The 1,153,433-nt window shown below is 42.7% G+C and overlaps 3 protein-coding genes and 1 long non-coding RNA gene across 9 annotated transcripts; 2 read left to right on the forward strand and 2 right to left on the reverse strand.

Moving 5' to 3' along the window:
- Positions 1-200,361: 200,361 nt before the first annotated feature.
- SLC8A1 (solute carrier family 8 member A1) lies at positions 200,362-919,101 on the forward strand. 6 transcript variants are annotated; one of them, XM_077282897.1, is made up of 10 exons: positions 200,362-200,399; positions 332,242-332,304; positions 539,497-541,330; positions 789,246-789,352; positions 794,633-794,653; positions 800,770-800,787; positions 832,107-832,237; positions 856,955-857,054; positions 862,696-862,971; positions 914,396-919,101. In XM_077282897.1, the coding sequence occupies exons 3-10, from the start codon at positions 539,538-539,540 to the stop codon at positions 914,770-914,772; spliced, it is 2,823 nt and encodes a 940-aa protein (XP_077139012.1). In that variant the 5' UTR covers positions 200,362-200,399; positions 332,242-332,304; positions 539,497-539,537; the 3' UTR covers positions 914,773-919,101. The 6 variants fall into 6 exon arrangements, with proteins under 6 accessions (XP_077139012.1, XP_077139010.1, XP_077139009.1 ...); XM_077282895.1 differs by lacking the exons at positions 200,362-200,399; positions 332,242-332,304 and adding an exon at positions 494,488-494,664; XM_077282894.1 differs by lacking the exons at positions 200,362-200,399; positions 332,242-332,304 and adding an exon at positions 494,488-494,849 and having other exon boundaries at positions 914,396-919,100.
- On the forward strand, positions 396,042-401,083 carry LOC143809173 (uncharacterized). Its single transcript, XM_077292317.1, has 2 exons — positions 396,042-396,946; positions 400,243-401,083. Exons 1-2 carry the CDS (start codon positions 396,343-396,345, stop codon positions 400,821-400,823), a joined length of 1,185 nt encoding a protein of 394 aa, XP_077148432.1. The 5' UTR covers positions 396,042-396,342; the 3' UTR covers positions 400,824-401,083.
- On the reverse strand, positions 862,834-886,474 carry LOC143804627 (uncharacterized). Its single transcript, XR_013221067.1, has 3 exons — positions 885,916-886,474; positions 882,004-882,039; positions 862,834-862,968 (listed from the first exon to the last, which is right to left on the reverse strand). It is a non-coding gene; the product is annotated as an uncharacterized LOC143804627 (long non-coding RNA).
- A 129,683-nt stretch (positions 919,102-1,048,784) lies between the features above and the next one.
- LOC143809174 (uncharacterized) lies at positions 1,048,785-1,050,030 on the reverse strand. The gene is made up of 3 exons (XM_077292318.1): positions 1,049,810-1,050,030; positions 1,049,424-1,049,583; positions 1,048,785-1,049,343 (listed from the first exon to the last, which is right to left on the reverse strand). The coding sequence occupies exons 1-3, from the start codon at positions 1,049,841-1,049,843 to the stop codon at positions 1,048,989-1,048,991; spliced, it is 549 nt and encodes a 182-aa protein (XP_077148433.1). The 5' UTR covers positions 1,049,844-1,050,030; the 3' UTR covers positions 1,048,785-1,048,988.
- Between the last annotated feature and the right edge of the window lie 103,403 nt (positions 1,050,031-1,153,433).

The following is a 1,153,433-nucleotide window of genomic DNA, read 5'->3' on the forward strand; positions in this document are numbered from 1 at the left end:
TTAATGTCTTCTGCCTTCGCCCAACGTACCACAATACCCCTGGTAATGCTAGCTCAACCAGTAATGGTATGAGTGGTGAATGGGTCGACACTGCCCTCACAGATAACACACCAGACCTTTTACTCTGTCCATGTCGCCATCCCATCAGGAGATTATATCTCTGCTCATCATTCCCGAGGGAATTGATGAAGTCCTGTTGGGGATACCTTGGCTATGGTACCACTCTCCTCATATCGAGTGGTCCTCAGGCAGAATTCCAGGATGGGGTGAATCTTGTGGGGGTAGGTGTCAGAGGGAATGCGTTCAGGTTGCTACTACTGAGGTAACCTCAGATCTATCCTCTCTCCCCAAGCAATATTGGCCCTATGCGGACGTGTTCTCCAAAAAGGCAGCGGAGACCCTTCTGCCCCACCGCCCCTATGACTGTCCTATTGACCTCTTGCCTGGTGCTGAGCCTCCCCGGGGTCGAGTCTATCCCTTATCTCTCCCGAAAACGGAGGCAATGTCTCAGTACATTCAAGAGAATCTGGCAAGAGGGTTCATCAGGAATTCAGTGTCACCTGCAGGGGCTGGGTTCTTCTTCTACAGCAGAAGAACGGGGAACTACATCCATGCATAGATTACAGGGATCTTAACGCCATCACCGTTAAGAATAAGTATCCTCTGCCCCTGATATCTGAGCTCTTTGATAGGCTTCGGGGAGCAAGGGTATTCACAAAATTAGATCTGCGGGGTGCTTACAACCTGATTCGCATCTGTTAGGGGGACGAATGGAAGACGGCTTTTAACACCAGGGATGGGCACTATGAATATCTGGTGATGCCCTTCGGGCTCTGTAATGCCCCAGCCATTTTCCAAGACTTTGTTAACGATATCTTCCGGGATATGCTCTCCACCTCGGTCGTAGTCTATCTGGATGATATTCTCATCTACTCTCCAGATATTGACTCCCATGGGAGAGATGTTGGCAGAGTCTTCGACCTCTTATGGGCAAATTCCCTCTACGCAAAGTTGGAGAAGTGTATGTTTGAGCAGGAGTCTTTACCTTTCCTGGGCTATATCATCTCCGTCCAGGGATTGGCTATGGATCCTGCCAAACTACAGGCTGTGATGGACTGGCAAGAACCCCATTCTCTTGAAGCAGTGTAGCGCTTTATGGGGTTCATTAACTATTATCACCAGTTCATCCTTCATTTCTCAACTTTGGTTGCTCCCTTGGTAGCCCTCACCAAGAAGGGAGCAAATCCCAAATTGTGGTCTGAAGAGGTCTCCAAGGCCTTCTCTTCTACTAAGTCAAATTTTGCTAGCGCTCCCATCCCACATTGCCCCGATGTTGATAAGCCATTTATCATGGAGGTGGATGCCTCAACCGTTGGTGCTGGAGCATTCCTTTTCCAAAAGGATGCTCAAGGTCGGAAGCATCCTTGCTTCTTTTTCTCCAAGACCTTCACTCCGGTGGAGAGGAATTCTCTGAGTGGAGACATCTCTTGGAGGTGGCTCGCTTTTCCTTTCAAGTATTCACAGACCACAAGAATTTGGTTTATTTACAGACCGCCCAGCGGCTAAATTCTCACCAGGCCAGATGGTCCTTGTTCTTTTCGATTTCATTTCACCCTCCATTTTCTTTCCGGGGAAAAGAACATTCGTGCCGACGCTCTCTCTCGCTCTGTGGTATCATCTGAGGAGGAGGAAGAGGAGCCTCGGCTTATTGTCCCTTCCGAGAGCCTGAGAACTGTGGCCCTGGTTTCGCTAGAGTCTGTGCCTCCGGGCAAGACTTTTGTACCATCCAGTTTGTGTCTGGAGGTTCTCTCTTGGGCTCACTCGTCTAGGGTGGGTGGACATTTCAGGACCAAAAGGACATCTGAGTTACTGGCGAGGACATATTGGTGGCCTCATATGGTCTGTGACGTCGCAGACTATGTTTGGGCATGTGTCTCCTGCGCCAAGAACAAGTCTCCTCGTCAACGGCCAGCTGGGTAGCTTCACCCTCTGCCGGTGGCAGATAGGCCCTGGGAGATGGTCGGGATGGATTTTGTGGTGTGCTTACCCAAGTCTCGTAGCGGCACCATTATTTGGGTGATTACCGACCATTTTTCCAAAATGGTGCACTTGGTGCCTCTTCCACGGCTACCTTCTGCTCAGGCTATGGCGGCGTTGTTTATCAAACACATATTTCGTCTACAAGGTATGCTGGACAAAATAGTCAGTGACTGGGGTCCCCATTTTGCGTCTTGATTCTGGAGAGAGCTTTGTCGTCTACTCAGCATTGAGTTGAATCTCTCTTCAGCATATCATCCCAAGACGAATGGGTTGGTAGAGGGCCAACCAGACCCTGGTCACATATCTGCGATATTTTGTCTCTGCCAGGCAGGATGACTGGGCATCCTTGCTACCAGGGGCGGAGTTTGCTCTTAACAACGCTGTAGCCAACTCCACCGGTCAAACTCCTTTCCTCCTTAATTACGGCCAGCATCCGCGGGTTCCTGTGCCTATGCCCATGTCTTCTGCTGACTTCAGGGTGGCAGACTGGGCAGTGGAGGCACAGGACATTTGGGACCGCACTCAGGATGCCATCCGGGCCTCCAAGGAGAGAATGAGGTCCTCCGCCGATGCACATCGGCGCCCTGCTCCGACCTTTGCTCCTGGCGACTCAGTGTGGCTCTCCGCCCATAACATCAGGCTGCGTGTTGAGTCCACTAAGTTTTCACCTCGCTACTTGGGTCCCTTCAAGGTCCTCGAACAGGTTAACCCTGTGGTCTACCGTCTGGCCCTTCCTCCACACTTAGGTATCACCGACACCTTTCATGTGTCCCTCTTTAAGCCTGTATACATGTCCCGGTTTTCTGAGTCATCTGCCAGGATATCAGGTTTGTCTACAGAAGATTATGAGGTGAACGCTATTTTGGGGTGCAAGGTGGTACGTGGCAAAAATTTTTATTTGGTTGACTGGAAGGGTTATGGTCCTGAGGACAGGTCCTGGGAGCCTGCTGAGCACATTCAGGCTCCGCAGCTCATTGCTGCCTTCGAGCGTAGCGAGGCCCAAGGAGAGGGGGGCATGTTAGGGGTCGAGTTCCCGCCTCTGCACAGGGGGAATCTTGGGCCATCTCCACTGCGTTCTCCCATTCTTCTCCTGCCGCAGTGGAGCCTGCTCAGCAGAGACATCAGTCCCAGCATCTCGCTCAGTCTGACTCTGTACAAAGCGTTACTGCTGCTTTTCCAGCTTCTGCCATTGAAGCCAGTGCTGGGCAGCGGCGAGCAGACGCTTCTGGGACCAAGTCCTGCTTTTCTCGTTCTGAGCATGCCCAGAGTAAGATCTCTCAGTGGAGATCGAGGGTCACATGTTCAGATACTGCAGCTAAATCCATTGGTCCTCCAGGAAGGTCCTGAAGATGCTCAGGCTCTGTAGCAGCTTCTCATTGGTCCTTCTAGGAAGGTCCTGTACTTGCTGCAGCTATTTAAGGCTATCATGACTGCACGGCCATGCGCTAGTATTGAATCAGTTATGTGCATGCGCCAGTGTGGTCACATTTATGTGTGTTCAGGGACTCGGCTGAAATAAGCCCCAAGAATGCTGGCACCTCCGGCGAGGAGATTGTGTGCGTGGATTTAGGGCCCCGGCTGAAAAAAGCCCCTAGAATACCGGCTCCTCCGGTGAGGAGATTGTATGTTTATGTTGCCACACACTGCCATCAGCTCAGCAGTTGCTGGATACTCCTGTGAAGTCAACAGGGTTCCGTGTTTCTTAGTTGCCAAGGTCTCAGCTGCTGACTCGGGGCGTCCTCAGGCGCGGGCTCAAAAGCCACCGAGGGTCAGAGTGAGATCTGGCACAGCGCTGCAGACGCACCAAATAAAATCTCTCAATTTACTCGGTGCGTTCCGCCAGCCCTAACACAATGTCAGCACGAGCTGTCCGTCGACATTTGAATGAAATGGAAATCTATTGCTGGAGTCTCAGGAGGATCCCACTGCTGACACAGAAACATAAAATTTTTAGACTTCAGTTGCCAAAATGTACGTGAGTAAGCAAATCCTTTTGGGAAAGAGTCTTGACAGATGAGACCGAGATAGACCTGTTTGGTAAAGCAGACCATTCTACTGTTTACCGAAAATAAAATGAGGCCTACAAAGAAAGGAGCACAGTACCTACTGTGAAATATGGTGGAGGTTCAAAGATGTTTTGTACAGTCAAACACTTCTTTCTTCCTATACTTAACTATTTACAGTATATTCATTTATCTCCACTGACTTATCCTTATTAATTTACTTACACTGTGAATATTTCTGTGTCATTACATCTATTTTCCAATTCTAAAAATAAATCTTGCCAGAAATCCTCTTTTAGTAAGATTTGCAGCAAATATGCAGTGGCTCCTGGATCCATTAGCGTGTTAGTGGTTCTAATTGTTGGATAAAAAAAGATACATGCAGCAAGATGGTATAATAAGAAAATTTAATTGTACTTCAAAAACAAGCACTCATAAAACTGCATAAATAGAAAAATTGAAAAGGTGTGGTTTTTGGGATCAGTATACATCTATTCAAAGCACATGCAACTAGAAAACTTAGGACTAGACTGTCTTGATATGACCCTGACATTCTGTACTCGTCCTCAGAAATAGAACAGCCTTCCCTAATTTTTTTTATTCGTTTTTCTCCTGCACCCCTCAGCAAATTTGTATACTGCCTGCCAAATGAGTTGTAAATACAGATAAGAAAATCTCAAAAAATTTGAATTTGGCAAATCAATTCGAATTTGGCCAGGAAATTTGATGTGCAGCAAATCGATTTGTGGCTAATCAAAAGTACGAAAGTTCTCTTCTCTTTCTGTTCTACATGCTTAGTGTGACAAATGCAACTATTGAGTCAATGTTTTCCCTTTTTATTTGGTTTCATGTGTGATTTTCATATTGCCCAGACCTGTTACTTGGCACAGATGAGTTTGAACGAGCATCACATGCTTGATACAAAGTTTTTTATCCACAATTTTTGAAAGGTGCCAACAATTTTGTTCTGAGTGAAGTTATGTCCAATTTGACTTTTTTTCCTGTTTTTCATATATCTATTACTTTAAAAAAAATTCACTTTCTCACTAAACAGACAAAAAGTTTCTTGGAAAATAATAAAAGGATTATAGCAACAAGCTGTAAAATATTGGAGTAGTGTACAGAAAATTACAGTAACAAAATAAGTGAAAAAATCTGTCCTGCCTATGACATTTACATTTTGTCGCAGTCAGAGAGTAAAATAGTGTGGGGTTTTTTTTTTACCGTGCAATTCTCTACTCCCAAAAGGAGTGACAAAAAATGCCTTATAACTTGAAAAAGACTATAGCATCAGGCCACAGAAATACTGGAGTGGCGTACAGCAAATTACAACAACAAAAGAGATGCATAAATCAGCCCTTTCACTGTATGTGACACGCACCATTTGTCACTGTCAGAGAATAAAATAATTGTATTTCTTTTACTTCTTCTTGTTTATTTTTTTTACATAATAGCCTTTTTCCAAACAGATGCGCAAATGTGTCCTCAATGGGATATGTACACTTTTACACAGACAGTAAGGCTGGGTTCACATTGCGCTAGTGGCGTCCGTTAGACGGACTACGTTACACTGTGGCATAACGCGGTGTAAGTAAGTTCGTTAACGCCGCCATTACTTCCTATGTCGGACGCAATGTGCCGTCATTGAGTGACGGACCCTGGAACGCGGGCTGCAGCGTTTCCGGGTCCGTCACTGCTAGCAGATGATCTATCTGCGCTAGCGATATGACAAGTCGGCACTTGCATTAACAGCAGCCCGTTAACGTATGTGCTGAACGGGCTGCTGTTAACCCAGTGTGAACCTAGCCTAACAGTAATTTTTTTTTACATTGTGACTGACTCAAAATTATCAAACACAAAAATATGCAAAAAAATAAGGAAACCAAGTGCACTGATGTGCAGAGAGCAGAGAATGATTGAATTGCAGTAATTGAACCAATGAGCATGTACTGCTTGCTGTCCCACTCCCTCACTGTTTAACAGAGTATTAGACACAGTAACACTGATTTTATCTACTTTCCCACCTCTTTTCTTATAAATTAAATCTGTATTGTACTTCTTTACTGACACTAATCTTCACTGCGATCACACATTTCATTTTCTACATAGGGTATAATATGTGTCTTTCCCTGGAGACTTTCTATTTCTCTATCCTTTTTCTTCACAAAATGGATGTTGCATTTCCTGCTTATGCTTTTGTACAGGCTGTTCATCGGCTATAGTCCCTCCCTGATTGGCTTTGCTTTATCATGTGATGGTAACCACAAGGTTTTATAGGGCAGTCTGCTAGTCCACATTCAAGCACATTTGATGTTGTTTATTCATCTTCTATCTGTCACATGGCAGTGGCAATTTTAGACAATGTGAGCAAAGCGAATTATAAAGTATTCAAACTCATTGAGTTCAAAAAATCTCTCAAAATGCATCTCAAATTTGATTTGTTACAAAGCAATTGACTTACCTCTAGAGGGCAGTTTGAAAAGAAACATTTTCTCAGAGATAATGCGGAAACTGGGTACCCTTACATCTTAGGAAGCCCTGATATTTTCTAGAGAATACACAGGGCTTTATGCCAATCAGAATCATCATTAGTAAATAGCCACCTGCTCCATTGCTGTATCCATCTATAAGCGAGATGACGTTGATTGCTGAAGATATTTACATACTGTATAGCTTGGCTGTATAAAGAGAGAAGGATTTAAAAGGAAAAAAGTAATAAAAGCTATTGCTAAGGTGCTTTATTTTTAGAATTTTACACTAGTATGTGGTTGCTTATATTGATAATAAAAAAAGTCTCCAAATTTTTAATATAAAACTCAAATTTTCCTATAAATTAAATTAGAAAAATTTCCTGAAACTTTTTTTATATGAACCAAGCTTTAATGTAGTTAAATCTTAATACTTTGCAGTCTCTAAAGTACAGTAATATCTGCAATTTATAGAAACAGAATTTAAGACCTAATATTTCTTAGAGAGATTTTACTATGTTAACACGACGGGACCACCTATCCAGGGGAAATAACAGGCACATAAAAAAGAATTATGGAATATTACAAATTCTCTATAAATACATTCATTTAAATTTATAAATTGGAGCCATAGCCTAGGTTATTGTAACTTGTCAAAGTATTTTTTACAAGAATTCAAGTACATTATACTTTGGAGTGTAACATTGTAAAATGGCTGAATAGTTTCTAATAATAGTTTTTGACTGTCTAGTTTAAAAATATGATTTGCTAAATACCGCTGCAGGAAATATATTCCACATACTTAACCCCTTCCCGACCTTTGACGCCACGTAGGCATCATGAAAGTCGGTGCCAATCCGACCTGTGACGCCTATGTGGCGTCATGGAATGATCGCGTCCCTGCAGATCGGGTGAAAGGGTTAACTCCAATTTCACCCAATCTACAGGACAGGGGGAGTGGTACTTCAGCCCAGGGGGGGTGGCTTCACCCCCCCCCCCCCCGTGGCTACAATCGCTCTGATTGGCTGTTGAAAGTGAAACAGCCAATCAGAGCGATTTGTAATATTTCACTATGAAAACTGGTGAAATATTACAATCCAGCCATGGCCGATGCTGCAATATCATCGGCCATGGCTGGAAACACTGGTCTGCACCCCCCCACCGCCACCGATCTTCTCCCCAGTCCTCCATCCTGTGCTCCGCTCCCCTCCATCGTCCTGTCCGCTCCCCCGTCCTCCTGTCCGCTCCCCCCGTGCTCCGATCCAACCCCCCCTGCTCCGATCACCCCCCGTGCTCCGATCCCCCCCTCATACTTACCGAGCTTCCCGGTGTCCGTCCGTCTTCTCCACAGGTGCCGCCATCTTCCAAAATGGCAGGCGCATGCGCAGTGCGCCCGCCGAATCTGCCGGCCGGCAGATTCTTTCCAGCTACATTTTGATCACTGTGATAAAACCTATCACAGTGATCAAAATAAAAAAAATAGTAAATGACCCCCCCCCTTTATCACCCCCATACGTAGGGACAATAATAAAATAAAGAAATTTTTTTTTTTTCCGCTAGGGTTAGAACTAGGGTTAGAACTAGGGTTAGGGTTAGGGGTAGGGTTAGGGGTAGGGTTAGGGTTAAGGGTAGGGTTAGGGGTAGGGGTAGGGTTAGAACTAGGGTTAACGTTAGAATTAGGCTATGTGCACACGGTGAGGATTTGGCTGCGGATCCGCAGTGGATTGGCCGCTGCGGATTCGTAGCAGTGTTCCATCAGGTTTACAGTACCATCCGCTGTGCCCATGGTGCAGAAAATACCACGCGGAAATGCTGCGTTGTATTTTCCGCAGCATGTTAATTCTTTGTGCGGATTCCGCAGTGTTTTACCTGTTCCTCAATAGGAATCCGCAGGTGAAATCCGCATAAAAAACACTGGAAATCCGCGGTAAATCCGCAGGTAAAGCGCAGTGCCTTTTACCTGTGGATTATTCAAAAATGGTGCGGAAAAATCTCACACGAATCCGCAACATGGGCACATAGCCTTAGGGTTGGAATTAGGGCTAGGGTTGGAAACAGGGTTAAGAATAGGCTTGTCGTTAGGGTTATGGTTAGGGGTGTGTTGGGGTTAAAGTTGTGGTTAGGGTTGGGGTTAGGGTTAGGGTTGGGATTAGGGTTAGGATTAGGTTTAGGGTTGGGATTAGGATTAGGGTTGTGGTTAGGAGTGTGTTGGGGTTAGGGTTGTGATTAGGGTTATGGCTAGAGTTGGGATTAGGGTTAGGGGTGTGTTGGGGTTAGTGTTGGAGTTAGAATTGAGGGGTTTCCACTGTTTAGGCACATCAGGGGTCTCCAAACGCAACATGGCGCCACCATTGATTCCAGCCAATCTTGCGTTCAAAAAGTCAAATGGTGCTCCCTCCCTTCCGAGCCCTGACGTGCACCCAAACAGTGGTTTACCCCCACATATGGGGTACCAGCATACTCAGGACAAACTGGGCAACAACTGTTGGGGTCCAATTTCTCCTGTTACCCTTGCAAAAATAAAAAATTGCTTGCTAATACATAATTTTTGAGGAAAGAAAAATTATTTTGTATTTTCATGGCTCTGCGTTATAAACTTCTGTGAAGCACTTGGGGGTTCAAAGTGCTCACCACACATCTAGATTAGTTCCTTGGGAGGTCTAGTTTCCAAAATGGGGTCACTTGTGGGGGGTTTCTACTATTTAAGCACATCAGGGGCTCCGCAAACGCAACGTGGCGTCCGCAGACCACTCCATCAAAGTCTGCATTTCAAAGCGTCACTACTTCCTTTCCGAGCCCCGACGTGTGCCCAAGCAGTGGTTTACCCCCACATATGGGGTATCAGTGTACTCAGGACAAACTGGGAAACAATTATTGGGGTCCAATTTCTCCTGTTACCCTTGGGAAAATAAAAATATGTGGGTTAAAAAATCATTTTTGAGAACAGAAAAATTATTTTTTATTTTCCTGGCTCTGCGTTATAAACTTCTGTGAAGCACTTGGGGGTTCAAAGTGCTCACCACACATTTTTTTTTTTTACAACAGAGTATTTTTGACCTCACTGTGCTCTTTTGTGTCTTCAAGTTTTCTGGTGGTGTGAACAGGTTCCTACAGACTTGTTCAATGTGCAAGTGGCCCATGTGTTTCTGGTTCTATAATTGTTCTCTTGTTTCTACAAGACTGGGGAGTCCACCACTCCTCTGTGGGTCATTTGCATTTAAGCTGTTCCATCCTGCATGTCCACATGGATAGTCCTTCTCTGAACCCTGCTTATACAGGTACTATACCGATGATCAGGTTTTAAATACATCAGATAGGGATTCTATACATTAGTTAGGACTGCTCTATAAGGGTATACCTTGACGATTTGGTGGAGCAGCTTAGTATACATTTTTTTGCAAAAAAACGTATCAACTAAATACCCTGTTTTCTTTACATCTTTTGACTAGCACTTGCTGATTACTGTGATTTTTTTTTTTTTTTTTTTACAACAGAGTATTTTTGACCTCACTGTGCTCTTTTGTGTCTTCAAGTTTTCTGGTGGTGTGAACAGGTTCCTACAGACTTGTTCAATGTGCAAGTGGCCCATGTGTTTCTGGTTCTATAATTGTTCTCTTGTTTCTACAAGACTGGGGAGTCCACCACTCCTCTGTGGGTCATTTGCATTTAAGCTGTTCCATCCTGCATGTCCACATGGATAGTCCTTCTCTGAACCCTGCTTATACAGGTACTATACCGATGATCAGGTTTTAAATACATCAGATAGGGATTCTATACATTAGTTAGGACTGCTCTATAAGGGTATACCTTGACGATTTGGTGGAGCAGCTTAGTATACATTTTTTTGCAAAAAAACGTATCAACTAAATACCCTGTTTTCTTTACATCTTTTGACTAGCACTTGCTGATTACTGTGATTTTTTTTTTTTTTTTTTTTTTTACAACAGAGTATTTTTGACCTCACTGTGCTCTTTTGTGTCATCTAGATTAGTTCCTTGGGAGGTCTAGTTTCCAAAATGGGGTCACTTGTGGGGAGCTCCAATGTTTAGGCACACAGGGGCTCTCCAAACGTGACATGGTGTCCGCTAATGATTGGAGCTAATTTTCCATTCAAAAAGCCAAATGGCGTGCCTTCCCCTCCGAGCCCTGCCGTGCACGCAAATAGTGGTTTACCCCCAAACATGGGGTATCATCGTGCTCAGGACAAACTGTACAACAACATTTGGGGTCCAATTTCTCCTGTTACCCTTGGGAAAATAAAAAATTCTGGGCTAAAAATCATTTTTGAGGAAAGAAAAATTATTTTTTATTTTCACGGCTCTGCGTTATAAACTTCTGTGAAGCACCTGGGGGTTTAAAGTGCTCACTATAAATCTAGATAAGTTCCTTGGGGGGTCTAGTTTCCAAAATGGGGTCACTTGTAGGGGAGCTCCAATGTTTAGGCACACAGGGGCTCTCGAAACGTGACATGGTGTCCGCTAACGATGGAGATAATTTTTCATTCAAAAAGTCAAATGGCACTCCTTCCCTTCCGAACCTTACCATGTGCCCAAACAGTGGTTTACCCCCACATGTGAGGTATTGGTGTACTCAGGAGAAATTGCTCAACAAATTTTATGATCCATTTTATCCTGCTGCCCATGTAAAAATGAAAAAATTGAGGCTAAAAAAATTTTGTGTGAAAAAAAAGGACTTTTTAATTTTTACGGATCAATTTGTGAAGCACCTGAGGGTTTAAAGTGCTCACTATGCTTCTAGATAAGTTCCTTGGGGGGTCTAGTTTCCAAAATGGGGTCAGTTGTGGTGGAGCTCCAATGTTAAGGCACACGGGGGCTCTCCAAACACGACATGGTGTCAGCTAAAGATTGGAGCCAATTTTTCATTCAAAAAGTCTAATGGCGCTCCTTCCCTTCCGAGCCCTGCCGTGCGCCCAAACAGTGGTTTACCCCCACATGTGAGGTATCAGCATACTCAGGACAAATTGGATAACAACGTTCGTGGTCCAGTTTCTTTTTTTACCCTTGGGAAAATAAAAAAATTGTTGCTAAAAGATCATTTTTGTGACTAAAAAGTTAAATGTTCATTTTTTCCTTCCATGTTGCTTCTGCTGCTGTGAAACACCTGAAGGGTTAATAAACTTCTTGAATGTGGTTTTGAGCACCTTGAGGGGTACAGTTTTTAGAAAGGTGTCACTTTGGGGTATTTTCAGCCATATAGAACCCTCAAACTGACTTCAAATGTGAGGTGGTCCCTAAAAAAATTGGTTTTGTAAATTTTGTTGTAAAAATGAGAAATCACTGGTCAAATTTTAACCCTTGTAACTTCCTAACAAAAAAAATGTGTTTCCAAAATTGTGCTGATGTAAAGTAGACATGTGGGAAATGTTATTTATTAACTATTTTGTGTCACATAACTCTCTGGTTTAACCCCTTCCCGACCCATGACGCCTATGCGGCGTCATGGAATGATCGCATCCCTGCAGATCGGGTGAAAGGGTTAATTCCTATTTTACCCGATCTGCAGGGAGAGGGGGAGTTGTACTTCAGCCTAGGGGGGGTGGCTTTGCCCCCACGTGGCTACGATCGCTCTAATTGGCTGTTGAAAGTGCAACAGCCAATCAGAGCAATTTGCAATATTTCACCTATGAAAATGGTGAAATATTGCAATCCAGCCATGGCCGATGCTGCAATAGCATCTGCCATGGCTGGAAATCATGTACTGGCCCCCCCCACCGCCCCCGATCTCCTCCCCAGTCCTCCGTTCTGTCAGGTACCCCCCTCCGTCCCCCTGTTCGCTCCCCCGTGCTCCTGTCCGCTCCCCCGTGCTCCTGTCCGCTCCCCCCGTCCTCCGATCCCCCCCCCTGTGCTCCGATCCACCCCCCCACCACCCCCTCATACTTACCCATCCTCCCGAAGTCGGTCCGTCTTCTCCCTGGGCGCCGCCATCTTCCAAGATGGCGGGCGCATGCTCAGTACGCCCGCCGAATCTGCAGGCTGGCAGATTCGTTACAGGTACATTTTGATCGCTGTGGTAGGTTCTACCACAGCGATCAAAATAAAAAAATAATAAATAAACCCCCCCTTTATCACCCCCATAGGTAGGGACAATAATAAAATAAAGAAAATATTTTTTTTTCTTTTTCCACTAGGGTTAGGGTTAGAACTAGGGGTAGGGTTAGGGGTAGGGTTAGGGTTACGGGTAGGGTTAGGGTTAGGGGTAGGGTTATGGCATGTGCACACAGAGCGGATTGGCCGCGGATCCGCAGCGGATTGGCAGCGGATTGGCCGCGGATCCGCAGCGGATTGGCCGCTGCGAATTCGAAGCAGTTTTCCATCAGGTTTACAGTACCATGTACACCTAAGGAAAACCAAATCTGCTGTGCCCATGGTGCGGAAAATTCCGTGCAGAAACGCTGCATTGTATTTTCCGCAGCATGTCAATTCTTTGTGCGGATTCCGCAGCGTTTTACACCTGTTCCTCAATAGGAATCCGCAGGTGAAATCCGCACAAAAAAACACTGGAAATCTGCTGTAAATCCGCAGGCAAAACGCAGTGCCTTTTACCTGCAGATTTTTCAAAAATCGTGCGGAAAAATCTCACACGAATCCGCAACGTGGGCACATACCCTTAGGGTTAGGGTTGGAATTAGGGCTAGGGTTAAGAATAGGCTTGTGGTTAGGGTTACGGATAGGGTTAGGGGTGTGTTGGGGTTACAGTTGTGGTTAGGGTTGGGATTAGGGTTACGGTTGGGATTAGGGTTAGGATTAGGGTTGGAATTAGGGTTACGGTTGTGTTGCGGTTAGGGTTGTGGTTAGGGGTGTGTTGGGGTTAGGGTTGTGATTAGGGTTATGGCTACAGTTGGGATTAGGATTAGGGGTGTGTTGGGGTTAGTGTTGAAGTTAGAATTGAGGGGTTTCCACTGTTTAGGCACATCAGGGGTCTCCAAACGCAACATGGCGCCACCATTGATTCCAGCCAATCTTGCGTTCAAAAAGTCAAATGGTGCTCCCGCCCTTCCAAGCCCCGACGTGCGCCCAAACAGTGGTTTACCCCCACATTTAGGGTACCAGCGTACTCAGGACAAACTGGGCAACAACTGTTGGGGTCCAATTTCTCCTGTTACCCTTGCAAAAATAAAAAATTACTTGCTAAAACATAATTTTTGAGGAAAGAACAATTATTTTTTATTTTCACGGCTCTGCGTTATAAACTTCTGTGAAGCACTTGGGGGTTGAAAGTGCTCACCACACATCTAGATAAGTTCCTTCGGGGGTCTAGTTTCCAAAATGGGGTCACTTGTGGGGTGTTTCTACTGTTTAGGCACATCAGGGGCTCTGCAAATGCAATGTGACGCCCGCAGACCATTCCATCAAAGTCTGCATTTCAAATGTCACTACTTCCCTTCCGAGCCCTGACGTGTGCCCAAACAGTGGTTTACCCCCACATATGGGGTATCAGCGTACTCACAACAAACTGGGCAACAAATATTGGGGTCCAAATTCTCCTGTTACCCTTGTGAAAATAAAAAATTGCTTGCTAAAACATCTTTTTTTGAGGAAAGAAAAATGATTTTTTATTTTCACGGCTCTGCGTTGTAAACTTCTGTGAAGCACTTGGGGGTTGAACGTGCTCACCACACATCTAGATAAGTTCCTTGGGGGGGTCTAGTTTCCAAAATGGGGTCACTTGTGGGGGGTTTCTACTGTTTAGGCATATCAGGGGCTCTGCAAATGTAACATGATGCCCGCAGACCATTCCATCAAAGTCTGCATTCCAAAACGTCACTACTTCCCTTCCGAGCCCCGGCATGTACCCAAACAGTGGTTTACCCCCACATATGGGGTATCAGCGTACTCAGGAGAAACTGGACAACAACTTTTGGGGTCCAATTTCTCCTGTTACTCTTGCAAAAATAAAAAATTCTGGGCTAAAAAAATATTTTTGAGGAAAGGAAACACATTTATTATTTTCACGGCTCTGCGTTATAAACTTCTGTGAAGCACTTGGGGGTTCAAAGTGCTCACCACACATCTAGATAAGTTCCCTTGGGGGTCTAGTTTCCAAAATGGAGTCACTTGTGGGGAGTTCCTACTGTTTAGGCACATCAGGGGCTCTGCAAACGCAACCTGATGCCCGCAGAGCATTCCATCAAAGTCTGCATTTCAAAACGTCACTACTTCCCTTCCGAACCCCGACGTGTGCCAAAACAGTGGTTTACCCCCACATATGGGGTATCATCGTACTCAGGAGAAACTGGAAAACAACTTTTGGGGTCCAATTTCTCCTATTACCCTTGGGAAAATAAAAAATTGTGGGCTAAAAAATCATTTTTGAGAAAAGAAAAATTATTTTTTATTTTCATGGCTCTGCGTTATAAACTTCTGTGAAGCACTTGGGGGTTCAAAGTGCTCACCACACATCTAGATTAGTTCCTTGGGAGGTCTAGTTTCCAAAATGGGGTCACTTGTGCGGGAGCTCCAATGTTTAGGCACACAGGGGCTCTCCAAACGCGACATGGTGTCCGCTAATGATTGGAGCTAATTTTCCATTCAAAAAGCCAAATGGCGTGCCTTCCCTTCCGAGCCCTGCCGTGCGCCCAAACAGTGGTTTACCCCCACATATGGGGTATCATCGTACTCAGGACAAACTGGACAACAACATTTGGGGTCCAATTTCTCCTATTACCCTTGGGAAAATAAAAAATTCTGGGCTAAAAATCATTTTTGAGGAAAGAAAAATTATTTTTTTATTTTCACGGCTCTGCGTTATAAACTTCTGTGAAGCACCTGAGGGTTATAAGTGCTCACTATGCATCTAGATAAGTTCCTTGGGGGGTCTAGTTTCCAAAATGGGGTCACTTGTAGGGGAGCTCCAATGTTTAGGCACACAGGGGCTCTCCAAACGCGACATGGTGTCCGCTAACGATTGGAGCTAATTTTCCATTCAAAAAGTCAAATGGCACGCCTCCCCTTCCGAGCCTTGCCGTGCACCCAAACAGTGGTTTACCCCCACATATGAGGTATCGGCATACTCAGGAGAAATTGCCCAACAAATTTTAGGATCCATTTTATCCTGTTGCCCATGTGAAAATGAAAGAATTGAGGCTAAAAGAAATTTTGTGTGAAAAAAAAGTACTTTTTCATTTTTGCGGATCAATTTGTGAAGCACCTGGGGGTTTAAAGTGCTCACTATGCCTCTAGATGAGTTCCTTGGGGGGTCTAGTTTACAAAATGGGGTCACTTGTGGAGGAGCTCCAATGTTTAGGCACACAGGGGCTTTCCAAACGCGACATGGTGTCCGCTAACGATGGAGATAATTTTTCATTCAAAAAGTCAAATGGCGCTCCTTCCCTTCTGAGCCTTACCATGTGCCCAAACAGTGGTTTACCTCCACATGTGAGGTATTGGTGTACTCAGGAGAAATTGCCCAACAAAATTTAGGATCCATTTTATCCTGTTGCCCATGTGAAAATGAAAAAATTGAGGCTAAAATAATTTTTTTGTGAAAAAAAAGTACTTTTTCATTTTTACGGATCAATTTGTGAAGCACCTGGGGGTTTAAAGTGCTCACTATGCTTCTAGATAAGTTCCTTGGGGGGTCTAGTTTCCAAAATGGGGTCACTTGTGGGGGAGCTCCAATGTTTAGGCACACGGGGGCTCTCCAAACGCGACATGGTGTCCGCTAAAGATTGGAGCCAATTTTTCATTGAAAAAGTCAAATGGCGCTCCTTCCCTTCCGAGCCCTGCCGTGCGCCCAAACAGTGGTTTACCCCCACATATGAGGTATCAGCGTACTCAGGACAAATTGGACAACAACGTCCGTGGTCCAGTTTCTCCTTTTACCCTTGGGAAAATAAAAAAAATTTCGCTAAAATATCATTTTTGTGACTAAAAAGTTAAATGTTCATTTTTTACTTCCATGTTGCTTCTGCTGCTGTGAAACACCTGAAGGGTTAATAAACTTCTTGAATGTGGTTTTGAGCACCTTGAGGGGTGCAGTTTTTAGAATGGTGTCACTTTTGGGTATTTTCAGCCATATAGAACCCTCAAACTGACTTCAAATGTGAGGTGGTCCCTAAAAAAAATGGTTTTGTAAATTTTGTTGTAAAAATGAGAAATCACTGGTCAAATTTTAACCCTTATAACTTCCTAGCAAAAAAAAATTTGTTTCCAAAATTGTGCTGATGTAAAGTAGACATGTGGGAAATGTTATTTATTAACTATTTTGTGTCACATAACTCTCTGGTTTAACAGAATAAAAATTCAAAATGTGAAAATTGCGAAATTTTCAAAATTTTTGCCAAATTTCCGTTTTTTCACAAATAAACTCAGAAATTATCGACCTAAATTTACCACTAACATGAAGCCCAATATGTCATAAAAAACAATCTCAGAATCGCTAGGATCCGTTGAAGCGTTCCTGAGTTATTACCTCATAAAGGGACACTGGTCAGAATTGCAAAAAACGGCAAGGTCATGAAGGGGTTAACAGAATAAAAATTCAAAATGTGAAAATTGCGAAATTTTCAAAATTTTCACCAAATTTCCATTTTTTTCACAAATAAACTCAGAAATTATAGACCTAAGTTTACCACTATCATGAAGCCCAATATGTCTTGAAAAAACAGTTTCAGAACCGCTAGGATCCGTTCAAGCATTCCTGAGTTATTACCTCATAAAGGGACACTGGTCAGAATTGCAAAAAACGGCCAGGTCACTAAGGTCAAAATAGGCTGGGTCACTGAGGGGTTAATCACTATACCCCCCAAGGTGGATTGCACGTTAATGACCAAGCCAATTTTTACAACTCTGACCCATTTTGTCAATTTATGAGGTTATAGCTCTGGAACGCTTCAACAGATCCCACAAATTCTAAGAATATTTTTTAATGACAAATTGTACTTTATGATAGTGGTAAAATTTATTTGATATGACTTGCGTTTATTTGTGAAAAACAAGAAATTAGGCAAAAAATGTGTAAAATTTAGCAGTTTTCAAACTTTTAATTCTTATGCCTTTAAATCACAGAGATATGTCCACAATATAGTTAATAAATAACATTTCCCACATATCTATTTTACATCAGCAAATTTTTGAAGCATTCTTTTTGTTAAGAAGTTATAAGTAGTGTTGAGCATTCCGATACTGCAAATATCGGGTATCACCGATATTCGCTGTATCGGAATTCCGATACCGAGTTCCGATATTTTTGCGATATCGGATACCGGAATCGGAAGTTCCCATAGTGCAATAATGCACTATAATGGAGTGTGGGCAGTGCATAGGCGGAGACTGCATGTCTCTGTGCGGGCGGGGTCTGTGCGAGACCATGGGGGGTCTGTGCGTGCCTGCCGGGGCTCTGTGCGTCGTGCCGGGGCTCTGTGCTGCCTGCCGGGGCTCTGTGCAGGCTGCCGGGGCTCTGTGCGGGCTGCCGGGGCTCTGTGCGGGCTGCTGTGGCTCTGTGTGGCGTGCCGGGGCTCTGTGCGGGCTGCCGGGGCTCTCTGCGGGCTGCTGGGGCTCTGTGCGGCATGCCGGGGCCCTGTGCGGGCTGCCGGGGCTCTGTGCGGGGCTCTGTGCGGCATGCCAGGGCTCTGTGTGGGCTGCAGGTTCTCTGTGTGGTGTGCTGGGGCTCTGTGTGGGCTGCCGGGGCTCTGTGCATGTGTGCAGGCATTGTCCGATGGGACTACAAGTCCCTTCGGACGATGCCTGCTACAGTGACAGTGATTGACACATTAGCCAATGATGGGACAGTAGTAGTCCCATCATCCAGCTAATGTGTTGAAAGTAAAAAAAATACTACATACATGCTACATACATAAAACATACTACATACATACTACATGCTACATACATGCTACATACATACTACATACATACTACATACATGCTACATACATACTACATGCTGCATACATGCTACATACATACTATATACATACTACATGCTACATACATTCTACATGCATACTACATACTACATACATACTACATACATACTACATGCCACATACATGCTACATACATACTACATACTACATGCTACATACATGCTACATACATACTACATGCATACTACATACTACATACATACTACATACATACTACATACATACTACATGCTACATACATGCTACATACATATTACATACATACTACATGCTACATACATGCTACATACATACTACATACTACATGCTACATACATACTACATACTACATACATACTACATACATACTACATGCTACATACATGCTACATACATATTACATACATACTACATGCTACATACATGCTACATACATACTACATACATGCTACATACATACTATATACATACTACATACTACATACATACTACATACATACTACATACAATACATTCATACATTACATACAATACATACATATAGACATACAGTACATTAAACATAGAGCTTATACACACCATCACTTGTCACTTTGTTCCCCGAAGCCAGTGTCATCTGTAAAAAAGATTAAATTAACAAACAACCAATATACTCCCTGTTTGCAGAAATCCACGAGTGTCCCACGATGATCTCCCATGGAGAACGGCAGCATCAGCTGATGCGACCGCTCTCTAGGGGCTTCAGGAACACAATGATGGGAGGAAGGTATCCTTCCGCACTGTATTCCTCTGCTGCTGTAAAAAAAATAGTCCCTAGTCTCACTTTATGCCATTGCTGTGTGAGAAATTTTCCCACGCAGCAATTGACATAAAGTAAGACTCAGAGGTTACTATAGTTCAGTGATGCACTGCAGGAGCTATTGTCTCCTGTCAGTGTGTCACTGAAGGTCCTATAGAGCAGTGACATCACCCGATGTCACTGTTCTATAGGGGAGATCGTCGTGGGACACTCGTTATTAATTGGACTAAGGCGGACAGGTAGTATACGGTTTATTATTTTACTTTTTTTGCAGACGCTGAAGTATGGTAAGTATGGTGAAATGAAAAATATTAAAATACTTTTTTCCTAATGTGTTTATTAACCCTTTATTATTATAATTGGATTAATAATGGATAGGCGTCTTATTGACGCTTCTCCATTATTAACCCGGCTTAATGTCACCTTACAATAGCAAGGTGACATTAACCCCTTATTACCCCATATCCCACCGCTACACGGGAGTGGGAAGAGAGGGGCTAAGTGCTGGAATTGGCGCATCTCACAGATGCGCCATTTCCGGGGCGGCTGCGGACTGGTATTTGTAGCCGTGGGGGCCAATATCCATGGCCCCTCTCTAGGCTATGAATATCAGCCTGCAGCTGTCTGCATAGCCTTTCTGGCTATAAAATATAAGGGGACCCCACGTCATTTTTTTGTGGTCCCCCTATTTTAATAGCCAGTAAAGGCTACGCAGACAGCTGCAGGCTGATATTCATAGCCCAGGCTACAAATATTGGCCCCCGGCCGTCGGCTTTCCCCCTCTGGTGCAGAAAATTGCGCGGGAGCCCACGCCGTTTTTTCCGGGTTTTTTTTTTTTTTTAAATTCAACGCTCATTAAGGCCTCTTTCATACTTGCGTTGGTACGGGTCCGTCGCTATGCGTCGGGCCGACGTACCAACGCACGTTGTGAAATTTGTGCACGACGTGGGCAGTGGATGCAGTTTTTCAATGCATCCGCTGCCCATTCTGAAGTCTGGGGAGGAGCGGGCGAACGTTTTTTCGTGCCGACGGTCCGCCAAAACACGACGGATCCATTGCACGATGGATGCGACATGTGGCCATCCATCGCGATCCATCACTAGTACAAGTCTGTGGGTAAAAACGCATCCTGCGAGCACATTTGCAGGATCCGTTTTTTTCCACTGGATCCGTTTTTTTCCGCCAGATCCGTTTTTTTCTCAGAGTTGTATTAGCGTAAGATTGCGCCTGATGGCCACACGTTTCATCCGTTTTTTGCAGGATCCATCAAAAAAGCTGTTTCCGCCGGACAGAAAACACGTACAGAGGAATGGTTTTTCTGCCGGTAAAAAAACGCACAGCGACGGATCTGGCAAAAAACGTATGAAATTGAGATGTGAAATGATGAATCCGGCCTCCGAATCCGTTTTTTCATGCATGTTTCCATTCAAATCATGCACATTTTCCGTTTATTTATTTATTTCCAAAACCTGCATCAAAACCGCATGAAAACCACACCAAAAACTGCATCAAAACTGCATTAAAAACTGCATCATAACTACACCAAAAACTGCATCAAAAACCGCATCAAAAACCTACACCAAAAACAGCACAGGTTCATATGTTTTTTGCCGGATCTGTCGCTGTGCGTTTTTGCGCCGGACAGAAAAAACGTTCCTCTGTATGTGTTTTCTGTCCTGCAGAAACAGCTTTTTTGATGGATCCTGCAAAAAACGAATGAAACTTGTGGCCATCAGGCGCAATCCGGCGCTAATACAACTCTATGAGAAAAAAACGGATCTGGCGGAAAAACGGATCCTGCAAATGTGCTCGCAGAATGCGTTTTTTACCCATAGACTTGTACTAGCGATGGATCACGACGGATGGCCACACGTCGCGTCCGTCGTGCAACAGATCCGTCGTGCAACAGATCCGTCGTGTTTTGGCGGACCGTCGGCACGAAAAAAACATTCAAGTGAAGGTTTTTTCGTCCGTCGCGTCCGCAATTTTCTACTGCGCATGCGCGGATGAAACTCCGCCCCCTCCTCCCCGGACTTCAGAATAGACAACGGATGCGTTGAAAAACTGCATCCACTGCCCACGTCGTGTACAAATTTCACAACATGCGTCGGTACGTTGGCCCAACGCATAGCGACGGACACGTACCGACGCAAGTATGAAAGAGGCCTTAATGAGCGTTGAATTAAGAAAAAAATGGTGTGGGCTCCCACGCAATTTTCTGCGCCAGAGGGGGAAAGCCGACGGCCGGGGGCCAATATTTGTAGCTTGGGCTATGAATATCAGCCCGCAGCTGTCTGCGTAGGCTTTACTGGCTATTAAAATAGGGGGACCAAAAAAAATTACGTGGGGTCCCCTTATATTTTATAGCCAGAAAGGCTACGCAGACAGCTGATAGTCATAGCCTAGAGAGAGGCCATGGATATTGCCCCCCCCCGGCTACAAATACCAGTCCACAGCCGCCCCGGAAATGGCGCATCTGTAAGATGTGCCAATTCCTGCACTTAGGCCCTCTCTTCCCAATCCCGTGTAGCTGTGGGATATGGGGTAATAAGGGGTTAATGTCACCTTGCTATCGTAAGGTGACATTAAGCTGGGTTAATGATGGAGAGGTGTCAATAAGACGCCTATCCATTATTAATCCAATACTAGTAAAGGGTTAATAAAACACACACACATTAGGAAAAAAGTATTTTAATATTCTTCATTTCACCATACTTACCATACTTCAGCGCCTGCAAAAAATGTAAAAAAATAAACCGTATACTACCTGTCCGCCGTAGTCCACTTAAGAATGAGTATCCCACGACGATCTCCCCTATAGAACAGTGACATTGGGTGATGTCACTGCTCTATAGGACCTTCAGTGACACACTGACAGGAGACAATGGCTCCTGCAGTGCATCACTGAACTATAGTAACCTCTGAGTCTTACTTTATGTCAATTGCTGCGTGGGAAAATTTCTCACACAGCAATGGCATAAAGTGAGTCTAGGGACTATTTTTTTAGAGCAGTGGAGGAATACAGTGCAGAAGGATACCTTCGTCCCGTCATTGTGTTCCTGAAGCCCCTAGAGAGCGGTTGCATCAGCTGATGCTGCCGTTCTCCATGGGAGATTGTCGTGGAACACTCGTGGATTTCTGCGGACAGGGAGTATATTGGTTGTTTGTTATTTTAATCTTTTTTACTGATGACACTGGCTTCGGGGAACAAAGTGACAAGTGATGGTGTGTATAAGCTCTATGTTTAATGTACTGTATGTCTATATGTATGTATTGTATGTAATGTATGAATGTATTGTATGTAGTATGTATGTATGTATGTAGTATGTAGTATGTATGTAGCATGTATGTAGCATGTATGTAGTATGTATGTAGCGTGTATGTAGTATGTATGTAGCATGTATGTAGCATGTAATATGTTTGTAGCATGTAGTATGTATGTAGTATGTTTGTAGCATGTATGTAGAATGTATGTAGCATGTAGTATGTATGTATGTAGTATGTATGTAGCATGTATGTAGCATGTATGTAGCATGTATGTAGTATGTATGTATGTAGTATTTTTTTTACATTTAACACATTAGACGGATGATGGGACTACTACTGTCCCATCATTGGCTAATGTGTCAATCACTGTCACTGTAGCAGGCCTGCACACATGCACAGAGCTCCAGCAGCCCGCACAGAGCCCCGGCATGCCGCACAGGGCCCCGCACAGAGCCCCGGCACGCCGCAGAGAGCCCCGGCAGCCCGCACAAAACCCGGCACGCCGCACAGAGCCCCGCACAGAGCCCCGGTAGCACGCACAGAGCCTCGGCACGCCGCACAGAGCCCCGGCAGCCCGCACAGAGCCCCGGCAGCCCACACAGAGCCCCGGCACACCGCACAGAGCCCCGCACAGAGCCCCGGCAGGCAGCACAGATCCCTGGCAGGCAGCACAGAGCCCCAGCAGACCCACACAGAGCCCTGACAGCCCACACAGAGCCCCGAGACACCCGTACAGATCCTCGGCAGGCACGCACAGACCCCGCCCGCACACTCAGACACGCACAGTGTCCGCCCATGCACCGCCCACACTCTCCCCCCCTCCGCAACAGGATGTAGAAGGACAGAAAGGTCTTATTTACATTCCGATATTTGTGTCCCATTGACTTGCATTGGTATCGGGTATCAGTATCAGCGATATCCGATATTTTTTGGATATCGGCCGATCCAATCCGATACCGATACTTCTGGATATCGGACGGTATCGCTCAACACTAGTTATAAGCATTGAAATTTCAACAACAATTTCTCATTTTTCAAACAAAAGTTACAAAACCATTTTTATTAGGGACCACGTTACATTTAAGGTGATTTTGATGGGTCTATATGACGGAAAATACCCAAAAGTGACACCATTCTAAAAACTGCTCCTGTCAAGGTGCTCAAAAACCACATTCAATAAGTGCATTAACCCTTAAGGTGCTTCATAGGAATTTTTGGAATGTGGGAAAAAAAATTCATACAAAAGAATTACTTTAGAATCATTTTTTTATTTTCACAAGGGTGACAGGAAAACGTGGACCCCAAAATTTGTTGTGCAATTTCTCATGAACATGCCAACACTCCATTTGTGGGGGAAAACTACAATTTGGGCACACGGCAGAGCTCAGAAGAAAAGGAGCGCCATTTGCCTTTCTGAATGCAAAATTTGTTGGAACAATTAGCGAACACTATGTTGCGTTTGGAGGGCCCCTGATGTGCCTAAACATCCACCACAAGTAACACCATTTTGAAAACCAGACCCCAGAGGGAAGTTATCTAGATGTATGGTACGGCACATTGAACCCCCAAGTTTACAAAGTTGAACCATGAAAAGAAAAAAAATGTTCCCAGAAAAATGTTTTTTTGCCCCAAGTTTTGCATTTTTGTAAGGGTAACAGGAGAAATTGCACAGTACAACTAGTAGTGCAATTTCTCTTGAGTATGCCGGTACCCAATATGAGTGAGAACACTACTGATTGGGTGCACGGCAAGACTCGGAAGGGAAGGAGCGTCATTTGACTTTTTGAACACAAAATTTGCTGGAATAATTAGCAGACACCATGTCCTGTTTGGAGAGCCACTGACTAAACAATGTGAATCCCCTACAAGTGACCCCATTTTGGAAACTAGACCCTCATGGAATGTATCTAGATATGTGGTGAGAAAGTTGAACCACTAGATGCTTCGCAGAAATTTATAAAGCTTAGCCTTGAAAAAAAACAAACACATTTTCTTCACAAATTTTAGTCCAAATTGTTTTATTTGCACAAGGGTGACAGCCTCTAAGGTGCCAGAACAACTGAAACCTCCCATATGTGAGCTCGTTTAACAAACTACACAACCCCCAATTAATTCATCTAGGGGTGCAATGATCATATTGACACCACATATGCCTCATAGAATTTTATACCATTGAGCAGAGAAGAAAGAATAATTACATTTTTACCACTAAATTGATGTTTAAGCCCCACGTTTTTAATTTTCCTAAGGGCTAATAGGAAATTTTTTTACAACAAACTGAGGTCCATTTTTTCCTGAGTGCACCAATACCCTACATTTAATCGGGAAATACATGCACAATACAAAGCTCAGAAGGGAAGGACCACCATATTATAGTGAAGATTTTACTGTTATGGTTTGCAGATGCCATGACCCATTGGGAGAGCCCTTGAGGTGCCAGCACAGCAGAACTCCCCCATAAGTGACCCCATTTTACAAACAACACCTCTGAATTAATCTAGGGATGCAGTGATTTCCAAAACCTGCATCAAAACCGCACGAAAACCACACCAAAAACTGCATCAAAACTGCATTAAAAACTGCATCATAACTACACCAAAAACTGCACCAAAAACTGCATCAAAAACCGCATCAAAAACCTACACCAAAAACAGCACAGGTTCATATGTTTTTTGCCGGATCTGTCGCTGTGCGTTTTTGCGCCGGACAGAAAAAACGTTCCTCTGTATGTGTTTTCTGTCCTGCAGAAACAGCTTTTTTGATGGATCCTGCAAAAAACGAATGAAACTTGTGGCCATCAGGCGCAATCCGGCGCTAATACAACTCTATGAGAAAAAAACGGATCTGGCGGAAAAACGGATCCTGCAAATGTGCTCGCAGAATGCATTTTTTACCCATAGACTTGCACTAGCGACGGATCACGACGGATGGCCACACGTCGCGTCCGTCGTGCAACAGATCCGTCGTGCAACAGATCCGTCGTGTTTTGGCGGACCGTCGGCACGAAAAAAACATTCAAGTGAAGGTTTTTTCGTCCGTCGCGTCCGCAATTTTCTACTGCGCATGCGCGGATGAAACTCCGCCCCCTCCTCCCCGGACTTCAGAATGGACAACGGATGCATTGAAAAACTGCATCCACTGCCCACGTCGTGTACAAATACTTTTTTACCATCCAAATTTTGTTGTAGACCCAGATTTTACATTTTTACACAAGAAGTATGTAAAATGGCACTATAATTTGTCTTACAATTTCTGCTGAACATGGCAATACCCCATATGTGGCTGTATGTTACTGCTTAGCCACACAGAGAGATTTGGGAGGGATGGAGTGCTATTTGCTATAATAGTTTTGCGGACTCCATATACAGAGACCCGAAGTGCTAGAAGAGCAGAATCCCTCCCTCAAGTGACCCCATTTTGGAAATGAGACCCCTTTGGGAATTTATCTACAGGTTTAGGCACACTAGGGCTCAGAAGGGAGGGGGCAGTTGGATTTGTTAGCTTAAAATTGCTGAATTTATTTTGGAGGGTGAGGAGCCATTTTGCTTTTCCAAAGCCAATGTACTACCAGTTACATGGAAGTTGCATATATTTCTGTTAACAGATGACGGACCTGAGTGGGGACTTGTTTTTTTTAAGTTGAAGCTTTTGTTAGGAACATTTTACATAACATTTGGGATCACATATATCCTGCACTCTATGCTGAGCACTTACAATGGAATTTCCATCTACAACTCTGAGTGATGTGATTCAGTTGAAACCCCTGAGGGATTCATTCACTGTAATGAGGCAGCAAAGTTACTCTGGACACTGTCTGGCTTCTGTTCAGCAGTATCCTTCTTTTCAGAAGTGCACAAAACTGTGTCAGACCATGCTTTTATGCATGCCTAAAAAGATGGACACCGCCGGATCATAGGCCAGGTGACATCCACAGTGCATCCATTTGCCTCCTTATAGGGAATCTCTTGATGGAGGTTCTGTTACAATCACATATTTCAGAGATTTACTTGGAAATCCCGGTGTAAGCGCTCAGCGCAGAGCATAGGATAAATGTGTGCTGAGCCTTACTGCGATCTTGGGAGGCAGAATGAACAAATCAGCAGCAGGTGAAGAATTGGTTTTATTTAGTTTTTAATTTATTTTTCAATTGAATTGTATAGATTATGAGTGACAATAAAGGTGGAAAAAGTTCTGAAATGATTCTTCTTGGCATGGTTTTTTAACACAACAAAAACCTTTACATTTGAACAGGGATGTGTTAATTTTTTTATCCACTGCATATTTCTTCTTTATTCTACAAGGAGACTTGAGAATGGCATTGTTAAATGTCTTCAATATTACATTGCTCTATTATGTAATAATAAAAGTTTTAAGTCGGCACATGACCATAACTGTGCAAATTGTATACTTTTGTCACATGAACCTGCTTGAGATGGATAAAGATATGAATCTTGGAAGGATTCGACAATCTGCAGTCTTGCAGAGTGACTTCAAAAATTTGTACTGAGCCCTGTAAACTCCTTTATTTAGGCCCTTGGCTGCAATTGAAAGCCAATGCCCCCATGATTGTGTTTTGGAGGTGCTAATGGGGTAGCAAAGGTAACAGCTTCCTTCTACCACAAATTCAATACCAATGTAATTTTTCAATGCTGCGATCAGAGATTCGTCTAATTGTGGGGTTCAAATTCGACTGACACCTGTACTGGATCATTCTACAGCCCCATTAATAGAAACCTTAGCATGTTTGTGACTTGAGTCTGCCTCAGGTGCTCTGGTATGCACTGAATATTGTGGGTGCTCGAATGACATGTTTGAGTCGATGCGGCAGCATGTTTTGTGGCTGTTAGATAGCCACAAAACATGGAGGGGATTGTCAGGCAATCCCACATGTTTTGGGATTCGGGCATATGAGCTGATTGGGCCATTGGCTATAATGGTGCAGATGGAGTCACAATGTGCTCAGTTGTGCATCATTTTCAGCCATATGCGGGGATTGGAGTCTTGCTGGCAGCCTCAACTGCATAATTACAGTCCTCCATTACCTGCATGTGCATATGTCTGGCACCATTATGAAAATAAAGTTCTGCTTTCAAATTAGTTCTCATTTTGGTTATTTTGAGAAACATTGTGGCGGTTATGATCAAAACACACTCAAAATAATTCCTTAACCAATTCCTTTAGAAAGTGTAAAAAAGCAACCTTTGAAGAACATCCACTCGGTACATTAGCTACACCTTTTAAAGGAGATTTCTGAGTGAACAAAATTAATTTTAAAAGCGTTTATAAGAATAGAAGTTTGGTTGAATGCACATTTCCAACTGTTTCTCTTGTTTTAAGGATGGGAGTATGAAGAACAGACCAGTGGAGACCTGTAAGCTCCAGAATGACATTTGAGGGTAATCAGTTTGGATGAGCAACGTAATTATCATTCGTTTTTTAGCTGTAACAATCTTCATTGGATACAAAACTACTTTAATAATAATTACTCTGTGCATTTTCCAACAAATGTTCAAATAAACAATGCCAGCCTGCCTTCCACCGATAAAAAGTACTAGCCAGATTCCACCATTTAATTATTTCATACATTTCCAATTTCCTACTCATTTATACTTTACTATAACTGTAAAGCTGCATTTCTCTCCAGATACACTGACTTTATAAATATAAACTTGGGGGAGTGAGATTTTAGGGTTATTCCCAACTCAGAAAGTTACTACCCATCCACCGGATAGGTAACAAGTTGCTGATTGATGAGGTTCAGCCCTGAGGAGTACTGCTTGCTGCTGGCAGTCCTATAGATAATGAATTAAGTGGTGGGCCCTTGCATCCCTACCACTTCAGAGCATTTCAGAGGCCCATTCTTAGGATTGGTGAAGTCCCAAATGTGATAATTTGCCATGTTGGTATTTAGCCTTTAACCGTTTAAGACATTTAAATAGGCTCATTGAAGTCAATAAAAGCTTGGACGCAATATATTACTTGCCTACACCCCTGTCTATTGAAGCTTTCTGTATGGGTCCCCAGAGGGATCCACTTGATGTCCTAGACTTTTCAGACTTTAGAACAAATCTCTATGTTGAAGAACAGTAAGCTACTCCATGGGACATGCCCATCAACAAGTGGTTCTCTAAGCCTAACCTGAAGCTTGGTAATATACTGATACATTGGGGACAATTCAAAACTGCAATATTTGTAATAGTCTTTTGTATTTTCAGATTGAAAACAGATACAACAAATCTGCCACTTATTTAAAACTAAGCTTCTAAGTTTCCCAACCTTGTAAAGGTAACTGCTTGCTGCAGCAGGAATCTCCTCCAACTATTCTATCTGCAGTGGGGGAGGGAGTTATCAATGTAAAAAATACACCACAACTCTTTCTTTTGGTATATTTTTAGTTTAATGAAGATGAAAATGTATGAATTGTTAATCTTTTTGTAAGAGCTATAACCAAGTACTGATTTATTCTGTGCATACAAACAGTTCTATTGAACCTTATAATACAGCAAGCCAAACTTTATCAATATTCCTCATGTCATACACCTCAAGTGGCTGCTCAATGGTACTCCTGCTAATGCTTAAGAAATATAGACATGTCTTCACATTTTCAGAGAACTTCATTTTCCGTCCACACTTGTTTAGTAAGTAATATATGCAATTAGGATTTGGATGCTAATGAGAAATGTGCATTAGAGAGATATGTTTAGCATTAATAAAAGACTGAGAGAAGACAAGCAAACGAAAACACACTTAATTATGTGAAACTAGCGATTAAATAATTGCATTAATATCTGTTCTGGCTCAGCACTTTCTTGTATAAGCAGCAATAAAATGTAAAAATGAATGTGAAATTCAGAATGGTATTAACAAATAACAGTTTTTAATGGTTGGCAAGAAGTACAGTATACATTGCATACTATGATAAATACGAAAAAATGCAAACAAAACAAACAGTTGTTATAACTGAATACAATATGAACACAAAACAAGATGAAACTTTACATATTTAATTACATCGATCTTTGCTCTGGTAAAATCACCTATCTGTTACAGAACATTATTACCCTCCCAAGGTGTAGTCAACCAAAAAAGATCACTCCAAGAGAAAGTCCACAAGGTCGCAAAGGATCCCAAGGTAACATTTAAGCAGCCAAAGGTCTCGCTAACCTCTGCTAATGTTAATGTTCATAAGTCCACCTTGAGGAAGGCAAAATGGTATACATAGCCGAATTGTAAGGAGAAAGACGTAGCTTTCCAAAAAGAATGCTGCTGCTCGTCCGCAGTTTGCAAATGATCACCTGGACAAGTCAGAAGACTATTGGAGCAATGTTTTTGGATGGATGGAACTAAACTTGGTTAGTATTCGACATCAATGTAGACACACGTCCCCCTTCTGTATTATTCACCCACTCCTGGTTTTTACTTACAAATACTGATGTAAAATAGTATCCAAATACTGAATGTGTGAATGTGGCCTTAGAATACATGTCAGAAAGGGCACATACACTCCTTCAGCTGTACACCACAGCTGGGCTGGCACGGTGTCATCGGAATGTCACGCCACAATGATGACAAATACAGCCCATCTAATCAAAAGCCATGACAGAAATCAGAAACAGTAAGGCATTTGCCAGCTTCCCGTCTAGCGACCAGAGACTACTGACTTGGCTAATGGACTGGAGTCACTCGAATTGATCTACTCTTCTCTAGAACTGAGCCTATTCCAAGACAGAGGAGGTATGGTTGACACAGCTGGCATCTTCCTCTAGCAACAATGATCAAAGCTGTCTTTGATGGCCTCTCTTTTACCCTTTAACCCTTTTACACTCAAGGGTGGTTTGCACGTTAATGACCTGGTCAATTTATGAGGTAATAACTCTGGAACGCTTCAAGGGATCCTGGTGATTGTGAGACAGTTTTTTCCTGACATATTGTACTTCATGATAGTGGTAAAATTTATTTTGTATGACTTGTGGTTATTTGTGAAAAAAAAGGAAAATTTGAGAAAATTTGGAAAATTGCGCAATTTTCCAACTTTGACATTTCATGCTCTTTAATCAGAGAGATATGTCACACAAAAATAGTTAATAAATAACATTTCCCATGTGTCTACTCTACATCAGCACAATTTAGGAACCAATTTTTTTGTTAGGAAGTTATAAGGGTTAAAAGTTGACCAGCGATTTTTCATTTTTCCAGCAAAATTTACGAAATAATTTTTTAGGGACCACCTCACATTTGAAGTCACTTTGAGGGGTCTATATTATAGAAGACACCTAAAAGTGACAACATTTTAAAAGCTGATGCTCAAAACCACATTCAAGAAGTTTATTAACCCTTTAGGTGCTTCGCAGGAATTTGTTGTTTTTTTTAAATAACATTTAACTTTTTTTTTCACAAAAAATTGACTACAGATCCAAATTTTTTTATTTTGACAAGGGTAACAGGAAAAAAAGGACACCAAAATATGTTGCGTATTTCCTCTTGAGTGTGCCATGCTGATACCCCATATGAGGGAGAAAACCACAGTTTGAGTGCAAGGCAGAGCTCGGAAGGAAAGGAGCGCCATTTGACTTTTTGAATGCAAAATTAGCTGGAACAATTAGCGGATGCCATGTCACGTTTTGGAGAGCCCCTGGTGTGCCTACACAGTAAAAATCCCCCAAAAGTGACCCCATTTTGGAAACGAGACTCCTCAAGGAATGTGTTTTGATGTGTGGTGAGCACCTTGAACACCAAGGTGCTTCACAGAAGTTTATAACTCTGAGCCGTGAAAATAATAAAATCACATTTTACTCATAAAAATGATATTGTAGCCACAAATTTTGCATTTTCATAAGGATAACAGTAGAAATTGCACCATACAGCTTGTTGTGCAATTTCTCCTGAGTACACCCATACCCCATATGTGGGAGAATACTACTTTTGAGTCACAGTGCAAAGCTCAGAAGGGAAGAGGCGCCAGATTGGTGTTCAGATTTTGCTGTAATGGTTTGAGAGTGCCATGTCACATTGGCAGAGCCCCTGAGGTTCCAGAACAGCAGAATCCCCTATAAGTGACCCCATTCTACAAACTACACCTCTGGGCCCGTATGACCAACGATGGGGTAGTATGTCATATGAGATCGGCCGCGCTCACGGGTGGTGCGCGGCCGATCGCGGCCGGGTGTCAGCTGACTATCGCAGCTGACATCGGACCGCACCGCACCTGGCACATTAAACCCCGAAACACCGCGATCAGGCATGATCGCTGTGTTCCGGCGGTATAGGGAAGCATCATACAGGGAGGGGGCTCCCTGCATGCTTCCCTGAGACCCTTGGAGCAATGCTATGTGCTCGCGTTGCTCCGAGGGTCTCCTACCTCCTTCTTCCTGCAGGCCCCGGATCCAAATGGCTGTGAGGGGCCCTCTGGGTCCTGCAGGGAGGTGGCTTACCAGCGCCTGCTCAGAGCAAGCGCTGGTAAGCCTGCAGCCCAGCCTGTCAGATCGCTGATCTGACACAGTGCTGTGCAAAGTGTCAGATCAGCGATCTGACATTATAATGTGATGTTCCCCCCTGGGGCAATGTTATAGTGTAAAAAAAAAAATGTTCAGATGTGTAAAAAAATAATAATAATAATTCCTAAAGGAAAAAATATATATATTGTTCAAATAAATACATTTCTTTATCTAAATAAAAAATAAAATAACAATAAAAGTACACATATTTAGTATCGCCGCATCCGTAACAACCCGACCTATAAAACTGTCCCACTAGTTAACCCTTTCAGTGAACACCGTAAAAAAACCGAGGCAAAAAACAATGCTTTATTATCATACCGCCAAACAAAAAGAGAAATAACACACGATCAAAAATACGGATATAAATAACCATGGTACCGCTGAAAACGTCATCTTGTCCCGTAAAAATGAGCTGCCATACAGCATCATCCGCAAAAAAATAAAAAATTTATAGTCCTCAGAATAAAGGAATGCAAAAATAATTATTTTTTATGTAAAATAGTTTTTATCGTATAAAAGCGCCAAAACATAAAAAAATGATATAAATGAGGTATTGCTGTAATTATGCTAACCCGAAGAATAAAACTGCATTATCAATTTTACGAAACGCGGAACGGTATAAACGCCCCCCCCAAAAAAAGAAATTCTTGAATAGCTGTTTTTTGGTCATTCTGCCTCACAAAAATCAGAATAAAAAGCGATCAAAAAATGTCACATCCCAAAAATGCTACCAATAAAAACATCAACTCGTCCCACAAAAAATAAGACCTCACATGACTCTGTGGACCAAAGTATGGAAAAATTATAGCTCTCAAAATGTGGAGACGCAAAAACTATTTTTTGCAATGAAAAGCGTCTTTTAGTGTGTGACGGCTGCCAATCATAAAAATCTGCTAAAAAACACTATAAAAGTAAATCAAACGCCCCTTCATCACCCCCTTAGTTAGGGAAAAATAATAAAATTAAAACAAGTATATATTTCCATTTTCCCATTAGGGTTAGGGTTAGGGCTAGGGTTGAGGTTATGGTTGGGGCTAGGGTTGGGGCTAGGGTTAAGGTTGGGGCTAGGGTTAGGGCTAGGGTTGGGGCTAGGGTTAGGGCAGGGGCTAGGGTTAGGATTGGGGCTAGGGTTAGGGCTAAGGTGGTTGGGGCTAGGGTTAGGGTTAGGGCTATGGTTAGGGTTGGGGCTAGGCTTAGGGTTAGGAATAGGGTCAGGGCTAGGGTTAGGGTTGGGGCTAGGGTTAGGGGTGTGGTTGGGATTAGGGTTAGGGGCATGTTCGGGTTAGGGGTGTGGTTAGGGTTATGGTTAGAGTTGGGATTAGGGTTAGGGGTGTGTTTGGGTTAGGGGTGTGTTTGGGTTAGGGTTTCAGTTAGAATTGGGGGTTTCCACTGTTTAGGCACATCAAGGGCTCTCCAAACGCGACATGGCATCCTATCTCAATTCCAGCCAATTCTGCGTTGAAAAAGTAAAACAGTGCTCCTTCCCTTCCGAGCTCTCCCGTGTGCCCAAACAGGGGTTTACCCCAGCATATGGGGTATCAGCGTACTCAGGACAAATTGGACAACAACTTTTGGGGTCCAATTCCTCTTGTTACCCTTGAAAAAATAAAAATTGGGGGGGCTAAAAACCCTTTTTGTGGGAAAAAAAGATTTTTTATTTTCATGGCTCTGCGTTATAAACTGTAGTGAAACACTTGGGGGTTCAAAGTTCTCACAACACGTCTAGATAAGTTCCATGGGGGGTCTAGTTTCCAATATGGGGTCACTTGTGGGGGGTTTCTACTGTTTAGGTATATCTGGCGCTCTGCAAATGCAATGTGACACCTGCAGACCAATCCATCTAAGTCTGCATTCCAAACAGCGCTCCTTCCCTTCCGAGCTCTGCCATGCGCCCAAACTGTGGTTCCCCCCACATATGGGGTATCAGCATACTCAGGATAAATTGGACAACAACTTTTGTGGTCCAGTTTTTCCTGTTGCCCTTGGGAAAATACAAAACTGGGGGCTAAATAACAATTTTTATGAAAAAAAAGAATTTTTATTTTCACGGCTCTGCGTTATAAACTGTAGTGAAACACTTGGGGGTTAAAAGCTCTCACAACACATCTAGATAAGTTCCTTGGGGGGTCTAGTTTCCAATATGGGGTCACTTGTGGGGGGTTTCTACTGTTTAGGTACATTAGGGGCTCTGCAAACGCAATGTGATGCCCGCAGACCATTCCATCTAAGTATGCATTCCAAACGACGCTCCTTCCCTTCCGAGCTTTGCCATGCGCCCAAACGGTGGTTCCCCCCACATATGGGGTATCAGCGTACTCAGGACTAATTGGACAACAAATTTTGGGGTCCAATGTCTCCTGTTACCCTTGGAAAATACAAAACTGGGGGCTAGAAAAGAATTTTTGTGAAAAAAAAAAGAATTTTTATTTTCATTGCTCTGCGTTAAAAACTGTAGTGAAACACTTGGGGGTTCAAAGCTCTCACAACACATCTAGATAAGTTCCTTGGGGGGTCAAGTTTCCAATATGGGGTCACTTGTGGGGGGTTTCTACTGTTTAGGTAATTAGGGGCTGTGCAAATGCAATGTGATGCCTGTAGACCATTCCATCTAAGTCTGCATTCCAAACGGCGCTCCTTCCCTTCTGAGCTCTGCCATGCGCCCAACGGTGCTGGGAGCTAAAAAATAATTTTTGTGATTATTTTCACGGCTCTGCGTTAAAAACTGTAGTGAAACACTTGGGGGTTCAAAGCTCTCACCACACATCAAGATAAGTTCCTTAGGGGGCCTACTTTCCAAAATCGTGTCAATTGTGGGGGTTTCAATGTTTAGGCACATCAGTGGCTCTCCAAATGCAACATGGCTTCCCATCTCAAATCCAGTCAATTTTGCATTGAAAAGTCAAACGGCACTCCTTCCCTTACAAGCTCTGCCATGCGCCCAAACAGTGGTTTACCCTCACATATGGGGTATTGGCGTACTCAGGACAAATTGTACAATAACTTTTGGGGTCCATTTTCTCCTGTTAACCTTGGTAGAATAAAACAAATTGGAGCTGAATTAAATTTTTTGTCAAAAAAAGTTAAATGTTCATTTTTTTTTTAAATATTCCAAAAATTCCTGTGAAACACCTGAAGGGTTAATAAACTTCTTGCTGGTAGTTTTGAGCACCTTGTAGGGTGCAGTTTTTTGAATGGTGTCACACTTGGTTATTTTCTATCATACAGAACCCTCAAAATGACTTCAAATGTGATGTGGTCCCTAAAAAAAATGGTGTTGTAAAAATCAAGAAATTGCTGGTCAACGCTTATAACTCCCTAACAAAAAAATGTTGGTTCCAAAATTGTGCTGATGTAAAGTAGACATGTGGGAAATGTTACTTATTAAGTATTTTGTGTGAAATATCTCTGTGATTTAGGGGCATAAAAATTCAAAGTTGGAAAATTGCAAAATTTTAAAATTTTTTGCCAAATTTCCATTTTTTTCACAAATAAACACAGAAATTTTACCACTATCATGAAGTACAATATGTCTCGAGAAAACCTTGTCAGAATCATCAAGATCCGTTGAAGCGTTCCAGAGTTATAACCTCATAAAGGACATTGGTCAGAATTTTAAAAATTGGCCCGGTCATTAATGTGCAAACCACCCTTGGGGGTAAAGGTGTTAATTCATATAGGGGTGCAATGATCATATTGATACCATAGTTGTGTCACAGAAATTTATACCATTGGGCAGTGAAGCAACCTATGAAAATATAAAATTGTTTAATCTCTATGGCAAAAACCACAAAGAAATAAAATCCAGACTCCAAAATTTGTGTTTTTTGGTCGTCACCTCTTGCCAAAAAATGCAGTAAAAAGCAAATAAAATAAAACTATAGATTGGTAAGCAAAAGACAGTGCTCACATAATTTCACTGACAGAAGAATTAAAAAACTTATAGGACTCAGAAAACGGCTACATCAACCATTTTTTTTTAACATTTTTAAGACACAAAACCAATATCACACTGACTTGAAGAATCCTCTTGCCAGGTATTTTTTTAATCAAAAAATGAATGCTTTAAAGATGAACTCAAGAAACAATAGAAAATTATATATTATATGGTAAAATAAATTGTGTTGCTCTAAACTACAGCTCATTCTGCAAAAAAATGAAATTCTAAAATGAAAATTGGCTGCATCATTAAGGGCTTGAATAAAATAGACTTATTAACAGAGCCAACGGTCCTCTTTAAATAATATATTTATCATCAATTAGATGAGCGAACCTTTCAAGGTTCAGTTCGGTTCGGATTGGCGAACATCCTAATGTTCCAAAACAGTTTGTCGAACATATACGAACCCCATTGAATTCAATGAAAGGCAAAACCAACAACATATACAACTTCAGGGGGGGCAAAAAGCTGCCACAACAGCTCAAATTAGTGGCAGACGCCATTAAAAGTGGCATCAATTGACCCAGAGAACAAATAGTACAATTGCTCAGCATTGATGTGTAAGGAAGGAGGAGAAGTGGATAGAAGGAGTACCTTTTCCATGATGGTTCCGGAACTGTTGGGGCTGTCACCTATGTTGCACAGGGCAAAGCTTAAGGCCCCGGACCGACTTTTGCACTCAGGGATTGGGGGCGCGGCTAAGCTAAAAAAGCCGCGGCACGTGGGAAACCAGTCAGTCTTGGTGGGTACGTACAGAGCGCAGGAGGTCAGTGTCAGCGCTCTGACTTTTGAGCACCGAGACAGAGCAGGCTTTAGTCTGAACGGCCTCAGATCCACAACTAGAGACTGTCGACAGAGAGTTACCTCTTTTCCGCTGGCACCGCTGACATCGCTGACCAGTAGGGACAAGGTCTGCCGTCAGAACATAGACGCACGCACATACCTGCAGGGAAGCTGGGTGACCTGTGAACTGTTTCTTGATCAGCATGCATTTAATCGCCAAGTAGCCATAGGCTCTGCTGGGGTTAAACACTTATCTCTTGCCTGCACTTCGCCTTCCAGACCCAGGACCCCCATCAGGACCATGAGGAATCACTGCTGCCACCAGGATCCAGGACGCCATCTTCTCCAGGACTACATCCCATACGCACCACAGCCTTGGTGCCACCGTTTGCATCAAGAAATTCAACTCCTGATGCCGTTGTCAGACTGATAAGTCTATTACCTCTGAACTTTTTACCTTGTTTACCTGTGCCTGTTTTCCCAAGTTACAAATCCCCTCCTTAATTCAACCCTACCTCCTCCTCTCCCTGTGTGAAGTGTCCAATGTTAAATTAAACCCCACGTTAACCCTTGCTCTGCCTCCGGTCCATTACTGCATCTTGCAACCTGCTCACAGATGCATGTTACTGGACTTGGACCAGCATTTGTAACTTAAACATTGATCAGAAACAGGTGGATTAGTGACACTTGTAGGCCTGGTGCTCTGAGAGCCCTGCCAAATTAGGCAATACACAGGAGACCCAACTTGGAGTCAAAACATTTCCAAAAATTAGGGGAAGGCACCATGAAAAGTGGCATTAATTGACCTACAGTTTAACATTTTATAATGTCACAGAAGGAGTCAGCCATGGGCCATGCATGAGGTATAAGGGTCTAGGCCAGCATTTAGAGCTTTGAATTGAAGTTTCAATTAAAACCTGGTAATTAAGGGAGCAGTGTAAGCCTTCTTTGCTGGGAGCACTGATACCTCATACAATAGCTCAATTGTTTTTGTTTTCCCAGCCATACACAGGTAGAACAAACATCAGTACTATTGCTAGAAAAATGTTAGGATAGCAACACAGGCAGTTGAGTGAAAGTAAGTGTAGGCCTGCCAGTCTGGGAGCTCTACTGCTACTGCCAACACATGTGAAGGAGACCAAGCTTAGATTCTCCATATTTAAAAAAAATATTGTCACACACCCGTAAATTGAAATCAATTTGCACAGAGTAGAAACAGTTTAATAGGCCTCTGACACACCTTGCACTACAGGCAACCTACCAGGTTTAGAACCAACTTGGAGGCTCCACATTTCAAAAAATTATTGTCACACACGAGTAAAGTGGCATCAATTTCCACAGAGTAGTAACAGTATAATATACCTCTGACACACCTTCCACTACAGGCAACCCATCAGATGGAAAACCAACTTGGAGTCTCAAATAAATTCTTTCCAAAAAATATAGTCACACACCAGTAAAATGGCATAAATTTCCACAGTGTAGAAACAGAATAATAGGCCTCTGACACACCTTCAACTACAGGCAATCCACAAGATGGAGACCCAACTTCGAGTCTCCACATTTCAAAAAATTGTATCTTCAGCAGCAGTAGCAACAGTAGGCACAGTATCAATAAAGGTGTCACAAAATGCAATAACGCAAGATCAATGCATGACAATAAAAATGACACCATCGCCTAGTCTGCCCAGTCTGCGACTGGGGTGCAAAAGTCATTGGAGATCCATGACTTGTTCATTTTGATGAAAGTTAGGTGGTGTATACTTTCAGGGAACAGCCAGATGCATTTATCTGTCTGAACAAAATCAGCAGCGCTGAACACACGCTCTTAGACAATGCTGGCTGTCGGGCATGACAAAACCTCCAAGACGTGACAGGCAAGCTCAGGCCACTGTTCTATTTTTGAAGACCAAAATGTAAAAGTGTCCAAATTAATTCTGATGGCATTGATATTGAGCTTGAGATACGCCTGCACCACCCTCTCCAGTCATTCACAATGTGTCAGACTTGAACTCTGTTCTGCTGGTGCATGTGCTGTCCTAAAAAATGTGTGAAATGACTCACAGAAATTGCTTATGCCACTGACACTGCTGCTGCTAATGTTTTTGCTGCAGGTTGGAAGTCTATAACTGTGATGCTGAGATTGTTTACAAGCGTGTTTCGTTACTCCAGTGTGCGTGCATCCCTTTCTATGGGGAGGAGCATCTTGCAAAATGTAATCTTGTACTGTGGATCTAACAGACTGGCAATAGAGTAGTCAAAACTATTTCTAACCCTGTTGGAATACGTGTCTCATTAAGGTAGAGGTTGAGGGCGCAGATGGAGGCCCCAGAGGAGGTGCAGGAGGCAAAAGCAGTGGAGGAAGTGCAGTGCCCCAGAGTCCTGGTCGTTGCATTAATGTTGTTCTTCCACCAGGGGGAGTGATGTTACGTCTGAAGGCAATAAAGGAGATCTCTTTACCAGGTATCACAAACCACACAACACACTTCACACTCCAGCCAGCCAGGGGGAGCCTTGCTCCTATCTACTAGGGCACTCCTCACAATTAGGTAAAAACTGGCAGTCTGGACAGGAAGTTAGGCAGAAGCTAGCTGGGTTTCACCCAGTCAGCACCAGTCTGGCGGAGGCTGGCTGGGCTGGGTCTAGTGAGCTGCTATCTGGGCTCTGCTCAGGTAGTGGGTCCCTGACAGGGGTGGGAGCCTGTCAGTGGCCAAGACAGAAGGCCACGGAGCTGCGCCTGCCCCACGTGTGGCAGCATCCAAAGGAAGAGACATTGAAGGGATTTGCTTTGCAGAGGGTGAGAAACAAAGTCATAGCACAAGAAGAGGAAACCAGAGGGAGTTCTCCACTGCAAAAGGCTGCCTCCTTCTGAGGCACAGAATCCGGTAGCCAGAACACCGAGGAAGTAAGGATCTCTACACTTTACTGCAGAGACTGGCAGGATAGTTAATTCCACGTTAGCTGTCCAACCTTTTACCCAGAGGGCACAGTGGCAACTTGTGGGGGCTGGGGCGTGCTAGAGTCCCTGTAAAAAGCCTCAGGCCATCAGTCATATGGGTTTGTCCTATCCTATCCATCAGGGGGACAGAGAGAAAGAGACATTACATCTACAATAGTTGTGAGGACCTTACCGAGAAGCTCAGCAGGGAGGTACTACAACATCCAGGCGCTAGAGGAAGGCTACTGATTTCCACCTGGATAAGGGGACTCTGGATTTGCCTTCAGACCGGCCGGACTCTGCCTACCCTGTGGTCTGTACCCTGGACTGTGGATGCTGAAGCCTTCAGTAAAGGTAAAGAGACTGCAACCTTGTGTCCTCTTTCTTCACTGCGCCTCACACCATCCACCATCTACACCCTGGGAAGCCCTGGGAATACACTTCATCTGTGGGAAGGTATACCATCTAGCTGCCATAACATCACCCCAGCGGACCCCTCACAGCAGCGTCGGTCACCCTGACCGAATACCACAGGTGGCGTCACGAACACTAGCCCTTTAAAGACCTTTCCCCCATTTAACAACGGACGTCCCTAGGGTCACGGACTGGGTCAGCCACCGTGACATCCCTGCCGCGAACCGAAGGGCCTGGTACCGAGTACCCCATTGCCCTACACGGGGGCGCTCCAGAAGTGTTAGATGCAGAGGGTTGTTCCGCAACGCTTGGTGATTCCAAGACTTGTGAAGCAGCTCCTTGCCCGCCTGCCCGCACAGCCACCAGAGTCACCCAGTGCCTAGTCAGCGAGATGTAATGCCCCGCACATGATTGCTCATCTAGATGTCAGTGGTGAAATGCGCCCTGGCAAACATAGATTTGATGGTGCTCCGGGGATCATCAGCGATTGAGAAATTTTCCTTATAACACAATCCTGACTTGTACTTCAAAGCAACTTTGTCCCTGACTTGTTTGGAGATCTTCTTGATCCTCATCTTGTTGTTTGACAAGTGGTGCCTATTGCTTAATGGTGTTGCAACCTCTGTGACCTTCCATAAAAAGTGTCATGTGTCATCTTTGTCCAATATTTAAATTTGTTTGGTGATCTAAAACATTTACTGTAAGTGTGACAAACATGCAAAAGAATAGGAAATCAGGTAGGGGCACTCACTTTTCACACAACTGTATATTAATCTCTGAAACGCTGCTGCACTTCCAAGAAAATATAGTTTGAGGCTCCAATAGGCAGAAACCAGAGTAGTCTGGCGCTGCATGTGGCCAACTACTCCCTGTACCACTGTAGTTGATTGACAAATCATTTGCATATGTTTAAATAGGGAGAGACCTGTAAATCACCAGGAGCAGCCCTAGGAGAAGTTGGCCAGGGACAGCACCGGAGTGGTCTTGTCTTTGGGTCATTGGCTGGACCTTCTAACTATATCTTCTCTGAGACATCAGAATGTTTAACAGGAAAATATACCTGGCTGCAATTGTACAGCTAGGCTTTAATTCATGTTGCCTGTGGTTGAGACAGCATGAATCAATGACATTTCTTTAACACAACATTTAGTAATAATGAAGAGACTTTTACTAAAGCATAAAACAGCATTCATGTGCATCTGAGACATGTGTCTGGATACAGCACTGTAGGATAATAGAGAAACTGCTTTTTGTTTTTTGTTTTTTTCATTACTTAGAAATCCTTGATAAAAAAAATCCAAAACCCAACTGGGTAGCAAATGGTTCAAATCTGCGATCTCGAGCCAAAGTAAAAAAAAAAAAAAAAAAAGAGTCATCAGTCATATGTACATAAGCTTTAATTATGGACTTAATTTTTTGCATTCATAATGACGATTGTACTTTAAGAAAAAATATAACATATAATATATATGGTATATTGCGAAAACTAAGCTTGTGCAAAAATTTCCATTACCTGACAAGGTTTTGGAATTTTTATCGGCACTGTTGCCAGGCAACTAAAGCTTTGCTATTTGTTGAAGAAATTACAGATGAAGTGCACAATGCACCTTGGTTAAAGACCCTGATTAGCTGCACATGCTGCCTCCATCCTCATGGTGCTACTTACATACTGTATCTATACAGTCACAGCAGCAGCTTAAGTACACAGTCCCAGAGGGGGATTTACTTCATCACATTGAACATTCCCTTCTAGTAAATAGCTACCTTTTTATTTATTGTATATATATTACTGTTATTACAAAGGTCATATTTAATGTTACATTTTAAAAGGGATAACTAAGAACTATGAGACTATGCAGTATAAAATGAGGCTAGATTTCATCTAAACCTTTGGTGAACTAGGGATGAGTAAAACCTTTTATGGGGTGCAAAATTCATAATAAAATCAGACTGCTCAGAAGTTCCGCAAAAGTCATCGCATATTGTGGGAGCAGGGGAAGGTAAGAATAATCATTTGTTTCTTTTTAAAACATGCTGGAGAAGAATAGAAGAGGCCCAACATGGGGGACATTATACCAGGATGGGGGACATTATTCCAGGATGGGGCCCAGAATGGAAAATTTGTTATAGGATGGGGGCATTATTACCAATTACTGCAAGAGCCCAGGACAGGGCACATCATTGCTGGAAGGGGTCAGGATGGGACATTACTACTAGAGGTTACCCAGGATGGAGGACAATATTGTATAAAGGGGTCCAGGATGGGAGACACTATTAAATAAATGACCTAGGATGTGGGACATTATTACATGATGGGGAACATTATATCAGGAAGTTGCCCAGGATGGGGGACATTATACCAGGAATGGGCCCAGGATGAGGGGCATTATTATTGGAAGGGCCAATGATGGGGTCATTATTCTTGAAAGGTGCCCCCAGGATGGGGGTGATTATTACAGGAGGGAACCAGGATGGGGACACAGTTACATGGGGGTGAACACACATGTCTTTATAAGATTTAGAACGCTACAGGGGCCCAAATGCAGGTGGGGCTCAGGTCCAAATTTTACACCAGGGGGCACATCGGACTCTTGTTATGCCACTGGCTGTGAGAGTGCACAAACTTCAAAATATCAGTCTCCCTTAAAATGCATTGCATGAGTAGGTAATCTGTAAAGGAGCATTTGTATGAACCCATATTCCCAATTGTTCGGCTGTATAAACATTCCAGCAATCACTTGATTCCCATTTGTCTAGTAACTAGATAATTTATGCCAGGAAAATGAAACACTGTATGTTGATAGAACGATCACATTAGAGATTGGTTTGCCTTGTTGACCATTTCTAGGCCTGAGTAAACAGGCTGGTAACTGAGAACCAACCAACTGATTATATCGAATGATGCTCGTTTAATAATCTGTAATCAGCCTTTGTGAATGTGCCATTAGTATTTAAAGTGCTGGCCATACACATAAGATGACAGTTGGCTGAAATGGCCATTTTTGATTATTTTGTCTAAATAACTTTTGAAAACATTGATTTAGCAAGTTTGATTTACCGTATTTTCCGGCATATAAGGCGACTGGGCGTATAAGACGACCCCCCAACTTTTCCAGTTAAAATATGAAATCTTCTTAAAAGTTGGGGGTCTTCTTATATGCCGTATGTCGTCTTATTGGGCCGGTGACTAATGTGCCTTTTGGGGTGGGGAGTGGTCCCGATGATGAAGAGGGGGCGTCTCACAGGAAAGTGTGAGTGGAGTAGCCCCCTATTATCTCATTGCGGCAGCGTGGGGGTCTCTGTGCTGGGGAGTGGCGGCTCCTCATTGCGGTAGCATAGTGTTTCTGTGCTGGGAGCGGCAGCTCCTCTTCGTGCCGTGGGGCGGTGCATCTTCTTGCAGCGTCGGGACTCCTCCGGCATCTCCTCAAGGCCCGGAGGCACAGGCAGCTCCATTGCTGCGATGCGGTGGCCTCCGGGAAAATGGCCGCTGGGGGCGGCGCATGCTCAGATTCAGATCTCGTCTCCCGAGATCTCGGGACGAGATCTGAATCTGAGCATGCACCGCCCCCAGCGGCCATTTTCCCGGAGGCCACCGCATCGCAGCAATGGAGCTGCCGGTGCCTCCGGGCCTTGAGGAGATGCCGGAGGTGCCCCGATGCTGCAAGAAGATGCACCGCCCCACAGCACAGAGCCCCCATGGCACAAAGAGGAGCTGCCACTCCCAGCACAGAAACCCTATGCTACCACAATGAGGAGCCGCCGCTCCCCAGCACAGAGACCCCTACGCTGCCGCAATGAGGTAACGGGGCTACTCCACTCACACTTTCCTTTGAGACGCCTCCTCTCTTCGTCACCGGACCACTCCCCCCCACCCACCATATGCACATTTGTCTGTACCCGGCGTATAAGACGACCCCCGACTTTTAAGAAGATTTTGAGGGGTTAAAAAGTCGTCTTATACGCCGGAAAAAACGGTAATTACATTGTGGCTACAACTACTGTAGATATGTATTACCCTTACTATCTCACATATTAGATGATTTGGTTTAACATCATAAAGAATGCTTAATACATTATATTAGAAAATGTCATTCATTTATAGTGGAAAAGATAGATGAAATTGGTTCTATGATATTGCTCTCTTTGTTAAGATGTCTGCAACAATTTACAGCATTTCATACAGTATGATGTTCAGTAAGATACTCTATTAATGCATGTTAGCTAAAAAATTAGTTTTCAGTCGATGCCTCTCCCCTTTCGGAGATCACTGTGACGTCTAACGTTTTTCATGATAGAAGAATGTCAGCTGAATCTGACAATTTTGGAGAGCCAGGAAAATACCACCTATTGTGTTAGCTGACTTTTCTCTCCCTTTTGGGAACCTTTAGGCAACTGAACTGAATGTGAAAGGGTATACAGTGGGGGAAATAAGTATTTTATCCCTTGCTGATTTTGTAAGTTTGCCCACTGACAAAGACATGAACAGTCTATAATTTTAAGAGTAGGTTAATTTTAACATCGAGAGATAGAATATCAAAAATAAAGTCCAGAAAATCACATTGTATAAATGTATTTGCATTTTGCAGTGAGGAATAAGTATTTGATCCCTCTGGCAAACAAAACTTAATACTTGGTGGCAAAACCCTTGTTGGCAAGCATAGCAGTCAGATGTTTTTTGTAGTTTATGATGAGGTTTGCGCACATGTCAGGAATTTTGGTCCACTCCTCTTTGCAGGTCATCTCTAAATCAGTAAGATTTTGAGGCTGTCGCTTGGCAACTCGGAGCTTCAACTCTCCCCATAAGTTTTCTATGGGATTAAGGTCAGGAGACTGGCTAGGCCACTCCATAACCTTAATGTACTTAATTTTGAGCCACTCTTTTGTTGCCTTGGCTGTATGTTTGGGTCATTGTCTTGCTGGAAGAACCAGCCATGACCCATTTTTAATGTCCTGGCGGGGGGAAGGAGGTTGTCACTCAGGATTTTACGGAGCCAACAGTTATCTCCTCACCCAGCATCTTTCTTATGGTTTTGTAGCCCATTCCAGCTTTGTTCAGGTCTATGATCTTGTCCCTGACATTCTTAGAAAACTCTTTGGTCTTGCCCATGTTGTAGAGGTTAGAGTAAGGTGACTATGTAAGATGGCTGTCTTTAATGCATTTAACAAATTGATTACGAGCGCCTACCTGGTCTGTAGGAGCCAGAACTCTTAATGGTTGGTAGGGAAACAAATACTTATTTCTTACTGCAAAATGCAAATAAATTTATATAATGAATGCAATGTGATTTTCTGTATTTTTATTTTTTATATTCTATCTCTCAATATTAAAATTAGCCTACCTTAACATTATAGACTGTTCATGTCTTTGTCAGTGAACAAACTTAAAAAATCAGAAAGTGGTCTGAAGAAAGCTGTCATAGTGTGCCTATATGGAACTGTGAAATTATAGCAACCAATCAGTTCTTTTGCTTAATTGTATGACCTGTCCTTTGAAAATTTTGAAATTCGATTCAGCTGACCTTGCCAAATTTTCCCATAAAACTTGCGCAATTCTCAATACTGAAAAGTTTAGTATTGCTCGGAAAATATACGCTGGGGTAGAGAAGAGAGAGTACCCTGCTGACCATAAGAACTTGCACTCTATAGGTGAGAGGAAGAACCCTGCTGACCATAAGAACTTACACTCTATAGGTGAGAGGGAGAACCCTGCTGATCATAAGAACTTGCACTCTATAGGTGAGAGAGAGGACTCTGCTGACCATAAGAGCTTACACTCTATAGGTGAGAGAGAGGACTCTGCTGACCATAAGAACTTGCACTCTATAGGTGAGAGAGAGGACTCTGCTGACCATAAGAGCTTACACTCTATAGGTGAGAGAGAGGACTCTGCTGACCATAAGAACTTACACTCTATAGGTGAGAGAGAGGACTCTGCTGACCATAAGAGCTTACACTCTATAGGTGAGAGAGAGGACTCTGCTGACCATAAGAGCTTATACAGTTCAGAAGAGAGAGAGACTTACCCAGTGACTCTGGAGATGGCCTAGGTACTAACCACCACTGTACAGGGTGTTATAATCTGGAAGATGTCCTAGCTGCAGGGCATTATGGGGAAGTCGTCACATCAATGCAAATTGATGTTAGCCCTCTCTCTGATGCTTCAGCAGTGTGGAAAATTGTGCGTGGTAGGTTTTACTTTTTGAGGACAGTAAATCGAATCTAAAATGGTTGACTTTGAGTGAAACTGCAGATTCCAGAAAATTTAACTTAAATTTGATTCTCTGCAGATCGAGACATTCTCTTAGTTATTCCTTATAATAACACTAAATAGCAAGAGCAATGGCAACATTTGAGAACATGCCTCCCCTAATTATCCCACCCCTCCACAGTAAATATAGAAAATACATCCATAGAGTACTAAATATTTCTGCAGTTATTCAGATTTTATATTTTTATTATTTTTAGTAAGACCTTAAGTTACATATTGTATATAAAGGCATGAGTATATCATGGCCTTTTATTCTTTTTTGCCCACTCCCTCCATTGAAATATAAGAAGGTAGCTTGTAAGCAACACTGAATGATAACATATAGAGTGCTCAACCTCATCCAGAAATCGAAGATTCATCCTGACAAACTCTGACTGTGATTGACGTATCATATCATCATGGCTAATTTTAATACATGAGGCTTCACTTCTTACTCCAATTGCCTCAGCTCTTGATTTCATGTTATCATAAATTAAATTCAGTAAATGGAGACAGATATATGATCAAATACCGATGAACCCTAAAATCATAATTTTCTACTGCATTCCATTTAATAAAATAGATTGTACCTTTTTCAGAACTGTCTTTTTAATCTTAATTTACATTGTCAAAATGAATCCATTACATGGTAAGTGATAAGGTAGCTAGATTTCCATATTTCTGAGTTTAAAGACCCAACAACCAACCATAATTTCTTAAATATACTGTGAATGGACATACAGTAGTTGGACCACCTTCAACTATCAGTGAACACTATGGCATTTAGATACAGCTCTGGCAAAAATTAAGAGACCACCACATCAAAACCCTGTCAGGGGCAGCCCAATCTCCAGACCTGAACCTCATTGAAAACCTCTGGAATATAATTAAGAGGATTATGGATAGTCACAAGCCATCAAACAAAGAAGAACTGCTTAAACTTTTGCGCCAGAAGCAGTGTGAAAGACTTGTGGAAAGCATGCCAAGACGCATTAAAGCTGTGATTAAAAATCATGGTTAGTCCACAAAATATTGATTTCTGAACTCTTCCTGAGTTAAAACATTAGTATTGTTGTTTCTAAATGATTATGAACTTGTTTTCTTTGCATTATTTGAGGTCTGAAAGCACTGGTTATTTTTTTTTTATTTTGATTATTTCTCCTTTTCAGAAAAAAAAGTACTAAATTTATTGCTTGGAAATTCGGAGACATGTTGTCAGAAGTTTATAGAATAAAAAGAACAATTTACAATTACTCAAAAATATACCTATGAAGAGAAAAATCAGACAAACTGAACATTTTGCAGTGATCTCTTAATTTTTGCCAGAGCTGTATAAATTGTGGTAGATTGATTCACTCAGCCGAGGTAGCCACAGGAGGTAGACAAAGGAACACTGTCTCTTTAAGATCTTCACTGGTTTATTATACATGCATAATAAACCAGGGTAAAGTAAAAATATACATGGCCATTTGGGCAAAAACAGGAAAACAAAACAAAGTGGTAACACATAGCACAGTCCTTGTGGTAGTGGGGATCCGCCTGCTCAGGGTTAGCAAAAACGCACAGTTCAGGTTAGCACAAACATGAACACTTCTCTAGAGTTAGCCTCTCAGGACACACTGAACACTGAATGCCTCAGGAGGCCTACTATTTAAACATCAGACCACACCCTGGGGTGGAAATAAAGTGGACACCCTCCCACCCGCTCTATGGTGGTCCATAAAAACTCAGCCCTTAAAATGGCGGATTAACTCCTCTAAACACATAGTATGCTGGAGCAAACTTCTGGGTTTCAAGGCACTGAAGCCAATAGCCTCAGTGAAATGTATCTCCCCTCCAGCACTCTGCCAGTGACTTTGTCACATACCCCCCTCTGCCCCACGGGGTTTTGGCACTTTTACTCATTAAGTAGAGAAGTGTGGTCCGAGCATCTGCATTACAATGTAGTTTTCCTGGCATATGCTCCACCGGAAGCTGTAGTCCTGGAGCCCAGATACCACTTAGTCACTGGGGCATTCTTCTTGTTCCTTTTCCTCATCCATCTCAGGGGCACATGGTTTGACACTAACCTGAACTTCTGGCCTAACAGGTAGTACCTTAGCATGTCAATTGCACATTTGACACACTCTTTTTCCATGTTAAGTTTAGGATGGGATGTTCCTCCTCGTTTACTTCCTGGGACAACACGGCCCCCAACCCAACTTTTGATGCGTCTGTATGGACCACAAATTCCCTGCTGAAGTCAGGTGTGATCAGGATCCGCTGCTTACACAGGGAAATCTTCAACTCCTGGAATGCCATCTCTGCTTCAGAGAACTATTTGGCCATCAATGTCTTCGTGCCTCTAAGTTGATCAGTCATGGGAGTGGCTATCTTGGTGAAACTCAGGTTAAATCTCTGATACTACCCCACAATTCCTAGAAACTCCTGAACTTGTTTCTTGGAGACCGGTTGCAGCCAATTCTGTATTGCCTCTACCTTATTTACTTGTGGCCTGAGTTTACCCCTTCAGACTATATATCCCATGTATTTTGACTCTTCTTTTCCAATGGCGTACTTCTTTATGGTAAACCCTGCCTTTCTCAGCGCCTCCAGGGCCACCTGGACCTTCTGTAAATGACTTTTCCAATCCTAGCTGAAGATCACAAAGTCGTCCAGATAATCTGCATCATACTTTTTGTGAGAGGCTGGGCTTAATCAGCTGACACCTGGTAGCGATCATGCACGTGCAGCCTCGTATCCATAAGTCCAAATTTGGTACGTTTCAGCGAACCTGGATGCATGGATAAGTCTAAAGTTGTGAAGGGGTTAAATATAGGTCAAAAGTGAACTTACAATCTACCACATCTACACTATTAATATGGACATACATGCTGTAAACTGCTGAAAACCTACCTCCCTGTACGTCTCATTTCAGCTGGGTTGTTTGTTGTGAATTTGCTTTTTGCTCCCTCTAGTGGTTACTAGTTTTTTGACTCTGGTTTTTCTGTCATTCCTTTTATCCGCACCTGGGTCGTTAGTTAGGGGTGTTGCTATATAAGCTCCCTGGACCTTCAGTTCAATGCCTGGCAACGTAGTTTTCAGAGCTAGTCTGCTGTGCTCTTGTCTACTGATCCTGGTTCCAGTTATATCAGCTAAGTCTGCCTTTTGCTTTTTGCTATTTGTTTTGGTTTTGTATTTTTGTCCAGCTTGTTCCAAATCTATATCCTGACCTTTGCTGGAAGCTCTAGGGAGCTGGTGTTCTCCCCCCGGACCGTTAGACGGTTCGGGGGTTCTTGAATTTCCAGTGTGGATTTTGATATTGTTTTTGTTGACCATATAAGTTACCTTTCTTTATTCTGCTATCAGTAAGCGGGCCTCTCTGTGCTAAACCTGATTCATTTCTGTGTTTGTCATTTCCTCTTACCTCACCGTCATTATTTGTGGGGGGCTTCTATCCAGCTTTGGGGTCCCCTTCTCTGGAGGCAAGAAAGGTCTTTGTTTTCCTCTACTAGGGGTAGCTAGATTCTCCGGCTGGCGCGTGTCATCTAGAATCAACGTAGGAATGATCCCCGGCTACTTCTAGTGTTGGCGTTAGGAGTAGATATATGGTCAACCCAGTTACCACTGCCCTATGAGCTGGATTTTTGTATTCTGCAGACTTCCACGTTCCTCTGAGACCCTCGCCATTGGGGTCATAACAGTTTGCCAGGCCAGTATTAAATGTTTAATGCATTGCAGAAGAGGGATTATAAGAAAGAAGATTCTGAGTTTTTTTTTTTTTTTTCTTCTTCCCCTTTACCTCAGAGTGGCTATGCTTGCTGCAGACATGAATGTCCAGACCTTGATTACAAGTGTGGACCAGCTGGCTACTCGTGTGCAGCGCATACAAGACTATGTTATCAGAAATCCTAGGTCAGAACCTAAAATACCGATTCCTGAACTATTTTCCGGAGACAGGTTTAAGTTTAGGAATTTCGTGAATAATTGTAAATTGTTTTTGTCCCTGAGACCCTGTTCATCTGGAGATTCTGCTCAGCAAGTAAAAATTGTTATTTCGTTCTTACGGGGCGACCCTCAGGATTGGGCTTTTTCGCTGGCGCCAGGAGATCCGGCATTAGCTGATCTTGATGCGTTTTTTCTGGCGCTCGGTTTACTTTATGAGGAACCCAATCTTGAGATTCAGGCAGAAAAGGCCTTGCTGGCTATGTCTCAGGGGCAGGACGAGGCTGAAGTGTATTGCCAAAAATTTCGGAAATGGTCCGTGCTGACACATTGGAACGAGTGTGCACTGGCCGCTAATTTTAGAAATGGCCTTTCTGAAGCCATTAAGAATGTTATGGTGGGTTTTCCCATTCCCACAGGTCTGAATGATACTATGGCACTGGCTATTCAAATTGACCGGCGGTTGCGGGAGCGCAAAACCGCAAATTCCCTCATGGTGTTGTCTGAACAGACACCTAATTCGGTGCAATGTGATAGAAAAACCGCAAATTCCCTCATGGTGTTGTCTGAACAGACACCTGATTTAATGCAATGTGATAGAATCCTGACTAGAAATGAGCGGAAAATTCATAGACGCCGGAATGGCTTGTGCTACTACTGTGGTGATTCTACACATGTTATCTCAGCATGCTCTAAACGTATAGCTAAGGTTGTTAGTCCTGTCACCGTTGGTAATTTGCAACCTAAATTTATTCTGTCTGTAACTTTGATTTGCTCACTGTCATCTTATCCTGTCATGGCGTTTGTAGATTCAGGTGCTGCCCTGAGTCTCATGGATCTCTCATTTGCTAAGCGCTGTGGTTTTACTCTTGAACCATTAGAAAATCCTATTCCTCTTAGGGGTATTGATGCTACACCATTGGCAGCAAATAAACCGCAGTATTGGACACAGGTTACCATGTGCATGACTCCTGAACACCGCGAGGTGATACGTTTCCTGGTTTTACATAAAATGCATGATTTGGTTGTTTTAGGGCTGCCATGGTTACAGACCCATAATCCAGTCCTGGACTGGAAGGCTATGTCAGTCTCAAGTTGGGGCTGTCGTGGTATTCATGGGGATTCCCTGCCTGTGTCTATTGCTTCTTCTACGCCTTCGGAAGTTCCGGAGTATTTGTCTGATTATCAGGATGTCTTCAGTGAGTCTGAGTCCAGTGCACTGCCTCCTCATAGGGACTGTGACTGTGCTATAGATTTGATCCCAGGCAGTAAGTTTCCTAAGGGAAGACTGTTTAATCTGTCGGTACCTGAACATACCGCTATGCGTTCATATATCAAGGTGTCTCTGGAGAAAGGACATATTCGTCCGTCTTCTTCCCCTCTTGGTGCGGGATTCTTTTTTGTGGCAAAAAAGGACGGATCTTTGAGACCTTGTATTGATTATCGGCTTTTAAATAAGATCACTGTCAAATTTCAGTATCCTTTACCGCTGTTGTCTGACTTGTTTGCCCGGATTAAGGGTGCCAAGTGGTTCACCAAGATAGACCTTCGTGGTGCGTACAACCTTGTGCGCATTAAGCAAGGTGATGAATGGAAAACCGCATTCAATACGCCCGAAGGTCATTTTGAGTACTTGGTGATGCCTTTTGGGCTCTCCAATGCGCCTTCAGTTTTTCAGTCCTTTATGCATGACATTTTCCGGAAGTATCTGGATAAATTTTTGATTGTTTATCTGGATGATATTTTGGTTTTTTCTGATAATTGGGATTCGCATGTGGAGCAGGTCAGGTTGGTCTTTAAAATTTTGCGTGAAAATTCTTTGTTTGTCAAGGGCTCAAAGTGTCTCTTTGGTGTACAGAAGGTTCCCTTTTTGGGGTTCATTTTTTCTCCTTCTGCTGTGGAGATGGACCCAGTCAAGGTCCGAGCTATTCTTGATTGGACTCAGCCCTCGTCAGTTAAGAGTCTTCAGAAGTTCTTGGGCTTCGCTAACTTCTACCGTCGTTTTATTGCTAATTTTTCTAGCATTGTGAAACCTTTGACGGATATGACCAAGAAGGGCTCCGATGTAGCTAACTGGGCTCCTGCTGCCGTGGAGGCTTTCCAGGAGTTGAAACGCCGGTTTACTTCGGCGCCTGTTTTGTGCCAGCCTGACGTCTCACTTCCCTTTCAGGTTGAGGTGGATGCTTCGGAGATTGGGGCAGGGGCCGTTTTGTCGCAGAGAGGCCCTGGTTGCTCTGTTATGAAACCTTGTGCCTTTTTCTCTAGGAAGTTTTCGCCTGCCGAGCGAAATTATGATGTGGGCAATCGGGAGTTGTTGGCCATGAAATGGGCATTTGAGGAGTGGCGTCATTGGCTCGAGGGTGCTAAGCATCGTGTGGTGGTCTTGACTGATCACAAAAATCTGATGTATCTCGAGTCTGCTAAACGCCTTAATCCGAGACAGGCCCGCTGGTCATTGTTTTTCTCCCGCTTTGATTTTGTTGTCTCGTATTTACCAGGTTCAAAGAATGTGAAGGCCGATGCTCTTTCTAGGAGCTTTGTGCCTGATGCTCCTGGAGTCGCTGATCCTGTTGGTATTCTTAAAGATGGAGTTATCTTGTCAGCTATTTCTCCGGATCTGCGACGTGTGTTGCAGAGATTTCAGGCTGATAGGCCTGAGTCTTGTCCACCTGACAGACTGTTTGTCCCGGATAAGTGGACCAGCAGAGTCATTTCCGAGGTTCATTCCTCGGTGTTGGCAGGTCACCCGGGAATTTTTGGCACCAGAGATCTGGTGGCCAGGTCCTTTTGGTGGCCTTCCTTGTCAAGAGATGTGCGGTCATTTGTGCAGTCCTGTGGGACTTGTGCTCGAGCTAAGCCTTGCTGTTCTCGTGCCAGCGGTTTGCTCTTGCCCTTGCCTGTCCCGAAGAGACCTTGGACACATATCTCCATGGATTTCATTTCTGATCTTCCGCTATCTCAGGGCATGTCCGTTATCTGGGTGATATGTGATCGCTTCTCCAAGATGGTCCATTTGGTTCCTTTGCCTAAGCTGCCTTCCTCTTCCGATCTGGTTCCTGTGTTTTTCCAGAACGTGGTTCGTTTGCACGGCATCCCTGAGAATATTGTGTCAGACAGAGGATCCCAGTTCGTTTCCAGGTTCTGGCGATCCTTTTGTAGAAGGATGGGCATTGATTTGTCGTTTTCGTCTGCTTTCCATCCTCAGACTAATGGACAGACGGAGCGAACCAATCAGACTTTGGAGGCTTATTTGAGGTGTTTTGTCTCTGCTGATCAGGACGATTGGGTGACATTCTTGCCGTTGGCTGAGTTTGCCCTTAATAATCGGGCTAGTTCCGCCACCTTGGTTTCGCCTTTTTTCTGCAACTCTGGTTTCCATCCTCGCTTTTCTTCGGGTCATGTGGAGCCTTCTGACTGTCCTGGGGTGGATTCTGTGGTGGATAGGTTGCAGCAGATCTGGAATCATGTGGTGGACAACTTGAAGTTGTCACAGGAGAAGGCTCAGCGCTTTGCCAACCGCCGCCGCGGTGTGGGTCCCCGACTACGCGTTGGGGATTTGGTATGGCTTTCTTCCCGCTTTGTTCCTATGAAGGTCTCCTCTCCCAAATTTAAACCTCGTTTTATTGGGCCTTACAAGATATTGGAAATCCTTAATCCTGTATCTTTTCGTCTGGATCTTCCTGTGTCGTTTGCTATTCACAATGTATTTCATAGGTCCTTGTTGCGGCGGTACATTGTGCCTGTAGTTCCTTCTGCTGAGCCTCCTGCTCCGGTGTTGGTTGAGGGCGAGTTGGAGTACGTGGTGGAGAAGATCTTGGATTCTCGCCTCTCCAGGCGGAGGCTTCAGTACCTGGTCAAGTGGAAGGGCTATGGTCAGGAGGATAATTCCTGGGTGGTCGCCTCTGATGTTCATGCGGCCGATTTAGTTCGTGCCTTTCATGCCGCTCATCCTGATCGCCCTGGTGGTCGTGGTGAGGGTTCGGTGACCCCTCACTAAGGGGGGGGTACTGTTGTGAATTTGCTTTTTGCTCCCTCTAGTGGTTACTAGTTTTTTGACTCTGGTTTTTCTGTCATTCCTTTTATCCGCACCTGGGTCGTTAGTTAGGGGTGTTGCTATATAAGCTCCCTGGACCTTCAGTTCAATGCCTGGCAACGTAGTTTTCAGAGCTAGTCTGCTGTGCTCTTGTCTACTGATCCTGGTTCCAGTTATATCAGCTAAGTCTGCCTTTTGCTTTTTGCTATTTGTTTTGGTTTTGTATTTTTGTCCAGCTTGTTCCAAATCTATATCCTGACCTTTGCTGGAAGCTCTAGGGAGCTGGTGTTCTCCCCCCGGACCGTTAGACGGTTCGGGGGTTCTTGAATTTCCAGTGTGGATTTTGATAGGGTTTTTGTTGACCATATAAGTTACCTTTCTTTATTCTGCTATCAGTAAGCGGGCCTCTCTGTGCTAAACCTGATTCATTTCTGTGTTTGTCATTTCCTCTTACCTCACCGTCATTATTTGTGGGGGGCTTCTATCCAGCTTTGGGGTCCCCTTCTCTGGAGGCAAGAAAGGTCTTTGTTTTCCTCTACTAGGGGTAGCTAGATTCTCCGGCTGGCGCGTGTCATCTAGAATCAACGTAGGAATGATCCCCGGCTACTTCTAGTGTTGGCGTTAGGAGTAGATATATGGTCAACCCAGTTACCACTGCCCTATGAGCTGGATTTTTGTATTCTGCAGACTTCCACGTTCCTCTGAGACCCTCGCCATTGGGGTCATAACAGTTGTTGCTGAGAAATCATCTTTTATCACTTCATATAAGTGACCTCTTCCAGGCTCCAGGGCAAATGGTGCCTGGAGATAACTCTGCCCCAGAACTTATTTTTAATATAAGGGATATGAGGATCTGTTTATACCAAGGAAGGTGACGGGCACAAGGGGGCATTCTTTGCGTCTGGAGGAGAGAAGGTTTTTCCACCAGAATAGAAGAGGATTCTTTACTGTTAGGGCAGTGAGAATCTGGAATTGCTTGCCTGAGGAGGTGGTGATGGCAAACTCAGTCGAGGGGTTCAAGAGAGGCCTGGATGTCTTCCTGGAGCAGAACAATATTGTATCATACAATTATTAGGTTCTGTAGAAGGATGTAGATCTGGGGATTTATTATGATGGAATATAGGCTGAACTGGATGGACAAATGTCTTTTTTCGGCCTTACTAACTATGTAACTATGTAACTATGTAACTATGATAGTGGCCAGTGTGATTTTTTTATTTATTTATCTCACTTATATAGCGCCATTAATTCCACCGCGGTTCACATACACTATTGGCACTGTCTCCATTGGGGCTCATAATCTAGATTCCCTATCAGTATGTCTTTGGAGTATGGGAGGAAACATACGCAAACACGGGAAGAACATGCAAACTCCTTGCAGATGTTGTCCTTGGTGGGGTTTGAAACCAGGACCTTAGCACTGTAAAGCTACAGTGCTAACCACTGAGCCACCGTGCCGCCCTACCGTGTGATGTGACATGGTTACCAGTGTGATGTGTAATGACCGCTCTCTGCTCTCCTGATAACTGACACGTCTTGCAGGTTCCTCTAGGCTTCAGCTTCCTCCTCACAGGCAGACAGGACTGCAATATTGTTTCAATACAGCAAAGCTGAGAGAGAAGCAAAAATGTGTTTGCAAGATGACAAGGTTCATTTCTCCTGTTCTGTGTTAGTTACTTGTCTCACACTCACTTCATATAAAATAATCACTGGAGGCAGAGTAATCTTCAGGCACCATCCGCCCTGGAAAGCCAAAAAAGAAATTTCCTCTCAAACAGAAGTTCTCACTTCCTGAATAAACACTATAAAAGTGTTCAACATAAGCATCCGATAGGAATAATCACCCTAAATATTTATCTGGAGAGCATCCATATGCCCCCCTACAATGCAAAATCTGGGAATTATTTTTAGAGACAAAAATTTTTTTTTAGCAAATAAATAGGTAAATGTTTGACAGTATAATACTAAAATATACACAAAAAACACATAATTGTGTTACCCCCTTTTTGTGTATATTTTTTGTATGACCATTGTCTATTAATAAAGTATTATTCTGTCATACCTTTACCTTCCGCCCTGGAGCCTGGAAGAGGTCATTTACATAAAGTGATAAAAGATGGTTTCTCTGCAACAACACATCTGATATGAGACATACAAGGAGGACGATCCTCAGCATTATGTCACCTGTATGTGCATAGTCATAGTTTAGATAGGTCAAATGTGGTGACAACTTCCCTTTAATCTAGGATGTTTATAACGTTGGTAATTATTTGAACATATTAATCCAGACATTTTACCAGAGTAATATACTTTTCCAATAATTAAACTTTCTTTCGTTATATTATTAAAGTTTTACAAGTTTCTATTTTATGAACTGTTAGTTTTCTTTTTATCATCATTAAATGTTATCATTGTCAGAGACATGCATGGATTTATTTTAGGATTGGAAGGTATGTCACACAAACACCATCAGAATCAAGAACACTGAGTACACTGATAGCTGGCACAATGACCAAACACAGTCATGTTCCCTTAGGGACGTCCTATCAGAGGAATGTTACTGGCCACTTACTGATTAATGCAAGTCACACTGAAAGCGAAAGGTCACACAAAAGATCTTAGACTTGCAAGTGAACTAGTAATCCCAGTGACTACCAGACAAATTGCTCCTGAGCTATATAACAGGCATAGAGGCCACAGCTGTTAAACTGGAAATCACTTAGCATCAATTTTCTCCCATTGACTTGAAAGAAAGCATATTACAGTAGTAATTGTGGCATCGGCTGCCACAATAAAGACATCGGTCATCAGCTGGGGCGAAACATTGTAGTAGAAAAATGACAGAGATCAGAATCTTATTTACAGCAGCCTGTATTCTGTCTATTATACCACAAGGCGCCATTTCCTTAACGGAAGGCTTAGCAGAGAACAGTATCAACTTTTAAAAGGAAAGGGAATAAACATTCCATTTCCGGAAATAATTTACTGTTGATATTGTAGAAGATAGAATGGGGCTTGATATTGGGCTCCATGCTTATTTTTGGGGCCCGATCGAGATCTGTATCTACTGATATAATCATGAGTAAATGAGGTATGTGTGACTCCAATTTATATCATAGATCCCCCAAAATCAGATCTAGTAGTTTTAATGGCAAGTCGTATAGTAATGAGAATCAGGGCAATGTACAGGAACTTTATTGACAGCGCTGACCAGTATGCCAGCTGCATCTCCACCATCTGATTTAATTTTCCAATGGAATTTAAAAAAATACTCGAAACATTGGAGTTTCCCATTAAAAGGAATCTGTCAGTAGGATCAACCCTCCTAATCCGTCTCCATGGACATGAAGGTCATAGGAAACGGAGAAATCCACATTTTTCTTAATATGAACATGAGCTGTTACATATTAGTCATTTGTTGATTGTAGTCATTTATTTTATCTTATCCAACCCAGACCACTATGATGACATTTTCCATCCAGAACACATCTCAGGAGAATTTTGAACACAATTTTGGGGGGATTTTTGCTTTCCAAGAAACCTTTCCAACAGTCTTTGTGCCCCCATATAGTAATAATGCCCCCTCTGTGCCTCCACATGATGCCTCCTTTGAAAGGTTTGAAAACACCAGTGAGAGAAAAAAATTATCATGGGGTGAATTTTAAAATATGCATTTTGGATGTCAATGTACGTAAAGAAAAGGAATGAAGCATCTGAATAAGCCACACTGATAGGGAAAGTAGATTGAGTCCCATTGGATAAAGTGATGACGGGAAAGTCCCCTAGAATATGATGGCTGTATATCAGGTAGTAAAAGAAATAAACAGATAGATAAATATGATTTGTAAAATCTCATCCATATGCATAGCACTGTAATCTCCCGTGGATTTTACCTGAGCAAATCTCCAGATAAAATCAACAGCAATTTTTATGCATGTGGACTCCCCTTTAAATTGTCTAATTCAATGGATTAACTGAGTTCTTTGAAGCAATGTTTTCTTTTTACATTGCTGAGGGTTTTTATAAGTCAGTAGATCCCACAGAATTCCTAAATGAGGACGGAAAATATTCTGTAGCATTTACACACTTGTTAAGACTTGTTAAGAAACTGCCTTGTAAACGTATATACAGTCTAGTCCCTATTCATTAAGGTGTTTATGCCAGAATTCTGGTGTAAAACATCTTTAAAAAGTGTCAAAATTTTTGTGCAACTCTGAAGTTATGCAAAATTGGTATGACTTTTGGCGCTTTCATGCCAGGCACGGCCAGCTTCTGCAAAATAGGAGGAGCATGTATGGATCAAGGCTATGCCCACCTGTATTATTCAAGAATAGACAAAACCCAAGAAAAAAAAGCAAAATGAGCATGTATACCATAGTAAATAAATATTAATAGTAGATGTTAACACTATTTTGATCAGAAAGGGCAAAAGTTATTCCACGGCGACAAGGTGTATTAAGTTGGGATGGTCCTATCCTGTCTCCAGTATGAAAACCTTACTTTGCATATAAACCTCCATACAGCAACTCCATTCTAACAGTCTCACTACAGGAATTACTAGAATGGAGTTGCTGTACAGAAGTTATGGGTTACTAGTCTCCAGAACATTGTGCAGGTAACTTAGCTTGTTAAGATGTTCTTCATACATGTAACTCCATTTTGGATGTCTCACTACATTCCGCTTGCAATAATTTGTATTCAATAGTGTAATAGTGTAGTGTAGATGTATACCCTGGTAGTTACAAGAGATGTTAATGTGTGATCTGCCTTTATGGGTAGTCAGCAGTATGCAGCAATAGAGTAAAATGATTAAAAGGAGTGTGTCAGTGTAAGGCTACTTTCACACTAGCGTTTTTTGCAATACGTCGCAATGCGTCGTTTTGGCGAAAAAACGCATCCTGCAAAGTTGTCTGCAGGATGTGTTTTTTCCCCATTGACTAACATTAGCGACGCATTGCGACGCATTGCCACACGTCGCAACCGTCGTGCGACGGATGCGTCGTGCTTTGGCGGACCGTCGGCACAAAAAAGCTACATGTAACATTTTTTTGTGCGATGTGTCCGCTTTTTCCGACCGCGCATGTGCGGCCGGAACTCCGCCCCCTCCTCCCTGCACCTCACAATGGGGCAGCGGATGCGGTGAAAATCAGCATCCGCTGCACCCGTTGTGCAGCGCAAACAACGCTAGCGTCGGTACGTCGGCCCGACGCACTGCGACGGGCCGAGTACGACGCTAGTGTGAAAGTAGCCTAAGGAGATAGCGGGGACCCTCTATTGCCTCCTCTCTCCTACATACCGAATCCATGCGCCACCCTGATGGCTCACTAATGTTGTATATTGATCTGTCATGTATTAATGTGTAATGTGCCATGTGCTGTGTTTGTTATGCATGTTCTTATACTGTGTATTTTGTTATGTGCTGTGTTTGTTATGCACAAACCTAGGGATAGAAAAGGCAACATAGTGTTAAGCTGTTGGAGGGAGATAAGAAGGGGGATGGTCCAACAGGCTTACAGGAGAGAGATTTCCTGTCCTTACAGTAGAGCCCGGGCAGGCTTGCCCAGGGCAAGATGCTCTCCACAGCCAGGAACAGAAGGTGCCCCGGTCGAGGGGATGAAAGCTGCCACGAACTGTCAGGCAGTGTGGACAGACCCTGGTACTGTGAGAATGTCTCCAGAAGGACTGTTGTGGTTCTCAAATCTGGATGGGAGCCATTGATGCTGAACAGCCTCCATAAGTTGCAGGGACAGAGCAGGAAACATTGTGTTGTTTACAGTAAAGTTTTCCCGTTGGAACAGAACTGTGGCCTGTGGTGTTTTCCTGAATACTCATCCCTAGTGGCTGAAGTGAGCGTGTGATGAAGGTAACTGACTGTACCGCAGGACTGGGACTTCACATATTATTTCATGGACAAGGAGCCAGGGTGCTTGCTGACTGTTGTTTGATGGACTGGCTGTGACTGCGACCCCGTGCCCCCTTGTTACATTAGAACAAGCTGGCTGTGTACCAACAATGAGTTTTGGTTAGTTTTTGATGCATGAAAAATGCAGTGTCTTACAGTTCCAGCAAAGTGGATGGGATTTATAGAGATCTCATGCCCGCTGTGCGTTTCTACTCAGTGCTCTGCAGGTAAAAAACGCACATTCAATTTAGTGAAATTGCATTGGAAATGCATAAAAACGCACGTAGTTTGCAAATTACTGTATCAAAAAAGTTTTGTCAAAGCCAAATACCAGAAAGTAACAAAAACACAACAGCATATTTTGAAACATGACACACCAACTAAAGACAAAAAACGCAATGTCAAAACGCGGAAAAAAGCGCATGGAAAAATATGCACTATGGACAGTCGAAACTGACAGACCCCCTTTAAAGAAACACTCCCATGAAAATGTAGATTTCTTAGTCCCTTAGCAATGAGCATTTTGTTCAGAATTTGTTCTTATACTTAGCGATCACAGTCTTTTCCTGATATAAGCACCGCTTTGATCTTCTTCTGTATCTTTTGACCGCATTTCAGATTAACCAGATCAAAAAGCATATTTTGTGCACAGGAGAAGATGATTTTGTCAATGCAATACTATGAGACCCACATACTGTATATGCTATCATAATATTGCACTGAGAAAATGACTACTGGTCCAAACTTAAGATGCTGTGTAAGACAACTAGTCTGTATCACATGGTGATGAAGAAGAGCAAAACGATGCTGATACCATGAAAAGAAAATATTACAAGAAAAGTCCCTTTTTGTTATGGCTAGCCCTTTGGCCATAACTTCATACTTACCATTTTGCCTTATTTCATTCCCTTATATTCTTCAGCCCACTTCAATACACAGTTCTATGTAACTATCATCACTCTCCACTTTTCAGTCCTTTCCAACAAATAGTCCCATTTTCAAAACATCACTCCCCTCATTTAATCCCTTTCCAAGATTTAGTCCTATTGTAAGTCGAGTACCGGGGGGGGGGGTTGTTCTTCAAGATACAGCATAGTCACGGGAGAGAGAACCAACTCCTACACAGTTCACTCACTATAACTATTTTACTTAGCTATGCGGGTAATTTATCCTGACAATGGAAAACATTCAAAACATTATACAGACATTGAGCCAAAAGGCTGAAACCTTTGTGCTGTACAGCGTGGCACCCAAACAATCTGCACCTACTGTACTTTCTAGAAATCTACCTACTGGCATGCCTGTCTAAACTATTTGACTATTAACTGTTTGCACCTGGAAAACTGGATTTAATGTATGGGCTAGCCTTCGGTTCACCACAGCAGTTTATAATCTTAGAAACAATTACTTATATTGCCCAACCAAATATCCATCTCCCATCCCGATGTGACCTCAATGTACTCAAAGAAATAGTCCATCCTCAATTGTATTGAAAATACCCCAAAAGTTATCCATCTGTGTTGGCTAAGTAGCCATGAACGAAGTCTATCGAAGTTGAATAACTGTGCCACAGAAACTCTCTCTCCAGAACCAAAAGAAAGTTCAAGTTTGGTCTGGAGTTCGTTGCGTGCAGTGTCGACACCTAGGTGTGGATTAGGAATCTTAGTTAAGAAACAAACAGGAAACATGGCAACAAATTTGAAAGTTCTAGATGTTGATTTTGGCAATAAACATGACCTGAACAGTCAATATGTCTAACTATCTAATTACAGTCTCTCTCAGACTTAAGTCTTTAGGTGCCAGAATGTAGTGTGGTGCGTGACAAGCTACTGCGGCGGCACAGTGGGCCTTAGTGTTCTTACCAACCCGGGTCTGCTCCGGACAATTGGTGCATATGTACAGATGCAGATCCCCTCCAACAGGTGAGCGGTACTGTTGATGCTTGTGGCTTTACTTGTCAGCGGAGTTCAACACCTCTCATGCTAGGTCACGGCCTTCTCTGTCTCTTAGCATTTCTGGCAGAAATTTCCACAAATCTGGACAGGTTCTGGTCACGGACAAGTTCTTCTCCAATCTGCCACTGCTCTGGTCTTGCTGGGGTGCTTCCATGAGGGGATGTTGTCAGATTCCTCTACAGCACAACCTCTCCCTGTTTTCAGTAGCTGCAGTCTGCCCTTAAGATGGCTGCAGTTAATCTTCCCATGTTTCACATGTGTCACATTGTAGTCACCCACCTACTAATATTTTACAAGCATCTCACTGTCTTTCAGCAATGCTTAGGCAACAGCAACATCTTGGGACCAAATAACAACATTACTGTAGAGAAGTAAATCTATTTACCACAGGTACAGTGTTATACTGGTGTGGACACAGGTATACACAATTATACCACTCTGGTGAGCCAACACATATCTCACACTATGATTTTAGACATTACCCTTTCAGAACACCATCCAATGTAAATAGCATCACTCCTCTCACTTCAGCCTCTTCAAAATACAGTTCCATGTAATTAACATAATTTTTCTCCTTTTAATCGCCTCTAACATGCAGTCTTATTAAAATACACATCACCCCCTTAAGCATATAGTACCATGTGAATAATATCACTCACCTCCCTTCAGCCCCCTCAAGCATACAGTCCGATGGTAAATTACATCACTCCCCTCTGTTTCGCCTCTTTTCATGCTACAAAAAAAGCACTCTCTGCTATATACAACCTCATCCTGCAGAACATTGCTTTTCTCAACCCGTTACATACAGCCCCATCCTTCAGAGCATTACTCCTCTCAGCTCCTCTATATACAGCCTCCTCCAGCAGTATATCACCCCTCTTAACCCCTTAATATACAGTCCCATCTGCAGTATATTGCTACTTTCAGACTCTTTACGTGCAGCCCCTCCTTCAGACCATCACTCTTCTCAGCCCCTCTATGTGTGTCCCCAATCTGCAGTACATCACACCTCTTACTCCTTATACATGCACCCCATCTTGCAGAACATTACTTCTTTCAGTCTTTTTATGTTCATTAAAATTCTGGAGAACATCTCTCCTCTCATTTATTTATAGCCCAATCCTGCAGTATATCACTCCTCTCATCAACATACAGCCGTGTACTGCAGTACATCAGTCTTTTCATGCTTTTCATGATGCTAGTGGTGAGCTCATTGAGGTGACAACATTTCATCACACCGCTCACAATGAAATAGCCTGTGGGAATGCTATCGCCCCTCACTGAAGCTGCGCTCGAAGCAGCTCATTGTGTCCTGGTTTTCAGCATGCACAGCCACATCATGCCGCCAATCAGTTTGAAATAAAGATGTAGCAGAGACGGATTATGGCATGGAAAAGTAGGGTTTATCTTCACGGTGGACATGTGTGGTAAATGGTTGATTATTGTTTTTGTTTTTTTACAGGGGACATGGGCAACAGAGAATCATCTTCATGTCTGAAAGGTGAGGGATATGGTTGTTTATTATTTTATTTTTTTACAGGGGACATGGGCTTCAATTTATTAGGTATAAGGTGAGTATAACTGTGTTTTTTATTTTTAAATAAATGTGTAAAACAGTGTGTTGCGTTTTATTTCAAATAAAGGATTTTATTCCTTCTTTGTATTTATTTTCAATACTTACTATGAAGATAGTAATGGAGGCGTCTTATAGATGCCTCTCCATTACTAACCCTTGGGCTTGATATCACCTGACAATACAAAGGTGACATCAACCCCAACCCTATTTCTCCACTTGCCACCACCACAAGGTACGTGGCAAGCACCATTCCTGGGGCTGCTGAGGGCAGATGTTGGCAGTCTTGGAGGGGTGGTAATATCTCTGGCCCTTTCCCAGGCTATTAATATCAACTCAAAGCTGTCTGTTTAGCCTTTGCTGGTTTGAACTTATTGGGGGACCCTACATCATTTTTTTTTCTGGGCTTCCCTGTAAATTCATCAGGAAAAGCTAAGCAAACAATTATGGGATATTAATAATAGCCTGGGAACCTTTTGGGAGATTCTCTTGTTTCCCAGATTATTAACATCAGTCCCCATCTGGTTATGAAAATTGTGTGGGAGCCCACGTAATTTTTTTTAAATGTAATTCTTTATTTTACACAGCAGGGACACAGCAGGTGCTGAATACAACTCCCATCATTGTCACCTGGCAGTGCTGATCTCATTCAGACCAAGCACCAATGAGAGCTGTGATCAGCAGCCGGTGCCTCGGAACAGCTCGAACTGTACCGCTTCTTCCTAGGCACCAGTACATGTCACGCTGATGACACATCTGGGTGTCATCACTGTGCACGTGTGCGACACTCATTTTTTACGTGCTGCTGATAAGAATCTGACATGTATATTTTTCCACACGGACATACAGTTTGTGTGAAAAACCTGACATATGTGCACCACCATTGAATACAATGGGTGTGTGTGTGTCAATATTTCTGGCCCTTAAAAAACGGACCTCGTACGGACACAAAAACAGATGTGTGAAAGGTGCAATAGGTGGCTGCAAGAGCAATGTTTTGTTGCAAACCAACCAGTTCCATCCCTGCCTCCCTGTTAACTGAACACATGCTAGATCAAATTTTGTAGTCAAAAATGTTTTTATTTTTTGGCTCCCGACTGACTTTTGAAATAGTTTCATTGTAATCAGTCTTTGTAATTGTCCTAGATTTTAAATGCATATTTTCTCAAGACAATCTGTTTTCCTTTCCATTAAGTCAGTGCACTGTAATTGACTAATATATTACTTCACAGTTACAGTTAAAATAGGTTTTTCTCCTCTATTTTCTGATACAATTAAATTGAAAAATTCTTCTGACATTGTTCAGTTCTAACTGAACTGAATTGAACTTGTTCTCTCCCATTAACCAGGCCACAGCAAACCCATTATAAAAGTTTGTTTGATCTTGATGAACATAGTCTGGCTGGGAAGAAAGGTGAGCCAAAGAACAGATGAAAGGCTGAAACACTTTAAATGGCAAAAAACTTACAAGGTAGAACAAAACTGTAGAAAAGTCATTTAAAAAAAAAAAAAATCAAAGGAGACAAGTGTAAGTAGTTAGTATACATGGGTTGAAGATCACTAAAAATTAAGGTCCATGACGAGGATTCAAAACTTTTAATTATTATTACTATAGTAATTCCATCCCATGCAATGTCTCCCTGCATATCCCACCAGTCATCTATGTACTTTGCTCTGTGTTGTCCATAATATCAGCACATAACCTGATGGTTGCCCACCTGTACAGTTAGCTGTTATAAAACACTTAGCCTACTATGTAATGTTAGCAGTACAGATAATCAGCCTCTCCTCAATATACTCTACAACTGTAAATCCTCTGTGAACAAGGTCCAGTTGGATAGAAAGTTGACCATACACCTCCTGTTGGCATTTAATACACTCAACATTGAAACTGCAACACCAAGAAGAAAAAGACATGAACAGGGGTGTAATGATCAAGATCACAGAGCTGTCAGCAGACATTCCATCCAGATGTACGTCCAAGGACGCTCATTCAGCTGAAACGTATTGCAACTCAGAGACCCACCATGTCACCACGAAATACGCCAATGGCCAATCACAGGCTGGCAGCTGATGTCAGCAAGCAGTGCATGGCAGTGACTTTATGCGTTACCCATAATAGGCAGGCTGATGTCAGCTGCTGGCCTCTGTGCCAGCTACAGAAAAAGTGGCTCAAGGGAAAGTGAGTAGAATGCTTTTTTATAATATGGTAGAGAATGGGAGACTTATACACCGGGAAGGGGCGTAGGATGGGGGGATGTACAGTTGTGCACAAAAGTTTACATACCAAGAAAGCTTTTTTGCTTTCTTGGCCTTTTTTCAGAGAATATGAATGATAACACTAAAACTTTTTCTCCATTCATGCTTAGTGGTTGGGTGAAGCCATTTATTGTCAAACTACTGTGTTTTCTCTTTTTAAATCATAATGACAACCCAAAACATCCAAATGAATCTGATCAAAAGTTCACATACCCCATTTCTTAATACCATGTATTGCCCACTCTAACATCAATGACAGCTTGAAGTCTTTTGTGGTAGTTGTGGATGGGGTTCTTTAAGCAGCTTTACCATCTGAGAAAATACTCTCCTTGGCAAAAAGCCTCCAGTTCTTGTAAATTCCTGGGCTGTCTAGCATGAACTGCATGATTGAGATTTCCCCAGAGTGGCTCAATGATTTTGAGGTCAGGAGACTGAGATGGCCACTCCAGAACCTTCTATTTGTTCCAAGGATGGGGAACATATATACCAGGAAGGAGCCCAGGATAGGAAACATGTATACCATGAAGGAACACAGGATGAGGGTATATAATTGTCACGCTTCAGGATTCGATAGTACTGTGCTCTTCTGTCGGCGTCTGTCCGCTGAGCCACAACAGGTTCTGTAGCTGTCCAGGTGCTGATTACCTTTGGACTCTGTCCATTCTTTCCAGACAGCAGGTGTTTTTCATTTCTTATCTAGTCTGTCCTATCACACTGCATTATTATTATACATTTTTATAGCTCCATTTATTCCATGGCGCTTTACATGTGAACGGGGCAAATATAGACAAGTACAATAAACATGAGTAAAACAAGGCACACACAAGTACAGGAGGAGAGAAGACCCTGCCCGTGAGGGCTCACAGTCTACAGGCATGTGCTACTATTTAAACCTAACCCCTGTTGGTCTTCTCTGCTGGTGATAGTTTTTAGTGGATTCTGCTTGGAAGTCTAATCCTACTTCTGAGTATCTAGGCCAGTCAGATAAGTGTACTGCAGGGGTTTCTTTGTTTCTTTCCTAGGCTGCACTCTACCTCGATTCCTTAGGAGGTACGTGATACACTCAATGGCCTTTTAAGGACTTAGGTCTGAGTTGCCTTCTCTAGTTTTTACCTTCTGGGTTTATCCAGGGAGCGCTGAATCTGCTAGGGCCTGTGTTACTGGATACTATAGTCCGTACAGGAACTGGGTGGGGTTTGTGCAGCTTTTTCATAGTTAGATCCTTTAGCCCCATGTTTACTACCTTGTGTGCATAACAATATTATACCAGGATAGGAAACGTATATACCAGAAAGGGGCCCACGATTGGGAAAATGTATACCAGAAAGGGGCTCAAGATAGGAGACATATATACCAGGAAGGGACCCAGGATTGGGACATATATACCAGGAAGCAGAGATTCGATTTGCAGTTTTCAAACAAAAGAGAAACTTGCGCGGCTCTATTTCCCACATTGCTGAAGCGTCAGAGAGGAGGCCAACGTCATTTTGCATAGTTGGACAGATCTTCCTATAATCTCCTGCAGCTAGGAGATCTTTTGGATTATCATAACTTGTATAATAGTGGGTCAGTACCTTGGTCATCTGAGAATACCAGTTCCCTGCGGAGCACAGTTTGTACAGCAGTTGTTTTCCATCTCCAGAGTCACTGGGTAAATCTCTCTCTTCTGAACTGTGTAAGCTCCTATGTCCTCTCTCCCCTAGCGTGTAAGCTCTTATGGTCAGAAGGGTTTCACTCACTCTCACCTGTAAAGTGTAAGCTCTTATGGTCAGCAAGGTTCTTTCTCATTCTCTTCTCTCCCCCTCTTTTTCCAATCAATCACAATCTTTCTGGTATTGAGATTCATGGAAAGTTAGTAACCACAAATCTAATTTCGGGTGAAAATTTATCAAAGTAGGCATATTCAAATTTCAAAAGATCCATTCATTTCTAACTGGGACTGTTATACAACTTTGCATCCACTAGTAAATTCAGATTGCTAACCATAGTTTCTATGACCTTGAATGTCAGTACAATCCCTTTAACCCCTAAATGACCAGAGGTGTTTTCGTTTTTGTGTTTTCGTTTTTTGCTCCCCTTCTTTCCAGAGCCTTAACTTTTTTACTTTCAGGTCAATATGGTCATGTGAGGGTTGATTTTTTTCAGGACAAGTTGTTCTTTTGATGAACACCACTGTTGTAACATAGCGTGTACTGGAAAACAGGAAAAATTTCCAAGTGCGGTGAAAATGCAAAACAAAGAGCAATTCAACAGTTGTTTCTTGTTTTTTTTTACTGTATTCACTAAATGCTGAAACTGACCTGCCATTATGATTCTCCAGGTCATTGCAAGTTCATAGACACCCAACATGTCTAAGTTCTTTTTTATTTAAGTGGTGAAAAAAAAAAAAGTTTGGTAAAAACAAAAATGGTGCCATTTTCCGAGACCTGTAGCGCTACCATTTTTCATGATCTGGGGCTGGGTGAGGGCTTATTTGGCTGAGCTGACATTTTTATTGATACCATATTGCTGTAGATATGATCTTTTGATCGCCCGTTATTGCATTTTATTGCAATGTAACGGCGACCAAAAAACTTAATTCTGATGTTTTCAATTTTTTTCTTGTCACGCTGTTTAGCGATCGGGTTAATTCTTTTTTTATAATGTTAGATTGGACGATTCTGAGCGCGGTGATACCAAATATGTGCATATTTGATTTTTTTATTGTTTTGCTTTGAATGGGTGTGAAAAGAGGGTGACTGGAACTTGCATTTTTTTTAACGTTTTAAAAACTTTTTTTTTACTTTTTGCACGCTTCAATAGTCACCATGGGAGACTAGAACCTGCAATACCTCGATCGCCTCTGCTACACACAGCAAATGATCAGATCGCCTGTGTGTAGCAGAAATGCACACTTGCTATGAGCAATCCGGTAATGACAACCATAGAGGTCTGCTGGAGATCTCTGGTTGTCATTTCGACCCATCGGTGACCCATGATCATGTGACAGGGTCACCAAAGGGTGGGATTGGTGACGCAATTCTGGTAAGCGCGAGTGAAATGCTGCTGTCAGAAATTGATCGCGATTCCACCCTCAGCTGTTAGGGTGGTCTTAGAAAATTATATATATTTTGCATTTGTTTTGCGGTTGTTGTATTATATATAATATCATTTTTAAAATTTAGGGTGCTGCTTGTAATTAATGGGCATCCATTTATTACATCTTTAAAATATACTATTTAGCATTGTAGCAATCAACTTTGATACTTGCACAAACGGTATCTGTATCTTCTTCTGTATTTATTCCTAAGTGCAAGCTCCAGATTAGAATTATCTTTTCACAGAATTTCCTTGTCTGATTAATGCAACCATGCATGTTTTAGACTCTAATAATGGAATTAATAGGAATGAATAATTCTGGTAAAGCAAATGCATAAAAATGTATGCCTGAGTAATATTCATGTTTATTAATTTATAGGCTTCATGCATGTCAGCTTCCGTCTGTGCTGATAAAACAATTAGGGCTCGATCACACGAGCGTATAACACGGCCAAGTGCTATGCGATCTTTTATCGGCTAGCAGTCGGACCAGTTTCATTTAATGGGCCAGTTCAGATCTACAACTTTTTTCTCATGCTGATTCAGCATGAGAAAAAAATCACAGCTTGCTGCGAGTGCTTCTGACACAAGTCTGTGGAGTTCATATGAAACATTAGACTGCACTCAGATGAAATCCAACCGCACTCCAACACGCGCGGACTCAGGCAATGGAGAAGATGGAGAAACTACGTTCCCAATCTTCTTCACACCAGGGCTGTGATTCTGACAGCGTTTGATCAGAGTGACATTAGCATAATCGGCCCGATTCTCTCGATGGCAGGGTGACACAACCTTTAGCAAAGGTTGAGGCCTTTCCAATAGATTATTGATTTCCAATTTGTATAAAAGATGATGTGACCTCCAACATCTTATTTCCTGTTACAGTCTGTTCAAAGCACAAAGAGAAGAGATTTGCTATCTGTGCTTTGAAGGTCTCGGCCAGCAGTACTGCAGTGAGCTCTGAACAGTGAGCATGACCTGTGATCCTCAGTAAACAGTGACTGGAGATTTCCACAGGGAAAAGGGACATCACATTGCAGATTCTATACAAAACAAGTAATCTTATCATTTTATCCATCCATTAAATGACCCATTGTTCACATGCAGTACACTGAGCCTGTGTGGTGCCATAGTCAGCACCTGTATCATAACTGCCATTGGGAGACTCTCAGGACAGTGCTAAGTAATTGAAGTGGAGGAATCTAAAGCTAGCCACATTAGATGGCTTTTGGCCGAATGATTTGGCTGATTGTTCAGTCATCAGTCATCTCAGCTGACGCTACCATACACAGGAGTGCCCACTTGGCTAAGCACTCTTTAAGGCAGCCACCAGCTGGCACATTGGTTAGCGGCTTATCTCATGGAGAACAATACAATCGACAGTCCAAAATTGGATTTGCATGATCAATATGTCTTCCGGTCATCAGTAGGCCGAACCCATCATAATGAGGATGAGAAACTGTGGGCAGCAGTTTATCTATATTAAGACTGTATAGAAGGTGAAGTGGGCAGGGTGGGAGTGAGTGAGCTGTGGGGCAAATACAGTTTTGAGTCTTGGAGAAATGCAGTCTAGATGAGCAGAAGAAAAACTGGAAGGAAGTTCGGGATGTAAATAATAACAGAACAAGAATTCAATATACTCTGAAACTTGTCCTTTAAAATTGACATATTTCTTTATTGACCTTACAGGTATATAATCACCTACAGATGACAATTATTGACCTTACAGGTAGGTATTCACCTATAGATGACAATTATCGACCTTACAGGTATGCAATCACCTACAGATGACAATTATTGACCTTACAGGTATGTAATCACCTATAGATGACAATTATTGACCTTACAGGTATGTAATCACCCATAGATGACAATTATTGACCTTACAGTTATGTAATCACCCATAGATGACAATTTTCGACCTTACAGGTATGCAATCACCTACAGATTACAATTTTCGACCTTACAGGTATGTAATCACCTATAGATGACAATTATTGACCTTACAGGTATGTAATCACCTATAGATGACAATTATCGACCTTACAGGTATGCAATCACCTATAGATTACAATTATCGACCTTACATGTATGTAATCACCTATAGATTACAATTATTGACCTTACAGGTATGTAATCACCTATAGATGACAATTATCGACCTTACAGGTATGTAATCACCTATAGATGACAATTATCGACCTTACAGGTATGTAATCACCCATAGATGACAATTATCGACCTTACAGGTATGTAATCACCCTTAGATGACAATTATTGACCTTACAGGTATGTAATCACCTATAGATTACAATTATTGACCTTACAGGTATGCAATCACCTACAGATGACAATTATTGACCTTACAGGTATGTAATCACCCATAGATGACAATTATCGACCTTTACAGGTATGTAATCACCCTTAGATGACAATTATCGACCTTACAGGTATGTACCGTAATCACCCATAGATGACAATTATTGACCTTACAGGTAGTTAATCACCCATAGATGACAATTATCGACCTTACAGGTATGTAATCACCCATAGATGACAATTATCGACCTTACAGGTATGTAATCACCCATAGATGACAATTATCGACCTTACAGGTATGTAATCACCCATAGATGACAATTATTGACCTTACAGGTATGTAATCACCCATAGATGACAATTATCGACCTTACAGGTATGTAATCACCCATAGATGACAATTATCGACCTTACAGGTATTTAATCACCCATAGATGACAATTATTGACCTTACAGGTATGTAATCACCTATAGATGACAATTATTGACCTTACAGGTATGTAATCACCTATAGATGACAATCATTGACGTTACAGGTATGTAATCACCCATAGATGGCAATAAAGTCTAAAAACATTGATCCATAGTAAACTCCACTGACTTGCGTGGGAGGAATATAAGTTCATATTTGTCCCTCGATGTCAATGTTCAGCCTTTCCACGGTACTAAGCCAGTAAACCAAATGCAAAGTAAATATATTAAGAAACGATATTATTTGTGTTTCTTTATAAGTAATTTTGAAAACCCCCGAGCAAATATAGAAGACATTTATCATATAGTTTTATTTTAGACTGTTCTATAGACATTACTGTATATCTCACATTTTATTATTTTATACTGTTATATATACATTAACTGAAATAGCATATTATGTGCAATAAAACATAACATCTATATTAATATAATAAAATATTATTTACTGCTGTTTGTTGTGATTACTATCAATTTTTACTGTATATCTCAATGAATATAATATTAACCACACCAAAACAGATGATGTACTAAGAATGAATATAAGACAGCTGAGGGACAAATATTAAGGAAGGAGTCCAATATTTATTTACAAGATGTGGACTCAAAACATAGAAGGAAATAAAAAAAAGAAAAGCAGAATATTATTTATTTAACTTATTTATATAGCACCATTAATTCCACAGCACTTTACAGACATTATCATCACTGTCCCCGATGGGGCTCACAATCTGCATTCCCTATCAGTATGTCTTTGGAGTGTGGGAGGAAACCGGAGTACCCAGAGAAAACCCACGCAAACACAGGGAGAACATACAGACTCCTTGCGGATGATTTCCTTGGTGGGATTTGAACCCAGAACCCCAGTGATAACCGCTGAGCCAAATTAGGAAATGTTATTAATTTCATGTGGTGGTGATATTGCACATACAAGCTATAAAACTCAGATATACCATGGTGGTATCTTGCAGGGATCCAGAATTGCTAACTTCAGGTAGGGTAGGCAGCAGAAATATCATTGATGTTAATTAGTAGTGTACTTACTTTTACTGATAAACACATAGGTCCTGTTTTAAGCTCACTTTGTGATATGGACCCATTAAGCCCCAGGTTCCGGTGGGTAAACGGATCCTGGCCGTTGGTGTAGCTGGCAGGATGGCATGTGGGGAGCGAGAATGAGGTGCACTCAGGCAGTCAGCGGGGATAGGAGCATGTTAAGCACAGTGTTAACAGGTGATTTAGGACACAAAACTAGAGTCTTGGAGTCTTGAATAACAATATGAAGACACAGGAGTGTGGCGTATTGGGCTTTAAATAGGATCATGGAGATAACATCACAGAGCAACACCGGGCAACCTGCAGAACCCAATGTGGGGCACAATAGAATTTGGCAGTGCCTCACCAGAAACGTTACTCCAGACAGGGTGTGTGTTGTCATGCCCTGTCTCCCTGGCTCTTCTCCAGCTCTGCTAACTTGAAGATGGTCAAAAGTGGCATAAAGATTAGTTACTTATAAAAAATGTGACTTTTCTATGTGTTATGTGCCAGATGTCATTGTAACATAGAGTTGTAAAGGTCTAAAATAAAAAGTTGTTGTTACTCATCCTTGAGTCCAGCACTGCTTTTATGCTGCTTCTTTGGTCTTTGTTGTAGCCAATCCGTGGGCTCAGCATCTCTGCTGATGCAGATGGCACAATCTGCTGAAACCAGTGACTGTCTACAGTGGTTACAGGCACTGTAGACATGATGTCAGTCACCACTGCAGTCAATCAATAAACCCTGGAGCAGCAGTCGACAGGCATTACTGGACTCGAGGAGCTGAATAAAATCTCTGTTTGTTGTTTAGGCCTCTGCAACTCTATGGTACGATAACATTTTAAAAGTGACAATACCTTTAATCATCTAATCATAACGTTTTGATAAAAGTTTATTGCTGTCGCCACAGTCTTAACTATTTGGATGAGATTAAGGCAGCCCCAATCATTTTTGCTGTCAAAAAGAATCTGTCAGTAGGTTTTTGCTGCCTGATCTGATAGCAGCATAATGTAGGAAAAGAGACTCTGATTCCATTGATGTATCACATTGTTTACTGGATGCAGCAGTTGTAACACAATCAGAGTTCTTGGATGCAGCAGAGCTGAGAAAGCTAGCCCCGCCCACACTAACTTATCTATGTACATAGTCTATTGACAGTGAGCTGTTTATCAGAGGAGGGGGCGTGGTCAGTCTAACAGACATGTGAGCGCCAGTTCTGACAATGATAGGGTCCTAGTGTCAAAACCTTCCTTTTAATAAACAACAATGCACAGCCTAATAAGTGACATCCCTTAAAATAGGCTGTTCTAAGATTACATAGCAAAAATCTGCTGACAGATTCCCTTTAAGCTACTCAGAACACTGCTTTACACTGATAAGAATGGTGACCCGGCTGTCTGTAGATCATTTTCTGGCTTAGCTATTATTCCTGGTCATGTTAAACGGCTTCTTAAAAGGTTGGACGTTGACTTATAGGAGAGCTACCTTTTCTAAATGGCGCTTAGAGATAGTGAGATAATTCCTTTTGGGCTCTCGCAATCACCCACCCTGGTCCATCTTTAATTATAGTCTAGTTCAAAGTTCAGTCATTTTACACAGAGAATAGACCAGACCACGTGATAACATCTTTTAGCAATTAAATCCTTTCCAAAATCTGATGAACAAGGACAGGACTGTTAGGAAGTAATTCCCAAAACGCGCTCTACATCCACGGCAGACATGTGTTCTGAATTATATGTGACTTTTCTCTGTAGCTACCAGAATCAGAAATAATTCCAATCCTGGCAATTTAAGTGTTTTGATGCCACAGGTCCTTTAATCATTCCATCGTCACCCATAACAAGGTTGCAGGATGTCGATTGGTTTCCATGGTAGCCAATGGCCAGATAGGATAAGTGTCATTTTTACCCTGAGAGGCATATGCTACATTGCAATAGAGAAGTTTTACAGCACATTATATCAGCGGTCAGGAGATCGCACATTCGAATCCCCTGCTGAGTCTAAAGAAAGTATGAAAAAGGTTTTGTAAGAATAAAAGAAAATCCAAGCATAAAAATATCACCCTTTTCCCTAACAAAGTCCCCTTTTATTGGAAAGTAAATAAAACATTAAGAAAAAGTATACGTAATTGGTGCTGTGCTGTTCATAATGACCTCAGTTATAAAATGCATTAACACATGGTACATGCCATATAAAAGCAATGCCAGGGTCGCTGATTGTTTGTTTCATTTCGCCCTAAAAAAGGAATAAAAAGGATCATAACATCGTATCTATCTCAAAATAATAGCAATAAAAGCTACAGCTTGTTCCACACAAAACAAGCCCAAAAGTAATGGCTCTCAGAATGAAGCAAAACATAAATGATTTTTTAAAAAGAAATGTTTTATTGTGTAAGTAATAAAACATAACAACCTTTTATAAATCTAGTATTTGCTACAGAGATATTGGTAACGTTAGCCTGTCATTTATAACGCACAGTGAAAGGCATAAAAAAATATTGCACATTTTTTTCTTTTTAAGTTGGTTTATACTGTTTCCACTGCCTTAATTGAAGAGGGTGAGGTTAAATTTAAATCTATAATTTGTTCCTACGTGAGGTTGGGAAGATGTATTTCTGAGAGAAAATACATGGTGAGTTCTCCTTCAATGGAGGTCTTCAAACAAAGGCTGGACGACATCTGCCTGAGATGGTTAAGAGAATCCTGTAATGAGCAGGGGGTTGGACAGGATGACTTTTGAGGTCTCCTCCAACTCTAACATTCTATAAAAATGGGATATCTCCTCTTCAGGTTAAAGGGCACCTGTCACCCCGTTTTTTCGGTATGAGATAAAAATACTGTTAAATAGGGCCTGAGCTGAGCATTACAATAGTGTAGTTTGTGTACCCCGATTCCCCACCTATGCTGCCGAAATACGTTACCGAAGTAGTCGTTTTCGCCTGTCAATCAGGCTGGTCAGGTCAAAAGGGTGTGGTGTCCTCCCCCAGATCTTGCGTAGTTTTCCGTTGGTGGCGTAGTGGTGTGCGCATGTCCAAGGTCCAGAATCCTCTGCCAGGGGATTTCAAAGAGCGCGGTGTCCGTTATTGCATTGGTGATCGGTGGGCGCGGCCATCTTCCTTTGGCCGCGCGTGCGCAGAAGCGGCGCTGTGCTGGCCGCGACGCTCTGCTGGCCGCGGCTTCAGGAAAATGGCCGCGGGATGCCGCGCGTGCGCAGATGGATATCGCGGCGGCCATTTTCCTGAAGCCGCGGCCAGCAGAGCGTCGCGGCCAGCACAGCGCCGCTTCTGCGCACGCGCGGCCAAAGGAAGATGGCCGCGCCCACCGATCACCAATGCAATAACGGACACCGCGCTCTTTGAAATCCCCTGGCAGAGGATTCTGGACCTTGGACATGCGCACACCACTACGCCACCAACGGAAAACTACGCAAGATCTGGGGGAGGACACCACACCCTTTTGACCTGACCAGCCTGATTGACAGGCGAAAACGACTACTTCGGTAACGTATTTCGGCAGCATAGGTGGGGAATCGGGGTACACAAACTACACTATTGTAATGCTCAGCTCAGGCCCTATTTAACAGTATTTTTATCTCATACCGAAAAAACGGGGTGACAGGTTCCCTTTAATGGACTTCTGGGTTATCTTTAAGGTTTTTTACAAAGACTTGTAATAACTACACCAAAAATTCTCAATCCACTGACAGTGAAGCCAAAAAAGAAGAATGAAACCGCCAAATACACTTTTAGATATGAAACTTCTTTATAGAGGGCCAAAAATCATTTTTATTGTAAATGATTAAAAAATACATATACATAAAACCAATGTTCCAATAGATCAACACGAAAGGGAGAAACAAATACAGGAAACACAAGAGTGGATACACTTGGGTAGTATAGGGTATAATACACTGTATAGTCCATATGAAATCTGTGAAATTCGAAAAAAATATTATGCCAGAGAGAACATAGATTCTATATGGAAAGTAAAAAGAAGTGCTAAGTGAAACATAAATATGCCACAGTGACAATCCTGCACAGCACAAATCTACCTAACAGGAAACAGCTTACAAATCACACATATAGGACTAATAGTAAAGGTAACGTTACCTGCAGTGTATTAAACCAGGGACCCACCACACCTGGCACGCGTTTCGCAATGAAGTGCTTCTTCCAGGGGTTTTTCCAAAACTAGTAATAAAAAGCAAAACCATCTGATATATCCCTAGAGTGAGAAATATGAGTATTAGCTTTTTGAATAAATTGAATTTTTGTTTTAAGTCTCTGTTGCTTAAGGGGAACCTGTCACCGGAATTTGGCGGGACCGGTTTTCGGTCATATGGGCGGTGTTTTCGGGTGTTTGATTCACCCTTTCCTTACCCGCTGGCTGCATGCTGGCCGCAATATTGGATTGAAGTTCATTCTCTGTTCTCCGTAGTACACGCCTGCGCAAGGCAATCTTGCCTTGCGCACACGCAGTATGCTTTGCCCAACTGCGGGCAAAGCCGAAAAGCATTAGTGCGCATGCGCCGGCGCACTATGTCCCGGAAGTATTTTGCTGTGTTGCGGGGCATAGTGCGCCGGCGCATGCGCACCAATGCTTTTCGGCTTTGCCCGCAGTTGGGCAAAGCATACTGTGCGTGTGCAAGGCAAGATTGCCTTGTGCAGGCTTGTACTACGGAGGACAGAGAATGAACTTCAATCCAATATTGCGGCCAGCATGCAGCCAGCGGCTAAGGAAAGGGTGAATCAAACACCCAAAAACCCCGCCCATATGACCGAAAACCTGGTCCGCCAAATTCCAGTGACAGGTTCCCTTTAATTTTGTTGGCGATTAATTTCGACATCTTATTATACTCAAAGTAATGTCTAGTTTTAATGGCTTTAACCATTTTGTCATATTTCTCTACCAACAGAGATTTAAGTCCTTACCTTAATTTCATGATTTTCAGGTGAGTGGCATGGGAAGATTTATCTTGCTGTTTTTTCTCCTCCTTATCAACTCTATTCATAACTTACTAAATGTTCAATTTAGCATGCATGTTGTATTATTAATTAAGTTAGATAAGTAGATCCCTAATTACAGTCTTATGTGCGTTTCACATAATAGCTTATGATATTTCCTGAGTTGAGTTTATATATAATCTTTACGTGTAAATTTGGGGAGATTAATCAAAGAGAATTTAGTCTCCTGTAAACCAATAACATCTGCGTTTGCCTTTTTTCGTTTTTCCAAGCTTGATACCTTTTCATGGGCCTATTGAGACCTTTAACATTTAATGACATATATTTATCTCCCATCTTGTAAAGTAGGGATGCAAATAATTTTCAACCTGAACATACCAAAAAGAATCTGAAACTGAAATCTTGGTTTCAAAACAATGGGTGCATGAAAAATACTTACCAACTATGAATGCAATCCTAAACATTAAAATATCACACAGTATTATACATATTAACCAGAACCTGCAAAAAAGAAAGTGTAACATCTGAAACGATATATATATAACTTTTAATATATATATTTAAAATGATGAGGCCTTCTATTTAATGAGACCAAAGACAGTACAAAAACAAACAGATATTGAACAAAATCACATAGAAGTCATCACAGGGGTATAGTGATGTATATATCTAGCGAGAAAATACCCTTATTTTTATTTGAAATAAAGGAATCTGTGTCATTGTTTAAATTAAAGGATTTTATTCTAGATGTTTCTTTTTTACAATCTAACTATTAGGTTAGTAAATGGGGTGTCTTATATACTAACCTGTGGGCTTGATGTCAGTTGCCACAAAACACCACACATATTATCCCACTTGCCACTGCACCAGGGCAAGTGGGAAGAGCTGGGCAAAGCACCAGAATTGGCGCATCTAATAGATGTGCCTTTTCTGGGGCGGCTGAGGGGCGCTATTTTTAAGCTGGAGGGGCCCAACCTTACCAGTCTGAGAATACCAGCCCCGGCAGTTTGCTTTACCTTGGCTGGTTATCAAAAAGAGGCGGGGCCACACCATTTTTAAAAATATGTATTTAAATCATTTAAATTTATGGTGTGGTACTCCTCTATTCTTGATAATCAACCATAATAAAGCTGACAGCCGAGGGTTGCTGCCCGCAGCTGTTAGTTTTGCCTGTGCTGGTTAGCAAAAATAGAAGAGACCTAACATAATTTTTATTTATTTATTTATTTACTTATAGCACAGGCGCTAGCTGATTAATACTCCCATCAGTGGCGCCTGTTCGTGCTGTTATCAGGCTCATGGGACTAGTACTCTCTCATCAGCCCACACCTGTGACTGGAGGTAACCCTTTTACCACTGGTCACAGCTGCGGGCTCACACTGTAATCTGACAGTGCTGGATCCACAGCTCTCTGACCAGCGGTAATTATCTTACCGATGATCAGACAGATGACAGCATTGCAAACAACGGATGTTCGGGCCCCCCATTCATCTGAATGGGGGTTCGGGTTCATATACCCTTCTGGTAGCAGAACCAAACTATTTTTGGATGTTTGGCCAAACCCGTCAGACCCGAACATCCATGGGTTCACTCATCACTATCCACGATATATGGAGCGGTGGGTTGTAGTCTCAGAGGCCTTCATGGGAGCTGTAGTCTTCATCTTTTTAGGTATGTTGCCATCTCCTTCACCTTTGGTAGGTGATATTGACGTATTTTGCGACTGTGGATCTTTATCTTTTGTAGACATGATGATGACAATCCCTTGGGATCACAGGCTTTTGGTGAAGCTGTGTTTGTGTTGGGTGACCCAGCTGTCTTCCTGTTGTTGCTCATCTAGAATGGAATCCTGGATCTTTCTCCTCATTTGGCTGCATTTTTTTGTAATCTTGTAGGGATTGTAGATCTAAAAGATTCCAGGAGGGTTCCAATATCCAAAAATCCCAAAATAGTCCACTGTTGATGCTTTAATGTAGCTTTCCAGGCTAGGCAGAACATGAGCTTAAGGCAGCATGTCCATGCAGCTTGAGCTTCAGATAGTTCTCCATTTTGTTTTGTTTTTTCCATCACCCTACAAAAAAAAAAATAATATGCATTTTTACACATTTTACAAATCAGACAATGGAGTCTGTAAAAATTACAACTCTGACCACAACCAGCAAGCAATCATACTGCTACATCAATAGAAAGTTAAAAACTTAGGGCTTTGAAATGCGGAGATTAAATATTGCTGCATTATTAAATTCCCATCTCCAAGATCCTATCCCAATATGTAGTAGGTGTAATAATAATAATAATAATAGCAAACACCTCCAATTAGAAATCTAGTATAGTTCTTCCGATTTGCTAAGTTGCTTACCCCATGTGCAAGGCATTGTAGTAGCTTAGCTATCCATGGTTATGACCAATCATATGGTGACAGTAACTTAGCAAGTTGCTAGTGGTCGTAACAATATATACTTAAGCTACTGCAATGCCCTGCACTTGGGGTAAACGAAATAGCGAATCATAGAAACTATACCACATTTCTAATTATAGGTATTTTCTAATATTATTATTATTACACCTACTACATATTGGAATAGGATTTTGGCGATGGGAATACCCCTTTAAGTACCAAACTTTGTTGCAGTGTTAAGAGGTTAATGTAAATTTATAAAACTTTTATTTATTTCTGGTTTTATTGAAGCATGTCAATTTACAGTAAAAGAAAAATAAAAAAATATATAATAAAGTTAAAATGTAAAAGCATTCAAGTAAAACAAAGGCATTAATAATATGCCTTGTATGAGTTCACATTTACCATTCCTACCATCATTTTCATGACCTCAGCATCTATATTGTAATATATGATTCTGTAAAGATGTAGAAGAGAAATAAAATATGAGTTTCAATTATGACTCTTGGAAGAAATGTTCCATTTTGCCACTCACTGTCATCATTCCAAGGTTCTTACTTTTATTCTGGTATATGACATAAATAAAATTTCTGCTCATATTTGTTCACAATGTGTTTTCAAATGAGGATTATTTCTATGATTTAAAATATTAAAAGGAGTCCTTGAATGCAAAATAAACTACCTATACAGTTATATATGGGATTTAGCCTCTATAAAACATATAGTAGCAGCAGTATTCATTTTAATGTACTAGTGGCTGGGAAATCAACATATGAGGGGCTCCAGCACGCCTTTTGGCATGGCCAGTGGCTCAGCGCATCGTACACCCCCCAGTTTGCTTTTATGCATGTTAGGAGGTGTTCACACATTTAGTATTTGGTTAGTATTTTGCATTTGTATTTGTAAGCCAAAACCAGGAGTGGGTGATAAATACAGAAGTGGTGCATATGTTTCTATTATACTTTTCCTCTGATTGTTCCACTCTGGTTTTGACTTAAAAATACTGATGTAAATACTGACCAAATACTAAATATGTGAACATGTGAAATGTAATGATGCCAGGAATCGCTCACTACACTTTCGGATGTGTGGTGGACAAAAACAAGAGCCTGTGATAAAAGCACATACACACCTACACTGTGTGCACCCTGTTTGTCTACTTTAGTGTCAGTGTGCAAGAGCCAGTAGCGTAGCTACTGGGGGGGCAGAGGGGGCCATCGCCCCGGGCCCTGTCACATGAAGGGGCCCACTGGGAGCCAGGGCCACTTCTGTGACGAGGCAGAACACCGCATAGGAGCAGAGCAGTATAATGTCTGCTCCCATCTGACAAGCTGCACGCTGCTAGCACAGTGGCGGCTGCAGAGTCTCCCCCCTGCAGTGAATGGTTTCACCCGTCTGACCTGATGATGGAGCTTTTCCCCGGCTGCAGTTTTCTTCACTCTGTGCATGCTGGGATTGGCTCAGGCACGCTGGGTCCTAGTGCCCACCTGCATTTCACTTACACTTCCTGGTCCTGGCTGCAGTGCAAATGTTATCAGTAAGTGCTGGGGATGGAGCTTATTAGGTTTATTGAATTCAGGTATGTCACTGTGAGACCGTTGGGTATTGTGGGGGCGGAAAGTGAGTGAGGGGGGACAGGGCACTGGGGGGTAAATGTAAGACTATTTGGGTGTTGTGAGGGCAGAAGGTGGGTGAGATGGGACAGGGCACTGAGGGGTGGATGTGAGATGATGGGGGTATTGGGGCTGAAGTGGGGGAGGGGGACAGGTCACTGGGGGCTGAATATTATAATGTTTTGTTATGATATTATATGTGATCCATAACGTAATATTTGCTGTCTGGGGAGGCTGGAGATGGGGGGTCGGGGGCTTTTGATACGTACCACCTGGGTCTTTTATGAGTATTAGTATAAGGAGCCCGCATACAGTAACCAAGAGCTGCATCACATTTACAGCACCACTCCAGCATTATTTTTTATTTCATTGCTGGAGCGGAGCTGAAAATCCCCGTCCCCTGCCCCCCTGTCTGATACTCACCTTCTGGCGTCTTCATCTGTTTTAGTCTCCGCTCGGCTCCGTCTCCTGCAGTTTGTGGCCTGTCCGAGGCTCCAGTGTTTCATGGAGCAGCGCAGAGGTCACTAATCAGTGTGAGTCTGTGGGAGCCTCGTTCTGGCCTCTTCCTCACTCTCAGGCTATGTGCACACGGTGCGGATTGGCCGCTGCAGATTTGCAGCAGTTTTCCGTCTGGTTTACAGTGTATACCTATGGAAAACCAAATCCGCAGTGCCCATGGTGCGGAAAATACTGCGCGGAAACGCTGCGTTGTTTTTTCCGTAGCATGTCAATTCTTTTTGAGGATTCCGCAGTGTTTTACACCTGCTCCTGTTTAGGATTCTGCAGGTGAAATCTGCACAAAAAACACAGCAAATCTGCAGTAAATACGCACAAGAATCCGCAACAAGTGCACATGCAACGCCCCAGAGACCTGGTCGTTGCAGTACTGTGGCTCCGCCACTATGGGGAGCTACGGTGCGTCTGATGGCACTGAAGGAGTTCATCTGATCAGGTATCACAGACACCAATACATTTCACAGCTGGGCCTCCGGGGGGAGCTAAGGGTGCTATTCATTAGGCCACTCCCCACCATAGTGGGTAAACTGGGGATCAGGCACGAAGTTAGATCAGAAAGCTGACTGGGTTGGAACCAGGCAACACCTTGTGGCAGAGGGTGTTGTAGGGGAAGATACAGTAGGGTCTCTGTCAGGGGTGGGATCCTGACAGAGGCTTGGCAACAAGAACGAACGTAACGGGACCGTGCCTGCTCTGGGTAGCGGCGGTGCCCAAGAAAGGATTAGAAGAGAGATAGATTGTGCTGAGTGAGAAACGAGATCACGCAAAGGAGAAATACCAGTAGGAGTCGTGCTGTAAGACCGAAGCAACATCCTACTGAGGCGCACTACCGGTGGCCGGAACGCCGAGGGAGTAGAATAACATTCAGCTTCAAGCAATACTCCAAACAGCGGCAGGACAGTCAGTTTAAGGCGGGCTGTCTAACACATATCACCTATGCAGTCTTGGGGGGCAACTTGTGGAGAGGGGCGACTCTAGGGTCCCGGAAGAGCTCCGAGCCTACCCGTCAAACGGGTGCCGTCCCAACCAGAACACCAGGGAGGGACAGAGGATTAGCAGAACATCATCTAATCGAGTTGTGAGGGAACTTAAGAAACAGACACAACAGTTGTGGGGGACTTTCCGTAAGCACAGCAGGGAAGGACCACAACACATAGCGCTAGAAGGAAGGCACCGATTTCCACCTGTGAAGAGAACTCTGGAGGTGCCATTGGACCGGCCGGACTTGCGCAGCCTGGTGAACCGTGCTCCGGACTGAGGACCCAGAGATCTTCAGTAAAGAGGTAAAGAGACTGCAACCTGGTGTCCTCGTTATTTACTGCACCGCACCACCATCATCCACACCTATTATTCACTGTGCGCCCCACGGCAGGGTCACGGACCGGGGCCTAGCCGCCGTGACAACCCCAGAGCAGAGACTCAGAGGCCTGGTACCGGGTACCCCTCGGCCCTGCGGCAGTGGGGGCGCCACAACTTGGCGTCATGAACAGGATCTACTTAAGCCTGAATAATCAGGTCATGTGTGCCTTGGAACTGTGATTTACTGTGCTTGGACTGTACTTTATTGCAAGGACTGTGCTGCGCCATTTGCCGCCAAAATCCGCCGCCATTACAGCGCTGAGGAGAGCGCAGGAGAAGAGGAGGGGCGTGAAGTGGGCGTAGGCAAGCTGGAGAGCGCGAACAGCAATGGCCGCCCAGTCTAAATATTTCTGTGTCCTGAGGACGTGTCCGTCAACAGCTGAGGTCCGCCTCCTGATCCTGTTTGGAGGGTGGAGACCATGGAGACGGGGCCGCCCACGAAAGAGACCGCGGAAAGAAGACATTGGAGAGGAGACAAAAATGGCGACGCCGGAAGCACCGCGCGGGAATGGTCGAACCCGGAGAGAGGCTGGACAGCCCGAGGTGGCCCAGGGTACGCCGTCACTGCGAGAGCTGACCCTTACAGAGCCAACGATGGGCCGACCTCCCCGGCCGCCGTCGGAAGAGCGTATGGCCGCGGCCGAAGCCCGGCGGATCGCTGCCCGCCTGGAGGCCGATGCCCGCGTGATCGCTCGGCTGGGCCAGCCCACGGAGGTCTGCTTGTCTCCAGTGTCCCCTGCTCCTCCCAACCCGGTCGCGGCTGAAAGTGCGCTGCAGATACAGGGCCTGAAGCTCATGCCTGAGGCCGAACACCTGCGGCGCCTGATGGCTGCATGGCGAGCCCGACCACAACCGGCAAACCAGGTGGATCTAACCACCGTTGCGGAGCCACCCTTGTCCCACTGGGGTGTAGTGGTCTCCTTCAACCCTCAATATGGACGCGGGGTTATACAAGAGATTGGAGAGCTGCTACAAGTCCATGTGGACCGGGAGGAAGTGGAGCCCTGCGAAGGAAGATTCCCTCGCGACCTGGAGCCGGGTGATGCGGTAACTTATACCAGATGGAGGAGAGCCACGGGAGAGGCCGGCTGGATGGCGCGGGGCGTCCAGCGGTGCGTCGCACTACAAGCCGCTGCCGGAGCACCGGAGGATAAATCTCCTACTGAAAAAGCCGCTGAACCTGGCCCTGAAGAACAGCGGAGCACCCGGACTCACCATGTACCTTGGGGGCGTGCCGGAGCTTCGGTGAAAAGAACATCCCGGCGAGGGATCCTGTCATTGTTGGGGCGGGACCCGATCCTTGAACCAGCCGGACGACCCGTTGGTCTGGTGAGGCCCGGGAGGAAACCACCTTCTTCCCCGAAGAATGAGTAAGCATAATGCTTTAAAGATGTACATAGTTTTTAACTGTTTGTTTCCTGATATTTTTGCTGCTGAACCCGTCCAGGGTTAACTATTAAGGGGATCCTTCTGTGGACCTGGGATCCCTATTGTTTTGCTTTTGTTGATTTTTCTAAGTTTTGATACGAGTTTATAGTTGAAAAGAACTGCTGAAATCATGAACAGTGCATGATCCGAACTTCTTGTACATAGTTTGCACCTTATTAAAGGCGCTCCCTACTGGTTTTACTTAAAACAATTGTGTAGAACCAGAACACATGAGCTGCGCGCACAGTGAACAAGCCAGTAAGGACATGTTCACACCACCAAGAGACTTGAAAACACACAAAAAAGGACAGTAAAACCAAAACCACTCTGTTGCAAAAAAATCACAGTGGACAGCAAGTGCTAGTAAAAAGATGGAAAAAACAGGGTATTTGGTTGATACGTTTTTTGCAAAAAATGTATATTAAGCCGCTGTACCAATCGCCAAGGTATACCCATATCACAGCAGTCCTAACTAATGAATGTAATCCCTATCTGATGTATTTAAAACCTGGTCATATGTACAATACCTGTATGAGCAGGATTCAGAAAAGGAATGTCCATGTGGACACGTTGGACAGAACGGCTCCTGTGCGCACAGCTCAAAAAAAGAGGGGTGGAGGCCTCCCCAGTCTTGTAGAAACAAGAAAACAATTGTGTAGAACCAGAACACATGAGCTGCGCACACAGTGAACAAGCCAGTAAGGACATGTTCACACCACAAAGAGACTTGAAAACACACAAAAAAGGACAGTAAAACCAAAACCACTCTGTTGCAAAAAAATCACAGTGGACAGCAAGTGCTAGTAAAAAGATGGAAAAAACAGGGTATTTGGTTGATACGTTTTTTGCAAAAAATGTATATTAAGCCGCTGTACCAATCGCCAAGGTATACCCATATCACAGCAGTCCTAACTAATGAATGTAATCCCTATCTGATGTATTTAAAACCTGGTCATATGTACAATACCTGTATGAGCAGGATTCAGAAAAGGAATGTCCATGTGGACACGTTGGACAGAACGGCTCCTGTGCGCACAGCTCAAAAAAAGAGGGGTGGAGGCCTCCCCAGTCTTGTAGAAACAAGAAAACAATTGTGTAGAACCAGAACACATGAGCTGCGCGCACAGTGAACAAGCCAGTAAGGACATGTTCACACCACCAAGAGACTTGAAAACACACAAAAAAGGACAGTAAAACCAAAACCACTCTGTTGCAAAAAAATCACAGTGGACAGCAAGTGCTAGTAAAAAGATGGAAAAAACAGGGTATTTGGTTGATACGTTTTTTGCAAAAAATGTATATTAAGCCGCTGTACCAATCGCCAAGGTATACCCATATCACAGCAGTCCTAACTAATGAATGTAATCCCTATCTGATGTATTTAAAACCTGGTCATATGTACAATACCTGTATGAGCAGGATTCAGAAAAGGAATGTCCATGTGGACACGTTGGACAGAACGGCTCCTGTGCGCACAGCTCAAAAAAAGAGGGGTGGAGGCCTCCCCAGTCTTGTAGAAACAAGAAAACAATTGTGTAGAACCAGAACACATGAGCTGCGCGCACAGTGAACAAGCCAGTAAGGACATGTTCACACCACCAAGAGACTTGAAAACACACAAAAAAGGACAGTAAAACCAAAACCACTCTGTTGCAAAAAAATCACAGTGGACAGCAAGTGCTAGTAAAAAGATGGAAAAAACAGGGTATTTGGTTGATACGTTTTTTGCAAAAAATGTATATTAAGCCGCTGTACCAATCGCCAAGGTATACCCATATCACAGCAGTCCTAACTAATGAATGTAATCCCTATCTGATGTATTTAAAACCTGGTCATATGTACAATACCTGTATGAGCAGGATTCAGAAAAGGAATGTCCATGTGGACACGTTGGACAGAACGGCTCCTGTGCGCACAGCTCAAAAAAAGAGGGGTGGAGGCCTCCCCAGTCTTGTAGAAACAAGAAAACAATTGTGTAGAACCAGAACACATGAGCTGCGCACACAGTGAACAAGCCAGTAAGGACATGTTCACACCACCAAGAGACTTGAAAACACACAAAAAAGGACAGTAAAACCAAAACCACTCTGTTGCAAAAAAATCACAGTGGACAGCAAGTGCTAGTAAAAAGATGGAAAAAACAGGGTATTTGGTTGATACGTTTTTTGCAAAAAATGTATATTAAGCCGCTGTACCAATCGCCAAGGTATACCCATATCACAGCAGTCCTAACTAATGAATGTAATCCCTATCTGATGTATTTAAAACCTGGTCATATGTACAATACCTGTATGAGCAGGATTCAGAAAAGGAATGTCCATGTGGACACGTTGGACAGAACGGCTCCTGTGCGCACAGCTCAAAAAAAGAGGGGTGGAGGCCTCCCCAGTCTTGTAGAAACAAGAAAACAATTGTGTAGAACCAGAACACATGAGCTGCGCGCACAGTGAACAAGCCAGTAAGGACATGTTCACACCACCAAGAGACTTGAAAACACACAAAAAAGGACAGTAAAACCAAAACCACTCTGTTGCAAAAAAATCACAGTGGACAGCAAGTGCTAGTAAAAAGATGGAAAAAACAGGGTATTTGGTTGATACGTTTTTTGCAAAAAATGTATATTAAGCCGCTGTACCAATCGCCAAGGTATACCCATATCACAGCAGTCCTAACTAATGAATGTAATCCCTATCTGATGTATTTAAAACCTGGTCATATGTACAATACCTGTATGAGCAGGATTCAGAAAAGGAATGTCCATGTGGACACGTTGGACAGAACGGCTCCTGTGCGCACAGCTCAAAAAAAGAGGGGTGGAGGCCTCCCCAGTCTTGTAGAAACAAGAAAACAATTGTGTAGAACCAGAACACATGAGCTGCGCGCACAGTGAACAAGCCAGTAAGGACATGTTCACACCACCAAGAGACTTGAAAACACACAAAAAAGGACAGTAAAACCAAAACCACTCTGTTGCAAAAAAATCACAGTGGACAGCAAGTGCTAGTAAAAAGATGGAAAAAACAGGGTATTTGGTTGATACGTTTTTTGCAAAAAATGTATATTAAGCCGCTGTACCAATCGCCAAGGTATACCCATATCACAGCAGTCCTAACTAATGAATGTAATCCCTATCTGATGTATTTAAAACCTGGTCATATGTACAATACCTGTATGAGCAGGATTCAGAAAAGGAATGTCCATGTGGACACGTTGGACAGAACGGCTCCTGTGCGCACAGCTCAAAAAAAGAGGGGTGGAGGCCTCCCCAGTCTTGTAGAAACAAGAAAACAATTGTGTAGAACCAGAACACATGAGCTGCGCACACAGTGAACAAGCCAGTAAGGACATGTTCACACCACCAAGAGACTTGAAAACACACAAAAAAGGACAGTAAAACCAAAACCACTCTGTTGCAAAAAAATCACAGTGGACAGCAAGTGCTAGTAAAAAGATGGAAAAAACAGGGTATTTGGTTGATACATTTTTTGCAAAAAATGTATATTAAGCCGCTGTACCAATCGCCAAGGTATACCCATATCACAGCAGTCCTAACTAATGAATGTAATCCCTATCTGATGTATTTAAAACCTGGTCATATGTACAATACCTGTATGAGCAGGATTCAGAAAAGGAATGTCCATGTGGACACGTTGGACAGAACGGCTCCTGTGCGCACAGCTCAAAAAAAGAGGGGTGGAGGCCTCCCCAGTCTTGTAGAAACAAGAAAACAATTGTGTAGAACCAGAACACATGAGCTGCGCGCACAGTGAACAAGCCAGTAAGGACATGTTCACACCACCAAGAGACTTGAAAACACACAAAAAAGGACAGTAAAACCAAAACCACTCTGTTGCAAAAAAATCACAGTGGACAGCAAGTGCTAGTAAAAAGATGGAAAAAACAGGGTATTTGGTTGATACGTTTTTTGCAAAAAATGTATATTAAGCCGCTGTACCAATCGCCAAGGTATACCCATATCACAGCAGTCCTAACTAATGAATGTAATCCCTATCTGATGTATTTAAAACCTGGTCATATGTACAATACCTGTATGAGCAGGATTCAGAAAAGGAATGTCCATGTGGACACGTTGGACAGAACGGCTCCTGTGCGCACAGCTCAAAAAAAGAGGGGTGGAGGCCTCCCCAGTCTTGTAGAAACAAGAAAACAATTGTGTAGAACCAGAACACATGAGCTGCGCGCACAGTGAACAAGCCAGTAAGGACATGTTCACACCACCAAGAGACTTGAAAACACACAAAATGATCCGAACTTCTTGTACATAGTTTGCACCTTATTAAAGGCGCTCCCTACTGGTTTTACTTAAAGAAGGACTCTTTGTGAAGATACCACACTGGAACCTTTGCTGAGTATGGACTGGTAGCTTGAGAAGGCGTGCTACCTCATAGAGACTTGGTCCCCTCTTAAAGGGGATGTTCATTTGTTGCGCTTAAACCGTGATATTGCTTTAAGATAGGAAGCAATAATGTCTTGACCAAAGAAAGTGATGATAATGTTTACATGAGAAAGTTATATGTATTTAATTAGTTAATTGTGAAGAAATACTGATGATGTTCTCTGAGAAGAAAAAGGTGAAAGATAGAAGAAGGATGCAGTGGGCCCGTAGGGATAGACGTGGTGTCCAGCATGCATGATAGAGAGAAAGATAATGAGAAGGCTTAATGTTCAATAGAAAATGTTTTGATAATGTTGATAGATAGTTAGGATAGAAGGTAAACCCTGAGTCCTCATAGGAGTCATGCAGAGATGGCTCAGTGCTCTTAAACTGAAAGTAATGTTATGTTCTATACTGTGTATAGTAGTTGAAAAGGCAGTAGGCCCTGGCTGAACGGGGCGGTCCTGTAACCGAAAGGAGAGGCAGAAGGTCTGGTGCCGATAGGACAGGCGGTCCTGCAGATTTAAAGAAGGAGAATGAAAAAGTTAAATTACCTTATAATGTGATTATAGGAAGGTCTTTAGTGGATTTAGAGTGTATGTCCTTAAAGGCAATGTTAAATTATTGTTCAACGATTTTGCACTTAGTAGAATACCCAGTTGGGTAAGAAGAGTTATTTATAGCATGTTGCTATGATATTTAACAATGTTTGTAATGTTCAAGTGTCCTCACCTCCCATAAAGGGAAGCCTGTTCAAGTATACTTATTGTTATTGCACTCAACCAAACTGTATGTCTTTTTGCTAACTTGTATTGTTGTTTTCTTCCCAGTCCCGGAGTACTGTGTTTAACCAGGGGGGAGTGCAGCGCCCCAGAGTCCTGGTCGTTGCAGTACTGTGGCTCCGCCACTATGGGGAGCTACGGTGCGTCTGTGTTATGACCCCAATGGCGAGGGTCTCAGAGGAACGTGGAAGTCTGCAGAATACAAAAATCCAGCTCATAGGGCAGTGGTAACTGGGTTGACCATATATCTACTCCTAACGCCAACACTAGAAGTAGCCGGGGATCATTCCTACGTTGATTCTAGATGACACGCGCCAGCCGGAGAATCTAGCTACCCCTAGTAGAGGAAAACAAAGACCTTTCTTGCCTCCAGAGAAGGGGACCCCAAAGCTGGATAGAAGCCCCCCACAAATAATAACGGTGAGGTAAGAGGAAATGACAAACACAGAAATGAAGCCAGGTTTAGCACAGAGAGGCCCGCTTACTGATAGCAGAATAAAGAAAGGTAACTTATATGGTCAACAAAAACCCTATCAAAATCCACACTGGAAATTCAAGAACCCCCGAACCGTCTAACGGTCCGGGGGGAGAACACCAGCCCCCTAGAGCTTCCAGCAAAGGTCAGGATATAGATTTGGAACAAGCTGGACAAAAATACAAAACCAAAACAAATAGCAAAAAGCAAAAAGCAGACTTAGCTGATATAACTGGAACCAGGATCAGTAGACAAGAGCACAGCAGACTAGCTCTGATAACTACGTTGCCAGGCATTGAACTGAAGGTCCAGGGAGCTTATATAGCAACACCCCTAACTAACGACCCAGGTGCGGATAAAAGGAATGACAGAAAAACCAGAGTCAAAAAACTAGTAACCACTAGAGGGAGCAAAAAGCAAATTCACAACAGTACCCCCCCCTTAGTGAGGGGTCACCGAACCCTCACCACGACCACCAGGGCGATCAGGATGAGCGGCATGAAAGGCACGAACTAAATCGGCCGCATGAACATCAGAGGCGACCACCCAGGAATTATCCTCCTGACCATAGCCCTTCCACTTGACCAGGTACTGAAGCCTCCGCCTGGAGAGGCGAGAATCCAAGATCTTCTCCACCACGTACTCCAACTCGCCCTCAACCAACACCGGAGCAGGAGGCTCAGCAGAAGGAACTACAGGCACAATGTACCGCCGCAACAAGGACCTATGAAATACATTGTGAATAGCAAACGACACAGGAAGATCCAGACGAAAAGATACAGGATTAAGGATTTCCAATATCTTGTAAGGCCCAATAAAACGAGGTTTAAATTTGGGAGAGAAGACCTTCATAGGAACAAAGCGGGAAGAAAGCCATACCAAATCCCCAACGCGTAGTCGGGGACCCACACCGCGGCGGCGGTTGGCAAAGCGCTGAGCCCTCTCCTGTGACAACTTCAAGTTGTCCACCACATGATTCCAGATCCGCTGCAACCTATCCACCACAGAATCCACCCCAGGACAGTCAGAAGGCTCCACATGACCCGAAGAAAAGCGAGGATGGAAACCAGAGTTGCAGAAAAAAGGCGAAACCAAGGTGGCGGAACTAGCCCGATTATTAAGGGCAAACTCAGCCAACGGCAAGAATGTCACCCAATCGTCCTGATCAGCAGAGACAAAACACCTCAAATAAGCCTCCAAAGTCTGATTGGTTCGCTCCGTCTGTCCATTAGTCTGAGGATGGAAAGCAGACGAAAACGACAAATCAATGCCCATCCTACTACAAAAGGATCGCCAGAACCTGGAAACGAACTGGGATCCTCTGTCTGACACAATATTCTCAGGGATGCCGTGCAAACGAACCACGTTCTGGAAAAACACAGGAACCAGATCGGAAGAGGAAGGCAGCTTAGGCAAAGGAACCAAATGGACCATCTTGGAGAAGCGATCACATATCACCCAGATAACGGACATGCCCTGAGATAGCGGAAGATCAGAAATGAAATCCATGGAGATATGTGTCCAAGGTCTCTTCGGGACAGGCAAGGGCAAGAGCAAACCGCTGGCACGAGAACAGCAAGGCTTAGCTCGAGCACAAGTCCCACAGGACTGCACAAATGACCGCACATCCCTTGACAAGGAAGACCACCAAAAGGACCTGGCCACCAGATCTCTGGTGCCAAAAATTCCCGGGTGACCTGCCAACACCGAGGAATGAACCTCGGAAATGACTCTGCTGGTCCACTTATCCGGGACAAACAGTCTGTCAGGTGGACAAGACTCAGGCCTATCAGCCTGAAATCTCTGCAACACACGTCGCAGATCCGGAGAAATAGCTGACAAGATAACTCCATCCTTAAGAATACCAACAGGATCAGCGACTTCAGGAGCATCAGGCACAAAGCTCCTAGAAAGAGCATCGGCCTTCACATTCTTTGAACCTGGTAAATACGAGACAACAAAATCAAAGCGGGAGAAAAACAATGACCAGCGGGCCTGTCTCGGATTAAGGCGTTTAGCAGACTCGAGATACATCAGATTTTTGTGATCAGTCAAGACCACCACACGATGCTTAGCACCCTCGAGCCAATGACGCCACTCCTCAAATGCCCATTTCATGGCCAACAACTCCCGATTGCCCACATCATAATTTCGCTCGGCAGGCGAAAACTTCCTAGAGAAAAAGGCACAAGGTTTCATAACAGAGCAACCAGGGCCTCTCTGCGACAAAACGGCCCCTGTTCCAAACTCTGAAGCATCCACCTCAACCTGAAAGGGAAGTGAGACATCGGGCTGGCACAAAACAGGCGCCGAAGTAAACCGGCGTTTCAACTCCTGGAAAGCCTCCACGGCAGCAGGAGCCAAGTTAGCTACATCGGAGCCCTTCTTGGTCATATCCGTCAAAGGTTTCACAATGCTAGAAAAATTAGCGATAAAACGACGGTAGAAGTTAGCGAAACCCAAGAACTTCTGAAGACTCTTAACTGACGAGGGCTGAGTCCAATCAAGAATAGCTCGGACCTTGACTGGGTCCATCTCCACAGCAGAAGGGGAAAAAATGAACCCCAAAAAGGGAACCTTCTGTACACCAAAGAGACACTTTGAGCCCTTGACAAACAAAGAATTTTCACGCAAAATTTTAAAGACCAACCTGACCTGCTCCACATGCGAATCCCAATTATCAGAAAAAACCAAAATATCATCCAGATAAACAATCAAAAATTTATCCAGATACTTCCGGAAAATGTCATGCATAAAGGACTGAAAAACTGAAGGCGCATTGGAGAGCCCAAAAGGCATCACCAAGTACTCAAAATGACCTTCGGGCGTATTGAATGCGGTATTTTAGGTTCTGACCTAGGATTTCTGATAACATAGTCTTGTATGCCCTGCACACGAGTAGCCAGCTGGTCCACACTTGTAATCAAGGTCTGGACATTCATGTCTGCAGCAAGCATAGCCACTCTGAGGTAAAGGGGAAGAAGAAAAAAAAAACTCAGAATCTTCTTTCTTATAATCCCTCTTCTGCAATGCATTAAACATTTAATACTGGCCTGGCAAACTGTTATGACCCCAATGGCGAGGGTCTCAGAGGAACGTGGAAGTCTGCAGAATACAAAAATCCAGCTCATAGGGCAGTGGTAACTGGGTTGACCATATATCTACTCCTAACGCCAACACTAGAAGTAGCCGGGGATCATTCCTACGTTGATTCTAGATGACACGCGCCAGCCGGAGAATCTAGCTACCCCTAGTAGAGGAAAACAAAGACCTTTCTTGCCTCCAGAGAAGGGGACCCCAAAGCTGGATAGAAGCCCCCCACAAATAATAACGGTGAGGTAAGAGGAAATGACAAACACAGAAATGAAGCCAGGTTTAGCACAGAGAGGCCCGCTTACTGATAGCAGAATAAAGAAAGGTAACTTATATGGTCAACAAAAACCCTATCAAAATCCACACTGGAAATTCAAGAACCCCCGAACCGTCTAACGGTCCGGGGGGAGAACACCAGCCCCCTAGAGCTTCCAGCAAAGGTCAGGATATAGATTTGGAACAAGCTGGACAAAAATACAAAACCAAAACAAATAGCAAAAAGCAAAAAGCAGACTTAGCTGATATAACTGGAACCAGGATCAGTAGACAAGAGCACAGCAGACTAGCTCTGATAACTACGTTGCCAGGCATTGAACTGAAGGTCCAGGGAGCTTATATAGCAACACCCCTAACTAACGACCCAGGTGCGGATAAAAGGAATGACAGAAAAACCAGAGTCAAAAAACTAGTAACCACTAGAGGGAGCAAAAAGCAAATTCACAACACGTCTGATGGCACTGAAGGAGTTCATCTGATCAGGTATCACAGACACCAATACATTTCACAGCTGGGCCTCCGGGGGGAGCTAAGGGTGCTATTCATTAGGCCACTCCCCACCATAGTGGGTAAACTGGGGGTCAGGCAGGAAGTTAGATCAGAAAGCTGACAGGGTTGGAACCAGGCAACACCTTGTGGCAGAGGGTGTTGTAGGGGAAGATACAGTAGGGTCTCTGTCAGGGGTGGGATCCTGACAGAGGCTTGGCAACAAGAACGAACGTAACGGGACCGTGCCTGCTCCGGGTAGCGGCGGTGCCCAAGAAAGGATTAGAAGAGAGATAGATTGTGCTGAGTGAGAAACGAGATCACGTAAAGGAGAAATAGCAGTAGGAGTCGTGCTGTAAGACCGAAGCAACATCCTACTGAGGCGCACTACCGGTGGCCGGAACGCCGAGGGAGTAGAATAACATTCAGCTTCAAGCAATACTCCAAACAGCGGCAGGACAGTCAGTTTAAGGCGGGCTGTCTAACACATATCACCTATGCAGTCTTGGGGGGCAACTTGTGGAGAGGGGCGACTCTAGGGTCCCGGAAGAGCTCCGAGCCTACCCGTCAAACGGGTGCCGTCCCAACCAGAACACCAGGGAGGGACAGAGGATTAGCAGAACATCATCTAATCGAGTTGTGAGTGAACTTAAGAAACAGACACAACAGTTGTGGGGGACTTTCCGTAAGCACAGCAGGGAAGGACCACAACACATAGCGCTAGAAGGAAGGCACCGATTTCCACCTGTGAAGAGAACTCTGGAGGTGCCATTGGACCGGCCGGACTTGCGCAGCCTGGTGAACCGTGCTCCGGACTGAGGACCCAGAGATCTTCAGTAAAGAGGTAAAGAGACTGCAACCTGGTGTCCTCGTTATTTACTGCACCGCACCACCATCATCCACACCTATTATTCACTGTGCGCCCCACGGCAGGGTCACGGACCGGGGCCTAGCCGCCGTGACAACCCCAGAGCAGAGACTCAGAGGCCAGGTACCGGGTACCCCTCGGCCCTGCGGCAGTGGGGGCGCCACAACCATAGCCTCATAGTCTTACATTGAGCGCTTGTGACATAGCTTCTAACTTCTGGCCAGTCAGAAGCTGCGCTCACAATTTGAGCCGCGGCACTGCAGCAGTGCCACAAAATAGTGAATACGCCGGAGGATGAGTAAATGACCGGGGCATCCAAATCATGACAGGGAGCTGTGAGTCCATCATACTGTGTATAAGGGAGCTGCGGGCCCATCATACTGTGTATAAGGGAGCTGCGGGCCAATCACAATGTGTATAAGGGAGCTGTGGGCCCATCATACTGTGTATAGGGAACTGCGGGCCCATCATACTGTGTATAAGGGAGCTGCGGGCCCATCATACTGTGTATAAGGGATCTGCGGGCCCATCATACTGTGTATAAGGGATCTGCGGGCCCATCACACTGTGTATAAGGGAGCTGTGGACCAATCACACTGTGTATAAGGGAGCTGTGAGTCCATCATACTGTGTATAAGGGAGCTGCAGGCCCATCATACTGTGTATAAGGAAGCTGCGAGCCCATCATACTGTGTATAAGGGAGCTGTGGACCCATCATACTGTGTATAAGGGAGCTGCGGGCCAATCATACTGTGTATAAGGGATCTGCGGGCCCATCATACTGTGTATAGAGGAGCTGTGCACACATCATACTATGTAAAAGGGATCTGCGGGCCCATCACACTGTGTATAAGGGAGCTGTGCACACATCATACTATGTATAAGGGAGCTGCGGGCCAATCATACTGTGTATAAGGGAGCTGTGCACACATCATACTGCGTATAAGGGATCTGCAGGCCCATCACACTGTGTATAAGGGAGCTGTGCACACATCATACTATGTATAAGGGAGCTGCGGGCCAATCATACTGTGTATAAGGGAGCTGTGCACAGATCATACTGTGTATAAGGGATCTGCGGGCCAATCACACTGTGAATAAGGGAGCTGCGGGCCCATCATACTGTGTATAAGGGAGCTGCGGGCCAATCATACTGTGTATAAGGGAGCTGTGGGCCCATCATACTGTGTATAAGGGAGCTGCAAGCCCATCATACTGTGTATAAGGGAGCTGCAAGCCCATCATACCGTGTATAAGGGAGCTGTAAGCCCATCATACTGTGTGTAAGGGAGCTGCGGGCCCATCATACTGTGTGTAAGGGAGCTGCGGGCCAATCATAGTGTGTATACGGGAGCTGCGGGCCCATCATACTGTGTATACGGGAGCTGCGGGCCCATCATACTGTGTATAAGGGATCTGCGGGCCCATCATACTGTGTATAAGGAAGCTGTGTACACATCATACTGTGTATAAGGGAGCTGCAAGCCCATCATACTGTGTATAAGGGAGCTGTGAGTCCATCATACTGTGTATAAGGGAGCTGTGAGTCCATCATACTGTGTATACGGGAGCTGTGAGTCCATCATACTGTGTATAAGGGAGCTGTGAGTCCATCATACTGTGTATAAGGGAGCTGTGAGTCCATCATACTGTGTATACGGGAGCTGTGAGTCCATCATACTGTGTGTAAGGGAGCTGCGGGCCCATCATACTGTGTGTAAGGGAGCTGCGGGCCAATCATAGTGTGTATAAGGGAGATGCGGGCCCATCATACGGTGTAAGGTAGCTGCTGGCCAATCATACAGTGTATAAGGGAGCTGCGGGTCCATCATACTGTGTATAAGGGAGCTGCGGGCCATCATACTGTGTATAAGGGAGCTGCGGGCCCATGATACTGTGTATAAGGGAGCTGCAGCCCATCATACTGTGTATAAGGGAGCTGCGGGCCAATCATACTGTGTATAAGGGAGCTGCGGGCCCATCATACTGTGTATAAGGGAGCTGCGGGCCAATCATAGTGTGTATAAGGGAGCTACGGACCAATCATAGTGTGTATAAGGGAGCTGCGGGCCAATCATACTGTGTGTAAGGTAGCTGCTGGCCAATCATACTGTGTATAAGGTAGCTGCGGGCCCATCATACTGTGTATAAGGGATCTGTGGGCCCATCATACTGTGTATGAGGGAGCTGTGGGCCCATCATACTATGTATAGGGAACTGCGGGCCCATCATACTGTGTGTAAGGGAGCTGTGGGCCCATCATACTGTGTATAAGGGAGCTGCAGGCCCATCATACTGTGTATAAGGGAGCTGCGGGCCCATCATACTGTGTATAAGGAAGCTGTGGGCCCATCATACTGTTTGTAAGGGAGCTGCGGGCCCATCATACTGTGTATAAGGGAGCTGTGGCCCCATCATACTGTGTATAGGGAACTGCGGGCCCATCATACTGTGTATAGGGAACTGCGGGCCCATCATACTGTGTATAAGGGAGCTGTGGGCCCATCATACTGTGTATAAAGGAGCTGCGGGCCAATCATACTGTGTATAAGGGAGCTGCGGACCAATCATACTGTGTATAAGGGAGCTGCGGGCCCATCATACTGTGTATAAGGGAGCTGCGGGCCAATCATAGTGTGTATAAGGGAGCTGCGGACCAATCATAGTGTGTATAAGGGAGCTGCGGGCCAATCATACTGTGTGTAAGGTAGCTGCTGGCCAATCATACTGTGTATAAGGTAGCTGCGGGCCCATCATACTGTGTATAAGGAATCTGTGGGCCCATCATACTGTGTATGAGGGAGCTGCGGGCCCCTCATACTATGTATAGGGAACTGCGGGCCCATCATACTGTGTGTAAGGGAGCTGTGGGCCCATCATACTGTGTATAAGGGAGCTGCAGGCCCATCATACTGTGTATAAGGGAGCTGCGGGCCCATCATACTGTGTATAAGGAAGCTGTGGGCCCATCATACTGTTTGTAAGGGAGCTGCGGGCCAATCATACTGTGTATAAGGGAGCTGCGGGTCCATCATACTGTGTATAAGGGAGCTGCAGGTCCATCATACTGTGTGTACGGGAGCTGCGGACCCATCATACTGTGTATAGGGAACTGCGGGCCCATCATACTGTGTATAAGGGTGCTGCGGGCCCATCATACTGTGTATAAGGGAGCTGTGGCCCCATCATACTGTGTATAGGGAACTGCGGGCCCATCATACTGTGTATAGGGAACTGCGGGCCCATCATACTGTGTATAAGGGAGCTGTGGGCCCATCATACTGTGTATAAAGGAGCTGCGGGCCAATCATACTGTGTATAAGGGAGCTGCGGACCAATCATACTGTGTATAAGGGAGCTGCGGGCCCATCATACTGTGTATAAGGGAGCTGCGGGCCCATCATACTGTTTGTAAGGGAGCTGCGGGCCCATCATACTGTGTATAAGGGAGCTGTGGCCCCATCATACTGTGTATAGGGAACTGCGGGCCCATCATACTGTGTATAGGGAACTGCGGGCCCATCATACTGTGTATAAGGGAGCTGTGGGCCCATCATACTGTGTATAAAGGAGCTGCGGGCCAATCATACTGTGTATAAGGGAGCTGCGGACCAATCATACTGTGTATAAGGGAGCTGCGGGCCCATCATACTGTGTATAAGGGAGCTGCGGGCCAATCATAGTGTGTATAAGGGAGCTGCGGACCAATCATAGTGTGTATAAGGGAGCTGCGGGCCAATCATACTGTGTGTAAGGTAGCTGCTGGCCAATCATACTGTGTATAAGGTAGCTGCGGGCCCATCATACTGTGTATAAGGAATCTGTGGGCCCATCATACTGTGTATGAGGGAGCTGCGGGCCCATCATACTATGTATAGGGAACTGCGGGCCCATCATACTGTGTGTAAGGGAGCTGTGGGCCCATCATACTGTGTATAAGGGAGCTGCAGGCCCATCATACTGTGTATAAGGGAGCTGCGGGCCCATCATACTGTGTATAAGGAAGCTGTGGGCCCATCATACTGTTTGTAAGGGAGCTGCGGGCCAATCATACTGTGTATAAGGGAGCTGCGGGTCCATCATACTGTGTATAAGGGAGCTGCAGGTCCATCATACTGTGTGTACGGGAGCTGCGGACCCATCATACTGTGTATAGGGAACTGCGGGCCCATCATACTGTGTATAAGGGTGCTGCGGGCCCATCATACTGTGTATAAGGGAGCTGTGGCCCCATCATACTGTGTATAGGGAACTGCGGGCCCATCATACTGTGTATAGGGAACTGCGGGCCCATCATACTGTGTATAAGGGAGCTGTGGGCCCATCATACTGTGTATAAAGGAGCTGCGGGCCAATCATACTGTGTATAAGGGAGCTGCGGACCAATCATACTGTGTATAAGGGAGCTGCAGGCCCATCATACTGTGTATAAGGGAGCTGCGGGCCCATCATACTGTGTGTAAGGGAGCTGCGGGCCCATCATACTGTGTATAAGGGAGCTGCGGGCCCATCATACTGTGTATAAGGGAGCTGCGGGCCAATCATACTGTGTATAAGGGAGCTGCGGGCCCATCATACTGTGTATAGAGACTGGTGAATGCATATTGTGCATATGGGAGCTGTTGGCCCATTACACTGTATATAGGGGAGCTCTGGGGGGCATTATACTTTCTATAGTGGAGTTCTGTCAGCATTATACTGTGTATAGGGGAGCATTTGGCTCATACTGTGTATAGGGGAGCTGTGGGGGCCTTATACTGTGTATAGGGAAGCTTTAAGCTCACCATACTGTGTATAATGGAGGAGTACATGGGGTACTTAGGGGACATTATTAAATGTTAAGTGGGCACTTAAGCGTCGTTGTTATAGGGGCACTCAGAGTATTGTGACCATCAAAGTTGCATATGGTCACAATATGGCGGTAAAGTCAACGTTCGTTTTTGTATATAGATTTATTTTCAATAACAGTGCGGTCATATTCTGAGGTTTCCCTTTATTCACAATTAGAGTGCGCAGCCGTAGCTGTAATCAGGGTTAGCTGGTTAGGGGCCCACTCAGATGTTTCGCCCCCCCTAAGTTGAAACCCTAGCTACGCCTCTGGCAAGAGCAGTTATGCAGATTGAGCTCAGGCAGTGCTGGGCAAGGGAGAACTGTCAATCAAGATCAGAGGGAGTGCTATTAATGCAAATTATGGTGGCAGCATCATGCTATGGGGTATTTTTCAGCTGCAGGGACAGGACGACTGGTTGTCATTGAAGGAAACAAGAATGCGGCCAAGTAGAGAGATATCCTGGATGAAAACCTCTTCCAGAGTGCTCTGTACCTCAGGTGGTGTAGTATAACGTGGCACAGCTGTAGTGGTGCACAAAGAAGGTTCCCAAACCAGAAGCTATATGAAATAAACTTTGGCACTCAACTTGCAATGATATGAAATTTTAATGGCAGCCACTTGTAGGGATCCAGAGGGAAGGAGGATCAGGATGTGAAAATTTTCGTGCCGTCACATTCAATATAGATGACTCTGTAAGATAAAGCAGCATGTCAATACAATGTTTGAAAAAATAAGTATATACATATATACAACAGAAGGAACAACTTAATATCAATTGTTATAGGGAAAGTAAAAGAGATAAAAATTTTACAGAAGCATTATATGAAAGGATTATATGAAAGCCAGGAGATCATAATCCCTGTTGAGACCTCTAGGTGTCATAGTCTCCAACTCATGTATCCAGAATGCCTCTCTTCTCTTGGGAGTCTGGATACGATTGCCCCCCCACGTCTAGGTACTGGGACATGTTCGATTACCTGAAACTTGAGTTGGGGTATGGAGTGTCCTGCATCAATGAAGTGGTGGGGTAATGGCAGTAATGTGTTTTTACATCTTATTGTGGACTTGTGCTTGCTAATACGGTCCCATATAGGTTGTGAAGTCTCACCAATATAAAGGAGGCCACATGGACATTTAATGGAGTACACCACAAAAGAGGTATCACAGGTACTGTAATCTTTAATTTGATATCGTTTACCCGAATGTGGATGATAGAAATGATCTCCCTTTAGTACATTTCCACACTGGTTGCAGTGAAGGCATGGGTATGTGCCGGTCCTAGGTTGAGAGAGAAATCTCTGGGTGGAAGAACGTGAGCCCGATCCAGTGTCAGCCTTGACCAATGTGTCACGAATGTTACGTGGCCGTTTATAGCAGGGTAGAAACTGGTTACGAAACTCAGGTATATCTGGGTGTGCCTCCTGTAGTAATCTCCAATGTTTTCTAATGCTGTGGTGAAGTACATGGACGTAGGGATGGTATGTGTGTACAAATGGTATGCGATTCGTCATGGGCTGTTTGGGAATAGTAGATGGATGCAGAGCGTCATGTAATACATCCGGGGGATATCCCCGTTCACTGAATTTGTTATACATCTCATCCAATCTCTCCTGTTTCTTGACCGGGTTAGTGACTATGCGTTCCACCCTCTGGAATTGGGAGCGGGGGATGGCATTTTTAGTGGTTATAGGGTGCAGACTGTTGTAATGAAGCAAACTGTTGCGGTCGGTGGACTTTCTGTATAGATCTGTGCTTATAATACCACCCGCATCTTTTGACACTAGGGTGTCAAGGAAGCTAACCTGATGTTCGTCTTTCGTCATGGTAAAGGAGAGACCTGACCAAGAGGCATTTAATGTTGCAAAGAATTCATCCAGAGAATCGGGTGGCCCTGTCCATATACAAAAAATATCGTCTATGAACCTTTTCCAAGTGACACAATGGGTCCTAAAGAGGGCATTGGGGTATACCACCTCTTCTTCAAAGGTGGTCATGTATGTGTTTGCATACGGGGGTGCCATATTGGACCCCATGGCGGTCCCCTGTGCCTGTAAGTAGTAAGTGTCCTCAAATAGAAAATAATTTTTGGTGAGAACGATTGTCAACAGTTCAAGGCATAAATTGATGGTGTTGTGATGTAATTCAGATGTAGCCAATAGGTGTCTAACGCAGTCAATGCCTCGGTTATGGGGAATGGACGTATAGAGGTCCTTCACGTCAAAGGACACCAAAAAGGAGTTACTGGGAACAGTGCCCAGTGTCTGTAATGTTCTGAGAAAGGCCCCAGTGTCAAGCAGATATGATTTAGATTTCTGTGTCAGAGGAGTGAGTACCTTTTCCAAAAATATGGAAAGAGGGGACATAATTGAGTCCGTCGCTGTGATAATTGGTCGGCCAGGTGGATTAATTAGGCTTTTATGTACCTTAGGAAGTAAGTATAGTACGGGCGTCACTGGATTTGCTTTAGTAAGAAAATCTTTAGTTTTAGAGTCAATCACTCCCATGTCTGAGTATGTCTTAAGTATGGCTGATATGTTGTTACGTGTGTCCCCTGTAGGATCTCTACTTAATTTAATATAGACTGTACTGTCATTGAGCTGACGATAGGCCTCTTTGATATAGTCTGCCTTATTCATGACCACTATGGCTCCGCCTTTGTCGGCGGGTTTGATAATAATGGTTTTATCCTCGCGTAGGGCTTGTGATGCCTGAACATCAAGATTAGACAGATTGGAGGAGAAATGTAATCTGCCTCCTTCGGCATCCCGCCGAAGTTGTGTAAATGCCTTGTCTATGAACTCAATAAAGGTCTCCACCGCATGTGACCCTGATGGTGGGCGATATGTGCTTTTATTGCGGAGACCGAGTTGGTCTATAGAGATGAGGGCCTGGTGTGTGGGAGGGGAAACAACACGTGTATCATTTACCTTGGCAAAATGTGTCAATAGTCTGATACGGCGGTAAAATCGTTGCAATTCCATATCAAGTCCGAATGTACTCAATTTAGAGTACGGGCAAAATGAGAGTCCTTTCTGTAAGATGTTATGTTCTGCAATGCTAAGTGTCCTTGAAGAGATATTAATAACTAAGGAGTTAGTACCTGGGAGCGTGTCACTCTGTAGAAATCTGGATTTCTTCCTCCGCTGGCTCCGACGGGGCCTATTCTTCTTGGGTACCGTTTGCATTGGTCTAAAAATTGACGGGTCGTGTTGATGCGGTTGTCTCTTCTATCTGTGTCCGAACCAGATGTTGACGCTTCGTTCGATGAATAGTGGTTGAACCTAGGAGGGTCAGAGCGGGGAACAAGATTACTGCGCCAATGATACACGCGATTATTATCATAATCTTCTAAGTCTCTTTGGAATTTAATCCTTTTTCTATTCTCAGTGTCCCTCTTATGTTGCTCTATTACAGTCTGTATTTCAGCTTTGAGGGTGCCCAATTCCTCAGCAGTACTTGATGAGGCTAGTTGTGACTCAATATTTTTGATAGTGTTGCTGGATTGAGCGATGGCACCTTGTAAATGTTCAACAGTCAATGTCATTAGATCGAATGAGCATTTGTTGAGTATTTGCTCAAATTTCAAGCAGAAAGCAGAAGAATCGCTGAAGAGTGTTGGTCGTAAAGGTACTCTGAGGCCCCTTGGTATGCGATTGACTCTAAGGTATTCCAACAGTGTCGCACAATGTAGTTCCAAATTGGTCAGATGTCGTGATTCACGTTCGAGATCCCTTCCCCTGGTTTCCCTTGGTGGGGCCTTGAGGAAATCACTAGATAAGTTGGACTTAGAAAGGATAGAATTAGTCTCCTCCTGATTATAAGAAAAAACCAGTGAGGACATAGTGATCAGCGTGCACACGGAAGGGTGAGTACATATGGTGTAGTATAACGTGGCACAGCTGTAGTGGTGCACAAAGAAGGTTCCCAAACCAGAAGCTATATGAAATAAACTTTGGCACTCAACTTGCAATGATATGAAATTTTAATGGCAGCCACTTGTAGGGATCCAGAGGGAAGGAGGATCAGGATGTGAAAATTTTCGTGCCGTCACATTCAATATAGATGACTCTGTAAGATAAAGCAGCATGTCAATACAATGTTTGAAAAAATAAGTATATAATGCTTCTGTAAAATTTTTATCTCTTTTACTTTCCCTATAACAATTGATATTAAGTTGTTCCTTCTGTTGTATATATGTATATACTTATTTTTTCAAACATTGTATTGACATGCTGCTTTATCTTACAGAGTCATCTATATTGAATGTGACGGCACGAAAATTTTGGATTTGCGGTCAGCAGAGTTCCCACTTCCCAGAGCTCGTCCTGTCTTCTAGTTTAACCATCAGGTCATTCCAGGTGCACCTAACCACCAGGTCCATAACAGTACAGCTGGCCAGCAAAGTGTTAATGCATCTCAATAGAGGGATAAGAGAAGTTCTGAGACCATTTTTTTTTCTCTGCAGTGTGTTTTGTCTTTCTTTTCCCCTTAACCTCTGGGTGGTTCAGGACTCAGGTGTAGATATGGACATTCAAGGTCTGTCCTCTTGTGTTGATCACCTCACTGCGAGGGTACAAAGCATTCAAGATTATGTAGTCCTATATTAGAGCCTAGAATTCCAATTCCTGATTTGTTTTTTGGAGATAGATCTACATTTCTGAATTTCAAAAATAATTGTAAACTGTTTCTTGCTTTGAAACCCCGCTCCTCTGGTGACCCCATTCAGCAAGTAAAAATCATTATTTCTTTGTTACGTGGTGACCCACAAGACTGGGCATTCTCCCTTGCGCCTGGAGATCCTGCATTGCTTAATGTAGATGCGTTTTTTCTGGCGCTTGGATTGCTTTATGACAAACCGAATTCAGTGGATCAGGCAGAGAAAATCTTGCTAGCTTTGTGTCAGGGTCAGGATGAAGCGGAGATATATTGTCAGAAGTTTAGAAAATGGTCTGTGCTTACTCAATGGAATGAGTGTGCCCTGGCAGCAATTTTTAGAAAGGGTCTTTCTGAAGCCCTTAAGGATGTTATGGTGGGATTCCCAACGCCTGCTGGTCTGAATGAATCAATGTCCTTGGCCATCCAAATTGATCGGCGTTTGCGTGAGCGCAAAATTGTGCACCATTTGGCGGTGTCCTCTGAGCAGAGGCCTGAGCTTATGCAATGTGATAGAACTTTGACCAGAACTGAACGGCAAGAACACAGACGTCAGAATAGGCTGTGTTTTCACTGTGGTGACCCCACTCATGCTATCTCTGATTGTCCTAAGCGCACTAAGTGGTTCGCTAGGTCTGTCACCATTGGTACTGTACAGCCTAAATTTCTTTTGTCTGTTACTCTGATTTGCTCTTTGTCATCCTACTCGGTTATGGCATTTGTGGACTCAGGCGCTGCCCTGAATTTGATGGACTTAGAGTTTGCCAGGCGCTTTGGTTTTTTCTTGGAGCCCTTGCAGTATCCTATTCCATTGAGGGGAATTGATGCTATGCCTTTGGCCAAGAATAAGCCTCAGTACTGGACTCAGTTGACCATGTGCATGGCTCCTGCACATCAGGAAGATGTTCGCTTTTTGGTGTTGCATAATTTGCATGATGTGGTCGTGTTGGGTTTGCCATGGCTACAGGTCCATAATCCAGTATTGGATTGGAAATCAATGTCTGTGTCCAGTTGGGGTTGTCAAGGGGTACATGGTGACATTCCGTTGTTGTCAATTTCTCCTTCTACTCCTTCTGAAGTCCCTGAGTTTTTGTCGGATTACCGAGATGTATTCGATGAGCCCAAATCCAGTGCCCTACCTCCTCATAGGGATTGTGATTGTCCTATTAATTTGATTCCTGGTAGTAAATTTCCTAAGGGACGACATTTCAATTTATCTGTGCCGGAACACGCCGCTATGCGGAGGTATATAAAGGAGTCCTTGGAGAAAGGGCATATTCGCCCGTCGTCGTCACCGTTGGGAGCAGGGTTCTTTTTTGTGGCCAAGAAGGATGGTTCTCTGAGACCTTGTATAGATTACCGCCTTCTCAATAAAATCACGGTCAAATTTCAGTACCCTTTGCCTCTACTGTCTGATTTGTTTGCTCGGATTAAGGGGGCTAGTTGGTTCACCAAGATAGATCTTCGAGGGGCGTATAACCTTGTGCGTATTAAACAGGGCGATGAATGGAAAACAGCATTTAATATGCCCGAGGGCCATTTTGAGTACCTGGTGATGCCATTCGGGCTTTCTAATGCTCCATCTGTGTTTCAGTCCTTTATGCATGACATCTTCCGAAAGTATTTGGATAGATTCATTATTGTATATTTGGATGATATTTTGGTCTTTTCGGATGATTGGGAGTCTCATGTGAAGCAGGTCAGAATGGTGTACCAGGTTCTTCGTGCTAATTCTTTGTTTGTGAAGGGGTCTAAATGTCTCTTCGGAGTTCAGAAGGTTTCCTTTTTGGGTTTCATTTTTTTCCCTTCTACTATCGAGATGGATCCTGTTAAAGTTCAGGCCATTTATGATTGGACTCAGCCTACATCTGTGAAGAGCCTTCAGAAATTCTTGGGCTTTGATAATTTTTACCGTCGCTTCATCGCTAATTTTTCTAGTGTTGTTAAACCGTTGACTGATTTGACCAAGAAAGGTGCTGATGTGGTGAATTGGTCCTCTGCGGCCGTTGAGGCTTTTCGGGAGTTGAAACGTCGTTTCTCTTCGGCCCCTGTGTTGTGTCAGCCAGATGTTTCGCTCCCTTTTCAGGTCGAGGTTGATGCTTCTGAGATTGGAGCAGGGGCTGTTTTGTCTCAAAGATCTTCTGATGGCTCTGTGATGAAGCCATGTGCTTTCTTTTCTAGAAAGTTTTTGCCTGCTGAGCGTAATTATGATGTTGGCAATCCGGAGTTGTTGGCTATGAAGTGGGCGTTCGAGGAGTGGCGACATTGGCTTGAGGGAGCCAAGCATCGCGTAGTGGTCTTAACGGATCACAAAAATCTGACTTATCTCGAGTCTGCTAAGCGGTTGAATCCTAGACAGGCTCGATGGTCGCTGTTTTTCTCCCGTTTCAATTTTGTAGTTTCATACCTTCCGGGTTCTAAGAATGTGAAGGCCGATGCCCTTTCAAGGAGTTTTGTGCCTGATTCCCCGGGAGTTCCTGAGCCGGCTGGTATTCTCCAAGAGGGGGTAATTCTGTCTGCCATCTCATCTGATTTGCGGCGGGTGCTGCAGGAGTTTCAGGCTGATAGACCTGACCATTGTCCAGCAGAAAAACTGTTTGTCCCTGATAGATGGACTAGTAGAGTTATCTCTGAGGTTCATTGTTCGGTGTTGGCTGGTCATCCTGGGATTTTTGGTACCAGAGATTTGGTGGCTAGGTCCTTATGGTGGCCTTCATTGTCACGGGATGTGCGTTCTTTTGTGCAGTCTTGTGGGACTTGTGCTCGGGCCAAGCCCTGCTGTTCTCGTGCCAGTGGGTTACTTTTGCCCTTGCCAGTCCCAAAAAGGCCTTGGACGCATGTTTCCATGGATTTTATTTCAGATCTCCCTGTCTCTCAAAGGATGTCGGTCATCTGGGTGGTTTATGATCGCTTCTCTAAGATGGTCCATTTGGTACCCTTGCCTAAATTACCTTCCTCCTCTGATTTGGTTCCACTATTTTTCCAGCATGTGGTTCGTTTGCATGGCATTCCGGAGAACATCGTGTCGGACAGAGGATCCCAGTTTGTTTCAAGGTTTTGGCGGTCCTTTTGTGCTAAGATGGGCATTGATTTGTCTTTCTCTTCGGCTTTCCATCCTCAGACAAATGGCCAAACCGAACGAACTAATCAGACTTTGGAGACCTATCTGAGATGCTTTGTTTCTGCTGATCAGGATGATTGGGTGACCTTCTTGCCATTGGCTGAGTTCGCCCTTAATAATCGGGCCAGTTCGGCTACCTTGGTTTCGCCTTTTTTTTGTAATTCTGGTTTTCATCCTCGTTTTTCTTCAGGGCAGGTTGAGCCTTCGGACTGTCCTGGTGTGGATTCTGTGGTGGACAGGTTGCAGCAAATTTGGACTCATGTAGTGGACAATTTGACATTGTCCCAGGAGAAGGCTCAATGTTTTGCCAACCGCCGTCGCTGTGTTGGTCCCCGACTTCGTGTTGGGGATTTGGTTTGGTTGTCGTCTCGTCATGTCCCTATAAAGGTTTCTTCTCCTAAGTTTAAGCCTCGTTTCATTGGTCTTTATAAGATTTCTGAAATTCTCAGTCCTGTGTCTTTTCGTTTGGCCCTTCCAGCTTCTTTTGCCATCCATAATGTGTTCCATAGGTCGTTGTTGCGGAGATATGTGGCGCCTATGGTTCCCTCCATTGACCCTCCTGCTCCGGTGTTGGTTGAGGGGGAGTTGGAGTATGTGGTGGAGAAGATTTTGGATTCTCGTATTTTGAGACGGAAACTTCAGTACCTGGTCAAATGGAAGGGCTATGGTCAGGAGGATAATTCCTGGGTTTTTGCCTCCGATGTCCATGCGGCCGAGTTGGTTCATGCCTTTCATTTGGCTCGTCCTGATCAGCCTGGGGGCTCTGGTGAGGGTTCGGTGACCCCTCCTCTAGGGGGGGGTACTGTTGTGAATTCTGTTCTTGAACTCCCTCCTGTGGTCATGAATGATACTTCGGCGAGTTCTGTCCATGGACTCCCTCTGGTGGCTGTGAGTGGAACTGCTGGTTCTGAGGTTGCTTCCTCAGCTGCCCTCGTTTGCGGCTGGGTTGGCTTCTCTATTTAACTCCACTCAGATCGTTACTCCATGCCAGCTGTTAATGTATTAGCACTGGTTCAGATCTCTATCGGATCTTTCTGATGACCTGTCTACTCCAGCAGAAGCTAAGTCCCTGCTAGTTCATTTGTTGTTCATTGTGTACTGAATATATTTCTTAGTACTTGCTAAGTTCTACTCCAGCTTGCTAACATGATATTGCCTTGCTAGCTGGAAGCTCTGGGTTGCAGAGTGGCACCTCCGCACCGTGAGTCGGTGCGGGGGTCTTTTTGCACACTCTGCGTGGCTTTTTGTAGTTTTTTGTGCTGACCGCATAGATCCCTTTCCTATCCTCAGTCTATCTAGTAAGTCTGGCCTCCTTTGCTGAAACCTGTTTCATCCCTGTGTTTGTGACTTTCCTCTTAACTCACAGTTAATATATGTGGGGGGCTGCCTTTACCTTTGGGGAATTTTCTCTGAGGCAAGGTAAGGCTTATTTTCCTATCTTTAGGGGTAGTTAGCTCTTAGGCTGTGAAGAGGCATCTAGGGAGAGTTAGGTACGCTCCACAGCTATTTCTAGTGTGTGTGTTATAGGATTAGGATTTGCGGTCAGCAGAGTTCCCACTTCCCAGAGCTCGTCCTGTCTTCTAGTTTAACCATCAGGTCATTCCAGGTGCACCTAACCACCAGGTCCATAACACCTTACTTATGGAGCTGCGCAGTCTCCGTCCCATGAACCAAGGCCATGGCCAATACATCCGTCTCTCCGGTCAGCAGGGTCCCCGTGTTCGTCCATGCCTCACAGTTGGGGGCCATTTGATATGGAAATTTGGATTGGATAAATTTATCCCTGTGTGTGCTGTGGCCGCTCCCAATAAGACTGAGTATTTTGAGCGCTCAAGGAATGAGACTGCACACCATTGTTGTGTCCATAACATTCCATCAATACTGATACTTTATTGTACATACATAGTTTTATATTTTCATATAGAAAGGAGTGGTTAGGGGTTGTTAGGGGTGGTTAGTTAATTACCATATTGTCTAGCTCCTCTGTCATTGGTTATCTAAACATATATGGAATATTGTGATTAATGCGCATATGACTGCTGATTAAGCAACTAAAATTGAGCTCTCTGCATCTAGGACAGAGTTGAGACATCTGATCAGCACTTAATACATCTGACACTGTTGGTCTGCCATTTCAGCAAGATTCAGCGATATTCTAGACATTATTTCAGGACATCTGGCCTAAGTTCCTGTTTTTGCTTGGAAAACCCCATACAGTTGGTCTGGCTTATATCAGTTTATGTCAGCCATTTTAAGCCATTGATTATAATGTATATATTAGCTGTGAGTATATGAGTATATATAATTATAGAGCAGTATACATGCAAGTGAGATCTACATGATATATATATTTCTATCACAACAATAGGTGCAATAATAGGCGTCTTAGTTTTGGGGCATCTGCTGGATGAGGAGTTTATGCAAGTTAGGAATATATGGGGATAATACTGGAAATGTGAGAAGTGAAACGTATCTTTGTTGTAATGTGGGCAGACAAGTCATGGCTGGAAGAAGTTGTCATGTTGGTCTGGGCCAGATGGAAAAGACTGGAAAAGTGAACAACTCCATAAGAAAGAACATTAGCTTTAAGTTACTGTACAGAAACTGTAATCTCTTACATGTTCTGCAGGTCTGGTATCTACCACTATATGTCAACATATAGTGGTAATATAGATTTTGGTCTTTGTAGAGATTTTTTCCAGTAACAGTGCTGTCGTCTGCTTAGGTTCCCCAATACCCACGATTAGGCTGCACCACCGCAGTTGAAATCAATATTACCGGTTAGGAACCCACTAAGATGTTTCGCCCCCTCCTGAGCTGAACCCCTTAACTACGCCCCTTGAAAGGGTACCACTGTTATAATTTTCATATTCCTGCCAAAAGTGAGAGCATAAACAAGAACAATAATCTGGCGAACTACCAGAAGTGTAACAGAGAAGAGACTGCAGACTAACCGAATAGTCACGTCTGTTAAATGGAAAACAGACTATGCAGATTGAATTGCTTTGGATCAAATTGAATCAATGTATTTGCTCATCCTGCCACTACACACATGGAGAGTCCTCATTTTCAAACATCTTGAAGGTATGACATTAGTAAGCAATTTCACGGGTCTTATTGTCTTAATTAACATAAGCCAAATTGTACAAAATAATTGTTTTCTGAGGCCTTTGGGAGAGAATATACCTAATTTGCCTTAGGCTGCCTAGCTATAATTTTCTTTAGAATACAACATGAGTTATTATGTGCCATTGCAATGCATTAATAATGCCTTTCTGTAATTTATGCTATAGTGCTGAATAATTTTACAAAATGCATGTAATAAATTCTGGTATATTAAGTGCTTAGCTTCCTTAGCATAGTTCATAAGCCAATGACATATTTTTTATTGTTAATTGAGTATTGGTATACTTTGCTGTATTATGTTTTATTTCTTTTTTCATTCTACATGCAATGAATTGGGATATTTGATATCAGAATGTAGTTATTTTGAACTCCAACGCAATCTCCACAATAAGAAAAACATCTTCCTCATAGCTGTTAATATAAAAATAACGCTGAAATAAGTTTCACAGTTTTTAAGGATGAAAGAAGACATAAGTCCATTGAGTTCAACCTATAACCTAACATGTTGACACAAAGGAAGGCAAAAACTCCATGAGGAAGATTATAATTGCCCCATATTAGAGAAAACATTTCTTTCTCCACATAAGGCAATAAGACTAGACTTTCTGGTTCATCGTCCCATCACAGAATCTATACCGATGAACCTATAATATTATTTTTTTTTTAAAAAAAGGTATCCAGGCCCTCCTTTGCAAAGATAAGGAAAATAAGGCAATCAGTGTCTTTAAAAGATGTAGCTATAGGGAATATGAAGGTAATAGTCATACCTGGGCTACTCAGAAGGCCAAATTAAAAAAACAGTTTTATGACTAGCACCTGGTAGGTTGGAACCCTTTTACAAATTTTGGCAGAGATACCGGAGCTTCACTTTAAGCTTCTATCTAGAAATATTGAATTTATCAAACAAGAAATTTGAGAAGAGTGTAAGCGAAAAGAGTAGAAGGCCGAGTTTAACCTTAATATTGTGACTTTGATAATTTGATAGTTTTACCAAAATTAGTAATGAATTTAAAACAGAAGAAATACTTTTAATGATACTACTCCCCAGAGGCATAGTTATTGATTTGGCTCGGAAGGGATGGGGGGGGGGGTGAAACTACTTAGTGGGCCCCTAACCAGTTAGCTATGTTTACAACTATGGTGTCACAGTCGCACCCTAAGGACTCACGAAGACTACCGTATGTTTTGTGCTGCACACGCTGATATGGTTAGGGGTAGTGGTAGCATCAGGTGGGATCCTCCAAATCAGTGGCAAGGGGACTGCCCCCTCTGACCCTCCCAGGATCTACGCTACTACTTCTCCCTGTAAGTCCTACTTATCACAATTGAAGAGGCTATATCAAACTACAAAGTATGAAGTGAGCTAATAAGTTTATAAATTGCAAACAAAAACAGAATATGAAAATATAAAGTGAAAGCCTAAAGCAATTATGAGAGGAAATGAGAAAAAAATTGTTAAATAGACTGGGTGACAAACCTAAAGGTGTTACAAAAGTTTATGAAGACAACCTCAAGATCAGCTAAAAAATGAAGGAAGCATAAGTAAAATTGTAACAGAAAATTAGGAAAGGTTCATTTATACATTTTCCAACAACAAACACACTCAAAACTTCGCAAAAATCAGTGGGATTTTAAAGATTTGATGAATGTTACAATATTTATACTGTATATGGAACCAACATTCTAAACCACTACCTTCTGGACTACATCAGGGCACCAGGCAGTGACTAGTGTAGGTACAGTGGTAGCAATCAAATATTTTCCGCACACTGGCCAAGTCTCAGCAAATGTCCAGAAAGCTCAAGGAAATTGGAGAGGCCTCTCAGACTACCCAAGGAGTTGGCTGCAGCTTATCAAAGTTCCAGAACCATGCAAAATATCAGGTTTACAATAATGGTGAGCATAAAGTTAGGAGAGACTAGGTATATTATTTATTGGCACCACAGAGTGAGAACTACACAGGGTGACAACTGTTGATAGACAAACATAGTTGATAGACCTTAATGGGGATACAAATGTGAGATATTGCTGTTAGGGAAAACAAGTGGAGGACATTACTGTTTGGGGCCAATACATTTTGTTATTTTGTTGAGGCACATAAAAAGCAATACTACATTGGAGAGACACAGAGGGAGGCAGTTTTACTATGCAAGGATGCAAGGTGGCATTATTGCTGTGTGGATTCACAAAGGCACTAGTAATGTGTGGAAGCACGGAGGGAGCACTGTTATTGTGTGGTGGAACAAAGGGGAAATTTTCTCATTTGGTAACACAAGGGGTGCACTGTTATTATTTAATCCTCCAAAAACTGACCTGAGTGTCATACTGGTGCCTCGCATGGTTTGTAAGCACCATCCTACTCACTGTGTACACCGCTCTGTTCCATCCATTGTCAAACCATCTTGATGAGTTGCCTTGTGCAACACTTCTAGCACTGCTACATCCTCCTGTTGCTGGAGAGTCTCTACCCGGCTATAGAGAGATGTGTCCAGACTCTGCAGGAATTTAAAACCACTGTGTCCTGCAGAGTTTTTCTTCCCTGGCCTATCCTCTGCCAACAGTGAAAAATGTTAGGCAGCTCCTCCCTCCACACCTTGCCTGAGCTTAGGTCCAACTGCTGTTTGTCACTAGTTCCTGTCAAGGTGCATTACTGTTTTGACTCTCCTGTTACTGACTGGCTTGTTTGCTGGTTTGTCTGATCTTTCTGCTCCTGACCCCAGTTTTGTATTTTGAACTTGTGCTTCCCGCCACGTACTTAAACTGTCTGACCTCGTCTTTGTCTTCTCCCTCTTTGTGCCATATTTCTGCCTTTGACCTGCTGGTCAGCTGCTGCAGGTCTGGGGCAAGCCCTGGAGCAGCACCTTGTGACTACCCTAATGGCCCAAGCCTATCCTCTAAATCAGAGACTCTAGCGAAGACCAAATATTCACTTAGTTACGCCCATCAGTGGCGCAGTGGGTCCACATACAACATTGTCACACTAAGCAGTCAAAATTTAACAATAAAAATTATCAGAATAATGAACAATCACTTACTAAACCAGTGATTTGATCACAAAAACTTAACAATGCATCAATAATTTAAAATATATATTTCTTTATTGATAAAAATAAAAAAAATATAGACTAAATAAAAACATATCCTCTGTTCAGACAGAGAACCCAAAAACAATAGATAAGTGATAATTTACATATCCTATAGCAAGGTCAAAACCAAATATTTTACATAATTACATCATGTGCTAGCATTTAGCCTGCAACTATTGATTAACCGCAGATACTTCAGTATATTACTGATAAATACATATTGCTTAGTGATATATTATCAAATAAAATATTATATATACAGATCATGGACAGAACTAATCCAAGGAAAATGACCTATCCACTTGACAAAGACTGTGATGTGCAATTTGAGGCATCATTTGGGTATTTGTTTTTTTTTTTACTTAAATACATATACTTGGTGCTAAAAATCATTTTTGAAATTTGGTTTCATTAAAAAATGTGCACCATTTTTCTTTTATGGGCTCTGTGCGTCCCTTCACATTGAACTTTAATGTGGTCTGTGGTCATAAATCAATTGAGAGGAGCTCAGAAAAAGACGGATAACAGAGTTACATACTTCCTGTTAGACCATCATAGCAGACTGGTCAGCAAATTCTCAATTAACTTATTCTGTCACCAACACTAGGGGGCACATAGTTCAAAATTTTTAATGAAACTCAATTGCAAAAATAATTTTTAGCCCCAATAACATGCATTTAGAGTGGGTACAGGAAATATTCATTTTTTCCACATTAATGTACACTCTGAACCCCATCTTGACTGCAAAAAAACATCATTATCAACCATCTTAGAGAAGCGATCACAAACCACCCAGATGACCGACATCCTTTGAGAGACAGGGAGATCTGAAATAAAATCCATGGAAACATGCGTCCAAGGCCTTTTCGGGACTGGCAAGGGCAAAAGTAACCCACTGGCACGAGAACAGCAGGGCTTGGCCCGAGCACAAGTCCCACAAGACTGCACAAAAGAACGCACATCCCGTGACAATGAAGGCCACCATAAGGACCTAGCCACCAAATCTCTGGTACCAAAAATCCCAGGATGACCAGCCAACACCGAACAATGAACCTCAGAGATAACTCTACTAGTCCATCTATCAGGGACAAACAGTTTTTCTGCTGGACAACGGTCAGGTCTATCAGCCTGAAACTCCTGCAGCACCCGCCACAAATCAGGTGAGATGGCAGACAGAATAACCCCCTCTTGGAGAATACCAGCCGGCTCAGGAACTCCCGGGGAATCAGGCACAAAACTCTTTGAAAGGGCATCGGCCTTCACATTGTTAGAACCCGGAAGGTATGAAACCACAAAATTGAAACGGGAGAAAAACAGCGACTATCGAGCCTGTCTAGGATTCAACCGCTTAGCAGACTCGAGATAAGTCAGATTTTTGTGATCCGTTAAGACCACTACGCGATGCTTGGCTCCCTCAAGCCAATGTCGCCACTCCTCGAACGCCCACTTCATAGCCAACAACTCCCGATTGCCAACATCATAATTACGCTCAGCAGGCAAAAACTTTCTAGAAAAGAAAGCACATGGCTTCATCACAGAGCCATCAGAAGATCTTTGAGACAAAACAACCCCTGCTCCAATCTCAGAAGCATCAACCTCGACCTGAAAAGGAAGCGAAACATCTGGCTGACACAACACAGGGGCCGAAGAGAAACGACGTTTCAACTCCCGAAAAGCCTCAATGGCCGCAGAGGACCAATTCACCACATCAGCACCTTTCTTGGTCAAATCAGTCAACGGTTTAACAACACTAGAAAAATTAGCGATGAAGCGACGGTAAAAATTAGCAAAGCCCAAGAATTTCTGAAGGCTCTTCACAGATGTAGGCTGAGTCCAATCACAAATGGCCTGAACTTTAACAGGATCCATCTCGATAGTAGAAGGGGAAAAAATGAAACCCAAAAAGGAAACCTTCTGAACTCCGAAGAGACATTTAGACCCCTTCACAAACAAAGAATTAGCACGAAGAACCTGGAACACCATTCTGACCTGCTTCACATGAGACTCCCAATCATCCGAAAAGACCAAAATATCATCCAAATATACAATAATGAATCTATCCAAATACTTTTGGAAGATGTCATGCATAAAGGACTGAAACACAGATGGAGCATTAGAAAGCCCGAATGGCATCACCAGGTACTCAAAATGGCCCTCGGGCGTATTAAATGCTGTTTTCCATTCATCGCCCTGTTTAATACGCACAAGGTTATACGCCCCTCGAAGATCTATCTTGGTGAACCAACTAGCCCCCTTAATCTGAGCAAACAAATCAGACAGTAGAGGCAAAGGGTACTGAAATTTGACCGTGATTTTATTGAGAAGGCGGTAATCTATACAAGGTCTCAGAGAACCATCCTTCTTGGCCACAAAAAAGAACCCTGCTCCCAACGGTGACGACGACGGGCGAATATGCCCTTTCTCCAAGGACTCCTTTATATACGTCCGCATAGCGGCGTGTTCCGGCACAGATAAATTGAAAAGTCGTCCCTTAGGAAATTTACTACCAGGAATCAAATTAATAGGACAATCACAATCCCTATGAGGAGGTAGGGCACTGGATTTGGGCTCATCGAATACATCTCGGTAATCCGACAAAAACTCAGGGACTTCAGAAGGAGTAGAAGGAGAAATTGACAACAACGGAATGTTACCATGTACCCCTTGACAACCCCAACTGGACACAGACATTGATTTCCAATCCAATACTGGATTATGGACCTGTAGCCATGGCAAACCCAACACGACCACATCATGCAAATTATGCAACACCAAAAAGCGAACATCTTCCTGATGTGCAGGAGCCATGCACATGGTCAACTGAGTCCAGTACTGAGGCTTATTCTTGGCCAAAGGCGTAGCATCAATTCCCCTCAATGGAATAGGATACTGCAAGGGCTCCAAGAAAAAACCAAAGCGCCTGGCAAGCTCTAAGTCCATCAAATTCAGGGCAGCGCCTGAGTCCACAAATGCCATAACCGAGTAGGATGACAAAGAGCAAATCAGAGTAACAGACAAAAGAAATTTAGGCTGTACAGTACCAATGGTGACAGACCTAGCGAACCGCTTAGTGCGCTTAGGACAATCAGAGATAGCATGAGTGGGGTCACCACAGTAAAAACACAGCCTATTCTGACGTCTGTGTTCTTGCCGTTCAGTTCTGGTCAAAGTTCTATCACATTGCATAAGCTCAGGCCTCTGCTCAGAGGACACCGCCAAATGGTGCACAATTTTGCGCTCACGCAAACGCCGATCAATTTGGATGGCCAAGGACATTGATTCATTCAGACCAGCAGGCGTTGGGAATCCCACCATAACATCCTTAAGGGCTTCAGAAAGACCCTTTCTAAAAATTGCTGCCAGGGCACACTCATTCCATTGAGTAAGCACAGACCATTTTCTAAACTTCTGACAATATATCTCCGCTTCATCCTGACCCTGACACAAAGCTAGCAAGATTTTCTCTGCCTGATCCACTGAATTCGGTTTGTCATAAAGCAATCCAAGCGCCAGAAAAAACGTATCTACATTAAGCAATGCAGGATCTCCAGGCGCAAGGGAGAATGCCCAGTCTTGTGGGTCGCCACGTAACAAAGAAATAATGATTTTTACTTGCTGAATGGGGTCACCAGAGGAGCGGGGTTTCAAAGCAAGAAACAGTTTACAATTATTTTTGAAATTCAGAAATGTAGATCTATCTCCAAAAAACAAATCAGGAATTGGAATTCTAGGCTCTAACATAGGATTCTGAACTACATAATCTTGAATGCTTTGTACCCTCGCAGTGAGGTGATCAACACAAGAGGACAGACCTTGAATGTCCATATCTACACCTGAGTCCTGAACCACCCAGAGGTTAAGGGGAAAAGAAAGACAAAACACACTGCAGAGAAAAAAAAATGGTCTCAGAACTTCTCTTATCCCTCTATTGAGATGCATTAACACTTTGCTGGCCAGCTGTACTGTTATGGACCTGGTGGTTAGGTGCACCTGGAATGACCTGATGGTTAAACTAGAAGACAGGACGAGCTCTGGGAAGTGGGAACTCTGCTGACCGCAAATCCTAATCCTATAACACACACACTAGAAATAGCTGTGGAGCGTACCTAACTCTCCCTAGACGCCTCTTCACAGCCTAAGAGCTAACTACCCCTAAAGATAGGAAAATAAGCCTTACCTTGCCTCAGAGAAAATTCCCCAAAGGTAAAGGCAGCCCCCCACATATATTAACTGTGAGTTAAGAGGAAAGTCACAAACACAGGGATGAAACAGGTTTCAGCAAAGGAGGCCAGACTTACTAGATAGACTGAAGATAGGAAAGGGATCTATGCGGTCAGCACAAAAAACTACAAAAAGCCACGCAGAGTGTGCAAAAAGACCCCCGCACCGACTCACGGTGCGGAGGTGCCACTCTGCAACCCAGAGCTTCCAGCTAGCAAGGCAATATCATGTTAGCAAGCTGGAGTAGAACTTAGCAAGTACTAAGAAATATATTCAGTACACAATGAACAACAAATGAACTCGCAGGGACTTAGCTTCTGCTGGAGTAGACAGGTCATCAGAAAGATCCGATAGAGATCTGAACCAGTGCTAATACATTGACAGCTGGCATGGAGTAACGATCTGAGTGGAGTTAAATAGAGAAGCCAACCCAGCCGCAAACGAGGGCAGCTGAGGAAGCAACCTCAGAACCAGCAGTTCCACTCACAGCCACCAGAGGGAGTCCATGGACAGAACTCGCTGAAGTATCATTCATGACCACAGGAGGGAGTTCAAGAATGGAATTCACAACAGTAAGGTAAGAAAATGTTATCATCTTACCTGAAAGTCCCCTGTGCCCAGTCCGGGCCTATGCCTCTTGCTGGTCAGGTGTCGTCACCACCGCATTCCCAGGTAGTGTAAAAAGTCCAGAGCCTGTATCCAAACCCTGGGATATAAGTCAAGGTGTCTGCTGTGTGCCGTGTATGTGTTCCATGTTTGTGTAAAATCCGGGAGAAGTAAGGAAGTGACTGTTTTGTTTGTGGTGGCTGGGTAACAGACTGCAGGAGGTCAAATCGCTCGATAAGTTATTGCAGGATTCCCGTGCATAGGAGGGACAGGTAGTACCGGGGCAGGTAGTCCCAGGCTCCAGGCACGGGTAGTGATAACTTAGAGGGCTACTGCAGATTCCCGTAGTGCCGGCGATCCAGTTAGGACGACCGGACCGGGGTGGTAGATTTCCCGCTTGTTGTGCTTCTCACACAGGCGGCCCGGGCACAGGTGTGCCCAGTGCGATTGGCAGTAGTCTGTTCCCAGCGCAACCTGCACGTGTCACAGAATAAAAAGGGCCATCTCCCGGACCGTCTATCTGTATCTGTTTCTGTTTGGTTCGATTCATGTATCGCTGCTTTAAGAGCATACAATTGTAAAAGAAAGTTTGTTTTTTTTCTCTCTCTCTCTCCTGAACTTCCTCTTTTCCAGCTGCAAGCAGAGATATATGCATTGTAAATCACACTGTCACATCTGTTTTTTTTTTTGGTTTTTTTCTGGCTGTTTCTGCAATGCTGGCTATGTGTAGCTATTTGTGAAGAAGTGAAACAAATTGTATCTATCATTTTTGATGCGACATACGTGTTTTCAGATACGTGATTTTAGTGACATTGGATACAATAGCATAAGAAAAGGGGAAGTGTGTTATGATCTGGTGGCCTAAGAGCAGCATGAGACGTACTCTGGAGAAGGTGGTACCTGTACTGACCGCAGACCCTGAACTTAACACCGCAACTAGAAGTAGCCGTGGAATGTACCTAGCGCTCCCTAGACATCTCGACACAGCCGGAAGACTAATTACCCCTAGAGATAGAAAAGGGAAAACTATCTTGCCTCAGAGAAAATCCCCAAAAGATAGGCAGCCCCCCACAAATATTGACTGTGAGAGGAGAGGGAAAAAACATACACAGACTGAAATGAGAATTTAGCAAAGGAGGCCACTTCTAGCTAAATAGAAAGGATAGGACAGAGTATTATGCGGTCAGTATTAAAACACTAGAAAATATCCAGAACAGAAAATACAAAATCGTCACAGCTAACTAAAGATATGGAGGGTATATCTGCATCTCCAAAGATACCAGCTTGGCTAAACAAATCCTTATACAGACCAAGCTGGACAAGACAAAAACATGGAAAAGAACTGAACAATAAGGCCACAGCATGTGGACAGCAAAAATCAAGGCCAGAACTTATCTTTGTTGAAATGAACTGCAAAGCAGAAGAGACCAGGCAGGGATGTGAATCCTCCAGGAACAATGGACAACTGGCACTGACTAAAGGGTGAAGCAAGACTAAATAGCCCAGTCAAAATTGCAAAAAGTGAACACACCTGATAAATGCTGCGATTCAGAGACAGCAGCGCTACCAATTACAACCACCGGAGGGAGCCCAAGAGCAGAATTCACAACAGTACCCCCCCTTGAGGAGGGGTCACGAACCCTCACCAGAGCCCCCAGGCCGATCCGGATGAGCCAAATGAAAGGCATGAACCAAGTCATCAGCATGAACATCGGAGGCAACAACCCAAGAATTATCCTCCTGGCCATAACCCTTCCATTTGACAAGATACTGAAGCTTCCGCCTCGAAAAACGAAAATCCAAAATCTTCTCCACCACATACTCCAACTCCCCATCAATCAACACCGGGGCAGTAGGATCAACAGAGGGAACAACGGGCACCACATATTTCCGCAACAAAGATCTATGAAAAACATTATGGATGGAAAAAGAGGCTGGAAGGGCCAAATGAAAAGACACTGGATTGATAATCTCAGAAATCCTATAAGGGCCAATAAACCGAGGCTTAAACTTAGGGGAAGAAACCTTCATAGGGACATGACGGGAAGGCAACCAGACCAAATCCCCAACCCGAAGCCGGGAACCAACACGCCGACGACGGTTAGCAAAACGTTGAGCTTCCACCTGGGACAACACCAAATTGTCAACAACATGAGCCCAAATTTGCTGCAACCTGTCAACCACAGAGTCCACCCCAGGACAATCAGAAGGTTCAACCTGCCCCAAAGAAAAACGAGGATGAAAACCAGAGTTACAAAAGAAGGGTGAAACCAATGTAGCAGAACTAGCCCGATTATTAAGGGCAAACTCGGCCAATGGCAAGAAAGCCACCCGATCATCCTGATCAGCAGACACAAAGCATCTCAAATAAGTTTCCAAAGTCTGATTAGTTCACTCGGTTTGGCCATTTGTCTGAGGATGTAATGCGGAAGAAAAAGACAAATCAATGCCCAGACTAGCACAAAAGGCCCGCCAAAACCTAGAAACAAACTGGGAACCTCTATCGGACACAATATTCTCCGGAATGCCATGCAAACGAACCACATGCTGAAAAAACAACGGAACCAAATCAGAAGAGGAAGGCAATTTAGGCAAAGGTACCAAATGAACCATCTTAGAAAACCGGTCACAAACCACCCAGATAACTGACATCCTCTGGGAAACCGGAAGATCCGAAATAAAATCCATAGAAATATGCGTCCAAGGTCCAAGGCCTCTCAGGGACCAGCAAAGGCAAAAGCAACCCACTAGCGCGGGAACAGCAAGGCTTGGCCCGCGCACAAGTCCCACAGGACTGCACAAATAACGCACATCCCATGATAAAGAAGGCCACCAAAAGGACCTACCAACCAAATCTCTGGTACCAAAAATCCCAGGATGACCAGCTAACACAGAACAATGAACCTCCGAAATCACTTCACTAGTCCATCTGTCAGGAACAAACAATTTCCCCACTGGACAGCGGTCAGGTTTGTCAGCCTGAAACTCCCGAAGAACCCGTCGCAAATCAGGGGAGATGGCAGAAAGAATCACCCCTTCCCTCAGAATACCGACCGGCTCAAGGACCCCAGGAGAATCAGGCAAAAAGCTCCTAGAGAGGGCATCAGCCTTAACATTCTTAGAACCCGGAAGATACGAGACCACAAAATCAAAACGGGAGAAAAACAGGGACCATCGGGCCTGTCTAGGATTCAGCCGTTTTGCAGACTCGAGATAAATCAGATTCTTATGATCGGTCAAGACCACAATATGGTGCTTGGCCCCCTCAAGCCAATGTCGCCACTCCTCAAATGCCCACTTCATAGCCAACAACTCACGATTGCCGACATCATAATTGCGTTCCGCAGGCGAAAACTTTCGAGAAAAGAAGGCACACGGTTTCATCAAGGAACCATCAGAATTCCTCTGAGACAAAACGTCCCCTGCCCCAATCTCAGAAGCGTCAACCTCAACCTGAAAAGGAAGAGAAACATCCGGCTGACGCAACACAGGGGCAGAAGTAAATCGGCGTTTAAGCTCCTGAAAGGCAGAAACAGCCGCAGAGGACCAATTCGTCACATCAGCGCCTTTCTTCGTCAAATCGGTCAGGGGTTTAACCACACTGGAGAAGTTGGCAATGAAACGGCGATAAAAATTAGCAAAGCCCAAAAATTTCTGAAGGCTCTTCACAGATGTGGGCTGGATCCAATCATGAATGGCCTGAACCTTAACCGGATCCATTTCTATAGATGAGGGAGAAAAAATGAAGCCCAAAAAAGAAATCTTCTGTACTCCAAAGAGGCACTTAGACCTCTTCACAAACAAGGCATTATCACGAAGGATCTGAAATACCATCCTGACTTGTTTCACATGAGACTCCCAATCATCTGAAAAAATCAAAATATCATCCAAATATACAATCATGAATTTATCAAGATAATTCCGAAATATATCATGCATGAAGGACTGAAACACAGATGGAGCATTAGAGAGTCCGAATGGCATCACAAGGTATTCAAAATGGCCTTCGGGCGTATTAAACGCAGATTTCCATTCGTCACCCTGCTTAATACGAACAAGATTATATGCCCCTCGAAGGTCAATCTTAGTAAACCAACTAGCCCCCTTAATCTTAGCAAACAGATCAGAAAGCAAAGGCAAAGGGTATTGGAATTTGACCGTGATCTTATTCAAGAGGCGATAATCAATACAGGGTCTCAAGGAGCCATCTTTTTTGGCAACAAAAAAAAAACCTGCTCCCAATGGTGAAGAAGATGGCCGAATATGCCCCTTCTCCAAGGACTCCTTAACATAGCTCCGCATGACGGTATGTTCTGGCACAGACAGATTGAAAAGTCGGCCCTTAGGGAACTTACAGCCTGGAATCAATTCAATAGCACAATCACAGTCCCTATACGGTGAAAGGGAACTGGACTTGGGCTCATTGAATACATCCTGGAAATCTGACAAAAACTCAGGAATTTCAGAAGAGGGGGAGGAGGCAATTGACATCAAAGGAATGTCACCATAAACCCCCTGACAACCCCAACTAGTCACAGACATAGATTTCCAATCTAATACCGGATTATGCACCTGTAACCAAGGGAAACCCAGCACAACAGCATCATGCAAATTATGCAACACCAGAAAACGACAATCTTCCTGATGGGCTGGCGCCATGCACATGGTCAGCTGTGTCCAAAACTGAGGTTTATTTTTAGCCAACGGTGTAGCATCAATACACCTCAAAGGAATAGGACTCTGCAAAGGCTGCAAGGGGAAACCACAACGCCTGGCAAATTCCAAGTCCATTAAATTTAGAGCGGCGCCTGAATCCACAAATGCCATGACAGAAAATGACGATAATGAGCAGATCAGGGTCACAGATAACAGAAATTTAGGTTGTACAGTACTGATGGTAACAGAACTAGCGATTCTCTTGGTACGCTTAGGGCAATCAGAAATAACATGAGCAGAATCGCCGCAGTAAAAACACAACCTATTCTGACATCTGAATCCTTGTCATTCAGCTCTAGACACAATCCTATCACACTGCATAGGCTCAGGACTCCGCTTGGAAGACAATGCCATAGTGTGCACAACTCTGCGCTCGCGCAAGCGCCGATCAATCTGAATGGCCAGAGACATAGAATCACTCAGACCAGCAGGCGTGGGGAACCCCACCATAACATCTTTAACGGATTCAGAAAGACCCTTTCTGAAGATTGCCGCCAAGGCATCCTCATTCCATTTAGTCAGTACAGACCATTTTCTAAACTTCTGGCAATATGATTCTGCCGCTTCTTGACCCTGAGACAGGGCCAACAAGGTCTTCTCAGCATGATTCACTGAATTTGGTTCGTCATACAATAACCCAAGCGCCTGAAAAAAGGTGTCTACATTAAGCAACGCCGGATTCCCAGGTTCCAGGGCAAATGCCCAATCCTGGGGGTCACCACGCAGCAGAGATATAAAAATTTTAACCTGCTGGATGGGATCACCAGAGGAACGGGGTTTCAGAGCAAAAAACAGTTTACAGTTATTTTTAAAGCTCAGAAATTTGGACCTATCCCCAAAAAACAAATCAGGAGTTGGAATTCTAGGCTCTAAAACCGGAGTCTGAACGATATAATCGGAAATACCCTGTACTCTAGCAGCAAGTTGATCCACACGAGAAGCCAATCCCTGAACATCGATATCAGCGCTGAACTCCTGAGCCACCCAGAGGTAAAGAGGGAAGAAAAAAACCAAAACAACACAACAGACTACAGAAAAAAAATGGCTCAGCACTTTCCTTCCCTTCTTCTGAGATGCGGTTAACTCATTGTTGGCCAGTTGTACTGTTATGATCTGGTGGCCTAAGCGCAGCATGAGACGTACTCTGGAGAAGGTGGTACCTGTACTGACCGCAGACCCTGAACCCTGAATACACAGACTGAAATGAGAATTCAGCAAAGGAGGCCACTTCTAGCTAAAAAGAAAGGATAGGACAGAGTACTATACGATCAGTATTAAAACACTAGAAAATATCCACCACAGAAAATACAAAATCTCCACAGTTAACTAAAGATATAGAGGATATATCTGCATCTCCAGAGATACCAGCTTGGCTAAACAAATCCTTATACAGACCAAGCTGGACAAGACAAAAACATGAAAAAGAACTGAACAATAAGGCCACAGCATGTGGACAGCAAAAATCAAGGCCAGAACTTATCTTTGTTGAAATAAACTGCAAAGCAGAAGAGACCAGGCAGGGATGTGAATCCTCCAGGAACAATGGACAACTGGCACTGACTAAAGGGTGAAGCAAGACTAAATAGCCCAGTCAAAATTGCAAAAAGTGAACACACCTGATAAATGCTGCGATTCAGAGACAGCAGCGCTATCACTTACAACCACCGGAAGGAGCCCAAGAGCAGAATTCACAACAGAAGTGTGTGTCTCTGACTACGTTGAGCGCAGAGAGAAGGGAAAAAAATATATAGTTTTTTTTACTCTTTTGAAGGTCTTTATTCTGGGTTTTTATATTTTTTCAAGTTTTTTTTATATTTTAACCCCTTCCTGACATCCGACGTACTATCCCGTCGAGGTGGGGTGGGCCCGTATGACCGCCGACGGGATAGTACGTCATGCCCTTTAATGCGACACCGCGACTTAAGTCGCGGTGATCGCATTAAAATTCCGACGCCATCTCACCTGGGGGAAGATGGCCTCGGCATTTCGGGGTATGGCGCCGCCCCCCCGGCCTCCCGATCGCTGTGATTGGCTGTTCAATTCTGAACAGCGAATCACAGCCTTTCTGTTGTGAATTTTCCTTTTGGCTCCCTCTAGTGGCTACTAGTTATTGGACTCTGGGTATGTCATTCATCCCTTGTATGCTCACCTGGGTCGTTAGGTCAGGGGTGTTGCTATATAAGCTCCCTGGACCTTCAGTTCAATGCCTGGCAACGTTGATATCAGAGCTAATCTGTAGTGCTCTTGTCTACTGATCCTGGTTCCTGCTTGATTAAGCTAAGTCTGCTTTCTTGCTTTTAGCTATTTGTTTTTGTTTGCATTTTTGTCCAGCTTGTATATAATCTGTTTCCTGACCTTGCTGGAAGCTCTAGGGTGGCTGGTGTTCTCCCCCCGGGCCGTTAGACGGTTCGGGGGTTCTTGAATCTCCAGCGTGGATTTTTGATAGGGTTTTTGTTGACCATATAAGTTATCTTGCTACATTCTGCTATTAGTAAGTGGGCCTCTCTTTGCTAAACATAGTTCATCTCTGTGTTTGTCATTTCCTCTTACCTCACCGTTATTATTTGTGGGGGGCTTGTATCCTACTTTTGGGGTCTTTTCTCTGGAGGCAAGAGAGGTCTTTGTTTTCCTCCTCTAGGGGTAGTTAGCTCTCCGGCTGGCGCGAGACATCTAGCGACCAACGTAGGCATGTTCCCCGGCTACTTCTAGTGTTGGCGTTAGGAGTAGATATATGGTCAACCCAGTTACCACTGCCCTATGAGCTGGATTTTTGTACTTCGCAGACTTGCTGATATCTCTGAGACCCTCGCCATTGGGGTCATAACAGTTTGCCAGGCCCAGTATTAAATGTTAAATGCATTGCAGAAGCGGGATTATAAGAAAGAAAATTCTGAGGTTTTTTTTTTCTCTCTCATTTTTTTTTTTCTTTTCCCCTTTACTTCTGAGTGGCTTGTGTTTGCTGCAGACATGAATGTCCAGACCTTGATTACAAGTGTGGACCAGCTTGCTGCTCGTGTGCAGGGCATACAAGATTATGTTACCAGAAATCCTATGTCAGAACCTAAGATACCGATTCCTGAACTGTTTTCCGGAGACCGATTTAAATTTAGAAATTTCAGGAATAATTGTAAATTGTTTTTGTCTCTGAGACCCTGTTCATCTGGAGACTCCGCTCAGCAAGTAAAAATTGTTATTTCTTTTTTACGGGGTGACCCTCAGGATTGGGCCTTCTCGCTGGCGCCAGGAGATCCGGCATTGGCTGATATTGATGCGTTTTTTCTGGCGCTCGGTTTGCTTTATGAGGAACCCAATCTTGAGATTCAGGCAGAAAAAGCCTTGCTGGCTATGTCTCAGGGCCAGGACGAGGCTGAAGTGTATTGCCAAAAATTTCGGAAATGGTCCGTGCTGACCCAGTGGAACGAGTGTGCATTGGCTGCAAATTTTAGAAATGGCCTTTCTGAAGCCATTAAGAATGTGATGGTGGGTTTTCCCATTCCCACAAGTCTGAATGATTCTATGGCCCTGGCTATTCAAATCGACCGGCGGTTGCGGGAGCGCAAAACCGCAAATTCCCTCATGGTGTTGTCTGAACAGGCACCTGATTTAATGCAATGTGATAGAATCCTGACTAGAAATAAGCGGAAAATTCATAGACGCCAGAATGGCTTGTGTTACTACTGTGGTGATTCTACACATGTTATCTCAGCATGCTCTAAACGTCTTACTAAGGTTGTTAGTCCGGTCGCCATTGGTAATTTGCAACCTAAATTTATTCTATCTGTAACTTTGATTTGCTCACTGTCATCGTATCCGGTCATGGCGTTTGTGGACTCAGGTGCTGCCCTGAGCCTTATGGATCTGTCATTTGCCAAGCGCTGCGGATTTGTTCTTGAGCCATTGGAAAATCCTATTCCTCTTAGGGGTATTGATTCTACGCCATTGGCAAAAAATAAACCGCAGTTTTGGACACAGGTTACCATGTGCATGACTCCCGAACATCGGGAGGTAATACGTTTTCTTGTTCTGCATAAAATGCATGATTTGGTTGTTTTGGGTTTGCCATGGTTACAGACCCTTAATCCAGTCTTGGACTGGAAGGCTATGTCAGTGTCAAGTTGGGGCTGCCATGGAATTCATGGAGATTCCCTGCCCTTGTCTATTGCTTCTTCTACGCCTTCGGAAGTTCCGGCGTTTTTGTCTGATTATCAGGATGTCTTCAGCGAGTCTAAGTCCAGTGCACTGCCTCCTCATAGGGAATGTGACTGTGCAATAGATTTGATTCCTGGCAGTAAGTTTCCTAAGGGGAGACTGTTTAATCTGTCGGTACCTGAACATACCGCGATGCGTTCATATATCAAGGAGTCTCTTGAGAAGGGGCATATCCGTCCTTCTTCTTCCCCTCTTGGTGCGGGATTCTTTTTTGTGGCCAAAAAGGATGGATCTTTGAGGCCTTGTATTGACTATCGGCTTTTAAATAAGATCACTGTCAAATTTCAGTATCCTTTGCCGCTGTTGTCAGATTTGTTTGCCCGGATTAAAGGTGCCAAGTGGTTCACCAAGATAGACCTTCGTGGTGCGTACAACCTTGTGCGCATTAGGCAGGGCGATGAATGGAAAACCGCATTCAATACGCCCGAAGGTCATTTTGAGTACTTGGTGATGCCATTTGGGCTCTCTAATGCACCTTCAGTTTTTCAGTCCTTCATGCATGACATTTTCCGGAAGTATCTGGATAAATTTTTGATTGTTTATCTGGATGATATTCTGTTTTTTTCTGATGATTGGGACTCGCATGTGGAGCAGGTCAGGATGGTTTTTGAGATTTTGCGTGAAAATTGTTTGTAAAAGGCTCAAAGTGTCTCTTTGGTGTACAGAAGGTTCCCTTTTTGGGGTTCATTTTTTCCCCTTCTGCTGTGGAGATGGATCCAGTCAAGGTCCGAGCTATTCATGATTGGACTCAACCCTCGTCAGTTAAGAGTCTTCAGAAGTTCTTGGGTTTTGCTAATTTCTACCGTCGTTTTATCGCAAATTTCTCTAGCGTTGTTAAACCGCTGACGGATATGACCAAGAAAGGCTCTGATGTAGCTAACTGGGCTCCTGCTGCCGTGGAGGCTTTCCAGGAGTTGAAACGCCGGTTTACTTTGGCGCCTGTTTTGTGCCAGCCTGACGTCTCACTTCCCTTTCAGGTTGAGGTGGATGCTTCGGAGATTGGGGCAGGGGCCGTTTTGTCGCAGAGAGGCCCTGGTTGCTCTACTATGAGACCTTGTGCCTTCTTCTCTAGGACGTTTTTGCCGGCAGAGCGAAATTATGATGTGGGCAATCGGGAGTTGTTGGCCATGAAGTGGGCATTTGAGGAGTGGCGTCATTGGCTCGAGGGTGCTAAGCATCGTGTGGTGGTCTTGACTGATCACAAAAATCTGATGTATCTCGAGTCTGCTAAACGCCTGAATCCTAGACAGGCCCGCTGGTCATTGTTTTTCTCCTGTTTTGACTTTGTGGTCTCGTATTTACCAGGTTCTAAGAATGTGAAGGCCGATGCTCTGTCTAGGAGCTTTGTGCCTGATGCTCCTGGAGTCGCTGAACCTGTGGGTATTCTTAAGGAAGGAGATATCTTGTCTGCTATTTCTCCAGATCTGCGACGTGTGTTGCAGAGATTTCAGGCTGGTAGGCCTGACTCTTGTCCACCTGACAGATTGTTTGTGCCTGCTAAATGGACCAGCAGAGTCATTTCTGAGGTTCATTCCTCAGTGTTGGCAGGCCACCCGGGAATTTTTGGCACCAGAGATCTGGTGGCCAGGTCCTTTTGGTGGCCTTCCTTGTCAAGGGATGTGCGGTCGTTTGTGCAGTCCTGTGGTACTTGTGCTCGAGCTAAGCCTTGCTGTTCTCGTGCCAGCGGGTTGCTCTTGCCCTTGCCTGTCCCGAAGAGACCTTGGACACACATCTCTATGGATTTCATTTCGGATCTTCCGGTGTCTCAGGGCATGTCTGTCATCTGGGTGATATGTGATCGTTTCTCCAAGATGGTCCATCTGGTTCCTTTGCCTAAGCTGCCTTCCTCTTCTGATCTGGTTCCTGTGTTCTTCCAGAACGTGGTTCGTTTGCACGGCATTCCTGAGAATATTGTGTCGGACAGAGGATCCCAGTTTGTTTCCAGGTTCTGGCGATCCTTTTGTGGTAGGATGGGCATTGATTTGTCGTTTTCGTCCGCTTTCCATCCCCAGACTAACGGACAAACGGAGCGAACTAATCAGACTCTGGAGGCTTATTTGAGGTGTTTTGTCTCTTCTGATCAGGATGATTGGGTGACCTTCTTGCCGTTGGCTGAATTTGCCCTTAATAATCGGGCTAGTTCCGCCACCTTGGTTTCGCCTTTTTTTTGCAACTCTGGTTTCCATCCTCGTTTTTCCTCGGGACATGTGGAGCCTTCTGACTGTCCTGGGGTGGATTCCGTGGTGGATAGGTTGCAGCGGATCTGGAGTCATGTGGTGGACAACTTGAAGTTGTCACAGGAGAAGGCTCAGCGTTTTGCCAACCGCCGCCGCAGTGTGGGTCCCCGACTTCGCGTTGGGGATTTGGTGTGGCTGTCTTCTCGATTTGTTCCTATGAAGGTCTCCTCTCCCAAATTTAAGCCTCGCTTCATTGGTCCTTACAAGATATTGGAAATCATTAATCCTGTATCCTTTCGCCTGGATCTTCCGGTGTCGTTTGCCATTCACAACGTATTTCATAGGTCCTTGTTGCGGCGGTACGTTGTGCCTGTGGTTCCTTCTGCTGAGCCTCCTGCTCCGGTGTTGGTTGAGGGCGAGTTGGAGTACGTGGTGGAGAAGATCTTGGATTCTCGTCTCTCCAGGCGGAGGCTTCAGTACCTGGTCAAGTGGAAGGGCTATGGTCAGGAGAATAATTCCTGGGTGGTCGCCTCTGATGTGCATGCGGCCGATTTAGTTTGTGCCTTTCACGCCGCTCATCCTGATCGCCCTGGTGGTCTTGGTGAGGGTTCGGTGACCCCTCACTAAGGGGGGGGTACTGTTGTGAATTTACCTTTTGGCTCCCTCTAGTGGCTACTAGTTATTTGACTCTGGGTATGTCATTCATCCCTTGTATGCTCACCTGGGTCGTTAGGTCAGGGGTGTTGCTATATAAGCTCCCTGGACCTTCAGTTCAATGCCTGGCAACGTTGATATCAGAGCTAATCTGTAGTGCTCTTGTCTACTGATCCTGGTTCCTGCTTGATTAAGCTAAGTCTGCTTTCTTGCTTTTTGCTATTTGTTTTTGTTTGCATTTTTGTCCAGCTTGTATATAATCTGTTTCCTGACCTTGCTGGAAGCTCTAGGGTGGCTGGTGTTCTCCCCCCGGGCTGTTAGACGGTTCGGGGGTTCTTGAATCTCCAGCGTGGATTTTTGATAGGGTTTTTGTTGACCATATAAGTTATCTTGCTACATTCTGCTATTAGTAAGTGGGCCTCTCTTTGCTAAACCTAGTTCATCTCTGTGTTTGTCATTTCCTCTTACCTCACCGTTATTATTTGTGGGGGGCTTGTATCCTACTTTTGGGGTCTTTTCTCTGGAGGCAAGAGAGGTCTTTGTTTTCCTCCTCTAGGGGTAGTTAGCTCTCCGGCTGGCGCGAGACATCTAGCGACCAACGTAGGCATGTTCCCCGGCTACTTCTAGTGTTGGCGTTAGGAGTAGATATATGGTCAACCCAGTTACCACTGCCCTATGAGCTGGATTTTTGTACTTCGCAGACTTGCTGATATCTCTGAGACCCTCGCCATTGGGGTCATAACACTTTCTCACTGTTTCAGCCAATCTGATTGGCTGAAACAGTGAGGTCCCAGGCTAGGATCGAGTACCGATGTACTCGATCCTGGGGCCGGTGCCTGGCAACGCCAGGCACCGGCCAAAACCCCCCGGATTGGCGCGATCGACGATCACTACGATCGCGCCAATCGCAGGGCACAGCAGCGGTATTACCGCGCTGTGCCCTGCCTGGACTGGCGCCCCCTCTGCCCTGCCCTGCCTCCTCATGGGTCCGGATCCTGCAGCTGATTGGCGCGATCGATGTGATCGTCGATCGCGTCAATCAGGGCACAGACCCGCCGCATTGGCGCGATCGACGATCACATCGATCGCGCCAATGGCGGGGCACAGCGGCGGTGTTACCGCGCTGTGCCCTGCTTGAATATAAATGCCTGTGCCCTGCCTCATCTCCAGATCCTCTGGCAATCAGAGGGCACAGCAGCGATGTGCCCGCGCTGTGCCCTGATGGTGTCCTGGGGGTGACCTACCGGTCACCTGCCGGTCACCTACTGATGACCTGCCGGTGACCTGCCTATGATCGGAGCTGTGAGCTCCGATCATAGGCTGGTGCCTAGCAACACCGGCGTCACCAGGGCCTCCCCTGATTGGTGGGATCGATGTGAACATCGATCCCACCAATCACAGGTCACAGCAGCGGTGTGACCGCTCTGTGACCTGTCTCACCTGTCCCTGACCTGTCTGACTGCTCTGCAGGAATCCTCACACTTGGTGAGGGTTCCTGCAGAGCGGTCACGCTGTCAGATCCCCCTCCTGTGCTGAGACTTGTGGTGCCACAGTAGCCTGTGACACCATAATTCTCGCTAAAAAAACAAAAGAAAGAAGACAGAAGAAAGAAGACAGAAGAAAGAAGACAGAAGAAAGAAGAGAGACTACAACCGTAAGTGTTGATACCCCGATCCCGGCCCGATCTTTCTTACCCCCCCCCATCCCCCCTTACCCCCCATCCCCCCTCCACCCTCACTTTGCGCCGCGTCCGTCCATGCCCAAATTTAGCAGCCGCCGAGCGTTGATTGGTGACGCAGGTCACCGATCAACACACGTGCTCGCTTTTCTTTTTCACCCCCCTTAGTGCCGCCGAGCGTTGATTGGTGACGCATTTCACCGATCAACACTCGTGCTCACTTTTCTCCTCCACATCCCCTTGCGCACACCCCACCGCTGCGTCTGAACCCGTGCCTTTCGTTTTTGTTTTTTTTTTTCCACATCCCCTTGCACGCACCCCGCCGCTGCGTCTGAACCCGTGCCTTTCGTTTCTTTTTTTTTTTTTCCACATCCCCTTGCGCGCACCCCGCCGCTGCGTCTGAACCCGTGCCTTTCGTTTCTTTTTTTTTTTTTCCACATCCCCTTGCGCGCACCCCGCCGCTGCGTCTGAACCCGTGCCTTTCGGTTCTTTTTTTTTTTTTCCACATCCCCTTGCGCGCACCCCGCCGCTGCGTCTGAACCCGTGCCTTTCGTTTCTTTTTTTTTTTTTCCAAATCCCCTTGCGCGCACCCCGCCGCTGCGTCTGAACCCGTGCCTTTCGTTTCTTTTTTTTTTTTTCCACATCCCCTTGCGCGCACCCCGCCGCTGCGTCTGAACCCGTGCCTTTCGGTTCTTTTTTATTTTTTCCACATCCCCTTGCGCGCACCCCGCCGCTGCGTCTGAACCCGTGCCTTTCGTTTCTTTTTTTTTTTTTCCACATCCCCTTGCGCGCACCCCGCCGCTGCGTCTGAACCCGTGCCTTTCGGTTCTTTTTTTTTTTTTCCACATCCCCTTGCGCGCACCCCGCCGCTGCGTCTGAACCCGTGCCTTTCGTTTCTTTTTTTTTTTTTCCAAATCCCCTTGCGCGCACCCCGCCGCTGCGTCTGAACCCGTGCCTTTCGTTTCTTTTTTTTTTTTTCCACATCCCCTTGCGCGCACCCCGCCGCTGCGTCTGAACCCGTGCCTTTCGGTTCTTTTTTATTTTTTCCACATCCCCTTGCGCGCACCCCGCCGCTGCGTCTGAACCCGTGCCTTTCGTTTCTTTTTTTTTTTTTCCACATCCCCTTGCGCGCACCCCGCCGCTGCGTCTGAACCTGTGCCTTTCGTTTCTTTTTTTTTTTTCCACATCCCCTTGCGCGCACCCCGCCGCTGCGTCTGAACCCGTGCCTTTCGGTTCTTTTTTTTTTTTTCCACATCCCCGTCCACGCACCCCACCGCTGCGTCTGAACCCGTGCCTTTTGTTTCTTTTTTTTTTTTCCACATCCCCTTGCGCGCACCCCGCCGCTGCGTCTGAACCCGTGCCTTTCGTTTCTTTTTTTTTTTTTCCACATCCCCTTGCGCGCACCCCGCCGCTGCGTCTGAACCCGTGCCTTTCGTTTCTTTTTTTTTTTTCCACATCCCCTTGCGCGCACCCCGCCGCTGCGTCTGAACCCGTGCCTTTCGTTTCTTTTTTTTTTTTCCACATCCCCTTGCGCGCACCCCGCCGCTCCGTCTGAACCCGTGCCTTTCGTTTCTTTTTTTTTTTTTCCACATCCCCTTGCGCGCACCCCGCCGCTCCGTCTGAACCCGTGCCTTTCGTTTCTTTTTTTTTTTTTCCACATCCCCTTGCGCGCACACCGCCGCTGCGTCTGAACCCGTGCCTTTCGTTTCTTTTTTTTTTTTTCCACATCCCCTTGCGCGCACCCCGCCGCTGCGTCTGAACCCGTGCCTTTCGTTTCTTTTTTTTTTTTTCCACATCCCCTTGCGCGCACCCCGCCGCTGCGTCTGAACCCGTGCCTTTCGTTTATTTTTTTTTTTTCCACATCCCCTTGCGCGCACCCCGCCGCTGCGTCTGAACCCGTGCCTTTCGTTTCTTTTTTTTTTTTTCCACATCCCCTTGCGCGCACCCCGCCGCTGCATCTGAACCCGTGCCTTTCGTTTTTTTTTTTTTTTTTCCACATCCCCTTGCGCGCACCCCGCCGCTGCGTCTGAACCCGTGCCTTTCGTTTCTTTTTTTTTTTTTCCACATCCCCTTGCGCGCACCCCGCCGCTGCGTCTGAACCCGTGCCTTTCGGTTCTTTTTTTTTTTTTCACATCTCCGTCCGCGCACCCCGCCGCTGCCTCTGAACCCGTGCCTTTTGTTTCTTTTTTTTTTTTTTTCACATCCCCATTCACACACCCAGCAGGCGCCGAATTTTGATAAGTGACGCAGTTCACTTATCAGAGCTAGGGCCTGCTGTTTTAGACTTTTCCTTTCACAGGTATTTTTTTTCCCTATTTGCTTTTTTTCTTTTAGCTTTTACTTTTCAGAAGTTTGCACCAAACACTATCCCCCCCCACACGTACACATAGTTCCAATAAATTGCACCCAAGCACCATACTCACACAAAAAATGTCCCGTTCACCCCGTTCGTCCCAGCAGCGCTATTCAGCAGAGGAGGCATATTCTTTTCTTGCCTCCGACACTGATAGCGAGGGAGAGGATCCCACATTCCTTTACTCTTCAGATTCTTCATCCTCTTCCTCCTCCTCCTCATCTTCCTCCTCGGGTCCTGCGGAACCGCCTCGCAGACGCCCCAGGAGAGAAGATGACGCAGCACCCACTCCTGAAGATGAACCAGCGCGCCCTTCTTCGGACCCCATATGGACCTCGCCCCCCGAAAATTGCGAGCCACTGATTCCTGATTTTGTGGCAGAATCAGGAATCAGGTTTGACACCACCGGCCTCACAGAAATAGACTTTTTCAAAGTCTTTTTCTCTGAGGATTTTGTTAACCTCATGGTGGAGCAAACTAATTTATATGCTTGGCAATTTTTGGAGCAAAACCCTGGTTCATCATTTTCTAACTGGTCTCCTGTAGACGCAGTTGAAATGATGCAGTTTTGGGGCCTGGTCCTCCACATGGGGATCCTGAAGAAGCCAGAACTTCGGCAATATTGGAGTGTGGATATTTTATATAACACTCCAGTGTGCCGAATGGTCATGGCTCGGACGCGTTTTGAGGCCATCCACAAATTCCTGCATTATTCCGATAATGCACAGTGTCCCGCACGAGATGACCCCAATTTTGACCGTCTATTCAAAGTTCGGCCGGTCATCGAACACTTCAGCAAAAAGTTTACTGAAGTGTACGTGCCCAAAAGGGACATCTGTGTGGATGAGTCCTTGGTTCATTTTAAGGGGCGGCTCAGATTCCGTCAATACCTGCCCAGCAAAAGGGCCAGGTACGGAATCAAACTCTACAAGCTGTGTGAGAGTACCTCAGGGTAACACCCACAGCTTTAGAGTTTCGAAGGGAAGGACAGCAGGATTGAACCGCCTGAGTGTCCCCCTGTCTTGGGAGTGAGTGGGAAAATAGTGTGGGATTTGGTGCACCCACTGCTGGATAAAGGTTATCACCTCTACACTGATAACTTTTATTCCAGCATCCCACTCTACAAATCCCTCTCTGCGCGAGGTACCGCAGCCTGCGGTACTGTCCGCAAAAATCAGAGAGGCCTCCCGAAGACGCTACTTGGGCAGATGCTCAGAAAAGGTGAGAGCAAAGCCCAATGTAGCGACCACCTGCTGGTGGTCAAGTACAAGGACAAGAGGGATGTCCTTCTGTTGACCACCATACACGGTGATGGCAGCACCCTCAGCACTGTACGGGGTACCTCTACACAGGTCAGCAAACCTGACTGTGTACTGGGGTACAACAAAAACATGGGGGGCGTTGATCTCTCCGATCAACTCCTCCAACCGTACAGTGCTTTGAGGAAGGCCAAGGTGTGGTACAAAAAGCTGTCGGTGTACATCGTACAAATGGCAATGCTTAACGCTTTCCTGCTGTCACGATGTGCACGCCACACCGATACGACGTACCTTCAGTTCCAGGAGGTAGTGGTTAAGGCCCTGATGTTTGGCACGAGGGAAGGAGCGGGCCCCAGTACTTCCGGAACTGAGGGTGCTCGTATTGTACCAGGTCAGCATTTTCCGGGGGTGGTCCCGCCAACTAATAGAAAAGGTAAGCCGCAAAAAAGGTGCCGAGTGTGCTACAAACGAGGAGTACGCAAGGACACCATCTATCAATGCGACACCTGCCCCGACAAACCTGGCCTGTGTATGAAGGACTGCTTCAAATTGTACCACACCTCCATGCACTACTAATTAGGAACCAGTAGATTAGTTCCAAAGAGGGGGTGCATCTAAGTAAGTTCCATGGGCGTCTAGGTTCCAAAATGATGTCACTTGTGGGTTTTTTTTACTGTTTAGGCACATCAGGGGCTCTGCAAACGGAACATGACGCCCTCAGAACCAGTCCATCAAAGTCTGCATTCCAAATCGTCACTGCTTCCCTTCTGAGTCCCGAAGTGCCCAAACAGTTTTTTCCCACATATGGGGTACCAGCGTACTCAGAACAAAATGGACAGCAACTTTTGGGGTCCAATTTCTCTTGTTACCCTTGGGAAAATAAAAAATTGGGGACTAAACAATCATGTTTGTAGAAAAAATAGGATTTTTTATTTTCACACCCGGGCGTTATAAACTTTCGTGAAGCACTTGGGGGATAAAAGTGCTCACGACACATCTAGATAAGTTCCTTAGGGGGTCTAGTTTCCAAAATGGGGTCACTTATGGGGGGTTTCCACTGTTTAGGCACATCAGGGGCTCACCAAATTGAACATGATGCCCGCAGACAATTCCATCAAAGTCTGCATTCCAAAACGTCACTACTTCTCTTCCGAGCCCCGAAGTGTGCCCAAACAGTAGTTTTCTCCCACATATGTGGTACCAGCGTACCCAGGACAAATTGGACAACAACTTCTGGGGTCCAATTTCTCCTGTTACCCTTGGGAAAATAAAAAATCCTATTTTTTTCCCCACAAAAATGATCTTTCAGTCCCCAATTTTTTATTTTCACGCCCAGGCGTTATAAACTTTCGTGAAGCATTTGGGGGATAAAAGTGCTCACGACACATCTAGATAAGTTCCTTAGGGGGTCTAGTTTCCAATATGGGGTCACTTATGGGGGGTTTCCACTGTTTAGGCACATCAGGGGCTCACCAAATGGAACATGATGCCCACAGACAATTCCATCAAAGTCTGCATTCCAAAACGTCACTACTTCTCTTCCGAGCCCCGAAGTGTGCCCAAACAGTAGTTTTCTCCCACATATGTGGTACCAGCGTACCCAGGACAAATTGGACAACAACTTCTGGGGTCCAATTTCTCCTGTTACCCTTGGGAAAATAAAAAATTGGGGACTCAAAGATCATTTTTGTGAGGAAAAAATAGGATTTTTTATTTTCACGCCCAGGCGTTATAAACTTTCGTGAAGCACTTGGGGGATAAAAGTGCTCACGACACATCTAGATAAGTTCCTTAGGGGGTCTAGTTTCCAAAATGGGGTCACTTATGGGGGGTTTCCACTGTTTAGGCACATCAGGGGCTCGCCAAACACGACATGGCCTCCGATCTCAATTCCAGCCAATTTTAGCTTGAAAATGTCAAAGGGCGCTCCTTTCCTTCTGAGCCGTGCCATGCGCCCAAACAGTGGTTCCCCCCCACATATGGGGTATCAGCGTACTCAGGACAAATTGGACAACAACCTTTGAGGTCCAATTTCTCCTGATACCGTTGAGAAAATAAAAAATTGGGGACTAAACGATCATGTTTGTAGAAAAAATAGGATTTTTTATTTTCACACCCGGGCGTTATAAACTTTCGTAAAGCACTTGGGGGATAAAAGTGCTCACCACACATCTAGATAAGTTCCTTAGGGGGTCTAGTTTCCAAAATGGGGTCACTTATGGGGGGTTTCCACTGTTTAGGCACATCAGGGGCTCGCCAAACACGACATGGCCTCCGATCTCAATTCCAGCCAATTTTAGCTTGAAAATGTCAAAGGGCGCTCCTTTCCTTCTGAGCCCTGCCATGCGCCCAAACAGTGGTTCCCCCCCACATATGGGATATCAGCGTACTCAGGACAAATTGGACAACAACCTTTGGGGTCCAATTTCTCCTGCTACCCTTGAGAAAATAAAAAATTGGGGACTAAACGATCATGTTTGTAGAAAAAATAGGATTTTTTATTTTCACACCCGGGCGTTATAAACTTTCGTGAAGCACTTGGGGGATAAAAGTGCTCACCACACATCTAGATAAGTTCCTTAGGGGGTCTAGTTTCCAAAATGGGGTCACTTATGGGGGGTTTCCACTGTTTAGGCACATCAGGGGCTCGCCAAACACGACATGGCCTCCGATCTCAATTCCAGCCAATTTTAGCTTGAAAATGTCAAAGGGCGCTCCTTTCCTTCTGAGCCCTGCCATGCGCCCAAACAGTGGTTCCCCCCCACATATGGGGTATCAGCGTACTCAGGACAAATTGGACAACAACCTTTGAGGTCCAATTTCTCCTGCTACCCTTGAGAAAATAAAAAATTGGGGACTAAACGATCATGTTTGTAGAAAAAATAGGATTTTTTATTTTCACACCCGGGCGTTATAAACTTTCGTGAAGCACTTGGGGGATAAAAGTGCTCATGACACATCTAGATAAGTTCCTTAGGGGGTCTAGTTTCCAAAATGGGGTCACTTATGGGGGGTTTCCACTGTTTAGGCACATCAGGGGCTCGCCAAACACGACATGGCCTCCGATCTCAATTCCAGCCAATTTTAGCTTGAAAATGTCAAAGGGCGCTCCTTTCCTTCTGAGCCCTGCCATGCGCCCAAACAGTGGTTCCCCCCCACATATGGGGTATCAGCGTACTCAGGACAAATTGGACAACAACCTTTGAGGTCCAATTTCTCCTGCTACCCTTGAGAAAATAAAAAATTGGGGACTAAACGATCATGTTTGTAGAAAAAATAGGATTTTTTATTTTCACACCCGGGCGTTATAAACTTTCGTGAAGCACTTGGGGGATAAAAGTGCTCACGACACATCTAGATAAGTTCCTTAGGGGGTCTAGTTTCCAAAATGGGGTCACTTATGGGGGGTTTCCACTGTTTAGGCACATCAGGGGCTCGCCAAACACGACATGGCCTCCGATCTCAATTCCAGCCAATTTTAGCTTGAAAATGTCAAAGGGCGCTCCTTTCCTTCTGAGCCCTGCAATGCGCCCAAACAGTGGTTCCCCCCCACATATGGGGTATCAGCATACTCAGGACAAACTGGACAACTACCTTTGGGGTCCAATTTCTCCTCCTGCTACCCTTGAGAAAATAAAAAATTGGGGACTAAACGATCATGTTTGTAGAAAAAATAGGATTTTTTATTTTCACACCCGGGCGTTATAAACTTTCGTGAAGCACTTGGGGGATAAAAGTGCTCACGACACATCTAGATAAGTTCCTTAGGGGGTCTAGTTTCCAAAATGGGGTCACTTATGGGGGGTTTCCACTGTTTAGGCACATCAGGGGCTCGCCAAACACGACATGGCCTCCGATCTCAATTCCAGCCAATTTTAGCTTGAAAATGTCAAAGGGCGCTCCTTTCCTTCTGAGCCCTGCCATGCGCCCAAACAGTGGTTCCCCCCCACATATGGGGTATCAGCGTACTCAGGACAAATTGGACAACAACCTTTGGGGTCCAATTTCTCCTGCTACCCTTGAGAAAATAAAAAATTGGGGACTAAACCATCATGTTTGTAGAAAAAATAGGATTTTTTATTTTCACACCCGGGCGTTATAAACTTTCGTGAAGCACTTGGGGGATAAAAGTGCTCACCACACATCTAGATAAGTTCCTTAGGGGGTCTAGTTTCCAAAATGGGGTCACTTATGGGGGGTTTCCACTGTTTAGGCACATCAGGGGCTCGCCAAACACGACATGGCCTCCGATCTCAATTCCAGCCAATTTTAGTTTGAAAATGTCAAAGGGCGCTCCTTTCCTTCTGAGCCGTGCCATGCGCCCAAACAGTGGTTCCCCCCCACATATGGGGTATCAGCGTACTCAGGACAAATTGCACTACAACCTTTGTGGTCCAATTTCTCCTGCTACCCTTGAGAAAATAAAAAATTGGGGACTAAACGATCATGTTTGTAGAAAAAATAGGATTTTTTATTTTCACACCCGGGCGTTATAAACTTTCGTGAAGCACTTGGGGGTTCAAAGTGCTCACCACACATCTAGATAAGTTCCTTAGGGGGTCTAGTTTCCAAAATGGGGTCACTTATGGGGGGTTTCCACTGTTTAGGCACATCAGGGGCTCGCCAAACACGACATGGCCTCCGATCTCAATTCCAGCCAATTTTAGCTTGAAAATGTCAAAGGGCGCTCCTTTCCTTCTGAGCCGTGCCATGCGCCCAAACAGTGGTTCCCCCCCACATATGGGGTATCAGCGTACTCAGGACAAATTGCACTACAACCTTTGGGGTCCAATTTCTCCTGCTACCCTTGAGAAAATAAAAAATTGGGGACTAAACGATCATGTTTGTAGAAAAAATAGGATTTTTTATTTTCACACCCGGGCGTTATAAACTTTTGTGAAGCACTTGGGGGTTCAAAGTGCTCACGACTAGTGTTGAGCGATACCGTCCGATACTTGAAAGTATCGGTATCGGAAAGTATCGGCCGATACCGGCAAAGTATCGGATCCAATCCGATACCGATACCCGATACCAATACAAGTCAATGGGACTCATGTATCGGACGGTATCCCTGATGGTTCCCAGGGTCTGAAGGAGAGGAAACTCTCCTTCAGGCCCTGGGAACCATATAAATGTGTAAAAGAAAGAATTAAAATAAAAAATATCGCTATACTCACCTGTCCGACGCAGCCGGGACCTCAGCGAGGGAAGCGGCAGCGTTGTTTGTTTAAAATTCGCGCTTTTACTTGGTTACGTGAATTCCTGGCTTGTGATTGGTCAGGGCGTCCATGTTGCCGGGACGCGGACCAATCACAGCAAGCCGTGACGAAATTACGTCACGGCTTGCTGTGATTGGTCCGCGTCCCGGCAACATGGCGCCGTGACCAATCATAAGCCGGGACGTCACTGGAGGCTGGACACGCGCGCTTTTTAAAAAGTGCGCAAGTCCAGCCTCCCGTGACGTCACGGCTTGTGATTGGTTAATGGCGTCCATGTTGCCGGGACGCGGACCAATCACAGCAAGCCGTGACGTAATTTCGTCACGGCTTACTGTGATTGGTCCGCGTCCCGGCAACATGGCGCCGTGACCAATCATAAGCCGGGACATCACTGGAGGCTGGACACGCGCGCTTTTTAAAAAGTGCGCAAGTCCAGCCTCCCGTGACGTCACGGCTTGTGATTGGTTAATGGCGGCCATGTTGCCAGGACGCGGACCAATCACAGCAAGCCGTGACGTAATTTCGTCACGGCTTGCTGTGATTGGTCCGCGTCCCGGCAACATGGCCGCCCTGACCAATCACAAGCCGGGAATTCACGTAACCAAGTAAAAGCGCGAATTTTAAACAAACAACGCTGCCGCTTCCCTCGCTGAGGTCCCGGCTGCGTCGGACAGGTGAGTATAGCGATATTTTTTATTTTAATTCTTTCTTTTACACATTTTTACATTAATGTTGTTTCGATACCGATATCCGATATCACAAAAATATCGGATCTCGGTATCGGAAATTCCGATACAGCAAGTATCGGCCGATACCCGATACTTGCAGCATCGGAATGCTCAACACTACTCACGACACATCTAGATAAGTTCCTTAGGGGGTCTAGTTTCCAAAATGGGGTCACTTATGGGGGGTTTCCACTGTTTAGGCACATCAGGGGCTCGCCAAACACGACATGGCCTCCGATCTCAATTCCAGCCAATTTTAGCTTGAAAATGTCAAAGGGCGCTCCTTTCCTTCTGAGCCGTGCCATGCGCCCAAACAGTGGTTCCCCCCCACATATGGGGTATCAGCGTACTCAGAACAAATTGGACTACAACCTTTGGGGTCCAATTTCTCCTGCTACCCTTGAGAAAATAAAAAATTGGGGACTAAACGATCATGTTTGTAGAAAAAATAGGATTTTTTATTTTCACACCCGGGCGTTATAAACTTTCGTGAAGCACTTGGGGGATAAAAGTGCTCACGACACATCTAGATAAGTTCTTTAGGGGGTCTAGTTTCCAAAATGGGGTCACTTATGGGGGGTTTCCACTGTTTAGGCACATCGGGGGCTCGCCAAACACGACATGGCGTCCGATTTCAATTGCAGCCAATTTTAGCTTGAAAATGTCAAACGACGCTCCTTTCCTTCTGAGCTCTGCCGTGCACCCAAAAAGTGGTTCTCCCTCACATGTGGGGTATCAGCGTACTCAGGACAAATTGGGAAACAACTTTTAAGGTCCATTTTCTCTTTTTACCCTTGGGAAATTAAAAAAATTATTGCTGAAATATCATTTTTGTGACTAAAAAGTAAAATGTTCATTTTTTCCTTCCATGTTGCTTTTGCTGCTGTGAAACACCTGAAGGGTTAATAAACTTCTTGAATGTGGTTTTGAGCACCTTGAGGGGTGCAGTTTTCAGAATGGTGTCACTTTTTGGTATTTTCTGCCATATAGACCCCTCAAAATGACTTCAAATGTGAGGTGGTCCCTAAAAAAATGGTTTTGTAAATTTTGTTGTAAAAATGAGAAATTGCTGTTCAAATTTTAACCCTTATAACTTCCTAAAAAAGAAAAATTTTGTTTCCAAAATTGCGCTGATGTAAAGTAGACATGTGGGAAATGTTATTTAGTAACTATTTTGTGTCACATAACTCTCTGGTTTAACAGAATAAAAATTCAAAGTTGGAAAATTGCGAAATTTTCAAAATTTTCGCCAATTTTCCTTTTTTTTCACAAATAAACGCAAGTGATATCGAAGAAATTTTACCACTATCATGAAGTACAATATGTTACAAGAAAACAATGTCAGAATCGCTAAGATCCGTTGAAGCGTTTCGGAGTTATAACCTCATAAAGAGACAGTGGTCAGAAATGTAAAAATTGGCCCGGTCATTAACGTGCAAACCACCCTTGGGGGTGAAGGGGTTAAAGTTTTTTGTCTCTTTACCTTTTTTTTTAAAAAAAAAAAGTTTTTTCTTTTGTATCAAAATTTTGAGTTTTTAATCGTTTTGGTTTTTTTTTTTGGAGTTTTATATACTCATTTTTAGAAGTTTTTTGGTGTTGTTTTCTTTTTCCTTTTTGTGTGTTTTTCATTTTTTTGCTTTTGCCATGGGGAATAAAGCGGCCAAGCAACAGGATGGTCTTTTACTTCCTGATGAGAAAACAGCCCCCCAGATAGTGGCAGAACACAAGGTGTTAAGTATGTGAAGAATTTTGGAAGGTATAAAGTATGTGAAATTCATAGGAATGGCAGACTTCAAGCTGCGGAATGGCATGACGTAGTAAGGAAAATAAGGGAAGTTAGCTGATGTTAGATTGCTGAATGCTAATACATGGTATGAAGTAGCAGCAGAGCTTACATCGTTTAGTTGGTACAGAAAGTTATGTGAGCAAACCAGGAAGTGATTTTTATGTGTATAAGATGGGAAATATTGTATCTGTGCAGTCTGCTCTCAGCAGAATCCATGGTATAGGGATTTTTTTATTTTTTTTGCACAGTATGTGGCGTGCCTCGTCCCTCCCTACAGGGAGAAGGCATCATTGCTCCACTCTATTGTTCTCATTCTTCTCTATCCTCCTTTTCTCTGTCACTCTTTCTCTCCTCATTCTTCTCTCTCACTCTCCTTTCCTCTCCTCTTTCTCCACACTTTTCTCTTCTCTCTCTCCCTCTCTATCTCTCCTCCACACCTTCCATCTTCTCCTCCCTCTTCTCCTCACTCTCTCTCTCTCTCTCCACCTCCTTCTGCACACCCTGATTCTCCCCGTTTCTCTTCACCACACCTTTTTGTCTCCCTCTATCTACTCATTCTCCTTCCCCGCACCTCTTTCCTCCTTCTTCACTCATCTCCACATTATCTCTCTCCTCCTTCTATTCCTTTTTTCTCACTCATCAACCCCTCCTCCTTCTTCTTCCTCTTTCTTCCTCTTCGTTGCCGGCTGGGCCAACGCCCAATTCAAACAATGTGGTGCTTACAGCACAAGGTTCCCCTTCTATGTCCCTGGCACAATCCAGCCATTGCCAGTTGTGATATCGGTGAAAATACCCTTACACAAAATGCAGTAGGCAACCCCCAGACAGCTCAGCCCTGGGTGCAGAGGGGGAAGGACCATTTATTGATAGTGTACAATTTCAGCACCGGTCAGAGCTGCCTACATTCACACCAACATAGAAATATAAGCCTAATCCATCACAGCTTCAGCAAGGGGGAGACGTCCTCACATAAAAAGGCAACTTCTAAGTCCAATATCAGCCAGTGTATGACCCCAGTACATGCTATCACAACTTTTCCTCTGATGAAGATGAAGAGGGAACATCATACATGCTGTCCAGAACTAGGAAAAGAAACCCACAGGCACCAAGAATGCAGGGGCAGATAGAGGCACCACCATTACACTATGTGCACTGCACTTCAAGTCAGGTGACAATCTTCCAGACCCAGGGATGCATCCCATGCCATTTTACCTAAGAATGTAGCAGAACCAGTGAACATATGCAGCCACCTGGAATGATCTCTGGGACATAAATGGAAATAGAAGCAGGCGATGAACTCTGGCCAATCATGAAGGAACAATTCAAACTTCCAGCAGAATTAGATATACACGCTTGGGAGTCAGGGCCACAGCTAAGTGAACAGCTCAGAGAGTGGGCCAGAGGCAGATTAGCAGGACAAGACCTCAGCTTACATGACATAAGCCAAGACAAGACAGAGTCTGTAAAGAAGTTTCATGGCAGAGTAATGCAAGTATTCCAAGACTTGGGCTTCACCATTCAAGACCAGATACACAGGCAAATGTTGCCACAGGCCTTTGTGCATGGACTGAGACAGCCAATCAGGAAACCACTGATAGTGGCTAGGCCTGAGAACAGGTCAATAGCAGTGGACTGACCCAGCAAAATGGTTTATGTGCGCCTAGGAGACTGTTTATTGCCGATTGTCACCAAAACTGACGCCATTATAGCACCACAAAGAGTGTGAAAAAGGAAACGGGTGCCGTGCTGCCGAGAACGCCAGAAGGGGAGCCAGAGGTGAAGATGCTGCAAAGTGCTGAGCGACACACCGGAAGAACTGCTGCAGACTCCAGAGAGGAGACACCGACCTCAATAAGGTTAGCAAAGGGGAGAAGCTATGTCAGACCAGGGGTAAGAAGTGATGGCAGATGCAGCCGCAGCCCCTGTAATGCCCCAAGGATGGCAGATGCAGCCGTTGGTCTCATGGCACCCCCGGGCCTCGTCACTGATGCACCTGCAGGCCCTGTTGTGAATTCCATTCTCGGACTCCCTCCTGTGGTCATGAATGGTACTTTGGTTAGTTCTGCTCTTGGACTCCCTCTGGTGGCTTTGAGCGGAACTGCTGGTCACTGAGGTTGGCTTTGTCAGCTGCTCTCATTTATTGCTATGTTGGCTTCCCTATTTAACTCCACTCAGATCGTTACTTCATGCCAGCTGTCAATGATCCAGTATTGGTTCAGATCTCTCTTGGACTTCTCTGAGGACCTGTCTACTCCAGCAGAAGCTAAGTCTTTGCTAGTTCATTTGTTGTTACTGCTTCCTGAATATATTTCTTAGTACTGCCAATTTCTAGTCCAGCTTGCTATCATGATATTCCCTTGCTAGCTGGAAGCTCTGGGGTGCAGAGTTCCCACTTTCCCAGAGCTTGTTCCGATTACTAGTTTACTCATCAGGTCATTCCGGGTGCTCCTAACCACCAGGTCCATAACAAGGCCCCATCTTACCACCGCAGCTTCAATCAGCAGGCCGGACCCCGCTGCCGCTACAGTGCCCATCATGCCATTGTCCACAGTAGCCAAAGGGACCGAGTCCCAACCAGGAGTGCAGAGGACTGCCCCTCTCATGGTGACTACTAACCTGGAAGCGCAACCACCCTACAAAGACAGAAGAAGTGTCCAGTGTTACATCTGTGGCAGGTTTGGCCATTACCAGAACCAGTGCAAAGTACCCACGCCCCCGAAGAGACTGGACCCATGCAACCCAAGAGTTGGTCCAGAGAAACAGGTCAAGGAAGAAGTGCAGAAAGTAGTGAAGTACCCCACCCATAGGACAGGGGCAAGCAAGCCAGGTCCGCAAGACACTACACTCCTGACATGTAAACCTTCATCTGCAAGACCAATACCTCAAATTACCCTTAAAGTGGATGTCGTTGTCAGATCCAACGTGGTGCAACCATAAGTGTGATGACACCTGTGGAGCTCGCCGATCCCACCTGATTATCAGAATCCTCTGTGCCTCGCATGGGCATTGATGGTCAAGTCAGACATTCTCAGCTTACAAAGTCACTGAGCGTGTGCACTCAGCCAGGACACTCTATGCTGCCCCAGTTTGTGGTGTCAAAGACCTTCCACTCAACCTGCTGGGAGCGAACCTATTGCAGAAGCTGAAGGTAACCACAGTGTTCCAGGAAGATGGGACAGTGACACTTTCTTCATCCCTGACCCAAGAAGAGTCATGCTGGCGGTCCTACAAGAACGTTAAACAACCGATGAGGCCTACCCAAGGAGGTACTGGATGTAGTACCAGAAAGTCTATGGCCTAAGGGACCTCAGCACGTGAGAAAACCTCAAGTTGCCCCAGTACGGGTGTCACTCAAGCCATGTACCCTGTACCCTTGTAAGGCCCAGGCCAGGCCTAGAGTCACGCTGCCTCTGACCAACTGAAGCTGCTATCCCCGTCAAGAAAAAGACTGTAAAAGGAGAGCCAGCCAAGTTCAGAATGGTACATGACCTGAGAGCTGTGAATGACGTCACGGTGTTTGAAACTCCAATTGTGCCGATTCTGCACACTTTGCTCTCAAATGTGCCTGCCACAGCAAAAGTGTTCACAGTGACCGACCTGGCTAATGTTTTCTCCAGTGTTCCCCTTCATCCGGAAGACCAGTTCCTGTTTGCCTTAATGCACCAGGGGGACACCACACATGGACAGTGATGCCACAGTGGGCCCAGAACAGCCCTTCACAGTTCACCAACTGGGTCACAGAACATGCAGAAGTAACCCTGCTACAATACATGGACAATCTACCCCTTTGTGCAATTGACTTTGACACATGTAAAGCCCATTCCTTCCTACTCTACCTGGCGGAGCAGCACTGCAAGATCTCAAAGAACAAAGTCCAGTGGTGTCTGAAGCGAGTTACGTTCCAGAGACACTGTATTGCTCACCAGGCAAAACACCTGGCAGATGACCGGAAGACCACAGTGGAGAAGATGGCTCCTCCAACAACTCCAAATGTGCTACAGGCCTTCCTTGGTCTAGTTTCGTATTGCAGAGCCTGGATCCCTGATGCTTCAGTCCTAATGCAGCCTCTGTGTGAATACGTCAACCAAACCCAGCCAAAATATCTCTCCACCGCCAGGCATGTTCGCCTCCAGTGCTCTCTACTCCTGCCCGACAATGTCACTAACTGCAGATGCACAGTCCTCAATCCGCCCACTCTATTTCCACTCCCAAGGGGGGATACAGATACGGATCCTCAGATAAAAATTCTGATCAAAAGTCTGCATGGGATCTGGATTTGCTCCGGACGGATGACAATGATTGCTTCAGCATCATGCAACAGGAAACAGCAGGACTACCCAAGGTGGAAGAAGAGCCACTGACCAACCCAGAATTGATCCTCTATGTGGATGGCTCCAGATTTGCAGATGATGAAGGAAGATTCCACACGGGATGTGCAGTGACCAGCAATCAAGAGATCCTGTGGTCCAGAAGTCTGCCGCCTAGTCTGTCAGCCCAGGAAGCAGAACTGATAGCGCTGACGAAGGCCTACCAGATGGCAGAGCACAAGACTGCGAAAATATATACCGATTCGAGGTACTCGCATGGCATAGCATGACTTTGGACCCATCTGGGCTGCAAGGGACTTCATCACAGCAAGCAGAACAACCGTGAAGCATTATGGAGCCATTAAGGACCTGCTGAACGCACTTCAACTTCCAAAAGTAGTGGCAGTACTAACAGTCAAAGCGCATGGAAAACTAAACACAGTAGAGGCACGAGGCAACAACATGGCGGATATGGCAGCCAAAGAAGCAGTCAAGGGAAGACAATATGGAGAAGTGGGAGAGGTCGTAGAGCCGGACGGCTACTACAGGACGGCTGAAGACAGGAAACCTGACAAGATGACGTCCTGGGATCAGCTAAAAAAGCTGCAAAAGCAAGCCCCAAAGGACAAGAAGGAATGCTAGATGCGGAAGGGAGCAAAACATGAAGAAGGGTATACTCAAAGGACTACAAACCCTGTTTACCCCAAAGCATGTACCCTATCGTGGTCCAGTGGGCACCTGGGCCCACACACAGATTATAGACACAGATGAATGATCTCATTGGTGCTTACTGGTTCGCTCCAGGGATCTCCACCCTAACAGCCAAGTTCACTAGCAGCTGTCTGACCTGCAGCAAATGCAACCCTGGAAGAATGGAGAAAGTTCCCACCCATCATTTTGCCAGACCACTGTACCCCTTCCAGAGGATCCAGATATACCACATCCAAATGCCGCCAAGTGGAGGATTCGAATATGCCCTTCTGGTCATGGATGTGTTCTCAGGATGGCCAGAAGCTTTCCCAGTGAGGAACCAGTCAGCAAAGACTACTGCAAAGAAGCTACTCTCAGAGATGAGATATGCAGATATGGGGTCCCAGAAGTGATAGAGAGTGACCAGGGACCCGCATTCACAGCAAGTCTCACACGAGAGATCTGGTCAGTAGTAGGGTCAGACTTAGGCCTACACACTCCCAATCACACTACTCAGTGTTAGGCACACTTCCAGAGGCCCAGGAAAGCTGTCACCGTATGAAATTTTGTTTGGGTCTAGTCCCAGGTTAGGAGTATTCTTTCCCTCAGCAGCTGATTATGCAATATGATACTTTGTCTGCTTATGTAATTGAACTCACCAAGAAACTTGCTAACATCCATTCTCGAGTTTTTTTCTTCATTGCCAGATCCAGATACAGTGTCCGGTATGCACTCCTTGAAGCCAGGAGACTGGGTGCTGGTGAAAAAAGCTTGTAAGGAGAACACCACTCGATCCCAGACTTGATGGTCTTGTTCCAGTGCTGCTGATGACACCAAACTCTGTGAAACTGGAGGGAAGACCCACGTGGATCCACTCATCGTATTGCAAGAAAGCTCCCCTACCATTGCTGTTGACTAAGAGACTGATTGCAACGAACCCCCGTTAGGGACAGATCTACTGACCGCCCATTTGCGAAAAGTCTGTACGGAGTGGGGCGCAGGCATTAGGCTTGTGTCAGTTCACCGGCAGCACAAAAGAGTTGCAGCGCTTTGGGACAGGAGGCTAGGATTAGGGCAAGTGATATCTAAGGGGGGCTTGTGATAGAAATATATATATCATGTAGATCTCACTTGCATGTATACTGCTCTATAATTATATATACTCATATAATCACAGCTAATATATACATTATAATCAATGGCTTAAAATGGCTGACATAAATTGATATAAGCCAGACCAACTGTATGGGGTTTTCCAAGCAAAAACAGGAACTTAGGCCAGATGTCCTGAAATAATGTCTAGAATATCGCTGAATCTTGCTGAAACGGCAGACCAACAGTGTCAGATGTATTAAGTGCTGATCCGATGTCTCAACTTTGTCCTAGATGCAGAGAGCTCAATTTTAGTTGCTTAATCAGCAGTCATATGTGCATTAATCACAATATTCCATATATGTTTAGATAACCAATGACAGAGGAGCTAGACAATATGGTAATTAACTAACCACCTCTAACAACCCCTAACGACTCCTTTCTATATGAAAATATAAAACTATGTATGTACAATAAAGTATCAGTATTGATGGAATGTTATGGACACAACAATGGTGTGCAGTCTCATTTCTTGAGCACTCAAAATACTCAGTCTTATTTGGAGCGGCCACAGCACACATAGGGATAAATTTATCCAATCCAAATTTCCATATGAAAATGGAAATAGGTGCAAAATAGGCTCTTCTTACTGCCCCATATAATAATGTCCACCACTGTGCCCCTCATATAGTATTAATAGTAATGGCTGCTTTGTGCCTTTTAGATGGTATAATTGCCCCCTAGAAAATATTAACGTCCTTTGCAAGTGCCCTAGAAAATAGTGTCCACATTTTGCATGTGACTTGCAAGAAATACACACCGGTGTTCTATAGAGAAGCCAGTATTTCAGTTCGGTGTAAAGTAAAATCACACTGACAGGTTAGAATAGAATAGCTAATATAAATGCGTACACATAGAATAGGTATATATATATATATATATATATATATATATATATATATATATATATATATATATATATGTCATTGACACACACACATAGAGTACAGACCAAAAGTTTGGACACACCTTCTCATTGAAAGACTTTTCTGTATTTTCATGACTATGAAAATTGTACATTCACACTGAAGGCATCAAAACTATGAATTAACACATGTGGAATTATATACTTAACAAAAAAGTGTGAAACAACTGAAATTAGGTCTTATATTCTAGGTTCTTCAAAGTAGCCACCTTTTGCTTTGATGACTGTTTTACACACTCTTGGGATTCTCTTGATGAGCTTCAAGAAGTAGTCACCGGGAATGATTTTCACTTCACAGGTGTGCCTTGTCAGGTTTAGTAAGTTGGATTTCTTGCCTTATTAATGGGGTTAGGACTATCAGTTGTGTTGTGCAAAAGTCTGGTGGATACACAGCTGATAGTCCTACTGAATAGATGGTTAGAATTTGTATTATGGCAAGAAATAAGCAGATAAGTAAAGAAAAACGAGTGGCCATCATTACTTTAAGAAATGAAGGTCAGTCAGTCCGAAAAATTGTGAAGACTTTGAAAGTGTCACCAAGTGCAGTAGCAAAAACCATCAAGCGCTACAAAGAAACTGGCTCACATGAGGACTGCCCCAGGAAAGGAAGACCAAGAGTCACCTCTGCTTCTGAGGATAAGTTTATCCGAGTCACTGTTAGGAGTCGAGTTCCCGCCGCTGCACAGGGGGAATCTTGAACTATGTCTGCGGTCTCCCATTCTGCATATAAGTTTATCCGAGTCACTGTTAGGAGTCGAGTTCCCGCCGCTGCACAGGGGGAATCTTGAACTATGTCTGCGGTCTCCCATTCTGCATCAGCCGCAGTGGAGCCTGCTCAGCGGAGACGTCGTTCCCAGCATCTCACAGAATCTGGTACTGTGCAAAAGGTTACTGCTGCCTCTCCAGGCTCTGCTATTGTACCCTGCACTGGTCTGTGGCGAGCAGGCTTTTCTGGGACTAAGTCCTGCTTTGCACACACTGAGCATGCCCAGGGTAAGATCTCTCAATGGAGATCAAGGGTCACATGCTCAGGTACTGCAGCAACTTCCATTGGTCCTCCAGGAAGGTCCTGTACCTGATCAAGTTCTGTGGAAGTATTTCATTGGTCCCTATGGGAAGATCCTGAAGTTGCTGCAGCTATAAAAGATTCTCATGACCGCATGGCCATGCGCTAGTATCAAATATACACGAGCTCAGTGCCAGTGTGGTCGTGCATGTGGTCAGGGACCCGGCTGAAATAAGCCCACAGAATGCTGGCACCTCTGGCGAGGAGTTTTGTGTGTATGCAGTCAGGGACTCGGCTGAAATAAGCCCCTAGAATGCTGGCAGCTCCAGCGAGGAGTTTCTTATGTGTGAATTCAGGGCTGGCTAATAGCCATTAGAATTCCAGCTCCACCGGAGAGGAGCTGCGTGTTTGGTTTGACAGCATGACCACTGTCGGCTCAACTCTGTAGCTGTGTCTCCTGTGAGCTAAACAGGGCGCAGCATTCTCTTTACTATGGGCTCTGTGAAGTAACAGAGTTCATTTATTCTTATTTACTTCACTGCCTTGTTTAGCAGCAGGTTCTTTCCTGCACGGTGGATCCCGGGTTGCGAATGCACCTATCTCACCTAATAAATATATTCGGTGCGTTCCGCCAACCCCAACAGTCACCAGCCTCAGAAATCGCAGGTTAACAGCAGCTCAGATTAGAGACCAGGTCAATGCCACACAGAGTTCTAGCAGCAGACACATCTCTACAACAACTGTTAAGAGGAGACTTTGTGCAGCAGGCCTTCATGGTAAAATAGCTGCTAGGAAACCACTGCTAAGGACAGGCAGCAAGCAGAAGAGACTTGTTTGGGCTAAAGAACACAAGGAATGGACATTAGACCAGTGGAAATCTGTGCTTTGGTCTGATGAGTCCAAATTTGAGATCTTTGGTTCCAACCACCGTGCCTTTGTGCGACTCAGATTAGGTGAATGGATGGACTCTACATGCCTGGTTCCCACCGTGAAGCATGGAGGAGGAGGTTAGATGGTGTGGGGGTGCTTTGCTGGTGACATTGTTGGGGATTTATTAAAAATTGAAGGCATTCTGAACCAGCATGGCTACCACAGCATCTTGCAGCGGCATGCTATTCCATCTGGTTTGCGTTTAGTTGGACCATCATTTATTTTTCAACAGGACAATAACCCCAAACACACCTCCAGGCCATGTAAGGGCTATTTGACCAAGAAGGAGAGTGATGGGGTGCTACGCCAGATGACCTGGCATCCGCAGCCACCAGACCTGAACCCAATCGAGATGGTTTGGGGTGAGCTGGATCACAGAGTGAAGGTAAAATGGCCAACAAGTGCTAAGCATCTCTGGGAACTCCTTCAAGATTGTTTGTAGACCATTTCTGATGACTATCTCTTGAAGCTCATCAAGAGAATGCCAAGAGTGTGCAAAGCAGTCATCAAAGCAAGAGGTGGTTACTTTGAAGAACCTAGAATATAAGACATAATTTCAGTTGTTTCACTCTTTTTTGTTAAGTATATAATTCCACATGTGTTAATTCATAGTTTTGATGCCTTCAGTGTGAATGTACAATTTTCATAGTCATGAAAATACAGAAAAAACTTTAAATGAGAAGGTGTGTCCAAACTTTTGGTCTGTACTGTATATGATTGGGTAAGTATTTTAACCGTGATTTTGCTTACTGCTTGTAAATCGAGACAGGGACAGAAGCCGCCATCTTTCTTTTTACAAAGAAAAGTCGGGCAGCTATAGGGGAAGAAGAAGGATGGATATGACCCTTCTGTACACTTTCATTCACACATTATTTCATGGTGGCCTATTCAGGTCCAGCCAAGTTGAAAAAGCGAGCTTTAGGTAATTTGGCATTAGGGACAAGATTAATAGCACAATCATGTGGATGATGAGGAGGTAGTATCTCCCCCTCTTTTTCAGAGAACACATCTCTGAAGTCCTCCAGGCACCCGGTCCCCTTCTTGTCTACATTTTCTCTTTACAACACGAAGACTGGCAACTCTAACTGCCAATGGCTCCACCTCCGGTAAATGGACTTGCTCCAGAAAAGTTTCATGAGCAGCAATTCACCACATCTCTCATGGATTCTGCAGGCTATTTGACAAGACTACTGCTGAAACTCAGTGCAGTAGTCCACAGCAGTGTGGCCCCCCCCATGCCAGGTTCATGATCTTTGCCTTGGCGACCTGGATCCTGTCAGGTTTGTCATAGATCAGGCCAAAAGCATCAAAAAAGGCATCCACAGAAGACCTTTCTGAGGCAAGGAAAATTTCCTGCACTGAGAATCCTATTGCAGTAGGGACATGATTATTCCCACCCACTGGAACTCATCCCCTGCCGACCGAGGACACAGGGTAAAAAAATAACCTACAGCTTTCCCTGAAAACCCTCAACTGGTCTTTTTCTCAAGAAAATTTATCAAGGAAGTCCGCTACAGGTTCATAAAAAACCACCTGTACATCAGATGGTACTGACATCAGAGCCACTGCCAGCAGTGAGGGGCTATCTGGAGTCAAGCTAATCATCTGTCCCTGCAGTTGAAATTGTGATGATTCCAGACTCTGGCATTCCTTAGCCAGATCCTGCATCATCAGCATCAAATTTGTCACCTGCAATAATAATGGAACCAGGCGCACTACTATACAAAGATAATCAGGGGAGGTGCAAAAGCCAGTAGTAAAAACAAATAATGATTAGTGTTGAGCATTCCGATACCGCAAGTATCGGGTATCGGCCGATACTTGCGGTATCGGAATTCCGATACCGAGTTCCGATACTTTTGTGGTATCGGAAATCGGAATCGGAAGTTCCCAGTGTATGGTTCCCAGGTCAATACAATACAAGTCAATGGGACTCAAGTATCGGAAGGTATCCTGGATGGTTCCCAGGGTCTGAAGGAGAGGAGACTCTCCTTCAGGCCCTGGGATCCATATTCATGTAAAAAATAAAGAATTAAAATAAAAAATATGGATATACTCACCCGTCCGGTGGCCCCTGGACCTTACCGATTGTAACCGGCAGCCTCCGTTCCTAAGAATGAGGAGTGAAGGACCTTCGATGACGTCATGGCTTGTGATTGGTCGCGTGACCGCTCATGTGACCTCTCGCGCGACCAATCACAAGCCGCAACGTCATCGCAGGTCCTAAACTCACTGCATTCTTAGGAACGGAGGCTGCCGGTTACATCGGTAAGGTCCAGGGGCCGCCGGAGGGGTGAGTATATCCATATTTTTTATTTTAATTCTTTATTTTTTACATGAATATGGATCCCAGGGCCTGAAGGAGAGTTTCCTCTCCTTCAGACCCTGGGAACCATCCAGGATACCTTCCGATACTTGAGTCCCATTGACTTGTATTGGTATCGGGTATCGGTATCGGCGTTATCCGATATTTTTCGGGTATCGGCCGATACTATCCGATACCGATACTTTCAAGTATCGGAAGGTATCGCTCAACACTAATAATGATGCCAAAAAGAAGAAAAGCACTACTGTAAGGCATGCACACTACACCAAAATAATAAAAAAATTGTCACCTGGTCACAGAGCATGTGAACAGGCTCCCTACTAGTGAAAAAAAACAAAAATGTATTGGTCAGCCGAAATGTGACACTGAGTCATTTTTCATGGACAAGCCATGAGTTGGGATAAACGAGGAGTCCAAGGTCGATAGCCTGGAGGGTACATCATAAACAGAGGGAAGAAGCAAAGTAATAGTCAGGTAACGGTCCGAGGTCAAAATACCAGGAGGATAGTAGATCAGAGCAAAGGTGGTAGCCCTGCAGCAGCAGCATATAGCTGCCACCATTCTTCTTCTGGGGTCTGGCATCCGGCTTCCGACTTCTCACTTGGCTCAGGCGCAGGTGGTGGAAGGCCGAGATCTCCATTCGTGCCTGCCTCAATGCGATGTCTCCAGGAAATTGCCGCGGATCCAGTGCAGATGGAGATCTCAGCACCAAGGTCTTGGGGGATGAGATCTCAGCGCCAAGATCTCCATCTGTGAATGTGCAGCTCCGGCAGCCATTTTCCCAGAGTCCACCGCATAGTAAACAGTGCGGGGGCTCTGAACTTTCACAAAATGTCGTTGGAGCCCCCACACCACCGAACACTCGCAGCACCACTTTTGCCTCCTCCAGCAGTGACCCTGGGACTTTGCTCCATTGCGGCCTGCACCACCGAACACAAGCAGCATTGCACATCCAAACACCCCTTTCTCCCAGTCTGGGGTCTGCAGCACCACCCCACTCCTGCCTGTGCCAGCAGCGACCCTGGGACCCCGCTTCACTGCAGCCACCATCCCCGGTAAGTAATAAGACACCTGGAATGTAAGAAGCTCCGCTATTTTATTAAAAAATGTTTTTTCCTATTTTTCTCCTCAAAATTTGGGTGCGTCTTATAATCCGGTGTGTCTTATAAACCGCAAAGAACGGTAAATGTGGTATTGCAATAATTGTACTGACCCAAAGAATAAAGCTGTGTTATCAATTTTACCTCACGGTGAACAGCATTTAAAAAAAAAAATCAATTGCTGGTTTTTGATCATTCTGTCTCCCAAAAATGATTTTAGAAAAAGGATCAAAAATGATAAGTGCTGGAAAATAGTACCAATAAAAACGTCAACTCGTCCTGCAAAAAAAGAAGCACATGACTCTGTTAGTAGAAATATAGAAAAATTATAGCTTATAGCTCTCAAAATATGGTGATACAAAAACTTTTTTATGTAAAAAACAAAACATTTTTTAGTGTGTGATAGTAGACAAATATAAAGAAATCGATATAAATCTACCATCGCTGTAAACACAGTGACCCAGAGAATAAAGTCCTCTAATCACTTATACCGCATGAGGAACGGCATAAAAATAAATAAAAGCAATTCTTGACCTGCTTTTGATTTGTTTATTCTACCTCCCAAAAATTGTAGTAAGGTTCGCGCACATTTATCCTGTGCTCTAGGTTGAGTGCTTACGCAGGAGTTTCTGTTTGAATCTCAGAAATAGGTGATTCAGACGGAACCCCCCAATGGTAGATTCCCTTTAATGAGGCAGCGAAGTTACTCCGCACTCATTTTGGCCTGCTCAGAAAGATGAAATCAGGCTTGGGGCTGAAGGGGTTAAATTACTATGATAAAAATTTGTATAACCTAATAGAATTCAAGAAAGATTAGATAGATAGATAGATAGATAGATAGATAGATAGATAGATAGATAGATAGATAGATAGATAGATAGAGGGGCGTAATTATTGCGGTCGCAGAATGTGCATTCGCAATCATGTTCTGTAACATGTACCTATTTCAATTAGATGTGCATCTGAGGACGCACATTTAGTTGAAATGTGACTCAGAGACTCATCGGGTCCATGTACTGCAATGCATACCACCAGCAAATCAAGGACCAGCAGCTGACATCAGCATGCCAGTCGCAGGTGGCATAAAGCAACGACGTAATTAAGTCAGCTATCGGCCTCTATGCCGGCTTTAGAAGAGGACTCTATTTTGTGTTTTTTAATGTGTTACAGAATAGTGGCAGAATGGGTAGCTTTATTACAGGATTTGCCCTGCAGCTGGAATATAATACCAAGAATGGGCCCAGGACAGGGGACATATATTACTTTAAGGGGCCAAGATGGAGAAATTACACCAGGATGAGGGACATTATTTCTGGTAGGGGCCCAGGATGGGGGATATTATACCAGTAAGAGACCAGGATATGGACATTACTGGATAAAGGGGCTCAGGATGTGGAACATTATAGCAGGAAGGGTCCCAGGATGTGGGACATTAAAGCAGGAATTGGCTCAGGATGAGGGACATTGTATCAGGAAGGGGCCCAGGATGTTGGACATTATTACTTTATGGGTCCCAGGATGGGGAACATTCTTACTAGTAGGGGCACAGAATGTTGGACATTATTACTGCAAGGGGAAGGGCCCAGGATGGGAAACATTACATATAGCATGAAGGAGGCCAGGATGTTGGCCCTTTATTACTAAAAGGACACAGGATGATGGACATTATTACAGAAAGGAGCCCAGGGTGAGTGACAAAGGTACAGGATGGGGATCAGGACTGTTGTGAATTTGGATTCTGGGCTCCCCCGGTGGCTACTGGTGGAATTGAACTGGTGTCTTCATCTTCTCTGTTCACCTGTTCCCATCAAGATGTGGGAGTCGCTATATAACCTTGCTGCTCTGTTAGTTGCTTGCCGGTCAACAATGTTATCAGAAGCCTCTCTGTGCTTGTTCCTGCTCCTAGACAACTACTAGATAAGTTGGACTCTTGTCCATGTTTGTTTTTGCATTTTTGTTCCAGTTCACAGCTGTAGTTTCGTTACTGTGTCTGGAAAGCTCTTGTGAACAGGAATTGCCACTCTGGTGTTATGAGTTAATGCCAGAGTTTTAAAGTAATTTCTGGATGGTGTTTTGCTAGGGTTTTTAGCTGACCATGAAAGTGTCCTTTCTGTCTTCTGCTATGTAGTAAGTGGACCTCAAATTTGCTAAACCTATTTTCATACTACGTTTGTTATTTCATCTTGATTCACCGCCAATACATGTGGGGGGCCTCTGTCTCCTTTCGGGGTATTTCTCTAGAGGTGAGCTAGGACTAATATTTTCCTCTGCTAGCTTTATTTAGTCCTCCGGCTGGTGCTGGGCATCTAGAATCAACGTAGGCATGCTACCCGGCCACTGCTAGTTGTGCGTTAGGTTTAGTTCATGGTCAGCTCAGTTTCCATCTTCCAAGAGCTAGTTCCTATATATGCTGATGCTATGATCTCTTGCCATTGAGATCATGACAGTTTGACCGGCCCACTAAAGGGTTAAAATCCTTGGCTGAGAAAGGAGAGAAATAAGTAGTCTGCTGAAATTTTTTTTTTTTTTTTTCTCTCCTTTGAATGGCTCTGTGTTCACCTGTTTGCAATGGATCTTCAGAGTGTAACTGCAGGTTTGAATAATCTCGCCACGAAGGTACAAAATTTGCAAGATTTTGTTTGTCATGCACCTGTATCTGAGCCGAGAATTCCTTTGCCGGAATTTTTCTCGGGGAATAGATCTGGGTTTCAGAATTTTCGAAATAATTGCAAATTATTTTTGTCCCTGAAATCTCGCTCTGCCGGAGATCCTGCACAGCAGGTCAGGATTGTGATTTCCTTGCTCCGGGGCGACCCTCAAGACTGGGCTTTTTCATTGACACCAGGGGATCCTGCGTTGCTCAATGTGGATGCGTTTTTTCTGGCCTTGGGGTTGCTTTATGACGAACCTCATTTGGAGCTTCAGGCAGAAAAAACTTTGATGTCCCTATCTCAGGGGCAAGATGAAGCGGAAATTTACTGCCAAAGATTCCGTAAATGGTCTGTGCTTACTCAGTTGAATGAGTGCGCCCTGGCGGCGACTTTCAGAGAGGGTCTCTCTGATGCCATTAAGGATGTTATGGTGGGGTTCCCTGTGCCTGCGGGTCTGAATGAGTCCATGACAATGGCTATTCAGATCGATAGGCGTTTGCGGGAGCGCAAACCAGTGCACCATCTGGCGGTGTCCACTGAGAAATCGCCAGAGAGTATGCAGTGTGATAGAATTCTGTCCCGAAGCGAGCGGCAGAATTTTAGACGGAAAAATGGGTTGTGTTTCTATTGTGGTGATTCTACTCATGTTATATCAGCATGCTCTAAGCGCACTAAAAAGCTTGGTAAATCTGTTTCCATTTGCACCTTACCGTCTAAGTTTATTCTATCTGTGACCCTGATTTGCTCTTTGTCATCTATTACCACGGACGCCTATGTCGACTCTGGCGCCGCTTTGAGTCTTATGGATTGGTCCTTTGCCAAACGCTGTGGGTATGATTTAGAGCCTTTGGAGACTCCTATTCCTCTGAAGGGGATTGACTCCACCCCATTGGCTAATAATAAACCACAATACTGGACACAAGTAACTATGCGTATTAATCCGGATCACCAGGAGATTATTCGCTTTCTGGTGCTGTATAATCTACATGATGATTTGGTGCTAGGATTGCCTTGGCTGCAATCTCACAACCCAGTCCTCGACTGGAAAGCTATGTCTGTGTTGAGCTGGGGATGTAAGGGGGCTCATGGGGATGTACCTGTGGTTTCCATTTCATCATCTATTCCCTCTGAAATTCCTGAGTTCCTGTCTGACTATCGTGACGTCTTTGAAGAATCCAAGCTTGGTTCGTTACCTCCGCACCGAGAGTGCGATTGTGCCATAGATTTAATCCCGGGTAGTAAATACCCAAGGGGTCGTTTATTTAATCTGTCTGTGCCTGAACATGCTGCTATGCGTGAATATATAAAGGAGTCCTTGGAAAAGGGACATATTCGTCCATCGTCATCTCCCTTAGGAGCCGGTTTTTTCTTTGTGTCAAAAAAAGACGGCTCTTTGAGACCATGTATTGATTATCGGCTTTTGAATAAAATCACTGTTAAATATCAATACCCATTGCCGTTGCTGACTGATTTGTTTGCTCGCATAAAGGGGGCCAAGTGGTTCTCTAAGATTGACCTTCGTGGGGCGTATAATTTGGTGCGAATCAGGCAGGGGGATGAGTGGAAAACCGCATTTAATACGCCCGAGGGCCACTTTGAGTATTTAGTGATGCCTTTTGGTCTTTCAAATGCTCCGTCAGTTTTCCAGTCCTTTATGCATGATATTTTTCGCGATTATTTGGATAAATTTATGATTGTGTATCTGGATGATATTCTGATTTTTTCGGATGACTGGGACTCTCATGTCCAGCAAGTCAGGAGGGTTTTTCAGGTTTTGCGGTCTAATTCTTTGTGTGTGAAGGGTTCTAAGTGTGTTTTTGGGGTACAGAGGATTTCCTTTTTGGGATATATTTTTTCCCCCTCTTCCATTGAAATGGATCCTGTCAAGGTTCAAGCTATTTGTGATTGGACGCAGCCCTCTTCTCTTAAGAGTCTTCAGAGATTTTTGGGCTTTGCTAACTTTTATCGTCGATTTATTGCTGGTTTTTCGGATATTGCTAAGCCATTGACCGATTTGACTAAGAAGGGTGCTGATGTTGCTGATTGGTCCCCTGATGCTGTGGAGGCCTTTCGGGAGCTTAAGCGCCGTTTTTCCTCTGCCCCTGTGTTGCGTCAGCCTGATGTTGCTCTACCTTTTCAGGTTGAGGTCGACGCTTCTGAGATCGGAGCTGGGGCAGTGTTGTCGCAGAAAAGTTCTGACTGCTCCGTGATGAGGCCTTGTGCCTTCTTTTCCCGTAAATTTTCGCCCGCTGAGCGGAATTATGATGTTGGGAATCGGGAGCTTTTGGCCATGAAGTGGGCTTTTGAGGAGTGGCGCCATTGGCTTGAGGGGGCCAGACATCAGGTGGTGGTATTGACTGACCACAAAAATTTGATTTATCTTGAGACCGCCAGGCGCCTGAATCCTAGACAGGCGCGCTGGTCATTATTTTTCTCTCGGTTTAATTTTGTGGTGTCATACCTACCGGGTTCTAAGAATGTTAAGGCGGATGCCCTTTCTAGGAGTTTTGAGCCTGACTCGCCTGGTAACTCTGAGCCCACAGGTATCCTTAAGGATGGAGTGGTATTGTCAGCCGTTTCTCCAGACCTGCGGCGGGCCTTGCAGGAGTTTCAGGCGGATAGACCTGATCGTTGCCCACCTGATAAACTGTTTGTTCCTGATGATTGGACCAGTAGAGTCATCTCTGAGGTTCATTCTTCTGCGTTGGCAGGTCATCCTGGCATTTTTGGTACCAGGGATTTGGTGGCAAGGTCCTTCTGGTGGCCTTCCCTGTCACGAGATGTGCGAGGCTTTGTGCAGTCTTGTGACGTTTGTGCTCGGGCCAAGCCTTGTTGTTCTCGGGCTAGTGGATTGTTGTTGCCCTTGCCTATTCCTAAGAGGCCTTGGACGCACATCTCGATGGATTTTATTTCAGATCTGCCTGTTTCTCAGAAGATGTCTGTCATCTGGGTGGTGTGTGACCGTTTCTCTAAGATGGTCCATTTGGTTCCTCTGCCCAAGTTGCCTTCTTCTTCCGAGTTGGTTCCTCTGTTTTTTCAAAATGTTGTTCGTTTGCATGGTATTCCTGAGAATATCGTTTCTGACAGAGGGACCCAATTCGTGTCTAGATTTTGGCGGGCATTCTGTGCTAGGATGGGCATAGATTTATCTTTTTCGTCCGCTTTCCATCCTCAGACGAATGGCCAGACTGAGCGGATTAATCAGACCCTGGAGACATATCTGAGGTGTTTTGTGTCTGCTGACCAGGATGATTGGGTTGCTTTTTTGCCATTGGCGGAGTTCGCTCTCAATAATCGGGCCAGCTCTGCCACTTTGGTGTCCCCGTTTTTCTGTAATTCGGGGTTTCATCCTCGATTTTCCTCTGGTCAGGTGGAATCTTCGGATTGTCCTGGAGTGGATGCTGTGGTGGAGAGATTGCATCAGATCTGGGGGCAGGTGGTGGACAATTTGAGGTTGTCCCAGGAGAAGACTCAGCTTTTTGCTAACCGCCGTCGTCGTGTTGGTCCTCGTCTTCGTGTTGGGGACTTGGTGTGGTTGTCTTCTCGTTTTGTCCCTATGAGGGTCTCTTCTCCTAAGTTTAAGCCTCGGTTCATCGGCCCGTATAAGATATTGGAGATTCTTAACCCTGTTTCCTTCCGTTTGGACCTCCCTGCATCCTTTTCTATTCATAACGTTTTTCATCGGTCATTATTGCGCAGGTATGAGGTACCGGTTGTGCCTTCCGTTGAGCCTCCTGCTCCGGTGTTGGTTGAGGGTGAGTTGGAGTACGTTGTGGAGAAAATCTTAGACTCTCGTGTTTCCAGACGGAGACTCCAGTATCTGGTCAAGTGGAAGGGATACGGCCAGGAGGATAATTCTTGGGTGAATGCATCTGATGTTCATGCCTCTGATCTGGTTCGTGCCTTTCATAGGGCCCATCCTGATCGCCCTGGTGGTTCTGGTGAGGGTTCGGTGCCCCCTCCTTGAGGGGGGGGTACTGTTGTGAATTTGGATTCTGGGCTCCCCCGGTGGCTACTGGTGGAATTGAACTGGTGTCTTCATCTTCTCTGTTCACCTGTTCCCATCAAGATGTGGGAGTCGCTATATAACCTTGCTGCTCTGTTAGTTGCTTGCCGGTCAACAATGTTATCAGAAGCCTCTCTGTGCTTGTTCCTGCTCCTAGACAACTACTAGATAAGTTGGACTCTTGTCCATGTTTGTTTTTGCATTTTTGTTCCAGTTCACAGCTGTAGTTTCGTTACTGTGTCTGGAAAGCTCTTGTGAACAGGAATTGCCACTCTGGTGTTATGAGTTAATGCCAGAGTTTTAAAGTAATTTCTGGATGGTGTTTTGCTAGGGTTTTTAGCTGACCATGAAAGTGTCCTTTCTGTCTTCTGCTATGTAGTAAGTGGACCTCAAATTTGCTAAACCTATTTTCATACTACGTTTGTTATTTCATCTTGATTCACCGCCAATACATGTGGGGGGCCTCTGTCTCCTTTCGGGGTATTTCTCTAGAGGTGAGCTAGGACTAATATTTTCCTCTGCTAGCTTTATTTAGTCCTCCGGCTGGTGCTGGGCATCTAGAATCAACGTAGGCATGCTACCCGGCCACTGCTAGTTGTGCGTTAGGTTTAGTTCATGGTCAGCTCAGTTTCCATCTTCCAAGAGCTAGTTCCTATATATGCTGATGCTATGATCTCTTGCCATTGAGATCATGACACAGGACATTATTACATCATGGAATGGGGCAACACGTATGTCTTTATAGGATTTAGAACACTACAATGGCTAATACAATTGACCAGCATGCAGGTGGGGGCCCGGGTCCAAATTTGCACCGGTGCCCATCAGACTCTAGTTATGTCACTGGATAGATAGTTAGATAGATAGATAGATAGATAGATAGATAGATGGATGTGTTATTGTTTTTACCAATAATATCAATCTATCTTACATGTCTCCTATGCATACATCTCTTTAACATATCGCCTCAAGTCTCAGACATCTCAGATGCCTGTCCCATTTCTTAGTTATAGTGTTGCCTGACAGACTGTCTTTTTACTACTATAAATTGACAAGATAAATAATAAAACGCAAGCTAAACTTGCTTGTGCTATTCTCATGAGATGCAGAAACAGTTTTATACCAAGATGTCAATAAATATAAATCCAAACCATTCGTAGACAATTCCTACCGGAGGCTGGATGAGGAGAAATTGTCTACAATAGATTGTTCTGTAAAATTGTTTTTATTGACTAGCTTAGGATATTAAATGATCAAGAGAACTAGTGAATAAGACAGACATATGGCATACTCTGGCTGATCTTACAAAGCAGGGAACCCAATATTGAAGGTAATACCCATGGGATCTGTTGCTCCAAAAAGCCTGATTGCCGCACGTTTCATGAAACATATTGTCGCTGACATCAGCTGACCTTGAAGATCCGTTATATAATTTTCCTTGCTTCTGCATCATGTAATGAGTAAAAGGTTGAGTGATAATAGACACAAAACTAAATAGGTCACGACAGGAAGAAATAAGTGAGGGAGCAGGCAATTTAGAAGGAACATTATACAAGGTGTCTAATTTAAAAGAGGAGTCACATAGATTCCTTCACACTGAGTGCATAACATATTCTACACATTCATCATTTGCTTATATTTGAAAGTTTCTTGCTATTTTTTCACCATTCCCTCAATATAATTATTTGGAAAAGCTCTGAGCTAAATTATTTTACACATGAATGATAGAAACATTGTTCAGGCAAAGACATGATGCTATAATGCAGCAAGTGACCTTCATACCACCCTCCATATCTCTTAAATATATGCAGAAACTAATTTGTTAGAGTTATTGTCACGCAAGCAAATGTACCTGACACTTTGTACACTTGAGGTGAGGCAACATTTTAATGCAGCTATTAAGTAAGGTGAACTCATATTTGAAAGACAGATAACACACAAATTAAAGCACAGCCATCAAATTACTCAGAAAGGACAAGATCATTAGGACAAAAAAAATCCTCCCTGGATCAGAGATGTTACAGAGACACCATAAAGTTAGTTTCTCAAACTTTGTCTGAGCTCAACTGTATGCCAATATTTTTTTCCAACACTGTATGGATGTCTGGGCGCGTTGATGTAGAGTTGTGCCCCCTAAGCTGATTTTTCGCGACCAGCTGCACCTCAGTCAACCAATCTGTTTTTATTTAGGGGTCTGTTTCTGGAATCTGGTATAAGGTCTGTAAAGGAGCCGACACAGACAGAAGAGACCCCTGTGCAAGAACAGTATATGGGCTCTTTGTAGTCAAGTAGTTCAGTATAATGCCTAATTCCACCTGCTTTGAAGGTGAAGGTGGGCACCCTTTCCTCTTGGACCCTTGCACAAATAGCACCCACAGTATATCCGCCCCTGAGTCTGTATGAATGTTGTCTATATTTATTTAGGAGGACAGGTCTAGTATCTGGTCTCAGTCTTTAGAGTTTATTCTCACATACATATTTAATTAAGAGTCTGTATTCTAAAATCTAGTCAAGGTATGTGTATAGGGTCTAGGTCAGTATTGTTGGGTGTTTTCTAGGTTTAATAAGGGTGTGTATATTTATTTTGTCGTCTAGTCTGACTTATGTGTTTATTCTGGGATCTGTATTTATTTAGGGCACCTGAAGGTATTTTTTTGGATCTAGTTTTATTTCGGGTCCTATCAGAGCTATGTATTTAGTCTGGGATCAGATCTAGACTCTGCATTTATTATTATATCTTTATTTCTAGGATGATTGGTCTTGGGACTAGTCTTGGGACTGTATTTGTTAAAGTAAAACAAAAAAAAAATAGTGCCCACACACCTTTAATATTAAATTAATACACATGTCAGCGCACAGCAGGTAATTAATACGTGGGTAGAATTTTTTTATTAAAGCCATCCAACCACATCAAGGTGTACCTACTAGAAAAGATATTAAATTGCTCAATGAAATACTTAGAATGACTGCTCTAAAACATTGAAACTGCATTACTGCCATAAAAAATTGGAAAAAAAGAAGAAAAACACTACATAAAATGTATATATGAAATATTAATCTGCAAAATTGCTATAAAAAATTTCAGTAAAAAAGCAGGTACTTAGCGCATAGATTGGTCAAGATACAGTTGAAACAAGAAGTTTACAAATACACTATATAAAGAGACACATATGCATGTTTTTCTGAATATCTGACATGAAATCAGAATAAACCTTTCCCAATTTAGGTGAGCTAGGATTACCATAATTATTAATATTTGACAAATGCCAGAACAATGAGAGAGAGAGAATGTTTTAAGGCATTTTTGTTGCTTACTGGAAAGACAAAAGTTTACATTCACTAAGACTATGCCTTTAAACAATTCTGGACTGCTTATATGATGATGTCATGTGTTTGGAAGCTTCTGATATGTTTTTTGGCAACATCTGAGTTAGAGACACACCTGTGGATGTATTTTAATGCACACCTGAAACACACTGCTTCTTTATGCACCATCATGGGAATGTCACAAGAAATCAGCCAAGATATCAGAAAGAGAATTGTGGACATGCACAAGTCTGGTTCATCCTTGGGTACAATTTTAAGATATCTGAAGATGCCTAATTCATCGGTACAAACAATTATACGCAAGTACAAACAAGGTGGGAATGTCCAGCCATCGGACCGCTCAGTAAGGAGATGAGTTCTGTGTCCCAGACATGAACATGCTTTGGTCTAACATGTGCATATCAACCCAAGGACAAAAGCAAAAGACCTTGTGAAGATGATGGCAGAAGCTGGCAAGATTGTGTCAATATCCACAGTGAAACGAGTTTCAACATGGGATGAAAGGTCACTCTGCCATGAAGAAGCTATTAAGCCACTATTAATGTTTGCAAATGCACACATGAACAAAGACCTTAATTTTGGGGGACATGTCCTGTGGTCTGATGAAACTAAAATTGAACTTTATGGACATAATGGCCATTGTTATGTTTGTAGGAAAAAGGGAGAAGCTTGGAAGCCTAAGAACACCATCCCAACTGTGAAACACGGGAGTGACAGCATCATGTTGTGGGGTTGTTTTGCTGCAGGACGGACTGTGAACTTCAAAAAATAGATGGTGGCATCATGAGAAAAGAAGATTATGTGGCAATACTAAAGCAAAATGTCAAGACATCAGCCAGGAAGTTAAAGCTTGGGTGGAAAAGAGTTTTCCAAATGGACAATGACCCGAAGGATGCTGTCAAAATGGTAACAAAGTGGCTTAACCCCTTCATGCCGCAGCCCTTTTTTATTTTTGTGTGTTTGTTTCTCACTCCTCTTCTTCCCAGAGCCATTACTTTTTTATTTTTCCATCAACAAAATGGCTTAAGGATAACAAAGTCAATGTTTTGGAGTGGCCATCACAAACCCCTGATCTCAATCCTATTGAAAATTTATGGGCAAAGCTGTAAAGGCAGGTGCGAGCAAGGCAACCTGCAAACCTGGATCAGTTACACTAGTTTTGTCAGGAGGAATGGACCCAAATTCTGACCAACTATTGTGAGAAGCTTATGGAAGGATATCCCAAACGTTCAGTTTACGGGCAATGGTACCAAATACTAATGAAATCTATGTAAACTTTTGACTTTGCAGTAAGTAATAAAAATGCCTTCAAACACTCTTTATCATTATTCTTCCATTTGGCAAATATTAATAATTATGGTAATCCTAATTGACCAAAAAACGGGAAAGGTATATTCTGATTTCATGTCAGATATTGATAAAAACATCTTTTTATATAGTGTATGTAAACTTCTGGTTTCAACTGAATGTTCAACTGCCAACATAAAGGAATCTTTCAAAGTTGGGTCAATGTCCTGATGTATCACCTTTCCTGGGCAAAAAAGCCTATGGGGCAGGAATGGACCAGCTAACTACTTAAAATCACCTGTGGCTGAGTAGGAGTGCACATGTCCAAAAAGAGTTTGATACAAATAGAGAAAAAAGACCAGCATATCTAAGCTAGTGTGAAAAAGTGGCAAACAAAAACATATAACTTGAAAAACTATAAGGTTGCACCATGAAATACTAAGAATGATTGCTCTAGAACAAGGAAACTGCACTACTGCAATAGAAAATGGGAAAAAGGGAAAAAACTTGATATGCAGTAAGGAATACATGAAATATTAATCTGCAAAATTGCTATAAAAATATAGAAAAAAGAAGGTACTTAGCTAATCAGTAATACAGGTCCTTCTCAAAAAATTAGCATATAGTGTTAAATTTCATTATTTACCATAATGTAATGATTACAATTAAACTTTCATATATTATAGATTCATTATCCACCAACTGAAATTTGTCAGGTCTTTTATTGTTTTAATACTGATGATTTTGGCATACAACTCCTGATAACCCAAAAAACCTGTCTCAATAAATTAGCATATTTCACCCGACCAATCAAATAAAAGTGTTTTTTAATACCAAACAAAAAAACCATCAAATAATAATGTTCAGTTATGCACTCAATACTTGGTCGGGAATCCTTTGGCAGAAATGACTGCTTCAATGCGGCGTGGCATGGAGGCAATCAGCCTGTGACACTGCTGAGATGTTATGGAGGCCCAGGATGCTTCAATAGCGGCCTTAAGCTCATCCAGAGTGTTGGGTCTTGCGTCTCTCAACTTTCTCTTCACAATATCCCACAGATTCTCTATGGGGTTCAGGTCAGGAGAGTTGGCAGGCCAATTGAGCACAGTAATACCATGGTCAGTAAACCATTTACCAGTGGTTTTGGCACTGTGAGCAGGTGCCAGGTCGTGCTGAAAAATGAAATCTTCATCTCCATAAAGCATTTCAGCCGATGGAAGCATGAAGTGCTCCAAAATCTCCTGATAGCTAGCTGCATTGACCCTGCCCTTGATGAAACACAGTGGACCAACACCAGCAGCTGACATGGCACCCCACACCATCACTGACTGTGGGTACTTGACACTGGACTTCAGGCATTTTGGCATTTCCTTCTCCCCAGTCTTCCTCCAGACTCTGGCACCTTGATTTCCGAATGACATTCAAAATTTGCTTTCATCAGAAAAAAGTACTTGGGACCACTTAGCAACAGTCCAGTGCTGCTTCTCTGTAGCCCAGGTCAGGCGCTTCTGCCGCTGTTTATGGTTCAAAAGTGGCTTTACCTGGGGAATGCGGCACCTGTAGCCCATTTCCTGCACACGCCAGACTCAGTCCACTGCTTCCTCAGGTTCCCCAAGGTCTGGAATCGGTCCTTCTCCACAATCTTCCTCAGGGTCCGGTCACCTCTTCTCGTTGTACAGCGTTTTCTGCCACATTGTTTCCTTCCAACAGACTTACCATTGAGGTGCCTTGATACAGCACTCTGGGAACAGCCTATTTGTTGAGAAATTTCTTTCTGGGTCTTACCCTCTTGCTTGAGGGTGTCAATGATGGCCTTCTTGACATCTGTCAGGTCGCTAGTCTTACCCATGATGGGGGTTTTGAGTAATGAACCAGGCAGGGAGTTTTTAAAAGCCTCGGGTATCTTTTGCATGTGTTTAGAGTTAATTAGTTGATTCAGAAAATTAGGGTAATAGGTCATTTAGAGAACCTTTTCTTGATATGCTAATTTATTGAGACAGGTTTTTTGGGTTATCAGGAGTTGTATGCCAAAATCATCAGTATTAAAACAATAAAAGACCTGACAAATTTCAGTTGGTGGATAATGAATCTATAATATATGAAAGTTTAATTGTAATCATTACATTATGGTAAATAATGAAATGTAACACTATATGCTAATTTTTTGAGAAGGACCTGTAGGTAACTTATGTTTTTAATACTTACAGCAATATGATTAAAAGTGCAAAAAATTAATGCATATGATAAATACATTAAATGAGGTATTGGTTAATATTTTGGCCAAAATAGATAAGCTCCAACCCACTTCAAGGGTCCCCATATTTGCGAGTCCTACCACTAATATAAAAAACAGCTGACAAAGAAAAATGAAAAAAACACATAACATAAGATAAAGCCTTCTCAAAACCCTGTCTCCAGCAATAAGGGAGTTCATGTATTCATTAACCTTTACCCAAAAGGGTGGTTTGCATGTTAATGACCAGGCCAATTTTTACAATTCTCACCACTGTCCCTTTATGAGGTTATAACTCTGGAACGCTTCAACAGATCCTGGTGATTTTGACAATGTTTTCTTGTGACATATTGTATTTCATGGCAGTGGTAAAATGTCTTTGATATGACTTGCATTTACTTGTGAAAAAAATGGAAATTTGGAGAAAATTTTTAAAATTTTGCACTTTTCCAACTTTGAATTTTCATGCCTTTAAATCACACAGATATGTCACACAAAATACTTAATAAGTAACATTTCCCACATGTCTACTTTACATCATCACAACTTTGGAACTAACTTTTTTTGTTAGGAAGTTATAAGTTGACCAGCGATTTCTCATTTTTACAACACCATTTTTTTTTTAGGGACCACATCACAATTGAAGTCATTTTGAGGGGTCTATATGATAGAAAATACCCAAAAGTGACAACATTCTAAAAACTGCACCACTCAAGGTGCACAAAACCACATTCAATAAGTTTATTAACCCTTCTGGTGCTTCACTGGAATTTTTGGAATGTTTAAAAAAAAATGAACATTTAACTTTTTTCACAAAAAAATTACTTCAGATCCAAATTTTTTTATTTTCCCAAGGGTAACAGGAGAAAATGGACCCCAAAACCTATTGTGCAATTTGTCCTGAGTATGCTGATACCCCATATGTGAGGGGGGACCACTGTTTGGGTGCACGGCAGAGCTCGGAAGGGAAGGAGCGCCATTTGACTTTTTCAATTCAAAATTGGAATTGAGATCAGATGCCATGTCGCGTTTGGAGAGCCCCTGATGTGCCTAAACAGTGGAACCCCCCCGAAGTGACACCATTTTGGGAACTAGACCCCCCAAGGAACCTATCTAGATGTGTGGTGAGAACTTTGAACCCCCAAGGGCTTCACAGAAGTTTATAACGTAAAGCTGTAAAATTAAAAAATCATATTTTTTCCACAAAAATTACCTTTTCACCCCCAATTTTAATTTTCCCAAGGGTATCAGGGGAAATTGGACCATAAACGTTATTGTGAAATTTGTCCTGAGTACGCTGATAGCCCATATGTGGGGGTAAACCACTGTTTGGGTGCATGGCAGAGCTCAGAAGGGAAGGAGCGCCGTTTGACTTTTTCAACGCAAATTTGGCTGAAATTGAGATTGGACGCCATGACGCGTTTGGAGAGCACCTGATGTGCCTAAACAGTGGAAACACCCACAAGTAACCCCATTTTGGAAACTACCCCCCCAATGAACTTATCTAGATGTTTGGTGAGAACTTTGAACCCCCAAGTGTTTCACTAAAGTTTATAGCGCCCAGGTGTGAAAATAAAAAAATCATATTTTTCAACAAACATGATCTTTTAGCCCCCATTTTTTTTATTTTCCCAAGGGTAACAGGAGAAATTGGACCCTAAAGGTTGTTGTGCAATTTGTCCTGAGCATGCTGATACCCCATATGTGGGGGTAAACCACTGTTTGGGCGCAAGACAGTGGAAACCACCCAATTCTAACTCCAACCCTAACCCCAACACACCCCTAACCCTAATCCTAACCCTAACCAAAACCCTAACCACAAACCTAACCCTAGCACACCTCTAACCCTAATCCCAACCCTAACCCTAGTCCCAACCATAATCGTAATCCTAACTTTAGCACCAACCCTAACCCTAACCCTAATGGGAAAATGGAAATAAATCCTTTTTTTATTTTATTATTATTCCCTAACTAAGGAGGTGATAAAGGGGTTTGATTTACTATTTATAGTGAGTTTTTATAGTGAGTTTTTATGTTTGGCAGCTGTCACACACAAAAAGACTCTTTTTATTGCAAAAAATAGTTTTTGCATCACCACATTTTGAGAGCTATAATTTTTCCATATTTTGGCCCACAAAGTCATGTGAGGTCTTGTTTTTTGCGGGACAAGTTGACGGTCGGGCACATGACATTTTTTGATCGCTTTTTATTCCGATTTTTGTGAGGCAGAATAAATAAAAACAAGCAATTCATGAGTTTCTTTGAGGGGGGGGGGCATTTATACCGTTCTGCATGTGATAAAGTTCATAAAGCAGTTTTATTCATCGGGTCATTACAATGACAGCGATACCTCATTTATATCATTTTTTCACGTTTTGGTGCTTTCATACAATAAAAACTATTTTATATAAAAAAATAATTATTTTTGCATCGCTTTATTCTGACAGCTATAACTTTTTTATTTTTCCAGTGATGGAGCTGTATGGCAGCTTGTTTTTTGCAGGACAAGATGACGTTTTCAGCGGTACCATGTTTACTTATATCTGTTATATCTGTTATATGTGATCGTGTGTTATTCCACTTTTTGTTCTGCGGTATGATGATAAAGCATTGTTTTTTTGCCTTGGTTTTTTTCTTATTGTGTTCATTAAAGGGGTTAACTAGTGAGACAGTTTTATAGGGCGGGTCATTACGGACACGGGGATACCAAACTTTTATTGTTTAGATTTTTTTTTCACTCAAATATTTATTTTTTTATTATTATTTTGTAATTTTTTTAAAATATTTTTACAATTATTTTTTACAATTGTTTGATCGCAATGTTCTGGGGGTTAAAGTGCCGAGAGCGGTCCATGATCGCTCCTGGCACTTAGTGCCGGGTGTCAGCTGTGACAATAAGCTGACACCCAGCCCCAATCGGCTGCACACCCCCTGTGTGCGTGGCCGATTGGTAATGACGTACTATTCCTTTCGTCAATGGGGATTAAGTCCCAGGTCACATGGACGGAATAGTATGTCCAATGCCAGAAAGGGGTTAATCACAGTGTCACACCGCTGCAATGCAGGTAATTGCAAGCTCCACTAGGTGGCAATAGAGTGGAGGGAGGATTCGAAACAGCAAAACCAGACCTGCAATGCAGCGGTGAGGCCACCACAAGGTGGCAGCAGAATCGTGAAAACAAGCTGGGTCGATATAAGACTGTAGCACAATACAAAAGGAATAAGCAAACACAGAGTCAATAACAAGCCAAATGGGTGAGTACCAATCAGGCAAGAGACAAAACAACAGATCAGGGTCCAAGCCAAGTCAAAACCAGTCAGTCAATACACAAAAGGGGAACACAGAGTCGGAAAGGGAAGATGGGATAAACAAACACGGGGTCAGTAAACAAGCAGCAGGACAAATCAGGGCAAACGGAGTCAGCTACACATGCTGTAGGCAGAAACTATAACTGACATGGTCTGCAGGACACAGGGGAGATAAATTGCAAACCTGAGACCAGACTGAGGATGAGAAAGTTAACCCCTGGCATGACCAGTCCGGAAAAAGGGGAAGACAGGACTCAAAACCCAGTTTGGATAATGACACACAGTGTGCTGATGTATATACACAGACCAAGTCTTAATTGCGAACTATGCCTGGTTTTCTTTCACTTCCCTTTTCAGCTGAGGCCTGGATTGGTACATGGAGAGATAGGACATTAGTGATAGGGATCATCCATATTTAGGTACACATTGACGTTGTTGGATGGCTTTTGTGCTTTTTGATCAAAAAACTCTAAGTATCTTATGTCTTTAACGTTTACAGCAATAGTGGAGTTCATGTATTCATTAACCACAGTGTGCTGACGCACAGTGTATGTACTGTATATGTTTGTATTTATTACAGTGTTTTTAGTTAGTTATGGATAGCACTTATTTTAGGGTCTATTTATTCTGCAGGGATGTCAAACTCAAATATGCAGACGGCCAAAATTAAAAGCATGGACAAAGTCGGGGGCCAGCCTTGATATTTATTAAAAAAAGTCTACAATTGTGGAAGTTTTTCTTTATCAACAAATATAGATCTTATCATATTGAAATAATGCAATATGTTATGTAAAAACAGTAAACAGCACATGGCCCAATAGCCTAATTTAAATATCAAAGGACAAAAACCTTATAATGCAGATAATAAAGCATGATTCCAAGAAAAGTGCCCCCCAAGCATAGTATGATACCCCCATGGTGAATTCCAGCACAGTACCCTCCCTAAGCACGGTATAATGATTCCACAGTACCCCCACCTCAGCCTCCCTGGCAAAGTATGATGAACCCATCCCAGTATTATCAACTGTAATCCTCACATAGCCCTCCATACAGTATAATGGACCCCACATAGTCCTCCATACAGTATAATGGGCTTCAAATAGTCCTCCATACAATATAATGGGCCCTTCATTGCCTTCTATACAGTATAATGGCCTCTCATCGTGTGCCATGCAGCATAATGGTCCCACATAGTGCTCCATACAGTATAATGGCCACACATAGTACTCCATACAGTATAATGGACCAACATTGGGTTCCATACAGTATAACGGCCCAACATCGTGCTCCATACAGTATAATGGTTCCACATAGTACTTCATAGAGTATAATTTTCCCACATGGTGCTCCGTACAGTATAATGAATGGGCCACACATTAAAAAAAATAAAATTGCCATTTCCCAGTTTCCCTGCTGCTCAGGACTCTACAGTGCATCTTCTGATCCTCTGCACTGCTCGGCACAGCGGGCACATTGTAATTACGTCATCGCGCTGAGATGTCAGTTGCACAGGGAGAATGACGGTAAAGGGAGCATCATCCAGGATGCTGATACAGGTGAAAGTTCGATGCTGGGCATGTGGGCCCGCCGGCCTGCCTCCCACCCTCTGTCGTGGAGGCCTGCACCCTAACCAGTGTCATGGAGGCCTGACCGGTGTTGTGGAGGCCTGCCCGGCATAGCGAGCCACATATACTCACCCTGCTGGCCAAAGTTTGACATGTGTGCTCTTGGATCTTCAATAGTTTCAAATTGGGATGACAGATATATGGATACATGGTAGATATCAATGTATGACTGTAATGCAGTATGATAGTGTTTGGGGACATTTTCCAATTTTTGGAACATGTGTTTAAAAAAAAATTGGACAATACTTTTCACACCTTTATGAACCCTGATCTATGAATTTGAATCGATGAACAGAATCTATAAACCTGATGTCACGACTCAAAACTGCCTGTCCATATAAAGAGATCCCTGCACTGTCAGATGTAAACTAATTGTTGAAAATATCAACTCATTACTTAACCCCTTAATACTACATGACACGACACTGGGCTCAGTGGTTCGTGCTGTCTACATCAGCATTTTGACTTATGCACCCTGGAAGTCATGAGGAATGCTGCGCCAGAGACAGCTAGGAGACTAATGCCTGTGTGTCAGCGACTCTGGAGAAGCAATGGAGAAGTGTCTGCAAGAGATTACTGAGGAAAGTGTCAGACTGTCATAGGTATCAGAATATCATTTTGGTTGGTTATTAAGGTTTTGGAAAAGCAATCAAAAATCCTTGTCCCAGTCCTGCTCATTATTGTATTTACATTGCAGTTTAAATAATTCTGCTGCTGCAGGATGCCTCTTCTTTCCTGTTTTAACCTTTGGTCAAATACTATAAATGTGTGGTCAACCCCACTTCCCTAGACATACCTAGAATGAGCCTACAGTTCCTCTTTGTAACTTTACTCACTGTGATTGTTAATACACAGTACTTGTAATAAAGCAATTGTATTATATCTATGAAATAAAGTAAAGAAGAAAAGACCATATTTTTCCTCTCCAAATGCGTCATTGTAATTTTGAACTAGGGCCTTATTAATAATTTCTTATTATTTTCTTTATACAGCAGACCTCTTATCTATTTCTATGTGTCTGCATGGTAAAATACAATATTGGGTAATTCAATATAGCAGTCTTATTGATCCCCTTCACCTGACCCCTAATTCTCGTTACATCATTTGTTGTCGTGAAGGAGCATGGATACAAGTACTGTACCCCTATATATGGCATATGCATATACAGTACTCAGCAATCAGCCATAACATTAAAGATGTTGTCCAGTCTTAAGCTACAAGTCTGTAGTCACCCTATGCGACTGCAGACTTGTGAATCCTCACATCGTGTTCGCTGTGAGGATTTTCCATCATGTGACTGCAAGTATGTGATATGCATACTCCCGACAATATTCCGACTAGACAGTTTCTGGACTTGTTCAATTCATTTGTGAGGATTCACAAGTCTGCAGTCACATGGAGTAACTACAGGCTTATAGTTTAGGACCAGACAACCACTTTAATGTTGTGTATGTTCCCTGTGTGCCATGAAAACACCTCTAAACATTCAATGCTTGATCTTCACCAAACCTCTAAGTGTGTCCTGTGGTTTCTGGTACCAAGGCATTAGAAGCAGATCCTTCAGAGCATATAATTTCTTGGTGAGACCTCCAAAAATCACAATTACTTTACCAGTACATCTCACACATACTTGATGTCACAAGGGTGTCACATCCCCCTGGAAAAACTGGAGTTAGACCGACACATCGATTAATGAATATCAGGTCTTCTTTAGACATGGCATGATTTGTGTCCTATATTAAATGGATTTAGTTTCTTCTGGTACTGAAGACATTAACGACCCTTTCTATGCTGGTCAGAAACATGCAGCTCCATTTCAGCGGCTTCTGAACTGGTAATTACCTCTTCCTATAAAAACTGGTCAGACCTTCTTGTCCCTACTTTTGTAAGATTTGTCTTCCTATGCTGTGTGCTAAAGCTAAGCAGTTGGAATAGAGTGAGTCGTTGCAGGAGTGTTCTGTGGTTTGATCTAGTACATGTGTGTTTATCTCCTGGTCCCTATTCTCATTTAGTTTATTCCTCCCTGTCCCTATCATCCTCCCTATTGTTGGCTTGTTCTTTCGTATGATAGAGGGTTTCTGTTATCCCTGTTTTGTCTTTGTGTCTTGTTTACATTACATTTCTGTCCCATGCCTCATGGGGTGGGGGAGGGGATAGATCATGGTTTAACAGGAGCATAGTAAGATTTGTTATGATCCTAGTGGCTGAGGATCACAAAACGGACTAGCTAAGTTTATGAACATAGACACGAGCTCTAGGGAGGTGGTAACTGGACTGACCGCAAACCTGATCCTAACCAACACACTAAAGGAAGCCGGTGAACGTGCCTAAAATCCTGGACGTCTCGACTCAGCCTGAGAAACTATCTACTCCTGGAGGGAAAGTAAGACCTCACTTGCCTCAAGAGAAATCACCCCAAAGATATAGGAAGCCCCCAACAAATAATAACGGTGAGGTAAGGGGAAAACACAAACGTAGAAATGAAAACAGATTAAGCAAATGAGGCCTGCTAATACTAGATAGCAGAAGACAGATAGGGAACTGTGCGATCAGTAAAAAACCCTATGCAAAATATCCACGCTGAGAATACAAGAACCCTCACACCAACTAACGGTGTGAGGGGAGAAACTCAGCCCCCTAGAGCTACCAGCAAGCAAGGAAATCACATATTAGCAAGCTGGACAAAAATAAACCAAGAAACATGTGACCACTGATGGTCAAAAAATGAACAAAGCAAAACTTAGCTTCTCTTGAAGAGACAGATAACGAAGGACTGCAGGAGAGCTCCAAAATAGCACTGAAGACATTGACAGCAGGCAACAACTGAGAGTCCAGGTGAACTAAATAGGAAACCAGCTACGAGATAACGAGACAGCTGATCCTGCCTCAGACCTGCAGAATGACACAAAGAACCACCAGAGGGAGCCCAAAGACAGCACTCACACAGTACCAGTTGTGACCACAAGAGGGAGCCCAAAAACAGAGTTCACAACAGTACCCCCCCTTGAGGAGGGGTCACTGAACCCTCATCAAAACCCCCAGGGTGATCAGGATGAGCCACATGGAAGGCATGAACCAAATCGGCCGCATGAACATCAGAGGCGACAACCCAGGAATTATCCTCCTGACCATAGCCCTTCCACTTAACCAAATACTGAAGCCTCCGTCTAGAAATACGAGAATCCAAGATCTTCTCCACCATGTACTCCAATTCGCCCTCAACCAGCACCGGAGCAGGGGGTTCAACAGAAGAAACCACAGGCACCACATACCTCCGCAACAAAGACCTATGGAACACGTTATGAATGGCAAACGATGCTGGGAGGTCCAAACGAAATGACACCGGGTTAAGGATTTCCAAAATCTTATAAGGACCGATGAAGAGAGGCTTGAATTTAGGAGAGGAAACCTTCATAGGAACATACCGAGAAGACAGCCATACCAAATCCCCAACAAGAAGTCGGGGACCCAAACCGCGACAGCGGTTGGCAAAGCGCTGAGCCTTCTCCTGTGACAACTTCAAATTGTCCACCACATGTTTCCAAATCTGCTGCAACCTATCCACCACAGAATCCACCCCAGGACAGTCAGAAGGCTCAACCTGACCCGAGGAAAAACGAGGATGAAAACCAGAATTGCAGAAAAAAGGCGAAACCAAAGTAGCAGAACTAGCCCGATTATTAAGGGCAAACTCGGCCAATGGCAAAAAAGTCACCCAATCATCCTGATCAGCAGAAACAAAACATCTTAAATAAGTTTCCAAGGTCTGATTAGTTCGCTCGGTTTGACCATTCGTCTGAGGATGGAAGGCCGACGAAAAAGACAAATCAATGCCCATCTTAGCACAAAAGATCCGCCAAAATCTGGACACAAACTGGGATCCTCTGTCAGACACAATATTTTCAGGGATGCCGTGCAAGCGAACCACATTCTGAAAAAATAGAGGAACCAAATCGGAGGAGGAAGGCAACTTAGGCAAGGGCACCAAATGGACCATTTTGGAAAAACGATCACACACCACCCAGATGACAGACATTCTCTGAGAGACTGGAAGATCCAAAATAAAATCCATGGAAATGTGCATCCAAGGCCTCTTCGGGACAGGCAAAGGCAAAAGCAAACCACTGGCACGAGAACAGCAAGGCTTAGCCCGAGCACAAATCCCACAGGACTGCACAAAGGAACGCACATCCCGCGACAAGGAAGGCCACCAGAAGGACCTAGCCACCAAATCTCTGGTACCAAAAATCCCAGGATGTCCTGCCAACACCGAAGAATGAACCTCGGAAATAACTCTGCTGGTCCATCTATCTGGGACAAACAGTCTCTCTGGTGGGCAACGGTCCGGTCTATCCGCCTGAAATTTCTGCAGCGCTCGTCGCAAATCTGGGGAAATGGCAGACAAAATCACTCCCTCTCTGAGGATACCAGCCGGCTCTGAAACTCCCGGAGAGTCAGGCACAAAACTCCTAGAAAGAGCATCAGCTTTCACGTTCTTCGAACCAGGCAGGTACGAGACCACGAAATCGAAACGGGAGAAAAACAACGACCAACGAGCCTGTCTAGGATTCAGCCGCTTGGCAGACTCGAGATAAATCAGATTTTTGTGATCAGTTAAGACCACTACACGATGCTTAGCTCCCTCAAGCCAATGTCGCCACTCCTCAAATGCCCACTTCATAGCCAACAACTCCCGATTACCAACATCATAATTTCGCTCGGCAGGCGAAAACTTTCTTGAAAAGAAAGCACAAGGCTTCATCACAAAGCAATCAGAGCTTCTCTGCGACAAAACAGCCCCTGCTCCAATCTCAGAAGCATCAACCTTGACCTGAAAAGGAAGAGAGACATCAGGCTGACACAAAACTGGAGCCGAAGAAAACCGGCGCTTCAGCTCCCGAAAGGCTTCCACGGCCGCAGGAGACCAATTAGTCACATCAGAACCCTTCTTGGTCAAATCCGTCAAGGGTTTAACCACGCCAGAAAAATTAGCAATGAAGTGACGGTAAAAATTAGCAAAACCCAAGAACTTCTGAAGACTCTTAACAGATGTAGGCTGAGTCCAGTCATGAATAGCCTGGACCTTGACTGGGTCCATCTCAATAGCAGAAGGAGAAAAAATAAAACCCAAAAAGGAAACCTTCTGTACTCCGAAGAGACATTTAGAGCCCTTCACAAATAAGGCATTAGCACGCAGGACCTGAAATACCATCCTGACCTGCTTCACATGGGACTCCCAGTCCTCAGAAAAGACCAAAATGTCATCCAGATACACAATCATAAATTTATCCAGATATTCTGGGAAGATGTCATGCATGAAGGACTGGAACACAGAAGGAGCATTAGAGAGTCCAAAAGGCATCACCAAGTACTCAAAATGGCCTTCGGGCGTATTAAATGCTGTTTTCCATTCATCCCCCTGCTTAATGCGCACAAGGTTATACGCACCACGAAGATCTATCTTGGTGAAGACCCCTTAATCCGAGCAAACAGATCAGACAACAATGGCAAAGGATACTGAAATTTGACCGTGATTTTATTTAGAAGACGATAATCTATACAAGGTCTCAGAGAACCATCCTTCTTGGCCACAAAAAAGAATCCTGCACCAAGAGGGGAGGAGGACGGGCGAATATGTCCCTTCTCTAAAGACTCCTTTATATAGCTCCGCATTGCGGCATGTTCTGGTACAGACAAGTTAAAAAGTCGTCCCTTAGGGAACTTACTACCAGGAATCAAATTTATAGCACAATCACAATCCCTGTGAGGAGGCAGGGCACCGGATCTGGGCTCATCAAATACATCCTGGTAGTCCGACAAAAACTCAGGGACCTCAGAAGGAGTGGAAGAAGCAATTAATACCAAAGGAGCATCGCCATGAATCCCCTGGCAACCCCAACTTGACACAGACATAGCTTTCCAATCCAGAACTGGATTATGGGCCTGCAGCCATGGCAGACCCAACACGACAACATCATGCAAATTATGCAGCACAAGAAAGCGAATCACCTCCTGATGTACAGGAGTCATGCACATGGTCACTTGAGTCCAATATTGAGGCTTATTCTCAGCCAATGGTGTAGCATCAATTCCCCTCAGTGGAATAGGGAATTCCAAAGGCTCCAGGACAAAACCACAGCGCCTGGCAAACGACAAATCCATCAGATTCAGGGCAGCACCTGAATCCACAAAAGCCATAACCGAGTAGGATGACAAAGAACAAATTAAAGTAACAGACAAAATGAATTTAGGCTGTATAGTACCAATGGTGACAGGTTTAGCGATTTTTTTAACGCGCTTAGAGCATGCTGAGATAACATGAGTTGAATCACCACAGTAAAAGCACAACCCATTTTGACGTCTATGATTTTGCCGCTCAATTCTGGTCAGAACTCGGTCACATTGCATAGACTCAGGTCTCTGTTCAGAAAACACCGCCAGATGGTGCGCAGATTTGCGCTCCCGCAAACGCCGATCAATCTGAATGGCCAAAGCCATTGAGTCATTCAGACTTGCAGGAGTGGGGAACCCCACCATAACATTCTTAATGGCTTCAGAAAGACCTTCTCTGAAATTTGCAGCCAGGGCACACTCATTCCATTGAGTAAGCACCGACCATTTCCGAAATTTTTGACAATACACCTCAGCTTCATCCTGGCCCTGAGAAAGAGCCAGCAAGGCCTTTTCTGCCTGGTTCTCAAGATTAGGTTCCTCATAAAGCAGTCCAAGCGCCAGAAAAAATGCATCCACATTCAGCAATGTAGGATCTCCTGGCACCAGAGAGAAGGCCCAATCTTGAGGGTCGCCACGTAACAAGGAGATAACAATTTTAACTTGCTGAGCGGAATCACCAGAGGAACGAGGTCTCAAAGATATGGGATATGGGAAAGGTATTTTTGGCTCTGACATAGGGCTATGAACAACAAAATCCTGAATGCTTTGCACCCTTGCAGCAAGATGATCCACACTAGAAGTCAGACTCTGAATATCCATGTCTGCAGCTGAACACAAAACCACCCAGAGATTAAGGGGATGAGAGAAGCTGGACAGACTGCAGCAAAGATAGAGAGAAAAAAAATCGTACTCAGGGCTTCTCTTATCCCACTTCTGCGATGCATTAAACACTTTTTTTTTTGGCCTGCTGTACTGTTATGATCCTAGTGGCTGAGGATCACAAAACGGACTAGCTAAGTTTATGAACATAGACACAAGCTCTAGGGAGGTGGTAACTGGACTGACCGCAAACCTGATCCTAACCAACACACTAAAGGAAGCCGGTGAACGTGCCTAAAATCCTGGACGTCTCGACACAGCCTGAGAAACTATCTACTCCTGGAGGGAAAGTAAGACCTCACTTGCCTCAAGAGAAATCACCCCAAAGATATAGGAAGCCCCCAACAAATAATAACAGTGAGGTAAGGGGAAAACACAAACGTAGAAATGAAAACAGATTAAGCAAATGAGGCCCGCTAATACTAGATAGCAGAAGACAGATAGGGAACTGTGCGATCAGTAAAAAACCCTATGCAAAATATCCATGCTGAGAATACAAGAACCCTCACACCAACTAATGGTGTGAGGGGAGAAACTCAGCCCCCTAGAGCTACCAGCAAGCAAGGAAATCACTTATTAGCAAGCTGGACAAAAATAAACCAAGAAACATGTGACCACTGATGGTCAAAAAATGAACCAAGCAAAACTTAGCTTCTCTTGAAGAGACAGATAACGAAGGACTGCAGGAGAGCTCCAAAATTTCACTGAAGACATTGACAGCAGGCAACAACTGAGAGTCCAGGTGAACTAAATAGGAAACCAGCTACGAGATAACGAGACAGCTGATCCTGCCTCAGACCTGCAGAATGACACAAAGAACCACCAGAGGGAGCCCAAAGACAGCACTCACACAGTACCAGTTGTGACCACAAGAGGGAGCCCAAAAACAGAGTTCACAACAAAGATTGGAGACTTGGGTCTCTCTACCTTCAAGAGTACCCCTGGGACAAGGATAGTTAGGGTCCCATTTCCAGGGACAGTTTTAGGCCTTCCTTGCTTTTTGAAGGTCATCACAGCGTGACACTTGGTTGGACAGACCAATACATACCCAGAGCATCACACTGCCTCCTCTGGCTTACCTTGTTCCAATAGAGTATGTTCATGCAATCTGGTTTCCAGGTAGTCAACATGGTTTAACAGGAGCATAGTAAGATAGGAGACTCGGGTCTCTCTACCTTCAAGAGTACCCCTGGAACAAGGATAGTTAGGGCACCCATTTCCAGGGACAGTTTTAGGCCCCCCTTGCTTTTCGAAGGTCATCACAGCGTGACACTTGGTTGGACAGACCAATACATACCCAGAGCATCACACTGCCTCCTCTGGCTTACCTTGTTCTAATAGAGTATGTTCAGGTAATCTGGTTTCCAGGTAGGCAACATACTCACACCCAACAGTCCACATTACATTGAATAAAATGTGGTTCACTATTCTAGGTCCCCCTCTTCCATTTATGATGTTTTTATGTCACTACTTGTGCTTAACAGGGGTCAACCTGAGAACTGTGACAGGTCTGTGAGTACACAACACCATACTGCAATTCTATGTGTGTTCAGATACCTTTCTTTTTTGGCCATCAATATTTTTTTCTTTTTAATTTGTGCTGCAGTAGCTCTTCTGCTTGATTGGATTAAAGTAACCTAAAGAGTAACCATCGCTTTATTTTTTTCAATAATTACCTTAGTATATGTGAAAATAAGACATTTTGTAACATATCTTATTACAGAAATCTGCTTCATTCTCCTCGCTGATTGATCATTAACTTTCAAAATTCTTAATTCATGGGTGAAATGTGTCTTTATTGTATACAGATTTACCCCTTGCTCAGAAAAGACATGACATGACATGTTAAGACATGATGCTCATAGAATTCTTTGTGAACTGTAACGGTCATTTCAGGAGAACTTGCAGCAGAATGTCCTTGTTTGTATCTGGCTCCTCCCTCATCCTCTCCTCTCTCCACAGAATCTGAGTGTAAGCTCTTATGGTCAATAGGTTCCTCTTTCTCTCTTGTGCAAAGTGTAAGCTCTTATGGTCAACATAGTTCTCTGTCACTTTCCTCGTCCCTATCCAAGCAAATACAAGCTTTCTAGTAGTGGGATTCATACAAATCAAAATTTGGGGGAAAATATGTCGAACTTAGCTAATTTGAACTTGAAAAGATGTTCTAATCTCTAGATATTTCCAAGTAATGGCTTTAATCCTATTAATAAATGCATTGTAAATTGACACTAAAACTAAATCCTATCAATGCTGTGACCTTCCTGATGTCACTGCATTGTAAAGGCCAGTTAGGGAATATAGTATGGTTCTACTGTTAGGCCTCATTCAGACGGTGTGAATGTAGACCGCGATGCACGGACTGACCACTGCTCTCCTGACTTGAACATTTTACTGCTTTACCTGCTAATATGAGACTGGCAAGTGAGAGTCAAAAGAACAACACAAGCACCAGAAAGTACAGATAATGGATAATAATAAATCCGATAACCTCCACGATTATACATATATGTATATATATGCAAATATGTATATATCTCATATATATATCTACAATAATATATGGGCCAATATGGTGCTTAGTGAGAAAAAAAAGTGGAAACCACTTAATAAATGAATATACCAACCAATCCAGAACTAATGGATAAGCAGAGAAACCCAGAAAGGAAAATAGGTAATGAAATATTTTATTATTAATTAACAGGTGGCAAGGTAAAATTACATAAAAAAATACATAAAATCAATGTGCACGTATACAGGACCGTAATAAGTTAGTAACCCCTAAATTGTAATAAAGTACATAAAGTAGTCCAAGTGCAAAACAATATTAAAAATATAAAAATATGTAAGTGGTACTACAGAGTGCAAATACAAAATATTAAAAAATACTAAAAAACCTCACGGAGTGCATAATGAGGTTCACAATGAATCCATGATTAAAGCATTGCCAAGTGGAAAACATGTGCAAATTAGTAAAACCATGAAGCATGCAGAGCGAGATATAAAAAGTATTCAGCTCCCAATGTGCATAATAAAGTAAGTGAAAATGTGATTGCAAAGGGCATAAATAAAAAAGCAATGTACCTTTAGGGGTTAACAGGTCCTGTACCCATGTGCACCCCGATGCGCGTTTCGGAACAAATTCCTTCGTCAGGGGAAGGACACATTCAATACACACAGGTTATAAAATACAAGACCTTCAGCAAGCATGATATCTAGATGACTATAGTAATTAATTTAGCTGCTGAGTAAGCAAGGCAACATTAAATGGGTTGTCCACTACTCGGACAACCACTTCTCAATCCACATGTTTCTCCCTTTTAAAATAACAACACTTATACTCACTTCCGGTGCCACTGGAGAGAGTGAAGCGTCTACTAACTGGTCACAGGGTTCACGTGACATCACACTGCAATGCAATCACTGGCAAAGACAGTGTCGAAACCGCTGGAAAGGCACCAACACTGGAGGTAGCTATAAGGGTATGTTTCCACTGTCAGGATGGCCGGCGGTATCGCCGCAGCGGCGAAGCCGCTCGGTGCTAAGCCCCACCCCCTTTCTGGGACGCGATCATGCCGGATGTGTTAACTCTTCACATCCGGGATGATCGCTCTCTCCCATAGCGCCCTGTGATATGCCTTGCGGGGACGCTGCGTCCCCGCAAGGTGTACGGACATGCTGCGATCTGAAAAGACGCGCAGCATGTCCGGAGTCGCAGGGCCGCCGCGTGCGGGTTTCCACGCATAGTGGAGACGGGATTTCATAAAATCCCCTCCACTATGCTGGAACATCTGGACGCTGCTTGTTTGACGCTGCAGCTCTGCGCAGTGTCAAACAAGCAGCGTTTCCTGACCATAGAAACATACCCTAAGTGTTGTTATTTTAAATTAAGGAAACAGATGGGTTGAGAAGAGGTTGTCTGCGCAGTGGACAACCCCTTTAGATTATTTAGCAAGTAAAAATTGCAATCCGAATTTGTGATTGCAGCAATACATGGAGATTGTAAGAAGTGGATAAATCTAGTAGGAAATTTTAAACTCACTTTTCCAGCAATGACTTTCTTATCCAAGAATGCTTTTATTCATGCTCGATTTCAATCAATTAAAAACTATTTTTTTCTTGACTTAACAGTATTGGAGTCTCCAGACGTGATGTTATCTCCAGGGTCACCTTAGTCACACTTGCACCTGTTTCCTCCTGCAGGGTAGACAGCATCCTCAGCAGAGGTGTACCTAACTGTTCTGCTTCCTGCTATGTCAATTACTATGTTTCCTTTGGAACCACATATACACATATTTATATTTGTTATACACTATGTTCTACATAAAATGATGGATACATGTCCAAACATTATTATATTATCAACTTAAATAAATGTTTTAATATGTGTATAGAGAGAATTAATATTCCATAAGGCCAGTCCTACATGAAGTCTCCAGTTGCTTGACTTGCGCTATATCATCTCTTGATCTACATTTGCAGTATAGAGGAATGTATTCATTTCACAGGAGGGTTTTATTGATCTGTCATTTTCCTTATACTGTGTCTTTTTCTATATGCTGAATAGTAGCATAATTATAATAATTATTAGTAGCATAATTATAGTAGCATAATATATGCATGACATTTGTCAAGCAATACAGAATCCTAATAAAATTCACTGTTAGATTCAATGCTGAAGGAGGTCATTGCAGTACAAGCTGTCGACTACAAGATCAATTGAAGAATTAAAATTTCCCAATATAGGACATACTCACTAAAAACCCAAATCTTTGTCAGTTTTCTTTCTCATATGTAAAAAATGTTTTCCAGAGTGCTGGACCCATCTTTGGTAAGTTCATCTGTTTCACAATCCCTCTTGCATCTGTTTTACTGCTGCCCATTAAACAGTAAAATATGCACAAGACAGGGATGACACCTGTATTTTATCCATTCTTTTCATGAGGCCATTGATTTATATTGGCAAATTTGATCCGCAACACAGATCAAAGTAGGACATGTCACCATTTTTTCTTTTTGGAAACAGTCATTCCACAAAAAAGACATGTGAGAAGGAACATTGACTGTAATGGGTCTGTGACATATCTGTAAAAATAATGGATATCACATGCACCAAAAAAAATGACATGTGAAACCAGCCTTAATCAAGTTACTTTATTATAGTGACTCAATCAACGGAAGACAATTTTTAATATAACGTATCAGATAAATATGTTTAAGCTTTTTTTCAATCTGTGAGCCACTTCCTTTTCTCTGATTCCTGAACTTATCTCTCACTCTGAAAAACTGACAAAATTCATTTTGGTCAAAACAAACCAGACTACAAACTCAGATTATTTTCTGACCCCTTTCCGACATGGCGATTTTCCATGCTTTTGTTTTTCCCGTCCCTTCTTCCAGGAGCCATAAGTTTTTTATTTTTCTGTGGATTTCTCTGGAATGAGTTGCACTTTTGAATTACGCCATTCATTTTGTCATGTGATTTACTGTAGAGCAGGAAACAAATTGCAAACAAGTCCGGCAAGATAACAAAAAAAATGCAATTCGCAATTGTTTTTTGTGTTTTATTTTTAAAGCATTCATTTTATGTTCATTATACAGTAGAAAATATTTTTATTATTATTATTTATTTTAAGAGCACCATTGGTTCCATGGTGCTGTACATGAGAAGGGGTTACATATCAAATAAAAATATAAATTACAATGAACAAACTACACGGACAGACTGATGCAGAAAGGAGAAGATTCTGACCTTGCAGGATTACATTCTACAGAGTAATGGTGAAGGAGACAGTAGGTTGGGGGTTGCAGCAGCTTCGATGGTAGTGAAGTGGCACCAGGGTTATTGCAGGCTATAAGCTTTCTTGGAGAGATGCATTTTCAAGTTTTTGTCTGAAAGTTCCAAAGCTGATGAATAATCGGACATGTTGTGGATGGAGATCCAGAATATGGGGGATGTTCGGGAGAAGTGTTGGAGGCAATTAGGTGAGTGAAAAAGGGCTTGAGAGAATCAGAGATTCTGTGCTGGAAGGTAGCGGGAGATTAGTTTGGAGATATAAGGTGGGGACGGATTATGACAGCTTTGTAGGTCAATGTTAAAAGTTTGAACTGAATACATTGGAGAATTGGGAGCCTATACAGGGATCTGCAGAGGGTAGAAGCAGTGAAATAGAGAGGTGAGAGGTGGATGAGTTTGCAGCAGAGTTAAGGACAGACTGAAGAGGTGTGATAGTGTTAGCATGGAGGCCACAGAGGAGGATATTGTAATAGTTAAGGTGGGAGATGATGGGGGCATGCATTAACATTTTAGTAGATTCAGGGTTGAACAAAGGACGGATTCTGGAAATATTTTTGAGTTGGAGGCAGCAAGAGGTGGAAAGAGCTTGGATGTGTGTTTTGAAGGACAGGGCAGAGTCGACGGTTACTCTGAGGCAGGGCACTTAAGGTACAGAGAAAAGCATGATATCATTTATTGTGATAGATATATAGATCAGGTAAGGGTTTTAGGTGAGAAGACGGAAGATGATGAGTTATGTTTTGTCCTTATTGAGCTTTAGGAAGAGTGACGAGAAGGAGGATATGGCTGATAGACACTCAGGGATTTTGGACAGCAGAGAGGTGAAGTTCTTGGCCAGATAGGTAAATCTGAGAAACAGTGTATAGATGGTATTGTAAGCCATGGGACTTTATGAGTTGTCCCAAGATAAAGGTACAGTTGTAGAAGGGTAGAGGTCCCAGAACACAGCCTTGAGGGACACCAAAAGAGAGAGGGTGGGATGAGGAAGAAGTGTGGGAATGGGAGACGCTAAATGTACAGTTGGAGAGGGATGAAGATCCAGGAGAGAGCGAAGTCTTTGATGCCAAGGGAAGAGAGGATTTTTAGTAGGAGGGTGGGATCAACTGTGTTGAAGGCAGAGGACAAGTCTAAAAGGAGGAGTACAAAGAATTGTCAGCTTTGGCTGTAAGTAAGTTATTAGTAATTTTGGTCAGGGTAGTTTCGTTGGAATGGTGGGGACAGAGGCCAGATTGTAGGTTGTCAAACACTGAATTAGATGAGAGATGGGAGGAAAGTTCAGCCTGGACATGCTGTTCGAGGAGTTTGGAGGCTAACGGGAACAACAATATAGCTTCGCATAGATGTCGGGTCGAGGGATGGATCTTGGCATGTTTGAAAGCTGAAGGGAAGGTACCATACACTTTTATAGGTCCACTATTCATCATTAATTGTTTTTATATTGCTTCTTATATACATTTTTATGCTTGTATTTAATGTCCTGATACGCGCACACTTTTTATTTATATTTATTTTTACTTATTTTTATTTTTTATTGCTGTTGCTATTAAATAAAGATATATATCTTGTATTACATCAACTTGTCTGGTTTTTCATGGTTTATCTATAGTTCTGGGGGGTTGGTTTTCCCATCAGAAGAATGTAGATTGTCTCTTTAGTGCTATCTATTGGATGTAGTTGCCCTATAAATCATTGTCCAACTTTTTAACAGGCTTCACCATGGGATTAAGAATATTCTCTAAACCTGAAACCCATCTGTAGAGATTTTCACTCATCAGTACTGATAACTATCTATAGGAGACCCAGCTAAAGTATGGAGTCTTCTATCAAGCAAAATGCAGTCTCAAGAAAGCCACAATTCAAGATGTTATAATAGGATTGCAAAAGGATTTTCATAGCTCAGCTAGCTGACAATATATTTCTGGCTCGATACAATGGTATTATGGGCAGAGAGGGAAGTATGAATCACCCTCACTCATAACAGATTATACAAGTACTCTTAGTAGCACTGTGCCAGAATCTATATAATTGAATATTGAGCATCTTTTATAAATTCCAGCATGTGAAGAATAGGAGGATGTAACACAGTCATTTACCTTGTGTCAATTTGCCTTTTCACGTAGTACAATCTCGCTGTGTCCTTGTGAACAATTGATTGCTCATGCAGAATGTGCTTTTTAATGTTGGATAAAAGTGACATTCAATGCAATTATGTTTGCATCAGGTTGTTGTATAGGCCAGCAAGCTATCAGTAAGAATAACTGTACGGTACCAAGTGATAATAAATTAAACTAAGTGTACTAGGAAAGTAGGAAAGTCAAATTTTTATAGAAGGCACACAGGACTAAGTCCACTAGCATCCTTCATATGAACACTACTAAAAAGGGGGCAATCTCGAAAACTGTCATCATATAACATCAGCAGCACTGAGTCTTCATTTATGACCAAACTATCTTTCACAGTTATGCATTGCATTAACCCCTTACAGTGGCGTAACTAGAGTCCGATGGGCCACCTGTATGTTGGACAGACGTATGGCCCTTCTTACGATCTAGATCTTATAAAGACATATGTTTTTGCCCCTCCCCATGTAATAATGTCCCTCATCCTGTAATAATGTTCCTATTCTGGGCCCCTTACAGTAATAATGTCCCCTATCTTGGGGTCCTTCCAGTGATAATATCCTCCCTCCTAGTCCTCTTCTAATAATAATGTCCTCCATATTAGGCCAATTCTGGCAAAATTGCTTTGATGAATCACAGACTAGAAGTATTGCAGTATATTGTGTAACGCTGTTGTCAAAATACATATAAGAGATTTTTCTGCACAGATGGTATGGTTGTATCCTGAGGAAGAAGTTGGATAGCTTTGAAACACATACAGGTGCTTCTCACAAAATTAGAATATCATCAAAAAGTTAATTTATTTCAGTTATTCAATGCAAAAAGTGAAACTCACATATTATATAGAGTCATTACAAACAGAGTGATCTATTTCAAGTGTTTATTGTTGCAAACAACACCATCAACCACTGAGCAACAGTCCAGTTCTTTTTCTCCTTGGCCCAGGTAAGATGCTTCTGGCGTTGCTTGTACATTTTTTTCTGCCACACTTTTTCCTTCCACTCAACTTTCCATTAATATGCTTGGATACAGCACTCTGTGAACAGCCAGCTTCTTTAGCAATGACCTTATGTGGCTTACCCTCCTTGTGGAGTGTGTCAATGACTGCCTTATAGACATGTCAAGTCAGCAGTCTTCCCCATGATTGTGGAACCTACTGAAACAAACTAAGGGACCTTTCTAAATGCTTGGGAAGCCTTTGCAGGTGTTTTTTGCTAATTATTCTAATTTACTGAGATAATGACTTTTCATTGGCTGTAAGCCATAATCATCAACATTAGCAGAAATAAACACTTGAAATAGATCACTCTGTTTGTAATGACTCTATATAAGATGAGTTTCACTTTTTGTATTGAAGAACTGAAATAAATTAACTTTTTGCTGATATTCTAATTTTGTGTGAATTACCTGTAGATATTAAAATCGCAATTCATTATATTTGTGTGGCCTGTGTCTTTCCATGGAACTTCACTAGCAGCTTACAAAAACACTTCCAGTAAATTTCCACAACAGCATCTCTCCTGGTTTTGTGACCCATGGGTTTGCAGCAGCTGGTATTTTTGTTTTGAGAGTATTGTGCACTCACAACCCCATCAGGTGAGCAAGTGCTCTACATCTATCGATTGTTACCACTGGACAAAAGACTATTGGGCTATTTTTGCTCTCTAGCTACTTGTTATAGTGTATTGTGTAGACTGTCAAGGGAAGGAAGCTTAAAAAGAATGAACCCCTTTATGACCTTGCAATTTTCCATTTTTGCGCTTTAATTTATTCCTCCCCTTCTTCCAAGAGCCATAACTTTTTTATTTTTACATAAATATAACCTTATGAGGGCTTATTTTTTGTGGGTCGAAATGTACTCTTCAATGACAGCACTGATTTTACTATATGGTGCACTGGAAAACAGGAAAAGAATTTCAAGTGCGGTAAGATTGCAAAAAAAGTGCAATTCCACAATTGTTTTTGAGGGGTTTTATTTAGAATGCCCACTATGTGATCAAATTGAACAGGCAATATGATTCCCCATGTCAGTATAAGTATACAGATACCAAACATGTATAGCTCTTTTTTTATTTAAGCGGTGAAAAAAAATTGAGTAATATAAAAAAAATCTTGCTTGTGTCGCCATTTTCTGAGACATGTAGCGTTTTCATTTTTCGGGATCTTGGTCTGTGTGAGAGCTAATTTTTTTCACCCTGAGCTGACTTTTTTATTAATTCTATTTTGAGGTAGATACAATGTTTTGATCGCCTCTTATTGCATTTAATAGCAATGTTACGCCTGACAGAAAAAAAGTAATTGTGGGGTTTTTTTTTACTTGTTATGCCATTCACCAATTGGATTAAGTCAGCCATCAAGTGTGGGGAGAGATGCAGGCCATCATCAAAGTCAGGGACACAACCTTTAACATAAAAATACATCAAAGACCATGAAGGGGTTAACAAAAAGTGTTAAAAAAACAAAGACATTTTAATGAATTATATCGGTGGACTTAGCCATGTCCCATCCCACACATGCTCCATCCATTTTGGCCAAGCTGACCAGAACTGCCTTGAAAACTGTATGTCACGAAAATTTAGCAAAAGTTCAGAGTTACGCAAACATTTTACAATACGTGAAGGTGTTTTACTTTCGAAAGCTGTTAGACTATGTAGTTTTTAAATTCTTCAAGTTGGTTCATCCTGTTTGAAACAAACTTAGTGCATTTTTAACCTAAGTTTGCACAAGCAATTTTCCACCCAAATTTTGCTTAGTTTTACAGTTTGGCATATTATATGAGTAGCAGCGAACGAACCGAGGAGAAAGTTTAGGTACTGTAAGTAAAATGACAGGAGCCTATTTTAGTCAATATAAATGCGTCTGCTAAAATGTCCACTTTATTTGAGAACTTTTTTAGATCAAAATTTCCTAAAACTGATGCACAAGTTAAAATACTGTTAAAGGTGTTGAGGAATTTATCAATGAAGTATAATATAATAGGAAAAAAATATCACATAGGCTTCTGAATCCAAAGAAAAAAAAAAGAAAAATATCATTTTCAGAAAGCAAAAGCCAATCTGAAATGCATTTTGGAGAAACTTCACTTTTTGCACAAATTCTACCTTGATTTACTTGTATTTAATGAGTTTATTTTAATTTTCTGCTTGCTAAATGTTCAAAATTGTAGCTATAAAAGTGTTGCGCTAGCTGAACTTATGAAACCGTAAGTTACTAAATGAAAAGTGGCTCAAATAATGAGCACCAAAGTTATGCTACATTTCCCTCAATGGAGTACGGAGTAATATGTCATGATTTGTTGTGCTATATTTTCAGTGTTTCTGGTTTTTATCTCGTCACTGCGTTGAAGTGACCGCACAATCAGGTCAGTTGGCAGTTCCTTTTAATGTGTCTAGCATGTCAAGTATTCACCTCATTGACGAACAAGTAAGTATTGGAAGTAAAGGTTACTTCGAGGTCACATGTTTTGCAATATCAGGCCAATTGCCAAATGTCATTGTCGTTAACACGGTGAATGATAGTAATTACATCTTGTCTGCCTTCGCCTTAGTGGCATTTTTCAGCTTCTATTTAAGCACTGAAAAAGAAAATGAACCCTTTATCGTGAGGGATACCATGAACAACCCGTAGAACCACGTGCGCACGTAGAGTATTTGGTCAGTACTTTGCCTCAGGATTTGTAAGCTAAAGCCAGGAGAGGAGCAGTGAGAGGAATAGTATGATCAAATCAACCAATCAAAGCTCACTTTTTATTTTACCAGAGCAGATTTAGAAATGAAAGCTGTACTGTCATTGGTTGCTATGGGAAACACAAGGTTTTTCTTTTAGCCATGTTTTCTCAATAGCATTATACACTATGAAATTTGCTGTTTTTCGGGGAGTTTAGGGAGTTAAATTTATTTTTGTAATATAATTTATCAATTCTGCCTCACTGAAAACGGAAAAAAGTGGTCAAATGCAAAATGCAAATGTGCATACAGTGTATAGAGCTTATGGACATAATAACTAAAAGAGGCTGTAATGCCTCAATACAGTATGGCCATTGTCTAAAGGACCTAATACCCATTAGACTAATTTGATCCGATCCTGCCAATATCACTGGGATCAGGCAACAGTCTAATAAGTATGGTCGCTTCCCGACTCGCCACCGACAGATGTCAAGGAAAAGAAAGATGCATCATGTCGGATTTCCAACGGCTGATCCTTTTCTCCTACATGAGGTAAACCGACAGAGGATTCTGGCAGTGACTTCTCATGAAGACCACAGGAACCAATAGCAGAACCGCGACGTCCACTGTATGGGGGACTTAGGGAGTGATATCTGTTGGCTATCAGCCACCTATTGTCTGGGGGGTTAAGATGCAATGCGAATGATGGCTCATTTCAAATAGATTGTTCCAGATGAGCTAAATGATCCATAATGAAGTAAATTTATAGTGTAACCATCATTTTCATTTTTATTCCATAAATACATAGTAGACATAAAAATAATCAACTTTGTAATATATTTTATGAGAGAAATCTGCTTCTTTCTCCACCAATACTGATCATTGTTTTTCAAAGTTCTCAATTTATGGGTAAAACCTGTATTCAGTCATGTCATCTCTTATCTTAGTAATGAGAGAAATACAGATATTACCTGTTAACTGAGAATTAGGCCGGGATCACACATACGTGAGATACGGCCAAGTCTCGCAGGTGAAAACCCAGCTCTGGCGCTAGCACTCCAGAGCGGAGCGTGCAGCCGCACAGCAATACATGGAGCTGCACGCTCCGCTCCGGAGTGTCGGCGCCAGAGCTGGGTTTTCACCTGCAAGACTCGGCCGTATCTCGCGTATGTGTGATCCCGGCCTTATAAGAATGAAAAATCAGTCCTACAGGAGAAAGGAACAGATTTATCCAGTAAGATATATGACAAAGTTGTTTGTTTTTATGCGTACAATTGAAATATGAAAAAAAAAAAAATTAAAATGATTGTTACACTTCAAATCCAATTTACCAAGAATTCCCTGCGTGTATACAGAAAATAGCATCCAATTTGCTGTGTTCGTATGCTGTGCTTTCTGCACACACACAAGGCAAATCGCTTGGCTCAGTGCAAGAAGGTGTCGATGACCAGGGAGCTGCGGCGTCAGTGGGGGAAGTATAAGTGAGGACCTAGGACAGATGATTTTATAATGTATTTTATTATTTTTAGCACCTTCCCTACCCTGCTCTCCATTTATTATGCTTTGGGGTCTGGTTTATTACTGCCTATGACTTCTCTTTTGCAGACACACAATGTTGTACCTATTTTCTGCTCCAGTGCCGGCTCTTAAAGCTTCTCCCGGTAACTGTTAACAGGCTGCAGCAATGCTGTCATGACATGACTACAGTGCAGATGACCACTGCAGATCATCCTCTCTACTCCACCATCAATGCTGAGCTGATTGGTTGCATCGCTCACGTGCACTGTTCTATGTAGAACATCGTAGATTTTTCCACACCTCAGGACAAATCACAGCGCTGGAGGGAGGAGAGGAAACCAAATACTGATGAAGGACAAGCCTGATGGACACAGCCCCTTAACACAATTTACATTTTGCTGGAATAAACTTTTTTTTTTTTAAAGCTCAAAAGGAAACATTTCTAAACACACAGTGAGAAGTATTTAATGAACGTGACACTGTGGTGAGTAAAGTTGTTCTAGTGACAGATTCTCTCTAAAAAGTATTTTTTTAAGCACCCACTGGTTCACTACTCATGGGCATTTCCATCCTAGCCAGCTATCTGGCATTAATTAGGTCAACCTACCTACCCTGCATCTAAACAATGTTACACATGATGTACCTCCCCCTTCTGAAAGATAATCCTCTTATGAAGATATTACACTTGGTGTAAGTCCAAGGCTAATCATAACCATGAAGACCCTTTTGTACTAATAAGGTTGAATATACATCACCTGCACTCTAGTACCTCAGAAGGCTTGGACTGGCCTACGGTAGAACAGGAGAATCCTCTGGTGGGCCCCTGTACAAGTGTGAGCCACCAAACTCTTAAATGAGCAGTACTTGGCACAATATACGTGAATCACTATGTACAGACAAATGTGGCATCTTATTCATGTAACAATCTATCCAGTTTATTGTCATATAAATTTGTAATTGAGGAAAATGGCACATTTACATGTAGTTGAAAATGGGGCCCTGGAGTTGGTTACTGGTGGGCTCCCTCCTGCATGTTGAGGTGGTCTTCAGTCATTTGCACATTGCACATTGGGACCCTATCATGTTAGGATAATGCTGATGCTATATCCGCACTAGACCAAGCCAGCAACACTTTATAAAAATGTATTATTTCACCATTTATTGAACCATTGTCAAATTTCCTGACAAGAACAGATCTTGTTAAAATGTTAGATTTTTGCTAAAGACTCATGAAAGTGTCCTATCTACTATCTATTTCCTATTGCAATCTTTCTGTTACTATTGTTTCCAGCTATCTCTGCTGCGGATCAGAAACTTGTAATTAATTTACGCAAAACAATCAATTTACTGCCAGATTACCAATTCATCTCTCACACAAAATGAACCGTTTTATCATGAAATATACAGTATAGATATAGTTTCAAGCTGTTATCACAGGCCTGGAAATATTCACTCGTTCAGTACAATACATAAGAACTTGATTTATTACACAAAAGATGTCATTTATAGAACTCTTGTCCTGAAAATCCTTCATTCTGTTTGTACGATGAGCAACCAGGAAGAAATGTGATGTAGTTAATAGGATTGGGCTTATAAATCCTTGTGCTATGGTTCACTGAGGGAAGTCCAGCAAGCCATGCCAGATTGATGACGCATAAAGACGTATTTATAGTCATGTGAATAAGTAAGTACACCCCAATGTAAAAAAAAAATGTATGTATATTTGTGGACATATTAATACTTAACCTTCATTTAAACAGTATTTACTTCTGTGGAATAAGTTACTACACCCCTGTCTTCTATACTGGACATTTCACCCTTTGATCACTGACAGGTAAAGTGATTATATATTAAACAACAAAAGAGTTGATGCGGTAGGGCAGGTGCACATAACCGTCTAAATCGGACGAATGCTATCTGTGGTGTGGTAGACTCGCTCAATCGGCTGCTCAGAGAACGTTTCTCGTTTGCATCTTCTACTGGTTTATTAAATTATGGCATAAACCAATGCAAAGTTCATCAAAATAAACACAGCCTTTCTGGCATAACGGTAAAACAAAAGATACCATATAGCACAGTCCATGTGGTTGTGGGTATCCGCCTGCTCAGGAACAACAGCAGAGTTCAGCTGGAGCTCCAGGCACACCAAACACTGAATGACTCAGGAGGATGATTATTTACCTTCTAAACCACACCATGGGCCGATGAACCCCTTTCAGCACTTAGTGTGCTGGAGCATTTTCCCTAGGTTCAAATCACTGAAACTCTGAAGCTAAGACCCTCAGTGATCCATAGTTCCCATCCAGTACTTTACCAGTGACTTTGTCACAGTGGTTTTGATGAATGGCATCTTATTCTATGGGGCTGCTCACATGCCCAATTTTTTCAATGGACCTAGTGGTCCAGGGAAAAAATCAATGATATGTCCAATTTTGGTTAGAGTGTAGGTGCAAAATCGGCAATGCCTGTCTATGAACCCCGAGAAAAACGTTGGCCATGACAAAGTGACCTTTCGTTAATGCAACCCTATACCCAATATTTATCAAACATGCCTCTCCCGGGCTATAAGCTTACAAATTTAAAGGATAGGTAGGATACCACATTAATTAAAAAAAGCCTCCAGTAGTGTACTTAAAAAATGAGGTTTATAGCCAAGGAGAGGCATGTTTGATAAATATTAGGTTTAGGGTCCCATCAAATAAAGGTACCCTTGCCATGGCTCACATGAATTGGTCAATTTTTGTGCTCAGTACCTTCATTTTTATATATTATATTATATATAGCAGCAATGCATTTCAAATTTCATATATTAAATGTTTTCATACATCTTAGTGCTTACAAAGGCTGCTGTATTCTATTGATTGCATGTTATGCAGTCATGGCAGCTTGCACCTGTTCACACTTACTTTATTCTGTTCGGCGATAGTGATCATTTTTTTTTAATGGGACACAATAAAAAAAGAAAAACTGATCCAGAATAAGTGAAACTGTGCCATAGACTTTCCCTCATATTAGAAGCATGTTACTATAAAAGGAAATGACACTTATCTTTGTGCTCTTCTTTACTACTGAAGCATTGTAATATGCATTTTCACACATACAGGATATACTAAAATACGCTCTGTTTGTTTTAACCCCTCAGCAACAGCGGACCGCTAAGGGTACTTATCCCCTCACTGCCATTTTAAAACAGCAATTGGGAATAAGGCTGTAACACCCCCCAAGGGTCTGAAAATCTTTAGGGTAGCGAAGAACCCGGAGAACATGATCAGGGTCGGTTTTTCCGGTGTCCAATCACGTGATTGCCGTTACACAAATAAATAATATTACGGCTATTTCAATTATTTATTTATTTTCTAACATGATAAACATGTCAGAGGAGAGAGAAATGATGCCCCCTAAGACACCCCGGTACCTCCGCCATCCCCCAGTGCTTTCTGGATAATCTTCCTGGAAAAAAAAATTGCGGGCGCAAGTGCAGTGCGCCTGCAGAGATCTTCCAGCCGGTACCTGGCAACAATAGGAAATTTTTCCTACTGGTTCATTTTGCTCACTGTGATAGATCCTATTACAGTGATCAATATAAAAAAAATAGTAAATCAAACCCCCTTTGTCACCACCTTAGATAAAAATTATATATATATTTTTTTTCCATTCTTTGCAGTTGGGCTTAGGGTTAGGGTTATGGTTGGGGTTAGGGCGGTGTTAGGGTTAGGGCTGTGTTAGGCTTAGTGATGGGGTTAGGGTTGTGTTAAGGTTAGGGGAGTGTTAGGGTTGGGGTTAAAATTAGGATTTTTTCAAAGGTAAAAAAAATGCCAATATGACGGGTGCTCAGGTATGCACAGAGTATTGCGGATCAGTGCATTCTTTTGGGGGGTGTCTAACAGCCGTGAAACAAGCGGGGCAGGGACTTGAGCATTTCACTCAAGCACCCGCGATGTTCGGTGTGCACCCGATGCAAACTGGAGTAGCCAACACTTGTGCACAATACTAATGACGACATATTGAATATGACGACCTAATGTTATCAAATTCTGTGTTGTACCTATGGGTTCAAAATGCTCCCTGTACCTCTGATTAAAATCCTTGGAGGGGTGTGGTTGGCAAAATAAGGTCACTTAAGGGGGTTTCCACTGTTTAGCACATCAGGGGCTCTCCAAACACGACATGGCATCCGCTAATTATTACAGCAAATTTTGCATTCAAAAAGTCAAATGATGCTCCTTGCCTTCCAAGCTCTGCTGGCATGCTCAGGAGAAATTGCACAACAAATTTTCGGGTCCATTTTGTCCTTTTACCCTTGTGAAAATAAAAAAAAATTGGTCTAAACTAAATTTTTTGTGAAAAAAAGTTAAATGTTCATTTTTTCCCACATTCCAAAAATTCCTGTGAAGCACCTGAAGGGTTAATAAAACTTCTAAATGTGGTTTGGAGCACCTTGAGGGGTGCAGTTCTTAGAATGGTGTCACGTTTCAGTATTTTCTATCATATAGACCCCTCAAAGTGATTTCATATGTGATGTGGTCCCTAAAAAATGGTTTGTAAATTTTGTTTGAAAAATGAGAAATTGTTGGTCAAATTTTAACCCTTATAACTTCCTAACAAAGAAAAATTTGTTTCAAAAATTGTGCTGATGTAAAGTAGACATGTAGATAATGTTATTCATGAACTATTTTGAGTGACTTGACTCTCTGATTTAAGGGCATAAGAATTCAAACTTTAAAAATTGCAAAATGTTCAAAATTTTTACCAAATTTCCATTTTTTTCTCAAATAAGAGCAAGTTATATCAAAGAAATGTTACCACTATCATGAAGTACAATATGTCACGAAGAAACATTCTCAGAATCAGTGAGCTATGTTGAAGTGTTCCAGAGTTGTAACCTCATAAATTGACGTTGATCAGAAATGTAAAATTAGGTTTAGTCATTACGGCCAAAATTGGCTTGGTTATTAAGGGGTTAAGCACATTTTATTCTGTACATAACACAGAAGTTCTGAGGCTCATTTTTTCTAATGTAAGAGCTACTCTCATGAAGGATCAAGCAAGGAAACCTCAGTGCTTCCTTTAAAGAGGCAAACACCATAATACATCTTACATAGTGAAATGCCCACATCCGCATACTTCTGGGTGATTTATGAGATGCATGATATTCATAGTAGTTCAAGTGACATAGGTAATGTCGCTGCTACATAAGTGCCAAATTAAAAAACGAGGTTTTCTTTTTTATCTCCTATGTGTTGGATGAAGCTGAAAGCTTCCAGATAGTTGCATTTTGACAGCTTGGAGTTAGTGTTGGGAACAGATCCATGTATGGAAGCAAATGCACAAAAGAATAGATAAGCCGATATCCAGTTATGCAAACCATGTTTAGAGACACTTAAAGGACAAGCATCACAAGTCCTGTCTTTCTGGTAAATGAAGACTACTTATTGAATGAGGTCCTTTCTGCCTTCAGCCCAGGAAAGAGCTGCAGGGTCATTAACCAAGGTAAGTGAAATCACATGGAAAGAACTGAAAAATGTAATTGTCACCTGTATCTTGGGTACCAAGAAAAATGCTGCCATGCTCGTGGCTGACATTCTGATGTGTTCGCATTACGATGACTTTTTGAATTGTGAATTGTGATGCCCTGCAATAACTAGAGCACGATTGTAGAGCAGTAACTCTCATTTTCCCCGTGCAGCACAGGGCTGACTGTGGAAGGGCTATAGCACATCTAGATAGCTCTGGGTAATAAAATCAAATCCCTGTGGACCAGTTCTGTTTTTCCGTGATGTTTCCAACCCTTGAACACAAAAATTCCACTTTCATTCTTATAAATCCGCTCCAAGGAACTCATCTAGAGACTGGGATCCTGAATACCTTCATGCTGCAGCATATGATGACTGGCACAGATGGATATACATGTAGCTTTTTCTATATATTTAATATATATTTCATTTTTCCTTTTGGACTGGTTTACGGATATGACATTGTGAAGGTGACCTTGAATTTCATGCCTTCATGAACCCTGTTGCATGGTGACCTTGTTAGGCCAGCAATGTCATTTTGTTAAAAATGTTGCCTCACTTTAGACTGAACATAAACAGTGTATGTGATTAGTGACTATGTGTGTGTAGGAATAATGTTGACCCTATGTAAACTCTCAAATAGTGGAAAAAGTGGGTGATTTGCGCTGCTGGTTTCGTATCCACAATAAAAGGTTCAATATGCAGCATCAGAGTGTCTATGCAATTTTATTCTCAACGTGTTTCGAAATTATCCAACTTCTTCAGCTGTTGTGGTGCTCCTGAAGACGTTGTTTGTTAAATTTGAAACGCGTGGACCTATTATTTTGTAATAAGAAACCAGCATCGCAGATCACCCACTTTTTCCACTATTTGAATACCACGTTGAAATCTCCAACCTGTTGGGGATGCAGCAGTTGGAACATCTCTATGTGGTTTACACAACCTCACAAAGTGAACAGTACCTCTTTCTCACAATATTACCGGTTTATCTGATAAAACCCTATTGCAATTGAATTGTCTTACCTGTCTCTTCCCTGTGCAAACTCTGTAACTAATATATTATTTATAGAGCATGTATAAATGTGTCTTTGGATGTAATGTAGTCCTACGCTTAATGGATAATGTCAACATTATCCAATTTCATAAAATATTATATATAGAGCCCATAAGGTTTTCACTAAAGTGTGTGCCCCTTAGAACCCTAGGAATACGCAAGTTGTTCCAGTTCTGGATTGTTTGTTAGATCCTTTCGTCCTCCTGAGAGGTGTAAATTGTTCCTCGCACTGTGGGTTGAGCTACATGGCCCTCTGACAAAGTTGTAAAAGATGTCCGTTTTTCTTGGCAGCCTACGGCGGTTCTTTTATGCATCCCTGTTGTACACAGAGCAGTTACATCTTTTCTAAAGATCTCGGTCCAGCCAGCATGATGCAATATGCAGTAATATAAAAGAGCCTGAATGTGCTGCCAGTGTGTTCCCACAAGCTTCCTTCTGGAGTGTCCTCCTCGAGGAAGCTCATCATTGTAACTTGCCATTTTGTCTCAGCATTTTTTCGCTCAGCTTTTGTCTACATAATGCTGTGGCAGAAGTATGAAAAGCAATATTCCCTGCAGCTGTGAACATACAGCCCAAAGGAAAGGAATGAAAAATACATTATGAATAGATGTGCTGACAAAAAGAGAAAATCAGCTTTAATCATCAGAACTCCCTTGGCCGAGATTTTGCGCTTGTTTCCCAGGGTTTGAAGGATAAATACACGCCACTTCCCAAAATATGGTCCATTCTGTTGCTTCAACCTCCAATAATGGAAATAATTCAAACTTGGACAATAGTGATCTGAGCTCATTGCCAATTGCATTATAAAAAGAAAAGTTATATAAAATAATGTAGGAGCCTGGTAGGAAATCCTGCCATCAATCTAGATCACATCTTTTGTTGCATACAAGGAACGGGATGATTTTTACGGTGTAGCACTTCAGTCACTGTTGGTGAGAGAATGGCACAATATGATAATGTTATGGTACTTGTGTGAAATGTCTGAACAGTGGGGGAAGGTTGATATGAAACGTATGACATTATTGTGCGTAAAGAAATTGTATCCATATTATCATATTGCACCAAGAATTGTTCATTGATAGCCAACTTACAATTCAGGGGTTAGTGGTCTTAAATACCCCCCCCCCCCCCCCCCGCTCCTGCATGGACCAGAAAAAAGTAGAGGGAGGAGTGACTAAGACTACCAATTAGAGTTGAGTGAATATGTTCTGAATCGGTCGCCGAATATGAATTTGCCATATTCGTGCCATTTTAGTACCCTATTTGTGCCGAATTTGGGTTTGATGATCAGTTCTGAACATATTCGTTAATTTCTACTCTCATTGACTTCAATAACATTCGGCTGTGTTCGGCGAATATTGCAAAAACAATTTTGCGGCAGATCGTAATCAAAATAGAATTTTGAAAAATTTGCTCAACTCTACTACCAATCACCCTATTCATAGAGCAGTCTGAGAAGCTGGCAGCTATTTAACAGAAACTATAAAGGGGCTAGGAATCAGAGGAATCTCACCAGAAAGATCAACCATGCATTATGCATTTGTTGTCAAATTTTTATTGTGATTCGGAGGGTCGTTTTAAAGTCATGTGTGCTCTGAATGTCATTATTTGACCAGTATAAACAAACTTCTCTCATAGGCTATTTTTTACGCTTGCGTGGATTTTACAGCGGATTTTTTTCATCAGATTTCACGTTTAAAGAGCAATAGGCGACATCTATGTCACATCTGAAATACACCTTTTAAAATATGCCACATGCTCTCAAGTCTGTGCTGATTTTTTTATGCAGTGCAATGAAAATCTACAGAAAAAGCCTTTGTATGATGCAAGGACTTACAATAATAGGTATTCACACAGATACGTTTTGGTCTAGGTTTTGGTTGCTCTTTTTTTTTTACAAGACCTAGGGTAAAGCCAAAAGTAAACATGTTCCCACAAGACCTTGAACTGAATTTCTCATTAAAAATAAATAGATATTTCAAATATTTATACAAAAGCTGTTTCTAAATTTTACATGGTTCTAAGAAACTTTGGTGAGAGCTGAGCAGGTTTAATTGGTGAGGGAACAATAGAGGAGACATGACTCCATACATAGATTTACTCTTCAGAGCTCTAGGAAAGTTGTGCAACAACTCAATATGTGCTAACTAGTATATGTGTAATACCCCAGAGTATATGCAACTTGAAAGGTGGGCACAGCTCCATAATTTCTGCTTACCGGTTTGTATTATTTACTTACTTAAAGAAGACTTTTACCAGGACAAAAGCAGACAGTTTTTTATTTTTATTTATTCCCACTGCTTCCTCAAGTATGCAGGCTTTTGTTTATGGGCCTTATTATTTGGTGATAATTTTCATGGTCTTTACTTACTAAGAGGGCATTGCTCACAGGGTAATAATGCAGAGCAGCCTAAATACACCCCCCACCCCACTCCCAAAGAAGCTTGGCACCCTCCGCACAAATAAAATAAGACCAAAAACAGGTCACTTTTGACCCAGTGACATGTTCTCTTTAAAATGTTTTTTTTTCTAGGGTCTTATTATTCACAACTAGGGATGGGCGGACTTTTGGATGTTTGGGTTCCACTGAACTGAAGAAAAAGGTTCAAAATAGTACCTAAATTTGATCCTGATCCCGAACCCCATTCAAGTGAATGGGGGACCCAAACATCTGCCGGTTCGCATGCTGTTTATCTGTGTGACAGCGTGGGAATCACTGGTTCTGACCAGCGGTAAACTTACTGAAGTCACTGCTGGTCACAGCTGCTGGGTATTCCACTCTGTCACACAGAGGACAGGGTGTGAGCCAGCGACTGTGACTGGCAGTGAAAAGGTTACTGCCAGTTAGGCTCTGGCTGCTGACTACTACTGTGATCAGTGTAGTCTGCTCTTGCTGAGACCAGGGAGAGTATGCTACGCTGATGAGAGTACTCACCAGGCTGCGCCTGTGTATAGTGGTAGCTTTACTACTATCCCCAGACTACGAAAACAAAGGAGAAAATGGACGTGGAATAGAAATTACTTTGTGGGATCATTTAATTAACAAATGGGTGGACGAGGTTTCTTTTTTCAATAAAAAAAAATTCTGTGTGTTTATTTATTTTTACTACGGGGTTAGTAATGAGTTTGTCTGACTGACACCTCTCCATTACTAACCATAAAAACAATTACTTGATTGCCACTGCACCAGGGCTATTGTGAAGAGCTCAGGCTAAGCACCAGAATTAGTGTATCAAATATGATGCGCCACTTCTGGGGCTGCTGCAGGCTGATATTTGTAGGCTGGGAATGTCCAATAACCATGAGTATTCCCAGCCTATTAATATAAGGCTGCAACTGTCTGCTTTCCCTTTGCTGTTTGTTAAAAATAGGGGGGCCCCATGCCGTGTTTTTTTTTCATTTATTTGTTACTAATAAATAAATGAAAAATACTAATAAATAAATGAAAAAAATGACCTGGGGTTTCCCTATTTTAAATAATCAGCCAAGTAAAAGCAGACAGATGTGAGTTGGTGTTATTATTCTTGGAAGGGGACAATATCCATGGATCTTCGCAGCCTATTAATAATAGCTCACAACCGTTTGTGTACCCTTTGCTGGTTATTAAAAAGCTCCCCAAAAAATGATGCTGGTTCCCCCCTATTTATAATAAACAGGCTAAGCTGACAGGTGCAGGCTAATATTAATAGGTTGAAAAGGGGCCATGGATATTGGCCCCCTCCAAGACTAATAACACCAGCCCTCATCCGCCCTAGACATGGCATAACCATTAGAGGCGCTAATTCTGGCGCTTAGCCTCAGCTCTTCCTGCTTGCCCTGGTATGTTGGCAAGCAGGGTAATTGTTTCAGGGTTGATGTCTATTGTGTAATGTCGGCTGACATCAAACTCAGGGGTTAGTAATGAAAAACCATCTATAAGACACTGCCTTTAAGAACCCCTTAGACAAAAGCAATAAACACAAAGACAGAGAAAAATCCTTTAATTGTAAAAAGCACACCCTGGCAATTACCCTCTTTTACCCATTTATTACCTTTAAAAAATAAAATAACCCAAAGGGGTCCGCTGTAAGTCCATCCCATGTCCCACAACAATCCTCGATTCTGCTACGTCCGTATGCAGTGCTGATCTGTGACATCAGTAATGTGACTGTTCAGCACGGTAGCCGGAACACAATGACAGTAGCAGGTGAATCTGGCCGCTGCGATGAGCGCTGATGTTAGTAAGCTTGTTGCAATTCATAGCCGATGAACTGCAGTAACCTTACTGACGTCACTGATCACAGCATGAGAAATTTCTCACGATGCGAGCAGTGACGTCATTAAGGTTATCACAGTTCACAGCCGTTGAACTGCGGTAACATTGCTGAAGTTACCGCTCAGCACTGCCTCTGGATGTAGCAGAGTTGGGGATAGTCGTGGGAGGTGAGATGGATTTAAGATGCACCCATTTGGATTATTTCATTTTTTAAAGGTAATACATGGGTAAAAGAGGGTCAGAGAGTTCTTTTTATGATTAAAGGAGTTTTCTTTGTGTTTATGTTTATTGCTTTTGACTATGGGGTTAGCACTGGGGTTGTCAAGGAGATTACACAGATGACATCAACCCCAAATATTACCCCGCTTGGCAATGCAGCAGGCCAAGTGGGAAGAGCCGTGCAAAGTGCAAGAATTGGCACATGTAATGGATGCACCTTTTCTGGGGTTGCTGCAAGATGCTATTTTTAAGCTGGGGAGGACTAAATAACCATGGACCTTCCCAGTCTGAGAATACCAGCCCCCAGCTGTCTGTATTAGTTTGGCTAGTTATCAAAAATAGGGAGGACCCCACTTCTTTTTTTATATTATTATTTATTTAAATAATTTGAAAAAACATCTTGGTGGCCCCTCTATTTGAGATAACCAACCAAGATAAAACAGTAAGCTGAGGGCTGCAGCCAGCAGCTGTCTGTTTTACCTGCTCTTTTTTTTATCAAAAATAGAGGGGACCCCATGCATTTTTTTGTATTTACATATTACCCCAGCCAATCATAGCAGAGCCAATACTTGGCATGGTTGTGATGGAGCAGGAAGTGACCAAAATTGAAAAGCTTATTCAGTGACTGCGCTGCAGCCCATCAGTTCAACAAGTTTTGTTTGGGCTGCTGAGCCCAAACAGTAACATGGACTTCTGGGAGAAGTCCCTGTTTGGGGTCTGTGTATAGACCCCGAACTTTACTGTTCGAGTTTGCCCATCACTGTTCATAACCTATCATTGTGATAAGTCATGAGTGTTAGATTGGTGTGAGTGAGATTCCCAGCGTCCTCACAAATTACCAAATTGAAGCAGCTGCAGAAAGCCAGAAGTGGCACTGCTCCATACATCTTGTAGTGACTATCAATGGTACTGCAAACTCTCTCCTATTAACCTGGAGAGAGCAATATTACTTTTTATGGCCGCTACACAATGTATGGAGCTGTGCCACTTCAGGCCTCATTATTAAGCTGATTTGTAAAGATGATGGGAGTTGGACACCCACCTATATTACATTTATGTTCTATCATAAACTCCTAGAAGAACCTTAAAAGATATGCTCCCATCCTATTACATTTATGACATATCACATAAGGCCTCTTTCACACTTGTGTTTTTTTGAATCTGTCACAATTAGTGTTGAGCGATACGGTCCGATACTTGAAAGTATCGGTATCGGAAAGTATCGGCCGATACCGGCAAAGTATCGGATCCAATCAAATACCGATAGCCGATACCAATACAAGTCAATGGGACTCAAGTATCGGACGGTATCCCTGATGGTTCCCAGGGTCTGAAGGAGAGGAAACTCTCCTTCAGGCCCTGGGATCCATATTAATGTGTAAAATAAAGAATTAAAATATAAAATATTGCTATACTCACCTCTCCGACGCAGCCTGCACCTTACCGAGGGAACCGGGAGCGTTCTTTGCTTAAAATTCGCGCGTTTACTTCCTTACGTGAAGTCCCGGCTTGTGATTGGTCGCGTGCCGCCCATGTGGCCGCGACGCGACCAATCACAGCAAGCCGTGACGTAATTTTAAAATCCTGAAGGACCTGAAATTACGTCACGGCTTGCTGTGATTGGTCGCGTCGTGGCCACATGGGCGGCACGACCAATCACAAGCCGGGACGTCACGGGAGGCAGGACACGCGCGCATTTTAAAATGCGCGCGTGTCCAGCCTCCCGTGACGTCACTGCTTGTGATTGGTCGCGTCACCCATGTGACTGCGACGCGACCAATCACAAGCCAGAACGTAATTTTTAAATCCTGAAGGACCTGAAATTACGTCACGGCTTGCTGTGATTGGTCGCGTCGCGGCCACATGGGCGGCACGCGACCAATCACAAGCCGTGACGTAATTTTAAAAATGCGCGCGTCTCCTGCCTCCCGTGACGTCACGGCTTGTGATTGGTCGCGTCGCCCATGTGACCGCGACGCGACCAATCACAAGCCGGAACGTAATTTTAAATTCCTGAATGCCTAGAATTAGGCATTGAGGACCTGAAAATTACGTCACGGCTTGCTGTGATTGGTCGCGTCGCGGCCACATGGGCGGCACGCGACCAATCACAAGCCGTGACGTCACGGAAGGAAGTAAAAGCGCGCATTTTAAGCAAACAACGCTGCCGGTTCCCTCGGTGAGGTCCAGGCTGCGTCGGAGAGGTGAGTATAGCAATATTTTTTATTTTAATTCTCTCTTTTACACATTATTACATTAATGTTGTTTCGATACCGATACCCGATACCACAAAAGTATCGGATCTCGGTATCGGAATTCCGATACCCGCAAGTATCGGCCGATACCCGATACTTGCGGTATCGGAATGCTTAACACTAGTCACAATGCATCGTTTTTTGTGAATGCAGGATCCTGCAAAAAAATTTGCAGGATCCTGCATTTTCCCATAGACTTGTATTAGCGACGGATTGTGGCGGATGGCCATCCGTTTCATCCGTCGTGCACTGGATCCTTCGTAAAATGGCTGTCCGTCGTGCAGAGAAAACGTTCATAGGAACGTTTTTTGTGCACTTCGGAAAATCAGTCAGCGATGCATCCTGCACTGTCCGTCGTCGGCTACAATGGAAGCCTATGGACACAGGATCCGTTGCTGACGGTCACACACAGGAATCCAGCGACATATCACGTTTTTCCCCTCTAACCATGCCAGGAAGGATTTTCAAGTCCGGGAAGAAGTCTCTCTCTCTCTCTCGCGTCCCCGGACACTTAATTCCCAGAAATTTGTGGACGACGCATCCGTCATTACACTGGATGCGTCTCACACGTTTTTCACTATTTTTCTGACGTCCGTCGATACGTCATTTTGCTGGACAACGACGGACAGCAGAAAACGCAAGTGTGAAAGTAGCCTAAATGTATAGATTATGTGGATCACATCAGTGAGATCCATAACTATTTTAATTACGGCGCTCTATTGTAAGCTGTTGTTGGAATTCCTATATAGAATATAAACACCTCTCCATGGACAGCAGATAGATGAGGCAGGGTTGCATTGGTGGGAACTGCATCTACTATACACTTATCGTGTGGGTATCCTGTGGAAGCGTATAAGATGGAATAACACTTTAACCCCTTTCTTAAATCTGACGTAATAATCCATCCCTGTGCCCTGGGCCTATTTGACCAGGAACAGATTATTACATCATTATGAACACCCGCACACATGGGTTGAGCGTGGCTGAACGCCACGGGGTGTCAGCTGATTCTGACAGCTGAGACCACACACTTAGTGCCAGAAGTGGTCGCACACCGATATCAGCACTTTAACCCCCTAAATGCTGGGATCAAATGTGATCTCAATTCTGAGCATTCCGCGCACCGGCATAGGGATGACAGCCCCTCTGCCTTTGAATTTGGCATGACGTGGGTCCCGATCGTTGCCAAGGTGATCTGATGTCATCATGACGACATCCAGGTTACCAGAGCTAGGAAAGTTGCTTGATCATGCCCAGTGCATGATCAGCAACTTTGTCTGTCAGTGCAGAGCTGACAGTTTCTACAGGATGGGGATGCTGCTACATTTCCATACTGTACAAGCGATCAGCCTGCAAAAAATGATAGTCCCATAGAGGGACAAAGTAAAAAAGTAAAAAAAAAGGAAAAAAAATTTTTTTAAATAATTGTAAAAATATATTTACAAAAATAATAATTAAAAAATCAAAAGATATTGTATCTATAGATATTTGTATGAAAGAAATATAAACAATAAAAGTACACATATTTGGTATTGCCGCGTCCACAATGACCCAACTTATAAATCTGTCCTATAGTTAACCGCTTTAGTGAACACCATAAAAAAATTAAAAGCAAGGAAACAAAACAATACTTTATCATCATACGGCCAAACAAAAAGTGGAATAAAATGCGATCAAAAAGATGGATATAAATAAGTATGGTACCACTGAAAACAACATCTTGTCCCACAAAGAACATGCTGCCATACAGCTCCATCAGCGGAAAAATAAAAAAAGTTATAGCTCTCAGAATAAAGAGTTGCAAAAATAATTATTTTTCAATAAAATTGTTTTTATTGTGTAAAAACGCCAAAACATTAAAAAAAATATAAATGAAGTATTGCTGTAACCGTACTGACCCGAAGAATTAGGCCGGCGTCACACTCAGTGTATGAAAATAGGGTCCGTTTTTTACGGCCGTAATACGCAGAAATGTTCCCAAAATAGTGATCTGTATGTCATCCGTAGGCAGGGTGTGGCAGCGTATTTTGCGCATGGCATCCTCCGTATGTAATCCGTATGGCATCCGTACTGCGATATTTTCTCGCAGGCTTGCAAAACCGACATCTAATGGATTTATGGGCTCAAATGTTCGTTAAAACATATATACAGTCTATATATATATATATATATGTCATTGAGACATATATATATATATATATATATATATATATACAGTATATACTGTATTTATATTTAATTCAGCGTGAGATAGCACAAAAGCCGGTAATTCAATTGCCGGCTTTTGCTCTCTCCTTCCCAAACCCGACAGGATATGAGACATGGTTTACATACAGTAAACCATCTCATATCCCTTTTTTTTTTCATATTCCACACTACTAATGTTAGTAGTGTGTATGTGCAAAATTTGGGCACTGTATTAAAGGGTTAAATCGCAGAAAAAATTGGCGTGGGCTCCCACGCAATTTTCTCCGCCAGAGTGGTAAAGCCAGTGACTGAGGGCAGATATTAATAGCCCAGAGAGGGTCCATGGTTATTGGCCCCCCCTGGCTAAAAACATCTGCCCCCAGCCACCCCAGAAAAGGCACATCTGGAAGATGCACCTATTCTGGCCCTTGGCCACTCTCTTCCCACTCCTGTGTAGTGGTGGGATATGGGGTAATGAAGGGTTAATGTCACCTTGCTATTGTAAGGTGACATTAAGCCGGATTAATAATGGAGAGGCGTCAATTATGACACCTATCCATTATTAATCCAATAGTACGAAATGGTTGAAAAAACACACACATTATTAAAAAGTACTTTAATGAAATAAAGACACAGGGTGTTATAATATTTTATTATTCTCTTAATCCACCTGAAGATCCTCATTCTGTAAAAAAGGAATAATAAAAATTCAACAATATCCCATACCTTCCGTCGTTCTTGAACGTCCCATGATGTAAATCCATCTGAAGGGGTTAAATCATTTTACACCCAGGAGCTCTGCTAAAGCAGCTGTGCTCGTGGTTGTAAAACCCCGGGGAATGAATGGAAAGCAGGGGAATGTCCTGTAGTTACCTTGAGTCGCGGTGATGCACCCTCTGCTGGATGTCCTCATATGAACTTGAGCCTGGGAATTTTTCCCACGCTCGAGTTCATATGAGGACATCCAGCAGAGGGCACATCACCGCGACTAAAGGTAACTACAGGACATTCCCCTGCTTTTCATTCATTCCCCGGGGTTTTACAACCACGAGCACAGCTGCTTTAGCAAAGCTCCTGGGTGTAAAATGATTTAACCCCTTCAGATGGATTTGCATCGTGGGACGTTCAAGAACGACGGAAGGTATGGGATATTGTTGATTTTTTATTATTCCTTTTTTACAGAACGAGGGTCTTCAGGTGGATTAAGAGAATAATAAAATATTATAACACCCTGTGTCTTTATTTCATTAAAGTACTTTTTAATAATGTGTGTTTTTTTAACCTTTTCGTACTATTGGATTAATAATGGATAGGTGTCATAATTGACGCCTCTCCATTATTAATCCGGCTTAATGTCACCTTACAATAGCAAGGTGACATTAACCCTTCATTACCCCATATCCCACCGCTACACGGGAGTGGGAAGAAAGTGGCCAAGTGCCAGAATAGGCGCATCTTCCAGATGTGCCTTTTCTGGGGTGGCTGGGGCAGATGTTTTTAGCCAGGGGGGGCCAATAACCATGGACCCTCTCTAGGCTATTAATATCTGCCCTCAGTCACTGGCTTTACCACTCTGGCGGAGAAAATTGCGTGGGAGCCCACGCCAATTTTTTCCGCGATTTAACCCTTTAATTTAATAGCTACAGTGCCCAAATTTTGCACATACACATTACTAACATTAGTAGTGTGGAATATGCAAAAAAAAAGGATATGAGATGGTTTACTGTATGTAAACCATGTCTCATATCCTGTCGGGTTTGGGAAGGAGAGAGCAAAAGCCGGCAATTGAATTACCTGCTTTTATGATATCTAGCTCTGTATGAAATATAAATATATATATATGTGTCTCACTGACATATATACAGTATATATATATATATACCTATTCTATGTGTACACATTTATTCTACATATTCTATTCTATTCTGTCAGTGTGATTTTACTGTACATCGCACTGAATTGCCGGCTTTTCTCTATAACACCAGTGCGTATTTCTCGCAAGTCACACTGCTGGTCCGTGTGTAATCTGTATTTTTCTCGCCCCCATAGACTTTCATTGGCGATTTTTTTGCGCAATACGGTGACAAACGCAGCATGCTGCGATTTTCTACGGCCATGCAAGACCGTATAATACGGATCAGTAAAATACGGCAGATAGGAGCTGGGCCATAGAGAATCATTGTACCGTATGCAATCCGTATTTTCTACACCTCTCATACGTCCGTAAAACTAACTAGTGTGACGCTGGCCTAACTCTGCTGCCTCGTTATAGTGAATGAATCCCTCAGGGGTTTCATCTGAATCATGTCACTCAGAGATTCAAATTGAAACCCCAAAGTAAGTGCTCAGCGTAGAGAGCCAGATAAATGTGATCCCTAAAGTTATGTAAAATGTTCTCAATACAAGCTTCAATTCAATCCACAAAAAAAAGAAAGCCCTTACTCAGGTCTCTCATTTGTTAATGGAAGTATAGGGGCTTCCACATTACTGGTAGTACAAAGGCTCTGGAAAAGTGAAATCGCTTCATAACCCTCCAAAAGAAATTTAGTAAATTCTGTGCTTCCAAATCCAAATGCCCCCTCCCTTCTGAGCCCCACAGTGTACCTAAACCACATTTAGCATCCACATGTTTGGCATTTCTGAAGCCTAACTTATGGGTGCATGTCTCCAGAAGCATACTGGTGACTGCAATGTACTGATCACTACAGCGCACTGGTTATTACAACGGTAGTTTGCAATTTTAATTTGGCAACATTCATTGCTGGTTGTATCTGGAAAATACCCAAGTATCAAAATCGTCACTATACCTGTGGATAAATTCCCAAAGGGGTATAATTTCCAAAATGGGGTTACTTAAGGGGGGATTCTGCTCTTCTAGCAATTAGGGGCTCTGTATTTGGTGTCCTCAAACTGTTCTAGGAAAATCTGCCCTCCAGGAGGCAAATAGTGCTTCATTCCTGCCCAATGATATAAACTTCTGTGACACACCAGTGGTGTCAATATAATCACTGCACCCCTAGATGACTTCATTGAGAAGTGTAGTTTGTAAATTTGGGTCGGTCACTTATATGGGGTTCTGTGTTCTGGCACCTCATTGGCTCTCCCAGTGAGTCATGGCTAGTGTTGAGCATTCCGATACCGCAAGTATCGGGTATCGGCCGATACTTGCGGGTATCGGAATTCCGATACCGAGATCCGATACTTTTGTGGTATCGGGTATCGGTATCGAAACAACATTAATGTGTAAAATTAAGAATTAAAATAAAAAATATTGCTATACTCACCTCTCTGACGCAGCCTGGACCTCACCAAGGGAACCGGCAGCGTTCTTTGCTTAAAATGCGCGCTTTTACTTCCTTCCGTGACGTCACGGCTTGTGATTGGTCGCGTGCCGCCCATGTGGCCGCGACGCGACCAATCACAGCAAGCCGTGACGTAATTTTCAGGTCCTCAATGCCTAATTCTAGGCATTCAGGAATTTAAAATTACGTTCCGGCTTGTGATTGGTCGCGTTGCGGTCACATGGGCGACGCGACCAATCACAAGCCGTGACGTCACGGGAGGCAGGAGACGCGCGCATTTTTAAAATTACGTCACGCAGAAATAGGCATCAGGACCTGAAATTACGTCACGGCTTGCTGTGATTGGTCGCGTCGCGGTCACATGGGCGGCACGCAACCAATCACAAGCCGTGACGTAATTTTAAAAATGCGCGCGTCTCCTGCCTCCCGTGACGTCACGGCTTGTGATTGGTCGCGTCGCCCATGTGACCGAGAGGCGACCAATCACAAGCCGGAACGTAATTTTAAATTCCTGAATGCCTAGAATTAGGCATTGAGGACCTGAAAATTACGTCACGGCTTGCTGTGATTGGTCGCATCGCGGCCACATGGGCGGCACGCGACCAATCACAAGCCGTGACCTCACGGAAGGAAGTAAAAGCGCGCATTTTAAGCAAAGAACGCTGCCGGTTCCCTCGGTGAGGTCCAGGCTGCGTCGGAGAGGTGAGTATAGCAATATTTTTTATTTTAATTCTTTATTTTACACATTAATATGGATCCCAGGGCCTGAAGGAGAGTTTCCTCTCCTTCAGACCCTGGGAACCATCAGGGATACCGTCCGATACTTGAGTCCCATTGACTTGTATTGGTATCGGGTATCGGTATCGGATTAGATCCGATACTTTGCCGGTATCGGCCGATACTTTCCGATACCGATACTTTCAAGTATCGGACGGTATCGCTCAACACTAGTCATGGCAGCTGCAATCCATAACAGTAAAATCTGGCGCTCCTTGCCTTATGACTGAGCTTTGCATCGTGCCTGAAAAATATTTCCGGATTACATGTAGGGTATTGGTGCACTCAGGAAAAAATGGACCTCAGTTTGCTGTAAAATAAATTCCTTTTAGCCCTTAGAAAAATTAAAAACTTGGGTCTAAAACAACAATTTAGTGGTAAAAATGTAATTTATTCTTTCTTCACCTCTCAATAGTATAAAATTCAGTGAGGCACACTTGGTGTCAATATGATCACTGCACCCCTAGATAAATTCATTGGAGAATATAGTATGTGTATGATGTTCTGGCACCTCAGGAGCTCTGCCAATGTGACATGGCACCCTCAAACCATTTCAGCAAAACCTGAACTCCAATATGGTGCCTATTCCCTTCTGAGCTTTGCATTGCACCTCAAAAGTAGTATTCCCCACGTATGGGGTATCAGTGTACTCAGGAGAAATTTCACTACATTTAATGATTCCAGGAAATTTTTCACTCAAAAAATCAAATGATGATTCTTCCCTTCCAAGCCCTGCCGTGCGCCCCAAACAGTAGTTCTCTCCCTCATATGGTGTATCGGCATACTCAGCAGAAATTGCACTACAAATTGTATGGTGCAATTTCTCCTGTTACCCTTATGAAAATAAAACATTTGGGGCTAAAATAGCATTTTGTGAGGAAAATGTGATTTTATTATTTTCATGGCTCAACGTTGTAAACATCTGTGAAACACGTGGGGGTGGTGTTCACCACACATCTAAATACATTCCATGAGGGGTCTAGCTTCCAAAATGGGGTCACTTGTGGGTGGTTTCCTCTGTTTAGACACATCACGGGCTCTCCAAATAGAACATGATGTCCGTTAATGATTCCAGGAAATTTTACATTCAAAAAGTAAAATGACACTCCTTCCCTTTCAAGCCCTTACGTGTGCCCAAACAGTACTTTTCTCTCTCATGTATCAGAGTGCTCAGTAGAAATTGCACAGCAAATTGTATGGTACAATTTCTCTTGTTATCCTTAAGAAAATGCAATATGTTGGGCTAAAAACATGTTTGTGTGGAAAATGTGAATTTTTTATATTTACGAATCAACGTTATAATCTTCTGTGAAGCACCTGAGGGTTCAATGTGCTCACCATACATCTAGATCAGTTCCCTGAAGGGTTTAGTTTCCAAAATGGTGTCACTTGTGGGAGATATTGACTGTTTAGGAACATCAGCTCTTCAAATGTGACATGGCGTCTGCCAATTGTTCCAGCAAATTTTGCATTCAAAAAGTCAATTGCGCTCCATCCTTTCTGAGCTCTGCTGTGCACCCAAACAGTGGTATTCTCCCTCAAATGGGGTATCAACATGCTCAGGAGAAATTGCACAACAAATTTTGAGGTCCATTTTTTTCCTGTTACCCTTGTCAAATTAAAACAATTTGTATCTAAAGTAAATTGTTTGTGAAAAAAAGTTAAATGTTCTTTTTTTTCCACATTCCAAAAATTCCTGTGAAGCACCTGAAAGGTTAATAAACTTTTTGAATGTGGTTTTGAGCACCTTAAGGGGTGCAGTTTTTAGAATCAGGACACTTTTGAGTATCTTTTATCATATGGACCCCTCAAAGTGACTTGGTCCCTAAAAAAAATGGTTTTGTAAATTTTGTTGGTAAAAATAAAAAATCGCTCTTCAACATTTAACTCTTGTAACTTCCTAACAAAAAAAATTGCCTCCAAAATTGTGCTGATGTAAAGTAGACATGTGGGAAATGTTATTTATTAAAGAAGTTGTCCACTACTATAACCTTTTTTTTTTTTTTTCATAAATCTTGCTATTATGGGCCACTGAAAACATCTACTGTGTTTATTTTAGCAATATTACCTTTTATCATGCTGTAGCAGCACATTTTAGTGCTGGATTCAGCTCTCATGGGGTTAATCGACAACTTCCTTTCTCCTGAGTCATTGTGCTCTAATACTACAAGTTCCATGATGCATTGCACTGCTACTAAGCCTGAACCTAGCACACCCTCTCCAAAACACACCCAACCCCTCCCTCCTCTCCCTCCTCTATCTTCAAAAAGATTTGTGATGTCATTTCTGTCCAACCTCCTCTTTTACATTTGTCCAACCCACACTCCATTACACACAGATAGATAGATAGATAGATAGATAGATAGATAGATAGTAGATAGATAGATACATACAGATATATATCTATCTGTGTCTATTTCCATAGATATGTCCATATCCATGTTTCTAAACCCCTTCACCCCCTGGAGCTTTTTTGTTTTCGTTTATCGCTCCCCTTCTTTCCAGAGCCATAATTTTTCCGTCAATATGGCAATGTGAGGGCTTATCTTTTGCGGAACAAGTTCTACTTTTGAACGCCATCATTGGTTTTACCATGTCGTGTAGCAGAAAATGTGAAAAAAAATCAAAGTGCAATGAAATGGCAAAAAAAGTGTAATCCCACACTTGTTTTTTGCTTGGCTTTTTGGCTAGGTTCACTAAATGCTAAGGCTGTGTGCACACGTTGCGGATCTGATTGCAGATCCGCAGCGTTTTTTGCTGCACTGAATTGCATCAAATCCGCAGTGTAGTGTACAACCAATGTAAGTCTATGGGAGCCGCAGACTTGTGCACATGCTGCGGAAAAAGCCGCACCAAAACCACACCAAGAACTGCATCAAAACTGCACCAAAAACTGTATCAAAACCGCACCAAAACTGCAAAACTGCACCAGGTTTTGATGCAGTTTTTGGTGCAGTTTTGATGCAGTTTTTGGTGCAGTTTTTATGCTTTTTTTGGTGCGGTTTATGCGCGGTTTTAATGCCGTTTTTGGAAATAAGTAAATAAACGGAAAATGTGCATGATTTGAATGGAAACATGCATGAAAAAACGGATTCCAAGGCCGGATTCATCATTTCACAGCTCAGTTTCATACTTTTTTTGCCGGATCCGTCGCTGTGCGTTTTTTCGCCAGACAGAAAAAACGTTCCTCTGTATGTGTTTTCCATCCGGCTGAAACAGCTTTTTTGACGGATCCGGCAAAAAACGGATGAAACTCTATGAGAAAAAGACGGATCCGTCGGAAAAAAATGGATCCGTTTTTTTCAAAACTCGCCGGATTGTGCCTCACGGCAAAAACCTGATGTGTGAAAGCAGCCAAATATATGGATAGATACATCTATGTATCTATAGATATATCTATAGATAAATATATCTATAGATAGATATATCCATAGATATATCATAGAAAGGCCGATGTTTCTATAAGGCTACTTTCACACTTGCGTTTTTCGCAATCCGTCTTTTTGGGAAAAAAACGGATCCTGCAAATGTGCTCGCAGGATGCGTTTTTTACCCATAGACGTGTATGTTGTGATTTGGTTCGTGGGCTCCCCCGGTGGTCTCTTGTGGTACTGGTGTCCTGCAAGCTTTGCCTTCAGTTCACCTGTTCCTATCAGGATGTGGGAGTATCCTATTTAACCTTGCTCCTCAGTCATTCTAATGCTGGCCATCAATGTATCCAGAGTGATTCTGTTGCATGTTCCTGCTCCCAGTTTTCTGCTCAGCTAAGTTGGACACTTTAGTCCTTAAGTCTATTTTTGTATGTTTTGTCCAGTTTGCACTTATGTGAATCTCTGCAGCTGGAAGCTCTTGTTGGGCTAAAATTACCACTCCAGTGGCATGAGTTGTCACATGAGTTAAGGTAATTTCAGGATGGTGTTTTGAAGGGTTTTGCAGCTGACCGCGAAGTCCTCTGTTGTATCTTTCTGCTATTTAGTTAGCGGGCCTCTCTGTGCTAAATCTGCTTTCATACTACGTGTGTCTTTTCATCTTCTCTCACCGTTATTATATGTGGGGGGCTGCTATCTCCTGTGGGGACATTCTCTGGAGGCAAGCCAGGACTGTGTTTTCTTCTACCAGGGGTAGTTAGTTCTCCGGCTGGCGCGCGGCATCTAGAGACAACGCAGGAATGCCCCCTGGCTACTTCTAGTGTGGTGTGTAGGTTTAGCATCGCGGTCCGCTCTAGTTTCCATCACCCGAGAGCTTGTCCGTTTATTCTATGCTTCTGATGTTTCCTTGCCATTGGAAACCATAACAGTATGGCCAGCCAAAATGTTTAATCTATAGGCTGAAGCAGGAGAGAAAAGGAACTGTGTGAAACCTTTTTTTTTTTTTTTTTTTTTTTTCCTTCCTCTGAAGTTGCACTCCAGCTCTAATTGCAGTCTCCTGTTTTCCTCTCCTCTTAACCCCTGAATGGCTCAGACTTTATCTGTTGAAATATGGATCCCCAGAGTCTGGCTACCAATTTGAATAATCTTGCCTCTAAAGTTCAGAATATACAAGATTTTATTTCTGATCTCCCTGTTTCTCAGAAGATGTCCGTCATTTGGGTGGTGTGTGACCGCTTTTCTAAGATGGTTCATTTGGTGCCCTTGCCCAAGCTGCCTTCCTCATCTGAGTTGGTGCCCCTGTTTTTTCAGAATGTGGTTCGGCTGCATGGTATTCCGGAGAATATCGTTTCCGACAGGGGATCCCAGTTTGTGTCCAGATTTTGGCGGGCGTTTTGTGCCAGGATGGGCATTGATTTGTCTTTTTCGTCTGCATTTCATCCCCAGACAAATGGCCAGACGGAACGTACTAATCAGACCTTGGAGACTTATTTGAGGTGTTTCGTGTCTGCTGATCAGGATGACTGGGTCTCCTTTTTGCCGTTGGCTGAGTTTGCCCTTAATAATCGGGCCAGTTCTGCCACTTTGGTCTCCCCTTTCTTTTGCAATTCAGGGTTCCATCCTCGTTTTTCATCTGGTCAGGTGGAGTCTTCGGATTGTCCTGGAGTGGATACCATGGTGGATAGGTTGCATCGTATTTGGGGGCAGGTGGTTGACAATTTGGAGTTGTCCCAGGAGAAGACTCAACGTTTTGCTAATCGCCATCGTCGTGTTGGTCCTCGTCTTCGTGTTGGGGACTTGGTGTGGTTGTCCTCCCGTTTTGTCCCTATGAGGGTCTCTTCTCCTAAGTTTAAGCCTCGGTTCATCGGTCCTTATAAGATTTTGGAAATTCTTAACCCTGTGTCTTTTTGTTTGGACCTCCCAGCATCCTTTGCTATCCATAATGTCTTCCATCGGTCATTATTGCGGAGGTATGAGGTACCACTTGTGCCTTCTGTTGAGCCTCCTGCTCCTGTGCTGGTTGAGGGTGAATTGGAGTACGTGGTGGAGAAAATCTTGGACTCCCGTGTTTCCAGACGGAGACTTCAATATCTGGTGAAATGGAAGGGCTACGGTCAAGAGGATAATTCTTGGGTTACAGCTTCTGATGTTCATGCTTCTGATTTGGTCCGTGCCTTTCATAGGGCTCATCCAGATCGCCCTGGTGGTTCTTGTGAGGGTTCGGTGCCCCCTCCTTAAGGGGGGGGTACTGTTGTGATTCGGTTCGTGGGCTCCCCCGGTGGTCTCTTGTGGTACTGGTGTCCTGCAAGCTTTGCCTTCAGTTCACCTGTTCCTATCAGGATGTGGGAGTATCCTATTTAACCTTGCTCCTCAGTCATTCTAATGCTGGCCATCAATGTATCCAGAGTGATTCTGTTGCATGTTCCTGCTCCCAGTTTTCTGCTCAGCTAAGTTGGACACTTTAGTCCTTAAGTCTATTTTTGTATGTTTTGTCCAGTTTGCACTTATGTGAATCTCTGCAGCTGGAAGCTCTTGTTGGGCTGAAATTACCACTCCAGTGGCATGAGTTGTCACATGAGTTAAGGTAATTTCAGGATGGTGTTTTGAAGGGTTTTGCAGCTGACCGCGAAGTCCTCTGTTGTATCTTTCTGCTATTTAGTTAGCGGGCCTCTCTGTGCTAAATCTGCTTTCATACTACGTGTGTCTTTTCATCTTCTCTCACCGTTATTATATGTGGGGGGCTGCTATCTCCTGTGGGGACATTCTCTGGAGGCAAGCCAGGACTGTGTTTTCTTCTACCAGGGGTAGTTAGTTCTCCGGCTGGCGCGCGGCATCTAGAGACAACGCAGGAATGCCCCCTGGCTACTTCTAGTGTGGTGTGTAGGTTTAGCATCGCGGTCAGCTCTAGTTTCCATCACCCGAGAGCTTGTCCGTTTATTCTATGCTTCTGATGTTTCCTTGCCATTGGAAACCATAACAGTATGGCCAGCCAAAATGTTTAATCTATAGGCTGAAGCAGGAGAGAAAAGGAACTGTGTGAAACCTTTTTTTTTTTTTTTTTTTTTCCTTCCTCTGAAGTTGCACTCCAGCTCTAATTGCAGTCTCCTGTTTTCCTCTCCTCTTAACCCCTGAATGGCTCAGACTTTATCTGTTGAAATATGGATCCCCAGAGTCTGGCTACCAATTTGAATAATCTTGCCTCTAAAGTTCAGAATATACAAGATTTTTTGTTACATGCTCCTCGGTCTGAACCTAAAATTCCTATACCAGAGTTTTTTTCTGGAGATCGATCTTGTTTTCTAAATTTTAAATACAATTGTAAATTGTTTCTTTCGCTGAGATCTCATTCTGCTGGAGATCCTGCCCAGCAAGTAAAAATTGTTATTTCTTTACTGCGGGGTGACCCCCAAAATTGGGCATTTTCATTGGCACCAGGGGATCCTGCGTTGCTCAATGTGGATGCGTTTTTTCTGGCTTTGGGGTTGCTTTATGAGGAACCAAATTTGGAGATTCAGGCTGAGAAAGCCCTAATAGCCCTCTCTCAGGGGCAAGATGAAGCCGAAATATATTGCCAAAAATTTCGAAAATGGTCTGTGCTTACTCAGTGGAATGAGTGCGCTCTGGCGGCAATTTTCAGAGAAGGTCTCTCTGATGCTGTAAAAGACGTCATGGTGGGGTTTCCTGCGCCTACTGGTCTGAATGAGTCCATGACAATGGCAATTCAGATTGATCGGCGTTTACGGGAACGCAAACCTGTGCACCAGTTGGCGGTGTCTTCTGAAGAGGCACCACAGAGTATGCAATGTGATAGCTTTCTGTCCAGAAGCGAACGACAGATTTACAGGCGCAAAAATCATTTGTGCTTCTATTGTGGAAATTCTACTCATGTTATATCAGCATGCTCTAAACGAACAAAGAAAGTTGATAAATCCTCTGCTATTGGCACTTTGCAGTCCAAGTTTATTTTGTCTGTAACTCTAATTTGTTCGTTATCTTCTATTGTTGCGGATGCGTATGTGGATTCTGGCGCCGCTTTGAGTCTTATGGATTGGTCCTTTGCCAGGCGCTGTGGGTTTGATCTAGAGCCTCTGGAAGTTCCTATACCTTTAAAGGGTATTGATTCTACACCATTGGCTAGTAATAAACCACAATACTGGACACAAGTGACTATGCGTATGACTCCAGACCATCAAGAGGTGATTCGCTTCCTTGTACTGTATAATCTACATGATGTGTTGGTGCTGGGATTGCCATGGTTGCAAACTCATAACCCAGTCCTTGACTGGAAAGCAATGTCTGTACTAAGCTGGGGATGTCAGGGAAATCATGGGGACACACCTTTGGTCTCCATTGCTTCATCTATTCCCTCTGAAATTCCTGAGTTTTTGTCTGATTATCGTGAGGTTTTTGAGGAATCTACTCTTAATTCTCTTCCTCCTCACAGAGATTGCGATTGCGCCATAGATTTGATCCCTGGCAGTAAATTTCCTAAGGGTCGTCTATTCAATCTGTCTGTACCTGAACATGCTGCCATGCGAGAGTATATTAGGGAGTCCTTGGAAAAGGGACATATTCGTCCTTCTTCGTCTCCTCTTGGAGCGGGGTTCTTTTTCGTAGCTAAAAGTGATGGTTCTTTGAGACCTTGTATTGATTATAGACTCTTGAATAAGATCACAGTCAAGTATCAATATCCTTTGCCATTGCTGAAAGATTTATTTGCTCGCATTGAGGGGGCGAAGTGGTTCTCTAAGATTGATCTTCGCGGTGCGTATAATTTGGTGCGAATTAAGCAGGGGGATGAGTGGAAAACCGCATTTAATACGCCCGAGGGCCATTTTGAGTATTTGGTGATGCCTTTTGGTCTGTCAAATGCCCCTTCGGTCTTTCAGTCTTTTATGCACAATATTTTCCATGAATATCTGGATACATTTATGATTGTGTATTTGGACGATATCTTGATTTTTTCGGATGACTGGGAATCTCATGTTCAACAAGTTAGGAGGGTTTTTCAGGTTTTGCGGACCAATTCTCTGTTTGTTAAAGGTTCAAAGTGTGTTTTTGGGGTTCAGAAGATTTCTTTTTTGGGGTACATTTTTTCCCCCTCTTCTATTGAGATGGATCCTGTGAAGGTTCGGGCTATTTGTGACTGGACGCAACCGACTTCTCTTAAGGGCCTTCAGAAATTTTTGGGCTTTGCTAACTTTTATCGTCGATTCATAACTGGTTTTTCTAGTGTTGTCAGGCCTTTGACTGATTTGACTAAAAAGGGTGCTGATGTTGCAGATTGGTCTCCTGCTGCTGTGGAGGCCTTTCGGGAGCTTAAGCGCCGTTTTTCTTCTGCTCCGGTTTTGTGCCAGCCTGATGTTTCTCTTCCTTTTCAGGTGGAAGTTGATGCTTCCGAGATCGGAGCGGGGGCGGTTTTGTCGCAGAAAAGTTCAGATTGTTCAGTGATGAGACCTTGTGCGTTCTTTTCTCGAAAATTTTCGCCCGCCGAGCGAAATTATGACGTCGGTAATCGGGAGCTTTTGGCGATGAAGTGGGCATTCGAGGAGTGGCGTCATTGGCTTGAGGGTGCTAAACATCAGGTGGTGGTCTTGACTGATCACAAAAATTTGATTTATCTTGAGTCGGCCAGACGTCTGAATCCTAGACAGGCGCGCTGGTCGTTGTTTTTCTCCCGGTTTAATTTTGTGGTTTCGTATCTGCCAGGTACTAAGAATGTGAAGGCGGATGCCCTTTCTAGGAGTTTTGAACCTGATTCCCCTGGTGATTCTAAACCTATGGGTATACTTAAGGATGGGGTGATATTGTCTGCTGTCTTCCCAGACCTGTGACGTGCTTTACAAGAGTTTCAGGCGGATCGGCCTGATCGTTGTCCGCCTGGTAGATTGTTTGTGCCGGATGAGTGGACCAATAGAGTCATCTCGGAGGTTCATTCTTCTGCGTTGGCAGGTCATCCGGGAATTTTTGGTACCAGAGATTTGGTGGCTAGGTCCTTCTGGTGGCCTTCCCTGTCTCGGGACGTGCGTACTTTTGTGCAGTCTTGCGATGTTTGTGCTCGGGCCAAGCCTTGTTGTTCTCGGGCTAGTGGGTTGTTGTTGCCCTTGCCTGTTCCTAAGAGGCCTTGGACACACATCTCTATGGATTTTATTTCTGATCTCCCTGTTTCTCAGAAGATGTCCGTCATTTGGGTGGTGTGTGACCGCTTTTCTAAGATGGTTCATTTGGTGCCCTTGCCCAAGCTGCCTTCCTCATCTGAGTTGGTGCCCCTGTTTTTTCAGAATGTGGTTCGGCTGCATGGTATTCCGGAGAATATCGTTTCCGACAGGGGATCCCAGTTTGTGTCCAGATTTTGGCGGGCGTTTTGTGCCAGGATGGGCATTGATTTGTCTTTTTCGTCTGCATTTCATCCCCAGACAAATGGCCAGACGGAACGTACTAATCAGACCTTGGAGACTTATTTGAGGTGTTTCGTGTCTGCTGATCAGGATGACTGGGTCTCCTTTTTGCCGTTGGCTGAGTTTGCCCTTAATAATCGGGCCAGTTCTGCCACTTTGGTCTCCCCTTTCTTTTGCAATTCAGGGTTCCATCCTCGTTTTTCATCTGGTCAGGTGGAGTCTTCGGATTGTCCTGGAGTGGATACCATGGTGGATAGGTTGCATCGTATTTGGGGGCAGGTGGTTGACAATTTGGAGTTGTCCCAGGAGAAGACTCAACGTTTTGCTAATCGCCATCGTCGTGTTGGTCCTCGTCTTCGTGTTGGGGACTTGGTGTGGTTGTCCTCCCGTTTTGTCCCTATGAGGGTCTCTTCTCCTAAGTTTAAGCCTCGGTTCATCGGTCCTTATAAGATTTTGGAAATTCTTAACCCTGTGTCTTTTCGTTTGGACCTCCCAGCATCCTTTGCTATCCATAATGTCTTCCATCGGTCATTATTGCGGAGGTATGAGGTACCACTTGTGCCTTCTGTTGAGCCTCCTGCTCCTGTGCTGGTTGAGGGTGAATTGGAGTACGTGGTGGAGAAAATCTTGGACTCCCGTGTTTCCAGACGGAGACTTCAATATCTGGTGAAATGGAAGGGCTACGGTCAAGAGGATAATTCTTGGGTTACAGCTTCTGATGTTCATGCTTCTGATTTGGTCCGTGCCTTTCATAGGGCTCATCCAGATCGCCCTGGTGGTTCTTGTGAGGGTTCGGTGCCCCCTCCTTAAGGGGGGGGTACTGTTGTGATTCGGTTCGTGGGCTCCCCCGGTGGTCTCTTGTGGTACTGGTGTCCTGCAAGCTTTGCCTTCAGTTCACCTGTTCCTATCAGGATGTGGGAGTATCCTATTTAACCTTGCTCCTCAGTCATTCTAATGCTGGCCATCAATGTATCCAGAGTGATTCTGTTGCATGTTCCTGCTCCCAGTTTTCTGCTCAGCTAAGTTGGACACTTTAGTCCTTAAGTCTATTTTTGTATGTTTTGTCCAGTTTGCACTTATGTGAATCTCTGCAGCTGGAAGCTCTTGTTGGGCTGAAATTACCACTCCAGTGGCATGAGTTGTCACATGAGTTAAGGTAATTTCAGGATGGTGTTTTGAAGGGATTTGCAGCTGACCGCGAAGTCCTCTGTTGTATCTTTCTGCTATTTAGTTAGCGGGCCTCTCTGTGCTAAATCTGCTTTCATACTATGTGTGTCTTTTCATCTTCTCTCACCGTTATTATATGTGGGGGGCTGCTATCTCCTGTGGGGACATTCTCTGGAGGCAAGCCAGGACTGTGTTTTCTTCTACCAGGGGTAGTTAGTTCTCCGGCTGGCGCGCGGCATCTAGAGACAACGCAGGAATGCCCCCTGGCTACTTCTAGTGTGGTGTGTAGGTTTGGCATCGCGGTCAGCTCTAGTTTCCATCACCCGAGAGCTTGTCCGTTTATTCTATGCTTCTGATGTTTCCTTGCCATTGGAAACCATAACACGTGTATTAGTGAAGGATCGCGACGGATGGCCACACATCGCGTCCATCGTGCAACGGATGCGTCGTGTTTTGGCGGACCGTTGGCACATCCGTCACGTCTGCCATTTTCTACCGCGCATGCGCGGCCAAAACTCCGCCCCCTCCTCCCCGGACTTCAGAATGGGCAGCGGATGCGTTGAAAAACTGCATCCGCTGCCCACGACGTGCACAAATTTCACAACGTGCGTCGGTACGTCGGCCCGATGCATAGTGATGGACCCGTGCCGACGCAAGTGTGAAACAGGGCTTAATGAGCGTTTAATTTAATAAAAAACTGAAAAAAACGACGTGGGCTCCCGCGCAATTTTCTGCGCCAGAGGGGGAAAGCCGACGGCCGAGGCCAATATTTGTAGCCTGCTATGAATATCAGCCCGCAGCTGTCTGCGTAGCCTTTACTTGCTATTAAAATAGAGGGACCCCCCCAAAAAAATGACGTGGGGTCCCCCTATATTTTATAGCCAGAAAGGCTACGCAGACAGCTGCGGGCTGATATTAATAGACTAGAGAGGGGCCATGGATATTGGTCCCCCCCCGGCTACAAATACCAGTCCGCAGCCACCCCAGAAATGGCGCATCTGTAAGTCTACGTTCACATTAGCGTTCGGCGCCGCAGCGTCGCCGCATGCGTCATGCGCCCCTATATTTAACATGGGGGCGCATGGACATGCATTGTGCTGCGTTTTGCGACGCATGGGTTTTTTTGGCTGCAAGAGTTGGGCGCAGAGGACGCAGCAAGTTGCTGCGGCGCACAACGCAAATGTGAACGTAGCCTTAGATGCGCCAATTCCGGCACTGAGGCTGGTTTCACACTTGCGTTTTTGGACGCTGCGTTTTAGCGCTAAAAACGCATGCGTTTTTTTCCTATACTTAACATTAAAAACGCATGCGTTTTTTCGCATGCGTTTTGACGCGTTTTCGGCAACGCATGCGTTTTTGAACGCGCGCGTTTGTTTGCGTTAAAAACGCATGCGTTTTTATAGGAAAAAAAACAGAAAAAACACTGAAAAACCACCCACCCCCATCAGGGTGATAAAGGGATCCAAACCCTAACCCTACCCCTAACCTCACCCCTAACCGTTTAATGAACATTTTATGACAGTGCCACGATATTTCAGTGCCACGTATGTAAGTGCCACGTATGTAAGTGCCACGTGCCACGTATGTAAGTGCCACGTATGTAAGTGTCACGTATGTAAGTGCCACGTGCCAAGTATGTAAGTGCCACGTATGTAAGTGCCACGTATGTAAGTGCCACGTATTTAAGTGCCACGCGACACGTATTTCAGTGCCACGGATTTCAGTGCCACGGATTTCAGTGCCACGTATTTCAGTGCCACGTATTTCAGTGCCACCTATGTAAGTGCCACGTATTTCAGTGCCACGTATTTAAGTGCCACGTGCCACATATTTCAGTGCCACGGATTTAAGTGCCACGTATGGAAGTGCCACGTGCCACATATTTCAGTGCCACGTATTTCAGTGCCACGGATTTCAGTGCCACATATTTCAGTGCCACGTATGGAAGTGCCACGTGCCACATATTTCAGTGCCACGTATTTCAGTGCCACGGATTTCAGTGCCACGGATGTAAGTGCCACGGATGTAAGTGCCACGGATGTAAGTGCCACCTATGTAAGTGCCACGTATTTCAGTGCCACGTATTTCAGTGCCACGTGCCACATATTTCAGTGCCACGGATTTAAGTGCCACGTATGGAAGTGCCACGTGCCACGTATTTCAGTGCCACGTATTTCAGTGCCACGTATTTCAGTGCACGGATTTCAGTGCCACAGATTTCAGTGCCACATATTTCAGTGCCACGTATTTCAGTGCCACGTATGTAAGTGCCACGTATGTAAGTGCCACGTATTAAAGTGCCACGTGCCACGTATGTCAGTGCCACGTATGTCAGTGCCACATATGTCAGTGCCACGTATGTCAGTCACGTTTACGGTTAGGGTTAGGGTTGATGTCACCGCTCTATAGGACCCTCAGTGACACTGACAGGAGGCAATGGCTCCTGCAGTGTATCACTGAGGTTACTAAAGTTCACTGGTCTCACTTTATGGCAAAAAGCTGCGTGGGAACTTTCTCATACAGCATGCCATAAAGTGAGACTAGGGACTATTTTCTCACAGGGGCGTAGGAATACATTGTGGGGAATACATTGTGGAAGGATACCTTCCTCCCCTCATTGTGTTCCTGGAGCCCCTGGAGAGTGGTTGCATCAGCAGAGGCTCCTGCTCTCCACGGGAGATCGTCGAGGGACACTCGTTTTAATTGGATTTCTGCGGATCAGGGAGTATATTGTTTGTTTATTATTTTAATATTTTTTACAGATGACAATGGCTTCGGGGATCAAAGTGACAAGTGATGGTGAGTATGTACTCTATGTTATATGTACTGTATGTCTGTATGTATGTACTGTATGTATGTACTGTATGCGCATGTCGTCGCATGGCGCATGTCGTCGTATGCAGCATGTCGTCGCATGCAGCATGTCGGCGCATGCTGCATGTCGTCGCATGGCGCATGTCGTCGCATGGCGCATGTCGTCGCATGGAGCATGTCGTCGCATGGAGCATGTCGTCGCATGGAGCATGTCGTCGCATGGAGCATGCTGCATGTCGTCGCATGCTGCATGTTGTTGCATGGCGCATGTCGTCGCATGGAGCATGTCGTCGCATGGTGCATGTCGTCGCATGGAGCATGTCATCGCATGGAGCATGCTGCATGTCATCGCATGCTGCATGTTGTTGCATGGCGCATGTCGTCGCATGGAGCATGTCGTCGCATGGAGCATGTCGTCGCATGGAGCATGTCGTCGCATGGAGCATGCTGCATGTCGTCGCATGCTGCATGTTGTTGCATGGTGCATGTCGTCGCATGGCGCATGTTGTCGCATGTTCTGTATGTGTGTATGTACTGTATATGTGTGTTTTTTTGTTTGTTTTTTTACATTCAACACATTAGCCGGATGATGGGACTACTACTGTCCCATCATTGGCTAATGTGTCACTGACTGTTACTGTAGCAGGCAGAGCCCGATGGGACTTGTAGTCCCATCGGACAATGCCTGCACACAGAGAGACACACACACACACACCAAAGACCACCCCACCCCCCGCAGCAGAACCAGCACATACCGGCACCGGCAGCAGAGCCCCAGCCCCCACATACCGGCGCAGAGCCCCGGTGCTGTACCCACATACCGGCGCTGGCACGCAGGGCACCGGCGCCGGCCCCCACCCCCACATGCCGGCGCAGAGCCCCGGCGCCGTACCTACATACCGGCGCTGGCACGCAGAGCACCGGCGCCGGCACGAACATACAGACCCCAGCGCCCGCACCTTCATCATCCCTGCCTAGCCCCGCCCGCCCCCAGCACAGCCCCGCAGGCAGCCACCAGCCCCGCCCACAGCCCAGTCACTCTTGATGAGTGACTGCTCTGACTGTGCGGCTGGGACACACCTGCTGCTGACGTCACGTCAATTTCCAGAGCCTGGAAATTGACGTGACGTCGGCAGAAATAAGCGGCGGCTGCAGCCTGGGGGTCACGTGACCCGGACTCAGCCGCCGCTACAGCGCCGCTCACAGGCAAAAACGGCAACAAAAGGTATTTGCACAATTCATCAGGGGCCCCGGGGGGATACATTGGGCGGTTAATTGAAAGTAGTGGACAACCCCTTTAACTTTTTTTGGTGACGTATCTCTGTGATTTAAGGGCATGAAAATTCAAAGTGGGAAAATTGCAAAATTTTCCTAATTTTCTCCAAATTTCTATTTTTTTCACAAATAAACGCAAGTCATACAGAAGAAATGTTACCACTATCATGAAGCACCATATGTCATGAAAAAACTTTCTCAGAATCACCGGGATCTGTTAAAGCGTTCCAGAGTTATTACCTCATAAATTGACAGTGGTCAGAATTGTAAAAATTGGCCCGATCATTAACGTGGTTTACCTTCGGGGGGTAAAGTGGTTAAACACAGTTTTGCTTAATATAATTAATTCAGTATTTAACACTTTATTTTGTTGTTCCATTATATTGAATGACAATCAAAAATTTAATATGTGTTTAATCTGCTTATGAAATCTCAAAAATTGGAGTGATTTATTATAAATGTCCCAAATTTATCGAAAGAATATGTGCAGCTTGATAACATTTCTTTAAACTTATCTGTTATCACGAAAAAAGAAAACCGTTGGATATTGTTGTTAGTAGTATACACACGTCGTAGCTTACACTGTGTACAGCATTTATCAGCACACCACTGAGCATTTATTATGCATCAACAGTCTCAAGTCCCTACATGTCTTCACTTCACACGTTAAATGAATGCTAAACATGTTTGATTATCACATCCACTTATAACCTTGATCCCATCATGTGACCCTTAAACGTAAATGGATAAAAAAAAAAGTGTTGTAATATATCATATGCATCAATCCTCAATTCAGGTGTATGACAATAATAATTTTTGGAAATAACATTTTTTTAATCTTTTGAAGACTATTTGTTGCATACTGTATGATCTACAGATTTTTTTCTCTTAAAAATGCTCTTCTGTCAAACAAATCATTTTACAGTCCTTTAAAGAGCATCACTATTATGTAGTAATAGTAATATATGTATGTAATATACCACTCAACTTTGAAAGACAGGAAAAAGGGACACACAGGACATTACATGCACTGTGGCAGTTTATATTTTACGCTAAGTCACGTTCCTAACCAATTAGTGTTTCCACTTAATATGATACTGCTTTCTTGGCTCCGCCCCAGTATGATGCCCCCACAATACATTCCCCACCACACAGTATGATGCTTCCACAGTGCCCCCCACATATAGCATTGTGCCCACAAACTATGATGCCCCTAACACACAACATGATGCCCCCATAGTCACGTACACAGTATGATGACCCCACAGTGTATTCCCCTACAGTGTATGATTCCCTTTCTAGTCTCCTCATATACACAATGATGCTTCGAGAGACCCCACACTATACATATATGATGCCCTCAATTTTTCCTCCACAGTATTATGGGCCTAGTGCTTCATTCCTGGAGTTTGTTGACCCAACAGTCCCATGCGTACACTATGATGTTGTCATTATCCCCCACATGATGTATAATGCCCCACAGTCCCCCCACACAGTATGATGCCATTTACAGTCCCCCTCGCACAGTATAATGCTCCCACATATGCATCCTACTGGCCTGTTTGCCCTGCTTCTAAGCTGCTGAGCTGCTCTTTGATACAGGCACCTGACTTTAGTCTCTAAAATGGAATAGTGAATCTGTAGGCTCCCTAGTCCATCATTAAATTCTACTGTATCTTTGTCTTGATACAAATGAAATCGGGGCACACCCCCAACCTCCCAGTACAGTCCTGAAAATTTGGAACTGTCCTACTGAATCCAGGTTGGGAGGTATGCTGTAGTAATGATAATAATAAGTTCCATAAAATTGGTTCGAACTCTTCAGACCTTATAAGTACTGTATTTTTCTGAATGCCCCATCTCATGTTTGAGTCACTGGTCTATTGTAGAGAACTAGGTTGTGTCCAGCCATCTTGTGAGTTCATCTCTTAAGATGGCCATACACATTTGCTGTCTACCAACATTTATGCCAAGTATGTAATAATAATTATGTAATAAATCCTTTTGACATTCTGTTGGTCAGTGTATCAGAGTCAAATACTGATAAGTAGGGTTGAGCGACTTTCATTTTTTTAAAATCGAGTAGGGTTTTGGGAAACCCGATTTTGTCCAGAGTCGAGTCGAGTGCAGTCGGCCGATTATCGCTAAAAGTCGGGGATCGACCGAAACACGAAACCCAATGCAAGTCAATGGGGAAGCATAGTCGGCAGTGAGTGGAGGCCAGGAAAACACCTACAGTGCCCATTTTAATGCCAAAAACATCCATTCTTGTTTCTGAAGCTTGCCAATCTTAATTAACTGTATAATAATAGTTGGGCATAGGGAATTGGGGGAAAGTTGTGGGGGGAGTAGGGCTGGCTCAAGTTTTTCGTGGGCCCAGGAAATGCGGACTACGTCACGGCGGTGTTGCAGGGAAAGGTAAGTATTTAAAAGTTGCAAGTGCTGTGATCCTGAGCAAGCAGGGGGGGGCCCACTCGTTCGCATTGCCACTGGCACAGGGCCCCTCAAAGTACGGCGGTGTGTTTGCATGGCGGGGGCGCCTCCCACCAGCAGCGACACTTTTGCGTACTCTGAGGGGCCCTGTGCCAGTGACGTCGCCAACGAGTATGCCCCCCCACCTGATGAAGGAACCTGCACTTTCATCTGCACCTTCCTCTTTGTCCCTGTGTAAGGTGGTATAACATGCGGGAAGGGGAACCTTACTTTCAGCAGGGACAGATTCTGGCTGTGTAGAGTACAAGGGGAATGTAGTGGTCTAGGTCAATGTACCAGCAGACTCATTTAGCAGTGGCTGGGCAATGGGCAGGATGAGGAGGAAACAGATATAGGGCCAAAGAATAAAGTAGGCTACATGCAGTTCAAAATTGGTAACAGGACTAAACAGGCGGCATTGCTTTGTTCAGTGGAGTAGCAAACCCAAGAGCAGCAGACACTGTTTCAAGGGCCTAACCACACTAGTAGGCCAAATGCAGTTTAATATCTGATAGTATAGGGCGAAAGCCAGAATGTGGAAGCTCAGCTTTGTTCAGTTGAGGACAACACCAGGGAGGGGCAGACACCTTAAGTAGGCCGGAAAAGCCTATTGCACTTTTTAAAATGGTAATTTGGAGCAGAAGGTTGAAGCTCAGCTTTATTTAGTTGAGGGCAACACCAGGGAGGGGCAGAAGCCGTTAGTAGGCCCTAACCACCATTTTTTTTTTTAAAACCACTTAATGAGAGCCGGAAGGTTGAAGCTCAGCTTTATTTAGTTGAGGACAACACCAGGCAGGGGCACACAGACAGACACCTTTAGTAGGCCGGAAAAGCCTATTGCATTTTTCAAAATGGTAATTTGGAGCAGAAGGTTGAAGCTCAGCTTTATTTAGTTGAGGGCAACACCAGGGAGGGGCAGAAGCCGTTAGTAGGCCCTAACCACCATTTTTTTTTTTTAAAACCACATAATGAGAGCCGGAAGGTTGAAGCTCAGCTTTATTTAGTTGAGGACAACACCAGGGAGGGGCACACAGACAGACACCTTTAGTAGGCCTGAAAAGCCTATTGCATTTTTCAAAATGGTAATTTGGAGCAGAAGGTTGAAGCTCAGCTTTATTTAGTTGAGGGCAACACCAGGGAGGGGCAGAAGCCGTTAGTAGGCCCTAACCACCATTTTTTTTTTTAAAACCACATAATGAGAGCCGGAAGGTTGAAGCTCAGCTTTATTTAGTTGAGGACAACACCAGGGAGGGGCAGAAGCCGTTAGTAGGCCCTAACCACCATTTTTTTTTTTAAAACCACATAATGAGAGCCGGAAGGTTGAAGCTCAGCTTTATTTAGTTGAGGACAACACCAGGGAGGGGCACACAGACAGACACCTTTAGTAGGCCTGAAAAGCCTATTGCATTTTTCAAAATGGTAATTTGGAGCAGAAGGTTGAAGCTCAGCTTTATTTAGTTGAGGGCAACACCAGGGAGGGGCAGAAGCCGTTAGTAGGCCCTAACCACCATTTTTTTTTTTTTAAACCACATAATGAGAGCCGGAAGGTTGAAGCTCAGCTTTATTTAGTTGAGGACAACACCAGGGAGGGGCACACAGACAGACACCTTTAGTAGGCCTGAAAAGCCTATTGCATTTTTCAAAATGGTAATTTGGAGCAGAAGGTTGAAGCTCAGCTTTATTTAGTTGAGGGCAACACCAGGGAGGGGCAGAAGCCGTTAGTAGGCCCTAACCACCATTTTTTTTTTTAAAACCACATAATGAGAGCCGGAAGGTTGAAGCTCAGCTTTATTTAGTTGAGGACAACACCAGGGAGGGGCAGAAGCCGTTAGTAGGCCCTAACCACCATTTTTTTTTTTAAAACCACATAATGAGAGCCGGAAGGTTGAAGCTCAGCTTTATTTAGTTGAGGACAACACCAGGGAGGGGCACACAGACAGACACCTTTAGTAGGCCTGAAAAGCCTATTGCATTTTTCAAAATGGTAATTTGGAGCAGAAGGTTGAAGCTCAGCTTTATTTAGTTGAGGGCAACACCAGGGAGGGGCAGAAGCCGTTAGTAGGCCCTAACCACCATTTTTTTTTTTAAAACCACTTAATGAGAGCCGGAAGGTTGAAGCTCAGCTTTATTTAGTTGAGGACAACACCAGGCAGGGGCACACAGACAGACACCTTTAGTAGGCCGGAAAAGCCTATTGCATTTTTCAAAATGGTAATTTGGAGCAGAAGGTTGAAGCTCAGCTTTATTTAGTTGAGGGCAACACCAGGGAGGGGCAGAAGCCGTTAGTAGGCCCTAACCACCATTTTTTTTTTTTAAAACCACATAATGAGAGCCGGAAGGTTGAAGCTCAGCTTTATTTAGTTGAGGACAACACCAGGGAGGGGCAGAAGCCGTTAGTAGGCCCTAACCACCATTTTTTTTTTTAAAACCACATAATGAGAGCCGGAAGGTTGAAGCTCAGCTTTATTTAGTTGAGGACAACACCAGGGAGGGGCAGAAGCCGTTAGTAGGCCCTAACCACCATTTTTTTTTTTAAAACCACATAATGAGAGCCGGAAGGTTGAAGCTCAGCTTTATTTAGTTGAGGACAACACCAGGGAGGGGCAGAAGCCGTTAGTAGGCCCTAACCACCATTTTTTTTTTTTAAAACCACATAATGAGAGCCGGAAGGTTGAAGCTCAGCTTTATTTAGTTGAGGACAACACCAGGGAGGGGCACACAGACAGACACCTTTAGTAGGCCTGAAAAGCCTATTGCATTTTTCAAAATGGTAATTTGGAGCAGAAGGTTGAAGCTCAGCTTTATTTAGTTGAGGGCAACACCAGGGAGGGGCAGAAGCCGTTAGTAGGCCCTAACCACCATTTTTTTTTTTAAAACCACATAATGAGAGCCGGAAGGTTGAAGCTCAGCTTTATTTAGTTGAGGACAACACCAGGGAGGGGCAGAAGCCGTTAGTAGGCCCTAACCACCATTTTTTTTTTTAAAACCACATAATGAGAGCCGGAAGGTTGAAGCTCAGCTTTATTTAGTTGAGGACAACACCAGGGAGGGGCACACAGACAGACACCTTTAGTAGGCCTGAAAAGCCTATTGCATTTTTCAAAATGGTAATTTGGAGCAGAAGGTTGAAGCTCAGCTTTATTTAGTTGAGGGCAACACCAGGGAGGGGCAGAAGCCGTTAGTAGGCCCTAACCACCATTTTTTTTTTTTAAACCACATAATGAGAGCCGGAAGGTTGAAGCTCAGCTTTATTTAGTTGAGGACAACACCAGGGAGGGGCACACAGACAGACACCTTTAGTAGGCCTGAAAAGCCTATTGCATTTTTCAAAATGGTAATTTGGAGCAGAAGGTTGAAGCTCAGCTTTATTTAGTTGAGGGCAACACCAGGGAGGGGCAGAAGCCGTTAGTAGGCCCTAACCACCATTTTTTTTTTTAAAACCACATAATGAGAGCCGGAAGGTTGAAGCTCAGCTTTATTTAGTTGAGGACAACACCAGGGAGGGGCAGAAGCCGTTAGTAGGCCCTAACCACCATTTTTTTTTTTAAAACCACATAATGAGAGCCGGAAGGTTGAAGCTCAGCTTTATTTAGTTGAGGACAACACCAGGGAGGGGCACACAGACAGACACCTTTAGTAGGCCTGAAAAGCCTATTGCATTTTTCAAAATGGTAATTTGGAGCAGAAGGTTGAAGCTCAGCTTTATTTAGTTGAGGGCAACACCAGGGAGGGGCAGAAGCCGTTAGTAGGCCCTAACCACCATTTTTTTTTTTAAAACCACTTAATGAGAGCCGGAAGGTTGAAGCTCAGCTTTATTTAGTTGAGGACAACACCAGGCAGGGGCACACAGACAGACACCTTTAGTAGGCCGGAAAAGCCTATTGCATTTTTCAAAATGGTAATTTGGAGCAGAAGGTTGAAGCTCAGCTTTATTTAGTTGAGGGCAACACCAGGGAGGGGCAGAAGCCGTTAGTAGGCCCTAACCACCATTTTTTTTTTTTAAAACCACATAATGAGAGCCGGAAGGTTGAAGCTCAGCTTTATTTAGTTGAGGACAACACCAGGGAGGGGCAGAAGCCGTTAGTAGGCCCTAACCACCATTTTTTTTTTTAAAACCACATAATGAGAGCCGGAAGGTTGAAGCTCAGCTTTATTTAGTTGAGGACAACACCAGGGAGGGGCAGAAGCCGTTAGTAGGCCCTAACCACCATTTTTTTTTTTAAAACCACATAATGAGAGCCGGAAGGTTGAAGCTCAGCTTTATTTAGTTGAGGACAACACCAGGGAGGGGCACACAGACAGACACCTTTAGTAGGCCTGAAAAGCCTATTGCATTTTTCAAAATGGTAATTTGGAGCAGAAGGTTGAAGCTCAGCTTTATTTAGTTGAGGGCAACACCAGGGAGGGGCAGAAGCCGTTAGTAGGCCCTAACCACCATTTTTTTTTTTAAAACCACATAATGAGAGCCGGAAGGTTGAAGCTCAGCTTTATTTAGTTGAGGACAACACCAGGGAGGGGCACACAGACAGACACCTTTAGTAGGCCTGAAAAGCCTATTGCATTTTTCAAAATGGTAATTTGGAGCAGAAGGTTGAAGCTCAGCTTTATTTAGTTGAGGGCAACACCAGGGAGGGGCAGAAGCCGTTAGTAGGCCCTAACCACCATTTTTTTTTTTAAAACCACATAATGAGAGCCGGAAGGTTGAAGCTCAGCTTTATTTAGTTGAGGACAACACCAGGGAGGGGCAGAAGCCGTTAGTAGGCCCTAACCACCATTTTTTTTTTTAAAACCACATAATGAGAGCCGGAAGGTTGAAGCTCAGCTTTATTTAGTTGAGGACAACACCAGGGAGGGGCACACAGACAGACACCTTTTGTAGGCCTGAAAAGCCTATTGCATTTTTCAAAATGGTAATTTGGAGCAGAAGGTTGAAGCTCAGCTTTATTTAGTTGAGGGCAACACCAGGGAGGGGCAGAAGCCGTTAGTAGGCCCTAACCACCATTTTTTTTTTTAAAACCACATAATGAGAGCCGGAAGGTTGAAGCTCAGCTTTATTTAGTTGAGGACAACACCAGGGAGGGGCACACAGACAGACACCTTTAGTAGGCCTGAAAAGCCTATTGCATTTTTCAAAATGGTAATTTGGAGCAGAAGGTTGAAGCTCAGCTTTATTTAGTTGAGGGCAACACCAGGGAGGGGCAGAAGCCGTTAGTAGGCCCTAACCACCATTTTTTTTTTTTAAAACCACATAATGAGAGCCGGAAGGTTGAAGCTCAGCTTTATTTAGTTGAGGACAACACCAGGGAGGGGCACACAGACAGACACCTTTAGTAGGCCTGAAAAGCCTATTGCATTTTTCAAAATGGTAATTTGGAGCAGAAGGTTGAAGCTCAGCTTTATTTAGTTGAGGGCAACACCAGGGAGGGGCAGAAGCCGTTAGTAGGCCCTAACCACCATTTTTTTTTTTAAAACCACATAATGAGAGCCGGAAGGTTGAAGCTCAGCTTTATTTAGTTGAGGACAACACCAGGGAGGGGCAGAAGCCGTTAGTAGGCCCTAACCACCATTTTTTTTTTTAAAACCACATAATGAGAGCCGGAAGGTTGAAGCTCAGCTTTATTTAGTTGAGGACAACACCAGGGAGGGGCACACAGACAGACACCTTTAGTAGGCCTGAAAAGCCTATTGCATTTTTCAAAATGGTAATTTGGAGCAGAAGGTTGAAGCTCAGCTTTATTTAGTTGAGGGCAACACCAGGGAGGGGCAGAAGCCGTTAGTAGGCCCTAACCACCATTTTTTTTTTTAAAACCACTTAATGAGAGCCGGAAGGTTGAAGCTCAGCTTTATTTAGTTGAGGACAACACCAGGCAGGGGCACACAGACAGACACCTTTAGTAGGCCGGAAAAGCCTATTGCATTTTTCAAAATGGTAATTTGGAGCAGAAGGTTGAAGCTCAGCTTTATTTAGTTGAGGGCAACACCAGGGAGGGGCAGAAGCCGTTAGTAGGCCCTAACCACCATTTTTTTTTTTTAAAACCACATAATGAGAGCCGGAAGGTTGAAGCTCAGCTTTATTTAGTTGAGGACAACACCAGGGAGGGGCAGAAGCCGTTAGTAGGCCCTAACCACCATTTTTTTTTTAAAACCACATAATGAGAGCCGGAAGGTTGAAGCTCAGCTTTATTTAGTTGAGGACAACACCAGGGAGGGGCAGAAGCCGTTAGTAGGCCCTAACCACCATTTTTTTTTTTAAAACCACATAATGAGAGCCGGAAGGTTGAAGCTCAGCTTTATTTAGTTGAGGACAACACCAGGGAGGGGCACACAGACAGACACCTTTAGTAGGCCTGAAAAGCCTATTGCATTTTTCAAAATGGTAATTTGGAGCAGAAGGTTGAAGCTCAGCTTTATTTAGTTGAGGGCAACACCAGGGAGGGGCAGAAGCCGTTAGTAGGCCCTAACCACCATTTTTTTTTTTAAAACCACATAATGAGAGCCGGAAGGTTGAAGCTCAGCTTTATTTAGTTGAGGACAACACCAGGGAGGGGCACACAGACAGACACCTTTAGTAGGCCTGAAAAGCCTATTGCATTTTTCAAAATGGTAATTTGGAGCAGAAGGTTGAAGCTCAGCTTTATTTAGTTGAGGGCAACACCAGGGAGGGGCAGAAGCCGTTAGTAGGCCCTAACCACCATTTTTTTTTTAAAACCACATAATGAGAGCCGGAAGGTTGAAGCTCAGCTTTATTTAGTTGAGGACAACACCAGGGAGGGGCAGAAGCCGTTAGTAGGCCCTAACCACCATTTTTTTTTTTAAAACCACATAATGAGAGCCGGAAGGTTGAAGCTCAGCTTTATTTAGTTGAGGACAACACCAGGGAGGGGCACACAGACAGACACCTTTTGTAGGCCTGAAAAGCCTATTGCATTTTTCAAAATGGTAATTTGGAGCAGAAGGTTGAAGCTCAGCTTTATTTAGTTGAGGGCAACACCAGGGAGGGGCAGAAGCCGTTAGTAGGCCCTAACCACCATTTTTTTTTTTAAAACCACATAATGAGAGCCGGAAGGTTGAAGCTCAGCTTTATTTAGTTGAGGACAACACCAGGGAGGGGCACACAGACAGACACCTTTAGTAGGCCTGAAAAGCCTATTGCATTTTTCAAAATGGTAATTTGGAGCAGAAGGTTGAAGCTCAGCTTTATTTAGTTGAGGGCAACACCAGGGAGGGGCAGAAGCCGTTAGTAGGCCCTAACCACCATTTTTTTTTTTTAAAACCACATAATGAGAGCCGGAAGGTTGAAGCTCAGCTTTATTTAGTTGAGGACAACACCAGGGAGGGGCACACAGACAGACACCTTTAGTAGGCCTGAAAAGCCTATTGCATTTTTCAAAATGGTAATTTGGAGCAGAAGGTTGAAGCTCAGCTTTATTTAGTTGAGGGCAACACCAGGGAGGGGCAGAAGCCGTTAGTAGGCCCTAACCACCATTTTTTTTTTTAAAACCACATAATGAGAGCCGGAAGGTTGAAGCTCAGCTTTATTTAGTTGAGGACAACACCAGGGAGGGGCAGAAGCCGTTAGTAGGCCCTAACCACCATTTTTTTTTTTAAAACCACATAATGAGAGCCGGAAGGTTGAAGCTCAGCTTTATTTAGTTGAGGACAACACCAGGGAGGGGCACACAGACAGACACCTTTAGTAGGCCTGAAAAGCCTATTGCATTTTTCAAAATGGTAATTTGGAGCAGAAGGTTGAAGCTCAGCTTTATTTAGTTGAGGGCAACACCAGGGAGGGGCAGAAGCCGTTAGTAGGCCCTAACCACCATTTTTTTTTTTAAAACCACATAATGAGAGCCGGAAGGTTGAAGCTCAGCTTTATTTAGTTGAGGACAACACCAGGGAGGGGCACACAGACAGACACCTTTAGTAGGCCTGAAAAGCCTATTGCATTTTTCAAAATGGTAATTTGGAGCAGAAGGTTGAAGCTCAGCTTTATTTAGTTGAGGGCAACACCAGGGAGGGGCAGAAGCCGTTAGTAGGCCCTAACCACCATTTTTTTTTTTAAAACCACATAATGAGAGCCGGAAGGTTGAAGCTCAGCTTTATTTAGTTGAGGACAACACCAGGGAGGGGCAGAAGCCGTTAGTAGGCCCTAACCACCATTTTTTTTTTTAAAACCACATAATGAGAGCCGGAAGGTTGAAGCTCAGCTTTATTTAGTTGAGGACAACACCAGGGAGGGGCACACAGACAGACACCTTTTGTAGGCCTGAAAAGCCTATTGCATTTTTCAAAATGGTAATTTGGAGCAGAAGGTTGAAGCTCAGCTTTATTTAGTTGAGGGCAACACCAGGGAGGGGCAGAAGCCGTTAGTAGGCCCTAACCAAAGTTGAAGGCCAAATGCAGTTTAATTTCTGATACTATAGGCCGAAAGCCAGAAGGTGGAAGTTCCGATTTAGACAGTGGAGGACAATTTGAATTAGGGACTGCAGACAGACTTAGTAGGCTGTCCCCTGTGGACCATGCATCCACCACATTAACCCATTGCGCCGTAATGGACACGTAATCTTCCGTGGCCATGCCTACAGGTCCATGCGTCTGTTGTCAGGTGCACCTTTGTACTCACAGATTGCCAGAGTGCATGGACAATGCGGTCTTCTACATGCTGGTGGAGGGTTGGGATGGCTTTTCTCGCAAAAGAAGTGTCGACTGGTTAGCTTGTAGCGTGGTACAGCGTAGTCCATCATGGCCTTATTAATAGTAAATAAAATATATAACTAGGCTCTATGAACTTTTAAATAGGTTCCAGGGGTACACGGGCAGCATTGGTGTGGTCAGTGGAGAAGTATTGCAAGTAGGGGCTGCAGACAGGCTATCAAAGGCCTAAAATAACAAACAGTAGGCAGTCATGGCAGTTTTACATCGGTTACATGGATACACAGGCAGGCACTCCAGGCAGCATTGTGGTCAGTGGAGGAGTATTGCAAGTAGGGGCCGCAGACAGGCTATCAAAGGCCTAAAATAACAAACAATAGGCTCATGGCAGTTTCACAGCGGTTACATGGATACACGGGCAGGCAGCTTGGTGGTGGTGAGTGGAGGAGTATTTAAAGTAGGGACCGCAGACAGGCTTCAAAGGCCTAACATAAGAAAATGGGCTGGCTGTAGGCACTTTATAATTGGTTCCAGGGGTACACGGGCAGCAGTGGTCTGGTCAGTGGAGGAGTATTTAAAGTAGGGACCGCAGACAGGCTTCAAAGGCCTAACATAAGAAAATGGGCTGGCTGTAGGCACTTTATAATTGGTTCCAGGGGTACACGGGCAGCAGTGGTCTGGTCAGTGGAGGAGTATTAAAAGTAGGGACCGCAGACAGGCTATCAAAGGCCTAACATAACAAACAATAGGCTCATGGCAGTTTCACAGCGGTTACATGGATACACGGGCAGGCAGCTTGGTGGTCAGTGGAGGAGTATTTAAAGTAGGGACCGCAGACAGGCTATCAAAGGCCTAAAATAACAAACAATAGGCTCATGGCAGTTTTACAGCGGTTACATGGATACACGGGCAGGCAGCTTGGTGGTCAGTGGAGGAGTATTTAAAGTAGGGACCGCAGACAGGCTTCAAAGGCCTAACATAAGAAAATGGGCTGGCTGTAGGCACTTTATAATTGGTTCCAGGGGTACACGGGCAGCAGTGGTCTGGTCAGTGGAGGAGTATTTAAAGTAGGGACCGCAGACAGGCTATCAAAGGCCTAACATAACAAACAATAGGCTCATGGCAGTTTCACAGCGGTTACATGGATACACGGGCAGGCAGCTTGGTGGTCAGTGGAGGAGTATTTAAAGTAGGGACCGCAGACAGGCTATCAAAGGCCTAAAATAACAAACAATAGGCTCATGGCAGTTTTACAGCGGTTACATGGATACACGGGCAGGCAGCTTGGTGGTCAGTGGAGGAGTATTGCAAGTTGGGGCCGCAGACAGGCTATCAAAGGCCTAAAATAACAAACAATAGGCTCATGGCAGTTTTACAGCGGTTACATGGATACACGGGCAGGCAGCTTGGTGGTCAGTGGAGGAGTATTTAAAGTAGGGACCGCAGACAGGCTATCAAAGGCCTAAAATAACAAACAATAGGCTCATGGCAGTTTTACAGCGGTTACATGGATACACGGGCAGGCAGCTTGGTGGTCAGTGGAGGAGTATTTAAAGTAGGGACCGCAGACAGGCTATCAAAGGCCTAAAATAACAAACAATAGGCTCATGGCAGTTTTACAGCGGTTACATGGATACACGGGCAGGCAGCTTGGTGGTCAGTGGAGGAGTATTTAAAGTAGGGACCGCAGACAGGCTTCAAAGGCCTAACATAAGAAAATGGGCTGGCTGTAGGCACTTTATAATTGGTTCCAGGGGTACACGGGCAGCAGTGGTCTGGTCAGTGGAGGAGTATTTAAAGTAGGGACCGCAGACAGGCTATCAAAGGCCTAACATAACAAACAATAGGCTCATGGCAGTTTCACAGCGGTTACATGGATACACGGGCAGGCAGCTTGGTGGTGGTGAGTGGAGGAGTATTTAAAGTAGGGACCGCAGACAGGCTTCAAAGGCCTAACATAAGAAAATGGGCTGGCTGTAGGCACTTTATAATTGGTTCCAGGGGTACACGGGCAGCAGTGGTCTGGTCAGTGGAGGAGTATTTAAAGTAGGGACCGCAGACAGGCTATCAAAGGCCTAACATAACAAACAATAGGCTCATGGCAGTTTCACAGCGGTTACATGGATACACGGGCAGGCAGCTTGGTGGTCAGTGGAGGAGTATTTAAAGTAGGGACCGCAGACAGGCTATCAAAGGCCTAAAATAACAAACAATAGGCTCATGGCAGTTTTACAGCGGTTACATGGATACACGGGCAGGCAGCTTGGTGGTCAGTGGAGGAGTATTGCAAGTAGGGGCCGCAGACAGGCTATCAAAGGCCTAAAATAACAAACAATAGGCTCATGGCAGTTTTACAGCGGTTACATGGATACACAGGCAGCTTGGTGGTGAGTGGAGGAGTAGTGCAAGGAGTGTCTGTCCCAGTACTCCCAAAATATAAATAGATGTTAATGTCTCGCAAAACAACCAAAACAAAAAAAAAAGGTGGCATACTTAGGTACAGGGGTGGGCTCATCTACTGAGTTTCTGACATAGTAATTTGGCAGTAACTATTTAATGGTGCCAATATAGGACACAGACACAGACTACTTTAAGTTGCATCATAGATGTCTACAAATTTGTATTGTCAGTGCCAGACATTGAATGATGTCAGCGAATAGACTAAAGATTGGTGGAGCTGTGCGACATAATTTTGCACGTGGTAGAGCACATTTTGAGCTGGGGTAGGGGGGAACTCTCTTGAGGCCGGCGGGACCGCCCCAGGGCCCCTCATGTTACAACGGTGTGTCTGACGTTGGGTGCGCACCACCACCGCCAGAGACACTACATTGTACTATGAGGGACCCAGTAGCAATGCCGTCAACCAAAAGCGAGCACACCCACCTCTTCAGACAAACAGCAGTCTCACGGGTGCTTGCGCCAAGTCGCGATACCACGGCCCCGTGTGGGGAGTTTTGCCATTTAGGGAGGTGTAAACATGTCGTATGCTGTACAATCAGCTGCAGCAAATTAGACATTAGAAAAGTAATTCACAGGCAAGAGCTTTTCATAGGAAAGCTAGGTGTCGGCCGGGCAAGGTGGGGCAAAAGATTTCGAAATCCAGTTGTGGTTCATTTTAATGAATGTTAGATCGTCAACATTTTGGGTAGCCAGACGAGTCCTTTTTTCGGTTAATATTGAACCTGCAGCACTGAATACTCTTTCTGATAGGACACTTGCTGCCGGGCAAGCAAGCTCCTGCAATGCATATTCTGCCAATTCTGGCCAGGTGTCTAATTTGGAGGCCCAGTAATCAAATGGGAATGACGGTTGAGGGAGAACATCGATAAGGGATGAAAAATAGTTAGTAACCATACTGGACAAATGTTGTCTCCTGTCACTTTCAATTGATGCAGCAGTACCTGTCCTGTCTGCGGTCATAGCAAAATCACTCCACAACCTGGTCAGAAAACCCCTCTGTCCAACGCCACTTCTGATGTGTGCACCCCTAACACTCCTAGTCTGCTGCCCCCTGGAGCTCGTGTGAGAACGATCACGTGCGCTGTGTGCTGGGAATGCCTGAAGCAAACGGTCAACAAGAGTTGATTGTTTGGTTGCTAATATTAGTTCCAAGTTCTCATGTGGCATAATATTTTGCAATTTGCCTTTATAGCGTGGATCAAGGAGGCAGGCCAACCAGTAATCGTCATCGTTCATCATTTTCGTAATGCGTGTGTCCCTTTTTAGGATACGTAAGGCATAATCCGCCATGTGGGCCAAAGTTCCAGTTGTCAAATCTCCGGTTGTGATTGGTTGAGGGGCAGTTGCAGGCAAATCTACGTCACTTGTGTCCCTCAAAAAACCAGAACCCGGCCGTGACACGCAACCAAATTCCTGTGCCCCCGGGAAAGGTTCGGCATTAAAAATATACTCATCCCCATCATCCTCCTCGTCCTCCACCTCCTCTTCGCCCGCTACCTCGTCCTGTACACTGCCCTGACCAGACAATGGCTGACTGTCATCAAGGCTTTCCTCTTCCTCTGGTGCAGACGCCTGCTCCTTTATGTGCGTCAAACTTTGCATCAGCAGACGCATTAGGGGGATGCTAATGCTTATTACGGCGTTGTCTGCACTAACCAGCCGTGTGCATTCCTCAAAGCACTGAAGGACTTGACACATGTCTTGTATCTTAGACCACTGCACACCTGACAACTCCATGTCTGCCATCCTACTGCCTGCCCGTGTATCCTCCCACAAATAAATAACAGCACGCCTCTGTTCGCACAGTCTCTGAAGCATGTGCAGTGTTGAGTTCCACCTTGTTGCAACGTCTATGATTAGGCGATGCTGGGGAAGGTTCAAAGACCGCTGATAGGTCTGCATACGGCTGGCGTGTACAGGCGAACGTCGGATATGTGAGCAAAGTGCACGCACTTTGAGGAGCAGGTCGGAGAACCCAGGATAAGTTTTCAATAAGCACTGCACCACCAGGTTTAAGGTGTGAGCCAGGCAAGGAATGTGTTTCAGTTGGGAAAGGGAGATGGCAGCCATGAAATTCCTTCCGTTATCACTCACTACCTTGCCTGCCTCAAGATCTACTGTGCCCAGCCACGACTGCGTTTCTTGTTGCAAGAACTCGGACAGAACTTCCGCGGTGTGTCTATTGTCGCCCAAGCACTTCATAGCCAATACAGCCTGCTGACGCTTGGCAGTAGCTGGCCCATAATGGGACAACTGGTGTGCAACAGTGTCATCTGCCGATGGAGTGGTTGGCAGACTGCGTTCTGTGGAAGAGCTGTAGCTTCTGCAGGAGGACGAGGAGGAGGAGGAGGAGGGGGTGCGAACGCCTACAGCCAACTGTTTCCTAGACCGTGGGCTAGGCACAACTGTCCCTAAATTGATGTCGCCTGTGGACCCTGCATCCACCACATTCACCCAGTGTGCCGTGATGGACACATAACGTCCCTGGCCATGCCTACTGGTCCATGCATCTGTAGTCAGGTGCACCTTTGTACTCACAGATTGCCTGAGTGCATGGACGATGCGCTGTTTAACATGCTGGTGCAGGGCTGGGATGGCTTTTCTGGAAAAAAAGTGTCGACTGGGTAGCTCGTATCGTGGTTCAGCGTACTCCATCAGGGCTTTGAAAGCTTCGCTTTCAACTAACCGGTAGGGCATCATCTCTAACGAGATTAGTCTAGCTATGTGGGCGTTAAAACCCTGTGTACGCGGATGCGAGGATAAGTACTTCCTTTTTCTAACCAGAGTCTCATGTAGGATGAGCTGGACTGGAGAGCTGGAGATCGTGGAACTTTCGGGTGTGCCGGTGTACATGGCAGACTGAGAGACGGTTGGAGACGGTATTGTTTCCGCCGGTGCCCTAGATGCAATATTTCCTCCTACAAAACTGGTGATTCCCTGACCCTGACTGCTTTTGGCTGGCAAAGAAACCTGCACAGATACTGCCGGTGGTGCGGAAAATGGTGGCCTTACAGTGACGGAAGGGATGTTGCGTTGCTGACTAGCTTCATTGGCCGAGGGTGCTACAACCTTGAGGGACGTTTGGTAGTTAGTCCAGGCTTGAAAATGCATGGTGGTTAAGTGTCTATGCATGCAACTAGTATTTAGACTTTTCAGATTCTGACCTCTGCTTAAGCTAGTTGAACATTTTTGACAGATGACTTTGCGCTGATCAGTTGGATGTTGTTTAAAAAAATGCCAGACTGCACTCTTCCTAGACTCGGATCCCTTTTCAGGGATTGCAGACTGAGCTTTAACCGGATGGCAACGCTGTGCTCCAACAGGTTTTGGCTTTGACACGCGTTTTGGTCCAGATACGGGCCCGGCAGATGGAACCTGTTGCGATGTTGATGCCTGCTGCGGCCCCTCCTCCACCTCCGCTTCTGAACTACTGCCGCCTGCACCCTGTTCCCCCAATGGCTGCCAATCGGGGTCAATAACTGGGTCATCTATTACCTCCTCTTCGAGCTCGTGTGCAACTTCGTCTGTGTCACTGTGTCGGTCGGTGGTATAGCGTTCGTGGCGGGGCAACATAGTCTCATCAGGGTCTGATTGTGGATCTGTACCCTGAGAGGGCAATGTGGTGGTCTGAGTCAAAGGAGCAGCATAGTACTCTGGCTGTGGCTGTGCATCAGTGCACTCCATGTCAGAATATACTTGTAATGGGCATGGCCTGTTAAATGTTTCACTTTCTAAGCCAGGGACGGTATGTGTAAAGAGCTCCATGGAGTGACCCGTTGTGTCGCCTGCTGCATCCTTCTCTCTTGTTGTAGTTTTTGCTGAGGAGGACAAGGAAGCGACTTGTCCCTGACCGTGAACATCCACAAGCGACGCGCTGCTTTTACATTTACCAGTTTCGGAAGAGGAGGCAAAAGAGCTAGAGGCTGAGTCTGCAATGTAAGCCAAAACTTGCTGTTGCTGCTCCGCCTTTAAAAGCGGTTTTCCTACTCCCAGAAAAGAGAGCGTTCGAGGCCTTGTGTAGCCTGACGACGAAACTGGCTCCACAGCTCCAGACTTAGGTGGAATATTTTTATCCCCACGACCACCTGATGCTCCACTACCACTACCATCATTACCAGCTGACAATGAACGCCCACGACGACCTCTTGCACCAGACTTCCTCATTGTTTTAAAATCTTAACCAAAGTAACTTTATTTGTTGCTGTCAAACAACTTACACGGTGAGCTATAACTTCAGTATGATTTCAATATCCCTTAACAGGTTGGTGAGACCACAAGGAAAATCAGGCACAATGTTACACACTCTGTTTTCTGTGGCACAAAATCACAGAGATGACACACACGCAGGACTGTCACTCAAGCACTAATGTCAATATTAATCTCCCACCTAATTTATTTTTTTTTTTTTCTCAGGGAGACTTTAGAAACCAAATAATATTAAAAAAAAAAAAAAAAAAAGGCTTTCTATGGCCCACAATTAGAGAGAGAGAGGTGGCACAACCAGGAGTCAAGACTGGCGCACAAGCTGAAAGGGCAATATTACTCTCCCACTGTTTTTTATGTTTTTTTTGTTTTTTTCAGGGAGACTTTAGAAACCAAATAATATTAAAAAAAAAAAAAAAAAAAAAAAAAATAGGCTTGCTATAGCCCACTGAATGAGAGATAGCACACACAGCAGTGGCACACAAGCCCTGACTGAGGCCAATATTTTTCTCCCACTGATTGATGTAGTGTTTTTGTGTTGAGGTAGAATTTAGAACACAAATCACGGAAAAAATAAATAGGCTTTCTATGGCCCACTGAATGAAAGGGAGAGAGGTGGCACACCCAGGAGTCAAGACTGGCACACAAGCTGAAAGGGCAATATTACTCTCCCACTGTATTTTTATGTATTTTTTGTTTTTTCAGGGAGACTTTAGAAACCCAATAATATTTAAAAAAAAAAATAAATAGGCTTTCTATGGCCCACTGAATGAGAGGGAGAGAGGTGGCACACCCAGGAGTCAAGACTGGCACACAAGCTGAAAGGGCAATATTATTCTCCCACTGTTTTTGTAGGTTTTTTTTTTTTTTTTCAGGGAGAATTAGAAACCAAATAATATTAAAAAAAAAAAATAAATAGGCTTTCTATGGCCCACTGAATGAGAGGGAGAGAGGTGGCACACCCAGGAGTCAAGACTGGCACACAAGCTGAAAGGGCAATATTACTCTCCCACTGTTTTTTTATGTATTTTTTGTTTTTTCAGGGAGACTTTAGAAACCCAATAATATTTTAAAAAAAAAATAAATAGGCTTTCTATGGCCCACTGAATGAGAGGGAGAGAGGTGGCACACCCAGGAGTCAAGACTGGCACACAAGCTGAAAGGGCAATATTATTCTCCCACTGTTTTTTTAGGTTTTTTTTTTTTTTTTCAGGGAGAATTAGAAACCAAATAATATTAAAAAAAAAAAATAAATAGGCTTTCTATGGCCCACTGAATGAGAGGGAGAGAGGTGGCACACCCAGGAGTCAAGACTGGCACACAAGCTGAAAGGGCAATATTACTCTCCCACTGTTTTTTTAGGTTTTTTTTTTTTTTTCAGGGAGACTTTAGAAACCAAATAATATTAAAAAAAAAAAAAAAAAAAAAAAAAATAGGCTTGCTATAGCCCACTGAATGAGAGATAGCACACACAGCAGTGGCACACAAGCCCTGACTGAGGCCAATATTTTTCTCCCACTGATTGATGTAGTGTTTTTGTGTTGAGGTAGAATTTAGAACACAAATCACGGAAAAAATAAATAGGCTTTCTATGGCCCACTGAATGAAAGGGAGAGAGGTGGCACACCCAGGAGTCAAGACTGGCACACAAGCTGAAAGGGCAATATTACTCTCCCACTGTTTTTTTATGTATTTTTTGTTTTTTCAGGGAGACTTTAGAAACCCAATAATATTTAAAAAAAAAAATAAATAGGCTTTCTATGGCCCACTGAATGAGAGGGAGAGAGGTGGCACACCCAGGAGTCAAGACTGGCACACAAGCTGAAAGGGCAATATTATTCTCCCACTGTTTTTTTAGGTTTTTTTTTTTTTTTTCAGGGAGAATTAGAAACCAAATAATATTAAAAAAAAAAAATAAATAGGCTTTCTATGGCCCACTGAATGAGAGGGAGAGAGGTGGCACACCCAGGAGTCAAGACTGGCACACAAGCTGAAAGGGCAATATTACTCTCCCACTGTTTTTTTATGTATTTTTTGTTTTTTCAGGGAGACTTTAGAAACCCAATAATATTTTTAAAAAAAAAATAAATAGGCTTTCTATGGCCCACTGAATGAGAGGGAGAGAGGTGGCACACCCAGGAGTCAAGACTGGCACACAAGCTGAAAGGGCAATATTATTCTCCCACTGTTTTTTTAGTTTTTTTTTTTTTTTTTCAGGGAGAATTAGAAACCAAATAATATTAAAAAAAAAAAATAAATAGGCTTTCTATGGCCCACTGAATGAGAGGGAGAGAGGTGGCACACCCAGGAGTCAAGACTGGCACACAAGCTGAAAGGGCAATATTACTCTCCCACTGTTTTTTTAGGTTTTTTTTTTTTTTTCAGGGAGACTTTAGAAACCAAATAATATTAAAAAAAAAAAAAAAAAATAGGCTTGCTATAGCCCACTGAATGAGAGATAGCACACACAGCAGTGGCACACAAGCCCTGACTGAGGCCAATATTTTTCTCCCACTGATTGATGTAGTGTTTTTGTGTTGAGGTAGAATTTAGAACACAAATCACGGAAAAAATAAATAGGCTTTCTATGGCCCACTGAATGAAAGGGAGAGAGGTGGCACACCCAGGAGTCAAGACTGGCACACAAGCTGAAAGGGCAATATTACTCTCCCACTGTTTTTTTATGTATTTTTTGTTTTTTCAGGGAGACTTTAGAAACCCAATAATATTTTTAAAAAAAAATAAATAGGCTTTCTATGGCCCACTGAATGAGAGGGAGAGAGGTGGCACACCCAGGAGTCAAGACTGGCACACAAGCTGAAAGGGCAATATTATTCTCCCACTGTTTTTTTAGGTTTTTTTTTTTTTTTCAGGGAGAATTAGAAACCAAATAATATTAAAAAAAAAAAATAAATAGGCTTTCTATGGCCCACTGAATGAGAGGGAGAGAGGTGGCACACCCAGGAGTCAAGACTGGCACACAAGCTGAAAGGGCAATATTACTCTCCCACTGTTTTTTTAGGGTTTTTTTTTTTTTTCAGGGAGACTTTAGAAACCAAATAATATTAAAAAAAAAAAAAAAAAAAAAAAATAGGCTTGCTATAGCCCACTGAATGAGAGATAGCACACACAGCAGTGGCACACAAGCCCTGACTGAGGCCAATATTTTTCTCCCACTGATTGATGTAGTGTTTTTGTGTTGAGGTAGAATTTAGAACACAAATCACGGAAAAAATAAATAGGCTTTCTATGGCCCACTGAATGAAAGGGAGAGAGGTGGCACACCCAGGAGTCAAGACTGGCACACAAGCTGAAAGGGCAATATTACTCTCCCACTGTTTTTTTATGTATTTTTTGTTTTTTCAGGGAGACTTTAGAAACCCAATAATATTTTAAAAAAAAAATAAATAGGCTTTCTATGGCCCACTGAATGAGAGGGAGAGAGGTGGCACACCCAGGAGTCAAGACTGGCACACAAGCTGAAAGGGCAATATTACTCTCCCACTGTTTTTTTAGGTTTTTTTTTTTTTTCAGGGAGACTTTAGAAACCAAATAATATTAAAAAAAAAAAAAAAAAATAGGCTTGCTATAGCCCACTGAATGAGAGATAGCACACACAGCAGTGGCACACAAGCCCTGACTGAGGCCAATATTTTTCTCCCACTGATTGATGTAGTGTTTTTGTGTTGAGGTAGATTTTAGAACACAAATCACGGAAAAAATAAATAGGCTTTCTATGGCCCACTCAGTGAGAGATGGCACACACAGGGATGGCACTGTAGCAGAAATGCCAATCTTAATCTCCCACAAAAAAAAAACAAAAAAAAAAAAAAAAAACTGTCCTACAATTACTATCTCCCTGCAGTAATGTAAGCCAGGTATGGCAGGCAGCAATAGGAGTGGACTGATGCACAAATTAAATAAAAAGTGTGGACAAACAAAAAAGATAGCTGTGCAGAAAGGAAGGAACAAGAGGATATGTGCTTTGAAAAAAGCAGTTGGTTTCCACAGTGGCGTACACACAGCAATACAGCTATCACGGAGCCTTCTAGGGCAGCCCAATGAGCTACAGCGCTGAGGGGAAAAAAAAAAAAAAATAGCTTCCACAGTCCCTGCACACCGAAGGTGGTGTTGGACAGTGGAAATCGCTGCAGCACAAGCGGTTTGGTGGTTAGTGGACCCTGCCTAACGCTCTCCCTGCTTCTGACGAAGCGGCAGCAACCTGTCCCTAAGCTCAGATCAGCAGCAGTAAGATGGCGGTCGGCGGGAACGCCCCTTTATAGCCCCTGTGACGCCGCAGACAGCAAGCCAATCACTGCAATGCCCTTCTCTAAGATGGTGGGGACCAGGATCTATGTCATCACGCTGCCCACACTCTGCGTTCACCTTCATTGGCTGAGAAATGGCGCTTTTCGCGTCATTGAAACGCGACTTTGGCGCGAAAGTCGCGTACCGCATGGCCGACAAGCACAGGGGTCGGATCGGGTTTCATGAGACGCCGACTTAGCCAAAAGTCGGCGACTTTTGAAAATGATCGACCCGTTTCGCTCAACCCTACTGATAAGACCTCAATTCTCAGTCTGAGTGTAAATCTCCAAAGTGAACCGGCATTAAAGATCCCACTGATACTATTAGGTCAGGTCATAAAACTCAAGATGAAAATGGAATTTGAAGCTGTAATACAGATGCTAAAATGAACCCACATTCCAGTGTTCTAAATAAGACCTAAAGCTGTATTGGGGTATTTTTCCTGAAACATTTTCTGTGACATCTTTTTGGTCATTTTTTGAGGTGGCTTTTCTATGAGCATCTTTTTATTTTTAACCCTATATATATATTTAAACTAGTGAGCAGCTTCCAAGCAGAAGCTGCCTGATGAATGGTCAGGTCATTGCTTTGGAGCCATCAAAGCCTGAAGAGGTTAAAAGAAGCTCCGAAAGGCTGAACAAATGCACAGTAAAAAGTCGTTTTAAGATTGCAGTGCATATGTTAATTTGTTTTAGCATTTTTTAAGAGTTTTTCGAGCTGATTTCCTGAAAAAGACATGTGCACATACACTTAGATCACAATTTTTACCTGAAAATAGTTTTCATTGTTGCTCTACAGTTTCTCCTAAACTAATTGTATGACTTTATGGACATTACATGGACATTAGAGATACAAGGCTTAACTTTTGCTATTTTATTGATGACACTTGCTGGAATATTGCTTTAAAATATAGTGAGGGTATAAAGTTTGCAAATATGATTGGTTAGTATTAGAGTTTATGGTTATGAACAGGCTGTAATATTATTCATAAATCTTCACTAACACTCAGTAATTCTGGCTATAGTCACGGAGAGTTTTTATTTAGAAGCGATTAATTCTTAAGAGAGGTCTGTCAAGCTTGGGTCTATCAAGAAAATGTGAATAAATTAAATAACTGCTAATCAGAATTTCCCCTAAAGTTAAAATATCATGCAATGTAGCACACAGAGGCTGACGGAGTGTGGTCAGGCAATAATGGTCATGACTCCATGAGTAATTAGTTACCTACAGTGATAATACACTTGACCTGGTTTATAACAATCATTTGCACTATTTCCAAATTTTTGTATAGCACCAATATTTCACAGCAGTGTGCAAAGATTCTCACTATTCATTAGTCTCTGTCTCAGATTGAAATTACAATCCAGTTTCTCAATCTCAGGTCTCCTGAAGATGTCCATATTTTCAGTCCAAGTGTGATCAGACAAAACATCAGATCACACTAGGACCATTGTTATTCTATGGGGCCATGTACTGTACATGTTCGAGGAAAAAATTTAAACATGCACGATTTGCATCCAATATTCGGATCGCACTCGTACCATGCAAGTCAATTAGTCAATATAAAAAAATTGGATGACACTCAGATGACTTCTAAGTGAAATTTGATTGTCACGGACTGACAGTATGGAGAAGATGGAGACTTTTTTTTTCCATTTTCTCCTCATCAGATACAATCGGATTACACTCTGATTACACTTTGATCAAACTCTGATAAGAGTGTGATTAGCATAATTGGCCCTATTTTCTTGGATCAGGGAATATACGGTTGTGTAGCCTAAGGCCATGTGCACACGTTCAGTATTTTTCGCATTTTTTCGCTATAAAAACGTGATAAAAACGCGAAAAAAACGCGAAAAAAATGCTTACATATGCCTCCTATTATTTACAGTGTATTCCGCATTTCTTGTGCAAATGTTGCATTTTTGTCCGCGAAAAAATCGCATCGTGGAAAAAAAAGCAACATGTTCATTAAATTTGCGGAATTGCGGGGATTCCGCACACCTAGGAATGCATTGATCAGCTTACATTGCGCATGTGGCTGTGCACACCATGCGGGAAGTAAGCAGATCATGTGCGGTTGGTACCCAGGGTGGAGGAGAGGAGACTCTCCTCCACAGACTGGGCACCATATAATTGGTAAAAAAAAAGAATTAAAATAAAAAATAGTGATATACTCACCTTCGATGGCCCCGGAGTCTTCCCGCCTCTCAGCGGTGCATGCTGTCGCTTCCGTTCCTATAGATGGTGTGTGTGAAGGACCTGCGATGACGTCGCGGTCTTGTGATTGGTCGCGTGACCGCTCATGTGACCGCTCACGTGACCGCGACGTCATCGAAGGTCCTGCACACACACACCATCTATAGGAACGGACGCCGCTGAGGTCTGCAGAGGGTGCGTATAACCATTTTTTTTATTTTTGTTATTATTTTTAAACATTCTATCTTTTACTATTGATGCTGCATAGGCTGCATCTATAGTAAAAAGTTGGTCACACTTGTCAAACACTATGTTTGACAAGTGTGACCAACCTGTCAGTCAGTTTTCCAAGCGATGCTACAGATCGCTTGGAAAACTTTAGCATTCTGCAAGCTAATTTCGCTTGCAAAATGCTAAAAAAAAACACGCAAAAAAAAAAACGGGAAAAAAACGCAAAAAAAAATGTGGATTTCTTGCAGAAAATTTCCGGTTTTCTTCAGGAAATTTCTGCAAGAAATCCTGACGTGTGCACATACCCTTAGACACACACTTGGGCCAATTATATAGAGTAAGAGCAAATCAAACATTGTCTGTGCACTGGACTTGAAATGTATGCCAGCAATGAGCTGGTGTTCTTTTTGTGCAATAATTTATGCAAATATCTGACATCATAACTTATAGTAATTCTATCAACATACCAAAAGCATCCCCCTCCTGTTCATCCCCACCTAATTTTACACTTAAAAAAGTCAAGAAAGTAAAAATTAAAAAAAAAAAAAAAAAGTCACAATGTACAATAAAAACTTATAATGTGGTACCGCGGTAGCCAAAAACATTTATGTAAATATTTTTATGCCCAAACAAGTTAAAAGTATTCTAGGATTGATACCTCTATTCATTTATTGGGTAACCAGAAAAAATACATTTTCAAGCTTTGGGAGCACAGAGGCTCCTTCTTCAGGCAAATTTACAAGTGAATTACTGAAACAAGAGCACAACATTTAGGGCTCATTTCCACTGGCGAGGAAAACGGACGAGTGCAATCAGATAAAAAATCGGATTGCACTCGGACCAATGTTATTCAATAGGTGTCTTTTCATTTGCGTTTTTTTTCTCAGCCGAAATCGGACTTAGAAAAAAATCGCAGCATGCTGCGATTTGCTGCGAGTCTCGGACGAGACTCGCCAATGCAAGTCAATGGGTGCGAGAAAAAAAACGGACGGAATACGGACCATCCGTATTTTGTCCGTTTTTTACGGATACATCACCATTCTGTGGCTTAGAACACTGTTCATGGTCCTGTAACTGACTGTATAAAAATAGTTGCAGAGAAAAAAAACGGATTGCATACGGATGTCATACGGATGTAAAACGGATGGTGCGATTAAAAATTGCATTGCACTCGCATTACACTCGCATGACAATCGCGTGACAATCGCATACGCTACATACCTTTTTTCGGTCCAGATTACGGACCGATTTGTCTCTCGCCAGTGGAAATGAGCCCTTAAGAGATGTTACAACAGAACATGTGTGCACGGAATGGATGGGCGATGCCTCCATAAAGGGAATCTGTCACTACATTTGACCTATCTAAACTATTAATATGGGCATACAGGTTATAGACTTCTGAAAAAATGTTCTACCTGTATGTCTCATATCAGATGTCTTGTTGTTGAGAAATCATCTTTTATCACTTTATATAAATTACTTTTCCAGGCTCTAGGGAGGACGCTGCCTGGAGGATAATTCTGCCTCCAGAGATTATTTTATATGAAGGGGAACTACCAGTGTGATGTGTAATGGTTACCACTGTTACCAATATGATGTGTGATGGACGCTTTCTGCTCTCCTGATCTCACTGCAGAGCTGTGTGTGATTATACCTGACACATCTGCAGGTTCCTCTCAGCTTCCATCTCACAGGCAGACAGGGCTGTAATATTGTTACAATAAAGCAGAGCTCAAGAGCTGCAAAAAATATGTTTGCAAGAAGACAATTTTTATTTCTCCTGTTCTGTGTTAGTTACTTGCTTCACTGGTATCTCCCTTTTCATGTAAAATAAGCTCTGGAGGCAGAGTTATCTTCCAGGCAGTGTCCACCCCATAGCCTGGAAGATTTCACTTAAGTAAATGACAAAAGATGATTTTTCAACAACATGGCATCTGATATGAGACATACAAGTAGGACTTTTTTCAGCAGCCTATAACCTGTATACCCATATTAATAGTTTAGATAAGTCAAATGTGGTGACAGTTTCCCTGTAAAATAATCCAAAGTCTATAAAATTAAGATTTTTTTACCATTGTAAATGTGGTGGGAGAGATGGCTTAGGAGTTTAGTGATCTACAATTAATCTGGTTGCTGACAAATAGCCTCTTTAGAGAGGAAGAATACTTTTAATCTAGTGCCACCTACTGGATGTAGCAATCCTAAAAGTCAATATTGACCCTTTAACGAGCCTTGCTACATGACTTAGGGTAAGAATCCAAACCAGAAACTATGTTGCCCTTTCCTGAGTTCCAAATATAAGTAAGAAATATCAGTCAACAGGAACAGTGGAGATCAAAATAAGGTGTGGAAGATCAAGCAAAAATTTTCTGGGATAAAGCGGTTAAAACCTCTTTGTGCGTATTTTATAAAGATAATCAATACAAGATCCTGATGTTTTGGTATCATACCCCATAACTACTCCATAAATTGAATCCTCTGATCCAGAATAGCTTTTGGTGCTGTGGTACCTTGGTTAGGTCCCAAACTCACATCTTTTGGACATGTCCTAGACTGGCTAGATTTTGGGAATCAGTCCAATCCCTCCTACAAGGGGTACTATATGCAGGAGTACCACTGGAGACGGCAGTTTATTTACTCAATATCACCCCAAGAGGATGGAAAAGAACTCATCTAAGTTACTACTCCATATGCTAACAGCAGAAAGATGCTTGACAGCTGTTCACTGGAAGCAGATCAATCCCCCTTCCTATCAGTACTTATTAAACACAATTTCTGCTATACATCATATAGAATATATGACTGGAATATTGAATGCAAGAGTGGACATATTCAATACCGTTTGGGCCTATTGGGACTACTTTTGGGCTCAACATAATACCTAAGATCTTCAGTAATTGTAGAACCTCCCTTTGTTTTCTGTCCTCCCCTTTGATGTGTGACTGTCCTGTGGTTGTTGTTTGTTTTTGTAATAAAGATAATTACATGTAGGTTACCGTCAATGGATTTATTCTGATTCCTCATATAGATGAGAGGCCGATTTTAAGCCGAGGACCATTTGGAATTTCAGGAGTATTTGTTGATGTATAGACACTCAATTTGCATGAAAGCCACTTAGGTGCCTCATGGTCTATTAGTTATGCTCTTTACAAGCATTATAGTTGCATTTCCATACCCTTTGTAATTTCATTGTTTTCCTGATGTTTGTGAAACCTTACAAACTTCAATAAAAAATTACAGTTGCAAAAACCAAAGTAAAAGTATGGCCATCCATCTGAGACAAGATTTCAATCTTGCATGCGCAACCACCTGTGCCATTTTACTGAAGACGGCCGACAGGTCAATCTGCTCATTCGCCGCCACTAGTGCCATTTTATTGAAGACAGCCAAGAGATCAATCTGCGCAAATGGTGCCTGCAACGGGGAGTGTATAGATGCTAATTTTCAAACAGGAAGCAGACGCAGACAGCAGATTGAGAGTCTGACGGTCTAGTGCAGGAGACAAAAACCTTACCCACAGTCCCGCCCTTGTGCACATGAAGCTTATTATGCCATAACTTCAAATGCTGATTAAAGAACAACCACCAAGTGGATGTCTTCTCTAAAGTTATCTATTTAATCTCTGTAACAGCATCATTTTGGCTGGCAGGTTCTTTTTAATCATACTCATATTGTAATATTATCATGTTGGTTACGTCAGATAATTACATGTGTAATATGAAAGTGGTGCTTGTTCTTCTGTGTTGGCATTTGCAAAAGCTGCAGGCTTATGCCGTGGAGCAGATAGCAGATGGTGCTATCTTAACTTGTTGTATATATGATATTATATGATTTTTTCATGCTTGTTTGTATCTATTCCTTCTGAAATGCTCAGTGTTGATGGTTTAGATAATGGTGGCTGTGTGTGTCTCAAGTAAAATTGATCATCCTCTCACAATCTGAATGCTGATGATTCTGTTAAAAGCTGAAATTCTGTAATGTTCTGTAGACTAATATTTATTATTCACTAATGAATAGGTGTTTTAATGTTTCGCACCATCATTTGAAACAAAGCAGATAATTTATATTGATAAAAATTATCAGGAACATATTACATCCATTCCTTGCCCAAAGAAAACATCCCCAGCACAGTGACCTTATCTACAGCAAAAGGTCATGACAGTCTGATAAGTGACCACCACCAATGTGACATCTTGAATGACGTCTACAGATAACAAGTGCTGCTTGTCACTGCCCAATGGATAGACTAAAAAAGTAGACTGAATGATAGGAGCCAGTCTATTGTATGTCTAATACAGATAAACTACCATGTAAGCAGCGCTTATCAACGTTACCATGAGCAGCACATGAGAACATGTCCTGATGTCGCGGCCCAATGCATATTCTGAAGGTGAAAGTCGCTTTTACTCACGGTTCAAGACTTCTTTTTATGAGAATTTTCCAGTACGTTAAATCATTTTAATGATTTTAGTATATGGAGTAAACACATAGGAGGTAATGTTATGGAAATAGTGGAGTCCTATAGCCGAGGGCACCAGAGAATGGACATATATTATAAATATTAAGGTAACATAGTCATCGTAGTCTTAACATTTCGTTTAAAGGTAAACACACTGATATAACAAATTTATTTCATGATTATATTATAAATCCCACTACAAAACAGGGTTGAAATATTTGCTCAGAAATACCTGGCAATTTTTCACTCTCTATAGCAGTCTATTTAGAGTTTTCTCGGAATATGTGAAAATGTGTTATAGCGTACCTAGGAGCTGAGTAAAATGAAAACTGCTCAGTTTATAACAAGAGTTTATTTGCATTTTTACAATAAATCTCCAGGCAGACGCAGGTGCTGTTTATAAAGTTGGCTGCTCATAGAGTTTAATGTACATGAACCGTTTAGCAGTGATAATATGGCCTAACATTCAGTCACCCAGTAATCAAAGTTTAATGGGGCAGTGTCTTCGTATTTTTTGCATCCTTTGTTTAGTAATGCACAGATACAAAAAATTTTTAGGATTATGATGTATTTAATTCCAGTGGGCAACCCACAGGGGAGTTTAAGAGAGTAAAAAAAACAGCAGTGCCACACTTCACAAAACTACAAACCATGGACAATTGTGGTTCTGTTTCTAAGGCTGGTATCACTAGCATATAGCATCTGATGTAAGAGCATTAGATTCGATATGGTAATGACACTGCTACGAGTGGAAGCCCAGTATCAGTTCTCTGTGGTCTGATCCCCCCGCAGGAGAAAATCGCAGGGCAGTTACAGAGGAGACGGAGAAAGTAATTTCTCCATCACCTCCATTGCCTGTTTCGGAGTATATCAGACTGCACTCCGATCCCATCCAAGTGCATGATGTTTCACAAGCATCCAAAGACTTATATGGGTATGTGTGAGCCGAGTCTCACTGCCAATCAAATCATTCTGTGATTGTTCTGTCATGTCTAGTGATGAGCGAGTGTACTCCTTGCTCGGGTTTTCCCGAGCACGCTGGGGTGACCTCCGGGTATTGCTCAGAGATTTAGTTTTCATCCCGGCAGCTGGATGATTTATGGCTACTAGCCAGAGCCATAACTTTTTTATTTTTATTGCTAGGTTCACTAAATGCTAAAACTGACCTGCCATTTTGATTTTCCAGGTCATTATGCGTTTATAGACACCAAACATGTCTAGGCTCTTTTTTATCTAAGTGGTGAAAAAAAATTCAAAACTTTGCTAAAAAAAAAATAAAAAATTTGCCATTTCCCGATACCTGTAGCGTCTCCATTTTTCGTGATCTGGGGTCAGGTGAGGGATTATTTTTTGCGTGCCGAGCTGACGTTTTTAATTATACCATTTTGGTGTATAGATGTTCTTTTAATCGCCCGTTATTGCATTTCAATGCAATGTCGTGGCTACCAAAAAAAAGTAATTATGACGCTTCAAATTTTTTTCTCGCTACGCTGTTTAGTGATCAGGTTAATCCTTTTATTTTATTGATAGATCGGGCGATTCTGAACGCGGCGATACCAAATATGTGCAGGTTTGATTTTTTTATTGTTTTATTTTGAATGGGGCGAAAGAGGGGTGATTTAAACTTTTATTTTTTTTATTTTTTCATATTTTTTAAAACTTTTTTTTACTTTTGCCATGCTTCAATAGCCTCCATGGGAGGCTAGAAGCTGGCTGAACTTGATCAGCTCAGCTACATAGGAGCAAAGCTCAGATCGCTCCTATGTAGCAGAATTACTGCATTGCTATGAGCGCCGACCACAGGGTGGTGCTCATAGCAATCCGGCATCAACAAACATAGAGGTCTTCAATAGACCTCTGGTTGTCATGCTGACGCATCGCTGACCCCCGATCACGTGACGGGGGTCAGCGATGCGCTCATTTCCAGCCCGATGGCTGGAAGCGCCGGTTAAATGCCGCTGTCAGCGTTTGACAGCAGCATTTACCAAGTTAATAGCAACGGGTGAATCACAATTTCACCCGCTGCTATTGTGGGCACATGTCAGCTGTTCAAAACAGCTGACATATCCCGGCTTGGTGCGGGCTCACCGCCGGAGCCCACATCAAAGCAGGGGATCTGACCTCGGATGTACTATCATTTCCGAGGTCAGAAAGGGGTTAAAACTATGCCATTGGTGTTAGTATTGGGTAATATAAAACATGCTAGTAAAAGAGATTCAGGAGTAATTTTTCTTTCTAACTCTATCCTGAATTCTAAAATGTAACTCTGACATGTAAGTTATGTTGTTGGTATAAAGAAGTTGATAATTGGATAAACAGCTGTACTCCAATGGTCCTAAGAACAATACACGTTATTGGAGTGCAATGGAAGCCTATGAGTCTAGACATTATGAAAGTGCTGGGCAGTACAGGGATCCCTGCTGCCTGACCCCAGGAATTTTTAAATTACATCTTAGAAAATTCTGAATTCTTGGAAATAACTGTGAATTCTCAGTAGTTACTGGACTTGCTGTGACATCAATCACTTTTTGGTTATGTGCTGCTGTGCATTAGACTAGTTCTTGCCTACTGTAAAACGGCATGCTAGCGTGAAAAAAAATATATTATTATTATCATACAACATATTTTATATTTAATATATGCAAAGTCAAGCATTGTCAATAAGACTTTGAAACTTTGAAATAACATACATTACTTACTCTTCAAGATTAAGCACATAAAGGTGCCTCTCACAAAAATAAAATATCGTCAAAAGGTTTTTAAACACTTAAGAAGCCTTTGCTGGTGTTTTCTGTTAATTATTCTAATTTACTGAGATAATGACTTTTGGGTTTTCATTTGCTGTAAGCTATAATCATCAACATTAACAGAAATAAACACTTAAAATAGATCACTCTGTTTGTAATTACTCTATATAATATGAGTTTCACTTTTTGTATTGAAGAATTGAAATAAATTAAATTTTTAATAATATTCTAATTTTGTGAGAAGCACCTGTATATTATACACAATGAAACAAATAATGAATGAACACTGTCACTTATGTCTCCAGGTCAAAAAGGTAAGAAGCAAAACTTTCTACAGTTATATATATATACAATACTATATAATAAATAATAATAATATACACATATACAGATATTTGTATCGACAGTGGGCAAAATAAGTATTGAACATGTCATCAAGTTATAGATTACACATTTCCTTTGTATTTTAGGCAAAAAAAATATTGCAATTTTTAACATTTTAAAAATTACAAGATGGAAAATGGGCTGATACAAAAGTTTGGGCACCGTGCATGGTTAGTACCTGGTAGCACCTCACAGCTTCTAAATGCTTTTTGTAGCCAGACAAGAGTCTTTCAATTCTTGTTTCAGAGATTTTCATCCACTTTCCTTTTCAATGCTGTTCAGATCAGTGCAGAAGCATTTCAAAGCATCAGTTCAGCAATCTGGTAACAGTGATGTCCCATCCTGGGACATTGTAAAAAAGTCAAAACAAAATTATTAAAAAGTGTAAAAAATATATTTTTTTAAATTTCCATATACAGAGAAAAAGAAGCAAATATTTTCCAATAAATACATTTATTTAAGTAAATAAAAAAATAAGCAATAAAAGTACACATATTTAGCATTGCCGTGTCAATAACGACTTGCTCTATAAAACTGTCCCACTATTTTACCCATTCAGTGAACACCGTAAAAATAAAAAAGAGGCAAAAAACAATGCTTTATCATCATACTGCTGAACAAAAAGTGCGATCAAACGCTATCAAAAAGACGAATGTAAGTAAAAATGGTACCACTGAAAATGAAATCTTGTCCCACAAAAAACTGAGAAATAAAAAAATTATAGCTCTCAGAATTATGCAATGCAAAAATGATGATTTTTTTTCTGTAATAGGTTTTATTGTGTAAAAGCATCAAAACATAAGAAAAAAAATTTAATTGAGTACCACTATAATCATACTTACCCGAAGAATAAAGTTGCCTTATCAATTTTACCACACGCAGAACGGTATTTACAAAAAGCATTTCTTGAATTGATAGTTTTTGGTCATTCTGTCTCCCAAAAATTGGAATAAAAAGAGATCAAAAAATGTAATGTGCCCAAAAATGGTATAAGTAAAAACGTCAACTCGTTCTGCAAAAAACAAGCCCTCACATGACTCTTTCAACAGAAATATGGAAAAATTATAGCTGTCTAAATATTATGCAAACACTAGTTTTCGCAGCAAAAAGCATCTTTTAGTATGTGACAGCAGCCAAACATAAAAACCCAATATAAATCTGGTATCGCTGTAATCGCACTGACCTGAAGAATAAAGTCACCTAATCACTTATTCCCTTCCAAGCTCTGCTGTGCACCCAAACAGTAGTATTATTCCACACACTGGCAGACACAGACAGAAAAGGGTCCCTGTGCAATAGCAATATATGGGCCCTTTGCAGCCCAAGAGCTCCTAAAAATGCAAAATTGCACCTGCTTTGGAGGTAGAAATGGCCCCCCTTACCTCTTGGGCTCCTGTGCAACCAATGATACGTCCGCCCTTGATTCCAGATATGGGGTATTGGAGTACTCAGGAGAAATTGCACAACCAGCTGTATAAAGCAATTTCTCCTGTTACCCTTATGAAAATGCAAAATTTGGAGCTAAAAAAGATTTATATGGGAAAAAATTAGGTTTTTTTTATTTCCATGGCTCTACGAATATAAACATATGTGAAGCACCCGTGGGTTCAATGTGCTCAATACATATGCAGATAAGTTCCCCAAGATGTCTAGTTTCCAAAATGTTGTCACTTGTTGGGGATTTCCACAGTTTAGTCACATCGGCAGCTCTCCAAACATGACATGGCGTCCACTAATCATGCCAGCAAATTTTACATTCAAAAAATGAAAAGGTGCTCCTTCCTTTCCAAGACCTGCTGTGTGCCCAAACAGTGGTTTTACCCCACATATGGGGTATCGGAATGCTCAGGAGAAATTGCACAACAAATTGTATGGTCAATTTTCTCCTGTTACCCTTGCAAAAGTAAAAAAAAATAGGTCCAAAGGCAAAATTGTGTAAAAGAAAGTTAGATGTTTATTTTTTCCTTCCACATTCCATTAATTCCCGGGAAGCACCTGAAGGGTTAATAAACTACTTGAATGTGGTTTTGAGTACCTTGAAGGGTGAAGTTTTTAGAATGGTGTCACTTTTGCGTATTTTTGGTCATATAAGACCCTCAAAGTTACTTCGAATGTGATGTGGTCCCTAAAAAAAATGGTTTTGCAAATTTTGTAAAAATGAGAAGTCGCTGGTCAACTTTTAACCCTTATAACTTCCTAATGAAAAAAAATTGTTTCAAAAATTGTTCTGATCTAAAGTAGACATATAGAATATGTTACATATTAACTATTTTCTGTGACATGACTGATTTAAAAATAAAACTTTAAAAATTGCAAAATTTTCGCCAAATTTCCAATTTTTTCACAAATAAACTTAAGTCTTATCAAATAAATTTTAACACTATCATGAAGAAGAATATGTCACAACAAAACAATCTCAGAATCAGTGGGACCTATTGAAGCATTCCAGAGTTAAGATCTCATAAAGTGACAGGTATCAGAATTTTACAAATTAGTCTGGACAGGAAGGTGAAATCAGGCTTCGGGGTGGAGGAGTTAAACAATTCTTGGCTGCCCATATGATGATTTCATGTGTTTGGAAGCTTCTGGTATGTTTTTGGCAATATCTGAGATAATTAGAGATACACCTGTGGATGTATTTTAATGCACAACTGAAACACACTGCTTCTTTGTGTAGCATCTGGCTCTTCCTTGGGTACAATTTCAAGATACCAGAAGGTGCCTCGTTCATCTGTACAAACAATAATATGCAAGTACAAACAAGATGGGAATGTCTAGCCGTCATACCACTCAGGGAGGAGACGGGTTTTGTTTCCCAGAGATGAACATGTTTTGGTCTGACATGTTAACCTCCGTCACATACAATATTCGGACTAACGAGTTCACATACAATGTGCCTGTCAGGCGCCTGCTGGAAAAATACCTATAATATCTAATGTTTGCAATTTCAGTGCTCTAAAAGTGATCAGTGACCTTCATAGGGATGTAATAAAAGAGACTACACATAATCAGTTGCAAAAAAAAACATTTACTTAACATAAAACTAATAACTATGAAATACAAACTTTTCAAAACTCCCGCCAAATAGTCCCCAGTTCGACTCTCTCAAAAAAATGTACAAAGAAAATTTTTGAACACAAACTTAATTTTAAGGTACCTTAAGTACTATTAAAAACATATTCAATCAGAAGTAGATGCTGAGGTTTCCCCAGAAAAGTCACACTTGCAGAGCAAATAGCAAGAATTACACACCATTTTTGCATGTGTCAGGCAAATTGCTTTATGACATTTGAGACATTCATAATTTGAAAGCCTTCTGGTTCCGCTTTCCGTTTGGCAGGTGGTGCATCTCCTTCTTTTGTGAGGTGGTGCAGATGGTGACTTTTCACCATCATCTTCTGGGCGGAACCTTTTGAGCTGAACTTGAAGGCGAGAGGGGATACCGATTGTTTTCAAGCTTCTCCTGCGTAGCTCTCCAAGTACTAGTTCATGGGCCAATTTTTTCAGATACAATCGTCTACGGAGTGGTTCAAGCTTGTTTTCAAGATAAATCACTTGTGAATTTATACCACCCAAATTCAACATAGCAAAAAATATGACCATTGGCCAGCGTTTGATGTTTCTGCTGACGTTGAAAGTGGAGCACATCTGATCTGCTGTCCACACCCCCTTTGGTGGCATTGTAATATGTAATTATCTCCGGGTTTTTTTCTGCCCCAGTCCCAGGATCGATGGCAGCATCATCATGAAGTGTTGATAGAAGAAGTATGATTTTTTTGGCATGTGGTACATAGGAAACTAAAGCCTTTCCATTATGGAATGCAAACATACTGCTGTACTGTTGTCTCTCTTTCACACTTACAAACTGTGGCGGCAATTCCCTTTTGTTTTTTCTTACAGTTCCCACATATGACAGCTTCTGAATTTTCAGATAATCAATCAGATCACAACTTGTAAACCAATTGTCAGCTGTAATATTGCGACCCGATCCAAATAAGGGTTCAGCCAGTCTTTTTACAACATCAATGGGTTTGTTGCTCACACAGTAAGGACCTTCTGGTTGTTTTCCTGCATAAACTTCCAGGTTGTAAGTGTAGGTCTTACTGGCATCAACAAGGGCATAAATTTTTATTCCATATTTGTTTGGCTTTGATGGAATATATTGACGAAAGGCACATCTACCACGAAAACCAGGGAGCATTTCGTCAATAGTGAGATTCTCTCCAGGGTAATAACTTTGTTTACAGTTTACAACAAATCTTTGAAATATATCACGAATTGGAGCAAGTCGGTCATGTGTTTTGCGTTCGGTTCGGGTAGTTCTGTCGTCAAACCGAAGGCAACGAATTAGAATCTTGAATCTGTTTATGGACATAACAAGGCTAAATTTTTCAACTCCATCCCCATCTTTACCCCAAAGTTCCTCCAAACTTTGTCTATTTGCCCTATAAGCTCCTGCAAGGTACAGTAATCCAAAAAAAGCACGCAGTTCTATTTCATCTGTGGGCTTGATGGTTCTGTTGCAGATGTACTTGTCCTTTATAATGTCTATATATTGGTTGGTATATGTGACAATAGAGTCCACAATGTCATCTGTAAATATACTGTTCCAGGATTCAACTGCAGTTTTTGCATTACGTGCAGTTCCTATTACTGCAGGAAGGTAAGTAATAATGTTTAAAGGTTCCCTACGTTTTTTCAGGAATGGCTTCTTGTTCCATTTAGTATTTTTATCTTTTCCAATATAATATGATCCAACTTCTTCATCCTCACCACTGTCACCATCTTGCTCTGTTTCAGAATCCAGGACACATTCTTCCACCTCATCTTGAGAATCAATCTCACTTTCCTCTCCTAAATCCTCATTCAGTGTGAGGTCTCTATCATCTAACAGCATGTTTGTTACTTCCTCAACATCAAGTTGTTTGGATAAATTGTACATTTTCCTCTCCATTTCAGCAGATAATCTGAAGCAAGAGAAGGAATATGTTAGGGAACTACTGTATATGCCTGAGCAGCACACTTTCTTTTATAAAATCTCCCTTATTTCTATGAAATATCCTCACATTTTGTGCTATACATTCATAAAACAAGCTAAATAAACTATTGTGATGAATAAAAACATAAAATACCAACCTTACTGAATGTGACGTGTTCACATACAATGAGCCTGAGAGATCTGTGCAGCTATATCCTCTCCCCTGAAGCTCTCAAATCCAACTGTGATGTCAGGTTTCACAGACCTTCAAGAGACAGGAGACTACCTGGAGGGAGGGGCTTTCCTCACAATCTGGTGAGGAAGGAGAAATGAAAGTAAAAGAGAAGCGCCTGTCAGATCAGTTGTATGTGACGGAGGGTTAATATCAACCCAAGGACAAAAGTAAAAGACCTTGTAAAGATGATGGTGGAAGCTCATAGGATTGCATCAATATCCACAGTAAAACGTGCACTGTTTTAACATGGGCTGAAAGGCCACTGTGCCCGGAAGAAGCCATTACTCCAAAAGAAACATAAAAAAGCCAGATTAATGTTTGCAAATGCACACGGGAACAAAAACCTTAATTTGTGGAGACATGTCCTGTGGTCTGATGAAACTAAAATTGAAAGTTTTGAGCATAACGACCATCATTACGCGTGGAGGAAAAAGGCAGAAGCTTGGAAGCCTAAGAACAGCATCCCAACTGTGAAACACGGGGGAGGCAGCATCATGTTGTGGGGTTGTTTTGCTGCAGGAGGGACTAGTGCACTTCACAAAATAAATGTCATCATGAGAAAAGAAGATTATGTTGTAAAACTGAAGCAACATCTCAAGACATCAGCCAGGAAGTTAAAGTTTGGGTGGAAATGGGTCTTCCAAATGGACAATGGCCCGAAGCCTACTGCCAAAATAGTAACAAATTGGCTTAACCCCTTCACGCCATAGCCATTTTTGCATTTCTGTTTTTCACTCCCCTTCTTCCCAGAGCCATAACTTGATTACTTTTCCATCAATATGGCCATGTGAGGGCTTGTTTTTTGCAGGACGAGTTTTTCTTTTGAATGACACCATTGGTTTTACCATATTATGTACTCAAAAATGAGGAAAAAATTCAAAGTGCGGTGAAATTGCAAAAAAAGTGCAATTGTTTTTTGGATTTTCTTTTACCATATTCACCAAATACTAAAACTGACCTGCCATTATGATTCTCCAGATCATTACGAGTTTGTAGATACCAAACATTCATAGGTTGTTTTTTATTTAAATGGTGAAAGAAAAATCTAAAGTTTGTTAAAAAAAAAATAATATAAAAAATTGCATCATTTTCTGAGACCAGTAGCGTCTCCATTTTTCGAGATCTGGGGTTGGGTGAGGGCTGAATTTTTTATTGATACCATTTTGGTGTAGATATGATCTTTTGGTCGCCCATTATTGCATTTTAATGCAATGTTGCAGCGACCAATTAAAAGTTATTCTGGCATTTTGACTTTTTTTTTCTACACTGTTTACCGACTGTATTAATTCTTTTTATAGCTTGATAGCGCGGGGGCGATTCTGAACGCGGCAATACCAAATATGTGCATTTTTTATATTTTTTATTATTTTATTTTGAATGGGGCAAATGGGAGATGATTTGAACTCATATTTTTTTATTTTAATATATATATTTTCATAATTTGTTTACTTTTTACATGTTTCAATAGTCTCCATGGCAGACTAGAAGCTGCAGTTGTCTGATCGCCTCTGCTACACAGGCAATGATCAGATCGCCTGTGTGTAGCAGAAATGCACACTTGCTTTGAGTGCTGTTAGGGTATGTTTCCACATTCAGGAAACGCTGCGTGTTTGATGCTGCGTAGAACTGCAGCGTCAAACACGCAGCGTCCAGATGTTACCACATAGTGGTGGGGATTTTATGAAATCCCGTCTCCACTATACGTGGTAAAACGCATCCGGCGGCCCTGTGATTCTGGAGATGCGCCGCCGCAAGGTAAAACACAGGGCCCTATGTGTGGGGTGCGATGATGCTGGATGTGAGCAATGAACACATCCGGCATCATCGCGTCTACAGAAGGGGGCGGAGCTTTGGGCGGAGCGGGTTTGCCGCTTCATCCAAACTGCCGGCCATCCTGAATGCGGACACGTACCCTTAGGGAAACATGTCAGCTGTTCAAAACAGCTGACATGTGCCGGGAAAGATGTAGGCTCAGCGCCAGAGCCCACATCAAAGGGAGGGACATGACATGCGCTGTACATGTATGGCGCATGTTGTGAAGGGGTTAAGGATAACAAAGTCAATGTTTTGGAGTGGACATCACAAAGCCCTGATCTCAATTCTCAATTTATGGGCAAAGCTGAAAAGCAGGTGCGAGCAAGGCGACCTACAAACCTGGATCAGTTACACCAGTTTTGTAAGGAGGAATAGCCCCAAATGCCGACCAACTATTGTGAGAAGCTTGTGGAAGAATATCCCAAACATTTGACCCAAGTCATTCAGATTAAGGGCAATGGTACCAAATACTAATGAAAGGTATGGAAACTTTTGACATTGCAGTAAGTAATAAAATGCCTTAAAACATTATCTCTCTCCCTCTCATTATTCTGGCATTTGGCAAATATTAATAATTATGGTAATCCTAACTGACCTAAAACTGGAACGGTTTATTCTGATTTCATGTCAGAGATTGAGAAAAACATGCAGATGTGTCTTTTTATATAGTGTATGTACTTCTGATTTCAACTATACACTACACATCTGCGCACTGTAATTAATGAGCACATAAATTTCAATATTGCTACACATGTAAAACATTGACTTTTTTTATCAAAACGTATATAGTTTATCCACCTGCGACAAGGTGACCTCGGCAATAGTGGAATTCATGTATTCACTAATTGCAGTGAGTTGAAACATAGTGTATGTATATATGTTTATATATTGGCCACAGCCTATGTGCACCAGCACATTCATTTAATATTATAGGAGTCCTGTCCTAGATTTTTGTTTTTCAGCTTTGTACCCTTGACTATAACTCTTCTTGGGTTGGAGACAATCAGAGCCACCTAGTGGTTAAACTGGAAATAGCAGCCTTTAATTCAATTACCAATGATATATTTGTGCTGTTTATCAGACATACCTGTAGGGTGCATGGTTATAATATATGAACATCAGGCATTATTAATATATAAATGGGGTAAACAGAAGAACCATCACTTATAAGTTTCCCATACTTAAATATTATTGTAACTTATCATATATGCTAAATATATCAATGCAGAAATATTTCTTTTAAAAGTTACTAAATGTAAGAAGAAAACAATGTATTGAAATATTTCAGATATAAGGCTATTTATCGTAGTCTAATGTCTTTCTGTGTCAGGTCCCATGCTCCTTTGCTCATCTAGGACATCTAACGGAAAGATCATAGGGTTTGGTATTTGGTATTTTGATATGAAAAAAGTGATTCTCTCTAAAAATATTTATTTAATTCAGATTTTAGGGTGCACTAAGATTCCCACCCAGGACCCCAATGATGCCCAACCACAGGGCTACAATACTGCTCCAACTAACCCTTGTTCCAATGCATTCAAATGTAAAGGAGAACAGGATGTAAATCTCTGTAGTTGCACAGAACTGGTGAAACTTGCTAATAAATCTACTAATATAATACATTTTTATGCCTGTAATATTAAAAGTGTCATAATGAATGAATATTATAAGAAAGGTGAGCCAGACTGGAGCTGAGCGAATATGGTCGGAATTGGTTGCCGAATTTACGTTTGACGATCGATTCTGAACATATTCGGTCAATTCTACTCCATTGACTATAATGACATTCGATATTACAAATACAATATTGGCCGCCGATCGTAAGATCATAATCGGTACCGAATTATGAAAACTTCGCTCAACTTTAATTAAGACCTCTTTTATAATGGCGAAACTTTCTCACCTTGAAATTATACAGAAATTGTTAATCATTTTGTTAGAAAATACATTAATGCTCCTTATAAATCTTGCACGGTGCTGCTTTTTATCTACTTTAGTGATTGCTGGGAGATGTAGTACAAAATTTTGAAAAAGAGAGATTACCAGTGGATAAAATTCAAGCAGCTGCTGCTAACAATTGTAAGATGTGATTAAAATACCCTGAGTGTCTGTAATGTATGCCTCATAACATCTAATTTATTTGTCAGATTATTCTGAGAAGCCAGACAGCAAATAAACACGCATAAATCTGCTTATAAATGTGCCTGTCATGTATTCCTCGAAAATACTTTAAATATCATTGATGAAAACATTTTTATTTTCTGCATTAGGTACAATATAAATATAAACCTACATTTAAATAATTGGATTTTTTTTAAAATTTTCATGCAAAATTGAAAGCTTCTAACTTCATACCAGAACACAACTTTGATCATCTTTGTCTTTTTGCACATATATAGTATTATGGAAGAAGTACTGGTTCTCCTTAAAGAGACCAGCATAGTACGAAGTCTTACTGGCAATGCTCCACAGGAGAAAAATATGTAAATTCACTTTGTTACAAAAAGTGCAATTCCACAGTTGTTTTTTTTTTACCATGTTCACTAAATGCTAAAACTGACCTGCCATTATAATTCTCCAGCTCATTACAAGTTCATAGACACCTAACATATTTTTTTATATTGATAGATCGGGTGATTCTGAAAGCGGCGATATCAAATAAGTGTATGTTTGTATTATATTTTTTTATTTTTTAAATATTTTTTAAAACTTTTTTTTTACTTTTTGCTTGCTTCAATAGTCTCCACGGAAGACTAGAAGCTGCAGTACTTCGATCGCATCTGATACACACAGTCGATGATCAAATCGCCTGTGTGTAGCAGAAATGCACACTTGCAATGAGCGCCGACTACGTGGTGGCGCTCATAGAAATGCAGCAATGACAACCATAGAGGTCTGCCTCTTACCTTTGGTAGTCATGCCAACCCATCAGTGACCCGTGATCATGTTCCAGTAAGCGAGAGTTAAATGACGCTGTCAGAGTTTGACAGCGGCATTTAGCTGGTTAACAGCTGTGGGTGGATCGTGATTCCACCCGCGGCTGTTGCGAGCATTTGTCAGTTGTATAGATAAGCTAACATGTGCCCAGAAAGGTGAAGGCTCAGCGCTGGAGCCCACACCAAAGAGGGGAAGTCCAAAGTGGGTGTACTATTATGCTCAATGTCGAAAAGGGGTTAAAGGAATCTGTCAGCAGTAGAGTTGAGCAAACCCGTAGATGTTCGGGTTCGCCAGGTTTGATGAACATACAGCATTGGTTTGGGTCCAAACTTGACCTCAAACTTGACCCCAGACTCAAACCCAATAGAAGTCAATGGTGACCCGAACTTCTGTGCCTTAACATGGCTGTAAAATGGTTATAGTGAGGGCTAGGGGGCTGCAAAAGTAAGCTAAATGGAGGAGAGAGCAGGACAATTCCAGTGAAAACAAAATGTGAATATAGAAATTACTTAACGGGGTTCTGTTACCATAGAAATCATTGGAAAATAGGAAGTAAATGAATAGCATAAAAATTATAACAGTGTCCTCACAGATTGAGGCTAGCTACTTCCAGTCCAGTAAAAAAATTCACCCACAGACCATGGGGCAGAGTACCCCTAAGAAGCAGCTTACAAATTTCATCCACAGACCATGGGGTGGAGCACCCCTTAAGAAGATGCTTACAAATGTCACCCACAGACCATGGGGCAGAGTACCCCCTCAATAGCAGCTTACAAATTTCACCCAAAAAGCATGGGACAGAGTACCCCCACAGCTCCAAAATGTCTGCTTCGTTAGCGTATGTTCCAAATACCGCTGATGAAAAGCTTGTAATATGGTCTTTGATCAAGCTGGCGATCCGCAGCAAGGCTTGTTAAAAACTGCACCCACAGAGCATATTTCCAAATGTTCCAAGCTGAAGCTTATAACAAATTTCTCACTCAGACAATGGCCCACAGGACCCCCACAGGGAAGGTTGCAAACTACACACAGCGGCTTTTAGCAAACTACTCACACAGATATGGGTTCAAGAATACACACAGCACTTTTTTCCACAGTACTATGATAGACATGGTTGCGTAAGAGTAGAAACATTTTTTGACGCACATCACTCCCACTGTCTCAGTTGAAGATACTAAAAACTTTTGAGTACGCACGTTACTATTACAGTGACAAGTGTAGAGTACACAGAGAGTGTTTTTGTAAAACTGCGCACACGCAAAACCTAATACTGTCCCTCAGTACAGTCTTGTCCCTGCACTAAGCTGAGTAGAAATAACAAATAAAATTCTTGAACCAGGAGAAACAGATCCAACTGTAGGAGGAGGTGGAGGAGGAGGTGATGTGGTTTTTTGTGTTTTTTCTTTGGGAACGAGGCCCTTAAATGAAACACATGGCAAATAGAGTTGAGGACTGGCTGCGTGCGGCTGTTATAGTTGTATATTCATCCAAAGGTATGGACAAGTCGTGTGGGATTCACGCCTGATTCATTTTAAGGATTGTTACATTGGATGTGGACAGTCGGATTAGCCTGTCTTTAATGGGCCCCCTGCCATGCTAAACACACGTTCCAATAGTACATTTGCTGAAGGCAGGCAGTCACCTCCAAAGCATAAAGGGCAAGCTCAGGCTATGTGCCCAATTTAGAGACCCAGAAGTTAAATGGGGCAGACCCATCTGTTAGTACATGGAGATGTGTGGACAGGTAGTCCTCCACCATGTTGTTATAACGTTGCCTCCTGCTAATACGGACTATATCAGATGGTGGTGACAGATGTTGTAACATGGTCATAAAGTTTTTCCACATTTCAACCATGCTAATTCAGCCTTCCAAAGTGCTGGCGGTGCCCCACCTGCGTTGGCGACTTCCTCCTCCACCTTGTTGTTTCAGTGAGCCTCCACTGTCAGGTGGAAAGCCATTAGTAGTTTTTATACCATCGTTTGCTTGTTTTATGCATTTTGTGATCCCTCTTGCATTATAGACGTAATGATGGACCGTTGTCTTTGTAGTTGGCATCCATCAGGGCGGCCATCCAGTAATCTGCACTGGTAACAATACAGGCAACTTGTCAGAGACAACGACAAGCAGTCCTCGGTGGGAGGTTTATCATCTTTGTACTCTGCATCCCTCCAGCCACGCTCCATTGATGCCCATGTCCTCCTAAACTGTCTCCTTCCTGTACATATTGGTAGCTGGCCAATGTTGGAACAGTAACCCACCCTCCGAGCCATGTGTGATTGACAGGCCTGAAAACGGTGTGAATTGGCTCTGTTCCTTCTCCTGCTTCTCTTCCTCCTGTGCCACCACCTCATTCATCATGGCCTGAATTGTTTTTTTCCAGCAAAGCATATAAGTGATAAAGTAATGCTGATGATAGCATCATCAGAGCTGGTCATATTGGTGGAATATTCAAAGCAGCGCAACATGGCACACACGTCCTACATAGAGGCCCACTCATTAGTGGTGAAGTGGTGTTGTTCTGCAGTACGACTCATCCGTGCATGCTGCAACTGAAACTCCACTATTGCCTGCTGCTGCTCACACAGTCTCTCCAGCATATGCAATGTGGAATTCCACCTTGTTGCTATGTCGCATATTAGCTGGTGAGCGGGAAGGCAGAAGTGACAGCACAGACTGGTGAGCAGCAGGGTGAAAATAATGAAAGTTCGCACACACAGCCAGCCTTAAGCCCCGAGGGTGGTTTGCACGTTAATGACCGGGCCAATTTTTACAATTCTGACCACTGTCCCTTTATGAGGTTATAACTCTGGAACGCTTCAACGGATCTTGGCGATTCTGACACTGTTTTCTCGTGACATATTGTACTTTATGATAGTGGTAAAAGTTCTTTGATATTATATGCGTTTATTTGTGAAAAAAATGTAAATTTGGTGGAAATTTTTAAAATTTTGCAATTTTCCAACTTTTAATTTTTATGCCCTTAAATCACAGAGATATGTCACACAAAATATTTAATAAGTAACATTTCCCACATGTCTACTTTACATCAGCACAATTTTGGAAACAAATTTTTTTGTCGTTAGGGAGTTATAAGGGTTAAAAGTTGACCAGCGATTTCTCATTTTTACAACAAAATTTACAAAACCATTTTTTTAGGGACCACCTCACATTTGAAGTCACATTTAGGGGTCTATATAGCAAAAAATACCCAAAAGTGACACCATTCTAAAAACTGCACCCCTCAAGCTGATCAAAACTACATCCAAGAAGTTTATTAACCCTTCTGGTGCTTCATGAGAGCTAAAGCAATGTTGAAGGAAAAAATGAAAATTTAACTTTTTAGTCATTAAAACGATCTTTTAGCAACAATTTTTTTATTTTCCCAAAGGTAACAGGAGAAATTGGACTGCAAAAGTTGTTGTCCAATTTGTCTTGAGTACGCTGATACCCCATATGTGGGGGGGAACCACTGTTTGGGCGCATGGCAGGGCTCAGAAGGGAAGGAGCGCCATTTGACTTCTTCAAGCTAAAATTAGCTGGAATTGAGATCGGACGCCATGTCACGTTTGGTGAGCCCCTGATGTGCCTAAACAGTGGAAACCCCCCCACAAGTGACCCCATTTTGAAAACTAGACCCCCTAAGGAACTTATCTAGATGTGTGGGGAGCACTTTTATCCCCCAAGTGCTTCACAGAAGTTTATACCGCCCGTACGTGAAAATAAAAAAACGTATTTTTTCCACAAACATGATGGTTTAGTCCCCAATTTTTTATTTTCACAAGGGTAACTGAAGAAATTGGACCACAAAAGTTATAGTCCAATTTGTCCTGAGTACGACGATACCCCATATGTGGGGGGGATCCACTGTTTGGGTGCATGGCAGGGCTCAGAAGGGAAGGAGCGCCATAAGACTTTTTCAAGCTAAAATTAGCTGGAATTGAGATTGGACGCCATGTCGTGTTTGGTGAGCCCCTGATGTGCCTAAACAGTGGAAACCCCCCACAAGTGACCCCATTTTGGAAACTAAACCCCCTAAGGAACTTATCTAGATGTGTGATGAGCACTTTTATCCCCCAAGTGCTTCACAGAAGTTTATACCGCCCGTGCGTGAAAATAAAAAATCCTATTTTTTCCACAAACATGATGGTTTAGTCCCCAATTTTTTTATTTTCACAAGGGTAACTGAAGAAATTGGACAACAAAAGTTGTAGTCTAATTTGTCCTGAATACGCCAATATCCCATATGTGGGGGGGAACCACTGTTTAGGCACATGGCAGGGCTCAGAAGGGAAGGAGCGCCATAAGACTTTTTCAAGCTAAAATTAGCTGGAATTGACATTGGACGCCATGTCGCGTTTGGTGAGCCCCTGATGTGCCTAAACAGTGGAAACCCCCCACAAGTGACCCCATTTTGGAAACTAGACCCCCTAAGGAACTTATCTAGATGTGTGATGAGCACTTTTATCCCCCAAGTGCTTCACAGAAGTTTATACCGCCCATGTGTGAAAATAAAAAATCCTATTTTTTCCACAAACATGATGGTTTAGTCCCCAATTTTTTAATTTCCCAAGGGTAACAGGAGAAATTGGACCACAAAAGTTGTTGTCCAATTTGTCCTGAGTAGGCTGGTACCCCATATGTGGGAGAAAACTACTGTTTGGGCACACGTCAGGGCTCGGAAGGGAAGTAGTGACGTTTTGGAACGCAGGCTTTGATGGAATCTTCTGCGGCCGTCACGTTCCATTTGACGAGCCCCTGATGTGCCTAAACAGTGGAAACCCCCCACAAGTGACCCCAATTTGGAAACTAGACCCCCCTAAGAAACTAGTCTAGATGTCTGGTGAGAACTTTGAACCCCCAAGTGTTTCACTAAAGTTTATAACGCCCGGGCATGAAAATAAAAAATCATATTTTTTGCCCACAAAAATGATCTTTTAGTCCCCAATTTTTTAATTTCCCAAGGGTAACAGGAGAAATTGGACCACAAAAGTTGTTGTCCAATTTGCCCTGAGTACGCTGGTACCCCACATGTGGGGAAAAACTGTTTGGGCACACGTTGGGGCTCGAAAGGGAAGTACTGACGTTTTTGAATGCAGACTTTGATGGAATCGTCTGCGGGCGTCATGTTCCATTTGCAGAGCCCCTGATGTGCCTAAACAGGAAAAAAACCCACAAGTGACAACATTTTGGAAAGTAGACCCCCAGAGAACTTACCTAGATGTGCCAACTTTGGAATTATTCTATTTCCTGTAAAGTAAATTAGTAGTGCATGGAGGTGTGGTACAATTTAAAGCAATCCTTCATACACAGGCCAGGTTTGTCGGGGCAGGTGTCGCATTGATAGATGGTGTCCCTTCGAATTCCTCTTTTGTAGCACACTCGGCACCTTTTTTGCGCCTTACCTTTTTTTCAGTTGGCGGGACCACCCCAGGAAAATGCTGGCCTGGTAAGATACGTGCACCTTCAGTTCCAGAAGTACTGGGGCCCGCTCCTTCCCTCGTGCCAAACATCAGGGCCATTAACCACTACCTCCTGGAAATGAAGGTACGAAGTATCGGTGTTGCGTGCACATCGTGACAGCAGGAAAGCGTTGAGCATTGCCATTTGTACGATGTGCACGGACAGCTTTTTGTACCACACCCTGGCCTTTCTCAAAGCACTGTATGGTTGGAAGAGTTGATCGGAGAGATCAACGCCCCCCATGTTTTTGTTGTACCCCAGTACACAGTCCGGTTTGCAGACCTGTGCAGAGGTACCCCGTACAGTGCTGAGGGCGCTGCCATCACCATGTATGGTGGTCAACAGAAGGACATCCCTTTTGTCCTTGTACTTGACAACCAGCAGGTGGTCGCTACATTGGGCTTTGCTCTCGCCTTTTCTGAGCATCTGCCCAAGTAGCGTCTTTGGGAGGCCTTTCTGATTTTTGCAGACAGTACCGCAGGCTGCGGTACCTCGCGCAGAGAGGGATTTGTAGAGTGGGATGCTGGAATAAAAGTTATCAGTGTAGAGGTGATAACCTTTATCCAGCAGTGGGTGCACCAAATCCCACACAATTTTCCCACTCACTCCCAGGATAGAAGGACACTCAGGCGGTTCAATCCTGCTGTCCTTCCCTTCGTAGACTCTAAAGCTGTGGGTGTACCCTGAGGTACTCTCACACAGCTTGTAGAGTTTGATTCCGTACCTGGCCCTCTTGCTGGGCAGGTATTGACGGAATCTAAGCCGCCCCTTAAAATGAATTAAGGACTCATCCACGCAGATGTCCCTTTGAGGCACGTACACTTCTGCAAACTTTTTGTTGAAGTGTTCGATGACCGGCCGAACTTTGAACAGACGGTCAAAGTTGGGGTCATCTCGTGCGAGACACCGTGCATTATCGTTGTAAATGGATGGCCTCAAAACGCGTCCGGGTCATGACCATTCGGAATACTGGAGTGTTATATAAAATATCCACACTCCAATATTGCCGAAGTTCAGGCTTCTTCAGGATCCCCATGTGGAGGACCAGGCCCCAAAACTGCATCATTTCAACTGCGTCTACAGGAGACCAGTTAGAATATGATGAACCCGAGTTTTGGTCCAAAAATTGCCGAGCATACAGATTAGTTTGCTCCACCATGAGGTTGACGAAAGCCTCAGAGAAAAAGACTTTGAAAAAGTCTAGTTCTGTGAGGCCGGTGGTGTCAAACTTGATTCCTGATTCTGCCACAAAATCAGGAATCAGTGGCTCGTAATTTTCGGGTGGCGAGGTCCATATGGGGTCCGCAGTGGGGTGCGCTGGTTCATCTTCAGCAATGGTGGGCGCTTCATCTTCATCTTCATCAACGATGGGCCTAGCCTCATCTTCTGTCCTGCGGCGTCTGCGTGGCGGTTCCGCAGGGCCAGAGGAGGAAGATGAGGAGTGGGAAGAGGATGAGGAAGAATCAGAAAAATAAAGAAAAGTGGGATCCTCTCCCTCGCTATCAGTGTCGGAGGCAAGGAAAGAATATGCCTCCTCTGCTGAATAGCGCTGTTGGGACGAACGGGACGAGCGGGACATTTTTTTTGTAAGTGTGGTGCTTGGGTGCACTTTATTGGTAACTATGTGTAAGTGTGGGGGGATAGTGCTTGGTGCAAACTACTCTGAAAAGAAAAAGCTAAAAGGAAAAAAAAATACCTGTGAAAGAAAAGTATAAAACAGCAGGCCCTAGCTCTGATAAGTGAACCGCGTCACTTATCAAAGTTTGGCGGCTGCTGGGTGTGTGAACGGGGATGTGAAAAAAAAAACGCAGGCACGAGAGCTCTGATAAATGAACCGCGTCACTTATCAAAGTTCAGTGGCTGCTGGGTGTGTGAACGGGGATGTGAAAAAAAACCGCAGGCACGAGAGCTCTGATAAATGAACCGCGTCACTTATCAAAGTTCAGTGGCTGCTGGGTGTGCGAACGGGGATGTGAAAAAAAAACCGCAGGCACGAGAGCTCTGATAAATGAACCTCGTCACTTATCAAAGTTCAGCGGCTGCTGGGTGCGTGCACAGGGATGTGAGAAAAAAAAAAAAGGAAAGCACGGGTTAGACGCGGCGGGGTGAGCGCACGGAGATGTGGGGAAAAAAAAGAAAAGGAAAGCACGGGTTAGAGGCGGCGGGGTGAGCGCATGGAGATGTGGGGAAAAAAAAAAAAAGAAAAGGAAAGCACGGGTTAGACGCGGCGGGGTGAGCGCACGGAGATGTGGGGAAAAAAGAAAAAGAAAAGGAAAGCACGGGTTAGACGCGGCGGGGTGAGCGCACGGAGATGTGGGGAAAAAAAAAAAGAAAAGGAAAGCACGGGTTAGATGCGGCGGGGTGAGTGCACGGAGATGTGGGGAAAAAAAAAAGGAAAGCACAGGTTAGACGCGGCGGGGTGAGCGCACGGAGATGTGGGGGGGAAAAAAAAAGGAAAGCACGGGTTAGACGCGGCGGGATGAGCGCACGGAGATGTGAGGAAAAAAAAAAGAAAAGGAAAGCACGGGTTAGACGCGGCGGGGTGAGTGCACGGAGATGTGGGGGAAAAAAAAGGAAAGCACGGGTTAGATACGGCGGGGTGAGCGCACGGTGATGTGGGGGAAAAAAAAAGAAAAGGAAGGCAAGGGTCAGATGCGGAGGCTGGGTGAGCGAACGGGAATGTGTAAAAAAAAAAAGAAAACGGCAGGCACGAGAGCTTTGATAAGTGAACCGCGTCACTTATCAAAGTTCGGCGGCTGCTGGGTGTGCGCACAGGTGTGGTGAAAAAAAAAAGGAAAACGGCAGGCACAAGCTCTGATAAGTGAACTGCGTCACTTATCAAAGTTTGGCGGCTGCGGGATGGGTGTACGGAATTGGGCAAAGGGGGCTGCTGAAAAAAAGCAAGTACGAGTGTTGATCAGTGAACTGCGTCACCAATCAACGCTCGGCGGCTGCTAAAAGTGCGCACGGAGGCGACGCAAAGAGGGATGGAGGGGGTAAAAAAGAGGGGGGAAGGGGGGATGGGTGGATGGAGGGGGGATGGGGGGGGATGGGTGGATGGAGGGGGGGATGGGGGGATGAAGTGAGACCAGGTAGGGGCTGTTAGCACTTACCTTTTGTAGTCTCTCTTCTTTCTTTGGTTTTCTTTCTTCTTTCTTCTTTCTTTCGCTTTTTTTGTATCGCAGGGGATTGTGGTGTTACAGGCTTCTGTAGCACCACAAGGCCCAGCAAGACAGGATCTGGCTGTGTGACCACTCAGCAGGAGTCCCTCAGCTAGAGTGAGGACCCCTGCAGAGCAGTCACACAGGTCACCTGCAGGTGACAGACAGGTCACAGAGCGGTCACACCGCTGCTGTGAGCTGTCATTGGTGGGATCGAATGATAACATCGATCCCACCAATCCCTGCAGGGCTTGGTGACCATGGCAACTGCCTAGGATCCCTCCGATCCTAGGCAGGTCACTGCCAGGTCACCAGCAGAGCACACAGCGGTCACAACGTGACCGCCGCTGTGCCCTGTGATTGGCGCGATCGTCGATCGCATCGATCGCGCCAATCAGCACCTGCAGGCCCTGCTGGGCCTGCACTAGGCTCTGGCCTATGATCGGTGCTATTGCAGCACCGATCCAGGCTAGTACAGCAGGGCACAGCGGCGGTAATACCACCGCTGTGCCCTGCGATTGGCGCGATCGATACGATCGGTACTCGATCCTAGCCTGCGACCTCATTGTTTCAGCCGCTCTGATTGGCTGAAACAATGAGGAACGCTGTGATTGGCTGTTCAGAATTGAATAGCCAATCACAGCGATCCAGAGGCCTGGGGGGCGGAGCCAGGCCCGGGGATGTCGGTGCCATCTTCATCCAGGTAAGATGGCGCCGGAAATTTAATGCGATCACCGCGACTTAAGTCGCGATGTCGCATTAAACAGTATGACGTACTATCCCGTCGGTGGGAATTAAGGCCCACCCCACCTCGACGGGATAGTACGTCATATGGGATTAAAGTTAGGTTAAAGTAAAGGTTAAAGCAGCAGCTCTGACATGTTTAGGTAGTTTTTTAAGAGCTCTTCACCTCCAAATTTAGCACATGTGCCAAGCAAGGGATGTGCATCAAACCGGCTAGGCCCAGGGCTGCTATGAGTTTTCTCCAGTTATCGCGCACCACAACGTTCACTGGCAGCAACCACTCATCTGTCTGCTGTTTTATCCCAGTCCACAACTCCTGCGCATTGTGAGATTTGTCAGAGGAATTTGAGAACAGCCTGTCAATTTCCCCTGGCTGTGCTCAAGTTGATGGTGCAGGTTGTCCTGTGACCGGATCAGGAGGCAATGGAGGAAGAACAGTAGAATAAGGAAGGAACCTAAACAGATTAATGACCAGTAATGTGGTACGACATGAGGTAGAACACCTTGTGCCTCTGCCCTAGCTTACACTACATTTACTCAGTGAGCAATTAGAGAGATGTAACATCCCTGGCCGTGCTAACTGGTCCACGTATCGGTGGTTATGTGGGCCTTGTTACTGATGGTGTTGCACAGTGCACAAATTATTTGGTCGGCAACATGATTGTGCAGAGCAGTGATGGCCCGCCTGGAAAAGTAGTGGCCGCCGGGAGCAACATACTGTGGGACAGCCATGGACATAATTTTTTTGAAAACTTTACAACTACACCACCCGGAATGGCAGCATTTCAAAGGACAGTAATTTTTAAATGCTGTCATTCAGGATTATGGCTCATGGCTAGGTTGGTACCTCCTCTTTCTCTCGAGGATTTGGGGGATGTAAAGCTGAACACTTCCATGGGACAGTGTGGAGATGCTCGGTGGTGGTGATGCTGTCACATCCTCTAAATGCAGGGAGGCAGGTGACCCTATTGGTCAGGTAAACTAAATACACCTGTGCGAAGCTGGGTAATTCTATTAGTTTTATATGAGCATCGTTACTGTATATAGAAGTATCCCATGATCACACAAAATATATTAAATCTTTTCAGGCTTTATATAGGAATATTTTCAAAACTGTGCAGTTCATGCATCATTATGTTTGGAAGGATTGTCATAAAGAAAGAAAGCTGCAAAAATGTGCACAGATGGAGCCATTTCCCTCATGATTTGTGATTTCTAGCTATTCCCATAAACATCCTGCTCATGTCACACTGGAAGAAAAGCTAGAAACATTCGTGTAAAGAGTAAGACTCATAAAGTGGCAACCTTTTAAACAACCTTTCCTCAGATACTTCCACAGTACTTCTACTGACTAAGTATGAGTTCATATAAGGATTCTGCACAATGGCATGGAGCACTGCCGCGTAGACTCCATTCAGCTCTGTATGTATAAAGGTATTCCCCCCTAGAAGCCATGCTTAAAGCACCACTCCAGAGTTTTGTATTTTTATTTCAGCACTGGAGTGGTGCCACTACTCTAAGTTCTCAGTACTTAGTATTCTACTCACCATCTGATGTCTTCATCTTTCATCACCGCCGCTCTGGTCCCTCTGTGCCATCTTTTGACCGCAACATCTGACTGACTAGTCTATGAGAGCCTTGTTCTGATCTTGTTCCGGTTCTCATAGACTTACATTGAGATGTGACTTTCGACCTGCTCAGCAAACACAATAGCAATCCGGCAGGCAACAACCTGCAGAATACCAACCAGAGCAGCGTCAATAAGAAATGAATATGGCAACTGGTAAGGCTATTTGCACATGTTGCGGATTTAGCTGGTGATCTGCAGCATTTTTGGAAGCGCGGAATTGCATCAAATCCACAGTGTAGTGCACAAGCAATATTAGTCAATGTGAAACTGGCATTTGGTGTGCACATGCTGTGGAAAAAAAAGTGCAGAATCGCAGCTTTTTTTACCACAGCATGTCAATTCTTTTTGCAGATCTGCAGCGTTTCTGCACCCATTGACTTCCATTGTGTCAAGCACATCTGCAGCAAAACTGCAGGTTTAAAAAAGATCTGCGGATTTGCTGCGGATGTGACTGCGAGAAACGCTGCAGATCGGAAAGGGAGAGAGTGTGTGGTTGGAATGTGGGTGGAGACTGTGTGTTCGGAGACTGTGTGTGGGGGGCTGTGTGCCAGTGTTTGTGTGTGTCTGTGGTGCTGTGTGTGTCTGCGGGGGTGCGCGGGGCTGTGTGTGTGCGGAGATGTGCGTGGCTGTGTGTGTGCGGGTGTTAGTGTGTATCTGTGTGTGTGTGTGTGCGTGGGTGTACAGGCTGTATGTGTGTGTGCAGGTCTGTGTGTAGGCAGGCATCATCCGATGGGACTACTAGTCCCATCCAGCTATGCCTGCTACAGTGACAGGTAGCCGGATGATGGGACAGCAGTAGTCCCATCATCCAAGTACTGTGTTCAAGTGTAAAAAAAACCCACATACACACATATACAGTACATACATATAGATATACAGTACATACAACATACAGTATATACTCACCAGTCACCTAGTCCCCGAAGCCCTCAATCACCTGTAAACAATTTTAAAATAATAAACAAACAGTATGCTCCTTGATCTGATGTAATCCATGTAATAACGAGTGTCCCATGACAATCTCCCGTGGAGAGCTGTCGCATTGGCAGATGCAACCGCTCTCCAAGGGCTCCGGGATACAATGACAGAAGGTATCCTTCGCACTGTATCCTTCTGCCACTGTGAGTACAGCATTGCTCATACTGTCACTTGTGGCACCGCTGCATGGGAAAATTCTCATTCAGCAGTGCCGTAAAGTGAGAGGAAATTGAACTCTCAGTGATAACACTGCAGGAGCCATTGTCTCCTGTCAGTGTGTCACTGGAGGCCTACAGAGCTGTCACATCTCCTGTAGGGGAGATCATCATGGGACACTGTATCAAACAAGATTAGATTCAAATCTAAGAGAGACAGAAGAGTCTGGGAATATAAACTGATGACGATCTTTGACAGTCTCACTGCAGGAATGAATGTGTCGCATGGATTTATGTTGTGAATTTGGATTCTGGGCTCCCCCGGTGGCTACTGGTGGAATTGAACTGGTGTTTTCATCTTCTCTGTTCACCTGTTCCCATCAAGATGTGGGAGTCGCTATATAACCTTGCTGCTCTGTTAGTTGCTTGCCGGTCATCAATGTTATCAGAAGCCTCTCTGTGCTTGTTCCTGCTCCTAGACAACTACTAGATAAGTTGGACTCTTGTCCATGTTTGTTTTTGCATTTTTGTTCCAGTTCACAGCTGTAGTTTCGTTACTGTGTCTGGAAAGCTCTTGCGAACAGTAATTGCCACTCTGGTGTTATGAGTTAATGCCAGAGTTTTAAAGTAATTTCTGGATGGTTTTTTGATAGGGTTTTCAGCTGACCATGAAAGTGTCCTTTCTGTCTTCTGCTATGTAGTAAGTGGACCTCAAATTTGCTAAACCTATTTTCATACTACGTTTGTTATTTCATCTTTATTCACCGCCAATACATGTGGGGGGCCTCTGTCTCCTTTCGGGGTATTTCTCTAGAGGTGAGCTAGGACTTATATTTTCCTCTGCTAGCATTATTTAGTCCTCCGGCTGGTGCTGGGCATCTAGAATCAACGTAGGCATGCTACCCGGCCACTGCTAGTTGTGCGTTAGGTTTAGTTCATGGTCAGCTCAGTTCCCATCTTCCAAGAGCTAGCTCCTATATATGCTTATGCTATGATCTCTTGCCATTGAGATCATGACAGTTTGACCGGCCCCTAAAGGGTTAAATTCCTTGGCTGAGAAAGGAGAGAAATAAGAAGTCTGCTGAGAATTTTTTTTTTTTTTTTTTTTTTTTTCCTAATCTTTGAATGGCTCTGTGTCCACCTGTTTGTAATGGATCTTCAGAGTGTAACTGCAGGTTTGAATAATCTCGCCACGAAGGTACAAAATTTGCAAGACTTTGTTTTTCATGCACCTGTATCTGAGCCGAGAATTCCTTTGCCGGAATTTTTCTCGGGGAATAGATCTGGGTTTCAGAATTTTCGAAATAATTGCAAATTATTTTTGTCCCTGAAATTTCGCTCTGCTGGAGACCCTGCACAGCAGGTCAGGATTGTGATTTCCTTGCTCCAGGGCGACCCTCAAGACTGGGCTTTTTCATTGACACCAGGGGATCCTGCGTTGCTCAATGTGGATGCGTTTTTTCTGGCCTTGGGGTTGCTTTATGACGAACCTCATTTGGAGCTTCAGGCAGAAAAAACTTTGATGTCCCTATCTCAGGGGCAAGATGAAGCGGAAATTTACTGTCAAAGATTCCGTAAATGGTCTGTGCTTACTCAGTGGAATGAGTGCGCCCTGGCGGCGACTTTCAGAGAGGGTCTCCCTGATGCCATTAAGGATGTTATGGTGGGGTTCCCTGTGCCTGCGGGTCTAAATGAGTCCATGACAATGGCTATTCAGATCGATAGGCGTTTGCGGGAGCGCAAACCAGTGCACCATCTGGCGGTGTCCACTGAGAAGTCGCCAGAGAGTATGCAGTGTGATAGAATTCTGTCCCGAAGCGAGCGGCAGAATTTTAGACGGAAAAATGGGTTGTGTTTCTATTGTGGTGATTCTACTCATGTAATATCAGCATGCTCTAAGCGCACTAAAAAGCTTGATAAATCTGTTTCCATTTGCACCTTACCGTCTAAGTTTATTCTATCTGTGACCCTGATTTGCTCTTTGTCATCTATTACCACGGACGCCTATGTCGACTCTGGCGCCGCTTTGAGTCTTATGGATTGGTCCTTTGCCAAACGCTGTGGGTATGATTTAGAGCCTTTGGAGACTCTTATTCCTCTGAAGGGGATTGACTCCACCCCATTGGCTAATAATAAACCACAATACTGGACACAAGTAACTATGCGTATTAATCCGGATCACCAGGAGATTATTCGCTTTCTGGTGCTGGATAATCTACATGATGATTTGGTGCTAGGATTGCCTTGGCTGCAATCTCACAACCCAGTCCTCGACTGGAGAGCTATGTCTGTGTTGAGCTGGGGATGTAAGGGGGCTCATGGGGATGTACCTGTGGTTTCCATTTCATCATCTATTCCCTCTGAAATTCCTGAGTTCCTGTCTGACTATCGTGACGTCTTTGAAGAATCCAAGCTTGGTTCATTACCTCCGCACCGAGAGTGCGATTGTGCCATAGATTTAATCCCGGGTAGTAAATACCCAAAGGGTCGTTTATTTAATCTGTCTGTGCCTGAACATGCTGCTATGCGAGAATATATAAAGGAGTCCTTGGAAAAGGGACATATTCGTCCATCGTCATCTCCCTTAGGAGCCGGTTTTTTCTTTGTGTCAAAAAAAGACGGCTCTTTGAGACCATGTATCGATTATCGGCTTTTGAATAAAATCACTGTAAAATATCAATACCCATTGCCGTTGCTGACTGATTTATTTGCTCGCATAAAGGGGGCCAAGTGGTTCTCTAAGATTGACCTTCGTGGGGCGTATAATTTGGTGCGAATCAGGCAGGGGGATGAGTGGAAAACCGCATTTAATACGCCCGAGGGCCACTTTGAGTATTTAGTGATGCCTTTTGGTCTTTCAAATGCTCCGTCAGTTTTCCAGTCCTTTATGCATGATATTTTTCGCGAGTATTTGGATAAATTTATGATTGTGTATCTGGATGATATTCTGATTTTTTCGGAGGACTGGGACTCTCATGTCCAGCAAGTCAGGAGGGTTTTCCAGGTTTTGCGGTCTAATTCTTTGTGTGTGAAGGGTTCTAAGTGTGTTTTTGGGGTACAGAGGATTTCCTTTTTGGGATATATTTTTTCTCCCTCTTCCATTGAAATGGATCCTGTCAAGGTTCAAGCTATTTGTGATTGGACGCAGCCCTCTTCTCTTAAGAGTCTTCAGAAATTTTTGGGCTTTGCTAACTTTTATCGTCGATTTATTGCTGGTTTTTCGGATATTGCTAAGCCATTGACCGATTTGACTAAGAAGGGTGCTGATTGGTCCCCTGACGCTGTGGAGGCCTTTCGGGAGCTTAAGCGCCGTTTTTCCTCTGCCCCTGTGTTGCGTCAGCCTGATGTTGCTCTACCTTTTCAGGTTGAGGTCGACGCTTCTGAGATCGGAGCTGGGGCAGTGTTGTCGCAGAAAAGTTCTGACTGCTCCGTGATGAGGCCTTGTGCCTTCTTTTCCCGTAAATTTTCGCCCGCTGAGCGGAATTATGATGTTGGGAATCGGGAGCTTTTGGCCATGAAGTGGGCTTTTGAGGAGTGGCGCCATTGGCTTGAGGGGGCCAGACATCAGGTGGTGGTATTGACTGACCACAAAAACTTGATTTATCTTGAGACCGCCAGGCGCCTGAATCCTAGACAGGCGCGCTGGTCATTATTTTTCTCTCGGTTTAATTTTGTGGTGTCATACCTACCGGGTTCTAAGAATGTTAAGGCGGATGCCCTTTCTAGGAGTTTTGAGCCTGACTCGCCTGGTAACTCTGAGCCCACAGGTATCCTTAAGGATGGAGTGGTATTGTCAGCCGTTTCTCCAGACCTGCGGCGGGCCTTGCAGGAGTTTCAGGCGGATAGACCGGATCGTTGCCCACCTGATAAACTGTTTGTTCCTGATGATTGGACCAGTAGAGTCATCTCTGAGGTTCATTCTTCTGCGTTGGCAGGTCATCCTGGCATTTTTGGTACCAGGGATTTGGTGGCAAGGTCCTTCTGGTGGCCTTCCCTGTCACGAGATGTGCGAGGCTTTGTGCAGTCTTGTGACGTTTGTGCTCGGGCCAAGCCTTGTTGCTCTCGGGCTAGTGGATTATTGTTGCCCTTGCCTATTCCTAAGAGGCCTTGGACGCACATCTCGATGGATTTTATTTCAGATCTGCCTGTTTCTCAGAAGATGTCTGTCATCTGGGTGGTGTGTGACCGTTTCTCTAAGATGGTCCATTTGGTTCCTCTGCCCAAGTTGCCTTCTTCTTCCGAGTTGGTTCCTCTGTTTTTTCAAAATGTTGTTCGTTTGCATGGTATTCCTGAGAATATCATTTCTGACAGAGGGACCCAATTCGTGTCTAGATTTTGGCGGGCATTCTGTGCTAGGATGGGCATAGATTTATCTTTTTCGTCCGCTTTCCATCCTCAGACGAATGGCCAGACCGAGCGGACTAATCAGACCCTGGAGACATATCTGAGGTGTTTTGTGTCTGCTGACCAGGATGATTGGGTTGCTTTTTTGCCATTGGCGGAGTTCGCTCTCAATAATCGGGCCAGCTCTGCCACTTTGGTGTCCCCGTTTTTCTGTAATTCGGGGTTTCATCCTCGATTTTCCTCTGGTCAGGTGGAATCTTCGGATTGTCCTGGAGTGGATGCTGTGGTGGAGAGATTGCATCAGATCTGGGGGCAGGTGGTGGACAATTTGAGGTTGTCCCAGGAGAAGACTCAGCTTTTTGCCAACCGCCACCGTCGTGTTGGTCCTCGGCTTTGTGTTGGGGATTTGGTGTGGTTGTCTTCTCGTTTTGTCCCTATGAGGGTCTCTTCTCCTAAGTTTAAGCCTCGGTTCATCGGCCCGTATAAGATATTGGAGATTCTTAACCCTGTTTCCTTCCGTTTGGACCTCCCTGCATCCTTTTCTATTCATAACGTTTTTCATCGGTCATTATTGCGCAGGTATGAGGTACCGGTTGTGCCTTCCGTTGAGCCTCCTGCTCCGGTGTTGGTTGAGGGTGAGTTGGAGTACGTTGTGGAGAAAATCTTAGACTCTCGTGTTTCCAGACGGAGACTCCAGTATTTGGTCAAGTGGAAGGGATACGGCCAGGAGGATAATTCTTGGGTGAATGCATCTGATGTTCATGCCTCTGATCTGGTTCGTGCCTTTCATAGGGCCCATCCTGATCGCCCTGTTGGTTCTGGTGAGGGTTCGGTGCCCCCTCCTTGAGGGGGGGTACTGTTGTGAATTTGGATTCTGGGCTCCCCCGGTGGCTACTGGTGGAATTGAACTGGTGTTTTCATCTTCTCTGTTCACCTGTTCCCATCAAGATGTGGGAGTCGCTATATAACCTTGCTGCTCTGTTAGTTGCTTGCCGGTCATCAATGTTATCAGAAGCCTCTCTGTGCTTGTTCCTGCTCCTAGACAACTACTAGATAAGTTGGACTCTTGTCCATGTTTGTTTTTGCATTTTTGTTCCAGTTCACAGCTGTAGTTTCGTTACTGTGTCTGGAAAGCTCTTGCGAACAGTAATTGCCACTCTGGTGTTATGAGTTAATGCCAGAGTTTTAAAGTAATTTCTGGATGGTTTTTTGATAGGGTTTTCAGCTGACCATGAAAGTGTCCTTTCTGTCTTCTGCTATGTAGTAAGTGGACCTCAAATTTGCTAAACCTATTTTCATACTACGTTTGTTATTTCATCTTTATTCACCGCCAATACATGTGGGGGGCCTCTGTCTCCTTTCGGGGTATTTCTCTAGAGGTGAGCTAGGACTTATATTTTCCTCTGCTAGCATTATTTAGTCCTCCGGCTGGTGCTGGGCATCTAGAATCAACGTAGGCATGCTACCCGGCCACTGCTAGTTGTGCGTTAGGTTTAGTTCATGGTCAGCTCAGTTCCCATCTTCCAAGAGCTAGTTCCTATATATGCTTATGCTATGATCTCTTGCCATTGAGATCATGACAGATTTATGTCTTTATACATCAACTAAGGAACTTGCCCCTCAGACCATGTGGGGTCATCACAACAGAACCAACCCCAATCAGAGGACAATAAAACATTCCTTATATAAGAACTGGCCCAATATTTATGGACATAACTGTTTATCACTCATGGTAATTCTGCTTCATGTCACCTATCTTATCCATGGTTTTTTCTTTCTTTTTTTCTGTGCTATGTTGTGCATAAATATGTGATTCTTCAGAATTTCTATTAATCTGTGCCTGATGAAGAGACCTGTGTAGTCTCGAAAGCTTGCAATTTGTTACCATCTTTTCAGTTAGCCATTAAAAGGTATCAACCACTGAGGACTCTCAATTCTAAATATTTTTCTATCTACTGCCCAATAACACGGTACCCAGATATATATCTTTCCTGTATCTTTTTACTTGGTGACAGGTCCTTTTTAAATACAGAAATGGAGAATGCCTCAACTGTTTTTCAGTGAAATTTATACAGAGCAACTTCTGTATGAAATTGGAAGCATGTGGAGACACCTGAGAAACATAATGCACCTCCTCCATAGTTTTAAATATAAGACAATATTCAGTGGCATACATAGTCTGTCCTAATAGGTAAACCCATAGAGCATTTAGTGACCCATAAAAGATAGGACAGACCGGGGACCACAAAGGACAACTGCTTATATATATATGAAACACAAAGCGCCAAAAATTGCAGTCAAATAGAGTCCAAGTAATGAAAGATAGAAAACACTTTATTAAGTAAAAATACACATAGGTGCACAGTAATGGCAGGCAAGAAATTCCCCTAACAAAGTCCACACCCACAGATCCTATAACCAAGGACTAAACCACAGAGCACTAGTGTTTATTGCAGCGTTGCAACACATATAGGTAATCAGTCCAGATACATTGCAGTGTAGACAAAATTATAAAAATATTGACTGACTACCCATGTGGCTCCAAAGACTCATGTCATAAATATGGTACATACCGCACTATCAAGTCACAGGGGATGTGCACCGTGGTCGCGTCCTCCCCGACGCGCGTTTCGGCCAGGTGGCCTTCCTCAGGGGGATGCCCCATGATGCCAGGGGCACTGTTTAAATAGTGCATAGTCCGGGAATAGCGGCGCACACCTGTGCGGCCGCGCCACGCCACCCACATCCGGCCAGCGCAGGCCCCGGGGCCGGAAACACATGGGCCCATGTGATCCGCCCATAGAGCACAGCAAAGACCGAAGAGGAGCGTGGCGCGACCGCGCATGCGCGGACCGCAACCGCGGCCATATTAAAAGAGGGCACATTCACTGGCAATTATACAAATATAAAAATATAAACAATACAAAACAAAAATAACACTAAAGAGCTGCATATAGTTATGACTGAATCATATAGTATGGGAAACAAAAAAACACAGTTCCATATATAAAGGCAGATGGTACAGAGCCCATATTACATGCATATGTACATCGATAAATATACACATATATATAATAAGTTTATCATAGGTCAATAGTAAAAGACAAACAACATAGATAGAAAGCCATTATAAAACCTATCTTCAGGCCTGGTAAACCCACAGAATAGGCATAAATATATGCATGAAAAATACCACAGATATAAATACAAGAGAGATACATCAAATATGACTACAGAGTGATATAGTCCAAATCCAAAACAAAAATTAACTAATATAGTCCATGATGCACATGAAGAAAACATGAAAGAGGGCTGTCCATCCATCTACGGAGTGCTGCAGTTGTGTATAAACGACCACCGAAATGATTATCCCATACATCAGTCACCACCTGAACAGAACTATAAAAAATAAAATTGAATTAAAAACAAATAGAAACAGCAGATGCGGAACAAAGGAAGGGAAATGATGCACGACATCCCAGCGACTATATAAACGGGGCAAACGACAGACACTCATTCAGTCCATAGGGCTGAACAGTCTTCAAACGCCAGATCCAGCGTGTCTCCAGCATACCAAGTCTCTTAGAGAGACGACCACCTCCAATATTAATTTTGAGGGCATCAATTCCCCTTACTTTCAGCATTGTAGCATCGCAATTATGAAATGCTTTAAAATGCCTAGGTAATGTTTTTAGGGTGGCTGCGTCCTCATGGCCAGCGGCTGCCTGAATCCCCAACACATGCTCCCTTACGCGGACCTTCAGCTGGCGGGTGGTGAGGCCGACATATATAAGTCCGCAGGGGCATGTAGCATAGTAAATAACAAATCTAGTGGTACAGGTAATCCGTTGTCGAATAGAGAACCTCCTTGTACCACTAGAGTTGAAAAAATGATCACTTCTCTCTATGTTGGGGCAGGCAACACAGCGGCCACAAGGAACACAGCCCACCCTCGGTGTAAACCCATCAAGGAAAGTAGTAGGTGGCCGTCCCTCATAGTGGCTGTGGACCAATTGATCCTTCAGGTTAAGGGCACGCCTAAATGTGATAGACGGCTTGTTGGGGATGAACTTCCTGATTATTGGGTCCACCTGGAGAATCGGCCAGGCTTTATCTAGGGCTCTCCTAACATTAGGGCTCTCCTAACATGGTCGGCCTTTGAGTTATAGGTGGTAATGAACCTGATGTTATTGGTATTATTGACCCTCCTTAGTTGTCCACCCTGGCCACCGTAAAGTAAATTATGGCGTGTAGAATGTTTTGCCCTCTGGTATGCCTTCTTGATGGATCTCCCGCTATATCCCCTTGCCAAAAACCGCATCCTCAGTTCACCAGCTCTTTTTTCGAAATCATCATCAGAGGAGCAGATGCGGCGTAGCCGGAGAAACTGCCCCACCGGGATCGAACGTATCATATGGTGAGGGTGACCTGAGGATGCGTGTAGCAGGGTGTTGGTAGAAGTTGGTTTGCGGAAAATATCCGTACATAAATTACCATTGGGGTCCTTCTTTATAGTCACATCCAGGAAATCAATAGATATATCACTCCATACAAATGTTAAATGAATGTTCATGTCGTTGCTGTTCAAGGAGGACATGTACTGCTGAAGGTCGACGGACGTGCCCTGCCAGACGAAGAAGATGTCATCAATATAACGTGTCCAAAGAGGAACACAGTCAATCGATCCCTGTTCGCCAGACAGGAAGAGGTCCCTCTCCCACAGCCCCAGGAAAAGACCGGCATAGGAGGGCGCAAAGGCCGCCCCCATGGCAGTCCCCTGGAGCTGTAGGTAGAAGGACCCTTTGAAAACAAAAAAGTTATGTGTGAGGGTGAACTCTAGAAGCTCCAGCAGAAGCGATCTCATACCAATAGAAAGGGTGGATGACTCTAAGAAATATCTGATGGCACCAATTCCATCTTTGTGTCTAATATTGGTATAAAGAGATTCGACATCCACTGAAACCAATAGAGAACCACCCTCCAAACACAATCCATCGACCCTCCGCAGCACATCTCCTGTGTCCTTGAGGAAAGAAGGAAGGCTGGTAACTAACGGTTGTAGATGGAAATCAATCCACCTATTGACATGCTCCAGCAGATTTCCCCGTCCAGAGATGATAGGTCGCCCGGGGGATGACGAGACATTTTTGTGAATTTTGGGGAGAAGGTACAGAGTCGGTACTGTTGGTTCCGTTACCAACAAAGCCGTAGCCAAATCTTTGGTGATAACGTCGTCCCGTAAGGCCCGCTGGACAATGGAGTCAAGCTGGGCGCTATAGGCAGATAAAGGGTTATATGTAAGTTTTTTGTAACAGATGTTATTGTTCAACTGCCTATACGCCTCCCTTTCGTACATATCCATAGGCCACAGGACGACGTTACCACCTTTGTCGGCTGGTTTCACGACTATATCTGGGAGATTTTTGATATACATCAATCTCTCTCTCTCCCGTAGGGAAAGATTATCACCTCCCCCAAATTTATGAATTTTAGATAGATCCTCAGTCACCACCCAGACGAATAAATCAATGCTAGAGCATGATGTTAGAGGGGGAAATCTGCTGGAGCGTGGACGAATAGATGGAGGAACCTTACCTCCTGAATGAATGTGTTCAACCGCCAACTCTTCCAGAATTAGTAACGCATTCTGTTCCTCTTCTGTAGGAAATAATAGATGTAATTCATTATTGTAATAATACCTCTTGAACAGCAACGATCTAGCGAACAAATGGAGATCTTTGATGGTGTTAAATAAATTGAACCCAGATGTGGGAGAGAAAGAAAGACCCTTCTCCAAAAGTTGAAGATCCACCTCAGACAGTGTGTATTTACTCAGATTAATTACCTTATTGTCTTTTTTAGATGTTGTGGATGTTAGGTTATTTCTCCTATATGGATGATACGAATGGTCCCGTAGTCTACCATTATCGGTCATATTCATGTTAGATCCTGATACGGATGACAAATCAGACCGTCCACTCAGAGATGAAAGTGACAAATTTGACCCAGTTCGATGTAGGTGTTGGTTATCATTATTTCTCCATAGATAAACTCTCTTAGATTGATAGTCCTTAGTGTCTCTCCCAAACTTACTCAACTGATTTTCTTGAATTTTCTTAGCTAATGTGTCCATGGATTTGTCTAAATCACTCTCAAAAGATTGGAGTTTATCTGGGGGACATCCGGCCCGTACCTCAATCTGTACTGCATCTATCTTTTTATCTAGGTCAGTAATCCCTGTAGTGTTAAGATTAAGACTCATGTCATAAATATGGTACATACCGCACTATCAAGTCACAGGGGATGTGCACCGTGGTCGCGTCCTCCCCGACGCGCGTTTCGGCCAGGTGGCCTTCCTCAGGGGGATGCCCCATGATGCCAGGGGCACTGTTTAAATAGTGCATAGTCCGGGAATAGCGGCGCACACCTGTGCGGCCGCGCCACGCCACCCACATCCGGCCAGCGCAGGCCCCGGGGCCGGAAACACATGGGCCCATGTGATCCGCCCATAGAGCACAGCAAAGACCAAAGAGGAGCATGGCGCGACCGCGCATGCGCGGACCGCAACCGCGGCCATATTAAAAGAGGGCACATTCACTGGCAATTATACAAATATAAAAATATAAACAATACAACTTCTACCAACACCCTGCTACACGCATCCTCAGGTCACCCTCACCATATGATACGTTCGATCCCGGTGGGGCAGTTTCTCCGGCTACGCCGCATCTGCTCCTCTGATGATGATTTCAAAAAAAGAGCTGGTGAACTGAGGATGCGGTTTTTGGCAAGGGGATATAGCGGGAGATCCATCAAGAAGCCCCTGGCATCATGGGGCATCCCCCTGAGGAAGGCCACCTGGCCGAAACGCGCGTCGGGGAGGACGCGACCACGGTGCACATCCCCTGTGACTTGATAGTGCGGTATGTACCATATTTATGACATGAGTCTTTGGGGCCACATGGGTAGTCAGTCAATATTTTTATAATTTTGTCTACACTGCAATGTATCTGGACTGATTACCTATATGTGTTGCAACGCTGCAATAAACACTAGTGCTCTGTGGTTTAGTCCTTGGTTATAGGATCTGTGGGTGTGGACTTTGTTAGGGGAATTTCTTGCCTGCCATTACTGTGCACCTATGTGTATTTTTACTTAATAAAGTGTTTTCTATCTTTCATTACTTGGACTCTATTTGACTGCAATTTTTGGCGCTTTGTGTTTCTTTTAAATATAAGAACATATGATTTGACAAAGGGCAAAATAGCTTAAAAGGGTTGTTCACAAAATATCGGTGGCTTACCTTTAGGATGGAGAAAGGGTACATCATATGATACAATGGATAGTGTCACTCAAAACTACAACTCATCCCTCAATAAACAAGCCCTCACACAGATATATGGATGGACAAATTAAAAAGTTATGGCTCTCTGAAAAAGGGGATGAAGAAATGAAAACATATACTTTATCAGATTTTATCAATACCTTCCATAAGGAAATTTCAGCTCTCAAACAAATGGCAAATTCAGAGAACTAGATGAGGAAAAGTAATCTAAAAATCTACAGCATTCAGAAATCAGTGAGCTCTTCTGACCTAAACCAACATATTACTAAGATGACTGCCCAACTACTTTCAAATCTAATAAAGAGCAAAATAGTTCCTGACTCTTATAGAATCTTTAAAGAAAACATTTACCTAAAGACATTCCAAGAGATATAATGTCACCTTCAAGTCTTTCTCTACAAGCTCTACAAGGAACAAACTGTTGACCCTTACCCAGAAGTCTAAATTAAGGACTTATGCAAGATGACAATCTCAGCAATGAAAAGGTTTTAAAATATTACAAAAGAATTCATTCAAACTGGGATTAAGTACCAATGGATACAATCGAAGACTCTCCAAGTTCACCAGGGTAATAAGATCTTCTCAATTTCTTCTAAAGCTGAAGGCCCCTAACTACTAAGAAACCTTAATATCTAACATAGAATGTTAGATTTGGAAAGGACCTCAAGGGTCATCGCGTCCAACCCCCTGCTCAATGCAGCAATGCAGGATTCACTAAACCATCTCAGACAGATGTCTGTCCAGCCTGTTTGAAGACTTCCATTGAAGGAGAACTCACCACCTTTCATGGCAGCCTGTTCCACTCATTGATCACCCTTACTGTCAAAAAGTTTTTTCTAATATTTAATCTGTAACTTCTCCCTTTCAATTTCGTTCCATTGCTTCTTGTGTTCCCATGTGCAAATGAGAATAAGGATGATCCCTCTACACTGTGACATCCTTTCAGATATTTGTAGACAGCTATTAAGTCCTCTTAGCCTTCTTTTTTGCAAGCTAAATTTTCCCAGACCTTAACTGTTCCTTGTACACATACTTTGCAGTCCTCTCACCATCCTGGTAGCTCTTCTCTGAACTTGCTCTAGTTTTTCAATGTCTTTTTTAAAGGGAACCTGTCAGCAGGATTGTTCTGAGTAAACTACATACAGTGTCAGGTTGGTGCCATTATACTGATTAAAATGATACCTGAGTTGATGGAATACGTCTTGTGGTTGTTGATTAATCTTTAGTTTAAGTTTTAAGTTAATGAAATTCTCATGCTTCGGGGCGGTTCGTGGGGGGGTTTTTATGTGGTGCTCTGATTAGCTACTCATACTGATGGCTTCTGACAGGTCACTACTCTGTCATTGACCTGCCCTCTATTTGACATACTGAATATTATATACAGTATATTGAAAAAAAATCACCTTCAGCAGACATGCAGTGGCGCCTGTGCTGCAACATAATCGCAAGTATAATGTGCATTTAATTATATTGTTTGCTGATATAAATAAATTCATTAAAAAAAGCTTGTCTCAAAATGGCGCCGGCTGTGCCTGCGCAGTAGCATCTATCTGGTATCTGGTAGATGCTACTGCATGGGCTCTGGCGGTGCCATCTTGCTAGAGAAAAAATTGTTTCCACTAAGATGGCGCCGGCCGTGCCTGCACAGTAGCATCCATCGGCGATACATGCTCCTGTGCAAGCGCCGGTGGCATCATCTTGCTAAAGAAAAGAAAAAAATAGTCTCCGCCAAGATGGTGCCTCTCCCTTTTCTACCCTCTCCTTTTTATCTTTCACTTTTTCCCTATTTTTTTAAGCTATTATTATGGTATATGTATATATCCTTTTGTGTATTATGTATCCCCTTCCCTTTTAAACAAACTTTAAAAATTATTTGATGAAAAAATGAAAACACAAAATTAAAAAGCACCCAGTCTTTAAGGAGTATAAGTATAAATAGGTATAATTAAACCATACTGATCAGCAACTTAACACCTATCCATTGGATAACTGATGTGTAAATTGGACAACACTTTTAAGTGTCACATTAGTTGTGGAGCTTTTGCGATTTTAATAAACCAACAGGTACAGAATTAACAATATAAAGCCTTACACCATGGTGATGTAACAACTCATTTTTGTTCAGAACAAACTAGACATGTGGGGCATTAATGTACCATTGTTTGCATCAAATTTCATACTGAACAAAAAATGCCAGAACTTCCAATATTTACAAGCATTCTTGTTGACTTGTTTTGCACCAAGTTAGTATTGAGCACATTGATTTGCAGAGAATCTCTTTTGAGTCGAATTTCCTAAAATTGTCAGTTTCATGCAAATTCGAAAATTTTGAGATTTGATTTCCAGTTCGCGGAGAAAAAAGGAACCTTGCCCAGCACAATTTCCCACATTGCTAAAGCATCAGAATACAGGCAAATGTAATTTTGCATTGCTGCGCAGGTGTCTTCGTAATGTCCCTCAGCTATGACGTCTTGTGGATTATGGATTATCAGCAGAGTCCTCTCTCTCTCCTGTAGAATGTAAGCTCCTATGGTCAGTGGAATCCTCTCTCTCTCCTGTAGAGTGTAAGCTCTTATGGCCAGCATTGTCCTCTCTCTCTCATTGTCCTCTCTCTCCTGTAGAGTGTAAGCTCTTATGGTCAGCAGGGTCCTATCTCTCTCTCCTGTAGAGTGTAAGCTCATATGGTCAGCAGTGTCCTCTCTCTCTCCTGTAGAGTGTAAGTTCTTATGGTCACCAATGTCCTCTCTCTCTCTCCTGTAGAGTGTAAGCTCTTATAGTCAGCAGGATCCTCTCTCTTTCTCTCTCTCTCCTGTAGAGTGTAAGCTCTTATGGTCAGCAGGGTCCTATCTCTCTCTCTCTTGTAGAGTGTAAGCTCTTATGGTCAGCAGTGTCTTCTCTCTCTGTCTCCTGTAGAGAGTAAGCTCTTATGGCCAGCATGGTCCTCTCGCTCTCATTGTCCTCTCTCTCTCCTGTAGAGTGTAAGCTCTTATGGTCAGCAGGGTCCTATCTCTCTCTCTCCTGTAGAGTGTAAGCTCTTATGGTCAGCAGTGTCCTCTCTCTCTCTGTCTCCTGTAGAGTGTAAGCTCTTATGGCCAGCATTGTCCTCTCTCTCATTGTCCTCTCTCTCTCCTGTAAAGGGTAAGCTCTTAGGGCCAGCATTGTCCTCTCTCTCTCTCATTGTCCTCTCTCTCCTGTAGAGTGTAAGCTCTTATGGTCAGCAGGGTTCTATCTCTCCCTTCTGTAGAGTGTAAGCTCTTATGGTCAGCAGTGTCCTCTCTCTCTCCTGTAGAGTGTAAGCTCTTATGGTCAGCAGGGTCCTCTCTCTCTCCTGTAGAGTGTAAGCTCTTATGGTCACCAATGTCCTCTCTCTCTCTCCGGTAGAGTGTAAGCTCTTATAGTCAGCAGGGTCCTCTCTCTCTCTCTCTCTCTCTCCTGTAGAGTGTACGCTCTTATGGTCAGCAGGGTCCTACCTCTCTCTCTCCTGTAGAGTGTAAGCTCTTATGGTCAGCAGTGTCCTCTCTCTCCTGTAGAGTGTAAGCTCTTATGGTCAGCAGTGTCCTCTCTCTCTCCTGTAGAGTGTAAGCTCTTATGGTCACCAATGTCCTCTCTCTCTCTCTCTCCTGTAGAGTGTAAGCTCTTATAGTCAGCAGGGTCCTCTCTCTTTCTCTCTCTCCTGTAGAGTGTAAGCTCTTATTGTCAGCAGGGTCCTATCTCTCTCTCTCTCTCCTGTAGAGTGTAAGCTCTTATGGTCAGCAGTGTCCTCTCTCTCTCCTGTAGAGTGTAAGCTCTTATGGTCACCAATGTCCTCTCTCTCTCTCTCTCTCTCCTGTAGAGTGTAAGCTCTTATAGTCAGCAGGGTCCTCTCTCTTTCTCTCTCTCCTGTAGAGTGTAAGCTCTTATTGTCAACAGGGTCCTATCTCTCTCTCTCTCTCCTGTAGAGTGTAAGCTCTTATGGTCAGCAGGGTCCTATCTCTCTCTCCTGTAGAGTGTAAGCTCTTATGGTCAGCAATGTCCTCTCTCTCTCTCTCTCTCTCCTGTAGCGTGTAAGCTTTTATGGTCAGCAGTGTCATCTCTCTCTCCTGTAGAGTGTAAGCTCTTATGGTCACCAATGTCCTCTCTCTCTCTCTCCTGTAGAGTGTAAGCTTTTATAGTCAGCAGGGTCCTCTCTCTTTCTCTCTCTCTTGTAGAGTGTAAGCTCTTATGGTCAGCAGGGTTTTATCTCTCCTGTAGAGTGTAAGTTATTATGGTCAGCAGGGTCCTATCTTTCTCTCTCTCCTGTAGAGTGTAAGCTCTTATGGTCAACAGGGTCCTCTCTCTGTCTGTCCTGCAGAGTGTAAGCTTTTATGGTCAGCATTGTCCTCTCTCTCTCTCTCCTGTAGAGTGTAAGCTCTTATGGTCAGCAGGGTTTTCTCTCTCCTGTAGAGTGTAAGTTATTATGGTCAGCAGGGTCCTATCTCTCTCTCCTGTAGAGTGTAAGCTCTTATAGTCAGCATTGTCCTCTCTCTCTCTCTCCTGTAGAGTGTAAGCTCTTAAGGTCAGCATTGTCCTCTTTCCCTCCTGTAGAGTGTAAGCTCTTATGGTCAACAGGGTCCTCTCTCTGTCTGACCTGCAGAGTGTAAGCTCTTATGGTCAGCATTGTCCTCTCTCTCTCTCTCCTGTAGAGTGTAAGCTCTTATGGTCAGCATTGGTCTCTCTCTCTCTCTCTCTCCTGTAGAGTGCAAGCTCTTATGGCTAGCATTGTCCTCTCTCTCTCCTGTAGAGTGTAAGCTCTTATGGTCAGCAGGGTCCTCTCTCTCCTGTAGAGTGTAAGCTCTTATGGTCAGCAGGGTCCTATCTCTCTCTCTCCTGTAGAGTGTAAGCTCTTATGGTCAGCAGTGTCTTTTCTCTCTGTCTCCTGTAGAGAGTAGGCTCTTATGGCCAGCATGGTCCTCTCTCTCTCATTGTCCTCTCTCTCTCCTGTAGAGTGTAAGCTCTTATGGTCAGCAGTGTCCTCTCTCTCTCTGTCTCCTGTAGAGTGTAAGCTCTTATGGCCAGCATTGTCCTCTCTCTCATTGTCCTCTCTCTCTCCTGTAAAGGGTAAGCTCTTAGGGCCAGCATTGTCCTCTCTCTCTCATTGTCCTCTCTCTCCTGTAGAGTGTAAGCTCTTATGGTCAGCAGGGTTCTATCTCTCTCTCCTGTAGAGTGTAAGCTCTTATAGTCAGCATTGTCCTCTCTCTCTCTCTCTCTTGTAGAGTGTAAGCTCTTAAGGTCAGCATTGTCCTCTTTCCCTCCTGTAGAGTGTAAGCTCTTATGGTCAACAGGGTCCTCTCTCTGTCTGACCTGCAGAGTGTAAGCTCTTATGGTCAGCATTGTCCTCTCTCTCTCTCCTGTAGAGTGTAAGCTCTTATGGTCAGCATTGCTCTCTCTCTCTCTCTCTCTCTCTCCTGTAGAGTGCAAGCTCTTATGGCTAGCATTGTCCTCTCTCTCTCCTGTAGAGTGTAAGCTCTTATGGTCAGCAGGGTCCTCTCTCTCCTGTAGAGTGTAAGCTCTTATGGTCAGCAGGGTCCTATCTCTCTCTCTCCTGTAGAGTGTAAGCTCTTATGGTCAGCAGTGCCTTCTCTCTCTGTCTCCTGTAGAGAGTAAGCTCTTATGGCCAGCATGGTCCTCTCTCTCTCATTGTCCTCTCTCTCTCCTGTAGAGTGTAAGCTCTTATGGTCAGCAGTGTCCTCTCTCTCTCTGTCTCCTGTAGAGTGTAAGCTCTTATGGCCAGCATTGTCCTCTCTCTCATTGTCCTCTCTGTCTCCTGTAGAGTGTAAGCTCTTATGGCCAGCATTGTCCTCTCTCTCATTGTCCTCTCTCTCTCCTGTAAAGGGTAAGCTCTTAGGGCCAGCATTGTCCTCTCTCTCTCATTGTCCTCTCTCTCCTGTAGAGTGTAAGCTCTTATGGTCAGCAGTGTCCTCTCTCTCTCCTGTAGAGTGTAAGCTCTTATGGTCACCAATGTCCTCTCTCTCTCCTGTAGAGTGTAAGCTCTTATAGTCAGCAGGGTCCTCTCTCTTTCTCTCTCTCTCTCCTGTAGAATGTACGCTCTTATGGTCAGCAGGGTCCTACCTCTCTCTCTCCTGTAGAGTGTAAGATCTTATGGTCAGCAGTGTCCTCTCTCTCTCTCTCCTGTAGAGTGTAAGCTCTTATGGTCAGCAGTGTCCTCTCTCTCTCTTGTAGAGTGTAAGCTCTTATGGTCACCAATGTCCTTTCTCTCTCTCTCTCTCCTGTAGAGTGTAAGCTCTTATAGTCAGCAGGGTCCTCTCTCTTTCTCTCTCTCTCTCCTGTAGAGTGTAAGCTCTTATTGTCAGCAAGGTCCTATCTCTCTCTTTCTCTCTCTCTCCTGTAGAGTGTAAGCTCTTATGGTCAGCAGGGTCCTATCTCTCTCTCCTGTAGAGTGTAAGCTCTTATGGTCAGCAATGTCCTCTCTCTCTCTCTCTCTCCTGTAGCGTGTAAGCTTTTATGGTCAGCAGTGTCATCTCTCTCTCCTGTAGATTGTAAACTCTTATGGTCACCAATGTCCTCTCTCTCTCTCTCCTGTAGAGTGTAAGCTTTTATAGTCAGCAGGGTCCTCTCTCTTTCTCTCTCTCTCTTGTAGAGTGTAAGCTATTATGGTCAGCAGGGTTTTCTCTCTCCTGTAGAGTGTAAGTTCTTATGGTCAGCAGGGTCCTATCTTTCTCTCTCTCCTGTAGAGTGTAAGCTCTTATGGTCAACAGGGTCCTCTCTCTGTCTGTCCTGCAGAGTGTAAGCTCTTATGGTCAGCATTGTCCTCTCTCTCTCTCTCCTGTAGAGTGTAAGCTCTTAAGGTCAGCATTGTCCTCTTTCTCTCCTGTAGAGTATAAGCTCTTATGGTCAGCAGGGTTTTCTCTCTCCTGTAGAGTGTAAGTTATTATGGTCAGCAGGGTCCTATCTCTCTCTCCTGTAGAGTGTAAGCTCTTATAGTCAGCATTGTCCTCTCTCTCTCTCTCCTGTAGAGTGTAAGCTCTTAAGGTCAGCATTGTCCTCTTTCCCTCCTGTAGAGTGTAAGCTCTTATGGTCAACAGGGTCCTCTCTCTGTCTGACCTGCAGAGTGTAAGCTCTTATGGTCAGCATTGTCCTCTCTCTCTCTCTCCTGTAGAGTGTAAGCTCTTATGGTCAGCATTGGTCTCTCTCTCTCTCTCCTGTAGAGTGCAAGCTCTTATGGCTAGCATTGTCCTCTCTCTCTCCTGTAGAGTGTAAGCTCTTATGGTCAGCAGGGTCCTCTCTCTCCTGTAGAGTGTAAGCTCTTATGGTCAGCATTGTCCTCTCTCTCTCTCTCCTGTAGAGTGTAAGCCCTTATGGTCAGCAGGGTCATCTCTCTGTCTGTCCTGCAGAGTGTAAGCTCTTATGGTCAGCGGAGTTCTATCTCTTCTCTTTTTCTCTCCTGTAAAAAGTAACTCTTATGGTCAGTGAGATTCTCTTTTTATCTCCTCTCAGAAACCAAAACTGTTTGCATGTAGTTCTTTTTACATTTTTTTCTATAGACATTACAAAAACAACCACCAAAGTACAACACCACCAAAAACCCCACAAAAAATTGCTAAACTCTGTGTGTTAATCCACCCTTATTCTTTCCTTGAAGCTAAATATCTCACAAATCTATGTGCCACTCTGTAAATGATTTCTTAAAGATGTCTATCAGGTATGAGGAACCAGAAGTGCATGGAACTATGGAAGGCCATGGAAATTATCTAAACAGACACAGCTGGAGTGTAAAGTATAGGGGACGGATAGAGTGGAAGCTGGAATTTAGACTACATCCATCATAACCTGTCCTGTAATTTAGAAAGTTATAGATTATTTTACTGGGAAGGTATATTACAGCTACATATCTCTAAATAAAAAAATTAAAATAAATACAATATATTAATAAAACATGGGATAAAAATTATTATATATTCTATATCCTTTTATCTTCTTATTCAACAGTAATGGAAGCAAATGTTGGCATTTTTCCTCCTCCTGATCTAACAGAAGGCCGTTCTTAGCTTTAAATGCTACACGTAATTCCCAACCAAATAAACAGAATGATTTCTTCTTCTTGGCATAAAACAAAGTCTAATTCTCCCAGCCAGCTCATGATGGTTGTTTAATAGTAATGGAAGATCAGAGGAAGGATCAACTGAACCTGTCACTGAAGCCTCCTTGTCACATAGAAGGGAAACCTTTGCTATATAAAGTATTTGAATTTCGTGCAATCTGCCAACCAGGCTAACAAGTATCAGTGATTGCTGGAGAAAAACAATTAATTGACAGTGAAATGACCCCTAATAAGGAGAAATCCCAAGTGATCACAGGAGTGACTTATTATACAGCTTGTATGCTGCGGTACGTTCAATAGAAACAATGTCCCATTTTTAATGCTTGATCCTAGATTTTGCTCTCTCGGCACACTTGGATGTCAATCATGCCGCTGTTGGCAAGATAACAACACAATGCCGGAATTAGCGTCAGCGATCTTAGACCGTTCCAGGTTTGGCGCTTACCGGGATGAAACTTCCCTATGACGATAACTGTAGCAACTAGAGATGAGCGAACCTGGGTTCGTACCGTATAGTTAATGTGCGGTGCTAAATGCCGAACATGAACTTCTCCCGAAAGTCCATTGCAAATTTTGGAGTTCTGGGGGATGTGAGAGAGCAATTTTTGTTTCAGAACCAAAGTTCAGGTCTCCATTGTTTTCAATGGGGTTCGGGTTCTTGTTCAAGCTCGGTTACAGTTCTCATACTCAACCCAAACTTTGGACTAAAGTTCGGATTGGCTACCAGAACCCAAACTTCCACGGGGCCGCTCATCCCTAGTGGCAACACCTTCTTATAATACGGGCATAATTGGAACCTTTAATAGGAGATTGATATAGTGCTCTTAGTACACTTTAGGGGTTAATCTTAAAGACAGGCTCCCTTTAAAAATGACATCTTGTACATGACACTGATAATTGGAGTAAACACTGTTTGGCACCTTTATGGTGAGCATTCTGGCATTAGTCATTGTGGCACATTAACAATGTTTATGGAGTCATTTTCCGGCTGAGAGTTTTTATAAGGATTATAAATTATTTGTTTAAGTACTATGGAAAAATATTTTATATGCTGTTGAACTTATGGAGTCTCATTTGTAACAAAGAATAAATTACACATAGATCAGTATTTGTGTCAGCCAACAATAATACTATTTTCTACAACTTATATACCAGTTAAGAAATTTCTCACATTTTTTTTCTTCATTTGTGCAGTGCATACTATTTTTACTACACTTTCCATGTAGGGAAGCATATACTCACTGTACGAAGATGTGAAAATTAGATCCACATATTTTATAAGTCCACCTTAAAGATATTTAATATTAACAGTATGTTGTGAACAGGGACCAGGATACAGGATGTGTTGAAATAACACAACATTTTTACACTTAGTATATATTATGTATACAGTAGATTACCAGAAATCACTTAAAATATCTTTTGACTTGGCCCAAAATTATAATCAGTGAATTTTTACTTATCTGCTGTCGAGTTGGTCAAAGCTATTAACTATTAGGCCTTTCGAAAAGGTTGGGCACCCAATAGAGAAAGAATAATTGTAAGTCCTCTTGTACTATGTGATCTGAATTATGGTGGTGTCAACCTGCATCAGGATTTCAGCTATGGTGCCATGTTATTTCTATACTCCTCAAAATTGAAATTGCAACATCAACAAGGAAAAATCATGGAGTGCTGGAAATCACAGTAGGATAAACATGTTGACAATATGGAAAAAGAGCAAAATGGAAACAAAATTTCAAAGCGTATCATGTACGAGCGCCAAGTGAAAAAATCCCAGCACTTACAAACTTTGGCATTCTATCAATAGTGTTATAAGTATCTGAGGATTGTTCTGCCACACTAAATGCCCCTGGGGATGAGAATCATCAAGATCCGCTGCTGGCAGCTCTCTTTGTAATTGCCTACTAATGATGTCCCAGATGTGCTTAATAGGAAATAATTCTGTAGACGCTGGTAGCACTTTGAGCAGCTCACAGTAGCACAAGTGTGGTGTTGTCATGTTGACAAATGGCTCATGGAAAACTTTGGAGAAATGATAGTGCTACTAATTCACAATTCATCCCCTCTATGTGGCAAGTAAAATTGAATGCTACTTACCAAGTTTAAGGCATCAATGTCTATACAACCCCTCAAAAGGCATTTGCACAACAGTGCACTACTAGCCAGACATCCCAGTACAGGTGTCCATTGACCTCACACAACTGCTGTCACTTCAAAGACTATCATGTTGCAAAGCAAGATGTCAATAGAGGTTGCAATGGAGGAGTATTCTCTTCACCATTGAGTCTTGGGCACAATGATAGCCAGAGATTGATCTGGACACCAAGTAAACAATGCCATAAAAAGGCCTTCACGAGGGGAACGTCACATCAGTCCTACTCCCAGGATTAAGGTGTTGGGGGCATAATGTATGGCAGCAGGATCCTTTAGTCTTTATTCAAGGTTCAATAACAGTTCGGTGCTACATTCGTTTGGTTGTGGAACTAGGAGTCCTTTTTCAATGCGAGAATGTCAGGCTGCATGGAGCAGCCTACTATGGTTACAGCGTCTCCAGGCTTGTCTCCCATTGAGCACATCTGGGAAGATTTTAGTCTGCAATTGCAAAGGGAGCTGCCAGCAGTGAATCTTGATAACTTGAATGCCTTAGTGCAGTTTGTGTTGCAGAACATTCACCAATCATTAAAAGGGTTGTCTGGACTTCTGATGAAAGTCTGCGGTCACTTTATATGCAGACTTATGAATGTTTACAGCATGCCCACCAAGATTTTTGGGAATTACCGACAAGAGCAGTAAGTCATGTGATGATAAGTATGTATTTGCATACTTCTGGCCAAATTTTGACTAGACGTGCTCCAGTCACCATTCACTTTACTGAAAGATACCAAGCAAGTCTAGTTAGCTTGTGACTGTGTTTATGCAAATTGCATACTTGCAGTCACGACTGCCTGCTCTCGCCAGCAACATTGCAGAATCCTGAAAGCGTCCAGTGTGCATGCTGGAAGAATTCAGAAGTTTGCAGCCACCTAGAGTGATTGCAAACTTTCATAAGAAGACTGGATAATACCTTTAATAATCTAACTTGATAGCAAGTAAGTGCGTGCACATGTTTATTTGCCTGTGGTCATCATCAATCTTGTTACTGAATAAATCGAGATATTTTGAAAATGTTGTTTTTGTTTTTTATTCATCATTTGCATATCATTACCATATCTATCAATTCACAGTATTTTGTACCTATTTTAAGTGAGAATAAATTATTCTTGTAGTCACTAAGGGATGTACTGTGTGTTATGCATCAGAACGTTGTCACCATGTGTCCTAGTTCTACACTTACATGTCCCATTATGCTGATCACAAAGTAAACTGATTTCCTCAACTAAAATTGTTTTTCTTTTTATCTGGGGTGCTCGAGAAATGTCTTTACCCTCAAAAAATAAAATGTGGAAACAGAAATTTCATAATAAAACAGATATAGCTTTTCATATTCTTCCTGACATGCGGTACCAGTACATTTTTTGCTGTTACTACTCTCTGCCTTGAGGCCCAGTCTTTTTAAGTCCTTTTATTTGGCTATAAAGACTATATCACATACTCCAACAGGTATCCATTTTGTTATTGTTTCTCCCCTGAACCTATTATAAACCTATTATAACCTTAAATGCCATTTTATGTTTTTATATAGGTCCAAAATTTTATGCTAATGAATTTCCTAACATATCTTTATAGCAGTTTAGAGATTAATTTTGTGATACAGATCATCAAGATCACTTTTTTGTGACACAAATCTTCTGCAGTCATTCTCCGATGCCATTGCCGGCAGCGCTTGCATTGAGCGAGGTCACACCCATCTAGTCGGCGCGTGACCAGATGTATTAAAATCACATACTTGCGGTAACATGTCCGCCGCTATTGATGGCGGCACCGGAGAATCCACACAGTGCGCAGTGACTGCAGACTTGTACCCTAAGGATGGACATCTAATTTTGAGTACCGTAATAACATGCTGCCTGGCTGTTCCACCATTAAGAGAAGCTGTGAAGTTTATTGCACACTGTGACAATGCACTCAATAATAAAAAAGTATGCAACAAGCTCGCAAGCTCCCTCTAGAGGTAGCCGCCTACATCCAGAACCTCACTAACAAGGGTAGTCCAAAGATCACAACTTATCGCCTATCCTGTTTATTAGTGGGTGTCCATCCAAATGGACCGCCACCAATCAGGATAATGGGGTTCCGATGTCCATCTTTGTAATGGAGCAGCAATATGCACACTTGACAGTTATATATAGATAGATAGATGATAGATAATAGATAGATAGATAGATGATAGATAGATCGATCGATAGATAGATAGATAGATAGATAGATAGATAGATAGATAGATACAAAAAAAAGATTGAGCTTGGTTTGAGTTGGTATACAGGCAGCACATAAACGCATGTTCACATTGGCCATAAAGCATGCAAAACCTACAAGAAACAAAATGATCAAAAACCCTGCTGTAACTAAATAAGTAAAAAGCAAAAGTGCATTTAAATAACACAGGCTTCTTAGTAATACTGTTTTTGATTAAAAATAGCATAAAAGCCATCCCACCGTCGACAAGGTGATGCTGAATGGGATGGTCCTATGCTGTCTAATATTTAAAACCTTACCATGTGTCAGAGTTGACCTCAGTGTGTGAATAAGGGCAGACAAAAGGACAGGGTCCTGACCTGTGGATACCAGTCTGGGGAAGCCTTTAAATGTAATTTCCAGCTCAGGAGAGGGAGGCCACACCCCACCTTGCACAGAATGCAAAAACACAGAGAAAAAAAAAGAAAAATTGAGCTTGGTTTACTGTTTTTAAGCTGGAAATTACATTTAAAGGCTTCCCCAGACTGGTGTCCATAGATCGGGATCCAATCCTTTTTTCTGCCCTTATTCACACACTGAGCTCAACTCTGACACATGGTAAGGTTTTTAGACATTGTAGGACCGTCCCGATCAGAATCACCTTGTCGACGTGGGATGGCTTTTATGCTATTTCTGATCAAAAACAGTGTTACTAAGAACTCCGTGTCTGCGAATTGAGATACTGATTTGGCTTTTATCCTAAGTCATATTGCATGACTCGTTAGAGGGTTGATTATGACTTGTAGGATCGCTACTTCCAACAGGTGGCACTATAGAGTTAAGTCCTCTTTTCCTCAGAAGAGGCAATTTGCATATTTAATTTCCCAGAGGAGCATTGTACGGCAAATAAGCCTCCTTACCTTGACAAGCCAGAGATGGTATGTCACTCTCCATAAGGAGAAACAATACCCCTTAGACCCCAGTCCAGAGCCTCTCACCTAGCCAAATCAGTTCTCATGCTTCGCAATGATGAGGGCCAACAGCCCAAAACACCGTGTCTGCGAATTGAGATACTGATTTGGCTTTTATCCTAAGTCATATTGCACGACTCGTTAGAGGGTTGATTGTGACTTGTAGGATTGCTACTTCCAACAGGTGGCGCTATAGAGTTAAGTCCTCTTTTTCTCAGAAGAGGCAATTTGCATAAGAACTCTGTGTTATTTAAATGCACTTTTGCTTTTTACTTATTTAGTTACAGCAGGGTTTTTGCTTGTAGGTTTTAGATAGATAGAAAGATAGATAGAGAGATAGACAGACAGACAGATAGATGGATCAATATGGAGAAGAAAAAGAGATGCGGCACTCACCCAGTTGTAGTGAAGTCAAAGTCCTTTATATACCATCCAATGGTTAAAGACATTTTGCTAGGAGGCAGCAGGTGAATACGAGGGTGCTGGGAGTGAGGTATGGACAATAATGTGTAAGGAGAACGAGCTCAGAAGTTGTTATATCGCAGCTGTCAATCCGCAATGGATAAGAATTTCTGCCAAGACGTAGTATATACCCAGCTGGTGTATGCAAGCATTGCCAACATTACAGTTTCTGAGCTTTACTGATTTGTGGTACAATAATGGCTTGATCACCAATGTATCAGAACCAGAGTAAAGGCCCCGTCACACACAGCGACGCTGCAGCGATACAGACAACGATGCTGATCGCTGCAGCGTCGCTGTTTAGTCGCTGTGTGGTCGCTGGGGAGCTGTCACACAGACCGCTCTCCAGCGACCAACGATGCTGAGGTCCCCGGGTAACCAGGGTAAACATCGGGTTGCTAAGCGCAGGGCCGCGCTTAGTAACCCGATGTTTACCCTGGTTACCAGTGTAAAATGTAAAATAACAAACAGTACATACTTACATTCGCGTCCCCCGGCGTCCGCTTCCTGCACTGACTGAGCGCCGGCCCTAACAGCAGAGCGGTGACGTCACCGCTGTGCTGTACTTTCACTTTCCGCCCGGCAGTCAGTCAGTGTGGGAAGCGGACGGCAAGGGACCTGACGGACACCGGAATGTGAGTATGTACTGTTTGTGTTTTTTTACATTTACGATGGTAACCAGGGTAAACATCGGGTTACTAAGCGCGGCCCTGCCCGCACACACCGATTCAGCGATGTCAGCGGGACCTCAACGACCAAAAAAAGGTCCAGGCCATTCTGACACGACCAGTGATCTCGCAGCAGGGGCCTGGTCACTGGTACGTGTCACACATAGCGAGATCGCTACTGAGGTCGCTGTTGCGTCACAAAACTTGTGACTCAGCAGCGATCTCGCTAGCGATCTCGCTATGTGAGACAGGGCCTTAAGAGCTCACAAAGCAGTGATTGCTTTGTGGCTTCTGATCAGTGACTGATATTATTATGATACAGGAAAGATATATATCTTGGTACCGTGTTAGCCAGTAGATAGAAAAATGTTTAGAATTGAGAGTCTTCAGTGGTTGATACCTTTTAATGGCTAACTGAAAGGATGGTAACAAATTGCAAGCTTTCCAGACTACACAGGTCTCTTCATTAGGCATAGACTAAAAGAAATTCTGAAGAATCACAATCTTCAGAATTTGTATTAGTCTATGCCTGATGAAGAGACCTGTGTAGTCTCGAAAGCTTGCAATTTGTCACCATCTTTTCAGTTAGCCATTAAAAGGTATCAACCACTGAAGACTCTCAATTCCAACCTTTTGATATTATTATGCTAAGTCGTAGAATTACATTTAGACTTTTCTTTTTACTAAGGTGGATACAAACTAATAATGAAAAAAAATACTTTCTATGAAAGGCAGCTGCATTCAAGTGTATTATTTATTTCTTATTTCTTCCTGCTTAATTAGTTTACAATAAGCTCCTGTGCTTTTACTAGTCATGACTTCAGGAAGCAAAATGCATTTAATTATTTATTCTACTTAGTTATATAGCGCCAACATCACTGTCCCCCTGGGGCTCCCAATCTAAATTCCCAATTGGTGTTTCAATGGTCTGTGGGGGGAAACTGGGGTGCCCAGGGAAAGCCCATACAGACAAGGAGAAAATATACAAACTCCTCACAGATGTTGTCCTTGGTGGAATTTGAAACCATGAAAGCAGGACCTCAGCGCTGCAAAGCAACAGTGCTAACCACTGAGCCACCTGGATCAGAAAAATGAAGCTTTGACCAATCTAAAGAAATCAATAAATTAATACAAGGTATATACAAACAGCCGCTATTACCCTTTTACCACACAATGTACATGGTAAAAATAGTTTAACCCTTTCACGACATGGCCAATCTTTATTTTCTTGTTTTTTTCATCCCCTCTTTTTTTCAATTGACATAGCCGTATGACGGCTTGTTTTTTGTGGGATTAGTTGTAGTTTTCACTTACCATGTAATATACTTTAAAAAGCCATTCTACCATTTTTACCAGTGTTCACTGTGTGCTTAGAATGACATGTTAACTTCATTCTGTAGGCCAACACAATGATTGTGAAATGCTATTTTCATTTTAGTAGTTTCCTTATGTTATACATATATATGCTTCAAAAATACTTTCAAATTTTCAAAAGTTTTGTGTGTTTCTCTATAGTCTGAGGCCCTAACTTTTTTTTATTCTTCTGTCAATTGAGGTATATTTTTGCAAGGTGAACCATTAGTACATGTAACTTTTTGTTTGTTTTTGTTCCATTTCTGGATAAGTGGCCAAATAATGATAATTCTGGCAATTTTATTTTAGTGTTTTTAAGCCAAATATGTTTGTTTATTTATTTCTAATACGGTGATACCAAATGCATTTAATTTTCTATTTTCTTTATTTACGAGATTGGAAAACGGGGTGTTTAACATTTTTTTTTAAACTCTCTTCTCTTTTCGTACTAGTTTGTGCTTTTTATTATCAATTCCATAGGGGTCTGCAATAATTTTGTTGCTTGTCCAACATATTGCAAAATTTGAGTATTGTCGAAATTTTTACCAGTCTAATATAAAGTTCTGCCATAGATCTGAATCTGCTCCATACACGCACACTTGAAAGAAAAAAAAGCAAATATCAGGAAAAGGATAATGTTATGACTAGAGATGAGCGAACCCGAACTGTAAAGTTTGGGATTCGCACTGAACACCTAGTGACCGATGCTGAACTTCAAACACAGACTTCTCTCGGAAGTCCATTTTAGTGTTGAGAGAGAGAGACCCTAGAACTTTCTACGAACATTTTACAGCATCAAAGTTTGGGTCACAATTGACTTCTATGGGGTTCAAGTTCGGGTAGAGTTATAGTATCTGAACCGAGCTTTGGAATAAAGTTCGGTTGAACCCAACGAACCCAAACATCCAAGGGTCTACTTAACCCCAGTTATGACTGAGCAGTTTATGTCCAAACCTTATTTAAACTATCATAACCTATGTGTGGCCTAACAGCTGCATACACACTTGTTATCAAAGGAGGATAACAGCACCTCACTGTGGTTCCAGATAAGTCGGAAAACGCTGTTAGGCATATGCCAAACTTCACCCATTACAGTTTATTGCATACTTTACCCATTAAATGTCAAAAGAGTGTCATTTTGGCATCCTCATAACAGGAATACTGTACTTTAATAAATATATTTTTTTACATTCATTTTGCATAATGCCATATTTTGCTGTACTTTCTGTTATTGAGGAGTTCTACACAAAAACGTTATAACGGGAGGCGACATATCCAATTGTATGACAGCACGTAGGAATATCCTTACGTTGAATGGTAAAAGTGGTAAAATATAGCATGTATCTCTGAACAAAGCTCAGACTTGTTGTGAATGCAGCCTAATAATGTATATGAATTACACACAGACAGACCTTCCCCTTGTTTCACACAATTTCAGATAAGTTGCATGTCTATAATAATCATATACTGTAATTACTATGCAAATAATGTAAATAGGATTGTAATTTAACAAGAAGCATTTGCTCCACACATCAAGATCACTATAATCAAGGACAAATTAAACATTTCACTAATGCAAGCCAAGCTTTAGAAGTTCTGGTAAACATCAGAGCATCTGGTCTGTGACTTATGTGACATTTAGTAGACCTCTGTTTATCCATCTTCAATAGAGCATTTCCGCATCATTCCAACAGGACTGAGATGCAGAAATGCTGAAAAAAAAAGAAATCAATAGCTTTTCTCAATGCTTAACCATGACATCCTAATTACTAATCTAAAAATGGTGAAAGACCCCAGTATACCAGTATCATCCATAACCATAAGGTCAGGCTCCACCCTGATGAAGGCTCATGGCGAAACACTCATCGGGGCTTGCACAATCCCAGCAGGAGGAGATCATTATTGGTAAATCACCATCTTTATAATCTTTGATCTATAGCTCATTTGGACCTTAGTTACTGTGATCCTTACTAAGACATGTAAATCATACATTTATTATAATAGTGATGTAGCCCCCCCATTTATTTCTGTCATCTTATCTATGTTATATTTTCATCATTACTCTTTGATGCCAATAGTGGTTATTTGTCACGATGTGATGGTCCAAAGTAAAGGAAAGGGGCCTAAAACTGTCCCTGAAACTGGGACTCTAACTATCCCTGTCCCAAGGGTACTTTTGGAGGTAGAATGGCCCAAGTCTCCTACCTTACTGTGCTCCTGTTAAACTCTAATTTGTCCCGTCCACCACCCCATGAAGAATGGGACAGAAATGTAAGGGAAACAAGACAGATGGAGTAACTAAAAATCACTATCATACAAAACATTCATCAAAATAGGGAGGAGGATAGGAAAAGGGAGGAATAAGCAAACTAAATAGGAATAAGAACATGGAGAAAAACACTCATGAAAAAACTGCACAAACGTTCCAGCATCTACTCCCAACTCAACACTTCCAGGAAGAAGATTCTTTCACCGGCAAGGAAGAAATGCCCAGAGCTAGTATATGTAGGGAGAGGAAATTATCTCAGCATTTGCAGCTGCCAGCAACAATTCTGCATGTTCCCAACCAGCATGGAAAAAGTAAGTCCTTAACCCTTTCAGCACTGATGGAAAGGAAATCCATTTAAAATAGGACACGAATCACATTGTCTCTAAAGATAGCCTGCGATTTATTACCCGTTGTGACCTTCTAACTTCAGGTCTCCCAGGGGGATGTTACACCATTTGTGACATTATTTCAATGTACTCACATAAATATGACTATTGGCATTATAATGAGTGAGCATAGATTTTTCTACAATTACCAGGTTCATGTGCTCTTATTTCCTCCTGCGGCACCTGCCATCTCTTCCTGTAAGTCTTTTCTGTTTTTAACCTTTTAGGCTATGTTCCCACAATAAGCTTTTGATGAGTTTTTGACGCTGCAGAATTTCTGCACCTATTATTTAAGTTATTATTCTTATTATTTATTGCGTTTTTCTGTGCATTTTTTTACCATGTACTTTTTTCGTGTTTTTGATGCTGTGTTTTTTGTCTGTTTTTGCTGTGTCATGCCTTAAAGGGAATCTGTCACCCCCAAAATCGTATATGAGATAAGGCCACCGGCATCAGGGGCTTATCTGCAGCATTCTGTAATGCTGTAGATAAGCCCCCAATGTAACCTGAAATGTAAGAAAAACAGGTTATATTATGCTCACCCAGGGGCGGTCCCGCTGCGGTCCGGTCCGATGGGCGTTGCGGTCCGGACCCAGCGCCTCCCATCTTCATACGATCACATCCTCTTCTTGTTTTCCTGCCAGGGCTCCGGCGCAGGCGTACTTTATCTGTCCTGTTAAGGGCAGAGCAAAGTACTGCAGTGCGCAGGCGCCAGGAAAAGTCAGAGAGGCCCAGCACCTGTGCACTGCATTGTTATTTATATTTCCTGGTATTTGGCTTTGACAAAACTATAATGATATACTTAGGTGCGGATTATATACATTTTTTATGCATTTCTGCCATAGTAACATGGTAAAAAAGCATGTGCATTTTTTACCTGTGTATTTTCTGCATCTAATACAAATCTATGGGGAAAATGTGCACAGAAAACTCAGCGTACCTCTAAGAGAAATTGACATTGTTGAGTTGCAAATTCTAAACAAGCAACTCAGGTGAGTTTATGCTTAGAAAAAAGAATGCACAGTGGGCATGACATTTTTATAACTCCCATCCACTTTGCTGGAACTGTAAGACGCTGCATTTTTGACACAGCAAAAACACGCAGCACTAGAAACACACCAAAAACTCATCACATGAATGTATCTGTATACATTAACTATCGGTAATGATATGTTGTATTTACAGTCCAGCTATTTACAATTTTCTTGTAGGTTTTGAAGGTGGAAAAATGTAGAACACTTCCTTGACCTTATATTGTATGTAATTTACACATTTAAAACTAATTTGTACATTAACCCGTAGAACTAGGCTATGGGCAAGAAAAAATACCATCTATGGCAGTTCCTGTCCCCTCTGTACCTGCTTCGGCCGCTAGGTGGCACTGCACCTTTGTTGCAGGTGATGCATGACTCCTACTGTCCTGTTTCATTCTTGGCACTTTTGGTGCCGCTGGAGCAGGAAATACGGTTAATTATTTGATTTTGATTACTCCTTTCTTAGAGCCATCAGCGGTCCTGTTTGCCATTTAATCCCCTAGGTGTCTGACTTCCACTGTCAGTCAATAAGTTCTTCTTGCCTGGTCTGTAGCTTTAGTCCTTGCATTTGTGTTGTTTTCCTGATTTCACACATCTTCTGATCTCGGCTTGAATTTTGACCATCCACTTGCTTTCTGATTTGTCCCTGACGTGACCTCTTGGCATTGATATCTCATGTCATCCCTTTTTGCCTTCAGCTTGCTCCATCGGTCAGCAGTTGACTCTGTGGCTCCAGCTCCGGGACCCCTGTGTAAGTCCATTAAATGGAGTGGCTTGCACTAAGCATGTCTGTTGAAGTTCTATTAACAGTTGTCAGGCTTCCACCAACAGTACGTCTGTGACAAAACCTTCATTTATTAGCTATGAGGAGAAACTGCTACACAGGGGGAACTACACCTCTAACTCTAGAGAACACAGCATGTCTGTGTATTAGGTCTCATTAATACATCAGTGATTTAACTTGTAGGCAAAAAATTGACCGATTTTCATCAATGTTTTAGACCAGATGTTTATCAATGAATGGACAGTGTGTCAGTTTTCACCACTAGAGTTTCATCAGTTTTTCGCACATGCAGAATAAATCAGATGGAGGTTTCTCAAGCTTTTCCTATTAAATATTTAGCGAATAATGAACACCACACTGATGGAATCCAAATGCTGTCCAAGTTTTTTCACAGACCCATAGTTTTGCATAACGGAGTTTGAGCCATGTTTTGGTCTGGACCGCTGGGATCACAAAAATCCACATGTGAACAGTCCCATAAAAAATAATGAGTGCGTGTTCCATCCGTGAAAAATATGGATATAACTTGTATATAGAAAACTGACATTGAGGCCTTAGACAGAGAGCTTAAAGGGGTTGTCCACTACTTTCAGTTAACCCCCCAATGTATCCCCCCGAGGCCCCTAATGAATTTTATAAATACCTTCTGTTGCCGTTTTCGCCTGTGAGCGGCGCTATGGCGGCGGCTGAGTCCGGGTCACGTGACCCCCAGGCTGCAGCCACCGCTAATTTCCGCCGATGTCACGTCAATTTCCAGACTCTGGAAATTGACGTGACGTCAGCAACAGTCGTTTCCCAGCCGCACAGTCAGCAGTCACTCAAGAGTGACTGGGCTGTGGGTGGGGCTGAGGGCTGCCTGCGGGGCTGTGCTGGGGGAAGGCAGGGCTGTGCTGGGATCTGCTAGCCGGCCGTGCGGCGGCTGGTTCGTCGGTGGTGGCGTTCATTGCGGCGGCCGGTGCGCCTGCCGGTGCCGTGGCGGCGGCCGGTGCGTCGGCGGCGGCCGGTGCCGTGGCAGCGTTCGTTGCGGCGCGGCCGGTGCGACTGCCGATGCCGTGGCATCGACCGGTGCATCGGCGGCGTCCGGTGCCGTTGCGGCGGCCGGTGCGTTGGCGGCGGCTTTCGTTGCGGCGGCCGGTGCCGTGGCGGCGGCCGGTGAGTCGGCGGCGGCTGGTGCCGTGGTGGCGGCCGGTGCATCGGCGGCGGCCGGTGCCATGGCGGCGGCCAGTGCATTGGAGGTGGCCTGTGCGACGGCAGGGGTCTGTGCGGTGAAACCGAAGGTGCTGGAGTGTGGCTGTGCGGTGGTGGTGGCGTCGTCGTCTCTGTGTTCAGGCATCGTCCGATGGGACTACAAGTCCCATCGGGCTCTGCCTGCTACAGTGAGAGTGAGTGACACATTAGCCAATGATGGGACAGTAGTAGTCCCATCATCCGGCTAATGTGTTGAATGTAAAAAAAAATCACACACACATATACAGTACATACATACATAGAACACACATACAGGACTGTCATGAATCCCCAATGGCTAGGGATAGCACAGGACAAGCAAAGTATAACAAATATCGGACGAGCTCTAGGGTGATGGAAACTGGGCTGACCGCTGCCCTACGCCTGACAAACGCAACTAGAGATAGCCAGGGAGCGTGCCTACGTTGGTTCTAGACGCCACGCACCAGCCTAAGAGCTAACTAGTTCTGCAGAGAAAACAAAGACCTCACTTGCCTCCAGAGGAATTAACCCCAAAAGGTATAGATGCCCCCCACATGTATTGACGGTGAAATGAGAGGAAGGCACACACATAGAGATGATGTATATAGCTTTAGCAAATTGAGGCCCGCTGAAAACTAGAAAGCAGAGTGATACAAAAGGGGACTGAGCGGTCAGCAAAAAACCCTAATCGAAAAAACCATCCTGAGATTACAAGAACCCATGTGCCAACTCATGGCACATGGGGAGAACCTCAGTCCACTAGAGCAACCAGCTAGCATAGAGACATTCTAAGCAAGCTGGACCAAAAACCAAACAACTGAAAATCAGCACTTAGCTTATCCTGAAAGATCTGGGAGCAGGTAGGCAGGAACCAAACAGAGCACATCTGAACACATTGATAGCCGGCAAGGGAAATGACAGAAAGGCCAGGTAAAATAGGAAACACCCAGCTTCTGATGGACAGGTGGAAACCAAAAGCCGCAACCCACCAAAGTCACCCAGTACCAGCAGTAACCACCAGAGGGAGCCCACAAACAGAATCCACAACACAGGACATGCGATGACATGCACCATGCGGCGCCATGTGACGACATGCACCATGAGACGAAATGCGACATGTGACATCATGCGACATGCAGCATGCGACATGTGACATGCACCATGCGACATGCTACATGTGACAACATGTGATGACATGCAGCATGCGCCATGCGACGACATGCAGCATGCAACATGCGACAACATGCGCCATGCAACGATATGCGACATGTGACATGCAGCATGCGACGTGACAACATGCGACGACATGCACCATGCGAAGACATGCAGCATGCGACATGAGACAACATGCGCCGACATGCGCCATGCGATGACATGCGCCATGTGATGACATGCGCCATGCAACGACATGCGCCATGCGATGACATGTGCCATGCGACGACATGCAGCATGCAACATGCGACAACATGCGCCATGTGACGACATGCGCCATGTGACGACATGCGACATGTGACATCATGCTACATGCAGCATGTGACATGCGACAGCATGTGACATGCGACAACATGCGCCATGCAACAACATGCAGCATGCGACATGTGACAACATGCGACAACATGCACCATGCGACGACATGCGCCATGCAATGACATGCAGCAAGCGACATGTGACAACATGCGCCATGCGACGACATGCGCCATGCGACGACATGCAGCATGCAGCATGAGACAACATGCGGTGACATGCGACGACATGCGCCATGCAATGACATGCGCCATGCGACGAAATGTGCCATGCGATGAAATGCGCCATGCGACATGTGGCATCATGCATGTGACATGCGACATGTGACCTGCACCATGCGACATGCTACATGTGACATGCGGCGACATGCAGCATGCGACATGTGACAACATGCGCCATGAGATGACATGCGCCATGCAGCATGTGACATGAGACAACATGCGACGACATGCAGCATGTGACATCATGCGACATGCACCATGCGACATGTGACGGCATGCGACGACATGCACCATGCGATGAGATGCAGCATGCGACATGTGACATCATGCAACATGCCACATACAGTACATACATACAGTACATACATACAACATACATATAGACATACAGTACATGTAACATAGAGTACATACTCACCATCACTTGTCACTTTGTTCCCCGAAGCCAGTGTCATCTGTAAAAAATATTAAAATAATAAACAAACACTATACTCCCTGATCCGCAGAAATCCAATTAAAATGAGTGTCCCTCCACAGGGTTCCTGACTTGGCTGCGTACATACTCATAATTCTCCATACGTGGGCGTGTACATTGCTGGGTCTCCCTTAACCCCCCCTCCCCCCTCCCTCCTTACTCCCCTTTTCCCCCATTTCCCCCCCCCTTTTTTTTTTTTTCTTTTTTTCTCTTTCTTTCCTTTCTCCTATTTCTACAATTGCTTTTCTTACAGGTTCTGTATTTTGTATATAAGGTCTATGTCCCGAGGTGATTCTCAAGATGAGAACCATGTACCCTTTATGTGCTAGAGTTCTTGTTCAACTACACTTGTGCTGGGTTCTCAGAGACGTAATGTATAGCTCTGGACATTGGAATGATTCTTTTTACTGTTTTTCCTGTTTAAAATTTCAATCAATATATTTACTGAAAAAAAAACGAGTGTCCCTCGACGATCTCCCGTGGAGAGCAGGAGCATCAGCTGATGCGACCGCTCTCCAGGGGTTCCAGGAACACAATGAGGGGAGGAAGGTATCGTTCCACAATGTATTCCCCACAATGTATTCCTACGCCCTTGTGAAAAAATAGTCCCTAGTCTCACTTTATGGCATTGCTGTGTGAGAAAGTTCCCACGCAGCTTTTTGCCATAAAGTGAGACCAGTGAACTATAGTAACCTCTGTGATGCACTGCAGGAGCCATTGTCTCCTGTCAGTGTGTCACTGAGGGTCCTATAGAGCAGTGACATCACCCGATGTCACTGTTCTATAGGGGAGATGGCCGTGGGACACTCGTTATTAATTGGACTACGGCGGACAGGTAGTATACCTTATTATACTTTACTTTTATTATTTTACGTTTTTTGCAGGCGCTGAAGTATGGTAAGTATGGTGAAATGAAGAATAACAAAATACTTTTTTCCTAATGTGTGTGTGTGTTTTATTAACCCTTTATTACTATTGGATTCATAACGGATAGGTGTCTTATTGACGCCACTCCGTTATTAACCCGGCTTAATGTCACCTTACAATAGCAAGGTGACATTATCCCCTTATTACCCCATATCCCACCACTACACGGGAGTGGGAAGAGAGGGGCTAAGTGCCAGAATTGGCGCATCTTACAGATGTGCCATTTCTGGGGCGGCTGCGGACTGGTATTTGTAGCCGGGGGGGACCAATATCCATGGCCCCTCTCTAGGCTATGAATATCAGCCCACAGCTGTCTGCGTAGCCTTTCTGGCTATAAAATATAGGGGGACCCCACGTAATTTTTTGGGGGGATCCCCCTATTTTAATAGCCAGTAAAGGCTACGCAGACAGCTGCGGGCTGATATTCATAGCAGGCTACAAATATTGGCCCCCGGCCGTCAGCTTTCCCCCTCTAGCGCAGAAAATTTCGCGGGAGCCCACGCAATTTTTTTTTTTTTTAAACTGAAACATATTGTTCATTAACCCCTTTCTGCCAGCCGACGGAATAGTACATCAGCTGGCAGTATCCCCCGCTTTGAGGTGGGCTTCGCGGTGAGCCCACTTCAAAGCCGCAACATGTCAGCTGTTTTCAATACAAAAAAAAATGTACATGATCGCTAAACGGCATAGCAAGAAAAAAAAATCAAAAGACAAAATTGCGTGTTTTTTGTCGCCGCGACACTGCATTAAAATGCAATAATGGGCGATCAAAAGAACGTATCTGCACAAAAGTGGTATCATTAAAAACGTCAGCTCGGCGCACAAAAAATTAGCCCTCACCCGACCCGATATCTCAGAACATATAGACGCTACGGGTATCGGAAAATGGCGCAATTATTTTATTTCTTTTTAGCAAACTTTGGAATTTTTTTTCACCACTTAGATAAAAAATAACCTAGACGTGTTTGGTGTCTATGAACTTTATTGTGAATTAGACTTTTTTGGCTCCCTCTTGTGGTCACTAGTGATATGACTCTGGGATTGTCTTCCTCAGTTTGGCACCCACCTGGGTCGTTAGTCCAGGGGTGTTGCTATATAAACTTCCTGGTTTCTCAGTCCAGTGCCTGGCATCGTTGTAATCAGTTCCTTTCTGTTTGCTCCTGTCTGCTGGTCTTGGATCTTGCAAAATTAAGCTAAGTCCTGCTTCCTTGTTTTTTGGTTATTTGCTTTGCTCTTATTTTCTGTCCAGCTTGTACTAAATGTGATTCCTGATTTTGCTGGAAGCTCTAGGGGGCTGGTGTTCTCCCCCCGGGCCGTTAGACGGTTCGGGGGTTCTTGAATATCCAGCATGGAAATTTTGATAGGGTTTTTGCTGACCATATAAGTCATCTTACTATATTCTGCTATTAGTCAGTGGGCCTCTCTTTGCTAAATATCTAGTTCATTCTTACGTTTGTCATTTCTCCTTACCTCACCGTTATTATTTGTTGGGGGCTTGTATCCAACTTTTGGGGTCCTTTCTCTGGAGGCAAGAAAGGTCTATCTTTTCCCTTCTAGGGTTAGTTAGTTCTTCGGCTGGCGCGAGACGTCTAGAACCAACGTAGGCACGTTCCCCGGCTGCTGCTATTTGTGGTGCTAGGATTAGATATATGGTCGGCCCAGTTACCACTGCCCTAGCTGGTTTTTTGTGTTTGCAGACTTGGTATGTACTTTTGAGACCCTCTGCCATTGGGGTCATAACAGAACTTGTAATGACCTGGAGAATCATAATGGCAGGTCAGTTTTAGGCTGTGTGCACACGTTGCAGATTTGGGTGTAAAATTTTCTGCACAAAATGTGCATCTCCTTGCAGAAAACCCAGCTGCATTTTTGATGCATTTTTTTCACTTTTTTTCATGTTTTTTGCGTGGTTTTGATGCGAGCTTTTTGTGTGGTTTTGATGCAGTTCTTGGTGCAGTTTTTGTTGCAGTTTTTGCGTGTTTTTTGTGCGTTTTTGTATGCGTTTTTGAAAGCTAAATAAAGATGTATTATTGAACAAAAAAAATAAGATTTGTGATGTCATTATTGTCCAACCCACACTCAATTACACACAGATAGATAGACATATAGATGATAGATGAAATGGATAGACAGATATACATATAGATAGATCTATAGATGCATACATCTACCTAATCCTATATCTATCTATAGATATATCTGGATAGATATATCTATTGATAGATGTATGGATAGCGTAGGGTGCGTGTCCACTGTCCAGATTACATCCGAATTAGCTGCAGATTGGATGCTGCGTACTTGTAGTCCCATCGGTTGATGCCTGCACACACACCCTAAAAGACCCCCCGCACAGCCCCGCACACATCCGAACAGCCCGCAGACCCCGCCCGCCCACACATACATGCACACCGTCACCGCCCACACACTTCCCTCCTCGCGAACTGCAGCATTTCTCGGATCCACATCCGCATCTAAACTGCAGATCTTTTTTACATCTGCGGTTTTGCTGCAGATGTGCCCGACTCAATGAAAGTCTAAAGGTGCATAAACGCTGCAGTTTGGCACAAAAGAAGTGACATGCTCCGGAAAAAAAAAGCTGCGTTTCGGTGCGGCCTTTTCCGCAGCATGTGCACAACAAGTCTGCGGCTCCCATAGGCTTACAATGGTTGTGCACTACACTGCGGATTTGATGCAAATGTGTGCGGCAAAAAATGCTGCGGATCTGCAATCAAATCCGCAACTTGTGCACACAGCCTTAGCATTTAGTGAACCTAGCAAAAAAGCCAAGCAAAAAACAAGTGTGGGATTGCGCTTTTTTTGCAATTTCATCGCACTTTGACTTTTTTTCACACTTTCTGTTACACGACATGCTAAAACCAATGATGTCGTTCAAAAGTAGAACTTGTCCCGCTGAAGATAAGCCCTCACATGGCCACATTGGCGGAAACATTATGGCTCTGGAAAGAAGGGGAGCGATAAATGAAAAAAGCTCCAGGGGTGAAGGGGTTCAGAAACATGGATATGGACATATCTATGGAAATAGACTTAGATATATCTGTATGTATCTTTCTATCCATCCCATATCTATCTATCTATCTATCTATCTATTTGTTTTCTATCTATCTATCTATCTATCTATCCATCTATCCGTGTGTAATGGAGTGTGGGTTGGACAAATGTAAAAAAGGAGGTTGGACAGAAATGACATCACAAATCTTTTTGAAGATAGAGGAGGGAGAGGAGGGCGGGGTTGGGGTGTGTTTTGGAGTGGGTGTGGTAGGTTTGGGCTTAGAAGCCTGTGCAAAGCATCATGAAACTTGTAGTATTAGAGCACAATAACTCAGGAGAAAGGAAGTTGTCGATTAACCCCATGAGAGCTGGATCCAGCACTGAAGATGTGCTGCTACAGCATGATAAAAGGTAATATTGCTAAAATAAAGACAGTGGGTGTTTTCAGTGGCACATAATAGCAAGATTTATGAAAAAAAAAATGTTTATTGTAGTGGACAACTTCTTTAAAGATATGACAAGAAACCACATACAGTGACTTGAAAAAGTATTCAAAAACTGTGAACTTGTCCACACTTTTTCATGTTACACCCACAAACTTAAATGTACAGTATTTTATTGGGATTTTATGTGACATGCCAACACAGAGAAGCAAGCATTTGTCAAGTGTAAAGGAAATGATGATACATAGTTTTCTAAATATTTTAAAAATATAAATCTGAAAATTGTGACTTGTAATTATTTTCAGCCCCCTGAGTCAATACTTTGTGTGACCCCCTTTTGCCACAATTACTTCTGCAAATCTTTTGGGGTATGTCTCTACTAGCTTTGGCAATTTTTTCCTATTCTTCTTTGCAATTTAGCTCAAGCTCAGTGAGATTAGATGGAGAGAATTTGTGAAGAGCAATTGGTGCAATTAACTGGGACGATATCCTGAGACACAAAAATACACAAAGTAAATGGGAGACGTTTATTAGCATCCTGGATAGGACCTGTGCACAGTATATACCGTATGGGAATAAACATACTAGAAATAGGAGGAAACCAATATGGCTAAATAGAGCTGTTAGGGGCGCAATAAGGAACAAAAAGAAAGCATTTAGAGAATTAAAGGAAGTAGGTAGTGATGAGGCATTAAATAAATACAGAAAATTAAATAAATTCTGTAAAAAGCAAATCAAGGCAGCAAAGATTGAGACAGAGAGACTCATTGGCAGAGAGAGTAAAAATAATCCCAAAATATTCTTTAACTATATAAATAGTAAGAAACTAAAAAATGACAGTGTTGGCCCCCTTAAAAATAGTCTGGGTGAAATGGTGGATGAGGATGAGGAAAAAGCCAATCTGCTAAATGACTTTTTTTCATCAGTATTTACAAAAGAAAATCCCATGGCAGCCAATATGACTAGTGATAAAAATTCCCCATTAAATGTCACCTGCTTAACCCAGCAGGAAGTACAGCGGCGTCTAAAAATCACTAAAATTGACAAATCTCCGGGCCCGGATGGGATACACCCCCGAGTACTGCAGGAACTAAGTACAGTCATTGATAGACCATTATTTTTAATCTTTAAAGAGTCCATAATAACAGGGTCTGTACCACAGGACTGGCGTATAGCAAATGTGGTGCCAATATTCAAAAAAGGGGCAAAAACTGAACTCGGTAATTATAGGCCAGTAAGTTTAACCTCTACTGTGGGTAAAATCCTGGAGGGCATTCTAAGGGATGCTATACTGGAGTATCTGAAGAGGAATAACCTCATGACCCAGTATCAGCACGGGTTTACTAGGGACCGCTCATGTCAGACTAATTTGATCAGCTTCTATGAAGAGGTAAGTTCCGGACTGGACCAAGGGAACCCAGTGGACGTAGTGTATATGGACTTTTCCAAAGCTTTTGATACGGTGCCACACAAAAGGTTGATACATAAAATGAGAGTAATGGGGATAGGGGAAAATATGTGTAAGTGGGTTGAGAGCTGGCTCAGGGATAGGAAACAAAGGGTGGTTATTAATGGAGCACACTCGGACTGGGTCGCGGTTAGCAGTGGGGTACCACAGGGGTCAGTATTGGGCCCTCTTCTTTTTAACATATTTATTAATGACCTTGTAGGGGGCATTCAGAGTAGAATTTCAATATTTGCAGATGACACTAAACTCTGTAGGGTAATCAATACAGGGGAGGACAATTTTATATTACAGGATGATTTATGTAAACTAGAAGCTTGGGCTGATAAATGGCAAATGAGCTTTAATGGGGATAAATGTAAGGTCATGCACTTGGGTAGAAGTAATAAGATGTATAACTATGTGCTTAATTCTAAAACTCTGGGCAAAACCATCAATGAAAAAGACCTGGGTGTATGGGTGGATGACAGACTCATATTCAGTGGCCAGTGTCAGGCAGCTGCTACAAAGGCAAATAAAATAATGGGATGTATTAAAAGAGGCATAGATGCTCATGAGGAGAACATAATTTTACCTCTATACAAGTCACTAGTTCGACCACACTTAGAATACTGTGCACAGTTCTGGTCTCCGGTGTATAAGAAAGACATAGCTGAACTAGAGCGGGTGCAGAGAAGAGCGACCAAGGTTATTAGAGGACTGGGGGGTCTGCAATACCAAGATAGGTTATTACACTTGGGGCTATTTAGTTTGGAAAAATGAAGACTAAGGGGTGATCTTATTTTAATGTATAAATATATGAGGGGACAGTACAAAGACCTTTCTGATGATCTTTTTAATCATAGACCTGAGACAGGGACAAGGGGGCATCCTCTACGTCTGGAGGAAAGAAGGTTTAAGCATAATAACAGACGCGGATTCTTTACTGTAAGAGCAGTGAGACTATGGAACTCTCTGCCGTATGATGTTGTAATGAGTGATTCATTAATTAAATTTAAGAGGGGACTGGATACCTTTCTGGAAAAGTATAATATTACAGGGTATATACACTAGATTCCTTGATAAGGCGTTGATCCAGGGAACTAGTCTGATTGCCGTATGTGGAGTCGGGAAGGAATTTTTTTCCCCATGGTGGAGTTACTCTTTGCCACATGGTTTTTTTTTGCCTTCCTCTGGATCAACATGTTAGGGCATGTTAGGTTAGGCTATGGGTTGAACTAGATGGACTTAAAGTCTTCCTTCAACCTCAATAACTATGTAACTATGTAACTATGTAATTTTCAAGCCTTGCCAAAAGTTTCACAGTGGGATTTAAGTCTGGACTGTGACTGGGCCATTAACACACATGAATATTGTGAGGGGTTGACTCACTCAGCGGCTTTCAGAGGTAGACACAAAAACATTTCTTGGGTAAATCATCTGCTGGTTTATTTTGAGGCAGCATAAACCGTGGCACGGTTTAACAGAATAAGCAAGTCCTATCTAGCATAATGGCAAAACAAAACATAAAGTATACAAAGTCCTTATATGGGCAGGATTCGCCCGCAGAGGACACCACAGGTCTTCAGCTCCACTTGGAGCTACTGTCTGGAGACATTTCTCTCCAAACACGCATCACAGAAAAAAAACAGTGGCTGCACATTTAACTCCCCAGCCACTCCCTTGAGGTGGAGATATGGTGAGTAGGCATCCCGCCCATCTCTCACCTACTCACTAAAAATCCAACCCTCGTAATGTCTGGTTAACCCCTTCAGCACCTACTGTAGTATGCTGGGGAGAAACGTATGAGTTTCACATTATGGAAGAAAGCAATCATCGTGACACATATGTCACATGTGACGTCATGGAAGGTCCTTCTCGCAAGGCCTGTGATCACGTCGTGGTCACATGACCGTGACGTCATGGAAGGTCCTTCTGGCATACCATCCTGGGACTGGAAGCTGCCGCCTGCAGTCGTCACAGCCATGTGACCGCGACGTCATCACAGGTCCTGCGCGAGAAGGACCTGCCATGACATCACGGTCATGTGACCGTGACGTCATCACACCCTTGGACTGGAAGCTGACGCCTGCACCGCGCACAGGGCCTGGACTTCAACGTGCCTTCGGAGGGTGAGTATATGTTTATTTTTTATTTTAACTCTGTATACTACGTGGCTCTGTGCTGTATACTACGTGGCTCTGTGCTGTATACTACGTCGCTGTGCAATATACTATGTGGCTGGGAAATATACTACGTATGTGGCTGGCCAATATACTACGTGACTGGGCAATATACTATGTGGCTGGGCAATATACTATGTGACTGGGCAATATACTACGTGACTGGGCAATATACTACGTGGCTGGGCAATATACTACGTGGCTGTGCAATATACTACGTGGCTGGGCAATATACTACGTAGCTGGGCAATATACTACGTGGCTGGGAAATATACTACGTATGTGGCTGGCCAATATACTACGTGACTGGGCAATATACTATGTGGCTGGGCAATATACTATGTGACTGGGCAATATACTACGTGGCTGTGCAATATACTACGTGGCTGGGCAATATACTACGTGACTGGGCAATATACTACGTGGGCTGTACAATATACTACGTGGCTGGGCAATATACTACGTGGTTGGGCAATATACTACGTGACTGGGCAATATACTACGTGGCTGGGCAATATACTACGTGGCTGTGCAATATACTACGTGGCTGGGCAATATACTACGTAGCTGGGCAATATACTACGTGGCTGGGCAATATACTATGTGGCTGGGCAATATACTACGTGGACATGCATATTCTAGAATACCCGATGCGTTAGAATCGGGCCACCATCTAGTATATATATATATATATATATATATATATATATATATATATATATATATATATATATATACAGTACAGACCAAAAGTTTGGACACACCTTCTCATTTAAAGATTTTTCTGTATTTTCATGACTATGAAAATTGTACATTCACACTGAAGGCATCAAAACTATGAATTAACACATGTGAAATGTTATACTTAACAAAAAAGTGTGAAACAACTGAAATTATATCTTATATTCTAGGTTCTTCAAAGTAGCCACCTTTTGCTTTGATGACTGCTTTGCACACTCTTGGCATTCTCTTGATGAGCTTCAAGAGGTAGTCACAGGGAATGGTCTTCCAACAATCTTGAAGGAGTTCCCAGAGATGCTTAGCACTTATTGGCCCTTTTGTCTTCACTGTGTGGTCCAGCTCACCCCAAACCATCTCGATTGGGTTCAGGTCTGGTGACTGTGGAGGCCAGGTCATCTGGCGTAGCACCCCATCACTCTCCCTCTTGGTCAAATAGCCCTTACACAGCCTGGAGGTGTGTTTGGGGTCATTGTTCTGTTGAAAAATAAATGATGTTAAACTAAACGCAAACCGGATGGAATAGCATGCCACTGCAAGATGCTGTGGTAGCCATGCTGGTTCAGTATGCCTTCAAGTTTGAATAAATCCCCAACAGTGTCATGAGCAAAGCACCCCCACACCATCACACCTCCTCCTCCATGCTTCACGGTGGGAACCAAGCATGTTGAGTCCATCTGTTCACCTTTTCTGCGTCTCACAAAGATACGGTGGTTGGAACCAAAGATCTTAAATTTGGACTCATCAGACCAAAGCACAGATTTCCACTGGTCTAATGTCCATTCCTTGTGTTATTTAGCCCAAACAAGTCTCTTCTGCTTGTTGCCTGTCCTTAGCAGTGTTTTCCTAGCAGCTATTTTACCATGAAGGCCTGCTGCACAAAGTCTCCTCTTAACAGTTGTTGTAGAGATGTGTCTGCTGCTAGAACTCTGTGTGGCATTGACCTGGTCTCTAATCTGAGCTGCTGTTAACCTGCGATTTCTGAGGCTGGTGACTCGGATAGACTTATCCTCAGAAGCAGAGGGGACTCTTGGTCTTCCTTTCCTGGGGCGGTCCTCATGTGAGCCAGTTTCTTTGTAGCGCTTGATGGTTTTTGCAACTGCACTTGGGGACACTTTCAAAGTTTTCCCAATTTTTCAGATTGACTGACCTTCATTTCTTAAAGTAATGATGGCCACTCATTTTTCTTTACTTAGCTGCTTTTTTCTTGCCATAATAGAAATTCTAACAGTCTATTCAGTAGGACTATCAGCTGTGTATCCACCAGACTTCTGCACAACACAACTGATGGTCTCAACCCCATTTATAAGGCAAGAAATCCCACTTATTAAACCTGACAGGGCACACCTGTGAATTGAAAACCATTCCCGGTGACTGCCTCTTGAAGCTCATCAAGAGAATGCCAAGCGTGTGCAAAGCAGTAATCAAAGCAAAAGGTGGCTACTTTGAAGAACCTAGAATATAAGACATAATTTCAGTTGTTTCGCATTTTTTTGTTAAGTATATAATTCCACGTGTTAATTCATAGTTTTAATGCCTTCAGTGAGAATGTACAATTTTCATAGTCATGAAAATACAGAAAAATCTTTAAATGAGAAGGTGTGTCCAAACTTTTAGTCTGTACTGTATATACAGTGGGTACGGAAAGTATTCAGACCCCTTCAAATTTTTCACTTTTTGTTTCATTGCAGCCATTTGGTAAATTCAAAAAAGTTCATTTTTTTCTCATTAATGTACACTCTGCAACCCATCTTGACGTAAAAAATTTTTGTAATTTTTGCAAATTTGTTAAAAAAGAAAAACTGAAATATCACATGGTCATAAGTATTCAGACCCTTTGCTCAGCATTGAGTAGAAGCACCCTTTTGACATAGTACAGCCATGAGTCTTCCTGGGAATGATGCAACAAGTTTTTCACACCTTGATTTGGGGTTGCTCTGCCATTCTTCCTTGCAGATCCTCTCCAGGTCTGTCAGGTTGGATGGTAAACATTGGTGGACAGCCATTTTCAGGTCTCTCCAGAGATTCTCAATTGGGTTTAGGTCAGGGCTCTGGCTGGGCCAGTCAAGAATGGTCACAGAGTTGTTCTGAAGCCACTCCTTTGGTATTTTAGCTGTGTGCTTAGGGTCATTGTCTTGTTGGAAGGTGAACCTTCGACAAGTCTGAGGTCCCAAGCACTCTGGAAGAGGTTTTCATCCAGGATCTCTCTGTACTTGTCCGAATTCATGTTTCCTTCAATGACAATCTGTCGTCCTGTCCCTGCAGCTGAAAAACACCCCCATAGCATGATGCTGCCACCACCATGTTTCACTGTTGGGTTTGTATTGGGCAGGTAATGAGCAGTGCCTGGTTTTCTCCACACATACCACTTAGAATTATCACCAAAAAGGTCTATCTTCATCTCATCAGACCAGAGAATCTTATTTCTCATAGTCTGGGAGTCCTTCATGTGTTTTTTAGCAAACTCTATGAGGGCTTTCATATGTCTTGCACTGAGGAAAGGCTTCCATCGGGCCACTCTGCCATAAAGGCCCGACTGGTGGAGGGCTGCAGTGATAGTTGACTTTGTGGAACTTTCTCCCATCTCCCTACTGCATCTCTGGAGCTCAGCCACAGTGATCTTGGGGTTCTTTTTTACCTCTCTCACCAAGGCTCTTCTCCCATGATTGCTTAGTTTAGCTGGACGGTCAGGTCTAGGAAGACTTCTGGTGGTCCCAAACTTCTTCTATTTAAGGATTATGGAGGCCACTGTGCTCTTAGGAACCTTTAGTACTGCAGAAATTATTTGCTAACCTTGGCCAGATCTGTGCCTTACCACAATTCTGTCTGAGCTCCTTGGCCAGTTCCTTTGACCTCATGATTCTCATTTGGTCTGACATGTACTGTGAGCTGTGAGGTCTTATATAGACAGGTGCATGCCTTTTCAAATCAAGTCCTATCAGTTTATTTAAACACACCTGAACTCCAATGAAGGAGTAGAACCATCTCAAGGAGGATTACAAGCAAATGAACAGCATGTGACTTAAATATGAGTGTCTGAACAAAGGGTCTAAATATTTCTGACCATGTGATATTTCAGTTTTTCTTTTTTATTACATTTGCAAAAAAATCTACATTTCTGTTTTTTTTTCCAGTCAAGATGGGGTGTAGAGTGTACATTAATGTGAAAAAAAAATAACCTTTTTGACCAAATGGGTGCAATGAAACAAAGAGTGAAAAATTTAAAGGGGTCTGAATACTTTCCATTCCCACTGTATATATATAACTAATTTGAAATTGCTTTTGCAATTGATTTTGCCCGTGTCATTAAGAAAGTTCCAATATAGTCATTTGCATTGAAGCATATATACGGCACTCACCAAGTCCTGCTTCATCCATAAAATCCAATTATTTAGATATAAAGTGCATACAGGATATAATCCAAGTGTACACGTAACGATCGTTTCACATCTTCAGACACATCCTCAAAGCTTTAAAAGAGTGCAAAGGCCCATAACTCTGGACGAAGCGATGAGAAATGTCTTTCAATCCAGCAATCGAATTAAAAGAAAAAAATTCTTTATTGTGACTTCATTAAAATAGTAGCATAGGCATAGAACAGCATCTGACGCATTTCGAGTCTGGCTGACTACTAAAATATTTTTCTATGCCCATGCTGCTATTTCAGTGAAGTCACAACAAATAATTTTTTGCTTTTAATTCGCTTTGCTGGATTGAAAAAAACGTTATCATCACTTCGAACAAAGCTGGTTGATACTTTACAAGTCTTATTCGTGCACAAAGGAGTGGATTGCCCAGAAACCAGATTGAACATACATATATTGGATAGAGTGAGCCATAGCCACAAATTCCTGTATCTGCCAAACCATATGGCGGATACAAAAGAAAATTGATTACTCAGAGGAGTAGCGTAGATGAATTAACAGCAAAAAAAGGCAACAGTTGACTTGGTGACAGGTCCTCTTTAAAGCAGATCTGTGTCCTGATTCTAGGGCATGTTTGTTGGTGTGATATTAATATCACAATGACATGTTCTAAAAACCATCACTAATGATGGACGGTGAATGTGGTCAAGTTAAAGTAAACCAGGTTTTGATTTTTGCCAACGGTCTTAATACAGTTGCGTAAATTTGGGAGTTGCAAACCCAACTACATGTGTGCACCTAAAGTTGCCTTAGACTTATTTTTTAGATCTTAGATATTATGCCCCAAGTTCCACTCCAATTTGAGGACATCGCAGTTTTGTAATTTTAATTTAAAATCAAATGGCAGAATGAAGCTACTTTTGTCATTCTTGTAGTGAAACTATTTAATCCAGCTTTCTCGTTTCTGCAGGAGTTGCTGTTTCTAAGGATCGGATGCAGCATACAGCAGACGTCAAATCTCTGGACATCAAGGGTGAGTAGTTCCTTCACTTCTTCCTCATGTGGAAAGAAAGAGTCATAGGTTCCACCAAAAATATCTTTACTCTATTTCCCATTCTCATTCCCATCAGCCAAAAGCAATAACAGTGATAAAAAGAAGAAAAGTGGATAGATAAGGGCTCCTGGCCCTGAATTGTCTGGAAAATTAACTCTAATGTCAGTTTCAGTGGGAGCTTGAAAATATACTTAAGAGTGAAGCACTTGGGGAGAAAATATCAGTGATAAACTTGGAATCAAGTACTAGCTTTACTATATTATTGTGTTATATTTCATGTTTTCTTGTGTTGGAGATTTCATAATACCTTGTTATGGTTCTAAGAACTGTTGGGGTGCAGTTGGTTGTTAAACTGGTTGTACTGGAAATTCATGGCAAAGATGTAAAAAAAAATCCTATTGGAAAAATACTACAAGCCGTCAATCCAAAGTCCGAAATGACTGATAACGGAATTCATGAGACTATAGTCTATTGTGAAACAAATGGAGATGAGATGGACTTGTAGTTTCATCTTTTAGCATCCTCTAACCCAAGCATCCACACTAAACTTATAGGGGTATTCCCATCTTCAATACCCTATCCCAATTTGTAGTAGGTGTAACATTAATAATATTAGCAAATACCTCCAATTAGAAATGCAGTATAGTTCTTCTGATTTGCTATGTCGCTTACCCCATGTGCAGGGCATTGCAGTAGCATAGCGATCCATGGTTTTGACAACTCATATAGTGACAGTTAGTTAGTTGTTAATGGATGTAACCATATATACCTAAGCTACCGAAATAACCTGCACATGGGGTAAGTGACAAAGCAAATCTGTAAGGAGGTGGCGGGATCCTCAGCTGCCCCCTCCTTCCGTATATGCCGGACATGTGTTCCCCCTGCAGTGCTCTAATAGTTGGCTATGTATCAATGTGTCTATATGTCTACTATGGAACTACTGTTTACTGTGTTATGACTGTATGTGTACTGTGTGAAGTTCCCTTTAATTCTATGTCTTTGTAGTGTACTGCAATATGTTATCTGTTGCCTATGTGCAGATTAGGGGCAGAAGTGGTTAATAAAAGGGGGCTGGACTAGCAGCCTCAAAGAAGCAGGAAGCTCCTGTTTCTGGAGCAGTGCCCAGGCAGGCTTGCCCGCGGTAGGACATGCTCCCCTGTTGGGAGCGTGTTACACCCCTGGAGGGGAACAGAGCTGCGAATGAACTGTCGGGCAGCAAGAAAGGGCACAAGGACTGTGAGAGTGCCCTCTCAGAGACTGTTAGCTCCTATGAGCCGTTTGGGAGCTTCTGCTGCTGCAGCAGATGCGAATAAAGCAGCATCTTTACCTAGGGACAGCTCAGGAATCACTATTTCTTCCTTCTCATCTTTTTTAAAGTTCTTTATACTATTGGACCCAAAGAGTGACGTGTGCTGCATCCCGAGGTCACCGTTCCAGAATGGAGAGCAACCATGTGACAGAGGTAATCAACTATGACATGGGGCTGTGCCTTAGACTGTCTTTTCATGTGCAAGGGGCCAGGGTGCTCACAGACTGTGACCTAGTGGACTCACCCATGACTACCACCCCATGCCACCTTGTTACAAATCAGAAGAATTATGCTCTATTTCTAATTGGATGTATTTTCAAATCTTCTTATTATTACACCTACTACATATTGGGATAGGATCTTGAAGATGGGAATACTTCTTTAAGCCTATTGGTTAATTGAAGAAATAACTCTATACAGCGCTGTTTTCTTGTTCCATTACATATATTTCTAATACTTTTTTATTTTTTGTTCATACTAGTTAGTGATTTGCTTGTCCTTGATTGTATCTAATTTTGCATCTCAGAGGAATTTGTTCCACATTATGTCATAATGAAAACCTGACTGCATCATTCTCCCCTATGCTGTAACTACTGGAAAATGTAATTAAGTACATTGACATAGACATGTCTAGGAAACAGATAGTTATAGTTCATTTAATGACCATTTACTATTACATTAACATTTAAAATGCCACCAGGGCATTACATATGGGCTTGTATAATTTCCAACAAAAACCTCCTAATATACAGCTCACAGAAGCACAGGTTGGGATTTCTTTACTGTCCCAAGTATCTTTCTAATAAGGACTTTTGGGAGAGGTGAGCAGCCAATAAAGCATTGCCAGAAGTGTTTACATCAATGCTGATTGGCTGAGAGCAGTTAACAGACAGGAACCTCATCACAATGCCCTTCCCTCAGGTCTATTTGATTTGGATGCTAAGTACCTTATCAAGCCTCTACAAGTCTCCAGTAATGGGTACAGTATAAAACATCCACAAATTTTACCCATTTGGGGTTATTTTATAAATTTCCTTGTGATGAACCTGCACCTCACCACCCTGCTCGACGGCACTATTACATGTTCAGTGCACGGTTGTGCCTTTCTCCTAAGCGTCAGTACGGAATCTTTGTGCAGTCTTTTTCTTGCACTGTCACCAGCTTCACACTTGTTCTGAGGAAGGCCATTACTGCTGAAACGTTAATATCAAACTACAAAATGTTTTTGCACTATTATGGACTCACCTTATAATAAACTTTCGCATTTGATCTTTGGAGTGCCAAATTCTTCTTTTTTTTTTATAAACTGCTGAGTGGATTCCTATTTCTGCACCCAGTATATATGGTGTGCCGATTAGCCTCTCTTATTATATCATCTCACTATTACGGCAGACCCACTTTCACCAACATATCTTTCCGCACCCCATGGGGACACGTAAGATCAGTGCTTGGAAGACTTTGAAACAGACACCCCCTGTCCATATGGGCCCAGGGTCGCACGGGGAATGAGAGGATGTGGCACCACACTCGACCACATCTCTGACAGACTGGGAGGCCCCTTTCACTAGCATCAGTGAAACAGCTCCTAGTCAGCCTGATAGGACTGCCACCAGTTCCCTGTTAGATATAAGCATGGGACTATATCGGGTTTATATCAGGATTATGCCTTGGTAGCATGGAAAGTTAAACCGAGAATACAGACGTGTGGATTCGTGTATCGAGATAAAAGAGCAGCCCAAGGATAAATTATTTATTAATCGCCTCAAGGGCACACTAGACAAATCACTATATACCCATGGTTATACATATACAGTGGTCACATATGCAAATACAAATAGTGGTAGTACAAAAGATATAAGCAGATGGGTAATTTCAATTACCGGTTTGATGTTCAAACATGTCGGTGCTGGACCGCAGGGGGCATGGGCTGCCAGCTGGTTCTTAGCTACCTCATAGCACGTTACTCCATGTGGTCCCCACTTTTGAAGACAATCACAAGCATAACAGAGAGAGAGACACCACATGGCCTTACACTGGCCTTTTTTCCCTTTGGGTCACTCCTCTCCAGCCCTCTGGACTAAACCTAAATCCCGTCCTCTTGCTTCTAGCAACTAAAAACGCCAAAACCTAATATGGGTCATAACTAGTGTTGAGCATTCCGATGCTGCAAGTATCGGGTATCGGCCGATACTTGCTGTATCGGAATTTCCGATACCGAGATCCGATATTTTTGTGATATCGGGTATCGGTATCGAAACAACATTAATGTAAAAATGTGTAAAAGAAAGAATTAAAATAAAAAATATCGCTATACTCACCTCTCCGACGCAGCCTGGACCTCAGCGAGGGAACCGGCAGCGTTGTTTGTTTAAAATTCGCGCTTTTACTTGGTTACGTGAATTCCCGGCTTGTGATTGGTCAGGGCGGCCATGTTGCCGGGACGCGGACCAATCACAGCAAGCCGTGACGAAATTACGTCACGGCTTGCTGTGATTGGTCCGCGTCCCGGCAACATGGCCGCCATTAACCAATCACAAGCCGTGACGTCACGGGAGGCTGGACTTGCGCACTTTTTAAAAAGCGCGCGTGTCCAGCCTCCAGTGACGTCCCGGCTTATGATTGGTCACGGCGCCATGTTGCCGGGACGCGGACCAATCACAGTAAGCCGTGACGAAATTACGTCACGGCTTGCTGTGATTGGTCCGCGTCCCGGCAACATGGCCGCCATTAACCAATCACAAGCCGTGACGTCACGGGAGGCTGGACACGCGCGCTTTTTAAAAAGTGCGCAAGTCCAGCCTCCCGTGACGTCACGGCTTGTGATTGGTTAATGGCGGCCATGTTGCCGGGACGCGGACCAATCACAGCAAGCCGTGACGTAATTTCGTCACGGCTTGCTGTGATTGGTCCGCGTCCCGGCAACATGGCCGCCCTGACCAATCACAAGCCGGGAATTCACGTAACCAAGTAAAAGCGCTAATTTTAAACAAACAACGCTGCCGGTTCCCTCGCTGAGGTCCCGGCTGCGTCGGACAGGTGAGTATAGCGATATTTTTTATTTTAATTCTTTCTTTTACACATTTATATGGTTCCCAGGGCCTGAAGGAGAGTTTCCTCTCCTTCAGACCCTGGGAACCATCAGGGATACCGTCCGATACATGAGTCCCATTGACTTGTATTGGTATCGGGTATCGGTATCGGATTGGATCCGATACTTTGCCGGTATCGGCCGATACTTTCCGATACCGATACTTTCAAGTATCGGACGGTATCGCTCAACACTAGTCATAACTCCTTAATGGACAATCTTAGGGAGGCGGTTTTGGTGCCATCAGATCCAGCCGGGCCTCTGCTATGCATTGAGAGCAAACACAGCTTTGCTACCTGGCTTCTACTAGCCATTCACCCCACCCTGTGTTGCTAGAACAGATTGAGACACTGGAAGGCATTCTGTCCATTCCAGAGATCTCATAAATGTAATGCGTATGTGACCAGAACGTACCATAAGTCCATATTCTCCTTATGAAATCATAGTTTACTCAACAAAGCAGTTTGACCGCAAGGTATATACAGGGGGTGTTCCTGTAGGAGCTTGATACTATCTAGCTGGTGTGGGTATGAGTTTCTTCTCTGTTGAGCCAGATGTCCTGTTACAACTGCACAAAGGAAGGGGGTTTATAATCCCATGCAAAATAGGATACAAATGATTGACATGAAATGATATCTCCAATATTCTTCACATTACTGTTTTTATGTCAGTAGCAAGAAGACATCTTCAATCAGAATAGCCAATTACAAAGGCCAGAAAACTGTCAGTAAAAAGTTGCTCATTAGTGCGTAACAGGCGGTTGTGCAAATAAATTGCGATTTTTATGACAAAAGATTTACAACATTTTATGAAACAAAAGTGCCATGATTTTTAGCAAAATTGGATTGGAGTACATTTCTGACTCTGGCACATGAGCAGCTGAAAGATGTGCTAAATTTGAGGTGTGAGTCTTCTAATTAATTTAGTATGTCTTACTCCATCAAAGTACAAAGGTGAAAAGCTATTGTCATGGTTCCACCCCTCAGTGTGTCTACAATGCAGTTACTGCATGTAGAGTAGCTGCGGAGGCACCATCACGTGTTTCTCAACGCAAGCAATGAATAGCCAGGCCTTTCCCCGGGAAGGAACAACCACAGGAAGGGCAGCATCCGATAAAGGAAAACATCCAATAAAGGAAAACCACCTATGCCAAGCATGGTATCCATCCACAGACAGCTGTTTCGGGGTTTTTGCCCCTCATCAGTGTGGAGTAGGAAACTGGCTATTAGGAGCAGTGCCTAGTAAAAAGGCAGTGAGAAGGAGACAACTGTTGGTGCAATAGTAAGAAAATGGAAGAAATACAAAATGACTGTTAATCAACATCGATCTGGGGCAAAATGCAAAATCTCACCTCATGGGGTATCCTTGATCATGAGGAAGGTGAGAGATCAGACTAAAACTACATGGGGGAATTTGTTAATGATCTCAAGCAGCTGGGACGCCATAAAGGTTTCAAATCCTGCAGTGCCCGCAAGGTCCCCCCTTTTAAGGAGGCACATGTGCCGGCCAGTCTGAAGTTTGCCAATGAACACCTGGATGATTCTGTGAGTGATTTGGAGAAGGTGCTGTGGTCAGATGAGATTAAAATTGAGCTTTTTGGCATTAACTCAATTCGCCGTGTTTGGAGGAATAGAAATGCTGCCTATGACCCAAAGAACACCGTCCCCACTGTCAAGCATGGAGGTGGAAACAATATGTTTTGGGGGTGTTTCTCTCCTAAGGTCACAGGACTATTTCAATCAATGAGAGAATGGATGCAGCCATGTACTGAAAAATCCTGAGTGACAACCTCCTTCCCGCCGCCAGGACATTAAAAATGGGTCGTGGCTGGGTCTTCCAGCAAGACAATGACCCAAAACGTACAGCCAAGGCAATAAAGGAGTGGCTCAAAACGAAGCACATTAAGGCCATGGAGTGACCTAGCCAGTCTCCAGACCTTAATCCCATAGAAAACTTATGAAGGGAGTTAAAGCTCGGAGTTGCCAAGTGACGGCCTAAAAAATCTTAATGATTTAGAGATGATCCGCAAAGAGGATTGGACCAAAATTCCTCCTGGCATGTGCGCAAACCTCATCATCAACTACAAAAATGTGTGACTGCTGTGCTTGCCAACAAGGGTTTTGCCACCAAGTATTAAGTCTTGTTTGCCAGAGGGATCAAATATTTCTCACTGTAAAATGCAAATACATTTATATAATTTATACAATGTGATTTTCTCAATTTTATTTTTGATATTCTATCTCTCAATGTTAAAATTAACCTACCCTTAAAATTATAGACTGGTCATGGCTTTGTCAGTGGGCAAACTTACAAAATCAGCAAGGAATCAAATAATTATTTCCTTCACTTTATATATATATATATATATATATATATATATATATATATATATATAAATACAATCACAAAGAGGAGTTCAGGACCATGCCCAGTTGTCTAAAATCTTATTAATAAGTGGGCGTGGACCTAAACTCTCCTCTGTTGACACCTTCATGGGAACCATGCCCAGGTGGCTAAAAATACTAGACTTATATACAGAAAAAAAGGAGAACAAAGAGGGGTAGGAATAGAAAATCAACAATGCCTAGTAGAACAGCAGCATGTACACAAGATTAACCCCTTTCTGCCAGCTGACGGAATAGTACGTTAGCTGGCAGATCCCTCGCTTTGAGGTGGGCTCCGGCGGTGAGCCCACCTCAAAGCCGCGACATGTCAGCTGGTTTGTACAGCTGATATGTGCGCCCATTAACTAGTTAAATGCCACCGTCAAACGCTGACAGCGGCATTTAACTAGCGCTCCCGGCCACATGATTGGGGGTCAATGGTGCATTGCCATAACAACCAGAGGTCTCCTTGAGACCTCTATGGTTGTTGATGGCCAATTGCTTTGAGTGCCACCCTGTGGTCGGCGTTCAAAGTACACCTGCCTTTCTGCTACATAGAGGTGATCTGTACTTCACCTCTATGTAGCAGACCCGATCGTGTAGTGCATGCTTCTAGCCTCCTATGGAGGCTATTGAAGCATGCCAAAATTAAATAAAAAAAGTGTTTAAAAATATAAAAAAAATAAAAAATATATAAAAGTTCAAATCACCCCCCTTTCGCCCCAATCAAAATAAAACAATAAAAAAATCAAACATACACATATTTGGTATCGCCAAGTTCAGAATCGCCCGATCTATCAATAAAAACAAAGGATTAACCTTATCGCTAAATGGCGTAGCGAAAAAAAAATCAAAACGCCAAAATTACGTTTTTTTTGTCGCCGCAACATTGCATTAAAATGCAATAACGGGCGATCAAAAGAACATATCTGCACCAAAATGGTATCATTGAAAACATCAGCTCAGCACGCAAAAAATAAGCCATCACCTGACCCCAGATCATGAAAATTGGAGACGCTACGGGTATCGGAAAATCGCGCAATTTTTTTTTTTTAAGCAAACTTTGGAATTTTTTTTCACCACTTAGATAAAAAATAACCTAGAGATGTTAGGTGTCTATGAACTCGTAATGACCTGGAGAATCATAATGGCAGGTCAGTTTTAGCATTTGGTGAACCTAGCAAAAAAGCCAAACAAAAACCAAGGGTGATATTGCACTTTTTTGCAATTTCATCACACTTGGAATTTTTTTCCCGTTTTCTGTTACACGGTATGGTAAAACCAATGACGTCGTTCAAAAGTACATCTCGTCCTGCAAAAAATAAGCCTTCACATGGCCATATTGACGGAAAAATAAAAAAGTTATGGCTCTGGGAAGGAGGGGAGCGGAAAACGAAAACGAAAAAACGGAAAAAGCTGCGGGGGTGAAGGGGTTAAAAAACGAATTATGTATATTTATTAGAAGTGACCCATTCTTTTTAAATGTAAAATTAATGGAAACAAATGTAAATTTTGAGCAATGTCCATTTTACCTAAATAAAGCTGATACCATGATGTGGTCTGATGATAATAATTCTAGAATGAAACTTTTCTTATCTACCACCGAGGCTGTTGACCTACATTTACAAGTAATCAATGATATCACTCAAAGGCACCCAAGATGCAGCTTAAAACTCCTGTTGGGCCATCAACCTACCATGGTCTAGTCATAATATTGGTGTTGTTTTTTTCTAGCCTCAATATGACCGCTTTCTCTGCACCTCCCGTTAAGCTATGGCCCTGCACACTCTTACTTTCGTACGTGCGAATACCATTTAACAGCAGTTGTTCATAGTCACCAGATAATTAGGAACGTTACACATTTAACTATGTCTTGTGTCTCACTGTGTTCCTCATAAATGATTAGTAGACTGCCTTTCTTCTCAATATGAATGAGTCAATGGAAATATATCACTATGTAAGAGAGCTGGGCCTTCACATAACCTCACAGCAAAAAAAAAAAAACAAAGCAAAAAAATGAGTACTTCCAACAATGTGCATCCTTGCTTTACTGCAGTTAGTCTTTCTAATTTCCATTTTAGAACTGATCAGCAGGATCAAGGTCTTTGATTAGACAATTGCATGGGATCGATACATTAAATTTTATACAGCTTTTCAGCAAGGCTGGATTTGACAAACATACTGATGACATTGCTCTCACTTTTCATAAATATCACTGTCGAGAATAAATGTCAGCAGGCATTATACTTACAGTACATCCTATTTAAATCAGCTACCTGATGCATGCTATACATGTGTGCACATTTACGACAATTAACCTCTTTGTTATACATTTGTGTCCAGGTCTAAGACTAAATCTAAAGTTGCTTAATACACCAGGAAGGTCATCATTTTAGATGATCTTGTGTTTTCCCCTCTTAGGTCATACATACTAGTCAAATAAAAAAATTCTTGGCTAGGCATTAATACAGTTAGGGCAGACAGAGAATAATTGGGGGCAGTAATTACTTTTTACCTTAAAGCAGTATTTTCATGTTTGAAAGTTTCCGACCACTGTAGATCTGACTGCGGTGGCACCAATGATCTTTTTCAGAGTCCCAGTTGAATGGAGCAATGGTCAATCATGCGCAATTCCGCTCCATTCATTTTGATGAGAATGCCAAAGATCAGCCGCGCGCAACTCTATGTAGTCTCTGGCGGTCCCATTAAGAATGAATTAAATGCAATGGCACTGTGCTTGATCGATCTCCGCTCCATTCAGCCATGGCTCTTGAAAGCCCTGATTCTCAGGATCAATGAGGGAAGCAGCATTTGGACCCTCAGTGAATGGAAAGATATCCCCCCTGATAACAAAAATTCCCCATTAAATATCACCTGCTTAACCCAGGAGGAAGTACGGCGGCGTCTAAAAATCAGTAAAGTTGACAAATCCCCAGGCCCGAATGGGATACACCCTCATTCCTGGACCACAGGACTGGCGTATAGCAAATGTGGTGCCAATATTCAAAACGGGGACAAAAACTGAACTAGGAAATTATAGGCCAGTAAGCTTAACCTCTACTGTAGGTAAAATCCTGGAAGGTTTTCTAAGAGATGCTATACTGGAGTATCTGAAGAGGAATAACCTCATGACCCAGTATCAGCATGGGTTTACTAGGGACCGTTCCTGTCAGACTAATCTGATCAGTTTCTATGAAGAGGTAAGTTCTGGACTGGACCAAGGAAATGCAGTGGACGTAGTGTATATGGACTTTTCAAAAGCTTTTGATATGGTGCCACACCAAAGGTTGATACATAAAATGAGAACACTGGGGATAAAGGAAAATATGTGTAAGTGGGTTAAGAGCTGGCTCAGGGATAGGAAACAAAGGGTGGTTATTAATGGAGCACACTCGGACTGGGTCACAGTTAGCAGTGGGGTACCTCAGGGGTCGGTGTTGGGCCCTCTTCTTTATAACATATTTATTAATGACCTTGTAAGGGGCATACAGAGTAGAATTTCAATTTTTGGTGTTGACACTAAACTCTGCAGGGTAATCAATAAAGAGGAGGACAATTTTATATTACAGGAGGATTTATGTAAACTAGAAACTTGGGCTGATAAATGGCAAATGAGCTTTAATGGAGATAAATGTAAGGTCATGCACTTGGGTAGAGCAAATAAGATGTATAATTATGTACTTAATTGTAAAACACTGGGCAAAACTGTCACTGAAAAAAGACCTGGGTGTATGGGTGGATGACAAACTCACATTTAGTAGCCAGTGTCAGGCAGCTGCTACAAAGTCAAATAAAATAATGGGATGCATTAAAAGAGGCATAGATGCTCATGACGAGAACATAATTTTACCTCTATACAAGTCACTAGTTCGACCACACTTAGAATACTGTGTACAGTTCTGGTCTCCGATGTATAAGAAAGACATAGCTGAACTGGAGCGGGTGCAGAGAAGAGCGACCAAGGTTATTAGAGGACTGGGGGGCCCGCAATACCAAGATAGGTTATTACACTTGCTATTTAGTTTGGAAAAACGAAGGCTAAGGGGTGATCTTATATTAATGTGTAAATATATGAGGGGACAGTACAAAGACCTTTCTGATGATCTTTTTACTCATAGATGTGAGACAGGGACAAGGGGGCATCCTCTACGTCTGGAGGAAAAAAGGTTTAAGCATAATAACAGACGCGGATTCTTTACTGTAAGAGCAGTGAGACTATGGAACTCTCTGCCGTATGATGTTGTAATGAGTGATTCGTTACTTAAATTTAAGACGGGACTGGATACCTTTCTGGAAAAGCATAATGTTACAGGGTATATACACTAGATTCCTTGATAGGGCGTTGATCCAGGGAACTAGTCTGATTGCTGTATGTGGAGTCGGGAAGGAATTTGTTTCCCCAATGTGGAACTTACTGTTTGCCTCATGGGTTTTTTTTGCCTTCCTCTGGATCAACATATTAGGGCATGTTAGGTTAGGCTATGGGTTGAACTAGATGGACTTAAAGTCTTCCTTCAACTTAAAAAATATGTTACTAATATCTTTAGATGGCCAGTCCTTTCCTCCATTACTGAGAAATCAGTGTTTGAACTTTTATGCAAATGAGGCTTAAGAGCTACTGTAGATATGAAGCCTCTGTCACTCCAGCTCTATTCAGCGTCGCCTGCTCATGCTTGACTGACGACCTCAATGTTGTGTGACTTTAGACAGAAGCGCAATCAGTCAAGCAGGAAAAGGTGGCGCTGGATAGGGAATCGAGCGGGATTGACAGAGGCTTTGGATCTACCAGTCCTCATTTGCATATAAATTAAAAACTCAAATTCAAACTCTGATTTCTCAGTAATGGAGGAACCAAATGGCCATTGTAAAGGTATTGCTGGGCTTTTCTTTGAAAGAGAAACGTGCACATGGCTATTTAGTCGGGTAAAACCATTCTGACAGATTCCCTTCAAGGTCACAGCCAACTCATAAGTAGTCAATAAATAACTTATGAGTATAGTGCAATCTGTATAATGCAGTTTGGCTATATATCAATGAGATGTGTGATGAACATAGAAAGTGATAAAAAAAATATCAATACAGTATGTGCTTTGTACTGTATACCAACATTCTTTAGGATCTGCTCTTTATATTCACTACGTCCATCTTTTGATGGGAGAATTGTAGATTTTCATTTGTACATCATCTAAAAATCGTTTCAGAAACCTGGCAAGGGTGACTGACAGTTTTACTTTCATCCTAACTAATAATACACACTTGTCATTTGCTAAAATTAAAAGCTTGGCTGCATAGTCCACAAACAGTTCAACTGTATCATTAATGCAATCAAATTGCCAAATGGATAGAAATATTATTGTATCTGGGACTGAAAGCCAAAGATGTTGGTTCTCCTCTGCAATGCAGCTACTCGGACAGGCATTTGTCATCCCAACGCGTAAACAAATTGTACTAAATGTCTTACAGTAATCCGGGTTTTGGGAGCAAAATGCTCGCCTTGTGGTGAGCAACACAAAGTAAAGCAGTGAATCATGCCATTCGGAAAATATTCCTGGGATTTTCTTGTAGGCTCAGTGGCCAAATGTATTATTCTAGGTTCAGTGCTTTCCTTTATGCTTTCAATCTATCGGTTTCTGACATTTCCATTCTGCTACAATCTGATCCGCATCCAGCGTACAGTGAAGAGCGGGGTTTTACTTCTGACTATTTCTTCTGTCTTTTGTTTCAATGCGATCTAAGAACACAAATTACAACAGACCTGACATACAGTAGCATACACATTGTTAAAATGGGTCATTGGCATTTGGGGGTCATAACTATTATACTGCACACACGTAAGAGCATCAAGAAGTGATAGGACATTTACATTGAGTGGTTAGCTTGCAGGAGGGATAGTACATATAGTATAATGGCAGCATGGTGGCTCAGTGCAGGGGTGGACACAACATTGGTGGAACTTATGCGGCCACACAAGGGCCCCAGATGTATGGGGGCCGCTAACACTTCCAAAAACAGCAAGCAACTTCTGTCACAGAAACATATTGTTCTTGCACAAGGGCTCTCTTCTATCAGTGACCGCCCCTGGCTCAGTGGTTAGTATTCTTGAGCTGTAGGTTTCAACCCACTCAAGTGCAGCATCTGTATGTGTGGAATTTGTATGTTCTTAACATGCTTAACCCATTCATGACTTATGACGTATATACAGTGGGAAAAAAAGTATTTAGTCAGCCACAAGTTGTGCAAGTTCTCCTACTTAAAAAGATGAGAGAGGCCTGTAATTGACATCATAGGTAGACCACAACTATGAGAGTCAAAATTGAGAAAACAAATCCAGAAAATCACCTTGTCTGATTTGGCAAGATTTATTTTTCAAATTTTGGTGGAAAATAAGTATTTAGTCACCTAAAAACATTCAAGATTTCTGGCTCTCACAGACCTGTAACTTCTTCTTTTAGAGGCTTCTCTGTCCTCCACTCATTACCTGTAGTAATGGCAGCTGTTTGAACTTCTTATCAGTATAAAAGACACCTGTCCACAACCTCAAACAGTCACACTCCAAACTCCACTATGGTAAAGACCAAAGAGCAGTCGAAGGACACCAGAAAAAAAATTGTAGCCTTGCACCAGGCTGGGAAGACTGAATCTGCAATATGCAAGCAGCTTGGTGTGATGAAATAACTGTGGGAGCAATAATAAGAAAATGGAAGACATACAAGACCACTGATAATCTCCCTTGATCTGTGCCTCCACGCTAGATCTCACCCCATAGGGTCAAAATGATCACAAGAACAGTGAGCAAAAATTCCAGAACCACACGGGGGGAACTAGTGAATGACCTGCATAGAGCTGGGACCACCGTAAAAAACGCTACCATCAGTAACACACTACGCCGCCAGGTACTCAGATCCTGCAGTGCCAGACATGTCCCTCTGCTTAAGCCAGTACATGTCCAGGCCCATCTGAAGTTTGCTAGAGAGCATTTGGATTATCCAGAAAAGAATTGGCAGAATATCATATGGTCTGATGAAACCAAAGTAGAACGGTTTAGCAGAAACGAAACTCGTTGTGCTTGGAGGAGACAGAATGTTGAGTTGCATCCAAAGAACACCATACCTACTGTGAAGCATGAGGGTGACAACATCATGCTTTGGGGCTGTTTCTCTGCAAAGGGACCAGGACGACTGATCCGTGGACATGAAAGAATGAATGGGGCCATGTATCGTGAGATTTTGAGTGCAAACCTCCTTCCATCAGCAAGGGCATTGAAGATAAAACGTAGATGGTCTTTCACCATGACAATGATCCCAAGCACACCGCCAGGGCAACGATGGAGTGGCTTTGTAAGAAGCATATGAAGGTCCTGGAGTGGCCTAGCCTTTCTCCAGATCTCAACCCCATAAAAAACCTTTGGAGGGAGTTGAAAGTACATGTTGCCAAGCGACAGGCCCAAAACATCACTGCTCTAGAGGAGATCTGCATGGAGGAATGGGCCAACATACCACCAACAGTGTGTGCCAACCTTTTGAAGACTTACAGAAAACGTTTGACCTCTGTCATTGCCAACAAAGGATGCATAGCAAAACATTGAGATGAACTTCTTTTGTTAATGACCAAATACTTATTTTCCACCATAATTTGCAAAATAAATCTTGCCAAATCCGACAAGGTGATTTTCTGGATTTGTTCCTCATTTTGACTCTCATAGTTGTGGTCTACCTATGATGTCAATTACAGGCCTCTCTCATCTTGCATGACCAGCTCTATCCTCACCTACTGTATTCTCACCCATCCCTTGTAGATTGTGAGCCTTCGCGGGCAGGGTCCTCTCTCCTCCTGTACCAGTTATGACTTGTATTGTTTAAGATTATTGTACTTGTTTTTAATATGTATACCCCTCCTCACATGTAAAGCGCCATGGAATAAATGGCGCTATAACAATAAATAATAAATAATAATAATCTTTTTAAGTGGGATAACTTGCACAATTGGTGGCTGAATAAATACTTTTTTCCCCACTGCATATGTCATCGATTGTGTCCCTGCATTTGATTCAGGCTCTGGCGCTAAGCCCACATCTTTACCTGCATTTAATATCTGATTTAATCAGCCATCAAGTGCTTCTAAGACCAAGATCTGCTGCGGCTATTAACAAGTTAAATGCCTCTGTCAATCACTGACAGCGGCATTTAACATGCACTGGCCAGAGGAATGTCATAAGTCTCGCCCATCGGCATCCCTGTCATGTGATCAGGGGGCACCGATGGGTTGTCTTCTTCTGCAGAAGACCCCATGCCTCTCATTGTGAAACTCCTGTGAACCCCGGCTCATGGCTGGCGTTCATAGGAGATCGTTATATATGCTAAACATAGCAGTGCTGAAGCCCTGTTATGTATAGCACAGGCAATTGGTTGATCTCTGCTTCAAGTCCCAAAAGGAGACTATTACATAAAGTAAAAAGTAAAAAAAAAAGTTGTAAAAAAAATCACAAAAGTTCAAGTCACCCCCTTTTTGCCCTATTAAAAATAAAACAATTAGAAAAAAGAAAAAAATACACATATCTGGTATCGCTGTGTTCAGAAAAGTCTGATCTATCAAAACATAAAATAAATTAATCTGATCGATAAATGGCAAAACGAGAAAAAAAGCAAACTGCCAGAATTACATTGCAATAAAATGAAATAACAGGTGATCTACCCCAAAATAAAAAAGAAAATGTCAGTTCAAGTTGCAAAAAATAAAAAACCCTAGATCATGAAAAATTTGATTGTTACAGGTCTTGGAAAATTGTGACAAACGCAAAAACTTAAATAAATAATTGCAATACGTTTGGTATCTGTGCACTCGTACTCACCTGGTTAATCAAATTACTAGGTAAATTTTACCATATAGTGTACATGATAAATAAAACCCCAAAAAACAATGGTGGAATTTCACTTTTTTTGCAATTTTTCTCCACACTTGGATTTTTTTTCCGTTTTCCAGTACACTTTATGGTAAAATCAATGGTGGCACTCATAAGTACAACTCATCCAGCAAAAATAGCCATCATGTGGCCATATTGATGGAAAAATAAAAATGTATTACTCCCTATCATATATATGTCATTAAAATTTGTCAACTACAAGCCTCCCCAACATGTTTCACCATTCAGTCATCTTCAGGGGGATTTTAGCCCCATTCCCCTGATGACTCTTGAGTGGTGAAACATGTTGGGAGGGCAAGTAGCTGATAGAATATACATGATAGCAAGGATTATACTGAAAGGAGGATAGGGCTTGTGCAATATAATTGCAGCATGTACTTCACACAGCCAATAGCAATTAAGATTTAGCACTTTACATCATAGGATATAGACAGTTAAGGTTCCTGGAAATATGTATTTTTAATATTACAGTATTTTTCATTCATTCACTTTAAGGACATAAGGGTTTTTAGTTAGGGTATTTTTTGCCTATGGCATATGGTAATATGACTATAGAAATTCAGTACTTTACTGACCAAATTTTTACACAGTGGGATAATAACACGTATGACGGGGAGTCTGTGCTCCCGCATACGCTCCCTTTTAAAGGGAATCTGTCAGCAGGAATTTGCTTCCTCATCTGAGAGCAGCCTGATGTAGGCAAAGAGACCCTGAATCCAACATTATATCACTTAGTTTACTGGGGGCAGGCGTTCTCACTAAATCAGAGCTTTTAGATGTAGAATGAAGCAGAGCTGAGAAAGCTAGCCCCACCCACATAATGTTCTCTGTGTACAAAGTCCATAGACAGTGAGGTGCTTAGGGTACTGTCTCACAGTGCAATTTTGATCGCTACGACGGCACGATTCGTGACGTCGCAGCGTCGTATGATTATCGCTCCAGCGTCGTAGACTGCGGTCACACTGTGCAATCACGGCGCTGGAGCGATGCCGAAGTCCCCGTGTAACCAGGGTAAACATCGGGTTACTAAGCGCAGGGCCACGCTTAGTAACCCGATGTTTACCCTGGTTACCAGCGTAAACGTAAAAAAAAAACACAGTACATACTTACATTCCGGTGTCTGTCCCCCGGCGTTCTGCTTCTCTCCACTGTGTAAGCGCCATAGCCGGAAAGCACAGCGGTGACGTCACCGCGTCACCGCTGTGCTCGCTTTCCGGCCGGCAGGCGCTCACAGTGCAGAGAAGCTGAGACGCCGGAGGACAGACACCGGAATGTAAGTATGTACTGTTTGTTTTTTTTACGTTTACGCTGGTAACCAGGGTAAACATCGGGTTACTAAGCGCGGCCCTGCGCTTAGTTACCCGATGTTTACCCTGGTTACAAGCGAACACATCGCTGGATCGCTGTCACACACAACGATCCAGCGATGTCAGCGGGTGATCAAGCGACGAAAGAAAGTTCCATACGATCTACTACGACGTACGATTCTCAGCAGGGTCCCTGATCGCTGCTGCGTGTCAGACACTGCGATATCGTATGGATATCGCTAGAACGTCACGAATCGTACCGTCGTAGCGATCAAAATTGCACTGTGTGACAGTACCCTTAGTTGCTGGACTAGTCTAGCAATGTTAAACTGTTAGTGATAAATCCGTCACAGTTAGTAAACAACAAGTGACAGATTCCTGAATTTTGTGTTTCAGCCTCCACCTCCTGCTATTTTCTGATTACACAGCAAAAACCTGCTGACAGATTCCCCTTAATATTGTTTTAAGATTGTAGCTATACAGATAGCTCACCACCAGCGCAGAGAAGAATGTCCTAACTCAGTGATGTGAAGAGCTTTAGTGTACTCCTCTTTCTGTGACTAACCTATTGTAAATGCAATGCTTTGAAGATAGTAAAAGTTTTAACGTTGCTTGTATAGTTAGTCTCCAGGTGCCATCCAAGTGAATGCAATAAAGGAGGTGAACACAATCCTGGAAGACATGTAAATAAATAATAGAATTTTTGCAGATAGTAAAAAACGTGCAACTTAATACTTAACACTTTGCTATAAATAAATAATGAGGCCCTTAGTCATCGATTGTATACAGGCTGTGCTCTTGTTACACATAAATATAGTTATCATCGCTAAAATTCAGAATTATTAAGAAATAAATATTGTGATCATCCGTTGCCTCTTTTCCAAGAAGGAATTTTCTCATCAAAATGCGTTTCTACTTATGGGTACCAAATCAAACTCATATCACTCTGACGAAAAAATGTTCAACCTAAAAGAAAAACTGTGTACTCATGAGAAGAACTCTGGCCTTGTCTCTCCTTGTCATCCTTAAAGACTTTTCAGACTTTGACCACAAGGAAGTTTTTATTTTTTGACTAGACAATGCAATTACATTAAGTAAATCACCCAAGACATGCCAAGACATTGGAAGTCGTTACTTGGAGTGTAGTTTTTAATTTTCGTCTGGTGATAAAACAACAAACGTTGTTTAATTTTTATGCGCGGCAAAAAAAAGAAAGGTCATTTTTTAAAGTCAACTTCTTGACTTTCACATATGTGAAAAGGTTCAGGTAAAACAAAATACCATTCTAAATTACACAGAATAGGGGCCAGTGATGGGGATCCCACACATTTTAGAAAAGTGCCATTGAACACGGCAAGGGAATAATGAGCAGATCTTGAAACATCATTCCCACAACAGTGCGACATGAGCCCCTTTTAATACCTTGTATTGTTATATACAAGGTCATAACATTTCACTACTCGGTGGGGTGGGGTCTAGGGAGGACTCTGGATGTAGCTTGTGACCTTTTCTCAGAGCTGGATGTGGCTCTCAAGGTCAGAAAGGTTGGGCATCACTACTCTACACCATCAGCTGTATATGATAGTGGAACCAATCCTTCAAAGGTTTATTTACATGGCGGAAATGCCATTGTTTTCTTGAATTTGGCTTTTTTTTCCTATATGTAAATCTAATCTTTTTCTCCATAGCCATATATCCAGAATGGAGAGGCAAGGAAACACAAAATAAACAATGCAAAATTCAGGAGAAAAGTGATATTTACACAATATAAAAAGAGTCTATTTATGGCAAGTGACACGTCCTATTTAAAATTAACTTGATATGAGCACTGGTGATCTTTGTCAATAATGTTTATTCGTTTAACTTACAGTGGGGGTGAAATAAGTATTCAATACGTTATCAATTTTCTAAGTAAATATATTTCTAAAGGTGCTATTGAAATGTCAGATGTCTGTAACAACCCATCTAATCCACACAGGCAAAGAAATCAAACCATAGATGTCCATAAATTAAGTTACAAGAAATAATTAGCAATGACACAGGGAAAAAATATTGAACTCACTTACTGAAATGTGTTTAATACTTTGCACAAAAGCCTTTGTTGGTGCTGACAGCTTTAAGACGCCACCTGTATGGAGAAACTAGTCGCATGCATTGCTTAGGGGTGATTTTGGCCCTTTCTGCCACACAAACACTCTTCAAATCCTGATGTTTCCATGGACTCCTTCCATGAACTCTGAGTTTTAGTTACTTCCATACATTTTCTATTGGATTCAGGTCAGGTAATTGGCTGGGCTATTCTAGCAGCTTTATTTTCTTTCTCTGAAACCTTGGATGCGTGTTTGGAATCATTGTCTTGCTGAAATGTCCACCCTCGTTTCATCTTCATAATTCTTGTAGATGTAAACAGATTTTTTTCAAGAGTATTTCGGTACATTTGTCCTTTCATCCTTCGTTCAATTAAATTAATTTTGCCATTGTCATATGCTGAAAAACAGCCCCACACCATGATGTTCCCACCTCCAAATGTAATTTTAGGTATGGTGTTTTAGGGGTGATATGCAGTGCCTTTTGTCCTCCAAACATGGTGTGCGTTATGACATTCAAAGAGTTCAATTTTAGTCCCATTTGACCAGACTACATTCTCCCAGTATTTCACTGGTTGTCTAAATGTTGTTGAAGAAACTTTAAATGTGCTTAAACATGCTTTTTGTTCAGCAATGGAATCTTGTGTGGTGAGCAAGCATACAGGCCATGGAGGTTGAGTGCATTCTTTGCAACAATTGTACCTGCCAATTCCAGATCTTTTTGTAACTCTCCACATGAGGTCCTTGGCTCTCGGACAACTCTTTTGATAATTATTTTCACTCCTTTGTCTAAAATCTTGTGGAGCGCAGCCAGCTGAGGCCAGTTTATTGTGAAATGATTTTCAACTTCCGGATTAATGCCTTAACAGTGCTTACTGGAACATTCAGTAGTTTAGAAATTCTTCTGTAACCAGTACGTTTCAGTATGTTTTGCAGCAGTAAGGTTGTTAAGTTCTTGAGACAGCTTACGGATTATGAGATGTTTCTTGCGTGGCAACTTAATAACTTAATTTATGGACATCTATGGCTTGATTTCTTTGCCAGTGTGGATTGGATTGGTTGTTACCGACATCTGTGAGAATTTCTTGTCAACAGGACTGTCCGTATAGGGGCTCAGAAACAAAATTCACTATCAGAATGGCTTTGGAGTGTGGGAAGAAATCGAGTGCAAACACATGGAGAACATATAAACTCCTTACAAATATTTTCCTTGATGGCATTGGAACCCAATACTCCAGCATAGCATATCTAATCATGTGCTGCCCCCACCAGTCTCCAATAGAGATGAGCAGATCGATCTGTGTAGGATCGAGTTTGTGTCAAATTTCCTGAAATTTATCGTTTCATGCAAATTCAAAATTTTGAGGTTCAATTTGTGGTTTTTGCAAAGAAAACCTAACTCCTACAATTTCACGCACTACTGAAGCATGAGAGCGGACTAAAGTCATTTTGCATTGTCACAAATGCTTCCCATAAAGCCCTGCTGCTATCACTTCAAGAACAATATCACACCATGTACCATGGTGGTCTGTACCTGGGTCATCAGAGATCATCGGTTCCAAGTGCAGCACAGTTTGCATGGCAGAGTTGTTTCCTATCACCCGAGTCACTTGGTATATCTCTCTTCTGTAGAGTGTAAGCTCTAAGCTAAGGTCAGTGGGGTCCTATCTCTCTCTCTCTTGGATCTGTAGAGTGTAAGCTCTTATAATCAGCGGGGTCCTCTCTCTCTCTCTTGGATCTGTAGAGTGTAAGCTCTTATGGTCAGCAGGGTCTTTTCTCTCACTCTTTCTTGCCTGTGTAAGATCTTATGGTCAGAGGCATCCTCTCTATCTCACTCGCTTGGAGAGTGTAAACTCTTAAAGTCAATGGGGTCCTCTCCCTCTCTTGCTTGTGAAGTGCAAGTCCTTATATTCAGCTGGGTTCTCTCTCTCTCTTTCCTTTCCAATTACAAACTTTCCTGCATTGAGATTCATATGAATTTATTCACTGCAAATCATATTTTGGGGGAAACATTGGTGAATTTGAAGTTCAAAAGGTCCACTCATCACTAGTTTCTCAATATTTGCCACAACTGAATTTTTCATTCATGGAAATTTAAAGTAACAGCAATCCTAAAGAATTTCACACACTAGTTAGGCTGCTTTCACACTAGCGTCGGTACGGGCCCGTCGCAGTGTGTTGGGCCGACGTACCGACGCATACTGTGAAATAAATGCCCGACGTGGGCAGCGGAAGCAGTCTTACGATGCTTCCGCTGCCCCATTGCAAGGTCCGGGGAGGAGGGGGCGGAGTTTCGACCGCGCATGCGCGGTTGAAAATGGCGGACTCGACACACAAAAAAAGGTTACATGTAACGTTTTTTGTGGCGGCGGTGCGCCAAAACATGGCACAACCGTCGCACAACGGTTGCAACGTGTGGCAATACGTCGCAATGCGTCTGTAATGTTAGTCTATGGGGAAAAAACGCATCCTGCAGACAACTTTGCAGGATGCGTTTTTTTCTCCTGAACGACACATTGCAACGTATTGCAAACGACGCTAGTGTGAAAGTAGCCTTAGGCTACAACTCCTGGATTAGTCCAAACTAATCTTTAGAAACACTTAATATTATTAAATGGTGTATTATTTGAGAATGTAATTGTATAATTATTTGATCAGTTTTATATTGGCTTTCTGAGGTGATTTTTTTTAGATTTTACATATTGTTTGCGCACTACATGGTGAAATTACCACATATACTCTAGCATAAGCCAACCCGGGTATAAGCCGAGGCACCTACTTTTGCCACGGAAAACTGGGTAAGATTATTGACTCAAGTATAAGCCAGGTATGCATTGTCCCCTCATCCCTGTCCTGCTATACATGGCTCCCCCCTCCAGTCCTGGTATGAATGCCTCCCCATCCCTGTCCCTGTCTGTGTGCCTCCCCTGTCCCTGTCATTGTATGCATGCCTCTCCCTTCCCTGTCCTGGTATGAATGCCTCCCCCGTTCCATCCCTGTATGCATGCCTCCTTATTTCCTATCCCTTTGTGCATGTTTCCTATTGATAAAAAAACAAAACACCATACTCACCTACCTGCATGCCCTCGGTGCTGGCACTGCATCTCGTTCTGGCCGCCGGCACCTGCCTGCAGCTCTTCCTGTACTCAGCGGTCACGTGGTACCGCTCATTAAGGTAATGAATATGTGCTCCACGCCTATGGGAGTGGAGACGCGTCTATATTCATCATCTTAATGAGCGATACCACGTGACCGCTGAACCCAGGAAGAGCAGCAGGCAGGCGCCGGCGACCGGAACAAGATGCAGTGCCAGCACCGAGGGTGCGCAGGTAGGTGAGTATGATGTGTGCGCCGCCCCCCTCCCCCACCAGCTTTCTGTATTGTGACTCGTGTATAAGCTGAGAGGGGCGTTTTCAGCACAAAAAAGTGCTGAAAACTCGGCTTATACACGACTACTGTATATACGGTATAAGAGTTGAATATGACAGTATTATATTATCATAGCATTATACACTGTTGCTATTAGATTGAAACACTGGCTAACAGTGACAAGCTGGATGGTGTTCATTTTCTATAACACTGGCTATGGCTGCACTTCTATGACATACTTTTTAGCTCTCAGTATGTTTATAGGTTTAGTAGCTATTTCTTTGTCCTTTCCTGAAGTCAACTAATTGAACTAATAATATTCTCATAATGAGTTCAGGACCAGAGTTTTCCCAGCAGACAATAATAGTCACATTTTTTATAAGCAATACTGCCCCTTATAAAACGTAAGTGCTTATTCTAAAAATGTAATTCCTAGCATCATGGGGAAAATATTAACAATATTGAAATGAATAATGCAGTACAGCGCATTATAAGTGACAAGCGAAAGAAGAGGATCATGAGAATGATAGTAATAAGTATAAATGCCTGGTAGATGAATATGAATTCTGTAATAATATAATGATTAACATATTTATTATTATTATTATTCCTCCTTTCTGGAATTCAAATACTAAAAATATAGGATGCATTATTGGAATCAATATGATAATGTCTGGCTATTTAGCTCACCTCTTACCATATTGTTTTTGCTATCATACAAGATATACTATTTTATGCTGTTCCCAGAAGTGTAGAAGCTTCAAAAATTATTTTCAGCATATTGTAACTAAGCCTTAAATGGGTTGTCCACTACTTGACAAACCCATAATAATATGCCCAAGGAAGTGAAAAAACTATACCCTCTGCAGTACCCACATTTTGATTGGGACAGAAGAAACAGTGTTTCCTCCATTCAGCCAATATATGAACTCTGTAGCCAGCACTTATGTGACAAACCCACCAGATGCTGATGTGTGGGACCAGTGGGGAATACAGTGTTGAGTATGGAGGGGCGGCACTGGTCTGAAACATAATTTTTTTTTTTTTACCTAGTTAGACCCTTTAATAAGGGGTTGTCCAATAGTGGACAACCTCTTTGATTTTTGTTTTTACTAGTAAGATTATGTAAAGGGCCTGCTGTTTGTATATCTATCGATCTATATATCAATTTTGCCTCTCCCAATACAAAGCAGTTTTCCCAGAAGAATAGGCAGTTCTCCCACACAAGGACCACAGAGCTAAGTGATGACACTGCACGTTCTGCACTACTTCATGGGATTCACATACACTGAACATAGCTGTTTCCTGCCAAGTGTATATACCAGACTAAGGCTAAGTTTTGGAAGCTCTGTTGCAGATTTCACGCAAAATACCTGACAAAAGAGCGAACCAAACCGATGGTCTCCATTGGTTACTGTGGGTTTCCATCGTCTGATGCATCTTGCACTGACGTTAATTTCTTTGTTCTGCTCCTATCACAGAAGAACTGAATTAAGAAATGCAGGTGTGAACCTGGACTTCGCATGCAGCCAGATGCGCTGATAAGTTGCAGAGTATTTGGAGTCTGGTGAAGTCTGGGTGATGGGCTGTGCTGGATTCTATATACTAAGGCCTAATGAAGTCTTTACTTACGGCTGTAACATCTGAGGCAGTCTATGCTATGGTCGCCAGGTAGTTCCGCGCCTGTGTTGAGGAAAATGCTTGACAGCATTAATTCTATTCAAATTCCTGGGGCTTGTTGCTCTGGTCAGTCCAAAAGCTATTGGGTTAATTCTGTTGGTTTGGGTTTCTTCCTCCAGTCAGCACTGGATGGGGCTGCTCACTATATAAGCCCTGAGAGGCTTTACCTGTGTTCCCTGCATCTGTTGATTCATCCTGATGTATTCTATTCCCTAAACTCGGCTAGTTTATTGACGTTTCTCCTGCCTGACAAATGTGTGCCTCCTGGAACTGACCTGGCTTCTTGACTATCGGTCTTGAAAGTGTGTACCATCGAACAGCAGCTAACTCCATGGCCCAGTCCAGGGACCCCTGTGTAAAACCTGTCCCTGTATAGGTGTTAAAGGGTGAAGTTCAGGACAACCCCTGGGTTCTGCAAAATGGAGTATCTAGTGCAAAGCTTGTTTGTGGCAGCCATTTTGGACCTGCCTGGTGACTACGAACAGTGCACTGCCCACGTGACAACAGCTTACCAAATTTTAGAGATAGCACATATCTCACCTGAAGATGCCAAATGTACTTATCTTATCTCTGCAAGAAATATGTGAACTGTGTATGTGATCGGAGTACATAGCACGAAAAATTGAAAGATGCGTAATACTATGAATACAGTAGTGCCTGACTATGCGCTAAAGCAGCACTTATTTATGGCCCTGATATGTTACAAAGCTTACAGTATATTTTCTCTTTTATGTATTCTTTCCATGCAGCATGGATGTTTCTGACTCTCACCTGAAAGAGAGAACATCAAGGTTAAGAAGTCGTTTGGAGGATGTCGGTTTCTCGTAGACCACCCTGCACTGCCCTGTGTCATTATCAATGTTGTTTTTATATAGCACAGTAAATGTCAAATGACTCAAGGTGACCCTTCTCAGAAACAGCCAATAACACCGGATTCTTTTTATAATGCTGCTTGACTCTTTTATAACCTCCCTAAATAAGCTTCACTATATACTGAGAATGTAACATTTCGCTTTATTCTGCTGCAGAATGGCACTGGACACCTGTTTTCTCCATTGTCTCAGCTTGGTCATCTCTGATGTGCTGAGGCTCAGTTTAGATGCCTCAATTTGTGCTGTTCTTTACAATGGAGTTGTGCTATTCACAAAATCAGTATGTCTGATCGTTGGCTGATATAATGGATCTTAAGGTTTGCAATTAAAAAATTGATCTCAGAAATAAAACTACTCCTCCAAATATAGCCTAGCCAGCAATCAAATCAATGAGCTAATATGTAGTATATGAAGGGACCAGTTAAACCAGAGGGAGATCCCTTTTAGTTGGAGGTCCCCTCTACTCCTTTTTATTCCCTAATACAGTAAATGGGCAGAGGTTCTCTTCATGAGAACCACCTATTAAAGGGATTGTCTCATGATCTTTTGCAGGAGAGCACCCCTCTCCACCCCACTCCAGAAACTCCCAAACTGTGTGCTCTCGTCCCTGCTATATGAGGATGGTTTGCTTCTACATTGGAGAAATACATTGGCACTGAAGCTTGCCAGAATCTGGAGCTATTATTTTGCTCCAGCTATCTCAGACAGCTTCAGAGCAGCGCTTACAAGCTCTATCGGATAGAGCTTGTACACACTGCACATGATTAGTCAATGCTGCTAGAATGCAATGATGACCAGTAACCCAGGTAATGACACACAAACAATAAAATAAAAATCTTTCTCTTCTTGAAGATTTTTCATAGCAAATACATTTTACTAGAACTTTGCAATTTTACCCAGGAATATGAGGTTTGGACCCCCCAGTGGACCCCTAAATGTTGTATGTGTGTTCTTCATATAGACGGGCTCGTTCCATTTTCCCATGTTTCAGATGTAAATTAAGTTTATCCAACAACTTGAGAAATGAATCAGTCAGTACAATGTACATAATCGGCCTATGTTCCTACACATTTTCTGGAAGTACCGTTTCTCTTCAACAATTCAGTGGATTGGATTTCAATGCAGCTGTTTTTTGTTGGATGCCTATTCCTTAATGAGTTTCCCAAAGGCTCAACATCTCCTATCTGAATGCGGGAGAACTGGTGCCATATAGTTACATTATTATATGAGCCATGATGGATCTAACAGATCTGATGGATATTTATTTCATTTATTTTTTACTTTACTAACTTATAAAGCACTTTACAGACATTATCAGGGCTCACAATCTAAATTCTCTATCAGTATGTCTTTGGAGTGTGGGAAGAAACTGGAGAATCCAGAGGAAACCCACACAAACACGGGGAGAACATGCAAACTCCTTGCAGATGTTGTCTTTGGTGGGATTTGAATCCAGGACCCAAGCACTGCAGTGCTAACCACTGAGCCACCGTGCTGGATATTATAGACTTATACATTTCACTTGATCCTGGAATTCCCCACTTTCACTTTATGTCCTAATAGCACTTAATAGGAAATATCTTTAGTCTAATAGAAGCTGCACAAATACTGTTTACGTGCAATAAACTAAAAACCATTGAAATGCCAAAAGGGAGATTGAAAAACGTACAAGCGTGGTGTTTACTTACAGTGAGGCAACCCTTCCTGTGGTTAACAGGAGAATTTTTATGTCTTCAACAGCTTGTCTCAGGTTCAAGATAATGTGAATTTGTAAATGCTTTTTATTTACCTGGAATTGAAGTTTATCCCTTTAGCCATACAAAAGCTTTCTTCAATATACAGTATTCCAAATCCAACCTCAGACTGCTTTCTTGATCACATTCTATCATTTCTCTTCCTATCTTTTATTCCTTTACATGTTTACATCTCTTTAAAAACTATCATTTTAAATTAGAATTTTCTTTCTCATTTTCCTCATCCTGTCTGACTAGATATTTACAGTGTCACCATCAAGTACTTTTCTTTTCGTGCTCTAACTTAGGATATGTACACCTTTGCGTGAAATTGTTTCAGTGTTAATTTGCTTCTTAGATGAAAAATGTAGCAATTTTCTAAATAGAATTTTCTAAAGCTTTCCCACCATTTTGTTGTTGTAGAGTCTCTAAAACTCCTTTACATAGCTGGCTGTTCTACCACTTTTGATATAGGCCTGACTAACACTTTGGGAAAGAGAATATTATATATGACAGTTCTTACTGTGAAGTAAGAGAAAAGCATCCAAGTGTTTAGGGAGGTCAGATCAGCATACATAGTGAGGAAAGAGCAAACATAGAGGCAGGGAGAAATATTCCCGAGCATCAGTGTCAATACAAGGAAGAATAGATCACTCATAGGATGTAGAAAGTGAGAGCAGTGCAAAATGAAGCTGTGCCGATAAGTGATCGTTAGTGACGTTTTCAGCATCCTGGATTTGCAGAACATGTGTCCAGCATGTATTACTGGGAGAGACATGGCCACATGAGAAAAGTCTGAAATTAGGGGCAGGTTGTAATGTGCATTTCAAGGGGTCAATAATGAATGAAGAAAAAGTGTTCGTAGCCTCTGAAAGAGGATCTCCACCTTAGCATCAAATAATCAGGTTGTTTTAAGGTCAAAAACTAAAATGTAAGAGAATGCCACTATCCTACGAGTGGCAGGTAAATAGTTTGTTATTTGTAGAAACAATCTAAGTATAAGAGTTGAAGGTCTGTAGGAAAAAGGGCTCTCCAATTGTTCTGAAGATTTACTAAGAAATGAGCACAAAATTCTGAACCTATTTAGTTTACAAATATATATTTTCTTTAAGTCTTTGTCCCAAGGGTCCTCTTATTCTCCATGTTTGCCTAAAATTGTAGCTAGCTGACAAAATTATTTCGTCTTATCAGCAGCACTTACTGCCGTGTCTTTTTGTTCCTTCAAATTCCAAACTTGAATTACCGGTAATAATTTTTCCATTATTGATATCTTCCTCCATTGTGAAGATGACCTAAAACAGGTGAAACAAGTAAAGAGTTTAGGAAAAATATTATATTCTGAGCATAATATCCAATCAATAATCCCTTCCAGGTCAAACGTAATACCCAGAATTGGCTTTTTCTTTCCCTATAACACAACCAATATGCTTGGCATGTCCTGTCATGGGCTACTCCAACTCACTCTTCGGAGAAAATCTAGCACTCAGTTCCCCAGTTCCATGAATCATGCACCTCGCCTCCTGCTCCTCTTCTTCCTCTCTGTCGGTGTTTCCCTTTGTTGTATGTCTCTTTCTCTTTGTGTAACAGTAATTTTCAGATACCAGCCTAAACATAACCTCTGCTCTGTGCCTGACCTTACCATCTATCATAATCTTAGCTTTCCTCGAAGTCTTGCATCTAGGACTATGTATCTCCTTCCCTCTGGATTACCTTAACGCAGCATTGAACACGTCAAAGGTTGAATTCACAACATGTTTTCACTCACACTTGGCATTCTATGTCTGGGGCAAAAACGTCATAGGTATTTATACATTATTGTATCCAAAGGACACCTGTATTCCAAAAGTATCTTATTTTGGCAGACAGGTTTATATCTGGATACCTTTTTTTACTATACGAACAACTGTGGGCAGCAGAATATTTCAAAAACAAATCACATAAAAGTATATATGATAAAGCGTATATTTAATGGAATACCAGAACTAATTATCTTATGTGCACCTATTTTATTGTTTGGAAAGTAAAAAGAGCACAATAGGGTCTCATCTGGTATACATTGGATTGAATTTTAACCCCTTAACGACCACGATACGCCTTTTAAAAGGCAGCAGTTAAGGGTATTTATTCCTCAGCGCCGCATTTAATGGCGCTGAGAAATAAGTGTATAGCGCCCCCCCAGCATTGGGGGGTAGCCGAGACCCCTGAGAACATGATTCGGGTCGGTTTTTACTGTCCCCAGTCTTGTGATCACCGTAATTCACCGAATAACGGCAATCGCAAAAAAATGTCAGATTTTCCATTCATTTCTCGCTCCTCTAATATGATCTAGCATACCAGATGAGAGAGAAATGGGATCCTCCGAACCCTCCCAGCACCTCCTGCACTGTACCCCGGCGCTCCACGTCATCTTCCTTGAAGAAAATGGGGGCACATGCCCAGTGCATCCGCTGAGATCTGCCGTCTGGTACCAGGCCTCATTAGGAGATTTTTCCTACTGGTTCATTTTGATCACTGTGATAGACCCTATCACAGTGATCAAAATAAAAAATAGTAAATTAAGCCCCCTTTTGTCACCCGCTTTGCTAGATACTAAATAATAAAATAAATTTTTTTTATTTTTTTTCCATTCTTTGCAGTTAGGGTTAGGGTCGAGGCTAAGGTAAGGGTTAGAGCTAGGGTCAGGGTTGGGGCTAGGGTTAGGGTTGGGGCTAGAGTTAGGGTTGTGCTGGGGTTGCGGTTGTGGTGTTGGGGTTACGGTTGTGGTGTTAGGGTTGGAGTCGTGGTTAGGGTTGTGGTTAAGGTTGTGATGGGGTTATGGCTGTGGTTAGGGTTAGGGTTGGGATTAGGGTTAAGGGTGGATTGGGGTTAGGGCTGTGTTAGAGTTGAAGTTAGAATTGGGGAGCTTCCACTGTTTAGGCACATCAGGGGGTCTCCAAATGCAGCATGGTGTCCGCCATCAATTCCATCCAATTTTGCATTCAAAAAGCCAAACGATGCTCCCTCCCTTCTGAGCCCTGCTTTCAGCGAACTCAGGAGAAATTGCATGACTCATTTTGCAGTTCATTTTTTCCTCATACCTTTGTGAAAATAAAAAAGTTTGGGTCTACAGTAAATTTTTTGTGAAAAAAGTTAAATGTTAATTTTTTCCTTCGACATTTCTTTAGTTCTCGTGAAGCACCTGAAGGGTTAATAAACTTCTTGAATATGGTTTTGCGTACCTTGATGGGAGCAGTTTTTAGAATGGTGTCACTTTTGGGTATTTTCTGTCATATTAACTCCGCAAAGTCACTTCAAATGTGAGGTGGTTCCTAAAAAAATGGTTTTGTCAATTTTGTTGGAAAAATTAGTAATCGCTGGTCAAAATTTTTGACAAATTTCCTATTTTTTTCACAATTAAACATAAGTTATATCGAAGAATTTTTATCACTAACATGAAGGACAATATGGCATGAAAAAACAGTCTCAGAATCAGTGGGATCCATTGAAGCGTTCCAGAGCTATAACCTCATAAAGTGACAGTGGTCACTAAGGGGTTAAAGGGCTCTGCTAACCTGCTAACACACAACACTTTGAAGGCATAGGTATACAGCTGCTGCAGGTCCACAGGTCATTCGACCGATTCCCATGGATAAAGGAAAACATGGATTTTCCACGCTGCTGATGAGTTGGTATTAACATTCAGGACATACAGACTGTATTAAATGCGCTTTTATTATCGATGTATTTCAAAGTTGACACACTTCTTCCTCAGTATATAACCACTGTGGCATTTGACAGGTTAACAGCCTTTAACTGTTAGCTCCTAGAGGTAGATGATTGCTCGGCTTGCCAACCCGCATCAAAAGCAGGGGGCCGACATATGACGTACCCCGTAAGTCATATGTTGTTAAGGGGTTAAAGGGAATCTATCAGCAGGTTTTTGATATGTATTCTGAGCGCGCCATAATATAAGGGCAGTGTCCCTGATTACAGGGATATGTTACTTACTGAGTTGTGCTTTACTACTGCAATGCAACCAGTGTTTTATCAGCAGGAGATTATCATTACATAACAGCTGGCCTCGTGCCTCCTAGTACAAGCACACCCACAGTACTGATTCGCAGCTCTCAGTTACTACAGTATACAATGTATACAGAAAGCTGTGCTGTGTGTGGATTATACACCAATCAACAACTGAGATCTTCTAGATCTGCCACAGAGAAAAGTGTGACTCTATCATAACTGCTGTACCAAGTAAACTAAGGCATATGCCACTAGAATCAGAGTCTCTGTCCGTATCTCATGGTGATGTCAGGTCATATAGTAAAACCTGCTGACAGATTCCCTTTAACTAATTTGCTCTAGCCATGTTAATCATAGCATAGTTATATGTCACTTATCCTACTCTGGTCCAGCGATGTGTCTCTACTAGTGATGAGCGAGTATACTCGTTGCTCGGGTTTTTCCGAGCATGTTCGGGTGATCTCCGAGTATTTGTCAGTGCTCAGAAATTTAGTTTTTGTTGATGCAGCTGCTAGACAGCCTGAATACATGTGGAGATTCTCTAGCAACCAGGCAACCCCCACATGTACTCAGCCTGTCTAGCAGCCTTAAATCATGCAGCTGCGTTGACAAAAACTAAATCTTCGAGCACTAACAAACACTCGGAGATCACCAGAGCATGCTCGGGAAAACCCGAGCAACGAGTACACTCGCTCATCACTAGTCTCTACCACTACTCTTGTAATTGTATTTAGGCTACAGTGCTGATGTTATATCAACAACACTGCAGCCAATCACTTGGCTCAGTGGCTATGTCAATGTAAATGACACAAACCTCTGAGTCTGATGATTGGCTGCAGTGCTTTTAACGTAACATTACTGATGTAGCATGTATAATACTATCTTACATGAATACTAGAGCAGCAGTAGACGATGGAACAGATGATTTTATTATTTTTTACACGACTATAACTATAATTTTACTAGCATCCCCCCGCCAATCTCTTGTCATCAACATTTGGCGGGGTCATCACGTGACCGCTGCAGCTAATTAGCAGCTGCTGAATGGCTGCAATCTTCACCTTCCACCCGTGCCGGCTGCTTCCATGTTCATTTTTTTTCCAGATTTTACTGTTATTATTAGTCAATCAAATAAGAATAAAATAGAAAGATACTAAATATGTACAAAGCTTGATTCTTTTAAAGAAACTCTTTGGTAAGCAAAGTGCAAGGTAAGAAAAAATGAACTATCCAAATTAAAAATGCATAAAAGCAAAATTCGTAAAACGCATTTACACCTCACTAACAACCACCGTTCAATCTGCCAATTACTCTGCTTCGCATTCTGTCCCACAATATACAATCATTTTATCTGGGACAAAACACCATCTGGGAAGCAACGACATAAATAATCCACTATCTGAACGCAGAACGCTTGCTATATGAAGCTAATACAGTGCTTGTAGGCAATGTATAATATAATTAGATGTGATTGGTACCATAAGCTGCTAGAAAACACATGGCAGGTCATCATGTATAAGCCTAATAATGGCCGCATCTTGCATACACGTCCTGTTCGGAAGATCAAGCTGAAAAGATTTCATTTCTTGATCGCCATTTACAGTCAAATTGTCTTTCCTGGTCATTACTAATCATTGGTAGGGTAAACACCCATAGGGAATCTTTATTATAGTTACTTTGTGTCTGTGGTGTCTTCATCCATACTTTTAATAGTCCAAAGAATACTATTCCCTCAATAGCTGCCTCCAATCTGGTTTGTGCACATGTGCCGCTAATAACATTATTTGTGTACCTATCTATATCGTCTAAGCTCCACTTCCGTCTGTTTGTCTGTCACGGAAATCCCGCATCGCTGATTGGTCGCAGCCGGCTGGGCACGACCAATCAGCAACAGGCACAGTCCGGTCGGGAATTGGCCCCTCCCTACTCCACTCCAGTCAGCGCCCACATAGCGTTTTAGCAGTCCATTAAACAGGCTGCGTTACACCGCAGCATAACGCGGTGTAGCGCAGTCCGTTAACGCTGTCATTAACCCTGTGTGACCAACTTTGTACTACTGATGCTGTTAAAAATAATGTTAAAAATAATTTTTTTAAAAATCATTATATTCTCACCTTCCGGCGTCCACGGCAGCCTTTGCTGCTTCTCGCGATGCTCCGGTCCCAAGAATGCATTGCGGCAATGACCCGTGATGACCGCTACATCATCATGCGTTATTGCCACAAGGCATTACTGGGAACGGAGCATCACGAGGAGCATTGCTAAAGGCCTGGGCTGGATCCGGGGGCCTCCGGATGGTGAGTATATAACTATTTTTTTTTAATTTTTTTTAACAGGGATATAGTGCCCACATTGCTATATACTACGTGGACTGTGTTATATACTACGTGGGCTGCGTTACATACTGCGTGGGCTGTGTTACATACTGCATGGGATGTGTTATATACTACGTTGCTGTGCTCTACACTATGTGGGCTGTGCTATATACTACATGGCTGTGCAATATACAACGTGGCTGTGCTATATACTACGTGGGCTGTGTTATATACTGTGTGGGCTGTGCTATATACTACATGGCTGTGCAATATACTACATGGCTGTGCTATATACTACGTGGGCTGTGTTATATACTGCGTGGGCTGTGCTATATACTATGTGGGCTGTGCTATATACTACGTGGGCTGTGTTATATACTGCATGGGCTGTGTTATATACTATGTGGGCTGTGTTATATACTGCATGGGCTGTGCTATATACTACGTGGGCTGTGCTATATACTACATGGGCTGTGTTATATATTGTGTGGGCTGTGCTATATACTACGTGGGCTGTGTTATATACTGCGTGGGCTGTGCTATATACTATGTGGCTCTGCAATACACTACATGGCTGTGCTATATACTATGTGGCTGTGCAATATACTACATGGCTGTGCTATATATTACGTGGGCTGTGTTATATACTACGTGGGCTGTGCTATATACTACGTGGGCTGTGCTATATACTACGTGGGCTGTGCTATATACTACGTGGGCTGTGTTATATACTGCATGGGCTGTGTTATATACTACATGTCTGTGCTATATACTATGTGGGCTGTGTTATATACTACGTGGGCTGTGTTACATACTACATGTCTGTGCTATATACTATGTGGGCTGCGTTATATGCTATGTGGGCTGTGCAATATACTACGTGGCTGCGTTATATACTACTTGGCTGTGTTATATGCTATGTGGCTGTGCTATATGCTATGTGGGCTGTGTTATATACTATGTGGGCAGTGTTATATGCTACATGGCTGTGCTATATGCTACGTGGGCTGTGTTATATACTACATGGGCTGTGTTATATGCTACGTGACTATGCTACTGTATATTTCTCTGCTGTATCTGTGCATCATTAATCGTGGTATGTGTTAAAGGGGGGGCCCACTGAGACTCTTTCGCCCGGGGCCTTCAAAAACCTGGAGCCGGCCCAGGCTTCACTGATTGGTTGCGCCCGGCCGGGCGTGACCAATCAACGACAGGCGCAGTCCGGCCGCGAATTGGCGGGGGATTTGAACCACGCTTTGCTGATTGGTCGCGCCCGGCCGGCCGAATACTGTGTATTCATTGCATTATTCTTAAATCTTCATAACTAAACTACATTCATATTCTAGAATACCCGATGCATTAGAATCGGGCCACCATCTAGTATCATCATAAATGTCTAGAGCGGATGACAGCGCTTCCAAGCCAAGTAACCCATTCCCAAATAAATAGTTACATTAGCACAATAACAGTGGCCTGTACATAGTAATTCAAGTACATTATGCCAAGTACTGATCATATAAGAGGGTGGTGGCCTACTCTTACATGGGGACCCACGGGAGGATTCTCCTGTTCTCCTGTGGGCCAGTCAAAGCCTGTATACAGTATATATGTGTATTCACTGTTCATGGAGTTTTTATTTGGTTATTCGATAAATTGGGCTCTGACATTAAAGCTGTTAATTGATATCATCACTAAGTCCATTTATTTCACCTTAAATCGGTTGGACACTTTACCTTTTATTATTACACTTTATTAAACATGTTTATGACATGTTTTTGTGGCACTTACTTACATATGTACTAGAGATTTTTCTTTGTGATATACCATATGCTTGTTAGTGAAGCCTTACTCACAGACTGGACGGGACTCCTGATCTCAAAATATTGATAGAGGAGTGTTGTGAATTTGGATTCTGGGCTCCCCCGGTGGCTACTGGTGGAATTGAACTGGTGTCTTCATCTTCTCTGTTCACCTGTTCCCATCAAGATGTGGGAGTCGCTATATAACCTTGCTGCTCTGTTAGTTGCTTGCCGGTCAACAATGTTATCAGAAGCCTCTCTGTGCTTGTTCCTGCTCCTAGACAACTACTAGATAAGTTGGACTCTTGTCCATGTTTGTTTTTGCATTTTTGTTCCAGTTCACAGCTGTAGTTTCGTTACTGTGTCTGGAAAGCTCTTGTGAACAGGAATTGCCACTCTGGTGTTATGAGTTAATGCCAGAGTTTTAAAGTAATTTCTGGATGGTGTTTTGATAGGGTTTTTAGCTGACCATGAAAGTGTCCTTTCTGTCTTCTGCTATGTAGTAAGTGGACCTCAAATTTGCTAAACCTATTTTCATACTACGTTTGTTATTTCATCTTGATTCACCGCCAATACATGTGGGGGGCCTCTGTCTCCTTTCGGGGTATTTCTCTAGAGGTGAGCTAGGACTAATATTTTCCTCTGCTAGCTTTATTTAGTCCTCCGGCTGGTGCTGGGCATCTAGAATCAACGGAGGCATGATACCCGGCCACTGCTAGTTGTGCGTTAGGTTTAGTTCATGGTCAGCTCAGTTTCCATCTTCCAAGAGCTAGTTCCTATATATGCTGATGCTATGATCTCTTGCCATTGAGATCATGACAGTTTGACCGGCCCACTAAAGGGTTAAAATCCTTGGCTGAGAAAGGAGAGAAATAAGTAGTCTGCTGAAATTTTTTTTTTTTTTTTTTTTTTTCCCTCTCCTTTGAATGGCTCTGTGTTCACCTGTTTGCAATGGATCTTCAGAGTGTAACTGCAGGTTTGAATAATCTCACCACGAAGGTACAAAATTTGCAAGATTTTGTTTGTCATGCACCTGTATCTGAGCCGAGAATTCCTTTGCCGGAATTTTTCTCGGGGAATAGATCTGGGTTTCAGAATTTTCGAAATAATTGCAAATTATTTTTGTCCCTGAAATCTCGCTCTGCCGGAGATCCTGCACAGCAGGTCAGGATTGTGATTTCCTTGCTCCGGGGCGACCCTCAAGACTGGGCTTTTTCATTGACACCAGGGGATCCTGCGTTGCTCAATGTGGATGCGTTTTTTCTGGCCTTGGGGTTGCTTTATGACGAACCTCATTTGGAGCTTCAGGCAGAAAAAACTTTGATGTCCCTATCTCAGGGGCAAGATGAAGCGGAAATTTACTGCCAAAGATTCCGTAAATGGTCTGTGCTTACTCAGTGGAATGAGTGCGCCCTGGCGGCGACTTTCAGAGAGGGTCTCTCTGATGCCATTAAGGATGTTATGGTGGGGTTCCCTGTGCCTGCGGGTCTGAATGAGTCCATGACAATGGCTATTCAGATCGATAGGCGTTTGCGGGAGCGCAAACCAGTGCACCATCTGGCGGTGTCCACTGAGAAATCGCCAGAGAGTATGCAGTGTGATAGAATTCTGTCCCGAAGCGAGCGGCAGAATTTTAGACGGAAAAATGGGTTGTGTTTCTATTGTGGTGATTCTACTCATGTTATATCAGCATGCTCTAAGCGCACTAAAAAGCTTGGTAAATCTGTTTCCATTTGCACCTTACCGTCTAAGTTTATTCTATCTGTGACCCTGATTTGCTCTTTGTCATCTATTACCATGGACGCCTATGTCGACTCTGGCGCCGCTTTGAGTCTTATGGATTGGTCCTTTGCCAAACGCTGTGGGTATGATTTAGAGCCTTTGGAGACTCCTATTCCTCTGAAGGGGATTGACTCCACCCCATTGGCTAATAATAAACCACAATACTGGACACAAGTAACTATGCGTATTAATCCGGATCACCAGGAGATTATTCGCTTTCTGGTGCTGTATAATCTACATGATGATTTGGTGCTAGGATTGCCTTGGCTGCAATCTCACAACCCAGTCCTCGACTGGAAAGCTATGTCTGTGTTGAGCTGGGGATGTAAGGGGGCTCATGGGGATGTACCTGTGGTTTCCATTTCATCATCTATTCCCTCTGAAATTCCTGAGTTCCTGTCTGACTATCGTGACGTCTTTGAAGAATCCAAGCTTGGTTCGTTACCTCCGCACCGAGAGTGCGATTGTGCCATAGATTTAATCCCGGGTAGTAAATACCCAAAGGGTCGTTTATTTAATCTGTCTGTGCCTGAACATGCTGCTATGCGTGAATATATAAAGGAGTCCTTGGAAAAGGGACATATTCGTCCATCGTCATCTCCCTTAGGAGCCGGTTTTTTCTTTGTGTCAAAAAAAGACGGCTCTTTGAGACCATGTATTGATTATCGGCTTTTGAATAAAATCACTGTTAAATATCAATACCCATTGCCGTTGCTGACTGATTTGTTTGCTCGCATAAAGGGGGCCAAGTGGTTCTCTAAGATTGACCTTCGTGGGGCGTATAATTTGGTGCGAATCAGGCAGGGGGATGAGTGGAAAACCGCATTTAATACGCCCGAGGGCCACTTTGAGTATTTAGTGATGCCTTTTGGTCTTTCAAATGCTCCGTCAGTTTTCCAGTCCTTTATGCATGATATTTTTCGCGATTATTTGGATAAATTTATGATTGTGTATCTGGATGATATTCTGATTTTTTCGGATGACTGGGACTCTCATGTCCAGCAAGTCAGGAGGGTTTTTCAGGTTTTGTGGTCTAATTCTTTGTGTGTGAAGGGTTCTAAGTGTGTTTTTGGGGTACAGAGGATTTCCTTTTTGGGATATATTTTTTCCCCCTCTTCCATTGAAATGGATCCTGTCAAGGTTCAAGCTATTTGTGATTGGACGCAGCCCTCTTCTCTTAAGAGTCTTCAGAAATTTTTGGGCTTTGCTAACTTTTATCGTCGATTTATTGCTGGTTTTTCGGATATTGCTAAGCCATTGACCGATTTGACTAAGAAGGGTGCTGATGTTGCTGATTGGTCCCCTGATGCTGTGGAGGCCTTTCGGGAGCTTAAGCGCCGTTTTTCCTCTGCCCCTGTGTTGCGTCAGCCTGATGTTGCTCTACCTTTTCAGGTTGAGGTCGACGCTTCTGAGATCGGAGCTGGGGCAGTGTTGTCGCAGAAAAGTTCTGACTGCTCCGTGATGAGGCCTTGTGCCTTCTTTTCCCGTAAATTTTCGCCCGCTGAGCGGAATTATGATGTTGGGAATCGGGAGCTTTTGGCCATGAAGTGGGCTTTTGAGGAGTGGCGTCATTGGCTTGAGGGGGCCAGACATCAGGTGGTGGTATTGACTGACCACAAAAATTTGGTTTATCTTGAGACCGCCAGGCGCCTGAATCCTAGACAGGCGCGCTGGTCATTATTTTTCTCTCGGTTTAATTTTGTGGTGTCATACCTACCGGGTTCTAAGAATGTTAAGGCGGATGCCCTTTCTAGGAGTTTTGAGCCTGACTCGCCTGGTAACTCTGAGCCCACAGGTATCCTTAAGGATGGAGTGGTATTGTCAGCCGTTTCTCCAGACCTGCGGCGGGCCTTGCAGGAGTTTCAGGCGGATAGACCTGATCGTTGCCCACCTGATAAACTGTTTGTTCCTGATGATTGGACCAGTAGAGTCATCTCTGAGGTTCATTCTTCTGCGTTGGCAGGTCATCCTGGCATTTTTGGTACCAGGGATTTGGTGGCAAGGTCCTTCTGGTGGCCTTCCCTGTCACGAGATGTGCGAGGCTTTGTGCAGTCTTGTGACGTTTGTGCTCGGGCCAAGCCTTGTTGTTCTCGGGCTAGTGGATTGTTGTTGCCCTTGCCTATTCCTAAGAGGCCTTGGACGCACATCTCGATGGATTTTATTTCAGATCTGCCTGTTTCTCAGAAGATGTCTGTCATCTGGGTGGTGTGTGACCGTTTCTCTAAGATGGTCCATTTGGTTCCTCTGCCCAAGTTGCCTTCTTCTTCCGAGTTGGTTCCTCTGTTTTTTCAAAATGTTGTTCGTTTGCATGGTATTCCTGAGAATATCGTTTCTGACAGAGGGACCCAATTCGTGTCTAGATTTTGGCGGGCATTCTGTGCTAGGATGGGCATAGATTTATCTTTTTCGTCCGCTTTCCATCCTCAGACGAATGGCCAGACTGAGCGGATTAATCAGACCCTGGAGACATATCTGAGGTGTTTTGTGTCTGCTGACCAGGATGATTGGGTTGCTTTTTTGCCATTGGCGGAGTTCGCTCTCAATAATCGGGCCAGCTCTGCCACTTTGGTGTCCCCGTTTTTCTGTAATTCGGGGTTTCATCCTCGATTTTCCTCTGGTCAGGTGGAATCTTCGGATTGTCCTGGAGTGGATGCTGTGGTGGAGAGATTGCATCAGATCTGGGGGCAGGTGGTGGACAATTTGAGGTTGTCCCAGGAGAAGACTCAGCTTTTTGCTAACCGCCGTCGTCGTGTTGGTCCTCGTCTTCGTGTTGGGGACTTGGTGTGGTTGTCTTCTCGTTTTGTCCCTATGAGGGTCTCTTCTCCTAAGTTTAAGCCTCGGTTCATCGGCCCGTATAAGATATTGGAGATTCTTAACCCTGTTTCCTTCCGTTTGGACCTCCCTGCATCCTTTTCTATTCATAACGTTTTTCATCGGTCATTATTGCGCAGGTATGAGGTACCGGTTGTGCCTTCCGTTGAGCCTCCTGCTCCGGTGTTGGTTGAGGGTGAGTTGGAGTACGTTGTGGAGAAAATCTTAGACTCTCGTGTTTCCAGACGGAGACTCCAGTATCTGGTCAAGTGGAAGGGATACGGCCAGGAGGATAATTCTTGGGTGAATGCATCTGATGTTCATGCCTCTGATCTGGTTCGTGCCTTTCATAGGGCCCATCCTGATCGCCCTGGTGGTTCTGGTGAGGGTTCGGTGCCCCCTCCTTGAGGGGGGGGTACTGTTGTGAATTTGGATTCTGGGCTCCCCCGGTGGCTACTGGTGGAATTGAACTGGTGTCTTCATCTTCTCTGTTCACCTGTTCCCATCAAGATGTGGGAGTCGCTATATAACCTTGCTGCTCTGTTAGTTGCTTGCCGGTCAACAATGTTATCAGAAGCCTCTCTGTGCTTGTTCCTGCTCCTAGACAACTACTAGATAAGTTGGACTCTTGTCCATGTTTGTTTTTGCATTTTTGTTCCAGTTCACAGCTGTAGTTTCGTTACTGTGTCTGGAAAGCTCTTGTGAACAGGAATTGCCACTCTGGTGTTATGAGTTAATGCCAGAGTTTTAAAGTAATTTCTGGATGGTGTTTTGATAGGGTTTTTAGCTGACCATGAAAGTGTCCTTTCTGTCTTCTGCTATGTAGTAAGTGGACCTCAAATTTGCTAAACCTATTTTCATACTACAATATCTTAGTGAAGAAAAAATGGGGAGCGCACTCACCGGTCTTCTGTAAAAACACTTCTTTATTGAATAAGTAACATCCAGGCGGTAACGGAGGCCGGGGGAGAGAGGGAGCAGGGGTGGACGACGGCCGTTTCGCGCTAGTCCAGCGCTTCTACCAGTAGGTAGAAGCGCTGGACTAGCGCGAAACGGCCGTCGTCCACCCCTGCTCCCTCTCTCCCCCGGCCTCCGTTACCGCCTGGATGTTACTTATTCAATAAAGAAGTGTTTTTACAGAAGACCGGTGAGTGCGCTCCCCATTTTTTCTTCACTAAGATATTGATATATTGATATATGGACTTTTTCTTGGAGAGGAGCACCGAAGGTTCTATGTTGTGGCACAGCTAAAAAGGTTCGTCTGTGAATTCTATCATCGGCTGCCTGTGTGTTCGTGGGTATTGGGACAGTGCTGCTCGTTTTTTTCTTTATTTGTCTATTTTCATACTACGTTTGTTATTTCATCTTGATTCACCGCCAATACATGTGGGGGGCCTCTGTCTCCTTTCGGGGTATTTCTCTAGAGGTGAGCTAGGACTAATATTTTCCTCTGCTAGCTTTATTTAGTCCTCCGGCTGGTGCTGGGCATCTAGAATCAACGTAGGCATGCTACCCGGCCACTGCTAGTTGTGCGTTAGGTTTAGTTCATGGTCAGCTCAGTTTCCATCTTCCAAGAGCTAGTTCCTATATATGCTGATGCTATGATCTCTTGCCATTGAGATCATGACAGAGGAGCATGTGACCAGATCTGTTGATTATCTTTCTTCAATCATTTTTCAATTGGAGAAGACTGATGGAAGTATTGTTTTATTTAAACAATACCTACCCTCACCCCAATTAACAAGTAAAAACACATGATGCATCTGCCAGACTAATATGTCCGAGAACTGTCTCATGCGCTGTAACTTGCCATCCACACTTTTTCAGTGGGCAGTTCCTTTTCCTCAATAATCTACCAGCATTTTAGGTGTTGGAACTTCTTATCTCTCTATCCCTATCATGCACTGAGCTAGTCATTGGCCAATGGCTTGCCTGCACTGAGATGAAAGCCCACCTCTTTGTTATTTATGGGTACAGCTTTACATACAGGAGAACAGAAACAATGAACTGAACCCGCTTTCTGTAAACCATCTATGTCTCCTGGAGACAGATTAAAGTTGACAACACAACAACAATTTATACAAAAAGGATACACCAAGTGGTTGGCAATCTTGATTGATTTTTTGAGAGTAAGACATAATTTTAACCTGTTCGTGACCTTTGACATACATATACGTCAAATGTTGTGTCCCTGACTTTGATGTAGGCTTGCACGCCAAGACCTCACCTTTCTCTGCAGATTATGGCTTATTTAATCAGCCATCCTTTAACAGCCGCGAGTAGAGTGAAGCTCCGCCCACAGCTGATAACCTGTTAAATGCCACTGTCAATCTCTGATATTTAACATGAACCAGCAGGGGGCGCATTATTCTGCAAATGTGTTATGATCTGGTGGCCTAGGAGCAGCATAAGACGTACTCTGGAGAAGGTGGTACCTGTACTGACCGCAGACCCTGAACCTAACACCGCAACTAGAAGTAGCCGTGGAATGTACCTAGCGCTCCCTAGACATCTCGACACAGCTGGAGGACTAATTACCCTTAGAGATAGAAAAGGGAAAACTATCTTGCCTCAGAGAAAATTCCCAAAGGATAGGCAGCCCCCCACAAATATTGACTGTGAGAGGAGAGGGAAAAAACATACACAGACTGAAATCAGAATTTAGCAAAGGAGGCCACTTCTAGCTAAATAGAAAGGATAGGACAGAGTACTATGCGGTCAGTATTAAAACACTAGAAAATATCCACCACAGAAAATACAAAAACTCCACATCTAACTAAAGATATGGAGGGTATATCTGCATCTCCAGAGATACCAGCTTGGCTAAACAAATCCTTACACAGACCAAGCTGGACAAGACAAAAACATGGAAAAGAACTGAACAATAAGGCCACAGCATGTGGACAGCAAAAAATCAAGGCCAGAACTTATCTTTGTTGAAAAGAACTGCAAAGCAGGAGAGACCAGGCAGAGATGTGAATCATCCAGGAACAATGGACAACTGGCACTGACTAAAGGGTGAAGCAAGACTAAATAGCCCAGTCAAAATTGCACAAAGTGAACACACCTGATAAATGCTGCGATTCAGAGACAGCAGCGCTACCACTTACAACCACCGGACGGAGCCCAAGAGCAGAATTCACAACACAAATCTATCGGCACACCTGTGAGGTGATTGCAGGATACCGATAGGTTGCCACGTATAACACTAGCGATCAGATGAGTGCAGCTTCACGTCCCCAAAGGAAACTATTAAATACAGTAAAAACTTTTTTTAAAGTTTTAAAAAATATGATCCGAAAAAAACCCACAAAGTTCAAATCACCCCTCTTTTCCTCCATTAAAAATTAAATACAGTATATATACTTTTAAATACACATATTTAGTATAGCTGCATTTGTAAACGTCTGATATATCAAAATATAAAATAAATTAATCTGATCGGTAAACACTGTAACAAAATGAAATTGAAAAGCCATAATTACTTTTTTCCGCAGCCCCCAAATTTCAATAAAATGCAATGAGACAATAAAAACATTATAGCTACCCCAAAATGGAATCACTAAAAATATCAAGTCAGGGTGCAAAAAATAAGCCATCACACAGCCCCATTTCCTGAAAATTGAGAGCATTACAAGCCTTGGAAAATGGAGACACAAGCAACATTTTTTTTTACAAATTTTTGAATTCTTTTTCACCACTTAAATAAAAAAAAAGACTATACACGTTTGGCATTTTCGTAATCATACTGACCTGGAAAATCATATTGTCAGATTAATTTTACCGTGTAGTAAGCATGATAAATAAAAAAAAAACATTATGAAATTGTCCTTTTTTGCAATTTCAACGCACTTGGATTTTTTTCCCTCGTTTATGCATTATGTGATAAAGTGAATAGTGTTGTTCAATAGTACATCTCATCCTGCAAAAGAACAAACCCTCATACGTCTGTGTGGATGGAAAAATAGAAAAGCTCTTGGAAGGAGGGGAGGAAAAAACTAAAATGAAAAAAACTGAAAATCGCCTGCTTGTGAGGGGGTTCAACAAAGTGATGTGCCGAATGTCGAAAGAACAGTAGTCTTTTTTAGTACAGGAAGGTAGAGCAAGTTACTGAGCTTTCTGAAGACAGATTTCTGATTTAAAGCATCATGTTTTTCAAACCTATAATTGTATTATGTAACATTCACAAATGTATATGTTAAGATTCCTTGTTTGGCAGGATTTTAGATATTTTGAATTCCTGTGTTCTTTGAGTAAATTTCCACTGCAGTCGTCTGTTCTTTAGCATTTGTCAGCATGGTCTATACATGTTATCGGGATTGTTTCAGAATGCAGATAATCTTAAAGAAGCTTATGATTTTCAGAATATTATAATAAATGTAAGTCCTGAGGTTATTGTTACCACTGCTGTGGGTCTGGCATGTAAGCATTTCTATTTCTGTCATGGTGAGATGAACAAATACGATAAATCCTAACTCATTTTCATATTGAACATACGCAATCTACACAATGTCACCCAAATGGTAACACTTGGCGTCAATCGCTGTTGGCGAGCTTCAAACGTCTCATCTGTGAATTAACAATGTCAGTAATAATTCTGGATTTTCTTTAGGAAAAAAAATATTGATCCATCATCATATATTTAAGTTATTTAAGGAAACCCTACAAAAACTGACATTCCTAAGGCTAGTATAAGGTTCGAGGGGTTGGCATGTGACTTAAGGAATATCCCTTTGCTGATCCATGAATGCAATGCCCTCTAAGACTCTACGTTGTTGGGAGTGTTCCTTTTACATGTTTCTAGTATTTGCTGAGTGAATCAGAAATAATCTAGTTCAGAACTGGAAAATCAGTTTCCCTTTTGAATGACATTAATTATTTGTAGGTGTGCATGCACCTTACGCAATGCTACTTTTTTTGGAATCAGTATCTGCTTCCTCCCAGACGTCAACAAGGTCAATCATAACTTATCATTACGAAAGAAAATTGAAAGTGATATAAGATTGCTTCAATGGTGTTGTACTTGCCAATGTTATATGACTAGAAGGTTGGGTGCACTACACAAAATTCTATGGGAAATATAGAAAGAGGGTGCTGCAACATGCATTGAAAATATATCAATGTGTATGAAGAAAAAGACCTATGCATAAAAGGCGCACCCCTCAATATAGGAAAAATATCCAAAATATCTTTATTGACCACAAAAAGCACACAGTGAATAAAAACATTTAAAAGTCCAAAAATGACAATACAACAACCCTGGTACCAGTAAAGTACATATGGCTATAGATATATATAAGATACAATCCAAAAGGAATATATACAATGTGTAAATAACAATGACTCAAGCCCCAGTATATGTATCAAATAAGAAGATTGTCCCCAATGCTGTGAATCACAATCAAATTGAGTGGGAATATACAGCTCAATACACACAATATAAAAATCTACGTGTCCAAAGTTGGGCGTCACCAAAATTGGTAGACAATAATATACAAAAAGACTCAACAAGGTGTAAGCCCTATAATGGTGCTACATAAGGCAATAGACCCCACAAGTAATGTAGTGACCGGTGATATCATATAAGGAATGGGGGTCACAGTAACATTAATAATGACACCCAAAGATATGATAGTCTAAGGTGGAAAAAAAATTTTTTCTAGATTAATAGATGGCAATAATGAGACGTGACACCTTCCCCTGACGAAGCTGTGTCCTGCAACATGCACCTAGCATCGGAGGACTGTAGCATGCTACATGCTCCTCACTAACCAGAAATAGTTCTTTTTATGGGAAGAGGTAAGGTACTAGGAGCCTCCTTTAATTATGTCACCTGGTTCTATGGCCGAAAGGTTATAGGATTTTACAATATTAGCATATTGATGGCCTATCCTTAGGACCAACTTTTGAAAGTTGGGGGTCAAACCCCTAGGATACCTGTTGATCACGTGACAAATAGCAAATAGGCTTTTCTTTATCCAGGCACAGTGGTTTGTTGGTACACAGTATGTGGTTATGAAGCGTCATTTTCACTTGAATGGAGATGTGCTGAAGTGTCACACACACACACACACACACACACACACACACACACACACACACACACACACGACCCTTCATTCTGATGACTGGGTAAATAAACCCAGTGATCAAACATTGACAACTTATCTTACAGATATTGCATCAGTGTTTTAGTTAAATAAAACTCTGTTAAGACAAAACAAACAAAACTAATCAGTATTTGCTTTCCATACTTGTTGTTAACAAATTGTAATTTTCCAGTCATTGAAAACACTTTCTACAGGCAATAGGAAGTTTATCAATGAGAACAAAAATATGGAAAAAAAATTGCAAATCAATAAAGCATCATATGAGCCTGAGTGTATTCAGTTCTGGCTTGTTTGTGTCTTAAATTAATGGGTGTCAAGCAAGACTGGGAACATCTGTTTTTAACATTGACACTTAGGGCCCCTTCACACTGGTCGATTCTGCTACGATTACGACGCATTTGCGTCATATTCGACATCGCAGTACGAGCTCGTAGCCAGCGGTCACACTCTACGATGTTAACGCTTTTTCTGACGTAGTTGCGATGTGAACGTCACGCGTCGCAATCGTACGCTACCCTTCACACCGCCATAGTCCTACGACTCCGAGCGTGACGTATTACCAGCATGGGCGTGCTAAAACGTCACGCCCAATCAGGAGACAGGTATGCGGAAGCCCAACCCACGTAGTCGCATTACGAGCTCGTATGACCGCCGTCACATACTACGATTTCGACCGCCACAGCGAGACATTTACGACGAAAGAAAGTTCTGCTCTTTCTTTCACATCGTACGATGCTGGGCTGCGTCGCAAATCGTAACGCCATGTCACACTTTGCAACCTCGGAACGAGGACGGATAAACGTCACAAATCGAACGCTCGTTCAGACTTTGATTGCACAGTGTGAAGGGGCCCTTCTTCTTATGGGTTTTTTTTTCTTTTTTCACTTTAGGCACAATGCAATTCACCACATGCTGCTAACAGTAGGACGTTTAAAGATGGTACAAACATTAAGGCCATGTTCACACTTTGCGGGTTTTACCGCGGATCCGCGGCGATTTTGATGCTGCGGGTCTGCAGCAGTTTCCATAGCGTTTACATTTACATGTAAACCCTATGGAAACAGCAATCCACTGTGCACATGCTGCGGGAAAAAACGCACAGAAACGCAGCGGTTTACATTCCGCAGCATGTCACTTCTTTGTGCAGAATTGCTGCGATTCTGCACACATAGGAATGCATTGATCCGCTAACTTCCCGCATGGGGCTGTGCCCACGATGTGGGAAGTAAGCGGATCATGTGCAGATGGTACCCGGGGTGGAGGAGAGGAGACTCTCCTCCAGGCCCTGGGAACCATATTTGTGTAAAAAAAAAGAATAAAAATAAAAAATAATGATATACTCACCCCTCAGCGCTGCACGCGGCCATCCGTTCTCAGGGTTGCTGTGCGAGCAGGACCTGCGGTGACGCCGCGGTCACATGACCATGATGTCACAAAGGTCCTTCTCGCACAGCATCTTTGGAACCGGACCGCCGCGTGCAGCGCCGAGGAGATCGCAACGTCAGAGGGTGAGTATAACCATTTTTTATTATTTTTAACATTACTATTGATGCTGCATATTGCTGCATATGCAGCATCAATAGTATAGGAGTAAACCCGCAGCGGAAACCGCAAAACTAACCGCGATAAATCTGCAGGGATAACCGCAGCGGTTTTGCCCTGCAGATTTATCAAATCCGCTGCGGGAGAACCCGCAGAGGACCCCGCAAAGTGTACACATAGCCTTAGTATGTTTGTAAGACTTAAATGACTTTGGGTCCCCTCCACTTCTGAGAAGGAGAGAAGGAAATGACGGCAGCAGATAAAATCCTGGATTATAAGATAGATAGATAAATAGATAGTGTAAGTAGGTGTGCGGGATGCAGTGACGGACATGAGGCAGAGCAAGGGTTAAACAATTTTACTAAAACAGTGGGATTCTCCATGCAGGGAGGCAATGGGTTAAACAGGGTAAAAATAGTACAGTTAGCAAAGAATTTGGCGGGGTGAAGAAATAATGGCTCAAATAAAGGCAGTCTTGATGAAAATCAGTGGTTCCGAAGTATACAAAGTGAATAGCGCTGGCAACGGCTGGTGCGGTGTCTTTTCCAACGCGGTCCTGTGGGCAACAAAATCCTGTCTTCTGGTGGCAGTGGTCAGTCTCCGGTACCTTCCATTGGGCTGAGTCCATATACTGCAGTGGCTAACAAGGGTATGGGCCACAGTCCTGTACGAGCCCAACGTGGCTGTGCAAATATACACTGGTGCAGTCAGGTCACAAGTGTCTGGGGAAAAATTCACTGGTTACGTCAGGGCACAAGTGTCAGTCCCTATGCGATCCCTCTTATGTGGCACATGTGCAGTACTCACAGACACTGAGGGTACAGCGCCTTCCTCTCTGGTAGTGACCGGCACACTGTAGCTTCTCTCTGTATTCACCAGGCACACTCTGCACATTCCTCTCCCTCTCTGGTCCCCGCTGTTGGCAGAGGATGACGGCAGACACTGGCCTGCATGATGCTGGTGCTCCCAGGACGGAGCCCTTTCTCCCTGGCTGCTGCTGCACACACCAGACTCTGCAGTCCCTGCAATGGTCCCTCTTCCTGGACTGCTGTGGCACTCCCGGCCCTCCTCAGTGCAGCGGTCCCTCTGCAGACATCGGAGGACCCTGTCTGTGCGGCCTGTAGCAGTGCTGGTGCTCCATGGTGAGGTAAGGGGATACAGAGCGTGCCACTCACTGCTCTGCGCACTACTCTGCGTTCGTGAAGCGATGGCCGGGGGACCACCATGGTGCAGGAAGACTACTGTACACAAGATGAGGTACAAACAACAAAGGGTAGATTTATTGGGAGGCAAGGAATGAAGTGGGTGAGGAAGATGCAAACAGGGGTATGCAATGGCAAGAGACACTTTACAAGACTTATACACTTTATCTTGTCCGTAAAATAGCACAGTGCTCCAGCTATTACAGACTCAAAATATGTCTCACAAGCAAATGTAAACAATAAACAAATAAGGATGCTACTCTACATATAACCTCCCTGGCCTTTACTAAGCAGGCCACACGGCTGCCGTGTACTGACTACTGAAGCCTACACTAGGCCCTAACAGGTGCACCAAACAGGAACAGACTCACAGTGATGTTGGGAACTCAGGTCCAGTCCCAGGGGGGGCCCAGAAGTCTAATATGATGGTGCGCACGGCTTTCTGTCAGCTCTGTGAAATGTGGTCTTCTTCTTGCTTCTGGGTCCTAGGGATGCTCCTGGAAACTATAAGTCCCTTTCTCAGTATCTTCGTGGCTTCACAAACTAGCACCGAACAGCCACCTTTGCTGTACCCGGAAAAGTCTTGCAAATTTCACAAGTACACTGCGTCCCAGGCTGTGGGACCTTTCTTGTAGCAAACAGCACAGAGTTCTCTCTGTAGCAGCTTCAGCTCACACACGCAGTTCAGGCTCAACTCCTCCCCTTATTCTAGGGCAGTTCATCTTCACAATCTATAGCAGGGAGAAGCAGAACATTCCATCACACCAAACAAGGGGGTGCTATCTCTTAAAGTGGCAGCGTGTTACTGTCCATAACAGCACCACCCTCTTACATACCTGTTGTGAATTTGGTTTCTGGGCTCCCCCGGTGGTCACTGGTGGTACTGAACTTGTGTGCTTCATCGCCTCTGTTCACCTGTTTCCATCAGGATGTGGGAGTTGTCTATTTAGCCTTGCTCCTCAGTCATTTCTATGCCGGCCAACAATGTTACCAGAAGCCTTTCTGTTGCATGTTCCTGCTCCTAGACTACTATCAGCTAAGTTGGACTTGTAGTCCTAAGTTTGTTTTGCATTTTTGTTCCAGTTCTCTGTGATTGTTTATTTCTGAGGCTGGAAGCTCTTGTGAGCTGGAATTGCCACTCTGGTGTCATGAGTTGATATTAGAGTCTTAAAGTAATTCCAGGATGGTGTTTTGAAAGGGTTTTCAGCTGACTGTGAAGTTCCCTTTTCTGTCTTCCTACTATCTAGTAAGCGGACCTCAATTTGCTAAACCTATCTTCATACTTCGTATGTCAATTTCCTCTGAAATCACCGACAATATATGTGGGGGCTACTGTCTGCCTTTTGGGGAAAATTTCTCTAGAGGTAAGCCAGGTCTGTATTTTCCTCTGCTAGGGTCAGTCAGTTCTCCGGCTGGCGCTGGGCGTCTAGGGATAAAACGTAGGCACGCTACCTGGCCACTGTTATTTGTGCGGTAGGTTTAGCTCACAGTCAGCTCGAGTTCCCATCTTCCAAGAGCTAGTCCTTTTTGTATGCTTTACTACGTTCTCTTGCCATTGAGAACCATGACACATACCTCCCTTCTTAATGATGGTCGTCCTCGGCCATCACAGCATCAAGATCGAAGCATAATGAAGGAACGTGCAATGCGGAAACAGCACCTATAGAGGAGGCAACAAAGTTGGAAAAACAGACAGAGCACACTGGTCTACATAGCGGACTGGTGGAACCCCTGCATTAGACCTCTGGGATCTCCGCAGCTCTTGGCTGTCAGGCAAGGCTTGACTATCTTCCAGAGGAACACTTGCTGCAGGAGTCATCATGGGCTCTTGTCTGGTCTCGTTCTCACGTGGCAGTACTGGTACATCCATGGGATTACCGTCTCTGTGCGGCTGAGGACCCCCTACATCAGGGACGGTCCACCACTCATCATCGATTTCACCATCAAGCATTACAGATTCAGGAAGTGGAGTAGTGCCTTCAGGCGACAATGGATCTCAGACCGGCAGGGCCTCAGCATATTTCTGTGAAGTACTCTAGGGGCGGACGCCCCACTCTCAATTTGCACCTTGTAGACAGGGCCGTTAGCATACACTCGCTCGATTACTCAATAAGGCTGTACTTCCGATCTCTCACTTAGTTTTCCCTTGGGGCACTTCTCTCTGACTAATACTCGGTCTCCAGGTTGGAGTGGCAACTCTTGAATCGGTTTACGGCCTGTATGCTCTTTTTCTTGCAGCTGCTGACCCGCCAACCACCGTATCGTTTGTAGTCGTTGCCGATGCTCTTTCACCCATGAGGTGACCGTTCGCTCCATCAGCTCCTCTGGCTGTTCCAAATTCAGCTCAATGATCTCCCGTCCAGCTCTTCCAAACAGCAGTAGATAGGGGGTATAACCCGTGGTGGAGTGGACCCGATTGTTGTAGGTCCAGACCAACTCTGGCTGGTAGTCTGGCCAACACGCCTTCTTATCCTCCTCCAACGTTCTCAGCATTTGAAGTAAGGTTCGGTTGAAGCGTTCACATGCTCCGTTGCCTTGAGGATGGTAAGGGGTGGTACGGGACCGCTCGATGCCATACATACAATACAGTTCTTCCATCACCTTGCCTTGGAAATGAGCGCCTTGGTCGGAGTGGATGCACTTTGGGCACCCATACACCCGGATTAAGTCTTGACAGATGGCTCGCGCCGCCGACTCTGCAGTCTGATCTCTAGTCGGGGTAACTACTGCGAACTTGGAGAAATGATCAGTCATCACCAAACAGTACTGTAGCCCCCGGACCGAGTGTCCCATGAGGAGATAGTCGATCATCAAGACTTTTAGCGGTTCCTTAGTTTGTATGGTCTGGATAGGTGCTCTCTGTTCGGTACTCTTAATGAGGTCGCATACTCGACATTGCCGGCAAACCTCTTTCACCACAGACTCCAACCGGGGGCAATACACATTTCGCTGTAACCATTGGTAGGTCTTTGTGGGCCCGAAGTGAGCTCCAAATTCGTGGGCTTCTCTAGCTACTTCTTCAGCCATTCTTCCTGGGATGAACACCTGCCACCTTACTTCAACATCTTTTGGCTGTTGTCTCTTGCGATATAACACTGATTCTCGCACTTCCAGTCTATCTCACTGGTGTAAGATACTCTTCATTTCAGCGTCCAGATCATCTCTCTCTTGTTTGCCAGGCTTCCGCTTCTGAGTTACCCACCATTTCATCTGTCTCAGCCTTTCGTCTTCATCCTGAACATGTCCCCATTCCTCATTGGTTCTCCCCAGGGACCGGGGTAGTGCACAGGCCTCCCTTCTTGACTGGGCCGTAACCACTGGGGGCTTGAACTTACGAAAATCTGGGGTCTCCCCGCGCAGGTTCGAACCCTGCTCGCAGCGCCACTTGAAGCGATGGCTGGGGGACCACCACAGTGCAGGAAGACTACTGTACAAAAGATGAGGTGCAAACAACAAAGGGTAGAGTTATTGAGAGGCAAGGAATGAAGTGGGTGAGGAAGATGCAAACGGGTATGCAGTGGCAAGAGACACTTTACAAGACTTATACACTTTATCTTGTCTGTAAAATAGCACAGTGCTCCAGCTATTACAGACTCAAAATATGTCTCACAAGCAAATTTAAACAATAAACAAATAATGACGCTACTCTACATATAACCTCTCTGGCCTTTACTAAGCAGGCCACACGGCTGCCGTGTACTAACTACTGAAGCCTACACTAGGCCCTAACAGGTGCACCAAACAGGAACAGACTCACGGTGATGTTGGGGACTCAGGTCCAGTCCCAGGGGGGCCCAGAAGTCTAATATGATGGTGCGCACGGCTTTCTGTCAGCTCTGTGAAACGTGGTCTTCTCCTTGCTTCTGGGTCCTAGGGATGCTCCTGGAAACTATAAGTCCCTTTCTCAGTATCTTTGTGGCTTCACAAACTAGCACCGAACAGCCACCTTTGCTGTACCTGGAAAAGTCTTGCAAATTTCACAAGTACACTGCGTCCCAGGCTGTAGGACCTTTCTTGTAGCAAACAGCACACAGTTCTCTCTGTAGCAGCTTCAGCTCACACACGCAGTTCAGGCTCAACTCCTCCCCTTATTCTAGGGCAGTTCATCTTCACAATCTATAGCAGGGAGAAGCAGAACATTCCATTACACCAAACAAGGGGGTGCTGTCTCTTAAAGTGGCAGCGTGTTACTGTCCATAACAGCACCACCCTCTTACATTCACGCCCAACTGACCTGTTTCCCACGCTTTTCTCTCATATCCCCTCGCTGCTGCGTGTGCTTTTCTCCTCACTCCCCATCCTCCTGGGATAGCAGGAAGGTCCACCTTGCTAGCACTTCCCCCAGGCAACAGGGGAAAGTCCGGCTCACTCAGGCTTCCCCCCGGGAACAGAGGATGCAGCCCTTTTAGTTCCGGACCCGGCATGCAGTTACCCGCGATCTGGTCATCCCCCTTACAATAGAAAGACACATAGATAGACAGATAGATAATAGATGTATAAATTGATTGACTGATTGATTTCTGCTTGTAAAATGCTAAAAGCATTGTAAAATTATCATAAAATTATCTTCCCAAGGCATGTTGAGAAGACATAATGAGAGACCTACCTTATCATGCTGCTCCAACTGTTAACCCCTTAACAACCGCCGATACACCTTTTAACGGCGGCAGTTAAAGGTACTTAAACCACAGCGCCGTTAAATAATGGCGCTGTGGAAAAAGTGAATAGCGCCCCCCAGAGTCGGATTTTCTCTGGGGTCTTGGTTACCGGGGGTAGCCGAGACCCCAGAGAACATGATTCGGGGTTTTTTTACCGACCTCCGGGTTGCGATCGCTGGTAATTAACTGTTTACCGGCGGTCGCAAAAAAAGAAAACGCGATTTCCCATTTAATTTCTCTGTCCTCCGATGTGATCGCACATCAGAGGACAGAGAAATGGGGTCCCCGATTGCCCCACGATACTCACCTGTCTCCCCCGGTGCTCCTCGTGGCTCCCGATGGGTGCCGCCATCTTGTTCCGGCCAAAAAATGGCAGGCGCATGCGCAGTGCTCCCGCCGGCCGGAACCCGGAAGATCTTTAGGGTATCGGCTGCCGGGGGTAGCCGAGACCCCAAAGAACATGATGGGGGTCTATTTTTACCGACCCCTGTTTTGTGATCTCCGGTAATTAACTGTTTACCGGCGACCGCAAAAAAAAGCGATGTGTAATTCTCTGTCCTCTGATGTGATCGAACATCAGAGGACAGAGAAATAGGGGGATTTGGGGACCCTGTTATACTTACGGGTGTCCCTGGGTCCTCCTGTGTCCCCTCCTGGCCGCCGGCTTTTTCCTCCGGTAATAAAATGGCGGGCGCATTTGCAGTGCGCCCGCCATGATCTGCTGGCCAGCAGCTAGAGGAGTTGGGGCTAAATTTAGGGTTAGGGTTAGGGTTGGGGCTAAAGTTAGGGTTAGGGTTAGGGTTGGGGCTAAATTTAGGGTTAGGGTTAGGGTTGGGGCTAAATTTAGGGTTAGGGTTAGGGTTGGGGCTAAATATAGGGTTATGGTTAGGGTTGGGGCTAAATTTAGGTTTAGGGTTAGGGTTTGGGCTAAATTTAGGGTTAGGATTAGGGCTTGGGTTAGGGTTGGGGCTAAAGTTAGAGCTAGGGTAAGGGTTGGGGCTAAAGTTAGGGCTAGGGTTAGAGTTAGGGTTGGGGCTAAATTTAGGGTTAGGGTTAGGGTTAGGGTTGGGGCTAAAGTTAGGGCTAGGGTTGGGGCTAAAGTTAGGACTAGGGTTGCGGCCAAAGTTAGGGTAAGAGTTGGGATTAGGGTTAGGGTTTGGATTAGGGTTGGCATTAGGGTTATGTTTGGGATTAGGGTTAGGTTTGGGATTAGGGTTAGGGGTGTATTGGGATTAGGTTTGAGGTTAGGGTTGAGATTAGGATTAGGGGTGTGTTGGATTTAGGGTTCTGTTTGGACAACAACTTTTGGGGTCCAATTTCTCCTTTTACCCTTGAGAAAATAAAAACTTGGGGGCTAAAAAATCTTTTTTGTAGAAAAAAATTTTTTTTTATTTTCACGACTCTGCATTATAAACTTCTGTGAAGCACTTTGGCATTGAAAGTTCTCACAACACATCTAGATAAGTTCCTTGGGGGGTCTAGTTTCCAAAATGGGGTCACTTGTGGGGGGTTTCTACTGTTTAGGTACATCAGGGGCTCTGCAAACACAACATAACGCCCGCAGACCATTCTATCAAAGTCTGCATTCCAAAACGGCGCTCCATCCCTTCCGAGCTCTGCCATGCGCCCAAACAGTGGTTTACCCCCACATATGGGGTATCAGCCTACTCAGCATAAATTGTACAATACATTTTGGGGTCTAATTTCTCCTGTTACCCTTGTGAAAGTAAAAATTTGGGGGTGAAAAGATCATTTTTGTGGAAAAAATATGATTTTTTTTATTTTCATGGCTCTACATTATAAACTTTTGTGAAGCAGTTGGGGGTTCATAGTGCTCACCACACATGTAGATAAGCTCTTTGGGGGTCTAATTTCCAAAATGATGTCACTTGTGGGGGGTTTCTACTGTTTAGGCACATCAGGGGCTCTCCAAACGTGACATGGCGTCCGATCTCAATTCCAGCCAATTCTACATTGAAAAAGTACAACGGCACTCCTTCTCTTCCAAGCTCTGCAGTGCGCCCAATCAGTGGTTTACCCCAACATATGGGGTATCGACGTACTCAGGAGAAATTGCACAACAACTTTTGTGGTCTAATTTCTCCTGATACCCTTGAGAAAATAAGAATTTGTGGGCGAAAATATCATTTTTGTGTAAACAAATGCGATTTTTTATTTTCACGGCTCTACGTTATAAACTTCTGTGAAGCACTTGGGGGCTCAAAGTGCTCACCACTAGTGTTGAGCGATACCTTCCGATATTCAAAAGTATCGGTATCGGATTGGATCGGCCGATATCCAAAAAATATCGGATATCGCCGATACCGATACCCGATACCAATACAAGTCAATGGGACACAAATATCGGAAGCTATCCTGGATGGTTCCCAGGGTCTGAAGGAGAGGAAACTCTCCTTCAGGCCCTGGGATCCATATTCATGCAAAAAATAAAGAATAAAAATTAAAAATATGGATATACTCACCTCTCCGATGGACCCTGGCTCTCACCAGTGCAAGCGTCTGCCTCCGTTCCTAAGAATGCAGTGAGTGAAGGACCTTCGATGACGTCGCAGTCACATGAGCGGTCATGCGACCAATCACAAGATCGCGACGTCATCGCAGGTCCTACACTCACTGCATTCTTAGGAACGGAGGCTGCCGGTTGCACCGCTGAGGTCCAGGGTCCGTCGGAGGGGTGAGTATATCCATATTTTTTATTTTTATTCTTTATTTTTTACATGAATATGGATCCCAGGGCCTGAAGGAGAGTCTCCTCTCCTCCAGACCCTGGGACCCATACACACCACACACACCTGGGAACTTATAGGAACTTCCGATTCCGATTTCCGATATCACAAAAATATCGGAACTCGGTATCGGAATTCCGATACAGCGAATATCAGCCGATACCCGATATTTGCAGTATCGGAATGCTCAACACTACTCACCACACATCTAAATAAGTTCCTTAAGGGGTCTAGTTTCCAAAATGGTGTCACTTGTGGAGTGTTTCCACTGTTTAGGCACATCAGGGGTTCTCTAAACGTGACATGGCATCCGATCTCAATTCCAGCCAATTCTGCATTGAAAAAGTCAAACGGCGCTCCTTCTCTTCCAAGCTCTGCGGTGCGCCCAAACAGTGGTTTACCCCCACATATGGGGTATCAGCGTATTCAGGAGAAATTGCACAACAAAATTTATCATTAAATTTCTGTTTTTACACTTGTGAAAATAAAAAAAATGGTTCTGAAGTAATATGTTTGCAAAAAAAAGTTAATTGTTCATTTTTTCCTTCCACATTGTTTCAATTACTGTGAAGCACGTAAAGGGTTAATAAACTTCTTGAATGTGGTTTTGAGCACCTTGAGGGGTGCAGTTTTTAGAATGGTGTCACACTTGGTTATTTTCTATCATATAGACCCCTCAAAATGACTTCAAATGTGATGTGGTCCCTAAAAAAAAATAGTGTCGTAAAAATGTGAAATTGCTGGTCAACTTTTATCCCTTATAACTCCATAACAAAAAAAAATTTTGTTTACAAAATTGTGCTGATGTAAAGTAGACATGTAGGAAATGTTATTTATTAACTATTTTTTGCGACATATCTCTCTGATTTAAGGGCATATAAATACAAAGTTTAAGAATTACAAAATTTTAAAAATTTTCGCCATATTTCCATTTTTCCATAAATAATCGCAAGTAATATTGAAGAAATGTTACCACTAACATGAAGTACAATATGTCATGAAAAAATAATCTTAGAATCAGCAGGGTCCGTTGAAGCGTTCCAGAGTTATAACCTCATAAAGTGACAGTGGTCAGAATTGTAAAAATTGGCTCGGTTATTAAGTACCAAATTGGCTCTGTCACTAAGGGGTTAAACATGTGTTTTTTTATATTACCTGTAATATTGCTTTTGTATCTTTCATCTTTACTCTAAATTTATATGCATAATTGATGTTAACTATGGTATTTTTATAAGATGCACCGGACCATTTTCTCCAATTGGGGTGGAAAATTAGAGAAAAAAAGACTTTTATAAGATGGGGGTCCGTCTTATAGTTGGAATTTAAGATATCTTAGCTGGGGGTAGGCAGCGATGGAGTGGGATCACAGGAGGCATGGTCCCTTCCTCAAGAAACCAGGAGGTGGGGCAATGCTGCGGGTCCTGGGTGGGAGAAGGGGGTATCTGTTATGATCCTAGTGGCAAGGATCGCAGGTCGGACTAGCTAAGTAACTGAACAGACTACTAGCTCTGGGGAAGTGGTAACTAGATTGACCGCAACCTGATCCTATCCGCAAACAACTATAGGCAGCCGTGGAACGTTACCTAAAAAATCCTAGACGTCTCGTCACGGCCTGAGAAACTGACTATTCCTGGAGGGAAAGTAAGTCCTCACTTGCCTCAGTGGAAGACCCCAAAGATATAGAATAGCCCCCCACAAATATTAACGGTGAGTTAAGGGGAAAGCACAAACGCAGAGATGAAATCAGATTTAGCAAATGAGGCCCGCTAATACTAGATAGCAGAAAATAGGAAGGAAACTGTGCGGTCAATAAAAAACCCTATTCAAAATATCCACGCAGAGATTGCTCGAGCCCCCGCACCAACTAACGGTGCGGGGGAAGCAACTCCGTACCCCAGAGCTTACCAGCAAAAAGAAATCACATGTTAGCAAGCTGGACTAGACTCATCATACACAGAAATCATATTGCAGGCAGATGAGCAAAAAAATATTCAAACAGAACTTAGCTTATCCTGAAGAGGCAGAAAACGAGATAATCAGGAGTAATCAGAATAGCACTGAATACATTGACAGCCGGCAACAAGTGGAAGTGAAGCAGAGCTAAATAGGAGCCTCCCTGGTGAATAACGAGGCAGCTGATCCAGCAGACCCGCAGGATAATAAACCAAACCACCAGGGGGAGCCAAAAAACCAAAGTCACACAATACCATCTGTGACCACAAGAGGGAGCCTGAAAACGGAGTTCACAACAGGTATCCCAGCGGTGTGATGCTGAGGGCCCGGTGTCGGCGGTGAGACAGAGCCGAATGTGTTGCTTGGAGCATGGTCCTTTCCTCAGGAAGCCAGTGGTGGCAGAAATGTGGCGATGTTGCGGGCCCAGTGTACATCACTGCTTTCCCGGCGGCCATTTTCCAGAAGCTGTAGGCCGCCAAAGGCAGTGTGTCCGCAAATTAGGATCTCGGCCTAAGTTGAGATCTCAATCTGTGAATGAGCGTCCTCCGGTGGCCAGCATACAGCCTCAGGAAAATGACTGCCTCCAGCTGGGCCGAGATCCCAATCTACGCACGCGCTGCATCCTGCAGTCCATGGCTTCAAGAAAATGGCGGCTGGGAAAGCATTGATGCACTCCGCTCTGCTCACCCCCGACAATGGGCTCTGCAGCATCGCCACACTTCCGCCGCCGGCCTGTCTGAGGAAGGCACCCTGCTCCAACACCCCGGTAAGCCTGCATTTGGTCTATAAGACACCCCCCATTTTCCTCCCAAATTTTTTGGGAAAAAATCTTATAGTCTGAAAAATATGGTAATCAGAAAGATTAGACTTTAGGTACACAGTACAGACCAAAAGTCTGTGAAGCTCATCAAGAGAATGCCAAGAGTGTGCAAAGCAGTCATCAAAGCAAAAGGTTGCTACTTTGAAGAACCAAGAATATAAGACATATTTTCAGTTGTTTCACACTTTTTTGTTAAGTATATAATTCCACATGTGCTAATTCATAGTTTTGATGCCTTCAGTTTGAATTTACAATTTTCATAGTCATGAAAATACAGAAAAATCTTTAAATGAGAAGGTGTGTCCAAACTTTTAGTCTGTACTGTATGTACCAAAATAGCAGAAAGGACCATAAATTCCCCACGGATTCCAGACTATTCTGTTGTGAAGCCTATAAAAGAGATGCTGTACTCATTGGAAATTGTAACAAGGTGGCACCAAAAAATGAAATGTTTAGAAAAATACATCAAAGCAAAAGTACTCCAACCAAAACTGCAGACAGGTAGATAAATCTGGATGGAGCCAGTGTGATAAGCCTGTAGAAATAGGGTAATAATATCAAACTTATACAATTAATTTTTTTATTCCATTCCATTTTTTATTCCATTTTATTCCATTATTGGACCAAACAGGTAAACAACATACGGTATATATTATTTGAGAGCACAATTATTTGTAAGCAAGTCCTTCTTGTTTGTCACCACCCCTGTAGCATGCTTTCCGAAAACGCCTCCAGTTTCACATAGAGGCTACACGTACCCACGTATTTCATCAGCACAAGACAAAGGTGATCAAGGTTATTTTTTTATTAGAATATAAATCTTAATACATAAGATTTGTCAACAACTATTAAGTTCAAGCCAGAGGCGTAGCTAGAAATTAAGCACGGGAGGGGTGACACATTCGAGTGGGTAACTATGCTTACAACTACAGTGGCACACCCTAATGATAGTGGGTATAGGGCAGTGGTTCCCAAACTCCAGACATCATGGTCCCCCAACAGATTATGGATTTTCTCAGTATTGCACAAGTGAGAGAACTCGTCGCATCTTCAAATGCTTCTTTTCTTTATTTTCTTTATATTTTTTTATATAGCGCTAACATATTCTGTAGTGCCATACAGTTTGCACAAATTATCATTGCTGTCCCCAAAGGGAGGAAACCGGAGAACCCAGAGGAAACCCACGCAAACATGGGGAGAACATGCAGATGTTGTCCTTTGTGAGATTTGAACCCAGGACTCCAGCGCTGCAAGGCTGCAGTGCTAACTACTGAGCCACAGTCCTGCAGAACATGTACAGTAAGAGATTACAGTACAGTTATAGATATTGACTTATAGCTGACATTTTTTGGAGTCGCTCGCATTTCCCTTCTTATCAATCTGGCCCAGACCACCATGACAATGCCTTTCAGCCAGGGTGCATCTTCAGAGTTTAGACAGAGAATTGACTTCTCACATTTTCGGAACCATCCCTATCTATTCCTGACCTACCCAAACTCCTCATCCTACTGTCAGCCCAATTTTAAGCCTGTTAGTGCCGTATTTTTCCCGGATATTTGATCTTTTGTGTGACATAAAAACAGTACTTCTATTAGTGCACAATTTATTAATGCCCACCATTGTGACCCTTACAAAGTAAAATGCCTCCTTTGTGCCCCCCAAATGCTAAAATTGCCACCTAAAAAATATTAATGCCTTTTTTCGCAAGTAACCTAGAAAACAGTGCTTACATTTTGCCCATAGAAAGTGATAATGCCTCCTGTGTTCCCCCTTGACATTCACAATGCCCTGAGTGTTGTTACAACGTTTTTTATATGCCTAATAAACATTTAATAATGTCTCCACATTTACAGTAATAATGTTCCCTCAGTCCTTCTCCAAAAGCAGTAGTAATGTCCTGAGTCTCCCCAGGTACAGTAATAATGTCCTCTGAGTCCCCCTAGACACATTAGTAATGTCCCAAGTCCATCCCCACATACAATAAGAAATTTCCCATAGTCATCCCACATACAGTACCAATGCCCCCTGAGTCCCCCCTTCTAAATCCACTCATGTACAGTATAATGGCCCCACAGCTCCAATATACACAGTGGGCCTACAGCTTTGCTATACACAGTATGATGGGCTCACAGCTCCCTTATATACAGAATGATATGCCGACATCTACCCTATAGACAGTATAATGTACCCACAGCAAAAGAAAAACAAATGCACATCAACAATCTAAAATGTGAGTCCACATTGTTTTTAAGGTTCCTCCCTGTTCCCAGCACTCATTCAAACCAAGCTAAAGAGCGCAGGCAGCGTCTGGTGATGAGACCCCCAAGTCCACTCATCACACCTTAGATTGTTGGTGTTCATTTGTTTTTCTGTTTGTCACATATTTTAACTTTTTGCTAATAAAGGATCCGTTTTACACATACCTGGATTGGAAGCTGGATTGTTCTTTCTTCTCCTGCATTCACTGGGCACTAAACAGTGGCGTCGATAGTGGGCTAGCGTACCGATTGTTTCTTGAAGGGGTGAGCTACTATTTTTCTTTTTACATGCACCTTGACTGCCTCTGTGCGCCCCTTTGTGACAATATATATATATACATATACACATGTATATATTGACATCTTTTTGCTGGGGGAAGCTTTGGTTGTATTTTCGTGGACATGGATCCAGACTTTGAAAACATCAAGAAAGCGAGTGTTGCTAAGCTGTTTTTTCACACCACCAAACTCACTGATGTATCTCCAGATATGCTGATTTCATTTTGGAAATGGAGAAAGTTTCTCTTTGTGAAACTCATAGATGGTGGGACCAAACAATTCTGGAAAATTATATTGGAAAAAATATGATCCCCTGTGGACACAGGGTAAAAAAGATCCCACAACCATATATTCAGAAATTTTCGTTAATGAATGGAATAACATTCTATCATCTTGCTCAGTCCAAATTATGAAACGTATCATTAAATATGAGAACCAAGAATTGCAGAAAATCCAATTGGAGATTTAAAAGAAAAACATACGGAAACTAACAAAGCCACCATGACATTTGAAAATGATTTATTCTAGAGAAATGTAATTAAAAAATATGTGATCTTGAAGAATTTATCATATTAATTAAAAACCATCACCATGGATCAAAACAGAGAATTGCCCTAGGAAACCAAGTCCCCATTTCTTCATCTGATAATGATTCTTCTGATTTTTCTGCTGATTTTTCAGATGATGAAAGGAATGTAAATAAATCTAAATCACATTATTGAAAAAAATCATGTCCAGCAAAATAAGGGAAAAGAAGAGCAGGACGAAAACACCGCAAGAACCCTGGATTAAATCGGGAACCTTCTAAGGAGCCGCAGTCGATTCCAACTTTGGCTGTAGTTAATCTTTCTATCCTTCCTCTCACTGAGGTTGAAAACAGTCTTTTATCATGTTGCCTGAACTTTGCTCCTAAAAGTAACAACTTAAAAATATTTTCAGGCATTGACCCATATGGAACTCCCACATGCATGGGCAGTAAGGCCTCTGCTATAGCTCCCATTTAGTACAGCTTTTGCCTGCAGTGCTCACTGCTATCCTCCTCTTCTGTACATTTTTCTGGATAATCAGTAAAGCGTGAACAGGTTTTTTAATCCATCAGTCAGTTAGATTTCTCTTTTTTTTTGTTTTAAGAATGAATCCTTAGTTCATGTACAGTAATATAGCAAATAAATATATATATATATATATATATATATATATATATGTATATATATATATATATATATATATATATATATATATATATATGTTTTATTTCATATCTATCGAAACAGAAGTGACCACCACGTCCTAACAGAATGTACCAAATTAACAGGCTCATACTACAGTGACTGCAATATATACTGCACATGCAAAACTAATGCAATAATGTGGCAAGATATATGCAAACATTCAGTATATAAATTTTGAACTGCATTACTGCTATGTATAGGCTATCCCATATCTATCTATCTATCTATCTATCTATCTATCTCATTCCTTCTATCTATCTATCTATCTATCTATCTATTTATCTATCTATCTATCTATCTATCTATTATCTATCTATCTATCTCATTCCTTCTATCTATCTATCTATCTATCTATCTACCTATTATCTATCTATCTATCTATCTATCTATCTATCTATCTATCTCATTCCTTCTATCTATCTATCTATCTATCTATCTATCCACCTATTATCTATCTATCTATCTATCTATCTATCTATCTATCTATCTATCTATCTCATTCCTTCTATCTATCTATCTATCTATCTATCTATCTACCTATTATCTATCTATCTATCTATCTATCTATCTATCTATCTATCTATCTATTTCATTCCTTCTATCTATCTATCTATCTATCTATCTATTTCATTCCTTCTATCTATCTATCTATCTATCTATCTATCTATCGACCTATTATCTATCTATCTATCTATCTATCTATCTATCTATCTATCTATCTCATTCCTTCTATATATCTACCTATTATCTATCTAACTATCTATCTATCTATCTATCTATCTATCTATCTATCTCATTCCTTCTATCTATCTATCTATCTATCTATCTATCTATCTATCTATCTATCTATCTATCTACCTATTATCTATCTAACTATCTATCTATCTCATTCCTTCTATCTGTCTATCTATCTATCTACCTATTATCTATCTATCTATCTATCTATCTCATTTCTTCTATGTATCTATCTATCTATCTATCTATCTATCTATCTATCTATTATCTATCTATCAATCTATCTACCTATTATCTATCTATCTACCTATTATCTATCTATCTATAAATCTATCTACCTATTATCTATATATCTAATCTATCTACTGTATATTGTCTATCTATCTCTCAATCTATCTATCAATCTATCTATTTATCTATCTATCTACCTATTATCTATCTATCTATCTATTTATCTATCTACCTCTTGTGCATCTTATGTTTTCTATTGAATTTTTCTTCAAGAAGGCTTAATTGGAAGAAGCACAAATATTTTAGTAATTGCAGAGGAAATAATTGTATAGGTGGGAACAGCAGGTATAATGGATATCCCGTACATAGTAATTACTAAGAACCTGGTGTGGTTTTATAATCAATATCATGTAATGTAAGCCCCCCCGCTCAGACAGCGGAAATATAGCGGGGGTCCCATGTCCTCATAGGCCTGGCAAGTTGTGTTATGCTAGGGGTCAAATTAAGGTCAAGGTTTTTCCTCCATGTAAAAGCAGCCAGATTTGGGTTCTGACTGGCTTTCTTGCCCGTGATTGATTGGTTGTCAATCAGTTGCCGGGCAGATTTGGTTATGTATTCATGTTAAAGCAGTCAGATCTGGTTCTGACTGGCTTGTTTGCCCGCCTAAAATTTTGATGATTGATTGGTTGTCAATCAGTTGCTGGGCAGATTTAGTTGTTATATATACTGGGGCACCGGCGTCGGATACTCAGTTCGCCGGTGCTTGAAGAAAAGAAGATACCTCAGCAAGAGATGGAGAAGCTCCTGCAGGAACTCCTATCAAGAGCTGGCGAGGAAGACGGGGAGGATTGGCTGAGGAGCTGCTTAGCTATAAAACCTCCTTTAGCAGCTTCCGAAGCCATTGCCCCTCCTCCGGTTCCAGTACCTGCGACGCCAGAGGCAAGACATGAAGCTGGAGCCCCGGCACCTGAGAGATCTCCAGCGAGGACCAGGAGGCAGAGCGCAGCTTTCTCACCTGCTCCGTCTCCTGCGGCATCCGGGCTCGGTACGTCAGCGACAAGCAGGAAGTCACGCCGCAGCTGCGCGTCGAAGTCTCGCAGCCCTCCGCGGGATTTCGGAAATCATCAGCTGGGAGCGCCGTCCACGTCATCAGGAGCGGCCGGAAGAGCCAGAAAGGGCACCGGCCGTAAAAGCGCTGCGGTGCCCCTCTCCACTGGCACCCGGTCGGCTCTTGCATCTGCTGCACGGGGCTCAAGGTCCGCTCCGCCCCCCTTGTCGTCGGATGAAGAGGAGGTTCGTGTCCCAGGATCTGCCAGGCAGCCGCGCTCGCCCCATTCTGTGGGCTGGAGCGCAGGCTGTGAAGGAGGAAGAAGACCGGACAACCAAGCTGCGAGGGGTGAGACTTCTAATATCCCAATGTCTGTCCCTCAGAATCAGTTAAGAGACTTAATTAAATCTGTAGTAGCCGAGGCATTGTGCGAGGCTAGTAATGTATCTCGGGCAACAGCTTCTCCTGCTCCTTTCTGCTCAGAAGCTCCTGCCCTTAGTATTCCTCCTTTGAATCCTTTCAAGGAGGCTTTAACATGCGAGCTTTCCCCACTGGGATTCCATTTGAGCCCCTCAGTTAAGGAGCTCATCTGGAATAATCAATTTGTGGATTTATTTTCATTATTGCCAAGTAGGGATCATCCCCCTAAGTTAGAGAAGAAAGATGACAAAACTGATCATGATGACCCTAAACGTAATATTAGGTCTTTTAATAACTGGGTCCAGGCGTTTGCCATATATGCTTCTGTGTTGGGAGAGAAATCGCCTAATCTTTGTAGCCGTCTCTTCCAACACGTTGACATCATATTAGAAGCTTATAAGAACTTTGGTGGCTCTGCTTGGCTCAGTTATGATGAGGCCTTTAGACATAAACTATCAGTTCACCCTGAGCTAAAATGGGGCTCTAAAGACATTGGGTTATGGATCAATCTCATGCTTCCTATGAGGAATGCTGTTGCTAGGCAGCCTTCTTCTTCTGTCACCAAAAAAGGCGTTTGTTTTGCTTATAATGATTCTTCCTGTAAGTGGAACAATAATTGCCGTTTTCGACATGAATGCTCGTTTTGTGGGAATTCCCACCCCATGTCCGAATGCTTTAAGAAGCAGGCTGCCCAGCAATCCTCTAAAGAATCAATTTCAAAGGGCCCATCGCCAGTGAGGCTGGAAAACATGGTTCACTGGCTAAGCAAATACCCAGACAGGGAGATCAGTAGCTTACTGTTTAACGGGTTTTCTTTAGGTTTTCATGTTCCACAATTCAAAGGTTCAGGTTGTTTTTTAGTTAAAAATCTTTCTTCCGTTAATGACTTCCCTGATGTTGCTAGGGAAAAAATTTTTTTCTGAATTAGAACTAGGCAGAGTTGCCGGCCCCTTTTTATCCCCTCCGTATTCAAATTTTCGTTTATCCCCTTTGGGTATTGTTCCCAAAAAGGATCCAGGTTCTTTCCGAATGATTCATCATCTATCTTATCCAGTGGGCCAATCCCTGAATGACGAGGTAGACAAAACGATGTGTTCTGTTACCTATTCCTCATTTGATGGCGCATTGGATATGCTTAGAAAATTCGGTCCTAATGCCCTCTTGTCCAAATCAGACATTAAATCTGCCTTCAGACTTCTCCCTGTTCATCCGGATGGGTTCAATTCACTGGGCTTCCATTTTGATAACTGTTTCTTTTTTGACAAATGCCTTCCCATGGGTTTTTCATTATCCTGCTTTTATTTTGAAAATTTTTCACGTTTTTTGCATTGGGTTTTGGAGTCTAGTGGTTGTAATGCGGGTATTTTGCATTACTTAGATGATTTCCTTTTTGTTGGCCCAGCCCATTCTTCGGTTTGTGAAAATACTCTTTCTAGGTTTCTTGAATTGTGTTCATTTTTTGGAATCCCAATTGCCCATGAGAAAACTGTACCCCCTTCTTGTCTCATTGAGTTTTTGGGCATCATGATAGATTCAGTCAGAATGGAAACCGTCCTGCCTCAAGAGAAAATTGAGAGACTTCGTAGTTCTCTTGAAAATTTACTGGCAAGGGACAAAATCACTCTTAAGGAACTTCAGTCCCTGCTTGGGCTATTGAATTTTTCCTTAAGGGTCATTCCGATCGGAAGGGTTTTTTCCAGGTCGCTTTATGAAGCTATTAAAGGGCATTCTTCTCCCAATTCTCATATCAGATTGTGTTCTGATATGAAAGAGGACGCAAAAATCTGGCTAGCATTTCTAGCAGGTTTTAATGGGAGATCTATTATTCAATCCCCTTTTGTATCTTCAGATTCTATCCCCCTTGCCTTTTCTGCAGACGCCACTCTAGGGGTGGCTTGCTTGTTTCAATCTCACTGGATTTCCCGGAATTGGCCTGACAATTGGGTTTTTAAGGAATTAAACAAAAATCCTCTTATTATTGAACTGGTTTCAATCCTTCTGTGTATTTGCTTATGGGGTCGTGGTTTACAAAATTCCAGGGTTCTATTACATTCCATGAATCAAGCAGTAGTTTTTTCAATCAATACACTGTCATCCAGGAATGTTGTTGCATCAAAGATTCTGAGAAAATTGGTATTGGAGTGTTTAAACTGCAATATTTGGTTAAAAGCAGTTTCAGGCATTGGTAAAGCTAGTCAGTTAACTGATTTTATTTTGCAGCGTCAGTGGTTTGATTTTTATTTACAGGTTCCATTGGCAGACAAAGAGGCGTACGATTGCCCTCTTTTATTGCAGGACATGATTCCGATATGATTCCCTATTTTATTCAGAATTCCTTATCTAACAGATCATGGGCTGATTATTCAGCCGCATGGAAGAAATGGGTTAATTTTTCTGCTCTTTTTGGCTTTGATGCCTCTGCTCCCGACCCGAATTCGGCTTTAAAATTTGCTGAGTCCATGGTCCAGCAGGGTTTATCTTACTCCGCAGTAGCCAAATGCTTTGCGGGAGTCTCTTTCTTTTTAAAATTGCATGGCGGGACTGCGTTGACGGATTTTTTCTCAGTAAAGCAATTTTTGAAAGGGCTGAAAAGGGAAAAGTTTTTTCCGGATTCAAGGTGTCCTATTTCTATTTCTTTATTGACTGACATTTGTTCTGCCCTTTTACATGTTTGTAAGAACTTTGAAGAAGCGCTTTTGTTTAATTCCATATTTTCTATCTCCTTTTTTGGGGCCCTAAGGGTCGGTGAGGTAGTATCAGCCAAAAAATCGGTTTCATCCCCGCTCTTGCTTTCGGACGTCAAAATTTTCGATTCGTTTCTTCTCCTATTTATCAGGAAGTCTAAGACGGATCAACTCGGGAGAGGAGCGGAGCTAAGATTGAATTCCTTTCCTGATTCTAGAATTTGTCCTGTATCCATTCTGTCCAAATGGATTATGTTTAGGCCCCCGGCTGAAGGGTCTCTGTTTATTCATAAGGATTCTTCCCCGGTAACGGTTTTCCAATTTAGTTTTATTTTAAAGCAGTGTTTGGCATTTTTAGGTAAAAGTCATCTCAAAATTACTTCCCATTCCTTCAGAATTGGTGCGGCTACTGAAGCATCAAGGGCTGGCCTATCTGACGATAAAATCAAGAGAATGGGTAGATGGGAATCAAAAAGATTCAGAATTTATGTTCGGCCTGATTTATATCCCGATTAATTTTATTTCTCTTGTATTCTACAGTTATTTGGATCGTTGGGCATTCATTTGTCTTCTGGGCCCGGAAGAGGGCCAGCCTGCGATCATATTCTGAGAATTTGTCGTTCCATTCATCTAAAGTTCAAGTTTTTTGGCACGGCATTCGCGGCCTGAATTGGCCTTCTTTAGTTTCTGAGGTAAAGAGTTGTCGGGAGAGGCTCCCTCATCCGGATCTAATTATAGTTCATCTCGCTGGGAATGATTTAGGAAGAATCAATACTTTGAACCTTCTGGCTGCTATTCGGTCAGATCTTACTTATTTAAGACAGATTTTTCCAATCTCGGGTATTGTTTTTTCGGAAATCATTCCCAGACGTGCTTGGCAATGTACTCAGCTTTCATTCTTGGATAAGATCCGGAAGAGGGTTAATTTCTCCATGAAGAAGTTCCTACCTCTTATTTCTGGTTTTTCTTTTAGACATACAGACTTAGAAGGTTTTTTGCCAGGGATGTTCAGAAATGATTTGGTTCATTTGTCGGATATCGGACTTGATTTATTTAATCTTAACATGGGCAATATAATCGAAAAATGGCTGTGTGGTTTGGGGGGGGCCTCGGCTCTTTGATCCTTGGCCTCTTGGGGTAAAAAATCACCCAACCTTGGGTGGATTTGGTTTATGGAAGTTGATGGAATTTTGGAATTATAAACTTATGGTTATTATTCATTTGGTTATTTAGTTAAATTTTATGGAATTTGTAACTCAAAATAAAACCTCACGGCCATTTATTCCAAACTTTATAAAAGTGTCTTGTGTTTTTATTATATTATAATTATAGGCCTTATGGGGACATGTAAGCCCCCCCGCTCAGACAGCGGAAATATAGCGGGGGTCCCATGTCCTCATAGGCCTGGCAAGTTGTGTTATGCTAGGGGTCAAATTAAGGTCAATGTTTTTCCTCCATGTAAAAGCAGCCAGATTTGGGTTCTGACTGGCTTTCTTGCCCGTGATTGATTGGTTGTCAATCAGTTGCCGGGCAGATTTGGTTATGTATTCATGTTAAAGCAGTCAGATCTGGTTCTGACTGGCTTGTTTGCCCGCCTAAAATTTTGATGATTGATTGGTTGTCAATCAGTTGCTGGGCAGATTTAGTTGTTATATATACTGGGGCACCGGCGTCGGATACTCAGTTCGCCGGTGCTTGAAGAAAAGAAGATCCCGCCCTCCCTCCCTTTATATTGTCATTTTCTCCTGTCGTTTGGTTTTATTTGTGGGTAAAAAATCACCCAACCTTGGGTGGATTTGGTTTATGGAAGTTGATGGAATTTTGGAATTATAAACTTATGGTTATTATTCATTTGGTTATTTAGTTAAATTTTATGGAATTTGTAACTCAAAATAAAACCTCACGGCCATTTATTCCAAACTTTATAAAAGTGTCTTGTGTTTTATTATATTATAATTATAGGCCTTATGGGGACATGTATGTCATGGATTTGAAAATTATAAAAAGATTAGCTATGAAGTTCCCGCTTCTTCTTCATGTTCCTGAAGTAATGAGTTCTCACATTCACTGAATTGCAAATATGAATTGAGACACTGGGAGACATACAAGATAATAATTTGGGGTCTTAAGCATGACGTTTCTAGAATAGTAACCCAATTGGAAAACACTCTTAAGGCAATTTTTAACACAATAAGAAATAGAAAAGAAAAATCCCAATATACAGTGACACAAACTTCGGTATAGAACATTTCCTTTGCATAGTCAACTTTCCAGTGATTTCTGGGAATGCATAGGGGAGAGAACTCTCAAGAATTGTGATCAACACCATTTCAACATCCTGGAATTGTTTTCCCCTCCCGCAGTAACTAGAAGGCACAGGTACCAGACACATCCAAATGTGGCCCCCTCTGCCATTTAAAAGATACTCTTATTATAATTATAAATGGCACAGATTTTTCAGAAAAGCTTCTAATTACGCCTCTGTCCCCTCCCTTATTTGTAACTGCAGTGCTCCCAATGTAAAGAATAGCACTAGACAGGACACACATGGTGAAGGAGAATTGGAAGACGTTCTCCACCAGGTCCATAAATCCACAGTGGCTGCCCCTATGATATCCCCATTCTTGTAGTGCTATAAGAACCTGCTGATCGATATTTTGCTGCATTCTCCTCCTATTTCATCAGTCTGAGATTTAATTAATGATAAATATAAACCCAGCAATACATTTTTATTCGGCTCCTCCTAGTAATAGAATAGAACACGATAAACAACAAAGTAAAACAAGTAAATAACGCGCCTCGAATCAATACATCTATTCACAATGAAACCGAAGGATGGAAGAATATCCACCGACTACTAATGACCAGACATAGCCATAATGCTCACTGTGTAAGAAACAAAACTAATTCTCAACTAATCCTATTAATTACAAGCTCCAAATTATCCTGATTAGCTTTTTGCCAGTAATGACAGTCTTTGTCATAAAGCACACTTAGGTGATTGTTTTTTATTGGAATTTCTTTTCCCTGGTGGGATTTCCTAAGGAATTTGTCAATAAATCACCATTTTCATGTGCAGGATCCGTGTTCTCAGGTCATTCTCAATGATTATATATTAGTGTGTGTGCATTCAGGTGTTCTGGACTCGAAGCATTGATAAATGGCTTACAATACACTATAAGCCCCTGCTGGGAGAAGTATCTGACGGGAAGCTTAAAGAGACAGCATTTAATATAACGCGCCGTCATGTTTTGTATACTTAGTAGGTAGTGATGAGCAATGTGCTCTGATAAGGTGTTATCCTGACATGCTCGTATGCTAACCGAGTGTCTTGAAAAATATGTTCGAGTCCCTGCGGCTGCATGTCTCATGGCTGTTTGACATCCGCAACACATTGTGTTAGGAGTCCAGTTCCCGTCGCTGCACAGGGGGAATCTCGAACCATGTCCGCTGCGGTCTCTCATTCTGCATGAGCCGCAGTGGAGCCTGCTCAGCGGAGACGTCGGACCCAGCGTCTCACTCAGTCTGGTATTGTGCAAAGGGTTACTGCTGCCTTTTCATGCCCTGGTATTGTACCCTTTACTGGTCTGCAGCAAGCAGGCTTTTCTGGGACTAAGTCCTACTTTGCACACACTGAGCATGCCCATGGGAGGACCTCTCATTGGAGGTCGAGGATCACACGCTCAGGCCCTGTAGCAGCTCCCATTGGTCCTCCAGGAAGGTCCTGTAGAGCTGCAACTATAAAACATTTGCAGGTCCGCACGGCCATGCGCTAGTGTAAATTATGTATGTGCTCAGCGCCAGTGTGGTCGTGTGTGTGCAGTCAGGGACCCGGCTGAAATAAGCCCCTAGAATGCTGGCACCTCCGGCGAGGAGTTTCATGTGTGTGGATTCAGGGCTGGCTAATAGCCATTAGAATTCAAGCTCCACCGGAGAGGAGCTGCGTGTTTGCATTTGACTACATGACCACTGTCAGCTCTACTAAGTAGCTGTGTTCCCCTGTGAGCTAAACAGGGCACAGCGTTCTTTTTGCTAACAGACTCTGTGAAGTAACAGAGTTCCTTTATACCAATATACTTCACCGCCTTACTTAGCAGCGGGTTCTTTCCTGCACGGTGGATCCCAGGTTGCGAACGCACCTATTACTTCTAATAAATATATTCGGTGCGTTCCGCCAACCCTAACACATTGTTTCAGTTGTCGCACAGTCATGAGACATGCAGCCGTGGGGACTCGGATATATTCTTTGAGACACTTGGTTAGCATACAAGCATGTCCGGATAACACCTTATCGGAGCACGTTTGCTCATCACGATTGGTCAGTCTACTATTAATATGATAGTAGATTTAATACTTGCAAATTAATTGTATGCTTAGATCGTGGATTACGTTTCGTATTCTTTGCCTCATGGCTAACCTTCATGGTGTTTAGTGATTTGTCCTATTTTACTCCAGAAATAAGCCTTAGGTGACTGTTACAAATAATGATGAATACCTCTTGATACAGACTAAAGAGTTCTGTGAATGTAAATGTTAGAGTAATATTCAAAATACCCTTTATAGTCTTTACATGGCAGTATTCCCTATACACCCAAGAATTCCGGTTTTGACCTTGTTTGCAGGAGTCGTGTAGAAGGTTCAGTGGGACAATAGGTTTGTAATACTGTATATGATGGAACGCGGCACTTTTTCTGTTATATTCATACAAAACGCCATAATAAAATTCTATATACCATCATCCAAACTCAGAGCCATATGGAGGATCCACAAGAAGTCTATGCAGATCCTATTACTGCTTTGTACAATTAGTAGGTTAATTGAGCCATTATCCAGCCATGAGCATGAAGCCTTAAAGCAATTGTACTAATTCACATATGGCGGTGCTTTTTATCGAAACTATATGGTAAGTGGGAACTGTAGAAGGGTACCATCCACTGCATAGTTGAGAAGTTTGACCCATGTAAATAACATCAAGGCACAAGTTAAAGAAAATTGTGCCTTCATTCTGATAACTTTTCTCAACAAATGTGCTTTTCAAACTGGCTAGAATCCTATTCTTTTGGTATTAAACTAAAAATATTAATAATCTCCATCCCTATAATTTTCTCCTACACATACATAAGCATGAATAGCCATCAGAGGACTAGTGCACTATGTAGTGAGTCCAAGTCGCAAATATAACAATGGAGCTCAGGAACAACAGGGCCCACGAGGACAGAGAAGGCATCCATTACACCAATTCCTGCATTATACCTCCATGAACGGTAAGTAAAGCAGCATTTACACTGAAAGATTATCGTGATAAAGCCTTCTTAAGAATGGTCATTTCACGATAATCTTTTAGTGCAATAAACAGGCTGCCAATCACCTGATGAACAAACAAAACACTCATTCATTGGGTGAAATCATTGTTGTCGGCAACATATCGCCCTGTGTAACCAGAACCTGTGCTGCCAAAAACAATGGCAGCCTATGCACACTGAGCAATCTATTACACACCGCGGTCTGCCTTTGCAAGCAGGCTATTAATTGGCTGCCGATAAGTAAAGGTTTATCGATCAGTGATCATTTAGAATACAAAAATAAGTGGAAACCTCTCTGAATCGTCATTGTCCTATTTGCTCAGTGACTGCTTTAAAGACACGGGCGCCAATTCATCAAGACTCAGGGAAGCGCAAGCTCATGCTACACCAGTCAGTGACTGTAGTAGCATTATTGGAGTAGAAAACACCAGGACCTTTGATCAATGATGAGTTCAATAGGAAGTATGACCATGCCATGTCCAGACTTCTTCACATCTCCAACTATTTTGGTAGACCTGATTAAAAGTGGCATGAAAATGCCAGAAGTCGCTAAAATGTTTTGTAATTCCTATTGGAATATATTGGAAAATGTTTCAAAGCTTTCATGAATCGGTTCCATGATACTAGTGTTCCAGGGTGAGACTTACGTCTGAGAAACTTGAATGGCGCTCTGCCCACAACACATGTACTGGTGTTTCTCCTTTATCGAAATTCCCCTTTTTCATTCTGCTAGGAGAATCTCTGCTGCATACGTCCACAATCACACACATAGAGGAATTATTTTATTTGCTCTTCATTTATTCTACTGTAGTTCTAAATATTTGGTGACTGTAGAGTTACAGTAACTGTACACCCAGTTATAAAGCTCTGTTCGATCAATAACCTGGTCATAAATGTGACAAATGGGATTAACGTGTTCCATGAAACTGATTACCTTGGAAAAAAACATGCCTACTTGATGCACAGATGGATAATATCTATCCACCTAATCTATCTATCTATCTATCTATCTATCTATCTATCTATCTATCTATCTATCTATCTATCATAGCAGTGCCTGGTAGGCTAGGGTTCAATCCTCTCTTTGCAGGCTCTGATCAGGTGCACCTGGTTAACTTTTCATATAAACAAGCTAGGTGTTCATCTAAGTGAGTCAGCTGGTGGGAAGCTGACCAGAGTGGATTTGTGTTAGAGCTGAAGAGAGGGACAAGCTAGAATATCTTTCTAAGAAGAGTTTGCACAGGTCATATTGCTATGGACAATAGCTGTTATGTTTGACTGGATTGGGGATGACTCAGCTGTTTATGAGTAGCCAGGGTCTATACTGTTTAGTTAGCGCCTGGACAAGGCTAGGGATTTATATTTGTGACTTTTGTTTCGATGCTGTGCAACCTGGGGTAATAGACATCACATTGTTTTGACACAGTGCCCGTGTGAAAGCTACTTAAATGGAATCTGTCACCGCAAAATTCGCCTATAAGCTAAGGCCACCGGCATCAGCGGCTTATCTACAGCATTCTGGAATGCTGTAGATAAGCCCCCGATGTATCCTGAAAGATAAGAAAAACAGGTTATATTATACTCACCCAGGGGCGGTCCTTCTGCGGTCCGGTCCGATGCGCGTCGCGGTCGGGGTCCGATGCCTCCCATCTTCATACGATGATGTCCTCTTCTTTTCTTCCTGCCACGGCTCCTGCCAGGCATACTTTATCTGCCCTGTAGAGGGCAGAGCAAAGAACTGCAGTGCGCAGGCATCGGGAAAGATCAGAGAGGCCCAGCGCCTGCGCACTGCAGTACTTTGCTCTGGTATTAATATGGTATTTAAAAATGGTTTTCTAAAGCAGGAAACTCTTTTTAAAAAAAAAAAATGCTTTACTATTTTAGGTTTTATTCTGGAGAATGATTCAAAATTTTGATTTGTTCTTGGGATTTCACCATAGGACAAGTTATTACCTATCCACATAACAGGAGATACTTTTTAAATGAGTGGGACCCCTACTGGGACCCCCACCGATTACCAGAACTGGGCGCTTTTATTCCCATTAGAGCAGCAGTGAGCATGTTAGATTTCTGTCCCATTCTTGTCTTATGGGTAGTGTTGAGCATTCCGATACTGCAAATATCGGGTATCGGCCGATATTTGCTGTATCGGAATTCCGATACCGAGTTCCGATATTTTTGCGATATCGGAAATCGGAATCGGAAGTGTGCGGTGCGTATGGTTCCCAGGGTCTGGAGGAGAGGAGACTCTCCTTCAGGGCCTGGGATCCATATTCATGTAAAAAATAAATAATAAAAATCAAAAATATTGATATACTCACCCCTCCAGGGGACCCTGGCGCTTAGCGATGACTCCGTTCCTAAGAATGCAGGGAGTGAATGACCTTCGCGGCTTGTGATTGGTCGCGTGAGCGGTCACATGAGCGGTCACGCGACCAATCACAAGCCGCGACTTCATCGAAGGTCCTTCACTCTGCATTCTTAGAAACGGAGGCAGACGCTTGGACCGGTGAGAGCCGGGGCCGTCAGAGGGGTGAGTATATCAATATTTTTTATTTTTATTCTTTATTTTATACATGAATATGGATCCCAGGGCCTGAAGGAGAGTTTCCTCTCCTTCAGACCCTGGGAACCATTCCGATATTTTGTGTCCCATTGATATGCATTGGTATCGGGTATCGGTATCGGCGATATCCGATACTTTTTGGATATCGGCCGATCCAATCCGATACCGATACCTTTGCATATCGGAAGGTATCGCTCAACACTACTTATGGGGCTTCTGTGGAAAACTAAATGCAGAGCTCTGACTGTTCCATAGAGAATGAATGGAGCAATGATAGAGCGTGTGAACGGCCACTCTATTCCACCAGGGATAAAAGGGTCCTGCTCTGTTTCAAAGATCAGACCCCCATCAATCTAAAAATTATCACCTGTCCAGTGGATAGGCAATAATAACTTGTTCAAAATGGAATACCCCTATGATTATAGTTCATCATGTCAATTTCTGGACATATTTCTCAAACTAAATCTTTTCTACTAGTCCTTAAAAAGTCTTATATGTTTGATGTGCATTTACACAGAAGTAGACCTTTAGAAGAGTAAATGACAATTACAAAGAGAACAGCTTTTCTTGTGAAATGATTTCTAGGGCAGAGGAGGACACACTAAAGATTAAATCTCAATACTGTACAGCCCTTACACTAATGAGAAAACGTGTCATTTTTAACTGCTTTTTCCAAGTCCTCGGCTTATGGATCAAACTGTTTAAATTGTAACTTGCCTGATAATGTCGGTGACACCAGGCACCGGATGGTGAATTGGTTTTAAAACTTGTATAACAACATAAAGAATGATGGTGATAAGAATGTTCTTTACCCCAGTCTCTCCTTTTATTGGTGTGCTGTATAAATTATGTCATCCAGTTACAGCTGATTTTTTATAACAGTCGGAATTAGATTAGGTCAGCCAACAGTAGCAAAACTAGTGTAAACTAAAAAACAAAACCAGGCTCAAATCAGACTGCTTGTTTCAATGCCTTAGAGTCACGAAGATGTCTTGGTGGTCTTTGTGAACTATAAGGTAATAATAGGATAACACTGAAGGCATGGCTGGCACTGCCTGTGACTGCAGACTTGCGAATCCTCAAAGCACTCACTGCAGTCATGTGCTGTCAGTCATGTGACTGCTACCATGCGATTTGCATTCTTCTGGCCACATTCTGACTGGACGTGTCCGGCCTCTTTCAATTTACTTGCATTTAGAGAGGCTATGTGAGTCTTCCATCAGGGCCGTGGGGTACTCAGTACCAGGTCCGGTACTTAAAGGGATGTGTCATGGCAGGGGTGGCGACCCGGTCCGTGGCTCTGGGCGCCCAAGTAAAAGGGACAGTTTTTAAAGGGGTTTTTGAAATAAAGGAATGTTCGTGATGCCACCTGTGGTATTCGGTCAGGGGTGACTGACGCTGCTTAAAGGGGTCCTCTGGCAGCCGGATGGTATAACTTCCCACAGGTGAAGTAGATCCCCAGGGCTCCCAGTGAATAGATGGAGGATGGTGAGTGGTGCAGTAAAGAACAAAGGACACAGTTGTGCAGTCTTTTTACCTGGTTTACTGATGGTAGCTGGTAACCACAGTCCAGGGCACCAGATCACAGGTACAGGCAGGGTCCGGCTGGCTTGGCAGCGAGTTCAGAGTCCAGCTTTATCAGGTGGAGTTAGCGCTGTGTTTAGTGTTGAGCGATACCGTCCGATACTTGAAAGTATCAGTATCGGAAAGTATCGGCTGATACCGGCAAAGTATCGGATCTAATCCGATACCGATACCCGATACCAATACAAGTCAATGGGACTCAAGTATCGGACGGTATCCCTGATGGTTCCCAGGGTCTGAAGGATAGGAAACTCTCCTTCAGTCCCTGGGATCCATATTACTGTGTAAAATAAAGAATTAAAATAAAAAATATTGCTATACTCACCTCTCCGACGTAGCCTGCACCGAGGGAACCGGCAGCCTTCTTTGCTTAAAATGCTTGTGATTGGTCGCGTGCCGCCCATGTGACGGCGACGCGACCAATCACAAGCCGTGACGTAATTTTCAAATCCTGAATGCCTAGAATTAGGCATTCAGGACCTGAAATTACATCACGGCTTGTTGTGATTGGTCGCGTCGCGGTCACATGGGCGGCACGCGACCAATCACAAGCCGTGACGTAATTTTCAAATCCTGAATGCCTAGAAGGAAGGCAGTAAACGCGCGCATTTTAAGCAAAGAAGGCTGCCGGTTCCCTCGGTAAGGTGCAGGCTGCGTCGGAGAGGTGAGTATAGCAATATTTTTTATTTTAATTCCTTATTTTACACATTGATATTAATCCCGATATCACAAAAGTATTGGATCTCGGTATCGGAATTCCGATACCCGCAAGTATCGGCCGATACCCGATACTTGCGGTATCGGAATGCTCAACACTAGCTGTGTTGTTATGGTCCCTTACTGCCTATGGCTTTGTAGCAAGGTCCTCTCAGTTATCTCTGTCCTTTTTGAGAAAACAGGTGTTAGGAGTCGAGTTTCCTCTGCTGCACAGGGGGAATCTCGATCCGTGTCTGTTGCGGTCTCCCATTCTCCATCGGCCGCAGTGGAGCCTGCTCAGCGGAGAAGTCGGTCCCAGCGTCTCACTGAGTCTGATTCAGTGCAAAGGGTTATTGCTGCCTCTCCAGGCTCTGCTATTGTACCCTGCACTGATCTACGGTGAACAGGCTTATCTGGGACTAAGTCCTGCTTTGCACACACTGAGCATGCCCAGGGTAAGAGCTCTCAGTGGAGACCAAGGGTCACATGTTCAGGTACTGCAGCCAAATCTATTGGTCTTTCTAGGAAGGTCCTGTAGGTACGCAGGCTCTGTAGCAGTTTCTCATTGGTCCTCTTTTGGAAGGTCCTGTAAGTGCAGCTGCTATTTAAGGCTCGCATGGCCGCACGGCCATGCGCTAGTATCTTCTAAAGTTACATGCTTTGCGCCACTGTGGTTATATGCGTGAATGTGTTCAGGGACCCGGCTGAAATAAGCCCCTAGAATGCTGGCACCTCCGGCGAGGAGATTGTGTATGAGAGTATTCAGGGACCTGGCTGAAATAAGCCTCTAGAATGCTGGCACCTCCGGCGAGGAGTGTTGTGTGCATGCATGACCACTGACTGCTCTCTTCTGTGAGAGTTAACAAGGCACAGAGCTTTGCTTTCTCGGCCACTCTGTGAAGCTAACAGAGCTGGTTAATACCGCCATGTTGAGCCGCCATTCACTTAGCGGCAGGATATTTCCTGCACGGTGGACCCCGGGTTGCGAACGCACCAATCACATCAATAAATATATTTGGTGCGTTCCGCAAACCCTAACAGCCTACTAGTGCCAGGGTCTGGCTAAGTAATGGCGGATGAACAGCGATTGCAGGGGTACATCCAGCTGCTGGAGAGCCGGTTGGCGTCTCTCGAGTGTGCAACCTCGGCGGTGGATGTTACCGCAATTGCTGTTCAGGCTGCTAGCGTGGCTGCAGCAGCTTTACCCACTGCCACCTCTGTTCCGACCTTATCCCACCTTCCGTTGCCTCAAAAATTCTCTGGGGACAGTAAGTCCTGTAGGGGATTCGTGAGCCAGTGCGGTATACATCTCGAGCTCCTGGCTGCACGTTTTCCCAGAGCGGGCAAAGGTGGGATTTGTAATTTCTCTCCTATCGGACAGAGCTTTGGAGTGGGCTACGCCGCTGTGGGAGCGCAACGATCATGTGGTGCAGAGTGTTCCTCGGTTTCTGGGCACTCTGAAGCAGGTCTTCGTAGGACCTCAAGTCACCCATGATACGGCGCTCCAACTGCTGGCATTGACTCAGGGTTCGACCATGGTCAGCCAATTTGCCATTCTCTTCCGGACTTTAGCGTCTGAGTTGGAGTGGTCAGATAAAACCCTCATCCCAGTATTTTGGAGGGGGCTGGCTGACCATGTGAAGGACACTTTGGCCACTAGGAAGATTCCCGCTAAACTGGAGGAGCTCATATCTATATCTACTCGCATAGACCTTCGTTTTCATGAGCGAGGGTTGGAGCGAGCCCAGTGTAAGCAGAGGTTTCGGCTGGCTCCCACCTTCGCCAGACCTTTGGAATCTCCGGTCCAGGCGCTCGAGTCACATGAGGCCATAGGGGGGTCACGAGCGGGGTCTAAGTCCCAGGCCGCTCGTGCCCTTAAGGTCTGTCTTGTTTGCTGGCAGTCCGGACATCTTGCCTCCAAGTGTCCACAGCGGTCGAGGAAACATCAGCGTCTAGTGGCAGTTGGAGGAGGTACTTTAGACACGGTGACGTTTACCTCAAAATTGTCCTTCAAGGGGACAATTACCATAGGCCCATCCACTCTTATGGTAGAGCTTTGCGTGGACTCTGGGGCGGAGGGTAATTTTATGTCTTCTGCTTTCGCTCAGCGACACGCAATACCCCTGGTGATGCTCGCCAAGCCAATAACCATTCGAGTGGTAAATGGGTCGACACTACCTTCACAGATTACACACCAAACCATCCCTTTCACTCTTTCTGTATCTCCATCACATCAGGAGATTATTTCTCTTTTGGTCCTTCCTGAGAGAGTTGATGAGATCCTGTTGGGGATACCCTGGCTTCGTTTTCATTCTCCTCATATAGAGTGGTCCTCTGGGAAAATTTTGGGATGGAGTAAATCCTGTGAGGGTAGATGTCAGAGGGAGTGCGTTCAGGTTGCTACAACTGAGGTACCCGCAGATCTTTCCTCTCTCCCCAAGCACTATTGGCCTTATGCGGACGTGTTCTCCAAAAGGGCTGCGGAGACCCTTCCACCTCACAGCCCCTATGACTGTCCTATCGATCTCTTGCCTGGTGCTGAGCCTCCCCGGGGTCGAGTCTATCCGTTATCTCTCCCGGAGATGGAGGCAATGTCTCAGTATATCCAAGAAAATCTGGCAAGGGGTTTTATTAGGAAGTCAGTGTCACCTGCAGGGGCTGGGTTCTTCTTCGTGCAGAAGAAGAGTGGAGAATTGCGTCCATGCATTGACTACAGGGGTCTTAACGCCATCACCGTTAAAAACAAGTACCCACTACCCCTTATATCAGAGCTCTTTGATAGGCTACGGGGAGCAAGGGTATTTACTAAATTAGATCTGCAGGGTGCTTATAACCTGATTCACATCCGTGAGGGGGACGAGTGTAAGACGGCTTTTAACACCAGGGATGGGCACTATGAATATCTGGTGATGCCCTTCGGGCTCTGTAATGCCCCAGCCGTTTTCCAAAACTTTGTGAACGACATCTTCCGGGAGATGCTCACCACCTCGGTCGTAGTCTATCTGGATGATATTCTCATCTACTCTACAGATATTGACTCCCACCGGAGAGATGTTTGCAAAGTCTTCGACCTCTTACGGGCAAACTCCCTCTACGCCAAGTTGGAGAAGTGTGTGTTTGAGCAGGAGTCCTTGCCATTCCTTGGTTATATCATCTCTGCCCAGGGCTTGGCTATGGATCCTGCCAAACTACAGGCTGTGATGGACTGGCAGGAACCTCATTCACTTAAAGCGGTGCAGAGCTTTATGGGGTTCATCAATTACTATCGCCAGTTCATTCCACACTTTTCAACTTTGGTAGCTCCCTTGGTTGCTCTCACCAAGAAGGGAGCAAATCCCAAGTTGTGGTCGGAGGATGTCTCCAAGGCATTCCTTTCGATTAAGTCACACTTCGCTAGCGCTCCTATTCTACATCGCCCCGATGTAGATAAGCCATTTATTATGGAGGTGGATGCCTCATCCATTGGTGCTGGAGCAGTCCTTTTCCAAAAGGATGCTCAAGGTCGGAAGCATCCTTGCTTCTTCTTCTCCAAGACTTTCACACCAGCGGAGAGGAATTATTCCATCGGGGACAGGGAGTTGCTAGCAATGAAGTTGGCTTTTTCTGAGTGGAGACACCTCTTGGAGGGAGCTCGCTTTCCCTTCCAAGTATTCACTGACCACAAAAACTTGGTGTACATACAGACGGCCCAGCGGCTGAATTCTCGCCAGGCCAGATGGTCCCTGTTCTTCTCCTGGTTCCATTTTACTCTCCACTTTCTCTCTGGGGAGAGGAACATTCGTGCCGACGCTCTCTCCCGCTCTGTAGTGTCATCTGAGGAGAAGGATGAGGTGCCTCGGCTTATTGTCCCCTCTGAGAGCCTGAGAACTGTGGCCCCGGTTTCGCTAGAGTCTGTGTCCCCGGGCAAGACTTTCATACCAGCGAATTTGCGACCGGAGGTTCTCTCTTGGGCTCATTCGTCCAGAGTGGGTGGACATTTTGGAACCAAGAGGACATCTGAGCTTTTGGCGAGGACGTACTGGTGGCCGCATATGGCCCGTGACGTCGGGGACTATATTCGGGCGTGTGTCTCCTGCGCCCAGAATCGATCGGTCTTCACGACAACGGCCTGCTGGGTTACTTTACCCCATGCCGGTGGCAGACAGGCCCTGGGAGATGGTCGGGATGGACTTTGTGGTGGGTTTGGCCAAGTCTCGCGGCTGTACCATCATTTGGGTCATCACCGATCATTTCTCGAAAATGGTGCATTTGGTGCCGCTACCACGGTTACCTTCTGCACGGGCCTTGGCGGCGTTATTCATTAAACATATCTTCCGCTTACATGGAATGCCTTGATTCGTCGAAGCAGCGAGCGAAACGTGCGTTGGAGTGGTGTGTGCGGGGCAGTGGCATCCCTAACTGGTTAGTATTATAACACTTCTTGGCACTAGTCACGGTATTATTTGCAGCATTGTGGTATAAATATAAATATAATCACATTATGGTGAGGGATTTTTTAATCACCTATTGATTGATTGAATTTTGTATGTTTTGTATAGATTTCATATATCTTTTCATTTAATGCACTGCTGCACTTTATTATAATTGAATAATTGGTTATTACACATGAGGTATGGTTGGTGATATATATATACACATATATATATTTTTTACAAAAATGTCATTATTTATTTATTTGGTTTATTTTTATCACAGATTATAATTATATAATAATTAATTGCTGCATATTAATTTTACAGTATTTTATATACTGATCAGTTTGGATTTGCCCTGTCCTGCACATACGGGGTTTATATAATTAATAAAATATTAAAAATCCCAAAAAAACCTCTATTTGAGGAGATAAATTCATCTGCATATGTATTTTACGTATTTTTAATAAAAGTAGTCTATCATTCTAATTTCTTTTATTTTATCACTTTTTATTTATTTTTTAATAAAGATTTATATAATTTTGGTGATATTATTGTGATTGTATTTGAATATAAATAAAATTATATTTTATGAATTAATTTTTGGTCTGATGGAATTTTTTAAGGGTTTATTTTCTGGGACTAAGTCCTGCTTTGCACACACTGAGCATGCCCAGGGTAAGATCTCTCACTGGAGATCAAGGGTCACATGTTCAGGTACTGCAGCCAAATCTATTGGTCTTTCTAGGAAGGTCCTGTAGGTACGCAGGCTCTGTAGCAGTTTCTCATTGGTCCTCTTTTGGAAGGTCCTGTACGTGCTGCTGCTATTTAAGGCTCGCATGGCCGCACGGCTAAAGTTACATGCTTTGCGCCACTGTGGTTATATGCGTGAATGTGTTCAGGGACCAGGCTGAAATAAGCCCCTAGAATGCTGGCACCTCCGGCGAGGAGTGTTGTGTGAATGCATGACCACTGACTGCTCTCTTCTGGGTAGTTAGCCTGTGTCTCTGTGAGAGTTAACAAGGCACAGAGCTTTGCTTTCTCGGCCGCTCTGTGAAGCTAACAGAGCTGGTTAATACCGCCATATTGAGCCGCCATTCACTTAGCGGCAGGATATTTCCTGCACGGTGGACCCCGGGTTGCGAACGCACCAATCACATCAATAAATATATTCGGTGCGTTCCGCAAACCTTAACAGCAGGATCCTGCAAATACATTTTCTCATAGACTTGTATTAGCGACAGATCGCGACAGATGGCCACATGTTTCGTCCGTCGTGTACTGGATCCTGAGGAATTTGACGGCCTGTCTTTTCCAAACAACGTTCCATGAAACTTTTTTGTCTGCAGTGGAAAAACATTCCCCGACGCCTCCTGCGGCATACGTCGTTTCACAGAATGGGAGCCTATGGACACTGGATCTTGCGCACAGTGTGAAACGCAGGAATCCAGTGACAGATGCAGTTTGTACTTGTGAGCATGCCTTGAAGCATATTAAAACCCGGGGAAAAGTCTCTCTCTCTCTTTCTCTCTCTTTCTCTCTCTCTCTCCCTCTCCTCCCCCCAGAAATTTCTCCATTGAAATTCAGGCAACAATGTGCATCTGTCAAAACACTGCATGCGTTACACACGTTTTTCACTATTTTCACGACGTCCATCGATACATCACAACAACGCATTACGACGCCCGCCAGCAGACGGATGTGTGAAAAAGGCCTAACGTGTAGTCTAGCTGTCCTACCGGTTTCTGCTGTGCCTCCTAGAGTATGACAAAATCTCAGTCTTCCGTTTACCCGTATCTGCACTCTATCAGGGATCTAGCCCAGTCGCAGCTATTCTCCCTTGATGTCACTCTCCTGTGCTTCGCTCTCCGGCACGTTCGCTAAAGGCTGTTCTTCCTTCTGTATATTGCTATCTAGGAGCTGCAGCACTTCAGGCGGCACAGCCCCTCACTCGTCCTTCTGCCTCAGACTGCTCCCATCTGCTGTCTTCCTAACTGCCTAGCAACTGCCTTGCAACTAACTCCTCCTCCCGACCAAAGAGATAGCAGCTCCCCTGAAGTCGGGTGTAGAGCTCCCCCTTCTGGCCTGAAGTCAGAATGGTGTTGTATGTGCTAATTACCTATTAAAAGGAATCCTCCATCACTTCCAAACATGACACCACTCTCCCCGTGAGGAAAGCAATGCCAATGTGACAACCAGGACCCTGGGGCATCACATATGCATGTCTAGTTGGCTCGTGACCACATGCATGCAAATCACACACCTCCATTGGCACCAGGGAAACCTCACAACACGCGCTGCTTGCGCTGTGAGTATTCACAAGTCTGCAGTCACATAGAATCCTAAGGCCGGACAACCAATTTAAGTGGTTGTCAAAGAAATGACTGGAAAGAAGAGGATATGACAAATTAGCAAAATGCCTCAGTAAATTCCTACCGCTTCCATCCCACCATACCGATGTCATGCCAGAGATGATATTCTGTCTGCTTACATATGACGACTGCAACCAATCACTGGCCTCAGCAATCAGGTGACAGATGTGCTTCAATGAGGCCAGTGATTGGCTGTAGTCATCAGGACAGTCTTCTCATCATGATGGTAGGGCTATCAAGGAAGACTCACGTCTCTCGTGGCAACAATCAGATGATAAAATTCAATATGCCAGATCTATCTTTTCCCTGATATCATCTGTCACTGTTCCAGAGGTGGCAGCACTGGCTCTCCCGGGGATTACGTAACATTTTTATGTCACAAAATCCCTGCGGTCAATCAGCGCTGGCTTCACTCTCCCCTCCTTTGGGTGTATCATATATATATATATATATCTGGAGGAATTGAGAGCTGCTGTTGCTCTCTCACTTCCTCGGATGTCAATTACGTCTGAACGTGGGAAGAGTAAAGCTAGCACTGATTGTTTGCAGAGACATAACAGTATCACGTCAACCTCAGGAGAGCCAGTCTGCGCCCTCTGAAAGGGGAAACATAGGGATTTAGAACGGGATGTCCGAGTAATTGACAACCCATTTAATTCTATTGCCTGATCAACTGCATTGTTTTCAGAAAGGGGTATAAACTCCCTAAGATGATTCCCTGAGGTCTTCTGAGAGAGAACTTTCTTGTGTATTCTGGGAAGAAGATTTTCTACATCAGGCATCATACAACCACAGCATTATAGGAACTTAGCTAAACAATTATCATTATAGCAGACAACTAACTTGTTGACTGTTTCTAATAGTAACATGGGGAAATTGTATGTAGGTTTTATTAATATATAATCTGTGACATGGTGCTCATGTAGTGTTCATACCTTGTCACCTTCTTCCTAAGCCCTACCTGAATCTTTAATGAGAAGGAACAGATTTTGTATATTTATAAGTAGGCAACAGTGAATCTTTTTATATTTGACCTTTTTGCCCATGACAACTAATTTTAAGAAAATTTGTGATTCTCCTGCGCAGTTTTATCGTTGCAGTACTGGGGTGCTGCATTCAAATCAACCAAAGATAACATCTGCATGGAGATTGCGTGTTTGCATGGATCTCCTCCCTCACTTCAAAGACATACTGATACTGGGAATTTAGATTATGAGCCCCAATGGGGACAGTGATGACTTTTTTTGTAAGAGCTGCAGAATATCTTTGAGAGATTAATTTTTTTCAAATGTTAATTCCACCACCTGTACATTTAAGTTTAGGTCACTTGTACATGGAAAAACCTGTTATGACTGCCAAAGAACATTCACACAGATATCATACAAACCAGGAAGACAAATACCTTAACCTGACAGATCCCTGTTCAGACATGGAAAAGCCCTTCTCTGAGTCTGGTCTGTCCTTGTCTGACCTTAGAGGTTGGCACCCTAAGGTAACGCAATGGCGGCTTACCCTTAATGTCCTTTGCGGCTCCTAGGATCGCTAGGGTAGCAGTTCCCTAACCCGAAGGAGAAAAGGAATCACACACAAAGCAACTGCAACCAACAAAAACTATGGCATAGTGAACGAATCCAACAAAACATATCACCAGCAGGAAACATCAAAAGGGAAGGTATTTAAAGCTGCACATGAAATGTGATAGGACAGACAAACAGAGTAAATTAAAAACAAAAACTGACAGAAACAAAGATAACAGAACTAAAACACCCAAAGAAAAGGTGTATCAGTTGTGGCTCAGTGGAAAGAGACTCCTACCACAGAAGACAGAATCAAGGGTTCCTATCCAGAAGCATGAAAAAACTCTCTTTCATATTTAGACATATTTCTTCTATAATCTCTTCTATGAACTTATCTTTATGTGACAACAGTATAAACATTTTTCAACTTTCTACATCAGGGTACAGATTACTAAAATGATAGCTGTTTTTTGTGAAGAGCCACATGGAGCTATCAACTAGCAATCTATATAATTCTACATGTTCTCTCCAGTGTGGTTATCTGGTTGTCATCCACCCACCACCACCCCTTAGCTTCTGTTTATCACAAACTGAACAGTCATGACCAAAAGTTTTGAGATAACACAAATTTTGGTTTTCATAAAGTTTGCTGCTTCAGTGTTTTTTTAGAACAGTCATAAAATGGCTTCATCTGAAAAATTACTGTACCCCCACACCAATCTCTATACTTCCTGCAAAATTATTTACACTGATGAAGAAGACCCCTTCAGAATGGGATATTTGGAAAAATAATTCTCCAGAGAAGAAATATGAGCGTTACTATGAGTCCTGTGCCATGCCAACAATAAAGTATACTGAGATGATTCATGTGTGTGGTTGCTTTTCACCCAGAGGAGTGGGCTCATTTACAATTGTACCTAATAACATTGCCATGAATAAAGAATGAGATCTAAACATCTTCCAAGGTCAACTTCTCCCAATGATTCAGGAGCAATTTGGTGATGGACAATGCTTATTCCAGCATGATGAAGACCATGTCCCAAGGCAAAAGCGATAACTGAGTTTCTCGGTGAGTGAAACATTGACATTTTGGGCCTATGGCCAGAAAACTCCCATGGACTCATTCCCACTGAGAACTTGTGGTCAATCCTTAAAAAACAGATGGACCAATAAATGCTCATAAAATGTTGATAACTCCAAGCTCTGATTTGATAAGATTGGGTTGCCATCAGTCAGGATTTTGCACTGAAGCTCATATCCAGCTGCCAGGGCGAAGGGCATAAGTCTTGAAAAATAAAACTCAAAACTGTAAATGTTGAAAAAAAATAAAAACAGCACCAGTCTTTTCCATTGCTTAATTCTTGTATTACAGCACAGCCCCATTCACTTAAATGGAACATAAACTGCAATATTAAACACAGCCCATGGTCAAGTGCTGTTTCAGGAAATGTAATAAAAAATAATCAAACATTTTAACAAAAAAAATCATTTAATTTTAATGTAATAGATTTTACAGATGTAGGAGAGCAGAGCTATGATATCGTATTGTCTGAGCTACATAGGACTATAGATTGATTTCTGAATCACTGTCATGTAGCGTCATCACGGGCAGCTCTAGAAAATTGACCCTATATGCATTTATCAAAACAAAACCAAAGAAAAATTGTATGATTTCAAGGGATTTTTAAAGGACTCGAATTTTTAATTTTATAGTAGGAATCCTTTATATTTTTAAGGCTATTCATGTACACTGTGTTCCATATTTTGGAATTTCCATTCGTTTTTATCAATTCTCAGCTAACATATAAGAGAATATTTAATAAATGTATGTGAGCGTGACCATGTCTCAGAGTATCATCTGCTATATAACTGTGCACCATGAAGACTATCTAAGATCGCCATCCACCACTTCCTACACTAAAACAGATCATTATCTTTATACTCGTTGACTTTATGAAAGCAATGAAGATAAAGCTGAGGAGCAATCAATGGAAAGTTCCGTAATATAGGTATTTGCGCAACAGCCCATGGGCAGTGCTCACACAGTTTCCATACTCTGCCCCACTAATTTTGCCTTAGTTCTTAAGGAAACACCTAAGAAAGGTTATACAGTTTATCCCGTCAAACTTTCCATTGTAATTAATGTAGTTACATATTTAACTACATGTCTATGCTGTGCCAAATCTAAAGGTGAACACTCCGGGTCGTTAACCCTTTCCATGCCAAATCACAATACTTTTCCACCGTTGTAATGGAAGGAATCTAATTGCACTCACACGTGAGCAGCTACTGTAATGGACGCTTGATTTCCTGTGAAGTTAATATTACTTATCAGTCACATTTTATAGAAGATTTATCAAGCACCATAAACTCATTACTACATCATCGACAGTCAATTATTTTTATTAACTCATAAAAGACGGGTTTGAATAAAGCAGAAAGGACATGTGGCTTTAGGAGAATCAGGAGTGATGGTACCCCGTTACTAAACCAGGCTCTGTGTAATGTGTCATACTGTGCCCTGCTCTGCTAGAAATTATAACTTTTGGAAAGGTCAGCAACAAAGGGATTTTTGTGGATGGTTTCTGCGCTGCTGGATGAACTGGTGAGATGGATCCTCCAAGGTCTGAGTTGGCACACAGGCCACAGGTGGCGGTGCAGCAGGCAGATGAGGCACGTGGGAAATAGCAGAGGTACTGGAGACGGTAGGAGAATAGGAGACCGGGAGCAGGTAGTAGAGGACCTGGAGATCGTAGGTGGACAGAAGCCCAGTGACAGATAGTAAAGGTCCTGGAGACTGCAGGCAGACAGGAGACTGGGAACAGCCAGCCGAGGTCATTGAGCCTGCAGGTAGACAGGACTCCAGAGAACTTAAAATTCTTAATACCAAGACAGTCTGCTGCACAGACTCCCGTGGCCTGTGTGCCCACCCAGACCTTGGGCTTGGAAGATCCTTCTCACCAGTTTTTCCATAAAAATCCCTTTTCTTGATGTCTAACGATCTCTGCCTGACCATGGATCTGCTGCAGCTGATGCTCATGTTCCATGGTTTTTTACATAAGGTTAGTTTAATCTGAGTATAAACTTATTGTGTCTACTGGATAAGACCCTATTTGCACTGATTTCTCCTACATTTGATGAGTTCGTTTACGTGACATGGCATAGATTAAAACAGTGGCATAGTATGAGCTGCCAGTGCCCAGGGAAAGTATATTACCACCAAACCCACTTGTAGTGACCCCTTAAAACAAATAAACAAATAATGCCCTACAAGTACACCTTAAAACAAATAGACACTTTTTAAAGGTACAAAACTATAAAAAAAAAAGTGTTGTTTTTTTCATTAAAAATGTTGTGTTCATCGGAATTTTTGCACCCAAAGGCGCCACCCTTAGGGCCCTCACATGCTAAGCTACCACTGGCTTGGAAGTCTTGGGCCCTGATACCTCGAGCATGATGTGTTGCAATAAAGGGAAAATAACATGGGTCTCTGAGTGGGAAGATGTGTGAGGCATGTGAAATAAGAGAAGCTGTAGCCCATGGTGGATACATGCCTTATTTTAATGGAAAGTGAAAACTTGGCCCATTCACCAAAGGCTCCTGCTATGTTGCCATCAATTGCATAACTGAGATAAAAACCATGAGTACAAATTCTTTTTGACTCAGATGATTAGGGGAGCAGTGTTATTAACCAGCACCAGAAGGAGGTCCCTCAATTTTGTTGACCCCTGCCCAGATTTAGGTAAATACCTTCATCAGCACTCAAATAAACTGTGCATAAACCAAGTTACCCTTCATTTATAACTAATGCTACTGGCCACACATAAGCGATATGGACAACAGTATGGAGACACTTACGCATGACACCTACATGAGCGTTTATGACATTACATTCTATATCCATTGGCATTAATATATAACGGAACCTGCCTTTGCAGTTAACCTTCTTGAGAAAGCTATCTACAAGATTGGGAAGTGTGCTTGTGGGACTGCTTGGCCATTCATCCAGAAGACCATTTATGAGGTCAGGCACTGGTGTTGGATGAGGTGACCTGGCTCTCGATCTCTATTCTAGTTCATCTTAAAGGTGTTGCATCTGGCTGAAGTCAGGGCTCTGTGTGGTAAGTAAAGGTCTTCCACACCAATCTCTGTCAACCATACCTTTATGGACCTTGTTTTGTGCATTTAGAAACAGCACAGTCATGGGGAACAGAAAAGGTCTATTCTCAAACTGTTTCCACAAAGTTGGAAGCATATGATTGTCCAAATTGTATTGGTGCACTAATGCATTAAGATTTCCCGTCACTGTAACTAAGTGGCCTAGGCTAACCCCATAGCAATATCCCTCCTCCACAAAACTTTACAGTTGGCAAAATGCAGTCATGCTGGTAATATTCTTCCGGCATTTGCCTGACTCATCCATCAGAATGCCAGATAGAGATGTGTGATTACTATATTGTACAGAACATTGTTCCTCTGCTGCAGAGTCCAGTTATGGAGTTCTTTAAACCACTAAATCTGATGCTTGGCATTGTGCTTGGTGATATAAGGCTTGCACGCAGCTTTTTGGCATTTGAAACCCATGCCATGAAGACCCTAGTGCACACACTTTGTGCTGATATTAATGCCAGAGGAGGTTTGGAGATCTGCAGTCATTAAGTAGAGCATTGATGACTTTTATGCAGTATGAGGCTCAGCACTCGACAACACCACTCTGTACCTTTACATGGTCTGACTTGTTCCTTTTGTGGCATTCTGTTACAGTACCGCTCTCAATGTCAGTGAGCTCTTTAGAATGACCCATTTTTTTCACAAATGTTTGTAAAGACAGATTGCATGGCAAGGGACTGGATTATTGGTGGCAATGGGAAAGAATGAGGAGCCTGAATTCAGTGATTAATAGGTGTAGTCCAATACTTGTGTCCATATACTATATAAGACACTGAAAAGCTATTTCCTCAGACTCTGCCATAAACATGCCAGCCTTGTGTGAATGCTTGTTTTTGTGGGAAGAGGAAAATTAGGAAGAAGTTTAGCAGAAACATAACTGTGGTGGAAAAAAAAGGATCGGGTGTGTTGAAACCCAACATGTCCAATATCTCTTTTCTTCATCGAGTCATCAGTTAGATAACGTTTATATTATATTTAGGGGCAGCTGAAAATGGACTTTATATTCATCTCAAAAAGTGTTCCTCTAGATGGAACCTATCTAATATAGTCGATCCGAATTCATGTCAGGCCATAATGTACAGCTCACTCTAGTTATGTGGCTCTGCCATATTCATGGGGGAATATTTAGCAACAAATGGAGGCGCACAATATATTCTGTATATATGTATGATCATATCCACAGCTCTGTATATGAAATATACTTATTTACCTCTGTATGTCTCAGTGGAGCTTATAATTGGATTTCCTGATTACAAGACCACAGAGGGCCACACTAAGAAAAAGTTTATTGGATTCTATGCCAGTATATTTCTAGCTGAACGCAGTGTGGCCCTTTTTATTATTGTATTTTACATACATCATAAAAGAAAGCACTGTGGCACTTTTCTTGTAATATAGCTGTATATGTAGTACTGTGCACAAGTTTTAGGCAGGTATGGAAAAAATGCTGTAGAGTAAGACTTTTTTTCAAAAATAGAAGTGTTAATAGTTTATTTTTATCAACTGACAAAATGAATTGAATGAACAAAACTGAAATGTAAACTAAATCATTATTGGTGTGACCACGCTTTGCCTTCAAACCAGCATCAAAGCTTCAATTCTTCTTTGTAGGCTTTCATGCAGTTCTTGAAGGAACTCCAGCAGGAAGGTTGATCCAAATGTTTTGGAGAATGAACTACAGTATTGTATTGTGTTCATGGTGGATTTAATCTGTACATACTGTACCTGAAAATTACACTTTTTTGCGTGTTTTTAGCTTTTTTTTTGTAATTTATACCAATTACATTTGAAATATTAGTTTCAATACTGAGCTCATTGAGTTAAATGTGCCGTTTCTGAGAAATAAGAATTTTCAGTCTTTTCCTCTTATTGAGCTCTTCAGTAATTGCCCAGTAACCACATTGTCATTTGTGTGCAAATGGCTACTCTTAAACCCTAGCGTGCTGAGCCTCTTGAGGTCTGTTTCATTGAGTCCTTGACATAAAGAAGAAAGCAATATCATAATTTACTCACAGAAAGATCCAATATTTTAGTTGGACTGTACGGTTGCATTGGTTCATTCACTGTTCTTGGAAAGAGAATATAATTGTTTTCCTTCTCATCATGATCTTGCTACTTGCCAATAAAGAGACAACCAATTTGTTACCCGTCATGACTACAGTGTGTGACATCCTTATTCTTGTAACTGTCTCCTTCCCATTCAGCATTTAACCATCCTTACATTGTCCCAGTTTATTTTGCAGCTTCACTCACATTTCAGCAAATGTTTTTATTTCTATAATTATACCAGTAACGCCTAAATGGCAGCTATGTGAAAAAATGAGGATGGTCAAGGGTGCATATACAACAGATTTGTCAGAAAACCTTTAGCTTCCTTTCAGAATCAACATTTTCTATGTTATACCATACTGCAAAATACGAACACAAATGTGAGCCATTATCTGCAAACATGATCTGATATTCTGAACACCCCAAAAATAAATTTTCTTAATAAATTCATTCAACACCATGTTGCACAAATGAATATACCCCAATTAAACTCTTAAGAGCAAAAAGAAAGTTCACATTACAAAATTCTAATTAACAAGAATTCAATCATAGATAAGTCTCATTGAACAGGTGTCCAGCAGTCAGTTACTTTCAAAGAAACCCTCTTCCCATTTAATGCTGTCAGCAATGGCACCACATGGAAGAGAAATGTCACAAGACGTGAGAAAGAAAATATTTTTTTTACACAACAAAGGTGAAGGCTACAAGATGATCAGCAAATATTTACTTATCAGTCAGAATACTGTAGCAAAAGTGATACAAAAAATTTAAGAAAGATGGAACTGCAACCAATTCTATTGGGACTCTATACTCTGGAGTGATGAGACAGAGATAACATTTTTTATAACAGAAGGTTTCAAAACTGGCGTTGCAAAGGTGAGGAGTAAAAAGAAAATTGCATGGTGCCTACAGTGACACATGGTGGCCACACTGACTTTATGTGGGGCTGAATGAGCGCTGGTGTCGGCGAGCTACATTTCATTCATAGTATCATGAATTCTCAGATGTACTGCTCTATATTGAAAGTGAAGATGACCATCACTCCGTGCCTTTGGTAGATGTGCACTTTTTTATTCTAAAGATGATCCAAGACACACACATTTAAGCCCTCTGTTGCATTTCTGAAGACGAACAGGGTGTAAGTGATTTAGTGGCCAATTATATCTCCTAATCTGAACCCAACCGAACACCTATGGAGAATTCTGAAGAGACAAGTTGAGCATCACTCTCCTGTAGTGCGGCTCTAAAAGAGGTCGTTCCTGAATAATGGAAAAAGATAGATGTTGCTATACTGTATGTTATCAATTTGTTAATTCCATGTGTAGAAGACTAAGGGTACCATCTCACAGTGGCACTTTGGTCGCTATGACGGCACGATCCGTGATGTTCCAGCGACATACATATGATCTCGCTGTGTCTGACACGCTACTGCGATCAGGGACCCCGCTGAGAATCGTACGTCGTAGCAGATCGTTTGAAACTTTATTTCGTCGCTGGATCACCCGCTGTCATCGCTGGATCGGTGTGTGTGAGACCGATCCAGCGACGTGTTCGCTTGTAACCAGGGTAAACATCGGGTTACTAAGCGCAGGGCCGCGCTTAGTAACCCGATGTTTACCCTGGTTACCATTGTAAATGTAAAAAAAACAAAAACACTACATACTCACATTCCGGTGACTGTCACGTCCCTCGCCGTCAGCTTCCCGCACTGACTGTGAGTGCCGGCCGTAAAGTAAAAGCAGAGCACAGCGGTGACGTCACTGCTGTGCTTTACGGCCGGCACTGACACAGTCAGTGCAGGAAGCTGACGGCGAGGGACGCGGCCCTGCGCTTAGTAACCCGATGTTTACCCTGGTTACCCGGGGACTTCGGCATTGTTGGTTGCTGGAGAGAGTGGTCTGTGTGACAGCTCCCCAGCGACCACACAGCGACTTACCAACGATCACGGCCAGGTCGTATCGCTGGTCGTGATCGTTGGTAAATCGTTTAGTGTAACGGTACCCTTAGTGCTGTACTTAATAATCATGGAGGTCATATAAAATACTAGATTTAGTTGTTATTGATATGGAGTGTACTCTTTTTTGTGTTCAGTGAGCTATTGATTAAAATCTCACTTTTCAAATGGAATTTACTTAATTTTAATGTATAGGCTACAGTCTAAATCCAAATTATAGTCCACAGGTTGTCTAGATACATTTTAGAGGGTGGAAATGCAGCTGCATTTTGAGATCTGTATTATGACTGCAATACCATCCCTTTTTAGTTCCACTGAATATACTTGGATCACCATAGTGTTCTAAGTTCTCAGGTCATCCGAATATAAATTTTTAGTCATCAAAAACTGGCTTAATGGGGTTATCTCTTAAATTACTTTTTGATTGATCTGTGCAAAACCCCATTAACGAGCAAAATGAAGGCACGCAGTGGTTTCAGGAGTAGGTCTAAACATGCACACTGGTGTTCCTGCAGCACTGGAGCACTCACATTTCCTTTATTTTGCTGGTCACAAATGGAAGGTCAATCCTAAGCAGATTGTACTAAAAAAAAATCCCTGTTTATTGTGTAGTATCTATTACTCGATTATCTCAGAAACTGAAATTGTTGCAGCAGTTAAAGGAACCCTAAAGATTGAAAATGTACAAAACAGTTAATTAGGATCCTTGCAATTCCTTCCTTAATCCATTGATCCTATTTAGTCACATGCTGTAAATAATTTAAAAGATAAATCATACAAAGAATTCTTCTCTTTGAGACCTGCCAATTTCCCCCTCCTTCTCATCACCCTTTTTCTTCTCACTGTCTGGTTTCAGGGTGTAAGGGTACTGTCACACAGTGGCACTTTGGTCGCTACGACGGCACGATCCGTGACGTTGCAGCGTCGTTTGATTATCGCTCCAGCGTCATAGACTGCGGTCACACTTTGCAATGCACGACGCTGGAGTGATAATTTAATGACGTATTTGCGATGTAGAAGCCGTTGGTTATTATGCACACATCGTATACAATATCGTGCACACCTTTGTCACACGATGCAATCATGCCGCCACAGCGGGACACTAGAAGACGAAAGAAAGTTTCAAACGATCTGCTACGACGTACGATTCTCAGCGGGGTCGCTGATCGCAGTAGCGTGTCAGACACTGCGATATCGTATGGATATCGCTGGAACGTCACGGATCGTGCCGTCGTAGCGACCAAAGTGCCACTGTGTGACAGTACCCTAAGACAACTGACTACCTCAGGAGCCTCCCTAGTGCCTTGTATGCTGTAGTACGCAAATCATGTGAAGTCCTGACCCTTGCATCAGCCTGTCCTCTCTGCCTTTCGCTAGCCAAAAATATGAACAGATCAGAAGAATGTTATACCTTGTAGTGATGGTCAGTCCAACTCGTTTTAGTGAGCTGGAACATTGACTTAGCTCACCAAAAAGAGATGGCTCTCTTGGATCCCAAATACATCTCTAAGCAAGCTAAAATCAGAATAGCTAAAATCCCACCCAAGCACTGCCAAATACTGTCATTGTACCCCTAGTGAGAGCCATTCCGTGGCTCTCACTGGAGTGCCAGCTCTATTTACCAAATTGGTGGCAAATGACCCATCATCACTAATCCCTTGTGCTCTCTGCAATATTTTTACAAGACTGTTCATTTTATGGCCATGCAGAAAAAATTACAGACTCTTCAAAGGGTATGGAACAAGCTTATCTACTGTGAAATGTTTTCTCTCATTTCTATGCCTAGTGTTCTTTAACAGGAACAAAAATCCCAGAGTATTAAGGCCATAAAATTATTTAAAATTATCTTGAAAAAAAATTGTCAACTTCAGAAAAAAGGCTACATTTTACTAAGCTTAATTTTATAATTTTCCATTTATTTTTAGTTTTATGATATCATCATTTTTTATTTTCTCTTGTAAAAAAAAGTCTTATTAATTATAAAAGTTGAAGAGTTTTTAACTGCTGAAAAAAAATGAAGGCCCCAATTCACAAGTGTTTATGCCAGAATACTGGTGAAAAATACTTTGAAAGTCACAACATTTTTGAGCAATGCAAAATTTAGCACCTTTTAGTTTATTTTTTGCAGCGTCGAACAGTTGGGCAAAAAGTATATGTGAAAAGGTATTTGCCCCCTTCCTGATTTCCTATTCTTTTGCATGTTTGTCACACGTAAATGTTCAGATCACCAAACAAATTTAAATCTAAGACTAAGATAACACAAGTAAACACAAAATGCAGTTTTTAAATGAAGAACTTTCTTAAAAAGGGAAAAAGAAATCCAAACCTATAGGGCCCTGTGTGAAAAATTGATTGCCCCCCCCTAAAAACGGAAATTAACTGTGGTTTATCACATTATTGGGAAGTTGAGGTAAAAAATCCCTAGCCACACCTCAGCCTGATTACTGCTATACCTGTTAGCAATTAAGAAATCACTTAAATAGGACCTGCCTGACAAAGTGGAGTAGACCAAAAGATCCTCAAAAGCTAGACATCATGCTGCGATACCAAAACATTCTGGAACAAATGAGAAATAAAATCATTGAGATCTGTCAGTCTGTCTAGAAAAGGTTATAAAGCCATTTCTAAAGCTTTGGGACTCCAGCGAACCACAGTGAAAGACATTATCTACAAATGGCAAAAGCATGGAACAGTGGTGAACCTTCCCAGGAGTGACAGGCCTACCAAAATTGCCCCAACAGTGCAGCAAAGACCTTACAACAACATCCAAAGAACTGCAGGCCTCAACTATGGTCAGTGTTCCTAACTCAACCATAAGAAATAGACTGGGCAAAAATGGCCTACATGACAGAGTTCCAAGATGAAAACCATTGCCGAGCAATAAGAACATAAAAGTTCCTCTCAGTTTTGTCAGAGAACATCTTTATTATCCCCAAGACTTTTGGGAGAACACTCTGTGGACTGATGAGACAAAAGTTGAAGTGGAAATGTGTGTCCCATTACATCTGGTGTTCAAGTAACACAGCATTTCAGATAAGAAACATCATACCAACAGTAAAATATGGTGGTGGTAGTGTGATGGTCTGAGGCTGTTTTGCTGCTTAAGGACCTGGAAGACTTGTTGTCATAAATGGAACCATGAATTCTTATGTCTACCAAAAAATCCTGAAGGAGAATGTCCAGACACCTGTTCGCAATCTCAATCTGTAGCACAGTTGGCCCAACTGGCCCAACCAGTTATAGTTATTAGGAATAATGACAATCACTTTTTCACACAAGGCCCTGTGGGTTTGGATTTCTTTGTCCCTTAATAATGAAGACCTTCATTTAAAAACTGCATTTTCTGTTTACTTATGTTACATTTGCTAATGTTTAAATTTGTTTGGTGATCTGAAACATTTAAGTGTGACAAACATGAAAAAGAATAAGAAATTAGGCAGGGGGCACTTTTTCACACAACTGTATGTAACTCTAGAGTCTGAATGGAGTTTTTGGTGAGGCTCAAGGTGAACCACTGAGAAGATGCGCTGAATTCATTGAACCTGTCACCCCCTGGCGTTTTTAACTAAAAGAGCCAACTTGTGCAGCACTAATGCTGCATTCTGTGCAGGTGGCTCTTCTTTTTATGGTCCCTTCCAAAGCTGCAATATTACTTTTTATAATTTGTGCGCCATACTTTTAGTCTGTCCGGGGGGCATGACTTTCCCCCCGGACACAACCGCCTCTCAGACGTCACCCAGCGACTCCGTGCGCCGGGTGCTGCCTCCTCTGCCTTCAGTAACGTACCCTGCGCCTGCGCTGTGTTTTCCTTTTTCGGGAAAATAACATACAAATCAAATGTAAATGCTAATATTCATAAAAATTATTTTAAAATCTAATCTTGTTGGTTCGATAGACCTGTCAGATTAAAGCAGATTTTTGAGGACAGATCGGACTTATGCTGGAGGAACTGTACTCAAAAAGCTAACATATTACATATTTTCTGGTCATGTCCTAAAATAATCGACCTGTGGAAAGAAGTAGCTAATTTATTGAGCAATATTAACAACTCTGTAGTTGAATTGTCTCCTCATCTCGTTTTGTTCTTCGCTTGATTCAAATCGACTTCCCCCCAAAATTAAATATCTCGCAATTCATCTATTTGCTGTAACAAAAATAGAAGTGGAAATCAATAGATGTTCCCTCCATTTCAGAAATAATGAAAACAATGTCTACCTGTAATTCTTTTGAACATTCTTACGCTCTAAGAAACAATTCTTTAAATAAATACTGTTCCACATGGTCATCTTGGTACCTATTTCTTTCCTCAAGTCGAAATGCCCCTTTTAGGTTAATAGCTTTATTATTTGCCAAGAAGTACAAGTACAATTATATATTTAACGAAGCAAATTGAAAATTGTTTTATTATAAATATTGTTTCAATAAGGATGATCTTTTCCCCTGTCCCTACTCTCCACGTTTATCTGATCCAACCTTCTCCTATGCCCTTTTCTTTCCTTCCCCTTCCCCTTTACCTTCCCTAACTTATCCTTCCACATTCTTTTCCTCTTGCATTAACCTTTTTTTTCTGTCTTGATTCTTCTTTGAATAGATCTTCTTACTTACTTGTTTAATAGAACAAGTTTTAGATCACTCTGCTATGTTTTATTACTCACCTTATTGACTCTAACTATAATCCCCTTCCCAGAAATTGTTAAAAAAATCCCCCAAATAAAGAGAATATTATTCAAAAATAAGGTATGCAAGGCAATGGTTAAAATTAGGAGCAATAATACATTTTGACCTCCAGAGTCAACAGGAGCAATCCATACGGCTCTCTGGTTTTCAGTAACAGAGCATGGTCCCCCTTTAGCAGATACAGTACTCATGCCTTCATGTGAAGGGGGCTGTTGTGAACTGCCAACATGCAATTACCAAGCTTCCTGATTGTAACAGCTACGCAAGAAGGGAATCATTAAATAGGAGGCTTCGCTATCTATTCCTGCTTTAAGGTTTTTTTTTTTATTATTTGCATCAGACCAAACGATAATAAAAACACAGGGATTTAATAAAACTGTTCCAGTGCTTTGTCCCGCCAGCATCAACAGGTTGCAGTGGTTAACCCCTGCATTAAACAGCAGAAAGCAGAATGTAAGGGCAGGCCTTTCTGCAGTACAGCTCCACAGAACCTTCATTATAAGTATGGATACAACGCCAATGCATCCATCAACTTCTGTCATGTTATGCAGCACATTAAGACGCATACAGAAATTCAATTATTGCTGCCAGCATGTCCCTGAGCAATGCTTTTCTATCACAAACTGCTAATCCACACCTCAACACAGGACGCATTTCTCATTATATGGCAGTGAGGTCACGTCCATTGATTATTCTAAGTTTGTGCATTACAGGATATAGCATATTACTATTTAACATGTTATAATAACAGATTGTACCTATTATTTATTTGTCTTTGTATAATATTGCCCCTATCACATTATATTTGTAATCTAAATAAGAAAGTGTGGAAAATAATAATAGCTGATATAATATTATATATATCACATATATATGTATGTGTGTATATATATATATATATATATATATATATATATATATATATACTAGCTGAAGAGCCCGGCGTTGCCTGGGCATAGTAAATATCTGTGGTTAGTTATAGCACCTCACTTCACTTATTTTCCCATCACACCTCTCATTTTCCCCCTCACATCTCTCATTTTCTCCCTTACACCTCTCATTTTCCCCCTCACACCTCTCATTTTCCCCTCACTCCTGTTATTTTCCCCTTCACTCCTCTCATTCCCCCCTCACTCCTCTCACTCCCCCCTAACACTTGTCATTTCGACCTCACATGTCATTTTCCGATCACTCCACTATTTTCCCTCACTCCTCTCATTTTGCACTCACACCGTTTCATTTTCACCTCACACCCCTCATTTTCACCTCACACCTCTCATTTTCCCCTCAGTATATACATGTTTGTCATCTCCCTTATATATAGTATACACATGTATGTCATCTCCTGTATATAGTATGTACCTGTATGTCATCTCCCCTGTAAATAGTATATACCTGCTGTATGTCATCTCCTCCTGTATATTGTATATACATATGTGTCATCTCCTCCTGCATATAGTACTGTATATACCTGTATGTCATCGCTTCTGTATATACTATATACCTGTATGTCATCTCCTCCTATATATATTATATACCTGTATGTCATCTCCTGTATATAGTATATACCTGTATGTCATCTCCCCTGTATAAAGTATATACCTGCTGTATGTCATCTCCTCCTCTATATACCGATGTGTCATCTCCTCTTTTATATAGTATATACCTGTATGTCATCTCCTCCTGTATATAGTACATACATGTGTCATCTCCTCCTGTATATAGTATATACCTGTAAGTCATCTCCTCCTGTATATAGTATATACCTGTGTGTCATCTGCTCCTGTATATAGTATATACCTGTGTGTCATCTCCTCCTGTATATAGTATGTACCTGTATGTCATCTCCTCCTGTATATAGTATATACCTGTGTGTCATCTTCTCCTGTATATAGTATATACCTGTGTGTCATCTCCTCCTGTATATAGTATGTACCTGTATGTCATCTGCTCCTGTATATAGTATATATCTGTGTGTCATCTCCCCTGTATATAGTATGTACCTGTATGTCATCTCCTGCATATAGTATGTACCTGTATGTCATCTCCTCCTGTATATACATGTGTCATCTCCCCTGTATATAGTATATACCTGTGTGTCTTCTCCTCCTGTATATAGGATATACCTGTGTGTCATCTCCTCCTGTATATAGTATATATTTGTGTGTCATCTCCCCTGTATATAGTATGTACCTGTATGTCATCTCCTGCATATAGTATGTACCTGTATGTCATCTCCTCCTGTATATTCCTGTGTGTCATCTCCTCCTGTATATAGTATATACCTGTGTCATCTCCCCTGTATATAGTATATAGTATATACCTGTGTGTCATCTCCCCTGTATATAGTATATACCTGTTTCATCTCCCCTGTAAATAGTATATACCTGTATGTCATCTCCCCTGTATATAGTATATACCAGTGTGTCATCTCCTCCTGTATATATTATATACCTGTGTGTCATCTCCCCTGTATACAGTATATATGTGTGTGTCATCTCCTCCTGTATATAGTATATACCTGTATGTCATCTCCTCCTGTATATAGTATATACCTGTGTGTCATTTCCCCTGTATATAGTATATATGTGTGTGTCATCTCCCCTGTATATAGTATATACCTGTGTGTCATCTCCTCCTGTATATAGTATATATCTGTGTGTCATCTCTTCCTGTATTAGACCTCGTTCACACGTTATTTGCTCAGTATTTTTACCTCAGTATTTGTAAGCTAAATTGGCAGACTGATAAATCCCCAGCCAACAGGAAGCCCTCCCCCCTGGCAGTATATATTAGCTCACACATACACATAATAGACAGGTCATGTGACTGGCAGCTGCCGTATTTCCTATATGGTACAGTTGTTGCTCTTGTAGTTTGTCTGCTTATTAATCAGATTTTTATTTTTGAAGGATAATACCAGACTTGTGTGTTTTAGGGTGAGTTTCATGTGTCAAGTTGTGTGTGTTGAGTTGCGTGTGGCGACATGCATGTAGCAACTTTTGTGAGATGAGTTTTGTGTGGTGACATGCGTGCAGCAACTTTTTGTGTGTCAAGTTGCATGTGACAGGTTAGTCTAGCAAGTTTTGTGCAGCAAGTTTTGCGCATGGTGAGTTTTGCACGTTTCGAGTTTTGCGCGTGGCGAGTTTTATGTGTGGTGCGTTTTGAGTATGTGCAAGTTTTGTGTGAGGCAATTTTTGCATGTGCTGCAACTTTTGTGCATGTGGCAATTTTTCCATGTGTGCAAGTTTTGCATGTGGCGAGTTTTCCATGAGGTGAGTTTTGCACGTGTGGCGAGTTTTGCGTGAGCCTAGTTTTGCATGTGGCGAGTTTTGTGCGTGGTGAGTTTTGAGCTGCGACTTTTATGTTTCGACTTTTATGTGGCGAGGTTGGTGTATGTGTGGTGAAATGTGTGCTGAGGGTGATATGTGTTCAAGCACGTGGTAGTGTGTGGCGCATTTTGTGTGTGTGTTCATACCCCCGTGTGTGGTGAGTATCCCATGTCGGGGCCCCACCTTAGCAACTGTACGGTATATACTCTTTGGCGCCATCGCTCTCACTCTTTAAGTCCCCTTTGTTCACATCTGGCAGCTGTCAATTTGCCACCAACACTTTTCTTTTCACTTTTTCCCCATTATGTAGATAGGGGAAAAATTGTTTGGTGAATTAGAATGCGCGGGTTAAAATTTCGCCTCACAACATAGCCTATGACGCTCTCAGGGTCCAGACGTGTGACTGTGCAAAATTTTGTGGCTGTAGCTGCTACGGTGCAGATGCCAATCGCGGACATACACACATACACACACACATTCAGCTTTATATATTAGATATATATATATATATATATATATATATATATATATATATATATATATATATATATATATATATATATATATATGCTGTATATAATACAATCAGCCTTTCTTATTATTATGATTAATATTTTCAATAAAAAAAATATTTAGCTTACAAATATAATGTAATAGAGGTAATATTATATAAAGACAAATAATAGGTACAATCTGTATTATATACAGTTGTGCGAAAAAGTATTTGCCCCCTTCCTGACTTCCTATTTTTTTGCATGTTTATCACATTTAAATGTTTCCGATCACCAAACAAATTTGAATATTAGCCAAAGATAACACAAGTAAATAGTAAATGCACTTTTTAAATGAATGACTTTATTATTTAGAGAAAAAGAAATTCAAACCTACAGAGCCTAAACACACCTGAAGTCCACCTCTAAATGGTTTAAGAAAAACCAAATTAAGACTTTGGAGTGGCCTAGTCAAAGTCCTGACCTTAATCCGATGGAGATGCTGTGGCATGACTGAAAAATGTGGTTCATGCTTGGAAACCAACCAATGTGGCTGAATTACAACAATTCTGCAAAGATGAGTGGGTCAAAATTCCTCTAGAGCATTGTAAAAGACTCATTGCCAGTTATCACAAACGCTTGTTTGCAGTTGTTGTTGCCAAGGGTGTAGGTTTGGATTTCTTTTTCTCTTCCTAATAAAGACCTTCATTTAAAAACTGCATTTTGTGTTTACTTGTGCTATCTTTGTCTAATATTTAAATGTGTTTCCTGGTCTGAAACATTTATGTGTGACAAACATGCAAAAGAATAGGAAATCAGGAAGGGGGCAAACACTTTTTCACACAACTATATATTTAAATATATGTATATAAATAATAGACACATCTATATAAATAATATACTATGGTAATTAACTTCTTATCAAATCCTGATTTAATAATACATGAATGTCTTTTGCTAGTTAAGGAATATTGACATACTACCACAAAAATGTCACTGCGCCTGAGTGATCACAAAAGGCGGGCAGATAAACTATAATGGCTCATGCTTAACCTGCTAGAATCTGAGAAAATTCCAATCCTGATCCCACTATTTGAAATTTAATTATCACTTGGCAGTTAACTATTTGTTTTTGTTCTAACTAAATCTATTTCCCAACTCAAGAAGTCAACCAGACATCTTAGAATTTTCACCAGTGCCAGCTCCAGAGCCGGTTCTTGCTTCCTTCCCCTATGGCTGATTCCCTCTTTGTTAGTCTGAGCCAGGTTACTATGCTAGCAAACACAATGAATGACATTATCCTTTTGAGGTTGACTCAGGAGGCCACCAACCATCTGAATATTTAGGAAATATTGCATCTTACTTCTACGTGCTTTTCCTGGAGTTAGACTCACCTCTTCTTGACTCTGCTCTAGCAAGGTATCTAATTATCTTTCCAGCTACTTCCATTTGCAGTCTAGCAACCAGCTACTACTTCCAAGCTCAGTCCAGCATTTCCTGTGCTATTGCACTCTCAGCTCTGTTGTGTCAAGTTATGGTAACTGTCATGATCCAGACCGGGATTTGTATGCTGTCTTTCTTTCCCGGTCTGATCATGTCAAAGGTTAACTTTTCTCTGCCTCGTTGTGGCTTCAGGCTGGCTATTTCTCTTCACTGCATCCTGCAGGCAGTGTCAGTTATAGTTCTGTCTACGGCGTGAGTAGCTGACTCTGTTACACCCTGACTTGTTCTGCTGTTATTCCTGACTCGACCCATGTCTGTGTTATACCTTGATTCCTGTCCTGTCTCTGGGTGTCCCCTTTGTGTTTGGACTTCTTGGTACTTGAACTCGGCTTGGATCCTGACCTGCTTTTGTCTCTTGTCTTTGGCATATCCGCTCCTGACCATTACTGATCCCCTGGCTTGTCTCTGACCCTGAGTTTGCTTATTCCTTTGGTGGATTTTACCAGGCATGTTTGACTTGCCTGCTGCCACCTGGTGGTAGCTTCGCTGCTGCACGGCAGGTCTGCTTCATCTGTGTGCATGACCTTTCTCCAATCTATTGCCACCTAGCGGAGCTAGCTTCTACCTGCATTGCAGCAGCGTGATAGTAACAAGTTCATCTCTGTTGTCCTGTCAATATTTGCTACTCTGCTATTCTAATATTTAGTAACCGCTGCACCATTGCAGGCTCGATACCAGCTTGTCTATATATCTCTGCTATCATATGTAACCATGTTTCTACAAGCAAGTTATCAGGTTACCTCTACATCTTTGCTATTTCAATTTGCAACCGTACTACTGCAAGAAAGTTTCCAGTTTGCCTACACATCTCTCATGTTCCTTTCTATAACTGCACTTCTGCAAGCAAGACATCAGTTTGCTTGTACATCTCTGTTGTTCTTGATCACCATTTGCCATCCTTCATACTCTGCTGTACTGGTCCTTGCTGATCCATGTTGTCCAGCATGTCCAGCTCCGCTGTGACATTGCCTCTAGTTCACACTACTGATCTTGACCAACATCTTAGATGTTCTCAGATGTTTGGTTAGAGCTGCAACTTGTATCTCCAGTTACAACTTGTAAATAAAGTTTCGACCAGAACTCTGAGTAACCTCTGAAAAAAGACAACATCCATCAAAAGTAACTTAAAATTCACTGTTATTTAGTAGCATGTATCTACTGGATGATTTGATACTTACCAGAACTACTCTCAGAATAATTGAGCAACCTATAGATTCTTTCCTACTATAACCTGTCAGTCTAATGCTGTGCAATTTGGCTACTATGAGCACTGAAATAATGCACCAGAGGCAGGCTCGGACTGGCCCACAGGAGATCAGGAGAATCCTCTGGTGGTCCATTGTGCAGGGATGTACTTGGCACAATACACTTGATTCACTACATACAGGCAAAGGCAACATGTTATTAATTGAACAATCAACTCAGTTTATTGCTATTTAATTTTGTGAATGAGGATAAAGTCACATTTGCTTGTAGCTGGAAAGTGGGTCTTGGAGTTGATGTTACTGGTGGGCCCTTGGCACCCGAGTCCGAGACTGACCAGAAGCATAGTTGATTAGTCCAATGTACTGATTTATTACACTTCCCTCTTAAGCTCCTGATTGACTGGGTGCTGTGTATACATATATTCAGAGAGAAGAGACAGGAGTCCTTTTCTCCAGAATACATCAGACTTCTAAACTATGTGTCCAGTTTATTCTATTAGAGCAACTGGTAACCTAATGACACAACATTTTATGTGCCGTTTTGGCTACGAGTATCGACTTATTTCTGTAATATGTTGTTCATAATTACAAGTCAGAAATTTACCCACTAATTAATAAAGGTAGCACAGAAGGAGAGTTATGAAAACAACAGCTAGAGAAAAGTGGAACAATTGCTAATAGCGACCCATTCCAGATCTTATTTTTCAGAGATACTGTAGTAAATGAGGGCAGCAAACTGATTTTGGAAATCCCTGAATATTTTCTCGGAATTATTAAATATACTTGAATCCCATTATTCACATTTGTAACAAGGTTGAATTCATGACAATCTTTACTGTATTTTTAATTCAATATCTATTTTTAATTACCGTATCTCCAACAAATAGAGCCACTACCATGTAGATGCTTTAAATGAACTCATATAACATATCTAATTTGACGTTTTTCACAACTTCAGTGGAAAAATTTTTGTTCAGGTCCCTTAGAGCTCATAGAGCTCATGCACATCATCACATGACGAATCCATACTCCTTTGGGATCTGCTTACCTATTATCATGTCAGATGATTAATTACATTTCTACTCCAATATAATTAGTTCCCATAATGTGTATTTCAAGTGATTTTTTTTAGCTAGACACAAGATGCTATATTGGAGCTATTTAGCTGTTCTTGATTAGACTTTTTGCCACTTGTACAGACCCAATGCTAGTCGATACTTTCCTCCAGTACCAAAAATGGTAAAGCAGTGCAGAAAACACAAGTAAAAAGTTTGATAACCTTGGCAATTTTGAAGGGACGAGACGAAGACCTTACACATATGTGGCTTCACTTGGTGGTATAATTCTTTTTAGGAATAAAAAGGCATGGTCAATGATAAAATATCTCATGATTAGGGTTGAGCGAAACGGGTCGATCATTTTCAAAAGTCGCCGACTTTTGGCTAAGTCGGCGTCTCATGAAACCCGATCCGACCCCTGTGCTTGTCGGCCATGCGGTACGCGACTTTCGCGCCAAAGTCGCGTTTCAATGACGCGAAAAGCGCCATTTCTCAGCCAATGAAGGTGAACGCAGAGTGTGGGCAGCGTGATGACATAGATCCTGGTCCCCACCATCTTAGAGAAGGGCATTGCAGTGATTGGCTTGCTGTCTGCGGCGTCACAGGGGCTATAAAGGGGCGTTCCCGCCGACCGCCATCTTACTGCTGCTGATCTGAGCTTAGGGACAGGTTGCTGCCGCTTCATCAGAAGCAGGGAGAGCGTTAGGCAGGGTCCACTAACCACCAAACCGCTTGTGCTGCAGCGATTTCCACTGTCCAACACCACCTTCGGTGTGCAGGGACTGTGGGAGCTATTTTTTTTTTTTTTTCCCCTCAGCGCTGTAGCTCATTGGGCTGCCCTAGAAGGCTCCGTGATAGCTGTATTGCTGTGTGTACGCCACTGTGGAAACCAACTGCTTTTTTCAAAGCACATATCCTCTTGTTCCTTCCTTTCTGCACAGCTATCTTTTCTGTTTTTCCACACTTTTTATTTAATTTGTGCATCAGTCCACTCCTATTGCTGCCTGCCATACCTGGCTTACATTACTGCAGGGAGATAGTAATTGTAGGACAGTTTTTTTTTTTTTTTTGTTTTTTTTTTTTGTGGGAGATTAAGATTGGCATTTCTGCTACAGTGCCATCCCTGTGTGTGCCATCTCTCACTGAGTGGGCCATAGAAAGCCTATTTATTTTTTCCGTGATTTGTGTTCTAAAATCTACCTCAACACAAAAACAGTACATCAATCAGTGGGAGAAAAATATTGGCCTCAGTCAGGGCTTGTGTGCCACTGCTGTGTGTGCTATCTCTCATTCAGTGGGCTATAGCAAGCCTATTTTTTTTTTTTTTTTTTAATATTATTTGGTTTCTAATTCTCCCTGAAAAAAAAAAAAAAAACCTAAAAAACCAGTGGGAGAATAATATTGCCCTTTCAGCTTGTGTGCCAGTCTTGACTCCTGGGTGTGCCACCTCTCTCCCTCTCATTCAGTGGGCCATAGAAAGCCTATTTATTTATTTTTTTAAATATTATTGGGTTTCTAAAGTCTCCCTGAAAAAACAAAAAATACATAAAAAAACAGTGGGAGAGTAATATTGCCCTTTCAGCTTGTGTGCCAGTCTTGACTCCTGGGTGTGCCACCTCTCTCCCTTTCATTCAGTGGGCCATAGAAAGCCTATTTATTTTTTCCGTGATTTGTGTTCTAAAATCTACCTCAACACAAAAACACTACATCAATCAGTGGGAGAAAAATATTGGCCTCAGTCAGGGCTTGTGTGCCACTGCTGTGTGTGCTATCTCTCATTCAGTGGGCTATAGCAAGCCTATTTTTTTTTTTTTTTTTTTTTTTTTAATATTATTTGGTTTCTAAAGTCTCCCTGAAAAAAAAAAAAAAACATAAAAAAACAGTGGGAGAGTAATATTGCCCTTTCAGCTTGTGTGCCAGTCTTGACTCCTGGGTGTGCCACCTCTCTCCCTTTCATTCAGTGGGCCATAGAAAGCCTATTTATTTTTTCCGTGATTTGTGTTCTAAAATCTACCTCAACACAAAAACACTACATCAATCAGTGGGAGAAAAATATTGGCCTCAGTCAGGGCTTGTGTGCCACTGCTGTGTGTGCTATCTCTCATTCAGTGGGCTATAGCAAGCCTATTTTTTTTTTTTTTTTTTTTTTTAATATTATTTGGTTTCTAAAGTCTCCCTGAAAAAAAAAAAAAAACATAAAAAAACAGTGGGAGAGTAATATTGCCCTTTCAGCTTGTGTGCCAGTCTTGACTCCTGGGTGTGCCACCTCTCTCCCTTTCATTCAGTGGGCCATAGAAAGCCTATTTATTTTTTGGTTTTTTTAATATTATTTGGTTTCTAAAGTCTCCCTGAAAATAAAAATAAAAAATACATAAAAAAACAGTGGGAGAGTAATATTGCCATTTCAGCTTGTGTGCCAGTCTTGACTCCTGGGTGTGCCACCTCTCTCCCTCTCATTCAGTGGGCCATAGAAAGCCTTGTTTTTTTGTTTTTTTTTTAATATTATTTGGTTTCTAAAGTCTCCCTGAAAATAAAAAAAAAAAACATAAAAAAACAGTGGGAGAGTAATATTGCCATTTCAGCTTGTGTGCCAGTCTTGACTCCTGGGTGTGCCACCTCTCTCTCTAATTGTGGGCCATAGAAAGCCTATTTATTTTTTGGTTTTTTTAATATTATTTGGTTTCTAAAGTCTCCCTGAAAATAAAAAAAAAAAATACATAAAAAAACAGTGGGAGAGTAATATTGCCCTTTCAGCTTGTGTGCCAGTCTTGACTCCTGGGTGTGCCACCTCTCTCCCTTTCATTCAGTGGGCCATAGAAAGCCTATTTATTTTTTGGTTTTTTTAATATTATTTGGTTTCTAAAGTCTCCCTGAAAATAAAAAAAAAAAATACATAAAAAAACAGTGGGAGAGTAATATTGCCATTTCAGCTTGTGTGCCAGTCTTGACTCCTGGGTGTGCCACCTCTCTCCCTCTCATTCAGTGGGCCATAGAAAGCCTTGTTTTTTTGTTTTTTTTTAATATTATTTGGTTTCTAAAGTCTCCCTGAAAATAAAAAAAAAAAACATAAAAAAACAGTGGGAGAGTAATATTGCCATTTCAGCTTGTGTGCCAGTCTTGACTCCTGGGTGTGCCACCTCTCTCTCTAATTGTGGGCCATAGAAAGCCTATTTATTTTTTGGTTTTTTTAATATTATTTGGTTTCTAAAGTCTCCCTGAAAATAAAAAAAAAAAATACATAAAAAAACAGTGGGAGAGTAATATTGCCCTTTCAGCTTGTGTGCCAGTCTTGACTCCTGGGTGTGCCACCTCTCTCCCTTTCATTCAGTGGGCCATAGAAAGCCTATTTATTTTTTGGTTTTTTTAATATTATTTGGTTTCTAAAGTCTCCCTGAAAATAAAAAAAAAATACATAAAAAAACAGTGGGAGAGTAATATTGCCATTTCAGCTTGTGTGCCAGTCTTGACTCCTGGGTGTGCCACCTCTCTCTCTAATTGTGGGCCATAGAAAGCCTTTTTATTTTTTTCCTTCATTTGTGTTTTAAAATCAACCTCAACACAAAAACACTACATCAATCAGTGGGAGAAAAATATTGGCCTCAGTCAGGGCTTGTGTGCCACTCCTGTGCGTGCCATCTCTCATTCAGTGGGCCATAGAAAGCCTTGTTTTTTTGTTTTTTTTTTAAATATTATTTGGTTTCTAAAGTCTCACAGAGAAAAAAAAATAAATAAATTAGGTGGGAGATTAATATTGACATTAGTGCTTGAGTGACAGTCCTGCGTGTGTGTCATCTCTGTGATTTGGTGTCACAGAAAACAGAGTGTGTAACATTGTGCCTGATTTTCCTTGTGGTCTCACCAACCTGTTAAGGGATATTGAAATCATACTGAAGTTATAGCTCACCGTGTAAGTTGTTTGACAGCAACAAATAAAGTTAGTTTGGTTACGATTTTTAAACAATGAGGAAGTCTGGTGCAAGAGGTCGTCGTGGGCGTTCATTGTCAGCTGGTAATGATGGTAGTGGTAGTGGAGCATCAGGTGGTCGTGGGGATAAAAATATTCCACCTAAGTCTGGAGCTGTGGAGCCAGTTTCGTCGTCAGGCTACACAAGGCCTCGAACGCTCTCTTTTCTGGGAGTAGGAAAACCGCTTTTAAAGGCTGAGCAGCAACAGCAAGTTTTGGCTTACATTGCAGACTCAGCCTCTAGCTCTTTTGCCTCCTCTTCCGAAACTGGTAAATGTAAAAGCAGCGCGTCGCTTGTGGATGTTCACGGTCAGGGACAAGTCGCTTCCTTGTCCTCCTCAGCAAAAACTACAACAAGAGAGAAGGATGCAGCAGGCGACACAACGGGTCACTCCATGGAGCTCTTTACACATACCGTCCCTGGCTTAGAAAGTGAAACATTTAACAGGCCATGCCCATTACAAGTAGATTCTGACATGGAGTGCACTGATGCACAGCCACAGCCAGAGTACTATGCTGCTCCTTTGACTCAGACCACCACATTGCCCTCTCAGGGTACAGATCCACAATCAGACCCTGATGAGACTATGTTGCCCCGCCACGAACGCTATACCACCGACCGACACAGTGACACAGACGAAGTTGCACACGAGCTCGAAGAGGAGGTAATAGATGACCCAGTTATTGACCCCGATTGGCAGCCATTGGGGGAACAGGGTGCAGGCGGCAGTAGTTCAGAAGCGGAGGTGGAGGAGGGGCCGCAGCAGGCATCAACATCGCAACAGGTTCCATCTGCCGGGCCCGTATCTGGCCCAAAACGCGTGTCAAAGCCAAAACCTGTTGGAGGACAGCGTGGCCATCCGGTTAAAGCTCAGTCTGCAATCCCTGAAAAGGGATCCGAGTCTAGGAAGAGTGCAGTCTGGCATTTTTTTAAACAACATCCAACTGATCAGCGCAAAGTCATCTGTCAAAAATGTTCAACTAGCTTAAGCAGAGGTCAGAATCTGAAAAGTCTAAATACTAGTTGCATGCATAGACACTTAACCACCATGCATTTTCAAGCCTGGACTAACTACCAAACGTCCCTTAAGGTTGTAGCACCCTCGGCCAATGAAGCTAGTCAGCAACGCAACATCCCTTCCGTCACTGTAAGGCCACCATTTTCCGCACCACCGGCAGTATCTGTGCAGGTTTCTTTGCCAGCCAAAAGCAGTCAGGGTCAGGGAATCACCAGTTTAGTAGGAGGAAATATTGCATCTAGGGCACCGGCGGAAACAATACCGTCTCCAACCGTCTCTCAGTCTGCCATGTACACCGGCACACCCGAAAGTTCCACGATCTCCTGCTCTCCAGTCCAGCTCACCCTACATGAGACTCTGGTTAGAAAAAGGAAGTACTTATCCTCGCATCCGCGTACACAGGGTTTTAACGCCCACATAGCTAGACTAATCTCGTTAGAGATGATGCCCTACCGTTTAGTTGAAAGCGAAGCTTTTAAAGCCCTGATGGAGTACGCTGAACCACGATACGAGCTACCTAGTCGACACTTTTTTTCCAGAAAAGCCATCCCAGCCCTGCACCAGCATGTTAAACAGCGCATCGTCCATGCACTTAGGCAATCTGTGAGTACAAAGGTGCACCTGACTACAGATGCATGGACCAGTAGGCATGGCCAGGGACGTTATGTGTCCATCACGGCACACTGGGTGAATGTGGTGGATGCAGGGTCCACAGGCGACATCAATTTAGGGACAGTTGTGCCTAGCCCACGGTCTAGGAAACAGTTGGCTGTAGGCGTTCGCACCCCCTCCTCCTCCTCCTCGTCCTCCTGCAGAAGCTACAGCTCTTCCACAGAACGCAGTCGGCCAACCACTCCATCGGCAGATGACACTGTTGCACACCAGTTGTCCCATTATGGGCCAGCTACTGCCAAGCGTCAGCAGGCTGTATTGGCTATGAAGTGTTTGGGCGACAACAGACACACCGCGGAAGTTCTGTCCGAGTTCTTGCAACAAGAAACGCAGTCGTGGCTGGGCACAGTAGATCTTGAGGCAGGCAAGGTAGTGAGTGATAACGGAAGGAATTTCATGGCTGCCATCTCCCTTTCCCAACTGAAACACATTCCTTGCCTGGCTCACACCTTAAACCTGGTGGTGCAGTGCTTATTGAAAACTTATCCTGGGTTCTCCGACCTGCTCCTCAAAGTGCGTGCACTTTGCTCACATATCCGACGTTCGCCTGTACACGCCAGCCGTATGCAGACCTATCAGCGGTCTTTGAACCTTCCCCAGCATCGCCTAATCATAGACGTTGCAACAAGGTGGAACTCAACACTGCACATGCTTCAGAGACTGTGCGAACAGAGGCGTGCTGTTATTTATTTGTGGGAGGATACACGGGCAGGCAGTAGGATGGCAGACATGGAGTTGTCAGGTGTGCAGTGGTCGAAGATACAAGACATGTGTCAAGTCCTTCAGTGTTTTGAGGAATGCACACGGCTGGTTAGTGCAGACAACGCCGTAATAAGCATGAGCATCCCCCTAATGCGTCTGCTGATGCAAAGTTTGACGCACATAAAGGAGCAGGCGTCTGCACCAGAGGAAGAGGGAAGCCTTGATGACAGTCAGCCATTGTCTGGTCAGGGCAGTGTACAGGACGAGGTAGCGGGCGAAGAGGAGGTGGAGGACGAGGAGGATGATGGGGATGAGTATATTTTTAATGCGGAAACTTTCACGGGGGCACAGGAAATTGGTTGCGTGTCACGGCCGGGTTCTGGTTTTTTGAGGGACACAAGTGACGTAGATTTGCCTGCAACTGCCCCTCAACCAATCACAACCGGAGATTTGACAACTGGAACTTTGGCCCACATGGCGGATTATGCCTTACGTATCCTAAAAAGGGACACACGCATTACGAAAATGATGAACGATGACGATTACTGGTTGGCCTGCCTCCTTGATCCACGCTATAAAGGCAAATTGCAAAATATTATGCCACATGAGAACTTGGAACTAATATTAGCAACCAAACAATCAACTCTTGTTGACCGTTTGCTTCAGGCATTCCCAGCACACAGCGCACGTGATCGTTCTCACACAAGCTCCAGGGGGCAGCAGACTAGGAGTGTTAGGGGTGCACACATCAGAAGTGGCGTTGGACAGAGGGGTTTTCTGACCAGGTTGTGGAGTGATTTTGCTATGACCGCAGACAGGACAGGTACTGCTGCATCAATTGAAAGTGACAGGAGACAACATTTGTCCAGTATGGTTACTAACTATTTTTCATCCCTTATCGATGTTCTCCCTCAACCGTCATTCCCATTTGATTACTGGGCCTCCAAATTAGACACCTGGCCAGAATTGGCAGAATATGCATTGCAGGAGCTTGCTTGCCCGGCAGCAAGTGTCCTATCAGAAAGAGTATTCAGTGCTGCAGGTTCAATATTAACCGAAAAAAGGACTCGTCTGGCTACCCAAAATGTTGACGATCTAACATTCATTAAAATGAACCACAACTGGATTTCGAAATCTTTTGCCCCACCTTGCCCGGCCGACACCTAGCTTTCCTATGAAAAGCTCTTGCCTGTGAATTACTTTTCTAATGTCTAATTTGCTGCAGCTGATTGTACAGCATACGACATGTTTACACCTCCCTAAATGGCAAAACTCCCCACACGGGGCCGTGGTATCGCGACTTGGCGCAAGCACCCGTGAGACTGCTGTTTGTCTGAAGAGGTGGGTGTGCTCGCTTTTGGTTGACGGCATTGCTACTGGGTCCCTCATAGTACAATGTAGTGTCTCTGGCGGTGGTGGTGCGCACCCAACGTCAGACACACCGTTGTAACATGAGGGGCCCTGGGGCGGTCCCGCCGGCCTCAAGAGAGTTCCCCCCTACCCCAGCTCAAAATGTGCTCTACCACGTGCAAAATTATGTCGCACAGCTCCACCAATCTTTAGTCTATTCGCTGACATCATTCAATGTCTGGCACTGACAATACAAATTTGTAGACATCTATGATGCAACTTAAAGTAGTCTGTGTCTGTGTCCTATATTGGCACCATTAAATAGTTACTGCCAAATTACAATGTCAGAAACTCAGTAGATGAGCCCACCCCTGTACCTAAGTATGCCACCTTTTTTTTTTGTTTTGGTTGTTTTGCGAGACATTAACATCTATTTATATTTTGGGAGTACTGGGACAGACACTCCTTGCACTACTCCTCCACTCACCACCAAGCTGCCTGTGTATCCATGTAACCGCTGTAAAACTGCCATGAGCCTATTGTTTGTTATTTTAGGCCTTTGATAGCCTGTCTGCGGTCCCTACTTTAAATACTCCTCCACTCACCACCAAGCTGCCTGCCCGTGTATCCATGTAACCGCTGTGAAACTGCCATGAGCCTATTGTTTGTTATGTTAGGCCTTTGATAGCCTGTCTGCGGTCCCTACTTTAAATACTCCTCCACTGACCAGACCACTGCTGCCCGTGTACCCCTGGAACCAATTATAAAGTGCCTACAGCCAGCCCATTTTCTTATGTTAGGCCTTTGAAGCCTGTCTGCGGTCCCTACTTTAAATACTCCTCCACTCACCACCAAGCTGCCTGCCCGTGTATCCATGTAACCGCTGTGAAACTGCCATCATGAGCCTATTGTTTGTTATGTTAGGCCTTTGATAGCCTGTCTGCGGTCCCTACTTTAAATACTCCTCCACTGACCAGACCACTGCTGCCCGTGTACCCCTGGAACCAATTATAAAGTGCCTACAGCCAGCCCATTTTCTTATGTTAGGCCTTTGAAGCCTGTCTGCGGTCCCTACTTTAAATACTCCTCCACTCACCACCACCAAGCTGCCTGCCCGTGTATCCATGTAACCGCTGTGAAACTGCCATGAGCCTATTGTTTGTTATTTTAGGCCTTTGATAGCCTGTGTGCGGTCCCTACTTTAAATACTCCTCCACTCACCACCAAGCTGCCTGCCCGTGTATCCATGTAACCGCTGTGAAACTGCCATGAGCCTATTGTTTGTTATTTTAGGCCTTTGATAGCCTGTGTGCGGTCCCTACTTTAAATACTCCTCCACTCACCACCAAGCTGCCTGCCCGTGTATCCATGTAACCGCTGTGAAACTGCCATGAGCCTATTGTTTGTTATGTTAGGCCTTTGATAGCCTGTCTGCGGTCCCTACTTTAAATACTCCTCCACTGACCAGACCACTGCTGCCCGTGTACCCCTGGAACCAATTATAAAGTGCCTACAGCCAGCCCATTTTCTTATGTTAGGCCTTTGAAGCCTGTCTGCGGTCCCTACTTTAAATACTCCTCCACTGACCAGACCACTGCTGCCCGTGTACCCCTGGAACCAATTATAAAGTGCCTACAGCCAGCCCATTTTCTTATGTTAGGCCTTTGAAGCCTTTCTGCGGTCCCTACTTTAAATACTCCTCCACTCACCACCACCAAGCTGCCTGCCCGTGTATCCATGTAACCGCTGTGAAACTGCCATGAGCCTATTGTTTGTTATTTTAGGCCTTTGATAGCCTGTCTGCGGTCCCTACTTTAAATACTCCTCCACTGACCAGACCACTGCTGCCCGTGTACCCCTGGAACCAATTATAAAGTGCCTACAGCCAGCCCATTTTCTTATGTTAGGCCTTTGAAGCCTGTCTGCGGTCCCTACTTTAAATACTCCTCCACTCACCACCACCAAGCTGCCTGCCCGTGTATCCATGTAACCGCTGTGAAACTGCCATGAGCCTATTGTTTGTTATTTTAGGCCTTTGATAGCCTGTCTGCGGTCCCTACTTTAAATACTCCTCCACTCACCACCAAGCTGCCTGCCCGTGTATCCATGTAACCGCTGTGAAACTGCCATCATGAGCCTATTGTTTGTTATGTTAGGCCTTTGATAGCCTGTCTGCGGTCCCTACTTTAAATACTCCTCCACTGACCAGACCACTGCTGCCCGTGTACCCCTGGAACCAATTATAAAGTGCCTACAGCCAGCCCATTTTCTTATGTTAGGCCTTTGATAGCCTGTCTGCGGTCCCTACTTTAAATACTCCTCCACTCACCACCAAGCTGCCTGCCCGTGTATCCATGTAACCGCTGTGAAACTGCCATCATGAGCCTATTGTTTGTTATGTTAGGCCTTTGATAGCCTGTCTGCGGTCCCTACTTTAAATACTCCTCCACTGACCAGACCACTGCTGCCCGTGTACCCCTGGAACCAATTATAAAGTGCCTACAGCCAGCCCATTTTCTTATGTTAGGCCTTTGAAGCCTGTCTGCGGTCCCTACTTTAAATACTCCTCCACTCACCACCACCAAGCTGCCTGCCCGTGTATCCATGTAACCGCTGTGAAACTGCCATGAGCCTATTGTTTGTTATTTTAGGCCTTTGATAGCCTGTGTGCGGTCCCTACTTTAAATACTCCTCCACTCACCACCAAGCTGCCTGCCCGTGTATCCATGTAACCGCTGTGAAACTGCCATGAGCCTATTGTTTGTTATTTTAGGCCTTTGATAGCCTGTGTGCGGTCCCTACTTTAAATACTCCTCCACTCACCACCAAGCTGCCTGCCCGTGTATCCATGTAACCGCTGTGAAACTGCCATGAGCCTATTGTTTGTTATGTTAGGCCTTTGATAGCCTGTCTGCGGTCCCTACTTTAAATACTCCTCCACTGACCAGACCACTGCTGCCCGTGTACCCCTGGAACCAATTATAAAGTGCCTACAGCCAGCCCATTTTCTTATGTTAGGCCTTTGAAGCCTGTCTGCGGTCCCTACTTTAAATACTCCTCCACTGACCAGACCACTGCTGCCCGTGTACCCCTGGAACCAATTATAAAGTGCCTACAGCCAGCCCATTTTCTTATGTTAGGCCTTTGAAGCCTGTCTGCGGTCCCTACTTTAAATACTCCTCCACTGACCAGACCACTGCTGCCCGTGTACCCCTGGAACCAATTATAAAGTGCCTACAGCCAGCCCATTTTCTTATGTTAGGCCTTTGAAGCCTGTCTGCGGTCCCTACTTTAAATACTCCTCCACTGACCAGACCACTGCTGCCCGTGTACCCCTGGAACCAATTATAAAGTGCCTACAGCCAGCCCATTTTCTTATGTTAGGCCTTTGAAGCCTGTCTGCGGTCCCTACTTTAAATACTCCTCCACTCACCACCACCAAGCTGCCTGCCCGTCTATCCATGTAACCGCTGTAAAACTGCAATGAGCCTATTGTTTGTTATTTTAGGCCTTTGATAGCCTGTCTGCGGCCCCTACTTGCAATACTCCTCCACTGACCACAATGCTGCCTGGAGTGCCTGCCTGTGTATCCATGTAACCGATGTAAAACTGCCATGACTGCCTACTGTTTGTTATTTTAGGCCTTTGATAGCCTGTCTGCAGCCCCTACTTGCAATACTCCTCCACTGACCACACCAATGCTGCCCGTGTACCCCTGGAACCTATTTAAAAGTTCATAGAGCCTAGTTATATATTTTATTTACTATTAATAAGGCCATGATGGACTACGCTGTACCACGCTACAAGCTAACCAGTCGACACTTCTTTTGCGAGAAAAGCCATCCCAACCCTCCACCAGCATGTAGAAGACCGCATTGTCCATGCACTCTGGCAATCTGTGAGTACAAAGGTGCACCTGACAACAGACGCATGGACCTGTAGGCATGGCCACGGAAGATTACGTGTCCATTACGGCGCAATGGGTTAATGTGGTGGATGCATGGTCCACAGGGGACAGCCTACTAAGTCTGTCTGCAGTCCCTAATTCAAATTGTGCTCCACTGTCTAAATCGGAACTTCCACCTTCTGGCTTTCGGCCTATAGTATCAGAAATTAAACTGCATTTGGCCTTCAACTTTGGTTAGGGCCTACTAACGGCTTCTGCCCCTCCCTGGTGTTGCCCTCAACTAAATAAAGCTGAGCTTCAACCTTCTGCTCCAAATTACCATTTTGAAAAATGCAATAGGCTTTTCAGGCCTACTAAAGGAGTCTGTCTGTGTGCCCCTCCCTGGTGTTGTCCTCAACTAAATAAAGCTGAGCTTCAACCTTCCGGCTCTCATTATGTGGTTTTAAAAAAAAAAAAGGTGGTTAGGGCCTACTAACGGCTTCTGCCCCTCCCTGGTGTTGTCCTCAACTAAATAAAGCTGAGCTTCAACCTTCCGGCTCTCATTATGTGGTTTTAAAAAAAAAAAAGGTGGTTAGGGCCTACTAACGGCTTCTGCCCCTCCCTGGTGTTGTCCTCAACTAAATAAAGCTGAGCTTCAACCTTCCGGCTCTCATTATGTGGTTTTAAAAAAAAAAAAGGTGGTTAGGGCCTACTAACGGCTTCTGCCCCTCCCTGGTGTTGTCCTCAACTAAATAAAGCTGAGCTTCAACCTTCCGGCTCTCATTATGTGGTTTTAAAAAAAAAAAAGGTGGTTAGGGCCTACTAACGGCTTCTGCCCCTCCCTGGTGTTGTCCTCAACTAAATAAAGCTGAGCTTCAACCTTCCGGCTCTCATTATGTGGTTTTAAAAAAAAAAAAGGTGGTTAGGGCCTACTAACGGCTTCTGCCCCTCCCTGGTGTTGTCCTCAACTAAATAAAGCTGAGCTTCAACCTTCCGGCTCTCATTATGTGGTTTTAAAAAAAAAAAAGGTGGTTAGGGCCTACTAACGGCTTCTGCCCCTCCCTGGTGTTGTCCTCAACTAAATAAAGCTGAGCTTCAACCTTCCGGCTCTCATTATGTGGTTTTAAAAAAAAAAAAGGTGGTTAGGGACTACTAACGGCTTCTGCCCCTCCCTGGTGTTGTCCTCAACTAAATAAAGCTGAGCTTCAACCTTCCGGCTCTCATTATGTGGTTTTAAAAAAAAAAAAGGTGGTTAGGGCCTACTAACGGCTTCTGCCCCTCCCTGGTGTTGTCCTCAACTAAATAAAGCTGAGCTTCAACCTTCCGGCTCTCATTATGTGGTTTTAAAAAAAAAAAAGGTGGTTAGGGCCTACTAACGGCTTCTGCCCCTCCCTGGTGTTGTCCTCAACTAAATAAAGCTGAGCTTCAACCTTCCGGCTCTCATTATGTGGTTTTAAAAAAAAAAAAGGTGGTTAGGGCCTACTAACGGCTTCTGCCCCTCCCTGGTGTTGTCCTCAACTAAATAAAGCTGAGCTTCAACCTTCCGGCTCTCATTATGTGGTTTTAAAAAAAAAAAAGGTGGTTAGGGCCTACTAACGGCTTCTGCCCCTCCCTGGTGTTGTCCTCAACTAAATAAAGCTGAGCTTCAACCTTCCGGCTCTCATTATGTGGTTTTAAAAAAAAAAAAGGTGGTTAGGGCCTACTAACGGCTTCTGCCCCTCCCTGGTGTTGTCCTCAACTAAATAAAGCTGAGCTTCAACCTTCCGGCTCTCATTATGTGGTTTTAAAAAAAAAAAAGGTGGTTAGGGCCTACTAACGGCTTCTGCCCCTCCCTGGTGTTGTCCTCAACTAAATAAAGCTGAGCTTCAACCTTCCGGCTCTCATTATGTGGTTTTAAAAAAAAAAAAGGTGGTTAGGGCCTACTAACGGCTTCTGCCCCTCCCTGGTGTTGCCCTCAACTAAATAAAGCTGAGCTTCAACCTTCTGCTCCAAATTACCATTTTAAAAAATGCAATAGGCTTTTCCGGCCTACTAAAGGTGTCTGCCCCTCCCTGGTGTTGTCCTCAACTGAACAAAGCTGAGCTTCCACATTCTGGCTTTCGCCCTATACTATCAGATATTAAACTGCATTTGGCCTACTAGTGTGGTTAGGCCCTTGAAACAGTGTCTGCTGCTCTTGGGTTTGCTACTCCACTGAACAAAGCAATGCCGCCTGTTTAGTCCTGTTACCAATTTTGAACTGCATGTAGCCTACTTTATTCTTTGGCCCTATATCTGTTTCCTCCTCATCCTGCCCATTGCCCAGCCACTGCTAAATGAGTCTGCTGGTACATTGACCGAGACCACTACATTCCCCTTGTACTCTACACAGCCAGAATCTGTCCCTGCTGAAAGTAAGGTTCCCCTTCCCGCATGTTATACCACCTTACACAGGGACAAAGAGGAAGGTGCAGATGAAAGTGCAGGTTCCTTCATCAGGTGGGGGGGCATACTCGTTGGCGACGTCACTGGCACAGGGCCCCTCAGAGTACGCAAAAGTGTCGCTGCTGGTGGGAGGCGCCCCCGCCATGCAAACACACCGCCGTACTTTGAGGGGCCCTGTGCCAGTGGCAATGCGAACGAGTGGGCCCCCCCCCTGCTTGCTCAGGATCACAGCACTTGCAACTTTTAAATAATTACCTTTCCCTGCAACACCGCCGTGACGTAGTCCGCATTTCCTGGGCCCACGAAAAACTTGAGCCGGCCCTACTCCCCCCACAACTTTTGCCAAATGACCCCCAATTCCCTATGCCCAACTATTATTATAAAGTTAATTAAGATTGACAAGCTTCAGAAACAAGAATGGATGTTTTTGGCATTAAAATGGGCACTGTAGGTGTTTTCCTGGCCTCCACTCACTGCCGACTATGCTTCCCCATTGACTTGCATTGGGTTTCGTGTTTCGGTCGATCCCCGACTTTTAGCGATAATCGGCCGACTGCACTCGACTCGACTCTGGACAAAATCGGGTTTCCCAAAACCCTACTCGATCTTAAAAAAATGAAAGTCGCTCAACCCTACTCATGATGTTCGTTCTTGTGGGAGATAAGCCCAGGGCAGAGGTGTCTAGCTTATTCCTGCAGCCAATTGAAATCAAAAGAAAAGCAAATATTGAATATGTCATTCATGGCCAACTTAAAATATTTGTCCACCTCCTCTTTTTACTCTTTTTTTTGTTTTGTTTTTCTTTTTAAAGCAACTTACCCAACATGGTGCATCATCACCTTATTTTTGATGCCCCACTACTCCTACTGATGTTCGATCTTCTGGCTTCCTCTTGTGGCAGGGAAGGCACATGACTACTGAAGCCAGTCAATATCATGGCTGTGACGTGTTGGTCACCAATTAAGCTATTGACTGTCTGCAGCAGTTACAAAGGAGACAGCAGTGGATCAGTAGACCTAGGAACTGTTGTGAAAAAAAAATTAAACATAAAAATAAAAAAAATCAGGTTGGATGACTGTACTGGATGTAGTAATTAGACATATATACAGTGTAAAAAAAATGGTGTAACTGAAGTGTACAGGTATAGCTGATGTCATCCCCGATACCTACCTACCCACACCATTCTAAAGCAGTATGCCAGATACAAGGCTAAATGAATAATAGGTTGCATTAACTAAAAACATCTAAAATGTACTACATACTAAGACTAGGTTAACACAAGCGATAAAAAAAAATCATCCGATTTTCATCCATATGTTGGTCAGTATACAGTCCCTATGCCATCAGTTTTTTATATCACCAATTATTAATATTTACACGACTAAATAAAGTTTCCTTTGTTAAAAACTGCAATGTATCTGTAAAAATAACTGATGCTATAAGGGTGATTTTTATGGAATTTTTTTTAGCGCACCCAAAGACTTCAATAGGCGAGTTTCTCAAGACCTACAGAAGAAACTGGTGCATGCTGCAATTTTTTTTTTTACACACATAGATTTAGTCCGTGAAAAAAATGCTCATTTGAACAATTGAATAACATTGGTCCTAGCGCTGCCCTTGTGATGTCAGTTTTCTTCACAGACAACACTCAGGCTGAAAATATGGTCGTGTGAATGTGCTCTTACATCGTTGCTTTAGGTTTACCGTATGCATCTTAACACAACATAGAAGACTTGTGCCTATTATAACGCAGTGTGATGAAGATGTCTCAGCCAGGAAGAATTGTGGAGCAGCAAAATGAGAGATAATCATTTAGAAAATGTCACTTAACTTGATGAACACGTCTTAATTAGTGATATTTTTCTTGTATATAGACAGAACAATAATCCAGAATCAGCTCAGCAGTGTGCTTACACACACCCTGGAGTAAAACTGGAGTAAATGCACATAAAACAGTGTTTCCACAGGACAATAAAAAGTCTGAGATTCAAAGAAGTGTCATACTAGCAGCTATAATAATTATATTTTACTGAGGCAGCCAATCACTTCCCAACTTTTACTCATCGTGATTGTGTTTATCCACTTCCTAAGTAACCAAAAATTGTGATTGTGCTTTTCGCATACCTCTCCTAGAGTAGAAATAACCGCACATTCCCTACTGCGCTCACTATTTGTATCTATTACAGGGCACAGAACTTGTATAGACAGGACATTATTAACTTTCTGGAACATTTATGAGATTGGATTTTGGTTCATTGTTTAATCTAGTCCCAAGTTAAACTAAGGTCTCTTTTTGTTAGAGACTTTTGGAACAGAATCAGAGATTCTTGAGGTCCCGTAACTCATATTTAAAAAGTTTTCTTTTTTCTCATTTGTCTTCATGTAATATATACAGTTTACATGTTCTAGCTACTTAGCGATCAATGGAAAGTCAAATGCATCATTTCTATATGCTGGTAATTGACCATAGCCATGTGGAATATAGCTTTCATTTTTCATATCTAGTATTTACAATAAAGATGTTTTCCGACCCCCTTGCAAAATATTGAATAAGCTTACTTTCTAAAGTGTGCACTGTCCCTGTACTGTGAGCTGTGGGGTCTTTGGCTGCCTCCTGTTTTCAGTGCAGACATCTGGTGCCTATATGACCAGAGCAGTCAATCACTGACTAAAGTCTTAACTGACCATGGACAACTTGTGACCACTGCGGTCGAGATGAGAAAAACGGAGCAGAAGTGGTCACTGAAAAAAAGAAAGCATAGTAGGCATGAGATTTCTGTAAATCCCATTCACTTTGTATTTTTGTACAGCTAAAACACACAGCTTCAAAAATTCATCAAAAATTCATTGTGGGCAATTAGCCTAAGAGAGCTGATGCCAGATTCCTTGGGCAGTGGTTTATCTCTCTGCCAAACAAAAGGATCGGCAGTTGAAGTTCCAATGGTTGGGTCCTTCATGGAACGCCGTATGTCCTCATACACATTGGATGATCGGCTGAACCTGGCAAAATTAGCAGAGCATGCCAATTTTTATGTCATGTGTAGAAAAAGCTTTTAATCCCCATCCATAAATTTACAATGGAGCTAGATTAAAGCCCATAACCAATTATAGGCTACTCCTGGACAATAAACAAGAAGAAAGTTTCCCTTCATTAAAAGCAAGAAGAAAACTTGAAATGGTGAGCTATTAAAAAAGTGTGGTCGATAATTATGTTACTTTTTAATTTTTTCATTTGTTTTTACTGTATGATTTTCAGAAGAATAAACATATCTTTCACAACAGATATATAATTTACAAAAAAATGTCATACAACCATGAACTCTATGGTGTTGTATGTTTGGTCTATTAAAATCTTGGGGGGTCCAGCTGTTATATTAAGGGAAGAAACTGTAAAGCATAAATACTATGTGCTCATCTAAATCGTGTGTATAGTGTGTCTTAGGCTATAGAGATGTATATGCTTTTATTAGCTTGTCTGCTACATTACATTGCATTTAGAATTCTGAAAACATGTACTTTTATTGGTTATAGCTCTTCGCACTTCCATACAAAAGGATATCTCTGAGATGGAAAAAGAGAGATACAGCAGAAGGCAGGTGGGCACTGAAAATAATACAGGGTAGATAATCATATCAGCACATAGCTCAATAGAGAAAACAGCATAACAAAAAAGCCCGACATGCTGATATTGTTATAGGACTATCTAACCAGATCTGTCACACTCTGTAAAATTGTCCAGGCACATTTTATGAGAGCGCCAAGGATTTTTTTCCAGAGATTTGTTTTTATTAAAATTGTTCAAAGATAACATGTCAGCTCCAGCATAAATAGCAAAAGAGAACCATTATACATATTAACCAACACTAAGTATTCAAGTGAAATGAAACAATTCTAATAAGCATATATTTCAGAATCTACATACTGTAGATATAGAATGTATATGTAAAAATAATAAAAATGAACAGCACCTCCAAACAGAATAAAGCTAGTGTGAACAGTTGCAAGCTGTTATGACTACATAACCGCCATCTCAGGAGCACCGCCATGGGGAGCCATGTGCCCACCACCTATACCAACTTGTTCCTGGGCTGGTGGGAGGGCACCATTGTGTTCAGTGAGGACAACACAGCATGGTGGAGACCCCAGATATTGTTCTGTGGAAATATATAGATGATATCCTTATCCATTTGTCTTTGATTGTTCAGTTGTTCGAAAAATTTTTTAGAGATCTTAATGTTAACACCTTGGGCCTTAGAGTTACCTTCAGAATTAATGAAAACACAGTTAATTTTTTAGATACAAAAATTGGAAGGGATGAGAAGGGTCAAACGTTTGACTGAGACCTTTTGAAAACCCACTTCCATCTTTCACGATGGGATAGCCATCACCTTTCTAATCTAAAAAAGGTGATTCCGAAGGGGCAGTCCCTCGGTATCCGAAGAAACTGTGCATTGCTCACAAGATTTTATCAACATGCTCATGAACTCTGGGACAGATTTGTGGAGAGGGGATACCCACTGACTATAAATGAGGCTTTTAAAGAATCTGTCCCTCAAAACAGACCATCACTCCTAAAGCAACAACAAGAAAAAATTCTGACCACACAATGAGAGTTATTGGAACCTTTGGCAATCGATCAGAAGAAATGAGGGATATTCTTAATAATTACTGGGATCTCTTGAAGGCCGACCCCGACATATGTGTGTGGTACCCCAGGAGTCCGGTTGCCACAATGGCATTGTCTTCCTCACGGGGAGGTGATGTCATGCCTGGATGCAAGGAGGGATTCCCTAATGAAGTAACAATTACATGTAGCACCTTCTTGACTCCAGGCCAGAAGGGGGAGCTCTAAACCCGGCTTCAGGGGAGCTTCCCATACAAGTTGTGGTCTGGAGGTGGCGTTAGTGAGTTGAGTGTGAGACACTAAAGGGAAAGGAAGCAAGAGAGAGAGGAGCCTGGGGTCTGGAGCTGCGATAGGGCTCACACCACGATAAAGTGCCAAGAGACTGGACACCGGCGTCTGTGGTGGTGCACTCTTTTTCTTCCTGAATACTACAAAATACAACTTGTTCTCACATTCCCTTATAGCTCAGTGTGTTATTAGGTTGATTCCCAAGCGAAAGATCACTGGTTAAAATTGAGGAGCAGCTATGAAGAAGATTTCCCAAGAAAAGAGAAATAGCATCATCCAGCTCATCGATATTTATCAAACATGCCTCTCCCAGGCTAAAAGCCTTCCCCCGAGGAGCATTACATGACGTATAAGTTATCTAACATTAGCTTGGCACTCTCCAGAAGGAGACCTGTTTACACATAGGACCCAGACACAATTACCTCATTTAGTCAAATTAGACATCTTGCTATCCACTAAGGTGAGGCAAACACACCGAAACACGTGTCTACAAATAGGCTGTCTGGTTTGATTTTTATCCCATATCTGGCAAAGTTCATTAAAACGTTGATATTAACTATTAGTATTGCTACTTGCAAGAGGTTATGCTAGAGTTCAAGTCCTCATCTCTGAAGAGACAAGTTGAATATTGTTAGTGAAGTACAGTAATAATCATTTCATAAGTTTTTATTTTAAATTGTCTTTTTATTGGTTTTAAACAAAGAGTAATATATTCCATTTCCAATGGTACATTGCAATACAAATAACAAGATAAACAACAAGACAAAGACACCATGTATTACTAACGCGTCAATATGTAAAGCATTTGTCTGATATAGATTTCTTTACGGAGCCCAAAAGTCTATAACATTGATATATTTTGTAACAAATCATTCTGGAAGTCATTTACTTAACTCAGTCTTAGTATCTTGGGCAGACACTTCCACCGGCAGAAGATGTCTAGCATCTCCGTCTGCGGTATTATAAATTGTGATATCCATTCCTGCCTCTAGTAAAGTAGGCTATCTTCAGTTCCAGTGTCTCGTACTTTCATTTCACTGTATAAACTGATGGTGTCCAATATGTATTGCTGTTTCATTTCCTAAGTTTTTAAACATTTATTATCAAGTACATCAAATTTACGTAAAGACTCAATATTTGCAGTGTTGATCCTTATTTTTCGTGACTTCTGTAGTTCACACTGGCAGCTCGATATCAGCTTCTGGGCCAAATCTTGACTGATGGCAACCCATTCTTGCCTAATCAGTGCTGAGTTTATTACAATTTCTATGTCTTTGTTAGTCCACCTACTTTTTGTGGATTAACCAGAGGTTCTCAAAGGGATTGAAATCTGGGGAGTTTCCAGGCCATGGACCCAGAATTTCAATGTTTTGTTCGCTGAGCCACTTAGTAATCACTTTAACCTTGTAACATGGCTTCCATCATGCTGGAAGAAGCATTGATCATCACCAAATATATCTAAATTGTTTTTGGAGAATGATTTGATACCATTTTTTATTCATGGCAGTGTTCTTAGACAATATTGAGGGTGAACCCACCTCCTTTTTTGAAAAATACCCGCACACATGAACAATCTTAGGATGCCTTACTGTTAGCATGAAGCAGTACTCAATGTAGCACTCACATTTTCTTCAGGAGGCTTAATCATATAAAATAGCTTTACTACAGAGTTCTGCAGTCCAATCCCCAGGCTTCTTTGCTCCCCTTCTTGATGCCATGCTAGCCTCCAAAAGTATTCGGCTCATTGGGCGAGGAGATGCTCTGAAACCTGCCTGCTGCCATTCCTCAGCAAGCTCTGCATTGGTGTTGAACCGATTCCATAGCAGAATTCGCTTTATCAGATGGATCTGGCTCTTGTTGGTCTTTCTTGGGCACCTTCGAAGCCATCTTCACCGCAATTAAACCATTCTCTTTAAATGAGCTTTTTGCGATTAAGTTATTCTTCATGGCAAGGATTGATATTGACAAGTTTTTCTCCAATTCATCTAGAGTGAAGGCAAATTGCCACTAAAAAGACTGAAATAGTAAACTTTGTGAAAACCAAAATTTATCTTGGTCTCAAAACTTTTGTCCATGACTGTGCACTCATAAATATGCAGTGTGCTTACAGTGTATGTAACAAACAGGACTTGTTATATACATTGGAAGAATTGATCGAAAACAACTAAAGGATCTAGGATAAGAGAAATCAGTAATTCTTCATTTATTGTCTTTTCATTTAATTCTTTCAAGGCAAACACAGGAGCGGGTTAATTACCGGTATAACCTGACTCATTTTTAATAGATTTACACATGTCTAATTTTATTAAATGTGATGACATCAGAAGGTCAGAGAGGTTGCTAGATGCTGAAATACAAGTTGTGCATGTCATTGCAGTATCACATCTGGCGAGAACTAAATGAGACTGAAATATAGTGCAACTAATTGTAGTGAATGTGGTTGTATTGTGACATTCAAGTGTGGTCGCAACATGATAGTTGTCAGAAATTTACTGGATTTTGTCATGATCCCATTTTCTATAATTAGCTGCAGTTAAAGGGGTTGTCTGGGACGTCAGTGTCTGATCGGTGGTGGTGCTCCTTAACTGAGCAGTTCCGCCCATGGTTGACACCGAGAACAGTGTCGTACTTCCAGGGGTGAACTTAGCCACACTGCTGCCTGAGGCGAACTTCAAAACGGCGCCCCCCCAAACACATATACAGTACAGCTCCCCTATAGGGCTCCCATCTCATATACAGTCCCCCCATACATTACATGAGTGATAACTATTGTACATTCTACAATAGGTCATAAATTAGACAGTAAAGTCCTCCATACAGTATTCTGGGCACCACAGTGCTCCATACAGAATAATGAGCCCCATATATTGCTCCATACAGTATAATGAGCCCCATATATTGCTCCATACAGTATTGTGGGCACCACACAGCGCCCATACAGAATAACATGCCCCATATCTTGCTCCATACAGTATAATGACCCCATATGTTGCTCCATACAGTATAATGAGCCCCACATGATGCTCCATACTGTACAATGGCCACACAGTGCTCCATACTGTATAATGGCCACACATGATGCTCCATACTGTATAATGGCCACACAGTGCTCCATACTGTATAATGGCCACACAGTGCTCCATAATGTATAATGGCCACACATGATGCTCCATACTGTATAATGGCCACACAGTGCTCCATACTGTTTAATGGCCACACATGATGCTCCATACTGTATAATGGCCACACAGTGCTCCATACTGTATAATGGCCACACATGATGCTCCATACTGTATAATGGTCACACAGTCCTCCATACTGTATAATGGGCACACATAATGCTCCATACTGTATAATGGCCACACATGATGCTCCATACTGTATAATGGCCACACAGTGCTCCATACTGTATAATGGTCACACATGATGCTCCATACTGTATAATGGTCACACAGTGCTCCATACTGTATAATGGCCACACAGTGCTCCATACTGTATAATAGCTACACATGATGCTCCATACTGTATAATGGCCACATAGTGCTCCATACTGTATAATGGCCACAGATGATGCTCCATACTGTATAATGGCCACACAGTGCTCCATACTGTATAATGGCCACACATGATGCTCCATACTGTATAATGGTCACACAGTCCTCCATACTGTATAATGGGCACACATAATGCTCCATACTGTATAATGGCCACACATGATGCTCCATACTGTATAATGGCCACACAGTGCTCCATACTGTATAATGGTCACACATGATGCTCCATACTGTATAATGGTCACACAGTGCTCCATACTGTATAATGGCCACACAGTGCTCCATACTGTATAATGGCTACACATGATGCTCCATACTGTATAATGGCCACACAGTGCTCCATACTGTATAATGGCCACAGATGATGCTCCATACTGTATAATGGCCACACAGTGCTCCATACTGTATAATGGCCACACAGTGCTCCATACTGTATAATGGACACACATGATGCTCCATACTGTATAATGGCCACACAGTGCTCCATACTGTATAATGGCCACACATGATGCTCCATACTGTATAATGGCCACACAGTGCTCCATACTGTATAATGGGCACACATAATGCTCCATACTGTATAATGGTCACACATGATACTCCATACTGTATAATGGCCTCACATGATGCTCCATACTGTATAATGGGCCCACATGATGCTCCATACTGTATAATGGCCACACTTAGTAACTCCTACACACCCGGCTGTGCTCCGTACACCTCGCACACACCCGGCTCCACTCCGTACTCACGCGGCTCTGCTCCATACACCTCGCACACACCCGGCTCCACTCCGTACACTTCATACACACGCGGCTCCGCTCCGTACACCTCGTACACACAGCTCCGCTCCGTACACCTCGTACACATTCAGCTCTGCTCCGTACACCTCATACACACGCGGCTCCAGTACGTACACCTCATACACACGTGGCTCTACTCTGTACACCTCATACACATAGCTCTGCTCCATACACCTTGAACACACGGCTCCACTCCATACACCTTGTACACACATGGCTCCGCTCCATACACCTCGCACACACCCGGCTCCACTCCGTACACTTCATACACACGCGGCTCCGCTCCGTACACCTCATACACATTCAGCTATGCTCCATACACCTCATACACACGTGGCTCCACTCCGTACATCTCATACACACGCGTGTTATGACCCCAGTGGACAGGGTCTCAGAGGAACGTGTAAGTCTGCAAGATACAAAAATCCAGCTCATAGGGCTGTGGTAACTGGGTTGACCAAATAGCTACTCCTAACGCCAACACTAGAAGTAGCCGGGGATCATGCCTACGGTGATCGCTAGATGACTCGCGCCAGCCGGAGAATCTAACTACCCCTAGGAGAAGAAAACAAAGACCTCTCTTGCCTCCAGAGAAAGGGACCCCAAAGCAAGATACAAGCCCCCCACAAATAATAACGGTGAGGTAAGAGGAAATGACAAACACAGAAATGAACCAGGTTCAGCAAAGAGAGGCCAGCTTACTAATAGCAGAATATAGCAAGATAACTTATCTGGTCAACAAAAACCCTATAAAAATCCACGCTGGAGATTCAAGAACCCCCGAACCGTCTAACGGTCCGGGGGGAGAACACCAGCCCCCTAGAGCTTCCAGCAAAGGTCAGGATACAGATAGGAACAAGCTGGACAAAAATACCAAACAAAACAAAAGCAAAAAGCAAAGAAGCAGACTTAGCTTGAAAAACAGGAACCAGGATCAGAGGACAAGAGCACAACAGATTAGCTCTGATTTCAACGATGCCAGGCATTGAACTGAAGGTCCAGGGAGCTTATATAGCAACGCCCCTGAACTAATGGCCCAGGTGAGGATATAGGAAAAGACAGACGCTCCAGAGTCAAATCACTAATGACCACTAGAGGGAGCAAAAAGCAAAATCACAACAGTACCCCCCCCTTAGTGAGGGGTCACCGAACCCTCACCACGACCACCAGGGCGATCAGGATGAGCGGCGTGAAAGGCACGAACTAAATCGGCCGCATGAACATCAGAGGCGACCACCCAGGAATTATCTTCCTGACCATAGCCCTTCCACTTGACCAGGTACTGAAGCCTCCGCCTGGAGAGACGAGAATCCAAGATCTTCTCCACCACGTACTCCAACTCGCCCTCAACCAACACCGGAGCAGGAGGCTCAGCAGAAGGAACCACAGGCACAACGTACCGCCGCAACAAGGACCTATGAAACACGTTGTGGATAGCAAACGACACAGGAAGATCCATGCGAAAGGATACAGGATTAAGAATTTCCAATATCTTGTAAGGACCAATAAAACGAGGTTTAAATTTGGGAGAGGAAACCTTCATAGGAACAAAGCGGGAAGAAAGCCACACCAAATCCCCAACACGTAGTCGGGGACCCACACCGCGGCGGCGGTTGGCAAAGCGCTGAGCCCTCTCCTGTGACAACTTCAAGTTGTCCACCACAAGATTCCAGATCCGCTGCAACCTATCCACCACAGAATCCACCCCAGGGCAGTCAGAAGGTTCCACATGACCCGAAGAAAAACGAGGGTGGAAACCAGAGTTGCAGAAAAACGGCGAAACCAAGGTGGCGGAACTAGCCCGATTATTAAGGGCAAACTCAGCTAACGGCAAGAAGGTCACCCAATCGTCCTGATCAGCAGAGACAAAACACCTCAAATAAGCCTCCAAAGTCTGATTAGTTCGCTCCGTCTGTCCATTAGTCTGAGGATGGAAAGCAGACGAAAACGACAAGTCAATGCCCATCCTACTACAAAAGGATCGCCAGAATCTGGAAACGAACTGGGATCCTCTGTCTGACACAATATTCTCAGGGATGCCGTGCAAACGAACCACGTTCTGGAAAAACACAGGAACCAGATCGGAAGAGGAAGTGTTGTGAAATTGGATTTTGGGCTCCCCCGGTGGCCACTGGTGGAATTGAACTGGTGTGCATCATCCCCTCTGTTCACCTGTTTCCATCAGGATGTGGGAGTCGCTATTTAACCTTGCTCCTCTGTCACTTCCATGCCGGTCAACATTGTAATCAGAAGCCTTTCTGTGCATGTTCCTGCTGCTAGACAACTCCCAGCTAAGTTGGACTTTAGTCCTCGTTTGTTTTTGCATTTTGTTCCAGTTCACAGCTGTAGTTTCGTTTCTGTGTCTGGAAAGCTCTTGTGATCTGAAATTGCCACTCTGATGTTATGAGTTAATACTAGAGTCTTAAAGTAATTTCAGGATGGTATTGTGATAGGGTTTTCAGCTGACCATGAAAGTGCCCTTTCTGTCTTCCTGCTATCTAGTAAGCGGACCTCAATTTTGCTAAACCTATTTTCATACTACGTTTGTCATTTCATCTAAAATCACCGCCAATATATGTGGGGGCCTCTGTCTGCCTATCGGGGAAATTTCTCTAGAGGTGAGCCAGGACTATATTTTCCTCTGCCAGGATTAGTTAGTCCTCCGGCCGGCGCTGGGCGTCTAGGGATAAAAACGTAGGCAACGCTACCCGGCTACTGTTAGTTGTGCGGCAGGTTTAGTTCATGGTCAGTTTAGTTTCCATCCTTCCAAGAGCTAGTACTTATGTTTGCTGGGCTATGTTCTCTTGCCATTGAGAACCATAACAAGGAAGGCAGTTTAGGCAAAGGAACCAAATGGACCATCTTGGAGAAGCGATCACATATCACCCAGATAACAGACATGCCCTGAGACACCGGAAGATCAGAAATGAAATCCATGGAGATATGTGTCCAAGGTCTCTTAGGGACAGGCAAGGGCAAGAGCAACCCGCTGGCACGAGAACAGCAAGGCTTAGCTCGAGCACAAGTCCCACAGGACTGTACAAATGACCGCACATCCCTAGACAAGGAAGGCCACCAAAAGGATCTGGCCACCAGATCTCTGGTGCCAAAAATTCCTGGGTGACCTGCCAACACCGAGAAATGAACCTCGGAAATGACTCTGCTGGTCCACTTATCAGGCACAAACAGTCTGTTAGGTGGACAAGAATCAGGCCTATCAGCCTGAAATCTCTGCAACACACGTCGCAGATCTGGAGAAATAGCTGACAAGATAATACCATCCTTAAGAATACCAACAGGTTCAGCGACTCCAGGAGCATCAGGCACAAAGCTCCTGGAAAGAGCATCGGCCTTCACATTCTTTGAACCTGGTAAATACGAGACAACAAAGTCAAAACGGGAGAAAAACAATGACCAGCGGGCCTGTCTAGGATTCAGGCGTTTAGCAGACTCTAGATACATCAGATTTTTGTGATCAGTCAAGACCACCACACGATGCTTAGCACCCTCGAGCCAATGACGCCACTCCTCAAATGCCCATTTCATGGCCAACAACTCCCGATTGCCCACATCATAATTTCGCTCCGCAGGCGAAAACTTCCTAGAGAAAAAGGCGCAAGGTCTCATAACAGAGCAACCAGGGCCTCTCTGCGACAAAACGGCCCCTGCTCCAATCTCTGAAGCATCCACCTCAACTTGAAAGGGAAGCGAGACATCAGGCTGGCACAAAACAGGCGCCGAAGTAAACCGACGTTTCAACTCCTGGAAAGCCTCCACGGCAGCAGGAGCCCAATTAACCACATCGGAGCCCTTCTTGGTCATATCCGTCAAAGGTTTCACAATGCTAGAAAAGTTAGCGATAAAACGACGGTAGAAGTTAGCGAAACCCAAGAACTTCTGAAGCCTCTTAACTGACGAGGGCTGAGTCCAATCAAGAATAGCTCGGACCTTGACTGGGTCCATCTCCACAGCAGAAGGGGAAAAAATGAACCCCAAAAAGGGAACCTTCTGTACACCAAAAAGACACTTTGAGCCCTTGACAAACAAAGAATTTTCACGCAAAATTTTAAAGACCATCCTGACCTGCTCCACATGCGAGTCCCAATTATCAGAAAAAAACAGAATATCATCCAGATAAACGATCAGAAATTTATCCAGATAGTTCCGGAAAATGTCATGCATAAAGGACTGAAAAACTGAAGGGGCATTAGAGAGCCCAAAAGGCATCACCAAGTACTCAAAATGACCTTCGGGCGTATTGAATGCGGTTTTCCATTCATCCCCTTGCTTAATGCGCACAAGGTTGTACGCACCACGAAGGTCTATCTTGGTAAACCACTTGGCACCTTTAATCCGGGCAAACAAGTCAGACAACAGCGGCAAAGGATACTGAAATTTGACAGTGATCTTATTTAAAAGCCGATAGTCAATACAAGGCCTCAAAGATCCGTCCTTTTTAGCCACAAAAAAGAATCCCGCACCAAGAGGGGAAGAAGACGGACGGATGTGTCCTTTCTCCAGAGACTCCTTGATATATGAACGCATAGCGGTATGTTCAGGTATCGACAGATTAAACAGTCTTCCCTTAGGAAATTTACTGCCTGGAATCAAATCTATTGCACAGTCACATTCCCTATGAGGAGCCAATGCACTGGACCTGGACTCGCTAAAGACATCCTGATAATCAGACAAGTACTCCGGAACTTCCGAAGGCGTAGAAGAAGCAATAGACACAGGCAGGGAATCCTCATGAATACCACGACAGCCCCAACTAGACACTGACATTGCCTTCCAGTCAAGGACTGGATTATGGGTCTGTAACCATGGCAGCCCCAAAACAACCAAATCATGCATTTTATGTAGAACGAGAAAACGTATCACCTCGCGGTGTTCAGGAGTCATGCACATGGTAACCTGTGTCCAATACTGCGGCTTATTTTCTGCCAATGGCGTAGCATCAATACCCCTAAGAGGGATAGGATTTTCTAATGGTTCAAGAATAAAACCACAGCGCTTAGCAAATGAGAGATCCATAAGACTCAGGGCAGCATCTGAATCTACAAACGCCATGACAGGATAAGATGACAGTGAGCAAATCAAAGTTACAGACAGAATAAACTTAGGATGCAAATTACCAACGGTGACAGGACTAACAACCTTAGCTATACGTTTAGAGCATGCTGAGATAACATGTGTAGAATCACCACAGTAGTAGCACAAGCCATTCCGGCGTCTATGAATTTTCCTCTCATTTCTAGTCAGGATTCTATCACATTGCATCAAATCAGGTGCCTGTTCAGACAACACCATGAGGGAATTTGCGGTTTTGCGCTCCCGCAACCGCCGGTCAATTTGAATAGCCAGGGACATGGTATCATTCAGACCTGTGGGAATGGGAAAACCCACCATAACATTCTTAATGGCCTCAGAAAGGCCATTTCTAAAATTAGCGGCCAGTGCACACTCGTTCCAATGTGTCAGCACGGACCATTTCCGAAATTTTTGGCAATACACCTCAGCCTCGTCCTGGCCCTGAGACATAGCCAGCAAGGCTTTCTCTGCCTGAATCTCAAGATTGGGTTCCTCATAAAGTAAACCGAGCGCCAGAAAAAAACGCATCAATATCAGCCAATGCCGGATCTCCTGGCGCCAACGAAAAAGCCCAATCCTGAGGGTCACCCCGTAAGAATGAAATAACAATTTTTACTTGTTGAGCAGAGTCTCCAGACGAACAAGGTTTCAGGGACAAAAATAATTTACAATTATTCCTGAAATTCCTAAACTTAAATCGGTCTCCTGAAAACAGTTCAGGAATCGGAATCTTGGGTTCAGACCTAGGATTTCTGGTAACATAATCTTGTATACCCTGCACACGAGCGGCAAGCTGGTCCACACTTGTAATCAAGGTCTGGACATTCATGTCTGCAGCAATCACAAGCCACTCTGAGGTAAAGGGGAAAAGAAAAAAAAAAATGAGAGAGGGAAAAAAAAAACTCAAAATTTTCTTTCTTATAATCCCACTTCTGCAATGCATTAAACATTTAATACTGGCCTGGCATACTGTTATGACCCCAGTGGACAGGGTCTCAGAGGAACATGTAAGTCTGCAAGATACAAAAATCCAGCTCATAGGGCTGTGGTAACTGGGTTGACCAAATAGCTACTCCTAACGCCAACACTAGAAGTAGCCGGGGATCATGCCTACGGTGATCGCTAGATGACTCGCGCCAGCCGGAGAATCTAACTACCCCTAGGAGAAGAAAACAAAGACCTCTCTTGCCTCCAGAGAAAGGGACCCCAAAGCAAGATACAAGCCCCCCACAAATAATAACGGTGAGGTAAGAGGAAATGACAAACACAGAAATGAACCAGGTTCAGCAAAGAGAGGCCAGCTTACTAATAGCAGAATATAGCAAGATAACTTATCTGGTCAACAAAAACCCTATAAAAATCCACGCTGGAGATTCAAGAACCCCTGAACCGTCTAACGGTCCGGGGGGAGAACACCAGCCCCCTAGAGCTTCCAGCAAAGGTCAGGATACAGATAGGAACAAGCTGGACAAAAATACCAAACAAAACAAAAGCAAAAAGCAAAGAAGCAGACTTAGCTTGAAAAACAGGAACCAGGATCAGAGGACAAGAGCACAACAGATTAGCTCTGATTTCAACGATGCCAGGCATTGAACTGAAGGTCCAGGGAGCTTATATAGCAACGCCCCTGAACTAACGGCCCAGGTGAGGATATAGGAAAAGACAGACGCTCCAGAGTCAAATCACTAATGACCACTAGAGGGAGCAAAAAGCAAAATCACAACACACGCGGCTCTGCTCCGTACACCTCATACACACACGGCTCTGCTCTGTACACCTCATACACACACGGCTCCGCTCCGTACACCTCGTACACATTCAGCTCCACCCCATACACCTCGTACACATTCAGCTCCGCTCCATACACCTCATACACACACGACTCCGCTCCATACACCTCATACACACAGCTCTGCTCCGTACACCTCGAACACACGGCTCCACTCCATACACCTTGTACACACACGGCTCCGCTCCATACACCTCGTACACACACGGCTCCGCTTCATACATCTCATACACACACACGGCTCAACTCTATATGCCTCGTACACACATGACTCCGCTCCATACACCTCATACACACACGGCTCCGCTCCATACACCTCATACACACGGCTCTGCTCCATACACCTCATGCACACGGCTCTGCTCCATACACCTCGAACGCACGGCTGCACTCCATACACCTTGTACACACACGGCTCTGCTCCGCACACCTCGTACACACACGGCTCTGCTCCGTACACCTCGTACACACACACGGCTCCACTCTATATGCCTCGTACACACATGACTCCGCTCCATACACCTCATACACACACGGCTCCGCTCCATACACCTCATACACACACGGCTCTGCTCCATACACCTCATACACACACGGCTCCACTCTGTACACCTCGAACACACACGGCTCCGCTCCATACACCTCATACACACACGGCTCCACTCCATACACCTCATACACACACGGCTCCGCTCCGCACACCTCATACACACATGGCTCTGCTCCGTACAACTCGTACACACACACGGCTCCGCTCCATACGCCTCGTACACACACGACTCCGCTCCATACACCTCATACACACACGGCTCCTCTCCATACACCTCATACATACACGGCTCCGCTCCATACACCTCATACACACACTTACCATGGCAACCAGCACAGCAGAGTCCTGCAATCCATGGAGGTCCCGATCATGTGACCCGTGACTCCTCCCCTCCTGTGACCTCATCACAGGTCTGTTTACACAGAGCAGCCAATATGTGGGTGTGCTGCTCTGCAGGTGCAGGTATGACCGGCTGATATTGCACACCATGGGTTGTGAGCAGGGGTGCACGCACCGCACTAGTGACAGCAAATGTCAGGGATTATGGAGAGTCGGCACCAGGAGTTCTGACCGCCGCTCTGCCGCCCCCCGTCTTTCAGTGACGACTGCCGCCTGAAGCAAAGGGCTCAACTTGCCCCATGATAGCGGCGCCCCTGCGTACTTCCATCGATCAGACATTGAGGACCTATCCTAATCTCTTTAAGCGGTACAACCTTGCAATCCTATGTTGTGTGACCATAAGTTGATATGTAGCCTTTGCCCAAAATGCTAGATTATTATTATTGTTGCTACAAATTATCAAATTAATGTGAGTGGAATTAAATTCTTAGCAAATTTTTTTTTTTAAATCTGTGTTTTCCAGAATACAATTTTTTTTGCAATTCGCTCAAAGCTAATTCAGGAAAATAGCAGCCAGCTTCTAAACCGTAGAGGTCCAGGCAAAATATCCTCTTTGGCTCTTCTTTTCCTGTTTTCCCCATCATTCACATCTTCTTTGGAATCTCCACTCGGATCTGGAGTTTGTTAATAAAACATTTGCTGCAATTCAAATTTCTCTGTGAAATTTGCATAATTTGGCAAATTTGAATGTTGGCAATCAATCATTTCTTCTTATTGCTGAGTTATTAGAAATATAAAATGCACTGTAGAACTACTGTGTACTCGGCACATTCACAAAATCCGGCAGGTGTCACACATCTTCTGCTGAAGGAACCCCCAGGGCAAATCTAATAGACTGGATTATGCCTATTGACGGGCCTGAGTCGGAAACCGTGGCTCAGGGGTTCTTCCTTTGAATTGCAATGGACAATATTCTTCTTACTCTAAATAGTTTACCCATGCATAAGAAACAGTTTATATAGACAGGAAACAGGAACACTACGTTAGGGAATGGTGATGCTCATTGCAAGTTTCTAATGTATTTATGTACTAAAGTTCAGAAGAGAAGAGATATCACACGAAATGAGCAGCACAAAATTATTTTGTGCACAAATTTACATAATTTCTCTTTAGAAATAAATGTGCCCTATAAAACACAGCATGTATGTTTATCATGGGGTATTCAGATCATCACTTGACAGAAATTGTGACAAATAATTGCCTTGATTAAAGTGAACCTGTCAGCAGGATTGTGCTCAGTAACCTACAGACAGTGTCAGGTCGGCGCCATTATGCTGATTAAAATGATACCTGGGTTGATGAAATCCGTTTTGTGGTTGTTGTTTAATCTTTATTTTCAGTTTTCAATTAATAAGATTCTGGTGCTTCGATGCGGCCTGTGGGGGGGTGTTGTGGGTGGGGCTGTGGGCAGCGCTGTGGGCGGGGCTTTGTTGTGGGTGGGGCTGTGGGCAGCGCTGTGGGCGGGGCTTTATGTGCTTCTCTGCTTACATATGTATCTGTATGGGTTTATGACAGGTCACTGATTCCTCACTGACCTGCCCCTTATTTTACATACTGCATAGAATATTGTGAGCTAAGAAAAGAAAATTACATCCAGCAAAATGAAGCCAGGAGCAGCGCCTGCGCAGTAGCATCTATCTCTTATTTATAGATGCTACTGCGCAAGCAATGCCGCTACCGGCACCATTTAGCTGCAGCCAATTTTTTTTCCTCCAGCAAAATGGCAGTGGTGCTTGTGCAGTATCATTTATAGGCAAGCAATAGATGCTATTGTGCATGTGCCGCCGCCATTTTGCTGGAAAAAAAATTTGGCTGCAGCTAAATGGCGCCGGCAGCGGCGCTTGCGCAGTAGCATCTATTGGAAAGAGATAGATACTACTGTACAGGCACCAGCACCATTTTGTTAGATGTAATTTTTATTTATTTATTTATTTATTTATTTATTTATTTTTAAGACCACAATATTATATGCATTATGTGAAAAAGGGGCCAGGTCAATAAAGGATCAGTCTCCTGTCATAAGCCATACAAAAGCCTATGTAAGCAGAGCACCACATAAAGACCCCCACACAGCCCCCCTCACAGGCCGCCCCGGAGCACAAGAATCTCACTGAAAATTACAAATACAGATTAAACAAGAACCACAAGACAGATTTCATCAGCCAAGGTATCATATTAATCAGTATAACAGCGCTGACCTGACACTGTCTGCAGGTTTCTGAGCACAATCCTGCTGACAGGTTCACTGCAAATCATAAACTTACATGAGTGCAGTATAGCCCCATAGATTTTTAGAGGTTGTAATACAGCTACAGTCAAATCAAAGGTAATATATGCCTTAAAGGGTTATTTCCATGGGTAGGAAATAACATGTTGATGCCCGTTCCAAGAATAGGGCTATGAAATGATCCATTAAATCAGACAGTTGTTGCCATTACAACAGGACATTTTAGAGCTCCATGCTTGAAATTAGTTGGAACCCTAGCATTTGAGACCCTTATCGATCAGCAAGTTATCACCTGTCCCATGGATAGGTGACAACTTGCTCAGATAGGAAAAAAATACGAGATATTTTTTTCTCCATCTTCTCCTCGTCCGAGAGAATCGAATCACACTAGGATCAAACTCTGATCGGAGATTGATTAGAGTGTTTGCATAATCGGCTCAATCTCTCTGATGAGAGACTATACGGCTGGCCGTCTGCACCAGCCCCTATATAGTAAGTTGGGACTACTGCATATTCAGCTATTTTGGAGCTATAGAACGGCCATACACAATGAATAACTACTGTGGGTTGAATGCTTGTTTGGCTCACCACTATTCCTCCCAAGTACCCTATACACACGCATCAGTGAGCTGAGAGACTTGTATGACCACGTACAGCAATCATCTACTAGTATTCATGCATTTTTGTGTTAATTTCTTTTTTTTTTTCCCAATCTTCTATTGCCCATCCCTTTCCTTGTTTTTCTTAGCCATGTTAGTTTCTATTTCTCTAAAGTATGTAAAGTATGAAAACAAAAAATGAGTCAAGTATTTCAAGACTCCATGACATATTGTGATGAAGACTCCGGGACCCTCCTTTGAGAACTTGGCTGTGCTGTACACAAAGCTAATTTAATATTGCAGATTTTAAAACATTTTAAACTATTCTTTTTATAAAAAAACACAGTAATAATTCTCGCTCTATTCCAACGTTATTGGACAAAGGAAAAAAACATATATATATATATATATATATATATATATATATATATTAGCCTGATCAGAGTGGTGCCTCACAGGGGTGTAGGTGACAACTGGTAAGAGACATTTGTAAAAGCAAAACTTACAGTCCTTTAGCCCCAATGAAAAACTTGAACCAGGTTCCAACAATACTATTTACGGTGTCAGTCCTTCTATATTGCAGAACGACCTTTGGGCGACTAAAGCTTCTATGCAAGGATATTCAAAGTCCATATAGACCTTGTCAGGCTGTCAGATAAGAAGTGCATGCCGAGCAGAGATAATTATCTGTGAGATACACAGCCTGAAGCGGGGCCTGTTATGGTTACCCCAATGACCATGGGAAAAAAATACAAAACGGACTAGCTCTCGGGTGATGGAAACTAAGGTCGACCGTGACCTGAACCTGACCCAACACTTACAGTAGCCGGGGGATGTACCTACGATGCCCTAGACACCACGCGCCAGCCGGAGATCTAACTACCCCTATAAGAGGAATATACAGGCCTGCCTTACCTCCAGTGAGGAACCCCAAAAGATGATAGTAGGCCCCCACAGATATTGACGGTGAGTTCAGAGGAAATGACATACGTAGGATGAACAGCAGATTTAGCACAGTGAGGTCCGCTTACTAGATAGCAGAAGGACAGGAAAGAGTTACTTCACGGTCGACCTAAAAATCACTATTCAAAAACACCATCCAGAAATTACTTTAAACTCCAGTGACAACTCATGCCACTGGAGTAGTAATTTTCTGTCCACAAGAGCTTCCAGCACTGAAGAGTCACATTGCAGATAGCTGGACAAAAATAGCAAAACAAGAAACAAAATTCAACTTAGCTGAACTGGAACTTGAGGCAGGTGAATGCAACAGAATGCTACTAGCACATTGTTGGCCGGCATGTGACTAACAGCCAAGCAGCCTTAAATAGGAAACTCCCCTAGAGGGTGGCGACAGGTAATCAGAGATGGAGGAAGGCACATAAGAGACACTACCATAACAGACCACCGGGGGAGCCCACAAACCGAATTCACAACAGTACCCCCCCCTTAAGGAGGGGGCACCGAACCCTCACCAGAACCACCAGGGCGACCTGGATGAGCACTATGAAATGCACGAACCAAATCGGGAGCATGAACATCGGATGCTGTCACCCAAGAATTATCCTCCTGGCCATAACCTTTCCACTTAACCAGATACTGAAGTTTCCGTCTGGAAACACGGGAGTCCAAGATCTTTTCCACCACATACTCCAATTCACCCTCAACCAACACAGGAGCAGGTGGATCCGCAGAAGGAACAACCGGTACCTCATACCTCCGCAATAATGACCGATGGAAAACATTATGGATATTAAAAGATGCTGGGAGGTCCAAACGAAAGGACACAGGATTAAGAACCTCCAGAATCCTATAAGGGCCGATAAACCGAGGCTTAAACTTAGGAGACGAGACCTTCATAGGAACAAATCGAGAAGACAGCCACACCAGGTCCCCAACACAAAGACGAGGACCAATACGCCGATGACGATTAGTGAACTGTTGAGTCTTCTCCTGGGACAACTTCAGATTGTCCACAACCTGTCCCCAAATCCGATGCATCCTATCAACCACAGCATCCACTCCAGGACAATCCGAAGACTCCAATTGACCGGACGAAAACCGAGGGTGAAACCCTGAATTACAAAAAAATGGAGAAACCAAAGTGGCAGAACTAGCCCGATTGTTAAGGGCAAACTCTGCCAATGGCAAAAAGTCAAGCCAATCATCCTGATCAGCAGACACAAAACACCTCAAGTAAGTCTCCAAGGTCTGATTAGTACGCTCAGTCTGGCCATTAGTCTGAGGATGGATTGCAGACGAAAAAGACAAATCGATACCCATCCTGGCACAGAACGTCCGCCAGAATCTAGACACAAACTGAGTACCCCTGTCAGACACTATATTCTCAGGAATACCATGCAAACGCACCACATTCTGAAAAAATAGAGGAACCAACTCAGGGGAGGAGGGCAATTTGGGTAAAGGTACCAAATGAACCATCTTGGAAAAACGGTCACAAATCACCCAGATGACAGACATCCTACGAGAAACCGGAAGGTCAGAAATAAAGTCCATAGAGATGTGCGTCCAAGGCCTCTTAGGAATAGGCAAGGGCAACAACAACCCACTGGCCCTAGAACAGCAGGGCTTGGCCCGAGCACAAACATCACAAGACTGCACAAACATGCGCACATCTCGAGACAAAGAAGGCCACCAGAAGGACCTAGACACCAAATCCCTGGTGCCAAAAATTCCAGGATGACCTGTCAACGCGGAAGAATGAACCTCCGAGATAACTCTACTGGTCCAATCATCAGGAACAAACAGTCTACCAGGCGGACAGCGATCAGGCCTATCCACCTGAAACTCCTGCAAAGAACGCCGCAGGTCTGGGGAGACAGCTGACAATATCACCCCATCCTTCAGGATGCCGGTAGGTTCGGAATCACCAGGCGAGTCAGGCTCAAAACTCCTAGAGAGGGCATCCGCCTTCACATTCTTGGACCCAGGCAGATATGACACCACAAAGTTAAATCGGGAGAAAAACAACGACCAGCGCGCCTGTCTAGGATTCAGACGCCTGGCCGACTCAAGATAAATTAGATTCTTGTGGTCAGTGAGGACCACCACCTGGTGTCTAGCACCCTCAAGCCAATGACGCCACTCCTCAAACGCCCACTTCATGGCCAGAAGTTCCCGATTTCCCACATCATAATTTCGCTCAGCGGGCGAAAACTTTCGGGAGAAAAACGCACATGGTCTCATTACTGAGCAGTCAGGATCTTTCTGCGACAAAACTGCACCTGCTCCGATCTCCGAAGCATCCACCTCAACCTGGAACGGAAGTAACACATCAGGTTGGCGCAACACAGGAGCGGAAGAAAAGCGGCGCTTAAGCTCTTGAAAGGCCTCCACAGCCGCAGAGGACCAATTAGCAACATCAGCACCCTTTTTGGTCAAATCAGTCAAAGGTTTAGCAATGGCAGAAAAACCCGCTATAAATCGGCGATAGAAATTAGCAAAACCCAAGAACTTTTGCAGACTCTTCAAAGAAGTAGGTTGCATCCAATCACAAATAGCCTGGACCTTGACAGGGTCCATCTCCATAGATGAAGGGGAAAAAATATATCCCAAAAAGGAAATTCTCTGAACTCCAAAACTACACTTTGAGCCCTTTACAAAAAGAGAATTAGCTCGCAAAACCTGAAAAACTCTCCTGACCTGTTGAACGTGAGATTCCCAGTCCTCCGAAAAAACAAGAATATCATCCAAATACACAATCATAAACTTATCCAGATATTCACGGAAAATATCGTGCATAAAGGACTGAAAAACGGAAGGGGCATTTGCGAGACCGAAAGGCATTACCAAATACTCAAAATGGCCTTCAGGCGTATTAAATGCGGTCTTCCACTCATCCCCCTGCTTAATCCGCACCAAATTATACGCACCACGTAGATCGATCTTAGTGAACCACTTAGCCCCCTTTATACGAGCAAACAGATCAGTCAGTAAAGGTAACGGGTACTGGTATTTAACTGTAATCTTATTCAAAAGTCGATAGTCGATACAAGGTCTCAATGAACCATCCTTTTTACCTACAAAGAAAAATCCTGCCCCTAGTGGAGACAACGAGGGGCGAATATGACCCTTTTCCAAGGATTCTCTGATATACTCCCGCATAGCAGTATGTTCAGGTACAGACAAATTAAACAAGCGACCCTTAGGAAACTTACTACCGGGGATCAATTCAATAGCGCAGTCACACTCTCTGTGGGGAGGGAGAGAATCAACTTTAGGCTCTTGAAAGACATCATAAAAATCTGACAGAAATGCTGGGATCTCAGAGGGAGTAGATGAAGAAATAGGAACCAAAGGTGCATCCCCATGAATACCCCGACATCCCCAGCTCAACACAGACATAGATTTCCAGTCCAAGACGGGATTATGAATCTGTAACCATGGTAATCCAAGCACTAAGACATCATGTAGGTTATATAATACAAGGAAACGAATAATCTCCTGATGGTCTGGGGTAAGACGCATAGTCACTTGTGTCCAATATTGTGGTTTATTGCTAGCCAAAGGTGTAGAATCAATACCCTTCAGGGGAATAGAAACTTCCAACGGCTCCAAATCAAACCCACAACGCTTGGCAAAGGACCAATCCATGAGACTCAGAGCGGCGCCAGAATCCACATAAGCATTCACAGTCACAGATGATAAGGTACAAATCAATGTCACGGACAAAAGAAATTTTGACTGCAAGGTACCTGTAGAAAAAGATTTATCAACCTTTTTATCAACCTTATTTATACGTTTAGAGCATGCTGATATAACATGAGCTGGATCTCCACAGTAGAAGCACAATCCATTTTTGCGCCTGTAATTTTGACGTTCGCCTCTAGACAAAACACGATCGCATTGCATATGCTCTAATGCCTTTTCAGAGGTCACCGCCAAATGGTGCACAGGTCTTTGCTCAGAAGACACCGCCATATGGTGCACAGGTTTTTGCTCAGAAGATACCGCCATATGGTGCACAGATTTTTCCTCAGAAGACCCCGCCATATGGTGCACAGATTTGCGCTCCCGCAAACGCCGATCAATCTGGATAGCCAATTTCATGGCATCATTCAGACCTGTAGGCACAGGGAACCCCACCATGACATCCTTCACGGCATCAGAGAGACCTTCTCTGAAATTAGCTGCTAAAGCGCACTCATTCCATTTAGTAAGCACCGACCATTTACGGAATTTCTGGCAGTATATCTCAGCTTCATCTTGCCCTTGGAAAAGAGCTATCAAGGCTTTCTCAGCCAAAATCTCCAAATTAGGTTCTTCATAAAGCAACCCCAAAGCCTGAAAAAACGCATCTACATTTAACAACGCAGGATCCCCTGGCGATAATGCAAATGCCCAACTTTGTGGGTCGCCGCGCAGTAGAGAGATAACAATTTTAACTTGTTGAGTCTGATCACCAGCAGAGTGAGATCTCAGAGACAAAAACAATTTGCAATTTTCTCTGAAACTCAAAAACCGGGATCTGTCTCCGGTAAAGTATTCAGGCAGAGGAATCTTAGGTTCAGACATTGGAGCACGTATAACAAAATCTTGTAGGTTCTGTACTTTTGTCGCAAGGTTATTCAAACCTGCAACTAAACTCTGTGAATCCATGATTCAAATGGGTGTAACCCAAGCATTCAGAGGTTAAGAGGAGAGGAGAAAAAAAAAGGCTGAAGACTGCAGTTTAAGCAAGGAATACAAATGATCAAACTAAGGTGCACTTTCAAACACAGAAAAAAAAAAAACCTTTTCTTCTCCTTCCTACTTTAGTGCATATTTTAACACATAGATTTTTTATGGCCGGCCAAACTGTTAAGGTTACCCCAATGACCATGGGAAAAAAATACAAAACGGACTAGCTCTCGGGTGATGGAAACTAAGGTCGACCGTGACCTGAACCTGACCCAACACTTACAGTAGCCGGGGGATGTACCTACGATGCCCTAGACACCACGCGCCAGCCGGAGATCTAACTACCCCTATAAGAGGAATATACAGGCCTGCCTTACCTCCAGTGAGGAACCCCAAAAGATGATAGTAGGCCCCCACAGATATTGACGGTGAGTTCAGAGGAAATGACATACGTAGGATGAACAGCAGATTTAGCACAGTGAGGTCCGCTTACTAGATAGCAGAAGGACAGGAAAGAGTTACTTCACGGTCGACCTAAAAATCACTATTCAAAAACACCATCCAGAAATTACTTTAAACTCCAGTGACAACACATGCCACTGGAGTAGTAATTTTCTGTCCACAAGAGCTTCCAGCACTGAAGAGTCACATTGCAGATAGCTGGACAAAAATAGCAAAACAAGAAACAAAATTCAACTTAGCTGAACTGGAACTTGAGGCAGGTGAATGCAACAGAATGCTACTAGCACATTGTTGGCCGGCATGTGACTAACAGCCAAGCAGCCTTAAATAGGAAACTCCCCTAGAGGGTGGCGACAGGTAATCAGAGATGGAGGAAGGCACATAAGAGACACTACCATAACAGACCACCGGGGGAGCCCACAAACCGAATTCACAACAGGGGCCATTCATAAAACATTAAACATTGATACATTGGACGTAACAGAGAGTTGAGCTGCTAATGATGTATTCTCTTAGAGGTTTGAGACAGTTTGGAATTGGATAGAAATTGAAGCATAACTGCATCTAAATGGGCAGCAGTGTCTAGCCCTACAGGTAATCCCATTTAGTCCCAGTGGATAGACCCCCTCCAATCTGACATTGATTGGGTCCTTGAGTACTCCTTAAAAGGAACCAGTTTCGCGATCATGCTGCCCAAAAACGCTCCAGCATTTGTTACAAAATTCAGCTGAGGAACTTAGCCAGAGACAAGACTAGCCAATCCGCTGGCGTCTCCCCATGCCTCTCCAGGTGACTGATAGGTCTCTCCCATAGCAAAACACCTGCCAATCACCTGGAGCAGTGCTTGGAAAAGCTGGCCAATGGCAATTGTGCGGCCAGGCTCTGAGTCATTCTGCTTGTGGCTTGGGCAACGTGGATGAGATGACATTTGGGGTCTATTTATAGACCTATATTTTACTATTCTTTCAGGCCCCCCTTTACAGCTGTCCTTCGATCTCACAGATGATTGCAGAATTGGGAAAAACCTCACTGTTAAGATCTTGAGGCAAAAATAATATTAAGACAATTAGAAACTTCCCTTCCAGGATATGATATAGGGACAATCGACCTTCACAAAATTGCTGAAAGACAAACCGAAATATTGGTCAAAGGTTTCTAACTGATTATTGATTCTGGAGCTGAGCATCTGCTTATTGATTTCTACTGTAAGACAAACACAACTAACAGGTCAATGTTTTTCTCCTACAACCACAATTCTTGATTGTTAAATCACTGTTTTTAAATGAAACAAAATCAAAAAGCTTAAAAAGTACAATGTATTTCTAAGCTGTAGCATGATTTATAGCATAGATTGGACAAATGTACTTAATAGGCTTTCTGAAACATGAGAAAAGCAGTGCCCGGGGAGTTGAAATGACATTGCATGCTGCACATACTTATGCAAGATGGAGCTCTCTCTTTAAGAACTTTTCTACATTCATTATTAACCCCTTTTAAGACATGTGCCATACATGTACGGCGCATGTCGTGTCTTACCCTTTGATATGGGCTCTGGCACTTATCCCACATCTTTCTCGGCACATGTCATCTGTTTTAAACAGCTGACATGTGCCTTTAACAGCCGCGGATGGAATCACGATCCACCCACGGCTGTTAACTAGTTAAATGCCACTGTCAATCTCTGACAGTGGCATTTAATGTGATCACGCCGGAAGCACTTCACTAATCCCACCTATCGGTGACCCCATCACATGATCGCTGGTCACCGATGGGTCGGCATGACAACCAGAGGTCTCCAGCATACCTCTATGATTGTCATAGCCAGATTGCTATGAGCAAAGCCCGGTGGTCAGCGCGAAAAATAAGTGAGCATTTCTGCTACACACAGGAGATCTGATCATCTCCTGTGTGTAGTAGAGGCGATCGGACAACTGCAGCTTCTAGTCTCCCATGGAGACTATTGAAGCATGTAAAAAGTAAAAAAAAAGTTTTTGAAAATATGTAAAAAAATATATAAAAGTTCAAATCACCCCCTTCACCCCATTCAAAATAAAACAATAAAAAAAAATCAAACATACACATATTTGGTATCGCCGAGTTCAGAATCGCCCAATCTATCAAGCTATGAAAATAATTAATCCAATCTGTAAATGGTGTAGTGAAAAAAAAGTCAAAACAACAGAATTACTTTTTTTTGGTCGCTGCAACATTGCATTAAAATGCAATAACAGGCGATCACAGACGTATATACACCAAAATGGTCTAATTAAAGACGTCAGCTCAGCACACAAAAAATTAAGCCCTCACCCAGCCCCAGATCACGAAAAATAGAGACGCTACGGGTCTCGGAAAATAACACAATTTTTTTAATGTAACAAAATTTGGATTTTTTTTCACCATTTAAATAAAAAAACAATCTATACATGTTTGGTGTCTACGATCTCATAATGACCTGGAAAATCATAATGATAGGTCAGTTTTAGCATTTGGTGAACATGGTAAAAAATAAAATAAAACAGTTGTGGAATTGCACTTTTTTTGCAATTTCACTGCACTTGGAATTTGTTTCCCGTTTTCCAGTACATGATACGGTAAAACCAATGGTGTCATTCAAAAGTACAACTTGTCCCTCACATGGCCATATTAACCAAAAAATAAAAAAGTTATGGCTCTAGGAAGAAAGGGAGTGAAAAACAGAAACGCAAAAACGAAAAGTGGCTGCGGCGTGAAGGGGTTATATCTTTTTTTTTTTCCAAATCTGGAGCACGTCAATCCTTTCAATGTTTTTTCAGCATTTTTACCCATTCAAATGTAAAAACGATTAAAACATGCACACAAAACCACATAAAAAATGGATCAAAAATGCATGTAGTCTCCACAGCATTTTTCCTACTAACACTGGTGCAGAAAAATTGACTGCAAATACTCAAGGCAAAAATTATGACATGCCATAGCAGTGCTTAGGAATTGAAAATAATGATTTATTCACTTGGCCAAATTATGAAAATATTTTTGATCCATCTTCCATTTAAATACATTGGAGAATTTAATATGATGTGTTTGAGGTTGATTCTGTTAAATAACTCATTGTCTGAATGTATTTTATGACATGATATATCATGAACACAAACATATCCGTGTATTGGCCATGATAATTAGTAAGCTGTCGTTAAAACAGAGTCTATACTGAACAACTTGGCAAATATACACAAAGGATGGTGGGCATAAAGTTTTATGGACGCTTCCTCTACAGCAGGGGTGGGGAATCTTTTTTTTGCCAATGGCCATTTGGACATTTATACCATCCTTTGGGGCCCTACAAACTTCGCCCACAAAGTGCATCCTGACTGTGGCACTGGTTTCAGGACGTAATCTTTCATTGCATGCCCTTCAATGTTCAGTAGTGAACACTGCATGTGTGTACTAACAGAGCAAGAATAAACTAATGAGCTGATTTTAATCAAAATACAGCTCCCTGCCCATGAATGCAGTTCTTGAGAATCTGCGCGGGAGGGCCTGATAAAAGGTCATCGAGGGCTGTAAATGGCCCAGGGGCCTGAGGTTCCCCACCCCTGCTCTACAGTATAAAGTATTCTTCTGGCCCCATATCCTTCCTCTGTAGTTCTACTCCAGGGATCTGCAGCTTGTCTGTTTCATTCTACATTGCTACAGCCTAGCTTGCTGCCACAGTCCTGATCAGCAGGTCTCTCTACCTGCACAGCGGTTCTGTGTTCCATTTCTTCCACTACTGGTGCCCTGGACCTACCGCTTGCAACCCCTACTAGTCCCTGGAACTCAGTCCTGTTTCTGTCTGTTACTTTCGGTGTTTAGTAAGCTCAGGGTTTCGTGACTCAGCATCCTATCCACGGATGCCTCCTCAGGAAGGCCACTGTGACTAGTCAATTCTGGATCTTGCTATCTCTGTTAATGTCTCCTCTTGACTGTGGATCACCCCAATGGCAGCACTGCCTACATCACTCACCAAACCCTATCTAACTATGCACAGGAAGTAGTCACTTGCCCTAACACTTAGCCCTCCTACACTATGAGCAGGTCCCAAGCATTAACGTTATCCTTACCCTAATGTCATTTATGTAACTACAGTCACTATCTTATACTACCAATCTTATGTACTAAGCCCTAAACTATGTCTTACACTATACATTACCAACATTACTACATTATACAGGAACATATCACATGACACACTATATACAAATGACACATGACACATTGCACACAAGATTGGTGTCTTCAGGGATAGGAACGCGACAGTCTAGTCGACACCTTTTAAATAGTGGGGAAAATATGTGTTTGATACACTGAAAGTTTTGAAAGTTTTTCCACCTACAAAGAATGGAGGGGTCTGTAATTTTTATGCTGGGTACACTTCAACTGCGAGAGACAGAATCTTAATTCCAGAAAATCACATTGTATGATTTTTACCTAATTAATTTACATTTTATTGCATGAAATAAGTATTTGATACAATAGAAAAACAGAACTTAATATTTGGTACAGAAACCTTGGTTTGCAATTATAAGGTCAGACAGTTCGAGTAGTTTTTGACAAAGTTTGCAGCACTGTAGCAGGGATTTTGGCCCACTCCTTCATACAGATATTCTCCAGATCTTTGAGGTGTCAGGTCTGTCGCTGGGCAGCATTGAGTTTCAGCTCCCTCCAAAGATTTGTTATTCAGGTTCAGGACAGGAGGCTGGCTAGGCCACTCGAGGATGTTAAAATACTTCTTACGGAGCCACTCCTTAGTTGCCCTGGCTGTGTGTTTCAGTCATTGTTATGCTGGAAGACCCAGCCATGACCCACCTTCAATGCTCTTACTGTGGGAAGAAGGCTGTTAGCTAAAATCTCACGATACGTGACCGCATCCATCCTCACTTCAATATGGTGCTGTCATACTGTCACCTATGTAGAAAAGTATCAACAAAGTATGATATTTCCCCCATCATGCTTCATGGTTGGGACAGTGTTCTAGAATTTGTACTCATCCTTCTTCTTCGTCCAAACATAGCAAGTGGAGTCATCTGATCACATGACCTTTTCGCATGCCTCTTCTGTATTATCCAGATGGTCACTGGCGATCTTCAAACAGGGCTGGACATATGCTAGCATAAACAAGGGGACCTTGCGTGCCCTGCAGGATTTTAATCCATGACGGCGTAGTGTGTTACTAATGATAATGTTTGATACTGTGGTCCCAGCTCTATTCAGATGATTGACTGGGTCCTCTTGTGTAATATGGGCTGATTCTGACCTTTATCAGAATCATCCTTGCCCCGTGAGGCGAGATCTTGCATGGAGCCCCAGACCATGGAAGATTGACAGTCATCTTGTGTTTCTTCCTTTTTCTAATAATTGTTGTTGCTTTCTCACCAAGCTGCTTGCCTATTGTCCTGTAGCCCATCCCAGCCTTGTGCAGGTCTACAATTTTATCCCTGATGTCCTTAGATAGCTCTTTGGTCCTGGTCATGGTGGAGAGGTTGGAGTGTGATTGAATATGTGGACAGGTGTCTTTAATACAGGCAACGAGTTCAAACAGGTGTAATTAATACAGGTAACGAGTGCAGAGTAGGAGGGCTTTTAAAGAAAAACTGACATGTCTGAGAGCCAGAATTCTTGTTGGCTGGTAGGTGCTCAAATACTTATTTCATGCAATAAAATGTAATTTAATTATGTAAAAAAATCATACAATGTGATTTTCTATTTTTTATTTTTAGATTCTGTCTCTCACAGTTGTAGAGTACCTATGATAAAAAATTACAGACCTCTCCCTTTTTTGTTGATGGGAAAACTTGCAAAATTGAGAGTGTGTCAAATACTTATTTTCCCCACTGTATATTAAGTTGCACTGTTGAACCCATAGCATTGTATGTGGCCATGTAAAGCATGGAAACCATCTCCGGTCTCACCCACAGATATATGCTCATAAAAATATGCAAAATATTGCTGACAAGTTGTATTTAAGTAGGTATGAGATGTGAATATGTTTAATGTGTATATTTAAATTGTGTTTTGCTATTTACTATTAATATTCCTTTGTACTTTAAGTAATGTCAGAGAGGTTTCCAGGCAGAATGTCACATACAGTAGCTCTCGGAAGAATCGGTCTCTATGTAAATGGGCATTGCTGAAGAGGTCCTTTAATGAGGACTTTTTAGGTAATTGTAAGCGTACGCTATATTAGGGGTAGCTTTGGCAGACTGAGAGTTAATTGTGAGCCTCTAGTATTACAGGGTCCCTTGTTGCATTTCCTTTGGGAAGTCACAAATTTGACTACAAGTACAATATATGTTTGGATGAACAGATTAGATCAAGAAGATCCCTGTACAAATCCAGGCAGGTTGCAAAGTGAGTCTCCTTGCATGATAAAAAAAAAATGGAGGCCTAAAATAAAAGTAGAGTTTCGCCTGAGAGTTGAATGTTGACTTGGATGTTTTATTTGTATGCCTGCGTGATTGTCTGGAGTGTAACCACTAAGATTATGTGCTGAAAAGAGTAATGAAAAGAAAAAAGACTTTTGTGCTATAAATACGTCTATTATTTTAAGGCTGAATGCACCCAGCGGCCTGAAGAGTCCACATTCCCTGTGTCTGTCCAGGTATCTCAGTCACTGACCCTGTTCCTGCATATCCTCAGTCAGGGCTACACTGCTAGTACCCTGGCGAGGATATTACACCCATATTAAGTTGGGGCACACCAACGTGTCTGTGAAGTGTTCCACTAGATGCCACATTTCTGCTAGAGGGGAATATCTCCATGATACAATGTCGTATAGACATATATTAGACTGGTCATATAAATATATTTTGTATGAATGAATGAATAAATGAAGAATGAATGAAGGATTGATTGTTGCCATGTTCTTTTATTCCTCTACAGACATGCAAATTTGGTTCTTTGATGATAATTAATAAGCAGAAATAAAAAAAAAAGAGGCAACAGACATATTTGATATCACTGATCTTACAATGAAGCAAATATTCTGATGGATAAAAATCCAATCTGCCTTGCTTCTGAAGATAAAAGTGAAAAGGAAGAGCTTTCCCTTCTAATGAAGGCTGAACCATAAGAGTGATTGACGTCTATCCCATAGAGGAACTTCACCCCAGTCCCATTCAGGTGAAAAAGTTGTATTCATGCACAGTCACACTGCAAGCAGTTACATCAACCAGTTCTGTTGTTCCTTCATTCTGAGATCAATGGAGTTTGAAAGTACCATTCCAGAGATTTTTTTTTTTATAATTTCAGCGCTTGAGTGGTGCCACCAAAATAAGGTTCCTGCCCCAGTCTTAAACTTACCAGTCGTCATCCTCAGCTGTACCCAGCACCCCTCTGGCCCTGAACTGCCATCTTCTGACTGATCGGAAGTCAGAGGTAACGGCCACAAGCTCTCAGTGTAAGTCTACGAGATCCTACTTCTGACTTTCATAGACTTACATTGAGTAGTGACTTCTGATCTGGCAGGTCGCAAACTGCAGAATCCTGACCAGAGGGGAGATGATAAAAGATGGAAGACGGCAGCTGGTAATTATAATTCTAGGGGCAGGGAACTTAGACTGTAATAATAAAAGATGGAGTGGTGCTTTCAGCAGCCAGATCTTATAATCATATATCATGCTTGTGATATTCCATCACTATCAAACTTGTTTAATATGGCTGATCAGCTCTATGATAAAGTTACAAATAAAGAACACATTTATATTTATGTATAATTATTAATAGGAATCCAATAAAAGTGGATAATATCAATGCTAAACATATGTTGCATTTTATGCTAATCATTGAAATAAAAAATGGAAATAAAAATACTTAATGTTATTCTATCTATATAATAGATTCCATACTTCCATTTTTCTCTGCAAGGATCATGAATAGTTAACGGTAATGGTAGTTTTAAAAAAAAAAAAGTAATAAGTTACTTCATATTCCAAAATATATATTGCCAGCACCAAATACTGTCCTTCAATCGAATGACTAATTTTGACAGGTTTTTATAGCCTCCGATGCTTTCAGGAAAATGAATTCAGCCCCTTCCTGACCTGAGCAGCAGGGGACATTTCACTGGATGACTTTAAAGCTCTCATTTGGGCTGTGACATATTCAGGCTGACATTAAAAAAACTGTTCTGTTGGCCATTTCTGCGTGCATAAAGTGTTCCCAACATTATGTTCGAGTTTTCTCTCATGTTCCAAGCAGAAAAAATATTAAAAAAAGACTTGTCTTCAGCTTTATACAGGAGGAAGGTTTCTTTTCTTATAATAAACACCCATGATAGGACATCACTTGTGTTGACAACTTCAATTGATCACTTATCAGCTTTTTTTTAAACCACAATATCCATTGATCATTATGGGCCATCAAGAGCCCAAGAGGCAGGGGGCTGTCACTTGATTCTACAACGCTGCATGACCCTCACCAACCAATCGCATATATTAGCGGCATTCCTTCACTGTTTTTAGTGAGATGAGCCCTGTTATTTAACCAATATTTAATAATGGCAACCATAATGAAGGCTAACCATCTATCTTCTAGATCATACCCAGGCAAAACAAGTACAACAATGAACCCAGACAAAAAGCTTCTGGATCGAGCTGTTAGGTATAAAGGTAGACCATAATAAAGATCGTATTCTTGAAACGCGTTGTTTTTTCTCGAGTATATTGATATTTGTTCTTTCTGGTAGCTTCTACTGGATGCTTTATTCCAGCAAGTGTAGCATCAGTTAGGACTTTAGGTCTTCTATGTAATGTCTTCTATGTAATGTTTAGGTCTTCTTCTTGTAAAAGAGATGCTACTCATAGTGGTCAGTGGTAAAAGGAAACAGGGGAGACCTAAGGCCTCTTAGTTGGACACCGTCAAGGATGACACAGGAATGAACATCAAGAAATTTAAAAAAGCCATGGAAATCAGGGAAGCTTAGTGAAAATGGCACGTAAAGTGTCCAAGGGTTGGACATGGCTGAACAGATAGAATCACACAACAGATAGCCTCTGTTACCGACCCCTTTGAGCTGCCTGGTATCACCAGGTATCACAATATTATTATCTGTCCACCCTTGGGCTCTTATTTATTACAAAAACATGAAAAGATCAGGGCTTACAACTTTTGTAATTCTGTTGATTGATGATACTGAAAGAAGCCGCTCACAGGATATGGGAAAGTTGCAGACCATCAACTGGATTGATTAAAAAGTAAAGAAAACTGCACGTCCTGATTCCTTGGATAAAAAGATCCAAATGACATTCACCATGACTAAGGGCAGCTACAAGCTAGTACATGCAATAATGCGATATATTGTTTTTTTTAATCAAGATGGAATAAAATGTTGATGTTGTTATATAAGAAGATATACCAAGAATCTGCAAAAACCCTAGTCCATGCCCTCATCATCTCTCGTCTTGACTACTGCAACCTCCTGCTCTGTGGCCTCCCCTCAAACACTCTCGCACCCCTCCAATCTATTCTAAACTCTGCTGCCCGACTAATCCACCTGTCCCCCCGCTATTCTCCGGCCTCTCCCCTCTGTCAATCCCTTCACTGGCTCCCCATTGCCCAGAGACTCCAGTACAAAACCCTAACCATGACGTACAAAGCCATCCACAACCTGTCTCCTCCTTACATCTGTGACCTCATCTCCCGGTACTTTCCTACACGCAACCTCCGATCCTCACAAGATCTCCTTCTCTACTCCCCTCTTATCTCCTCTTCCCACAATCGTATACAAGATTTCTCTCGCGTATCACCCCTACTCTGGAACCCTCTACCACAACATATCAGACTCTCACCTACCATCGAAACCTTCAAAAAGAATCTGAAGACCCACCTCTTCCGACAAGCCTACAACCTACAGTAACCACCGATCAACCAACCGCTGCACGATCAGCTCTATCCTCACCTACTGTATTCTCACCCATCCCTTGTAGATTGTGAGCCCTCGCGGGCAGGGTCCTCACTCCTCCTGTACCAGTTATGACTTGTATTGTTCAAGATTACTGTACTTGTTTTTATTATGTATACCCCTCCTCACTTGTAAAGCGCCATGGAATAAATGGCGCTATAACAATAAATAATAATAATAATAATAATATAAGGAATTGGGACATGCAGTTTTCTCTTCCATTTTCATTGTGTAGTACAAAAACATACTTCTCCGCGTGGCGCATTTCTGTTATTATTTTTCTTTTCTTTCTATTTTGCATCTAAGGCCAATTCTATTGCAGCCAATCCACATGATATTAGAGCAGGGCAGCTGCCCAATGATCCCATGGAGGTCAGCGTTACTGAAATTTGGCATCTGAGTCAACACCTTATGACTGTCAACTATCTCAACACTTTACTTGGACACCTGGGTCTTAGTGACAGGTTGTAAATTATTAATATATGTCACCATGATTTGATTTAGGTACATTTTTAACACTTGAGGAAGACTCCTTAGTGGGTCAATACGAGATGTGTTACTATTTATTAGTGCAAATAAAGAATTTCTGTCAAGTGGATGCTGGAGATCATCGTTGTTTTGAAGACTAGAGGAAATAGTGATCATGCCATCATCTATAGAACACACCCAATCAATGTATATAATATCTGCACTCAGTAATCCCAACCATGGAATTAATCATATACTTTTCAATTGATCATAAATATGTCATATTAAATCATTGAATTTGGGGATTGTTGGCCTTGCATTGCAGTATGGATGGATATAAGTGAAAAGATAGATAAAAGTAGAGTATACAGCAAATGGTGAAAAACTAACACAAGTTTTAAGCATGAAAAACAAAAATAAGTTACACTTGTTTTGACTATATCGACCTTTTTAAGACCTCTTCTCCATGTTTAACATAGAAAGAATTATTTTACATAAGTTAGAGGTTACCTTTAAGTTTTACAAATTGAGTCTGCAATGTTCATTTCCTTCATTCATTCATAGGCCCTCTGCAGATTTTTCTCTTGCAGGAGTTTTGTTCCCAGTGATATAGGCTGGATTGTGAGATCTTTGTGTATCTAGGCTAGTGCTGTCTTTCCTAGTTCAGCTTCTATCCGCTTGTATCCTCTTTTCTATAGCCTGTTTTCTCTGCTCTCCCTGAGACTGTACATGCTTTCTCCCTTATCCACTCTTGAGATTTGTGCGCAGTCTTCTCCCCCTTCCCGTTATCTGTAAAACAAAAAGAAAGGAGGGGAGGAGCAAAGAAGAGAGCCGTCAAAACTGATCGGAAGCTCTGAAACATTTTTGCAAAAGCAGTGAGCTAGATAAAGGTGTTATGCCGTATACACACATTCATGTGTTAAGGTCTGAGTATGGACCAAGATTCATGGATCGCCTGTGGGTCTCGCGACTGGACTTGACAGCCTTGTATTTGGCAATGATGCAGTCAAGGTCAGGGCAGGAAACCCACAGTCAGTCCATACTCAGACTATGATACTCAGAAGTGTGAGTACGGCATAACAAACACTCTATGCTTCATGTAACATTGTGCAAAATTGCAACAAAAAATTTTTGGGGCAAATTATGCCAAATTATAGTAATATTTGCCATTGCGAAAAATTTGACACATTTTAAAATGGTCTGGTTCCAATGTACATTTTCCAGAACTTAAAGTATTAGTAGATCTGCCCAATAGAGGTTTTTTTTATCATATATTAAATTGTGTCTCTGTATAGAGCCTGTGCTCGTTGCCTTTCCGTGTACATGAGCCCTTATTCCATTGTTGTATATCTTAAATCTAATTTTTTTTTTTTCATTTTTGGCAAGTGTTTTCCAAAATTCAATAAATGATGAGCCGCATTTTTGTATATGTGTGCGCCATTTTAAATATAGAATTTAAGACGTCCAATAAAACATGTCACTGTAAGAGCAATTTTTATGATTGTGCCCGTATGAGTGCTGCTAGAACTTCTTGAATATTAACAGCGGCTCAAATTTCCACAGTAACTGAGCTGGATTTATTTCATATATTTTGCTCATTCCAACTCTTTCCATTCTGTCTGAGAGCATACTAAAACAGATTATCTCATAGTGGGGATAACCATTTTTTTCCTGTATTAAGTAATAGGTAAATTAGGGTCAGATGAGCAATTCATTAGGAGAAAAAGAACAGAAGAAAGAATCGGGGAGGAAAGTCAAATAAATAATACACGGTAAATAGATGTCTCCAATGTCACTGTGTTGCAGAGATGCAGCTGGAGAGCGCTAATAGTCTGCGCATCTGACATCCCCGACATGACACAGCTTTATACTGGGGCAGGATGGGAGGATGAAGCACCAATATGGATATGAGCTGCTAGTTATTCTCTACTAGATCAGGAATTTGATATTGTACGTTAAACAGATAAGACTTTTCCTTAGGAACAGAGTGATCCTGAATATCATATTACACATATGACAAATTATAGATAATGTGTCATGTTACAAGTGCAAGGCCTGTGACATCGGGAGATGTGCTCTATAAGTCTCACAGAAAGTCCTTCCCTACAGAGAACATCTGAACATACTGGTTAGGGAATGACTCCTGCCTGTTCCAAAGTATGGGAATGATGGCCACGGTATTTGGCACAGTAATTCCAATGGTACCCAGCAGCCAAGAGGCCAGTCTTCTCTAAGATGTACTATGGATTTAAAATAAATGGGCCCTCTATGCAATGGGTGGAAACTGTGGATTGTTGTGTGTAACAGCTCTTTGTAGCTGCTCCGAGCTCCAGGATGTCCTGAATGAGACACCACCAATGGTCCATTTACAGTAGATTGGCTAATTTAGGCCCATTACTGAGAGTCGTTGACTAGACAAGTTGATTATTGATTGTTTATTCGTCTCTACTGGGAATAAATCAAAGTGAGACAACCTTTTCCCAAATTCACTCTCTCACCGGCATGCCAATATTTATGGAATGTATCTATCACCAATTGATGACCTGTCCTAAGTTCCAAGAAGTAAAAAACACATTCTAATATCTTCTCAGAAGAATTCACTGGATCCTCCTGTCTTCCAGGGGGCAATTAATTTATTCAGAAAACATGGCAGGTTCAGGGTCAATCCATGGACTGATGTGAAACTGATCCTCCAAAAATAAAGCAGAACTTATCTACAATTCTTGACAGACCCCAACTTCACACTGCATGAGCAGGGAGGGGGCACAAGAAGTGTCGTGAGTGAGTGGGCCAGTGGGTAACTGAATGGGAGAATGGGGGAATGGGAGGTCGGACAGGTGAGTAGGCGGTCGGGCGTGCACACCTCATCACTTTTGGGCCCTCAACTCCTGCATATAATGTGCTGCAAGGACCCGGGGTGCACCGTCGGCTTAAGAACAGAGGCTGTGTCTGCAGTGTCAGACATCACTGATGTCAAACGTGGAAGGCCCCCTCTCCTGCGGCCATACCATGTAAGTAGCTGTGGCTGTGAGTGACTGGGGCCCCTGAGGCTTAATAAACCAAAGTAAAGTAATGAGTCCGGGCCCCAGCATGCCATGTAGATTTCTAGGTTGTTTATTCAGTGGTTCAATTGTGCTGCATCAGCCCAGGCTGCGCAGTGTGTTTCACCCAGTCCAGGCCCCCTCTTTGCTTCTGCTCAATGGGCCCCATACAGTAATAATAGAAGTAATGCCCTGTTGTTGGCCCTGGTGACATCACCGCTGTTCAAATTCTCCAGCTCACTCTATGCTCTATGTGCAAAGTCAGACGGCTCATTTACAATATAGGCCTATGGTGCCTGGTTCTGACACTCCATAGGTTTTCATGGTAAAAGTTACTTCATGGTCATGCCAAGCATAGTGTGACCCGGAAAGTCTGTAGAGCGGTGACATAATTCAGAAGAGGAGAAGAACGGCACTGGACACCTGAGAGAGCAGCAGTAGGTGAATATATTATTACACGCACACTGTATTGCATGCACATATACACACATTTAAAAAAAAAAACAGATAGGAGTGCTTCTTTACAGATGTAGCTGGGAACCATAAGGACAGACAAGACTAGCTCAGCCTCAGGCTGACATTTCCTAGTGCCGCTCGATGTGATTGATGGGTCTTTTGCTATGGGAGAGACCTGTCAGTCACCTGCAGCAGTGCTGGAGAATTCGGCCGGTGGTGGTGGAGTCAGGCTAGCATCGTCTCTGGCCATGATCCCCGGAGGTTTGTCAGTATCAATCAGGTGACACGTTCCCTTTAGTGACTACAGCAATGTTAGAATTATTCAACTCCCTGAATAGAATCCCTCATAAGAGAAAACTTTTGTAAATCAGGACTTGTCTCAAGATGACATGATTTAACTAATTAAAGGCTTTATTAGTTGCATCAGATGTGCGTAATATAAAACACATCAAACGCCAGGACTGGTTAGGGGTTTATTAAGGGGGCAGAAAGATGGCTGTATTTCTCGTGTGAGGATCGCACTGCAATCCTCGGACTGACAGTCGGCTCTCCTTACCTGAGCGTCACAGCTGCATAGAAATACATCACACTGTCACGCTCAGGTCAGGAGAGGTGCCTCCATGCACTGTGATGCGATCCTCTCATGAGAGATACTGCCGTCTGTCTGCACCCTCACTGTGATGATTGACTGAATCTTAGAACTATGGCTGAAGGTGTATTTACATTGGCGAATTAAGACCAATAAGTGGCCCAAATCTTCTGATTTCTGACCACGTAAACAGGCCACCAGTAACCCAATGAACGAGCGACACGCTGGTTCGTCAACTAAAATGGTTTTTAAGGTTGCTTACATATCCTTCACAGCAGCACTTTGTCTGCTGCAAACTGGACAAGTCCTGTTAACAAGAATGAGTCTGTGCACAGAACGGTCGAATTACCGATTGTTCTGTGCAAGTGACAAGTCCAATTGGCGAGTCTAAACAATTACATAAAAAATTAGTCAGAGCATAATAAAAGATGCGTGTTGATGTTTTGTATAATGTGAATTGTGATAAGCGTTAATAATATTGATGTTGTGTTCTGCCCGACAGTAGGGAGAGTTGGAGTTAATAGTTGGGAATTGGGACCAGTGTGCAGTAAAAGCATACTTATGGTCTTACTAGTGAACAAAGCCGCATGATGTGGGTGTCACTGACGTGAGTGGAGACCGAGGCGCTGGATAGTGTGATCCTTCTGAGTAGGACAGGAACAATGTATGTGAAGATGTTGAAGATGCCCTATGTGTTAAAAGAAACGTTTGTAAAGTAATGAACCCGCTATCTATTATACATGGTTCCCATCAAGATGCTGTTTAGTAAAAGACTGTTTATTGTTGATTGATGATCTCCCTCATTGAACTGTGCAACACCTGGCCCTGGCCAGCCGAAGTCCCCTGCATCATGTGGACTGCAAGGGTGTAGCGCCCCAATAGCATAAGACCACATACCCAGCCAGGACCCCCACCTTCATGTAATGTTCCGCCCCATGGCACTGGTGTGCTCAGAAACAGGAGGTGGTGACGTCACGGTTCCACCTGGTGCGGACCTCTGCAGCCTGTGATTGTCTGCAGTGGTCAGGGGACTTGAGCAGTGTGCCATTTGATCGAGTTATAGATATTCAGTTCCTTAGGCAAAGTTTTATTTTGCCCGGACCACCCCTTCAATCTTTCGTAGAGGTTTCACTGTATCAGTATGCCAGTGTTCCTTGTCTAATAAGAGCTGGGTGATGTGAGACCCTCTTCAGGGTTAGGGTCCCTTTAAATGGCTAGGAATGTTTCTCACACAGATGTGGAATGAGTTATGGCTCACAGTGGGTACAAGAGGCGGCTAGTTTTCTTCTTTTACAAAAACTGCTGAAATGTGAGGGGAACTGGAACTTGGAGTAATGGTGGAAGTGTGATCAATGGGGTGGGAGTGTCTGGATGGTGATAAGAGGGCTGGCTCACAGCCATGATGCACTGCAAAGCCTGAGTCCCTCACTCACAAAGCAGAGGAAATCGGAAAATATTCCCAAGCAGCGCAGACAGCTGGGGCACAGGGAGGGAGACCCAGGCAGTGACTGCTCCAGAGGATACAGGACAGTGAGGAGGAGGATGAGGAGCAGCTGCAGTGTGAGTGTGCGCCGGCTGTGAGTGTGCGGCTGCCTCCTCTCTGCTGCATGGCACTCTCTGCAAGGAGCCGCTCTCTTCCCCTTCTGGTCAAGGCGGCTTCTTCCTGATCTGGACCTATTTAAAGGTGGATGTGAGGGCAGCTTCTCCTGGCACAGCTGTGGCACACACCCTGGGCTGCACACAAGGTATGCCATCACTGGGGCAGGACGTGATGTGAGTGTAGTAGTGGAGATGAGGCTCCTGCTCTGCTGCCACTCTGCAGACGATCACTGCAACAGGAACAGGGGCTCCGTGCCCTCCATTGTCCGCCGGTGCCCGGACCCGGCACTCTCCCCTGCCCGGTACTGGAGGTGTGCGCTCCATTGATACAGCAGTGCCGCATCGGGAGCCCCGAACTTTCAGGCAATGCACATTGTGCCCAGATCTGGGGAGCGATCACAGCAGTGTGTCATCCACTATGGGATTATATAGGGATCTATAGTATTCTGTAGGGATCTATACTGTGATCTATAGTATTATCTAGGGATCTATAGTATTATCTAGGGATCTATAGTATTATCTAGGGATCTATAGTATTATATATATATATATATATATATATATATATATATATATATATATATATATATATATAATATACAAGGTGATCTATAGTATTATATAGGGATCTATAGTATTCTGTAGGGATCTATACTGTAATCTATAGTATTATATAGGGATCTATAGTATTATCTAGGGATCTATAGTATTATCTAGGGATCTATAGTATTATATATATATATATATATATATAATATACAAGGTGATCTATAGTATTATATAGGGATCTATAGTATTATATAGGGATCTATAGTATTATCTAGGGATCTATAGTATTATATATATATATATATATATAATATACAAGGTGATCTATAGTATTATCTGCAGATCTATAGTATTATATACGGATCTATAGTATTATATAGATATTTATAATATTATATAAGGTGATGTACAGTGTCATTTAGTGATCTATAGTATTACACAAGGTGATCTATGGTACATACAGTGATTTATAGAAATATATAGTGATCTATAGTATTATACAATGGAATGTATGGTATTTCATACAGAGATTTGTGGTATGTAGTGTTCTATAGTATAAGATAGCGATCTACGGTATTACACACAGTGATCTATAGCATTATATGTTACTACGTGAATACTATTCTCCATTTCTGTATAGTATTATATGTGTATATATCTTATTCTCCATATCTGTATATTACACTGTATTATATATAGGTGTTAATCTCCATATCTATTTACTACGTGAATACTATTCTCCATTTCTGTATAGTATTATATGTGTATATATCTTATTCTCCATATCTGTATATTACACTGTATTATATATAGGTGTTAATCTCCATATCTATTTATTACTATACAGTCATGCAGTATATAATATTTTACATGTGTGACTTATCCTTCATGTCTATAGAACATTAGACTGTACTATATTATATGAGCGTGTAATTCTCCAGATTCAGTCACCAGACTGCATATTATACAGCATCTCACAATGATATATAGCATTTTGATGGTGTTTTTTGTGTATGTGTCCTATTCTCCATATTCAACTTTAAGACTGTGTGTATGTGTGTGTGTGTATATATGTATGTATGTATGTATATGTATATATATATATATATATATATATATATATATATATACACACAATGAAAGTGTATGTCCAATCTATCTGTCCATCCATCTAGCTGTATGCTATTCTCTGTTTTATACAGTGTATATATATATATATATATATATATATATATATATATACCCACACACAGACACGATCATGTTCTGTCTCCCTTTGTAGTTGCCACCCAGCACATGCACCAGTTGGGCACTGCCTGTCTGTGGCAGTGGATGATGGAGACCCTATATGCCGGTTACTATTGTTGCCATTTGTATGTATATTTGGGGGTCTTAGCTTATTTTCTACACCTGTGTTCTTACTCCCACTGTTAGATGTCAGTCTTCCAGGCTGCAGGCTAGGTTCCCACATGAAGAGTGACTGGTAGTGGTCCCATGTTTGGGACGGAATGGTTAACCCCTGTAATGCCAGTTGCCCGCAGTGCGTTGCTGGCTGTCCCCACCCCCAGCGATGGAAGGGTTAGCTAGGTCCCCCTCCCACCAGAGATTGTGTGAGTTGGAGAGATGGATTTGTAGCTTTGATGCCTCAGTAGGAGGAGGTGAGGAGTGTGAGCTCCCTGGAGGGATAATGTGCATGTCTGCTGTGGCTGGAGGTGGGTAACTCTGACTGGAGACATGTCCCTGAGTCCTCTCTCGTGGTTGAGTTGGCCATTGCTAGGCATGACGTGTGGCAGGTAATGTGCCAGTGCTGCAGGAGACAGGCAGCATGCCATAGGATGAGCCGCCATGCTGCAGCCCCATGTATGTGGCCAAGTGAGGACACTGTCGCCTCAGACCTTGTCACTTCCCCAGGAGGAGCAGATGAATGGCTGATCCCAGAGCTCCCTCTGTGGAGCCCTCACTACAGCCAGGTGCTGTGCTCTCAGTTTTCACCTTTATGTCTCCTCATTAGCATAATTCTTAACCTGTTGCTTGCCGTGGAGATGAGCAGCCCTCAGCAAGGAGTGGCAGAGGGTTATACAGTGGGCTTCATCCCCATAGTCAACCTTTGGTTCATTTTAGTGTAGGTGCACTTAGATGAAGGACAAAGCAGGCTAAGACGGGGAACATTTTGCTTCCCATGAGGATGGCGGACCTCAGAAGATGGAATATTTTTCGCTGTCACTTAATAAGATGAATGACAATTCTTTATAGTGAGCTAATATCAGCCATAAATTGGTGGCAGATTGCACATCTGGCTGTAAAGCATTCCAGTAGTCAGGTGCATCCCTGGGACCACTGGGCGTCCTCAGCAGAGGGGGCATCCCGGCCCGGCAGTGGGGCTTCCCTGTATGGCTGCTCTGCAGGACTACATCCCCAGCAGGCGCTGCCGCACATCCTCCGTTCCCAGTGACCGAGGTGGAATTCATTCATTTCTGCACGTGTCACACACCAGATTTCTCCATCCCCTGGCACAGCTGTTCTTACACCATATTATGTCTCCTGTCTGACTGCTACCTGCCACTCATTTCCCATAGCTCGCACACGGTTTGGACATGTTGCAACAGCTGGATGTAGAAATTCTTATATAATGTCAATAATTAATATTAAGTATTTATAGCAATTCAATGGTGATGATCACTGTTTACTGGGAAATCAATATTTCTTCTGTTATTGGTCCCCGTATTGTACAGTAAAGTACTTGAGCAATGCAGCTCTGGCTTGTTACATGGCGAGGTGATCCCAACAATGCAGAAAACCACAGGTGACATGGCGTAGCACACGTGGAGTATGGACCAAGCCCCGATACACTGCAGATTGCCACAGCATGGATGCTTACAGCTACCATCTATCTATCTATCTATCTATCTATCTATGCATCTATCTATCTATCATGGTGCACCACGCCATGTGGGCCCAATAAAGTCCACTTATATTTTTGCTAAAACCTGGAGTGCTGCCTTCCGTTTTTTTGGTCGCTGACTCGCTATCTGTCTGTCTGTCTGTCTATCTATCATCTATCCTTCTATATATCCATCTATCCTTCGTCTGTCTGTCTGTCTTTCTGTATTCCTTTATATATTCTTCCTATGCTACGCAGATATATATCACAATACCGTCAAAGGCAATAACCAATTCTAAGACTTTGTGCCCCGTCCCTGTGTGCTGGCGGGCAGGCATTACTAAACTACATGGGGAAGTATACTACGTCAGTGAACACAATCTGTGACAAGTAAAACTAGCTGATGCTGGTGATAGGAAATGAATTGCCGTCTGCATCTCTCTGTCCATACGATTAGTACAGTGAAGCATACAGGAGATGACAGCTTTGCTGGGTGTACAGTGCTGGGTAAGCAGCAGACTCTGCAGCGGCCATATATCCTGCGATCGTCCCATTATTAACCATTTATATACTGTGCACAGTCATTGTCTCCCAGGTTCTGAATCTCCACCGCTGACCCAAGAAGCACCGATGTGACATTGTGTCTATGGAAAACTGAGTGCTGCGTTTGCTGGCGGATGGTAAAATAGGAAATGACCTTGTCTCTTTGGGTTTTGTAAAAGAAAAACGAAACCGGGTTTGGCATCTGGGAGGTCCGAGCTCACAATATGTTTCTGCTTTAAAAGGAGAAGTGAAATCAGAGCAGCAGCCGATATTCAATGTGTGAACAGATCCATCTCCCTGTGATTTGGGGGAGACGTCCCATTCTCAGTGTTTAGTTTTAATGTCAGGGTCATGTGGACCGGATTGCTAATGGATACTGCAGATATAATGCTGCTTAGCTTAGAAACATTCTCAAGATATTGGAGGACTTGAGATCCAGGCCGGGGTTTCTTCACATTTGACATTTAAAGATGGCGTCTTGTTCTTGTAATCTTGGAATTATAACCTAATAATTGCCCCGAGCAGGATAGTCTGTGATAACAATAATTCATACATGAATGGGACATACTATTGTACATAGATAACTCGGGGGTTACATATATGTGACGTACACTGACACTGCTAGGAATTACAGGGAGCATGTCCCCAATAACATTAATCTGCTGGCAGCTTGTTGTAGAGTCGGCTGAGCTGGGCAGATTGATTGTTAGTTTTGTAGCAAAAGATCTATTATTATTTGCAACTTCTTGATTTCAAATTGCTGGTTTTTTTAAGAGCACCCACAGGACTATGGAGTCCAGTGGGTGGTCCTAATCATTGATTGACAGCTGTCGATTTGACAATTATTTAGTGATACTGCCCACTACACTCCTAGGCATGGATTTTGATAAATTAGTTGCACATTATAATGTTTCTTTTCTGACAAAGTTATATAACAATTTGCTCAGCTCCTCCACCTCTAGAACATAGTAGCGACAGGTCTGTTTACACGGAACCAACTGGTGGCACGATATGATGACCGATCAGCAAACTTTTACCACTCGACGCTCTTTTAAATCAGGGCTGTGGAGTCGGTAAGCCAAACCCCCGACTCCTCAATTTCCATGACACCAACTCCGACTCCGTTTCCACCAAAATGGGCTCCGACTCCACAACTCCGACTCCACAGCCCTGCCAGGGCTGTGGAGTGAGTAAGCAAAAACTCTGACTCCTCAATTTCCATGACTCTGACTCCACCACAATGGGCTACAACTCCACAGCCCTGTTTTAAATGCCAGTTTACACAGGCAGAACAAAGGAAAAGGTGCGCAATGCACATAAGCTGCCTTGGTTCTCAGCAGCGCGGATCCTGTGTACACAGGACAATGACCTGTATGCTGTGAAAAAGATCATTTCACCCAATAAATGCGTTTTTCTCATTCATTAGTTGATCGACAGCCTGTTTACAGGACAAGATAATCGTGAAAGAAGTGTTTTTAACAATGCTCGTTCACCATTATCACGCAGTCAGTGTAAATGCCCCTTAACTTTACACCTGGAGTAACAAATAGCAGATGAGATTCAGCATTTTTAGGTTTACACAGATGTCTCATCATTGTGGACTAAAGTATTTGGTCTTTTTGGCTTTGTGGTCCCAAACAGGGTTGCTAACTTAAGTTTTTATTTTTTCCGGACAGTTTATCCAAAAATCACAGAGACCATATTTTTTACACGCACATTGGAAAAGCATAGTAAATCGTTGTGATTCAGTGATACATGTCTACAGCCCATAATTCTGCTATGTGCACATCAGCTGCATTCACTGTAAACTGTAAAATAATGATAATTACAACCATAATCAGTATAAATTTCTTCAGATTAAAAAAAATCACGTACGCCTTACATTATTTTTCACGCATTTGGCCCAATTTTTACAGACTGTCCTGCAATTTTTGTCGGTTGGAAAACCTAGTCCTACAATACAATGATACTTTCAGCAGGCAGAGCCTAAGGGGCAGTACGTTGCACAGGTTCTCTACCATTTGGGTTATTTGAATACTTATGTCATACACTACCTTCAATATATATATATATCTCCAATATCTATCATCTCCAATGTATAGTACCTCCAATATATACAACCCCTGGCTAAAATTATGGAATCACCGGCCTTGGAGGATGTTCATTCAGTTGTTTAATTTTGTAGAAAAAAAGCAGATCACAGACATGGCACAAAACTAAAGTCATTTCAGATGGCAACTTTCTGGCTTTAAGAAACACTAAAAGAAATCAAGAACAAAAATGTGGTAGTCAGTAATGGTTACTTTTTTTAAAGGGACTGTCACCTGAATTTGGAGGGAACAATTTTCAGTCATATGGGCGGGGTTTTTGGGTGTTTGATTCACCCTTTCCTTACCCGCTGGCTGCATGCTGGCCGCAATATTGGATTGAAGTTCATTCTCTGTCCTCCGTAGTACATGCCTGCACAAGGCAATCTTGCCTTACGCAGGCGTGTACTATGGAGGACAGAGAATGAACTTCAATCCAATATTGCAGCCAGCATGCAGCCAGCGGGTAAGGAAAGGGTGAATCAAACACCTGAAAACCCCGCCCATATGACTGAAAATTGTTCCCTCCAAATTCAGGTGACAGAGTCCCTTTAACCAAGCATAGGGGAACAATTACAGAATTGCTCAATTGTGAGGAAAAAATTATGGAATCGCCCTGTAAATTTTCATACCCAAAAATAACACCTGCATCAAATTAGATCTGCTCGTTAGTCTGCATCTAAAAAGGAGTGATCACACCTTGGAGAGCTGTTGCACCAAGTGGACTGACAGGAATCATGGCTCCAACATGAGAGATGTCAATTGAAACAAAGGAGAGGATTATCAAATTCTTAAAAGAGGGTAAATCATGACCCAATGTTGCAAAGATGTTGGTTGTTCACAGTCAGCTGTGTCTAAAATCCGGACCAAATACAAACAACATGGGAAAGTTGTTAAAGGCAAACATACTGGTAAACCAAGGAAGACATCAAAGCGTCAAGACCGGAAACTTCAAGCAATATGTCTCCAAAACAGGAAATGCACAACAAAACAAATGAGGAACGAATGGGTGGAAACTGGAGTCAACGTCTGTGACCGAACTGTAAGAAACCGCCTAAAGGAAATAGGATTTACGTACAGAAAAGCTAAACGAAAGCCATCATTAACACCTATACAGAAAAAAACAAGGTTGCAATGGGCTAAGGAAAAGCAATCGTGGACTGTGGATGACTGGATGAAAGTCATATTCAGTGATGAATTGCGAATCTGCATTGGGCAAGGTGATGATGCTGGAACTTTTGTTTGGTGCCGTTCCAATCAGATTTATAAAGATGACTGCCTGAAGAGAACATGCAAATTTCCACAGTCATTGATGATATGGGGCTGCATGTCAGGTAAAGGCACTGGGGAGATGGCTGTCATTACATCTTCTATAAATGCACAAGTTTATGTTGATATTTTGGACACTTTTCTTACCCCATCAATTGAAAGGATGTTAGGGATGATGAAATCATTTTTCAGGATGATAATGCATCCTGCCATAGAGCAAAAACTGTGCAAACATTCCTTGAAAAAAGACACATAAGGTCAATGTCATGGCCTGCAAATAGTCCGTATCTCAATCCAATTGAAAATCTTTGGTGGAAGTTGAAGAAAATGGTCCATGACAAGGCTCCAACCTGCAAAGCTGATCTGGCAACAACAATCAGAGAAAGTTGGAGCCAGATTGATGAAGAATACTGTTTGACATTCATAAGGTCCATACCTCAGAGCAGTGTTCCCCAACTCCAGTCCTCAAGAGCCACCAACAGATCATATTTTCAGGATTTCCTTAGTATTGCAATACTAAGGAAATCCTGAAAACATGACCCGTTGGTGGCTCTTGAGGACTGGAGTTGGGGAACACTGCCTCAGAGACTGCAAGCTGTTATAAAAGCCAGAGGTGGTGCAACAAAATATTACTGATGTTTTGGAGTGTTCTTTTGTTTGTTTTTCATGATTCCTTAATTTTTTCCTCAGAATTGAGTGATTCCATAATTTTTCCCTTATGCTTGGTTAAAAAAAAATAACCATTACTGACTACTACATTTTTTGTCTTTGATTTCTTTTAGTGTTTCTTAAAGCCAGAAAGTTGCCATTTGAAATGACTTTAGTTTTGTGCCATGTCTGTAATTTGCCTTTTTTCTACAAAATTAAACAACTGAATGAACATCCTCCAAGGCCAGTGATTCCATAATTTTTGCCAGGGGTTGTAGTAGTAACATCGCATAGTTCCTTCAATATATTGTACATCCAGTGTGTAGTACCTGTAATAAAAGGTACCTTCAAAAAATTGTGCCTCCATGGAAAGTATCTCCAGTATAGAGCCTTCAATATATACTTCAAATGTATAGCAACTGAAATGTATCGTACCTTTAAAGAGGTTGTCCACTGCTTCTACAATAATGACCTTTCCTCAGGATAGGTCATCAATGTCTGATCGGCTTGGGTCCGACACCTAGCACCCCCACCGATCAGCCATTGGCTGGAAGTACTCGCGTGCAGTGCTGGCCATCTTCTGATAGTGGCCGCCACAGAGTACTGCACATCCGACTCCTATTAGTTTGAATCGGATCAGATGTGCAGTACCATCCCTGGCCACTACAAGTAAATGGAGCAGCTCGGCAAGTGAGTACTTCCGGCCGGTGGCTGCTGATAATGATAACAGCTGATTTGCGGGGGGTGCCGGATGTCGTCCCCCAGCCGATCAGACATTGATGACCTATCCTAAAGATTGGTCATCAGTGTAAAAGTAGTGGGCAACCTCTTTAATATATATTGTGCCTCCATGCACACTGACACTGTCACCAATAAGGATAATCTGCAAGCAGCTTGTTATAGTGCAAGAGAAGATGACTTGGTGCGAAAAGATCCAATATAAAGTGTAGTTTATTGATTGAAAGCCCATATCTTTCTGCACCTAGGAGTCTACTGGGTTGTCCTGATTAGTGGTTGCCACCTTTTGTCTTTATGGACATTCATACAGGGAGGGCTGTCAGTCATAATGTGAAATTGCCCACTGCACTCTTAAAGGGAATCTGTCAGCAGATTTTTGCTATGTAATCATAAGACAGCAGGAGATAGAAGGTGAAGCACAGATTTCAGGGATGTGTCGCTTGTCAAAGTGCTGCTATTGTTTACTAACTGTGAAGGATTTATCACTAAGAGATTAACATTGTGGACTAGTCCAGCAACGCCCCCTCCTGAGATAAGCAGCTCACTGTCTATGGACTTTGTACACAAAGAGCCTGGTGTGGGCGGGGTTAGCTTTCTCAGCTCTGCTGCATTGCTACATCTAAAAGCTCTGATTGTGTCAGAACGGCTGCACCCAGTAAACTAAGTGATACATTGTTGGAACCAGGGTGTCTTTTCCTACATCATGCTGCTCTTAGATGAGGTAGCAAAAACCTCCTGACGTATTCCCTTTAAGCATAGAATGAGAACCTTCAATAAATTGCGCCTTCACTGTATAGTTCCCCCGTTACATAGTACCTTCGATATACAGTATTGTACCTTCAATATATCTTACCTCCAATGTAGAGTACTTCAAAATATAGTACCTCAAATATACAGTATAGTACTGCCAGTATATAGTACCTCATATATACACTATATGGACCTATACATTTCACCTACATGTTCTTTTATAACAACCTAGTCAATAATATGGAGGTGGTCCCCTGTTTTCAGTTCTAGAAGGCTTGCTGAAAGATTTTGGTGTAAGTCAGGAGCAATGTTCATCCATTCCTCCATAAGACCATTTTGGACTGCTGATGGAGGAGAGGGCCGCTCTCGCAATCTCCCCTCCGCTCACAGGTGGTCAATGAGTTTGAGGTCAGGACTCCTTGGGCACTATGGTCCTCAGCTCTCGGATGACCCCGCTCTGTAACTTTACATGGTCTACCCTTGTTGGCTGAGTTGCGGCGGTTCTTGATCTCGTCCACTTCTCAATAATATCACTCACAGGTCATCCTGGAATATTTATTAGGGAACACGATGCACAATGTGACTTGTTACAAAGGAGGCCTCTTATTACAGGACCACCCTGTAATTCAGTGAGATATTTAGAGCAAGCCGTTGTATCCCAAATGATAGTCAATACAGACGGCATGGCGAGGAGCTTTTTATATCCCTGGGGCAATGAGACTGATTGAAAAACCTGAATTCAATGATTAAGATGTGTGTCCCAATACTTTTGTCCCTATAGCGTATGTGTATTACGTTACCTGCACTGCATATTATCTCCAGAGAACTTTATCAGCAATCCGCACTATTATATGACTTTTAAGTTTCCGTGCACTAAAATTAAGCCGTTCCTATCCCATCATGACTTTTGGATAATTGCTTCTCCTTTCACAGCTATCAACACCCTACAAATGTGTCTGACCTCTGCTGGCCAATATTGGTAATTACCTGCATGCGTGGCATCTTCTGCCCTGCTAGTAACTAATTCGCAAAGCGTTCAAGTTAATGCCTCCGTTCTCTGCTAGCAGTGAATTATCTGGGAGACTTGTGGGACTAGGTTTCTACATACAGCAAACAGTGGGGGAGCTGCAGGGCGGCCCAAAAGGAAGGACTAGGGCTCGAACTCATGACCGTATTATCGGTCCCAGTTTATTTCGATAAAAGATTGCAGCATACCTGTGTTGGATCCGATTATTGGATCGCACTCGGCCATGCAAATCAGTGAATCGGTGGAAAAAATCTGACTGCACTAGGATGGCATCTGAGTGCAGTCCAATTTTTATGGACTGATAGGATGGAGAAGATGAAGACTTTTTTTTTCCACTGTCTCCTCATCCAAGAAAATTGGATCAGTCTGATCAGAGTGTGATTAGCGTAATTAGACCGATTTTCTCAGATGAGAGAAAATGCGATTGAATGACTCCAGCCTTATACTGGAAAGTGGCCCTGGGCAGAATTTCATAAGGGCGACAGTAATGGTACCAACATGCTCCTCTGCCTCAGCTGGTGTACTTAGACGCAGAGCTAAGGTAGCAAATAGTGATGAGCGAACGTGCTCAGATAAGGTGTTATCTGTGCTCGGGTGCTATCCAAGTGTCTTCGGCGTGCTCGAATATGTTCGAGTCCCCGCGGCTGCATGTCTCACGGCTGTTCGACAGCTGAAACACATTGCCTGTTGTTAGGCAATCCCTGCAGGTGTTGGGGCTGTCTAACAGCCACGAGACATGCAGGAGCCGGGACTCGGACATATTATTCAAGCACGACAAAGACACTCGGTTGGCACCCGAGCACGGATAACACCTTATCAGAGCACATTCGCTCATCACTAGTAGCAAACTATATTTATGGCTTAGGTGAAGAAGATCCGTACTGCGACTCTGCACAATTCCAATATTGAAATTTTCCAATTACACATTTCATTTGCACACAATTCCTCAGCTCTGCGACATTGATGATTGTGCACAGCATTGCTACATTGTGCACAGCTCTGCTACATTGATTGTGCACCGCTCTGCTGCATTGATGATTGTGCACAGCTCTGCTACATTGATTGTGCACTGCATTGCTTCATTGTGCACAGCTCTGCTACATTGATTGTGCACAGCATTGCTTCATTGTGCACAGCTCTGCTACACTGATTGTGCACAGCATTACTACATTGTGCACAGCTCTGCTACATTGATTGTGCACAGCTCTGCTACATTGATTGTGCACAGCTCTGCTACATTGATTGTGCACAGCTCTGCTACATTGTGCACAGCTCTGCTACATTGATTGCGCACAGCTCTGCTGCATTGTGCACAGCATTGCTACATTGTGCACAGCTCTGCTACATTGATTGTGCACAGCTCTGCTACATTGTGCACAGCTCTGCTACATTGATTGGGCACAGCATTGCTACATTGTGCACAGCTCTGCAACATTGTGCACAGCTCTGCTACATTGATTGTGCACAGCTCTGCTACATTGATTGTGCACAGCTCTGCTACATTGATTGTGCACAGCTCTGCTACATTGACTGTGCACAGCTCTGCTACATTGATTGTGCACAGCTCTGCTACATTGATTGTGCACAGCTCTGCTGCACTGATTGTGCACAGCTCTGCTACACTGATTGCGCACAGCTCTGCTACATTGCGCACAGCTCTGCTACATTGCGCACAGCTCTGCTACATTGATTGTGCACAGCTCTGCTACATTGATTGTGCACAGCTCTGCTACATTGATTGGGCACAGCATTGCTACATTGTGCACAGCTCTGCTACATTGTGCACAGCTCTGCTACATTGTGCACAGCTCTGCTACATTGTGCACAGCTCTGCTACATTGATTGTGCACAGCTCTGCTACATTGTGCACAGCTCTGCTACATTGTGCACAGCTCTGCTACATTGTGCACAGCTCTGCTACATTGTGCACAGCTCTGCTGCACTGATTGTGCACAGCACTGCTACACTGATTGCGCACAGCTCTGCTACATTGTGCACAGCTCTGCTACATTGATTGTGCACAGCTCTGCTACATTGATTGGGCACAGCATTGCTACATTGTGCACAGCTCTGCTACATTGTGCACAGCTCTGCTACATTGTGCACAGCTCTGCTACATTGTGCACAGCTCTGCTACATTGTGCACAGCTCTGCTACATTGTGCACAGCTCTGCTGCACTGATTGTGCACAGCACTGCTACACTGATTGCGCACAGCTCTGCTACATTGATTGGGCACAGCATTGCTACATTGTGCACAGCTCTGCAACATTGTGCACAGCTCTGCTACATTGATTGTGCACAGCTCTGCTACATTGTGCACAGCTCTGCTACATTGATTGGGCACAGCATTGCTACATTGTGCACAGCTCTGCTACATTGTGCACAGCTCTGCTACATTGTGCACAGCTCTGCTACATTGTGCACAGCTCTGCTGCACTGATTGTGCACAGCACTGCTACACTGATTGCGCACAGCTCTGCTACATTGTGCACAGCTCTGCTACATTGATTGTGCACAGCCCTGCTACATTGATTATACATATCATTGCTACGTTGTGTACAGCTCTGCTACACTGATTGTGCACAGCTCTGCTACATTGATTGTGCACCGCTCTGCTCCATATTCCTATCCCCTGTAGCTTTTCTGTTTCTTTCAGCCATTTATGAGCTATATAATCAGTTCTTGGAAATACTGCAATTGAAAGTGTATGCAGCAGATGGGAGGGTGACTTAACATGGGATGAATTTTAGTTTGGCATAGCGTATAAAGTGAAGGGAGACAAGCGTAAGATGGATACTGGATGTCTGTTGCGCCCCTTAGGATGCAAGATTAGTTGCTGTGCAACAAGCGGAGTGTATTCCTTGTGTCATACTCCTGACTCCTATGTGAAAAGCAGACATTCTTCTTGTAAATTACCAGCAGACACCAAACACAGGGACTCCCTCTTTATATAACAGTTTTTAGACATAAGCAGGGCAGGATGTACTGGTGTTAATCTGGAACATGTGTTTGCTTTTTGAGAAGTTCTATTTATTTCATCATGCCAACTGTGCAGGAATCGAAAATTCCCAAATTTGGTATCTCCCCATATTATATACACAACTGGGCATTCGCCTTCAATGATTTATTTTATTTCATGGTACGGGGATCGGGCCCCCTAGTGGTAGAAGCAACCACTAGCATTTGGACGATTTGGGCTATGACTACGCCGAGACCTTTTTTTTTCAGCATTGCGGAGTGATTTTTAGTAAGAAGTAACAGCTGCAGTCCACAAGATCGCATACAAGTCAATGTACTTCTCGATAGCTCGATAATGATGATCAGTAGCACTAAAAATGTTTCTGTGTGTCCAGAAAATGTCATTGCTAGATTTCTTTAAGAGGATTTGTCACCAGATTTCACAATACTATGGTATATTGTGAAATAGATATCTTAGAGCTGATCAGCCGGATGTACTGACTGTGAAAATCCACATCAAAATATCAGTATAATCCTTTCTGAAATGTTCCTGTCAGATTTTAAAATGAGCATTTTATGAATTCAGCTCTTGCTGGACTAATAAAAATGCTTATTTATACTTCAGAATTAGCCATTCTTATACTGAATTTCAAAGTAAATACATCAGACTCATCAGTTCTAGGATATATATTTGTAAAAGTATACAGTTTGCATTGCAAAATTTGGTTATAGATCTGCTTTCAATGTGTGATCCTAGTGTTAGCCCTCCTGATAGACTCACAGTTAGCAGTAACATGTACGTTCAATCGCATGGATGTCTGTCTTTGGGGACAGTGGGTACTGACAATATCTGTAAATATATTTGGTCATTGGATGATGTACCGTCGATCAGAAATTCACAATTGCAGATTAATGGTTTATCATAAAGATATTCATCAAAGGCATTCCAGATTGTCGGGTTCCAATATAGCTTCATTAGGAACTGCATGTTTCGATAACAAATTGCCCTCTTCATCAGGTCTTTGGACCTGATGACGAAGATAGGCGATTCTTGAAGTGCGTGATCCCCTCCTTTTGCTTCATATATGCTGTTTCTGGGGTAATAATTCTCCCTTAATATTGGAGGATTGCAGCATCCATCTCTAATTACCCGACACACTGATGCACCTGATGAAGGCTGGACACAGTCGAAACGCGTCGTGATATTCTTTTGGATAAATACCTTGTAATTTTTGGTGAGTCCGCTATCCTCCATTATATCCACAAGGGAGTGCCGATCTCCTGGTTTTGTTTTCTATGATATGCTATACACTAAATAGTGATATGCCTAGATTTGCACAACTATGTCAAGTGAGTATAAATGTTTATTGTGCTACTGACCTTAAATGTGCGTTAACATTATTACCCTGTTGTGCGTCATTTCTCCATCATTATAGCAGAGCTTGTGATTATACCCTATAGCTTATTTGACCAGACAGAGATGAAATGTAAAGCATGGGGAAGGACAAAGCAAAAATAAGCAGGAAACTTCAGGCTCAAAAGGGGGATAAAGTAAAGAAAAAGTGAACAAGCTGCTAAAAGCAACCAATCAGATTCCAGATGTAAGAACATTCTGTTAGTGGTCGCCTGACAGCACTAATATGACAACCACGGGCAGGCTCAGTGCAAGCCACTCCGCTTACCAGATCCCAAGGTGTTATGCCCAACGATGGCGCCAGCATGTGGATTTGTGGACCCTCTTTGCCACCGGACCGAGCTTGCCTAGGAAGTGGATTAGTTAAGCGGCTATCAGGTTTTCCCTGGAGCTTCTGATGGTGGAGACAGACTGGGTTGCAGGTAGCCACTAGGAACCACTCTTGGGCAGATCCCAGTACCGCAGCTGCTGACCACAGGGGACAGGTTAGCTGACACTGATTAGGGCTATGTTCAGACACAACGGAGTAGGATACTGGATAAGGGACAGGCCACACGCGGACTGGGGGACAATGTTCATGCACTGGCCACATCAGGACCAGGGGACTTCGGGAACAGGACTGGCTACAGCGGGACCAAATGACAACATAAAGGCATTGGCCTCACTGGGACCATGGGACTTCGGGAACAGAACTGGCCGCACCAGAACCAGGGGACAACATTTAGGCACTGGCCACACTGGGACCAGGGATTGGGGTCAGGACGCTGGCTGCAGCGGGACCAGGAATTCGGGTTCAGGACACTTGCCACTTTGGGACCAGGGGACCTTACAACTGACCTGGTTGGATACCAACTACCTAATGACTAAACACGTTGCTTGGCCACTCCCTAAGGGAGAGAGTCTATTATACAGGATGACTCCCAACAATTGCCTGAGAGCCATCTTGCAGGTGAACACATTATACTAAATGCCTCTCAACTGCAAGCTGTGGGCATCTACGATATGATCGCGCTTCCCCTTTAAGAACAGGAGAGCGCACCCACGCACACCAGTAAGAGACAGGACAATGCCAGGGAACCACGAAGCCAGGCTGGTGACTAATGGAGAGAGATGGGGACACCATTACGCTTCACAGGGATTGTCCTGGCCTTTATTCTTTAACCGCTCTAAAGGGATCTGGACTTACGGTAAATAGGGGCTCCTGGGGTGAGGTCCATGGAATAAGCTGCTGTTGGGTGGTGCAGGCTGGCAGGAGTGGGCAGGTAGCCAGGTCTGAATCAAAAGGGCAGGAAAAGTACACAATCAGAATCCATAATAATAGAAACACAAGCTGAATGTAAAATAAGGAACAATGATAGCAACCAGGATCTAAATAGACATGACTGAACCAGAGAACACAAGACTATATCTGGCAGCTTCTAGCAGTAAGCTGGAAGCTTAAGTAGGGTGTGGTGCTCCCCAATTGGCTGGAACATGGAGCTGATAATTCCAGTTGGACACACAACCACACTGTCAGACTGAACACCACTGCAGGTCTCAGTCACCCTAATCTAAGTGGCTGGACAGAGCCCGCACCATCCAGAACTTCTGATTCCAATGTCTCTTCCATCACCAGAATTAATTTGTCTGCGCCCGGCAAAAGAAGAAGACGTCGCTGGTGGAAATGTGACACCAGATTTGGTATATTGGCAATAAAAATAATATGGCAGTGGTTTTGATTGTTAGCTATCTGCCTTTTCTTTGCCCTAGTTTTTGTAACTTCCCCTCTCCTGTGTAATGAGCAAAGATTTTACATTAGATTTTCTGTTCCAGGTTGTGATAAGAAAACATCTGCAGGTTGGCAACTATTGTGCTTGATTGCAACTTTTCCATAAAGAAAGTTGTTAAATATTTAGCATGTAGATGACACAATGTGTCTGTGGCATCTAGCATTAGTTCAAAGCAAAAGCTAGTATGATTCTGGTTAGTTGTGATTTTCTTTTTTCATTTCAAATGTCAGAATGAACATAATTTGCTTAGAAAATAAGTTTTCTGTCTATCACATCTATGTTTCTTACCATCTCCCTGTCCAAAGCATGAATGTCACCTTGGAAAGCTACAAATATGTTATTATAGAACTATAATTCCTCACTTGTCACGCATCAGTAAAAAATCTGTATTGAATAGTAGAACTTCACACATTGCAGGCAGCAAATTCATTGCCCATCCCGAGCCTGCACAAACCAAAACCATTTCGGTTTCTCCAAAGGGCCCATTTCCATAAGCCATGTGGCCTCCAGAGCATGGACATTTTAGGTCAGTCTTTAGGGTGCTTTACCTGTTTCTTGATACCTAATTTTTTTTTTTTTAAAGCTGTAAACCTGAATTCCTTTACATATTTATTACTCGTCCCTTTTTTCTGGGGTTACACTGGTTTGTTACAATCACATTATTTTTTTTTATAAAACCAAGACCCTGAGGTTGGCTCCACAAGCTCCTCATGGTAACACAATGCATGTGGATGGGATTTTCTAAATTCTATATGTGTGCCCTGTAAAAAAAATCAGCTTAAATTTTAGTATATACTATGGATATTTTAATCTGAAGTATGCCCTGAACTTAGCTTCACTACTGAAACATTTTAAAGACCGGCACCAGTCCTGCCGAAGGTTTTCCTGACCTGATTCTGTCACAGTGTAGACTCAAAAGTAATCCAAAGCTGCCGGTATCGTTGTTCATGCACGAGTCATGGCTCTGTTCAACCTCTGAGTGCTCTGGAGCTATAACATGGCAGTGATATCAATCTATAAGGCTCTAGCGTATTTCCATCTGTCGCTGGTGTTATGTGCCATCACTTACCATATGTCAACTGCTTCTCGATAAAGTATCTCCATCTACGAGGCTGTATGGAGGCACCATAGGTAGCGTCTGCTGCTTCGTGGCGTGGCCACATATAGACTCAGTCTGCTGTTTACATCGAGACCTATAAAGAGATTTAAAAAAAAATTATATTCAAGACTTTTTACTTGCAATGTTGCAAACATTGAATTATTCATTGTAGATTTAGCGAATAGCCCACAAGGGACGGCCATACCTGACATACTTGACTTAGCTACAAGTCAGGTTCAGCCAACCCGGCAGTCTGGGGAAGAACTATGGGGTTAAGTTTAGGTAATAAAAATGTGGCTAATTTTCTTAAGAAAATAAAATGTTCAAACAAGGGTCTATCTGGTCACATATATATCCTGTAATACTTGATCTTCTGATATCATGGCAAGACCAAGCACTGTCAAATTCAGGAAAGGCCGTGAAGCTGAAATCTCAGCAATTTCAAGTTATTTCTCCAAAGGTGTACTTTAATTTTTTTTTTTTCTTAAATGGATCCTGTACCCAGACATATTTTGGGAAAATAATGCATTTATACAATGACCTAATAATAATTATCAGCTAGTAGTTGCTGAAGAAAGATGACAGTGATGACCAATGCGCTGCAATACCTACCAAAGACTAGAATGGAAAGAGCTGCACATATGTAATGTTTCCATTCATTCTCCATCTGGAAAATACAACTCCCATTTTTCCCAATGAGTGATGACCTAAGATTGTGAAAATGACAAATGTAATGTGCCTTTCACATGTTCTACATCAACATGTACCTTCCACATGTTCTCAGACTGTGAACGAAGAACAAAAATAGGCAAAACCCCTCTTGCAGTCTTTGGCTAATTTAAAAACTCCTGTGACAAATGGGAGGAGTATTGGTCCGAGTAAAACAAAAGATAAAAAATGGAAACAAATGCAGATAGTGGCGCTGGTATAAGGGGGAAGGACTAGCTGCAAAATAGGACCACAGCCATAGTAGTATTGAAAATAGAAGGTAAAAATATTTATACTTGTTTGCGCTATGGTGCACTTCTATAGGAGACAGAAAGGATAAAAGGCATTATTAATATCGCTTAAAATTTCAGATAGTGGTTCATGGTCCCCTAACCATATAACTAAAATATCATCTATGAAGCATTGCCAGAGGACCAGGTTCGCACGCAGCTCCTCACCGGGGTAGATGTCCTCCACCTCATGTCTCCCTACATAGAGGTTGGCGTAGCTGGGCGCGAACCTAGTCCCCATGGCCATGCCCCACTGCTAGTTATAGTAGTCCGCCTCATATTTGAAAAAAATGTGAGCTAAAGTAAAATAAATACATTCTTTAATAAAATTAATTTGATCACTCGGCAGTTGTTCAGATTTATTTAAAAAATGAACGGCTGCTTGACAGCCTTTGACGTGTCGGATCACAGTATAGAGTGATGTGATATCCAATGTACCTAGGATATAATTGTCGGGCCTATATATATCCCAGGGATTGTAGGACATGTATACTGTCTTTAACCCCTTAATCCCATATGACGTACTATCCCGTCGAGGTGACCTGGGACTTAATTCCCAGTGACAAGATAGTACATCCAGCACTTTCAGCCACGCTCACGGAGGAAGCGCGGCCGATCGCGGCCGGGTGTCAGCTGACTATCGCAGGTGACATCTGGCACTATGTGCCAGGAACGGTCACGGACCGCTCCTGGCACATTAACCCCCAGAACTCTGCAATCAAACATGATAGCAGCGTTCTGGTGGCGCAGGGAAGCATCGCGCAGGGAGGGGGCTCACATCGCGTTGCTCCGAGGGTCTCCTACCTCCTCCTCCCTGCAGGCCCCGGATCCAAAATGTCTGCGGAGGGCCTTCCGGGTCCTGCAGGGAGGTGGCTTGCACGGGCCTGAGCAGGCGCCGGCAAGCCTCCCTGCAGTGCCTGTCAGGTTGCTGATCTGACACAGTGCACTGCAAAGTGTCAGATCAGCGATCTGACACTATAATATGATGTCACCCCTGCGACAATCGGATCAATGGATCAATTTTACTAAACGCGGAACGGTATAAATGCCCCCCCCCCCAAAGAAATCCATGAATGGCTGGCTTTTGGTCATTCTGAATCACAAAAATCGGAATAAAAAGCAATCAAAAAATGTCAGGTGCCTGAAAATGGTTCCAATAAAAATGTCAACTCGTCACAAAAAACAAGACCTCACATCGCATTTTTTGCAATAAAAAGCGTTTTTTAGTGTGTGACAGCTGCCAATCATAAAAATCTGCTAAAATACCCGCTATAAATAGTAAATCAAACCCCCCTTCATCACCCCCTTAGTTAGGGAAAATTAATACAATTAAAAAAATTTATTTCCATTTTCCCATTAGGGTTAGGGTTGGGGCTAAAGTTAGGGTTAGGGCTGCAGCTAGGGTTGGGGCTAAAGTTAGGGTTAGGGTTGGGGCTAAAGTTAGGGTTAGGGCTACAGTTAGGGTTGGGATTACAGTTAGGGTTGGGGCTAAAGTTAGGGTTAGGGTTGGGGTTAAAGTTAGGGTTGGGGCTAAAGTTAGGGTTAGGGTTTGGATTACATTTACGGTTGGAATTAGGGTTGGCATTAGGGTTAGGGGTGTGTCAGGGTTAGGGGTGTGGTTGGGATTAGGGTTAGGGGCATGTTCGGGTTAGGGGTGTGATTAGGGTTATGGTTAGGGTTGGGATTAGGGTTAGGGGTGTGTTTGGGTTAGGGTTTCAGTTAGAATTGGGGGGTTTCCACTGTTTAGGCACATCAGGAGCTCTCCAAACGCGACATGGCGTACGATCTCAATTCCAGCCAATTCTGCGTTGAAAAAGTAAAACAGTGCTCCCTCCCTTCCGAGCTCTCCCGTGAGCCCAAACAGGGTTTACCCCAACATATGAGGTATCAGCGTACTCAGGACAAATTGGACAACTTTTGGGGTCCAAGTTCTCTTGTTACCCTTGGGAAAATAAAAATTTAGGGGGCTAAAAATAATTTTTGTGGAAAAAAAAAGATTTTTTATTTTCACGGCTCTGCGTTATAAACTGTAGTGAAACACTTGGGGGTTCAAAGTTCTCACAACACATCTAGATAAGTTCCTTGGGGGGTCTAGTTTCCAATATGGGGTCACTTGTGGGGGGTTTCTACTGTTTAGGTACATCAGGCGCTCTGCAAATGCAAAGTGACGCTTGCAGACCAATCCATCTAAGTCTGCTTTCCAAACGGCGCTCCTTCTCTTCAGAGCTCTGCCATGCGCCAAAACGGTGGTTCCCCCCCACATATGGGGTATCAGCGTACTCAGGACAAATTGGACAACAACTTTTGGGGTCCAATTTCTTCTGTTACCCTTGGGAAAATACAAAACTGGGGGCTAAAAAATAATTTTTGTGGAAAAAAAAATGATTTTTTATTTTCACGGCTCTGTATTAACTGTAGTGAAACACTTGGGGGTTCAAAGTTCTCACAACACATCTAGATAAGTTTCTTGTGGGGTCTAGTTTCCAATATGGGGTCACTTGTGGGGGGTTTCTACTGTTTAGGTACATTAGGGGTTCTCCAAATGCCACATGGCGTCCCATCTCAATTCCAGTCAATTGTGCATTGAAAAGTCAAACAGCGCTCCTTCCCTTCCAAGCTCTGCCATGTGCCCAAACAGTGGTTTACCCCCACATATGGGGTGTCAGCGTACTCAGGACAAATTGCACAACAACTTTTGGGGTCCAATTTCTTCTATTACCCTTGGGAAAATAAAAAATTGGGGCGAAAAGATCATTTTTGTTAAAAAATATGATTTTTTAATTTTACGGCTCTACATTATAAACTTCTGTGAAGCACTTGTGGGGGGTTTCAATGTTTAGGTACATCAGGGGCTCTCCAAACGCGACATGGCGTCCTATCTCAATTCCAGTCAATTTTGCATTGAAAAGTCAAATGGCGCTTCTTCGCTTCCGAGCTCTGCCATGTGCCCAAACAGTGGTTTACCCCCACATATGGGGTATCAGCGTACTCAGGACAAATTGCACAACAACTTTTGGGGTCCAATTTCTCTTGTTACCCTTGGTAAAATAAAACAAATTGGAGCTGAAGTAAAAAAATTTTTAAACATTCTAAAAATTCCTGTGAAACACCTGAAGGGTTAATAAACTTCTTGAATGAGGTTTTGAGCACCTTGAGGAGTGGAGTTTTTAGAATGGTGTCACACTTGGGTATTTTCTATCATATAGACCCCTCAAAGTGACTTCAAATGTGATGTAGTAACTAAATAAAAGTGGTGTTGTAAAAATTAGAAATTGCTATTCAACTTTTAACCCTTATAACTCCCTAACAAAAAAAAATGTTGGTTCCAAAATTGTGCTGATGTAAAGTAGATATGTAGGAAATGTTACTTACTAAGTACTTTGTGTGACATATCTCTGTGATTTAAGGGCATAAAAATTCAAAGTTGGAAAATTGCAAAATTTTCAAAATTTTCGCCAAATTTCCATTTTTTTCACAAAGAAATGCAAGTAATATCAAATACATTTCACCACTATCATGAAGTACAATATGTCAAGAGAAAAGAATGTCAGAATCATCAGGATCCGTTGAAGCGTTCTAGAGTTATTACCTCATAAAGGGACAGTGGTCAGAATTGTAAAAATTGGCCCGGTCATTAACGTGCAAACCACCCTTGGGGGTTAAGGGGTTAAGGTGTTAGGGCTAGCGGAACGCACCAAATAATAAGAAAGAGTAAGGTGCGTTTGCAGCCCGGGGTCCACCGTGCAGAGATGGAACCTGCTGCCAAGTAATGACGGACTATATGGGGGTACAATGTGGATACACACACGGGTTAACTTCACCCTCTGTGAAGGAAGCGAACCCTGTTGCGTCATAGGGTCGCGGTACCACACCAAGAGCGCAAGCAAGGAGTCTCAGAACTCAATCCCAAGACACAGGATTTGAGTTCATATAGACCTCTTGCGCTCGACACCGCAACTGGGGTGTCAGAGTGAAAGAAATAATAAAAATAAAGATGCACGAGAGTGCGTGCGGTGCCGCACTGGCGGACACCACTAACCACCCAGGCTTGGGTCAGGAAAGCGCTGTGAAAGTGCACAGCGTCGCACTGGCGGTCACAGCAATTAGACACTGTTTTGTGTGTTACGTGCTGATGGCTAAGTCGGGCGCTAGATAGCAATCATCCACCTTACGCGAGCAGTCATACACAAGGGAGGGGATAATTAATGAACGACTTTCACACATCAACACACACACGTTTACACTAGCGCATGGCCGTGCGGTCATGCGAAACTTTTATAGCTGCAGCATGTACAGGACCTTCCCAGAAGGACCAATGGGAGCCTGCCACAGAAGTTGAGCACATTCAGGACCTTCCTGGAGGACCAATGGGATCTGCTGCAGTATCTGAGCATGTGACCCTCGATCTCCAACGGGAGATCTTGCCCTGGGCATGCTCAGAAGGAGAAAAGCAGGACTTAGTCGCAAAAGCGTCTGCTCGCCGCTGCGCAGCACTGGCTTCAATGGCAGAAGCTGGAAAAGCAGCAGTAACCCTATGCACAGAGTGAGACTGAGCAAGACGCTGGGACCAACGTCTCCGCTGAGCAGACTCCACTGCGGCTGGAGAAGAATGGGAGACCGCAGCGGAGATGGTTCGAGATTCACCCTGTGCAGAGGCGGGAACTCGACACCTAACATAAGGTAGGCTAGAAGTAGTGATACTAAGTCCTGTAAGTGGCAGTTTACATAACATGACAAGTTAGAGGTAAGACACTGGACACCTGAAATTATTAGGCGTCTGGGTGGATTTGTGAGTCTTTTATGACTTTTATGAAGAAAGATGACCATTATGGCTAATGTACTGCAATGCCTACCAAAGACTAGAATGGAAAGAGCTACACATATGTAATGTTTCCATTTATTCTCCATCTGAAAAATACATCTCCCATTTTTCTAATAAGTGATGACCTGAGATTGTGAAAATGACTAATGTAATGTACCTTCAACGGTACCTAATTTAAAAATTCCTGTGTCAAATGGGAGAAGTGTTGGTCCAAGTAAAACAAAAGATAAAAATATCATGATTTGAAAACCCTTTGTAAGTATGCCCCACTTAGGGCACATGGACATCTACTAGAAAGAGTAGAAAGTCACCTGAGAGGGTTCCCCAGTTAGAACAGCTCCTTTAGGTTTGTGCATTTATTGCATTATTGGACACACACCTGAGATCTACATAGGTGTCTGGTTGGTTTGAATTTGATAAGTTAGGTATAGATGAAGAAAGAAAGAGACCCCCTATGTTAATATCTCCGGACTACGCAGATGTCTCAAAACAAATTTTTTTTCATAATTTATTTTCCAACCCTATATTTTTTTATAAGCAGATTTCAATGGTTTAAAGTAATTAAGGTGTAGTACTCGAACTTTACCAGTCCCCAGGTCCTTCTATGCCATCTATGTTCCCCCATCGGTTTCTGTTTGCCAGGCACCAGTGAAGATCTGGCCTGTTAACTCACTGGCTGTAGCGGTGATGTGTCATTGGTGAGGACCCAGTATCTGGCATGGGAGCAGCCAGGAATTGATATGGCATTCCTCCTTTTGGTATTGTACTGTAAGATGTTTTTCATGGTTGGACAAATCCTTTAATTGGCATTATTGCAGTTTACACCCAATTGAAATGTACAATAACAATGTAGCTTTTCTTCTTTAACTTAGTCACCAAGTATGAATATTTATAGATCTCGTAGAACATATTCTTAGACAAACTTCATGCTCAAATTTTATAGGTCATACCTGTTGACTCAACTGTTCTTATGATGTGACACTTGGATCTGGATTGTGGCACACAGCCGCTCGTTATGAAGCTTATGACACAGCAAGCCATGATAAAGGACTATGTAATGCAGAAAGCGTTAGCTTCAGAGATGTATCGGTAGTGTTCAAACAAGAAATTGACTTTTCTGTTACCTACAAATTTATGGAAATAATCCAAGCCTAATTATTTTACTGTACATATTTGCATTTTCGGTTGCCTAGGACATAAGTATATTCATTTTGGGCAATCCCACAGCCAGACCCCCACTGATAGCATATGAATGGTATACTTGGTTGATATGCCAAAGTGGAGCTTACTTTACAAATATCATTAATTCCATGAAGGCTTTTCAGTTCTAACTCTTGTCCTGCACTATAGTACTAATCCATATAGTCAGTAGTTAAGACCGTTGTATCCTTTAAATTGATGGCCAATCCTTAACAGAGACCATCAGTATGTGACTAGTGAGGTTTCAACTCTCGGTATTCCACCACCAGCTGTTCGAAGGGGTCATTGCACACTGTTGAATGTTATGCTCCCATCCTTGTTTGCAGCGTTATACATTTGGTAGCTACAGGTGGTACTTAATATTGCTGTACAGTTTCACTTGTATGGGATAAATATGTAGTAAACAGTAGGGCTGAGCAGACCTGTGGAAGTTCGGGATCGGTACCTGACCTGAACTTTATTCCAAAGTTCGGTTCAGGTGCTTGAACTGTACCCTATGACAATGTCACTGACAAAGTACTGGGGGAGATATATTTTACTGAGGCTGTTAGCTTCAGTGATCTCAAACCCAGAAGTTTGCCGTAGCACACTAAGTGTTGAGAGGGGTTAATCAGCCATTTTAATAGCTAGGTGGCATTGTCAGACTGATGTCAGATAGCATGGAAGACCTGATTAATCACCTTGTGAAAGCCCAGCAGGAGACAAGTCAGCTGCTAATACAACAGATTAATCAGTCCCGGCAGCAGCTCCAACAACAGCTGCAGCAGTAAGACCAGTTCCGTCAACAGAACTAGCAGATTGAGCTGCTCGCAGAGGTGGTTCGTGGGAAACCAGCAGCCTCCCCCCAAGTCCAGGTGACAACACATAGGTCCGAAAGGCGGTAAAACGAGCAATACAAAAGATGACCCCAGGGGATGATGTAAAAGCATTTTTGACTGTTTTTGAGTGGGTAGCAGAGCAAGACAAACTACCGCCAGAGCAGTGAACAGAGATGCTAGCCCCCTATCTAACTGGCGATCTCCATTTTTATGACCTAGCCTTACAAGATGCTCAGGAATATGCCAAACTAAAAACTGAGATACTGGCATGTTCAGGGGCGGCTATATCTGTCGGAGCTCAAAGGGTCCACTACTGGGCGTATTGCCGTGATAAACCCCCTTGCTCCCAAATGTTTGATTTGCTGCATCTGGTACAGAAGTGATTGCAGCCAGAGTCCTCCACTCCAGCATAGATGATAGAGCGGGTCATAATGGAAAGATTTATCCACTCCCTTCCCAGGTCGGTGCAGACCTGGGTTGACCTTGGGGATCCCCAAAATGCGGATGAACTTGTTGGCCTAGTAGAAAGGTACGATGGGGTCAAGAGGTCCCTAAGGAAGCCGAGTGGTGTTGCATCCCCATACTGGGGTACCCAGATCGAGCGCGAATCCCAAAAGAGGAGTAGTAGAGCCACCACTGGGGAGAGTCCAAGATCAAACAAAACAGAATTGTGGAAACATATGAGGTCACCACCATAATGATTAACCCAACGTATGGTCAATTCATATTCATAAATACGGGACCAAGATATTAGGACCGTAATGGACCCACTGCAATTGATACACCAACACAACCAAAGAAAAATAAGCAGCAAATAGTCCAAATATATAAATATAGAAAAACTTTATTAATTATAAGAACCAGATAAAAAATGACGAAGGAAACAATCCCCGTGCCACCCTCAGCATGCACCAAATATGGGCAGGGGGTAGGTGCTCACTAGTACAAAGGTCCACATATTAATCACAATATACAGCAGGCTAGATAAATATAATATCAAAAACAGTGCAGAGAAAATTTCCAACAAAACCTGCATAATGATGAAAGTGCATACATACCAATACGTTGTAAATGCGAAAATTGTGGACCGGCACCTCACCCCTGTCCCCCCCGACGCGCGTTTCGGCTCCTGCCTTTTTCAAGGGGTACAGGGTCGGTGCAGACCTGGGTTGACCTTGGGGTTCCCCAAAATGCGGATGAACTTGTTGGCCTAGTATAAAGGTACGATGGGGTCAAGAGGTCCCTAAGGAAGCCGAGTGGTGTTGCATCCCCATACTGGGGTACCCAGATCGAGCGCAAGTCCCAAAAGAGGAGTAGTAGAGCCACCACTGGGGAGAGTCCAAGATCCCAAGAGGTCGCGGAAGGGATGCTAAAGGCCTCGGGTAAAGGCTTTCTCTGCTGGATATGTCACGGTCCTGGTCATGTAGCTGCCTGGTGTCCTATGTCCTACAAGCAGATGGACTGTAGCATGGGGAGGCTCTGTTTGTACTATTCCTACCCATCCTGCAGTGTGTTCTATCAGCCCCAGACACTACCCCTTTACCAGAGTGGCTATAAAAACAAACTGTGGAGCTGAGTCACATGAGGTCGGGGTGGTTAAGGACCTGCTACACCCAGTGATAATAGGGTGGGACTTTAGCCTGTTCTGGGACTTAGAAGAAGGCAAGGATACCAAGTGACTCAGACAGGAACTAGTTCAACCAGGATGAAACCCCATCGCAGATGGAAGTGGATGAATTCACCTGGCTGGTGATGAGGGCAAGACAGTGACCATTGAGGCCGAAATTCCTGAACTGGGGGTTTCTGGAGGAAATTTTGGGACTGCTCAAATGCAGGATCATACTCTAAAAGGGGCATTTGACAATGTGACTGTGATAAATGGGGTCACTCAAGAGCCAGGGGCTGACACCAGGTTTCCACATTTTGCTTTAAATGAGGAGCTGCTATACTGGGTCACTAAACTGAGAGAGGAAGTGATAGAGCAGTTGTTAGTACCGGGTCTCTTGGTGTAGAGTACTAAACCTGGCCCATTCTCGTGTCTTGAGTGGGCATTTAGGAGTAAACAAAACTTAAGAACTGGTCTTTCAGAGGTTCTACTGGCCTGGGTGTCACAGATTGTTAACTACTGCCGGTCCTTCCCTACTTGTCAGTTAACTGCTTCTGCATCCCACTTCCGTAGTTGCCTAGAGGTCCTGTTTGACCAGATTGCCATGGACCTTGTAGGGCCCCTAGTTAAGTCCGCCAGGGTGCACCAATACATCCTAGTAGTGATGGACTATGCAACACGGTGGTACACCTAAGAAACTCCTCCGCCAGGAGCATAGTCCGAGAGTTAGTCCATATTTTCTCCCAGACGGGCCTGCCAAAGGGGATCCTGATGGACCAAGGAACTCTTAATGCCCAAAGTGATGAGGGAATTGTTTAAGGCTCTCCAGACTACACAACTCTGGACGTCGGTGTACCATCCGGAGACGAACGGCCTGTTGGAGAGGTTCAACAAGACCTTGAAGTCCACGCTTAACAAGGTCATGGAGAAGGCTGGCTGAGACTGGGATTGCCTACTGCAGTACCTGTTGTTCTCTATCTAGGAAGTCCCACAGGCCTCTACAGGGTTCTCACTGTTCAAGCCTTCATACGGACAGCACCCTCATGGACTTCTGAATGTTTCAAAAAAGCCCTGGAAAGCAGAGGTTACACCCCATCGGAGCATCATCGAACATGTGGCCCATATGCAGGACCAGACCGCAAAGGTGATGCCGATTGTGAAGGGGAGCCTCCTTCAATCACAAGAGGCCCAGGCAAGTGTCTACAATTGGGTAGCAAGACTAAGACAGTTTAGCTTTGGAGACCGGATGTGGATGTTGGTTTTGATCCCCTCAGTGGAAAGTAAGTTTGTGGCTTAGTGGCAAGGGCTATATGAGGTGGTTGAAAAGTCGAGTGACATAAGCAACAAGTTCCACCAACCAGGGAGAAGAAATCTGTTCCACCGTGTACCGTGTTAACCTGCTCAAACCATGGCCATCCCAGCCTCTCACAAAAAGTTTGCCGCTGCTTATCTGGACAACATCTTGATTTTCAGCCCGAATTGGGGAATTCACCTGCAGAAGGTTCAGGCGTTACTGGATGCACTGAGGAAGATAGGGTTCACCAGAAACCCAAAGAAGTGTGCCATGTGTAAGGAAGAGGCAAAATAATTGGGCTACTTTGTCGGAAGGGTCGAAATAAAGCCGCAAAATACACAGCTCAAAAAATAAAGGGAACACTTAACACAATGTATTTATATGCACACACATATATAATATTGCTGTTTAAGTAGTGGATCATATTTGGGATAGTTTGTCAAGTGCGCTATATCATACGTTCACAAGAAGATAAGTGCCAGGAGAAGGTATCACATTCTTGAGCCCACATGTGTCACTTGGCTATAGACTTCTGCAGTGCGCTGTTTTACTATAGTTAGAGTGTAGTGGTTTAATTTCATCATTACTACAGGGGTGATGTCTATTTATCTCTCACCTATCTCTTATATTTTCTTGTCATTTGTGGAAGGCATGCTTGTAAAGTCAGAATGCAGAAACTTGTTACTATTTTCATTCCTTATTAATAGTTGTTACTGTTTTCTGTCAACACCTGTGAAGGGTTTAACAGTGTGAAGAGTTATTATAACTGCAGTAATATAGCAGCTTTATTAATAGTGATCACTAATTGGTGAATGAATGAGAAAATATATATTTCTGTATGCATTGTGCTTGGGTACTCAGTGAGGTTTTTATAAGTAATGTCCATAATTTGTGGTCAGACACGACCTCACTCAGAGCCTAAAAAAATTAGTTGGGTCTACAAACCTCAAAACCTGAGTAATTTGCAGCCACATCTGTATTAATAAATATTAGATATGCAGGTAGATATTATTATTATTATTATTATTATTATTATTTATTGTTATAATGCCATTTATTCCATGGCGCTTTACATGTAGATATCAATAATGACCACTATAATGACGACCATTTTGCCATGGCCAATTGTACCAGGATGTAGATCTTTACTAAAATAAAAGCATAATCAGTCAGAAGACCTAAGAGACGTTTTGAATATAAAGATTTGCACCTCATTACGATACATGATGTATCCATGTTTTTTTACGGATGGAGCATGTATCCATTATAGTCTATACGGTTGTTCACACATGTGTTTTTTGTGGATTAGATGGTCTGCAAAAAAATCAGGACAACATCCATTTTTTATCTTGCGTTATGGATCAAAATTTCCCATACAAGTCTAATTGGTTAGTGAAATTCATGGACAGCACATGGATACCATGTGCAGTCCTTGTTGTGTCTGTGATTAAAGTTAATCTGTCAGCAGGATTTTTCCTATTTAATCTGAGAGCAGTATAATGTAGGAGCAGAGAGGCTGATTCCAATGATGTGTCTGTCATGACACAGCTGTCGGGTGACCTGGGACCAGGGGCTGCTTCCTTGTCCATAACACTAGGGGGAGCCCTAGCTCGCCGGGATACTTCTGAAGGTGAAGATGCCGGGGCCTCCACCCTTGCCTTATCTCCTGAGTCAGCCTCCATCTGTTCTCTTCCCCCACCCAGGGAAGAGGGGAGCTATTGTGCACTGCAGTATACCAACCTGACAAACAAGGCTACACAAACAAGGGCTAACAGAAAACTCCAGGCATGCAAAATATTCACTCACATATAACCGAGGAATGCTTTTGGTCGTGGAGGTAGGGGAATAAACCAAAAGTAGGGGAATAAACCAAAATAGAGAAAGATAAGGAATTACCACACATACAAACCAAGCAACAGTCACAAATAACTCTTCCAACACTCTCGTATGAACACCTTTCCCTCCTGAAGCCATGCAGCAAATGTTAGCTCTGACAAGAATTTGTAACATAGCCCAGATTATAAAGGGGAAAGGAGTGGCTAACTGAACTCAGCTGGGAGTTCAGAGGTTTCCAACATGGCCTCTTTTCTGCCAGAAGAAATAAACACTATTAAAAGGAAGGAGAAGTGCTTCTTCTCAGTGCCGGAGTAGGATCAATCAGATGCTGTGGTCTTCTGGCTCCACACTGTCGCGGTAACCTGGTGACAGTGTCACTTACTGGATTATGTGCTGTAGTTTCAATACAATCAGTGTTTTATCAGGAGATTATCATTTAATTGCAAGCATGTCAGGCTGAATTGTGTAACCCCCCCACTGATTGGCAGCTTGCTGACAATGTACAGTGTACACAGGAAGTTACCAATCAGTGGTGTGGGCGGGATTATACAGAGCTCAGCATTCAGAGCACTGGTAGATCTGCAGCCGAGAAAACAGGAATTCTATCAAAACTGCAACAAGCAACCCAGTAAGTGACACCTCCCTCTCTGCTCTTACATCATGCTGCTCTCAGATTACATAGCGAAAAAACTACTGACAGATTCCCTTTAAAATTGCACTGAATAGGAGAAGCTTTATGATTTACTTATCCATGCGTTAAAATCACAGATAAAGCACTGATGGTATAAACTGATACACAGACCAAAAACTGATCAAGATTGGGTAAAAAACATTGATGAACAACAGTCCATGTTTTTATGTACGAGAAAAATCACACAAGTCTGAATGATTTCTTAATTTGTAACCATCATTTCTAAGCTTTGGCTTTACCTGGATGTATTTCAAGTAAGTCATTGGACTTCTACATTATTGCTTCACTCAGTTTCATTGTATGAAATAAGCATCCCTTTCCTGTACCAGTGATTTTTCCAGATATACGAGGCTCTTTGATGTCATGTATAAGTAGTATGGTAATTCTGGAGTAATTCTCCTAATTGGTCTTTGATTTAAAAGCCCCATATCTCTACAGTTTTCTACGAGATCCGACTAATCACAGAGGCTAATTAATGCCAAAGGTACAAGTGCACCAGAACAATCATCATGTCGAAACGTGTGAACTTTTAGGCCTCCCTCTTGTGACTATATTACAGATCTGTGTTGTGTGAATCTATGACTAATTGGTCTGGAATAGTGATGAGCGAATATACTCGTTACTCGAGATTTCTCGAGCATGCTCGGGAGTCCTCCGAGTATTTTTTAGTGCTCGGAGATTTAGTTTTTCTTGCTGCAGCTGAATGATTTACATGTTTTAGCCAGCATAAGTACATTACATAAGTAAATCTCAGAGCACTGAAAAATACTAGGAGGACCACCGAGCATGCTCGAGAAATCCCGAGAAACGAGTACGGTATATTCGCGCATCACTAGTCTGGAACCAATGAGATCTGCATCGATGTGAAGAATGGGGCCCTGACTAATGCCTCTGTTAGTGGAAAGATGGTCAGAACTCACATACATTTGTATGGGACTATAGACCATGTCTCCACTAACAACATAAGACGACAGGACCCTGTTCTCAAGATAGGTCCCACTGGTAGGACCTACATCCATTATAAGGATATCTTGGGTATGTGCTATAACTATGTGAGATGGGAAGACCCAAAAATAGGTGGAAAGCTTTTCCAATTTGATTTTAATTTCCGATTCCTTCCCACTAAGTAGTGGGATCCTCGAAACTGATGACTTAAATATAATTGGTGTCTACAGATCATCCAGTTGAAGCTTGGATCACCAGTGCACAAGGGCATCACATTGGCATCTCAAAAATATTCTACAGCTTAATGTCTGCTTTAAAGAGCTTTTCTATTTCAGGATCTGGTAAATGGAAAATAAAATAAATTATACCCTTTATAAGACACACACACAACAGGCTTTGTGAAATGTATGCACTGAACACCTTCAGGGACTTGGCCCACTGCCTGGGCTTTGGCCGTGCATTTGAAAGTATATTAAAGGTATCTGAAATTATATAAATATTTTTAAGCTGTCAAAGAACATAATTAAAAGCTTTGCCTTTGCTTTAGCAGAAATGAATGCGTTTGCCCTTTGTGGCGACTCTTAAGAGATTCTAATAGTAACAAAAGGTCAAAAATGTCCAGATATTGTAAAACCTTAGCAAATCTGACGTCTGGCTATACTTAGAAATGGGAGGTGGCGCGGCAGTAATTACTGTGTATGTCATTTTATAGGTAAGGCGGTGGGTGAGACGGGCACTCAGCTTCATTCATTATACAATTAGTTTTCAGATGACAAAACTTTTCTAGGTCACATTTTCTGCTACCCTTCCACCACACCTCTATTAATGCGTTCACAAACCTGTCTTATGTTTGTAGATTAGATCTGACTGCGTTTTTGCAGGTTACCAGTGTGGAATCCATTAATTCTCTGTTGGCTCACTTATTTGTCTGGCGTCCTTTGCTTTTTCCTGTCGATCTGAACTCATGCTACCAAGTCGCCGCATCACTGTGAGCATAAAATCTAATAACACATAGGCCGTACGATATACTATGCTATACTTGAGCAGAGGCGGGCAGTTAATTTTCTCAAGGGGGCCACATGAGAGACCATGACTGTTGTTGAGGGCCGAACCAATTGGCTTAAATTAATTGTCAGTATGCCAGAAGACCATATTGGTAATTAGGATATCCAAATTGGTTCAGATCTATGTCTCTTATTAAAATGTAAAATAAAAAATGTATCCAAAAAAAAATAAAGAATTTATCTATAAAAAGTACAGGACGAAAAATATTCAATTTATGTTATTATAAAAATGAAAACTGAATTGAATTTGGTACAAAAATAATTAAAATTTCCCCAAAAAATGTGATGCGTTTATTGGCATAAAAAATGTATGCTCAAATTGGGTTTAAAAAAATATTTTCTAAAAAAAAAAAAGTTCAACAGCAACATAAAAACGGACAAAATGAATCAAACAGAGGAAACACACAATCCCAATATTTACATACCAAGCTGAAAAAACAAATCTATCTTCAATCCACTGAATGAATATTCAGAGGCATTTAACACCTTCCAACATTTACACATTAGGTATCTACAGAAATTAAAAAACAATAATAATAATTAAAAAAAATCTATGACAACTTTACACACCTGGAAGGTTTGACTCTAAAAAAAAAATTACAAAAAAAACAACAATATTGTTATTCTTCCAGAGGATAAAGGTGGAAGTATTGTAATCATCTCATATATTATGAACAATCCCTTAGACTACTTAATGATGGAGACACATCTATAAAATTTAAAGAAGATCCCACAGAACAATATAAAAATGAGTTAAAATCCCTTCTGGACATGGGGAAAAAACAAAAACATTATTTCCCCTCAAGTATAAGTACATTAATATTTTGCATCCATGTATGTATAGCCTTGTTTTATCACATATCCAAGGTACATAAAGATGAGAAAAATCCACTGGGGATAACCATAATCTCAGATAGTAAATCTTTAACATCTAATTTATCTGTATATTTGGACAATATTTTACAAATATATGTCCTTTTTTTAGCTTCACGTATTGAAATTCTGGAAATCCTTAAACCTATTCAATGTAAACCCCATTATATCATGGGAACACTAGACATATCGTCATTATACACAGTACGGTAATTAAAAACCAGAAGAGATGTGAAGCAGTTGAAATGTTATTAAAAACTGGCATAGTGGACCATCAGATCCTTTTTTAACAGATTGATCCCATTAAGAAGCCTATCATGTTCATTTAATCCACAACTATTTTAAGAATGAAAATTAATTTTACTTACAGCGCGATGGCACAGCGATGGGGACGAGATTCGCACCAAGTTTCGCTAATATTAATGTCGGTTGGTGGGAATCACTAACCATCCCACAGATTGGAAACGATGGTGTGAATCTTGACCGCTGGAAGAGTTTTATGATGTTTCTTTCATATGGTCTGGTGGGGAAGAGTCTTTGAATGTGTTTTTAACTAATATCAATAAAAATTATTTTAATTTAAATTTCACCTCCAGGAAGCGGTGAATTATTTGGACATCACAATATTTGTGGATGGGGGGTCATTGGCCAAAAAAATCACACAGCAAGCCCACAGACAGTAATAGTTTGATTTTTACAGATAGTTGCCACCTGCCAGTGTGGTTGAATAATATCCCCAGAGGACAACTGATTAGAAGAAATTGTGCAAAAACAAAAGACTACCGTGAGGAGGCTAATAATATGGTAAAAAAAAACACAAAGAAGGGGTGTAATGAAAACTCACTAAAAAGAACTAGTGAGGCTGTAGAAAGGAGAGGCCAAAGCATAGCCGAACCCCACCACCGGCGTGGGCGGAGGCTGGCATGACAATGCGTTAGAGGGAGTGGGGTTGTTTTAGTTATAGAGGGGTGGCCTGAATTCGGTTGATTTATAGGGACAAGAAGGGGAGGCATCCTGCATTATCCCACTCTCGGGTCAAGAACAGTCTAGCCCGCTCTCCATTAAGTTCTAGCGTTTTGGATTGTGAATAATTTGGGACATCTTCTGTTCATGGTGGCAATTGGTGGCTGGGGGCGCTTGAAGTTGGTTCTAAATTGGTCTTGGGGATCCATTAGGATATGGATTCCTCAACTGGAAAATTATGTTTTTGATCTGGTGATTTTTGGGGGGACTTGCGGTAATCGAATTTTGGGTCCCTGGAAGTTTAAATGTACAATGGAACCCTTTGGCTCCCGAGCCAGTGGGGTAATGGCCAGGAGTAATTATGGTTTCTGTTTGGGTAATCACCAGATTTTGGGAGCTTCAAGGACCCTACCATTATTATATAAAACTTGAATTTATTATCTGGTTAAATAAAGGCTGCTGTAGCCCAAATTATCCAAACTACAATGTCATAGTTTTTATTGGAAAATCACATTTTTGGGGGTCTTAGGGAAGGGGACTGCTATACTTTTATCTCACTGGAAGATCAACAATACCAGTGTCAAGAATATTGAGAGAAACCTTGTTTGTGTCTTCTACAAATCATAGAAACAAGGTGACGGATATGAAAAATGAGTTTAACCCCTTCACGACATGCGCCGTACTATTACTGCGCATGTCGTGTCTCCCCCTTTGATGTGGGCTCTGGCGGTGAGCCCACATCAAAGTTGCTACATGTCAGCTATTTTATACAGCTGACATGTGCGCGCAATAGCGGCGGGTGAAATCGCGATTCACCCGCCGCTATTAACCTGTTAAATGCCGCTGTCAAACACTGACAGTGGCATTTAACTACCGCTTCCGGCCGCACGGCCGGAAATGAGCGCATCGCCGACCCCGTCACATGATCGGGGGTCGGCGATGTGTCAGGACAGTAACCATAGAGGTCCTTGAGACCTCTATGGTTACTGATGCCGGCCTGCTGTGAGCGCCCCCCTGTGGTCGGCGCTCATAGCAAGCCTGCATTTCAGCTACATAGCAGCGATCTCATGATCGCAGCTATGTAGCTGAGCCAATCGAGTTGTGCCAGCTTCTAGCCTCCCATGGAGGCTATTGAAGCATGGCACAAGTTAAAAAAAAAATGTTTTTAAAAATGTGAAAAAAATAAAAAAAATATAAAGGTTTAAATCACCCCCCCTTCCCCTTTCGCCCCATCCTAAATAAAACAATAAAAAAAAAAATCAAACCTACACATGTTTGGTATCGCCGCTTTCAGAATCGCCCGATCTATCAATTAAAAAAAGTATTAACCTGATCGCTAAACAGCGTAGCGAGAAAAAAATTAAAAACGCCAGAATTACGTTTTTTTGGTCGCTGCGACATTGCATTAAAATGCAATAACGGGCGATCAAAAGAACTTATCTGCACACAAGTGGTATTATTAAAAACGTAAACTCGGCACGCAAAAAATAAGCCCTCACCTGACACCAGATCACGAAAATTGGAGGCGCTGCGGGTATCGGAAAATGGCGCTTTTTTTTTTTTTTTTTGCAAAGTTTTGATTTTTTTTTCACCACTTAGATAAAAAATAACCTAGACATGTTAGGTGTCTGTCAACTCGTAATGACCTGGAGAATCATAATGGCAGGTCAGTTTTAGCATTTAGTGAAGCTAGAAAAAAAGCCAAACAAAAAACAAGTGTGGGATTGCACTTTTTTGCAATTTCACCACACTTGGAATTTTTTTCCAGTTTTTTAGTACACGACATGGTAAAACCAATGATGTAGTTCAAAAGTACAACTCGTCCCGCAAAAAAAAAAGCCCTCACATGACCATATTGACCGAAAAATAAAAAAGTTATGGCTCTGGGAAGGAGGGGAGCGAAAAATGAAAATGCAAAAACGAAAAAGGGCCGCGTCTTGATTGTGGGCTACTAAAAAGGATTGTAAGAAAACATTGGTCAATACTCCATCAGAATAAAATTATAGGAGAATTAATCCCCCAACCTAGACTTGATAGAAAGGCTAGAAATTTGGCTAGCTACATAGCCCCCACAGTAGTCAAAAAATCACAGGAAGCAGAACATAAAGAATAAATTGTATTTTTACCATGCAAAAATTGTAAAATGTGGCGTTCTACAAAAAATACAAATCCCACATAGGCATTCAGTACAACAAAATCACAGTAGGTGCCGCACTAAAGGTGTTATTTAGGCTACTTTCACACATCAGGTTTTTTGTTTCAGGCACAATCCGGCTAATGTTGTAAAAACCGGATCCCTTGCAAATAGTGAAAAAACTGATGCAACGGATGCGTTTTTCTGGAGGATCCGGTTTATATTTTTAACATGGAGTTTACAGTGAGTTTTGAGAGAGAGAGACCCCATAACGGAAAATATGCATGATTTCAATGCAAAATGCCTGGAAAACCGGATCCGCACGACGGATTGATTGTTTCACATTTCCGTTTCACGCGTTTTTGGCCGGTTCCGTCACTGTGCGCTTTTTTCGCCGGACAAAAAAAGTTCCTCCGAACGTTTTCTCCGTCCGCTGGAAACGACTATTTGGACGGATCTGGAAAAAAATGGATGAAACATCTGCCCATCAGGCGTAATCCGGCGCTAATGCAAGTCTATGAGAAAAAAACGGATCCGGCGTAAAAAAAGAATCCGTTTTTTCTAAACTTGCTGGATTGTGCCTGAAGCAAAAAACCTGATGTGTGAAAGTAGCCTTACTGTATTAAATGCCCCTGTGAAAAGATATATGTGGGAGGAACAAAAAGGGAATTGCGTGTAAGAATGAAGGAACACACATATAATATCACACGCAAATATGCAGGACACCCGTTATCCAAACATTATAAATTAGTGCATGGCGGGAAATTAACCCCTTTCCGGGTGTACATTTACGCAGATGTCGGACTCCCTCCCCTTGATGTGGGCTCGGGCTCACAGCATAGTGCGGTGTTTTCTTAGTGGATAGCCCGGATCAGCCTGACCGTCACACTGGGTTACTCTGGCACCACGGTCTTGGACTTACTTTACTAATACAGATAGCGCGGTATAAACCATGCTCTAATTCTAATTTGTACTCTTCAACGTGCACTCTCTCATGTGATTGCTCCATGTATAGACTGAAACAGAATTTTATGAATTTGCATCTCTGACTCAGAGGGATAAGAGCTAAGGCAAACTCATTGACCCCTTCATGACTTATGATGTATATATACATCATAGGTTGTATGCCTGCACTCCATGCGGGCTCCGGCACTGAGCCTGCATTTTTTCCAGCACATGTCAGCTGATTTCATCAGCTGACATGTGCCCCTAATATCCACAGGTGGAATCTCTGACAGCAGCATTTAACATGCTCGCACCGAAAGCGCGTCACAAACCCTGCCCATAATTGCACGTGTCAATTTACTGCGGGTCGCCGATGGGTTGGTATGACAACCTGGGGTCTGCAGGGGACCCCTGTGGTTGTCATTGCCTGATATTAAAAAATAAAAATGATGTAAAAGTTCAAATCACCCCCCGCGCATTCAAAATAAAGCAATAAAAAACAGAAAACATACACATCTCTAATCTCCCAAGATCTTGGTGCCAAGATCTCCATCTGTGCATGCACCACCCCTGGCAGCCATTTTCCCGGAGTCCACCGCATAGGAAACCATATAAGTGTGGGGCCTTTAGGCTTTCACAAAATGTTGCCAGAGCCCCCGCAGTGGCGCACTGCACATCCGAACACTCCCTCCTTGTCCTGCTGAACCCTGGGACTCCGCTCCACCACGGCCGGTATTGTATATCCGAATTATAAAACTCACCCCCATTTTCCTCCCAAATTCTGGGGAAAAAAGTGCATCTTATAATCTGAAAAATACGGTATATACATGTATATTTATACATTCATTTCTCCATCTCCTCACCTGTGTAGCGATTCTTTCATGCAGGAGGATCGGAGCACTGACACTTGGATTGCAGCGGAGCAGGGGCCGAGTGTCATCAGCATCTCACATCCAATGCTATTCATTAGGGTGACTCCGGCCTTAATGTCATTTTGGGAGAACTTGCTGAACTGTCTGCCTCTGTCTCCTCCTACCGTCATCCCCCTAGTTTCTCCATAGAACTTCATGAGCACCAATTGCCATCTCCTATTTCAGTAATGGGAAAGTCTGTCTTCACTGAAAACAGGTTTTACCTGTGAATTGACAGTATTGAGAATTAAATATCAGTTCAAGAGGAGAAATTAGCAGATTTTTATGATAAGAAATCTTACAAAAATGCTCGCTTTCATGTGTTCTACTGATCTCTGAAATTAAAACGATTACTCTTTAACTTCAGAGCATGTATTTTGTGTCCTCTTTGCTCTGGCTAAGCTCTTAGGCCCTGATTCATTAAGGTGTTTGTGCCAGAAATATAGTTAAAAACTTTCAATATTTTTGTAAGACATTACCCAATTCACGCCAGTTTTGGCCAACTCTGCCACAGTGGACAGAGATAGAACTGGAGAGGGCGTGGTGATGGCTGCCCATGTAATTCATGACCAAGTGTGGCATACATTGCGCCAGAAATATTCCTCGTGTATCTGAATAGAGTAAGATTTCTAGTGAGGTGCAGGCAGGCGCTTTGTAATTGTAGGAGGCGCCTAATTAATTAAGTGGTGTGTGCCCCTTAAGGTATCAGGTGCTTCTTATGCCACCACACTCTTTCATTAAGATGAGCATAAGTGGGGATATGTAGCATTAGGGTCAAGTCTGCAGACTTGTGAATCAGCACATTGCACGTACTGGGTGATGTGAGGAATGTCTGGGACCGGCCGTGTGACCGAAAGTATGCGATTTGCATATATGCGGTCACGTGCCAACTAGATGTGCATAGCCTCGAGAGGTTGGACACGTCTAGTCTGAATGTATGCAAATCAAATAGTTAGGGTCACATGGCCACCTGCTCCCTGCACTGGCACAGGAGAAACCTTACAGTGCGCAGTGCATAGAGTGACTGCAGACTTGTACCCTAAGGCAGGACAACCCCTTTAAGGAATCGGGGCCTTTTTGTCCCAGTTATCTTAGGCTTTTCTAAAAGGCATTGTCCACGTTAGATAATCTCTTATTGCTCATGCTGGAAAAGTCTCCAAACAATAATCTAATCGCAGGCAATCGTGTGTATACTGTGCAGAAACCCAGCAGCAGAATATATTAAACACCACAACTACTGGTGAAAAAAATTACTACACAGCGCCAAATGAAATCACTCAGCTTCTCCTCTATTTACTCCCTACTGCAGTATTAATATATTTTTTTTTACTTTTTTTATGTCACTTTAGTAAAAAAAAAATCTAGAATTCTAGTTTTCACTCTGTACATAGTTTCACAAAAGGCTGACTTTTCCTGTTCTACAGAGATCTCTTTGCCGGTGATTTTTTATTCATCACAAGATTACACTGAAAAGTAGCACACCGCTGATTTTAAGCTGAAAATAGACAATTTAGTTTTGACAATATGTGATGAGTAGAACTCACTTGGTTCCATGCTTAGTCCAGTGACCTCTGCATAGGTTACTGAGCATGTGCAAAATACTCTATGATAGAAGTCCTATCAGCATGTTGCTGCTATACACAGCATATCTCTGAACTGATGTCAACAGCCCAGGAAATATCTCGGCCACCATAATCTTGTACAGAAAATAAAAACATTTTATAATTAATGAACACATTAATAAGATCATGATATTTCAAATACTCCCTGAATTTTCGAACAGTAACATTTTCCCTAACCACAAAATGTAATTGTGGTTGATAGCTTAATCACTCTTCATGATGACAAGTACACAGAGGGAAATGCTAAAGTACTTTTCTGTTCTCGATATGAACGCTTTGCTGTCTATTAATGTAACTCACTTTGCAGTTGATTTTCGATACATAAATTGAGTAAAATAACTCAATAACAATTTATTATGGCATATTTACTGTACCTTTTATACATTTATATAGAGCACTTAGCAAAACCCACCTCTCTAAAATTCTTCTTGGCCTTATTACTAGAGATTCAAGGCCCTGTGTATTCATGTATTCAATGGATATAAAAGTCTATACACCCCTATTAAAGTGGCAGGCTTTGCCATGTAAAAAAAAACATACCAAGAAAAATGATTTCAGAACCTTTTCCATTTTATTGTCCATTGAGAAACAAACTGAAATAATTTTGATGGGGAAAATAAAAATAACAAAACTAAAATAATTGGGTCATTGGGACATTATAGAATGATGTATATCAGCCCTTAAAGGTAATGGCCGTATCTCTTATCGGCCAAACCTGGTGACAGGTTCCCTTTAAGCATGGACAACCTCTTTATATATGGGGATGTGTACAAATCATGTTAAATAGTAGTCAGCAGCCATCACTTACAGTGATTCTGACTAAACCTATATGACGATTAGCTGTTATAGTAGGATTTTTCTGACTTTTTTAGTTGCATTTATAGCAAAAGCCATGGTCCATAAACAGCTTACAACACAGCAAAGGGATCTCATTGTTGAAATTTATCAGTGAGGAGAGGAGTACAAAAACATTTCCAAGTCATTAGCTATACAATTGAATACAGTGAATACAGTCATCAAGAAGTAGCTTAAATTTGGCATAGTAGTGACATTACATAGAACTGGACGTCCCTCAAAATTTGATGAAAAGACAAGAAGAAAATTGGTCCGGTAGGCTGCCATGGGGCGTATAGCAGTATTAAAGGAGCTGAAGGAATTGTGTACTTCATGTCACAACAATCTCATGTATTTTCCATATGACTGGCCTGTGGAGTAAGGTAGCAAGATGGAAGCCTTTTCTTACAAAAAAAAGACATACAAGCCTGACTACGTTTTGCCAAAACCTACATCAAGGCTTCCAAAAGCATATGGGAAATCATGTTATGATCTGATTTAACTTTTTGACCATAATTCCAAAAGGTTTGTGTGATATAAAGCCAACACTGTGCATCATTATAAGAACACCATACCCTCAGTGAAGCAGTATTAAACTTTGCAGCTGTTTTGCTTTTGTCAAGGTGGAGGTAATTATGAACAGTTCCAAATAGCTGTCAATTTTGCATCCAAACCTTCAGGCCTATGCTAAAAAGCTGAAGATGAAGAGAAATTTCACTTTTTAGCACAACAACCCTAAGCATAGCTCCAAATCAACAAATTAATGACTTAACTAGAAGAATATCAAAGTTTTGAAATAGCCTAGCAAGAGCCCAATCCTCAATCCTATTTGTGGGTGACCTGAAAAGGGCATTGTACACAGGACATATACTCGTAATCAGATAGATTTTGCATCCTACTGCAAGGAAGAGTAGGCGAAGATAGCCAATTCTAGATGTGCCATACTGATAGACTCCTATCCCCCCCAAAAAAACCCTGAATTCTATCATAAATTCAAAGGGTTCTTCAACAAAGTATTAGTTTAGAAGTGTGCATATTTCTGCAACCACATTATTTTAGTTATTTTTCTTTTTCCATCTAAAAAGATTTCAGTTTGTTTATCAGTTAGTTGAATAGTACTGGTTATGGGTGACATTAAAGGTGGAAAACGTTTGGAAATTCTTATTCTTGGTAATGATTTTTTTACATGGCAAAAATCTGACCTTTTTATTGAGGTGTGTAGACTTTTTATTCCCATGGTAGATAATCAGCATAATTTCAGTCTTTGATGATGTAGGTTAGAGGAGGCAGGTGGAGTAATACAGAAAAATATAAAGCTATTGTATTCTTTAATTGCTTATATTATGCAAATGATGCAATATTTCATACCATCTGTTGCAGTAGAAGTGGACATGCAATCAACCTGTATTGTCCATAAAGTTGTCATGCATATCATTTTTTAAAACATTAGTGAATTCCACAGAATTCCCCTCTTCTCTCATTCTGATGCTCACCATGTACCTGATGGGTTCTGCTTCTGGACACACTGGAAGTGCCACATAGTCAATCTCTGGCTGAAGTGGGTCATTGCTGCAGCCAGAGATCGGCAGAGCGAGCAGTTCACATGTAGGAAGATAGCATTAAAAAGCAGGTATTGGCCCCTTTAAAAAACAGGTATCAGCCCTCACATCCATAAGTCTGAGGAATGACTATTGCCATCTTCCATGGTGAACCCAACCCGTTAAACATTGCAAGGTAGTGTCATGATTCCTCCCCTCAGTGTGTCTGGAAAGCAGTTACTGACAGCTTAGCCATCCAATCTGGTACAGGAGCGTGCTGAGCTGTCAGTGTGTTGATTGATAGCTCAACTATCCAATCTGAGACTGGCCGTGAAAAGTGACTAGCGTCACAAGTAGACTATTCATTCAGTCCAGCTTTTATTTAAAAAGTGGTTGAAGAAATAATAATAGTAGGACATCAGCATATTTATTAAACTTTTTTTTATCATTATTATTATTTTATTGCTTAAAATTAATTATTGGTATGGTGATGTCCTTCTACTTTTTACTTCTTTGCTAGATATTGACTGATATGGACTTTATCAATTGGTCAGTGCATTGTTTTGCTTTCTTTTAACCTCTTTCTGACCTTGGACGGGATAGTACGTCCGAGGTCAGATACCCCGCTTTGATGCAGGGCTCCGGCGGTGAGCCCGCATCAAAGCCGGGACAATGCCGGGACAAGCTGACATGTGCCCGCAATAGCGGCGGGTGAAATCGCGATTCACCCGCCGCTATTAACTAGCTAAATGCCGCTGTCAAACGCATGATCGGGGGTCAGCGATGCATCAGAATGGTAACCATAGAGGTCCTTGAGACCTCTATGGTTACTGATTCCGGCAAGCTGTGAGCGCCACCCTGTGGCCGGCGCTCATAGCAAGCCTGTTATTAAGCTACATAGCAGCGATCTGATGATCGCTGCTATGTAGCAGAGCCGATCGTGTTGTGCCAGCTTCTAGCCTCCCATGGAGGCTATTGAAGCATGGCAAAAGTAAAAAAAAAAAGTTAAAAAAATGTGAAAAAAATAAAAAAAATATGAAAGTTTAAATCACCCCCCTTTCGCCCCATTCAAAATAAATCAATAAAAAAATTCAAACCTACACATATTTGGCATCGCCGCGTTCAGAATCGCCCAATCTATCAATAAAAAATGGATTAATCTGATCGCTAAATAACGTAGCAAGAAAAAAATTTGAAGCGCCAGAATTCCGTTTTTTTGGTCACCGTGACATTGCATTAAAATGCAATAACGGGCGATCAAAAGAACGCATCTGCACCAAAATGCTATCATTAATAATGCCAGCTCAGCACGCAAAAAATAAGCCCTCACCTGACCCCAGATCACGAAAAATGGAGACGCTATGGGTAACGGAAAATGGCGCAATTGTTTTTTTTTGTTGTTTTTTGTTTTTTAGCAAAATTTGGAATTTTTTTTCACCACTTAGATAAAAGAGAACATAGACATGTTTGGTGTCTATGAACTCGTAATGACATAGAGAATCACAATGGTAGGTTAGTTTTAGCATTTAGTGAACATAGTAAAAAGCCAATCAAAAAACAAGTGTGGGATTGCACTTTTTTTGGAATTTCACAACACTTGGAATTTATTTCCTGTTTTCTAGTACACGACATGCTAAAACCAATGATGTCGTTCAAAAATACAACTTGTTTCGCAAAAAATAAGCCCTCACATGGCCATATTGACGGAAAAATAAAAAAGTTATGGCTCTGGGAAGGAGGGGAGCGAAAAACGAACACAGAAAAACGGAAAATCCCAAGGTCATGAAGGGGATAAAAAGGGTCAACATCATGCAATAAATCCTGTAAGATGAAACTTAGATGGTAACATTTTGTCGAGAGGCTCATATTATTTCAAGCATGATTTTAGCTTTTTGTGGTTTTGATACCTGAATATGTCAATAATGATGATGAATTGTAACACACTATTTCTTCTTCTCATTTCAGATTGCTAGGCAACTGGAAATTTGCCACGTTTAGCCATTATCATGATGGGAACAAGGAAAGTATCAATCTTCCCTCCTGGATTCTATCTACTTATTTTTGTGCCTCTTCTGTGCCATGTGGGAACTATATATGGCGAAACCACCCCTTCCCCTTACAATGAAACAAGTGATCCTTGCACTGGTTCCTATTATTGTAAAGAAGGAGTCATTTTACCAATCTGGTTGCCACAAAACCCTTCATATGGTGATAAAATTGCAAGAGCTACGGTATATTTTGTGGCCATGGTCTACATGTTCCTAGGTGTATCAATCATAGCTGATCGTTTCATGTCCTCTATTGAAGTAATTACATCTCAAGAAAAAGAGATAACCATCAAGAAGCCAAATGGTGAAACTACAAAGACAACAGTGAGGATATGGAATGAGACTGTGTCCAACTTGACCCTTATGGCTCTTGGTTCTTCTGCTCCTGAAATTCTTCTTTCTGTGATTGAAGTATGTGGCCATAACTTTCAGGCTGGGGACCTTGGTCCTAGCACAATTGTAGGCAGTGCTGCATTTAATATGTTTATCATTATTGCTCTTTGCGTCTATGTAGTACCTGATGGAGAAACCAGAAGGATTAAACATCTTAGAGTTTTCTTTGTCACTGCAGCTTGGAGCATCTTTGCCTATACTTGGCTTTATATGATCTTGTCCGTTTTTTCACCTGGTATTGTCGAAGTTTGGGAAAGTTTGCTCACTTTTTTCTTCTTTCCTATTTGTGTGGTGTTTGCTTGGGTCGCAGACAGGAGGTTGCTGTTTTACAAATACGTCTATAAGAGGTATCGGGCTGGAAAGCAGAGAGGAATGATCATTGAAACAGAAGGAGACAGACCATCATCCAAAGCTGATATTGAGATGGATGGTAAGGCTCTCAACTCCCACACAGAGAACTTCCTTGATGGCTCTTTAGTTCTTGAAGTTGATGAGAAGGACCAAGATGATGAGGAGGCAAGACGAGATATGGCTCGGATTTTGAAGGAACTAAAACAAAAACACCCTGATAAAGAAATGGAACAGTTGATTGAGCTAGCTAACTATCAAGTTTTGAGCCAGCAGCAAAAAAGCAGAGCATTCTATCGCATCCAAGCTACACGATTGATGACTGGTGCTGGCAATATTTTAAAAAGGCATGCAGCAGATCAGGCAAGGAAAGCAGTCAGTATGCATGAGGTTAATAATGACATTATAGAAAATGATCCAGTTAGCAAGATTTACTTTGAACAAGCAACTTACCAATGCCTAGAGAACTGTGGAACAGTGGCACTAACAATTATTCGTCGGGGTGGTGATTTAACCAACACAGTTTTTGTAGACTTCAGAACAGAAGATGGCACAGCAAATGCAGGATCAGATTATGAATTTACTGAAGGAATGGTTGTATTTAAGCCTGGAGAGACACAAAAAGAGATTCGAGTTGGCATTATTGATGATGACATTTTTGAAGAAGATGAAAACTTTTTGGTCCATCTGAGCAATGTTCGAGTTAACGCTGAAACCACAGAAGTAAATTTTGAGTCAAATCATGTAACCTCACTTGCATGTCTCGGGTCACCTACAACAGCCACAGTTACAATCTTTGATGATGATCATGCTGGTATCTTTACCTTCGAGGAACCAATTAGCCACGTTAGTGAGAGCGTTGGCGTCATGGAAGTGAAAGTTCTGAGAACCTCTGGCGCTCGAGGAACTGTTATTGTACCCTATAAAACTGCTGAGGGCACAGCAAGAGGAGGTGGCGAAGACTTTGAAGATACATGTGGACAACTGGAGTTCCAAAATGATGAGATTGTGTAAGTACCATTTCTAAAGTACTCCTTTTATCAAGACTTTATAGTACAACCTTAAAGTACAACTATACTAAAGATATTTCAATTGATATGTTGTCGGATATGGTGAATGCACCTTTTAAAAAAGATTTTGTCAAAAACAGATTTGTCATATGGAACCATCAGAGTATAGACAGCTTAGAAATGAACAAACTGTCTCTCCAGATTACCCCATAAACATATGTAGATTACATGAGGACTTGTTTACGTCTATCATGGGGATCAGCGTAACTTCTAAGGGCACATAGGATCGGGTGATTTTGATATAAGAATCACAATCCTATATTTCCCTAAAAATATACTTGAGGAGATTCTGCATGACCGACACATTAGACTGTTGGTGCTGAAAAAGGCAATTTAAGACATTTTTTTAATGTTTATGGGCAATTCAGTGCTCTAGTCTAAAGGATTTGTGTGGGTCCTTAATGTCAGTATATTGTGCTGCAAGGAGTATTGGGATATACTTGATGTCATGAAACATCTAGTTCTGAAATTAATGATGATCCATTTTGGATTGTTGATATTTGAAGTGACTTTCAGTTTTGGTGGCCGATTTGTAAGATCTATAGTATTTAGTGGCGCTGTATCTGCAAGAAACAAACCATGTGTTCTAATCCTAGTCAATGACTTTATAGTGTTACTTTATGAAACTCTGATTATAGACAGTGTTTAATATTATATAAGTCACGGAGCTCAAATAACACATTCTCCATAAAGCGCACCACTGGGGCTTTTTGTACTGTAACACCGCCATTGTTTGCTAATGTCAACTGTGGTTTTCAATGCATGAAGCTCTGTAAATATTTACCAGGCAGGAATGGAAGATAAGCATGAGATGATAAGTCATCATCATATCACTTGCTTGCTCATATGCTCATTTAATTTTTGTGGCATACTCTTCAGTCTGCAGCCATTTTGTACATGTATAGACAAGGTTTTCCAATAAATGAAGCTGTAATTTCCCTACAATTTCACTCCTTATATTCTGCATACACGTAATAGTCAGCGGTTTGAGCCGTTGTTCTATCAGCCCTTGCTTTGCTCCATTATTCCTTACATGTGCAGTGTACTTAGGTGTAAATAAGTGCCGTAGAGTAACACGCTGAGCGGCGGCAGTGGCATTCTCCGCTCTACCTTGTTAGTGAGCGCTGCCTGCCACCGCGTTGCTTGGAGCTACAGATTGAAATATAATTATTTATTAAACGCGGTTCTCTACGCAATGGAAAAGAGCGTGTTATATCCACAGTGCAGTCAGCGCAGTTAACACTGAGCTTTATGTGTTTGACGGTTCCTTCTCACAGACATTCACTCCGGAGCAGTTCAGATTTTTAGTAATAGGATCTGTTATGAACTTTTCTTTAGTCCTTACCCCGATGTCTACAAATGTATTGATTCCATAAGGGCCAGTGTATTTTAGATATCAGTTGTGACTGTTGTATGGAGGGGTGGACAGGACACAAACGGCCGCCGTAAAAGAACAATATATGGACCCTTTCCAGTTCAACAGCTCAGAATACACAATTCCACCTGCTTTACAAGTGATAGTGGCCCCCTTAGAAGTGATAGTGGCCCCCTACCTCTTGGGCTCCTGTGCGGCTGCCCAGGTTGCACCTATGGTATGTCTGCCTTTGGCTGTATTAAAATATTATGTAAAGCCATATACTTTATGTCTATGACTATTGAAAAAGGGTTAGAAAACTTACCAGTTATGCTCATTGAAGAGGATCGATCTCTTTTCTTTAGGGCTCATTCACACATCAGTTTTTCACATATTTTTGTCATGGATTGCACTTGTACCTATGGGGCAGTTCATATGTCCGTGATTTTTTGCGGTTTAAGTGATCCGTACAAAATGGCAAAGACACAGCCCAATATCGATCGAGTATCGGATCAAACTCAGTAATAAAAGTCTTTGGGACTGAGAGAAAGCTATAAACTTAAATGCAGAGGGGCAATAATGGGCACGTGACACAAGCAGACTCATGTCCTGCCAGGATGGGGAGATAAGTGGAGATATATTCATGTAGTTTACATGTGGCTTTCTCTAGGTCTTACTTTATACATAGCTTTAATCCTTTAGTCCCATATGGGAATTTTTTTTATAAAGCTGTGAAATGACATCATCAGACATGTTTATTATTGTTGTCCTGAGTTACAACAGGCGGATCCCCTCTAGGCACAAGTACATCCATTGAAGAGATCACAGATGACCTGTGTTGTATCCCAGGAAATTGGAAGAAAACACTGACACGTGATATTAATTTAGTGGTTACAAATCGCAAAAGGAAGCCAGAAAGCTGAGGCGCTGCATGAAGAAGTCAATACATAAAGTTATTGCAGATGAGAACAGCCCTTTAAGGCTTTGACACTTGAAAGTGTTTGGAGGGAACCTAAACAGAGGAATTTTGCAATGTTCAGGCGATAGTTTAGTATCAGGTATTTGTATTCAACATCATATTATTCTCATTATTGCTTGGTGATCACATTACAGGATTTGCAATTTTTCGACAGGGATTGGTGGCCGACTGCTCCTTCAGTTTCCTACAGCTATATGTGATCTTCCTGATGGAGCAGAACAAGACAAGATACAGATGCTTTCATGACTCAGTAAACGCGAGCACAGAAAATCTGTAAATGACAGCATGTTGGTAGTGTAACCTACTGTACAAAACGCTTTGTCAATTGAATTTGCTTTCCTGCCTGACTTGATCATCGGACAGAAACATGGAGATTTCCTGCTGCCTTTCTTTCATCATGGCTCTTGTCTGATGTTCTGTGCACTCTAGTGTTTGCTGCATGTTACCTCTGTCTTGTTACTGCAACTACAACATTTATGGAGAACGAAGAAGAGGCGATAACCACCAAGTCCATCTAGAAAGTAGAGCCGGAACTTAGTGACCTGCTGCTTTAGAAGGTGCAGTGAGGCAGAAGGGCACCTGTGTACAGTATAGAGGCGCCTGTGTACAGTATAGAGGCGCCTGTGTACAGTATAGAGGCACCTGTGTACAGTATAGAGGCACCTGTGCACAGTATAGAGGCGCCTGTGTACAGTATAGAGGCGCCTGTGTACAGTATAGAGGCACCTGTGTACAGTATAGAGGCGCCTGTGTACAGTATAGAGGCGCCTGTGCACAGTATAGAGGCGCCTGTGTACAGTATAGAGGCGCCTGTGTACAGTATAGAGGCGCCTGTGTACAGTATAGAGGCACCTGTGTACAGTATAGAGGCGCCTGTGTACAGTATAGAGGCACCTGTGCACAGTATAGAGGCGCCTGTGTACAGTATAGAGGCGCCTGTGTACAGTATAGAGGCGCCTGTGTACAGTATAGAGGCGCCTGTGCACAGTATAGAGGTGCCTGTGTACAGTATAGAGGCGCCTGTGTACAGTATAGAGGCGCCTGTGCACAGTATAGAGGTGCCTGTGTACAGTATAGAGGCACCTGTGTACAGTATAGAGGCGCCTGTGTACAGTATAGAGGCGCCTGTGTACAGTATAGAGGCGCCTGTGTACAGTATAGAGGCACCTGTGTACAGTATAGAGGCGCCTGTGTACAGTATAGAGGCACCTGTGCACAGTATAGAGGCGCCTGTGTACAGTATAGAGGCGCCTGTGTACAGTATAGAGGCGCCTGTGCACAGTATAGAGGTGCCTGTGTACAGTATAGAGGCGCCTGTGTACAGTATAGAGGCGCCTGTGCACAGTATAGAGGTGCCTGTGTACAGTATAGAGGCACCTGTGTACAGTATAGAGGCGCCTGTGTACAGTATAGAGGCGCCTGTGTACAGTATAGAGGTGCCTGTGTACAGTATAGAGGCACCTGTGTACAGTATAGAGGCGCCTGTGTACAGTATAGAAGTAGTAAAGAAAAAGACGAGCACTCTCACTAGTGGTGGTGCAGACTGAACATGGAGGGATACTCCAGAATATAGTCCTATATAACAACAGTCGCACTCAAAGAAGAAATTTTCAGAATTTTGGTTAGGCTGAAAATCGTGGTTTTCTTTATTTCAAACACCAAAATGAAGCTATCACCACAGTGTTTCAAGGTAGGTGACGTTTCGACCCACAGGGTCTTTTTCAAACCTTACTTGGATTTGTAGAAGCAGAGCGAAGGGCACAAATCCCTGGAGGAGTGTGAGTCCCGTTAGGGGCTATAGCTGAGGAAATATTGGTATCTGCGGCGGTGGTGTCACACCAGGGATTTGTGCCCTTCGATCTGCTTCTACAAATCCAAGTAAGGTTTGAAAAAGACCCTGTGGGTCGAAACGTCACCTACCTTGAAACACTGCGGTGATAGCTTCATTTTGGTGTTTGAAATAAAGAAAACCACGATTTTCAGCCTAACCAAAATTCTGAAATTTCTTCTTTGAGTGCGACTGTTGTTATATGTGTACAGTATAGAGACGCCTGTGTACAGTATAGAGGCGCCTGTGTACAGTATAGAGGCACCTGTGTACAGTATAGAGGCGCCTGTGTACAGTATAGAGGCGCCTGTGTACAGTATAGAGGCGCCTGTGTACAGTATAGAGGCACCTGTGTACAGTGTGGAGGCGCCTGTGTACAGTATAGAGGCGCCTGTGTACAGTATAGAGGCGCCTGTGTACAGTATGGAGGCGCCTGTGTACAGTATAGAGGCGCCTGTGTACAGTATAGAGGCGCCTGTGTACAGTATGGAGGCGCCTGTGTACAGTATGGAGGCGCCTGTGTACAGTATGGAGGCGCCTGTGTACAGTATAGAGGCGCCTGTGTACAGTATGGAGGCGCCTGTGTACAGTATAGAGGCGCCTGTGTACAGTATGGAGGCGCCTGTGTACAGTATAGAAGCGCCTGTGTACAGTATAGAGGCGCCTGTGTACAGTATGGAGGCGCCTGTGTACAGTATAGAGGCGCCTGTGTACAGTATGGAGGCGCCTGTGTACAGTATAGAAGCGCCTGTGTACAGTATAGAGGCGCCTGTGTACAGTATAGAGGCACCTGTGCACAGTATAGAGGCGCCTGTGTACAGTGTGGAGGTGCCTGTGAACAACTTCTGTAATGGAGTGCAGAGCAGGGAAGAAAACATGGTGTGAACTCAGCCTAAGATCTTTCCAAGACAACAATACGAAGCTAACCAAAAAGGTAAATTAAGGAGCCGTGTCTTACCCCTGTCTTCTGAACTGCTCATCAACTCTGAAAAAGCAGCTCAGGTCAGTCTTAGCAAAACGGACTACCAACTCACTGAGGTGTCCTGTTACAGTTCCAGTTATACTCAGTGAAGAGAGGTGGGGAAAACAATTGACAATGAGACACAGGCCGATCAAGCTGCATCTTCAAGTAACTGTTTTACCTCACTACAGTGCTGGATTCACAGCCACACAGCTCAGTGCTGCTGGGAAATGTCCTTCCTAGTTCTGCTTTTCTGTAACTGTCTTAAACCGGGAAAGAAGAGCAGAAATCTCTGTTTCTATGTATTGGAGACATTATAGCAGCCAGTCTCTATTAACCAGTTCAGAAAGAAGTGCAAATTAGAGAAAGAACTTGCAGATGGGAAAACTGATGAAAATTCTGGATACAAGTCATATATTAGCCCGATATAGTGTTATTTCACATGCAAACACACATGATGGCTTACTCAGAAAAGTTACGTGAAAGGACAGTTACCTTTTAACAGTTTCACAATAGGCCTTTAGGGGGACGTTATACTGTAAAGAAACAGATACAAAGGTAAAATCGCTTTTTTGCTTTGTCTAGCTGAAAAAAGACAATATTATGAGGCAAATATATCTTGCTCGTCATCTTCGCATGTTATCCAGTGATAGCGAGGTTCTCTCAGAACTGATTTTTTTGTTTTTTGCTTCTCTGTCTACAATCTGAGGCGACATTGTGTAAATTTTGATCAATGTGGCCTACTTAGCATGCCTGTGAGGCGATGTGAATGAGCATGCTCCGAAGACATTATGCTGAAAGACAAAAGGGAAAAAAAAAGCATCTTGTGGTGCGAGGCACAATCTAAAGCATGTCCGTAGAAAGGAACATGAAGGCAAATGCGTGCTCAGAGACACAGAACATTTTGCCCCAAAAAATCATTCATGTCATGTTCTTCTGCCACGATTCCTTGTCATGACTTTCCCGGCACGGAGATATCCTTAATGAAGGCATCCGACAGATTTTTGTTCCATTTTTTTTCCTGCCTGTGATTGTTTCCTGAGATCTGATCCAGAGATTTGGACATTGTAGCGTAGAGCTAGCTTTGTCCAGATGTCGTATATAGATATTGTATAGGATAAGGCAGGAGGAAGCCATTGTAAACCGGCTTATGCTGATCGTGACCTTGACAATTCAGCTTTGGATAGTTTGAGCTGCGCTCTAATTATTTCCATTTAATCAATATGCACCTTTCCTGCCTCAGGATAAGGTTTTTAAATAAATAATGTGGCGGTGTTTTCTGTGGGGAGCTGTGCACGAGTCGGCCTGATGGCATGCTTTTGAATGCATGCTGTGCTTCATTATCTTGTAAAATGTGCTGCATTGCCCTGAACCAGGCCCAGAGCATTGAAGTGTGGAGATATATAGGTCAGCGCCATATCATTTGGCCTTTTTATAATTTAGCATTTAGTGAAGGAGATGTACCCCTATCGCCGCAATGAACCGTTCACCGAATAACAATAGAGTTATTAAAGATATTAATGATATCATCTGTATTTTCCTTAAAAATAAAAGTCTGGCTGTATATTAAATTAGAAAATTTCACTTGATGCTACAATGGCATTTAATGACATAGGTTAAATCCTCTTTCACCCCCCTGGGGTAAACTTATATGTTTTAAGATTAACGTTTTATTCTTCTTCTCAGCTTTAGAGATGGATGTGCCAGTCGCCGGCAAGCTGCTTAAGGAGCTATTACGGGCTCATTTATCCAAGGGGCTTTTTATTTCACCTTAATTCAATATCTGTGCTTTTCCTGTTCTGTGTGCATGGTTTTATCGATTTAATATTGAGGAAAGCAAGAATAGATTTTTCTTCCATGTCACAAGCTTAACAACAAGTGCTTTGCGTATATATTCATGGGCTGGTACTTCAGGACCTGAAGGAGAATGGAGTGTAGACTTCTCCATTATTTTGAGGTCATCTTATTATCTAGTATTGCGCACACTGTGTATTAAGAGATATGTGCAGAGAACGTTTCCTAATAATTCATTAGGGAGCCTCTCGGACTCTCTTGTGAGCACATTATGTGAGCGCACAGCTAAGCATCTCCTAGAGGAGTTTGGGTGACTGGCCGCTAACCAAAAAAGAGGACCATACCAGTGCCAATCACTTGTGTGTAGTGACCTTTACTCACCATCGCCACCAACAGTGTCCGCTCCCAAACTGTGCAAGAGATTGCGGTTAGCAGTCCTTATTGCTTGCAGTTGGCGACAGGGATGGAGGACTGAAATATTAGTAATGAAAAATCTAAATGGCATACTTGAGCACAGGTACGTCGACATATGTAAATCAACCTTGCTTAAAATTTGCTTTGAAGTTCCTCAGTGATCCACTCAATGGGAAAAGTATCTGTGTACCTGTATGACATACCATTTTAGACTATGACTAGTCTACATGTCAGCCCTATCATACTTTGTAAAAAGGGTTTCTCACAACTGAATCTTTGAATGCAGTGTCAGTCTGTCCCACCAGGGTACCAGAGAAACCCTAATGGGCCCTACCTCTGACATAATAATGGGGCTTATTGATTCAGTATGGATTTGGAAATGACTTTGGGGCCAACCCCTAGTTACTAAGGGTACATTTCTTATGAGATGATCATAAACAGTCTGTAAAACCTTGTGGATATACGTCCTGTGCAGATAAAAGTCAATGTGTACTGTATGTGTCTTGTATAGATGGTTGGAAGCCCACAGTATCATTTCTTCTGGTTGGCCCAAGGAACCCAGGTATAACACTGCCTAGATGAGTCCATGATGGGATCTGAAGCTCAATTTGTGGTTGTATTGCAGTTAGGACCTTCCACGAGTCCTGAGTTAATTGGTTCTTGCGTGCACAAGCCAACCTTACACTAAAATTCTTTGACTTAATGTACTTGGACTTCAGGAGAAATTTCAGCTCATAAAAGATAAAAAGAGTGGCGCATCAGTCCAGGCTTTCTTCAGAGGCATATGCTCCTGCCATATTCTTATGATTAAAGGCTTCAATGTATGTTACTACACAGTTGTTTTTTTCAGTGCGCGAAATGCTAGGCTTCCCTATAAAGTTGAAAAAAAAAAAGGTAGGTAAATGCTTAGCTCAAAAATAAAGTCCAAAAGTGGAAAAAAAAAATTTGGTCTTTCGAGATGCGAACTCTGCTTCAGGAAAATGGCCGCCGCGATCTCCATCTGCGCACGCGCGGCATCCCGTGGCCATTTTCCTGAAGCCGCGGCCAGCAGAGCGCCGCTTCTGCGCACGCGCGGCCAAAGGAAGATGGCCGCCCCCACCGATCACCAATGAAATAGTGCACATCGCGCTCTTTTAACTCCCCTGTGCAGTGGATTCGGGACCTTGGGCATGCGCAAACCACTACACCACCAACGGAAAACTAAGCAAGATCTGGGGGAAGACACCACGCCCTTTTGACCAGACCAGCCTGATTGACAGGCGAAAACGACTACTTTGGTAACGTATTTTGGCAGCATAGGTGGGGAATCGGGGTCCACAAAATACACTGTTGTAATGCACAGCTCAGGCCCTATTTAACAGTATTTTTATCTCATACGGAAAAAACGGGGTGACAGGTGCCCTTTAACTATCTATCTATCTTTTTATCATCTATCTGTTATCTATCTATTATCTATCTATCTATTTTCTATCTCTATCTATCATTTGTCTATCTATCTATCTATCTATCTCTATTATCTTTCTATTATCTTATCTATCTATTATCTATCTCTATCTATCATCTATCTATCTCTCTATCTATCTTAATCTCTCTTATCTTTCTATTATCATATCTATCTATTATCTATATATCTATTATCTATCTCTATCTATCTATTATCTATCTAATATCTCTATCTATCTACCGTACCTATCATCTATCTATCTATCTATCTATCTATCTATCTATCTATCTATCTATCATCTATCTGTTATCTATCTATTTTATCTATCATCTATCTATCTATTTTTATCTATTATCATATTTATTTATCTATCTATTATCTATCTCTATCTTTATCTATCTATTATCTATCTATCTATCTATCTATCTATCTATTATCTATCTCTATCTATCATCTATCTATTATCTATCTATTATCTATCTCTATCTTTATCTATCTATCTTTATCTATCTTTCTTTCTATCTATCTATCTATCTATCTATCTATCTATCTATCTATCTATCTATCTATCTATCTATCTATCTATCTAAAAATATCCAGGCAAGAGGTTCAGTTTCAGTAAGCTCAGAGCACAGAAGGTCTTGGCTGGCTTATAATATAATTTACAGTTCATGATGATAAAAATCAATATCCATTCCCATTAGGGCACAGACTGTAAGTTTCGCCCAGCTTCAAATAATGGCCAGTGCCCAGCCGTAACGGCCTGCTTCGTGAAAGCATCTTGCTAATACAATTCCTTCGGCCATCATTCTGTGTTTGTGCCGACCTGTTTGCAGTCCCGGCTTGTTCTAACCTGATTTGAAAGCAAATAAGTGTATAAATACAGACCGGATATTGAGAGTTTCACCTCTAGTGCGTACAGCGAAGCTCTCTCTGGGACCCTGTTATGCAGACACTGTCAGTAGTTCCTATTGCTATAAAGTATAGTTGTCTCATTTGTGAGTGCACATTCTGTTATTTTAGGCAGTGACGATATTTCAGTTCCAATGATATAATATCTACTAGCGCTGGCTAGAAGTTCACTGTATGGTCAGAGAATTAATCACTTCCAGACTGCTGCACAGCTGTGGTCATACATGAATGGTGGAGCTGGAGCTGGTCCTCCTCATCCACAGATACACACATTACAGCCGGAGATCTGCTATTTTGTGCCTGCGGATCAGATGAGCTCATGTCTCTATGGTCATTTCATCCTTGTATGTGTGAACAGTATTTGAAGTTGGATTACTGAATTTATTGTGAAAGTCATTGCGCATCAATTTGCTTTTCTAGTGATCCAGTTCTTTCCATTTTCTGGGTTTTCAGATATTTAAATTAAACAATAAGTCTCTGTAGATAAAATAAAAAAATGAAATAGTTTCACCATGCAGTAATGTATTTGCTTCCCCAGCATTGCACAAGTAAATGATCTTGATAATAATGGTGGCATATTTTGAATACATCCCTCACCCGCTCAAGGAACAAGTCGAAGTTCCCTTTTAATTACATAGTAATGAGTGTTAAAGGGAACCTGTCACCAGAAATAATGCTATTAACCTGCAGATGTGCGGTAAATCTTCAAGTTAACAGTGTGGATATGTGCACAAGTTGAAGATTTCCTGCGGATCCGCAGCGTTTTTTTCCGCACAGAAATGCTGCAGATCCGCAAGTGATTTTTATTGTGCTGCCCGGCTGCTGCACACAGCCGAATGCAGGGGGGAGAAAATGAACTTTATTCTCCCCGCCATCATTAGGTTTCAGTCATGGAGGCCGCTGGTTCAGTGAATGCAGATGTCAATCCTGGTCGGGGGTATCCAGTATTGCAGGAGCAGGGGAAGAAGGTCTGGTATACACATTAGGCTCTGTTCACACTAGTGTCATGGCTTCTGTTCATGACAGATTTGCCTGATTTTTTTCCAGATTCATCCTGAGGCATTTCATTCTAAAGGCCCCGTCTCACACAGCGACGCTGCAGCGATACAGACAACGATGCTGATCGCTGCAGCGTCGCTGTTTTGTCGCTGTGTGGTCGCTGGGGAGCTGTCACAGAGACAGCTCTCTCCAGCGACCAACGATCAGGGGAATGACTTCGGCATCGTTGAAACTGTCTTCAACGATGCCGAAGTCCCCCTGCAGCACCCGGGTAACCAGGGTAAACATCGGGTTACTAAGCGCAGGGCCGCGCTTAGTAACCCGATGTTTACCCTGGTTACCAAAAAAAACAAACACTACATACTCACCATCTGTTGCCCGTCAGGTCCCTTGCCGTCTGCTTCCTGCTCTGACTGACAGTGCCGCCGTACAGTGAGAGCAGAGCGCAGCGGTGACGTCACTGCTGTGCTTTCACTTTACGGCGGCAGTCAGAGCGGGAAGCAGACGGCAAGGGACCTGACGGACATCAGATGGTAAGTATGTAGTGTTTGTTTTTTTTACATTTACGCTGGTAACCAGGGTAAACATCGGGTTACTAAGCGCGGCCCTGCGCTTAGTAACCCGATGTTTACCCTATTTACCAGTGAAGACATCGCTGGATCGGTGTCACACACACCGATTCAGCGATGTCAGCGGGACCTCAACGACCAAAAAACGGTCCAGGCCATTCCGACACGACCAGCGATCTCACAGCAGGGGCCTGATCGCTGGTACGTGTCACACATAGCGAGATCGCTACTGAGGTCGCTGTTGCGTCACAAAACTTGTGACTCAGCAGCGATCTCGCTAGCGATCTCGCTATGTGAGACGGGGCCTTAAGTTCTTATCGTTATCTATTATTCTACATATGCAACATTGGCCAGTTACATGCAGTCAATATGTTATTATGATGGTTTGAGACAATCAACAAATCTACTTAAGTGAACATTGCATTGGAGCAGCCTACAATATAAAGGTGGCTGTAAACAAAGCATTTAATCACTAGAACAAGGACAAAATGATGCAATAAAGCCACATTCTCTTATTACTCAGCTGTCCTCCATTATGTAATAAAGTCTTCTGTATCCAATTATTTTCTGTATGCCTAGATGTTATTGTTATGGGGGTACCTTAGCCTGTCAGCTCTTAATAGACCTTCAATGGACAGGCTTAGTGTTAACCACTCCATCAACACTATCCCTGGGGTGTCCATGTCCTTCACCTTTTAACCCTGGACTTACACAGGGGCCCCTAGGTTGGGTTCATGAAGTAGGTTGCTGACCGGGGAAGTAAGCTGCAGAGAGTAGTAAGAAAGCTGTCATAACTGAGAGCTCACAAACAGGAGCAGAATCACAAGGCTGAAGGTTTGAGGCCTGACAACAGGAGTACAAACAAGCTAAGTAAGGGCTGAAAATGCAGGAAAGAACCAGAACAAGATTAACTATAACTGGCAGTGGATAGTAGGATATCCAGCAGCCCTGCTCAGGCTACAAAGCAAGGAGACAACACAAGCATAAGTTAAAGAAGTTGTCCACTACTTGGACAACCCCTTCTCATAGCCCACACTTGGCCCCAATAACATTGAAAAAAGCTTGTACTCATCTCCCGTGTCGGTGCTGTTCCATCAATGTCGGCACTCACTGGTGCCGGTGCCCAATCCGAGCTGGCTTCGCTGTCCCCACCTTCCTACCATTTGAACACGAAGAGGAAGTGAGAGAGCAGCTGCAGCCTGGACTTCAAGTTCAATCCGTCCGAAGGTGGAGACTGTGAGGCCAGCGCTGATTGGGTGCCATTGTGACGTGTCATAGTAACTGCACAAGAGCCCCGGGACCGCGAATGCCGACACCAGTGGAGCGGCGCTGGCAGGGGAGGTGAGTATAGGCTTTCTCATTTTATCAGTGCCAAACATTTAGATCAAGAAGTGGTTGTCCTAGTAGTGGACAACCCCTTTAACTTTCAAGCTCTCAGCCTGGATGATACTACAAGTCCCAAAGAAGGACTAGCGTAGTCGCTCCACATTGCCCTCAATGAAAGTGTGGCACCGCCTGGTGACAAAAGCGGGTGCAGTTATCAGTACAGAATGTATCAGTGCAGTGGCGTCGCAGCAGTCATCAGGCAGACGACACTGATAGATTTTGAATAGAGTATTACCATAGCCATATTAGTGTTCTCCTTAGTATTTTCATTCTATGCTACAGTATTTAGCATTTTCCTGAATTCTCGCTTGATATTGTCTTTCCTCACTCGCCCCACATTCTTCATGTCTTAAGTCTACATTCTTCTTTATTGTTTATCCTAGAGCTTTCTCTTACCTTCCCTTAGGCCAGGATCTCTCGCCATCAGTTATCTCATCCCTATGGGCATGCACTGATCTATTCCAGGTTGTGTGTGGAGAACTCCACGGTGTTAGGAATGAATGAAACGCCGTAACATGAACACATCGCCCACACACTGGGAATTAGTAGATTTCAATGTCCTTTTTAGATGGTAAAAATGTAATGAGAAAAACAGTTGAAATGAAGTCATAGCCATCTCTCAAGACTGATGCAACCCTCTACCCCAGCCCATGACACGTCAAAGACTACCAGACCAGAGTAACCCAATGCCATTTTCGGTAGGCAGGAAGTCACGGTGTCTCAGGAGCTCGGTGTTACACCCATATGTGCAGACAAACCCTTCTTAGGTGTAGGGTTGCTCCATGTGGTTTTAGATTTGGGCCAAGTATAGGTAATCTGCAAATGGAAAGATGTGTCCTATTAACAGAAAAGCTGCAGTGTCTATGAAATTGTATATATATATGTTGCAAATATTTATCCTTTTAACTGACTTACAATACAAAAAAGTGATTCCATCTATGCAATAAATTATTGTTCATATTGATATAATATTGACTTGACATGTTATTACAGATATGTAAAGGAAACTGATAAAGTGTTGTTTTTTTTATTTTGCCACCCAAATTGCTCCCAATACCATACAGTTCTGACCCAGTGCTTTCTATAGCAATTTTATTTGTCCCAGCAACAGCCTAATTACTGCAATCAAAGAAGTGGAGATATATAAGAAATTAGGCGTTCCACACCCTAATCCCACCCAGTCGAGTCTCAGTGACATCACTAAGAATAGGTTTGTTACCCCGATCCTTTCTGAAATCCCGCGCATTGACCATTGAAGTCTAGGGTGTACTTGTCTTGCTTACGAAGCCAGGTCAAGTGCATTCTGTTTTTACTGAGAATCTGCAAGATTTAATTAAATCTTGATATGATGTAGGATCAGTGTTAGGCCCAATTCTTTTTTGTTCTCTTTATTTAAAGGAATCCATCAGCAGGTTTTTGTTGTGTAATCCGAGAGCAGCATGATGTAGGGGCAGAAGCAGTGAATCCAGTAATGTGTCACTTACTGGGCTGTACTTGCCTGTTTCAATACAATTATTATTTGATCAGAAATACATTATCTCTACAGGACAAGCTGCCCTCGTGCCTCCTAGTCTGCTCCCAGCACTGATTAGCAGTTTTCTGTCACTATACAGTGTTCTCAGAAAGCTGCCAATCAGGGGTGTAGGCGGGTTATACAGGTCTCAGCATTCAGCCTTTGCAGTAAAGGATTTGTACACTTCTGTACATTCAATCATGTGTAATCATGTAGGGCTTCCGTGCCTACCTCGTGCTGCTGTCAGAGTATATAGCAAAAACCTGCTGACAGATTGACAGGTAAGTGTCTTTGCCGATGACCCTAAACTAGAATAGTGAAAAATGATCTAGACTGTATAATATTAGAATGATCCAGATAAGATGTCTGAATGGGCAAACACATGGCAGGTGAGATTTAATGTACATATACTGTATGTAAAGTAATGCACCTAGGATGGAGTAATCCTATTGCTGCATATCCATTAAATGGGAGTATACTCAGGAGTACAGAACAGGAGAAGGATGGGGGATTCTGGTTACAAGTAAGCTGAGCAGCAGTACTCAATGTCAAGCAGCAGCCGCAAAAGCAAGCAAGATTTTAGGGTGTATAAAAAGAGAGATAAAATACCGCAATCCCAACGTATTATTGCCCCTTTATAAACCACTTGTGAGGCCACATCTAGAATACGGGATTCAGTTGAGCTCCATATTCTAAAAAGAATATTGGGAAGTTAGACTCAGTTCAAAGATGGGAAATTAAATTTATTACATGGGATGAAATGTCTTTTCCTATAATGAGAGGTTGGAAAATTGGCCTTATTTTGCTTAGAAAAAAATAGGTCTCAGAGGAGATCTCATTTATACTGTATGTATAAATGCATGGGGGGTCAAAGCAAAGATTTAGCACATTTATTCCTTCCAAGGAACATGACCAGGAGACATTCATTATGTGTGGAGGACAGGCATTCTGGCAGCTAAATAGGAAAGGGTTCATAGCAGGCCGAATGTGAGCATTTAAAACGTGCTGGTGCTTTCCTACAACAAATGTCATTATGGGTAATAAATAATCTAGTGGCAGAGAAAATATCATTGGTAGAGAAAGGTTGAACTTGATGGACCGAGGTCTTTTGTTTCAACCTTTATAACTATGGAGAGAGAGCTCAACATTCAGAAGACTGGCAGATCTGCTCTGGATAAAACAGTGATTTTATCAAAATTACATCAATGAGCCCAGTAAGTGACACATCACTGGAATCAGATTGCTGTCAGATTGGGATGCATAAACCTGAGGACAGATTCTCTTTAAGAATGAGGCCCCCAGCACAATTAAACTTGTCAGTATGTGTTTTAGACTATGTAGGATATTGAGAGATTTGACATTTTAGGACTTTTGAGCAAGCCCTAAAGTTTTTACATGCCATCTCAAAGAAATCATTATGTCGCCGGGCAACTTCACAAAATTGAAGCAATGGAGTGTAAGGCCCCCATAGCATGCATACCAAGCACCCTGATGTCGCTCGCTGTTCTGCTATGTGACGTTATATGGATAAATAGCACACAGAAATTTCTACAGCAGTCATCATAAATATTCTGATTTATTTTGTCGTTTGCTATCTGTAATGAAGGATTTCGAGATTACCCATCTCCAGCAGGCCCAGGGAACATCTAATCATGCATTATATATTTCCCCAGCTTGAAGGTAACATTATGCAAAAATGCAAATATAGTTTTCTCTCTTTTTTTTGGCCTTTTCATGACTTACAAATGTTGCTGAGCGAAAAAAAAAAACAGATTTGAGCTCCACAATGGTCTGTGTTATCGTATTTACCCTGGAACGCCGCCATATGTTATGTTGTGCCCGTAGACGTTTGTATGGCTTCTCCCTCCCAGTTGCCATTCTGAGCGCTCCCGTAGCCTGCTGTAATTTGTATAAATCAAACATATTGAACAAAGGGTCGTGAAATCATAAAACAGTTGTGCGAGATCAGATATTTCCACTGCAAAAACTCTGCCTCTGGTATCATTACATGATCCATGCATTATGGATGAAGTGGCGCTTTATGTCACTTATTAAGGAACACATCTGCTCACTTGTTCTGTCGCTGTAGAAAGATTTAATAGGATTAACACGTATGCCCAACAACCTATGCTGGTAAATGAGACCCAAAGCCAGGATCCGTTAGCAATCTGTGGGAATATCAGCATGTGCATTAGAAAGAATGCATCGGCTGTGCCTACCAATGCATGGCGCCATCATTTTACCGTTGAACGTCATGACGGAAGACATTATGAGTGGAGGACACATCAATGTCAAACCTTACGATGTGGCCTCTAGTGCTTTATTATAGACCACAGGGCTTAATAGTGTGTGTGTAGTCTTCATCATTCAGCATTATGGAGGGATACTGGAACCATACATTAGGATCTCTTGAGATTTAAAGCCAAGGCAGATAGATTTTCATCCTTCCTTTGAAATATTCCCAACTGAGAGGATTATGGAAATCACTGACCTCCTGATTAAAGCAGTTTAGCTAAAGCATTACCTGTCATATAATACCAGGTCCATCTGCCACATGTGAGAGACATGACGGCTACGTCTTCTGCTTTTGTATATGAGCCCTCTATACCGAAGTGTCCTCTCCATGTCGAATTGATACTACTATACATGCCCAACAGAGACTACGTGTTTCAAGGTCATTCCTCTGCCCTTTGATTTGTGTCTTGCACCATTTACTTTCGATCAATGTCTTTGTCCACCTCCTCCAAATGACAATAGGAGAGCTGGGGCGCAACGCTTGATAAAATAGGCCAGCCACAATTCTATTTAGGCAGGACAATACCGGAGAAGAGATGAGCATTGTGCCGTGCGTGAAAGAATTCTATCAACAAAGAGAAAAATGGACTTAGGAAGGACCAGATACAGGACATTTATCTCTCCGGCCGCGCAGTCCCTAAGGACTCTTTCTAATGGAGAAAGCATGCATCCCTAAACTTAACCTTAATTTACCCGGATTATGAAGGTCACAGAGAAAATCATCCTGAAAAACCCTACAATGTAGTCTATTTTCTCAGGAAGGTTTATTATACAATAATCATGAAGTTTGCAAAAGGCTAAGGGTAGGTTTATATACCATAGATAAGACTGAAAGCTTTTTGTGAAATTAGAAAAATATATGTATACACGAATCAGGTGTTCCCTAAAATTATGGCGAGTCCCCTCATGCTGCCAAAACACCTCTGACTTTTGAAAGTGTAGAGTCTATAAAACCTACAGTGTAAAGATGCCTTGTGGTATCTGGCATTTGGGGGAACCTATCAAGTGAGTCCTATTGCCTGATCCGCGAGCAGCATGGATAAATATAATTTGAAAAAAAAAAACAGCTGGGGACTTTGTGTCTCCGATTAGATTCACCCTACTTCATTTGACTGACAGGTCTATCCCTATCTATGTGCATACACAGAGACTTGTCAGTGAAGGGGATCGTGGTGGGGAGAAGCCACTGTGGATCTGCATCGGATCAGTCATCCAATACACATAGTCTCCAGACGGCTTTTGAAAACAGAGTTTCAGAGTAAAAGATGCAGGGCTGCAATAACGCAGCCAGTGTCTAATTCATACTGCCCGTAGTTTGTGCAGCATAATTACATTACAGGTTCCCTGTAAGACCTTGTAGTAATCTGTAAGTTGAGAAGTTGGGCTTCCGTTTATCAGACTTGTTTTTCCAGCATATCCTACACATGGTTAATCAAATTTAGATCTAGAGAATTTGAAAGCCAAGTCAACATCATTCTCGAACTCTTGGTCAAGTCCCTCAAACCTTTTCTGAAGAGTTTTTGCAGTCTACAGAATGTATTATCTTACCCAAAGAGGCCACTGCTATTTATATATGGGGTGTACTTGATATGCAACTATACTTAGGTAGGTTGTATGTGTCAAAGTATCCACATGAATGCCAGGACCTGAGGTGTATCAGAAGACCATGGGTCTCTTCCACAGGTAAGTGACAAATACGCCAAGCCATCCAATGATGTAAAAGCAAACTTGATTCAGCCGACCATCTTCCATTGCTCTATGATCCAGCTTTTAAGCTAAGTTGCCCAATGTAGGTATGGTTGAAGGTGGTGAAAAGAGGTCAGCAAGGACACTCTGACCGGTGTACAGCTTTGTATGTATTACCATATACATCAAGCTGTGTGTTTGTACACTTTTCTATTAAAGCCAGCATTAACTTTTCAGCAATCTTTTCCTACTCAGTCTTTTGGATCAGGCCACAAGGACTAGCTTTGTTTCCCTGCATTTCAACGAGAAACCAAGGATCCGGTCACTGGTTTACTTGTCTTTCTTTGGGCCACTTTTAGTATGTTCTAACTTTTAAAAACTAGGAACCCCCTTCAAGATTTACCATTTAGCCTTTCCAGTTTTGACCCTTATCAAAGTTTCTCATGTCCAACATATCCATTTTCTTTGCTTCCTAATATATTCCACCTCTTGATAGTTACCATTGTCACAATATACTAATCTGTGTTGTTCACTCCACCTGTGAAGTGCTTTTAATATTTTGGCTGATCGTTGTATACAGATTCGAACTTCTAGTAGAAATTTGTGATAATTGAAAACAAAAAGTTGCCAGATGTTTGGAAAAAAATGGTATTACCAGATATGTACAGTACCATATACTGTACATATAAATGGAGGAGAGTAAAATCATCAAGATGGAAGGGTAATGTAAATCACAGAAGTCAGTAGGCCAAATCTATGATTGTAGACAAGCCTCATTTATACCGTGGAAAGCTACATGGCTGCTATGGGGTATTTAGGCCAGGTTGGTCTGTATATAAGATTAGTGCCGAAGCCTATGATGTACTGTTACTATAAGTAGGGCACAGTAAGGGACGGTTTTAAAATAGCGCTTTGTCCTCAGACTGCTGTAACTAGTTTCATGTTAATTCTACTCCCTATGGATGGGTGTTGCTTCTATATAAAAGTATAACGGGATATGATTAATTACCTTCATGCAGATCTCCTGATTTAGTCCTAAGTGTTCAGAAGATACATTATGGTGAAATCTGTAAAACAGTAGAATAGTCTAATCTCAGGTTTTGGTTTCAGATGTAGTGTTATGTTCATTTTTCAAAAACTGAATACAATATTCATTTTTTCTGAGTCTTTTTTGGTGTGTTTGGCTATGTTCAAGCATTATGTTTTTTTCCAGTGGTTTTTTAATGCGTTTTTGATGTAAATTTTCAGCTACGTTTTACAGTACCGGCAAAGTCTATGAGATTTCAGAAATCTCATGCACACCTCTTTTTTTGTCCTCAGTATTTTGTGAACATAGCATTTGTTTTTTTATGCTGTTTTTATGTACTTTTTTTTGCTTCCTTGTATTCAATAGTCAAATATTGAACATTTTTTCAAGCAGAAAATTCTCAGAAATGGATGCGTTGTTTTTTTACACCATATGCATTATAGATGTGTTTTTCTATTAGATCAATAGGAAGATTCTTCAAGGACTAAAGCAGTTTTTAGATGGGTTTTGTATTAGAATTTGTTTCAAACTCTTGTAAAAAAAGTCTGTGTGAAAATACCATAAAAAATGTAATATACTGGTATAATGATAAAGAAGTGATAGAATATGTTCACACTTTTATGTTTTCTTTTCAGTCACTCAGGGATCTTGCTTATTTATCCTGACATTGAGATTTTCAGCCATGCTATGTCCTGACATTGTAAATGATATATGGCTGCTGTACATCGCACAGTCATTTGACATGTTTTTCGGATGTACAGAGCGGGGTTCCAGATTTGGACGACTCTCACGTGTTGACAGTGCAGGCAAAGTGAGTTGGCGTAGAGAAACAAACAAGAACATCTCCAGAGTTATTATTAGAAGCTTGTTAGTGATCCTTTTCCTCTCTAAGGAGGAGATATAATGCAGTCCCAATAGAGAAAATGCAATAAGACGTCTTAAGTAGTAGAGGATCACAAATCCAGTTAGGAGAAACATGTCCTGGGTAGATATGTGACCAAGACAAACAAATAGTGTCAGCATTAGCGCAGCTTTGTAATCAGATGACTCTGAGCCGTTTCTGTGCTCTTGAATTTGCATTCTGTATCGCCACCGGGGTCCTACAAATGTCAAGCCTGACATAGGAAGTTAAGAAGGATCAGACAGGGCACAGAACTCCCCTCAAAGGCACATACTGCAATAGAATTCCTGCTACATCATTTTTTTCAACAGCCCAATGCATTGCTCTACAACCTGTAGCTTACCAAATGTAGTAAAACTACAACTCCAAGAAAGCCCTGACATAAAAATGAGAAATAGTGATGAGCAAATTTCCAAAAATTGGAACTCATCAGTTTTCTCGAATTTGACCAAACAATTCAGTTCACAGACCTCGGAGCATAATAAGTGTAATAAGGCTACGTTCACATTTGCATTGTGCGCCGCAGCGTCGGCGCCGCAGCGCACAACGCAAACAAAAACGCGGCAAAACGCACGCTAAAACGCTGCGTTTTGCGCCGCATGCGTCCTTTTTGGCCGAAAGTTGGACGCAAAAAAAATGCAACTTGAAGCGTTTCTTGCGTCCAACGCTTGCGGCCATGCGGCGCAAAACGCAGCACAACGCATGTCCATGCGCCCCCATGTTAAATATAGGGGCGCATGACGCATGCGGCGCCGCTGCGGCGCCCGACGCTGCGGCGCTGACCGCAAATGTGAACGTAGCCTAATAATGCTTTGCGGCTCATTTGCCTCACCACTGCTGTCCCCCTCTGGTCTTCTGTACAGTTCCCACTGACCTCCTCATTATTTCTCCATGGCACTTGGTCTTCTCTTCCTCTGTCATCTCCTGCCAGCGCTGTGTACATTTCAGGCGTGTTAATTAGGTTTCAAATTACGCACAGTGTGACATCGGAGATCCCAGGGCAGAGTGAAGATGCAAATTTTGGTGAATGTTTTTGGAGTGCTGCCCTTTTTCTCCATCTTCACTCTTCACTAGGGCTTCTGGCGTCGAGTAGGCCTCTGATGCCTCAACATGCATCACCTGGACCTAATGGGCACCTCATGATGTTTAAGGCCTATTCGACATCAGAAACTGAAGATTGGGAAAGAGGACGCCAACAGAGTGGCAAAGTAAAAAAGAGGCCCAAGGGAACTGCACTGAGGACTCTGTAAGAGGTGGCTGCGTCGCCTCATGCCAGGGCAAGGTGTGTATTATTTTTTTCCCTTTCTCCTCTATAAATCATTAAAATGGCAGCTGACTGCTATTTTTCTTAAATTTGCACTATTTAAATCCCAAATAAAATCGCATTCAGTGGAATTGTCGACCGATTCGCTTATCTTTAATAACAATATTTATAAAATGCCAACATATTCTATAGAACTTCAAATTTCAAAAGTTATATGGGATTAAAGTTATAACAAAGGACTTGAGAAGCATTTTACTAGATATTTGATCATAAGCTACATTTGGTGAAATTTATCAAGCTAAATGTGCCATAATTCTGAAGCAATTTATTACAAAAAACTGTCATGACTTGTACCATATTTATTATCAGTGTGAGACACTTTCTATGCCTTGTCCGACAAGGGAATGTGGCCTAGTCACAGGGGTAGAGTCTAACATTCGATAATATACACCAAAATATATACCAACATTTTGGCTTCAAATTCTGACACGAAGTAAGCTAATAGGTGGTGTAATCTTAGACTAGTCGCCAAAGTCTTAAATATACAGCTCTGGCAAAAATTAAGAGACCACTGCAAAATGTTCAGTTTGTCTGATTTTTCTCTTTATAGGTATATTTTTGAGTAAAATGTAAATTTTTCATTTATTCTATAAACTACTGACAACATGTCTCCGAATTTCCAAGCAATAAATTTTGTGTTATTTTTCCAAAAATGGTCAAAATTACCCCAAAAACCCCCAGTGCTTTCAGACCTCAAATAATGCAAAGAAAACAAGTTTAGAATCATTTAGAAACAATAGGAAGAGTTCAGAAATCAATATTTTGTGGAATAACCATGATTTTAATCACAGCTTTCATGCGTCTTGGCATGCTTTCCTCCAGTCTTTCACACTGCTCCTGGCGCAAAAAATGTAATCTGTTCTTCTTTGTTTGATGGCTTGTGACTATCCATCATCCTCTTGATTACATTCCAGAGGTTTATAATGGGGTTCAGGTCTGGAGATTGGGCTGCCCATGACAGGGTTTTGATGTGGTCGTCTCTTAATTTTTGCCAGAGCTGTATAGCAAATCGTATTAACTACGGTACTTTGATAATTTTGACATTTTAGGATTGTCTAAAAATAGCCAGTATTCATAATTACGCCCATTGTTTTTTGTTTTGTATTCAAAAGTTTGATAACAAAGAAATTAAATATTATCCACCATAAAGGTATTCATACAATCCATGATGGTAGTGTTATTTTTTCACATCGTGGATAATTAATGTTAATTTGCCTCTTTTTTTTTTTAGGCCAAAATCAGTGTCACACTTGTCCATGGGTTTTCTCTAGAAAGGTGCTGAGCTGCAATATCTGGCATAACCTATGAATAAGAGTAGCGCTATTTTAGCCGTGATAAAGCACAACTTCTTAAATTTTCTGTTTTAATTCGAGTGGTTCAGTTAGGGTATGATTACCCTCAGGAGTGTCTGGTCATCCTCTTGGGCACCCCTTTATTTGCTGAATTTAGTGGCCCCTTAAAACTGTTCCCTTTACGTTGGAAGGATACATGTGGCTCACTGAACATTAAAATGGCCACTATGTCATAATTTTTCTTAGAAGAATATCCAGTTTGCCCTGACACAAAGATCTACTTACAGGAAGACCCACCACACAAACTCCGAGTGTCTACAGTGACCCACGACACAAAGACCCACCCTTGTATTGAAATATTCTCATAATCACTTCTTACAGTCACATAGAAAGTAATTTCCGACAGAAATGACTGAACGCACAATGAATGGAGCTTTGCCAGGAGCCTGAGAGCAGGTGGGCGCAGATTTTCTATTTTAAAATAAATCCCATGAATGTCCTAACAGAGTTGTAAGTCCGGTGATGTAGGGGACCACTGTGCCAAATCATTGCAATTATAGCGGCACCGGCAGCAGTGGAGACGTAAAAACAAACAATGCCTCAAACTAATTTTAATTATATGGGGAGACATTGTAAGAGTTGTGGAAATTAATTGGGAAGCTGAGTCAGACTAGATTCACGTTCATGACAGGAACCTAAACATGTCCAGGCTGGCGCTGCTGATAAGCGGGAATACTCAGCATACCGAGCCCACGTGAGCGGACGGGAGGACCTGATCATCGACTACCTGTGATCTTCCACAATAAATTCTGCAGCGTATTCTCTGTGCGGGACACAGAGAATTATAACGGGTTCTAGTATTCTTTTTTTTAAAGGAATATTTACTCTATGCCTCATCATCCCATTTGTAAAATCACAATGTCGAGCTGCTTGTTGCCAGGCAACTCGAAATGGTAGAAAATATCAGAAATATTTTGGCTACATGCATGATTTCTACGTCTTTGATTGCGTAGATGGTGAAATATGATGTTTGTGTAATAATTGAGCAACATTTGCTCAGTATTAACCATCAATGGAATATTCAGTAAGTGTCAGAGAAAGTCGCAGGTTTCACTTCTCTCATCACTTGTCTTTGGTTGTGTCTGTCTTGACTTGATGGTGAAATGTATGAGGGTCTGTGCAGCAATGACAAGAATGAAGAGAAAATCACTTACAAAGACAACTACTTACTAGTAATAATTCACACAAAATAGCTCTCATAGGACTTGGTATCTATCTATCTATCTATTATCTATCTCATATCTATCTATCTCTCAATCATCTATCAATCCTTCTATCTATCTATCATTTATCTATCTATCCCATATTTATTTATCATCTATCTATCTATCTATCTATCTATCTATCTATCTATCTATCTATCTATTATCTATCTGTCATCTATTATCTATCTATATCTATGTATCTATCTATCTATCTATCTATCTATCTATCTATCTATCTATCTATCTATCTATCTATCTATCTATCTATCCTGTATCTGTCTATCTACTATTTATGTACAGTATCTACTTTTTATCTATCCCATATTTATTTATCATCTATATCTATCAATATATCATCTATCTACCTATCATCTATCTATCTAGCGACTATATATCTATTATCTATCTATCATCTATCTATCTATCTATCTATCATTTATCTATCTATCCCATATTTATCTATCATCTATCTATCTATCTATTATCTATCTGTCATTTATTATCTAACTATCTATATCTATGTATCTATCTATCCCGTATCTGTCTATCTACTATTTATGTACAGTATCTACTTTTTATCTATCCCATATTTATTTATCATCTATATCTATCTATCAATATATCATCTATCTACCTATCATCTATCTATCTAGCGACTATATACAGTATCTATTATCTATCTATCATCTATCATCATCTATCTATATCTATCTATCATCTATGTATCCCGTATCTATCTACTGTGAATTTTCTATGAGCCTATCAATTCTCTGTATTATAGTTCTGTAACTATGGTCATGTCGTTACTCTTGGCTCATGATCATGACTTGTGACGCATTTAAATCATTACTCTCATCTTCTATGATCAGGAGCACACCGCTCTCTTGCCTCCTGGCTTCCTGCCTGCTAGGAGCAATGTACTCCTGAAGATTAATAGTCGAGGATAGCTGCATGGTTGTGCCGCTGATCTGATCTGGGATCAACCCTGTTAAGAGTCATCTTTGCCTCTGCAGCATCGGAGGAGCATTCAGCCAGCTTCAAAGTCGTGCTTGCAAAGAGTCTGCAAGCTTGCACTCCTTGCCTAGGAAACAGACCACCTCTGATACACTGCAGAGGTGGCTGGTAACCCTGACAGCAAACGATAAACTTTAAGTTTGAAAATCTGCCCTTCTAACAATATTTCTTATCTGTATTAGCGCTGAGATTAGTTCAAGGCCGGACTGACTATCTGGCAATTCTGGCAAATACCAGAAGGGCCTGTCTTGTCATGGGCTGCTTTGTCTGCTACGTTGTTTACAGAATGAGTGTTCTCAAGACACCTATACTGTTAAGAGTTGTGACGGAGGTATCATTAGACATGTTGGTCGTAGTTAATCTTCCTTTCCTCCATCCAGGGTAATATTAGTGATATATCCCATCTGGTTCTTGGGGACGGGAGACAACATTGGCCTGTGTGATTTCAAATGCCAAGGTTCAGCCCCAGTCCGTAACTGGATTAGTGTCATGTCGTTTATAACCCAAGTCGCAGAGCTCATCTGTCTACCTGTTTAAGCACTGTAACTGGTGTCATCTCAGAAATCCCGGTCTCAGGCTTTGACCTGAAAGGAATATTGGTGGTTTCATGGCTACTACAAATTGAGAACAGGCTATGACCTTGGCATGAGTGTTAGGCCTTGCTTTATTGATGATATTCTTTTGGACAATTGCTCATATTACCACTATTCCGTCATTACTTTACATTTAAGCATCACGTACTTTCACCTGTTATTATCTTCAATTATTATTTGTTGCATTGAGCTTTGTTAATCTTTCGGATAATATCAGTGATCAAACTTGAAGTTTCTGAGCCCAAATGCAAAATAACCAACACTGCCCCCAACTATCACCGGTCTTATCAGAACTGATCTGATATGTGCCAAAAGGCACCCTAGGGCCGGGATGCGACTGCAGGCCCTGCACCCATTGTAGTATTGCATCCCTCATTGTAATATGTATGCCCCCCCCCAATTTATCACCCCCTTTATGCCAATTTTTAACCTCACAGTTGCCCATTTTTCTAAAATGAGGGAAGCAGCCATGAATTTGCGCAAATTTCATTTTCTGGCTCATAAAATGCGTCAATCATGCATGTTACACAAGCGCCATTGTAGAAGAATATTACGTTTAGCATATTTCTTTGTTTTTCAGGAGGGCAGGCTATAGTAATCGGGCGCAGATGCAGATACTTGACTAAAGCGAAGGAACAGCATTTAAATGTAATTGTATAATTATTACTGCATCAGCCAATGAATAATTACAGCTCAGAAATTACACAGGGCGCTGACTTAGATTGTGACATTTATGATAAACCAAGTTTGCCTCGGGCAAAAAAATGATACCAGGCACCATGCTGGCAAGCACCCGCGATACAGATGCCCCCTCATTAGCAATACTTTTACATTTCGCTACCCCAGTACTGGCATCCATTATTACTTTGTCTGATGTCACTGGAGCCCATTACACTTTGAACTGAAGGTAAAGGCTGTAAATAGCTGTAACAAGACAGAAATAACGCGACAGTCGTAACAAGCAGTTTCTTATCACAGCGGTGCCTGTCATCATGTCATTTTCTGCCACAGTTACTGAAAATTGAAGCCACAATTCCATTAAATCTGACTACATCCCCATTTTTATACCTTTGTAGAGGAGATACATGGGAAGCTTCTGCTGTAGAAAGCTGCTGATTATTCTCATGTTGCCTTTTCATGTCTCCGCCTGTGTTGGCAGTCACCGGAGGTGGGCCTAGAGAAACATCCGAGCGGCCGGCGCTGTGCTGCTTCCATAACTCCCATAGAGATAAATAGGAAATTAATGTGTCATGCATGGACGAGTGGTGATCTTTAGGGTATGTGCACACGTTGCAGATTTCCTGCGGATCCACAGCGTTTTTTACTGTGCAGAAACGCTGCAGATCCGCAAATGATTTACAGTACAATGTAAATCAATGAAAAAAAAAATGCTGTGCCAATGGTGTGGAAAATTCCGTGCGGAAACGCTGCGGATTAAAAGAAGTAGCATGTCACTTCTTTTGTGCGGATCTGCAGTGCTTTTGTACCCATTCCATTATAGAAATCCACAGGGGTAAAAACGCAAGAAATCCGCACAGAATCCACAGTAAATCCACACAAAATCCGCATAAAAACCGCATCAAATCCGCACCTGCATTTTCTGCCAAGAGATGCAGAATCCGCACAAAAATTTCCAGAGGCTAATCCGCAACGTGTGCACATAGCCTTATAGTTAGAGGTACCCTTTAGGCCCAAATCACACGTCCGTATAATACCGGTACTGGTATAAACATCGGTGTGCCATCAGTGTGCCATCTGTGTACCATCTGTGTGCCATCAGCGTGTCTTCACTGGGCCGTCAGTTTGTCATCAGTGTGCCATCTGTGTACCATCTGTGTGTCATCTGTGGGTCATCTGTTCATCTGTGTGCCATCAGTGTGCCGTCAGTTTGTCATCAGTGTGCCTTCAGTTTGTCATCAGTGTGCCATCAGTTTGTCATCAGTGTGCCTGCAGTTTGTCATCAGTGTGCCTGCAGTTTGTCATCTGTGTGCCATCTGTGTGCCATCAGTGTGTCATCAGTGTGCCATTAATGTCATCAGTGTGTCGTAAGTGTGCCACCAGTGTGCAGTCAGTGTGCCATCAGTTTTTTTTTCCACTATGGCTCAAGAAAAATCAATTCCAAAGCTTCTCCTATACTTTACAATGTTAAACACGTACAGCACACGGAAGGTACACCGAAGACATCCGTGTGCTGTACGTGTCTTACACGGACCCTTAGGCTTGTATTGGCCCTTGTCATCCATGCTGCTGGTAAAAAACGGACATGTCTCCGTGCAAACATACAGACGTGTGCAGCACCATAGATTATGATGGGTGCATGTGGTAGCTGTGAATAAAACGGATGCCACACGTACCTGAAACACGGACATATGAAGGATGAAGGAGGCCTAATAGAGGATCACTGGTCCGGAAACATACCCTAATAGGACATGTAGAACCAAAAATAAGAGTTATGCAGATCCCAAAGTAGTAGTACTGAAAACAGGAGCTAAAAACACAAAAAAGCAAGCAACGATGGAGCCCCTTAAACGGAAAAATAAAAAAAAGTTACAGCTCTCAGAAAATTTTAACACAAACCAAAGTTTTTTTTTTACAAAGTTCTAAAAATATTTAGCCACTAAAATGTAGAAAAAAACATTATAAGACATAATTGTACAGATCATGTTGCCAGGTCACTTTTACAGCAGAATGAGTACCGTTAAAAATGTAGACGTAAGGCTATGTGCACACGTTGCGGATTAGGCTTAGGAATTTCTGGTGCGGATTCTGCCTCTCCTGGCAGAAAACGCACCTGCGTTTTTTTTGTGCGGTTCCGCAGCGTTTTTTTGTGCGTTTTTGCTGCGGTTTTCTTGCGGATTTGCTGCGTTTTTTACCCCTGCGGTTTTCTATAATGGAATGGGTACAAAAACGCTGCAGATTCAGAAAAAAGAAGTGACATGCTACTTCTTTTAAACCGCAGCGGATTTTCCGCAAAGTGTGCGCAGGATTTTTTTTTCTCATTGATTTACATTGTACTGTAAATCAATTGCGGATGTGCAGCGTTTCTGCACCTCAAAAAACGCAGCGGATCCGCAGAGAATCCGCAACGTGTGCACATACCCTAACTCTTTGCATTCATCATTTCATGGCACTTGGAATTTTTTTCATCCCACAAGAAAACAAGCCCTGCTGTGGCTATGTCGATGGATAAATGAAAAAGTGCAGAAAGAAAAAAGTGGATGTGGCAGAAAGAGATTAAAAGATAGATCTTATATCTTACTAAAGGGGTTGTCTACTTCTTTTATGTTGATGAACTATCCTAAGAACTTGCGCAGACGGACGTAGACTCTCTCATCCAAAAGAATTGGGATGATGCAAATGACACTTTGATCAGGGTTTTAAGTGTCACCTTAGTGTGATCTGATTTTCTTGGATGAGATGATCGCATATCACAGGTGCGGAGAAGATGGTGAAGACATTTTTTTCATCTTCTCCATTGTGTCAGTGCTCGGAAATCCGAGTGCAGTCCAATGATTTCCATGCACTCATTGACATGCATGATCCAAATATCCAATCAAACTTGTAGATGCAGTGATTATTTCCTCCGACAGACTCTGTGTGAGATAAAAATTAACAGTGTTCCAGGTGTGATCTGGTGTTATGTCGGATCTCACTTGGACCAATAATATGGCAGTCTGCACCTACTATTAGGATAGGTCATATACATAGATTGGTGGAAGTGCGACATCAGTCCGGACCTCCACTGATCAGCTGTTCCCAGTGCCAGCGTCGGCCAGATGTTGTCAGTTGCAGAGTGGAACAGCACATGTCTGTCAACAGTATCGCAGCGGGGTACTCCACATCCACTCCCATTCATTGCAATAGGGTGATTGTGTAGTACCTGGCTGCCACCACTATACTGTTGATGGAGCTGTGTAGCTCACAACTGATCACATCCAGCCACCGCCAGCACTGGGAACAGCTTATCAATGGGGTGGTGGGTGTCGCACCAGTCTGATATTTATGACCTATCCTAGTGACAGTTCATCAATATAAAAGTATTAGACAACCCCTTTAAGGTTTAACCCTTTTTTAATAACTTGTGTATACATCCTAGTGATTTTTCAGACATTATGCATGTGTTCAATTGTCTCTCTCCGATGTCTTATAGATGCTATAAATTAATATTAGGATTGTCTGGGGGTCGATGCCCTTCAGTATGTAACATAGTGGTTCAGGCATGTACCATATTCCTCTGCCTAACATTTTACCATCAGCTGCTTCTTATCTTGCGCTGTTTCCGGTATGACACTAACCCTGCAGACTATCTCTCCTCTGTATTATGATGTACATAGACACACGAGCCAGTCAATAATAGTTATACACCGCTCCAATGTAACGGGCGACTCTGTAATGCTTCCATCCCGGCGATGCAGACCTTGGTCTTTTGTTCTCCTGCATCTGATAAAACAAGCGCCATTTGGGTCTCAGTAATTACATTTTCTCATGAAGCCACAGCTCAGTGACCAAAGACTTTGCAATTACTTAGTGATTTCTCTCAAAGCTGTGCGCAAATTTTAACACGTTCACAAAATCTAGAAAAATAATGCTTTCCACCATACCTTACCTATCCTAGTCGGAAGTGTAGATCCTCGAGAAGTTCTCTCTTTTTTTCAACTACCAGTAATTTTAATTTTCCCATGGGATTATATATAATCCAGCTACGTACACATGTTAAGATTCGCTCAATATTGGAATATATAATGTTGTACAGTGCACTAAAGGGGATGTCCCCTACAATATATCCTTAAAGGGGTAATCCACTACCAAGACAACCCCTTCTTAAACTAAATGTTTGGCCCCGATACAATACCGTAGTAAAGCCTATACTCACTTCCTGTGTTGGCTTTGTTCCAACGGTGTCGGAACTCGCGGACCTTGGGCTGTGATGCAGTGTTGTGACGTGTGATGCCCGGCGCCCAATCAGCGCTGGCGTCACTGTCTCCGCCTTTGGACAAAATGATCATAAAAAGGAAGTTTGGGATCAGCTGATCTGACAGTGAAGCCAGGGCTGATTGGACGCCAGGCATCATGTGTCACAACACCGCATCATAGCTCCATGGAGATCAAGTGCAGACACCGCGGGAACGGCGCCGGCACGGGAGGTGAGTATAGCCTTTATTATTTTATTGGGGCCAAACATTCTAGTCATCCTAGTAGTGGCCAACCCCTTTCATTTAAAGGGACCCTGTCGCTCTATTCATGTTGCCTGTGGTTACTGTCTGGTATGTTTGTCTCTGAAACAATCTGGCTTGAAAATCCTCCCATGTGCATACATGGGGATAGGCCTGTCAATCAACTGGGGCGGAGAGGGGAGAATCTGGCAGAGGGATCACATAGGATGCATCTTGTCTCTCCCTATGGTCCCCAGATGGATTTTCGAATTAAGCTGTCTCTGAAACACTGGAGTGTTTTAGAGAAAAAAATCTACCTAGCTGCAGCCACGTAGCCAGGCTCTGATTCATGCTGCCTGTGGTTTGGGCTGCATGAATTCAGTGACAGGTGCCCTTTAAAGGCAGTCTGTCAGCATAAACTGGCTCTACAAACCAAGCACATGGCTGAGCAGTTCAGTGCAGCTTTGTACTTACTTGTTTTCCATCTATTTCCACCCTCCTCTGACTCCTGGAAAGCCAGAGCTGTCAATTGAAGAATAGAAGAGCAAAGATAGATGGAAAGCAAGTAGGTGAGAAGGTGCAGTGAACTACTTAATTATGCCAAGGATGCATCGAGTGTCTGGGCTTGGTTTGAACAGTCATTTTGTGCTAACAGACTGCCTTTTAATTTTCTGAATGGCTTGTCCTGGTGAGACAACTTTTTTTTTTTAATATCAGATTAAAGGTATTTTAAATTTGTCTTCTACATAGTACAGAAGGAAAGGATGAGCACTGTAGAGGCCACCCATGATTGACATTTAGATCAACCCTTGCACCATTATGAGGTTCACTGGAGAGATTATTTATGCCCTTATTAAAAAAAATCCTATAAAAAACATGAAGCAGCCTCTTCTGCTTCTTAAAGATGTTGTGCAGCAGCTGAGGTTTGTATTTTTAAGCGTCTAGATATTTCGAGGAGTAGACCACAGTGACCGATGAGGATTAAGGACACGAGTCTAAGTCCCAACACCAAATGATGCATACTCACAGAGCATTTTTCATGTATGAGGCACTTGTGAATGGCGCAACAAAAGTGTCTGTGCTGAATATCTCCCAGTTCTGTCATCCTTCCAGAAAAGCTGTTTCACATTTTTGCAGACGGGGAATGAGGAAAAAAAATGGCTGTGCTCTGCCAAAAATGACAGCTGCATGTTGAGTGAAACCACTTTTTTTCATCTGTGCAGCTATGATCTTTGCATTCAGTATGTAGTTAACATATAATCAGATAATGGCGAGCCAGACAGATTATGTCTGTGCCTTCTATTCTGCGATTGGGATACAGACCTAACAATGGTTTCTACAAACTATGAAAGGATGCAACATTTTATGGATAAGCAGACATTTCCCCGAGATTCTGAGAATGGTAAATTAAAAATTTGTTCTGTAATAATCGATACACAGAGTCTTGTGAGTGCATCATTTATGGTTGGCTTAACATGGACTTCTCATCATGGACATTTATGACATCTACATGTTGCACCATAAATGTCTAGTAGATGAGGCCAGGTCTCACCTATGGGACACTCACCGATATCAAGAGCTGGGGTCCCCTGACCTCCTGTTCCTACTGAGGTCACAATCGCTGACTGGAGAGGCGGTCACATATTCACTACTTTCTCAATTCAGTTTTATAGACATTCCAGCCAACGGCCTTACGGACTTTTGACACCTACTTTTGAAGGTACCATAGAAATGAATTGAGTGTGTTGTACATGCTAGGCCATCCCTCCAGGTACAGAGATCGCAACACTTGTTAGAATAGGTGTTTGAGAGATCCCCGTTTGGCAATAGGTGAAAGTTCAAAATGTTGCACCAACATCTATCATGTATTTATGGCATATTATGTGAATGTCTGTGATGAAACAACACCTTTAATGGGTTTTTCCCATCTTCTAAAGTGATGGCATTTTCCAAGTATATGCCATCACTTTATAATTAAAAGTGGTCCCGCAGCTGGAACCTCAGCAATCGTCAGGATTGGACGCTATAGAGTTGTGTCCCATCAGGTTCAGGTCTGCTGAGTGCCTGGATTGCTGTACTTAGGAAGGGTTATTTATTCTTGGGCCAACCCTGTAATGGACCAGAAATTGAAAACACACAGCCCCCCCGAGGAAGCCCACGTGAAACACGCGTTGGGGCTGCTTAGGTACTCGGTCCACATGAGTTAAATATGGGTAAAAGATTTTAGGAATCAATATTTGCAGCTTTACTTCCAGGGATCCTTATGGTTATGGTTTTTCAGTGCAGTTATAATGAATTATCTTATTGATGTGTCCATATGATATGGTGTGTTTTTGTACTGGTATACATGTTATGTGACACTGGTAATCTAAACATGTTTGACTACTACTGTATACTGTATTAGTAATTTACAATTAGTAGTATACGGATTCCTATAATATACTATACTGTTAATTATATTCTATTGAATTGCGTTTTATTATATATTATCTCTTCCCAATTCAAATACTTATATGTGGCTTGTACTGTATTCACACCTGTATTTTGCATATGTTTTTGTCTGCATACCTTGTTCTAATTGTTATATGCCATTTTTTAATATATTTGTTTAATAAAAATTACTTTTTTGGATGGACCATTTCCTCCACTTTTTCGAGTGTATTAAAAGTACCAGTAAGTGCATTGGCAAATATTTTCTGCAGAGGTATTGTACATGTCATCGACAATCCTTTATAGTTAAGGCCATAGTCATACAGTACCTGAAATTCTAGCCAAGACAGTTTACCATGATCTATTGGATAACTTGCACTATATTTTCTTGAGTCTAAAGAGTAAAGTTTCTCCTTGTGAAGAGCGCCAGGCTAGCTTAAAGAGACTTATGGGTCATTCAATGCCCCCCCTGGGAATATAAATATGCAAACAGCCTGTTCAGAGAGAAAGAGGATAGAAACTCTAGTTCCACCTATTGTAAGCAGCCATCCTAATTAGTCAATATCGACCCTTTAAAAGGTCGATATTGATTTTTAGGATTGCTACTTCTTTTAGGTGGCCCTAGAATTCCAGTTCTCTTCCTCAAGAGTTTCCTTGAATGAAATACTAACCTATGATAACAATCTTCATCTTGGACCGTCTCCCGTCATGTACATTCAGCTCCAGTCTAGTATTATGGGTATGGAGGTAGAGGCCACAGTCATGCACCTATACATATTAATCAGCAACTGCTCTATTTTTCCTTTGCACCAGATGTGATAAATCTGTCTCATAGCCTATTATGTTCTGTCTGTGAAATCTGTACTGCAGAACTCACTCTATAAATACTACTTCTTTGTAAATTTAGCATAGCTGGATTGTTTCATAAGGATGGGAACTTTCTGAAAGTTCAAAGGCTGGATGTATTGGCACTTCCTTAAAATGGAAAGCATTCGCCCCATGTATAAAGATGATGAATGGCGTGTGCACAGGAGTGAATTACACAGAGGCTAACAGCTCCCTTTGGTAAAGCATCTAACAGAACTGGCCGGAGCTGAGCGTCTTCCCTCTAAGAGCTCCTTGGCCTTATATGGTGAAGACATCAGCTTCTGTCTTGAAGACTACACTCTTGTGTTTGGCTGTATGCACCACGAGCGGGTGTGTAGATGGATCCCTTACACTGTATATTACATTTTATTTTTTTCTTTCCTATACAACATTGAAGGAAACAATGTATAAATGCTACGGTGTGTATCTGTTGGACAAGAAGTGTGTTATGTGTCGGCCATGGAAACGCGGTTTGTATTTACACAGAGAAGCGGCTGTGTATACAGGATTGAGATCATAAGGAAAACCCGAGCTCGGCTGGAAATGTGTTTATTCTGCCACTTCTCGGAAACCTTCGTTTCTGCTACACTAGTCTATAGCAAATGTCCGTTACTATATCCGAGCCCCATCTTTTACCAGCAAACGGGGTGTGAAGTGATAATAGACCGCAGCTATACAACATATGTATCCCAGTCAATTAACTGGAGCAGGGCGGGGAGAAACCGGCTGGATACATCATCGAATAGTCAGATCTCTCAATACAGTACATTGCTGACTTTTCAGACTAGGTTTTCTCAGTGTTTCAAAGCAAAACATATCTGGCTACAATCGATTGGCAAGTTCTCCATCATTTATTGACTCTATGATGGAGCATTTTGCTCATTTATCGGGTGATTGGCAGCTAGCATACACTTGTGAGTATCAGTGCACTCTCTAGCCCCAACAGATTTTAGAAAGCTGTTGGCCAAATGGCTTATCCAATCATTTGGCCAGCAGCTACCTCGTTCATCTTTTCCATACACAGGATCACCCGCTCTTCTGTAGTCTTTATGAGAGAGTTGCTACCAGACTCCTCTGGTGAAAGCTTATAAACATAATGAATAGCAGTCTGAATTCAAACATGCCGGATCCTTATCTCCCCCGACATCATCTGTTGGTGTAGAGTTATGGAGCGCCAGACACATTACACTGTCTTTCGAGCTTGTCGATATCTGTGGGTTTGGCCAATGATAGTCTAATGGGTGTAAGGCCTCAAAACGCAGTAACAACTCTCAATAACAAATCTCAAATCTGATAAGAGGTGAGGATTAGCTAAAATTTTGAGTAGGAAACCCTTAGCATTCAAAGTATAGTATGTTCTACCTACCTCTTATATACAAAATCTAAGATCGAAACAAAATGAGCATATACCTTGCTGTAAATAAGTAAAAAGCAATAATGCACATAAATTACATAGGGTACTTAGTAAACACTCTTTTTGATCAAAAGCGTAAAAGCCATCTCACCAGCGTCAAGGTGTACCCCAATCGGGACAGTCCTTGTCTCTTCATATATATCCGTAATAAACATCTGATTGCCAGTTTAATCCTGTCCGTATATGTGGGATAGAAGTTGGAAAGAAGGTTCCCAGTGTCAAGCACAGAAGTGTTACTGGATGTCTATTACACGGAGCAGAACTGTACTAAAAAGTGATTCTTGATAACAGAACTGAATTTCGTCCTGTTACTGATGATCTTGCAGCAAATTTCTAATTAATTGTATAAGAAAACATTTGCTTAACTCTAAACAGATCTCATATCTTTCCATACTCGTGTATGTTTGAGACTTTTCCGGTGTTTATGACAGTGGATAGTAAACCTTTTATGGTGTTTATAGAGATTTCCGGATTGGTGTGTGTTTGTCAATAGGCGAGAGCAGGTGACCCTCATAGTTTTATATGCTGACGTTTGAGTGTTTAGAAAGTTTTCATTTCCTGTAGAAAATGCTAGAAAAAAAAGGTTCTGTAAAACCTGTGGCCTTCCCAGAAGACATGTGGCTTATTTGCTATTTGGTTTACCTTGGAAGTGAGAGTAAAGTGGTCTGCTTTCTATAATGTGACTGAGCCCAGGCACATAGGAATGCTGTTACAATCCAGGGATGCTCCGTGCATAAACATTAGACGTTCAGGCATTAGAGCAGAAGCCAAAAAGAATTTTGCTCAAGAACTATAATGTCAACACTTGTTATTTTTAACAAGGCAAAATGGAGGAAACACAGTTACTGTGTTGGGTATGGTCCTTAAATTAGCAGCCCTTGGAAACACAAAGTATAAATCACGATCCTCAGCTATAATTTACACCATTTCTTATCCGGTTATGACAAAGAGACCAATTCAGGGATTTTCCAAGACTGAGATAAATTGGCGAAAGGCAGGAGATGCCATCAAATAGCAAAAGAACCATTACTCACCTGATGATAAATCTACCCCAACTCCTGCTCCTTACCGGTCTTTGATTATATTACCATACCACATGTACCGTATACTGCTGAGGCCAATGATTGCGAACACGTGAGGAGATGAGCATCACTGCAGTATAGCAAATTGGTCAAGCAGGAGCAATTTATCGGGTGATTAATGTTAATTTTGTAATTTTATTGTATTTCCATCTTCCAAACAGATGTACCATGACCTTCTACTCTCTAGCCATAATCCATTGTAGTGATACTTTATGGTGATCCAACAACTTAACTATCAAAGGCTTGGCTCTTTTGATTTCTCTGCAGTCATTGACCTATTATAAAGCTTAAAAGGTTTGTCCGCACGCTGTCCGTATTCACCGGTTTTGCCGATGAGAGCAGGCAGTCATGTGACTGCAGGCATATGATTTGCATAGATTTGGCCACATTCCGACTAGACATTCTCGGCCTTGCGTTATTCACTTGTATTGAGTGAGGCCGAGCACGTCTAGTCGGAATGTGGTCAGAAGCAAATCACATACTTGAAGTCTTACCTGTGTTCAACCAGTAAAGTATCTGCAGAGCCGAAGCACGGCTCTGTGTTCACAGTCCCGAAGAAGTCTTTTGAAGTATTGGCACCCAGGCCCCCCCTTAATCAGCATAACTAGGTAGCCCTTAAAATGTACAAAAAAGATGTTGTAAATGATAGATAACATTTGCACTTATTTCAGTAGGAATCATGAAATACTTCTGTTACCCTATGGTGGAGCTCCAGGGAAATTGAACATTTGCCATCAGATTACAGCAGATTTCAAAGGGTTTAGCAGCTTGACAACCTGTGATCAGCTTATTTTTAGTGGATCTTTCCTACTTAAAGTTATTGTGAAAAGTAAAGAATCCATTTTTTAATCCTGAATACAAACAATAAATACAGATGGGGCCTTGAGTTTATTTTCTCCTGAATATCTTGCTGGCTGAAGAATGTGGAAGAATCCTTCAGATACTGTGTAATTTGTTCCGTTATATAGCTGATGGAGGACGATTGTATATCTTGCTTTATGTGACTGCGTTTGATGTGAGCTGGACATGAAGCAGGATTCACACGTGAAATATGTAGCAGACTCGACGGGCTCATGAATGTTTTATTTTAGTTTTACACTCTGTAAACACAGCCATTACGGCCTCTTGATTTCTGTGGGGTTTATCTTCCTACATCTTATAATCGCGACTGCTTGTCTCTATATCACAGTATCTTTCACTGCACAAAAATCTCCAAAACAAGGCTTTTTGCAATTGAATGTTTGGGAACAGGCATGCAAATTTTATATAAACAAAAATTAAAAGTGATTACTATTGTTAGAATGTTTCCTTAAAAAAAAAATGTGAAAAATCAAATAGTCCAGTTAGTCGAGCACATTAGATAGATTTCACCCCAATGTTCAGCTTTCTATCAAGACCACCCCTGTTGTGAATTCTGTTGTGGGTTCTGCTCTTGGGCTCCCTCCGGTGGTTATAAGTGGTAGTGCTGCTGTTTGTCCTTCACAGCAGTCATCAGGTGCGTCCACTTCGGACGGGGCTATTTAGTCTGGCTTCACCCTTTAGTGAGTGCCAGTTGTTCATTGTTTCTGGAGGATTCACATCCCTTCCTGGTCGCTCCTGCTTGCAGTTCATTTCTACAAGCTAAGTTCTGCTTGTTTTTCTGCCCACATGTTGTGGGCCTCATTGTTCAGTGCATTGCATGTTTTTTCTTGTCCAGCTTTATCTGTGTATGGATTTATGCAGCCAAGCTGGAATCTCTGGAGAGGCAGATTTACCCTCCATGTCTTTAGTTAGATGTGGAGTTTTTGTATTATCTGTGGTGGACATTTCATAGTATTTTAATACTGACCGAATAGTTCTCTGTCCTATCTTTCCTATTTTAGCTAGATTGGCCTCCTTTGCTAAATTCTGTTTTCAGCCTGTGTATGTTTTTTCCTCTCTCACAGTCAATATTTGTGGGGGGCTGCCTATCCTTTGGGAATTGTCTCTGAGGCAAGATAGTTTTCCCTTTTCTATCTATAGGGTTAATTAGTCCTCCGGCTGTGTCGAGGTGTCTAGGATTGGTAGGTACATCCCACGGCTACTTCTAGTTGCGGTGTTAAGTCCAGGGTCTGCGGTCAGTACAGTTACCACATTCTCCAGAGTACGTCTCATGCCGCTCCTAGGCCACCAGATCATAACACACCCCACACACACACATGCATGCTTGGAATTTTTGGAATGAGAAAAGGGAAGTAAAATCTCCTTTGGAGGCATTATGTTGAAAATAGAAAAGGATCTAAATTTTAATACATCCGATTCTTCTTTCCCCTTTCATTCATCGGTAGAGATTCTGAAGGTCATTTGACTCTCATTAATGTAGGTTCTAGAAGCCTTACTGCTTTGAGTGACTTACCTGTCATTCCTCTTGATAGACAGTATAAAAAAGTGCTATTGACCTGAAATACATACAACTGGTAATATACACAGAAAGTTGGTCCGAGCACCATTAGGTTTTAAGCTAAACATGTCAACACATCTGTAAAGGGAAGTATAACTTGGCTTCTCAAGTCACACTAGGAATTTTGCCGCCCTCGAGACATCTACAGTCCAATACATCTGATCAATACTTTTATTACTTGAAAAGACATTTATGTAAAAATGCATATCTCCTGTAGTCGCCACAGTGGGCAAAAATGAGTAGCCAAAAGATTCAGCAGGTATCAGAGGACTCCTACATAAGATTAGTCTATTTCAGAGGGCTCCTACATAAGATTAGTCTATTTCAGAGGGCTCCTACATAAGATTAGTCTATTTCAGAGGGCTCCTACATAAGATTAGTCTATTTCAGAGGGCTCCTACATAAGATTAGTCTATTTCAGAGGGCTCCTACATAAGATTAGTCTATTTCAGAGTCAACCCCTTTAAAAGAAACCTGTCACCAATTTTGTCATATAGCCACTAAAGCTATCACCTTATTCAGCGCCTGTGCAGCATTCCATAAATGGTTATATGTCCCTTTTACCTCCACCTATATACCACCTAAAAACATTCGAAGTTCTCCCGCAATATATGTCTGTTGGTGGTCCTTTCTGTTCTCTCCATCCCTCCTCCCGGCTGTTGCTCGCTGTCCTCCTGCCTTGATTGACGTTTCCTGCGTCATCCACAGTCCCGGGCGAAATCTTGCACTTGCACAGAGGTTTCGCCCAGAAATGTGGATGATACATGAAGCATCATCCACGTCACTCAAACCAGGTGGACGGCAAGCAGGAGCCAGGAGGAGGGATACAGAGCACAGAAAGGATGCCTATCGGACCAACAAAATACCATACAGATCGGAAGAACTTCAACATTTTTTGCGAGGTATACAGGGGGGAGTCAGGGGGATATATAATAATTTATGGAACGCAGCACAGACGCTGAATAAGGAGATAGGTTTAGTTGCTATTTGACAAAACTGGTGACAGGTTCTCTTTAAGTTGAACCAAGGATAACTCACTGAAGTCTGTACGAATCTTGTAGAATCGCACTGCATAGGTGCATTTATATTAATACAATATAAATTTTTGTGCAGGTATGTAGTATATTTTTATTTTGCGATAGACAATGGCAAGTGTGTGTTCACACAAAATACCCTTGGTGAGTACATTGCAGCTGCTACTATGATGTTTTCATTCTTGACCTCTTCTAGATCATGAGCTTTTCTACTTGACAGGTCACCATCTGCCTCCCCTGTGCTCCTTCTTAACCATTTTGCAAGGTTAATTTTGAGACCATATTATATTTGCCTCTGCTGTCACCCTGATGCGTCGGGCAAGCCTAAATCTCCCGACACTATAGTATCTGTGCATCTTTCTTGTAGGCTCCATATTCTGCTATTTTCATTGAAATCAATGAAACGTTCATTTCTGTTTTGATAAGGTGAAGAAAACAACAGCAGGCTGTGTAGACGTGATTGATGTCTCTTATTCAATTAAAAGGTTTGGAAGTGCCTGAGATGCTCTGTGATTCTCTAGGGGGGCCAATAGAGACTAATGGAATTTCTGATAAGTTATGCCAGGGTGAGCACATCTGATGAAAATCAAAGCACATGAATCAGCACTTTACCTATCCTTCAGCTCTGGACATTTATGTGAGATTTCTTGTCTGAAAAAATATTTTGCCAATTAATTAACCTTAAAAAATAGATTCGTATTTCCTTAAAGAAAGGGAAGGAATTGCTGTCACTTGTTCCTCAGCCTGGATATTGTCATAGACACGTGAGCTTTCTAATTTGTGACCTACACATTGGTATTACCTTGGAGCCTTTATTCCTTTTACTCTCTTGAACTATTAAAAAGCAGAAAGTGTACGGATTGACTTTGTGACTCCTGAATATTTTTGCAGTGTGGAAATCCTGCCACTGCCATTATCATACTCTATTGCCATGAAGTTGAGTAATGAGTCTACAGCACTGTTTCCCAAACTCCAGTCCTCATGGCACAACAGATCATGTTTTCAGGATTTCCTCAGTATTGCACAGGTAATGGAATTATCTTCAAGTCAGAAACTGTGCAATGCTAAGAAAATCCTGAAAACTTGGCAGGTCATGATGACTGAAGTTTGGGAAACATTGGCATATAGCAACATTTAGATAGATGTCATAGTAACATTCACATGAATGTGAGGACCCAAAGATTCACAACAGAGCATTGCCCAGCGCATCACACATCTCTTCAGGTCTACCTTCTTCCAAGGCCACCTTCTTCTATTGCGTTACGGTCCAGTTCAGATGCTTTTGGCAGTGTGCACTAGTCTACGACAATGCTCTCTCTGTTCTATCATAGCCATCATTAACGTTCTCTGCAGTTCAGTGCTACAGTAGCTCTTCTGTTGGATTGGATCAGTAAGCTTTTGTTCTAGATGGACAGCAATGAGTCTTGGCTACCATTGAACCTTCTCTAGTTTACTACTTGTTCTTTTAGTAGGTACTAACCAATGGATACCAGGAACGCCAACAAAACCTGTTTTACAGATGTTCCGACCTAGTTGGATAGCCAACAAACTTTGGTCTTTGTCAGCGTAGCGCAGATCCTTACACTTACCCATTTATACCTCTTCCAGAATTAAAAAACTGACTTCACTTGCTGCCTAATATTTCTTATTTCTTGACACTTTGAAGACCATTGTCACCTGAAAATCAATGGTCTTCACTACACCTGATTTAAAGTTATGGCCAGTATGGCTATACAAGTCCTAAAATGTGTATATTCACTACTTCATAGCTGACAGTAAGGGATGAAGAAGGATGTCCTAAAATGTGTATATTCACTACTTCATAGCTGACAGTAAGGGATGAAGAAGGATGTCCTAAAATGTGTATATTCACTACTTCATAGCTGACAGTAAGGGATGAAGAAGGATGTCCTAAAATGTGTATATTCACTACTTCATAGCTGACAGTAAGGGATGAAGAAGGATGTCCTAAAATGTGTATATTCACTACTTCATAGCTGACAGTAAGGGATGAAGAAGGATGTCCTAAAATGTGTATATTCACTACTTCATAGCTGACAGTAAGGGACGAAGAAGGATGTCTCCAGGTCACCTGGAAAAGGTTAAACTGTGAAAGTGCAAAAACAAGCTCCTTAGTATTCTCTGTTTCATCTCATGCTTTCCTGAGCAGGTGATATGTAATCATTTCGATCCTTTTCCAGCTGAGACTGCAAACAGCCTCAGGCCTCCAGAGAAGTGACCCACAGGTTTTTAGTTCTTTTGCAGTTTTTCTTAGCTGAGACCCCATTTTTTCCCCAGTGGCACAGATAGACTATGAAGCTAGAGGAAAAGTAAGAATGAAATATGTAAGTTTAGATGAAGGTTTTCTTTCTTGTGCTTTGTGGCTACATACTCCAGGATTCTGTTTTTTGTTAGTGACATTTGGCATAAATGATTGTAAATAAATGTTTTATTGCGATGTTGGAATAATACTCGTAACGCTGTTGAGCAGATGTGATATCATGCTAGCTGGAAGGCAAAACATCCCCAGCTAGGAAGAGGGGGGGCTGTAAGGGGCGCAGCTTGATGGAAGCCCCCACATGACTGCGTTGCCGAGAGGAGGAGTTGGAGTTTGAATAAAAATAAGGGATTGTTACAGGATTGGTGGGATTTCAAATAAGGGGGCGTTTTTTAGTGGGACAAGGAGGTGGGGACCAGAATAGTGCGGGAAGAAATCATTCCTGACGTGACTGAGGAGGAGAGAAAACCTGTCACATACAGCAGACTCACCATGTCATCTATTGACGAGCTTGTGGCGCGGCTGCGCAAGGAAGCACGGTCCAGGAGTGACGGATGGCTGGAGGAGCAGCTCACCAGGCTGCTGGGCGACATCGGGAACCGGGGCAGCAGGACAAGGAGGATGCGGCCACCGGAGAGGTTATCCCCCGAGATCGCACCGCGCGGCAGACGCAGGCCGCGGAGCCCCTCTGGGGACCCTGCGGGGGCTGTGGGTTGCGGCGCGAACATCCCGCCCGCTCCCCCCTCCAGCAGGAATCAACCTGGCGGCTCTGCCGGCGCGAGTCGCCGACGAGGTACGGGAGCGAGTCAGGTGCGGCCTGCTGCCAGGGCCATACCGGAAGTCAGTGCCGCACCGGAAGTGCGGCCTGGTCCAGGGCGCGATGGAAGCGCGGCGCCATCTAGTGGAGCCAGGAACCGCCGGGGTACAGCGCGGGCAGCGGCGGTAACAGCAGCGGAGAGTTCCAGGAGCGAGGCCCAGGCTGCAGTGATTGGAAGTTCCGGAGCGGCGCGTGCAGCGGCGGGCTCACCGGGTGCACCTGTGCCAGGTGGGCCTGGCAGTGGCACAGGACATCAGAGCAGGGCGACGGGCTGGCTGACGTCGGCGGTTCAGCCGGGCCCGGGACGCGGAGGTCGGGCTGCGGATGCCAGCGGGGCCAGCACTGCAGGTTGCAGTAGAAGAATTATGTCAGCAGTGAGATCACGATCCGCCAGGAGATCCAGCGACAGGAACACTTCGCCAGTCTCGGTCCCCCCTGGTGACGAGGAGGCCAGGGGCGCGGGCCTGGGGCACTACAGTGGCAGCGACGACCCGGGATCTGGTAGCGAGCATCCGGGTGATGGTGAACAGCTGGATTCTGGAGACACGGCTGGTGGGAACACAGCACCTGCGCAGCCTCGTGAGTATATGTCTAGTCTTTTTTCTGGGCCGGGTGCGGCGGGGTTAGCAGCAGGAGTTGGGGAGGCTGGTTCAGGATTTCCTGGCATTAGAGAGCTTTTGGCAGGCATGTCGCATATTTTGAGGAGATTGGACGCGGGTGCAGCGGGTAGTGTGGGAGCATCACCCGCGGGGGCTTGGTTGGCAGATGCTGGTAACGCGGCGGGGGGGGGGCGCTGGCGACGAGTTAGGGCGGTCTGGTGCTGCCGCGTCGGATCAGGCGGGTGGGGTGCCGGTGTCGGTTCAGACTGAGACGGGAAAGAAGGATGAGGTGAAATTGGATGATCGGGCAAAAGGGGAGGTTTTCGTGTGTTTTGAGGGTCCCCTTGGTTCCCATTTACAGAAGGAAGTCAAGGAAAAGATTTGGAAGGACGAATTTGTGGAGATTTTCTCCCTCCTCCCATTGGAAAAATTTAACTTGGATAAAGGGAAGAAGGATGATAGCAAAAAAGAGGAGGAGGAAAAGAGACGTTGGCGTTTGATTCCGCAGACGTTTGTGAATTGGCAGCAGGCGTTTGCTATTTTGGCCAGTGTTATAGGGGAAAAATTTCCGGAAAATTGCTCTGGTCTGTTTTGTTACTTTGATTCCATTGGTGAAGCACATCGTACGGGGGCCAGGCTTGGCTGCGTTACGATGAGCAATTTAGGCAGCGGAAGGCGGTCAGGCCCGAGATTAAATGGGATCAAAAGGACATAGGATTGTGGTTGAAGGTGATGGCCCCTGTGCGGTATGGGCAGTCCTTTCAGGGGAGCGGGGGGGGAAGTAGTAGTCAGCAGTCGGGGTACGGGGGAGGAGGAGGACAGGGTTCACAGGGGGCAAAAGAAAAGACGGGTACGTGCTGGCAGTTTAATGACGGCCTGTGCAAGTACGGCAATACCTGCAAGTTTAAACACGTTTGCTCCCATTGTAGCGGGGCCTCACATGGGGCTTCCAAATGTTTCAAAAAAGCAAGGGGCAAGCCATCAGTGGGCAGCAGTCATGGGGGTGACGCCAGTGAGGCTTCAAAGGATGGCCCCTTATCAAAATAGATATCCGGAATGTTTGAAGGCGGGGGTCATTAGAGACGGTTTTGCTGAAGGTTTTAGGATTCATCGCCCGACTCATGTGGTCCCTTTTTCTATTAAAAAATTTGAGGTCAGCAAGTTTGCATGAGGATGTTGTTTCGGCTAAGTTAGCGAAAGAGGTGGAGTTGGGGAGGATGGCGGGGCCTTTTAGTTCGCTGCCTATGGAAGGGGTCATTATTTCTCTGTTGGGAGTGGTGCCTGAGAAGGAGCCGAATAAGTTTCGTTTAATTCAGCACCTGTCCTACCCTAAAGGTTGTTCCGTGAACGATGGCATTGCGGAGGAATTGTGCTCGGTTGTATACACATCGTTTGATGCGGCAGTGCAGTGAGTTCGTTTGTATGGGGCGGGGGCTTTGATGGCAAAGACAGACATCGAGTCTGCCTTTCGGCTTCTGCCGGTGCTCCCTGAGAGCATTCCGCTATTAGGTTGCTGTTGGAAAGGAAGTTTTTATTTGGACAGGTGTTTGCCTATGGGCTGTTCCATTTCTTGTTCGTTGTTTGAGACTTTTAGTACATTTTTAGAATGGGTAGTTAGAGACGTATCTGACGTTCCTTCAGTCATTCATTATTTGGATGATTTTTTGTTTGTTTGTCCTCCAGGATCTGCTGTATGTGGCAATTTGCTGGCCACCATGGAATGGGTTGCCGGGCATTTCGGTGTTCCTTTGGCGCAGGAGAAGACCGAGGGCCCTTGTACGGTTTTAAGTTTTCTTGGAATTCTCATCGATTCAAATAAGATGGAGTGTAGGTTGCCCGAGGATAAGTTGTTATTGCTTAAGCAGGAGGTGCTTAGAATCGGAAAAATTAGAAAAGTGATGTTGAAGGAGTTGCAGTCGTTGCTGGGTCGACTGAATTTTGCGTGCCGGATCATGCCTATGGGTAGGATTTTCTGCCGCAGGTTGTCCAGGGCTACGGCGGGAGTCCGTGAAGCTCATCATTTTATACGCTTGAGCAGAGCGCATAGGGATGATTTGCTGGTTTGGCAACGTTTTTTGGAAAACTACAACGGTAGGGCATTAATTCAACAGGAGGATTTGAATGCCTTCGATTGCGAAATTTATACCGACGCAGCGGGAGGAGTTGGTTATGGGGCCTATTGCGGAGGTAAATGGAGTGTCGGAGTCTGGCCAGTTGAGTGGCGACAAAACGGGCTTACCAGAAATTTGGCGTTGTTGGAATTGTTCCCAATTGTGGTGGCAGCGTTTATTTGGGGCGACGTTTTTAAGGATCGGCGGGTTCGCTTTCATTGCGATAATTTGAGCGTGGTGTCAGTAATCAACAGTCTATCTTCTTCTTCCCCCCCTGTGATCAGATTGGTTAGGGAATTGGTGTTGAGGTGTTTGGAATTGAATTCTTGGATTTCGGCGGTGCATGTGCCCGGTGTCCAAAACACTATAGCCGATGCTTTGTCTTGTTCGCAGTGGGATCGATTCCGGGAACTGGCACCAGATTCGGAACCTACAGGAGTGGGATGTCCTTCGCATCTGTGGCAGATTGTTACGGACGGGGAGGTCGGTTGATCCAGGCCTCATTATCTAGCCGGACGTGGTCGGAATATGAGGCTGCTTGGCATATTTGGGAAGGTTGGTTGGTTCAATGCGGCCCCGTTGAGTCCGACGGTGACAGGACTATGGCGTTGTTGGCATTGCTGGGTAAGGCGGCTGAATGGGGTTGGTCCGTGTCAAGGTTAAATAAAGTTATTGCGGGTCTGGCATTTGGTTTTCGTCTACAAGGATTAGCTGATGTGACAAAGGATTTTGTAATCAGACAGGCGTTGAAGGGTTTTCGGAAAGGCAATGTGTCTTTTGATAAGCGCAGGCCGATTTCTTTTGGGATGCTGGAACGACTTGGGGTGGCTTTGGGGGGTATTTGTAGTTCTCAGTTTGAGGTCTTACTGTTTCGTTTGGCCTTTTCTTTGGCGTTTTTTGGGGCTTTACGCTTAGGGGAGTTGGTTTCACCGAATAAAGAAAAGGCGGGTGGTCTCTTACCGGAGGATGTCGATTTTTGGGCAGGAGGTATTGTTTTTTGGATCAGGCGTTCTAAGACTGACCAGCTCGGTAGGGATAAGCGAGTCGTGTTGGGAAAAGTTGCCGGTAGCGGGATGTGCCCGCAGTACTGTTTGGAGGCTTACTGGAGTTCATGGTCGCTGAGGGCGGGTCCGTTGCTGCGACACCAGGATGGGCAATTCTTGTCGCGTTTCCAGTTTCCGGTTATATTGAAAAGAGGTTTGGGTTTGTTGGGTGTTGACCCAAAGAATTTCGGGTCGCACTCATTTCGAATTGGTGCAGCGTCCGAAGCAGATGGTCTGGGTTTGGGCGCGGATGTGATCAAGAGAATAGGCAGATGGAGTTCGGATCGCTAACGGTCCTATGTTAGGCATTAAGTATTGGGTTTTTTGGTGGCAAATTATGGCATGGTGTTAACCGTTATTATGTTTTTTCAGATCGAACCTCCCTCCTGGCCTGGATTGTCGGACATTCATTTGTTCACTGGGGCGCTCTTCGGGCGGATGCTAAGCCAAATGGTAGGCAATTGGGTTTTGCCCGGGATTCTGTGGTTATCAGATGGTTGGGATTTCGGGGTATGTTGTGGAGGAGTTTGTTGGCGGAATTTTCTAATGCCACTAGATTGGATCGATCCCCGGACATGTTGGTGGTTCATCTGGGAGGAAATGACGGGTATGAGGCCAGTGAGGGAATTAATTCAGGACATACGTTTCGATTTGTTAAGGTTGTGGGTATCTTTCCCGGGTCTTTTGACAGTTTGGTCGGACCTTGTGCCGCGGCGGAAGTGGCGTGAAGCACGTTCTCTTAAAGGGATTAATAGGGCCCGGGTGAAGCTGAATAGGGCGGTGGCGAGTTTTGTGTCTCGGAACGGAGGTATTGCCGTGAGACATTTTGAACTGGAGGCTGGGGTCGGCAATTTTTGGAGAGGTGATGGTGTACATCTTAATGATGTAGGTATGGATTTATGGGCGCTCGGTCTACAGGAAGGAGTAGAGAGGGCCTTGGTGGCGGTGGGGCACTCACGAGCCTGAGGTGGTCAGGGCTGTTCGTATGTGGCGGGGGGTGGGGTTCTTGGAGTTGGTGATGACGTTTTTATGGGGTTGATCTGGCTTTGGTTTACGGGCTCTGGACGGGGAGTTTACCTCGGGAGCTTTGGGGTTTGGTTTGCCCAAATGGGATACATGGTGCCCTCGAGCTGGTGGTCACGGCTGAGGGTAAAGAAGTGTTGGGTTTTAAGTTTGGTGGTGGCTTTCTGCCAATTTTTGAGCCAGATTTTTATTAGCTCCAAGAACCCTCCCCTCAAGGTTTTACATTTGGTATACATGTTGTTATTCATGTTATTGTTTGTTTAATAAAATGGCCGCTGTGGCCAAATTATCCAAAGAAATTATGTGTTGTGTCTTAATTTTAATTCTTAGTTGGAGGAGTGGTGAATGGTGCATAGGGTATTGGGGGTTAGGAAGATTGGGTACGGAGAAAACCCAGTCTTGGCAATACGCGGTCAAGAGGGGGGGCTGTAAGGGGCGCAGCTTGATGGAAGCCCCCACATGATTGCGTTGCCGAGAGGAGGAGTTGGAGTTTGAATAAAAATAAGGGATTGTTACGGGATTGGTGGGATTTCAAATAAGGGGGCGTTTTTTAGTGGGACAAGGAGGTGGGGACCAGAATAGTGCGGGAAGAAATCATTCCTGACGTGACTGAGGAGGAGAGAAACCCACCCTCCCTCCCTTTTTGTTTTTCGGATCAGTTGGGAGATTAGCTATTGGCGGAGGGTAGTCTGGGGGTAGGTTTTTCGTTTTAGTCAGGGCAGTTTTGACGGGATTTTGTTTACATCGTCACAGTGGCAGGTTGGTGGGGGGTGGGGTTCTTGGACTTGGTGATGACATTTTTATGGGGTTGATCTGGCTTTGGTTTACGGACTCTGGACGGGGAGTTTACCTCGGGAGCTTTGGGGTTTGGTTTGCCCGAAATGGGTTACATGGTGCCCTCGAGCTGGTCGTCACGGCTGAGGGTAAAGAAGTGTTGGGTTTTAAGTTTGGTGGTGGCTTTCTGCCAATTTTTGAGCCAGATTTTTCTTAGCTCCAAGAACCCTCCCCTCAAGGTTTTACATTTGGTATACATGTTGTTATTCATGTTATTGTTTGTTTAATAAAATGGCCGCTGTGGCCAAATTATCCAAAGAAATTATGTGTTGTGTCTTAATTTTAATTCTTGGTTGGAGGAGTGGTGAATGGTGCATAGGGTATGGGGGGTTAGGAAGATTGGGTACGGAGAAAACCCAGTCTTGGCAATACGCGGTCAAGAACAAAGAGAGTGTCTGCACACCGCCGCGCTGGATACAGGGGCTGGGAATTTATGATGACATAACTTTTCATCTGTGAGGATCTCCATGTGGTTTTCGGTCTTTTTTCTATGGCGCACCAGTTATGCATCTTTACAATTATTCTTTCATACTCTTGTTTTGCATAGTGTACAATATATTTTGCAAACCCAGTTACTTGGAGTTAGTTAATTAGAAAACAGTAAACCTATTATCTGACTTGTGTACTGGATCAGTGATGCATGTATAGGACTTGAGCAGAGCTGTAAGTGACCATAAATACTATTTGACCAGCACTAACTTCAGTAGGAGCAGGTGATGGTACTACGTATGTAGACCCATTTATACAACTGTAGGAACCAATCTTGGGCAAATATTGATAGATGGGTTGGAGTTTTACAAGTTGCATCCATTGTTTCCTATGAGATAAGTCAGCACTGGAGCTGTCTCATTTGGTTCTCCAAATCAGCTTTAAAATATATACCGTAGATGTCATTAGCACTTATTTCATAGCCACCATTACCCTTAGTGTTGCTATACAAAGTATGGTACATAGCATCTAACCTTATGGTGCCAATAAATGAGGTAAATCAACAACCCAGTACATATGTATTGTAGACTGTACATAGCTGAGCATGCAGGTGTTCTCATTGGGCACAGAGGAGGAAACCAGTGTCAGCGTCTGACAGCGACTCATCTCTTATGAGAACAAAAAGATTGGATGGTGAAATTTTACATACCTAATCCTTGTTTTCCCTGACAACATCATCTATAAAACTGTTAGTCCTGTCAAGGAACAACTATGGACCCAATTATCAATGTACATTTATTGTGCAATAGTTTAAGATATGGAAAGTAGAGGGGCCAAACGTCTGATATCTATAGTGTCCATGATTGGGAAAAAATGTATCTTACAACAATGGATCACGGCGGAACCTCCTACGCTGACAATGTTTTTAAATAAATTAAAGCACGTGTTTCGTATGGAATGGATAGAGGCGCAGTTGGGGGAGGATCGTATGGTGTCCCGTTTTTTTGATACTTGGGAGAGTTTCATTGATATGTTCTCTGAGGAGATGAGAACTCATCTTATAGCTTGCTTCGAACAGTCCCCATGGTATATTACTAGGATACTGGCAGGGGATCCCCCGATCCGATCTGGAGGACATGATAGGGTGTGACTGAAGTGATAATACACTAAATAATTGTTACCAGTAGATCAATATGGTTTCAATAATAAAAAGTTATTATTTGTTTGTATTATAATCTTTATTTTGTTGTTAAAAAAAAAAGAAACAAAATAAGTTAAAAATGAAGGTCATCTCCTTTTTGATTATGTGATACTGTTGAGTTTACTGATCTCATGGACCCTGATTGTAATTTCACATGTTTTAATTATATGTTTTCCAAGAGACGTAGAATTGTATACTAATACATGGATTAATGTATTACATAATTTGTGAACATGAATATTGTACCCTTCAATAAAAAACTTCTTAAACAAGATATGGAAAGTAAATATTCTTTAAAATAGCACTTGTAATATTAAATGCAAAATGAGTGCACAGAAGAGAGAAAACAAATCAATATTTGGAATGACAACTCTTTGTCTTCTAAACTGCATTAAAGCATCAATTCTTCTAGGTACACTTGCACACAGTTTTTGGAGGAACTTTGCAGGGAGGGTAAGTCGGATAATTAACCACAGATCTTCTGTGGATGGGGGCTTGCACAAACTCTTCTGTTTTTTTACGTAATCCCAGATAGACTTGATGATTTTGATATCAGGGTTCTGTGGGAGGGGAATATCATCACTTCCAGGACTTCTTGTTGTTCTTTAGGGTGAAGATATTTTTTATGACATTGGCTGTATGTTTGGGGTCATTGTCCTGCTGTAGAATAAATTTGAAGCGAATCAGACACCTCCCTGATGGTATTGCATGATGAATAAGTATCTAATCGTATTTGTCAGCATTGAGGACACCATTAATCCTGACCAATCCCCATCTCCATTTCCTGAAATGCAGACCCAAGCTCTCATTGAACCTCCACCATGATTTACTGTTACCTGCAGACTTATTAATGTTGCATTCTCCAACCCTTCGGCGAACAAACTGCCTTCTGCTGTTCTCAAATTTTGACTCATCTATTCAGAGCACCTGTTGCCATTTTTATGTAACTTAGTTTCTGGTCCCCAGTTCCCAGTAGAGTGGCTTACCTTTTTTCCATGATAAAGGTATGATTTTTGTCACAATTTTTCCATGAAGACAACTTTTAGCCAGACTTCTCCAAATAGTACTTGGATATAACTAGGTCCCAATGGTTGCTGGTAGTTCTGAGCTGAAGGCACTATTGAATTTGTTTATATTTCTCTTCTGCCACACTGCCTTTCCTTGGCTAACCCCCATGTCTGTGGTCCTCAACGTTGACAATTTTTGTTGTCCTCAATGCTGAAAAATTCAAGCAGATACTTTTACATCATGCAGTGCCATTAGGAAGGTATTGTTTGGCTCCAAATTTGTTCTGCAGCAGGGTATGGACCCCAAACATACAGCCAATGTCATTAAGAAATATCTAAAGCGTGAAGTAGAACAAGGAGTCCTGGAAGTGATAAAACTGCCTCTGATCATCATTTAGTCTATTTGGGATTGCATGAAGAGTCAGGAAGGTTTGACAAAACTATGTCTACAGAAGATCTGTGGTAGTTCTCCAAGATGTTTGGAACAACCTCCCTGATGAGATTCATTCAAAAACAGTGGGCAAACATACCTAGAAGAATTGATGATGTTTTGAAAGGTAAAGCGTGATCGCTCCAAATATTTATTTGAGTTAGATTTCTCTTGCTTGTTCATTGATACAGATATACTATTAGCACTTCTGATTTTGAAAGCATTCTTAAGCAGCAGAAGTTTTTCCACATCTGTCTGTATGTTCTGCATAATTATTCCAAGGATTTCTCTTCTAATAGACAGCCCCTTTTAAATGTCCCAAATGTGTTCAATAAAATAAGAAAAAAAGCATACACTGAGCCCTGCCTTCTCTGGCGATCTCGTGACTTTGTTTTCATAGAGGTAGATAATAGGTTGTTATCTCAGAATGGGGAGAGTAGGAGGCAATAAGTATCAAAAGGGATCCCACTTTTATGTTTCCAACAGCCCCCATGTGTTCTATATATTTTAGCACTAAATTGCACAAGGCTGACCATATACAGTAGTTGTGCCATCTCATGTGGTACCCCTTTAGAGGGGTTTATCCACTACCTTACCACTCCCTGCTAATGGGACCATGGAGGTGAAAAATGTAAAAAATAATATCTCCCAGACCAGCTTCACTTCTCCATAATCAGCACTGCGTTCTATCCAGATTTCTGGCATCAACATCCAGTGGGTGTCACACGACCACTGCAGCCAATCATTGGGCGCTGATTAGCAGCAGTGTTTACATTTCAACCAAACCGGAAGACAGATTGTTTAGAGTAGTTGATAACCCTTTTAAAGGGGTAGCCTAACTTTGGAAAAATAAAGGTCAGTCCCATGCAAGTAAATAAGGATAAGCTGCCATATACAACCCATGGCTGCGAATATTATTTTTTTTCTTTCAGGCAGTAGACCAGACCTTTTTGATCATTTCTGACAACCTCTTTAACACAAATTGAAAACTGCATTAAATAGACTCTCAAGATTTTCCATCCCATATTTGAAACATTTCACAGAAATAATCTTGTCTTCGTATTCTCATGTTACTTCATTCTGAATGAAGATCTAATTGACGTGTAGTGGTAGCAGGATTTGAAGTCTGGTGGTTTTGGCACAATTAAATGTCTTTTTCTTCTAATCACACGACCGCCTCTCTCAGGGAAAATATGCTGCTTTTATTCTGAGCCAAGAAAAAGAAAATGTGGTTAGAGCATGTGTTTCTTAATCAACCTTTTTTCCCAGGTACAGAAAACGTGTAATTATGAAGTATTACATATCCTGTTAATAATTACATACATTGTCTGCCATTGTAGCAGTTGGCTTCATTGATGCTTATGTTCCCTGCATTAAATGTCAGTGCAAACGGAGGACACTGGTTTATCCATACTGTCAAGGTTGGTTTTACTGGTTGCTAGGAATGGAAAGATCTATTATAGGTCTATTATTACACATCCAACATCTAATTACATTGATGTACCGGATGAATTAAAGAGGGTATTGTTATGTAGGCACCAATGATTGTACCTTTAGATAAGTGTACCTTTATCCTCCAATTTATGTACTGTGCAAATTGGATTGATGGGTGAGTAGTGAGGTGGAGGTTTGGTGCATGTATCCATAGATATATAGAATATCATAAGTTCTGGCTTCCTTGATTTATTTGTGAACATGTGTGTGATGACTCCTTATTACTCTTAAAGGACTTGTCTATAAATCACTATAGGTGTTGTGCTTAATTCCGGAAGGAAATTGGCAGCAGGATTCTGCCACTGTGGATACTTGCAGATTTACTGTGAAATGTGAATTTGTGAACATGGCCTTATAGTCCGTGTGACTTAAAAAACGTTAGCTCGCTCTGCTGCTTCTATAATTCCTGTAGACTATATTGATTACTGCCTAAACATGAACACTCAAATCTTACTAGCGCTGATCCCCCCAGTTGCAGTAAAGGACCCCAATTCTCATGATTGGTCGTAGTCCCAGCAGTCTTAAACTATGGTCAAACGTGAATATAGTAGATACCCATAAAAAACCCTCTAGACGAAACTTGTGGTGTTTTTCACTGCAGTTGGATAAGATGGATACCTGCTGGGTATACTTGAATAGGCAGCCAAATGTCATTGTTATACTTCTACAGATGAACTTTGGGAACACCAAGGGCAGAGCAAATATCTGACCTCATGGCAGTCATATCACAGGGGTCTCAAACTACTTGTTGATTGCATGGTAATTCTTAGTTTGGAGGAGAATGAATCGTATCTGTATGGGTGATGCTCTATAGGAAATAGAAAAGGAGAACATTAGATCAGAAATTAATTTATTAGAACGTTCACATACAACGTGTGAAGGATTGTCTGTCCAAAGCCAAAACGCGTTACTTTCAAATAAATTAATTGTTCCCCTTTTGAGCCTACTATTTATGTCCTAAGGGGCAATACCTACAAATATAATCCGTTCTCCTTCTCAATTTCATGTTTAAACTGGACATCGAGTCGGACAATCCAATCAGTTGTATCTAGGCAGATTGGACTGGCCCATAGGGTAACAGGGGAATCCCCCGGTGGGTCCCTGTGCAGATCTGGGCCACCAACCCCATTGTATGGGCAACTCTTGGCATAGTTCACTTGATTCACTCTGTACAGAAAAAAAGCAGCATCTCATCATTCAATAACCAAACTGCTCAGTTAATTATTATATAGAGATATATGTAAATTTGTGCACAAGGGTAGTGTAATATTTGTATGCAGATGAAAAGTGGACCCCCCAAAGTCAATGTTACTGGTTGGCCCTTGGCACCCCAGTCCGACACTGGATCTAGGCTGCTTGAAGCTCCAGGACTCCAACCTGTTTGCATACGCCCAAAGTAGAGTTCTGCCCATTTACCCACCCCACACACCAAGGTGAGCAGTACTTTTCGGTACATGTACCCCATCCTTTTACTCTCTGCACTTAGAAAGCGCCTTCTCTCCTGCAGTTCGGTGCAACATTGCCCACATCCCATCTACTCATAGTAAATATGCTGGACCTATGTCTGAGGTCTAAGTCACAAAAGGGTGTTATGACTTGGTAACTCTCTCTTAGTCCAATCATTTTGATATATGCTACCTCTATCAGCTCATTCACATATTCTTTTTTTTGCCCCATTGTTCCATTTCTGATACATTACTGGACACAGGCAATATGAGGATCTATCAGTTTTGACCCTAGGATTAAGGTGATATCAGTTCTAAGCACTATATGATACCTGCAGCTCAGCTCATTACTGTAAGCAAATTATATAAAGTCACTCTTATGATTTCCTTATCTCTTAATAAAAGTTATTGTAGAAGTTACTATTTCACCTCGCTTAGTCTTTGGCTTAGATATTAATTTTATTGTGAATCCCTCTAAATAAAAAATATTCTGAAACTTATTCATAGGAAAGAAATCCTACAGATTGATCTGCTGATTTTTAAGAAATCGTATAAGTTGATAATTTTGGGAAATAAATCCCTTAACTAATTTAAGAAGCAAGGCTTTTTGGCGTTGAGTATAAGAAATGGAAAATTCACAGTCTAAATCTTTCCCCAGAGATGAAAATTGTGCATGTTCTTCTGTAAGAGATTTAATAAATATGAGAAACACAATTTTCACATGAATGTGTTTCCAATCATAAAGTATATTTTTCATTATAACAATACATAAACTGGTTTCCAGCCTTGAAGAAAATCCCGAACAAGTGAAAACAAAGCCCCGTTAGATCACCTTCTCATAAGGTAATCTAGTTATGTGCCACCAGAAGTGCTACAGAAGCTTATGAATAATTAAATAAAAATATTTTATATGTAAAGGAAACCTGACAGCCGATACTTGCAACATCATCCACCCTGATGATAGCCATATAATGTATGTTAACTCTGAAATGCTGCTGTTTCAGAGAAATATATACCTTAAAAGCCACAGGGGATCGAACCATATGGGAGACTGGTCGAAAATGCCGGACTTCTTCCCGCCTGCTGCCCTTGAGTTTCTCCTTATACACATCCAGGAAGAGACCCATCACTCAAGTTGAGCAGACAATGGAGAATCTGTAGGTGTCCAGACACCAGAGGTGACTAGTGGTCCCTGGCTTTCAAAGTATCCACCAGCATTTCTGAGTCAAATACACAAGGCTGAATTCATACAGCCAGTGTCTGATACATGGGGTTCTCCTCATAAAAAAGTGAGTGCACTTCGAAACACGTTGAGAATAAAACCACATTACTGCATTATTTCAGGTGTTTTCTGACATCTCTATATGTTGAGACATTTCCGTTTCTCCGCATAGCCTATTCATATCTAAGTTGGGTTCCCTTGAAGGCATTTTTCTGCACCATCTGAATTCTGAGTATTGGTACATAACAGGTCATAAAGTGAAAAACGGATACAAGAGGAACATTTCCAAAAATCTCGTTAGAGGATTTTCTATAAATTAGAAAAGTGCGCATTCACAATAAGGAAAAATTATCCGAAAATCCACCATACTATTGGCCTTTTTCTCCAACCACTGTCATGACTGTTGGGCAAATGTTCCAACCGATGCATCCATCCATCCAGCCAATCCTTCCTCGATTCTTTTATTCAGCCCATCAAAGACTGGATACATAATTTGACAGTAGCACAAATTATGCCATAAATGATAGATGAGAGTTGCACCTCTGTGACCCGCACCTGTCTCCAAACCCCAAATCCATCAGATCTGTTCTGTGGTTATGCCACCAAAGCCTGATGTGTGAATGTCTCTTATCTACCGTATGTCTGTTGGAAATGACCACTTGTTCTGTAGCTTCTTAATTTGGTCACCAAGAGCTGATCTTGGGGGTCTGCATCTGCATTGGGGGCCTATTTGAGATCTTCTGCATGCTCCAATATAAGTTGATTACCCATCCGGCCTCTTGTACAGTAACACTGATAGATTTTATCTTCAGCTTTAGCAAACTTCAAGGCTATTGCAAACATTGATCTTCCAGGATTCATGTTATTTACTGCAGTTATTGTAGCAGAACTACAGTGTATGGCTTCGACAGAGCACAAGGAGTTCTGCTGCTGCAATATTAGATATTAGGTTTGAATTTGCAGACAAATTAATATTATTTTTACATAGGAAAGGGCATGAAGTTCAGTCTTGTAAGGCATGGTTGTCTCATAGCTTAAACCTTAAACATAGATGATTCAGCCATTTTGACATGGACTTTATGGGAAGTACACCAGTCTCGTCAGGTGTAAAAGATCTAGCGATAGATCCTCCTTAATGCAAAAACAATATACACCCTCTGAAAAGATCATGTTAACAGGTGTGACCATATTGCTGCTTGCTAAGACTCTGAGGAGACCACCATGTATCTGTGTGAAGACAATCATTTCGAGAAGATCATTATTTGGTGTCAGGTCATCGGCATTCCCGAATATCTCTGCGATGATATCATACTGTGAGATTTATAGATGGGTGCCTTGAATAAGGTTTTTTTTAGCATTTTACTGTATGGCATTTAGTCTGAGAAATAATATTAGCATTGTTTGTTTAATTGTGACTATAAATCCCTTATAGTAAGGATTTTGTAAGTAGGAAGTGTGGTGAAACAAGCGTCGTAGCTTTTCTGGATTTGCTTCAGTCGGCTGATTTTCTACAGTATGGTGTATATAAAAGGAGCTGTGTATGGCTGCGGTGTCACTGTCATTATAGGGTGGATATAACGGAAGAAATCAGACATGACTGAAGTATGTTATATATAACAATGTTAGAAATGTTATTTGGTAGGCTGTGTCATCCAACGGGACATCAGAATTTGGATTTACTAGTGTAAACCCAGTTTTAACAATATGTTAGGGTGTTCCTTTGACAATCTCTCCTCGCATGTCCTAGTAGAGATCTAAACATGCTCTGTTAGACATATGAGAGGTTCTGTGGAGCATACATTGCTTGGGATTACCGCTGTTACTGATATATTACAAGAATGGTCATTTAAAGGGAGTTTTCAGGAATAGAATGTTTCTCCCCATCAGCCAGCGCTTGGTCTAAAGATAAAAAAACCCTTTACCTGCATTCCCCAGATCCAATGTTTATTTGCTTCTGATAATCACTGTTTTGCTTATGTACTGTAGATCATACAAACAGCCGAGCTCAGTGATTGGCTGCAGTGGTGATGTGCACCGTAGATGTGATGTCACCACTGCAGCCTGCTAAAAATCACTGGAGAGGTAGCACAGGATCTGGGAAAAGTAAGTAACAGCTTTTTATTTATTTTAACAAAGCACTGGCTGACGGGGTTAAAAACATTATTCCTGGAAAACCCCTTTAATTCAATGGATAGATGACTGTGACGTGGATCCATAGGAGTATTGGTTTTGAGCAATGAAGTGTTGAACTAACCTAATCACACTGGAATAAGTGGCAGGCCGATTTTTTTCTTCCACCCGTCCATCATTATCTAAGAGTTGTCAGACCCTACCACCAATAGACTTTATCCAGAAAGGAGGTTGGCCAGATGTTACCCTCTATAAGGCTATGTTCACACAACTGTATTTCTACTGCTGTCCATTAAGCAGAGAGCACAAAGACCAATATTAACCAATAGGCCTGTTCATATCAATGGTTTTTTTTTTACACAGACCAAATGTTCGCTTGAAAAAATTGCGGTTTTCACTAGTTTCTTCCGTATCTGGGATGGGACTCACTTATCGAAGTCTATGTTTGTGCAAAAAAATACATGTACAAGTGCCATAGTCATAATGTCAGAGCTTATAAATAAGCTCTTTTTTAATGCATATCTAATAAAATCATGGTTTTATTAGGTACATTTTTCTGTGTGCTTTTTTTTTTATTAATCTATACCTCCAGTTGATATTGTCTGTCTTTGTTGGTGTTTCCAGATCTGTGGGGATCCTATTATTGGCATCTCACCAATCTGCACTACTCATGCAAGTGCCACAGCCTAATCAATGCTTAAAGCGCTGCGGAATATGTTGGCGCTATATAAATAAAAATTATTATTATTATTATAAAGGGATATCCCATGAAAAAAGTACATTTTATTCAATAGAACTTGGTATAAAAATAAGTGCCACAGTTTGTGTTAAAAAAATGTTGCTGTGCTGAGATAATCTTATAAATGTGTCCTTGCTGTGTACTGGGTAATGGCTGTGTCTGACCATACAGGAACGTGGTCTGATCATACTACAGCTCCTGGGCAGGGGAGGAAGCAAAAGAGAGGACACACACAGGACAGCAGGGGTTCACAGCTGATTCTTTTTGTGAGGTAAAACATTTCCCTGCCTCATTAAAAATATGTTTTACATCACAGAAAATTAGCTGCACTCCCATGCTGTCCTGTCTGTGTCCTCTCTTTTGCTTCCTCCTCAGCAAAGGAGCTGTGGTATGATCAGACCATGTTCCTCCATGGTCAGACACGGCCATTACACAGTACACGGCAGGGGCACATTTATAAGATTATCTCAGCACGGGAACATTTTATTATACACATCCAATAAGCAATCAGATTAAAACTGTTGGAAAACCCCTCTAATACTATAATATATCCCAATGAATATGAACTTTTAATTCCTAATTTATTATCCAATCAATTGATTGCTACTAAAAAAAACACAAGACTAATAAGTTAATATTCGCAGTATTATAAAACATAAACCAAATACTAAAATCGCATTATATACTTGTCTACAATGATTAATACTTATTTTCCAGACAAATACTCTGGGCCAGTGACCTACCACCCATATTCTGTCTTTGGACAATGATTTACATACTGTAGTCTTTGCAATATATTTACATATAACGTAACTAAAGTAATATTTTAATTAGTGATATTCGGACATCTGCCAAGAGATCCTGGAAACACACTGTAGGGCATGTCCAGAATGGGAGGTGTAAAATCATATGAATCCATGGCCACAAAAAAATTCATTTTTAGTGTAGCAAATCTTTTTTTGTTCTGTGCTGAAAAAAATAAACCCAAACTACCTGGTGACTTACAGAGGTTGTACACTACTTTTACATTGGAGACCTATCCCTAGAGGTAGGGGTATTCAAATCAATAGGAGGCGGCCACTACAAGTAGACAGAGCTGCTCGGCAAGTGAGTACTTCCGGCCATAACCGATAACAGCTGATCGATGGGGGTGCCCGGTGTCGGATCCTTGCTGATCAGACATTGATGACCTCAGCTAAGGATAGGTCATCAATGTAAAAGTAGTGGCCAACCTAACTTATGCTACATTGCCAGTGAAGATGTTCTGTCATGTTGCCCTCCGATTATGAGTAACATCAGTTATAAAATACTCGGTATACAGAGATGAGCCCGCAGGCGTGATGTACACACACTTGCGTAGTTGAGAGGCTTGCCATGGTTACAGTCAATTTTAAAGTGAAGGTTCTCTGTTCAGTAAGATGACGGACAAGTAACGTAATTACTTTGTCATAAGCCAATTAGGTTTACTGAGCTAAGCAGCCGAGGTTCTTACAGTTCTTGCCGCCCCAGATCAGACACTAAAAAGACTGATTTGCATTCCCTGACCCTTGTTAGAGATTTCCAAAAAGACTGATTGGCCTGAAAAATTGTTTTTGCTTAACATTGATTTTAGTCTGATGATGGCTAGCGGCACCATCTTCTCAAGGATTGTCCTGCACTGTACATTACTATACAAGGTCTTCCCTTCAGCTGACATTGATGGCGGTATGAATTATGGGAGTAGGGCTGGGAATTGCACCCTCCGTGTAACCATGGCCTGTTGATTAAGCCAGGCAATAGCTGACTGATAAGCTTCACGGAGATATATATGAAGCTCGTCTCTATCCGGAGGCTCAGCATTTCATATTGTACTATACTGTATATACGGTTATATTAAGCCATACATCAACCTTGCTGAGAGAACATTTCATCTTATGTGATAGGTGTCAATGCTGACTATCTGTCAGTGTGTCGTGAACATCTTACCTTCAATATTCTCTCAACAGAATGTGGATATTGGTGCATTTTGAGAGAAACATCAGTCAATTTTTCAAATATTTCCAAGATGACCTATAAAAATACAGATGCCTGTGTACTAGTTTAGCAGCAGACTGTTTCCTATTCCTTGTGAAAGTCCTGCCATCTCATTCCGTGCGTCCTATTAACAAAGCTATTGATTAGTCACCTTATACCCGCTGTCTTCGCTTTACCAGTTATTATCTGGTTTTGATGTTTTTGGTCGACAGAAGTTTTAATGGAGCAGCTCATGTATTGTAAGATGGTACGAATACTCACATTATACGGTATTTTATTTTTTTCACTGTCTAGCATAAGAACAAATATAGAGACGGATCGCTGTGAAGGGGCACCCTGCTTGGCTTGGCCCATTGCCTTTCTCCTTGTAGGGTTTGTGCAGGATGCGCCTCTGAGAAAGTATCACAACTTGAGATATGGAAATTATTGTGTCTTTCTAAGAAAAAAGTCACAGTGAGAAAAAGGCCTTATATAGTCCTAAAATATTCTTTTTTGTTGTTTTTTTCCATATTAACAATGGGTCCACTCCATAAAGGAAATTTGTAGTCAGAAATTGATCTATTGCTTAAATCAGTTTTTTTATTGCATGTATTTTTTTGGAAATTGGGTTTTTTTTTTTCATATCACGATCTTTCTTAAAAACAGAACTAATAATCTTGCTATTTTCACACTGACCACTGGGGCTATTTTACACTCATATTCCCTGTCCTTTTAGGAAGAGTTTCCAGCAGGTTGGTTATCATAAGAGACAGGATTACAATAACAGAACAAAAACTAAAAGGAAAACAATGAGTATAAGAGCATAAAATCCATCCCACTGCTGCAACAAGGCGTACCCGGCCAGGATGGTCCTATCTATAATATTCACCTTCTTATGTGCCAGCAGGCCTCAATAGATGGGGGCAGAACAGGACCCAGACCGGACAGTTTTACATCTGCCCATGGAAAGCTCTATAGACAGGATTACAATAACATGTAACAAGTCTATACATAGTTGATATCACAGATCCACCAATCACAATAGGCAATGCCACAGCGGACCCTGCTCTTCCTCCCTTCACAATTACATTAGCACACACACATTAGATGCGTCAGTACAAAAGATATAGTCAGAGACAGTCTATTGCTGCTAATAAAAATGGGAAGTTAGAATCTAAAATAACCCAAGCTACTGTAAGTGGTAACTCTAAATGATTTCTAGCTCTTATTTGTAATGAATATTGTGCCAAAAATACATTTAGGGATTATCCTGGCTTTTCATAAAAGTCAGCATTCACTGAGACTGTGAGGATTCTCCGGTGTTGGTGGCTGTCACATGCAAGCATGCGATATGTATATTCCTGGTCACTTTTCAACTAGATGTGCACGGCCTCACTCAAAACAAGTGAACTGAAATCTGCCAGCTACAAGACGTCCTTTTGAGATGGGTGCCTACAATAAGAAGCTTACTTCACTGGGGCCTTCAAGTTTATAGGGCAGGTATGATTCAGCTCTAACTCTATACAGCTTTAGGCAGATGGAAGGAGGGCTCATCTAATATGGAGGCAGTCATTATCCCCAAATGTATACTGCAGCAAATGGAATTAGCACAGACCCCCTAGCAGAATGAATTAAATGTACAGATGCAGGTTGCTGTGACTGCACTGTTACAGCTCACAGACAAGTGCAACCAATGGATTTTATTGCATTTGAATTTGCCTGACTGCCATATATATTTTGGGCCCAATTCATCAAAGCTTTATTGTTAGTATTCTGGCATAAAAATCTGTGAAAAGTCACATAATCTGCTACAATTTTGCTACTCCTACAAAGTGGGCAGCGCTGGTGCGGGAGTGAAGCAGGATTGGGGCTGGTGACTGCCTCTCAAATTCTTGATGAGTGGCAGTGTTCACTACGCTACATATCTTATTCCAGCAGAGACTGGAGTAAGATTTGTGGAGAGGCACACACAGAGTTGTGCACCACTTATCCATAACTCCTGATTCATGAAGAATGGTAAGTCTCTACATGAATCAGACGCCTCTGACTCTTAACACACACCCTCTTTAAAACTGACTTGACCAATGACAGTCTTGATGAATTGATCTCTATATTTATAAAATTGATCTTTATAGCCTCCATTTTGATCAATTGTGTGTTTCCATCTGTGTGTTTCCATCTGCCAGCTAATTCTTCATATGGTACCCTACACTAAAGACTCTAACAAACATTAGGCTAATGGTGGGCTCGGATGTCGGTCTAATGTATATGAGGGGCCTTCTAATTATTCCCCAAGTGATGTGGTACCAATTTCGAACTACCAAGCGTCCTGTTCTTGGTGGGAGAGTTTAGCAGTGGCTCTTTCACAGCCAGCTCAGGAGCACTTGGCAGAGCGAGCACTTTTGTAAATGGAGGTTTTGGGAGATATAGCTGCTGGTCGAGTGACTGGCCAGCAAGTATCTGTTGTGTATGAGGCCACTAACAAAGTTACCTCTCCCACCTCGCCATCACTATGAATACTGTAAAACTTCTTTAACCTGAATGAAACAAGTTTAAAAGGAATCTGTCACCACATTTTAATTTCTAAACTATTAATATGGACATACAGGTTATGGACTGCTGAGGATAGTCCTCCCTGTGTGTCTCATATCAGCTGTGTTATTGCTGAGAAATCATCTCTTATCACTTTATATAAGTGACCTCTTCCAGGCTTCGGGGTGGGTGGTGCCTGGAGATAACTCTGCCTCCAGAGCTCATTTACATGAAGGATGTGTTCCCAGTGTGAGGCAGGTAACCAACACAGAACAGGAGAAATGTGTTGAAACTCATTTTTTACACATCACACTGGTAACAGCGGTAACCATTACACATCACACTGGTAACAGCGGTAACCATTACACATCACACTGATAACAGCGGTAACCATTACACATCACACTGGTAACAGCAGTTAGGCTACGTTCACATTAGCGGCGCCCGCCGCAGCGGCGGGCGCCGCAGCGGCGCCGCATGCATCATGCGCCCCTATATTTAACATGGGGGCGCATGGACATGCGGTGCACTTGCTTTTTGCGCCGCATGCGTCCCTGCGGCGCCCGCGTCGGGTCGCGGAGGACGCAGCAAGTTGCATTTTTGCTGCGTCCAAAATCAATGAAAAAAAGGACGCATGCGGCGCAAAAAGCTGCGTTGTGCATGTGTTCACATTTGCGCTGTGCGTTGCGGCGGCGACGCTGCGGCGCACACCGCAAATGTGAACGTAGCCTAACCATTACACATCTCACTGGTAACAGCAGTAACCATTACACATCACACTGGTAACAGCAGTAACCATTACACATCACACTGGTAACAGCGGTAACCATTACACATCACACTGGTAACAGCAGTAACCATTACACATCACACTGGTAACAGCAGTAACCATTACACATCACACTGGTAACAGCAGTAACCATTACACATCACACTGGTAACAGCGGTAACCATTACACATCACACTGGTAACAGCAGTAACCATTACACATCACACTGGTAACAGCAGTCACCATTACACATCACACTGGTAACAGCAGTATCCATTACACATCACACAGGTAACAGCAGTAACCATTACACATCACACTGGTAACAGCAGGAACCATTACACATCACACTGGTAACAGCAGGAACCATTACACATCACACTGGTAACAGCAGGAACCATTACATATCACACTGGTAACAGCGGTAGCCATTACACATCACACTGGTAACAGCAGGAACCATTACACATCACACTGGTAACAGCAGTAACCATTACACATCACACAGGTAACAGCAGTAACCATTACACATCACACTGGTAACAGCGGTAACCATTACACATCACACTGGTAACAGCAGGAACCATTACACATCACACTGGTAACAGCAGGAACCATTACACATCACACTGGTAACAGCAGTAACCATTACACATCACACAGGTAACAGCGGTAACCATTACACATCACACTGGTAACAGCGGTAACCATTACACATCACACTGGTAACAGCGGTAACCATTACACATCACACTGGTAACAGCAGGAACCATTACACATCACACTGGTAACAGCGGTAACCATTACACATCACACTGGTAACAGCGGTAACCATTACACATCACACTGGTAACAGCGGTAACCATTACACATCACACTGGTAACTCTCCTTCACGTATAATAAGCTCTGGAGGCAGAGTTATCTCCAGGCAGCATCCACCCCGGAGCCTGGAAGAGGTCAGTTGTATAAAGTGATAAAAAATGATTTCTCAGCAACAACACATCTGATATGAGACACACGGAGAGGACTCTTTTCTGCAGTTTATCACCTATATCCCCATTTTAATAGTTTAGATGGGTCAAATGTGGTGACAGATTCCTTTTATTAAAGGGGCTTTCAGGCAGTTGTCAGCTGTAAACCATTGTACGGCACATTGGTACAATGCTTCCCGAGACTTACTGCCACATTGAGATTCTGTGTTGTAATCCTGAGGATTATTTTATGCTGTGGTGGATATTTTACTAGTAACAGCTGGTTTTCTAATGTCACACGTATTGTTATACTTCTTAATGACTAGACTGTGATAACTTTTTTCTATTGATAGAGCTTTTGTACATGTTAAATCTGGTCTAGTAGTTTCTTGGATAAGAGGAGTTAACACACAAACCCATTTTCTTGGTCATGTTTCATATGCAAAGGTCAGAACTTCTATTGTTTAGTCAAAATGTAGAAGCCCATAAAACATTTTTCCATTTTAGCTTATTTTGCTGCTTTTTCTTGCCTTAGCAGAGGTTTCTGAGGCATACCTGTTTAATCCTGCGATGTGGCATATGGTACTGCTGATCTGTTACAGCCCTGTCTGAGGATTTGTCCTCTTTCCTTCTCAGCACATTCAAGATCCTTTGAAGGCAATTTTCTTTTGACGAATAGAAAGGCTTAGACAACTTTTCCACTTATTGAAAAAGTAAATTCAACCAAAATGTTCTGCTGTTTTTTAAATACACTCTCAGGGTAAGCCCATACCTGATGATATTCATATTGCGAGGGTGAAATGTCTTTGCACTGTTAGGGCCTGTGCACACGTTGAGTATTTGGTCAGTTTTAAATGTTTACCTCTTTGTAAGCCAACACCAGGAGTGGGTGATAAATACAGAAGTGGTGCATATGTTTCTATTATACTTTTCCTCTGATTGTTCCTCACCTGGTTTTGGCTTACACATACTGATGTAAAATACTGACCTATATCCAGGCGGCATGCTGCATCAATATACCATCGATTCCTCCTGATGAACCGTGAGAGCGGGGAAACTCGTTGAGGAGACACGGCACACGCTAAGTTCACCCTTATTATTTTTTCCAATGGCCGCTTTTTCATGCTTTACCGGATTAGGGGTACTATATTATTGGTTATGTGCCCAATGGTGGAGCTAATGATATATTTATTGTTGCCACTGGATCATTGACTTCTTTCTGGCAATAAACTAAATTATATAGGTCTGAGCGCTATCCTGGTTGCCATTGGAAGACAATATTAGTGTAAGGGGCACTATTTGCTAATTTTGTGTGCGTTGTGCCAAAGAATTCTATTATATGGAGGTACCTATTTAGGTCCCGATTATGGTTTATATTACATAATTCAGTTTTTCACTACTGCACTTTCCCTATATTGTTTTCCTACCTGCACTGAGAGGGACAGTGCAGGGGAGATAGGGGCAGTCTGCGTTGAGTGGGGGCGCCAAGAAATCGTCTCTTAGGGTGCCAACCTCCACAGACAGGCAGGTTTGAGCAGTAGCTGTATCTAGGACCTTAATAGGTTATTTTACATTTTTTGTGACTACTTTTTCTCTATTTTTGGGTCGGGGTTTTATATTGTGTTAACAATAAAAGTGAAGTTTTAAGGGGTTATATGTGCGCTAAATACTGACCAAACACTGAGCGTGTGAATGTGGCCTTAGGTTCTTACTTTTCTGTATAATGAAGGTCATGTGTTTCAGTACTGTAAGGCTGGGTTCACACTGCGTCTGTGGTGTCCGTTAGACGGATTATGTTACACCGCGGCATAACGGGACGCAGGCTGCAGCGTTTCCGGGTCCGTCACTGCTAGCGCAGATAGAGCTAGCAGATGCTCCATCTGCGCTGGCGATGTGATAAGTCGGCACTTGCGTTAACAGCAGCCCGTTAACGTATGTGTTGAACGAGCTGCTGTTAACGCAGTGTGAACCTAGCCTAAGGCTACATTCACACTATCAGAATTTGGTGAGTTTTTTACCTCATTATTTGTAAACCAAAACCAGTAGAGAAAAGTGTAATAAAAACACGTCAGCACTTCTGTATTTATCACCCACTCCTGGTTTTGTCTCACAAATACTAAGGTAAAATACTGACTAAATACTGGACATGTGAATGTGGCCTTAGGGTCCTACTTTTCTATATAATGAAGGTCATGTGTTTCAGTTCTATTAGGCCACGTGCACATGTTATGTATTTGATTTTTTTACCTCAGTATTTGTAAACCAAAACCAGGAGTGGAACAATCAGAGGAAAAGTATAATAGAAACACGTCACCACTTCTGTATTTATCACTCACTCCTGGTTTTGGCTTACAAATACTGAGGTAAAAAAACTAACCAAATGCTCAAAGTGTGCATGTGACCTGATACTCATGTGTTGCGCACCGTGAAGGTCATGTGTTTGTACACTGATGGTGAAGTGCTTTCTGATGGTCTCACATTTGCACTGTAAGGGTACTGTCACACTACACGATTTACCAACGATCATGACCTGCGATACGACCTGGCCGTGATCGTTGGTAAGTGGTTGTGTGGTCGCTGGAGAGCTGTCACACAGTCAGCTCTCCAGCGACCAACGATGCCGAGGTCCCCGGGTAACCAGGGTAAACATCGGGTTACTAAGCGCAGGGCCGCGCTTAGTAACCCAATGTTTACCGTGGTTACCAGCGTAAAAGTAAAAAAAAACAAACAGTACATACTTACATTCCGGTGTCTGTCCCCCGGCGTTCTGCTTCTCTGCACTGTGTCTGCGCCAGCCGAAAAGCACAGCGGTGACGTCACCGCTGTGCTCGCTTTCCGGCTGGCCAGCGCTCACAATGCAGAGAAGCAGAACGCCGGGGGACAGACACCGGAATGTAAGTATGTACTGTTTGTTTTTTTTTACTTTTACGCTTGTAACCAGGGTAAACATCGGGTTACTAAGCACGGCCCTGCGCTTAGTAACCCGATGTTTACCCTGGTTACAAGCAAACGCATCGCTGGATCGCTGTCACACACAACGATCCAGCGATGACAGCGGGAGATCCAGCGACGAAAGAAAGTTCCAAACGATCTGCTGCGACGTACGATTCTCAGCGGGGTCCCTGATCGCTGCTGCGTGTCAGACACAGCGATATCGTATGGATATTGCTGGAACGTCACGGATCGTACCGTAGTAGCGACAAAAGTGCCACTGTGTGACAGTACCCTAAGGGTATGTGCACACGTCCGGATTTCTTGCAGAAATTTCCTGAAGAAAACCGGAAATTTTCTGCAAGAAATCCGCATTTTTTTTTTTGCGGTTTTTTTCCGTTTTTTTTGCGTTTTTTTTAGCATTCTGCAAGCGTAATTAGCCTGCAGAATGCTAAAGTTTTCCAAGCGATCTGTAGCATCGCTTGGAAAACTGACTGACAGGTTGGTCACACTTGTCAAACATAGCGTTTGACAAGTGTGACCAACTTTTTACTATAGATGCTGCTTTTGCAGCATCTATAGTAAAAGATAGAATGTTTAAAAATAATAAAAAAAATAAAAAAAATGCTTATACTCACCCGCAGACAGCTGATCTCCTCACCGGCGTCCGTTCCGTATAGATGGTGTGTGCGCGCAGGACCTTCCATGACGTCGCGGTCACGTGAGCGGTCACATGACCGGTCTCGACCAATCACAAGACGGCGACGTCATCGGCAGGTCCTTCACCGCATACCAGCTACAGGAACCGAAGCGACAGCGTGCAGTGGAGAGGCGGGCAGACATCGAAGGTGAGTATAGGACTATTTTTTATTTTAATTATTTTTTTTTTTACCAATTATATGGTGCCCAGTGCGTGGAGGAGAGTCTCCTCTCCTCCACCCTGGGTACCAACCGCACATAATCTGCTTACTTCCCGCATGGTGTGCACAGCCCCGTGCGGGAAGTAAGCAGATCAATGGACTCCTAGGTGTGCGGAATCCCCTGCAATTCCGCATTTTAATGAACATGTTGCTTTTTTTTCCGCGATGCGATTTTTTCGCGGAAAAAAAGGCTATATTTGCACAAAAAATGCGGAATACACTGAAAATAATGGGAGGCATATGTAAGCGTTTTTTTCGCGTTTTTATCACGTTTTTATAGCGAAAAAACGCGAAAAAAACGCGAAAAATACTGAACGTGTGCACATGGCCTAAGGCTCATTTGTTTGACCTTGTGAAGGTCAGGTGTTTGTTCACACAACCAGATTTTCTGAGTGCTGACCTTGGAAAAAACACATCACGGACCCATTTAAGTTCATAGGTGCCCTCAAAACTTGGATCCTGTACAAATCAACCATATAACATCTGATTTGTACAGGTACACTGGCATTATAAACATAGAAAACTGTATTTGGTCTTGTAAATGCTATTCCCTGCTGATGAATGACGCAGCTCATCATGAATAAGGCCGGCGTCACACTGGCGAGTTTTACGGACGTAAGAGCGCAAAAACTACGTACGTAAAACTCGCATTACATACGGCACAATTATTCTCAATGGGGCTGCTCCTATTAGCCGTATATTACGGTTCAGTATTATACGGCGTTCTACGGCCGTACAAAATCGCAGCATGCTGCGTTTGTCAGCGTATTGCGCAAATAATACGCCAATGAAAGTCTATGGGGGCGAGAAAAATACGGATTCCACACGGACCAGCAGTGTGACCTGCGAGAAATACGCAGCGGTGTTAGTGAAAAGTCGGTAATTCAATTGCCGGCTTTTCATTTCTCCTGCACAAACCCGACATGATATGAGACATGGTTTACATACAGTAAACCATCTCATATCCCCCTTTTTTTTTGCATATTCCACACTACTAATGTTAGTAGTGTGTATATGCAAAATTTCAGCGCTGTAGCTGCTGAAATAAAGGGTTAAATGGCGGAAAAAATTGGCGTGGGCTCCCGCGCAATTTTCTCCGCCAGAATGGTAAAGCCAGTGACCGAGGGCAGATATTAATAGCCAGGAGAGGGTCCATGGTTATTGGCCCCCCCGTGGCTAAAAACATCTGCCCCCAGCCACCCCAGAAAAGGCACATCTGGAAGATGCGCCTATTCTGGCACTTGGCCACTCTCTTCCCACTCCCTGTAGCGGTGGGATATGGGGTAATGAAGGGTTAATGCCACCTTGCTATTGGAAGGTGACATTAAGCCAGATTAATAATGGAGAGGCGTCAATTATGACACCTATCCATTATTAATCCAATAGTATGAAAGGGTAAAAAAAACACACACACACACACACACACACACACATGATTTAAAAGTAGTTTAATGAAATAAACACAGCGGTTGTTGTAATAATTTATTGTTCTCGCAATCCATCAGGAACACCCTCGCTTGGAAAAATAATAAACGCACAAGATACATACCTTCTGGTGAACCGTCTCGTCCCACGAAGTAATCCATCTGAAGGGGTTAACTAATATTACAGGCAGGAGCCCTGCTAATGCAGCTGTGCTCCGTGCCTGTAATCCCCGGCGAATGAATGAAATGTAGGTCATTGACCTACATTTCCTTCAGTCGCGGTGATGCGCCCCCTGGTGGATGTCCTCATATGACCTGGAGCGTGGGAAAAAGTTCCCAGGCTGCAGTTCATGAGAACATCCACCAGAGGGCGCCTCACCGCGACTCAATGTAAGTACAGATCACTGCTTTCCTTTCAGCACCCGGGGATTACAGGCACGAGCCAGTGGTTTATCGCAGCTCTGCCTGTAATATTAGTTAACCCCTTCAGATGGATTACCTCGTTGGACGTGATCTGACATCAGAAGGTATGTATCTTGTGCGGTTATTGTTTTGCCAAGCGAGGGCCTGGAAATGGATTGCGAGAACAATAAATTATTACAACAACCGCTGTGTTTATTTCATTAAAATCCTTTTTAATCATGTGTGTGTGTGTTTTTTAACACTTTCCTACAATTGGATTAATAATGGATAGGTGTCATAATTGACGCCTCTCCATTATTAATCTGGCTTAATGTCACCTTACAATAGCAAGGTGGCATTAACCCTTCATTACCCCATATCCCACCGCTACAGGGAGTGGGAAGAGAGTGGCCAAGTGCCAGAATAGGCACATCTTCCAGATGTGCCTTTTCTGGGGTGGCTGGGGGCAGATGTTTTTAGCCACGGGGGGGCCAATAACCATGGACCCTCTCCTGGCTATTAATATCTGCCCTCAGTCACTGGCTTTACCGCTCTGGCGGAGAAAATTGCGCGGGAGCCCACGCCAATTTTTTCCGCCATTTAACCCTTTATTTCAGCAGCTACAGCGCTGAAATTTTGCACATACACACTACTAACATTAGTAGTGTGGAATATGCAAAAAAAAGGGGATATGAGATGGTTCACTGTATGAAAACCATGTCTCATATCCTGTCGGGTTTGTGAAGGAGAAATGAAAAGCCGGCAATTGAATTACCGGCTGTTCACAGATATCGCGCTGAATGAAATCTAAATACAGAATATATATGTGTCTCAATGACATATATATATATATATATATATATATATATATATATATATATATATACTGTATATATGTTTTCCCTAACATTTGAGCACATAAATCCATTAGATGTCGGTTTTGCAAGCCTGCGCGAAAATCTCGCAGTACGGATGCCATACGGATTACATACGGAGGATGCCATGCGCAAAATACGCTGACACACCCTGACTACGGATAACTATTTTGGGAACATTTCTCCGTATTACGGCCGTAGTACGGACGTATAATACGTGGCGTATTGTCTTACGCCATGTGTGACTCCAGCCTTAGACAAGCTGTAGCGTCACGCCCCACCGTGCCCATGTCCTGCCCCAGTTCTGTCCATTTTGGCACAGTTGATAGAAACTCTTGTTAAAACACTCTAAGTATTAAAAACAATGGATACAATTTAGAGTGGTGGCAACATTTTTCAACCTTTCAAAACAATGTACCCCAAAATTAATTCTGGCAACATTGATTTGATAAATTGGGATCAATATGGCTAAAATTGTGCTACCTGCACTGAATGTTTTATGTTCTAATTTTTTTTATTTTTAAACATTCATTTATTGGCAATCAAACCATAACATTTTCTACTGGCTCCAAGTTTAAATATTAACAGTGATGCTGTGTGTTTGATAAACTTTCTCAATTATATCCAAAAAAATAAGATATTTTGCAATAGATTACACGTCTCAAAATTCAGTTTCTGGAAAAATATAATAGAAAATCAGCAGAAACTTTGCAAAAATAAAATTTCAACGCTGAACTGATTTTAAACAGCAGGCAAAGCAAGCGGTCTGGAAAGGAACAAGGTAAGCAAAGTATCCAATAATTCTCCTTTTATCGAAGTGACCTTTAACGGTAACCCTGTCCTATTAAGGGAAACTAATTAGCTAAATATTTATTCAGGGCAAATAGGTGTTTCCTGCACTTGTTGTGGTGAAGCTCTGTAGAATAGAATCTTTCTTTGATGACCTCGGGGTGAAGAACATTGGCAGGCAGCCAGAACATGTGGTTGTCAGGTCAGCTGTGATCTGGGTCCACGTGGTACTTCTTCTCCGAAGATGCTCTTCTTATATGAGACATAGCTGCTTCTCTGAGGACGGCTTCTTCCTTTCCTTTTACTGTAATTAAACAGTGCAGTGGAGATAAGATGAGGAACCTTCAGCACTTAAGCAAGATGAAAACACAGCTGCTAAGTCGAAAACTAAGCTCTGTCACTTAGAATTATGGGACAATACCTTTGAGAATTCTTCACAATTCTTCTGTTTAATTTTGTTCTGACTGCAAATTAAACTATATTAAAAAGTAAAAAACAAAATTGCATGTGCATTTGACTTTAGTCTTGTGATATTTATATAGTTTGTATGTCCTCTGTAGGAACTGTAATCAGGGCGTTATACACTTATTATGGTAGAAAAGTTTATAGAAGGTCAGAAGACACATTTAGAAACCAACTCAAAGCCGTTAATACTGTCCTAACGGCAGACGCGTTGTGGATGTGTTTTGCATTTTTATTTCAGTATAGAATTATAATTTGAAATTCAAGACACATTTATTTTAATGAACATGCTGTGATTTCATGTTGTTACCGCTTCCCCGTCCTCCTGCTCTTCCATTGCTTCTTTATGCTACAATTTTCATCCTACAGTTATTACATGAAGGCTATTTCAGATGACAGGAGGTTATAGGAACCACTAGTCAAGGTTTGAGCATTCTGAGGGTGCCACTTGTAAAATTTGTGAAACAGATACATTTCTTGACAATGGGGACATATATATACATATACAGTACATAATGCATTAGTGTTTTCAACCTTCACTATTTTACTACAGAAAATAAAAAAATCTGTGAAGGTAGCCAGGCCGATTGTCATTCCTCACCATAAAAGTGCAACATATTTGCGTTTTAATTGGGAGAATGAGTATACCACTGCTGTTCAGGCATTATCACCCTTAAGAAAAAAAACGATTGGACATGATGAAATCCAACATGCCCAATCCCTCTTTTGACTTCTAGCGGCCAAACCAAATATGTCAAAAACATAAAACACATTAGATGGTCTTGACCCAATCAGAAGGTTCATCATCATCATTAGTCTATGGCTGGTTTCACACCTCAGTGTCTCTGGTATGTGTGGTGACAGTTTTCTCACGTATCGGAGACACTGACACATATACACTCATTCAAATGAATGGGTCTATGCACATGTCAGTGTGTTTTCACGGACCGTGTGCCCATGTGCAAAACACGCTGACATGTCCGTTTTTGAGCAACAGCACGGATGTCATGAACCCATACAAGTCAATGGCTCCGTGTAAACACGTACCGGTATTTGAAATATCAGGACATGTGAAACCGACCTAATGTGTATTGCTACCTTTATTCTGGCATTGGCTGGCCTGGGAATCAGGATTGCAACTCGTCCAGAAATTCCAGGACTGTCTGTAAAAATAGGTCACTTATTTGCCCTGTCCTTTAAAAAAAATCTAAAGTGTCCGTGATTTCTTTTAAAGGGAACCTGTCACCCCCAAAATGGCTGGTGAGGTAAGCTCATTGGCATCAGGGGCTTATCTACAGCATTCTGTAATACTGTAGATAAGCCCCCAATGTTACCTGAAAGAGGAGAAAAAGACGTTAGATTATACTCACCCAGGGGCGGGCCCGCTGAGGTCTGGTCAAATGGGCTCCAGCGCAGGCGTACTTTGCCCTGTTGAGGGCAGAGCAAAGTACTGCAGTGCACAGGCGCCGGAAAGGTCAGAGAGGCCCAGCACCTGCGCACTGCAGTACTTTGCTCTGCCCTCAACAGGGCAGACAAAGTACGCCTGCGCCGGAGCCGCGGCGTAAAGACCCGAAGAGGACGTCATGGAATGAAGATGGGAGGCCCCGGAACGGACCGGAGACACCCATCCGACCTGACCGCAGCGGGACCACCCCTGGGTGAGTATAATCTAACGTCTTTTTCTCCTCTTTCAGGTAACATCGGGGGCTTATCTACAGCATTACAGAATGCTGTAGATAAGCCCCTGATGCCGGTGAGCTTACCTCACCATCGATTTTGGGGGTGACAGGTTCCCTTTAAGCTAAAGCAATTTATGCAATTATTATTTTGATTGTAATAATCATAATTTTGCAGTTTAAAATGAATGCATCTAATGTGTACATATCAGAATTATGGACTGGAGACATATATCACGTATAATCATATTTATTTCTTATGGTTTTACAATGTGTTTGTAAAAAATGTTGGCCGACCATGATTATTTTGATAAACTGTTCAGAAAGAAATAAAAACTCCAGAAGGCAACCCTGCTGGGAGTCATTATAGTCAAGTATGAAACAATAGTCAAGGGACTATATTGTGAACTTCTCTAATAGTCAACCGCTCGACCTTGGCAGAAGGTCTGTGTAGAATCAAGTAGCTCCTCACTTTTTGGGGCAAAGCTAATGTTGATAGCAGGTTTTACCATGGGATCATAACATAATCTCACAGTGACTTATTACAAAGGTTTGCTTATATTTCAGCAGAAAATCCATTATTAAATTATTACATGAATTAGAAGTAGAACTCCTCAGAGTGGTCCATTTATATAATATAGAAAGAGAAATCCAGGTTCCTACTTTCCGGCGTCCAGCATGGATGGTCTGGCATCTTCAGTCCTTGCCTTGTTATTGAATTACCTCCTAAATGTTCTATTCTTGTGCTAGTGGTTTCATGCGTCCAACAGCAGCATGACTCCTTGCATTCAATTATACAGTGGGCCATACTTCAAAGTAACTTTATTTGCAATAAGGAATGGAAATTTTAGAGGCCTCCCAGCAAATTATGGTCATTAGACAGAAATGTAATTATTCTTTCCATGTTGGTCTTTAATTATTGTATTTCTATCTCACAGTGACTCAATTTATTTTTTGAGTCCGATATATTGGATCTAAGCTCTGCGCCTTCATAATAAAGAGCACATTGTAGCAGTCACAGGGTCATCACTGAAATGTGTATCCTTTAGATGAATGTACATATATGTACACTCTGTGTATTCATGCCCATGTGTTATTCCATGTATTTGATGATGAATATCATTCATCTCTGTGGTTCAAGGTTGAGCTGAATGCCATTAAATAATAATAATGTGTCTATGTGCTTCTCTATTTGGTCAACATGCATATATTTCAATTTATACATGCAAATTGCTTCTTCGGACTAGAACTCCAGGGCCACTACTGGAAGTAGCGATTGACCCTTTAATGAGCCTTTGCCGTATGACTTAGGATAAAATCCAAACTCAAATCTCAATTTTCAGACACAGTGTTTCGGGATGTTGCCCCTCCTCAGTATTGCTGTATGAGAGGCTTCTGACTGGTGTATAAGGGGTAATGTATCTCCTTATGGAAAGTGACATGCCAGGATAAGGAGATTTACTGGCTATGCTGCATGGCCTATAAGTAGCCTTATCCTGGCATGTCTAGCATTGCAATTAGTCAATGACTGCACTTTGGGGCATCTACAATGCTTAATGATGACTCCAAGGAGCTTTCACGTAGACCTCATTCAGACCACCATTTTTGATGTATGTGTTCTATCCATGTTTTTTACAAATAGAACACATTCTTAGCATAGACTTTGGGTAGAAGAGAAGAGAAGAAAAGCTTGACTTTTTTTTTTTGCCTACAAAATAATGGATGCCACACTTACCGCAAAAATGGACACATGGACTGAGAATGTATAAAGATCGGGTTCAGTGCACTGATAAAAAAAACATTTAAAAAATACAGACATTTAATTGAGGCCTTTGGAGGGGGAAGGGACTGTAGTTCTTTTCTATGTCTCAGTGTTGGAGAGTATTAATAGGGTGGAGTGCACTGATGAAAAACTTAGGGTAATGAAATATTAAGCATGAACAGCAATTACCAAGAATTATTATAGTAACATATTTAGTAAAATGCTCCAATATGACAACTATTCATGTAGATAAGTTAATCCTCAAAAAGTTTAATATCAAAGTAAGTTTTAGAACATAATAGAGTGGAGGATTATGGACGGCAAGTGTTTTTGCAGTAATGCTGTTATTGAGGTCTTGGAGTCAATGGTTTGATTTTGGATAGCGGCAAAGGTCTACATTAAACAAAGATATTAATCATGTAATAAGAGCTTGAGAATTGACCTTGTCTTGTGAACAGAAGCAGTGGCTGTGCCTGCTAGTATGATGATATGCACGGCTTTATTCAATTATGAGAAAGTCTTTGTGGTTTTCCAGCAGTGGCCGGCAGTAATCACAGTTAATTACGTAGAAATGAGTTTACAACCATACAACTATAGCTCTCGTTGGGGTAGAATGTACAAATATGATAAGTTATGTGCGGTAGTCTTTGTTGAAGAGAAACAACTTTTATAGTTATAGATACAAGGCTTGTCGAAATTCAGGAGCCAAATAGCTAATATGAATGAGACATTTCTTCTCACTGTCAGTGTCTTAGACCTTGTTCTAATGATTTCAACCAAAGTTCTTATTGCTTGGGTTCCTGTCCTGATCTAACGGGCTGTCGGAGCTTATGTTTCTCAAAACTTTTTTTTTTCTGATGTACTTTAGCAATTCACATGACAAGTGATGACTCATAGATTGGTGGTGGCCTGACCACTGATTTCCGGAATAAGGCACTTTTATCCCATTAGAATGGATCAGCAATAAAGATGAGCAAACCCGAACTTAAAACTTCAGGGTTCGCATCAGACAGTCAGTGTGTGTCCAGTGGTAAACACCGAACACGGACTACTTACAGGAAGTCTGCTGCAATTTTCAGAGTTCTGGGGAAGTCTGGAAGGAGAGAGAGAGACATAGAGAAGTTTCCAGCTCACTAGTTTGGGTCCCCATTCTTTTAAATGGGGTTTAGGTTCTGGTTAAAGGGAACCTGTCACCCCAAAATCGAGGGTGAGCTAAGCCCACCAGCATCAGGGGCTTATCTACAGCATTCTGGAATGCTGTAGATAAGCCCCCGAAGTATCCTAAAAGATGAGAAAAAGAGGTTCTATTATACTCACCCAGGGGCGGTCCCGGTTAGATGACGTCCTCTTCTGGTCTTCACGCTGCGGCTTCGGCGCAGACGTACTTTGTCTGCCCTGTTGAGGACAGAGCAAAGTACTGGAGTGCGCAGGTGCCGGGCAGGTGCCGGGCCTCTCTGACCTTTCTGCAGTGTGAAGACCAGTAGAGGAAGTCATCCTATGAAGATGGGAGGTGCCGGACCGGACCGCGACACCCATCGGATCGGACCGCCCGCCCAGGTGAGTATAGTATAACCTCTTTTTTTCATCTTTTAGGATACATCGAGGGCTTATCTACAGCATTCTGTAGACATTGCTACTTGTGTGAATTTGTGTTAAGGTCAAACTGCTAGAAAGGTCTGATGGACCGTCTTAATTACATATTTTATCTATAAAAGTTGGATCCAAAATGGCTGCCATGGTCACCACCCATCTTGAAAAGTTTTCCCCCTCCTATATACTAATGTGCCACAAACAGGAAGTTGATATCACCAACCATTCCCATTTTATTTAGGTGTATCCATATACATGGCCTACCAAGGTGTATCCATATACATGGCAAACCCTGTATACAGCAGATCTGTTGTCAGACTTCACAATACAAACTGTATAGAGTATTAAATATTTCTCTTAAATTGCATGACATTGGTTTATTTACTCTGGAAATCCTTTGTCAGAATGGCTGTATACCGTAATCCTGATATTGAGATAAGCTGAAGAGTTTGAGAGCTCATGAGTTCAAGTCTCCACTCAGCCTGACTGACAACTGCAGCACGTACTGAGCAGTGCAAGATCTCAGCCGCAGCAGGGAAGAGGACAATGAAGAACTGACAGTCAGGCTAGGTTTGCAGAGATTGAGTTAAATTTTCACAAAAGGTTATACAGTTATTCTGACAAGGATTTTTACAGTAAGTACACCAGCCTCATCAGTTCTAGGAGATCTATTTAGTAATTGATCCACTTTAAAAGCTGCTCATGTATGTTTTTTTTCCCCCCAAAATTGTACTGTGCTTCAGATTGCAAGTATCATTGGGCACATTGCTGATCATTGTTATCCTTTTACAGTTTAATCACTAGCAAGGATCCCAAACGCAAACATCCCTCATACACACAATTCATCCAAGCAATGATCCGGACAGCTAACCTAGAACTGACCAAGTGTAGTGTGTGATTAGGACCATCCATACTCACAGCGTCTAGTGCAGATATGTAAGAGCATACCTGAATACCTGGAATTATGAATATTAAGAATCAATACTATGAAAAAAAGGTTCTTGTTTCTTCTTGTCATAAATGATCCAAGTAAGGCTATCCTACTGTTCGGTGGCAAATTATATCACAGCGGAAATGTGTTCTAGTCATCCCATTTTACTATCTGGTGAAATTCACGGTAATGATCACAGAAAAGTTACTACTAATTAGCTATTTTCATTTCTTTTTTTTTCATAATTAAAGATTCTTCCTGCAAGCATCCTGAAGAAGGTCTTTTGGGAAGCATTTAGTAAGAATCCCATTGTATCCTCAGCTTCTGCAGAGGCTTGTGGAGTGTTTTAATAAGTTTACATCACCGTATTGGCTCTGCGTCGTTTCGGCAGTGCTCATTTAGAAAGGTAGCGGAGAAATCCCTTGCTGCCTGCATACATTGCCCACAACCAATCGGAATGCATTAATAACTAAGGGCTCGGACAGACGGGAACTTATCTACTCATGGATCTCAATGGCTGCTGATAACATAAATGGCCCGGAGGAACATTGCATTACCTTTAAATTCCTAATATTGTGCAACGCAGAGAGAGGTCAGCCATTGTCTCAGTGTCTAAGACCCTACACTTAAAAAGCTGCAAAACAATTCCAATTGACGTAAATTTACAATTTACCATATATATACATTTAACAATACATCAAATATATACTTATGATTTATCTGAAAGAAATGTGTATTCGCTCAGGTGAGTGAGCTTACTTTCTTAAATTGACCTATAAAGTTATGCTTTAGATTGTTTTGTAATCTCTATGTATTGTTTTCCATTATTTTTCTCAAAGTATAATTAAAGGGAATCTGTCAGCAGGATTCCCCCACCTAAACTATTTATATGTGCATGTAGCTCTTTCAAAGGCAAGTCCTGCAATACCCTTACATGGCTAGTCTGTTCCTCTATTAATGAGAAGTCAGTGTTTGTATTGATATGCAAATGAGGCTGAAGATCTGAAGCCTCTGCCACCCCAGCTCTTTTCCCTGCCCAGTACCGCCTCCTCCTACTTGACTGACAACCTCTATGTTGGGTGACGTCATTCAAATGAGCCATGAGTTAAGCAAGATGAGTTGGTGCTGGGCAGGAAATAGAGCTGGAGTGACAGAGGCTTTAGATCTTTAGCTTAGTTTGCATATCAATTCAAACACTGATTTCTTAATAATGGAGGAACGGACTGGCCATGTAAGGGTATTGCTGAACTTGTCTTTGAAACAGCTACATACACATGTATATAATTAGTGACAATAATTAACATGATACTTTTTTATCAAATACATGTGATTAGCAAATTAGATGACTTCACTCAGTATCATAACGACACAGACTTTATTTTGAAATTACAGAGTGAGCACAAAATCGGGTGATATCCTTTTACCTGGGTGATATCAATCAAAAGGGGGGGAGAGATGATTCTATACAGCATCTCAATGGCAAAGTGGAGCGTTATGCAGCTTTTTTTTTTCTGCAGCAAAACCTGATCTTATTGGCAGGAAAGAAGCTGCGTAAAAAATGCAGGTTTAGGTGTGTTTTTGGTGTGTTTTTTGGTGCGTTTTTTGTCTCTTTGTCCATGCTAATGTTGACTTTTCAGCAGCAAAAACGCTGCAAAAATGATAACTGCGTTTTTGCTGCAGTTTTTTCAACATCCATTCGATGGGTGAAAAAAACGCTGAAAGAATGCAGCAAAAACGCTGAAAGAAGTGACATGCTCTATGTCCGAAAAACGCAGCAAAGCACAAAATACTGATCACACAAAAAAACAATGTGTGCATGAGATTTCTGAAATCTCATAGGCTTTGCTGGTATTGTAAAAAGCAGCTGAAAATTTGCATTAAAAAACGCAGCAAAAAACGCAGCAAAACCGCCCTGTGTTAACTTACCCTTATGGTTGTTACTCCGATTTGTCAACTTGATGATCCATAGACTATAATGGGAAAATTGATTCAGCTACTTTTGTTTTTATAACTTTACCAATACCAAGATGTCACAGATATCATTAATGCGAAGTTTAACCAATCATAGAAATCGCCAATAACAGATAACAATAATGCAGATATCATCATACATCCCAATGGTCAGTTAATCAGCAAAACACAATGTAACCATGTAATAAGATGTCCATATGTATTATGTAGCTCAGATATATGCTAAGAATTCAGCAACTTCTACATGGTTAAAGGGAATCTGTCAGCAGATTCTTGCTATGTAATCTGAAAACAGCATGTTTTAGGGGTTAAAACACAGATTGCAGTAATGTCCCTCTTATCAAGCTCTATCCTGTTGTTTATTTGTGATCATTGTTTCAGCACCAGGAGCTTACCATTACTGGATACATCAGGGAGTGTCTGGTAGTCTGGCCACGCCCCTTCCTGTGATAAGCAGCTCAAGGTCTATAGACATTGTATATACAGAGCTTGGTATGGGCGGGGTTAAAATTTCGAAATTATATGTTTGAGAAATGTTTTATGTTTTGGCCTCTTTCCTCCATAAAGCAGCAGTGGGCTTAATATGGTATTTTCTATTTATGTCCTTTAAGATCAGAGTTAGGATCAATTACTGTGGTTTATATGCGTTTTATAATATGAGCCAGGGATGGTCTGAAAACCCATTTTGAAATTCAGCCCTGTATGAAAAACATAGGGACACATACAGTCATGGCCAAAAGTATTGACACCCCTGCAATTCTGTCAGATAATACTAATTTTCTTCCTGAAAATGATTGCAAACACAAATTCTTTGGTATTATTATCTTCATTTAATGTGTCTTAAATGAAAAACCACAAAAGAGAATGAAGCAAAAAGCAAAATATTGATCATTTCACACAAAACTCCAAAAATGGGCCAGACAAAAGTAGTGGCACCCTCAGCCTAATACTTGGTTGCACAACCTTTAGCCAAAATAACTGCGACCAACCGCTTCCGGTAACCATCATTGAGTTTCTTACAATGCTCTTCTGGAATTTTAGACCATTCTTCTTTGGCAAACTGCTCCAGGTCCCTGATATTTGAAGGGTGCCTTCTCCAAACTGCCATTTTTAGAACTCTCCACAGTTGTTCTATAGGATTCAAGTGTGGACTCATTGCTGGCCACCTTAGAAGTCTCCAGTGCTTTCTCTCAAACCATTTTCTAGTGCTTTTTGAAGTTTGTTTTGGGTCATTGTCCTGCTGGAAGACCCATGACCTCTGAGGGAGACGCAGCTTTCTCACACTGGGCCCTACATTATGCTTCAAAATTTGTTGGTAGTCATCAGACTTCATAGTGCCATGCACTCGGTCAAGCAGTCCAGTGCCAGAGGCAGCAAAGCAACCCCAAAACATCAGGGAACCTCCGCCATGTTTGACTGTAGGGACCGTGTTCTTTTCTTTGAATGCCTCTTTTTTTCTCCTGTAAACTCTATGTTGATGCCTTTGCCCAAAAAGCTCTACTTTTGTCTCATCTGACCAGAGAATATTCTTCCAAAACGTTTTAGGCTTTTTCAGGTAAGTTTTGGCAAACTCCAGCCTGGCTTTTTTATGTCTCGGGGTAAGAAGTGGGGTCTTCCTGGGTCTCCTACCATACAGTCCCTTTTCATTCAGACACCGACAGATAGTACGGGTTGACACTGTTGTACCCTCGGACTGCAGGGCAGCTTGAACTTGTTTGGATGTTAGTCGAGGTTCTTTATCCAACATCCGCACAATCTTGCGTTGAAATCTCTTGTCTTTTTTTCTTTTCCGTCCACATCTAGGGAGGTAAGCCACAGTGCCATGGGCTTTAAACTTCTTGATGACACTGCGCACGGTAGACACAGGAACATTCAGGTCTTTGGAGATGAACTTGTAGCCTTGAGATTGCTCATGCTTCCTCACAATTTGGTTTCTCAAGTCCTCAGACAGTTCTTTGGTCTTCTTTCTTTTCTCCATGCTCAATGTGGTACACACAAGGACACAGGACAGAGGTTGAGTCAACTTTAATCCATGACAACTGGCTGCAAGTGTGATTTAGTTATTGCCAACACCTGTTAGGTGCCACAGGTAAGTTACAGGTGCTGTTAATTACACAAATTAGAGAAGCATCACATGATTTTTCGAACAGTGCCAATACCTTTGTCCACCCCCTTTTTTATGTTTTCAGAAACAGCTCCATTCTTTTAGCAGTGGCTTTGCCATTAACTAGATTAGAACTGAGCTGCTCTTAGTGGTTATTCCCACATCCCCACGAAAACTATGATGGGGATGTGGTGCCCACCAGGCCTCTTTAAACCGCTGATCAAGGGTAGTTCTCAGAGTCTAAGAAATAGGTCAACCATTCTTCTTTAATATCTTTAATGTTATTTTAAGAAGTTTTAGTTAATGAAATAAAAAGTAATAAAGTAAATTGTTTTCAAATTTGCAGACCATTTTGGCATATTATAGTCAATTGGTCACAGATTGCAAAACATATGGTTTAGCGAGAGAGTGCCTTACTCAGGACAGCTGGTAACTTCAGCCATAAATGCAATGGTCATTTCGCTAATTTATTTGCATTTTAAATTGATTTTTTATTGTGAGAGGTGTCCACATGGGTATGTATAGGTCTGGCAGAGGCGAATTTGTCAATTCTTAGCTGTTAATATGCATGTGACTATATGGTCCAATGTTAAGTAGACTCGCACTTCATCATGTAATAATAATTTTTATTTCTATAGTGCCAACATATTCCGCAGCGCTTTACATTACAGAGAGGACTTGTATAGACAATAATGACATTACAGAATAACACAACAGACCCAGGAGGAGTGAGGGCCCTGCTCGCCAGCTTAGTCTATGAGTACTGGGATAATATATGGGTTGGTGACCTCTCCCTATTACTGGCGTCTATGCCTGTGCCTGGCATCTCGTCTTATATTGCTGCCAATATAACGTTCTGCATCACATTTCTCCAGGAATTCTGCATGGCTTATTTCTCTTAATCCCGTTTTGGGGATGGACAGTAATGATCCTGTTACTTTGCTCATTCAGTGTCTTCACTTCTGTATTAAATGGTGCATTAAATCATCATTTCTAGTAATACGCTACCAGTGTCTGTCTGCAGAGTGCAGTTAGCAATCCGATTAGGCCCGGCGCCTCGTTACTGCAGGTTAATTAGTGTGATCGTTGTATCTCTTTAGTTATCATTATGCACAACATGCAGTTGTGGGCTGCACGGGATCGCTCCACACATACAACCGCTGACGTGTGGAAATTAAAATAAATTGCTTGGTATTACAATTCATGGTTCATTAATCTAACCGCTCTTTTGCTCCAGGATTTAACCTTGTGAATAGCTATATATTATTAAAGGATTGTATGCAAACAAAAATGTTCCTGTTCACTGACAGCAAACAGAGACTTAGAAAGCGGGCAGGAAAAAAAACACAATTATTTGACTGTTGCAGAATGTCTACATTTGGCTCACTTTTTGGGAAGTGCCAACTCTCACACTGCATTAGAGCTGTATGGGAATGATAGGGTGTGTTCACATGTTGCATTTTTTTCTTCACCAAAAACTAAAGTGGTAGCAGCTGCATACAATACACTTGTTTTTGTTGCATTTTTACCTGCATTGTCGCAGCATTTTTGCTTGTGTTTTTTTTTACCCTTTCATTTGAATTGGAGCTAGCTGATTATAGGGGATCTGTCACCTGGTTGTTGCTACCCCACCGGAGAACCTGATGGAGGGTATCTGACTTCAGCATGTAAGTCATGCCATCCTGGAGGTGAGTCCATGCAGGCACCCATGGCCCCACCACCGCCCAACGTAATCACACAGCGCATATGAATTGGCATGGCATCGGGGGGGCATGCTGAATGTCACCATCACTGCCAAGTTGGTACTCTTGTGAAGCCAGCCATTTTGGCACAAAAAAATTACAATCTGAAATTTTTAAAAAGTTTTTAAAATATGTATAAAAAAAACCCTAAAAATTTGAATCACACTTTTTCCCAGTAAAAAAATTAAAAAGTTTAAAAAATGAAAAAATAATCATTCAGTACTGTCACCATTGGAAAAGTTCTATAAAGACATACAATTATTTGACCAACTTGGTAAATAGGGTAAATAAAAACATAAGATTGGTGTTGGATAATCATGTTTGCCTGGAGAATCATGTTGTTGTCATTTTACTGAATGCTGTAAATCCCAAAAGACAGTTGCGCAATTGCTTTTTAATTGGTGCAATTTCATCGTACTTGGAATTTTTTCCCATTTTTCAGTTCGCTCTATGGTAAAATGAAAGGTGTTATCAAAAACTACAACTCGTCCTGCAAAAGCCCATCCTTATACGGCTATGTTGATGGAAAAATAAAAAAAGCTATGACTTAAGGAGGAGAGGGGGGAAAAATCGCAAGTGCAAAAAAACATTGGCCAGGAAGGGGTTTCGAAATGTCTCCTGTTGCTGAAGGCAATGTTTCATTCTGTGTTGAAGCAGAATAACAATGGCAGCTCTAAAGATTTTTATAATAAAAATAATGTAATTGGACATTAGCATCATATATAAAACAAAGCAAACACATTGAAAAGGATATTAGTTGAAAACAAAGACGCCTCTATCTCCCAAATCTTGTGTTAAATGCCCAATCCCCTTAGTGCAGTGCCAATTACTGCAATGACAGATGGCCGGACAACTCATTGATATATATTGGTGACAATAAACCGGCTTATGAAAAGAAATAATAATATTGTGCAAATATATTAACCTTTGGAAAACCATAAAACGAATGATAGAATTTATTACCAAATTTGTCTCTGTATATGGCCCTAGTTATCCCACAAGTTATGTAACAATTTCTAAATGTTGATAATTAGCCTAGGCAGAAGCAGACACAAAGCAGAATGGTGGCATTTCTGCCACTGCTGTCATGCTGACACTCAAGTAGTATCCATTTTTTCAGTATCATTGATATGGATACAACTTGTCACCTGTTGTGGATACCACACCGCTGCAGCCAGTCACTGGCCACAATGGTGGCCTTAGTGATGTCACACTACTTCCAGGCATCATCATTACTGGATCCCAGTTAATGGTAACCTGTTGGGTGTCAGGGAAGTATAAGGCTGGGGTCACACTCGGCGTAAGACAATACGCCACGTATTATACGTCCGTACTACGGCCGTAATACGGAGAAATGTTCCCAAAATAGTGATCCGTAGTCAGGGTGTGTCAGCGTATTTTGCGCATGGCATCCTCCGTATGTAATCCGTATGGCATCCGTACTGCGAGATTTTCGCGCAGGCTTGCAAAACCGACATCTAATGGATTTATGTGCTCAAATGTTCGGGAAAACATATATACAGTATATATATATATATATATATATATATATATATATATATATATATATATGTCATTGAGACACATATATATCTATTCTGTATTTAGATTTCATTCAGCGCGATATCTGTGAAAAGTCGGTAATTCAATTACCGGCTTTTCATTTCTCCTGCACAAACCCGACAGGATATGAGACATGGTTTACATACAGTAAACCATCTCATATCCCCCTTTTTTTTGCATATTCCACACTACTAATGTTAGTAGTGTGTATGTGCAAAATTTCAGCGCTGTAGCTGCTAAAATAAAGGGTTAAATGGCGGAAAAAATTGGCGTGGGCTCCCGCGCAATTTTCTCCGCCAGAGTGGTAAAGCCAGTGACTGAGGGCAGATATTAATAGCCAGGAGAGGGTCCATGGTTATTGCCCCCCCGTGGCTACAAACATCTGCCCCCAGCCACCCCAGAAAAGGCACATCTGGAAGATGCGCCTATTCTGGCACTTGGCCACTCTCTTCCCACTCCCTGTAGCGGTGGGATATGGGGTAATGAAGGGTTAATGCCACCTTGCTATTGTAAGGTGACATTAAGACAGATTAATAATGGAGAGGCGTCAATTATATCACCTATCCATTATTAATCCAATTGTTGGAAAGGGTTAAAAAACACACACACACATGATTTAAAAGTATTTTAATGAAATAAACACAGCGGTTGTTCTAATAATTTATTGCTCTCTCAATCCATTTCCAGGCCCTCGCTTGGCAAAATAATAAACGCATAAGATACATACCTTCTGATGTCAGATCACGTCCAACGAGGTAATCCATCTGAAGGGGTTAACTAATATTACAGGCACGAGCTGCGATAAACCACTCGCTCGTGTCTGTTATCCCCCGGGTGCTGAAAGGAAAGCTGGATCTGTACTTACATTGAGTCGCGGTGATGCGCCCCTGCCCTGCTGGATATTCTCATGAACTGCAGCCTGGGAACTTTTTCCCACGCTCCAGGTCATATGAGGACATCCACCAGGGGGCGCATCACCGCGACTGAAGGAAATGTAGGTCAATGACCTACATTTCATTCATTCGCCGGGGAATTACAGGCACGAGCACACCGCTGCATTAGCAGGGCTCCTGCCTGTAATATTAGTTAACCCCTTCAGATGGATTACATCGTTGGACGTGATCGGACATCAGAAGGTATGTATCTTGTGCGTTTATTATTTTGCCAAGCGAGGGCCTGGAAATGGATTGAGAGAACAATAAATTATTACAACAACCGCTGTGTTTATTTCATTAAAATACTTTTAAATCACGTGTGTGTGTGTTTTTTAACCCTTTCAAACAATTGGATTAATAATGGATAGGTGTCATAATTGACGCCTCTCCATTATTAATCTGGCTTAATGTCACCTTACAATAGCAAGGTGGCATTAACCCTTCATTACCCCATATCCCACCGCTACAGGGAGTGGGAAGAGAGTGGCCAAGTGCCAGAATAGGCGCATCTTCCAGATGTGCCTTTTCTGGGGTGGCTGGGGGCAGATGTTTTTAGCCACGGGGGGGCCAATAACCATGGACCCTCTCCTGGCTATTAATATCTGCCCTCAGTCACTGGCTTTACCACTCTGGCGGAGAAAATTGCGCGGGAGCCCACGCCAATTTTTTCCGCCATTTAACCCGTTATTTCAGCAGCTACAGCGCTGAAATTTTGCACATACACACTACTAACATTAGTAGTGTGGAATATGCAAAAAAAAAGGGGATATGAGATGGTTTACTGTATGTAAACCATGTCTCATATCCTGTCGGGTTTGTGCAGGAGAAATGAAAAGCCGGCAATTGAATTACCGACTTTTCACTAACACCGCTGCGTATTTCTCGCAAGTCACACTGCTGGTCCGTGTGGAATCTGTATTTTTCTCGCCCCCATAGACTTTCATTGGCGATTTTTTTGCGCAATACGCTGACAAACGCAGCATGCTGCGATTTTGTACGGCCGTAGAAAGCCGTATAATACTGAACCGTAATATACGGCTAATAGGAGCAGCCCCATTGAGAATAATTGTGTCGTATGTTATGCGAGTTTTACGGACGTAGTTTCTGCGCTCTTACGTCCGTAAAACTCGCATGTGTGACCCCGGCCTAAGAGGGAAGTATCTGCATGTGAATGGAAAGTGATTGGTAAATTTGAAGTCTATTTTTTTACATAATTTTTAGCCCGACTATAGGTTTTTCATTGGATTCATTTTAGATTAGAAAAAAAGTTGATTTTTTTCCAGAAACAGCACTACTTTTGGTAATAGGCCAGGTGTGATAATACAACTCGGCTCCATTCAACTGATTAATACCTGTAATACTGCCATACCAGAGACCATAGATAATGGTGTTACTACATCCAGAAAACGGACTTTTCTTCTAATCTTAGACAGAACATTTGTTTAGCAATGTTTAGTGTGTGTTCTCTCCTTCACAATGTATTATCCCGGACAAAGTACTGTTCTCATGATTAGCTGCTACTGCAGTTTTCTTATGCTGTAACTGACCCTGTTTTTCATATCAGTGTACTAGGGGGAAGCGAGTCATATACCAATATCTTTACACAATTTATTACATTCAGTACCGATCACAGTGCATGACTATGGTCAAACGGTAAAACACACAGTATTGGGGATCAGGATTGAAGTATAATTTGGTACTCAAAGTCTTGCCTTGAACTAAGATGGTACTAGTTGTTCTTATGGCTGTTATATGATATGTGCTCTGCAATGTGCACCTTTTTTCTTGTCTACAGGCTCTTTCTCTGATTTTCAGTTGTCTCTGACCTAGTGGGTAAAGACTATCTGCTGTGACTGCTTTTATATTCAATAAGTAACGATTCCACCCCTCAGTGCTTCAACTAAGTGTGGTTGGTTTACTCGGTGTATTTTTGCTTGTTTAAGCATTGCTGCCTGACCTTGGTCCTCTTTTTGACCATCTGTATGTTTAACCCCTTTGCTCTGATCTGCTATCCTCCTGGTATTTTGACCTCTGACCGTTTCCTGACTAACGCTTCCTGACGTACGCTCTTGGCTTTTGACCTCCGACTGCTCGACTATCCTGACTTTCAGCTTGTTCATGAGAAGTGACTCATCAGCGTCACACAATATACAGAAAGAGAGAGATTCCTGCTCTCTATTACTGTAAAACACAGAAAGTCGACATTATACAGCAGTACTTAGCTGTGTGTCTGTCAATCCAGCACTGAAGTGAAATAAATTTGCAAGAAGCTGCAGCACGATCTGGTTATGTCTGTCCGGTCCCTCACCTTTCGATAGAGTATCATAGGCTTGGTAACCTGATAATTCTATGAGTTAGCAGCCCTCTTGCTTTGACCAAGAAAGATTTGAGCTGCTTTACAGTGTGGATGAGGAGTTCAGGTGGCAGGTCGGAGGGGAAGAAGTGGCTCATAGGTGGAGAAAGAAGCATATTTCTCTGATTAGATATTTTTCTTATATTCGCTTGCACTATTGATTTTTGCAGCAATATACATGAGATTACTTAGACAAGTGTTTGACTGGGAACTGGCCTCTGTTAGACAATCACATTTTTTCCATATGAAGTCAATATTTCCAAGCCTCATGTACATCTGAGAAAGTGAAAGCTTATTACAACACTTGAAATTCATCCTCACGGGGTGCTGAACTTTAGCGGTGATTACTTCTCTTGTTTCCCTTTGTTTGAGAAGAAGATGAGGGTACTCTTCCTAGATATGTGAGAAACATTACAGCTGCGTTTCAGGGAGACACGTGCCTCCACTCTGACTAAGTGAATCCATACACACACGCTCTTTAGTGTGGTTTATATTCCACCAAAGTCACAGTGCAAACAAGATTGGAATGGTGTTATAGTGCATTGGTGTGATGAGGATGGAAACTAAAAGTGATCTAACAACTCAGAATAATTAACTAACATAACAAATAAGTAACCAAAATCAAAATTCCAAATTGAGAAGGAACATATGTACCACCATGTGTTACAGGGTTAGATGAGAGATTGATGTTCAAAAAAATCTGCACAGAAAACGCAGCAGATTCAAAAAAGGACCATGTCAATTCTTTGTGCAGATCAGCTGCGTTTCTGCACCCATTCCATAATAGAAATCTGCAGGGGTTAAAAAGGAAGAAATCTTCACAAAAATCTGCAACGTGTGCACATGCCAAAAAAAGGCGCAGATTCTGACCTGCGTTTTCTGCCAAGAAATGCAGAATCTGCACAGAAAATTCCACAGTCAAATCTGCAATGTGCACATACCATTATACTCACCTTACCTGTCACCTCTCTGGCCCCTTCGCAACTCATCGCCACTCATCCAGTCCAATTCGCATCTTCTGATCCCCCACCGCTTGCATTGAAATCACTGTGCTGGACCTCCGAGTGTCATAGCGTCCCAGAGAGTTCTGAGCAGGCGCTGGAGTTTAATGGTGTCTTGACGTCACAGCGTTCATTGTGACCTCCTGCATACCTGCTGTAGTGCAGCGGTTTCCACACTGTGCTGTGATGAGGCAGTGACCCAGGAAAGTTCCGCTGGGCTCTGTGTTCACTCACACAGGCAGAGCTTTCGCAGAGCAGTCTGCTCTACACCATGCAAACTCCACACTGACCACACAACCCTCTGCTGCAAGGGTTTTTACAATGATCTGTGGCCATAGGCCACATGGAAAACCCGGCTCGGGGGAGGAAACAGACCAACCCCACTACCTTCTTGTAGTCCATTTAAAAAATAAAAGCCCATGATGACAGGTTTTCCTAAATCGGCTTGTCCAAAGCCAACACTCACTTTTATTCTGCATTGCAATCACAGCTATGCCTGTGACTGCAATGCACTCCCACGGCCTCCATATGCTTCTTTGCACATCCTGGGAGACACAAAGTGACCCTCGCATATAACACCGGTCACTTCTTTACACTGCGCAGAACCCTCCTAGGCACCATGACATCCCAAAGTCCAGCACAGTGCGAGAGGAATGAAGACTCCAAAGCAAGCAACGGGAGATCAGAAGAAGCGGTGTGGACTGGACGGGTGATGGTGATTAATGAAGGGGGCAGAAGAGGCAGTTATAACAATTTCTTTATGTGTTTTTAACCTTTTGATGTCCAATTATTGTCCAGAAACATGGTGGCCAGCAGCGAATGTGGAATTTTGTAAAATTTGGTTGGAATTCAATTCCACTCAAATTTATTCCCTTAGCTCTATTGATGGTGCTTCTTGCAACATCCATTTAAACACTAATAACTATAATTTCTATCATCATTAAAACAAATCTGTGGGAAGATGTCTTTTAAGGACCATCTTTTAGACAGTGAGGGTTGACATAGTGGATGGTGTAAACTTACAGAAAAAGCTAGGAAGCGAGACTTACCGTACATATACATACATCATGTATTTACATTCTGCAGAATAGAAATGGCTGCCTGTTAGATCGCATGGCCTTAATGTAGCATGAAATGAAAATTCTAATATAATACTATCGCTGTCATGTTACTAGCAGTATAATAAATCAATCTGACGTCTTATATAATATTTTCAGTGTCTTATTACATTACTACAATGTTTACTTATTAGCACTTACATGACCAATAACAATTCACAGCACCATCGAACCACCTCTATTTTTTTAAGCTTCAAGGACCAGTGGCGCATCTTAAAATCATGCAATAGGGATCTGCAAACAAACTGAAAATGTTGCTGTAGTAAGCTGGTATGCTCCACTAGAAACATTGCTTCTATAGTGTCATACATAATGCAGATGTGTAAGGACTGTGTGCGCCATACAAGATCTGCACATTCTTATGGATCCTTACTAGGAATAGCATACTGGAGGTACAAACGACCATATGAAATCCCATATGCAATCTATAGACAGTAGTAATCCAAACACCTTGTCTTATATACAGACAAAGAAAGTGGTTGACCCAAGAAAAACATTTAACCCCTATAAGCAGGCATAGGCCCCACTGATGAGACTCCCACTAGCTCCAAAAGTGTTTAGATGGAGTGATGGTCCCACATGCCCACTAATGCTCTATTGAGGACAGGTGATGTTTTATGAGTCAAGCTTTACTATTGTTCTGTACGGCAAATCTCATTTTACCAGTTACAATATTCTTGTGACAGGATTATCTTTTAAGAAAACACAACTACAAGTGGGCATCACTAGTCTTTAATAGCTCCGAAAGTCAGATATCATTTTGTAGTGAATGGGAATAGGATAAATATCAAACTAAAGAAGAGACAAGGTTTTTAAAGGTTCTTAGAGCATTTTTGAACTGCTTCATATCCCATCCCTTGTGGTTTTGTTACATACATATAATGACAGTTCTAGGGTTATTTCCTGGAACTATTTTTTTAATATGTAAAAGTTCTGAAATTCCAGATAATGTAACATCTAGTTTTTTTTCTGTGCAGTATAGGTTCATCATCCAGCTGAAATATTACAGGTACATGTCATCATACCACAGCTAGAAGATTGTGCTGATTATCAAACACATTAATTTCTACTGATTCCCTCATATCCATATTATATGTATAGAATTAGTATGTGTATACAATTATTGTTCTACCACATATTTCTCACTATTTGTCCTGAGTTCGTAGTTGAACAGTCAGGGGTAAAGATCATTTTTTGGATTCACGATGATAACTGTGTTGTGAAGCTTCTGCACTTCACCATCATGTTAATCTCTGATTCTCACTGCACATCTTGGAATGATGACTATTTCAGACACACTTTGTGTTACTATGTGTGATAACAAGGTGTAGAGAACCAGAGATTGGAGGTAACAATTGTCCAGAGTCATACAGCTGTCAGAGGCCTCAGGCTTAAAGGCTGAGTCACACATAACGATATCGTTAACGATATTGTTGCAACGTCACGCTTTTGGTGACATAGCAACGATCCCGCTAACGATCTCGTTATGTGTGAAAGCGACCAACGATCAGGCCCCTGCTGGGAGATCGTTGGTTGATGGGAATGATGAGGACCTTTTTTTGGTCGCTGATCACCCACTGTCATCTCTGGATCGGCATGTGACGTCACCGCTGTTACTGCCGGCGCTGACTCAGTCAGTGCAGGGAAGCTCTCAGCAGCAGCGCGTGCATATTAGCAGCGCTCTTGCCGAAAGCAGTTTTAACCCTGTGGACGCCGGGGGACGTGACAGACATCATAATGTGAGTATGTAGTGTTTTTTTTTTTTTTACTTTTACAATGGTAACCAGGGTAAATATCGGGTTACTAAGCGCGGCCCTGCACTTAGTAACCCGATGTTTACCCTGGTTACCCGGGTGCTGCAGGGGGACTTCGGCATCGTTGAAGACAGTTTCAACGATGCCGAAGTCGTTCCCCTGATCGTTGGTCGCTGGAGAGCTGTCTGTGTGTCAGCTCCCCAGCGACCACACAACGACTTACCAATGATCACGGCCAGGTCGTATCGCTGGTCGTGATCGTTGGCAAGTCGTTTAGTGTAACGGTACCTTAAAGGTCGCAGGTTATGGGCACATTCAGTTCAGTTTGTGGTGATTCAGCTGATGCGACTTGATACACCAGGCTTGCTTAGCTCACCTCTTTCTGCGCCTTCAAGCTGATGTATTGTTGGGGTCAGAGTAGCGGCATGTCACACCAAGGTCACGAGTTCATACTTTAATTAGACAAAGTTGGCTCTTTAATATATCGCCCCACAGAACTGTTATAGGAAATCTATAGGGAAAGCCTGGAACAAATCATTATTGATAAAGCTCATTTAATCTTATGATTTGCTTGGTCAGCGAAGTTTACCAAAAAGTACAAGTATGTCTTGTAACTGCCCGATCTCATTCACTCTTAATTTTTTTCCATGTATTTCAAGGTTTAGGAGATGCAGATCAATATGTAATCGCAAACAAAATGAAGATTATAAAGTACATTTACAAAGTCAGATTAATGAAGTATGTTGGAATAATTGCATATTAGATGCTTAAATGGATGTGCAAATGGAAAGCAGTTCTATTGGATAACCTTACAAGACCTTAGGTATCAGATGATTGTGAGAAGATTGGGACTGGTCACACATACCTTTAAAAGAGAACAGTAATGTCAGCAAACTTCACGTAAATCAATATTGGATGTGAATATAAGAAACTTTGTACTATTTCTTATCAGAGAATTCTTCTTTCTCCACATGAGCCACTTTTTCCTTCCTTCTCCCCTTGCCTCTTGACCTTGTCATTTACTCTCTAAAAAAAAGCTCAATTGCCAGAACAGTACGTTGTCAGTTTACACCTCCTATTATATTCTATGGAGAAGGAATGAGGAGTCAGAAAACATACAGAGGGAAACACAGTAAGATGCCACTGAGCTTTGTAACAAGTGTATTTTCTCACCTCAGTTCTGGATTTACATCTACATTGCTCAGTACCGCAATATAATTTACTCCTTCTGCTGCTTCTGTGATGTACTGTTTATGGGGGACTTCATTCTAACTAGTTTCCACGCACGTACTCATAATCACCTTCACATTAAGTGATGGAGCTTGCAGGGGCAGAAGCTGGTGAATATGCAGCATCCAAGACATAGAATGTCCAAACATAAGCAATACGCATTTGCAAAGTTTCCCAAATGATATGAAGACTTGGAATATTTAGTATTTATAGGTTTTTGAGTTTACACTTGACCTACTAGGGATTCCCATATAAGAGCCAGTGGAGAGATGATATAAAGCTGTAGAATGGCGTTTGCTGCAGTCAGTCATGTAATGTCCAAACATTACATTCTAATTATGCAAATTGTCTCTTCAGAGAGGAAGAGGACTAGAACTCTAGTGCCACCTATTGGAAGGTAGCAATCCTACAAGTCTATGTCAACCTTTCAACGAGCCTTGTCACATGACTTAGGATAATAGCCAAACCAGAATCTCAATTTGCAGGCACTATGCTTCGGGGTACTGCCCCTCGTCAGTGCAAAGTGGAGATCTGGTTTGGCTGTGTGAGAGGCATCTGACCGATATCCAAGAAGCATCGTTTCTCCTTGCGGAGACTGACATGCTAAGCATGCCGAGATGCTTAGCATGTAATTTATTGATCATTTATTCAGCTAAATAAGCAAAATGTAATTGCACATTTCCATTTTACCGTCAAGATCAGATTTTTACTGAGGATAACACGAGATGACAAATATCTGATCACTTCAGCAGCTCTAATATTCTGAGACAACCCATTTTTTTTCTCTTCCAAATGTGAGCATAAAGCAGCAACATATCAATAAAAAGTGAGGTACAAGTTCTCTAGGTAAAAGTTTTGTAGAAATTCAAAACCAATTATTCCCCTGCCCAAAATACATGTGTTGATGTCACTGGCCATGAAGGTCCATGAAATTCTAGAGTATCTTTTTCTAGCACTTTCTTTCTAGAAATATCTGAACAAATTGGTAACTCAGTGTTACTACTATGTGATCTACACTGTCAGTGCCGACATGGGGTCACCCCCCATTCACCAGGGAATTTGTAACACCCAGTTGTCAATTTCTTAATACATTAGAATGCAGAGTTGTAAGATTTGTTGCTTTATGCGTAATACAATCATTTACTAATAAATACTTGCCAGGAGAGATGGCAGATCCTTTATATGCCTTCCCTGGCATCCTACTATCAGTGATTATTAAAGGGAACCTGTCCTCAGATTTATACCTTAGAAATCATGGCCATCACTTTTAAAAGAATATTAACGGCTTTCCTACAACACCTTTGTATCTTCACAGGTTCCCTGCATACCTCCCAAAAAATGTTTTATTGATGTCATGTCTGGTCCAATGGGCGACTCTAGATCATGCTCAATGCTGCATCTGTCCCTTCAAACCCTCCTCTTCCTTGACAGAAATGTATGGTGCATCCTACATCATCCACACTGTGTTTGAAGTCTTGCGCCTCTGCAGTGCAATCAGAGCCCTACCTAGGCACACCTCACTATGTCCTATTGAACAGCCAGGGAACTGGATACGTATAAGTGAAGCTGAAGTCTGCGCATTATATGATTTTGCTCTGCAGGTCTCTGATTCCACTGTATGCGTGCGAGACTTGGAACGCTGTGTGGATGATGTAGGAGAAGTCATCCACTTCCATCTAGATAGAAGAGCCGGTGGTTGAAGGGGCTGTGGCGGCGCTGAGCGCATTCTGGATTCGCTCATCTATCTGGACCATGCAATTTTCATGCAGGGCATGAAGAATACTCTTTTTTCGAAAGTATGCAGGGGCATTTTACATTTATAAGGGTATAAAGGGGTTTTTGGAACCCTGTTTAAATGCTTTTAAAGCTGATGTGCACGGGTTATACAGTATAAAACTGGTGACAGGTCACCTTTAACTGTGGATTTCAGAATGTAAAAATCCATATTTAAGGTATCGAGTTAGCAATGTTTCCAGACAATCAGTTTAGTCTTGTCATATCTACTAGAGATTTTCTCGTTATACCGACTGACTTATGGGAGTTTGGAGCACGCGGCTCATTTTTCTCAAATGCACTTATGAAAGCATAAGAGCCCGTGGGTTTTTATGAAAATGCCAGAAATTGTATGTATTGTTTTATCTGCTTCTGGTGCCTGGAGGAAGATGGTTGCTTGGTTTGGCTTATATGAATTGATTGGGAAGCCCACACTTATGTAATTCTTAATTTCTACTGTGAGTGCATTATTGTTTGCATGTACGTTAATAAATAATCATGGTGAGTTATTCTGCATCTATAATAGGGGGCATCGGCTTCTGCATTATGATCATGTAGTCAGGAGGTGTCTCTGCTTTCTTAGAAAGCTAGCTGTCCACCTGGGAAGAAATCACAGCTTTTCTTTTCTAATATGTCAAGACAATATTTTTTTCAAGGCCTGTGGTATACTAGAGTGTAAAGGAAAATTAATTTTGACAAAGACCTACATGGATATTATCTTAACAGTTGCTTCAGAGAAAATGAAAGCAAGTTGGTACTTTTCTGTTCTTCCCGGAGAATCTATCGACACCTCCACAGACAGGCAGGTTTCTAGCATGTTGTGCGCAAGCATGGTGAATCCACGGGAATCAGAATCACGGTCACATGTCTGTTACCGCAGCGGTGTCCTCAGTAGTAATATAGAGATAAATGTTTACGGAGCTTAGATTGAGCACATCCATGAATAAAAATGTGTGCCGCAAGTTCCTACTTGATTTCTTTTTTCTTGCCAATAATAGAATTTTTAGACAGAATGCTCCCCATGGTTTTCATTCCAATATTGATTCCTAGTCCTGATCTCAGAGGATGACCTCAAGAAAACTGGAAGGTTGAAGGATTGTCCAGTTTTTACAAACTGATCCTAGGCTTCTAGGATTCCCAAGAATTAATATCTGTAATCTGTAGTTTAATCTGGCAGCAAGTGTGACATTTCCCTGCAGCACCACCTCCTCAATCAGTAAAAACAACAAGCTCTTCATGCAATGCATGGATTTACTGGGTCCACCAGAGAGAGAGACACTTTCTGTAGCCTCTTACTGATTCATCTAATTGATTGGTGTTATTAATCATGGACTCCCATTTATTATACCAGAGTGCCCCATTAAGGTTTTTAAAATGGGTTTCTAAACTGGACAATCCCTCCACCAAAACAAGTTTGCCTAAAAAATGTATGAAAACTTTTGTAGCATAGCTCAATGCTAACAAAACGATTGACATCGTAATGGAACAAATGGGCCCCCAAGAGTAGACTTATAGACAGGAAGAATTCATAGTATGGAAAGTGCGTGTGGGTGGAAGAACAAGGTACAGGTCTTTTGTCTGTGAAAGGTCTACGTAGTACCTGCTGATGTGTCTGCCCTTAAGGTTCCTCAGTCTTTTTCTCTACAACTGCGGTTGCCAGAATTACAACAACATGTACATGGAATGCAGTGGTCTACTCCATGTATATACTGAGAATGTCTGGTAATGTAGGCGGTGTCAAGATACAAGGAATAATTTCTTTCTTGAGGGCAGAGCTGTGAGACTGCTTATGATAATTATAAGTCAAATACCGTATATGTTTTCCTATCATTATAACTCATTATTTAGAGATTCCTTCCATATAGATTTACTACAGTAGCCCATGATTTTGCTATTTTGCTATCTAATGATGTCTCTTTATTTAAACATCCTGTGTTAAGCCCCTGAAACTTGACTTTGAATATAACGTCCATCCAGTATATATTCATACGTGAATGAGAATCCATGTGTAAAGACAGCATTAGAGGCTTTTTTTTATTACAGGAACTATAACTATAACTGTATAACTATATACAGTTCAGGTTGATGTAGCTAAGGAACTCTGGATCCTTAGGTTCCCCAGTGATCTCTGGGTTTTATTTAGTGAGACCTGTTTTATAAAAGAATCATAAATGTGTGATCTTTTGATGCACATTTTTGCATATTTTTATATTTCATTAATTCATTCAATACATGTAGAGGAATTAGAGCAGCTGCATAGGAAAGGGTTATTTTCAGTTAGAGTAGTCATGCTGTGGAATGCTCTACTGCAACAGATAGTAATGACAGACACTAGGTAGCAATGGCAGACACTATATCAGCTTTTAAAAAAAAAAATATATATATATATATAGTATATAAGTGTATCGAATGGAAGCAATAGAATGACAAATTAGTAAAATATATGTAATGGAAATTTAATGTATTTAGAAGTTTACAACCCATGGCTCTGTAGCTAATCTCCCTGAACTTGGATGGCAAAGAAAATTGACAGGTTGCAACGCAAGATATTCTGGATGATGGATAAGCAGCCTCAATCAAGTTCCAAAGCCATTCAATCTGTTCTACAGGCTCAGGGTGCATTGGTGTCAGTGCGAACTATCTGTCGGCATATGAATGAAATGAAATGCTTTTGCAGGAGACCCAGGCGGAACTCACTACTGATACAGAGACATAAAAAACCTAGCATGCAGTTTGCCAAAATCTATGTTAGTAAGCCAAAATCCATCTGGGAAAGTGAGAACTTTTGGTAAAACACATCTTTTTATTGTTTACCGAAAATGGAATGAGGCCTACAAAGAAAAGAACACAGTACCTGCAGTCAAATATGGTGTAGTTTCAAATCTGTTTTGGGGTTGTTTTGCTGCCTATGGCCCCGGGTGCCATGAATATTTGCAAAGCATTATGAAATCTGAAGATTACCGAAGGATTTTGGGTCACAATGTAGTGCCCAGTTTCAGAAAGCTGGGTTTGTGCCCTAGGTCATGGATCTTCCAGCAGGACAATGACCCTAAACATGCTTCAAGAAGCACCCAGATATGGATGGAAACAGAGTGCTGGAGAGTTCTGAAGTGGCCAACAATGAGTCCGTATCTAAAGCTCATTGAACACCTGTGGAGTGACCTTAAAATTGCTGTTAGGAGAAGGCACCTTCAAATATGAAAGACCTCGAGCAGTGTAGAAAAGAAGAGTGGTCCAAAATTCCAGTTGAGAAGTGTAAGAAGCTTGTTGATGGTTATTGGAAGTGATTGATTGCAGTTATTTATTACAAAGGTTGGGTGACCAAATATTAAGTTGTCCGGCTTATTTTTTTTCTTTTTTTCCTTTGTTTTTTTTTGTATTGTTCCAACATCCAATAAGGAAATAAATATGTGTATAACACAACATGTGTAATGGCAATAGTTTTCTGGTATAAATAATTCATATTCTCAAGGGTGCCACCACTTTCGGCCTCTTTCGGCCATGACTGTATGTGATATATATATATATATATATATATATATATATATATACAGTAGAGAGAAAGCGAGAGAGAAATGGATAGATATAGAAACTGTGTATTAGGATGCCAAGGAAATGCATGGTAAAAATTAAGTAGCAAGTTTTTGAAGGTCTTACCTCCTAATTTTGTTCCTTTTTGGTCATGGATATTTTATAATTTTCTTTTTCAAGATTAGTTATCATTTATATATATATACCTTGAGCAAGTGGTAAATCTAAATTTAATGTCAACATATTTTACATGGTGAATCTTTTTGCCAAAAGGAACAAATTTTTAGGGGTAAGACCAGTTTGCAAAGTTCATTTTTCCTTGGCACCCTACTGTGTATACACAATATACGGTAAGTGTATCCAATGGAAACAAGAGAGAAGGGTGCATATATCAGCATTTTAAAAATATATTAAAGGGAACCTGTCACCCCCAAAATCGATGGTGAGCTAAGCTCACCGTCATCGGGGGCTTATCTACAGCATTCTGGAATGCTGTAGATAAGCCCCCAATCTTACCTAAAGGAGGAGAAAAAGACGTTCGATTATACTCACCCAGGGGCGGTCCCGCTGCGGTCCGGGTCCGATGGGTGTCTCAGGTCCGGTTCGGCGCCTCCTATCTTTATACCATGACGTCCTCTAATGGTCTTCACGCCGCGGCTGCGGCGCAGGTGTACTTTGTCTGCCCTGTTGAGGGCAGAGCAAAGTACTGCAGTGCGCAGGTGCCGGGACAGGTCAGAGAGGCCCGGCGCCTGCGCACTGCAGTACTTTGCTCTGCCCTCAACAGGACAGACAAAGTACGCCTGCGCCAGAGCCGCAGCGTGAAGACCAGAAGAGGACGTCATGGAATAAGGATGGGAGGCCCTGAAACACCCATCGGACCCGGACCGCAGCAGGACCGCCCCTGGGTGAGTATAATCTAACCTCTTTTTCTCATCTTTCAGGATACATCGGGGGCTTATCTACAGCATTACAGAATGCTGCAGATAAGCCCCTGATGACGGTGAGCTTACCTCACATCGATTTTGGGGGTGACAGGTTCCCTTTAAATTAAATTCCCATTTACATATATTTTACTAATGTGTCATATGATTCATTTTCTCTTGTTTCTATACAATAAGAGAGCAAATTGGTAAAATATATATAAATGGCAATTTAATGTCTATGAAATTGTGGGCATTTAAGAATTAACCAATTATATAATGGCAATATTGAATTTTTATAGTAGTACTAACAACTTGCCACAACTTATTGTGAACTGTGAAAATTACAAAATAATAGATATGTGCGTCTCTTAGATCAATTGCTAACATTTTTTATGGTGAATCTTTATGCACTCCGACCATATTAACATTTACTAATGTGTCCACATGCCTCTTAGCTCTCCTGGTAAATGAGCAGCTGCACATAATGAGCAGCAGTCGCTCTTTGTTAGGTAAGTAGCTCCTTTGTTGGTTTGGGGAAGGCATTAGTCTGCAAATACAGATGACAGCTTTGTTCACATTGACTATACAAACTGCACACATAATACTCAAATAAGGTTTATTTTTCAGGTTTCTTTTCTTTTTTTTTCCATATATTTTATTGTTTCTTTCAAGGCAAAACCACAAAAGCCTCTAGAAATGTATTGCACTGTCAAGCCGTAGTCAATAAAGTTGGAACGTAGAGCATTGACCTAAGGAAATAAGTGTTATGCTGCAGATGCGTCCCCTGGCTTTCAGGCTCGGAAGATAAAAAATGACGGTAGACCTTTCTCTTAGCCACAGGTATAGTGAAGATGACATGAGACTTAGTCAGGCAGAGTCATACAAACCTGGAGCCATGGAAATCACTTTTTAAAAAATAATGTCTTGGCAGTCACTTCATCCTGTTACATCTCCTCCAGACTTACGGCCACTCAGCAACAGTCTGCTGCCCTACAGCCCAGCAGTTTCTCAACTGGGACACATAATCGTACATACTGTTGTGTTCTGCTGAAAACTTTTGTTCTCTAGTGTCAGAATATAGTGCCGATCTTTCTCACTTTGTATGGAATTAACAAGGTGTCAACATTCATTATCCTGTTTTAAGGTTCGATATTTTTAGAATATATAATGTTATACGAATGATCATTGTGAAGGATTATAATATCTTTCCATTCTATATAATATCCTTCTGTATAATTCTTCCTCCTTGTACAGTATAGACATGGTCTCCTACACTGTTGCTAAAGTGTGATGTAAGGTACAGATAGGGTCTGTAAAATCAGGAAACCATGAAAACAATGCCCCCTATTTGTACCAGAATGCAGTTCTGATTTCCTTAGATATGGTTTGGTGCTGTTATATGGTTACCAAGCTTCCTGTTGACTCAAGTTGCAAGACAAATTTGAGGGAATCCGTCTCTTAAAGCACCACTCCAGCAATTTATTATTGTGGTGCTGGAGTGGTGCAACTTATCTAAGTTCCCTCGCATTAGTCTCATACTTAGCATCTGCTGTCTTCTTCTGTTCTCAGCGTCACTCTGGTCCTGTTCTGCAGGTTGTGACCTGCTGGATCACACAATCTGGAAGTCACAAATCAGTGTAAGTCTATGGGAGCCAGAACGAGGCCAGAACGCCGCTCTCATCTTCTTACACTGAGAGTTTGTGACCGTTATCTCTGACTTCTGATCAGTCGGATGTTGCAGTCACAAGATGACGGCATGGGACCAGAGCAGCGCCGGGAAGAGCTGAAGACAGTGACTGGGAAGTATAATACTAGTGGCAAGGAACCACTCAAGACCAAAAATTAAAAAATGCTGGAGTGGAGCTAATTTTCACACTATTGATTCACCCCCAGTCATACTGCTATTGTGATAAGTCATTATTGGGCTATCTGTCGTCTTTTCCAAGATAGCTATGAAAAGACAAGGAAATATTGTTGATCGCACAGGATTCCTGCAGGCACAGCCGTATGTAGTAAAGTGACCACAATTACATAATGACATGGATCACGCCTGACTTTTATTAGGACTGCAGTCACCTACATAACGTTCCTTCCAACCCAATACCCGGGACTGAATCTCATTCTCTAGTTTTTCCATTCAAGCCAACTTATTGGCATGTCTGCTAATCACTCAGAATATGTGTTCTTTATGATACCTCTTCAAGCACCGGGACTGATTTACTGCTAATAAAATGAGCCTCTTTCTTGGCGGCTTTAAAATTCTCTGTCTATTGATTTAATAGCGCAGATGGCCGGGCAGGAGGCTAGAGCCAATTTCGTTCCGTTGGACCAGGATGGAGGAGAGACATATACACTGTTACTGCTGTTCTTCTAGTGACGGGAGCGTGGCTTTAACAAGCAAATAAAAACCAATGTTCTCAAAAGGAACCTCACTCATTCACTGACTTCCTGTTATTCTCTTATTGGGTCTTGGCTAGCGTTCCCTAGAAAAAGAGAACATAAAACAGCTGTGGCTTCTCCTCCAGGAGCTAATAGCTTGTAGCAGTCCAGCTTAAGACCTCAAGATGGCATCAAGATGTATCAATTGTATTGGGGCATGGGCAGATTTGAGAAGTATTAGACAACCTATTACTTGTAAATGTTGACTTATTGACTGAAGATTTGTTTTTATTAGTACCTGAATTAGCTATAAATGTTTTATATGTTCCTTCTCTGCTACGTCAAATTCATAACAAATGGCAGAATTGTGTTTTTTTTTTAAACTCCAGTAATTTTGTTTTTCATTTATTCTACTTTTTATTTTCAGTTTCAACCTTTATTTATTGTTTTGTTTTTTACTACATTTAAGGGGTAAAATAGGAATCAGTATCAGATCGGTGATGGTCCGATACCAATCAGCTGATATCTGTACCAACAGTGGATAGATGTTAGCAGTGTATGAAGCAAAACAGCACAGCGCCGTACATTGTTTCGTGGCCACTGCCAGGTACTGCACCTTATCATCAGCAGCCACAAATCAGTGCTCAACGCTGCGCTGTTCCTATCAGTAAATTGCTAACAACCACCTGCTGTCAGAGCAGGTATTATCAGATTAGTTGGGGTCCCGTGTGTTGGACCCTCATCAGTTTCATATAGAAGACCTATTATGAGACTAGGTCATTAATATGCGAGTGCTAGACAACCCATTTAAAGAGAATGTGTGATTAGAAAATTATCTATTTAATTTTTTTGTTAAATGTCTTATTTAAAAGTTGGATATGTTGTTTTTTTTTAGAAATCTTGCAATTTTCACAGTGGCCACTGGGGCTATTCTAGTCTTTAATTTCCTGTTGTTTCAGGAAACAATACATGTATAATTGCCACAATGAACAGACTCCAAACCTATCTTGTGTATTGAAGTGTCTAATGAGGCTGTTGAAAGATCATTTTGAAGGATGGGAAGCATGGTCATGTGTAACGTCATCTATTTTAATTGGTGGATCCTGTTTTATCAGCTGTGTATAGCTGTGTTATCAGTCACTCTAATTCTGCCTCTGACGATAAGGACAGTGCTACAAGATCATCCTGAAAGGACACGAAGTATGAGTCTAATATAGTCCCAAAGACCAGTGTGAAAATTGCAATTTTTTTTTTTTAAAATAGAGATGATATGAAAAACATATGACCGAATAAAAAAAATACATGTAACACAAAAGCCTGATTTAAATAATAGAGCATTTCCTGATTACACATTCTCTTTAACTTTCAAGATACAGGAAAGTATCTATATGAATAATACTCTAGTTTGGGAGATCTCCTAACACTGAATTCCTCATTAACTGTCCCAGATCATATTTTCTCAGAATTTGATGTTGTGTTTTTCTTCTTTTATTACTCCTGGAAATATTTGACTAAATTAAATTAAGTTAATAAATAATAATAAATAATAAATATGTTTAATAACATAATTAAATAAAATAAATGAGTATTAACATTCAAAAACAGTAGACACTGTTTTTAGCAATTGCCTGGAAGCTACTTCCTATAATGGCGCAGAACAGTGTCCTTCTCCATCACTGAGTGACGTGGCATCTCATTCATTCTGCCCAACACTGATCTAAATGATTAGTGCAGGACAGGAGAGAAAAATGAGGAGGACCTGCACATCACGGCTCGCTGAACAGTTGCTGCAGGTCCAGATTAGCTGAAGGACTTGTTAGGTCAAATGATGGGATCAGTCAACCGCCTGGAAGGAACTTCACAATGTGGTAGTTTATACACTTATTCGATAAAAAAATCATTGTATAGGATTCAGCAGTGTGTGTGTTTACAATGTGGGTGTATGTGTACAGTGCATGTGTATGTGTGCACAATGTGTGTGTGTATGTGTACAATGCGTGTGTACAGTATATGTGTACAATGCATGTGCATATGTGTAAGAAAGGCCGTACTGGGCCTCTGGCCCTCCGGGGAGGCCGCCATGACAGGGAAATGTGCGACAATAGGGAGCTCATAGGATTGCTGGGGGGTATAGGGTTAAAAGAGCTGATGGGAGTGACGGAGTTTTTTGAATTTGAAGGGAGAAGGAGGGGTCGGGGGCAGGGGAGGGGAGCCTTTATAATAGGGGGTGGCCATGTTAGTGGGGCAACCATTTGGGTACTCACCGGCCAGAGACGGAAGCTCCCACCCACCCTCCCTTTATTGTCTACGGTTTAAAGTTGTAAAATCGGTTGTTATTAATTATGGGTTCAGAGCTAGGGTTTCTAGCATTACGAAGGTAAGTATGGAAGAATATCTGTCGCGGCAGCGTGGCAGGGGGTGGTGGTCCTCGACGTTGGTGGAAGTGGAAAATGGCGGATTGATGGGGGGGGGATCGCAATAGGTCCTGGACTCCCCGGGGTGATTTAAAAATGGTCAAAGGGGTACAGATAATCCCATGGAAGGGATTATTAGGGGAACCACAAACAGGTGTGCGGTTTTGGCCTGGCGGGTAGAGTTTGCCTCCGAGCTGGTGCATAGCGGCTGGGGGTAAGGCAGATATAAGGCCAAAATAGGTGGGACGTTTGGCTGGGAAATGTTCAATATATGTTTCGGGCTTCGAGGATCATCCACTTCCGGGGTTTATTGTTCCAATATTGTTGTATGTTTAAATGTTAATAAACGGCTGCTGTGGCCAATTAATCCAACCTGATTTGTCGTGTGTTTAGGGTTATTCTCTTCCTACAGGAGAAGGGGGAGGTGGCCATTATCTCGGGGGTGACATGAGGTGAGGTAAGGGGTCTTACATTAGAGCTCACAGGAGTCACAGATACCCGTTGTCATGTGTACAATGCATGTGTACAATGTGTGTGTGTGTATGTGTGTTTACAATGTGTGTATTTTACAATGTGAGTATGTATGTGTGTTTACAATGTGTGTGTATGTGTACAGTGTATGTGTTAGGGGTCGAGTTCCCGTCTCTGCACAGGGGGAATCTCAGGCCATCTCCTCCGCTGCGGTCTCCCATTCTCCTGCCGCAGTGGAGACTGCTCAGTGGAGTCGTCGGTCCCAGCGTCTCGCTCAGTCTGACTCTGTACAAAGAGTTACTGCTGCTTTTCCTGCTTCTGCCATTGAAGTCAGTGCTGGGCAGCGGCGAGCAGACGCTTCTGGGACTAAGTCCTGCTTTTCTCGTTCTGAGCATGCCCAGAGTAAGATCTCTCAGTGGAGATCGAGGGTCACATGATCAGATACTGCAGCTAAGGCCATTGGTCCTTCAGGAAGGTCCTGTAGGTGCTCATGCTCTTGGCAGCCTCTCATTGGTCCTTCTAGGAAGGTCCTGTACGTGCTGCAACTATTTAAGGCTCGCATGGCCGCATGGCCATGCGCTAGTATTGTTCTATGTTATGTGCTTTGTGCCAGCGTGGTCATGTGCGTTTGTGTTCAGGGACCCGGCTGAAATAAGCCCCTAGAATGCTGGCACCTCCGGCGAGGAGATTTTGTGTGTATGTATTCAGGGACCTGGCTGAAATAAGCCCCTAGAATGCTGGCACCTCCGGCGAGGAGTTTTTGCATGCGTGACCACTGACTGCTCTCAGTTTGGGTAGTTGCCTGTGCCTTTGTGAAGTCAAACAGGGTGCAGTGCTTTGAGTTCACGGCTACTCTGTGAAGTAACAGAGTTAGCTCATACCGCCATATAGTTCCGCCGTTTGCTAGCAGCAGGTACTCCTGCACGGTGGACCCCGGGCTGCGAACGCATCAATTATAATAAAACCTCTATATTTACTCGGTGCGTTCCGCTAGCCCTAACAGTATGTGTACAGTGTTTGTATGTGTACAATGTGTGTGTTTGTTTAAGATGTGTGTGTATGTTGACATTGTGTGTGTGCATGTGGACAGTGTGTGTGTGTGTGTGTGTGTACAATGCGTATGTGTGTGTACAATGTGTGTATGTGTACAGTGTGTGTATGTGCACAGTGTATGTGTACAGTGTATGTACAATGTGTGTGTATGTGTACAATGTGTGTGTTTACAATGTGTGTGCAGTGTATGTGTGTATGTGTACAATGTGTGTACAGTGTATGTGTGTATGTGTACAATGTGTGTGTACAGTGTGTGTGTATGTGTACAATGTGTGTGAATGTGTACAGTGTGTGTATGTGTACAATGTATGTGTACAATGTGTGTGCATGTGTACAATGTATGTGTACAATGTGTGTGTGTTTACAATGTGTGTGTATGTGTACAGTGTATGTGTGTATGTGTACAATGTGTGTGTATATGTGAACAGTGTATGTATTTGTACAGTGTATTTGTACAATGTGTGTGTGTATGTTTACAATGTGTGTGTATGTGTACAGTGTATGTGTGTAGGTGTACAATGTGTGTGTGTACAATGTGTGTATGTATGTGTACAATGTGTGTATGTATGTGTACAATGTATATCCATCCAACAGAACTATATGTTTATGTATATGCATCCAGCACTATGTATTTGTTCCAATACTCCTACTGCTACAGAAAACTTGCCCGGATCACGATTAACCAATCACAGAAAACCAAACCAATTTAGCAATTGAAAATCCACATCTTCATTTTGCCGATCGAATTGCTGAACGAGTGAACAGTCTCCATTTACATAACACAATTTTCGAAAGATGAATGAAAATGTTTTCGTTCACATAAACAATTTCATGTTAAATGAAGGAGCATTTTTGGACTCATCGTTCAGACTCTCAGCCCATTCACATTACTCAATTATCATGAACGATGGGTTGTTAACTTTAGAATTTGAAGGATTAAGAGTTTGTCTATTTTACGTCTAGTGCCGATGTAGTGCTCTTTTACTGTTTTCTGCTTTGGGATTTTGCACTGATGCCTTCTACAGTGGCTCCCAATGTCTCACAATAATGTAGTACTGTATGTTGTAAATGGCTCTCACCAGCCTAAACCAACGATTATGTTCTTGAAGAATGTCACTGTGAGATTAGTATTCCTTTGCTGCAGATCTTTGACAAAATCACTGTAGCGTTGAGGCCTAGGGTGCCTTTCAATCTGTGCTCAGTGGCCTACTTTTCGGACATTGGAAAATGTGCAGGGGGTAATATACCTAAATTTAGTTCTTGCTAGAGTTTTAACTCTTCTGACTTGGCAGTATGTAGTTATCTACATGTGACAATCTTAATGCGGAAATAACCTTTAATGATGTGAGATATTCAGTAGCCTAGAAAACAAGGAATGTACGGTAAGTAAAAATTTTGGAAAACATTTGATGAAAACAATTTAATCTGCATTTGCGACGTGTAAAGGCCCCGTCTCACATAGCGAGATCGCTAGCGAGATCGCTGCTGAGTCACTAGTTTTGTGACGCAACAGCGACCTCAGTAGCGATCTCGCTATGTGTGACACGTACCAGCGATCAGGCCCCTGCTGTGAGATCGCTGGTCGTGTCGGAATGGCCTGGACCTTTTTTTGGTCGTTGAGGTCCCGCTGACATCGCTGAATCGGTGTGTGTAACACCGATCCAGCGATGTCTTCACTGGTAACCAGGGTAAACATCGGGTTACTAAGCGCAGGGCCGCGCTTAGTAACCCGATGTTTACCCTGGTTACCAAAAAAAACAAACAGTACATACTCGCCTTTCGGTGTCCCTTGCCGTCTGCTTCCTGCTCTGACTGACTGCCGGCCGGAAAGTGAGAGCAGATCACAGCAGTGACGTCACCGCTGCTCTCTGCTCTCACTGTACGGCGGCTCAGTCAGAGCAGGAAGCAGACGGCAAGGGACACCGAAAGGCGAGTATGTACTGTTTGTTTTTTTTGGTAACCAGGGTAAACATCGGGTTACTAAGCGCGGCCCTGCGCTTAGTAACCCGATGTTTACCCTGGTTACCCGGGTGCTGCAGGGGGACTTCGGCATCGTTGAAGACAGTTTCAACGATGCCGAAGTCGTTCCCCTGATCGTTGGTCGCTGGAGAGAGCTGTCTGTGTGACAGCTCCCCAGCGACCACACAACGACTTACCAACGATCACGGCCAGGTCGTATCGCTGGTCGTGATCGTTGGTAAATCGCTATGTGAGACGGGGCCTTAAGGGTAAGATCACAAAGGGGGTTTTTGCAGTTTTTATTTGCTGCTTTTTTTATGCTAATTTTCAGCTGTTTTTTACAGTACCAGCAAAGCCTATGAAATTTCAGAAATCTCATGCACACACATTGTTTTTTGTGTCATCATTATTTTGTGCTTTGCTGCGTTTTTTGGACATAGAGCATGTCATTTCTTTCAGTTTTCCGGTGTTTTTTCAGCGTTTTTCACCCATTGACTTGAATGGATGGTGAAAAAATGCTGCAAATACGCAGGTTGACTTTTCTTGCAGCGTATGTTCTGCAGAAAAATCAAGGACAGCCCAATGAGACCTCAGACTCCGCTCTGCTACATCTAGATGGCAGGCTGCATGGTGTGTTCACTTGGATGGGGGGCCCAATATTACAGTGTTTGACACGCTGTCATATGCATGACAGCGCAACAAACACCGCTTCTGATCGGTGGGAGATCATCCCCAGAGATCTGCAGTTCCCACGCTGTCAGAAGACAGCGGGAGAGTGCTCAGCTGTGATTGGAGGTGTAAACTTCACCTGATGGGACTACTGTTCCCTTCATCTGACACCTACAGCTGCTAATTACAGTGAGAGCAGGAGCAGCGGATGGGAGTTTTCATCTTGCCGCTCCTGCGCTATAAATAAATTTAAAAAAAACGGCGTGGGTTCTCCCCTATTTTTGATAACCAGTCAGACAAAACTCATAGCTGGGGGCTGCAACCCCCAGCTGTCATCTTCAGCAAGGCTAGTTATCAAGAATAGAGGTGTCCTCACGCTTTTTTAAAATTAATTAAATAAATAATTTAAAAAAACAATGTGAGGTCCCCCCCAGTTTTGACAACCAGCCTTGCTAAAGCTCACAGCTGGGGGCTGGTATTCTCAGGCTGGTAAGGGGCCATTGATATAGGCCCCCAGCCCAAGAATAGCAGCCCGCAGCTGCCCAGAAAAGGTGCATCTATTAGATGCGCCAATTCTGGCGCTTTGCCCGACTCTTCCCACTTGCCCTGTAGCGGTGGCAAGCGGGATAATGAGGGGTTAATGTCATCTACCTATTGCAAGGTCAATAAGACACCTATCCATTACTAATCCTAGAGTAGTTAAAGGGTTAAATAAACACACACATAGTAAGATTAAAGACATTTAATGAAATAAAACACCACACAGTTTTGCCATCTTTATTAGTCTGCCATTCCAAGCGAAGCCATCAATCTCCTGAAATAAAAACAAAATAATAAACCAACACAAATACTCCCTGGTCCAACGCAGTCCTATATAACCAGTGTCCCATGCAGTAATCCATATCTGGGGGAGATAAAGTTTACAACTGGGAGCTCTGCTAATGTGACTGCTTCTGGCTGTAAACCACTGATGAATGAGGAGATGCTTCTGATGCTTGCTTCAGTGACCGGGGTGACGTCACCGAACATGTGCTCCCTCATAGCCTGACCTGAGGTAACCTCTGGACCGTGGGAAAATGCCAGTGAAGAGGATACCGCATTTTATCTATCTATCTATCTATCTATCTATCTATCTATCTATCTACAGTTAGGTCCATATATATTTGGACAGAGACAACATTTTTCTAATTTTGGTTATAGACATTACCACAATGAATTTTAAACAAAACAATTCAGATACAGTTGAAGTTCAGACTTTCAGCTTTCATTTGAGGGTATCCACATTAAAATTGGATGAAGGGTTTAGGATTTTCAGCTCCTTAACGTGTGCCACCCTGTTTTTAAAGGGACCAAAAGTGATTGGACAATTGACTCCAAGGCTATTTCATGGACAGGCGTGGGCAATCCCTTCGATATGTCATTCTCAATTAAGCAGATAAAAGGCCTGGAGTTGATTTGAGGTGTGGTGCTTGCATTTGGAAGGTTTTGCTGTGAAGTAAACATACGGTCAAAGGAGTACTCCATGCAGGTGAAACAAGCCACCCTAAAGCTGTGAAAACAGAAAAAATCCATCCGAGAAATTGCTACAATATTAGGAGTGGCAAAATCTACAGTTTGGTACATCCTGAGAAAGAAAGAAAGCGCTGGTGAACTCATCAATGCAAAAAGACCTGGGCGCCCACGGAAGACAACAGTGGTGGGTGATCGCAGAATAATCTCCATGGTGAAGAGAAACCCCTTCACAACAGCCAACCAAGTGACCAACACTCTCCAGGAGGTCGGCGTATCAATATCCAAATCTACCATAAAGAGAAGACTGCATGAAAGTAAATACAGAGGGTTCACTGCACGGTGCAAGCCACTCATAAGCATCAAGAATAAAAAGGCTAGACTGGACTTTGCTAAAAAACATCTAAAAAAGCCAGCACAGTTCTGGAAGAACATTCTTTGGACAGATGAAACCAAGATCAACCTCTACCAGAACGATGTAAAGAGAAAAGTATGGCGAAGGCGTGGTACAGCTCATGATCCAAAGCATACCGCATCATCTGTAAAACACGGCGGAGGCAGTGTGGTGGCTTGGGCATGCATGGCTGCCAGTGGCACTGGGTCACTAGTGTTTATGGATGATGTGACACAGGACAGAAGCAGCCGAGTGAATTCTGAGGTATTCAGAGCCGCTATACTGTGTGCTCAGATCCAGCCAAATGCAGCCAAACTGATTGGTCGTCGTTTCATACTACAGATGGACAATGACCCAAAACATAAAGGCAAAGCAACCCAGGAGTTTATTAAAGCAAAGAAGTGGAATATTCTTCAATGGCCAAGTCAGTCACCTGATCTCAACCCAACTGAGCATGCATTTCACTTGTTAAAGACTAAACTTCAGACAGAAAGGCCCACAAACAAACAGCAACTGAAAACCACCGCAGTGAAGGCCTGGCAGAGCATCAAAAAGGAGGAAACACAGCGTCTGGTGATGTCCATGAGTTCAAGACTGCAGGCAGTAATTGCCAACAAAGGGTTTTCAACCAAGTACTAGAAATGAACATTTTATTTAAAACTATTTAATCTGTCCAATTACTTTTGGTCCCTTTAAAAACAGGGTGGCACATATTAAGGAGCTGAGACTCCTAAACCCTTCATCCAATTTTAATGTGGATACCCTCAAATGAAAGCTGAAAGTCTGAACTTCAACTGCAGCTGAATTGTTTTGTTTAAAATTCATTGCAGTAATGTCGATAACCAAAATTAGAAAAATGTTGTCTCTGTCCAAATATATATGGACCTAACTGTATCTATCTATCAGTCTATCTATTCATTCTATCTATCCTATCAATCTATTCATTCTATCTATTCATTCTATCTATCTACAGGAAGTTTTTTTTCTCTGTGTGCACTCGACTTTATTGGCATGCACAAAGAGAAAAAAAAAAACCCACCAAAAACGCAATGAAAAACGCACCAAAAATGCACCTAAACCTGCATTTTTGGCACAGCTTCTTTCCAGCCAAGAAGATCAGATTTTCCTGCAGAAAAAAAAGCAAAAACGCCCTGTTTGAACTTCCCTTAGGCTGCATTCACACTTTGCGTTTTTGCTGCCTTTGTTAGGCTACGTTCACATTTGCGGTCTGCACCGCAGCGTCGGGCGCCGCAGCGTCATCCTACCCCAAACATGCTCAATGATGTTCATGTCAGGTGACTGGGCTGGCCAGTCCTTGAGCACCTTGATCTTTTTTGCCTGGAGGAACTTTGTTGTAGAGATGGATGTATGAGATGGAGCACCATCCTGCTGCAGAATTTGACCCCTTTTATGATTTGGACTATAAGAGGTAGCTAATACTTCTTGATATTTTAGGCTATTGATATTGCCTTCCACCTTGCAAATGTTTCGCAGACCCCCATACTGAATGTAACCCCAGACCATGACCTTTCCACCATCAAATTTAACTTTCTGGCTGTATTTTGGATCCATACGGGCTCCAGTAGGTCTCCTGCAGCATTTGTGGCGGCTGTGGTGTAATTCTACTGAAGAGTCTTCAGAGAAATCCACCTTCTGCCACATTTCCAGCATCCATCTGTTTAGCAGACTATGGGACTTTGCAAATGCCACACGGTTTTTTATTTGCCTTTTGTTTAGTGCTGGCTTCTGGGCACTGATTCGACCATGGAGGCCATTTCAAGACAGAATCCTACAAACTGTTCTAGTTGACACAGGGACTTGAGGTGACCAGGCCTGTTGGAGCTCTGCTGCAGTGGAAGAGGGGCTTGCTTTGGATTTTCTAAGCAACCTGAGCAGTTGTCTTGCGGGGTTTGCCGGACCTAGACTTGTCAAACACATCTCCAGTCTCTTCAAATCTTTTTTTAATTCTTTGTACTTGACGCTGAGACACATTAAAGGTGCCAGCCACCTCTGCAGGGGATCTGGTCTTCAGCCTCTTGATAATCCAGGCTTTGGTCGCAGTTGATTTTTGGCATGTTGTCAGAGCTCAAGTTGCAGTTCAAGTGAAGGTCTGGGGTGTGGAGTTTCTTTTTATACACACACACTAATTAACCAATCATTTACTGAGCACAGGTGAGGATGTAAACTAGGATTGGGTGCATTATATGAACAGGTGACAAAACATTTGTCTTGCCAAAATCTGACCATTCTGTGTCCATTCACTGATCAATATTTCTGCATTGATGCCAATTTATTTTCTTAACCTAAACCACATTTCGGAGGGTTTCAGCTTTCAAAAGCATAATTCACACAACTAATGGATGAATTTAACATCAGGTTATAAGCTTTTATTTATATAACATGGATAAGCGACATAACTTCTGTCAGGGAGTGTTTCACCTAAATATATTTTTGGGTTGTTTTCTACTTAAAGGGGTTGTGCACTAATAGGACGACCCCTTCTTGATTGAAATGTTTGGCCCTGATAACATAATAAAACCTATACTCACCTGCCATGCCAGCGCAGTTCCCATGGTGTCAGCACTCTCTCTCTCCTGCATTTTTGTGCGGTGTTTTGACACGTGACAATGGCACCCAATCAATGCTGGCGTCACTGTCTCTGCCTTTGGATGTTTTGAACATGAAGAGGAAGTCCGTGCTGCAGCTGATCTCTGGCTTCCTCTTCCTGCTCAAAACGTCCAAAGGCGGGGACAGTGACGCCAGTGCTGATTGGGTGCCAGCGTCACATGTCACAACACAGCACAAGTGCCTATAGGACGAGTGGCGACACCGTGGGAACAGCGCCGGCACGGGAGGTGAGTATAGGCTTCATTATGTTATCAGGGCCAAGCGAGGGGTGTGAGAATTCTAATGTACTTCATACTCCATTACACCTATGAAATATCCAATTGCTTCCAGCATTGTTGATCCATTTCTGACTATTGTAGTTTCCACCATTTCCTTTGTCACTATTCTTGCGGAGTGGACATTCCAAACTTCATTCTGACGCTCTTTATCACTGGTATTGCTTTCCATTTTGCCTCTTCTGATACCTAATCATAATTTATTACATAATTTATGAACCGTAATGTCTTGTCCCACACTAGCTGTGAGAAGACAGGAGACAGCGCGGCCATGGTCTGTTACCGTTGTTGTACATCCTATATATGACCAGTTGACTTAATCCATCGTTACGTACTCTTCCCTTGTAAACGCCTCTGTAACAATAGACCTACTGTAGACTGTAGCGGAGGCCATGATGTTTCATGTTTAGCATTTCGCTTTTCTTGACAGCGAGATGCTGGGAGGTCTTTGTCTGAAATAATGTTCTATACGCCACATTGATGTATTTTTAACCTATTTCTACAAGCAGTGCTGTTTCTGTCAAAACTAACTGTGCCTCACGGTGCCATGGGACATATTTAATGAAGATAACATGTAGCTACAGACTTAAATTATTAAGCTTTCAGTAGTGCAGTTTATAGCTGGATCAGCCTTTTGCTATAAAAAACCTAAAAAAAAATATATAAAAATTAGCACAACTAACGTATGGCAGTTAGCATTGTACTGTAGCCATTTGTACAGCAGCTATACTGTATGTATTCTTGACTTATTTAACACTTCTGTTCGTGCAGCGGTATGTGACAGGTGAAATACAATGTTAGGCTTGCAGGCTAGAACCCAGCAGATTTCTATTCGAGAAGTACTACCTTGTGCTTTATCTGTGTAATATGGCTGGCCTAGTTCTTACTTTGTGCTTCAATGATGCGTTGAATAAAAAAAAATGCTGCAAAATGTGCCAAACGGGCAGCTGCGTACTTTAGTTGAGTACATACTCTACTGTGGAGCTGTAGGAACGCTGTGTGCCGCTGCACAAGCTCTGTTAATTATTATGTTAAAAGACTTTTCCAGCTCAAAAATTATCCTCCGGTCTGCTTAAATTAGAATATTAGGTGACGTTTTAATAGGGTTCAGGTGTGAATGGTGCTCCAGTTTTCAGCTACTAGCTGCGGCCCTGGCAGGTCCTCTCCGGTTTGTGCTCTACAACGGTAGAGTCAGTGTTTCTGAAGTCGGCAGGTCACTGCGCCTGTATGTAGAGGGGCTGGCTCACTGCTCATTTAAATAACTAAGCCAACCCTTTTTCTGCCTACAAATCAGCTTTGACAGTTTGTAGGTCATCTTAGCTATTAAAATGAGCAGGCAGACAGACTTCTTCTTTTTTGGGGGTAGTTGCCTTTCTTGCAAACCTTTTTTTTAAAAAGTTTCTTCAAAGAAAAAAGCAATTCCCTAATGGAAGTTATTAAAGGGGTTATCTAGTACTATTTAATTTTTTACTGCCTAATAACTAACTATCTGTCTGTTGTGCCCGGTGCCGATCTCTGCCACCAAAGAATGGTCACAACCCGCTCTAGCCAGTGACTCAGCTGCTTCAGCTGACATCATATTGACAGAGCAGCAGCTTCTCTTCCACTCTGCTCTGTTGACTGCCGATGTCATGCTGATCGACAGTCTGCTCCCACTGCCTAACTGTGGGGAGCCAGCTGTCAATCAGCATGACATCAGCAGTGACACCCCGTCGACAGATCACCACTGAAAACAAGAGCTGCCCTGTTGACGTAGAGAAGCTGAATCTCAAGCAGCAGCGGTGGGTGATGTCTCTGAGTCAGCACCGGGTAGAATATGTAGGTAGCAACTAACTTCCTGTTAGTTTTTTGAAAGTTTTTTTTAGGCCCATAGTAGTAAAAAAATAGTAATGGACAACACCTTTATAGTGAACCTGTCAATTGATTCATGCTGCCCAAACCATGGGCAGCATGAATCAAGACCATAACTTCACAGTTGCAGCTGAAATGCAGGAACAAGGCTGCAATCATGTCAGTCTCTGATTGATGGTGCCTGCAGTTTGGGCAGCATGAATTAGGTCACAGGTACCCTGTAAGTAGAAACAGACCAGGGGTCAAATTTAACATCCAAAATATAAGCTCATGTGGTTGTTATCTTTTAACACAGGATCATAAAATCTGATGTTTTACTTTGAATCTTCATCCAGGGAGGACACTTTTATTGTTAGTTGGAAGCGGAAAAAAAACCAAATCCCGACATTTGCTGAGTAGTGCTAACATCAATGTTTTATTACAATGCAATCAACCTCATCTAATGGTCCCAGTGGAGCAATATTAATGCGCATTGTGACTAGGTCTTTGTAATGGGTTATAAATTCAGCGACACTGTCATGTGTGGCCATATTTTTCTCTGTCGATGGCTACTGTGCCAGATGATAGCATCTCCACGTCAGTATTTTGCATGACACGATGTCTCAGGAGGATCCAGTGATCTGGAAGAAACAGCCAAGGAGAAGTTTTGCATAGTACAATCTTACAAGTGAAAAGGACTATGATGTCTGGATCATTTTTATCAAGTACTATATTAGTCACACAACCACCGATTTTCTCAATGTTATTTCATTCCGGTAAACTTCACACTTGTGACGCTTGTTTTAAGAAATGCTGGAAAGAGTTGACATTTTTTCAAGATTGTACTACTGAAGAAAAAAAAAAGTCGTAAAAGAAGAGACGTTGCGCATGATTAACTGGTCCTGGTCACAATATTTGTCTGTAAATAATGTTCTGTGTTCCGTATTTATTTTTTAAACACAATTTCACACGGTCAAGACTAAATTTGAGGACAAACTTTAAAGGGTTTGTCTAATGAAATTCACTTTGTCCCTAAACACAGCCTGCTCACTGCAGGTCCAGCTCTTGCAACCTCCTGTCAATCTTTGCTATGTAATCTGAAAGCTGCATGATATAGGGGCTGAGACCCTGATTCCAGCAATGTATCACTTACTGGACTGCTTGGTGCAGTTTTGATATTATTATTATTATTATTATTATTATTTATTGTTATAGCGCCATTTATTCCATGGCGCTTTACAAGTGAGGAGGGGTATACATAATAAAAACAAGTACAATAATCTTGAACAATACATGTCATAACTGGTACAGGAGGAGTGAGGACCCTGCCCGCGAGGGCTCACAATCTACAAGGGATGGGTGAGAATACAGTAGGTGAGGATAGAGCTGATCGTGCAGCGGTTGGTTGATCGGTGGTTACTGCAGGTTGTAGGCTTGTCGGAAGAGGTGGGTCTTCAGATTCTTTTTGAAGGTTTCGATGGTGGGCGAGAGTCTGATGTGTTGTGGTAGAAAGGTTCCAGAGTAGGGGTGATACGCGAGAGAAATCTTGTATACGATTGTGGGAAGAGGAGATAAGAGGGGAGTAGAGAAGGAGATCTTGTGAGGATCGGAGGTTGCGTGTAGGAAAGTACCGGGAGATGAGGTCACAGATGTAAGGAGGAGACAGGTTGTGGATGGCTTTGTACGTCATGGTTAGGGTTTTGTACTGGAGTCTCTGGGCAATGGGGAGCCAGTGAAGGGATTGACAGAGGGGAGAGGCCGGAGAATAGCGGGGGGACAGGTGGATTAGTCGGGCAGCAGAGTTTAGAATAGATTGCAGGGGTGCGAGAGTGTTTGAGGGGAGGCCACAGAGCAGGAGGTTGCAGTAGTCAAGACGAGAGATGATGAGGGCATGGACTAGGGTTTTTGCAGATTCTTGGTTGAGGAATGAACGGATTCGTGCAATATTTTTGAGTTGAAGTCGGCAGGAAGTGGAAAGGGCTTGGATATGTGGTTTGAAGGAGAGATCAGCGTCAAGGATAACCCCGAGGCAGCGAGCTTGTGGGACTGGGGAGAGTGGGCAGCCATTTACTGTAATGGATAGGTTCGTTGGGGGGGTCACGTGAGATGGGGGAAAGATGATGAATTCTGTTTTGTCCATGTTAAGTTTCAGAAATTTAGCGGAGAAGAAGGATGAAATAGTGGACAGACATTGAGGGATTCTGGTTAGTAGGGAGGTGATATCTGGTCCAGAGATGTAGATCTGTGTGTCATCAGCATAGAGGTGATACTGAAAGCCATGAGATTCTATGAGCTGTCCCAGGCCAAAGGTGTAAATGGAGAAGAGCAGGGGCCCAAGGACTGAACCTTGTGGGACTCCGACAGAGAGGGGGCGAGGTGAGGAGGTGGTGTGTGAGTGGGAGACGCTGAATGTCCGGTCTGTTAGGTATGATGAGATCCAGGATAGGGCCAAGTCTGTGATGCCAAGGGATGAGAGGGTCTGTAATAATAGGGAATGGTCCACTGTGTCAAAGGCAGCCGACAGGTCGAGGAGGAGGAGAACAGAGTAGTGTCGCTTGCTCTTGGCGGTTAAAAGGTCAGTGGTGACCTTAGTTAGGGCAGTTTCAGTGGAATGGTGTGGCCGGAAGCCAGATTGTAAGCGGTCAAAGAGGGAGCAAGAAGAGAGATGGGAGGACAGTTCAAGGTAGACGTGTTGTTCCAGTAGTTTTGAGGCATAGGGGAGAAGTGATATAGGGCGATAGCTAGATACAGAGGATGGGTCAAGAGAGGGCTTTTTGAGGATAGGTGTGATGGAGGCATGTTTAAAGCTTGAGGGGAAAACACCATTTGTTAGTGATAGGTTGAAGAGATGGGTTAGGGTTGGGATGAAGATTGTGGTGAGGTTTGGGATGAGGTGGGTTGGGAGCGGGTCAAGTGCACAGGTGGTGAGATGCGATCTTGAGAGTAGAGTGGCGAGTTGATCTTCTGTAATGGTGGAGTAGTTGGTTTTGGAGGTGGAGGGTAGGGAAGTTGGGAGGAAGGGCTCTGGGGCTTGTTGACCAAAACTGTCTCTGATGTTATCAATCTTCTGCTTGAAGAATGAGGCAAAGTCTTCAGCAGAGATAAGTGAGGAGGGAGGAGGTGCTGGGGGACGGAGGAGAGAATTGAAGGTGTTGAATAACTGTTTAGGGTTGTGAGACAGGGAGGATATGAGAGATGAGAAGTAGGTTTGTTTAGCTGTGGCGAGTGCGGTCTTGAAAGTAGTGAGGGACTGTTTGAATGCGATTAAGTGGTCGTTGGAGTGGGATCTTTTCCATCTGCGCTCAGCAGCCCTGGAAGCTCGCCTCAGTTCTTTGGTCAGGCTGGTGTGCCAGGGCTGTCTGTTGATTTTGCGAGCTTTGGTATGTGTAAGTGGGGCAGCAGATTCCAAAGCTACAGCTATTGTGGTGTTATATAGAGCGGCAGCGTCATCCGCATTGTGTATGGAAATTATGTCTGTGAGAGGGAGGAGGGATTCAGAGAATGAATGTAGGTCAAGATGTTTAAGATTTCTGCGAGGGTGTGAAAGTTTGTGGGGTGGGGACTCTAGACATGGAGTGGAGAGAGATGAGAATGTGAGAAGGTTGTGGTCAGAGAGAGGAAGAGGCGAGTTAGAGAGGTTAGATAGGGAGCAGAGGCGGGTGAAGATGAGGTCCAGTGTGTGACCATCTTTGTGAGTGGCTGCAGAAGACCATTGAGTGAGGCCGAAGGAGGAAGAGAGAGATAGAAGTTTAGTGGCAGCTGAGAGGGAAGTGTCAATGGGTATGTTGAAATCGCCCATGATGATAGTGGGGATGTCCACAGAAAGGAAATGAAGTAGCCAGGTGGTGAAGTGGTCAATCCCTGTTAGAATCCCTGTTTTCTCTGCAGTAGGTTTAGCAGTTCTCAGACTACTGAGCTGTGTATAGTTCTGCCTACACCACTGATTGGTAACTTCCTGTGTACAATGTGTCAGCAAACTGCCAATCAGTGGTGGGGGGCGGAGTTACACAGTGTAGCAGGACTGGTTTGCATGAAACCTAGTCCGGCAGTGATAATCTCCTATTGATTAAACGCTGATGGTATGGAAACTGAGCAACCAATGCATCCCTGGAATCAGGACATCTGCCCGTACATTACACTGCTCTTGAACTAAACAGCAAAAACCTGCTGACAGATTCCCTTTAAGAAGGCTTTACATTTCTAACATATAGTACACCGTGCTTGCTATCTTCTACCTGACCATATATATATCCCATGTCCACCAGAGCATGATACTTTTTTACTATGCCGTATAGAGGTAGTCCCGAATATGTCAGCCCCATTTATGACATTCATATCAATTGCTAGTCCTCGCAGATATTCTGTACTGTTGAATTCCACTAGTGCTGAGAAGTGCACATTAAAGTCATTTTCCAGCAATAATCTGCTACAGCTACATGTTATGGCCATAATCTAGAAATCGAAATAGGAAAACATTGATTAATAATCCTGAGAGGGCTCCTACAATATAAAACATTCCGCAGGCCGCTCGCTACGTGAAGCTTTTATACAGAGAGAGATTGGCATGTCAGTTTTCAGCGTGCTTTATAGTGTCATTATATAGCTCACCCTAGCAAGGCTGCTGTCAGCTTTACTGCTATAATGCAGCACTGGAAAGAACACAGTCAAGTGGGGAACAGAACCGCCAAAATGAGCACAATAAATATCAAATATGGCATAACATTATGTTGTAAGAAAATGCATTTCCCTGATGTACTGTATGAACTCCTTGTAAAGTTCACGGTATGAGACGCACCGTACCCACTTGTTTTATGAGGCGCTAGCATTTGTGCATGTAAAACTGCAAGGTAAGTTTAGCATGGCTTTTATTCACAAGAGGGCAAGAAGCTGCAGTTCAACTGTTTCCTAGAAAAGTCTTCTCCAATTTCTGTTTTATATTTTTCAATTGTAATTTGCAATATATTCATGGTACGGAAGTCTTGAGGGGCTGACAATGACTTCATTGCCTGAACAGATACATAGTACAAAAGTCAAACTTTAGTAGAGACTATTATCTGTGACTACTATATATTTTTTATGGGCAGGTAGTTGCTAACTACCTGCCTGTTCTGCCTGCCACTGATCTTTGTTGGCTGAGAGTGGTCACAGACTTCTCCTGCCGGCGATTTTGCTGTTTCTGATTCTTTTCTGCTCTCCCATGCTGTCGGGTAGTAACTGCAGATGTAATGCTGATTGACAGCTGGCTCCCCACTGCCTAACTGTGGGAAGCCGGCTGTCAATCATCATGATGTTGGCAGTCACTCCGTAGGTAGAACAGCCCATAAGAAGATTTTCTCTGTTGATGTGAAGCAGCAGAATCGGCAAGAGCGGTCCTTGGCCGTTCTGAACAGGCAGGTCATTAGCAATGTCCTGCCTGTTAGTTCATAGGCCCATTGTAAAAAGTAAACTATCCCTAGAAAACCACTGTAAAGAGATTTACAAAAATGAGCTTTTCCTCCGTCTCCACATCAACAGGGCTGCATGATTGCTCATTGAAATAGCTAAGCCAGTCCACTTTTCAGGCACAATTGAAGCTGGTTTAGCTATTGATATCGGCCAGTTAGCCTTCACACATTGATGACAATCCAACATAAAAAAACATGTGAAGTTGCTGATCTTGAGACAGTTGGAAAAAATGTGAAGGCGCTTCATTGGACGTGAAAACCATCTAAATGCTTCTGCAATGTGACTAGCCACATAATGCAGCAGCCCCATAGAATGTATGTATGTAGGTATGTTATCAGTTGAGTGAATCCATACGGTACCAGCAGTCTTTTTGAAGTATGGCCACCCTACTATGAATTTACGGGGAGTGGACGTATGAAGCAAACATTTGTGCCACTAGGATGATTAATAAAGCAATATTGGCCAGCCAAAATGACGGCCACCCATGTGTTTGGAGGTTTTGTAGATCCCTTCAGACTACGGACTTTTTTGGTATACTCTTCTGCAATATGCCAGATCACCTAAATCACCAGTTTTCTGCTAGAGAAGAGGACAGTTTGTCTGGATTAATCAACGACTTTCCAGTAATGGCTTTCCGTGGGCCATCAAGCAGTTTGCATCAATCAAGGGTGTCTGTCAGTAGAATGCTCTGCCAGAATCTTTCACCGTAATAAGGCGGCCCAGGAAAAATCATTAGCCTTAGAGTGAGATTATAGATATTTTACCTGCCATTTCTTATCATACGGCTCTTTCTAATATTTTGTATAAAATGACAGATGTTTCGCCTAGTATATCTGTGAATGTTAAATCATCCAAACAGCGGAGAATAGGATTGTAGGTAATCGGCGCAGGCTTTTCCCATTTACAAATGCACATAGAGAATGGATATATTTGCTGCAATCAGGAAAAGTGAAGGAACTGTTCAGTATATCATAATTGCCCCTATAAAGTATCATGATATAGCATGAAGATCACTGTAGCTTGATGGAAGGAGAACCCTAATATATCTATAGCATAAGCAGTTTTCCTTAGAGTTGAACTCTGCTTTTTTTCTTAGAAACCTTATAGGGTTATATTGAAGATCGTAGCTTATCTTCTATCCATAGGGTAAGGGCTAACTTACTCATCCCTAGTGGTCTGACCATTGGGACCTCCAGCGATGCCTAACAGGAGGATCAGGAACCCTGGAACCAGGCTCTGCAGAAGCCCATCTTGAATGGTGAGGTGTCCATGCTGAACGTTCGCTCCTTTAAATGTCTAAGACTGCCAAAGAAATCCATAGTCAATAAATAGAAGATAACTTACTAATCTATGGGGGTTCAACCACTTTACTGTCATGGAAAAAAACTTTGAATTCCAAAGATCTGGAAGTTGGCAGATATGGCAGGGAAGACTGCAGTGCCCTCTAATGTGTTCAGCATTGGCCTTTCACATAACACACCAAAGACTAAAAGAAGCTTTTGATGGTCTTGTATTGTCAAAGGAAAGCAGAGAACTGTGGCACCATACCAAAAGGCACCACCACATGGAAAATTGTCATACAAGGGCACCTGGTGTCATCATTATAACTTATGACTCATTAAGGTTGCAAATTACAGGGGTTATACAATGCAGGACAACCCCTTATTAATGTCCCCAAAGTGCTGTATAAGTGTAAACAAATCTATTTGTACCTCCGATACCAGCACTACTCCTCCACTCTCAGACCACTGTCCCTTGCCAGCCTTCTGGGACAAACAATGTCATAGGACCACTGCAGCCAATCAGCATTCTTTGATCTGCTGAAGCCTTCCCATTTCCACCTGAGCAGACAAAGCGCTATTCTTCTGCTCCAATGGAATTTTGAAGGCCATCTCATGATGTTATAGCATTGTTTATGTGACTAGCGTGAGGGAGCACACAGGGCTCAGAGCGGTGGGGAGGTTCCTGTCCCGGAAGCAAGTGAAGGTTTTTTCTTTCTTTTACACAGTACCCTGGAGCCAATGAAAATGGTGTATCCAATTGAGGGTCACCCCCTAAAGCAACACTGACATTTAATGTCCAATAAACAAGCCATCTCATATGGAAGAACTTAATATAGACCCCTCGTGTTATAATTATACTTCAAGCTTGCTCCATACTTCAGTGAATGTCATGAAAGTATAATCTAGAGTAGACCATTGCTTTATAAAGCTCCAGGAGAACCAGGCAAGAACGTTCTGCCCTGGAATCCTGTATATATAGCATAAAAGGACTGTAGGCCTTTGACACTCGCACAGCATGTGTTCCCTCCTAGAAATGTGACTGTAGGGTAACAGTAATACATTAACTAATTAGATTTTCTATATAATCAGAAGATAGAAAGTTCAACACAATCCCTTTCTTTCTTTTCTTTTATAAGTGGGAATTCCGCCAGGCAATAATTACGAGCTTTGCAGCTTGCTCCCATAATCACTGATGGCAGAGTGAATGTAAAAGCGCACTACAGGTAGTGATTTTATCCCTTCTCGATCATTGGGGCTATTTACTGTCCACACAGGCAGCATAAAATTGGTAACTTCAGTGAGCGTAATGCGCTTACTCATCTGCACAACAAGTTCACTGTGCGATCCCATTATACAAGTGCAAGGAAGGACGCACACTGCTATACTGCCATTAAAAGTGCATTTATTACCTGTCTTTTCTCATGTGTATGATGGCCGTGTCCGATTATGCTAATCACACTCTGATCAGCGTCTAATTAAAGTGTGATCAGAGTGTGATCCGACTCTCGGATGAGGAAAAGATGGAAAAAAAACATTCTCCATCTTCCCCATTCTGTCAGTCCATGAAAATCGGACTGCATTCAGATGTCATCCTTGTGTGGTCCGATTTCTTCCATGGACTCATTGACTTGCAAATATCAGATACAAATCATGCATGATGCAATTTTTCCCTCGCACAGATTCGGTCCGAGGAAAAAATCTGGCATGTGCTCGGCCCCATAGAATAGCATGTTTTGTCGGATAGGACTTGGACTGTAAACATGGCTGTCTGCACCAGCTCTGAAGGTAACCTATCAGCAGATGCATTCTGCTCGAATCTCGACAGGCCCCCTAATGACAGTGGTTGTGAAATAGACATCCGAGGAGACGGCACAGAGAGAAGGGTCCGCTGGGCGGCTTGCTTCAGCTTCTTCCCCACCAGCTCCGGTAGATTGCTAGGTCTTCTCTGATACGCTGAATGTACGCCTACTCTGAGGGTCATTATCACGGCTGACCAGCTTTGGATCCAGTACATCGCCTTCAGCAGGCGGCATTTTTTGGGTAAGGATTGCTTGTGCCATTTTTGCATTCAAAGACAGCTGTCTGAATATTTTTTGTACTGAAGTCTTCTCTGTAGAACAGAGCAGCCCGTTGTGCAGATGCATACAGTGCGGGTACTGGCGGGCACGTGGCTGCGATATCCATCATCTTCTGGCACCTTCAACGACATGTGTCGCATTGCTGTAAATTCTGACTGTACAATAAGTAAAGCAGCCGGGTAGTAGAACAATATAGAAATCATTGCCACTCCAAACTATGACTATGTCCCTATGGCAACCATTATCTTATAGCTTTTCTTGCAAAAGGAACCTACTCAAAGTCCAGGTCCAAGAGTATACTGTGACAAATATTGTGCTGCCCCCTCATTCCCACTTCCTCCTGCCCACCTCACTAATGACTGACCGTCACTTCATGCGGAGGGGGTGAGGAGGGACGGGGCAGCAATCTCCTCATTCTTACAGATCGTGGTTATGATTCCACTTTCTTTTATGTGGTTATTTTACAAAGCACAAGACCCCGATGGATAATGATGTGTGTCTGAGTAGTACATTATTCACTGCACCGCACATATGGAGCCCAAAGTGGAGGAAATCTTCCGCAGCACCGCCACAGCAAGACAGTGATGGTTTTCGGTTTTGGGCCCCCTTAGTTGTCATTGTCAAGTGCACCATCTTTTTGTCCCACCATTAGCTCGACAGGAGTAGGGTAGTTTACTACTCCAATATCTATGATATGTCCGCCACATCTTCCACCTGCCATCTATATAAATACAGCAGGGCTACAGTGGCATGTAAACGTTTGGGCACCTCAGGTCACAATTACTGCTATTGTGGACAGTTAAGCACGTTGAAGGTGAAATGATCTCTCAAAGGCCTTAAGGTAAAGATGACACATTTCCTTTGTATTTTTGGCAAAACAATTCCTATTCATATTTTAATATTCTGCTCTTGAAATATGAAAGCTGTGCTGTGATTGGTCCCTATAGACATCAAAGTCAGTTTTTTATTTTAGTCAGTTTCACAAGTTTGTCCTATAACATTCCTCCACTTAACTGTGTAAGTTCATCATTAAGTAACTTAAAGGGAAATGTCACCAGAAAATGCTTAAGTCAGGTTGTTACGTAAATGTATTTTTCTTTTAATCTAGTAATTTTTGGTAATTTTTCTTAACACAATCTGTCCTAAAAAAAAAATTAGAACTTTTACACAGGTAATGGTGGCTATTGTAGACTCATACTCCCTGTTCTTTCAGGAAATTTACATGTATATTAGCAGCAATAGACTAAAAAGCCCCTATCTTTTAACACGATCTGTGTTTGGTAATTTTTTGTAATTTTTCCTAACACGATCTGACCTAAAAAAAAATTGAATTTTTACACTGGCAATGTTGACTATAGTAGACTCATGCTTCCTGTTGTTTCAGGAAATGTACATGCACATTAGTAGCAACTAACTCAGACCCTATCCTTTAACACAATCTGTCTTTGTTAATTTTTAGATAATTTTGTGGTCATTTTTGGTATTTTTTCCTAACATTATCTGTCCTAAAAAAGGATTTGAATTCATACACTGGCAATAGGGGCTATTGTAGAATCATACGTCCTGTTCTTTCAGAGAATTCACATGTACATTAGAAACAATAGACTAACTCGTACCCTATGTTTTGTATTGAAGCATCTAATGAGCGTGTACAAAGGAGATTGTGAAGAGGGCGCTGTTGAGGTGACATTTCCTATTGTGAATGGTAGTCAGTGCGATCATCTATGTACATGTTATTGTTATCTGCCTGTGATGATAATGAGACTGCGGAAAAGTCATTCATATAGGACTGGAAATATAAGTCTAAAATAGAACCAGTGGCTATTATGAAAATTGCAAAATTTCAAAAATTTTATTTTTACTGCAGATTGAGATTTAAAGAAAAAATATTTAAAAATAACTTTCACACAAAAACCTGATTTAACCAATAAGTCATTTACTGTAATTATTTTCAAGTGAAGTCCATCTCTAGCAGTAGAGATGAGGAGGCAGATTACGCGAAGTGAGGGCTAATTGGTGATGGTCCCTCTGCTTCTGTTTTCCTGACTGTCAAACTACATACAGGTATAACAGAGAGGCAGCTTTTCAGAACAAGGAATGCAATGGACAAGGGCAGGCACGACGCAAACTGGGAAGTGAAGGAAAGGAAGTGTCGGCACCTATAGTACTGGTAGAATACGAAGGGGAATCACATATTCAAAAAAGAATAAATGCATGAGAATTGGAAAGTTACTAAATATATTAGACTGAAATGTCTGATACAAGACTTTTGTTGTCCAGGTTTTGTGGAAAATACAGGTACTCTTCAAGTTCTACTTTGACTGCATTATACCACACATTCTTACATATGCTCCTATTATTCTAGGTTGTATTGTGCGCAGTGTTATCAGAGTAGAATTAATGATGTCACCGGTTGTGTTTGGTATTTACTATTTTAATAGCACCCGTGAAGTTTGTCTTCATGTAGTTACATGAAAGTCAATGATGCAGAGCAATGTAGGAAAAGGAATATTTCCTGCTGTGACCGATAATGTTAATTTATTAAGGATAGGCTGCTTTTCTAATGAAATCAGGAACCAATCAACTGATGCGCGGCCCTCGGCGATTATTATGGCACATTTGAACAGCAAGAGACCTGCTAATTTAATTTTTTTGTCTCTATTATGTTTGTAACAGCTCTAGTTGGTGCATGCACTTTATCATGCTTTACTTCTGGCTTCAATACAAGGAAGAAGAACATGTATAAAGACGAAATATACAAAGCAAATACTATAAAATACATTTCAGATCATCTTGACTCAGGTGTCAGCAGGCTGCATTTTTATAAATTTTTATCAGTAGGACAGCACTGTAAACCAATGGATGTAAAAATATCGGAGCAATGCCCAGGCCTCGAGTGGTCTGCGCTCATCAGAAATGTATGGGTCTGAAATGGGATATCTAACTGGTTATCCACGGCTCACAACATTTCTGGAAGTGTTTATTAATGAATATTGTGATCTCTTATAGTCTATCTAACCTGTAGGAGCTCGTCCTTTGTTACCATAGGAAATAGGCACCCGCAGGGGGGTAAGATAGTAATTTATTTCCCTTTCCGCATTAATAAAGCATGAATGATCGCCTGATGGGACAGCCATGAGGAGTAGCTGTTGGCTGATCGAGAAATAGGCCAACAGCTCTTTTAAGTGTATGAGCATCTCTACGTAAATCACAATGGCACTGATTCATCAAAGTAATTTCGCCAGAATTCTGGTGTAAGTTGTCTCAAAATGTTGGTGCAACCCGGAGTTACAGAACTTTTGCAACTTTTGGAGTTTTCACGCCAGTTTTTCCCAGCTCTGTCAAAATGAGGAGAACTTGGTCAGGACGGGGACTTTACTCCACAGCCCGGCTATTTCACAATGAGCTATGGCGCTCCCCACCCCAGAAATCTTACTCCAGTCATAGACTGGAGTAAGATTTCTGGCAAAGTAGAGAAAATATGCCTTCAGTCTCTCTTAATTATGTATAAAATGTATATAATGTTATTTTTATGTTGTTTTTAACTATGTCTATGCATTGTATATGGGCAGGTGGAATTGATTGTATGCAAATATCCACCAATGAAAGTCTCAGAGGAAACTACTTAATTGTAATACCTTGCTTCTAATGCAGATCATGACTAAGACCACCAGGTCGAAACGCGTAGATCATCATTAGGTTCTATAGCCAGTTTGTACTGAGTGCTGGATACCATATATATGGATGTATTTTTTATTTATTTTCATTAAAAGTTATTTTTTACCTTCACCACTAGCTGGACACACCTGCTTTTCTGTAAGATTTCTGGCGTGGCACACAGTGGTGCACACCATTGGTCAGACACACTAGATTCATGAAGACCCGTGCACCTCTTCATGAATCAGGAGTGTTTGACTCAACCATGCCCCATCATCAAGAACGGTGTCAAAATCTCTAGTCTTGATGAATCGGGGGCCAAAATGTATAACTTAGTGGCATAGTGTTTGGGGGTTATGGGTCCAGAGGGATCGTTGACTCACTTGTCAAAGTCTATGGAAGTGTAATATTTCACCCCCCCATTGTTAAATAAGTAGCCACATTTCTTAAAGCATTGCAGTGAGTGTCTAACTGACGCTGGCTGTGCAGAGTGGGACATTGATGAGTTTGTCATCAGCTGATATACTCTGCATAGGCAGCAACGGAAATGACAAAAGCTGTCCGTGTAATGAGCGAGCATTGAAGCTTGGCCAATGCCTATGCAGAGCGCCGCAGCCGGTGACACTCATGTCATCTGCTGCACTCTGCGTAAACGGCAACCAAGATGACAGAAGATTAGCAGGTAATGAATGGAGTATTGAATCATAGTGCCTTACTTCATCACTAAGAGCTGCCTTTATGCTTTTACACGTCATCTAACTCTAACTAGGGTTAGATTTAGGGAAAGTGCAAGGGCTAGTGTTACAAGGTTTAGAGCTAGTGTTACAAGGTTTAGAGCTAGTGTTACAAGGTTTAGAGCTAGTGTTACAAGGTTTAAAGCTAGTGTTACAAGGTTTAGAGCTAGTGTTACAAGGTTTAGAGCTAGTGTTACAAGGTTTAAAGCTAGTGTTACAAGGTTTAGAGCTAGTGTTACAAGGTTTAGAGCTAGTGTTACAAGGTTTAGAGCTAGTGTTACAAGGTTTAAAGCTAGTGTTACAAGGTTTAGAGCTAGTGTTACAAGGTTTAGAGCTAGTGTTACCAGGTTTAGAGCTAGTGTTACAAGGTTTAGGGCTAGTGTTACAAGGTTTAGAGCTAGTGTTACAAGGTTTAAAGCTAGTGTTACAAGGTTTAAAGCTAGTGTTACAAGGTTTAGGGCTAGTGTTACAAGGTTTAGAGCTAGTGTTACCAGGTTTAGAGCTAGTGTTACAAGGTTTAGGGCTAGTGTTACAAGGTTTAGAGCTAGTGTTACAAGGTTTAAAGCTAGTGTTACAAGGTTTAAAGCTAGTGTTACAAGGTTTAAAGCTAGTGTTACAAGGTTTAGGGCTAGTGTTACAAGGTTTAGAGCTAGTGTTACAAGGTTTAGAGCTAGTGTTACAAGGTTTAAAGCTAGTGTTACAAGGTTTAGAGCTAGTGTTACAAGGTTTAGAGCTAGTGTTACAAGGTTTAAAGCTAGTGTTACAAGGTTTAGAGCTAGTGTTACAAGGTTTAGAGCTAGTGTTACCAGGTTTAGAGCTAGTGTTACAAGGTTTAGGGCTAGTGTTACAAGGTTTAGAGCTAGTGTTACAAGGTTTAAAGCTAGTGTTACAAGGTTTAAAGCTAGTGTTACAAGGTTTAGGGCTAGTGTTACAAGGTTTAGAGCTAGTGTTACCAGGTTTAGAGCTAGTGTTACAAGGTTTAGGGCTAGTGTTACAAGGTTTAGAGCTAGTGTTACAAGGTTTAAAGCTAGTGTTACAAGGTTTAAAGCTAGTGTTACAAGGTTTAAAGCTAGTGTTACAAGGTTTAGGGCTAGTGTTACAAGGTTTAGAGCTAGTGTTACCAGGTTTAGAGCTAGTGTTACAAGGTTTAGGGCTAGTGTTACAAGGTTTAGAGCTAGTGTTACAAGGTTTAAAGCTAGTGTTACAAGGTTTAAAGCTAGTGTTACAAGGTTTAGGGCTAGTGTTACAAGATTTAGAGCTAGTGTTACCAGGTTTAGAGCTAGTGTTACAAGGTTTAGGGCTAGTGTTACAAGGTTTAGAGCTAGTGTTACAAGGTTTAAAGCTAGTGTTACAAGGTTTAAAGCTAGTGTTACAAGGTTTAGGGCTAGTGTTACAAGGTTTAGAGCTAGTGTTACCAGGTTTAGAGCTAGTGTTACAAGGTTTAGAGCTACTGCTAGGTTTAGGGAAAGGGCTAGTGTTAGATTTAGGGCTAGTGTAAAATGTAGAGCTACATTAAAAGAAAACAAATAAATAAAACTAGATGCAGAAAAATAAAACAAGAAGCTCTAACTATAAGAAGTATTTTCTTAAAATGCTGGACACGTTTTTAGGGGATAAAGGGTTCAGTATTAGACTGGTGGAAGGAACGAAAGAGTCAGGGGGGCATAAATACTCGCCTTTCCTTAGTCACTGACATTTTATTCTTTGCCTCTGGTAGGTGTTATAAAATATAATTAATTACTGGCACCATTGTACTGGTATGATGGGATATCATAGCTTAGCCTATGTGCCCAATGGCACATTAGAGTAGCTTGATTGGAATGGGAATTATGAAGGAAGGACTTCTGTATCCTGCTGAATCAACATTTGGCTTTGACTCAAAAATCTGCTATACAATCTGCATGTATAATTATTTTTGATGCAGTTTTTGAGCCAAAGCCAGAAGTGGATCAATGGAGAATGGAGAAGTTAAAGTCCTTCCTTTATATTTCCCATTCCTTTTTGATCTCCCTGCATAACAGGCACCCGCTTAGAATTTATTTATACTGCTTTAAAAGGGAATGGACTTATTTTCATATAAGGTACGTTATCATTTTTTTTATCACAGGATCTACTCTGTACCAATCAATAAGCTAATCTAAGCTTTAGACTTTCTCCAATCAACCTGTAATTAACCACCCAAGTTTTTTGTGCTTTTGCCAAGGTCTTGCGGGAAAGAAAGTAAGAGCTGTCAGTAGTCTCAAGAACAGAAACTCCCACATTACAAGATGAACAAACATTTTTCAGCAGGTCCTGCTAATGGGTATAAGCGCAGCGTGAGGTACAAGATTTGGCCCGGCAGGCATTCTTCTTCCTGTCACTATATTTTGATCCTCTCATCGCCCGCTATATATTTATTGCCTCTCGTCACCACCATGTTTACATGTTTCTATATTTCTCTAGTCTTATCCGCGCTCACTATCCTCCTACACGTAATGCATTTAGGTGGTAGCAATTATTGCTTTGTATTACCATGTACTTTACATTAAGATAGTGGGGATGGCAAGCTGTCATCATACAATCTATTGACTTCTTATCTGTAGGCCTACTGATTTCATTAAAGGTTGTCTGTCAAAGAAGTTCCCAATCAATAATGCATGAATAATCAAGGACAATAATCAAGTCGATGTGCGGTCTGTAATTTCTGATGGACAGTGGCCTGCAAACATATGCAAATAAGAGATTACATATACCAGAAAGAAAACACTTTCCAGAGACAATCATGGTCTCTGGCACTCAGTAAATAATACTTTTACTTCTATAAGAAAAAGGTAGCTTTAAGCGGGTTTTTATATTTATAGGCTAGAAGTGTCCTACATAAGTATCTGAAGATAAATACGGCATCGCTAGTCTTGGAGTAGAAGACGGAATTCGCATAAAGAAAATAATGTTCAGTCTCTTCGGCTTTAATGATGAGTCTTCCTATTAATAGAAAGTTGTATGTTCTTGAAGATGTGAACATTGAGGCCACCTATATAAGACTGGGATGTCTGCCACAACATTGCCTTCCCTGTCTTCAGTGTGATAAACGATGCTCCGATATAATGTAATGTTGAAAATTTATGTAAAATTCGGTGATGGGTTTAGTAGAATAAGATGTCTTTTAGGATACTGGGTCGGTGAATTTTCATTTTATTGAAGGAACGCAGGTGGTTCCTGCAAAATAAAAGTTGCATGTTTTGGTAAGATGGGGTAAGGAACCTTACAGAAGAATGTGAACTTTATAATCAGAACATTCTTACTGCCTTCAAAACGGTATGTCGGATCTAGTCAACAGACCTTAGATCACCATAACACCATGTGGTAATCTATATTTGCTCCAGAAGTTGCATCCATAAAAGACTCGAAGGAGGTTGGACAAGAGAAATAAATCATGTTTAAGAAAAGGCTCAAACTGGTAAGAAAAAAAAAAACAGTTAAAGAAGATATACTACTTTACTGATCCCTTAGCTCTCATTCAAGTGCTTAACTGGTCCCCATTTGTTTCTACTCCCTGGTGCCATCGGCAGACATCACAAATTCCCAGTTAGCTTTTATTGGCCACAGCAGTGGTCCTCTTCAATCGGTGATTGGCAAAGAAGTCATTTCCATTCATTTCCTTTGTGTCGTGATGGGACCAGCAATTAGAAACCAGTGTCTACCGGTTAAGCGTTAGAACATGAGCTGTAGAAGAATAATTACAATTAAAATTTTCTATTTTAATTTTCTTGACCAGTCAGAGCCTTTTTTTAAATATAATTATTACAGGTCCTTAAGAAAGAAGACATTTTACACTTATATTCTTTCGTGGCTTAAATTCTTCTTGACGAATAATATTTTTAGTTACAGTATTTTTTTCAGTAAAGCTTCTTCTGAAAATTAAATCATTTCTATAGTAAAATACAAAATAATATTGTTCGAATTATTGTGACTGCTTTCGGAATAGAGTTTTGAGTTATCTTGGAGACCAGAATATTGAGTCACATGCAGATGATTGGATTTTGAAGATAAAGGACGGAGGTTTGTTTTGTTTGAGTTGCTTTTTTATCATCTGATTGGAACTAAAATTAGATGATTTATTTTAGTGTATGTAATCTTAGCCTTCAGCCAAAACACCACATACAGTCTGTGTTTAAAGATTTTCCAATTTAAGGGGGGTTTCGGTTGTACAAATATAGAAATGTTTCCATTCGGATGAACAATGTTCAGTATTATACAGTCAAGATGTGTTTGGCAAAAGAGTTTGTCCAAGATGGAAAGTTATTTCTTAATATTAGAAGTGTCCATCCCGTATTAAGATGTGTTCCACTGCTGGAGTCACCAGAGATCAGCTGTGGGTGGGTTGGAGCAGCAGGAAGTGTTTAGTATCCTTGCGGTGCCTCCCTAGGAAAAATGAAGCATTGCACGGTTTCTATGATTCCGATGATTTGTATTGGGACCTCCCGAGTGATAGAAGAGGGTCTTCAAAGCTATTATCAAAAAACAACTTATTGTTTAAATATGTTTTTTGCATTACATGTTTTTTTTAGGTTTGGGTTATTTGTTAATAAATACTTAAATAGAACTTGATACCTGATACATATTGCTCAAACCATGGACAGCAAGTATCAGGCACTGGCTGTTTGACTCTGAAATGCTGCAGCATACTATAATAGCCACGGGAGACCGAGACCACCCTATAGACTAGTAGGACAGACAGGTCCTTGGTGTCTTTTCCTCACCTTGCTGTAATGTCTCTATATTCTCTTTTGCATCCCCCCTGCCTAGGAGATTTTCAGACCATGTTCCTGCACGATCAGACACAGTACATCTGCCCTAATCAAAATTATCAACAACGTATATCAAATTGTGGAACTTGATGTTATTCAAAGATCTATTATTTCAAATATACTGTGTTCACCGGAAAACCCCTTTAATTAGTTATTTTGAAATGTTCACACTGCTTAGGCTTTTTGAGACTTATACTTTTTGTCCTTTCAGGAAGAGTTTTCAGCAGTATTACAGTGACAGTTAACACTTCTATATACAGCTGACAACACAGGATCTACCAATCACAATAGGTGATGTCACAGCCTACCCTTCACTATGACGTTTGCACACGCTCTTTAGATGCGTCTCCTGGTCATTGTGGCTAATGTACATGTGTAGTTTCCTTAAACAAGAGCAAATTAGAGTCTAAAATAGACCCTGTGGCCCGTGCAAGATTTGTTGTTTTTTTAAAACACAGGTTGTGATCTTTAAAAAAAAAAAAATTAGCAAAAATGTTGACAAAAATACAACAAAAAACCTTGATTTGAACAATAGGTCATTTTTTGATGATAGCCCCTCCTCTATCATCACAGTATGTTCTAATAGGGTATGTATTCTAAATCAGACACTACATATAACATGGGTGCAAGGACATCATGGAATGTAGATAGAAGAGTTTGAAAGAACGTCATAGACCTGACGGACACTACGTTTGTCTCTATTGTGGAATTACACACACAATATCCATATAAGAGTTGGTCAGGTAATCATGGCATGCTAAGCTTTAGCCACAGAATTTTGCAGAGAAGGAAGACCGTTGCTTCATCCGGCTATATTAGTATTGCATTGACCACCTCTTTATACTGTAATAACACCATACACTCTGGGCACCATGCAATCAATAGACCTTGCAGCAGCGGGCACTTAATCATATCTTGTAAGCAAACAGATAGGTGATGCAAACCCAGAAATGTGCTCTGTGTTGTAGGTCAGTACTGAGTTGTATGATTATTTGATCCTCCATAATAGTCACATTAGGTGCAATGTACTTTGAAGTCAATATGTTAAATAATTCAGCTTTATTAATTAGTCTAAAGATTGAAGCCTTTGACTAGTCCAGCAGTGAATGTTCCGTACATGAAAGATCTGCTATGTACATAGTACATGACGCTCTGATACGTGAAAGGGTAAATTGTCACCGCACATGATCAGCAAAATCAGTGCAAAAAGTTATTGGCTACCGGCTTTATCACGGCTTACACCTGTTTGATGCCATTTGTAATAACAGATTTCCTTCCAGGGTCTTTGTCATGGATGAGTCAATCGCTAGAGAATTGAAAGCAAAAAAAACTGATAATAGAAGGCAAGAAATTGGTTTCCTGGAGGTAGAAAATACTGGAGTATTTGATGGAAATAGCAGCGTTGAATAATTTACTAGATCGGGTGACATTTTTCCGTGTTATATCTTTCTGGTCGGAAGCTTGATTCTGGATTCTTCTGACCAGATGGAGGCATAACCTTCAGGCTGGATTCTCGCTCAATCTTTTTGATGGAGGTTATGAAGTCAAACACAGGAGTGGTGGTTAGGTTACAAAATATAGGAAAAGTTCTGTATCACTCTTGACTCTTTATTCTTTTTTGATTGACTCCTCATAAAAAATTCATGTGAGAATCCAACCCAAAGAGTATCTGTTCTTTCACCCAAAACCTACTGTATAGAAAAAGCATGGGCTTGCTGCCTTCATCCTCCACAACTGCTTTTGATACACATATCAGTTTAAAACGTCCATGACCTGACACAATTTTATACTTTGTAACTCCCCATCCACTCTTAGTGAATTGTGCCTCTACTTCAGCATTCTGCCAGCTCTATAGGTGCTGGAGCTTCCCTTGCCTTACCTCCCAGCATGCATTGCTGCTGCAACTTTAGTGTCGCAACACAGAATACTTCCTCTCTGTTATTGCCCGTATTATTTGGCAAACAGGATAGCAGGAGCCATTTTCTGCAATCGGTCTCGTTGTCTCTGGTGCTAGAGACAGTGGACAGCAAGTTAGAAGAGAGACATCTAATAGTTGGCACTATAGAGTGAATTTTCAGCGGTAAAGCAGTATTTTTTTTTTTCAATAAAATGATTAGACGTTTGCCCAATTTTTACATTATTTATCAAATGAGATCAGGTTGTCTGAAACAACAGTGACATATACTGATTACGTTACATAATTTGGGCTTTATTTTTGTTTGGCAAAATAATATTTTTTATCTGTAGACTTTTCTGATATTTTTATTTTGCGTGGCATTTTTATTTCTAAAGCGCATAACGATCTAGATATGAATTATTTAAGGGCATTTTCAACACAAAAATTTTAATGTAATGAAAATGTAACTTTCGTTTCTTTCCTTGATGCGTTTTTGAAATGTACCAAAAATGGGTAACGGCGGCCTAAGAGCAATTCTAGACAACCAAGCAACTGAAATAAAAAGTACATTATGTAAAATCCGCTATTAAAATTATACCACCACAGTGAAAAAGCACTTTGTAAAGGCCATGCATTGATTCAAAAGGGAAAAAATAGCACACGGTGTACTCAAACATGATCAAGCGAGCAATAAGTATGTGACCTAAATTAAAAATGGATGTGAAGAAAGTTCCATTTTGATCCTTTATGTTTAAGAAATTGCTTTTCTTCTTTACAAAGAATCACTTTGCATTATTTTGGATACTTTAGTCCTTGTGCCAATGTGAAAGTTATTTAGTACACTGTAAAAATAAAACAGTTAAAAAAACCCAACAAAAACACTCAGTCTGCATTGCTGAAAAACTGTCACAGTGTTTTACGTTCAGACAATAGAATGTCCTTAGATGACTCCAGATGAAGAAGAAACAGTTCAGAATGTATGGAAATCATATACAGCGCTTCTTACCGCCTTGACGTCTACTTCGCACAACTCAATTTGTATCTTCTTTCTCTATCCCTATGAATAAACATGGGAATTGGAAATCATGAAAACTGCGGTAGATAAGTGTACATTGTCAGTTTCATGCTTCCTGGGAGATTTCCATCTTATAGGGTTAGCAGACACATATGCAGAGATTGGCATTATTGATCATGACGAGTTAAGTAATAGCCAGGGAATGTCCGCACAGACAGGTCTTTTCATTATCTCCATGCATGGGGGTCAATCCATTTGTGTCCAAGTGGAGTTGGAACTAAAATCTTATGGCTCATGAACATAGACAAATTACGGATCTGTGCTGTATGGACTGGTAACATGGCACATAGCTTAATATAGGCCTCTGATTTTATATGCTCCCCTTTTTATGTGTTTTTACAGGAACGGCACCACTCCATATTTGTACTACATTAGTGTTAATGGCACCACTCCATATTTGTACTACACTGTGTGCAGAATTATTAGGCAAGTTGTATTTTAGAGGATTATTTTTATTATTGAACAACAATTATGTTCTCAATCAACCCAAAAGACTCATAAATATCAAAGCTTAATATTTTTGGAAGTTCGAGTGGGTTTTTTTTAGATTTGGCTTAGGAGGATATCTGTTTGTGCAGGTAACTATTACTGTGCAGAATTATTAGGCAACTTAATAAAAACCAAATATATTCCCATCTCACCTGTTTATTTTCACCAGGTAAACCAATATCACTGCACAAAATTTAGAAATAAACATTTCTGACATACAGCCACCTTTCTTTATGATGACACTCAACAGCCTTCCATCCATAGATTCTGTCAGTTGCTTGATCTGTTTATGTGAACATTGCATGCAGCAGCCTCCACAGCCTCCCAGACACTGTTCCGAGAGGTGAACTGTATTCCCTCCCTTTGGATCTCACATTTTATGAGGGACTACAGGTTCTCTATGTGGATCAGATCAGGTGAACAAGGGGGCCATGTCATTATTTTTTCTTCTTTGAGACCTCTACTGGCCAGCCACGCTGTGGAGTAGTTGGAGGCATGGGATGGAGCATTGTCCTGCATGAAAATCATGTTTTTCTTGAACGATACCGACTTATTCCTGTACCACTACTTGAAGAAGTTGTCTTCCAGAAACTGGCAGTAGGTCTGGGAGTTGAGCTTCACTCCATCCTCAACCCAAAAAGGTCCCACAAGTTCATCTTTGATACCAGCCCATACCAGTACCCCACCTCTACCTTGCTGGCGTCTGAGTTAGAGTGGAGCTCTCTGCCCTTTACTGATCCAGCCTCTGGCCCATCCATCTGGCCATCAAGAGTCACTCTCATTTCATCAGTCCATAAAACCTTTGAAAAGTCAGTCTTAAGATAAAACGTCAAGACTGGGCCAAGAAATATCTTATGTTTCTTGTTCAAAGGTTGTCGTTTTTCAGCCTTCCTTACCTTGGCCATGTCCCTGAGTATTGCACACCTTGTGCTTTTTGTTACTCCAGTAACGTTGCAGCTCTGAAATATGGCAAAACTGGTGGCAAATGGCATCTTGGCAGCTTCACGCTTGATTTTCCTCAATTCATGGGCAGTTATTTTGCATCCCTCTGCAAGACATCTCACAATTTTGGACTTTTCAGAGCCCGTCAAATCTCTCTTCTGACCCATTTTGCCAAAGGAAAGGAAGTTGCCTAATAATTAAGCACACCTTATATAGGGTTTTGATGTCATTAGACAACACCCCTCCTCATTACAGAGATGCACATCACCTGATTTACTTAATTGGTAGTTGGCTCTCAAGCCTGAACAGCTTGGAGTAGGACAACATGTATAAAAAGTATCATGTGATCAAAATACAACTTGCCTAATAATTCTGCACACAGTGCACAATAGTGTAAATAGCACCACTCCATATTTGTACTACATTAGTGACAGCAATATGCTGCAGTTCTCTGCACAGCCCCTTGTAAGGAATGGAGCTATGCAATGAAAATACAAACGGTTTCTGGCAATACACCATCACTTTCCAGAGTGGGAAAACCCTGTTTTAAGGATATGGATCCTTTCTGGCACATTTGTTTTTACTTGAATGCATGTAGTTTTGGCCCCAAATTATATTTATAATTGAGTTTCATTACAGTTTTTGCTCCATTTACCTTCTACAGTCTCTGCATTATACTGTCTATTACTTGCTACAGAATGAGTTAACTAAGAGTCTGTCAGTGAGCTTGTTCTGAGATATGAGTTTATCATTTTTATCTTCCATCTTCTAATATACTCTCAGATGATTTATAAACCCATGAAGGTTCAGCTGAACTTTGTGATCATAAAGGAGGTTTTCGGAAGAAGGAAGAGATATAAACTCACCTGTCTGAATGAGCTCAGTGATGGAGTCCCAGTATAAGGGCTCGTGAACACAATTGATTTTTTTTGTTCAAGTTCTTTACGTTCTATTTCACGGAAAGCACTTATACCTATGATAGTCTGTGATTTTTTTCAATTTTTGTTCCTTTGGCATATTCATATTTCTCTGAGACATGTTCAAGTTTGATCTAAGTGTCGAATTAAAATTGGCAATGCAAGTCTGTGGCTCCGTGAAAAAAATCAGACCGCACGCGGATGACATCTGAGTGCTTTTGAGTTGTCAAAATCCTAAAACAAAATCTGAATCCATTCTATGTGCACGGTACCCTAACTCATTCAGTAGCCAGCCATGAACAGTGCAACACAGAGGTAATAAAAGGCAACAGGTGCAAATGTTTTAATTAAACAAAATTTGGAAGGTGTTCATATCTTTTAAAGTATGTGTACAGCCCAACTTCGGACGAGCAATTAAATTCTTTTTTATATAACTGCATGTGTGGACTCATGATAGACACTATAGTCCTGGTATAATCATTTATCTGTGCCAACCGTTAGTGATCAAATATGTGAGTTTTCCTATTGGTAGCTAACTTAGCAATATGGATCAGGTCTCTAATTTCAGTAACTACATGATATTTTGAAGGTGAGCAAAGATACATTTCTTCGAAAAGTCAGCCTGATCTTGACTGTTCAGCTAATATTCTATCTTGCTTCCTTCTAATATTATCGTACTTCTCATACCTCTGGATACAGTTCTGTTCAGCTGGCACAGTGTGAGATGTGCTGTGTTCAATTGGAATATGCATTCATTGTGGTCGTACACACCTGCTCAGCCCCATATTCTCCATGTACTCATCAACCGGCGAGTACAAGTCCATAGCCTGTATGACCTTGGGTATCTTATTATCTTACCCCTTCACACATGACCTTGGGTATCTTATTATCTTACCCCTTCACACAGGAGACAGACAATATTTCCATTGAATTTACTGCTCTTTTATTTTATTGAACAGCTTCTTTGCATGCTAGTGGTACTATACAGAGGAGAGAAAATGAGGTTAAATTTGCCAATTTTGGCAAGAACAGCCAATCTAATATGTATTGGGTCTTTCGACTCTCCTCCGATGAATGATGTTGGGGAAAAGAGGGATCAGGCATGTTGAATCAGGAGATGAGCTGTTACCAGAGGTTTCTGACAGTAGTGTCACATCTAATAGCTGTCAAAGGTGTATGGCTAATTTTGGAAGTGGACTAATAATTGCTTCTAAAATTGTCCCTAAACCCCTCATGTAAACCCCCATCTGTTCTGAGTACAATGAGTCAGATAAATCTACAACTTTTATGTAGACTTTAAAGAGTTAACATCTGTTCCCCAAAATCATTACTGTGTTTCTACTTCCATTGATAGATCCGCCATAGGTTGCCATGTTTCTTCCAATGAGAGCACTAATACAATTAATGGGATAGGAGAGGTGAATGATTAACAGCTTCATGAACGGGTAGATCGATACTTTCAATTTCACTTCTTTTTTTTTCCGGTGCTCACCGCCCCCTTGCGCCCACCATCCTCCTTTTTGCATCACTTGACCAGTTTTGTCAATAACAGGTGACAATTTCATAAATTATGCAAATGCACTTTACATGGAGACTGTGCTCGTTCCTGAGACTGTCACTCTGAGTGGATCTGTAACCAGGAGAATATATCTCGAAATGTGAAGCTCAGCGTATTAGGAATCTTGTCGCTTGTGTCACATCCAAGTAGCTATTCCTTAAAGTGATTGGCGTAACTACACTGTATTCTTCAGCGAGCTTCTTCCTTTTCTTAATAATAGAGTTCACTTCCCGCTAGAGAGAGATAGCGAATGTTTAGTGTATGACACATCTGCCAAACGCAGCTTAACATTTCTTCAATGGTTGTAACCAATTAGCAATGATCTAATGCCACAATGGAGACAGCCACCGAAATACAGAATAAATGTGGTCAATGTGGTCAGCTGGCCAGAAATGTGTAATAACAGTCATACTATTCTGCCTATTAGTTGTCAATGTCCATTTCAGCCATGACAGTGGTAAGTGGTTCCTAGAAACTTTTGTATTCCAACAGGAACAAAGAGATTGGCATGTTAAAATCCAGCCTATCTGAGCCTACAGCCTTCAAGGAAGTCGCCATACCCTTTACCGTTGGTATCTGGCAAAATTTAACTTCCCCACCCCATCTAGATTAATCACCCCTGGTATCTTAAGTACTGGTTTTCATGAACCTTTTTGCATTAATTAGTGTTAATAATCTAGACATAAACACTTCATCCATTACAAGCAACATTATTCTTATATAATGGGCACCATGTATGAGCACCTGACTGTAGAACGACCTTGTGGTGTCTTTTATCCCAAGGGAAACATCATACCTGAGCACTACAGATGAGGTCCAGCAGCTACGGCAGTGTTCTATGGCTGTGAACCTCCTCCTACCTGCTGCCAACTCTGGCACCTCTTCTGATTAGTAGGCCTGATGTAACATCATTTGTGCATCACAGATCATAAGAGGCGCTTGGGATTCCAGCAGGTACGAGGCGGTTTGTAGGCCTCTGTCTGGAAGTCATGGAGTACTGTCGTAACTACTACTACTGCAAAGTTATCCTCTCATCTCTACTGAGCACCTTTCTCGTGAAACCAGTTGGGTCCGCCAACAGAAGTTTAATGAGCGGAGGAGGAGGGGGATCACATATTTTCTGTAATGCCATGCCACTTTATGTCCTGTAGGTCTAGAGTGGATATAGAACCACTTTCATTCAACCTGATGTATGTGTGTGGAGCCTAGATAAGGACTTTTATTTTTTTGTTATATTGGTTAAGATTGAATATTTTTTACCTTGAATATTTCAAAATACTTGTGTACTAGTCTATTCTTTTTATATGACATTTTTTATTTTTATGGGAAAGTTTTCATTTGAAAATGTTAAAATTTAGGCGATTGAATCACAAATCTGTTGATTCACAGAATCCCTGAGCAACATATGGTTAATCAGCTTTTCAGTTGGGAAAGCTGGGAGAAGGTAAAAATAATCTCTGTCCTTCCATGGGACTCCTACAATGTCCCCGTGTTTGCGGTTCCCAGATCTCAAGGGCCATAGGACAGCCCGCTCACATGAACCATTCGGTAGAACTGTCTATTTCTAGCTGCAGACTCGGAGCCAGTAAATCTATTTTATGCCATGTTCTCTTTTTCCATAGTGACTGGGAGAGCAATTTTTTAATACAGTTTACTATAAGATATGCAATTTCCCTATTATAGACATATCAGACTGCACAGCTTGCGGCACGTCCAGGCTGATGAAAAGGAAGCACACCACTTTAACTCTTGTTGTGCCACAGTTGCAAAGCGGCTTTTTAAAGGAATCTATAAGGGGGTCTAAAAATGTTTTTTATGTAGTAATCTTTCTTTTTAATAATTGTGTCACATTATCAATTTTAAAGAGAAACGTATGGGCTAAACGCCCTAGCCAGCTCACCCACAGCCACGGGTGCTGGAACTCCGTCAGGACTTGACGTAATCAGCAGAATACACGGGTAGATGTTCCAGCTCCTTAAAACAAATTCTTTAAAACGATTCAGGATCGAAACGCGTCGCTAGACCGTTAATGCCTGTTGTGCACATCCACTTTTTCTGAGGATCTTGCCGAACACTATGTTTTAATTTTGGTACAATAAAGAATTCGTTTTAAGGAGCTGGAACGTCTACCCTTGTATTGTGCTCACATTATTAATGCAGGCTTATTTTTATTTAATTTTATTAGGCACATTAGGGACCTTCTAAAGGGGTGGCTTAGTAGTGGACAAACCCTTTAAAATAATTCTTTTTGGTTACGTTGATTGTAATGAACTACAATGATCAACATTTTCCTGGTGTAACTTTCATATATCTGCATTACCATATTGTCCTATGCACTCACAAGAGAAGGAGAAATCAAGTTGTTTTTTTACAAGGTGACAGCTGACTTTGCAGCATTTTGAAAAATGGCTCTAGAATGGTTAGCCACTATTTTAATAGTTTTCAGACATGACCCACAATATACAGATATCAATTGTCTCTCAGGATCTTTGGAAATAACGATATCTTTAATTTATCCTAGAGCTAAACAACTTTCCCTGCTAATCTCCCAATAATGGCAAAATGACGCGTTCTTCATGTAATAGAGCCACTCTCCTCTCCCTTTTGAACTTTCTTAGTTAAAGGGAATCTGTCACCAGGTTTTCCCCATATAAAGTATGGCCACCACTATTAGGGCCGTCTTTACATCATATTGGAATGCTTTAAAAAAGTCTCCAATCCAGTCTGCAGATCCCCAAAAAAGAGCTTTTATTATGATCATTTATGTGTCGGTCTGGTCCTATAGGCATCTATGGTCTTGATCCGGTACCTCCTCTCTTTTTGCTATCGCTGTCCTCCTTCCATGCTTTGTGTGGTTGATGGGTCCTATTTCATCCACAGACTGTTCTCAATCGCGCCGCTGTGAAAATGCACTTTTCTCTGCCCTGCCGAGGGCAGAGCAAAGTACTGTAATGCACATGCACCAGGAAAAGCCAAAGAGTGCCGTTGACCCGGAAGTAAAGCCAGCGCATGCATACTACGGTTTTTTTATTTGCAGTTGGCAGGGCAGAGAGAAGGGCACCTGTGTAGGAGCAAGATGAGGACACTGTGTGGATGACATAGAAAGCATCATCCACAACAAGTGGTGAAGGGGTACAGCGATCACTAGAATTATAATAATATAATCGATCTGTAATTATAATAAAAGCTCTTTTTTCAGCATTGCAGTATGCTATAAAAAAGGCCCTAATGGTGGTGGCCGTACTTTATATGGGGAAACCTGGTGACAGGTTCCCTATAAGCTGGTCATACACGAGATGTTGATGGCTGTTAACCATCTGTTAGGCCAATAGCTATGTCTCTCCACTCCCACATACACATGAGCACTCGGCCAGGAGATCATGTGATTTCCTTGGAGAAAGAAGAGAAAACCGCTGACAGTGACATATCTTACTTGAATACAAAAAAAATGGCCCATCCTTCTCCCTCCAATATCATCTGTCACTGACCTCGGGAGGCCAACTTATACTTCAGATGATAGGCCAGTAAAAATCCAGTAAAATCAGCAGGTTTCGACCATTTTCATCCAATATGTATCGGGATCTATATTCTGAAACATATCTGAGAAGTCTAAATAGAAAGAAATCCTAAATTTGGGACATGTGCCCCTGGTACTGTTAGTTTAATATGGAACATCAGTTGAGTTTGCCTTCGCCATGGGAATTCATATACAGAGTAAAAGGAATCATTTTTCGGCCTAACCTTTGATTTACCTAATTGAGGAGATTTCCTTAAAGTGGTCTCTGTGTTAACATCTCTTTAAAAAAAAAAAAATATATACAAACCATTTGGCCAGCAATTTTCTAGCTTATAGGATCTTATTGTGGTAATTCACAAATTTATGGAGCCTACTTAAAAATTAACCCTGATGTCTCAATGATCTGGTATAGAGAGATAATTGACACTGATGTACAATGACAGGATTGTCTCCAACATCTGTTAATATCATACTTTTCCAATAATGTAGATGCTTCTGTCGAGTGTTTGTTTTAAATGGAGATTGTCCTATACCTTCTCCATTCCTCATGCAACAAGCCCCGAGAGTGTCAGTGTTTGTCTTCCTTTACAGACAGGGGAGCCGCATCAGGTACTATTCCCACATCGCAATTAAATATAGACAGTGATTATTTCTGGAACTTGATTAATTATGAGTGCAGAAAGATGCTCTGTCTGCCATTGATCACTACATGCATGCCTTCTCCTTCACCTTCCTTTGACCAGAGCCCCTAAACAGTTCTCGTCTATTGATGCTTGCAGTTGTACTTTACTATTCAATGTTGTTCAGAGCAAACAGCTACAGCAGACGTTGGGTCAGGTCAGCAGTCCTTGTAGGTTTGCTCCCTGTGTATTTAACAGAGTATGAATGGATGAAATAAAACATGCAGGAATTATTTTATTTAATTCACTTTTTACTGGATAGGCTTACAGAAGTATTGTATTTTTCTAGTAGGACACCACATATTGTAGAGGTTATTCATGGCCGATATATATATACGGTATATATATATATAGCTCCACCTATAAAAGGATATAACAGTAACTTTTCTCCAATGCTGATGGGTGGCCTGAAATACTTCCCTACAGTTTGTGATTCCACAGTAAATTCAGCATTTGGTACTTGTGATTTTGTCTGCATGTTTACTTGGAATTTCCACCTATATATTGAATGTGTAAAAAGCCGCGGCATTTCCATTATATAATGACTATGCAAAATCCACAACGTGTTTGTTTTTTACAGATTTTTTGTTATGCTATATGTGAGTGTGATTTTTGGATCACATTCACAAGTACCATAATGTAAAGTAGTGGAAATCTACAGTATGTGAATTCTCCATAATAGGTGATTATGGCAGGAATCCCAGAAATCAGCTCCACTCAGGCAAATCAACTATAAAAAAAAAAGAAGTATAAAAAAAACCAGTGCCATTTGTCCCAAAGAATTATGTGTGAGAAGCTACCCTTCTCAGAAGACATCAGAAAAATACCATTTATTTTTCATCAACTAATTTTAATCAATAGACTATTGGAATAATAAGTTCAACAACTGGTGTTCAAAAATGTTCCTGTGCTGAGATAATCTTACAAATGTGCCCCTGCTGTGTACTGTGTAATGGCGTGTATGTAGAGCAGTTCCACTTCTTGTTCGACACATACTTGGCCAGGGGAAGAAGCATACGTCACTTATGATAAGTAAGTATACAGACAAAACAGCAGGGGCTTGCATCTGTTTGTGTGTGTGAAACACATTTGTCTGCCTGTTTTATCACAGGATTGAGTGCTTCTGCCATGTCACCATTTCAAATGGATCAAAGTGACATATAAACTCAACAGTCGCTTAGGCTACTTTATCACTGATTAGATATACAATGAACTCAGACTGGAGTCGAGTCAGAAACACTCCTGTGTTACCTCAGAGAGGGAAATGTTTTACATGAAAAAGAAGCTGCTGTGTTGTCTGTAGAATCACTTATCATAATTAACTTATGCATCATCCCCCCTGGCCAGGAGCTGTGCAGATCGTGACCTGGAGCAGGTCTGTATGATCGGACAAAACAGATAACAGTGCCCAGCAGGGGCACATTTATAAGATAATCTCAGCACATGAACATTTTTTAACACATTCATTTGTGGATCTTATTGATTAAAATGTACTTTGTTCATGCGACAACCCCTTTAAGACACTTGCAATCATTAGAAATCCCTGGGCACAAGGATAACAAATCTCACTTATTCTTTGGAAGGAAACTGTAAAAAAAAATTGCCTAAGATTTTGTGGTTAGAATAAAATATAATTTGTTCAGGCAATTTCTTAGAGGCGCTATCTTGCTGCCCCATACCTTTCAGGGTGGCAGAGTTAGATGTGTCCTCTTCATACCTTTATGACAAATGTAAGGATTGGTCTCGCTGAGACTTCCTTCCTGAATTGGATCCTCTGAGCTGTAAAATTAAATGGACATTTTAATGCATAGCTTTCAGTCTGCTTCAGAGACTACATCTCACAAGTACAAATCTCTACTGATTTGATGACCAACTGCAGCGCTATTATGAAACTGCTTTACTCCAAAATACTATGTATACACATACATTAAATGGGAACGATGCTGATTTTAAAAGTTCAACAGTTATGTACAAAGGTTCTCTCTGAAGCAAGGTGATCTTTTGTGAAAGAGATATATTTATATAGAAAGCCGTAATGTTGAGTAAGAGGGGATTATTCAACACACGAAAAGCCGAGCAGTTACTCAAAGCAGCAAATCAAGATTTTTTTTTATTCAAGAAACAAGAATTTTCTTTTATTTCCCTTGACTGCAGCATTGTAGAGCTTTCTCTTCCGAATGCTCCAATTTTTACCACCCAACCATTTTACACCACCACCCCACTCCCATAGATCCCAACCCAATAAACACTGGTTACTTGGATTAATTAGCCAAATCAGCCTTTTATTGTACAAACATTATAGTAATAAATGACACAGGTCTGCAAAAATTTTTTTTACAAGAGCTGTTTTGGTTATTCCACGTAAACTTTATGTTTTTAAGTGTGCTGAATCTGAAAATGACCTCCGTTTTGTCATAGGACATCACGTTTTCTGACAATTTAAGTAACTATGTAAAATAAGACAATACCTCAAAATAAAGGAAAATAGACTCATAAATTTAATTTTTTATTACAAATGTTTCATGAAAATCATTTTTTAACTTCAATGAGCTCACTAACACACAAGAAAATCGATTCTTCTTCCCTGTGAGGCTTCTCTTGGTACATTTACGCTTGTGAGTAGCATCTGGAATGTCTAACTGAAGCGTCCAACAGTAGTCTGCCATCATTGTAATGCTCCATCTTCTCTGGTATCTCTTTAATGTCCTGGTGGAATCGTTCACCTTGCTCTTCACTCACAGCTCCCAAATTTCCAGGAAAGTTGTCAAGGTGGGAATGGAGGAAATCCACTTTCAAACTCATCAGGCAATCTAAAGCTTGAAATGCTTTCAGCATTCGTCCGACGATTTTTTTTGTAGTCAGGGTCTGTGTTATTGCCTATAAATTCCTCTACGACCTCTTTAAATGCAAACCACCCTTCTTTTTGAGGATGCGTCATGGTGTTGATAAACTCTTGATCAGCTATGAGCCTTCTAATGTCTGGTCCGACGAACACACCTTCCTTCAATTTTGCCTCCGAGAGGCCTGGAAACTTGGTGACCAAGTATTTGAAGCATTCTTCATCTTTTGGAAGTGATTTTACGAATTGCTTCATCAATCCCAAACCTGCTCGTTCAGCTTGCAACATGTTGATGCTGGTTTCATTAGCTCACTCTGAAAGTTCTTTTCTTTGAAAGTTATATATTTTTTGGCATTGTATATCTTCAATGCATTGATGTGAATTAATTAATAGTAATTTTGACTTTCAAAACCCTAAGATAAAAAAATACCAAAAATTGAGAAAAATATACTAAATTTGAAGAGAATTTTGCATTTTGTGGCAAATCCTGATGTCCAGGATTTTTTTCAATATTTTTTTTTATTTTCAGCACACCAAAATACATGGAAATTAGATGAAAATAATCAAACAGCTTTTTAGTCGCAGACCTGTGTAATCTGTCATTAAGGAGGTTCTTGTAGCTCCAAAACCTGGTGGGAACCAATATAATAATAATGAACCATCCAGCATTACCCCCATCCATGACCACAGGCTCGGGGGAACCTTTGTTGCTCAAAACAGTTTCCATATTACCAACTTCCAGGGACCAAACCCTGAAGAATCCCAAAATCCACCAGGCAAATAATCGAAATCTGAACATAAAGGGGAGGTTACCGTCCACCTGATGTACAACCCCACCACAATTTTTGTCACCAACTCCAAGAACCCCCTTACAATGCTTTCCTAAATGATCCAAGCAACACCCCCATCCACCACTTTGCATAATTCAACATTAAAAGCCCAAATTACAGGGTGGAAAAGCGGGACCTTTTGTCTTGGTGCCTTGTGCCTAATAATAGCTCCCATGCCATGTTATTTATTTAGCCCATGCTTGGCCTACAAAGCTTCGTTTATCCAAAAGTCTTCTGAAATATTCCTTTGCCCCAACAGTCTGCCAATGTAGGTTTCCATGCATACTGACATGTTTTGTAGCTTTGGTGTCTTATATTGGTATTGTTGATTTGCTTTAAAAGTGATTTTTGCGAATTTCACTAAATTTATTAAATTGATAAATTGTTAGAGCAAAGAATTGTTGCAAGTGGATAACTATAATTCTGTTATTACTGCAATATTGTTTTTTTCACTTTAAGAAAAACCTCCAGAACATTGTCTCTATTGTCACCATTAAGGGCCTCATTTAAAATAGAATGATGTATAGGATAATTATATTTTCAGACATTTCTACATAATAACATCAATGTAATTCAGAAAAGATCATATACAGAGTGTCATGAACATACATAAAACAACCCACTATAGAAAGCATGCCTATAACCAAATATCACCACAAAACATAATAAGCTTTATTAGTACACAGTAATAAAAACATATAGAAAAAATATTTATAAAAACATGACATATAATTCACACAATATAAAGGAGAAACTTATGTGGCAGGGCAAGTCAAGAACACCAGAATAAACCAAAATTAAAGGGAACCTGTCACATGAAAAAGTGCAATGACTGACAGACTGCTCTCATACTGAGCTAATGCTGAGCCGGCTGTCAGTCAGTGTGGGGGGCCTAGATACAGCCGCCGCTCTCTATATACAGAGCAGTGACTGAAACCACATTGGCAGCACCCCGCATGGCTGAAACCCAATCATTACCGGGAAGAAAAAAGTTAATTTCCTCCCAGCAGCGGGGTTCTAAGTGCCAGCACCGGGCAGGTTCATAACACTATTAATGTGCAGATTAACCCCATATCATACTATATGCATTAACATAAGTCATCTTTATCTTGGGTTTATTCCGGGGTTCTTCGTTTTCCCTGTCACTTTAGCCCTCTTTCTCTTTACAATGTCTGGATTATATGTCATGTTTATATATATATATATATATATATATATATATATATATATATATATATAATTTTTTTTTTCTATGTTTTTATTACTGCGTATTAATAAAGTTTATTATGTGTTATGGTGACATTTGGTCAGTAATGCTTTACTTAGGGGATTATTTGTTTAACATTTTCTTACATGAAGTCCTTGTTTTGTACTATTGACATCAAATGAAAACCCCACCGATATTCTAAACCCAAGACAAAACATTTTCTCAAGCGCAACGAGCAGAATACAGTCTCAATAGGAAACTAAGAAATTGGGCTATTGCATCGATCTTGATAAAACTCCCAATGGAGCTGCTGAGGTATCACGGATCAGTCTTTGAATCCCAGAAAATAGACAGGTGAAATAGCAAATAACCATTGCAATAGAACATTGAGTAGAGATGAAATGAAGGCTCACCACTAGGGATGAGCAGACCCATGGAAGTTCAGGTTCCGGTACTTGACCCAAACTTAATTCCAAAGTTGGGTTTCGGTGCCAGAACTGTACCCAAACTTGAACCAGAACTCGGACTTCATTAAAAATAGTGGGATCACTGACTTCTGAGCAAGAAAATTTTCTCTCCTCCCGGACTGCCTCCGAAACTACGAACATTGCAACGGACTTCCATGAGAAGTTCGTGTTCGGCATTTAGCACTAGACACTAACTGTCCTGTACCAACCTTGAACTTTTACATTCGGGTTCACTCATCTCTACTCACCACCTAATGCAATTTTAGTTACTGTTTAGTAATTATAATGGAAAACTCCAGTTTTGACAATACGTCCTTCCTTGGCATTTTCTTTAACAATTTGGCTGCTAGGGCCGCCATTATACTGGAATCTGCCATGTACTATTCAGGAGGATTTCTGGACACCAATGCTTGAGACATATTATAGAGTTGCATGGACAAATGTTGATTTTATTTGGGTTCGGGACGAAAGAGAAGTTTGATCATTTTTTTCATAGTTAAGAACCAACAACTGAAGGTATCCAGCCATTTGGATCTAAAACTTTGCCAATTTATTAGTACAGGTTAAAAGGTACATGAAAAATGTTGCATTAATGCCGAAACCAACGCGTTTCGGTCATACAAAATTAAACTGACCATGATTAAGGACCGTCCTATGACTTTTAAGTCATACAAGATTCATTTATAGTCAAATAACTTTTGTATCTTGCTGGCAAGAATGGTAGATTTTTTGCTGATTGTAAACTTTCGTAGCAGGAATTTAGAAGAACAAATGTGGTAGCTTGCTACAGTATATGTACAAATATTCATTTATGCACATGATAATATCTGAGACAAGAATATATGTTTATTCCAAGTGGGAAAGTTGAAGAATTGGAAGTTTGTGTCAATGTATGCAGAATTTATACTTTATTTTCTTGGCACAATCGTGATAGATTATCATTGGCTTTGGATTATAGGACAGCTGTTAAAAAGGCATATAAAACCTAACCTGTAAGAATAGTGGATCCCAAGAAGCCAACCCAAAATAAACTGCTGACACATATACTAGTAGGTTTACTAAATCAGTGGAATCTCATAATTGGCAATCTTGGCTCATGTTCCTGACACTGGTTTGGTGAAATTATAGGCTAGCGTTCTGCTCTGCAATGAAAATGAACTTCTGGACTATCAGATGTTGGATTGAAAGAATGTCGCTGTATTTCATGTGTGAACACATTGCAGTGTATAGATTTTATCATCAAGAACCACTTTTCCAGTGATATTCTTGACTTCATCCGCTGCGTGTTGGAAATCAAGACTCCCAAGTGAGCTAATTCTGGAACCACTAAATATAGGGGATTAGGAAAGCTGACTTCTTGCAAAGAGATTTATTGAGATATTCATGAGATTTTTGATTTTCTGCCATTTTCCTTAAAAAAAAAAAAAGTCTCCCCACAGCAATAATGCAAAAGATATTTCTTTTGCATCTGCCCTGCTGTTTCCATTGATTTCACTTCTGTAAGTCATTCAAACAAGCTGTCAGATTGCTTTTATCCTTGGATTTCTAAACCTTAGCAGGGGTAAATTAGCAAACCCACATAAGTAGAACGAACTATAAATTCTTAGCGCAAACCAACAGGCTCCAAGTTTGTAATTTCAATGTATTAGGCTTATAATTAACCTCCTAATAATGAAGTGTGAAATGTGCTAGCTTTGCTTAGACAAAACCGTTTCCAGAGAAGTGGGGTTCGTAACAGGGGAAAACACTCCTCATACCAGTATGACCCCTGATCGGATAAATGGAGAAATGATTAATGCTGCATGAAGCCTCCCGTGGTCAATGACTATACTCGTTGCTGGAAATTAAATTCTATTCAGATGCCACAATAGTGTAAGACAAAGAAGTGGAAAAAAGCCATTCATTCCTGCACCATATTTACCGTGCAAGGCGTAGGCCTCTTCTGCTCTCTACAGTTATCTTTGAGGTGGTTTATGTCGTCCATAATGTGCCTTTCTTTTGTAAAAGTAATGCCGATCACGCCCTCCCAAAAAGGAAAAAGAACCAAAGCGCTTATTCATTCAGATTTCTGGCATGAAGCTCTTTGAAAAGTCATAACATTTTGCGAAACGCATCAGTTCGACAAATTTGGGGAGGAGTCAGGGCACAATGGAGCTATGCCCGCCCATCAAATTTGTTAAAGCTGATGCTGTTTGTTATGCTGCAAATGCTACTCCAGTCTCCTTCAAGTCACTAAAGCAAAGATTTAAAAATAAAAATAGAACCCGGCACTCAACTTAGCGTAAAGATTGTTGGTGATTTTATTCTATCCCAAACAGTAGCATTACAAAACGTTTTGGTCCATACAAAAGACCTTCGTCAGTTGCGTACTGAAGGTTGTGATACAAATACTATGGCCAACCACAGGATAGCACTATGGTGAATGCCAAGAGGCTATGTTGTAGTCAGATATACTAGGTAACAGGAGGGTGGATGCAGTCTTAGTTGTAGCTGCTGACACGGAGACCAGCGGTGGACACCGTGTCAGCAGCTACAACATCCACCCTCCAGTTACCTAGTATAGAATAAAATCACCAACAATCTTTACACTAAGTTGAGTGCCGGGTTCCATTATTATTCATTACGGTTTGGGAACCTACCTGAGCACCATTAGTCAGCTGTGCACACATTTTCTCTGCGCTAAAGCAAAAATGTCTTAATGAATTTGGCGCACCGTACTCCAGAGAGCACTTCTTTAAGACTGGTATGCACAATGCCAGTCCTATTGGATCAGACCCTACGTTTAATATCTTACTAGCACCTGTATGTAGTGGGGTCATGATCCAATGGGTCTTCTATTCTATCTGCATAATGATGTTATGTCCTGTCCACACTTTTCATTACTGATAATGCATGTGCCCCCTCCTATAGAAATGCATGCTCTATGCAGCCGAGTGTGCATGTGGCCTACGTGAGGAACCATGAAGCCGAGAGGTTGGGGAGCGGTGCGCCCCTGCAGAAGATGAGAATAACCCATGCACAATGCTGTATTGTGGAAGGTTCAGCCTTTTCCAGTCTGTTGGGCAGAGTATAACATCAGATAGAATTAAGAAAAGCAGATTTCCAACATGTTCACTGTTAAACCCCTTTCAGGTTTTTTTTCATGGTATGTATGCTTTCTGCCTAAAAAATAACCCTTTGAATAATAATATTTTCATAATGTATGTTAATAAAATGTATATCATATTTGGATCACACACATATGCAGGAAAGGAACGCATATGTGTACTCAGCATTTCATTATCATAATAAATAGCGTGCCGTTTATGCAGCCGAATCACATATTATTTACCCAGCGTTTCAAGGGCGGCAGAATTGGTATGTACATATGTGGATGGAAGGCTTTGCTAGCTCATCACATCTCGACGGAGCAGAAGGCTAAAAACAAAGACGCACTATGAATAGTATTTGATGGGAGATGAGAAATGATCACATATGCAAGTCTGTGCTGAAGACATTACTTGAATGCTGAATGACAGGGTTTCCCTGATCGAGGGGAAAAGACTTTGCTGCAGTCTATCTCCAGGGACCTGAAAGTAGTAGCGCTCAGCATATCTAACCTCTACGGTGCCCTTCGGCGTCTGTGGAAAACCAGCTTGCAGATGTTGTTCTCATGGAGAAAAAATAGAAAACACTTGGAACAGCATAGAGACAATGTCTGGTGTTTTTACTTATATATCTGCTTTATTATTAAAGGGTCATCCCTTGCTGGAGATAAAAAACTTATTAATAGATCCAGTGAATTGGAAAAAAAAAGATACTCACCTTCTGGATCGGCAATGCTCCTCTGTACTAAGTGCGGTGTCTGCTGCTGGTCAGCATCCATCTGGGGCATCACGCAAGTGCAGTCGTGTGACTTGAAGCTCGTAGGTGCCAATGCAGAACCTCCAATGGGACCCCCAATTATGACAGATCTTTATAAGAGCAGCAAGGTGGCTCAGTGGTTAGCCTAGCAGCGCTGGGGTCCTGGGTTCAAATCCCACAAAGGACAACATCTGCAAGGAGTACCGGTATGTTCTCCCCGTGTTTGCCTGGGTTTCCTCCAGGTTCTCTGGTTTCCTCCCACATTCTAAAGACATACTGATAAGAAAAAAGCATAATAATAAGTAATGGTCTTTTAATATCAGCCAAAAGACCCTTTTTGGCCCCATAGGCTCCAGAGCCTGGGTGTGATTACAGCCCCTGCACCTATTATAGTTACGCCCCTACGTAAGCGCTTTAGCCAATCAACAGCTGATCGGCTATGGCATTCACATTTTGTCTTGGCGGAATAAACACCAGCCTACTGGATACAATTAAGAGTAAATGTTGCAAAGTGTTGTCCTATAAATATTATTTAGTACTCAATTGCTGGGGGTCCAACTGCTAGAAACAGGTCCCTGAGCCCCTGTGTGAACTGAACTGTAGCACACAAGCATGATCCATTCACTTCTAAAGGACGAACCTGAGAGGTGCACAGAGATGCCAAAGTCAGGGAATGACGTCTCCTTTTTAGTGTGATGTCTTATACAGGTTGTCGGAATGAGCAGTACTATTTTAGACTTTTTCTGTGATAGAACGCTTGCTGTGTTGTTTTGTACGTTGGATGCCCTTGAGCTGTCACTCCAGACTACACTACACTAGACTGCAAACATAAACTAATTATTGTGAAAAAACATTGAGAAATAGGTCTGTTACGGAAAGATGATTAGAACCAGGAATATGGAGGCTGATTCCTTTCTAGCTGCTTTGTTTAGTCTCTATCGATTATTTATCGTATTCTTCTGACCTGAGAATGAGCCTGCAGAACGTACCCGCTAATTACATTAATTAACCTAATAAAAGCAGGCACCGCTACTGTATGATCTGGAGGATAGAACGTAGTTTGATGCCATTTGATATTTGCAGAGGATATAATCATTTCGACTCCTGCTGGGACTCGGCTTTTTTTATCCTTCTCGTCGGAAATATCTGGCTGTTTGTTGAAGTAAAATGAAAAATCCAAAGAATTCATTTAGGAAATCTTGTTTTCTTTTGCTTTATGATTTTCTATCCTTGACATGTCACTATCTGAATAGATTGAGTCATAAAAGTAAATCATGCAACTTTATAATTCGGCAGTCACAATCTAGTAGGACACAATGGTAAATTTTGGGGAAGTCATTCACTATTTATTACTGAAAAATACTGTAAATGTTAACTTTTGCACAACAGTGCATCTTATTCCCTTTTGTTAGACACAATAGGTCATATTTAATAGTATTGCCTAATTTTTAGACAGTGCAAACTTAAGGTACCTTCACACTAAGCGACTTTACAACGATAACGATAGCGATCCGTGACGTTGCAGCATCCTGGATAGCGATATCGTTGTGTTTGACACGCAGCAGCGATCAGGATCCTGCTGTGATATCGCTGGTCGTTGCTGAAAGTTCAGAACTTTATTTCGTCGCTGGATCTCCCGCTGACATCGCTAAAAAAAACCCCACACACTCACATTCCGGTGCCTGGCGTCCGCTTCCCTGCACTCCTCCTGCATCCTGTGTAAGTGCCGGCCGTAAAGCAGAGCGGTGACGTCACCGCTCTGCTCTGTGGGAGATGCCGGAGATGTTCGGTGCTGACACAAGATGCAGGAGGAGTGCAGGGAAGCGGACGCCGGGCACCGGAATGTGAGTATGTGTTTTTTTTTTTTACATTTACGCTGGTAACCAGGGTAAACATCGGGTTACTAAGCGCGGTCCTGCACTTAGTAACCCGATGTTTACCCTGGTTACCAGGGGACTTCGGCATCGTTGGTCGCTGGAGAGCCGTCTGTGTGACAGCTCCCCAGCGACCACACAACGACTAAACAGCGACGCTGCAGCGATCGGCATTGTTGTCTGTATCGCTGCAGCGTCGCTAGTGTGAAGGTACCTTTAGACTAGACAGTAAAGATGAGTGGATCAGGTAAAGTTTGACTTCACCTGTTTCAGCAGATTTTCCAGGGAAATTTGATTTGCTAAGAATTTCGGAGAATTTAATGTCCCTTTTTATGCTCTGGGGTCTTTTTAGACCTAGAGCATAATAACCATAAAATGTAAAAAAAAAAACCCACTTATAGTCGCCTCTCCGGTTCCTCCACTCGTCATCCTTACCGTCCTTGACGCATTTTCAGATCGCCACCGCTTGAGAGAAAATCCCTAATGAGAGCGCATCCTTTTGTAAGCTTGGGCAGAATCCTTCCGGGACTCATAAAAATCGGAAGTCTTGACCCAGCGTGAGAGGATTTCAGTGTGAGTGGCGGTGACCTGAAGATTCAGCAAGAACCGGACAGGTGACGTGGAGAGATGAGCCGTGACCCGTGAGATGAATACAAGGGTTTTTTTAATCTCTCAACATTTTGATGGCTTTTTGCTGAATTTGTAGGTGCATTACAAAAATTTGGCAGATGTGTATTTTTTTCAAACTTTGAGTAGAATTTGATTCCACTGAAGTTTATTCACTCATCTCTACTAGACGATATTAAAATGTGCCAAATTTGCACAGTGGTTCATGCTGTTTGGTAAATTTGGTGCATCTTTACTGTTTAATCTAAGCATACATCTCTTTTTAGTTTACTTTGTGTCAGAGATTAGCAACATTTGTTTTTTTGTTTTAAATGACCTACTTGGCCATGCTCCCTTTACAGAAAGAGGATATGCCTCCTTGTAACATAAGGCATTGAAAATGTCTAAACCAAATAATGTGGAGCAAGTGATGGAAATCTGTTTTTTTATGAAAATTTTGGCAGAATTTTGGCTCTTGGACAGTTGGTTAACAAATATCCCCCATTGTTCACAGGACTGCCATTCATAAGAAAATGTTCAGTATGGGTTTTTATGATAGACTATCCACAGTAAAGTGAGCCAGAACCTACAAAAATAAAGCCTCATCCGGCGGAATTGCAGTTGTACTTAGATGGCATTTTTTAAGGTGATCAATGTTAAAGTCCCATTGAAACCCATTAAGGTCAATATCCCTCAATCCCACATGTCACACAAGCTACAAGATGTGATATGAGAAGTTGTCTTTTGAGAGTCCTTGCACAACTGCTATCTACTAAGCTATTGACTATCTACTGGGTTGTTTTTCTGTAAGGATAATAAAGATTAGGGGATTTACTAATTACCAAGCTAATAGCAATCCATCATGATTTGTAAAATTAGCAAAAAGAGCGATTTAAAGTAAAAAAAAAAAAAATATTGGTATTTTCGTGATGTGAAGAGCCCAGACTTTTTGGTGTTTTGTGTATAAGGAGAATATGTACGTAACGATCATCATATCATCATTTCCTTTTTAATTATTATAATGGGTTTAGAGAACATGGGCGTACAGTGCAGATGAGGTATGCAGATAAATTATACATGTACCTTTCCCTTATTAAAATGTAGATATTTCTGCGTTTCCAGCCTGTCTCACGCAGCACTTGTCAAAATGGTTTTAATGAACCTTTCATCCCATCATAGATAAGAGATAGTTAGTTATATCACAGAGCTCAGTACAAGGTGAAATATATACCAGCGGCCATTAAAAAAGCCTTGTCACAAAGACATTTTGATTCCAGTTATACTGTATTGCTTTTCTGGTGACATTTTTTTTTCAAATGTCATCTTTTTCCGCTTCACTGTTACATATTAAAGGGATTTCTCATTTATTCGGTCTGTGCTTCCTAAACAGCCTTACTTATAGTTAGTTTTGTAAGCACAATTGACATGTCTATCACTACCCTCATACCCGAAAGCTGATGACAGATTCCCTTTAAAGGATTTTCAAAATTTGTTGTTTTTTTTTTTTTGTTTTCCCACCACCAGCACCACCCTTGACCATGGGTCATGTCTGATATTGCAGCTCAGCCATATTCCGACAATGGGATTGAGCTACAATACAAAGATATGGTCCATGGACAAGATTGGTCGTATTTCTGGGAAATATGCAGACCCTTTATCCAAGTCATGGACAACTGCTATAACATGTGTTGTCTTTTTTCAGAAAATCATTGTCGCCTGCTGCAGTTTGTTCTAGAATAATTAACTGCTCTTTACTCACAATCCCCAGGTTAAGCGTTGAGCTTTTGGCACTCTTCTTTTGGTGCTTTTTTTTGGCATTGGCTGCGGTGCTGACGTTACATTGATAGTTCAGCAGCCAATCAGCGAGCTCAGCAGCAACGGCCTTGTAGACGGAACCGCCCCCTCAGAGCCAATGAGCTCATTGATTGGCTGCACCGCTATCGATGTGACATCGGCGCCACAGTAGCCTGGTAGCAGCACCAAAGACTCAATGCTGGACCTGGAGACGGTGAGTAAAGTGCGTTATGCTGTTTTAGAATAGTCTGCAGCTGGGAACAAAGATTTTCTGAGAGACGATAACCCCTTTAAGCTTTAATTTATGTGGACCTGGAACAGCTTTTTAAAACATTAAAAAAAGTCTAAGGTTCTGTTCACATCTGTGTTATATTCCATATACAGATTCCACTACTTTTGATAGAGGAAATAATGGATACTGTTACTGAAGCTGACAGACCTTCATTATGTAAATGAGATTAATTCATCATACCTTAAATGTGTCGGAAGAGAAAATTCAGAATTCAGAATGCAGATGTGAACTCTGGGGTCACACTTGCGAGTGTGATGCGAGAAACTCGCACGAGTCCCGGTCCCGAGTGCCGGCGGCAGTGCCAGGTATTGCTGTGAGAGACTCGTGTGAGTTTCTTGCATCACACTCGCGAGTGTGACCCCGGCCGAAGAGTTTTTCTTTCATAAATTTGTCATTAGGATCTTATCCAGGTCTGATGAAGAAAAAAAGTGCACAACGTTACACTGTGTGAATCCAGACATAAGTGTCTGTAAATCCACAAAATGCAACAATCTACATATGTCGTGAAGTTCTTCTAAAGTATTTAACGAGAGATCATCGTATTAATAAAGCAGCCTCTGTAATCAGCTAAACGTGCTGTTTTATAGACTCCTTCCATATCTGGTGACAACATAGCATAATATTAATATGGACACAATGTGCTCTGGACTTGAATCCAATCAACCCTCACCCTGTCCCTTCCCCACAAAGTGTCTCTGCTTGCGTATTCATATCAGTGCTCCTCCTTATTGACAGATGACATTTTTGGTTGAGCATTGTAATGCGTGTGTCATGGCTGCCGGGCTGTATTTTTGTTCAAACGTTCTAGCACAAGGTCTCCTGGGACTCATTAAACTTGGATAACATGTTTCTGTTTAGTTAGTTTTATTGGCAGTGTTAGCAGCTCCTGAAATCCCCACCGGATCGCTCACATACTTCACCAGACTCCTGTCTCTCTCGGCTAGCTTTGTGTACATGTGAAGTAGGAAGGGAATTTCCTATAGCCGGTCAAGTGGGAGTTTCTGTCTGACTGTAATAATCCTGAGATATTCATCATACTACCATGGACTGAGGTGCTCCTGAGTATCCAACATCTGTGTATCATGAGGTGTCTCCAAGCTCCTTCTCTAGTCATCTACAGGTGTCCTGGCAGAAGACCTCAATGCATGCCTTACACTATACGTCAAACCAGACCCGCAATCAGTGCTATTCATAACACATTGAGCAAGGACCCCCCTCCCTATTGGTGACCCCTCAGTAAAGCATTTCTTGGTGGAATGACAGAGGAATGACACAATGCACAGTTGTATGAGAGGATGTTCCAGAGTTATTTTGTGGGGATCAGAATTATTTCATAATTTTTAAAGGGAACTTATCACTAGTTTTATTGCTTATATCCCTCATAGGTGCCCCTGCATACCTCTGAAAGTGTTTTATACGTGTCCTATGCTGCATGTAAATTGTGTGGTCTGGTCCGATATAAAAATCCAGATTCTAAGGTCGATACATCATCCACACGGTGCTTGAAGTCTCACGCCTTCTTCAGTGGAATCAGTGACCAGCAGTACAAAGTGACCTAGGCGCTAACTTCACCAGCTCCCTGGCTGTTCTATAGGGCAGATGAGGCACGCCCGATCAGGTCCCTCATTCTACTGTGCAGGAGTGAAACCGAGCATTGTGTGGACGATGTAGGAGACATCATCCACTTCCATCCAGATAGAAAAGTGTTGTGAATTCTGCTCTTGGGCTCCCTCCGGTGGTTGTAAGTGGTAGCGCTGCTGTCTCTGAATCGCAGCAATTATCAGGTGTGTTCACTTTTTGCAATTTTGACTGGGCTATTTAGTCTTGCTTCACCCTTTAGTCAGTGCCAGTTGTCCATTGTTCCTGGAGGATTCACATCCCTGCCTGGTCCCTTCTGCTTTGCAGTTCATTTCAACTAAGATAAGTTCTGGCCTTGATTTTGCTGTCCACATGCTGTGGCCTTATTGTTCAGTTCTTTTCTATGTTTTGTCTTGTCCAGCTTGGTCTGTATAAGGATTTGTTTAGCCAAGCTGGTATCTCTGGAGATGCAGATATACCCTCCATATCTTTAGTTAGCTGTGGAGATTTTGTATTTTCTGTGGTGGATATTTTCTAGTGTTTTAATACTGACCGCATAGTACTCTGTCCTATCCTTTCTATTTAGCTAGAAGTGGCCTCCTTTGCTAAATTCTCATTTCGGTCTGTGTATGTTTTTTCCCTCTCCTCTCACAGTCAATATTTGTGGGGGGCTGCCTATCCTTTGGGGATTTTCTCTGAGGCAAGATAGTTTTCCCTTTCCTATCTCTAGGGGTAATTAGTCCTCCGGCTGTGTCGAGATGTCTAGGGAGCGCTAGGTACATTCCACGGCTACTTCTAGTTGCGGTGTTAAGTTCAGGGTCTGCGGTCAGTACAGGTACCACCTTCTCCAGAGTACGTCTCATGCTGCTCTTAGGCCACCAGATCATAACAGAAAAGGTAGCTTTTGAAGGGACCGAGGCGATGCTCATTGGAATGTTGATTAGTCAATTGGACCGGACCATAGAATTTAAATTCAGCTCAGAACATGTATACAACACTTTTTCAGAGGTATGCAGTGGTATTTGGGGATTTAAAGAGGTTGTAGGAACCCTGTTTACATGATTTAGGTGATGGGCGTGGTTTATAAGCCAAAAAACTGATGACTGGTTCCCTTTAAGGTTGAAGGTAGACATAAGTACATCGTGTTCAATCTACACCCTACACATGTCTGGGGGCTGACCGGTCCTCTTTGATTCTGTATGTTACACAGTATGTGGAGCATGGTTGGTCAGGTATTGGATACACTGGACTCTTAGCCTCAAGGATATTGTGCAACATATCCTTGAGGCTTTATTATATACTTTGTTGTATTAATGGTAATGCCTCGTGGCCATGACTAACAAATACTAGAGGATGTAGGTCCAGCACCATCATGTGTCCTTGCTCCTGTGATATTTTACTGGGGCTGCAGCTGAGTTTTTCAGGGGCTCGTTCCTGTGTCTTTCTCCCCCTCATTCGACCTGAAGCTGTTCATCTGTTGGAGAGAGACATGCTACAAAGCTTTCAAGTGCTTTTCCACATTAAGATTATTGCCAACCAGCCTGCGACTCTTTGTGTAGGAGTGTTTGTATAGTCTCCATAGCAACCGAATACTTACGAAAAATGTCATATTGTGCCGTCTGTGTGATTTGACTTGTGTGTTCTCTGCGGCACGGCCTCTCGAATCTACCTGTTCTATCAGCGCAGATTACATGCTCCGCGCCGCTCCTCGCCCCTGCTCTCCCGTTTAATGCGTGCTCCTGGGCGATAGTGACTATTAGCGCTATTGATGCCATTAAACAGAGTACACAATCTTGCTGACATTTCCAAGCAATTTCTTTCAAAGTCTTCAATCCACATCTGAGATAAAGCATAATTGCTTTAACCCTTTTATTTCCCAGCTCACCTGTGCTTGGCAAATCTGAGAGAAGATTTTACTCCATCCTATGATCGTCGCTTATAATGCCGAATTACCAAGGAGCGATCTATGTCCAGCCTTTGGTGAAATCATTTGTATAGGAGTATTTTACTATCGAGAAATTTGGTAAAAATAAATAAATTGAGTGTGTTTCAACTATTGTTATACACTATCACTTAGGTCTGGCGCAAGCTAAGGTTTGATCACACTGTGTTTTTTTGTTTGGCTTTTGAAACGGCTCCACATTGTTTGCCAACCATCAAGTAACTCATGGATGGGGGTAAAAATATAAAAATAGAGCATTTTTTTCCTGTGTCCATAAAAAAAAATTTGATGCGTTGTTGAATTTTTTGTGAAGCTATAGAAACTTATTATGACTTCATGTTAGGCCGGTTTCACATGTCAGTGTCTCCGGTACGTGTAGTGACAGTTTTCTCACGTACCGGAGACATTGGCACACGTAGACCTATTCAAATGAATGGGTCTCTGCACATGCCTGCGTGTTTTCATGGACCCGCATCCCTCCCCACCCCCGCGCACCCGCCCGCTTGCAGAGAAATACTCACCCAGCTCCCGCGATGCCTCCTCTCAGCGCCGGCAGCTTGTCCTGTTGAGCGGTCACGTGGTACCGCTCATTACAGTGATGAATATGCGGCTCCACTTCCCATAGGGAGATAGAAACCCATGCAAACTTGGGGAGAACATACAAACTCCTTGCAGATGTTGTCCTTGGTGGGCTTTGAACCCGGAACCCCAATGCTGCAAGTCAACAGTGTTAACCACTGTGCCACCATACAGTGCTAACCAGTGAGCCACCATACAGTGCTAACCACTGAGCCACCATTCAGTGCTAACTACTGAGCCACTGTGATGCCTCATGAACTCTTTTTTTTTTTTAAGCTATTATGACCTTTTTTAACCCCTTTCTGACCTCGCACGGGATAGTACGTCTGAGGTCAGATCCCTTGCTTTGATGCAGGGCTCCGCGGTGAGCCCGCATCAAAGCCGGGACATGTCAGCTGTTTTGAACAGCTGACATGTGCCCGCAATAGCGGTGGGTGAAATCGCGATTCACCTGCCGCTATTAACTAGTTAAATGCCGCTGTCAAACGCAGACAGCGGCATTTAACCGGTGCTTCCGGCCGTGCGGCCGGAAATGAGCGCATCGCCGACCAACGTCATATGATCGGAGGTCGGCGATGTTTCTCAATAGTAACCATAGAGGTCCTTGAGACCTCTGTGGTTACTGATCCCCGGCAGCTGTGAGCGCCACCCTGTGGTCGGCGCTCACAGCACACCTGATTTTCTGCTACATAGCAGCGAACAGCAGATCGCTGCTATGTAGCAGAGCCGATCGTGTTGTGCCAGGTTCTAGCCTCCCATGGAAGCTATTGAAGCATGGCAAAAGTAAAAAAAGTAAAAAAAATAAAAAAAATATAATAGTTTAAATCACCCCCCTTTCGCCCCATTCAAAATAAATCAATAAAAAAATAATCAAACCTACACATATTTGGTATCGCCGAGTTCAGAATCGCCCGATCTATCAATAAAAAAAGCATTAACCTGATCGCTAAACGGCGTAACGAGAAAAAAATTCGAAACGCAAGAATTACGTTTTTTTGGTCGCCACGACAACAAAAACGCCAGCTTGGCACGCAAAAGATAAGCCCTCAACCGACCCCAAATCATGAAAAATGGAGACGCTACGAGTATTTTTTTTTTAGCAAAGTTTGGAATTTTTTTTCACCACTTAGATAAAACATAACCTAGTCATGTTAGGTGTCTATGAACTCATAATGACCTGGAGAATCATAATGGCAGGTCAGTTTTAGCATTTAGTGAACCTAGCGAAAAAGCCAAACAAAAAACCTGTGGGACTGCACTTTTTTTGCAATTTCACCGCACTTGGAATTTTTTTCCCGTTTTCTAGTACACGACATGGTAAAACCAATGATGTCGTTCAAAAGTACAACCCGTCCCGCAAAAAATAAGCCCTCATATGGCCAAATTGACGGAAAAATAAAAAAGTTATGGCTCTGGGAATGAGGGGAGCGAAAAACGAACACGGAAAAATGGAAAATCCCAAGGTCATGAAGGGGTTAAAAAGTTACCAGGTGAACACTTTGGAAACTTTAGTTTTGTTAGAATTTCCCATTTATTCGATATGTTCATTAGTGCATATAAAGCCCTGCAAATACAAATTTCAGAATGATTAATTCAGTAATTATTTTTTTAGATTTAATTCCTTATAAAGTTGGCTTTTTGTGAAGCCTAATCTATGATGTATTTCTAGCAGATGCACCATCAGACCGAAGAGCTCCATTTAAGAGCAATATAACTCACCGATCCAATTAGCTTTATATGTATGGCTTCAAGTGCAAATATACCATTAGGAGAGAAGTATTAGAAAACTCTGACGTATTTCTATAATTTTTCAAAAAATATCTGGAGGAGATGTTGTCATGGTGATAAGCTAGAGACAGGATGTTGTACCGCTCCACTCATTCACCAGTTTTTGGAACAGACTTCAGGGCCGAGTGTCTATCACTTCTATGTGTGGGAAACCAGACAAAAGCTTTGTAATTCTTAGCAAGGAAAATCATTAAGACAGCAATAATCCTACATCTCTATAAATGAGTCATGGAGTCATGTGCAAATGACATGAAGTGTAACACGCACATATAGAAAAGCCCCTAGCGGTGTGTGTATATATATATATTATATACACTAGATGGAGGCCCAATGCAATAGCATCAGGAGGGCGGTAATGTCATGATGGCGGAAGGCTTTGCAGCATTGAGAATCTCTCCCCCCCATGTGCTCACCCACCTATCCACTCTCTCTTTCCCCATGTGCTGACTTCTTCCGTCTGTGCTCTCTTCTTTGACCTGTCTACCCCATGTGCTATGCGCTCCTCCTGTACAAAGATGGCGGCGGTCAGTGAATCATTCGGCTGATCCCGACGGCAGTGTGTTCGTGACGGTGTTCCGGTGATGATACCGCGCCAGAGGCTGTGTATGGCTTATACAGTGTGTGTATGGTGAGTACGGCGTATATAGTGTGTGTGTGTGTGTGTTGCGTACGGCATATATAGTGTGTGTGTGTGTGATGCGACGGTGTTCTGCTGGTACCACCAGCAGTTTCCATATTGAGACACCATCACTTGGATGTCCCAATATGGAGGTCGGTGAACTTCCGCCGCTTGTAATTCTGGGATCCAGACACATCTGGACGGAACAGGATGTGAAGACATTACAAGGTAAGTATATATTAAGATATTGTATATACACTATGTTCCAAATTATTATGCAAATTACATTTTTCTTGGATTTTCCTAAATGGTCAGTGCAAATGACAGTCAGTCTAATAAAAGTCATCACCCGTTAGATTATACATCGAATTTTATTGAAGAAACCTCCCAATGATAACAGTATAATCTCCAAAATGAATAAAAACTCAAAATGCACTGTTCCAAATTATTATGCACAGTAGAATTTCTAAACATTTGATATGTTTTAAAGAACTGAAAATGCTCATTTGTGGAATTTGCAGCATTAGGAGGTCACATTCACTGAACAAAAAAGCTATTTAACGCCAAAACATCCCAACAGGCCAAGTTACATGTTACCATAGGAACCCTTCTTTGATGTCACCGTCAGAATTCTTGCATCCATTGAACTTGTGAGTTTTTGGAGAGTTTCTGCTTGTATTTCTTTGCATGAAGTTGGAATAGCCTCCCAGAGCTGCTGTTTGGATGTGAACTGCCTCCCACCCTCATAGATCTTTTGCTTGATGATCCTCTAAAGGTTCTCTATAGGGTTGAGGTCAGGGGAAGATGGTGACCACACCATGAGTTTATCTCCTTTTATGCCCATAGCAGCCAATGACTCAGAGGTTTTCTTTGCAGCATGAGATGGGGCATTGTCAGCATGAAGATGATTTTGCTCCTGAAGTCCCGTTTCTGATTTTTAGACCATAGAAGAAAGTTGTCAGTCAGAAACTTTATATACTTTGCAGAGGTCATTTTCACACCTTCAGGAACCTTAAAGGGCCTTACCAGCTGTTTCCCATGATTCCGGCCCAAAACATGACTCCTCCACCTCCTCGCTGACGTTGCAGCCTTGTTCGGACATGGTGGCCATCCAAAAACCATCCACTACTCCATCCATCTGGACCATCCAGGGTTGCTCAACACTTATCAGTAAACAAGACTGTTTGGAAATTAGTCTTCATGTATGTGTGGGCCCAATACAACCATTTCTGCTTGTGAACACTGTTTAAGGGTGGCCGAATAGTAGGTTTATGCACCACAGCAAGCCTTTGAAGGAGTCTACACCTTGAGGTTCGAGGGACTCCAGAGGCACCAGCAGCTTCAAATATCTGTTTGCTGCTTTGTAATGGCTTTTTAGCAGCTGCTCTCTTAATCCGATGAACTTGCCTGGCAGAAATCTTCCTCATTATGCCTTTATCAGCACAAACACATTTGTGCTCAGATTCAGCCACAAATCTCTTAACAGTACGATGATCACGCTAATGTTTTTGGAAAATTTCTAATGTTTTCATCCCTTCACTAAGGCATTGCTTTTCAGCAGCAGAGAGATGCTTTTTCTTTCCCATGTTACTTGAAAACTGTGACCTGCTTAATAATGTGGAACATCATTTTTAAGTAGTTTTCCTTTAATTAGAATCACCTGGAAAACCAATTATCACATGTGTTTAAGATTGATTTCAGTGATCCATTGAGCCCTGAGACACAATACCATCCACGAGTTTATTTGAAAAACAAAACAATTAAATCTTTATGACACTTAAATCCAATTTGCATAATAATTTGGAACACAGTGTATATATACACTCAGCTGAGTCAGAAAGGCCCGCACTCCAGTTGGATGTGAATCTTCTGTTGGTCGTCCGTCTTATCAGTCGCTGTCTCCCCGGTCAGGTATGAACGTGTTATGTCAGTTCATTTGTGTACATGATGCCCAATCTTCCGGCAGCAAGTATCAGGCACTGACTGTATTATCTCAGCCAGGTCAGTTTGCCTTTGAAATGCTGCAGCGTTTCTGAGAAAAGCATACTTTAATATTCGCCATGAACCGAGCTGCACTGTAGACTAGGCGGGTCCCCGGTGGCTTCTCGTAGGAACGTAGGCAGAGACCTGTCAATTCAGGGCAGCAAGTGGAAGGAATCCACCAGGGACCACCTCCCTGACTAGTCTCCAGTGCGGCTCATTTCATGGCGGATATTAGAGTATGTTTTTCTCCGAAACTCTGCACCGTTTCAGAAGCACCTAGAACTGATTGAGTTCATACAGCCAATACCTGATACATGCTGCCAGTGGATTGGGCTCATGTATTAACTGTCAGGTTCAGTATGATATATATATATATATATATATATATATATATATATATATATATATTAAGAAAGTTGCCTGTCCTGGTATTAAATCTCAATTACAATTAATAACATTTATTCTGTAAATATTTCTCTCTCACCATTTGTGTATATTGGGGTATATGGAAGAGCTTCAGACTAATGAACCAATAAAGCATGCGGTAGCAAAAGCTCTGTATGGCAAGGAAGTTATCAGAGTAACATTGGATGGATGGAAAGGCTCCAACTGCACTGTAGAGAAAGGAGTGTATATAAAATGGGCGCAATTACGAAATTAGACAAATTCTGGGCACTGTGGATAGATCCCTCAGGAAACTCATCTGGAGAATTACTATGAGGATAAGGCAAGATGTGTATCAACTGTGTATATGGCCCTGATTATTCCATTTTTTTAATCAAATTTCTTTTTTTGTGTTGTGGTATTTCTTGACTTTTTTTTTCTAAAACATCTGGGAAAACCACAATGAAAAAATCAGAAAATTTATAGTGATGAGCAAATATACTCGTTACTCGAGATTTCCCGAGCACGCTCGGGTGACCTCCGAGTATTTATGACTGCTCGGAGATTTAGTTTTCTTCGCCGCAGCTGGATGATTTACAGCTATTAGCCAGCTTGATTACATGTGGGGATTCCCTAGCAACCAGGCAACCCCCACATGTACTCAGCCTGGCTAATAGCTGTTAATCATTCAGCTGCAGCGATGAAAACTAAATCTCCGAGCACTTAAAATGCTCGGAGGACCCCCGAGCGTGCTTGGGAAATCTTGAGTAATGAGTATATTCACTCATCACTAAAAATTAAAAGCAAAAACCTAGAAAATGTAATGATTAGTTGGGCACTTTGTGTTTCCTACGTATAGAGAGGAAGTTGTGTTGCGGAGGATGTAGGTTTTCTGTCTTCTTTGCGGCCCACCAAATATTTTAGATCCTTTGAAAGAGAAGTGGAGGGGGAAATTCTGTGGTAGGTATATTTTATGCCATATTGTGCTTATTATTGTAAGCAGTTTTCAATTGTATTGCAAATTACATACTTTTTAATGTGACGTTGCATAAGTATTTTGTTTTCCATGTGGGTAATTTTCTTTGTACGGTTAGGCCGGGTTAAGATAGGTTTGTAAAATGTAAATGTAAAATGTAAAGATCTTTCAACTTCGGAAAAAAAAGATAATTTAAAAAAAAAACCTGTTTGCCGTACAGAGGAAATTGTGCTTCTATATTATTGTGTTAGCAAGGTAATGTTGCTATGAGAGGAGGTGCCCTTAGCTAGCAGAGACTTGGACTGTGACGGTGTGGCCTCTCGGTGATGTGGGACCGTAATCCTGTTACATAGAGAGTTGGGCGGCTTGCACATCTGCATGTTAACATATGAGGGTGGTTGTAAGCCATTCTGTATACATCTATATAAAATGAATTGTGCAAGCCAACAAAAAAAACCTAGACAAGGCAGGCTATACTGAGGTTTGACCTTTTCCCAAAGTGCCTCAAGGAAGATTGCTCCAAATGGGACTGCCAGCTTTTAACCTGACTCCCAGTTGATTAATGAAGTATTACACAGTCACCCGACCTTGATAAAGGACAGCTAATATAATTCAAACTGCAGCCCGTCTTTGTCACGCGCCACTATGGGCTACAGACTGAAGACATACAGCTCCCAAGACCTGCATCTCAATTGACAAGAGCTGTATCACACAAAGCTCAGTCAGCGGCCAGGAGCATGGCTGTCATATGTGAAGAAATATATCTCTTCCCCGCTGGTTGTTTCCAGCTTTATTTTCCAATTGGGCGTAGTCAGTTTCTGTGCACTGCTATATTACTGTCAGACTGACGGAGAAGGATGAAGCTGGAGATTTCCTCGCCGAGCACTACGTGGGCGAAAACATATTTCTTCACATATCACAGTCCTGCCCAAGGCCACCGACGGGGTATGTGTGATATAGCTCTTGTCAGTTGAGATGCAGGTTTCAGGAGCTGTATATCTTCAGTCTGCAGCCCATACAGACATGTGACTAGGACGGACTGCAGCTTGAATTATATCAGGAACGCCATTTTATCTCAGTATTGGAGAACATCTTTAAGTTCTGCAGTGTGCAGGTGTTTAGTATTAATCATTGTGCTCTGCAGCTATAAGGCTGCCGTCACACTAGCAGTATTTGGTCTGTATTTTACATCAGTATTTGTAAGTCAAACCAGGAATTGAACAATTAGAGGAAAAGTATAATAGAAACATATGCACCACTTCTGTATTTATCACCCACACCTGGTTTTGGCTTACAAATACTGAGGTAAAATACTGACCAAATACTGCTAGTGTGACGGCAGCCTAAGGGTTTGTGCACACGTTGCGGATTTGACGCCTCGGATTCGCAGCAGTTTTCCATGTGGTGTACAGTGCCATGTAAACCTATGGAAAACCAAATCCGCAGTGCACATGGTGCGGAAAATACCGCACGGAAACGCTGCATTGTATTTTCCGCAGCATGTCAATTCTCTGTGCGGATTCCACAGCGTTTGACACCTGTTCCTGTATAGGAATCCGCAGGTGTGAAAACGCATGTGAAATCCGCACAAAAAAGGCTGGAAATCCGCCGTAAATCTGCGGTTAATCCGCAGGTAAAACGCAGTGAGTTTTACCTGCGGATGTTTCAAAAACGGTGCTGAAAAATCCGCACACGAATCCGCAACGTGGGCACATGTCCTAAAGCGTATTGTGCAGCTTTTTGAGAATGAAACATCAAGCATTTGTGCCTTCTAGTGAAGAAATAAAGAATTGGGTTACTGTAATGCCCCCATTCCACAGCCACTAAGGCGCCATCAGGAATATCAAATAAAATAACTTTACTGAATCTTGTATTCTGTCTCAGAAATCTTGTGAAGTAACAAACACCTTTCACTGAGAGAACTGAAGTGGTGCTCAGGCGTTTCCTGCTGAGACACTACTCAAATCAGCGGGTTGCATAAGTGATCCTGCCTTGATCCTGGCATCATCAAATCGAGTTCAGGCACATAGATGGGAATAACACACTTTATCCCGTAACTATACAACACTTCTCAATCACTTTCCTTCTTATTCAATCTTTGAAATTAGCAAGCGCCGCTAATGACTGACCTGCACTGTATTGTACCACTTAGTCGGCGTGATTACTTCTGCCTCCGGCTGCGTATTGGATTGCGCTGTTTACTGCATTCGCAGATAAAGTAATGAATCCTGACAAAGATTGCAGGAACCTGCACTCGAATCACTGCGCTCTACACTAAAGTCTGTACCTTCAGATTACTATCAAGTATAGGCGTGTTAGGCTGCCTGGTTTACATCATGTGGTCTAATATCTCGGCTTCCCATTTACATATAAAGTTAATTTATATCTCTTACTATCTGTTACTAATTAGGCAAAATTGGATTTTCAATCCATGTTTCATATTTACACACTGATCTTGGATATTTAAAAAAAGTCTAGTCTTACTGTAGCAGATTCTGATTTTACAAACCTAGTTGAAGGCGATATACACCTTTTATGTTTTTTTGTATTACTTTTCTTTTTTTATACATTTTGTATTTTTTTCTGTTTATTATCTGTAGCTTGCACGTGGTTTTTTTTCATACTTCAAGCTTCTATGTCCGCTTGCTGTAGAAATCCATTAGGTTAGTTCATGGACAGGCCCCTTCCTTCATGTGCATGCACAAATTTGAGCATGCGTATGGTTCCAATCTGTGGGGAGAAAAGGCCTACACTCCTTATTCCGTGGCCCATACTCCCATCACACTTTTTAGCACTTCTAATCTTTTTCTGCACGTCAGGAGGCAGGGAGATTGGTTCATGTGTGCAGGATAACTGCATAGCACAGTGGCGATATCCAACTGGGGGCACGTTGACAGATCTTCACATGCACAGATTGATATCGTACATGTGCTCAGAGCTGTGCTCTCTCCCGAGTACTGAGGGGAAGCATCCATGAGTGAGCCTGGCTGAAGGAGTAAGAGCAGCTTGCAGTGTATGGAAACAACTGCAGGCTGCAGAATATATGTATGAAAATAAAATGCATAAAAACAGAAAAGTGACCCAATGCACCACAAGTTTTTTCTTTCAAAGTTGCACATAGCCTTCACACAGTAAAAGAGAAGCCATTATCCCATGACTTTCTTAATTGTCTCTGACTACAGTACCCAGCATGCCCCAGCAGTTTTAATAAAAGCAGAATCTGTCTGACAGGTAATAATGTGTGACTCTATGTCTCAGAGCTTCATACATCCATTAATCTCACTTCATGCCTTATTGTTTTGCTTGCGCTAGCTGTATGATTGGATGTTCTCTTGTTGCACAGCAGTAGTACCAATCTTGTAGCTCGGCATAAATATGATATGCCTGTCCACTGGCTGCAGGGATGTAAACGTTTAATCCTAGCTAACAATGAACTGCAGCTTATCAGTGTTGCCAGACATTATCCCTGGGACACCAGTCTGGCAGGTGTTTACATTTTGCTAAAATGACTTTGCCCTGTGGCATGTTGAGTTACCACCTCACATAGCACCCGGCCTCAATTGTTGTCTTCGTTATGATGGATAATTCCAAGTGTGAAAGGTTTAGCTAATGATCTATGACGGTGGAAGCCACAGAGATCTGGAATGAGGGGTCTCTCTACCAGGTAATTGCTCAACCTGTGGCCATTTATATGTTCAATGTGTGTAATATCATCATATTACCACCATAACTAATGTAGAGATCGACACCTAATAATGGGTAGTGTGCTTTATTCTAAGCGCTGTATTCTCTGTAGTCTACGGCTTCTCAAGCACACAAACATTAATTTAAGTTTGTTAGTGTTTCCTACTTCTGATAAACCTCTTGTGGGATAGAAACATGACAAATTCTGTTATTGCCCAAATCGCCAAAGATTCCTCACTCCCCAAATTTCTTGCAGTTCTTCGTACTTACAATTCTGCTCCTTCATCAGGTGCTATCATGATCGAACTGGTCATCTGTAATCATAAATGCTCTTTCTGATACATATTACAGAAACAGAATAAGAAGTTTTATATAATTGGGATAGAGTGGTTAAATGGAATCTGTCCTAAGCCTTTTATATGGCATATAGGTCATAGGAAGCTAAATAAACTAATATCTGTGATCCGATGTTTAATTCTAGAGATTTCCACTTTTTTTTATATGCGAATGAGCTGTTAAGATCTATGTGCCGGACGTAGATCTCCCTGGGTATTTGTCTCCTGGGGTTAAACGAAAGGTGGAGTTACCAGTGTGAGACAAGTAGATGAGGAGAAGACTGTCAGTCATTACATGTCTCACACTGGTAATGCCCCCTTTCAACTATAATAACCTCTGGAGGCAGATTCTCATGCAGATCAATGTCCGGCCCATAATAGCTCATTTACATATTAAGAAAAACATGGATTTCACAAAAATAACACATTGGATCGTACATATCAAGGTATCATTTTATTCAACTTTTTATGACCTCCCTGCCCATATAGACGGCTTAGGAGGGTTGATCCTACTGACTGATTCCCTTTAATTCTCAGTTTACATCAGTGAAGACAATGTGTGGGATGTACTGATCCTGAGGGAGCAGTGCAGGAAAATAAGATTTAGAACGTGAACTGTTAGAGGAAGTGGCCACTCAAACTAGAAGAACATCCATAAAAAAATCTAAATTGGTCTACCCCTTATGATGCTAGGTTTTGTCCTGCTTCATCTGCTACCTGTTTTGTAAACCATACGGTGCAAGGTAGTCTTTTCATACAATTTTACCACTCAATTTAAAGGGCAATCAACTAAGTGAGGGATGGTCCGACCCTTGTGCTGCAGTTAGAAATTTAACAAATAGAGACCCATTGACATAATTCTTTCCAAGAAGACGGAGCACCGAGTACTGATGACACAACGGCAATACTTGGCAGACCAGTAGCTCCTAATCATATAAGGTGACCATCATCGTCTCCACAAATCTGTAGTCACAGCTGGATTTCTGCTTGCCAGCCACCTGAACCCATTAAAATTTTCCTCGTGAGTTCAGTTCTTTTTACAGCTTCATTTACATGACACAAATTTCAAGACTGTTTCTGCTTCAGCTCTTCATATTTCTGCCATTTATGTGTTCTGCAAAAATATATATAGAGATTTTTTTTCAACAGCGGCCTGGATGTTTTTCTACTGTATATAAAGAAGTATGCAGAAACTATATTTACTTGCACGGCATGAGGATTGTCATCGGATTTGATGTGGATTTCGACAACGAATCTTCACCAAAATCTGTCATACCCAACAAGGACTTAGGGAATGACTACAATGGAAAATAACATATTCATTAATACTTGACGAATAGTGAGAGTGATCAGCCAAATCACGTGTCTTATTTGTCCCTTATACAGTCAAAGGATTGGAATTACAGATATGATTCCTTTTATCGAAGGAAATGTATTTTCTATTGTTTTCCTAGAAATATTTTTCTCGGCTTTTTCCAAGTAAGCAAAGACATTTCTTTTAAACAAAGTAGCATAGTGATAACCTCCAGGCTTCTGTGCTGTTTTCTACGTGATGGAAGTAATTGAAATTCCGGATTTCAAAGGCTAGTAGTGTGACATCTCACTATCTAGGTAATGCCATACTGTTTTTAGATCTAATCTACATAATGGATGACATTAAAAACTGGCTTCTAGCTTATAGGAAAGTGGAAGACAATTGCCTTCATAAATAATACAATGTGGTAGATGGCGTGTGCAGCAATTACATATGATGATGGCAGCAAGTAACGAGTATGAAAGAGATGGTGACGAGCAAACCCATTCTGTTGGAAGAGTAAAGAATTTTCACAAAATGTGCATGTAGGAATTAGGTGGTCGGAAAGTTGATGCGTATTAATTATGTTGATTGCACTTTTTTTGTGAATAAACTATATTCTAATGAACGCTCGTGTAACAGCAGCGTGTGTGCAGCAGGCTGGCTCGGTGGTTAGCACTGTAGCCTTGCGGAGCTGGGTTTTCTGGGTTCAAATCTCACCAAGGACAACATCAAATAAAAATATCCAAAACCTTAAAGGAGATATCCGGTACTTACCGGTAAAAAAAAATAACAGGCATGTAGTTGCTAACAAAGGCAACTACCTGACTGTTGTATGCTGTGCCGGTCATTGACCGCTCCTGCCAGATTTGAGTTGCTCCCTGTCAACAAGGCAGTGGTTTCTCTTCCTGTTGACAGGGTGGGACTAGCAGTGTCATGCTGATTGCCAGCCGGCTTTCAATCAGCATAATATCAGCAGTCTTTCCCTGTCAACAGGAAAAGAAACTGTTGACATGACATCATTGATCTCTCCTCTGGTGGAGAACGGCCCTGGCACAATAGGTCGGTAGGACCTACCTGTCCATCAGTGCTTAGACAGATTTTTTTTTTACGTCCCGGATGTACGGTTTGAATTATATATATATAAAAATATGAAGCAACTAGTCTTGACATGTCATATTTTTTTGATCTACTGCTCTTATATGTCCCCATGGCTATAGACATTAACGTTATCTGTCTTCCTATCTATGCATTTTATATCTCCGAGTTTTTGCTAACTTACCAATAGTAATATACCATTATATAGTGAGAAGTAGGGGACAGATAGATAAAAGTGTGCAGAATTACCACTGTTTTGTACTCCAGCTGTAATAAAAGCTGCGCCGGAGTAAGATGTATCTTAAATTAATTAGAAGGCTTCTCCTCTCTTTCATGAATCTTTCAGCTGCCGTGTGCCACTGTTTTCTCCAGGCACTGATACACATTTTTGTTTTAATTTACACCACTTTTGTGCTGTAAATTGTGATGAATTTATTGGATGCACTTGTCCATGCACCATCCCGCTTGAAAAAGTGGAAAAAGGTCTCCAGGGCTGGTGTAAAAACACCAAAAGTCACAATATTTTTGCGCACCTTTGAGATGTGCCAATTTTTTGTGACTTTTCACATGTATCAAGAACAGTGCTCTCTGAATTTGCCCCTTAGACTACACAGGGTTAATTAGTGTCAGGAGGGCACTAATTGTGATCACCTGGTCACCTCTACAAACAGACTTAGCTGTGGATACTTCGTTTTCCAGATCCCGGGGGTTGTCCTAACCTTCAACCTTTAATCCATGTACAGGGATCTGGACTTCCACAGGGATTCTTAGGCTGGGCCATGGAGTTAGCTACTGTTTGGTGGTGCAAGCAAGCGATAAGAATGGTCAGACAGCCGGGTCAGAACCAGAAGGTACTCTGGTACTATCCGACTTCAGAGAATGGGAATAATCGAAGAAAAAAATAGGAGCACAGCAGTTTAAACCGGGACAGTAATGCTATTGACTGGCAGTGGGAGTCAGAGCTTCGGGGGTTTAAATAGCTGACTGCCCCACCCAGGGCTCTTAGAAAGGAATGATTAAACCTAGACTAAAATGAATCCCATAGCTCCATTTAAAAGCAGCACCAAAAGTCACGTATGTTACAGTTAGTCTATATGCCTTTGAGACATTGGGCTGAATAGGGGCTGTGGGCATGAAATGGTAGGGCATTTTTTAATCAAGATTGTTATCAAGGTTGCTTCATTTTTATTTTAGATGCATCGGAGCAATACAAGAAAGGGGTTATCAGCTGCACATACGCGTTAATACAGGTGTATGTGTAAATCTATTTCATGCGTATATCATGTCCACTAGCCATCGCCTTTGGATCTTGTGTCCATTTGGGCTTCAGATTCTGATCCTGGCTCACATGGGACTAAAACAATGATACTAAGTAAGTCAGGAGCTGTATATTGGATATAACGCACGTATTGCTGAGCGAACGCACTCGGATTAGGTGTTCTCCGAGCACGCTCGGGTGCTAACCAAGTGTCTTCGGCATGCCTGAAAAATCTGTTTGAGTCTCTGGGGCTGCATGTCTCGCTGGTTTTCGACAGCCAAAACACATGCAGGGATTGCTTGACGTGCTGGGATTGTTAGGCAATCCCTGCATGTTTTGCGGCTGTCGAACAGCGCGGGGACTCGAACATATTATTCGAGCACGCTGAAGTCATTCGGTTAGCACCTGAGCATCCTCGGAGAACACCTTACCCGACCACGTTCTCTCATCACTAAATGAACGGGATCATCCGCTAGGATGACCACATTTCATTGCTAGTGGCAAAATGCGGGTGTATCAGATATGAGTTTCTCAATGCAGCAGGTCTCATCCAGGCATTTGGCATTATGTGATGTTATATGAAGGACTGTCATTTCTGGAGTTATACCATTAATATCATTTTATAATGAAGCCATGAACACAGAAACTTCATACTAACCCTCAAAAATACATTTCTCTGTGTGTATCACTCGGCTTTTAAACGACTATTTTTAATACTTCAGCAACTTCCTTTCCCTAAAGACTATTGTCATGCCAACCATGACAGCTATACCATAATGATTTGAAGCCTGTCTCATTTTTATAAGGATTTCTATTGTAAAAAAAGAAGGTAGAAATAAACCGTGAAAATTTGCTGGCGTAAATGCCAGTTAAGATTTCTATTACATTTTCTTGAATTAATTTTAGAAAAAATGGAGACAACCACCAAAAATTGCAGTAACAAATGGTTGTCCAGTGGGGTAATATCATAGCAGCCCATAGCAACCAATCATATCACGGCTTTCATTTTTTATTGTGCGCCTGAACAATGAAATCTGTGCTCTGATTGGTCACAGAGGACAACACCGATTTTCCTTTAGACAGTTTCATAAATGTGACCCCATAGTACGTGACGTAAATGGAAACAGGATCTCGCGGGGTCTAATTTCATATAGAGACATGTTTGGAAATAACATTTAGGTGAATCTAATTATATTAAGAACAGATCTTGGTATTTATTTTTATAAATGGTCATCCCCTTTAATGATTCTCACTTTCCATGATCCAACTGCTTCAAACCACTGCTCGCCTACCTTGGGTGATGCCCAAAGAGTTTAGCCCAATGAGATTTGCCATCTTACCAGACTGGAGTTTTCTTCTGGGTTTTCCCTAATTTTCAGAATGCTTGAATACAATCTTTCATTTATTGAAAGGTTTTCTTTATACATTTCTAGGTAAATCTAAAGCGATAACCTTTCTCAGGTTCAGGATAAATTGCCGTCAGGTGCTTTATACCCAGAGCGGTGGAGAGAAGATGGAACTTGGTCTAATGAGCTTGTCACACCGGTCCCTGCAGCAGCCAGAGAATTAATAGAAACCCCATCACTTGGCGCATGATGGGACTGATAATACATTCAGGGCTTTTGTTATTTCCTTGTCCTAATGTGACTTTTCATAGTACTTTAATGAATAAAAAAATGAAAGTCATTTATTGCAGATTCTGGTTCTCTACCGCCTTCCATATAAGTCTAGTGCGATCTCTCGAGACTGTATTTGAATTTCTTTTTTGCACTTTCTTTTACAATGTTTGGAACTTGCAAACACAGAGAGGGAAATGGGATGGAATTGCATCTATTCGTGTAGCGTATGTCACAGATGCTAGAAATGGTGAATAAGGGTAAGGGCTCGTAACCGTATTTTCGGTCCAAAACATCGGATTGCACAGGGACCAATGTTATTCTATGGGGCAATGCACATGGCTGATTCTTTTTCCCTGACCGAGTAGGTCCAAAGTAAAAATTACGGGATGCACGAGTTGGATCCAATTATTGGAACGTACTCATCCATGGAAGTCAATTAGTCTGTGAAAAACGTCAGACTGCACGGATGACATCTGAGTGCTGTCCGATCTTCACAGACTGATAGAATGGAGAAGATGAAGAACATTTTTTCATCTTCTCCTCTTCCGAGAAAATCGGATCATACTATGATAACTCCCTGATTATACTCTGTATGGTCAGAGTGTGAGTAGCATGATCAGCCCGATTCTCATGAGAGACCTTAGCCAAATGTTGCATGTTTAAACGATAAGATGTTAGGTGGAAAAAATAGAATATAGCCAAAGACATACTGATTTATAGGGAATTTAGATCGTCAGCCAGCGGCTAATTCTCCCCACTTCATCATACACATAAGGAGAGATCTGTCAGTCTAGTTGGGCAGGCAGGAAGAAGCCGGGATGGACCCACCTTTTGGCCTCATCACATTGTCCCAGACTGCGGCTTCAACTGACCAACATTTCCAAGTAAATCATCGATGTGTGTATGTTAAGAACTGGTGGTTTAGGAGCAACATGGGACGTGCTCTGGAGGAGGTGTTACCTGTACTGACCGCAGTTCCTGAGCTTAACACAACACTAGAAGTAGCCGTGGGATGTTCCTGTCACTCCCTAGACATCTCGTCACAGCCGGAGGACTAACTGCCCCTAAAGATAGAAACAGGAAAGCTATCTTGCCTCAGAGAAAATCCCCAAAGGATAGGACAGCCCCCCACAAATATTGACTGTGAGTGGAGAGGGAAATAACATACGCAGAATGAAAACAGGGTGTAGCAAAGGAGGCCAGTCTAGCTGGATAGATAGAACAGGACAGAATACTGTGCGGTTAGTATTAAAAACTAGAAAAATCCACCACAGAGTTTACAAAAATCTCCACACCTGACTAAAGGTGTGGAGGGTAAATCTGCTTCCCAGAGCTTCCAGCTTAACTGAATAAATCCATAGTGACAAGCTGGACTAGAAAAAACATAGAAAGTGCAGAAAGATTAAGTCCACAACAAGTGGACTGCAAAAGAACAAAGCAAGGACTTATCTTTGCTGAACTGGTCAGAATATCAGGGAAATCCAAGCAGAGATGTGAATCCAACCAGGAACCATTGACAACTGGCCCTGGCTGAAGGATAGAGCCAGGATAAATAGCCGAGCCAGAATAAACGATCAGTGGAAGCAGCTGCTGACTGCTAAATCCAAGGAGCAGCAGTTCCACTTAAATCCACCAGAGGGAGCCCAAGAGCAGAACTCACAAAAGTGCCACTTACAACCACCGGAGGGAGCCCAAGAGCGGAATTCACAACAGTGTAATGCAGAAGCCGAGTCTGTCTTTGGGTAGCAAGAAGCAGCTGACAGGTTCCCGTGTAATTATTGGGCTCGGGTGACTTCTTTTGTGTTTGAGTGCATTTGTGCACATTAACATTATAGGGTCAGTTTAAAAGGAATGTGCCATCAGAAAATGCTGTATTGTTTAAATCAGGTTTTCATGTTGAATTTATTGTTTCATCATTTTCAGTTCTCCATACTACTATTTATATAAAAAGTCACAATTTTCACAGCGGCCACTAAGCCTGATATTATTAGAGTCATACTTCCTGTTCTTTTCAGCAGTCACAAGGGAATAAGCAGCAATTGACTAGTTCAGACCCTATTCTCTTGTGTGGAAGCGTTTTCTGCTCATGCTCTGATCTGGGCAAAGGTCACCGTGCAGGGAAGGGGAGAAGGTGAGCTGTGATGTCACTTATTGCAAATGGTGGATGCTGTGTTATCTGCTGTATACAGAGGTGTTACCTTTCACTTTACCCCTGTCTGTAATGATCATGAGACTGATGGAAAGTCATCTGTATAGAGCAGGGAGTAGAATCTTACTATTAGGCCTAGTGATCGCTTATTTTTCTTTAGTATAAATAGCTGTATTCAAAATTGAAAAAAAAAGCTTCAAATAAAAAAAAGATTTATTATAAAATCCTGATTTAATCAAAATGTATTTTTTTGGTGACACACTCCCTTTAAAGCTGTTGGTTGCGAGGCTTCTATCCTTTTGGGGCAGTGTGTTGAAGCTGATTATGGAGATTTCAGGGGTAACGGCACAAATTACACCCTCAATGGTGATTTTACACATTGGTTTGGAAATATTTCCTAAACAAATTAGAGGGTTGATATCACATATACTGATAGCAGCTTGAATATTGTTGGCTAGAAAATGGAAGGAGACCTTTCCTCCAACCCTAAAAGAGCTGACCGAAAAGCTGAATGTGAATTGTAAATATGAATTAATGTTGTCTCAGTCTCGCACTAGGAGAAAAAAGGTAGCAAAGATTTGGCAAACCTGGACAGTAAGTAAATACCATTTGTCCTAAAACAGTTGTTATAATATATATATATATATATATATATATATATATATATATATATATATATATATATATATATATTTCTTTTTTTTTGTATTGTAATTATAATTTGTATTGGAATATTTTATGTTTGTGTTGTTATGTGTTATCTTTGAAAATAAAATAAACATTTAAGGGAAAAAAAAAAAAAGCTGTTGGTTGCCTATGAGTATTGTGGTTGGTTTATACACTGGGCACACTGGTAAACCCTTGAAATATTCATGATGCATTTATTATCAAACACCTGACATTTGCAGTAGTGGGAGGGGACGGAGCGTTAGTTTACCTGTATTCCTTGCTGGCTAGGAGACCAGATGGAGTAAATAGACAACATTTAATGCCCCTTTAACTGTGAATTCAGAAGTTATGTGAATAGTCATTTTCTGTCTCCATTCTGCCATTATATGAGCTGCACGCTGCGCGGTTACCTAGCTACTACAGAGGAGTTATTGTTCCCAGATAAGTGCTGTTTACACATAACTTATTTCTCTGGATTCTTTTTGTTTCTGGATTTCAGATTGAACAGTTGCGATGACAATTCTGATTACTAAATAACAAAGAAAAGCTAACAAATAAATACAGTTGTGCCCATAAAGCCTTCTTTTGGAAGTGCCGCTTTAACACATCAATGCCTCATCTACCGAAATCTGAAATTGTACATTCTAGGCTAGAATCACATATACAGTGTTTCGAGCCAAAGCCAAGAGTAATCTAGCAGCAAAGTAACACTTCACTCCATTGAATTCACTCCTGTGTGGTTGTCTGATACGGCATGAGGAAAAAAATTCAGCCTGTTACTGGTTGCTGCGCAAATCATTCAAGTCTATGGGTGCGTGGAAAACATCAGACTGCACTCAGATGACATCCGAGTGCAGCACGATTTCCGCACACTCACAGAATGAAGGAGATGGAGAAATTTAGTTCTCCATCTTCTCCTCACCTGTACTACAGTTCTCTCATGTGAGAGAATCGGATCACACTCAGCTAACACTCTGATCAGAGTTTGAGTCATGTGTCGATCCGATTAGCTCGCATGTGAGAATCATCGCTCGTTTGACCCCGGCCTAAGTGTTATTATTTTACAAGAGGGGAAATATGAGGATCGAGCAGGGGTTGTCCAAGTACTGAACAACCCCTTTAAAGTCTCAGGAAACACCTTTAATGCTATCTACAGAGATATTTATTAATATAAAAATTGCAAAATAGAAATATCAGATGGTTTGTGGGGCATTAAGAACTTGAGCAGAAACATTTTGCAGTTTTTCTGCAATTTACGGGCACATGAGATATACCGTAATTTGAAATCTACATATAACGTGAGATAACTGTTAGTAATTCGTTTGTTTATTCACTTTGCATCGTTTTGAGCTGTATGAAGGTTTGGTAATGGTAACATTTCTGCTGATTCCTCCTTGAGATCGGTACGGGGTTTATCTGCTCTCCGCAGACATTGGTGAGACTGAGCGGCTCATCTGTAACGGTGACTGCCGGCTGAACTCCGCTGGACGCTGGATGCAGGATTCCACCAGAACTGTGAATTCAGCTTTCTGTCTGAGCGGGGAATAAAGCACCGTGTCGAAAAAAGATAGGTAACAATGTACTGTATGTACCGACATGTTCTTCATTTTCGGTAGATTTAGTGTAGCTGAAAATGTGCAGAACTAGAAATGTCCTACAACTGGAAGTGTTAGTTCCCACAGTACAATGATCCCTGGACATACATTTTGCTCTGTACATAAATGGAAATAAAACTTGAAGCTCAAGACTGGTACAAGATAAGTAAGGAAAAATATTTGCAACATTGCTCAACTAATGTAAACCCACAACATAAACTGTTGTAAGAATGTTCTAGCGGAAGGAATTTCCTTTAACATTCTAATCATTTGGTAAAGTATGACTATTTCAGTATTTTGGGGGATGGTATATCCTCATACACATCTTGTAGATTGGTAAGGGTTCAGATCCAGAGACCACCACTGATCGCACTAAAGACTGATTGTAAGCGCGCGCAGCTCAGCAAACAGTGTGCGAGTGCACAAAGTGCTGCACAGGTACAATGGAAAGTTTATGGGTCACTATGTGCTTCTGCTCGCTGAGCCGCGCACTTCTGGGACGCCCTTCAAGCGATCAGTGGGGGTCGCGGGACTTGGTTTCCCAACAATCTACAAGACATGTAAGTGGGTACACCATACAAATAATGTGGGAAAAAGTAAAGTCAGCTTACCATTAGCTGTGTTTGGACTCCCTGATGCCAGGCAACGCCTCGCACGGATCAGGTTGAGCAGCCGAAATAATTAGAAAAAGGAAAAGAGGATCCAGCGATGGGCGGGGGGTGGCTAAAAAATAAGTTTTATTGTGAAGTTATAAAAATTGGAAAATACATATTGTTGGGCACTACACACTGTAAGGACACATCAACGCGTTTCGACATGCGTCTTACTCATGAGATCAAATCTTAGATCATGAGTATGACGCACGTCGAAACGCATTGATCTGTCCTAACAGATCCCAACCTGCCCATCGCTGGATCCTCTTTTCCGAATATAAAAAAATTTGGGTACACTTAAAAGGAAATGTGTTATCCGCACATGACCCATTCTCGTCTTTATTTGATCGTGATTTTGTTTTCCATGTCACCAGCTACGTAAAAATAAATCTGAAATCTTAGTGTTTCCAGTGATGATTGGGCCTAAAATTAAGTCATTACTTCCTGTTCTGTACAGAAATCTTTTCAGCAGTCTCATTATCATCACAGGCAGGAGCATAATAAAAGGTAACACCTTTCCCTGTATAGTAGATAACACAGAATCCACCATTCACAGAAGGCGATGTCACATCTTTATTGCTTCTCTGAATAGTGACATGTCAAGGTCACAGGGCATGTCCAGATAACTAGACGTCAAGCAACAGCAATCTCTGAACGCTGTTACCGCAGTTCAGCCAATTTGGCTTCCCCCCATCATAATATACAGAAAAATAATAAAAAAAAAAAAATTGATGCAAAATAGGTTGCAAGAACTAGTTTTGTGTAGTGAAAAAAGAGATGGTGCCCGTTAATTGTTAGAGAAGAAAAATAAACGGCACAGCGATCAATTGGTTACCTCTGGCCCTCCTCCTGGAATCATAGGCAGATGTAGATGGCGAGATATTTCCACTAACATAGCATTTTTATTCCATGAAATATATAGAAAGGTTGCCCATAGCAGGGTATTATGAGCAGGAGACATGACACCCATCCGCCCTGATAGACTATATGGGCAGGGGCTGTGATGTGAGACGCTGCTGCTCTCCTCTGTGATTCTCTGCCTCAATTATTTTCCAGTATAACTTTCCTTTAAGACATATTGGGTCTCGCTGATTGCACACTCCATCTCTGATAAAGAGATTTATAATCCAGTTTTCCACCTGCCGGGGCGATGTACTGCAGATGTTATCAGAGGAAATTCTCCAAGCATTGGCGGCAGATTCCACCACCTGCACATCTGGCTCCCGGAGATAGGAACGTCTTCACACAAGTCTCTTAACTTGAAAAGTTTCTAAAAGAGGGATTAAGAAGCGTCGACATCCTGGATGTGCTTAAATGTCACAGCAAATTGTTTAATATAGCCTGGGAGAAAAATAAACCGCAGCGCAGATTCGCCAGGTTAAGTATAAAACCCCTGTATCCATTATACTGAATGCAGGAAATATTTACACAATTAATTAGATATTTATAAATAGCGGTAATTTCCGGTCAGTAGCAAAACAAACTCGCTAACTGCAGCCAAGATAATCCGTTCCGATGCCGCGCTCATTATGTGCAATGTTTAGCGGTAGCGGAGTCTTTAGATCCAGCCATAAAAGCGACATCTGCTGTATGTAACGCATTTTTCATTTAATTAGATGACTTCAGGCTCTCTATGGAAAGTAAAAGTGAAAGCTAGCCTTGTGATAATCACATGCGTAAAAGATCACTGCTAAGGGTCTGTCTCCTTGGGGTATGTTGGTTCGATATGTCTCCAGGGACCGAGCCACACAAGCCAATATCTAAAACCTGTCAATAACACAGGTCAACAAAAAAATTTTTTTTTTCTGGTGTCCAAAATATTTTAATGAATTTGGGGTATTTTTGGGGTGCTGATTCTGAATATGCTATCAGTTTTGCCAGATTGGCTCAAGTTTTTGACATTTTTGGTATCTTATTTATAGCACTTGTTGGTAAATGCGACGCATATTCTCATTAATTTCTTTGGATTAGTACTTGAACTGAGCAGTTCTCAATATAGTTTTGTGTTAATTAGTGTTCTAAAAGTTTGTTCATAGCTTGATTTTTGCACTAACTTTATGTTGTTGTCTGTTTTCCAGTGAAAAGCATGAACTCATCAAGAAGAAGTTGTCTTAACGATCCAGACTCATTCTGTTACATTTGTGGTGAATACACACTGCCAAAACATAGAAGAAACATAACAGACTTCATAAAAAAAGTGTATTTTGCCTATTTTGGGGTTATGCTTGGGGACCAAGACAAGTTTTGGGCACCACACATAGTGTGCAAAGCATGTATCGAATTATTACGAAAATGGAGCAAAGGACAAAGAAAAAGCTTCAAATTTGGTGTTCCAATGGTGTGGAGAGAGCCAAAAAATCATCATGATGACTGTTATTTCTGTGCAGTGCAAGTGCAAGGATTCAATAAGCATAAGAAACGAAAATGGGAGTAACATGGAATCTGCAAGAAGGCCTGTCCCTCATTGTGAAGATGTGCCTGTACCTGTGTTTACCATAAATAACAGTCATCATGATGATTTTTTGGCTCTCTCCACACCATTGGAACACCAAATTTGAAGCTTTTTCTTTGTCCTTTGCTCCATTTTCGTAATAATTCGATACATGCTTTGCACACTATGTGTGGTGCCCAAAACTTGTCTTGGTCCCCAAGCATAACCCCAAAATAGGTAAAATACACTTTTTTTTACGAAGTCTGTTATGTTTCTTCTATGTTTTGGCAGTGTGTATTCACCACAAATGTAACAGAATGAGTCTGGATCGTTAAGACAACTTCTTCTTGATGAGTTCATGCTTTTCACTGGAAAACAGAAAACAACATAAAGTTAGTGCAAAAATCAAGCTATGAACAAACTTTTAGAACACTAATTAACACAAAACTATATTGAGAACTGCTCAGTTCAAGTACTAATCCAAAGAAATTAATGAGATGATGCGTCGCATTTACCAACAAGTGCTATAAATAAGATACCAAAAATCTCAAAAACTTGAGCCAATCTGGCAAAACTGATGACATATTCAGAATCAGCACCCCAAAAATACCCTAAATTCGATGAAATATCTTTGGCACCAAAAATGCTGTTGACCAGTGTAATTTATGTATGATGATTGACTTCAGAACTTTATTCTCGTGCTACACACATACCCTCCACTGTAAGATATCATTGCTTTTTTTTCTAAGTAGAGTAGATCATTGGGATCCGATTTTTGCAAGGAAAAAGTGGACACATTCTATTATTCTATGCTAATGTGGCACCCTTACAATATAATGGGGGAGGGATTTGGGGAGCTCCTTCCAGCCCCATCTGGAAATTATAACCTTTGGATAGAACCTGTTATTGTTATATAGTTTAATTTTACGCAGGTTTTTGACCCATCTTCAATAAGCTCCTGCAAGCTCCAAAGGACTGATAACAAGTAAATGTAACAACATTTAAAGGGAATCTGTCAGTAAGATCAACCCTCCCAAGCCATCTGTATGACATGTAGATCATAAGAAACAGAGTAAAGTGATTCCTTGATATCTGTGATCTGATATCTTATTCCAAAGAAAGCAATGTTTTTCTTATATGCAAATCAGCTGTTCAGGGCTATGGATCGGACATAGATCTGCATGAGAATCTGCCTCCAGAGATTATTTTTAATGAAATGAGGTGTTACCAGCATGAGACATGTAACTAACACAGAACAGTAGAACTGAACTTTCGTCCCATAACAAACATGTTAGCAGCTGCAGCTCTCACAGCTCTGCTGCAGCCCTCTCTGTCTGTTAGATGGAAGCTGAAACACTGAGAAGAACCTGCAGATGTGTCAGGTATAATCACACACAGCTCTGCAGTGAGATCAGGAGACCAGAGAGTGGCCATCACACATCACACTGGTAACTCTCCCATTATATATAATAATCTCCTGCAGAATAGTGCCTATAGTCCTGAAAAGCCCATTTACGTATAAGAAAATGTGAATTTCTCTGGACTAAGACATCCAGTCACAGATATTAGGGTACCACTTTATTCATCTTCCTATAACCTAAATGCCCATATAGATGGCTTAGGAGGGTTGATCCTACTGACAGATTCTCTTTAATATAAATGCTAAAATGTTACATAAATTTTATGTTTCACCATAATTTTGATGCTTCACTCCATGGACAAGTTGTCAGCACTGTGCAGTTCTGCTGTGTTTTGCTTATATCCGCGTGATGGTGTGTGGTGTACTGTACAGACACATAACAACAGTAGCAAATTGTTCTATATAGAGGTGGCATGTATAGCCATAGATTTCACACAGGAGAGGTACAAATAGATAATGATAATTACTAGTGATGAGCGAGTATACTCGTTGCTCGGGTTTTCCTGAGCATGCTCGGGTGATCTCCGAGTATTTGTTAGTGCTCGGAGATTTCGTTTTCCTCGCTGCAGCTGCATGATTTACAGCTACTAGCCAGGCTGAATACATGTGAGGATTGCCTGTTTGTTATAGAATTCCCACATGCATTCAGCCTGTCTAGCAGCCGTAAATCATGCAGCTGAGGCAACGAAAACTATATCTCCGAGCACTAACAAATTCTCGGAGATCACTCGAGCGTGCTTGGGGAGACCCGAGCAACGAGTATACTCGCTCATCACTAATAATTACCTATTAGTTGCTAAGCTGTACAAAAACAATTTGAAACAAGGCATGGCCAAAATGTTATTTTTTGTACACTATAAATACTGGGTTCATATAATATTTCTGAGCCAACTTACTCATGTAGCTACTGTTGGCATGTTTCTTCTTGATTTGTTACATGTGTACTGGATAAAAATAAAAACATATATTATATCATAAAGTGATGGATAAGCAGGACCTTTAAGGCTCCTATATACATTAAATGAAAGAAATCCAACCCGCCGATATTGGTGCATCTGGTTGGTCATGTGACCTGTATGGCGGCCTTCCTACTCTCCTCCAGCAGATGATGTTGAGAAAGAGAAAGATCGGGTAGTTGGAATTTTATTGCTTGATCCTTTTGTTTTGAGGGGAGATAAGCAGCTGTCCAAGGAGTCAGGCAGGGGTCTTCCTCGCTCTCCCACATGGCCAAGCTGAGTGCTCATGTGTATCGGGAGTCGGGAGTGATAGGTGTCTGCCAAGCGGATGTTTGGACCAACAGATACCTTGTGTGTATGGCCAGCTTTAGAGTACAGATCACAAGTTACCAGCATCATATTTTACTGGAGATGAAGCAAAGATAATGAGAACAGCCCAGAATATGCCTACAGTCCAATAAAAGTGTGAAATCTGCAGCTACACACTGTAGTCAGGATAGGACAGTGGTTTTCAGGGGGTGCGAAGGACTCGTCTATTAGTAAAACAAACCTCTTACTTGCACAGGTTTACTTTCTTTTACTATTTTTCTCTAGGTGGAAGTAAGGACAACATAGGGCGGACACCTTCTGACAATTCCAAAAGAGAAAAGACTTACTTTATTCCATTCTATTCACCAACGTATTAAAACAGTAGCGCTTATCAGATAAAACCTCCAGATTAAAAATGGTTTGGCACGCAGCATACAGCCTGGAAAAAGCCAACAGGAGACAAAACCCAGGGTCGGCCTGTGTGCTGCGTGCCAAACCATTTTTAATCTGGAGGTTTTATCTGATAAGCGCTACTGTTTTAATACGTTGCTGAGTATAATGGAATAAGATGTCTTTTTCTATTGCAATTGTTAGAAGCTGTCCTCACTATTATTTCTTTTCTTCCATTTAGGAATGCAGCAAAGGTGTGTGATTTCAACCAGCACATCAATGTGGCGCAAACCTGCACGAGGAATTACAACATTAAGAAATAATAAAAAATTAAGAATTTAAAAACAAATGCAATATTGTAAATAAAAAATAATATTCACCTAGTGTCTCTGTTCTGACTGACCTTGTGTGACTGCAGAGGCCATGTGCCATTCAGCGGTGGGAGTCATGATTAGAGATGAGCGAATTTGTTTGGAAATCGACCTTCGAATCCGAATTTGCCATATTCGTGCCGAATTTATGTCTGACGATCGTTTCCGAACATATTCGCTCATCTCTACTCCCATTGGCTCCAAATGCAATCTGATATGTTCGGCAAATATACAGCGATCGTAATCCGAACCAAAAATTGAAATATTTGCTCATCTCTAGTCATGATGCCTGGAGCATGGCACGTGACCACCGTGGTCACAGAATGGCCACTCATATCTGATAATGTGTAACAAAGAACAAGATCACTGCAGGATGGTCATCATGGAGAGTTCAGGTGAGTTTGGTCATTTTTTGTTGTTTTACAATATTGCCAGCCACTTTTCTTTAAAAAAAAACCTCCTAATTTTCTTTTATAGGGGATGGTCACTTGGGGCTTGATTCATCCAAACTTTTCTGGCGTAAATATCTTTGAAAACTCGCAAAATTTCAGTGCTACTGGAGACAGCGCTAAAATTTTTGCTACTTTTGCCGTTCTTTCATACAATTCCGTTAAAGTGGGCGGAACAAGGGAGTGATGACCGCAGCTTGTCAAATTAATGATGAACAGTGGCATTCGCTACTCCACAATCCTGTTCCAGTAGGGACTGGAGTAGGATGTATGGTGAGGTGTACACAGACGTGTTCATCTTAATGAATCAGGAGTGTCTGACTCCAGCACACCTCCTCATCAAAACTGGTGTAAACAACGCCGGTCTTGATGAATCCGGGCCCTCATCTATATTGTAGTAACTGTGTTAGGGGCAGACTTTTTTGGTACTTACTAATATATAAGTACTAGTAAAATACCCGCGGCTTCACTCGCGAAAAATTATATGTTAAATTGTTGGTTATGCTTGCTAAGGTTTCATTTTCAGTTTCATCCTGAAGTTGACATCCTCAGTGTTTAAAATTAGTGTTTTTCAACTCTCCTTATTAAGCATCTCGGTTATGAAAATTGCCCTAAAAGCAACCAATCAGAGCTCAGCTTTCACTTTACCTCAGCAGCTTCAATTCAATTTCACTCAAATCGGGTGAAAAATGTGATTTTGTATATAACGGGCCACCACCCACACAGATTTCCGGCTTTATATGTATAGATTGCTGGTTCTCCTCCTGTACTTGTTGGTGCAGCCATACTCTTATTACCTGACAAATCTTAGGGACATAAGACCAGAACTGTTCATCAACCTCATCCAGTTTAAAAAAAACCATATTTTCCATATGCAGTTGTTTATGTGTGTCTGGTCACATGATCCTGAATCAGCGGCCATTTTGAACAGGAGATCTGTGAAGATGGCTGTGCTAACAAGTGCAGGAGGAGAACCTGTAATGCTTATATATTAGCTTGGTCATAAACTCCTTCCCTCCCTACCTCCTGTAAAACCATTTTCCTCCTCGTACTATAGGTTATGAATGAAGTGATGGGATTAATATATCCCAACCTTGTAAAATCAGATTGTGTAATGATACTAAATATCTTGTATTTTTCTGTATACTACAGGGTGGGCCATTTATAAAGTTGGATCCAAAATGGCTGACTTCAAAATGGCCGCCATGGTGACCACCCATCTTGAAAAGTTTTCCCCCTCCCATATACTAATGTGCCACAAACAGGAAGTTGATATCACCAACCATTCCCATTTTACTTAGGTGTATCTATATACATGGCCTACCCAGGTGTATCCATATAAATGGCCCACCCTGTGGAATCATTGCACAAGGGGAGGACATAGACATAAAATAGGACGAGGAATTATCAGCTGATCTGGAATATTATCCTTGATGGTGGCAATCTAATAGCTTCCGAGCAGTGAAGCATTATTAGAAATCCAATAGATAATGAAAATGTCTCCGCGTGGATGGATGATTACTGTTATTATTTTTTATCATAAGGGTCAGCGCTATATTTCCTTTACAAATTCCCTGGTTATCTTCCCATAGCTAAAGAGTTAATTAATTAATTCACTCAAATTTTGGTGAGATTCCCACAGCGGTCATGCGATTACACAGCCACTCCAGCGCTTGTGCGCTACACTCAAGCCCACTGCATTATGGGAAATGTCGTATGCTACACTCCAAATATACCCTGCAGATTGAAGTGCACAATACAAGATCAGATCATAAAAATGAGAAAAATTATTTTTTTCAAGTCCTGGAAAACATCTTTTTCCATCCTGGCTGCTGACAGCCACCAGCACAGGATCTCAGGATCTTACTGCTTACTCATTTCTTACTGAGTTCAGCTGAAGCTGAAAAAGTCTGTAAGTCCCCCTAGAGATTATATCCAGGTTTAGCAGAGAATTTCCCATGTGAATTAAATGGAAAAATGGGAAAATCCTTGTAGGAAAATAGTTTTGCTCCTAGTTTATCAAATAATCATGATAAAATTGCATATCTGAATGCTTTATGGGAAATCTTTAGGCTTTGCTATGTAATAGTTTTCTACTTCAAAAGTTTTTCTTCTATTATGCTCAGAGTACAGTAAACTTCTTCTCATGATCCATATCAAAACTAAATACAATATTATAAAAATGAAAGGGCCATTACAGTTATGACAGGCAGACAGTTTGACTCAGGGATCCACTTTGTGTCTGCAGACTGTCGAATCTTCACATCTCGTGCACCGCTCGCTGTATCGGAGAATCCTTACAGCACCTAGTGTGTGCAATGCGAGGATTGACAAGTCTGCAGTTGGAGCGCCCCCACGCAAGGGCAATGGGGTACTCGGCACCGGGTCCTTCGGTTCGGGGGATGTCACGGTGGTCCGACCCGGTCCGTGGCCCTTTGAGGGACGTCCAATAAAAGGAATAGTTCTTATGGGGAAAGGTCTTTAAAGGGATAATGTTCGTGACGCCAACTGTGGTATTCGGTCAGCGTGACCGACGCTGCTTAGGGGTCCGCTGGGGTGATGTTATGGCAGCAAGATGGTATACCTTCCCACAGGTGAACTGTGTCCCCAGGGCTTCCCAGAAGTGTAGGTGGTGATGGTGGATGATGTAAGGCGCAGTGAATAACGAGGACACAAGGTTGCAGTCTCTTTACCTTTACTGGAGGCTTCAGCATCCACAGTCCAGGGTACAGACCACAGGGTAGGCAGAGTCCAGCCGGTCTGAAGGCAAATCCAGAGTCCCGTTATCCAGGTGGAAATCAGTAACCTTCCTCTAGCGCCTGTGTGTTGTAGTACCTCCCTGCTGAGCTTCTCAGTAAGGTCCTCACAACTGTTGTAGATGTTCTAGATGTTATGTCTTCCTCTCTGTCCCCCAGATGGTATGGATAGGACAAACCCGTATGACTGATGGCCTGAGGCTTTTTACAGAGACCCTAGAGATGCCCCGACCCCCACAGTTGCCACCATGCCTCCTGGGTATTAAGGTCGGGCAGCCGACTTGGAATCGACTGTCCTGCCGGTCTCTGGAGCAAGGCTTGGAGACGGTTGCTCCCTCAGTGTTCCGGCCACCGGCTTCTGCACCTCAGAAGGAGGCAGCCTATTACAGGGCAGAACTCCTGGTTTTATCTCCTTGTGCTATGACTTCGTTTCTCACCCGCTACAATACAATTCTCTTTGTGTCCTTTCTTAGGATGCTGCTGCACGTGGGGCAGGCGCAGCTCTGTGTCTCTCTGTCTAGCTAGGCCTCTGACAGGATCCCACCCCTGTCAGGGACCCTCTGTCTCACCTTCCGGCGTCCTGCGCAGCGTTACCGATGCTCACAATACTCCCGGCAGCTGGCGTTCCAAGTAATGCATTGCAAAATGACCCGATGACGTAGTGAGACCGCTACGTCATCACAGGTCATTGCACGCAAGGCATTACTGGGAACACTAGCTGCCGGGAGCATCGGTAACGCAGCGCGGGACACAGGAAGGAAAGAATATTGCGATATTTTTATTTTTTTTATTTTTTTTATTTGTGTTGTGTATGCGTTTTTGCAGCGGAAAACCGCTGAGAAGACGCATACACAACAGGTGCCCATAGCCATAGTCTGTCAGAAAAACGGGCCCAGTGCACCCGTTTTTTACAATCTGCACAGGATCCGTCATTTCAACATTTTGACGGATCCTGTGCAGATTGTAAAAAAGGAAGTGTGAAAGAAGCCAAACGCTGTCACAGCAGACTGTATCAGTTCCAAAACTAGTTTGCCTGTTCAGCATGGCTGGCAGTGGCTATCCGTTTGTTTGCTGATTAACCCATTGTCTGCTGTAAGCTTTACAAACTCTGCCTTACATCTGTTCACACTACGGCAAGGACTTTACTGTCTATACATCTTTGGTAAATTCCTCACTGAATCCTTTATGCAGTTGTTGGTGTTGGCAGGGAGAGACTAAACACAATGTCTCAGTAAATGCAATCAGCTCCTTTATGTCATGTTTTAGGCCTTTAGTATTGCTTTATGTAGCTTTGTGGCTATGAACAACATTTCTTGTTGTAGATTGAAAACCAATGAAACTTCTAATGGGATTTTCATCCTCATTCATTTCACTAGAAAGCATATGTTACATTCGCATTTACTGCGGGCTGGATCTGCAAGGGAAAAATAAAAGTGTTGTACATTATTGGTGATAAATACAATTGACAGATATCCATTTCCTTTCTTGTTGGACGCTGTTACAGAAAAATCAGTACCTGAGACTCACAGTGTAATCCGAGGACACTGGGAGAGGTACAAGGAAGGAAATGTCGCCTTGGCCTCCAGCATTTTATTCCCTTTTTATTACAAATTTCACCTCATTATTAGAGCATTAGTACAGTTGTCAAACTTGTACATAGGTAAAGGCTAAGTATTGGTGAGCGACACAAACATTTACTGTATTACGAAGACATGCTTTTCAGGTACTGCTAGACTACAACCTCCGCTGGAGAGAAACTCACGTCTGGGAACTAAGGGCTGGAAATATTGTAGACTGAAGCCCCAGCTTGCGACTCTAAAGAACTGATTTTATCGCAAGAGAGAATATATTAGAGTGTGAGCGAACCCTTATAGTAACATTTTATGAGGAATTGGCTTTATGTATAATGGCCTGCTATAGTATGTGAACTCACCTTTAAAGGGAACCTGAGAAATGCTATGTAACTGCAGATATAGTGGTAAATAGCTGGTGAATAGTGTTTAAATCCTGTGTAGTCGACTTACTGGAGCAGCGGCAACAGGGAGAAAATAAAGTTTTATTCTCCCTGGAACCGCTTGGTTTCAGTCAACGGGGTATAACATAGAGATGGCTAGACTCCTCTTTCATTGCTGCGGGGAAAGAAATACTTGGCAACCCGCAGGGAGAGTTGGGCTTATACTTTATCCCTATGTAAACGGTAGAGGTAACCTAGATCTTCCTACCATTATTTTGTGCACCCCACCCTCTTTAAATGAGTGGTGAGGTGCCCACTTAACATCAGTGTATTTATCGCAGAGGGTCCAGCCGACTCTGCAGTTCCAATAAGTTTAAGAAATCCATGCCTTTGTCTTTCCTGTGCCTTTTAATATTCTGGTACAGTGCCCGCAGCAAAACTATCGCTGTTTATTATTCTGGTAGTCGCCAGATTCCTGGTTCATTTCAGATGATTCAGACAGCACTTATTTATTTTATTTTGCCCTCTTGGCTTTTACAGTGGCTTGGACTCTATACCACCTCTTTATTTTTACTTGGGCATTTGTGCAGTACACTTTTAGTTGACAGGGCAGGCGGAAGAGTTTGGCAACTATGTAGTGGAAAACAAAAAAAAAGAGGGAAGTGAAGACTGTCTGGTTTAAAACAGTGCTTCTTCCCGAGCAGACATTTCTGCATTATTCTTCAGATTTTCCTAGCATGGCTGAGGATTAAATAAGTGGCAGGTTATACTGCCCATTTGGCTTCCTATGCTCAGGCAGGCAGAACATCACTGACTCATTCAGTGCTGATGGCGCCAGGAGCATGAACACTTCACTGCACTTGGAGATTTCTGCTGGATGGAAGAGGTTAACTCTTTAGTCATCACATGAGTCCATTCATAGAGTATTTTCTGCTACGCTGATAGTGAGGATCTTTATTAGGTTACATTACACATCAGCTCAGAGAAAAACATGCCCCGGAGCTGTAGACGTCCTCCTATGTGTATGTTATACTGATGCGACTAAATCATTTCTGTTTCTACACCTATACCTCTGTAGGGTTCCGTTACTATGCTGCCTGATCATACTTATACTTATCATCAAGTAACAAAGTGATATCCCGCTTTAAGCATGTACTTACACTAAAGACAGATCTTATGTAACAATTTGCAGCAAAATTCAGATTTCACTGTTGTAGTCATTGAGTGAGAAAAAGAGTACCAAAGGACGAGCTTCAGAGAACCTTGATATCAGATAAATTAGATCTTTATTAGTTACTGCAGTCACAAAGCAATTGTTTAAAGATAACCTGGCAGCACACTTTTGTAATGTAAAGTAAATGTATAGCTGTAATGGTGCTGTAAAACTGAATACATTGATACCTTTGGTGAAGAAATCCGCTGCTTTGTTCTTCTTTAATCAGCATTTGAAGTTTTCTAATTACTTTTTGGTGCACAGGGGCCGGACTGTGCACTGGGTCTTCTCCTCCCTGCCTGTGATTTTCCCTCCGCCTGCCTCATTGAATGACAGGTGACTGATGAGATTTCAAACAGAAGAGTTAGTCCATTCACAAACCAGAGGCTGGCGGATGGGAATCACAGATGGGGAGGAGAAGAGCCAGGGCACAGTTCCGCCCTTGTGCACTGAAATCAATAAGCAGAAAACTTCAAATAATGATTAAAGAACAGCACCGTTTATTTCTTCACCAAAGGTATGAAAGTAATCAATATTACAGCACCATTACAACCATGTGTTTACCTTACATAAGAAAATTGTACTGACAGGTTTTCTCTAAACATGGGGTGGAATAGGAGAATCTATGTGATTGCTGGTGGGAGTCCCCATTGTGAGGCAGTGACCGGTGTTCTATGCAAGGGTCGCTATGTGTCCCCCAGAATGCATATAGAAGCATATTAAGACCTCTGGAGTGCGTTGCAGTCACAGATATAGCTGTGATTGAAGCACAAAATAAAAGTACGTTAAGTTTGGTCTTGGGCAAGCTACTTGCCCAAGGCAGATTTAAGAAAACCTGGCATGGGCTTTTATTTTTGGAGCGGACTGCAGGATGGTAGTGGGGCAGTTTGCTCCCTCCGGGCTGGGTCTTACAAGTGGCCCATGGCCAGAGATTCCATTTAAAAACTCTGCAGCAATGAGTTGGGTGTGTCAGTGTTTGTTTGCAAGTAGCAGAACAGGTGGCTCTGCAACATCCAGCTTCTGTGAGGTAACACAGAGCCAAGAGCAGCAAACGCCTGGCACCCCGCAACGTGATATGGTGGTGCAGTCGCACTCAGTAACTGGTCTCGGATGCGACTGTTGTGACGCCCGGCTGTGTTCTGGAGGATACATTAAATATGTTTGCTGTGAACTTTTCCAGGGTCACTGCCTCATTTACTGCATGGTGTGAACACTGCGGCACTACACCATGTTATGTCTAAGTATGCAAAACACACTTGGGGTCCCTTCAAACATATACTAGAATCTTTGTGTGTATGTATATAAAAATCACTAGAGCAAAGAACAACCATAGACATACAGTAGCAAGCTCCAAAGCACTGGCGGACACAGACAGAAACATGTCCCCTGTGCAAGAACAATACATGGGCCCTTTCTAGTCCAATATCTCAGCATAAAGCACAATTCCACCTGCATTGCAGGTGGAAATGGGCCCTATTACCTGTTGGGCCCTGTGCGGCTGCACAAGTTGCACCAATAATATGTCTGCTCCTGCTCTACTACTACTACTACTTTTACACTTGCCGTGTTTTTTGCGGCCCTTTTTTGCAGGCCGTATCGCCGCAATTTTCAAGGTCTGTCGCAATAACGGACTGCAAAAAACTAGCGTATCACCGTTTTTTGGGTTTCCAATACTATGGAAATAGTATTAGGAAAAAAAACGGCGTTCCGTAAAACCGGAAGTCACTATGCACTGCAAAAACGAGCTTCCGTTGTTTTTGTGGCCCCATTGATTGTCAATAGGGGCCGTGTCCGTAAGCCGTGAAAAAGATTGAGCAGGCTCAATCTTTTTTCACGGCCGTATATATGGCCATACGGCACACGGTGCACCATGAAATTATTGCGGCCCGTTTTTGCGGCCCCATTGAAATCTACTGGGGCCGCAAAAACAGGCCGCAAAACAACGGTATGGGTACAAGAAGCCTTAGGAGTATGCAAACATTACATATGAAGGAAAAATAAATTGCAGCTATATTTACCAAACATGAAAATTTGAGCGAGAACATTTTGATCAAACCGTGTGAGCCCACCATTTTTTATCAAGCTCCATCAAACTCCGTGAGTCCCACTCAGGGCAGGTACGATCCAGCTATATTCTGTTCCAATAAAAACAGTCTTGGACAAATGGAAGAAGGAGTGCACTGCCAAGACAGAGGCCGTCATCAGCCCCAAATATGCAATGGGAGAAAAGAATTTGCCAGCTCATCCAAATGAAATGAGATAAATATGCAAGTGTGAATCTTCTGCGAGTGCAATACAAAAGCAAAACCGCACAAAAAGACACAGCACTATGTGGACACTGAAGAATATGTGACCAATATACTAAATGTTGAATGGCAATACTGCTGTATAAGCTATACACATATAAATGTGAAATTCTTAGCTCATATTATGATCAAATTGTGCGAGACTATCTGCCAACGACAGAGCGACCTCTTCAGATGGAACTTTCATTGAATTGATTCTGTAAATAAAAATCTCTCTCTCTTTCTTCCTGTCTATGTTGCCTGTTATTGAACAACAGTTGTACCTGCTGCCATGTAGTTTTTGCCCCCCCCATCACATTCATGCAGCATATGTTCCGTCAATGTAATAAATCACTGTGCTTTATCTTTCATCCACTGAATGTCACCCACCAAGGACAAGAGCGTATTATACAAATGATAATAGTGATTGTTTTTTCTGTAAAGACACATGGCTTGGCTTTGTGTTAGAACCCAATCAATACCACAGCTTAAGCCCTTATCATGTGGCCAGAGTACCGTATTTTACTTGGTAGAATATTAAATAGGCATATTGACCCACTTTCTGACAATACTAGAGATATTGCAGCAGTTTGCAGGGAGCGCACATTAATAAAGGTCTAGTTGCCTGTGGAGCAATATATATACTAGCCCCAATCTCCTTTATGTATGAGCACAATTAATAAGGCTACAGCCAATTATTCAATATTAGTCAGGCCACAATGTAACATGGGAGCTGTTCTTGCGGTCTGTGAATACAGTCGGGGTGCAAGTTGCTCTTTGGGTATGAATTGAAATCAGTGTGGGGATACCCATATAGTGGCTTGTGTGTTTTCAGAAAATAAAGTGCTGTATATTTTCTATATGTTTACTATTCGTGCAAAATTATAGATCCCCTATATTATAAAACATCAGAGCTAGTTAAAGGAAGAGTCAAAGTGTCATGATCCAGGCTGGAGTTCGTTTCATGTTATTCTCTCCCCAGTCTGTCATGCTGGTGTGGCTATTTCAGTCTGATGTGCCTGCTGACCTATGTCAGTGATAGTTCGTGCACCCAGGCTTGTCTTCTGACCTGTTTGACTGTCTCTCGTCTTTGTTATCGCTGCTCCCATCTGGCTCTGACTTCTGGCTTGTATTTGACCACGTGTACTGCTGTGACCTCTGGTACTTCTTATCCTGACTGTTTCTGACTCTGCCCGTCTGACAACTCTTTCACCACCAGGTGGCGCTTGTGCTGCTGCTCAGTGGTGTTATGCTGTGTGTGCAGCCTCTCTTCCCTCACCAGCATCCCCTGGTGGAGGTTGCGCTATACTGCACTGCAGCAGCATTACACAAAGCCTTTGAACATTGCACATTGATGACTACGAACACATTTGATAGGGAAAAAGTTGAACAGTCTGTAAACTTCATTTCCTCATTCATTTTCAGAACCCCTAATATGAAGTTTGCAGCCTGATCCCAGTTTCAGATTTTTCTTCTGTGGGAGTTAGTAATATAGGCTGGATGTGAGATCTTCATTTGGTGTCATGAATTAGCAAAACTCCAGAACTGCACTTATTTACGCCACATGTGCTTTGCTCTTTGTTTTCTGTTCTCTCCATAAAACTTGCAAATCTGTGTACAGACCTGTCTCTCTCTCCTCCCTGCTGGTATCACTTTGCCTTCACACGTTTCGGTCGTGTTGGGCTTTTTTGCCATAATCGCTAAAGAACTGCAAAGTTTTCACCGTGTTTTAAAAAAAATTGCAAACCAGTGTAATTTTTCTGTACTGACACAAAAAGGCCACGTGGGCTCAACGTTTGAACACAGCCCATTACCAAAAGAAGGGAGTGGAAGCAGAGAGCCGCAAAAACTAGGAGCTCTAATGGATTCGCATCTTTTTTGCAGATCACTCAACTAAGTAAAGGACTTACAAACACTCCACAGCAGCAAAATGGTAGATCATCTGTAATAAAGACTATCTAGAAAACTGCCTATTTTTGCACTTAGGAAGCAATTGAACAATAAAAACTTTTGTGCAAAGGTGTACATAGCCATTAAGTTTAAAGTTGCATAAATTTATGTTCATTTTAGCATCACATATTACGAGCACCACATCGGGACCGGTTCAGTAGAACTACGAGTCTACACTTTTTGGTTTTTCAGTTTATTATTAAATCTACTAATATGAGTGCTGGATTCCCTTATATACAATAGTAGAGGCAGGGATAAAATTACATGTATTACTATTTTACTATGGAACCTAATGTGTTATTGCTACATACAAAGCAGCCAGTTAATTCAACTAGTGGCATGGTGTATGTTTGTGCATAAATAGAGTTAAAAGGGGACAGCCATTAGTTCAGATTTCATTTGGTCGTTGCGATTAATGTATCCCTTGGGCACCTAGCACAATTATACTAACGTCATTTACTTGTTCTGTTGACTGACAAATATAGTTTAATAGCTACAGGGAAAGTAAGCAAGTAAGCCCATGTGACTATAGAATCTTTTCCATGGACAGAATTGTTCTGCATGTGTATATCCATATACATGTATGAGTCGCCCGCCAGGGCTGTGGGGTACTTGGTACTGAGTCCTGCGTTCACAGGGGGATGTCACGGTAGCAACCCGGTCCATGGCCCTGGGCGCCCATGTAAAAGGGAAAGGTCTTTAAATGGAATAAAGTTTATGTTCGTGACGCCACCTGTGGTATTCGGTCAGTGGTGGACCGACGCTGCTTTAAGGGGTCCTCTGGGGTGATGTTATGGCAGTTAGATGGTATAACTTCCCACAGGTGAAGTATATCCCTAGGGCTCCCGGTGTGTAGATGGAAGATGGTGAGAAGTGCAGTGAAGAACGAGGACACAGGTTTGCAGTCTCTCTACCTTATTTACTGAAGGCTTCAGCAGGCACAGTCCAGAGCACCAGATCACAGGGCAGGCAGGGTCCGGCCGGCTTGGAAGCGAATCCAGAGTCCCCTTTACCAGGTGGAGTTAAAAGCCTTCCTCTAGCGCGGTGGTGTTGTAGTCCCTTACTGCCTATGGCTTCAGATAAGGTCCTCACAGATGTTCTCTCTCTGTCCCCCGTATAGGATAGGACATGACCCGCATGACTGGTGACTTGAGCCTGTTCATAGGGACTCTAGCACGCCCTGGGCTCTAAGGGTGTCACCGTGCTTTCTGGGTATTAGGGCGGACAGGTAACTTGGAGTTCAGCTGTCCTGCCGGTCTCTAATGTAAGTTGTGGAGTCCCTTACAGTCCTCGGTGTTCTGGCTACCAGTTATCTGCGCTTCAGAAGGAGATAATTCATTTGCAGCTGGTCTCCCCTGATGTCACTCTCCTGTGCTTCGCTCTCCTGCACACTCACTGAATGTTCGGCTTTCTGTCTCTTTCCAGGAGCTGTAGTGCTTCAGACTACACGGCCCCTTCAGACCTTCTGACACTCTATGTCGGCCTGCTCTCTACTGTGTCTCACACTTTCTGAACCCTTTCCCTCCAGATCAGGATGTAGTTATAGGGAAGTTCACCTTAATCAGGTTTAGAGCTCCCCCTTCTGGCCTGGAGTGTGAACATGTTGTATGCATTGTGGTTACCTGATAAAAGATCTCCTTCATCGCTTCCAAACGTAACATCACTCTCCCCGTGAGGAAAGCAATGTCACTGTGACAACCAGGACCCTGGGGCGTCACACTTATATATATACTTTGTGTGTGTATATATTTCTATATACAGTATATACACTGTATTTGTGTGTATATATATATATATAGAGAGAGAGTGAGAGAGACAAAAAAGAACACAGCAGCACATGTGCATGAATCTAGGCCATGTGAAAACACAGAAAAATATTAAAATATTCAAAATAGATTATACTTCTCAAAAACATTTTTTCAACAAAATTTATTTTTTTTTAAAATAAAACTTACAGTAATAGATGTAAATGAAGGTTCTTAGCGCATCAATCGGCCATTTCATGTATGCCCATTAACCACGGCAAGGTGACCCTCTGATGGGTCCTACTCTACTGTACTTTACTACTGTAAAAAATCCAAAATGTGGAACCAAAATGTTCAAAACATCTCAATGTATTGAGTATGAGCGCCACGTGCAGAAATACCCGCACTTATTTGCCTTAGCATGCTATCACTAAGGTTATTAATGGCTACATACAGACAAACTCCGGAATTTTAACAGCTTACCGCTGACCCTGAGCACATGCTGACATAGACCACACCGTTGCAATGTCTCATACACACATGTAAAATGGTTGATACTAGCACACCGGCATGCGACTCTGATAGCCTTTTATGCATAAAGCTCAAGTTCAGTCGGACAGGACCTTGCCCGTGGACCAATCCACATCACTGCCACATCACCAGAGCAGCTGATGACCGACCACCAATGAGACGTCGCTACATCATGAGCATGCTCAGTAGGGTGATTTCTGGACTTAGTCTCCAGAGTGTTCGCTCGTCGCTGCATACTGCTGGTTACCATAGGCTTGGCTGAAGAGCCAGCAGTAACCAGACGAACAGCACGAACCTGAGCAAGACGCTGGGACCGACGTCTATTCTCAGCAGCACCCGCAGGGGCCAAAGCTGGATGGGAGACCGCAGATACAGGCAAGGCTTGAAATCCACCGTGCAGCGGGAGAATCACGGTGCCTAACACATGCAGCCTGGCATTGTTGTTTTAATAAATGTCTCTGGGATGCTGTACACAAATGGCTGTACCACTGGTTCCACGACTAAATATAATGTCAAGATGTTAATGTACTTTAAATGAAGATGAGAGGTGTCCGACTACGGTATATTATGCCACCCAACACTGTAATCCCGAGAGTTGGACCGCTGTGACATTCTCTCGTGACTGTCTTTTCATGGCATTGCCCACGTGGTCTCATTAGATTCGAAGAACAGTGACTAGTGATCCATTCTCTACTGTGAAATGAGACATCACAAGCCAAGCCTAAATTGTCAGTGTCTAAACAAATAATCAGAAGGCTTTTGAATCTTTTTTTTCCCCACAAAGAAATAAACAAAAAAAGCGCTATGAGACAGATGTCCAGCTACAGGTGGTCCTTTGACCTTAGGTTACTACTCTCAAAGGCTATCATGGTGCAGAGCAAGATGGCAATGGAGTCTGAATAGAGGTCTATCCTCTTCAATGATGAGTCCTGCTCTTGTCCTGGGTGAAATGATAACCGGAGAATGTGCTGGTAATGACTGAGAAGGATTTGACTCTACAGTTACTGAGTCGGAGCACTGGTACTCAACACTTAGCAGCCACAAATGTAGTCATTGAGAAGTTTGTCCCATTACTTATGCTCATATAGTACATGTATATATCATATAAATCTCTGTTAGTAGTCACAGTGCTAATATACTTGCTTGCTATTATACATAATTTATACAGTATAAGAAATGAGATAGATGACCACAGTGACTACTCCTCACTATACTACGGTCAGCTGTACATCGGTGCTCCGACTCCACCTATAGGTTTTTAGAGCTTATAGCAGCTTGTAATATACATACAGTAGTTGTATATTTCTAAATCAGATACCTGTATGCTATAGAATCACATTTATTACAAGGGATCTATCTAGTGCTTTAGGTTATATTTTTTTTCTCTTTTTACAAGGTTATATTCTTTTTTCTTTTTACAAGTATGGTGATGAACGGTCAAAGATGGAAGAAGATGTAAGATGATAAAATGTTTCACATTGGTATTGTAAGAGGCAGCATTTCATTCAACTGATTAATTTATGCATATTTGTAGTATTTTACTTGTCCATCAGGTATAATGCGTATAGCTTTGCTGCATACGATGAGCTATAATGCCAGAGACTAATGTCGGTCATACACATTAGATGGCTGTCGGCCAAAAGATTCTTCGCCCAACAGTTTGTCAGACAGCCATCTCAGCTGTCTCTCCCATACACAGCAGCAGTTGTTTAGTCGAGAACTTGTGTACACTATGTTAAAGCCTCCGGAGAACAATGCGATCGGCAGTCCTCAATCAGACATGTCCGATTAACATCTTCCCCAATGATCAGTAGGCATGTCTCCTTAAAAATTAGACTGCTGAACCTGTTGGTATCAGCTTGTTCAGCCGACGTAGAGTGTATAGGCCTCAACATAATGAAGGAGTAAAGCTGTAACCCAAGTGGTCCTAGCAGTCGTTCCTCATATTCGCATAGGGATATGCCATCAAATGTTGGCAATCCCTTTTAATCGAATAGATGCCTCCTAAAGACAGTTTTCATGTACATTTTCAGTATATCTTTATGTTTTTAAGTCCTGATAACCTGCAATTTTCATGTACTCTTTTGTATAATTATTTTTCACTATTCGTCAGACATTGAGGAGCGCGGCAATAGCTTCTTTGTGCCATTTGGAAAGGTTTTACAGTGTTTATTGATATCAAAATGTGGGAAATTGTATGATCTTGGTGCTGAGCAAGAATAAACTATTCCCTTACTTTGACATTTTAAAATTTAAAGGATTTTTGTATTACCATAATGAAATTAGAGGGAATGGACGGCTGTGTTTGACTAGAAATCTTTCGACAATTTGGTGGGATATTGTTTGTTTAATATTAATAAACCTGCATTTCTGTAGTTTACTATCATTTCAAGCCACATGTCTATTGTACAAAGTTTTCAAGATTGACCTGTAAGTAGAGTTTACTCTAAAGAGCCTAAATGTCTATAAGAAGGATCGTTCCTTATTATCGACGATGATCAGTGATCAACAAAACACTCTATTATATGCTGATTACTAGATGCTTCCAGCCAGCTAACGCTCGGCACGCTCATTGCTATTTAATTAACGCTGCTAGTGATTAAACTAAAGTAAATAATGACAACATTCCTATAGCGCTTATGCAGGTGGTAAATTAACTTAAAATGAAGTTAATAACAATAATAATCATGTGTGGGGATGAAGCCTCGTGTGTTAATGTGTGAGGACGGAGCCTCGTATGGTAATGTGTGGGGACAGAGCCTCATGTGGTAATGTGTGGGGACAGAGCCTCATGTGGTAATGTGTGGGGACAGAGCCTCATGTGGTAATGTGTGGGGACAGAGCCTCGTGTGGTAATGTGGGGGGGACGGAGCCTCATGTGGTAATGTGTGGAGATAAAGCCTCGTGTGGTAATGTGGGGGGACGCAGCCTCGTATGGTAATGTGTGAGGACGGAGCCTCGTGTGGTAATGTGAGGGGACGGAGCCTCGTGTGGTAATGTGTGGGGACAGAGCCTTGTGTGGTAATGTGGGGGGCGGGATTATGTGTGGTAATGTGGTGGGGGCAGGATTATATGTGGTAATGTGGTGGGGGGGCGGGATTATGTGTGGTGATGTGGTGGGGGCAGGATTGTGTGTGGTGATGTGGTGGGCAGGATTATGTGTGGTAATGTGGTGCGGGGCGGGATTATCTGTGGTAATGTGGTGCGGGGCGGGATTATCTGTGGTAATGTGGTGAGGGGGTGGGATTATGTGTGGTAATGTGGGGGGGCGGGATTATGTGTGGTAATGTGGGGGGGCAGGATTATGTGTAGTGATGTGGGGGGGCGGGATTATGTGGGGATGTGGTGGGGGGGCGGGATTATGTGTGGTGATGTGGTGGGGGGCAGGATTATGTGTGGTGATGTGGTGGGGGGCGGGATTATCTGTGGTAATGTGGTAGTTGGCAGGATTATGTGTGGTAATGTGGTGGGGGCACAGGATTGTGTGTGGTAATGTGGGGGCGGGATTGTGTGTGGTAATGTGGGGGGGCGGGATTGTGTGTGGTAATGTGGGGGGGCGGGATTGTGTGTGGTAATGTGGTGGGATTGTGTGTGGTAATGTGGTGGGGGCGGGATTGTGTGTGGTAATGTGGTGGGGTGGGATTGTGTGTGGTAATGTGGTGGGGGTGGGATTGTGTCTGCTAATGTGGTGGGGGGGCGGGATTATGTGTGGTAATGTGGTGGGGGTGGGATTGTGTGTGGTAATGTGGTGGGGGTGGGATTGTGTGTGGTAATGTGGTGGGGGTGGGATTGTGTGTGCTAATGTGGTGGGGGGGCGGGATTATGTGTGTTGATGTGGTGGGGGCAGAGCTACTGTGCAGGGGGCGGGATTAGCAAGTAATCACGATGCCTCTTATATAAATAGATGTAGTTTATGGTGGAATAAACATTTTCGTTATTTGCAGTACATCACATAAATTTTGGATGTGCTTCTGACGACATGTCAACAGAACTACTGTATTACCGATCGTTCTGTCCTCATGCAGATTGAATCAGCCCATGTTAGTGGACCTTTAAATGAGTGCAAATCAACCTTTATTTATGGTCAATAATTTGCAGGGATCTTACAGATGAAAGCTGGCTAAAAAAGCCAATTCTCGCAGGACCAATCAACATTTTTTGTTTGTTTAAAAATTATCTTGTAGCCCCTCTAATAGCAGATGTTGGGGGAGAGAAGGATTCAGGCAGGATGAATTTCTGCTTTCGCAATCATTCAGTTCTGACTGGAAACAGGCCACCAATCGAGGTGAGGGCTTTGGACATAAGCTCTGATGGATCGTATGCTAAAACGTCTTGTGAACTTAGCCTTATTCTTTTCCAGACCAGCCACTGCAGTGAATGAGGTCTTGTTTATGACATCATCGTGTATGTAATCCTACTTTTAGGTCCACCGCATTGTACAAAAGTCATGAGCATATGATTCTAGGATTACTGAAGGATAATGGCTTTACTTTAGAGATTTAGATGATTGGCGATTACTTATGAACAAAACCGTTTTTGGCAAAGGCAATCAAAGGTCAGGTCCTTCAAGAGATTGATGTACGGAGAAGCCTGAACACCTGTTGAAGTTCATTTGTTTGTATGCTTTCTAATGGATTTCTGTGTTATGGATCCAGTAGTACAGTCATGGCCGAAGGTCTTGGCACCCTTGAAATTGTTCCAGAAAATGAATTCTTTCTCAGAGAAAATTATTGCAATTTCACATGTTTTATTTTACACATGTATATTTCCTTTGTGTGTATTGGAATAATATAAAAAGAAACAGAGCATAAAAGGCAAACTGGGCATAATTTCACACAAAACCACAAAAAAGTGCCGGACAAAATTGTTGGCACCCTCGACTTAATATTTGATTGCACACCCTTCTGCTAAATAACTGCAGTCAATCGCTTCTTATAACCATCAACAAACTTCTTATACCTCTCACCTAGAATTTTGGATCACTTTTCTTTTCCAAACAGCCCTCATATTTGAAGGGTGCCTTCTTCCAACAGCAATTTTAAGATTTCTTCACAGGTGTTCATTGGGATTTAGATCCGGACCCATTGCTGGCCACTTTAGAACTCTCCAGTGCTTTGTTTCCATCCATATTTGGGTGCTTCTTGAAGTATGTTTGGGGTCATTGTCCTGCTGGAAGACCCATGACTTAGGATGCAAACCTAGCTTTCTGACATTGACCACTACATTGTGTCCCAAAATCCTTTGATCATCTTAAAATTTCATGAAGTGTTGCACACAGTCAGGGCACCCAGTGCCAGAGGCAACAAAACAACCCCAAAACATCTTTGAACCTCCACCATATTTGACTGCAGGTGCTATGTTCTTTTCTTCGTAGGCCTCATTCCATTTTTGGCAAACGATAGAAAATGTTGACGGGTAGTTTGCGCTGACATTGATCCACCCTGAGCCTGCAGGGCAGCTTGAGTTTCTTTGGTACTTGATTGGGATTTCTTATGCACCATACGGACTATCCGGTGTTGCAACCTTTCATCAATTTTTCTCTGCTGTTAACATCCAGGGATAATAGCTACAGTGCCATGTGTTGTAAACTTCTTAATTATGTTGCACATCGTGGAGAAACTAATATCAGGGTCTCTGGAGATGGAATTGTAACCTTGGGATTGTTGATATTTTTCAACAATTATGGTTCTCAAGTTTTCAGACACTTCTCCTCTTTCTGTTTTCCATGCTTAGTGTGGCACACACAGACATACAATGCAAGGATTGACTCAACTTCTCCCCTTTTTGTCTGGTTTCGGGTGTGATTTTCATATTGCCAACACCTGTTACTTGCCACAGGTGAGTTTCAACGAGCATCACATACTTGAAACAAAGTTTTTTAGCCACAATTTTGTTAAGGTGCCAACGATTTTGTCCACCCCATTTTTGGGGTTTTGTGTGAAATTATGTCTAATTTGTCTTTTTTCAGTTTTTTTGTATTGTTCCAATAAACTCAAAGGAAGTAAACGTGTATAAGAAAATGGGTAATTGCAATAATTTTCTGGGAGAAATACTTCATTTTCTGGAACAATTTTAAGGGTGCCAATACTTTCAGCCATGGCTGTAGATAATGCTGCCATTTTGAGTACTTGTATTATCTCCATGGGACCAAAGATAAAGCTGGTTGCAAAATATCCCATGCCAGATGATAGAAACTATAAATTCCTTTCAGTATCTCTGCAAGATAGTCTCTGAACGTACACTTATAGAATACAAATTTCACAGTCATCTATGGTGAGCCTTCTGAGTACATTGTCATCACTTTACCCCATTGCATGTGTGGTGCAGCACAATACCTTTATTTGGTGCAGTTTTGCTTGTTGTATAAAAGTTGACAGGAGATCTATGTCTGCTTTAAATGTGACCTTTGGAAGAGATGACATGATGGATGGAATAATGCGGAGCTTTCATGGGAGTGACAGGCACACGGCTCTCGTGGAGGCAAAGCTGCATTGCTGCAGGTGCCTACAGAGGGGTTGAAGCTATTTGTGCCATTTATACAATAAGAGGTGCTGATTAGTTTTGGAGGAGCTATTATAGCATCAGGCTAATAGAAAGATATCCTTTTCAGGTCTGCTCACATTGCAGTGAAGAGCATGTGTTATAACAAAGGAGGAGGCCGCTCAAGTGCGGTATACATTACCACGCCAGCATTCTGGATTTGTATAGCAGACACGTAGTGAAGGACGGTGGTGGAATACTTATCACTGAGTGGTATTAGGTATTATGTCAGCGTCAGCAGTTTTAGATCAGTCTGAATGTTTTGTTCCAGCTTCTCCCCTCCAAGGACTCCCTCTGGGAACAAACTAGATGTTTAGTTGAAGGCAAAAATCAAAGGGATCCAATCAGCCATGTTTCCAATGTGGACCCTCTGTCGGATTCGGACAGCTTCTAAATCACATTGTATATACTTACTAAAGGAGACTGATGAGCCTCACTTGTGCCTTGTGCACCAATCAGGGGGCATCAATCTTGCTTTTCGAATGGCAGATCGTTTAGGTGTTGGTCAACTGAAATGTATTCTATAGAGGACTACAGATGTGAATGGCGGCATCTATCTACAGCGTGGAAAATGATATCAGCGCTGTTTAGGCCACAGAAAATTAAAAACAAACTAAGCATTTTTCTATATTAATTGGATGGCTAATAGATAGATAGATAATAAATAGATATATATAAGGATAGATAGATAGAAATAGCGATTTATAGATAGATAGATAGATTGATAGATAGAAGGATAGATAATAGATAGTTGATAGATAGATAGAAGGATAGATAATAGATAGATAGTTAATAGATAGATAGAAGGATAGATAATAGATAGATGATAAGATAGATAGATAGATAGATAGATTGATAGATAGATAGATAGAAGCATAGATGATGGATGGATAGATAGATAGATAGATAGATAGATAGATAGATAGATAGATAGATAGATAGATAGATAGAGTGCTTTTTCTTTTAGGTGAAAAGCAGCAGTTACATTTCTTATAATAAAGGGGTTATACAGTCTCCAAAAAAATCATAACAGTAAAGAATCCTGCTCCTTTTTCCCTTTTTTATCAGCAATCAGGCACAGAAGCCCTTCTTGTCTTTGTTTAGGATACTGGCAAATGACCACTGTATCTAATAAGTGGCCACGGTGGTCACATGCTGCTCTGATGGATGATGTCAGTAGTATGACTGCTATGGCCACTGGTTGGCTCCAATGGTCACATGTAGCCAGTCAGGATTGTCTGTGCTGGATCTGCTGAAAAAGAAAAGGAGATTGGGGTTTTATTTGTTTTTACATGAATAATTCCTTTAAACATGACTTTATATTATATTGGTAGTTTTGGGTGGGAAACTCATTCTAAGTGGTGAATCAAGCATATATTGCTTGCCCTCCGTAATCAAAGATGACTATGACTTCAGGGTTTATAGGAGGATGAGTGGCTGTGGGTGATTAGGCCAATCTTAATCAATTAAGCATGTATAAAATATATATTAGCTCTTAAGAACCAATTAGATTATTGCAGGAGCTGACCTTTAGGTTGTATATCATTTTTTTTGTAGATCCGTTGACTACAGGCTTCTAAGAATTCTCCAGTCCTGCTATCTGACCATGTTGAGCTACCTACATTGAGACTATCTACCAGCCATAGTCATGAGATTTAGCGACTCATATGGGTAACCAACAACATTGATTGAAAAGAGTGACGTTCATTGATTTTAATGTACAGAGTGTTTAAATTATACTTTTTGGTTTACAAGAAATCATGGCTTATTGGGAGAGTTCCAGCAGCTCCACACTTGGGGACTGATAATATTGACTCAATCCTTTTCCCATCAAGGTGCCATGCCATCTTTTCATGTAGCTTCAAAGGGCTGTTACTGTTATTAATTGCATATATCAGATATTTAATGATTTCTTGCTTCCTGTTTAGTTTCCTATTTGTATCTGATATTTTTTGGTTTCTCTAAGGCAAGGGTCTCCAACCTGTAGCTCGGGAGCCACATGTGGCTCGCGGTCCCGTGAATTGTGGCTCACTACTATCTGCCAACTTGGTGCATTACCTCCAGGTCTAGCAAACAGTTATGAAGAGCACATCTCAAAATGGTTCAATTTGTGTGTAGCCCTGCACAGAAGAGCAGATCTGGATCCACATATACTGGTCTTAGGAGTTTAGAGATAACTTAGGTATTTTTGACAGCAAACTTGGTTTCGGCATATAATATATGTTGTGTTTCTGTTACCCTGCATATGTGATGCATTACTATTAGTGCCCACCGCATCCACAAAACTCCTTATAGATGCAATTATGCCCATAACAAGGGAATCACTTTGTGACCATTTAGATAGGACAGATTTATTCACCTCTCTGGGTACATCCTTATCGACTTGGTCGCAGCTTTGCTACACACATCAGGCTTTGCGTGATGTCTCCTCATCAGTGCAGGTTTTGCCTTGTCTGTACATGCGTGGTCATCCTGTGATGATACTCTGTACTGAGACTTGCCTCATACTTACCTGTTACGCTGTTATCATCCTGTTATTGTGTCCAGTTACAATTACGGTACTTCTTTTTTCATCAATTGTATGTACTATTGGGATGTGTGTGCACCTCTCTTAAGCCATGCAACCATTATACAAACCATGTATTTAATAAAGGTTTTTTATTTTGATAATGATGGCATGATTTAGGACTAAACCGTTCTGCTCTTTTTCTTTTTTGTTAATCATTTAGGTATAATACGCTGGAGACAGGATGATACTACAGGTCTGAGGAGGTGCTGGGAGCTGGATGTGACTGTTGGGAGCAGGGGTGGATTAAGGGTAGCCAGGGCCCCGGGCTGTTCAGACACTGTGGGCCCCCCCGGTCATGTGACGGGGGGTCATGTGACGGGGGGTCATGTGACGGGGGGGTCATGTGACGGGGGGTCATCATGTGACGGGGGTCATGTGACGGGGGGGTGTCATGTGACGGGGGGGTCATGTGATGTCATATTATACCTGAACCAGATTATTCCAGAAAAATGGCCGGGCCCTACTCTACTGTAGCCTATTAAATATTTGTTAAAATCTGCAATATAATTTAGGTATATTTTGACCAATAATATCACATACAAGGGACAAATACCACCGCGCCATGACCAGACCACAAATTACAGACACAGTGATCGAATAATATCACATACAAGGAACAAATACCACCGCACCATGTCAAGACCACATATTACCACCACTTGGTGACCAAATAGCACATTCAAGGGACAAATACCACAACACCATTTCCAGACCACATATTACCACCACATAGTGACTGAATACTACAATACCGATCAGTAATAATAAAAAAACAAACACAATACTATCACCATAAGTGCCAGTATTCACAGGAGATCTATACTTAGTATGCAGTGTCTGTGTAGAGGTAATACAGAGATCACTGGTGACATTATACACAGGAGCTCTGTATATAGTGTATAGGTAATACAGTGATCACTGGTGACATTGTACACAGGACCTCTGTATATAGTATAGTGTCAATGTATAGGTAACACTGACTCACCAATGACGTCTCTAGGTGAAGTCCTTCATCTTTCATCCAGCACAGACCGCCATCATTTCTTCCAGCCAGGACTCGTTTCTGCAGGAAATAACACAGTTATCTCGAGCTCTGCTTGCAGAACACATTACTTAATTTTTCACAACTTCTACATTACACATGGAGAAAAAAAGGCGATATAGAGTCACTCTGCACAGTAACAAGACCGCCCCCCCATTTAAAACAGTATACTCAAAAAATAAAATAAATACATCACTGCAGTAATAATATCCCTTAATTAGCCCCTATGGTAATAATATTCCCCACCCTGGCCCCGTGTGTCTCATTCTTGGCTCCTGCCATATGTTCTCCCATCCTGCACTCATGAGTATCCATTCTACCCCATGTGAACTCCCCATCCTGCCCCATCTGTCTCCATCGTATTCTCCTGCCCCATGATCCAATCCTGCCCCATGTCTTTCATTCTGCCCCGTGTCTACATTCTGCCCATGCCTCCAGTCCTGCCCCCAGTGTGTCCAGCAATCTGCCCCAGTGTGTCCAGCATATTACCCCCAGTGTGTCCAGCAATCTGCCCCAGTATGTCCAGCATATTGCCCCAGTAACCAGCAATCTGCCCCAGTGTGTCCAGCATTGCCCCCAGACAGTGTCTCCAGCAATCTGCCCCAGTGTCTGACTCCAGCATATTGCCCCCAGACAGTGTGTTCAACAATCTGCCCCAGTATGTCCAGCATATTGCCCCAGTGTGTCCAGCATATTACCACCAGTGTGTCCTGCAATCTGCCCCAGTATGTCCAATTGTCCAGCATTGCCCCCAGTGTGTCCAGCAATCTGCCCCATTGTCTCCAGCATATTACCCCCAGTGTGTCCAGCAATCTGCCCCAGTATGTCCAGCAATCTGCCCCAGTGTCTCTAGCATTGCCCCAGTGTCTCCAGCAATCTGCCCCAGTGTGTCCTCCAGCATTGCCTGTTGTGAATTTGGATTCTGGGCTCCCCCGGTGGCCGCTTGTGGAATTGGACTTGTCATCCTCTTTCCTGTTTCACCTGGTTCCATCAGTAGTGGGTGTCGCTATTTAAGCTCATTTCTCTGGTGGTTTCTTGCCGGTCATCAATGTTATCTGATGCCTCTCAGTGCTTGTTCCTGCTTCTAGACAACTTCTAGATAAGTTGGACTTTTGTCCATGTTTTGTTTTGCCTATTTGTTCCAGTTCACAGCTGAAGTTTTGTTACTGTGTCTGGAAAGCTCTCGTTGATCAGGGATTGCTACTCTGGCGTTATGAGTTAATGCCAGAGTTTAAGGTAATCTCTGGATGGTGTTTTGTTAGTGTTTTTCTGCTGACCATGAAAGTATACTATCTGTCTTCTGCTATCTAGTAAGCGGACCTCAAATTTGCTAAGACTATTTTCCTGCTGCGTTTGTTGTTTCATCTGAACTCACCGTCATTATATGTGGGGGGCTACTGTCTTCTTTGGAATATTTCTCTAGAGGTGAGCCAGGTCTTATATTTCCCTCTGCTAGCTATTTAGGTCTTAGGCCAGAGCTGGGCATCTAGCGATAAATAGGAAATGCTACCTGGCTATTTCTAGTTGCGCGGCAGGCTTAGTTCATGGTCAGTATAGTTCCATCTTCCGAGAGCTTGTCCCTCTATAGGCTTGCTATGATCTCTGTCTGCAGAGATCATGACAGTTTGACCGGCCAATAAAGTGTTAAAGACCCAGGTTGAGAAAGGAGAGTTATAAGAAGTCGGCTGGAATTTTTTTTTTTTTTTTTTCCCTCCAGTCTGCCTTGCTGCAGTCTTTTTTCTCTCTCTCCTCCTAATCTCTGTATGGCTCTGTGTGCACCTGACAATAATGGATCTCCAGAGTGTAACTGTGGGTTTGAATAATCTCATCACGAAAGTACAAAATTTACAAGATTTTGTGGTACATGCTCCGGTATCTGAGCCGAGAATTCCTTTGCCGGAGTTCTTTACAGGGAATAGAGCTAGCTTCCAGAATTTCCGAAATAATTGTAAGCTTTATTTGTCCCTGAAGTCTCGTTCAGCTGGAGACCCTGCTCAGCAGGTTAGGATTGTGATTTCCTTGCTCAGGGGTGACCCTCAAGATTGGGCCTTCTCATTGCCAGCAGGGGATCCTGCGTTACGCGATGTGGATGCGTTTTTTCTGGCCTTGGGCTTGCTTTATGAGGAACCTCATTTGGAACTTCAGGCAGAAAAAACTTTGATGGCACTATCTCAGGGGCAAGACGAAGCTGAAGTTTTCTGCCAAAAATTCCGTAAATGGTCTGTGCTTACTCAGTGGAATGAGTGCGCCTTGGCGGCAACTTTCAGAGAGGGTCTCTCTGATGCCGTTAAGGATGTTATGGTGGGGTTCCCTGTGCCTGCAGGTCTGAATGAGTCCATGACAATGGCTATTCAGATTGATAGGCGTCTGCGGGAGCGCAAACCTGTGCACCATCTGGCGGTGTCTATGGAAAAGACGCCAGAAAGTATGCAGTGTGATAGAATTCTGTCCAGGAGCGAGCGACAGAATTTTAGACGGAAGAATGGATTGTGTTTCTATTGTGGGGATTCTACTCATGTTATATCAGCATGCTCTAGGCGTACAAAGAAGCTTGATAAGTCTGTTTCCATTGGCACCATTCAGTCTAAGTTTATTTTGTCTGTAACCCTGATTTGCTCTTTGTCATCCATTGCCACGGACGCCTATGTTGACTCTGGCGCCGCTCTGAGTCTTATGGATTGGTCCTTTGCCAATCGTTGTGGTTTTGATTTAGAGCCTTTGGAGACTCTTATTCCTCTGAAGGGGATTGACTCCACCCCATTGGCTAATAATAAACCACAATACTGGACACAAGTAACCATGCGTATCAATCCGGATCACCAGGAGATTATTCGTTTCCTGGTGCTGTATAATTTACATGACGATTTGGTACTGGGATTGCCATGGTTGCAGTCTCACAACCCAGTCTTGGACTGGAGAGCAATGTCTGTGTTGAGCTGGGGATGTAAGGGTATTCATGGGGACTTACCTTTGGTTTCTATTTCGTCGTCCATTCCCTCTGAAGTCCCTGAGTTCCTCTCTGATTATCAAGACGTCTTTGACGAACCCAAGCTTGGGTCGTTACCTCCGCACCGTGAGTGCGATTGTGCCATAGATTTGATACCGGGTTGTAAATATCCAAAGGGTCGTTTGTTTAATCTGTCTGTGCCGGAACATGCTGCTATGCGGGAATATATAAAGGAGTCTCTGGAAAAGGGACATATTCGTTCATCTTCTTCTCCCTTGGGAGCTGGGTTTTTCTTTGTCTCAAAAAAAGACGGCTCTTTGAGACCATGTATTGATTATCGGCTTCTGAATAAGATCACTGTTAAGTATCAATACCCATTGCCATTGCTTACTGATTTGTTTGCTCGTATAGAGGGTGCTAAGTGGTTCTCTAAAATTGATCTTCGTGGGGCGTATAATTTGGTGCGGATCAGGCAGGGGGATGAGTGGAAGACCGCATTTAATACGCCCGAGGGCCACTTTGAGTATTTGGTCATGCCTTTTGGTCTTTCTAATGCCCCTTCAGTTTTCCAGTCTTTTATGCATGATATTTTCCGCGATTTTCTGGATAAATTTATGATAATATATCTGGATGATATTCTGATTTTTTCTGATGACTGGGACTCTCATGTCCAGCAGGTCAGGAGAGTTTTTCAGGTTCTGCGGTCTAATTCTTTATGTGTGAAGGGGTCTAAGTGTGTTTTTGGGGTCCAGAAAATTTCCTTTTTGGGGTATATTTTTTCTCCCTCTTCCATTGAGATGGATCCCGTCAAGGTGCAAGCTATTTGTGACTGGACTCAGCCCTCCTCTCTTAAGGGTCTTCAGAGATTTTTGGGCTTTGCCAACTTTTACCGCCGATTTATTGCTGGTTTTTCGGATGTCGTTAAACCACTGACTGATTTGACCAGACAAGGCGCTGATGTTGCTAATTGGTCCCCTCATGCTGTAGAGGCCTTTCAGGAGCTTAAGCGCCGTTTTGCCTCTGCCCCTGTGTTGCGTCAGCCTGATGTGAATCTGCCTTTTCAGGTTGAGGTTGACGCTTCGGAGATCGGAGCTGGGGCAGTGTTGTCGCAGAAAGGTTCCGACTGCTCCGTCATTAGGCCTTGTGCCTTCTTTTCTCGCAAATTTTCGCCCGCAGAGCGGAATTATGATGTTGGGAATCGGGAGCTTTTGGCCATGAAGTGGGCGTTTGAGGAGTGGCGCCATTGGCTCGAGGGGGCTAGGCATCAGGTGGTGGTATTGACTGACCACAAAAATTTGATTTATCTTGAGACTGCCAGACGCCTGAATCCTAGACAGGCGCGCTGGTCTTTATTTTTTTCTCGCTTTAATTTTGTGGTGTCATACCTACCGGGTTCTAAGAATGTTAAGGCAGATGCCCTTTCTAGGAGTTTTGACCCGGACTCTCCTGGTAATTCTGAACCCACAGGTATCCTTAGGGAGGGAGTAATTTTGTCGGCCGTTTCTCCTGATCTGCGGCGGTCCTTGCAAGAGTTTCAGGCGGATAGACCGGATCGTTGTCCGCCTGATAGACTGTTTGTTCCGGATGATTGGACCAGCAGAGTCATTTCTGAGGTACATTCTTCTGCATTGGCAGGTCATCCCGGAATTTTTGGTACCAGGGATTTGGTGGCAAGATCCTTCTGGTGGCCTTCCCTGTCACGAGATGTGCGAGTCTTTGTGCAGTCATGTGACGTTTGTGCTCGGGCCAAGTCTTGTAGTTCTCGGGCTAGCGGACTGCTGTTGCCCTTGCCTATTCCTAAGAGGCCTTGGACACACATCTCGATGGATTTTATTTCAGATCTGCCTGTTTCCCAGAAGATGTCTGTCATCTGGGTGGTCTGTGACCGTTTCTCTAAAATGGTCCATTTGGTTCCTCTGCCCAAGTTGCCTTCTTCTTCTGAGTTGGTTCCTCTGTTTTTTCAGAATGTTGTCCGATTGCACGGTATTCCTGAGAATATTGTTTCCGACAGAGGTACCCAATTTGTGTCTAGATTTTGGCGGGCATTCTGTGCTAGGATGGGCATAGATTTGTCTTTTTCATCTGCTTTTCACCCTCAGACTAATGGCCAGACCGAGCGGACTAATCAGACCCTGGAGACATATCTGAGGTGTTTTGTCTCTGCTGACCAGGATGATTGGGTTGCTTTTTTGCCATTGGCGGAGTTCGCCCTCAATAATCGGGCCAGCTCTTCCACCTTGGTGTCCCCGTTTTTCTGTAATTCGGGGTTTCACCCTCGATTTTCCTCCGGTCAGGTGGAATCCTCGGATTGTCCTGGAGTGGATGCGGTGGTGGAGAGATTGCATCACATCTGGGGGCAGGTTATGGACAATTTGAAGTTGTCCCAGGAGAAGACTCAGCGTTTTGCCAACCGTCATCGTCGTGTTGGTTCTCGGCTTTGTGTTGGAGATTTGGTGTGGTTGTCTTCTCGTTTTGTCCCTATGAGGGTCTCTTCTCCTAAGTTTAAACCTCGGTTCATCGGCCCTTATAGAATATTGGAGATTCTTAATCCTGTTTCTTTCCGTTTGGACCTCCCTGCGTCCTTTTCCATTCATAACGTTTTTCATCGGTCGTTATTGCGCAGGTATGAGGTACCTGTTGTACCTTCAGTTGAGCCTCCTGCTCCGGTGTTGGTTGAGGGTGAGTTGGAGTACGTTGTGGAGAAAATTTTGGACTCTCGTGTTTCCAGACGGAGACTCCAGTATCTGGTTAACTGGAAGGGTTACGGCCAGGAGGATAATTCTTGGGTCAATGCATCTGATGTTCATGCTTCTGATCTTGTTCGTGCCTTCCATAGGGCTCATCCTGGTCGCCCTGGTGGATCTGGTGAGGGTTCGGTGCCCCCTCCTTGAGGGGGGGGTACTGTTGTGAATTTGGATTCTGGGCTCCCCCGGTGGCCGCTTGTGGAATTGGACTTGTCATCCTCTTTCCTGTTTCACCTGGTTCCATCAGTAGTGGGTGTCGCTATTTAAGCTCATTTCTCTGGTGGTTTCTTGCCGGTCATCAATGTTATCTGATGCCTCTCAGTGCTTGTTCCTGCTTCTAGACAACTTCTAGATAAGTTGGACTTTTGTCCATGTTTTGTTTTGCCTATTTGTTCCAGTTCACAGCTGAAGTTTTGTTACTGTGTCTGGAAAGCTCTCGTTGATCAGGGATTGCTACTCTGGCGTTATGAGTTAATGCCAGAGTTTAAGGTAATCTCTGGATGGTGTTTTGTTAGTGTTTTTCTGCTGACCATGAAAGTATACTATCTGTCTTCTGCTATCTAGTAAGCGGACCTCAAATTTGCTAAGACTATTTTCCTGCTGCGTTTGTTGTTTCATCTGAACTCACCGTCATTATATGTGGGGGGCTACTGTCTTCTTTGGAATATTTCTCTAGAGGTGAGCCAGGTCTTATATTTCCCTCTGCTAGCTATTTAGGTCTTAGGCCAGAGCTGGGCATCTAGCGATAAATAGGAAATGCTACCTGGCTATTTCTAGTTGCGCGGCAGGCTTAGTTCATGGTCAGTATAGTTCCATCTTCCGAGAGCTTGTCCCTCTATAGGCTTGCTATGATCTCTGTCTGCAGAGATCATGACAATTGCCCCAGTGTCTCCAGCAATCTGCCCCAGTGTGTCCTCCAGCATTGCCCCAGTGTGTCCAGCAATCTGCCCCAGTGTGTCCTCGAGCATTGCCCCAGTGTGTCCAGCAATCTGCCCCAGTGTCTCCAGCATTGCCCCAGTGTCTCCAGCAATCTGCCCCAGTGTGTCCTCCAGCATTGCCCCAGTGTCTCCAGCAATCTGCCCCAGTGTGTCCTCCAGCATTGCCCCAGTGTGTCCAGCAATCTGCCCCAGTGTGTCCTCGAGCATTGCCCCAGTGTGTCCAGCAATCTGCCCCAGTGTCTCCAGCATTGCCCCAGTGTCTCCAGCAATCTGCCCCAGTGTCTCCAGCATTGCCCCAGTGTCTACAGCAATCTGCCCCAGTGTCTACAGCATTGCCGCAGTGTCTCCAGCATTGCCCCAGTGTCTCCAGCAATCTGCCCCAGTGTCTCCAGCAATCTGCCCCAGTGTCTCCAGCAATCTGCCCCAGTGCCTCCAGCATTGCCCCCAGTGTGTCCAGCAATCTGCCCCAGTGTTTACAGCAATCTGCCCCAGTGTCTACAGCAATCTGCTCCAGTGTCTACAGCAATCAGCCCCAGTGTGTCCAGCAATCTGCCCCATTGTCTCCAGCTATCTGCCCCAGTGTCTACAGCATTGCCCCCAATGTGTCCACAGTCCACCGTTAGCTTATAAAAAAAAACCGAAAAAAAAACAAAAAAACAGTCTCCTCACCTTACCAGCGCTCCACGCGGCGAGCTCCCTCCAGCAGCGCACACTCGCTGGCAACTGACAATGACGTCAGACGCCGGCAACGTGTGAGCTGCGGCCGACTTCAGCTGCCAGCCTCCAATTGGCTGGCTGGCGGCTGTTGTTAACTATTGAGGTGCGGGCGCGCGCATGCACCTCAATAGGAAAGCGCCGCAGCGCCGGAAGGGGCCCGGTGAGCAGATGAGAAGGGGCCCGATGCGGACCTCCTCTCTCTGCCCACCGGGTCCGGGGGGCGGGGCACATAAATGCCGGTGGGCCGGGCATTCAGTCACACTCCGGCGGATTATCAGAGGGTCAATCTGCGGTGGCCCAGGGCCCCTCCAAGCCACTGGGCCCTGGGCTACCGCCCATATTGACCCTCTGATAATCCGCCCCTGGTTGGGAGTGTGTGATGGGGGAATACGGAATATTGTAGGAACCTCTGGATCTTCGTATACTGCTTTGGTGTGAAGCTTTAGTTATCACTATACCCGTAATGAGGGCTTTGGTCGCGACTACTGTGAGAGGGGCCGGAGCTGGATGTGACTGTGTTAGGAGTGCTTGATGGGAGAATACTGAATATTGTGGGAACCCCTGGATTTTCGTAAACTGCTTCGGTGTGAAGCTTTAGTTATCACTATACCCGTAATGGGGGCTTTGGTCGCGACTACTGTGAGAGAGCCGGAGCTGGATGTGACTGTGTTGGGAGTGCTTGATGGGAGAATACTGAATATTGTGGGAACCCCTGGATTTTCGTAAACTGCTTCGGTGTGAAGCTTTAGTTATCACTATACCCGTAATGGGGGCTTTGGTCGCGACTACTGTGAGAGGGGCCGGAGCTGGATGTGACTGTGTTAGGAGGGCTTGATGGGAGAATACTGAATATTGTGGGAACCCCTGGATTTCCGTATACTGCTTCAGTGTGAAGCTTTAGTTATCACTATACCCGTAATGGGGGCTTTGGTCGCGACTACTGTGAGAGGGGCCGGAGCTGGATGTGACTGTGTTGGGAGTGCTTGATGGGAGAATACGGAATATTGTAGGAACCTCTGGATCTTCGTATACTGCTTCGGTGTGAAGCTTTAGTTATCACTATACCCGTAATGGGGGCTTTGGTTGGTACTACTGTGAGAGGGCCGGAGCTGGATATGGCTTGCGACTCTCGGAACTGAATGTGGCTCTCAAGGTCAGAAAGGTTGGAGACCACGGCTCTAAAGACTGGATGGGAATCATTGCTCCATTAGAATAAGAAGCGGGACATTGCTGCGGCGGTGCAATAAGTAAACATTCATTATGCTATGCTCTCCTTGTATGCATACAGCAGCTCATAATTGTGATCCCCGGAGATAGATATGCCTTTTATAGCCAGCCAGCTCATGTAGAAGAATTTGAAAGCCTTTAGTATTTGCAGAATGAAGGAAGAGACATTTGAGCTGCCCTCTCGTTTGTTTGTCCATATGTTGGAATTACACACTGCACTATGCATGCGGCTCTCCTGGGCCATCCTTGGAAGCTCAATGGCAGACGTGCTAACGTAACACATTATTCAGGCCAGCAGCTTGGGATTGCACCTTAGCCAATGCTTCATGCTTCATTATAATAATCAGGATGCGTTCTTCGTCCAAAAATAATTGCCTGGATTCTTTAAAGGAACCCTTAATCGTAGTCCTCATTATTTCTCTCAATTTGAAACATAAAAAAAGCAAAATAGCAGCCACATAGAGAAAAGTTTATTTTAAAAGTGTATCTGTTTATCCAGGTATAGCAATGCGGAATTTGTACCCTAATTATCCATGTTGTGCCTGCACTTTTGTTGATAAAACAACTCCATTATCTTAACTAATTGACTTCAAATTTTGCAAAGCGGAAATAGATAAATCACAAGATAAAGGATTTAATTAATTAATGTAAAGATTTTTTGTGGAAACAACTGTGTAGAAATCCTTTTTATTTGTACTGATCCAGAATCTTGTCCCATCTTCTATTATGATCGAGAGCTGTGTTCACAGTTCTGCTGGCTTCCTTCTAGCTCTCTGAGTTGTGTACGGCTTCATAGTCTATACAAAGCATGCTCTGCTGACTTGCATTCCCAAAGTGCTTTTTTTATTATATCAGGTGCTGTACAACAATCACATATGAGGAAAACAGTATCTGCTGGAAATGTATTATAGGAGTTCAGATAAGCTGTTAGGATGTGCCTGTCTCCAATATGTGGGCTGCTTCCCTGTAGCAATGATCAGATTTGTTTGACTGAAGATCAGAATTGGATTCTTTAGGCAGCAACACATGGATTTCTGTAGCTCCTCTGTAGATGAATGAAAAAAGTTGTAGACATTCTGTAAACCTTGGATAGTACTTCTCCTTGTGTATATCCAGCTAGTTTAAGGATTCTTACAGGCAATGCTCTTTTGGAAAGTATGAAATATGGTTCTCCTACAGAAGGAAAATAACTACCGGTATTTCTTTTGTACCATCCATAAGGATCTACCCTATAAAAGTATGTCTTACCTAATAATAATAAATAATAATATTCTTTATTTATATAGTGCCAACATATTCCACAGCGGTTTACAGTTTAACAGTTCATACACAGCAGTCATAAGTATCAACATTAACAATACAATAATTAAAGCACAATAAGATGACCCTGCTCGTGAGAGCTTACAATCTACAATGAGGTGGGGGAGATACAAAGTACAGGAGCTTATTTACAATGATGTATTTACAATGATGGTCCAGCCATCTTCAGGGGGTGGGGGATAGATGGAGATAGTGAATTGGGCTATACACACGCCCTTACACATAAAATGAATTTTACTAGGGAACGTGATAGGCTGCTCTGAACAAATATTGAGGGCGCGCCTAAAACTACGCAATTTGTGAATGGTCCTAATTTCTTGGGGTAGAGCATTCCAGAGGATTGGCGCAGCGTGGGAGAAGTCTTGGAGATGGGAGTGGGAGGTACGGATTAGTGCAGAGGTTAGTCGAAAGTCATTTGCAGAGCACAGCTGTCGACTAGGCCGACAGACAGAAATAAGAGAGGAGATGTAAGGGGGTGCTGCACTGTGAAGAGCTTTGTGTGAGAACAAGTTCTTCAAATTGGATTCTATAATGAATGGGCAGCCAGTGTAACGACTGGTGAAGAGCTGCTGCATCTGAATACCAATTAGCCAGTAGCCATTAGTAGATGACCCTGGCTCCTGCATTAAGGATAGACTGGAGAGGGGAAAGTCGAGTGAGGGGGAGGCCAATTAATAGGGCGTTACAGTAATCCAGGCGGGAGTGGATTGAGGCGACAGTGAGGGTTTTTATTGTTTCCAAGGTGAGAAAAGGGCGGATTCTAGAGATGTTCTTTAGGTGTAATTGGCAAGAGTGGGCAAGAGATTGTATATGGGATGTTAAAGAGATCGGCACCAAACATAACACCCAGACAGCACACCTGCTGCCGGGGTGTTATTATGGTGCCACCCACGGATAGGGGAATTTCAGGTTTAGGGAGGTTAGTAGACTGTGGGAGCAGAAGAACTTAAGTTTTGGAGAGGTTGAGTTTCAGATAGAGAGCGGACATGATGTCAGAGACTGCGGACAGACAGTTACAGGCGTTCTGTAGTACAGCGGGAGCAAGGTCAGGGGATGACGTATATAGTTGTGTCATCGGCATAAAGATGGTACTGAAAGCCAAATCTGCTGATGGTCTGTCCAATTGGGGCCGTGTAGAGGGAGAAGAGAAGTGGGCCAAGGACTGAGCCCTGAGGTACACCGACAGTGAGAGGAAGAGGGGACTAAGTGGAGCCAACGAACGATACACTGAAGATGTGGTCAGAAAGATAAGAAGAGAACCAGGAGAGCGCAGTGTCCTTAATGCCTAGTGACTGGAGCCTAGAGAGTAGGAGATGGTGGTCAACAGTGTCAAAAGCTGCAGAGAAGTCGAGAAGAATGAGCAGAGAGTGGTCACCGTTACACTTTGCTGTCAGAAGGTCATTGGTCACTTTGATGAGTGCAGCTTCTATCGAATGTAGTGGGCCTAAGCCGGACTGTGAAGGGTCTAGGAGGGAGTGAGTGGAGAGGTAACGGGTAAGGCGTCCAAGGCGCTCCAAGAGTTTAGAGATGAAGGGGAGATTGGAGACTGGTCTGTAGTTATTTGTGCAGGATGGATCGAGAGAGGGTTTATTAGTAATGGAGTAATGATAGAGTGTTTGAAGGAGGAGGGGAAAATGCCATAGGAGAGGGAGAGATTAAAGATTGTATTTAGGTGAGTTGTGACGACTGGAGAGAGCGACTGGAGGAGGTGTGAGGGAATGGGGGGTCAGTAGTGCATGTAGTCGGATGTCTTGAGACATGACTTGGGTGATTGGTCAAACCACGTGGATGTCTCTGGTTTGGTTAGTATGCTTAGTCATGTTGCAGTGCTCTATAATCAGATGGACATTGTCTTCCAGAGTAGCTACTTGTAGGTGACACTATAGATTTCTTCTTTCTGTAGGAGGCTATTTTAGCAAGAAATCTGCCAATGGAAATATAAGCTAAAGGAACTTTTTACAGGAGAATAATATTCACCATAATTTTATTTTGTTTGTAGAAATGTTTTTTTTCCAATCATTACCAAATGTGAATCTACTCAATGGTCTACTGACTAACTGAATCATTTGTCATTTTATGATGACCAATAAACCACTGTTTGCGGTTAGCACAACAACCCTGTGTAAAGAAGGGGATGTGCTGCCGACATAAATGTAGTCTGTATAGAGTTTGGGAATGTGTGATCATTCAGGCGAAAAAGACTAAGTATATATCTACAGTTACTATCAAAATTATTCAACCCCCTTTCTAAATTAGGTCAAGCAAGAAAAAAATGAAACAACTAAACATCTAATATAACAAGGGGCTTCTCCAAATTGAACACAAAATGCCACTTTTAATTCAACCCCTTCATGACAAGTATCTTTAGTACTTGGCGATTATGACCTGCTGCAAACGTGATGTATAGCGAGACAACCAGCTTCTTGCAACGTCCCTGAGGAATCTTAGCCCATTCCTCGTAGCCCATGGCCTTCAGTTGATTAATATTCTTTGTTTTGCATGCTGCAAACACCTTCAAATTCCACCCTAGATTTTCTATGGGTTTCAAGTCAGGGATTTAAATAGGGTAATGCTGTTCCTGAAACTTTTCATAAACCTCTGTACACATTAGACTAACAATGTCTTGGCCAACATGTCTGATGTATTTGCGAACATCCAACATGTTCCTGACAGATGATGGCAGAGGAGATAAGGATCTGGCATGTCTGATTTTGGCATGTCAATCTTTTTGTTCTCAACAAGATAAGTCTCTGCCAGATAGCAGTGTTGGGTATGAGTCGGAAGGGACCCCAAATATAATATGGTTACTCTTCAGTCATAGGAGTTAAGGCCCCGTCACACATAGCGATTTACCAACGATCACGACCAGCGATACGACCTGGCCGTGATCGTTGGTAAGTCGTTGTGTGGTCGCTGGGGAGCTGTCACACAGACAGCTCTCTCCAGCGACCAACGATCAGGGGAACGACTTCGGCATCGTTGAAACTGTCTTCAACGATGCCGAAGTCCCCCTGCAGCACCCGGGTAACCAGGGTAAACATCGGGTTACTAAGCGCAGGGCCGCGCTTAGTAACCCGATGTTTACCCTGGTTACCAAAAAAAACAAAGTACATACTCACCATCTGATGTCCGTCAGGACCCTTGCCGTCTGCTTCCCGCTCTGACTGAGCCGCCGTACAGTGAGAGCAGAGCGCAGCGGTGACGTCACTGCTGTGCTGTGCTCTCACTGTACGGCCGGATCTCAGTCAGAGCAGGAAGCAGACGGCAAGGGACCTGACGGACATCAGATGGTGAGTATGTACTGTTTTTTTTTTTTTACATTTACGCTGGTAACCAGGGTAAACATCGGGTTACTAAGCGCGGCCCTGCGCTTAGTAACCCGATGTTTACCCTGGTTACCAGTGAAGACATCGCTGGATCGGTGTCACACACACCGATTCAGCGATGTCAGCGGGACCTCAACGACCAAAAAAAGGTCCAGGCCATTCCGACACGACCAGCGATCTCACAGCAGGGGCCTGATCGCTGGTACGTGTCACACATAGCGAGATCGCTACTGAGGTCGCTGTTGCGTCACAAAACTTGTGACTCAGCAGCGATCTCGCTAGCGATCTCGCTATGTGAGACGGGGCCTTTAGGTCTCAGTTGGGGTGGCAGGAGTTTGCATTGCCTTCTTAAAAGATAACTGTGTGAAAAAAAAAAAGACACTGTCATGTGCTCCCAAAGAAATGACCTGTGCCAGCTTTGGCAATCACTTTTATCAGTAGAAATCATATTATAATCTACAACCTCAAGGCCTGGGTAATGAATAACTAATGAGAGCAGAGGTAAGTGTAAATGAAATCCTGCAAGTAAACGGCCTGGCTCTGTGTAGCTATATGAACACTTCTCTGGGCTAATGCTGCCTATTACACATCAATATTAATGCAGAGAAATTGCTGAATCGTCCACGGTATTGTCCCTGAAAAACTCATAAAGGAAGAAGCCTCCAAGGATGTTGCGAACAGATAGGAAGTCGCACAGAACGTGTTTATAGATATTGATAAAGCGGGCCTCTTCTGTCTAGAAGGGCAAAGATCCATTAAAATCCTCGCCTGAGGTTCCAGCAGCATCCGGCCATGACTAGGGAACATCTGATGCTATTCTGGCAAGTAGTACTCGAAAATATTTCTCACTAGTTATATGAATGGGCTGTAATGCTGATAGATAACAGCCTTCAAGCCTTTTTTATCCTTTGTCTATTACAGTACATCCATCTGGATATATTGCTTTGTTTAGTGGTAGGTAGAGTACACCACCCTTTTATAATTTCCATTTAATCTTCACACATTAGGCTTAGAGAAGCACTCCTCCCATCAAAATATTTATCTTAATATATTGTAGTCATCATATTATATAGCACTGTGTTCTTACAATTGGTCATTTTCCCTTCTACCCAGCAAATTCTTCTGTTTTCCATTAGGTCTAAGACACCACTTGATTAATAATAATAATAATAATAATAATTTTATTTATATAGCGCCAACATATTCCGCAGTGCTTTACAAATGATAGAGGGGATGTGTACAGACAATAGACATTACAGCATAACAAAAATCACAGTTCAAAATAGATACCAAGAAGATTGAGGGCCCTGCTCGCAAGCTTACAATCTATGTAGAAATAGGGGGGACACAAGAGGTGAATGGTAGCAATTGATCTGTTGTTCGGACCAGCCATAGTGTAAGGATCGAGTGTTCATGTAAAGCTGCATGAACCAGTTAACAGCCTAAGTATGTAACAGTACAGACACCGAGGGCTATTAACTGCATTAATTGTATGAGAACATGATGCAAGGAACCTGATTTTGGTTTAACTAAAACTATGAATGGGCCACACAGGGATAATTAGGTTAATGCGTTGAGGCGGTAGGCCAGTCTGAACAAATGCGTTTTTAGGGCAAGCTTAAAACTGTGGGGATTGGGGATTAATCGTATTAACCTGGTTAGTGCATTCCAAAGAATTGGCGAAGCCCGTGAAAAGTCTTGGAGATGGGAGTGGGAGGTTCTGATTATTGAGGATGCTAACCTGAGGTCATTAGCGGAGCGGAGGGCACCGGTAGGGTGGTAGGCTGAGACCAGGGAGGAGATGTAGGGTGGTGCTGAGCCATGGAGCGCTTTGTGAATAAGGGTAATAGTTTTGTACTGGATTCTGGAGTGGATGGGTAACCAGTGTAATGACTGGCACAAGGTAGAGGCATCGGTGTATTGGTTGGTGAGGAATATAAATCTGGCAGCTGCATTCAGGACAGATTGGAGCAGGGAGAGTTTGGAAAGAGGGAGGCCGTTTAGGAGAGAGTTACAATAGTCCAGACGAGAATGAATGAGTGAAACAGTAAGAGTTTTTTCAGAGTCGAAAGTAAGAAAAGGGCGAATTCTAGAAATGTTTTTGAGATTAATAACTGACTAGCTGAATCCTTTTAAGCTCTATGTAGAAACAGGAGGTTTATTTCCCCTGTATGACTCATAAGTCACTGGAAAAATCAATGGCAGGTGTGATGACCTACTCAGCTGGGTCAGGAGGTGAAGAGGGCAATGATAGACACAGGGACAAGAGACTTCCTGCTTCTACATAGAGCTGAGAAAAAAGAAGAATTAGCTGGGCAGAAGGACAAAATGAGCAATTGTAAGTAGACAGTTCTGTATGATATGATGACTGACATATATTAAGAGAATACAAACTTTGATTGGAGTTCTTCTTTAAGATGGGTAAACCCACAGACATTGTCAGGATCGTCTGACAGTCTAATATGTAGGGGGTCCTCCTAACTCTGCCCTAACAGATGTAAGTGGGGAAGAAAAGGATCAGGCTTGCTTGATTTCCAATGGCTGATTGTTTTTTTCTCTGATAGATAAGCCACTACTGGAGGTGTTCTGACAACGGCTTTGTCATAGAGAAAATCGTGGCTGAGCTGAAAAATTTTTAAGCAGACAGTTACATATCGAAAATGGAGATCGTCCCGTTACATTCACACACCTGTATATTACAGTCCAAGTACAGACATCCAGACATTAACCGGCCACAAGTCTCCGGATCTGAACTTGAAACTTTATTTAAGCCTATGAGCCTGCTGTGTCCAGGTTGGGAGACCCGTGGCCTGACCATAAATCACGGGACATGACATATTGATGTGTGAATGCACTTTAAGCTGTCGGACAATGCCTACAGTGCTTACCAGGCATTGATGGGGTTACCTTATAAATAAATATGAATTAACTGTTAGATCAAACAGAACACAATGTTTTTAATTAGATTCCTAAGAAATAGCTTCTTGGTCGAGATATTGTTGATAGATAGTAGTATTGGAACCTCCCTATGTTGTTCTCTTTCACAGTGTCCACCTAAAGTGTCTAGTTCTGATGGTCACACGTGATCAGTAGCTCTGTCTCATTGCTCTGATCTACTTGTACAGAGTGATCTCTCCCTTCTCTTTGGTGGACTTTTACAGTTCAGTAGACATATTGTTAGGGCTGGCGGAACGCACCAAATAATTAGAGAAAAGGAATAAGGTGCGTTCGCAGGCCGGGGTCCACCGTGCAGAGATGAAACCTGCTGCTAAGTAATGATGGACTATATGGTGGTACAATGAGGATACACACATGGGTTAACTTCACCGTGTGTGAAAGAAGCGAACCCTGTTGCGTCACAGGGCCGCAGTACTGCACGCACAGAAATAATTAAGTAGCATGAGAGTGCATGCGGTGCCACACTGGCGGACGCCACTAACCACCCAGACTTGGGTTTGGAAAGCACGGTGACAGCGCACAGTGCCGCACTGGCGGTCACAGTAAAAGACGCTGTGTACCAGTGTTGGTAACAAGTCGGGCGCTAGATTACAATCATCTTCCTTACGCGAGGATTCAAACACAAGGGAGGGGATGATTAAAGAGCGCCTTTCACTCACAACACACACACATAAACAAGTGTATACTAGCATGTGGCCTTGCGGCCGTGCGAACCTTTATAGCTGCAGAAAGTTCAGAACCTTCCTAGAGGACCAATGAGAACTGCTACAGTAACTGAGCAACTTCAGGACCTTCCTAGAGGACCAATGAGAACTGCTACAGTAACTGAGTAACTTCAGGACCTTCCTAGAGGACCAATGAGAACTGCTACAGTAACTGAGCAACTTCAGGACCTTCCTAGAGGACCAATGAGAACTGCTACAGTAACTGAGTAACTTCAGGACCTTCCTAGAGGACCAATGAGAACTGCTACAGTAACTGAGCAACTTCAGGACCTTCCTAGAGGACCAATGAGAACTGCTACAGTAACTGAGTAACTTCAGGACCTTCCTAGAGGACCAATGAGAACTGCTACAGTAACTGAGCAACTTCAGGACCTTCCTAGAGGACCAATGAGAACTGCTACAGTAACTGAGTAACTTCAGGACCTTCCTAGAGGACCAATGAGAACTACAACAGTAACTGAGCAACTTCAGGACCTTCCTAGAGGACCAATAGGAGCTACTGCAGTACCTGAGCATGTGACCCCAGACCTCTACTGAGAGGTCTTCCTTTGAGCATGCTCAGAAGGGGAAAAGCAGGACTTAGTCCCAGAGACGTCTGCTCGCTGCTAATCAGTACAGGCTACAATGGCAGAGCCTGGAAAGGCAGCAGTAACCCTTTGCACAGAATCAGACTGAGCGAGATGCTGAGACCGACGTCTCCGCTGAGCAGACTCCACTGCGTCTGATGCAGAATGAGAGACCGCAGCAGACATGGCTCGAGATTCCCCCTGTGCATCTGCGGGAACTCAACTTCTAACATATGTATCATTCAGATGTCATGTACGCAGTTAATCTGTCTTGCTTTGGTTTACTTTTTTGCACTTGATTTGATCTTTTTGGCTTCAATTATAGAAAGTCCTCATTGAGGTCACACTAGACAATGCACATAAAACAGACTTTGTCATGAAAACAATGTAATTTCTACATTTAGTGTCAAATACTTGTATGCCTTTTTGCAGATCAGATGGAGTAATTAATGATGCATGAAATAAAATATTAGTCTACATTTAGCTGAAAAGCAAATGGCACATTTCAAATTGTAGACATCTAGGATTATTGTGTTTTCTCAAACCTTTGTTCTTCAATATTCTCAACATAGACATGATGAAATGGGATGTATGATATGTGAATACTTATTTTTCTACGCAATAATAGTTTTAAAATATTAAATGTATGAAAATTTGCCGTTTGGCACCTATGCAGATTGAGTGTAGGCCATTGCGGAGTTTTGCACCAGCTGCAGAAGTGATGTCTGCTCCGTTCTGAAGTTACCTGCAACCAATGACTAGAACCAGTGACTAAATATCATCGGATGCTTCTCTGCTGACCATTACTGCCAATCACAGGTTGCAGCAGTCCTTGAAACTTCAGAAAGGAGCAGACGTCACTTCTGGAGCCAGTGCAGACCTTAGAGCCACTCGTGCAGCATCTGTAGAGGTGCTGAAGGGTGAATATGCCTCCATTTATTACTTTAAAACCATTCATGCCTAGAAATAAGATGATTCAAGTGTTGGACAATCGCTTTAATCTAATTAAGTAAGCGCGTCTCCACAGCTACTTAAGATTGGGGATGCTTCAGAGAAGACATCTTGGTCTGACTTCCTTTTTCTATTGTAGTAAAATCCATTCTGCCTCATCTGGTTGTGACATGGATGATAATGTAACAAAGAAACATGAAAATAGTTCAGAATACCCATTTTAAGATCATTTGTGGCAAGATTGTATCATGGCTCCAGAATGGGACCTGAAATAGACATTAATGGGGGATTTCATCTATTAATTCTGACTATTTATATAGTCTTGTAATTAAATTATGGTAATTGATCGTTTATCAGGCCCGTGAATGATTGCCGCCTGGTATACCATCTCTGTTAATGACAGGTGTATGCAACAAATTGTCTTAGGAACATTTCTTCATTGCTAGTACAATGGTGACAATGATTAATGTAGCTGCAGTGACAGCAACACCATTTACTGCGCCTATGGATATGACCTTTACATGGCTTCAAGATCAATAGGACAATTTCACATTTTTACATCAATATAATGATTTCAAGTTGTATAAAAAATTAGTATTTGGGAAATACAATGTCTGCATATGACATAAAATGTAATGACAACTGAATACTAATGTGAACACTTATGTGAAAAATTAGGGTCATAAACTCTGACCACCTGCATTTGACTTATCGAAGGTTATGAAATTTCAATTCAATTCTACTCTGAACTCAACAATATTAATTTATGTGTTCGGAGACAAAGGCTATAGACATTCTGTTCTGCTCCTACGTGCTACTTTCAGCATGCAATGATACTAGTACATGCCGTACTGGTAATATCCAAGAAGCCTGTTATAATATATTAAATATATTATGTAGGAATATATTATGAATATTTTTTTCAGTGTATTAGTATACCCAAAGTCTAGTGTATCAGGTCCAAAATATTATAGGCTTTGCTATTGTTATCCCAAGAGAGACAGCTATAATTTTAGAACGGATGTACCGGGGTCCATCAATTACCTTGATATACCCTGCTTATCTGAGATAAAGAAGAAAGGCAAAGAGATAATGTGACCATAATTATAAACCAATGCAGTGCAGAAGTCTTCCTAATGATCTTTTTACAGCAAGGTCTGTAGACATGACCAGGGGGCTCTACTTCCAGGGAAAGAAGGATTAATCATCATCACAAACAGTGATTCTTTACTGCAAGAGCAGTGAGATTGTGGAAATCTGTGCCACCACAAATTACATAGTTATATAGGTTGAATAAAGACCTACTGTAGGTCCATCAAGGTCAACCTTTCTCCACCAATTGTACAGTTTGTCACTATAACCCGCAATGTTATTTGTGTTGGATGATTCACAAAACAAGTTCCCGAAGACCCAGATACCTTTCTTGATAAATATTACTTACTGGTCATGAGTATTAGATTCTGTGATAGGACACTGATCCAGGGATCAGGTCTTACTGCGGTATGTGGAACTGGAAAGGAATTTTCCCAGTAATATGGTGCAATTAGCATCTTCCTCATGGGGTTTTTGCCTTCCACTGGATCAACATGTTAGGTTATAGGTTGAACTTGAGGGACTTGTGTCTTTTTTCAACCTTAAAAATATGAAACCCAAACAAACTATATTTATTATGATGTTTTATGGTCTTCAAATATTATTTCATAACCATGTATGGACTAGTGTATTGGAATGTGTATTAAAATTAATATACTTTATTTAGATAATGTTAAAAACGAGACCATAAAGTGCACATGCAAAACAAGAAACAAACAAAAAAACGTGGAATTACACATCTCTCAGAGATCGGTACCTCGGGATCCTTAGGTTATTCCATCCTGGAAACCATAGTCGGATATCAGTATAATATTGCAATCAGATCGGTTCTAATATTTTATGCAATATAGTAAGTGTAGTCCACAAAAAATTAGTTTTTTGACCAGATAAGTTGCTGATGTCATCGTTCCTAAATGAGCCCCAATCGTTAATCAATCTGTTACCAATTTGAAAGGCTTTGTACACTGTCTTATGTAAACTTTTTCGGGAGAAATAATGAACGTTCGGTCCCGTTACAGCTTGTAAATTGTCGGCACCACTTTGCATGGGCTCACAATGATTTTTAGGCCGCAATGCAAGATGCGATAAACCAACATGAATGATCAATTATCAACCTGCATAAGAAGACCTAATTATGGGAAGCTCCTCAGTTCTTATTTGCATTCATTTTCTCCAAGTGTAATGCTTTTTAATAAAAAAAAAAAATTGCATTATGAAGACTATGACAAATAACACTAATGTGCCTCAGCAGGATGCCATCTGTGTATTTGGCATCTAATATAGAGACTTTATTCCTCTGTAAAATATTGAGTAGAAATGTGTGTGTTTACTCAATGTCAAGACAGTCACTGTGCTGGTTCATAGTTTCCTGGCATATCCAAAGAAAATTATTATTCAACCACAAGTGACTCCTGCAACTGGAAATGGCTTTGACTGGCACATGCAACCCTAACAATATAACACATGAACCTTCAGGCTAAGCCTGGCGGAGAGATGAAGTTCACTGACTGGCAATGTAGCCAAGAGCAGGAAGAGTAACTTTTCCAGATGGATTCTTGAAGGACCGTCTTTACCAGCTGCAGATGTGGATGTCTGTGTCCTGTTGGATGATGCACCAAGGGCAGGATGGTTTTTACATCCTATGAGTCGCATACAACGTGCCGTGAACAGTTTGCAGCTGCAAAGGAGAAGAAGGCTGGCATTGCTCCGGAATAAGGGCTGATACTGGAAACACTTCACAGCTCTATGTGATCACAGTGACTCATGTTTTCATTCATTACTCCGTACATCTGCAACACAATACTGTACCCGGCATTCTGAGAACATTGGGATCATATCGAAGCTCAAAGCAAAAGTTGTAGAAAGAAAGTTCGGCAAAACAAGTGGTTTTTTTACATCCTGCACAGTGTAAGGTATTTAAAAAAAAAATATCCAAAAATAAAATTAAAAAACGTCTTGTCATTGTCAAACCGATTATTGAAGCTAATACTAGACTCATACCTTGCGTTTTTTTTTAGCAGAAACATAGACATAAGCCCCAGTTGACTTTCTATAGGAGAGCTTTCTGAGCATGCTCTGTTCCGGGCAATGGTTATTGTGAAGAGAGGGGGAGGAGGTGAGCTTTGATCCACTGGATCCAGTGTACTGTATATAGAGGTGTTTTCATTGTAATCCTGTCTGTAATGACAATGTGATCGCTGAAATCTCTTTTGTACAGGAAGTATGAGTCTAGTAATGTGACCAGTGTGAAAAATACAAGGTTTCTGTTTTTGTTTTCTCTATTATATAAATTGTGATATGGGAAATTATTCCGACTCCATAACTAGGCTGCAAGTGTGGGGCTTTGTATACAGTTTTTCTATGTATGTCTGTATTGAACCAGTACTCACACCAAGAACTTTGTCAACTCGACTGTATGAAGATTGCAGAAGAAGTTTACTTTTATGCTGAATTCTTGTATTTTGTGCAATAGTAACAGCAGTACCTGCAACAGGTGAAAAGATCATTCTGAACCAACGATGTAAAGAAAATGGACGTCAGATGATGATGGGACAGACACTGATAGCGGATGAGGAAGGGATGGATTACTTATATCAGCGCAGCACTACAGGGAGAAAGATAGGACAAACTTCAAAGGCAAACCTGATCGCGTAACAGTCTAACAAAAGCAGTACAATGACACTACAATACTGCGAGAATCCCAAGTCGTGGGACATGAGAGAATTTCAAAACACGTTACCAATTTTTTTTTAAATTACATTTAATATAAAATCCTGAATTAAACAATAGATAATTTTCTGATGACACGTTCCATTTAATAAAGGTGGAACTTTTCATATTGAAAGTTTTTTGCTTTACCTATTTTTTTGATGATAGAAATACTGTATGGTATGTTACAAATTATACTAAATTTTATTGCGTCTTTTTATAATCTTAATTATGTTGTTTTAATACGGGAGGATACAACTTCTAAGTGAAAAATCCATTTAAATTTGCAATGTTGCTATTTATTACATTGACTTCACATTTTAACGTAGTCATATCTATGTTCAGATATTATATCCCTGTTTTATTGTCCTGTGTGTAACATAGATGGACCAAATTAATTTAATTCATTGGACCTTTGAGGAAGAATAGATTAAGCAATGAAGGAACTTCTACTATAAAAGAATTTGGAAGTTTCTGCCGACAGGGCCATTGACTTTAATGAAGCAGACAGATTTTCTTTGTGCTCTGTACCTCTTGTGCTTTGTACAAAAACGCAGTTGACTATGTTTTTGTACCTGCCTCAAAAAAAGCGAACGATTCCGAAAAAGTGGTCACAGTACACAAAGTGACTCCTTCTGCGTCATAAGTCAGTGGTAGATACACCTGAATCAGATGGAAACCCTGACAGATCCACTGATGTGCTGCTAAAACGTGATGTAGACCCGGCCTTAGTCTGCAGGTTCTGCATTTATGCTCATGTAATGGGTCTCATACTGTGTAATGAGCAAGGTATTCTGTGTGGTCTTGAAGTTTGTATATCATTTTGGTGGGGGGCATAAGTGGAGACCCTTACCAGTAAGACGAGCATTGCACCTTTTCGGATATTTTCGGGAGTGAAGCTGATAAGACGTTCTACCGCTCATTGATCTCACGGCAGAGCAGTCTCAATAATTACATTAGCCTCATAGCAAAGTATGACAGATAATACAGATCTCAGTGTGAGTAATCAATGACATCAGAATAATGCAGTGTGAGAGTGGAACCGGCGAGGAATACGTTTTTTTGGCAGTGGGTCACCCTGGTATAGTCACATGGAATGGGTAAAGGAGGAATATGGCAAGCGATTTGCAGGAACTGAGGAGTACTGTATGGAAAAGGTTAATTGGCTGTATACTTGGGTTTCCGCATGTGGGAATTAATAAGATTGTGAGGCCGGGTGGTTGCGAGGTGATTTTAACACTCGTACAAACTATTCTTATAATCATGAGTGTCACGGGCTTCTAGGCACATCCTGGTTTGGGTGGGAGGTAAAAAATAACACAGTGTTCAAAAGCAAAATTTAATAGAGTAAAAGCAACGGGAACAAGTTAGGTAGTGTTTGAGCAGTTAGTTGTCTAGAACGGTTGTAGATCATGGGCAGTACTTTACGGTCAAACATAGGCTTTGATTTTTGATGTTTGAGCTTTTCTATAAGTTTCAAATGTTCTTCATACTGTAGCTTTTTAAGTTACTATTTTTTTTTACTTTGACACATTTGCGACATGTTTTTTCCCCTAAAGAAGCTTATAAGAAAAATGCCAGAAAAATGCCAAACCCAGAACATATTGCATTTTGCGGCAACATACTGAGTTTCATCAGTTTTTATACCAAAACGCGTAAGTCACTGTTTTTTTCTTTTTAGTCATTTTTAATATGTGAAAGTAAAGCAGACACAATTTAACAGGACTGCAGAGTTATGCAGAACCCTTTCTTCGATATAATTACAGCTGAGCCAAGTCTTTGTTTAGGTCAGTGCCGGGATGTATGCCTGTTTCTTGGTCCTGGAGGGGTCGGCGAGATGATCTTTTATCTTTTATTTATATTGTGCTTCATATCGCACTAAAGATCCTAATGTAATGTCTGATTGCACAAAAAAAGCTGTAGAAAGGTTTAGGAAAAAGGAATTTTTCTGAAAAAATGCTATTTGTAAAACTAGCCTCTTAGCTTCTATGCATCCCAGGGGCATTCTACTTCTAAGACAGAGAAGACTCTGAAGATATTGGGACAGCATGATTACCAGCTAGGATCCATCCGCGCCGCCAAGAAATGTCAGTGTAAAGGCGCATCTGAACCCCTCCCTTTAACACTAGGTGGTGCTATAATAGGTTTAGTAATGTACTATCTTGTAAACAAAAATTATGATTGCCAATGCAAAATAGAAAGTGCTTTATCTAAATAAATATTGTATGCTCTTGCTTGATAATCTCTCTAACAATGCAGAGTTTAAACTTTTATAATAGACATGTACAGCTGAAGTGAAGCATGCACCGATCACTGCTTGTAAGTAGGATTTAAACAAGTTTTTGCAGCGTAACTGAAAGCGGCTGAGTATATAAATCAATATGCGTATGGCTCCCAGTTTCCACCATATGGCTCCAATATTTGTATTTATATCTGCATGACAACCTGCCGCATGTGTTATCAGCAGTGACATGTAATTATTGAAGATGCTTGTACCATGTCAATATCCACAAACGAATTATGGAGATTGATCGATACAAAGCACAAACATATATTTCAGCCAATTTATGGATATTGTCCTTTTATATATAATTGAAGATAAAATGCGTGATACGCAGATCATACGTCACCATGATCTCAATACAATTTGTATATTGCCGCATTTGTGGAATAATTAATTGCTATCATATGTGCGAGAGCTCTTGACATAACAAAATAAATGTAGCTCACCATTTACAACATTGTGTTGCAGCTACTCCGTGGATGCAACCCAGGGTCCCTGTTAATAGTTCAGATCACTGTATAGGGTGAAGGCTGGGAACCCCTGGCATCTGCTAACTAGAGTGGCTTGTGCAAAGTCTGTACATGGAAGCCATGCTAAGAGCTGCTATTTTTCCATGCACGGTTCACAAGTACAGTTACCTGTTAGTTCTCTGAAATAAAGTTATTTATTTGACTCACTTATATAGCGCCATTATATTCCATAGCTTTTTGCAGACATTATCATCACTGTTCCAATTAGGGCTCATAATATAAAATCCCTATTAGTACGTCTATGGAGTGTGGGAGGAAACCGGAGAACCAGGAGGAAATCCATGAAAACATGGGGAGAACATATAAATGCTTTTCACATGCTGTTCTTGATGGGATTTGAACCCTCGACCCCAGCGCAGCAAAGCATCATCAGTCATATCCATTGTATTATATGTGTTCTTGCACAACTTGGACAATAGTATATGATCTTGCAGCTCAGCCAGAATCAGGTACCAGGGTTTAGTTGCAATAAGGTACAAGAATTTTGCTGCTTCCAGAAAAAAAAAATTCACCTTGCTGACAACCTCTTTGCCTTGATTAGCTTTGCTGTGTCTTATGTAAGGGTGTCCAAGACTCTACAGAACATTTCATTGGTTCCCGACCATATATTGATTAGATTACCTGATATTTCCATGGATATTATTACAATAAATGTTCCTCCCGACCCATTTTCTTTAAAAAAAAATTGGATTTCATCCATCACCAGTTGTCCTGATGATGAGAACACATCTTCAAACTAAAAATAGATGATATTGAAAATTATATCAAGCTGGGAATCTCATTGACTTCTTCATCTCTGCCCTTAGGCAGTTACATGTCACAGGGAATTTGCTTTATGCTATTATCAATATGGCCTAACATTTTAGATGTTCAGTCATATTGAAGGAATGTAAAGTGACCTAGCCCAGAAATACACAGCATTAGATAGTGCCCTTCATGTCTTGTGTATTGATCAAGGTATTATATTTAGTTGGATGAATTGGATAAAACCTATCATCAGTTCATAGTTTACACAGATACTTGCTCATATTTGGAGTATACACATTGATTGATGACTAGTTATCTTCTTTGTATATGGAAAAGATGTTCTGTTCCACAAATATCGACTTTAATTTGTTTATCTACGTGTGCTTTGCCATGTAGCATGTGACAGAGCATCTGCTGCTCTTGCTTTGGGTTGATTGAGATATTTTGATAATTATAGTAGCCAAGAATAGGTGATATTATGTTAAAAGAATAGTGATGAGCAAGTGTGCTTGTTACTCGAGATTTCCGAGCATGCTCGGGTGTTCTCCGAGTTTCTTGGGCATGCTCGTAGATTATGTTTGTGTCCCTGCAGCTGCATGATTTGCGGCTGCTAGACAGCCTGAATACATGTGGGGATTCCCGAATAAACAGGCAATCCCTGCATGTGTTCAGGTTGTCTAACAGCCGCAAATCATGCAGCTGCGGGGACACAAAGATGAGCTCGCCCAAGAAACTTAGAGAACACCCGAGCATGCTCGGAAAAATCGAGTAACGAGCACACTCGCTCATCACTACTAAAGAATAAAAATCGGGAAGCAAACAAATGTATATTGCTATGGATGTCATTGATCTTGCTGCTAATGTTTTTTGATAACTTACTGTTCTCCTGTAGGCCTGCCCCAAGATGTAGTCTTTCATGCACTCCAATTTTAGTTATCACTGCTTATAAATTTACTTTGCCAGCTTCTCTCACAAATGTCATTTGCTCCTTACCTATTCATGTATTTGTATTCATTAAGTTAAGCGCAGGGGTAAATAATGGCCGTCGCTATACATATTCATAGCAGTGATCGGGGCTTTGTTTGCTGAACCTGGTAGTTTCTCAGAATGCATATGAATTCACGTTAGGCTTGAAGGACGAGTCGTGTCTTCTTAGGAAAACATTCTGTATTATATTGGTGATGAAAAGTATATAGATTTAGCAGGAGTGTAATGCTCCATTACTTCAAGTATTAGTCATTTTGAGGAAAAATACCTTTTTTGTCCAACAGTAAATTAAAACCAAACCTTCAGAGAAGAATTATCTCAAGAAGTTTCAGTAGCTATATTATATGGAAAATATCAATAATTCACAAATGGATAGTAGTACCTGAGATCAAGAAATGTTATCATCTCCTCATCATGGTGGTCTGCTGTATTACCTCCGGTAGACTGCTAGTCAGCTTGTCGGAGTAAGATGTAAATTGAATACTCATCTTTTAGTATCATATCAATTTTAACATCCTGTGCTGATGAATTTCCTAATACACCTTTATAGTGGATGCAGATCTATTCTTCTGATAAATAGCTCAAAATCCCTTTAAGGAGCTTAGAAATGTATTGCATACTAATTTATATTTAGAGGGAAAGATCAGCAGGATTTAGGCCACCTAAACCACTACATATTATCTGGGGTGGTGAAAAGTTCACAATGATAATGTTCTATCTTTTGGCAGATCCTGCATAAAGGAGAAAAATAACTTTGACAGCTATATTTAAACAGCAGTAAAAGGTTTGCAGGAATGAAGACGCTGTCCTGAACAGTCAATCTGGCCAACCCTTCTCCTGGCTTGATTAATATCTCACAGGCAGGATATGTCATCACAGACCACCTCTAGCAGCATCTGGCATTAGTGATGGAAGGTGTACTAGCCACAACTCCATTTGTGCATGTGCTGGATGCTGCTGAAGGTGACTTGTGAAGATGGACCCATGTACGTCATCACAAGTGATGACTTTTGGTGCTTGTCAACAGAATTTAGGCTCCCTAAATTATTACAGATGAATTATCTAGGATAGTGAAAAGTGTAACGATGGTGTTCTATCTTCTGGCAGACTTGTCATAAGGGAGAACAATAATTTTCAAGGAAAAAAAGAGTCCAGCTTTCAGCTCCAATTGCAGATAAAATCATGATTTTATTGTTACTCCATTAATAATATATACACATTGCAAACCAGGATTAAGAATGTTTGGCGTTTGAAACATTTAGGTTTCACGGAAGTCTCCCCCCTTCATTTTATTTTTATTTTTTGGAATATGTACATTTTTCTAATGGACTAACTATAAAATCACTTACATCTACAAACGCTGGGCAGTGGCGTGGCCTCATGCTTCTGAAGCGATGGCCGGGGAACCACCACGGTGCATGGAGACTACTGTACACAAGATGAGGTGCAAACAACAAAGGGTAAATTTATTGGAAGGCAAGGAATGAAGTGGAACAGGGGTATGCCATGGCAAAAGATAATTTACCAGAGTTGTATTCTTTAGCTGGGCCGTCAAATAGCACGGTGCTCCAACTATTACAGAATCAATATACGTCACACATGCAAATGCAAACAATAAACAAAGAATGATGCTACTCTTCGTATAGCCTCCCTGGCCTTTACTAAGCAGGCCACACGGCTGCCGTGTTCTGTCTGTTGAAGCCTACACTAGGCCCTGACATGTGCACAAAACAGGAACAAACGCACGGTGATGTCGGGGACTCTGACCCAGTCCCGGGAGCCCCCAACAGTCTAGTATGGTGGTGCGCATGGATCTCTGCCAGCTTCGTGAAACGTGGTCTTCTCCTTGCTTCTGGATCTGGGAGGTGCTCCTGGAAACTGTAAATCCCTTTCTCAGTATTTTCGTGGCTTCTCAAACTAGCACAGGACAGCCACCCTTACTACGCCCGAAGAGTCTGTCCAATTTCACGAGTCCACTTTGTCCCAGGCTGTGGGTCCTCTTTTACAGCTACAAGCACAAAGTTCTCTGCACAAAGTTCTCTCCAGCAGCTTCAGCTCATACACACTGTCCAGGCTCCACCCCTCAGCACAGTGCAGTTCATTCTCACAGTCTGTTGCAGGGGGAAAGCAGAACATTCCATCACACCAGGCAAGGGGGCTGTCTCTTAAAGTGGCAGTGTGTTCCTTACTGTCCATAACAGCACCCCCCCCACACACACACACACACACACACACACACACACACACACACACACACACACACACACACACACTTCCTTAATATTAGGAATAGAATAGCTGAGCTGGCTTTTTTTTTCTTTATATTTAGAAAGGTGTTGGGGTGGATGTACTCTCCTGAACAGTCACACTGGACACTCTCTCTTCTTGCTTGATTGATATCTCACAGACAGTATATGTCATCATAAAATACATCTAACAACATGTGGAACATGTGCAGTAAAGGAAGGTGTACTGGCAACCACTCCACTTGCCCATGCGCTGAATGCTGCTGAAGGTGATGATGTACCCATGAGCTCTATCATGAATTGCGTACCATGACCAATGATCTTGTGTCAGGAGTATTTTAAGCCCCTAAACTGCTGCAAATATGTTACCTAGAATGGTGAAAAGTTTGTAAGGATCATGTTCTATCTTCTAACAGATTCGGCATAGAGGAGAAAACTAACTTTGCAACTGTATTTAAACAGATGTAAAAGGTTCCAGGGTGGGTCTGCTCTTTCAAAATAGTCAACCTTTTCAACCCCTTCTCTTGACTTGATGGATAAATTACAGGCATGATATGTCTTCACAAACCACCTCTAGTAACATCGGCCAAGTGCACAGTGAAGGAAGGCATCCTGGCCACAACTCCACCTGTGCATGCGTATAATGCTCCTGAAGTGGAGTTGTGATGACGTATCTCACCAGTGAAACATCATACAAACCAGAAAGGGGGAGGCTGGCATTTTGACTGCTTGGGACTACATCTTTCCGTATGACTTTTACAGTTTGAGAGTCCTCAGTGGTTGATACGAGCACGCAAAAATACCCGGAGATCACCCTAGCATTCTCAAAGAAACTAGAGTAACAAGCATACTTGCTCAACACAAATGCTAACAAATAGCAAGCTTTCAAGACTATCAAGTCTCTTTGTCAGGCAGGAGGAGGCCTGATAAAGAGAGCTGAGTAGTCTTGAAATTTTGCTATTCTTACCAACATTTCAGTTAGCAATTAAAATGTGTCAACCACTGAGGACTCTCAATTTTTTTTTTACCTACTGGCTAACACGGTACAAAGATATATTTTTCCTGCACTACTGTTTGAATATTCTTCTCCCTTGTGCTGAATCTACAAGAACAGTAACGATCATCATGTATAATGAAAGAACATCTCATTGAAAGCGTACACACCTGAATTGTAAGAGCCAAATTTGTCATCTTGTACGAGAGACGGTAAACTTTTCTTAATTTGAAACTCGGAAGTATTTGTCAAATGAATTAAACTTACCGAAGATGTCTTTTCCAGCAATTTTCTCGGGGAACGTTCTCGTGGATGTGCTTAGCTAGTGTCTTTTGATTGGAGTGTGATGATAATGGCAAAACACAGTGGAAGTATCATAACACAGTGATTACCCATTCAGACTTGTGAGTTTATTGGAACATAATCTGGTTAATTACTACCGGTTGATAGCTGCTGTCAGTAGTTCAAGATCAAAATCAGAGCAAAAAGTCCTCTTGCCCCTCCTGCCTCCCCTCTGTAAATGCTAATATAGTGGGTTGTTTATTGGCCGCAACTATATTAAGGAAGCCTGCCTGGCATGCGTGATGTTTGAAACATAATAGGCAATAACAAAATAATTAGCCACTTTAATGCCTTAAATTGCCAGTTTTGTGTATTATCCGGAAAAATGCTGCCAGTTCAATTTGTTTCTTTCAATCCTCCCAGCTGTAGCTTTACTTACTGTCCTACTGCCAAGTAGAAAAACGCCAAAAAGAACAGCATGGATGGGACCGTACACTCCGTTAGTCCGATGTGCTTCAATATTTCCTACAATTATTATATATATTATATGTGAAATAATTACTATGCTCCATGTTGATGGTCTTCTAAGCTTTTACCCGTCTAAGGCTCTGGTAATTTCTCCATTCGTTTTTCCTTTTTTCCGTTTATAGGATACAGGGAGGGTTCAACCATATGACTGACTGTAATGACTTTAGATGGTTCCATATGTTTTTTTATCATGGTGTATCCCATTTTACCAGAAAAAAACAGAGAACTATATTTTGGTGGAATCTGCATTAGAGGCTCTTAGTGTAGTTTTAAACCTAAATGTGAATGTTGTCTTATTCTTAAAAGGAATCATTTAACAGATTTTTGCTTCCTAATCTGAGAGCATTGTGACATAGGGATAGAGACCGTGATTTCAGCGATGTATCACTTCTTGAGCTGTTTGCTGCAATTTTGATTAAAAAACCTGTTTTTCCTGCTGTAGATCTGGCAGTTCTCTGAATGCTGAGCTCTGCATAACCCCGCCCTCACCACTAATTGGCAGATTTCTGCTTATTCACAGTGTACACAGAAATTGGCCAATCAGTGGCGGTGAAGAGGTTGTGCAGAGCTCATGAATATGGTTGATCACAGATTTACTAGTCTTCTATGGATAATTTCCTGTTGATAAAACTGTGATTCTACCAAAGCTACAGCAATCAGCCCAGTAAGTGACACATGTTTGGAATCGGGGTCTCTGCTCCTACATTATGCTGCCATCAGATTAGGTGGCAAAAACCTCATGACAGATTCTCTTTAAAATTTTGAGTATAATATAGAGGGTTACGAAAAGCTGTTGTTAAGTGTGTTTATGCCATTGATGTAGCTCATGTGGCTACTATAGGTCACCTAGTCCTAGGATGTGGGAACTTAACCCTTATATTGAATGGCTTTGAGTAACTTGTTAGAGATTCGCTCAGATCATAGAAAGATCATAATAATTTTATTTCTATAGCGCCAAAATATTCTGCATCACTTTACATTTTAGAGGGGACTTTAGATGATGGAGCAAGCCAACACCAAACCCTCCTGTCCTTGCTGGATAGGGCTGCAGTAGGGTTAGGAAGCACTAAAAGACAAACAATTTTATATTTTGTTATAAAGCCACCACTATTTAGACTTTTGTCCTAGACATTGGAACGAAAAGCCGACTCATGGTTTATCTATTACTGGCAAGACTGCGCTAAGGTTGCAGAGGTGGGCGAGAGATATACTGACGCCCCTCGGTGATCTCACAAAGCCTATCATTGATCGACATTGTATTTTATGGAATGGTTCCTTCATGACAAATCTTTGTAAACTGTTGCTTTAAAATAAATAACCGATTACATTTTATAGAAATTCTAGGATGCTACGGATGTCCATAGTCTACACTAAAGGTGCATTCACTTTCCAAGAGTTTGTTAAATAAAATGCTGTAAAAGTTCTTTCCACGTTATGATCAAGTCATTTTGTGTCCTTCGAGCATCTTGATTGTATATAATTTGAGACATTTGTAAAGCCAGCTTCAGTGGGTTATTATTTCTCTATGTACAATGTGTCAGAAAGCATTTTTGGCTTCAATTTTTGTGCTTTAGTCTTTGTAAAGTCGGTACAGGCACACATGTAATTGCTATAAAGTTATGGACTCTCGTAGGAGCGTTATACATCATTTTATCCATTATGACATGATTGAGCTTCTCTCAACAAAATGTCACCGCTACCAATGAAGACCTCACTCAAATTATAATTGACAATGCGTTGTGAATGTTTTTCTATGGCTTTTGCTCAAACAATCAAATTACCTGTGTTATGTTGGGCACTTAACCTTTCTGGCAAGGGTCACAAATAATGGATTGGGTTTTTAACCCTTGTCTGTGTCAGTAATGTGTTATTGAACACCTCTTAATTGTACTTATGTGTATGCTAATAAGTACGTTCATAATGTGTTGGAAATTCCATTGAACACACTATGTCGTATCAAAGAGTATGCAAAAATGTAAAACTTAAAGGCTTAGATTTTTTTTCTAACTATTGAAGGTGTTCATTAACCGTCTTTAAAGATAGGACATGCTTGTTTTTCTTAAATGCATGATTTGGGGGGAAAAAACAAAATGTTTTGCAGTTGGGATTTATGAAATGTTTACGGCTGTATAGCGGCTACAGCATTTATGTATCACAGTACATAGCAGACTGCGGAATAAACTAACCATTGAAAATACACGAGTCTGTGACCAAACAGTCACAGAATAAGGCTTCTTTTGCACATACCGTTTTGGCGGCCCCAATAGATTTGGGCAGCAAAAATGGGCCGCAATAATTTCACGGTGCGCCATATGGCCGTGAGGGCCATATTTACGGCCGTGAAGAAAGATTGAGCTTGCTCAATCTTTTTCACGGCTTACAGACACGACCCCCATTGAAAATCAATGGGGCCGCAAAAACAACGGAGGCTTGTTTTTGCTGTGCGCCGTGACTTCCAGTTTTGCAGAACGCGGTTCTTTTCCCCCAATACTATTTCCTTAGTATTGGAAAACCAAAAAACAGCAATCCGCAAGTTTTTTGTGGCCCGTTATTGCAGCAGACCGTGAAAATTGCAGCAATATGGCCCACAAAAAAGGCCCGCAATAACGGGCCCCCCAAAAAAACGGTATGTGTAAAAGAAGCCTAAGAAGAGATCTATGGTAATATATAATAATATAATATAAAATATTACATTTTTATTTAAATTTGTTAAAATATTCAACCAATAAAAACATTTTACAAAACAAGTATATCTAAAAAAAAAAAAAAAAAAGTCATGGTTTAATGTTGATGTTTTTATCTGGATAGGTATGGAGCTATTACAGCATGGTCTGGTCTGTGCTTCTAAACCCCAACGCGCGTTTCACAGCTTTGGCTTCTTTCTGGGGGTCTGTCTGACCAGACCAGACCACGCAGTATTAGCTCCATACCTAACACCATCCTCCATGTATCCAGGTAAAAAAAACATCAGCATTAAACCAAGACTTTTCATGCTAACATTAGATAACAGTATTACGGTATATGAACATGTATAATATGTCTCATTATACATAGGTGAAATGAAACATAGAGCAAACTTATATGAGATATTATTATATATTTTATATATTGTATAAGGGGATCACATTATGCACTAGCACTATATACTGTATATACACTTACCTACCATCATTCCCTGCCAGTTCTATATATTTTCTGTATACATGTCAAGGTACTACTGCCTATATCATTTTGAACTCTTTTATGTTTATTTGGATATAAAAACAGGATTGAGTCTGCGTACATTGAATTAGATCCAATATCTAACAATATAGGTGGAGTCATTTTTTATCTAAAAACTTTTGTGAGATATTTCATATTACTATAGATATCAGGGAAGAATTTAATTCACTGAGGTTTATATACTGTATATATATATATATATATATATATATATATATATATATATATATATACTAAATATTTATTTCCAATGGTGATATACTCTACATTCCTATGTAATAGTACTCACAATAAGTCATAAACATATAAAGTCTGTACTTTTTTTTTTTTTATATCCTTGTTTTGTGAAAAAAATTTTCTTGAGTATTTTAATACACTTAAATAAAAATTGAATATATTAAATATATTACCATAGATCTGTTGTTTATCTACATTTGGTCACAAACTCATTAATTTTCATTATGAAGTGCTATGCTCAATTTTGGGGACAGATAGTTCTAAAGAATAAACTAGCTGTCTAATCTGTCAGTGAGCTTGTTTGGTAGCAGAGTTTGTAACACTTTTATTCTTCTTCTAAACGATCTTTGAAAGTTCAGCTCTTCAACTGGTCATAAATTAACTTGGAAGATAGTTCAAGAGAATTATGTACTGTGAAACACAGATGCTGTAGAAGACAACTGTCCAAAATATGTGTATTTAAAGGGAATCTGTCAACAGGTTTATGCTACCCCATCTGAAGGCAGAATAATGTAGGGGCAAAGACCCTGATTATAGCAATATGTCACTTATGGAGTGGCTTGCTGTCATTTTGATAAAATCTCGGCTTTATTTGCTCCTCATCTACCAGTTCTCTTAATGCTGAGCTCTTTATAGCTCTACCCTCACCACTGGCGGGTTATACAGGGCTCATGAATATGGTAGACTACCTAGCAGCAGGTTTACTAGTCCTATAGTGATAATCTCCTGCTGATAAAACAGTGATTTTATCAAAACTACATTAAACAGCCCAAGAAGTGACACATCACTGGAATCGGGGTGCCTGTCTCTACTTTACACTGCTCTTCAATTAGGTGTCGAAAAACATTGCTAAGATTCCCTTTAAGTAAATAACAATACCAAAGAAGGTGTGCATATCCCTTAAGTTATCAATAACTTTGGATCCAGCAGTAGAAAGAGACATTGGCCTAATTCAGGTGTTAGCTAAGGTAAACCATTTTTTGTGTCCCAATCAAGTTAAGAACCTGCGATGTAACATATTCTATCATGGAAAAAAATGTATGTTTTTTGCTATTATGAAAATGTAAAAAAAATTCTGGAATTAGGATGCTACATCAAATGATCTCAGATTTCATTGGTTTACTCAGAAAGTAGGCGTCTAGCTTTTAGTTGCCTGTCTCCTTCCTTGACTCTCCCTATTCTGTACTCCCGCTTTGTCTAGCTCTGCTTTCTGAATGCTATTGCCTCGTTGACTTTCTGCCTCTCTTTTGTCCTCTGCTTCTTCTCTTCAATCTTGCCTTTTCCTCTTCCTGCAGCAAAACCATATCAGTGAAAATAATTGATGATGAGGAATATGAGAAAAACAAGACCTTCTTCCTTGAGATTGGGGAACCTCGTCTGATGGAGATGAGTGAGAAGAAAGGTGGGGGATCTGCTCTAAGGCTGAGCCCTAACCAGTAACATGTTTGACTTACCACACTTGGTTGGCTTAATCCATTGTCTCATATGCACATGTCCATTTACGTATCTACAAGGGACCTTTGGCTTCAGAAGAACTCATTGTCTTGGCAAGTTACTTTAAGTAGCTAGTCAGCGAATTTTTTTTTTAAAGAACCTTACGTCAATAGGCTGTCCATTTTAAGAGCGTTTACTTAGATCACATTCTTTTGCCCCTCGAAATACTTACATGGATGTGTGCAGGTTCCTCTACTCATAATAACCATCAGGCTTAGATCAATGTTAAGGCATGTGTGTGAGATTGCAAACATCCATTTCCCTTTGTCTTGTGTCCCCACAGGAAGTACATTACCCTTAAAATACTTGACAGAGAGGAGTATGACAAAGAGTCCTATTTCTACCTTGTGCTTGAAGAACCAATCTGGATACGAGGAGGAATGAAAGGTGTGAGAGTATATTAAGACAAACCGAGCAGCTAAAAAAAAAAATCAACTTTCTCTCCTGTTTGTAATTCCCTACTCTCACAACTTGCTCTCTCTCCTCTTGCTTGGCATCTGAACTCTGTGCAACGCTTTCTGTACAGCCTAGCCAACTCTTTGTTGATACTCTCCTAAAGCTCTCTAATCAAACTTCATGTGTTATATACTTCAGGGTGTCTTTCGGATTGTGGAAATCAAGGGGTTAACACGGATCGAGAAAACTGATTGCTGCCTTAGCCCCTATCTGTAAAAGGATGTTTACTTAGTCATCTCTTCCTTCCTTCTATTCACTCCCACCTATACAAGTGCCATGTATAAGTATATAATTGCACAGTTGCCATCTTCTCCTGCAAAGGGTCCATATTAAGTAATCAAGTCACAGTAGTCAAGCTTATATAGCCGCTAGCCCCCTTGATATAAAAGCCTCCCCTACATAACCTATAAATAGCGAACAGACAATCCTCTGCTGCTATGTATTTCAATTCATGCAGTTTGTAGCTTGAGACCATGCGAAGAAAGCAGCCGTCATTATTGCATCAGGTCCATCAGCAATATAAGGCACAATAAATCGGGGAGGATTAGAAAAGAAGGGCTATGACCATATGTCACATCATTTCTACCCTTGTACTCAAACTGCTCACTGAAGTAGCTGGCTCCTCTGCTTGAAAAAGGGGTTCCTAGTCAAGCCACCCTCAATTACGTCCATACGACCAAATAGAGCCACCCTAATGGGTTTGAAAAACTGTTCAAGAGTCAAAAGCGCACACACATAGAGCAGTATCGCCTGGTAAGGAAAATAAGGCGGGAGTGTGTGCTCACCTGGTGGTATTGTGTGAAGGCCCACCACCTGTAGACACATGTATCTGCTGCTGTGGCCCAATGCTAACGGAGAGAAACCTCTTCCAGATGATTATAGTAGAGGAGGACAATAGCACGTTTAACGGGCTGCGCTGCTGTAAATAAGAAGTCTTTTGGTTTCCAACATGGGTCTGTATTGTCCCAATGTGTTTCAGCTCCAGACCAACGCCTTTCTCAATGTACATTTTTTGCCCTGAGAAAGGTGACGGTCCGGTGATGAAATGGGTTGGGACAATAAAGAACAATTTTGGAAAACAAAATACTTTTCGTTTACCTCAGTGCAGCCCATTCAGCACCCTAAAGGAGTTGAAGAAATATATTGTGATATATGAACTCTATGTCCCTCTTTTTTTAGGAGTTAAAATGAATAATAATGGTTCACATTCAGACAGACTTTAACCATTCTTACAATACATTGATAGCCATTTATCTGCAGAGGAAATGCCTGGCCAGCAAAGGATTCCCCTAGCAAAAGTGGGTGATGAGGCAACCACTTTAATCAGACCGTCCCCTTCCATCTCCAGATAATACATGATAAAGCATCTGTAATATTATAGAGAGATGTCAGAAGTTCTCATTGATTGGATTCAGAGTGCTGTTAGAGCGCTAGGCTTCAACTCTCATTGGTTTCTGTTAACTTCATTTGGGGTGGTGTTGGCCGTTAAAGGGAACCTGACAGGATGATTGTACACCTCAGACTAATGACACGTATGTATAGGCACTTTCTTGCTGATTAAATCCATACTTTGTAGAAATCCATTGTGCAGTTTTTGAGAAATCTGGTATTGAAATCAAATGAAAATTAGCCATAAATGCTCATTGTATTTGCAGCTCTACTGCCATGCCTCCCTATTCCCTGCCTGCCACTTGCCTAATGTGCCTGACTATCAGATCAGTGAAAGAGGAGTGACCTGTCAGTCAGACACAGGAGACAGGCAGTGGGTGGGAAATAGGGAGGAACGTCAGCTGCAAGTGCAATGTCCCTCTCCGAAGCACTTGCAACTCATTTGCATTATGATTTCAATACTGGATTTCTTGGAAACTACTAAGCTGATTTTTAGAGTTAAGGTATGGATTTAATCCGCATGAAAGCTCCTGTACATGCATGCCATTAGTTTGAGGTGTAAAATCCTCAACACAGGTTCCCTTTAAAGCCTGATGCTCGTCTTTTATTTCTCCTAAATGAAACCAATAAGCGCTAAAGGGGTGATGCCTTCTGTTGAATGTGACAGGCCCTTCATTCTGCACTAAAAACAGGGATCCTCACCGATGAGAATGTCTAACTTACCTCTATTAAATATTCTACAGTGTGGGCCATTTATATGGATAGACCTGGGTGGGCCATTTATGTGGATAAACCTAAATAAAATGGGAATGGTTGGTGATATCAACTTCCTGTTTGTGGCACATTAGTATATGGGAGGGGGAAAACATTTTTAAGATGGGTGGTGACCATGGTGGCCATTTTGAAGTCGGCCATTTTGGATCCAACTTTATAAATGGCCCATCCAGGTGTATCCATATAAATGGCCCACCCTATATAGTTAAAGGCACACTTTAAGGGCGCCGTCAGACGGCCATATTACTCACGCAAGGATCGCATTGTAATCCTCGGACTGGCCGTCCGCTCTCCTGATCTGAGCATAACAGCATGTGTTTCTATGCAACTGTCACGCTCAGGTCATGAGAGCCGCCGGCCAGTCCGAGCATTGCGATACCATCCTCACGCGAGTAATACGGCCATCTGACTGCACCCTTAAACAAACATTTTAACAGCATCATACATAGGAAATTGTGTCACTATAGGTGAAACATTGGTTTGTCTTTGATACATCATTCCTACTATTCAAGAGTCATATCGGCCATGTTGAGCCATATTACTAGGGTCTTATGATCAGTAATGCCGTCCTTTCAAAAAGACACCATCATTTGTGGTTTTTTTTTTACTAATAAGGGCATGTGTATGATTAATTAACACATTAATAACATTATAAATGCTAACTCTAATAACAATTTCTAATTCCATCCTGCATGCAGATTTCATGTATTAAATTTGCATGAAATTAAATTTTAAAAGTTAACGGATACTAGAGAGAATAAAAACATAAAATAACAAAAAGAAAAACATTTCATCATTTCAATCTTGCATTCTTTGAGTTGTTTCCTAAAACTGATCTGGCTTCAATTCTATCAGGCATATAATTATATATCCAGAGGATGAGTATCTTTTGGCCAAGTCATTAGCTTGCTTAATTAGGGCTAATGTAGATATGTCAAAATCTGTGAAATAAAATATAATTGTTGAGGACTTTCACTTTAGCTGTTACCCCCAAAAATAGAAATTAGGCCAATTGCATATCTTCATTAAACACATGATTTTCTGGGTCTTTGGGTAGGATACAAACACTTCTTAATTAGTGAACATGCATAATAATTATAGCAATCATTGCATAAATGTAATGCCAAAAGAGACTTGGCTGGGTAATAAAACGCACCAGGTTGCTCATTTGCATTATAACCCTAAGATAATTTAACAGCACTGTGTTTCCTTATGGAACAGGCCTAAGATGTTACTTAATTAGAGCCTTGTGGTGTTATTGTATATATTCTACTACGCCTTGCATTGTTTGACAGGCTTTTAATTAATATTTCTTAGTAAAAGAATTATGTATTTTAAATGAACTTATTTATTACTACTCATGATTGTGCAATGCCTTTTTAGGATCTTTGACACAATGAACAATAAAAATGGTATAAAACAATACATTTTAGGAATTAGTGCTAAAAATTTTCACATAATATGAAAAATACAATTTATTTAGGAAGGGAATCTTAGCAGTTAAATAAAATAGCCAATCATTATGCAAAGGCAAACGATTAATTGATATGACATTATTTGTTCTAAGCCATAATATGGCTCCTATGAGGTCAGGCTGTCCATTTATATGTCTCTAATCTCATGGCGAGGCGCATATAATCTGGTTTATCAAATTCCAAAAAGAATCGTGGCATGCTCCAACAGAGGCCATATTCATCCTGAGAAGCTTTGTTTTTACCCCAAAGAAACCCAGTAATATATACCACCATGTGTATCATAATATGGTAGGCAAGGTGCAGCACTAGACCACTTCTAAAAAAAAATGATAACTTTACAGGATAGGTCACCCCAAACACGACAGCATATTTTTCATAGACCCATGAAATAAGTAAAGCAGTTAAGTTAAAGGGAATCTGTCGCCAGGTTTTTACTACCGCATCTGAGAGTAGAACAATGTAGGAGAAGAGAGTCTGATTCCAATGATGTATCACTTAGTTTACTGGGTGCAGTAGTTGTGACACAATCAGAGTTTTTAGATGTAGCAGAGCTCAGAAACTTGACACTGCTGATACCACAGCTCTCTATGTAAATTGTGTATTAACAGAGAGCTACTTATCAGAATAAGGGGGCGTGGTTGGACCAGTGCTCACAGGAGCTGTAGTCCAGGCAGTGATAATCTCTTGGTGATAAGACATTCATTGTATTGAAACAACAGCATACAGCCTAATAAGTGATACATCAATGAAATCTGTGTTTCAGCTCCTACCTCAAGCTGTCCTTAGATTACATAGCAAAAACCTGCCAACCGATTCCCTTTAAGTATCTCAATAATTTTTTTTTTTTACACTCGGAGGTGGACACCTGGATAAAATGTAAATAAACTTATCAATTCACTAAAAACAAGGCCAAACATTATCATCTAGCATGGAAACGTTTTCTGTCCTCTTCATAAATAATGATCCTGCCCACAAGGTGATTGCGCTGAGTGTCCCTAGCCATACAGTTCTTCTTTCTGTGGACCGATTCTCCATTATCACTATTCATTTGTGTTTCTTATCCTTTGTCTGTCTTCTATGTGTTCTCTTTACAGCCCTGTTGTTGAATGAGCTTGGTAAGCATTTCATTTCCTTTGTTCCCATCTTTTCAATTTCCTTGTCTGACCTAAATTGATGCTTTGCCCTCCTTTTTTGCTGTCTTATCTCATTGTATACAATTATTTAATGTGATTTACATGTTACTTTGTAATGTGCCTGTGCTGGACCAGGAGTTTGTACAGTAAGATAAGATGTAGGTGTTGCGCTCATGCAGATCTATTCATGCAAACTTGCAGATAACTAAGGTTTAAAGGTACCGTCACACTAAACGATATCGCTAGCGATCCGTGACGTTGCAGCGTCCTCGCTAGCGATATCGTTTAGTTTGACACGCAGCAGCGATCAGGATCCTGCTGTGATGTCACTGGTCGCTGAATAAAGTCCAGAACTTTATTTGGTCGTCCGATCGCTGTGTATCGTTGTGTTTGACACCAAAAGCAACGATACCAGCGATGTTTTACACTGGTAACCAGGGTAAACATCGGGTTACTAAGCGCAGGGCCGCGCTTAGTAACCCGATGTTTACCCTGGTTACCAGCGTAAAAGTAAAAAAAACAAACAGTACATGCTCACCTGCGCGTCCCCCAGCCTCTGCTTCCTGACACTGACTGAGCTCCGGCCCTGAAGTGAAAGTGAAAGCACAGCGGTGACGTCACCGCTGTGCTGTTAGGGCCGGAGCTCAGTCAGTGTCAGGAACCAGACGCTGGGGGACGCGCAGGTGAGCATGTACTGTTTGTTTTTTTTACTTTTACGCTGGTAACCAGGGTAAACATCGGGTTACTAAGCGCGGCCCTGCGCTTAGCAACCCGATGTTTACCCTGGTTACCCGGGGACCTCGGCATCGTTGGTCGCTGGAGAGCGGTCTGTGTGACAGCTCTCCAGCGATCAAACAGCGACGCTGCAGCGATCTGCATCGTTGTCGCTATCGCTGCAGCGTCGCTTAATGTGACGGTACCTTAAGTGAAATGTCTAATGAAAAATGAACTGTTTATTCATTAAACATAGATTTACTGTCGTGCTGTGATTAAAGATCTTCGCAGAGTCGGTAATGGGACAGTTGTGTTCCACAAATCCATTTAAATCAAGAAGCCCGGCTCTAGGGGCCGTAAATTGTCATCCTACAGTATCCAACATCACCGAGCCAACTCTGTCCTCATAGACCATTTAACAGTCCAGAAACTGGTAATTAGTATTTACTCTTCAGTCAGGGACTTCCCTTATCCGAGATCATTAATTGCCCAAGGGGCTCCACTGAACAACGCAAATGTGCAGTTTAGTATTTTCCAATATTGATTCGTCAAAGTGCAACTATCATGGAAAGTGAACAGGAGTAATGCTCGTCAAACGGATCAGTATGTATTATTTTAATTAACATTATTTTTTCAAATTACCATTAATTAGACCAACCAGTCTTTTGCCCTAGTCACATTCAATAAATAGTTTAATTAAAGATCTGACCTAGAAGATAGTAATTAAAATAGTTGTAGGCTGCTTTACATAAAAGAACTCAGAAAGTTTTGGAAGATTAACGTTTGTCTTGTTTAAAATAAAAAAAGACCTGTTACCAAAACTTAAATGGGTTGTCCTGCTAACAAAGTATATTTGAATCAATAGCTCTCGGAATAATAGCAATTTCTACAATTGGATGTATTAAAATTAGTGATGAGCGAGTGTGCTCGTTACTCGAGTTTTCCCCGCAGATGCATGATTTGCGGCTGCTAGACAGCCTGAATACAGGCAGGGGCACATTTATAAGATTATCTTAGAAAAGTAACATTTTATAACACATCCTATTGTGGGACTTATTATTATTCCATGATTTATTGATTAAAATGTACTTTTTTTCCTTACAACCCCTTCATCATCCCTTTGTCATCATTTATCTATATAAAAAATATCAGGAGCTCTTTTTTTAACCAAAACCAGCAAGTGAACTGTAGACAAAGATGGCACCATGTTGTTGAACCAATGTTATTCATTCTACTAATTCTTCAGTTTCAGAAGGGGGCATTCAGAAAGGGCAATAAACACATACTTTGTAATAATAAATGAATCTATTTGTCCTATTCCATAAATCATGGCAATAACTATTTACAAAAATAAATGGTCCATTTGATATGTACAGTTAACAGTTTATCGTTTTACTTGAGTGAAAAGGTAAAGTAATTAATAATTAGGGCAGAAAAAGAAAACAACGAGGGCAGGGTGACACTACTATATAGTGTGGGCTGTTCTACACATAAAGTCCAATTTCCCAGATGACAGGAAGTGTTTACTACTCCTTCAGTACTACTACAGGAGAGGTTTTAGGCCTTGAGACCACCATCACCATTTTCTAGTATGGCAACAGGATAAGAGTTATGTGTATTCTGGCTAATGCAACAAAACATAGAAATAATACTAAGGAACCAGTGAGCACCATATTCTCATTCCCTATGAGGAGTCTTAGGGTTGGAGCCACTTCTCTGTGACACTAGTGTGTCCTCCTTATGACTTGATTGACATCTTTTTAATAAGTCACCACCAGCAGCCTCGGGTACATGCACAATGGCCACAGCGTCATCTGCACACTGTATGTGTCAGAATGCCACTGAAGGTGGCTTGTGATGACATGAAAATGTCAGTCAAGCCAAGGGAACGACTGGCCAGTTTGACTCTATAATAGAGGTGCTCCACTCCCATTACTTCTTACATGCCATTAGAATATGCAGTAGTGCTCTGTGCTGTTTTCTTTGTTTTGCTGCATCGGATATCATGGTCAACCTGTTACCTTCTTGGATAACATTTCATTTGTAGTTAGGCGCCTATATTATCAATCCTGACTGGTTTCCTTTCAAGTGTAGAATGACTTTGAAGTCACAGAATCATACTACACCACTGAAACCCAAATTTTTTTTGCTCTGTATAAATAAAAGCATAGATTAATGGATCTCTTCACGCAACCCCCAGGGCACGATTCAGTCACTGCTCTTTGGCCATGGACAGGAGTTGCGTGAACTTCCTTACCCTCCAGAATTTCCTTACCCTTTGGGATCTCGGGCTCAGCTTATTAGCTGGGCTGGCGAGACATCATCTATAACTTGCATATTGCTCAGATGATGTCAAGGCAGGCCAACTAATCGAACGTTGAACCACAGAACTCTGACCTGTACCGTGGACCGTGGTTGAGCAAAGCGATATGTTCATCTCTAATGAGAAGGCTACTTCTCATGGCTAACTAATGTTTACATTTTTTGCTGCTCAACAACACATTTTTCATGTTTTTTTTTAATATAAATGTCCATTACATGTTCTATAAGGATATCTAGGGTTTTGATTATTCCTGTTGTTGCAGGTTAATTTATGTTTTCCCTCAATATTTTTTTAGGAATAGTTCCAGTTTGGCAGCTTCATTATTTCAATTTTCATAATAGGTTTCTGCCCTAATCTTTTGTGACATTGATAGTAATCCTATTCAGTTCTTCCCAAAGCCATTTGGAATAAATTTCTCATAAGCTTGCCTTTAAAAAGTTAACTCTGCCCATAAAGTAATTTGCAAACCACAAAGATGTCGTAAAACGACAGCAAATACTGTGCAATGTGTCCAGTTCTAACATTAAGAAGATCAGAAGGATAATTTGAGTGGACCCGAGGGTTCTTCCGATAATAATAATGCGATTTGCATCATATCATACAAATCTACATAAAAAAGAATATACGAGCATTCACAGAAGCTTTATTACATGAAACAGCACGACTAGTAAACAGCCAAAATAAACACAAGCAAAATTAATGGGAGCAGTAGAGTTTCTGCTGCTCTCCTGCTGTACTGGAAATGACCCTTCGATTGACAGAGATGTGTTATTGGTATTTTGTAAAGAAGTTAACTGTAAAACTGTATAAAAGGAAAAAAAAATCAATTCTGTTCAATTTTTCATAGATGAAAATGTTGAGATAGCCATATGGAAGGGGGAAATTATAGTGAAAAATACATTTAATTTGGAGACAGTATGTTCAGTGCTCCAAAATAAGGTAGCAGATGTTTGTGAATGTAACATGATGAATACAAGCCTATTGCAAATTGCATATATATTTATATACATACTGTGCATATACACATACTGTATACATAGTTGTATGTGCAATGCAAGAAGCAATTCGAAAATGTAAAAAAGTTTACAATCCATCACATTTTGTCAAAAAATTCAGGAGACTAAATAAATTGCAGCAGTTTGGTAATGTCACTTAGCTTTGGTGCTCTTTGTTCACTGCAGACCACTCTTCGGCTTTTTCCCCACAAACATACTAATCTTGGATCAGTGGCAGTCAGAGGAGGACCCCGCTACGAGAGCAGTATATGGGCCCTTTGTTGTCCAATTGCTCATCATATGCACAACTCCACCTGCTTTGGAGGTAGAAGTGGCCACTTTGCACCTGTGCGGCTGCACTCATTGCATCAATATGTCCACCGCTGTCTTCGATCCTTTTCCATCACTTGTGGGCACACTCTATATACAGCTATATTGACCCACAATTGGTTTGAATGTGGGCAGAATAGTTTTATCTGTTACTGTGTGTGGAGCACAAGTTGCTCTTTACTAAAGAAATGTGGAAGAACGATCCAAATGATATATATTGGGAGATCTTTTTAATCAGAAAAGCAAATAACATCTGGAGGAATTTCAGTCAATGTGATCTACTGATCTATGGTCTATTGGACCCTTTCTCCTGAATAGAATGTGATCTTCTCACATGTAAGGTATTTATAACATATTTGAACAAAATTTCCACTTTAAAGTGTACCTCCTATTCTTGATGAAGTGTACAAGATGTTGGATTTTACAGATACAGCCGGCTGCTCCTCCTGTCTTCCTGCAGTAGCCCGTAGAAAGCTGGCCATACACATTAGATAGCTGTATCATTTGGCCTAACATCTGTTTCTATACATGGGAGAAGTAAGCCCTCCTGTGTTTTCTATGAAAGAGCCGAAGCTGGAGGAGTCCATTATCTCTGCCGCAAACCAAAGAATTGGCCATTGAAATTCAACAGGTTGGATTGGGAAGCCCCCAAGCACATCAGATGATCAGCCACTCCCACCAAAATTGAGGTTTCTGGCCTTAGCTTTTGCAACACTTCTTTGTTTCCTGCCTCCTAAGTCTCCTTATTCACTCTATGTGCTGTAACATTTATTGACTGTACCAAGTTTCCTATTATAAAATGAGGATGCTTTAGTTAGACTTTAAGGAAACCTGTCACCTTGGAAAACAATATTTACTTGCAGATATAGGGTTAAACTGAAAGTAAATAGTGTTAGTTACAGTGCTGACCGGACACCTTACTGAAAGTGCAGCTGACAATTTATTTCCTCCTGGGAACCGCAGGCTTTCAGTCATGGGGACATGCCTGGAGTGGTTACAGTCACCGCTCAAAACATCGCTCACTATACTGTGAGTGTTGGCTATAAGCACTCCCCAACACTTAGATTGACATCTTGCTCTTTACAGATGGGCTGATCCGTTAACTGTCAATCAAAGTCCCGGGGCATGCTTACAGCCGCCTCTCACAGTATAGTAAGTGGTGCTTTAAGGGGAGCCACTCTGTCCACACCCCCATGACTGAAAGCCAGTGGCTCCCAGGAGGAATTAAGTTTATTTTGTCCCGATAGCCACATTTTTAATAAGGCTACCAGGCAGCACTCCGTGCATCACCCTCATGACTGAAAGCCCGCAGCTTTCAGGAGGAAATAAGTACCTTCTCTCCCAGTAGTCCCATTCCATGCATGACCCTCACGACTGAAAGCCGGCGGCTTTCAGGAGGAAATAAATGCATTCTCCCCCGATAGTCTCACTTTCAGTAAGGTGGGCAGGCAGCATAGGAACGCTGGTTAATAGTGTTTTCCAAGGTAGCAGGTTCCTTTTAAATTGCTGAAAGGAAACAGTAGGTGTCCTCATTCTTTTTTTTTATGCAAACTTGGAAGTATGTTTTATAAATTTAAAAAATCTATTAATTTAAGAATCAGGACTGTATATTGTCGGCATAAATTGTGAATTCCTGATTCAGTCATATGGCATAAGTGCTTTGTGACATGTTACAAGGAAAATTGTGGTTTCACTAATATATGTTTTCTTTCTCTTTTGTCTTCACTGTGCACTAGGTGACTTCACTATTACAGGTACGTGTCCCATGTATATTGCTTTTTCTGATGAAGTTGATTTCAATTCTTGTTGTGTGTTTTTGGTGTTATCTTTAATTAATATTATTATCTCTTTCAAAGGAAAAGTTCTGTTTGGTAAGATGTAAAAGTGTGTGCTGCTCCCTCAACACTCCTGTTTCTATCCCAGCCACTCTTGCATTGGTTATTGTACATCACAATTAACACTACATGTGTTTTATGTGTGTATTACTGACGGATTATTGTCTTAACCTTAATTGTCATTGTAGGGGTAGTGACGCTCCAGTATTTTCATTTTCAGCTGATCATTCTGAAATCAAAAATATATCCTATATGCAATAATAATGACAATCTTTATTTATATAGCGCCAATATATTCCGCAGCACTTTACAATTGAACAGTTCATATACAAGTCATAAGTAACAACATTAAAATAATACAATAATTAAGCACAGATAAATGCTTTATTATGTTTTTTTTTTAACTAAGCAGCAACATCATAAATAATAGCATTTCTTTGTTCCAACTTCTATCAGTGTATGGCTCTGTTCACATCATCATTTTTATGTTTTTATCAGAGTTTTTTATAGCAAGAATAATGCTGCCATCAAAAATATCAAGAAACTATGATGGATCCTATCATAAGTCAATGAGTCCTTAGGATCCGGCATGAAAGCCAAGACTAGGAATGTTCACACAAAGTTTATCTTTTTTGAGAGAGATAAATCCGATGTGGTTTTCTTGAGAAATCCACTTTAAGAATCAGTGTTCTTTTTTGCCAGTGTTTATGGATGTGATGTGAATTTTTACGTTTTCTGACGCAGTTTTGAATTAAGATATTGAAGCATTTTTTCCAAATGCTTTGTGCAGCCATTTGACTTGAGTGTCCATAATTACGGTAATTCCCATCTCATGACTACTTTTTTTTTTTCCTTCTTCAAAATCCACATAGAAAAAGAACCTCAGAGTGGACATAGCCTTGAATTTTTCATGCGAAAAGCACTAAAGAAAATTCTCCTTTTTTACGGAGTTTGTGGAGCAGTTTTGAAGCATTTGGGGAAAGTTTGGAACAGAATCCATCACAATCTGTTTCAAAGAAGTGACATTCACTTTTTTTTCCACTAGGTTTTTTTCAAAAATCTTGAGAAAAAGTACGCTTAAAAAAAACTACTCAAAGGGTATGTGCAGACGGCATCTTTAAGACCCAAGTGCATTGACCTAAGTTTTCCCAGGTAAAACCGCTTCAGAAAAAAAGCCAGCAATCTTTTTCCTAAAGCAGCTTTGCTGGCAGATATATTCTGCAGAAACATTTTTTTTCTGTAATTTAAACAATAATTGATGAACGGCTTCTTAGCAGAAGCTGCGGGGAGAATGAACATTCTACTTCTTTTAACCACCTCCTAGCTTCTGAACCTTGAAGCAGTTTAAAGAAGTAACGAAAGACTAAGCTTACACAGCAAGGTCATTTTTACATTGCTGTGCATTCTGTTTACTTTTTGCTGTGGTTTAGCACTTTTTTAGGCGAGTTCCAGGTGGAATCTGCCTGATAAAGAATTGAGTGCACATATCCATACTAAATAGCTAAGTGCATTTCCCATAAAAATGAATAGGAAGAGTTTTCTAAGCATTTATTTTTGTAGCAATTTGGGGGAGGATTTAGGAGGAGATCAATTTTAAAAAAACTCTGTGAATGTAGCCTTTAGGTATGTTCACGCGGAGTTGCTTGACAATTAAATGCAAAATGCATGCAACAAGTTTATTTGAATGAGAAACACGCCATAGTGCACGTCGCCTTTTTCTCTGAGTGTTTTCTATTGAGTTAAAAAAGCATCATGTAAATTGTTTGGTGCGTTTTCTACACTGAAAATAAGCCAAAATGTGCCTTTTTTGCACTAATAATGATAATCTTAATAATAATCTTATATTTGAGAGTTTTGGTAAGGTTTTTGCATCAGAAATGCATCAAAACACACCTGCTACACCCTAAATTATAATTAAAAACACCTGACTCAATAGTTCCCACTGTAGCTTTCCAGCACCGGGGTCCTGGATACAAATCCCACCAAGGACAACATCTGCAAGGAGTTTGTATGTTTTCCCCGTGTTTGCTTAGGTTTCCTCCAGATTCTCTGGTTTCCTCCCTAAAGGTACCTTCACACGAAACGACTTTGTAACGATATCGCTAGCGATCCGTGACGTTGCAGCGTCCTCGCTAGCGATATCGTTTAGTTTGACACGCAGCAGCGATCAGGATCCTGCTGTGATGTCGCTGGTCGCTGAATAAAGTCCAGAACTTTATTTGGTCGTCCGATCGCCGTGTATCGTTGTGTTTGAAAGCAAAAGCAACGATACCAGCGATGTTTTACACTGGTAACCAGGGTAAACATCGGGTTACTAAGCGCAGGGCCGCGCTTAGTAACCCGATGTTTACCCTGGTTACCAGCGTAAAAGTAAAAAAAACAAACAGTACATACTCACCTGCGCGTCCCCCAGCGTCTGCTTCCTGACACTGACTGAGCGCCGGCCCTAAAGTGAAAGTGAAAGCACAGCGCTGACGTCACCGCTGTGCTGTTAGGGCCGGAGCTGTCAGTGTCAGGAAGCGGACGCTGGGGGACGCGCAGGTGAGCATGTACTGTTTGTTTTTTTTTACTTTTACGCTGGTAACCAGGGTAAACATCGGGTTACTAAGCGCGGCCCTGCGCTTAGCAACCCGATGTTTACCCTGGTTACCCGGGGACCTCGGCATCGTTGGTCGCTGGAGAGCGGTCTGTGTGACAGCTCTCCAGCGATCAAACAGCGACGCTGCAGCGATCGGCATCGTTGTCGCTATCGCTGCAGCGTCGCTTCGTGTGAAGGTACCTTTACTCCAAAGACATACTGATAGGGAATCTAGATTGTGAAGGGTTTTTTATATGTTGATTTTTTAGCCAAAAAAATCTAATGTAAAAAAACTTTGTGTGAACAGACCTTGGGAATATATATCTAACGTACCTCGTCTACATTTTCACACTATATTTTAGAAAAATTTGACATTTTTTAATGCATTTTTTTCATTTTCTAACTCACTGAAAAAGCCATGAGTGATCCACTTCTATTGTTTCAATTTCTAAAAAATGTGTGTGAGCTAACATAAATTTATTTCTAATGAATGTGTGACACGACATAACAATATATAATATCGTGTGATGACCATTGGAAAAGGATTTATATAAAAATTGAAAAGAAGCATAAATAACATGCACATGCATAATATCTACAGTGCATACATAAGGTACAACAAAATTGATAAAAGTGATTTTCCAAATTTGACACAAAATGCCACTTTCGGCAATACTGCAGTCTCCGAATTATTCAACCACTTCATCATAAATGTCTTTAGTACTGGTGGTTATGATTAGCTGTAAATGTGATGCATAGTCAGACAATAACTTCTGCCAGTGTTTCTAAGGAATCATATCTTATTCCTCACAGCCAAATGCCTCCATTTCACCAGTATTATTGGTTGTCTTGCTGTAGTCATTTTCTTCAAATTCCAGTAAAACATTTTCTATGAGGTTCAAGTGAGGCGACTCATAGGTAATCCAAAATCTTCCAGAACCAAGCATTGGTGGACATTGACATGTGCTTGGGATCAATGTCCTATTGGATGGTCCAATGACACTCAAGTGTCAGCTTCCTCACAGGGGGTAACTAGTTTTCTTCTAGGATTTTCTGATACTTGATTGAATCCTTCTTGCCGTCTACATCTGCAGGTTTCCAGTGCCTGAGAAAGCAAAGCTGGTGCAGAGCATCACCAAGCTACCCCCATGTTCCACTGTAGGCAGGGTGTTCTCTTCAGCATTTACTCATTTTTTCGATATACCATTGATCTATAGGCATGCAGAGTAACAGTTTTTCTTCACAAAACAGAATCTCAAAGCTTCTGTGGCTTATCTATACAATTTTGAATAACTTGGATCAGACCTTTCTTGTGCTTTTGGGTCAGAAGAGGTGTATATCGTGGAGTCCAGGCATAGAGACTATAAGCGTTTAGTATATTAGGATATGTATATTATATTAGGATATGTGCACACAACATCTATAAGATGTGGTCAGGTCACAGGTAACCATTTGGTGGCTTTGGAAATCTGATGCAGTTAAGAGTCATTTTTACATTGCCGTGCATTTGATTATTCTTTTTAGCGTTTCTTTAGTACTTTTTAGGTGGGTTACGCTGTGGTCTCGCCACTAAAAGCAGTCATTTGCACATACTCTTACTGTGAAAACTGAAACCTCAATGCCTGCTTACACAAAATCATAATGGGAGCCTTTTGCAGTCACTCAAGGGCTTTTGACCACCTGCCTACCCAGGAATCTGATGGTTTTACTTTAAATTTGCACACTCGTCTTCCAACTGTATATCTAGGAACATTAAATGCCTTTTCTATCTTTTTACATCCTTTTCCTTGTTTGTGCAAGGCAATGATCTTTTCTGTTAACTTGTTGGACCACTCTATAGACTTAGGCTGTGGTCACATGTTGAAACCAAGTTGTATTTTTTTGCACCATTTTGTGATAATTGTCTAATATTGCAATAAAAATATTGTAGTTCTACAATGATCGTGGCAAAAAAATTGAACACAATCATAACGTGAATGCAGTCCTTGCCATAATTCTAACATGCATTCAAGCTTCATAGTCAATAAACCCTTAGCTAGTCCAGGTATTTGATGTGTTTGATATGAGAGAGTACTTGATTAATTGGATCATGTTTGCTTAAGACACATGATTTACAGATTTGTTCTCATGGGGAACTCTATTCAGAGGTAGAATATTTGAGACTGGAGAAAGTTTGTACATTTTGCTAATAAAGTTAATTTGTGATGGGGGTTGAGTAATTTTGATTGCTTCTCGATAGATGGATAACACACTTGTTAGTCACTTACTTACACATCAGTTACCCTTAGACATCCTTATAGCAAGTATTAGTTCTCACACCCTCCACAGGAAATTTTTGCCTAAATAGATTAGTTTCCAGGGACAGAGTGTAAATCATGGAAGGAGCTCTTTGTAGGTTAAAGACAATCTAACCGCATTAAGGACAACTTTGGACACTTGTAACATAAAGCAGAACACACTTGTACAGTCACTGTTATGTACATGAGTTGTTACGTGCAGTGTAATAATAAATCCGCATTTTTCCCCAAAAAACTTTCCATTTTAAAGCTGGACAGGAGCTTAACTTTAATAGTAACTAATTCATATTAGCCTATAAATACACAGCAGCTCAGCCATTTAATAGCACTGGTAAGTGACACAGTTACATCCTTTTATAAACATTTCATTAGAAACATATCCATTGACCTTCACGAAAGTAAATAATTGGTCCATGTATTTTTTGCTATGTGATAGTCTTAAAATGCACAAACAATCGTAAAAGCTATCGCATAAAGGAAACACCAAGAATAGTTCATTAATGTACAATAAATACCTAGAATCCATAGTTACTGTATATACATAACCATCTATGGCTACTAACTCTACATAAAAACATAGGTGGAAGACTGAAGTTTTGCACACCAGTCTTCAATCACTGGCCGATTGGAGGATGATGTGCCAGAAAATTAAATCTTTTGGGCTGTCCGTACTGTGGAGTATATAACCTATGATAGCCATGAGCGTAGTTTTAATTTGCAATGTATGGCACTTTTTGACACTATAGTAAATTTGTTGCACGATGATTAATCACATCAATCTCTAACTAAGCCCCAGGGCTAGGGCCAGCGCGAAGGGGAAAAAAAGTGGCAACATTTTGTTTCAAATACTACTTGGAACAAATTTTGTGACTTTTTATTGTCAGTTTACTGGTGTAGAGGGGATGATAAAATTTCTCTGTACTGTCTAGAATAGTAACAGAAGTGTCATGTACCAGAATCATTGGGTCTGTCCTACTGTCTATGGGATGCTTGGTAGGCATACGGGTCGTGCTGCATCAAAAAGTGTTGGTTATCCCGCTGGTGAGATCCTACTTATGTGGCTTCTGTAAAGCAGGACAGTTCACCTTATCTACAGTGGAGATTGCATTCTGGGAAGTGTTATCTTTACACGAGCACTGAACATTAATCTGATATACAGTGGGGAAAAAAAGTATTTGATACACTGCCAATTTTGCAAGTTTCCCCACCTATAAAGAATGGAGAGGTCTGTAATTTTTAACATAGGTACACTTCAACTGTGAGAGACAGAATCTTAAAAAAAATCCAGAAAAGCACATTGTATAATTTTTACATAATTAATTTGCATTTTACTACATTAAATAAGTATTTGATACAATAGAAAAACTGAACAATTAGAGGACAGACGTTTCTTGTAGTTCTTGACCAAGTTTGCACGCAATCCAGAGCTGTCATTGGGCAACATTGAGCTTCGGCTTCCTTCAAAGATTTTCTTTTGGATTCAGGTATGGAGACTGTCTAGGCCACTCCAGGACCTTGAAATGCTTCTTACCGAGCCACTCCTTAGTTGCCATGGCTGTGTATTTTGGGTCCTTGTCATTCTGGAAGACCAAGCCATGATCCATCTTCAATGCTCTTACTGAGGGAAGGAGGTTGTTGGCCGAAAACTCACAATACATCGCAATATATGACCATTTCAATCCTATCTTCAATATAGTGCAGTGATCCTGTCCCGTTTGCAGAATAGCATCCCCAAAGTATGATGTTTCCCCACCATGCTTCACGGTTGGGACAGTGTTTTTAGGGTTGTACTCATCCTTCTTTATTCAAATACGGTGAGTGGAGTTGATACCAAAAAGTTCTATTTTGGTCTCATCTGACCACTTGACCTTCTCCCATACTTCCTCTGGATCATCCAGATGGTCCTTGGTGAACTTCAAACGGGCCTTGACATGCGGTGGTGTGAGCAGGGGGACCTTGCATTCCCTGCAAGATTTTAATCCTTGTTTGCTTAGTATGCAACTAACCGTAATATTTGAGACTGTGGTCCCAGCTTTGTTCAGGTCATTGAGCTGGTCCTCCTGTGTAGTTCTGGCCTGAATCCTGACCTTTATCAGAATCATCCTTACCCCATGGGGCAAAATATTGCACTGAGCCCCAGACCGATCATCTTGTGTTTCTTGTGTTGTTGCCCTCTTACCAAGCTGCTTGCCTATTGTCCTGTAGCCCATCCCAGCCTTGTGCAGGTCTACAATTTTGTTCCAGGTGTCCTTACACAGCTCTTTGGTCTTGGCCATGGTGGAGAGGTTGGAGTGTGATTGATTGTGTGTACAGGTGTCTTTTATACAGGTAATGAGTTCAAACAGGTGCAATTAATACAGGTAATGAGTGCAGAGTAGGAGGGCTTCTTAAATGAAAACCATCAGGTCTGTGAGAGGCAAAATTCCTGATGATTGGTAGGTGATCAAATACTTATTTCATGCAATAAAATAATATTTAATAATCGTACAATGTGATTTTCTGGTTTTTACTTTTAGATTCTGTCTCTCACAGTTGAAGAGTACCTACGATAAAAATTACAGACCTCTCCATTATTTGTAGGTGGGAAAACTTGCAAAATTGGCAGTATTTCAAATACTTATTTTCCCTACTGTATATTAGATTAATGTTCAGTGCTCGGTGTAAAGATAACACTTCCCAGAATGCAATCTCTGTAGAGACAGGGAACTAACAGGTAGTGCGATTTCAGCACTGAAGCCTGCAGATTTGTAAATGTAGCTTTAGGATATATACACACAAAGTGTTTTTCAGACTGATTTGACATGGAATCTGACTGAAAAAGCATCTCAAACCCGCCGTCAGAAATGGTCTACAGCAATTTCCAAACGTCATTGCTGTGCACGTGTTCCATCTTTAATTACTTCTTTTAACCACTTAAGAGTTCGGGAACTCTGAAGTGATTAAAATAAGAAGCATGCTCATTCTTACATAGCGTAAAATGAAGAGAAACCATGCTGGTGGCGGAGGGGCGACAAAAAATGTGAGCAAGCGAGTCCACATTAGGCAAAAGACCGTTGTTTTCCTGAAGCAGCTTCAACCAGAAAAACTCAGCGGGAAAGGAAATGTCTCATGAATATAACCTTAGATAAGAATACAGCATGTAGCCCAGGATCAGTACAAAATAAATAAAGTAAAGTATTTCAAAAGTTATATAGCTTTAGGTAGACATGCACACTATTCCTATTCAAGAGTCATATCGGCCATGTTGAGCCATATTATTAGGGTCTTATGATCAGTAATGCCGTCCTTTCAAAAAGACACCATCATTTGTGGGGGTTTTTACTAATAAGGGCATGTGTATGATTAATTAACACATTAACTGCACTCTTTTTAAAAGGTTTACAGGATTCATATACATAAAGCGTATACACTTCATTCAAATAAAAATAGCACAAACAGGTTCAAATTTCCAATACACGTTGTAGGAGGTGCTATGCACAAATGTGTCCTTCTCAAGGGCATATACAGGTCCTTCTCAAAAAATTAGCATATAGTGTTAAATTTCATTATTTACCATAATGTAATGATTACAATTAAACTTTCATATATTATAGATTCATTATCCACCAACTGAAATTTGTCAGGTCTTTTATTGTTTTAATACTGATGATTTTGGCCTACAACTCCTGATAACCCAAAAAACCTGTCTCAATAAATTAGCATATCAAGAAAAGGTTCTCTAAACGACCTATTACCCTAATCTTCTGAATCAACTAATTAACTCTAAACACATGCAAAAGATACCTGAGGCTTTTAAAAACTCCCTGCCTGGTTCATTACTCAAAACCCCCATCATGGGTAAGACTAGCGACCTGACAGATGTCAAGAAGGCCATCATTGACACCCTCAAGCAAGAGGGTAAGACCCAGAAAGAAATTTCTCAACAAATAGGCTGTTCCCAGAGTGCTGTATCAAGGCACCTCAATGGTAAGTCTGTTGGAAGGAAACAATGTGGCAGAAAACGCTGTACAACGAGAAGAGGTGACCGGACCCTGAGGAAGATTGTGGAGAAGGACCGATTCCAGACCTTGGGGAACCTGAGGAAGCAGTGGACTGAGTCTGGTGTGGAAACATTCAGAGCCACCGTGCACAGGCGTGTGCAGGAAATGGGCTACAGGTGCCGCATTCCCCAGGTAAAGCCACTTTTGAACCATAAACAGCGGAAGAAGCGCCTGACCTGGGCTACAAAGAAGCAGCACTGGACTGTTGCTAAGTGGTCCCAAGTACTTTTTTCTGATGAAAGCAAATTTTGCATGTCATTCGGAAATCAAGGTGCCAGAGTCTGGAGGAAGACTGGGGAGAAGGAAATGCCAAAATGCCTGAAGTCCAGTGTCAAGTACCCACAGTCAGTGATGGTGTGGGGTGCCATGTCAGCTGCTGGTGTTGGTCCACTGTGTTTCATCAAGGGCAGGGTCAATGCAGCTAGCTATCAGGAGATTTTGGAGCACTTCATGCTTCCATCGGCTGAAATGCTTTATGGAGATGAAGATTTCATTTTTCAGCACGACCTGGCACCTGCTCACAGTGCCAAAACCACTGGTAAATGGTTTACTGACCATGGTATTACTGTGCTCAATTGGCCTGCCAACTCTCCTGACCTGAACCCCATAGAGAATCTGTGGGATATTGTGAAGAGAAAGTTGAGAGACGCAAGACCCAACACTCTGGATGAGCTTAAGGCCGCTATTGAAGCATCCTGGGCCTCCATAACATCTCAGCAGTGTCACAGGCTGATTGCCTCCATGCCACGCCGCATTGAAGCAGTCATTTCTGCCAAAGGATTCCCGACCAAGTATTGAGTGCATAACTGAACATTATTATTTGATGTTTTTTTTGTTTGTTATTAAAAAACACTTTTATTTGATTGGACGGGTGTAATATGCTAATTTATTGAGACAGGTTTTTTGGGTTATCAGGAGTTGTATGCCAAAATCATCAGTATTAAAACAATAAAAGACCTGACAAATTTCAGTTGGTGGATAATGAATCTATAATATATGAAAGTTTAATTGTAATCATTACATTATGGTAAATAATGAAATTTAACACTATATGCTAATTCTTTGAGAAGGACCTGTACAAATAAAAGCCAGCTTAGGATAAAAGCCAAGCCAGAATCTCAATTTGCAAATGCATGTTTCAGGGTATGTGCACACGTCCGGATTTCTTGCAGAAATTTCCTGAAGAAAACCGGAAATTTTCTGCAAGAAATCCGCATTTTTTTTTTTGCGTTTTTTTCGCGTTTTTTTGGCATTTTGCAAGCGTAATTAGCTTGCAGAATGCTAAAGTTTTCCAAGCGATCTGTAGCATCGCTTGGAAAACTGACTGACAGGTTGGTCACACCTGTCAAACATAGCGTTTGACAAGTGTGACCATCTTTTTACTATAGATGCTGCCTATGCAGCATCTATAGTAAAAGATAGAATGTTTAAAAATAATAAAAAAAATAAAAAAAATGGTTATACTCACCTGCAGGTGTCCGTTCCTATAGATGCCGTTGTGGTTCAGGACCATGACGTCGCGGTCACGTGAGCGGTCACATGACCGGTCTCGACCAATCACAAGACAGTGACGTCATCGCAGGTCCTTCACCGCACACCAGCTATAGAAACCGAAGTGGCAGCATGCAGCTGAGAGGCGGGAAGACATCGAAGGTGAGTATATGACTATTTTTTATTTTAATTCTTTTTTTTTGACCAATTATATGGTGCCCAGTCCGTGGAGGAGAGTCTCCTCTCCTCCACCCTGGGTACCAACCGCACATAATCTGCTTACTTCCCGCATGGTGTGCACAGCCCCGTGCGGGAAGTAAGCAGATCAATGCACTCCTAGGTGTGCGGAATCCCCTGCAATTCCGCATTTTAATGAACATGTTGCTTTTTTTTCCGCGATGCGATTTTTTCGCGGAAAAAAGGCTACATTTGCACAAAAAATGCGGAATACACTGAAAATAATGGGAGGCATATGTTAGCGTTTTTTTCGCGTTTTTATCATGTTTTTATAGCGAAAAAATGCGAAAAATACTGAACGTGTGCACATGGCCTCAGGGTGTTACCTCCTTATCAGTGCAAAGTGTGAGATCTGATTTGGCAAGGTGAGAGGCTTCTGACTGGGATCTAAGGGGTAATGTTTCTCCTTGTGGAGACTGACATGTCTGGCCTAGCATGTCAGTGTAAGGAGTCTTATATGCTATACAATGCTCCTCTGTGAAATTAAATATGCTAATTGTCTCTTCAGAGAGGAAGAAGACTTATACTCTAGTGCCCAATAGAAGAAGAAGAGGCAGCACTGACCGTTACTTTATTCAGTGTTGTAACATGTCTGCGGGTGAGGAGGGTGTAGACGAGGTCAGACATGTCCCACTTCGCCTGCCGACATGTTGTTTCGCCACTAAATAAAGTACTGCACGTGAAATGGTGAGTGTTGCCTATTCTTCTTCTATTGGACATTACGTTCTCTTCTCTCTGGCTAAGCACCCTAGCTTTCTTGTCCTCCAGATCGTCACCGCGCTGTTAAGCTGGACTGACACGTACCAGTGTCCAGGGACTGGCGTCGGGATTCTTCTTCCTCTGCTGCCTCAATTAAACTCTAGTGCCACCTATTGAATGTAGCAATCCTAAAAGACCCTTTAAAGATCCTTACTATATGACTTAGGAGCATTGCATGGCATATAAGCCTCCTTACACTAGCATGCCAGACCAGGCATGTCACTTTGCACAAAGGCAAATTTTTCCCCTTAGACCCCATTCTGAGGCCTCTCGTACCGCCAAATCAGAGATCATACTTTGCACTAATGAGGAGCAACACTCTGAAACACAGTGTTTGCAAATTGAGATTCTGGTTTGGCTTCTTTCCTAAGTCTTATGGCATGGCTCTTTAAGGGTTCAGTATTGACTTTTAGGATTGCTACTTCCAATAGGTGACACTAGAGTACAAGTCCTCTTTCTCTCTGAAGAGGCAATTTGCATATTTAATTTCCCAGAGGAGCATTGCATTGGATATAAGCCTCCTTACACTGGCAGGGCAGGCATGTCACTCTCCACAAGGAGAAACATTATCCCTGTGATAGCAAGTAGATATCTTGAAGATTCTATGGCATGGAAATAACACAAAATATGTATATTCACGACTCGAGTACAGATTACTAAGTGAAGACTGGCTGTGGGTCTCAACAACCTCATATTTAGTTATAAGGCAGGACATTGTCGCCTGTACTCGGACTGTGAATGTCGGATGTGTGAGTCCAGCCTAATTTATATTAATCAGGAAAATCCCATTAAGGAAAATAGTTGAAAAAACCTATATGTTATTGCATGGAAGTATTTTGCTTTCAATTGAGTGCCATGTGCATCAGACCATTTTACAGAGAAGTCAGCACTTTCATTACAGTTTATAACATAAATCCCTGTATCACCATTATAACTAGTGATTTGCCCAGTGAGGAAATGGGAATGAATTAAATGAAAAGATTGGATTTTCCTATTGGACCCAATGGAAAGGTTAATGCAGAGCTGTAGTGCCTCCTGTAAGCACCTTGGTGCAAGAAATTCACTAATGCCATAATACTTATATGTAATTGTAAATACAATTAAAAGAAATGGGCTGAGCCGGTGTAACCGAGACTTTCCGAGACGGAGCCTCGCACGCTTTTTAGATAGAATTACCTTTATTAAACATTGGAGAATAACTCCTTGGAGTATAATACTAAGAGGCTTTAAGCAGTATTTATGGAGTGAAAATAAGATGGAACCATCCTTTTTAATTAAATCTTTTTCCCCTTAAAGAGGAGATGTAATTGAAAGCCTTGACTTCAAGAACACAATTTGCTCAAGGCATCTGTAACAACCAGCTCCGCTATATATATACTGATCGAATGGTTCATTACTATGCAAGTATACATGTAGTCTCATATATGAAATATTCACAAAAGGACATTCAACATGGCGTTCGGAGATACTGTGCAGATGTCGAAGTGCTAAATATATTGTAGAAAGAGTTCACATTCTAGATATTCATGGCTTAAAGTTATGATACATTTTCCGTAGAACTAAAGGTAAATTTTAAAGGGTTTATCTTGTCTTCTTTCTTCAGGAGCACTTGTTATAAGGAGTAGATTTCTAGCAACTGCAAGGAAATATTTATAAAAACATGATTTATTAATTTGGCTTTAAAAAATATAAAGAAAAAGACTAAAATATGAAAACACTTGACCAAATATTTACATTTCTTATTCTTTTTCTAATATATATTTTAAAGAGCAAATTAATAAATAGTGTTTTTATAAATATTTCCTTATGATTGCTGGAAATCTACTCCTTTATACAAGAGTTTCTGCCTGGGAACTGACCCTTCTATGCACCGCACCTAGCCAGAATTATTCAATTACCGAATCTGGTGACTGATGTAATCCCCCTTTTCTTCTCATGTTTCTGCGGGAGCGCTCTGCTCTCCTGTCCTCAGTCTTCCTGTGTGCCTTATCAGGAGTGCTCTGCTCTCCTGGCTTCCTGTATGATGTTCTTCAGCAGTGTTCTGCTCTCCTATCCCCTTGGCTTCCTGTTTGCCTTCTTCAGAAGCGCTCTGCTCTCCTGCCTCCTGGCTTCCTGTTTGCCTTTTTTAGGATCACTCTGCTCTCCTACTTCCTGGCTTCTTGCTTGCCTTCTTCTGGGGTGCTCTGCTCTCCTGGCTTCTTGTATGATGTTCCTCAGCAGCGCTCTGCTCTCCTGCCTCCTGGCTTCCTGTTTGGTTTCTTCTGAAGTGCTCTGCTCTCCTGGCTCCTGGCTTCCTGTTTTCCTTCTTCTAGAGTCTTCTGCTCTCTTGCCTCCTGGCTTCCTGTATGATGTTTTTTTAGCAACTCTCTGCTCTCCTGCCTCCTGGCTTCCTGTTTTCTTTCTTCTGAAGTGCTCTGCTCTCCTGCCTCTTGGCTTCCTGTATGTTGTTCTTCAGCAGCTCTCTGCTCTCCTGCCTCCTGACATTCTGTTTGCCTTCTTCTGGAGTGTTCTGCCCTCTTGCCTCCTGTATGATGTTCTTTAGCAACACTCTGCTCTCCTGCCTCCTGGCTTCCTGTTTGCCTTCTTCAGGAGCACTTTGTTCTTCTGCCTCCAGGCTTCCTGTTTGCCTTCTTCAGGAGTGCTCTGCTCCCCTGCCTCCTGGCTTCCTTCTCGAGATGACCTTGGGCTGTTGAAGATTGACAGTATGGACCAACTTCATAATCGCGCTCTTAGTTCAAACTGAGTGGTCTACCATGGGGCTTGCATTGGAAGATTTTCCTCTACATCAAAGGAGAAGCACACAGGCACTAAATCTGGTTGGATCCAGCAATCCGGCTAGCTTTAGAGCAGCACATGCTGCTTTCCTCAGTAACTGGCCACTCAGAGACTATAGAGTGGCCGGTAAATCAGGCAATGAACTGTACACATTATAATTAAAAATCCCTCTTTTTTAAGAATGGGTGCAATTGCTCTTTTCAATTTTATCAATTAATGAAGATGAGACAAGCCCTTTAAGTTTACGATCAGCATTGAAGATTATTTTACAATATACATAAAGAAATAATCTTCCTAAGCAGTAAATTTGGAAATATATTGGTTTAATTACTTTAATTGTACCTGATTTATAGCCTGTAATATAGACAAGAGCTGCATTGGCAATTTTTAATTCTTTGGAGTTGAAAGCTTCTAGACTGTCCTGCTTATCTTGTGTCTGCACCCATCTTGTCCTGGGGATTTGCAATCTGGAAAGTGTTTTCTTTACACCAGATACTTGCTGGCAATATGATTTAGGGTGTGGTAACTGTTCCAGTGCATAACATGAGCACAGGCAATCTGGTAGAGAGCTTTTTGACCATAAGTCTGTGGACTGATTTTAAATGGAAGCAGTCAGTAGGTTTTTGCTATGTAATCTGACAGCATGATGTACACTACCTGACAGAACTTATGTCGCTTATCCATGTTATGTAAATAAAAGCTTATAAACTGACGTTAAATTCATCCATTGGTTGTATAAATTATTCTTTTGAAAGCTGAAACCCTCCGAAATATGGTTTAGGTTAAGAAAATAAATTGGGCATCAATGCAGAAATATTGATCAGTTAATGGACACAGAATGGTCAGATTTGGGCAAGACAAAAGTTTTGTCGCCCACAGAAAGTAATGTCATATTCAAATAATTAACTTAAAATACAAATATATGTTGCATAACATTGGTGAATGAAGTTGTGGTGCTATTAGAGTCATATTTAATATTTTGTGTGACTTCCATGAGCTTGAAGGACTGCATCCATGCGGTTCAACAATGATTCATACAATTTATTAATGAAGTCATCAGGAATAGCAAAGAATGCAGTCTTACATGCCTCCCAGAGTTCATCTAGATTCTTTGGGGTTTTTTTTAAGATGATTCCTCTTTCATCCTACCCCAAACATGCTCAATGATGTTCATGTCTGGTGACTGGGCTGGCCAGTCCTTGAGCACCTTGATCTTTTTTGCCTGGAGGAACTTTGTTGTAGAGATGGATGTATGAGATGGAGCACCATCCTGCTGCAGAATTTGACCCCTTTTATGATTTGGAATATAAGAGGTAGCTAATACTTCCTGATAGTTTGGGCTATTGATATTGCCTTCCACCTTGCAAATGTTTCGCACACCCCCATACTGAATGTAACCCCAGACCATGATCTTTCCACCACCAAATTTAACTGTTTTCTGGGTGTATTTTGGATCCATATGGCTCCAGTAGGTCTCCTGCAGTATTTGCAGCAGCTGTGGTGTAATTCTACTGAAGATTCATCAGAGAAATCCACGTTCTGCCACTTTTCCAGCGTCCATCTGTTTAGCAGGCTGTGGGACTTTGCAAATGCCACACGGTTTTTTATTTGCCTTTTGTTTAGTGCTGGCTTCTGGGCACTGATTCGACCATGGAGGCCATTTCGAGACAGAATCCTACACACTGTTCTAGTTGACACAGGGACTTGAGGTGGCCAGGCATGTTGGAGCTCTGCTGCAGTGGAAGAGGGGCTTGCTTTGGATTTTCTAACCAAAAAACGTTCCTCCTGAGCAGTTGTCTTGCGGGGTTTGCCGGACCTGGGCTTGTCAAACACATCTCCAGTCTCTTCAAATCTTTTTTTTTAATTCTTTGTACTTGATGCTGAGACACATTAAATGTGCCAGCCACCTCTGCAGTGGATCTGGTCTTCAGCCTCTTGATAATCCAGACTTTGGTCTCAGGGTGGATTTTTGGCATGTTGTCAGAGCTCAAGTTGCAGTTCAAGTGAAGGTCTGGGGTGCTGGGTTTCTTTTTATACACACACTAATTAACCGATCATTTACTGAGCACAGGTGAGGATGTAAACTAGGATTGGGTGCATTATATGACCAGACGACAAAACTTTTATTCTGACAAAATCTGACCATTCTGTGTCCATTGACTGATCAATATTTCTGCATTGATGCTAATTTATTTTCTTAACCTAAACCACATTTCGGAGGGTTTCTGCTTTCAAAAGAATAATTTATACAACCAATGGATGAAGTTAACGTCAGGTTATAAGCTTTTATTTACATAACATGGATAAGCGACATAACTTCTATCAGGGAGTGTAGGAACTGAGACCCTGATTCCAGCGATGTATCACTTAGTTTACAGGGTGTATCTGTTGTAATAAAATCACAGTTTCTCTGTTGCATATCTAGCAGAGCTCAGAATACTGAGCCCTGTATAATCCCACCCACATCACTGATTGTCAGCTTTCTGTGTACACTGTATATTAACAGAAATGTAATAATCAGTGTTTGGGGCGGAGTTGGACCAGGAGTGACACCTAGTTCTCCAGTGATAATCTCCTTCTGATAAAACACTGATTTTATTGAAACAGCAAATCACAGCCCAGTAAGTGACACATCAATGGATACAGGAACTCAGCCCCTACATCATGCTGCTCTCGGATTGTATAGGAAAAACCTGCTGACATATTTTCCTTTAATTACTACCAGACTGTAACTTGTGATCGCAAGATGGGTGTTGCTATGTATTTTCAACGTTACTCAACTTTTTATGAAGGGTATATCCATACAGGAGCTGTAAGATGGTGTTCAAAGGTTTGGGGCTCCCTGGTCAGTATATGTAAATATACTGTATGTCTCCGCCATAGTGGAAATAAAGAGTATCTCTACCCCAGAGGATATTTCCTGTATTACAGACAATTTGAATAGACAATGTGTAATGCTTAATTTCCCCTGTGGTGGCTCTGCAGTGTAACTGAACACTTCCTGTTAGGGTTTTTTCTCATTTGTGGTTTAGTAGCTGAAGAATTAGGCCTCTTTCACACTTCCGTCTTTTTCCTTTACAATCCGTCGTTTTGTGAAAAAAACGAATCTACCAAATGGTGCTGCTGGATCGTTTTTTCTCATTATTAGTATTGCTATGCAGCCGCATGCTCCGCTCTCGAGTGACGGCGGCAGAGCCGGGTTTTAACATGCGAGACTCGGCCGTATTTCACACAAGTGAGTATGAGCCCTTAGGTTCCAGCACAAATTCCAGAAATGTATGCTATTCTAAAATAGTGCATCAGACCTGACGGGCCCCTGTACATGCAGTGGGGTTTATCGAGTGCTGCTGGTTTCTTTCATGTAATAGCGCCAGCTATTGGAAGCAGCAATCCTAAAAGTCAGTATCAACCCTCTAATGAGCCTTGTCACATGACTTAGGATAAAAGTGAAAACTAAAACCAAAATCTCAATTTTCAGACACTGTCTTTCAGGGTACTACCCGTCATCAGTGGAAAGTGTGAGATCTGGTTTGGTTGGGTGAGAGGCACCAAGGGATAACATTTCACCTTCATAGAATCATAGAATGTTAGAGTTGGAAGGGACCTCAAAGGTCCAATCCGCTGCTCAATGCAGTGCAGGATTCACTAAACTATCTCAGACAGATGTCAGTCCAGCTTCTGTTTGAAGACTTCCATTGAAGGAGAGCTCACAACCTCTCGTGGCAGCCTGTTCCACTCATTGATCACTTTCAGTTTGCAGTCACCTTGCAGAGAGTGACATGTTAAGCCTTACATGACAAGGTGAGGAGACATTTAAGTCTTGCAATGCTCCTCTGGGAAATATGCCTTTAAGTTATAACTTGAAAAGAAGCAGGGAAAAAATACAATTTGGATTTTATTTTAGTAAAAGGTTTCTGAATGTTTAACTCCCATATTTTGACAAGTAAGAGGATATTCCGTCATTACATTCTCTGCTATATCTCATTTGTCTAGCTCAGAAAAGCCAACCATGTCTTATTATTGAATTCGGAATGTAAGACAGCAGGTATAAAACAGTTGCAATTAATTTATGTAATCTATGTGCATCAGCTGTCTGGCTTTCTGAAGCTGACGTTCCATAAATGTGCTATTCACAATGAAGATTTGCTGTAACAAAAGCTAGAAATGTACTGAGAAAACCACAGGAGGACAACCCAGACCTAAATCCTTTACCCCAAGGGTATGTGACTTGTTTTAATCTGTCTCTGCTGTGTCCTATTTTACAAATAAAGGAGAGGAGTACATTTCCAGCAATGCGACAAGGAGTCTTCGTATATCGAATCACTACATGGGGTGTAAGAATGGACTCTATTATCGGCGTGCTTCCAAACGTCCATAGAGATTCATCCTGATAATACTCTAGCGTCTTACTTAGAGGAAAACCTTCTGAAAACCTGAAAACACATTATTTTTAAATCTTGCTATCAAGCAAGACATTGGTGAGCAGAACTCAGTCCTTAAAGGCAATATTCACCCTTAGAGACCAACTTGTTTTTGCTAAATTTGTCCAAAATGTTATACCGATAAGCTTTTTTTAATCCATCTCTATAGTTATTTAAGTTTGTAAAGACTTGAAGCTCATAACCAGCAAAACAAAGCCTAAATTGGGCCAAGGAGGAAAAATTACATGAAATAATGAAAGCAATCTGGTGCTCCCGGTCAGTCTGTCCTGTAGCTCTGAGATCCTCGACTAACCATGGGACCACTCTTACCAATCAATGTTCTTAGTGGTGTACTTCTGAGGCCTAGGGACTGGCTGCAGTGGTTCTTAGTCACCACTGCTGGACTCCGGAAACCTACCCCTAGGGTAGTGGGTCTGGGACAGCTTGGGATTTAGGAGATAAGTAATGTGTCTTTCATTGTTTTATACAAATCAGAAAATGTCTTCAAGCATAGCATACTTGCAGCTGTGGCAGAAAAATTAGAGGTTGTCCACTACTGTAACATTGATGACCTATCCGTTGGAAGGAGAGAGGGAGAGGAAAATGATAAAGCTCACCACGTTGACAACTTCAGTTCTCCACGGTAGTTTATTCGGTGGGTGCCGCATCCGTTGGTGATTGCAGCCATAATGAAGAGGAGGAGGGATATTTCATAAGCACATTCCAAACAGATAATAAAACAGAATTTTTATTAAAACAATTTTAAAAAGGTTAAAAAGACCTCGAAGACTGATGCGTTTCTGGTGTGCAACCACACCCTTACTCATAGGACCATGTGTAAGGAGGTCATCACACACCAGAAACGCGCCAGCTTTGAGGTCTTTTTTAACCTTTTAAACATTGTTTAAAAAAAATATTCTGTTTTATTATCTGGTTGGAATGTGCCAATAAAATTTCCCTCAACCAATCCTTAGGATAGGTCATCAATTTCTAATCGATGGGCGGACCCATGGAAGTTCAGGTTCTGGTACCCGACCAGAGCTTTATTACAAAGTTTGGTCGGGTACCAGAACTGTACCCGAACTTGAACCAGAACCCCATTAAAACAATGAAGACCTGAACTTTTGAACTGGAAAATCTCTCTCTCTCCTTCTCTCGGAACTCCGAACATGCAACAGACTTCCGGGAGAAGTCCATGTTCGGCGTTAAGCACCGGATACTAACTGTCTGGTACGAAACCTGAACTTTTAAGTGCGGGTTTGCTCATCTCTAGGTGAGACACCCGGCACCCCCTGCTGATAAGTTGCTCTTGGTGCCGTCAGCTGCCGAATGTGTTCAGTTACACAGCTGCACCGTTTATTGATGGTGACCACGACCAGATACTGCAGTAAATACTGTATTACAATATCTGGATGTAACTTAGACCATATCTATTTGCATCATATTATTTTATATAACATCAGATACATTTAGTTAAGATATATTCTTCAATTTCTCTTCTATTCTCATCTGAGGCTGCAATGATAACATAGATCCATAAACATATATCAGGAGTAGATTTTCATCTATTTAGCCTACAAAAATCTTTTTTGAGATCACATATGACCATATCAATGGCGAGTCTCCTATTATCTGCTGCGTCCAATATACCAGGAGCCTTCATCCTCTATGAAAACTGCACTAAGTTCACTCTTCTTGGAACATTACTAAAGATTGCTCAGCACCGGATTGCAATTAGAATAATCTCAGAGTGCGCATGGTGTGTTACCGATTCCACTAACATAACCCTATAAACCCATCACAGACTTTATCCAACATGTTCTTTATTTCCGTTGGTGCTTCAATAGGTAAAGCTGTCTACAGGAAGGTTCATTTTAGAGACCACCCTATGCCATCTTCACTCATCAACATTACAGGTATATATACTTGGTTGCTGATATTTTAATCACATTAACACAAGATTGGAGTGCCCTTCTCCTAACATATTAATCATTTTTTACAGTATCATTTTCAAGTTGTCAAACATTTGCAATTCTCTGATACACGATGTGATGGTCGGATCACTAAAAAAGTTCCAGGACAGCCTGGATGCCATTCTTGATAAGTATTATATCACTGGTAATGGGGATTAGATTTATGGCGATGCGACAGTGATCCAGTCTGATTGTCATATGTGGAGTCGGGAAGGAATTTTTCCCCTAAGGGCCTGTGCAGACGACCTTATTTTCGTTCCGAGTGCGATCTGACAAAACATTGGATGGCACTCGGGCCAATCTTATTCTATGGGGCTGTGCTCATGTCCAATTTTTACCTCGGACCGAATCGCAGCAGGCACAGTTTGCATTCAATATTTGGATTGCACTCGGCCATGCAAGTCAATGAGTCTATGGAAAAAGTCGGGCTTCATTTGGATGACATCTGAGTCTGGTCTGATTTCCACGGACTGACAGAAATGAGAAGATGGAGAAATGTTTTTTTTCCACCTTCTCATCCGAGAAAATCGGATCAGACTCTAATCATACTCTGATAAAACGCTGATCACAGTTTGATCAGCCCCATTCTCTCGGATGAGAGAACATATGGTGGTGTGACCCAAGCCTAATATGGGGCAATTAGCATCAGCCTTGTGGGATCTTTTCCTCTGGATTAATGTATTAGGGTATAGGTTGAACTCAATGGGCTTGTGTCTTCAATCATCCTTAAAACTATGAAAATAATAAAAAGACAAGAACTTAATATTGATGAGAAGATAAAATTGCCATGGTGAAAGGTACAGTTAAGTCCCATTTACACAGTCAGATAACTAGTCCATAACTTTCGACACTGATATACTAATTCGTCATTCGTTTGCTTCCATTTACATGGAGCTATTCTTCAGCCAGTTCTTTCCTTTGAATAAAAGAGTGGTTGTGAACGATAACTGAGAAGAAGTTATTGAAACCGAAATTCTTCACTACCATTATCATCTCTGAATGTGAGCAAAGGTGACAGTATTCGGGTAAGAAGTTGTGGATGAATGGGCAGGGACAGGCAATAACGGTGAATCTAAGGGGACTACTTTTCTACAAAGCTTCCCTAGCATCTGAGCACATGTGAATTCTCTACCTAAATTTTAAACCGACCCTTTAATCCCATTCTTCAGTGGTCACCTTACAAAAAGAAACACTGACTAGTATCTCATCTTTGCTGTATACGGATAGTGAGCTTTGAGATAGTTTACAATTTTTTGGATGTACTGATTTGAACTTCATTCTGTTAGGCTACGGTCACACTATCAGTATGTGATCAGTATTTTACATCAGTATTTGTAACCCAAAACCAGGAGTGGAACAAACAGAGGGGTAAGCTATAATAGAAACACGTCACCAAGTCTGTATTTTTGACCCACTCCTGGTTTTGGCTTACATACAGTGGGGCAAAAAAGTATTTAGTCATTCAGCAATAGTGCAAGTTCCACCACTTAAAAAGATGAGAGGCGTCTGTAATTTACATCATAGGTAGACCTCAACTATGGGAGACAAACTGAGAAAAAAAAATCCAGAAAATCACATTGTCTGTTTTTTTATCATTTTATTTGCATATTATGGTGGAAAATAAGTATTTGGTCAGAAACAAACAATCAAGATTTCTGGCTCTCACAGACCTGTAACTTCTTCTTTAAGAGTCTCCTCTTTCCTCCACTCATTACCTGTAGTAATGGCACCTGTTTAAACTTGTTATCAGTATAAAAGACACCTGTGCACACCCTCAAACAGTCTGACTCCAAACTCCACTATGGTGAAGACCAAAGAGCTGTCAAAGGACACCAGAAACAAAATTGTAGCCCTGCACCAGGCTGGGAAGACTGAATCTGCAATAGCCAACCAGCTTGGAGTGAAGAAATCAACAGTGGGAGCAATAATTAGAAAATGGAAGACATTCAAGACCATTGATAATCTCCCTCGATCTGGGGCTACACGCAAAATCCCACCCCGTGGGGTCAGAATGATCACAAGAACGGTGAGCAAAAATCCCAGAACCACGCGGGGGGACCTAGTGAATGAACTGCAGAGAGCTGGGACCAATGTAACAAGGCCTACCATAAGTAACACACTACGCTACCATGGACTCAGATCCTGCAGTGCCAGACGTGTCCCACTGCTTAAGCCAGTACATGTCTGGGCCCGTCTGAAGTTTGCTAGAGAGCATTTGGATGATCCAGAGGAGTTTTGGGAGAATGTCCTATGGTCTGATGAAACCAAACTGGAACTGTTTGGTAGAAACACAACTTGTCGTGTTTGGAGGAAAAAAAATACTGAGTTGCATCCATCAAACACCATACCTACTGTAAAGCATGGTGGTGGAAACATCATGCTTTGGGGCTGTTTCTCTGCAAAGGGGCCAGGACGACTGATCCGGGTACATGAAAGAATGAATGGGGCCATGTATCGTGAGATTTTGAGTGCAAACCTCCTTCCATCAGCAAGGGCATTGAAGATGAAACGTGGCTGGGTCTTTCAACATGACAATGATCCAAAGCACACCGCCAGGGCAACGAAGGAGTGGCTTCGTAAGAAGCATTTCAAGGTCCTGGAGTGGCCTAGCCAGTCTCCAGATCTCAACCCTATAGAAAACCTTTGGAGGGAGTTGAAAGTCCGTGTTGCCAAGCGAAAAGCCAAAAACATCACTGCTCTAGAGGAGATCTGCATGGAGGAATGGGCCAACATACCAACAACAGTGTGTGGCAACCTTGTGAAGACTTACAGAAAACGTTTGACCTCTGTCATTGCCAACAAAGGATATATTACAAAGTATTGAGATGAAATTTTGTTTCTGACCAAATACTTATTTTCCACCATAATATGCAAATAAAATGATAAAAAAAACAGACAATGTGATTTTCTGGATTTTTATTTCTCAGTTTGTCTCCCATAGTTGAGGTCTACCTATGATGTAAATTACAGACGCCTCTCATCTTTTTAAGTGGTGGAACTTGCACTATTGCTGAATGACTAAATACTTTTTTGCCCCACTGTATACTGAGGTAAAATACTGACCAAATACTGATAGTGTGACCGTAGCCTTAGTACGTAGCCAGGTGTCTGCGACCACCACCGGGGGATGGGCAAACTGATGTGGATGGCACACTGTGATAAATGGTGATATTAAAATAACATTGTATCTCATTTTGAGATGGATTAAGAAGTAATGAATTAAATAAATCATAAGGTTATCAAATGACCTTATAGAAGATTGGTTTTACCCATTGTATATACTTGCAAGGTATCCTCACATCACCGTCATGCTAAGCTTGGAGGCCCAGAAATCGTTATCAGCCGACTGCACATGTTAATGCAGTTCTGTATGTTATTGTGCATCGTGTGATCTATAATCTCCTGGTTGTATGGATGAGAATGGAGCGAGTTTGGTAATTCATTGTGCAGTATGTTGGGAATGTGGCGGTGCAGTGTATGACGGTACAGGAGAACAGCACTATATGGTGGTACTTAGGCATCGTATGGCACTATTGCAGACGCTGGCTGGTTTATTATTTAGGCAGATTATTGCGGTAGTGTAACTGTAGTACTTTTGCCCAGACAATTCTATAGCACTGGTATTACTGCACCATATAATAGTTATTAATATAATAATAATATAATAATTATTTCAGAACTGGTGATTATAATTAGACAGCGTAGTATTTTTATTTTTTTTTTAAATTGGACGATATTATGATTTGGGCATTATATGTTATATGGCTAAATAGGAGCGGCAGTGTCACACCGATTCAATATCAAACCCTGGACTTCTCAGATTTTGTCAATCATTTACCGAAACATCCACATAAATATTCACCCGTTCAGACAATCATAAGTCATATACAGCTGTATCAGGTTCTCCCTATCCTAAAAAATAGACTGGGAGCCCTGACACATTGTAACAGCCCCATCAGCTGGGTGACTCTGGATACACAAGGATGTTTCCTGTCGCTGGCAGAAAAGGAGGTTTGGACGATAGTAAGGACACTGGATTTCCTTACGCTGTCTAATTTTTAAACAGTGTAAATCTAGACTAGATTGTGTTAAGACACACCACATTTTTAACCATTGCCCATGTTATATGATAAATCATGGCACAAATTTAAAGTGCTGCCCCCTCTCAGAAAAGGTTTGGGTAAGCAGTATTACTTCCGCTCATCTGGATCCACGGTCGGCTCTCCACCGCGGCTCTGCTCTCTGTTTGTTTGCAGCATTGATGTTGCGTCGACAGTATTGCAGCTCATCACAGACTGTGCCCTTGTTGAGCCGCTGAGCGGACTGATTGACTGCAGCGCTGTCGATGTGACATTATCACTGCTTAATTCTGGCTCAGATTGCTACAAACAGCTGTTGTACATGCCATGCACCACATATAGTTATATATCTAGTACGAAAACATGGACTGGTCTAGCAGAAAGTGGTGTGACTTGAAGGGTTAACTAGGCTATGGTCAGACAGCCGTAGATTGTCATCCTGAAGAATCAGGCCAGTTGTGCAAATGACACTGTGATCCAAGTTCGATCTGAGTGTCATCTTGGTGCGATCTGATTCTCTTGGATGAGAGAACCGTTGCACAGGTGAGGAGAAGATGGAGAACAACGTTTCTTCATCTTCTCCATTCTGACAGTCTGTGGAAATTGGACTGCACTCAGGTGTTATCTGAGTGCAGTCCAATGTTTTCCATGCACCCATAGACATGAATGGGTAGATCGCACTCGTCTGATGCATACACTGGTGTGAACGAGCCCTCATACCTAATCTTGGACTTATACTAAAAAGGTTTCTGAAAGGTGATAGCCCCTTTAACTTCATAAATCTCCCCCCAATAAGAAAATTAGAAAAACACAATTATCAAAAAGTCCTTTTTCGGGGGGCCCTTTCAAGACGAGTGGACATGATATTGACTCCCTGTGGGTGGCACTGTCTACTATGCATAGGAAACGAATGACTGGCCATATATTTACCAGGGGATAACAGATGATGACCGGATTCTTTTTTGCCTACAGAAATGTATTTTCTGCCTTTCTTTATCAGCAAATCCTACAAACAAAAATAGACCGAGCTAACTCATCTGTCATATGAAAGCAATTCCGAAATTGTCGCAGTCTCAAATTCTTGATAGAAATAGTGATATACCGTAGAAATGTCTATAAATCACATTAGGACTTACGTGGGCCTTAGGACCAAATATAGAAAAGGATGACGAGAGGTTATCATCCTGGGCCATGACAACATTACCGTCACCGGTCTGGGTTCCACCCTCATCGGCAATTCTATAGTCTGCCGTGGTCGTTAAGGGTTAAAGCTGAGGACAGAATCTTTGTGCAGCATTTCTGTGCTAAATTACCAAGAGCGGTAACCTTGGCTGGCTTGTGAAGCTGCGGCAATCCAACTGCTGCTAGCCAGACAGCAACATATGTATAGCCAGTAATAATGAACAGAGCAAAGGCTTCACATTTGGTATTAGTTACAGGTAATTTTCCATCTCCAGTGATAAAGAACTGAAGAACTCATCCTGACATGTTAAAGCCTCCAGCACTGACGGTACTCCATAACCAGATGGGAGAATTTTTTATTCTTTAAAAAGCTGAAAAAAAAAACACGAATTCTATACACAGTATTATATGGCATATACTATTTTATATCTACCGTATATTTTGCTGGTATTATTAGATGCTTTACAAATGGTTGTGCCATTTTTACAAAATTATATAGCTATGAAACCACTTTACGGTATAGAAGGATTTCCTATATCAAAAGATGGCGATTCTCATCATCACGGATGTGGATTCTTTACTGTAAGAGCAGTGTGATGGTTGATTCACTAAAACAGTTCAATGAGGGCCCGGATGCCTTTCCTGATATATATAATATTACAGGTTATGAGTATTAGATTCTGTGCTGGGACACTGATCCAGCGAATTAGTCTGATTGCTGTATGTGGAGCTGGGATGGAATTTTTCCCCTAATACTGGACAATTGGTATCTGCCTCTTGAGGTTTCTGCCTTCCTCTGGATAAACATGTTTGGGTATAGGTTGTACTCAAAGGACTTACAGGTGCTTCTCACAAAATTAGAATATCATCAAAAGTTAATTTATTTCAGTTCTTCAATACAAAAAGTGAAACTCATACATTATATAGCGTCATTGCAAACAGAGTGATCTATTTCAAGTGTTTATTTCTGTTAATGTTGATGATTCTGGCTTACAGCCAATGAAAACCCAAAAGTCATTATCTCAGTAAATAAGAATAATTAACAAAAACACCTGCAAAGGCTTCCTAAGCGTTTAAAAAGGTCCCTTAGTCTGTTTCAGTAGGCTCCACAATCATGGGGAAGACTGATGACTTGTCAGATGTCCAGAAGGCAGTTATTGACACACTCCACAAGGAGGGTAAGCCACAAAAGATCATTGCTAAAGAAGCTGGCTGTTCACAGAGTGCTGTATCCAAGCATATTAATGGAAAGTTGAGTGGAAGGGAAAAGTGTGGTAGAAAAAGGTGCACAAGCAACCGGGATAACCGCAGCCTTGAAAGGATTGTTAAAAAAAGGCCATTCAAAAATTTGTTCATGTTTTTTGCTCTTTTTTCGTTGACCTTTTTAATACAAAAGTTTTTTGCCCAAAAAGTTTAGACGTATATAAAATCACCGCACCTGGGCTGAATCTGGAATACATTTGCACAAGCACTTGATGACTTTTTAAAAAGTCGCAATTCATGAATCAGTTGAAAACATCTGGAGACCCACAATGATGAACATAAAAAAACAGGCGAACACATATTTATATATAAAAACAAGACTTTAAGTAGGTACAAATAAAAAATGAACAAGGCGCAAAATGGAAAAACAAAAGCCAAAAAACTAAAAACTAGACAAAACAAGGCGCAAATGTAATAGTGAATCGAGACCTTTTTCTGCACTGCTTGACCTGATGAATGTGCTACATAATACTGGAAGTAACTCATGGAGTACCTGTAATGTATGTGCAGCGCCCCAGAGTCCTGGTCGTTGCAGTACTGATGCTCCGCCGCTAAGGGGGGCTATGGTACGTCTGATGGCACTGAAGGAGTTCACCTGACCAGGTATCACAGACACCAATACACTTCACAGTCTGGCCTCCAGGGGGAGCTAAGGGTGCTATGTATTAGGCCACTCCTCACAATCTGGTAAAACTGGGGGTTAGATAGGAAGTTAGACAGAAGCTGACTGGGTTGGAACCAGGCAACATCCTGTGGCAGAGGGTGTTGCAGGGGAAGATTCAGGGGGGTCCCTGTCAGGGGTGGGATCCTGACAGAGGCCTAGCGAACAGAAAGAACGTTACGGGACCGCGCCTGCACTTCATTGCGGCGGTACCCCAAGAAAGGACAAGAAGCGAGGTTTATTGTGCTGAGTGAGAAATTGGATCAACGCAACAAGGAGAAACACCAGTAGGAGTCGTGCTGTAAGACGAGGCAACATCCTACTGAGGCGCGTAGCCGGTGGCCGGAAACGCCGAGGAAGTATTGAGCTCCAGGCCTTACTTCAAACCTACGGCAGGACAGTCAGTTCTAGGCGGGCTGTCTCACCCAATTCACCTAAGCAGACACAGGGGGCAACATTTGGAGAGGGGCGACTCTAGGGTCCCGGAAGACCTCCGAGCCTACCCGTCATACGGGTGCATCCTAGCCATATCATCTGGGGGGACGAAGAAGAATATCATAATCGAGTTGTGAGGGAACTTCAGAAACAGACACAACAGTTGTGAGGACTATCCCGTAAGCACAGCAGGGAAGGACTACAACACACAAGCGCTAGAAGGTAGGCACAGATTTCCACCTGCAAAGGGAACTCTGGAGGTGCCATCGGACCGGCCGGACTCAGGTAGCCTTCAGTAAAGAGGTAAAGAGACTGCAACCTGGTGTCATCGTTATTCACCGCGACCTACACCACATCACAACATCCTCACATTCTCAACTTTCCCTGGACGCCCCTCAGCAGGGTCACGGACCGGGCCTAGCCACCGTGACAACCCCAGACCTGAGACACAGAGGCCCGGTACCGGGTGCCCCTCGGCCCTGCGGCAGTGGGGGCGCTCCATATGAAGCAATATCACAAATTCAGCATTACTATATCTCTGTCTGCACTTTTAATGTAAATGCTCAAATAGATGGTAACAGCAGAAGTAGCGAATAATAGCAGCAGAACAGTGTCACATAATTGTGTATACTGTAAGGCTCTGTCTGGCCCATGGGGTAACAGGGGAATCCCCCTGTGGGCCCCTGTGCAGATCTGGGACACCAAACCCACTATATGGGAAGTACTTGGCATAATTCACTTGATTCACTCTGTACAGAAAAAAGCAGCATCTTATCATTCATTAACCAAACTATCCAGTTTATTATTATTATATAGAGATAGAGGTAAATTTGTGAATGAGGATTGTGTAATATTTGTATGCAGGTGAAAAATGGCCCCCCCAAAGTCAATGTTACTGGTGGGCCCTTGGCACCCCAGTCCAACACTGTATACTGTGCTCACCTATGTATGGGTGACTTGTTGACTTCATGAACTAGTATGTGGAGACAAATTATAATAATGCAATAAGCAAACTAACAAGAAAAGCTCTTCCTGCCAACTGCTACTTAACAGATTCATAGCATTGAGGTCATTCTACTTCTAGCGAACATATATGCGGCTGGAAGTTATTACCTAGAGGGATCTCCGCTCCCCAATGTTCATTCACTTAAAATGGTCCTAGAAGTTGATAATGCGTGAACTTGTAAGACCCTCCTTCTGTTCAGGTAATGTGCTCCAGTTACAATCCCATCACATCCCAGCTTCATTACCCTAATGAAACACAGTTCAAATACTGAGGTCACTTTAATCATTTTCCTGCCGCGCTCTCTGCTAACGCTTCTAAGCCTCACAATTACCAGCAGGCTGACGGTAAACGCAGATCAGCTCTAACTCACTGAGGCTTAGTGTTACATCAAATAAAATGGAATCATCTCATAACAAGCCACTTCATTTATCACAATTAATGAGAAAACATAATGGAAAGACCTATGAAATATTAAATATATATTGGGGTATTGCAGTAATACTCGAGTCAGACAGCACATAGCAGCATATTCTGGGAATATTGTACAGACACGTGAATTTACAGGTTGGGCTTGGTGCTATTCAGCAGCTCCTTTCTGCACATTAGATTGGCAGAATACTCTCCTTAGAACCCAGTTCACATAGCTCAGTTTGGTATTTGCATTTTTCTAGTCCAATTTAGAAATAGTTCCTTATGGAAAGGATCGTGTAAAGGAAAAGCTGTTCGTGTTGTATCACTCTCATTGCCGACTCATTTTCACTTAACCGGTCTTCTATTTTGCACTGATGAGGAGCGAGAATCCTGAAACAGCTGCATGCAATTGGAGAATCTGGCTTGGCTTAATATCCTAAGCCATGTAGCAGGGTCCATATTGACTTATAGGATTGCCACTTTCAGGAAGTGACACTAGAGACCCTGACACATGTTCGGTTCACAACTATCTCTTCTGAATCCCCCATACACAAGTATGCTCCTCTCGGTCAAACATTCCAGAGTTTTCTATGAGAGAGCCACTGCTATACTCATTTGGCATCATCCTATTTCCATTTTGAATAAAAGAACCGGCCAATTAAATGCAACAGGCCAGATCCTTTCGCTCCCCCCATCAGATGCAAGGCCAAGATTGGTGGGCTCAACTGATTTTTGTTTAATGTGTATTTGGACCTTAACTTAATTGGCTCTCCATATATATCCCGAGATACCGTAATTAGTGTGAGATTACCAGTTTTGCAAAACAACATGATTTTGTGGTAGGCTGTAATCATATGTCTACTCTTAGGGCTCTATTCATCATTTGCGCTTTTCATTCTTTGTCTTGTGTTATTATTTGTTGGTGAGTTTGTTTGTATGGAGGTAGATGGGGATGTTTTCACTTTTTTTCCTTTGTCTTGTTGACATTTTTTGTGCCAAATTCTTCAAAATGATACATGGGATCCATGAATTTTGCGCAAAATAAAAAAATGCTCTTTATTTTAGTTTTAAACTGTTTTGTCGCTTTTTTATTGCAAAAAGTGTCATGTGACGCTAAAATGTTGTGGCAGCCAATCAATGAGCTCAGTGGCTCTGAGCGGGGGGTTCCCACGAAGTCTGAGTGCCCCGCTCAGAGCCTCTGAGCACTGATTTGCTGACACAATGGTGACATGGCATCAGGGTCACCTGCACTTGGTAGGTGAGAGGAGTATGTAGCCTATAAATTTGCTTTCATACAAAGAAAATGTCACCTTGTGGTTCTGCCATTCTACAGTGTCTTCATGGTGACTTATAGATATCATTTTGCACAATGTTATTATTGTTTTGTAATTTATTTCCATTTCTTATGGTAATAGCAAGCTGCTCTGTGGCACTTGGAGTAGATGGATTACGTGGATATCCGCATGCCACGATACTTAACACTAATTATTGTTATAGCCTAATTTAGACAATGTCTCCTTTTAATGTAATGCGCTCTTTTTGTATTACTGTCAGACATTAGGATTAAAAGTAGGTTCTAACATGACTAAAGTATATAATATGAGCGATTTTATCTTTTTTTTTATTACAGAAGAGAATGAGGAGAAGCAGCCACTTACTAGTAAAGAAGAGGAGGAGCGGCGTATAGCTGAAATGGGGCGACCTGTGCTGGGAGAACACATTAAGCTTGAAATTATTATTGAAGAATCATATGAATTCAAGGTATTGCTATTGCAATTGTCTGCATAATCTACCATATACGGTAACATCTCCTGCCATAAATAATACTGCCTGTAAAGTTCCCGTAACACACATCACTGCTGAGTACTTCAATAAACAACGTAATCATGGTACCCCATAGGTAGAGCTTAAAAAGTGCCCGATAAACAATATTGCTATCAGAGCACCGCCAACAATCCATACTGTCACCTGTGTCCCTCTCTCCAGCAGAATGCCTTCTTTCATACAGCCATAGATTTTTAAAGAGGACCTTTCACTCGATTTTCTTAGTTTAATCTCAGCACCTAATTTATTTGATGCAGTTCCACTGATTCTGGAACAGTTCTTTTTTTTCTTCTGTGCCCCTCTGTTCCAAAGTTATGGCCCCTGGAAATAAAGATGTAAATTTTCCCTTCTACCAACCAAGGGTATACCACAGAACCTCTGTGTGGGCGATTCCTTTGTCTTCTCTGGCTCTAGCCAATCAAAACATTGCCACACCCACAGAGAAATTATGTGATATACGCCTAGCTAGTTAAAGGGAAAGATTGGATCTTTATTACTGGCGGACACAACTTTAGAACAGAGGGGCACAGAAAAAAAAGAAAAACTGTTCCAGAATCAGTAGAGGAGCGGCAGTTGGAGGAGGCACTCAGTTTAAGCGGAAAAAATCCAGTGAATGGTTCTCTTTAATAAAATGTATTTTTGCCTTCAGCTGCCACTAGAGGACATTCGCAAGAACATGGTTAATAAGAATTATATAAATACATCATAATTTTGGGGTGATTTGCCTGCTCTGTTTGTAGCATGAGAAGACTCCCCTGTTTTACGAGACTGACAAATAGTTGAGAGAGTAGACAAGTATAGTTGATAAATTGAAAATTTTTGACAGTTCACCTAAGAGTTAATAGGGAAATTATAATCAATGGAAATACTAATTTTGCTACCACTGATTTACAGATTCAATATGAATGGCAATTCTGTAGGGACATGAGAAGCAGCCTCGTGATGTTCTTGTATCGCTCTCTTATCTCTCTATTTTGCTCTTTGGTGCTTCCACATTTAATTTAGATTAGTCAGACTAGTATTACACCAGAGCGACACTTGCCTAAGGCTGAATTGCTTAGTAACAGTTGTTCCTAAGGGTACTGTCACACAGTCACATTTTGATCGCTACGACGGTACGATTCGTGACGTTCTAGCGATATCGTTACGATATCGCAGTGTCTGACACGCAGCAGCGATCAGGGATCCTGCTGAGAATCGTACGTCGTAGCAGATCGTGTGGAACTTTCTTTCGTCGCTTGATCACCCGCTGACATCGCTGGATCGTTGTGTGTGACAGCGATCCAGCGATGTGTTCGCTTGTAACCAGGGTAAACATCGGGTAACTAAGCGCAGGGCCGCGCTTAGTAACCCGATGTTTACCGTGGTTACCAGCGTAAACGTAAAAAAACAAACAGTACATACTCACATTCCGGTGTCTGTCCTCCAGCGTCTCAGCTTCTCTCCACTGTGTGAGCGTCTGCCAGCCGGAAAGCGAGCACAGCGGTGACGTCTGACGTCACCGCTGTGCTTGCCGGCTATGGCGCTTACACAGTGGAGAGAAGCAGAACGCCGGGGACAGACACCGGAATGTAAGTATGTACTGTTTGTTTTTTTATTACTTTTACGCTGGTAACCACGGTAAACATCGGGTTACTAAGCGCGGCCCTGCGCTTAGTTACCCGATGTTTACCCTGGTTACCGGGGACTTCGGCATCGCTCCAGCGCCGTGATTGCAACGTGTGACCGCAGTCTACGACGCTGGAGCGATATTCATACGATCGCTGCGACGTCACGGATCGTGCCGTCGTAGCGATCAAAATGGTACTGTGTGACAGTACCCTAAGGGACCAATGTATAAAGAGGATTACTAAAAATAAAAATGCATCAGCGTAAAATGCACTAATATTTTATGTTATTCTAAGGGGACTGAGACTAAGCTCGCTGTGAACATGTCATCCTCATACACAACTACATCTATTTTTAAATCATTATGTAGGGATTTGTCAAGATAATGGAATTCTAAAAAAAACCCAGTTTCTTCATGAATTCTCAAAAACCCAACTTCTGATGACATAGAGGGGTCCATAGGATTACCTCCACCGTTCTGAGAGCTCTGCCTCTTCCAAGATTACTGGCTTGTGTATTTATGCAAAACTTATCTATAACTTTTGCTCCCACTTGTGAGGTTTCATAAATTTCCTTGAGATGCTCACAATACAATTTGAGACTTTAAACAATATACCCTCTTTCACTGTATCCAAAAATCAAAATATTCCCTGACATGAATATTATCTTCAAAGCCAAAAGTATGCTGGATAATAGTCAAAGCATGTATTTTAGAATCTAGTCCAACCAGGCATTCATGATGGTATTGCATGTTGGATAAGTATAAGCCTGTATTTCTCAGTATTGGGGACACCAATCCTGACTAAATCCCCAATTAGTTTTGCTCCACTATTGCCAGCATACACTCAGTATTGTACAGCTCCAGCTCTTCTTTCCAGCATACACTCATTATTGTACTCATTATTGTACAGCTCTCCAGCCTTTCTTTTACAAAAAAATACTTCAATTTTTGACTCATCAGTGCAGAGCACATGCTGCCATTTTTCTGCACCCCAATTCTTATGTTTTCATACTCAGTTGAGTTGCTTGGCCTTGTCTCCATGTCACAATTATGGCTTTTTGGTTGCAATTCTTCTATGAAGACCACTATTTGCTACAGTACTTTTCTGAACAGCAGATGAGTGTAGCTAGGTCCCGCTGGTTGCTGCCCGATCTATATATTTATGGCAACACTGGACATCTTCCAATTTCATAGGGGAGTAAAGATGATGTGTCTATCATCTGCAAAGCTCAGTTTCCTTGGTCAACCACTGAGTCTATGGTCCTCAACATTGCCCATCTCTTGGTGTCCTCAATGAGATATAAAGGCAGATACTTATCAATCATCGGGAAGCCTAATTGACTCCAAATTTATTCTGCTGAAGGACAATGACCCTAAACATACAGCCAATGTCGTCGAGAACTATCTTAAGTGTAGAAAATCAAGGAGTCCTCGAAATGATATGGCCCCCATAGAACCCTGTTCTCATCATCACTGATTCTGTGTAAGATTACATGAAAAGACACAAGGATTTGCAGAAGACTACATCCACAAAAGATCTGTGGCTAGTTGTCAAAGATGTTTGAAACAACCTCCCTGACGAGTTCTTTGGAAAACTGTGTAAAGGTACCTTCACACGAAACGACATTATAACGATATCGCTAGCAATCCGTGACGTTGCAGCGTCCTCGCTAGCGATATCGTTTCGTTTGACACGCAGCAGCGATCAGGATCCTGCTGTGATGTCGCTGGTCGCTGAATAAAGTCCAGAACTTTATTTGGTCGTCCGATCGCTGTGTATCGTTGTGTTTGAAAGCAAAAGCAACGATACCAGCGATATTTTACACTGGTAACCAGGGTAAACATCGGGTTACTAAGCGCAGGGCCGCGCTTAGTTACCCGATGTTTACCCTGGTTACTAGCGTAAAATGTAAAAAAAACAAACAGCACATACTCACATTGCGTCCCCTGCAGTCTGCTTCCTCCTCTGACTCAGCGCCGCAAAGTGAAAGTGAAAGCAGCACAGCGGTGACGTCACCGCTCTGCTCTCACTGTACGGCGCTCAGTCAGTCAGGAAGTGGACGCAGGGGGACGTGAATGTGAGTATGTGCTGTTTGTTTTTTTTAGATTTTACGCTGGTAACCAGGGTAAACATCGGGTTACTAAGCGCGGCCCTGCGCTTAGTTACCCGATGTTTACCCTGGTTACCAGGGGACCTCGGCATAGTTGATCGCTGGAGAGCGGTCTGTGTGACAGCTCTCCAGCGACCAAACAGCGACGCTGCAGCGATCGACATCGTTGTCGCTATCGCTGCAGCGTCGCTTCGTGTGAAGGTACCTTAAGGCTGTGTTCACATGCCCCTAATCATCAGTTAGAACGGATCCAGCAGCAATCTGTTGACAAAAAAGTTGTGCAGACACACCTTATTTGTTCCCCTAAAAAATAATGATTTCAACTGAACCTGATTTTTTAACTTTGAAGTCTATGGAAAATGGATCAGTTAAATAGCCATTTGGTTTTCCCCCAATTGAAAGGGATCCATTTTGCCTACCAGATCAGTTTCAAATACTGTAGATAATTACTTTGAAAGTTCACATGTCCAGTAAGAAAAATACGAATCCTTTTCAAACAAGAGAAAAATGGATGGCTAATTAACGGATACTTTAAAAAAAAAAAAAAAAGCATCCGGTTGAAATCTTTTTTTTTTAGGCGGGCAAAAAGGTTGTCTCTGTACAACTTTTTTTGTCAGCAGATTGTTGCTGGATCAGTTCTAAAGAATGATTACTGCACATGTGAAAATAGCCTAAGTGTACCTAGAAAAACTGATTCTTTGATGCTGTTTTGAAGGCAAAAGGCAGTCACACCAAACATTGATTTAATTTAGATTTCTCTTTCATTCATTGACTTTGCCTTTTGTTAATTGCTAAAATCAATTAACTATTAAAACTTTTACTTTTGAAAGCAGTACCATTTTTTTGCACAGGACTATATATTTATGCATATATCTACTTCTCCTACCTATCACTGTCAACAGTTCTGCAATGACAGACCGTGAGAGACCATATTATACCCTATTTTTCGGACTATAAGACGCACTGGACCATAAGACACACCCCAAATTTTCAGAAGGAAAATGGGGAAAAAAATTAATGGGTCAAATGGGGGTCCGTCTTTCAGGCCAGAATTCAACTTACCCGGAGGGGATTGGCAGCGCTGGTGGAGTGGAGTCACAGGGGGTGTTTGGTGGTCCGGCGATATGACCCAGACTGGTGTGCAGGTGTGACTGTGTTCGGTGATGAGGGGGGCTATGACAATAGTTTGTGAAAGCTCGGAGCCCCTCACATGCATTGCTGCGATGTGGTAGTCTCGGAGAAATCCCGTCCCAGTGCTACAGGTTCTACGGTGCACGGTGGTGAGGGGGCTCCAGTGACATTTTGTGAAAGGACCAGAAGCCTCGCACTTCTATTGCCTTGATGCACCGGAGGCGGCACGTGCAAAGATTGAGATCTCGGTAGTCAAAATCTTGGAGCCGAGGTCTCAATTTGCGCATGCGCCGCCTCCGGTGGCCATTTTCCCTAAGGCCACAGCATCGAGGCAATAGAAGGTTGGGGCCTCCAGGCTTTCACAAAATGTCATGCACCATGTGCACCACCGATTCTGCCACACCAGCCGCACCAGGCTGGGATGGGAGCGAGATCATCACACTGCAGCGTCGGACCACCGGAAGAATTGCCTGACTCCTGCTGCCACCATGCTAACTGTAAGTACATTCCAAATATGAGACGCACCCCCGTTTCGCCCCCAAATTTTGGGAAAAAAAGTGTGTCTTATAGTCCGAAAAATACGGTAGGTCATTGATGTCCTCCATGCATCAGAGCTGGCAGTTCTCATTTTAGTTTCTCAGCTCCTATGGTGGAACAAAGATCCAGAACTGACGCTCCAGGTTTGAGCAAAACATTATGTTAGAATTGTCAGAAGTAGCCGTTTTTGCCCTACCGGAATGTAGAGGAAAGTTCAGCCTCACAGTACAGCCACTTCTCCCTAATTAACTTATTGCCTGAACTGATTACACACTTGTAAATGAACATTAAATATGACAGGAATTGTGATCCTATCTATTTGGCATCTATATCAGCTACTTCCAACCTCAGGAATAGATAGAACTGAAAGTGTCTATCTATAAATGGACCGGTATCAGTTAGTACATAAATATACGACATTACAATACTAATATATTATTGTACAATGGCATATTATACAAATAGCTGCTTTTCAACCCTATAAACCTAGGATGATCAGAAGGCACATATTGTATGGCAGTGATGTACATGTCACTCCTGTGCGTGTTATACAAAGTGAGGCACTGGACAGATACAAGAATGACAGATAATCCGTAACCTTTACTAAAGCCACCAAAGAGAAAGAAAAATCAATTGAGCAATAATTGCATCGTAACCTTGGTCGGTTTATTTGGGCTTTTATTTTTTTGGCTTACTATGACAATAAAGGAGAGGATGGACAGAGCTATAATTTTCAGCTTTGCATAGTTGTATCTGTGTCCACATATAGCGGCACAAAACGATAGTATTGATTCACGTAAGTGCATTTTCTTAATGGAAGAAACAGATTTACAGTTTTGTTTATCTGTAAATACACCAAGGATAAAAATATGTGACGCAAAGGAAGACCTGATTTCTGATGTCTCAGGAAAATAATGAAGTAGCCAAACCAAATTTTTAATGAGAACCTGTGACAACTCCTGACATGACAGTTTTAGTAAATCCGTGTATTCCCCCATGTAATATCAAGGTTGGAACATCTTCTCTTTGGATTCTACAGTGCAAAGTTCCTTTTTTATCCCTATTAGAAGTTTATACTGTACGTAAAATGACTACTGGGTACAGTCTACTTAGGTTTTTTTTTATCTCCTAGGCCTATGTTTAAAGTGAACCTGTCATTTGATTCATTTTTCCCAAATCAGAGACAACGTGATTCAGAGCCTGGCTGCGCTATTGCAGCCAGATGTTTTACTACGGCACTACAGAGTAAACATACTTTGAAAAGCCAGGCAAGGACCTAATGTCTCCGCTGACTGGTCCCCGGCCGGCTTTCCCCTTCATCCCCTGTCAGTTGAAGAAGTTAGGACAGAAAGAATTTGTTTGGGGACAGCATCAGTTTAGTCAGCAGAGATACATAGACATTTACTCTGAAATGTTGCAGTGTTCCAAATAAACCATGCATGGCTGTAATCATGCAGCCGGGCTCTGAGTCATGTTGCCTTTAGTTTGGGCAACGCAAATCTAATGACAGGTTCTCTTTAACCTTTCACCAGGAAGCCTGTTTTCACCTTCCTGATCAGGCCATATTTTACAATTCTGACCTGTGTCACTTTGTGCGGTTTCATCTCTGGAACGCATCATCGGATCCCATTGATTTTGAGTTTGCTTTCTTGTGGCATGTTGTACTTCATGAGAATGGCAAAATTTGTTCAATATGACTTGCGTTTATTTATGAAAATATCAGAAATTTGGATTAAAATTTAGCAATTTTCAAACTTAATTTATAATGTACAATTTTCATAGTCATGAAAATACAGAAAAATCTTTAAATGAGAAGGTGTGTCCAAACTTTTAGTCTGTACTGTATATACAGTATATATATACACTGCTCAAAAAAATAAAGGGAACACTTAAGCAACAGAATATATCTCCAAGTAAATCAAACTTCTGTGAAATCAAACTGCCCACTTAGGAAGCCACACTGTTTGACAATCAATTTCACATGCTGTTGTGCAAATGGAATAGACAACAGATGGAAATTATTGGCAATTATCAAGACACACTCAATAAAGGAGTGGTTCTGCAGGTGGGGACCACAAACCACATCTCAGTCAGTACCAATGCTTTCTGGCTGATGTTTTGGTCACTTTTGAATGTTGGTTGTGCTTTCACACTATTGGTAGCATGAGACGGACTCTACATGTATTAACAGAAGCATAGAGTCTAGATGAAGTCATTATTGCTCTCTACTCCTCGTTGGTCAGACCTCATCTGGAATACTGTGACCAGTTTTGGGCACCACATTTTAAAAAAGACATCAACAAACTGGAGCAAGTTCACAGAAGAGCAACCAGAATGGTGACTGGTCTGAAAACCATGTCCTATGAGGAATGTTTACAGGATTTGGGAATGTTTAGCTTGCAAAAGAGAAGACTGAGAGGAGACTTAATAGCTGTCTACAAATATCTCAAGGGCTGTCACATTGTAGAAGGATCATCTTTATTCTCATTTGCACAAGGTAAGACTAGAAGCAATGGGATGAAACTGAATAGGAGGAGACACAGATTAGATATTAGAAAAACTTTTTTACAGTTAAGGTGATCAAGGAGTGGAACAGGCTGCCACGAGAGGTGGTGAGTTCTCCTTCAATGGAAGTCTTCTAACAGACACTGAACAGACACCTGTCTGGGATGATTTATGAATTCTGCTTTGAGCAGGGGGTTGGACCAGATGACCCAGGAGGCCCCTTCCAACTCTAACATTCTATGATTCTATGATTCTACAACCCACACAAGTGGCTCAGTAGTGCAGCTCATCCAGGATGGCACATCAATGCGAGCTGTGGCAAGAAGGTTTGCTGTGTCTGTCAGCGTAGTGTCCAGAGGCTGGAGGCACTACCAGGAGACAGGCCAGTACACCAGGAGATGTGGAGGGGGCCATAGGAGGGCAACAACCCAGCAGCAGGACCGCTACTTCAGCCTTTGTGCAAGGAGGAACAGGAGGAGCACTGCGAAAGCCCTACAAAATGACCTCCAGCAGGCCACAAATGTGCATGTCTGCACAAACGGTTAGAAATCAACTCCATGAGGATGGTCTGAGTGCCCGACATCCACAGGTGGAGGTTATGCTCACAGCCCAATACTGTGCAGGACACTTTGCATTTGTCACAGAACACCAGGATTGGCAAATTCGCCACTGGCGCGCTGTGCTCTTCACAGATGAAAGCAGGTTTACACTGAGCACATGTGACAGACGTGACAGTCTGGAGACGCCATGGAGAGTGATCTGCTGCTTGCAACTTCCTTCAGCATGACCAGTTTGGCAGTGGGCCAGTAATGGTGTGGGGTGGCATTTCTTTGGAGGGCCCCACAGCCCTCCATGTGCTCGCCAGAGGTAGCCTGACTGCCATTAGGTACCAAGATGAGATCCTTAGACCCCTTGGTAGACCATATGCTGGTGCAGTTGGCCCTGGGTTCCTCCTAATGCAGGACAATGGCAGACCTCGTGCCTGCAGTGTGTCAGCAGTTCCTGCACGATGAAGGCATTGAAACTATGGACTGGCCTGTCCGTTCCCCAGACCTGATTCCGAATGAACACATCTGGGTCATCATGTCTTGCACCATCCACCAACATCACGTTGCACAACAGACTGTCAAGGAGTTGGTGGATGCTTTAGTCAAGGTCTGGGAGGAGATCCCTCAGGAGACCATCCGTCGCCTCATCAGGAGCATGCCCAGGCATTGTAGGGAGATCATACAGGCACGTGGAGGCTACAAAAAAACATTACTCAGCATCATTTCCTTGTCTTGAGGCATTTCCACTAAAGTTGGATCAGCCTGTAACTTCATTTTCCACTTTCATTTTGAGCATCATTCCAACTCCAGACCACCGTGGGATATTAGTTGTGATTTATATTGATAATTTTTAGGTTTTATTTTTCTCAACGCATTCCACTATGTAATGAATAAAGAATTACAACTGGAATATTTCATTCAGTGATATCTAGGATGTGGGATTTTAGTGCTCCCTTTATTTTTTGAGCAGTGTATATATATATATATATATATATCTTATAAGCCTGAATACTAATTGCCAATCTAGCTTCTTAGAAATATTTATCTGAGTGGAGATACAATTATCCCTGAAAAAGCCATGGTTGTTGGTGTAACGCATGGGGCTCCCACCTACCTATATATTTATCCATATATATATCATAGTAGCATAGTTAGCAAGGCCGAAAAAAGACATTTGTCCATCCAGTTCAGCCTACATTCATTCAGGATAAATCCCCAGATCCACGTCCTTCTAAAGAACCGAATAACTGTAAGATACAATATTGTTACGCTCAGCGTCGGACTGGATCACCTTGGGCCCACCAGAGAAAATGATTCTTGGGGCTCACTATGTAGCTACATAGAAATAAATGCAAGACCACCAATTGTGTTGTAAAACACGCTAATATCCGGGTACAATATAAGGTAGTACACGTCTTAATTATGTAGCAGGGGTTGGGGTAGCCTCCCTCATAGAATATAATGTAGCCTCCCTCATAAAATATAATGCAGCCCCCCTCATAAAATAATGTAGCCCCCCTCAAAGAATATAATGCAGCCCCCTCTCATAGAATATAATGCAGCCCACCTCATAGAATATAATGCAGCACCCCACAAAATATAATGCAACCACCTCATAAGGTATAATGCAGTCCCCACCATAGAATATAATGTAGCCCCCTCATAGGGCATAATGCTGCCCCCCCTCATATAGTATGATGTAGCCCCCCTAGAATATAATGTAGTCCCCTGAGAAAATAATGCAACCTCACCACAGAATATAATGTAGCCCACCATAGAGTATACTGTAGCCCAGTTATATAGTATGATGTAGCCCCCAGAATATAATATAGTTCCCTGAGAGAATAATGCAGTCCACCCCACAGAATATAATGTAGCCTCATAAAGTATAATGCAGCCCCCCTCATAGGGTATAATGCAGCCCCTCTCCACCTCCATCATTGTTCTCCCCTTCCACTCCCATCATTGCCTTCTCCCCCACCACCCCTATAATTGCCCTTTCCACCTCCTCCATCATTGCCGTCTCCCCCACAACCCCCATCATTGCCCATTCCACCACCACCATTGTCTTTTCCACCATTACTATCATTGTCCTTTACACCACAACCATGATTGCTTTCTCCCCCACCACCCCATCATTGCCCATTTCAACAACCCATCATTGCCATTTCAGCACCTCCATCATTGCCTCCCCCCACCACAATCATTGTCCTTTCCACCACAACCATCATTGCCTTCTTTCCCCACCCCATCATTGCCCATCTCACCACCTCCATCATTGCCTCCTTCACCACCCCCATCTTCCTTCCCCACCCTCCATCATTGCCAATCTCCAATACACACATCTCCAATGCACACACACAGCGCCACTCTCTTACTCACACACACACAAAGTACCGCACCACATACACACACCACCGCACCACTCTCTCACACACAAAGCACCACATCGCACCACATACACACACACGCAGTCAGACACACAGCACCACTCACCTCTCGCAGCCTCTTCCTCGCCGGCAGCTTTCTGTCTGAAACAGCTGCGCGCTGAATGATGACGTCATCCAGCTGCGCTGTCTCAGACAGGAAGCGCCGGACAGGAAGCAGGATGCTGGGATGTGCTGCAAAAGGTGAGTGGTGCGGTGCCATGCTTTGTGTGTGAGTGTGAGAGAGTGGTGCAGTGGTGGTGGGGCTTTACTTGCGGTCAGTGTAAGCTGCAGTCTGCGGCTAATGCTGCCGGCTATTAGAGTGAAATGTTATTCACTACTCTCCACGCCCATGGGGGCATGGAGAAGCATGAATATTCATTTCTCTTTAGCAGCGCTGACAGGCATGGCTTCCTGTCACCCGCTGTTGCTCCACTGGCACAGGGCAGGCCCCCTTGACTCAGGGGCCACATAGCCACTGGCTGGGGGCCCCTAGAGCAGTGAAGGCTTCCGGGAAGACATCCAGGCCTCTCTTGAACTCCTCGACTGAGTTTGCCATCACCACCTCCTCAGGCAAGGAATTCCAGATTCTCACTGCCATAACAGTAAAGAATCCTCTTCTATGTTGGTGGAAAAACCTTCTCTCCTCCAGAGAGAATCCAGAGAATCCCCCCTTATGACCATCATCTCCCTTGTTATAAACAGATCCTCTGAGAGATATTTGTATTGTCCTCTTATATACCGTATATACTCGAGTATAAGCTGACCCGAGTATAAGCCGACCCCCCTAATTTTGCCACAAAAAACTGGGAAAACTTAATGACTCGAGTATAAGCCTAGGGTGGAAAATGCAGCAGCTACCGGTAAATGTCAAAAATACAAATGGATACCAATAAAAGTAAAATTAATTGAGACATCAGTAGGTTAAGTGTTTTTGAATATCCATATTGAATCAGGAGCCCCATATAATGCTCCATAAAGTTTATGATGGGCCCCATAAGATGCTCCATACAGTTTATGATGGTCTCCATAAGATGCTTCATATTAAAATATGTCCCATATAATGCAGCACAAATGCGGATTATGGCCCCATAAGATGCTCCATAAAGATATTTGCCCCATATAAAACTCCACAAACGTTGATTATGGCCCCATAAGATGCTCCATACAGACATTTGCCCCATATAATGCTGCACAAATGCTGATTATGGCCCCATAAGATGTTTTATAAAGATATTTGCCCCATGTAATGCTCCACAAACATTGCTTTTGGCCCCATAAGATGCTCTATACAGTCATTTGCCCCATCTAATGCTCCACAAACGTTGCTTATGGCCCCATAAGATGCTCTATACAGTCATTTGCCCCGTATAATGCTGCACACACGTTGCTTACGGCCCCATAAGAAGCTCCATACAGTCATTCGGCCCATATGCTGTTGCTGTGATGAAAAAAAAAAGTCACATACTCGCCTCTCAGACCCCCGGCACTTGCTATACTCACCTGCTCCTGGTTCCACCGCCGCCGGGCGCCGCTGTGTCTTCCATCCTCTGCACTGACGATCAGGCAGAGGGCGGCGCGCACTAATCAGTGCAGTGGAACGAGGAGCAGGTGAATATCGTGCACTGCTTATACTCACCTGCTCCTGGCACGGTCCCTGGTTCTCCCGGTGGCGCAGCTTCTTCCTGTAGTGAGTGGTCACATTGTTCTCAATAATGGCTCATTACAGTAATGAATATGCGGCGCCACCCCTATGGGAGTGGGGTCCATATTCATTACTGTAATGAGCAGTACCACGTGACCGCTCACTACAGGAAGAAGCTGCGGAGTCGGGGGAACCAGGGACCACGCCAGGACCAGGTGAGTATTATTACATAGCTGCTGCTCCCCCTCCTCTGCCGACCCCTGGGTATGACTCGAGTATAAGCCGAGAGGGGCAATTTCAGCCTAAAAAATGGGCTGAAATTCTCGGCTTATACTCGAGTATATACGATACTTATACAGTACATGGTTATTAGATCGCCCCTCAGTCGTCTTTCTTCTAGACTAAATAATCCTAATTTTGCTAATCTCTTTGGGTATTATAGTTCCCCATCCCCTTTATTAATTTTGTTGCCCTCCTTTGTACTCACTCTAGTTCCATTATATTCTTCTGAGCACCGGTGCCCAAAACTGTACAGTACTCCATGTGCGGTCTAACCAGGGATTTGTACAGAGGCAGTAGAATGCTCTCATCATGTGTATCCAGACCTCTTTTAATGCACCTCATGATCCTGTTTGCCTTGGCAGCCGCTGCCTGGCACTGGCTGCTCCAGGTAAGTTTATCATTACCTAGGATCCCCAAGTCCTTCTCCATGTCAGATTTACCCAGTGGTTTCCCGTTCAGTGTGTAATGGTGATATTGATTCCTTCTTCCCATGTGTATAACCTTATATTTATCATTGTTAAACCGCATCTGCCGCCTTTCAGCCCAAGTTTCCAACGTATCCAGATCCAGCTGTAGCAGAATATTATCTTCTCTTGTATTGACTGCTTTACATAGTTTTGCATCATCTGCAAATATCGATATTTTACTGTGTAAACCTTCTACCAGATCATTAATAAATATGTTGAAGAGAATAGGTCCCAACACAGATCCCTGCTGTACCCCACTGGTCACAGCAACCCAGTTAGAGAATATACCATTTATAACCACCCTCTGCTTTCTATCACTAAGCCAGTTACTTACCCATTTACACACATTCTTCCCCAGACCAAGCATTCTCATTTTGTGTACCAACCTCTATCTGTAGATAGTTTAAAGCTGCTTAACAGGTTATTCATTCTGCCGAAACCATGAGCAGCATGAATCAGAGGATGGTTGCACAATTGCATTCAAGTATATTGTTCTCCAAAACACTTCAGAGAAAATAAACATTAACCAGCCAGAGACCATAGCAGAAGCAAGACTTGTCCAGCTCCGCCTTGACCAGATTCTTCTAGGTCTGCGCCAGATGATTACCTGGTCTATTCCATAGTGAGAGACCTGTCACTCACCTCTAGTAGTGCTGGAAAGAGCCAACAGGGGCGTTTCAGAGAATAATATACCTGACTGTTATCGCACTCTGATTCATGCTGACTGTGATTTGGGCAGCATTAATTGCTTTACAGGTTCCTTTTAAAAATGAGAAAAATGAGAATGCTGACTACTTTTCATGTATTTTACTTCTACTAGAGCCCCACACATCACTCTGAGAGTGATAGCATCTTACCTACACTGACGAGCAACAGGGTAACAATGTTTTAAACTGTTGACTTTCAGTGTCCATATGTCACCATCCACTATGCTTCAATTGTGAGACTGCCATCATTTTATAGACTCATCTTGGCTATTTCATACATAAATTTGACTTGCAACTATGTAGCATATGATTAGTTATGCAGATTCTTTTCATGTCTCTGCATTGTTACTGCTTTGCTCTTGGTGGTGAAAAAAATCTTTTTCTTCTTGTATACTAGAAATTTCAACCTAGTCTCATATTCTCTAATAGTTCAGTGTGTTCTTAGGTTGATTCCTAAGTGAAAGGTAACTGATTCAAATGGAGGAGCAGTCATGAAGAAGATTTCCCAAGAAAAGAGAAACAGCATCATCCAGCTCATTGATAGTGGTCTCTCAGCCAAGAAAATTGCCAAACTGCATCATGTGAGTGCCATAACAGGCAAAATATTGGAGTCGACAATTCAGCTCATCACAAAGTCTATCAGTTCTAGCACGACAAACACGGCAGTGAAGGTGGCTCGTACGCGTCCTAATAGCGAGGTCACAGACGTCCATCAAGCATCGTGACGTTATACAAGTCTGGCATGGTGGCTTGAAAAAAGGTGAAGAAGCCTCAACTCCAATATCGTCATAAGAAGCGTCACCTCGAGTTTGGAAAAAAGTCCAAAAAGTGGACAGTAGAAGATTGGAAATGGGTGATTTGGAGGGATGAGATAAAAGTCAATAAACTATGCTCTGATAGGTGCAATTGGGTCTGGAAGAAACAAGGAAAAAATGAGCTAATGGTTTGAGAAATTGAAGGAACTTTCAAGTTTGGTGGAGGAAGCCTGATGATATGGGGTAGTTTCACAGCCAAAGGTATTGGTTAATTGACCAGGATCAATGATGGTCTCAATGCTAAACTATATGTTAGTATTCTACAAGGTGAGTTACTTCGTACACTATGTATGAAAATCACAAAATAGTGTTCCAGCAGGACAACAACCCAACACATACACCAAATGGTTCAAAGATAATGAAGTAGAGGTGCGGGATTGACCTCCACAGTCCTCAGACCTCAACAAAATCAAACACTTGTGGATAAAGTTGGAGAAAAAGCTGTATACATTCCCAAGCGAGTTGATCAGTATGCACCAACTTTGGGAATGTGAGAAGAGACCTGGGATCAGATTTCGGTCGAGACATTTTTGAATCTGATCGAGAGCATGCCCAGAAGGATTCAGGCAGTGTTGAAGGCCAAAAGGTGAATTCACAAAATACTTACAAAGTAATTAAAATTTAGATTTATAGGATCAAAACAGTAAGGGTATGTGCACATGTCAGGATTTCTTACAGAAATTTTCCTGACAAAAACCGGACATTTCTGCCAGAAATCCGCATGCATTTTTTTCGTGTTTTTTCCCAATGCATAGAATAGCGGGAAAAACGTGGAAAATCCGCAAAATTAATGAACATGCTGCTTTTTTTACCGCGATGCGTTTTTTTCACAGAAAAAAACGCATCATGTGCACAAAAGTTGCAGAATGCATTCTAAATGATAGGATGCATAATGTATGCATGTTTAATGAGTTTTTATAGCGTTTTTATCTTGAAAAAAACGCGAAAAAAGTGGCATGACAAGAAACTGCATAACTAAACATATGCTAAATAGTTCAAGCCTAATTTATGTATGAGATATCCAAGATGGTTGTCTATAAAATGATGGTAGTCTCACGTTCAAGGCAGTAGTGGATGGTGAGATATGGAGCCTGAAAGTCAAAAGTTCAACACATTGTTTTTCTTTTGCTCGTCATTGTATATATTGTGATTTAATCATCTGATTTCGGATTTTGCTTCCCTTCCCACATTAAGGGTTCCGCTTGTATAGCTCTGCGTGCCGTTTACTTGATTTTCCAATCTAATGTCATTTTATTAGAATACATGGCTGAGTAAATCCTTTACTGTACAGTATTGATTATATATTAAAAGTGAACAACTGCCAAGAGTGCATCATTGACATGTCTTCGCGTAAACTAGTATAGCTATTAAATCTTTCATGAAAGTGTATAAATAATTCACAGTTTTATGTGGCGTGTGTTCTGAAAGCCGGGCAATCTATATACATTTTAATTACCAAAAGTCACATGACTACCACTGCTCGAAACTTTAAAGGCTCCAAGAGACTGGTGTGAATTGTTAAACATTCATGTTACACTTTGATTTCTCTTTAACGGGAACATGTTGTGGAGAAAAGCCTATTTTACAATATATGATCCTACAGATGGCCTATTACGTAGAAGATAAGGAATTGGCTGCACCCACAAAATCTCCACCAAACATATTGCAAAGAACTAGCTATAGGTGCCCTCTACATCAGTGGTGGGCATTTCTGTATTTGAATATACAGATTTAGTAAGACTGTAAGCAGTGTCATCTTCTTAAAGGGAAACTGTCACGTTGATCATGCACCTTCTTAAATGCAACAGGGTCACATTTTGAATAAAAACCCCATATACTGCTGGAACGGTGCCGGTGCTGCAGGCTTTCAGCAAGCTGCTGAGCCAATATTTCCCTTGTGTGAAACTTTCAAGAGACGTATGAGCGCTGCAGCCCGTCGGTGCCTGCTGTTAGGCTGCAGCACTCAGAAGACATAACAATGTCTGAGGAGTAGGGTTGAGCGACCTTTATTTTTTTAGGGTCGAGTCGGGTTTCGCGAAACCCGACTGCCTTAAAAGTCGAGTCGAGTGAAATCGGCCGACCACCGTGAAAAGTCGGGGATCGGCCGAAACACGAAACCCAATGAAGAAATTGTGGGTTTTTTTGTTGTTTTTTTTTCCCTCCCTCCCTCCCTCTCTCTCTCTCTCTCTCTCTCTCTCTCTCTCTCTCTCTCCCGAACGGGAAGACTGGTTTTACACTTTCCAAATCGCTGCAACATACAAGCGAAAAAAATGGCGATTAGTTGTGCACGCCCCCTGACACCTATGTCATCACTCTGCCGCTCCTTCATTGGCTGCAATAATGGCGCTAAACGCGTCATACGAAACGCGACTTTGGCGCCAAGTTCGCGTACCGCGTGGCCGACCCCACACAGGGATCGGGTCGGGTTTCATGAGACGCCGACTTTGCCAAAAGTCAGCGACTTATGAAAATGACCGATCCGTTTCACTCAACCCTACTGAGGAGCTCCAGTAGGCTCAGTGCCAACGTCACTGCAACATTACCAGTTCAACAGAGGAGTATATGGTGTTTTTATATTTTGCCTCCAAAAAAGCTATCTATCTGCAGATATAGAGGTGATCTGGAGGTAACTAGCCTTGAAATCTTGTTTTACTAGAAGCTCAGCTAGAGGTAGAAAATGAAGTTATATCCTGCCTGTAGCCACTTGTTTAATGTACAGTCATTGGGGTGGTTCAAAGAGCCATTGCAGTCCCCACTGAGTCCACAGTGGGCACACTGTAATCACTCCACATCACTCTGATTGACAGCCTGGTCTAAAGTGTGTGCAGAGCTGACTGATGGCCAAGGAGGGATTGCATCATGCTCACTGTATAATGACCGGTGACTAAAACCGCTGCCTGCATGGCTCTGATAACTGTATGTGAGCAGCTGCAGGGAGAAAAAACCTAATTTCTCCTTGTAGCTGCATTTCCTCTTAGCCTGCCAGACACAACTCAATTGCCACTTACCTGCAGATTACTGCTATATCTGCAGTAGTGATGAGCGAGTATGCTCGTTACTTGAGTTTCTCCGAGCATGCTCTGGTGGTCTCCGAGTATTTCGGCGTGCTCAGAGTTTTAGTTTATGTCAACGCAGCTGCATGATTTGCAGTTGCTAGACAGCTTGAATACATGTGGGGATTCCCTAACAACCAGGCAACCTGTTATGATCTGGTGGCCTAGGAGCAGCATGAGACGTACTCTGGAGAAGGTGGTACCTGTACTGACCGCAGACCCTGAACTTAACACCGCAACTAGAAGTAGCCGTGGAATATACCTAGTGCTCCCTAGACATCTCGACACAGCCGGAGGACTAATTACCCCTAGAGATAGGAAAGGGAAAACTATCTTGCCTCAGAGAAAATCCCCAAAGGATAGACAGCCCCCCACAAATATTGACTGTGAGAGGAGAGGGAAATAACATACGCAGACTGAAATCAGAATTAAGCAAAGGAGGCCACTTCTAGCTAAATAGAAAGGATAGGACAGAGTACTATGCGGTCAGTATTAAAACACTAGAAAATATCCACCACAGAAAATACAAAATCTCCACATCTAACTAAAGACATGGAGGGTATATCTGCATCTCCAGAGATACCAGCTTGGCTGAACAAATCCTTATACAGACCAAGCTGGACAAGACAAAACATGAAAAATAACTTGAACGATCAGGCCCACAGCATGTGGACTGCAAAAGACAAAGCCAGAACTTATCTTTGTTGAAATGAACAGCAAGCAAGAGAGACCAGGCAGGGAAGTGAATCCTCCAGGAAACAATGGACAACTGGCACTAACCAAAGGGTCAAGCAAGACTAAATAGCCCAGTCAGAATTGCAACAAGTGGACACACCTGATGAATGCTGCGATCCAAAGACAGCAGCGCTACCACTTATAACCACCGGAGGGAGCCCAAGAGTAGAATTCACAACAGCAACCCCCACATTCAAGCTGTCTAGCAGCCACAAATCATGCAGCTGCGTCGACATAAACTAAATCCCTGAGCACGCCGAAATACTCAGAGACCACCCGAGCATGCTCGGAGAAACTTGAGAAACGAGCATACTTGATCATCACTAGTCTGCAGGTAAAAACATTTTTGGAGATAATAGGTTCACTTTAAGAAGGTGTACAAATAAGAGGTAGCCGCTAAAACCCCTTAATGACCAAAGTCGGACATAGCACGTCATCAGCGGGTGTCAGTTCCAGCATCATGATATGCTATGTCCGCCATGACTTTAAATTGTGACTGTGAAAACACGCCGTGAAAGTTCCATGCCAACAGCTGTCACTGACAGCTGAGGGGCAGGGGAAAAGATGAGGGGACCCATGCTGTCTCGCACTCAGGGCACTGTGATTGTGCCGGAGGTGGCTGATTAACTCCCTAAATGCTGCTATTGAGACCAATCGCAACATTTAGGAAGGAGGGAATTTCCACATTCAGCAGAAATTGTGGGACAAATTTTGGTGCCATTTTTACCCATTTCCCTGTTTGAAAATGTAAAATCTGGAGCTAAAACAAAATTTTTATGGTAAAAATGAAATTATTTTTTCTTCACTGCCCAATGGTATAAAATTCTATGACACATCTGTGATGTGGTGTCAATATGATCACTGCACCTGTACATGAATTCATTGTGAGATGTAGCTTGTATAATGGTGTCACTAATGGGGGGATTCTGCAGTTCTGGCATCTCAGGGGTTCTGACAGTGGATCATAGCACCCGCAAACCATAACAGTAAAATCTGCTGTATAATATGGTGCTCCTTCCCTTCTGAGTTTTGCACTGTGCCGCAAAAGTAGTTCCCAATTGTAGTTCCCAGTGAGTTCTATTTTTTCCTATTAGCCCTTATAAAAATTAGAAATTTGGGGCTAAAAATGTGCAATATATGGGCAATAAAAATGTAATTACTTTTTCTTCTCCGGCCAATGGTGTAAATTTTTGTGAGGCACGTCATGTCAACATGCTCACTGCACACCTAGATGAATTCATTGAGAGGTAGTTTATAAAATGGTGTCACTTATCGGAGGTTTCTGCTGTTCTGGCTCTGCCAATGTCACATGGCGCACACAAACCATTCCAGCAAAATCTGAACTCCAGTATGGCACTTCTTCCCTTCTGAACTTTGTACTGTGCCTCACAAGTAGTTTTCCCCAATATATGGGGTATCGGCATACTCAGGAGAAATTGCACAACAAATTTTAGGTCCATCTTCTCCTGTTACCCATGTGAAAAGAAAAAAATTGGTGCTAAAAAGAACATTTGTGTGGGAAAAATGTGATTATTTTATTTTCATTGCTCTGCGTTATAAAATTCGGTGAAGCACCTGTAGGTTCAAAATGCTCACTACAAAATGAGATATATTCCTTGAGGGGTCTAGTTTCCAAAATAAGGTCACTTATGGGGTGCCTCTACTATTTAGGCACAACAGGGGCCAAACGAGACATGGTATCCGCTTTGGATTCTAGCCATTTTTGAGTTCAAAAAGTCAGATGGTGCTCCTTCCCTTCCGAGCCCTGCCATGCCCCTAACAGTGGTTTTCCTCCACATGTGGGGTTTCTCCGGAGGAATTGCACAACAAATTTTGAGGTCCATTTTCTCCTATTACCCTTGTAAAAATAAAATATTTGGGGCTAAACTAAAATGTTTGTAAAAAAAAGTAAAATTTTCATTTTTCCCTTCCATATTGCTTCAGTTGCTGTGAAGCACCTGAAGGGATAATAAACCTCTTGAATGTGGTTTTGAGGACTTTGATAGGTGCAGTCTTTAGAATAATGTCACTTCTAGGTATTTTCCATCATATAGGCCCCGCAAAGTCATTTCAAATGTTATGTGGTCGCTAAGAAATATCATTTTGAGAAAAATGAGATATTGCTGATCAATTTTTAACCCTTCTAACTTCCTGACAAAAAAATTATGTTTCAAAAATTGTTCTGATATAAAGTAGACATGTGGTAAATGTTATTTGTTAACTATTTTATGAGACATAACACTCTGGTTTAAGGGCATAAGAATTAAAAGTTGAAAATGTAGAATTTTTTTTTTACTTTTGCCAAATTTTTTATATTTTCACAAATAAACGCAAATCACATCGAACAAATTTTTCCAACTATCATGAAGTATAATATGTCACGAGGAAACATTCCCAGAATAAGTGGGATGTGCTGAAGCGTTCCAGAGTTATTATTACATAAAGTGACCCTGGTCAGATTTAAAAAAATAAGGCCCTGTCATTAACCCACAAAGTGGCTCTGTAATTAAGGGGTTAAGCATAGAAAGAGGAGAGGTTTAAATAATGACAAGTTATATAAGATCTTATCCAACAAAACTATTGATTAATTTCCTCAGGCCTTCCTTATCTATAACATGCTGCCAGCAGATTAAATTGCAAGTTCAGCTCCATATCGAATCCTGACTATTTTTGACAACAAGAATAGTTCTGCAGACTAAGCCTTTTTGCCATGAGAAACCCTATATGCGAATAGAACATTAGGGGGATATAATGTCTGTGTGGATCACTGGAACTATTATTTTCACAGAGTGTATACTGTATATACATTACTATGCTGTTTTGTAAAATACTTATTTGGATGAGCAGACAAACTGAGCACTAACTAGTTATTATATTAGGATTAGAGATGGGCGGACACCTGGATGTTTGAGTCCGGCGATTCGGCTGAACAGTTACAAAAAGTTCAGGTTTGGGTACCAGAACAGTACCCGAACCTGGACCCCATTCACTTGAATCGGAGGTATAAAGTTTAAAGGGAATCTGTCACCCCAAAAATGGCCTATAAACTAAGACCACCGGCATCAGGGGCTTATCTACAGCATTCTGTAATGCTGTAGATAAGCCCCCGATGTATCCTGAAAGATAAGAAAAACCTGGGTGAGTATAATCCAACCTCTTTTTCTTTCAGGTACATCGGAAGCTTATCTACAGCATTACAGAATCCTGTAGATAAGCCATTGATGCCGGTGGCCTTAGTTTATAGGCCATTTTTGGGGTGACCTATTCCCTTTAACTCCGGTCACTGGTGTCAATGGATGGGACTACAGCTCCCATCATCCGACACCTGCTGCCGCTAATAACTAAGAGCAGGAGCGGCTGATGGGAGTATTCATTAGCCGGCTCCTGTGTTGTCTATTAATTATATTAATTAGAGTAAGTTATACTATATTTTTTTTTAATTTAAACTGAGTATCTCCTAAATTGCAACTGGTACACTGATTCTGGAACAGTTTTTTTTTTTTATTTCTGTGCCCCACTGTGCTAAAGTATTTCCCACCCCTACCACCTCCATTACAAATGATATCATTTTTCACTTCAGTTAACTGGGCGTGTTTCACAGAACTTCTCTGTAGGGGTGGCCGTGTTTTGATTGGCCAGCGTCAGAGGGAAAAAAGCAAACGCCCACAAAGAACTTCTATGGTTCATACCCAGTTGATTGAATTAAAAATTGAAACCCTTGTTGCTGAGGGAGGCATAACTTTAGAACAGACGGACACAAAATTTAAAAGAAAAACTGTTCCGAAATCAGTGGAGCAGCGGCAACGAGACGAGGTACTCCGACTTAATAAAAAAAAAATTCAATGAAAGGTCCTCTTTAAGAAAGAGTAAGCAAAAGGACAGAATAGATGTAGTTTATTCATGAGCCTGGTTCTCTTTTCTTGTGTTTTCATGAGTATTCAAAGGTGAGGTAGAATGCGAAAGCAACAACCCCTTGCATTACACATGCTCATGCCATTTTTTACATTGGTTTCATTCATACAAAGTCCCTACCAATAAATTATTTTTAAGATTTTTCCAGTAAAAATATGGCTACAATATTCACATGCTTTTACTTCCGTTTTATATTCCAGTTGCGTATTGAGTATCAACATAGTGTAGCTATTGCTGATTAGTCCTTGCGTTGGGACAGAACAGCACCACCCACTATCAAATCTAAGCCAACGCTAAAACTTGAAATCATTCCAAACACATAAAAGTTAAAATATATTAGTACCTGTTGAAGGTTTAGATGTTACTGAGTGTCAGGAATGGTATATAAATATATAAATGTAATGCAACGGCAACATAATTAACTTTTCAGTGCTTGATCAGTGGTCAGAAAGGTTGAACCCAGGCAGACACTTGATCTGCTCATCTGCTGGAGACATTCTTAATATTTTTTTAACTCCCTATTGGCAAAAATGTTTTATACGCTCATCAAATCAGTGGTAGAGTGAAAAAAAGAAAAAAGCTAATCATCATTAGATTATAGCAAAACAGACTATGGTATCCTTTGGCGACCATGTAATGCTGTTCTTTGAACACGGTATGGCACTATTATGTAACTACTATATTTGGAAATATTATGGAAGAACTTTATGATAATATTGCAATTGTATGCTGTTGGTTAACTTTGTTAACTAGTGGTTACATTATTTGGCCAGTGTTCTGAAAACAAGACTTTTTAACATTCTTTTTTCAAAAAGAGATGGTAGAAAGCCTATCTCAAGTCTTAAAGGGAAACTTTAAGGGGAGGGGGAGCAGAGTCAGTATTACCTTTTGTGATTGGTGGATCCTGCATTATCAGCTGTGTCTGAGGTGTTACCTGTCATTAGAATTCTGCCTCTGCTGATAAGGAGCCTAATGAAATCTGTTCTGAAAGGATGAGATGGATGAGTCAAAATTAAGACACAGTGTGAAAATGGCATAATTACTAATTCAATTTAAAAAAAATAAAGATCATAATCTGAAAAAAATAAGTTATTTATTAATAAATGTCACACAAACACATCATTTATACAATAGGTCATTTTCAAATGATATCATGAAGGTCATTTAATGAAAGCTGTCTTGAATATCAATATCAATATTTAATGTAATCGAATTTCATACTGCAAAATTGGGAAGTCAATTCTTAAAGAATACTCTCGAAATACCTCTTTGGTACTAGCCATTAAATATGCACTTATTGCTCTGAGTCATTATATTCTTATGTGAGACCGCCATAAAATCAGCATGACCTGATTAAAGAAGGACTCCCATAATAATAAATAATAATCTTTATTTTTGTATAGCGCTAACATTACGCAGCGCTTTACATACATTATCATCACTGTCCCCGATGGGGTTCACAATCTAGATTCCGTATCAGTATGTCTTTGTAGAGTGGGAGGAAACCGGAGAACCCGGAGAAAACCCACGCAAACACGGAGAGAACATACAAACTCCGTGCAGATGTTGTCCCATAAAAATTATTAAATATTATATAGCACTTGTACTTACAATTGCTTATTTTGCCCTTCTACCCAATTAACTATTCTGTTTTCCATTAGGTCTATGACATCACGGGACTAGCTGAATCTTTCTAAGCTCTATGTAGAAACAGGAGGTCAATTTTCCTTATCTGACTCATCAGTCAATGCAAAAGTCAATGGCAAGGGGAGGAGCAGATCAGCTTAGTCAGGAGTTGAAGAGGGGAATGATTTCTACAGGGACGAGAGAATTCCTCTTTCTACATAGAGCAGAGAAAAGCGCAGAATTATCTGGGTAGAAAGGTGAAATGAGCAATTGTAAGTACATAGTGCTATATAATATGATGACTGCAATTTATTAAGAGGATAAAAACGTTAAGGAAGTGCTTCTTTAAGAAGAGACGGCGATCGGAGTGAACATGATAACATCATATCTTCATTTAGAAGCATCCTTCAAAGATATCTTTGTGAAGATCCCTGAGGCACAGCAGCTGTTATACACCTGCCAAATGGCCAAGATTTTCCATTCTATGTGGTAAATGAAAAGTGAATGATTCCAATGAGTCCCTGACTCCTCTTCTGTCTCCGCAGAGCACTGTGGACAAACTGATTAAGAAGACAAATCTGGCTCTGGTGGTTGGAACGAACAGCTGGAGAGAGCAATTCATTGAGGCGATTACAGTTAGTGCTGGTAAGTTCATGCGCTGCCTGCATACTGCCACTTACATGATGCAACCCCAGAATCTAATGTTTTCAGGAGGAGAATTATGCTCCTTTTTATTATGTTTGTTAGAAGGCAATTATGATAATTAAGCAAGGTTTTAGTTATGAAGGTTGTTACAGTAGACTCAAGGGACCTTGCTGCTCTAATTTAGTGACATTCCTATCTTGGGATTGTATCTTGGAATGTTTAGCGTTACAGAATTAGCCTTCATCCGTCATTTATGTCATTTCTTACGTGAGAGTACAAAACTCTAACTTTTCCACAAGTTGAATCCAAGTTCCACTTATTGCTATTTGTTGGCTACCATCTGTCACTTAGTGGTAGATTACTAAAATGGCCAATATTCAAAGCACTCAAGTCTAGTTGTAAGTTAATCCCAGGCATGGTAACTGGGATTTGTGCCTCATTTTATTGTTAATGTAGCTAAACGTTATTGTACTTTTCATGTATGTTTATTTTTGATTGAAAAAAACATTTTTAAAGGGAACCTGTCAGCAGGATTGTGCATGGTAACCTATAGACAGAGCCAGGTCGGCGCCGTTATACTAACTAAAATGATACTTGTTTGATTAAATCCGTCTTGTTGTTTCTTAATCTTTATCTTCAGTTTTTAGGCTACTTTCACATTTGCGGTTATGTCCGCAGCGTATCATCTGCAACCGCAAACGTATGCAAAAACACATCCAAACGTCTGTTAACGCAGCGTTTTTTATCCGCATCAGATTACGCATGATGGTAAAAAAAAGCAGCGTTTGCATGCGTTTTTACATGTGTTTGCGCTTTTTATGCGCATGCGTTTGATATTTCCAGGAGGGTGTGTCTTTAATGGGCATGCGCAGTCCGAAGTACGCAAGCGCATCAAACGCATGTGTACGCAAAGACATGTGTACTCATGCGTTCCCATAGATAGTAGTGCGTTTTTTAGCCGCATTCCTTGCACTAACAACCGCATAGTTTCTAGGTGGCAAATTGACGCTTCTAAAATTACTACATGTAGCGTTTACCGCGCCAAACCGCAGACGACGAAACGACGCATGCGTCGTCAAACGCGGCAAAACGCAACCGATCGCAGACACATGCGTCCCTAATGTTAAATATAGGAAAACACAACGCATGCGGATAATTGCGGAAGAAACGCTGCGGACACAACCGCAAATGTGAAACCGGCTTTAGTTAATGATGTGCTTGTGTCCTAAGGCGAGGTTGGGGTATGTGGTGCTCTGATTAGCTATTCATAATGGCACCGTTGGGTGTGCCTGCCCATTAGCATCTATTGTGTCCTGATAGATGCTACTGCGAAAGTGCTGCCACCGGCTCCTTGTAGCTGCAGCCAAAAAAATGTACACTACAGGAAAATGGCAGCGGCGCTTGCACAGTAGCACCTCTCGGTACGAGACAGATGCTACTGCCCAAGCGACTCAGACAGCTTCTTGAAGCTGTAGTAAAAAAACATTTACACTACAACAAAATGGCGCCATAGGCGGCTCATGCGCATTAGCATCTGTCTCGTACCGAGAGATGCTACTGTGCAAGCTCCGCTGTTGGCACCATTTTCTTGTTGTGTACATTTGTTTGTCTGCAGCAACAAGGAGCCTGGGGTGGCGCTTGCGCAGTAGCATCTATCGGAACGTGATAGATGGCAATGGGCAGGCGCAGCGGACAGCACCATATTGACGGTGATTTTTTTTTCTTTGAAACACATGAAGATAATAGGCACTAACCGATAAGAGAAAGTGCGCAGGCGCCGCCATTTTGATTAAGTGACATGCTTTTTTTTCAAATACACACATTAGTATATTCATTATGCAAACTAGGGGGTGGGTCAGTGAGGGAGCAGTGACCTGTCAGCAGTCTGCATTATGAATAGATAATCAGAACACCACATATATGAACCCCGCCTTACGTCACGAGCATATAATTAACTAAAAAATGAAAATAAAGATTCAGAAACAACAAGACAGATTTCATCAACCAAGGTATCATTTTATCCAGTATAACAGCACCGACCAGACACTATTTGCAGGTTACTAGGCACAATCCTGCTGACAGGTTCCCTTTAAGTGAAAGCCAGATTTTTTTTTATCAAAGACATGCACAAATATCAAACCTGGAATCGACCATTCCATGGGTTTAATTATTGAACCACAAGAATGTATGATGACAACAATGCTTGACGCTTCTCCTGACAAATTTAGGTGTAAACATTTTTGCCCCCGATTCTTTAACACTGATGTTATACACACCAGTCTTATTGAAAGTGCTCTCCGGAGTAAGATGTGCCTAAGTCATTAAGAGGAGACGTTAGGCACATCTTACATGTGCCCTGAGCCTTCAGAGGAAAGGTCCTCCAGTCATAGACTGAAGTATATTTCTGCCGTAAGTGATGCCATTAAAGCGGTATAACTTTTAAGGTGCTATAGCTTTTCAGTAATATAATTTGACAACTTTGACGATTAGACAAGCCCCATCCCACCCATGCTCCACCCATTTTGGCTTTTTTGTGTGAAAACGCTAAAAGTCTCAAAATCATAAACACCTTAATGTTGTGGGCCGGCACCTAAAATGTTTTCTAACTATCTATTGTTACGCCCTAACCACTTCCATAATTAGATTTTTTACACAATACCCTACACTTTTCCTTATCTATCTAATCCCTAAATTTGTATAATCTGTATAACCCTACCCACACCACTGATTGGCAGCTTTCTGTGCACACTTTGCATAGGCAGAAAGCTGCCAATCAGAAGCAGGGTGTGTGGCTATACAGAGCTTATGAATGTGGAGGACTACATGGCAGCAGGTTTACTAGTCCTCTAGTGATAATTTCCCACTGATAAAACAGTGATGTTATCAAAACTACAGTAAGTGACACATCACTGAAATCAGGGTCTTTGCTCCTAGATTATGCTCTTTTCAGATTAGGTAGAAAAAACTGGTGACAGATTCCCTTTAAAGGATTTATAGACCGGTTGCTCTGACAACAGTGAAGTGTGGATGGATTGTGAGAGTGACTGTTCCTTAGAAATACATTGCCTAGTCTAAGTACTATTGACTGCAAGTTGATGATTTTCCAAAAGGAAGATTGCTATTATTATTATCCCAGATGATTCCTGCAATATGATCACCGCCAAGTTCCACTTTCTGAAACGCTCGACATTTAAGAATAACAGCACTTTGACTCAAATATGAATCTGAACTTGAGATTGTGAAGGACAAGAAGCGATGCCGCTCGTAGTGTCAGATGTTCTGTTTTGTCTCCTGTGGATTCTATCAATTAAAGATTCGAATTACATTACAGTCATCAAAGGCAAATGCCACAGAGCCCTGTCCGGGTGCGTGTGGAAATGCCACTTTGCAGTCAGAGTCCCGGGGTCTGCAGAGATGGTTTCAGGTCACTCGGGCTGAGCTTCCAGCGATTCCTTCATTTTATGATACTTCTTTTTGTGATTAACTTAATTGTGGCTCTCAGTGCAGATGTTGCCAGCTGCCTTTCAATCCTGATTATGACAGCTTATCCCAAAAGCCTGTATACATCCTCCCGTTCAATCCAACACAAGCCAAATTAATCGTTCCCTAAAGGGATTGCTGTTGGGGAGATTTGTATTTTACGATGTAGCAAAAGGAATTTTGATTTGTTACGATTTTATAGGCTTGTCACGGAAACACCGGGATCATAGCGATGCATAAAAATTTCATTCAGCAAGTGGTCAGAAAGAGACATTGGCTGACACACGAATTCATGTCAAAGGCTTTGCAAAAAAAAAGTTACCTTTATTTCATAATTTAGTGCTCAGATGAAATATGGGCATTTCTGATTCCTGGAATCTTAGAAGTATAGACGTAGATGTGGATAGGCTTTATCCATACAGTAATCCACAAACTGAAGAATTCAATACAACAATGCCACATACTGGGAAATCACTTGCCACAATCAGCTCACTTCACTATAACTGGGTGGGTGACACATATATGCGTCTTGGGAAATTATGTTCTTTCTAAGCCGGTAATCTCCCACCATATATCTCTGAGCAACTTAAAATGCTTGTCCGGGCATATTGATGACCTATCCACAGGAGAATGATTATATGGTTTCAATATGAGAATCGTGGGGTCCAACACCCTGCAGCCCTCAGTCAGCTGATGTTTCCTCTGGTGGTCAGGTACTGCAGGTTAGCTCCTATTCTTTTCTGATGGGTACTGCAGAACAGCTCCTTTTCTTTTCTGCCAGGTACTGTAGTAACATAATAACATAACATAGTTATTGAGGTTGAAGGAAGACTTTAAGTCCATCTAGTTCAACCCATAGCCTAACCTAACATGCCCTAACATGTTGATCCAGAGGAAGGCAAAAAAAAAATATGTGGCAAAGAGTAAGCTCCACTTTGGGGAAAAAAATTCCTTCCCGACTCCACATACGGCAATTAGACTAGTTCCCTGGATCAATGCCCTATCAAGGAATCTAGTGTATTTAACCTGTAACATTATACTTTTCAAGAAAGGTATCCAGTCCCCTCTTAAATTTCAGTAATAAATCACTCATTACAACATCATACGGCAGAGAGTTCCATATTCTCACTGCTCTTACAGTAAAGAACCCGCTCCTTTTCTGCCAGGTACTGCAGAACAGCTCCTTTTCTTTTCTGCCAGGTACCGCAGAACAGCTCCTTTTCTTTTCTGCCAGGTACCGCAGAACAGCTCCTTTTCTTTTCTGCCAATTACTGCAGAACAGCTCCTTTTTTTTCTGCCAGGTACTGCAGAGCAGCTCCTTTTTTTTCTGCCAGGTACTGCAGGACAGCTCCTTTTCTTTTACTCCACAATAGCTTCTGTTCTTTTGCATAGGAGCCGTTCTGCAGTACCTGGTAGTGACTACTACATATTGAGTTGTGCTTTTAAGATCCATTTAAAGTTTACCTCTAGCTGCCACCAGAACAAATAACAGCTGCTCGGTAGTTGTGCTGGGTTTCAGTCCTCCACCAATTTTATATCGATGACCCATCCCGTGGATCGTTCATCAGTATGCTTTGACTGGACAACTCCTTTAACTCAATAGAAAAGATAGGGAAAGTCACTTCTGTGTAGCGTTTGATAAGTGTTATCCACAGTAATGTAGGCTACTGTGTGTTTCCAGATGCTAGGTCGAAGAATCTTTCCTATGCTAACATTCTATAGTATACAGTGTATCATTTAAGAAATAAGTACAAAGATATCAATCAAGATAGCCACAAAGTAGTTCTACATAATAAATAGAACTGCATTACCTAAACAGATCACATGCTCCAGATGACAAGCTGTTTCACTTTTTTCTGTACTAGTAATTCCAGTTGTGACCTGTCACCAGTCCAGGGCTGACATTTTTATTTGAGAATAGAGTGGGCAGCCTAAGACTGGTGATATATGGAGTATATATAATACTACCACATTTTTTTTAAATATCAAGATGGAATAATATTTGGATTTTTTCATACAAGGAATCGGAACACGCCGTTTTCTCTACCTTTTTCATTTCCGCAGTATGCATCCAAGTTATAAAAAAGTTCTTAAAAATATAATGGATTCTCACCTGTTGGTATGTGAAGATTTTAATAATTTATTTGTGTATTGTCTATAGGGGAGGATGATGATGACGATGAATGTGGAGAGGAAAAACTGCCATCTTGCTTCGACTATGTGATGCATTTTCTGACCGTCTTCTGGAAAGTTCTCTTCGCCTTTGTCCCACCTACGGAGTACTGGAATGGATGGGCCTGTTTTATTGTGTCCATTACAATGATTGGTCTCCTCACAGCATTCATTGGAGATTTGGCTTCTCATTTTGGTTGTACCATCGGCTTAAAGGATTCTGTTACTGCCGTCGTTTTTGTAGCTCTGGGAACATCGGTACCTGGTAAGTGTTAATAGAATTACATTTATAGAGTTGAATGGGTGGCCTCTTTTGTGACAATTAGTAAATTACTACTACACCTACTACATACTCGTCTTTGGACATTGCCACAATAAAGGGTACAAAAGGGTTAGGGTTGTGACTATAAAAGGGTTTACGCCTTAATATTTTGGGTCAACTTAAGGGTGGCTTCAAATGGGGCCAAAAAGTATTTGAGATCACTTTTGGGGGTATTCTTATCCCCATATTGGAAATACTGTTAACCTGACAAAAGCCACAACCCTACATATACTACCTAACAAACCGCTCCCAGATAAATGATATCCTGTCAAATGTAGGAAGTTATGCAGCTATTATTATTATTATTATTTATTATTATAGCACCATTTATTCCATGGCACTTTTAATGCGAGGAGGGGTATACATAAGAAAAACAGGTACAGTAATCTTAAACGATACAAGTCACAATCTACACAATCTATGTCAGCACATTACCACAGAAGATTGCCTTTGCTAAGTGCCACAAGCAAAGAATCGTATTCTTTAAATTTAGGTTGCCTTTGGGGAAATTCTAATACTAAGCAATTATCCCCTCCATGAATTGGTAGGTGTGTGAGTGGTTGTTTCATCAGCATCTTGCACCTGAGTTGCCTCAGACTTTTACTAGGTGGGCTAATACATCTTATAAGTGCATCAGTTGTTAATATGGCTGGCTTTTTTCTACTGACTTTTTTTTTTTAGTTTTCGAGTCCTTTTGCTGTGTTTTTCATTTTATGCAGGGACTCATAAGACAGTGAGGATCCTTGGTGTGGGTTACGAACTTGGCCAAAATATCATCCATAACTCATGCAAGTCATACATATTTTACTGCACATTTTTTATTTTCTATGCAGGATGCAGCCAGTCTCATCTATATTGGCCATGAAAATTAGGGTGCCTGTCTTTGTGGGGAGAACTCATATCATGCTGGGAAGGCGAGCATGATCTAATAGTATGGGTGTCAATAATAAGCTACAGTGGCTTGTAACAGTTTTCACTTCCTTGGCATTTTTCATGTTTTGCTACATCACAACCTGAAATTTCACTGTATTTTGCATCAGATCATGTAAAGAACATGCCTACAACTATGAACATTTGGTTTTATTTGAACTGTGAAGCAAATAAGAAATAAGACAAAATAACTGAAAACTTCAGTGTGCATACTGTAATTATTCACCCCTTAAAGTCGGTACTTTGTAGAGCCTCCGTTTATGGCAATTATAGCTGCAAGTCGCTTTGGATAAGTCTCTATGATCTTTCTGCATCTTGCTATAAACAGAATTCCTCAAGGCAAAACTGCTCCAGCTCCTTCAAGTTAGCTGGTTTCCTCTGCTGATCAGCAATCTTCAAGTCCGACCACAAATCCTCAATTACAGCCTGGGCTTTGACCAGGCCCCTCCAAAACATTTACACGTTTCCCCTTAAACTTCTCGAGTGTTGCTTTGGGTAGTTGTCTTGTTGAAAGGTGAACCTCTGTCCCAGTCTCAAGTCACTGACAGACAAACAGGTTTTGCTCAAGAATATCCTTGAATTTTGCAACATCCAACTTCCCCTCAACTCGGACCATTTTCCCTTTCCCCACAGCATGATGCTTCTACCACCATGGTTCACTGTGCGGATGGTGTTTTGGGGGTGTTTTTGGGGTGATGAGCAGTGTTGGTTTGATGCCAGACATAGCGGTTACCTTGGTGGCCAAAAAGTTTAATTTTGGTCTTGCCTGATCATAGCACCTTGCTCCATACATTTGGGGAGTCTCCCACATGTTATTTGGCAAACTCAAAATGAGCCTTACAATTTTTGTGTGTCAGTAAAGGCTTTTTTCTGCCCACTCTTCTATAAAGACCACCTCTATGGAGTGTATGACTTATTGTGGTGGTATAGATAGATACTCCAGTCTCTTCTTGGGAACTCTGCTGCTCCTTCAGGGCTACCATTGGCATCGGGGTTGCCTCTCTGATTAATTCACTCATTACCCGAGCTGAGAGTTTTGGTCTTGGCAGGTTTGTTGTGGTCTATGTTCTTTCCATTTGATGGTGATGGATTTGATAATGCTCCATGGAATCACTTGTACTTCTCAACAAATTTGTCCCTGATCTCCTTGGTCTTTATGGTGTTGTTTGGTTAGTGGTGCCTCTTGCTTAAGGGCCTCTGTGGCCTTTCAGAATAGGTGTGTATGGGGGGGCGTTGCTATGGTGTGAAAGGAGGAAGACGTACTTTGGGAGAGCTCCCTAATATCCTGCCATTATCCTGCCTATTAGACCCCTTTCTAAGCCCATATTCCGCTGCTGCAGAGACCCCTGAAGGTACTGAGGCTGCCGGCTCCTGGAGAGAACTAGGGCAGTGACGGGGGAGTACCGGACAGGGAAGAAGATCGCCGGTGTGGTGATCCCTGTGTGTGACGGCGGCCATCTTTCAGGAGGACGCTCCACTTACAGAAAGTGCGGCGCTGTGAATAAATACAATTGGAATCCTTCCCAGACCCCCGGGAAGCGCTAGGCGCCTGCAGGTGAGAGCTGCGGGCCCTGACCTGACGGGAGGAAAGAGAAGAGAGGCACATACCGGCAGTGGGGGCGGCTGTGTGCGGCGGCCATTACTAAAGCGCGCGCTCCTGTGGCAGAGGACGCGATGCAGCTCCACACTCTCACAGCGTGGCTAAGAAGCAAATACTCGCTTCCCATAAACTAAGGGTAGCGCGGTGTGAGCTCTGAAAGATTGAGCCCCGCGCCCCCATATCAGTCATAGCTTGGCCAGCTGTACTTTTCCATTGGAGATCTTTCAGGTCCCTTTGCTGTGGTCGCCGCTGCCTAGGACACCCCCTACACCACCATTAAACTTTCAGCCTTTATCTACTGACAGTACGTTAGTGTGCCTCCTGATCAGAGACTCCCAGCAGCGCCATATACCATATATAACAGCCCTGGTGCGACCGTGGGACACTATCGCATATCTGATTTGGACCACCCTGCTGCGTCACTTCCCTGTCAATCATGCAGCGTATAAAGAATACATCTGCAGCTGACAAGCTAAGAGAGTTTGCTAGAGGCGATGCTCAAGATAGTGCAAGATCTCTTAGGAATAGCTCCTCACAAGCCCAGCGGGGGAAAAATCGTCCTTCTGATAATATTGACGAGGTTGAGCAAGATGAACTGACTCTCGCGCAAGCATCTGCACAATTAATGCAAGCTATATCTCTGACTAGAACGTCCTTTTCAGAGCAAATAGAGGATGTACACACTGAGGTGGGACGTCTAAGACAAGACATGCAAGCTATGAAGGGACGTATGGCGGAAGTGGAAACAAGGGTGTCACAGGTAGAAGACACCATTAAACCTATGGAGACAAAACTGGCCAAAGTTGCTGGTTCCACGAATGCCTGGAAACAAAAGGCTGACGATCTTGAGAATAGAATGCGTCACAATAACATTCGCATCATAGGTCTCCCGGAACATGCGGAAGGCCAGCTGCCTGAAAAATTTCTGGAGGATTGGCTTAAGTCCTCATTGGGAGATGCATTTTCCCCAATATTCTCGGTGGAAAGAGCCCATAGAGTCCCCACTAGGTCCCTACCTCCTGGAACTCCGCCCAGACCTTTCCTGGCACGTATCCTCAACTGTAAAGACAGAGATGCTATCCTGCGGCTGGCGCGACAAAAGAGTCCCATTAAGTTCGACGGTGCTACAATCTCGATATTTCCAGACTTCTCCGTTGAGCTCCAGAAACAGCGGGCAAGATTTGTGGATGTCAAGAAGCAACTTAGAGATAAGAACATTATCTACTCCATGATCTACCCGGCGCGTCTGCGGATTGTCAGCAATGGCTCTTCCCTGTTCTTCACTGACCCGTCAGAGGCAGCGGACTGGCTGCGTTCTCGAGGGGGGTCTAACGGAGCAGAGCCCTGACGGGTTCTCAGCTGATTTGCAACTATTCAATTGCAAAATTGGAGCTCTCCCTGTGAGCGTTTGATATATCAATAATACCGGACGCTGGAATCAGCGGGGGTATCCCCAGGTTTACTTGAGGATGGGAGCGTTGAATTAAGCTCCTGGATTACTCAGATCTTGCTAAGTTGTTGGTTTTTTGGTTTTTTTTTTCTTTGTTAAAGTTAACTAGCCTCATTAGGTATTTAGGTAAAAGCCGCCTTCGTCACTGCTACAACCCTCTATGCGCAGTCTGTGGACTCTCATTACTATCAATACATATCATGTTTTTTTAACAGGTGGATATGGGGTCTGAGCTAATATGTATGGCATGGAACATACGGGGAATTAAGACACCCCGGAAGAAAATTAAGGTGTTTTCTCAGATAAGGCGGTACCATCCCCATATTGTGGTCCTGGTGGAGACGCACCTGACCAGAGATACGGCCAGCTGTGTACAGAAGCCTTGGGTACAATGGCATGCGCATGCATTTCACACTAGCTACTCGAGAGGGGTGTCGTTATTAGTACATAGAGATGTCCGTTGGGAAGCCCAGACGACTCGGCGGGATTTGGAGGGACGTTTTGTTTTTGTCCATGCATTAATTAATTCCCGCGAATATGTCATACTGTGTATTTACAACCCTCCTCCGGCCAGTACCTCAATACTTAAGATGGCAATGAGTTTTGCGTTAAATTACCCAGACGCGCACGTTATTTGTATGGGTGACCTCAACCTAGTTATGGACAGTGATCTCGATAGAATGAGGTTGGGAGATGGATCTCTTGGGGACCCCTTGACCTCCTCCCCTTCTTCGGCCCCGACTCAGCTGGCACTGTTCATAGAAAATAGCGGCTGGGTGGATCTATGGAGGATGCGCCGCCGGGGGGAGAGGGGATATACCTGCCACTCATCCACTAAGCGTTCTCTCTCACGTATAGACTATATTTTCGGATCAGACAACTTAGTACAGTGGGTGGATAGTGTGGAGCACGGTAGTAGAGGAATCTCAGATCACAGCCCGATTACACTTAAACTCGTGTTTGGGGGAATGAATAATGGTAGAATATGGAAATTGAATCCCTTCTGGCTCAAACTAATAGATTCAGATGATAGAACGGTTGACCAGTTGAACTGCTATATCCAATCCCATTCAGATCTTCAGAATATTAATTTATTTTGGGATACACTTAAGGCATATCTAAGGGGCTGTCTCTCTTCTACGATTTCTTATATTAAAAGGGTAACGTCACGGGAGGACGATGCAGTTGAGCAGCGTTTGAGAGATGCTGAGGCCGCGTATACAGCTGACCAGACTAACAGCAATAGGATTGAGTGGCTGACTCTACAAAGACTATATACCCAACACTTGGACACTAAATCTAAGCGTAAACTTTTTTTTACGCGGCAATCATATTTTTAAATGGGGAATCAGGCGGGGAAATTTTTGGCCTACTTGGTGCGTCAGCATAACGCATCTAACATGATAATACAAATTCGCTCACCAGATAACTCATTAAAGGAGGAAATTCTTCAATGTTTTTATAATTACTATAGAGGATTGTATGAATCTAAGAGCGGTTTTGGTGTTTCCGATTGTTTAGATTATTTGTCCGATATAGCGTTCCCCACACTGACCCCCACCCAGCAGGCCTTTATGGACGCTGAATTTACTTTGGAGGAAGTGGAGCAGGCTGTAACGGATATGGCTTCTGGGAAGGCCCCTGGGCCGGATGGCTTCCCTGTAGAGCTGTACAGGAAATACCGGGAGATATTGGCTCCGCTTTTGCTGAAAGTATTTAAAGAGATATGGGAGGGTGGATGTCTACCTGATACCTTTTATGAGGCACATATTATCGTACTTAAGAAGGAGGGGAAAGATCCTTTGGAATGTGGATCCTATCGTCCCATATCGCTGGTAAACGTGGATTATAAGATCTTTACTAAGATACTGGCGACCAGGTTGAACTCCATTATTTTAGATATTATACATCCAGATCAAACAGGCTTTATGCCTGGTAAGAGTACATCTATAAACATAAGACGGGTTCAATCAGTGATTCAGTATAGCTCTCTACTGCCAGATAACAGTTGGGCGCTGGCGTCGCTGGATGCGGCTAAGGCGTTCGACTCTCTTGAGTGGCCCTTTTTATCTGCTTGTCTGCAGAAATATGGCTTTGGGGAAAAATTTTTGAAATGGGTTGGCATATTATACTTGAAACCTAAAGCCCGCATAATCGTAAACGGCTCCATGTCTGAACCATTCTCACTATATAGGGGAACCCGGCAGGGGTGTCCCCTTTCCCCAGCCTTGTTTGCTCTAGCGATAGAGGCATTGGCTATACGTCTACGTTCTGCCCCCGATATTGATGGTATTAAGATAGCAGATCGCACCGACATCATTGGTCTATATGCTGATGATATGATAATATTCATGGATAAGGTAGAGGAAACGTTGCCAAAAGTAATTACTATCATAGATAAATTTAGTGGGCTCTCAGGCCTATATATTAATTGGGATAAGTCTGCCCTCCTACCTCTGACCCATTCCCCAATATCTAACTTTGACGCTCTTTCCCTGTTACCTGTAGTGTCTGAATTTAAATACTTGGGTATTTATATGTCCCGGTGTAGTGGATTGGATCTACAACTTAATATCTTTCCCCTGTTGGAATACGCTAAGTCGAAATTCACATCTTGGAGTAAACTTCCACTGTCTGTAGCAGGCCGTATTAATCTCATAAAAATGATCCTGCTCCCTAAATTCAACTATTGCCTTCAACATAGCGCGGTACCTGTACCAAAATACTTTTTTACTAACTTAAACTCTTATGTTGCCTCGTTCGTGTGGGGGAAGGGCAGACCCAAACTTAAACTGACGACTTTGCAAAGGCCTAAACAGGGGGGAGGGGCGGCACTGCCGGATTTCTTTTTATACTATTTGGCGGGACAGGCCAAAACACTTTGTAAGTGGATGCCTCATAATTATCTCCCTAATTCTGAAAGCCACCTAGTTAGTTCTGCTGGGGCTAAGTGCCCACTGGGTCTTTTAGAGTCGGAAAAAATAAATGCCCCCCGATTGTTACCCATGATACGATTGGCACGATCCACTTGGAAAAAAATCAAAAAGGTCACTGGGTTTGGAGACATTGTAGCCGAGATGCCTCTATGGGATAATGAATATTTCCCTGCACTGATGAATCACCCGTCTGCAAATTTTTGGGTTTCCCATGGAGTCCTGTCAATAGGGGATTTGTATGATCAGGGGGTCTTTAAATCCTTTGAGCAACTACAAGTTGGATGTGATCTTCCAAGATCTCAATTTTTCCGATACCTGCAACTCAGATCTGCCATTCAGTCATTTGCTAGGAGTGTGGGAACAAACTGGAACATTTCATCTTTGCCCTTGATAGGTATCCTTAAGTCACAGGGACCTCAGGGCCTTATCTCGTCCCTATACACATATCTGCTATCAACGGGAGCGAATTCTGTCATAGACTCAGTGAAAAGCAAATGGGAGGGGCTTGTCACTAATGTGCAGAGTGAGGAATGGGAGGATATTTTAGACTCCCCTCTCAAAGTCTCCCCGTCGGTCAATAATCGGATGACCCAACTATATATAATTCACCAGTCATATTTGACTCCACTGAGACTCTTTCGTATGGGTCGATACTCGACGTCGGAGTGTTTGCGTTGCCACTCACCAGACGCTGACTTTGTACATATGGTATGGCAGTGTCCCATTATTCTTAATTATTGGAGGGAGGTAGCATCATTATTGGCCTCCATACTGTCAATCCCGATTCCTCTTGAGCCTTTAGTCTGCCTGTTTGGGGTGTGGGACGAGGAGATTTGGGACCACTATGTGGGGATTTTTCTACGTGAAACTCTGGCACGGAAGTTGATAGCCCTGCGATGGATGGGGAACTCACCCCCTTCCATTAGGTCCTGGGTCGAGTTGGTGAATGCAGTTGTTCCCTATGAGCGCACTCTTTATCAAAACAGGGGTTGCCCGGGTAAGTTCAACAAAATCTGGGATAGATGGAACACCTCTCATCTCACCCTGTGACGTGACTGATAGACACAAACATGGTTTCTCTGACTTTGTACTGCAAGTACTGCACAGTGGAGTGGAAAAATAATATTCAGCTATTGTTAAATGGCGGCTTAATAGTTTCAGAGGCTTAGTTTAGTTGTAGTTTTAAAGTTTTATGTTCATAACTTTATGTTTTGATTGTTTTAATAATTATATAGATATGTTTTCCTCCTGTGAAATGATTGGCATATGTATGTGCTGTCTTTACCTTTCTTTGCAAATGTAACTATGCGGATTAATGATGAGGACAAACATGTATGTTATACTTTATTTGCGTTTGAAAATAAACGAATTTAAAAAAAAGAATAGGTGTGTATATACTGACAGACCATGTGACACTTGGATTGCACACAGGGGGGCTTCCTTTCACTAAGCATGTGACTTATGAAAGTAATTGCTTGAACCGGAAATTTTTGCCAAGTTTTAGTTATTTGATCCCATAAATGTAATTTATACCTTTTTTTTTCTCACTTTACTGAACCAACTTAGACAATTTAGTGCTGATGCATCACACACAATTCAGATTACAAAAATATTACAACACAGGTTGTAATGTAACAAAATAGTTAAAAAGCCTAGGGAGTGGGGGTGAATATTTTCGCAAGCCACTGTGTAGGCCAGACAGTTACATCTGTGTGACCAGCACCCTATACAGGTCTTAGTCTTGAGCATTTCTAATGCTAGACGATCACCCCCTCCATTAATTGGTAGGTGTAAGAGTGGCTGTTTCATCATTATTTTGCACCCGAGTAGCCTCTGCCTTTATCTTGGGGGTCTGGTGCATTAATATTGTGACCTACACTCACCGGCCACTTTATTAGGTACACCTGTCCAACTTCTTGTTAACACTTAATTTCTAATCAGCCAATCACATGGCGGCAACTCAGTGCATTTAGGCATGTAGACATGGTCAAGACAATCTCCTGCAGTTCAAACCGAGCATCAGTGTGGGGAAGAAAGGTGATTTGAGTGCCTTTGAACGTGGCATGGTTGTTGGTGCCAGAAGGGCTGGTCTGAGTATTTCAGAAACTGCTGATCTACTGGGATTTTCACGCACAACCATCTCTAGGGTTTACAGAGAATGGTCCGAAAAAGAAAAAAAATCCAGTGAGCGGCAGTTCTGTGGGCGGAAATGCCTTGTTGATGCCAGAGGTCAGAGGAGAATGGGCAGACTGGTTTGAGCTGATAGAAAGGCAACAGTGACTCAAATCGCCACCCGTTACAACCAAGGTAGGCCTAAGAGCATCTCTGAACGCACAGTGCGTCGAACTTTGAGGCAGATGGGCTACAGCAGCAGAAGACCACACCGGGTACCACTCCTTTCAGCTAAGAACAGGAAACTGAGGCTACAATTTGTACAAGCTCATCGAAATTGAACAGTAGAAGATTGGAAAAACGTTGCTTGGTCTGATGAGTCTCGATTTCTGCTGCGACATTCGGATGGTAGGGTCAGAATTTGGCGTAAACAACATGAAAGCATGGATCCATCCTGCCTTGTATGGAGCATCTTTGGGATGTGCAGCCGACAAATCTGCGGCAACTGTGTGATGCCATCATGTCAATATGGACCAAAATCTCTGAGGAATAGTGTTGAGCGATACCGTCCGATACTTGAAAGTATCGGTATCGGAAAGTATCGGCCGATACCGGCAAAGTATCGGATCCAATCCGATACCGATACCCGATACCAATACAAGTCAATGGGACTCAAGTATCGGACGGTATTCCTGATGGTTCTCAGGGTCTGAAGGAGAGGAAACTCTCCTTCAGGCCCTGGGATCCATATTAATGTGTAAAAGAAAGAATTAAAATAAAAAATATTGCTATACTCACCTCTCCGACGCAGCCTGCACCTTACCGAGGGAAGCGGCAGCGTTCTTTGTTTAAAATTCGCGCTTTTCTTTCCTTACGTGAAGTCCCGGCTTGTGATTGGTCGCATGCCGCCCATGTGGCGGCGACGCAACCAATCACAGCAAGCCGTGACGTAATTTCAGGTCATTCAGTATTTTAAAATTACGCTCCGGCTTTGTGATTGGTTGCGTCGCAGTCACATGGGCGACGCAACCAATCACAGCAAGCCGTGACGTAATTTCAGGTCCTTAAGGATTTTAAAATTACGTCCCGGCTTTGTGATTGGTTGCGTCGCAGTCACATGGGCGCCGCAACCAATCACAAGCCGTGACGTCACGGGAGGCTGGACACGCGCGCATTTTAAAATGGGCGCGTGTCCAGCCTCCCGTGACGTCCCGGCTTGTGATTGGTTGCGGCGCGGTCAACCAATCACAAGCCGGGAGGCTGGACACGCGCGCATTTTAAAATGGGCGCGTGTCCAGCCTCCCGTGACGTCCCGGCTTGTGATTGGTTGCGGCGCGGTCAACCAATCACAAGCCGGGAGGCTGGACACGCGCGCATTTTAAAATGCGTTTTAAAATGCGCGCGTGTCCAGCCTCCCGGCTTGTGATTGGTTGACCGCGCCGCAACCAATCACAAGCCGGGATGTCACGGGAGGCTGGACACGCGCCCATTTTAAAATGCGCGCGTGTCCAGCCTCCCGTGACGTCACGGCTTGTGATTGGTTGCGGCGCCCATGTGACTGCGACGCAACCAATCACAAAGCCGGGACGTAATTTTAAAATCCTTAAGGACCTGAAATTACGTCACGGCTTGCTGTGATTGGTTGCGTCGCCCATGTGACTGCGACGCAACCAATCACAAAGCCGGAGCGTAATTTTAAAATACTGAATGACCTGAAATTACGTCACGGCTTGCTGTGATTGGTTGCGTCGCCGCCACATGGGCGGCATGCGACCAATCACAAGCCGGGACTTCACGTAAGGAAAGAAAAGCGGAATTTTAAACAAAGAACGCTGCCGCTTCCCTCGGTAAGGTGCAGGCTGCGTCGGAGAGGTGAGTATAGCAATATTTTTTATTTTAATTCTCTCTTTTACACATTTTTACATTAATGTTGTTTCGATACCGATACCCGATACCACAAAAGTATCGGATCTCGGTATCGGAATTCCGATACCCGCAAGTATCGGCCGATACCCGATACTTGCGGTATCGGAATGCTCAACACTACTGAGGAATGCTTCCAGCACCTTGTTGAATCTATGCCACGAAGAATTGAGGCAGTTCTGAAGGCAAAAGGGGGTCCAACCCGTTACTAGCATGGTGTACCTAATAAAGTGGCCGGTGAGTGTATATTGGTAAATACAGCTGCTTTTTTTCTACTATGTTTTTGACTTTTGCAAGGAAATATTTGTATTGTACAGATTTGTTATATGAGACCATAGTATATCTCAGTGTACCGTATATACTCGAGTATAAGCCGAGATTTTCAGCCCAAATTTTGGGCTAAAAGTGCCCCTCTCGGCTTATACTCGAGTCACGGTCGGCGGTGGGGTCGGCGGGTGAGGGGGAGAGGGCGCTGAGGCATACTCACCTAGTCCCGGCGCTCCTGGCGCTCCCCCTGCCTGTCACACTGTCTTCGGGTGCCGCAGCTCTTCCCCTGTTCAGCGGTCACGTGGGACCGCTCATTAGAGAAATGAATATGGACTCCACTCCCATAGGGGTGGAGCCGCAAATTCATTTCTCTAATCAGCGGTGCCAGTGACCGCTGACAGAGGAAGAGCTGCGGCACCCGGAGACAGTGTGACAGGCAGGGGGAGCGCCAGGAGCGCCGGGACTAGGTGAGTATTTTATATTCACCTGTCCACGTTCCACCCACCGGGTGCCGCTCAGTCTTCCCGTCCTCTGGCTCTGACTGTTCAGGTCAGAGGGCGCGATGACGCATATAGTGTGCGCGCCGCCCTCTGCCTGATCAGTCAGTGCAGAGAGACGCCGGGATGGGATGCTGAGGAGCTGCAAGCAAGAGAGGTGAGTATGTGTTTTTTTTTTTTATTGCAGCAGCAGCGTTATATATGGCACAGATTTATATGGCACATCTATGGGGCAACGGTGCAGAGCACTATATATGGCACAGATTTATATGGCACATCTATGGGGCAACGGTGCAGAGCATTATAGATGGCACAGATTTATATGGCACATCTATGGGGCAACAATGAACAGTGCAGAGCATATATGGCACTGCTTTATAAGGAGCATCTATGGGGCCATAATGAACAGTGCAGAGCATATATGGCACTGCTTTATAAGGAGCATCTATGGGGCCATAATGAACAGTGCAGAGCATATATGGCACTGCTTTATATGGAGCATCTATGGGGCCATAATAAACGGTGCAGAGCATTGTATATGGGGCATCTATGGGGCCATAATGAATGGTGCAGAGCATTCTATATGGCACAGCTATATATGGAGCATCTATGGGGCAATAATCAACGGTATGGAGCATCTATTTTTATTTTTGAAATTCACCGGTAGCTGCTGTATTTTCCACCCTAGGTGTTATGACCTGGTGGTAACAGAGCAGCACTGATATGACCTGGTGGGAACGGAGCAGCACTGATATGACCTGGTGGGTACGGAGCAGCACTGAAATGACCTGGTGGGTACGGAGGAGCACTGATATGACCTGGTGGGTACGGAGCAGCACTGAAATGACCTGATGGGTACGAAGCAGCACTGATGTGACCTGGTTGGTAAAATAGATCATGGACTAGCTCTGAGAAGGTGGTAGCTTTACTGACCGCAATCCCTAATCCTAACACAAACACTAGAAATAGCCGTGGGACGTTCCTGTCACTCCCTAGACGCCTCTTCACAGCCTAAGAACTAACTACCCCTCAAGATGGAAATAGAAAACTATCTCGCCTCAGAGAAATTCCCCAAAGGAAAGATAGCCCCCCACATATATTGACTGTGAGTGGAGAGGGAAATGACAAACGCAGGGATGAAAACAGATTTTAGCAAAGGAGGCCAACTCTGACTAGATAGACAAAAATAGGAAAGGGCACTGTGCGGTCAGTATATAGAACCTAAAAATCCACGCAGAGATTACAAAAATAACCTCCACACCAACTCACGGTGTGGAGGGGCAACTCTGCTTTCCCAGAGCTTTCAGCTAGCCTGAACATTTCATAATGACAAGCTGGACAAAAAAAGACATAACTTTAAACTGAACAGTAAGTACAAGAACTAGCAAGAACTTATCTTATGCTGGCATGGACAGGCCATCAGAGAGATCCATGGAGAAGACTGAGTCTAACCTAGAAAAACATTGACAGCTGGCATAAATTACAGACCAGAACCCTGTTAAATACCAAGGCCAAGGGAGCCGATTAGAGAAGTCAGCTGCCAGGCCAAACTCCAGGAGCAGAAGGTCCACTCGAACCCACCAGAGGGAGCCCAAGGGCAGAACTCCCAAAAGTACCATTCACAACCACAGGAGGGAGCCCAAGAACGGAATTCACAACACCTAGGCTTATACTCGAGTCAATAAGTTTTCCCAGTTTTTTGTGGCAAAATTAGGGGGGTCGGCTTATACTCGGGTCGGCTTATACTCGAGTATATACGGTATCTCTAATTTTTTGGATGCAATTCCCACTGCACTGCTTATAAGAGGATAATATGGTACCAATACATCAGCACAATATTGTGGCACATGGAAATTCTACAGTTCTGTAATACAAATACTTATGGAGCCCAAGTGCTAACATACCACAACAATGTACACAGCTTTGCCTTAACCTGCAACCAAATTACATTATTAGTGAATTGCACGGTAAGCATTTCATTTATAATATACCCTGGCACCAAAGCTTGCAACCAAAGTTCCTTGTACCGCAGGGGGTGCATGCCTTGTTCCTTGGGGCACTTGCACTGTTCTTTTAACAGGCAGCACAGTTAATAAGCATAGCTTGTCAGTGACCATTGAGTTACTTAAGCAGAGATAACTTAAGAACATTGTCGAATTTTGCTGACAAAGTTGGTATTTCTCGTAGTTCTACAAGCTTGGTTTTAGATTGTTTTGGTATCACAACCATAGACATAGGTTTCGCAATCAGGTGCTGCATCTGGGGACTCCAGTGACATCCTAAGTAGGTGAGAGAACGTTCTGATGACATCATGCTAACTGCTCATTGATGAAAAACTGTATATATTATCTGTGCACTCAGTCAAAAGTGTGAACAGGGCTGGAGGGTTAACTATTGAAGTTCCATTTATTATATCTCAGTGTGCGGCTAAAGTAAAATCTTTGTGAAATGTAATAGTCCAAGCAATTAATAGACTACATTTAAACTAAGATCTACGCATGATGCACCAGACAGCAAGGAGGTAGCCTGCACTATTCCCTGGTGGCGTGGTTCAGAGTCTCATCCTGTGGGATATTAGAAGAAATGCATTTAAATATACATTCCCATTGACGGAAAAGGACCTGAGCTAGGAACATTCAATATTCATCATAAATGTCGAGTCACCATCTAGAATATTTACCATTTTTTTTTCTTTATCTTTTTTTAAAATCACTTTGTAGGAAAAATATGAAAGTGTCCAAGCACATAAAACATGCATCTGTTTTCATCATCAGCTTCGTGTTCGTCAGGAGATTGCATTTTCCCCCATCCGATAAATTATTCATAGCACTGATTTAACATTATAAATATCTTAATAGACTTCGTGAAGCAATTTTTCAGTTGCCAAACAACTATAGCTTTTGCGGTTTACGGGTTCTTATCCCAGATTTAGTCAAGTCATGGAAACCTTGCAATAATTCCTGTTGCCCTCATATGTAAATAAAATGCATTAGTATGAGAACCATTTAAGTTTATTCTATGATGATAATTGCTAATTCTGGAAATGTCCATGAAATAAATATACTGCTAATATTTAGTGTAAAGTCCATGTGTTTGGTCGAGGGGGAGGCACATGTCTTGGCTGAAAAGGGAGCAGATTTCTTTCGAGGAGATTAGCTCATGACCATTTTTAACAATATTCCTAAATTTATGGTCTCTATATTCAATTTATTTACTTATATGGTGTCATTAATGTCTACAGCACTTTATAGACATTGTCATCACTGTCCCCATTGGGGCTCACCGTCTAAAACCCCTATCAGTATGTCTTTGGAGTGTGGAAGAAAATCAGAATAAACACACATAAACACAGGAGATCATGCAAACTCTTTGCAGATGTTGTGCTTAGTGGAATGTAAACCCAGGACTAGAGATGGGTGAACCCGAACAGAAATGTTCGGCATTCGTACCGGGCAGTCACTATTTAGGCCTAAACACCCTACACTGACTTTCTGCTGAAGTTTGATGCAGTGTGTAGTGTAAATCAGGAGAGAGAGCTGGTAGACAGAACAGGTTGAGGATCAGGACTGACGGGGTAGGTTCAGGAACATAGGGGGACTCAGGAGTAGGATCACAGGTGCAGGTACAGGCTGGACTGGTGAGGGTAGTGGTATAGATGTGGACAATGCGGATCAGGCTCAGGACTATGGAGAGGCAGAATGAGAAGATGGGCGAAACAGGTTACAGCGGAACGGGCAGGATGAAGGTCAAACAGGACGGACAGAATCAGATTCAGGGAACGTAGGAACAGGGACTTTACAACTAGGTAGCAGGATACACACTGATACTGAGGTTGCTAAGGCACCCCCCAATAGGGGAGGGGGCCTTAAATATCAGGTGTCTCCCAGCTATTGGCTGGGGATGTTTTCAGAAGCGTGCATGCTGCTCTTTTAAGGGACAGGGAGCGTGCGCTCCCTAAGCACACTCCCAAGACACCTGCGTGCCATGCGAAGGTCCTGGGAGGAAACAGACGGGAGCAGCGTGGGCAGGTAAGTGAAAACACTGGGGTCCATCATGAGAGGAGGAAGGAGACTTGTGCAGGAGTGTCGGCACTGTTCTAGCACAATCTGATCTGTCAGCGTCTTATGTATTTCAGGAGAAACTGAACAGATTTCTATAAAGCTTTGTGAGAAAATACTTGTAATTTATTAATTGAAATCCTAACTCACTCTGAGGAGTCAAGGAGGTGGTCCAAATCTGTCATTGAGAGTTTCACTAATTAGGTCCACCCACAGTGAATAAATGAATATATTGAATATTTTCCAACAAACTTACCGTATGTATCAATCTGTTCAGCTTCTCTTGGTGTATAATGTGCTGCTCATAGACTGCACAGGATGTCCAAGCTTACAGGTTATTTTTTAATAGGATTGATGGTGTATCTGTACTAAAACCTGATTTTTTTAAAACATGTTGGACCCAAGTAGGCGACCCCAAACTAACTGAACACATGCTAATGTTTGTAGTAGGAGTGGCTCATGTAAAAGTATACAACATAAACATTGATTATAAAAATATGGGCAGCCCAAACCATGAGAATTATGATCATAGCTATGGTATGCTAAAAGTGTATTCTGTTAAAATTAAAAGCGATCCCTTATTCAAAGGATTTTGAATAACTTACTGATTGCAGGGTATCCCACCTCTGAGACACCAAGTAATTTTGAGAATGAGGCTTTGGATCCCAAGACCGGGCTCTTCAGAGCCTTGTGTTGAATGGAACAGAGGTGTGCAATGCTTTACCTTCTCTCCAATAATTGCAAAAACAGCTGAATGATGCATCTGGCTTTCTCCTGAAGTCCTATAGTTTTGGTTTTGGTAGGCTCTTCCCTATGAACTCACCCTGATTTTCTTAAAGCTTCTCTACCTCCCTTAAACAGAGTTTTTCTGTGGCCAGATATATCAGCCCCAAGAGACTTTTCCAGTCCAAGAGTACCTAAAGTCCTCCTCCTAAAAAGGAGCCATTGAAGTAATAAAAGTATTTTGAAGGAATGCTTGTGATTCCAGGTTGTAAACCTGATTATCTCTATGCCAATGACACACAAATCTCCATCTCTGGACCAGATATCACCACCCTACTAACCAGAATCCCACAATGTCTGTCTGCTATTTCATCCTTCTTCTCCGCTAGATTTCTAAAACTTATTATGGACAAAATAGAATTCATCATCTTTCTCCATCTCACTCGACTCCCCCAGCAGACCTATCCATTAAAGTAAATGGCTGCTCACTCTCCCCAGTCCCACAAGCTCGCTGCCTTGGGGTAATCCTTGACACTGATCTCTCCTTCAAACCACATATCCAAGCTCTTTCCACTTCCTGCCGACTTCAACTCAAAAATATTTTCCGGATCTGTACATTTCTAGACCAAGAATCTGCAAAAACCCTAGTCCATGCCCTCATCATGTCCCGCCTCGACTACTGTAACCTCCTGCTCTGTGGCCTCCCCTCTAATACTCTTGCACCCGTCCAATCTATTCTAAACTCTACTGCCTGACTAATTCACCTGGCTCCCCCCCTCTGCTATTCCCCAGCCTCTCCCCTCTGTCAATCCCTGCACTGGCTCCCCATTACCCAACGACTCCAGTTCAAACTCTAACCATGATATACAAAGCCATCCACAACCGGTCTCCTCCATACATATGTGACCTCGTCTCCCGGTACTTACCTGCACGCAACCTCCGATCCTCACAAGATCTCCTTCTCTACTCCCCTCTTATCTCCTCTTCCCACAATTGCATGCAAGATTTCTCCCGCGCATCACCCCTACTCTGGAATTCTCTACCCCAACATATCAGACTCTCGCCTACCGTGAAAACCTTCAAAAAGAACCTGAAGACCTACCTCTACCGACAAGCCTACAACTTGCAGTAACCAACGATTGACCAAACCACTGCACGATCAGCTCTACCCTCACCTACTGTATTCTCACCCATCCCTTGTAGATTGTGAGCCCTTGCGGGCAGGGTCCTCTCTCTTCACATACCAGTTGTGACTTGTATTGATTAAGATTATTGTACTTGTTTTTATTATGTATACCCCTCCTCACATGTAAAGTGCCATGGAATAAATGGCGCTATAATAATAATAATGTAGGGTGCCCAAACTTTTGCATTGACCCATTTTCCTTTCTGTAATTTTTAAAATGTAAAGATGAGAAAATATATATATATATTTGCTTCCCTAAAATACAAAGGAAATGTGTTATCTGTAACTTGAGGCCTTTCAGAAATAATTTAATCTTCAACTTACTTAACTGTTCACAATAACAGTAATTTTGACCAGGGGTGCCCAAACGTTTACATGCCACTGTATGTTTTAATGTACAGTGAAAGAAATGCTTTATTTTTGCAGACTGACTAGGAATTTACAGACGTTGGAAACCCTTAGTAGCTGCACAACTCTAATCTTCTCACTGTTATACGCAATGCCGGCGAAGTTATTAGACCCTGCTTAGTGTCAAAGCTGTTGAATTGCTGGGCAGTGGGGACTTGATGAGGTTTTATTGTAGGATATTCAGTTAATCACGGTGGTTACAGGACTTATAATCAGGAATCAACAGCTTAGTGTAAGGGATTCGGGGATTCTCCAATTTAAATGGTTGGCGTATTATGTAAATGGTATACCATATGGGTGACATATATATAGACAGCACGTGGAGGTTATCCCAGTAACTCATTATGGAAGCAGATACGCTTGTCAAATGCTGACAGGTATTCCAATATTAAAATTACACCTGACATGAGCATGAAATGTCAGCTACGAGCCAAGATAACACATTTCATTTTCCTTATCCCTATTCACCTTTATAGCGCTTTGTTTTAGTAACTTTATATTACTTGTTTTAAACTTCTCCATGCAGAGACAAAGTCGTGTGAAGGTTATATGGATGAATGCTTCCATGTCTTCTTGTATTATAACATACTTTATCATTAAGACAGGCAGAGAACATCCCATCTCTTCCGTCATTCTGTCCTGTTGTCTCACACTCATGTTTCTTAGTAGTGCTAGCTTTGTTCTTATTCTTCCCATTAGATTGTCTTACATGGCTAAGGTCCCCTATTTTAGAATAAGCTCTACTTTGTGTATGGAAGATTAAGTCCACTTGCCAGTGCCTTGGGTAAATTGCTTTTCTCTTGTATTGTAAGTATATTCTTCTTAGGTGGAAGCCTGAAAACAGTGAAATTGCTAATTCAGTTTTGCCTTTTTTTGATAACTTACATTGTGCATTTCTTGCATCATTGGGCTCGGTGTTATCTACATGCAAATAAGGTAGGAGATTATCACAACATGGGTAGACATAAAAGAGTTCATCTCTAGCATTACCCGTCTTAAAAAAAAACAGTTTCCCATTCTCCAAATAGTATTCATATGATTATTTATTTATGGAACATTTCTTAAATCTCTAAATTAAAAAAAATGGAAAAAAATAGAAGTAAGCGCTAGGTACCAAACAATAACATCAGTGGGAAAATATGATTTGCCAGGGCTAGGAGGAAAAAGAAACAGAGATGCTCAGTAAATAGAAATAGCCAAAGTACCATAATAATAGAGAACTTATGGCACTCAGCAAGCTACATAAAAAATGGCCTCAATTTCCAAATAAGTGAATATCACGGAAGAGAGTCACATGGTGTGGGACTGGGTAACGGCTGCTTCGCTTTCATCTATGCGTCATCTGAGCCAATAACTTTCTCCCGTGATATGCACTTATTTTGGAAATAAAGGAAGTTTTTTTATGTAGCTTGGTAAGTTCTCTTATTAAGCTCTAAATACTGCAGCTGAATATGAGTTTACCCAGCAAGTCAGCAACCAGCTGATTTCCCCTCTGAGTGGCCACCACTTGATATACATTTAGTCAAGGGAGTAACTGTAGGACTTGCAAAGGATCTCGTAACATCTAGGTAAAATGGTGCTTTAATAATCAATGTCCATATATATATATATATATATATATATATATATATATAATATCTTGTATGTATCATACTTGCCAACTCTTCCAAAATTTCTGGGAAGCACCCAAAAAAAGAGCAGACCTCCAGGATTTCCGGAGCAGTAGAGAAATCTACCCATTGTAATTGAAGCCACCCAAAATCACCTGGAAAGCAGGGTTTTGGGAGGCCATGTTAGAACCCAAATGCACATTTAGCGGTCATGGATGAGGTCAGAGGTCGTGACTGGGAAAACAGGGATTGGTACATAGAAATATTTTATCTCCTCCTGGATTGCAGCACTACAAAGTGGATGTTTTGCTGTATTTCTTTAAAGAGCAACTAAACTTAATAATTTTTTTTTTCACTACTTTTTTCCACCAAGGAAAGTTTTGAAAGTGGCATCCAAACCCCTGCCTTTAGTTGCATTGATATCAGAACATACCCATTTGAAGTACAGATTCTGGTGCTGGAAGGGTCAGCGCCTGTGTCCTCCTCTGAATGTTGCATTTATCAGAACAATCCCCTGGAACAGCTTGTCCCCAGAGTTAGTGAGACACAGGTGCTGAGCTGTCCCTTTCACTGCCAACATCTGTACACCAAATCTGTACGTTCTGATAGCAATGCAACTCAAGGACCTGGGAAAAGCAGGGTTTTTTACTGGATTGTAGACAAAGACCCTAATATACCGGATGGGCCATTTATATGGATACACCTAAATAAAATGGGAATGGTTGGTGATATCAACTTCCTGTTTGTGGCACATTAGTATGTGGGAGGGGAAAACTTTTCAAGATGGGTGGTGACCATAGCGGCTATTTTGAAATCGACCATTTTGGATCCAACTTTATTTTTTCCAATGGGAAGAGGGTCATAGGACACATCAAACTTACTCAGAATTTCACAAGAAAAACAATGGTGTGCTTGGTTTTAACGTAACTTTCTTCTTTCATGAGTTATTTACAAGTTTATGACCACTTATAAATTTTGTGTTCAAAGTGCTGCCCATTGTGTTGGATTGCCAATGCAACCCTCTTCTCCCACTCTTGACACACTGATAGCAACACCTCAGAAGAAATGCCAGCTCAGGCTTCCAGTATCTGTTGTTTCAGATGCTGCACATCTCATATCTTTACAGCATAGACAATTGCCTTCAGATGACTCCAAAGATAAAAATCTAAGGGGGTCAGATCGGGAGACTTTGGTGGCCATTCAACTTGCCAGCGACGACCAATCCACTTTCCAGGAAACTGTTCATGTAGGAATGCTCGGACCTGACACCCATAATGTGGTGGTGTACCATCTTGCTGAAAAAACTCATGGAGCATGCAATCTTCAGTGCATAAAGAGGGCAACACATCATCATGATGGTCGTCATGGGCCAGTGCTAGCATTTCTTCTGCGGTGTAGCTATCAGTGTGCTCAAGAGTGGGAGGAGAGGGTTGCATTGACAATCCAACACAATGGGCAACACTTTGAACACATTTTATAAGTGGTCATAAACTTGTAAATAACGCATGAAAGAATAAAGTTACGTTAAAACCAAGGACACCATTGTTTTTCTTGTGAAATTCTCAATAAGTTTGATGTGTCACATGACCCTCTTCCCATTGGAAAAAATAAAGTTAGATCCAAAATGGTCAACTTCAAAATGGCCGCCATGGTCACCACCCATCTTGAAAAGTTTTCCCCCTTCCATATACTAATGTGCTACAAACAGGAAGTTGATAAACCAACCATTCTCATTTTATTTAGGTGTATCCATAAAAATAGCCAACCCTGCAGTGGTTTGCAAAGCTTCCTAACTTCCCATGTTGGACACATTGTTTAAAGAGAGATAAAACTTTACTTACTATAAAAAAATAGTCTTCACCCATATTGAGGTGCTACATAGTGTAAAAAATGATGGCATGTGATCAGGGGTGGGATTCAAATTTTTAACAACAGGTCCTCTAAGTCGCGGCGGCCGGAATTTTGGCCACGCCCATTTTCAATAACCCCGCCCATACTAATAAGCCACGCCCAGTGGCACGATTCATATTTTTTGAAGCAGTTTGTCTCCCTTAATGACAAGAATACGTTGTGACATACGGTATTAAAGTCATTCAAAGAAACAAACGACTAAAGCAAATGTACTGCACAGGACAATTCACTCGTATATCAGCTGAGAATCGCCAATGCAAGTCAATGGGTGCAAAGAAAAAAAATCCTACAGCACTCGCACCATGCAAGTGCTGTCCGATTTTTATGCACCGGCGTCCTTTGAAAAGCCGGTAATTCATGTCCAGTGTACAGTAAGATCACACGGCCTCATTCATTCCCTATGGGACTTGCGGACATGTGCGGCACTTGCAGCAACGGAAAAAAAACACTGCTAGCAGTGTTTTTTTGTCTCACCGCAAGTGCCGCATATGTTGGCTAGTAGCCATCACTACCTGTCCCTAGTGAATCAACCACAGGGCATGCTGGGATTTGCAGTCCCTACAGTACCAACCACAGGGCATGCTGGGGATTTGCAGTTTCTACAGTACCAACCACAGGGCATGCTGGGATTTGCAGTCCCTACAGTACCAGCCACAGGGCATGCTGGGGATTTGCAGTTTCTACAGTACCAACCACAGGGCATGCTGGGATTTGCAGTCCCTACAGTACCAACCACAGGGCATGCTGGGACTTGCAGTCCTACATCTCCATAATTAGAACGACAGGACATGTAACCTAAACCTGTAGTTATTCTGCAGCTACAGAATAAAAAAGTCAGGGCGTGAACGTACAAGTCCCCCTTACACAAAGGCTGGGAATGCTGGAATTTATGGTTCTACAGCAGCTCCAGAATAATAAAAACAAGCCTTGCTGGAAGGTGTACATGGGGCAGGGCGGCCACATACTGCAGAGGCCCCCTAATTGAAGCAGGACATTAACCATGTCCTGATCACTGTGATGTTCCTCTCAGCACCTCCCCCTCTGTTCACAGCCTCATGTCAGCAGCAGGGCACAGGCAGCAGCAGAGGGAATCACAGCGTGAGGCTCCGTGTGATGCTCCTTCCCTCACCGCAGACGGCAGCATCAACAAGAACAGGGCCCCTGTCAGCATAATCTTGTGCAGTCTGTAACTGAGCGGGCCGGCCTCTCCTGCTAGCGCTGAAGCTGTCGGATATGCTGGGACCAGCAGTTACACACCAAGCACCGGACAACTGACCTGGACACAACAATCCTCACACCATCCTCCCCCGCAGCTGGTGCTCAGGCAGGAACCAACTGAACTTGGCGCCACAGCGAGGAGGGGGCGGGGCCTGCAGTGTGACGTATTTCTCCTCCAGCTCCCGGCCTCCACTGCAGCATATGTGATAGCGCAGCGCAGGGGCCAGAAGAGGGAGATAGGGAAGAGATAGAGAAGAGAGAGATAGGGAGGGCGGGTGGGTTTGGATGGGCGCTACCCCGCATTATTAAAAAAATAAAAAAACACACCTTGCTCAGGCGCCGCCCCCCCGCATCCTCCCGCCCCTAGGCACGTGCCCTCAAGTGCCTAGTGGGAAATACGGCCCTGATTACCGGAACGCTGGCAGCTAGAAATTTTAGTAAACGGCTGCCCCGTACCGGGTCGTACCGGCTGAATCCCACCCCTGCATGTGATGATTACTGGGTGGCCTTTGGTACATGATTTGGCACTACACATGGGAAGTGTTATGGACCTAGTGGTTAGGAGCACCCGAAGTGACCTGATGGTTAAAACAGAAAACCTGGGACAAGCTCTGAGGAGGTGGTAACTCTACTGACCGCAATCCCTAATCCTGTCACACACACTAGAAATAGCCGTGGAGCGTACCTAACTCTCCCTAGATGCCTCTTCACAGCCTAAGAGCTAACTACGCCTAAAGATAGAAATAGCAGCCTACCTTGCCTCAGAGAAATTCCCCAAAGTAAAGGTAGCCCCCCACAAATATTAACTGTGAGTTAAGAGGGAAGTGACAAACACAGGAATGAAACAGATTTAGCAAAGGAGGCCGAATCTTCACTAGATAGACAGAGGATAGGAAAGGGAACTATGCGGTCCGTATAAAAAACTACAAAAACCACGCAGAGTGTGCAAAAAGACCTCCACACCGACTCACGGTGTGGAGGTGCAGCTCTGCACCCCCAGAGCTTCCAGCTAGCAAGGAAATATCATAATAGCAGGCTTGACTGAAACATAGCATGAACTGAAAAACATATTCAAAAACCAATGAACAGCAAATGACAAGCAAGAACTTAGCTTCTGCTGGAGTAGACAGGTCATCTGAGAAATCCAAGAGAGATCTGAGCCAGTACTGAGACATTGACAGCTGGCATGAACTAACGACCTGGGCAGAGTTAAATAGGGAAGCCAGCAGCAGCAATAAACGAGAGCAGCTGAGAAAGCCAACCTCAAAGATCAGCAGTTCCACTCAAAGCCACCAGAGGGTGCCCAAGGAAAGAACTCACCAAAGTATCATTCACGACCACAGGAGGGAGCCCGAGAACGGAATTCACAACAGTACCCCCCCCTTGAGGAGGGGTCACCGAACCCTCACCAAAGCCCCCAGGCCGATCAGGATGAGCCAAATGAAAGGCACAAACCAAATCGGCAGCATGGACATCAGAGGCAACAACCCAGGAATTATCCTCCTGACCATAGCCCTTCCACTTAACCAGGTACTGAAGCTTCCGTCTCGAAATACGAGAATCTAAAATCTTCTCCACCACATACTCCAACTCCCCCTCAACCAACACTGGAGCAGGAGGATCAACGGAAGGAACCATAGGCGCCACATATCTCCGCAACAACGACCTATGGAACACATTATGGATGGCAAAAGAAGCTGGAAGGGCCAAACGAAACGACACAGGATTGATAATTTCAGAAATTTTATAAGGACCAATGAAACGAGGCTTGAACTTAGGAGAAGAAACCTTCATAGGAACATAACGAGAAGACAACCAAACCAAATCCCCAACACGAAGTCGGGGACCAACACAGCGACGGCGGTTAGCAAAACGTTGCGCCTTCTCCTGAGACAGCGTCAAATTGTCCACCACGTGAGTCCAAATTTGCTGCAACCTGTCCACCACAGAATCCACACCAGGACAGTCAGAAGGCTCAACCTGCCCTGAAGAAAAACGAGGATGAAAACCAGAATTACAAAAAAAGGCGAAACCAAAGTAGCAGAACTAGCCCGATTATTAAGGGCGAACTCGGCCAATGGCAAGAAGGTCACCCAATCATCCTGATCAGCAGAAACAAAGCATCTCAGATAGGTTTCCAAGGTCTGATTGGTTCGTTTGGTTTGGCCATTTGTCTGAGGATGGAACGCTGAAGAAAAAGACAAATCAATGCCCATCTTAGCACAAAAGGACCGCCAAAACCTAGAAACAAACTGGGAACCTCTGTCCGACACAATGTTCTCCGGAATGCCATGCAAACGAACCACATGCTGAAAAAATAATGGAACCAAATCAGAGGAGGAAGGCAATTTAGGCAAGGGTACCAAATGGACCGTCTTAGAAAACCGATCACAAACCACACAGATGACAGACATCCTTTGAGAGACCGGAAGATCAGAAATAAAATCCATGGAAATATGTGTCCAGGGTCTCTTCGGGACAGACAAAGGCAAAAGCAACCCACTGGCACGAGAACAGCAAGGTTTGGCCCGAGCACAAGTCCCACAGGACTGCACAAAAGAACGCACATCCCGTGACAAGGAAGGCCACCAAAAGGACCTGGCAACCAAATCTCTGGTACCAAAAATCCCAGGATGACCAGCCAACACCGAACAATGAACCTCAGAAATAACCTTACTAGTCCATCTATCAGGGACAAACAGTTTCTCCACTGGGCAGCGGTCAGGTCTATCAGCCTGAAACTCCTGCAGCACCCGCCGCAAATCAGGGGAGATGGCAGACAGAATCACCCCCTCTTTAAGAATACCAGCCGGCTCAGGAACTCCCGGAGAATCAGGCAAAAAACTCCTAGAAAGGGCATCAGCCTTCACATTCTTAGATCCCGGAAGGTATGAGACCACAAAATCGAAACGGGAGAAAAACAGTGACCATCGAGCCTGTCTAGGGTTCAACCACTTGGCGGACTCGAGGTAAGTCAAATTCTTATGATCAGTCAGGACCACCACGCGATGTTTGGCTCCCTCAAGCCAATGTCGCCACTCCTCAAATGCCCACTTCATAGCCAACAACTCCCGATTGCCGACATCATAATTACGCTCGGCAGGCGAAAACTTTCTAGAAAAGAAAGCACACGGCTTCATCAAGGAGCCATCAGAACTTCTCTGAGACAAAACAGCCCCTGCCCCAATCTCAGAAGCATCAACCTCGACCTGAAAAGGGAGCAAAACATCTGGCTGTCGCAACACAGGGGCCGAAGTAAAATGACGTTTAAGCTCCTGAAAGGCCTCAACGGCTGCAGGGGACCAATTCACCACATCAGCGCCTTTCTTCGTCAAATCAGTCAAAGGCTTAACCACACTAGAAAAATTAGCGATGAAGCGACGGTAAAAATTAGCAAAGCCCAGGAACTTCTGAAGACTCTTCACAGATGTAGGTTGAGTCCAATCATAAATGGCCTGAACTTTAACAGGATCCATCTCGAAAGTAGAAGGGGAAAAAATGAAGCCCAAAAAGGAAACCTTCTGAACTCCGAAGAGGCATTTAGAGCCCTTCACAAACAATGCATTAGCACGAAGGACCTGGAACACCATCCTGACCTGCCTTACATGAGACTCCCAATCATCCGAAAAGACCAAAATATCATCCAAATATATGATCATGAACCTATCCAGATACTTCCGGAAGATGTCGTGCATAAAGGACTGAAACACAGATGGAGCATTAGTAAGCCCGAATGGCATCACCAGGTACTCAAAATGGCCCTCGGGCGTATTAAATGCTGTTTTCCATTCATCGCCCTGTTTAATACGCACAAGATTATACGCCCCTCGAAGGTCAATCTTGGTAAACCAACTAGCCCCCTTAATCCGAGCAAACAAATCAGACAACAGAGGCAAAGGGTACTGAAATTTGACCGTGATTTTATTGAGAAGGCGATAATCTATACAGGGTCTCAGAGAGCCATCCTTCTTGGCCACAAAAAAGAACCCTGCTCCCAACGGCGACGAAGACGGGCGAATATGCCCTTTCTCCAAGGACTCCTTTACATAACTACGCATAGCGGCATGTTCTGGCACAGATAAATTGAACAGTCGGCACTTAGGGAACTTACTACCAGGAATCAAATTAATAGTACAATCACAGTCCCTATGAGGAGGTAGGGCACTGGACTTGGGCTCATCAAATACATCCTGGTAATCTGACAAAAACTCAGGGACTTCAGAAGGAGTGGAAGAAGAAATTGACATCAAAGGAACATCACCATGTATCCCTTGACAGCCCCAACTAGACACTGACATTGATTTCCAATCCAGTACTGGATTATGAACCTTTAACCATGGCAAACCCAACACGACCACATCATGCAAATTATGCAACACCAAAAAGCGAATATTTTCCTGATGGGCGGGAGCCATGTACATGGTCAGCTGAGTCCAGTACTGAGGTTTATTCTTGGCCAATGGCGTAGCATCAATTCCCCTTAAGGGAATAGGACTCTGCAAAGGCTTCAAGGAAAAACCACAGCGCCTGGCAAACTCCAAGTCCATCAAGTTCAGGGCAGCGCCCGAATCCACAAATGCCATAACAGAGTAGGACAACAGTGAGCAAATCAGAGTAACAGATAAGAGAAATTTAGGCTGCAAAGTACTAATGGTGACAGACCTAGCGAACCTCTTAGTGCGCTTAGGACAATCAGAGATAGCATGAGAGGAGTCACCACAGTAAAAACACAGCCCATTCTGACGTCTGTGTTCTTGCCGTTCAGCTCTGGTCAAAGTCCTATCACATTCCATAGGCTCAGGCCTCTGCTCAGAGGACACCGCCAAATGGTGCACAACTTTGCGCTCACGCAAACGCCGATCAATCTGAATGGCCAAAGATATTGACTCATTCAGACCAGCAGGCGTGGGGAACCCCACCATCACATCCTTAAGGGCTTCAGAAAGACCCTTTCTGAAAATTGCCGCCAGGGCACACTCATTCCATTGAGTAAGCACAGACCACTTTCTAAACTTCTGGCAATATACTTCTGCCTCATCCTGACCCTGACATAGAGTCAGCAAGATCTTTTCTGCCTGATCCACAGAATTAGGATCGTCATAAAGCAATCCAAGCGCTAGAAAAAATGCATCCACATTAAGCAATGCAGGATTTCCTGGCTCAAGGGAGAATGCCCAGTCTTGCGGGTCACCACGCAACAAAGAAATAATAATCTTTACTTGCTGAATGGGATCACCAGAGGAGCGGGGTTTCAGAGCAAGAAACAGTCTGCAATTATTTTTGAAATTCAAAAATTTAGATCTATCCCCAGAAAACAAATCAGGAATTGGAATTCTAGGCTCTAACATCGGATTCTGAACTACATAATCTTGAATACTCTGTACCCTAGCAGTGAGTTGATCCACACAAGAGGACAAACCTTGAATATCCATATCTACACCTGAGTCCTGAACCACCCAGAGGTTAAGGGGAAAAGAAAGAGAAAACAAGCTGCAAAGAAAAAAAAATTGACTCAGAACTTCTCTTATCCCTCTTTTGAGATGCATTAACACTTTGTTGGCCAGCTGTACTGTTATGGACCTGGTGGTTAGGAGCACCCGAAGTGACCTGATGGTTAAAACAGAAAACCTGGGACAAGCTCTGAGGAGGTGGTAACTCTACTGACCGCAATCCCTAATCCTGTCACACACACTAGAAATAGCCGTGGAGCGTACCTAACTCTCCCTAGACGCCTCTTCACAGCCTAAGAGCTAACTACCCCTAAAGATAGAAATAGCAGCCTACCTTGCCTCAGAGAAATTCCCCAAAGTAAAGGTAGCCCCCCACAAATATTAACTGTGAGTTAAGAGGGAAGTGACAAACACAGGAATGAAACAGATTTAGCAAAGGAGGCCGAATCTTCACTAGATAGACAGAGGATAGGAAAGGGAACTATGCGGTCAGTATAAAAAACTACAAAAACCACGCAGAGTGTGCAAAAAGACCTCCACACCGACTCACGGTGTGGAGGTGCAGCTCTGCACCCCCAGAGCTTCCAGCTAGCAAGGAAATATCATAATAGCAGGTTGGACTGAAATATAGCATGTACTGAAAAATATATTCAAAAACCAATGAACAGCAAATGACTAGCAAGAACTTAGCTTCTGCTGGAGTAGACAGGTCATCTGAGAAATCCAAGAGAGATCTGAACCAGTACTGAGACATTGACAGCTGGCATGAACTAACGACCTGGGCAGAGTTAAATAGGGAAGCCAGCAGCAGCAATAAACGAGAGCAGCTGAGAAAGCCAACCTCAAAGATCAGCAGTTCCACTCAAAGCCACCAGAGGGTGCCCAAGGACAGAACTCACCAAAGTACCATTCACGACCACAGAAGGGAGCCCGAGAACGGAATGCACAACAGGGAAGTTTGGTCTGCTGTGCTAGAGACTTCTTCAGCTTTTTAACCCCTTTCCGACAATGTGCGTAATGTGTGTGTAGCCGAGGAGATCAAAGTATTGCAGCTTCTAGTCTCCCATAAAGACTATTGAAGCATGCAAAAAGTTAAAAAAAAGTTCTTAAAAATATAAAAAAAATAAAAGTTCAAATCACCCCCATTCGCCCTGTTCAAAATAAAACAAATAAAAAAAAATCTAATATAAATATATTTGGTATTGCCGCATTCAGAATCGCCCGATCTATCAATATAAAAAAAAAAATTAATCCAACAGCTAAACGGTGTAACAAGAAAAACATTAAAAACATCAGAATTAACTATTTTTGGCCGGTGCTACATTGCAATAAAATGCAATAACGGGCGATCAAAGATCGTATCCACACCAAAATGGTATCAATAAAAAAGGCAGCTTGACTCCCAAAATTAAGCACTCACCCAGCCCCTGATCACGAAAAATGGAGACGCTACAGGTCTTGGAAAATGGCGCCATTTTTTTTTCTTACCAAACTATATGGATTTTTTTTCACCACTTAAATAAAAAAAACCTACACATGCTTGGTGTCTATGAACTCATAATGACCTAGAGAATCATAATGGCAGGTCAGGTTTAGCATTTAGCGAACATGGTAAAAAAAAAAAAAACACAAAAAAAACAACTGTGGAATTGCGTTTTTTTTGCAATTTCACCGCACTTGGAATTTGTTTCCCCTTTTCCAGTACAACATATGTTAAAAGCAGTGGTGTTGTTCAAAAGTACAACTCGTCCCACAAAAAACAAGACCTCACATGGCCAAACAAAAAAACTTATGGCTCTGGGAAGAAGGGTAGCAAAAAAAGCAAAAAACGAAAATAGCTCTGGTCGTGAAGGGGTTAAGCATACTTTTTTAGGTCCCTTTGTTAGATAAAAGAAACAAGGTATTTGCAGAAGAAAAAAAAAGCAAAATGTAAGAAAACACAAAACAAGGCTGTGTACATTGAGAAATTGAAAGAGAGACTTTGAAAAAACTTGTGTAAATTGTTGGGGTCCCACTGCCGGGAGCTGCTGTTTTATTGCTCGGTTTGCTTGCAGTACCACTGGTAGGGAAAATGAAGTATTACATGCCAAACATTAAAGTTAATGGGCCACCAATGGATCTCCACAGCCAGCAGCAGCTCCTAACTGCAGCCACTATAAACTCACATGTGAAGAAGTTGCCTGATCTAAGTCTATTACTATAACTTTCTGGCTTCCGACTGTTTTTTTTTTATTGTTTGGCACTGAGTTTTTAACTCTTTGACATCATAGTTAATCTCAGACACTGCTAAAGGGCATGTATGAGCCAAAAATGAACAAAAAAAATCCAGATGAAGATAAAGCATTGCCTGCAGGGTAGACTACAGACATACAATCCCAACATGAGTTAATTATCTAAGTCTTCTGTCTCCGTAATAAACTACTATTCCTTCAGCCCCCCAAAAATTAATGAGCACCAAGACACTCTCGGCTGTTCATTGGCTCCATATAACCTCCTAAACGACGGTTTGGAAAGTTATTTTCCACAGATTATAACTTATTTCATATGACAGTAAAAAATGATTTTACTGGAACTAACAAATTGGGTGGTTCGTACGTGAACGTGGCAGCCGCCAGTGTGACTTAATAAATTGGCAGTTCAACTTTAAGGCAGCCAGGAAATACCAATATCTACGAGACATCTTTATATTGTATGCTTGGAGCGGAAAAGTCTGTTGCGGAGTAGCAATCCATGAGAAACACTTTAATGACATTTTAAAGCCAAAGCGCAGAGTCTGCTAGTATTAAAGCCAGCTGGATCCCCAAAGAGTTAATTATCTCCGAGTCTTCCTATATGATGCCGCACATCAGTTACTATCGTGCATATGTTACGCGCTAGGGAACTCGCTAAGACGGTCAAATGGCTTTTTACATCTTAAGTAAAAATTTACAAGATTAAGTCTAGAGTCTGCTATCTGTAAGTCTGTGTTGAGGCATTTCATCGGCTCCCCAGTAACACATCCTTGTATAAGGCCTGGGATTCCTATGTGAAGAGTTAAGCTTATTCAACTCGGTATTTAATACGTGAAAATCCGTTGCACATTTTGTAAGATTCTGAGTAGAAATCATCACCATTCACCATCTTAAACATCAAAACATAATGGGCCTCATTTATTGAAACCGTCTAAAAGAAAAACTGTCTCGAGAGCACCTAGCAACCAATCAGAGCTCAGCTTTAATTTCTTAAACAGGTCTGGTATAATGAAAGCTGCGCTGTGATTGGATGGTATGGACAACATAGATAGTTTTGCGTTTAGACAGTTTTGATAAATCTGCCCCACGGAAATTAATGATCTAATAAGGTTTATTGTAAAATCTAATACACAACATTAAAGCACCACTCCAGCATTATTTTTATTGCAGCGCTGAAGTGGTGCTACTAATCTAAATTCCCTGCACTTAGTCTCATACTCACCAGTCGCTGTCTTCATCTTTTACTGGCGCCGCTCTGCTTGTCTTCTGCAGGTTCTGGCCTGCTTGATCGCTCCAGTGTTTGCTGGGTGAGCCGGACGTCACAACTCAATGTCAGTGTATGAGAGCCAGAACGAGGCCAAAACGATGATCTCATAGACTTAATTTGAGACCGAGACTTGTGACCGTTACCTCAGACTTCTGGTCGGTCGGAAGTGTTGGAAATATCATAACTTGGCACTTAAATGTGATGATTAGAGGTGACATTTTATTTGTGGGATTTTCCAGACAACAAATTTGGTCTACAACTTAACCTTCATCAGTCTTACGGAAAAGGTATATAGAAATTATATATACAAATGAGGACATAAATATTATCATATAAAACATGTCAAGAGAGACAAAAAAAGGAGGAAAAAGATACAAAAAGGACAAACATTCAAATCATTATAGATCTATGAATAATCAATACATCGAGGAATACTTCACTTATCATGTGCGGGCATATTTAAACTAGCACCATAATATCCTATAATAAAGAATGGGGATGGGGGGGACGAAAAAGGACTTCTGAAAAACAGAGACTCAGAGAAAAAAGAATGAAGTACCTAACTATACCATGGGAGGAGATGCAGGGAAGAAGAAGACCTAAAAGAGATCCGAGAATTGTATGTATTGACAAAGAGACAATAAGTCATATGCAAAGATGAGTGAGGATCGGTATGAAGAATTATAATAAGAAAAGGGAAGGGGATCCGGAAACCAATATAAGAAGGTAAGGGATCAATACATACCAGAAACATAAGAAAAAAACATAGGAGAAAATAAGAACATGCGACCACTACTGTTCAGTGGGAATTAGTAATAGGAAACCAATGTGGTTGAGAATCCTGCGCTGCATTGAGCAGGGGGTTGGACACGATGACCTTTGAGGTCCCTTCCAACTCTAACATTCTATGATTCTATGATTCAATAAAAAAATGAAAAAGGAGGAAAAAAGATAAATGGGAAACCTAGGAAAACCCAAGAAAAGACAAAACAATAGAGTGACAATGCTGTATATAGGAAGTATAAAGTGATCTACATTTCTGGATACAAATATATCTAACACAAAGCACCAAAAAATGCAGTCAAACAACGTCCAATTTATGCAAAATAGAAAAACTTTATTGAGTTAAAACACACACAGGTGCACAGTATGGCAGGCAACGGATTCCCCTATACAAGTCCGCACCCACAAATCCTACATAGAGGGACCGAACTGCGGTGCATTACTATTCATTATAACCCGCATATGTAATCAGTCCAAATATATTGCACTAACAGCAATGTTGTAAAGGTATCGACCGATAATATATACGGCCCTATGGACAAATGTCATGGACATGGTACATACCGCAATGATGGATCAAGGGAGATGTGCACCGCAGTCGCGTCCTCCCCGACGTGCGTTTCGGCGGGTAGCCTTCCTCAAGGAAGGCTACCCGCCGAAACGCACGTCGGGGAGGACGCGACTGCGGTGCACATCTCCCTTGATCCATCATTGCGGTATGTACCATGTCCATGACATTTGTCCATAGGGCCGTATATATTATCGGTCGATACCTTTACAACATTGCTGTTAGTGCAATATATTTGGACTGATTACATATGCGGGTTATAATGAATAGTAATGCACCGCAGTTCGGTCCCTCTATGTAGGATTTGTGGGTGCGGACTTGTATAGGGGAATCCGTTGCCTGCCATACTGTGCACCTGTGTGTGTTTTAACTCAATAAAGTTTTTCTATTTTGCATAAATTGGACGTTGTTTGACTGCATTTTTTGGTGCTTTGTGTTAGATATATTTATATATTTGCAGTTGTCCTTTGTGGTCCTAGGTCTGTCTTGTTTGCTATGGTTACTAAAAACGTTGTATAGGTTGATCTATCAGGGCAGACTATGTATGCTACTGAATTTTATTTCTGGGTACAAGTAGAGTGATTGCCTGACAGAGCATAGTGAAAGAATTGCCATATTAACCAGTGCTGGAAGTTTGCAGAGGTAACAGGGATTACAGCACATTTTGCCAACGTTCCTTCTGCATAGCTGTGGATGCCTTATAGCTCTGCCTTGCGCTGTCTAAGCAGTTATTCCTTAATCCAGTGGGTAGGTCTTTGTGGCTCACTTCAAGCACTGCAAATGCACCCTGCTTCCTGCTTCCTTCACCCACTGAGGAAACAGGGTGAAACGCACGTAGGGGCTCACACACGTGGGTCAGCAATACCGTTAAGTAAAGTTGTCTGATATATCTTTATTTCGTTTTCCATTGTGTGTGATTTTTCATTAGTAGAATACTTTAAAGAATACTTTAAAATTACTAGTGCCATTGGTATTTACAGCATTTATACACAAGCACTTTATTAATTTATGTAATTAGACATGTTGTGATAAATGTGGGATAATTTTTAGGCAATTATATTTTGACCACTATCATGTACTGTACGTATACATAATATTCATTACACATATATGCATATCATTTATGTATATACATACTGTAGTATAACTTATTGCATGTCCTTACAAACCATCCCCCACATGTAAACTTCCCCTTGCAACACATATGAGTTTATTTGTACATTCTCTTATAGATGCTATTCTGTCCTGACACTACTTTGCTTTGATATTCATGAGATATTGTTGCTTTTTTACTTTTTCTGCTGACTATAGCTATGTTTTTAACTTATTCTGAATACATTTGTGATTTTATTTATTGGAGTTATATTGCACATCATTGGTCTCCTTGGAATTTTTTCCAATGGAGGCCTATTTTTTGGCTTGTCATTGGTTCAGTGCATCCATATTATCGTTAGTAATGGATCTACATAATGATTAGCGTTCATGATAAGTATGACTAGCTGTTGTCTTCTGGTTTCCAAAGCTTTAACCATGGTGATCACATCATCTCTGGATTGGCTTTGACTGTAAACTGTGTCTGAGACCCTAATGCCCGTGCCTCCCCAGCTGTATGTTATTGTGTACTTATGATATAATGGCCATCAGATCATTTCTAAACCTTGGCACCAGTATGAGAACCATACTGGAAGTTCACACCAGGATACACATCATCCTTCTAACACTTGGCTCTGTGGCCAGGATCATGTAACAGACCTTTGGCAGAATGATCAACACTGTAAAACTACAATGTAGACCTGCACAATGCAACTAAAATTAAAATAGACTTTTCCAATTATTTTCTGACTACAGTTCCTATGCAATCCTATGTGTCTCCATGGAAACACAGAGCAACCGACCGATGTGTACTGTAAACCTGCAGTCACACTCCCTACCATCTGTCCCCTGCTCTTTGCTAATCATTTGCCTGTTACCAAAAACAGAAGAACAAGACTACAGGATCAGGCTCCACATGGTTTATTCTTTGTTTGTTACCATGGAAACACATACGTTTGCATTGGAATTTTAGAAACAAAAAAAAAAGTACATTTTTATTTTTTATTCCAGAGTATGAACAAAATTGGTTCATTTTTGACCTTTACAAGGAACAGAAAAGTATTGGTTGCAAATATTTAAAATATCAGAACAATTGAATTTTTAGGATTACGGTATAAAGCTTTCAATGTACCAAGCATGGTTTTTTTTTACCTATAGTAATTAATTTGGCTTATTACTCAGTTTGAAATGTAAGATTAGGTAACTTTTGTATTTATTTTAATTTTATCACAAATCGTTAACAGTGCGTGCCGGTTACATCCAGCTGCTCGCTATGATCTGGCCTCGCCGTGATGTGCTAGCGTATTTTGTGCTGCCCAGTATCTGCCATCATGTTTTGACTTAATCAGTGTGAACTGAGGTAATGAAATACAGGAGTGAATTCAGAGTTATTGCACTGCCGTTATGAAAAGAGGCGCATTGACGCGAATAGAAACATTTGGAGCTGACATGTTGAAATTTGCAATTGGTTATACACAGGTTGCCTTTACATATCATCCCAAAAAGACTGGGCTGTGCTTAATTGTATTGTATGCTGAGCTGAATGGTGGCACCTGCGGCCTATCAATGCACAGTTATCAGTTTTTGTCTCATTGTCTTGCATTAGGATAAAATGTATTCCAAGTAGGGATGAGCGGACCTTGGAAGTTCAGGTTCTGGTACCTGATCCAGAACTTGATCCTAAAGTTTGGTTCTGGTACTAGAACTGTACCCAATCTTGAACTAGAACCCCATTGAAAATAATGAGCACTCAGACTTTTGAGCCAGAAAATTCTCTCTCCGAACTTCCCCTGAAACTCCGAACATTGCAACGGGGGAAAAGCCGGTGTTTGGCGCTTAGCACCAGAGCAAAACTATCTGGAACGAACCCCAAAATTAAGTTTACTCATCTTCAATTCAAACTGATATGGACAAAAATTCATTATAGCTTGTGTCTTAAAGCATACAACACAACTGCTACATGTGTTTTCTAAAAACGTATACCTTCCCTTTCCAAGCAGTTACTTCATGTTTCGGTCAGCTAGTTTACAGTAAGAGGAGAAGCTAGCTACTTTCTCATGACCTGTGACAGTGTTAATTAAAAAATACACCTGTACTCTGAAATTCTGTGATTGTGCCTTCAATATATGACTTTGGTACTGCATCACTGCTATAGAAAATGTATTAAAAAATGAAGATATTTAGCGTGCAAATTGGCCAGTTGAAGAGGCATATAAGGTTTAGGTTCCCAACAAAGTGGTGCGCCTTTTTTCTGGCTGTTGGGCTCTCACAAATTGGCCAATTTGTGCGCTAAGTACCTTCTTTTTTAATATATTTTCATCAGCAGTAATCCAGTTCCAATTTCATATATTTAAGTTTACATATTATAGCATTTCAGAGTGCAGCTGTATTTTTTATTCTATTGACTAGTTGTCTCTGTTTGCACCTGTTAACACTTGTCTTATTCTGTTTGGAGGTTCCGCTCAGTTTTTTATATTTCTGTGACAGTGTTAGACTACACGTTGCAGCTTTTGTTCTAGGTGATAGCGTAGGTTAAACATGATGGTCATGGTGTTATTTGATATATCAACAATGTACAATTAATCATTTCCTCACTGTTCATGTGTGCTCACATTCGAACATAGAGTCAATCAAACATATTCCTTTATTAAAAAAGTATTAAGATTGGTTCAGTCCCCTATAATTGATTTACAAAAAGAGAGTAAGGAAGACCAATAGGTTGTCATAGAAAGAAGCCTACTAGAGATCATGTAGAAGACAGACAGCTACTTCCTTTCACAGAAATCTTTATATAATAACTTTCAGAAATCTTTACAAAATACATAAAAAAATTGTCAGAAGGGAGTTCTTTTATGGACGCTTTTAAAAGCGGCTTGTGTCACATAGTAAAAAAAAATATGTATAGAAAGGGAGATCTGTAGGAAGGTTGGTCTTCCCACAGATTTAGTCGATTTGAAAACATACTGGCAGGTTTTTTTTTTAAACGGATTTTCATATTATATGTAAGTTCTATCACAGTTACCGGCTGTATTGTAGTAGAATGCCTGTTTCACATTGACACATCTAAAATTCAACATACGTTCCTTAGAAAGATGACCTTTATGCTGTGCAAATGTTAAAAGCATACCCAAACCAATACGTCTGTGCCTTAGTGGCGCAGTACTTTCCCAACACAGTCTTTAGTAAGATCAAAGTGAAATTCTGGCACTTTGATTCTTGCCTTTGTTAAAGATGTGGATACAGTGCGACAATGTAAAAAAAGTGAAAAGATCAGTATGTTTATATCAGGAATATTCAGTAAGGAGAATTTACTTACTACTGGGATCAATAGCAAAAATAAGTCTGAGTTATATGGTGAAAAAGCTGGATGACAACTAACATGGCTGGCGTTACAACTCTAGTGAGGTTTTTCATCCAGTACCAGAATAGCAAACACAAGATACATCCATTCTTAGCTTCCTAATACAGTGGGGCAAAAAAGTATTTAGTCAGTCAGCAATAGTGCAAGTTCCACCACTTAAAAAGATGAGAGGCGTCTGTAATTTACATCATAGGTAGACCTCAACTATGGGAGACAAACTGAGAAAAAAAAATCCATAAAATCACATTGTCTGTTTTTTTATAATTTTATTTGCATATTCTGGTGGAAAATAAGTATTTGGTCAGAAACAAACAATCAAGATTTCTGGCTCTCACAGACCTGTAACTTCTTCTTTAAGAGTCTCCTCTTTCCTCCACTCATTGCCTGTAGTAATGGCACCTGTTTAAACTTGTTATCAGTATAAAAAGACACCTGTGCACACCCTCAAACAGTCTGACTCCAAACTCCACTATGGTGAAGACCAAAGAGCTGTCAAAGGACACCAGAAACAAAATTGTAGCCCTGCACCAGGCTGGGAAGACTGAATCTGCAATAGCCAACCAGCTTGGAGTGAAGAAATCAACAGTGGGAGCAATAATTAGAAAATGGAAGACATTCAAGACCACTGATAATCTCCCTCGATCTGGAGCTCCACGCAAAATCCCACCCCGTGGGGTCAGAATGATCACAAGAATGGTGAGCAAAAATCCCAGAACCACGCGGGGGGACCTAGTGAATGAACTGCAGAGAGCTGGGACCAATGTAACAAGGCCTACCATAAGTAACACACTACGCCACCATGGACTCAGATCCTGCAGTGCCAGATGTGTCCCACTGCTTAAGCCAGTACATGTCCGGGCCCATCTGAAGTTTGCTAGAGAGCATTTGGATGATCCAGAGGAGTTTTGGGAGAATGTCCTATGGTCTGATGAAACCAAACTGGAACTGTTTGGTAGAAACACAACTTGTCGTGTTTGGAGGAAAAAGAATACTGAGTTGCATCCATCAAACACCATACCTACTGTAAAGCATGGTGGTGGAAACATCATGCTTTGGGGCTGTTTCTCTGCAAAGGGGCCAGGACGACTGATCCGGGTACATGAAAGAATGAATGGGGCCATGTATCGTGAGATTTTGAGTGCAAACCTCCTTCCATCAGCAAGGGCATTGAAGATGAAACGTGGCTGGGTCTTTCAACATGACAATGATCCAAAGCACACCGTCAGGGCAAAGAAGGAGTGGCTTCGTAAGAAGCATTTCAAGGTCCTGGAGTGGCCTAGCCAGTCTCCAGATCTCAACCCTATAGAAAACCTTTGGAGGGAGTTGAAAGTCCGTGTTGCCAAGCGAAAAGCCAAAAACATCACTGCTCTAGAGAAGATCTGCATGGAGGAATGGGCCAACATACCAACAACAGTGTGTGGCAACCTTGTGAAGACTTACAGAAAACGTTTGACCTCTGTCATTGCCAACAAAGGATATATTACAAAGTATTGAGATGAAATTTTGTTTCTGACCAAATACTTATTTTCCACCAGAATATGCAAATAAAATTATAAAAAAACAGACAATGTGATTTTCTGGATTTTTTTTTCTCAGTTTGTCTCCCATAGTTGAGGTCTACCTATGATGTAAATTACAGACGCCTCTCATCTTTTTAAGTGGTGGAACTTGCACTATTGCTGACTGACTAAATACTTTTTTGCCCCACTGTACTCCTCAAAAACAGCACAGTAAATCTAAGTGATGAAATTCCCTTTGGTTGTGCCCTGGCTTTTCCGTAATTTTAGCTTTGGTAACTTGTTGATTGTTGGGGGTGTTTGACCGCTAGGACCTGAACCAGTCGGCAGAACAGAAAACTTTTGTCTGGTAGAAAGGATCGGCAACAAAAGAGAAACCAATTATATACGACTTCCACCGTAGACACCTGAAGAAGTTTGTTCACAGCCGAAACGCGTTGTGTTTTGTTGTTTTTTTAAATAAAAAAAACCTTTGGCGACAAATGGCATTGCTACTCCTATTTGACTTTAAACGGTGGAAGCACCATATACCTCATTTTTCTTTTATTACTGTTTTCCGTTGGACCACCAGTGGAGGAACTTCCTACAACTCACCAGGTTGGCTGCAGCCCTTTGCAAATGGAACAAATCATTCCTAGTGTTGTGTCTCAGTTAGCACAACCAAATTGAGTGAGCATTGCCAGTAACTCTCACCTGTCTTACTAACCTCCACCTACTATGCTTAGCACTACACTTTTTTGCTCCTTTCCCAAGAGAAATCAATTTTCCCCAGAATGGATCGGTAGTGATCATTTGCTCTCCATTCATCCCCTGAGGGGCTGCCGAATGTCGCGCCTTTTTTTTCCAGCATCCCCAAAGAGAGTTAATTCAGCAGTGATTGGGCGTTTGACCAACTACACCATCTTGTATTGGGGATAAAAGTTACCCATTCTTCCAATTGATGCAGATTCCAGTGGTGGGACACCCATCGATCTGGAAGTTATCATCTACCTCATGGATAGGTGATAACGTGTTTTCACCGGACACCAATTTAACAGCTTGAAGAGAGAATTTATTTTAGAAAGAAATCACAGCAAGTGCATTTTGATATATTTATCTGATACTTGGAAAAAAAAAATAAAGCTGGAGCCACGTAACACAGAATCACACTACTGACTATTCATGGTAAGGATAAGAGCTCACCTACCCTGCACAGTGACCATTTCACAGAAGACAGAGCATGCCCACAACACGCTTCCATAACTAGAATTTTGTATCTGCTTCTCACCTTTTATCTCTAACCTCTTTCGGCCTCTCGCAGCATACTAACTCTCCAACGCATGAAGATGGGAACTCCATTGACTTGGTCTTCTCCCGGCTTTGCTCAGTGGATGATTTCACAAACTCCCCTCTCCCGCTCTCTGACCACAACCTTCTTTCATTCTCTATCAAGAACTGCCATCCCGCTCAGGTCACCCCCACTTTCCACACTTATAGAAACATACAGGCCATTAACACCCAGAAACTTATGAAGAACTTGCAGTCCTCATTGGCCCCAATCTCCTCCATCTCATGTCCTGATTCTGCTCTGAAGCATTACAATGAAACCCTGCAAAGTGCCCTGGATGAAGCTGCACCTCCTATACATAGAACAACTTGGCACAGACAGCGACAACCGTGGCACACGCTGCAAACACGTTTCCTGCAGCAGTGCTCCAGGTGCACCGAACATCTGTGGAGAAAATCTAATCTACCAGAAGATTTCATCCATTATAAGTTCATGCTAAAAACATACAACTCTGCCCTTCACCTCTCCAAACAAACCTATTTCAACACCCTCATCACCTCACTGTCAAATAACCCTAAACGTCTCTTTGACACTTTCCAGTCCCTACTCGACCCAAGAGAGCAGGCCCCAACCACAGATCTCCGCGCTGATGATCTGGCCAATTACTTCAAAGAACAAATTGACCACATTCGACAGGAAATCATCTCCCAATCTCTTCATACCATGCACTGTCCTCCCTCCCCCACTGCATCTAGTTCACTCTCTGACTTTGAACCAGTTACAGAAGAAGAAGTAAGCAGGCTCCTTGCATCTTCTCACCCGACCACTTGCACCAGTGACCCCATTCCGTCACATCTCCTCCAGTCCCTTTCCCCGGCTGTCACCTCTCACCTAACAAAAATATTCAACCTTTCCCTCACTTCCGGTATTTTTCCCTCCTTATTTAAGCATGCCATCATACATCCATTACTTAAAAAACCATCCCTCGATCAAAACTAATCTTCCCTTCATCTCTAAACTCCTCGAACACCTGGTCCACTCCCGTCTTACCCGCTATCTCTCAGATAACTCTCTTCTCGACCCTCTTCAATCTGGTTTCCGCTCTTTCCACTCTACTTAAACTGCCCTCACTAAAGTCTCTAATGACCTACTAACAGCTAAATCTAATGGTCACTACTCCATGCTAATTCTCTTGGATCTCTCTGCAGCATTCGATACTGTGGATCATCAGCTCCTCCTCACTATGCTCCGCTCCATCGGCCTCAAGGACACCTTTCTCTCTTGGTTCTCCTCCTATCTCTCTGACCGATTCTTCACTGTATGTTTTGCTGGTTCCTCCTCCTCTCACCTTCCCCTTACTGTTGGGGTTTCTCAAGGATCAGTCCTAGGCCCCCTCCTCTTCTCTTTGTATACCGCCCCTATTGGTCAAACAATCAGTAGATTTGGTTTCCAGTACTATCTCTATGCTGACGACACCCAATTATACACTTCTGCTCCTGTTATCACACCGACCTTTTTAGAAAACACCAGTGATTGTCTTACTGCTGTCTCTAACATCATGTCCTCCCTCTATCTGAAACTGAACCTGTCAAAAACTGAACTCCTCGTGTTCTCTCCCTCTACTAACCTACCTTTGCCTGACATTGCCATCTCCGTGTGCGGCTCCACCATTACTCCAAAGCAACATGCCCGCTGTCTTGGGGTCATCCTTGATTCCGAGCTTTCATTCACCCCCCACATCCGATCACTGGCTCGCTCTTATCTGCATCTCAAAAACATTTCTAGAATTCGCCCTTTTCTTACTTTCGACTCTGCAAAAACTCTTACTGTCTCACTTATTCTCGTCTGGACTTTTGTAACTCTCTACTAATCGGCCTCCCTCTTACCAAACTCTCCCCGCTCCAATCTGTCCTGAATGCTGCTGCCAGGATCATATTCCTCACTAACCGTTACACCGATGCCTCTACCTTGTGCCAGTCATTACACTGGCTACCCATCCACTCCAGAATCCAGTACAAAACTACTACCCTCATCCACAAAGCACTCCATGGCTCAGCACCACCCTACATCTCCTCTCCGGTCTCAGTCTACCACCCTACCCGTGCCCTCCGCTCCACTAATGACCTCAGGTTAGCATCCTCAATAATCAGAACCTCCCACTCCCGTCTCCAAGACTTTACACGTGCTGCGCCGATTCTTTGGAATGCACTACCTAGGTTAATACAATTAATCCCCAATCCCCACAGTTTTAAGCGTGCCCTAAAAACGCATTTGTTCAGACTGGCCTACCGCCTCAACGCATTAACCTAACTATCCCTGTGTGGCCTATTAAAAAAAAAACAAAAAAAAAAAACACATAATCAGGTTCCTCGCATCATGTTCTCATACACTTTATGCAGTTAATAGCACTCTGTGTCTGTACTGCTACATACTTAGGCAGTTAACTGGTTCATGCAGCTTTACATGAACACCCGAGCCTTACACTATGGCTGGTCCAAATAACTAAAGCAATTGTTACCATCCACCTCTCGTGTCTCCCTTTCCCTCATAGGTTGTAAGCTTGCGAGCAGGGCCCTCACTCCTCTTGGTATCTGTTTTGAACTGTGATTTCTGTTATGCTGTAATGTCTATTGTCTGTACAAGTCCCCTCTATAAGTTGTAAAGCGCTGCGGAATATGTTGGCGCTATATAAATAAAAATTATTATTATTATTATTATATTAATATTTGGCTGTATTTTGTAAAGAATATCTCCGGAATTGCCTATTACTGTTCAAAGTAGCACATCTGACCCCATGACTATCCCTATTGTCATGTAAAAATAGAATAAAAAAGTTACAATAAAAAAAAATAAGTTTTGAAAGACTACAAGGAGTGTAAAACATAGCAACCCTTTCCCATAATAATTGGGCGGCATTATCAACAAAGCACACAACCTTACCAGGTGTACCTTTGAATAAAATACCAAGTAAAACAAATGTTGGGTTAAGTGGGTTGGCCACAGCTTTTATTTACTAAAAAACACAATACATACATTGCCAAAAATCATTCATCGTCCATGTCCATTTTTATGCTTTATACCAAAAGAAAATCCAAAGGCCAACTGCTGCTGTACAGAGAACCTTGCAAATAAAACTCATCGGGCATGGACTAGAACCGCCAAGCTGTGACAACTAGTAAAAAGCATACTTGCAGAAACCATAACTCTTGCTATAAACAAGTGGGTAGGCTCTTCACACTCAGGTAAACTGTCTGAATATCCGTTGGCACTCTTTTGCCTTCTTATGGCCCTTTTTCATACCACACCCTTAATTGCAGCCCCATTATTTCCAGCACTTTTAATTAACCCCTAAGGACACCAACCAAAACCTCCCTCACAGTCCTAGGCCCTTTCCTTATTTAAATCAACATGCATCCAATAGTACTTAGGGCACTTCATCAAAGTGAGACAAAATAATCCCACATCAATAAATGTATGGGACAAGGAAAAGATCCCACACAATATATTAAAATCAATATTTGTATTCAAGCCATAAAGACAATAAACAACAATAAAAAAGCAAAATGCCTTCTAGGGGACACCAGATTATCTAATAGAAAAATTCCCCACATGCAATAAAGAGTCAACGATAAATGTAAAGAATTCCTTAATATCAACCAATTTGATAGTATATAATGTTATTGAAATCTAACACATAATTATGTATATTGAAACTTTTATAGCAATTATAACTATTCAAAAAAAACAAAAACCTATTCTACATACCTGCAAAATGTGACCAGGCTCAATGTATCAAATTGAGATTATATCAACAATCCTGTGTTTAAATAACAATCAGGGACGCAGGAGACCTGTCTCTATAAATAACTACATAGTCTCCATCAAATATACTCGCCAATAGCCTTCCCTAGTGCACAATAGTAAGTTTAAGATGGTATAATATAAAGGTTGATAATTACCTAATGTGTGGATAGTCCTGGCGTCCCCTCACCCCGACGCACGTTTCGCCGCCTGCTTCTTCCAGGGGCGTCTTTCTTTATTTAGTTAAGGCGCTCAAAGAAAGTGCATAGTTTTATTTTTTTAAAAATTAGTTTTAATTTCTTCAATGAACTTAATAGATCGGTATATGTTAAAAAAGCACACTCATCAAAATTATTATTCTATTAATATATTCCAATCATCATATTATATTCCACTGTGTACTTACAATTACTCATTTTTCCCTTCAACCCAGCTAATTCATCTGTTTTCCATTAGGTCTATGACATCACATGATTAATAACTGACTAGCTGAATCCTTCTAAGCTCTATGTAGAAACAGGAGGTCAATTTTCCCTGTATGAATCATGAGTCACTGCAAAATTAGTGGCAGCGGTGGGTAGGGCAGCTCGATCAGGAGTTGAATAGGGGAATGATAAATGCAGGGACAAGAGGCTTCATGTTTCTACATAGAGCAAAGAGAGAAAAGAGAAGAATTATCTGGGTAGAAAGGCAAAATTAGTAATTGTAAGTACACAGGGACATATAATATGATGGCTGCAATGTATTAAGAAGATAAATATTTGATAGGAGTTTTTCTTTAACTATTGCAGATAGGAGTTTGTATATTCTCATCGTGTTTGCATGGGTTTCCTCATGGTTTTCCAGTTTCCTTCCACAAACTGATAGGGAACTTAGATTGTGAGTACTAGTTGGTACAGTGATGATAATGTCTGTAAATACAGTGGGTACGGAAAGTATTGAGACCCCTTTACATTTTTCACTCTTTCTTTCATTGCAGCCACTTGGTAAATTCAAAAAAGTTCTTTTTTTTCAAATTAATGTACACTCTGCACCCCATCTTGATTTGGAAAGGCACACACCAGTCTATATAAGACCTCACAGCTCACAGAGCATGTCAGACCAAATGAGAATCATGAGATCAAAGGAACTGGCCAAGGAGCTCAGAGACAGAATTGTGGCAAGGCGCAGATCTGGCCAAGGCTACAAAACTATTTCTGCAGTACTCAAGGTTTATAAGAGCACAGTGGCCTCCATAATCCTTAAATGGAAGAAGTTTGGGACCATCTATCTATCTATCTATCTATCTATCTATTTATCTATCTATCTATCTATCTATCATCTATCTATCTATTATCTATCTATCATCTATCAAACTATCTATTATCTATCTATCAATCAGAAAAAGTGGAACAGCACAATGCTAATAAGTCTGTGCACAGGCCTCCTCAGCAAAACATCCAGTACTTGCCCCAATCCAGACAATGAGAAAAAGGAAGGCAGCACTCCATAGACTTGTAGTGAAAAAATGTGGATTTTATTCAGACTCACATGGCGTGACGAAGTTTCGGTTCACACTGAGCCTTTTTGAAGCCTTGAAAAAGGCTCAGTTTGAGCCAAAACGTCACCTCGCCATGTGGGTATGAATAAAATCCACATTTTTTCACTACAAGTCTATGGAGTATTGCCTTCCTTTTTCTCACTATCTATCTATCTATCTATCTATCTATCTATCTATCTATCTATCTATCTATCTATCTTTGCTCTTCACATTTTCCACCTCCTATGTTAATATCTACTTTTTTGTGTACTTCTTAATTTGAGGAACTAATGGACCACATCTTTCTCAGTTCTGTTTGTTGGGATAGAATAAACTCCTTGCATTTGGCATTACCGCATGTCATACCATTCTCTATCATTATTGAACAGATATGTATCCCACATGCTAATTTTCTTTCTTCCTACCTAACGCTTTTATTATGTCTGAACAAAATAAAAAGGGAATTTACAAAAAGCCTTTATGTAAAATGCATCTCTGCAAGAGCGACAAAGCTTCGATGAGTCAAAGGAAAGGCAGAGAGAACATAAAAGGTTCATTCACATCTAGTCTGGATGGGTAACAAAAGAGCAACATTTGTAAAATGGCTGTTTTATCATAGGCATTTATTTCACATTGGATGCAATTTAGTGCAAATAAGTGGAAAATGCAGTGGCCGGCAAGTGGATTAAATCAGGCGAAACAGCAGATGAGCCCATGCTAAAGAAAATACATATTTCAGTCTGGTTATGCCCTGGAAAGCAGCGTGATGCCCATGAAATAAACATCACAAATTATACAGTTTCCTATTTCGATAGCACCAAGATGAACCTGTAGGGAAGTTTATTGCTAGGTCACTAGCGACATATAAACTCTCATTTGTACATTCCCAATGCTAACGGAGACAGTGTGGGACATAATGCACATTAGGATGTTTTTCCATTTAGAAAATATGTGCTAGATTGTCAATGTGCATGGAAATAATGCATTGTTTTATGATATTGGAATATGTCAAATATTGTTGCATGTACAAAACTATAGAACATTTACCGTGTTCTTCATATGAGAATTTAAAATCATAAAGAAAAATCACAAAACTTTAATTTACTGAATATATTTTTGATCATTATAATATAATAATAATAATTTTTATTTATATAGCGCCAACATATTCCGCAGCGCTTTACAACTTATAGAGGGGACTTGTACAGACAATAGACATTACAGCATAACAGAAATCACAGTTCAAAATAGATACCAGAAGGAATGAGGGCCCTGCTCGCAAGCTTACAATCTATGAGGAAAAGGGGAGACACGAGAGGTGGATGGTAACAATTGCTTTAGTTATTTGGACCAGCCATAGTGTAAGGCTCAGGTGTTCATGTAAAGCTGCATGAACCTGTTAACTGCCTAAGTATGTAGCAGTACAGACACAGAGGGCTATTAACTGCATAAAGTGTATGAGAACACGATGCAAGGAACCTGATTATGTGTTTTTGTTTTTTTTTCTATTTTTAATAGGCCACACAGGGATAGTTAGGTTAATGCGTTGATGCGGTAGGCCAGTCTGAACAAATGCGTTTTTAGGGCACGCTTAAAACTGTGGGGATTGGGGATTAATCGTATTAGCCTAGGTAGTGCATTCCAAAGAATCGGCGCAACACGTGTAAAGTCTTGGAGACGGGAGTGGGAGGTTCTGATTATTGAGGATGCTAACCTGAGGTCATTAGCGGAGCGGAGGGCACGGGTAGGGTGGTAGACTGAGATCAGAGAGGAGATGTAGGGTGGTGCTGAGCCATGGAGTGCTTTGTGGATGAGGGTAGTAGTTTTGTACTGGATTCTGGAGTGGATGGGTAGCCAGTGTAATGACTGGCACAAGGTAGAGGCATCGGTGTAACGGTTGGTGAGGAATATGTTCCTGGCAGCAGCATTCAGGACAGATTGGAGCGGGGAGAGTTTGGTAAGAGGGAGGCCGATTAGTAGAGAGTTACAATAGTCCAGACGGGAATGAATAAGAGAAACAGTAAGAGTTTTTGCAGAGTCGAAAGTAAGAAAAGGGCGAATTCTAGAAATGTTTTTGAGATGCAGATAAGAAGAGCGAGCCAGTGATCGGATGTGGGGGGTGAATGAAAGCTCGGAATCAAGGATGACCCCAGGGCAGCGGGCATGTTGCTTTGGAGTAATGATTGAACCGCACACGGAGATGGCAATGTCAGGCAAAGGTAGGTTAGTAGAGGGAGAGAACACGAGGAGTTCAGTTTTTGACAGGTTCAGTTTCAGATAGAGGGAGGACATGATGTTAGAGACAGTGGTAAGACAATCACTGGTGTTTTCTAAGAAGGTCGGAGTGAAAGCAGGAGAAGAGGTGTATAATTGGGTGTCATCAGCATAGAGATAGTACTGGAACCCAAATCTGCTGATTGTTTGTCCAATAGGGGCAGTATACAAAGAGAAGAGGAGTGGGCCTAGGACTGATCCTTGAGGAACCCCAACAGTAAGGGGAAGGTGAGAGGAGGAGGAACCAGCAAAACATACAGTGAAGGATCAGTCAGAGAGATAGGAGGAGAACCAAGAGAGAACGGTGTCCTTGATGCCGATGGAGCGGAGCATAGTGAGGAGGAGCTGATGATCCACAGTGTCGAATGCTGCGGAAAGATCCAATAGAATTAGCATGGAGTAGTGACCATAGATTTAGCTGTTAGTAGGTCATTAGAGACTTTAGTGAGGGCAGTTTCAGTAGAGTGTAAAGAGCGGAAGCCAGATTGAAGAGGGTCGAGAAGAGAGTTATCTGAGAGATAGCGGGTAAGACGGGAGTGGACCAGGCGTTCCAGGAGTTTAGAGATGAAGGGAAGATTAGAGACAGGTCTATAATTAGCGGCACAGTTTGGTCGAGGGAGGGTTTTTTAAGTAATGCATGTATGATGGCATGCTTAAATGAGGAGGGAAAAATACCGGAAGTGAGGGAAAGGTTGAATATTTTTGTTATGTGAGAGGTGACAGCCGGGGAAAGGGACTGGAGGAGATGTGACGGAATGGGGTCACTGGTGCAAGTGGTTGGGCGAGAAGATGCAAGGAGCCTGCTTACTTCTTCTTCAGTAACTGGTTCAAAGTCAGAGAGTGAACTAGATGCAGTGGGGGAGGGAGGACAGTGCCTGGTATGAAGAGATTGGGAGATGATTTCCTGTCGAATGTGGTCAATTTTTTCTTTTAAGTAATTGGCCAGATCGTCAGCGCGGAGATCTGTGGTTGGGGCCTGCTCTCTTGGGTTGAGTAGGGACTGGAAAGTGTCGAAGAGACGTTTAGGGTTATTGGACAGTGAGGTGATGAGGTTGTTGAAATAGGTTTGTTTGGAGAGGTGAAGGGCAGAGTTGTATGTTTTTAGCATGAACTTATAATGGATGAAATCTTCGGGTAGATTAGATTTTCTCCACAGACGTTCAGCGCACCTGGAGCATCGCTGCAGGAAGCGTGTTTGCAGCGTGTGCCACGGTTGTCGCCGTCTGTGTCGAGTTGCTCTATGTATAGGAGGAGCAGCTTCATCCAGGGCACTTTGCAGGGTTTCATTGTAATGGTTCAGAGCAGAATCAGGACATGAGATGGAGTAGATTGGGGCCAATGAGGACTGCAAGTTCTTCATAAGTTTCTGGGTGTTAATGGCCTGTATGTTTCTATAAGTGTGGAAAGTGGGGGTGACCTGAGCGGGATGGCAGTTCTTGATAGAGAATGAAAGAAGGTTGTGGTCAGAGAGCGGGAGAGGGGTGTTTGTGAAATCATCCACTGAGCAAAGTCGGGAGAAGACCAAGTCAAGGGAGTTTCCATCTTCATACGTTGGAGAGTTAGTATGTTGCGAGAGGCCGAAAGAGGAGGTTAGAGATAAAAGGTGAGAAGCAGACGGGGAAAGGGGAGAAGCAATGGGGATGTTGAAATCACCCATGATAAGGGTGGGGGTGTCACAGGAGAGAAAGTGTGGAAGCCAGGTGGCAAAGTGATCCAGGAACTGATGAGAGGGGCCAGGAGGACGATACACCACCGCCACTCGCATGGAGAAGGGGACGTAGAGTCTGACAGCATGGACCTCAAAGGAAGGGAATACAAGTGAGGGTACTTGGGGGATAACTTGGAAGGTACATTTGGGTGAAAGGAGCAGACCAACGCCTCCACCTGCTCTGTTGTCTGATCTTGGGGTATGAGAAAAGTGTAGTCCACCATATGAAAGAGCAGCCGCAGCGGTTGTGTCTGACTGCTGGATCCAAGTTTCAGTAAGAGCCAGGAGATTAAGAGCCTTAGAAAGGAAGTAATCATGGGTGAAGGAGAGTTTATTACACACAGAGCGAGAATTCCAAAGAGCACAATTGAAAGAGACAGAAGGCATGCATGGAATATTAATAAGGTTAGAGGGGTTTCTGGGTGTAGCAGTTGGGAGGTTTGACTGGCTATAACATGGGGGGCCGGGGTTTGGAGAGATGTCTCCAGCGACTAGGAGAAAGAGGATAGAAAGAGTGAGCAGATGGTTAAGTGATTTGTGATAGCGTCTTTTGTGTTGGATGGTGGGACTGAATGGATCTGCGCTGTTAAGCAATGTGAATAGAGCATGAGTCATTGATTATACTCGTATAGGGTTGATCTACCTTATTATGGAGTTCGTGGTGGAAGACCCTCTATATAAGATACTACTCTATTAGTTGGATTGAAGAGCAGTTAAAAAGAGAAGCCCTCAAGAGGATCGGTCTTGTGTTGGATTGCGATTGCACAGACATTTTTGTTTGGATATAATGAGTAACACTTCAAGGAGTGGTCCAAGACTAAGGATTAGGTCATCAATCTCAGATCTTGGGGGGTCCTGAAGTGAATAGTGTATGGAGCCAGGACACCACCGCTCAGTACATAGAAGCTCAATCCCCAAATATCATGGATCCTCACTAATGATGAGCGAGTGTGCTTGTTACTCAAGTTTTCTGAGCATGCTCGAGTGTTCTCTGAGTATTTTGGGCGTACTCATGATTTGCAGTTGTTAGACAACCTGATGCAGGGATTGCCTCTTTGTTAGGGAATCCCCACATGTATTCTAGCTGTCTAGCAGCCGCAAATCATGCAGCTGCGGTGACACAAACATAATCTATGAGCACGGCCAAAATACTTGGAGAACACCCGAGCATGCTCGGAAAACTCGAGTAGCAAGCACACTCACTCATCACTAATCCTCATTAATCTAAATACTCCATCTTTTCCCTTCCACGCACTCGGTAGCACTTTGTATCTGTACAAATTTATTCTTTATTATATTGATGGCTAGATCTTACATGACAAGCACCACTTTTTGTTTTACTTTTTGTGTCCCCCTATTTCTTCATAGACTGTAAGCTTCTGAGCAGGGCCCTCATTCCTCTTGGTATGCGTTGATCTATGTGTTACTCGGTAATGTCTTATCTTCTTGGTACACGTTCCCTCTGAATTGTAAAGTGCTACAGGATATGTTGACTCTATAGCGATAATGATTATTATGATCATATTGTTAGAATAAGACTACAATGTTTAAGTAATCTCAGTTTTATTTGGTTGAACTACTGAAGGTCGAGATGTTGTGACCACTTCAGGGAAAGATACTGTGATACCAAGTTTGATAATATTGGAGACTGTTTGTCTTGTTCTGTTGGTTAATAAAATTGTTTCCTTTTGTCTCCACAGATACTTTTGCAAGCAAAGTAGCAGCTATTCAGGATCAATATGCTGATGCCTCCATAGGTAATGTCACCGGTAGCAACGCTGTGAATGTTTTCCTGGGGATTGGAGTAGCATGGTCCATTGCTGCCATTTACCATACAGCTCGTGGAGACGTGTTCAGAGTCCAACCTGGCACGTTGGCTTTCTCCGTCACTCTTTTCACCATTTTTGCATTCATAAACGTTGGTGTCCTGCTCTACAGACGACGGCCTGAAATTGGTGGTGAGCTGGGTGGACCACGGACTGCCAAGCTTCTTACATCAGCCCTCTTTACTCTCCTGTGGCTCTTGTACATTTTCTTCTCATCTATGGAAGCCTACTGCCACATACCAGGCTTCTAAAGAAACACTCCAAGATAGTAAATATATAAATATATATAAATATGTGTAGAATGAACCGAGGAAAAAAAAGAGACATTGCCATTTCCACTTACCTGCTGATGGAATGCACATGTAGAAGCGTTCCTTTTAATGGGTAGGAGCAAGAATTTAAGGTTTCTTACCCTGGGGCACCATGTTGAACTAGGCATTGATGCAGGGACATCTTTGCAACTGTACCTAAAACAGTGTACTATAAATGTTTGACTACTTTTATTTTTGAAATGACTAATCTGAATGCTATTTGGGCCTTTTTGTTATAATGTAAAGATGCCGGAATTACTAGTAACTATTTTTTTGTTGATGTTATTGGGGAGTGAGAGAGGGTGAGAGCCTGCAAAAGAAACTTTACTGATATTCAACTATCCAATGTCAAAAGTTAATTAACCCAAGTGGCAAACGGAGAAGTCGCTTGCCAACAGGATGGGTTGAAAATGTTTATTCTACAATATAACTCAATGGCATTTGACTTTGCCATGCTTTAGTAGATTCACGTGTGGACAAGAAGTGAGTAAATGGAGACAAAAAAGTAGCCTTCTCCTCTCCAACTAACTGTTGCATTGTAACTAGCATGTGTTCCCTGTTCTAAGTCACCAAACTACTATGAGTCTTTCCTGTTCGTGCTTTACCTACATAAAAATGACCCTATTAGAAGCCCCATGGTGGTCTAGACAACTCGTCTACTGTCACTTAGACCACATCCACAGCCATTCATGCAAGAGTCTTCTGGGCACCTATCCATCCATAACCATGCTCATGTCTTGGAATGTCCTTGTTCTATGTGTACCGTTGTGCATGAATGAAAAGTATTTGTGTATGCCGTAGCTTAGCGATTATCCCCGTTAACCAATGTTGATTGAATGTGAAAGACATGGATGTGTTTTTGTGATAGTTTTTTTTCCCATTTTTTCGTTACTTGTTTTTCTTTTGAATGGTTTAGGGGTTGCTTTGTGTATTGGGTAATATAGACAACCTCCGTAAACTCAGCATAGTTCTGTACAAAGTACAGTACAGTATGGCAGCATAGAAGTAATGAAGGATGTGAAAGCCTCTCTATTTGCATTGCCCATTGAAGGGTTTAATATGGGTCTGATGCAGATATTTAAATACCAAAAATGTGCCTAGGAAATTAAAGAATTATTTAAGGAAGTATTTATTAGAATTTATATATTTTACAGTAACTAATAGAAGCTATGGATTGCTACTAGTGGGTTATAGCTTAGACATATCACCTTTCATTATTATAGCACATTTTCCACAATTATTTTTTTTTTAAGCAGTGCCATTGCCTTGTAGTAAAAACTGGATTTTTTATAGACTTTCTAAAGGGAATTAGTGGGTCTGTAGTCCTAAATAGCCATCAGCTTTGGTCTCAGTTTTCTTTATAGACATAGGCGGTTTTTCAATATCAGATCTGTTACATTTGATGTAACTGTAATATATCATATATATATATCATGCAGCTTACATACAACAAAGTTACCTATTTTGAAGACCATCTGCTGTTAATTTGAAAGTGCGGCAAAAGTATGACTTTGTTGCCAAAAAATACATTATCAAATTACTAGCATAATATTGATAAGTCGTCTTTGGATATTTTCCAAGGAAAAAGTTGCTGTCCATATTTATATTCTGTTGCAAGAACTCTGTAGGAAAACTCCAAAATCCTTACTGTTCAGCAAACTTAAAATTAGCATGCATTATTATTCTTACACCTTGAAATGCTCTTGTGGCCACACAGATACTCTTCGTACACATAGACCATACCATGCCTACCTGAGTAATATGATGTAATAGTTAATAACTGTGCCAACCTGGAGCTCTTCATAGAGACTGTGACAGATGAAGTCAATTCTAAAGATAGATGATGATTTTTGATGATGGCCACTACTTTTTTATTGATGGCCTACCCTTGGGCTATGGCATCAGAGTCTGATCGGTTGGGGTACAAAACACAGCACACATGCTGATCAGCTGTTACCGGTGGCTGGAAGTTCTCAGATGATGCCGGAACACAGGGGAAATAAATAGGGTATAGACCTGCTGTACCTGGCCGCAGAAAGTATAATTTTGATGGAGCTGTTGTGTTCTGGCAGCATCCAAGAACTTCTGGCCATCACCACCCTCACCCATCAAATATTGCTAACCTATTTTAAGGATAGGCTACCAATATAAAACTAGTGTCCAACCCCTTTAATAACTACAACAATAATGGGAAGTAATATATAGTAGTATAGTAACCGAATCTGCAGTTGAAAAAAATTGATTGCAACACGCACTAGTTTCTTCTATATTTCGGATGAGACTCGCTTATATCAAGTCTATGGGTGGGGAAAAAATTGGATTCCATACGTATCATATGTATAGCATCCAATTTTCACATATAGAGTGCGATTCTTTAACATATGAAAAGGTATTTGGTCCTGTAAATTTTAATAACTGCTAATGTATAAAATCGGATGCTATATGTACTACAATTGAGATGAAAATCCCCAATTTTTTTCTGGTTGAAAACTTACATCTTGGCAAACATTGAACACAAAAATTGAAATGCAGCTTTATGTGACTACAGCTCATTTTCCATTCTGCTAGATTTCTATAACAAATGGTACTGGTGTAAAATTCTGTTTCCCTTACAAAAAATAGAAATCTGTCCATGGCAGCTTGTTACTAGTAATGAGCGAGTATACTCATTACCCGGGTTTCCCCGAGCATGCTCGGGTGATATCCGCGTATTTTGGCGTGCTCGGAGATTTCGCTTTCGTCGCCGCAGCTGCATGATTTGCGGCTGCTAGACAGGCTGAATACATGTGGGAATTCCCTAACAAACAGGCAACCCCCACATGTTTTTCAGACTGTCTAGCAGTCACAAATCATGCAGCTGTGGCGACGAAAACTAAATCTCCGAGCACGCCAAAATACTCGGAGACCACCCGAGCATGCTCAGGGAAACCCGAGTAACAAGTCTACTTGCTCATCACTACTTGTTACACAAAATTTTTAAAACTATAAAAAAATAAGGTTCAATTTAGCGCCAATACAGTGAATATTAAAAAGCCTCATGTATGAGCACTTACACATACGAACCTACAGGTGCTTCTCACAAAAACACCTGCCTTCTGGACTTCTGTCAAGTCAGTAAGTCTTCCCCATGATTGTGGAGCCTACTGAAACAGACTTAAGGACCTTTTTAAACTCTTAGGAAGTTTTTGCAGGTGTTTTTTGTTAATTCTTCTAATTTTGTGAGATAATGACTTTTGGGTTTTCATTGGCTGTAAGCCATAATCATCAACATTAACAGAAATAAACACTTGAAATAGATCACTCTGTTTGTAATGACTCTATATAATATGAGTTTCACTTTTTGCATTGAAGAGCTGAAATAAATTAACTTTTTGATGATATTCTAATTTTGTGAGAAGCACCGGTAGGGTCTCACCAACAGCAATCAGTCTGACCAAGTTGATCGCTGCTTTCATTGTCAAACTTGAGTTAAAAATGTTTATAAAAAAAAGCTGAATTCTGGTTCCCATAAGAGGTCTTATCAGAGCCTGCTATAAAGATAATGCTATGTCATGCTATCTTTTAGGATAAAACATCATTTGTAGTTTTGACACTGAATGATTTAAGAAAAAGAAAATGTTATTATCTCAAATTAGATAAATCACGGAAACAAAAAGAATTCAACAGACAAAATGTAATGATTGTTGATGGAGTGGAATTTCATAATCAAAGCGCTTTCTAGGCAAAAATGTAGAATGTATTTTCTCTTTATAGTGTTACTTGGCAAATCATTTTGCACAGATTATTTTACACAGCATATAATCCATTGGAAAGATGCCTTGTGACTAAGCAATAGGTACACATGTTGTACACATTTTCAGGAGTATGTTATGTTAATTTGAAAATTTATGGTTTAACTTTTTAGTATGTTATTTTGGCTAAAACTTAAAAAATGATTTGTTTGTATTATTTATTGACTCGGGAAATTTCCAGAAAAGTTAAATCGTAAATTGATGCCCTCTTCCTGGTGCTGACTTCCTTAGCCTTAGCCATGATCGACAACTGTTACATCATAGGTAGATCCTAGATGTTATCGGGACTGGGCTTAAAGGCCCCGTCTCACTAAGCGATTTACCAACGATCACGACCAGCGATATGACCTGGCCGTGATCGTTGGTAAGTCGCTGTGTGGTCGCTGGGGAGCTGTCACACAGACCGCTCTCCAGCGACCAACGATCAGGGGAACGACTTCGGCATCGTTGAAACTGTCTTCAACGATGCCGAAGTCCCCCTGCAGCACCCGGGTAACCAGGGTAAACATCGGGTTACTAAGCGCAGGGCCGCGCTTAGTAACCCGACGTTTACCCTGGTTACCAAAAAAAACAAACAGTACATACTCGCCTTTCGGTGTCCAGGTCCCTTGCCGTCTGCTTCCTGCTCTGACTGACTGAGCCGCCGTACTGTGAGAGCAGAGCGCAGCGGTGACGTCACTGCTGTGCTCTCACTTCTTACTGTACGGCCGGCAGTCAGTGAGAGCAGGAAGCAGACGGCCAGGGACCTGGACACCGAAAGGCGAGTATGTACTGTTTTTTTTTTTTTACATTTACGCTGGTAACCAGGGTAAACATCGGGTTACTAAGCGCGGCCCTGCGCTTAGTAACCCGATGTTTACCCTGGTAACCAGTGAAGACATCGCTGGATCGGTGTCACACACACCGATTCAGCGATGTCAGCGGGGCCTCAACGACCAAAAAAAGGTCCAGGCCATTCCGACACGACCAGCGATCTCGCAGCAGGGGCCTGATCGCTGGTACGTGTCACACATAGCGAGATCGCTATGGAGGTCGCTGTTGCGTCACAAAACTAGTGACTCAGCAGCGATCTCGCTAGCGATCTCGCTATGTGAGACGGGGCCTTTAGTGTCATCACCATATCCCAATTCTTGCCCTTTGGCTTGTGGGAGAACTGTTTTTGGCACTATCATTCCAGGATCTTAAAACAATCGTCTGATTTGCCTTGATTTCATTGACTAAACTGTTACTGGATCCCCCTGAATTGATCAGCTATAAAGAGAAAGTCTGATCATGTTTTAGAAATTCCCCAAATTCCCATATATAGAAATATGTTTATGCCAGCATATATGTAATATAGAAAAATTCCAGATGGCTCATATTCATACCAGTTAAAAGCTTATTGTACTATTCCAAGAATTATAAGATCTCAGTTTGGAATTTTGCTCCTTTCCCTTTCTGGTTTAAATAAAATTAAAACAAAAATTGTACAATTAAAGTACAAAATTCTTCAAAAATATGATGGGTATTTTGTTATATAAAATGAAAAATATTACAGCTTAAAGGGTATAAAATATATTATTTTAAGTGGTATTCATATATAAGTGAATATATATTGCTAAATTATACCATCACTCTACAATTGTTGTGGTTCCAACCTCTGGTACCCCCACGATCCTGAGAATAAAGGGGACACAGCATCATTCACGGTCCCCTGTCTCTGCACGAAACCACTTGGATAAAGCCATGTTGAAGTTTGCCATACCACAGATGACTAGGGAGCCACTTTGCAAAGGAAAAACTGTAAAGTGGGTGCAAGCGGTTATATCATCACTGAGTCTCTTTCATTTTCAGAATAAGTGGGTGTCTAGAGGTCGGATCCTAGCCATTAAAAAAAAAACTACATTTTTTAAAAGATTTTTGGCAAGGTATAGTTTATGAATTTAGTATAAATTGAATCGGTATAAAAAGATTTTGGCCCCGATTAATAAAAACTATTTCACCACTATTCTGGCATAAATTGTTTTGAAAGGTTGAAAATTATGGCGCAACTTCGAGTTCCAACTTTTGCCATTTTCACTCCAGTTTCTTCCAGCTCCAACAAAATGGGCAGAGCTAGGGCAAGGTGAGGTGCAGCAGGGGCGCGATGCCAGAACTTAGCTTATTCGTGACTAGCTTCAGCGTTCCCAACAAAGGTGTGCACACCACTCATCAGAAGTTCCTGATTCATTGAGAGATGTGCGCCTTTTTATGAATCAGGAGCGTCTGATCCAACTCTTCAAGTCCTGCGTGAAAATCGCTGGTCTTGGTGAATCCGAGTCTTGATGTTTTAGATTTTAGCTATTACAATAGGAACACCAAATTCAGCACTTTTGTCTGTTGTTTTTTTTCCTATATTTGTTTAAAATTCACTTTTCTCCTTGCAAATATTGCAATCCTATCTTTACCACACTACTCACTGCTAATAATAATGCATGCTTATTTTACCAACAAAAATGACAAAAAAATGAAAAAATAAATAAAATAAATAAAAAGTTGCATTTGGGGATTTGGGAAAAAGTCAATCATTTTTTGCCTTGCTTAGGTTCTGGAATTAAAAAAAAACATATTTAAAATTATATCTCAGTACACGGGGTTTCATGTTTTTTTGGGTTATACAGATTTAATGAACGGGATTGAAGTTTTGATTTTTTTCTTTGAAGCTTTATAGTGTGTTTTGTGCACCAATGTAAGATTACGCACGTATACTGTGATAATTGTTTGTGGTTCACGTTCAAATGACATCATCACAATATAAATGGAAACTCTGAGGTTTATTGATGACATATGATACTGTACATACAATGTATTATCTATTTTCTTTGTCAATTGGCACTTTTTTCTTTTGCTTTCATGCTTATAAAAATAAAAACAACAAAAAAATGAAATTGTTGTGAGAAAGATTTTTCATCTTGCTTAACACTGCCAAAATAATGAAACCTTTTTTTTTGCCATGGATAAAAAAAATGATTCATGATTTATCAAATCAGAAATTCAACCAGACTAGCATCATGATGCATATTTCCACACTTGTTTAATAATATGTATTAGAATTTGGAATGAAAGGATAGTTGCCATAATCTTAAAAAAAAAAAAATCCTAAACTTTTAAATGCTAAATAATCAACCATTTAAGAGTGAGTAAAACATGTTCAATTCCTGATGCAGTTCTATCCGTTGTCTATCAATGTTCCATAAACTTCAGTTTTTGCTTCTTAAATGTTCGTCACCATACAACTTTATTATCATTATTAATATCATTGCTTTGAAATTGCTAAATATTTTCCGAAGGAGGAAAAGCTATATTACTGACTTATGTGTTCATTTTCTCATGTATATGCATTATTTTACACCAATATCGTTTTTGTTGATTTTTTTTTTAACCCATTCCCAAATAAATTCATGGTATGCAGGAATGAAAGCATCAATTAATTTCTGCAATGTGAACATGTTTATATGTATGCAAGGTTACAGGTGAAGAGAAGTGAACATTACACAATATTTGGTTTCCCTAATTTATCCTTTACATGAAAAGATTTAAATAAAAGAGAATGCTATGGCTATAAAGTGAACCTGTAATCAACTTTGTTCCTAAAGGGATTCTGTCACCAGTTTTCTCTACCACATCTGAGAGCATCAGAATATGGGAAAGAGACCTTGATTCCAGTGATGTATCACTTAGTTTATTGGGTGCAGCAGTTGTGACACAATCAGAGTTTTTAGATGTAACATGTAGCCCCGCCCACAAAACAGCTTTCTCTGTACATTGTCTATTGACAGTAAGCTGCTTATTAGAGGAGGGGGCGTGGTTGTACCAGAGCTCATGTGCCATGTTATCTAGGCAGTGATAATCTCCTAGTGATAAAACATTCATTCGGAAACAGTAGCACACAGCCTAATAAGTGATACATCACTGAAATCTGTGTCTCAACCTCTACAGTACTTTATGCTGTTCTCAGATTACATAGCGAAAAACTGCTGACGGATTCCCTTTAAAGACTGCTCATGTCCTGGCTGGCTGAACATGAACTCTTCTTTTTCTTTTTTCATCTCAAGATGTATCTAAGTTATTATTTTAACATCAGCCATTTTTCTCGTACACAAAACACCGACCAATTTTATCAGAGTTTTTTTCTACGATTTTCATCAGTGTTTTGGATCAGATTTCCATTAGTACTTGCTCAGTTTGTCAGTTTTTACCATCAGAGTAATATCAGTTTTTCGTGTATGGAAAAACAAATTGATGTAGGTATCTCATACGTCAAATAGTCCATGAATAATGGGCAGCATACGGATAGCATCTGAATTGTCTGATTTTTTTCACAGATGCATAGACTTACTTGCATTTTGGACAAACCCTAAAAGTCGCTTGGATTTCTGTGGTTAAACTTATTAAAATATAAGAAAAATATATATACTTTTATCACATCTGCCTTCATAATATTTTTCCATTTCCAGTAAATCTTACATACTTAGTTCTTATTTTTAAATGAAAATAACTTTTCTACAACTGGAAACAATTTGCAATTAAGGAATTTAAATGGAGAAAATCAATTACAAGTGGGTAGTAAAGCCTACAATCACTTCCAAAACTGAGGTCTGTAGATAATTTTCCCTGCAGTAATCCTTTTCAAGAAATGTCAAGACTCTTTAACAATAAACAGTACGGTACTTTGGAAAAAAAAAAACCTCTTAATATTTAGCACAGATTGGTGTTTTTGGAGCCAAAGAAAGTCGAGTATATGAATTACTTAGATATACATGGAATGAGGAATTATAATCTTTCTGGTCAGTAAAGCACTGCAAGTCCAATATCTTTGATAGATGTTCTTATGATAGTGATATGTTTGACAAGCAAGGGACTTTTATCATTATTTTTTTGCAGAGTTTAATAATTCCTACTGATCTTAAATTACAAATATACTAATAAAACAGATTTCTCGTGGAATGTAACATTGTTTTTGGAAATATATTACATTGACATTATTTGTCCCCCAGAATTATATACAGATTTTGCAAAGAAAAGGTTAAAACGTTTCCCAAGGGAATAAAAAATAATAATATAAGGTTCCAATCAAACATTGACTAAAATGAGATTTTAAATTAAATTATGACTTATTTTTAATGTTTACATGTACATAATAGCTAATATTTGTTTGTTATAAAACAGCCTACGGGTACCTAGATTTCTTAGATCCTTTTGAATTTTACTAAAAAAAATATAATGGTATTTTTGAAGTTCGGTACAGAAAACCTGCAGACAATTGCTAATAAGCAATAAGAAAACAGTGGCCACTATATTCGTTTATGTGGCTATTTGCACTTCCAAAATACCATGCATGGATACTATAGACATAAAAATTACTATTTTTTATCCAAAATGGAAAAGCTAAGGTGGTTTATATATATTCCAAGTAGTTATTAAATTATCTATTAATATGATTACTGATTTACTTTGTTTCCAAGGAAATCACTACTGAATGTACAAAATTAGAAATGTAAGGAACTGTATACATAAGTTTTCCAGAATTATTCCAGCATAGGCAAATCAAAGGAAGTCTCGATAAAATAAAGAAATAATTATTACTTACCCATTGAAACCCTGACTATTCATATGCAGCCATTTTTGTGGTCCACATCGGTACCGTCAGATATGATCAGATGACGTCCTGACCATCATTCACGTAAACGAATGCCAATAATTTCAATCCTCAAAAAAGTTTTATATTACCTCCTATCAACCAGCATTTACTCAGGCGTGAACAATGTATTTATGCTTTATGGAAGCTTTGTGGCCCCCATATTTTATGGTGGGGATTAGTATGTTGTAAAGAGAAATTTTTGAACTAGAAGTATACGATAGAAATGTTTAAGATTTGGGGTAATCATATTTAAATTTTCTGAAAGTGAATTTCACATATAACATTCCCAAAATGATTGACAGGTAAGGGTGGTCCTAGTGGTCAGTAGATGTGAGGTCACCTAGCTAAAATGCCACCTGGTCAGGAGGCCACAAATTGCCACAACTAGGCAGATTGGAGAGATGGAATGCAGGAGCTCATCCTCCTAATAGATGATAATCTTGAAGCTGGAACCTAGACATTTACGGTACACCATATATGTTTAAGATTAAAAAACCTGCCATCATAGTATTTAATGTAAAATACAAAGATTTCAGTGTTATATGGTACAATATGTACTCAATGTTGTAGATAGATGATAGACAGATAGATGTGGGAGGGTTAGATAGATAGATAGATAGATAGATAGATAGATAGATAGATAGATAGATAGATATGGGACTTTGAGACAATCTTTATGTCTTGTAAATTTTTACTATATCAATCATTCCATAGGTGGTCCCGTTAGACCAGTGTTTCCCAAACTCCAGTCCTCACGGACCCCAACAGGTCATGTTTTCAGGATTTCCTTAGTATTGCACAGGTGATGGAAGTATCAGGAGTTCTCTCACTTGTGCAGCACTATGGAAATCCTGAAAACATGACCTGTTGGGGTCCGTGAGGATTGGAGTTTGGGAAATACTGCGTTAGAATTTAGGCTCCATGGTGGGTCGTCAAGAAGCTGCATAATCATTCCACTCCTATCTGTCGGTGTAAATGATAAAACTAGTCTCTTTTATTAGAGGAAAGCTGAGGTGCACTTACCTTGTGAATCATTAGTGCAGTGTCAAACACTTTTAGCTTTTTTAATTCTTTGCCCTTTCTTAAAATTTCAGGCGTGTTCCAGTAGCTTATTCCAGGCTATCAATCAAAGAGACACAGAGATGTAATTAAATGTTGTTACAGGAGTTCTTAGTTAATCCCTTAGGAGGAGATTAAAATGAGTATGGGCTTCAGCGTAGCTTCCATCTGTTATCTCCATGGTGTGCCGATGTGAAGTGCACTGCAGATGATAGTACAAGGAACACATCATCGTCCCATGCCCAGTCATTTACTGTGGACAATTTAGTCAGGCCTTGGAAAGGTTGGTATGTTACTGCTTGAAATACATGAACTCATACATACTGTACTACAGCACTGGATAAATACTTTTACTGCAATAAAATAGTTTTTCATACTGACCCAATACATACAATATACAGCTCTGGCAAAAATTAAGAGACCACTTTCAAATTTTCAGTTTCTCTGATTTTTCTCTTTATAGGTATATTTTTGAGTAAAATGTACATTGTACATTGTTTTATTCTTAAAACTACTGACAACATGTATCCGAAATTCAAAGCTAAAAATTTTGTATTTCTTTGCAGCAAATGAGAAATCGTCAAAATAATAAAAAAGAAACAGTGCTTTCGGACGTCCGATAATGCAAAGAAAACAAGTTCTTATTCATTTAGAAACAACAATACTCAAGTTTTAGCTCAAGAAGAGTTCAAAAATCAATATTTGGTGGAATAACCATGATTTTTAATCACAGCTTTTATGCGTCTTGGCCACCTAATCAGAAGCACATTAAGTAGAATGAGGTGTACTCTGGTTGGAATTCAACCAACACTGGAATGGAATGTCAGACATGTGGAGATGGTGATTTTTTTTAGAAAACTGTGCAGTGGTCTCTTAATTTTTGCCAGAGCTGTATGTGATTTTGCCAATAGCAAATATCTTTCATTTTTAAATAAATGGGCCATATTTTCCACTAATGTGGATGTGCGAGTGCAATATGTGACTGACCACTAAATAACACTGTAATCATAAAGCCAACATATACATTAGACAAATGTTAGCAGTCTAAAGTGTATTGGGGCCTCCCAACTTTCCCTTGGCAGATGCTTATGGAGGGGATTAAGATCTGGCATGTCCGATTTTGGACTTCTGATTTTTTCGTTCTCCGTCAGATAAGCCACTGTCAGAGAAATCTGACAGCAACTCTCTCATAGGGGATGCAAGAGCACTCGGCAGAATGAGCACTCTTGTATACTAAGGAGTCGGGAGAGATAGCTGATAGCCAAATCATTGTTTGGCCTACAGCTATCTACTGTCTACTAGGCCCCATACAGATTAATAGTTGGGATGCACTTCTTAACTTCTGCCCTGGACAACTAATTGTTTCTTAGGTGGGAACCACCTTGTCAAAACTGCTACAGCAAATCCATGCAGTATCTAAACTTAGACATATTGTTAAGCTGGTTATAGACAAGAGATATTTATGAACAGACCATTGGTAGATCCAGATAAGTTTGGCCTGATTTGCTTTCAATCTGGTGTCTATGGTGGTCATGCACATAGACAGAGTAATAACAGATCCTACTAAAAATAGGCTGCCAATTTTAAACAGATGAAAATGTCTATGGCCAACAAGGTTTCCAAGATAGAGTTTAAAAACTATAAAATACGTTCACTCTTATTCTAAAAAGTATGTGTACTGAGTGTTCATATATCCAGCATCAGACAGGAAGATATTAGTCTATTTTTAATTTTATCCTAGTCTAGGTTGTGATTCAACCAATAAGTATTAGACCCTAATGGCAAGTCATTAGCTCCAATATCAAAAAATAAGAATCTTTTTTGCTTGACTTTTTGGACCTCTGTCAAAGAACCGTTATTTTATCTTAACCTGGGTCCTCTGGAGCAGCCATTAGCACTCTGGTGGTTCACTTTGACCCTGATGTCATATATATTAAATATTTTAATGATACCATGTTCAAAAAGAAAAACTATGACATACAAATATTCTATGTGTCCATGCATGGCTCTGAAGGACGATATTCTTGACCTGCAAAACAGAAGACGTCTTGATGATGAAAGTAATATTTTTCCATTTTATATTACGATTTTAGTTCCTAACCTAGCTGAAAAGGTTTTCTTCTGCTATATATGGAACTAGTAGGGTGTGTTAGGTCATCTGTATAAATTTTATGTATATGAAGCTGCATGGCCACCCAATAATATGGGCAAATTGACCTGCCAAACCTGATAACTGTGCATTGAATATATTTTTAAAGGACTTTTGAATGGCTGCTACATTGTATTGACATATTAATTTATGAAAATGTCCTACCACAAGCTGTTTGCTTGCAGCGGTGTGAGTCAACTATGCCAAGTACATCCTGCCATATTCGACAAACCATCCGTATATGTGCTGTCTCATCCCCATTCCGCTGCTACATGTGCTAAACCACATAATATGTGACCAGAAGACTTCTATATTCATTTTCAGGGATAAATGCCAATATACAGCCTCTTGCTTTCTATGGCTACTGTGTATACAATGATTCCCAGGTTAAGATAATTTATTTTGATATATGTATATAGTGTACTATGACATAGACGTTATCTTTTGTGCTGTAACTTTTGCTTTTTATCCTTATTTATGTATCTGTAAAATAAAACAAAAGCCATAATCTTATCTTTATTATATCAGCAGGAATGAACTTGGTCCGAGCCTCTATGAACAGTCAAGGCTACGCTTTAAGTAACATAAATACAGGTCTATGTAATAATGGGTAATGGGCTTTAGTGTTGATTTCAGTCATCTCCGTTGGCATTATTTTGGCAGCAGTTAAATGCCTTCATTAAAGTGATTTGAGTGGAACACTTGCCATTTAAGCAATCAGTTGATTGTACCCTATGAGCTACAGTATGTTCAAAGTTATCCGCCATCAAAGATGAAGGCAAAGGGAAATTTATTGATTACATTAAAAATAGTGTTTTGACATTGCTCTGATCCGACTGAATAATTGGCTTCAGCTATAATCAACTTGGGACCTAAAATGTGTTTCTTTTTGTACCAAAGGATAATACACAAAAGTCTCTGAAAAGATAAAAACTCATTAATATATTAAATGAACAGTCGGGATAATACATTTGTTTAATGTTATAAGGGTTGTGTAAATAAATTATGCAGAAAACGTTAATAATGCATTTGATAAAGGTTGGGAAGTGAACATTGGGACACATACCAAAGTAAAATATGGGTCCATGACAGCATACCATCCTGCTAGTTTCTACATCTAAAATTAGATTTGTGGGGGAGCAGTCGGTTGTATCGTCATGAAATAGTCTAGGATTAGGAAAGTTGTTGGAGAATTCTTCAATTCTTCACATCTTATTGCGGAAACAGTTGACCTAGAAGGTATGAACTAAGACCAGAAGGAGGGTGCCAACCTTCTGTGCATATTCCTGGATTTCATGCTTATAAGTAACCATGTATGATTGATTCTTAATGCCACTTTGGAACAAGCTGTAGAGAAGATTTGTTTGGCACCCATTTCATGTCTGTCACCTACCTCTCATGTAGTCAGGTGTCTATGACAAAGTCCCCTCTGCCATTTTACATGCACAATGTTTGGCATTTAATTATGTGGGTTAGTGGAGTGTGCCAGGCAATGGCAGATGAGTGTAGTCTGTGCAGAGCTCTTAATACAGCAGGAAAGGAGAGGACTATATACACTGAACTACTGAGAGATGTACGTTAGAGGATAAGAATACTCTCAGTGGTACACAAACGTACATCTAACGTACATCTTTTATATCTTTCTAGCTAACGCTCTAGCTTAAAGAGAACTGCTTTATGTGGTCCTCCCCAACCACAATCAGGGACTGGCTCGCTATTTACAAACAGCAATAATTCACTGTGAAATTCTGCAGTGTTTCCAAGAAAACATAACTGGCAGTGGGAAGACGAGTCAAAAGAGTAGCTCTGCCGGATCCCTATACACAGGCAGGGACCTGCCAATCAAGCCAAAGTTTGCGGGAAGATGACGGTGAGATCAACCTTCTTGACTGCTCTTCCCATCCCCAGCTTACCGTAATACTTTGTTTTCTCTAAAATTCAGCTGCCGGTTTAGGCTGCTCATGGTTCGGGCAGCATTTGTTTCCAGTCAAGCCAAAGTGTACAGGAAGATGACGGTGAGATCAACCTTCTTGACTGCTCTTTCCATCCCCAGCTTACCATAATACTTTGTTTTCTCTAAAATTCAGCTGCACGTTTAGGCTGCTCATGGTTCGGGCAGCATGTGTTGCCTACCGGGTTCCCTTTAATATTCTGTACTCTACGGTTCTAAGCAGAACTTCCCACTTTACCTAGTTACCTAGAATTCTCAACATACATATATGGCAGAACTGATTTGTCTCTGATTTTGTGCAGAGTCATATCCCTGAATAGTTAATTAAAATAGTTAGTTAGTTAAAATTCTTCTTAACTTGAGTTGTGCAAATGATAAACCAAATTCTGCTAAATCCATGTATGTTGTAGTCTGCCAAAACCGTAATGCTTTCTGTTTTTGTCAATACTAAGCTGACTTGTGATGAAACAACTGTTCTTCTGGCGTCTTCATGGATTTGTCTACTTTGAGGCCTCCATCTTTGTCAGTGATCACCCGCCCAACCAACTCCTCTGTAAACAATGGATGTAATAGAAAATTTACAAATAATTTTTTATGCTTTGCAAAGAGGTTCTGGTTAGTGATGTTTACAGGATGCCTGAAAAAACTCTAAATGTAATGGTATCTGCTTGTTGAAATGGTATGTATGTCATTTTTTCCAAACGTGTGTGAATAAAGCTTCCTCGAGCTGTTCTATATACAAACTGTACTGCCAAAAACACTCTGCTCAATGTATTCTACATGTTTGAACTAGACAATTGGAGTGAAACGTATTTGATGTTAAAAAAAATTTTCTTTTTAACTTTAAAAAAATAAAGGTTGTTGCTCCAACCTACTACAATGGGTTCTAACTTTTACGGAAACCAGCAAGTGGGGGTGAATGCTTTTGCATGATATGGATTTTGTACATATAAAGAATGTATTATCAATGGATTTCTTTTACGTTGACCTGGAATTTGGAAGTTATGGATTATAAATGCCTGTAGTAACCCTTGGGACCATAACCCCCTACACACAAGCAGTGCTAGGATTCCTAATGGCACAGCTATTGTGTGTGGTATGATAGAGTATAGATCTATTGAACTTATCACTGTGCATTTTCTTAGAAAACAACCTTGTGCTGATTACAGTCATATGGACTATATACCCTTCTGGACTACTACCCATAAGTGATTGAAATCTGTTGCCAAGTATGTTATGGGTGCAAAAAAATAAAAAATGAAAAATAAATCATTTTTTTCCTGCATGCTGCCTGACGTATGTTGTGATTTGGAATCTACAATTTATAAGGACAATAATAATAATAATAATACTGAAAGCAATTACTGATATATCACCATGGTCTATGTGTGCCTACTGCTGTTTGTCTATATCAGAAGAGCTGTCTATCATTTGTGTATATTGTGGCAAACCTTTTTACCTTGTATCTCTGTAATATGTTACCCTCCCTTTGCTTGGAATGATCCGTTATGTAAAAATCATTGTCCATCACTTGACACCTTTCCTAACACTGAAATATAAATGTTTGTAAATTCTTCATTCATTCTGTCTCTTTGTATGTATCTCTGCTACGAATTTTTGTCAGTCTCCAAGTCTGTAATAATAATTATGTACTTTTCTTGGTTTTATCTTCCTTATTTCTTCCAATCAGTGTTTTCAGTTGTTCAGTTACATAACTATTTTAGTGGTGTTGTGATAAGAATGATACATTGAGGCTTCTTTATGAACCGTGGGGGAGGGGGCAAAAAGTATTAAATACCAGCAGCCAATAAAGTCAGCTTTTTTTTTTAAAACAATCTGCACTTATGAAATGCTGGGATCTGATTGGTAGTTAAAAATAATGGTTAAACTATTGCATTTCACAGATAAGTCCATTAAAATGCTAGTTATTCTATGTTTATAAGGGGTCAATGATTTAGACTATGATAGGTTTGATAAGCCTTGAGTTTCCAAATGAGAATAGCTGTAAAATCCTGAGGACTGATAAAAAAACATTTTGTAATGCACATGGACACGTCAATATGTGATCTTCATAGAGACATGACATAAACATAAACGTGATGTAAAAATTAACAAATTGACGTTTCAAAAAATTACTAAATTGGTTTTATCTGTGCAGAGAACAATAACACTAATCTATTAAAAGGAACTAGACAGCTGATATACACTGCAAGCATCATCCGCTGTCTGCATGATTTCAGCCAGGTATGATTTACTCTAAAATGCTGAAATGTTTCAGAAAAAAACACACTTTAAAAGCCACCGGTAATTAGCGACACTGGAGACTGGTCAGGCAGGGAGGTCCCCAGCGGCTTCTCCCCATCCGTTGCCCTGGAGTGAAGGTTTTCTCCATTATGGAAAAGCAGAGATTATCATGATGTGCTCTCTGTGCTCATGGAAAAGATGAGATCCAGAGTGTTAGGGCTAGCGGAACGCACCAAATTATAAGAGAGATGGTTCGCAGCCCGGGGTCCACCGTGCAGAGATGGAACCTGCTGCTGAGTAATGATGGACTATATGGTGGTACAATGTGGATTAACTTCACCCTGTGTCACAGGGCCGCGGTACCGCACCAAGAGCACAAGCAAGGAGTCTCAAGACTCTATCCCAAGACACAGGATTTGAGTATGTTCAGACCACTTGCGCTCAACACCGCAACTAGGGTGTCAGAGTAACTGAAAATATAACTTAAATGCACAAGAGTGCATGCTGTGCCGCTCTGACGGACGCCACTAACCACCCAGACTTGGGATAGGAAAGCGCTCTAATAGCGCACGGTGCCGCACTGGCGGTCACAGCAATTAGACGCTGTTTCATGTGTTTAATGCTGATAGCTCAGCCGGGCGCTAGATAGCAGACATCCACCTTACGCGAACAGTCATACACAAGGGAGGGGATGATTAAAGAACGACGTGCACTCATCAACACACATACGTTTTCAAATGTACACTAGCGCATGGCTGAGCGGCCATGCGAACCTTTTATAGTGGAAGTGGTACAAAACCTTCCAGATGGACCAATAAGAGCCGCAACAGGACCTGAGCGTGTGACACCTGACCTCCAGAGGTCATCCTGTGGGCATGCTCAGTATGGGAAGAGCAGGACTTAGTCCCAGAAAGAGCTGCTCGCTGCTGAACATTGCTGCCTACAAGGACAGAGCTTGGAAGGGCAGTAGTAACCAGTCGTCCAGTATCAGCCTGAGCAAGACGCTGGGACCGACGTCTCTGCTGAGCAGACTCCACTGTGGCTGGAGAAGAATGGGAGACCGCAGCGGAGATGGTTTGAGATTCTCCCTGTGCAGAGGCAGGAACTCGACACCTAACACAGAGTGTATATGCAATGTTCTTCATTCACATTAACTTGTTTCAGATCCTTTCTCAAGGTAAAAAAACAAGTGTCGGATCTTGCCAGGTTTATCCATCACGTGCATGTAAGGAGAGATCTGTCAATCCAGGGCAGTGGGCGGGGAAAAGCCACTCGGGACCCACCTATCTGACTAGTCTCCCATGTGGCTCAGTCCCCTGCAACTATTAAAGTAGTGAAACATGTCTGGCTGCAATCATTCAGTTAGTGTCTGATACATGCTGTCCCAGGATAAGGCAGCATTGTGTCAGCAGTCAGGTTGCCTTTAACAGATTGTTGTGGCTCCTTGATTCTTAGGATCAGTCAAACCCTAATTCATTTGACTGAATTCAGTGACTCAGATTAAAAAAACTATTTAAACATAAAGTCCACAGACATGCTGTCTCTGACTAACATTTTTTTCACTCCATATAAAAAAAATTTCAGCTTGTTGGGCGGACTCTTATTCAAATGCCTGAACTGCATTTCAATGTGGTTTACAGTGGCATTGAAATGTTTGGGCACCCCTGGTCAAAATTACTGTTATTTTGAACAGTTAAGCAAGTTGAAGATGAAATGATCTCTAAAAGGCCTAAAGTTAAAGATGACACATTTCCTTTGTATTTTAGGCAAGAAATATATATTGACATTTTCACGTTTTAAATATTACAAAAAGGAAAATGGGCTGATGCAAAAGTTTGGCACCTTTAGAGATTTGTGTTCTCAGATAACTTTTACCAAGGTTTCAGACTTTAGTTAGCCTATTAGGGTTATGGCTTGTTCACTATCATCATTAGGAAAGGCCAGGTGATCCAAATTTCCCAGCTTTATAAAAACCCAGCTTCCTCTAACCTTGTGCCAAAAAACAGCAGCCTGAAATTGGTGGAGGCCAACAAGGCAGGAAAAGGCTATAAGAAGATAGCAAAGCGTTTTCAAGTTGCCATTTCCTCAGTTCCAAATGTAATTAAGAAATGGCAGTTAACAGGAACAGTGGAGGTCAAGATAAGGTCTGGAAAACCAAGCAAAATGTCAGTGAGAGCTGTTTGCAGGATTGCTAGAGAAGCAAATCAGAATCCCTGCTTGACTGCATAAGACCTTCAGAAAGATTTAATAAACCCTGCAGTTGTAGTACATTGTTCCACTGTTCAGAGACACCTGCACAAATATGACCTTCATGGAAGAGTCATCAGAAGAAAACCTCTCCTGCATTCTCACCATAAAATTCAGGTCACAATGATCAAAGGTATGTGTGTGTGTGTGTGTGTGTGTGTGTGTGTGTTTGTAAAAAGGGCACAACATTTCAGGAAATGAACATTTCGCCAACCATTAAGAATGGGGGTGGATCAATCATGAATCATGTTTTGAGGTTGTGTTGCAGCCAATGGCACTTGGAACATTTCACGGGTAGAGCGAAAAATGGATTCAATGAAATTTCAATAAATTCTTGATGCAAATATATCACCATCTGTAAAAAAAAAAGCTGAAGTTGAAAAGATAATAATAATAATGATCATAAACACACTTCAAAATCCACAATAGACTACCTCAAAAGGTGAAAGCTGAAGGTTTTACAATGGCCCTCAGAGTCCTTTGACCTGAATTGAATATTTGTGGCTTGACCTCAAAATAGCAGTGCATGCAAGAAGACCCAGGAATCTCACAGAACTGGAAGAATTTTCTAAGGAAGAATGGATAAAAATCCCTCAAACAAGAATTTAAAGACTCCTGGCTGGCTACAAAAAGGATTTACAAGCTGTGGTAAATGCAAAAGAATGTGAATGTAAAAAATACAATATATTTTTTTTGGGGTAAAATACAAAGGAAATGTGTCATCTTTAATTTGCTTAGACCTTTTAGAAATCATTTCATCTTTAACTTGCTTAACTGTTCGCGATAACAGTAATTAGTAAAAGTCTTGGTCATTCAAGAACCCCTGATTGTTCTTTAAAGTTATTCCTCTAAGAATTTACTGGTCTTTTTTAAGGTCTTGTCACGTAACAGAATCCATACGAGGCTGTGCTTCAGACAGAACTAACATATTTGTTAAAGGGATTATCCCACATTTTAAAATAAATAAATCTCTAGTTAAATCCAGATCGTTACTTTAACCATATTAGTGAATGAAAAAAAACATCACTAACCAAATATATTTTTTACCCCTACCAGCCTTTTTATTCATTCTTTATTTACCCATCTCAGTGCGTCATTTTAGCAACAGAAAAAACAGTGGTGCGCCTTTTCCAAGCAAAACCCCATACATATGATGTTTTAAATCGGCATCATTTACTAACTGGTAGATTTTATGTGAGTTTCACCTCTGCAAGACAAAGTTAATGGTACCATCTCAACATCAAACCTTTCCTCCAAGAGACGACAGCAGAGATTGAGTGGCTAAAAACAATGAAGACATCATGACTGAGAAGAAGACGAATAAAGGATGCCAAAGACCAGCAACAGCAACATGACACAAATGTTAATATATACCAAAATGATATATAAAAAAACTATTAGTAACTATATGTGTTGCTGCAATAATATCAGGACTCAAGTGAGGACTGATCACCATTAACCTTATAATAAAGGATGTGGAAACCACAAGCACAAAAGTGACCATATAGTCCATTGTATAAAATGTAAACTTTATTTAAGACATTAGATTGTAAGTAGACGACAAGGACGGTAAACCATACAGTGTTACCACTGAAAAACGTGCAACATTAAAAACACGATACCCCAGCCCGCAAAATTAACTTGACATGTGTCCAACGCAATCCAGTACTTATAGTACAAAAATTATTCCCAGGGCCCCCACCTCTAATGTGAGTGAATGGAACCCAAGTGTAACTATTTAGTCAAATAGCCCCTGTGTATGGGCTCAACATATGCTCTAAAAGCCAAATTGAAATATAAGGGTCCATGAGGCCCAGATGAAGCCAAAATGTGAATGGAGGACATATAATAGGTAATAGTGTTTGTATAGTTACCTCCTTTATATGGCACACCTGGATTGCAGGGCCAGCGCATCACCCCGACGCGCATTTTGGATGTCCCCCTGATGAAGGACATCCGAAATGCGTGTCGGGGTGATGCGCTAGACCTAACACTATTACCTATTATATGTGCTCCATTCACAATTTGGCTTCATCTAGGCCTCATGGACCCTTATATTTCATTTAGTGCATTCCCAATTTGGCTTCATCTGGGTCTCATGGACCCTTATATTTCAATTAGTGCATTCCCAATTTGGCTTCATCTGGGTCTCATGGACCCTTATATTTCAATTAGTGCTTTTAGAGCATATGTTGAGCCCATACACAGGGGCTATTTGACTAAACAGTTACACTCGGGTTCCATTCACCCACATTAGAGGTGGGGGCCCTGGAAATAATGTTTGTACTATAAGTACTGGATTGCGTTGGACACATGTCATGTTAATTTTGCGGGCTGGGGTATCGTGTTTTTAATGTTGCACGTTTTTCAGTGTTAACACTGTATGCTTTACCATCCTTGTCAAACACTTACAATCTAATGTCTTAAATAAAGTTTACATTTTATACATTGGACTATATGGTCACTTTTGTGTTTGTGGTTTCCACATCCTTTCTTCATTCCCTGAGAAGAAGACAGCAGAAGAGTTGACCAAGGCTTGTGGGAAAACTTTCCAGATATACACTCACCGGCCACTTTATTAGGTACACCATGCTAGTAACGGGTTGGACCCCCTTTTGCCTTCAGAACTGCCTCAATTCTTCGTGGCATAGATTCAACAAGGTGCTGGAAGCATTCCTCAGAGATTTTGGTCCATATTGACATGATGGCATCACACAGTTGCCGCAGATTTGTCGGCTGCACATCCCAAAGATGCTCCATACAAGGCAGGATGGATCCATGCTTTCATGTTGTTTACGCCAAATTCTGACCCTACCATCCGAATGTCGCAGCAGAAATCGAGACTCATCAGACCAAGCAACGTTTTTCCAATCTTCTACTGTCCAATTTCGATGAGCTTGTACAAATTGTAGCCTCAGTTTCCTGTTCTTAGCTGAAAGGAGTGGTACCCGGTGTGGTCTTCTGCTGCTGTAGCCCATCTGCCTCAAAGTTCGACGCACTGTGCGTTCAGAGATGCTCTTAGGCCTACCTTGGTTGTAACGGGTGGCGATTTGAGTCACTGTTGCCTTTCTATCAGCTCGAACCAGTCTGCCCATTCTCCTCTGACCTCTGGCATCAACAAGGCATTTCCGCCCACAGAACTGCCGCTCACTGGATTTTTTTTCTTTTTCGGACCATTCTCTGTAAACCCTAGAGATGGTTGTGCGTGAAAATCCCAGTAGATCAGCAGTTTCTGAAATACTCAGACCAGCCCTTCTGGCACCAACAACCATGCCACGTTCAAAGGCACTCAAATCACCTTTCTTCCCCATACTAATGCTCGGTTTGAACTGCAGGAGATTGTCTTGACCATGTCTACATGCCTAAATGCACTGAGTTGCCGCCATGTGATTGGCTGATTAGAAATTAAGTGTTAACAAGAAGTTGGACAGGTGTACCTAATAAAGTGGCCGGTGAGTGTAGTATGATGGTTAGTTTGGTGTGATACTTCTCGGCAGTTAAAGCCATTACTTTAGGCAAAGTAGACTGACAGCTGAGACCCCAAGAGATATATCTTTTATCTTTACTATAGTGAGCCCACTGGAGGAATGGATACTGTAAATGCAAACAGAAAAAAAATATTTGCTCTAACCCCTTTGATTATATATTTTCCTTGCACCATTTACCATGTAATAACCAGTAACCATTGATAGTATTACTTAATATTAAATGTTAATCACTAAACTTGCTAGACTTACACCTATAGTAGATGTTAGAGGGGTTGTCCAGTCTTAAGCTACAAATCTTCAGTCACTCTATGTCACTGCAGACATGTGAATCCCACAAGATGGCTACGGTGCCGAAACACCTGCTGGGGATTTGGAGAGGGGAAGCAGAGGAAATTGAGTAGACTGATAATGGGATTGCAAAGAAAAGAGAAAGAGAAATAATGAGGAAAAAAAGGGAAGAAAGAGAAAAAGGCGACAAGGAAGAAACAAAATAGACTCAGCTTCTGGAGCCAACAAGTCTATAGTCCTTGACCGCATGTGAATATTTTGACTATAAAATAGTGGAGAAGATTAAAGGGGTTGTCTGTTCCAAATCGATGTCTGCAGTCATTCAGTGTGACTGCAGACTTATGAATCCACCCAGGGCACGCACTGTGCATTGTGGGGATTCGCCGGTTTCTGAGCCGGGACTGTAGGGTATGTATGCGTTATACATATTCCCGGCAAGAGCCCCTTCAGTGGGCTCAGCCCCATTCTATACACTTTTATGAAGTGAGTCAATACAATTGTATGGAGCCAGGCCACATCCACTAGACGGGCCCTGGCCATGAGTATGTATACCACATACATACCCTCCGGTCCCGGCTCAGAAACTGGCAAATCCCCAAGGTTAATACAACTAAGCAAATCAGGATGAGAAAGAGAGGTAAGAAAAACTTTAGTCAATTACAATAGAACAAACAGAGCTGAGGAAACAACCAAAAACGCACAATGACAACATAACTAATTACCTGCAGGGGGAGTATTTTTAAAGACCTATTGATATTAAGTTGCAATTCATCAGCATCCTAGGTTTAGGCAATACACCAATAGTTCTTTGACTGCCCTCTACTCACAATTAGCAAGGGTCCGGTTGTAACAATCTTTTTCCCACACATATAGTTGTGTCAAGTGATTACATTTAGGAAATTAAGACAGTGAAGGCCATCATTCTTGCAAATCTGTAACATGCCTTACAAGGGGCCATTCACCAGATTTTTCAAGTTGAACTGGACAAACCATGTAATAGTGGATGTACGACATAATAGAATGTTGTTTTTTTTCATTTTGCTTCCCTATTGTGTAGATACTAATGATCAAAGTATTTGACATCTAACTAGTTAATGATATTTAAGTTTAAGTCTAAGTGGGCATAACCAGACAGATTTCACTGTGTGATGTGCACATCTTCTGATTTTGACCCATCATAAGCAAGCAGCAACACATTGGGGAAAAGAGAGCACACCCTCCACTATAGCATTGAGATACAGTCTGCTATTCCCACACAGTGATGGCATGTGCTGGAGCATAGCAGAACCGAGTCTGATTAACTAGCAGTTTTCATCTGTGCTGAAAAACAGCCCAATGCACAATGCCTTCAGGATTCTGTTGCCCTTCTGCAGATTTACCACTAGTGGCTGCTGTTATTCACCCTGATAATTGTGCTTCATTTCCACTCCTTACCACTGAAGGCTGCAATTGTGTTCAGCAATCACACTTTACTAAGATAGCAGATTCTAAACCTGTGGAAGCCATCTTATTTCCTGTTTGGGCCCACTTAAAGCCAAATAGAAAACTCACTCACTGCTTGAGTATTGGGCCTAGCAGTTAGTCTAGTTCCAGTGTCCAGCTCTTCAGAATTGTCTTATCAAGACTCTCCCCACTCCTTTCTGGATTGTTTCCTGCTGCTACTTGCAAGGACGTCAGCTACTGCTTGCTGTTTTCTGCTCATGTTCCTCTGGCCTTTGAATTCCAGCCATGTTCCACCAGTATTGTAAAATGCTGCTTCCACCATGTTTTACTGTAGGTATGGAGTTCTTTTGGTGATGTGCAGTGTATCGCCTTTTTAATGTAGCTGTAGGCCTCTTGGCAACCTACCAGACAAATTTTCTTTTTGTCTTTTTTGAGGCATTATTAGAATAGTTTGTTCATTTTTTTGAAAAACCAATAGAAAGTATCAATCCCAGAGACTAGATAGTGGTATAAGCAGATTAGGGATTTAGCATTTATTATTTCATTAAAATTGCTACACCACAAAACCCAAAAAAGACAACAGTGATTAGCCTGTTAGTCAATACAGGTTGAATAGTATGCATGTTTATTGCAATTAATAGAGTGCCTTATGGATACGTAGTAAACAGCCCTATCAGCACCTAATAATATTCAAACTGGGACTATTGAAACCATTATATCTATATACAAATCAAAGAAACCTTAAACAAATCAGGGAATGTGTTAGAAGGCTCTCACCCAGGTGCTGGCAAATGTAAAATTAAATGGACATATTGAAACATCCTGAAGGGTTGTACATCAGTCATATGCTGCTATGGCAACCCCAATGGATTGCCATGTATCCATTGAGCACTCTATTTATTGCAAAAAACATGTATACTATTCAGCCTGTATTGACTGACAGGCTAATCACTTTTGTCTTTGTTGTCTTTTGTGTTGTTTAGTTTGACAATTTTAATGAAATAATAAAAGCTACGTTTTAATAAAGTTAATCTACATCTTCCACTTTTTTGAGGGACATCTAGTTCTAGGCAATGTCGCTGGCAAATTTGAACTAACTCTTGATTGCCATCGTTACTCTGTTCCATGGTATATATAATGCCTTGAAAAAATGTTTGCACCGTTCTACTAATAAGTTTCCACAATGAGATCCTTTTTATGTGTTGCAAGCTGTTTACAGACCATGGATTTTATTGTATAATGCAACCAAGAAAAAGTCAGTAAAATCCTACTAGAAAAGCTAAACTTTATATGGAGTTAATCAGAATCACTTTAATTATAGCAGCTGTGTACTGACTACTATCTAACTTGAGTTTAAATTTGCTTGGCTAATAATGGACAAAACACATGACCAATTATAAGAGGGTGTTCACATTTATGCAACCACATTATTTTAGTTTTGTTATTTTCATTTTCCCCTTTGAAATTATTTCAGATTGTCTTTCTATGCATTTCAACAAATTATAGGTGACATTAAAGAGGTTGTCTGGTCAAAACCGATAAGTCTGCAGTCACTCTGTGCACTATGTACTACGGGTATTCGTCAGTTTCACACCGGGAACCATAGGGTATGTATGTATGCATTATACAGCCAGTGACCTCGCTCTCCATACACTTGTATGGAGCAGGAGCGAGGCCGTGCCCTCTAGTTGGCCATGCCCATTGGCCAGCCATGTCACTAAACAGGGTGTGGCCTCCCTCAATGCAAGTGTATGGAGTGAGGCCACACCCACTGACCAGGAGTATGTATAATACATGCATACCCTCCGGCCCCCGGTCTGAAACCAATAAATCCCCGCATGCACAGTGCGTGCTCTGGGGGAATTCATAAGTACGCAGTCACACAGAGTGACAGCAGACTTATCGATTTTGACCGGACAACCCCTTTAAAGGGGGAAAAAGTTCTGATTATTCTTATTATGATCTTTGTAGATGACAAAAATTTGGCAATTTAACATGGGTATTTAGACACTGCATATCCACAGTACACATGTGATGATATAGAACAGGTAGAACTTATTGACCTATTTGTGGTTCTTTTTCTGAACAAGAACTTCTTAAATGTCTGGTTTTAAAATTCTTCCTAAATGTATTCTTGAGAAAATGAAAGGTCTGACCTTCTGAACAAAAAAGAGTTCCGGGATTATGAGATTTCTTTATTTTGACAAAGGGCTTTCAAGCCCTATAGCCCTTAACCTCCTCAATAATGTCTGGAATAAAGAAGTGGGGTTTTCCACAGTCAGAAATTTAGAGAAGTTAAGCCATTTAGTCGTAAGCTTAGTAATGTACCGTAATTAACTGCTGATCCCACTAATAGGACAGTTCTACTGGCTACTTTCAAGAATGCATTTTTGAGGATATCAGAGATTTGTTGTGTAATCCTGCAGATACATCTCCTTCTTGTTCTGCTTTTAAAGTCATAAATAATAAAGGGTTGTAAGCTGTCTGCCTTGGCTATCCTAAATTTCACTAATTCAAATAGTACGTTTTGTGCATCTTGAGGGTTAGCAAAGCACTTAGTGAAGAGTAGGACCTGGATCAACACCGGAGGCACTTAGAGCTAGAATATCAAGTTCAGGCTAGGTTATTTTCCCACATTAATGAACAGCAAAATGTCAACTGCACAAAATCTCTCTCTAGAGAAGTCAATAATTGCCCATTTCTGGGAGACTTAGCAAGCTGCACCTCACTGGCTAAGCCCACTGTTCTCTGTCAGATGAGGCTTTGAACTTGGTAACACTCTGATTCCCCTAGGAATGCCAAGGAAGCAGTCAAAATGTTGTTGCCATGCTTATTATGGATTTCTGGGAGTTGACCGTGTTGCTGCACAAACTTAATACTTATTGCTTTTCTGTGATGAATCTAACTTTTGAAGTAGCCTTCTATCTTATTGATAGGCTGTCTTGGCCTCTCCTTATAATCAGAGCATAAGATGGGCTTTGTTGGCCTCTCCTCATGGAGTATAAATGGACTGCGTAGCTCGTGAATGTTTCTACGTGCTGTGCATTTCTCTATCATTGTAATTTCTCCTGGAGAGAAACATTATATCAACAAAAGTATTCTGGTAAACATTTTTTCAGTTATAATTTTTATGAACTTTTTTAGTTATTCTTAATATACAAACCAAAGAGTAGAACATGGTGGAAGTCACAACATGTACATAGAATCTGTTGTTATGATAGGGCTAGCAGAACGCACCTAATGAAAGTATATATTTTATTAGGACCCCAGTCACTGACAATTTTGTCTGGCATACCGTGTAGGAGAAAGCTGTGCTTTATGAACAACGCTGCCAAGGCCCGTGCCGAAGGTAACCGCGGAAGCGGCACCAAATGCACCATTTTGGAGAAGTGATCGGTGATAACCCAAATGATGGTACAGCCCCGAGACTTGGGCAAATTCACCACAAAGTCCATCTCGACCATCTCCCAGGGCCTGTCTGCCACCGGCAAAGGATAGAGTAACCCAGCTGGCCGTTGTCGAGGAGACTTATTTTTGGCGCAGGAGACACATGCCAGAACATAATCCCTGACATCACGGACCATATGTGGCCACCAATACGTCCTCGCCACCGGCTCAGATGTCCTTTTTGTCCCAAAATGTCCACCCACCCTGGACGAATGAGCCAACGAGAGAACCTCCGGTCGCAAATTGGGTGGTACAAAAGTCTTGCCCAGAGGCACAGACTCTAGCGAAACCGGGGCTACGGTTCTCAGGCTCTCAGTGGGGACAATAAGCCGAGGTTCCTCTTCCTCCTCCACTGATGACACCACGGAGTGGGAGAGAGCGTCGGCACAAATGTTGTTCTCCCCAGAAAGAAAATGGAGGGTGAAATGGAACCGGGAGAAGAACAAGGACCATCTAGCCTGGTGAGAATTTAACCGCTGGGCTGTCTGTAGGTACACCAGATTTTTATGGTCTGTGAAGACTTGGAAAGGAAAACGAGCTCCCTCCAAGAGATGTCTCCACTCCGAGAAGGCCAATTTCATGGCCAGCAACTCCCTGTCCTCGATGGAATAATTCCTCTCTGCTGGTGAAAAGGTCTTTGAAAAGAAGCAAGGATGCTTCCGACCTTGAGCATCCTTTTGGAAGAGGACTGCTCTTGCACCAACAGATGAGGCATCCACCTCCATGATAAAGGGTTTGTCTACATCGGGGCGATGTAGGATGGGAGCGCTAGCGAAATGTGACTTTATGGAATTAAAGGCCTTGGATACCTCCACAGACCACAATTTGGGATTTGCTCCCTTTTTGGTAAGGGCAACCAAGGGAGCTACCAACGTTGAGAAGTGTGGAATGAACTGTCGATAGTAGTTAATGAACCCCATGAAGCGCTGCACCGCTTTAAGAGAATGGGGTTCCTGCCAGTCCATCACAGCCTGTAGCTTGGCAGGATCCATAGCCAAACCCTGGGCAGAGATAATATAACCAAGAAATGGCAAGGACTCCTGCTCAAACACACACTTCTCCAATTTGGCGTAGAGGGAGTTTGCCCGTAAGAGGTCAAAGACTTTGCGAACATCTCTCCGATGGGAGTCGATATCTGGAGAGTAGATGAGAATATCATCCAGATAGACTACGACCGAGGTGGTGAGCATATGCCGGAAAATGTCGTTCACAAAGTCTTGGAAAATGGCTGGGGCATTACAGAGCCCGAAGGGCATCACCAGATTCTCATAGTGCCCATCCCTGGTGTTAAAAGCTGTCTTCCATTCGTCCCCCTCATGGATGCGAATCAGATTGTAAGCACCCCACAGATCTAATTTTGTAAATACCTTTGCTCCCCGTAGCCTATCAAAAAGCTCAGATATCGGGGGTAATGGGTATTTGTTCTTAACGGTGATGGCGTTAAGACCCCTGTAGTCAATACATGGACGCAGTTCCCCATTCTTCTTCTGAACAAAGAAGAACCCAGCCCCAGCAGGCGACACTGACTTCCTGATGAACCCTCTTTCCAGATTTTCTTGGATGTACTGAGACATTGGCTCCGTTTCCGGGAGAGATAATGGATAAACTCGACCCCAGGGAGGCTCAGCACCAGGCAAGAGGTAAATAGGACAGTCATAGGGGCGGTGAGGCGGAAGGGTCTCCGCCGCCTTTTTGGAGAACACATCCACATGAGACCAGTATTGCTTGGGAAGAGAGGATAGATCTGCGGGTACCTCAGTAGTAGCAACCTGAACACACTCCCTTTGACACCTACCCTCACAAGACTCACCCCATCCCAAAATTCTGCCAGAAGACCACTCGATATGTGGAGAGTGGTACCGTAACCAAGGTATCCCCAAACAGGACCTCATCAATACCCTCAGGTATGACGAGCAGAGATATTGTCTCCTGATGGGATGGCGACATGGACAGAGTAAAAGGAATGGTCTGGTGAGTCATCTGTGAAGGTAGTGTCGACCCATTCACCACTCGTACCGTAACTGGTTGTGCTAGCATAACCAGGGGTATTGCGTGACGTTGGGCAAAGGCGGAAGACATGAAATTGCCCTCTGCCCCAGAATCCACGCAGAGCTCTACTGAGTGGGAAGATGTGCCAATGTTAATTGTCCCCTTAAAGGACGATTTTGAGGCAAACGTCGCCGTATCTAGTGTACCTCCCCCGACTACCACTAGAGGCTGACGTCTCCTCGACCGCTGAGAACATCTGGTGGCAAGATGTCCAGACTGCTGGCAAACATGATGAACCTTGGATGCCCAAGCGGTTCGGGACTTAGAACCCGCTTGTGACACCTCCCTGGCCTCATGTGACTCAGGAACCAGGACCGGAGATTCCAGAGGTCTGGCGAAGGTGGGAGCCAGCCGAAACCTCTGCCTACACTGGGCTCGCTCAAACCTCCACTCGTTAAAACGGAGGTCAATGCAGTAGAGACAGTTATTAACTCCTCCAGTCTGGCTGGAATCTCCCTAGTGGCCAGAGCGTCCTTAATGTGATCAGCCAGCCCCCTCCAAAATATGGGGATAAGGGCTTTATCCGACCACTCCAGCTCTGAAGCTAAAGTTCGGAAATGGATGGCGAATTGGCTGACCAAGGACTCACCCTGAGTTAATGCCAACAGTTGGAGCGCCGTATCATGGGTGACTTGAGGTCCTAGGAAGACCTGTTTCAGAGTGCTCAGAAACAACGGAGCACTCTGCACCACATGATCGCCACGCTCCCACAGCGGCGTAGCCCATTCCAACGCCTTGTCCGACAAGAGGGACACAATAAATCCCACCTTAGCCCGCTCTGTGTAAAAACGTGCAGCCAGAAGCTCGAGGTAAATAGAGCACTGACTCACGAATCCCCTACAAGATCTGCTTTCTCCAGAAAATTTTTCTGGGAGCGGGAGGCGCGAAAATGTCGGAACAGGGGTAGCAGTGGACAAAGTTGCTGCAGCCACGCTAGCAGCCTGTACAGCAGCTGTGGAAATATCCACAGCTGAGGTTGAGCTCTCGAGAGCCGCCAACCTACCCTCCAGCTGCTGGATATACCGCAAAGATTGCTGTATGTCCGCCATTTACTAGCCAGACCCTGGCGCTAGTATTATGTTATGATAGGGCTAGCGGAACGCACCTAATGAAAGTATATATTTTATTAGGATAGATGCGTTCGCAGCCCGGGGTCCACCTTGCAGGAGAACCTGCTGCTAGTAAATAGCGGAACTAATAGCAGTGTTAGCTAACCCTGTTACTTCACAGAGCAGCCGTGAACACAAAGCGCTGCGCCCTGTTAAACTCCACAGAGGCACAGGTTAACTGTCTAAACAAGAGCAGTCAGTGGTCTTGCACGCACACGAAACTCCTCGCCGGAGCTGCCAGCATTCTAGGGGCTTATTTCGGCCAGGTCCCTGAACACACAAGCATACGAACTCCTCGCCGGAGGTGCCAGCATTCTAGGGGCTTATTTCAGCCGGGTCCCTGAACACACACATACAAGACCACACTGGCGCAAAGTACATAAATGAAAGCAATACTAGCACATGGCCGTGCGGCCATGCGAGCCTTATATAGCTGCAGCAAGTAAAAGACCTTCCCAGAAGGACCAATGAGAGGCTGCCATACCTGAGCATGTGACCCTAAATCTCCACTGAGAGATCTTGCCCTGGGCATGCTCAGTGTGTGCCAAGCAGGATGTGCTAGCACCTACAGGACCTTCCTGAAAGGACCAATGGACTTAGCTGCAGTATCTGACCATGTGACCCTCGATCTCCACTGAGAGATCTTACTCAGGGCATGCTCAGAACGAGAAGAGCAGGACTTAGTCCCAGAAGCATCTGCTCGCCGCTGCCCAGCACTGACTTCAATGGCAGAAGCAGGAAAAGCAGTAGTAACTCTTTGTACAGAGTGGGACTGAGCAAGATGCTGGGACCGATGTCTCCGCTGAGCAGGCTCCACTGCGGCAGGAGAAGAATGGGAGACCGCAGCAGAGATGGCCCGAGATTCCCCCTGTGCAGAGGCGGGAACTCGACCCCTAACATCTGTTACATTTAATTTATAGAAACTTCAGGTTTTCAACTATTATATATGTTAAATTCATATTGAGACAGCTGAGCGAGAATACAAAAGGGTAGACGTTTGGTTGACTGTTTACTACAAAATAAATATACACATTGTCATATCGCTGATCAGTATGGCAACGTGCTACTTAAAGGGACTCTGTCACCTGAAGTACATGTCTGCACAAGGCAATCTTGCCTTACGCAGGCGTGTACTATGGAGGACAGAGAATGAACTTCAATCCAATATTGCAGCCAGCATGCAGCCAGCGGGTAAGGAAAGGGTGAATCAAACACCCGAAAACCCCGCCCCTATGGCTGAAAATTGTTCCCTCCAAATTCAGGTGACAGAGTCCCTTTAAGATATTAGATAGCATGCACAGCATGGTCATGATCAACCCATCACAGCAGGACACAAGCCATGACATAACAGTGTGACTTACATTCTTGAATTTTGTAAGAGGGTGGAAGACTCATTCTCAGCCCACCTACAGGTATATGCTATTTCTGGTTGCACACTTTGCACACTGACTAGGTGAGGGTATTCTTTAGAAGGTCTGGTTTGAGTTCCAATTTATTTAGGTGTTTGATACCTGCTATTCTAACTACATAACCAGGCTGCAAGCGTAGGACGCTTGAGACACTGTTTCTAGGCTGCCTCATTATGAAGGACAAACATCTAAAGAGAGCAAACCTTATTGCATAGCAGTGAAACAGCACAATATAATGACAATATAAACTACCATAGAAAAAATACGATCAAAAACACCCAACACAAAATGTAATAAAAAATATACAAATACTTTATTAAATATAAATACAACACAATATAATGAGGCCAGGGAGGGAAGTAGGAAAAAACATCTGGATTTATTTCCGAATATTGTGTCCATTTATACTCTGTCACCATATGTCTATTTTATTATGACATTGTACATGATACATGATTGCTGCATATTTCAATTTATGTATATACATAGATTTTATGGTGATAGTTATTAGGACATTGTAGTATATATATGTGCTGTTCTATGGTTTCATCTGTATGAGTTTAGTTTGGATGTAATTTATCGCGCCCATACTACTATTTCACATACTCTTTGTACACTTTGCCGCCGATATCCATTCTTCTTACTGTGCCCCCCACCTAGACGCGTGCGCGCCGCGGCGCTCGGTCCTCTGTCCGGCTTCCGGCGTCTCCCTTCGCTGGGGAGTGAGGGACTCTTCCCTCCCTCCCGGCGTCAGACGCCGGCGCCGCTCAGCGTCCTGTGTTGCCTCGGTGATGTACGCGTCATCATTGGTGGACGGGACTCAGTAGTGGCGGCCATGTGAGGTGATATGTGAAGGGCGGTGTTGCCCTGTTAAGATCACATGTCGGCGCGGTTTAGCGTGATCCATTTCCATGGTAACTTGGCTAATGTGCGCACTTATGACATCACCTTTCCAGCACATATTGATTGTCATGATACTACTCAGCTGATGCACCGAGCAGCGATTGGTGGCTGTTCTCTATTTTATGTCCGTCACTTCCCCTTACTTGTTACCCCTTGAGAAAGGCTCATCACGCCGAAACGCACGTTGGGGTGGGTACACGCTGTGGACCGTGGTCTATTTTGTTCCTGTGCAGGTAATTATATTCCATCTTAAATAGCAGCCAGCGTTGTTGTATTTCTTAAAATTATTCCCTATCAGGGTATTCTTTTCCTGCCATGGCCAATTTTAGGAGTCCTTCTTTGGAACCTAGATACTAACTGTTTCCATTTACATGGTCCACATGCTTGTACCCCTGGCCGTTTCTTGGTGCACATTGTGACCTGAGTTTTTTCCTACTTCCCTCCCTGGCCTCATTATATTGTGTTGTATTTATATTTAATAAAGTATTTGTATATTTTTTATTACATTTTGTGTTGGGTGTTTTTGATCGTATTTTTTCTATGGTAGTTTATCTTGAGGTAGCGATTATCCCATAGACATGTCTGCTATGGCCCTTTAATATTATTGTATTACATGTTATTTATTCATAACTGTTATATGGGCATGCTTCTCATGAAGCTGTGGTTTTCATATTTTGTTGCTGTGTCTTGCACAGGTTTTTTATCCTTCTGGGATATGGACTTCCGAGCCAAAGATAAGACCTGGCTCGGTCAAATTAGTCAGGTATTTGGGGCCTGTGGTGTGGATTCTCAGTCACCAGTGGATCAAACAGTGGAAAATCAGGCCCGTGAGATAGAGAGACTGCTCATTAAAAGGACAAAGATTTGGTGGAACCGTGTGTTTTTGGAGCGTTATATTTCCAACAAATTAATCCCGAGAGGCTTGAGGGTGCGGGTCATCCCCACATCTCCTGTGGAGGATGATGACTTTGTTAACAAATGGGAGGAGGCATGCGGCACATGTTCTTTCACCTTTATGCAATTATTGGTGGAATTAAATACTAAATCGATATCCAGTCTTGACAAAACTATTGATGAGGCTGAGCGTAACTTCAAATCAATATGCCCGGTTGATAAACTCAACGGGTATGAATCTAAGATCGAGAAGAGCCTGGATGCATGCGTTAAGAAGATCCTTGACATGCAGGCCTCTAAGTTTCAGAGGGACACAAGAGACTTTACAACTAATAATGTCTACCATTGGAGGAAGGCCAATTCTTATACCCCTCGATTGACAGGTGCTCCGTCCGTGAGCTCACTATCTAATATCAGTGATTCATCTGAATGGTCTACCTCCTCTATTGTGACACGTTCTGGACCCAGAAATAAAAGAATAAGGGATGTGGGTTTTCATCCGTACAAACGGGTGCAAAATAGATCACCTGAACGTAAAAAGAATAATAACTAGGTAATTAACCTCAGTTCTCATCCTTTAACTGACACTGATTTGACTTTGTTGGGTAGGGGTCTTACCTTCTCGCCAAAATCGAGATTTGATATGTTCACGGCAATCAAGGATTTACACTTGTTTGCCAGGACATTGATATTTAAAAGACATTTTTTTGATCCCCATTTGCAATCTTTGTTTCCCACAGAGAAGGAACAAATAGCATTGCAGGATCTAGAGGATTTGGCCTTGGAACATCAATCCGGGGAAGGAGGTAAGATCCCATCATCCATCAGAGTCAAGTCTAAGAAGTTTCCTCCCCTATCTACATGTACAGCAATAGATTTATTTGTGCAGGTTGTTACAAGGGAATTTAACAGTATCCCCAGAGGGGTTGGTAAAGATAATCTTACTCGTACTGAGCGTGAGAGGTTGGAGGTTCTGCATGAGCTTCCGGACGTAGTGCTGAAGCCAGCCGATAAAGGCGGCAACGTTGTTATATGGCCCAAATCCTCCTATGAAAATGAGGCCTTTAGCCAGTTGGGTAATAGGACATGTTACAAACGTTTGACATATAATCCATTGTCGTCCTTCACTGACCAACTTAACAAAATTCTCAAAATTGCCGTCAATAAGGAGGTTATTACCAAAGAGCTGGCTTCGGCACTACAAGTTGTTGAACCAACCATTTCCACCATGTACTTGTTACCCAAAATACATAAGAACCGTGAAGCTCCCCCGGGACGTCCGATCATCTCGGGTTCAGGTAATTATCTTGAAAAAGTAAATTTATGGTTGGATTCTAAACTACAACCGCGTGTTGAAAGTCTCCCTTCATTCTTGTTGGATACTGGGGAGTTCCTTAAGAGGGTGGATGGTCTCCATATTGGGCCAGAAACCATACTTGTAACAGGTGATGTTGAATTCCTGTATACAAATATCAAACATGAGGATGGTCTGGCCGCAACCAAATTTTTCTTGGATATGTCGAATCTACCAATGGGGATCATCCACCTGATTATGGAACTCCTCCATTTTTCCCTTACACACAATTTTTTTATTTTTAACGGGTCCTTCTTCCTGCAGCTCCAGGGCACTGCCATGGGTGCTGCGTTTGCTCCGGCCTATGCCAATTTGTTCCTGGGGCTGTGGGAGAGGGACCTCCCCCTGTCAGATCAGGGTCTTTCGATGGACCGTATCCCCTTTTGGGTACGGTACATCGATGACATTTTCCTGATCTGGCAGGGGAATCATTTACAACTTTCTGCATTCATGGAGGTGATCAATTTGAATGATAAAAATATCCACATCACTTATCATCATGATGTTGATAGTATTGATTTCCTCGATGTCAAGATATGGAGGGACCTTGAGGACACCTTGCAGACTACTATCTTTAGGAAAGACACTGCATCCAACATGTTGCTGCATGCCTCCTCTGCCCATCCAAAGCCTCTCATTAACTCCATTCCGATCGGACAATTCCTCCGCAGGATTTGTTCCGATGAGGATGATTTTAAAACTAAAGCACAGGATCTGAGCGTGAGATTTCGTGAAAGGGGCTATAGTGGACGCTCCATTAAGAGAGCATATAATAGAGCAAGACATACCACCAGGCAATCCTTGCTCTATAAGAATAAAACCCCCAAGTATAATCAAAAGATAAGATTTATCACGAATTATCACGCTCAGTTCTCACGAATGAGGAGTTGTCTCCAAAAAGCATGGCCGATTCTTCAGACCGATCCGGTCTTAAATCAATTGTTGCCCGCCACTCCTAGTGTCACGATTAGACGCTCACGGAATTTGAGAGACCACCTTGTACACAGCCACTACCAAGGTGAAATCAAATCCACTTTTTTGGATATGGGTCGTCCTGTGTGTGGCTGCACTCCTTGTGGCCGATGTGTCGCCTGCCCTAGTATCGAGCACACTCGCACCTTTTTCAATTCTGCAGGCACTAAGACATATGAGATTAGGAAACACATTTCGTGTAATTCACGTTATGTGGTTTATTTTGCTGTCTGTCCCTGCAATTTAATTTATGTTGGTATGACCACTCGCCAACTGAAGGTGCGGGTGCGCGAACATATTTTGGGGATCCAGGCGGAGGCCGGCCATGATGATGTAGCCACGCTCAGGACTTTACCACGTCATTTTAAACTTCATCATGATTGTGACAGTTCCCTCCTAAAGGTCAGGGGAATTGATATGATCATTCCCAGGATCCGTGGTGGGGAACCTTAGTCAGAAACTGGCACGCTGTGAGACAAGGTGGATCTGGGCGTTGGACACGGTCCAGCCCAAGGGGTTAAATGAAACAATTAGCTTTGTTCCGTTTCTGTGATATAGTCCTCTTTCTTTGGGCCTATACTGTAATATGTTCTATATGGTTTCCACTGTGTATGTGCACATGTAGGCGTTTTCTTTGTTTTTAACTCTTTTATTCATTTTATTTAGTAACCATCCACCTCTCTTCTGCTCGGTTTTTGCACGGCAATTAAATCGTTTGGACACTCTGTGCATTACTGGATGGATTGGTCATCGCTTCTATATATATGGATGCTAGAACATCTGGATTTATTTCCGAATATTGTGTCCATTTATACTCTGTCGCCATATGTCTATTTTATTATGACATTGTACATGATACATGATTGCTGCATATTTCAATTTATGTATATATATAGATTTTATGGTGATAGTTATTAGGACATTGTAGTATATATATATATGTGCTGTTCTATGGTTTCATCTGTATGAGTTTAGTTCGGATGTAATTTATCGCGCCCATACTACTATTTCACATACTCTTTGTACACTTTGCCGCCGATATCCATTCTTCTTACTGTGCCCCCCACCTAGACGCGTGCGCGCCGCGGCGCTCGGTCCGCTGTCCGGCGTCTCCCTTCGCTGGGGAGTGAGGGACTCTTCCCTCCCTCCCGGTGTCAGACGCCGGCGCCGCTCAGCGTCCTGTGTTGCCTCGGTGATGTACGCGTCATCATTGGTGGACGGGATTCAGTAGTGGCGGCCATGTGAGGTGATATGTGAAGGGCGGTGTTGCCCTGTTAAGATCACATGTCGGCGCGGTTTAGCGTGATCCATTTCCATGGTAACTTGGCTAATGTGCGCACTTATGACATCACCTTTCCAGCACATATTGATTGTCATGATACTACTCAGCTGATGCACCGAGCAGCGATTGGTGGCTGTTCTCTATTTTATGTCCGTCACTTCCCCTTACTTGTTACCCCTTGAGAAAGGTTCATCACGCCGAAACGCACGTTGGGGTGGGTACACGCTGTGGACCGTGGTCTATTTTGTTCCTGTGCAGGTAATTATATTCCATCTTACCGTAAATAGCAGCCAGCGTTGTTGTATTTCTTAGAATTATTCCCTATCAGGGTATTCTTTTCCTGCCATGGCCAATTTTAGGAGTCCTTCTTTGGAACCTAGATACTAACTGTTTCCATTTACATGGTCCACATGCTTGTACCCCTGGCCGTTTCTTGGTGCACATTGTGACCTGAGTTTTTTCCTACTTCCCTCCCTGGCCTCATTATATTGTGTTGTATTTATATTTAATAAAGTATTTGTATATTTTTTATTACATTTTGTGTTGGGTGTTTTTGATCGTATTTTTTCTATGGTAGTTTATCTTGAGGTAGCGATTATCCCATAGACATGTCTGCTATGGCCCTTTAATATTATTGTATTACATGTTATTTATTCATAACTGTTATATGGGCATGCTTCTCATGAAGCTGTGGTTTTAATATAACGACAATGAATATACAAGAAATTTACATTGTTATCTTAGGTGGTAACTCGCTCCTAGAGCTACCACTCTGTCTCTGAGAGGTTTACATGCCTGAGAATACAGTGACTTGCAAAAATATTCACCCTCTTGGGTTTTTACCTATGTTGTTACATTACAACCTGTATTTAAATATTTTTGTATTCCGATTTGTGTTTGATCCATCAGCACTAAATAGTCTAAGTTGGTTAAGTGAACTGAGAAAAATATAGACATAAATTACATTTATGTAATCAAATATCTATAAATTGTCGTGTGCATATGTAATCACTCCTTTTGCTATGAAGCCCCTAAAACATTCTGGTGCAAGCAATTACCTTCATAAGTCACATGCTTAGTGAAAGGAAGTCCACCTGTGTGTAACATAAGTGTCACATGGTCTGTCAGTATATACACACCTTTTCTGAAAGGCAACAGAGGCTTTCAACACCATTAAGCAACAGGCTCTACTAGCCAAACAACACCATGAAGACTAAGGAGATCTCCAAACAAATCAGATACAAAGTTGTTGAGAAGTAAGGCTGTGTACAAACGTAGCATATTTTTTGCGTTTTTTTCATGGTTTTTCGCTATAAAAACGCCATAAAAACGCGAAAAAAACGCTACCATTAAGCATCCTATGTAACAGAATGCATTCCGCATTTTTTGTGCACATGCTGCATTTTTTTCCTGAGCGGAATCGCATTCCAGAAAAAAACGCAGCATGTTCATTAAAATTGCGGAATCGCGGCGATTCTGCACCCATAGGAGTGCATTGATCTGCTTACTTCCCGCACGAGGCTGTGCACACCATGCGGGAAGTAAGCAGATCATGTGCGGTTGGTACCCAGGGTGGAGGAGAGGAGACTCTCCTCCACGCACTGGGCACCATATAATTGGTAAAAAATAAAAGAATTAAAATAAAAAATAGCGATATACTCACCTTCGATGTCCCCCGCAGTCTTCCGGCCTCTCCGCTGCACGCTGCCGCTTCGGTTCCTATAGCTGCTGGGCGGTGAAGGACCTGCGATGACGTCACGGTCTTGTGATTGGTCGCGAGACCGCATGTGACCGGTCACGTGACCAATCACAAACCGTGACATCATCACAGGCCCTTCACCACACAACAGCTATAGGAACGGACGCTGCTGAGGTCTGCAGGTGAGTATAACCATGTTTTTAATTTTTTTTATTATTTTTAAACTTTCGATCTTTTACTATAGATGCGGCATAGGCAGCATCTATAGTAAAAAGTTGGTCACACTTGTCAAACACTATGTTTGACAAGTGTGACCAACCTGTCAATCAGTTTTCCAAGCGATGCTACAGATCGCTTGGAAAACTCTAGCATTCTGCAAGCTAATTATGCTTGCAAAACGCTAGTTTTCTGCGGGTATATGCATGCTAATTCTGCATGCGATATACCCGCGGCAGGAGGCGCAGAATTGCCGCAGAAATTTCCGCGGCAATTCTGCAACGTGTGAACTTAGCCTTAAAGTCAGGATTGACTTATAAAAAAAAAATGTCCCAATCTCTGATGATCCCCAGAGCACCATCAAATCTATTATCATCAAATGGATAGAACATGTACCAGGACAAACCTCCCAAGAAAGGGCCACCCACAAAAACTCTCAGCCTGGTCAAGGAGGACATTAATCAGAGAGGCAGCACACAGACAAAAAGTAACCCTGAAGGAGCTGCAGAGTTCCCAAGCAGAGACTTGAGTATCTGTCCATACGACCACAATAAGTCATACACTCCATAGAGGTGGCCTTTATGGAAGAGTGGGCAGAAAAAAGCCTTTACTTACATACAAAAATTGTAAGGCTCATTTTGAGTTTGTCAAATATACGGCGAAAAGTCCTGAGGTTAGATGACACCAAAATTTTACTTTTTGGCTACCAAGGTTAACGCTATGTCTGACACCAAACCAACGCAGCTCATAACCCCAAGAACATCATGCCACAGTGAAACATGGTTGTTGCAGCATCATGATGTGGGGAAGTGTTTCCACAGCAGAGACAGGGAAAAAGGTCCAAGTCGAGGGGAATATGGATGGTGCAAAATACAGGGATATTCTTGAGCAAAACCTATTTCAGTCTGTCAGTGATTTAAGACAGGGACAGAGGTTCACCTTCCAACAAGACAGTGATCCAAATAATACTGCTAAAGCAACACTCAAGTGGTTAAGGGAAAATGTGTAAATGTTTCGGAGTGGCCTAATCAAAGCCCAGACCTTAATCCAATTTAGAAACTGTAGTCACCAAATCAAACCATATAAATTGAAGGAGCTGGAGCAGTGTTGAATTGAGGAAAGGGCAAAGATCCCAGTGGTAAGATGTTGAAAGCTCATAGAGACTTATCCAAAGTGACTTGCAGCTGCAATTGCCACAAAAAGAGGCTCTACAAAGTACTGACTTTAGGGTGGGTAAATAGTTAGGCACACTGAAGAATTAAGTTAATGTGTCCTTTTTGTTGATTGATTCACAATAATAAGAAAAGAATAAGAAAACCAAATGTTCACAGTTGTATGCATATTCTTTGCATGAACTGATGCAAACCCTCAAAAAAACTGTGGAATTCCAGGTTGTGAGGTACCAAAACATGAAAAATTCCAAGGGGGTAAATGCTTTCACAGAAATTGAAAATGTGACTTACGACACACATAATGCCATATTTTTTGGACTATAAGACGCACTGGACTATAAGACGCAGCCAGGTTTTAGAGGTGGAAAATAGGGAAAAAAGTATTTGAAGCAAAAAATGTGGTAAAATATTTCTCCAAAGTGAGCTGCATGCCTTATTGGATTATACAACATATGGAGAAGAGTTGTCTAAAGAATTGATTCCTTGAGAATCTCAACATGCATTTCTTATCGATAGAAGGTGAGCATAACCACAACTAAAAAAAATTTTTTTACTGTTGGTAAAAACGTATTACGCTCAGTGAAAGTGCTGCACTTGTCTCTTTTTTTCCCTCTTTCCCTAAACCAGGGTGTTTCTAAAGGTAAAATATTTAATAACATAAATAACATACTATTATATGTGGTATTATTATATATATTAGTATGTTATTATGTTGGAAGCTACAGGTGGAAGATAGTGCTGCGGGACTAGTGGGGTGTCTGTAAAGTACTATATGAAGGGAGGGTGAGTATAAAAATGGGGGCACAGGGCTTATATTTAAAGCACCACTCCAGCACTGAAAAATAACACTGGAATGCTGCTTTAAGATCCCATGGGAGAACTATAACTCACAGCAAGTCCTGCAGATCCTATTTCATGCTGGGAGTTTTAGTTTACCACAGGAGTGGTAGAGTGCTTTTATATGTGATGTAGTTACTAACCTTTTAATTAATTCTTACCTGTACAGGCTGTGCTCACATCAGTGCAGGTCCTGCAGCCAGCCAGCCACGCTAGAAAACTGAAATTATCTCTCTCTACAGCTTACAGGACCTGGGTGAGGTAATGAAGGGCTGGAGCATCACATGACCGCACAGAGCCCCCCTCTTATTACCTCACCACAGGTCTTGTAAGAGGAAGCTGCATTGTTTCTAGTGCAGTGTCAGAAGGACCTGTGGTGACATAATGAAGGGGGGGCTCTGTGCTGTCATGTGATGCTCCAGCCCACCCTCTTCATTATGTCACCACAGGTCCTATACTGGAGCACTCAGTATCAGCACAGCCCACGCTGGGCTGTCGAGTATACAACTGCGATCCCTCCTGTGGCACCCTGCTCCTGCCACCTCCTTCTCCACTGGACACAGATCTCCCCAGCCGCTTCTGGAATCTGGCACTGGGGAAACCATGTGGGTCTGCTGTTAACCCCTTAACGACCACCGATACGCCTTTTAACGGCGGCCGCTAAGGGTACTTAATCCACAGCGCTGTTAATTAACGGCGCTGTGGAAAAAGTGAATAGCGCCCCCTAGAGTCGGATTTTCTCTGGGGTCTCGGTTGCCGAGGGTAGCCGAGACCCCAGAGAACATGATTCGGGGGGTTTTTACCGACCCCTGAGTTGCGATCGCCGGTAATTAACCGTTTACAAGCGGTCGCAACAAAAAAAAAACGCGATTTGCCGTTTAATTTCTCTGTCCTCCGATGTGATCGCACATCGGAGGACAGAGAAATGTGGTCCCCGATGGCCCCCAATAGCCCCCCAATACTCACCTACCTCCCCCGGTGCTCCTCGTGTCTCCCCATGGGCGCCGCCATCTTTTTTCCGGGAAAAAATGGCGGGCGCACGCGCAGTGCGCCCGCCGCCCGGCACCCGGAAGATCTTTGGGGTCTCGGCTGCCGGGGGTAGCCGAGACCCCAAAGAACATGATCGGGGTCGGTTTGCACCGACCCATGCTTTGCGATCGCCGGTAATTAACAGTTTACCGGCGACCGCAAAAAAAAAAAAAAAAAAGCGATCAGTTATTTCTCTGTCCTCTGATGTGATCACATCAGAGGACAGAGAAATAGGGGGATTCGGGGACCCTATCATACTCACCCGGGGTCCCTGGGTCCTCTTCTGTCTTCTCCTGCCAGCCGGCTTTTTCATCATGGCGGGCGCATGCGCAGTGCGCCCGCCATCTGCTGCCATCTGCCGGCCGGCAGGAGAAGACAAGTTGGGGCTAAAATTAGGGTTAGGGTTAGGGTTAGAGTTAGGGTTAGAGTTAGGGTTAGGGTTAGGGTTAGGGTTAGAGTTAGGGTTAGGGTTAGGGTTAGGGTTAGAGTTAGGGTTAGGGTTAGAGTTAAGGTTAGGGTTAGGGTTAGGGTTAGAGTTAGGGTTAGGGTTAGGGTTAGAGTTAGGGTTAGGGTTAGGGTTAGAGTTAGAGTTAGGGTTAGGGTTGGGGCTAAATTTAGGGTTAGGGTTAGGGCTAGGGTTAGGGTTGGGCTACTTTCACACTAGCGTTTTTTGGCTTCCGTCGCAATGCGTCGTTGGAGAAAAAACGCATCCTGCAAAAGTGCTTGCAGGATGCGTTTTTTCTCCATTGGCTTGCATTAGCGACGCATTGCGACGGATTGCCACATGTCGCATCCATCGTGCGACGGATGCGTCGTGCTTTGGCGGACCGTCGACACAAAAAAAACTACATGTAACTTTTTTGTGCGACGTGTCCGCCATTTCCTACCGCGCATGCGTGGCTGGAACTCCGCCCCCGCCTCCCCACACCTCACAATGGGGCAACGGATGCGTTGAAAAAACAGCATCCGCTGCACCCGTTGTGCGGCGCTTACAACGCTAGCGTCGGTACGTCGGCCCGACACACTGCGATGGGCCGAGTACGACGCTAGTGTGAAAGTAGCCTTAGGCTTCTTTCACACTTGCGTTGGTACGGGGCGGTCGCAATGCGTCGGCCCGATGTACCGATGCACGTTGTGAAAATTGTGCACAACGTGGGCAGCGGATGCAGTTTTTCAACGCATCCGCTGCCCAGTCTATGTCCTGGGGAGGAGGGGGCAGAGTTACGGCCACGCATGCGCGGAAATGGCGGACGCGACGTACAAAAAAAAGGTTACATTGAACTTTTTTTGTGACGACGGGGGCTAAAGTTATGGTTAGGGTTGGGGCTAAAGTTAGGGTTGGGGCTAAAGTTAGGGTTAGAGTTGGGATTAGGGTTAGGGTTTGGATTAGGGTTGGGATTAGTGTTACGTTTGGGATTAGGGTTGGGATTAGGGTTAGGGTTGGGATTAGGGTTAGGGGTGTGTTGGATTTAGGGTTTTGATTAGGGTTATGGTTAGGGTTGAGATTAGGGCTGTTTTGAGGTTAGGGTTGTGATTATCGTTAGGGTTGTGATTAGGATTATGGATCGGGTTGAGATTAGGGTTAGGGGTGTGTTGGGGTTAGGGTTGGAGTTAGAATTGGGGGGTTTCCACTGTTTAGGTACATCAGGGGGTCTCCAAACACGACAGCCAATTTTGCGCTAAAAAAGTCAAATGGTACTCCCTCCCTTCTGAGCTCTGCCGTGCGCCCAAACAGTGGTTTACCCCCACATATGGGGCATCAGCGTACTCGGGATAAATTGGACAACAACTTTTGGGGTCCAATTTCTCCTGTTACCCTTGTGAAAATAAAAACTTGGGGGCTAAAATCTTTTTTGTTGGAAAAAAAAATATTTTTTTATTTTCACTACTCTGCATTATAAACTTCTGTGAAGCACTTGAGCTTTCAAAGTTCTCACCACATATCTAGATAAGTTCCTTAGGGGGTCTAGTTTCCAAAATTTGGTCACTTGTGGGGGTTTCTACTGTTTAGGTACATTAGGGGTCTGAAAACGCAACATAACGCCCGCAGACAATTCTATCAAAGTCTGCATTCCAAAATGGCGCTCCTTCCCTTCCGAGCTCTGCCGTGCGCCCAAACAGTGGTTTACCCCCACATATGGGGTACCAGCATACTCAGGACAAATTGGACAACAACTTTTGGGGTCCAATTTCTCTTGTTACCCTTGTGAAAATAAAAATTTGGGGGCTAAAAAATCTTTTTTGTGGGAAAAAAATATTTTTTATTTTCCCTACTCTGCATTATAAACTTCTGTGAAGCACTTGGGCATTCAAAGTACTCACCACATATCTAGATAAGTTCCTTGGGGGGTCTATTTTCCAAAATGGGGTCACTTGTTGGGGGTTTCTACTGTTTAGGTACATTAGGGGTCTGCAAACGCAACATAACGCCCGCAGACAATTCTATCAAAGTCTGCATTCCAAAATGGCGCTCCTTCCCTTCCGAGCTCTGCCGTGCGCCCAAACAGTGGTTTACCCCCACATATGGGGTACCAGCATACTCAGGACAAATTGGACAACAACTTTTGGGGTCCAATTTCTCTTGTTACCCTTGTGAAAATAAAAATTTGGGGGCTAAAAAATCTTTTTTGTGGGAAAAAAATATTTTTTATTTTCACTACTCTGCATTATAAACTTCTGTGAAGCACTTGGGCATTCAAAGTTCTCACCACATATCTAGATAAGTTCCTTGGGGGGTCTATTTTCCAAAATGGGGTCACTTGTTGGGGGTTTCTACTGTTTAGGTACATTAGGGGTCTGCAAACGCAACATAACGCCCGCAGACAATTCTATCAAAGTCTGCATTCCAAAATGGCGCTCCTTCCCTTCCGAGCTCTGCCGTGCGCCCAAACAGTGGTTTACCCCCACATATGGGGTACCAGCATACTCAGGACAAATTGGACAACAACTTTTTGGGTCCAATTTCTCTTGTTACCCTTGTGAAAATAAAAACTTGGGGGCTAAAAAATCTTTATTGTTAAAAAATATATATTTTTTATTTTCACGACTCTGCATTATAAACTTCTGTGATGCACTTGGGCATTCAAAGTTCTCACTACACATCTAGATAAGTTCCATGGGGGGTCTAGTTTCCAAAATGGGGTCACTTTTGGGGGGTTTCTACTGTTTAGGCACATCAGGGGCTCTCCAAACGCGACATGGCGTCCGATCTCAATTCCAGTCAATTTTGCATTGAAAAGTCAAATGGCGCTCCTTTGCTTCCGAGCTCAGCCATGCGCCCAAACAGTGGTTTACCCCCACATATGGGGTGTCGGCGTACTCAAGACAAATTGTACAACAGCTTCTGGGGTCCATTTTCTCCTGTTACCCTTGGTAAAATAAAAATTTGGAGGCAAAAAGATCATTTTTGTAGAAAAAATGTGATTTTTTTATTTTCACGGCTCTACGTTATAAACTTCTGTGAAGCACCTGGGGGTTTAAAGTGCTCACCACACATCTAGATAAGTTCCTTAAGGGGTCTAGTTTCCAAAATGGTGTCATATGTGGGGGGTCTCTACTGTTTAGGCACATCAGCGGCTCTCCAAACGTGACATGGCGTCCGATCTCAATTCCAGCCAATTCTACATTGAAAAAGTAAAACGACACTCCTTCTCTTCCAAGCTCTGCGGTGCGCCCAAACAGTGGTTTACCCCCATATATGGGGTATCGACGTACTCAGGAGAAATTGCACAACAACTTTTGTGGTCTAATTTCTCCTGTTACCCTTGTGAAAATAAAAATTTGGGGGCAAAAAGATCATTTTTGTAGAAAAAATGAGATTTTTTATTTTCACGGCTCTACGTTATAAACTTCTGTGAAGCACTTGGGGGTTCAAAGTTCTCACCACACATCTAGATAAGTTCCTTAAGGGGTCTAGTTTCCAAAATGGTATCACTTGTGGGGGGTTTCCACTGTTTAGGCACATCAGGGACTCTCCAAACGCGACATGGCATCCGATCTCAATTCCAGCCAATTCTGCATTGAAAAAGTCAAACGGTGCTCCTTCACTTCCAAGCTCTGCGGTGCGCCCAAACAGTGGTTTACCTCCACATATGGGGTATCGGCGTACTCAGGAAAAATTGCACAACAAAATTTGTGGTTAAATTTCTGTTTTTACACTTGTGAAAATTAAAAAAAATGGTTCTGAAGTAAAATGTTTGCAAAAAAAAGTTAAATGTTCATTTTTTTCTTCCACATTGTTTTAGTTCCTGTGAAGTACGTAAAGGGTTAATAAACTTCTTGAATGTGGTTTTGAGCAGCTTGAGGGGTGCAGTTTTTAGAATGGTGTCACACTTGGTTATTTTCTATCATATAGACCCCTCAAAATCACTTCAAAGGTGATGTGGTCCCTAAAAAAAACATGGTGTTGTAAAAATGAGAAATTGCTGGTCAACTTTTAACCCTTATAACTCCCTAACAAAAAAAAAAATTGTTTCCAAAATTGTGCTGATGTAAAGTAGACATGTGAGAAATGTTATTTATTAACTATTTTTTGTGACATATCTCTCTGATTTAAGGGCATAAAAATACAAAGTTTGAAAATTGCAAAATTTTAAAAATTTTCGCCATATTTCCATTTTTTTCATAAATAATCGCAAGTAATATCGAAGAAATGTTACCACTAACTTGAATTACAACATGTCACGAAAAAACAATCTCAGAATCAGCAGGATCCGATAAAGCGTTCCAGAGTTATAACCTCTTAAAGTGACACTGGTCAGAATTGTAAAAATTGGCTCGGTCATTAAGTACCAAATTGGCTCTGTCACTAGGGGGTTAAAGTTAAGGAATGTTCATTTTCTGCTCTCCACCCACTGCTTGGCACTGACAGGTGGTCGGAGAAGCAGCTAATGAATATTCCTTCACTTTAAGCATTGGGACCACATGGCTTTCCTAGCGCTGGATTCCTGCAGCAGCAAAATTTTCCTGCCTCCTGGGAGTGTGATCCCACTCCGCCTCTGCCCCCTCCCCACATGTTACATTCGGACCATAAGACGCACCCCACACTTTCCTCATAATTTGGAGGAAAAAATTGTGGTCTAAGAAATTCTTATGGTCTAAGAAATACAGTATGTTGTGTGATCTGGCCAGTCACATGGCTGCTCATGTGGTGCAGAAGAGCACTGTAAAGGGACTGAGAGAATGTGGTGATCATTAAGTAGATTATCTCCTTCATGACCACCGAAGTAAATAAACGTCGGCGCTTGCTGTGCTTTGTGCAGCTGCAATGTTTCTTTATGGTCAGTGTTCATGCAGTGCTCAGGATCCTCAGAGTCCTGTAAGAGTTTGGATTCCGGTGCAAAGCGATAGCTCTGACCTGCGACATCATCGGGACCTGATTGGCTCAAGTCCCAGCGATGTTAACCCTGTGTTATCTTCTAGATGCCTCCAAAAAAATGTGAATAGAAAGCAATCAAAAAGTATTATGCGCCCGAAAATGGTACCAATAAAAACGTCAACTCACCCCGCAAAAAACAAGCCCTCACATGACTCTGTAGGCTGAAATATGGAAAAATTATAGCTCTCAATATATCGCGATGCAAAATCTTTTTTTATATAAAAAAGTATTTTTTAGTGTGTGATAGAAGCCAAACTGTCATGGTTCCCAATGGCAAGGGAACGTAAAAAACACATAAGTAACGAACGAGCTCTCGGGTGATGGAAACTCGAGTTGACCGTGAGCTAAATCTACCACACAACTAACAGTAGCCAGGGAGCATACCTACGGCTTCCTATATGCCACGCGCCAGCCGGAGGACTAACTACGCCTGGTAGAGGAAGAAACAGACCTGGCTTACCTCTAGGGAAATACCCCAAAAGATGATAGCAGCCCCCCACATGTAATAACGGTGAATTAAGAGGAAAAGACATACACAGTATGAAAGTAGATTTAGCAAAGAGAGGTCCACTTACTAGATAGCAGAAGGATACAAAAGAGGACTTCACGGTCAATTGAAAACCCTTTCAAAAACCATCCTGAAATTACTTTAAGACTCCTGTGTCAACTCATGACACAGGAGTGGCAATTTCAGCCCGCAAGAGCTTCCAGCTACAGAGAATTACAAAAACTGCAAACTGGACAAAAGGTACAAAACAAAAGGACAAAGTCCACTTAGCTGATCAGCAGACTAGTAGCAGGAACATGCAACCGAAGGCTCTGGTTACAATGATGACCGGCAAGGAAATGACTGGAGAGCAAGGCTAAATAGGAAACTCCCAAACACTGATGGAAGCAGGTGAACAGAAGAAGCAAAGTGCAAACAAGTCACCAGTACCACCAGCAACCACCAGGGGAGCCGAAAAAGCGGATACACAACAGTACCCTCCCCTTAAGGAGGGGGCACCGAACCCTCACAAGAACCGCCAGGGCGATCTGGATGAGCCCTATGAAAGGCACGAACCAAATCCGAGGCATGAACATCAGAGGCAGTTACCCAAGAATTATCTTCCTGACCATAGCCTTTCCATTTAACCAGATATTGAAGTCTCCGTCTGGAAATACGGGAGTCCAAGATCTTCTCCACGACGTACTCCAATTCACCCTCCACCAGCACAGGAGCAGGAGGTTCAGTAGAAGGAACCACCGGTACCTCATATCTCCGCAACAACGACCGATGGAGCACATTATGGATAGCGAAAGATGCCGGGAGGTCCAAACGAAAGGAAACAGGGTTAAGAATCTCCAAAATCCTATAAGGACCGATGAACCGAGGCTTAAATTTGGGAGAAGAAACCCTCATAGGGACAAAACGGGAAGACAACCACACCAAGTCCCCAACGCGAAGGTGGGGACCAACACGACGACGACGGTTAGCAAACTGCTGAGTCCTCTCCTGGGACAATTCCAAATTATCCACCACTTGTCCCCAAATCCGATGCAACCGATCCACCACCGCATCCACTCCAGGACAATCCGAAGATTCAACCTGACCAGATGAAAAACGCGGATGAAACCCTGAATTGCAAAAGAAAGGAGAAACCAAAGTGGCAGAACTAGCCCGATTATTAAGAGCAAACTCCGCCAACGGCAGAAAGGCAACCCAATCATCCTGATCCGCAGACACAAAACACCTCAAATAAGTCTCCAAAGTTTGATTAGTTCGCTCCGTCTGGCCATTGGTCTGAGGATGGAATGCAGACGAAAAGGACAAATCAATGCCCAACCTGGCACAGACTGCCCGCCAAAATCTAGACACGAACTGGGTACCCCTGTCAGAAACGATGTTTTCCGGAATACCATGCAAGCGAACCACATTTTGAAAAAACAGAGGGACCAACTCAGATGAGGAAGGCAACTTAGGCAATGGCACCAAATGAACCATTTTAGAAAAACGGTCACACACCACCCAGATGACAGACATCTTCTGAGAAACAGGGAGATCCGAGATAAAGTCCATAGAGATGTGCGTCCAAGGCCTCTTCGGAATAGGCAAGGGCAACAACAACCCACTAGCCCTAGAACAACAAGGCTTGGCCCGAGCACACACATCGCAAGACTGCACAAAAACACGCACATCTCGAGACAGGGAAGGCCACCAGAAGGATCTAGCCACCAAATCTCTGGTGCCAAAAATTCCCGGATGACCTGCCAGAGTAGAAGAATGAACTTCCAAGATGACTCTAGTGGTCCACTCGTCAGGAACAAACAGTCTACCAGACGGACAACGATCAGGTCTATCCGCCTGAAATTCTTGCAAAGCACGTCGCAAATCTGGAGAGACAGCAGACAAAACCACTCCATCCTTAAGGACACCAGCAGGTTCAGAATTCCCAGGAGAGTCAGGCTCAAAACTCCTAGAAAGAGCATCTGCTTTCACATTCCTAGAACCCGGTAAGTATGAGACCACAAAATTAAACCGGGAAAAGAACAACGACCAACGTGCCTGTCTAGGATTCAGGCGCCTGGCAGACTCCAAATAAATTAAATTCTTGTGATCAGTCAAAACTACCACCTGATGTCTGGCACCCTCAAGCCAATGACGCCACTCCTCAAATGCCCACTTCATGGCCAAAAGCTCCCGATTACCAACATCATAGTTTCGCTCGGCGGCCGAAAATTTTCGCGAAAAGAACGCACAAGGTCTCATCACTGAGCAGTCGGAACTTTTCTGTGACAAAACCGCCCCCGCTCCGATCTCGGAAGCATCGACCTCAACCTGAAAGGGAAGAGAAACATCAGGCTGGCGCAACACAGGGGCAGACAAAAAGCGGCGCTTAAGCTCCCGAAAGGCCTCCAAGGCAGCAGGGGACCAATTGGCAACATCAGCACCCTTTTTAGTCAAATCCGTCAGAGGTTTAGCAACGCCAGAAAAACCAGCTATAAATCGACGATAAAAATAAGCAAAGCCCAAGAATTTCTGGAGACTCTTCAGAGAAGTAGGCTGCGTCCAGTCGTAAATAGCCCGAACCTTGACAGGGTCCATCTCAATAGAAGAAGGGGAAAAAATATACCCCAAAAATGAAATTTTTTGAACCCCAAAAACACACTTTGAACCCTTTACACGCAAAGAATTCTCCCGCAAAACCTGAAAAACCCTCCTGACCTGCTGAACATGAGACTCCCAGTCATCAGAAAAAATCAAAATATCATCCAAGTACACAATCATAAATTTATCCAAATATTCCCGGAAAATATCATGCATTAAGGACTGAAAGACAGAAGGTGCATTAGCAAGGCCGAAAGGCATTACCAAATACTCAAAATGGCCCTCAGGCGTATTAAATGCGGTCTTCCACTCATCCCCCTGCTTAATTCACACCAAATTATACGCCCCACGAAGATCAATCTTAGAGAACCACTTAGCCCCCCTTATGCGAGCAAACAAATCAGTCAGCAAAGGCAACGGATACTGATATTTGACTGTAATTTTATTCAGGAGACGATAATCAATACAAGGCCTCAGAGAGCCATCCTTTTTAGAGACAAAGAAAAAACCGGCTCCTAAAGGTGATGAAGAAGGACAAATATGTCCCTTTTCCAGGGACTCCTTAATATACTCGCGCATAGCAGCATGTTCAGGTACAGATAGGTTAAACAAACGACCCTTTGGAAATTTACTGCCAGGAATCAGATCTATGGCGCAATCACAATCCCTGTGAGGAGGGAGTGAACCAATCTTAGGCTCTTCAAAAATATCACGATAATCAGACAAAAATGCCGGAATCTCAGATGGAATAGATGACGAAATGGACACCATAGGAGTGTCCCCATGAGCCCCCCGACATCCCCAGCTTAACACAGACATAGCCTTCCAGTCAAGGACTGGGTTATGAGACTGTAACCATGGTAATCCAAGCACCAAAACATCATGTAAATTGTACAACACAAGGAAGCGAATCACCTCCTGATGGTCTGGAGTCATACGCATAGTCACTTGCGTCCAGAACTGTGGTTTATTACAAGCCAAAGGTGTAGAATCAATACCCTTCAGAGGTATAGGGACTTCCAGAGGCTCTAAATCAAACCCACAGCGCCTGGCAAAGGACCAGTCCATAAGACTCAGAGCGGCGCCCGAGTCCACATAGGCATCCACGGTAATAACTGATAATGAACAAATCAAGGTTACAGACAAAATAAATTTGGACTGTAAAGTGCCAATTGAAATGGACTTGTCAACCTTCCTAGTACGCTTAGAGCATGCCGATATAACATGAGCAGAATCACCACAATAGAAGCATAACCCATTTTTACGCCTATAATTCTGCCGCTCGCTTCTGGACATAACTCTGTCACATTGCATTTTCTCTGGCGTCTCTTCAGAAGATACTGCCAAATGGTGCACGGGTTTGCGCTCCCGAAAACGCCGATCAATCTGAATTGCCATTGTCATGGACTCATTCAGACCTGTAGGCGCAGGGAACCCGACCATAACATCTTTAACGGCATCAGAAAGGCCCTCTCTGAAATTTGCCGCTAAGGCGCACTCATTCCACTGAGTAAGCACAGACCACCTACGAAATTTTTGGCAGTATATCTCCGCTTCATCTTGCCCTTGAGATAGGGCTATCAAAGCTTTTTCAGCTTGAATCTCCAAATTAGGTTCCTCATAAAGCAACCCTAAAGCCAGGAAAAACGCATCCACATTGAGCAACGCAGGATCCCCTGGTGCCAATGAAAATGCCCAATTTTGAGGGTCACCTCGCAGCAAAGAGATTACAATCTTAACCTGCTGGACAGGATCTCCTGAGGAGTGAGGTCTGAGAGAAAGGAATAATTTACAATTATATTTGAAATTCAAAAACCGAGATCTATCTCCGGAAAACACCTCTGGTGTAGGGATTTTAGGTTCAGAAATAGGAGCATGTATAACAAAATCTTGTAAATTTTGAACCTTCGTAGCAAGATTATTTAAACCTGCAGCCAAACTCTGGACATCCATGTTAAACAGCTAAGGTCAGAGCCATTCAAGGGTTAAGAGGAGGTAAGAAGCAGCTAGACAGCAATTAAGGGCTAGGCAGCAAAACTCTGAGGGAAAGAAAAAAAAAAAAAATTTCCTTTCAACACTTCTTTTTCTCCTGCTTCAGCCCAAACAATTAACACTTTGTAGGCCGGTCATACTGTCATGGTTCCCAATGGCAAGGGAACGTAAAAAACACATAAGTAACGAACGAGCTCTCGGGTGATGGAAACTCGAGTTGACCGTGAGCTAAATCTACCACACAACTAACAGTAGCCAGGGAGCATACCTACGGCTTCCTATATGCCACGCGCCAGCCGGAGGACTAACTACGCCTGGTAGAGGAAGAAACAGACCTGGCTTACCTCTAGGGAAATACCCCAAAAGATGATAGCAGCCCCCCACATGTAATAACGGTGAATTTAGAGGAAAAGACATACACAGTATGAAAGTAGATTTAGCAAAGAGAGGTCCACTTACTAGATAGCAGAAGGATACAAAAGAGGACTTCACGGTCAACTGAAAACCCTTTCAAAAACCATCCTGAAATTACTTTAAGACTCCTGTGTCAACTCATGACACAGGAGTGGCAATTTCAGCCCGCAAGAGCTTCCAGCTACAGAGAATTACAAAAACTGCAAACTGGACAAAAGGTACAAAACAAAAGGACAAAGTCCACTTAGCTGATCAGCAGACTAGTAGCAGGAACATGCAACCGAAGGCTCTGGTTACAATGATGACCGGCAAGGAAATGACTGGAGAGCAAGGCTAAATAGCAAACTCCCAAACACTGATGGAAGCAGGTGAACAGAAGAAGCAAAGTGCAAACAAGTCACCAGTACCACCAGCAACCACCAGGGGAGCCCAAAAAGCGGATACACAACACCAAACATAAAAAAACTATATAAATCTGTAATCACTGTAATTGCACTGTAATACTTGAATAAAGTCGTCTAATCACTTATAAGCATGAGGAACTGCATAAAAAATAAAACTAGTCCTTGACCTACTACTGATTTTTTCATTCTGCCTCCCAAAGATCAAATAAGGCTCGGCACACATTTATCCTGCTCTCTGCGCTGAGCTGTTACACCGGGGTTTCCATGTTAATCTCTGAAATACGTGATTCAGACGGAACCTCTGGCAGAAGATTCCCTATAATGAGGCAGATGGAGGATTTCGTGTGGATGCCGTCTGGTCAATGATCCGGCGATGTTAAACTTGCATAAAAGCGCAGTAGGCCACAGTTTTTTATGAACCTCTGCTGAATAAAGGACAGATGGAATCCATAGTAATGCTACTGCCTCATTATAGTGAATGGATCCCTTGGGGTTTCAACTGAATCACGTCATTCAGAGATTTAGATGGAAACCCCAATGTAAGTGCCCTGCATAGAGCACAGGATAAACATAATCCAAAATGTTATGTAAAATATTCCATATAAAAGCTTCAAGTCCCACAAAAAAAACAAGTTCCCACTCAGGTCCACCATCTGTTAATGGAAATATAGGAGGATTCCACAATACTGATAGTATGAAGGCTCTGAAAAAGCGCTCACCCCCCCCCCCCCCCAAAAAAAAAAAAACACAGCAAATTCTGCACTCCCATAACCAAATGCTCACATCCGTAATAAGCCCCACAGAGTGCCTAAATGACATTTAGTGTCCACATGTTTTGCGTTTCTGTAGTGATGAGAGCCCACTTAAATTAAGGGGTGATTGTTAGGGTTGTCGGAAAGCACCGAATATATATTTATTAGTAGTAGTTGGTGCGTTCGCAACCTGGGATCCACCGTGCAGGAAAGAACCTGCTGCTAGATATGGCGGTACAATATAGTAGTATAAACGAACTCTGTTACTTCACAGAGTCCGTTAGTAAAGAGAATGCTGTACCCTGTTAGCTTCACAGGGGAACACAGCTACTTAGTAGAGCAGATGGTGGTCATGCAGTCAAATGCAAACACGAAGCTCCTCTCCGGTGGAGCTGGAATTCTGATGGCTATACACCAGCCCTGAATCCACTCACATGAAACTCCTCACCGGAGGTGCCAGCATTCTAGGGGCTTATTTCAGCCGGGTCCCTGAATACACACACACACATGACCACACTGGCGCTGAGCTCATATATAAATTGACACTAGCGCATGGCCGTGCGGTCATGAGAACCTTTTATAGCTGCAGCAACTTCAGGACCTTCCAAGAAGGACCAATGGAAGACTTCTACAGAACTTGATAAGGTACAGGACCTTCCTGGAGGACCAATGGAAGTTGCTGCAGTACCTGAGTATGTGACCCTTGATCTCCATTGAGAGATCTTACCCTGGGCATGCTCAGTGTGTGCAAAGCAGGACTTAGTCCCAGAAAAGCCTGCTCGCCGCAGACCAGTGCAGGGTACAATAGCAGAGCCTGGAGAGGCAGCAGTAACCCTTTGCACAGTACCGGATTCAGTGAGATGCTGGGACCGACGTCTCCGCAGAGCAGGCTCCACTGCGGCTGATGTAGAATGGGAGACCGCAGCAGACATGGCTCGAGATTCCCCCTGTGCAGTGGCGGGAACTCGACTCCTAACAGTGTGTCTCCAGAAGCAAGAGCTGCGAAGAATGTACTGGGTACAACAATGTACTAGGCACTCCAATGTGTTGGGCACTACAATGGAAATTTTCACATAGCAACATCCATTGCTGCTTGTTTCTGGAAAACATTCATGGAGTCAAAACCGTCGCTACACCTGTAGATAAATTCACAGAAACTATTCTTCTAAAATTTGTTCTCCAAGAGTCAAATAGCGCTCCTTCCCTCCCAAGTCTCGCGGTGTAGCTAGGCAGTACTGTACATCCAAGTAAGAGATATTGCCACATTTTGTTGAAATAGTGTGACAAATTTTGATGCCATTTTTACCCACTTATGGGCGGTTCTGCTGTTCTAGCACCTCAACGGCTCTCCCAGTGGGTCATGCCACCTGCAAACCATAACAGTAAAATCTGCACAATAATATGGCGCGCTCTCCTTTCTGAGCTTTGCACTGTGCCTGAAAAGTAGATTACATGTAAGGTATTGCTGCACTCAGGAGAATTTGCACAACAAACTGTGAGGTTCATTTTTTCCTATTAGCATTTAGAAAAATTAAAATCTGGGGCTAACACAACATTTTAACGATAAAAATGTAATTATTCTTTATTCACTGCCCAATGGTATAAAATTCTGTGACACACCTGTGGTGTCAATATGATCACTGCACCCCTAGATGAATTCATTGAGAGGTGTAATTCGTAAATTGGGGTCGCTTATGGGGGGTTCTGCTGTTCTGGGACCTTAAGGGATCTGCCAATGGGATATGGCACTCACAAACTATAACAGCAAAATCTGCACTGTAATATGGTGTTCCTTCCCTTCTGAGCTTTGCACTGTCCCTGAAAAGGTAGTTTTCGACCACTTATGGAGTACTAGCATGCTAAGGAGAAATTGTGTAACAAATTGTACTGTTCGTTTTCTCTTATTCAAAAATTACTGTCATTTTGAAAAGTTTAACAATGATCTCTAAAAGGCTTAAAGTTAAAGATAACACGTTTCCTTTGTATTTTAGGGAAACATTTTGTTATATATATTCATCTTTTACAATTTTAAAATTACAAAAAGGAAAATGGGCCGATGGAAAAGTTTAGATACCCTGCATGCTTACTACCTAGTAGCATCCCCCTTTCGCAAGTATCACAGCTTGTAAATGCTTTTTGTAGCCAGCCAAGACTCTTTCAATTCCTGTTTGAGGGATTTTCACTCATTCTTCTTTGTAAAATTCTTCCAGTTCTGTGAGATTCCTGGGTCAAATTGCAAGCACAGCTATTTTGAGATCTAGCCATAGATTTTCAATTATGTTCAGATCAGGGACTGTGAGGGCCATTGTAAAACCTTCAGCTTGCACCTATTCATTTGTAGAAGCCATTCTCTTTTCAACTTCAGCTTTTTTTTACTGATAGTGTTATGTTTGCATCAAGAATTTTTTGAAATTTCATTGAATTCTTTCTTTCCTCTACCAGAGAAATATTCCCTGTGCCATTGGCTGCAACACAACCACAAAGCATGATTGATCCAACCTCATGCTTAACAGTTATGCTAATCCTGAAATTCTGTGCCCTTTTTTCTCCACACATATATTTGATCACTGTGGTCAAAGAGTTCTATTTTAACCTCATCAGTCCACAGGACTTGTTTCCAAAATGCATCAGGCTTGTTTAGATGTTATTTTGCATAGTTCTGAAACTGAATTCTATAGTGAGAATGTAAGAGAGGTTTTCTTCTAATGACTCTTCCATGAAAGCCATATTTGTGCTAGTGTCTCTGAAAAGTAGAACAATGTACCACAACTCCAGAGTCTGCTAAATCTTTCTGAATGTCTTTTGCAGTCAAGCAGGGGTTCTGATTTGCCTCTTTAGCAATCTTTGGCACAAGGTTAGAGAAGGCTGGGTTTTTATAAAGCTAGGAAATTTGCATCACCTGGCCTTTCCTAACGATGATAGTGAACAAGCCATAACCCTAACAGGTTAATTAAGGCATGCAATCTTGGTCAAAATTCTCCGAGCTCACATATTTCCAAAGGTGCCCAAACATTTGGCCCATTTTCCTTTTTGTGATTTTTAAAATATAAAAAAATGACATTTAATTTTTTTTGCCTAAAATACAAAGGAAATGTGTCCTCTTTAACCTAAGGCCTTTTAGAGATCGTTTCATCTTCAACTTGCTTGACTGTTCCCAATAACAGTAATTTTGACTAGAGGTGCCCAAACTTTTACATGCTACTGTACAAGTGTCACGCTGTGAGAGTCTTCAGTAAGGAAGAGGTGCCTCAAACTGTCCCTGGAGTTGGCACCCTAGCTATCCCTGTCCTGGGTTTACTCTTAAAGGTACAGAGGCCTGAGATCTTACTATGATCTTCTAAAACCTCTAATCTCTCCCCTCCCTCACCCCATAAGGCATGGGACAGAAATGAAAGGTAAACCAGACACAAAGTAAAAACAGGGATAACAGAAATCCTCTATCATACTAAAGCACTAACCAACCATAGGGACTGGGAGGAATAAAATAAATAGGAAAAGGGATCAGGAGATAAACACACACGCACAACAGCAACCTACAGAACACCACATCTCCAACTCCACCTTCAACTACTGAGGTTTAGCATACAGCACAGGAAGATGAATCTACAATAGCAACAACAAACTCCTATTCAGCACAGCGTCTCATAAAAGCAAGGAAGCAGAGCTTTCACTGGCAGGAAAGAAAGGGTTTGGTCAGGTTTTATAGGAAGAGTTAAGGAGCAGATCAGAAGCAGCTGAAATGGAGATGCTTGTTTCTGACAAGCATAGAAAGGGTTGTTAACCTCTTCAGCACCAAAGGAAACCAAATTAATTTAATATTGGATCCAAATACACAGAATAAATGGAAGATCTGCGATTCACAATACGCAGTGATCTTCTACCCCCAGATCTCCCAGGTTGGCTTGACACACTCGTGACAACAATTCTGTGAATCGCCTGAGGGTTAAAAATACTCTCACTACTCCCCTAGAATTGAGAGTCCTCAGTGGTTGAGTCTCAATTCTAAATATTTTTCTATCTACTGGCTAACACGGTACCAAGATATATATCTTTCCTGTACTCCCCTAGATGAATTCCTTAGGAGGTGTAGTTACCAAAATGGGGTCACTTGTGGGGGTTTCCGCTGTTTTGGCATGTCAGAGGTTTTTCAAATGTGACATAACATTTGCAACCTATTCCAACCAAAAAGGTGTGCCTTCACTTCTGAGCCAAGCTGTGCACCCAAACAGTAGTTTTATCCCAAATATGGGATATCGACGCACTCAGGAGAAATTCCACCAGAAGTTGTGTGTTCCCTTTTCTTTTGTTACCCATGTGAAAATAAAAAATTGGGGCTAAAGTAATATTTTTGTAGAAAAATGTGAGGGTGTTTTTAATTTTCATGGCTCAACATTATAAAATTTTATGAAGCACCTGTGATTTCAAGGTGAACAAAAAAAGAGAAAAAAAGGTATGCATATGCTGAGGGATCACCATAAAAATATATTTTATTAGCATCAATAAATGACACAAATAGGACAATACACAAACAATTCTGAAAACAATTAAAAAGGCCAGAGGTCCCAGAAAATACGAGGTGTGAGGCTATAATAAGACCAATACCTGTCCTCATTAGCCACAAAAGATGATAGCTGGCAAGGTATCTGTGGCTTAAGGTAAGAGAATATATACAAAAATGGCAAGAAGTACAGTGCGTTCAATATGCAACCATGTATAAACACTATAATAATACTGGCAGACAAATTGAGTAAGATAATCAGAGGTAATGCACAAAAAAAAATGAATAAACCTTATATATGACACTTTGAATATGCTTGAAATAGCCAAAATGAGATATAGAGCCCAGTGTATACAGAATCTGCAATATAGCAAAAGATAGAATAGACACCAAGAGCACACACAATATGGAACCTGGAAAGTGGCAAATAATGGATGTGGACCAGAGACCCCACGCGTATCGCCACACCTGTTTTGGGGATCCTCAGGGGTGATGGTAACTGTGAGTTCAATTTGCTCACCACACCTCTAGATAAATTCCTTGAGGGGTGTGTTATCCAAAATGGGGTCACATGTGCGGAGTTTCCACTTTTTAGGCACATCAGGGGCTCTGAAAATGTGACATGGTGTCCTCTATCTATTCCAGATGATTTTGCGTTACAAAGTAAAATGGTGCTCCTTCCATTCCGAGTCTTGATGTGCATCTAAACAGTAGCTTTTCACCAAATCTGGGGTATCAGCGTACTCATGAGAAATTGCACAACACATTGTATTGTCCATTTTCTCCTCTCACCCTTGTGAAAATAAAAAGAAATTGGGACTAAAGCAACAGTTTTGTAGAAAATTTTATTTTTTTATTTTCACAACTCAATGTTATAACATTCTGGGAAGCACCTGCGGGTTCAAGGTGCTCACCACATATGGAACATCAGTGTACTCAGGAGAAATTGAACAACAAATTGTGCTGTCCATTTTCTCCTGTTACCCTTTCAAGAATGCAAAATTTGGGGCTAAAGAGACATTTTTGTGGGAAAAGTTAAAATTTTCATTCTTTCCTTCCTTAGTGCTTTAATTCTTGTGAAGCATCTGAAGTGTTAATAAACTTTTGGAATGTGGTTTTGAGCAATTTGAGAAGTGCATTTTTTAAAATGGTGTCACGTTTGGGTATTTTCTGTCACATAGGCCCCTCAAAGTCACGTAAAAATGTGATGTTTCCCTAAAAAAAATTGGTTTTGTAAATTTTGTTGGAAAAATGAGAAATTACTGATAAACTTTTAACCCTTCTAACTTCCTAACCAAAAAAATGATGTTTAAAAAATGATACTGATACTGATGTGAAGTAGACATTTTTTTAAAATTTTATTTATTAGCTATTTTCTGTGATATAACTATCTGGTTTAAGGGCATAAAAATTAAACGTTTGAAAATTGCAAACTTATCAGAATTTTTGCCAAAATTCCGAAGGCTCAGAATTACTAGGAAACGTTGAAGCATTCCAGAGTTATTACCACATATATTACCACATGTGACACTGGTCAAAATGGAAAAAAAATGGCCTGGTCAGGAAGGTGAAAACAGTCTCTGAGGCAAACGGGTTAAAGCAGCTGTCCATCGCAAAAGAAAATATGGTCATATATGTGGGCATATATGAGATGAAACTAACAAAATCTGACATATTTACCCACAGTCACTCATGTAGAACCTGCCTAGATTGATGTAGTGGTCAAAACCAGCTTCAGACATGATGAAGTTACCATTTTTTGTCACAATACCACCGAGGCCAGTGATTGGCTTCAGCGATCAGATGACTAGGATGGCATATCATCGGATGTTTCTCTGATGACGTGCCATTCCCAGCTCCATATAGACATATTCCAGTAATCTCCTCCATGAAAAAATATTTTCTCAATGGTGGTTAATGGAGAAAACTGTTGTGATTGATTCTTTTCTGCATTGAGTTTACGCTATATTGGTGAAAGTGCACCTGTATATGCTCACCTAGTGGCTGAGAAGATTTCAATATACATGCTGTCACATATGTATCTCAATATGCTTTTGCAACCCCTGCCCTGGTTGCTAGGTGGCACTGCAGTAACACGACGGCTACTGCTGGACACCGGCATCATGTGGGTGTTTAGGTTTTAGACTCTGAGACTGTCTCGCTTTTGTTTATAACTTGTATTTTGCAGCAGTGAGCTGGTAGGTAATTAGCTCACTGCTCTGAGCCATGGGTGGGGCTCTCTTCTATATAAACCCCAGCAGACAATATCTAGCTGCCAGTTATTAGTATGGTTAGGTGGCACTAGGCTATGATTTGGCTGTTATGATCTGGTTCTTCTTTCCCATTTTCTGACTCCGACTTGAATTCTAACGACCGGTTTGTCTCTTGATTTTCTCCTTGAAGCGAATCCTCAGCTTTGACCCTCCTTGGTGACCATTCATGCCTCTGGATGGCAGCCCTTCCATGGTAGCTATCCAGAGGATCCTTTTGGAAAACCAGATCCTGGTATGGGGTTAAAGGATGTTGGGGTTTCTCTACAATCTGCCAGATAGAGTGGCTTGTGGCAAGTCTGTTCAAGGTAGCCTTTTTTAAACTGTGGACAGATGTAACACATTCTCACTAGGTAGTATTCCCAGGATTGCAGATCTGTATTCGAGACGCTGGAGCTTGTAAATGATCTGTGCATGGGCAATATGTACTCATCAAGGACCAAAAGAGATAACCATTAGAACACCTTGGGGTGTTTTATGGAGAATATTGTAATTTAGAAAGTAACAGATGTCAGCCATTTATCTTTAAATGACTGTTGACAAAAAACAAGTTATCCGCTAGCCACTAGCATATAACTTGCTGAACGCAGTGGGTTTGACTGGTGGGACCCCGAACTATTGCGAGAACAAGGCTTTAGGTTCCCAAGAATGAAGGCTCTGCAGCCCCGTTTCGAATGGAGCAGAGGTGCCTATGCTCAGCTCCACTAAATTTATTATCAGTGGGACTGCCAGAAATAGCTAACTACAAAGCTTGGCATTTTTAAAGGGGTTATCTGGTCCAAATCGATATGTCTGCAGTCACTGCAGATTTATGTTTCCCCCTCCCAGCGCATGCACTGTGAGGATGTCACAAAGTGACTGTCCTAGCGTGACATGCCCCAAAAAGTGGACGGTCATAAAATGGCGAAACACACAAGGGTACACCGGGGACACTTTAACAGCAGTTGGCCCTGTCGGTAGGGAACGGTTAATGGACACCTCCTACACTCACCTGAGGATGTGCCCTGCTCTTACTAGCATCCCTATACGGGTTCTTTCAACCCGTTGCCGAGCAGGATAACTAGTCCCTCACTTGCCCTGCTCTTATCCTTATGTAGGGAACTGGCAGGTGAGAGCACTGGTTCCACTGCTACACTAATACAACACAGGGTAAGTTACAGACAACAAAGGGACAAAGCAACTATAAACACCTTACTTAGCTTTCTATGCTGCAATGCACCACACAGCAGAGTAAGGCACCAGATATCAATATTCAGCTGAAGAACCACAGCACTCAGCAAGCACCTGACTCCAGCTAAGTTGGTCCCATGGAAGGTGGGAGTGGTCACCACCTGCATAGGCAAACTAGGCAGCAATGTAATTACACCAGCGGCCACCGGGGGAGGAAAAACTGCATTAACCCCCGATAGCCTGAATGGAAAATAGTTTTAATCTGAGAGGCCAGATCTGCCACAGATCCAAACATGGATCGTGACAGTACCCCCCTTTCAATGAGGGGCCTCTGGACACTCAACACCGGACCTCACCAGATAACAACCTACGGTGAGGACATCTCAATCCACCAGAGTTCACCTCGGCAATCACCTGACTCTCAGGTTTATGTTAAACATGGCCTGATGTGAATGCTAACTACATAGGCTCTGGAGGCGCCACAAATCTCCAGAGCGCCGACCTAGGGAATGAGTTGTATACATGCATAACTGGGGGCAACTCCAACTGAAAAGTCCATGGGTTGAGAATGGCCAACACCCGATATGGCCCAATCACCCTGGAACTCCAGGTCCCAGTTGCATACTTCCACCTGATGTTTTTGGTGGACACCCATATGTACTCATTAACACACAGGTCCAGACCTGAACATTTATTTCCATGCATATGTTTGCCACAAAATGGTGAATTCTTTGAGGAATTGACAACAGAGGTGTCCCACTGTGTCACCACACTCACACCCCCACAATGCTCAGAGGGAACCACCACCCTCCCCTGACCCCTCCTCCTAAGGGGACTCTGACACTCTGGGTTAGCATATGGTGAGGGTTGAGTAGAAATGTAGGAAATATACACTCCCTGGTCACCTCCCTCAACACAACCAGAGGGACATGGCTTCTTAGATTGTTCAGATATTCTGGCACAAACTGGGCAGACACCGATGAAATAACCAGTCTGCCCACAGTAAAAACATGCCCCCACACCACGATGAAGCGCAGGCATCCCCGTTTAGGAACCAACTCCTCCCACCTGCATGGGTTTGTCCACTTGCTCAGGTGTGTCTTCTTCCATAGCAAGGACTACTGGGGGCACATTTGGTGTATGTCTGTCCCTCAAGCGTCTATCTACCTGGATGGCAAGGGACATGGCGGCATCGAACCACCTGGGGCCGGAGTACTGCACAAGAGTATTTAGCAACCTTGGAGACAGACCTTGCCTAAAATGGCTCCTAAGGGCAGGGTCATTCCACTGTGTGTCAGTGGCTTACCTCCTGAACTCAGAGCAGTACTCCTCAGCCGGCCGACCCCCCTTCTTGATTTTATGCAGTCGGGATTCCGACAGGGAGATACCATCAGGATCCCCATACACAAGCACCAATGCCGCAAAAAACTCATCCACCGACTGTAAAGATGGAGAACCTGTCCTGGTATGAATGCCTCCCCTGTCCCTGTCATTGTATGCATGCCTCCCCCTTCCCTGTCCTGGTGTGAATGCCTCCCCATCCCTGCCCCTGTCTGCATGCCTCCCCCGTTCCGTCCCTGTATGCATGCCTCCCAGTTCCATCCCTGTATGCATGCCTCCTTATTCCTCATCCCTGTGTGCATGTTTCCTATTAAAAAAAATGCAAAACATCATAATCACCTATCTGCGTGCCCTGGGTGCTGACACTGCATAACGTTTCAGCTGCTGGCGCCTGCCTGCAGCTCTTACTGTACTCAGTGGTCACATGGTACCGCTCATTAAGGTGATAAATATGCTATGCGCTCCATGCCTATGGGAGTGGTGATGCATCCATATTCATCACCTTAATGAGCGGTACCACGTGACCGCTGAGCACAGGAAGAGCTGCAGGCAGGCGCCGGTGGCCGGAATTAAATGCAGTGCCAGCACCGAGGGCACGCAGGTAGGTGAGTATGATGTGTGCGCCGGCTCCTGGAACCCACTGCTCTGCTGCCCCCCCTGCCGGCTTTCTATACCATGACTCATGTATAAGCCGAGGGGAACGTTTTCAGCCCCAAAAATGTGCTGAACAACTCGGCTTATACACAAGTATATACGGTACCAGTATAAAGAAATCACATGGGTGCAGAGAAGAGTGACCAGGGTTATTACACTTGGGGTTAGTTAGTTTGGAAAAACGAAGGCTAAGGGGTGATCTTATTTTAATGTATAAATATATGAGGATTCTTTACTGTAAGAGCAGTGAGACTATGGAACTCTCTGCCGTATGATGTTGTAATGAGTGATTCATTACTAAAATTTAAGAGGGGACAGGATACCTTTCTTGAAAAGTATAATATTACACGTTATATATACTACATTCTTTGATAGGGCGCTGATCCAGGGAACTAGTTTGATTGCCATATGTGGAGTCGGGAAGGAATTTTTTTTCCCCAATGTGGAGCTTACTGTTTGCCACATGTTTTTTTTTGCCTTGATCTGGATCAATATGTTAGGGCATGTTAGGTTAGGCTATGGGTTGAACTAGATGGACTTAAAGTCTTCCTTCAACCTTAAAAACTATGTTACTATGTTACTGTTACAAAAACCACCAGTATATAAAAATATACCTTCTGTGACTGTTTAACAATATTGAGATCAACACTTAAAAAACCCCCTGATATAATGCAAATGCTATGACTGAACAACAGTAATCTACATATGACTGTCGCTGCAACCACTATGGTGGCACTAGAGTTCAGCTCTCACTGTTATTAGCAGCAGCAGTTGTAGGCTGATGGGATTAAGAGTCCCATCAGCCTCCGCCTGCTGTCATTGTTATCACTTGAATACAATGCTCATCATTCTCCCCTGCTCTCGCTGATTGCTAGCAGAGCAGGGGAGAGTGATGAGAGCTGTCTTCAGCACCTGACCCCAGGGAACAGCGCTAACTGTACCACTGCTTCCCTGGCATCTGTGCGAGTGGTACTGATGCGGCACACGTGTGCCACAAGTATTGGACACACGGATACTGATACATCCGATACAATTTTTTCTGGTACCGGAAATATCAGAACATGTGAAACAGGTCTAATACAGAGTTCATGGCCCTTTTCTAATCGAGAGGGCTCCCCCTCCCTCTGGGCCCCAGTGCTGCTGCACAGGCTCTATGTCCGCCCCTGCCCTTCAGTGTGCCTTGGATAAACATTGCTATTCCCGACAACTTGTCCTATCACTATCTCACAAGAGCCATTTTGTTAGCCATTATAGGAAACAAATTAAGGACAGCTGGTATTTTTTGTATCAAGGGAATAGAAAGCTTATTTGTGCAGAAAATTCCCTACAATTAACAGTGGATGCAAAGTGGTTGTGATTTCATGAAAACGTATGCCCACCGTGTGTTTAGACGCTTATTAACTTTGTTTTGTTTCTCTACAGGATACTGTGAAGAACCGGAAAAAAACCATGTTAAAAAAATCACAGCTTTTGGCACTTTCAAATGTATACAAATTGCTAATTTAAATCTGCAGCAAAAGTGCATATAAAAAAGCATTAAAAAAACAGAAGCAAAAACACAATAAGTAGAGCAGATCTCTATTCTATATTTTTGTGTGGACACCTGCAGAAAAAAACTCAGTGCAAACAAGCTTCATTTTTACATGTAGGGAAATGGCCTTATAATTTACTTGGCTTTGATTAAAAAAGCTGGTGCAAAATGCAAAATAAAAATATGCATGTGTTCGCAATATGAGGAAAGATTTCTGTATCCTGGGGCCCAGTTATCAGGAGGAAAAGAGGTGGGGCCCAAAGAGGTGGGGCCCAGTGTGTCTCAGTCAGTCCGGGCCCTCCCTCCTTGCCTCTGCTCATGGGCCCCTTACACAAGTAAGGGTAGTAATGCCCTGATGGCGGCCCTGATTGAAGGGTAAAGGGAAAAATATAAAAGAAAAATTTAGAATTAAATTATTTTACAAGCGGCTGAAACTTGTGACAAGTTCCCCGAGCAAAAAGTGCAGGATGATGTCATCTTTTCAGTGGGTTATTTGCTATGTTCACAAGTCAAATTTGATTCAACGTATTATTCCTCCTATATTGTTGATTCATAATCCATGAAACATTGCATAAGCAAGAAGCACTGCAGATAATTCTCAATGACTCCATAGATTTAGTTTCCGAGAAAAATTAAACATCTGAAAGTTATTAAAGTTCCAAAAATGAACACATGAGAAATAAATGAATACAATCTGAGCAAGATAGATAAAATGAGAACAATTAATCTCAAGCAATAATGAGAGCTTAACAAAAGAAAACAAGAACCCAGCATTTTTTCCTAGTTATTTCTTAGGTGACTACATATTCGAAAACTGGAACCAAGAGTTGAGATCTAAAAGTTTAGGTTACTTTTTGCGGATATGCTGTTGACTATCATTTTCGAGACCCGCAACGGTTTAATATTTCGAAATAGGGGGTTGCGTGAGGACTTATTTTTTGCGCACTGAACTGACGTTCTTATTAATACCAATTTGGGGTAGATACAATGTTTTGATTGCCTCTTATTGCATTTTATTGCAATCGGGTTAATTAATTGTATATTTTGATAGATCATATATTTCTGAACGCAGTGATACCAAATATATGTAGCAAAAATCATGCTTTCCTATGAGCGCCAGCTACAGACTGCCTTGCATAAGAGTACCATCATGACAGTCATGGAGGTCTTCAGCAGATCCTCGGCTGTCCTGGCAACCCATTGGCACTTCGTGATCGTGCTGATGGGCACATAGAATGTCATGCCCCCCTGACTTGCACATTGTAAATGTCTCTAAGACATTGACAGTGGCATTTGTTGGAAAACTACTGTTTGGGTGCATGGAAGGGCTCGGGAGGGAAGGAGTACTGTTTGACTTTTTGAACGCAAATTGGCTGGAATCGGGAACGGACACCATGTCACGGTTGGAGAGCCCCTGATGCGCCTAAACAGTTAAAACCCCTTACAAATGACCCCAGTTACTCAAGTAACTTATCTAGATGTGTGGAGAGCACCTTGATCCCACAGGTGCTTCACAGCAATTTGTAATGTTATAATTAAAAAATCTAATTTTTTCCACAAAACTGCTCTTTTAGCCCCTTTTTTTTTAGTTTCAGAAGAGTAATAGGATAAAAAATGGACCACCAAAATTGTTGAGCAATTTCTCCTGATTTTGCCAATATCCATTTAATATGTGAGGTGAAAACTACTGTTTGGGCCACAGCAGGGCTAGGAAAGGGAAACAGCACCATTTGACTTTTTGATCGCAAAATTGGCTGGAATCATTAGGGAACGCAGTGTTGCGTTTGGAGAGTCCCTGATGTGCCTAATCAGTGGAAATGCCCTATAAGTAATGTTTTTTTGGAAACTAGACACCTCAAAGAATGTATCTAAATGTGTGGTGAGCACCTTGAACCCCTAAGTGCTCCACAGAAGTTTAGAACATAAAGCCGAGAAAATAAAAAATGAAATTTTTCCCACGAGAATGCTTTTTTAGCCCTGAGTTTTTAAATTTTAGACTTGATGGACTGGTCTGTGGGTGTCTTGTCATGTTTAGAGAGCTCATGATGTGCATAAACAGAGGAAACCCCTACAAGTGATCCTATTTTGGAAATTAGACTCCTCAAGGAATTCATCTAGATGTGTGGTGACCACTTTGAACCCACAGGTGCATCACAGAATTTTACAACTTTGAACTGTGAAAATGAAGAAAAATTTGTTGTGCAATTACTCCTGAGTACATCGATACTCCATATGTGAGGAAAAACTAGTGTTGAGACACAGTGCAAAGCTCAGAAGGGACGTAGTGCCTTATTGGAGTTCAAATTTTGCTGTAATGGTTTGAGTGGGCCATTTCACACTGGCAGAGCCCCTGAGGTACCAGAACAGCAAGCAGAAATACCCCCATGACTGACCTCATTTTACAAACTACACCCTCCATGAATTTATCGAGGGGTGCAAGTGATCATATTGATACCACATGTGCCTCACAGAATTTTTTACCATTGAGCGATGCAGAAAGGATAATTAATTTTTTATTACTAAAATGTTGTTTTAGCCCCAATTTTTTTTCTAAGGGCTAGTAGGAAAAAGTGGACTTCTCAGTTTGTTGTAAAAATTTCTCCTGAGTGCGCCAATACTCTACATTTAAACGGGAAATACTTTTCAGGAACAGTGGAAAGCTCAGAAGGGAAAAAGCACTGTATTATAGTGGAGATTTTACTGTTATGGTTTAAGGATGCCATGACTCATTGGCAGAGCCACTGAGGTGCCAGGACAGCACAACCCCCCATAAGTGACAGCAATTTACAAACTAAACCTCTTAATGTATTAATCTAAGGGTGCAGGGATGATATTGAGACCAAGCTTGTCTCACAATTTAGTACCATTGGGCAGTGAAGAAAAAGTAATTACATTTTACATTTTCACAAGGATAAATGAGTAAAAATGGCACCAAAATTTGTCCCACAATTTCTGATGAATATAGAAATACCCTATATGTGGTTGTACAGTACTGCTTAGCAATACGGCAAGACTCAAGAGGGACAAAGCGCTATTTGCCTGGAGCACAGATTTTCCTTGAATAGTTTATACAGAGCCTTTAAGTGCTAAAAGTGCAGAATCCCTCCCTCAAGTGACCCCATTCTGGAAATTATACCCCTTTGGGAATTTATCTACAGGTATAGTGACAATTTTGACTTCATGGGTTTTTTCCATAAATAAGCAACAGTGGATGTTGGTGAGTGAAAATTGCAGACTGCCGTTGTAGTGTACAGTATGTTATATTGGCCAGTACATTGGAGTCGCCTGTACATTGTAGTACCCAGCTCATGCTTCTGGAGACAAGCACCCATAAATTAGGCAGTCTCTCATCGCTACAGAAATGCCCAACATTTGGATGCTAAATTTGTGGTTTGCAAAATGGGATCACTTATGGGTGGTTCTGCTGTTCTAGCACATCAGGGTTTCTTCCAGTTGGTCAAGGCACTTGCAAACCATAAAAATAAAATCTGCACTATAATATGATGCTCCTTCCATTCTGAGCTTTGCACTGTGCCTGAAAAATATTTCCTGATTACATGTAGGTCATTAGGTTACTTTTTGGGGAGTTCTGCACTTCTGACACCTCAGGGGCTCTCCCAGTGGGTCATGACACCCGAAGACCTTTCCATTAAAGTCTACGTTCCAAAAATTCACTCCTTCCTTTTTGAGCCCTGCCGTGCGCCCAAAAAGTAGTTTTCCCCCACAAATGGGGTATCTGTGTACTCAGGAGAAATTGCAAAGCAAATTTTGTGGTCCATTTTCTCCTGCTACCCTTGTGAAAATAAAAAAAACTTTGGGCTAAAAGAATTTTGGGGGGAAAAATGTGTTTTTTTTAGCAGTTCTACGTTAGAAACTTCTGTGAAGCACTTGGGAGTTCAAGGTGCTCACCACGTAACTAGACACATTCCTTGAGGGTCTAGTTTCTAAAATGGGGTCAGTTTAAGCACATCAGGGGCTCTCCAAAAGCAACATTGCGTCCACTCTCGATTCCAGCGATTTTTGCTTTCAAAAAGTAAAATAGTGCTACTTCCCTTCCCTGTATGGAGAGTGAGGCTGCACCCGCTGCCCAGGGCTTTGTATAACTCATACATATCCTCCATTCCCCGGTCAGAAACCGGCGAATCCCTGCAGCGCACAGTGGATTCATAAGTCTGCAGTGACATAGAGTGACTACAGATGTATCGGTTTTGATGGGACAACCCCTTTAAATATAAAAGGGCAGCCAAAAGACAGGTACTCGTTAAAGTCATAAAGAATGTGAAAAATTAACATTTTTTTTAAACGTTTCTACCAAAATTAGCAATAATATAAAAATATGGATATAAAAATTCCACAAAATGTATCCACATCTATCTGAAAAAATAGACTAAATTATTTAACTATACAGATAAGAAAAAAAAGTCTCTACAGTTCTTAAAACCACATTTTCTAAAAAAAAACTTGGATGATTTAATATATTTAGTTCCATGCGAGAAATTTGTAACTTCTATTTTTTTTTTCAGAATAAGTCTACACATGAACATATCATGTACAAATTGTTAAAGACATCACTATAGGAACATTTAAGAAAATAATGACTAATGGAGTCTACTATCACCAAATTACTTTCCTTGCGTGATTCCTGATTTGTAAATTGTCAGGTTAAGATTAGTGTGAAGAGTAGTTTACAGGATTCCTGTGGTGGTAGCAATAAATATTGCAGTCCAAAAATGTATGTAGCTATCTTCTAAACTTCTGGTCAGAGTCGTGCACAGTGCGTGTCTCTGAAACCGGGAAGCGTACTCCTGGCTTCAGAGACACAGTGACCCTGCCGGAATGAGCAGCGCACATACGCTAGATTTGCATGAGCAGGGATGACACCACTCGTGCAAATGCAAAAGGGCTGACTAGTCTGGGGCAACTAACATCCCATTGACTATTCATTTCATCATTAGCACAGCAAACGGGGATGTTATCAATACTTTTTTAATACCTTGTTTAAACTCAATAATTATATACAGGGCTGGTTAGGCAGGGAATTTGCTCATACATAGGTGAATGCTACTGGGTTGGAGGACATGGGGGACCTGACAGGTTCCGTTTAATAGTTTTTTTTATCAATTAACAAAATGCAAAATGAATAAACAAAATAGAAATCTAAATCAAATCATGTTTAGTGTGACCACTCTTCCAAAATAGCATCAATTCTTCCAGGTAAACTTTTATAAGAATTGGGATTTTGTACGAATATAGTCAGGTTTATGTATCAAGGTCATAACTAATAGGAGTCCCAGTTGGGGCATTTGCCTCAAGCACAGCCAGCTGTTGGCTCCCGGTGTGCTGCCTAATGCGTCCGTCCGCAGTATTTCACTGGTGGCGACATCTAGCCACTCAAAAGTCTAAGGTCTTTGGAAGATTTTTAATTTCATGATACAGCAAGTGTTTTCTACAGGTGAAAGGTCCGGACTGCAGGAGGCCAGTGTAAGGAGATGGATAAGAAAGAAGACGAGTGCAGTTGATGCCTAGTTGAGTAACTGCAAACGAACACCGCTATCTGCTGGTCAAAGGTGAAAGTGAAAGTAAAGAAAGAATTACAGTACTAGGAACCCCAAGATTGGAAGTGCATGCGCCCAGGGAAAAGATTAAAGACTACACCAGGTCAGGTGACACCAGTGTCACAGTTACACAATATAAAAGGGCTGGCCAGGCAGAGAAGGGAGGAGTTGGCACCAGAGCCTGTATTAGGCAGGTTGTGTGGCTGCGGAGTGTTCTTATAGCCACCATCGCCACAGAAGGTTCTGAAAGCGGTCAGATATTGGAGAATGCCTGAGCTCTGAGGAAGATCTGTCCCCCGCATCAGTAGACTTCCGTGACTAACTCCAACAGATTACTGAAAGCAGTGCCAGTAGAAGACCATAAGCAGTACCAGTAGAAAGCCATAAGCAGTGCCTGTAGAAGACCGTGACCAGATTCGAAACAGGCTCAGGAGAGGATCCAGCTGTGGCAGAAGACTATTCCTGTGGGCAATTATTTCCAGAGTAGATGTACAGTGTGGCCTGGGGCTCCGATTCATGGAATGGAGATGGCCAGTGCAACAGCACAGTGTATACCCAGTGACTCACATATTTAGGATTTGCGGCCTAGTGGGAAATACCAGTGACCCCCGCTATGGCCAGTGTAAGCATCAGAGGTGCTTCCGAGACTACGACTGGGAGGGGCCTTGTACTGAGAGTGGCACCTGTTAAGCTGAGACATAAAGGATAAGCATCACTCATCAACCACTGATTAACTGCTAGAGAAAAAGGACAATGTACATAAATAGGACATTGAATAGAAATTGTTTTAAGTTCTTTTACTGTGTTCTTATTGTGTCATAAATATACTATATTGATCTTGTTACTGCTACCCCAAATATAGTGCTTACTTATGGGTATATACAGCTCAGGCAAAAATTAAGAGACCACCACATCAAAACCCTTTTATGGGCCGCCCAATCTTCAGACCTGAACCCCAGGTAATATTTGAGGTCTGAAAGCACTGCTTTTTATTTTTAATTTTGACCATTTCTCCTTTTCAGAAAAAAATACAAAATGTATTGCTCAAACAAACTGAACATTTTGCAGTGGTCTCTTAATTTTTACCAGAGCTGTATATTGTGTGTGTGTGTGTGTGTGTGTGTGTATATATATATATATATATACACCGTATTTTCTGGTGTATAAGATGACTGGGCATATAAGACGACCCCCAACTTTTCCATATAAAATATGGAATTTGGGATATGCCCGCTGTATAAGATGGGGGTCATCTTATACACCCAGTCATCTTATACGGCATGTGGTTCCCAGGGTCTGAAGGAGAGGAGACTCTCCTTCAGGCCCTGGGATCCATACTCATGTAAAAAATAAAAAATATGGATATACTCACCCCTCCGAGAAGCCTGGCTGTCACCGCTGCAAGCGTCTGCCTCCGTTCCTAAGAATTGCAGAGCGTGAAGGACCTTCGGTGACGTCGCGGTCTTGTGATTGGTCCGTGACCGCTCATGTGACCGGTCACCTGACCGCGACATCATCGAAGGTCCTTCACGCTCTGCAATTCTTAGGAATGGAGGCAGACGCTTGCAGCGGTGACAGCCAGGCTTCTCGGAGGGGTGAGTATATCCATATTTTTTATTTTTATTCTTTATTTTTTACATGAATATGGATCCCAGGGCCTGAAGGAGAGTTTCCTCTCCTTCAGACCCTGGGAACATCCAGGATCGCTCCCTGCACACGCGTATAAGACGACCCCCGACTTTTGGGACAATTTTTAGGGGTTAAAAAGTCGTCTTATACGCCGGAAAATACGGTATATATATATATATATATATATATATATATATATATATATATATATATATATACATACAGTGGGGCAAAAAAGTATTTAGTCATTCACCAATAGTGCAAGTTCCACCACTTAAAAAGATGAGAGGCGTCTGTAATTTACATCATAGGTAGACCTCAACTATGGGAGACAAACTGAGAAAAAAAAATCCAGAAAATCACATTGTCTGTTTTTTTATCATTTTATTTGCATATTATGGTGGAAAATAAGTATTTGGTCAGAAACAAAATTTCATCTCAATACTTTGTAATATATCCTTTGTTGGCAATGACAGAGGTCAAACGTTTTCTGTAAGTCTTCACAAGGTTGCCACACACTGTTGTTGGTATGTTGGCCCATTCCTCCATGCAGATCTCCTCTAGAGCAGTGATGTTTTTGGCTTTTCGCTTGGCAACACGGACTTTCAACTCCCTCCAAAGGTTTTCTATAGGGTTGAGATCTGGAGGCTGGCTAGACCACTCCAGGACCTTGAAATGCTTCTTACGAAGCCACTCCTTCGTTGCCCTGGCAGTGTGCTTTGGATCATTGTCATGTTGAAAGACCCAGCCACGTTTCATCTTCAATGCCCTTGCTGATGGAAGGAGGTTTGCACTCAAAATCTCACGATACATGGCCCCATTCATTCTTTCATGTACCCGGATCAGTTGTCCTGGCCCCTTTGCAGAGAAACAGCCCCAAAGCATGATGTTTCCACCACCATGCTTTACAGTAGGTATGGTGTTTGATGGATGCAACTCAGTATTCTTTTTCCTCCAAACACGACAAGTTGTGTTTCTACCAAACAGTTCCAGTTTGGTTTCATCAGACCATAGGACATTCTCCCAAAACTCCTCTGGATCATCCAAATGCTCTCTAGCAAACTTCAGACGGGCCCGGACATGTACTGGCTTAAGCAGTGGGACACGTCTGGCACTGCAGGATCTGGGTCCATGGTGGCGTAGTGTGTTACTTATGGTAGGCCTTGTTACATTGGTCCCAGCTCTCTGCAGTTCATTCACTAGGTCCCCCCGCGTGGTTCTGGGATTTTTGCTCACCGTTCTTGTGATCATTCTGACCCCACGGGGTGGGATTTTGCGTGGAGCCCCAGATCGAGGGAGATTATCAGTGGTCTTGAATGTCTTCCATTTTCTAATTATTGCTCCCACTGTTGATTTCTTCACTCCAAGCTGGTTGGCTATTGCAGATTCAGTCTTCCCAGCCTGGTGCAGGGCTACAATTTTGTTTCTGGTGTCCTTTGACAGCTCTTTGGTCTTCACCATAGTGGAGTTTGGAGTCAGACTGTTTGAGGGTGTGCACAGGTGTCTTTTTATACTGATAACAAGTTTAAACAGGTGCCATTACTACAGGTAATGAGTGGAGGAAAGAGGAGACTCTTAAAGAAGAAGTTACAGGTCTGTGAGAGCCAGAAATCTTGATTGTTTCTGACCAAATACTTATTTTCCACCATAATATGCAAATAAAATGATAAAAAAACAGACAATGTGATTTTCTGGATTTTTTTTTCTCAGTTTGTCTCCCATAGTTGAGGTCTACCTATGATGTAAATTACAGACGCCTCTCATCTTTTTAAGTGGTGGAACTTGCACTATTGCTGAATGACTAAATACTTTTTTGCCCCACTGTATATACAGTGGGTACGGAAAGTATTCAGACCCCTTCAAATTTTTCACTCTTTGTTTCATTGCAGCCATTCGGTAAATTCAAAAAAGTTCATTTTTTTCTCATTAATGTACACTCTGCACCCCATCTTGACTGAAAAAAACTGAAATGTAGACATTTTTGCATATTAATAAAAAAAGAAAAATTTAAATATCACATGGTCATAAGTATTCAGACCCTTTGCTCAGACACTCATATTTAAGTCACATACTGTCCATTTCCTTGTGATCCTCCTTGAGATGGTTCTACTCCTTCACTGGAGTCCAGCTGTGTTTAAATAAAATAATAGGACTTGATTTGGAATGGCACACACCTGTCTATATAAGACCTCACAGCTCACAGTGCATGTCAGACCAAATGAGAATCATGAGGTAAAAGGAACTGGCCAAGGAGCTCAGAGACAGAATTGTGGCAAGGCACAGATCTGGCCAAGGTTACAAAAGAATTTCTGCAGTACTCAAGGTTCCTAAAAGCACAGTGGCCTCCATAATCCTTAAATGGAAGAAGTTTGGGACCACCAGAAGTCTTCCTAGACCTGGCCGTCCAGCCAAACTGAGCAATCGTGGGAGAGGAGCCTTGGTGAGAGAGGTAAACAAGAAACCCAAGATCACTGTGGCTGAGCTCCAGAGATGCAGTAGGGAGATGGGAGAAAGTTCCACAAAGTCAACTATCACTGCAGCCCTCCACCAGTTGGGCCTTTATGGCAGAGTGGCTCGACGGAAGCCTCTCCTCAGTTGAAGACATATGAAAGCCCACATAGAGCTTGCTAAAAAATACACAAAGGACTCCCAGACTATGAGAAATAAGATTCTCTAGTCTGATGAGACGAAGATAGACCATTTTGGTGATAATTCTAAGCGGTATATGTGGAGAAAACCAGGCACTGCTCATCACCTGCCCAATACTATCTCAACAGTGAAACATGGTGGCAGCATCATGCTATGGTGGTGTTTTTCAGCTGCAGGGACTGGACGACTGGTTGCCATTGAGGGAAACATGAATGCGGCCAAGTACAGAGATATCCTGGAGGAAAACCACTCCAGAGTGCTCTGGACCTCAGACTTGGCCAAAGGTTCATCTTCCAACAAGACAATGACCCTAAGCACAGAGCTAAAATAACAAAGAAATGGCTTCAGAACAACTCTGTGACCATTCTTGACTGGCCCAGCCAGAGCCCTGACCTAAACCCAATTGAGCATCTCTGGAGAGACCTGAAAATGGCTGTCCACCAACATTCACCATCCAACCTGACGGAACTGGAGAGGATCTGCAAGAAGGAATGGCAGATGTTTCCCAAATCCAGGTGTGAAAAACTTGTTGCATCATTCCCAAGAAGACTCATGGCTGTACTAGCTCAAAAGAGTGCTTCTACTCAATACTTAGCAAAGGGACTCTGAATTCTTATGACCATGTGATATTTCAGTTTTTCTTTTTTTATAAATTTGCAAACATTTCTACATTTCTATTTTTTCAGTCAAGATGGGGTGCAGAGTGTACATTAATGAGACCAAAATTAACTTTTTTTGAATTTACCAAGTGGCTGCAATGAAACAAAGTGTAAAAATTTTAAAGGGATCTGAATACTTTCCGTACCCAATGTATATATATATATATATATATATATATATATATATATATATATATATACTGTATATATATATATATATATATATATATATATATATATATATATATATATATATACTAGCTGAAGAGCCCGGCATTGCCCAGGCATAGTAACTAAATGTGGTTAGCTATAATAAATTATAATGATTATCCTCCATCGAATAGTCCCGTGCCCATATACCCATCATACACATCCTCCATCCCATAGTCCCGTGCCCATATACCAATCATACACATCCTCCATCCCATAGTCCTGTGCCCATATACCCATCATACACATCCTCCATCCCATAGTCCCATGCCCATATATCCATCATACATATCCTCCATCCCATAGTCCTGTGCCCATATACCCATCACACATCCTCCATCCCATAGTCCCGTGCCCATATTCCCATCATACATATCCTCCATCCCATAGTCCCGTGCCCATATTCCCACCTATATATATAATTGTCTAAGGGTTTTTCTGTCTGTCTGTCTGTCTGTCCCGGAAATCCCATGTCTCTGATTGGTCGAGGCCGCCAGGCCTCGACCAATCAGCGACGGGCACAGCATGGCAACGATGATGTCATAATGGTAATCCTGCGTCTCTGATTCGGTTTCTAGGAACCTTCCACGACGGCGCTAATTCCCTCCTATATTCCTGGATAAAAATCTGGGATTCAAAGGTAAACCGGTGCTATGGTTTTCAGTTATAAGTCACTGGCAAGTGGAGGTGGGAGAGCCTTTTAACCTCTCCATATTTCCTGTTCCCCATCAGGGCAAAGAGGCAACCAACGTATGCCGTCGTGGAAGGTTCCTAGAAACCGAATTGCCGGTAAGTCTAATTCTATTTTTCTTTACAGATACCTTCCAGTGGGGATGAGCTGGAGCAGTCAAGTGAAAATGAAGCTTCTTGGGGTCGTCGGGCCCATGTGTGTCAGGAGGAAAGGTACCCCACCGTAAGTAGTCTTTTCAACAGAGTTGTAATAGAATTTGTTTTCAGTTTTGCTTACAATTTATTTTTGTTCTATTTGATCTATAGGTTCCACAACAGGAAGAAGCCAATCAAGATATTGACAATGAGAAACTCATCAACCTTGTCCAAGAGTGAGTTCCGTTGTGGGACACCCGTGACTGTCAGCACTCCGACAATGTGGTGATTCGACATCTCTGGGAAGAAGTGGCAACATCGCTGATTGCTGATTGGGACTGTGCCAAGCCACGTGCAAGAAATGATTTTGGTAACTATTGCAATGTGGTCTGATGTGGCAGTGAAAATATTAATGTATTTTTTCCCAATTTTTTCCTTTTTTTTTTCCCTTCACAGTGAAGAGAATCAAAATCTGGTGGCGTTCGATGAAGGACTGCTTCATCAAGGAGATGAGAGAGGAGACTCTAACTAAAAGTGGTGCTGCAACAAGATTAAGAAAATTCGCCTCGACCAATCAGCGACGGGCACAGTATCGACGTAGATGTCATAATGGTTGCCATGGCGACGATGATGTCATAAAGGTTGCCTCGACCAATCAGCGACGGGCACAGTCTGCCGCGAATTCTGGAATCATCATTGTCCATATACTACGGGGACATGCATATTCTAGAATACCCAATGCATTAGAATCGGGACTGTTGCCTCGACAAATCAGCGACGGGCACAGTCTGCCGCGAATTCTGGAATCATCATTGTCCATATACTACGGGGACATGCATATTCTAGAATACCCGATGCATTAGAATTGGGCCACAGGGTTTTTCTGTCTGTCCTGGAAAAGGTTGCCTCAACCAATCAGCGACGGGCACAGTCTGCCATAAATTCTGGAATCATCATTGTCCATATACTACGGGGACATGCATATTCTAGAATACCCGATGCATTAGAAATGGGCCACAATCTAGTCTATATATATAATTGTCTAAGGGTTTTTCCGTCTGTCTGTCTGTCCTGGAAATCCCGCGTCTCTGATTGGTCGAGGCCGCCAGGCCTCGACCAATCAGCGACGGGCACAGCATGGCAACGATGATGTCATAATGGAAATCCCGCGTCTCTGATTGGTCGAGGCCGCTAGGCCTCGACCAATCAGCGACGGGCACAGTATCGATGTAGATGTCATAATGGTTGCCATGGTGACGATGATGTCATAAAGGTTGCCTCGACCAATCAGCGACGGGCACAGTCTGCCGCGAATTCTGGAATCATCATTGTCCATATACTACGGGGGCATGCATATTCTAGAATACCCGATGCGTTAGAATCGGGCCACAATCTAGTCATACATATCCTCCATCCCATAGTTTCGTGCCCATATACCCATTATGACATCATCTTCACCATGGCAACCATTCTGACATCATTGTCGCCATGGCAACCTATTATGACATCATCGTCACCATGGCAACCATTATGACATAACCATCACCATTGCAACCTATTATGACATCATTGTCACCATGGCAACAATTATGGCATAACCGTCACCATTGCAACCTATTATGACATCGTCGCCATGGCAATCACTATGACATCATCATCGATACACACACACACATACATACACACATACTGATTTTTATATATATAGATATATATAGATAGATATTCTTTCTGTGTTAGTCAAATACATTTTGTTGGTTAAGTACCACTGTCTCTTCCTTGTTTGCTCTGTTGCATCTAAGTATCCTATTTACACCAGTTTACCACTTGAACTCTTCTTTGTGAACCCATGATGTTGTGATGGATGCAGTATGTGGTTTAGCATTGTCTTGCTGAAATATTTAAGGCCTTCCAGATTTTGCTAGGATGAGAGCATATGTTCTAATACCACTTTGTAATGCTCAGCATTGATAATGCCTTTCAAAATGTGTAAGCTGCACATGCCATAGACACTAATGTAACCCCATACCATAAAAGATGTAGGCTTTTGAACCATATGCTGATAAGCATAAAGTCTGCAGGACACAGCGTCAGTGATGTTTATAAAAATAATCAAATTATGATTAATTTGGCCACTGAACAGTTTTTTTTATTTTGCCTCGGTCAATTTTAAATTATCTTTGGCCCAGAGAAGATGACATAATTTCTGGATTGTGTTGATACAGCATAGGGTTTATTCTTTGCATGATAGATCTGTAACTTGTATTTGTGTATTACACCACAAACTATGTTCACAGACAATGATTTCTGAAATTATTCCTGAGCCCATGCTGTGATTTGCACAACTAAGTCAAGCCTGTTTTTGATGGAGTGTGCACTGAAGGTCCGTAAATCACGAGCATCCAATATTGACCATCAGCCTTGTCCCTTGTGCACATGGATTTCCCCATAACCTGTGAGTCTTTTGATGATTTTATGTACTGTAGATGGTGAGTTATTCAAAGTCTTTGCAATTTTTTATTAGGGAACATTTTTATGAAATTGTTCCACAATTTGTAGGTGCAGTTGTTTACAAACTGGTGAACCTCTGACCATCTTTGCTTCTAAGAGACTCTGCCTCGCTAACATGCTCTTTTTATACACCTTTATGTGTCTTGAAAATTGACCCCTCAGCTGTTTTTCATTAGTACCACTTACTTTGCCAGCCTTTTGATGTGTTGATACCTTCTTTTCTAAATAAATAGATTTTTTCAAATGAAATGTTTAACTTTCAATTTCCGATCTGTGTTTTATGTTTTGCTGTGAATAAAATATGGCTGTAAGAGATTCCAAAATCATTGCATTCTTGACTGCTTTAAATTGTATTCAGTATCCAAACTTTTTTGAAGTTACATAAATGTTATAATAAACTACATCTTTCTGTCAGGAGGATATGCCTATGGCTAGAAGAATGGGAAAGGTCTCCCTCCTTACAGATTATATATAGTAGAGTGTTGATAAATCGCTATGTGACATGTGCAGGGAGCAGGTGAAGAGATGAGCTGCCCCACATCCTGGTGTTAAAAGAGTCATCCTGTTTTATCCAACTCTAGCGTTATAATAGAGGAGTTTATTGTAATACTGTCTGTGATGATAATGAAATAACAAATAGAAAAAGATCTTTACAGAGCAGGAATTGTCAGAGTATTATCAGGCTAGAGTGAAAACTGCAACATTTCGGGGTTTTTTTGTAGATAACATGTCATAGAAAACTGTTTTTCGTCAAAAGATTTCATTTTTGAATAAATCTTTTTCATCTCTGTCTTTCATATTAAAACATCAAAATACTAGCATAAAAAATAGACAAAAATGTGTAATGTAGCAACATGACTGATATATCTCTTTTATATGAAAATCTTCTAAATGACAAACAGTAAAGCCACTATCAAGATTGACTGAAGACAATGCAAGGATTTTGGCAAGCCTAAATCTCATGATTAACGATGTGCTTTTCTACTCTTCGAAACTCTATGCAATGAATTTTCTTATCTTTGCTCACCTCATCTTTTCGGCCTATCGTACCGACATGGCAAAGAGTGATGTGTTCAATCCAGTGGTGTCCCAGCACTGGTACGAGAAACATTGGCTGATTAATGGGTCCCCTGCAATTTAGTCCGTGCTTAGGCTTTGATTAATGTATTCTAATTTAGCATAGTATAAGTCTGGGAAGGCAAAATTGTCAAACTTAATTGACCTAGTTTGTAACTATTAGCTTGGTCTATACTTTGCATTACATATGCCTTATATCAGTTGAAAAATAGCATAATAAACAATGGTTTTAATCTCAGCTTCTGAATACAAATCCAGTAGTTAATTAATCCTGTTTATTAACTGTTGCCAATGTTTGTATGATGCATGGTCTAGGGGGTATTGTTATTTTTCTATTAATTTCAATATTTTCTATTTGTTACGCTTATTTAACTGACTAAGGAACAAGGAATTCTTATATATGAGACCACTGTTCAGAATCCTCATCGTGTATAGTAGTAAATAACCACTTAAAAATGTGTCTACAAAAGATAAGACAATCTTTTGAAATTCCAATTTACCACCTTTGCCAAATTTTCCCCAAAAATTTGATTTGCAAATAATTGAATAATTGCAAAGTGCAAGCAGTGCAAAGGATCCCTGAAAATATTTAAATAAAATCATGAGGTCTGCATGGACTTTTTCATCTTTTCAAGCTCTTTAATGCCAGTACAGATTTAGAAAATGGATGATGACTTGTGATATCTAACAGTCTGCTTAATAGCACAACGCGCTGACACTTGTTATACTTTTTAAAATATAAAAGTGATCCAAAAAGTACCATACTTTGCAGTTTATAAGACGCACCGGATTATAAGACGCACCCCAAATTTTGCAGAGAAAAATAGGAAAAAAACTTTTTTAATAAAATGGTGGTGCTTCTTATAATTTGTGCATCTTATTGCTTACCGGAGGTGGCGGCTGTGGTAGAGTGAAGTCCCAGGGTCGCTGCTGGTGGGGGCAGTAGTAGGGAAGAGCTGCAAATCCCAGGCTGGGAGGAAGGGGTATTCTTAGGTGCGACGCTGCAGGTATTCGGTGGTGCGGGGGCTCCGTCGACATTTTGTGAAAGCCCGGAGCCCCTGCACTTCCATGGTTAACATTGTGGTGGACTCTAGGAAAATGGCCACCGGGGTGGCGCATGGGCAGATGGAGCTCCCAGCAGCTCAGCAACCCTGGGATCCCGCTCCATCACAGTTTGGGGGGAAAAAAGTGCATCCTATAATATGAAAAATATGGTATACATTTTTGGGGGACGATGACAGCTATGGTGATATTTGGCAGTCTATGAAGAGGTAGTTCAAAAATTATCCCTTTTTGCATAGTGGCAATATGTTTGGTATTTGGAAAATGAAAAAGCAATGACATTTTAAAAAGACTTTAAAAACTATCCTTTTTTTGGGAGCAGCAATAAGTTTGCTGCTTTGAAAGTGAAGAAATAGTTTTGTTTTGTTTTTTATTAAAAAGACATCCAAAATGATCTCTTCTATGGGATTAGCAGTAAGCTTCTTTATTGGACAGAGAAGAAGCAATGGCTTTTTATAAAGCCATCCAAAAATGAACCTATTGTTTGAATCAGCAACAGATTTGCTCAGAAACAAAAACTTCAAAACAAAAAACATTTCCTAATTCAATATCTCCATTAAACCACGTGGTAAGGGTGCAGCAGTTTCAAAAGAACACTCTCAAATAGCCATTTAATACTAAAGAAGAAAAAGCACAAAAAGTCCCAAATAAAATCGAAAACATAATTTATTCAAATTACATATAAAGCAAACAAATAAATAACAACAGAAATCCACAGACAAAGTAGAAAAACTGATTTCACAGGTGTTATAGCCAGGAACCTCCTATATTATAAAGGATGGGAAGACAGTAAATGGCACCAAATCAAATAGTGTGGTGTAACAAAAAATTGACATTTTCAAAAAAAGGCATGTATTATGTTGGCGGGGAACACGATACTGCTTAAAATGCAAACACAATAACCAAATGTGAATAAAAGTATTATTAAATGTATATATTATGGCAGAAAAAGCAGCACAGCGATCCCACCAAACAAAGAAAAGATCTTATGAGATCATGAGTAAGACTTCATAGTTGAAACGCGTTGATCCTCCTCACTGGTGTGCCTAGGTGTTTGCTATGTAAAGTTTTTTGTTTAATAAAGTCTCACAAAGTCTAGACTGCCTCCACCTCCAGCTGGATCATTTCTCTTTTTGTCTTAATAAAAAAGTTCCCCTATTAGGGAATTTGACAACAGGTTGCATTTTGTAGTATTCACGAATAAAAATATTTTCCACCACCAGTAGCAAAACAGTAACAATATAGTGACATGACACAAATCTGCATAACTAATCATATGCTACATAGTTGCAAGTCAAATTTATGTTTGAGATTGCCAAGATGATTGTCTATAAAATGATGGCAGTCTCACGTTCAAAGCATTAGTCGATGGTGAGATATAGAACCTGAAAGTCAAAAGTTCAAAACATTGTTACCCTTTTGCTCTTCACTGTGTGTCTTGAAAACACCCTCACAACAGAAGAAAGGGAAAAGGAGTGTGCATATTAATCAGTAATTTTATTTAAACATATACATTCAAAAATCAGGTCAATAAAAGGATGCCTCATGTCAGACTCAAAGACCTAGCAAAAACGGCTAACCACTGATTATGGATTATGCAAATGTTGTATGCACCTTTCTTCCATTTGGCTTCATTTCACTGCTAGTTCAGGTTATAACAAGTTTACATGCACAGAGGCAGTTTTTTGACCAATTGGTCAGTCTTATTTGCTTATAGAGATTTTTACACTCATCTTTGTACATCTTTCTAGCCTCCTTCTTACTACCTGCGCATTTTAAAATGGGCGCGTGTCCAGCCTCCCGTGACGTCCCGGCTTGTGATTGGTTGCGGCGCGGTCAACCAATCACAAGCCGGGAAGCCATTTTAAAATGCGCGCGTGTCCAGCCTCCCGGCTTGTGATTGGTTGACCGCGCCGCAACCAATCACAAGCCGGGACGTCACGGGAGGCTGGACACGCGCCCATTTTAAAATGCGCGCGTGTCCAGCCTCCCGGCTTGTGATTGGTTGACCGCGCCGCAACCAATCACAAGCCGGGACGTCACGGGAGGCTGGACACGCGCCCATTTTAAAATGCGCGCGTGTCCAGCCTCCCGTGACGTCACGGCTTGTGATTGGTTGCGTCGCCCATGTGACTGCGACGCAACCAATCACAAAGCCGGGACGTAATTTTAAAATCCTTAAGGACCTGAAATTACGTCACGGCTTGCTGTGATTGGTTGCGTCGCCCATGTGACTGCGACGCAACCAATCACAAAGCCGGAGCGTAATTTTAAAATACTGAATGACCTGAAATTACGTCACGGCTTGCTGTGATTGGTTGCGTCGCCGCCACATGGGCGGCATGCGACCAATCACAAGCCGGGACTTCACGTAAGGAAAGAAAAGCGCGAATTTTAAACAAAGAACGCTGCCGCTTCCCTCGGTAAGGTGCAGGCTGCATCGGAGAGGTGAGTATAGCAATATTTTTTATTTTAATTCTCTCTTTTACACATTTTTACATTAATGTTGTTTCGATACCGATACCCGATACCACAAAAGTATCGGATCTCGGTATCGGAATTCCGATACCCGCAAGTATCGGCCGATACCCGATACTTGCGGTATCGGAATGCTCAACACTACTTATGAGCTCAGTCCCCTTAAGTACAACATAATAGCCTGTGTATTAATTACAGCTGCTGGTTTGTCCAGCCAATTACTTTGCTTAAAAAAGACTCTTTGATGGGCAATAAATAGTAAAGTCGCAATACTCAACTCCACCAATCATCTACCATTACACTCTGAACTCTGCTGCATTCACATCTCAGTATGGAGGAAATGTCACTTAGACAATCGTTTGTTGAGCCAGGTGTGGAGACATAGGGGTCAGCGGGTGCTCTAGTCCACTAGCCCAAAACCGCAAGGACAAGGGCTCATTCACCGAATGCTCGCCCTCCTTTTACCAAGAGTGTAATACTACTCAGACAACACAGTGTGAGGGTTAAACAGTGTGGCAATACTTTATTGCACCTCAAAACAGGCAAATAACACATAGAAAAGTCCCAGGAAAATACCCAAAATGGTGCAAAATTACAGAGTGTTACCCTTCTGCTGGCTCACATGGATTAAGATTAAAGCAGCCATTTGATTATTTACAGTTTATCCTTCAATGTTTGCAAGTCAACCAACTGCATGTTCTGGTATGATGTGTAATCAACATATTAGCAAATGTCATTGTTCAGTAACTTTGTGTCGCTGTTTTGCAAAGATAACAGTACAATAAACTTTAGGAGCTGATAATGGTAAATAATAACCATTCAATTTACAAATATCAATTCAATCTACAAGAAGAGTCAATAATTCAGACCATAGTCTATGATTCTGGACCTACGAAATTTACATGTGGTCTAATTAAGAAGAAATGCTGTGTTGTCACACTGGGTTTGCTTGTAATGATCAACTGAATGGGAATTTTCCCTAAGTCAAGCATTGGTAGAGATGAATATTTGTTCTTTATTTTTTTCACCACCTGAATACATAAAAAAAGTGAATTATCACCTTAACAAATTCATGGTGGAAGTGCCCCCTTAACCTACTATGTCCATGTTGCACATATGATATGTTGCTCATGCTACAGACTCATTTGAAGGTATTGGTATGGGTGTGGAACCATGTGATTTTTGTATTCAGTTTTGAAAATCTGTTCCTCTTGTTTTTTACAGCTGTTTTGTGCTCTTTTGGCTTCAGATACCCAGCAGTATTACTGCTTTATTTTGTAGACAGTTATAATTAGTGTTGAGCGATACCGTCCGATACTTGAAAGTATCGGTATCGGAAAGTATCGGCCGATACCGGCAAAGTATCGGATCCAATCCGATACCGATACCCGATACCAATACAAGTCAATGGGATTCATGTATCGGACGGTATCCCTGATGGTTCCCATGGTCTGAAGGAGAGGAAACTCTCCTTCAGGCCCTGGGAACCATATTAATGTGTAAAATAAAGAATTAAAATAAAAAATATTTCTATACTCACCTCTCCGACGCAGCCTGCACCTTACCGAGGGAACCGGCAGCGTTGTTTGCTTAAAATTCGCGCTTTAACTTCCTTACGCGAAGTCCCGGCTTGTGATTGGTCGCGCGCCGCCCATGTGGCCGGGACGCAACCAATCACAGCAAGCCGTGACGTAATTTCAGGTCCTTCAGGATTTTAAAATTACGTTCCGGCTTTGTGATTGGTTGCGTCGCGGTCACATGGGCGACGCAACCAATCACAAGCCGTGACATCACGGGAGGCAGGAGACGCGCGCATTTTAAAATGCTGTATCGGAATTCCGATACAGCAAATATCGGCCGATACCCGATACTTGCGGTATCGGAATGCTCAACACTAGTTATAATAGAACATCCAAGGAGCGGCCGCTACTTTATTGCTGGGCTTCTACTTACCTCTGTATGTACAGTATATGATTTTATAAGAACATAGAATAACTAGACTGTGGCCCGATTCTAATGCATCGGGTATTCTAGAATATGCATGTCCCCGTAGTATATGGACAATGATGATTCCAGAATTAGCGGCAGACTGTGCCCGTCGCTGATTGGTCGAGGCAACCTTTATGACATCATGGTCGCCATGGCAACCATTATGACATCTACGTCGATACTGTGCCCGTCGCTGATTGGTCGAGGCCTGGCGGCCTCGACCAATCAGAGACGCGGGATTTCCATTATGACATCATCGTCGCCATGCTATGCCCGTCGCTGATTGGTCGAGGCCCAGGCGGCCTCGACCAATCAGAGAATGAATAAACGGGACAGACAGACAGACAGACGGAAAAATCCTTAGACAATTATATATAGATAGCTATTTGAAAATTCTGCAAATAGCACACCATCACATAGCTGAACATGGAGCCCCTGTGGCCACCTTGTCTGCCATACAGTCTGTGAACATGACAATATTTAGTAAATGTTATGTTCCAAAAGTACCTGCACATAGGGAGAGTTCCAAATTCAGTCTCTGCACCCAACATTTCCATGGTAATGCTCATTGTTTGCCACATTTTGACATTTTTGTCTTCTATTATTACATCTAGTAAGTAGGGATGAGCAGAGCCGGAAGTTTGGGTTCTGGTACCAGACCGGTGGAAGTTCAGGTTCTGATACCCTACCCAGACTTTATTCTAAAGTTCAGTTCGGTACCAGAACCCGAACCCCATTGAAAAGAATGGGGGCTCTGGCTTTTGAGCTGGAAAATTCTGACTCTCTCTCCTCCCCTGAAACTCCAAACATTGCAACACTTCTGGTGAAAGTCCATGTTCAGCGTTTAGCACTGCACCATAACTGTCCGGTACAAACGCCGCACTTTTAAGTACAGATTCGCTCATCTCTAATAGTTAGTATTCTCTATATGAGGCATATCTTTATTTAGGAACTCATGTCTTATAGAAGCTTTGCGCATAAACACCATTCCTTTATTCTAGATAGTCTACTGTAATTGATCCAATTTGACTAAATACTTAACAGTTTTTATGTGAGTAAATATGTGGTGTTATAACTGCTAAAGTAGTTAGAATTCATTGTGAACCTGTTTTTGACAGGCCTAAATAAAATGAGCAGCATCTGGAATATTGTACATTTTTCATACTATTTTCATACATAACATGGGGGATTTTTATGTTTTAAATTAAAGAAGCACTTCCATGATTTGTTTTTTCACTTTATCTGGGTATATGTGCATTCATTCAGTTAGTTCTCAAGTTTTTTTCATCACTATTTTAATCATAATTGTCAACCGACCACATTCATGTTATTAGCACAGGCTAAAATGGGTTGTCCTCTCCTCATATTTCCTAAATCCTTCACTGGTCTCTGCTTCTTCAACCAGTGGATGATGCCATTGGATCACTTTGGACAGTGGTGGACTGCAGCGTCCACGTCTGACTATACACCTGCCAGATGAGGAAGCAAAGAGACAATGAAAGAATAACACTGGATTAACCCTTTAAGTAATAACACAGTCATAGAAAAAATGACATAGACTGCACAACCAAATATTACACAATGATCTATTATGGCGAAGCAAAATTAATCAGGTTTTTTGTTAAAATTTTGATAAATGCTGTGGGGCACATGGGGCACTTACCCCTGCTGGCATGGTGTCACTGTGGAGGTGGTCACCACATGGTGCTACATATTTCAGGTTTAGGACCAACTGTGTTATCTAAGAAATGTATTCTCAAAGAAAGCAATTGTAACATTAGCTGGTCTTCATGGGGCCATTGAAGCAATAAAATAATCCATACTATCCATAAACAGAGAGACGGTGAGCTAATTTAAATTAATTTAATTTTCCTGGTCCAGATGAATTACATCCTACGGTAGTGAAAGAGTTAGCAGAGAAAATTGCAGAACCACTAGCCAGAATCTTTGAAAAATCCTGGAAAACAGAAGTCCCAGAAGATTGAAGAAGGGCAAATATTGTCCCTATCTTCAAAAAAGGAAATAAGATGGAGCGAGGAAATGACAGGCCAGTGAGCCTTACTTCTATACCAGGAAAGACATTTGTACAAATTATTAAACAGCATGTATGTAAGTACTTGGATAAGAATAAAGTAACTAACCAGAGCCAGCATGGGTTTGTAGCAAACAAGTCATGCCAAAGTAATCTAATTTCCTTCTATGATGGAATCACTGACTGGGTGGATCAGGGAAATGCTGTAGATTTAGTATATATCGACTTCAGTATAACATTTGATAAAGTATCTTATACTATCCTTATTGAAAAATTGACCAAGTATGAGATTGATAAGGTTACGGTTAGGTGTATTCATAACTGGCTCAGTGATCGTAATCAAAGAGTAGTAATATATTGTTGCACATCCAATTGGAAAAGTGTTTCAAGTGGGGTACCACAAGGCCCTGTCCTGGCTCCAGTGCTGTTCAACATTTTTATAAATGATCTAGATAAAGGAACTGAAGGTAAACTAATCAAATTAGCAGACGATGCAAAGCTAGGAGGGATAGCAAACACTAGGGAAGACAGAGAAAGGATTCAGAAGGATCTAAGTAAGCTTGAACAATGGGCAGCAAATAATAGAGTGGTATTTAACAGGGAGTAATGCAGGATTCTACATCTGGGCAAGAAAAACAAAAATTACATCCATAGAATGGGAGGAATAGAACTAACCAACAGCACATGTGAAAAATACGTGGCTATACTAATAGATACATTTTGACAGTGAGGGTGATTAATGAGTGGAACAGACTGCACGAGAGGTGGTGAGTTCTTTTTTAATGGAAGTCTTCAAACAGAGGCTGGACAGACATCTGTCTGAGATGGTTTAGTGAATCCTGTATTGAGCAGGAAGTTTGACACGATGACCCTTGCGGTCCCTCGCAACTGTAGCATTCTATGATTCTATGAGCTGAGAAATTTGTCTTTATGTTACAGTGTCTTCTTTGTGTGTCTTCTTTAAACTCTGTATATAAGAGACTCAGATAAGCACTTTGGAAGCGGCTAAATCCTTTTCTAATGGATCATCTCTTTAGAAGCAGCTAATTTCTCTTCTAGTAGAATAGCCCTTTAGAATCAGCTATGTCCTGCTTCTGTCTGCAAATTAACCTTTTAGAAGCAGCTATGTCCTCCTCTTGTAGATAACCCTTCTAGAAGCTGATATGTGCTCCTCCTTTATATAAGCTATTTTACTTAAGGAAATCTTATTACAAGGCTGATAAATAATATATATAACCGTACGAGGCAACATTTAGGCTCCTGGAAGTGAGTAACATTTTTACCTGTTTGGCATTTTGCTGATTTGCAGCTTATTGAATTTACTATGTTTGCATTTTGCTTTTGGCAAATTTATAAGAAAAATAGTTGAAATGATTCTCTAATTGCATTATATAGTGCAGTGAGTCAATAAAATGGTAAATTAGTGCAAATCCTGTAAGATCAAAGCATAAGGATCCAATTATCATTCAGATACTGTAATCCCCCTTTACAGTTTATAACTCTCAGAAAAGGCAATCTGACCAGATTTTGCACCCACCCTAAAAAATATTAAGTAAAATTGCATCTATGTATGGCTGGGGCCTCACAAGCATTTAAAAAAATTGGTCCGATTTTCATCCAGAAAAGTTGGAAGAAATATTTCTCACTTTTCATCCGTGTGCAATTCATTTTTTTGCTCATCAGCTATTAATCTTTTACTTGAACATTTACAGTTTTCCATCTTACAGAATTGCAATGTATTTGTAAAAATTGAATGCCACACTTGGTCCATTTGGCATCTGATTTTTGTCTTACACCCATCTGATTTCAGAGATGCGGCATGTGGCGATTTGTTACTTACGCTAACTACAGCAAAATACCATGATCTGCACTGCCTCACTGAATAATATTGGTCAGCGTGATACCTTTTTCTATCGGATTACACTTATCCAATTTATACGGTCATGTGAGCGAGCACTTAGGGCTCCTTCTCACTTGTGTGAAATACGGTCGAGTTGTGCAGGTTAAAACCCGGCTCTGCCACGGCACTCCAGAGCGGAGCGTGCAGCCGCACAGCAATACATGGAGTGCCGGCGGGAGAGCCGGGTTTTAACCTGCGAGACTCGGCCGTATTTCACGCAAGTGAGAAGGAGCCCTAATAGTGAGAAAAATCTTCTGATTTGTTAATAATATGTATTTAAGAAAAGTCATGTTATGTCACTTTCTTTCCTTCTCAGAAGCGATAGGATCTCTTTTATAGCACTGGGACTGCTGAGAACAGCCACACTCTCTTTTTTGTTTATACAGGCCTGAAGAACCCACTTAGCAATTCTGCTTTTTTGTGCATTTCTTGATCCCCAGTGACCAACTCTCACATTTATTTATTTAGGGGACCTGCTTGTGCTAACCTTGGCTTTTTCATTTAAATATTTAAAAAATGTAGGGGTGGGTTATATGTTACCTTATTTATTTCCTTTTTATTCATTATTTTAAGCTCTTTGGTGTTTTTAAAGGCTAAAAGCTGACCTCTGAGACTTATACTTTTAAATGTCCTTTTTGCCATTTGTCAGACAATTTATAGGCAATAATACCAAACATTAGCCACATGTATGTAAACCTCTGAGCCACTGGGATAAATTAATTAAAACCTATGTTAAATTATTGTCTCAAATATTATTCTGACATTTTACGTATTTGAAATACAATAAAATAATTAATTAACACAGTCTTGTGGAAAATAAGGCAAAAACGTCCATGGATGCCCCCATTGAGGAGCATTAGTGAAACGGCGCTGTCGGGGTTAGAGGACGAGGCATTTGGAACCCTTGCACTTAGCACTTTAGAGGTATTTTCTCATCTTTCACCTTCACCATTTAAATCATTACATGTCAACATGATCGTGGAAAAACCTTCATTACAAGATATATATGTTAGGGGTCGAGTTCCTGCCTCTACACAGGGGGAATCTCGGGGCATCTCCGCTGCGGTCTCCCATTCTTCTCCTGCCGCAGTGGAGCCTGCTCAGCGGAGACGTCAGTCCCAGCGTCTTGCTCAGTCCCTCTCTGTACAAAGAGTTACTGCTGCTTTTCCTGCTTCTGTCATTGAAGTCAGTGCTGGGCAGCGGCGAGCAGACGCTTCTGGGACTAAGTCCTGCTTTTCTCGTTCTGAGCATGCCCAGAGTAAGATCTCTCAGTGGAGATCTAGGGTCACATGCTCAGGTATGGCAGTCTCTCATTGGTCCTTCTAGGAAGGTCTTTTACTTGCTGCAGCTATATAAGGCTCGCTGTTGTGAATTCGGTTTGTGGGCTCCCCCGGTGGTCTGTTATGGTAGTGTCTCTTATGTGCCTTCCTCCATCTCTGATTACCTGTCGCCACCCTCTAGGGGAGTTTCCTATTTAAGGCTGCTTGGCTGTTAGTCATATGCCGGCCAACAATGTGCTAGTAGCATTCTGTTGCATTCACCTGCCTCAAGTTCCAGTTCAGCTAAGTTGAATTTTGTTTCTTGTTTTTGCTATTTTTGTCCAGCTATCTGCAATGTGACTCTTCAGTGCTGGAAGCTCTTGTGGACAGAAAATTACTACTCCAGTGGCATGAGTTGTCACTGGAGTTTAAAGTAATTTCTGGATGGTGTTTTTGAATAGTGATTTTTAGGTCGACCGTGAAGTAACACTTTCCTGTCCTTCTGCTATCTAGTAAGCGGACCTCACTGTGCTAAATCTGCTGTTCATCCTACGTATGTCATTTCCTCTGAACTCACCGTCAATATCTGTGGGGGCCTACTATCATCTTTTGGGGTTCCTCACTGGAGGTAAGGCAGGCCTGTATATTCCTCTTATAGGGGTAGTTAGATCTCCGGCTGGCGCGTGGTGTCTAGGGCATCGTAGGTACATCCCCCGGCTACTGTAAGTGTTGGGTCAGGTTCAGGTCACGGTCGACCTTAGTTTCCATCACCCGAGAGCTAGTCCGTTTTGTATTTTTATTCCCCTGGTCATTGGGGTAACCATAACAGTTTGGCCGGCCTGTAAAAAATCTATGTGTTAAAATATGCACTAAAGCAGGAAGGAGGAGAAAAGGTTTTTTTTTTTTTTGTTTTTTTTTTCTGTGTTTGAAAGTGCACCTTAGTTTGATCATTTGTATTCCTTGCTTAAACTGCAGTCTTCAGCCTTTTTTTTTTTTCCTCTCCTCTTAACCTCTGAATGCTTGGGTTACACCCATTTGAATATGGATCCACAGAGTTTAGTTGCAGGTTTGAATAACCTTGCGACAAAAGTACAGAACCTACAAGATTTTGTTATACGTGCTCCAATGTCTGAACCTAAGATTCCTCTGCCTGAATACTTTACCGGAGACAGATCCCGGTTTTTGAGTTTCAGAGAAAATTGCAAATTGTTTTTGTCTCTGAGATCTCACTCTGCTGGTGATCAGACTCAACAAGTTAAAATTGTTATCTCTCTACTGCGCGGCGACCCACAAAGTTGGGCATTTGCATTATCGCCAGGGGATCCTGCGTTGTTAAATGTAGATGCGTTTTTTCAGGCTTTGGGGTTGCTTTATGAAGAGCCTAATTTGGAGATTTTGGCTGAGAAAGCCTTGATAGCTCTTTCCCAAGGGCAAGATGAAGCTGAGATATACTGCCAGAAATTCCGTAAATGGTCGGTGCTTACTAGATGGAATGAGTGCGCTTTAGCAGCTAATTTCAGAGAAGGTCTCTCTGATGCCGTGAAGGATGTCATGGTGGGGTTCCCTGTGCCTGCAGGTCTGAATGATGCCATGAAATTGGCTATCCAGATTGATCGGCGTTTGCGGGAGCGCAAATCTGTGCACCATATGGCGGGGTCTTCTGAGGAAAAATCTGTGCACCATATGGCGGTATCTTCTGAGCAAAAACCTGTGCACCATATGGCGGTGTCTTCTGAGCAAAGACCTGTGCACCATTTGGCGGTGACCTCTGAAAAGGCATTAGAGCATATGCAATGCGATCGTGTTTTGTCTAGAGGCGAACGTCAAAATTACAGGCGCAAAAATGGATTGTGCTTCTACTGTGGAGATCCAGCTCATGTTATATCAGCATGCTCTAAACGTATAAATAAGGTTGATAAAAAGGTTGATAAATCTTTTTCTACAGGTACCTTGCAGTCAAAATTTCTTTTGTCCGTGACATTGATTTGTACCTTATCATCTGTTACTGTGAATGCTTATGTGGATTCTGGCGCCGCTCTGAGTCTCATGGATTGGTCCTTTGCCAAGCGTTGTGGGTTTGATTTGGAGCCATTGGAAGTTTCTATTCCCCTGAAGGGTATTGATTCTACACCTTTGGCTAGCAATAAACCACAATATTGGACACAAGTGACTATGCGTCTTACCCCAGACCATCAGGAGATTATTCGTTTCCTTGTATTATATAACCTACATGATGTCTTAGTGCTTGGATTACCATGGTTACAGATTCATAATCCCGTCTTGGACTGGAAATCTATGTCTGTGTTGAGCTGGGGATGTCGGGGTATTCATGGGGATGCACCTTTGGTTCCTATTTCTTCATCTACTCCCTCTGAGATCCCAGCATTTCTGTCAGATTTTTATGATGTCTTTCAAGAGCCTAAAGTTGATTCTCTCCCTCCTCACAGAGAGTGTGACTGCGCTATTGAATTGATCCCCGGTAGTAAGTTTCCTAAGGGTCGCTTGTTTAATTTGTCTGTGCCCGAACATACTGCTATGCGGGAGTATATCAGAGAATCCTTGGAAAAGGGTCATATTCGCCCCTCGTTGTCTCCACTAGGGGCAGGATTTTTCTTTGTAGGTAAAAAGGATGGTTCATTGAGACCTTGTATCGACTATCGACTTTTGAATAAGATTACAGTTAAATACCAGTACCCGTTACCTTTACTGACTGATCTGTTTGCTCGTATAAAGGGGGCTAAGTGGTTCACTAAGATCGATCTACGTGGTGCGTATAATTTGGTGCGGATTAAGCAGGGGGATGAGTGGAAGACCGCATTTAATACGCCTGAAGGCCATTTTGAGTATTTGGTAATGCCTTTCGGTCTCGCAAATGCCCCTTCCGTTTTTCAGTCCTTTATGCACGATATTTTCCGTGAATATCTGGATAAGTTTATGATTGTGTATTTGGATGATATTCTTGTTTTTTCGGAGGACTGGGAATCTCACGTTCAACAGGTCAGGAGAGTTTTTCAGGTTTTGCGAGCTAATTCTCTTTTTGTAAAGGGCTCAAAGTGTAGTTTTGGAGTTCAGAGAATTTCCTTTTTGGGATATATTTTTTCCCCTTCATCTATGGAGATGGACCCTGTCAAGGTCCAGGCCATTTGTGATTGGATGCAACCTACTTCTTTGAAGAGTCTGCAAAAGTTCTTGGGTTTTGCTAATTTCTATCGCCGATTTATAGCGGGTTTTTCTGCCATTGCTAAACCTTTGACTGATTTGACCAAAAAGGGTGCTGATGTTGCTAATTGGTCCTCTGCGGCTGTGGAGGCCTTTCAAGAGCTTAAGCGCCGCTTTTCTTCCGCTCCTGTGTTGCGCCAACCTGATGTGTTACTTCCGTTCCAGGTTGAGGTGGATGCTTCGGAGATCGGAGCAGGTGCAGTTTTGTCGCAGAAAGATCCTGACTGCTCAGTAATGAGACCATGTGCGTTTTTCTCCCGAAAGTTTTCGCCCGCTGAGCGAAATTATGATGTGGGAAATCGGGAACTTCTGGCCATGAAGTGGGCGTTTGAGGAGTGGCGTCATTGGCTTGAGGGTGCTAGACACCAGGTGGTGGTCCTCACTGACCACAAGAATCTAATTTATCTTGAGTCGGCCAGGCGTCTGAATCCTAGACAGGCGCGCTGGTCGTTGTTTTTCTCCCGATTTAACTTTGTGGTGTCATATCTGCCTGGGTCCAAGAATGTGAAGGCGGATGCCCTCTCTAGGAGTTTTGAGCCTGACTCGCCTGGTGATTCCGAACCTACCGGCATCCTGAAGGATGGGGTGATATTGTCAGCTGTCTCCCCAGACCTGCGGCGTTCTTTGCAGGAGTTTCAGGTGGATAGGCCTGATCGCTGTCCGCCTGGTAGACTGTTTGTCCCTGATGATTGGACCAGTAGAGTTATCTCGGAGGTTCATTCTTCCGCGTTGACAGGTCATCCTGGAATTTTTGGCACCAGGGATTTGGTGTCTAGGTCCTTCTGGTGGCCTTCTTTGTCTCGAGATGTGCGCATGTTTGTGCAGTCTTGTGATGTTTGTGCTCGGGCCAAGCCCTGCTGTTCTAGGGCCAGTGGGTTGTTGTTGCCCTTGCCTATTCCTAAGAGGCCTTGGACGCACATCTCTATGGACTTTATTTCTGACCTTCCGGTTTCTCGTAGGATGTCTGTCATCTGGGTGATTTGTGACCGTTTTTCCAAGATGGTTCATTTGGTACCTTTACCCAAATTGCCCTCCTCCTCTGAGTTGGTTCCTCTATTTTTTCAGAATGTGGTGCGTTTGCATGGTATTCCTGAGAATATAGTGTCTGACAGGGGTACTCAGTTTGTGTCTAGATTTTGGCGGACGTTCTGTGCCAGGATGGGTATCGATTTGTCTTTTTCGTCTGCATTCCATCCTCAGACTAATGGCCAGACTGAGCGTACTAATCAGACCTTGGAGACTTACTTGAGGTGTTTTGTGTCCGCTGATCAGGATGATTGGCTTGACTTTTTGCCATTGGCAGAGTTTGCCCTTAACAATCGGGCCAGTTCTGCCACTTTGGTTTCTCCATTTTTTTGTAATTCAGGGTTTCACCCTCGGTTTTCGTCCGGTCAATTGGAGTCTTCGGATTGTCCTGGAGTGGATGCTGTGGTTGATAGGATGCATCGGATTTGGGGACAGGTTGTGGACAATCTGAAGTTGTCCCAGGAGAAGACTCAACAGTTCACTAATCGTCATCGGCGTATTGGTCCTCGTCTTTGTGTTGGGGACCTGGTGTGGCTGTCTTCTCGATTTGTTCCTATGAAGGTCTCGTCTCCTAAGTTTAAGCCTCGGTTTATCGGCCCTTATAGGATTCTGGAGGTTCTTAATCCTGTGTCCTTTCGTTTGGACCTCCCAGCATCTTTTAATATCCATAATGTTTTCCATCGGTCATTATTGCGGAGGTATGAGGTACCGGTTGTTCCTTCTGCTGATCCACCTGCTCCTGTGTTGGTTGAGGGTGAATTGGAGTATGTGGTGGAAAAGATCTTGGACTCCCGTGTTTCCAGACGGAAACTTCAGTATCTGGTTAAGTGGAAAGGTTATGGCCAGGAGGATAATTCTTGGGTGACAGCATCCGATGTTCATGCTCCTGATTTGGTTCGTGCATTTCATAGTGCTCATCCAGATCGCCCTGGTGGTTCTGGTGAGGGTTCGGTGCCCCCTCCTTAAGGGGGGGGTACTGTTGTGAATTCGGTTTGTGGGCTCCCCCGGTGGTCTGTTATGGTAGTGCCTCTTATGTGCCTTCCTCCATCTCTGATTACCTGTCGCCACCCTCTAGGGGAGTTTCCTATTTAAGGCTGCTTGGCTGTTAGTCATATGCCGGCCAACAATGTGCTAGTAGCATTCTGTTGCATTCACCTGCCTCAAGTTCCAGTTCAGCTAAGTTGAATTTTGTTTCTTGTTTTTGCTATTTTTGTCCAGCTATCTGCAATGTGACTCTTCAGTGCTGGAAGCTCTTGTGGACAGAAAATTACTACTCCAGTGGCATGAGTTGTCACTGGAGTTTAAAGTAATTTCTGGATGGTGTTTTTGAATAGTGATTTTTAGGTCGACCGTGAAGTAACACTTTCCTGTCCTTCTGCTATCTAGTAAGCGGACCTCACTGTGCTAAATCTGCTGTTCATCCTACGTATGTCATTTCCTCTGAACTCACCGTCAATATCTGTGGGGGCCTACTATCATCTTTTGGGGTTCCTCACTGGAGGTAAGGCAGGCCTGTATATTCCTCTTATAGGGGTAGTTAGATCTCCGGCTGGCGCGTGGTGTCTAGGGCATCGTAGGTACATCCCCCGGCTACTGTAAGTGTTGGGTCAGGTTCAGGTCACGGTCGACCTTAGTTTCCATCACCCGAGAGCTAGTCCGTTTTGTATTTTTATTCCCCTGGTCATTGGGGTAACCATAACAGCTCGCATGGCCGCACGCTAGTATCAAATCTGTTATGTGCATGCGCCAGTGTGGTCACATTTGTGTGTGTACAGGGACTCGGCTGAAATAAGCCCCTAGAATACCGGCTCCTCCGGTGAGGAGATTGTATGTTTGCCTGACCACAGACTGCCTTCAGCACGGCAGTTAGCTGTGAACTCCTGTGGGGTTAACAGGGCACAGCGTCTTGTTTCTGTGCGACTCTGTGAAGTAACAGAGTTCGCTTAAACCGCCATATAGTGCCGTCATTTGCTAGCAGCAGGTTCCTCCTGCACGGTGGACCCCAGGCTGCGAACGCACCAATAAAAACATCTATATTTAATCAGTGCGTTCTGCTAGCCCTAACAATATATGAGCCCTTTGTGGTCATGTGTTCTGTTCCTTGCATTTGTTCTGTGGTATCCACTTTAGACTTTTTCAACCTAATGTGAATATTTATGTTTTGCACTATGCACTTTATGGCTCATTTACTTACTTATTGATATTATTATGGTGTTTGGATACATATATACCATCCTTGATTGAAGGCTGCTATTTCACTATTTTGAGTATTATATTAGCATGCTTTATGCTTTACATTTTGGTGGTTCCATGTCTTCATCCTCTTTCAATTCCTATTGCTTGGTTCATGCATTTCATTTTTTTGTTTGAAATGTAATAAAGACTTATTTTTAAACTTTATATTTGTGATTTATCGTCTTTCCTCATATTGGTTTTTTGAGGATGTGTATAGAAAAGTTTTTGAATTATAGTAGTGAAATTATCCTAATTCAATTAAGAGAGGGAATGTGGAACTGAATTTTAGTGAATGTGGCTAAGTTATATGTAAACTTATCACTTTGACTGTATACATGTAAATTGATGACCCATTAGTGTTTATAGTGACTGTTTTTACATAACTACTGTGGTAGGTTGACTCACTTGGCTTCTTAAAGAGGAAGACACAGGAACTGCTTTTATTTAAAGTCTACCTATTTTATTGCAATCCTCATAAACCATGTCACTAGCAAACTTAAATGCAGCCTTTGTCCGGCAGAAGGTAGAACATAAACTACAAAGTCCATACAATAGTGCTTGTTAGCCCACCTGTAAGCCCACCTGTCTCCACCCCAGTTTCTCCCCGCTCTGGCAAAATGGGTGGAGCTGGGGTGGGACAGGGTGTGGCCGGAGTTGGATACCATAGCTCATCTAATTCATGACGAGCTGTAGTATTCTTATTCCAGTACCTTACCAGAGTCCGATTTCTGGAGTGGTAGCCACAGCCACACTCCACTTGTCAGATGCTCCACATTCATCTCTGCTGAGGACTTTGCCACACACTTTAAAAATAAGATCGACCAAACAAGGCAACTCTTCATTGTTCAACCACCACAACCCCTTTGTATACCAGACCAATGCCCAAACCCCATAACCTCCCTATCCAACATCACTGAAGGGGGGGCTTAATTGTCTCCTCCCCAAATCGCACCTCACCACCTGTGCTCTCGACCCCATCCCACCTCCTCCCCAACCTCCCCACCACACTTATCCCATACCAAACCCACCTCTTCAACCTATCACTAACTTCTGGCACCTTCCCTTCTGCTTTCAAACATGCCACAATCACGCCTATCCTTAAAAAGCCAACCCTCGATCCAACTGCTATGTCCAGCTATCGCCCAATATCGCTGCTCCCATTCACTTCCAAACTCCTGGAGCAGCACGTCCATGCTGAACTTTCCTCCCACCTCTCATCTAACTTGCTCTTTGACAATCTACAATCTGGTTTCCGCCCCCATCACTCAACTGAGACAGCCCTGATCAAAATCACTAACGACCTACTTACAGCCAAAGCTAACAGACAATACTCTGTACTCCTCCTTCTAGACCTGTCCTCTGCTTTCGTCACAGTTAACACTGCCTCCTACTATAAATCCTCTCCTCCTTTGACATCAAAGACCTCGCCCAATCCTGGATCTCCTCGTACCTTTCCAACCGCACATTCAGCGTCTCCCATTCCCACACTACCTCCTCATCCCACCCTCTCTCTGTTGGAGTCCCCCAAGGCTCTGTTCTAGGACCCCTACTCTTCTCAATCTATACACTTGGCCTGGGACAACTCATAAAGTCTCATGGTTTCAAGTATCACATTTATGCTGATGAAACTCAGATCTACCTTTCTGGCCCAGACGTCACCGCTTTGCTGTCCAGAATCCCGGAGTGTCTATCAGCCATATCCTCCTTCTTCTCCTCTCGCTTCCTCAAACTCAATGTGGACAAATCTGAACTCATCATCTTTCCTCCATCCCATACATCTTCCTTACCTGACCTATCTATCGCAATTAACGACATCACGCTTTCCCCCATACTGGAAGTCTGCTGCCTCGTAGTAACCTTTGACTCTGCCCTGCCCTTCAAACTGCACATCCAAGCTCTCTCCACCTCCTGTCAGCTCCAGCTCAAAAATATCTCCAGAATCCGTTCTTTCCTCAACCGTCAATCTACTAAAATGCTTGTGCATGCCCTCATCATCTCCCGCCTTGACTACTGGTGCAACACCCTTGCACCTCTCCAGTCCATCCTTAACCCCTTCAAGTCGCGGCCCTTTTTCGTTTTGTGTTTTTGTTTTTCACTTCCCTCCTTCCCAGAGCCATAACTTTTTTATTTTTCCGTCAATATGGTCATGTGAGGTCTTATTTTTTGCGGGACGAGTTGTACTTTTGAACAACACCATTGGTTTTACCATGTCTTTTACTAGAAAATGGGAAAAAAAATTCCAATGCGGTGAAATTGCAAAAAAAGTGCAATCCCACAATTGTTTTTTGTTTGGCTTTTTTGCTAGGTTCATTAAATGCTAAAACTGACCTGCCATTGTGATTCTCTAGGTCATTACAAGTTCATAGACACCTAACATGTCTAGGTTATTTTTTATCCAAGTGGTGAAAGAAAATTCAAAACTTTGCTTAAAAAAAAAAAAAAAAGTGCCATTTTCCGATACTCGAAGCGTCTCTATTTTTCGTGATCTGGGGTCTGGTGAGGGCTTATTTTTTGCGTGCCAAGCTGACGTTTTTAATAATATCACTTTTGTGCAGATACGTTCTTTTGATCGCCCGTTATTGCATTTTAATGCAATGTCACGGCGACCAAAAAAACGTAATTCTGGCGTTTCGATTTTTTTTCGCTACGCTGTTTAGCAATCAGGTTAATGCTTTTTTTTATTGATAGATCGGGTGATTCTGAACGCGGCCATACCAAATACGTGTAGGTTTTTTTTTTATTGTTTTATTTAGGATGGGGCGAAAGGGGGGTGATTTAAACCTTTATATTTTTTATATTTTTTTCATATTTTTAAAAACATTTTTTTTACTTGTGCCATGCTTCAATAGCCTCCATGGGAGGCTAGAAGCTGGCACCACTCGATTGGCTCAGCTACATAGCAGCGATCATGAGATCGCTGCTATGTAGCTGAATTGCAGGTGTGCTGTGAGTGTCGACCACAGGGGGGCGCTCACAGCAGGCCGGCATTAGTAACCATAGAGGTCTCAAAGACCTCTATGGTTACCATCCTGATGCATCGCCGACCCCGATCATGTGACAGGGGTCGGCGATGACATCAATTCCGGCCGCCTGGCCGGAAGCGCCTGTTAAATGCCGCTGTCTGCGTTTGACAGCGGAATTTAACAGGTTGATAGCGGCGGGTGAATCGCGATTTCACCCGCCGCTATTGCGCGCACATGTCAGCTGTACAAAACAGCTGACATGTCGCGACTTTGATGTGGGCTCAGCGCCGGAGCCCACATCAAAGGGGAAGACACGACATGCGCTGTACATGTACGGCGCATGTCGTGAGAGGGTTAACTCTGCTGCCCGACTAATTCATCTCTCTCCTTGCTACTCCTTTGCTTCCCCCCTCTGCAAATCTCTTCACTGGCTCCCATTCCTTCAGCATATCCAGTTCAAATTACTAATACTGACCTACAAAGCCATCCATAACCTGTCTCCTCCATATATCTCTGAACTAATCTCCCGATATCTTCCCTCACGTAATCTCTGGTCCTCCCAAGACCTCCTTCTCTCCTCCACACTTATTCACTCCTCATCCAACCGCCTCCAAGACTTCTCCCGAATATCCCCCATCCTCTGGAATTCTTTGCCCCAACACGTCCGACTATCAACCACATTCGGATCCTTCAGATGGAACCTGAAAACCCACCTCTTCAGGAAAGCCTACAGCCTGCACTGACCCCTGCGTCCTCACCACTACCAAAGCTACCGCCTCACCAACACCGGAGCTCATGCAACCCTCAACCTATTGTCTCCTTCCCCATAATCCTGTAGAATATAAGCCCGCAAGGGCAGGGTCCTCACCCCTTTGTATCAGTCTGTAATTGTTAGTTTGCTTACTGTAAGTGATATGTGTAATTTGTATGTAACCCCTTCTCATGTACAGCACCATGGAATCAATGATGCTATATACATAAATAATAATAATAATAAAGAGACATGCACCTCTTCATGAGTCAGGAGCGTCTGACTCCAGTATGACGCCTCATCAAGACAGGCATGAACAGCTAATAATCGGGCACAGATAATTCACAAGGCATAGACTCATATTACTCCTGTGTCCTTCTTTTTGTTTGTGACTCGCTGTCTAATTCCTAATAATTTCATTATAAAGACTATACAAACGCTTAATAGAAAACTGAATGTGAACTAGACACTGTTTAGTAGTTACCATATTGAAGTTACTCTACTACAGATTCCATTTCATAACCATATTACAAACTGAAAAATAATCTTTCTTGTGGGTGAACATATTGGAGAAACACTCTTACGTTCAGTATCTACTTACTGATTACCTAATACACCAGTATGTGTCTACTTTATGACAACTGGAATGAAAGAAAGTCAATTGACATAGAAATGTCATAAATTATTAGAGTCTCTAGGAAGTGATGTGATGAAGTACATGCTGTGCTCCAGAGACCAGGGAGTTACAAAGATGCATACAGATCCTGTGAGTATGCCTTTTACACACTTCCAGCAGAAAAGAAGAGCTGTCCTTAACTTCCCACACTCTATAGAATTTGAGATGGCTTATGCTGTCTCAGCCTATACAGCACAGCTATCACATAAGCAGCATAAAACAGGAAATGTAGCGCCACATTCACAGTTCAGTATGGGGTCAGTATTTTACCTCAGTATGTGTAAGCCAAAACCAGGAGTGGGTGATAAATGCAGAAGTGGTGCATATGTTTCTGTTATACTTTTCCTCTATTTGTTCCACTCCTGGCTTTGGCTTACAAATACTGAGGTAAAATACTGACCAAATAGTGAACAATTGAAAGTGGTGTTAGTCTCTTCTATTGGCTGTAATTATAAGATGAAAACTTCAATATTTCAATATTTTTATGCAGATTGTCATGAAAACATCACCACAGAAAACCTAAAAAAGTTTAAATGAAACATCTAATGTGAAAATGATACTAATAATACCATCGAATTAAAGAAGCACTCCTTCCATCAAAGTTTTTATCCTCTTAATGTATTGCAGTCATCATATTATATGGCACTATGTACTTACAATTGCTCATTTTGCTTTTCTACCCAGCTAATTTTTCTCTTTTCCCAGCTCTGTGTAGAAACAGGAAGTCTCATGCCCCTGCAGAAATCATTCCCCTCTTCAACTCCTGACCCAGATGCTCCACTCCTCTCCCCCGACAGGGACTTTTGCAGTGACTCATGACTCATACAGGAAAAATTGACTTCCTGTTTCTACATAGAGCTTAGGATTCAGCTAGTCAGTTTTTAATCACGTGATGTTATAGAGTGACTTAATGGCAAAGAGAAGATTTAACTGGGTAGAAGAAGAAACTGAGCAATTGCAATTACACAATGCTATATAATATGATGATTGCGATATATTAAGAGGATAACAACTTTGATGGGAGTGTTTCTTTAATTGTGTAGCTCAAGAATATATTTATTTTAAGGATACATAAGCAAGCAATAAAAACATATAGTACTTGTTATACAGTAGCTTTTCCACTGTTTCCTTATGTTATATTGTTCATAAAATAATATAAACTGGAGACGAGAAAAGGATTATCGTTTTGTACTAATTTATTGCTTAAATTCATATTGAAAATGTATTTTCAAGATTGACATCCAAGAACTAAATTAACCATAATGTTTTCGTCAGTAAAGAAATAAAACCATAAAACTGTATTTAGTAATCCCTACTTTTCCAATGAGGACAGTTTTATTAATGAGGTGAGTTTTCTTGAAAAGTCATTTGAAAAGTACAATCAGTTTTAATGAAAGAGATCCAACACAATTTTGGCATTTTTTCATTTTAACACTTTTCCTTGGCGACAGTACAGAAGTTTAGACTTCACTGGCCAAATGGATTTTTACATACCAATAATGACTGAAACAGCAATCTGTGTGTCTTGGGGACATTAATGTACTGGCACAATTCCCTGGTAGATGAAATTCAGCTGTCTTACTTTATGTTCTGATTACCATAAGAAAAACATATTAAACTCCTATTATTTTACTAAAGTCCTGTAAAAATAACTTACACATACTAAACAGCTATCCAGTTGCACTGTATGATTATACGCTTACAGCACATTACTTTCACTATGGATCATAACTAGCATTATTATAACGCCACTGTTTTAACATTTTGCTAACGTCTGCTGGCATGTACTGTGTACTTTGTGTGATATTGATGTCAAATCTGACTGGACAATAAACACACATTGGTGTACACCACCATTAAATCATGAAACATATGAAAAGGGTGAAGGAAAGGGATGTGTAATAAAATATAAACTTTATTCATAATTAGGTAAAACAAATTAAGAAGGTAACCATACATCCATATAGGATGTATACTGGAATTTGTGATGCTGAATACATAAATATTATATAGGGTGATTAGTGGATCACAAAATATTGTAATCCAATATACATCCTATACTGTATAGACGTATGGTTACCTTCTTAATTTAGTTTACCTACTTATGAATAAAGGTTATATTTTATTACACATTCCTTTCCTTCACCATTTTCCTATGTTCCCTGACTGTGTATTTCATGTCCCAACAATCTACTGTATTCTTCATACGCCTAGCTTGTGGGGGAGGTGGGCAATTTAGAAGCCTTTTCTTACAAAGATTAACATCCTAGCCCATCATGTTTTACCAAAACCTACTTTAAGTCTGCCAAAAGCATATGGGAAAACGTGTTATGGTCTGATGAGACCAAGGTTCAACCAAGGTTCAATTTTTTGGTCATAATTCCAAGGTAGATTTGGAACAAAGCCAACACTGTTCATCACCAAAGAACACCATACCCACAAAGAAGCATGGAAGAAGCAACATTTTGCTTTGAGGCTGTTTCTAACAGCTGGAACTGAGGCTTTGGTCACGGTGGTGGAAATTATAAACAGTTCCAAATATCAGTCAATTTTACAATAAAACATTCAGGCCTAAAAAGCAGAAGATGAATAGGAATTATACCTTTCAGCACCACAATATCTCCAAATGAACAAAAAATCAAAAAAGATCAAAGTTTTGGAATGCCCCAGCCAGTGCCCAGACCTGAATCTAATTGCAACTCTGGCGGTTGACCTAAAGAGAACTGTACACAGGAGATGGCATTGCAATATGACTGATCTGAAACACTACTGCAAGGAGGAGTGGCCAAATATTACATGCCATGCTGAGAGACGCCTATCCAAAAAAACCGAATGCTGTCATAAATTCAAAGGGTTGTCCAACAAAGTATTAATTTAAAGTGAACCTGTCAGCAAGATTGTGCTGAGTAACCTACAGACATAGACAGGTTTGTGCCGTTATACTGATTAAAATGATACCTGGGTTGATGAAATCTGTTTTGTGGTTGCTGTTTAATCTTTATTTTTCAGTTAATGAGATTCTCGTGCTTCGAGCGGCCTGTTCACGGGGCTGTCAGCGGAGCTTTATGTGGTGCTCTGTTCACATACTGTATACTGATGACTTGATCCTTCAGTGACCTGCCCCCTAATTTTCATACTGCATATCTTATTATTTGAAAAAAAATACATTCATCATGCCGTCGCCTGCGCTATAGCATGATACGATCTATAATATCCATATTTTCATTTGATTTTGTCATATAAACTTCTTGAGAAAAAAATGTCTTAATCAAAATGGCACCTGCGCAGTAGCATCATTCAGAACATGATAGATGCTACAGTGCAGGCACCAGCGCTATTTTGCTAGAGAGAAAAAAATTGACCCCATCAAAATGGCGCCGGTGGTGCCTGCGCAGTAGGCAATCCAATAGATGCTACAGCGCAGGTGTCGCCGGCACCATCATGATAGAGCCACATTTATTTATTTATTTTCTATCGCGTTCCGAATGATGCTACTGCTCTGGCGTGGCCGCAGGTGCCATTTTGATTAAGTTAATTTTTTTTCTCAAGAAGTTTATATGACAAAATCAAATGGAAATATGGATCTCATTAACTGAAAATTGGAAATAAAGATAAAACAACAACCACAAGACGGATTTCATCAACCAAGGTATCATTTAATCAGTATAATGGCACTAACTTGATACTGTCTGTAGGTTGCTTAGCACAATCCTGCTGACAGGTTCCCTTTAAGGGTGTGCATATTTATGCAAACACATTATTTTAATTCTTCATTTTCCTTTTTCCAATTAAAAAGAATTCTGTTCATTTTTCAATTAAATTATTCAGATTATGGATAACATTACATTTGGAAATAGTTCTGAAATGATTCTTCTCTGTATGATTTTTTTTACATGACATGACAAGTGTGTAGACATTATATTTTCGTCTCCACAATGGGATACATTGCAATTTTCCATCCGAGGTATATGTGAGGCACCCTAGGAGTCCGGTTGCCACAGTGGCATTGCTTCCCTCACAGGGGGTGATGCCATGCCTGGAAGCAAGAAGGGATTCCCTTAGCAGGTACGCTGGCATACAACACCTTTCCTGACTCCAGACCAGAAGGGGGAGCTCTAAATCGGGTTTCAGGGTAGCTTCCCTATAAGTTCTGGCCTGGAGGCGGGGTTAGTGAGTTCAATGTGAGACAGTGAAGGGAGAGGAAGCATGTGAGGAGAGCCTGGGAGTGGAGCTGTGACTGAGCCCACCCCAGGATTGAGCACAACAGATTGGACACCGGAGTCCGTGTTTGTGTGGCAACTACATGCCCCGCAGCCAAGTCCGGAGGACAGGAGATTGCAGGTCTCCAGGCCATAACTGACACCCGAAGGCACAGCCGCATATCAGAGTCCGTAGTCACCACGAGGGAGTGACTCCTGGAAAAGGCTCAAGCCACCTGCCATGCGGGTAGCGTTTCACTAAGTGAATAGACTGAGAGAGGGACTTGAGGAGAACTACAAACATCAGGAACCCAAAGAGCAGGGCAGTAGGGAGACTTCCAACCCCACCTGGCTAGGAGAATTCTGAACTGCTTCAAGGCTGCCCGGATCTCCAATACCACCTGTTACCTGTCATCCGGACTGCACCTACAATTAAAGGTAAAGAAACTACAGTCCCTGTGTCCTCCCATCATTCCAGCACCTCAACATCCACAACCCCTCATAGACTGTCCTGGTAGCTCTGGGGCCCCTGTTCTGCCTGTGAGGAGCAGAACCATCCCAGCTGCATCACCATCAGCCCCAGCGGTCTCCCTTTAGGCAGACCATTCCTGGCCGCATACCACAGGTGGCGTTACGAATAATCCCCTACAAACATTTCCCTCATCCCTTTTATTGCGCACCCAGGGCCATGGACCGGGTCACTGCTGCCGTGACACCCCTTTAAGGGCTGTCCGACCCAGTTCCGAGTACCCCACGGCCCTAACGGGTGTTGCATATGTCCATAAGAAAGATCCTTGCTTGATGTAATTAGAACCTTTTATTTTAAATATAATAATGATGTGACGGCTAGCAACTAGGACACGCTATGGGCGCAGACAAATGACTGTATTACTCATCCTCCAGCCCTGCTGCTTCCAGTGTCAATGGTAGTGCAGTCAATCACTGAGTTCAGAGGCTCTGAGCGGCTTGTGTTGTCATCTCGGGCAGAGCGAATGAACTCAATTATTGATTGCAGTGCTGTCAGTAAGACATAACAGAGTAACGGAGGAGATTCAGAGCTGGACCTGTGGAGGGTGAGTAAAGCTTAGTTTGTTTTTATAAATAAGTTTTTAATGTTCTTTTTCCCATTCATTAGAATAGATGAAAAATGCTGCAAAAACGCTGAAGTAATTGACATGCTGCAGATTTGAAACTGCTTCAAATTTATAATGCAAAAATAAGCAACATGTGCATGAGAATTCAGAAATCTCATTCACTTTTTCTGAAACAATAAAATGCTGCATTTATCGCCGCAAAGCAAGGGGGAAAAAAGAGATTGTGGCAAGAAAGCAACGTGTGAACATACCCTGAGTTGGGTAATAACTAACACACAGCAGCTGAGGTGCAGACACAACACTTGGAAGCATGTTTATTGAAAGAGGGTTTAATCTAAGCAGACAGCGGACTTCCTTAGGTCTTCAACTCTCTTTGGTAGTCAGCGAGTAAATAGTGATTAGTAAAATAAAATATAAAAAAAGATAATTTACATGGTCTAGATCCAAAATATAAGAAAATAATTGTTCAGCAGTAGATGTCTGCCTACACCGCTAACAGGTGATCGGCAGAGGTGCCAGGTTTCGGACCCCGACTGATAAGACATTGATGACCTATCCTATGGAAAAAGTAGTGGACCATCTCTTTAATTATTCACATATTACCTAGAGCACTCATTCTTCCTTCTTTTAAAATTTTATATTTGTGTAATGTATTCTACTTGTAAAAGAAAACATATTTTGTCATCCTTATGTTTTGTTAGTTATACTGCTAATGTCAGAAGAATTCGGTAGAGACATAAAAGTCCAAAGGTCTACCAGCTCCAATCTGCCATGACAAGTGATACTAAAAGGTCTAATTTAGCAATCTGCTGTCTGATGGTAGCGGACACCTCAGTGAACATCATGTTTGGGCCAGAATATGCTGGCAAAGTCTGCAGAGATGTTGAGATGTGGCAACAAAAAAGCAAGAATGGTGAATTAGCAGGCAAAGTCCGCACTCAACCAAGAACTAAGTTATCCCTTGGCCATAATGCAAACATGTATGGATGTGACATCATAAACATAATTGATTCATCTTGGGATAGTAACAAGCCATCAAACAAAGAAGAACTGCTTAAATTTTTGCACCAGAAGCAGTGTGAAAGACTGGTGGAAAGCATGTCAAGACGCATGAAAGTTGTGACACCATCAAAGTCTGCATTTTAAAACGTCACTACTTCCCCTCCGAGCCTTGCTGTGTGCCTAAACAGTGGTCCTCCCCACATATGGGGTATCGGCGTACTCAGGACAAACTGGACAACAACTTTTGGTGTCCAATTTCTCCTGTTACCCTTGTGAAAATAAAAAATTGGGGGCTAAAAAAATCATTTTTGAGGAAAAAAAAATTTTTTTTATTTTCACGGCTCTGCATTATAAACTTCTGTGAAGCACTTGGGGGTTCAAAGTGCTCATCACACATCTAGATAAGTTCCTTAAGGGGTCTAGTTTCCAAAATGGTGTCACTTGTGGGGGGTTTCCACTGTTTAGGCACATCAGGGGCTCTCCAAACGTGACATGGGGTCCGATCTCAATTCCAGCCAATTCTGTCATGTACACCCCTCAAAGTGACTTTAAATGTGAGATAGTCCCTAAAAAAAATGGTTTTGTAAATTTTGTTGTAAAAATTAGAAATCGCTGGTCAACTTTTAACCCTTATAACTTCCTAATAAAAAAAAATTATTTCCAAAATTGTGCTGATGAAAAGTAGACATGTGGGAAATGTTACTTATTAAGTATTTTGTGTGATATATCTCTATGATTTAAGGGCATAAGAATTCAAAGTTTGAAAATTGCAAAATTTTAATTTTTTTTGCTATATTTCCATTTTTTTCATAAATAAACGCAAGTAATAAGAGAGAAATTTTACCACTTACATGAAGTACAATATGTCACGAAAAAAGTCTCAGAATCAGCGGGATCCGTTAGGCTATGTGCACACGCTGTGGATCCGCTGCTGTTTTCCATGCGTTGTACAGTACCATGTAAATGTATCGAAAACAAAATCCGCAGTGCACATGCTGCGGAAAAAAACACGCGGAAATGCAGCGGATTATTTTCCACAGCATGTCAATTCTTTGTGCGGATTCTGCAGCGGTTTACACCTGCTCCTGAATAGGAATCCGCACGTGTAAAACTGCAGGTGGAATCCGCTCAAAAACCGCAGAAAAAACGCAGTAAATCCGCAGAAATTCGCAGTTTACCTGCGGATTTACCGCACACCATTCCGCAACGCGTGCACATGCCCTTAAAGCGTTCCAGAGTTATAACCTCATAAAATGACAGTGGTCAGAATTGTAAAAATTGGCCTGGTCATTAAGCTGCAAATTGGCTCTGTCACGAAGGGGTTAACATATCATTGTGTGTTCGGTGGCCACATAACATACAGAGATAGTAAACTATCTTCCACATATTGAATACTGTTAGAATTGGCAGACTCCTATGGATGAATTACTTATCACTTTGTGGAATATCTAATCATGGCTATCAGGAGGATACAGGAAGGCGGCAGCGACATCTCCCGGGCCACAGCAGACCCCTTGGTAGGCTGCATGCGGGCCGTGAGACTGTATCCAGAGTACAAATCAGAGGCCCAGTGTCCCGACAGCCCAGTGGGCCTCTGGACAGATTGCCAGGCCGGGTCTGGCTCTCCCTTCTCAGATGTACTATAGCAGCAGCTTTCATATATGTTTGCATCTAAGTTTAAAGGGAACCTGTGATGTCCTATTTGTGTTTTAAACTGCCCCCAGTGTGTTGTTAGTGAAGCGATGCGCATCACTAACCTTTAGTTTCAGTCATAGAGTTGGTGCTTTTTACCAGTTCTGTCATGGTCCTGTTCAAAATTATTAACGCCACCTCATTGTGATTGATTGCCATGACTGGCCTGACATCACGATAACGGCCTCTGAAATCACGCACTTGTGCACTGCCCATCAGCTCAGTACATTGCATCACTAACTAATCTTCCCACAATCGCATTCAAGGTTTCTCTCGCGCATCACCCCTACTCTGGAACTCTCTACCACAACATATCAGACTCTCACCTACCATCGAAACCTTCAAAAAGAGTCTGAAGACCCACCTCTTCTGACAAGCCTACAACCTGCAGTAACCACCGATCGACCAAACCGCTGCACGACCAGCTCTATCCTCACCTATTATATCCTCATCCATCCCTTGTAGATTGTGAGCCTTCGCGGGCAGGGTCCGCTCTCCTCCTGTACCAGTTATGACTTGTATTGATTAAGATTACTGTACTTGTTTTTATTATGTATACCCCTCCTCACATGTAAAGCGCCATGGAATAAATGGCGCTATAATAATAAATAATAATAATGATAACAACAGGGGCAGTTTAAAACACAAAACGGACATGCCAGATTCCCTTTAATTAACTTGTAGAAAGAGAATTTCTTTCCTACTGTGAGATAGCTATTTTGGCCACTTTTTTCCTATAGTGCATTGCCTGTAAAACTCTATTCTCAGTCGGTAAATTTAAAGGGGTTGTCAGGGCTTTCTGTATGATTTGTGTGTGTACCTAGGCTGCAGCATGCAGGCAGTTTGTAATATACTTCCTGTCAGCATTCTTCATGGTGTCATAGATATCACAGTCTGGTGAGCAGCTGCTCACTCACCAGACTAGAGTTTTCCTGTCTGGCAGAGACATAACCATTCATTACCACCCTCATTCTCTGCAAAACCCTCCCCTCCTGCTCCAGCCTCCCTATGCAGCACCTGGAAGGAAAAGACTTCTACATGGGTGAGTATAATGTGCTGTGTGCATCCATCCCTCCCTCATCCATCCGTCCCTCCTTAATCTGTCCATCCACACACACATTCATGTGGAGCGCCCCCAGACACAGGGCCACGGTGTACTCGGTACCGGGCCTCTCTGTCTCAGTTCTGGGGTTGTCACGGTGGCTAGACCCGGTCCGTGACCCTGCTAAGGGGCGTCCAATGAAAGATGTAGGTGGTGGTGCGTGGTGCAGGTCGCGATGAATAACGAGGACACAGGGTTGCAGTCTCTTTACCTCTTTACTGAAGGCTTCAAGGTCCTCAATCCAGAGTACGATTAACAGGGCTGTCTGAGACCGGCCGGTCCGATGGCACCTCCAGAGTTCCCTTTGCAGGTGGAAATCTGTGCCTACCTTCTAGCGCCTGTGTGTTGTAGTACTTCCCTGCTGAGCACCACGGGATGGTCCTCACAACTGTTGTGTCTGTTTCTGATGTTCTTTCCCACAACTTATGTCTGTTCTGATGTTCTTCTCCGTCCCCCAGATGATATGGCTAGGACGCACCCGTATGACGGGTAGGCCTGGAGTTCTTCCGGGACCCTAGTGACGCCCCTCTCCCACAGTTGCCCCCTATGTCTGCTTAGATGATTTAGGTGAGACAGCCAACCTATAATTAACTGTCCTGCCGTTGGTTTGAAGTAATGCTTGGAGCTCAATACTTCCTCGGCGTTCCGGCCACCGACTACGCGCCTCAGTAGGATGTTGCCTCGATCTTACAGCACGACTCCTACTGGTGTTATCTCCTTTTTGCTTTGATCTCATTTCTCACTCTCCACAATAAACCTCGCTTCTTGCCTTTCTTCAGATACCGCCGTGATGTAGTGCAGGCGCGGTTCCTTAACGTTCTTTCCTGTTCACTAGGCCTCTGTCAGGATCCCACCCCTGACAGGGACCCCCCTGAATCTTCCCCTGCAACACCCTCTGCCACAGGATGTTGCCTGGTTCCAACCCAGTCAGCTTCTGTCCTAACTTTCTATCTAACCCCCAGTTTTACCAGATTGTGAGGAGTGGCCTAATACATAGCGCCCTTTGCTCCCCCTGGAGGCCAGACTATGAAGTGTATTGGTGTCTGTGATACCTGGTCAGATGAACTCCTTCAGTGCCATCAGACGTACCATCTCTCCCCTTAGCGGCGGAGCATCAGTACTGCAACGACCAGGACTCTGGGGCGCTGCACATGCATACATCAATGTAGACTGAGGTTCTGCAGCAGATGGGATATATTATGAGGTATATATGTAGATATACATCACTATAGACTGAGGTTCTGCAGCAGCTGAAGTGTATTTTGTGGAATATGTGGAGATATACACACACACTCACATCCGTGTAGACTGTTCACATTACTCTGCTGAAAAAGAGAATGGACAGCACCTCCAAAAATCATACACTGATCTAATGCCGCTAGGCAAAAATAAATATAACTGAATATGAGGTTCTTAGCTTAACCTTCTGAGCAGACTGTATGAAGCCCACCGCCACGTCACGGCAAACCTCATAGTGGGTCCCTATTGCCCTAACGGAGCGGAGCCATGGGCCGACCACCGCCGCAGTGACAATCCAGTGGCAGTCCCCACAAATTAATATGAGCGCCACCCCCATGGCTGGCGCTCATAGCAGCTGAGCATTTTTGCTACACATAGCAGGGCTGCAGCTGTACAAGTTATCAGTTGATCGGACACTATTGAAGCATGTAAAAAGTAAAAAAAAAAAAAGTTTTTAAAATATTTAAACATTTTGAAAAATCTAAAAGTTCAAATTACACCCCTTTTTCCGACTCAAAATAATACAATTAAAAAAAAATCAACACATACTTGATATTGCCAAATTCTGAAATGCCCGATCCATCAAAATATACAAATAATTAATCCGATAGGTAAACGGCGTAATGAGAAAAAAATAAAAATGCTAGAATTACATTTTTTTTTTTTTGGTCAACACAACATTGCAATAAAATGCATTGGCTGGTAATCAAAACCTCATATCTACACCAAAATAGTATCAATAAAAATGTCACCCTGGCGAGCAAATATAAGCCTCATCTGGCCCGAGATCCCAAAAACGGAGACGCTACGGGTCTCGTAAAATGCCTCCATTTTTTTTTTTTACAAGCTTTGAAAAAAATTTTCACACTTAAATAAAGAAGAAACTATTCATGTTTGGTATCTGCAAACTCTAATGACCTGGAAAATCATAATGGCAGGACAGTTTTAGCATTTAATGAACATGGTAAAACAAAACAACTGTGGAATTGCACTTTTTTTGCAATTTCACCGCACTTGGATTTTTTTCCTGTTTTTCAGTACACGATAGGTTAAAACCAATGCTGTTGATGAAAAGTACAACTTGTTCTGCAAAAAACAAGCCCTCATATGGCCATTTTGATGGAAAAATAAAAAAGATTAAATTGAATGGCAGAGAGACATGGGAGAGCTGTCAGTGGTTGATCAGTCCTGCGCTTGTGCAGAAACAGATCACCAATATTGGTGAAAGTAAAAATCAAATAACTATGTGACTGCCTCGCAAACTGTGCAGTCACAAACTACTGTTTTTTTTCAGCCTGTACCTAGCAATTCTGGGTTGGTTCTTTATGGGGAAATGGAGAATTCTGTTAAAATATGTAAAAAAAAAAATACATCTAATTGTTACTGTCTATGATTCTGTTACTTTCTGCTTCACTAAATGTTTGTGTCACACACTACTGATTTTTTGCACATCCATTTTATTGTCAAATATGATGTACATACACATCACACTAATGCAGTAGGCAATTACTGCTGTTGTTTTTTGGGCGTACTGTGCACCTAGCATTTTTTGTATGGTCCCTCTTAAAAGTTAATGATATCTCTATCTTATCTTCCTCTAGTATCCTGACCCAAAGAACATCAGGTGATTAGTTTATTCTTTGAGTTGATGTATTGGATGACAATAGTAAGAATTTGGGAAAGGAAGTCCACCTGTGTGCAATCCAAGTGTCACTTGGTCTGTCAGTATATACACACCTTTTCTGAAGGGACACAGAGGCTGCAACACCATTAAGCAAGAGGCACCACTAACCAAACAACACCATGAAGACCAAGGAGATCTCTAAACAAGTCAGGGACAAAGTTGTTGAGAAGTACAAGTCAGGGTTCTGTTGTAAAAAAAATATCCCAAACTCTGATGATCCCCCTGGAGCACCATCAAATCCATTATCATCAACTGTTACTACAACAAACCAACTAAGAGAGGGCTTCCCGCAAAAACTCCCAGACTGGACAAGGAGGGCATTAATCGGGGAGCCAACACAGAGACCAAAGGTAACCCTGAAGGAGCTGCAGAGTTCTCAAGCAGAGACTGGTGTGTCTGTCCATATGACCAAATAATCCATACACTCCACAGTGGTGGCCTTTATCAAAGTGTGTCCAGAAAAAAAGACTTTACTTACACACAAAAATTGTAAGGCTTGTTTTGAGTTTTCCAACAGACATGTGGAAGGCTCCCCAAATGTATGGATGAAGGTGCTGTGGTCAGATGAGACCAAAATTTAACTTTTTGGCCACTAAGCTAAATGCTATGTCCGGTGCCAAACCAACACAGCTCATCACCCCAAGTACACCTTACCCAAAGTGAAACATGGTGGTGGCAGCATCATGCTGCGGAGATGATTTTTGACAGCAGGGACAAAGAAAATGCTCCCAGTCAAGGGTAAGATGAATGGTGTGAAATATAGGAATATTGTTGAGCAAAGCCTGTTTCAGTCTCTCAGTGATTTGAGACTGGAATCGAGGTTCACCTTCCAACAAGACAATTTCCCACAGCATACTGCTAATGCAACGCTCAAGTGGTTTAAGGGGAAACTTGTAAATGCTTTGGAGTGGCCTAATCAAACCTACCAGACTTTAATACAATTTAGAAACTGTAGTCACCAGATCAAGCCATGTAAACTGAAGGAGCTGGAGCAGTGTTGCCTTGAGGAAAGGGCAAAGATTCCAGTGGTAAGATGTGGAAAGCTCATAGAGACTTATCTAAAGCGACTTGCAGCCACAATTGCCACAAAAGGAGGCTCTACAAAGTACTGACTTTAGAGTGGGTGAATAGTTAGGTACATTGAAGTTTTCAGTTATTGTGTCCTTTTTGTTGTTTGCTTCACAATAATAAGAAAAGAATAAGAAAACCAAATGTTCACAAATGTATGCGTATTCTTTGCATGAACTGATGCAAACCCTTAAAAAACAGTGAAATTCCAGGTCGTGGGGTACCAAAACAAGAAAATATCCAAAGAGGTGAATGCGTTCACAGAAATTCAAAATGTGACTTACGATACTTAATCCAATTGCGAATATGTGGTCTCACTCACCAGAGGAAACCATCTAACTTGAAGTAGCTGGAGCAGTTTTGCTTTGAGGATTGGGCATAAATCCCAGTGGCAAGATGTAGAAAGCTCATAGAGAAATTGCAGCTGTAATTGCTGCCAAAGGAGGCTCTACAAAGTAATGTTATGTGTGTTATGCACACTGAAGTTTTTAGTTATTTTATCCTATTTACAGTATTGTGTGCTTCACAATAAAAAAAGGGGGGAAATACTTTTGCAAGCCACTGTATATTAGAAAAAAAATCTCTTTGCCTTTAACCCTTTCAAGAGAACGTGTTACTCCTTAAGAGAATTCTATGAATACCTTAGTTTGGAATATGAAGAATATCTACTGAATTTTAGAATTTGCGCAGAAGCGGAGACTCAACAGCTCCTGTGCAGAAAAACAATGAAGGGCAGATAAGTTTCACATAACCGCATGAGTGGAAGGTGCATGGGATTACAGCTCCGCAACTGCATGTCACAGGTCAGTGTGCTGTATATAGGAGGAGAGTGCCATTAAAATGAATAGAGACAGGGATTTTTTCCATGCACCTCACGCCCTTGAGCCTGGAAGAAATTATTAACATATAATATTAAGGCCTCTTTCACACGTCCTGATATTTCCGGTACCGGAAAAAACAGTACCTGAGATATCAGTTGCCATGTGTTCACGTGTGTCTTACTTGTGGCATACGTGTGGCAACCGTGTGCCGCATCAGTACCATATGTACCGGCTCCGGTAAAGCTGCTGTTCAGTTTGCGCTGTTCCCCGGGGCCAGGTGCTGAAGACCGCTCGCATCATTCTCCATGCTCACGCTGCAATCGACGTGAGCAGGGGAGAATGTTGAGAGTTACAGTTGTGGCCAAAAGTATTGACACCCCTGCAATTCTGTCAGATAATACTCAGTTTCTTCCTGAAAATGATTGCAAACACAAATTCTTTGGTATTATTATCTTCATTTAATTTGTCTTAAATGAAAAAAACACAAAAGAGAATGAAGCAAAAAGCAAAACATTGATCATTTCACAAAAAAACTCCAAAAATGGGCCAGACAAAAGTATTGGCACCCTCAGCCTAATACTTGGTTGCACAACCTTTAACCAAAATAACTGTGACCAACCGCTTCCGGTAACCATCAATGAGTTTCTTACAATGCTCTGCTGGAATTTTAGACCATTCTTCTTTGGCAAACTGCTCCAGGTCCCTGATATTTGAAGGGTGCCTTCTCCAAACTGCCATTTTTAGATCTCTCCACAGGTGTTCTATGGGATTCAGGTCTGGACTCATTGCTGGCCACCTTAGAAGTCTCCAGTGCTTTCTCTCAAACCATTTTCTAGTGCTTTTTGAAGTGTGTTTTGGGTCATTGTCCTGCTGGAAGACCCATGACCTCTGAGGGAGACCCAGCTTTTTCACACTGGGCCCTACATTATGCTGCAAAATTTGTTGGTAGTCTTCAGACTTCATAATGCCATGCACATGGTCAAGCAGTCCAGTGCTAGAGGCAGCAAAGCAAGACCAAAACATCAGGGAACCTCCACCATGTTTGACTGTAGGGACCGTGTTCTTTTCTTTGAATGCCTCTTTTTTTCTCCTGTAAACTCTATGTTGATGCCTTTGCCCAAAAAGCTCTACTTTTGTCTCATCTGACCAGAGAACATTCTTCCAAAACGATTTAGGCTTTTTCAGGTAAGTTTTGACAAACTCCAGCCTGGCTTTTTATGTCTCGGGTTAAGAAGTGGGGTCTTCCTGGGTCTCCTACCATATAGTCCCTTTTCATTCAGACGCTGACGGATAGTATGGGTTCACACTGTTGTACCCTCGGACTGCAGGGCAGCTTGAACTTGTTTGGATGTTAGTCGAGGTTCTTTATCCAACATCCGCACAATCTTGCGTTGAAATCTCTTGTCAATTTTTCTTTTCCGTCCACATCTAAGGAGGTTAGCCACAGTGCCATGGGCTTTAACCTTCTTGATGACACTGCGCACGGTAGACACAGGAACATTCAGGTCTTTGGAGATGGACTTGTAGTCTTGAAATTGCTCATGCTTCCTCACAATTTGGTTTCTCAAGTCCTCAGACAGTTCTTTGGTCTTCTTTCTTTTCTCCATGCTCAATGTGGTACACACAAGGACACAGGACAGAGCTTGAGTCAACTTAAATCCATGTCAACTGGCTGCAAGTGTGATTTAGTTATTGCCAACACCTGTTAGGTGCCACAGGTAAGTTACAGGTGCTGTTAATTACACAAATTAGAGAAGAATCACATGATTTTTCGAACAGTGCCAATACTTTTGTCCACCCCCTTTTTTTATGTTTGGTGTGGAATTATATCCATTTTGGCTTTAGGACTATTCTTTTTGTGTTTTTTCATTTAAGACAAATTAAATGAAGATAATAATACCAAAGAATTTGTGTTTGCAATCATTTTCAGGAAGAAACTGAGTATTATCTGACAGAATTGCAGGGGTGTCAATACTTTTGGCCACAACTGTATATTCAACTGATAGCAGCGAGAGCAGGAGGTGGCTGATGGGACTACTACACCCATCAGCCTACACCTGCTGCCACTAATAACAGTGAGAGCAAGCTGTGTGTGATGGGAGTATTCATCAGCCGCTGCCTATGCTATAAATAAATTTTTAAAATGACGTAGGTTCTCCTGTATTTTTGATAACTAGCCAGGCAAAACTGACAGCTGCAGGTTGCAACCCTCACCTGTCAGCTTCAGCAAAGCTGGTTTTCAAGAATACGGGGGCCCCCATGTTTTTTCTTAATTATTTAACTAAATATGTAAAAATAACGGCATGGGGTCTCCCTTATTTTTAACAATCAGCCTTGCTAAAGCAGACAGCTGGGTGCTTGTATTCTCAGGCTGGTAAGTGGCCATGGATTATTATCACCCCCAGCCTAAATATAGCAGCCCACAGCCACCCAGAAAAGGCATATCTATTAGACGCACAAATTCTGGTGCTTTGCTTGGCTCTTCCCACTTCCAAAAATAAAAAACAACCATATTCTCACCTGTCTGTCGTTCTATCCCACGCCGGAATCCATGTCTGGAGATAAATAGTTTTCAACCTGGACAGTGCCAAGATGTACCGTCCTGGCTGAGAACCTCTGACGAATGAGCTGTTGTGAGTGCAGCATCAGTGAGCAGGGTTGACATCATCGAGGTTACCACAGGTCACTGAGTCTGCGTTCCCAGTCGGGCTGAACTGCGCTGACCTTAGCACTGTGAGAAAAGGTCACTGAGTTCACCGCAGCAGCTCATTCATCAGTGGTTCTCAGCCTTGATTGTCGCATCTTGGCACTGTCCAGGTTGAAAATTACTTATCCTCAGACATGGAGTACAGCATGGGACAGAACGTCAGACAGGTGAAGGATATTGCTTTTTTTTATTGTTTTTTTGTTTTATTACAGGAGATGTGGGCTTCAATGGAATGGGCATTAGGTGAATATAACTATGTTATTTTAAAATAAAAATGGCAAAGTGTGTTTTGTTTTTATTTCAAATAAAAGAATTTATACTTGCCATGTGTTTATTTACCAACTATAGGATTAGTAATGCATAGGTGACTTATCGAAGCCTCTCCACTACTAAGGCATGTGCTTGATGTCAGCAAACAATACACTGGTGACATTAACCCCACAAACATGAACCCCGCTTGCCATCGCTACAGGGCAAGTGGGAAGTGCCGAGCAAAGCACCAGAATTGCTGCATCTAATAGATCCATGGCCCTTTACCATCCTGAAAATACCAGCCCCCAGCTGTCTGCTTTAGCTTGGCTGGTTGTCAAAAATGGTGGGGACCCCATTCTGATTTTTTTAATTATTTATTTAAATAATAAAAAAACAGCATGGGAGCCCTTTGTTGCTGATAACCAACCTTGCTGAAGCTGACAACTGAGGGTTGCAGTCCACAGCTGTCAGTTTAACCTGGCTGGTTATCAAAAATACAGGGAAACATACACCGTTTTTTTTTCTTATTTTTTGATAGCACAGGCTGATGAATACTCCCATCAGCCGGCGCCTGCTCTCACTGTTATTAGTGGCAGCAGGTGTAGGCTGATGGGAGTAGTAGTCCAACCAGCCACCACCTCCTCTTGCTGTCATTATTAGATATAACTCCCTACTTTTTCCCTTGCTCATGCTGATTGCAGGCTGATCAAAGAAGAATAATGAGAGCACCTGGCGCTGGGGAACAGTGCTAACAGAGCCGCTGCTTCCCAGGCGTCGGCACGTGTCACATTGATGACACACGGTTGTCATCCGTATGTCATTAGTGTGCACATGTGTGGGACATTTTGCAGCCCTCGCTGCAGTTAAAAAATGTACTGTCCGTGGAAACACACTGACATGTACACTGACATGTGCACAGACCCATTCACTTGAATGGGTCTACGTGTGTAAGTGTCTCCGGTATGTGTGAAAACTGTCACCACACCGGACACACTGACATGTGAAAGAGCCCTAAAACTGCTTTTGTCAACATCTACACACAGCTATGAGGCATACAGGTAAGACTGGTTTAACCATTCTATTACCTATATGCCCATAGTAATAGCTTAAATTCGATCAGGGGGTGACAGATTCCCTTTAACTGAAGTGTGCCACCATAAATATACAACTAGTTGTAGACTGGAGTATGTTTAGGGAGTAAGTTACACTACTATAGTTGTGTAACATTTCAGCCACACCCCGTCCCACTCATGCTCCACTCATATTGAGGTAAATGCCAAAAGTTGCAATATTTTTGCTCATCTTCCAAGTTGCATAAAAATATAAAGTGACTTATCAAGGTGATTTAAGTAAGATTTCTGTCATACATACCGTCATCAATTGGGAGCTTTATCTTTTATATCTTTTTGTGTTTTGTTACTATATACACTTTAGACACTCAGACTCTTTTCTACAAAGTAAACTTTTTACATCACCACATTTTCAGACATATACTGTAATTTTTCTATCTTTTGACTGACAGAGTCATATGAGAGCTTGTTTTTTCAGATTAAGTTGAAGTTTTTATTGGTAGCATCTTTTGATTATATTCTATAAAAAATTTTGGAATGCAGTATGAATGTAAAATAGCAATTCACAAAATGTTGAGGGGTTTGTTTGTTATTTTTTTAAACACTGTTCACCATATAGTAAAAATTATAATATAGATTTAGTCTAGGGGGTCAATATGATTACAGTGATATCCCATTTATAAAGCTTTTTATATACCACTTTATGTGCAGTGGTTTGATGAAAAAAATGCAAGTAACCTATTTTACATAATGGGTGCAGAAATAGTGCAGAAAATTTGCAATATGAAAAACTCTCCAAGCGCACATCATGGGAATGTAGCCTTATACTCTGATTGCTTTTCTAATATCCTGTAATATTTCTGTAATGCTGGGTACTAGATCTCTCAGTTTTACACTGACTGTAGGCTTTGGTTATGAATGGGCCTAACAGGCCACCATACCTGGCAGACCTGAATGTCATTCTTTTATTTTATGCCACCATAACAAGCACCTAGCGATTGCATTGCTAGGGATCTATAGACCCCATCTGGATCCCACCATTGATTGTGGTACCAATAGGGTTAAACGGCCATGGATGGTGCTGGCCCATACTATGGCTGTTAATACAGGGACTCAGCTAGCAGTTAAGCTGAGCACCCGTAGTGATCGCTTTACACAAACACTTAGACAAATATGTACCTGTAAACAGGTATGTGGATGAAACTGTACAGAGGATGAGGAAACAGTGGTAACTTAACCAACAAATATTTATTTGATTAACAACAGTATAAGGGATGCCTACAGGACAATGTAAAAAATAATGCTAATTAAAGCTCTTCTACTCCTGTCCTGGGTTGTGCTGGGGGCATTGCTAGAGTCAGAAAAGATCAGGGACCCAAGCCCAAAGACATATATATTGCTCGCTCCCCAAAAAATGAACACCATAGTTCACATAGTCTTAAACGGAACCTGTCACCAAAAAAAATGCTATTAACCTGGGGGTTAGTTTGCTGGTGAATAGCGTTTTTAACCTGACCAGTGTCCGTACTTAGCTGAACACTGCGGGTAAAAAATTAACTTTATTCTCCTCGACTGCGTTCTGGTTTCAGGGGGTGCTGACACTGGTTCAGTCACTGTTTTGAGCATAGAGCGGCGGCTGTAACTGCGTCCCCGATCCTGACTGACAGCTGGCCCCAAAGTACAGGGAGTGTCAGTCAGGGTTGGGAGCCTGATTACAGCCGCCTTCTCTATACTGAGAACAGGGACTGAATCCATGCTGCTCTCATGACTGAAACAAGAACTCTACAGGGGGAAATAAAGTTCATTTTCTCCCAATCGGCTAAGTGCGGGAGCCGGGCAGGTTATTAACACTACTAACCTGCAGATTAGCCCCGTATCTGCAGGGTAGTAACATTTTTTTCTGGTGACAGGTTTCCTTTAACTCTCTGAGTACAGATAATGTAGTAGATGTAACCCGCAGTCCTATATAACACTGCAGATAACGCACTTATAACTCTCTTAGAACTGTAGATGACATTATCTGTGGTGTTACATAGGATGGCGAGTGGCATCTACTACATTATCTGTACTAAGAAAGATATCACTGTGTTATCTGAGGTGTTACATAGGACTGCAGGTGACATCTACCACATTATCTGTGCTATGTTACACTATGTATCACAGTGCTCACCCTCTGAGTAAAGATAATGTAGTAGATGTCACCTGCAGTCCTGTGTTACACCACAGATAACACAGTGATAACTAGATGGGGGTGGGATCAGGGGTCAGTCCCAGCCTGGATTCCTCACAGCAGTAATGACATCAGGCCGCCCTGTCACAGATCGGGAAGTAATTAGTGACTGTGAATGCATCATCATGGTATTTGAATTTAGAAACAGAGACAGATTTTTATGTTTTTGGTCAATTGGAGAATTTGTTTTCATCTATTATCACAGTGAGGGACGGGAGGAAGATGTGGTTAATGCTGGATGGGTGGGAGTGGGAGCCCACAAAGTACAGGACTCCCCAAGGTGACTAAATTAAGTTATGGTGGGTAGTAGAGATGAGTTACGGGTTACAAAGTCCCATGGGTTACTGGATTATGCTTAAAATGCCAGGTTGTTTAATAGGCGCCTCTGAACTGGTGTCAAAATGGCTAGAGGTAAATACAACCTTAGCTGATGTGTTTATTAATTGCACCCCATATGTCGAGAGCTTCAAGGACCGTCCTCCTTTTCAATGTTTGTTTTGTACTTTATTTTATTTTTGGAATTTTCCATTTTGACAAATAGAGGGGATGGGGAAGGCATGACAATCCCGAGTACCTCCCTGTGTAGAGCTTTCTTTCAATTCTTTCTCTACCTTACCTTTGTGTCCAAGTTCAATGTCAAGTAATTGTGGTTTCCTTGCTGCTTTTACTTTCCTAAAAGACTCCTTTGTTAGACATGTTTAAAGTTCTCTCCAAATAACCATACGATGAAACACTCCTTCTGTGGTGGACTTTGAATACAGAGTATCGATCCAGCATCAAGAACTAAGAGCTAAGACTACTTAGGGCTGCCTGAGCCACATAAACACAATAATTAGTATTGACCGCCTCACAAACTAAGGAAACACAAGAACGCTTTCACTCGAAATCGTCTACTGTCAATAGCAACCATCTTATTAGACCAAATGTGCAGAGCTTCAAATTACTGTGCTGTGTTCACCATCGAAACACATATATAATTACCCTGCACCATAGGAAAGCTAGAAGATATTGTGCTGCCAGTGGTATTATGAGCACATTTCTTATATTTAAAGTGGAATATTGTGAAATGCACTATATTAATACAGTATATATATTTCAATGTAACATTGATGATGTAAAATAAAACACTAGAAATCTTAGGCCACATGCACACATTCAGTATTTGGTCATTAATTTACCTCAGTATTTGTAAGCCAAAACCAAGAGTGGGTGAAAAATACAGAAGTGGTGACGTGTTTCTATTATACTTTTCCTCTGATTGTTCCTCACCTGGTTTTGCCTTACAAAGGCCGGAGTCACACTACTGTATAATACCGACGAGTGCTATTCGATAAAAAATCTCATAGCATTTGGACCAGTATTCCTCTATGGGGCAGCTCCCATCATGGTTTTTTCTTCGGCGGTTTTAAATGTGCGAGTGAAATCGCAGCATGCTGTGATTGTCAACAACACTCGGCCGAGTCTCGGCTCACTCGCACCCATATAAGCCTATGGGTGCGAGTGAGACAACGCACATCACTCGGATATCATCCGAGTGATGTGCGATATACACTGACCCCGGCAATGGAGGAGATGAAGAAATGAATTTCTCCGCCTCCTCCGCAGTTGTGCTCCGATCCGCTCTGTGCGAGAGGCTTGGAGCACAGACGCATGACACTCGGCTCCCGCTCGCAGCAGAGCAGGAGCCGAGGGTCATTAGCATATCGCATCGGATGCTATCAAATCGGATGCAATACGCTAGTGTGACTCCAGCCAAATACTGAGGTAAAATACTGACCAAATACTGAACGTGTTAACGTGGCCTAATATAAACACATGCACCACTTCTGCATTTTTCACCCACTCCAGGTAAAATACTGGTTAAATACTGAAAGTATGACTGTAGTTTAGGCTAAGTTCCCATTCAAGTGTTTTCATGTTGTGTATTTTTGCTGCACAAAAAACACAGAATCTTACATTTTAGAAGAGTGGATGGGATTTATACAAATCTTATGCCCAGCGTGCTATCTTCTACACAGTGTAAACTGATCTACAGCGTGTTTTCCGCATAGATTGAATGGGATGAGAAAAATCTGCAGCTGAAAAGTGTATATACATTTTTACTGCATTTCCGCAGCAGAAACATACTAAAAACACATGTAATCCGCATATGACTTTATCAATAAAGTTTGATCACAGCTAAGGAACAGGAAGTATACAAAACAAAGTAATTTTACTTAAAACCTAAAAGAAAAAAAAATGTTTTGGTACCTTGTTAGCCGGTTGAAAAAAGATTGATTGTTCTCAGTGGGAGAAACAAAATAACATTCTTTCTTATTATTTTGTTTCTCCTACTGTTGACAATCAATCTTTATTTAAAAAATGACTTACCTAAAGGAGAAAAAAAACTTTAAAAATGCGATAATAAGGCATGTAAAGTCTTGTCTCTTTGCTTGCTTAACAATTTTACATAAACTAATTGTGCTAGTCATTATTTAGGGCTGAAAATATAGATTTTAAATGTGATCCAACTACCTACTTAAATGCCTGTGTGGGTCCACATTTAAATTAAATGTCCACTTTTTAATATTATTTTTAGACATGAGCAATTCGTTTTGTGACACTTTTGTGGAGTTCACTGAGTCTGAACAATATGCATTTCGATTCGTGCAAATCGAAAAAAAAATCCTGCCATTTTACATAATGTGAGAAATTCCACCAGCCAAAGAAGGCTCACATGACCTCAGTCGTGGCCGAACAAGCTTTCTGACAATGCTGCTGTCATACCATATGGTATAGCACAGCCAATCAAGAGGGACTATCACAACCTGTTTAAAAGCTGGGGCAGGAATTGCAAGAACCATTTTATGCTGTACTTGTCACTTTTTCTTATGGGTATGCTGAGCTTTATGCACAGATGTTCCTAATAAAATTGTATTAAATGTAAATCCATGCGGGAAAAAATGTATGTAATCCATACATGATTGTATCAATAAGGTTTTATCCAAGCCAAATACCACAAAGTATCAAAACCAAAGCAACTTCAGCTAAAACATGACATACCAAAAGGAGACCAAAACACAGCGTCAAAAATGTGATAAAAATGCATGCAGAAAAATGCATTAAAAATTGCAATAAAAAGTGACTTAATTTAGCTAATAAGTGCAGAAATTAGGCTTAAACCACATTCACACATTCAGTATTTGGCCAGTATTTTACCTCAATATTTCTAAGAAAATAATCAGGTGTGAAACAAACGGGAAAAGTATAATAGAATCATGTCACCATGATGGTGACCATGTCACCATTCTGCATGTTTTACCCCACTCCTAGTTTTGGCTTATAAATAATGATGTAAAATACTTTCCAAATACTAAACATGCGAATGTGGTCCAGGTTACGTTCCCAAAATGAGCTTTTGGTGAGTTTTTTATGCTGCAGAGTATCTGCACTACATCTGCTCCTATTTAGTACATTAGGTTACTTGGGTATTTTCAATGTTTTTTTTACATGCACTTTTATCTCGTTTTTGTTGGTGTGTTTGTGTCTCTTGTTGGTATGTCATGCTTTAAATAAAGCTGCTTTGTTTTTGATACTATGAAACACAAAAGAAACACAAATAATAATAAAGTCCCAGATAAAAAGTCACAAATTTTATTATGCAAAGTATTTATACACTGAAAAATGACAAAATAATAGACATAATGACAAAGTAGACAGTTTGGAATAAAGGTGTAAAGCAAAAAAACCCAAAGTATTAAAGTGGATGGGAAGACCAGTCGAACAGTAGCAATTTATATAAAGTGCCAGTGCTCACATAGTTCATGCGTATTTTTCAGACTATAAGACGCACCCGACCATAAGACGCACCCCAAGTTTTGGGGTGGAAAATAGGCGAAAAAAGATTTTTATGAGATGTGGGTCCATCTTCTTGTCCAAAATTAAGGTATCTTATCTGAGGTGGTGGTAGAGCGGGGTCACAAGAGGCATGGTACCTTCCTCAGAAAGCCACTGGCGGCAGAAGTGGGGCAATGCTGCAGTCCTGGGATGCAATGCTGCAGATCCGGTGATGGCGGTGAGGCATAGCACCAGAGCAGGGTCCCTTCCTCAGGATGCCAGTGGCAGAAATGTGTCCATGCTGCTGTCTGGTGTCCACGCTGCTGTCCAGTGTCCATGCTGCCACCAAGTGTCCACGGCGAGAGCATCACCGGTTTCCCTGCGGCAATCTTCCTCAAGCCGTGGGCTGCCGAAGGCTTCAGGAAAATGGCCGCCGGAGGCCACGTGAGCACAGATTGAGATCTCGGCAGCCATTTTCCTGAAACCGAGTGCCGCCAAGAGCTCAATCTGCGCACGCACGGCCTCTAGTGGTCATTTTCCTGAATCATCCAGTGCCCCACGGGTTCAGGAAGATGGCCACAGGGAAACCAGTGATGCACTCGCCATGGACACCGGGTCACGATGTGGACAGCGGCGTGGACACCGGACAGCAACGTGGACACTGGACAGCAGCGTGGACACATTTCTGCTGCCGGCATCCTGAGAAAGGGACCCTGCTCAGGTGCACTCCGCACTGCTCACTGCTGCAGCATCGCCACACCTTTACTGCCACTGCCGATTCCGCTGCTGCAACCCCCCCGGTGAGTCTACGTTCGCACCATAAGGTGCACCCCCCATTTTCTTCCAAAATTTTGGGGGAAAAAGTGCATCTAATAGTGAGAAAAATACAGTATTTCTCCCTAGTAAAGATGAACGAATTTGATCAGATCAGGGCTTATTCGGCAAGCTATACTGTAGTGCTCACTGAATAAGCTGCAGAGGGAACCCGGCTGATTAGCTGTTCGGCTCCAAAGCTGCATGTGTCGTGGCTGACTGTGTGACAGTCATGACACATGCATGGAGAACCGGTTTATTGGGCTGCAGCCTGCAGCTGAAAAATACCCCCATAGCATAATGCTGCCACCATTATGTTTCACTGTTGGGAGTGTATTGGGCAGGTGATGAGTAGTGCCTGGCTTTCTCCACACATACCTCTTAGAATTATCACTAAAAAGGTCTATCTTCATCTTATCAGACCTGAGAATCTTATTTCTATTAGTCTGGGAGTCCTTCATGTGTTTTTTAGCAAACTCTATGCTGGCTTTCACATGTCTTGCACTGAGGAGAGGCTTCCGTCGGGCTACTCTGCCATAAAGGCTCAACTGGTGGAGGGCTGCAGTGCAAGTTGACTTTGTGGAACTTTCTCCCATCTCCCTACTGCATCTCTGGAGCTCAGCCACAGTGATCATGAGATTCTTCTTTACCTCTCTCACCAAGGCTCTTCTCCCACGATTGCTCAGTTTGACTGACAGCCAGGTCTAGGAAGACCTCTGGTGGTCCCAAACTTCTTCCATTTAAGGATTATGGAGGCCACTGTGCTCTTGGGAACCTTGAGTACTGCAGAAATTCTGTTGTAACCTTGGCCAGATCTGTGCCTTGCCACAATTCTGTCTCTGAGCTCCTTGGTCCGGTCCCGCTCCGATGGGCGTCTCAGGTCCGGTACAGCGCCTCCCATCTTCATTCGCTGAAGTCCTCTCCTGGTCTTCACGCCGCGGCTCCGGCGCAGGTGTACTTTGTCTGCCCTGTTGAGGGCAGAGCAAAGTACTGCAGTGCGCAGGCGCCGGAAAGGTCAGAGAGGCCCGGCGCCTGAGCACTGCAGTACTTTGCTCTGCCCTCAACAGGGCAGACAAAGTACACCTGCGTCGGAGTCGTGGCATGAAGACCAGAAGAGGACGTCATGGAATGAAGGTAGGAGGCGCCAGAGCGGACCTGAGACACCCATCGGACCAGACCGCAGCGGGACGGCCCCTGGGTGAGTATAATCTAACCTGTTTTTCTCCTCTTTCAGGTAACACCGGGGGCTTATCTACAGGATTACAGAATGCTGTAGATAAGCCCCTGATGACGGTGAGCTTACCTCATCATCGATTTTGGGGGTGACAGGTTCCCTTTAAGAAGGAGCTTTCACCAGTTGGAGCATGGTAAACTGGCCACATCATGGAATAGTGGATTGAGAGCTGAATAAAATGTAGTTGTTCTTTTTCTCCTCTCTGTTACAGAGATATTAGCTTATTAAGTATTGGTTATAATTTATGATGGGTTCAAAGGGGCTTTACCAGAGTTTTTTCACTAGAGGCATATACTTCAGCCCCTGCACATGGTGGAACAATCATAAGCTGGCAGCAATACGCAAGGCAAAATAGAACATGCTTCCGCAATAAATTAGAGCAGGTTTCCTTCTATTTGAGGCTTGTAATTAATTACAGTCTGATTTCCTCACTGGTCTCACTGCACAGCTGTGTGTGGAGCAGAGATTACTAACACCTTCAGCTTTTATGTCATGGCAGTATGGGGAGGGGGGATAGCACTGTGATAGGAGGAATGTAGCAGCAGGCGTGTTTGTAATCTTGTAAAGCTCTAAAGCTCCGCTCTGCTGTACTGCTACTCCCCAGTGAGATCAGTGAGTAGAGTAAATTATCTATTATTATGTCTCACATTAAGAAACCTGCCTTAAGCTATTGTGGAGGAAGAGGTGTTTTCTTTCCATAAGTATGTTGCCACACCAACAGTGAAAAATATCTCTGGTAATGTCTTGTTGGACATTACGTGGTTCTCCAAGGTTGTTCTAAAATGGGCCCAATGGTTTAATTCATCTGCAGCTAATCCTAGTTAGCTGTCATGATTGGTTGCAGTCTAAATCAAACAGAGCGTCTGTTTCATAAGCACATATACCAGTGAGCTGCCAAAGAAGGGCTGTGACAGGAGAAGAAATAAATCTTCTTAGCTGAATGAGCACAAAGGATTTTTTTCTCCAGCCACAGTCCTCCATGCAGTCAGCTGCGATTTATTTCTTCTGTTACAGCCCTTCTCCTGCAGCTCATCATATGTATGATTACTATACAGAGAAACAAAGTTGAGACAGACACACATTTTCGAAGCTGTGTTTTTCAGACTGCAGCCTGTCCTGGCGTGTGACTAGGATGGGCAGCCGTTTGAATTGGGTGTTTCTTTATGAGACTTACCATTAACCCGTGTAACTGTGTGAGCGACATTTTAAACATTCGATTAAAAGCAAATTTTCATCCCACTTTTTTTTTTGCGTTATCTAACCAGCTATTCCATGATGCGACCAGTGTAACATGCTCAAACTCTTGAAATGTACTCTTTAAGGATCTTATGTACCCTTACAGTAGATTTAGAATTTATGGTTAAGTGATGAAAACCAGATCAAAAAATGCATCTGAAAAATAATGTGATTTTGCTCCAGTTTGTGATGTATCATAGTTTGCAAGTGCATTAAAAATAGCAGATTTGAGATTTGGTTCTCGATTACATGAAATACAATATCTGAAAATACTCTAATTCAGCTTTCAAATCCCCCGACGCTCCAAGGCTGGCCAACCTCTAGCTTCAGTGGTCAAGTTCCGTACATATTAGCATTAATTGACTTCAGTAGTGAATATATGGCACATCATGCAAAAAAAATTAAACAAAGTGAAGCATTTAGTTGCAGATTTTCTAGAGTAATGGATGTTTGTTTTTATAATATATTTTCTGCTGTTAGGTTAATTTCTCTTTTCCTTCTTCTACTCTCTGTATATTTGTCAATCCTGTATGTATTACCTTTCCTGTCATGCCTTTGTGCCTTTTGCATTTACTTAGAAATGAAAGAAATGAAGAAAAATTGCAAAGAAAATGGGATGAGTGCAGAACTTATTATAATAAAACCATGAATTTTAATGGTCAATTTACTGTAAAAGGACATGATATTAAGATATGTATATATTAGACACACAGAAAGTAATCATATATACATACACTGTGCATCAGCACGCTGCGATTAATGAACACAATAATTCCACTATAGCTATACTCGTTAAAAATGTGTCAAGAAATATAAAATTCACCCAACTACACCATTGTGACCTCATTAAGAATGGTCCCTAATGCTAGTGACTCATCTGTCCATGTGCCCATACCGGCCTCAAATAAAATGGGTAAAAGATAGGAACCAGAATTCGCTCATAATGGAACCTTTTTAAGAAAAATGGATGGATAAGGGTGCACAACTCAGGAGAAGGCCAAATTCCCCAATATAAGCTACTATAAAACCTGAAAAGTACCTTCACACCTTTAGTATGAAATTAATATTCAGATGCAAAAATACATCAGGACCAATATAAAAATATATAAGCATACACTGTGCGCCAGCACACTTCAATTAATATATGAATTCCACTATTGTTATACGTGTAAAAAATGTGAGCTGCTTAGTGCTATTATCAAGTCATCTCTTGTGTAGTTTACAACCCTGCAATCTCCTTAATTCTGGTAGGGAGGCACTCTGAGTGAACGTTCTGGCGAGTAGCAGAGCTGTAGTATTAGCAGCACTATAAAGCTCAATACAAGCAGAGACAAAAAGCAAGTCAACTGCAAACTTGCTTATTTTCATGCTGTCTAAATAATTAAAGTAATTTAAAAACTTTAGGCTACCCTTTTAACATTGTTTCATTAAAAAGCATAAAAGCTATGATACAGCTGCACCAAAGAGACCTCAATATGGATGGTCCCTAACTCTAATAACTTGCCTCTCCATGTATCCGGTAACAGAAAGAAATTTCAGAAAAATCCAGAAGTGAAGCAAAAAAAGGGACATTGTAGTCTACCTACATAGGGGAAATACTGTACATACGGATTGTATTTATATTAAGGTAAGTATCTTGAGATCAGTAAAATAAAGTCACAAAATATTAATGATTCTCTAATGAAAATCTCTTATATAATGTATAATGTAAATTCAAGAAATATGAAGAAAAACCAAACAATAATATTAGCACAGATCCTCTTATAATGCTGGCAACCAAACTCTGACAACATGTGTTTCGCAATTACCAATTTATCTGGGGGTTCAACCAAGAGTCTACTTAGACTAAGGCTAGGTTCACATTGCGTCAAGTACATGGCGTTAAACGGATCCGTTAAACGCATGTACAGAAAAAGATCAAATTTGTAGAAAAATCGGCTTCACGTTAACGCTTGCGTTAACGCTTTTGACAGCGTTTTTCTCATTTTGATGTCCGTTCGCGATGTATCCGTTTGTCTGCGTTTGTCACTGTCAATAAAGTTTTTTTTTTTTTTTCTCCTTTTGTCCTCGTCGGGGTGTGGGTGCAGACTCATTCTCCATTTTGAAAGCATTGAGTGAACTTCTGCTAGCAACATGTTTGTGTCTGAGCTGGTTCGATTTCGCTTGATGCGGTTGCGACTTCGGCAGAGAAAGCGTAGTTCGCAAAGGAGATATTGGATCCACGAAGTTAATTTCTTGCGGAATACATATGGTGCCTTTCACACCCTGTATCTTCAGCTTCGGGATCACCCTTCAAAATTCCAACGCTATCTACGGATGTCCATTGAGACCTTTGATGTTCTGCTTTCACATGTGAAGGATGAGATACATCATCATCGCAGCACTTTCCGTGAAAGCATCTGTGCGGAGGAACGATTGGTAGTGACTGTGAGGTAATTATAAAATTTTTTCTCATTCTATTGACAAAGACTAGATCTAAGCATCGTGGGGCATAATGTTCATTTAGCAATTGTATATTCTATTTATGTAGCCTTTTAGTTGTCCTTTAAAATCCTAAATATATTTTTTTTTCTTTTTCAATGCCGACAGATATCTGGCTACTGGAGAATCTTTTGCATCACTGCATTACCAATTTAGACTGGGGAAGTCAACAATTTGCCAACTGGTTCGGGAAACTTGTGATGCCATTTGGAACAACTTGCAACCACTTGTGCTACCAACCCCAACATCAGAAATGTGGCTAGCGATTTCCCAACAGTTCGAGGATGTGGCTAATTTCCCCAATTGTATTGGTGCCGTGGACGGCAAGCACATACGGATTCAGAAACCAGCGCATAGTGGGTCCCTGTACTATAATTATAAAAAATACTTCTCGATAATCTTGATGGCTATTGCGGATGCAAGATACCGGTTTGTAGCTGTGGATATTGGTGCGTATGGCCATACTAACGATTCAAGAGTCTTCAGAGACTCCAACATGGGGAGATGTTTGTATAGCAACAATTTTAACTTACCCTCATCACGACCTCTACCGGGGACCGAAGACCCAAGTTTGCCCTTTGTTTTAGTTGGTGATGAGGCGTTCCAACTTGGGCAAAATCTCCTCAAACCGTACTCAAGCCGCAGTCTGAACTCCACCAAGCGCATTTTTAATTATCGCTTGAGCCGGGCAAGACGTTATGTGGAGTGCGCCTTTGGGATTTTGACATTAAAATGGCGAATTCTACTAACGTGCATGCAACTGCAACCAGAAAATGTGGACCGTGTTGTGAAGGCATGCATCTGTCTGCATAATTTTGTGGCCAGATATGAACCCCAGGTGGTTGACCCCGATGAATGTGAGTTGAACCTCATGAGCATTGAATCTACTGCTGTTCAGTCTACAGCTCAAATAATGAGGATTCGTGACCAATTTGCACAGTACTTCATACATGAGGGGCATGTTCCATGGCAAGACAGACACGTGTAAAATTTATTTCAAGTCTGAAGCTGTGTCCTGATGTGTTTTTTGAGGTTTTTTTATTTCCCATATGTCTTGTTAAATATGTCTTGTAAAATGTTACATTACTGTTATGTTGTGTTCACAGTCATACAAGAATCAGATTTTAAACAGTTTACTTAAGTTTCCGAATTTTTATGAAAGAACAGTTGTGAACTTGTTACATATGATATCCCATAGGGATGTAAAAAAACACACACGAAATTGAGTGGTAAAAACAATAAACCAAAAAACGTGAATCACAGTTTGCACCTGGCTGGGGACACTGAGCTGTACTATAGACTCTGGTATTGCGCGGGTGTATTGTCTGCCCAGGTGTATGATGGACTGCTACTTTGTCTCTGATGTTCAATGCTCGGTTCACACCAGGCTCTATATTGAGGGTTGTAGGCCGGCATGTCTATGCTTCTGGTTCTCGATGGAGCTGGCTCCTGGGGTCCCACAAATTCCTCAAGAAGGTCATTCAGTCTTTGCCGAAACAAAAGGTTTCTGTGTGCTGGGATATTTTGTGCTACGGGAACATAGGACAAAAAAGTAGCTTCCATTCATTAGCAGAATATACAGACTCGCGAGATTGTAAGTCGGTAATTTCCCGCCTCAGGTCTTTCAGTTCACTCCGACACATGTCCTCAACCCGCTGAAGTCCATCGACAATAATGGCATCAGCTTCATCTTTTTGTGAAGCTCGCTTGCGTCCACGCACTGATTGCAACCGGGCACTCACACCTGAAGCCACAGTGCTTCTCTCCCCAGATCGTGGCTCGCTGATGACAGAGACGTCTTCAGTGCCCGTCTGCTGACTTGGTTCCAGTGGAGATGGCTCCAGTTCTTCTGCCTGTCTAGGCGCGGCGGTACTGCAGATCGTGCTGTAACCAAAAAAATATATATATATTTTGCTGTAATTTTTAAAAAATGTTTTCTCGCACACAGACCAATTTGTACTTACGAGCGCTGAGACAATGTTTTTTGAAGAAAGAGCAATTGCTCGTAGTGCACATACGGGGTCACCCGTTTTGCACCTGCTCCGCTTGGTACATTTTGACTATTCCGGTAGTCACGGACAAAGCGGTCCCTTATTGATTTCCAGCGAGTATGGACCGCATCCGCTGTAATTTTTAAAAAAAGGTTAAAAAATTATATATATATATTAGTAGACAGTTCTTATATTGATAGTTTAAAAATTGTGTATAGTTAGTAGATAGTTGATATATAGCTAGTAGATAGATAGTTGATGGATAGTAATTATTATAGATGATAGATAAATAGTTTAGTGTATAGGTAGTTGATAGTTTAGAGATAGATAGTAGACAATTTAACATCACCAATATTTACCAATTTTTTTCTTTGAGGTTGACGACTTCTCCATGTATCGGGGATCGAAGTGAGAGATAATTTGATCCCACAACTTGCGGTTCTTTACTATGTCATGGTGGGAGCTGTCGCTTTGGTCCCATATTGAGGGGTTGGATTCCACAAGGTTGATCAGTGTCTCATTGTGAATGGTCAACGGCTCTTCGTCAACCACAATCCTTTTTTTTTTTTGGCTCGCTGACTTGGACTATGTAAACACAAAACGTTATGTTGAAAGGTTCAAATTCAGTTTATTGGTAGACTAATAGATAGATACATAGATAGATAGATACATAGATAGATACATACAGTGCCTACAAGTAGTAATCAACCCCCTGCAGATTTAGCAGGTTTAATAAGATGCAAATAAGTTAGAGCCTTCAAACTTCAAACAAGAGCAGGATTTATTAACAGATGTATAAATCTTACAAACCAAAAAGTTTTGTTGCTCAGTTAAATTTTTATAAATTTTAAACATAAAAGTGTGGGTCAATTATTATTCAACCCCTAGGTTTAATATTTTGTGGAATAACCTTTGTTTGCAATTACAGCTAATAATTGTCTTTTATAAGACCTGATCAGGCCGGCACAGGTCTCTGGAGTTATCTTGGCCCACTCCTCCTTGCAGATCTTCTCCAAGTTATCTAGCATCTTTGGGTGTCTCATGTGGACTTTAATCTTGAGCTCCTTCCACAAGTTTTTAATTGGGTTAAGGTCAGGAGACTGACTAGGCCACTGCAACACCTTGATTTTTTGCCTCTTGAACCAGGCCTTGGTTTTCTTGGCTGTGTGCTTTGGGTCGCTGTCTTGTTGGAAGATGAAATGACGACCCATCTTAAGATCCTTGATGGAGGAGCGGAGGTTCTTGGCCAAAATCTCCAGGTAGGCCGTGCTATCCATCTTCCCATGGATGCGGACCAGATGGCCAGGCCCCTTGGCTGAGAAACAGCCCAACAGCATGATGCTGCCACCACCATGCTTGACTGTAGGGATGGTATTCTTGGGGTCGTATGCAGTGCCATCCAGTCTCCAAACGTCACGTGTGTGGTTGGCACCAAAGATCTCGATCTTGGTCTCATCAGACCAGAGAACCTTGAACCAGTCAGTCTCAGAGTCCTCCAAGTGATCATGAGCAAACTGTAGACGAGCCTTGACATGACGCTTTGAAAGTAAAGGTACCTTACGGGCTCGTCTGGAACGGAGACCATTGCGGTGGAGTATGTTACTTATGGTATTGACAGAAACCAATGTCCCCACTGCCATGAGATCTTCCCGGAGCTCCTTCCTTATTGTCCTTGGGTTAGCCTTGACTCTTCAGACAAGCCTGGCCTCGGCACGGGAGGAAACTTTCAAAGGCTGTCCAGGCCGTGGAAGGCTAACAGTAGTTCCATAAGCCTTCCACTTCCGGATGATGCTCCCAACAGTGGAGACAGGTAGGCCCAACTCCTTGGAAAGGGTTTTGTACCCCTTGCCAGCCTTGTGACCCTCCACGATCTTGTCTCTGATGGCCTTGGAATGCTCCTTTGTCTTTCCCATGTTGACCATGTTTGAGTGCTGTTCACAAGTTTGGGGAGGGTCTTAAATAGTCAGAAAAGGCTGGAAAAAGAGATAATTAATCCAAACATGTGAAGCTCATTGTTCTTTGTGCCTGAACTACTTCTTAATACTTTAGGGGAACCAAACAGAATTCTGGGGGGTTGAGGGGTTGAATAATAAATGACCCTCTGAAAAAACTTTTCCCAATTTTAAAAAAAAATAAACAAAGAAATAACATTCTTTTTTGCTGCAGTGCATTTCACACTTCCAGGCTGATCTACAGTCCAAATGTCACAATGCCAAGTTAATTCCAAATGTGTAAACCTGCTAAATCTGCAGGGGGTTGAATACTACTTGTAGGCACTGTAGATACATAGATAGATAGATACATAGATAGATAGATACATAGATAGATACATAGATAGATACAGCGAAAGATAGATACAGCGAAAGATATATAGAGAGAGAGAGAGAGAGAGAGAGAGAGAGAGAGATAGTGGATAGATAGTTTATAGATATAGCAGATAGAAAGTGAATAGATTGTAGATAAATTTCTAGTTTTATATTTACCACTGGCAGTTGTGGAGACGACAAACGGTGAGGAACCTTCTTCCTCTTGTGTCCTCCGTGTGCCACAACCTATTTTGTATGTAAATGAAAAAAAAAATTACATTTCTTTGATCAATAAATTTATGTTTGCAAAACTTAAAAATGTCTGCTATGTACCTTTGTTGGTTTTGCCTGTTTTTTTTTGGGGGGGCCTAGCAGCCTCGGGCTCCGAAGACTCCTATTTGCAATAGAAACATGATTATACATATATATAGCTTAATACACTGAATTTTCACACAAATTTTAGTGGTTTTTTAAAGTGCAAGCCTACCGACTGAGAAGAAAAAACCGCAGACACGCTGCTGCTGCTGCTGCTTCCCTCACTATCCGACATCTGCAACAAAGCAATACATTTTTAGTACACACACATCCGTCATACAATACAGACTCCCATGATGTATACAGAGATATCTACTATATAATTGTCTAGGGAACTTCCGTCTTTCTGTCCTTCTGTCACGGTATTAATTCGCTGATTGGTCTCGGCAGCTGCCTGTCATGGCTGCCGCGACCAGTCAGCGACGCACACAGTCAGAAAAAAAAAAGGGCCGCCCCGCACTCACTGCCCGGCGCCCGCATACACCCCTCTGCTCACCGCTCACACAGGGTACTGTGACAAACGTCGCTGAGCAATATACTACGTGACTGGGTTCTGTATACTACGTCGCTGGGTGCTCTATACTACTTAACTGTGCAATACACTACGTGGCTCTGTGATGTATACTACGTCGCTGGGCAATATACTACATACTACATGGCTGGGCAATATACTACGTCGCTGGGCAATATACTACATACTACATGGCTGGGCAATATACTACGTGGACATGCATATTCTAGAATACACGATGCGTTATCGGGCCACCATCTAGTATATATATATATATACAAATGTACTTACATTTCCTGTGATCTGTTGCAAGACACTTTTTTCTCTGGTGTGCAGCAGGCCTCAGGATGTGCGCTGGGGACAGTAATGGCCGAAATCCTGTTTCCTGTCACATGACCACATGGACCTCCCTCAAACGCTATTAAAACGTATGGTTCTTTTTGGAAATTTATCAAGATTTGCGTCTGGCTGCGTTTGCCATAGACATCAATGGCAGAATTAACGCTTCCGTTAGTTTTGCGTTAGCTTGGCCGGACCCGCAAACGCTGCAAGCCGCGTTCCAAGGTCCGTCAGAAAAAACGTTATGTGACTAACGCATGCCAAATTTGGCATGCGTCACGAGGCGTCAGACAATGCAAGTCTATGGGCGCGTTAGTATGTGCGTTATATTGCGTTTTCACTACTTAAAAACGTGTCCGTTAGACGGACTCACCTAGCGCAATGTGAACCTAGCCTAACAGGACCTTAGAAGGATCTTGTTCTTTGATGTAGAAATGTAAACAGGGCAGGCTAGTACCCTTTTAGTGACAGAGCCAATTTGGTATTTAATGACCAAGCCAATTTTTACAATTCTGACCACTGTCATTTTATGAAGTTAAAGCTCTGGAACCCTTCAATGTATCCCACTGATTCTGAGAATGTTTTTTTCATGACATATTGTACTTCATGGTAGTGGTAAAATTAATTTAATATAACTTGCGTTTATTTATGAAAAAAATTGAAATTTGGCAAACATTTAGAAAATTTTGCAGTTTTCAAACTTTTAATTTTTGTTCCCTTAAATCAGAGAGTGGTGTCACACAAAATAGTTTATAAATAACTTTTTCCACATGTCTACTTTACATCAGCACAATTTTGGAAACATATTTTTTTTGTAGGGATGTTATAAGGGTTAAAAGTTGACCAGCGATTTTTAATTTTTTCAACAAAATTTACAAAACCATTTTTTTTAGGGACCACCTCTCATTTGAAGTGAGTTTGGGGAGTCAATGTGACAGAAAATACCGAAAAGTGACACCTTTCTTAAAACTGCACCCCTCAAGGTGTGCAAAACCACATTCAAGAAGTTTATTAACTCTTTTACTTTTTTCAATTAAAATTTTCTTTGGAACCAATTTTTTTATTTTCACAAGGGTATCAGGAGAAAATGAACCAGAAAATCTGTAATTTCTCCTGAGTAAAACCCTGTATGTGGGGGAAAGCCACTCTTTGGGTGCATGGCAGGGCTCAGAAGGGAGGGAGCACTGTTTGACTTTTTGAATGCAAAATTGGCTGGAATCAATGGTGGTGCCATGCCGCATTTGGAGACCCCCTGAAGTAGCTAAACAGTGGAACCCCCCAATTCTAACTCCAACCCTAACCCCAACACACCCCTAACCTTAATCCCAACCCTAACCATAACCCTAACCACAACCCTAACTACAACCCTAACCCTATTCCCAACCCTAACCGTAACTGCAAGCATAACGACCTAGCCCAACCCTAACCCTAGCCCATTCCTAACCTTAGCCCAACCCTAACTCTAGCACAAACCCTAACTTTAGCACAACTCTAACTGTAGCCCGACTCTAATTTTAGCCCAACTCTAACTTTAGCCTAACCCTAACTTTAACCCAACTCTAACCATAATGGAAAAATGGAAATAAATACTTTTTTTTTAATTTTATTACTTTTCCCTAACTAAGGGGGTGATAAAGGGGGATTTTATTTAGTATTTTTTGCATTTTGATCACTTTGATAGGGTCTATCACAGTGATCAAAATGAACCAATAGGAAAAAGTTCCTATTGTTGGCGGTGCGCACTGCGCATGCGTCTGCCAGCAATCCAGGGGACTTCATGAGGGGATGCAGGGACACCAAAGGTACTAGGGGGATCAGAGGACCCGATTTCTCTCTCATCTGATGTACAATCACATCATAGGAGAGAAATTAAATGGGAAATCTGACTTTTTTTGCGGTCACCGTTATTCCGTTAATAACAGCGATCACAACAATGGGGCCGGTAAAAACCGAACCGAATCATGTTTTCTGGAGAAATTCCGACTCTGGGGGGTGCTATACACTTATTACTCAGAGCCGTTTAAAAGGCGTATCAGCGGTCGTTAAGGGGTTAAGGTTTCCATTCTTTCATTTAAATGGACAGTAAGGGCTCATTCAGATGTAGGTTTTTCTCAAGTAGGAGAAAAATGGACCAATTATTTTGAATATACTTTGATCATAGTTTGTTCAGAGTGTGATCTGAGTGTCATTAGCTTTTCTCATATGTGGAGAAAAAAAAAGATTGTCCACCTTCTCCTTTCTGACAGTCTGTGAAAATCGGACTTCACTTGCAGTCCTCGAGCAAAATTGGAAGGTCACCGTTACTTTAAACGGATCATTCAGTCCTAGGAAAAAATCAGACATGTGAATAGCCCATAGGTGCAATTGCAAGCTGCACTTCTTGTTTCATATTTTATTACATATTTTATTTTTTTATATTTATTTACTTTAATGTATTACTCCATCTATTATTCATTATACATTATTTACTATTTATCAGTTTTTATTCTTCATTTTTCATATTTTATTTACAATTTATTATTTTTTATTACCTTTTTTTAACACATTTGCCATTAGCACTTTTTCTCTCCGAGCATGTTAATCCACACTCAATTGCACACCGCACCATGTACATTACTTCACATTTTCTCCATTTTTTATTTCTGCATATATTTATCTATTCTTGCTTATGAACTGTGTCATAAGCAAGTGCACCATCACTTTATCAGTGTCCCCTGTGTCAGTCCCTCTTAATGGATTTGCTGTGCTACTTGGTTCTTTTGCACACCTCCTGGAAGAAGCTCACACAAAACGTGCGTCAGGGTCATCTGCCCTATTCCTCCCAGGTTCCCTCTTACTATTGTTACTCCATTGCTGATGTGCATTTTATTTGCTTTACCTTGTCACTATTGGACATTATTAAATACTTTATCATTCCATGCCTTAGTATTTGATGCTTTATTTCTGCCATTATTAATACCATTGGACATAAGTACTCTATATACTTGAGTATAAGCCGACCCAAGTATAAGCCGAGACCTCTAATTTTGCCACAAAAACTGGGAAAACTTAATGACTCAAGTAAAAGCCTAGGGTGGGAAATGCAGAAGCTGCTGGTAAATTTCAAAAATTAAAAATAGATATCAATAAAAGTAAAATTAATTGAGACATCAGTAGGTTAAGTGTTTTTGAATATCCATATTGAATCAGGAGCCCCATATAATGCTCCATACAGTTTATGATGGGCCCCATAAGATGCTCCATATTAAAATATGCCCCATATAATGCTGCACAAAGGTTAATAATGGCCCCATAAGATGCTCCATAGAAACATTTGCCCCATACAATGCAGCATAAAGGTTGATTATGGCCCCATAAGATTCTCCATAGAGTAATATGCCCCATATGCTGTTGCTGCGATTAAAACAAAAATGGCATACTCACCTCTCATCGCTCAGGCCCCTGGCACTTGTGATATTCACCTGTAATCGTTCCACCGCCGGGCGCCGCTCCGTCTTCTGGGTCCTCTGGCTGTGACGTTCAGGCAGAGGGCGCGCACTTTCCACGTCATTGCGCCCTCTGACCTGAGCGTCACAGCCAGAGGATGCGGAAGACGGAGCGGTGCCTGGCGGTGGAACGGGGACAGGTGAATATCGCACAATGCTCACCCTCCCCTGTTATACTCACCTGCTACCGGCACGGTCCCTGCTTCTCACTGACAGATGGTCTCAGCGCCGACAGCTTGTTCTGGTGTTCAGCGGTCACTGGTATCACTCATTAAAGTAATGAATATGCGCTCCACCCCTATGGGAGTGGAGTCGTGTCCATATTCATTACTTTAATGAGCGGTGACCACTGAACACAGGAAGAGCTGCCGGTGGCCAGAGACCATCGGTGATGCAGGGACCACGCCAGGAGCAGGTGAGTATGTGACAGCCGCAGCTCCCCCTCCCCCGCCGACCCCCAGGGACAATGACTCGAGTATAAGCTGAGAGGGGCACTTTCAGCCTCTAAAAATCTCAGCTTATACTCTAGTATATACGGTATATATTCTCTGTATTTATATATACCGTACTTAATCCTTTGATCAACATTGGCCCACTTGGTTCTCTATCAATACAGATATATTGATTTTTATGAAAGCATATATACTGTTTCTATTAATAATTGCCTGTATAGGTGGGTTCATTGTGTCCTATACTCACTTTTCTGTTTTATTTATTTAATCAAATGTTATTTTATTACGGTAATGAAAGATATATCAAAAGTGCGAGTGCTATCGATGAAAATCTCGGATCACATTCGTACAAGAAAAACTGAGGACTGAATGAGCCCTAAATCTGGTAGGAAAACAAAAGTATAAAATATGGTTGAATAAATATATTATGTTATATATATTATGAATCAGATCCCTATAAAATGCAAACAATGGGAACCACAATTACTATATCATGCTCTCAAATGCGGATTATTATTGCAATGTTTCTTTTGTCAGCATATTAAATGTTTGGATTCTCTGAATAGCAAATATTCCTATTATGTCCTACCAAAATAACCAGCAGCAGAGCAATTAGCGTAGCAATAAAAATACTGATTCATGCTTAACATAAAATAAATCATAACCAGGTTTCCTTCTAATAAGCATGATTGCTTCATGATTATGAAATCTCTCATTTTTGCTGGTAACCCACAGCTTTCTATTACATTCTGAGATATTGCATTCATAGATCATTTTCTATTTTCTATTTATTCAGCTTCCACCATTTGTAATAGTGGAAATATAAGAAATAGGAATATATCATTAGAAAAGGACAAAACAACAAAGGATGAAAACAGGTTTCTTAAATGAAAAACAGATGTTTAAAATTCTATTATATTTTATTACATTAATTTATGTAAAGTGCCAGTACACCTTTTAAGATAATACCATGCATTTTCAACTTGAAAGGAGTCAGTCAGTACTCAATGACTGATCAAACCAAGAACAGATGCTTGATGCACCAATGACCTGGCCAAAAAGTTCAATTCACCTTCCCCCTACTAGGGGAATAAAGGATGATATGTTTCATGTTTCTGGCACACCAATCAGGTAAAATCCAAAATTGTATTCCAACATGATCTAATATATAATTGCCTAGAATACTACTTCCTGCAATTTGTGCCAACTTCCGTGGCTTTGTCCGGAGCTAATGTCCGGAGATAATGTCCGGAGCTAATGTCCGGAGATAATGTCCGGAGCTAATGTCCGGAGCTAATGTCCGGAGATAAGTGACGTCACCAGTGTCCTACACCCAGGCAGAGCACAGGGGCCACAGGCAGCATATGGGGCCCCAGGCAGAGCACAGTGGCCCCAGGCAGAACACAGGGGCCCCAGGCAGCATATGGGGCCCCAGGCAGAGCACAGTGGTCCCAGGCAGAGCACAGGGGCCCCAGGCAGCCTATGGGGCCCCCGGCAGAGCACAGTGGCCCCAGGCAGAGCACAGGGGCTCCAGGCAGCATATGGGGCCCCAGGCAGAGCACAGGGGCCCCAGGCAGCATATGGGGCCCCAGGCAGAGCACAGTGGCCTCAGGCAGAGCACAGGGGCCCCAGGCAGAACATGGGGCCCCAGGCAGAGCACAGGGGCCCCAGGCAGCATATGGGGCCCCAGGCAGAGCACAGGGGCCCCAGGCAGCATATGGGGCCCCAGGCAGAGCACAGGGGCCCCAGGCAGCATATGGGGCCCCAGGCAGAGCACAGTGGCCCCAGGCAGAGCACAGGGGCCGCAGGCAGAACATGGGGCCCCAGGCAGAGCACAGGGGCCCAAGGCAGAGCACAGGGGCCCCAGGCAGCATATGGGGCCCCAGGCAGAACACAGTGGCCCCAGACAGCATATGGGGCCCCAGGCAGAGCACAGTGGCCCCAGGCAGAGCACAGGGGCTCCAGGCAGCATATGGGACCCCAGGCAGAGCACAGTGGTCCCAGGCAGAGCACAGGGGCCCCAGGCAGCTTATGGGGCCCCAGGCAGAGCACAGTAGCCCCAGGCAGAACATGGGGCCCCAGGCAGAGCACAGTGGCCCCAGGCAGAGCACAGGGGCCCCAGGCAGCATATGGGGCCCCAGGCAGAGCACAGTGGTCCCAGGCAGAGCACAGGGGCCCCAGGCAGCTTATGGGGCCCCAGGCAGAGCACAGTGGCCCCAGGCAGAACATGGGGCCCCAGGCAGAGCACAGTGGCCCCAGGCAGAGCACAGGGGCCCCAGGCAGAACATGGGTCCCCAGGCAGAGCACAGGGGCCCCAGGCAGAGCACAGGGGCCCCAGGAAGCATATGGGGCCCCAGGCAGAGCACAGTGGTCCCAGGCAGAGCACAGGGGCCCCAGGCAGCCTATGGGGCCCCAGGCAGAGCACAGTGGCCCCAGGCAGAACATGGGGCCCCAGGCAGAGCACAGGGGCCCCAGGCAGAGCACAGGGGCCCCAGGCAGCATATGAGGCCCCAGGCAGAGCACAGTGGTCCCAGGTAGAGCACAGGGGCCCCAGGCAGCCTATGGGGCCCCAGGCAGAGCACAGGGGCCCCAGGCAGCATATGGGGCCCCAGGCAGAGCACAGGGGCCCCAGGCAGCATATGGGGCCCCAGGCAGAGCACAGTGGTCCCAGGCAGAGCACAGGGGCCCCAGGCAGCTTATGGGGCCCCAGGCAGAGCACAGTGGCCCCAGGCAGAACATGGGGCCCCAGGCAGAGCACAGTGGCCCCAGGCAGAGCACAGGGGCCCCAGGCAGAACATGGGGCCCCAGGCAGAGCACAGGGGCCCCAGGCAGCATATGGGGCCCCAGGCAGAGCACAGTGGCCCCAGGCAGAGCACAGGGGCCCCAGGAAGCATATGGGGCCCCAGGCAGAGCACAGTGGTCCCAGGCAGAGCACAGGGGCCCCAGGCAGCCTATGGGGCCCCAGGCAGAGCACAGTGGCCCCAGGCAGAACATGGGGCCCCAGGCAGAGCACAGGGGCCCCAGGCAGAGCACAGGGGCCCCAGGCAGCATATGAGGCCCCAGGCAGAGCACAGTGGTCCCAGGTAGAGCACAGGGGCCCCAGGCAGCCTATGGGGCCCCAGGCAGAGCACAGGGGCCCCAGGCAGCATATGGGGCCCCAGGCAGAGCACAGGGGCCCCAGGCAGCATATGGGGCCCCAGGCAGAGCACAGTGGCCCCAGGCAGAGCACAGGGGCCCCAGGCAGAACATGGGGCCCCAGGCAGAGCACAGGGGCCCCAGGCAGAGCACAGGGGCTCCAGGCAGCATATGGGGCCCCAGGCAGAGCACAGGGGCCCCAGGCAGCATATGGGGCCCCAGGCAGAGCACAGCGATATTTTGGACCACTGTGCGGTGTTTCAGACCCCCTGTGTGATGTCTGGGGCCCTGTTCTTAAGTATATTAAAGATTAAAGTAACGTATATTAAAGTATATTATAGATCAAATTTGACACGTTTATGAGCACCATTGAGTGATATACTCAAGAATGACATAATTTTTCAACATTTTATGGTTTCAAACTGTAAACACTCAGAGTTTTTTTTACTTCAACCAGAAAACCTTAACGGTTCATAAAAAACTTGACTGTTCAGGATATGATAAAAGTCATAGTATTCTGAATCTTTAACTTATAAAGATACCTTTACATGGGGTGATTATTGGTTCCAGAGAGGCTTTCGGCCGATAATCGTACACATGGCTGGTGACAGGACAATACAATATAAACGTTCAAAGGTAAACACTGATAACATTAAAATCTAATATATAATTGCCTAGAATACTACTTCCGGCAATTTGTGCCAACTTCCGTGGCTTTGTCCGGAGATAATGTCCGGAGATAAGTGACATCACCAGCGTCCTACACCCGCTCAGGGTGGACAAAGATATATGCCTTCGTGGTGCGCGGCACTTTTCTGATTGGTTGCCGCCTGCCGCGAGCGACCAATCAGAAATGTGCCGTACTGTCAAGAATTGTCAAGAGCTGGTGAGTGCAGCCATTTTTTGTTCTTTCTTACTATTATTTATTAATTGTATTATTCTTACATTTGAATAAATAAAGTATATATGGATTCTAGACTCCCGATTCTTTAGAATCGGGCTGCCATCTAGTTAAAAATAAAACCGTAAAACAACCTAACGTGTTTCTGATGCTGCAATGCGCCCTTAGTGTGGGTGCATGACTACGACTAAGAGCGCATTGCAGGGTCAGAAATAAGTTAGGTTGTTTTTTCAGTTTTATTTTTGATAATGTTGAAATATAATTTTGGATTTTACCTGGTTGGTGTGCCAGAAAGATATCCTCCTTCCTACTTCTGTTTGCTGTGCTCACCAGCAGGATCGGCACCCACAGGCTCTTCATCAGCAACCTCAACCAGATTCTAGCTGCAGGCTACTTGCGTGGAGACTCCCAGTCCCTCCTCCCTGCCTTCCACCTACGATTTATTTTTCATCTATCTCTGCTGTACATACGAGAAGAGTGCGAAGATCAATGAAAAACCAGTAGGTGAGAAGGTGTACTGAACTTTATGGCTATGCTCAGGTTAAGCAGAGCAAATATGCTTGGTTTGAACAGTCATTTTGTGCTGACAGGTGTCCTTTAATCTGGGCTATTTTGCCAACTGCATGCAAGTGGTGAAATTTTTATGTATAGAGCCAGGTAGGTGGCAGTGTTCACCTGAATGATACAGTTGTGCTCAAAAGTTTACATACGCGGGCAGAATTTTTGCTTTCTTAGCCTTCAGAGAATATGAATGATAACACCAAAACCTTTTCTCCACTCATGGTTAGTGGTTGGGTGAAGCCATTTATTGTCAAACTACTTTGTTTTCTCTTTTTAAATCATAATGACAACCCAAAACATCCAAATGACTCTGATCAAAACTTCACATACCAAATTTCTTAATACCGTGTATTGCCTCCTCTGACATCAATCACAACTTGAAGTCTTTTGTGGTAGTTGTGGATGAGGTTCTTTATTTTCTCAGATGGTAAAGCTGCCCAGCAAGGTAGGGTTATGACCAGGGAAGACTAGGGCATTGTTAAACCTATAAACATCCTACCAAATATTTACAATTTTTTACCCTGATTTTGTATTTGAACTGATATTTTTCTTTAACATGTTTGTTGTGAGTCATGCTTTTAATATATTAATAAAAGCTATATTTTAGGGGTCTAGTTTCTTTAGGTTTTTCAATCTGCACGATTCCCCCTGCTGTTATCACTGACAAATTGGTGGCAGCTGTGGAATCTGCATGATCTCTCCAGTGTTCTCCTTGACAAATTGGTGGCAGTGGTGGGATCTGCGCAATCTCGAGGGTGTTCTCACTGACACCCCACAAAAGAAATCCATATTTGGCATTTCTGTAATGATGTGAGCCTACTTAATTTACGGTTTCCATGTCTCCTGGTGCGCGAGCTGAGCACAATGTACGTACACTACAACGTACTGGGCACTACAACATACTGGGCACTACAACGTACTGGGCACTACAACATACTGGGCACTACAACGTACTGGGCACTACAACATACTGGGCACTACAACGTACTGGGCACTACAACGTACAGGCACTACAATGGAAGATTTGCCATTTTCACTAAGCAACATTTACTAGTGCTTGTTTCTGGAAAACACACATGGAGTCAAAATTGTCATCTGTAGATAAATTGCCAGAGGGATGTAATTTCCAACATGGGGTCACTTTAGAGGTGACTCTGCTACTCTGGAACTTAGGGGCTCTGTTTATGGAGTCTGCAAACTATTCTATGATAACACTGGTCTACAAAAAAAAAAAAAAATTCTGGCATGGACTTTAAGAACAGTTTTAGATTAATTTGAGGGTGCTGAATTCAAATCTGATCTTATAATTTCTAATATAGAATATATTATAATATATAATCTATAATATCACATCACATTTTTGCGCTACAGGTATATAGCCCATTTTCATGAATTCCATGACAAATATAAGTAGTGAATGAAAAGTGCCGGTTTACACGGTTCACTAAGGTAAATTTAGTTTTCATTTAGTCTCCCAATAAATGTGAGAATATCTTTGTTTTCTTTGAATATGCATAATTCCCATTTGTTATGATAACACCCTTGTTTTCTGTGCTACTGGGACAGTAGAGCTACAGCAGAGCATTGGGTGAAAACTGAATGGCCTCAGCGACAGAGTTTGGCATCTGGCAATAAGAATGTCATCCATGATCCTCTAGTGGATAGGAAGGACATTGTCTTTCCTCCCTTACACATAAAACTTGGATTGATGAAGCAGTTCATCAAAGCTCTCAATCACAGTGGAGAATGCTTTAACTATATATGTTCATCTTTTCCTGGTCTTAGTGAAGAGAAGAAAAAGGCTGGAATATTTGATGGACCTCAAATAAGAACACTTATGAGAGACCCAAATTTTATCACATCAATGAATGAGACAGAAGAAAGAGCTTGGAATGCATTTTGTAATGTGGTGCAGAATTTTCTAGGGAATAAGAAAGCAGACAACTATGAAGAGATTGTGGAAGAGCTACTAATGAGTCTGCGAAATCTTGGATGTAGAATGAGTATCAAGATTCACTATTTACACAGCCATTTGGACTTTTTTCCAGAGAACCTTGGGGATGTGAGCGAGGAACAAGGGGAGCGTTTTCATCAGGACATTAAAACAATGGAAGAACGGTATCAAGGCCGGAGGGACTCACATATGATGGCTGACTATTGCTGGAGCTTGATGAGAGACAACCCAGAAGCTGTACATCACAGATCAGCCAAGAAAAGAAAGTTCAAATAACTGCCATTTGTCATTCATCTGTGTGCCATATATATGTGTTTTTATATTTTGTAGTTTAATTCCGTAAGTATATTTGATTTGCTGTACATAGAATTTGTAATCTTTGTTATTCCTTGATTAAAAATTTACAATGTAGTATCGAAAATCATGTGTTTTTATCATAAAACATTAGATAGGAGTAATTTTCATCAAAAAATGAAAATCTCGAAATCGTGATGTGATAGCCAAAACCGGAGTTCATATTCGTAATCAGCAGCCAAAATTGACTTAAAACATGTTTTAAAACCTTTTGCCAGAAAAAATGCGTTGACCAGTGTAATTTGTTCTCCTAGAGTCAAATAGCACTCCTTCTCTCCTGAGTTTTGACGTGTGGCCAAGCAGTACTGTACAGCTACATATGCTATATTACCACAGTCAGCAGAAATTTTGTGTGGCAAATATTGGTGCCATTTTTACCGATTTCCCAGTGTGAAAATGTAAAATCTGTGGCTAAAACAACATTTTTGTGGTAACAATTTAATCATTTTTCCTTCACTACTCAATAGTATAACATTCTGTGATACACCTGTGGTGTCAATATGATCACTGCACCCTTAAATTTATTCATTGAAAGGTGTAGTTTGTAAAATGGGGTCACTTATAAGGGGTTCCGGTGTTCTGGCACCTCAGGGGCTCTTCCAGTGGGTCATGGCACCCACAAACCAAAAGATTCAACTCTGCACTACAATATGGCTTCTCTTCTCTACCGCTGTGCCTGAAAAGTGTTTTCCGATTACATCTAGTGTATTGACGCACTCAGGAGAAATTGCATAATAAACTGTGAGGTTTATTGTTTCCAATTAGCCCTTATAACAATTAAAAACTTGGGGATAAAGCAACATTTTAGTGGTAAAAATAAAATTATTCTGTCTTCACCACACAATGGTACAAAATTCTGTGAGGCACATGTGGTGTCAATATGCTCACTACACCGCATGCATTTATTGAGAGGTGTAGTTTGTAAAATGGGGTCACTTATAAAGGATTCTGCTGTTCTGGCACCTCAGGGTCTCTGCCAATGTGACATGGTACCCTCAAACCATTCCAGTAAAATCTCATCTCCAATATGACGCTCCTACCCTTCTGAGCTTTCTACTATGTTTCAAAAGTAAGGGGTATTCTTACACTAAGGAGAAATTGTGTAACAAATTATATTGTCCATTTTCTCCTATAATCCATTTTGAAATTTAAAACCATTGACTAAAGCAATATTTTAGTGAAAAAAAATTGTAATTTTACATTGTCTCAGCCCATTTTTATAAAATTCAGTGAATTGTCTGAGGGTTAAAAATGCTCACTACACCCCTAGATGAATTCCTCAATATAGTTATAGGTACAGTTTCCAACATGGGGTCACTTTTGGGGGTTTCTGCTTTTTGGCATGTCAGGGGCACTTCAAATGTGACATTTCATCCAGCCAAAATTGCGCTCCAGAATTCAATTGGCGCTCCTTCCCTTCTGAGCCCTGCTATGTGCCCAAACAGTAGTTTTATTACACATATGGGGTATCAGTACACTCAATAGAAGTTGCATGACAAATTGTGTGGTCGATTTTCTCCTGTTACCCTTGTGAAAATGATTAATTTGGGGCTGAAGCAACATTTTTGCAGGAAAAATTTATTTTTTTATTTTGACGGCTCAACGTTATAAAACCACTCTGTAGTTTCCATGTCTCTAAATAAGTTCCTTGAGAGGTGCAGTTTCCAAACTAGAGTAACGTCTGGGAGGTTTTCATTATTTAGGCACATCAGGGACTCTGCAAACGTGACATGGCGACCGCTATCTATTTCAGTCAATTTTGCACTCCAAAAGTCAATTGGTGCTCCTTCCCTTCCAAGCCCTGCCGTGCACCCAAATAGTAGTTTTACACCACAAATGGTGTATCGATATACTCAGGAGAAATTGCAAAACAAATTGTATAGTCCATTTTTTGCTGACACAACATTTTTGCGAGAAAAAATATATTTAATTTATTATCATGGTTCAATGTTATAAAATTCTGTGAAGCAAATGCAAGTTTAAAGTGATCACCACACCTCTACATAATTTCCTTAAGGGGATTAGTTTCCAAAATGGTATTACTTGTAGGGGGTTTCCACTGTTTAGGCACATCAGGGGCTCTGCAAACACGACATGGCATCCGCTATCTATTCCAGACTATTTTCTGCTCCAAAAGTTGAAGGGTTGTCCTTTCCTTCCAAGCCCTGCTGTGTACCCAATCAGTAGTTTTCCACCACATAGGGGGTAACGGTGAACTCAGGAAAAACTGCCCAACAAATTTATAGTCCATTTTCTCCTGTTACCCTATTGAAAATGCTAAATTTGGGGCTCAATCAAAATTTTTGTGGGAAACAATTAACTTTTAATTTTTTCCTTCCTTGCTACAATAATTCTGGTTAAGCCCCTAAAAATTGAATAAACTTCTTGAATGTAGTTTTGAGCACTTTGAAGCGTGTCATTTTTTTAAATGGTGTTACATTTCCCTATTTTATGGCACATAGGGCCCTCAAAGCCACTGATCCCTAAAAAAATGGTTTTGTAAATTTTGGTGGAAAAATTAAAATTGCTGATAAACGTTTAACTATTATAAATAGTGATTTATTACCTATTTTGTGTGGCACAATTATCTGGTTTAAGGGCATGAAAATTCAAAGTTTGAAAATTGCTAAATTTTCTAATTTTTTGTCAGATTTTTTTAAATTTTATAAATAAATGCAAATAATATCAACCTAAATTTACCACTAATATGAAGGACGACATGTAACGGATAAACAGTCTCAGAAACACTGGGATGGAGGGTGGCGGGGTGAATACAAATTTCTATTGGTGTAGGATATAATAGTTATTACAAATGCGAAGTTAGGTGGAAAGGGGTAATTATTTGCCTTAAGGCAATTTACAAATATAAGTATTAGTGTACCATACCACCTAATTTTAAATCACTGAGGACAACAGGTGAAAGGAGACAATTTTTTTTTTCTTTCCTTTCCTATATATAGTCGACTTTTTAAACATTCCTGACAACCTTTTAAATGTCCTTTTAAAAAAAAACATGGCTGCCTTAACAAAACAGAGCCATCCCCGCCTACAGGCACAGGTTGTGTGTGGTACTCAAGTTTGGCACCAATCAATGTAATGTAGATGTGCTCCAATGCTAGATACAACCCATACAACAGGATAACTTCGGTTTTGGAAACAGGCTGCCATATTCTTCTAAACCTGTACAAACCCCTTATTACTTCATATCTATACTATCATCCTCTGTGACTTCTGGTTAACATGTGAAAAGCTGTAGTTACAGATTGATTCTGATATCACTAAATATAAAATTAAATCTACAGAGCTTTCGTATCCAAATTAATTAAAAGATCTTCATATCTGCTGCTTTGAGCAAGTTATTAGTTCTGGGAATTGGTGTATAAATCATAATTTATGCTAAAAAAATATATGCTCCATTATTTCAAGTACATAACATACAGTGGGGAAGAAAGTATTTTGTCAGCCACCAATTGTGCAAGTTCTCCCACTTAAAAAGATGAGAGAGGCCTGTAACTGACATCATAGGTAGACCACAACTATGAGAGTCATAAAGAGAAAACACATCCGGAAAATCACCTTGTCTGATTTGGCAAGATTTATTTTGCAAATTATGGTGGAAAATAAGTATTTGGTCACCTAAAAACATGCAAGATTTCTGGCTCTCACAGACCTGTAGTTTCTTCTTTAAGAGGCTCCTCTGTCCTCCACTCAATGCCTGTAGTAATGGCACCTGATAACAACTTGTTATCAGCATAGAAGACACCTGTCCACAACCTCAAACAGTCACACTTCAAACTCCACTATGGTGAAGACCAAAGAGCTGATGAAAGACACCAGAAACAAAATTGTAGCTCTGCACCAGGCTGAGAAGACTGAATCTGCAATAGGCAAGCAGCTTGGTGTGATGAAATCAACTGTGGGAGCAATAATAAGAAAATGGAAGACATACAAGACCACTGATAATCTCCCTCGATCTGGGGCTCCATGCAAGATCTCACCCGGTGGGGTCGAAATGATCACAAGAACGGTGAGCAAAAATCTCAGAACAACTTGGGGGACCTAGTTAATGACCTACATAGAGCTGGGACCACCGTAACAAAGGCTACCATCAGTAACACTCTATGCCGCCAGGGACTCAGATACTGCAGTGCCAGATGTGTCCCCCTACTTAAAGGGAACCTGTCACCTGAATTTGGCGGAACCAGTTTTGGGTCATATGGGCGGGGTTTTCGGGTGTTTGATTCACCCTTTCCTTACCCGCTGGCTGCATGCTGGCCGCAATATTGGATTGAAGTTCATTCTCTGTCCTCCGGAGTACACACCTGCGCAAGGCAATATTGCCTGACGGCAGGAGAACAACTGACACTTTTGGGTAAGATGTATCCAGCAGATCGTATGCAGAATCGTGCCTTTCTTTATGTATTCCACATTTTGTTTCATATGGCCATATGGGAGGTGCAATAAATGGGCTAAATAGCTACAGCCTGTGTGAGTAACTTTACTATATGCTGGGCGGGCGATTCCTGGGAACTCAGTCGAGACAGAGGGGTTCACTGGGTTTAGAGATATGTTATGCCTGTTTCTTTTGGTGAATTGGTTCAAAAATGGGAAATTGCCCTATGAAATTTAGAGGGATATGCAATTAACTTCTCTCTTGTGGGGTATGGTGTATTGTTTTTTGAAGGAACGAACCTATAATATACTATACCGGCACCTCCAGTGTGTATGGTGTCCAATTCATGGACTAGGGTATCTCGCTGGTACTATGTTAGAGTATGTATAGTTGCCCTTGGATAGATGCAATAATAATTACATTCAATTGATCCTGTGTGGTCAGGAGTTGTTCTCTGTGCTGACTTCTAGTATATGTATTTTGGTGTGATTTTGAGGCACTCTTTTTTAAAAATTTTATATGTATTTTTGTATGTGTTAATAAAGTATTTCTTGTGAATTTATATACGCTTCATGACTTAGTGGGGTCTTATAACTCTATGGTCAGTATGTGAACAGTGTATTGGGAGCGTTGCCTATCCAGTTCAATGGAAATGGGCTGGTGCGTTGTGCTTACTATATATCTTTCTGTCTTTTGGCAGTACACTTGGTGGTCCACTATGGATTTTTCGGCCAGAGAATTGACCTGGCGTCAAAAAGCTTCAAATATTTTTCAATCGAGTGTCTCTCAATCAGCGGCCGACGTCTCCAATAATGATAAGGATTTGATGAAACAATATAAGAATTATGTGCACAAAAAGATGAAGGTATGGTGGCCATGACCACCCTTGAGAATTATGTGGCTCAGAAAATTATCCCTAGGGGGTTGAGGGTACAATTGTATCCGACTTTTGATTTGGGCGAGCAGCAACTAGTTGATCGGTGGATGTCAGCTGCCTCAGCGTGCTCTTTGCAATTTTTACAAATTATTATAGATAGTAACACTCTGTCTATTAAAAGAATAGAAGATGAGTTGAATAGAGTGGAGCTTCTACTAAAAAAAGAGTTGAAAAAGGATCAGTTGGAGAATTTTCTTAAGGAAATCACCACTGACCTTGAGAAGTGGGAAAAAGACATTTGTTTTATTAAAACTAAAAAATATTCTAGAGATGTCGCTGATTATGAAAACAATAGGATTTACAAATGGCAGGAGCCTCGCCCCACTAAGGAGAAAAGGGATTTCAGGACTGCCTCCTTTAGTTCGGCCTCGTCTTTGTCTGATGCTGGCACCTCTAATCAAGGCCTAGAGATGGTCCCATGGAATAAGCGTACTAGATATGGTGGTAACTCCAGATCTCAGGATTTTTTCAAGAAGAGGCTGTATCAGAGAAGTGACAAAATGAAGGTGATTAACCTGTCTTCACATGTATTGTCTCATGAACAAATATCATTTATAAAATTTACATCTTTTTTCAAGGAAGCTCATTTTGAAGAAGCTTCACCATAAGGGGCAGGAGGCTGTGATTTTTGATACTGAGGAAGAGAGGGAAGCCTTGGCTAATCTTGAAGCCTTAGAGTTGGAAAGCAATTTTGCTGAGGTGAGTGGGTTTCCAAACCATTTGGTTGGGAAGCCAAAGAAATTTCCATCTTTAAATATCTGCCCGGCAGTAGAGATATTTACCAGACTGGTAACTAGTGAGATTGAGAAACTTGCCAATAAGAGATTTGGCCACTCTAATATTAGTCAGTCTGATAAAATAGCTTTAGATACTCTGAAGGGTTGGGAGGATGTTGTATACAAACCAGCCGATAAAGGCGGAAATTTGGTGATTTGGCCCCATACCTTGTATGAAAAGCAAGCACATAAATTGCTGGATAATAAAGATTGTTACAAAAAATTGTCCATGAACCCAATGAAATCTTTTCAGGACCAACTTAGTGACATTTTGGAAAGAGCATTTCAGGATGGCATAATTCCCAAAAGATTGTGGGAATTAATTAAGAACATGCACCCAACGATGCCCACACTCTATCTCCTGCCCAAAATACACAAAGACCCCATTGACCCCCCGGGTAGACCTATTGTGTCAGGCAATGGTGGTCTTTGTGAGATTGTTACCCAGGTTCTTGATTACTATCTTAAGCCCCTTGTAACCCAATTGCCATCGTACATTAAGGACACTACAGCGGCATTACGTAGACTTGATAATCTTCAGCTGGGCCCTAACAGTGTTATGGTCACAGCTGATGTAGAGGCCCTGTACACCTCTATTAGGCATGCAGATGGGATTAAAGCGGTGGCCTGGTATTTGGAGTCTAGTAGCCTAGATAGGAAATTATCACAGCTTTTGGTGGAGTTACTGGAGTTTGTGCTTTCACACAATGTTTTTGTCTTTGGGTGGGGCACGTATCTGCAGCTACAGGGTACTGCTATGGGGGCGTGTTGTGCCCCCTCCTACGCAAACCTTTTTCTGGGGGCTTGGGAAAGGGACATCTTCATGAGCAATCCCATCCCCCAGAGTCATCTCATCCAAGAATGGATGAGATATATTGATGATATCTGGTTTGTGTGGGAGGGGAGCACTGTGGAGCTCAATGCCCTGATGAGCAATTTGAATAAGAACAATCTAAATATCAAACTTACGTTCAAATATGGAAGGTCGATTGACTTCCTTGATCTGCAGATACGTGCCCTTCCTGAAGGCAGCATTGTTACCAGTGTTTTTCGCAAAAGCACAGCAACCAACTCAGTGCTACATGCCCGGTTGGCGCGTTTACCCTCTACAATTAAAGGGATTCCGATTGGCCAATTCCTGCGAATCCGTCGTATTTGTTCGAGGGAGGCAGATTTTGTAGCTCAGTTTGAGGAGTTGGCTGATAGGTTCTTACAAAGAGGATATGGCCGGAAATCAATAAGACGGGGATTAATGAGAGCGAAAAATACATATAGGGACACCTTGCTCTATAACAACAATAGGAGAACAAGAACGGATAGTAAGGATCAGGTGCGATTAATTACGGGATATCACAATAAATGGTATGAATTCAGGCAAATTGTAGAAAAACATTGGGCCGTTTTACATACCGACCCTATATTAAAGCAAATTTTGCCCCCTAAACCTGACATAGTGGCTAAAAGGTCGAGGAATATTCGTGATATCCTGGTACACAGCCACGAGCCTGGAAGAAAGAAAGGTGTAGATAATGAGTTGGTGGGCTTTTTTCCATGTGGCCGGTGCAAAGCTTGTGCAAATTGTGTCAAAACCAGGAAATTCACGAATTTTGATGGATCAAAAACATGAGATTAGAAAATTTATCTCATGCTCGTCCAAGGGGGTGATTTATCACTCTACCTGCCCATGTGGGAAGGTGTATATTGGTCTTACCACAAGGGAATTGAAATTACGAATTCGAGAACATGCCCTTGATATAGAAAGAGCAAAAGCAGTAGAAGACCTGTCAAACCTGAAGTCAATCCCGAGGCATTACAGGAAATTTCATGACTGTAATCCCCGTTTCATGAGGGTGAAAGGTATAGATCTTGTGAATATGGGCCCTAGAGGAGGAGATCTGTTATGATCCTTAGTGGTTGAGGATCACAAATTACTCCAGCTAAGTAACAAACATAGGACAAGCTCTAGGGAGGTGGCAAACTGGACTGACCGCAAATCTGAACCTATCCAAACACACTAGAAGTAGCCGGTGAACGTGCCTAAAAATCCTAGACGTCTCGAGCCAGCCTGAGGAACTAACTACCCCTAGAGAGAAAGAAAGACCTCTCTTGCCTCCAGAGAAATAATCCCCAAGATATAGAAGCCCCCAACAAATAATAACGGTGAGGTAAGAGGAAGGCACATACACAGGGGTGAAAGCAGATTCAGCAAATGAGGCCCACTAATACTAGATAGCAGAAAATAGAAAAGGGAATCTATGCGGTCAGTAAAAAACCCTTACAAAATATCCACTCTGAGATTTCAAGAACCCCCACACCAACTAACGGTGTGGGGGGAGAAACTCAGTCCCCTAGAGCAACCAGCAAGCGAGGAAATCACATTTTAGCGAGCTGGACTAAAAACATAACGAACACTGATAATCAAAAAATGATCAAACAACAACTTAGCTTGTCTTGGAGAGACTGGGAGCAAGGTAGACACAAGGAATCTGAAGAGCACTGAATACATTGATAGCAGGCAAGGAACTGAGTATCCAGGTGGGCTAAATAGGAAACCAACCAAGGATAACGAACCAGCTGATGCTGCAACCTGCAGAAAGACAACACTACACAGTACCGCTTGTGACCACTAGAGGGAGCCCAAAAATAGAGTTCACAACAGAGATCTAGGCAAAATCTTGGCTCAAGTGGAGAGCCGGTGGATTTACCGGCTGGGGACTTTGGCCCCACAAGGCTTAAATGAAAATTTGGGCTTTGGATCCTTTTTGTAGGAAAATCTGGGGTATGTGATTAATTTGCTGGTCCATCCGGTCCTTTGGTCTTTTTGTGTACGTATTGTTTTGGTTCGGTCGGTCTTTTAAGGTGTTTTTATTTATCTGTGTCTTTTGGTTGGGTATGTTTACTGTTTTAGATTTTTTTTAATTCAGTTCATGTTTCATAGGTTTTCCTAATTGCACATTGGGGCTGAGTGGATTTGGTCTTCACATCGGTGATGTTACATCAGATGGCTGCCTTGGTCCCAAGATTTGGGGTCTGAACATTTCCAGAGGATATTTACAGATATGGATTAGCAAGAGCACCAAGACATTATCAGCCTTGCATGAGTTTCATGGGATACTGGTTCCTGATTAGAGAGACAATGGACTTTCATGATGGATATCCATAAATATATAGGAACCTACACCTGTTTTTGCTGGACTCTGGTTGTTCTAGGACATTGCTATGAATGTATGAAGATTTTGAAGAACCAACGTTGCATATAGTCTTATTATGTTTAATAATTATTATTTGATCTAATTTATAAACAAATGGTTGTCTGTAGCATTATGGTCTACTAATTGGAGGTTATTAATTTTCAGCAATATGCCTCACTAGTTTTGTCGGGATATGTAGATATAGTGACTATACCAACGAGGATGGGTTGTTAGCAATATACAGGGTTTTGGTTCAGGCTGTGTCTGGTTTCTAGGTATATGTGTGAATATAGACGGAGCACCATGGAGGTAATACACTGCGGCTTAAGGTTCTGCATTTGTTTCTTTATTAATTGCCGGGAGCGATGGCATTTGCCGGTGCCCCATCCTGCAGGGGAGGCTCCGGCTGTGCTTCGCTATCCACTGTGCGATTCCATGCTCCCTTACATGCGGTTTTCTGCACCGGTTGCTACGCCCACCATCCCTTTGTGAATGTGATCGGGTCTTATTGGGGGCGCGGTCACTGTGTGTCTGGTAGGGTTGTTGCCGAGGGGGGTGTGGTTTGTGTACAGACGTCCTAGGCTAGCCGTATATACAGCATCTGATAGGTTGATGGTGAGGGTGCCGCCCACGTATTGTGCATTGGTGGAGGTCCGATGTGTGCATTTGGATTGGTCATTTTAAAGCTTAAGAATACCGCGATGCCTCACCTTAGACACACCCCCAGGAGGAAGCAAGTGCGAAACGCGCGTCGGGGTAGCGGAGGTCTAGCGTGCCACGCGGCAGGAGAACAACTGACACTTTTGGGTAAGATGTATCCAGCAGATCATATGCAGAATCGTGCCTTTCTTTATGTATTCCACATTTTGTTTCATATGGCCATATGGGAGGTGCAATAAATGGGCTAAATAGCTACAGCCTGTGTGAGTAACTTTACTATATGCTGGGTGGGCGATTCCTGGGAACTCAGTCGAGACAGAGGGGTTCACTGGGTTTAGAGATATGTTATGCCTGTTTCTTTTGGTGAATTGGTTCAAAAATGGGAAATTGCCCTATGAAATATAGAGGGGTATGCAATTAACTTCTCTCTTGTGGGGTATGGTGTATTGTTTTTTGAAGGAACGAACCTATAATATACTATACCGGCACCTCCAGTGTGTATGGTGTCCAATTCATGGACTAGGGTATCTCGCTGGTACTATGTTAGAGTATGTATAGTTGCCCTTGGATAGATGCAATAATAATTACATTCAATTGATCCTGTGTGGTCAGGAGTTGTTCTCTGTGCTGACTTCTAGTATATGTATTTTGGTGTGATTTTGAGGCACTCTTTTTTAAAAATTTTATATGTATTTTTGTATGTGTTAATAAAGTATTTCTTGTGAATTCATATACGCCTCATGACTTAGTGGGGTCTTATAACTCTATGGGCAGTATGTGAACAGTGTATTGGGAGCGTTGCCTATCCAGTTCAATGGAAATGGGCTGGTGCGTTGTGCTTACTATGTAGATGGAGAGGCCTGTTATTGATTTTACATTAGGAACCAGGAGCATTAAATTCAATATCATAGTATAAATATATATGACAATGATTTTTGTAGTTAGACTACACTACAGATTTGACACTGACAGCACTAGACACCTCTAGAATACAGTTGTCTTCATGCCTTCCATGTCCTTCTTCAAAGTTCTTCTGTATTTTCTGCACACAAACCTTGTTAATTAATTTCTTTCAAATAAATTTCAGTAAAAGTGGTTTGAGAACATTCACATGTGCACTACAGTTTGCCAGAGGCAATATTTAATATATTCTGACAAATTAAAACTATGAAAGCCGTTACCGTGATATGTATTCGAGAGAGGCAGAATGCCAGCATTTTGTTGCCAACATTGCACTATAAAATTGTGTAGTGAGCAATGTCCATTAGAAAAACCACCTACTCTACACATTCATTAAATACTCTGCATTTAGGCAATGTAAAGTGTGAAGGAAATTGAGAAAGAATTTAGAAACAGGAATTCAAGGTTAGCAGACCAACCTTAAACAGCCAGTACTCTATAGTGCTGAGTCAAATGCAGCCAAGTTTTCTGTTTAGTGCAGGAAAGTAAAAGCTAAAGCCAATCCTGTGGGTGCTGTAATAAAGATTAATCACAATGTAACAATGATATTATCATGAGACCTTTTACTAACCTTTGCATTGTCTTTCCTCCCTGCCTTAAAGGGGCGGACATTGGTTCTATCTGTGCAACCGCACAGGGGCCTAGGAGGTAAGAGGGGCCACTTTCACCTTCAATGCAAGGATTCATGACAGAAAGGAGAGGGAAACCAGCTCACCGGCAGCACAAGGCGTATGGAACCAAGTAACCTCTATGTAGACCACACATGAAACATCAAGGTAGAAAATGAAGATGGTCCCTGCTTCGTTAAAAATAGTCCTTTATTGATATTTGTTAAAAATTGATTGTACATTGCAGGGAAAATGGCTACAAATTTTGCATGCTCGCTGGTGTTCTTTATCTGAATTTGCTCAGATAAAGAATGCCGGTGAGCGTTCAAAACACTTTGCCTCTTTCCGTGCAATATGGAATCCTTTTCAACAATTATCAATAAAAGACTGTTTTTAATTAAAGGGAACCTGTCACCCCCAAAATGGAAGGTGAGCTAAGCTCACCGGCATCAGGGGCTTATCTACAGCATTCTGGAATGCTGTAGATAAGCCCCCAATGTATCCTGAAAGATGAGAAAAAGAGGTTATAATATACTCACCCAGGGGCGTTCCCCGCTGCGGTCCAGTCCGATGGGCGTCGCGGTCCGGTCCGGGGCCTCCCATCTTCATAGGATGACGTCCTCTTCTTGTCTTCACGCCGCAGCTCCGGCGCAGGCGTACTTTGTCTGCCCTGTTGAAGGCAGAACAAAGTATTGAAGTGCGCAGGCACCGGGCCTCTCTGACATTTCCCGGTGCCTGCGCACTGCAGTACTTTGCTCTGCCCTCAACAGGGCAAACAAAATACACCTGCGCCGGAGCTGCGGTGTGAAGACAAGAAGAGGATGTCATCCTATGAAGATGGGAGGCCGCGGACCGGACCGCGATGCCCATTGGATCGAACTGCCCGCCCAGGTGAGTATAATCTAACCTCTTTTTCTCATCTTTCAGGATACATCGGGGGCTTATCAACAGCATTCCAGAATGCTGTAGATAAGCCCAAAATGCCGGTGGGCTTAGCTCAACTTCCATTTTGGGGGTGACAGGTTCCCTTTAAGCTGTTCTATGGAGGTATGTTAGCTATGATATGCCAGTAGTTAATAAATAAAGATGGGCTGACACCTGGATGTTCAGGTACAGCAGATTTGGCCGAACAGTTACAAAAGGTTTGTGACCGGGTACCAAAACAGTACCTGGACCCAAACCCAGTTTTCATTCCCTTGAATGGGGTGACCAAACCATCCAGTGTTTGCCAAGCTGCTATGTGCATGACAGCGCGGCAGCACTGCTTCTGATCGACAGTATAATCATTACCGCCGGTCAGACAGCCGCAGTTCCCACACTGTGTCAAAAGACAGCGTGAGCCTGCAGCTGCGATCAGAGGTATAAAGTTTACCTCTGGTCACTGACTACAGCTCTCAGCAGCCGACGCCTGCTGCAGCTAATAACAGAGAGAGCAGGAGTGGTTGATGGGAGTATTCATCAGTCGGCACCTGCACTGCTAAGAAATAATAATAAAAAAGGCGTAGGTTCCCCTGTATTTTTGATATCTAGCCAGGCAAAACTCACAGTTGGGGGTTGCAACCATCAGCTGTAAGCTTCAGCAAGGCTGGTTATCAAGAATAGAGGGGTCCCCACGCAGTATTTTTTAACTATTTAAATAAATAATTTTAAAAAATGGCGTGGGGTTCTCCCTCATTTTTGACAACCAACCAAGCTAAAGCAGACAGCTGGGAGTTAGTATTCTCAGGCTGGTAAGGGGATATTTCCCTCCCCAGCCTAACAATAGAAGCCCACAACCGCCCAGAAAAGGCAAATGTATTAGATTTGCCAATTATAGCACTTTGCCCAGCTCTTCCCACTTGCCCTGTAGCGGTGGCAAGTGGGGTTCATGTCACCTTTGTATTGTCAGGTGACAGCAATCTAACGGCTTAGTAATGGAGATATGTCTATAAGACACCTATCCATTACTAATGCTATAGTTATTTTGTAAATAAACACACAGCAAATATAAAGTATTTTATTTAAAATAAAACAAAACACACTTTTCCATTTTTATTTAAAAATAGCAAACATAGTTATACTCACCTAATACCTAATTCCACTGAATCTCTCGTCTCCTGTTATAAAACAAAAATAAAAAACAACAATATCCCTCACCTCTCCGTCATTCTGTCCCACGCTGTAATCCATGTCTGAGAGATAAACAGTTTTCAACCTGGACGGTGCCAAGATGAGACTGTAAAGGCTGAGAACCACCAGTGAAGGAGCTGCTGCGAGCGCAGCCTCAGTGACTAGCGGGACATCGTCGAGGTTACTGCCGGTCACTGAGACTGCGTTCCCAGTCAGGCAGAACTGCGGTGACCTCGGTGAGATCCCCGTTAGCACTGTGAGAAAGTCTGATGCCCAGAACACATTTAAATTTGATGTGGGCGATCACTATCTGTGTATTGGTGGCATGAGATCAGTGGCCCAAAGTGATTTAAACTTTTAAGAACATCAGTTACTTATTCAAATCTGTGACAATTGGCTATTTTACCAATTTGATTCTCGTTTTGACTCCCAGAACACATTTGGGTCAGGCTAGAGTGACCTGAAATATGTATATAATGCTGGTGTGAGATCACTGGCCCATCATTTAACCGCTGAAAAATACCAGATACTTATTCAATTCTGTGAAAAGTGATTACTTGCCCCCTTTGATACCAGTTCTGGGCATCAGAACCCATTTGGGCCAGGATATATACAGTATATATATATATATATATATATATATATATATATATATATATATATATATATATATATACTGTATAAACAAAAAAGGAACAGCACAGTATAATACTTATCTTTGGGTGCAAGGCCCCCAGACAATCTGTCCGATGATTATCCAAACTTCCAAACTTCATAGAATTCCAGGAAAGAGGCCACACTCCATTGTTTCAGTGGGAAAATGTGCAGGATTTTAATCAACCCACATGTCTAGGCGACGTTTCGGCTACAAATGAGCTCAGATATGTGGGTTGATTAAAATCCTGCACATTTTCCCACTGAAACAATGTAGTGCTACCTCTTTCTTGGAATTATCTAATATATAATTGCCTAGAATACTACTTCCTGCAATTTGTGCCAACTTCCGTGGCTTTGTCCGGAGCTAATGTCCGGAGCTAATGTCCGGAGCTAATGTCCGGAGATAAGTGACGTCACCAGTGTCCTACACCCAGGCAGAGCACAGGGGCCCCAGGCAGCATATGGGGCCCCAGGCAGAGCACAGTGGCCCCAGGCAGAGCACAGTGGCCCCAGGCAGAGCACAGGGGCCCCAGGCAGCATATGGGGCCCCAGGCAGAGCAAAGTGGTCCCAGGCAGAGCACAGGGGCCCCAGGCAGCCTATGGGGCCCCAGGCAGAGCACAGGGGCCCCAGGCAGCATATGGGGCCCCAGGCAGAGCACAGTGGCCCCAGGCAGAGCACAGGGGCCCCAGGCAGAACATGGGGCCCCAGGCAGAGCACAGGGGACCCAGGCAGAGCACAGGGGCCCCAGGCAGCATATGGGGCCCCAGGCAGAGCACAGGGGCCCCAGGCAGCATATGGGGCCCCAGGCAGAGCACAGGGGCCCCAGGCAGCATATGGGGCCCCAGGCAGAGCACAGTGGCCCCAGGCAGAGCACAGAGGCCCCAGGCAGAAAATGGGGCCCCAGGCAGAGCACAGGGGCCCCAGGCAGAGCACAGGGGCCCCAGGCAGCATATGGGGCCCCAGGCAGAGCACAGGGGCCCCAGGCAGCATATGGGGCCCCAGGCAGAGCACAGTGGCCCCAGGCAGCATATGGGGCCCCAGGCAGAGCACAGTGGCCCCAGGCAGAGCACAGGGGCCCCAGGCAGCATATGGGGCCCCAGGCAGAGCACAGTGGTCCCAGGCAGAGCACTGGGGCCCCAGGCAGCTTATGGGGCCCCAGGCAGAGCACAGTGGCCCCAGGCAGAACATGGGGCCCCAGGCAGAGCACAGTGGCCCCAGGCAGAGCACAGGGGCCCCAGGCAGCATATGGGGCCCCAGGCAGAGCACAGGGGCCCCAGGCAGCATATGGGGCCCCAGGCAGAGCACAGTGGCCCCAGGCAGAGCACACACCAAATCGGAGGCCGAGGGGCCCCGCCAACCAAATCGGAGGCCGAGGGGCCCCGCCAACCAAATCGGAGGCCGAGGAGCCCCGCCCACCAAATCGAAGGCCGAGCGGCCCCGCCCACCAAAGCGGAGGCCGAGGGGCCCGGCCCTGCCCACCAAAGCAGAGGCCGAGGGGCCCCGACCACCACATCGGAGGCCGAGGGGCCCCGCCCACCAAATCGGAGGCCGAGGGTCCCCGCCCACCAAATCGGAGGCCGAGGGTCCCCGCCCACCAAATCGGAGGCCGGGGGTCCCCGCAACCAAATCGGAGGCCGGGGGTCCCCGCCCTCCACATCGGAGGCCGAGGGGCCCCGCCCACCACATCGGAGGCCGAGGGGCCCCGCCCACCAAATCGGAGGCCGAGGGTTCCCGCCCACCAAATCGGAGGCCGAGGGTCCCCGTCCACCAAATCGGAGGCCGAGGGTCCCCGCCCACCAAATCGGAGGCCGAGGGTCCACACCATCCAAATCGGAGGCCGAGGGGCCCCGCCCACCAAATCGGAGGCCGACGGGCCCCACCCACCAAAGCGGAGGCCGAGGGTCCCCGTCCACCAAATCGGAGGCCGAGGGTCCGCGCCCACCAAATCGGAGGCCGAGGGTCCCCGCCCACCAAATTGGAGGCTGAGGAGCCCCGCCCACCAAATCGAAGGTCGAGGGGCCCCACCCACGAAAGCGGAGGCCGAGGGTCCCCGCACACCAAATCGGAGGCAGAGGGACCCCGCCCACCAAAGCGGAGGCCGAGGGTCCCTGACCACCAAATCGGAGGCCGAGGGGCCCCGCCCACCAAAGCGGAGGCCGAGGGTCCCTGACCACCAAATCGGAGGCCGAGGGTCCCTGCCCACCAAATCGGAGGCCGAGGGTCCCCGCCCACCAAATCGGAGGCCGAGGGTCCCCGCCCACCAAATCGGAGGCCGAGAGTCCCTGCCCACCAAATCGGAGGCCGAGGGGCCCCGCCAACCAAATCGGAGGCCAAGGGGCTTCGCCAACCAAATCGGAGGCCGAGGAGCCCCGCCCACCAAATCGAAGGCCGAGCGGCCCCGCCCACCAAAGCGGAGGCCGAGGGGCCTGGCCCCGCCCACCAAAGCGGAGGCCAAGGGGCCCCGCCCACCACATCAGAGGCCGAGGGGCCCCGCCCACCAAATCGGAGGCCGAGGGTCCCCGCCCACCAAATCGGAGGCCGAGGGGCCCCGCCCACCAAATCAGAGGCCGAGGGTCCCCGCCCACCAAATCGGAGGCCGAGGGTCCCCGCCCACCAAATCGGAGGCCGAGGGTCCCCGCCCACCAAATCGGAGGCCGAGGGTCCCCGCCCACCAAATCGGAGGCCGAGGGTCCCCGCCCACCAAATCGGAGGCCGAGGGGCCCCGCCTACCAAATCGGAGGCCAAGGGTCCCCGCCCACCAAATCGGAGGCCGAGGGTCCCCGCCCACCAAATCGGAGGCCGAGGGGCCCCGCCCACCAAATCGGAGGCCGAGGGGCCCCGCCCACCAAATCGGAGGCCGGGGGTCCCCGCCCACCAAATCGGAGGCCGAGGGGCCCCGCCCACCACATCGGAGGCCGATGGGCCCCGCCCACCAAATCGGAGGCCGAGGGTCCCCGCCCACCAAATCGGAGGCCGAGGGTCCCCACCCACCAAATCGGAGGCCGAAGGTCCCCGCCCACCAAATCGGAGGCCGAGGGTCCACACCAACCAAATCGGAGGCCGAGGGGCCCCGCCCACCAAATCGAAGGCCGAGGGGCCCCGCCCACCAAAGCGGAGGCCGAGGGTCCCCGCACACCAAATCGGAGGCAGAGGGACCCAGCCCACCAAATCGGAGGCCGAGGGGCCCCGCCCACCAAATCGGAGGCCGAGGGTCCCTGCCCACCAAATCGGAGGCCGAGGGTCCCCGCCAACCAAATCGGAGGCCGAGGGGCTCAGCCCACCAAATCGGAGGCCGAGGGGCCCCGCCCACCAAATCGGAGGCCGAGGGTCCCCGCCCACCAAATTGGAGGATAAGGGGCCCCACCCACCAAATCGGAGGCCGAGGGGCCCCACCAACCAAATCGGAGGCCGAGGAGCCCCGCCCACCAAATCGAAGGCCGAGCGGCCCCGCCCACCAAAGCGGAGGCAGAGGGACCCCGCCCACCAAATCGGAGGCCGTGGGGCCCCGCCAACCAAAGTGGAGGCCGAGGGTCCCCGCCCACCAAATCGGAGGCAGAAGGACCCCGCCCACCAAATCGGAGGCCGAGGGGCCCCGCCCACCAAAGCGGAGGCCGAGGGTCCCCGCCCACCAAATCGGAGGTCGAGGGTCCCCGCCCACCAAATCGGAGGCCGAGGGTCCCCGCCCACCAAATCGGAGGATAAGGGGCCCCGCCCACCAAATCGGAGGCCGAGGGGCCCCACCAACCAAATCGGAGGCCGAGGAGCCCCGCCCACCAAATTGAAGGCCGAGCGGCCCCGCCCACCAAAGCGGAGGCAGAGGGACCCCGCCCACCAAATCGGAGGCCGTGGGGCCCCGCCAACCAAAGTGGAGGCCGAGGGTCCCCGCCCACCAAATCGGAGGCAGAGGGACCCCGCCCACCAAATCGGAGGCCGAGGGGCCCCGCCCACCAAAGCGGAGGCCGAGGGTCCCCGCCCACCAAATCGGAGGTCGAGGGTCCCCGCCCACCAAATCGGAGGCCAAGGGTCCCCGCCCACCAAAGCGGAGGCCGAGGAGCCCCGCCCAACAAATCGAAGGCCGAGCGGCCCCGCCCACCAAAGCGGAGGCCGAGGGGCCCCGACCACCACATCGGAGGCCGAGGGGCCCCGCCCACCAAATCGGAGGCCGAGGGTCCCCACCCACCAAATCGGAGGCCGAGGGTCCCCGCCCACCAAATCAGAGGCCGAGGGTCCCCGCCCACCAAATTGGAGGCCGAGGGTCCCCGCCCACCAAATCGGAGGCCGAGGGTCCCCACCCACCAAATCGGAGGCCGAGGGTCCCCGCCCACCAAATCGGAGGCCGAGGGTCCCCGCCCACCAAATCGGAGGCCGAGGGTCCCCGCCCACCAAATCGGAGGCCGGGGGGCCCCGCCCACCAAATCGGAGGCCGAGGGTCCACACCAACCAAATCGGAGGCCGAGGGGCCCCGCCCACCAAATCGAAGGCCGAGGGGCCCCGCCCACCAAAGCGGAGGCCGAGGGTCCCCGCACACCAAATCGGAGGCAGAGGGACCCCGCCCACCAAATCGGAGGCCGAGGGGCCCCGCCCACCAAAGCGGAGGCCGAGGGTCCCCAACCACCAAATCGGAGGTCGAGGGTCCCTGCCCACCAAATCGGAGGCCGAGGAGCCCCGCCAACCAAATCGGAGGCCGGGGAGCCCCACCCTCCAAATCGAAGGCCGAGCGGCCCCGCCCACCAAAGTGGAGGCCGAGGGGCCCGGCCCTGCCCACCAAAGCGGAGGCCGAGGGGCCCCGCCCCCCACATCAGAGGCCGAGGGGCCCCGCCCACCAAATCGGAGGCCGAGGGGCCCCGCCAACCAAATCGGAGGCCGAGGAGCCCCGCCCACCAAATCGAAGGCCGAGCGGCCCCGCCCACCAAAGCGGAGGCCGAGGGGCCTGGCCCCGCCCACCAAAGCGGAGGCCGAGCTGCCCCGCCCCCCACATCAGAGGCCGAGGGGCCCCGCCCACCAAATCGGAGGCCGAGGGTCCCCACCCACCAAATCGGAGGCCGAGGGTCCCCGCCCACCAAATTGGAGGCCGAGGGTCCCCGCCCACCAAATTGGAGGCCGAGGGTCCCCGCCCACCAAATTGGAGGCCGAGGGTCCCCGCCCACCAAATCGGAGGCCGAGGGTCCTCGCCCACCAAATCGGAGAACGAGGGGCCCCACCTGTGAAAATTTTACTGTGAAAATACCTGATGGGCACACAAGTATGCGCCAGTATGGGTACTAAGAGCTTTTCCACATAATAATGAAATATTTTAAAATGTCATAGAACATACCAATATACATAGTTATTGATACATATTATTTATTATTTACATTATTGTTCTTAAGCAAAGAACCGTTGTTGTGGCATTTGCCACAACACGCAAAGTTGTTGTCTGATGTCTTTCATCACTCCCCTCATAAGCATGTTCATGGATCCTGTGTAACTGTACCTTAAATAACAAGAATTGTCAAGAGCTGGTGAGTGCAGCCATTTTTTGTTCTTTCTTACTATTATTTATTAATTGTATTATTCTTACATTTGAATAAATAAAGTATATATGGATTCTAGACTCCCGATTCTTTAGAATCGGGCTGCCATCTAGTATATATATATATATATATATACACTGCTCAAAAAAATAAAGGGATGATTTAAAAAACAACAGAATATAACTCCAAGTAAATCAAACTTCTGTGAAATCAAACTGTCCACTTAGGAAGCAACACTCTTTGACAATCAATTTCACATGCTGTTGTACAAATGAAATAGACAACAGACAGAAATTATTGGCAATTATCAAGATACACTCAATAAAGGAGTGGTTCTGCAGGTGGGGACCACAGACTACATCTCAGTACCAATGCTTTCTGGCTGATGTTTTGGTCATTTTTGAATGTTGGTTGTGCTTTCACACTCATGGTAGCATGAGAGACACTACCCACACAAGTGGCTCAGGTAGTGCAGCTCATCCAGGATGGCACATCAATGCGAGCTGTGGCAAGACGGTTTGCTATGTCTGTCAGCTTAGTGTCCAGAGGCTGGAGGCACTTCCAGGAGACAGGCCAGTACACCAGGAGACATGGAGGGGGCTGTAGGAGGGCAACAACCCAGCAGCAGGACCGCTACCTCAGCCTTTGTGCATGGACAAGGAGGAACAGGAGGAGCACTGCCAGAGCCCTGCAAAATGACCTCCAGCAGGCCACAAATGTGCATGTGTCTGCACAAATGATTAGAAACTGACTCCATGAGGATGGTCTGAGTGCCCATCGTCCACAGATGGGGGTTGTGCTCACAGCCCAACACTGTGCAGGACGCTTGGCATTTGTCACAGAACACCAGGATTGGCAAATTCACCACTGGCTCCCTGTGCTCTTCAAAGATGAAAGCAGGTTCACGCTGAGCACATGTAACAGACGTGACAGAGTCTGGAGACTTCGTGGAGAGCGATCTGCTGCCTGCATCATCCTTCAGCATGACCCATTTGGCAGTGGGTCAGTAATGGTGTGGGGTGGCATTTCTTTGGAGGGCCGCACAACCCTCCATGTGCTCGCCAGAGGTAGCCTGAGTGCCATTAGGTACTGAGATGAGATCCTCAGACCCCTTGTGAGACCACATGCTGGTGCGTTTGGCCCTGGGTTCCTCCTAATGCAAGACAATGCCAGACCTCATATGGCTGGAATGTGTCAGCAGTTCCTGCAAGATGAAGGCATTGAAGCTATGGACTGGCACGCCCATTCCCCAGACCTGAATCTGATTGAACACATCTGGGACATCATGTCTCGCACCATCGACCAACATCACGTTGCACCACAGACTGTCCAGGAGTTGGCGGATGCTTTAGTCCAAGTCTGGGAGGAGATCCCTCAGGAGACCATCCGCCGCCTCATCAGGAGCATGCCCAGGTGTTATAGGGAGGTCATACCAGCACATGGAGGCCACACACACTCCTTGTCTTGAGGCATTTCCACTGAAGTTGGATCAGCCTGTAACTTCATTTTCCACTTTGATTTTGAGCATCATTCCAACTCCAGACCTCCGTGGGATATTAGTTGTGACGTACATTGATCATTTTTAGGTTTTATTGTTCTCAACACATTCCATTATGTAATGAATAAAGATTTACAACTGGAATATTTCATTCAGTGATATCTAGTATGTGGGATTTTAGTGTTCCCTTTATTTTTTTGAGCAGTGTATATAGCTAAAAAAATTAAAGCAGCACTCCATCAAGAATTTGGGAAAAACTCTGACTTAATACCTGTTGCGGCTCAGCAATATTTCAGTTCTGTTGAGAACCAAGAACCGAAAACATTGCTGAGTCCCAATGGGCTATTAAATCACAGTTTTTCCCAAATTCTTGATGGAGTGCTGCTTTCATTTTTTTAGCTATCTGGAGGTTTTGTAATTGCCTGAAAAATGTTTTTGACCCACCATTTTTCTTCTGTTACAGTGAACTTTTTGGATCTCGAGGTGAAATGTCAGGATGGTGTTCTGTCTACCTGCCTGTACCGGAAGCCCACAGCCGTCAATAGTTTGTTGGAGTATCGCAGCTTCCACCGTAAACACACTAAAGATGGGATTCCGATTGGCCAGTTTCTCAGGGCCAGGCGCAACTGCACTCAGGATCTTGACTTTAGGAGGGAAGCCCGGGACCTCACAATGAGGTTCAGGAACAGGAATTACCCCAGAAAATGTATCTCTTCCGCTTTTCAGAGGGCCAATGCACAAGCACAGGACACCTTGCTGGTTTCCACCAAAAGAAGACAAGATAATTATGCACGGTTCATCACGGGCTATCACACCCAATGGAACCAGGTAAGGCGGATCATGAGTGAGCATTGGAGGATCTTATTAACAGATGCACAGACGTCCCAGGTGGTCAGTGCCCGACCATTAATGACAGCTAGGAGGGCGCCCAATTTTAGAGACATACTCACTATTAGTCATTACACCAGACCCACCTATAGACTGAACCGTGGATTTTGTCTACGTGGCTCTTTCCCCTGCGGAGACTGCAGTATCTGTCCATATATGCATCCTACCCGTGATACTTTTCTCAACCCGATGGGTCAAATACAGCATAAGCTAAGAGCATATATTAATTGTAAGACTTCTCATGTGATATATGCGTTGATCTGTCCCTGCCCTTGCATTTACGTAGGTCAGAATTCACAGGAGCTACGTCGAAGAATACAGGGTCATCTCTCAACCATCAACACCGCTGCAGCGGATATTCGCAAGGGTAAGGTGTTGACGACAGTCGCCGCACATTTCTTATCACATCATGCGGGTAGCTATGCAGGGACGAAGATAGTGGGGTTGGAGCATATCAGAAGCTCCGGCAGGGGGGGCCCTCTACACAAACGATTACTACAGACTGAATCCCGGTGGATTTATCTACTTCACTCTATTGCACCCCATGGAATCAATGAGGACCTCCTTTTCACGGGCTTCTTGGGCTGATTTTCCCTGGATAATCCTCATCATTTGTTTTGGACAGATAATCTCTGGGATCTCCGGATGAGCACGGATATTAATCATCTAGGACGGTGTTTCATGGAAGTACATTATGAAGGGCTCCGTGGGCATGTTCTTCTGGACCATCTATTTATTTAGGAACAATTTTGGAAGCATGAAATGGTGGCTGTTATTCTACTACTGCGGATTTGGTGCCCCTGCTGGACATTTTTTTGGGACAATGTAATACCTATTTTGGTGATCCATTTCACATATGGACACATGGGGACACCATGAGGGATGTTGTATTATCATCTTTTTATTGAGCCTTTATAAATGACCATATATTACGTCTCATGGGCTATAATAGTCTCCACCATGTATTGGGGTCTCACGTGTAGCTTGTTATTTATACATTTGGGGGTGTGATTTTCACATAACCTCCTTTTTGCATAAATCAGCTTTCATTAATACATGGGGACTTATGATGGGCCCTCTTGTTATTCTGTGGCATTATAACAGCACACATATTTATTGTTACCCAACATGTGATTATACATTTTTGTACTCTTAATGTGTGATGTGTCTACTATGTCCCTTGATGTGTAACTTATATTGATGCAGGTTTCTTTATAACATGACTTTTTTCTTTTCAGCGTCTTTCTCTCATGTGGCTCTGCACCTCTGCCCATGGGGCTGCTTTATGCCACTGCGCCACTTTTTAACTATTACCCCTCCTGTAGTGCGCTAGGCTTATGCCGCGCCTTCCTTCTTGGCTCCTCTGCAGACCGCTGTCTATTTTGACGGCGCGTGCGCAGTGGAGTACTATGGGCAGAGACGTCTGCCCAGTACTTTCATTTTCTCCCCTGCTGTCTGCGCATGCGCCGCTCTGTGGGCTGGGCCCACTGCCATCCTCTAGTTCCGGTCTCGTGCGTCACCACCGTTCTGCCACACACGTGTTCGTACTTGGTACCGGGTATACTGATATATAAGGCCAACGCTATGGCTCTTTGACGCCGCGACACGCGTTGGGTCCTTCCACCCTGTTGTTCTGCTCTTGCCACCGGCTACTCAGGCTTCCATACTTACCTGTAGGTTCATTTGGTGATATTTTCTATACGCATTTTTGTATCTAACTTGCCTAGGTTTTGGGGTACTGTCACTCGCTGTGAGTATTTTCTCACATTGTGGGCCACCGTTCATGGTGTTTGGGGCCCTGCTTGACTAGGCTGTGATTATCACCTACAGGGGTTTTATGGGCCACTGCGTCATATATTCTCCGCAGCAATATCTGGTTATTTGTTTGGTTATCATATTTAGCACTGTACTGTGACATTTATATATATATATTTTTTGCTAGTATTGCAGCCCTTTGTCCATGCCAGGTGGCTGTTTGTTATGATGGACGTTTTCATGCATGTTTATATTCTTTGTATGTATTTTGAGCAGACATATGGGTGGATATGGGTATTTTTCATGTTTTTATTCTGTTTTTAATCATGGTTTACCAATAAAGCTGTTCCTTTTTTCACTATTCATTGGTGGTGTGCAGTCTTTATGGGTGGCTACTTTTCTTGTTCAATCAGCTGTTAAACTTTAGCCACTCTGCTGCACCCCCACCTTTTGTATATTACGTATAATTGTAGTGCGCCAGCTATTTTGGTTGTGTGCCTGAAAAATGTTGTACCCATATTGACTTTATATTGCCTGCTAGTTCTGCTTCTTTTTTTCTTTATATATATACACTCACCGGCCACTTTATTAGGTACACCTGTCCAACTTCTTGTTAACACTTAATTTCTAATCAGCCAATCACATGGCGGCAACTCAGTGCATTTAGGCATGTAGACATGGTCAAGACAATCTCCTGCAGTTCAAACCGAGCATCAGTATGGGGAAGAAAGGTGATTTGAGTGCCTTTGAACGTGGCATGGTTGTTGGTGCCAGAAGGGCTGGTCTGAGTATTTTAGAAACTGCTGATCTACTGGGATTTTCACGCACAACCATCTCTAGGGTTTACAGAGAATGGTCCGAAAAAGAAAAAAAATCCAGTGAGCGGCAGTTCTGTGGGCGGAAATGCCTTGTTGATGCCAGAGGTCAGAGGAGAATGGGCAGACTGGTTCGAGCTGATAGAAAGGCAACAGTGACTCAAATCGCCACCCGTTACAACCAAGGTAGGCCTAAGAGCATCTCTGAACGCACAGTGCGTCGAACTTTGAGGCAGATGGGCTACAGCAGCAGAAGACCACACCGGGTACCACTCCTTTCAGCTAAGAACAGGAAACTGAGGCTACAATTTGTACAAGCTCATCGAAATTGGACAGTAGAAGATTGGAAAAACGTTGCTTGGTCTGATGAGTCTCGATTTCTGCTGCGACATTCGGATGGTAGGGTCAGAATTTGGCGTAAACAACATGAAAGCATGGATCCATCCTGCCTTGTATGGAGCATCTTTGGGATGTGCAGCCGACAAATCTGCGGCAACTGTGTGATGCCATCATGTCAATATGGACCAAAATCTCTGAGGAATGCTTCCAGCACCTTGTTGAATCTATGCCACGAAGAATTGAGGCAGTTCTGAAGGCAAAAGGGGGTCCAACCCGTTACTAGCATGGTGTACCTAATAAAGTGGCCGGTGAGTGTATGTATATAAAGATTTTTTTTATCATAGGTACACATCAACTGTAAGAGACATAATCTAAAAATAAAAACCAGAAAATCACATTGTATGATATTTAAATCATTAAATTGCAATTTATTGCATTAAGTATGTATTTGATCATCTACCAACCAGCAAGAATTTTGGCTCTCACAGACCTGTTGGTTTTTCTTTAAGAAGCCTTCCTACTCTTCACTCATTACCTGTATTAATTACACCTGTTTGAACTCGTTATCTGTATAAAAGACACATGTCCACATACTCAATCAACCACACTCCAATGTGTCCACCATGGCCAAGACCAAAGAGCCGTCTAAGGACACCAGAGACAAAATTGTAGACCTGCACAAGGCTGGGATGGGCTACATGACAATCGTCAATAAGCTTGGTGAGAAGGCAAGAACTGTTGACAGAATTATTAGAAAATGGAAGAAACAGAAGATGACTGTTAATCTTCCTCGGTCTGTGGCTCAATGCAAGATCTCACCTTGTTGGGTAAGGATGATTCTGAGAAAGGTCAGGAATCATTTCAGAACTACATGGGAGGACCTGGTCAATGACCTGAAGAGAGCTGGAACCACAGTCTCAAACATTACTGTTAGAAACACACTAGGCCATCATGGATTCAAATCCTGAGGGGAATGCAAGGTTCCCCTGGTTATGCCAGCACATATTCAGGCTTGTTTGAAGTTCGCCAGTGACCATCTGGATGATCCAGAGGAGGCATGGGAGAAATTCATGTGTTCAGATGAGACCAAAATAGTGGTATCAACTCAGCTTTCTGTGTGTGGAGGAACAAGAAGAATGAGTACAGCCCTAAGAACACCGTCCCAACCGTGAAGCATGGTCGGGGAAACATCATACTTTGGGGGTGCTTTTCTGCAAAGCAGACCGGATGACTGCACCGTATTGAAGGAAGGATGGATGGAGTCATGCATTGCGAGATTTTGGCCAACAACTTCCTATCCTCAGTAAGAGCATTGAAGATGGGTTGTGGCTGGGTCTTCCAGCATGACAATGACCAGAAACACACAGCCAGGGCAACAAAGACTCACATTTCTTAAGTCCCCCATACTTTAATGGGACTATGTCAGCAGCTGCTAGCAACTTTAAAATGACTAGCACAAACAGGTTTGGCGCAAGCAACTCCATTTCCAAGAGCCCTGGGGTTGCTATGGACTTCATCCTTTAACCCCTATACAGGGATCTGGACTTACACAGGGGCCCCTGGGCAAGAGCCACAGAGTCCACTGCTATTCGGTGGAGCAAGCCAACAAGAAATATAGTCAGATAGCCGGGTCAAAAGCAAGAGGGCCGAGAAGGTGCAAAATCTTCAAACAGAGGAAATGTCAATAAACAAGCCAAGGTCAAAATAGGAAAACAATAATAAATATGAGCAGAAAGCACAGCCCTTAACCAGGGAGGCACAAAGCTATATCTGGCAGCTTCCAGCAGTAATCTGGAAGCTTAAGTAGGGTGTGGTGCTCCCCAATTGGTTGAAGCAAGGAGCTGAAAACATCAGGTGGACAGCATACACATCATTACTGTCATAGTGGACAGCACTGCAGGTCCCAGCTGCCATAAATTATAGTGTATGGACAGAGCCTGTGTTGCCAAGAGATTCTGAATCTGACACCTCTTCTATCACCAGTGCTGCCAACAGAGAGAATACAGCGGCACCTGGCGACAGAAGAAAACGTCGCAGGGGCAGGTTCTGGTGGAGATGTAACATATGCACAATCTTTATTTAGTGTATAGAATAAAAATGGACCGATCAGTTTCCTAGTGTGCATTTCTCACATGTTAAGCTGATAGAAAATGGTACATCCTGGCAGGCGCTTCCGTGGGTCCTGGCCTATATTACTATGGAACTCAAAGCTGAACACAAGCATTGTATCTGATTGCATTATTAATAATTCAAATGCAATGGGAGGTATTGAATGTTTGCAAAGAACTACAATTTATCACCATCAGTGACTGAGTGACAAATTACCCTATGAATTGATACAGGTTTTTAACCGTAAATGTAGACGATACCATCACCAGTGAAATCAATATGACATAACTAAAACATTATAAATTAAATACAAAGCAAATCAAATTAATGGTAATGAAACATTTCAAAAACATAGAATCCAAAGTAATGATGGGAAACATCTATTCTGCTCCTGTAAAAGTATGGAAAGTTTATAGAAATAATGGCCCTTTTTTAATAGTATTGCCTTATAATTGCCGACAAAGTTTCATTTCCATCAAGGAGCAGAAGATCAAAACTATCTCATACTGTACCAGGTGCTAACTCTCCTGCAAACTTTATATCCTAAATACATAAATACATATTGGCATTGTCAGAGACATTTTAAGACCTGACAATTCTATATATATTGAAAAACATTTTATCAATATGAATCCAGGAAAGTACATTATATCTATATTGACAATATTTGAACAGTTACATTTTTATGTTTAGCATAATATATAAATTACGACACCAATAAACGATGTGCTTTGGAGCAAATAGTGAAAATATTCACCTATTTTAGTTGATTAGGATAAAGCCATGTAAGTGCTTGTCCACTTGTTGCGCTTTTGCCGCAAAAAAAAAATGAAAGCATTTTACAGTACCAGCAAAATCAATGAGATTTCTGAAATCTCTGCACTCGCTGCTTATTCTTTCCTTTCAGATTTGATCCACCAAAGCATTTCTTTCAAATCTGTAACTTGACAATTCCGCATAAAAAAACACAGATAAAAATGTGCATATTTTATGCAGCTTTTTTCTTTCCTTCACTGTTTTTACTGCAGAAAACACACGTCCTGGAGATTTCTGCACTGTAAAAACCAGTACTGGTGAGATCCTTGTGCCATCCATATATACGTATGTGACATCCGTGTATCCGTTTGCTGTCAGTGTGTCCATGTGTCACACTCGTGTGGCATACATGTGACCGTGGGACACGTACAGGCGCCAGGGAAAAGCAGTGCAGTTAGCTGCTCGCAGGCACCGTTGGCTATTGCCAGCTCTGATAATTGTGGCCTGGTCTCCCTGTGATCAGCTGTGTACATCCTGTGTAAAAATAGGAATTAAATAAAAAAAGGTGTGGGCTTCCACGTAATTTTCATAACCAGTAGAGGGAAAGCATACAGCTGAGGGCTGATGTTAATAATCTGGGAAAAGGGACAATATCCCAAAAGGATCCCAGGCTATTAATAACTGCTCACAGCTGTTTGCTTAGCCTTTACTGGTTATTTTACAGGGGGACCCCAGAAAAAAATGATGTAGGGTCCTCCTATAAATTCAAACCAGCAAAGGCTAAACAGTGAGGTGTGGGTTGATATTAATAGTCTGTTAATAGCCTTGAAAGTGGCCAGAGATATTGCCCCCCACTCCAAGGCTACCAACATCAGCCCTCAGCCGCCCCAGAAATGGTGCATCCATAAGATGAGCCAAATCTGGCACTTAGCCTTGCTCTTCCTACTTGCCCTGTGGCAGTGACAAGAGGGGCAATAGGGTTGGGGTTGATGCCAGCTTTGTATTTACGGCTGACATCAAGCCCAGGGGTTAGTAATGGAGAGGCGTCTTTAAGACTCCCCATTACTAACCACGCAGTCAAATTGTAAAAAAAAAAAAACACAGCCTGAATAAAGTCCTTTATTTGAAATAAACACTCCCCCCTCTACTACCCATTCATTAGAAAATTTGAAAAATAACAAAGCAAAGTTATACTCACCTGACTGATGAGAAGATAATTCACTGATGCCCATGTCCCCTGTAAAAGACCAAAAATTATTAAAAACCACATTCCTCACCTGTCCGACAAGAAGATTATCCATTTGTCCCTTGACGAAGCAAGTTCTGCCACATCTAGATGCCATGCTAAACGTTGGCATGGTAAGAAGCATTCAGCCTGGCATCCAGCAGACACACTGAGCTGCTTCTGAAAGCACAGCACCAGTGTCTCGCGGTGACATGAATAAAGTGAGCAGAATTCATAGCAGAGTAACTCTGCTCACCTCACTGATGCCACCACGAGTGTGAGAACTTTCCCAGGATATTAATATCAACCCACAGCTCTCTGTTTAGCCCTGTTGGTTTGCATTTATATGGGAACCCCAAGTTACTTTTTTCTGGGGTCCCCGTAAACTACCCAGTAATGGCTAAGCAAACAGCTGTGAGCTGTTATTAATAGCCTTGGAACCGTTTAGGATATTGTCCCTTTTCCCAGATTATTAACAGCAACCCCAAACCATGGGCTTTATTTCTGCTGATTATGAAAATTATGCAGGAGCCCACGCCTTTTTTAAATTTAATTCTTAAATTTACACAAGATGTACATGCGCTCTAACCAGGCAACAATCATCAGAGCCATCTTCAGCAGCTGGTGCCTGGGAACAGCGCAAACTTTACAACTTTTTCCCAGGTGCAGGTACGTGTCACGCTGATGACACACAGCTGTCATCCATATGTCATCAGTGTGCACGTGTGTGGCACGCATTTTGTCTGTGGTACATGTAAAAAACTGACATGTCTGTGGGTTTTTCACATGGACACATGATCCATGTGAAAAACCTGACATGTGCGCACCACCATTGAATACAATGGGTGCGCGTGTGTCCATGTTTGCGGTCCTTAACCCCTTCATGACCTTGGGATTTTCCGTTTTTCCGTGTTTGTTTTTCACTCCCCTCCTTCCCAAAGCCATAACTTTTTTATTTTTCCGTCAATTTGGCCATGTGATGGCTTATTTTTTGCGGGACGAGTTGAACTTTTGAACGACATCATTGGTTTTAGCATGTCATGTACTAGAAAACAGTAAAAAAATTCCAAGTGCAGTGAAATTGCAAAAAAAGTGCGGTCCCACACTTGTTTTTTGTTTGGCTTTTTTGCTAGATTCACTAAATGCTAAAACTGACCTGCCTTTATGATTCTCCAGGTCAGTACGAGTTCATAGACACCTAACATGACTAGGTTATTTTTTATCTAAGTGGTGAAAAAAAATTCCAAACTTTGCTAAAAAAACCCCAAAAAAACAAAATTGCGCAATTTTCAGATACCTGTAGCGTCTCCATTTTTCATGATCTGGGGTCGGGTGAGGGCTTATTTTTTGCATGCCGAGCTGACGTTTTTAATGATAGCATTTTGGTGGAGATACGTTCTTTTGATCGCCCGTTATTGCATTTTAATGCAATGTCGTGACGACCAAAAAAACGTAATTCTGGCGTTTTGATTTTTTTTCTCGCTACGCCGTTTAGCGATCAGGTTAATGCTTTTTTTATTGATAGATCAGGCGATTCTGAACATGGCGATACCAAATATGTGTAGGTTTGATTTTTTTTTTTTTTTATTGATTTATTTTGAATGGGGCGAAAGGGGGGTGATTTAAACTTTTATATTTTTTTCTTTTTTTCTTTTTTTTTTTACTTTTGCCATGCTTCAATAGCCTCCATGGGAGGCTAGAAGCAGGCACAGCGTGATCGCCTCTGCTACATAGCAGCGATCTGCTGTTCGCTGCTATGTAGCAGAAAATCAGGTGTGCTGTGAGCGCCAACCACAGGGTGGCGCTCACAGCTGCTGGGGATCAGTAACCATAGAGGTCTCAAGGACCTCTATGGTTACTATTCTGAAGCATCGCCGACCTCCGATCATGTGACGGGGGTCCGCGATGCCATCATTTCCGGCCGCCCGGCCGGATGCGGTAGTTAAATGCCGCTGTCTGCGTTTGACAGCGGCATTTAACTAGTTAATAGGCACGGGCAGATCGCGATTCTGCCCGCGCCTATTACGGGCACATGTCAGCTGTTCAAAACAGCTGACATGTCCCGGCTTTGATGCGGGCTCACCGCCGGAGCCCGCATCAAAGCGGGGCTTCTGACCTCGGACGTACTATCCCGTCCGAGGTCAGAAAGGGTTTAAAAACGGATCGCATACGGCCACAAAAAACAGACATGCAAAGAGATCCTTAGACTGACACATCTCACTCTATACAGACATGTAGGAGGAGACTTGTCAGTCAAGGGAAGCGCAGCCGGGAGAAGCCATTTGGACTGGCCACTAGTGGCATGTTGCCCTGTGTGATTCGAAATGTCTGTTTTCACTAAAACTCTGCAGCGTTTGAGAGTAAAACATACATGGCAGAAATTACAGAGCCGGTGTCTGATTCATGTTACCTGTAGTTTGGACTGCATAAATCAGTTGTCAGATTCCCTTTAACTCTATAATGGCTGCGATAAGACAAATGAAATATAAGTTAAATATAGTTTATTAAAGTTATTCCAAGGTGATCAATCTAGAAAGTACAAATCATCTCACGAAAAACAAAGACTCATATATCTGACTCAACGTTTAAAAAGAAAATATATAATCATCAAAAAGCAAGAAAGAAAAAAAAAAAGCATATTTCTCTATGTAAAGTGTTTTACTTTGTCGTCTAAACCCTCGCTGCAATGTGAAATCAGCAATGCACAATGTTAGTGTCTCTTCTGAAATTATTCAAAACAGACAAGAAAGAAGACAGGGAAAGAAAAAACTAAGAAATGAAATCTTACCTACAGTAGCTTGTTTGCCGGAAAATCAGGTTGAAGGTCATGGGTAAGAGAAAATTCTGACACTGAAGGGAGATGTCAAGGATTCGCCAGTAGAATAGAAGATGCCTTTTGCAGATCAACAAACGAATACAAGCGGAACATTGCGCAAGTAAGTCAGATTTGATGAAGCTTGGATTTGGTGCCAATTTTTCATGGCTTTCTTACCAAAACCAAGCATGAATAAAAACAAGGGTTTTTAAAGTGCCACTCATCTATGTCACAAAACAAAGTGGTTCAACCTAAACTGGTGTCTGTGTCCTCTATCCTGCACTCCTGTGACCGGTTTTCCTTTTTCACTTACAAAACAAAGGAGACTCATTCGAACAACACATTGCTGGATGTTGTTAATCAACTTAACCAAAAATTCAGTAAAATTCTAAATAATTTCACATAAACACATAATCTCATGCAGATGAAATAAAAATCATTAAAACACCCCTCTTCCATTGTAATTCAGGTTAATTAGCAAATTTTACAAACTACCATATATGCTATTTGCAATATACCAAAACAATCAAGAGCAATTGACATGTTACTCACTTGCAGGTGTCATGATCCAGGATGGTGCTTGGCTTCCTTCCGGTCCTGGACAGGTCTGCGTTAATTTTATCCACCTCTCTGTGGTTCTGGGGTGGCTATTTAGTGCTGTCTCTGCCTAGATCCGGTGTCGGTGATAGGTCCGGTCCCTCGGTCTGAGCGGCTGACCTTGTTTTATCCGTGCGATTCTCCTGTTCCTTCTGCTCCCTGTGTGGTGTCCTCTCCACTTCCCCTGTGCTCTCTGTGTTGTGTCTGCCCCGCTTCCCCTTTGCCCTTGTCCTACGTCTTTGTTTATACTTGGCTTCCATGTGCATGACCCGGCTCGGTTTATTGACTTGTCTTCCTGTCTTCTGATTTTGCACCTCCCTGTCCTCTCCGGCTTCTGACCCTCTGCCCGCTTTTGACACTGCTTTCTGCCTAGTCCTCTTGTATCTCTGCTCCCGGCTGGTTTACGACCCCTGGCTAGTTACTTACCTTGCTTCCATCTCTTCCCCTCGGCTGTTGCGCACACCCACAGGTCTCCAGCGGCTTGCTTCTGGTTGGGCACGCTCCAGTCCCCTGTTCAGGTCTCGGACATCGGCGCTCTCCCCACTGGCCGGGTGACGCCTCGTACATTGGTGCTCTCCTCACCGGTCGGATCGCGCGGCACAGTTGCAGCGTCACCCCTGCTTACTGACAGGTCCACGTTCCGTAGACTCATCTGTCGGAGCCGCCACTCCATCTAGTGGTCACTGCCATATCGCATCCTGTGCAATGCGACAGCAGGGTTGTCAACTGTCCATAAATTCCTGGACAATCTGTAAAAATAGGGCAATTTTTTCCCTCAAATGTGATGCTTCCATGATTTTTTGGAGACACTTATACAGATTATTTTGACTGTATTTATCTCCTTTTTACAGTTCACAGTGAAGGCAGCTGATGTCTTCATATAGGATTTATGGTGTTTAGACTAGTATTTCATTACTGTTTGCCTCTGAGTTTGCCTCAACAGTTCTCCCAGCTGGCTATCTTCTCTGCAATCTCCAGTAAGGCCATACTGTGCCCCGCCATAAAAGGGAGGTTGACATGCCAGGGTTTGAGTTGCTAATTGAGTGAAGAAGGGGGTTGAGGTTTAGAAAGAGTTAAAATTATTAGGGGAGGGGATGGGGATCTGTCAGTTTGGGAAGCACAGAGCCAGTGAGAGTAGATAACAGGGTTTATAAGGGGTTGTCTGTGCAGAGAACGCAGCCATTTTAGGCATCCCTGAAGAAAGACGTAATCTGCAATTTTACTATTCCCTTATCAGGGCTGCAGATATGAACTCCTTGGATGCCACACTCCAGCAGCTGAGAAAGGCTGCTGGGGTTCTGGGACCGGATTGGCTACAGGTAACTGTCCAGAACCTGCACCAGGGGGCCAGGGGTGATAATAACCAGTCACCCCCTGAAGTTCCCCAACTGAGGAGGACTTGGCTTCCAGCGTGCCTAAGTCCAGATGTCATCATAAGGCTGGGAGGAATTTAGCTTTGTGGAGGGGCCTACAGCTGGGGGAGGAGTTTGTCTCTCTCTTGACAGTTGCATCACCTGGGTCCGGAGCAGGAGCGGCAGGTCCGCAGGATCTGCAAGCTTCTGCCCAGTGAAATGCACACAGGGAAATGAGCGGAGCGGGAGCGGGTTCTCTCAGCACCGGGATGTGAGCGGGTGGCAATCAGCTGTCCCCACCCCCATCAGCCACAACATGGCTCTGCTTGCCCTAAGCCACATTTCAGTGGAGTTGCAGGGTGACTACATCATCGGGCAGCAGTCAGATGGCCCTGTCCCTGACAGTGTTATCTTGGATGTATTCATATCAGGCCCCTCTCCTGCCAGGTAGGGCTGTACTACATCTGAGAGGAGTCCTACTACAGCACCAGAAGAGAGACGACTTAACCAGTCTTCGGGATCTTCAGCTGCTGGTGAAAGAGCACCCAGGCAGTTAGGTGAAAACCCATATATTTTTTTTTATAGTCCTCTGCTACCTGTAAACAGTGGGTAAGGGGTCATGTATGGGAGGACTGGGCCAGGGATTATGTCAGTGGGGGGTTGGCAGAGGCATAGGTATGCTATTACAGGGGTTAAGAGAATTAGCGGTGGTATTTGTGCGTTGGTGGATGCAAGGTGGGGTTTCACCTACAGCAGCATAGATAGGCATTTCAAATTCAGGTTGGGAGTTTTAGCATCAGGATCAGGGGGCACGGCGGCAACTGCCAATGGGGATAGTGCTGTAGCTTCTACCTATGGCTGGGGAAAAGAAGGATATGGAGCGCCCCAGACGCAGGGCCGTGGGGTACTCGGTACCGGGCCTCTCTGTCTCGGTTCTGGGGTTGTCACGGTGGCTAGACCCGGTCCGTGACCCTGCTAAGGGGCGTCCAATGAAAGTTGTAGGTGGTGGTGCGTGGTGCAGGTCGCAATGAATAACGAGGACACAGGGTTGCAGTCTCTTTACCTCTTTACTGAAGGCTTCAGGGTCCGCAATCCAGAGCACTGCTAACAGGGCTGGCTGAGACCGGCCGGTCCGAAGGCACATCCAGAGTTCCCTTTACAGGTGAAAATCAGTGTCTACCTTCTAGCGCCTGTGTGTTGTAGTACTTCCCTGCTGAGCACCACGGGATAGTCCTCACAACTGTCGTGTATATTTCTGTTCTTTCTCTCTCTCTTCGTCCCCCAGATGATATGGCTAGGACGCATGTTATGATCCTTAGTGGCTGAGGATCACAAATAGACCAGCAAGTGAATAAACTAAGGACAAGCTCTGGGGAGATGGTAACTGGACTGATCGCAAATCTGAACCTATCCAACACAACTAGAGGTAGCCGGTGAACGTGCCTAAAAAATTCCTAGACGTCTCGAGCCAGCCTGAGGAACTAGCTACCCCTAAAGAGAAAGAAAGACCTCGCTTGCCTCCAGAGAAATAATCCTCAAAGATATAGAAGCCCCCAACAAATATTAACGGTGAAGTAAGAAGAAGGCACATACGTAGGGATGAAATCAGATTCAGCAAAAGAGGCCCACTAGTACTAGAAAGCAGAAAATAGAGCAGGGGTCTATGCGATCAATAAAAAACCCTTACAAAATATCCATCCTGAGATTTCAAGAACCCACGCACCAACTAACGGTGTGTGGGAAGAAACTCAGTCCACTAGAGCATCCAGCAAGCGAGGGAATCACATTTTAGCAAGCTGGACAAGAAAACATGATAAACACTGCTGATCAAAAAATGAGCAAACAAAACTTAGCTTGTCCTGGATGGACTGGGAGCAAGGTAGTCAGAAGGAATCTGAGTAGCACTGATTACATCGACAGCCGGCAACAAGTGGAAGTGAAACACAGCTATATAGGAACCTCCCAGAGGATAACGAACCAGCTGATAGCCAGAGACCAGCATGATAACAAACCAAGCCACCAGGGGGAGCCCAAAGCAAAAGTCACACCATACCACCAGTGACCACAAGAGGGAGCCTGAAAACAGAGTTCACAACAGTACCCCCCCCTTGAGGAGGGGTCACCGAACCCTCAAGATAACCCCCAGGGCGATCAGGATGAGCCACATGGAAGGCACGAACCAAATCGGCCGCATGAACATCAGAGGCGACAACCCAAGAATTATCCTCCTGACGATAGCCCTTCCACTTAACCAAATACTGGAGCCTCCGTCTAAAAATACGAGAATCCAAGATCTTCTCCACCACGTATTCCAATTCTCACTCAACCAGCACCGGGGCAGGAGGCTCAACCGGAGGAACCACAGGCACCACATACCTCCGCAACAACGAGCGATGGAACACATTATGAATAGCAAATGATGCCGGGAGGTCCAGACGAAATGACACAGGGCCAAGGACTTCCAGAATCTTATAAGGACCGATAAACCGAGGCTTGAACTTAGGAGAGGAGACCTTCATAGGAACGAAGCGAGAAGACAACCACACCAAGTCCCCAACGCGAAGTCGAGGACCCACACAGCGAGGGCGGTTGGCAAAGAGCTGAGCCTTCTCTTGTGACAGCTTCAAATTGTCCACCACATGATTCCAAATCTGATGCAACCTATCCACCACAACATCCACTCCAGGACAGTCAGAAGGCTCCACCTGACCGGAGGAAAAACGAGGATGAAACCCCGAATTACAAAAAAAAGGAGAAACCAAAGTAGCAGAACTAGCCCGATTATTAAGGGCAAACTCGGCCAACGGCAAAAAAGTAACCCAGTCGTCCTGATCAGCAGAAACAAAACATCTTAAATAAGTCTCCAAGGTCTGATTAGTTCGCTCGGTTTGGCCATTCGTCTGAGGATGGAAGGCCGACGAAAAAGACAAATCAATGCCCAACTTAGCACAAAAGGTCCGCCAAAATCTAGACACAAACTGGGATCCTCTGTCAGAAACAATGTTCTCAGGAATCCCGTGCAAACGAACCACATTTTGAAAAAACAGTGGAACCAACTCGGAGGAGGAAGGTAACTTAGGCAAGGGCACCAAATGGACCATCTTAGAAAAACGATCACACACCACCCAGATGACAGACATTCTCTGAGAGACAGGGAGATCAGAAATAAAATCCATGGAAATGTGCGTCCAAGGCCTCTTCGGGACAGGCAAAGGTAACAACAAACCACTGGCACGAGAACAGCAAGGCTTAGCCCGAGCACAAATTCCACAAGACTGCACAAAGGAACGCACATCCCGCGACAAGGAAGGCCACCAAAAAGACCTGGCCACCAAGTCTCTGGTACCAAATATTCCAGGATGGCCCGCCAACACCGAAGAATGAACCTCGGAGATGACTCTGTTGGTCCATCTATCCCCAGACAAACAGTCTCTCCGGTGGACAGTGGTCAGGTCTATCCGCCTGAAACTCTTGCAGCACACGTCGCAAATCTGGGGAGATGGCAGACAAAATCACCCCTTCTCTAAGGATACCAGCCGGCTCTGAATCTCCAGGAGAGTCAGGCACAAAACTCCTAGAAAGAGCATCAGCCTTCACATTCTTCGAACCAGGCAGGTACGAGACCATGAAATCAAAACGAGAGAAAAACAACGACCAACGAGCCTGTCTGGAATTCAGCCGCTTGGCCGACTCAAGATAAATTAAATTCTTGTGATCAGTCAAGACCACCACACGATGCTTAGCTCCCTCGAGCCAATTTCGCCACTCCTCAAATGCCCACTTCATAGCCAACAGCTCCCGATTACCGACATCATAATTCCGCTCGGCAGGCGAAAACTTTCTTGAAAAGAAAGCACATGGCTTCATCACAGAGCCATCGGAGCTTCTCTGCGACAAAACAGCCCCCGCTCCAATCTCAGAAGCATCAACCTCCACCTGGAAGGGAAGTGAGACATCTGGCTGACACAAGACCGGAGCCGAAGAAAACCGACGCTTCAGCTCCCGAAAGGCCTCCACAGCCGCAGAAGACCAATTAGTCACATCAGAACCTTTCTTGGTCAAATCCGTCAAAGGTTTAACAACACCAGAAAAATTAACTATGAAGCGACGGTAAAAATTAGCAAAACCCAAGAACTTCTGAAGACTCTTAACAGATGTAGGCTGCGTCCAGTCATGAATAGCCTGAACCTTGACTGGGTCCATCTCAATAGTAGAAGGAGAAAAAATGAAACCCAAAAATGAAATCTTCTGGACTCCAAAAATACATTTTGAGCCCTTCACAAATAAAGCATTGTCACGCAGGACCTGAAAGACCATCCTGACCTACTTAACATGAGACTCCCAATCATCCGAAAAAACCAGAATATCATCCAGATACACAATCATAAACTTATCCAGATATTCACGGAAGATGTCATGCATAAAGGACTGAAAAACTGAAGGAGCATTAGAAAGTCCAAAAGGCATCACCAAGTACTCAAAATGGCCTTCAGGCGTATTAAATGCAGTTTTCCATTCATCACCCTGTTTTATACGCACAAGGTTATACGCACCACGAAGATCTATCTTGGTGAACCAACTAGACCCCCTAATGCGAGCAAACAAATCAGTTAACAATGGCAAAGGATACTGAAATTTGACCGTGATTTTATTCAAAAGGCGATAATCAATACAAGGTCTCAGGGAACCATCCTTCTTAGCCACAAAAAAGAATCCTGCACCAAGAGGGGATGAGGACGGGCGAATATGTCCCTTCTCTAAAGACTCCTTTATATAACTCCGCATGGCAGCATGCTCCGGCACAGATAAATTGAAAAGTCGTCCCTTAGGAAACTTACTACCAGGAATCAAATTTATAGCACAATCACATTCCCTATGAGGAGGTAGAGAATTGAGTTTGGGCTCCTCAAATACATCCTGGTAGTCTGACAAAAACGTAGGGACTTCAGAAGGAGTGGACGAAGCAATTGACACCACAGGTGCATCACCATGAATTCCCTGACAACCCCAACTTGACACAGACATAGCTTTCCAATCCAGAACTGGATTATGAGTCTGCAACTATGGTAGACCCAACACGACCACATCATGCAAATTATGCAGTACAAGAAAGCGAATCACCTCCTGATGAACAGGAGTCATGCACATGGTCACTTGTGTCCAGTACTGAGGTCTATTCGTAGCCAATGGTGTAGAATCAATTCACCTTAGTGGAATAGGGAATTTTAAAGGCTCCAAATCAAAACCACAGCGCCTGGCAAATGACCAATCCATAAGACTCAGGGCAGCACCTGAATCTACAAAAGCATTAACCGGGTAAGATGACAGGGAACAAATCAGGGTAACAGACAAAATGAACTTAGGCTGTAAAGTACCAATGGTGACAGATTTATCAACCTTTTTTTTGCGCTTAGAGCATGCTGAGATAACATGAGCTTAGTCACCACAGTAAAAGCACAACCCATTTTGCCGTCTATAATTTTGCCGTTCACCTCTGGTCAGAATTCTGTCACATTGCATAGATTCAGGTGTCTGTTCAGAAGACACCGCCAAATGGTGCACAGGTTTGCGCTCCCGCAAACGCCGATCAATCTGAATGGCCAGAGTCATTGACTCATTCAGACCTGCAGGCGTAGGGAACCCCACCATGACATTCTTAATGGCTTCAGAAAGACCTTCTCTGAAATTTGCAGCCAGGGCACACTCATTCCACTGAGTAAGCACCGACCATTTCCGAAATTTCTGGCAGTACACCTCTGCTTCATCTTGCCCCTGCGAGAGGGCCAATAACGCTTTTTCAGCCTGGTTCTCAAGATTAGGTTCCTCATAGAGCAATCCAAGGGCCAGAAAAAACGCATCTACACTAAGCAATGTAGGATCCCCTGGCGCCAATGCGAAGGCCCAATCTTGAGGGTCACCACGCAAAAAGGAAATGATAATCTTAACTTGCTGAACGGCATCACCAGAGGAACGAGGTTTCAAAGAAAGAAACAACCTACAATTGTTCCTAAAATTCAGGAACCTAGAGCTATCTCCTGAAAACAACTCTGGAATAGGTATTCTAGGCTCTGACATAGGACTGTGAACAACAAAATCCTGAATACTTTGAACCCTAGCAGCAAGATGATCCAGACTGGAAGCCAAGCTCTGGACATCCATGTCAGCAGCTGAACTCAGAGCCACACCAAGATTAAGAGGAGGAGAGAAGCTAGCCACAGCAGCTAGACACACGGCAACAAAAAAAAAAAAATTCTCAAGGCTTCTTTTCTCCTGCTTCTGCCATGCAATTAACACTTTGTTGGGCCGGCTGTACTGTTATGATCCTTAGTGGCTGAGGATCACAAATAGACCAGCAAGTGAATAAACTAAGGACAAGCTCTGGGGAGATGGTAACTGGACTGATCGCAAATCTGAACCTATCCAACACAACTAGAGGTAGCCGGTGAACGTGCCTAAAAAATTCCTAGACGTCTCGAGCCAGCCTGAGGAACTAGCTACCCCTAAAGAGAAAGAAAGACCTCGCTTGCCTCCAGAGAAATAATCCCCAAAGATATAGAAGCCCCCAACAAATATTAACGGTGAAGTAAGAAGAAGGCACATACGTAGGGATGAAATCAGATTCAGCAAAAGAGGCCCACTAGTACTAGAAAGCAGAAAATAGAGCAGGGGTCTATGCGATCAATAAAAAACCCTTACAAAATATCCATCCTGAGATTTCAAGAACCCACGCACCAACTAACGGTGTGTGGGGAGAAACTCAGTCCACTAGAGCATCCAGCAAGCGAGGGAATCACATTTTAGCAAGCTGGACAAGAAAACATGATAAACACTGCTGATCAAAAAATGAGCAAACAAAACTTAGCTTGTCCTGGATGGACTGGGAGCAAGGTAGTCAGAAGGAATCTGAGTAGCACTGATTACATCGACAGCCGGCAACAAGTGGAAGTGAAACACAGCTATATAGGAACCTCCCAGAGGATAACGAACCAGCTGATAGCCAGAGACCAGCATGATAACAAACCAAGCCACCAGGGGGAGCCCAAAGCAAAAGTCACACCATACCACCAGTGACCACAAGAGGGAGCCTGAAAACAGAGTTCACAACAGACGCACCCGTATGACGGGAGCTATTTTATAGGGACCCTAGGGACGCCCCTCTCCCACAGTTTGCATCTGTTGTCTTCGTTAGGTGTAGTGTTGAGACAGCCAACCTATGGTTAACTGCCCGGCCGTGGTTTAAAGTAATGCCTGGAGTCTCTTACTTTCTCGGCATTCCGGCCACCGGCTATGCGCCTCAGAAGGATGTTGCTGATCTTGAGGCACGACTCCTTCTGGTATTATCTCCTTTTTGCTGTATTTCGGTTCCTCACTTCTCCACAGTAAACCTCGCTTCTTGTCCTTCCTTAGGAGTCTGCCGCTGTAAGGCAGACACAACTCCGTAACGATCTGTCCCCTTTCTAGGACTCTGCCAGGATCCCACCCCTGACAGGTCCTCTCTCTAGCTCTTCCCAACTATTTTCTGACTAACTTCCTATCCAACCCTCAGTTTTACCAGAGTGTGAGGAGCGGCCTACTAGATAGAACCACTCCCCCTGGTGGCCGGAGTGTGAAGTGTAATGTGTGTCTGTGATACCTGGTCAGGTGAACTCCTTTAGTGCCATCAGACATACCATCACTCCCCTTAGTGGCAGAGCAACAGTACTGCAACGACAAGGACTCTGGGGCACTGCAGATACAATTTAGGCTACACGATAGAGCAAAAGGTGAAGTCTAGGTGTGTTTTTAGGGGCCACTAGGGGCCATTAAAACAGGAAGTTAAGAAAAGAGTTGGAAAAATTTGTATGTTGATATTTTTTCACTGTTACGATTGGAGCGTTTTAATTTGGATAGACTTAAAAAGGATGACACTAAAGAAGAAAATGGGAAGAGAAGGTAGCGTTTTATTCCGCTCACCTTCTCCAATTGGCTGCAAGCATTCACTATTTTGGCTGGTGTCATTTGGGGAGAAGGCACTCGAAACTTGTTCAGCTCTATTTTGCTTTCTGGATGCTAGAGGAGATGCATATACTGTATGGTCTATGGGTGCAAGGATGGTTACATTATGAAGAGCAATTTCATCAATGTAAGGCGGTGCGGTCCAACATGCTTTGGGATCATAAATATATCGCCTTGTGGCTGAAGGTTAATGCTCCTAATATGTCGGGTAAAGGGGGCTAGTCTGCACTAGACTGCAGCCCCAATTAGTGTTTCTCTTAACAGCATGAAAATACATTTAACCCCACCACTCCTACACATGGATTGGCCTCTTTTGGTAGTTCCCCTTGAAAATTTTAGGGTGTCACTGTTAGGGATTGTGCTACAAAAGGAGTCAAATAAATTTTTGCTGATTCACCTCTTATCCTTTCTAAAAGGCTTGTCTGTGAATGATGGCATAGACCCAGAGTTGTTTTCAGCAGTTTATACTTTCATGCAGCAATTCAGTGTGTACACATATTGAGAAAAGAGGCACTGCTAGCAAAAACTGATATTGGGGCAACGTTCAAACGATTACCTGTACATCCTGATAGTATGCAACTGTTGGGCTGCTTTTGCAAAGGGGGATTCTTTGTTGACCCCTGTCTCCCTATGGTGTGTTCATTGTCTTTTGCTTACTTCGTTTCTTTTAGCACCTTTTTCGAGTGGGTAGTGAAGGATGTTTCGGGGATAAAATCCCTCATATACTACCTGGATGATTTTTTGTGCATATGTCCAGCAGTTTCTTTCCAGTGTTGTTTGTTGTTGCGGTACTATGGAGGGAATGACCTGCAGGTTTGGGGTTCCGTTGGCAAAGTAAATGACAGAAGGGCTGGCTACGGAATTGAGTTTTTTAGGCATCGTTATTGACACATACGCCATGGAATGTAGGTTACCTGAAGAAAAGTTAATGGATCTCATGTCAGAGGTAGAAAGGGTCAAACATTTTAAGAAAATAACGCTGATAGAAGTACACTCCTTACTTGGCAAACTAAATTTCACCTGTTGCATTATGCCGACTTGCAAATTAGGGCTGAATTTTTAGGAAAGTAGAACAGGAGATCCTTGTGAATGGAACCGGTGGTTAATGCCGGTGAGTTGGAGCTATTCACAGATGCAGCTGGGTAGAATGGTTTTGGAGCATACTATCAAGGTAGTTGGGCTTTCGTGATGTCACACCTGGCCCATCGGCACGTGCACCAAACCCAACTGCTACCACCACTGAGTAATAACAGTATGAAACCAAACACATGCCCACCCACTCAACAACCCCCCAGGAAGAAGCAACATGCAAAACCGCATTGTGGCTCAGAACTGCACTGCTAGGTAATATATGCTATTCAGCCTATGCACACATTTTATGTATCTGCTGCTGTCTTGTATTTCCTTCCCTAATGTGCCTTTCTTACTTTAAAGGAGTATGTACTGTTTGTGTGGCACCCCAGGAGTTTGGTTACCACAGTGGCATTCCCTCCCTCACAGGGGGTGATGTCATGCCTGGAAGCAAGAAGGGATCCCCTTACTAGGTAATACCATTATCCAACGCCTTCTTGACTACAGACCAGAAGGGGGAGCTCAAACACCCAGTTTCAGGGGAGCTTCCCTATAATTTCTGACCTGGAGGCGGAGTTAGTCAGAGTCTGAGTGAGTGAGTGAGTGAGTGAGAGGAGAGAAGTTGAGGAGAGCCTGGGGAGTGGAGCTGTAGCCAAGCTCACCCCAGGACAGAGCGCTGACAAAGAGGACGCCAGAGTCCTTGGCTGTGTGGGTGCTGTATGCCCCATCAGCCGAATCTGGAGGGCAGGGAAGTGCAAGCTCCCTGGCCACACTGAACACCTGGAGGCACCACAGCAGGCCAAGAGCCTGGGGCTGCCAGTGAACAGGCAGTGCTCATAATAGGCTCACACTGTTTGCCATACAGAATAGGAGCAACAGACAGTGAGAGGAACTTATGCAGAGCTTCAGGCAGCAATAACCTAAGAAAACAGAGCAGAAGGAAGGCCTCCGAACCCACCTGGCTAGGTGGATACTAAATTGCATCCAGGCTGCCCGTACCCCCATCATTACCTGTGCCCCGGACTGTACTTTCTACCACCAAGTAAAGGTAAATAAAACTGCAATCCTTGTGTCCTCCAGTCATTTCCCGCACCCTCAGTCCTGCACCCCATCATCTACAATCCCTTACCAACTGTACCGGTAGCCCTGAGGCCCCGCTCCACCTGTGGGGAGCAGAACCATCCCAGCTGCGTCACCATCAGCCCCAGCGGTCCCCTTAAGCAGCGTTGGCCATCCATTGCCGAACACCACAGGTGACGTCACGAACTAACTCCCTATAGACTTTATTTCCCCTTCATTTCGTTAATTTTATTGGACGCCCAGGGCCATGGACCGGGCCACTGCTGCCATGACAACACCTTGAAGAACCGTCGGACCCGGCTTGAGTACCCCACGATCCTAGCGGGCGCTTCATTTGTCCATCAGCCACTGTGCCTTGTAATGTGCATTTGAATTTTTTTTTACTATTGCCTACTACTTTCAGTACTTTTTGGACATGTACTGTATATAATTTAGCACCATTAATGCACTTTAACTTAACTGTGTGACCCAACATCCTATCCTACTATCAGGCTCATCTTCTATGTGTTTATATCTATTGATTGCTGCCACATTGTCCCTTTTGTGCAAATTAACCCTTTGTACTAAAGTCTCTGCATGGAACCCCCACATGCCAATGGATATATATAGGAATGTTCGGACCTGATTTAGCTACTTTAATTTAATTCTTTAATACTATTTTCAATACTCTGGCATTTCTATTAATGATGTACAGCTCTGGCAAAAATTAATAGACCACTGCAAAATATTCAGTTTGTCTGATTTTTCTCTTTATAGGTATATTTGTGAGTAAAATGTAAATTGTTCATTTATTCTATAAACTACTGACATGTCTCCAAATTTCCAAGCAATAAATTTTGTATTTTTTTTCTGAAAATGTGAAATGATGAAAATGTAAAAAAAAAACAGTGCTTTCAGACCTCAAGTAATGCAAAGAAAACAAGTCCATAATCATTTAGAAACAACATGCTAATGTTTTAACTCAGGAAGAGTTCAGAAATCAATATTTTGTGGAATAACCATGATTTTTAATCACATCTTTCATGTGTCTTGGCATGCTTTCCACCAGTCTTTCACACTACTTCTGGTGCAAAAATTTAAGCATTTCTTCTTTCTTTGATGGCTTGTGACTATCCATCATCCTCTTGATTACATTCCAGAGGTTTTCAATGAGGTTCAGGTCTGGAGATTGGGCTGCCCATGACAGGGATTTGTGGTGGTCTCTTAATTTTTGCCAGAGCTGTATGTATTTTCGAATGACCCTCTTTATGTACCATCCAATAGGTTAATTGTCTATATCATGACACTGATATTTTAGTAATGGTATATCTCCTATGCAGGCAGTATATTTTACAATTATATCTCCCTTAAATGTAAATTTTATGTAAGTTTTTATGTGGCATACAGATTCGGAATCAGGTGAAGATGAGTTTTGGAGGAGGGACGATGTGCATCTTAATGTAGTTGGACTAAATATGTGGTGTCTAGTAATCCAGGAGGATATTAAGCTTGGTTTGAAGTTGAGGAGGGACATAAATGTTTTAGGTATGCAAAATATTTATGTTGATGGCGAAACGGGTAAGGTCCTCGAAGTTGGTGGTTGTGCTTGGCGACGGAACGGTGGGTGGGAACACATGAGGATCTGGACTCCCCAAGTGGACTCAGTTAAGTGGTGATGGGTAATGGAACTCCCATTTTAAGGGCTGGAAGGGTCCACATAACTGGACCATGATTGGGAAAGCAAGGTTGGTAAGAAAGTGCCTCTGAGCTCGTGATAAATGGCTAGGGGAAAAATTCAACCTAAGCAGTTGTATATACTGCCCGTTGCAGGTCAGAGGCTTTGAGGACCATCTTCCATTGTTATTAGGATTAATGCGTTTTATTTGTTGTTTGCTATAATAAACAGCTGCTGTGGTCAATTGAATCCAACCTGGTGTTCAGCCTGTTTATTTTGGGAAAGGGAAGAGGGGTGGGGTAGGACAGAGGTAACATAACATATGACTCACCAATACCCCTTGTCATGTAGTTTCTACAACCCACATCTACTTCCTGGCTCAGATCTGCTGATTAACCCTTTATCTGCTGTAAGCATAACATCTCTCCCCTGGACTTGTTCACTTTCTGCTGCAGAAGCTCCTAGACTGACCATAGTTCTTCAGTTTCTGTGTTTGTATCCACCCATGATTCTGTGTTTACTGGTGTGTGCTGCTCCACCTCTCTGCCTGCCATCTAGCTTACCCTATTATCTTGGTCCACACTGTTCCTCTTGCCATCATGCCATCTGACATTTGTCTAAATTCCACACAAAAAGCCACTTTTGTAGGGAATCTGTCACCCCTGGGACATATATGTGACCTATTAATATGGGAGTTCGGGTAAAAGAAATGTTAGACTAGTTCTAAATGTATGCCTTATATTAGCGGTCTTGTTGTTGAGAAATGTTATATTCTTTCTGAATGCTAATGATTTCTTCCAGGCTCTGGAGTGTGGGGTGCCGGGAAGAAATCCCTTCGTACTGTCTTCATTGTAATTCTACCTCCCTCCCATGCAGGTCAGTTGTGGCTCCGGAATCCCATGCATGCGCCCTGCACGCCCTAAAAAATCCATACCTCTTCCTTCCTTCTATGGGCACTGCATTCAAGGACCTTCTGCATTTCTTTAATCTTTGGAATTTTTGGATACACTTTTCCTAATCGACCAATGTTTCTAAGCTATTTGGTGAATTTTGTTGTTGTGGAGGTGAACCTCATGTACAACGTGTAAAGTGGATACTATTTTTGGTATTCTCCCAAATGGTGTTCCTGCTTGTGTTTTAAGTGGTAATGTTTCCCCTTGCGGAGAGTTATATGTGAAGCCTGACATGCGAAGGTGAGGAAACTTTTAATCTGCATTGCTCCTCTGGGAAATATGCAAATTGTCTCTTCAGAGAGGAAGAGGACTAGCACTATAGTACCACCAATAGGAGGTAGCAATCCTAAAAGTCAATATCCAACTCTCTAACAAGCACTGTCACATGACTTAGGATAAAATCCAAACCCAAAATCCCAATTTGCAGACCCTGTGTTTCAGGGTACTGTCCCTTGTTAGTGCAAAGTGTGAGATCTGGTTTGACTGGGTGAGAGGCGTCTAGCCATCGCACTTCTTTAAGCACGTGCCTCAGGTATGACTTCTCCATATGTCTTTTTTCCCATTTCACCTAACCACTGTTCTTGTATGCTCTTAGCTAATACATTTTGCCTCAATCTATCAAACGTTAATTTGGTAATTGGCAGGTCTCTACTCTCAAAGTGTAGAATACAGTTTCTCTCTGTGTGTTTTCTATGGAGGTCAGTGGAGAGAGTCTGGTTTTTAATTACTTTTATGATCTTACAATAAGCTGTCTTGTCCATCACCACTATGGATCTGCCCTTATCTGCTGGCTTTAAAATCATATTGGCATCATTCATTATTTTCTTTTAAATGTAATTTACCCCCTCCCTATCTCATCTGTAACCTCTATTACATCCCTTTCCAGTCCACCAATCCATTTGCAGGAAAGTTTCCATTAAATGATAACATTGGGGAGAGATGTAAATGAACATTATAATCTTAGCGTGAACCTAACAGCTAATAATACATGCTGCCCGATTCATGAGCAGCATGCATCAGGCACTGGCTGCATGATGTCAGCCAGGAATGTATAACTCTCAAATGCTGTGTTGTTTCAAAGAAAAACATACTTTAAAAGCTGCCGGGGATTGAGCCACATGGAAAAACTAGTTGGACAGGCTGGTCCCTAGCGAATTCTCCACGCCTGCAGACCTGGAGTGACAGGTTTCATCTTGCGGGGATAAACCTGTCTATCACTGGCTGTAAGGACTGAGACTGCATTCCTGTTTTTGTCTGTTCTTGCCCCTAGTTCTGTTGGATTCTGCCCTTACCCAAGATGGAGTGGCTGGCTTCATGGGGGCCATCTTGTTTCCTGTCTGATACTCCTTGTTTCCTGTCTGCTGCATATATAAAGGAACTCTGCACACTATACCTTGCTTGTGTATCTTGTATCTCACTTGCTGCCAAGCTCAAGGACTTGCAACCTGCTTGTTTCTTCTACTCCTCGGGATACCCCGCTTGCTTCTGGATCTACGTACCACCGGAAAGACTCTGTTACTCTTCACCTGCTGTGCATCCACCTCTGCTACGGTCTGCCCCTCTGCTAGGAGCCAGCCCAGGTTCTGACCTCTGGATACTGCATTGCTGGACTTGTACTTGCACCCTTGGTCTGTACTTCTAATATCTGCATATTCTTGAGACTGTTTACTTGCTTATCTGTAAAGCTGCAGTTTGCATCAGTTATCTGAAGTTCATCTTCCTACAATATATATATATATATCTTGAACTGTGATATACCGTGTTTGTCGTCATTCTGACTCACGTCATCGGTCTCCATAGAACATTAGCATAATCTTATTACACTGGCATCAGAAGTGTACCACTTTAGTAGATCACCAAAATCAAAAAGATTTGCTTCATAGTTTTTCACCTGTACTTGGCTGCAGCGGTGACGTCATGTCGACAACTTACACCACCGCCGCAATCAATCCCTGAATTTAACGGCTCTACTGATGAAGACAAGTACAGTGATTGGGAGATGCGCAATGTTGATGCAAAACAGGTTGGAACAGTGGCAGATCATTGGTTCTGGACCCTAGGAGGGTTAGTACCTTCTCTTTTTGTTATGTTAATCATATTAAAGTCTTCAGGGGTGCACTTATTTCTTAAATTGAAAAAAAAGTTTTAAGCCCAGAGTGGGTGAGTATAGTCCTTTGCAAAAGACTGTCCTTTTAAGAAGCCACAAGCCTACAGTTGCGCACAAGCAGCAGAGCGATCATAGGAATGCAGCAGAGAGCAGCTGGGGGAAGTGAGCACAGGACCTGCCACCAAGACAGGTGGAAGATCAGTGGCGGGGGAGCAGGACACTGGGCACACCATCACAGGTTATACATTCACATTGTTGTAATTTTTTTATTCATTTCTCTGAAAGACCATTTACTTTGTGAATGTATACAGTACGCTAGAGTAAGTTCAAACATTGCTAAATTGTTGAGTTTCCTATGAAAGTCAGCATTAATATGGCAGCATGGTTGATCAATGGTTAGCACTGTAGCCTTGCAGCGCTGAGGGCCTGAATTCAATCCCACCAAGGACAACATCTGCAAGGAGTTTGTATGTTCTCCCCGTGTTTGCGTGGGTTTCCTCTGGGTCCTCCAGTTTCCTACCACACTCCAAATATATACTAACTGGGAATTTAGATTGTGAGCCCCAATAGGGACAGTGATGATAATGTCGTCTGTAAAGTGCTGTGGAATTAATGGATTTTTATAAGTGAGTAAAGTAGATAAATGGTAAACTACATATAGGTGAGGTTCCATATGAAAATACATGAAAATTCTATATGAAATGGAGATCATCTGGGAGTTGATTTTCGTTTCACATTTCACCTTTTGGAATCCATAGTGTGAAATAGGATACAAAATCTGCATACAGCGTGGATTTGCAGAAAATATTTCCCATGTCTAGTTAAAAAATACTGTACATTAGAGGGTTGGAGTTGTATAAGAAATAATAAGTCAAATTATATTTTTTGATGTATCAAAACACATACCAACTAAGACAACTTTGGGAAGACATTGACCTTCATTGAATTTAAAATAAAAGAAGGTAGCTGACAGCACATCAATACCAGGATGCCGGCTCCAAACCCAATGACCCCATTGGAAATATGATAACCCAAAGAACAACAAAAGGAACAGCATCAAGTCCAGGTGATGAAGAAAATAGAACAATCTTTATTCCGCCATGATGCGATGTTTCGACCAATGTTGGTCTTTATCCAGCATGATTGATAAAGACCAACATTGGTCGAAACGTGGAATAAAGATTGTTCTACTTTCTTCATCACCTGGACTTGATGCTGTTCCTTTTTTTCTTCTTTGGATCTCAATTAAATTTAATTCACAACCTTATATTTCAGTGATTCCTATTTTATAACCAGATCCCAAAAGTCACATCCAAACATTTAATGATGAAGAGATGCAATATCCTTTGGTTCAAGTTCATCTTGTTGACAATTTATATATGTGGGAAATTGATTGCCAAATTCTTCAGAATGAAAAGGTCAGAATAGATGCTCATTAAATTTTCTCACAATGACTGAATTACAAATGTTGCAAATTTCTTGGGAAATCTATTACATCAAGATATTTTTGAAAAAAGAATTATGAAGAGATTGCAAAACTCCTCTGATCCTGACTTTTCTTCAACGTGGTCTTTTAGAAAAATTAAAACCAGAAAATAATCAATTCCAGAACTCAAATTTCTATTTTTTCTCAAGATGTGGTTTTTGTTACATTATAAAACATTGTACATTTTATAAAATAAATAAAAGAACATACTGAAAGAACAATTTACTGAGAAACTCAGAATTTTTAGATCTTAGGAAGATTGTAATAAATTGGCCTTCAATATAAAAATGGATATCTATGGCTTGAAGATGTTACATTCTCCAATTAGGTCCAAATGCCAGACATCTCCATGTTCTAGTATCATCCATACGGAAATAATTCCAGTAGGGATTAGTGATGAGCGAATGTGCTTGTTACTCAGGTTTTCCAAGCATGCTCGGGTGTTCTCCGAGTATCTTTGGTGTGCTCGTAGATTATGTTTGTGTCCCCGTAGCTGCATGATTTGCCGCTGCTAGACAGCTTGAATACATGTGGGGATTCCATAACAAACAGGCAATCCCTGCATGTGATCAGGCTGTCAAGCAGCCGCACGATTGGCGGCGTGCTGACAATTCACTGTGTACACAGGAAGCTGCCAGTCAGGGGTGTAGATGGGGTTCTACACAGCCCAGAAGTCTTAGCTCTACTACATCTACATCAGTCAAAAAAGTATCAAAACTGCACTAAGCATTCCTGTAAGTAACACATCGCTGGAATCAGGCTTTCTTGCCCCATGTTATGTTGCTCTCTGATTATATAACAAAAACCTGCTGACAGATTCCCGTTAATACATGGGTTTGCTTTATCCAAGGGGTCCTCACCCTGACTCCCTTACTTCTATCTGGCAAACAAGAGAATTGCCATATATTCATATTGTTATGCAAAGACATGTTAGATGAGAAATGAGTTCCCAAACATATCTGCTTCTATGCCCACCTATGTCATTAGCCAGAAGAGTACAATATGTACTTTGTGTGAATGTGTCCATAACTGTGCCACTTCTATCAACCAATTTGTAAATGAAGAGATTAAATAATTTAACTCCTGGACTCAATAGGCTGAAAGATAAACTGAGTAATGAGAACCAAATGTCACGTAAATATGTATCAGCAAATGTTCGTAATCATATTTTCTTGCTTCTCAGCATTAAATATTTCTACTTCTGAATTGACTGTGAATTCAATTATCTCTCAGAGTAATGTTTACATCTCCATCGGAGGCTCTTTTAGGAACTTTCATCACACAATCCATCATTTTTGACAGATAACAATGGCACTGCATTCATCTATATATTTTATCTTATTCACAGGCAGACACTTCCAACGTAGCTCATTATAAGGTAATAGGATCCATGAGGCGCTATTGACGTCCATCTTGCAATGGATCCAGAATTGCATCATTGCTTCCATCTCTTACAGCAATCTCAGACTATAAAATTATGTTTCCTATGAGGTGTATATTACAATAGCAGAATTGTGAAGGAGATTTCACAAAATTTCACAGAAATATGTGGCTAATCTGCAATAACATCTGCAACGTTTTTTGCCCAGAAGATTTCCCATTGGAGAAATTCTGCAGAGGATGTGACTAGTGTGAACACATCCTGAGGCCTCAATGAAGCTGCTCCATTCTTCTGGTGGGTTGTGGGAAAGGTTTGAATAATCTGATTTCCCTGTGGTTGTCCGGCAATTTTATTATATGGAGTAATTTTATGGAGCTGCAAATTTCTGATATATTAGCATAAACTCATATTTGACTCGTTAAAAGTGATCATCCAGGTAATCTGAATGTGGATTGTACACTGCCATAATGGACAACCCTTCGTAATGTGAGTCAAGTTTTAAAAACATAACGTACAAGAAAATTGATCAATTAATGTCTACATCAATATGCAAATTGTCTCTTCTGAGAAAAAGAGGACTTAAACTCTATAGCGCCACCTGTTGGAAGTAGCGATCCTACAAGTCACAATCAACCCTTTAACGAGTCGTGCAATATGACTTAGGATAAAAGCCAAATCAGTATCTCAATTCGCAGACACGGTGTTTCGGCTGTTGGCCTTCGTCAGTGCGAAGCAGGAGAACTAATTTGGCTAGGTGAGAGGCACTGGACTGCGGTCTAAGGGGTAACGTTTCTCCTTATGAAGAGTGACATACCATCTCTGGCTTGTCAAGGTAAGGAGGCTTATTCGCCATGCAATGCTCCTCTGGGAAATATAATATGCAAATTGCCTCTTCTGAGAAAAAGAGGACTTAAACTCTATAGCGCCACCTGTTGGAAGTAGCGATCCTACAAGTCAGAAGAGGCAATTTGCATATTATATTTACCAGAGGAGCATTGCATGGCGCCTCTTTACCTTGACAAGCCAGAGATGGTATGTCACTCTTCATAAGGAGAAACGTTACCCCTTAGAACCCAGCCCAGAGCCTCTCACCTAGCCAAATTAGTTCTCATGCTTTGTACTGACGAGGGCCAACAGCCCGAAACACCGTGTCTGCGAATTGAGATACTGATTTGGCTTATTGCACGGCAAATAAGCCTCCTTACCTTGACAAGCCAGAGATGGTATGTCACGCTCCATAAGGAGAAACGTTACCCCTTAGACCCCTGTCTACATCAATGTGTTTAACTTTTTAGAAATTATCCTTCGCCCTTACCTATGTAAAAAAAATCAACTATCAGATGACTCTATGCCCATTTGTAAGCCCCTATTTGGAAGATGTTGTGTTGGTGATGCTGTATGGATGGAACAGCTGTGGTTGTTTTCCCAGTAAATGAGCTATGATAAAGGTGGGATATCTAGTGCATCTAGTGTAATGGGATACCTGGAATATCTCACATCTTTATTTGTTTAATCCCTGTAGTTATTTTTATCAAGGGAACTGCTAGACTATGAACACAGATGGGGAACCCAATTAAATTTTCGATGGTGTGGGGGGATCACGGGGAGATATTTTGTAGCGATGGGCTTATTTCCTTTGCCAGGTAGGCTGTTTCTATCTCTGATATTGTCACAACTCTGTTGTCGTCTGTCCTGGGACCAGGGGCGCTCTAGATCGCACTCTTCCCTGGGTTACTTCTGATGTCCATGTCCATATCCATGTACACCTTTGGCCTGGGACAGCTCATAGAATCTCATGGCTTTCAGTATCACCTCTATGCTGATGACACACAGATCTACATCTCTGGACCAGATATCACCACCCTTCTAGCCAGAATCCCTCAATGTCTATCCGCTATTTCATCCTTCTTCTCCGCTAGATTTCTAAAATTTAACATGGACAAAACAGAATTCATCGTCTTTCCCCCATCTCACGCGACCTCCCCAACGAACCTATCCATTACAGTAAACGGCTGCCCACTCTCCCCAGTCCCACAAGCCCGCTGTCTTGGGGTAATCCTTGACGCTGATCTCTCCTTCAAACCACATATCCAAACCCTTTCCACTTCCTGCCGCCTCCAACTCAAAAATATTTCACGGATCCGTACATTCCTAAACCAAGAATCTGCAAAAACCCTAGTCCATGCCCTCATCATCTCCCGCCTCGACTACTGTAACCTCCTGCTCTGTGGCCTCCCCTCTAACACTCTCGCACCCCTCCAATCTATTCTAAACTCTGCTGCCCACTAATCCACCTGTCCCCCTGCTATTCCCCGGCCTCTCCCCTCTGTCAATCCCTTCACTGGCTCCCCATTACCCAGAGACTCCAGTACAAAAGCCTAACCATGACATACAAAGCCATCCACACCCTGTCTCCTCCATACATCTGTGACCTCGTCTCCCGGTACTTTCCTGCACGCAACCTCCGATCCTCACAAGATCTCCTTCTCTACTCCCCTCTTATCTCCTCTTCACACAATCGCATACAAGATTTCTCTCGTGCATCCCCCCTACTCTGGAACTCTCTACCACAACATATCAGACTCTCGCCTACCATCGAAACCTTCAAAAAGAACCTGAAGACCTACCTCTTCCGACAAGCCTACAACCTGCAGTAACCACCAATCGCCAAACCGCTGCACGACCAGCTCTATCCTCACCTACTGTATCCTCACCCATCCCTTGTAGATTGTGAGCCCTCGCGGGCAGGGTCCTCTCTCCTCCTGTTCCAGTTGTGACTTGTATTGTTCAAGATTATTGTACTTGTTTTTATTATGTACACCCCTCCTCACATGTAAAGCACCATGGAAAAAATGGCGCTATAATAATATATAATAATAATAATAATAATAATAATGGTGAAGAAGATGCCAGGGCCACGGACCTTGCAGAAGCTCCTAAATTCCCCAACAGTCTGTACCCACAGGGAAGAGGGGAGTAGTAGCATATCGTAATACACCAACCAGACAAACAAGGTAATACAAACATGGGTAATGAAAAATACAAACATACAAATAAATACACATAAACAACAGAAGTATGCACTAGGGAGTGGAGGATGGGGTAAAACCAAACTAGGAGAAGAAAGGAAATTATCACGCACTCAAAACCTAGCAACAGTCACAGATAAATCCACCAAATGCCTTTCTCCAATAACCACCAGCAACAACCTCCAGCTATGTATCAAAAGCTAACTCTTTCAATGAGTGCTAGCCAGGGCTCAGATTATATAGGAGATGGAAGTGGCTAACAGTGCACAGCTGAGATCCTTAGCTCCAGGAGCTCTCAACAGAGCAGAAATTTACACCATTTAATAAGGGCTTCTAATCAGTGCAGGAGCAGAAGAAATCAGACGCTGCGGTCTTCTGTCTCCTCTCTGTCGCTATAAACCCGTAATAGATATGCAGCACTAACTTTCAAAAATCTCACTCTCATCTAATAGAAAGGGAGTTCTGGATGACAGATATTGAGAAAAAGAATGCATACATATGCGCTGAATTCTTACAATTTTGAATTGTGGTTGATTAAATGTCAAAAATGCCAAAATGTAAAGTACAAACATTTAAAAGGAAGATTATTTAGCCCCTGATGAGTTAGTTTTCATTAAGTCCAAGTGGGTATTATATGATAGTTTTCACTGGGGGAGTGTACTTTTTCCTACTGTATCATGCTGACCAAGCATAAGCTGGCAGCAACACTCAGAGGAAAGAAGAATACGCCGCCAAATGGCTTAAGGTACCTTCACACGAAGCGACGCTGCAGCGATAGCGACAACGATGCCGATCGCTGCAGCGTCGCTGTTTGATCGCTGGAGAGCTGTCACACAGACCGCTCTCCAGCGACCAACGATGCCGAGGTCCCCGGGTAACCAGGGTAAACATCGGGTTGCTAAGCGCAGGGCCGCGCTTAGTAACCCGATGTTTACCCTGGTTACCAGCGTAAAAGTAAAAAAAACAAACAGTACATACTCACCTGCGCGTCCCCCAGCGTCTGCTTCCTGACACTGACTGAGCTCCGGCCCTAACAGCACAGCGGTGACGTCACCGCTGTGCTTTCACTTTCACTTTAGGGCCGGCGCTCAGTAAGTGTCAGGAAGCAGATGCTGGGGGACGCGCAGGTGAGCATGTACTGTTTGTTTTTTTTTACTTTTACGCTGGTAACCAGGGTAAACATCGGGTTACTAAGCGTGGCCCTGCGCTTGGTAACCCGATGTTTACCCTGGTTACCAGTGTAAAACATCGCTGGGTATCGTTGCTTTTGCTTTCAAACACAACGATACACAGCGATCGGACGACCAAATAAAGTTCTGGACTTTATTCAGCGACCAGCGACATCACAGCAGGATCCTGATCGCTGCTGCGTGTCAAACGAAACGATATCGCTAGCGAGGACGCTGCAACGTCACGGATCGCTAGCGATGTCGTTTCGTGTGAAGGTACCTTTAGAGCAGGTTTCTCAAAGGATGAGAAGTAATTATACAGACTTGATCTCCTAATCTATCCTTATGAACTAGTCATAGGGGAAGGGGAGGAGTGAATTGCTCAGGGAACTTGTGAGATCAGGGCTGTCATTACAGTGGTTTGTGAAAGTATTCTCCCCCTTGGAATTTTTATGGTTTGTTAACTCACAACATGGATTATCACTGTTTTTTTTTTTTTTTAAATTGCATCAATTCATGTAAAGAGCATGCCTACAACATTGAACATTTGCTTTTCATTACATTGTGAAGCAAACAACAAATAGGACATGAGCGGCCATACCGCCGATTCAACCAGTGCGGCTACACCGGGGCATAGAGGCTCCGGGGGGCCCCTGCAGGGCTGATAATAATTAGGGCAATCTGGCCAGCTTATCTGGCCCCGAGGCTCCGGGGGGCCCCTGGCCAGATTGCCCTCATGTGCGGCGGGCAGGGAGCAATCCCTGCAGCTCCGCTGCCTGCAAGATAAATGGCAGCGGAGCAGAGCTGCAGGGAATGGATCCGTCCTGATTCCTGCCCACGCTTCCTGTCTCACACAGCAGCGGCTGAATGACATCATCATTCAGCGCCGTGGCTGTGAGAGACAGGTAGCTGCTGGCGATGGTGCGGCTTCAGAATACCGTGCACAGAGGTGAGGTGAGGTATGTGTGTGTGTGTGTGTATGCAGAGAGGTGAATGGTGCTGTGTGTGTCTGTGTGTGTGTGTCTCTGTGTGCATGTGTGTGTGTATGCAGAGAGGTGAATGGTGCTGTGTGTGTCTGTGTGTGTGTGTAGGTGGAGGAGAGTGCAATGACGGGGCAGAAGGCAATGATTGGATTGACAGAGAGGACAATGATGGGGGTGATGGGGCAAAAGGCAATTATTGGGTTGACAAGGCAATGGTGGGGGCAGGGCCGGACTGGGACTAAAATTCAGCCCTGGCATTTGAAGGTACACAGGCCCACTTGTCACGTGGTGACTGTATAATATCTTTGTACACTTGTAGGTTACAAGAAGTGAGGTGAGTGTAACACGACTTTATAACATATAATTACAGCTGTATCCAGCATTACAGCTCAGTCCTATTTATTGATTTTAGTTGCAGTACCAAGAAAAGCCGCTACTTTACCTACATAACTGGATCTCGTAGATAATGAAGGAATTGAGACGACTAAAGGCTATGGAACATCATTCTGATGCTCCATAAACATTGCCTACAGCCACTTTTGGTTCCGCTGCACAGCATGAGACTCCGAAGAGCGGTGACATCAGTAACATCACCTCTCTTCAGATATTCCGGGTCTTGCGCTGAGTTCGGCAACTGCGAATAGTGGGATCTCGCCAGGTCTGGGCTAGTAGTGGGGGAGTCTGATAGACACCTCTCCATTACTTACACCAGGGATTGATAGCAGCTGACATTATGCAGCTGACACCAACCCTAAAAATCATTACACATACCAGAATTAAATGCTGGGAAAAGCAATAGAGTTAGCGCTATTCCCAGGCGCCGGGTGCTAACTACAACTGTCATCATCCTTGCCTGGCCTCACAACACTACAACACAGCCCCCATAGAATGTAATGCAGCCAGCCCCCACAGAATGTAATGCAGCCAGCCACCCTGTTATGATCCGGTGGTAGGATCACCAAACTGACCTGATAGGTAAACCAGAATATTAGGACGAGCTCTGGGGATGTGGAAACTATACTGACCGCAACACTGAACCTATCCAAAACACACTAAAGGCAGCCGTGGAGCGTTACCTAAAAACCTAGACGCCTCATCACAGCCTGAGGAACTAACTACCCCTAGAGAGAAAGCCAAGCCTCACTTGGCTCAGAGAAATGACCCCAAAGTTTAGACAGCCCCCACAAATAATAACGGTGAGTTAAGGGGAAAATACAAACGTAGTAATGAAAAACAGGTTTAACCCCTTCATGACCCAGCCTATTTTGGCCTTAATGACCTTGCCGTTTTTTGCAATTCTGACCAGTGTCCCTTTATGAGGTAATAACTCCGGAACGCTTCAACGGATCCTAGCGATTCTGAGATTGTTTTTTCGTGACATATTGGGCTTCATGTTAGTGGTAAATTTAGGTCGATAATTTTTGAGTTTATTTGTGAAAAAAATGGAAATTTGGCAAAAAATTTGAAAATTTCGCAATTTTCACATTTTGAATTTTTATTCTGTTAAACCAGAGAGTTATGTGACACAAAATAGTTAATAAATAACGTTTCCCACATGTCTACTTTACATCAGCACAATTTTGGAAACAATTTTTTTTTTTGCTAGGAAGTTATAAGGGTTAAAATTTGACCAGTGATTTCTCATTTTTACAACAAAATTTACAAAACCATTTTTTTTAGGGACCACCTCACATTTGAAGTCATTTTGAGGGTTCTATATGGCTGAAAATACCCAAAAGTGACACCATTCTAAAAACTGCACCCCTCAAGGTGCTCAAAACCACATTCAAGAAGTTTATTAACCCTTCAGGTGTTTCACAGCAGCAGAAGCAACATGGAAGTAAAAAATGAACATTTAACTTTTTAGTCACAAAAATGATCTTTTAGCAACAATTTTTTTATTTTCCCAGCGGTAAAAGGAGAAACTGGACCACGGACGTTGTTGTCCAATTTGTCCTGAGTACGCTGATACCTCATATGTGGGGGTAAACCACTGTTTGGGCGCACGGCAGGGCTCGGAAGGGAAGGAGCGCCATTTGACTTTTTGAATGAAAAATTGGCTCCAATCTTTAGCGGACACCATGTCACGTTTGGAGAGCCCCCGTGTGCCTAAACATTGGAGCTCCCCCACAAGTGACCCCATTTTGGAAACTAGACCCCCCAAGGAACTTATCTAGAAGCATAGTGAGCACTTTAAACCCCCAGGTGCTTCACAAATTGATCCGTAAAAATGAAAAAGTACTTTTTTTTCACAAAAAAATTATTTTAGCCTCAATTTTTTCATTTTCACATGGGCAACAGGATAAAATGGATCCTAAATTTTGTTGGGCAATTTCTCCTGAGTACACCAATACCTCACATGTGGGGGTAAACCACTGTTTGGGCACATGGTAAGGCTCGGAAGGGAAGGAGCGCCATTTGACTTTTTGAATGAAAAATTATCTCCATCGTTAGCGGACACCATGTCACGTTTGGAAAGCCCCTGTGTGCCTAAACATTGGAGCTCCTCCACAAGTGACCCCATTTTGGAAACTAGACCCCCCAAGGAACTCATCTAGAGGCATAGTGAGCACTTTAAACCCCCAGGTGCTTCACAAATTGATCCGCAAAAATGAAAAAGTACTTTTTTTTCACACAAAATTTCTTTTAGCCTCAATTCTTTCATTTTCACATGGGCAACAGGATAAAATGGATCCTAAAATTTGTTGGGCAATTTCTCCTGAGTATGCCGATACCTCATATGTGGGGGTAAACCACTGTTTGGGTGCACGGCAAGGCTCGGAAGGGGAGGCGTGCCATTTGACTTTTTGAATGGAAAATTAGCTCCAATCGTTAGCGGACACCATGTCGCGTTTGGAGAGCCCCTGTGTGCCTAAACATTGGGGCTCCCCTACAAGTGACCCCATTTTGGAAACTAGACCCCCCAAGGAACTTATCTAGATGCATAGTGAGCACTTACAACCCCCAGGTGCTTCACAGAAGTTTATAACGCAGAGCCGTGAAAATAAAAAAATAATTTTTCTTTCCTCAAAAATTATTTTTAGCCCAGAATTTTTTATTTTCCCAAGGATAATAGGAGAAATTGGACCCCAAATGTTGTTGTACAGTTTGTCCTGAGTACGATGATACCCCATATGTGGGGGTAAACCACTGTTTGGGCGCACGGCAGGGCTCGGAAGGGAAGGCACGCCATTTGGCTTTTTGAATGGAAAATTAGCTCCAATCATTAGCGGACACCATGTCGCGTTTGGAGAGCCCCTGTGTGCCTAAACATTGGAGCTCCAGCACAAGTGACCCCATTTTGGAAACTAGACCTCCAAAGGAACTAATCTAGATGTGTGGTGAGCACTTTGAACCCCCAAGTGCTTCACAGAAGTTTATAACGCAGAGCCATGAAAATAAAAAATAATTTTTCTTTTCTCAAAAATGATTTTTTAGCCCACAATTTTTTATTTTCCCAAGGGTAACAGGAGAAATTGGACCCCAAAAGTTGTTGTCCAGTTTCTCCTGAGTACGCTGATACCCCATATGTGGGGGTAAACCACTGTTTGGGCACATGCCGGGGCTCGGAAGGGAAGTAGTGACGTTTTGGAATGCAGACTTTGATGGAATGGTCTGCGGGCATCATGTTACGTTTGCAGAGCCCCTGATATGCCTAAACAGTAGAAACCCCCCACAAGTGACCCCATTTTGAAAACTAGACCCCCCAAGGAACTAATCTAGATGTGTGGTGAGCACTTTCAATCCCCAAGTGCTTCACAGAAGTTTACAACGCAGAGCCGTGAAAATAAAAAATCATTTTTCTTTCCTCAAAAAAGATGTTTTAGCAAGCAATTTTTTATTTTCACAAGGGTAACAGGAGAATTTGGACCCCAATATTTGTTGCCCAGTTTGTTGTGAGTACGCTGATACCCCATATGTGGGGGTAAACCATTGTTTTGGCACACGTCGGGGTTCGGAAGGGAAGTAGTGACGTTTTGAAATGCAGACTTTGATGGAATGCTCTGCGGGCGTCAGGTTGCGTTTGCAGAGCCCCTGATGTGCCTAAACAGTAGGAACTCCCCACAAGTGACTCCATTTTGGAAACTAGACCCCCAAGGGAACTTATCTAGATGTGTGGTGAGCACTTTGAACCCCCAAGTGCTTCACAGAAGTTTATAACGCAGAGCCGTGAAAATAATAAACGTGTTTCCTTTCCTCAAAAATATTTTTTTAGCCCAGAATTTTTTATTTTTGCAAGAGTAACAGGAGAAATTGGACCCCAAAAGTTGTTGTCCAGTTTCTCCTGAGTACGCTGATACCCCATATGTGGGGGTAAACCACTGTTTGGGCACATGCCGGGGCTCGGAAGGGAAGTAGTGACGTTTTGGAATGCAGACTTTGATGGAATGGTCTGCGGGCATCATGTTACGTTTGCAGAGCCCCTGATATGCCTAAACAGTAGAAACCCCCCACAAGTGACCCCATTTTGAAAACTAGACCCCCCAAGGAACTAATCTAGATGTGTGGTGAGCACTTTCAATCCCCAAGTGCTTCACAGAAGTTTACAACGCAGAGCCGTGAAAATAAAAAATCATTTTTCTTTCCTCAAAAAAGATGTTTTAGCAAGCAATTTTTTATTTTCACAAGGGTAACAGGAGAATTTGGACCCCAATATTTGTTGCCCAGTTTGTTGTGAGTACGCTGATACCCCATATGTGGGGGTAAACCATTGTTTTGGCACACGTCGGGGTTCGGAAGGGAAGTTGTGACGTTTTGAAATGCAGACTCTTCTGGAATGCTCTGCGGGCGTCAGGTTGCGTTTGCAGAGCCCCTGATGTGCCTAAACAGTAGGAACTCCCCACAAGTGACTCCATTTTGGAAACTAGACCCCCAAGGGAACTTATCTAGATGTGTGGTGAGCACTTTGAACCCCCAAGTGCTTCACAGAAGTTTATAACGCAGAGCCGTGAAAATAATAAACGTGTTTCCTTTCCTCAAAAATATTTTTTTAGCCCAGAATTTTTTATTTTTGCAAGAGTAACAGGAGAAATTGGACCCCAAAAGTTGTTGTCCAGTTTCTCCTGAGTACGCTGATACCCCATATGTGGGGGTAAACCACTGTTTGGGCACATGCCGGGGCTCGGAAGGGAAGTAGTGACGTTTTGGAATGCAGACTTTGATGGAATGGTCTGCGGGCATCATGTTACGTTTGCAGAGCCCCTGATATGCCTAAACAGTAGAAACCCCCCACAAGTGACCCCATTTTGAAAACTAGACCCCCCAAGGAACTTATCTAGATGTGTGATGAGCACATTCAACCCCCAAGTGCTTCACAGAAGTTTACAACGCAGAGCCGTGAAAATAAAAAATCATTTTTCTTTCCTCAAAAAAGATGTTTTAGCAAGCAATTTTTTATTTTCACAAGGGTAACAGGAGAAATTGGGCCCCAATGTTTGTTGCCCAGTTTGTTGTGAGTACAGTGATACCCCATATGTGGGGGTAAACCACTGTTTGGGCGCACGTCAGGGCTCGGAAGGGAAGTAGTGACATTTGAAATGCAGACTTTGATGGAATGGTCTGCGGGCGTCACGTTGCATTTGCAGAGCCCCTGATGTGCCTAAACAGTAGAAACACCCCACAAGTGACCCCATTTTGGAAACTAGACCCCCCAAGGAACTTATCTAGATGTGTGGTGAGCACGTTCAACCCCCAAGTGCTTCACAGAAGTTTACAACGCAGAGCCGTGAAAATAAAAAATCATTCTTCTTTCCTCAAAAATTATGTCTTAGCAAGTAATTTTTTATTTTTGCAAGGGTAACAGGAGAAATTGGACCCCAACAGTTGTTGCCCAGTTTGTCCTGAGTACGCTGGTACCCCAAATGTGGGGGTAAACCACTGTTTGGGCACACGTCGGGGCTTGGAAGGGAGGGAGCACCATTTGACTTTTTGAATGCAAGATTGGCTGGAATCAATGGTGGCGCCATGTTGCGTTTGGAGACCCCTGATGTGCCTAAACAGTGGAAACCCCTCATTTCTAACTTCAACACTAACCCCAACACACCCCTAACCCTAATCCCAACTGTAGCCATAACCCTAATCCCAACCCTAACCCCAACACACCCCTAACCACAACCCTAACCCCAACACACCCGTAACCCTAATTCCAACCCTAGCCCTAATTCCAACCCTAACCCTAAGGGTATGTGCCCACGTAGCGGATTCGTGTGAGATTTTTCCGCACGACTTTTGAAAAATCTGCAAGTAAAAGGCATTGCGTTTTACCTGCGGATTTACAGCAGATTTCCAGTGTTTTTTTGTGCGGATTTCACCTGCGGATTCCTATTGAGGAACAGGTGTAAAACGCTGCGGAATCCGCACAAAGAATTGACATGCTGTGGAAAATACAACGCAGCGTTTCTGCACGGAATTTTCCGCATTATGGGCACAGCGGATTTGGTTTTCCATAGGTGTACACGGTACTGTAAACCTGATGGAAAACTGCTACGAATTCGCAGCGGCCAATCCGCTGCGGATCCGCGGCCAATCCGCTGCGGATCCGCGGCCGATCCGCTGCGGATCCGCGGCCGATCCGCTGCGGATCCGCGGCCGATCCGCTGCGGATCCGCGGCCGATCCGCTGCGGATCCGCTGCCAAATCCGCACATGCCATAACCCTAACCCTACCCGTAACCCTAACCCTAGTTCTAACCCTAACCCTAGTTCTAACCCTAACCCTAGTGGAAAAAAAAAATATATATATTTTCTTTATTTTATTATTGTCCCTATCTATGGGGGTGATAAAGGGGGGGGTTTATTTATTATTTTTTTTATTTTGATCGCTGTGGTAGAACCTACCACAGCGATCAAAATGTACCTGTAAGGAATCTGCCGGCCGGCGGGCGTACTGAGCATGCGCCCGCCATTTTGGAAGATGGCGGCGCCCAGCGAGGAGACGGCCGGACACCGGGAGGATCGGTAAGTATGAAGGGGTGGTGGGGGGGGTGGATCTGAGCACAGGGGGGGTGATCGGAGGACGGGGGGAGCGGACAGCAGGACGGGGGAGCGGGCAGGAGCACGGGGCAGCGGAGCACAGGACGGAGGGGACCGGACCACGCACCGGAGCACTGGGGGGGCGATCGGTGGGGTGGGGGGTGGTCACTTCAGGTTTTCCAGCCATGGCCGATGATATTGCAGCATCGGCCATGGCTGGATTGTAATATTTCACCTGTTTTTTAGGTGAAATATTACAAATCGCTCTGATTGGCAGTTTCACTTTCAACAGCCAATCAGAGCGATCGTAGCCACGGGGGGGTGAAGCCACCCCCCCTGGGCTGAAGCACCACTCCCCCTGTCTCTGCAGATCGGGTAAAATGGGAGTTAACCCCTTCACCCGATCTGCAGGGACGCGATCCCTCCATGACGCATACGCTGCGTCATAGGTCGGGAAGGCACAGACTTTCATGACGCAGCGTATGCGTCAAAGGTCGGGAAGGGGTTAAGCAAATGAGGCCCGCTAACGCTAAAAAGACTGAAGATAGAAAGGGATCTGTGCGGTCAGTACAAAAACTATCAAAAACTATCCACGCAGAAAATACAAGAACCTCCACACCGACTCACGATGTGAGGGGCGCACTCTGCACCCCAGAACTTCCAGCAAGCAAAAAATCACATATAAGCAAGCTGGGCTGAACTCATCATATAATGACACATATTTTCAAGAGAAAAATGAGCAAACATGAACTAGCAAGACTTAGCTTCTCCAGATGGAGACAGGTCACAAGGAAGTCCAGAAAGATCAGAACCAGTACTGAATACAACGACAGCAGGCAACAAACAAAGGTGCAGGTGGAGTTAAATAGGAACCAGCATAGCAGGAAATGAGACAGCTGAGCCCAGCTCCAGACCCGCAGTATCGCTAAAAACCACCAGAGGGAGCCCAGACAGAATTCACAACAGTACCCCCCCCTTGAGGAGGGGTCACCGAACCCTCACCAGAGCCCCCAGGCCGATCAGGACGAGCCGAATGAAAGGCACGAACCAAATCGGCCGCATGGACATCAGAGGCGACAACTCAGGAATTATCCTCCTAACCATAGCCCTTCCATTTAACTAAGTACTGAAGCCTTCGTCTCGAAACACGAGAATCCAAGATCTTCTCCACCACATACTCCAATTCTCCCTCGACCAAGACTGGAGCAGGAGGATCAACAAAAGGAACCACAGGCAACACATATCTCCGCAACAATGACCTATGGAACACATTGTGAATGGCAAATGATGCTGGGAGGTCCAAACGAAATGACACAGGGTTGAGGATTTCCAAAATCTTATAAGGACCGATGAAACGAGGCTTGAACTTAGGAGAGGAAACCTTCATCGGAACATAACGAGAAGACAACCACACCAAATCCCCCACACGAAGTCGGGGACCCACACAGCGACGGCGGTTAGCAAAGCGCTGAGCCTTCTCTTGTGACAACGTCAAATTGTTCACCACGTGGTTCCAAATCTGCTGCAACCTATCCACCACAGAATCCACCCCAGGACAGTCAGAAGGCTCAACCTGACCTGAGGAAAAACGAGGATGAAAACCAGAATTGCAAAAAAAAGGCGAAACCAAAGTAGCAGAACTAGCCCGATTATTGAGGGCGAACTCAGCCAATGGCAAAAAAGTCACCCAGTCATCCTGATCAGCAGAAACAAAACATCTCAGATAAGTCTCCAAGGTCTGATTAGTACGTTCGGTTTGGCCATTCGTCTGAGGATGGAAGGCCGATGAAAAAGATAATTCAATGCCCATTTTAGCACAAAAGGACCGCCAAAATCTGGACACAAACTGGGATCCTCTGTCAGACACAATATTCTCAGGAATACCATGCAAACGAACCACATTCTGAAAAAACAGTGGAACCAAATCAGAGGAGGAAGGCAGCTTAGGCAAGGGCACCAAATGGACCATTTTAGAAAAACGATCACAAACCACCCAGATAACAGACATCTTCTGAGAGACTGGAAGATCCGAAATAAAATCCATGGAAATATGCGTCCAGGGCCTCTTCGGGACAGGCAAAGGCAACAGCAAACCAATGGCACGAGAACAGCAAGGCTTGGCCCGAGCACAAATCCCACAGGACTGCACAAAGGAACGCACATCCCGCGACAAGGAAGGCCACCAAAAGGACCTAGCCACCAAATCCCTGGTACCAAAAATCCCAGGGTGACCTGCCAACACCGAAGAATGAACCTCGGAAATGACTCTACTGGTCCATCTATCCGGGACAAACAGTCTCTCCGGTGGACAACAATCAGGTCTATTGGCATGAAATTCCTGCAGTACCCGTCGTAAATCAGGGGAGATGGCAGACAAAATCACCTCTTCTCTGAGGACACCAGCCGGTTCAGAAACTCCCGGAGAGTCAGGCACAAAGCTCCTAGAAAGAGCATCAGCCTTCACGTTCTTAGAACCCGGAAGGTATGAAACCACAAAATTGAAACGGGAGAAAAACAGTGACCATCGAGCCTGTCTAGGATTTAGCTGTTTAGCAGACTCGAGATAAGTCAAATTCTTGTGATCAGTCAAGACCACCACACGATGTTTGGCTCCCTCAAGCCAATGTCGCCACTCCTCAAATGCCCACTTCATTGCCAACAACTCCCGATTACCAACATCATAATTCCGCTCGGCAGGCGAAAACTTTCTTGAAAAGAAAGCACATGGCCTCATCACAGAGCCATCAGAGTTTCTCTGTGACAAGACAGCCCCTGCTCCAATCTCAGAAGCATCAACCTCGACCTGGAAAGGTAGAGAGACATCCGGCTGACGCAAGACAGGAGCCGAAGAGAACGGACGTTTGAGCTCCTGAAAGGCCTCCACGGCCGCAGGAGACCAATTCGTCACATCAGAACTAGTGTTGAGCGATACCGTCCGATACTTGAAAGTATCGGTATCGGAAAGTATCGGCCGATACCGGCAAAATATCGGATCCAATCCGATACCGATACCCGATACCAATACAAGTCAATGGGACTCATGTATCGGACGGTATCCCTGATGGTTCCCAGGGTCTGAAGGAGAGGAAACTCTCCTTCAGGCCCTGGGATCCATATAAATGTGTAAAAGAAAGAATTAAAATAAAAAAATAGGGATATACTCACCCTCTGACGCGCCCTGGACTTTACCGCCGTAACCGGGAGCCTTCTTTGCTTCAAATGCGCGCGTTTTCTTCATTCCGTGACGTCACGGCTTGTGATTGGTCGCGTGCCGCCCATGTGGCGGCGACGCAACCAATCACAGCAAGCCGTGACGTAATTTTAGGTCCTTCAGGATTTTAAAATTACGTTCCGGCGTTGTGATTGGTTGCGTCGCGGTCACATGGGCGACGCACCCAATCACAACGCCGGAACGTAATTTTAAAATCCTGAAGGACCTAAAATTACGTCACGGCTTGCTGTGATTGGTTGCATCGCGGTCACATGGGCGACGCACCCAATCACAAGCCGTGACGTCACGGGAGGCTGGACACGCGCGCATTTTAAAATGCGCGCGTCTCCTGCCTCCCGTGACGTCCCAGCTTGTGATTGGTCACGTCGCCCATGTGACCGCGACGCAACCAATCACAACGCCGGAACGTAATTTTAAAATCCTGAAGGACCTAAAATTACGTCACGGCTTGCTGTGATTGGTTGCGTCGCCGCCACATGGGCGGCACGCGACCAATCACAAGCCGTGACGTCACGGAATGAAGAAAACGCGCGCATTTGAAGCAAAGAAGGCTCCCGGTTACGGCGGTAAAGTCCAGGGCGCGTCAGAGGGTGAGTATATCCCTATTTTTTTATTTTAATTCTTTATTTTACACATTTTTACATTAATGTTGTTTCGATACCGATACCCGATACCACAAAAGTATCGGATCTCGGTATCGGAATTCCGATACCCGCAAGTATCGGCCGATACCCGATACTTGCGGTATCGGAATGCTCAACACTAATCAGAACCCTTCTTAGTCAAATCCGTCAAAGGCTTAACCACACTGGAAAAATTAGTGATGAAGCAACGGTAAAAATTAGCAAAACACAAGAACTTCTGAAGACTTTTTACCGATGTAGGTTGAGTCCAGTCATAAATAGCCTGGACCTTGACTGGATCCATCTCAATGGTAGAAGGAGAAAAAATAAAGCCCAAAAAGGAAACCTTCTGGACTCCGAAGAGACATTTAGAGCCCTTCACAAACAAGGCATTGGCTCGCAGGACCCGAAATACCATCCTGACCTGCTTCACATGAGATTCCCAATCATCAGAAAAGACCAAAATATCATCCAGGTACACAATCATAAACCTATCCAGATACTCTCGGAAGATGTCGTGCATGAAGGACTGGAACACAGAAGGGGCATTAGAAAGCCCAAAAGGCATCACCAAGTACTCAAAATGGCCTTCGGGCGTATTAAATGCTGTTTTTCATTCATCGCCCTGCTTTATACGCACAAGATTATACGCTCCACGAAGATCTATCTTGGTGAACCAACTGGCCCCCCTAATCCGAGCAAACAGATCGGACAACAGTGGCAAAGGATACTGAAATTTGACCGTGATGTTATTTAGAAGGCGATAATCTATACAGGGTCTTAGAGAACCATCCTTCTTGGCCACAAAAAAGAACCCCGCACCCAAAGGGGACGAGGACGGGCGAATATGCCCCTTCTCCAAAGACTCCTTGATATAACTCCGCATAGCGGCATGTTCTGGTACAGACAAATTAAAAAGTCGTCCCTTAGGGAACTTACTACCAGGAATCAAATTTATGGCGCAATCACAATCCCTATGAGGAGGTAGGGCACTGGACTTGGGCTCATCAAATACATCCTGGTAGTCCGACAAAAATTCAGGGACTTCAGAAGGAGTAGAAGAAGCAATTGACACCAAAGGAGCATCGCCATGAACCCCCTGGCAACCCCAACTTGACACAGACATTGCTTTCCAATCCAGGACTGGATTATGAGCCTGCAGCCATGGCAGACCCAACACGACAACATCATGCAAATTATGTAACACAAGAAAGCGAATCACCTCCTGATGTGCAGGAGTCATGCACATAGTCATTTGAGCCCAGTACTGAGGTTTATTCTTGGCCAATGGCATGGCATCAATTCCCTTTAGTGGAATAGGGAATTGCAAAGGCTCCAAGACAAAACCACAGCGCCTGGCAAAAGACAAATCCATCAAATTCAGGGCGGCACCTGAATCCACAAAAGCCATAACTGAGTAGGATGACAGAGAGCAAATTAAAGTAACAGACAAAATGAATTTAGGTTGTACAGTACCAATGGTGACAGACTTAGCGAAGTTTTTTATGCGCTTAGAACAATCTGAGATAACATGAGCAGAATCACCACAGTAAAAGCACAACCCATTCTGACGTCTGTGATTTTGCCGTTCAATTCTGGTCAGAATCCTGTCACATTGCATAGACTCAGGCTTCTGCTCAGAAAACACCGCCAGATGGTGCACTGGTTTGCGCTCCCGCAAACGCCGATCAATCTGAATGGCCAAAGACATTGACTCACTCAGACCCGCAGGCGTGGGGAACCCCACCATAACATCCTTAATGGCTTCAGAAAGACCCTTTCTGAAAATCGCTGCCAGGGCACACTCATTCCATTGAGTGAGCACAGACCATTTCCTAAACTTCTGACAGTAAACCTCTGCTTCATCCTGACCCTGGGAGAGAGCCAGCAAAACCTTTTCTGCTTGGTCTACCAGATTAGGTTCCTCATAAAGCACTCCAAGCGCCAGAAAAAATGCATCCACATTTTGCAATGCAGGATCTCCTGGCGCCAGAGAGAATGCCCAATCCTGAGGGTCACCACGCAACAAAGAAATAACAATTTTAACTTGCTGAACCGGATCACCAGAGGAACGAGGTCTCAGAGAAAGGAATAATTTGCAATTATTTTTAAAGTTCAAAAACCTAGATCTGTCTCCGGAGAACAACTCAGGAATAGGTATCTTAGGCTCTGACATAGGACTGCGAACTACATAATCCTGAATGCCTTGTACTCTAGCAGTGAGATGATCCACACTAGAAGACAGACTCTGAAGGTCCATAGCTGCAGCTGAATTCTGAACCACCCAGAGATTAAGGGGAGGAGAAGGGCTAGACACACTGCAGAAAAAAAAAATGAACTCAGGATTTCTCTTATCCCTCTTTTGCTATGCATTAACTCTTTACTGGCCTGCTGTACTGTTATGATCCGGTGGTAGGATCACCAAACTGACCTGATAGGTAAACCAGAATATTAGGACGAGCTCTGGGGATGTGGAAACTATACTGACCGCAACACTGAACCTATCCAAAACACACTAAAGGCAGCCGTGGAGCGTTACCTAAAAACCTAGACGCCTCGTCACAGCCTGAGGAACTAACTACCCCTAGAGAGAAAGCCAAGCCTCACTTGCCTCAGAGAAATGACCCCAAAGTTTAGACAGCCCCCACAAATAATAACGGTGAGTTAAGGGGAAAATACAAATGTAGTAATGAAAAACAGGTTTAAGCAAATGAGGCCCGCTAACGCTAAATAGACTGAAGATAGAAAGGGATCTGTGCGGTCAGTACAAAAACTATCAAAAACTATCCACGCAGAAAATACAAGAACCCCCACACCGACTCACGATGTGAGGGGCGCACTCTGCACCCCAGAACTTCCAGCAAGCAAAAAATCACATATAAGCAAGCTGGACTGAACTCATCATATAATGACACATATTTTCAAGAGAAAAATGAGCAAACATGAACTAGCAAGACTTAGCTTCTCCGGATGGAGACAGGTCACAAGGAAGTCCAGAAAGATCAGAACCAGTACTGAATACGACAGCAGGCAACAAACAAAGGTGCAGGTGGAGTTAAATAGGAACCAGCATAGCAGGAAATGAGACAGCTGAGCCCAGCTCCAGACCCGCAGTATCGCTAAAGGCCACCAGAGGGAGCCCAGACGGAATTCGCAACACCACCCATAGAATGTAATACAGCCAGCCCCCATAGAATGTAATTCAGCACAGCGCCCATAGAATGTAATGCAGCACAGCCCCCATAGAATGTAATCCAGCACAGCCCCCATAGAATGTAATGCAGCCAGCCCCCCATAGAATGTAATACAGCCAGCCCCCATAGAATGTAATACAGCACAGCCCACATAGAATGTAATACAGCCAGCCCCCATAGAATGTAATGCAGCCAGCCTCCATAGAATGTAATCCAGCACAGCCCCCATAGAATGTAATACAGCCAGCCCCCATAGAATGTAATACAGCCAGCCCCCATAGAATGTAATACAGCCAGTAATTACAACGCACCACAATACCCCTTTCATAAGATGTCCAGGAGGGCATCCTGAAAAAATGTTGCATTGAATGCAAGGTCTGCCCTGCTACCAATTCATATGCACCCTAATAAGCCTTTGAACCCGCATACTGGATGGGCCCATGCAAATCCACTTCACAATATTCATTTTGTACTCCTGTACTCCTTTGTTTTACACATTGGCAGCAAGGCCAGCCCTGCTGCATAGTCATATGCACCCCATTATGCCTTGGAACCCACATACTGGATGGGCCCATGAAAATACACTTCACAATATGCATTTTGTACTCCCATACTCCTTTGTTTTACACATTGGGAGATAGAGACGTGTGCACTACTATTAATGGTGCCAAGGTAGGTTCCAACACCATGTGAAACTCAAAAGCAAAGAACCTGGCACTCAACTTAATGCTCGTGGGAATTTTTATTTGTAGTACCCAAAACGTTTCGGTCCTTATGTCAGGACCTTCATCAGTTACTACAAAGGAGAATATAAAAAATGACGTTTACAAATATACAAAAGAAAAAACATCAAAGAAAGTATATACAAAATGCAAAATATAAAATGTCAGAACAACAGCGGGAGATAGTATTACATGGTCATATAGAAAAAACGGAATAGACAATAGGGCGTCCTGCCGAATGAGATCCAACAAGTATCAGGCATAGGTAAATGAAAGCAGGGGGAAGAGAGGAACAAGATGAAACATACCGTACTAGTAGCAAGATTTTTTTCGTAATGGTGACAATGCTGTCAGAGAGCACACCGTGATCTGCGTCTATAGTGACATAAAATAAAGTTGCTGATAGCGCCAGTGCGCATTGAGTGATGTGTGGAAGGTGTATAAAAGCATACCTGTTATTACGCAGATAGTATTTTGGCAGTTAGGGTGGACTAGAAATAAAGATAAGTTGCAGTAAATAAGTGTACCGCTCTGGTATGCCTGCGGGACATCCAGAAAGCAGCGGTTGATGGAGAGAGAAGCTACCAACTGTATATATAAAAAAATTACCTATTGTGGTCGGTGTGCACTGGTATCCAGACGCGGTATCCCCCGCTTGTCTGGTGTGAGGTGTAAAATGCGCGCCTTATGTAGATAGGGGGCGGTGTCGGGGATGTGTTGCCGGGCAATGGGAGAGCGCATTGTGAAACCAGAAGTGACATCGCTGGAAGCAATATGGTCATGCGTGTCACTAGGTAGACAGTGTGCATTCCACTCTATGGGAGGCAGGTATGTGCTCACGTGGGGGGAGGTTCCTGTACAGGGGAGGTGCCATAACAATAGAACACTTACAGAAGGCCATCACAACAAGCACGGAGCGCATAAAAACCATAGAAGCGCAGCTGACATCATCTGGAACCCCTGAGGAACTCAACTCTCTTAAAGAACAGATCTCAAGAAATATCGACAAACACCGACGTGAGACAGAAGACAGGAAACGGACTAAGTTTAATAGAGACGCGGAGGACTACGAGTCCAATCAAATCTGCAAATGGCAAGACAACTTCCACAACTGACGAAACCCGGCATGTCCAACTCATCGTTCCTCTCTCGACTATTCTACATCTGGTTCGGAGCAAGAAAGGAAAACCCCATCAGCAGGACTTCCACGTTTTTTAGGCAAAAAACCTTGCCTTCCAGAAGAAGACCACGAGGAGCGGCCATGGACGCAGGACAAAATCCAGACCAAATGAGGATCACCTGGTCACAGGTACCAACCCTCTGGTACTCAATATCGCTAATAGAATTCTGAGGGTGGCAGAGTATAATGTGTTACAGAAGGGACTGTCATTCTGCCCCACCTATCGCTGTCGCACTTTTGACTTAGAGATGGATCTCCAACGCTTCTTTCGGTAACTTAGATTGAAGGTTCATTTTTCTATGTCCCCTGACACAACCCCTATCCAACCCCACATGGAAACCGCACCCAACATTCTTTCATCTCAGGGTTTGGGGTTATACAAAAAAAGTCACTATAGACCCCCACACGGCTCACACACCGTTGAGACTTTCATTGAGTTTGTCCAGGATGCGTTTCATACACTACGGGAGGACATCAATAGGGGCAGGTTGTTCTATCCCCCTAACCTTACGATCACAGAGCGCCAGGCCCTCCATGGCCTACAGAAGGACAATATAAGAAAATTAAGTCCCGGCACTCAAAACATGGTACTATTTAAACAAAAATATCTTTATTGAGGAAACATAATCCAATATTTTGCTGTAACGTTTCGGTCTTTACATTGACCTTCGTCAGACAGAGAACTACAAAGCGTATGTGCTCATATATGAAGTCCTATGTTTAATTATGGGCAAGGAGAGGCCATCCGTATTAGGGTCCAATCATGGACATAGTAATAGGATCCGACGCTGCCGCGTGCAGGGTGCAACAAATGGTGGCTGGCGTCCATCCACCATTTGTTGCACCCTGCACGCGGCAGCGTCGGATCCTATTACTATGTCCATGATTGGACCCTAATACGGATGGCCTCTCCTTGCCCATAATTAAACATAGGACTTCATATATGAGCACATACGCTTTGTAGTTCTCTGTCTGACGAAGGTCAATGTAAAGACCGAAACGTTACAGCAAAATATTGGATTATGTTTCCTCAATAAAGATATTTTTGTTTAAATAGTACCATGTTTTGAGTGCCGGGACTTAATTTTCTTATATTGAAGCAAAAGGGAGTGGTTACCCTTTTCTCAGGCACCTAAATTCTTACACATATGAAGAGGAGTGACGTGTCAATTTCCTGTACAGAAGGACAATAGTCTGATAATCAAATCAGCCGATAAAGGCGGAGCCTTGGTGATTATGAATAAGTCAGACTATTTGTGTGAAATTTCACGACAATTGAGCTACACCACAATTTTTCAGAAACTACAGAATGATCCCACTGCCATTATACATCAAAAAATTGCAGACACCCTCCACAGATGCACACATCTGGGGGTCCTTGACGCCAAAACCTGCGATTTTCTAACTAACTCACATCCGGTAATTCCTGTTTTCTATACTCTCCCAAAGGTCCATAAAAATCTGGAGAAACCCCCAGGAAGACCCATAGTGGCTTCCACGGATTCCATACTCTCTCCCTTTGCCGTGTATTTAGAGAAAATCTTGACTCCACTAATTCAGACCTCTAAGTCCTTCATCCTTGATACTGGGTCTTTCCTCAAAATCCTCAAGGACCTAGGTAACATTCCCCCTAATGCGGTATTGGTTACTCTGGATGTTAAGGATCTGTATACATCCATCCCACACATCAAGGGCATCAATTCTGTCCATAGGTTACTTACCCACTCCAGAATGCATGAGGACCAGGTTAATTTATGTGTGGAACTTCTAACCATCATTCTAGCCATGAACCATTTTATGTTTCAGGATGATTTTTACCTCCAGATCCGCGACACCGCAATGGGCTCCAACTTAACGCCCCCCTATGCAATCTGCTATATGGCTGACTTTGAGGAGAGCACTATCTACAGCAACTCGCTCTTCCACACCAACGTTCTCCTTTGGAGATGTTATATAGATGATATCTTCTGCATTTGGGGGGGCTCGTTAGAGTCCCTTACTTCCTTTTTTGAATGGCTTAATACATCTTGGCCAGGTATCTCTTTTACGATGTCACATGATCCACACAGGATCAATTTCTTGGATACCATGGTCATACTGAACTCTGATGGTTCACTCTCTACTGACCTCTACACCAAAAGCACTGACCGCAACAGCCTGTTGCATTATACCAATCTTCCCCCTCCTTCTACCAAGCGGTCTATACCTAAATCTCAGTTTCACCGAGTCTCTAACATTGTTTCAGATACAGATCTCCATTCTCAAAGGCTCAAAGAGATGTCTACCAAATTCTCTCACCGAGGTTACCCAGCCACAGTACTCAATAACGCTGTTTTACCCTCTCCATCCAGACCAAACAGATCCTCGGGTCGCATTCCGTTTGTACGCTCATTCCATCCGTTTGCCCAAATTTTACACAAATCGATACGCAGACACTGGCACTTGCTCTCTAGGGCCCATCCAGATATTCCGGAGTTTCGGGAACCTTTTTTACCCTGCTTTAGACGGGCCCCTAATTTAAAAGATTCCCTAGTAAAAGCAGACATTGGCACTAACAAATCAGTACCTTGCCAACGGTTCCTTCAAAATCCCAGAACAGAGACCTTCCTCTGTTTACACTGTACACAGTGCCATAACGTTCTCAAGGGTACCTCTTTCCATCATCCCCATTCGGGTAAGACATTTAATATTCCAGATTTCTTCACCTGCGACACTTCATGGGTTGTATACCTGATAAAATGCCCATATGGCCTGTTGTATGTGGGGGAAACCACACAGCCCATATGCGACAGAATATCAAAACACAAGTCAACCATACGTTGCAAAAATCTTCTTTTGCCAATCCCTCTTCATTTTGTCACTCGGGGCCACAGTATTATCCAGCTGTGATTTCAGGTGATCGAGCACACACCCCCACCTAGACGTGGTGGCAATAGGATCGCCCTATTAAAACGCCGGGAGGCCTTCTGGATACACAACCTAGAGACTCTGCACCCGAAAGGCCTTAATAGAGACTATGATCTGGCATCCTTTATATGACACTAATGATTAAGTTATAGTACATCTGCCTTATTTTTTTTGTTCACAATTGTGGGTCTCCTTGACTATCATACCACTACAGGTAATATGTGTGTTGGTTTCTTATGTAGAATTGAGCGATTAATCTTCATCCCGCTCACAGTTATTATGATTATCATCTCTATGCTCCAGTATTTGTTTAAAACTACTTTTGGAGGTGCATATGTAATATTCCTTCTTCTGTACAGTATATCTACCGCTGATGTTGTCTATTATTAATCTATTCTTCCGGCTCCTATTCTAACAACTATTTCTCTTTTTTATAGAGCCGACTATATTGATGACGTAGGTGTCTTCACCTTTTCATCACAACACCTCCCACTGAGGCTAGCTCCACTGGATCGCTCCACTTCCACGCTCTATCTTATAGATCTATCACTAGACCGCCGCCTCTCTTTAGACTTCATCACAGTGCTCCGGACGCTCCAGGCACCTCCCCTGTACAGGAACCTCCCCCCACTCCATAGAGTGGAACGCACACCGTCTACCTAGTGACACGCATGACCATATTGCTTCCATCGATATCACTTCCGGTTTCACAATGCGCTCTCCCATTGCCCGGCAACACATCCCCGGCACCGCCCCCTATCTACATAAGGCGCGCATTTTACACCTCACACCAGACAAGCGGGCGATACCGCGTCTGGATACCAGTGAACATCGACCACAATAGGTAATTTTTTTATATATACAGTTGGTAGCTTCTCTCTCCATCAACCGCTGCTTTCTGGATGTCCCGCAGGCATACCAGAGCGGTACACTTATTTACTGCAACTTATCTTTATTTCTAGTCCACCCTAACTGCCAAAATACTATCTGCGTAATAACAGGTATGCTTTTATACACCTTCCACACATCACTCAATGCGCACTGGCGCTATCAGCAACTTTATTTTATGTCACCATAGACGCAGAACACAGTGTGCTCTCTGACAGCATTGTCACCATTACGAAAAAATCTTACTACTAGTACGGTATGTTTCATCTTGTTCCTCTCTTCCCCCTGCTCTCATTTACCTATGCCTGATACTTGTTAGATCTCATTCGGCAGGACGCCCTATTGTCTATTCCGTTTTTTCTATATGACCATGTAATACTATCTCCCGCTGTTGTTCTGACATTTTATATTTTGCATTTTGTATATACTTTCTTTGATGTTTTTTCCTTTGTATATTTGTAAACGTAATTTTTTATATTCACCTTTGTAGTAACTGATGAAGGTCCTGACATAAGGACCGAAACGTTTTGGGTACTACAAATAAAAATTCCCACGAGCATTAAGTTGAGTGCCAGGTTCTTTGCTTTTGTGTTTTTTTGTTTTACACATTGGCAGCAAGGCCAGCCATGCTGCATAGTCAGTCATATGCACCCCATTACGCCTTGGAACCCACATACTGGATGGGCCCATGAAAATCCACTTCACAATATGCATTTTGTTCGCCCGTACTCCTATGTTTGACACATTGGCAGGAAGGCCAGCCCTGCTGCATAGTCAGTCATATGCACCCCATTAAGCCTTCGAACCCACATACTGGATGGGCCCATGAAAATCCACTTCACAATATGCATTTTGTACTCCCGTATTCCTTTGTTTTACACATTGGCAGCAAGGCCAGCCCTACTGTATAGTCAGTCAAATGCACCCCATTACACCTTTGAACCCATATAATGGATGGGCCCATGAAAATTCGCTTGTATTTTTAATGGAGTGATGGTACCCTCTTTGCACAATTATTTACAGAAGAATTTGGCAATTTTATTTGCCATGTTTTTAACATTGAGGTTCAGATATGGCTTAAAAGAAGGCTAATACTTGCAATACAATGGAATTTTATTGCAAAGTACAAAATTCAAGGAATAGTATGATTGAATAGTATGAGTGCGTACACTTTTGTATATGTACTTAACATACAAAGGTTAATAGGTACATATAAGGATTAAATACATATAATGATTACGTATATACTGTATAAAGATTAACTGCATACAGTATACTTACATTATCAACAAGAGGCTTTTACACATCATCCGTCTGGAATATCAAAGAAGCAACACCAAGACAGAGAACCCCTGGGAGATAACCTACACTGCATGGGCGTCCCCAATTATGCGGGTATGAGCATACTGTGCATGTACAGGTACCCCAGTTTTGGCATCGGTCTTAGTCATGTTTCTCTGGTCTTATATAGTGATTTATACTATGTAGTAACTCTAGTTTCACCCAGCCCTTCAAGTGGCCAGCTTTCAAGGTTGTATGAAACTGAGATATCATGTAGTCATCAGACTAGGGGCTATAAACCCCTAGAATATAAAGGCCACAAGGATTTAGATCAAACCACCACAGGTAGAGTTTAAGTAAACCTTAATGTTTTACAATGAAAAACAGCAAACATGTAGAGGCTTAGAACTGTTTGTGAAGTGAATAAACAAACATTTCCCAAGATTGTGTCACTATTAGTGTTGAGCGATACCGTCCGATACTTGAAAGTATCGGTATCGGATAGTATCGGCCGATACCCGAAAAATATCGGATATCGCCGATACCGATACCCGATACCAATGCATTTCAATGGGACGCAAAGTATCGGAATGGTTCCCAGGGTCTGAAGGAGAGGAAACTCTCCTTCAGGCCCTGGGATTCATATTCATGTGTAAAATAAAGACTTAAAATAAAAAATATGGATATACTCACCTCTCCGGTGGCCCCTGGATCTTACCGCTGTAACCGGGAGCCTCCGTTTCTAAGAATGAGCGCGTGAAGGGCCTTCGATGACGTCGCGGCTTCTGATTGGTCGCGTGACCACTCATGTGACCGCTCACGCGACCAATCAGAAGCCGCGACGTCAGCCGCGACGTCATCGAAGGTCCTTCACGGGCTCATTCTTAGGAACGAAGGCTCCCGGTTACAGCGGTAAGGTCCAGGGGCCGCCGGAGAGGTGAGTATATGGATATATATGGATATACTCACCTCTCCGGTGGCCCCTGGACCTTACCGCTGTAACCGGGAGCCTCAGTTCCTAAGAATGAGCCCGTGAAGGACCTTCGGTGACGTCGCGGCTGACGTCGCGGCTTCTGATTGGTCGCGTGAGCGGTCACATGAGCGGCCACGCGACCAATCAGAAGCCGCGATGTCATCGAAGGCCCTTCACACGCTCATTCTTAGGAACGGAGGCTCCCGGTTACAGCGGTAAGATCCAGGGGCCACCGGAGAGGTGAGTATATCCATATTTTTTATTTTAATTCTTTATTTTACACATGAATATGGTTCCGATACCGATTCCCGATACCACAAAAGTATCGGATCTCGGTATCGGAATTCCGATACCGCAAGTATCGGCCGATACCCAATACTTGCGGTATCAGAATGCTCAACACTAGTCACTATGAGCATTGTCTGTCACATCTGTAAATGTTTTACAAGAAATGCAGCTATGTAATTGTCTGAATGCATTCGCTATACAGTATTTTAATCTGGATTCCAAATCGCCATTTGTATATTCGCCATTTGTACATTTGATGCAGCCAAAGTTATGGCTCTCAAGGACAGAAACTAATCTAGTGGACAAAGAAATATTTGTAATGAACTACTGAGCCAAACTAACAGCATTGCTTTATCAAATTTATATGAAGTGTATTGTGTCCAATGTGTGCAACCAGGCAACACAAAAAGGAGCTTTTCAAGTGAGCTCTTTAAGGTACACAAATGTTATGAAGTCTTTGCCAACAAGAATGTGGTTTTACCAATGGGGGGGTTCCTTTTTTTAAAAATATACTATTGCCATCACAGCCCCCCTTGCTCAAAATTCTGTGGCCTATAACAGTACAGAACACGTTCACCCAGGTCATGTCGTCGGACATAAGGAAGAGACATTGCAGGAAACCGAGTTAAGAAGTAGGCCCAATGTAGGGGTGTGGGTCTCTGAGACTTGAAATGGAGGGCATGAGCTGACAAACAATTCCCCAATGGGGGTACCTTTTTTAAAAATATACTATTGCCATCACAGCCCCTCTTGCCCAACATTCACCGGCCTATGTCAGTACAGAACACGTTCACCCAGGTCATGTAGTCAGAGATAAGGAAGAGACATTGCAGGAAACCGAGTTAATAAGTAGGCCCAAAGTAGGGGTGTGGGTCTCTGAGACTTGTAATAGAGTGGATGAGCTGACAAACAATTCCCCAATGGGGGGTATCTTTTGTAATAAATAAACTAGTGCCATAACAACCCCCTTGCCCAAAATTCAGTGGCCTATAACAGCACAGATCACGTTAACCCTAGTGATCTAGTGGCAGGTAAGGAAGAGTCATTGCAAGAGACAGAGTTAAGAAGTAGGCCCAATGTAGGGGTGTGGGTCTCTGAGACTTGTAATGGAGGGCATGAGCTGACAAACAATCCCTATGGGGGTCCTTTTTTTAATAAATAAAATAGTGCCATCACAGCCCCTTGCCCAAAATTCACCAGCCTATAACAGTACAGAGGACATTCACCCTGGTCATCTAGTTGCAGTTAAAGAAGAGACATTGCAGGAATCAGAGATAAGAAGTAGGCCCAATGTAGGGGTGTGGGTCTCTGAGACTTGAAATGGAGGGCATGAGCTGACAAACAATTCCTCAATGGGGGTACCTTTTTTAAAAATATAGTATTGCCATCACAGCCCCTCTTGCTCAACATTCACCGACCTATGTCAGTACAGAACACGTTCACCCAGGTCATGTAGTCGGAGATAAGGAAGAGACATTGCAGGAAACCGAGTTAAGAAGTAAGCCCAATGTAGGGGTGTGGGTCTCTGAGACTTGTAATAGAGTGTATGAGCTGACAAACAATTCCCCAAAGGGGGGTATCTTTTGTAAGAAACTAGTGCCATCACAACCCCCTTGCCCAAAATTCAGTGGCCTATAACTGTACAGATCATGTTATCCCTGGTGATCTAGTGTGTTATGACCCCAATGGCAGAGGGTCTCAGAAATAAATACCAAGTCTGCAAACACAAAAACCAGCTCATAGGGCAGTGGTAACTGGGCTGACCGTATATCTAATCCTAGCACCACAAATAGCAGCAGCCGGGGAACGTGCCTACGTTGGTTCTAGACGTCTCGCGCCAGCCGGAGAACTAACTAACCCTAGAAGGGAAAAGATAGACCTTTCTTGCCTCCAGAGAAAAGACCCCAAAAGTTGGATACAAGCCCCCAACAAATAATAACGGTGAGGTAAGAAGAAAAGACAAACGTAAGAATGAACTAGGTATTTAGCAAAGAGAGGCCCACTGACTAATAGCAGAATATAGTAAGATGACTTATACGGTCAGCAAAAACCCTATCAAAAATTTCCACGCTGGATATTCAAGAACCCCCGAACCGTCTAACGGCCCGGGGGGAGAATACCAGCCCCCTAGAGCTTCCAGCAAAATCAGGAATCACATTTAGTACAAGCTGGACAAAAAATAAGAGCAATGCAAATAACCAAAAGACAAGGAAGCAGGACTTAGCTTAATTTTGCAAGAACCCGGACCAGCAGACTGGAGCAAACAGAAAGGACTGATTACAACGATGCCAGGCACCAGACTGAGAATTCAGGAAGTTCATATAGCAACACCCCTGGACTAACGACCCAGGTGGGTGCCAAACTGAGGAAAGACAATCCCAGAGTCATATCACTAGTGACCACAAGAGGGAGCCAAAAAAGTCTAATTTACAACACTAGTGACAGGTAAGGAAGAGACATTGCAAGAGACATAGTTAAGAAGTAGGCCCAATGTAGGGGTGTGGGTCTCTGAGACTTGTAATGGAGGGCATGAGTTGGCAAACAATTCCCTAATGGGGGGTCCTTTTTTTAATAAATAAAATAGTGCCATCACAGCCCCCTTGCCCAAAATTCACCAGCCTACATTCACCAGACAAACAATTCCTCAATGGGGGTACCTTTTTTAAAAATATACTATTGCCATCACAGCCCCTCTTGCTCAACATTCACTGGCCTATGTCAGTACAGAACACGTTCACCCAGGTCATGTAGTCGGAGATAAGGAAGAGACACTGCAGGAAACCGAGTTAAGAAGTAGGCCCACTGAAGTTAAGAAGAAGGTCTGGAAAATCATTTTCTCTTGGGCAAACTTTCCCTCTTACTAAAGTGGTACCGAATGATGTGTATACAGCTCTCATATCTATTTAGCCTGAGATGGTTGAAAGATGATGTATTCTGTTTTGTCCATCTCCACTTTTTGAAAGCGAGCAGAAAAGAAGGATGAATTAGCGGGAAGGCGTGTGATTTTCCTCGGTAAGGAGGTGATGTCAGGTACAGATAGGTAGATCTGGTGCACTGACGATATTGCAAACCATGCCATTACATCAGCTGGCCCAGGCCGAAGGTGTAGATGGAGAAGAGTAGGGGTCCTAGAACTGAGCCTTGGGGAACACCAAAAGACCGGGATTGAGGTGAGGAGGTGGTGTGGGAGAGGGAGACATTGAATATCCCCGTAACAGCCTGGTTGTTTTTTAAAGACTGTGCTGATAATCCCAAAAAGGCCATTGGCACCCCCGGCCATGCCCGCATCAGCAGGGGTAGCAAAACTCCTATCCTAACCACCACAAGCATGATCAGGCACAAGGCAGCAAAGCACCCGACTTTGTTGGTTGAACACAAGGCTCCATGAGCAATGTCTGCGGGTGATACCACTGCTTCTTCCAATGTTGTGCGTGCAAGCCAATCCCCTGTCCATGTTGCATGCAAAGATGCCTCATGCCTTGCATCTGCAGTTGCACACAAACTCAACTAGCACCATCAACAAGCACGTCCACGTCCTTGTCCCAGCGCACCATTCACTTATCCATACCCCAGTCCTTGGAACACAAGTGGAAATACGCAGCCAACGCCACAGTACTAAATTCACACATTTCTCGTCTGCTTGCGCTCGAAATGTTGCATTTTAAGCCCATGTGAGACCTAAGCTTTCAGCAACCTGATGGCGGTGACCATCACAAGGTACTCATTACCCAGCTGCCACAATTTTGCCCGGTCTGCCGTCAAGACATTACACAAGCAAAGACATGTCCCACAACATTACCCGGGCCCTCAACAATGCTGAAACAGGGAAAGTGCACCTAACCACAGACACATGGACAAATGCTTGTGGGCAGGGACGGTACATCTCGCTGACGGCATGCTGGGTTAGCATAGAGGAAGCCATGGCCCAGTCGGACATTGGAAGACCATGTTACAGATGTATGGAGACAGGTTGTGGAAGGTTTTGCATGTCATAGTTACGGTTTTGAACTATAGCCTCTGGGCAATTGGAAGTCAGTGAAGGGCCTAGCAGAGAGGAGAGGCCGGGGAATAACAGAGGGACAGTTGGATTACTCGGGCATCAGACTTTAGGATAGATTGGAGTGTTGCAAGAGTGCTAGAGGGGAGGCCAGACAGTAGAAGGTTGCAATAGTGGAGGCGGGAGATCATGAGGGAGAGCATAAACATTTTTGCAACTTCTTGGAATGTACAGATCCTAGAACTGTTGTTGAATTGTAGTGGGCAGGAGGAGGCAAGGGCTTGGATATGTATATTGAAAGAGAGGGCAGAGTCGAGGATCACTCTGAGGCCCCAAAAATGCGGGAGTTTTTGTACCGGTGTGGCATCCCGGCATTACACAGGCACGTGTCCCAAAACATTACCCTTGCCCTCCAAGATGCTGTTATTGGTAAAGTTAACCTAACCACAGACACGTGGACAAATGCTTTTGGTCAGGGACAGTACATCAAACTAACAGCACATTGGGTTAACATAGTGGAAGCCTGGACCCAGTCCAACCTTGGGATGGTGCACGTCTGACCAACAACGAGTATTGCGGGACCTACCTCAATCTGGGTTGCCCCCACAGTCTTCAGCTCCTGCATCTCCTCCTCTTTAGCCTCCATCTCTGCAAATAGCACATCAGTCACAAGCTGGAAGCACTGCAGCACTGCCTCAGCCAAGTGGCAACAGGCTGTGCTGAAGCTAATATGCTTAGGTGACAAGCCGCACAATGATGAAGATTTGTGGACAGCTCTGAAAGAGCAGGCAGGTCTGTGGCTGACACCGCTGAACCTACAGCCAACCATGGTCATGTGTGACAATGGCTTATTCGGCGAGTACACCGAGTACCCCGATACTCGGGCGAGTAACGAGTAGTGGCGAGTACGTTTGCTCATCACTAGATGGTATGTAATAAAAAACAGGGCTCTATAAAACCTAATATGTAAGGGATGGCGATATCTAATATATAAAGCTGAATGTGTGTGTGTGTATGTGTGTGTGTATGTCCGGGATTGGCATCAGCACCGTCGCAGCTACATCAACAAAATTTTGCACAGTCACATGTCTGGACCCCGATAGCGTCATAGGCTATGTTGTGAGGCAAAATTTTAACCCCGCGTGTTCCAATTCACCAAACAATTTTGCCCCTATCTACATAATGGGGAAAAAGTGAAAGGAAAAGTGTTGGAGGCAAATTGACAGCCAGTAGGAGATGGCATACAGGTATATACTATATACAGGGGAGATGATATACAGCTATATATTATATACAGGAGGAGATGACATACAGGTATATACTATATACAGGGGAGATGACATACAAGTATATACTATATACAGGGGAGATGTCTTACAGGTATATCTAATACATAAAGCTGAATGTGTGTGTGTATGTGTGTATGTGTGTATGTCCGGGATTGGCATCTGCACCGTCGCAGCTACAGCCACAAAATTTTGCACAGTCACACGTCTGGAACCTGAAAGCGTCATAGGCTATGTTGTGAGGCAAAATTTTAACCCCGCACGTTCCAATTCACCAAACAATTTTTCCCCTCTCTACATAATGGGGAAAAAGTGAAAGGAAAACTGTTGGAGGCAAATTGACAGCTGCCAGATGTGAACAAGGGGGACTTAAAGAATGAGCGCGATGGCGCCAAAGAGTATATACTGTACAGTTGCTAAGGTGGGGCCCCGACATGGGATACTCACCACTAGTGTTGAGCGATACCGTCCGATACTTGAAAGTATCGGTATCGGAAAGTATCGGCCGATACCGGCAAAATATCGGATCCAATCCGATACCGATACCCGATACCAATACAAGTCAATGGGACTCATGTATCGGACGGTATTCCTGATGGTTCCCAGGGTCTGAAGGAGAGGAAACTCTCCTTCAGGCCCTGGGAACCATATAAATGTGTAAAAGAAAGAATTAAAATAAAAAATATCGCTATACTCACCTCTCCGACGCAGCCGGGACTTCAGCGAGGGAACCGGCAGCGTTGTTTGTTTAAAATTCGCGCTATTACTTGGTTACGTGAATTCCCGGCTTGTGATTGGTCAGGTCGGCCATGTTGCCGGGACGCGGACCAATCACAGCAAGCCGTGACGAAATTACGTCACGGCTTGCTGTGATTGGTCCGCGTCCCGGCAATATGGCCGCCCTGACCAATCACAAGCCGTGACGTCACGGGAGGCTGGACACGCGCTCATTTTAAAATGGGCGCGTGTCCAGCCTCCCGTGACGTCACGGCTTGTGATTGGTTGCGCCGCGGTCAACCAATCACAAGCCGGGAGGCTGGACGCGCTCATTTTAAAATGGGCGCGTGTCCAGCCTCCCGTGACGTCACGGCTTGTGATTGGTTGCGCCGCGGTCAACCAATCACAAGCCGGGAGGCTGGACGCGCTCATTTTAAAATGGGTGCGTGTCCAGCCTCCCGTGACGTCACGGCTTGTGATTGGTTGCGCCGCGGTCAACCAATCACAAGCCGGGAGGCTGGACGCGCTCATTTTAAAATGGGCGCGTGTCCAGCCTCCCGTGACGTCACGGCTTGTGATTGGTTGCGCCGCGGTCAACCAATCACAAGCCGGGAGGCTGGACGCGCTCATTTTAAAATGGGCGCGTGTCCAGCCTCCCGTGACGTCACGGCTTGTGATTGGTCAGGGCGGCCATATTGCCGGGACGCGGACCAATCACAGCAAGCCGTGACGTAATTTCGTCACGGCTTGCTGTGATTGGTCCGCGTCCCGGCAACATGGCCGACCTGACCAATCACAAGCCGGGAATTCACGTAACCAAGTAATAGCGCGAATTTTAAACAAACAACGCTGCCGGTTCCCTCGCTGAAGTCCCGGCTGCGTCGGAGAGGTGAGTATAGCGATATTTTTTATTTTAATTCTCTCTTTTACACATTTTAACATTAATGTTGTTGCGATACCCGATACCCGATACCACAAGAGTATCGGAATCCCGGTATCGGAATTCCGATACAGCAAGTATCGGCCGATACCCGATACTTGCAGCATCGGAATGCTCAACACTACTCACCACACACGGGGATATGAACACACACACAAAATGCACCACACACTACCACATGCTTGAACACATATCACCCTCAGCACACATTTCACCACACATACACCAACCTCGCCACATAAAAGTCGAAACACAAAAGTCGCCGTTCAAAACTCGCCACGCGCAAAACTCGCCACATGCAAAATTAGGCTCACGCAAAACTCGCCACAAGTGCAAAACTCACCTCATGGAAAACTCGCCACATGCAAAACTTGCACACGCGGAAAAATTGCCACATGCACAAAAGTTGCAACACATGCAAAAGTTGTCTCACACAAAACTTGCACATACTCAAAACGCACCACACATAAAACTCGCCATGCGCAAAACTTGCTGCACACAACTTGTTACACTAACCTGTCACATGCAACTCGACACACAAAAAGTTGCTACACGCATGTCGTCACACAAAACTCATCTCACAAAAGTCTCTACATGCATGTCGCCACACACAACTCAACACACAACTTGACACTTGAAACTCGCCCTAAAACACACACAAGTCTGGTATTATCCTTCAAAAATAAAAATATGATTAATAAGCAGATAAACTACAAGAGCAACAAATGTACCATATAGGAAATACGGCAGCTCTCAGTCACATGACCTGTCTATTATGTGTATGTGTGAGCTAATATATACTGCCAGGGGGAGGGCTTCCTGTTGGCTGGGGATTTATCAGGCTGCCAATTTAGCTTACAAATACTGAGGTAAAAATACTGAGCAAATAACGTGTGAACGAGGTCTAATACAGGAGGAGATGACACACAGATATATACTTTATACAGGAGATGACACACAGGTATATACTATATACAGGGGAGATGACACACACATATATATTATATACAGGGGAGATGACACACAGGTATATACTATATACAGGAGGAGATGAAACACTGGTATATACTATATACAGGGGAGATGACACACAAGTATATACTATATACAGGAGGAGATGACACACAGGTATATACTATATACAGGAGGAGATGACACACAGGTATAAACTATATACAGGAGGAGATAGCATACAGGTACATACTATATACAGGAGGATATGACATACAGGTACATACTATATACAGAGGAGATGACTCACAGATATATACTGTATACAAGAGGAGATGACTCACAGGTATATACTATATACAGGAGGAGATGACACACAGGTATATACTATATACAGGGGAGATGACACACATATATACTATATACAGGAGGAGATGACACACAGATATATACTATATACAGGAGCAGATGACACACAGGTATATACTATATACAGGAGGAGATGACACACAGGTACATACTATATACAGGAGGAGATGACACACAGGTATATACTATATACAGGAGCAGATGACACACAGGTATATACTATATACAGGAGGAGATGACTTACAGGTATATACTATATACAGGAGGAGATGACACACGTATATACTATATACAGGAGGAGATGACATACAGGTATATACTATATAAAAGAGGAGATGACATACAGGTACATACTGTATACAGGGGAGATGACACACAGGTATATACTATATACAGGAGGAGATGACACACAGGTATATACTATATACAGGAGGAGATGACACACAGGTATATACTATATACAGGGGAGATGACACACATATATACTATATACAGGAGGAGATGACACACAGATTTATACTATATACAGGAGCAGATGACACACAGGTATATACTATATACAGGAGGAGATGACTTACAGGTATATACTATATACAGGAGGAGATGACACACGTATATACTATATACAGGAGGAGATGACATACAGGTATATACTATATAAAAGAGGAGATGACACATAGGTATATAGAGGAGGAGATGACATACAGGTATATAGTATATACAGAAGAGATGATATACAGGTATATACAATACACAGGAGGAGATGACATACAGCAGGTATATACTATTTACAGGGGAGATGACATACAGGTATATACTATATACAGGAGATGACATACAGGTGTATACTATATATAAGGGAGATGACAAACATGTATATACTGAGGGGAAAATGAGAGGTGTGAGGTGAAAATAAGGTGTGTGAGGTGAAAATGTAAAGGTGTGAGTGCAAAATGAGAGGAGTGAGGGAAAATAGTGGTGTGATCGGAAAATGACAGATGTGAGGTCGAAATGACAAGTGTTAGGGGGGAATGAGAGGAGTGAGGGGGAATGAGAGGAGTGAGGGGGAAAACAAGAGGAGTGAGGGGGAAAATGAGAGGTGTAAGGGAAAAAATGAGAGATGTGAGGGGGAAAATGAGAGGCGTGATGGGAAAATAAGAGAAGTGAGGTGCTATAACTAACCACAGATATTTACTATGCCCAGGCAACGCTGGGCTCTTCAGCTAGTACATAATAAAGAGACTATGCAATATACACATGTATGTGCGTGCGGCTATATATAGCCCCAAGCTGTCTGTGTCCGCCCCTGAAATAGGACAAAATAGCAGAAAACTCCAGTGTGTATAATTGTTCGCTCTCATAAAGTCAGTACTTTGTAGATCAATTACAGCTGGAAGTCATTTTGGATAAATCTCTATGAGCTTTCCCCATCTTAACTGGGATATTTGTCCATTCCTCAAGGCAAAACTGCTCCAGCTCCTTCAAGTTAGATGGTTTCCTCTGGTGAACAGCAATTTTCAAGTCTGACTACAGATTCTCAATTGAATTAGTGTTGGTTTAGCAGTAGGCTTTGGGTCATTGTCTTGTTGGAAGGTGAACCTCTGTCCCAGTCTCAAATCACTGATAGAGTGAAACAGGTTGTGTTAAAAAATATCTCTGTATTTCACACCATCCATCTTCCCCTCACCTTGGATCACTTTCCCTGCCCCTGGTGCTGAAACATCCCCACAGCATGATGCTGCCACCACTATGTTTCACTGTGAGGATGGTGTTCTTGGGGTGATAAGCTGTGTTGCTTTGGCATCAGACATAGTGTTTACCTTGGTGGCCAAAACGAAACATTTTAGTCTCATCTGGCTACAGCACCTTTCTCCATATATTTAGGGATTCTCCCATATGGGGTTCTGGCAAACTCAAAACAAGCCTTACAATTTCTATGGGTAAATAAAGGCTTTTTTTTCTGCCTACTCTTTGATAAAAGCCATCTCTGTGGAGTGTACAGCTTATTGTGGTTGTATGGACAGATACTCCAGTCTTTGCTTGGGAACTCTGCAGCTCTTTCAGGGTTACCTTTGGTTTTTGTGCTGCCTTTCTGAATAATGCCCTCCTTGCCCGGGCTGAGACTTTTCTAGGTGGCCCTATATTGGCAGGTTTACTGTATTGTGATACATGTTCTTTCCATTTGATGATAATGGATTTGATGGTTCTCTGGGGGATCATCAGACATTGAGATATTATTTTTAAAACTTTGTCCCTTACTTGTTTGGAGATCTCTGTTCATGGTTAGTG

This window comes from Ranitomeya variabilis, chromosome 2 (assembly GCF_051348905.1).
Source record: "Ranitomeya variabilis isolate aRanVar5 chromosome 2, aRanVar5.hap1, whole genome shotgun sequence".
In the NCBI taxonomy this organism is placed as follows: Eukaryota; Metazoa; Chordata; class Amphibia; order Anura; family Dendrobatidae; genus Ranitomeya; species Ranitomeya variabilis.

Bases quoted from the DNA above. Each gene is read 5' to 3' on its own strand.
- LOC143809173 (XM_077292317.1), top strand. From the start codon at position 396,343: ATGGAGAAGCTCCTGCAGGAACTCCTATCAAGAGCTGGCGAGGAAGAC. The intron at 396,947-400,242 runs GTGAGACTTCTA...TGTATTCTACAG, and splicing joins GGACAACCAAGCTGCGAGGG to TTATTTGGATCGTTGGGCAT.
- SLC8A1 (XM_077282897.1), top strand. From the start codon at position 539,538: ATGATGGGAACAAGGAAAGTATCAATCTTCCCTCCTGGATTCTATCTA. The intron at 789,353-794,632 runs GTGGGGGATCTG...TTCTCTTTACAG, and splicing joins GGAGATGAGTGAGAAGAAAG to CCCTGTTGTTGAATGAGCTT. The intron at 832,238-856,954 runs GTATTGCTATTG...CTGTCTCCGCAG, and splicing joins AAGAATCATATGAATTCAAG to AGCACTGTGGACAAACTGAT.
- LOC143809174 (XM_077292318.1), bottom strand. From the start codon at position 1,049,843: ATGGAGAAGTCGTCAACCTCAAAGAAAAAAATTG. The intron at 1,049,584-1,049,809 runs GTAAATATTGGT...TAAAAATTACAG, and splicing joins AACCTCAAAGAAAAAAATTG to CGGATGCGGTCCATACTCGC. The intron at 1,049,344-1,049,423 runs GTAAGTACAAAT...TTTTGGTTACAG, and splicing joins AAAACATTGTCTCAGCGCTC to CACGATCTGCAGTACCGCCG.